This window comes from Elephas maximus, chromosome 8, assembly GCF_024166365.1.
Source record: "Elephas maximus indicus isolate mEleMax1 chromosome 8, mEleMax1 primary haplotype, whole genome shotgun sequence".
Classification (NCBI taxonomy): Eukaryota; Metazoa; Chordata; class Mammalia; order Proboscidea; family Elephantidae; genus Elephas; species Elephas maximus.
Genome location: NC_064826.1, coordinates 65559515 through 66712947, shown reverse-complemented (window position 1 = coordinate 66712947; position 1153433 = coordinate 65559515). Strand labels below are relative to the sequence as shown.

At 39.4% G+C, this 1153433-nt stretch overlaps 2 protein-coding genes and 1 pseudogene across 6 annotated transcripts; 1 reads left to right on the top strand and 2 right to left on the bottom strand.

The window, feature by feature from the left end:
- Window positions 1-372211: 372211 nt before the first annotated feature.
- On the top strand, window positions 372212-612459 carry SLC25A13 (solute carrier family 25 member 13). 2 transcript variants are annotated; one of them, XM_049893073.1, is made up of 18 exons: window positions 372212-372457; window positions 410395-410448; window positions 421073-421215; window positions 474655-474770; window positions 499945-500084; window positions 519646-519792; window positions 521594-521732; window positions 522703-522796; window positions 522987-523071; window positions 526390-526474; window positions 526945-527103; window positions 541481-541533; window positions 542914-542994; window positions 573506-573646; window positions 589908-590046; window positions 610730-610888; window positions 610981-611071; window positions 611324-612459. In XM_049893073.1, exons 1-18 carry the CDS (start codon window positions 372443-372445, stop codon window positions 611508-611510), a joined length of 2028 nt encoding a protein of 675 aa, XP_049749030.1. In that variant the 5' UTR covers window positions 372212-372442; the 3' UTR covers window positions 611511-612459. The 2 variants fall into 2 exon arrangements, with proteins under 2 accessions (XP_049749030.1, XP_049749031.1); XM_049893074.1 differs by lacking the exons at window positions 372212-372457; window positions 410395-410448; window positions 421073-421215 and adding an exon at window positions 448437-448512.
- Window positions 612460-630751: 18292 nt separating this feature from the next.
- Window positions 630752-955871, bottom strand: DYNC1I1 (dynein cytoplasmic 1 intermediate chain 1). 4 transcript variants are annotated; one of them, XM_049893292.1, is made up of 18 exons: window positions 955676-955871; window positions 918913-919029; window positions 910779-910893; window positions 908010-908100; window positions 901794-901865; window positions 891381-891440; window positions 875382-875497; window positions 759816-759905; window positions 751310-751472; window positions 748496-748595; window positions 740291-740416; window positions 701693-701839; window positions 697436-697549; window positions 693783-693916; window positions 689055-689199; window positions 654320-654460; window positions 650058-650183; window positions 630752-631715 (listed from the first exon to the last, which is right to left on the bottom strand). In XM_049893292.1, the coding sequence occupies exons 2-18, from the start codon at window positions 919018-919020 to the stop codon at window positions 631605-631607; spliced, it is 1959 nt and encodes a 652-aa protein (XP_049749249.1). In that variant the 5' UTR covers window positions 919021-919029; window positions 955676-955871; the 3' UTR covers window positions 630752-631604. The 4 variants fall into 4 exon arrangements, with proteins under 4 accessions (XP_049749249.1, XP_049749252.1, XP_049749250.1 ...); XM_049893295.1 differs by lacking the exon at window positions 701693-701839; XM_049893293.1 differs by lacking the exon at window positions 901794-901865.
- On the bottom strand, window positions 660507-661514 carry LOC126081455 (40S ribosomal protein S3a-like; annotated as a pseudogene).
- Window positions 955872-1153433: the final 197562 nt, after the last annotated feature.

The following is a 1153433-nucleotide window of genomic DNA, read 5'->3' as shown; positions in this document are numbered from 1 at the left end:
ATGCTAATGAAGGTTGAAGAATTGACCCATGTGATTAACTTTTGAAAAGTAATGATGATAATGAGTATTGGCCCTTTATAGATATGTATAATTCATCTTCTCGAAGCTGTTGACAAAAGAAGCAATAATAACACCCATTCCTGATTTAAAAAAAAAAAAAATCTCAGTAAAACAGGAATAGAAGGGAAATTCCTCAACACACTAAAGGGCATCTATACAAAACCAACGGCCAACATCATTCTCAATGGAGAGAGGCTGAAAGCATCCCCCCTGAAAACAGCAACAAGATAAAGAGCCCTTTATCACCACTTCTATTTAACATTGTGCTAGAACTTCTAGCTAGACCAATAAGGCAAGAAAAAGAAATAAAGGGCATCCAAATTGGAAAGGAAGAAGTAAACTATCCCTATTCACAGATGATATGATCCTATACATAGAGAACCCTAAAGATTCCACAAGAAAACTACTGGAACTAAGAGAAAGATTCACTAGAGTAGCAGGATGCAAGATCAGCGTACAAAAATCAGTTGGGTTCCTACACACCAACAAAGAGAACTTCGTAAAGGAAATCAGGAAAACAATACCATTTATAACAACCCCTAAAATGATAAAATACTTAGGAAGTAACCAAGGACGTAAAAGACCTACACAAAGAAAACTACAAAACACTATTCAAAGGAACCAAAAGAGAATTACGTAAATAGAAAACTACACCATTCTCATGGTAGGAAGACTCAACATTGTGAAAATGTCACCCTACCCAAAGTGATCTACAGATATAATGCAATCCCAATCCAAATACCAATAGCATTCTTTAACAAGATGGAAAACTAATCACCAACTTTATATGGAAAGGAAAGAGGCCCTGGTTAAGCAAAGCATTACTGAAGAAAAAGAACAAAGCAGGGGGCCTCACACAACCTGATCTCAGAATCTGCTGCATACCCGAGGTAGTCAAAACAGCCCGGTACTGGTACTATGACAGACACATAGACCAATGGAACAGAATTGAGAACCCAGATATAAATCCATCCACCTACGGTCAGCTGATCTTTCACAAAGGACCAAAGTCCATTAAGTAGGAAAAAGACAGTCTTTTTAACAAATGGTGCTGGCAAAACTCGATGTCCGTCTGTAAAAAAATGAAACAGGACCCATACCTCACATCATACACAAAAATTAACTCAAAATGGATCAAAAACCTAAATATAAAACCAGAAAGATAAAAATCATGGAAGAAAAAATAGGGACAATGGTAAGGGCCATAATGTTGCTGTTGTTAGGTGCCGTCGAGTCGGTTCCGACTCATAGCAGCCCTATGCACAACAGAACGAAACACTGCCCAGTCCTGCACCATCCTTACAATCGTTGTTATGCTTGAGGTTCACTGTTGCAGCCACTGTGTCAATCCACCTCGTTGAGGGTCTTCCTCTTTTCTGCTGACCCTGTACTCTGCCAAGCATGATGTCTTTCTCCAGGGACTGATCCCTCCTGACATGTCCAAAGTATATAAGACGCAGTCTCACCATCCTTGCCTCTAAGGAGCATTCTGGTTGCACTTTCTCCAAAACAGATTTGTTCATTTGGCAATCCATGGTATATTCAATATTCTTCGCCAACATCACAATTCAAAGGCATCAACTCTTCTTCGGTCTTCCTTATTCATTGTCCAGCTTTCACATGCATATAATGAGATTGAAAATACCATAGCTTGGGTCAGGTGCACCTTAGTCTTCAGGGTGACATCTTTGCTCTTCAACTCTTTGAAGAAGTCCTTTGCAGCAGATTTGCCCAAAGCAACGCATCTTTTGATTTCTTGACTGCTGCTTCCATGGCTGTTGATTGTGGATCCAAGTAAAATGAAATCCTTGACAACTTCAAACTTTTCTCCATTTATCATGATGTTGCTCATTGGTCGAGTTGTGAGGATTTTTGTTTTCTTTATGTTGAGGTGCAATCCATACTGAAGGCTGTGGCCTTTGATCTTCATTAGTAAGTGCTTCAAGTCCTCTTCACTTTCAGCAAGCAAGGTTGTGTCATCTGCATAATGCAGGTTGTTAATGAATCTTCCTCCAATCTTCCCCCGTTCTTCTTCATATAGTCCAGCTTGTCGTATTATTTGTTCAGCATACAGATTAAATATGTATGGTGAAAGAATACAACCCTGATGCACACCTTTCCTGACTTTAAACCAATCAGTATCCCCTTGTTCTGTCCGAACAGCTGCCTCTTGCTCTAAAAGGCCCTAACACATGACATAAATACAATACGAACCATAGCTAATGACGCACAAACACCAGAAGAAAAACTAGATAACTGGGAGCTCCTAAAAATTAAACACTTATGCTCATCAAAAGACTTCACCAAGAGTAAAAAGAGAACCTACAGACTGGGATAAAATTTTTGGCTACAATGTACCCAACAAAGGTTTAATGTCTAAACCTGTAGAATGCTTCAACACCTCTGTGATGGTCAAGGTTGTGTGTCAACTTGGCTGGACCATGACTTTCAGTGGTTTGGAAGTTATGATGTAGTTTGGTAGCTATGTAATGACATAATCACTTCCATAATGAGATCTGATATAATGTAATCATCTCCATGATGAGATCTGCTATGAGTAACCAATGAGTTGAAAGGGAGTTTCCTTGGGGATGTGGCCTAAATTCAATACACATGGACTTTCTGGCAAAGCTCACTGGCTTTTGCGCACTCTGGACCTTGCAGCTGGCTCCTGTTCATCTGAGCTCTAGTTCTTGGGTCTTGAGTTAGCAGCTTACCTAACAATCTTGGGATTTGTCAACCTCAACAGCTTGTGAGCCAGCGGTCTGCTGTCTCACCTACCCTTGCAGCTACATAAGTCAGGAGAAGTCTCCAGCCTAACCCACAGACTTGGAACTTTCCAGCCTCTACAACCGTGTGAGCCATTTCCTTGATATAAATCTCTCTCTCCATATATATATGGACACACACATACATATGTGCTTGACTGGTTTTTCTTCTCTAGAGAACCCAGCCTAAGATATTTGGTACTGACAGCGGTTCTAGAGAAACAAAATTGTAGGGATGAATTTTCTCAATTGGTTCTCAAGTCTGGTTAGTCTTAAAGATGTTGATGACTCTGCTTCTAGTAGTAGAGCAGGCACTGATAATCCATATTGGTGAGAGGTGAGGCTCTGGGTGGTTGCATGTTTGATACCTTTCTACAATTTTGTCTGAATGAAAAGTATAAGGAAGCTGGCTGGTTGGTCCTACATTGGCTAGACAAGGTGGTTAAAGAAAGAGATGAGCTCAGGCTCCAGAGTCAAAGCTCAAACGCTGCATAAACAACATCAAAGTTTCCACTTGTGCCTGGAAAGAAAGCCTTATTTCTTGTAGTAATCAAGCTGATATTGCTGAAAACCAAACTCAGAGTCTTATCATAAGAGTGGCTGAATTACAATGCCAATCGAATTCCCAACTTCAAAGGGTGTCTGAAGTTAAAATGAGGGCATTGGTTGGGAAGAAATGGGATCCTGAAACTTGGGATGGGGACATATGGGCAGATAATCAGGAAACTGGGGACCCTGGGCCCCTAAATTCTGTTGATTCACTTGTCAACCAAACCAGTCCTCTCACTCCCATCTGAAGAGATTACTCCATCTTGTTTGCTAAGCCATCCTCTGCAGTAAAACCATTAGCCCCTTCACCCCTCCATCTGATGAAATTAGCCCAGCTTTGTCTGAGGAGCCTTTTGTCTGAGTCATCCCCTGGGGAGCCGTCTGAGTTATTGCCTGGGGTATTGCTTGAGGCAGATGCCCTTATAAGACATTGCTGAATGTTCTCAGAACACATCCCCACCACCCATTTCTCCTTCTACACTTATAAATAGATTCAGGTCTCAGCAAGCCCCAAAAGGTGAAGTGCCAAGTGTGAGCATACCAGAAGGTATGCTACATTCCAAAAGAACTGCTTAAGTTTTCTAACATGTACCAATAAAAACCTGGGAAATATGTGCAGGAATGGCTATTAAGGGTATAGGATAATGGTGCAAGGAACATAAAGTTGCATCAGTCTGAGTTTATTGATATGGGCCCACTAAACACACGTCCTGCTTTCAATGTTTCAGCTCGAGAGGTTAGGAAAGGGTCTAGTTGATTATATGGTTGGTTTGCTGAAGTATAGATTATGCGGTGGCTCACACTAAATCAAGTCGAAGTGTCAGACCTGCCTTGGCATACTGTAGAAGAAGAAATCCAAAGGCTTAGGGAAATTGGTGTGTTAGGGTCAATTTATCAAGATAGACCCACAGCCACAGACTCACACATGGAATGCCCAGAGGACAGACCTTTTACCACGATGGTGAGGAAAAAATTTGTGAAGGAAGCCCCAGCATTCTTGAAGACTGCTGTGATTTTTTTTTTTTTTTTATGTAAGTCAGATTTAACAGAGGGAACTGCCCTAACTGAATTAAGACACCTAACTACAATGGGGCTGATTGGACCTTGTGTGGCAGGGGCCAAGTGTAGACACTCAGTTAACAAACACAAGGTGGGCATGGTTACCATAATGGACAGCAGAATCAAAGCAGTAATCAGAACAGTCTGACTAGTATGGACTTATGGTGTTGGCTACTTAGTCATGGTGTCCCTAGGAATGAAATAGATAGGAAATCTACTAAATATTTACTTCATCTGTACAAGTGAGAGAATTCTAGATCAACTGAACAGCAGTCTAACTCAAATCACCAGAATAGAGAATCATAGTCCCTCAGTCAATTCCTAGATTTAAGCAAGTTTACGGATCCATAAACCCTTGAGTGAAGGGGAGGCCAAGTAACCCTGAGGAAGGACCTACTACATTGCCAAAAATTTATACTGTTGATCTTTGTCCTAACCTTCTCCAAAGGGATCTACAGCCTTTTACAAGAGTGGCTGTTTCATTGGGGGAAGGAAATAATCAGACTTTTTGGGGATTACTGGATGCTGGCTCTGAACTGACACTAATTCCAGGTGACCCAAAATGTCACCGTTGCCCACCAGTCAGAGTTGGGACATATGGAAGTCAGGTTATTAAAGAAGTCTTAGTTCAGGTTCAGATAACATTGGGTCCAGTGGGTCCCCAAACCCATCCTATAGTGATCTCCCCAGTTCAGGAATGCATAATTGGAATAGATACACTCAGCAACTGGCAGAGGCCCCATGTTGAATCCTTAACAAGAGAAGTAAGGGCTATTATGGTAGAAAAAGTCAAATAGAAGCCATTAGAACTGCCCCTACCTAGGAAAATAATAAATCAAAAGCAATACTGCATTCCTAGAGCGATTGCAGAGATTACTGCCCCCATCAGGGCTTGAAAGATGCAGGTTTGTTGATTCCCACCACATCCCCTTTCGACTTGCCTATTTGGCCCAAGCAAAAAAAACAGAAGCATCTAGGAGAATGACAGTGGGGTATCAAAAATTTACCAGGTGGTGACTCCAGTTGTAGATGGTGTTCCAGATATGGTTTCATTGCTTGAGCAAATTAATACATCTGCTCATATGCAGCTATTGATCTGGCTAATGCCTTTTTCTCCATTCCTGTTTCAAAGGTCCACCAGGAGCAGTTTGCCTTCAGCTGGCAAGGCCAGCGATATAGCTATTATTGTCCTACTCAGGAATATATCAACTCTACAGCTCTATGTCATAATTTAGTGTGCAGAGACCTTGATCCACAAGATGTCACACTGGCCCATTACATCGATGACATTAAGTGAAATGGACCTAGTAAGTAAGATGTGTCAGTGACTCTGGATTTATTGGTAAAATAGTTGCATTCTGTTCTTGTTGTTAGGTGCCATCAAGTTGATTCTTATTCATAACTATGTGATATACAACAGAACAAAACACTCTCTGGTCCTGTGTCATCCTCACAATCTTTGTTATGCTTGAGCCCATTGTGGCAGCCACTGTGTCAACTCATCTCCTTGAGGGTCTTCCTCTTTTTTGCTGACCCTCTATCTTACCAGCATGATGTCCTTCTCCAGGGACTGGTCCTGCCTGATAACATGTCCAAAGTATGTGAGACAAAGTCTTGCCATCCTTGCATCTAATGAGCATTCTGGTTGTACTCCTCCCAAGACAGATTTGTTTGTTATGGCAGCCCATGGCATATTCAATATTCTTGCCAACACCGTAATTCAAAGGCATCAATTCTTCAGTCTTCCTTATTCTTCGTCCAACTTTCACATGCATATGAGGTGATTAAAAACACTATGGTTTGAGTCAGGTGCACCTTAGCCCTTAAAGGGACATCTTTGCTTCATAACACTTTAAAGGAGTCTTTTGCAGCATGATTTGCCTAATGCAATACATTGTTTGATGTCTTGACTGCTGCTTCCATGGTTGTGGATTGTGGATGTGAGTAAAATGAAATCTTTGACAACTTCAATATTTTCTCTCTTTATCATGATGTTGCTCATTGGTCCAGTTGTGAGGATTTTTCTTTTCTTTATGTTGAGGTATAATGCATACGGAAGGCTGTGGTCTTTGATCTTCATTAGTAAGTGCTTCAAGTCCTCTTCACTTTCAGGAAACAAAGTTGTGTCATCTGTATATTGCAGGTTGTTAATGAGTCTTCCTCCAATCCTCATGCCCCATTCTTTGTATAGTTCAGGTTCTTGGATCATTTGCTCAGCACACAGATTGAATATGTATGGTGTAAAGATGCAACCCTGACACACACCCTTCTTGAGCTTAAACCACACAATATCCCCTTGTTCTGTTTGAACGACTGCCTCTTGTTCTAAGTATAGATTCCTTATGAGCCCAATTAAATGTTCTGGAATTCCCATTCTTCGCAATGTTATCCATAATTGGTTATGATCCACACAGTTTAATGCCTTTAAATAGTCAATAAAACACAGATAAATATCTTTCTGTTATTTTCTGCTTTCAGACAAGATCTATCTGACATCAGCAATGATATCTCTTGTTTCCCGTCTTCTGAATCTGGCTTGAATTTCTGGCAGTTCCCTGTCGATGTACTGCTACAACCAATTTTGAATTATCTTCAGCAAAATTTTAGTTGTGTGTGATATCAATGATATTGTTGGATAATTTCTGCATTCTGTTAAATCACCTTTCTTTGGAATGGGCACAAATATGGATCTCTTCCAGTTGGCTGGCCACATAGCTGCCTTCCAAATATCTTGGCACAGACAAATGAGTGCTTCCAGCACTGCATCCATTTGTTGAAATGTCTCATTTGGTATTCTGTCAATTCCTGGAGCCTTGTTTTTCACCAAAGCCTTCAGTGTAGGTTGGACCTTTTCCTTCAGTATCATTGGTTTTTGATCATATGCTACCTTCTGCAATGGTTGAACATTGACCAATTCCTTTTGGTACAGTGCGTCTGTGTGTTTCTTCCATTTTCTTTTGATGCTCCCTGTGTCGTTTAGTATTTTCCCCATAACATCCTTCACTATTGCAACTTGAGGCTTGTATTTTTTTCTTCAGTTCTTTCAGCTTGAGAAATGCTGTGTGTGTTCTTCCCTTTTGGTTTTCTAACTCCAGGTCTTTGCCCATTTCATTATATACTTTACTTTGTCTTCTCAAGCTGCCTATTGAAATCTTCTGTTCAGCTCTTCATTATTTCTTCCTTTCAGTTTAGCTACTCTGCGTTCAAGGGCAATTTTAGAGTCTCTTCTAACAATCCTTTCTTTCCTTTCTTTTTACTGACCTCTTGCTTTCTCCATGTATGATGTCCTTGATGTCGTTCCACAACTTTTCTGGTCTTTGGTTATTCATGTTCAATGCATCAAATGTATTCTTGAAACGGCCTCTAAATTCAGGTGGGATATACTCAAGCTCATACTTTGGCTCTCATGAACTTGTTCTAATTTTCTGCAACTTCAACTTGAACTTGCATATGAGCAATTGATGGTCTGTTCCACAGTTGGCCCCTGGCCTTCCTCTGACTGATGACATTGATCTTTTTCATTGTCCCTTTCCACAGGTGTAGTTGATTTGATTCCTGTGTATTCCATCCAGTGAGGTCCATGTGTGTAGTTGCCCTTTATGTTATTGAAAATGTATTTGCTAAGAAGAAGTCGTTGGTCTTGGAAAATTCTATCATGCAATCTCTGGTGTCTTTTCTGTCTCTCACCAAGGCTGTATGTTCCAACTACTAATCCTTCTTCTTTGTTTCCAACTTTTGCTTTCCAATCTCTAGTAATTATCGATACATCTTGATTGGATGTTTGATCAATTTCAGACTGCAGAAATTGGTGAAAATCTTCAATTTCTTTATCTTTTTTTTTTTTGGCCTTAGTGGTTTGTGGGTAAATGTGCATAATAGTCATATTAATTTGTCCTCCTTGTAGGCATATGGATATTACCTTATCACTGACAGCCTTGTACTTAAGGATAGATCTTGAAATGTTCTTTTTTGACTATGAACTAGATGCCATTCCTTCAATTTGTCATTCCCAGCATGGTAGATGATATGATTGTCCAATTTGAAATGGCCAATACCAGTCCATTTGAGCTCACTAATGCCTAGGATATCAAAGTTTTTGTGTTCCATTTCATTTTTGATGACTTCCAATTTTCCTAGCTTTATACTTGTGGCACAGTGGTTAAGTGCTACAGCTGTTAACCAAGAGGTCAGGAGTTAGAATCTACCAGCCACTCCTTGGAAACCCTATGGGGCAGTTCTATTCTATCCTATAGGTTTCCTATGAGCCATAATCAACTTGATGGCAATGGGTTTGGGTTTTATACTTCATACATTCCATTTTCTGATTATTAATAGATATTTTCAACTGTTTCTTCTCATTTGGAGTCATGCCACATCAGCAAATGAAAGTCTCGAAAGCTCAACTCCATCCACATCATTAAGGTTGACTCTACTTTGCTGAGGTACCTCTTCCTCAGCCATGTTTTGAGTGCTTCCAACCTGAGGGGCTCATCTTCTGGCAGCATATCAGACAATGTTCTGCTGCTATTTGTAAGGTTTCACTGGCCAATTTTTTCAGAAGTAGACAGCAAGGTCCTTCTTCCTAGTGTGTCTTAGTCTGGAAGTTCTGCCAAACCCTGTCTACCAAGGGTGACTCTGCTGGTATTTGAAATACTGGTGGCAAAGCTCCCAGTATCACAGAAACACACAAGGCACCACAGTATGGCAAACTGACAGACACAGGGTGGATTTTCATGGTAAGCCCCAAAACAAAATCCATTACTATTGAGTTGATTCCAACTCATAGTGAACCTATAGGACAGAGTAGAATTGCCCCATAAGGTTTTGAAGGAGTGGCTGGTCAGTGGAACTGCTGACCTTTTGGGTAGCAGCCGAACTGTTAACCACTGTGCCACCACGGCTCCATAAAAGCAAGAGATGATTCAAAATTCTGCTGGTTTCTGACTCAGAAGCAATGAGTTTATTTGCATGGTAGTGGGAGGAAATTAATCTGACAAAAACTCAGGAGCCTTCCACCCAGTGAAATTTCTAGGGGCCCAGTGATGTAGAACATATGGAGATATTCCTTCTAAAGTGAAGGATAAATTAATGTACCTGGCCTCTCCCACAACTAAAAAGGAGGCAAAAGCCCGGTGGGCCTCTTTGAATTTTGGAAGCAATATACCCCTCATTTGGGTGTGCTATTCCAGGCTATTTATCAAGTGACTCAAAAAGCTGCTAGTTTTGAGTTGGGCACAGACCAAGAACAGGCTCTACAACAGGTTCAGGCTGCCATCCAAGCTGCTCTGCCACTTGGGCCATATGCTTTGGCTGGTCCAATGGTGCCTGAAGTGTCAGTGGCAGACACGGATGCTGTTTGGAGTCTGTGGCAGGCATTATTGGTGAATCACAGTGCAGACTTGGGATTTTGGAGCAAAGCCCTGCCATCCTCTGCAAATAACTACTCTCCTTTTGAGAAACAGCTTTTGGCTTGTGACTGGGCCTTAGTAGAGGCTGAATACTTAACCATAGGACACAAAGTCACCAAGAGGCCTGAGCTGCCCATCATGAACTGGGTGTTGTCTCACCCACTAAGTCATAAAGTTGGATGTGCACAGCAGTACTCCATAATTAAATGGAAGCCATATGTGGGAGATCAGACCTGAGCAAGACCTGAAGGCACAAGTAGGTTGCATGAGGAAGTGGCCCAAATGCCCATGAACTCCACTCCTGTCACATTACCTTCCATCTCCCAGTCTGCACCTATGGCCTCATGGCGAGTTCCTTATGACTAGTTGACTGAGGAAGAGAAAACTTGTGCCTGCTTTACAGATGGTTCTGCTATATGTAGGTTCCACTGGAGAGTGGACAGTGGCAGTACTGCAGCCCCTTTCTGGGACCTCCCTGAAGGACAGTGGTGAAGGGAAAGCCTCCCAATGGGCAAAACTTTGAGCAGTGCACCTGGTGGTTCACTTTGCTTGGAAGGAGAAATGGCCAGTTGTGCCATTGTATAGTGATTCACGGGCTGCAGTGAATGGTTTGGTTGGATGGTCAGGGACTTGGAAGGAACATGATTGAAAAATTGGTAACAAGGAGGTATGGGGAAGAGGTATGTGGATAGACCTCTCTGAATGGGCCAAAGAAGTGTAGATACCTGTGTCTGATGAGATTTCTCACCAAAGGGTGACCTCAGCAGAGAAGGATTTTAGCAATCAAGTGGATAAGATGATGTGTTCTGTGGAAAACCAGTCATCTTCTTTCCCCAGCCACTCCTGTCATTGCCCAATGGGCTCATGAACAAAGTGGCCATGGTGGCAGGGAGGTAGGTTATGCATACACTCAGCAACATGGACTTCCACTCACCAAAGCTTACTTGGCTACAGCCACTGCTGAGTGCCCAATCTGCCAGCAGCAGAAACCAAACCTGAGCTCCCAATGCGGCACCATTTCACGAGATGATCAGCCAACTACCTTGTGGCAGGTTGATTACATTGGACTGCTTCCATCATGGAAAGGGCAGCACTTTGTACTTATTGGAATAGATGCTTACTCTGGATACTAGTTTTCCTTCCCTGCATGCAATGGTTCTGAAAAGGCAACCATCCATGGATTTACAGAATGCCCTATTCATCATAACAGTATCTCACACAGTGTAGCCTTGGATCAAAGGACTCATTTCACAGCAAATGAAGTGCAGCAATGGGTCCATGCTCATGGAATTCACTAGTCTTATCATGTTCCTTATCATCATGAACTAGCTCACTTGATAGAATGATGGAATGGCCTTCTAAAGATACAATTACAGAAGAAACTAGGTGACAATACCTTGCAGATTTGAGGCAATGTTCTCCAAGAGGCTATATATGCTATAAACCAACACCCAATATACGGTGCTCTTTCTTTCATAGCCAGGATTCATAGGTCCAGGAATCATGGGGTAGAAATGGAAATTCTATTACTCACTACTGCCCCTAGTGACGCACTTTCAAAATTTTTTATTCCTGTCTCCATTACCCCATGCTCTGCAGTCTAGAGGTATTTTAGTTCCATAGGGAGGAATGCTCCCACCAGGAGACACAACACTGATTCCGTTCAACTGGAAGTTAAGAATGCCACCTGGCCACTTTGGGCTCCCCATGCCTCTGGATCAACAGGCAAAGAAGGGAGTTATTGTACTGGCTGGTGTGATTGATCCTGGGTACCAAGAGGAAATGAGGTTTATATTAGATAATGGAGGTAAAGAAAAGTATGTCTGGAATGCTGGCAATCCCTTAGTACATCTCTTAGTATTACCATGCGCTGTAATTAAAGTCAATGGATAACTACAGCAACCCTATTCCAGCATGACTACTAATGGCCCAGACACTTAAGGAATGAAGATTTGGTTCTCCTCACCAGGCAAAGAACCACGATCAGCTGAGGTGCTTGCTGAGGGTAAAGGGGATATGGAATGGGTGGTAGAAAACGTAGCTCTAAATACCAGCTATAACCACATGACCAGTTGCAGAAACAACGACTGTGATTGTTATAAGTGTTTCTTACTTGTATGTGTGCATCAAGTATTTATGTTTCCTTTACTTAAAAAATGCAAGATATAAACAGGGCTAGGACATTTTCAGTTGTATGTGTGTTAATTGTATCGTGTTTGGTGCAAGAATGACTTTATAATTGTGTTTATGCCTATAAAGACATAGAAAAAATATTAAAAAGACTAAAAACCAAACTTTACAGAAACTCTATTGTCAGAATCTGGGATCAGTCTCTGGAATCTACAAGGCAGATAATGCTTGGTCAAGATAATCCAATCCTATCTTTGATGGGTGGCATTTTCAAACTTTGCCTCATAAGGTAGATGGCATAACCCAGAGAACCAGAGCTAGCACCAACCAGAAACAGTGGGGTCATACCTCCACCACAGAGCTGCTGTTTTGGAGGCTGCCCAAGCATTATGCAAGTTGCTTTTCATTTTGGGAAGCACCGCCAGATCACAGGCCAGTAAGGAATGGTGGCCAGTAACAGTGACAAGTTACATCCTAGAAAGTAGAGTCACTACGAAGTGGTGAAAAGTAGAGATGGATACTGTTAAAAACTAGGGGAGATTTGGTGCAGTGAACATTATCACTCAGCCTTTTAGTGGAGATTTAGACATTTGGTGTTAACAAGGAGAGAGGTGGGCACAAGGCAATCTTTTATTGTCAAATACAAGCTCCTTCTTGTTCTTACCTTACTAAGGATAACAAAAGAAAAAAATCCGAATTAGAGCCCGTGCAAAAGTATTGCAAAATAAGGGAAAGGAAGCATCACTCCAAGGACTTAGAAGAACAGATAATTTATAGATGGTTTTATTTAAAGAGAATAAAAACAAGCAAAATTATGAGTGGGAAAAGAAATATAATGATCGGTAGATTTATTTTTAAGGAGAGAGACAGATATACTACATAAAAATCTTGAAAAAATTTCAGGAAAGCATAAGCTATCAAAATTAACAAGTAGAAAGCTTGACAACTACAGAGAGAATATTCTTTAAGTTTTTAAAAAATTACCTCTAAAAAAAGCTGGCCTTGGGAGTTTCGAGTGTGTTCTTAAAACTTTGAAAGAAGAGATTGCTTCCAGCACTTTTTAATTTTTCTAAAGAATAGATCAATATGGAAAATTTTAAATTATTTTATAAAGACCATATAGATTTGATACCAAAACTGACAAAAATTTAACAGTGAAAAAAATGGGAAATCACTCCCATTTATAAATACAGATGTGAATTTTTAGAGGGTTACGTTCAGAATTAAAAATCAGCTACAAACACATAGCACTGATTATGTGCCAGGTGGTGTCATTCTAAGACCTGCTCATGTATTAACTCACTTAACTCTTCCAACAGTAAATGAGGTAAGTTCTATATTGTATCCATTTTACTGAGGAGGAAATCGAACTATTGGAAGATCAAGTAACTGGTCCCAAATCCCACAGCTAGTAAGTGGCAGAGCCAGGCTCAAATCTAAGCAAAGCACTCATAACCACTAACTATGCTATCTTTTGTGCCAATTGGTTATTGGAAGAAGCCAAAGCATGCATCTCAATACTTGTGGAAAAGGCATGTGATAACATTCAAAATCTATTCCTGACTTAGAAAGAATGCACTTAAACTAAGAGAGAAGGTTATATTATTCTTAATATGATAGAGAAACTCTATTGGAAATCAGCATCTAAGAACATAATTAATAGGGAGACTAGAGGCATTCACATTAAAGTCAGGTATGAAGCAAGGATACCATTATTATTTAATATTGTTATAGTAGTTTTACTGAATGCAACCAGACCAGGATTGTGGGCAGGGTGGAGATAAGGCTATAACTCTTAGAAAAGGGAAAAACAAATTATGGTTACTTGCAGATGATATGATATTCTATTATACTACAATATGAGGTTGGCAGGAGCTAGATCTTGGGTGACTTTGAACCCAAGATAAGAAGTGTGAATTTTCTTTTTTAAACATAATGAGAAAATATTGGAAGGTTTTTAAGAAGAGACTGTTGTGATCTGATTTGTAATTTATAAAGATCATTCTGATTTCTGTTTGTAGAGTGGATTGCAGAGAGGCCAGTATGGAAGCAGATGACCCTCTTAGAAGACTATTAGAGTAGTTTAGGGAGAGTTGAAGGTGGCTGGACTATGGTGGATAGATTTGGGATATATTTTAGAGGAAGAGACAAATGGGTTGGACTGGGACACTGAGGAATAGAAAGGAATAAAGGATAATTCCTAGTCATGGGCTAAAGAAGCAGGGCATATGATATTAGGAAACCTGGAGGAAGACCAGAATTAGAGTTGATTACCCCAACTCAGCTCTTCAGTGAAGTTAGTAATAGGGAAAAAAAACCAAGAGGCTCCCCGTCCCTTTCCCTCAGGAATGCCTGCTCATCAGTTAGAGAATAAGTAAGTAGTATGTATAAACCAGGATGTCAAAGTGTGTGTGTGTGTGTGTGTGTGTCCAGTCAACCTAGGAAGCCATAATCAGCTGATTACTAATAGCCCTGGATTCTTTCTGGGTTTTGTTTTCAGTGCTCAAGTAGTTTGTCCAAGTCCAATTAGGAAAGGTTAAGTCTGACTTAGTTTAAAGAAATGTGGTTAGTGAAACAGGCCACAAAATGGAGAATTCGGAACTGGAATTGGGTGGAGCCAGCACTCCTCTGTTTTACATGGCATCTGTCATTGCTATGGGTTTTGGAGATTTGCTGAGTTGGTCCAGTGTTCCTGTTAAAGCCCACCTGATACTGCATGTTACAAAGATGAGAAGAGACTGGATTTCTGCATCTGACTCATTGGAGGATAGAGATGACTCTTTACATTTGAGACAAGTGTTCTCTGTGTGGGAAGAAGTAAAAAGAAAAAAAAAATATACAAGCAAGAGATGGTTCAAAGTTCTGCTGGTGTCTGACTCAGAAGCAATGAGTCTATGGCTATTAGCCACCTTCCTTGACTCTTCACACAGTACTTAGGCAAGCGCTGCAGAAGAAATTATCCCATGTAGAGAGGGTATGACTGCACTGCCTCTCTCAGGAAACCTTGAAGTAGCCAGGGTGTACTTAGATATAGAAAAAGAAGATTTTTAAATGTCAGTGGCATTATTCACATGTCTTTTCTGCCTGTCTCAGTGTGTTCTTCACCCTCACGCAGAGATTGACACATTACCCGTTTTCCCGATCAAAAATAGAATGCACTTCTCATTTCAGCTCTCAAACTATAGGACGGTGTGTCCTAGCTTCACAATCTTCTTCAGTCACAACCCGAAGTCTTCAGAAGCAATGTGTTTGGGTGCTTTTAATATGTTTATCTACTGAGAAATTTCGTCATATAAATTGTTTTCTTTTGAGATGCTTCTCACTGTTGGAAAGTCTTTCCTGTTCTTCTGCTTATGTTTCCCTTTATTTATGTGCTTGATTGTATTTTCTTTTTAATTCTTAAGATGTTGGGCTTTTACCAAGTCGTAATGAGAAGCCCAGTTCACTCTCAGAGGATGCCCCATGAAGTCTTATTTGGTCTTTCTAATTCTGACTTTACAATTGACCTGCCACATATTTCTCTTTATATAGGCAAGCTATGCTTTTTAAATAAAATATTTTTTCTAATTATAAAATAAATGTATCTGTGATAAACTTTAAAAATACAAGAAAAACCCCAGTGAAGACGCCTAGAGTCACTTATAATCTCTTTATTTATTGTTAACTCTTTGATTTATGCCTTTCTAACCCTTTTCTATATATTAATACAATTAAAATCATATTGTCCATATTGTTTGCAGCTCCTTTTCACTCAACAATCCAACATTAATTTTTTCCCATAGTAATAAAAATCCTATTACAATATGAATGCTATTGATTAGATGAGATACAATCAATACTTCCTAATTTAATAAGCCAAATCCCCTATTGTGGACACCTAGCTTATTTCCAGTTTATTGACGTTATAATTAATGCTTCGTTGAGAATCTCTGGCCATACCCTTTTGTGCTCATCTTTAATTCCACCAACCCACTAGTTTTTCATAGAGTTCAGCTCTGTTGTTTCTCCTTTATTGTCCTCATTCACTGTACCAGTTCAACAGGCAGCTTCCTGTTTAAAGTGTTTATCTTCAACTAAAGTATGCCTATTTCTTGGAAATACACTATGGTTGTTTTTAAATAGTTCCCAGGATTTCTTACAAGTTTCTCTGATATCTACCTTTTGTTGTAGTTCCTTTGTCCAAAATCAGGAAACTATATGATGAATATTTTAAGCTTTCTCTTTCTCCTCATTAGAGTTTTATAGTGATGGTCTTAATTATGTAATGATGATGATTATGAACTGGTTTGTATGGGAATTCTGCCTAGAGCAATTTTTGTCCATTCTTCAGAACCAAGTCCAGGATGTCTTTTCCATATGTATATAAAGAGCAGTCCTCCAAGAGGCTGCAATGTATCCCAGCCAAACCTCATATCCACAGCTCATATCCAGTTTGGATGTAGACATTGCTCAGAACCCAATTCTGCAGCCTCTCCAGTGATGTTTAATATTTCCAGGCCTGTCTTGCTATTTTCCTTCAGTAATTTATAGTGTAATGTATCCCTATTACTGCCATATTTGTATTGTTTCAGTATGGAACCCATCCAATGAAATTTTGTTAATATTGTCTTTATCTGATAAGTCATTGAATCTTGACTTTGTACCTACTATATGCAAAATATTGTGTTACTTTTACCTCTGAAAATAAGCAGCTTAAAGGAGGATTTAAATATGGGTGTGCTAATCTAAACACGGAAACCCTGGTGGCATAGTGGTTAAGTACTACGGCTGCTAACCAAAGGGTCGGCAGTTCGAATCTGCCAGCCGCTCCCTGGAAGCTCTATGGGGCAGTTCTACTCTGTCCTATAGGGTTGCTATGAGTCGGAATCGACTTGATGGCACTGGGTTTGGTTTTTTGGTTTTGGAATCTAAACACGTTCATAATTTACCCCCACCATCATCTACCAAAAAGTTAGATTTGTTATTATACCATACCAAAGCAAGCACTTGCTGTACCGTATGTGTATATTCAGAACCATTGCATTTTACGCTTTAAGCTGTGTATATTCCTTTTATGACAACTGAAGTGATGTTCTAGTTCCTTCTTGCAACATCTATAATATGATTTTTAATTGGCTACATACGAGACAGTGCTGAGACTTGAAATATCCTAATGTTGGGGCCCTTCTCTAAACCAATTAAATCTGAATTTCCAGGGGTGGAGCCCAGGAAATGGTATTATTTAAAAGCTCTCCAGGAAATTCTAATGTTCAGTCAGAGATGGGAACCGTTGATCTACAAGAAAAGCTTGAAAGAAAATATTGGACTATGATTGCATACTTTGTGTAAAGTAGGTGTGGATTGCTGAAATAATTGCTTTGTTCGATAAAAGATGGAATCCCCCACCCAGCTAACTCATGCTCGCTTGCCTCACCCCCACCAATGACACTAGCTGATGGCTTCTCTGCCTGTCTATATGGACTTTTCAACACCAAGTGACTTTGAGTCTGGACCTCCATAAACAAAAAAACCAACACTATATCAGTGGTTCTCAAACTTTGCTGAATACTAGAAACACTGGGTAGTTTTAAAATCCTTGATGCCCAAACAGAACAGAATTAATGAGACAGTTCATGCACTGTGAAAAATATTACCAATGTCACTGAACAATTTGTGTAGAAATTGTTGAATGGGAACCTAAAATACTATTAAAAAAAAAATCCCTCAGTCAAGAACAAATATGTATCTCTGAGCATCAGTCTTTTTAAAAACTCCCCGGGTAGGTCCAAACCAAAAACCTGTTGCCATCAAGTTGGTTCCAACTCATAGGGGTAGGTCCAAAGTGCAGCCAGATTTGAGAGTGGTACTCTATACCTTGCAACTTAAAGTGCGGTCTGCGGTGGTCCAACAGCACTGGCATCACCTGGGAGCTTGTTAGAGATGCTAAATCTCAGACCCTATCACAGACCTATTAATGCAGAATCTGTTTTGACAAGATCTATTGATGATTTTTTTAATTGATGATTTTTGTCACATTTAAAGTTTGAGCAGCACTGTTTATGCAAAGGGTTTCAGCCTTGCAGCTTAGACCCTGAACTTGGAGGCTTCTTGTTTTTTGTTTGTTTGTTTATTATTTTACTTCATTTAGTGGGGAGTAGAAAGTGACAATGCTAAGGATAGTTCTAAAGATTCACTTCAAAAAAAGCATCTGGACTTTGTGGGCAGCTCCTGTCTGGATGGGAGATGAGAGGGCAGAAGCTGGCCAAATGGACATGAAAATAAAGAGTGGAAAGGAATGTGCTGTCTCATTAGGGGGAGAGCAACTAGGAGTATATAGCAAGGCGTATATAAATTTTTGTATGAGAGACTGACTTGATTTGTAAACTTTCACTTAAAGCACAATAAAAATTAAAAATAAAAAAAAGAGAAGGGAAATGCCAGAAATGGGATTTGGATATTTAATTATACCTCATTGCAACTGCCAGTTGATTGTCTATGTCCCTCAGTTTCTTGAGAACGGGAGCTATGTGCTGTATCCGCAGTGCTCAGCCCAGGTCTGGTATATAGTTGAACCTGAATAAGTACTTTCTAAATGTTAAAAAAAAAAAAAAAATCATCTGTACATTTTTAGGGAGCTGCATGTCTTCTTGGCATTTCATCACTTTTGCTCTTCCTGGTTTCATCTTTAAATTTTTGTTGTTGTTCTTTGATTTCTTTTGTTCCTGGTCTTGAATATGTTTGGTGACTATAAGCAGTTGAGGGAAAGTGTGATCTAAGTGAAATGTGAGGGAGGGAAAAGCCTTCATGCTCTTCATCTAAAAATGAAATGACACTCTAGATATGGCGTGTTAATTGCTGGCAGATGCACTGACACCCCGAGGTGTAGGAGGCGAAGGCGGCAGCCACAGCACTCCACCTGAGCAGGGTGCTACCTCCATTCGCCTTTGGAACAATGGGATTCCCTGATGGCACGATCAGATCTGAGCCTCCTCCAACACTCACAAAGCAGCAATCTCCTCATGAGGCAGAGGGAATTGCTCTTAAATACTGTTTTAGCATGGATGGAGCCCTGATAAATAACATTTCCACTTAGGTTGAGTCATAGTTCCTTAGCACTGAAGCAGCTTTCTAGAAATGCCAGGGACTTTTGGAATTTGCTTTAATTCCCTCAGCATCGTGAGTAAGAGTTGGGCACTGAGCAGTGATTGTTGGGGATTGCCTAGAAGTCTACCAGGGTTGCCTTTGTTGTTAGAATCCTCCCATTCCCCAGTTGCTGTCTCACTCTTTATTCCAGGTCTGTACTGTGCCCCTAAGCAACTACCTTACATCTTGCATGCCTTCTTGCCCGCCCCTCCCAATACACAGAGACACACTAAAACTCAAACACTGTGGCCCCCTGCATCTCCTTCCCTATAGTGTTTCTCTTAGATAACAGTGAACCTTTTAAACCTGCAAAGAATCTTTTCTGTAGTAGATAATTGGTAAAGATGTAAACTCCCCTCCCTGCACCCCAAACAGGCATAACCATATGTTAATAGTAGAATCTCACAGTGGAAAATACTCAACATAATAATAACTATAGTTAATATTTGTTGGGTACTTTCTATGTGCCAAGTACTCCAGGAGCATTATTTCATTTAATTTCCACAACTGTCTGAAGTTGGTATTTTTATCCCCATTTTATAGATGAAAAAATTAACCAACCGGCCCTAGATCCCACAGCTAGTCAACATCAAGCTTGACAAGACGCAAACCTAGACATTTTGAATCCAGAGCCCATGCTCTTGCCCTGTATACTGAATAAACTCCCTCAGCGAGGCTCTGTTGGCAAAAAGGGGGACTTGAATTTTCTTTATCCTGAAAGTGTTAAGCATACAAATATTAAGTGAAATTGTACGATAAACTCCGAAACACTACCACTTAGATTTATTATTCATTAACATTTTCTCGTAAGTTTTTTTATCCATATTTATTTTTATGAAATCATTTTAAAGTAAATTTTAGGTATCTTGATACTTCATTGCTGTAATGGGTTAAGTGGTGGTCCTAAAAGACATGTCCACATCCTGATCTCCAGAACCTATAAATAACACTTTATGTGATAGAAGATTGAATATTCTTTTATTTGGAAAAGTGGTTTTTACAGAAAAAATTAAGGATTTTGAGATGAGGAGATGATTCTGGATGATTCAGGTGGGCCCTAATTGAACGACAAAAGTGAGAAAGGCAAGATTCGGTACAGACAGAAGAGGAGAAGACACACACAAAAGAGAAGGCCACATGAAGAAAGAGGCAGAGACTGGAGTTTTGCAGCCACAAGACAAGGATGCTTGGAGCCAAGGAATGCCGGAAGCACCAAGAGGCACAGAAGGATTCTCTCCTAGAGCATTCAGAGGGAGCACAGCCTTTCCTTGCCAACACTTTGACTTCAAGCTTATGGCCTCCAGAACTGTGAGAGAATAAGTTTCTGTTGTTTTAAGCCACACGGTTAGTGGTAATTTTTTAAAGCAGCCCTAGAATACTAATACAACGCCCTGAAATACTTCATTATGCCTCGTCAACAAAATAAGGATGTTATTATTCTGCATAACCACAATACAATGATCATACCTAAAGAAATTAACACTAATTCTCTAATGTTATCTAATATATAGTTTATATTCAAATTTTCCCAAAGGTTCTCCAGAGGTCTTTTAGGGCTGGTTTGTTCAAATAGGATCCAGTCATGAACCATACACTGCATTTGGTGGTTGTGCCTCTCGTCAATTTAACCTAGAAAAGTGCTCCCTGAACGTTCCCCGTTTTCCATGACATTTACTTGCTGAAGAGCCTATATAGAATATCTCACATTCTGAATTTGTCTGATTGCTAGAATAAAGGGCTTTGCTGATTAACAAGTCTGCTGCAGCAAAGGTTTTCTCAAAGCCCTCTGGATCTCACCCTGCTTGTAGCTGTTGCCTGAGGCAGATTTGACAGGAGCAACGACAGAGCGGAGAGATGCACCCCATTGGCTGCCATCTTCCTGGGGCTTCCTTAGTGGACTCACATCTCTCTTTTCTGACAGAGGAAGATGTTAGGGCTTAAGTCTCCTGCAGAAAAGGTGAAAAAGGGACTCTTTCCACTAAACTGAAACTGACTTTTGGCAGTACGAAGAGGTAGGCAGTTACTTATTCAGGGATGTCAAGATTCTGTAACAGAAATACCACAACTGGGTGGCTTTAAGGAACAGAAATTTATTTACTCACAGTTAAACCCAAAATCCACTGCTGTTAAGTTGATTCCGACTCATAGTGACCGTATGGGACAGAGTAGAACTGCCCCGTAGAGTTTCCAAGGAGCGCCTGGCAGATTTGAACTGCCGACCTTTTGGTTAGCAGGCATAGCACTTAACCACTATGCCACCAGGGTTTCCTCCTCACAGTTAGGATGCTAAAAAATAAATAGATAAACATTGCCAATGAGTCGATTCCCACTCATAGCAACCCTATAGGACGGAGTAGAACTGTCCCATGGGGTTTCCAAGGCTGTAATCTTTTACGGAAGCACATTGCCTCATCTTTCTCCTGCAGAGTGGCTGGTGGGTTCCAACCACTGACCTTTCAATTAGCAGCCAAGCACTTAACAAATGCTCCACCAGGGCTACTTTTAGGACCTCCTTGTTGTTTGGTATTGTTAGGTGTGGTCAAGTCTGTTCTGACTTATAGCGACCCTATGTACAACAGTATAAAACACTGCCCAGTCCTGCGTAATCCTCATAATCGTTATGCTTGAGCCCATTGTTGCAGCCAATCCATCTCGTTGAGGGTCTTCCTCTTTTTTGCTGACCCTCTACTTTACCAAGCATGATATACTTCTCCAGAGACTGCTCCCTCCTGAAAACACATCCAAAGTGTGTGAGACAAAGTACATCATCCTTGCTTCTAAGGAGCGTTCTGGCTATACTTTTTCCAAGACAGATTTTTTCATTCTTTTGGCAGTCCATGGTATATTCAATATTCTTTGTCAACACAACAATTCAAAGGCATCAATTCTTCTTTGGTCTTCCTTATTCATTGCCCAGTTTTGCATGTGTATGAGGCCACTGAAAACACCATGGCTTGGGTCAGGTGCACCTTAGTTCTTAAAGTGCCATCTTTGCTTTTCAACACTTTAAAGAAGTCTTTTGCAGCAGATTTACCCAATGCAATACATCGTTTGATTTCTTGATTGCTGCTTCCATGGGCATTGATTGTAGATCCAAGTAAAATGAAATCCTTGACAAATTCAGTATTTTCCCAATTTATCACAATGTTGCTTAGTGGTCCAGTTGTGAGGATTTTTGTTTTCTTTGTGTTAAAGTGTAATCTATACTGAAGGTGGTAGTCTTCGATCTTCATCAGTAAGTGTTTCAACTCCTCTTCACTTTCAGCAATCCAGGTTGTGTCAGCTGCATAACACGGGTTGTTAATGCTGGGGCCTCTTTAGAAGGCTAGAAGTCCTAATTTAGGGCACCAGCTCTACAGGAAGGCTTTCTCTTTCTGTCGGTTCTGAGGGAAGGCTTTTGTCCTTTTTCAGCTTCTGTTCCTTGGCAATTTTCATGTGGTGTGGCATCAATCTTCTCCTATCTGTACTTCCATGCTTCTGTGCCTACTCATTGCCTTTGAATCAATTCCAACTCACAGGGACCTAATACAGCAGAGTAGAACTGTTAATCTGCTCTTTGTATATCTCAGAAGTGATTGGTTTAAGACACACCCTACAGTGATCTGGCCTCATTAACATAACAAAGAAAACTCTGTTCCCAAATGGGATTACATCCACAGATATATTTTTAAAAAACCCGTTGCCTTGGAGTCGATTCCAACTCATAATGACCCTGTAGGATGGAGTAAAACTGACCCATAGGATTTCCAAGGAGCAGCTGGTGGATTCAAATGGTTAACCTTTTGGTAGGCATTACTATTTACAACGCGTATTTTTGGAGGACATAGTTCAATCCATAACGAGCCCTAATACACTAGTATTGCTTACAGGGATCACTGAAGCTGAGATTCCACCATCTGAAATGCCCATAGTTATCTCAATGAGGCCTACTCCCTTTGAAAATGCCACATTTCTACACAGAAAAATACATGATGTCATGAATACAATGGTGTGAATCAGTTTTATATCACATGACTTTCCCAGTGATCGTTTGATCAAAAGGGGTTGGAGACTGTTGGATTTGACAAAGACCTTCTCAAACTGGCTAATTTTGCCTAGGCCTGGGTACACTGAACTATTGGGAAGAGTTGTCAGTGCCTAGAAGGCAGGCTTCATACTGATCACGAAGTTAGTGGAAGGGAAGACAAAGGTATCCAGTCCCTTGCCATGTGAGGGCTTTCATCAACTTTGGAAGAAGACAAATGGAAAATGACACCCCCTGTTTAGAAACAGCCATTGGTACTTGACCTGGTCACTTTACTTCTTCTTAATTGACTACTCTCCCACCCCCCATTGATTTAAAGCCAAGGAAATGTTTTCTCATCACCACATGTCTCAAAGCTTGGAAAATAAAGCATCCTTTCCTGTCTTGTATTTGATTTAAAGTCTGCTTTGGGCATTTATTGAACTGATTAGCACATTAGTTTTATTATTCTCTTCCATGTCCTTTTATGTTCTGGTGAGTTTATGAGGTGAGGCTGGTTTTGTTCTGAGAGTTTAATCCAAAGGCCTTCACTAGAAGGCTGGCATGTTTCCTTTTCTCATAAAGATAAGAAAACATCAACAGGCACAACAAAGATAGCAGACTGTCTGAGTTTGACTTATGGGAAAGACTCCAAGTCAAACCCTCCAGTAAGACAGATTTGCACACTTATTGGTTTACTTCTCCTAATACCAGATTCACAAGTGATCCCCTGAGGGGAAAGCTGGCTGTGTTCCTTTGCTTACTCTGGGGACTTAATTTGCAATTAAAAGCCAGACTAGTTTCATGCATCATTTTAGGGGTAAGGATCACTACCTGAGCCACAGGGAAGAGGAGGCCACAAAGTTCTTTTTAATAAGACATCAACAATGGGGTTAGCTGCCAGAGAAGCCATGCTACATTTAGGAGTATGTGGAGAAAAAAAAAAAAAAAAAAAAAGAGATTCTGTTTTAAAAGAGAGAGAATCTGAATTTACTGTATTCCTAGAGATCCTTGTACTCCAAATGAACTTGCTAATAATTTCTAGTAGTTTTCATTTCAGTGTTGTATAGATTCAGTAATGTCTGATTAATTTTTGTATTCAACTTCATCTTACCTTTTCTACTCATTCATTAATTTCTACAGTAGTGTCTTGAGTAAACAATGACCTGGAGAAACACTGGGTGAGAAGAGAAGAGGGTGAAGTTGGATACACACAATCAACTTGTAAACACTTCCATCTTCATCAATGAAAAAAGTTCAGCTATTCTCTCTTTTGCTTCTACACATCCCACCTCAGGGTGCCTTTATATAATCCACTGTTACCACTTTGAACCCACCTTTTATATTGGGGAAGGATTGAGCAAACATATTAGATGACCCAGAATAAAAGACCTCGCTAAAAAAAAAAATCTAAAACACAGTTTAACTCTAATCAACTTTAGTCAATTACTTAGATGTTGCAAAGCCTAGGCTTTTTTTTTTTTTTTTTTTTTAAGTATTTAATGATATTCCTTACTTCTTTCTTACTTGTGCTTATCATTAATGAAGGAAAAGAAAGCAACAGTTCAAACTTTCCTGGACAATTCTTTTTAGATGCACTAACCATCTAAATTTACCTCCTACCCCAGCTTTTCTAAAGTGTAACCAGGCATAATTGTGTATAGCAGGTTCTCATTAAACTTAGTGGGAACATAAATGGACACACATTTAAGATCAGTCATACCTGGAATGTTCATGTAAGATGGGTGAATTTTGGAGCAGACCCTAGAGAGCTCTCCTGGAAGATGGTAGCATGAGGAATGGCACTGAATGCCTCTTTTCTCATTATAATAAAGTATCGTAATATGCACACTGCCTACCTTGCAGGACTGCTGGAAGAATAAATTTGGAGCTGTTTTATAAACTGTGAAGTGCTATGCCAGTATAAAATGTTACAAATAATACTTATTAGTAGGGGTCATAATTTTTTTTTTTAATTTTTAAAAAATATTTTTTCTGTTTTTGGTGAAAGTTTACACAGCAAAACACCACACAAATTGTTCAGTAACATTGATTACATTTTTTGCAACGTGTCAACTTTTTCAATTCCATTCTGTATGTTTAGTTTCCAGTAATCTGGTTTCCCTGTCTCTTTACCCTTTCATCTTTGCTTTAGAGTAATTGTTGACCATTTGGTCTCATACAGATAATTTTTCAAAAGTGTGCAGTACTCACAGGTAATATCTTTCTTTTAGGAACCAATCTTCTTTTTAGCTAAACAGTGGCAATTGTAATTTTGATAACCAATTATACATAACAGATTAAAATTAGAAATATGCTAGAAACTGCACTCTTGTTTTTCTGGGAAGGGAGAAAAGAAAAACAAAAGGAATGCGTTTGACAAAAATCTAACAAATTTATGAGTTACAAATTGACCTTTAGTAAGAGGTCTGATCAATTTAGGAATCCAATAATGGAAACAAGATAGTAATTTATATTACAATAGAGTTGGGATCAGCTGTGGCTGGATAGAAGAAGCTCTGTACTTGATAGGGTTGCTCACCAGTATAATATGGTCAAATTGTTTAAACAGAGGGTTCTGTGATTACTTTGTAGGTTAGGCTGACCCCAAAGTTTTATGAGAATGAACAAGTAAAATCCTCAAAAAACAGACGGTATTCACTGAACTCATCTCTACAACCTCTTCTTTTCTCCCTTTCTGATGACCTGAATCCTTCTCATTTTCTGAAGAGCACTGGTAATGCGGTGTTTAAAGTGTAAGATTGCTAACCAGAAGGTCAGCAGTTTGAACCCACCGGCCGCTCAGTGGGAGAAAGATGTTACAGCCTGCTTCCGTGAAGATTATAGCCTTGGAAACCCTGTGGATTAGTTTTACTCCATCCTGTAGTGTCGCTATGAGTTGGAATCGACTCAATGGCAATGGATTTGGTTTTTTTTTTTTTTTTTAATTCACTTTCCAGACCCACTTTCTTCCTGTATGGATCCTTCTTTGATTTCCCACCATGGCTCAAAACTCTTTCTCCCTCCTTTGAACTCCAAGAAGCACTTCTCATCTCCTCCATTCACCTGACTTTTGGTTCATACTCCTCGATATGACCGATGTGGATAACTTGCCAGCACTTTTTACCTATGTTGTCTCTTCTTGCCTAGATGATAAGCAAGCTGAGGCCAGCAACAATGCCACATATATCTTAGGATACCCCACAGCTCTAGGCCCAGTATTTTACCCAAAGGATTGTAGACTCTGGAAATCTCTCATTCCTGTGAACCATTGACTAAGGCTCTAGAGGCACCCAATCCTGTATGGCAAGACGATGTGTTTTATAAAGAAGAAAAAACAAAAATTGAAATAGTGTCATGTGCCCACAGGTGGGAAGAGCAGAGATACTCAGAAGCAGAGCCCCAGCCAACACATTCAATCAAATTCAGAGTTAGAACCTCCAGTATCTCTGTTGAGGTGCTGAAAAAGCCCTTTCACAAATCTCCATCCCTTCACTTATGGTTTTCCCTCTGCTTGCAATGTCCTTCCTCCCTTTGTCCACTTAGTGAATTTTTATTCCTCCTTTAAGAATTATCTTGGGTATGCCTTCTCTGAATTCTTTCCTACAGTCTCTTCTCTTCTGGGCAATGTTAAAGGCTTCTTCCTCTCCCGTTTCCACAGCATCCCACACATGTCATTCTTAGAGCATTTACCTTGCTGTTTTATGACTTTTATGGATACATCCTCCCTATTAGACTCTGAGCATCTCAATTTATATTTTAATATTCCCAGCACCTTACATGATGCCTGATCCATGTAGATACTCAATAAATGTTTGCTGAATGGATAAAAAGGCAGAAACCCCCGAGGTGGACTAGAACAGTAGATAGATTAAGATCAGAGACTCACAGAGTCCAAGGCCAAAGTCCCACAAATAATGCTGTGTGAGAAGCCTGCTGTCCATGCAGGGAACACCTAGGGAGTGGGCAAGGGTGATGCAGGGAACAAGGAGGGGCCCTGTGACCAGCACGGTTGTAAGGGCAGTGGGTCCAACTGCAGGTAGCTGGGGATGACACAATCAAAAGGTGTAAGGTAGGGGCTGTCAGTCAGTATTATTACCTAGCTGTTCATCTACTTTATTTTGTAAAATTATAAAGTCCTTGTGGGCATGGGCTGAAATTTCTTCTTTTATATGTTCAGCCACCATATGTCTGTCAGTTTGTTGTACTATGGTGGCTTACGTGTTGCTATGATACTGGAAGCTTTGCCACTGGTATTTCAAATACCAGCAGGGTAGCCCCTGGTAGACAGGTTTCAGTAGAGCTTCCAGATTAAGACAGACTAGGAATAAGGACACAGCAGTGTACTTCTAAAAAATTAGCTAGTGAAAACCTTATGAATAGCAGCAGAACATTGTTTGATATAATGCTGGAATATGAGCCCTTCTGGATGGAAGACACTCAAAATATGACTGGAGAATAGCTGCTCCCTCAGAGTATTGTTGACCTTAATGATGCATATGGAGTCAAACTTTTGGGACCTTCATTTGCTGATGTGGCATGACTCAAAATGAAAAGAAACAAGAAATTAATAATTGGAGTAATCGGATCAATAATTGGAATGTGGAATGTACGAAGTATGAATCTAGGAAAATGGGAAGTCATCAAAAATGAAATGGAATGCATAAACATCGATATCCTAAGAATTCCAACCAAAAAACCAAACCCTGTCAAATTGGTTCTGACTCATAGTGACCCTATAGGACAGTATAGAATTGCCCCACAGGGTATCCAAGGAGCAGTGGTGGATTCGAACTGCCAATCTTTTGATTAGCAGCCAAGCTCTTAAACACTGCACCACCAGGCATTAGTGCATTGAAATGGGCCACTATTGGCCATTTTGAATCAGACAATCGTATGGTTTACTACATGGGGAATGACAAATTGAAGAGTAATGGCATCATGTTCATGGTCAAAAAGAACATTTCAAGATCTATCCTGAAGTACAATGCTATCGATGATAGGATAATATCCACGAAGACAAGTTAATGTAATTATTATTCAAATTTACACACCAACCACTAAGGCCAAAGAAGAAGAAATTGAAGATTTTTACCAACTTTTGCAGTCTGAAGTTGATCAAACATGCAACCAAATACATTAATAATTACTAGTGATTGGAATGCAAAAGTTGGGAACAAAGAAGAAGGATTGATATTTGGAAAACATGACGTTGGTGATAGAAGTGATGCTGGAGATTGCATGATAGAATTCTGTGAGACCAATGACTTCTTCATTGTAAATATCTGTTTTCAATAACATAAATGGCAGCTATACAAGTAGACAATGACAGATGGAATACATAGGAATCAAATAAACTACATCTGTGGAAAGAGATGACAGAAAAGCTCAATATCATCAATCAGAAGAAGGCCAGGGGCCAACTGTGGAACAGACCATCAATTGCTCATAGGCAAGTTCAAATTGAAGTTGAAGAAAATTAGAACAAATTCACAATATGACCTTGAGTATATTCCACCTGAATTTATAGACCATCTCGAGAATAGTTTTAACACACTGAACACTAGTGACCAAAGACCAGAAGAGTTGTGGAAGGACATCATATAGCGAGAGGTCATTAAAAAGACAGGAAAGAAAGAAAAGAACGAAACGATGTCAGAAGATACTCTGAAACTTGCTCTTGAATGTCGAATAGCTAAAGGTAACAGAAGAAATGATGAAGTAAAGGAGCTGAACAGAAGATTTCAAATGGCGGCTTGAGAAGACAAAGTATTATAATGAAATGTGCAAAGACCTGGAGTTAGAAAATCAAAAGGGAAGAAGATGCTCAGCATTTCTCAAGCTGAAAGAACTGAAGAAAAAATTCAAGCCTCGAGTTGCAATTTTGAAGGATTCTACAGGGAAAATATTAAATTACATATGAAGCACCACAGAATATGGAAGGAATACAGAGTCACTGTACAAAAATGAATTGGTTGGTGTTCAGCCATTTCAGGTGGTAGCATATGATCAAGAACCTATGGTAGGCGGAGCCAAGATGGCGGACTAGGCAGACGCTACCTCGGATCCCTCTTACAACAAAGACACGGAAAAACAAGTGAATCGATCACATACATAACAATCTACGAACCCTGAACAACAAACACAGATTTAGAGACGGAGAACGAACTAATACGGGGAAGCAACGATTGTTTCCAGAGCCTGGAGCCAGCATACCAGTCAGGTACGGCACAAGCACAGAGACCTGCTCCACCCCCCTGAACTAACCCCGGGAGGGGGACTAGCCAGTTCCACGGGCGGCGTGGGACGCAGCCGTTAGGAGAAGTCCCTGGGAGGCAGTGACTGATCTTGGAGCAGAAAGAGTAGCATCCGAGCCGGGGAACCGTCCCACAGGGATTTGGACTGCACGCAGGCGGCTTCATTAACATCTGAATAGCCTGAGCCAGAGGGAGAACTCTGATAGGGATCTGACTGCAGTTTTTTTTTAGCGGATTTTCTGGAAAAACTAGTTTCCCAGTGATGGCTCGGAGACAACAATCCATATCAAACCACTTAAAGAAGCAGACCGTGACAGCTTCTCCAACTCCCCAAACAAAAGAATCAAAATCTTTCCCAAATGAAGATACAATTTTGGAATTATCAGATACAGAATATAAAAAACTAATTTACAGAATGCTTAATGATATCACAAATGAAATTAGGATATCTGCAGAAAAAGCCAACGAACACACTGATAAAACTGTTGAAGAACTCAAAAAGATTATTCAAGAACATACTGGAAAAATTAATAAGTTGCAAGAATCCATAGAGAGACAACATGTAGAAATCCAAAAGATTAACAATAAAATAACAGAATTAGACAACACACTAGGAAGTCAGAGGAGCAGACTCGAGCAATTAGAATGCAGACTGGGACATCTGGAGGACCATGGAATCAACACCAACATAGCTGAAAAAAAATCAGATAAAAGAATTAAAAAAAATGAAGAAACCCTAAGAATTATGTGGGACTCTATCAAGAAGGATAACCTGCGGGTGATTGGAGTCCCAGAACAGGGAGGGGGGACAGAAAACACAGAGAAAATAGTTGAAGAACTTCTGACAGAAAACTTCCCTGACATCATGAAAGACGAAAGGATATCTATCCAAGATGCTCATCGAACCCCATTTAAGATTGATCCAAAAAGAAAAACACCAAGACATATTATCATCAAACTCACCAAAACCAAAGATAAACAGAAAATTTTAAAAGCAGCCAGGGAGAAAAGAAAGGTTTCCTTCAAGGGAGAATCAATAAGAATATGTTCTGACTACTCAGCAGAAACCATGCAGGCAAGAAGGGAATGGGACGACATATACAGAACACTGAAGGAGAAGAACTGCCAACCAAGGATCATATATCCAGCAAAACTCTCTCTGAAATATGAAGGCGAAATTAAGATATTTACAGACAAACACAAGTTTAGAGAATTTGCAAAAACCAAACCAAAGCTACAAGAAATACTAAAGGATATTGTTTGGTCAGAGAACCAATAATATCAGATATCAGCACAACACAAGGTCACAAAACAGAACGTCCTGATATCAACTCAAATAGGGAAATCACAAAAACAAACAAATTAAGATTAATTAAAAAAAAAAATACACATAACAGGGAATCATGGAAGTCAATAGGTAAAAGATCACAATAATCAAAAAGAGGGACTAAATACAGGAGGCATTGAACTGCCATATGGAGAGTGATACAAGGCGATATAGAACAATACAAGTTAGGTTTTTACTTAGAAAAATAGGGGTATATAATGAGGTAACCACAAAAAGGTATAACAACTCTATAACTCAAGACAAAAACCAAGAAAAACGTAACGACTCAACTAACATAAAGTCAAACACTATGAAAGTGAGGATCTCACAATTTACTAAGAAAAACGCCTCAGCACAAAAAAGTATGTGGAGAAATGAAATTGTCAACAACACACATAAAAAGGCATCAAAATGACAGCACTAAAAACTTATTTATCTATAATTACCCTGAATGTAAATGGACTAAATGCACCAATAAAGAGACAGAGAGTCACAGACTGGATAAAGAAACACGATCCATCTATATGCTGCCTACAAGAGACACACCTTAGACTTAGAGACACAAACAAACTAAAACTCAAAGGATGGAAAAAAGTATATCAAGCAAACAATAAGCAAAAAAGAAGAGGAGTAGCAATATTAATTTCTGACAAAATAGACTTTAGACTTAAATCCACCACAAAGGATAAAGAAGGACACTATATAATGATAAAAGGGACAATTGATCAGGAAGACATAACCATATTAAATATTTACGCACCCAATGACAGGGCTGCAAGATATATAAATCAAATTTTAACAGAACTGAAAAGCGAGATAGATACCTCCACAATTATAGTAGGAGACTTCAACACACCCCTTTCGGAGAAGGACAGGACATCCAGTAAGAAGCTCAACAGAGACACGGAAGATCTAATTACAACAATCAACCAACTTGACCTCATTGACTTATACAGAACTCTCCACCCAACTGCTGCAAAATATACTTTTTTTTCTAGCGCACATGGAACATTCTCTAGAATAGACCACATATTAGGTCATAAAACAAACCTTTGCAGAGTCCAAAACATCGAAATATTACAAAGCATCTTCTCAGACCACAAGGCAATAAAACTAGAGATCAATAACAGAAGAACGAGGGAAAAGAAATCAAATACTTGGAAAATGAACAATACCCTCCTGAAAAAAGACTGGGTTATAGAAGACATCAAGGAGGGAATAAGGAAATTCATAGAAAGCAACGAGAATGAAAATACTTCCTATCAAAACCTCTGGGACACAGCAAAAGCAGTGCTCAGAGGCCAATTTATATCAATAAATGCACACATACAAAAAGAAGAAAGAGCCAAAATCAGAGAACTGTCCCTACAACTTGAACAAATAGAAAGTGAGCAACAAAAGAATCCATCAGGCACCAGAAGAAAACAAATAATAAAAATTAGAGCTGAACTAAATGAATTAGAGAACAGAAAAACAATTGAAAGAATTAACAAAGCCAAAAGCTGGTTCTTTGAAAAAATTAACAAAATTGATAAACCATTGGCTAGACTGACTAAAGAAATACAGGAAAGGAAACAAATAACCCGAATAAGAAATGAGAAGGACCACATCACAACAGAACCAAATGAAATTAAAAGAATCATTTCAGATTATTATGAAAAATTGTACTCTAACAAATTTGAAAACCTAGAAGAAATGGATGAATTCCTTGAAAAACACTACCTACCTAAACTAACACATTCAGAAGCAGAACAACTAAATAGACCCATAACAAAAAAAGAGATTGAAACGGTAATCAAAAAACTCCCAACAAAAAAAAGTCCTGGCCCGGACGGCTTCACTGCAGAGTTCTACCAAATTTTCAGAGAAGAGTTAACACCACTACTACTAAAGGTATTCCAAAGCATAGAAAATGACGGAATACTACCCAACTCATTCTATGAAGCCACCATCTCCCTGATACCAAAACCAGGTAAAGACATTACAAAAAAAGAAAATTATAGACCTATATCCCTCATGAACATTGATGCAAAAATCCTCAACAAAATTCTAGCCAATAGAATCCAACAACACATCAAAAAAATAATTCACCCTGATCAAGTGGGATTTATACCAGGTATGCAAGGCTGGTTTAATATCAGAAAAACCATTAATGTAATCCATCACATAAATAAAACAAAAGACAAAAACCACATGATCTTATCAATTGATGCAGAAAAGGCATTTGACAAAGTCCAACACCCATTTATGATAAAAACTCTTACCAAAATAGGAATTGAAGGAAAATTCCTCAACATAATAAAGGGCATCTATGCAAAGCCAACAGCCAATATCACTCTAAATGGAGAGAACCTGAAAGCATTTCCCTTGAGAACGGGAACCAGACAAGGATGCCCTTTATCACCGCTCTTATTCAACATCGTGTTGGAAGTCTTAGCCAGGGCAATCAGGCTAGACAAAGAAATAAAAGGTATCCGGATTGGCAAGGAAGAAGTAAAGTTATCACTATTTGCAGATGACATGATTATATACACAGAAAACCCTAAGGAATCCTCCAGAAAACTACTGAAACTAATAGAAGAGTTTGGCAGAGTCTCAGGTTATAAAATAAACATACAAAAATCACTTGGATTCCTCTACATCAACAAAAAGAACACCGAAGAGGAAATAACCAAATCAATACCATTCACGGTAGCCCCCAAGAAGATAAGATACTTAGGAATAAATCTTACCAAGGATGTAAAAGACCTATACAAAGAAAACTACAAAGCTCTACTACAAGAAATTCAAAAGGACATACTTAAGTGGAAAAACATACCTTGCTCATGGATAGGAAGACTTAACATAGTAAAAATGTCTATTCTACCAAAAGCCATCTATACATTTAATGCACTTCCGATCCAAATTCCAATGTCATATTTTAAGGGGATAGAGAAACAAATCACCAATTTCATATGGAAGGGAAAGAAGCCCCGGATAAGCAAAGCACTACTGAAAAAGAAGAAGAAAGTGGGAGGCCTCACCTTACCTGACTTCAGAACCTATTATACAGCCACAGTAGTCAAAACAGCCTGGTATTGGTACAACAACAGACACATAGACCAATGGAACAGAATTGAGAACCCAGACATAGATCCATCCACGTATGAGCAGCTGATATTTGACAAAGGACCAGTGTCAATTAACTGGGGAAAAGACAGCCTTTTTAACAAATGGTGCTGGCATAACTGGATATCCATTTGCAAAAAAATGAAACAGGACCCATACCTCACACCATGCACAAAAACTAACTCCAAGTGGATCAAAGACCTAAACATAAAGACTAAAACGATAAAGATCATGGAAGAAAAAATTGGGACAACCCTAGGAGCCCTAATACAAGGTATAAACAGAATACAAAACATTACCAAAAATGATGAAGAGAAACCCGATAACTGGGAGCTCCTAAAAATCAAACACCTATGCTCATCTAAAGACTTCACCAAAAGAGTAGAAAGACCACCTACAGATTGGGAAAGAATTTTCAGCTATGACATCTCCGACCAGCGCCTGATCTCTAAAATCTACATGATTCTGTCAAAACTCAACCACAAAAAGACAAACAACCCAATCAAGAAGTGGGCAAAGGATATGAACACACATTTCTCTAAAGAAGATATTCAGGCAGCCAACAGATACATGAGGAAATGCTCTCGATCATTAGCCATTAGAGAAATGCAAATTAAAACTACGATGAGATTCCATCTCACACCAGCAAGGCTGGCATTAATCCAAAAAACACAAAATAATAAATGTTGGAGAGGCTGCGGAGAGATTGGAACTCTCATACACTGCTGGTGGGAATGTAAAATGGTACAACCACTTTGGAAATCTATCTGGCGTTATCTTAAACAGTTAGAAATAGAACTACCATACAACCCAGAAATCCCACTCCTCGGAATATACCCTAGAGATACAAGAGCCTTCATACAAACAGATATATGCACACCCATGTTTATTGCAGCTCTGTTTACAATAGCAAAAAGTTGGAAGCAACCAAGGTGTCCATCAACGGATGAATGGGTAAATAAATTGTGGTATATTCACACAATGGAATACTACGCATCGATAAAGAACAGTGACGAATCTCTGAAACATTTCATAACATGGAGGAACCTGGAAGGCATTATGCTGAGCAAAATGAGTCAGAGGCAAAAGGACAAATACTGTATAAGACCATTATTATAAGATCTTGAGAAATAGTAAACCTGAGAAGAACACATACTTTTGTGGTTACGAGGGGGGGAGGGAGGGAGGGTGGGAGAGGGTTTTTTTATTGATTAATCAGTAGATAAGAACTGCTTTAGGTGAAGGGAAAGACAACACTCAATACATGGAAGGTCAGCTCAATTGGACTGGACCAAAAGCAAAGAAGTTTCCGGGATAAAATGAATGCTTCAAAGCTCAGCGGAGCAAGCGCGGGGGTCTGGGGAACATGGTTTGCGGGGACTTCTAAGTCAATTGGCAAAATAATTCTATTATGAAATCATTCTGCATCCCACTTTGAAATGTGGCGTCTGGGGTCTTAAATGCTAACAAGCAGCCATCTAAGATGCAGCAATTGGTCTCAACCCACCTGGAGCAAAGGAAAATGAAGAACACCAAGCCCACATGACAACTAAGAGCCCAAGAGACAGAAAGGGCCACATGAACAAGAGACCTACATCATCCTGAGACCAGAAGAACTAGTTGGTGCCCGGCCACAATCGATGACTGCCCTGACAGGGAGCTCAGCAGAGGACCCCTGAGGGAGCAGGAGAGCAGTGGGATGCAGACCCCAAATTCTCATAAGAAGACCAAACTTAATGGTCTGACTGAGACTGGAGGAATCCCGGCGGCCATGCTCTCCAGACCTTCTGTTGACACAGGACAGGAACCATCCCTGAAGACAACTCATCAGACATGAAAGGGACTGGTCAGCGGGTGGGAGAGAGACGCTGATGAAGAGTGAGCTAATTATATCAGGTGTACACTTGAGATTGTGTTGGCAACTCTTGTCTGGAGGGGGGATGGGAGGATAGAGAGAGAGGGAAGCCGGCAAAATTGTCAAGAAAGGAGAGACTGAAAGGGCTGACTCAAGACGGGGAGAGTAAGTGGGAGTAGGGAGTGAGATGTATGTAAACTTATATGTGACAGACTGATTGGATTTGTAAACGTTCACTTGAAGCTTAATAAAAGTTATTATAAAAAAAAAAAAAAAAAAAAAAAAAAAAGAACCTATGGTACTGAAGGAAGAGATCCGAGCTGTACTGAAAACATTGCCAAAAAACAGGGCTTCAGGAATTGACAGAATAACCAATTCAAGAAACATTTCAATTGCAGTACTGGAAGTGCTCACTTGTCTGTGCCAAGAAATTTGGAAGACAGCTTCCTGGCCAGTTGACTGGAAGAGATCCATGTTTGTACCCAGTCCAAAGAAAGGTGACCCAACAGAATGCAGAAATTATCAAACAATATCATTAATATCACATGAAAGTAAAATTTTGCTAAAGATCATTCAAAAGCGATTGCAGAGGCAGGGCCAAGATGGCGGACTAGGTAGACGCTACCTCGGATCCCTCTTGCAACAAAGACTCGGAAAAACAAGTGAATCGATCACATACATAACAATCTACGAACCCTGAACAACAAACACAGATTTAGAGACGGAAAACGAACAAATACAGGGAAGCGGCAACTATTTTCGGAGCCTGGAGCCAGTGTCCCAGTCAGCGGGTTTTCTAGAAAAACAAGTTTCCCAGTGATGGCTTGAAGACAGCAGTCGATATCAAACCACATAAAGAAGCAGACCATGACAGCTTCTACAACCCCCCAAACAAAAGAATCAAAATCTTTCCCAAATGAAGATACAATCCTGGAATTATCAGATACAGAATATAAAAAACTAATTTACAGAATGCTTCAAGACATCAGAAACGAAATAAGGCAAACTGCAGAAAAAGCCAAGGAACACACTGATAAAACAGTTGGCAAGAACTCAAAAAGATTATTCAAGAACATAGTGGAAAAATTAATAAGTTGCAAGAATCCATAGAGAGACAGCATGTAGAAATCCAAAAGATTAACAATAAAATTACAGAATTAGACAATGCAATAGGAAGTCAGAGGAGCAGACTCGAGCAATTAGAATGCAGACTGGGAAATCTGGAGGACCAGGGAATTAACACCAACATAGCTGAAAAAAAATCAGATAAAAGAATTAAAAAAATGAAGAAAACCTAAGAATCATGTGGGACTCTATCAAGAAGGATAACTTGCGTGTGATTGGAGTCCCAGAACAGGGAGGGAGGACAGAAAACACAGAAAAAATAGTTGAAGATCTGCTGACAGAAAACTTCCCTGACATCATGAAAGACGAGAGATATCTATCCAAATGCTCATCGAACCCCATTTAAGACTGATCAAAAAAGAAAAACACCAAGACATATTATCATCAAACTTGCCAAAACCAAAGATAAAGAGAAAATTTTAAAAGCAGCCAGGGAGAAAAGAAAGGTCTCCTTCAAGGGAGAATCAATAAGAATAAGTTCAGACTACTCAGCAGAAACCATGCAGGCAAGAAGGGAATGGGATGACATATACAGAGCACTGAAGGAGAAAAACTGCCAGCCAAGGATCACATATCCAGCAAAACTCTGTCTAAAATATGAAGGCGAAATTAAGATATTTACAGATAAACACAAGTTTAGAGAATTTGCAAAAACCAAACCAAAGCTACAAGAAATACTAAAGGATATTGTTTGGTCAGAAAACCAATAATATCAGATACCAGCACAACACAAGGTCACAAAACAGAACATCCTGATATCAACTCAAATAGGGAAATCACAAAAACAAATTAAGATTAATTAAAAAAAAAAATGCTCATAACAGGGAATCATTGAAGTCAATATGTAAAAGATCACAATAATCAAAAAGAGGGACTAAATACAGGTGGCATAGAACTGCCATATGGAGAGCGATACAAGGCGATATAGAACAATACAAGTTAGGTTTTTACTTAGAAAAATATGGGTAAATATTAAGGTAGCACAAAGAGGTATAACAACTCCATAACTCAAGATAAAAGCCAAGAAAAACGTAATGACTCAACAAACATAAAGTCAAACACTACGAAAATGAGGATCTCACAATTTGCTAAGAAAAACGTCTCAGCACAAAAAAGTAAATGGAAAAACAAAATTGTCAAGAACACACATAAAAAGGCATCAAAATGACAATACTAAACACTTATTTATCTATAATTACGCTGAATGTAAATGGACTAAATGCACCAATAAAGAGACAGAGAGTCTCGGACTAGATAAAGAAACACTATCCATCTATATGCTGCCTACAAGAGACACACCTTAGACTTAGAGACACAAACAAACTAAAACTCAAAGGATGGAAAAAAATATATCAAGCAAACAATAAGCAAAAAAGAAGAGGAGTAGCAATATTAATTTCTGACAAAATAGACTTTAGACTTAAATCCACCACAAAGGATAAGGAAGGACACTACATAATGATAAAAGGGACAATTGATCAGGAAGACATAACCATATTAAATATTTATGCACCCAATGACAGGGCTGCAAGATACATAAATCAAATTTTAACAGAACTGAAAAGTGAGATAGACACCTCCACAATTATAGTAGGAGACTTCAACACGCCACTTTCGCAGAAGGACAGGGCAGGACATCCAGTAAGAAGCTCAATAGAGACACGGAAGACCTAATTACAATAATCAACCAACTTGACCTCATTGACTTATACAGAACTCTCCACCCAACTGCTGCAAAGTATACTTTTTTTTCTAGCGCACATGGAACATTTTCTAGAATAGACCACATATTAGGTCATAAAACAAACCTTTGCAGAATCCAAAACATCGAAATATTACAAAGCATCTTCTCAGACCACAAGGCAATAAAACTAGAAATAACAGAAAAACTAGGGAAAAGAAATCAAATCCTTGGAAACTGAACAATACCCTCCTGAAAAAAGACTGGGTTATAGAAGACATTAAGGAGGGAATAAGGAAGTTCATAGAATGCAATGAGAATGAAAATACTTCCTATCAAAACCTCTGGGACACAGCAAAAGCAGTGCTCAGAGGCCAATTTATATCAATAAATGCACACATACAAAAAGAAGAAAGAGCCAAAATCAGAGAACTGTCCCTACAACTTGAACAAATAGAAAGTGAGCAACAAAAGAATCCATCAGGCACCAGAAGAAAACAAATAATAAAAATTAGAGCTGAACTAAATGAATTAGAGAACAGAAAAACAATTGAAAGAATTAGCAAAGCCAAAAGCTGGTTCTTTGAAAAAATTAACAAAATTGATAAACCATTGGCCAGACTGACTAAAGAAATACAGGTGCATCAATTGGTATCAACCCACCTGGATCAAAGGAGAATGAAGAACACCAAGGTCACAAGATAACTATGAGCCCAAGAGACAGAAAGGGCCACGTGAACCAGAGACTTACATCATCCTGAGACCAGAAGAACTAGATGGTGCCCGGCCACAATCGATGACTGCCCTGACAGGGAGCACAATAGAGAACCCCTGAGGGAGCAGGAGATCAGTGGGATGCAGACCTCAAATTCTCATAAAAAGACCATACTTAATGGTCTGACTGTGACTAGAGGAATCCCGGCGGTCATGGTCCCCAAACCTTCTGTTGGCACAGGACAGGAACCATCCCCGAAGACAACTCATCAGACATGAAAGGGACTGGACAGTGGGTAGGAGAGAGATGCTGATGAAGAGTGAGCTAATTATATCAGGTGGACACTTGAGACTGTGTTGGCATCTCCTGTCTGGAGGGGGGATGGGAGGATAGAGAGAGTGGGAAGCTGGCAAAATTGTCACGAAAGGAGAGACTGGAAGGGCTGACTCATTAGGGGGAGAGCAAGTGGGAGTAAGGCGTAAGATGTATATAAACTTATATGTGACAGACTGACTTGATTGGTAACCGTTCACTTGAAGCTCAATAAAAATTAATAAAAAAAAAAAAAAAAGCAACTGCAACTTTACATTGACAGGGAACTGCCAGAAATTCAAGCTGATTCAGAAGAGGATCTGGAATGAGGGATATCATTGCTGACGTCAGATGGATCTTGGCTGAAAGCAGAGAATACCAAAAAGATGTTTACCTGTGTTTTATTGACTATGCAAAGGCATTCGGCTGTGTGGGTGGTAACAAATTATGGATAACAGTGAGAAGAATGAGAATTCCAGAACACTTAATTGTACTCATGAGGAATCTGTACATAGACCAAAAGGTCGTCATTAGAAGAGTAACAAGGGGATATAGTGTGGTTTAAAATCAGGAAAGGCGTGCATCAGGATTGTATCCTTTCACTGCACCTGTTCAATCTGTATGCTGAGCAAATAATCCTCTGAGAAGCTGGATTATATGAAGAAAAGCGTGGCATCAGGATTGGAGGAAGACTCATTTACAACCTGTGATATGTGGGTGACACAACATTGGAGGAAGACTCATTTACAACCTGTGATATGCGGGTGACACAACATTGCTTGTTGAAAGTGAAGAGGACTTGAAGCACTTACTGGTAAAAATCAGAGACCACGGCCTTCATTATGGATTACACCTTCATGTAAAAAAAAAAGCAAAAATCCTTACAACTGGACCAATATTATCATAAATGAAAAAAGATTTGAGTTGTAAAAGATTTCATTTTACTTGGACACACCATCAACGACCATGGAAGCAGCAGTCAAGAAATCAAAAGACGCATTGCACTGGGCAAATCTGCTTCAAAAAACCTCTTTAAAGTGTTAAAAAACCTCTTTAAAGTGTTAAAAAACAAAGATGTCAATTTAAAGATTAAGATGTGCCTCATATGCATGTGAAAGCTGGACAATGAATAAGGAAGACTGAGGAAGAATTGATGCCTTTGGATCATGGTACTGGCAAGGAATATTGAATATACCAGAGACTGCCATTAGAACAAACAAATCTGTCTCGGAAGAAGTAGAGCCAAAATGCTTATTAGAAGCAAGGATGGTGAGACTTTGTCTCACACACTTTGGACATGTTATCAAGATGGACCAGTCCCTGGAGAAGGACATCATGCTTGGTAAAGTAGAAGGTCAGCGAAAAAGAGGAAGACTCTCAAGGAGATGGACTGACACAGTGGCTGCAACCATGGGCTCAATCATGACAATGATTTTGAGGATGGTGCAGGAGTGGGCAGTGCTTCATTCAGTTGTAAATAGGGTCATTATGAGTAGGAACAACAACACAATATGTTTCATAGACACCCTACAAATGTTTGTTAAATTAATTCATTTTACTCTAAACATTGTCTCCTGAAAAACAATAAACATTCTATTTCCTTTTTTGCTGATTCGTGATTCTAATTTTTTTTTAAAATGAAATGTGAAGTATAGGAAAGTGGTTCCTTTCCTGTATGAGATGTTATGGGTGCGTATTTTTCCATAGATGAAGACAGCAACAACATTTTCCTGATAAAATTTTACCTACTCTTAGAATACAGGCATATTTTTGTCTTTCTATGTTTGTCAAAAGATTTCCCTGTTCTCTGGTGTTGCACAGAGATTAGCTTCTTAAAGAAATAGCCTGGGGGGGGGGAGGAATATTTTATCATTGAAGAACAACTCATGTTGTAATATTAAGTGAAGAAGAAAACATTGCCTACTGCAGTAGCAACACTTGACAGAGTTGACATTTATTTGTTATTGACTATCTTTCTCCTCTGACATGTTTGGCTCACTGAGATACCCTGAGCACCTAAACCGTTTCTGGCACATGATAGGTACTTAGTAAATACTTGCTGCTAGAGGGGGGCGTGGAAAAAGGAAGAGAAGGAGGGGAAGGTTAATGTATGGAAATGTGTAAATACCAGGAAGTGATTCTGAATCAATCTTACTTAACATTGTTATAAGTGATCTGAAAAAAATGCCTGCTAAAATAAAAATTTCCACAAAACTCTTCTGTATAGTGAGTATGTGGAGCAATAAGAATAAACCATAAAAGGAAATAAGTTGGCCGTATGAGTGGGTAGAAAAATGGCAAATAAGCTCCATGCAGACTGATGTAGGATGATAACACATTATGGGAAAATGCTACAAACGTGCCTATAAGATAATGATTCCTATTAGATCCGAACCAAGAGAGAATCCAAACGAGTTATTGAATGCACCCTGCTTAATGTCCGGGGGTTGTTCTTCAATTTCAGTGGAGTGAAAGAAATACATCCCACGTTATTTTAATTATGCATCTATAGACTTGGATGAAAATATCTGTGAAAATAAATAAAACTTTTCCTGATGGTTGCGTCACAATTTTCTCTCCGCTCTTTCTATGTCCTCCTTTCTAGCCTGCTGTCTATAGATGTGAGTCTCAGTTCCAGTGATGCGGTTAGGGTGCCCACTCTGTCAGCAGGGCTCCCCAAGCTCTCATTCTGGTAGGCTCAGCTACTACAAATCAGATGGACCCACTACCCTTCTGGCTATAGCTAAATAGAATCAGAGAGGCAGTTACTGCCCTTGTACCCTCTATACATCTAAACTCAAAGTTAGCTTCAGCATGTTTCTATTTATTGTGATAGAAAAAAACTCAAGGTATTGGTAGAAAATGTATTTCTCCGATTTGCAAATCTATGCCTGTAAATGATTCTACTGTTTTTGTTGTTTGTTGGTTTTCCTAATAAATATTTTGGAAAAAAAATTAAGACTCCACAATTTCTGTGAATTTAATTCTGGTCTCTGCACCTTGTGAATGGCAATAAAGAACTGAAGGTTGAAGAGCAACTTGGGGTGACTGAAGGAATTGAAAGTCTTCCACTTTGGGTAAATTTTATTGTAAATTAGGATTACCACATGGAAATGTAAAGGCTGAGGAGGTCCTTATTAAAACCAATAAACTTATTGGTTATATATGTGAATTTATTTAATCCTCATAATAATCCTATAAGACAAGTACTATTTTTATCACTATTTCACATTTGGGGAGGTTAAGTAATTTGCATAAGATCTTACACCTAATACATGGCAAAGGTGGGATTTGATTCCAGCCAGTCTGAAGCCAGAGTTGATGATCTTGACCACCACACTAGGCTTCTGATGTATATTGAATTGAGTGCACTGTTGCAATATTTATAAAATCTGTAAACTTATAAAACTCTTCATACCAAGATGTGGCAATGGCTGTAAATACAAATGGGCACAACTGCTAAATTCATGAATGTTAAATCAGAAATGTAATATGAAAGAACACTGGTGCTGTTAGAGGTATGACATTGAGCTGTAGAGACTGATAAACTGGGGACAACTAAAGTGTCTTTCCCAAACTCTGCCTTTGGTCCAGACAGACCAAGAGATTTGCGGAAGTCAGGTATGATCCAATGCTAAAAGTCTCATTTTTCTATTTTATGTCACAATAGCTACAGAAAGAATATTTTAATGATCTGTAAGTGGTCCTCACCATTAGCTGCTACCATTGCTGATTTTGGAAAGTGTTAAACGGTCAATAGATTCTGGTCCTATCGGCCTTCTCATGGATATATTCATGCTGAGCATTCTCTCCCACTGAACATTCACCTACTTGCTATGTGAAATGGATATTTGCTCATGTCCTTTTTTTTCAACTCCATTCTGCCCTCTAATGAATACTTCATAACCAAAATTAAAACAGTAAGTCTATTTAAGAAAACTTTTATTTAATACAGTTTTTATTATTTTAAGCACTATGACCTTACAATTTCCCATGCAGCCCCAAATTCAAATTTTACAGTACCTGTGTGGGAAACCCTGGTGGCATAGTGGTTGAGAGCTATGGCTGCTAACCAAAAGGGGGGTAGTTTGAATCCATTAGGTGCTCCTTGGAAACCCTGTGGGGCAGTTCTACTCTGTCCTATAGAGTCGCTATGGGTCAGAATCGACTCGAGTTTGGTTTTTGAGTTTTTTGTGTGGGCTTTGAGGCCTCAATATATTAAAAAAACTACTCTGCACCTTTCGATGTGCACTAAATGTAAGAAGGGTAAGTTTAATGAATGTGTTTTAAAATCTCTCTGCTTACCCAAACATTTTGATGTTTGTAAAACACTGAAAAGATGAACACTGAGGTGGTGTGGAGGAAGGGAGGAGAACTGTTGAGAGAGATTTCACTTGGTGACTGTTGCCATAGGAACCATTTACCCATTGCTGATATCAGTTCCCAAGGAAGATGGGGATAGCAAATAAATAAATAAATAAATAAAGCCAACAGATGAAGAAAACAAAGGGATCTGGCAACAAAAAATATTAAACACCTTTTATGTTGATGGATTTGAAAAGATAGTATTTTCTCAGGGAGAATGGGCTTGGAGGTTGCAAAAATGTGGTACCATTTCTCTTTCAAAGAGTAGGTAGACATGTGTTAGTAGGAGGCCCTGATTTGCTGCCATGTCTTCCTCCATAGCTTACTACCACTCCGTGGGTCAATCATGAGAACGATCATAAACTTCAACTGCAATTCCCTTTTTTCCTTTGCAATCAGCCTACAGAACTATATAGTAAGCACTCAGTATGTTTGTTGACTAGCCAATCATTGCCCCCGCTTAGAGAGTTTCTTAACATTGCCTTTAAGAGGAATAAGCATAGAATCTCAGTGAAGTGGTATTTGTGATCTCAAATGAAAAAAAGTTTCTCTTGCTCAAACCCTGACAGCAAGCACATTTTTTGAAGTTATGGCTCATTTGCAATTTCCTATTTCCTCAACATATGGAACTACATTCCAAGGGAATTGTCAGATTAAGAACTAAACTCATTTTTTAAAAATTTTCCAGTTAATACACACTTTATGCTGTTATGAAGGCAAAGCAATCACTCTTGATGCTTAGGGCCTCAACCCTTCAGATGTAATTGGACACCTCATCCTGATCCTTCATCAATCATTGTTCTCCTTTTGATGTCTTTGCCTTCTGTAGCTATATATGAACTCTATTTGATCATTTCTAAAAACTTTGCTACTATATCGAAGCTGACCAAGATTGAGATAGTACTTAGAGTTATTAAAATGTTGAAATATTCACTAATTCATTCTTTTTATGTCGTTCTCAGTACCAGTTTTCCCCTTTATTTCTCTAGGTAACAATGTCAGACTCAGATTTACCAATAGACCAGGTGTCTTCTCATGAAGACATGGCCTGGATTTCCCAAATACAATTAGGGAAAATGCTAGATTGGTTCAAGGTAGAGGCTACTACACTTAGGTAGGAGGCAGACACACTGGAACCATCTTTGTGGTTGGGTCTATACTAGAATTGAACACTTACATGCCTTCAGATTTTAGGAAGGTGACCTAAATGAGTAAAACCAGCTTGATGGAGATAGTGGTGAGATGAGAGCAAAAGCTTGTCCAAAAGGACCGAGCTAGGACTTAATGGTCTGAGACTAGAAGGACCCCAAAGGTCATGGTACCCAGACCTTCTGTTAGCCCAAGACTGGAACCATTCCCAAAGCCAACTCTTCAGACGGGGATTTGACTGGACCATAAGATAGAAATGATATTGCTGAGGAGTGACCTTCTTGGCTCAAGTAGACACACAGCTCCTGTCTGGAGGGGAGATAAAGAAGGCAGAGGGGAACAGAAGCTGACCGAATGGACACGGGGAATACAGGGTGAAGAGTGTGCTCACTTATTAAGGTGAGAGCAACTAGGAGTATATAAAAATAGCAAGGTGTATATATACATTTTTGTGTGAGAGACTGATTTGATTTGTAAACTTTCACTTGAAGCACAATTAAAAAAAAAGGACTGGGCTAGGGAAAGGGGGAGGTAGGGCAGGAAGGAAGAAGTGTAACAATTTTTCAGCTCCAGCTGATTGATGCCATGCAGAAATATGTGTTTGGAGTTGGCACATCATCCCATTTTGAAGAGAAGATGAAAATGTGGATATTTTGGGAACATTTCTTCATTTTCCAAATTTCTTAACATTGAAGTCTTTGGTTCCCTTTTCTTTCTACTCACTCTTTTGCAATGTCATTCAGGCTCATGTTTCCTTGACATCCTCACTGGGTTGTCTAGTAGACATTGTTAACCTAACATGGCAAAACTGAACTTCCTATAAAACCTACAAAACCTCTCACTGATTGCAATGTCAATCTCAGGTAGAAACTTTACAGTCACATTTTACTTGTCTTCACATCCAATCCGATAGGAGATCGAGTTGATTTTGCCTCCAAAATATATTCACACTCCAACTGTTCTTTATAACCTTCACTAGTACCTCCCTAGCCAGCATCGTTTCTCACCTGGAGTACTTCAAAGGATTCCTAAATGGTCTTCCCAAGTCTATCCGTATCTCCTTCCCTACATGTAGTCTATTCTCAACACAGCAGTCAAAGCAATTATTTTCAAATATAAGTTAAATCATGTCGGTATTCTGCTCAAACCCCTATATGACCCTCCATTTCAAATGGAGTAAAAATAAGCCCTTGTTTCCTTGTTCTGTTATAAGGCCCTACCTTCCTCTGGTTCCTCATTAATTCTTTGAGCTCATTTCTTGCTAGGTCTCACTTGCTCGCACCACTCCAGGCACACTGGCCCCCTTAGTATTCCTCAAACGAGCATCCATACTTCCCCCTTAGAGACTTTGTACTGGCTATTTCCTCTTCCTCGATCATTCTTCTCCCCCTATGTTCGCATGGCTAACTCCCTCATCTCCTGCAAGTGTTTCATTCAAATGCCACTTTCTTGCTGAGGCCTCCCACAACCCAATTCCACCTTTCTTCTAAACGTCCCTTATCCTAATTTATTTTTTCCTTTTTTCTTAGCCCTCACTTGCTAAAATATTATATTTTAATCATTTATTATGCTCGTTACTTATTGTTTGTCTTTCCCTACTAGAATGTAACTTCCAAAAGGGCACCTTTGTCTGTATGGTTCATTGATGAATCCCAAACTCCTACAACAGTGGTTGGCATATGCTCAATATATATTTATTGAACGAAATTTTCAATGTCATCAAATTAATTTGAGCAAACACTGTGTGGGCCAAAGAAGCCAACTCACAGACCAAGTCTATGGGCAAACTCTTGGAGACCTCTGGTTACAGAAAGGAGAAATAACCCTCATCCCTCCTCCCCTGACGTCCCTGGTCTATCCAACTTGCACAAGCAACCCTTCTATTGCAAATTGTATCCAAAGTAGACAGTACACAAAACTTAGTGTGTGGGGGTATTAGTTCTAGACATTTCCCTGGTTTCCCTTCTGCCTCTTTCTCCAAACTTGCTCCATTTAAGGAGTAGGGTAGCCAACTCCAGTCTGCAGAGGGCAGAGGGAGGAATCCAGGAAGAATGCTAACTACCCATTGTGATATCTGCCTATCTATTCTAGTAGTTGAGGCCAGAACTGAGCAGCAGGAACCACAGCAACCACATTACAAGATGCCACCACTAGTTCTTTAAGTCATGTTTTACAATAACATCATGAAAACAGAGGTGACAGCATGGTGAACTCTAGAACACATAGACCCAAGTTGAAACCCTGGCTCTGCCACTTACCTTGACCTCTTACTCAACCTCTCTGAGCCACAGACTCCTCATCCGTTAAATGGGAGTCATGATATTTAGGATTAAAAGGATTAAATGGGATAGTAGATGCCAAATGCTTGACACATTATATAGTACTATTAATACTGGTTGGTTTTTTTGTGTTTAGTGTTATAATACCATTAATAGAGTAATTAATAATTGCTTCCTTTCCTTCCCTGAAGCCAAAGGTTTGTTAAAACCATTCTAGAGAATTTGATTCCCTTCAATTCTCCTAAGTCACTTACACGACTCAATCTTTTTGAATACATTTTTTTCAAAAATTTATGGTGTTTCTTTAACCTGTTGTCCATACCATAGATATTTCCTAGATTTTGAAGTCTTTCCTCAAACATTTCTCTGCAAAATATATATTTTTTTACTTCTGGGTTTCTGTCTCTCACTTTGAAAAAAAAAAAAAAAAATGTCAATGTTGCTACATGAGAATTAATCTTCTGGCCTTTACTTTCAAAGTCCTTCATGGTTTCTGTATATTTGTTACCTAAGACTTCAGCAGAAAGGCCAACTATATAGAGTGATTAAAATAAAACAAAACCAGGAATGGCATTTAAAAGTATTTCACTTTTTTTTTTTTAGTTCCTTAAATACTCATATTTAAGACTCCCCACCTCACCCTGAAATGTTTGGTGACTGGTTTTTGTCTAAATGAATCCAGTAGCAACAGACTCACATGTTCCTGTGTGACCTGGAAATTCCCAAGTAATCACTTTTGAGTAGCAGATGTTTAGATAAGCTAACAAGTTCTTAAGGAAATAAATCCTTTTATGATTATTTCAGAAGGGATCTGTATGTTTGGTTCAGTGTGTGAGTGGAACTACATTCTCAACAGGTGAAAATAAATACATACAGAGCCAGGGTTTAATCCAAGAGAAGAGGATCTGGCACCTATTTTCTGGTGACTATATAAAGACAGGCCAGGGCCTGACCCCAGGATAGGTGTGGGTCAGAAGGGCAGGAAGGGAATCTGCTGGTCCTCTTGTTCTCTTTTAAAGTCTTGTAAGAGCAAAATGCATGTCATTTTTTAAAAGGGGCCTGGGAAAGGAAGCATTGTGAGCAAGATAACCTAATACTTACAAAGATTATCATGTGTAGAACTAAGTGGGGGAAATAATGTAATCAGTTATCAGTGCCGTCAGCAAATATGTATTTATATATCCTTGGGGGTAAGGCAAGTACCAGACAGGCATGTGGACGCAAGGAGTATTGGCATGATGGTGTGTATTTATGCTAATATGTATGTAGCTGTGTATTTATTTATGCTGATATGTATGTAGGCAGAGGCTGTTTATTATTACTCTGGGATTTTTGTTATTGTTTTTTAATTTTTTGCTAGATCTCAGTACCTTCAATTTTTACATTAAAGAGGCTTTGAGCCACCAATACCTTTGTAAAAAAGAGAATATCCTCATTAGCTTTTCCCTTCAGGCAAAACCAAGTGCTTTCCACCCCTGATAAAGCCCTAAATCTTCCATCTTGACCAGAGGAAAAGACAAAGATGGCAGCCTCAGTTCCAAGGGATCCCCTTCCTTTTTTTCTCTCCTTCCTCCCTTGCACTTATTTTCTCATTTCTTTCCTGTTTTTCTCCATTTCTGATGATACAGCTTTATTCTTAGTTGTATTCCTTTCTTTGAACTTTTCTAACATTCCAGGATTACCCACAAAACTCATAAATTTTTTTTTTAAAGAGGAACAAATCATATTAATCTCGATAAGATGCTATATACGCCTACACAATTTTGCTCACATCAGGATTGAGGCTAGAAAAGCAAAACAAAACAAAGCTAATTTTATTTAATAGGCAAACACATAACTGCAAACAAGATCATAGACCGTAAGTTTTCCACACAGTGAGCATATAAACTCAGTGGTCTGGGGCCCATGGTCAAAAGGACATCTTCGTTCTACACTCTTCAGATCTTTCCAATTAGAACTTGAAAGCCCATTTTCCTCCCAGAGAAATGCCAGATGCATTCTTCTTTAATGAGCTTAGGACCAAAACTGCAATATGATCTCCTGGTTCAGGTGGAACATGGATAACAAGTTAGAAAGAAAGGAGAATGGAGTCTGGAAGAGGATGTAGATTGAAGGATTACCTTAATTAAATGTAAAAGTAGGATCAGAGACGTAGGAAGAACTTAAGGAAACACTAGTTCTGTGGTCTGAGAGACAAAGCACTGTAGGGCAGCTGTTCTCATGTTTGAAAAAAATCTAAGTCAGTCTGAATGTTTATACAATATTTAAAGAAAATAAAATGGGCGTGACAAACATCCCATAGATTATGGGCAACGCAGGACCAAAGCCTCCTGAGAAATAATAGCATCTTAAATGTCTTTAGTTGGTTCTATATCCTAATTCCATGCATCTTATCCAACTCAAATTTATTAATTATGTTATTCTTTCAAATAATTCCTGACTCTACAGATCCACTATATTGTTCTGAATCTGAAAAATTCAGGCTATAGACAAATAATAATTTAATTCAAAGGTACAATACAAATGGTTTAGGCCATTAACGGCTTGTCACATGATATTTTTATGATGTTTCTTAAGAGTTACCGGGACTTAAAAATGCTGCAATTTGGATTAAATAAATTATAATCCACTGGAACAATGGGGTATTATGCAGCTGTAAAAATCAACGAGGAAACCGTGGACTGAGATAAAAATATCTCCAAGTTATATTGTTAAGTGAAAAAGTGAGATGCAGAACAGTATGTAGAGTGTATTGACTTTTGTATAAAAATGAGTGAGGATTAACAATACATATATGTGTATTTACTTGAATATATAAAAAGAAACACAAGAATACACAAGAAACTAAAAACATGGGTTATTTAGGGCTGGAACAGTGGGCAGGGGCAATTGGTTCAATTGGAAACAAGGGTGAGGAGACATTTTCCTATAGACAGTTCTATATTTTTAGATTCTTGAACCTATTGACTATATTAGCTATACGTGTAATTTTTAATGTTCTTTTCACTATAAAAATACGTGAAGTGCAGCAGTCCAAAATAAAATTACAAGCTGATGAATCTATAAGGGAAATCCGTATCACTAACCTGTAGATTTATTCGCAGCTTCTGTCATCTTGTGTCTTGCTAATATCTCAAGGGTAAGCTACCAAATGCCTACAGTTTGACCCTTAGGTAAAAGGAGAGATCAAGAAACTTCAGAAAACACAATCACCCAATAATCTTCTTAGAAGCATTTGGAGCTGCTTGCTCAGTGATCCATGAATGTCAAGGCAAACCCTTGATATGCGTCTTCCAAGTTTCACATAAACCTCTTTATCTAAGGTAAATGTTAGGTCAGTGAGAAATATTAGTGACCTTTGTTTTATGCTCTGGACTGTTTCTAGGCATTACTTCACATATACTGCTAATTACTCAAGAAATATACTGCATTTCTAATATCTCTTCACAGACTGAGATGTTAAGGCATCTCTGACAGTGTGGTCAGTGGCAAAAGAGCACACATCCGTTTTGGTTCCTATCCATAGAATTACAGAAATTCACAGACTTGCCCTTCATGTCCATCTCTACACTTAAAAAAAAAAAAAAAGAACCCTTTGCCATTGAATCATTCTGACTTATAGTGACCCTATAGGACACAGCAGAACAGCCCCATAGGGCTTCCAAGGAGCAGCTGTTGGATTCAAACTGCTAACCTTTTGGTTAGCAGGCGAACTCTTAACCCTGCACCACCAGGACTCCATTTCTATATTACTTCCCCCTCAAAACATTCCCTGTTCTCCAATTGCAATGCCAGCTCCAGTATCATTTTAAGCTAGTTTCTTTTGTACCTTGACTGCTTTTCTTCACATGGCAAATCTGCCTCTATCTGATATCAGGGGAGTGATTATCATTAATATTATTAAATGTACAAGCTGACACAACAAACCACCAATTTTTTATTTTGATGAAAATATTTTTGTATTTTCAGCAGATGGCTGAAAATGTTGCCTTTGTTATACATTCTTTGTTTTGACAAAGACAAAAAGGAGAGAGAGAATGGGAAAGCAAGCTCTGGATCATTTTGCCTGTGAAACTTCATCTAAAACCAAACAATTTGGCACGTGACTTCGGAGCGCCGTCCATGTTTCATTTCTAGAGCCCATTTCCTGGGCAACCTCCACCCTCTCCCAGCTGTAGAGGTCAACACAATAGACTTGTCACAGGTTTTAAGACGGGTAAGCACTTTTAATTTGGAGAAATTATTACCCGGGGAGAAAATGGGCTGGTCTTGTACTTCAAAGAAAAAAAATAGAAATCAAGATGCACACAGCCTCCTGCATTGGACTGACTGTGCCTCCTAAGCAGCTGTTCAAATAAGTCGCTGCCCTGAGGAAATGTATATTCAAATGTTCCTTGTCATTTGCTTCTCCTGCTTCACACCTAAAAGCCAGATGCAAGCTCTTCCAGGGCTAACAAATAGATGCCTTCTGGTGGCTCATTATGGTAATTACTGGCCATATATTACTGCCATGTGAAAAGGACTTTACACGTGGTTTATTTGTGTTGAGCTATTAAGAATCCTCCAGTTATCAGATCAACCACTGCTCTTGGGTTTTAAAAGCAAGTTGCATCCTATCTGATCCTCCAGCTGCTACTTTTGTGAAATATTTAAGCACCCACTTAGAGACCTAACATGTTGCTGAGAAAAGTTACTTACCTGCTTAAAATAGGGTTTCCCAAGTCCACTGAGTACTGTGAACACTTGCACTGTGAGCAGTTTCTGCATGACTCCTCCCTGACCACCATCCCATCCCTCCGAAAGTTACAATAGGCTTTCGCTATTCTTTGATCTTCAACTGCGCTACACACCTCTCTGTTGGCTACAAACACCTTCTTGGTGTGGATGATGCAAGTGAGCTTTATGGGTTTGGATGACCAGGGTTGAATCCTAGGTTAAGGATGGTCTGAGACTCACACAAGCTGCAGGGCCCCCTTTAACAAAGAGAATAAGAAATGTATGAATACAAAATTAGGCACACAAATGAATATTTAGAATGGGAAACAAATTACAAATTTTAAAAAGTTAACAAACCTTCAAACATCACAAAACCAAAAGGTAACATATCTTTTAAAAATTAATTGCCTGACTCTCCTATATAATGCATTTTTTCCTGTATTTGGAACATAGCAGGATCTTTGGTTGTCTCTTCATATGACAATGGTTTTATACTTTTTTATGGAGAGGAAAGAAAAATAATCCAATCTCTTCTCTAGCTTCCATTGATTGAAATGCTTAAAAAATATATATTACTTAGCTTCACAACTTGTTATTGGTAATGTCATGGACATTTTTAGAATTTTTGTTAAATTTGGGAAAATGTTCATTGAATTTTTTTCATGTATGAACTACATTTCAGAGTATTTCAAGTTTTATTTTGCAGTGATCTATCTTAAATACACTTCGAAATGAGGATATTCATTATCCAGGTTGTTGTAGATGACATCGACGCGTTGGAGTACTGAGTTTTATGCTATCTTTGCTGATACTGGTATTTTATGCCAAATCAGCAAAATCAGCCTTTGATTCATTCCTCTGCATTAACTGAGTTAAGCAATCCAAGGGTCTATTCAGTCACTCCATCTATGAGAAATATATCCTTCTCTTAATCTATTACTGCTCTTATTTTCATCTGAAAAAATTTTTTGTTATGAATTGCTTCTCAGTGTTAGAGTAATTCCTATTGATTTCATCACTCATCTTCATAGCTTTTAGTTCAACATCTGGGCTTTTTTTTCTTTCTGAATTTCTTCTTCAATCTTTAATATATTTATAGATGACAAAAAAAAAAAGGGGGGGTGTCCTATTGAGTCACTATGAGTCAGAATTGACTCAACAGCAACAGGTTTCAGTTTTTTTTAGTATATAAACACTGGGGCCCTGGTGGCGTAGTGGTTAACTGTTTGGCTGCTAGCCAAAAGGTTGGTGGTTCAAATCTGCCAGCCACTCCTTGGAAACCCTATGGGGGCAGTCCTAATCTGTCCTATAGGGTTGCTATGAGTCAGAATCTGGTTTTATATAAACATTCAAATCAGGGCACTTTAGATAAATTCTCACTTGTTTCATTGAAGCATTTCAAAATATCTTTCCAAGTTTGTTTCTTGATATCAGGATAAGTTTCCAAATTTTACAAAACCATAATATTTGGGAGGGGCCCATTCAAATAAGAGGCCATGAAGCTTAAACTTCATTAGAGCCACGAAAAATGAGCCTTTGGGCCTCTGAGAGATGCCTCGATAGGTGTGACTAGGTGTGCTGTTGGCAATAGCCCTGCCTCCCTCCTCTGTGCATCCCTGCCTAATGCAGTATACTGCTACATACAGAGCTATTCATTTTTTACAATAATATGTTATTGTTTTTTCAGTGAAAGTTTATACAGTAAATTATGTTCCCATTTGACAATTTCTATGCAAATTGTTCAGTGACATTAATTACATTTTTCACAATGTGTCAACATTCTCTTTAGCCGTGTTCTGGTTGTTCCATTTCTCGTACTGTAGCTTCCCTCCCCTCTTATCTTCTCATCTTTGCTTTAGAGTAATTATTGATCTTCTGAAATGGCTATTAATTTTAAATTGACATTGAACTTAAATTTAGGAACAGACACTTCAAGATAATTTTTTTTTTGGGAAAAATGACCTGTCATGCTCCCAGCATCCTCAGAGGGTAAGGGATGAGGAATGGAGTGGGAAAGAGCTCCCGGGGTCAGAAAGCAGGACAATGATTGGGAAGGAACGGCTCTTGGGGACTGTCCACCTCTTTCATCCTGATTTCAGGACCCACAGGCTTATGTATGATCTGCTTCTAATGGCAGGCACTTAGTTGTTTGCAATTTTATGAATCTGCTTCACTCAAGAGACAGATCATTCAGCAAACTCTTCCTGCCTGACAACATCATCTCCCTGATTAGAATACCAAAGTGGGAAATAACCTAAATATTAAAAATAGGGAGTTGGTTAGATACTTTATGGCACATCCATACAACAGAATACTATGCAATGCTATAAATGTCCTACAACAGTTTATTGATTGACTTGAAAATTAGTTACAATATTTTTTTATGTGCAACAAACAAGCTACAGAGTGACGTGAGTGGTAAAATCCCAGTTTTTTTTTTTTTTTTTTTAAATCTCTTTATACATGTGGATCTGGATGGATATGTGCAAGGTGTTGATGGTAGTTTTCCCTGGGCAGGAAAATTGTCTAAGATTTTAAGTTTAAAAAAAAAATTCAAAAATTAAAAATACTTACATTTTCATTTTTCCCCTAATGTCCATCGGTGATTTTAGTAGTAAGAAAAATATTTATTAATGAAAAAAGAGAAGTTATCAGTTCAACAATGGATTTCTCTAGTCCTTCCCAATAAAATAATGGCCTGAAATTTAAATTTATAGATGCAGTTCAATATTCATGTTGAAACCCAGTTTCCAAGAGGCATTAATCTATTTCGAAGAACGATTACTCTCCAATACTTACCATAGCAATAGGAGACAGGCCAGTCTCACATGTGGCACACCAGAATCCATGAATTCCATCCCTGTGATTGGGGAATAGGCCAGCATACCAAAAAATTAGTTCCAGGTGGCTGTAAGAAAAACGCTTTCTGTTTAAATTGTATTTTTCTGGAATGTATGTATTTAAAGTCTTCTCTTTAAAAAGTTGTGTTTATTCCTTCATACTTGTATGTATGATTAGGAAAGGAGAGCACCTTATTAGAAATTTGGGGTGCATGTAGATAATCTGTATTAATTTCTGAGTTGTCATCAAGCACCATGAATGCAATGTGAACCAGCTTAAAATCTATGAAACTCAAAACATCCTTTTTTTTTTTTTTTTTTAACATAAACTCATTTTTTTCCTTCCAAGAAAATGGTTCTCAACCCTTAGTGTGCAAAAGAAACACCAAGGGAGACTTGGTAAAATGCAGATTCCAAGTCCCTAGTCCCAGATATTCCGATTCAGTGGGTCTGAAATGGGACCCAGGAGTGGGCTACTTAAACTGGGGTCCATAGTTGGAAAACACATTTTAAGAAATGTGTGTCTCGTAACAGCGGACAAATTATAGCAGAGCGCAACCAACAGACTTCTCTATGGCTCCGTGAACTGCGACGTGTGGAACAGACAGAAACATTGCTTCCTGTCCTAAACGCTTTGTCCACCCCTCCTTCACCAGCTGATGGATATGCCCCCTGAGTTGTATAATGTGAACCTTTGCACCAAATTAATCAGTGCCTTGAACCTGGCCTCTGGCAGTTAACGAAATCACACTGTGTGGAAAAAAACAATCCTTTTTTCCTCAGAGTAGTTTAAAGCCCTGTTAAGATAATGACTTGGGCACTCTAAAACCTCCTGCATTTAGCCTTCTACATCGACGCTCCTCCAGATTGCTGCCCTAGCTATGTGTGCTTTGTCTCTGCTTGTGCTAATGGTTTTCTGTGTTCTGTTCTAGACACGTGACAGCCCAGTGTCACAGTGCTGCTGGAAAATGCCTTCTCCGTGCCCGGGAAGAACCTGTATAAATATTCTCAATAAATAAATAACAGTTGTCATTTTTAGAATATGACAATCTCCAGCTGCCTGTGCTTAAAGTGAGTGAAGTGCCGTTTATCCTAATAGATGTGAATGGGTGTATCGTGCATACCAGTGATCACCTAATTCTTATTCACTCCAACCTTGGTCTCAGTTGGGGGCAAGTGCCTCTAACAGGGTTTGGCTGGATCAGATCACAAGCTGAAAAATCTTGGGCAATTATCGAAGCCTGAGGCTGAGGAGGGAGCTGTCTTTTCATACCTTGAAGCCCCAAAGTCCCCTCCTCTTCCCAGGCTTACCAAAGACGCTGGTCAACCTCCCATCTGTGGAATTTCTGGGAATCTCTCTCCCCCTGTAATTTAATGTGACTCAGTTGTTCTCTGTCCTGATAATACAAAGTGGTGAGAAAGTCGCCTAATCCTACTGGCATCCCCTCTTGTCAGCACCTCTTTATTTCACTCTTTAAAGGCTCAACATGTTTTGATTTACAATACGCACCGAGATAACTGCAGGTGCCCTCTCTAAAAGGCAAGGTTAACTCACCTGAGATGAATTCTTTTATTGCAAACAAAAGCAACACATGAGCAGGAAATACAATTAATACAGGTGCTTCCCTGAAATTTAGCACATGGTTGTCCTGAAAGGGGGGAAAAAAAATTCCTCACCATGGCCTGGAGTTTCCTTTTATGCTATTTCATTGAACGATTTGTATTAGAATATGTTTGAAGGGCAAAGGGATAGCCCTCCAAGCTCAGGAAAAGGCCCAAGAAACAGCCCAAGTAAATAACCCTAAAAGTTATTTTAAAAATCAATATATTAATAAATTAGTTGCCTTTGAGTCGATTCTAACTCATAGTGACCGTATAGGACAGAGTAGAACTGCACCATAGAGTTTCCAAGGGGTGCCTGGTGGCTTCAAACTGCCAGCGTTTTGGTTAGCAGCTGTGGCTCTTAACCACCACACCACCAGGGTTTCTAAGAGTTATTTAGGGGTGAGTAAAGTATTGGACAAAATTGGCTTTAAAGTCAGCATTTCTGGGCACATCCTATCCAATGAAATCATCAGCCTTATATTTTAAAATGCCTTTTAAAAGTACTCCAGTTAAGACAACTCTTGTAGAACCTGTCATTTGATTCTCCTTGAACTGTATAATGCACACATTAATTCAAGAAAAGTGTTTTGAATTATTTTAGATGGAGGTGGATGTGTTATTTTATCTTCAGTTTGTTTCAGGATCCGAGTTTGCTATTCTGGTAGTTGAGGGTTCATTACTTTAAAACCTCAGAATTTAATTGAAAGTCTTTTGTGAAATATAGGTAAACCTTTTCAGGTGGTGTTGAAGAGATTTGTTGTTCATTTTAAGACATGATCAAAAAGGAAATCAAGCAAAATCAATGCTTCAGTTCTACCAAAGAGCTTAATTTTGCCAATCTTGTGTAGTTAAAGAAAATTAAGATAAAAAGGCATGAAAAACAAAAGGGGGAAATTGTAGACTTAAGAACACCTGACAAGTAGTTACAATTAAGTTGCTGAGAATATTACATCTATGTTTAAAAACTTGATCCCTCCCCTGAACGAGTAATGTGTCTTCTATCTTTTAACTCTTGACCTTGATATTTATTTAATTCAGATAGTTTCCTCAAGCGAAGCGTTATTCTTCAGCTTTGACCAGGGTAATTTCTAATATCAACTCACTTAGAGGCCTACATTCCTATATTTACAACCCACACATCCTCCTTTGACAACTCTTGCTCCCTCAGTGCACACACAAAATAGAGTTTCAACAAACGCTTTTGGCGTAACCACACTTCCCCAATGGCAGAATCTACCTGCTCTGGGAATGACAAGATGACAGGGCTGCATGCTCAATTACACCTGCTCTCTTTTTAAGTAATTGCCTTAGATCTTGCCAAATTATGTGCTAGTTTTCTCAGGCACTCGAATTTAAATTAGAATGAAGGTGCTAAGCTCTATTAATTACTACAATAATTGAGGCAATGTCTTTTTGTTTTCTAGAATTCTACTCTATTCTGAATTTTTATGTAACAAACAAGAGTGTTATTTTGTGGAGTTCTCTATGATTTGTAGAAATAAAAGCAATAAAGGACTTGATTAGGGTTGCCAGAATTAGCAAATAAAAACACTAGGAAGCCCAGTTGAATCTGAATTTCAGGTGAACAATGAATCATTTGTTAGTATAAGTATGTCCCATGCAATGTTTGGGATATACTTTTACTAACAATTATTTGTTTTTTACCTGACACTCAGATGCAACTGGATGATCTGTATTTTATTTGGCAAACCTACAGTTGAGTAAGACTAAAGAATTAATTTTGTCTACCAGTTTTCTATGAGTAACACTATTGGGAGGCAATAGAATAAAGTATATTTCAATTTTGGTATTGGGGAAATGAGAGGATTAATTTAAAAAATAGGCAAAAAAAAAAAAAAAGATATCGTTAGCAAGAAATATTAACCTGAAGGGGGGGTTCATTCCTTTTTTTCATACTTAGTCAAATACACATTTTCTCTCTGTGTGTATGCATGTGAAATCTTCTTTGTTTTCTGCCTGAATTAGCATTTGTTACTTTTGTGCATGACCCTCTAAAAGACTTTCCATTACTCATCTGCAGCCATTCAAAACTGGTGAAGCCTTACGGGAACAGCAAACAGGGGAATAGTACTCTGATTAAAATTAGCTCAGCCGAAGAAAGATGGGACTCTCTGCTTCAGACTGGACTGTCATAAGTCAAACATTGGGAAACAGAAATCTTCAGATTCCAAGAAAAACGTATTAAAGACAAATTTCTTTCAAAACTGTAACTGCCATCCAGTTGATTCCAACTCATAGCAACCCCATAGGGTTTCCGAGGCTGTGAATCTCTACAGAAGCAGGCTGCTACATCTTTCTCCACAGAACCACTGGTGGTTTCCAACCACTGACCTTTCAGTTAGCAGTTGATTGCTTTAGCCACTGCGCCACCAGGGCTCCTTGACTTATGCAAAATAGGTACCAAATCAATTGGATGTGAATTATCTCCTTATCATTTCTTTCATCACAAATATTCAAAGGCAATTTATAAAGTATATGTTAATAAAGTTAAGAAATGTGCTACAAATTGTTTTGATTAATATTAGAAAGTGGCATATTTCAACTTTTATACTGTGTGTGCTAATATTTGCCCTACGTATGAATTGAAATATGTTTATCATCTCTGAATTATAGCTTTTTTTAATAGTTATATTTAGCCACAGTCCACTTTTAATAATTCTCACTTTTAAAAAAAAATCTTACTTTTAAAACAAGCAGAGGTCTAAGTGGGAGAAAAAGGGAATATGGCACTTCTATTATTGTAATGGAATAGACTTTCGTTATCAAATAATACATTTCTGTTAAATCTAAGGTTGTTGTTACAATCTAATGTCCCCCAAATAAAATTATTTTCTTTTTCATTGGCTTGATATAATGTAAGGCAATGACAAAGTGCTTCTTGTCAAAGCTCTGAAGAGTGAATAAGGTGTTTACAACACGCAGCATTTGTTAACATGACAAAGGATAGGTACTGGATCTACCAATGTAAAAGTTTTCTCGATCATCATCTTATCTAGCTTTCTACAATGTCCAGTGTTATGTGTTAAATGTATGTTCAGTGCCAAATGTATTGTGCAAGGTTCTATAACGTGAATAAAACAAAACAAGCCCACTGCCATCTAGTCATTTCTGACTCATGGCAACCTCATGCGTTTCAGAGTGGAACTGTACTCCATAGGGTTTTCAATGGCTATAATCTTACCGTGCTTGGTAAAGCACAGGGTCAGTGCAAAAGAGGAAGACCTGCACTGAGGTGGAGTGACACAGTGGCTGCAACAATGGGCTCAAACATAGCAATGTTTGTGAGGATGGTACAGGACTAGGCAGTGTTTTGTTCTGTTGCACATAGGGTCGCTATGAGTCAGAGCCAACTCGATGGCACCTAACAACAACAACCACCTTACTGCAGTAGATAGGCAAGCCTTTCTCCTGTGGTGCCACTGGGTGGATTCGAAACCGCTAATCTTTCAGTTAGCAGTGGAGCACAAACTGTTTGCAACTCCCAGTAAGTGTAAAAAAAAAAAAAAAGTTTTTTTTTTTTTGATCTATTAATTTACTTTAAACTGTCCAGCTCTTTGGTGTTACCAAAACCACTAAAATATATCAGTTACTTAGAAGAGTTCAGATGCCTATTTATCTGGAGAAAACCAAGTCTTGGTCCTAAAAAAAAAAAAAAGGCAACAGAAAAAATAGCCAAGATCCTGAGACGCAGTGTCGGAATAAAACTGCTGAATGGCTGATAGGCCCACAAAGCAAGGAGTATACTCATTGCTTTCTGAGGCTGTGGGGCAAACCCAGTCTTGCCAAAGTGGGAGAGAAATATCCCCAAAAAGGGGAGAAAGAAGGAATAAGAAATAGAAAACTCAAAAAAGAGAGAGGAATGCATAGTTGGTAATGGATTGGAAGCAGCAGTGGCACAAACCAGATTATTTCAAGAGAGAAAAAAATCATCACCCAAAAAGAGGGAGAGAATTATTTCTGCAAGTGAGTTCTATGGAAATTAGTGTCCAAAATGTGAAAGATGTGCCATGAAAGGAAAAAGGGTTTCATAGCCAAATATGTCTGAGAAACGTACAAAATTCCATCTTGGAGATTTATAATACATAATTGAACACTACAGTTCCCTAAAGGTCCCATTGTTTAATCTTTTTAGTGTTGTTAATAAATGTAGGCATGTTTAATATTGGTTTTCCCAAACTTATTTGGTTATGGAATTCTTTTTTCAGGGCACCTGGTAACATTCCCTGTTGTATGCGTGGATGAAGCAATGAACCTTAGTGTTCTGTGTAACCATTTGGGAAACTTGGGCCTGGATAAGTACCTCGATGGTACCTAAGGACATTGCTTTATTAACCCATGGTGTTCTTGGTGATGACCAGAATAGCAACATGGCTAAACGTATGAGCTTTGAATTCAGATTCCTTGAATTCAAATCCCAGGTTTTCCTCAGCAAGTTCCCTGATCTCTTCAAGCCTGTTTCCTCTTCTGTCCAAGAGGGAATTATAATAACAAAAATAATAATGATAAGAACAAACAAAAAACCATTGCCACTGAGTCAATTCTGATTCACAGCGACCCCATGTGTTACAGAGTAGAGCTGTGCTCCATATAGGTTCAAAAGGCTATGAACTTTCAGAGGCAGATCACTAGGCCTTTCTTCTGAAGAGCCTGTGGATGGGTTTGAACTACCAACCTTTTGGTTAGCAGCTGAGTGTGTAACCATTTGCACCACCCAGGGACTCCGTATAATGATGTCGTTGTTAGGTGCCATCGAGTTGGCTTCTACTCAGCAACATTATATACAATGGAACAAAACGTTGCTTGATCCTGCACCCTCCTCACAATCATTATTATGTTTGAGCCCATTGTTATAGCCACTGTGTCAATCCATCTCTTTGAGGGCCTCCTTCTTTTTCAATGACCCTCTACTTTCCCAAACATGGTGACAGGGCCTATTTCATAGGTTGTAGGGGAATCAGATGAAACACTTCCTATAAGGCACATAACTTAATGCCCAGCACAAGGAATATAAAATGTCAGTATTAAAGGTCTGCTGCCCAAATCCCCTCTTCTGTGAATTCTGTAAGCAGAAGTGTTTATCTGGCAACTCAGACGGGTTTTGGAGATTAAATGAGTGCTGCGTCGCTGACCAAGGCAACATGGGCACCTGGGCCTATGGTCAAATGCAGTGAATAAATAGGCTCTTACCAGTCTCATGGTGGTTTGAGAGGATTCAGTGAGGTTAGGCAGGTGAAGAGTTTAGTGATTTGATGGGCACAAGCAGGTATGGCTGTTTGCTTGTGGCAGGGATAAACTGACAGGCTATATAAATAAGGCGAGTTGAGTTTCCTATCCTCTTCTACTTCCTCTTTCCCAAGCTTTCAGTAGCTGTTTTGCTGAGACATATGCTGGCTCTAGGTTTTGTGTCTGTGAGCTCAGGTGGGAAGAATCCTTCTTACCACTGGTAGCTGGCATGAAGGAAAGACAGGATGATCTGGGAGAGGTGTTGAGTCCTCAGGTTGGAGATCAGAAGGCCAAGCCAGCGCTGCTTTCTTCTCAAAGAAAAATCCCCATCTTCAATCTTTTTAAAATTGAGAGGTGAGGAAATAGACTTTTTAAAAAGACTGTATGTTATAGAACATAATATTTGCCATTTCAGCATTTATTTACATGGGCAATCCAGTGACATTAATTATGTTCATCATGCTATGCAACCATCTGTTCCCAGATTTTTCCATCACTTTTGTGGAAATAGACTTCTAAAGACTTCTTAGAAAATGATTAAGATTCACAGGAAGTGGCAAAGATGGTACAAAGAGGTCCCTTGTATCCTTCACCTAGTTTCCCCCATTGGTTACATCTTACCTAACTATAGGATAATACCAAAACCAGGAAATTGACGCTGGTATAAAGTGTGTGTGTAGTCCTATGTCATTTTATCACATGTATGCTGTTGTTGTGTGCCATCGAATCCATTCTGACTCATAGCAGCCCTATAGGACAGAGTAAAACTGCCCCATAGGGTTTCCAACAAGCGTCTGGTGGATTGGAACTGCCAAACTTTTGGTTAGGAGGCTCAGTTCCTAACCACTTCACCACCAGGGCTCCATTACATGTATAGATTTGTGTAGCCACCACTGCAATAGAACTAAATATTTTGTTTTACCTGGTTTTCTCTTTTAAGAGGCATTTTTTTCTTACAGTTGACTGACTGTTGACCTTGCTATGATTTAACTCTGACAAGTGAAGGTAGGCATGAACAAAGGCGAGGTACTGGAGGGTTTTGATATCATTTATTTCAGGATTTTTATAGGATTCTGAAAACTTGTTCTATGGTTGCAATGTGCTTCCCCTTTCCTCTTTGTAAATCTGGCCATCAGATGTAAATACTTCTGGAAGTAACTTTACATCTTAATTTAGTCCTTTCCTCTGTCATCATTTATGATTGCATTGGTGAAAATGTATGTGTTTTACACAAGGCAAAATGTGCTGAAGAAAGAACCAAATGGTGGAACAGATCCCATTTTAAAAGCCATAAACAAGCTTATGGCAGTAAGTGGTGACATGAATAAATTGCTTTTGCAAGAAAATTCAGACTTAATATTATTACTAAGCCACAGCTGAAAGGCATAACTATATTTCAAATGGTAATAATAACTGGCATCACTGGGTTAGAAATGACCTCATGATGGCATCGTAACTACTTTCGTATTTTAAAAAAAAACAAAGGGAAGCTTGGGATCTCATCATGGTAGTTAGGGATGTAAAAATCCAGTGATGATATGGCTGGTTTTATACTATATTCTTTGCTATATTCTCCTCTGATCTTTAATACAAATATGTCAAGATTTATAAGAGACCGATTCTCATAGCTTTGGTATGACTAGAGCTCCTTGTTTGTTATAACATTAGTAGGTAAAATTGTTGACCTTATTAGATCTCCAGGTCTGTGAATACCATTATAACCAACAATTTCACCCATAAAATGAGTTCTTTACAATAAGTGCAGAACAAAGTTTCTGATAGAAATAGAGAGGCTCTTGGGCACCTGTGCTTGCTAACCATACCAGAAAAGAGGTTGACTGACCCTGGCAATTCCCTGAGTGTGTTTCATAAAATAGGAAAATCTCCGAAGATGCTCCATGAAAGTTCTATTTTAAATCACAGCCAAGACATTGTTTTTAACACAGATTTGCCTACACGTTTACCAAATCTTTTCTTCACATTCATTTTTGCATCTTAGCCCTTCCCTTGGGAATCACTTTTCTTCTTCTTGAAGGTCTTCTCTTACAAATTTCTTTAGAAGGCAGATTTTTTTTTTTTTTTTTTAGTTTGTTGAAACGTGCTAATTTCACATTTGGAGATTTTCACTGGCTGCTCGATCTAGGTTGACAGTTATTTTCTCTTAGCTTTTTGAAGATAATTACACCATCTTTTGATAGTCTCAATCAAATTGCAATTTCTCGTAGATTATCTATGTGTGTTTGTTTGTTTTCCCTACTTGCTTTAAGAACTTCTCTTTGTATTTGGAAATACACAGTTTCATTGTGTATCTAGGTGTCTTTTTCTTTCCTCTTTATCCTATTTGAGTTTCACTGGTATTGTGAACCTAAAGGTTTGTGTCTTTATCAATTCTGCAAAATTCTCAGCTAATGTTATTTTGAATATTGCCTTTCCCCAATTCTATTATCTCCTTCAGGTAATCTGATTAGACTTTTGTTAGAGCTTTTTACACTCCGTGTTCACTGATTTGCTCTTTCTATGTTTAATCAGCTGTTAGATATTCTAATTTAGTTTCTAAAAGTTCTTTTTTTTTTTTTTGGCCTGGTCATTTTTCATAGTCCTTAGCATCTCAGTGATAATTAAGAAGTCTCTTTTATTTCTTTAAGCATACTAAACATACCTATTTTATATTCTGTATGTAATAATTTCTAGTCCTGTAGCCTTAATGAGTCTAATAGAGGTTTTTTTTTTTTTTTTTTTTTTTTTTTTCTGTTGGCTCTTGTTCATGGTGGTTTATGGTCTCATTTAACTTGATATTTTTTATTCTGGGCTCATATTCCTTGGACTTTTGGCTGTAGAAATTTTTTGAGGCTCAAGTATAAACTGTTTTCTTTCAGATATGATTTATTTTTGTTTCTGATAGTCACCCAGGGGCACGACCTAGGTAGGGCCAATTCAAATTAAATTTTTATCTTTGAGATTTTTTAGGTCACTGAATTCCTTGAAATCTGTTCCTAAATGCATGTAAAGGCTGGTTTGTGGTTTTGAATTCTCAGGGAAATATTTTCCCAAACTCTTCCACCTAGATCCAAGTCTGAGACAGCTAAACATTTCTTTTCTATTTCCCTCTGCTAGATGTTTTCGTTATTTTGTGCTAGTTAGTTAAATAATGTTGACATCTTTAGCCTTTCACTGAAAGAGTCATTTCTGGAAGCTCTGGACTCATACAGGAGTCTCTGATCCAAACCTTCTTTCTTGAATAGGCCCTCAGCTTAGCCTTCGAGGCCCTAAATAGATGCGGCCCAAAGTCTGTGTCACCACCAAATGTATGCTCCCAGAGTACCTGCCAGTGATGGTACTGTGTTTACTCTCTGAAGCTGTACTCTTTCATGGTTAGAAGCTCAATCTTGCTAGCTCAGTTTTCAATTTAAGATTAAACATTACATTTAGCATTTCCAATTTGCTCTGTACAAGGAAGGCCTTTATGATTGTCTGTCATATTATCTAAATGAGAATTTAGAATATCATTTAAAGGTATAAAGAGAATTACTAGAAGAACTAAGAGTAACAATACCAAAAAACCCAAACCCATTGCCATCAAGTCGATTCTAACTCACAGCAACACTATACGACAGAGAAAAAGTGCCCCATAGGGTTTCCAAGGAGTGGCTGGTGGATTCAAACTGCTAATCTTTTAGTTAGTAGCCTGAGCTCTTAACTACTGTGCCACCCAGGCTCCAAGAATAATATAGCCAAACAAATTGAATAGTGGAATGGAGGGAAGAGAGATGAAAGGAAGTAGAATCATATTTAATTTATTTATCATTAATAGTGAAAAGTCAAGATGATGTACCTTAAATATAGAATTAAATGTATTATATAGAATTATATTTATAAAGGTAAATGTAGGGATCTGTAAGAAAAGTGATAAAACTTGCAAATTATTAGAAGAAAGATACATGCGCAAAAACAAAACATACATAGACCATTTAGTAAAAATTAAAAGACAAAAGAAGAAATAAACATGAGAAAATACTGCATTAGAACAAATCAAACACAAAAAATATAGTAAAATATAAAAGACAAAAGAGAAACTAAAAGTAGGAAATACAACAACAACATGGCAGAATAAAAACAAACATATAATAAAGGTAAATTTTATAAACCGGCCTATGAAAAGACTTTCAGATTCAATCACAAATAAAAATTCAGTTATGTGCCACACAAAAGAGATGCTTTTAAAACAAAGTGTCTCTAAATGGTTGAGAGTAAAAGGATACACACATTGTATAATGCATATGAAAGCACAAAATTGTATGGGGCAAAGATATCAGACAAGTTTAAGTTCACAACAAAGAAATGTTAAATAAGAGTAAGAAGGCATTGTAAAACAAATGTTATAATCCGTAGAAAGGTACAATATTTAGAAATACTTATGCACTAAATAACATGGCATAAAGAGTCGTAAAGCTAAGAGATAACAAATACAAGGATACAAAGATATGCACAAAGGTAATACATGTTCATCATCTTCAGGCCATAAATAATCAAGCAGGACAAAAATAAGGAAAGTTATAAAAGATTTTTTTTAAATGAATAGATGAAGGCGTTATGCTCAGTGAAATAAGTTAATCACAAAAGGACAATATTGTATGACCTCACTTATATACAAAAAGACAAGAAAAGGCAAACGTATAGAGACCAAAGTTTGTTAATGGTTACCAGGGGTGGGCAGAGGGGGAAAGGAGGAGTAATTGCTCATGGAGAACTCAGTTTCAGTTTGTGGTGATGGAAAAATCACACTGATTAAGCATAGAGTTGCACAACTGATTATTGTAGGTGATGTCAATAAGCCATACACCTGTAAAAAACTGAATTGACAAAAGTTGTATGATAGACATATTTACAACAATGACAAGAAAAAAAAAGTAACTGCTGAGGCTGCTTACATATAACCAAACACCTCATGGGATTCGATTCCTTGATTTGGAGGTTTAAAGTCGTGGTTTCATGCGGCATCCCAGTTAATTGGCCTAATAACGTGTTTAGTGCTTCTGCTCTACTTTCTAGTTTGTTGTGTAGTGCCTAGGGTCTTAAAAGCTTGCCCATGGCCTTCTAAACCACAACAATTGGTCTCTATTCACCTGGAGCAAGAGAAGAAGGAGAGTGAGAAATAGGAGGAGGAAATGGAATGTGTGGCTAATTGCCTCCACGAAAAACTGCTTCTTTGCATGGACCAGAAGAACTGGATGGAACTCAGCTGCCGTTACTGAACATTCCATCAAAGATTCCATAGAAAAACCCTGATCCAAAGGCAGAAAATGCAGAATGGAATTTCAAATTCTCCTGGAATCCAGATTTTCTGGAACCGTAGATGCTGGATGGACACCTGTAACTATTGCCTTGAGATAATCTTTATACCTTAAGCTAAAAATATCCCCTGAAGTCTTCTTAAAACTAAGCAATAGTTTAGCTTAACTAGTAAAAGATGTCTGCCTTGAGCATTATGTTTTTTTAATAATTATCTACATGATATTAAATTAACAACTCAAAAGATTAGATAGGAAGATTAATGTTAATGAGGGAGGAACAACTCAAAAAAGGAGAGTGAAAATGGTTGCACAACCCAAAGAATGCAATCAATGTCACTGAATTGTACACGTACAAACTGTTGAATTGGTGTATGTTCTGCTGTGCATATTCTCAACAACAACAACAACAAAATAAACAAAACTTAAAAAATTATAGAATAGGTCTAATTCAGAGATGGTACCTTTTCAAATGTACATAGGATCTGTTAGGCCATAAACTTACTACAATTCAGAGAAGTGAAAGAGTTTTGTCTTGTTTTATTTACAATGAAATAAGACAAATAATTAATATCAATATTATTTTAAAAACAAGCCTTAGCATCCAAAAAATTTAAATCTCTTTTAAAACATACGGGCAAAAGAAGAAATCAAAACCAAAAATATTGAAAACACTGCATATTAAAACCTCTAGGACACAAATAAAAAATTTACTGAGGAAAAAAATTGAAATAATAGGGAATAAAATCAACTAGAGTAAGAACTCAGCATATGAAGTTGTGGTCACCAACGAAATAAATCTAAAGAAATCAAAATAAGGAATTAGTAAAGAAAATGTGAAATCACTGAATATCTACAACAACCACAATAACCAGAATAAAGTAGAACTAATAAATTTTTTTTTTAATAAATTTAAGAAATTGTCATTTTAAAAAGTTAATCTGATGGATAAACTATTAATATATTTTTTTCAATGGTGAGAAATGGAGAAAGCACAAATATTTAAAAATAAGGAATTAAGTTGAGTGCCTAAGTGTTCTTATCTGGTGATGTCAGATGGATTCTGGCTGAAAGCAGAGAACACCAGAAAGATACTTACCTGTGTGTTTTTTTTTTTTAAAAATAATTTTTATTGTGCTTTAGGTGAAAGTTTACAAATCAAGTCAGTCTGTCAAATATAAGCTTCTATAAACCTTACTCCATACTCCCACTTACTCTCCCCCTAATGAGTCAGCCCGCTCCCTCCTTCCAGTCTCCTTTCGTGACAATTTTGCCAGTTTCTAACCCTCTCTACCCTCCTATCTCCCCTCCAGACAGGAGATGCCAACACAGCCTCAAGTGTCCACCAGATACAAATAGCTCACTCTTCGTCAGCATCTCTCTCCAACCCATTGTCCAGTCCCTTCCATGTCTGATGAGTTGTCTTCGGGGCCAACAGAAGGCTTGGGGACCATGACTGCCAGGATTCCTCTAGTCTCAGCCAGACCATTAAGTCTGGTCTTTTTATGAGAATTTGGGGTCTGCATCCCACTGATCTCCTGCTCCCTCAGGGGTTCTCTGTTGTGCTCCCTGTCAGGGCAGTCATCGGTTGTGGCTGGGCACCATCTAGTTCTTCTGGGCTCAGGATGATGTAAGTCTCTGGTTCACGTGGCCCTTTCTGTCTCTTGGGCTCATAGTTATCGTGTAACCTTGGTGTTCTTCATTCTCCTTTGATCCAGGTGGGTTGATACCAATTGATGCACCTTAGATGGCCGCTTGTTAGCATTTAAGACCCCAGACGCCACATTTCAAAGTGGGATGCAGAATGTTCTCATAATAGAATTATTTTGCCAATTGGCTTAGAAGTCCCTTAAACCATAGTCCCCAAACCCCTGCCCTTGCTCCGCTGACCTTTGAAGCATTCAGTTTATCCCAGAAACTTCTTTGCTTTTGGTCCAGTCCAGTTGAGCTGACCTTCTGTGTAGTTCTTATCTACTAACTAATTAGTAAATAACCCTCTCCCCTCCCTCCCTCCCCCCCTCGTAACCACAAAACTATGTGTTCTTCTCAGTTTATACTATTTCTCAAGATCTTATAATAGTGGTCTTATACAATATTTGTCATTTTGCCTCTGACTAATTTTGCTCAGCATAATGCCTTCCAGGTTCCTCCATGTTATGAAATGTTTCACAGATTCGTCACTGTTCTTTATCGATGCGTAGTATTCCACTGTGTGAATATACCGCAATTTATTTACCCATTCATCCGTTGATGGACACTTTGGTTGCTTCCAGCTTTTTGCTATTGTAAACAGAGCTGCAATAAACATGGGTGTGCATATATCTGTTCGTGTGAAGGCTCTTATTTCTCTAGGGTATATTCCGAGGAGTGGGATTTCTGGGTTGTATGGTAGTTCTATTTCTAACTGTTTAAGAAAACGCCAGGTAGATTTCCAAAGTGGTTGTACCATTTTACATTCCCACCAGCAGTGTATAAGAGTTCTAATCTCGCCGCAGCCTCTCCAACATTTATTATTTTGTGTTTTTTGTATTAATGCCAGCCTTGTTGGGGTGAGATGGAATCTCATTGTAGTTTTAATTTGCATTTCTCTAATGGCTAATGATCGAGAGCATTTTCTCATGTATCTGTTAGCTGCCTGAATATCTTCTTTAGTGAAGTGCGTGTTCATATCCTTTGCCCACTTCTTGATTGGGTTGTTTGTCTTTTTGTGGTTGAGTTTTGACAGAATCATATAGATTTGAGAGATCAGGTGCTGGTCGGAGATGTCATAGCTGAAAATTCTTTCCCAATCTGTAGATGGTCTTTTTACTCTTTTGGTGAAGTCTTTAGATGAGCATAGGTGTTTGATTTTTAGGAGCTCCCAGTTATCTGGTTTCTCTTCATCATTTTTGGTAATGTTTTGTATTCTGTTTATGCCTTGTCTTTGGGCTCCTAACGTTGTACCTATTTTTTCTTCCATGATCTTTACTGTTTTAGTCTTTATGTTTAGGTCTTTGATCCACTTGGAGTTAGTTTTTGTGCTTGGTGTGAGGTATGGGTCCTGTTTCATTTTTTTGCAAATGGATATCCAGTTATGCCAGCACCATTTGTTAAAAAGACTATCTTTTCCCCGATTAACTGACACTGGGCCTTTGTCAAATATCAGCTGCTCATATGTGGATGGATTTATATCTGGGTTCTCGATTCTGTTCCATTGGTCTATGTGCCTGTTGTTGTACCAGTACCAGGCTGTTTTGACTATTGTGGCTGTTTAATATGTTCTAAAATCAGGAAGAGTGAGGACTCCCACTTTCTTCTTCTTTTTCAGTAATGCTTTACTTATCCAGGGCTTCTTTCCCTTCCATATGAAGTTGGTGATTTGTTTCTCCATCACATTAAAAAATGTCATTGGAATTTGGATTGGAAATGCATTGTATGTATAGATGGCTTTTGGTAGAATAGACATTTTTACTATGTTAAGTCTTCCTATCCATGAGCAAGGTATGTTTTTCCACTTAAGTAGGTCCTTTATAGTTTCTTGCAGTAGTACTTTGTAGTTTTCTTTGTATAGGTCTTTTACATCTTTGGTAAGATTTATTCCTAAGTATTTTATCTTCTTGGGGGCTACTGTGAATGGTATTGATTTGGTGATTTCCTCTTCGATGTTCTTTTTGTTGATGTAGAGGAATCCAAGTGATTTTTGTATGTTTATCTTATAACCTGAGACTCTGCCAAACTCTTCTATTAGTTTCAGTAGTTTTCTGGAGGATTCCTTAGGGTTTTCTGTGTATAAGATCATATCATCTGCAAATAGAGATAATTTTACTTCCTCCTTGCCAATCCGGATGCGCTTTATTTCTTTGTCTAGCCTAATTGCTCTGCTAGGACCTCTAGCACAATGTTGAATAAGAACAGTGATAAAGGACATCCTTGTCTGGTTCCCGTTCTCAAGGGAAATGCTTTCAGGCTCTCTCCATTTAGAGTGATGTTGGCTGTTGGCTTTGTATAGATGCCTTTTATTATGTTGAGGGATTTTCCTTCAATTCCTATTTTGCTGAGAGTTTTTATCATAAATGGGTGTTGGACTTTGTCAAATGCCTTTTCTGCATCAATTGATAAGATCATGTGGTTTTTGTCTTTTGTTTTATTTATATGGTGGATTACATTAATGGCTTTTCTAATATTAAACCAGCCTTGCATACCTGCCATAAATCCCATTTGGTTGTGGTGGATTATTTTTTTGATATGTTCTTGAATTCTATTGGCTAGAATTTTGTTGAGGATTTTTGCATCTATGTTCATGAGGGATATAGGTCTGGAATTTTCTTTTTTTGTGATGTCTTTACCTGGTTTTGGTATCAGGGATATGGTGGCTTCATAGAATGAGTTACGTAGTATTCCGTCATTTTCTATGCTTTGAAATACCTTTAGTAGTAGTGGTGTTAACTCTTCTCTGAAAGTTTGGCAGAACTCTGCAGTAAAGCCGTCCGGACCAGGGATTTTTTTTTGTTGGGAGTTTTTTGATTACCGTTTCAATCTCTTTTTTTGTTATGGGTCTATTTAGTTGTTCTACTTCTGATTGTGTTAGTTTAGGTAGGTAGTGTTTTTCTAGGAAGTCATCCATTTCTTCTAGGTTTGCAAATTTGTTAGAGTACAATTTTTTATAATAATCTGATATGATTCTTTTAATTTCAGTTGGGTCTGTTGTGATGTGGCCCATCTCGTTTCTTATTCAGGTTATTTGTTTTCTTTCCTGTATTTCTTTAGTCAGTCTGGCCAATGGTTTATCAATTTTGTTAATTTTTTCAAAGAACCAGCTTTTGTCTTTGTTAATTCTTTGAATTGTTTTTCTGTTCTCTAATTCATTTAGTTCAGCTCTAATTTTTATTATTTGTTTTCTTCTGGTGCCTGATGGATTCTTTTGTTGCTCACTTTCTATTTGTTCAAGTTGTAGGGACAGTTCTCTGATTTTGGCTCTTTCTTCTTTTTGTATGTGTGCATTTATCGATATAAATTGGCCTCTGAGCACTGCTTTTGCTGTGTCCCAGAGGTTTTGATAGGAAGTGTTTTCATTCTCTTTGCATTCTATGAATTTCTTTATTCCCTCCTTAATGTCTTCTATAACCCAGTCTTTTTTCAGCAGGGTATTGTTCAGTTTCCAAGGATTTGATTTCTTTTCCCTAATTTTTCTGTTATTGATTTCCACTTTTATGGCCTTGTGGTCTGAGAAGATGCCTTGTAATATTTTGATGTTTTGGATTCTGCAAAGGTTTGTTTTATGACCTAATATGTGGTCTATTCTAGAGAATGTTCCATGTGCGCTAGAAAAAAAAAGTATACTTTGCAGCTGTTGGGTGGAGTGTTCTGTATAAGTCTATGAGGTCAAGTTGGTTGATTGTAGCAATTAGGTCTTCCGTGTCTCTATTGAGCTTCTTACTGGAAGTCCTGTCCTTCTCTGAAAGTGGTGTGTTGAAGTCTCCTACTATAATTGTGGAGGTGTCTATCTCACTTTTCAGTTCTGTAAAGTTTGTTTTCTGTATCTTGCAGCCCTGTCACTGGGTGCATAAATATTTAATATGGTTATATCTTTCTGGTCAATTGTCCCTTTAATCATTATATGGTGTCCTTCTTTATCCTTTGTGGTGGATTGAACTTCAAAGTCTATTTTGTCAGAAATTAATATTGCTATTCCTGCTCTTTTTGCTTGTTGTTTGCTTGATATATTTTTTCCATCCTTTGAGTTTTAGTTTGTTTGTGTCTCTAAGTCTAAGGTGCGCCTCTTGTAGGCAGCATATAGACGGATCGTGTTTCTTTATCCATTCTGCCACTTTCTGTCTCTTTATTGGTGCATTTAGTCCATTTACATTCAGCATAATTATAGATAAGTATGTGTTTAGTGCTGTCATTTTGATGCCTTTTTATGTGTGTTGTTGACAATTTCATTTTTCCACTTTTTTGTGCTGAGACATTTTTCTTTGTAAATTGTGTGTTCCTCATTTTCATAGTATTTGACTTTATGTTTGCTGAGTCATTATATTTTTCTTGGTTTTTATTTTGAGTTATGGAGTTGTTATATCTCTTTGTGGTTACCTTAATATTTACCTGTATTTTTCTAAGTAAAAACCTAACTTGTATTGTCCTATATCGCCTTGTTTCCCTCTCCATATGGCAGTTCTATGCCACCTGTATTTAGTCCCTCTTTTTGATTATTGTGATCTTTTACATATTGACTTCAATGATTCCCCGTTTTGAGCTTTTTTTTCTTTTTAAAATTAATCTTAATTTGTTTGTGTGATTTCCCTATTTGAGTTGATATCAGGATGTTCTGTTCTGTGACCTTGTGTTGTGCTGATATCTGATATTATTGGTTTTCTGACCAAACAATTTCCTTTAGTATTTCTTGTAGCTTTGGTTTGGTTTTTGCAAATTCTCTAAGCTTGTGTTTACCTGTAAATGTTTTAATTTTGCCTTCATATTTTAGACAGAGTTTTGCTGGATATGTGATCCTTGGCTGGCAGTTTTTCTCCTTCAGTGCTCTGTATATGTCATCCATTGCCTTCTTGACTGCACGGTTTCTGCTGAGTAGTCTGAACTTATTCTTATTGATTCTCCTTTGTAGGAGACCTTTCTTTTATCCCTGGCTGCTTTTAAAATTTTCTCTTTATCTTTGGCTTTGGCAAGTTTGACGATAATATGTCTTGGTGATATTCTTTTTGGATCAATCTTAAATGGGCTCAATGAGCATCTTGGATAGATATCCTTTCATCTTTCATGATGTCAGGGAAGTTTTCTGCCAACAGATCTTCAACTATTCTCTCTGTATTTTCTGTTATCCCTCCCTGTTCTGGGACTCCAATCACACGCAAGTTATTCTTCTTGATAGAGTCCCACATGATTCTTAGAGTTTCTTCATTTTTTAAAATTCTTTTATCTGATTTTTTTCAGCTATATTGGTGTCAATTCCCTTGTCCTCCAGATCCCCCACCCTGCATTCCAATTGCTCGAGTCTGCTCCTCTGACTTCCTATTGAGTTGTCTAATTTTGTAATTTTACTTGTAATCTTTTGGATTTTTGGATGCTGTCTCTCTATGGATTCTTGCAGCTTATTAATTTTTCCACTATGTTCTTGAATAATCTTTTTGATTTCTTCAACTGCTTTAACAGTGTCTTCCTTGGCTTTTTCTGTAGATTGCCTTATTTCATTTCTGAGGTCATCCCTGATGTCTTGAAGCATTCTGTAAATTAGTTTTTTATAGTCTGCATCTGGCAATTCCAGGATTGTATCCCCATTTGGGAAAGATTCTGATCCTTTAGTTTGGGGAGTTGTAGAAGCAATCCTGGTCTGCTTCTTTATGTGGTTTGACATCGACTGCTGTCTCTGAGCCATCTCTAAGATATTGTAGTGATTTATTTTATATTTGCTCACTGAGTCTTATCTTGTTTTGTTTTCTTTCAATATACGTAGATGGGCTACTAGATTGCTCTGTCTTGATTGTTGTAGCCCTTGAATCACTTATGTCCTATTACCAGCTGGTTTGGGCTGTTGCCAGATATATAAGTCTAAGAGTCCATTCACTATTCTTGAGTAGAATCTGATTTTGGGTCATCAAGTGCGTGGTGCAGACTGTCACCTATCCAACTAGAGAAATAGTGGTGATAGTAGTGGGCACAGATTCTAGTAGCAGCAGGGTTTCACACTCCGGGGGGGGGGGCAGGATGCTGACAGGCTTCCCCCAAGTGCCAGTGAGGTAGGTGTGTCTCTATTCCTAAAGCACTTTGGTGGGTGGACTCTGCAGCTGTACCTTAGGCCCCCAACGCAAGTACCTCTACAGAATGGTAGGCGTCACCCTCCTTAGACCCCTAAAAGGCAGGAGGCTAGGTGGTCTGGGGGGAGCTTCAGCCCTCAGTTCCCCGTTGTGGGTCAGTGAGGGCTCTGTTGAATATGCAGAGATATCAGACCTGGGAAACTTGTCTTTCCAGTAATCTGCTAAAACAATTATAGTCAGATCCCTATCAGAATTGCCTTTGCATTATAATAGCCACCTTGTTCCCTGTAGGGATGAAAGCCCGAGACTGTGGATCACATATGTTTGGCTGGAGCTGGTTCTGTGTTTTTAGTTCAATTAGGGAAGGATTTTTGGTCCCTGGTTTTTTTGTAGCTGCTTCTCTCAGGCCAGGAGAATGTGTTAGGAAAAGACCGCCCCCCCCCCCCAAAAAAAAAACCACAGTGCACTTCACTCTCTGGCTCAGGAAATTCCAGTGTTAATGAAGCTGCCTGGGAAGGGGAGGGGAGGGTTCAGATAAATAGGAGAGAGTAGCACCCCCGAATATAGACAAAGTTACTTATCTTGCTTGGGATGACTGTTTTATCTGAGATTCCCGAGGGGCGTGTTGACTGTGTGCGCTGGCTGGGTAGAGATTTCTCCCAAAGGTCAGGCCCGCGTCCTGTGCTTGTGCTGTCTCAGAAGCTGTGGTCAGTTCCTCCACTCCCAGTCCAAAGCCCAGCGCCAATGTTCCCCGGCTGGGATGCTGCACTTCAGGCTCCAAAACCAGTCGCTTCCTCCCGGTGACTTCTCCTCCTGTCAGCTGTATCACTGCGCTGCCTGCGTGCACTGGCTGGGCTTCCCCCGAGGTCACTTCTGGGGGCTAGGGCTGCATCCCGTGTTTGCGCTGTCTCAGGATGCCATGCTCAGCTCCCCTGCACCCAGTCCAAAGCCCGGCGCCAAGGTTTCCTGACTGGGACGCTGGCTCCAGGCTCTGAAAACAGTCGCTGCTTCCCCATGGTTGTTCGTTCTCAGTCTCTGTCACTCAGGTCAACTCTTTAGATCTGTATTTGATGGTCAGCGTTCGTAGATTGTCATGTATGTGTTCGATTCACTTGTTTTTCTGAGTCTTTGTTGCAAGAGGGATCCAAGTTAGCTTCTACCTAGTCAGCCTTCTTGGCCCCCTTAACTGTGTTTTATTGACTATGCAAAGGCATTCACTGTGTGGATCATAACAAATTATGGATAACATTGCAAATAATGGGAATTCCAGAATACTTAATTGTGCTCATGAGGCACCTCTACATAGACCAAGAGAAAGACTTTTGAACAGAGCAAGGGGACACTTCATAGATTAAAGTCTGGAAAGGAATGCATCAGGGTTGTATCCTTTCACCATGTTTATTCAATCTGTAAACTGAGCAAATAAGCCGAGAAGCTAGAGTATATGAAGAAGAATGAACAAGGCATCAGAATCGGGGGAAGATTCATTAACAACCTGTGATATGCAGATAAAAAAAACATTGCTTGTGGAAGCAAAGAAGACTTTAAGCACTCACTGGTGAAGATCAAAGACTACAGCCCTCAATATGGATTGCACCTCAACATAAAGAAAACAAAAATCCTCACAACTGGACCAATAAGAAAAATCATGATAAATGGAGAAAATCTTGAAGTTGTCAAGGATTTCATGTTACTTGGCTCCACAATCAATGCCCATGGAAGCAGCAATCATAAAATCAGACAATGTATTGCATCAGGCAAATCTGCTGCAAAAGGCCTCTTTGAAGTATTGAAAAGCAAGGATGTCACTATGAGGACTAAGGTGTGCCTGGCCCAAGTCACGGTGTTTCCAGTCACCTCATATGCATGTGAAAGTTGCACAATAAATAAGGAAGACCAAAGAAGAATTGATGCCTTTGAATTACAGTGTTGGTGAAGAATATTGAATATACCATGGACTACCAGACGAATAAACAAATCTGTCTTGGAAGAAGTACAGCCAGAATGCTCCTTAGAAGCAAGGATGGACATATTATCAGGAGGGACTCCCCTATGTGTCTGTCAGTTTGTTGTACTGTGGGGGCTTATGTGTTGCTGTGATGCTGGAAGCTATGCCACTGATATTCAAATACCAGTAGGGTCACCCATGGCAGAAAGCTTTCACTGGAGCTTCCAGGCTAAGACAGACTAGGAAGAAGGACCTGGTGGTCTACTTCTGAAAAGAATTAGCCAGTGAAATCCGTATGAATAGTTGCTGAACATTGTCTGATATAGTGCCAGAAGATGAGCCCCCGAGGTTGGAAGGCACTCAAAAGACAACTGGGGAAGAGATGCCTCCTCAAAGTAGAGTTGACCTTAATGACGTGGTTGGAGCCAAGTTTTTGGGTCCTTCATTTGCTGATGTGGCGCAACTCAAAATGAGAAGAAACAGCCGCAAACATCCATTAATAATCGGAACGTGGAATGTATGAAGTACGAATCTAGAAAAATTGGAAATCATCAAAAATGAAGTGGAACACATAAACATTGATATCCAGAAATGGAGTAGTACTGGCCATTTTGAATCAGACAATCATATGGTCTACTGTGCTGAGAATGATAACTTGAAGAGGAGTGGCATTGCATTCATCATCAAAAAGAACATTTCAGGATGTGAAGTACAATGCTGTCAGTGATAGGATAATATCCATACATCTGCGAGGAAGACCAGTTAATACAACTATTATTCAAATTTACACACCAACCACTGAGGTCAAAGATGAAGAAAGTGAAGATTTTTACCAGCTACTACGGTCTGGAATTGATCAAACATGCAATCAGGATGCATTGATAATTACTGGTAATTGGAATGCGAAAGTTGGAAACAAAGAAGGATTGGTAGTTGGAAAATATGGCTTTTGGTAATAGAAATGATGCTAGAGATCACATGATAGAATTTTGCAAGACCAGCAACTTCTTCATTGCAAATACCTTTTTTCACCAACATAAATGACAACTATACACATGGACCTCGCCAGATGGAATATATAGGAATCAAATCGACTACATCTGTGGAAAGAGATGATGGAAAAGCTCAATATTATCAGTCAGAACAAGGACAGGGGCCAGCTGTGGAACAGACCATCAATTGCTCACATACAAGTTCAAATTGCAACTGAAGAAACTTGGAACAAGTCCACCGGAGCCAAATAAAACCTTGAGTATATCCTGCCTGAATTTAGAGGCCATCTCAAGAATAGAATTGATATGTTGAACACTAATGACCAAAGACCAGATGAGTTGAAGAATGACATCAAGGATATCATACATGAAGAAAGCAAGAGATCATTAAAAAGACAGGAAAGAAAAGACCAAAGTGGATGTCAGGAGAGACTCCGAAATTTGCTGTTGAATGTTGAGCAGCTAAAGCAAAAGGAAGAGATCATGAAGTAAAAGAACTGAACAGAAGATTTCAAAGAGCCTCTCAAGAAGACAAAGTAAAGTATTATAATGACGTGTGCAAAGAGCTGGAGATAGAAAACCAAAAGGGTAGAACATACTTGACATTTCTTAAGCTGAAAGAACTCAAGAAAAAATTCAAGCCTAGAGTTGCAATAGTGAAGGATTCTATAGGGAAATATTAAATGACACAGGAAGCATAAAATGAAGATGGAAGGAATACAGAGAGTTATTATACCAAAAAGAATTGGTTGACATTCAGCCATTTCAAAAGGTAGCATATGATCAGGAAATGATGGTAGTGAAGGAAGAAGTCCAAGCTGCACTGAAGGCACTGGCGAAAAACAAGACTCCAGCAATTGGCAGAATACCTATCGAGATGTTTCAACAAACAGATGCAAGTGCTCACTTGTCTATGCCAAGAAATTTGGAAGACAGCTACCTAGCCAAATGACTGGAAGAGATCCATATTTCTGCCTATTCTCAAGAAGGGTGATTGAACTGAATGTAGAAATTATTGAACAATATCATTAATACCACACACAACCAAAGAATATTCAAAAGTGGATGCAGCAGTATATTACAGGGAACTACCAGAAATTCAGGCTGGATTCAGAAGAGGATGTGGAACCAGGGATATCACCGCTGACGTCAGATGGATCCTGGCTGAAAGCAGAGAATACCAGAAAGATGTTTACCTGTGTTTTATTGACTATGCAAAGGCATTCAACTCTGTGGACTATAACAAATTATGGATAATATTGTGAAGAATGGGAATTCCAGAACACTTAATAGTGCTAATGAAGAACCTGTACATACATCAAGAAGCAGTTGTTAGGGCAGAACAAGGGGATACTGCATGGTTTAAAGTCAGGAAAAGTGCATCTGCGTTGTATTCTTTCACCATACCTATTCAGTATGTATGCTAAGCAAATAATCTAAGAAGCTGCACTATATAAAGAAGAATAGGGCACCAAAATCGGAGTAAGACTAACAACTGTATTATGCAGAAGATACAACCTTTCTTGCTGAGAGTGAAGAGGACTGGAAGCGTGTACTGATGAAGATCAAAGACCACAGCCTTCAGTATGGGTTAAACCTCAACATAAAGAAAGCAAAAATCCTCACAACTGGCCCAATAAGCAACATTGTAATAAATGGAGAAAAGACTGAAGTTGTCAAGGATTTCATTTTACTTGGATCCACAATCAACACCCACGGAAGCAGCAGTCAAGAAATCAAAAGATGCATTGGGCAAATCTGCTGCAAAGGGCCTCTTTAAAGTGTTGAAAAGCAAAGATGTCATCTTGAAGACTAAGTTGTGCCTGACTCAAGCCATGGTATTTTCAACAGCATATGCATGCGAAAACTGGGCAATGAATAACGAAGGACAAAGAAGAACTGGCACCTTTGAATCGTGGTATTGGCTAAGAACATTGAATATACCACGGGCCTCCGAAAGAACACACAAATCTGTCTTGGAAGAAGTACAACCAGAGTGCTCCTTAGAAGCAAGGATGGCGAGACTGAGTCTGGCATACTTTGGACATGTTGTCAGGATGGATCAGTCCCTGAAAGAGGACATCATGCTTGGTAAAGTGGAGGGTTAGCAAAAAAGGAGGAAGATCCTCAATTAGATGGATTGACACAGTGGCTGCAACAATGGGTTCAAGCATAATACCAATCATGAGGATGGTGCAGGGCCGGGCAGTGTTTTGTTCTGTTGTACATGGGATTGTTATAATTTGGAACTGACTGGATGGCACCTGTCTTAGGCTGGGTTCTCTAGAGAAGCAAAACCAGTAAAGTGTATAAATATACAGAGAGATTTATATCAAGGAAATAGCTCATTCAGTTGTAGAGGCTGGAACGCCCCAGGTCTGTAGATCAGACCGGAGCCTTCTTCTCATTCATGTAGCCTCAGGGGCTGGCGAACACAAAATCGGTAGGTCAGACAGCAGGGCTGTGGCTCACAGGCTTTGAAGACTGATGAATCCCAAGATCGGCAGGCAAGATGGCAGATAAGCTGCTAGCTCAAGTCCCAAGAACTGCAGATCAGACAAATAGGAGCCAGCGGCAGGATACAGACCAAGCAAAAGCCCTCAAGCCTTGCCAGAAAGTCTACGTATATTGGATGCAGGCCACACCCCCAACAAAACTCCCTTTCAACTGATTGTCTACTCACAGGAGATTCCATCATGGAAGCGATCACGTTATTTCAAAGCTTATCATGGAGGCGATCACATCATCATAAGACTGCCAAACTACATCATAAGTGCCAAACCACTGAGAATCACAGGCCAGTCAAGTTGACACACGACCTGAAGGATCACAGCACCTAAAAAGAAATAACAACAAGGATTAAGATATGTCTTTGCTTAATATTGTGCACATGGATTTCAAATAACTAAAAAGGAAAATTTCTCTAGGAAATTTAAATTACCAAAAATGACTTCAGAAGGGATAGAAAATCTAACTAAACCATTTCAGAGAAATTTTTAAAAGTTGTCAAAAAGTTGCAAACATCAAGTTCAAACTATGTTTTACATGAAATCTACCAAAAATGTTAAGGAACAGAAAATTCCAACACTATTGAAATGATTCTAGAACAGAAATTAACAAACAAAAAAAAAACTTTCATTTTTTCCCCATTGTTGGCTGCCATTGAATCAGTTTTTGACTCAGAGAGACCCCATAGGGTTTTCAAGGTGTAATTTTTACAAAAACAGAACACCAGCTCTTTTTCCTGCTGTGTGTATGATTCCCCATATTGTGTGATTTTCCTATATGTTATAAAAAAAAAAAAACCTCTATGATGTTAATGAAGGAGGATGGGCAGCAGTCGGTTAGTGAGGCAGGAGTCAAACTACAAGATTGGATTGTGTCTTCAGGCAATCTCTTGAGCAGAGAGACAGGGGGACCTCATACCATGAAGAAAGAACTGCCAGGAGCAGAGCGTGTTATTTGGGACCCGGGGTTCCTGAATGAAAAAGCTCCTGGTCCAGGGGAAGTTTGATGACAAGTACCTTCCTTCACAGCCGACAGAGAAAGCCTTTCACTGGAGCCGATGCATGAATTTGGACTTCTAGCCTATTAGACTGTGAGAAAATAAATTTCTTTGTTAAAGCCATCCACTTGTGGTATTTCTGTTACAGCAGCACTAGATAACTAAGACACGTGCGGAGTTGCTGGGTGGGCTCGAACTGCCAACATTTTGGTTAGCAGCCGAATGCGTAACTGTTGCATCACCAGGGCTCCTTTTTATACTCATCATAATAATCTTACCAAAATCCAACAGCGTAGTAAAACTACATATCAATCTTTCTTGTGAATATTGATCCAAACACAAAATAAGGTATTAACAAACAGAATCCACATTACATTAAAAGAATATATCATGACCAAGAAAAGAAGTAGGGTTCAATATTAGGAAAGTTTGGCAGTTTCTGTGATTTATAGGCAAAAGCCTACATTGTACTTAATGGTGAAACCACTAGAAATATTTTCAATAGGAGAAAGACATTAATATCCATTAGTACAATGATTATTTATCATTGTTTTAGAGGTCTTAGATGTACAATGAGAAAGGAGAAAGAATTAAGAACAAAGGTTTGAAGAGATGACATAGAATTATCATTATTTACACATATGATTAAATGCATAGCTGTAAAACAGAAGGGAGCTTGCACAAGTCATTACAAACAATAAGTGGAATAGCTGGCTGTAACATTAAGACATACAAATTGGTTATTTTCTTTTGTTCAAGTAGAAGTTATTTTAAAATATAAAAGAATAAAAGAAGCATTTGCTGTAGGAACAAAATGATAAAATACAGTAGGAATAAACTTAACAAGAATTGTTGAAGATCTATATAAAGAAAATTTAAAAGAATACAGGACAAAACAAGAGTTGAGCAAATGATAGATATATCATGCTCTTGGACAGGAAGTCTTAATATTTTAAAGGTAGCAAATCTCCCTGTATTAATCTATACATTAATACCCAAATGAAGTGAATGAATGGATAATTTTTAGGTCAACTATAATTAAGAGAAGATTTATTAGGTGAGGTTAGTTTTACAAGTTATTAAAATATAATGCTACATTAATTAAAGCAAATTTTTACTGGTACGTGAAAACAGAGCATCAGTGTTACAAACAAAGAGTTGGGATGTGTACTAAAATACTCAAAATGATATGGCTTGTTATAAAAAAATCATTTCAAATTCATGCAAAAAAAAAAAGAGATGATTTATTCAATAACAGTGATGAACAATTGCCTAGCCTTCTGGAAAATAATAATTAATTCCAACTCTAGTCCTTATACCAAAATGAAATCCAGTAGGATCAGATATTTAAATATTATAAAAGGAAACTGTAATGATACTAAAAGAAATTATATTAGGACTTTAAAAGTAAGCTTGGAATGAAAGAAGTATTTTCAAAACATGATACAAAACCTAGAAGTCATAAGAGATCATGGATTTGTCTACAAAAGAGTTAAACATATGTGCATAATTATAGACTATAAATAAAATCAATAACAAACTGAAAAGGATATTGGTACAACTGGTTACCACGCTCCCTGCCAAGTGGAAGGGTGGAAGTTTGAGTCTACCCAGAGGTGCCTCGGAAGAAACACATGGTGATCTACTTCTGAAAAGTCAGCCATTGAGAACCCCAGGGAGCACAGTTCTGCTTTGAACATGAGGGGTCTCCATGAGTCAGAATCGACTCCGTATTAAGCAATAACAATGAAACTGGGGAAAGGACATAAGCGGGCAGTTTATAGAAAAATAAATTCAGCTTTTAATGAATACACTCTCAGCCTTGTAACCATTAAAGAAATATTCATGAAAACAAAAATAATATAAAATTTAAACCCATCAGATTGGGATCTATTAAACTATACATGCGTGTACGTTTGTATCCGCATGTGATAACCCTGGGGGAAATCATCATGAGATGTTAATGTAGTTGCCTCTGTGAATATTATTCCTTAGGGTGGGATGAACTCATACTTTTTACTGCACATTCTATTTTATATTTAATTTTTTAAGTCATGTGTGCATTACTTTTAAAGAATAAAATAATTATTTCAAAACATAAATTGAAACCTGAGAAATTAAATAGATTAATATCATACAGTTAATAAATAGCACATGTTTCATTCAAACCTAGGGCTACATAAATTTGAAAAAAAGCACATGAATAAATTGTTGGCATTAATTCATATTACTATTTCTAAGCTCTAATCCAACCTGAAAAGGTTCCTGTGTATATGGGCTCTCTAAGAAGAGGCACGTGAACACTTGTTGGGAGGTTGGTGTTTTTGCTTTCTGTACTGCTTTCTTTTTTGATTCTACTAATAGAGATAGGAAGCAACCTGTGATACCTTTATTTTTAACAAGCATCTCTAATAGATCTGGGTTTTTTTTTTAAGCCTTTCAATCAATTTTCCTTCATTGGTGAAATCAGCACTTTCTCTCCCTCTCTCTCTTTCTTCCCTTTCTGTGTGTGAGAGTAAGTGTTTGAAATCATTACTCAAGATTTAGGCTACAAATTTAGACTATAAAATTGCAAAACTTAGACTGAGAATAAAAATACATCTTGGTGTACTACTTGGTTACAGTGAGTTCAGGTGTTTTGAAGGAATTTCTCTCTGAACATTCTAGAGTGCCTCTATGGATTGAATCAGGAAAATTTACTTTTTTCTTCTTTTCTTTTTCTCCTTTTTTTAAATCACAAAATCCACTTACTAAAATTGTGTGTCTCAGAGCACTGACCTTTAGATTATAATGGCTTCCTTGGGGCCATTACAACTTATAGGGCATATACCTTCTCATCTTTTAATCTGCAAGTAAAGGTTACAAAGTTTTAGAGCATAAAGTACCTCTTTACTTGTAAATTCACTTTCCCCACCACAAGTCAAAACCATTAGCCTACTTTGGAAACTTTGAGTATATGAAATGGCATTCTTAAAAATCAAATTAAACTTTGAGCAGAAAAAGGGCTTTTTAAAAAGTATAATATCCTAGGATGATAGGTTTGACTGAAAGCCTAAAGGCCACCTAGTAAAACCTCCTGCTCTGATTAGGATTCCAGGCCTGTTTTCTAACAGTTTGTGGGGTGGAAGGACTAGCTTTCATTTTGTTTAATCTGTCCTTCTCTGCATCAAAATTTAAAGTAATTATCTAAGTAGTGGAATCATCAGCAATTTTTTTCTTTTTTTATTTATATTTTCTAATGTTTAAATCAATAAACATATATTATGTTTAAAAGGAGCCCTGGAGGCACAAACGGTTAAGTGATTGGCTGCTAACTAAAAGATTGACTGTTCCAACCCACCCAGTCACTCCAGGACAAAGACCTGTTGATCTGATTCCCTGTAGATTACAGCCAAGAAAGCTCTGTGGTGCAGTTTCCACTCTGTCACATGGGGCCACTATGAGTTGGAATCAACCCAACGGCACCCAACAACAACAACAATTATGTTTAAAGATCTAAAGTTTAAATACAATGTTGGTTTAGAAATTTGGAAAATACAAACATGAATAAGGATGACAAACAGAATCACCATTTAAATTTCAGTGCTTATCTTACGTACACACACATACACACACACACACACCCCCCTCTATTATGATTAATCGACAAGTACTTCAAAAACTCTCAGTAGCAGTCATATAAAAAAGATGGAAGGTTTTGTCTCTCATATTTCAAGCCCAGAGCTGGATGGTGGCTCTGCTCCATGGGATTCTTCTACCTTATGGTTCCTTTGTACATGGCTCCATTTCCCCAGATCACTTAATGATTCAGGGTAGAAGCTCCAGCTATCACATTCACATCCTAGTCGGCAAGATGGAGGAAAGGGAAAGAAAAGAATATGACTCTTCCTTTTAATGAGAATTTCTAAAGTTAAATATGCCACTTCCACTTATGTGGTAATACCCAGAACAGGCACGTGACCGCATATTCTTTTGAAAGGGGGGGTCTGGGAAATGCAATGTTTTCTCTGGAGGGCTATGGCCACCTAAAAGTCCCATGATAGGTTTCCTGCTTACTAAGCCCCATTGCTTCTTTTAAGGGTACTCATCCTCAGACTGCTCCCAACATGGGATGTAAAATTTTAAGACCTTATCTTTATTCTATCCTGCTCTACAAAATCATGACACAAAGGTCAGCTTTAAGACAGTAAAATTGAAACCTCTGATAGAATGGGAAAATTTTTAGAAAAAATAAATCATCAAAATTGACTCAAGATGAAATAAACCAAAAAAAAAAAACAAAAAACAAAAAACACAAAGCCATTGCCGCTGAGTTGATTCCTACTCATAGTGACCCTGTGGAACATAGTAGAATAGTCCCATAGGGTTTCCAAAGAGCAATTGGTGGATTTGAACTGCTGACCTTTTGCTTAGCAGCCTAACTCTTAATCACTACGCTACCAGGGTTTCCCAAGATGAAATAGAAAATAGTAAATAAATCTAAAAAGTGGAATTTATCATTGACTATCTACCCCCATTCCTACACCCAAGAAAAGACTTCCAGCCAAAACAGATAATGTTACCAAACTCTGAGTACAAATAATCTCTATTTTACACAAGCTGTCTCAGAGACTGAAAAAAGAGGTCAAGTTGCTCCACTCATTTTATGAGGCTAGTATAACCTCTATACCAGTACTTGGTAAGGACAGCATAACAAAATAAAATCAGAGATGAAAGGCAGTAGTGAATTTAACTTAAGCTTGTAAAGTGCCGGAAAAAAGAGAAAAAAAAACTGAGATTTTTATCAGATTTATGTTGAATTTATAGATCGATTTGGGTGGATCTCTCTCTGTGTGTAGAGGAGTGGTGTTGAAAGGTTTGAATTTTTTTTTTTCTCTTTCCACACCTTCCACCTCCCCCTGACCCCAACTACGTTGTAAGTTAAACATTCTGTGTCTATTCATTTAATAGTCACGCTAGTTACTTTAGCATAGGTACTTAACAAAGTCTAAAGTTGGTCAGTATGTTTATCCTCTTTTTCAACAGTACAAAAAATTTAGAATACTCTATCTCTGATCATCCCCTGTAGTACTATAAATGACAGTTGGCAAGAATTTTAATTTTTCTCCCATAAATTAGCATGATTATTTGTATGTTTATTGGTTAGTTTTGTGAGCATATTTAGTAATTTTTTGCTTGTGATATTTGCATCTTAGATTTTCCATTTGAGATAATTTTCTTTCTTCTTAAAGTACTATATACTGTGTATATTTTCCTTAATTCCAACTCTATTAGCAGTATATTCTCTGTGATTGTGTGAAATTTTCTCAATTTCTTCACCTTACTGAAAGACAGTTTTGCTGGGTATACAATTTTAGGTTGACAGTTAATTTCTTTCAATGTATTTAAAATACTATTCTCCTATGTTCTGCTTCCACTATTGCTGGGAGAAGTCAGCTTTCAGCCTAAGTGCTGTTTTTGTATGTGTTCTGTCTTTTCTCCAAGGCTGCTTATATATCTTATGTTTCTCTTTCTTTTAGTTTGTGTGGTGGTTTTTGTTTTTATTTTTAAGCTTACCTGATATGCACAGATGTAAGTATCATTTTATTTATCATGTTTGGCATTTATTGTACTTCTTCAATCTAAGAAATGGTATCTTTTCATAGTATTAGAATATTTGCAACAATTAACTCATTGAATATTTATTCCTTCTCTCCTTATGACGCTCCGGGTAATTCATATTCTATTATTTATGCCCTAAACCTCTCCTATTATCCATGTCCCTGGACTGTTTTGATAATTTCTTTGGAACTGACTTCCAGGTCATTGATTCTCTCCTCAGCTATTTAATCCATTCATTCAATTTTTAATCAGGTATTGTATTTCTCATTTCTAGAAGTTCTATTTTCTTCTTTTTCAAATCTTCTTGCTTGTTTTTTAAGATATTGTATTCCTTCCTGATATTTTTAAGACATTTTTTAAAAATCTCTTTAAACATATTAAACCTAATTATTTTATATTCTGTCTGATAATGTTAACATCTGAAATCTTTCTCTTCTTCTGCTAGATTACATCCACGTGATATGGATTTCTTGGATGTTTTATAATTTTTACCATGAGTAACTTGCTTTCTGTTGAACTTTTAGGGGGACTTATTTGAACCAGGAATGAAACTGGCTCCTCTAGAGAGGATTTGCATATGCTTCAGAAAGAGTCTTAGCCTCGGCTGTTGTTGTTTGTGGTTTTGTCTGTTTGCTTGTTTGTTGTTGTTTTGTTTGAATGTTTTTCATTTGGACCTTCTTAAAACATGAATTCAAATAAAAATCATCGTAAAGTAACATGTGGCAAGAAATTCTTACGGGAGATTATTTTTTCCTCTCTACGCAGTGACAGATCTAAGACAGACATGTTTTCTCACCCTTTTTCTGTGGTGGGGTTTTGCTTATCACGTGCTCTTATACTAAAGGTGTGACCTTAAGGGGACATTTTTTGTGGAGATCTCCTATTGGATTCCCCACTTACAACTGGCCTCAGGCTTTTCTCTTGTCTCCTGCATCCCTTGCTCCTGTCGAAATGGAAGCTCAAAGTGTCCAGGTATGTCAGAAGCCCTAGGAGAAGAGATAGCTTTGAAATTCACTAACTTCCCAGGGTTCCTGCTTTCATTTGCTTTGGGGATAAACAGATTCTTTATTTTCATGTTAGCTCAATGATTCATTTCAATGCATTTCTAAAAATATTTTCCCAGAATTTTAGCTGTTTCCCTTGAGGACTAATCTGCTGTATTTCTGGATATGGAAGTTACAGGTATTCCATTTTGTCTTAATGCATCTGTTTCAATTTTTATTGCTCTTAAGCATATCAATTATATGTATATTTGCTCTCTGTCCTTTGCCTCATTATCAATCACTTATTTCTCATTTACATTATTTTTATTTTCCCCACTGTATTTTATTAGAGCTGCTCGTGTTTTTCCCATCACTCTTGTCATAATTCTTAGCATTTTCAATATCTAAATAGAAAATCCTTCCAATACCCTGGACTCTCCTTCTTTACTTTCCTCTTCTCTAGTGATCTTTTCCCCCAACTAAGCCACGCATTTCTGTGACTGTATCTTAACCTTATTTTTACCAGTAACTGGAATTACTCCATAATCTCAGTTTAATCATTCTCCTCTGCCCCTCACCTCATCTTTCTGGCCCATTCCCTCTAGTATTCCATTTTAATTATTCTTCCATCGTTTTGGTATCTACTAAGTCTATGATTATATAAGCTTTTAATTATCTCTCACCACCCCCTCTCATCCCCCAATGTCTTCACACCTATCCTTACCCAGCTTATATTCCATGATCTGACGTTAAAATCACCGTGTTGCATAAATCTCAACTCCCTGTTCCTTTCTGGCTTTGACAAATTTCAACCCTGGTAAATTCCAATTTCTCTGTACTCTCCATGTTCTGCTGTATAGCTGAACTTGGCTGCAGGAAAATGTGCTCATATTGATTGGTCTTACTTTAAATTTATGACCCTTAACATTAAGAGGTTTGTGCTCTCTAGCAGTCATAGTAACCAAACCAAACCCAGTGCCGTCGAGTTGATTCCGACTCATAGTGACCCTATAGGACAGAGTAGAACTGCCCCCATAGAGTTTCCAAGGAGCTCCTGGCAGATTCGAACTGCTGACCCTTTGGTTAGCAGCCGTAGCACTTAAACACTACGCCACCAGGGTTTCCAGCAGTCATAATACATTTCCCAAAGTCTAGATTACTATTTTATCTTTTCTTCCCTGTCCTTATATGTCCAACACATCCTTCCCCATCCTTACTCTTAGTGATGATCTTGTTATTTTGCTGGAAAAATAAAAGCAATCAGAGTAGGCCTTCCAAACTCTCCCAATGCCATTCTACCTACCTACTTGCATCTAGACCCCATAGCCTGCTTTCCTTCCTGTCAAGTATAATAATCTGTTCTAGGGCCATTCTTTCCCACAACCCCTCTTATCTACTTGATGGCATATCTACAACAAATTTTCTCTCTCCAGCATCATCATTGTCCCCCTCCTCTACTGTGTCATTTTAATCTTTTCCATCTTAGTCAGTTTTCTGTTTAACAGCCAGAGCACTGGAAGTGTAAATCAGAACGTTTTACTCACTACTTATATAACCCTCCAAGGGCTTTCCTTCATATTTGGGATAAAATCAAAACTCCTTAACTTAGTTTGCAAAGTGCTTTGTGACCTGGCCCTTAACTCTCTGTTGAACCTCATCCTGTACCACTTTCCCTCTTGCTCACTATATTGCAGTCACAGTTGTTCTTAGATGCTGTCCAGTCTATTTCAACTCACAGTAACCCTATTTACAACAGAATGAAACACTACCCAGTCCTGCCATCCTCATGATCTTTGTTATGCTTGAGCCCATTATTGCATCCACTGTGTCAATCCAGCTCATTGAGGGTCTTCCTCTTTTTTACTGACCCCCTACTTTACCAGGCATGATGTTCTTCTCCAGGAATCGGTCCCTCCTGAAAACATGTCCAAAGTATGCGAGATGAAGTCTCACCATCCTCGATTCTAAGGAGCATTCTGGCTGTACTTCTTCCAAAACAGATTTGTTCCTTCTTTTCACAATCCATGGTATATTTGATATTCTTTGCCAACACCATAATTTAAAGGCATCAATTCTTCTTCAGTCTCTCTTATTCATTGTCCAGCTTTCATATGCATATGAGGCAATTGAAAACACCATGGCTTGAGTCAGGCACACCTTAGTCCTTAAAGTGACCTCTCTGTTTTTTAACACTCCAAAGAGGTCTTTTGCAGCAGGTTTGCCCAATGCAATATGTCGTTTGATTTCCTGACTGCTGCTTCCATGGGTGTTGATTGTGGATCCAAGTGAAATGAAATCTTTGATAATTTTAGCCTTTTCTCCATTTATCATGATGTCGCTTATTGGTGCAGTTGTGAGGATTTTAGTTTTCTTTACATTGAAGTGTAATCCATACTGAAGGCTGTGGTCTTTGATATTCGTCAGTAAGTGCTTCAAGTCCTCTTCACTTTCAGCAAGCAAGGTTGTGTCATCTGCATATCGCAGGTTGTTAATAAGCCTTCCTCCAATCTTGGTGCCCCATTCTTCTTTATATAGTCCAGCTTCTTGGATTATTTTCTCAGCATACAGATTGAATAATTATGGTGAAAGGATAAAACCCTGACATACACCTTTCCTGATTTTAAACCACGAAGCATCCCCTTTTTCTGTTCAAACGACTGCCTCTTTATCTATGTACATGTTCCTCATGAGCACAATTAAGTGTTCTGGAATTTCCACTTTTTGCAATGGTGTCCATAATTTGTTATGATCCACAGCTGAACCCCTTTGCATAGTCAATAAAACACAGGTAACATCGTTCAGGTAAACATTCTCTGCTTTCAGCCAGGATCCATTTGACATCAGCAATGATATCCCTGGTTCCATGTCTCTGAATCTGGCTTGGATTTCTGGCAGTTCCCTGTTGATGTAGCTGCTTTTTTGAATGATCTTCAGAAAATTTGTGTCAGTTTGTCATACTGTGGGGGCTTGCATGTTGCTGTGATGCTGGAAGCTATGCCACCGGTATTTCAAATACCAGCAGGATCACCCATGGTGGACAGGTTTCAGCTGAACTTCCAGACTAAGGCAGGCTAGGAAGAAGGACCTGAAATTAGCAGTCTTCCTGCTCTATAACTTTTGTTTCTAGTTTTGCCCTCTACCCATAATGTTCTTTCGCTTGATATTCATACAGGTGTCTCCCTCCTTTCATTCATATTTTGTCTGAAAGTCATGTACACAAAGAAGTTTTCATGATCACTCAATCCAAAGAGACACTCTCCATCATATCCCTCTATTTTAATTCTAAGTGTAGCAGTTATCACTCAGTATGTGATGTTTTTCCTATTTACTGCTTATTGCTGAATTTTCTCTCTCTCCCCACTAAACTTTTAGTTCCATTATAGCATGAGTCTATATGTCGATAACACTATATTTGTAACACCTAGAGCAGTACTTTATATTAGATGTATAATAAATATTCAGTGAATGAATGAAAGATGATTGAACGGGAATTTTTCTAACCTACTTTTAACAAGTTTCAATGCAAGTAAGTTAACCTTCTCATATCATATATGTTCCATTGACTTGCTTTAACAAATTAATGTGATTTTAAATTTGTATTATATATTTCAAAGTCATTACAACAAAGGAAAAATGGCTTTCCATTCCAATTCTCTATAAACATTGACTAGATCAACTATATGCAGTCCATAGGACTTGGATAGACATTTGATCATTATTAGAACTAGTATATGTTTTCACTAAACAGTGAATAATTGTGCCTTTCTTATTCTATGCTATGGATGCAAAAACAAAGCACCTGTAAGGGTTCTATCCCCTTTAGTGGATGATGATAATCCAAATGGATTACTTACGTTTCCAGCTAAGGTGCTAAGAACGTTGTAAATGTAACTTGAGATATTCATACCACCATAGAACTTCCCCTCCTACCCACAGAAAGTGAGTCTCCACATACTTCAATGTCTCCATCTATAGCACATCTTTGATGTTTCACATTTTATATTCCCTTCAGCTAAGTATGGAAATGGTTAGTTATTTAAATAGTTCCAAAGCTACTGTTAAGTGAAAATACTTAAATGTGGAACAGATGTTCAAGTGCTGGGGCAATAAAGATATTATTTAGGGCAGCTGAAAAACAGATAAAAGGGCAGGGGAGATCAGCTCATGATGGATGAGCACCTATGGCCAAAGCAACTACAGGGAGAAGCAGCAGACAGCTGTAGGCATTGAAGAGTGTGGGAGTCTGCCATTTTATAAGGGGACCACAGTTTTTCTAGTATAGAAAAAAGACCATGAGCCTCTGTTTCTGGTTGCCCCATGCTGATGGGATGGGATATCTATTAGAGCAAGAGAAAGTCCCATACTTGCAATGATAATGAACAATGATGAATCCGCGAAACATCTCACGACACAGGTGAATCTGGAGGGTATTATGCTGAGTGAAATTAGTCGCAAAAGAACAATCCTTGTATGATAGCACTATCATAATTACTCGAGAAAAGGCCGAAACACAGAAGAAAACATTCTTTGATGGTTATGAGGGTAGGGAGGGAAGGAGAGGGGAATTCACTATATAGTAGATAAGAATCATCATAGGTGAAGGGAAGGACAACATACAATACAGGGGAAGTCAGGACAACTGGACTAAACCAAAAGCTAAGAAGTTTCCTGAACAAAATCAAACACTTTGAGGAACAGAGTGGCCAGGGCAGGGGTCTAGGGACCATGGTTTTAGGGGACATTTAGATCAATTGGCATAACAAAGTTTATTAAGAAAATGTTCTGCATCCCACTTTGGTGAGTGGCATCTGTGGTCTTAAAAGCTTGTGAGCAGCCATCTAAGATGCATCAGTTGGTCCCAATCCACTTGGAGCAAAGGAGAATGATGAACACCAAAGACACAAGGAAAATATTAGCCCAAGAGACAAAAGGGCCGCATAAACCAGAGATTCCATCAGCCTGAGACCAGAAGAACTAGATGGTGCCTGGCTTCTACTGATGACTCCCCTGACAGGGAACACTACAAAGAGTCCCTGATGGAGCAGAAGGAAAGTGTGGAGCAGAACTCAAATTCATGTAAAAAGACCAGACTTAATGGTCTGACTGACACTGGAGGAACCCCCAAAGCCATGGCACCTAAATGCTTTGTTAACCCAGAACTAAAACCATTTCTGAAGCCTACTCTTCAGACAAAGGTTAGACTGGACTATAAAACATAAAAGAATACTCATGAAGAGTGTGCTTCTTAGTTCAATCAGATGCACGAGACCAAATAGGCAGCTCCTGTCTGGAGGATGAGAAGGAAGGAAGGGACAGGAACTGGTTGAATGGACACAAGAAACCCAAGGTGGAAAGGGGGAATGTGCTGTCACGTTGTGGGAATTGCAACTAATGTCACATACAATGTGTGAAAATTTTTGTATGAGAAATTAACTTGAGCCTTAACTTTCACCCAAAGCACAATAAAAAAAAAAAGTGCTTAGAAAAAAAAAGGGGAGAGAGAGAAAGAGAAAGCCCCAAAGCAGTTTGCCAAATTGTTTCTCAAAATTTGCTGCATGTATTGAGTGGATGAACAAACAGGACTTTAACTCGCCTTGTCATCTCCATTGCTTCATCCTGAGCAGTTCTGCAGAATATTTCATTCAAAATGATAAATGGTTTGTTTTATGGGATTTTAGAAAAGTGTTCTAATTATCTCAAAGAATTAATGTAGAAAAATCGCCATGAAAGCTCTAACTTTTTTTTTTTTTTTTTTTTAAGAGTAATCGGCATTTGCCCTAGGTTTAGTAAATTTTAGGTCCACAGTAAAAAAAATTCTGTGTGCTGGCTTAGGAATAGACCACTGTATCAACTGAATAAGGAGCACACAATCTACTAAAAATATATAGGAATTATTATGTAATAGGGTGTTATCCCAGATCGAGTAGAAAATAATAGTAGATTATCCAATATAAGTAGCCCCTTGGTACAATTTCCATATGGATTAGTAATTTAAGTATAAAAAATAAAATCCTATAAGTACTTGAATAAAATATAACATAGTTGAGTATATTTTTAAATTTAAGATAGAAGTGATTAGAAAGCTATTCAAGGCACCAAAACCTGAAATGTTTAATAATTTTAACTATATAAAAAAGTAAAGATGCCCATATGGCAAAAATATTAAAATTGAAAGGTAAACAAGAAACATTTTGGAGCATATAGGTAGACAGAGAGTTGATATTCTTGATGTATCAAGTACATTAGTACTACAGAACTAACAGCCAAATAGAAAACTGTACCAGAAGACATTAATTGGCACTTTACTAAAGAAAAGTAAATAGCCAATAAATAAATAAATAGGTGGAAAAAAAATTAAACCTCACTATATATATATATTTTTTTTTTATTAATCAAAGACATGTTTATTTAAAAATATTTCCTTAAGAATGCCCTGTTTTAGGCAAGGTCACAGAAGCTCCACAGACACATCCAATTGTGAGATCGAATTGCTGGCCTGGGAGCTGTGGGGACCATGGTCTCAGGGAACATCCATCTCAACTGACATAACATAGTTTATAAAGGAAATGTTCTACATTCTACTTTGGTGAGTACTGCCTGTGAATGGCCATCTAGGATACTCTGCTGGTCTCACTCCTTTGGGAGCAAGAGAGAATGAAGAGAACTAAAGACACAAGGAAAAGATTAGTTCAAAGGACTAATGGACCACAACTACCACAGCCTGCACCAGACTGAGTACAGTACAACTAGATGGTGCCCAGCTACCATCACTGACTGCTCTGACAGGGATCACAATAGAGGGTCAAACTCCAAGAGTACGGCCCCCAGACACCCTTTTAACTCAGTAATGACGTCACTCCTGAGGTTCACCCTTCAGCCAAAGGTTAGACAGGCCCGTAAAAACAAAACAAGACTAAAGGGGCACACCAGCCCAGGGACAAGGACTAGAAAGCAGGAGCGGACAGGGAACCTAAGGTTGAGAAGGGAGAGTGTTGACATGTTGTGGAGTTGTTAACTAATGTCATAAAATAATATGTGTACTGTTTAACGAGCTGCTGGTTTGTTCTGTAAACCTTCATCTAAACCCAAACCCAAACCCATTGCCGTTGAGTCAATTCCGACTCATAGTGACCCTATAGGACAGAGTAGAACTGCCCCATAGTTTCCAAAGAGCACCTGGTGGATTTGAACTGTCAACCTTTTGGTTAGCAGCCATAGCACTTAACAGCTACACCACCAGGGTTTCCAACCTTCATCTAAAGTACAATAAAAAAATTTAAAAAAGAATGCCCTGTTTTGTCAGACATGTGTAATAGAAAGTACTCTAATATACTCTGGGTGGCTTTAGTAGTTGAGTGTAACCTCTGTGGGGTGCAGTTAGTCAATATGTATCAAAAGCCACAGTGTGCAAACTTTTTGACCCCAAAATTTTATTTTTAGGAATTTATTCGAAGGAAATAATCTAACAGATTTGCAAAAATATATATACAAAGATATTCATTGCACAATTGCTTCTAATGAGTAATTGAAACATAAGTACATGTCCACATATGGAATATTACCCTGTAAATTAGTCAGGATAAGATAGACTATGCTGCTATAACAAACAAATTCCAAAGTCATGGAGCCTTTACATACAAAAGCTTTTTGTTTGTTTTCTTTTTCCCTTACACAGAGCCCACTGAGAGTGTCTGATGATCTCCCCAGGGCAATACCTCCAGCAGACTACTCGGGGCTGTTTCCATGCTATGTTCTTGTCGTTGTTAGGTGTCACTGAGTTGGTTCTGACTCGTGGTGACCCTATGTACGATAAAACGAAACACTGCCTGATCCTGCGCCATCCTCAGAATCCAATCATTGCTGTTTGAGCCCATTGTTGCAGCCATCTTGTTGCGGATCTTCCTCTTCACTGACCATCTACTTTACCAAGCATGATGTCCTTCTCCAGGAACAGGTCCTTCCTGAAAACTTGTCCAAAGTAAATAAGACGAAGTCTCACCATCCTCACTTCTAAGGAGCATCCTACAGCTCCATAATTTCTATATAGTGTTGCTGTGGCAGGGTTGGAGGGCTATAAGAGAGCTTTTTACTGCCTCAGCATATAAGTGATAACATCACCTCTACTTATAGCCACTTGGCCAGAACTAGTCTGTCCTGCCTAACACAAAGGAGCTGGATGCATATTCCCTTGGATGCCCAGAAAGAAGGACAGGATGTCAGTGAATTCTATTAATCTCGGCTGTATTTGGCCATTAAAAATGCTGTAGATCTCTATTTATTCATACAAAATGTCCACAATACATTAAGTAGGGGGGAAGACATATTTTGGATAATTCATTTATATCGGGGGTAGTGGTTAAATGACAGCACAAACAGGAAAAAATACTTGCAAATATATGTTCCTACATATAAATTGAAAATATATTGAAAGGTTTATATATTAAAAAGTTGATAGTAGTTGGCTTTGAATAGTGGGATTATGAATACCTAAACCAAAAAAACCAAACCCAGTGCTGTTGAGCCAATTCCGATGCATAGTGATCCTATAGGACAGAGTAGAACTGCCCCATAGAGTTTCCAAGCGCCTGGAGGATTCAAACTGCCGACCGTTTGGTTAGCAGCTGTAGCACTTAACCACTACGCCACCAAGGTTTCCTATGAATACCTAAGCTTGTTAAACTCAAACTTAGGTGATAGTGTGTCTCTGTGAAGCATGCTAGAGTTTACACTGTGCACTAACATACTCTGTCATTTAATCTCTCAATAATTCTCACAGGTAAGTTTTAATATCTCTATTTAACACATGAAAAAACCAATTCAGAATCTAAGTGGCTTACCTAATATTAGTCAATAAAATGGGGGTTCAATGATATACCAGCTCCAAGTACCATGTTCCTTTTTTTTTTTTTTTTCCTTTTTATAAATATAATCCTTTCTTTTGTATTGTGATCAAAACTTTTTCACTCCAGAAGACTGAGAACCCAGAGGAAATCTCGGGCTTCCTGGACTCTCACCATGCTGATCGCGGTTTGGGTCTGAGGTTACTCAGGAGACGTAATTTTAAAATAAAATAAATAAATGTGGGATTCAAGAAGGGATCTTGCCATTTTATGTTTCTGCCCACTTTTTCCTATATATTCACTTTCTGCTTTATGAACACTCTTTCTCGTTGATTTCTTTTCTGTAGACAGTGCTTTAAGAAACAACTAGGCCAAGCTCTTCACGCTCTTCTTAACCTTTACTGCTCTGTGCCTACACACATTCCATTTCTCCTACTTCCTGTTCACTGATCTAAGTGCATCTAAGAAGCCTTCCCAGATTCAACTTATTCTAGGGTGGCCCTTCCCTGGTTTTGGATTCCCTCCGAATCTGTGCAGAGTCACTCTGCTTTATCACATATGTGCTTATATTCTCATGTGTGCAACATCCATTTGTTTACTAACTAAGCTTCTTAAAGGCAACCACTGTATTCTTTGCTATTCGCTTTTTTGTATTTCATAGAATGGTGGCCAGGGAGATGCATTGCCCAGATCTCCTTCAAGAGAAACTGTTGTGGGAAATGTAGTTAACTGATAGCTCTAGCTGCCGCCCCTCTGGGTCCACCGCTGCGTTCATAGTGAGGCCACACTTCTTCTAGGCCGCTCACAGCCAATGACTCAGTATGGCAGAGTGCTAGTGCTGGCCCCTTTGTGTGAGATGCAGGGCTCCTCTAAAAAGTAACTTTGACTCAGGGACTCCTTATAAACCTGGTTAAACTTTCTCAGAGCTCCTCTGTGGCCTAAGACTTTTCTACCTAATCCTTCCTTCCCTCTCTCCTTTCACACGTCAGACCCACATTGGTTTGAAAGTTCTCCCAGCCTATTCTTGATCCCTTTCATTGTATTCTTCGTGTGCATTTCCCCCAATAAATCTTTTGCCTATCTTCCCATGTCCCTCTCAAAGGATCTGAGTGAGTGATTCTTAAAGGATGTGAACTGACACATAATATCTGACAAATGCTTAATAAGTGTTTCTGAATGAACATTGATTCAAGAGTTTCTTCTTTCTATTACACTTCAGTGCAGAAGTAAATTCAACTTTATATAATCACCTTAATTTTCCTGCTTCATCTTTTTTTTTTTTTTTTGACAGCATAGACCAGTGATTCTTCACATTTTTTCTACTCTGGGACCCAGAACAGACTATCTTTCTATGTAACATACTTTCAGAACTGTTGCCCAAATACGTAGACAGCAAATTATGGCCAGCCCTACTGTGTTAGCTCAAATTCCATTCCTTTCTCTTGCATTCGAGAGAGCACAGCAAAATAAATGACTCGGAAAATCTGGAGCTAATCTAATTAATCTATTTTGAAAAGTCAATAGTTTATAAACTTTTTTTTTTTTCTCCAGGGGCGGATTAATCAATAAGCAAGGTATGCATGGGTTTACAGTTCTTACCTTAAGGTATGCACAGGCTTAATAGTGTTTACTTACTGATCTGTAGTGCACAGTTTCACATGGGTTTGATGTGGTGAAACCCACATGAAATTGTGCACTACAGACTAGCAAGTAATGCAAGAAAGCCTGAGTACCTTGCTTATTGGGTAATTCGTCCCTGGTCTCTTCCTATAATTAGCTACAACTTCTTTCCAGACACTTCACAATTGATCCTGCCATACCAGTTAAGAATATTGCCTGTAACCACGAGAAAGCATAGCCTACAAGTGTCCAGCAGATGAGTACAAAGAATAAAATCATGCTTTATGAATGGAATCACAAACCATTTTGCAATCAAAGTAATAAATGCAGTTCAGAAAATATTAATGCACTTCAGTTGGCAATTGCATTTGCCATTATCAAGTGCTCAGTAATATAGTACTTAGCTATTCTAAAGTCACTTGGGTATGCTAAACAATTAAACATGAGTCTAGGGAATAGCTTCATTTAGGCTTTTTCAATTATATAACCATGTATCACATTCAATATTTTCCATCTCGGACCTATGAGCGGACCTATGAGACTATAGTATTTTGAAGCAGAGTTTTTGGAATACACAAAGTAACTGTTGTTGTATTATGATAGTTATATTAAATGACTTTCTTTCCCTACTATTTCCCCAAACTTTCTACAATATCTTGATGGACTTATTTTAAATTAAGATATGTGATTCCTAGATGTTTTTCATTGATAAAAGCTCATTTTTGAATTCAAGAAAATCTAGTTTTAAATATTCTTTTGTTCTTTGAGGAAACCCTGGTGGCGTATGGCTAAGTGCTATGGCTGTTAACCAAAGGGTCAGCTGTTCGAATCCACCAGGCTCTCCTTGGAAACTCTATGGGGCAGTTCTAGTCTGTCCTATAGGGTCACTATGAGTTAGAATTGACACACAGCAACGGGTTTGGTTTTTTGGGTTTTTTTTTGTTCTTTGAATAATAACCACGGACCACCATGGCAGTAGTTCCATGGCAAAAGTGTGAAGCACAAACCATTTATAGATAAATTTTAAGTAGTACTATTTAGTTAAATAATCAAACTACTGCTGCCCATGTGTAAAAGCATTGCAATTGAATGAAAGCAGTTCACAATGAAATAATCTAGTCCACAATACTGCCCCACCGCATCCTATTCATCTTTTTGTTTGCTTTTAGGAGGAAAAAAGAACTAAAAGAGCATATTTGGAAATGGCAGTCATAGAATTTATATCTGGAAATGCATTTAATATGAGAAAATACCTCTGGGGCTTCAGTGTGTGAAAGCATTTTCGGCAAGGTGCTGCTCAGGCTCTCACGGCAGTGTACCTCTAAAACAATTCAAATTTATCAGGAGCTTCAGGCAGTATCCCCTGATTCATTCTGGTTAGAACCCCTGCTGAGAATCTGCATTTCTAACAAGTTCACAGGAGATGTTTATGTTACTGGTTAGGGACCAATTCTAGAACCGCTCGTGGAGCAGTGGTACTCAAAATTTATTATATATAAGAATCACCTGGGGGCCTTGTTAAAACATAGATTTAGTATATCTAGGGTGGAAATGCAAATTCTCAGTAAAGGTTGGAACCGGAACAAAGCCCTGGTATCCCATGAAAAATTTCCAAGATGGTGCTTTTTGAGTGAACAATTAATTTTTTTTTTTAAACTTTAGATGAAGGTTTACAGAACAAACTAGTTTCTCATCAAACAGTTAGTACACACATTGTTGTATGACATTAGTTAACAACCCCATGACATGTCAACACTCCCCCTTCTCAACCCTGGGTTCCCTGTTACCAGCTTTCCTGTGCTCCAGTTCCCACCCCAGGGCTAGTGCGCCACTCCAGTCTTGCTTTGTTCCATGGGCCTGTTCAATCTATGGTCAACGGGTGAACCTCAGGAGTGGCCTCATTACTGAGCTGAAATGGTGTCTGGGGGCCATACTCTCAGGGTTTCTCCAGTCTCTGGCAGGCCAGGAAGTGCGGTCTTTCAAGTTAGAATTTTGTTCTACATTTTTTTCCAGCTCTGTCCAGGACCCTCTACTGTGATCCCTGTCAGAGCAGTCAGTGGTGGTAGCTGGGCACCATCTAATTGTACTGGACTCAGTCTGGTGGAGGCTGTGGTAGATGTGGTCCGTTAGTCCTTTGGACTAATCTTTCCCTTATGTCATTAGTTTTCTTCATTCTTCCTTGCTCCCAAAGGAGTGAGACCAGTGGAGTATCCTAGATGGCTACTCACAGGCTTTTAAGACTCTGGATGCTATTCACCAAAGTAGAACATAGGACATTTTCTTTATATACTCTGCTATGCCAATTGAGCTAGAGGACAATTGTCTTTTGATTCAATTGATGATAAGTACTCCAAATTCAATAAAATAAGATGATGCTCATTAGCAACCACTAATAAGTAGCAGTCGGGTTCTCAGTCATAGCTGTGGCCTGTGGCTTTGGGGAGCAAATAATAAAGTTCTAAAGCAATGCCTCTCAAACTTTAATGTGGATGAGAATTTTCTGGGGATTTTGTTAAAAAGCATACTTTGATTCATTAGGCCCAGGTGGGGCCATAGAGCCTGTGTTTGTAAGAGGCTTTCATGTGATGCTGATACGTCTGGTCTGGGGATGGTGCTTAGAGTACCAAAAGTTCTAAGAACACGATAGGGAATTTGGCTTGCAAGTGAAAGCTCTAGCCAGTCCTACCTCAGACATGCTCAGAATGGACATTGCTCTAGAATTCCTGGAGAATTCTGGGTGTAAGAAAGGACTCAGGATTGAGGATGCAAGACATGGAAGCTCCTAAGAAGATAGGATGTTCTTTCAAAGAGTGGTAGAAGCCATAGCATATTAACACATTCCATCTAACTATGAATGTCAAGACTCAGATTAATATTATTTATATAATGGCATTTGCCACATTCAGGCTTCATCTCGGTTGTTATCTGAAACCATAGCTCAATATCAGAACTACCACCCATCTGTCAGTTTGTTGTATTATGGTAGTTTACATGTTACTATAGTGCTGAAAGCTATGCCACTGGTATTTCAAATACCCATAGTGGAGAAGTTTCAGTGGAGCTTCCAGACTAAGACAGACTAGGAAGAAAGACTTGGCCATTTACTTTGGAAGATTAGCCAATGGAAACCCTAATCACAACAGAATATTGTCCAAAGCAGTGCTACAAGATGAGTCCCCAGGTTAGAAGTCACTCAGAATACACTATGACTGCAACAATGGACTTGAACATACCAACAATTGTGAAGGTGGTGCAGAACCAGGCACTATTTCATTCTGTTGCGTATGGGGTTGCCATTAGTCAGAGCCAACTCAATAACAACTAACAACAAATGTCAGAAAGTGAACCAAATGCAACTGTCTTGTTCCTCCCCACCTGAACTTTGAGCTAATATATCACTTACAAAGAGAATTTGTACAAACAACAGAATTGCTGAAGGAATAGTGGTATGGTCACCAACCTCCACAGGACATGTCTTACAAGGAGCAATGTCCTTTGTGACCAAGTCTTTGAGCTGCAAGAAACAGCATTAGAGCAGCAGTGAGTAAGCAAGAACCCTCTGTGCATGGAACATCCGGGCCCATTGTGGCTCATCGAGGTACCACTTTACAATTCCAGTCATCACATCAGCAGAACCACAACAAGCTCTGCACAAGCCAAAGGGGAAAGTGCCGTTGTAAAACTGAATACAGCTGCTTCCATAATAGAACTAATTGCACACTGCATCACAGAACTAAATTAGTAGTGAAAACAGTTATAAAAACCGACAGAGAGTGAAACATGACTCACTTAGGAACTGCTGCCAGTCAGGCAAATTTTCATTGGCCACTGTTCAAAAACCCACACCTGCATTTTTTGAATAGTAAATATATAAGAAGATGTAATTACTAGGAAAACATATGCCTCTTTTGAAATGTGACAACACTAAGTTTTTTCACTGGGACTGTGAGTGGCATGGGATTAAACTGACCATAACACTTACTCATCCCCAGTAGTCTTCACAGATGAACTAAAACATAACCAAAGGTTACTGGCACCTATTCATACATCAGCAACTATCTTTAGCTTAAGCACGTCTAAGGGGCTTGTTTTGCTGATGCAGATTCCTAGATATCTTCTGCATGGTCAATGGAGGAAAAACTAACATGGAGATAGAGGAAATATCAATTCTAAGATGCATATAAATGTATGGCTTAGCTTAAATATTCAAGCTGCAGTGAGTGGGGGTGTCTTCCCTGGCTTCCCTCTCAGCCCTAGGGTAATTGCTGTCTCAATAAAAACCAGATGTTCAGAGAAGACTTCATCTGTTCTTTCAGCCTAAACTCACATTTCTGCCTCCTCAGCTGCAGCCTAATTTAGAGGATTTGCAGATTCCCCACACAGCACAAACATACGTTAAGCCAGGTACAGTCAAAAGGATGATGCGTGTTCCCTCATGGTGGGTACATAGCTACCAAGGATGGCAGACGAACTCCTTGGATTCTAACCAACAAGGTGTAGGATAATGGTCCCTAGGAAAAAGTGTTTTTGGCTAGGGCATGATCGTTTATCCTTCAACAACAGCTCACACCCTGCTCTGATGTTTTCAAATATTCAAATTGTGTTGAACCATATTTATCAAAGAAGAGTGAGTAGAATTTCATTCTGAAACCAATCACATAACAAAACCTGTTCCATGTCCCTGTGAGGATTGTGCCTGGGGAATGTTTTAGCTTTAGCCAGTGGAGCCCTCAAGGTGCTGATAAGTTACAAAACTATATAGTGACTAACTTTTCTTTCTCCTCCTCAATTATTTAAACCTGAACATAAATCCAGACACTCTTGAGAAAACTCTCCTAAATTTGTGGGCACGTAAGAGGTGGGTACTAAAAACAACCAGTGTTTTCTTCATGTGAAACACGGCAGAAAGTATATAAATATTTTTTAAAGGTCATATTACTTCACAAGTTCTAGAGATGCTTGTGTAAGCAAAAAGAAGTGTGTGACAATTGGTTTGTGGGTGTGAGGAATGTATATCCAGTTCTAGGGGAGGAACGTGTGTGAACATCTCATATAGCATTTATAACTATATATTGTTATTGTTTACTTATTTGCTTCTCCTTAAACACTGAGTTCCTCGGATACCAAAACTGTTGCCATTGACTGACCCTGTGCTCCAGAGTAGACCTGTGCTCCACATGGTTTTCTTGGCTGTAATCTTACAAAAGCAGATCGCCAGAGCTTTCTCCCATGATGCCTCTGGGTGGATTCAAATTGCCAACCTTTTTGTTAGTAGCTGAAAGCAAACTATTTGCTCCACTTTTTTTAGGGACATTTCCTTGAAGACAGGAACCATATTATTCACCTTTGAATCTCTAATATTTGGGAGCAGATGTACAAAAAATCTTGGCATTTGTAGGGTCCTCATCTGAGGACAAATAAATGCAACGCTGGAAACACTCACTCGTTTCTGCCAAGAAATTTGGAAGACAGCTACCTGGCCAACTGACTGCAAGAGAATCATATTTGTAGCCATTACAAAGAAAGGAGATCTGACAGAATGGAAATTATTGAACAATATCGTTAATATCACACACAAATAAAATTTTGCTAAAAATCATTCAAAAGCGGGTACAGCAGTACATCAACAGGGAACTACCAGAAATACAAGCTGGATTCAGAAGAAGATGTGGAACCAGGGATATCATTGCTGATGTCAGATGGATCGTGGCTGAAAGCAGAGAATACCAGAAAGATGTTTACCTGTGTTTTATTGACTATGCAAAGGCATTTGACTATGTGGATCATAACAAATTATGGATAACATTACGTAGAATGGGAATTCCAGGACATTTAATTGTGCTCATGAGGAACCTGTATTTAGACCAAGAAGCAGTTGTATGAACAGAACAAGGGAATACTGTGTGGTTTAAAGTGAGGAAAAGTATGCATCAGGGTTGTATCCTTTCACCATAATTATTCAATCTGTATGCTGAGCAAATAATCCGAGAAGCTGGGCTACTTGAAGAAGAATGGGCATAAGGACTGGAGGAAGACTCATTAACAACCTGAGATATGCAGATGACACAACCTTGCTTGCTGAAAGTAAAGAGGACTGGAAGCACTTACTGATGAAGATCAAAGACCACAGCCTTCAGTATGGATTACATCTCAACATAAATAAAACAAGTGGACCAATAAGCAAAAAGAAAAGATTGAAGTTGTAAAGGATTTCATTTTACTTGAATTCACAATCAATGCCCATGCAAGCAGCAATCAAGAAATCAAATGACACATTTGGGCAAATCTGCTGCAAAAGACCTCTTTAAAGTGTTAAAAAGCAAAGATGTCACTTTAAGGACTAAGGCACGCCTGATCTAAGCCATGGTGTTTTCAATCATCTCCTATGCATGTGAAAGCTAAACAATGAATATGGAAGACTGAAGAAGAATTGATGCCTTTGAATTATGGTGTTGGCGAAGAATATTGAATATACCATGGACTGCCAAAAGAAAAAAAGTTTAAGAATGAACAAATACGTCTTGGAAGAAGTACAACCAGACTGCGCATTAGAAGCAAGGATGGTGAGACTTCATCTCACGTACTTTGGACATGTTATCAGGAGAAACCAGTCTCTGGAGAAGGACATTATTCTTGATAAAGTAAAAGTGAAAACAAGAAAGACTCTCAACAAGATGGATTGACACAGTAGCTGCAACAATGGGCTCAAACGTAGCAAGAATTGTGAGGATGGCACAGAACGGGCAGTGTTTTGTTCTGTTGTACCTAGGGTCGCTGTGAGTCAGAACTAATTTGATGACACCTAACAACAACAATAACATCTAAGGTAGCCTCATTGGTGATCCCAAAATTCAACATGGTTGACAGGCTTTGCTGAGGAGGAACTCTCTCTCTCCCCCAGACATTGGAGCTAGATTCTTCTCATCAGAGCAACAGAGAAGTCTGCAGAGCAGCTGCTTCTCATACAGTCTGATTCAAAGGATGAGGCACAAGTGTGCAAACCAATTACATTCTCAGATCTCATTCTGCAGGGACCGTGTCTGCAAGGAGGCAGGAAGAGGATCTGTTAGGCGAAGTGCTTCTTCAGTCGATAGGATTGCTAGGCCAGTCGTTGAAATGTGAGCATAACAATTTCAATCCCAAGTCCCTTTCGGCCACGTCAGTTGCTGCAGAGTCAAAATGTTAAGCTGTAGGATTTAAAGAGTATAGAAACGTTCACCCTATTGTTTGCATTTATCTTCATGGGCCAAATGTGGATAGCTTTTGGAACCTGTGAGTATTAAATAGTAAAAGCTCACGGCTGTGTGTATGGCTATAACATAACTAAGATATGTTTAAGAAGCCCAGATTTTCTGGAAATATTTTAGCAATGAAGCATAAAACACCGAAAAGTATATCTGCCAAGCACTGGAAATCTTTCAGAAGTCATGTTATCAGCTTCTTGTGGGCAATAACACAAAACTTAGTGCCAGACAAGAGCTAACAAATAGTCTTTTATTCTGGCAGCACATTAATTCTCCAGCCCTAAATATTTCCTTCAATGGCAATGTTTTACCAAGATGTTGAATTTTACTATTTCAGATTTAATAATTACAACTTTCAAAGCCTCAGGAGCTCTGACCAGGTTGTGAGTTCCCTCATTTAATATTTCTGTGTCCTCTCAAAAAATACGACCTGTTACTAATCTTTCGATAAAATTAGGAAGAAAACTAGAGAACTTTAGACTAAAAAGTTTTGAAATATTAATCCAATGAAAGAATACCATCCATACAACTCTGCAACCCTGGGAACTGGGAGTCAGATTTTCCTTTGGATTATAAAAAATTTCTAAACGCTAAGAGGGAAAAGGCCTAGAAAACATCACACCAATTTCTTGAATCATCCTTGATCCCAGATGTTCAGGTGGGGTCAGGGAAGGTCCTGAAGGAGAATAACCCAATGGGAAGAAAGAAATAGATTCTAAGGCTATCACAAAGCTTGAGATGGTTCAAACATGGAGCTGAATATGAGCCTGATCATACAGCCTGGTCAGCAGAAGTCAAATCTGTACTCTTCATTCCATTCTTGCTGTCACTGCCCTAGGTGAATTTTAAGATCCTTTTTTTTTTTTTAATAACATATTCCTGCCTCTAGTCTGGTTCCATCCTCTACAGTGCCACCAAAACAATATTTTATTTAATTGTGGTAAAAATATAACATTCGCCAACTCAACATTTTTTACATGTACAATTCTGTGACATTGTTACATTCATCATGTTGCGCAACCATCACCAGCATTCCTTGCCAAAATTTCCATCACTATTAATAGATACTCAGTGCTTCCTGAACAATGATTCCCCCCTCCTGCCCCGGTAAGCACTAACATTGTCTCTATACATTTTCCTGTTCTAAATAGTTCATATGAGTGGAATGATACATCATTTGTCTTTTTGTCACTGGTTTACTTCACCGAGCATAACATTAAAATAATCTTTCTTAAAGCAAGTCTGACCATATATCTTCCTGATTTAAAACTCCTCCAAGCTCCTCACCACCAAAAGGAAACTTTCAAGTTGCTGATCACATGCCTGGCTGATCCAGGCTTGCCCTTTTCCAAAGCCCAGGTTTTCCTTGTGTAGCAGGTCTGTAGGCACCAAACCACAAACCCAGGAAGTTCATAGAATGCCAAACAGAATATCTATCCTAAACAAAACAAAAAAGTACACCTAGGCATATCATATTCAAACTGCAGCAAATCAAAGACAAAAAGCTGAAAAAAAAAAAAAAAAACAGTGATAGTAAAAGTATTACATACAGAGGAACAAGGATAAGAATCACAGTGTACTTCTCCAAAAAGACAGTGCAGTTAAATATTTAAAATGCTGAAAAAAAAAAATGAATCTAAAATTCTATACTCAGCAAAATTATCCTTTGGAAGTGAAGAAAAAGATAACGACTTTTAGATAAACCAAAGCTGAGGAAATTTGTCAACAGTAGACCTGCCTTGCAACAAATGTTAAAAGAAGTTTTTCAGCAAGAAGAAAAACGAAACAACTCAGAAACTTGGATCTATATAAAGAAAGGGTGACAGAGAAGGAATAAATAAAGGTAAAATCAAATCTTTTATTTCTCTTATTCCTAACTGATGTAAAAGATAACTGATTGTTTAAGGAAATAATGGTAACAATGTATTAAATGATGATAGCATATGGATAAGCAAAATGAGTGACAACAATGTCACAAGGGAGAGCGGGGAGGAATTGGGAATAGTCTAAGACACTTGCGCTACACATGAAGTGGTAGAATGTTATTTGAAGGTGGATTTATATTAGCCAAAAATGTATATTGTAAATTCTAAGGCAAACATTAAATTTTTTTTAAACAAGTAAAATTAATAGCTAACAGGTGGAAAAAATGGAATTATGTAAAATTCTCAATTAAAACCAGTGCTTTGAAAGGATATAAACATGCACTTCACTAAAGAAGATATTCAGGCAGCTAACAGATACATGAGAAAATGCTCTCGATCATTAGCCATTAGAGAAATGCAAATCAAAACTACAATGAGATTCCATCTCACTCCAACAAGGCTGGCATTAATCCAAAAAACACAAATTAATAAATGTTGGAGAGGCTGCGGAGAGATTGGAACTCTTATACACTGCTGGTGGGAATGTAAAATGGTACAACCACTTTGGAAATCTATCTGGCGTTATCTTAAACAGTTAGAAATAGAACTACCATACAACCCAGAAATCCCACTCCTCGGAATATACTCTAGAGAAATAAGAGCCTTCACACGAACAGGTATATGCACACCCATGTTTATTGCAGCTCTGTTTACAATAGCAAAAAGCTGGAAGCAACCAAGGTGTCCATCAATGGATGAATGGTTAAATAAATTGTGGTATATTCACACAATGGAATACTACGCATCAACAAAGAACAGTGACGAATCTGTGAAACATTTCATAACATGGAGGAACCTGGAAGGCATTATGCTGAGTGAAATTAGTCAGAGGCAAAAGGATGAATATTGTATAAGACCACTATTATAAGATCTTGAGAAATAGTATAAACTGAGAAGAACACATACTTTTGTGGTTATGAGGGGGGGAGGGAGGGAGGATGGGAGAGGGTTATTTACTGATTGGTTAGTAGATAAGAGCTACTTTAGGTGAAGGGAAGGACAATACTCAATACATGGAAGGTCAGCTCAAATGGACTGGACCAAAAGCAAAGAAGTTTCCGGGATAAACTGAATGCTTCAAAGGTCAGCGGAGCAAGGGCGGGGGTCTGGGGACTATGGCTTAAGGGGACTTCTAAGTCAATTGGCAAAATAATTCTATTATGAAAACATTCTGCATCCCACTTTGAAATGTGGCGTCTGGGGTCTTAAATGCTAACAAGCAGCCATCTAAGATGCATCAATTAGTATCAACCCACCTGGATCAAAGGAGAGTGAAGAACACCAAGGTCACACGATAACTAAGAGCCCAAGAGACAGAAAGGGCCACATGAACCAGAGACTTACATCATCCTGAGACCAGAAGAACTAGATGGTGCCCAGCCACAACCGATGACTGCCCTGACAGGGAGCACAACAGAGAACCCCTGAGGGAGCAGGAGATCAGTGGGATGCAGACCCCAAATTCTCACAAAAAGTCCATACTTAATGGTCTGACTGAGACTAGAGGAATCCTGGTGGTCATGGTCCCCAAACCTTCTGTTGGCCCAGGACAGGAACCATTCCCAAAGACAACTCATCAGACATGGAAGGGACTGGACAATGAGTTGGAGAGAGATGCTGATGAAGAGTGAGCTACTTGTTTCAGGTGGACACTTGAGACTGTGTTGGCATCTCCTGTCTGGAGAGGAGATAGGGTAGAGAGGGTTAGAAACTGGCAAAATTGCCACGAAAAGAGAGACTGGAAGGACTGACTCATTAGGGGGAGAGTAAGTGGGAGTATGGAGTAAGGTGTATATAAGCTTATATGTGACAGACTGACGAGTTGTAAACATTCACTTAAAAAAAAAAAAGCTCAATAAAAATTATTAAAAAAAAAAAAACCCAGTGCTTTGAACCTGTTAGTTCTGGTTTGAACTCCTGATGAGAATTTGCATTTCTAACAAGTTCCCAGGTGATGCTAATGCTGCTGGTTAGTGACCAGTTCTGAGAACCACTAGTACAGTGGTGGTTCTCAAAATTTATTATACATAAGAATCACTTAGGAATCTTGGTAAACTATAAATTCTAATTCAGTATATCTGGGGTAAAAATATAAATTCTCAGCAAGGGTTCAAACAAGAACAAACTGGTTCAAAGCCCTGATTAAAGCTATGGAAGGCAGAAAGAGAGGGAGAAAATAAAGAACAAATGCAGGAAATAGTAAACAATTACAAACATTGTAGATATTAATCCAACTGTATCAATCATCATTTTAAGCTGGTCTAAATATACCAACTAAAAGAGGTAGAATAGATAAAAAGGCAAAACTTAACTATATGTTAGCTATAAGAAACCCACTTTAAATATAAAGTCTCAAATAATTTAAAAACAGAGATAGCGAAAGATATACCATGCTAAAACTAATTAAAAAAAAAAGCTGTAGTATCTATATTAATTTCAGACAAAGCAGTCTCAGAACAGTGAAAATTATTGGAGATAAAGAGGCATATTACATATTTATAAAGGGGTCAATTCACCAAGAAGACATAGTAATCCTTAAGGTGTATGCACCTAACATAAGAGCATCAAAATATGTGAGGGGAAAACTGACAGAAGTGCAAGGCGAAATAGACAAATTCACTATTATACTTTGAGTCTTCAATATTCCTTGTCAGTAACTGATAGATAAGCAGGAAGAAGATCAGTAAAGATTAGATGACCCGAACAGCACTAGCAGTCAACTTGATCTCATTGACATTTATAGAACACTCTATCCAACAGCAGTAGAAAACATATTCTTCTCAAACTCACATGGAACATTCACCAAGATTAATTACATTTTGGGCTCATAACAAACCTACAATGGTCTCACATATAGATCCCCACAGAACTAAAACAGAAATCAATAACAAAAGATATCTAGGAAATTACCCAAATATCTCAAAATTAAATAACACACTTTTAAATAATACATGAGCCAAAGAAAAAAAACTAAAAAAAAATTTTTTTAAATATTTTGATTTAAATGAAAATATAACGTGCCAGATTTGTCGGATGTAGCAAAAGCAGTGCTTAGAGGGAAATTTATAGTATTAAATGTATATATTAGAAAAGAAGATCTAAAGTAAGCCATAACTACCTACCTCAAATGATTGGTTTAGGTTCATATGAACAATTATTTTTTCATCACCAGATGAATGGATAAACAAATTATGATATACATGCACAATGGAATACTATGCAATGATAAAGAACAATGATGAATCTGTGAAACATCTCACAACATGAATGAATCTGGAGGGCATTATGCTGAGTGAAATTAGTCACAAAAGGACAAATATTGCATGAGACCAATATTATAAGAACTCAAGAAAAGGTTTAAACAAACAAAAAAAGCATTCTTTGATGGTTACAAGGCTGGGGAGGGAGAAGGAGTGGAATTCATTAACTAGATAGTAGACAAGGATCAACTTTGGTGAAAGGAAGAACATCACACAATGCAGGGGAAGTCAGCACAACTGGACCAAAACAAAAACTAAGAAGTTTCCTGGAAACATCCAAACACTTTGAGGGGCAGAGTATCTGGGGCTGGGACCTGGGGACTATAGTTTCGGGGACATCTAGGTGGATTGGCATGACAAAATTTATTAAAGAAAATGTTCTGCATCCCACTTTGGTGAGTGGCTTCTGGGGTCTTAAAATCTTGTGAGTGGCTATCTAAGATACATCAATTGGTCCCATCCCACTTGGAGCAAAGGAGAATGAATAAAACCAAAGACACAAGATATTAGCCCAAGAGAATAAAGGACCTCATAAACCAGAGACTCCATCAGCCTGAGACCAGAAAAACTAGATGGTGCCCGGCTACCACCAGTGACCACCCTGACAGGGAACACAATGGAGAGTCCCGGATGGATGACAGAAAAGTGTGCAGCGGAACTCAAATTCACCTTAAAAGACCAGACTTAATGATCTGACAGAGATTGGAAGAAGCCTCAGAACTATGGCCCCTGTATGCTCTGTTAACCCAGGGCTGAAACTATTCCCAAAGCCCACTCTTCAGGCAGAAGTTAGACAGGACTATAGGATAAAAAATAGTACATGTGGGGAGTGTGCTTCTTGGTTTAGTCAGACACACAAGACCAGATGGGCAGCTCTTGTCCGGAGGCAGGATAAGAAGGTAGAAAGGTACAGGAACTGGTTGAATGGACACAGGGAACCCGAAATGGAAAGGAGGAGTGTGTTGATACATTGTGAGGATTTCAACTAATGCTGCAAAACAACATGTGCATAGATTTTTGCGTGAGAAATTAACTTGAGCTGTGAACTTTCACCTAAAGCAAAAAAAAAAAAAGATTATTTTTAACATACTGAAAAATGTAGTTGTCTAGGACAGAATTTCCTGGATTATACAACACAAGATTTTACAAGTTCAACTTTATACAAATTGTTTACTAAGGTACAAAATAAAATTTTAGAAATTTATTATTTTTTTTTACCATATATGCAAATAGAAAATATTTGGTGTACAGATGGCTACCTTGAAGCGATAAGTTAGACAACTGCCATCATAATTTTAGTATCCAGACTATGGCATGACACAGAGCAGCAACTCTCAAACTTTTTGGTCTCAGAACCCCTTTACATTCTTAAAATTATTGATAATCCCAAAAAACTTTTTTCTATATAGGTTATATCCATTAGTACTTACTGTTTAGAAATAAAAATAGAAACTTTGAAAATATTTATTTACTTATTATACAATAACAATAATAAAGCCATTGCATGTTAATATAAGTCATATATTTTTATGAAAAGTGTATTTTTAAAGCAAAAACATTTAGTGAGAAGAAAGGCTTGTTTTCTTTTTATTTTTGCACACTTCTTCAATGTCTGGCTTAACTGAAGATAACTACATTGTCATATCTGCTTTTGCATTCAATCTGTTGGAGTATGTTATTTCAATTGAAGTATGTGAAGAAAATCCAGCTACACAGAGCTGTGTAGTTGCAAAAAGGAGGAGGCTTTTAATAGCATTTTTGGATAATTGTGACTGTGCTTTGATACTACACCAAAACTCAACAAGTGGCAATTTCTTAAAGGTTAGTTGCAATCTGGAATCTGAAAATATGTCAATGAACTTTTTGTACTCTGTTACATTAAAAATCCACTATTTTGTACTTTGGTTGGATCATTTCTGCATGTATGATTTTATAACATCATACATTGGTCATTTGGAAGATATTGCTTCTCTGAGTTATACGGTTTTTTCGGATGTCGACACATTTCATTATATAGTATCAACAAATCACATTCATTAATATCACACCAGTCTCATATAAAAAGCCTTGAAGAATTGGGAAGCTGTCAAGCTCACAGTGGCAGAGACAAATTTTCCCAAATTCTATTTTTTTTGCTTGAAAGCTCAAATTTTATTATTGGCAACAAATACTGTCAGTTGTTTTCCTTGAAGTGACAAGCTCACTTTGTTCATCTTTGACAAAATGTCTTTTGAATACCCAGGTCTGAACCATAGTTTGTCAGTCATTTCTTTCCAGTAAAAATGAAATTTTGTGAGGGAAAGAAAAACAGCTAGTTCGGCTCTCAACTCAAATACCTGCAGACCCTGCTTCAGTATGCAGCCGAAGTGCTCATGCACACTTCTCAATTTGTCACACGGAGTACTAAAAACAAGTGGACACAAGGGTTAAGACTGAGTAAAATTAATAATTTTTACCACTTCATCATAGATATTCTTAAATTATAATGACTTTTTTTTTTCTTCCCTGTGAGTAAAAAATGTAGTAAAGAATACAATGACTATTAGTACAATTTGGTGCTATGGCCTCAATTCATGCCAAAGCACTGGCAGTTTTATTCATCAGTGCTTTTGCACAAAAGCATACAAAGCTACTGGTTAATGAAATGTTGAGTGCGGTTTCATTTTGAAGAAAAAGGAGGAGAACACACCTGAGTTGACATGACAGTGTTCAGAACGTGGCCTGGTCAGATACGTGTGGTTTTGAGTATCAGCTTGTTTTGCCCATGCAGTCATGTTGAATGTTTACAGTTCAAATGTAAAAACAGTGGAAAAGGCAGAAAATGCCCAAGTATCTTTACAAAAATTGTTTTGACCCTATGCTTCTGGTGGACCCCCCAGGGACTTTGAAAATTGCTGTGTAGATGGATTTATGAAGAGACGAGAAAGACTTCGTTCAGTCCTGTCCAGATACTTCAACGCTTCCTGCCCTCTGCCACCATCACATGCTGTCTGCTAAATTGCATCTATTAGGAACCAAAAGCCAGACCCGTTGCCGTCAAGTCAGTTCTGATTCATGGAGACCCCATGTGTTACAGAGTTACAGGGTTTTCTTGGCTGTAATTGTAATGGAAGAAGATCACCAGGCCTTTCTTCCACGGCTCCACTGGGTGGGTTTGAATTGTCAAACTTCATGTTAGTTGTTGAGCGCAAACCATTTGTGCCACCCAGGATGTGATAAAATAGAGAGGCTAAGGAAGAAGTAACCATAATATACAAACATAGAGGATTCTAATTCTTCAGAATAAGGAGATTCTAATTTTATCAGACAGAAACTGTGAGTTTAGCAAATTAGACAGCCTAGAGAGATTCAGGGCTACGGCGATTCTGCAGGTGACTCTCCTAGAAGGTAGTAGCAGGTAAGGATAACCTTTGGCTACCCTGGATTGATGGAGAGTGGTAGGGGGAAGGAAATAGCTTTATAGAGGAATGTGGGAAGGACCACTAGCAGATGGAGCTGAGGCCAGCACAGATCCTGCCATTTTTAAACACACACAAAGCTAGTGGTTAAGGAAACGTTGGGCACAATTTCTTTTTGATGAAAAAGGAGAAGAACATACCTGAGCTGAGACGACAGTATCAAGAATGTGGTGCGTTTAGATATGCGGGGTTTTGAGCAAAAGCGTGTTTTTCCCTTATATTCATGTTGCTGTGTCTTTAAGAAACATAACCTCCTCTCAGGAAGTGGTGAGTTAAAGGCCAGTGAAAGATATCTGTGCATTTCTGGATGTTTGAGGAGTCCATTAGTACAAGTAACGATACCAATCTTGTACCTGGAGTAAAAGCCTTTTCTTATTAACAAACACAGTTCAGGGGATATTAACTAATACCACAGCCTCCTCCAGACAACTGCTTCGAATCCTCCTTCTAAGTTTTATGGGGGAAAAATGTCTTCCAGGGGCTAAAGTAAAAGCAGAAGTGGATGTAAACAGAATTAAAAAGTCAGGTTTTCAGGCTGTATCTGGAATAAGCTTTCAGTTGAAATGAAATGTAATTAGCAAGTAAGATAATGCAGTTTGCTTCATTTAGCTCTTCAGTGGGTTTATAAACAAATTCTGTCGGTTAACTTGTAAAGCAGATGCACCCACTACATCCTGGCTAAGCATGTTATAGAAAACAGCCTGATGCAGGTGCAAGGAATACAAGGTGATACATTTATCAATTTACCGGTAGGAAATGTTGGCAACAATGAATGGGCAAAATTTTTAAATGTTCCCCACTAGGGATCAAACCAAACCCATTGCAGTGAGTTGATTCTGACTCCTAGTGACCCTGTAGGACAGAATAGAATTGCCCCATTGGGTTTCCAAGTCTGGAAATCTTTACGGAAGCAGACTGCCACATCTCTTTCCCACAGAGCGGCTGGTGGGTTTGAATTGGCAACCTTTTGGTCAGCAGCCAAGCACTTAACCACTGAGCCGCCAAGGCACCTTCCTAGTAGGGAAGGTGAAGAAATATTTTGCCTGAGGAATTAAGACAGAAAAGCCTAGGAGCAACACTTAAAGTCAACATTAACATTTCCTTTAGTATGCTCCCATGAAGACAAACTCAAGGGTCATTTGGGGTCCGAAACAACACTAAACTCTGGTTATTTTTACCACAATATTAGCAGTGATTGTTTGTAAGGCAGGGTCAGAGATTTTTTTTTTTTAATTTTCTGTGTTTTTATATTTTACCCATACTATCTCATTACAATTTAAAAACTTAAATTCATTTGAAAAAGGCAAATTAAAAAAAAAAAAAAAAGGCGTGAGCTTATCCTAGAGAAGATTTAAAAAAATACTAAGGTATTATACTTTTAAATATTTAAATAAAACCCTGTTTGAGTTTGGGAAAATAAAATCCTCTCCTATTTGGTCACATGAAATCATTGAAAACTGGCTTTGCCTATTTTTTGACTAAAAATAATATGATCAACTTACTGAGCACGAGAAGAAATTCTAGCTTTTCTAAATTGGAAATTCACATCTTCATTCAAGTTAGGCAGATTAGAGAGCACACTGAAGAGCTGAGTCCATGCGCAGCAATTTTTATTTCATTTTACTGTCTGCACAATAACCCCAGACTCAGCTGTTGTTGTTATTGATGGTGACTCCATGTGTGCAGAGCACAACTGCTCCATAGAGTTTTCAAGGCTATGACTTTTTGGAAGCAGATCCCCAGGCCTGTCTTTTGGGTGATTTTGAACCGTAAACTTTTCAGTTAGTAATTGAGCACTTAACTATTTTGAACCGTAAACTTTTCAGTTAGTAATTGAGCACTTAACCATTTGTGTTGCCTAGCTATCCATGCAGCTGTTTTGTAGAAAAAAATCAAGAAGTATTCGAGAGTGAAGATGTCTTCTCTCCAACGAGCAAAGAGACCAGCTAGAAAATGTGGCTGACCTAGAAGGAGAAGAAGTCTCCCATTTTTATTTTGCCAAATCCCCTCAAGGCTTAGCTCAAATTCTAAGTCCTCCAAGATAACCTCCCTCACCTCATAGCTCTCGTTCTCACTCCTTCCTCTGAAATTCTGTGGCTCCTCTTCTCTGCACTACTCTTGTAGCCCTCAACCTGGCTCCACTCTGCTGTATATAAACATGTCCCATCTCCCCAACATGATGATCTGTTAGGAGCAGAGGTCACACCTTAGACCTCCTGACATTCTCAGTGCTCCCATCATGCTCTATGTTAGGAAACCCGCATATCTATGATGGGATGACAGAAAGGAGAGTGTGTATCTGTAGGATTTGCTAAACATGGAAATGATTTTTGGCAGAGTGTGCTTCTTTGCCGAAATATCACAAGAAGTTAGATAATATAGATACAGAGCATATCTCTTTTTGTCTCCGTAGATATCGCCTCAATAATGACTGGAAAATAGCAAATACTGGAATGATGGTTATGCTGTACTTATATTAAATACAGTTTTATATAAAGTACATTCTAGCCTTCAACTAGAATGGTTGGGGGAAGAAAACTCCCACAAGAGCAAATACGGCACCCCAGCTGTTGCAGCCTAAGAAACTTTCAAAATTTCTAAAAATAGAAACAACTTTTTTGTTTTGTTAAAAAAGAAAGAAAGAAAAAACGATTAGCACTGGTTCTGTCCTACAAAGTATTTTATCATTTTACCTACATTAAACTTGTAAGGTCTAAGTACGGATACATCTTATATGCTGATACTTGGCAGCTCCTTTGAAAGTTAGCAGATAGCCCTATCCATCTCTTCTTTGTAATCCACTCAAGCACAAGGAGTCCTGGTGGTGCAGTGGTTAAGAGCTCAGCTGGCTGCTAACCAAAAGGTTAGGAGTTTGAATCCACCAGCTGCTCCTTGGGAACCCTATTCGGCAGTTCTACTCTGTCCTGTAGGGTTGCTGTGAGGCTGTGAGTTGGAATCGACTTGATGGCACCAGGTTTGTTTTTTTTTTTTTGTAAAGTACAAATCTATAAACCTGTCTAAACCTTTGAGTCAATTTTTCCTAGTCAGCAAAACAAAAAATAAATGCTTTGACCAGATCCTTATTCATTAATTCATCTTTTTAAAAATTTATATTGAGCACCTACTACGTGCCTGCCCTATTTTAGGCATTCTGGAAAGGAGCCGGTTATCCAATAGGATCCTGCCAGATCATCTGTAGTGAACAATTTCACATTTTTTTCATCACATCAAAAACTCTGATTCTAGGTATGGCTGGCATCTGTCTCCCAACCCCATAGCACCTTCCTACAGAATCAAAGCCTCTTTTCAAATTTACAGTCCCTGACATGGGGGATGATCCAGTAAGCAAGGTAAGCATGGGCTTACTTGTGCTTACTTAGTAATCTGTAGTGAATCATTTCACCACAGATGATCTGGTAAGCAAGGTATGTACCGTGCTTACCTTGCTTATTGGATAATCCACCCCTGATTCAGGGTACAGAAGTAACAAAACAGACAAAAAACTGCCCTCAGAGCATTTATATTTTAGTGGGGAAGACAAGCAATGAACAGACATATAACAAAAGCTATTGGAAAAAATAAAAAAAGGTAAGAGGATTGGGAGTGCAGGGCTGGGGTGGGTAAAAGAGGGTGGTCAAAAAAGTCAGATCATGATATTTAAACCAAGCCTTAAAGGAGGATGGAGTTAGCCATGAGAGTATTTTCTCCAATCTTCTAATAGCATGTGAAATTTTACATATGATTCAGGCACTTATCTATGTAGTTGGTCCCACTTAGCATATATACCTCAATTCTCAAGTTGTTTTTTATTCATTTATTTAACACTTATTAAACACATACTGTGTGCCTCATACTGCCTGGCTCTAAGGATACATTACCATAATCCCTGTATCAAGGGGTTCAGAACTTAACGGATGAAGCAGACAGGTGAGTAAACTTACGATATTTCAAGAAGGGCACTGAGCAGAGAACACAGAATCCCAAGAGGAAACTAACTTCCTAGAAGAAGTAAGCACATCTTTGCAGAGGAGATGGCATTGCAATTAGAGCTATGAAAACTCTTAATAGAGATATAAATCCAAAGTGACAAAAATATTGGGAACTAAATAGTACCTTGATTCTTATAGAAACCGAAGGTGCATAATATTGCCATTCATAATATTTTCTAGGAATGCGTATCGCAAATGCTGAAATGTCTAGAGACTTATAACTATCAGTAATAATAGGGTAAATGTTTAAATTTCTTTAACACGGAGCGTCTACTTGTTCTGATCTTTGTCATGAATTCTTATTTAAACTCTCAGGAAGTTTTCTTTCAAAGATTGATAGACATATGAACAATTATTGTGCATTTTTAATGCAAAGCCATTAGACTGATCTCACACAAAGAATCTTCTATTTTCTGTATTGGGATAAATTTCCTACGTGTATTCCAGATTTATAATTTTCAAAGTGCTTTCATGTTGTATCATTTGGTCATCTTTTTATCTCTGATGACTACTTCATTCACAATAATATTTCCAACACGTCTTTTAACCTGACCTGTTGCCGTTGAGTCAATTCTGACTCATAGCAACCCTACAGAACAGAGTAGAACTGCCCCATAGAGTTTCCAAGGAGTGCCTGGTGGATTCGAACTGCTGACCTCTTGGTAGCATTTAGCCACTATGCCACCCTAAGATAACTGAAATCTTTAGAAGATAGGCTTTCTCCCTACTTCAGTAGCTAAATTCCATGATAAAGATCCAGATTATGGCAATGTTGTTGCTTATTGTGGGCATGGTGCCAAAACATACTCTGTGCTAAACAAATATTCCTTTTTCCTTCCTCCGTGATTATTACATTCTTCAAGACCCAGCTCAACTTAGTGGAATGTGGGGTCTTTCTTTACCCCATCCTACCCCAAATGGATTGTTCTCTTAGCTTCTCATCTGCCCTTGCCCCACTCCATACCCTATCTCAGCTTTTTTGGATCTACTCCTAGATGTCTCATAAGCTCTGTAATAGACCAGTACTTCTCCATTGACCCAATACAGCTCCATCAAGAGTTCTGGTGGAATTCAAAAGTATATCCATTTACACAGTAGCAGAGAGGGTGCCTTCTGCTTAGAAATACTGCACTGAATTCTGGCCCTTGACCACTGGGTATGAGAGATCACTGGGATTTTTCCATCCCTCATCAGGACCCTGCTATTGGAGGGAATGTCTTCTGACTCCCAAGCAACCTGCTAGGGCTTGTTCTCCTTTTCGTTCTCACCAGGCTCCAACCAGGGACACACCCCTATTTTCCTCACATGTTCTTCTCTGATAGACCTCTCAGAACTACTGTCTGGGATCATGACTCCATCTAACACTCTGCAACCTGGTTTCAGCTCCCAAGTTCCCTAGATGAAACCTCCATAGCACCTACTTCTGGCTTGGGTGTGGGCTGTTGTTAGTTGCTGTCAAGTTGGCTCCGACTCATGGTGACCCCATGTACAACAGAATGAAATGTTGTCTGGTCCTGCACCATCATCATGATTGTTGGTATGCTCAAGTCCATTGTTGTAGCCACTGAAGGGGCTCATCTTTCAGCATGGTATCTGACAATATTTGTTGTGATCCACTTTGTTTTTATTGATTAACTTTCAAAAGTAGATTATCAGACCTTTCTTCCTAGTCTGGCTTAATCTGAAAGGTCTGCTGGAACCTGTCCACTGTGGGTAACCCCACTGGTATTTGAAATACCGTTAACAAAACTTCTAGCATTATAGTAACATGTGAACCACCACAGTAAGACAGACTGCCAGATGGGTGGTGGTAGATGTGAGCAAGCTCTGCTATTTCTCAGGCACTGTTTTACACTGTAGCCTACCCCAACTGTGACCAGGAACAAGTCTTTTTCCTTATCCCCTTAAGTTCTTGTTAATTCCCACCTGCCATCACCACTCGCCTACTGTCACGTAGCACTGTTCTCCCCCCTCCTTCAGGCTGTTTCAGTCCAGAAGAGCTCTGTTCTTGGGAAGCCAGTCTCATCCTTCCCATGGGCACTAGAAGCTAACCCCACTGTGATCTTGGCCTGCCTTTTTGCCATGCTGCACCTGTGACATCAGCTGGAGGCATGAACAGCAATTGCCTGAGAACAAACTCTAAAGCAAATCAAAAAGTGATGTCCTCAGGTAAGTAGTGGCTTCTGCAAAGTGTTTTGGGGGAGAGACCAGGACAACCATTTTTACACTAGGAGCTAGGGATTCCCAGGGCTCCTCCACAGTAATTCAGAATGCATTAGTGCCACACTGAAAGCTCTTCCTGTACATATCACCAAGGGAATTTTTAAACCAAAGTGTGTATTTGTTTTTAGATGAGGATCACAGTTACTATACATGAAAAGTATTTTATTTGCATCTTCCCAAAGATGGTTGAAGGTAGAGTAAATCATCCAGAAAACTATTGCTGTAAAGTGAGGGTCCTTTTTAGAAATGCTATCGTTCCACCCTCAAACTAATTCTAAGTGAGAACCCTTATCCAAGAACTAAAATTTCTTTTCTTTTTTTAACCATGAACTGTAGTAGTGTGACTATTTAGATCTTATTTCCTCATGCAAAGAATTTTGTTATATGTAGGAGTATTGAAATGGTCTTAGTTATCTAGTGCTGCTATAACAGAAATGCCACAAGCGGGTGGCTTTAACAAACAGAAATTTATTTTCTCACAGTTTAGAAGGCTAGAAGTGTGAATTCAGGGTGCTGGCTCTGGGAAAGGCTTTCTCTCTCTGTCAGTTTTGGAGGAAGGTCCTTGACAATTTGAGCTTCTGCTCCAGAGCAATCTTCATGTGGCTTGACATCTTTCTTCCACCATTTCTGCTTCTTTTGCTTGCTTGTTTAATCTCGTTTATATCTCTAAGAGATTGACTTTAAACACACCCTACACTAATCCTGACTTATTAACATAACAAAAACAACCCATTCCCAAATGGGATTATAACCACAGACATAGAGGTTAGGATTTACAACACATATTTTGGGGAACACCATTTAATTCATAAAAATGCCAAGTTATTTTGCATAAATATTTTTATGAGTGAGAGAGGGAGAACTGATTTTTCTTAATTTGAGATGGAAATTAGAAACACCATTATCATGTACAAAAGTAATTTGTAACTATGATCTATCAAAGAAATATACAATGGATTATGGGTAGAAGTTGTTGTTGTTAGGTGCCGGCAAGTCAGTTCCATATCATAATGACCCCTATATACTACAGAACGAACCACTGCCCAGACCTGTGCCAACCTCACAACTGTTGTTATGCTTCCGCCCAATTTTACAGCCATTGTGTCAATCCATCTCATTGAGGGTTTTCCTCTTTTTCATTGACCTTCTACTTCATTAAGAATAATATCCTTTTCCGGGGACTGGTCCCTTCTGATAACATGTCCAAAGTATGTGAGACAAAGTCTTGTCATCCTTGCCTCTAAGGAGCATTCTGGCTGTACTTTTGCAAGACACATTTGTTAGTTCTTTTGGTAATCCGTGGTATATTCAATATTCTTCGCAGACACTGTGATTCAAAGGTGTCAGTTCTTCTTCAGTCTTCCGTATTCATTGTCCAGCTTCCTCAAGCAAATAAGGTGATTGAAAACACCATGGCTTGGATCAGGCACACCTTAGTCCTAAAACTGACATCTTTGCTTTTTAATACTTGAAAGAGGTCTTTTGCAGCAGATTTGCCCAATGCAATGTGTCACTGGATTTCTTGACTGCTATGATTTCTTGACTGCCACCTCCATTATTATCCTATCACTGACAATGTACTTCAGGATAGATCTTGAAATGTTCTTTTTGACAATGAATGTGACACCATTCCTCTTCAATTTATCATTCTCGGCATAGTAGACCAAAGGATTGTCTGATTCAGAATGGCCACTACCAGTCCATTTCAGCTCAGGAATGCCTAGAGTATCAATTGTCATGTGGTCCATTTTATTTTTGACAACTTCCAATTTTTCTAGATTCACACTTCATACATTCCACGTTTTGATTATTAATAGATATTTGCAACTGCTTCTTCTCTTTTTGAGTCATGCCACATCAGCAAGTTAAGGTCCTGAAAACTTGACTCCATCCATGTCATTAAGGTTGACTCTATTTTGAGGAGGCTGCTCTTACCCAGTCATATTTTGAGTGCCTTCCAACCCGAGGGGCTTATCTTCCAGCACTATATCAGACTATGTTCCACTGCTAGTCATAAGGTTTTCACTGGCTAATTTTTTCAGAAGTAGACTGCTGGGTCCTTCTTCCTAGTCTGTCTTAGTTTGGAAGCTCAGCTGAAACCTGTCCTCCAAGGGTGACCCTGTCAGTCTTTGAAATACCGGTAGCATAGATTCCAGTATTATAGCAACATGGAAGCCACACAGTAGGACAAACTGACAGCTGTGTGAGGGTTAGTAGAAGTAGCTCCCCAAAAAGGTACCTTTAGTATGGTAGGAAATTCAAGGGAGTCTTCATGGTAGACACAAATTAAATTCCAAACTGGCTTTTTATTTAATTTAAGAATGAACATTTTTAATTTTTTAAATATTTTATGCAAAAATTCTTTTTTTCTCTAAAAAGTTTTTTTGGGGGGGTGGGGGAGAGGGAAGAAGGAGACCTGTAGGCTACTATTTCTTTATGACTTTTCTCATTTTGTAACATTAGCCAAACCCTAGGACGTGGAGTAAAAAGTGATTGCATCTCAGGAGATGAGGTCAGTTACCTATTGACCATCCAGCACACTGATTCTTTCCTCCAAACCAGCACAGGTTACAGGATAGACCACGTTGGGAATAAATGTCTCATTTGTGTTATTTATTTCTGGAGAAATATAATGGTTTATATTTGATAAGTTACATTAAATTTTTTCAGTATGGGGATATATCTTTAGAATACAATTCCTAAGTTTGCCAGCGCTTGTTAGGGTGGTACAGAAACTCATGGATGCTTGCTGATGGGGCTGGGATGTGAGGGCGTCTCTCTCCACTCCATTCTCTAGCAGCACTTCTCAAACTTTAATGTGCATAGAATCACCTGGGCTTCTTATTAGGGTGCAGATTATGATTTAATAGATCTGGAATGAGTCTGAGATTTCCTGCTTCTAACAAGATCCCTGTGTGATGCTGATGTTCCTTGTCTGGAGGCCACACTTTGAGTAGCAAGACGTAGAAGTCATTTTTTTTTTTTTTTAATTCCAGAATTAGGAAGCCTTTTGCGCAAATTCAGGAGGCTGTGCATCCACAAGAGTAGGCATGCTCGCCTAATATATTTTACAGCTAAATTTAGCTTAGTTCAGTCAAATCTTCTCAAATTTGCCCAAAATTACTGGGCAAATGAGCACATATACGATTGACCATTGATCTTTAATAACAATAAGGGGCCAATCTGGCTGCACAAAAATCCTATACATACGCCATAAATTGTGCCTGAGGAATAAAAAGTACTTCTGATTCCACTGGATCTGAACGTGGGAGTCTGAGTTTTACAAATCAGCTAAGTGCAAGGAAACCCCACGGCAAGGAGCTGGAAACAGACCTATTTCTATTGTGAGAATTCTAAGCAAAAGCAGAAGGAAAAAGAGAATTCTTTGTGGAATTTAATTCTTTCCAAAGAGTAACAAACAAAAATAACTGGGAACATGCCCTTTGGGGACATGGGACTTGGGACAAATGAGGTTTGCTTCCTAAGAACAGTACTCAGAAGAGAAACAAATAGCTAAGCTGGGTTTGACTGAGAGCTAGCAGCCTGAAAATTTTGTTATCTCAAGAAAAGCATAATTTACAGAGTGGTGGTAATGATAACAATCTGAATTAATAAACCCACCAGTGAAACCACCGTTCAAATACACGTTGGGTGATTTAATTAGCCTCGACTGTACTTTCTCTGTCAATCCCAAACTTCCAGGGATGGAATTGTTGGGTATATTTTTCACTCTATGATTCTGAGAAGTTTATTTTTACCTGGCAAACAATTTTAAACATGAGACAAAGCAGGGCCGCAGTGGTGAAATCACGTAGGAAGTCTGTGCTCCTGCTCCCCCGGCCCCGGGCCTCTGCCTCCCAGGCCCCAGTGCACAAAGAACTGGTGTGAATTTCAGATCCTGAGTCTGCTCTAAATCACAAGAAATAAAGAAATTAGAAATGACATGGTTTACCCAGGGGCCTTTGCTGAAGAGTATTTTTTTTGGAACTTTTACATCAGAGTCTCTAAACTCCCTGGCTTCATTAAGTCACATGTGTCATTGTGTTAGGAAGGAAGAAAAGAACATGTTATTAGCTAAGGACATCGTTTCCCTTTCTTTTGCCCTCCTCCACCCTCCTTTCTCATTTCACCTCATTGTATGTGATATCCCCTTATCCCCCACCCACCAAGACAACTATTAAATCCTTTGTCTTAAGATTCTTTATGCGGTAAATCTATGTTAACTTCCGATGCACGCTTTGAGGAAATATATTTCTTTACATGCCAGTAGTTTTGGAAGCAAACTCATGGTGCCAGTGGAGGGATGGTTCTATGGGTCATCATTTAACTTCTCTGTGGGTAAATTCTTTCCCTTCTCTTACCCACTTCTTCCTTTTCCTTTAGAGTTAAATTTTCAGAGCAAGGGAAGAAATCATGAGAAATAATTTTTTTAGAAGAAGGAGGGTGATTGTCATTGAAACTGATATGTCTAGATGATAGTAAAAACTGTCCTAGCCTCCCAAGGAACATAAGCCCTGAGGCTTGGGAAGAACAAAGCCATCCTCAGAGAGGAGAGGGGAGGGCTGGGGTCATGTGTGGCCTCTCATCCCTGTGGCACCAGCCGGAGCCCACAAACCATTTTATCATCCTCAGGCTCTAAGAGATCAAGGAAGAAGCTGTTTGGAACGTTTCCTTCAAGGCTGAGTTAAATATTCTGGTCTTTTGTTTGTCCTGGTGACTTCTCCTGGCTTTTCCTTGGGCACTCAGCATAGCCTGAATCAAGGGAAGCTTGCGGACCCCCATTTTTTTTCTCATTTTGGCTTAGTTTGGGTACAGGTCTTCATTCAACACTCTCTGACTTGTTTCTGTGCCTCTTTCTGCCCTGTGTAAATTTGGGACATTTTGTAGGGCCCCTATAAGTCAGAATTGACTGACAGCAAGAGTTTTTTTTTTTTTTTCTTTTTTTTCAGTTTAGTGGTAATTGAAGGTGCACTGCTGGCTTAATGGTTAAGTGCTGCTCTGCTGCTGACTGAACTTTGGGGGGTTAGAACCTACCAGCAGCTCTGCAGAGAAAAGGTCTGAGGATCTGCTCCTGTAAAGATTGCAGCCTAGAAAACCCTATGGGGCAGCTCTGCTCTGTCTTATAGGGTTGTTATGAGTCAGAATCTACTCGACAGCATACAACAACAACTGGTAATTGGAATAAGAGGAGATCCTTTTGTTTTTATACTGAGGGTCCATTTTACCTCTGCATCAAAAGCTGCTTTGACTACTGTTTGCAGAAGCTTTGGATACTCTATGTATTTTGAAAAAAAAAAAGAGTTGTAGGCCTAGAGCAGTGTCTGTGACCAGGGAGATATTATTGTGGAAATTAATGTGAGTGTCTGAAATATATTTCACCTAAATATATAATAGTTAATTCCCAAATTGCTATTAAAATGTTCATCTCTAAAAAGTAATAAATGTTGAAGGGGCTGGGTGAATGGAAAGTGACTGCTAATGGTCATGGGGTTTCTTCTTAGGATGATGACAATGTTCTAAAATTGATGGTGGTTTATGGCTGCACAGCTCTGTTAATATAATAAAAACCATTGAATTCTACACTTCCAGTGAGTGGATTGCATGGTATATAAATCATATCTCAAAAAAACAGTTATAAAGTCATAATAAAAAGACACAGCTGCAGGGGGCGGAGCCAAGATGGCGGACTAGGCAGACGCTACCTCGGATCCCTCTTACAACAAAGACACGGAAAAACAAGTGAATCGATCACATACATAACAATCTACGAACCCTGAACAACAAACACAGATTTAGAGACGGAGAACGAACTAATACGGGGAAGCAGCGATTGTTTCCAGAGCCTGGAGCCAGCATACCAGTCAGGTATGGCACAAGCACAGAGAGCTGCTCCACCCCCCTGAACTAACCCTGGGAGGGGGACCAGCTGGTTCCACGGGCGGCATGGGATGCAGCCGGTAGGAGAAGTCCCCGGGAGGCAGCGCCTGGTCTTGGAGCAGAAAGAGCAGCGTCCAAGCTGGGGAACCGTCCCGCAGGGATTTGGACTGGACGCAGGTACGGCATAAACACGGAGAGTTGCTCTACCCCCCTGAACTAACCCCGGGAAGGGGACAAGCTGGGTCGCGCGGGCGGCGTGGGACGCAGCCGGTAGGAGAAGTCCCCAGGAGGCAGTGACTGGTATTGGAGCGGGGAGAACAGCGTCCCAGCCGGGTCACTTGGTCATGGCACAAGCACGGGGAGCTGCTCCACCCATCTGAACTAACCCCGGGAGGAGGCCCAACTGGCTCTCGGGTGCGGCACGGCCACGCGGCTGGAGGGACGAGAAGTCCCCGGGAGGCAGCGACTGATTTTGGAGTCGAGAGTGCACCGTCCCAGTAGGGGAGCCTTGACGCTGGGTGTGGGGCTGGAAGCGGAGGATCTGACCGTGATTCCAGCGGGCCAGACCCCCCGGGGGCAATCTCCACACAGCCAGCACACATAGGCGACACGCCCCGCGGGAATCTCAGATATAATAGTCATTCTAAGCAAGACAAGCAACTCTGGCTATATTCTGAGGTGCTACTGTCCTATCTCTCTGTTCCCTCCCCCGCCCTCCCCAGGCGGCTTCATTAACATCTGAATAGCCTGAGCCAGAGGGAGAACTCTGATAGGGATCTGACTGCATTTTTTTAGCGGATTTTCTGGAAAAACTAGTTTCCCAGTGATGGCGCGGAGACAGCAATCCATATCAAACCACTTAAAGAAGCAGACCATGACAGCTTCTCCAACCCCCCAAACAAAAGAATCAAAATCTTTCCCAAATGAAGATACAATCTTGGAATTATCAGATACAGAATATAAAAAACTAATTTACAGAATGCTTAATGATATCACAAATGAAATTCGGATAACTGCAGAAAAAGCCAAGGAACATACTGATAAAACTGTTGAAGAACTCAAAAAGATTATTCAAGAACATACTGGAAAAATTAATAAGTTGCAAGAATCCATAGAGAGACAACATGTAGAAATCCAAAAGATTAACAATAAAATAACAGAATTAGACAACGCACTAGGAAGTCAGAGGAGCAGACTCGAGCAATTAGAATGCAGACTGGGACATCTGGAGGACCAGGGAATCAACACCAACATAGCTGAAACAAAATCAGATAAAAGAATTAAAAAAAATGAAGAAACCCTAAGAATTATGTGGGACTCTATCAAGAAGGATAACCTGCGGGTGATTGGAGTCCCAGAACAGGGAGGGGGGACAGAAAACACAGAGAAAATAGTTGAAGAACTCCTGACAGAAAACTTCCCTGACATCATAAAAGATGAAAGGATATCTATCCAAGATGCTCATCGAACCCCATTTAAGATTGATCCAAAAAGAAAAACACCAAGACATATTATCATCAAACTCACCAAAACCAAAGATAAACAGAAAATTTTAAAAGCAGCCAGGGACCAAAGAAAGGTTTCCTTCAAGGGAGAATCAATAAGAATATGTTCTGACTACTCAGCAGAAACCATGCAGGCAAGAAGGGAATGGGACGACATATACAGAACACTGAAGGAGAAAAACTGCCAGCCAAGGATCATATATGCAGCAAAACTCTCTCTGAAATATGAAGGCGAAATTAAGATATTTACAGACAAACACAAGTTTAGAGAATTTGCAAAAACCAAACCAAAGCTACAAGAAATACTAAAGGATATTGTTTGGTCAGAGAACCAATAATATCAAATATCAGCACAACACAAGGTCACAAAACAGAACGTCCTGATATCAACTCAAATAGGGAAATCACAAAAACAAACAAATTAAGATTAATTAAAAAAAAAAATACACATAACAGGGAATCATGGAAGTCAATAGGTAAAAGATCACAATAATCAAAAAGAGGGAGTAAATACAGGAGGCATTGAACTGCCATATGGAGAGTGATACAAGGCGATATAGAACAATACAAGTTAGGTTTTTACTTAGAAAAATAGGGGTAAATAATAAGGTAACCACAAAAAGGTATAACAACTCTATAACTCAAGATAAAAACCAAGAAAAACGTAACGACTCAACTAACATAAAGTCAAGCACTATGAAAATGAGGATCTCACAATTTACTAAGAAAAACGCCTCAGCACAAAAAAGTATGTGGAAAAATGAAATTGTCAACAACACACATAAAAAGGCATCAAAATGACAGCACTAAAAACTTATTTATCTATACTTACCCTGAATGTAAATGGACTAAATGCACCAATAAAGAGACAGAGAGTCACAGACTGGATAAAGAAACACGATCCATCTATATGCTGCCTACAAGAGACACACCTTAGACTTAGAGACACAAACAAACTAAAACTCAAAGGATGGAAAAAAGTATAGCAAGCAAACAATAAGCAAAAAAGAAGAGGAGTAGCAATATTAATTTCTGACAAAATAGACTTTAGATTTAAATCCACCACAAAGGATAAAGAAGGACACTATATAATGATAAAAGGGACAATTGATCAGGAAGACATAACCATATTAAATATTTACGCACCCAATGACAGGGCTGCAAGATACATAAATCAAATTTTAACAGAATTGAAAAACGAGATAGATACCTCCACAATTATAGTAGGAGACTTCAACACACCACTTTCGGAGAAGGACAGGACATCCAATAAGAAGCTCAACAGAGACACGGAAGATCTAATTACAACAATCAACCAACTTGACCTCATTGACTTATACAGAACTCTCCACCCAACTGCTGCAAAGTATACTTTTTTTTCTACCGCACATGGAACATTCTCTAGAATAGACCACATATTAGGTCATAAAACAAACCTTTGCAGAGTCCAAAACATCAAAATATTACAAAGCATCTTCTCAGACCACAAGGCAATAAAACTAGAGATCAATAACAGAAAAACTAGGGAAAAGAAATCAAATCCTTGGAAACTGAACAATACCCTCCTGAAAAAAGACTGGGTTATAGAAGACATCAAGGAGGGAATAAGGAAATTCATAGAATGCAACGAGAATGAAAATACTTCCTATCAAAACCTCTGGGACACAGCAAAAGCAGTGCTCAGAGGCCAATTTATATCAATAAATGCACACATACAAAAAGAAGAAAGAGCCAAAATCAGAGAACTCTCCTGACAACTTGAACAAATAGAAACTGAGCAACAAAAGAATCCATCAGGCACCAGAAGAAAACAAATAATAAAAATTAGAGCTGAACTAAATGAATTAGAGAACAGAAAAACAATTGAAAGAATTAACAAAGCCAAAAGCTGGTTCTTTGAAAAAATTAACAAAATTGATAAACCATTGGCTAGACTGACTAAAGAAATACAGGAAAGGAAACAAATAACCCGAATAAGAAATGAGAAGGACCACATCACAACAGAACCAAATGAAATTAAAAGAATCATTTCAGATTATTATGAAAAATTGTGCTCTAACAAATTTACAAACCTAGAAGAAATGGATGAATTCCTGGAAAAACACTACCTACCTAAACTAACACATTCAGAAGTAGAACAACTAAATAGACCCATAACAAAAAAAGAGATTGAAACGGTAATCAAAAAACTCCCAACAAAAAAAAGCCCTGGCCCGGACGGCTTCACTGCAGAGTTCTACCAAACTTTCAGAGAAGAGTTAACACCACTACTACTAAAGGTATTCCAAAGCATAGAAAATGACGGAATACTACCCAACTCATTCTATGAAGCCACCATCTCCCTGATACCAAAACCAGGTAAAGACATTACAAAAAAAGAAAATTATAGACCTATATCCCTCATGAACATTGATGCAAAAATCCTCAACAAAATTCTAGCCAATAGAATCCAACAACACATCAAAAAAATAATTCACCCTGATCAAGTGGGATTTATACCAGGTATGCAAGGCTGGTTTAATATCAGAAAAACCATTAATGTAATCCATCACATAAATAAAACAAAAGACAAAAACCACATGATCTTATCAATTGATGCAGAAAAGGCATTTGACAAAGTCCAACACCCATTTATGATAAAAACTCTTACCAAAATAGGAATTGAAGGAAAATTCCTCAACATAATAAAGGGCATCTATGCAAAGCCAACAGCCAATATCACTCTAAATGGAGAGAACCTGAAAGCATTTCCCTTGAGAACGGGAACCAGACAAGGATGCCCTTTATCACCGCTCTTATTCAACATCGTGTTGGAAGTCTTAGCCAGGGCAATTAGGCTAGACAAAGAAATAAAAGGTATCCGGATTGGCAAGGAAGAAGTAAAGTTATCACTATTTGCAGATGACATGATTATATACACAGAAAACCCCAAGGAATCCTGCAGAAAACTACTGAAACTAATAGAAGAGTTTGGCAGAGTCTCAGGTTGTAAAATAAACATACAAAAATCACTTGGATTCCTCTACATCAACAAAAAGAACACCGAAGAGGAAATAACCAAATCAATTCCATTCACAGTAGCCCCCAAGAAGATAAAATACTTAGGAATAAATCTTACCAAGGATGTAAAAGACCTATACAAAGAAAACTACAAAGCTCTACTACAAGAAATTCAAAAGGACATACTTAAGTGGAAAAACATACCCTGCTCATGGATAGGAAGACTTAACATAGTAAAAATGTCTATTCTACCAAAAGCCATCTATACATTTAACGCACTTCCGATCCAAATTCCAATGTCATATTTTAAGGGGATAGAGAAACAAATCACCAATTTCATATGGAAGGGAAAGAAGCCCCGGATAAGCAAAGCACTACTGAAAAAGAAGAAGAAAGTGGGAGGCCTCACCTTACCTGACTTCAGAACCTATTATACAGCCACAGTAATCAAAACAGCCTGGTATTGGTACAACAACAGACACATAGACCAATGGAACAGAATTGAGAACCCAGACATAGATCCATCCACGTATGAGCAGCTGATATTTGACAAAGGACCAGTGTCAATGAACTGGGGAAAAGATAGCCTTTTTAACAAATGGTGCTGGCATAACTGGATATCCATTTGCAAAAAAATGAAACAGGACCCATACCTCACACCATGCACAAAAACTAACTCCAAGTGGATCAAAGACCTAAACATAAAGACTAAAACGATAAAGATCATGGAAGAAAAAATTGGGACAACCCTAGGAGCCCTAATACAGGGTATAAACAGAATACAAAACATTACCAAAAATGATGAAGAGAAACCCGATAACTGGGAGCTCCTAAAAATCAAACACCTATGCTCATCTAGAGACTTCTCCAAAAGAGTAAAAAGACCACCTACAGACTGGGAAAGAATTTTCAGCTATGACATCTCTGACCAGCGCCTGATCTCTAAAATCTACATGATTCTGTCAAAACTCAACCACAAAAAGACAAACAACCCAATCAAGAAGTGGGCAAAGGATATGAACACACACTTCACTAAAGAAGATATTCAGGCAGCCAACAGATACATGAGAAAATGCTCCCGATCATTAGCCATTAGAGAAATGCAAATTAAAACTACGATGAGATTCCATCTCACACCAGCAAGGCTGGCATTAATCCAAAAAACACAAAATAATAAATGTTGGAGAGGCTGTGGAGAGATTGGAACTCTCATACACTGTTGGTGGGAATGTAAAATGGTACAACCACTTTGGAAATCTATCTGGCGTTATCTTAAACAGTTAGAAATAGAACTACCATACAACCCAGAAATCCCACTCCTCGGAATATACCCTAGAGATACAAGAGCCTTCATACAAACAGATATATGCACACCCATGTTTATTGCAGCTCTGTTTACAATAGCAAAAAGCTGGAAGCAACCAAGGTGTCCATCAACGGATGAATGGGTAAATAAATTGTGGTATATTCACACAATGGAATACTACGCATCGATAAAGAACAGTGACGAATCTGTGAAACATTTCATAACATGGAGGAACCTGGAAGGCATTATGCTGAGCGAAATGAGTCAGAGCCAAAAGGACAAATATTGTATAAGACCACTATTATAAGATCTTGAGAAATAGTAAACCTGAGAAGAACACATACTTTTGTGGTTACGAGGCGGGGAGGGAGGGAGGGTGGGAGAGGGTTTTTTATTGATTAATCAGTAGATAAGAACTGCTTTAGGTGAAGGAAAAGACAACACTCAATACATGGAAGGTCAGCTCAATTGGACTGGACCAAAAGCAAAGAAGTTTCCGGGATAAAATGAACGCTTCAAAGGTCAGGGGAGCAAGGGCGGGGGTCTGGGGAACATGGTTTGAGGGGACTTCTAAGTCAATTGGCAAAATAATTCTATTATGAAATCATTCTGCATCCCACTTTGAAATGTGGCGTCTGGGGTCTTAAATGCTAACAAGCGGCCATCTAAGATGCAGCAATTGGTCTCAACCCACCTGGAGCAAAGGAAAATGAAGAACACCAAGGCCACACGACAACTAAGAGCCCAAGAGACAGAAAGGGCCACATGAACCAGAGACCTACATCATCCTGAGACCAGAAGAACTAGTTGGTGCCCGGCCACAATCGATGACTGCCCTGACAGGGAGCACAGCAGAGGACCCCTGAGGGAGCAAGAGATCAGTGGGATACAGACCCCAAATTCTCATAAAAAGACCAAACTTAATGATCTGACTGAGACTGGAGGAATCCCGGCGGCCATGCTCCCCAGACCTTCAGTTGACACAGGACAGGAACCATCCCCGAAGACAACTCATCAGAAATGAAAGGGACTGGTCAGCGGGTGGGAGAGAGACGCTGATGAAGAGTGAGCTAATTATATCAGGTGGACACTTGAGATTGTGTTGGCAACTCTTGTCTGGAGGGGGGATGGGAGGGTAGAGAGAGAGGGAAGCCGGCAAAATTGTCAAGAAAGGAGAGACTGAAAGGGCTGACTCAAGAGGGGGAGAGCAAGTGGGAGTAGGGAGTGAGATGTATGTAAACTTATATGTGTCAGACTGATTGGATTTGTAAACGTTCACTTGAAGCTTAATAAAAGTTATTAAAAAAAAATCATCTATATGAGACTGAAAGGTCAACAATTACTCTGAAGCAAAGATGGAATAGTAAGGGGACAGAAAATTAGATTACTAGAAATGGGACATCCAGAATGGAATTAATGAGAATATTGACAATTATGAAAAATCTAACCAATGCCACTGAACAATTAGTGTAGTACTTGTTAAATGGGAACCTCATTTGCTGTGTAAACTTTCATTGAAAATGCAATAAAATTTCGTTTTCAAAAAAAAAAAAAAAAGACACAGCTGCTTCTCCATGATTTGTAAGCAGCAATTGTCAACTGATAAACCAATAGATGAGGGAAATAACCTCACGTCACCAGGATGAATTCTCTGATGTCCATTATTTATCAATGACTTTCAAACTTGGATACACATTATTGGATCACCTGGAGAGCTTTTAAAATATTCTAAGGTCCAAGCCCCACAAAAAGAAACAACACATCTAGTGTTGAAAACTATCAATTTGAGGTCCGTGACTTCATATGTTTTCTGAATATCCTCCTCTTAAAAAAAAAAAAAATCTACATTTGCATCGTTCTAAAATCATAACAGTGCAAAAATTCTCACTTCTAGCCTTCTCTCTATCTACCTTGTCCCTTGCCCCCTACCTTCTTCAGGGTTAACAACTCTTGTTAGTATTTGTGTATCTCTCTACTGTTTGACACTAGTCGTTGTCAAACTATAACAGATATCAGAATCACCTGGAATAGTTGTTAAAATCCAGACTCCTGGTTGCACCCGCAGAGTTTCTGATTCAGTAGGTCTGGGGTAGGGTGGAAATTTGCATTTCTAACAACTTCCCAGGTGGTGGTGATGCTGCTGGTGATTCTGCTTTGAGAATCACTGCTACAGGCAAAAGGGAAAGGGCAAAAAAAAAGGTAAAAGAAGAGATCAATGATGTGAATAAGAAAGAGGAACATTAATAAATTTAACAAGATTCATTGGCTGGCAAGGAAGGTTTAGATCAGCCCTGGGGATGAGGGTGGTTAAGGAAGTTGTGCCTTTCTTAGGTAACCTAGTGAAAAAAGAGAAAGAGTCAAGATATTGAAAGACTTGAGGCTAGAGAGAACATCAGACCATTTATTCCATACTATCCAAAATGCTCATAAGGAACCTGTACATAGACCAAGAAGCAGTGGTTTGAACAGAACAAGGGGATATAGCATGGTTTAAAGTCAGGAAAGGTGTGTCAGGGTTGTGTCCTTTCGCCATACTTATTCAATCTGTATGCTGAGCAAATAATCCATGATACTGAACTGTATGAAGAACAGGGTATCAGGATTGGAGGAAGACTCATTAACAATCTGCATTATGTGGATAACAACCTTTCTTGCTGAAAGTGAAGAGGACTTGAAGCACTTTCTGATGAAGATCAAAGACTGCAGCCTTCAGTATGTATTACATCTCAACATAAAAGAAAAATCCTCAACACTGGACCAATAAGCAACATCATGATAAAGAGAGAAAAGATTGAGATTGTCAAGGACTTCATTTTACTTGGATCCATAATGGACGACCATGGAAGCAGCAGTCAAGAAATCAAACAATGTATTGCATTAGGTAAATCTGCTGCAAGAGACCTACTTAAAGTGTTAAAAAGCAAAGATGTAACTTTAAGGACTAAGGTGTGCCTGACCCAAGCCCACGATATTTTCAATGGCCTCACATTCATGTGAAATCTGGACAATGAATAAGGAAGACCAATGAAGAATTGATGCCTTCGAATTGTGGTATTGGCAAAGAATATTGACTACACCATGGACTACCAAAAGAATGAACAAATCTGTCTTGGAAGAAGTACAATCAGAATGTTCCTTAGAAGCAAGGATTGTGAGACTATGTCTCACATACTTTGGACATGTTATCAGAAGGGATCAATCCCTGGAGATGGATATCATGTATGGTAAAGTAGAGGGTCAGCAAAAAAGAGGGAGACTCTAAACGAGATGGATTGACATAGTGGCTTAAACAGTGAGCTCAAGCATAACAACAATCATGAGGATGGCGCAGGACCGGGTAGTGTTTCATTCTGTTGTACATGGGGTCGCTATGAATCAGAGCCAACTCGATGGTACCTAACAACAGCAACAGTCACATGTAGCTATTAAGCACTTGAAATGTGGCTAATGTGACTAAGAAAATAAATTTTTGATTAATATAAATTGAAACGGAAAAATTGATACTTGATTCATTTAATGGGAAAATTTTAAATATGTTTGGAACAAACTGGTATGTGAGGCTATGTTTTCAACTGCATCTTTTATGAAATCTAAATACAAAATAAATTGAAAATTTAATGTCCGAATCGAATGTGCTATAAGCATAAGTCATCGCTGTTGTTGCTGTTAGGAGCTGTCAAGTCAGTTTCAACTCATACCAACCCTACGTATGATGGAACAAAACACTGCCCGGTCCAGCACCATCCTCACAATCCTTGTTATGCTTGAGCCCATTGTTGCAGCCACTGTGTCAATCCATCAGCTTGAGGGTCTTCCTCCTTTTTTGCTGGTCCCCTGCTTTACCAAGCATGATATCCTTCTCCAGAGACTGATCCCTCCTGATAACATGTCAAAAGTACGTGAGACGAAGTCTCACCACCATTGCTCCTAAGGAGCATTCAGGTTGTACTTCTTCCAAGACAGATTTGTTAGTTCTTTTGGTAGTCCATGATATTCAATATTCTTCACCAACACCACAATTCAAAGGCATCAATTCTTCTTCAGTCTTTCTTATTCATGGTCCAGCTTTTACATGCATATGAGGCGATTGAAAACACCATGGCTTGGGTCAGGCACACCTTAGTGTTCAAGGTGACATCCTTGCTTTTCAGCACTTTAAAGAGGTCTTTTGCAGAAGATTTGCCCAATGCAATACATCTTTTCATTTCTTCACTGCTGCTTCCGTGGATGTTGATTGTGGATCCAAGGAAAAGGAAACCCTGACCATTTTTATTTGGTATCTTTTCACCATTGATTGTGATGTTGCTTATTGGTCCACTCGTGAGGATTTTAGTTTTATTTATGTTGAGGTGTAATCCATACCGAAGGCTGTGGTCTTTGATCTTCATCAGTAAGTTCTTCAAGTCCTCTTCACTTTCAGCAAGGAAGGTTGTGTCATCTACACATCGCAGGTTGTTAATGAGTCTTCCTTCAATCCTGATTCCCTGTTCTTCTTCATATAGTCCAGCTTCTCTTATTATTTGCTCAGCATACAGATTGAATAAGTATGGTGAAAGATTACAACCCTGACACACACCTTTCCTGATTTTAAACAATGCAGTGTCCACTGGTTCTGTTTGAATGACGGCCTCTTGATCTATGTACAGGTTCCTCATGAGAACAATTAAGCGTTCTGGCATTCTCATTCTTTGCAATGTTATCTATAATTTGTCATGATCCACACAGGTAGTCAATAAAACACAGGGAAACATCGTTCTGGTATTCTCTGCTTTCAGTCAGGATCTGTCTGACAACAGGGATGATATCCCTGGTTCTATGTCCTTTTCTGAATCTAGCTTGAATTTCTGGCAGTTCCCTGTCAATATACTGCTGCAGCTGCTTTCGAATGATCTTCAGCAAAATTTTGCTTATGTGTGATATTAATAATATTGTTCAATAATTTCCACATTCAGCTGGATCATCTTTCTTGGGGATAGGCATAAATATGGATCTCTTCCAGTCGGCTGGCCAGGTAGCTGTCTTCCGAATTTCTTGGCATAGATAAGTGAGCACTTCGAATGCTGTATCCATTTGTTGAAATATCTCAATTGGCATTCCATCAATTCCTAGAGCCTTCTTTTTTGTCAATGCCTTCAGTGCAGCTTGGACTTCTTCCTTCAGTATTATCAGTTCCTGATCATATGTTACCTCCTGAAATGGTTGAGTGCCGACCAATTTTTTTTGATATAGCGACTCTGTGTATTCCTTCCATCTTCTTTTAATGCTTCCTTCATTGTTCAATATTTTTCCCTTAGAATCCTTTAGTATAGCAACTAGAGGCTTGAATTTTTCTTCAGTTCTTTCAGCTTGAGAAATGCTGAGCGTGTTCTTCCCTTTTGGTTTTCTATCTCCAGCTCTTTGCACATGTCATTGTAACACTTTACTTTGTCTTCTCCAGCCACCATTTGAAATCTTGTGTTCAGTTTTTTTATTTCATCATTTTTTCCTTTTGCTTTAGCTACTTGACATTCAAAAGCAAGTTTCAGAGTCTCTTCTGACATCCACTTTAGTCTTTTTTTCTTTCCTATCTTTTTAATGACATCTTGCTTTCTTCGTGTATGATGTCCTTGATGTCATTCCACAACTTCTCCAGTCTTCAGTCATTAGTGCTTGACACTTCAAATCTATTCTTGAAATGTCTCTAAATTCAGGTAGGATATGCCTCTGGCTCTCATGGACTTGTTCTAATTTTCTTCAGTTTCAACTTGAACTTGCATGTAAGTAATGGATGATCTGTTCCACAGTCGGCCCCTATCCTTATTCTGACTGATGATATTGAGCTTTTCCATCATCTCTTTCCACAGATGTAGTCGATTTGATTCCTGTGTATTACATCTGGTGAAGCCCATGTGTATAGTTGCCATTTATGTTGGTTAAAAAAAAGGTATTTGCAATAAAGAAGTAGTTGGTCTTGCAAAATTCTATCATGTGATCTCTGTTTCTATCACCAAGGCCATATTTTCCAACTACCAATCCTTCTTTGTCTTCAACTTTTGCCTTCCAATCACCAGTAATTATCAGTGCATCCTGTTTGGATGTTTGATCAATTTCAGACTGCAGAAGTTGGTAAAAATCTTCAATTTCTTCACCTTTGGCCTTAGTAGCTGGTGTGTAAATTTGAATAATAGTCATATTAACTGGTCTTCCTTGTAGGCATATGGATATTATCCTGTCACTGACAGCGTTGTACCTCAGGATAGATCTTGAAATGTTCTTTTTGATGATGAACACAGTGCCACTCCTCTTCAATTTGTCTTTTCTAGCATAGAAGACCATATGATTGACCAATTCAAAATGGCCAATAACAGTCCAATTCAGCTCACTGATGCCTAGGATATTGAAGTTTATGTGTTCCATTTCGTTTTTGACGATTTCCAATTTTCCTAGATTCATACTTTGTACCTTCCATGTCCCATTATTAATGGATGTTTGCTGCTGTTTCTTCTCATTTTGAGTCATGCCGCGTCTGCAAATGAAAGTCCCAAAAGCTTGACTCTGCCCACCTCATTAAGGTCTATTCTACTTTGAGGAGATTGCTCTTTTCCAGTTGTATTTTGAGTGACTTTCAACCTGAGGGACTCATCTTCTGGCACTGTATCAATGTTCCACAGCTTTTCAAAAGGTTTTCACTGGCTGATTATTTGCATAAGTATACCCCCGGGCTTTTCTTCCTAGCCTGTCTTAGTCTGGGAGCTCAGCTGAAACCTGTCCACCATGGATGACCCCGCTGGTATTTGAATACAGGTGGCACAGCTTTCAGCATCTCAGCAAAGCATAAGCCCCTACATAATGACAACCTGACAGATGCATGAGGGAAGCATAAATTATATACCTGATATTGAGAACTTGGCATGAAAAAATATATACAATATCTCACAGATAATTTTTATATTGATTACATTTTGAAACTGTAATCGTTTGGCCATCATGGGTTAAATAAAATATATTAATTGTGTAAATTAATGCTGTTATATAAAATTAATTTTACTTTTTTTTTTTTTTTAATGTAGCCACTTCATAACTTGGAATTACAGATGAGGTTATTGTATTTCTATTGGTTTGCACTGATCTACATTTATTCTGTTCAATAGAGTAACTGCTAGCTACATAATTGCTATTTAAATTAAAATTAAATAAAATTAAAAATTCAGTCTTCAATCTAAAAGACTGCACATTTTTCAAATGTTCAATAGCCACACCTAGTGGCTATTATATTAGACAGTGAAGATACAGAACATTTACATTATCACAGAAAATTCTATTGGAATATATCTTAAATATATCTTGGATCCTTTAAAACTTTAATATTCAATGATTTCCATTGTTCTTTATGCTTATTTAAAAAGTTAGAAGTCTTTTTTAAATAATTCATTTTATTTTTCTTGTTGTTGAGAATAGACACAGCAAAACATATGCCAGTTCAACAATTTCTACATGTACAATTTAGTACATTGATTACGTTCTTCTAGTTGTGCAACCATTCTCACCCCTCTCCTTTTATGAGTTATTCCTCCTCCATTAACATAAACTCACTGCCCCAAGTTTTCTATCTAATCTTTCTAGCTAACTATTGCCATATAAATAGATCTCAAAAGAGCACAATGCTCAAGGTAGATATTTTTTAGTAGTTAAGCTAAACTATTTTTAAAACAAAAAGACTTCAGGGGATATTTTTGGTTTAAGGTTTAAAGATGATCTCAGGACAATAGTTTCAGGGGTTTTTCCAGCCTCCATGGCTCCAGAAAATCTGTATTCCATAAGAATTTAAATTCTGTTCTGCATTTTCCCCCTTTTGATCAAGATTCTGCTATAGACTCTTTGATCAAAATGTTCAGTAATGGTAGCTAGGCACCATCCAGTTATCTGTTCTTATTGTAAAGGAGGCAGTTGTTCAGGGAGGCAATCAGACATGTATCCCATTTCCTCCTCCTATTTCTGACTCTCCTTATTCCTCTGTTGCTCCAGGTGAATAGAGATTAATTGTTTTACCTTTGATAGCTGCTTGGAAGCTTTTAAGAGCCCAGGCACTGCTCAATAAACTAGGAGGTAGAACAGAAGCACTAAATATGATGTTAGGCCAATTAACCGGAATGTCCCATGAAACTGTGAAAACATGACTCTAAACCTCCAAACCACAGAACTAAATCCCATGAGGTGTTTGGTTGTACACAAGCAGCCTCAGCAGCTACTCTTTTTTTTTTTTTTCTGTCTGTATTAATATATCTATCATACAACTTTTTACAGGTGTACAACTTATTGACAGCAATTACATTAATCGGCTGTGCAAACTTTCCCTTAACCAGTACAATTTTTCCATCAGCATAAACCAAAACTTAGTATTCCATAATCAATAGCGTCCCCTTTTCCCTTCCCTCCCACCTCTAGTAGCCACTAGTAAATTTTGAACTCTATGCATTTGCCTGTTCTTGTATTTTTATATAAGTGAGGTCATATAAAATTTGTACTTTTTTGTGATTGACTTATTTCATGCAGCACAATGTCTTCAAGTTCCATCCATCTTGTAGCATCTATCAAGACTTCATTTCTCTTACTGGTTGACTACTATTCCATTGTATGTATGTACTACATTTTGTTTATCATTCAACCACTGATGAGCATTTAGGTTATTTCCATCTTTTGGCTATTGCGAATAGTGCTGCAATGAACATTAGTGGACAATTATCTGTTCGAGTCTCTTTTTTCAAGTCTTTTGGTTTTGTACCTAGAAGTGGAATTCCTGGGTCATATAGTAGTTTTATTTTTAGTTTTTTGAGGAATCCCCACACTGTTTTCCACAATGGCTGTACCATTTTGCATTACCACTAGTGATGGATAAAGTTTCCAATTTCCCCATATCCATACCAGCACTTCTTATTTTCTTTTTTTGTTTGTTTTGTTTTGTTTTATCTTAGCCATCCTACTGGGAGTGAAATGGTATCTCATTGTGGTTTTGATTTGCATTATGTCACAGGAAGTTTACTAGAATGTGAAGTCAGTCTTGTTCTACCACAATAATCATTATTGGTCCTCACTATAAAAATTTGGTACTGGGGGCATGAGGTGCCTTTAGAGCTATTTACCAACATATACTTAGAAAAAGGAATTTGATTTTATATAATTTAATTCCTGATTTTGTTTCACACCCAGTCTTATTCCTTTTAGATCCTAAAACGTGGGCACATTTATCTATTTGCAAAACAGTATGGACTAGTTGAAAGGTCTGGGTTTATTCACTGTTGCTCACTAGCCATAGGACTTTGGACAACACAGCTGTTTAAGTTAATAATGTCTACTATGCCTACCTACCAGGTAGTTTTTTGACAATTAAATGAGATAATAGATTATTATAGATATTATTGTTTTGCTACTCAGCATATACCCTTCTTCTGGCACTAGTATTCCAATTTACCTCAGGAAAATTCCACTGAATATAGTATGGTGGGACAGATAGAAAAGGTACCCTGCCCACCCTTAGCCAAGGGATATGTGTATGACACAAGGTTGGTCACTGAGATACCCTCTCCCTGGAATATAAACCTTGAGAGCAAGTCACAGTTGCAGCTGAATTATCCCGTTGGCAATATCCTGAAAGATTATCCATCCATCCTGCCCCCTGACTCCTTTGAGTTGTCCTAGTTCAAATTCTCATTTTAGTTCTTCACCCTTCCTTTCCATTCAGGAGCCCCATTATATTCTTCCAAACTTCCCGGCTTGAGTAAGCCAGAGTTAGTCTCTGTGGTTTACAACCATAGAACCCCACCTGTGAAAAAGAAGCAAAACTGTTTGTGAAGTGTTATATGAAAGTAAAATACTATCATTATTTATATTGATGCTAAATCATATTTTGCTTAAATATTCAAAGATGATTTTAGTGAAAAATCAAAGAAAGGAGTAAATTTAACCCATTATGACTGCATAAATCCCAGCCAGTGTTAATGATAACGTTTTCAAGCTAAAGGGACCTGGGGTATGAATCCTAGCTTTTACTGACTAGATTTCTGACTGTGGACAAGTCACTAACCCCTCTGAAGCCTCAGTTTTCTTATCTGAAAACGATAATAGTAATGTTTGCCATAAATATTGTCAAGATTACATAAGTTAATGTATGAGATAAACACCTAGTACAGTGCCAACACATAGTGTGTGTGCATAATGCATATTAGTGTCTTTCCTTCTCAGCATGACATCCGAAGAAGGAATGAATAACCATAATTAGCATCCTTTTTTTTTTGAGAAATTCCACTGTGCCACAAAAATAAGACTGACTATAAATCTAAAAGTAAAATTCATAAAAGGCAGGATTAAAAAAAAAAAAAAAAAACAGAAGAAATGGATGGTGCCTGGCTACCATTACTGAATGTTTTGATCAAGGACCCAATAAATGGATCCTGATCAAAAGGAGAAAAAATGTGGAACAGAACTTCAAATTCTCATGGAAATAAGACTTACTAGGTAAGACTGGGTGAACCTCTGAATCTATTGCCTGGAAACAATTTTTAAACCTTGAGCCAAAACTACTCTATGAAGTCATTTTTTAAATTAATCAACATATTAACTCAATTAATAAAGAATGTTTGCCTTGAGCATTGTGATCTTTTAAAGAAATGTCTGTGGACAATAGTAACCATAAAGCACAGATGAGAACTTTAAGGGCTAGAGAGTCTAGGTTAATGGTGGTGAAACAATATGGGCAGAGATAGAGAGAGTGGTGACACAACATGAAGTATGTAAGCGATATCATTGAACTGCACGTGTAAAAACTGTTGAGTGGGTAATGTTTTGCTGTGTAAATTTTCTCCAAAGAAAAGGGAGGAGATATACTGAATAAAGGGCAGACAATAAGGATTTGGGGACTGAGACAGTCACTAGGGGCAACTCCCATTAACTGAGTGATTACTAAGGGAAACCATGTTAAGTACTTTACATCTATCATCTCATTTAAAACCTGTTGCCATCAAGTCAATTCTGATACGTGGTGATGTCATTTATGACAGAATGAAACTGTGCTCCACAGAGTTTTCAATGGTTTATTATTTGGAAGTAGATTACAGGCCTTTCTTCCGAGGTTCCCATGGATGGACTCGAACCTCCAAACTTTTGGTTAGCAGTCAAGTATGTTAATCATTCACACCACCCAGAGACTCCACTATTTTATTTCATTCCCCTCAAAACCGTGTAGGTAGATGTTATTACAATTCACATTTTTCAAGGAGGAAACCAAGGCTTGAAGAAGAAAAGCAACTCACCTAAAATGACAGGACTATTCAAGTGGCAAGTCTGGGAAGCCATTCTTGGTCTGTTGGACCCAAATTTAAGTCCTTAATTATTAGACCTCACTGCTCCTTAGTCCTGGTGGCGCAATGGTTAAAGTAGTTGGCTGCTAACCCAAAGGTAGGCAGTTAGAACCCACCAGCTGCTGCGTGGGAGAAAGATGTGGCAGTCTGTTTCCATAAAGATTCAAAAAACACCAAACCCATTTCCATCAAGTTGACTCATAGTGACCCTATAGGGTCTTTCTCCCTTGGAGTAGCTGATGGGTTTGAATCACTAACCTTTTGGTTAGCAGCCAAATGCTTAACCACTATATCAGTAAAAAAAAAAAAAAAGGGCCTCATAAAGATTACAGCCTTGGAAATCCTATGGGGCGGTTCTACTGTGTCCTATAGGGTCGCTATGAGTCGGGATTGATTTACAGCAGTGGGCTTGGTTTTTTTTTGTTTGTTTTGTTTGCTCTGTTTTGCAGAGCAGGAAAGATTGGAAAAAACTTGGCAATACTCAAATCTGTAGAGAAATTTACTTTTTTTTTTTTTTTTGTAGCATAAAAACACAGTGTACCAAATCAAGGGCATGACATTTAGAGAGAAGATAGGACATGAGCTGATGGATGCAAACAGGGAGAGGTAAGGAGTGGTTAACTGGTGGTGAATTTAGAACAGAGGGCAATTAAAAAGGAAATTCAGGGAGAGAAAGCAGGTTAAGAACAGTACATAGAGAACTATAATACAGGGTTAAGGGATTTGGGCCTTCTCTGGACAACAGTACATCATTATAGATTTTTGAGCAAGAGAAATTTAGTGACAGCATGCAGGATGGATTCATGATAAAGATGAGGTACAAGAAGAATGGTGTATACAACTCTGTCATTCACTCAGCATCTTGTTGTGCAAGGTACTGCGCTCAGCTCTGCACATGTACATGGCTATAGTCCCAGGGTGGAGTGCTAATGGTGTAATGTATAATTATGAAAATAAAAAAGCAGAGGCAGGAACAGTGAATCCTAATGTCCTGTTCCTCCGACCAGAGCCCACTGGCTGGCTTGAGTATTACATTATTAGAGCGAACTCAAAGTCCGGGGACACGGAGAGCCAAATAGGAGAAGCTAATGTCCACCTACATAAGGACCAGACTTTGAACCCTCTGAATGATATTTTAATCCACAGCACCCAGAGGTTAAGGGTTGACATACCAGGAATGGATCAGTTATGCAAATACAATGGTAACGAAGGGCATGTGCATGGAGCGAGTGTCAGCCTGTGTCATCTTGGACGTCCCAGAGACTGCACATGACACATGCCAGGATATCTGAAATGCTAACATCAACTTCCTCCTCACTGCAAGTTGCATCCTGTCAAGGATAATTAGCAATTTGGCAAAATTGATTTTGAAAAGAGGGGAAACAAAGACAAAATTTTATTTACTTTGTTCTTGTCTCTCCCTAAGATCTGCTTCCCACTGTGCTCCTTCCAGGTCAAGTTCATTCTGTAAACAATCGAGTTTAATTTGTGCTCTTGAATTTTGGGTAACTCTATAGTTTTGGAAAAAAAAATTTTTTTTTTCTATAGTTTCAGAGCCATCTGGGCACGTTAGTTGTGATTCTCCTATCTATGTTTTTGTAACCTGGGCTATCCACACAAAAGTGCAGCCTGGTCCACTCCGTGGAGGGCCCTGGGAAGATCATGGCAGCCCTCTGGAACTGAAATGGAAAAACTTAGTCAGACTGGGGAGGCCTCCATTTTGGACTGCAAATGTGGATATATGAAGCCAAATCTTCATACCAAGTGACTCCAAGGGCGCTTTGGTCAGCATGTAATTCGGTGTGGGTTGGGCAAGGAAAAGACAGAAGAACAAAAAACTGCCAAGTTTGAGGCCTATTACGCAGTTGTGACCTGACCTAAAGTATGGTGCCGAGTTGTGTGTGGGTAACTCAACCATAAAAAGGCAGCTGTGGTCTTATTAATCGTGAACTTGAGATCATTTTAGTAGAAGACGAATTGCCGCTAAATGATTGATCTGGTATTTGGAGGAAATGCTGTTCTCTTTGCTTCTCCCAAATGGAGACACTAACCAGACTCTTGTCCCACACCCAGAGTGAGTATTTGTGGTGTGGCTCATACCATGGCCTGCGGGAGAATGATGACCTTGGACTGACAGTTCCCCTTTAAGTAGCAAACTTATGTTTTCCATCTTAACATGATATGCCGGAGGCACTGAATAACAACCTACATCCTTTCACACACCACATGTCTGTGCCAGGTTTAAGCTGATAAAAGCTGGAGGGAGTGTTTTCAGAGTTGTCTGACTGAGGCTGGAAATGGGAATATTCAATGAGAGATGGCAAGTGCTCCTTTTTTACCCTTAGGCCTGCTCAAAAAAAATCATAGAGACACTCAGTGAGGTTGGACTCGAAATAGCTTAAATTTTCAAGCCAAGGGAAATGTCTTTCCCCTTTCTCTGTGAGGCTCTGCAGCAAGATAACCTGTTTGCCTGAAAGATTAAATTTGTCAGCCTCAGCGTTGCATAGGAAGGTCTGACCTTGAGAATTATGAGGCCCTCAGGAAAACCAGCAGTGGAGGAGAAAAGCAATCTGGGGCCGGCCAAGATCAGCTGGCCAAGTTGACATCTGCTAAGAACCTGGGAAGAGAGAACTAGGCCTGGGTGAGTTCAGGCTGCTGACCTCTGTCTTCTTGTGGGCCCCAGAAAAATCAGAGTCAGGTTGCAGATGCTGGAAGATTTTCCTCAAACAGAGACATGGCACCCTTTTATTTCTGTTCAAAGGGAAAAGGAGATAGAGCATGAATTTTCTCCCTATGCCTTTTCCTAACCATACCCTGGTGCTAGATTATCTTCCGAGCCTTCTTCTTACCACTTGCCCATTCCAGCTTTTCTGGGAGAAGACTGGGCAGTCAACCACCAGATGTGAGGTTACTTTCATCCTGAAAACACAGATGATTTTCAGGCTTGAACTAAAAGGAGTCGAATGTTGCAGCAGGTATTTGATGAGAATAAGTGCCTCGAGAATAATAACATCTTCTGCTTTTAAAGCATTTTATTACTTATAAAACAGTTCCCTCGTTACCTCCCTTGAGTCTCACAAAAGCCCTATGATATAAGCAGGACAAAACCAAAAACCAAACCCATTGCAATCGAGTCGATTCCAACTCATAGTGACCCTATAAAGGCAGAGTAGAACTGCCCCATAGGGTTTCCAAGGAGTACCTGGTAGATTCGAACTGCAGACCTTTTGGTTAGCAGCCATAGCACTTAACCACTGTACCGTCAGGGTTTCCATAGGCAGGGCAGATGTTATTATTTCCCAATTCTACAGATGAAGAACCTGAGCCCTCAGCAGATTTTGTTACTGACCAAATCACAGAAGTAGTGCATGGCAAAGCAGCGGTACGCTGGGGATATTTTCATCCTACTCAGACCCCTGCCAAAATCTTATCACAGTCTCAAAAATAAGATATGATGAGTCACCTATGGCATCCTCTGACTTCTTGCATTCAAATATGACCCCTGCTTCAGCCATGATCACCCCCCAACCACCAACTGGGATGACTGTAATGTCTCTCTCTGGCTCCTTTAAGACTCACCCCCTCTGCGATCCACCAAAATTCTTTCTAGCAGGATCTTCTTGGCAAACCATTTCATACTGGAGTGGGGGTTTTCATTCTCCATGAGATAGATGCCAAGTTCTTAATTAAGAAGTCCATCAAGAGGCCCCTCTCGCCACCTGTGTCACCTTTCCTTGCAAGTACACATCCACCAGGTGATCCTTTTCACAAAATCAGCTTGCTTTTTTCAGTCTCCGCATTGTGTTCTTTAAAGTTCCTAAGACTCTAGGAATAACCGTCTATTGCCTGGATGGATCTGTGTACACCTGCACATACCTTTACCTTTTTGGCCAGAGAAGGAAGGCTTTGCTGATCTTTTCAGAATACAGATTTTTTTCTAAACACAGAAAACTTTCAAAATCTCAGTTACATAAAGGGCCTTGTACTGGTGGGTCTCTCTGTGTGGAATGTTCTGCCTCCAGAAACACAAATGTCTCACTCCCTGGCCTCCCTCAAATCTTCACTTGGACCTCATCTTCTCGATGAGCCCCTCTTCCCCATCACCACTCTATTTAAAAATCTCAACCCACCTACCTCTATTCCATGCTCCCAATCCTGCTTACCTTTTCTTCCGTTTCTTTTTCCATAGCGGGTACCGAAACCAATTGCTGTCATGCCTACTCCAACTCATGGCAACCCCATGTGTGTCAGGGTAGAACTGTGCTCCATAGGGTTTTCAGTATTTCAGAAGTAGATTGCCAGGTCTTTTTTTCCAAGGTGCCTGTGGGTGGACTTGAACCACCAAACTTTTGGTTAGCAGTTGTTAAACATTGTACCAACCAGGGACTCCTCTGTAGCATGCATCACCTCCTAAAATCTAAAATACAATATAATTTACTAAATAATGTCATTTCTCTTTCTGCTAGAATTAAGTTCTAAGAGGGAGGGAGGTTTGGCTTTTTATTGCTCACTGATGTGTCCCAAGTACCTACGTAGCACTGTGCCTGGCACATAGTAAATGCTCAAAAATGTTTTGTTGAATGAATGGAATTTCTCTCCATGCATCTCACCTCCCTTCCTTAGCCTTCAAGATTGTTCATATTCCAGTCTTTACCAATCACTAATATCTTTACATTGTTGTTGTTGTGTGTCATCTAGTCTATTCTGACTCACAGAGACCCAAAGGACAGAGTAGAACTGCCCCACAGGGCTTCCAAGGCTGTAATCCTTACAGAAGCAGATTGCCACATCTTTCTCCTGTGGAGCAGCTGGTGGGTTCGAATCACTGACGTTTTGGTTAGTAGCCGAGTGCTTAATTACAGTGCCACTAGGCTCCTTATCTTTACACTGAATAACCCCTGGTGGTACAGTGGTTAAGAGCTACAGCTGCTAACCAAAACATCAGCAGTTCAAATCCACCAGGCGCTCCTTGGAAACCCTATGGGGCAGTTCTACTCTGTCCCGTAAGGTCGCTATGAGTCAGAATCGACTCGACAGCAAAGGGTTTGGTTTGTTTTCGTTTAAATAACCCCGAGTCACTGGTTCATCTTCGTTTGTGAATATTTGTATGTGTATTATCAACCATTGTCCCAATTAATCACAGTACCTTTGAGGTTAAATAAGACATTTATGGAGTGCATCAAAACACCAGGATTACAGGTATGTTGCTCAGTTCTATAGATGTATGAATTTGTTGTTCAGCCACGGGTGTTTAGGTCCCGAAAAAACTGCGTACAGAGTCCTAAAGCACATGAGACCAAGACTTATTTCCATCGCATATAAAATAAAAGATGGCTAGTTTTCACATTTTGATAAACTGAAATGCCTCACCTTTCTTTTTTGTGACCCTTCCCCCTCATCTCTACTTTCCTTCACAATAATTGCCAGCACATGTGTGTTACATAGAATGCACCTGTAGGTCAGCAGATATCACTAGGTAAAAGAAAAAGAAAACTTTTCAATGTTTGTTAGCATAAGGATGGACTAATATGTGATGGAGGCATCCTATAGGCCATGTGGGCCATTACACATATTAGCTTGTAAACTTTTCCCTAACAGTCGCTATGAGAGCAACTTCATGGGTTGGGAGACAGAAGATAATGCAAGACATGATTTCCTTTATTAGAGCCTTGAATAACTCTGCCAAGCTGATCAGAATATTGATATTGGTTAATTTGAGCAATGCCCTCCCAGTGGGGCAACTACTGGGGAAACTAAATTATGAACTGAGAATATAAATTCAGAGCAAAGGAACTTGGTTGCATCTAACTATTTGCAGTGATACCTCAACCCCAATAACTAGAGATACGCACAGTAGGCTAGATGTGTGCAATCCAAGTACCCTCAGCCTGCACACTGCCACAGATACAGTAGCACAGACTGCCAGCCTTAACTCCTTTGTTCTTGAATTAATGATAACATTACACTTTTGTTGTAGTCATCACTTCATTACTGTTTCTCATTTTAACATATATATGGACCTTACTTACATGTTTCAGTCTACAAGCTCCCAGCTTATCATATAGGCTGGTTATACTTTATGTCAGTTGCTAACTGGTGATAATAGGCAGATTCTTTCTTTCACAGTCGCCCATTTGAGTAAGTAAGGGGTAGTCGGGAGACCTCCCCTCAACATATGTTCTTAACGCATGTATCCAATGACATTAGAGAATAGATACTATAATCTATAAACCAAAAAAACTAAACCAGTTACCATGGAGTTGATTCCAACTCATGTGTGTGAAAGTAGAGCTGTGCTCCATAGAGTTTTCAATGGCTGATTTTTCAAAGTAGATTTCCAAGTCTTTCTTCCCATGTGCCCCTGGGGCTCCTTTTCTTATCTCTATAAACTTTTCTCTTAGCAGTTGAATGCATTAACCATTCGTACTGCCCAAGGACTCCGCTACTATCTATACAGATTATGTAGACTGATTTGCCTAAACTATACTATTCTTTCCCTCATGGCTAATGCCATTCTACATGGTAGTTATCACTGTACCATCTGGCCTACTGCCTTCAATCCCTTAAACGTGATACCTGCACTTATACATTTTAAAATATATGCAATATGCCTTTGCATCTGCATTTATCTGTCCAAACCCTAAGTATGACATGAAATACAAATGAAAACATTGCCAAATTTGACTACTGTCCAAGTAAAAATGTTAGAGTTAGAAGACACTATAAGTTAATAAAACATAGAAAACATATACTGGGAGGAAATATTTGCCACATACTTAACAGATCAAACATACTACATACTAGGAGAAAATATTCCCATGACCATTTGTTACCATCCCAAATATTCAAAATACTCAGATTAATTAATACAAAAAAGACAGCTATCAGAGAAGAGCCAAGGACATGCATAGGCAATTCTAAAAATGAGCATCGAATGGCCAGAATATGAAAAATTTCTCAATCTGACTAGTAACCATGGAGATATTTATTAAAAATAATGAGTTTCTATTTTTTTATCTTTTAGATTGGCAAAAATTTTTAGAAATTGATAATATGTAGGTTGAAAAGAATGTGGAGAGAAGGGCAAGCAATCTCTTACACCACGGATGGAGTATAAATTGGAACATGTTTTAGGAGCAGCATGACAATTGTTATCAAGATCTTAAGTACCAGTACCTTCAATTTAGCAATTCCACTGCTACAGTTTATCTTAGAGCAATACACTCCAAAGATCAGAAGGATACGTGAATAAATATGTTCACTGCAGCATTGTTTGTAGTAGCAAATTCCCCTTTCCCTAAATGAATATTATAAACCATATGATAAATCTATAAAATGAAACCTATAGGCATTAAAAAATGGAAGAACAGAACTGTAGGGGCTGATATGGAAAAATGTCCATGATATATTAGCAAATGAAAAAAAGCAAGTTACAGAGTAATATCTGTGATATAATACCATTTTTTATCATGAAGATATTTTTATGTACATAGAGAAAAGGTCTGGAAAGAAACACTACTCCTTAGTACTATTTGATAATAACAAGAATTTGCTCTTTTACTTTATAGTTCCGTAGTGTTGGATTTTTTTTTTTTACAGTAACCATATATTATTTGTGTCATTAAAGCAATTACGAAAACCCTGATGATGCTCCTCACCCCCACACTTGCTTCTTCTGCTGTCTTGCATATTTCTGTCCATATCAAGATCTAGGTGCCCTCCCTGAATTTCCCTCTTGCCCTTTCTCCTCCTTAGCTGCTCATGCCATCCAGTGTCACAGGCCATTTACACTTTTGTGCTAGGGACCCCATGATCTTAAATCCATGAATACGCAGGGTATGTGGATTCTTTTTTTCTTGTAGATAACGATGGGAGTTATCTTCACCTCCCCCTAAGAGTACCAGGTCAAGAAAGATGCGTGTATTACGCTCTTGGGAAGCTTTTTTCTTTTCTCACTAATCCTTTGTGATACCCCAGTTTCATAATATGATTTAGTGAAATTAAACTTGAACAGCCCCAAATTATATAATTAATTACATTTGGCTTCAATTACATTGACTAATTGATCCAAGCCTGCCACACAGGCTACCTGCAGCCTGAGGTGGAATGGGGCAGGTGGTGAGGCTGCATTAGTTTCGTAGTTCATAAGTGCTAGCTAACTTGATTTTTAAAACTGTTACAAATCTGAATCATTCCATAAGCCAGCGAGTCTCACTTATTCCAAGCACCATGTGTAATACATATATGTTTCTGCAATGTTTCTTCTTTCTCTTCTGTCACCAAGGGGTCCTCATCTTTCCTGGACTGTGACCCCTTAATTCTTTATTCAGGCTCTCCAATTTCTTTTCCCAGCACTGCATGCTAGAACTGGTGGTCCTGGAATGGGAGTGGGGGGAGAGAGCTGTTGTTAGTGCAAGAGGAATGGTTGTGCCCCAGGAGCGCAGCCACCAGAAGTTTGTGTCTTCTTAACAATGTATGAGGAAGTATGTTGGTAAATGGTTATTAAGAACTTCAGGATATGATGATAAGACCTCACAGCCTGACCTTCAGAGTCGCTGCAGAAGCAGCAGCATTGGCACCACTTGGGAGCTGTTCGGAAATGCAGAGTCCTGGGCCTCACCTCAGACCTACTGAATCAGAATCTATGCATTTACAAGATCCCCAGGTAATTTGTGTTCATATTAAAGTTTTTGAGACGCCTCACTTTAGAGAAAGTTTTGTGAAAGCAAGAGTCAGCATATCTAACATGTGATTCTCACGTTAGTGGTCAGAGTGTTAGACTCATTAGGAAGGAATCAAAAAGTGTGGCGCTGATTTTATGCACTTACTCCTCCCCCTTGGCCAAGTCGATTTTGACTCATAGCGGCCCTATAGGACAGAGTAGAACTGCCCCACAGTTTCCAAGGAGTGCCTGGTGGATTCAAACTGCTGACCCTTTGGTTAGCAGCGGTACCACTTAACCACTATGCCACCAGGGTTTCCAAAGTCCCTATTAGTGCAAAAAGGGGATCTAAACAGTGTACGTGGGGATTGTGGGAATTTCACTTGAGCACTGATGAGAGCAAAGATTGTTACGCCTAAAAATCAGCACTTAATTAAAAAAAAAAAAAAAAGATTCCTAGTCAAATCATTACACTTGTGAGAAAAAAAAAGTCCCACCTGATTTAGCGTTATCAAGGTTAGACAATTTAAAATACTTTTTCCTGGTTTCTCCCTTTGGCTTACTGAAGATTCTCCACAGTAGCACTGCTAGGGACTTCCTCTCATGCCTTGTGGTATTTGTATGAGGGTGATTTTCTTTGACCACATTCTATATTGTATTTATCCACCTTATGTCATTAGATTTATAGCCAAAAAGTGAACATGGTATTAATGGGATGCAGTCCTATTGACAATAATAACAGCGTGGATTGCTAACCACATGATAAGATCAAGATGCATGTTTGAGTTGGCTGTATTCCTATTCCAGATGCAAGATGATTATCTGACAGCAGAGACAACATGATTTAATACTGAAGGCCCAAGGCCAGGAATTGGGAAATCTGGGTTTTATCCCTGGCTTCATCACTTAGGCCATGTCTACATGAGTGAGTATTTTGTAATTGCATTGTTCTTATTGACCCCAAACTGTTCCCACCCCCTGCCCTGCCACCAGAAGTGTTGTATGTGCAGTTATAATACCATTGCCTCTCTTCTTTTTCCTCCTACTTTCTCTCTTTTCTTGCCTTCCCTTTTTCTTATCAAATTATATTAAATTTTTATTACATAGGTAATACACGAACACATTTTATTGCTAATGAAAATGTTACAAAGAATAATGATTCCCTCTTCATCTTCACCTTTGCAATCCAGGCATCTCTCCTATCTCTTTTCCCTGATCTTGTCCCTTTTCTTTCTGTTTTTATTTCATTCATTTTCTGGTTAGAGGGACTGGCCCCATTTCTACCTAGCCTTTTTTTTTTTTTTTTCCTCACTTTCACCAGCTTGAGTCCCACATAACAAGATATACTCTAGCAAGTGGGGAAATGTGTAAGTGTGCTGCAGAACACAAGAAACCAGCAAGGAAACAGAATGGGAAACTGGGAGAGCCATGTGCCAGCAGAATTGGATTCTAGGTGAATTGAACTATTGCCAAATGCATCCCGCCCTACCAAGCAGGTGGTTAGACAGCAGGATTTTCTCTTCCCCTGGACCCTGAGTATCCTTGTGAGTCAGAGATCTTTGCTTTGCTGGGTTGTTTGCCACCCCTATGGTTGGCAACAGGTGCCCAGGCTAATACCAGTTTCACTGGGACACTTTTCTGCCTCATTTAACCTCACCAGAAGAAACAGGACAGTGGGAAGGTGAAGAAGGTAGACCCACAATAAAAACTGCCAGAAGCTTAGACATACCCATCCGTCTCCCACAGTACACCTCACCCTTAGGAATATCCAGTCACCGAAGAGGTCGAAATCAGCCTGCAAAAGGATTAAGAATGATCTTCTTGCTTGGATAAATCTTGATGTTTTCCAAGGTCATGTTGGCAATGAGGCAGAGAGGAGAAGGTTGGAAGCCAGTTATGTTGGCCAGGATGTGCTGTTTGGGGTTTGTGTTTTTTGTTCCTTTTGAGTTTCAGGAGTTGTATACTGAGTGATTCAGGGTAGGATTAGCACTCAGTAATTTTTGCAGCAATAAAATACTATTGGCAAAAATGAAGGACTACATTTGTTTGACCTGAATACTGCTACAAAACACAATACACTTTTGGCAATAAAGATGAACCCAGTTCTTTTTTTTTATCTCTAAAATCAGGCAGTTTAGTCATTTTAAAGTTTACATATTTTTCTCCACCTTAAAAAAATACACCAGGCTTGAAGCTTAAAATTACCATTTTACTGCATACCAGCTCGTTTAAGGTAAGTCAACCTGCTTCCTGTGATTCATATATTCAGAGGCTTCCATTCCATCTCTTCCTTTTGTCATTTCTTCTCTTTTTTTAGATAGTTTTTTTTTTTTTTCAAGAAAATGAAGCATTGTAGGGGTAACTAAAGCTCTCTGGCATCACTCCCTGATCTCATTTCTCTCTCCCTCTCTCCCTCCCTTCTAAGAGGTAACCAATATTCTGAAGCTGGCGTGTATCCTTCCTATTCACGTTGTAAGTTTTAACAACATATGCATACATCTTTAATTTATAATATTGCTGTATGTTTTTAAATTTACAAATATCAATTCATTCTGCAAATATTTTTTCTTAAATGTGCTTTCTATGCTCAAGGTTATGTTTTAGAAATTTTTTTCAAACGTTTGTACGAATTTACAGCCCCCACCATATGTGTATGAGAGTTCCCAATTCACTTGCCAACACTTCCATGCTAATTTGAAAAATAAAAATGAGCAGGCTCTGCTTGACTATATAGAATTATTGAAGATGCGGCTCTCAATAGTATCACCATTTGTTATCACAATTTTAAATAAATTTAATAAATGAGATCTATAACGTGATAATGGCATTTGTAGAAAGTTTTAGAACCAGGCCATCCTCTAACATTCCAATTTTGGGATTTCCTTAGGGGACATTTTGAAGCTCTCCAATAGTGGGTCTAGAATATACGATTATATGAAATTTGACATTTCTAATAGCTTAAGAAAAGACCATAGGTATTCTAAGAACATCATAGAAAAAGTAGGATGGCACTCCAAACCTATAAGGAATTCTTGCCAACTGAGTTACCAGAATATTAAAAGTCAGTACTCACTGTTGGTTCAAGCAATGAGCACATCCAAAACTAAGACTGATGTCTCCAGATAAAAGCTCCCTGTAAAAGGAACCAGGGCTCTTTGGAGAAATGGCTGATTCTGGGACATCAAATATATAAGATGAGCCTGGAACATCTTGTCATATAGCTAACAAGTAAACTATCGAAGGACTTATATAATGTCATTTCAAAGGGATTCAGGAGCCAAATTTAAGAGATTCCTACTGATTAAAAGGAAACCCTGGTGGAGTAGTGGTTAAAAGCGATGGCTGCTAACCAAAAGGTTGGCAGTTTGAATCCACCAGCCTCTCCTTGGAAACTCTATGGGGCAGCTCTACTCTGTCCTGTAGGGTCGCTATGAGTCAGAATTGACTTGATGGCAATGGGTTTGTTTTTTTTTGTGCTGATCAAAATGGGACAATGAGTGCATCGATTAAGGTCATCAGTGCAAGGGATTAAAACCCATCCAATGTGTTTAAATCCACAGCCACCTTTGGAGGATGCTAGTGAGCCAACTCATTTTGAAAATAGGTAAGTAAAGAGAAAGAATCAAATATTTATTCCACCTTTCCTATACAAACTATTTCACTGGAAAATCGAATAGGAGTTGAGAGACATTTTCCCTTTGAAGAAGTATTCCAGCTAAGAAGTAAAGAAGCAATAATAGAATTAGAATATTATTATTTTGTCAGCCCTAATTTTTTTTTTTAATGAATTAATGGTTGGATCAGCAGCAGCTGCCAACATCCCCCAAATAGAAAGAACTTCTGATGCAAGTACAAACCACCCTATGTAAGTAAAAAAAAAAAAAAAAACCATTGCTATCGAGTCAATTCTGACTCATAGCAAACCAATAAGACAGAGTAGAGCTGCCGCATACGGTTTCCAAGGAGCTGCTGGTGGATCCAAACTGCCGACCTTTGGTTAACAGCTGGACTCTTAACCATTGCTCTACCAGGGTCCCCTTTGTAAGTAGTCCTGTCAAAAAATCAAACCTAAATCTGAGAAATCTCTAGATCCAGTTATTGATTTATAGGAGGTACAGTCAAAAGAGAAACATACTAAAGAAACATGTAAATTTTATCATGGCAAAATCATGACTCCAGAAGACTATAGGTCAAACAACCTTTTATATTTAATAAATAAATTGCAAGGAGAAAGAAAAATAGATAGAGAATTTATTGATTAAAGGAGAGTTAAGGGACATATCAACCAATCATAATGTGGGAACTAAATTTGAATTCTGATATAAATGAACTCAGAAAATTTGTGACATTTCTGTGGCCATTAGAAATGTGAGTGCTGACTAGATGTATGATGATTTTAAGGAATTGCTCATTTTTTTAGATTTGATAATGGCACTGCAGTTTTCTTATCAATTAGAGACATACAGTATAATGAAATATTTACCAATGAACTAATATATGGGCTTTGATTCAAGACACGAAGGGAAGAACATATGCTATATTTCAATAAATAGTTAACTATGTAATATCGGAAGGAGAGAAATGGGTGTGGGTCTATGAAGTAAGACTGACCATGAGCTTTTAATTGTTGAACCAGGTCATGAGTCCATGTGGGGTTGTTATAATGTTCTGTCTACATTTGTATAGGTTTTAAATTTTCCATAATAGAAAATTAAAAAAAAAAAAGTTAATTGGAAGATTAAAAAAAGGGGGAGGGGAAAATTTTAAACGTATCAATTTTGCTTAGGAAGTTCTGTTTGAGATTTTTAAGACAGGAATTGCAGATTCTATAAGAAAAGGGATCTCTTTGGGAAAGCACGTGAATCAAAAACCATTAAAATAAAGTCCAAGGACTGGTTTCCTCCAGGCTCTTTGTCAGGTATTGGGGGTCATTTACATAACAGCAAATCCCAGGGACTGCATCATCCACAGTTTATCTGGAACAAGGTACCTTAGGCCCCTCTACTATTTGCAGCAGCATCTGTAAGAAATTGTAAGTGAAAAGAGAAGTATATATTGATTTGGTTGTATCAACATTTGGTATTTCTTAACAAGATTTTGGAGGGTACTTGACGGTACATTCTACAAGAGTACACTGATTATTACCATAATGAGTGGAAGTATTCCGATGGTACAGGACAGATTCTTCCTGAAGGCATTTCTTTTCACACAGCCACCCTAATTTTTTGGGTTGAAGAAACTAGCTTTCATCAGTGGTAATTGTGTCCTCATAGCAGTGCAGCCCTTAGAAGGCATGAACATGTCTCCAAAATAGATTCTAAAAATTTTATAAGAGGCAACAGGGATCATACCAGCTGAATCCAAGTTTTGCCCAGATTCATTTAAAATTTAGAAATGTGTTTTCTCTTCAGAGCATAGAGGGTTTTGTTTTGTTTTTGCATTTTTTGGTAAATTTTTATTAAAATATACCATATCTACAGTAAAGAAAATTTTCATAGACACTTAGCATGCATACAGTTAAGAACAAACATTTTTTTTTTTTTCAAATCAGAAGTGTGCAGCTCAATGAATATTTACAAATGTAACCATGTAAGGTACACCCAGATCAAGAAGAGCAGTACCAGCACCCCCAGAAAACCCCCGTATGCTCCCTGATACCCTGGCCTGAAATGGAGGCGCTTGTGCTGAGACCCACGTCAGCAAACCGAAACTTCAAGTTTCCATTTTGTGTAAATCCCTAACTTTCCCAGGAGGTAAACTAAATCCAAGTCTATCAATTGGCTCTCCCAGAAACAGAAACCTAAGCTAGCCAATCAGGACTTGATTGATCAGTTTAACCTGGTTCAAAATTTCCCCTTGAGCCTAAATGCCCACCAGCCAATCTAAAAATTGCATAGTATATCTTTTGTTTCCTGTTGGGCTACATTTTTAAAAGTCTTTCCTCCTGTACCAAGCGCTTTGGAACACTTGTCTGACTTTCGGTCTGGTTCATAAACTGTAAAATAAAGTTCATGAATTCATACACAAATGTAATGTTGTGAAAAATTTATTTTTAACACTCCTTTCAGTCACTATCCACACCCCAAAGACAACCACTATCCTGACTTCGAACATTATAGTTTTCTCTGAACTTAACGTAAGTGGAATCATACAGCATGTACCCTTTGGTCTCTGAACAGTATAGTTTTCTCTGAACTTAATTAAGTGGAATCATACAGTGTGTACTCTTTGGTCTCTGACTTCTTACATTCAACATTGTTAGATTTATCCATATTGTTGCTTCTGGTTTCTAGTTTGTTCCTTCTCCTTAGTGCATTGTGTTCATTGTCTTATTTACCCTTTCTCCTGTCCATAGGCATTTGGCTGGTTTCCAACTAGGGGCTATTAGAAATAGTGCTGCTACGAACATTTTAATACATATTTTTTGACGGATGTGTGTATGCATTTCTGTTGTGATTACATCCAGGAGTGAAATTGCTAGGTCATAGGGCATGCAAATGTTAGCTTCACTAGACACAGTTTTTCAAAGCACTTTTTGCAAATGTACACTCCCACCAGAAGCATATGACAATTCCAATTGATCCACATCCTTGCCAACACTTAACGTTTTTCATCTTTTTAATTCTAGTAATTCTAGTGGGTATGTAGTAGTATCTCATTGTGCTTTTAATTTGCATTTCCCTGATGACTAATGAAGTTGAGCACTTTTTCATATGTTTGTTGACCTTCAAATATACTCTTTTGAGGAGTGCGTGTTTTATACAGTAGCCCTGGTGGCACAGTAGTTAAGAGCTCAGTTGCTAACCAAAGTTCGGCAGTTTGAATCCACTAGTTGCTCCTTGGAAACCCTACGGGGCAGTTCTTCTCTGTCCTATAGGGTTGCTATAAGCCGGAATCAGCTCAATGGCGACAAGTCTTTGGATTTTGTTCCATACAGCATACTCGTGATATGGACTTTTGACAGTCTTCAAATTCCATAAAGTTGTACTCAATATTTTCCCTATGTACATTTTTCTGAGGAGAAAGTCCACAGCTTTCATCCGATTCTTAGAGGTATCACATTCCCCCAAACTGTTAAGAACTATTGCCCTAAGAGGGAAATGAGAACTGTAAGCATATACAGTGGGTTCTGCTACAAACCCAATAAGAAGTGAGCCTTGTGGGAACTTCAGATCCCTGTGAATTAGACACTTGATCAGCTGTCACAGGAAGTGTGTCGTCAATCTGTCCCTCACCCTTGCTGTGAGCCCTGACCCTGGATAAGCTTACCCGCTACTGTCTGTTAATGTTAACTATAACAGCAGCAATACTTCCCCATTTAAAGGGAATTCTGAGGTAAGCACTTTTGGTTTATAATATCTGTTGGCCCTGGAAATTTCCACTGCTTTATGAAGACTCTGATCATTAAGAGTCTTTTTAATGCCAAAAAAAAAAAAAAAAAAAAAGCTAAGTGTTTAGGGAACCCTGCATTATTTCAGAACATCTGAAATCTAAGAGAAAAAGGAACGAAAACCTCCAGGGAGACTTACTTTGGCTAACGTATCTTAATAATTTATCCATCTCAATGATTCATGAAATCCATGATACATTGTCTCCAAGACGAAAACAGAAGTGGTGAGTTTTCCTAGACTAATCATTTTTCTCCTCCAAAAGGTTACCAGGGCTTTTTGCCAACTGGGAAAAGAGTAGCAGTGCTGTTTTAGGCAGCTAGCATGAAGACGCTTCCAGAATAGCAAGCAGATTTTCACTTTCAAGTCTGTGCTATTATATTCAAATGGACACAAAGTTCCAGAGAGCTCTTAGGCACCAAATGCTCATTGTTCAAGAACAATAATAACTAAAAAACAGAACAGCATATAAACAGATAAGTCCTCGGAGGTTACAATGGGGTTCAAAAAATTTAACAAGTCAGTAAATAGGCATTTTTTTAACAAGTGACCTGATCATAAAAAATAGACGTTAAAAAAAAAAAAGTTGTCATCAAGTTGATTCTGACCCATAGCGACCCCATGTGTGTCAGAGTAACACTGTGTTTCATAGGGGTTTCCCACAGCTGATGTTTTAGAAGTAGATAGCCAGGCCTTTCTTCCAAGTCACCTCTGGTTGGGCAGCCCTCACAAGAAGTGTGTCATCAATCGTCCCTTACTCTTCTTGCTGAAGAAAAGGTCTTGGTGAGCCTCGACCCTGTGTAAGCTTACCTCCACTCTTTCGGTTAGCAGATGAATGCATTCACCATTTGCATCACCCAGTTAGTGGAGCCCTGGTGGTGCAATGGTTAAGTGCTCTGGCCACAAACTGAAAGGTCAGTAGTTCTAACCCATCAGCTACTCCACAGGTGAAAGATGTGGCAGCCTGCTTCCATAAACATTTACAGCCTTGGAAACCCCATGGGGCAGTTCTACTCTGTCCAATGGGGTTGCTATGAGTTGGAATCGTCTCAACGGCAATGGGTTTGGTTTGGTTTTCGGTTTACGGGACGGTGATTAAATGCTCAGCTGCTCACTGAAAGACCAACGTTCAAACTCACCAGCCATTCCACAGGAGAAAAGACCCTGGCCATCTCATTCCAGGACATGCAGTCTTCACTGCCTCTACTTATTCATAGCAAGTGAGCAAGGGCCTTGTTTAAAAATCTACATTTCCTTTGTGAGGCCATTGCAAAGGTAATTTTCAGTGTGATAGAGATGTCATAAAGTACAGTGACTTAGAACACAGGCCCTGGGATCATGTGTTTGAATTATGACTCTTCTAGGGACAGGCTATTTAACCTTTCTAAACTGCATTTAAACCAGAGGTAATAGCACTTTCCTCGGGGGGCTTTTCTGAGGATTAAGTGAAATAATCCATGTAAAGCACTTAAAATGTTTGGGATACACAAAATAATAATAATAACAGTAATGATAATAAACATTTACTGAGCATTTGTTATATACTTACAAAGCACTCAATAAATTTTAGTTAAAATAGTTCAGTGTGTGCAACAGCAGCTCAATGTCCACCATGTTTGGATTTTTTTTTTTTTTTTTTTATCTTTTCTAACAATGGGCATGCACTACCACCACTGATTTCAAGGACTTTGTGGAATAATCTTCACCAAACTAGTGGTTAATCTGAAAAGAGGGCTCTTTATGTGAAAGGTCTATATGCTACTAAGATGCCCTGAAGCAGAGATTTGAAGCAGGCTAGCCAGTTAAACCTTCCTCAGACTCATCCCCTGTTGATTAGGAGTTAATATTACTAAGTGACCAGTGAGGAGACGTCTCAAGACTGCCTTGAGTACCTATTTCCAAACAGAGAAGTAGACATCAGCACTGGATGTCATCGTAACTCTCAGATATGCTGGGACTTCTATGTCAAGCCAGGATGGAGAAAGACATCAGTCAGGACTAAAAGAGACAAACTAGCCCTACCAAGTACCTAAACATCTCTTGTTCAGTACTTCAAGTTAGAATGTGCACAGACATGATGAGGGCCTCAGATCTGATTCCAACTGCCAGATGGGTCTCAGATCAGTCTTGGAGTAGGAGCATCATGGCAGTAGTCATTTGGCAGCAGTAATACGTAAAGCTCGACTGATAGGAACATCCTGGTTATTTGGGATTCCATAATAACAGGGAGTCTGTTCTTTGACACCATCTAGTTGAAAGTGGATTCACCTGTGACAGGGGGAATAGGGCCTAGACTTTGAGGTAAAGATGATGAGAGTTAGAGAGGTTGTCAAGGATCCCAGCTATGTGCAATCCAGGCCTGACAGGGAGCTGGAAAAAGTGAAAGCCAGGAGCCAAGATGAAAACCTAACCTCCAGTCTAGAATCATGTGTTGGGGATATGACAGAAGGCTGCAGCAAAGTAGACAAATAGCAATCAAGGGCTTCAGGAGTATCATTATGGAAACTGAAACAGTATAGGGAAGCAGAGGTAACTTGGGATAGTAGTGGTGAATACTTCAGATTTCTTCATAAACTAGAGCTGAGATACCTAAACTGAGATCTACTGATGGGCTTCACAGGGCACCGTGAAATATGTGCAAAATATTGTATATGTACATATATGCACAGTTTGGGGGAGGGAGATGTCCATTGCTTTCATCTGATTCTCAAAGTAGTTTATGATCCAAAATAGGCTTAGCACTACTGACCTGATTAAAGTCAATATAGACTTTGTATTTTAGTAGTTAACACTAGTGAGGTAGAGATATATCCCATATTTAAAACCCAAAACCCAAACCAGTTATTGCCAACTTATGGCGACCCGTGTGTGTCCGACAGAGTACAACTGTGCTCCATAGGGTTTTCAATGGCGCATTTTTCAGGCCTTTCTTCTGAGGTGTTTTTGAGTGGACTCGAACCGGCAGTGTTTTGGTTAGCAGCTGAATGCGTTACCCATTTGCACCACCCGGGGACCTCATACTCCATATTTACCTACCTTTTAACCACAAGAAAAACACAAGTAATGAATAATGAAATCGCAGCGCATCTACATGCTGCTGATCTTCATATCCAAAGAGCACCTACCTGGCAGTAAGAGCCACCTATTTTTGGTGACACCACCAAAGAGACCAAGACCTGACCAGCAGGTCAAGTGTTCGCTTTTCCCATACTGGGCATCCCTAAAAATCACCCACTGGTGTGTGACTGTAGCCTCTCTTTAGCCCAGTATTGTTTATCTCATTGATACTGAAATTTGTTCACCAAAATGGTTCCTAAACTCCTGTTTGCAAAGGGGTGCCAGTCTAACAAGGTTTTCACTGGTCCATGTTGAAATGACAACAGGAAAATGTAGTGAGCTTTCTTTTGAAAAACTAAATTTATTCAATTTAAATAACTATTCTTTATTCTGATAAGGACAAAAGATTATGTTCTTACTATTTGTTTAAGGAGCCCTGGCAGCGCAGTGGTTAAGTGCTTAACTGCTAACCGAAAGGTCAGTGGTTCAAACCCACCATCTGTGCCAGGATAAAGATTTGGCAGTCTGCTTCCATAAAGATTTACAGCCTTGGAAACCCTGTGGTGCAGTTCTACTTTTTCCTGAAGGGTTGCTATGAGTTGTAATCGACTCCATGGCAATGGGTTTCTGGTTTTGGTTTTACAATTTGTTTAGTGCTAAACAAAATCCTTTCTTGTATGTGTTGCGTGATAGTTAATGGTGGTTTGTTCTTTTGTTTTTATTCTACTTAACCTATGCTGGTTCCCAATTAAAAAAAAAAAATCTAGCCCATGAAATCCAAAACTGTGGGAATTGCTTCCTGATCTACTCAGTAGTAATGGACCTAGCCTACAAGCGAATGTTGCAATCAGATTGGTTTTTTTTTTTTTTTTTTTCCCAACTCAATGCCTTGTGACTACCCATTTGCCTGATTTTCCAGGGTAAGGTTAGAACTAAACAGACACACTACTGGCTCAAGAAAAAAATCCCACCTTGTAGATTGTGTCCTGCCTAACTGTCCTGATATAAAGACGTTTAAAAAAAAAAAAAAAAAACCCAAACTCATTGCCAACAAGTGGATTTGGTGGGTAGGGGTTAAGAGCCCTAAGGCTGCTAACCAAAAGGTCAGCAGTTTGAATCCAGCAGGTGCTCCTTGGGAACCCTATCAGGCAGTTCTACTCTGACCTCGACGGTCGCTTTGAGTCCGAATAAACTCGGTGGCAATGGGTGGGGTAAAGACATTAAAAAAAGACATTAGGATACATTAAATATACAGGTACTTTCCAATTAAAAAAAAAAAAAACTCCTTTACATAACTATGGACTCCAGAAATTATGAAGGCAAAACTTTTTTTCTTAGGAAAAATGTGTTTACATTAATGTATTTTTGAGAATAAATATGATTACTCATTGACGTTCATACCAGTGTACTACTGTATTTTGTTTTTTTAAAAAATCTATGTTTTCATTCTTTACAATTGAATAATGTGTTGACTAGTTTATTAAATAGTGTTCATATAAAATTATATTATAGGGAAACCATTAACATAAATATTTTGTACCAAAAGGTTATGACGGAACAGAAACTATTATTAAACTTCTTCACAAAAGGTGATTCTATACAACAAATACTTTGCATGACCATTATCCATGTAACCCTGGGCAGGTCATGTAACCTCTCTCTTCTCCTTAACTTTAAATGAGAGCAGAACCTACCTGAAAGGGTTCTTGTAAGGATTAAATATGGTAATAAATATTAAAGGAGCCCAGGTGGCACAAAGAGTTAAGTGCTCAGTGGTTCAAACCCACCCAGCCAGAAAGATTACATTGATGAAAACCGTATGGGGCAGTCACATGGGGTCGCTCAACTTGATGGCACCCAACAAGTACGTGTTATATATTTTAGTACAAAGCATGACACATGACACTCATTCAATAAATTTTACTTAATATTGTTCTATTATTATTATTGCCACACTTTCACTGAAGTACTGATTGTAGAATACTTCAGCAGCAGCAAAAGAGCTGCTGAACAACCTTAAACCATTTTGTCCGTCATTAAGATGCATGTACTCCCTCCCCTCCCCTTGCTTTCTCCTTCCCCCTCTCCTACTCTCCTCTTGTCCTCCCTCTCCCTCTTCTCTCTCTTCCCCTCCTCTCCCCTCTCCTCACTTTCTCTCTGTCGTTCTCCTCGCCAGTACTCTTTCTCACAAATTCTAGCAGCATTGGCCTACCTGATCTCCAATTCTGTCTCCTTCAACTCAGTGAGGTCACTGGACCACCATATGAAAATCGTTGTTTCAGACATTTTGTCCAGTTTTCTAGCTACTTAAGATGGAAGGGTAAATCCAGTCCTTGTTACTCCAACTTGGCCAGAAGTAGAAGTCCTTGGCTAGTATTATTTATTTCTTTGAGTGCCAGATTTAGGGGAAAAGAGCACTCGGCTACGAGGCAGATAACAAGAATTAACAAATGTGATATATCACAGACTGTGAAAGTTTATGTGTGTGTTTATAGGATGTTATTAGCATACACACACCAATCTAGGTCTACAATGTTTTGCTTTTCTTTTTGTTTTTCATTTTCTTGTGACATTTGGCTTTTGAATTATTGGCACTAGGCCAATCTTTATGTAAAAGCCACAAATTAGGAAGCTTTCATATAATTTTAAATCCTATTTAAGGTATAATTAAGGCTTTTGTGATTGACTCGGTAAATTAAAAGTTTTCTTGAGGAAAATGTGATTTTCTTTTATTTTTGTTTCACTCTGAATATTGACACCATGGAATCCTCTGAATATGGAAAATTAGACTGCTCTTACATAAATACATTACAGCAGTAATTTAATATACATGTGGAGCTGACATATAGGGATCCTCCCCATCCAAGATTTCATTTTTATTATGCAGCCCCATGCTAATATTAAGCATTATCACATTGTTCAATATTTGGCACATGGTCAAGAACTCAGCTGCTTACCAAAAAGTTGGCAATTTGAATGTACCAGCCACTACTTGGAAACCCTGTGGTGCAGTTCTACTCTGTCCTATAGGGTTTGCTATGAGCCAGAATTGACTAGACATCAGCAGGTTTTTTTTTTTTTTTTTTACGGGGCTTGTGTGTGTGTATTTGTGTAAGGACACAGATGAGAACACACGCACATGACAGGGAGTGAACCGAACTAAATTTCTTAAGTAAATATTTTTTACTTGTTAATGTGGTATTTAATCTGCAGACTGAGGATTATAAATCCATCACAGGAAATTGAGGAATTCAGATTTAACAAAAATTAACAAAACTCTAGGAATTTCATCACTCTATCTTGAGGCCTATAAAATGTATGACAATGAGTGAGATGGCTCAACAAAATTTTCACTACAAAGAAGTTGTTCAAATGAGAAACACTTCCCAGACCGACAAATTGCATCCAAAACCAAACCCAACCCAGAGCCGTGGAGTCGATTCTGACTCATCGCGACCCTATAGGACAGAGTAGAAGTGCCCCATAGAGTTTCCAAGGAGCAGCTGGTGGATTCGAACTGCCGACCCTGTGGTTAGCAGCCGTAGCACTTAAACACTACGTCACCAGGGTTTCCATAGCATGCATAAACATAGCTAATAAAAATTACTCTTAAATCTTACATTTTCCCTTTGAAACATTTATTGTTCCTAGGAAAACAGTAATTTATTATTATTATTATTCCTAAGTCTGTCTTCTATCAAACTAGAAAACTCAATAAATCAATAATAACTGTTTAGAACAAACCTGTTTATAATTACACCCTCCAATCCAGGTAATTGTTTACATATTTTATACAGAAATAAATGGGGGAAAACATGTTCAGTTTGATTTGGGAGGTATAAAGATTTAGATTGTTTTTCAGCATTTGTGAGGATTGGCTGTATCTTCTTTTATATTACATTTGAGAAATGAATTTATTTCACACAGAAAAACTAGTAGAGCAGGTGACACTGTGCCACTCTAGAGGAAAACAAGTATGGCTTGTTACAACCCGTCAGGGATTTTATCACGATTTGGTTTCCACTAAATACAATACTATATAGAAAATTTAAAATGATGTTTGATTTTAGTTCAATCAATCTTTGTGTATCTTTCTGACGTTCCTGCGACATTTCCAAGCAGGAAGTGGCTGAACGCCCAAACGAGAGTGATCCCAGATTAAGGAACAGCACAGACATCTTGAAGTTTCTTCATTTGTAGAATGAAATGACAGCAACCAGAGAAGCCTGGGGCTGTTTTCCTAGATGTCTACTTTGGGTGCCAGCCATCTGTATTCATTTAGATGGTGCATGTGTGTGTGTGTATGTGTGTGTGTGTGTGTGTGTGTGATGTGGTGTGTTAGGTGGACGGGGGCATGGGACAGATCTCAGGTTGCAGGTCTGAGTGTGGGCTCTGATACTGAAAGTAACCTTCTGCCCGGTGCTCGAAAACAAGACCCCTCATCTGCTGGACCCTCCAGAGAAGTAATTTCACCAATACCAGCTGCGAGGGGCATGTTTTGTGTTTTCTTTATTCAAAGTGAAAGATGTTAAACAGAAATTTTCAGAAGCACTTTTGTTTGGAAAAAGGAAAAGGAAGACCACGGAAACTGGAAAACATCCATGAAATTAGCCCCAAATCACTGGCAATACTGATCATTTCCTGACAAGCTGTCTATCAGCCCAGCCACAACAATAGTTTATTCAGGGGCCATCAGGGGTTAACAGTGATATAGCATCGTTAATGAAATATGAGTGAAACTGTGGATTTTTTAGTTTAATTTTAGTAACTGTAATCATGAATAGAACAGCACTTTACTATTAAAAAAAAAAAAACTCCGTTGCCGTGAAGTCAATTCTGACTCATAGCAACCCTATAGGACAGAGTAGAACTGCCCCATAGAGTTTCCAAGGAGCTCATGGTGGATTCGAACTGCTGACCTTTTCGTTGGCAGCTATAGCTCTTAACCACCAGGGTATCCGCACTTGACAATTAGCAGTCCTCAGAACAGTTGTTAATCTGTCTTCCTTACAGATTGCTTTGGCAGGAATTAGAAGACTATCAGTCTAAAATAAAAGCCCTGAGTGCCTACCTGACTCATCTAAGGACAGTGAAAGGAAGAGAATAGAAAGTAGGGATGCCCTTGGCCATGTGAGTTCCAAATTTTGGTACTTATTTGTGAAAAACCCATCTAAATACAATGTCTATAAATAGGAGATGGAAATGAGCTAATTTGACTGTATGATTTTATTTATTAATTATTCATGACCAAAAAATCCTGACTGCCTTTAATTGATGTACTTATCTGTAAAATTTTCTCAATATTCCCATGGCCTGAAATATCATTGCAAGATTCTTGAAATCTTATATTCTTTCTTCCTCCTCCCCCCTCATCTCTCTCTCTCTCCATCTCTGTATCTCTCTTTCAGTTTCTCTAGTTCTTTTTTATCTGAGAGCTTCTTTGACATCTTCTGAAACCTGCCTTGGCCCATGTTGCAATTCCAACACCCATGTCCTACTGCAAGAGGAGAGCTTGGATGTCCTCTGGATGTCACATCTGCTTACATCCCCCACTTAGTTTGAAGTTTTCTATTTATGAAATTATTATAAGGTGTAAAACTGTGCCTCCCAAACCCTCCTCGAGGGGAAACATTTCTGTTTATTAACTCGTCTTAAAAAGCGCATCTTGAAAATACCTCCCAAACTGAGTAACAGTAAGAACATTTTGCATTACCTAGACTGGTGTGTTTCTAGAGTTTGGACATCATCTGGACCTTTAGGAGAAGAGAGGGAATGGTTTTTGAGTATTTCACATACTTTGGATATTATTTAAAGTGAGGAACAGACTCACCTGGGTAGTTATTTTTCTATAAAATTTGCTGATCCAAGTTTGCATACCGCAATGCAAAAGATGAATAAGAAACTATTTAAATCGCTGCATTCTTGCTATTCTGGGACTTGACAACTTTCCTGAGAGATTTCTTGCTGGGTGTAAAGTATTTAATTCCTGAGAGCTCTGATAAAATTCTGTCTCCAAGTTTTGCAAATTGTGCACTCCTATGACTTTCCTTTATTTCTTAAACTGGCAAGCACTTATCTACCAGAATCACAGAATCTCACAGAACAAAGATTCTATACTTGAGAAACTTGTGTTTGGGAGAGGCAAAAACTAATAAACATAGGAAATTATTGGAGACATGTATACTTGGAAATGCAGTAGGAAATGATTTTGCAAGGGTATTTGTTGTTGTTGCTCTTAGTTGCTGACAAGTCAGCTCTGACTTATGGTAACCCCGTGTACAACAGAATAAAATGTGGCCTGGTCCCGTGTCATCTTCACAATTGTTGGTATGCTCAAGTTCATTGTTGTGGCCACTGTATGTTTGGAGTGCCTTCTAACCTAGGGGGCTCAGCTTCTAGCACTATATTGAACAATATTCTGTTATGATCCATTGGGTTTTTATCTGATTTTTCTTCAAATATATTACTGCCAAGTGCTTTATCTTCAAGTTCAGAAATTCTGCCTTCCACTTGCTCAAATCTGCTTCTGACTTTCTATTGAGCTGTCTACTTCTGTAATTTAATTGTTAATCTTCTGGATTTCTGATTGCTGTCTGTCTATGGATTTTTCCACCTTATTAAATTTTTCATTATGTTCCTGAATAATCTTTTTGGTTTCTTCAATTGCTTTATCTATGTGTTCCTTAGCTTGTTCTGCGTATTGCCTCATTTCCTTCCTGATGTCTTGAAGGGTCCTGTATATTAATCTTTTGTATTCTGCCTCTGGTAATTCCAGGAAGGCACTTTCATCTAGAAGATCCCTAGATTCTTTGTTCTGAGAGCTTGTTGAGACGATCACGGTCTGTTTCTTTATGTGACTTGATATTGACTGTTGTCTCCAAGCCATCTATAAGTTATTGTATTAGTTTATTTTATGTTTGCTTACTGTCTTGTAGCTTCTTGCTTTGTTTTGTTTTGATATGCCCAGATGGGTTGCTTGAGTAAGTTACCTTGGTGATTTTCTCCTTCGAAGCTCTAACATCCTGTCCCCAGCTGGCTAGAGCTGTTATCAGGTATGTCAGTCTAGGATTCCATTCACTTTTCTTGTATGAATTCAGCTCAGGTGTCCAGGTAGCTGATCATCAAGTGTGTGGTACAGGCTCTGTCCTACAGTCTTAGAAGGGCAGGGGTGATTGGTGTAGGTACCAGTATCTGGTTGCAGCAGGGGGTCACACTCTGAACAAGGCAAGGGGCTGAGAATCGTCCCCCATGTGTCTCTGAGGAAAGCGTGTCCCTGTTCCCTAGAGTGTACAGGTGGTTGGTTCTGTAGACAGACCATGGGCACCCAGTGTTTTTGGTTGTAAGGACCGGGAGGTACCAGTTATCCTTGGACCCCTGTTGTGGGTGGCTGGGTGACCTGAGCGGAGCTACCAGTCTTTAGGCCCCTGATGTGGGGAGGTGAGGACCTTGTTTAATAGGCAAAGCAATGTCAAACACCAAACACCCACCTCTCTGCCACACAGCTGAAACAGTTGGAGTCTGCCAACAAGGGCCTACTCTCCTGAAATAGGCCCACACAGGTCCATGCAGAGGGGAAAGGTACCCAAAGTCCACGGACCATTTATGCCTGGACAAGAGCTGCTTCTGTCCTGAGCTTCCCCAGTTAGTAAAAAAAAATAGAGCTGGCAAATTATCTATTCCCCCAGTTGCAAATTTATTCCTTCTCCAAGCCCAGGAGGATGCTCTAGGTGCTCAGCAGGGCCTATCTCAGGCCCAGGAAAGTCAGGAGAAAAGTCCCCAGCTTGGGGTGGGGGGGAGGGCACAGTAAAATATACGCAAGTACTTAGCTTTTGCCGAAAGCACTCGCTATTCTCTGTTTCCAGAGGTGTCAGTAGGCTGTGTGGCTGGCTGCTTCTCCCTGAGGAAACTGTGACCGAACGCTTGTACCTGCCCACTGCCACAGCTTGGGGAATGGTGCCTGAGGGCTTCCCACAATTCAGGTCCTGTAACTCCTCTCCACTTCTTAACTGTCTCTTCCTTCCCCTGCCCTTCAGTTCATTTTCTAAGCTTGCCTTTGATGTTCAGGGCTCCTAGCTTGTCATAAATATACTCGTTTCATTTGTTTTTTCGGGTCTTTGTTGTTAAGAGGGCTTGCCGGAAGCATCTGTCTATTCTGCCATCTTGGCTCCGCCTCCCCACTGGGTTTTTGTTGGCTAACTTTTGGAAGTAGATTGGCAGAACTTTTTTCCTAGTCTGTCTTAGTCTGGAAGTTCCGCTGAAACCTGTCCACCATGGGGGACCCAGCTGGTGTTTGAAACACTGGTGTCACAGCTACCTGCATCACAGCAACATTCAAGCCACCATAGTACACAAGTGGTAGGCAAGGGTATTAGATGGGTAGAAAGCAATGGCATGGATGTAGGAAACAGTTTGGTTTGCAAGACTTAGAATGAAGCAGAAAAGAACATAAGGAAGAACTGTAAAATGATTCTGTATAGATAAGATGGAATTAGGTAATTCAGTAACTTTCATTATTGTTGCTAGCTGTGGTCAAGTCTGTCCCCAACTCATGGCAACCCCATGCATAATGGAAAGAAATGCTTCCTGGTCCTGTGACATTCCCATGATCCATTGCCAATCAGACCGTGTGATCCATAGGGTATTTCATTGACTGATTTTTTTCAGAAATAGATCACCAGGGCTTTCTTCCCAGTCTGTTTCAGTCTGGAAGCTCTTCTGAAACCAGTTCAGCATCACAGCAACATGCAAGCCTGCACTGATACACAGCTGGTGGCTGCACATGAGGTACGTTGGCCAGAGATCAAACTTGGGCCTCCCATATGAAAGGCAAGAATTCTACCACTGAAGCACCACTGCTCTTTAGTAACTTTAAAGTCCAACAAATCAGCCAGAACTTAATGTCACTTAGGTTCTTAGAACTTAGATTCTTGAGTAGGGAGTGACATGATGAAATTGGGGCTTTAGCCAAATCACTCTGAAATGATCCACGAGAGTTGATAGGGGCCTGATCTGGAAGTAAGTAGCTGCATCAGGCAGCTGTTAGAGTGATCCACTGTAATCAGACCTCGGCTAAGTTCATAGCAGAGTTAATGAGACACTTTGAAGAAATGAACAATAGTATATGGCAACAGACTAAATATGGGAGGAGATCAATGGCAAAGAGTTCAAGGAAACATCAAGATTTCAAGACTTCCTGCATCCCACTTTGGAGAGTGGCGTCTGGGGTCTTAAATGCTAGCAAGTGGCCATCTAAGATGCATCAATTGGTCTCAACCCACCTGGACCAAATGAGAATGAAGAACACCAAGGACACAAGGTAATTATGAGCCCAAGAGACAGAAAGGGCCACATAAACCAGAGACTACATCAGCCTGAGACCAGAAGAACTAGATGGTGCCTGGCTACAATCGATGACTGCCCTGACAGGGAACACAACAGAGAACCCCTGAAGGAGCAGGAAAGCAGTGGGATGCAGACCCCAAATTCTCGTAAAAGACCAGAATTAATGGTCTGACTAAGTCTAAAAGGACTCTGGTGTCATGGCCCCCAGACCTTCTCTTTGCCCAAGACAGGAACCATTCCCAAAGCCAACTCTTCAGACAGGGATTGGACTGGACAATGGGATAGAAAAAGATGCTGGCGAAGAATGAGCTTCTTGGATCAAGTAGACACTTGAGACTATGCTGGCATCTCCTATCTGGAGGGGAGATGAGAGGCAGAGGGGTTCAGAAGCTGGTGGGGTGGACAGGAAAAGAGAGAGTGGAGGGAAGGAGTGTGCTGTCTCATTAGGGGGAGAGCAATTAGGAATATATAAAAAAAATTTTTTTTTTATATTCTAGCAAGGTGTATATAAATTTTTGTATGAGAGACTGACTTGATTTGTAAACTTTCACTTAAAGCACAATAAAAAAAATTTTTAAAAAAGGATTTTGAGCCTGGGAAACTGGAAGAATGGCGATATGACTCAGAGAAATGATACAGTTGGGAACATTGACAGGAAATACATATCTTTTAATTGTAAAAAGTATTTGATGGTGGTGTAGTGGTTAAGTGCTATGGCTACTAACCAAAAGGTCGGTGGTTCGAATCTACCAGGCGCTCCTTGGAAACTCTATGGGGCAGTTATACTCTGTTCTATGGGGTCGCTATGAGTCAGAATTGACTTGACGGCAACAGGTTTGGTTTTTGGTTTTGGTTCAGTTAATCCTATGTAAAAAATCACTGTAAAGTTTTAACTTTTTCCCTCAACAGATTAGACTTTATATATATTAATGTGCATTGTTCATGCCAAACAGATAATAATTTCAAAGAGGAGAGAGGGTGGTTGTTAGGAAGCAAAGAAATGCCAATCTTGTGCAGGAAGGGCACCCCCTTCCTTATGCAAAGGCTGGAAATACATCAAATGCATCGGTACCCTTGAGGCTGCCTTTGATGGGAGCTGCACCCCGTTGCAACTGCCACTCTCCCAAATCCCAGAATTATTTGTCACATACCCTTGACTGTGTTTGATTTTTCCATTAAAGAGTCTGAATAACTCATATTAAGATGTGAAAACTAAAGTAGAACTTCCGAGTTCTCAAAGAGTGGAGAGTCTGCTCAGAAATGGGCGGGCAATTTCAGTGTCTCTCAGTAGAGTTCATTAGCAGAGAAGATGATTCCAGAGAGAAGAAAGACAATGGCATGTTGAAGAGCTGTCACTACCACTGGTTAAAAAAGAAAATTGGAAATTATTGTAACTATTGAGTGTGTGATTATAAGGATTTAAAAAAACATTGCAAATGTTACAAAAGCACTTAGATATTTCCATAACTTCTAAACATTGCCATATGCATGGTTTCTGTAAGGAGTTTTCCATCATAAAGGTGTCAAAATGAGATTCAAAAATACACTAATGGAAAATACTTCCCAAACTCTAAATAAGTGACCAAATGTCTCATCTTTTTTTAAAAGACCTGCATAATGCAGACGCAGCAAGGCAAAGCGGGATTCATGAATTCAGAGATGTTATTAATTATCTTGCATCTACATGTCAAAGGAGCCCTGGTGGTACAAAGGCTAAGTGTCTGGCTAACAGAAGGATTGGCAGTTCAAACCCACCTGACAGCTCCTCAGAAGAAAGACCTGGCAATCTGCTCATGTAAGGTTTAAAAACCCAAAAACTAAACCCACTGCCGTCAAGTCAATTCCGACTCATAGTGACCCTATAGGACAGAGTAAAACTGCCCCATAGAGTTTCCAAGGAGCGCCTGGCAGATTCGAACTGCCGACCTATCAGTTAGCAGCCATAGCACTTAACCACTATACCACCAGGGTGTAAAGATTACAGCCTAGAAAACCCTATTGGACTCTGTCACGTGGGGTTGTTATGAGTCAGAATTAACTCCACAACATCCAATATCCCCACATCAACGTATTTAAAAACTCCAAAGAACCTCAGAGATCACTTGTGGTATAGCTGAGACCAGAATCTGGGTCTCCCAATTGAGTTCAGTACATGCCCCAGGGGTACAGGTCAAATAGCATCTCCATACAATCCCAGTATTACAGACTGAATTATGACACATCCCCCACCAAAATATGTGGTGGAATCCTAACCCCATACCTGTGCATGTGATCCCATTTGGGAATAGGGCTTGCTTTGTTGTGTTAATGAGGTTGTATTGTGTAGAGTGTGTCTCAAACCTAATCATTTTTGAAATTTAAAAAGAACAGATTAGAAACACACACAAACCAGGGAAAGAAAGATGCTATGTAGAAATAGTCAAGGAACCAAGGAATGTAGGGGCTAGGGAAGCTTAGACAAGCATTTTCCCCCAGAGAAGGCAGAGAGAGAGTCTTCCCTAGAGTTGGTGCCCTGAGTTCAGACATTTGACCTCCTAAACTGTGAGAAAATAAATTTGTTTTTTTAAGCCACTCACTTGTGGTATTTCTGTTACAGCAGCACTAAGAAACTAAGACACCCACTATGCTGATACCTTATATCAGCATATCAGAGCCAACATAGAGCCATTTGAATAACTCCAAATGTAGTCCTCAGATGCCACCTCCTCCAAGCAGAGCTGGATTACCCAATAAGCAAGGTACACACAGGCCCAGTTGTGCCTTCCCACTAATCTGAAGCACACTATTTCACCTGTCCCCAACCACGTCAGAGATGTAGTGAAATTACTCACCACAGATTAGCAAGTAAATAAAATTAAGCCCGTGTGTACCTTGCTCAATGCAAGCTGGTGCATACCGTGTTTATTGGCTAATCCACCTCTACCTACAAGACAACCTTAGTCATTCTCTGATTTCCAGCTGCACTTAAAGTTCACATCACACATTCCAACATGTCACCACGTTCTGCTTTAGCTTATTGCCTAGGTGTTAGCCTGACCCCTACCTCCAACCCCAGAAATCACTGCCTCTCCAACCTATGTACAGACAATAGGTATCTTGTCTACTTTGCCTCCTCAGCATTTTAAAGAGACACCCCTGTGGTTTGTAATTCGTCTAAAACAATCATTTACACAGCACAAAATTCAAAACCCTAGGGAGGCAGCTCAGTAATTTAGCATTTCTGTTTCATGTGAAAATATTATTTCTAATGGGAAATAATGAAAAGTTCTGAAACATTATTGCTTGTCATTAAAAGCTTTCAGAAGTGTATAGTCTGGGATCTTTATAGGTATTTCCCTGTAAAGTGCCCCGAGGAACAGCATATGGGTCTTTCTACAAGGAAATACCTTCAATATCTTCCATAGCTTCGGGGAAAAGTCTTTAATTTAGAGCTGAATTAGTCATACAAATAAACATTTTAAACCTCTTGGAATCTGAAGTTATGTTTAAGAAGCTTTTCAGATAAATTAAGAGTACGTTTTATCTGTTGTGTTGTGATGACTGTGAATGAGAACACATGGCTCGTGTAGTCAAGGTTTTTTTTCTTTTTTTTCTCCATACTCTTGCCATACCCTTCACAGAAGCTGAGTAACACATGATTCTTGCCATCAAAGATCTTACAAACGAGTGAGGGCCCCATCTCCAAAGACTGATTTAATTGCTCTGGGGTAGACCTGGGCCTCAGTAGTTTTCTAAAAGCTCCCCAAGTGATTCTAATGTGTGACAGTATTTGATAACTATCACTCTAGTTTGGTTGCATTCAAAGTCTCCAGACCAGCAACCTCAGCATCAACTGGAAATGTATTAGAAATGCAAATCCAAGAGGGTGGGGCCAAGAGGGCAGAATAGTCAGATGCTTCCCATGGTCCCTCTTACAACGAAGACCCGATAAAACAAGTGAATCAATTATATATGACAATCTAGGAGCTCTGAACATCAAAGACAAAGTTGAGGAGTCAGAATGAGTGGCAAGGGGAGGAGATACAGTTTAGATGCAGTGAGGAAGTACGAGACCTGATTTGACCAGCACCCTTCAGACTTGATCCTTCGGGGCACACAGACTGAGGCAAGCAGTAGCGCTTGGGACGTGTTTTCCTCACTGAGAGAAATGGAGCAGCGGAGAGTCTGCACAAGCCTCCAGAGCCTGGGAGAAGTGGCACTGGATCTGCGTAAGTTAAGTGCAAGAGTCTAAACTACTGGGCAGGATCAAAATAACCCTTCCGTCTCTGGGAAGTGCCTCTCTTCCCCTTACCTGCCCTCTCCCCACTCTGCTCCAGTCCAATCCATCAGTGTTCAGCAGTTGCCACACCCTGTAGGCCTGAAGTGGGATGCTTCACACCCAAGCCAGTCTTATAGCATTGGGGAGGGAACAAATAAACAAACTAACAAACAGGAAAAAAGAACTGTCAGCAATCCTAAGCCAGGAATTCAGGGAAGTCACTGCTCCTTTGCCTAGAAACAGACATAAGGGGTCCATGGACTTTGAATGCCTTTCACTCCTGCCTAGACCTATGTAGGCCTATTCAACAGCATAGACCTTATTAGCATAGTACAACAGGGTATATTCCTGAAGCCTATTTTTAACTGCAACAGCTTAAGGGGAGTGGCAAGTTTGTGACATTTGACACTGTCCTGCCCATTAAACAGGATCTTCACCCACCCATATCAGGGGCCTGAAGACTGGTGTCTCCACTCACTCCACCTAGCCACTCATGACAGGGGTCTGAGAATAAATGATGCCTCCCAGTCTTTATAGCCAGCAGCATTGGGTGCCCAAAGTCTAGCTACAAAACCCACCCACCTATGCGCTTTAGGGAACAGGGACATGTCTTCCACCTAGGCACTCAGGGGCAGCCATCAGCCCCCTACCTTGCTCAGCACATAACCCTCTACTGCAGCCAGATAACTGTGCCTGCTCCAATCAGCCCACATAGCCCTGCCCATCTAGGACTGTAGGTGAGGGCCTGCACCACATGCTCAATGACCAACAACCTGCACACCTAGGCTGAATCCACACAAGAAAAGTAAACAGACTCCTAAACTCATATACCTAGTAGCAGCTCTAACCACCTGGTGACAGGTTGTGAGAGCTTCAAAGATGCCAATAATCAAAGTAGTTCACATGCCCAGCCTATTTGGGCATAACAAAACAAAACAAAACAAGAAACTAGGACACAGTAAGCAACCAAAACCAAAACAAACCCACTGCCATTGAGTCGATTTTGACTCATAGCAACCCTATAGGACAGAGTAAAACTGCCCCATAGAGTTTCCAAGGAACACCTGGCAGATTCAAACTGCTGACCTCTTGGTTAGCAGTCATAGCACTTAACCACTACACCACCAGGGTTTCCAATAGTAAGCAAACATACAATAAATATAATAACTTATTGATGGCTGGGAGACAATAGTTAATATTAAATCACACAAAGAGGCAGACCATGATGGCTTCAGCAAGTGACCAAAACAAAAAACCAGGAAAGCTCCTGGAGGAAGAGAACATCTTGGAATTACCAGAAGTAGAATTCAAAAGATTAATATACAGAGCTCTTCAAGAGGTAATGAAGGAGATCAGGCAAAACTCAGTCCAAGCCAAGGAACACACAGACAAAGCAATAGAAGAATTTAGGAAAGGTTATACAAGAGCGAGGAAACCCTGGTGGCGTAGTGGTTAAGTGCTACAGCTGCTAAGCCAAGGGTCGGCAGTTCAAATCCACCAGGTGCTCTTTGGAAACTCTACGGGGCAGTTCTACTCTGTCCTATAGGGTCACTATGAGTTGGAATCAATTCGACTGCACTGGGTTTGGTTTTTTGGGTTTATACAAGAGAAAAATGACAAATGTAACAGGTTGCTAGAATCCCCTGAGAGACAGCAAATGGAAATCTAAGAGATTGGCAATAAGATTTCAGAATTACGCAACTCAATAGAAAGTAATAGGAGCAAGATTGAGGAACTAGATAGAAGTCAGAATTAGTGAGAATGAAGATAAAGCACTTGACACTAATTTATTTGTGGAAAAATCTGATAAAAGAATTTAAAAAAATGAAGAAACCCTAAGAATTATGTGGGACTGTATCAAGAGGAATAACATATGAGTGGTTGGAATACCATAATTGGGGGGATAACAGAAAATCCTGAGAGAATTGTTGAAGATTTGTTGGCAGAAAATTTCCCTGATATCATGAAAAATGAGAAGATATCTATCCAAGAAGTTCATCGAACCCCACACAGAGAAGATCCCAAATGAAAGTTACCAAGACTTATAATCTAACTTGCCAAAACTAAAGATAGAGAATTTTAAGACCAGTTAGGTATAAATGAAAAGTCACCTACAAAGGAAAGTCAAGAAGACTAAACTCTGACTACTCAGCAGCAACCAGAAGGGAGTGGGATGACATGTATAAAGACTTGAAGGAAAAAAATTGCCAGCCAAGAATTATATATCCAGCAAAACTGGCTCTCAAATATGAAGGCAAAATTAGGGCATTTCCAGATAAACATAAGGGAATTTGTAAAAACCAAACCAAAATTACAAGAAATACTAAAGGGAGTCCTCCAATTAGAGAATCAATAATATTAGGTAACAACCCAAAACTAGAACATAGGACAGAACAGCCAGATATCAACCCAGATAGTGAAGTTGCAAAAATAAGTCAAAGCTAAAACACTAACAATAGGGAAAAAGGGACAATGCTAGGAGTCCTAATAATGGCATAAAGAGATTACAAACCATAACTAACAATGCACAGACACCAGAAGAGAAAGTAGATAACTGGTAGCTCCTAAAAATCAAACACTTATGCTCACAAAAGACTTCACCAAAAGAGTAAAAAGACAACCTATACAGTGGGAAAAAATTCTTTACTACGACATATCTCATCAGGGTCTAATCTCTAAAATCTACAAGATACTGCAACACCTCAATAACAAAAAGACAAATAACCCAATTAAAAAATGGGCAAAGGATATGGACACTTCACCAAAGAAGACATTCAAGAGGCTAACAGATACATGAGGAAATGTGATCATTAGTCATTAGAGAAATGTAAATCAAAACTACAATGAAATACCATCTCACCCCAACGAGGTTATCATTAATCCAAAAAACACAAAATAATAAATGTTAGAGAGGTTGTGGAGAGACTGGAACACTTATGCACTGCTTGTGGGAGTGTAAAATGGTACAACCACTTTGGAAATCAATTTGGTGCTTCCTTATAAAGCTAGAAATAGAAGTGCCATATGATCCAGCAATCCCACTCCTTGGAATATATTAGAGAAATAAGAGCCATCACGTGAATAAATACTTGCATACCCATGATCATTGCAGCACTGTTCACAATAGCAAAAAGATGGAAACAACCTAGGTGCCCATCAACAAACAAATGGATAAACAAATTGTGGTATATTCACACAATGGAACACTACACAATGATAAATAAAACTATGAATCTGTGAAATGTCTCACAACATGGATGAACCTGGAAGGCATTATGCTGAGTGAAATTAGTCAATCACAGAAGAAAAAATATTGTATGAGGCCACTATTAGAAGAATTCAAGAAGAGGTTTAAACACAGAAAAAAACATTCTTTGGTGGTTATGAGGGTGGGGAGGGAGGGAGAGGGAAATTCACTAACTAGATAGTAAGATAATCATCTTAGGTGAAGGGAAGGACAACACAACACAGGGGAAGTCAGCAGTAACTAACAAAGCGAACTAACTGAACTAAATGAACAGCTAAGAAATTTCCTGAACACAACCAAACACTTCGAGGAACAGAGTAGCAGGGGTGGGGATCTGGGGACCACGTTTTCAGGGGACATCTAAGTCAATTGGCTTAATAAAACTTCTTAAGAAAATGTTCTACATCCCACTTTGGCGAATGGCATCTGGGGTCTTAAAAGATGCATCAATTGGCCCCAACCCAGCTGGAGCAAAGGAGAATAAAGAACACCAAAGACACAAGGAAAATATTAGCCCAAGAGACAAAAGGGCCACATAAACCAGAGACTCCATAAGCCTGAAACCAGAAGAACTAGATGGTGCCTGGCTACCGCCAATGACGGCCCTGAAAGGGAACACAACGGAGTCCCTGAATGGAGCAGGAGAAAAGTGTGGAGCAGAACTCAAATTCACGTTAAAAGGCCAGACTTAATGGTCTAAGCCTGGAATAACCCTAAAAGCCATGGCCCCTGCATGCTCTGTTAACCCAGGACTAAAACCATTCCCAAAGCCCCCTCTTCAGACAAAGATTAGACTGGACTATAAAACATAAAATGATATTCGTAAAGCGTGTGCTTCTTAGTTCAAGCAGATTCAGGAGACCAAATGGCCAGCTCCTGTCCGGAGGCAGGACGAATAAGGCAGGAAGGGACAGGAGCTGGTAGGATGGGCATGGGAAACCTGAGGTGGAAAGGGGGAATGTGCCGTCACATTATAGGGATTGCAACTACTGTTGCATAACAATATTGTATAAATTTTTGTATGAGAAATGAACTTGAGCTGTAAACTTTCACCTAAAGCATAATTAAAAAAAAAAAAAGAAAGAAATGGAAATTCTCAGTCCCACAGACCTACCAAATCAAAAAATTGCAGGGGTGAGGCCCCGTCAAGCCCTCCAGGTGATTCCGAAGCCACTAATGTTTGAGAATCACTGCTTTAGCCGATGGAGCCCTGGTGGTGCAGTGGTTAAGAGTTATGGCTGCTAACCAAAAGGTTTCAGTTCGAATCTACCAGCCGATCCTTGGAAATCCTATACAGGCAGTTCTACTCCGTTGAACAGGGTCACTATGGTAGGAATTGACTACAAGGCAATAGGTTTATGGGTCTGGTTGATAAGAGAAGATATGAGCGATGGAAGATAATCAGCAAACACAAACGGGGGAAAAAGCAACCAAACCAAACGCGTTGCCCTTGAGTCAGTTCCAACCCATAGTAGCCCTATAGGACAGAGTAGAACTGCCCCGTAGGGTTTCCAAGGGTGTAAATCTTTACAGAAACAGACTGCCACATCTGCCTCCTGTGGAGCAACTGGTGAGTTTGAGCCACCAACCTTTCAGTTAGCAGCCGAGTGCTTTAACCACTGTGCCACCAAGGCTCCTTGAGGAAAGCAACAGGCAGGTATATTTTAGAAAATAAGAGACTATTCATATGTTCTATGAGCAATACTGAGACCTCAGCACCTTGCTTAAAGGGGAAAGAGTGTTCGAACATCTTCCAAGGGCAACATGTGAAGAGAACTTGTTTTCAAATTTGGGGTGCTTTCCTTATAATTCTGCTGCTGATGTTGTTTTCAAATAATTCTGTGAGGATATGTCTACACTGGGGACACTGATATTACAGTGGCCTTCAGTGCAGAAGACTCAGGTTCGATTCCCTGCCGATGCACCTCATGTATAGCCACCACCTGTCTTTCAGTGGAGGCTTGTGTGTTGCTATGATGCTGAACAGGTTTCAGCAGAGCTTCCAAGCTAATACAGACTAGGAAGAAAGGCCTGGCAATCTACTTCTGAAGAATCATCCAATGAAAACTGATAAATCATAATGGTTTCATTCTCAGCCAATCTTGGGGATAACACAGGACCGGGAAGTGATATGTTCCATTGTGCCTGGGGTCACCACGAATGAAGCTAACTTGAAGGCAGCTAACAATGTGTCTACATTCTGTATGCACATAGCAGGAGGCAGAGAACTAGAGCAATATGAACACTAGAGATAAAAAAAAAAAACTTCATTGAGGCCAACTTCTTTTTACAGTAATTTTTAGATAACTGGCTCCCTTTGCCACTTCTTTTACCCGCAACTCAAATTATAAAACAGATGAGTGCATTTTATTTTGGCATGCAATTCTGCTTCTTGCCATAGTCAAGCTGTGTGAGGCTACAGTAAACCACTAAGGAAAAGGGCAACTGGAAAATCTGTGCCTGGATGAAAAAGCTTTGGTAAATCTGCAAAGCTAGCACTTGATACAAATTAAAATATCAGCTTTTTTCCCCCAGATATATAAATGCTTTAAGGATCCAATTTAAATATTTTTATTTGTTTGTTTGATTTTCTTGTGTCTTGACCTCAAGGAGAAAGCTTTTCCCTGCCAATGCTGATGAGATTCTTTTCTCAAGTTGCTTCCGTTGTAGCCATATATTCAGCTCAGCTCTTTCTTATGCCATTATGGTTCTGTATTTGCAGCTCGAGTTACCATTTTCACAAGCACCAAGGTAAAAATACTGATTTCTTTTATCTGATCATCATTTAGAAATTGCCTCAACGAAAGAATTAACTTCCTCTTAGCTCTAGCAGGCACTGGCAGAATTAAGTAGATAAATTTGCCTTTGAGGACCCCATTCTCTATCCTTTGGAGATATCCATTTCCATCAAGCAAACCCGTGTGAATATTTGAGGACATTTTAAGCCTCATTCAGGGTCCAGCACAGGGGAGGACATGCTGCAGGCACTCAGTACGTATTTCTTGGGCAGTCCATGAACATGGAAGGGATTTGTAAGCTGCAAAGTGCCACCCATGCCCCTAGTTATAACAATTCTGAGCATTATTACTCCACCTGTGAAGAATACAAATCCTGGCACTGAACAGTCCATGTCACTTGCTTTGGGACTTAGTTTCCTCACTGTCAAATGCAGATAATAATACTTGCCTTGCCCACCTTAAAGGGCAGTAATGAGGCACAAATGAGTTAACTGTTTTTAGACTTACTGCCGGGCTTAGACTTACTGCCGGGCTGGGAGTAGGACAGGCAAGTGAGGCACTCACCTCAGGTTGAAAAATTTAAGGGGGTGCCAAAAAAAACTCTCCATAATCAAGATAAATAATATTTTAATACAATACTTTTTAAAAATAAAAATTAATGGAAAAAATCCACAGTTAACAAAATATCAAAATTTTAAATAAACAGAATCAAGATTACTGCTCTTTTTCTTTTGCCTCAAGCTCTGTAACAGTAACAGCGTTGTTACTGATCCCTTCTGTATTTAAAATTGTGATGCTTTGTACATTGTGGATATTTGGCATTAATTTTGATTTTCTCAAAATATTGATCAAATATTGTTTATCTTGAATACTTGATGATTGTTTGGTCCCCCTTTAAATTTTGCATCCTATAAATTCATGGAGACAGAAAGCAGGTTAAAGGTTGCCAGCGTCTGGGGTGGAGGGAGAAGCCGGAGTTGTTGCTTAATGGGTACAGCATTTCTGTGCAGGGTGATGAAAAGATTTTGGAAATAGATGGTGGTGACGGTTGCACAACGCTGAGAATGTAACTAACACTCCTGAATTGTAAACTTAAAAATGATTACGGTGGCAAAATTGATGTTTATATATATGTATCCAAAATAACATACATACATATTTTTTTAACACTGTAGAGCCCTTCTCATCTGCCTTGCCATAGTAAGGGCGCTGTAAGCTGAAACGGGTTGTGCAGAATACAGGGTTATCATTTTTACTGGCTTCCAAGTCTTCCATTTTACCTGACTGCAGATTTTCTCACATAGTTGCATGTAGGTGACAAAAGCCCTGCTGGATTCCTGGCTAGGCTCTGGCTGTGGAATGGGAACAGGGTCCTGGGTGCACAAGCAGGCATGTGCGGTACTTTTCAGGGACCTCCCTTAACAAGGCACTAGAGAAGAACGCTTCATTGGGGTGTCTGGTATGAGAACCAGTTTAACTTGTGGAACTGGAAAATCTGCCCTTGTTTTGAGGAGAACTCCTCCCTCAGCTACACACCCATCCCAGGGAAGTTTGTTTGGATTCACAAGCTGCCTCATCCATCCCTTTCTATTTTGGTGTCTGTTGTTATGTAGGAAGGGCTGGCTCCAGCCCCCTCATGCTGGAGTCAAGAATAAATGACACCCAGCCTGGATAGCCAGTGATCAGGGATGGGAGAGGGGTTGTGATCAAACGAGCAGTAAAAAGCCCCTCCTCTTCATGCTGCTGTAGGTGTCTACACCCATCACTCAAAGTGGCAGCTTAAAATATGGGTGATGAGAGGATACAGGGTGAGGCAGAAGTTGGGTATTTGCCTCCTCACCTGTCAGCCTGAGAAGTCTGAAATAAAGCCTTTAACCTCTCTCCTGATGTTATTGTTGTTGTTGGGTGCCACTGAGTTGATTTCAACTCATAGCGACCCCATGTGACAGAGTAGGATTGCCCCACAGGTTTTTCTGAGCAGTAATCTTTACGGAAGCAGATTGCCAGTTCTCTCTCCCAAGGAGCTGCTGGGTACATTTCAACTGCCAACCTTTTGGTTAGCAGTCAACCACTTAACCATTGCACCAGCAGGCCCTTACCTCTCTCTCCCAGGACCCTGATAACTGTGCAGTGTTTGTTGTACAGGGAAGAAGAGGGAGAAAAAAAAGGTTGGTATACAAGGGAGAGAGCCCAGCAAAAGGAACCCAGCTCAGGCAGCCCAGAGGACTCTGGGACCATGAGAATAAGCACCCAGCACTAGCAAAGCAGCTGACATGCTTGGAGACGCACAACTCCAAAGCCACACCTAAGTGAGCATGGATGAGAAAAGGGATGACAGTCCCAGAAGAAAGGTAGAAGCATAATTTCCTCTTAAAGTCCTTGACATCACTCACTAAAACTGAACACAAACAAGACTATGACATGCTGAACTATGACCTTCACATCCGATACTTTCCTTTTTTGCAGTGCTTCCATAAACCCATTGCTGTCGAGTCGATTCCAACTTATAGCCACCCTATAGGACAGAGTAGAAGTGCCCCATAGTGTTACCACAGAGTGGCTGGTGGGTTTGAACTGCCAACCTTTTGGTTAGCAGCCAAGCTCTTAGCGTCCGTGCCACCAGGACTCCTCCCTGGTCCATAGGCAATGGGTTTTTAAAGTAAAAATGATATGCAACTTAATCACATTTCTGACAAAATCTTGGCATACGTTTTCTTAGGCTGGGACACAATCTTAACCATTACATATATGATAGGTTGAATAATGCCCCCCCCCAAAAAAAAATCCACATCCTAACCCCTGGAAGCTGGAAGTATGTTATTTTATAGGGTAAAGGGGACTTTGAAGGTATGATGAAGTTAAGGGTCTTGAGATGAGGAGATTATCCTGATTACCCAGGTAGGCCAAATGTAATCACAAGGATGCTAATAAGAGGGAGGCAAAAGGGTCAGGCTGAATAGGAGATGTGATGATGGAAGCAAGAACTTGGGGTGATGTGAAAAAGGGGCCACAAGCCAGGAATGCAGGTGGCCTCTAGAAACTGAAAATGCCAAGGAAATGGATTCTCCCCTGAGGTCTCCAGAAGGAAGGCAGCCCTATAGACACCTTGGTTTCAGATTTATGACCTCCAGAACTGGAAGATAATAAATTTGTGTTGTGTTAAGCCACTAAGTTTGTGGTAATTTGTTACAGCAGCAGTAGGAAGCTGTAAATTGTGCCTAGAGTTAAGCAGCAATGACAGTAATATGGTGACAAAAGTTCGAAGTCAGCAAAACATTTCTTTTCCTGTGTACTTGGAGGTTCTCAAGGCTTGTTTGAGTTGAATGATGTATAGCGCACAGGGCAAGGCTATATGTACAATTAGCCACTTAATACATGCTTTTTATTCATCTGTGTAGGAGTAACAATGCCTATCAGTTCTGGTGGCCTTATATTTGCCAGAGTAAGACATTTTTAAAATAATATTATATTTTTCAGTGAGAGTGTACGCTGCAAGACAGGTTCCAATTCAAGGATTTCTACACATATTGTTCAGTAACATTGATTACATTCAGGCCTTTGAATTGGTTCCTCTGGTTCGAACCCCAGAAGAAAATTTGCATTTCTAACAAGTTCCCAGGAAGTTATAGGTAAGAATCACCTGGGTTATCTTGTTAAACTACAGATTCTAATTCAGTATGTCTGTGGTGGAAATGCAAATTATCAGCAGGGGTTCAAACTGGAACAGATCTGTTTGAAGCTCTGGTTACATTCTTCACATTGTATCAACATTCTCATTATTTCCATTCTAGATATTCTGTTGCCATTGAGCTAGTCTCACAGCCCCTCACCTCACCTCACCCCACCCCACCCCACCCCACCCCCGACCTTCTCAGCTATCCTTTAAAGTATTTGTTGATCATTTGGTCTCACATAGGTGGTTTTTTAAAAGAGTGCAGCCCTCAAGAGTGATATTCATTACTTTTTGAGCTAACCTGCTATTTAGCTAAAAAATGATTTGAGGGGACAGTTTTGGATGAAGGCTTAAAGAATATCTCAGGGTACTGGTCTTGGGGATTCCTCTAGTCTCAGCAGGTCTAATAAATCTGGGTTTTTTGATAATTTGAAGTTCTGTTCCACATTTTTCTCCCTTTCTATAAGGATCCATCTATCGTGGTCCTAATCAGAACATTCAATAGTGGTAGCTGGGCACCATTCAGTTCCACTGGTCTCAGGGTAGAAGAGGCAGTGGTTCATGTAGATAATTAGTTCTATATGCTTATTCCTTTTCTGAGTCTTGGCTTTCCTTCTTTCTCTTTTGCTGTAGATGAGTTGAGACGAATAGTTGTATCTTAGATAGTGTCTTAGTTATTTAGTGCTGCTGTAACAGAAATATCACACGTGGATGCCTTTAACAAAGAGAAATTTATTCTCTCACAGCCTAGGAGGCTAGAAGTCTGAATTCAGGGTGCCAGCTCCAGGGAAATGCTTTTTCTCTGTTGACTCTGGGGGAAGGTCCTTATCATCGGTCTTCCCCTGGTCTAGGAACTTTTCAGTGCAGGGAACCTGGGTCCTAAAGGCATTTGCTCCTGGCTCTGCTATCTTGGTTGTATGAGATCTCCATGTCTCTCTGCTCACTTCTCTTTTACATCTCAAAAGAGACTGGCTTAAGATACAATCTAATCTTGTAGATTAAGCCCTGCCTCATTAACATAACTGCCTCTAATCCTATCTCATTAACATCATAGAGATAGGATGTACAACACATAGGAAAATCATATTAGATGACAAAATGGTAGACAATCACACAATACTGGGAATCATGGCATAGCCAAGTTGACAAATACTTTTGTGGGACACAATTCAATCCATTACAGATGGCTACTCACAAACTTTTAAGACCCCAAATGTTGCTAGCTTGACTAAGATGTAGAACATCAACTTTATAAACTACATTATGCCCATTGACTGAGTCGTCCCATGAGACTATGACCCTAAGCCTTTGAGCCAAGAAAACTAATTCCGTGAGGTGATTGGTTATGTCTAAGATATATCAGTTTCTGTGATTTTTAGTTGTTTAAATATATATACATATATTTAAATATATACATATATTTAAGCATATATGTACATATATTTAACATATATGTGTATATTTAAACACATATACTTATATTTAAACACATATACATATATTTAAACATATATATACATATATATGCATACACATATATACATATATACACACACACATATATATGGGGTCCTGGTGGCACAGTGGTTAACAACTTGGCTGCTAACCAAATGGTTGGCAGTTCGAATCCACCAGCCACTCCTTGGAAACCCTGTGGGGCAGTTCTACTCTGTCCTATAGGGTCGCTATGAGTTGGAATTGACTTGAAGGCAACGGGTTTGCTTTTTATATGTATACATACATATATATGTAAATGTATGTGTATATATGTATGCATATATATATACTTACCCACCTTACATATGTATTTATACACATATATATGTATACATATAAATATACAAAAACACACATGTATTTTGGTTGTTGTTGCAAAATTATATACAATAGCATTTACCTAAACATCTTTTTTTGTTTGTGTTTGTGTGTGTGAGTGTGTCTGTTCAACCTCTTAGCATCAGTTATCTTGCTTAAGCTGTGTGCGCTTCACCCATATTTGGTGCTGTCTTTTCCATCACCATAAATAAAAAGTGACTACTGTCAATAGAATGAATTATCCTCTTCCCCTTGCCTACTCCCACCCCTGGTAACCACCAATGAATGTTGGTTTCTGTATATATAGCTGTTCTCGGCATTTTATAAAAGTGAGGCTATAAAATAATTTTGCTTTTGTGATTGACTTATTTCACTCAGCGTAACACCCTCTAATTTCATCCATGTTCCAATATGTTTCAGGGACTCATTATTCTTTATGCCTGCATAGTACAGAGTAAGACATTTTTGAAAGTTGGATTTCAGAAATTTGAATCATGTTGCGGTTGTTAGGTGCCATCTAGTTGATTCTGATTCACAGTGACCCTATGTACAACAGAACAAGACACTGCCCTGTCCTGCGTCATCCTCACAATTGTTGCTATGTTTGAGCCCATTGTTGCAGCCACTGTATCAATCCACCTTGCTGAGGGTCCTCCTATTTTTCTCTGATCCTCTGCTTTACCAAGCGTGGTGTCTTTCTCCAGGGACAGGTCCCTTCTGATAACATGGCCAAAGTATGTGAGATGAAGTCTCACCATTCTCACTTCAAAGGAGCAGTCTGATTGTAATTCCTCCAAGACAGATTTGTTTGTTCTTCTGGCAGTCCATGATATATTCAATATTCTTTTCCAGCATCGTAATTCAAATGCATCAATTCTTCATCTGTCTTCCTTTTTCATTGTCCAGCTTTCCCATGCATATGAAGCAATTAAGAATATCACAGCCTGACTCAGATGCACCTTAGTCCTCGAGGTGACATCTTTGCTTTTAAACACTTTAAAGAGGTCTTTTACAGCAGATTTGCCCAATGCAGTGCATCATTTGATTTCTTGACTACTGCTGCCATGGGAGTTGATTGTGGATCAAAAAACATAAGTTGAAATCCTTGATAATGTCAATCTTTTCTCTGTTATCATGATGCTGCTTGTTGGTCCAGTTGTGAGGATTTTAATTTTCTTTATGTTGAGGTGCAATCCATACTGAAGGTTGTAGCCTCTGATCTTCATCAGTAAGTACTTCAAGTCCTCTTCGTGTTCAGCAAGCGATGTTGTGTCATCAGTATTTCACAGGTTGTTAATGAATCTTACTCCAATCCTGATGCTGTGTTCTTCATATTGTCCAGCTTTTTCAGGTTATTTTCTCAGCATACAGTTTGAATAAGTATGCTGAAAGTGTACAACCCTAACACACACCTTTCCTGATTTTAAATCATGCAGTATCCCGTTGTTCTGTTTGAATAACTGCCTCCTGGTCTGTGTACAATGTCTGCATGAGCACAATTAAGTGTTCTGGAATTCCTGTTCTTTGTAATGTTATCCATAATTTGTTATGATCCACATAGTCAAATGCCTTTGGGTAGTCAATAAAACAGAGGTAAACATCTTTCTGTTATTCTCTGCTTTCAGCCCAAATCCATCTGACATCAGCAATGATATCCCTTGTTCCATGTCCTCTTCTGAATCCAGATTGAATGCCATATTTATTTCCTTGAATCATAAGATATAATATTTAGACAGTTCCAACTCGAGAAAATAAAAGTAGGGAAGGTAATGGAGCAAGCAGATTTAGACGAATAACTTTTCTACATGGTGACTTTTTTTTTTTTTTTCCAGGCATCAAGTAATACCAGTGAAATTGAGTCACATGGAGGAGGTGGGAATTTGAGGACTGTCTTTCGTAAGTGAGTGGAATAACTACTTGATTACGTGTCAACCTCTGCTCTACTTGTGGCTGTATTCCTTCTGTTCATGATGACTATACTACTGACTTTCTTGTTTATACCTTTCAAAGGAGGCCATACCCACAAGGTTTGTATATACATACATAACTCAAATCAATAAAACCAGGATCGTGATTGTGTTCATTGGTATTTGCTGATTTAGAGTGAGGCACATGCTGCCACACTTAGCATTTTACATGATAGCTTATGGTTCTCTCCCCTGATTCCCTCAAAGAGCAACTTGTTCATCTTCCCAGTTAAGGAGAATCTATAGTTTTACGTGCCCTTGAAAAAGAACTTCACTCCATAGAGAGTTAAAGTCATTTTGGTACAGGACAAAGTTGAAACAGGCCTACCAGTTGCGGTCGAGTCAGCTCTGATTCATAGTGACCCCATGTCTGTCAGACTAGAACTGTGCTCCATAGGGTTTTCAATGGCTGGTGTTTTGGAAGGAGGTCACTGGGTCCTTCTTCCAAGGTGCCTCTGGATGCACTCAAAGCACCAACCTTTCAGTTAGCAGGCAAATGTGCTAACCGTTTGCACCATCCAGGGACTCCAAAAATAGGCCTAGGTTTATGATTTCTGGATCCCTTTCTTAGCAGTGATTACAGGCAGAGGGGTGTACCTCAGTTGCTAAGGGCATGAATTCTGGGCCTAATCCGCCTGCTTTCACATCCCAGGCCACTACTTACAAGCTATATTATCTTGGGGAATTTACTCAACTTCTGCCCCTCAGTTTCCTCATTTCTAAAATGAGGATGATTTTACCTACGTTAATATGTGTGAAGTATATTCAAATAGCGCCTGGCCAATATTTGTTATTATGATCCCCAAGACCCTGACTCTTTCCACTACTCTCCTACTCCAACCTCCTCCCCCGACAGTCCTTGCTGCCAGCACTGTGACTCACCTGCTTTGCTGTCATTTGGGTGACCTCTACCATCTGGCACCAGCAGAAAGAACTTGCTAGATGCATTATCAGTGGTAGTAAGAGAAGTCTGAGCACAGGGTTCCCATGTCTGTTGAAGTAGTCATTGCGGTATTACCAAATGTTTCTGGCTCTTTGCTTTCCAGGCACGTGGTAGAATTGCATTTCCCGGCCCCTTTGTGGTTCAGTGGGCCCTATGACAAATTCTGGCCGATGAGTTATAACTACCAGTACCAGTTGCCATGGAGTTGACCCCGACTCACGGCAATCCCATATGTTTCAGAGTAGAACTTCAAGCTATAGGGTTTTCATTGGCTGATTTTTTAGAAGTAGATTACCAAGCCTTTCTTTCAAGACAACTCTTGGTAAACTCAAACTTTCAACGTTTAGGGTAGCAGCCAAAAGCTTTAACCATTTGTACCACCCAGGCTCTCCGGGTTAAGATTCGAAGTCATAATTTAATTGTTGATATGAGATTTCCAGTGCTCTCTTTTCATCCTCCAGCATATCTGGCAGCATTCCAGATTGTGACTTCTCCATCAACCTGATCCCAAAGTAAAGAGAAAGCCCAGTAGTGTACCCAGCTGATACAAAATGAACATGTAGGAGGAGTGAAAGATAAGCCCTTCTCGTTTTAAGCCTCTGAGATTTGGTGGTTTACTGCAGCATAAGCTTACCTACCCTGACTGATACAACTACCATTGGCTAACCTGGCAACAGAAGCATCTCCCTACTCCTACAGTGATGAGAAACAGGGTTCTACCTTTCATAGCTTAATATTGGACAGCAGCAGGAAGTAGTTATATCTCTACCACTTCTTACCCATATGGACAGTTACAGAGCCTCTAAAGAAAGCTTTAGCCTTTCTTCTTTTGAATTGGGAATACGTCCATAGGGCCTTCTTCATGAAGTTATTGGATGGATGAAATAAAATAATGAGTATGAAGTATTTAGTTCATGGTCTCCTCCCAATAAATGGTAGTTTCTCTTACCAGCACAGGGACAGTTGATGAAGCCAGGGCATCCACTGAAAAGAGTTTCTAGGACCTTATTATTTCTTAAAGGTCCAGCTTCCCACTGTAAGTTTGTGCTAAAGCTCAGCAGATAATTTGGCAAAACAGCCTAGTCCTTTGCTGTGACCCGTTAACCCTCCTTGCTTAGAGTTTAGCTATCAGTTGGTCGCTTTGCCTAGAATAAAGACAGGCCACTTGTTTGTACTGCCTCATGAGGACAGCAACTCTGGCTTGTACTTCTTTGAATACCCTTTACTGCATGCAACACTGTGCCTTGGATATATTTCTGCATTTTTATTTAATTGCTTTGACTGGTGACTTAGGTTTAATTTCTACTACACTCTCCATAATGAGAACAATGTGATCCTTCCTTGGACTCTGAGGGTGTAAACATCCATGACTGGGCAACATGTGCCCTCATAGTGTTTAAAGAATGCTGTCCTGTAAGGCTGGGTAGCCATCTCACAGGGATTCCTGCACTGGGTGGAAAGTCCGTCAAGGTGATCTCTTCCCACTGGTAATTTCTGCTGTATGAACAAAGCGGAATACAGAGCTGTATATAGGTATATTCTCATACATGAAAATACCAAAAAAAAAACCCAATCCCACTGCCATGGTGCTGATAGCTGCTTATAGGACAGAATAGAACTGGGCCATAGGATTTCCAAGGCTGTAAATCCTTATGGAAGTAGACTGCCACATCTTTCTCCTGAGGAGTAGCTAGTGGGTTTGAACTGGTAGCCTTTGGGTTAGCAGCCAAGCGCTTTAACTACTGTGCTACCAGGGCTCCAATACATGAAGATAAGGTATAAAAAATAATTAGAAGGAAATTTTCCAAAATGTTAGCAGTAGTTCCTCCTGGATAGTGAGATTGTGAGTGATGTATACCGCACTTGCCTTGGACCTGGGCAAGAGGTCTTTTAGAGATCTTCACATATCACAATCACACATAAATTTATGAAGAACACACAGATGTCTCTATCACTCAAGATATGGCACTCAGATCAGGCCCAGCACAATCCCTAACACTTAACATCCATTCTTGTGACCGCACTGCTCAGGCCCCAGAGAAATGCTTCTCCACATCTCTTATCCTATGTCCTGGAAAGAAAAGGTGAGATGAATTGTGGGTTTGATCATGAGGACAATGCTTTGGAATGCTTGAAGTGTGTGAGAGGAAGGTTAAGAGCACAGTTAAACTTGTCAAATTCTTCCTCTAAGATAACATGAATGCAATAGGCAATTTCATAACAAAGTATCATTTTTAAGTAATGCCAAGAGCCCTTGTTCTTTCCTCTTTTCTAATTCCTGGCTCACATGATATCAATTAGCACAATATTCACAAAAGTTGCAAGTGATGGCTTATGAACTTTTTGCAATATTAATATTTCATATTATTCTTAAATTTGTGTATATATATCAAGCATGTATCATGGTACCCATTCTTAATATTGACAGATAGATGAATATAGAGTGCTTTGCTTGTAAATAGTTTTGTCTTTATAAAAGTAACAAATAAGATTAAATTAAAATTGTAATATATAGAATAAATTTTCGTGTCTATTAATTATAGTGGAAACCCTGGTGGCGAAATGATTACGCATTATGACTACTAACCAAAGGATCAGCAGTTCAAATCCACCAGGTGCTCCTTGGAAACTCTATGGGGCAGTTCTACTCTGTCCTATAGGGTCACTAGGAGTCGGAATCTACTTGATGGCACTGGATTTGGATTTTTTTTGGTTTTTTAATTATAATTGCTATTTTACCTTTTAATTTTAATAGATTTTAAATATTTTAAAAGAAAACTTTTTTGAAAAATATATAAAAATAATTGTAATTTTTACCTTTAATTTAATATTCTTATAAAAATGTGTTTACATTTTGTATACTTTAAATACAATTAGTTTTTTAAAGCCTTCAGATTACTGTGAATTGAACACTAATGATATGAAAATCTTGTAACAACAAAATTAGTGATTTTGCCAAAACAGAAGCAAGAAAAATTAATTTTATGTATTGAATACATAATTTATAAGTTACGTGGATCTTTATTACTTGTTCAACTGTCACTGTCCCATGAAAAGGTGATCCCAATGTGTGCAGTAATAATTAAATATAGTAGACTGATACTTTGCCAATTTTCAGACCCCTAAAAACCATAGCTTTCTCAAAGTGACAATGAGATACTACTACACACTTACTGAAATGGCTGAAATCCAAAACACTGACAGCAGCAAATGCTGGTAAGGATGTGGAGCAACAGGAACTCTCGTTCATTGCTGGTAAGAATGCAAAATGGCATAACCTCTGGAAGACAGTCTGGCAGTTTCTCACTTACCATATGATCCAGCAATCACACTCCTAAAAGAGATAAAAACGTATGTCCACATAAAAAGCTGCACATGAATGTTTATAGCAGCTCTATTCATATTTGCCAAAATTTGGAAGCAACCAAGATGTCCTGCAATAGGCGAACGGATGAACAAACTGTGATACATCCGTACAAAGGAGTATTATTCAGCAATGGAAAGATATGAGCTGTCAAGCTATAAAAAGATGTGGAGAAACCTTAAATGTATATTGATAAGTGAAAGAAGCTAATTCCAACTGTACGACAGTATGGAAAAGGTAAAACTGTAGACAAAGTGAAAGATCAGTTGTTATGGAAGGGAGGTGGAGAAGAATGAATAGTTGGAGTACAGAGAATTTTTAGAGTCAAAAAAACCAAACTAAACCCACTACTGTCAAATTAATTCCAACTCATAGTGACCCTGCAGGATTTCCAAGGCCATAAATCTCTGTGGAAACAGACTACCACATCTTTCTCCCGCCAAGCCGAGGGTGGTTTCAGTTAGCAGTGGATTGCTTTAATTACTGCACCACTTGTAAAATACTGTAATGTTGGGCACATGACATTAAGTATTTGTCAAAACCTGTAAAACTGTACAACCCAAAGAGTGAATCCTAATGTAAATTATGGCATTTAGTTAGCAAAATGTACCAATATTGGTTTATCAATTATAACAAATGTACCATAGGAATGCAAGAAGTTAATAACAATTTACACGAGGGAGGGAGGTATATGGGAACTCATTATAGTTCCCACATAATTCTTCTGAAAACCTAAAACTACTCTAAAAGATAGTCTATTTAAAAAAACATAGCTTTACACATGTTCTTTGGTTTTGTTATAAGGGCATGTTAGTCAAGGTAAAAACATTTATATGTAACACAACATTGGACAATTTAACATTTTTTAATGTGTAAAATTCGTTGACATCAATTGCATTAACTATGTTGTGCAACCATTACCTATAAAAGGATAGGACATTTTATTTAATAATTTGTTCGCTGAAGTGATAGCTTTTAAAATATTTTGCTATATGGTATGTGGGCTTCCATTTATGCTCTTCCCCAGGCCTTTTACACATACATTATTTATTTGCACTTTCCACATTTTCTCCATGGATGTATATTACTTCTATGATTAGAAAAAAATAAAATATAAAAATGATTTTGCTTTACAATTTAGTCTTCAATGAGAACTAAAATCCCATCTGAAGTGCCAGCTTCAACAACCCTCTAACGTCTGTTTGTTTATGGAGTGTCCATCCAGTCTCCCATGCCAGATAAAATATAGATTAAAGCCAAGATGGACTGTCCCCAAATGGGAGTGTCCCAACCTCATGACAGAACAGGAAGAAGGCCACCTGGAGGAAGTGACTGATTCACCCTGAAACCATGGTTTCACCAAAACAGAGACTGCCCAGAGCTCCAGGCCAGAGCTGTAAAGTGCTTCGGGAGCGTGTTCCACAAGAGAGGACCAATTATTTCCTCAGACAGACACAGTGAAAAGGAGTATCAGAAAGACGTAGGGCTCAGGGAAATTGAGCCCCATGAATAATACCTCTTGTGATGAGTTTCCTTTGGCTGTCTCCTTTTCCCCAGTACTCAGATATGTGTAAGGTAAAAAGTGCTTGAACTTGACGGACAGCTAAGAGCACCGATTGTCTCAAGAGCAGAGATTCCTTGAAAATGATAAGGTGCAAACACTGTCAAATGGCTCCCTTTGCATTGCACTGCAATCTCCAGTCATAAAGGCTACCAGGACCAGCAGGGGCGTAGCTCCCAGCCATCCCTCAAAACACCAGGCTCCAGCTGTCTGAAGGCTCCCTGGACTACATAATGATAGAGGACAAAGCAGCCCAGGCTCGGGATACATTTGTTCCGGGGACTCTCCGACCATGATCCTGAGAGGGAGAAACACAGATAGTAAGGGAATACTGAGTGGGCCTTGGTGTAAGAGCTGCTGGGCAGGGCACCCCAAGATTAGGCTAGCTGGGCTTCTCCATATTTGGAGCTTCACTGGGCAGGCTAGTTCACTGCTGAAGCCAGGGCAGGTCCCATGGGTTCGTATCTTCTTCAGGGACCACGCTGCTAGGAAATGTCTCCCTTAAGAGAAATTATACATTTTCTGGACTCCTGATTTCCCCCTACTCTCTGTGGGAACCCATGACACCGGTTTGTTTTGTGACTCAGATCAAGTTGGAGACAATACAACACGAAAAGTTCCATGTTACAATTTACCCACATTATACTACTCCTGATACATTTCAGGGTCATCTGAACAGCATCTGTCAAACGCAACAGAGCACATTGACCATTCGCACTGCCCAGGGACTCCTGCGCCACTTATCACAAGTCAATAAACTGGAGCCAGATATTGTTGGTAACATTTTAGAAGCCCTGAACTTGGCTCCATTTCTCCATAGCACCTAGTTCACTGCCCAGTGGTTGACTAAATAGGCAAGAATGATTTTTAATTTGCAAATAAATCATTCATTGAGCAAACATTTTGTAAGCACGGGCTACAAAAGCAACTAAAACGTTGTTTTCCCTTGAGATGCTAACAGTATAGTGAGCGAGAGCATGTTAACAATTACATTGCCATGTGATTAGGGCTGTAATATAGAAATATATCAAGTACTATGGGAATAGAGTGAAGTAAACAAATAATTGGAGTAGAGTGAGAAGGGGACATGGAAAGTTTCAGAGTCTTGAAGGCCAAGTGGCCCAAAGTAGGGATCAAGAGGGAAACCTGGGCAGAAGGCATGAGCAGACAGCATATTCCAGAAATGCAAATACAGTAGTTCTATTTCTATATGGCTATTTTTTTTAAGGCATGGCAGGAAGGAAAATGAAGAGCATTAAGGAAAGAATAGCTTTTGTGGAAAGGAGTAGAGACAGAAATGCTTAAGTTTTGGTTATAAGATGGTGAGAAAACCAATTTATCTGGAGAAGATGGCTTGGGGAAATGAAGTAGAGAGAGAAGATGTTAGAAGGGTGTCCTGTACCACAGCACATGACTGTTGCACAAAGAGCCCAAAATGCAGACTCTCCTGCTCCACAGGTTTGTTGTTTATACTAATGCTTCCAAAATTTAACATGCACAAAAAATTCACCTGGGGTCTTATTAAAATGCAGATTCTGATTCAAGAGGCCTGGGGAGGGCCTGAGAGTCTGCATTTCTAACAAGCTTGCAGGTGGTGCTAGTCCACAGATCACACATATAAATAGCAAGAGTTTAAAATTTGTCATGGTTTTGCCCAAATCCTTTATATGATTTTAAAGGTAGGCTCTAGTACCATCCTTCAGACCCTACCCCATATACTAATATTTTCAAATAATCTATTTTTAAACCTCCATAAACATTTTATTGCATTTAAACCTTAGAATTAGAGGAGGAGAATAATAACTCTCCATCACCTTCTCTTCTTTCAGAATGCGTGTGCGTCAGGGTTTGTATTTACTCCTCTATCAGATGTAGCATCTCTTCCCAAAAGAACATTTTATAACTTAGCTCTCACTCTATGGAAGTTTTATTCCTACACCATTTAAGTCCATTTAAGAGAAAAGTTCTATAACTAAGCAGATATAAACTATTTGAATTCTGTAACCAGATTTTAGAGAATTCTGTGGCTCCCATGGTACCGAGCATAATATTCTGTACACAGCAGATTCTCATATCTGTCTATTGAATAAACCTACATACACACTAAGTTGTTTCAAAAGAATTTTATGGCTACATGGAAATGGACCATACACATAATCTTTTTTCCTCATGTGCATGTAAATTTTGCGTTTCAAAATACTGGGCTGCTTTCACTTCCAATAGCAGTTTTGCACACAGTCTATAAATCTTGCTATTAAGACATTTTCCTTCATTATCCTAAATTTATCTTAATTTCAATCCAATTAAAAACTGTTTACTGGAGTTTTCCCCCCATATAATTGAGCACAGTGTAGTTGATTTTTTCACTGTAAACATACATCTGTGAATAATTCCTAAATGCCACAGTATATAGGAGACCCTGCAGCATAATGGAAGTAATTTATTTCCAAATTGCTCCCATTTCTCTTATGACTCACTTGCAAAGCTTTATTAAAATCAAGTCCAGCAGGTATGACAAGAAGCTGACCTATTTCCTAAGCTTTGTGCATGCTGTCCATGTAGAAAACTCCTAAGGCTTATGCATAGCCCATAAATCTAAACACCCCCAAAGCTATGTCCATAGTTATGTCTCAAGATACTGCTGTCATGGCAATAAGTACCAAAACCAAACCCATTACTGTCCAGTTGATACCGACTCCTAGTGATCCTGTAGGACAGAGTAGAACTGCCCAACAGGGTTTCCGAGGTTATAAATCTTATAGAAGTGGATTGCCACATCTTTCTCCTGCAGAGTGGCTGGTAGGTTCGAACCGCCCATCTTTTGGTTAGCACTCAAGTGCTTAAACACGGTGCCATTAGGACTCCTTCAGCAAAGAGTAGTGGTGTATTTAAAAACATGGAATCCAAAGTGAGACCGCCAAGGTTCAGATTCCATCTCCACCACTCACTAGTTGTGTGAGGTGAACAAGTTATTTAACCTCTCTCAGTCTGTAGAAGAAAATAATAACAATACCTGCTTTACAGGATTACTGTGATGATTAGATGAGTTGATGCATGTAAAGTACTTAGAACATGATAGATGATTATAAACCCAAAACCAACCTGTTGCCATCGAGTCCATTCCGACGCATAGCAAACCTGTAAGTATTATGGTCATTTTTATCTCTTACCAATTCAATAGCAGCCAATTTCCAGGCAATAGATAGAGTTGTTACACAGAGATAAAAATCAAACACCAGCATCTCCCAAATAATTTCAGCAACCGAATCATGGTCTGGTTATTCTGGTCGTGTTAGTGGTCAGATGTCACTGATTAGCAGGGTCAAATCCATGTTTCAGCAAATAACCTTTTAATTTTTCCTAAACCAGCCAAAAGAGCCTGGCTTTATGGTGTTCCTCTGTTTATGTCTAACAGACCTGCATTTTCCGTCAGGTAATTTGAACAATGGTTCAATTTGATCCAATTCATCAAATTGGTAATTAGCACTGAGTCAGTGTATATGGAAGATACAAAGATGAATATTTATTCAATGTTTATTAAATGCCTTTCTATGTACCAGCCACTGAGCCAAGTTATGGGGATATAAAAGGGGGCAAGATGTAGTCATTGTCCTTGGGGAGAGTCTAGTCTGGAGGGAAGAAAGAGAGATGAACCGCATTTATAATAAAGCATGAGTGCTGTGCTAGAAAGATACTATGGGAGAGAAAAGCAAGAAGGAAGTCAATGAAAATATTCTGGTGGATATGATATTTAAGTTGATATTATAAGCATAAAAGGAATTAGCCAGATAAAGAAGAGATAGGGAGAGTACTAGGAAACAGCATAGGCAAAGGCTCAGAGGCAAGCAGCCACAGACTTCATTTGAGAAACTAGTAGGAGGAGTTCAGTTTGTCTGGAGTGTAGAGTGTAGTGCAAGACGGGATAGAAGGGACTTAAGCTAATAAAACCTTCCAAGCTAAGGTAAGGAGCTCAGGCTTTATCCCAAGGGAATAGTGAGATACTGAAAGATTTTTAAGCAGGGGAATGAGGTAATCAGATAGATAGGCATTTTAGAAAGATCACTCTGGCTGCATAGCAAAGAATGAACGGGCAAATGGGCAAGGCTGGGAGCAAGACTTGAGTCGGGAAAACCAATTAGACTTTTGTAATGGTAGAAGCAAGACCTGAAGGTGGCCTGGATTCAGGTACGGCAGTGGGAATATGAAGAAGTGAGTGGTTTAAAGAGATATTGAGGAGGGAGAGTCATTAAGTTAGTGATTGGTGGGATGTGGTAGGTAAGGGGCAAGAAAGAATCAAAGATGACTTTGAGATGAAATAGAGGACATGAAGTACAGAACTGTCTTCAAGGATAGGAGGCAATGGACTTGGATTAAAATTACCAGGGATTGTTAGTTTGGGTTGCTATGAGCTGAAATTGACTTGATGGCCATAGGTTTGTTTTGTTTTGTTTTTTGTTTTTGGTTAGTACGGAAAAGCCGAAAAGATATTTCCATTCTTCAGCGATGCCAGTCCTGTAACTTGGGATATTTTCAGGGGCAATCATCCTCAAAGAGACAACACTCTCAGGCTGAGAGCCCAGAGGCACCTCAATATCTGTTCATCAGGACCTGGAATGCCTGCCGGAAAATGTCTGCAGCTCAGCATAGCATTTCTTGTGCTGCAGATACTTGAGGTCATGTCGAGGTCTTTGTGGGTTTGGGAATTGCTGCTCTGAAGGTGTACTTACAGAAGACCTTGCCAAAGTTGTCAGGAGCAAATCACTTTCCCTACCCCTACAAAAGCCAAATTTTGATATAATTTTTCAAGGCTTTGCATACCAGATTTTGTCCTGGAGTGGGTTTTGATGTAACATCAAGCCTCAAAGAAATAAGCATTACTCTTAGCCTGGAATCTGAGCACTGACCTTTCCTACTTCAGCCTTGCTAACCTTAGCTCTGCAATCAAAACTTTCAGCAGCACTGCGAGGGCTCAGAGAGGAGTTATCCAGCCTTTTAAATTGCCAGCCCGGCACATGTGGGATACATCTTTAACCACAAAATATGTTTTCTTTAAGGCCTTTCCTCAATTGTGAAAACTTAAATTTAATAAGGACTGAGTAAGCCTATAAATCAAACACAATAAAATAGTAAATTATGCACCTTACTCCAAGAGGGGTACATATATTTTATCGTCGAAAAGTGTGGGTCTGGGCATTCTGGAAATTCTGATTTCTTGGGCAGTCTGCAGTAGTTTTCAATTTACAGAACATGATGTTAGTGATTACATTAACTTAATCTAATATTATTTCCCATATTTAAAGGCGGAATGAGAACCTTGTGTTTGGATTGTTGTTGGCTTTAAAAATATGTGTGTATGTGTGTGCACACACATGCATACATAAAGAAATAAGGACCTGGCTGGCTATCCCTATAATAGGCTGAGTTATTAGTACAGCTGCACATTCTGTGTCTCAAGGGATTAGAAGCTCAGCCTGAAATCTCATTTAATTACAGAACATTGACTACCATGGACTCCTTGCATCTGGACCTAACAATAATAGAGAGCAATTTCTCTGAATGGTTTGTAGTGTTCAAGATAGAAACACATGTAGTTCAATTTCTAACATTTGGTTAAGAAAAAAAAGCAAAAGTTCACAGATGGTTAGCTCAGCCTATTAAATAATTTTCTTAAAGTTCTTTGACTCGCTTCTTCTTTGGTGGCTTAAAAAATACCATTCTGTTCCCTTTTACATGTGGAGGTGAAAGGGTACAAAATTACTTAGTTCTTCTGTGAATGAGCATAACAATGATACCTACCTCACAGGGTTATGGTGGGGTTGAAACCAGTTAATGTAAATGAAAGGACATAATAAAATATCGAATGCTAATCCCATGTTAGCTAAACATTATATTTACTATTACTCGTTCATTCATTTATTCATTCAAAAAATATTTTTGAGCACCTACTTGGTGCCAAGCACTATTCTACACATGGGAAATAGAGTGGTGAATAAGAAAGACATGATTTCTGCTCTATGCAGATTCCTTTCCAATGAGGGAGACAGGTGAACAAATACAAAGCAGGACAAAGTGATAGGGGCTGAGGGGTTTCTCTGGAAAAATCCCTCTGAGAAGGTAATATTTGCACGGTAGACTGAATGACAAGAAGAAGCCAACCATAGGGAGAACCAGGAAAAGAACATTCCAGAAAGAGAGAAAAGCAAATGCCTTGGCCTTGAGTTGGGCCTGTCTGAGGGACAAAGACGACCATAGAGGCTGGATGGTAGTGAGAAGAGAGAGTGGCGCAAGTGCATCTGGGGGAAAAGACAGGGGCCCAGCAGGTAGGGCCAGCTGTACAGGCCATGGCAGAGAACAAAAAGAAAATAACTCTAGCTGAATGTAGAAAATGGATGAGAGGTGATGTGGAGAGTGACTAGAGTGGTAATGGAGACACTGATCAAGAGGCTATTAAATAGCTGAGGTGAGAAACATAGTGACTTACACTAGGGTGGTAGCATGAAGACAGAGAAAATCAGGAATCCAAGTGTAGCTGTCAAGCAGGAAGCTATATATAAGACCTGGAGTTCAGGGGAGAGGTTGGGAACAGAGTTGTGAATGTGAGAGTCACCAGGATACAAATGGTTTGTAAAGCCTTGGGACTGAATTAAATCACATAGGGAGATTATAAGGGAAGAAAAGAGGACTAAGACTGAGCTCTGGAATATGCCAACACTTAGAGGAAAGCAGAGAAGGAAAAGCCAGAAAAGGAGTAGCTGGTTCAGGTAGAGGGAAACCCAGGGAAGTGTTGTATCTTGGTAGCCAAGAGAAGAAAATGTTATGATAAAGGAGTAGTCAATGAGTCAAGTGTGGTTGGAACAAAGAGGGATATGATGACCACTGAATTTGGCAACGTGGACATCACTGGTAACCTGATGAGAGCCACTTCAGTGGAGGGGAGAGAGCTAAAGCCTGAAGAGATTGAGAAGAAGAAAGACTTGTACCTGAGGAATGAGGAGAACAACTTTAGACAACTCTTCTACAAAGATTTATTACAAAAAACAAAAGAAGTGAGACATGGAACAAAAAAAATATTTCTTTCAGTAACTAATACTTGCTACTTGCTACCATTTTTTGCTTACTCACTATGTACCAGGCACTATGTACATCATCTCATTGACATTTTAATTCTTAAAATCCTACCAATTGTTGTTATTAGGTGTCATTGAGTCGGTTCTGACTCATAGCGACCCTATATACAACAAAACAAAACACTGCCTGGTCCTGCACCGTCCTCACAATTGTTGCTATGTTTGAGCCTATCAGAGTGCTGTTATAACGTACTATTTACGTACAAGTGAACTGAGGCAAAGAGAGGTTAGGTAACTTCTCCAAGACTATGCAGCTAGATACCTGGAAAATGTAAGATTACAGTGCAGATTGCTTTCCCTTCACATTCTCAGTCTTTTTCTTTTGATTTTTAGCAATGCCTATAAACTCTTTAAGGAGCTCTAGTGGCACAGCAGTTAAGCCCCTGGCTGCTAACTGAAAGGTCAGTGGTTCAAACCTACCAGCCACTCCTGGTGAGAAAGATGTGGCAGTCTGCTTCCATAAAGATTTACAGCCTTTGAAACCTTATGCAGTGGTTCTACTCTGTCCTGTAGGGTTGTTATGAGCTGGAATCGACTCAACATTAACAGGTTATAAACCCTTTAGATGTTCCTAATCCGATGCCTGCCCTTTTTAAATGATAATTTCAAAACTTTGTCAGTCCTCTCAGGCAGCATACCCAAAATCTTCTATTTTGCTCTCAAGAGATGATCTTACCTCCTACTTCAGGAAGGATGAAGAGGCAGTCCTATGAGATTTCCTTCAGCCTTCCCTTCTCTCAAAACTATAAATTAACTAAATCTAAACTTTTCTCCTTTTCTTAATAGTGGAAGAGCTTCTACTCCTGAGGCTAACCCTCAAAACTATACTTTGAATCCCATTAGTTCTCAGATCTGCAGAGGCCCAGCTCCATCAATTACCTTCTCTCCATCCTACATCTTAACCTCTCCCTCTCTACTGGCTTGTTCCAATTAGCATATACACATGCTTAAGTCTCTCGCTTGATCCTACATCCCTCTCTCTAGCTACATGGTCTCCTTCTCTTCCCAGTCAACTCCTAGAAAGTAAAGTTTACAATCACTTTCTACACTTCACCTCTAAGTCTTCTAACTAATCCACTGCAAGTACTCTTACCAGTTACCAGTGACCTCCTTGATGCTAATTTGAGAATGAGTTTCTGTCCTTAGCTTATTTTATCTCTGTGGACCTCTTCCTTTTTCTTAAAACACTCTCCTCCACTGAATTCCATAACATTACTCTCTCCTGGTTTTGCTATTACATCCCTTTCCATTCTTCAACACTGTCAGTGATAGTATGATATCCTTATGCCTACAAGGAAGACCAGTTAATATGACTATTATTCAAATTTATGAGCCAACCGCTAATGCCAAAGATTAAGAAATTGAAGATTTTTGCCACCTTCTGTAGTCTGAAATTGATCAAATATGCAATCAAGATACATTGATAATTACTGGTGATTGGAATGTGAAAGGTGAAAACAAAGAAGAATCAGTAGTCAGGAAATATGGCCTTAGTGATAAAAATGATGTCACAGATCCTATGACAGAATTTTGTAAGAATAATGGTAACTATACACATGGAGCTCATTGGATGGAAAACACAGGAATCAAATCAACTATATTTGTGGAACGAGATGATGAAAAGCTCAATATCATCTGTCAGAACAAGGCCAGGGGCTGACTTTGGGACAGACCATCAATTGCTCTTATCCCAGTTCAAGTTGAAGCAGAATAAAATTAAAATGAGTACGCGAGAGTAAAATACAACTTTGAGTATATCCCACCTGAATTTACAGACCATCTCAAGAACAGATTTGATACATTGAACACCAAAGACCAGGTGAGCTATGGGAAGAACATCATACATGAAGAAAGCAAAAGGTCATTAAAAAGAGGAAAGAAAGAAAGACCAAAATGAATGTCAGAAGAGACTCTTAAACTTGCTCTTGAATGTACAGCACCTAAAGCAAACAGAAGAAAGGATGAAGTAAAAGAGCTGAACAGAAGATTTCAAAGGGCAGCTTCAGAAGAAAATTAAAATATGTAATGAAATGTGCAAAGACCTGGAGTTAGAAAACCAAAAGGGAAGAACACGCTCAGCATTTCTCAAGCTGAAAGAACTGAAGAAAAATACAAGCCTCCAGCAGTACATCAACAGGGAACTGCCAGAAATTCAAGCCAGATTCAGAAGAGGATGTGGAACCAGGGGTATCATTGTTGATTTCAGCTGAATCCTAACTGAAAACAGAGAATACCAGAAATATGTTTACCTATGTTTTATTGACTATAAAAAGGCATTCAACTATGTGGATCATAACAAATTATGGATAACACTTCCAAGAATGGGAATTCCAGAACACTTAATTGTGCTCATGAAGAACATGTACATAGACCAAGAAGTAGTGGTTCAAATAGAATAAAGGAATACTGTGTGATTTTAAGTCAGGAAAGGTGTGTGTCAATATTATATCATTTCACCATACTTATTCAATCTGTATGCTGAGAAAATAATCTGAGACAATGGACCATGTGAAGAAGAATGTGGCATCGGGATTGGAGGAAGACTCATTAACAACCTGCGATATGTAGATGACACAACCTTGCTTGCTGAAAGTGAAGAGGACTTGAAGCTCTACTGATAAAGATCAAAGACCACAGCCTTCAGTATGGATTATACCTCAACATAAAGAAAACAAAAATCCTCACAACTGGACCAATAAGCAGCATCATGATAAATGGAGAAAAGTTCGATGTCCAAGATTTCATTTTAGAGGCAGAGCCAAGATGGCAAGACAGTTGCCTCCAAAGAGCCCTCTTTACAACAAAGGCCAAAAAAAAAAAAACCAAGTGAAATGAGTATATTTATGACAAGCTAGGAGCCCTGAGCATCAAAGGCAAGCTTAGTAAATGAACTGAGGGGCAGGGGAAGGAAAAGACGGTTCAGAAGTGGAGTGGAGTTATAGGACCTGAATCGCGAGAAGCCCTCAGGCACCATTCCTGGGAGTGGTGGCGGGGGCTGGTACTAGCAATAGGCTGCAGTTTCCTCAGGGAGGCACAGCCAGCCACACAGCCCACTCACACCTCCAGAACCAGAGAAGAACAGCACTTTCCATGAAAGCTAAGTACTTGCATAAATTTTGCCGCACCCCTTCCCACCCCACCCCCAAGCCAGCTTCAGCTACCAAATTCCCTGGGCCTGAGATAGGCCCTGTTGAATGCCTAGAGCCACCCTCCCAGCCTTGGAGAAGGAAAAAATATTGCAATTGGGGGAAAAGATAATTTGCCGGTTCCACTAACCGGGGGAGCTCAGGACAGAAGCAGCTCCTGTCCAAGCATAAATGGTCTGTAGACTTTGAGTACATTTCCCCTCAGAATGGGCCTGTGTGGGCCTATTTTAGGAGAATAGGCCCTTGTTGGCAAACTCCAACCATTTCTGCTGTGAGGTGGAGAGTTGGGTGTTTGATGTTTGACATTGCTTTGACTATTAAACAGGGCCCTCACCTACCCATATCAGGGGCCTCAGGACTGGTAGCTCCACTCACGTCACCCAGCCACCTGTGACACGGGTCCAAGGATAACTGATACCTCCCAGTCCTTACAACCAAAAACATTGGGTCCCCATGGTCCATCTGCAGAACCGAACCACCTGTATGCTTTAGGAATCAGGGACACGGTTTGGGTGCCCATGGTCCATCTGCAGAACCCAACCACCTGTATGCTGTAGGGATCAGGGACACAGTTTCCTCACAGACACGTGGGGGATGATTCTCAACTCCTGCCTTGTTTAGAGTGTGACTCCCTGCTGCAACCAGATACCAGTACCTATACCAATCACCCCTGCCCCTCTAAGACTGTAGGACAGAGCCTATACCATACACTTGATGATCAGCTACCTGGACACCTGAGCTAAATCCATACAGGAAAAGTGAATGGACTCCTAGACTGATATACCTGATAACAGCTCTAGCCAGCTGGGGACAGGATGTCAGAGCTCCAAAGGAGAAAATAATCAAGCTAGTTCACTCAAGCAACCCATTTGGGCATATCAAAGCAAAACAAAGCAAGAAGCTATGACACAGTAAGCAAACATAAAATAAAGTAATATGATAACTTATAGATGGCTTGGAGACAACAGTCAATATCAAGTCATGTAAAGAAATAGACCATGATCACCTCAACAGGCTCTCAAAACAAAGAATCCAGGGATCTTCTAGATGAAAGTGCCTTCCTGGAATTACCAGAGGCAGAACACAAAAGCTTAATATACAGAACCCCTCAAGGCATCAGGAAATGAGGCAATACACAAAAGAAACCAAGGAACACACAGATAAAGCAATTGAAGAAATTAAAAAGATTATTCAGGAACATAACAAAAAATCTAATAAGCTGGAAAAATCCATAGACAGCAATCAGAAACTCAGAAGATTAATAAATTACAGAAGTAGACAACTCAGTAGAAAGTCAGAGAAGCAGATTTGAGCAAGTGGAAGGCAGAATTTCTGAACTTGAAGATAAAACACTTGGCACTAATATATTGAAGAAAAATCAGATAAAAGAATTTTAAAAAATGAAGAAAACTTAAGAATCATGTGGGACTCTATCAAGAGAAATAACCTACAAGTGATTGGAGTACCAAAACAGGGAGGGATAACAGAAAACACATAGACAATTTTGAAGATTTGTTGGCAGAAAATGTCCCTGATATTGTGAAAGATGAGAAGATATCTATCAAAGATGCTCACTGAACTCCATATAAGGTAGATCTTAAAAGAAAGTCACCAAGATATATTATAATCGAACTCGCCAAAACCAAAGATAAAGAGAGAATTTTAAGACCAGGAAGGGATAAATGAAAAGTCGCCTACAAAGGAGAGCCAATAAGGATAAGCTTGGACTACTCGGCAGAAACCATGCAGGCAAGAAGGCAATAGGATGACTTATTTAAAAAATTGAAGGAAAAAAATTGCCAGCCAAGAATCATATATCCAGCAAAACTGTCTCTTAAATACGAAGGTAAAATTAGGACATTTCCAGATAAACACAAGTTTAGGGAATTCATAAAAAACCAAACCAAAACAACAAGAAATACTAAAGGGAGTTCTTTGGTTAGAAAATCAATAATATCAAGTATCAACCCAAGACTAGAACACTGGACAGAGCAATCAGAAGTCAACCCAGAGAGGGAAATCCAAAAAAAACAAAGCAAGATAATAATAATAATTAAAAAAAATACTCAAAACAGGGTAACAGCGATGTTATTATGTAAAAGAAGACAATATTAAACAATAAAAAAAAATTTTTTTTTTTTTTAAGAGGGACTAAAAAATGTGGTCATAGATTTTCCATATGGAGAGGAAGATAAGGAGATACAAAGAAATAAAAGTTAGGTTTAAATTTAGAAAAATAGGGGTAAATAATAAGGTAACCACAAAGGAGACAAACTATCCTACACATCAAAATAAAATAAAATAAAATAAAATAAAATAAAATAAAATAAAATAAAAAAATATAGACTCAGCAGAAACAAAATCAACAACAACGAATATGAGGAAAGGACAATATATAATCTACTCAGCACATAAAATTAAGTGGGAAAAAGAAACTGTCAACAACACACAAAAAAAGACATCAAAATGATAGCACTAAACTCATACCTATCCATAATTACACTGAATGTAATGGACTAAATGCACCAATAAAGAGACAGAGAATGGCAGAATGGATTAAAAAACATGATCTGTCTATGTGCTTCCTACAAGAGACAAATCTTAGACTCAGAGACATGAACTGAAACTCAAAGGGTGGAAAAAAATATATCAAGCAAACAACAATCAAAAAAGAATGGGAGTGGCAGTATTAATTTCTGACAAAATAGACCTTAAAGTTAAATCCACCATAAAGGATAAGGAAGGATACTATATAATGTTAAAAGGGACAATATACCAAGAAGATATAACCATATTAAATATTTATGCACCCAGTGACAGGGCTGCAAGATACAGAAAACAAACTCTATCAGCACTGAAAAGTGAGATAGACAGCTCCACAATAATAGTAGGAGACTTCAAAACACCACTTTTGGTGAATGACAGGACATCCAGAAAGAAGCTTAATAAAGACACGAAGATCTAAATGCCACAATCAACCAACTTGACATCACAGACACACAGAACACTCCACCCAACAGCAACCAAGTATATTTTCTTTTCTAGTGCACATGGAACATTCTCTAGAATAGACCACATATTAGATCATAAAGCAAGCCTTAGCAGAATCCAAAACACTAAAATATTGCAAAACATCTCTGACCATAAGGTTATAAAAGTGGAAATCAATAACAGGAAAAGTAGGGCAAAGAAATCAAACACTTGGAAACTGAACCATACCCTGCTGAAAAAAGACTGGATTACAGAAGACATTAAGGATGGAATAAAGAAATTCAGAGACTCCATTGAGAATGAAAACACTTCCTATCAGAACCTGTGGGACACACCAAAAGCAGTGCTAAGAGGTCAATTTATATTGATAAATGTACACGTACAAAAAGAAGAAAAGGCCAAAATCAAAGAGTTATCCCTACAACTTGAACAAATAGAAAGAGAGCAACAAAAGAAACCCACAGGCACCAGAAGAAAACAAATAATAAAAATTAGAGCTGAACTAAATGAAATAGAAAACAGAAAAACGATTGAAAGAATTAAGAAGACCAAAACCTGGTTCTTTGAAAAAATCAACAAAATTGATAAACCGGTGGCCAAACTGACAAAAGAAAAACAGGAGAGGAAGCAAATAACCCGAAAAAGAAATGAGGTGGGCAATATTACAACAGACCCAGCTGAAATTAAAAGAATCATATCAGATTACTAAGAAAAATTGCACTCTAACCAATTTGAAAACCTAGAAGAAATGGATGAATTCCTAGAAACACACTACCTACCTAAACTAACACAAACAGAGGTAGAACAACTAAATAGACCCATAACAAAAGAAGAGATTGAAACTCCCCCCCCCACCAAAAAAAAAATCACTGGCTGGGACGACTTCACTGCAGAGTTCTACCGAACTTTCAGAGAAGAGTTAATACCACTACTACTAAAGGTATTTCAGAGCAGAGAAAAGGACGGAATACTCCCAAACTCATTCTACGAAGCCACCATATCCCTGATACCAAAACCAGGTAAAGATACCACAAAAAAAGAAAATTGCAGACCTATATCTCTCATGAACTTAGATGCAAAAACCCTCAACAAAATTCTACCCAATAGAATTCAACAACATATCAAAACAATAATTCACCAGGACCAAGTGGGATTCATACCAGGTATGCAGGGGTGGTTCAACATTAAAAAAACAATTAATGTATTCCATCATATAATTAAAACAAAAGACAAGAATCACAAGATTTTATCAATTGATACAGAAAAGGCATTTGACAAAGTTCACCACACATTCACAATAAAAAAAAAATCTCAGCGAAATAGAAATAGAAGGAAAATTCCTCGACATAATAAAGGGCATTTATACAAAGCCAATAGCTAACATCATCCTAAATGGAAAGAGCCTGAAAGCATTCCCCTTGAGATCAGGAACAAGACGAGGATGCCCTTTATCACTGCTCTTATTCAACATTGTGCTGGAGGTCCTAGTCAGAGCAATTAGGCTAGATAAAGAAATAAAGGACATCCAGATTGGCAAGGAAGAAGTAAAATTATCTCTATTTGCAGATGACATGATCTTATACACAGAAAACCCTAAGGAATCCTCAAGAAAGCTACTGAAACTAATAGAAGAGTTCAGCAGAGTATCAGGGTACAAGATAAACATACAAAAATCAGTTGGATTCCTCTACACCAACAAAAAGAACATCAAAGAGGAAATCCCCAAATCAATGCCATTTACAGTAGCCCCCAAGAAGATAAAATAGGAATAAATCTTACTGGAGATGTAAAAGACTTATACAAAGAAAACTATAAAACACTTCTGCAAGAAACCAAAAGAGACCTACATAAGTGGAAAAACATACCTTGCTCATGGAAGACTTAATATTATAAAAATGTCTATTCTACCAAAAGTGATCTGTACAGTTAATGCAATTCTGGCCCAAATTCCAATGATGTTCTTTAATGAGATGGAGAAACAAATCATCAACTTCATATGGAAGAGAAAGAGGCCCCAGATAAGTAAAGTATTACTGAAAAAGAAGAACAAAGTGAGCGGCCTTACGCTACCTGATTTTAGAACCTATTATACTGCCAGAGTAGTCAAAACAGCCTGGTACTGGCACAACAACAGATACATAGACCAATGGAACAGAACTGAAAATCCAGACATAAATCCAACCACATATGAGCAGTGGATATTTGACGAAGGCCCCAAAACAGCTAAATGGGGAAGAGGTAGTCTTTTTAACAAATGGTGCTGGCATAACTGGATATCCATCTGCAAAAAAATGAAACAAGACCCATACCTCACTCCATGCACAAAAACGAGCTCAAAATGGATCAAAGACCTAGATATAAAATCTAAAAAGATAAAAGATCATAGAAGAAAAAATAGGGACAGTGTTAGGAGCCCTAATACATGGCATAAACAGTATATAAAACATTAATAATAACAATGCAGAAGAAAGACTAGATAACTGGGAACTCCTAAAAATCAAACACCTGTGCTCATCCAAAGACTTCACCAAAAGAGTAAAAAATTTACCCACGGACTCGGAAAAACTTTTTAGCTGTGACATTTCTGATCAGCGCCTGATCTCTGAAATCTACATGATACTGCAAAAACTCAACAACAAAAAGACAACCCAATTTAAAAATGGGCAAAAGATACGAACAGACACTTTACTAAAGAAGACATTCAGGTAGCTAACAGATACATGAGGAAATGCTCATGATCATTAGCCGTTAGAGAAATGCAAATCAAAACTACAATGAGATTTCATCTCATTCCAACAAGGCTGGCATTAATCCAAAAAACACAAAACAATAAATGTTGGAGAGGCTGTGGAGCAATTGGAACACTTATATACTGCTGGTGGGAATGTAAAATAGTACAACTACTTTGGAAATCGATTCAGCGCTTCCTTAAAAAGCTAGAAATAGAACTACCATACTATCCAGCAATCCCTCTCCTTGGAATATATCCTAGAGAGATAGGAGTTTTTACACGAACAGATATATGCACACCCATGTTCATTGCAGCACTGTTTACAATAGCAAAAAGTTGGAAGTAACCAAGATGCCCATCAACAGATGAATGGATAAATAAATTATGGTATATTCACACAATGGAATACTATGCATCCATAAAGAACAGTGATGAATCTGTGAAACATTTCATAACATGGAGAAATCTGGAAGGCATTATGCTGAGTGAAATTAGTCAGTTGCAAAAGGACAAATATTGTATAAGACCGCTATTAAAAGAACTGGAGAAACAGTTTAAACAGAGAAGAAAAAATTCTTTGATGGTTTTGAGGTGGGGGGAGGGTGGGAGGGGGTACTCACTAATTAGATAGTAGATAAGAGCTACTTTAGGTGACGGGAAAGGCAACACACAATACAGGTGAGGTCAGCACGACTGGACTAAATCAAAAGTCAAGAAGTTTCCTGAATAAACTGAATGCTTAGAAGGCCAGCACAGCTGGGGCAGGGGTTTGGGGACCATGGTTTCAGGGGCCATCTAAGTCAATTGGGATAATAAAATCTATGAAGAAAACATTCTGCATCCCACTTTAAAGAGTGGCACCTGGGGTCTTAAACGCTAGCAAGCAGCCATCTAAGATGCATCAATTGGTCTCAACATACCTGGATCAAAAGGAGAGTGAAGAATACCAAGGACGCAAGGTAGTTACGAGCCCAAGAGACAGAAAGAGCCACATAAACCAGGCAGTACATCACCCTGAGACCAGAAGAACTAGATGGTGCCCGGCTACACCCGATGACTGCCCTGACAGGGAGCACAACAGAGAACCCCTGAGGGAGCAGGAGAGCAGTGGGATGCAGACCCCAAATTCTCATAAAAAGACCAGACTTAATGGTCTGACTGAGACTAGAAGGACCCCGGTGGTCATGGCCGCCAGACCTTCTGTTGGCCCAGGACGGGAACCATTCCAAAGCCAACTCTTCAGACAGGGATTAGACTGAAAAATGGGTTGGAGAGGGATGCTGATGAAGAGTGAGCTTCTTGGATCAGGTGGACACTTGAGACTATGTTGGCATCTCCTGCCTGGAAGGGAGATGAGAGGGTGGAGGGGGTTAGAAGATGGCCAAATTACTTGAAATGAGAGAGTGGAGGGAGGGAGCGGGCTGTCTCATTAGAGGCAGGAAATTTGGGAGTATGTAGCAAGGTGTATACAAGTTTTTGTGTGAAAGACTGACTTGATTTGTAAACTTTCACTTAAAGCATGATAAAAATAAAAATAAAAAAAAGATTTCATTTTACTTGGATCTGCAATCAACACCCATGGAAGCAGGAGTCAGTAAATCAAAGGGCACATTGGATCAGGCAAATCTGCTGCAAAAGACCTCTTTAAAATGTTAAAAAAGCAAAGATGTCACTTTGAAGGCTAAGGTGTGCCTGATTCAAGCTATGGTAGTTTCAGTTGCCTCATGTGCATTGGAAAGCTGGACAACAAATAAGGAAAACTGAAGGATCGATGCTTTTGAACCATGGTGTTGGTGAAGAATATTGAACATACCATGGACCACCAGAAGAATGAACAAGTTTGTCTTGGAAAAAACACAGCCAGAGTGCTCCTTGGAAATGAGGATGGTGAGACTTCATCTCCTGTGCTTTGGATTTGTTATCAGGAGGGACCAATCCCTGGAGAAGGACGTCATGCTTGATAGAGGGTCAGCAAAAAAGAGAAAGACTGGACAAAATGTATCGACACAGTGGCTGCAAACAATGGGCTCGAGCATAGCAATGATTATGAGGCTAGCACAGGATCAGGCAGTTTCAGGCTGTTGCACACAGGGTCACTATGAGTCGGAACTGACTTGTCCACACCTAACAACAACAGTCAGCATTATCCAGTTCTTGATTTTAATTGAAATGGAATCTGTTTCATCATTTAAGTTATTTTGGTAAACAATCTTTTAAATAAATTTTAAAATAGTTTTCTTCTATTGCTATCTTAAAAACTGTTTAATATTATCAAATTTCTTTTTACATATAATATAGTCCTTCTACCTTAATTTGATGATGTAACAATTAATTCATTGCCTTAACAAGTAGTTCAATTCATTATGTTTTGATGCATTACTAGATCCTGTTTCCTAATTTTTTTTGAATTTTTCCTTCTGCACCTATACTCAATTTTTCTTTAGTTTTCTTTATTGGCTTGGGATATTAAATTATAGCTGGCTCTATAAAATAATTTGGGGAGCTTTCCGTCTGGTCAGTAGGCTATAACAGTGGCTGTCAAACCTAGTTTGCATAGGAGAATCACCTGGGGAGGTTTTGGAAAATATTAATGCTCATGTCCCACTCCTAGAGAGTCTGATTATATTGTTCTGGGACTCACAAGAAAACAGTATTTTTTTTTAATTTAATTAAAAAAAAAAAAAAACCCTACAGGTAATTTTAATGAGTGTCTAGGATTGAGAAATGCTGGTCTAGAATCATTTAAATAACGTTGGACGATTAAGTACAATTTACCTATTATCTTGTTAATAGACGCTATTTCATCACTTTACCAATGTCTTCTACGGTAATTGTGTTAAAGTTTCTCCTTTCTTCTCAAATTAATTTAATGAACTTATATCCTGCTATTTATGAGGTTAAGGAAATTCCCTTCTAATGCCACTTGGCTGAATTTTTATCATGAATGAATGTTCAATTTCTGTCAAATGCTTTTTCCTCATCTATTGAGTGATCTAGTTTTTCTTCTTTAGTCTGTTAAATAGTCAATTTTATTGACTGATTTTGAAAGCCTCCTATTTCTAAGATACACTGCACTTGATTGTGATTTATTATCCTATTGACATACTGTTGGATTCAGCTTGTGGATATTTTGCTGAGGGGAAAAAAATCAGGAAACCTGTTTTCCTTCCACAAAGGCATTAGTCTTCTATCATTCCACCCCTTTCTCTCATGAGAAGAGCTCTTTGGAATATGTTTTCTATTCTCTTCTCCCACCTCAAATGAGACTTTTGGCATGCTTTTATTTACCTCCCTTTCCTTCTGTTACACTCCCAGTTTCACAGAGATGTAGCACTTTGTTTAGTTCCAAGCTAGCGTTCCTTTTTTTTTTTTTTTTGGCAGTACTTGTCTTCTGTTTCAGAATCATTGTGCTAGCACTTTCATTACATACTCTCAGACTATGATTATGTATTTAGGTAGGTAGGTGGATAGACACTGCAGACTCCTCTGCTCCTCGCTAGTCCCTCTTCCTTCATCTTTTCTTGAGTTCTCACTCTCATTAATTCGATTTTGGTTAAAGTTCCATCTCAAGTATTTACCTTAGACTTGGTAGAAATATAACATATTCAGGATTCCTTTTTATATCTGCAAAGAACTTTTTACACTCCAATAGATGAATCCTAAAAATCTGTTGAGCAAAAGACGGCAGGCACCAATGAGCACCTGCTGGATGAGTTCATCTATAGAAGTTCAAGAACAAACAAAACTTATGTATGACAAGGACTTGAATAGAGGTTACTTTTGGGAGAGGAATGAGAGAGCCTGCTGGAGTGCTGGAAGTATCTGTTTCTTGTTCTATGAGATGGATGCATGTGCTTATAAACCAAAAATCCAAACCCACTGCAGTCCAGTCAATTCTGACTCATAGAGACCCTGTAAGACAGAGTAGAACTACTCATAGGGTTTCCAAGGCTGTAAATCTTTACAGAAGCAGACTGCTACATCTTTTTCCTGTGGAGTAGCTGGCGGGTTCAAACTGCTGACCTTTAGGTTAGCAGTTGAGCACTTTAACTACTGCATAACCACACCTCGTTATATGTTTATATATATATAAACACATAACAACCATAGTGACCCTATAGGACAGAGTAGAGCTGCCCCATGGAGTATGCAAGGAGTGCCTGGCAGATTCGAACTGCTGACCTCTTCGTTAGCAGCCATAGCACTTAACTACTACGCCACCAGCATTTCCATATATATATATACATATATATAATGTATATATAAATCATCAAGTTGTATATTTGATTTTTGGATTTTATTGCACGTAAGGAAACCCTGGTGGTTAAGAGCTACGGCTGCTAACCAAAAGGTCGGCAGGTTGAATCCACCAGATGCTCCTTGGAAACTCTATGGGGCAGTTCTACTCTGTCCTGTAGTGTTGCTATGAGTCGGAATTGGCTGGATGGAAATGGGTTTGGTTTTTTGGTTATTGTATGTAAAGCATACCTCAATAAAAAGAAAATGTTAAAAACAAAACAAAAGATGAAAAACAATAATAACAACCATAGGAGAAAAGGGGAACCAGAATAAAAAGCACCAGGCCAAAAAGTGCTAAAGGCAAGTTCTAGTGAAACTCTCAGGAACAAATATATCTAGCCCTCTTTAAAATTGTTCTGAAATAGTATAAAATGAGAAGAACACATACTTTTGTGGTTACAAGGGGGGGAGGGAGGGAGGGAGGGTGGGAGAGGGTTTTTTACTGATTAATTAGTAGATAAGAACTGCTTTAGGTGAAGGGAAGGACAATACTCAATACATGGAAGGTCAGCTCAACTGGACTGGACCAAAAGCAAAGAAGTTTCTGGGATAAACTGAATGCTTCAAAGGTCAGTGGAGCAAGGGCGGGGGTTTGGGGACCATGGTTTAAGGGGACTTCTAAGTCAATTGGCAAAATAATTCTATTATGAAAACATTCTGCATCCCACTTTGAAATGTGGCATCTGGGGTCTTAAATGCTAACAAGTGGCCATCTAAGATGCATCAGTTGGTCTCAACCCACCTGGATCAAAGGAGAATGAAGAACACCAAGGTCACACGACAACTAAGAGCCCAAGAGACAGAAAGGGCCATATGAGCCAGAGACCTACATCATCCTGAGACCAGAAGAACTAGTTGGTGCCCGGCCACAATCGATGACTGCCCTGTCAGGGAGCACAACAGAGAACCCCTGAGGGAGCAGGAGATCAGTGGGATGCAGACCCCAAATTCTCATAAAAAGACCAGACTTAATGGTCTGACTGAGACTAGAGGAATCCTGGCGGTCATGGTTCCCAAACCTTCTGTTGGCACAGGACAGGAACCATCCCCGAAGACAACTCATCAGACATGAAAGGGACTGGACAGTGGGTAGAGAGAGATGCTGATGAAGAGTGAGCTAATTATATCAGGTGGACACTTGAGACTGTGTTGGCATCTCCTGTCTGGAGGGGGGATGGGAGGATAGAGAGAGTTAGAAGCTGGCAAAATTGTCACAAAAGGAGAGACTGGAAGGGCTGACTCATTAGGGGGAGAGCAAGTGGGAGTATGGAATAAGATGTATATAAACTTATATGTGACAGTCTGACTTGATTTGTAAATGTTCACTTGAAGCTCAATAAAAGTTAAAAAAAAAAAAAGAAAAAAATTGTTCTGATTAAAAAAAGAGAGAGAGAGAGAACTGAAAAGATTTCCAAATTATTCTACAATATGAAAAAGTGACCTCATATTTTTGCACTTAAACTGACAACCAGAATAAAGAAGCATCAAGTAACCACATTCTAAATAAAACTGCAAACAGTTGGAGACAAAGCTCATCCCTCTAGGCATGTTAGGAGGGACCGAACTACTTCTCCTAAACCAATCCTGCCTCCTTCCAGCTTGGTGTATTTGAACAAGGGAAAGGCAGAAAAGCAGCTAAGTCCCCCAGCCTCCCCCTGTAGGGGCCTTCAGCCACAGGTTATGCTTGATCTAGTGTGGACAGAAACAGATTCAAAAAATTTAATTTGTACATAATTGACACCTCTTCTGTGAGTTAAAGTTATTAGGATGCACAATGTTGTTAGTTGCCATCAAGCAGCTCCAGCTCATGATGACCCTATGTGTACACAACAGAGTAAAATACTGCCCGGTCCCACACCACCCTCGTGATCATCTGTATGCTTGGGTCTGTTGTTGCCTTCCAACCTAGAGTGCTCATCTTCCAAAATTATATCAAATAATATTCCGTGTGATCCATACTGTTTTCACTGGCCAATTTTTAGAAGTAGATTGCCAGGCCTTTCTTCCTAGTCTGTCTTAGTCTGGAAGCTCCACTGAAACTTGTCCACTGTGGGTGATCTTGCTGGTATTTGAAATACCACTGACATAGCTTCCAGCATCACAGCACCATGCAAGCCACCCCAATACAACAAACTGCAGACAGGAGGTGGAGAATCCATAATTATAATTTCCACTAAAGGGTAGGTAATATGCAAATAAGCCAAGAATCCATGGAAAGATTTTTTTTTCTAATTAAAATCTATTCAAGAGCTAGAAATCAATTGGAAAGCATGACACTACCAAATGCATGCTGCTCTCTTGAAGCCTGTAAGTCTGAGTTTTAAGAAAAATTTCAGTGAGGGCAATATTGGTTGATGCCAACCCAGATTCTCCTATTTTAGAATAGGCTCAGCATCTGCTGAAACACATTTACATATTTCTTCACTAAGGGACTACTTTCACTTTTTCTTTTGTGGCCTCTGTGCAAATGAAATTCATGAAGCAATCATTGCGTCTGCTGGAGCTGAGGGCCTGTTTGTATTTTCATTCATCTCCTCATGTCTGGGGTTCTGCATGCAGGCATGTGGCAAGGAAAAGCTAATAGAGCAGCAGGCCTTGGTCTGAAATCAGCACTTAGGGTATCAGCCCACGTAGAAACAGATCTTTTTGTAAGGTTGAATGGGACTGATAAAATAATAGATTTCCTGCTGTGTGGAAGCTATGGGAATGCAGCTAATGGGACTCACACAGGTCCCAGGAACCTCCCTAGCAGTGGTAGGAAGAATCTCATGAAAAAACAAAATCTATGTAAAGAGCTATAGGTAAATTAACCCAATATGGAAGTGTGTGTGCATGTATCTGTGAGGTCTATGTATATATTGGTAGACAAATTAACCATTAACACGTACACTGGTTTGATGTATCTACCTTCTGTTGCATGTTCTACCACTCTATAACAGTCATTCTGGAAATATGTCACTTGTTTCCACCATATTACTGTGGAAACAATAGGCTCCCAGGGACCCGGAGGTTTGTATGGCATTAACACCAATCAATTATATTGTTAAATTATACAAATATTTCCATGCAATCATCATCAGAAATATAATCTTCTGAACAATATCACACAAATAAAACATATCTTGAAACACACTGCAGAAGGCAAAATGTTCATTTGGAATCCCCAGTCCTTAGACTTCTCTTTGTGATTTCCAGCTCAATCATCCTCTGAGAAGCCAAGCAGGGTTTTTCTGCAGCTGGAATGTACCAGAGCAACTTCAGCCTCTCCTTCTAGCCCAAAGTCATCTTGGGTCTTTTGGCTCTGTCCCCTCTATTCCTGACAGACAGAAAGAACGCAGAGGGAATGTCTCATTTGTATTTAGGAGGTGAAGGCAGTGGTGGAAGAGCTGTTAACCTGGCACTGAATAACTCATCAGTCAAATTAAAGTAAGTGTGTGTGTGCGTGTGTGCACGTGCACATGCACACTTGTGTGGTAACACCTTCTCTAAGAAGAAAGAATAAGGAATTCTTGCTAAGGTATATGTTGTTAGTTGCCATCAAGTTGGCTCCGACTCATAGTGACCCAATGTACAACAGAATAAATGTTGTCTGATCCTGTATCATCTTCATGATCAGTGGTTTTCTCTAGTCCATTGTTGTGGACTCTGTATATTTTGAGTGTTTTCCAGTCTAAGGGGGTCATCTTCTAGCACTATGTCACACAGTATTCTGTTCTAATTCATAGATTTTTCACTGGCTGCTTTTTTGGAGGTAGTGGGTGAAACACTCAGCTGCTAACCCAGAGGTCGGCAGTTCGAACCCACCAGCTGCTCTGCCTAGAAAGATGTGCCAGTCTGCTTCCATAAGGATTTATAGTCTTGGAACCTTACAGGGTATATAGACTGTGTCCTGTAGAGTCCCTATGAGTCGGAATTGACTTGATAACACCTAACAACAACAACAAAGCTTCCACCATCATAGCAACATGCAAGCCACCACAGTACAACAAACTGACAGACAGGTGGTAGTATAAATGACTGACAAATATGGTCTCACAGTAAAGCCAAGCTTTCGCGTGTTATTTTGTTTTGTAGGATTTTTGACTACCTCCTAACACTGCTTTACTTTTATAAAGAACAATGTCGTAAGTTAAATTGAAAAAGCTGTGATGCTGGAATGTGGGATCTTTGGCTCACTCAGCTAATAAAGGGGGTTGCCATTTTGGGAGGCTGCAATGCTTAGACAGTGTGGCTCTCCACATACTCTGAAAATGAAACTACCAACTCTATTTCCAGGCCTTTCCATATCAGGGGGCTATGTGCGTTTCTCTGGTCCCCACAGAATATCAGGAAATGCTGCCTAGTCCTTCGCCATGCTCACAATCATTGCTACATCTGAGCAGCTGAGTGTTTCACCACTGTGCCACCAGGGATCTTCAATCCACCATAAACAAACTTGAATTCTGCCATGGATGCCTCGGCCACATCTGCAGTACTACTTCTTGGTACTCACCATACCATGCTACACATTAAATAAATGTGCTGAATGACGATATTCCGCCTTATGTGTTTTCTTATCTGTTGCGTGTGGCTATATCTTGTCTCCTTATCAGGATTGTAAAGAGGGACAACATCTTATACTTTACATCCTTACAGCTCCTCACAGAGTACTCAGTAAAGACCTAAATTAAAAAAAAAAAAAAATCCATTGCCGTTGAGTTGATTCTGACTCATAGCGACCCTATAGGATAGGGTAGAAATGGCTGATAGGGTTTCCAAGGAGGGGCTGGTGCATTAAAACTGCTGCCCTTTTGGTTAGCAGCCGAGCTCTTAACTACTACACCACCAGGGCTCCTGTAAAGACCTACTAAGTTCTTAATGCTTACCCGTGTTCACAAATTGATGGGCAGTTTCTATTTATGCTTATTTCCTCACTCTCATTATTCAATACAGTATGGCCTTTTATACTGTCACCTGCAAATATGACGACTGCTAGTATAACACCCCAGCCCCTGAGTAGAACTTTTCTTCCTTAGTCCTGGTGGACAGCTGCAAAGAAGAGAAGAACACGTGATCAATTGTATATGATATTTTGATAATTCATATCATGTTACTGAGAGTTATAACCTAAAAAATACCAGAAACATTGTCCAGTAGATAAATATATATTTTTCCTTGTTCCTTATATTTAACCCTCTCCAAAACCACTTTCCTTTTATTTAATTCTTTCTCCTGTAGTGTTTCTGAAGGAAAATAAAAGACATTCCCCTCCCCCCCCCCCCCATAATCTGTTTGGAACAACTTATTCAAAGGCCGACCCAACAATGTGTGGGCTTCCTTAGGTAATATGACCGACCATCTACCACTTGAAGGAAACACAATGTAAATAGATAAAGCAGTTAGCAGGTAATTACAGGCATTAAAGAAAGATTTTTCACTTTCCAGGGAAGAACTACTGCAAGCTCCCATGTTTCATTTAACATGAATTTCAACTTTTAGATTCTGATTTGCACAAAACTTTTTGTAACAGAGACACACCTGTAACAAGATTGTCTCTTATATCAGGATTTGGGGTCAGGCCACACAGACTCCTAAACTGGTAGCAGATTTGCATTTTAAGGCCTTCTAAAAATTCTAACCCTACACTGAAAAACCTGTATAAATAGCAATTAGGAAATCAACCCTAAGGATGAACATGGCTTGCTAATTATAATGGGGAGAGGCTTAAGGGAGAATCTTCCAGCAAGGGTCACTAATCTATAATTGGGTTGCATCTGTATTTGAATGGGCGATGCCTTTAGGAGTTGTGGTTCTCACAGCACCTAGCAGAGGCCTCTACAGCTGTGAATTTTGACCCATTGCAGTCATCAGCCAATCAAAGACCCAGTCCGTAGCTGGGTTTGGTCATTTGTTCTCCCAGGTCTTATGAGGCTTAACTCTTTTTCCCACTAGAACTCCTTTTTCTCACTTTTCTGTCTCAATTTTCCCCTACTCACAAGTACCTAGAATTGGAAGGAACTTAATAGTGGTTAAGAGCTATGACTGCTAACCAAAAGGTCGGTAGTTTGAATTCACCAGCTGTTCCTTGGAAACTATATGGGGCAGTTCTATTCTGTCCTGTAGGGTTGCTATGAGTCAGAATCGACTCAACGGCAACGGGTTTGGTTTTTTGATTTGGTAAAGGTCTTTTAATCCACTGATTTTTGAACTTCTTTTTTTATATCAAGAAATCCTTTCCTCAAATTAAGGCTCATTCAGAAATCTAATATGTAAAACAGAGCCAACTGGATGTCCTTGGTTATGGAAAGAAGGGAGGCCAGCAGCCCATCTGCTTTACTGTCTTGCCCCTCCCTGTAAGGAATTAAAGATAGAAACTCTATCCCTTCCCTGTATGGATGAAGAAACTGGAGATTGGACTCAGTGCTTCTCAATGGAGGCATAATTGGCATTTGAGGGCATAAGAAGTCTTTACAGTGTGGGACTATCCTACGCAGGGTAGTCATTCAGCATCTTGGCTCCCAGCTAAGTGTTGTCCCATCTCTGCGTTAACCAAAATCAGCTACTGAGGGAGAATTGTTGCGATTCCACTGTGGATGAGAATCACGTGGCTCTGGAGTGATTTGCCCTGGATTAGTTAGAGGGCAGAGCCAGGATGAACCCAAGCTTCCTGATTCCCAGTCTGTTGCTCTTTCCTCTACAGCATGTAGACTTTCCTGTCAGCCACATTTTTCCCCCTTCTCTCACCCTTTTTAAGCTTAATTCTACTGGTTAGGTACCAACCCCCCCCCCCAAAAAACCCATTGCTGTCAAGTTAATTCTGACTCATAGCAACCTTATAGGATAGAGTAGAACTGCCCCATAGAGTTTCCAGGGAGCTCCTGGCGGATTTGAACTGCCGACCCTTTGGTTAACAGCAATAGCACTTAGCCACTAAGCCACCAGGGTTTCCATGGTTAGGTACGGTCTCTTGAAACTCAGCTTCTAGTAGACTGCCAACCAGTAGAAAAAGAACCAGTTACCACTGAGTTCATTCCGATTCATGGCGACCTCATGTGTTGCAGAGTAGAACTGCTCTATTGTGTTTTCAAGGCTCTGACCTTTTGAAAGCAGATTGCCAGGCCTCTCTTCTGAGGCCCTCTGGGTGGGTTTGAACCACCAACCATTGTGTCAGTAGTCAGCACTTAACCGTTTGTACCATCCAGGGACTCCCTACTACTCTACAAGGCTACCTTATTTTGCAGCATCCATTCTGTTCATACTCTAGGAGCCATGCAAGATCTTCCGTCTAAGAATGGAAATCAACTTATACGAAAGACATTCCCAGGATTTTCTTAGTTTATTGTGAGCACCGTCTATGCCAAGAAATTTGGAAGACAGCTACCTGGCAAACTGCCTGGAAGAGATCCATATTTATGCTTATTCCCAAGAAAGGTGATCCATCCGAATGCGGAAATTATTGAAAAATATCATTAATATCACACACAAGCAAAATTTTGCTGAAGACCATTCAAAAGTGGCTGCAGCAGTATATCAACAGGAAACTTCCAGAAATTCAGGCCGGATTCAAAAGAGGATGTGGAACCAGGGATATCGTTGCTGATGTCAGATGGATCCTGGCTGAAAGCAGAGAATACCAGAAAGATGTTTATCTGTGTTTTATTGATTATGCTAAGGCATTTGTGTGGATCATAGCAAATTATGGATAACATTGCAGAGAATGAGAATTCCAGAACACTTAATTGTGCTCATGACGAATCTGTACAGAAATCAAGAGGCAGTATCCCCCAACAGAACAAGGGGATACTGCGTGGTTTAAAATCAGGAAAGGTGTGAGTCAGGGCTGTATTCTTTCACCATGCCTATTCAATCTGCATGCTGAGCAAATAATTTGAGAGGCTGGACTAAATGAGGAAGAACGGGCCATCGGGATTGGAGGAAGATTGATTAACAACCTGTGATATGCAGATGACACAACCTTGCTTGCTGAAAATCAAGAGGACTTGAAGCACTTATTAAGGAAGATCAAAGACCACAGCCTTCATTATGGATTACACCTCAACATAAAGAAAACAAAAAGCCTCACAACTGGACCAATAAACAACATCATGATAAATGGAGAAAAGATTGAAGTTGTAAAAGTTTTCATTTTACTTGGATCCACAATCAACAGCCATGGAAGCAGCAGTCAAGAAATCAAAAGATGCATTGGGCAAATCTGCTGCAAAGGACCTCTTTAAAGCATTGAAAAGCAAGATGTCACCTTGAAGACTAAGGTGCACCTGACCCAAGCCATGGTGTTTTCAATGGCATCATATGCATGCAGAAGCTGGACAATGTAAAAGGAAGATGGAAGAATTCACACCTTTGAATTGTGGCATTGGCCAAGAATATTGAATATACCATGGACTGCCAAAAGAATGAAAAAAATCTGTCTTGGAAGAAGTACAACCAGAATGCTCCTTAGAAGCAAGGATGGTGAGACTGCATCTCACATGCTTTGGACATGTTATTAGGAATGATCAGTCACTGGAGAAGAATATCATGCTTGGTAAAGTAGAGGGTGAGTAAGAAAGAGGAAGAGTCTCAACAAGACGGATTGACACAGTGGCTGAAACAATGGGCTCAAGCGTAACAATGACTGTGAGCGTGGTGCAGGACTGGGAAGTGTTTTGTTCTATGGTACATAGGGTCGATATTGGTCAGAACCAACTCGACAGCACTTAACAACAACAACAACATTGGGAGTACAAATTTAACTCCTGACCCCAGGACCGATGCAGCTTCTCAGTGAAATGAGATTTTCAGTTCACTAGCCAAAATATACTGATTTTTTTTCTGCTCTAAATCATATTGATTGATTCTGGATCATTTATATCTTACATAACCTGGATGGTATATAAGCATCTACATAACCGTGATCCTAGTAGATAATTTCTTGATTGGTGTCCCAGCAGATAGTGTGGTATTATGGTAACCAGACGGGTTTTGGAGCCAGACAGTCAGGGGTTTGATTCCTGTCTTCTCCACTGTGTGACTTTCTAAAGGACACCTGGCTTTTCTGAACCTCAGTTTCCTCATCTGAGGGGCAATGAAAACCTCCCTGTGTCAATTAAGTACCATAAGGCACGTAGGGGCTTAGCAGTAGCATTTGCTTAATAAATGGTAGCTACCACTGCTATTATTATTATTAGCACCTCCTTGCCTTAGTGTAATTTGTTGGAATAAAGTAAATTACCCAAAGGGAACTTTGTAAAGTCATCACGTGGAGGTGACTGAGCACCCCTGCCCAGCGTCTCCCCTCTGCTGTTAAGCTTGCCCAGTAATGTCAGTCCCATTTTGGAAGGGAGTGATAGACTCCCTTCTTCCTCTTGTAATGAGATGGGCAGTCATCCCTGTAGTTGTCCAACAGATCTTATTTCCCACTGATAGAGGGGGTCGGCAAATTTCCAGACCTTTTAAAATGGCTTTTTACTAACACTCTATCAAGTCTCCAGAGGGAACTAGCATGTCTGAGACAGTCGGGATCCTTTTTTACTGACAGTTTTAAGCTCTGCGGTTGAAATCATTTTTGACAAGAAAAAAACAGGCTCACATACACCGAAATCAAGGGCCGTCTGCAGTGTCCGATTTTCAAACTTCAAAATCTATACTAGGGCTTAATTATGACACGCAAAAAAAAGAGAATTTCCACAGAAGTTTGATGTAAATTTTTGTCTTCTGCGCTCAGTACTCAAACACCACTCAAACAATTTCAGAAATCACAGCTATTAAGTCAAACTAAACCAAACACATTGTTCTGAGATATTTGCCAAAAATTGTTTCAGCGTACAATTTGCTTTGCTGAATCAATTAGTTTTTGCAAAGTTGTATTTGTATAGAGCATTGCTAGATGCCTGTTAAAAATCCATCCATATGGTTAGGGTTTTAAATTATATATACAGATGTTAAGTGTATACATATGGAAAAGTACACTTCATTGAAAAAAGTTAAGACCCAATAATCATTACAAATTCTGTATTAAATTCCATGTTGGGGTTCCTAGGATAAATCAGATTCAGCAACTCTTCCAAAGAAGCTTTCGTGTTTTTCTAAGGAAATTTTGCCCAAGAAAAGACTGGCACGGAATCCCTAGCTACATTTCCCTGCTCTTTTTATTCTCAATGAAACAATAATTATTCAATTAATCTTGTCAACAAGTGGAGGCTGGTTTCATTTCAGTTGTTTACTAATTATTATTGGGGTAGATCTTTAGATCCTTGAAAATGTTGTCCAATTGCGACAAACTACTAATGAAGCAAGGCTTGGTTAATTAGGGAATAAGAGCAATTAGCTTGTCAGCAGTTAATTCCAACAGTCCCCAGAGACATGCTACGTTTAAGGATTCGCATCACAGGAGCTATTGACCTCTAAACCTTCCTCCTTTTCTGTCACTGCTGTTTAATGGAAAGTCACTTATTTTGTCAGGCTAATAACTGAGGTAATGAAGTAGCCTATGGCTTCAGCTGGCTACTCTGTTTTCCAATTGCTAATTTTAGAAAGTTTAAAAATAGATGAATAGGTCTATTTTGGATATCATTAAGAGAGGAAACCCAAGGTGGGACTTCACAGCATCCACTGAGTGCCTGCCGACCACCCCCAAAGCTTCTGAACCTCATTAGCCTTCGTGGAGCCTTCTCTGCCAAGGAAAAGTTGGTTGTGAATATTTTCAGTTGGAAGGTTTTTATGAGCTGACCCAGTTTTGCTTGAGAAGTTGATTTAATTAGATGAGAGAGGGTGATGCTGAAATGTTTTCTTGTTCACATCTTTACTGACAGAAACAATCTTTGAGAAGCAATGGAGTTGGAGAATTCATTTGTAGCATTTTTTTTTCCGGATGAGTCTGAGATGGGGGTTACTTAACACTAAAACCAGTCATTCTTGAGTAGACTCTGACTCCTGGAGACCCCGTGGGTGTCAGAGCAGGATTTTCCTCTATAGTGTTTTCAATAGATGATTTTTTGGAAGTAGATTGCCAGGCCTTTCTTCCAAGGTACCTCTGGATGAAAGCAAACCTTCAACCTTTCAGTTAGTAGCCTAGAGCCTTAACTGTTTGCATCACCCAGGGACTAAAAGATCTTAGAAAAAGATCTTAGGACAACTTGAAAAGCTTGTCTTTGCAAAAGAATAATAATTTAAGCCAGGATAGTAATTGATCTGAAATCTGATTGTTATCATTTTGAGCCTTCCATTTTCAGTATAAATTCTGTGCAGAACATTCTCGCCACATCTAGACTGTGACTGAATCAGATGAGACTGAGAGATTTCACTGGATCAGTTTGCCATTTCCTCTCTTCCAATTCCTGCAAAAGGCTGGGACCAGAAGTGCAAGACCTGCCCCGTGGAGGGCCAGCTGCTTGAGCCAAATAAACCAGCCACGATCTGTCCACCCCATGGTGTGTTTCAGAGCTTCGCTTTCCTCACCTTTGCTTTCCCCTTGGGAACATTGTGAAAAACTCTCCTAAATTCAAGCCATTGTAACAACTATGAAGAATATATTAGGTACAGGAAAGTGGAAACAAAAATGGAGCCAACTCATCGCATCTCTCCATGGAGTTTTGCTGAAGTTTTCACCAATATCAGAGGTAAGTGATGACCTTGTTGAAATTTAAGGGGCCCCATAAATAACACCCCTTTTGTCCTCTTCTGAGTTTAAAACCAATGAGAAATAAGACAAAATAATAAAGTGGCGAGGAGCCCATATCGCCTTTATTTTGAATTAATGGAGTCCAATTCAGATTGTAGGAGCCCTGGTGGTGAAGTGGTGAAGAGCTCAGGCTGCTAACCAGAAGCTTGACAGTTCTAATCCACCAGCCGTTCCTTGGAAAACTTTATGGGGCAGTTCTACTCTGTCCTGTAGGGTCGCTATGAGTCGGAATCAACTCAATGACATACAACAGTGACAACAATTCAGATTTTACTACACTCTCAAGAGAAATTACCTCAATATTTTAAAGAAATCAACAAAATAGAACACTGTATTAAACATGATATTAGAAAATGTCATTGATATCAGAGAATGTGGCTTCTATTGCACACAAGCAGACTTCCTAATAAGACAAGGCCCCAGAATTAGAGACTTGCCCACCCAGTAGACGTCTGGACCACCAGACCTCCTCACCTGGGAGACCTGCCTGTGTGAATCTTACAGCCAAGGAGCTGAGCAGAAGATGGGCTCCTGCTGGGGACTGTATGCTGGAGAGGAACGAGTTGGCTTTGCATGCTCAGATTCTCCTTGCAAACCCAGTAATCAGATTAAGCCACTTCTCTTCCAAGGGAGCAGTAAGATGGGGCCAGAATCCAGGTGAGTTCCCCAAGTAGAATTCCCTCCACATGGAGTGGGGAAGAAATATTTCTCCTAGCAGATGGTACAGACATATGTTTTTCATATTGTTATGTTTTGATGATTCATTTAAAAATTGAGACTACTTTAAAATCTGAATTAAACTTCATCAATTTTTAAAATTAAGGTGATTAACAACATTTGCATTTTCGATAAACAAAAAATCTATAAAGCAAATTAATAATGTCTATGGAATTTCCATGGGATTATTTTGAGCCCTGAAGGAGCCCCAGTCTTTTTTTTTATGGAATTTCCATGGGATTATTTTGAGCCCTGAAGGAGCCCCAGTGGCACAGTTGTTAAGTACTTATCTACGGTCGGTCACAGTTCAAACCCACCAAGTAGCTCCATGGGAGGAAAGACCTGGCAATCTGCTCCTGTAAAGATTACAGCCTAGGAAACCCTTCGGGGCAGTTCTACTCTGTCACATGAGGTCGCTATGAGTTGGAATTGACTTGACAGAACACAACAACAACACTATCAAACTGCATTTTGGTTGCTCAGTTTAACTTCCTTCACCCATGGGCAAACTCGTTCTAGGGCCTGGATCAAGGTGGTCCAAAAGGTAGAGTAGATCATTCTAAGTGAAGGTCTGTCCTAGAATGTAGTAGAGGCAGACCAGCTACATAATTTGTGGGTCCCAACGTAAAATGAAAATAGCCTGACCAGGGACAGATTATCCAATAGGCAAGGTAAGCATGGCATTTATTTGCTTACCAGATTATCTGTAATGAACAATTTCACATTTTTCACTATATCAATATTCTGCTACTAGGCATGGCTGGCATCTTTTCTTCTTCCAACCCTACAGCACCTTCCCACAGAATCAAAGTCTCTTTTCAAATTTACAATCCCTGACATGGGGAATGACCCAGTAAGCATGGGTTTACTTGTGCTTACTTACTAATTGGTAGTGAATAATGTCACTACAGATGCTCTGGTAAGCAAGGTAAGCACCATGCTTACCTTGCCTATTAATCTGTTCCTGGTTCAACTCAAACAAGCTTTAAGCTCCTTCATGTACTCAGGAAAAGAAATGTTTTGCTGACTTTGAACATTTGTCACCGTATTACTGTCTTTGCTGCTTAACTCTAGTCACAATTTATAGCTTCCTATTGCTTGAAACCCTGATGGTGTAGTGGTTAAGAGCTACGGCTGCTGACCAAAGGTCTGCAGTTTGAATCCACCAGGTGCTCCTTGGAAACCCTATGGGGCACTTCTACTCTGTCCTATAGGACCACTATGAGTCAGAATTGATTTGATGGCAATGGGTTTGGTTGTTTTGTTTGTTTGTTTTTTATTGATGTTGTAACAAATTACCACAAACTTAGTGGCTTAACACAACACAAATTTATTCTCTTCCAGTTCTGGAGGTCATAAATCTGAAATCAAGGTGTCTATAGGGCTGCCTTCCTTCTGGAGACCTCAGAGGAGAATCCATTTCCTTGGCATTTTCAGTTTCTAGAAGCCACCTGCATTCCTGGCTTGTGGCCCCTTTCTCACATCACCCCAGGTTCTTGCTTCCATCATCATATCTACTATTCAGCCTGACCCTTTTGCCTCCCTCTTATTAGCATCCTTGTGATTACATTTGGCCCACCTGGATAATCAGGATAATCTCCCCATCTTAAGACCCTTCATCATACCTTCAAAGTCCCCTTTACCCTATAAAATAACATGTTCCCAACTTCCAGGGATTAGGATGTGGATATTTTGGGGATGGGGGCATTGTTCGACCTATCACAAAGTTTTGTCAGAAATGTGATGAGTTGCATAACATTTTACTCTTAAAAATCATTGCCTATGACAAAGTTTATTAAGAAAATATTTTGTATCCCACTTTGGTGAGTGGCATCTGGGGTCTTAAAAGCTAGCAAGCAGCCATCTAAGATGCATCAATTGGTCCCAACCCACCTGAAGCAAAGGAGAATAAAGAATACCAAAGACACAAGGAAAATATTAGCCCAAGAGAAAAAAGGGCCACATAACCCAGACACTCCATCAGCCTGAGACCAGAAGAACTAGATGGCGTCCAGCTATCATCAATGACCACCCTGACAGGGAACACAACAGAGTCCCTAATGGAGTGGGAGAAAAGAGGGTTGCAGAACTCAAATTCTAGTAAAAAGGCCGAACTTAGTGGTCTGACTGAGACTGGAGGAACCCCGGAAGACACGGCCTCTGGACTCTCTAAAGAGTAACTAAAGAACTAAACCATTCCCGAAGCCAGCTTTTCAGACAAAGGTTAGACTGGACTACAAGACATAAAATGACACTCATGAAGAGTGTGCTTCTTAGTTCAAGTAGATAATAAAATAAAATATATTTTAGTTCAAGTAGATACTTGACACTAAATGGACAGCTCCTGTCTGGAGGAGAGACGAGAAGGCAGAGAGGGACAGGATCTGGTTGAATGGACATGGGAAATTCGGGGTGGAAAGGGGGAGTGTGCTGACATATTATAGGGATACCAACTAGGGGCACATAACAACGTGTGTATGAATTTTTGTATGAGAAACTAACTTGAGCTGTAAACTTTCACTTAAAGCACAATTAAAAAAAAAAAATTTCCTATGGACCAGGGAAGCATTGCAAGAAGGGAAAATATCAGATATAAAATTCAGCATGTCATAATCTTGTTTGTATCCAGTTTTAGTGTCTAATGTCAAAGACTTTAAGAGGAAATTATGCTTCTACCTTTCTTTCCTTCTGGGACTGTCATCTGCTTTCTCATCCACCCTCACTCAGGTGTGGCTCTGGAGTTGTGCATTTCCAAGCAAGCCTGCTGCTTTGTAACACTGGGCGCTTACACCCAGAGTCCTCTGGGCTGCCTGAGCTGGGTTCCTCATGTTGAGCCCTCTCCCTTTTATACCAATCTTTTTTCTCCCTCTTCCTCTCTGTACAGCAAACACTGCATAGTTATCAGGGTCCTAGGAGAGAGAGGTAAAGGCCCTAGTGGCACAAAATTTAAGCGGTTGGCTGCTAACCGAAAGGTTCGTGGCTTGAACCCACCCAGCAGCTCCTTGGGAGAAAGACGTGGCAATTTTCTTCCAGAAAGATTACTGCTAAGAAAACTCTTTGTGGCAATCCTACTCTGTTACATGTGGTCACTCTGAGCTGGAATTGACTCAACGGCACCCAGCAACATCAGGAGAGAGGTTATAGGCATTATTTCAGACTTCTCAGGCTAACCAGTAAGGAGCCAAGTACCCAACTTCTGCCTCACCCTGTGTCCTCTCATCACGCAGATTTTAAGCTGCCACCTTGAGTGATGGGTGTAGAAACTTACAGCAGCATGAAGAGGAGGGGCTTCTTGCTGCTTGTTTGATCATGACCCCTTCCCATCCTTGATCACTGGCTATCCAGGCTGGGTGTCACTTATTCTTGACTCCAGCGCAAGGGGGCTGAAGCCAGCCCTTGGTACATAACAACAGACACCAAAATAGAAAGGGATGGGTGAGGCAGCCTGTGAATCCAAACAAACTTCCCTGAGATGAGTGTATAGCTGAGGGAGGAGTTCTCCCCAAAACAAGGGCAGATTTTCCAGTTCCACGAGTTAAACTGGTTCTCATACCAGACACCCCAATGAAGAGTTCTCTAGTCCTTGGGAAGGGAGGCCCTGTCTGACCACTTGTTCAAAAGGTAGAAAATAAGTGCCTGTAAAGGTACTAATATGTAAAACTTTTTCAAATTGTCATGGTGTTTTGTTTTTTTCTGCTATTTAATGTTCTAAGTAAAAAGTAAATAAACTTTTAAATTATTAGCATAAATTTTCCCTCTCATTTTTATATTGTGCATCGCCAGTTTTAAATGCAAATATTGGAGCATCTAACTTGTGTGAGGAATCATCGACGTGACACAGTTAGTTTTTCATAGCTCATACACGCATACGCCGTTCATCCTTACCAGAACAGTAGAAATGCTGCGCAAAACTAACTCGACTGGTTTTATTGTACTTCTTGATACATGCATATTTCACCAATGCTTTCTGCCTTCAGCTTACCAGTGAGTAAGGAAAGACTAAGATGAAAAGGAACTCTGGGTGACCTAACTTTCTCTAATTAATTTATACTCCTATAGTACACGTTCCCTCCATCATAGCATGATATTTCATGTGTTCTGTTTTACTTTGTGGAAACCCTGGTGGTGTAGTGGTTAAGAGCTAAGGCTGCTAACCAAAAGGTAGGCAGTTCAAAACCACCAGATGCTCCTTGGAAACTCTAAGGGGCAGCTCTACTCTGTCTTATAGGGTCGCTATGAGGCAGAATTGACTCTATGGCAATGGTTTTTTTTTTTTTTTTCCATTTTGTGTACTTATCTCTATCCTCCTACCAAAGCTGTTACTATCCAGTCGATTCCAACCCAGAGCGACCCTCTAGGACAGAGTAGAATGGCCCCATGAGGTTTCAAAGAGTGGCTGGTAGAACCAAATTACTGACCTTTTGGTTAGCAGCCGAACGCTTAACCATGGTGCCACCGGGGTCAGCAAACTAAGGCCCATGGCCATATTTAGACCACTTCCTGTTTTTGTGTGGCACACACTCTAAGAATGGTTTTTACCTTTGTAACTCGTCGAAAAAATCAAAAGAAAAATATTTTGTGATGCATGAAACTTATGTGGCATCCAAATTTCAGTGATCATATGTAAAATCTTTCTGGGACACAGTCACCTTCATTCTTTTAGGTATTATCTGTGGCTGCTTTCATGCTACAAATGACAGAGTAGCCCACAAAGCCAAAAATATTTACCATCTGCCCCTTTATAGAAAAAGCTTGTTGACTCCTGATATACTAGATTATGATAAGCTTCTAAGGGAATGACTACTTTCCAGCTCCTAGCCTGGCAATTTGTAAATTCTAGAAGTTTGGTAAATGTCTTGCATTAATACCACTTTAAAATTTTTAGAATTCAAATGTGTGCCACAGGATTCCTGTTCCTGTATGCTGATAAAATTGAAAGTACTAATTTCTTTACATTTTTGCAAAGTTTGACACTTACTGGTTTGATATTTAGCATATGAATTCTACAAAAGATTTCTTTAGCAGAAACTTCATGCTGCAATAAGAATTTATCATCCCCCGAAACAGAAGTAATTTTGCAGTCTTTTTTTAAAAATATAAAATAGATGTTCATGTTGAAATCTTGAAAATTACACTAATGTACCATTCAAACCTTAAATGTCAATACATAAAACTATGTTAGTTTTCTAGCACAAAGATAAATTAAGAATTAAAAAGTTCTGATCCTTAGTACTACTTCTCTTGAGGATAAATTCAGACTAGTGTAACATTAGTCTTTCAAAGCTTCTAAATTTGGTATTTAATTTACTGGAACAAATAAAATTCTACAACCTGTTTTACAAAGCAAGAGACAGTAGATTATAGGTAAAGATGTAAACACTGGACATTTTTGAAGATCTGGAGGAAAAAAATAGAGGGACTAGATTTTTCCTTGATTGTAGGTGATGAATGAACCAGAATCATTATAAAATAAAATGGTACTAAACAGAAATCAGGAAAGCCTGGTGGTGCAGTGGTTAAGACCTACAGTTGCTAACCAAAAGGTCAGCAGTTTGAATTCACTCCTTCAGAACCCTATGGGACAGTCCTACTCTGTCCTGCAGCGTCGCTATGAGTCGGAATTGACTCGATGGCAGCGGGTTTGGTTTTTTATTTTAAGCAGAAATCAGTTAAATTTCTCAGACATTTTTCTAAAAAAATTTCTTTTTTCTCCGACTTTTCATATCTTTCGTCACCACTTATATCTCTCTGTTTTGCCCAGAAGATTGTCTAGATTGCATGAGGCTGTTAGTATAATCAACTAAGCAATCAAGTCAACGAAATTGACGTTGTGTGACGAGCACCTAATTGGGAGTCCAGAGATCCTCAGCACTAAGCCAAGTGACTTGGGCTCATTCTCTCAACCTTTCATCATCCATGATAAAGAAGCTGACTACATGGTTTCTGAGGTCTTTCTATTCTACCATTCTGGAAACCTAAATAATTTGTTAAATTGATTTTCTACGTTTGTGATTCAGTTAATTTAGGTGAATTGCATATACAGATTTTTTTTTTTTTTAGTAGTATAAAAAAAAATTTTTTTTAGGCCTTTATGTGTTTCTTTTTCCCCCTCAAATATTCCGTGTTTATCTACTACTATTGTAAAAACCAGTTGCTGTGTTGAGTCAGTTCTGATCCACGGAAGCCCCACACGTGTCAAAATGGAACTGTGCTCCATAAGGTTTCTAAAGGCTGATTTTTTGGAAAGCCAGGCCTTTCCTCTGAGGCACTTCTGGGTGAACTTGATCCTCCAACCTTTTGGTTAGCAACCCAGCAAGTTAACTGTTTGCACCAGGCAGGGACTGCATCTATTGTAGCAAGTCTATATTCAACAGGCCAATAAGAAAGAATTTTGAAAGGTTAAAAGATCTGTATAAAGGTAAGATATTATTAAATTGAACTGCACAGTGTTAGGGCTAGAAAGTCCTAGAGATCATCTCACATGACTTCTTCATTTCACAGATGAGAAAACCAGAGAGGTGAAGTACTAGAGACACAGGCTCCTCTATTACCATTTGTCGACCTATGTTTTAGGAGGTCAGTTGGATCACAAGCTGGGAATCTGGTTAAGAACTGAATCAAAAATCCCTGTTCTCCCTGCAGCATATTAGCTTCCTCAACTATATATATATATTTTTTCCAGGCAATATTCTATTTTCTCACACTCTTACTTTTGTATTCCCTGGCTTGATTTCAAGCTCATTTCTATGTCTGCAAAGCATTGCATTTTCTGGTCTGGTTTATCAAGCAATAATATCTAAGTAGTATATTTATATTTCTCCCAAGCGTAAGCTGTATATAGTTCATTAGAATTCAAGGTTAATAACATAAAATGAAGAAAAAAGAAACAAAGATGAGATAAGGGGAAAATTTTTGCCTTATCTGGACCATTTAGAAGTCAGATTTTTCTTCGGAACTATGGTTCTATAAAGAGACATAAATTAATCTACTAAATTAATCTGCTAACCAGGAAATCAGAATAGTAGTAAGATACTTCTGGCAAAAGTCCATTCAATCAGTCATTCAACAAACATTTTATAGAGCCCTATAAAAAGCAAAGCTTTGTAGGAGACCCTGACAAAAAGGCACAAATTAATGAATTCCTTCCTTCTGAACCTAAAAAAAAAAAAACAAAAAACCAGTTCCTGCCAAATCAGTTCTGACTCATGGTGACCCCATGTGTGTCAGAGTCGAACTGTGCTCCATAAGGTTTTCAATGGCTGATTTTTCAGAAGTAAATCACCAGGGCTTTCTCCTAAGGTGCCTCAGGGTGGAACTTAAAAAGTAATAGTAATAACTCACATTTATTGCGTCCTTACTCTGTGCCGTACTCTGGGCTAAGTGTCTTATACAGATTATCTCATTTGATCTTCATGGTAATATGAGTTATATGCTACTACATTGATATGAAGTTTAAATGCGATCCCATACAAAGTTTCTGACACTCACAAGATAATTTTCTCTCTGTCCTCCTTTCATTTCACCAGAGACATCACCATTTTTTCTTCTGGAAAATATATCCTGGATCTTGTGGATTTCTAGAGTTGAATGAATGATGTGACCAAAAGAACCTGGTGATTGAACATGAGAAGTACCCCTAGATCTAAGGTGCAGCTTAGAGGAGTAGAATGAAGCTCTACTGAAGGCAGAAGTGGACAAATGCTCACCCGAAGGCTGGGCCCACATGGGAGATGATTGGAAGTGGGGTAAGCAAAGAGATTCCCCAATTACAGGAAGAGGCAAAAAGGACTCTGGGCGCTGCTCGGTCGTGTAATGGCTCATGTGGTAGGGGTAGGCCCAGGTCCAAGGAACACATTGAAGGGAGTGTGGGCAGAGGCACAAAAGATACATTGCAGCCTGTCTCAGGATGCCCCAGCACAGGGCCTTTGGAGCACAGCTTGCAGAACCACAGTAGGCTTTAACAGACTTTCCACAGAGACGGGGAGGAAGTTGCTAGAACAAACACCATCCTGAAACTTGCCCCAAATCTGAACTTAATTAGACCCCAATGTTTTCTTGAGGTTAGAAAAAGCCTGACTTAGCGTTTTTTAAAACAATATCGATTTGCCTTTTGTCTCCCATTTGCAGCCAGAAGGGAAAGTTCTAAAAACCCATTAAAACTTTGGGTTTTATTTTGTATTTGTTTCTTTACTATATACTTTGCCTAGCCAAACCAGAAAATGCTGGAGTGGCACAAGCTCATTCTCCTGAGATATCCAGATCAAAGTCTCTTGGAACTGCTTTGGCTCAGCAGTTGAGTTTTTCCATTCTTATCCAAACCAGTGCTTCCATTCCTTTCAATTTACTCCTATGCATCCACCTTCTCAAGTGTTCTGAGACTTTTTTTTTTAACACACATGTTGGCCTTCGAATTGTATGTTGGCAGAAGCTGTATTTTCAAGTTTGTACATCCATACCATCATCCAACAGAGAGAATGAGAATGTCTGGCAACACTGTCCACTCTATATAGTCTATAAAAAAAAATTTTTTTTTTTTTTTTACAGAGCAAAAATATAGGAAAGTGAATGTCAGAGACCCTCTTGCCTAGAGATTTATTATTTTGTAGCGTATTTTACACTGCTAAATCATCCTCTCAAATGTAGAAATTTGGCCAAGTAAAGTTTTAAAGCTGGTTATGAAATCCAGCCAGCAAATTTACTGGGAAACTGTTTTTTGGTTTTTTTTTTTCTTAATGCCTTAGGGAGATGTTCCTTGGGGCCCTGCAAACTTGCCCTATTGGATAACCCACAATTGTAACCCACAATTTACATGTATTACCCTGTCCTATCAACCCTGTAGTTCACCCTTATTCTAGGTGACTTAGATCCATAGGTATGTTACCTTTATGAAAACTGTTAAGAATATAATGACCTGCATGCCACAATCTTACTCTTTTCTTCATTAAAAAAGAAATGTTTATAGTAGATTTTTTCCTGTGGAAATTTTTATATAGATTTTTTCTGTTTTTATATAATATCTTTTCATAGCTTTATTTTGAGTTTAACACATTAGCAATAGAGATCGCCCCCCCCTTCCCCCGCCAAAGAAAAGAATCTTCAATAGGTGAAGACATCGGAAGCAATTTCTAGGCAGTAGCTGGTGATTCATCTCACTCCATGGGTGTATAGGTTTCAAGACACTTGGCTCTCAGTCTCATCTTTCTTCTCTTTAGCCCACACATCTGCTGCTTCCTCCACTTCTCCCTCCTGAGCCCAAGTGCCTCGAGGTGGGCCTCATGGTCAAGCACCTATGTTGTGGGTTACTCTGGAGAGAATCTGCCTCCAGCAGCACGAGAAGAGCTTGATTTTCACTTTTAATAGGATACAATAATAATAAAAAAAAACACCAACACTAGAATTTGCCTTACCAGAATGTCAGCTTTTGGAGAACTCTTCCACTTTGTCAACAAAATGAAGAAAATTTATGTTGCTACCCCTACTCTGGAAACCCTGGTGGTGTAGTGGTTAAGCACGACGGTTGCTAACCAAGAGGTCAGTAGTTCATATCCGCCAGGCGCTCCTTGGAAACTATGGGGCAGTTCTACTCTGTCCTGTAGGGTCGCTATGAGTCGGAATCGACTGGACGGTAGTGGGCTTGGGTTTTTGTTTGTTTGTTTGTTTTTTGACCCCCACTCTAAGCTGCTTAGAAAACACAATAACACCCATTCCCACCTGTGACATGCTTAGCTTCAATTCCACTTTGAGTACTTGGGTATTTCTTCAAGGATTCTATACATCCTTAACTATTCCAGGCTGTGTATTTGAAGCCATATTCATGAGCATAATATTTTTCTAATGCCAAATGAAAAACTTGTTTAAGATCAGATAGATGGACTTCTAAGGTTAGCATCCCTGTCTCAGTTTCTGATGTTTCCAAAATACACAAGTGATTCTCTAGCTTTATAAATCTCCACCTGCTTCTTCCTTTCATGTAATTTGCCTTTGTTCAGTTATTTTGAACCACCCCTGGAGTGTTTTCAAATATATTTCAAACCCCCAAGCAACCCCATTTCAGCTGATTGACTTCAGAGAACTCTAATGCCGAACGGGCATTTTGCAGCAGTCCCATTTAGGCTCAGCAGGAAGAGCAGATTTAAAAGGCAGATTACGTTTTTAGCTTTTTAAAAACTGCTTTATTAGAGAGGCTAAAAGCCACAGTGGTGGTAAGCCGAATTCTTTTGAAATACAAGCAAACTTCAAGACATCTAGGGAGCAGTTCCTTGCCTGTGGAGCTCTTCCCTTTGGGTTTCAATGATGGTAGGGACCAGCTGGCTCTAAGCACTTTTCTTAAGGGTCCTTGTGGCTCCAACAACAAAATCCATAAAAGCACCAAAGAGGTTTCATTTAAGGGTCGGAAACCTTTGAAAAGCAGCCCACCAAGGTTCCCACCCCTGGACTTCTGGCAGCCCATTTCATGTGAAAGCGTTGGTTACATACTGGCCTCTGCTTAATTGTAGGGGTTGGTCAAGAGCAGCAGATAGAGAACCATGGTGAGGATGTGAAAGCCATTTAGGGAAGGGGAGAGGATACCTGCTGGCCTGATTCCCATGGCAGGCAGCTGGAAGTGCCAGAAAATGGCAAATAAATAAATAAAAATGGAGGCCACAGAAGTGGATACTGCTTCCCATGTCATTTAAAAAGATGTGTTACAAATGATCAATGGTTTCTCTTTTACTCAGTTAGGGCTCTGTTTGGATTATACCGGGAGCTATTATAAAGTGGTCTAGGGTCCATGGAAAGGAGGTGGGCATTGTGAGATTTCTAAATCAATGAGGTTCCATATGGGAGGTTTTGTTGAGAGGTGTTGAGGTGAAATGAACACAACCAGGCTTGGGGAATATTTATAGAGAAAGTGCACTGAGAAGCAGGCTGGATCCTATTTAAAGGCAAGATATAGGATTAAACTAGAGCTCCCAATAATCAGAGAAGTTAAATATAAGGTTTATGTGCTGCTACCCACTCCCTCTGTACCCAAAGAGACATCAGCAACCTATCAGAACTCTTATGCCAAGCCCAGACATAGCCTGAGAATCCTTCTCAGTAGACCACTGTGACCTTGGGTTTAAAAAAAACTGCTGCTGTAGAGTCAGACTCATAGCAAACCTATAGGGCAGAGTAGAACTGCCCCTTTGGGTTTACAAGGAACAGCTGGTGGATTCAAACTGCTGACATTTGGGTTAGCAGCCAAACATTTAGCCGATTAAATAGGAAATATTCCTAAAGAGGAAGCCCTGGTGGCGTAGTGGTTAAGTGCTAGGGCTGCTAACCAAAGGGTCCGCAGTTCGAATCCGCTAGGCGCTCCTTGGAAACTCTATGGGGCAGTTCTACTCTGTGCTATAGGGTCGCTAAGAGTCAGAATCGACTCCACGGCCCTGGGTTCTGGGTATTTCTAAACAGGAGTCCCTGAACGGTGCAAACAGTTAACACGCTTGGCTGCTAACTGAAAGGTTGGAGATTCGAGTCCACCCAGAGATGCCTCAGAAGAAAGGCCTGACAATCTCCTTCCAAAAATAACCAGCTATTGAAAACCCTATGGAGCACGGTTCTGCTCTGACACCCATGGAGTCGCCATGAGTTAGGGTCAATTCAATGACAACTGATTTGGTTTGGTTTTGATTTGATTCCTAAAGAAGCATACGGATCAGTTTAGAACGAAGCACAAATTTTCATGGTTGCGACAAAGAGGTGGCAGCAGTGAGTGAAGGGGGAGGGGGACCACTAGAAGAATGTCAAGTGCATGCCCCACCGGAAGAGGGCAGCAGGGACTCGGCTTCAGAAGACGTCACCTTACAGGGATCTGGGACCCATGTCACTAGGCTTGCCAAGAGAGAATAGAAATCCGATTTTTATTTGAAAATTTTTGATTTTTCAATGTTGGATTCAAAAAGAGAGAGAGAGAAAAAGTAGTAATGCTGTGTGGGCCAAACAAAACACATACGCAGAAAAAATTAAAATAAAAATCTGTCTGCGGGCTAATGTAGCCTCTAAAAAAAAAAAAAAAAGGCTTAGAAAAATTGAAGGAAGATTTCAGTTTCCTCTTATCCGGCTTGAACTACCTTGCCACCATCCGCAGCTTAAAAAAAAAAAAGAAAACTATCTCACCAGGACTTGAAGAGAGCATGTGACAAATTGCAGAAAATTACAGTCAACGTTTTGTGGTTGCTGATCTTCTCTGGGTTACACACGAGCAGAGACTTGGAAAAAAAAAAAAAAAAGGCGAACTTTAAAGATCAAAGTCTCCAGGGCTGCAGTGGGGACCTTTCAACCAATTTGCTTTTGTCCAGATCCTCCCACCCACAACCCCGACTTATCAATCACAAAGCAGTTGTCTCAAAGCTCAGATTCTGACATTGTCTGAGGCTAATGATACTTTTTGCTCATTGCTTATTTCAATATTCCAACCCTCACCTTGGTCTCCCTTCGGGCTGTTTACATACAATTTCCTTCTGGGTGGAACTTTGTTTTTCCTTTCCTTCTTTTGGGGCTGTTGTTTTTTCTTAAAATAGGAGGTCATTTCAGGCAGAAATGTGTTTTCACCTCTTTGCTTCCTCTATGGCTGGGCCTGGGGCCCTTTTGGAAAGAAGGAAATTTCCACGTTGTTTACGAGGAGAGGTTGATTTTCTTTGGATACCCCGTTAATTTTCTGGGTAGGGAGTTCAGAGTTCCTAGGATTATCTAAGAAGATTAAAAAAAAAAAAATCATTTTTAAAGTGTTCCTTTGAATTTTTTTGAAATGTTAGGTGCCCGTCTTTTCTTATTCTTTTTCTTTAACCAGTTCTTGTTTCTCCAGTGAGCCTCAGGTTCCATGTGTCCGTCCCTGCATCCCAGCTCTCCACCTTGTCTTCCCAAGACCTTTCAGCTTTAGTTGTCAGCTTGGATTGTTTACCAACATTCTGGACCAATGCCAGCATGAGTCACAATTTTATACTTTCGGTTGGAAAAGTAATTTTTCCCTCCTCTTTAAAATGCAGCCATGACCCATTGCTGTTGCTGGAAAAGACAGACTGGATTGTACATACCTTCCTCTACCACTCCAACCCCTGCCTTCAGCAGTCACATCTGTCAGGCAATCTATCTTCCACATCAAATAATGTCGACATGCACTCAGGTGGGAGTGGACTGTTCTAGGCTGTTCTAGACAGAATGTTCTGTTCTTCTAGAGGTCTAGCTTACCCAGGACCTCTAGAAGAATACATTGTAAGAAGACAGCACATTAACCAAAGGGGAAAAAAAGTTTCCAAGCATTCCAAAGGCAAACAGAATAAAATCCCTTTAGGTAAATCTTGTGACGACTTTGGTAGGTTTGATGCAGAAGAAATATTAATTTTTAAAATAATTTATTCAAGGCCATTCCTGATGTGTGATTTATTTAAAGGTCCATGTTCACTAACAAATAATACTCAAATTCCTAAATTAAATGGATTTAAACTAATAAGACCTTTGATTTTGATTTTCAGTACCATTCTATTCTTTAAATGCTTATTGTTTATTTTAACCCTGAGAAGAAAGATAAATAACGAGAAATAAGTAGGTGATAAGAAGGATTGTGATCAGGTAATATATGTGACTCAGGAAGGTTAGAATAATGGTTAAAACCAAAAAACCAGTTGCCATCAAGTCAATTCCAACTCATGGCAACCCCATGTGTGTGTCAGAGTAAAACTGTGTTTCATAGGGTTTTCAATGGCTGACTTTTTGGAAGTAGATTGCCAGGCCTTTCTTCCAAGGTGCCCCTGGATGGCCTCAAACCACCAACATTTCAATTAGCAGCCCCAAAAGTTAAGTGTTTACACCAACTAGAGGCTCCAGAAAATGGTTAGGATCATAGGTTTGAAACAAGGCAGACACAGATGGGCTCCCAGCTTCACAGGTACCAGCTGAGGGTCCTCAGGCAAGCACTCATGTCTACTATTCAATTTCCTCATCTATAAAATAGGGATAAAAATAATGATAAAATAGGGATACTAATAATAAAATAGGGATACTAATGATAAAATAGGGATACTAATGATAAAATAGGGATACTAATGATAAAATAGGGATACTAATGATAAAATAGGGACACTAATAGTATCTGCTTCATAGAGTTGTGTGACTATGCATCAAGTGCTGCCTTTGCATAAACAACCCTATGGAGTAGGTATTCTCATTATTATCCTCCTTTTAAAGGTGAGGAAATTAGGGGCTCAGAGAAGTTAAGAAACTTATTCAGAGCTGCAGAGCTATTAAGTAACCAAGCCAGGATTCCAACCCAAGCCAAGTGGCACTGATTCTGAGCCATTAACTACTATGTACCTTTTACTGTTAACATACTTTTAAGATTCCGGATTATGTTCTAAGATTGTTGCTGTGTGCCATCAAGTCAATTCCGACTCATAGGGACCCTATAAGACAGAGTAGAACTGCCATATAAGGTTTTCAAGGCCATAATCTTTGTGGAAACAGATTGCCTGGTCTTTTCTCCTGCGGAGCAACTGGTAAGTTTGAACCACTGACCTTTCTGTTAATGGCCGAATGCTTAACCATTCTACGGTTACTTTACCTTTATCTCAATATCCCATATGCCTATGGCTACACTTTCAGTGTTGTATACTGAACACAGATGCTCAAAATGGTAATTCTGTTCACTGTGAAATAATATCATGCACACGCAGTTGGTTACCCTCGCTGAGCTTTACTTCCTAAAGCAGAGGAGTAACTGATATATTTCAAAAATGTTTTTCACAGTGTAAAAAGAGAAAGGGGTTTCTAATTCATTTTTTTGCTTTTTAGTTAACCAAGGATTAATTACTCCAAACCCCTTGTTCCTCCCAGCCTTTCTGTTAAAAGAGATTTTTCTATACAATAAAATAAACACACAATGGCTGAAATTACAGAGTAAAATAGCTTCAGTTTCAAAAGGTACGAAATGCTCTAATTTATCTAGCTTCTAGAGAAGCAAAGGTTTTAGAGGGGACTGTTGGTGAAAATCTAAGTAACCTTTCATTTTACTGAAAAATGAAGTTTGAAGCACTGGAAGGAGTAGGAAGGTGTGAGACCAGAAACAGAATATAAACAATGCTAGAAGTCTGTCACAGTGATATATTGTAGTAATCAAGAAATTAAACATCATAAGCTGTGTTTGCATATTTATAACAATACGTGTTCAAATATAGCTTATATTTTACTTTATAAAACATTACCTCATTTCATTTGCACAGGAGAAATAGTGTTAGGCAGGATAGGCAGTAGAAAGAGTCTCAATCCCATTTTATGTAGGAAGAAACCGAGACTCAGAGAGACAATGGCCTGATCTAGGTCTCATGGCTGGTTACTTGCAGAGCCAGGACTTACTGTTTCCCTCTGTTTCTACTAAATCGTAATTCCCACTGACACTAGCTGAGTTTGGTTTGACAGCTTAGTTAGACCAAGATGGCTGTTCTCCAAAGGTCAGGAACCAGGAATGAGTTCTGTGGAGAAAAGTGCAGAACCAGAGGTGGTGATAGGTGGAGGGGGTGGCTCAGTACTCCCCCTCCCAAACCACCTCAGAAGGCCCTCAGTATAGTTGGAGGAGAGGAGGTCACTGGCAGGAGAGGGAGAAGAGCTGCAAAGGGCAAATGTCCCAATTTCCCCACATCTGGCCGTGCTCATCCCACATTTGATTTCATGTTAAAAGTATTGGCTCTAGGTTCAGACTGCAGGAGTTTGAATCCTGGTTCCATTATTCACCAACCTGTTTTTGCCAATTTCCTTGTTGGTAGAAGAGGAATAATAATATTCTTGATTATATACGGTTAATGTGAGCATTAAATAAGAGAGCCCATGTAAAAGGCTTAGCATGGTAAGTACTTAATGAATGCCAACACCTTATTATCATCGCTATTAGTTCATGAAGAGATATAAATGGTAGAGCCAGAAATTGAACCCAGCCAGCCAACATCTGACATCCAAGCCTGATTTCTTAACCACAATCCCATGCTGCCTTTGTACTTGTGTCTGTCTGTCTCAAATGCTCTTCCCTTAGATATCCATCCACACAACTCCCTCCCTCTCTTCATTCAGGCCTCTGCTCAAATGTCACTTCCTCTGAATGATCTTTTCTGGCTGTCTCATCCAAAACAGCACTCCTGGTGACTCTCTATCCCTTTACCCTGCTTCATTTTTCTTCATAGCACTCACAGCAATCTGATATTGTATTGAATATTTATTTGATTACTCATGGATGACTTTCTTACCACAAGAAAGCAAGCTCCATGAAGCCAGGAGCTTTGTTTTGCTCACATCAGTAGCTTTATAGCCTGGAGCACATTCAACTGTTTGTTGCATAAATGTAAAAATTATTACATAAAATGTTAGCAATTGCAGCTAACATATTGAACTATCAACAGAAGAAGATCTGATTTTACCCTTAAGGGGTTCTAGAAATATCCATAGGCGTTCACCTCGCCATCATTGTAGAATATGCCAAGGTTGAATGAGTAACGCCAAGCCTCAGCGTTTGGGCACTGACACCCTAAGTCTTACCTTCTTGGTATGGAAGCTGACTTCTCTACTAACTCATTCTGACAGTCTAACCTTCCCTACTGAAATGTTCTAGAAGCATATCTCATGAAATCAAATTATATGATTTAAGAAAGCCATTTCAAGAGAGTTTAAATGCTCAAGCCCTTCTACCTCTATCAAATCAGACACACCATTCTTTCAGTTTTGACATTCCCCAGAGGAAGGCAGACAAAGCACCTTGAGCTCTACTTAAAACATATTTCTTCTTGATATATTCTACTCCCAAAAGCAGACTGGGGAAGTAGATACTTCACAATTGCTCAAGATCTTGGGAGATTGAAAGCAAAAGAGGCACTCCGCCTCATTCAGCCCAAACTACTGGACTGTGTCTCCTGTGTGTGAGTCATTAATCAAACCCATTAAGTTATAATTCTTTGCCAAGCTAAGAAAACACAACTCAAACAGTAGCGAGTGTTTCCTCCCCTTGCCACTTACCCCTCAGTATGAAGAGCAGCCCTCTAAAACCTTCAGCCTTCCTGAGATTAGCAGGTCTGCAAAATGTCCATTGGATTTGTCCAGAGAGAAAATGTGCCAAATGTGATGAAGTGAGGTGAGAGAATACTGCTTGATTCTGACCATTCACACTCAAAGCTATTTCCATAACCCAGATAAAGCAGTGCAGAGCTACACAGGATGACAAGACTAAAACAAAACAAATCAGTTACAGCATTATTTCCCACTGAGCAGTGTTCTAAGCCGTCCCATGGTGGATTGTTGTTAGCTAACACAGAACAGACCCTAGGCTCTTGAATGGCAAATCCTTTTATATGACAAATGACATTGCGTGTGCATTGATGGAAGGTGACCACAGGAAACTGACATGACATAATAGAAAGTTCAGTGGTTATACCTGAGGAAGACTACACTGTACTTCATCAGAGAAACTCTCCTTGATCTGGTATGATGGGCCAAAGGGATAAATAGCCACTAGAGCAGTCAAATCTACACTCAAAACAAGGGTAGAGCAAGTGCCCAGTATGGTTTATTTAAAGGGCAACACAGTTGAACATAATATATCAAGTGTCTGATATATACAACATTATGGACTAAGGGTTAGATGTAAAGATGCACAACACCCATTCCTGCTCTAAAGGAAGAGGAAATTACTAACTTAAACATGCTCAAATCTTAACACCCCTGAGTTCTAGAGGTGGGACTTGACCCCAAGTCCTGGGCACTCACCACCACATTACCCTGCATCTGGCTCCATCTTTAGATAACTGGGGGAAAAAAAATGAAGCCTTCCCTCAAACATAATCCTGGAGTAAATTAGAAGCTGGCTGACAACTCTAAACTTTTAACCACTTCAGTACATCACCGAAAATATTATTTAACTTTCTTTCACAAAATGATAATATGGCAGAAGCTCTGCTTCCACCCACAGAACAAATCAGGACTCAGGGATGGCAGGCTGGACCTGAGGACTCCAAGGAGATCAGCAAAAAAAAAAAAAAAAAAAAAAAAACCACCAAGCCCATTGCCATCAAGCCAATTTCAACTCATGGGGACCCTATACAAAAGTAGAACTGCCCCAATAGGGTTTCCAAGGAGCGGCTTGGTGGATTCCAGCTGCTGACCATTTGGTTAGCAGCTGTAACTCTTAACCACTGTGCCATCAGGGAGATCAGAGGGTCCTTAAATTCTGATTTTGCTCCGGGTTGGATCCTAGACAGTTATATGTAGCCCAGATTTAACACATTTTCTTTCTAAGGTTTTACCTCCTTCACCTGGATTCCTTTCAATGAGCGTTTGTAGGCACTTTTGGTTCAAATGCCATTTCCTGACATTTTTTGTCATCAGAAAGCATTATGCCCTCATCTCTGTGTTGATGGTAGCACCTTTATCTAGCTCTACCTCTATTTCTAATGAAACTTAATGTTTTCTACCTTGTATTATTATTTATTAAGTATATTTTATGTCCTTTTCTGAACTTAGAAGACCTTGAAGACAGTGTCAGAAACTGAATATTATCTCTTAATTAACCAGCATGAAGCCTTGAATTCAATAGATATCCAGTTTATTGAATAAACAAACGAAACTTTCCCTGGTTTCCACTCACCCGTACGTCTTCTTCAAAGACTCCTGCTCGACTTCAGCCCAGTCTTGCCTATAAAGGTTCCTTTTTTATCACTTGTCTCTTTTGTTTTTCTTCAGCTCCATAATGTGTTTATTTTAAGCATTTCTTGAGCCCATGTTCAGGGATAGCTCGTGAAATTTTTAATTCTCTCAAAAATGTTCCTAGTGATCCAGTCAAATGAGGATCATTGTGGATGAAGAAATATTGCCAACTGGCATTTGAGGGAAGGAGACCTGGTAGTGAAGTGGTAGTTGGAACCCACCAGCTGGCTCCATGGGTGAAAGATGTGGCAGCCTGCTGCCATAAAGATTACAGCCTTAGAAACCCCATGGGGCAGTTCTACTCTGTCCTGTAGGGTCTCTGTGAGTTGGGATCAACTCAATGGCAACAAGTTTTTCAACAGGGTTATTTGAGGGAGAGGTACTTTTCTGTTTTCTAGAGCCTTTAAGTGAGCAGAGGTTTTAGATTTACCTCAGTCCTGAATCTCTGGATCTACTTGCAAATTAGAAACCCCTGACAAAACACACCTCAAAGAGAGAGAGAAGAGTTGGGAGAGACAGAAAATCATGTAATTCAAACTCTTCATTTTTCATATGAAGAAACAAAAACCAAAATGGTGATATAACGTGCCCAAACTCACCCAGCCAAATTACCCAGTTAGTCCGGAAAGGCCCAGGACTAACTATCCTAAACTGTCTTTCTTGAAGAAAATAATTCTTGGTGATATTTAAGTTCCTTTCTTTATTAAAGTGGTTTGGTTCCCAGGTTCCTCCTGCTGCCTCAGGCCTGTCTGGAGTGCTGGGCCACTCTGAACTAAGAGCATCGTTCCCAGGGCTCCAACAGGCTACTATCAAGATGCAGGAGGAGCAAAGAACACTTCTCTCACCCTGTAGGCAGTACCACTTTCCTACTTAGACAGGAAATCCTTGTCTTAAATCTGTCCACTTAGAGCGCTTTGATATCTAACACAACTCAAAGATCAAACCCAGCCTTCTGTTGGTCAGGTAAAAACTAATGTACAACCTATGTGTCAGGTAACTGACTATGATGTCTTATTCCAACACATACGTCCCCTCTAGCATACTCTGATTTGTTAAAAATAAAATGGTTTTACTGGAGTTCTTTATGATGTTACCATCTTATCTACCTCATTTTCCTAGTTCTAGCTTCCATTTTTCATATTTTACCTTTCTTGTATCTCGTAATTATTTGTGTTGAGATGTGATTATTTTGTGGAATATTACTTGAATTTAAAAAGAAAAACCACAAAAAAACTATGCAAAAAAAAAAAAAAAAGGCATCAAATTCAATATATTGGAGCTACAACAGAAAGAGCCCTAGATAAAATAGAAGATTAGAGTTCAAATCCTGACCCAGCCTCTCACTGGTTCTGTGACTTTGGCCAATGACTAAACTTCTCTGAGTCTCGGTGTGTGCATTTGTGAAAGAAAAGTAGTAATCTTACCACATAAGGAGCCCAGATGGTGCAATGATTAAGTGCTCAGCTAGTAACCTAAAAGTTGGGGTTGGAACCCACCCAGTCCCACCCAGCAGCTCCTCAGGAGAAAAAACCTATCTGCGCTCTTAAAGATTACAGCTTAGGGAACCCCATGGGCAGTTGTACTTTGTTATATAGGGTCGCTCTGAGTTGAAAGGGAACCCTGGTGGCGTAGTGGTTAGGTGTTAGGGCTGCTAACCAAAGGGTCAGCAATTCGAATCTGCCAGGCGATCTTTGGAAACTCTATGGGGCAGTTCTACTCTGTCCTATAGGGTAGCCATGAGTTGGAATCGACCCAACGGCACTGGGTTTGGTTTTGGTTTTAGTTCTGAGTTGAAAATCGGCTTGATGGCATCTAACAACGACACCAATCCTACAACATGACGTATGGAGAAAGTGGAGTGAGAAGTTATTAAATGAGCTTGGTGTGGTGCCTCTTTGCAGTATGTAGGCTCACTACATGTTTTCTGAATCTGAAACAAACGAGTTTTCAGGAACATAGTAAGAAAAACTTTGGTTATCGAAGTTTCTTTCACCATTGTTCAGTTTTCTCTTTTATCATACAAAGCACTTTTTATAGTGTGTTTACGAAATACCAAATTAATTAAGAAAACCAAATTTAAATAAAATGGAAAGATCATAGTGTATATAACTATACTGTTTATTACATATGTACCTCCTGAGCTGAGCAAAGAACATTATTCATTCAAGAGAAATAGATTAAATAGTTGTTAAATTCAGGCAACATTACACTTAGGGGGTCAGCAGTAGAACTTTGGATGTCATCCAGAGAAAAACATTAAACAGCATGAATACAAAAGCTTTCAGCATGTATTAGGAAATAAAAAATCTGCACTGAAACTGAACACTAAAGATGTCTTGGATTTCTTTTTTACGGAGATCAAAATGGCAGCCTGAACAACTTTTTTTTTTTAACTGAGAAAAGAAACATCAGTGTTTTTAAATGCAATGCAAAATAGTATTAAAATTGATAAGTCATCAGGAAGCACATGACATATCCACCTATTTCCTTATTACATTTTTGCCCTCTACTTTTACATAGATTTCAAGTGATACACAATCCTTTTGAATTCTACCAACTCTCCTTTACATGTATTATAAACATTTTCCATTTTTTTTAATGGCTGCATAATAGTTCGTCATGCTGCTAGTCTAAATATAACAAACTCTTTCCCCAACCCTGGAGTCCTTGGGTGGTGCAATGGTTAACGTGTTCAGCTGCTAACCAAGAGGTTGGAGGTTTGAATCTACCCAGAGGCACCTTGGAAGAAAGGCCTGGCAAACTTCCTAAAAATCACTCATTGGAAATTATATGGGGCTCATTCTACTCTAATACACATTGCCAGGAGTTGGAGTTGACTCAACAGAGACTGGTTTTGGTTTCCCCTAGACATTTAGTTGGCTGTTCTGTTAAATTTGGTGATTAATGAGTTTTTAAATAGTTTCTAAAGCTTTCACTCCAGGGTTTGCTTGCATTCCCATGGCTATTTCAGTTAAGCAGAGCATAGCAAGAAAGAGATATAGAAAATAATCAAGCCCTTAAAGTTGGCTATTATGGGGGGTGGGAGGGTTAGCGAGGAGAGGAGAGACACAAAAACAAACAAAAGCCCTTGTTTGAACGTTTGTTTTCAGTTACTGGATTGAATGATTCTGGCTGGTTCTGTTGTATGGATTTATTTCACCAGTGACTTATTCTAATTCTGAATTCCTTTTGGCCAGGTGGACATAGCCTAAAAATATGTGCAGGAAAGAATTCTGGAAACATTTTAACGTACGTATATCTACATTTGTTTGTATCCTGTCTTGTTATAAAAAGGATTTAAGGCAGCTCAGTTTGGGGGTTTCCTGAAGGACTGAAGATCTTTAGCAACATGATTTTTTTTTCCCGGTTTTCTGTGTTCCTGGAACTTTTTGGTCAGTTATAGGAGTAGAATTGTGCTTCCTAGAGCCTTAACTCATATTACAGGTAAATAATATTTTAATTCCTACTTATTGAATTCTCTATAGAAATCAGTTTGACATGAACAGTTTCATATCTGCACTCGGGGGTTATTACAAATGGTCTCACATTTGTCTTTGTTGTATCGCTTGTGTAATTACAGCCTGAATAGTATATTATTTGTTCAACCTTCTGGGGTCGCGGAACAGTCTTTTCTGGTTTATATCTGTACTAATCAGCTAAGAAGCAATGGACTAAGTTATGAAAAAGCTAAATGTTGAAGACTTCTGAATGGAAGGCTTGAAACTGATAAACAACTAGCTGGGCTCTGGAACTGAGTAGGTAGGACTGGGAACGTACCCTGGCTGTTTAGAATGTGAAATGGTTCCATCGTGATGCTTGCTTGCAACTGCATGTATTGTTTTTGGGTTTTTATTTGTTTGCTTATTTTAGTATTTATTATGTATGAAACTTCTGTATTCTGTGGTGTGGCAGGGAGGAGTTTTGGAAATGGAAAGAAAGGATTTGTAGCAAATACAAATTTTCTCATTTGTCTGGACCTTTAGAATTGACAGAGTGTTTTTCACGTGTGGCCCTGACAACAACCCAGTGAGGCAGACAGGATCATGGCATGGGGAATGATTATCCTCATTTTACAGGAATAAAATTGAGACTCAAGAGACTTCGTGGCTGCTCAAATCCATCAGAACTATAAAATGGAAGAGCCTAGGCTCAAACTCACGTATTCCCATCCGTAACCCAACGTGCTTTCTATTATTCACAGCACAGACTGACTTTGCACTAATTCCCCCTTTGAGGTTTTTCTGAAATCCCATATTAATTTTCCAGCAGTGCAAGCCAAGGAGAAATCTATGCACTTGTGAGATTATTTCTGTCTTTGATGTGCCTTTACTCCCCCCACTAAAGAGTTTATTTCGTGATATGGTTTCCACTAGAGAATGAGATTTCCCAAAGCAGCTCACAGATTGGAGCTTCCTAAACCATGTCTTGAAGGACAAGAAACATTGCCCTGCCTGGCTGGTGGTAAACCTTCAACAAACCCAGGTGGGTTTTCTCCTGGATTCCCATATTTCCTCTCTTCACTCAGCCAAAGTCCACATTCCTTTTCTTGTCACCACACACAGTTTGACCCCAAGCCAGGGTGGCAGCTTCCTCGGTCCCTTTGAGGTCATAGCCAGTGATGCTCTGTGGACTCCCTGGCAGTGGGCATTTAGGGACAGCTGCTGCCCAAGCCTTCCTGTGGCAACCCCTGCACCTTACCTCACAATGGACCTGTGTTCTCCCTGCTCCCAGGGAGGAAGACCCATCCCGCTCAGCCCAGGCCTCCCACCAAGTGTGTTACTGAGGCCCTAAACCAAAACAGGATAATAGTTGAATATTGGAGATTACTTGACAACCGTTACCCCCTCCATACCCCCCAGTTGCTTAATTCAGCCAAAGGTGTCAAAACCCCACCTCAGAGAGGTTTGGGGTTGTTGTTTTATTTTGTGTCCCAGAATAGGAAAAAAATATGAATATTTTCTAAGCCTTTTTTCTTCCTGTGCTGCTTTGAAAAGACATGAGGGGTGGGCCCAGTGCAAAGAGATATTTTTGCATCTAGTTTAAGGGGAGAAAAAAAAGTCTTTGCCCAAATGTCCGAAGACTTTTTATTATGAAAACCTGGGATGAACCACTATGAGGAAGAAGAATGTCATCACTAGCAAGGTCAGAGAACAACAGCACCGTCTACTGGACAGAGTTTATTGGTGGTGCCCTGTGCAATGGCAGTGAAGAAAATGTGGCTGACATTGTAGGCTAGGGTAGAGAAAGAAAAGCCATGAAAAAGGACCTGGCCCTTTTTAAATTCAGCAGATCCCGTGAGAGGCAACAGCTATAGGAAATTGTTCTCAAAACAAATTCCAAAACTTAAGAGTTGAGCTTAAAAATATTTCAGAAAATGGCTCGCGCTCAACTACTAACCGAAAGGTGAGTGGTTCAAACCCACCCAGTGACACCACAGGAGAAAGGCCTGGCAATCTACTTTCATAAATATTACAGCCAAGAAAACCCTATGGAGCTGTTCTACTTTGTAATATATGGGGTTGCCATCAGTCGAAACCAACTCACCAGCACCGGGTTTGGTATTTTGTTTTATACACCCACATCACCTCCATGCGTTTACTGTCATTTTTATGAGCCCACTCCCACTGTCAACAGTTGTCAAACACCCCCTCTTCTTAACAGACACACATTAATTCCTTTATTCATTCATTCATTAAGCACCAAGCCCTGTGCTAGACATTAAAAACCAAACAAACCCATTGCCACTGAGTCAATTCTGAGTCATTGAGACCCTATAGGACAGAGTAAAGCTGCCCCATAGGGTTTCCAAGGAGCAACGGTGGATTTGAACTGTTGACCTTTTTGGTTAGCAGCCTGAGCTCTTAACCACTGAGCCAGCAGGGCTCCAACATTAGAGATATAAAAATAAGCAAGGCCCAATGTCCTCGGGCCATTTTGTGGGTATCCAGAACCGGATTTGGTCAGGATCCTCTGCTCCAATCTTTATCTACTTCCTTTCAATTCTTCTCCTTTCCTTCACTTCCTCTCTACTCCCTGTCCCCTGCTAAGAGGTAAGTGGGATATTGGGGTAACCATACAGACTGCTATATTAACCAGGTAATATGTTTCTTCTCCCATGTAAGTTCAAACTCTTGAGTGCTTAAGAAGGTTATTTAAGAACGATCCCCCCAAAAGAATAATCCTAATGCTAAGATATTTAGGCAACTTGACAGATACATGGAGGGCAAAAAGGGGCTGGAACTTTGGATATATGTCACTCATTGTCCATGGATGCCTTTTTAGTACACAAAAATGACCAGATCTGGTCACTAGGTTAAAGCACAAAGAAAGCTTGAATTTTTTTAGACATAATAACTGGGTATGAATATATACTTTTTGTTGTCCATTATTAATGAATGTATGTATAAAAATGCAAATCAAGTCTTTCAAATCAAGTTAGCCACAGTAATATCGTCAGGAAAAGAAAACGAATAATGTTGATAATGAGGCAAGATACCTCTCTGCAGAAGTAGGAAAATAGAGAAAAACAAGTATCTGAGGATGTCTACTCAATATTAGAACAAACATTCTCCTGAATAGAGTTCATTTGCAAGATAACAGAGAGTAACTGCCCAGGGCTTCCTAACACTCAGATGAGGTAACACCCAAAGTATGGTCACAAAATCAAGGGACCAAAAAGGTTTTCTGAATTCCTTAATTACTCCCTTTCTTCCAAGAAAATCCTAGGCAACCCAGACCAACCTTATTCGTAAAAAATCTTCTAGGGAAATTGATTTAATATGCTGTTTCTTAGTCTCACTCCAGTAGTTAAAAAATATGATCGTCAAAAAAAATTCTCATGTCTAATTTAAAGCTCTAGATTCAACTTAAATCTGTATTCTGGGAAAGAAAGAGAGAGAGAAAATGTGGGATACGGATGGGAACAACTATTAATCCATCTCTTCCTTTTAGCAGCCCTTGTAAGCTTAGAGCCTGGGTCTAATTCCACTTATAAGCATTTCTTTTCCATCATAAGCAATTCCATATTGATGGGTTATTTCAAGTAAGCCATATTTTCTTCATCTTTGTTTAACATGTTAATACTAATAACTCACACTGGTATGGGGTATTATAATTGCAGAGCACTTCGTTAGGCTTTATCTGTTGTCCGTTCTTTTTAATTCAGTAGAGAATGATTTGAATATTGTGAACAACTGGTAGTAAATACTTTTTCCTACTTTCATCATTAAAAGAGTCACAAGTTTCAGATTAAACCAGGAGTCCGGTTTTATATTTCTAATTTCTGGAAAGGATGTGAGATTTTTGAGGTAATGCCAGCAGTGCTTCTAGAAATAAGTTCCTCAGGTTGTCCACATATCTGGAACAATGTTTATTACATAGAAGAGTGATTTCTGCTCCGGGTAACTCTTCAATTTGTCCTAGGATTGTTTTTTTTTTTTTTTCTCCAGCCGGAGTCTCTGTGTCCCGGAGTCTGAAACAGGAACTCTGTCATCCATACTGACTCCTGACTGCAAACTTAACTTTTTAGAGATCAAAGTGGGGCCCTTGGCTGTGTTGTCATCATGAGTGACAGATCAGCATTGTGTGATGCAGCAGGCCAGTTCATAGTACAAAAATAATAGTACTCTTCCTTAGCTAGTCCAGTAAAATCAAAGTGATGGTCTCAAACAACTTAACTCAGCTTTCAGAGGCAAGTCTTCCTTGAGCCTACCATAACTTAAGAAGGATAAGTTGTAGCGTAATTGCTTCCCGATTACCATTTTACTGCTATACATCAATTTTGCCCTATATCTAGTCATCATTTTAAAACATGGATGATGTGAGTATTTAAAAAATTAAAAAGCTGGGAGGGATGTAATTATTCCCAATGAACAGGATAAAGGATCTGTATTCCCTAAGTTTCAAAATGCCATGTGCCTTAGAAACCTGCTGTCCCAGCTGGGAATCCAATCGTAGGTTTGTCTGACCATTTTTCTTCAGTGAGTCCTTCTGTCAATTATTACTTCTCTCAGAGTGCAGAGTTTGGTCTCCCACAAATGAAGAGCAAGCATTTTAAAATCAAAGCTATTACAAGAGTTGATGCCATTCTGTCTTCTGGTAGAACCCAAGAGCCTTATAATATTTGCATACCAGATGGTCCATTTTATCAATATAGATGGCACCAATCTTTCTGCTGGCCAATAGTAAAAATTCTTAAATCTGTATACAGTTTGGTTAGGGAATTCCGCATTTAGAAATACATTCAAATTAAATAATTGGATATATACACGAAAATAGGTGTACAAAGATGGCCATTGGAGTGTCGTTTATATGTTTATAAAAATGAATACTGGAAAATCTAAACAATGAAAAAATTTTGATACATTCATGAATACATATATACATGAATACATACATTCAGGAACCACTAAATATAATGAAATCTATCTTTTATGGACAATGATATATGTGTTGTTGTTGTTAGTTGCCATCAAGTCAAAACCAACATGTATATGTACATATATATATATTTGGAAACCTTGGTGGTATAGTAGTTAAGAGCTATGGCTGCTAACCAAAAAGGTCTGCAGTTCGAATCCACTAGGCACTCCTCGGAAACCCTGTGGGGCAGTTCTACTCTGTCCTGTGTAGGGTCACTATAAGTGGGAATTGATTTGACGGTAATAGGTGTGGTTGCTTTTTTTTTTCAATATATGTATTTACTTGAACAAACACATGAAGTCATTTTTGCTTTTCAAAAACTGTTTTATGTGATATAACTAAGAGTGTGTATACACAGAAAAAGCCTTCAAAGAAACACATACCAAAATGTTAACACCAGCAGTCCCTGGGTGACTGGAATTAGAATTTATCTTTCTCTTATACCTTCTTAAGCTGTACCATTTTTTTCAATAAGTATGTATACATATATGCATTGTTCATAATTTTAAAGCTCTTGTCATATGGGAAAAGAATAGTTCTTAACTACAGAAAATATTTTATTGAGATTTTGTTTCCCTCTGAGAAAACCACATGTGAGGAAAAATTCCATGCACTGAAAATGTGAATTTTATTTGTGAAGAACAATTAGGAATGAGGTGTTATGTTTAGCTGAGATATATTAGCTGAGCATGACTGTACAGGCTCTATGTGGGTACAGATCAAGGGTACATTACAACGGATGCTACAAAGTAGCTTTCATACCAACTTTTAAGACCTTCTATTTTTAATGACTGGACCAAAACCAAAAATAGGCATGTCTCGATCCAACACAGTAGTCACTAACCCACATTGCTTGGCTGTAAACACACCCAGTTCCTCCTCCCTCTTCTCACCCACAGGCTCTCATATATGAAAACGACTTTAAGGACCCTAGCCAGTGGTATTCACACTGGGTTTCACAAAGTTGCTGACCAGGCCTTGTCAGCATAGACCAAGGGGATGAGGTCCCAGTCCTCCATCTTTTTAGTCCTGGAATGATGCATAAAGCTTCTTTTGAAAAAAAAAAAAAGGATTCTATGGTTAAAAAAAAAAAAAAAAAAGCTGTGGGAAACACTCTCATTGTGCTAGTAGGGATCTGATGCCTGGAAAACTAAGTTACTTATTCACCAGAATGGAAGTGCCAGGACTAGAATGTAGGTTTCCTAAGGCTTGTTTTATTAGTTACTGTTTTCACAGCACCACGCAGGCTCCTCAAAACGGAGAGTCTCTATAGAACAAGAAAAAATCAGACACAGTGAAAGCTGAGTGTCCTTGTCCCAAATCTGAGATATTCCGTTTCTGGCTGAAAAGTGATTAGCAGTGTTTCAAATTGTTAAAGTTCTTATGCAAGGCAATGAACCAAAATATTAAAAAAGGTCTTCAAAATATCTAACACAAGACCTCTGAAAAGTCATTGTGCTGAACGTCGTGAGAGATTTTCATCTTAGTATTTAGAGGTGGCAGGAGATGACTCGGTGCCATGGAATTTAATTTTAAATTGTTTTCAAATAAGTTCACAGGGCCCAGTAGCATGAAACTTTGGAAGTGACAGGGTGGCTCTGGAGATGTGAGAGTTTTTTAAGCCGTATATCAAAGGTTATCTCCGACAGTTTCAGGGATTTATTGCGTTCTCCACCCTGATTGTTTCTAAAAGCTTTCAACCATGCCTCCCTGTGCACGAAAATTAAATTTGGAATTCTTGCCATCTTTGCCTGCCTGGGACCTCAAATATCCAGCTCCTATGCCTAGAAATGGCTCAAACATTCCTTCATGGGGGCTGTCATTAACTGCCCGTTTTCTGGATGGGGAAGCAGAGGGTGCAACCATTGGTCAAGGTCACCCAGTGAGTCAGTGGCAAAGCTGGGAATAAAACCCAGACTTTCTGACTCCCTCTGCAGTCCTCTGACCATTAAACCACACACTCTTGACCAGGATGAAACAAGCTTGTCTGTCTCAGTGTCAGGAATGAGCTGAGTGAAGCTCTGCAATTTACCCATTTCCTTCTCAAACATTCATATGCCATTTATTTCATCAGCTAATGGGCAAACGACTTCAGGTAGTTCTTCACTCTAAAAAAAAAAAAAAAAAAAAAAAGCTTTTCATTAATTTGTCAAGGAAATGCTATCTTAATTTGGAAGAGCAAGAAAAACCATTTCACTTTTTTTCCGTCGTATCTCATCGTGTCACACTGGCAGCGTGGCTGCTTTGAAAACCCGCAGAAGCAGCTTCCTTTGCTCTGCCGATGGCGGGTTCTGTTGCCAGCTTCTACATATGGCCTTCTCTGTGCTGGGGTCGGGAGGCCCGTGGTTCCTGGCAAAGGCCTGCACCATAGACAAGCCAGGCCTTGACGTGGCTGCTCCTTCTCCTGCTTCTTTGAATGTTCTTTGACCACAGAGGACCCAGTTTTCCCGCCAGCTACACCCCACATGCCACTTGAAACGTAGTCAGCGGTGACTGTTCCGCAGGGCGCCAGCCAAAGTCCAGAGCAACTTTACTAGGAACGAGGGAAAGGCAGTACAAGCAGGTCTCCTGCCAGTGAGCATCATCTCCTGCCAAGGACCGCAGGGGTAAGAAGGTTTTTATCGTCTTGAGCGGCAGGACAGCCCCATTGGTAAACGGTCCCTGTTTTACTCCTAGCCCATAAAGTTGTTCCTCCCGGCATTTTATACCAGTCATGGCAGCGATTGTGAGGATGGCACAGGACCCGGCAGTATTTCGTTCTGTTGTATGTAGGGTCGCTATGAGTCAGAACTGACTCAACAGCACCCAGCAACAACATACATACATATTTGATCATAAATATTTCTCCAAATGAACTAACTTGTTTACTACCGAATGCCTATTGCCATTTTGGGAACAACCTCCCAAACTCTGGGTTGGTGTTTTGGACCTGCTACTTCCATCCTCCCTCTCTCCTTCTGCTAGCAGTTAGTCATGGTGTTCTGTGATGACTTTGCTCACAGACTCTGTCAGCAGAATCATGAAGCAGCAGAGAAATGGAGTCAGGGAAGGAGGCCAAAAAACACGATGCAGCCGAGTCAATTCCAACTCATAGTGACCCCTGTGTTACAGAGTAGAGCTTCTCCAAAGGGTTCCTTGGCTGTAATCTTTATGGAAGCAGGTTGCCAGGCCTTTCTGCCAGGGTGCCATTGGGTGGGTTCATACTGCCAACCTTTCAGTTAATAGCTGAATACAAATCATTTGCACTATTATTGCACTGTCCAGCCCCCTCTTTTCCACCCTTCCTGGGCATTTGTGATACCCTAATGATATAAATTGAGCCAAAAGAATATGTATTGAAGTCCTGGCCCCCGTACCTGGGGATGTGATCCTGTTTGGAAATGGGGGTTTTCTTTTGTTATGTTAATTAGGTGATACCAGTGTAGGGAGGGTCCTAAACCTAATCACGGCTGAGTTAGAACAGAATAGACACAGAGAGACACACAAAAGAGGAAGACAAACACCAAGGAATGCCAACAAACAACAAGCCTCAACAGCAGACACCAGCAACTAGAAGAAGGGCTCACAGAAGGAAATGAAATGGCTAAGACTCTGATTCGGACTTTTAGCCTCCAGAACTGTGAGAAAATAAATTTCTGTTCTTAAAGCCACCCACTTGTGCTATTTCTGTTATAGCAGCACTGAATAACAAAGAGTTCCCTAGACCCAAACCCAAACCCATCAATTCTGACTCATAGTAACCCTATAAGACAGAACAGAATTGCCCCATAGGGTTTCCAAGGAGTGTCTGGTGAATTTAAACTGCCACCTTTGGGTTAGCAGCAGTAGCTCTTAACCACTGCACCACCAGGGCTCCAAGAGTTCCCACGGCCACCTCAGAATCTGAGGTTTTAGTACAGCCTCCCAAAGAAGGGCTGTGCCTGCCCTCTGTGCCCCAGACGCCTGCCCTCTGCCCGTGAGAAACCCTGAGAGCTAAGTCCATCCCACTTGTTTCGAAACAAAGTCCCCGCTGACACATAAAGTGGCCCCACATCAGTCTCCCTACAGCTCTTAAAATTGCAAGCATTTAAAAAGCTGATCCTGCTTGTCTTTCCCATCATACATGGTTCCAACTGCCTTATATTATTCCATTCTTCAGCTCTCTCTGCACAGCCATCAAGCTCTGTGTTCCCATGAGAAGAAATAAGTTTGCTTAATGTGACAGCACTGGATGCACTCCAGGGAGAGTGACAGCATAATTTTATTTACTGTTCACTCCAAGTTCTAAAGAAGTAAACTTCATTAACTTTTCTGATAAAACACAAAGACTCTATTATTTCCCTTACACATAAAATTAAAAAGGAAAAAAAAATTACTTTGATGTCCCCAACAAGGCAGGTTTTTTGAAGTTTCTATTGCCCTACCCAGGTGATCTACAGGCTGATACTGCTTCTGTTGACCTCTGACCTCGGATGGAAACGCCCAAGTCAGCAGCTCTGAGCACCACTGCATGGAAGCCTGTTTGCTCATCCGTGTGTATTTCATGGGCCAACTGACAGCCTGACTAAGGTCACAAAGAGGCATTACATCTCTGCCTAACAGTATACAGGTATGTATTTTTCATTCACGGGATAACAAAACTGTGAAGATATTCAAAGCAATCTCTCAACCAGAAAAATACATGGTCTACGAAGCTCTGACTTAAGTCACAGATGGCGCTGGAGAGGCTGCAGTCCCACTCACTGTCAGGCTGAGTGAAGGGACAGTGAGTCCCCCTGACCCTCCACCTTCCAAATCTGGTAGAAGAGCTTGGGGGCCTGTTTAGGCTTGTGTCTACTTTTTTAAAAATTGTGTTATTGAGTTAAAATATGTATATAACAAAACATTTGCCAAGTCAACAATTTTTATATGTATAATTCAGTAACGGAGCCTGACAATGCAAACGTTTCCAACGGGCTGTTAGCCTAAAAGGTTGGTGGTTTGAACCTACCCAACGCCTCCATGGAAAATAGGTGTGGAGAACTGTTTCCGTAAAATATTACATCCAAGAAAACCCTGTGGAGCAGTTCTACTCTAACACGTGGGGTTGCCATGAGTTGGGGCTGATTCCACAGCAGGTACAGCGACAACCAAAAAACTCATTGCTGCTGGGTGGATTCCTACTCATAGCAACCCTATAAAAAAAAATATAGGACAGAGTAAAACTTCTCCATATGATTTTTAAGGCTGTAATCCTTATGGATTACATATCTTTCTCCGGTGGAGCAGCTGGCGTGTTGAACCAAGGACCTTTCGGTTAGCAGCCAAGCACTTAACCACTGTGCCATCAGGGCTCCTTTAACAACAACAAATTCAGTGACACTGATTACATTCGTCACATTGTACAACCATCACCACCATCCACTTCCAACACATTCTACCGAGGCTTGTGTCTTCTTCATTCTCTGTCCACATGATGGAAATACACTCTTAAGATGAAAGACAAGAAGGAAACGTATCTGGGGAAAAAATAATTTTTAGAAAACTGCTTTTGATTTTTAAAAAATTAGCTAGTAATCCAAGGCAAACCCCCAAATTAGATATTGGAACAGTTTGCCTTATTTTTTAATGACTTTTTTTTTTTATGCTGAAAGGAAAGTGTTGTATGTTTGTGACTGTCAGCAGAGCCCGTGCCTCTGACCGCCCACAGAAATTCAACTGCTTTCAAAGGGAGTAGCAGGCAAGGCAGTCCGAGAAAAGGAATTTCAGGCTATTTGCATTCATTAAAATTCATTTGGAGAGTGATCAACTTCCATATACATCAAGCAGTCATCTTTTCTGCTTTATTTTAAAACTGGCATTTGAAGATCTGACAGTAAACGACGATATGAAAGTTGTAAACGACGACATGAAAGTTGTAAACGACAATATGAAAGTTTCCTTCACAGGACTTTCTTGTTCTCTTTTTCCCCTAATAAAATGGTGTTTATGGCTTAATATGAAGAGTTGGAAAGAAAGAATGTGAATCGGAAGGCATTAAGACTGAAAAATCTGGAGGCTCTTAGGATAGAACTATAGGGGGAGGCTGCCCTTAAAAAAAAAAAAAGGTAAATTCTTATCTGTAAAGAATCAGAATTTTTATCTATTTTCTCCCTAATTTCAGCAAGGTTGTTTTTATTTGCAGCCCTTGTTTTCTGGAGCTCTTTAATCTCCTTAGAGGGAAACAGTGGTCTCTTTGATCTTACCTGGTTTTGGTTAACTTGCTGTCTTCTGGACACTTGAATCCTATTCCCTGAGAAGCCCAAGGAGATTTGGGGTTTTATTTTCTTCTTTCAGATCTTGTCGTATTCTAAACTGACGAACTCTTGCCTTAAAACCAAAAACCTGTAAGACTTGCAGCAAGATACTTAAGGTCTACTCCAAAAGCGTATTCTTTCTTTTTTTCCCTGCTCCTTATCTGGAATACTTGTTATAATTTTCCTTCAATTACACTGGACTGACTGTGGTATGCAGACAATGGGTACTTAACACCTTTGTGACTCTTTTCTGTCACAATTTAGTCCAGTTCTTCCCAGCCCATCAGGCCCAATGCCACCTTTATACAACAAATATTTTGTTAAGCCCCCTTCACTATCCTGAAATGAAAGCCATAGACAATATATCCTTTTTTACACCCATTACCTTTTAAAAATAAAGATAATGCCTTAAGAAGCATGTAAATTAAAAATAAAATGAATTATTTTTAATAAAGTAAGACGGATTTCAATATGTAAATGCTTGGCAATGAGTACATAGGAAGCCATATCGAAGAGTGGAGTGTCACCTTTAAATTCAACAACTACAAAGGCTAACCAAGACGAATGTGTTGGATAGACAACTAAATTCTTAAGCAGTGCTGCCGTCGGTTATGTAATTTTTCAAAAAGATGAAAAGTTTTACAAAAGGTCTGAACAAAGGTCAAAGTTTTATTTCCAGAAAATTTAGAATATATTAAAATCATGTGTTAAATGTTTTTGTTAGGTACCATTGAGTCAATTTCGACTCACGGTGACCGCATGTGACAGAGTAGAAATACCCCATATAGGGTTTTCTTTACGGGAGCAGATTGCTCCCACAGAGGCGCTGGGGGTTTCAAATTGCCAATCTTTAGGTTAGCAGTAAGAGCTTAACTGTCGCACCTCCAGGGCTCATTATGTATGAAATGAATTATGTTTATATGTAAAATGGAGTTAGGTTTTTGGTTCAGATAATTATATGCAAGTTTCTCCAAATTCGTGACAGTCCACTCATACATACAAAAGCCATATGGGGTGCAGAACAATTCTTCATACTGCAGGACTATCCCAAGCTTGCAAAATGTTGAACTTCCCTGCCCAGGAAATGTAGCCCCCGTTAATTTGTGACAATTAAAAAGCAAACTCAGAAGTTTTAGAAAATAACCCATAGGGGGCAGTACAACTGGTCTAGTCTTTTTTAGAGCCGAGAAGCCCACAGATAATTCTAAGTGCTTCCAAGAATCCCTAAGTATCCTTACATACCCATTTCCAGGGTGGAGTCTGGAGAGAAATAGACCCCAGGAACCAATTACGTAGGGAGGCTCTCTGGACAGGATAGTTTTTTGGGGTGTTATTGTCATGTCCTTGTCCTCCCCATGGACCTTGAGATCTTGCCTTCTGTCTTTCTCTTGGGGCACTGCTTCCACCACCTTTGCCAAACATCATAAACGTATTAAGGTACATAAACAATTTTACTGTGGTGTGGTGGAACCTCATGAGTCGAACATGCAAATTATGTCGTTACAGCTTCAAAAAATTTCAGGCTCTTTCCTTCATTTTTTTTTTTTTTTTTTTCATTCCAAGTTCACCCTTAATTGCAGCCTCCAGACCTAGACTGCAAGTCTTGGCATAACTCCCATAATATTAAAAAACATAATAATTCCCTTCTATCTGTGTCTCCAATCCCACCTCAAACTTGGTTCTGTGCCAACACTTCTCCTCTCAGTTTGCTGACCCAAACTTGGTGGCTTCCTGCGCTCGGTGCCACAATCACCCTAGAACTGAGCTTTCTACTCTCCAGACACCTAACCCCCCAGGTTATTCCTCGTGAGTGGCTAATCTCACCACACATTTCAAATATGTGTTCCAAAAGGGCAGATTACCTCTCTGTCTCCATGGAGTCTAAAAGTTTTCTGCATCCCCCCATCACAATGTTACCTGCTCAGATCCTCAGTGTAACTCTGCAACGTAGAATGAGGACACTGAGGTACAGAGACTTAACTGTTTGCTAAAATCACACAGCTAATAAGCACCAGAACTTGAAAAATAGCACAGGCTTTTATTTGCTTGCTTGTTTTTGTCTTTATTTTTTTCTTAATTCAGTAGACTTTTCAGTCATCCATTCAATAACCCCATTAAAATAAAAATTGCTGTGGTGAGCTAATTTGTATTTATCCTTTCCGTACTCCTTTGAGATTTAGCAGTCTCTCGAAAAGCCTTCTTGCTTTTCATTTTGTCAGTACAGTTGGAAAACCCCTCATTTTCTAGTCTATCATCATCATATCCCCAGAAGTGCCTCTGCCCTTCAGATGGTTTAAGGTGTCCTGCCTTTGACCCTTTCCAGCATTGAATTCTTTCTGGATATATAAAAACTAGAATTGTCATACTAAAAGATAAGTATGTCGCACATTTTGGTACATGGATAGAGAGCTGCCATCCAGTCGACTCCGACTCATGGCAACCTATGTACAATAGAACGAAATGTTGCCCATCCTGTGTCATCTTCGTGATCACCAGCATGTTAAGTCCATCATTGTGGCTATCGTGCCAATTTATACCACCAACAGAGCCCTGGTGGTGCAGTGGTTAAGAGCTCGGCTACTAACCAAAGATCTCCCTCACCCTCACTGGCCCTCTACTTCACCAAACACGTTGTCTTCCTCTGGCAACTGATACCTCCTGCTGATGTGTCCAAAGCAAAGGAGTCAGACAATATTCTGTTGTGATCCACAGGTTTTCAATGGATAATTTTCAGAAGTAGATCACCAGGCCTTTCCTCCTAGCCTTAGTCTGAAAGCTCCACCATGGGTGAGCCTACTGGTGTTGGAAATACTAGCAGCGTAGATTCCAGCAACATAGCAACATACAAGCCACCATGGTACAACAGCATGACAGACAGGTGCTGGTTTGGTACATAGGTAAGATAACATTTTCCATTTTACCTCCGAAGCAAAAGATCTTTTTGGGCTTGAGACTTTTCAGAACAGTGATTACTACCTGTTGGCCACTCCCTGAGGACCCACTGTGGTTTTCACCTTTTCATGGCTTTCACCTTACTCCTTCTACCTGGACTGCTTTTCAACCCCTCTCTGCCCTTAACATCATAGACTTCGAGGCCTAGGTTAAATGCTGCCTTCTCTATGAAGCCTTCTCTAGACTTCCAGAATAATACCTCTATTTCTCCCATAGGATGTTTCTAAAAAGTTTTTAATCCTGCTGGATATTACGGTTAATTGCTCAGAAATGTTTGTTCAATATTCTTTCTTACTTACACTAGCATTGAGTTTCACTTATTCCTTGCTCTCCATTGCTTCGTATGTTCCATTGCTTCTTCCTGAATTCATTTTTCTTTTTTTTCTGGAATAATCTCTCTCTAGGAGGATCTGTGGATAGTAAATTTCTTGAGTCCAATATGTTTCAGTTAGGACACTTTGGCTGCAAGCAGAAAATCCCTACTTAACTAGTTTAAAAAATAAAGAAATTCAATTATCTTACTTAACAGGAAGTCCTGAGATAGAGCAGCTCCATGAACAAAGATGTCATATAAAGGCAGCCTCTTTTCATCATTCCACTCTGCCATCCTCCATCTTCCTATCCTGGAAGGGGTTAGTTCCCTTCTTGGCAATGGCTGCCACAGTCCCAGGAATCACAGGCAGACATGCCAATATCCAGAGCAAGAGGAGTCTGCCTCTTCCTCTGTTAATCTCTTTAAAGGAAAAGAAACAAAACCTTTCACATAAGCCCCAGAGTAGGCTTTCCCTCGCAGCTTTTAGCCAGAATTGAGTTACCTGGCCCTTTCTATACCAACCACTGTCAAAGGGAATGGGATTACTACCATCGGCATAGACCAATTGAGATTTAAGGAGCCCTGATAGAATAACAGTTAAGCACTTGGCTGCTAACCAAAAGGTTGGCAGTTTGAACCTACCCAATGGCTCCAGAGAGAAAGGCCTGGTGATCTACCCTTATAAAGGTTATAACCTGGGAAACCCTATGGGGCAGTTCTACTTGGTCACATGGGGTCACTATGAGTAGAAAATTGACTCAACAGCGCCTAACAGCAACACAATTGTGATTTATGCCTTGTTGGGCCAGAAGGTGGGGACAAACACATGGATGACCTAAGATTTGTTGAAGAACACGGACAGGAGGGGCTCCAGAGAATGCATTTAGTCTCCACAAAGAGAGCTGTGCTTAGACAGGGCAAGTCAGGGAGGACCGTGTATTTATGCAGGAAGTTAAGACAAGGTAGAATTACTTAACCAATCCTGTAGTAATGGAAGATTTCAGTCCCGGGAATAGCCTTGCCAGTGAGAATATGTGGAACTTGGACAGAAGCCATATGGAGGAGTTTACATTCTAGCTGTGGTGTTAACTAGAGACCTTGGAACCCTCCTGCTGAGTCTACTCATTGCTAGGTTACCTAAAGGGACGTGGGAAGTTCCAGGGACGTGTGACAGACTTTGTCTTGCCACATACCTGAATCACATGGAAGAGGAATGTATGCCTCAACAAAGCAAGAAAGGTCTTTTGAGTAGAGTATTGGATGTGTCTTCTACCTTGCATGTTTGAAAGCTTCATTAACTATGACTTAAAACTTAATTCTAGGCTTAAAAACCCTTTTTCTTCAACACTCTGTAGATTTTGCTTCACTGCCTTCTTGAATCCAGTATTGCCTGTGAAAAATCTGTGGGTTATCTGCTGTCTCTCATGTTATCTCTAGTAGGTTCTCTAGTAGCTTCTATACTTTTTTTCTTTATGTTTTAGGCCAAAATGTCTTAATTTTGTGAGATCGTTTCATCCTGCTGGGCACACAGCTCTACCTTTCAATATGAGGACTTAGAGTATTATTTCTTTTGTTATTTATTTGAGGATTTCCTTCATCATCTCTATTTTATGGTTCCAGAACCACCCAGGGGAACAACATATCATTAAATAGACTTTGAAATCTATGGATATTTCATTCAGCCTCTTAACTACTCTTGCATACTTTTCATCTATTTATTCCTTTATGCTCTTTTCTGAAATATTTGGCCCTGTTTTCCAGCTCAGCACTTACCTCTTTGGCTTTGCCTTTTCTGCTGTTCAGCCCTCTATTGAGTTTTGTTTTTTTAATAAACTTCGTAAATGAAATATAACATACATACAGAAAAGTGCACAAATCTTAAGTGCACAGGTCAATGAAGAATCATGAAGTGAACATACCTGTGTAACCCTCACAGATGAAGGATGAGGACACTACCAGGAATGTTGTCTTTGCTCCTTTAGGGTATACGGTGTATGTTTCTCATACAGCAGCTCAGCCAAGTGAAAGAAAGAAGAAAAAGTTGAAAGTACTGCTAGACTCATCTTTAACTTAGTTTGCAATTGAGGCATACGTTTATTCTGTAAGAGCGGGTATTCTGGTCCTTTGGCAGAGAAGATCTTTGTTCAAATGAGGCAACCAAACTTCCTTTAGCTCCGCAGGATCTCAGTTCACTATGATATTGCTGACAACATTCCTAATTATTCCCTCTTGCTCTTATGATCATTTTCCTCATCCTGAACCAAATCAAGGAAAAGTTTTTCTGAACCATAAGCCAAAAAAGAAAAATCATTGTCGTTGAGGCAATTCCAATTCATAGTGACTGTATAGGACAGAGTAGAACTGTGCCATAGGGTTTCTAAGGCTGTAATCTTTATGGAAGCAGATTGCCACATCTTTTTCCTGTGGAGCAGCTGCTGGTGGGTTCAAACTGCTGACCTTTGGGTTAGAAGCCAAACACTTAACCACTGCCCTATCAGGGCGAATTCTTACTCAGAGGTCCTCCCCTGGAGTAAGCTCCACTCTGAACATTCTTTAAACTCTTCAGGGGTTAAAAGGAAATGACTCTGCTCTTTCAGTAAGAAGTGTATATTGCAATGACAACTCTCAATGGCCCATCAAGTGACAATGAAGGCTACCTTGTCTGTCCTCTCAGGGTGATCTGGGAGATGACGGTAGAGAGGCACACTATCTCCTCAGTCTCCTACTCTGCCTGCTGCTCATGAAGTCATTTTCATTTCATTCTTTTTTTCTGGGATTGATTGTCTTAGCTGATAATCTCAAGAGGAGACAGATCTCAAGAAATTGATCAGAACTGTCAGCGCTCATATGGGCCTTCTTGAAGTCTCAAAAAAATATCTAAGTCCTTCAGTGGCTGGAAAATTTGGTGATCAGTTCGATTCAGCATATGCTTATTAAGTACCTATCTTTTTTTAAATTTATTCAACAAATATTTACTGATTACCTACTCTGCACTGGGCTCTCTTTTAGGAGCTGTAGAAGATAAAACAAGTAAGAGGAGACCCTGCCTTGAAGGAAATTCTAAGTTATTTGGAAGGAAAAGGCATACAGAAATAATTAAAACAAATAACAGAAAAGTGCTTTAAGTCCTCTTCACTTACAGCAAGCAACGTTGTGTCACCTGCATATAAATGAATCTTCCTCCGATCTTGATGCCCCATTCTTCTTATAGTCCAGTTTCCTGGATTATTTGCGCAGCATACAGATTGAATAGGTATGGTGAAACGATACAACCCTGACGCACACCTTTCCTGACTTCAAACCATGCAGTATCCCTTGTTCTGTTCGAATGACTACCTCTTGATCCACGTACAGATTCCTCACAAGCACAATTAAGTGTCCTGGAATTCCCGTTCTCTGCAATGTTATCCATAATTTGTTATGGTTCACACAGCCAAATGCCTTAGCATAGTCAATGAAACACAGGTAAACATATTTCTGGTATTCTCTGCTTTCAGCCAGGATCCATCTGACATCAGCAGTGATATCCCTGGTTCTGTGTCCTCTTCTGAATCCAGCTTGAATTTCTAGCAGTTCCGTGTCAATACACTGCTGCAGCTGCTTTTGAATGGTCTTCAGCAAAATTTTGCTTGCATGTGATTTTTTTTAAAATTTTTATTGTGCTTTCAGTGAAAGTTTACAAATCAAGTCAGTCTCTCACACAAAAATTTATATACACCTTGCTACATACTCCGAATTGTTCTCCCCCAATGAGACAGCCCGCTCCCTCCCTCTACTTTCTCTTTTCGTCTCCATTCTGCCAGCTGCTAACCCCCTCTATCCTCTCACCTCCCCTCCAGACAGGAGATGCCAACATAGTCTCAGGTGTCCACCTGATTCAAGAAGCTCACTCCTCACCAGCATCCCTCTCGACCCCATTGTCCAGTCCAATCCCTATCTGAAGAGTTGGCTCTGGGAATGGTTCCTGTCCTGGGCCAACAGAAGGCCCGGGGGCCATGATCACCCAGGTCCTTCTAGTCTCAGTCAGACCATTAAGTCTGGCCTTTTTACGAGAATTTGGGGTCTGCACCCCACTGCTCTCCTGCTCCCCTCAGGGATTCTCTGTTGTGTTCCCTGTCAGGGCAGTCATTGGTTATTGCCGGGTACCATCTAGTTCTTCTGGTCTCAGGCTGACATAGTCTCTGGTTTATGTGGCCCTTTCTGTCTCTTGGGCTCGTAATTACCTTGTGTCCTTGGTGTTCTTCATTCTCCTTTGCTCCAGGTGGGTTGAGACCAATTGATGCATATTAGATGGCCGCTTGCTAGTGTTTAAGACCCCAGATGCTACTCTCCAAAGTGGGATGCAGAATGTTTTCTTCATAGATTTTATTATGCCAATTGACTTAGATGTCCCCTGAAACCATGGTCCCTAAACCCCCGCCCCTGCTACACTGGCCTTCGAAACATTCTGTTTATTCAGGAAACTTGTTTGGTTTTGATTTAGTCCAGTTGTTACACGTGATATTAATGATATTGTTTGATAATTTCCACATTTGGTTGGATCACCTTTCCTGGGAATAGGCATAAATATGGGTCTCTTCCAGTCAGTTGGCCAGGTAGCTGCCTTCCAAATTTCTTGGCATAGATGAGTGATCACTTCAGTGCTGTATTCGTTTGTTGAAACATCTCAATTGATATTCAGTCAATCCCCAGAGCCTTGTTTCTCAGCAGTGCCTTCAGTGTAGCTTGGACTTCATCCTTAAGTACCATCAGTTCCTGATCATGTTACCTCCTGAAATGGTTGAACACTGACCAATTCCTTTTGGTATAGTGACTCTGTGTATTCCTTCCATCTTCTTTTGATGCTTCCTGAGTCATTTAATATTTTCGCCATAGAATCCTTCAGTATTGCAACTTGAGGCTTGAATTTTTCCTTCAGTTCTTTCAGCTTGAGAAATGCTGAGCATTTTCTTCCCTTTTGGTTTTCTATCTCCAGCTCTTTGCACATGTCATTATAATACTTAGTCTTCTCGAGCTGTCCTTCGAAATCTTCTGCTCAGCTCTTTTACGTCATTTTTTCCTTTTGCTTTAGCTACTTGATGTTCAAGAGCAAGTTTCAGAGTCTCTTCTGACATCCATTTAGGTCTTTTCTTTCTCTTCTGTTTTTTTAATGACCTCTTGGTTTCTTTATGTTTGATGTCCTTGATGTCATTCCACAACTTGTCTGGTCTTTGGTCATTAGTGTTCAGTCAAATCTATTCTTACGATCGTCTCTAAATTCAGGTGTGATATACTCAAGATCATACTTTGGCTCTCGTGGACTTGTTCGAATTTTCTTCAGTTTTAACTTGAACTTGCATAGGAGTAATTGATGGTCTTATGCACAGTCATCTGCTGGCCTTGTTCTAACTGATGATACTGAGCTTTTCCATTGTCTCTTTCCACAGATGTAGCCAATTTGATTTCAGTGTATTCCATCCGGCGAGGTCCACGTGTATAGCCGCTGTTTATGTCAGTGAAAAAAAAGTATTTGGGATGAAAGTACTTGGTCTTGCAAAATTCTGTCATGCAATTTCTGGTATCGTTTCTATCACCAAAGCTATATTTTCCCTCTATAAATTCTTCTTTGTTTCCAACTTTCACATTTCAATCACAAGTAATTATCAGTGCATCTTGATTGCACGTTTGATCAACTTCAGACTGCAGAAGTTGGTAAAAACCTTCAATTTCTTCATCTTTGGCCTCAGTAGTTGGTGAGTAAATTTGAATAACAGTCGTATTAACTGGTCTTTCTTGTAGGCATATGGATATTATCCTATCACTGACAGTGTTATACTTCAGAATAGATCTTGAAATGTCCTTTTTGATGATGAATGTAATGCTATTCCTCTTCAAGTTGTCATTCCCAGCATAGTAGACCATATGATTGTCCAATTCAAAATGACCAATACCAGTCCCTTTCAGCTCACTAATGCCTAGGATATCTACCTTTGTGCGTTCCATTTCATTTTTGATGACTTCTAATTTTCCTAGATCCATAATTCATACATTCCATGTTCCAATTATTAATGGATGTTTACAGCTATTTCTTCTCATTTTGAGTCATGCCATATTAGCAAGTAAAGGTCCTGAAAGCTTGACGCCTTTCATGTCATTAAGATCGGCTCTATTTTGAGGAGGCAGCTCTTCCCTAGTCGTAACTTGAGTGCCTGCCAACCTGAGGGGCTCATCTTCCGGCACTATATCAGACAATGTTCTGCTACTATTCGTTAGTTTTTCACTGGCTAATCCTTTTCAGAAGTAGACCACCAGGTCGTTCTTCCTAGTCTGTCTTAGTCTGGAAGCTCCACTGAAACCTTTCTACCATGGGTGACCCTGCTGGTATTCGAATACCAGTGGCATAGCTTCCAGCATCACAGCAACACATAAGCCCCCATAGTACAACAAACTGACAGACATGTGTGGGGATGAAGAGATAGATGGCATTTAATATGAACCTTGAAGCTGGGTAGGAATTTGACAGAGATGAGAGAAACAAGAGCATTCAAAGAGAGGAAATTGCATAAAGAAAGGCACAGGAATAGGGTAGTTGGGTGTGGCTGGAATGGCCCATTGCCATCAAGTTGATTCCGACTCACAGAGACACTATAGGATAGAGTAGAACTGTCCCATAGGGGTTACCAAGGCTGAAATCATTCTCCTACAGAGCATGGCTGGTGAGTTCGAACTGTTGACCTTTTGCTTAGCAGGCAAGAGCTTACTTAACCACTGCACCACCTGGGCTCCTGGCAGCTGGAATGAGAATAGAGACAAATTAACAGGTAGATTGTTTAAAAAAACAGCCCTGGCAAAACAATCAGCTGCTAACCGAAAGGTTGGCAGTTCAAACCTACCTAGTGGCTCCATAGGAGAAAGGCCTGGCAATCCACTCCAGTAAAGATTACAGTCTAGAAAACCCTACGGAGCAGTTCTACCCTGTCACAAGGGGTCGCTATGAGTTGGAAATGACTTAACGGCACATAACAACAGATAGTAAAAAAAAAAAAAAAGAGAGAGAGAGTTGATCTATGTGCACCAGACTTACAGATCACAACTCCAACCAATAGCCAGTGGAAGCTGTATCATCCAAATCAGGCTATTTTATAGACTAGAATAAAGTTCCTGAATAAAAGTAAAAGTTTTTTGTTTTTTTTTTTTTAATCCAGTTAAACCCATGTTAGATACTTTAAGCCAATGCAAAGTGCTAAGATGAATCCTTTCCTTAAGGAGTCTTCTGTTTAATTAATGGATTAGAGGAGACAAGAACTTGCCCAGAGTTTTCCTAAACAGAAATATGGATAAGCTAAGGTGAACATATCAATGAAAATGAGGGAAACATTGAATGAGATGGATTGACACAATAGCCTCAACTATGGACTCAAACATACCAAAATCATGAAGATGGTATAAGGCATTCTGTTGTACCTAAAGTCACCACCATGAGTCAGAGCCAACTCAACAGCAACTAACAACAACAACAAGGCAAACATTGATGATTAGAATTAGTTATAGCTAAAAGGAACATAAGGAGCCCTGGTAGTGCAATGGTTAAACATTCGGCTGCTAGCTGAAAGGCCAGAGGTCCAAGCCCACCAGTCTCCAAGGGAGAAAAGACCTGACAGTCTTCTCCTATAAAGATTACAGCCTAGGAAACCCTATGGGGCAATTCTACTCTGTCATATCGGGTCGCTATGAGCAGGAATCGACTCGATGGTACATAAGAACAATAAAAGGTACATGCACAGCTTTGTGGCAAATCCACATTTAAACAAGTTTTTGAATGGTGGGGAAGGGGCGGAAACAGATGAAGGGGGAAGAGCAAGCTTCCCCGCTTCATTTGTAATGCTCTTCTTGTTGGACAAGCAAGGAGCTTATGGAGATCGCTCCTGGGATCACTTGCCCTCCATAGACATAAGCTAGAGTAGCAATCTGACTCAGTCAATTAACTGTGGACATTAAGTGGACTTTTCATTATCAAAAACTGCTATCTGTGATGGGTAGAAAATGTATGAAACCTGTGCCACCCTCTAGGCGTTCAAATAGGGCTTTCTTTATATTTTAAACACATTATTACTACTTAAATAATACCGTAGATGACCATTATAACCACAACTGAAAAAAAAAAGAGAAGTTGAAGAAGGCTACTGGGAGAAGTGGATGATGGACTTGAAATCTAAAAGACAAGATGGCAGTATAGGAAGGACATTCCAGGCAGGGGGAACACCACGTAAAATCACGGTGGCAAGAGAGAATTTGACGGAATCAAGGAATGCTAGTAGCTCTGGAGGACTGAAGTGTGGGGCTAAAAGAGGGGCGTGACTATAGATAAGGTATGAGCCACATTTCTAAAGCCCTATATACCAGTGTGCAAATATTAATGCATTTTCCTGCTAACTGAAAGACAGACTGTTCAAGTCCACCCAGAGGTGCGTCAGAAGAAAGACTTAGTGATCTACCTCCAAAAAATCAGCTGTTGAAAACCCCATGGAACACAGATATATTCTGATACATAGGGAGTCACCATGAGTCAGGCTCAACTCCATAGCAACTGATTTTACACACCACATTAAGAAGCTTAGCTCTTACCCTAAAGACAATAGAAGCCATCAAAGCATTTTAAATGAGGATCCAACTTTCATGCTAGAAAAATCACTCTGGCAGCTGGGAGAAAAAAGGTTGAGCATGGATGGACTGAAGGCAGAGAGACCAGTCAATATTCCATTGCAGTCTGCTAATCAAGGCATGATGTGGGCCCACATAGCATGGTGACTAAGGCTTGTTTTGTAGACAGCTGGAGAAATAACTTATGCTTGAACTGCCTGGTTATGTCATTAAGGCCTCTCACCACCCCTTGTTTATTAGAACATTGCTCGAGCCAACTTTTTAAGCCACGAGGCTTCAGAATAAGAATATCACATACATTGAGGAAATTTTAATTTAACTTTCCTGAGAGCAGGAAACCAACCTCTTGCAAAGTTCAGCACATTCCTCAAAGCTGCCCTCACTTTCCTGCCCAGTTGAGTCAGGCAGCCAAAGGGCTTCGTTGCTAAGACAGTTCAATTCAAGGCCTTCACGCTGCGCTGCCCTCTACCATGCTCTCTGGCTAAACCACTTGATATTGCTTGGAGAATTACAAAGTAAAACTACAGATGTTATTTCTCTACTTATCTTTTTCAGAAATCCTACTTAGAGGCCCCTTTCTATCAACCATTTTATTTCTCTGTCAGTTTTACCAGCCCCAAACTCCCTTTTCATTGAAAGGGAATGTGGACTTTTCAGTAGAACCAGATTTTATGTTCTGGTTTTTTCAGACTTCATTTGCTATTATTCCATTTGTTTGAAAATACATCTAAGGAGAGAGAGGGAAACGGGGAAAGAGGATGCCTCTGATCTCATAAATGTTGCTTAAGTATGCAGGGCTAGGTGCTATGAGGCGAACAAGTACCAAATCTAAACTCATTTCCTTTTTAAAACATATGACACCATGTATTGAATAATAGCAGTACAGGGCATCTGGATTTCAAAAATGCATTTGGCAAAGTTTCAGGCTAAGAAAAAAAGTGAAGAAATGGGGACCGGATAAGGTTATGTGGTTAACATGATTTATACCTGACAACACTGAAGAGTGTTGATTAATGAATTGCTGCCATTTTGTAGGAAGGGCTCTAGTCTTAACCCCAGCCAGTTCATCAAATTTGTAATCAATTCAAAGGTGATATATGCTCTCAATTTTGCAGATGACCCAGAGCGTCTGGTACAATGCTAGGCACTTAGTAATTGCTCAATAAATGTTTGCCGAATTTAATTGAGAGGTGATTGGTGATACTTTGGATGACAAAGCCACTATTTTAAATGAATGTTTTAGACTGAAAGAAAGTAGAAATACTTACACGGTAACATTGAAAAGGGATAAATAAATTTTGTGCTCTTGGATTCACAAGTGTAGAATTAGGGAAGCCCAATTTAACATATGAAAAAACTTAAGATTTAGTTGACCACAAGCTAAGTATGAATTAAAAGGTTGCTTTCTTCTCCCTGCAAATTAATTCAGGCTACATAGCATTGTGTATAAGTCAGAGAAGTAATGGCCTATTCTCCTCTGCACAGTTTAGATAACATCTAGAAACTGTGTTTCACATAAGGCATGACATTTTAACAGAATTGTTGATCAAGACATTGTGTCCAGATTAGGACGGGCATAATGGCTAAAGACTCCTATTTCTAACGTAAAGATACTTGGATTGTTTGCCTGGAATATAAAACAGTTGGGCAGGAGCAGGGGTAACTGAAAGGTTGTCATGGATAAGCAGGATTCAAATTATTCTTGGTAGCTCCAGAGGGTTAGCTTAACTAGGACTCTAGAAAGAACTGAGGAAAAAAGCAAATTTTGGCTTTGGTTGTAATGGAAAAAAACATTGCTGTCTTGCCGATTCCGACTCATAGTGACCCTGTAGGACAGAGTAGGACTGCCCCATAGGGTTTCCAAGGAGCAACTGGTGGATTCAAGCTGCTGACCTTCTGGTTAGCAGCTGAGCTCTTAACCATTGCACCACCAGGGCTCCTGAAAGGACTGAGAAAAAAGCAAATTTTGGCTCTAGATAAGATATAATCCTTTACCAAATAAAATGGTCCAGAAAGGAAATAGTGAGTGTCCCCAAAGTAATATTGAAAAACAGGTAACTTTTAGAGAGAATTATTACATGGTTTGGTTTGTTAGACTTTAAAAAGTACTCCATATTTTGAAGTCTCTTCCATCCCTAAGACTGCTTGATTGTGATCATTGTTATATTCTGTCTGAAAGCAAAGAACAAATAATGTTAAGCCACTATCAACCAACTAATCATCATGCAGGTTGATATGATACATAAGATTTAGGAAAGAGTTAATTCGGTTGAATTCCACACATATTTTTGGATTGCCTCTTTTGTACTAGACACTTTGTAGGTACTGGATGTATAACTGAATAAAACATAGTGCTTGAACTAAGAAGCTTATAGTCTTGTGATAATGACCTAAGTAGATAACTTCAATATGTTTTGTATAATAGTGCCTGCACATAGCAAGCACTTGATTAGTTTCCAGTCACTTCTATAACAAATTATCACAAATTTAGTGGCGTAAGACAACACAAATTTATTATCTTAGAATAATGGAGGTCAGAAGTCCAAAGTAGGTCTCACTGAGCAAATATTAAGGTGCATTCCTTCAGGAGGCTCTAGGGGAGAAACCACTTCTTTGCCTTTTCCATCTTCTGGAGGCCACCTGCATTCCTTGGCCCATTCCTTCAACTTCAAAGCCAGCAATGTTGGGCAGAATCCTTCTCACACTGTCATCTCTCTGGTTCTCTCTGTTATGGCTCCCTCTTCCACTTAAAGGACCCTTGTAATTACATTGGGCCCACCCTGAAAATCCAGGATAATCTCTTCATCTCAAGGCAGTCATTAAACCCATTGCCATCAAGTCGATTCCAACTCATGGTAACCCTACTGGACAGAGTAGAACTACCCTGTAGGGTTTCCAAGGCTGTAAATCTTTACAGAAGTAGACTGCCACATCTTTCTCCTGTTGAGCAGCTGATGGGTTCAAACTGCTAACCTGTCAGTTAACTACCCTGCTCTTAACCACCGTGCCCCCAGGGCTCTTTGCAAAAAGATTAGCAACCTTAATTCCATCTGCAACCTTAATTCCTCTTTGCCATGTAACCCAACATATTCATAGGTTCCAGGGAATAGGATGCGGATATCTTTAGAGGCCACTATTCTGCTTACTATAGCACTCAATAAATTCATGTTCATTGAATGAATAATGAATGAATGTAAGGAAAGAGCACTCATAGGGAAGCTCAGAGGAGACCCTTAGCTCAACTTTGTGTCTTACGGAAAGATTCCTAGAAGACTAATTGTGGATGAGTAAATAGTTCAACCAGGAAAAGAATAGAAAAATTATTAAGCATCATATAGTTCAATGCTCAATTTGCAAATAAAAAATTAAGGCTCAGGGAGGTTAAACAACTTTCTGTGGAACACAGTTCTCCCTACCCTTGGGCTAGTACCCTTTCTACTATATTGGTCAATAATTGGCCTAGTGATGAGGGGAGGGGGTGTACTGTCCCTTTAAGAATTCAAAGACAACCAACAACAGATAATATGAAACAGAATTCACCTGATCAGACAAAATCATCCCCTTTGGGGATTTGGGAAGCAAGCTATGAGGAAACTCTATCTTCTAAATGTGAAATGATGAGAACACAAACAAGACCACGAGCCTCTGTTTCTTCATCTATAAAATGGGATAATACCAGTTTCTACTTCATAATATTTAGGGGGCAGTGGTGGCTCAGTGGTAGAATTTTTGCTTTCCATGCAGGAGACCTGGCTTTAGTTCCCAGCCAATGCACCTCATGCGTAGCCACTACCCACCTGTCAGTGGAGGCTTGTATGTTGCTACGATGCTGAACAGCTTTCAGCAGAGCTTCCAAACTAAGACGAACTAGGAAGAAAGGCCTGCTATCTATCTACTTTCAAAAAATCAGCTAACAGTCCAATCTAAGATTATTGTCAAGCTTAGAAAGATAGAAGTGCTTAGAACAGTCTCTTCTGCATTTTTTTTTTTTAGAGGTAGGTAATTATTATTATTATTGTTACTAGCAGTTTAAAACACATTTATTCTAAATCCACAGTTTAACATACCTACTCCCCGTCTCTGAACTGGATACCAAGATACAGAAATAAACAAGAAAGTTTCCATTTCCCATTCAGCGTCATAGATCACAGTCTAAATGCTTGCGATGGCCACATAGGTGGTATCAGTGAGCGATGTGGGCCAGCTGGACCCTGTGGCAGGAGGAGGCCTGTGTCCAGTGCACAAAGAGCAGCTGCTACCAAGTTTCAGCCAATTTTTCCCATATTTAGCCCAATGTTGTCAGGTCTTCATTTTTTTCAAGAAAAACTGCAAATACCAATATTTATACATAAAAATCTCAAAAATTTTCACACTGGCAACACCTAATCAAACACGTCTGTGGGCCAGATTTGGGTCATAGGATAAAAGTTTGAAACCTCTAGACTAAGGTGAAGAAAGGACTTGACTGATTAATTAGCAGTTCCTAACCTGGGACCCCTGGATGGAATGCAGGGGTCTGTGAACTTGAATGGGAAAAATATAAATCTCTTTATTTTTATTTCTACAACAAATAGTTTATATATACATATTTTGTATCTATGCATCTTTATATTAACAATAGAAAATAAATTCTATACCTTTATTTTTACTAGCTTCTAATAGAAAGTTAGCATCTCATTTATTTATAAATTGTCAGCAACTCACCCCACTAGTATTAAGAATACCTGTAACTTTGTCGCCCGTGGAAATCACAAATATTTTCATATCACATTACAGTGTTGTCATATCTCAAAATATCTTATGTGCTCATTACTACTTCGAAATTTTGGCAATTATCAGGTGAACCCTAAACCTTGTTATTTAATATGTTAATAAAGAAGCTCTATAGGGTCATTATGAGTCAGAATTGACTTGACGGCAATGGGGGTTTTTTAAAGAAGCACATGTAATAATCATGAATTTTCTTTTGTTTTACTGTTTTGATAACTGAATTTCATCATATTTGGTACCTTCATAATTCTAGGAATTTTATTTTGTGAATTTAAAAAGATTAGTCTGATAACCAATGTCATAAAACAGTATGGGTACTATTTAATGAGAAACTAGCTTGTTCTGTAAACCTTCATCTGAAGTACAATAAAAATAAAAAATAAAAGATTAGTCTGAGAAGGATTCCATAGGTTTCAACAGAGGGCAAAGGGATCCATGGTACCACACACACACACTCATGTACATACATACATTTATACATGAAGGACCCTTGAACCAAATGAGGAAAATGAAGGAGAAAGTTGAGGCAACCACAAGAAAACTTCTATTGCTAATAGAGGAATTTAGCAAAGTTGCAGGGCACAAGGTCAACAAACAAAAATCAGCTGGAGTTTTTATACACCAGCAATGAGAAATCTGAAAGAGAAATTAGGAAAAAAATTCCGTTTACAATAACATCTAAGAGAATAAAATACCGAGGAATAAACCTAACCAGGGATGTGAAGAACTTAGACAGTGAAAACGGTAAAACACTGCTGAAAGAGATTAAAGAAGACTTAAATAAACGGAAACGTGTTCCATGTTCATGGATTGGAAAACTGCATATTGTTAAGACTTCAGTACTACCTAACACAATCAACAACAACAAAACAAATAAAATTATACATAAAAAAACAAAAGGCAAGACAAAAAATGACTCCAAAGTTGACACTTACAATTTTGTGTCCCATTTCACTCTAATAAAATATTAGTGTGTGGCCGTGTCACAGTTGTCAGTACTTAGCTGTCACTGAGGCCCGTCCATTAACTCTTTCCGATCTCTCAGGTACTGCAGTTAAAATCTAATTTCAGCAGCCAGGAGTGACTAAGTCTTGGTGAAAACAAAAGCCTGCTCTTGTTAAACTATATTATTAAAGTGGGCTAGCATAGGAACTGCATTTTGTTCAGTAAATAGGTCATACTGGATCTTAAACTGTATAGGTGGAGATGAAGTTTTTTTTTTTTTTTTTGATTGTTTCAGGTCTTGCTTGTTGAAGAGCTTCTGATTGCTTGCTTGCTGTCCCTTTTAACTACAGGATCTCTCTGCTGGCTGATGATCCTGTGTTACTTTGGAGGCCTGGGAATGTATTTGGCCTGCTCCTGTTCTGGACTGGCTGCTCGGTTTGCTGGGTTTTGCAAATCTGAGCTCAGTTGTGGGTTTATTTAGTTCTAGGAGACGGGTTGGCTTTTCTCATTCCTAAATCTCGTGTGTCTGAGGACCTCCACTTTGGCTTTACAAATGGTCCTATGGTGTAACACTAGCTCCTGAATGGTAACATGAGTTCGGTAATGTTAATAAAACAGAAATAGGGAGTTATCGGAGATTATTAGTACTGGCGTATGAATTAAACCATAGTGCGACGAATCTGTTTCAAGAGTAATCATCTTAGTTTGGACAGAATTGAATTCAAGACCTCAGGCTCACTGGTATTTCCCACATCCACTTCCTCTAAATATGAAGCTTTCCACATATGTATTGCCATGATAAGGAGCCCTCATGGCGTAACGGTTAAGTGCTCGGCTGATAACCAAAAGGTCGGTGAGTCAAACCTACCAGCCGTTTCAGGGGAGAAAAACATGGCACTCTGCTTCCGTAAAGACTACAGCTTTAGAAACCCTATGGGGTAGTTCTATTTTGAATCAATTCAACACCAATGGGGTAGGTATTGCCATGAGAGATTGTCCCAGCTAGTCTTCAGATGGTCCTCTCAAAGGAAGTCATTTCTACCAATCTCTGTTTTCAAATTTCCTGATACTTTTCTAGTTATAGGTAGCTAAATACCCCCAAATTTATAAACAAGAGCATACTCATGCCTTTCTATGGCTCCCAAGGGCAGATATTTTTGCTTGTTTTGTTTCCTGTGATATCCCTGGCCTGGCACATGACAGACATTCAAAGAATATTGGTTGATTTAATAAATAAGTGAAGTAATATGGGTAATTACAATGCTTACCTCAAACATTATTGGAAGAATTATTGGAGATACTTAATTACCTAATGCTGCTATAACAACAACAAAAACAAAAATACCACAAGTGGAGGGCTTAAAAAACAGAAATTTGTTTTCTCATAGTTCAGAAGACTAAGTGTCCAAATTCAGGGTGTGGCTCTAGGGGGAGGTCCTTCTTTATCTACTTGAGTTTCTAGTAGCTGTGGCAATCCTTGGCATTGCTAGGCCTGTAGACACATCTACCATGTATGCCTGTCTTCCTAGGGTGTCTTCCCCCTGTGTGTGTCTTGGTGTCTATCTATTCTGCTCTTTTTATAAGTCAGAAGTGATTAGGTTTAGAACTGACCCTATTCTGGTATAACTTCTTCAACATAACAAAAAAAAAATCCGTTTCTAAGCAGGATCACATTGCCAGGTACTGGGGCCAAGACTGCAATACATAATTTTTAGGGATACGATTCAATTCACAACAGATACTATATGTAAAAATATATATAAACTCATAAATCTTACTTAAGTGAATAAATTGGATTCACTAGTGCCATATAAACCGTGGTTAACATGATACCCTATCTTCAGGTTATGACCAATGAAAAGTATATAGTTGGTGTTAGGTGCCGTTGAATCAGTTCCAACTCACAGTGACCCCACGTACAAGAGAATGAAGCAGTGCCTGGTCCTGCCTCATTCTCACAATCACTGTTATGCTTGAGCCATTATTGCAGCCACTGTGTCAACCCTTCTCATTGAGGATCTTCCTCTTTTTCATTGACCCTCTACGTTACCAAGTATGATGTCCTTCTCCAGAGACTGGTTCCTCCTGACAACATGTCCAAAGTATGTGAGACGAAGCCTCACCATCCTTGCTTCTAAGGAGCATTCTGGCTGAACTTCTTCTAAAACAGATTTGTTTGTTCTTCTGGCAGTCTGTAGTATATTCGATATTCTTCTCCAACACCAAAATTCAAAGGCGTCAATTCTTCTTCAGTCTTCTTTATTCATTGTCCAGCTTTCACGTGCATATGAGGTGATTGAAAACACCATGGCTTGGGTCAGGTGCACCTTAGTCCTTAAAGTGACAACTTTCCTTTTAACACTTTGAAGAGGTCTTTTGCAACAGATTTGCCCAATGCAGTGTCATTTGATTTCTTGACTGCTGCTTCTGTGGGTGTTGATTGTAGATCAAGTAAAATGAAATCCGTGACAACTTCAATATTTTCTCTGTTTATCATGATGCTGCTCATTGGTCCAGTTGTAAATGAGTCTTCCTCCAATCCTGATGCCCTATTCTTTTTCATATAGCCCAGCTTCTCGGATTATTTGCTCAGCATACAGATTGAATAAGTATAGTGAAAAGATGCAACCCTGACACATCTTTTCTGATTTTAAACCACAAAATATCCCCTCGTTCTGTTTGAATGACTGCCTCTTGGTCTAGGTACAGGTTCCTCATGAGCATAATTAAATTTTCTCGGAATTCCCTTTCTTCACAATGTTATCCATAATTTGTTATGATCCACACGGTTGAATGCCTTTGCATAGTCAGTAAAATACAGGTGAATATCTTTCTGTCATTCTCTGCTTTCAGCCAAGATCCATCTGACGTCAGCAATGATATCCCTGGTTCCATGTCATCTTCTGAATCTGGCTTAAATTTCTGGCAATTCTCTGTCGATGAAATGCTACAACAACTCTTGAATGATCTTCAGCAAAATTTTACTTGTGCATAATATTAATGATGTTGTTCAATAATTTCTACATTCTGTTGGATGACCTTTCTTTGGAATGGGCACAAATATGGATCTCTTCCAGTCAACAGCAAATTTCTTTGCATAGACAAATGAGCACTTCCAGCACTGCATCTGTTTGTTGAAACATCTCCATTGCTATTCTGTCAATTACTGGAGCCGCGTTTTAATCACCATTGCCTTCAGTGCAGCTTGGACATATTCCTTCAGTACCATCGGTTTGGTTCTTAATCACATGTTATCTCCTGAAATGGTTGGATGTCAACCAATTCTTTTGCTACAATAACTCTGTGTATTCCTTCCATCTTCTTTTGATGCTACCTGCATCATTTAGCATTTTCCCAGTAGAATCTTTCAATATCACAACTTCAGACTTGAATTTTTTTCTTCAGTTCTTTCAGCTTGAGAATTGTTGAGCATATCTTCCGTTTTGGTGTCCTATTTCCACGTCTTTGCACATTTCCTTCATAATACTTTACTTTGTCTTCTGTCAAGCCACCCTTTGAAATCTTCTGTTCAGCTCTTTTACTTCATCTCCCCCAACTGCTTCAGCTACTCTGCTTTCAAGAGTAAGTTTCAGAGTCTCTTCTGACATCCATTTTGGTCTTTTCTTTCTTTCCTGTCTTTTTAATGACCTCTTGCTTTCTTCATGTATGATATCCTTGATGTCATTCTACAGTTTATCTATCTTCAGTCATTGGTGTTCAATGTGTCAAATCTGTTCTTGAGATTGTCTTTAAATTCAGGTGGGATGTACTCAAGGTTGTACTTTGGCTTTCATGGACTTGTTTTAATTTTCTTCAGCTTCAACTTGGACTTGCATATGATCAATTGATGGTCTGTCCCACAGTCAGCCCCTGGCCTTGTTCTAAGTGATAATATTGAGCATCTCTGTCGTCTTTTCCCACAGATGTAGTTAATTTGATTCCTGTGTGTTCCAGCTGGTGAGGTCCACGTGTACAGTCACCATTTATGTTCTCGAAAAAGGTACTGGCAATGAAGAAGCAATTGGTCTTGCAAAATTCTATCATGCAATCTCCAATATCCTTTCTATCACCAAGGCTAGATTTTCCAACGACTCTTCCTTCTTCTTTGTTTCCAACGTTCACATTCCAATCACCAGTAATTATCATTGCATCTTGATTGCGTGTTTGATCAATTTCGGACTGTGGAAGTTGGTAAAAATCTTCAATTTCTTTATCTTTGGCCTTAGTGGTTGGTGCATAAATTTGAATAATAGTCATATTAACTGGTCTTCCTTGTAGGGATATGGATAGTATCCTATCACTGACAGCGTTGTACTTCAGGATAGATCTTGAAATGTTCTTTTTGATGATGGAGGTAACACCATTCCTCTTCCATTTCTCATTCTTGGCATAGTAGATCATTTGATTGTCTGATTCAAAATAGCCAATACAAGCCCATTTCAGCTCACTAATGCCTAAGATACCAATGTTTATACATTCCATTTCATTTCTGATGATTTCCAATTTTCCTAGATTTATATCATACATTCCACGTTCCAATTATTAAAAGGATGTTTGCAGCTGTTTCTTCTCATTTTGAGTCATGCCACATTAGCAAATGAAAGTTCCGAAAGCTTCACTCTATCTACATTATTAAGGTCAACTCTACTTTAAAGAAGCAGCTCTTCCCCAGTCGTATTTTTAGTGCCTTCCAATCTGAGGGGCTCATCTTCTGACAATATATCAGACAGTGTTCTGCTGTTATTCATAAGGTTTTCGCTGGCTAATTTTTGTCAGCAGTAGACTGCCAAGTCCTTCTTAGTCTGGAAGCTCAGTTGAAACTTGTCCACTAAGGGTGACCCTGCTGGTATTTGAAAACCAGTGGCATAGCTTCCAGTATCACAGCAGCATGCAAGCCATCACAGTAACAACAGACAGACACATGGGGATGAGAAGTAAAGAAACAAAAAAACGAAACGTGGCAATTACACAATTTTACTCAGAACTAGGCCTTTATAAGACCAAAGACAATTAGAGTAGGTATAAATGTGTTTCTATACTTCTCATTTGCAGCTATTCCATTCTCCTTTAATAAATGCTACCCTATTTCTTTGGGCCTCAACTTTCAGGGGTCCAGGGCCTGCACAAAATCTAGTGCATCTGATATAATTAGTTTTGAACACATTCCCTCCTCTACTGCAGATACTAAACATTTCCTACCATTGCCTCCCTTCCAACAAAATTTATCTTTCTGATATTCTATTCTACCTTAGCATTACAAAGGTAACCTGAAAAGTTCATGTGTGTGGGTGTGCTACCGGTAAGTTACTGCTCAATGTGAAAACCTTCATGGGTGATGCATGTGCCTTTCATTAGAAATAGATATTTCAACCACTCTAGAAGAATGGTGGGAGGATATTGGCTCTTCCAAACCCTTTCATATTATGCCATCTTGGCAGCTACCTACTTTATCTGTGCATAAATCCAGTACTGGTAACACATGCTAGGGCTTATTTTGTCTCTGCTCTATCCTTTGCACAGGGAGACATTGGGCAAGTTGCCCCATCTTTCTCTGCTTTATGTGTTTCATGCATAAACTGAAGTAGGAGGGGAGGGGAATTGTGTACCAGATAGGCTATTCCTTTTTGCACTTAGAAGAACAATTATTCTGGAGTTACCTGTTATGTGCTTCTTGAGAAATAATGAAGACTAAAGCACAAATCTGTAAGAGATGCTGTGTTTTTCTCACTGTCACTTGGCATCAGACTTAATGATAACAGAGTAATTTAGGGGTCAAAAGCTATATACATATATATCTTACAGGATATTCATACATTTATCTTCCATGTATAAAACTCAGTGCTGACAAGTTGATTCCAATTGTAGCAACATTAGAAAACAGAGCAGAACTACCCCATAGTGTTTGTAAGGCTGTAAATCATCATGGAAGCAGACTGCCACATCTTTCTTCTGCACAGTGGCTGGTGGTTTTGAACTGCCAACCTTTTGGTTGGCAGCCAAGCACTTAACCGCTACACCACCAGGACTCCATATCTTACGTATGTGTGTTATACGTATATCTTACAGGAACCTTCGTGGTGCAGTGGTTAAGTGCTCAGCTGTAAAGGAAAGGTTGGAGGTTTGAACCAACCAGCCACTCCACTGGACAAAGATGTGGCAGTCTGCTTCCATAAAGATTATGGCCTTAGAAACCCTATGTCACAGTTCTACTCTGTTCTATAATGTCACTATAAGTTAGAATCAACTTGACGGCAATGGGTTTGGTTTTGTTTATATTTTGTTTGGTTTTACATTTATAGTCAATAGATTTTATGAAGACAACAAAAGGATTTGTGAAGAATGACCAAACTTAGATTCTGCAAAGAGAACTATGTAAAATCTTACTGAACTATACAGACTATACAGTGTGTTCTGATAACTGTTTTTATTTCCTCTACTCTCAAGGTCTCATGACACCTGGAGTGATTTTTCAGGCCACTGATTACTGGCCACAAACTCTTCTGTTGCAGGTTTCAGTCTTTCTAACCTGAGCTGTCCAAGTCTTTAGTCTCTCAGGATTACAGTCTTCATGGCATCTGTAGTAGGGAAGGAAGGTCTAAGTTCCCACTTGTTGTGGAAGAATTACTCCCTACTTGAAATTCCTCTCACGTAACAAAAATATGATGCTTCCTATGTAACAACATTAAATATGCCTGTTGCAAGAAGAGCTTGGAATGTTACTATTCAATTACATATACCTGCACGTTGGTAGGTAAGGCTGAGTGAGCTGATGCATTGAAGAGACTCTTCCTAAAACTTTGTGGTCTAAAGAAACAGATAAAATGATTTCTCTACTATGTAACAGCCTGATCCCCATGTTGTCATTTGGCTGATGACTTCAGGAACACATGCTAAGGATGGTTCAGCTAGCTTCAGTGTCAGTCCCCTAAAAACAACCGGAATGCTCCTCAGGAGCAAAGACAGCGAGACTTGCCTCGCTCGCTTTGTACACATCATCAGGTAAGACCAATCCTAGAAAAAGACATCATGTTTGGTAAATAGAGGTGCAGCGAAAAAAGTAAAATCCTCACCGAGATTGACACTATAGACTCAACAAAGAGCATGGAGATGGCTTGGGACCAGGCAATGCTTAGTTCTGTTATACAAAAAGTCTTTTTGAGTCGAAGCTGACTTGCAGCAACTAACAACAAAGAACAGTAAAAAGGTGAATTTCATTTATAAGCTAAAAATTACACCACAAACTAGTACTTTTATCACTTTATAGTTTAAAAAGGGACCCATAAATCTTGTCTCTTCACTCTATAGGTTTGCCTCTTTTTAAAAAAAAAATCCTCACATAATGACTATTTGTACGCCTTCATGTGTAATAGACAAACTGTTGATCAAACATAAAGACTTCTCACGTCTTTAGCTCTATTGAGGACCAGATAAATGAGTCTGGAAGTTTATTCCTTATATATATGATTCTTTGGTTCAATAAAAAATGTCAAGGATTGATAATAAAGCTCTACATTTTTAACATCTTATTTGTAATCATGTTGATACGCCAGCGTCAGGCTGTCCTTTCTGTAGAGGTAACTGAACTTCAGAATATAAACAAAGGAATATGCTCCATTTTTGTTGACACTGGATTTCTATTCTGAACAAAAATAAAGCCTTGTTTTTCCTCATAAGTAGCAACTTTCAATTGACCAAAAAAGAAAAATAAAAAGACAGCAATACGTTTTCACAAGCCAAGAGACAGTGGTGACTGTTTGTTTTTATAGTGCGTTGTGAAAGATGTTAAAAAAAAAAAAAGAGTTCTGGAGATTGCTAAAAATAAAATACTTTTAAAAGTCTCTGGCTCCTTTTTTAAAAACGACTTGAAGGATGATCAGCATTTATCTCTGAGAGATAAAGAGACCTCATAAAAAGTAAGCTTATCATGAGCATATTGGCCCAAACCCAGAAAATAAAGCTATGCTATTCACATTCATGGAATACACATTTGTTTATGGTTATGACAAGCCAAGATATTCTATTGGATAAAACTGTCACGAGATTTCTCCACTGGGCTGGATCTCCTGGGCAAGAAGACCCACAGCAGCTGAGCAAACACTCTGGAGTTAAATGTATCTAAAGACCACCACAAGGGCTGCTGAAGGAGGGGCGGTCAGCCACCCTGTGGGATCTGCGAGGGGCTGGCTTCTGAGAATTAAATGGTTTCAGTGGCGTTAGAAGCCTGACTGTGCACATCAGTCCTTGGCCTACTGATAGATTTGGAATCTGGGTGCTGAGACCCCCAGGTCAGCAAGGCCCCGTCTGCACAGTGCCTCCCCAGATCAGGTTAAATCTGGGGTCCTCAGCTGTGCCCTTGTCAGACAGCCAACACCACTCAGTGCTGAGTCCCAGAGAACAGCTTCTCTGGCCTCCCCTTCCAGCTCCCCGCTGTCCCACGATAGTTTTGGCCCAAACCATTTCCTGCTACATTTCCTTTCTACATTTGCCATGTAGAAAAGTGTGATGGGGCATGAAAAGTAACATTGTAAGCCAAATAATATACTCTGTTTGAAAAGACTGGCCTGGTATCCTGAAATGAAAAATAATTTAACTCATAATTTCAATTGCCAAGCTATAAACTTGCAAGAAACTCAAAGACCATGGGATGGAGTGATATAGACTACGGTGTAGTACACAACAGAAAAAAAGAGGAGAGGCCATAACGGCCTGGGAAGGAAGAATCCCTAAGTAAGAGATGGGGCTCTGGCGTTGGGCCGTGAAGGTGCTTAGCTATAGCCAACTCTTTCCAAGACACGAAAAGCACAAGATGAGGTTAGTTACACACATGATCCCTGATTATATTAAGTCTGTAAAATTTAATTACACGAAATACAGTTTTCAGTTTATATAATTAAGAACACTTAGGACCCAGTCGCATACCTTGTAGCCTGATAATATACCTGATATAAACAGAAATAGTTGCAAACTAAGCAGATAATTCAATTGCAAAAGCAGTCATTCTCTCCTCAAGTATGTGCACACAAGTACACTAGCACCCTTTCTCTCTCTCTCTCTCTGTCACTCACACACACATGTATATACACACACAGAGCACTTAAGGAAGGACTAAAAAGAGAAAGATGAGTAAGGAAAAAAGTGGAGCAGAATTGGAAATCAAAACAAACTTATATCTGAAATGATGTGATTAATAAAGTAGCCAAAGAATGGTCCTCAAACATCAAAGTCATGCCAGTAAAGGGGCATTTTCCAAAGCTCCACGTGGAATAGGAGAATCATTTCACTGTGCGAATTACAACAATATACACAAAACTAGTCCTCCTTTCTAGTCATAACAAAAATTACTTAAATATATACAGAGTTAAGGAAAGAATTTTGGTTTTGAATATTGAGAATTCAAGGAGAGAGAAGTTATTTCCTCTGAAGCCTGAAAATCTACCCAGAATATATGTATTTTGTGATTTTTACAAGTAAAAATGGGTTTTTTTCCTCCTTTACCTAGACAGCCTGAAATAATTTAATCTTGCAAATTCTTTTAGAAAACAGACTGTAAAAGTTAATGTTATTAAACATGTATTTCATGGAGGATAAAAGAACAGCCAAAATTTCAATTAAGGCTTTTTTCCAAGGAAAGATCCTCTGAGTGGATTTCCAGGATGGCTCAGAAAATAGAGTCGTGTGTGTTCTATGTAGATTAATGTTGTTTGCAAAGTCATAGGCTAGATTTTAAATACATTTTATGATAATAACAAGCCACTTTAAGTACTGTCATTATATGCTGTTAATTAAGCTAAATAAAATCAGGTTCATAAATGGACCCTCAGAATGGAAAACCTGGCAGTCAATTAAGTGATCAAACATAGCATCCGCAGTAACAGAACAAATTACCATGATTCAACCCCTTCTATGATGCCATTGGGAGTATATAACATAACCTATATAGTATTTTCATCAAGATGTTTAACCTGAATGTAATTATAAGAACACAATCAGACAAATCCAGATTATGGAACATTTTGTAAAACAATTGGCTCTGATTCTAAGAAATGTCGAATCCATGAAAGACAAACAGGAGAGAGGACTGCTCTAGATTAAAGGAAACTAAAGAGACAAAAAAAAAAAAAAAAAAAGAGAGACATGATAACCATATGTAATACATAATCTTTGATGGGATCCTGGGTTAAAAATAACTGCTATAAAGGATATTTTGGGGACAATTGGAGAAATTTGAATATGAACTATTAGTTGTTATTGAATCAATATTAAATTTCTTGGGGGATTATATAGAATATCATTATTTTAGGAAGTACATGCTGAAGTACTTATGGGTAAAGAGTCATGATGTCTACAATTTGTTTTCAAATGTTTCAGCATTTGTGTGTGTGTGTGTGTGTGCATGTGTGTGTGTAGAAAGAGGCAAAAGTAAATGTTGCAAAATCTTAGTAAATAAATGGTGAATTTCAGTAAAGAGTATATATATGGGTGTTTATTATATTATTCTTTCAAACTTTTCAGTGGGTTTGAAATTATTTAAGGACACTGGGTAATCAAAAGTAATGCAAGAACAGGGATGAAATTTCTCTTTGTGTAAGTGTAATAGGTAATTATGAGGAAGGAATGATCGACTCAGACCATCTCCATTTTGCAGCCCATAATATACTCATGACTCTAGGCACTGAGCATCAATGGCCACTAACATCACAAAGGAAAAAATAGCAGATACCATGTACCTTTGACAGTAGAAAACACCACTACTATAAAGTAGTCTTGCCAAAAAATATTGGACTTGAAACTGACCAAACTTCTAGATCAGTGGTTCTCAAATACTTAAAAAAGAAATAAATTTTTTTTTTTTGCTGTAGAGTGAACTCCAACTCAAGGAGACCCCATGTGTATCAGAGTGCTCCATAGGGTTTTCGACGGCTGATTTTTTGGTAGTAGATCACCAAACCTTTCTTCTGAGATGACTCTGGGTGGACTCAAACCTCCAATCTTTTAGTTAGCAGCTGAGCAAATTAACAGTAGCACCTAGGAACTTCTCTCAAACATCAGAGGAATCAGAATCACCTAGAAGGCTTGTTAAAACACAGATTGATGGAAGGCTTGTTAAAACACACCCAAATTTTCCAATTCAGTAGGTCTTGGGTGACATTCAGTAATTTAAATTTCTAACAAGTTCCTTGGTAACGCTGATGCTGTGGTCCAGGACCGCCCTTTGATAAAAACTTCCCTAGATCATCCTGTTAATTTACAGTAACTACAAAAGACACAGGAACATGTTAAACAATACCACAGAATGCGAGTAAAAAATCTAGACTGTGGGTAGCTCTAAAGGAAAAACAACCTGTGTTTTTTAAATAAATAAATGTCAAAAAAAAAAAAAATGAAAGGGGAACCTATAGGTTAAAAGAAATTTAAAAGATGTATCAATCAATTACAATATGTAAAATTAATTTAGACCTTTATTTCACTGCCTTTTTTTAAAGCACTTTTATATACAACATTTACAAAACAATTAGAAATTTGACCATCGACTGGAAGATGATATTAATGAATTATTGTTAATTATTACTAATTTTTGTTTGAACAGAACAAGGGGTTACTACATGGTTTAAAATCAGGAAAGGTTTGCATCAGGGTTGTATTCTTTCACCATACTTATTCAATCTGTATAGTGAACAAATAATCTGAGAAGCTGGACTATATGGAGAAGAACAGGGCATCAGCATTGGAGAAAGACTCATTAACAATCTGCGTTATGCAGGTGACACAACCTTGTTTGCTGAAAGTGAAGAGGACTTGAAGCACTTACGATGATCAAAGACTACAGCCTTCAATATGGATTACACCTCAACATAAAGAAAACAAAAATTCTCACAACAAGACCAACAAGCAACATCATGATAAATGGAGAAAAGATTGAAGTTATCAAGGATTTCATCTTACTTGGCTCCACAATCAACACCCGTGGAAGCAACAGTCAGGAAATCAAACGACATACTGCGTTGGGCAAATCTGCCACAAAAGACCTCTTTAAAGTGTTAAAAAAAAAAAAAAACAAAGACGTCACTTTAAGGACTAAAGTGCACCTGACCCAAGCCATGGTATTTTCAATCACTTCATATGCATGTGAAAGCTGAGCAATGAATAAGGAATACCAAAGAAGAATTAATGAATTTGAATTATGGTGTTGGCAAAGAATATTGAGTATATACCATGGACTGCCAGAAGAACAAATAATCTGTCTTGGAAGAAGTACAGCCAGAATGCTCCTTAGAAGCAAGGATTGCAAGACTTCATCTCACATACTTTGGACATGTTATCAGGAGGGACCAGTCCCTGGAGAAGGACATCATGCTTGGTAAAGTTGAGGGTCAGCAAAAAAGAGGAAGACCCTCAACAAGATGAACTGAAACAGTAGTTGCAACAATGGGCTCAAACACAGCAACAATTGTGAGAATGGCAAGGGACTGGGCAGTGTTTCATTTTGTTGTGCGTAAGGTCTCTGTGAGTCAGAACTGAACCGACAACACCTAACAACAACCCATTTTACATTTTTTGATCATCTTCGAATTTGACTTTGTTTTTCCTTACTGCACTTTACTGGGAAAAAAGTAGTATTTAAAAAAAAAGAAAGAAGGAAAAAAATCCAAACCTGTTGCCTCCCAGTTGATTCTGACTCATAGCAAAAAAAAAAAAAAAAAAACCCTATAGGATAGAGTAAAACTGCCCCATAGGGTTTCCAAGGAATGGCTGATGGATCGAACTGCCGATGTTTTGATTAGGAGTCATAGCTCTTAACTACTGTGCCACTGGAGCTCCTTTTTAAAAACAACTCATATTTATTGTGTTTTTAGTGAAAGTTTACACAGTAAATTACATTCCCATTTGACAGTTTCTATACAAACTGTTCAGTGACAGTACACCATCTTCTCAGTTATTGACTATCTCATTGTCCAACATTTCACATTTATGACAATAGTAAAAATCCACTATCCAACTATTTTGCCCATTAATGACATGCATCTGGCAGCAACAAACCCTGAGGTGCTAGACAAGGATAACACTAACACTGACTATGATGGTTAAAATTATGTGTCAGCTTGGCTAGGCCATGATTCTCAGTGGTTCGGCATTTATATAATGATGTAATTTGGTAGTTATGTAATGATGTAATTTGACAATTATGTAATGATATAGCCAACCTCTGTTTTGTGATCTGATGTGGTCATCCTTCATTTTCGTGTAACACTGATTTCACATAGTGACCTGGTCTTTGGAACCTAGCCATGTCAGTAAGTTAGGAGAGGGTGTAGTTACATTTTTCACAATGTGTCAGCATTCTCTTTAATTGTGTTCTGATTATTCCTTTTCCAGTACTCTAGATCTCTGCCCCCTTATGTTCTCATCTTTGCTTTAGAGTAAATGTTGATCTTTTGGTCTCTTATAGATGGATTTTTAGTAAAGCACAGGAATTCTTATTTTTTAGATATACATATTAAAACAGTTATTGATGAAAAAAGTAAAAAAATTTTTTTAAGAGTATCGTTGTTAGCTGCCTTTGAGTAGCCTCCAACTCTTGGTGACACCATGAAAAATAGAAGGAAACACTACCTGGTCCTGTGCCATTGCCATGGTTGGTTGCAGATCCAACCATTGTGATCCAGTCTCAATAGCATCACTGATTTTTAGTCTCCAGCAAAAATATTTTTTATCCTCATTTGTTTCATCTTCAACATTCTTGTCTGGCTTTTTCTTATCTTGCTTGTCCCTGCTACTGACTCAGCTCTGGGAAATCTAAGATGGCCATCTAAATAATTTTCATGGTAAAATTCCCATTGCATTTGTGGCAGCTTATGTCTTTCCTGAATCCCGTGTACAGATGAATTGATTTCCTCATTATTTTGGTATTTTGACATGTCAAAATACTAAAACACCAGACATACCCATATCAAGATAGACTGAAAGACAGATGGATGCCATTGAGTGGACTCCAACTCAAGTTAACCCTATGTACAAGAGAATGAAATGTTATGTGGTTCTGTGTCATCCTCATGATCACTGGCATATTTGAATCCATTGTTGTGGCTACTGTGATAATCCATCTCACTGAGGGTCTCCCACACCCTTGTTGGCTCTCTACTTCACCACATATAATGCCCTCCTCTAGTGACTGATCCCTCCTGAGGACATGTTCAAAGGAAGCAAGTCAAAAAATGTTGTGTTGTGATTCATAAGGTTTTCATTGGCTAGTTTGCAGAAGGAGATCATCAGTTCTTTCTTTCTAGTCTGTCTTTGTCTGGAGGCTCCGAAGGAACCTGTTCTCTATGGGTGACCCTGTGGGTATTTGAAATACTAGAGGCAAAGCTTCCAGTATCATAGCAAAATAAGCCACCACAGGTCAACAAACTGACATGAGTGTTGAATAATCACACAGATTCTACTTCAATTGCAAATAAAAATATATATTAATTTTTTTTGTGTCATGGAAATATCATGTAAAGGGTGTATGATTGTGATGATTAAGATTGTGTGTCAGCTTGGGTAGGCCATAATTCTCAGTGTTTTGGCAGTTGTATAATGTTCTGATCACTTCCCTGTTGAAGTTTGATATGTGATCACTCCCATGATGGAATCTGCTGAGTGGTACCAGTGGGGGTGGGGCCTGTGGTGGCTTACTGCCCCCTCAGCCTTCATCTCTCCACCCTCCTCTGCCTAGTTCCTTCCTGCTCGCCTTGTTGGGGATTTTGCTTGTTCTAGATCCTGCAGCTGGCTCCTGTTCATCTGACCTCCAATTCTTGGGACTTAAGGTAGCAGCTTGCCTGCCAAACTTGAAATTTTTCAATCTTTACAGCCTGCTACATCCCTGCTCCCCAGCCTGCCGATCTTGGGTTCGCCAGCCCCTGCTGCTACATGAATTAGGAGAATCCTCTTTACTTTCTTACGAACTTGGGACGTACAGCCTTTAAAAACTGTGTGAGCCATTTCCTTGATATAAATATCTCTCTCTCTATAGATAGATAAATAGACAGACAGACAGACCAATAGATGATAGACGATAGATAAATAGATAGATAGGTAGCTAGATAGATGATTGATAGAGAGAGAGAGAGAGAACTTTACTGGTTTTGCTTCTCTAGAGAACCTAGCCTAAGACAATGATGTATTATAGTTTAAAGAGTAGAAATAAAATGTAAAGCTTTGCATCCATCACCCATCTTAAGAAATAGAACATTATCAGTATCCATAGATCTCTGTGTGCCCCCATCCAAATTGCATCCCCCTCACTGCCCACTGCTCACTGCCCCCTGGAAGTTAACTACTATCCTAAATTTTGTGTTATTCATTCCTTTCCTGATCTCCATAGTCTTATCACCTAACACTACAGTTTTGTCTATTTTGGTATTTATGTAAATACAATCATACAGTATGCATTCTTTGTATTATTTGATTTTGCTGTTTTTCAATGTTATGTTTTTAAGATTCAGCCATAGAGGTATGTGCAGAAGTAATCCACCAATTTTCACTGCTATGTAATATTCATTTGTACAGACATTGCAAGATTTAATTTTCTGTTCTCATGCTAATGAATATTTTACCCCTTCCTTTCCAATTTTAAAGCCATCTTATTTGATTACACTTTAACTCCAATACAAAGTTAAGTATAGAAATCACTGTATTTTTTCCGGACTTTAGTGGGGTGCTTCCCATTAATCAAGTTGGCTTTTGGGCTGAAATATATATTTATATCATGTTAAAGAAGTATCTACCTATTACTAGCCCAAAACGTGGGCAGTTTGAACCCACCAGCTGCTCTGCAGGGGAAAGATGCAGCAGTCTGCTTCTGTAAAGATTTACAGCCTTGGAAACCCTATGGGGCAGTTCTACTCTCTCCTACAGGGTTGCTCTGAGTTGGAGTCAATAGATGAGGTAAATTAACCTATCCCTATTGCAGCAAGTATGTTTGTCAAAAAACGTTGAATTTTGTAAGTTGCCTTTTATATTATTATTTATGATCATGCGTTGTTTCTAATTAGCTCTTTCAGTTTAATATCTTTTTAAATATAGAGGTATCATTGATTTATGAAATAAACTCCCCTGCTAATCATACTTTAATCTTAAAATTTGCTGCTAGTGTTTGTTTAGGAGTTTAGCATCAATATGTAAAGGTGAAATTGGTTTATAGGCTTTTCTTTTAATGTCAGATTCTTAGAATCAATGTCATATTCACTTCATAAAAATAATTTAAAATTGTATTTTTTTAATTCTGCCAGCTGTCTGTAAATAACATTGGCATTACCTTCCTCTTAAAGGTTTTATGTAATTTTCCACAGGAATCAAATTGTTCTGGAACTTTACTAACTTTCTTTAGTTATTCTAAGGAGATGACTTCGTTTAGATTTTTCTCTCCTGATGTCAGTTTTGGTATATTATATTTTCCTAGAAAAAGTTTATTTTTTTCATCCGTATATTCAAAGAGGTGGGTGAAGCATTATCTTACGATTCTTTAGTTTTCTCTGTTTCTGCCTTTGTTTTCATATTATTTCTTATTTTATTTATTCTGCCTTCTCTGTTTTTTATTAGCTTATCTAGTGTTTTATCTAATTGACATCTAATTGTTCCTTTTATTAGCTTATCTAGTGTTTTTTTCTATCTAATTGACATCTAACTTTTTAGATTTATTTTTTCTATGTTCTAACTCATTAATTTTTTATTATTAACTTCATCCTTTGCTTTGCTGCATTTTTGTTTTCTTTTTCAGCCAGGTGTTAAGACTTTATGTTTTTCATTCTTTTGATAAAAGTATATGAAACAATTGAATTTTCCTGTGAAGACCACTCTTGCTCTATCTTGTGTGTCCCGATATTTAATATTGGGACACACAATAATGATAATATCTCATTATTGTGTTTTGTAGGAATTACATGATTTTATTTTCCATGTTTGTATTCTTTTGTTGACATAGGAGTTAAGACAGAACTTTCAAAATTCTAGGCCGATGAGATTTTTTTCCTGAATTAGTTTTTAATTTATAATTTGATATAATTGTATCACATAATGTTAGTGTGATGGTTAACACTATGTGTCAACTTAGCTAGGCCATGATTTTCAGTGTTATGTAATTATCCTTCATTTTGTGATCTGATGTAAGGGAAGTTTCTTTGGGGGTGTGGCCTGCATCCAATATATGTGGTTGTTCTGGCAAGGCTCTCTCTCTCTGAATCCTGTATCTGACTCGTCATCATCTGACCTCTGGTTCTTGGGATATGAGCCAGTACTCACCACCTGACCTGCAGATTTTGGGATTCAGTAGCTGTCAAAGCCCAGTGAACCAGCAGCCCCATGATTCCTCAGCCCCTGCAAACACGTGACTCAAGAAATGCCTCCAGCCTGACACCTGACCCATGGGTTTGGGACTTGCCAGCCTCCACAACTGTATGAGCCATTTCCTTGAAATAAATCCTTCTTTATATATATATGCTTCCCTTGTTTTGTTTCTCTAGAGAACCCAGCATAAGACATTTGGTACCAAAATTGGTTCTAGAGGAACAAAATCATCGGATGAGTTTCCTGAATTGGTTCTCAAATCTGGCTAGTCTTAAAGACACTGATGACTCTGCCTCCAGTAGTAAAGAGGGCACTGCTAATCCATGGCATGAGGTTGCAATAGAAATATGCAAACATCACCACCAACGAATCAAATATTTGTGAGAGACAAGGGTCTGGGTGATTACGTGTTTGATATTTTTCTACAATTTTGTCAGAATGAGAAGTTTAAGAAAGCTGATTCATTGGTCCTACTTTTGCTAGATGAAGTGGTGAATGAAAGAGAGGTATAACTTAAAGCTTCAGAATCACAGCTCTAGCACTGCATAAAGATCTCAAAGTTGCCACTAGTCCCCTATTCTTGTAGTAACAGAGTTGATATTGCTGAAAACCAAACCCAGGGTTTTACCATAAAAAAACAAACCTGTTGCTGTCAAGTCAGTTCTGACTCATAGCAACCCTATAAGACAGAGTAGAACTGCCCTGTTGGATTTCCAAGGAGTGGCTGGTGGATTCGTACTGCTGATCTTTTGGCTAACAGCCAAGCTCTTAACCGCTGCACCACTAGGGCTCCCTTATCATAAGAGTGGCTGAATTAAAATGCCAATTGAATTCCCAATTTCGAATGGTGTCTTAAGTTAAAGTGAGGGAATTGATTGGGAAGAAATAGGACCCTGAAACTTGGGATGAGTACATATAGGCAGATAATCAGGAAACTGGGGACATTGAGCCCCTAAATTTAGTTGAATCACTCCTGCAAACAGAACCAGCCCTCTTACTCCCATTTGAAAAGGTTACTCCATCTTTGTCTGCTAAGCCACCCATCATAGCTTCTACCCACATCTGATGAGATTAACCCAGCTCTGCCTGAAGAGTTTTTGTCTGAGATATTGTCTGGGGTGGCATCTGGGGCCTCGTCTAAGGCAGGTGCCTTACAAGACATTGCTGAATGTCCCCGGGACCCACCCCCCACCTATTTTTCTTCTAGACCTATAACTAAAGCCCCAGCAAGCACCAAGACGTGCAGTACAAATTATGACCCAGGAGGGGGTACACTACACTCTAAAATAACTGATTGATTTTTCTAATATATACAAACAGAAACTTGAGGAATATGTATACAAATGGCTATTAAGGCTGTGGGATAATGGTGTAAGGAACATAAAATTGTGTCATTTTGAGTTTACCGATATGGGCCTTCTAAGCACAGATACTTTGTTTAATGTTTCCACTCAAGAGGATAAAAAAGATCTAATTGTTTTGTTCACTGAAGTATGGATTAAGTGATGACCTACACTAAATCAAGCTGAAGTGCCATACCTGCCTTGGTATACTGTAGAAGAAAATATCCAAAGGCTTAGGGAAATTGGCATGGTAGAGTGGATTTATCAGGTTAGGCCCACAGACCCACCTATGGAGTGCCCAGAGGACACACCTTTTACCACAACACTAAAGAACAAATTTGTGAAGGCAGCTCCAACATCCCTGAAGTTGGCTGTGGTTGCTCTTTTATGTAAGTCATATTTGACAATGGGAACTGACCTAACTGATTTGACACCTAACTACAATGGGGCTGATCAGAGACCCCATGGTGATAGGGGCCAAATGGCAGTACTTAGTTGATTAAGACAAGATGCATATAGTTATTGTAACAGACAGCAAACTCAAAGCAGTAATCAGAATAGTCTGACTTGTATGGACTTATGGCATTGGCTACCTAGTCATGGTGTCTTAGGAGCAAAATAAATAGGAAATTTACTAAATATTTGCTTGATCTGTACAAGTATAAGAATTCTAGGTTTAACTTGAATCACTAGAATAGAGAGTCATGGCCTGTCTTAGGCTGGGTTTTCTAGAGAAGCAAAACCAGTGAAGCATATAAGTATATATATAGAGAGAGATTGATATCAAGGAAATGGCTCATGAGGTTGTAGAGTCTGGAACATTCCTAGTCTGTGAGTCAGGTTGGAGGTTTCTCCTGATTCACATAGCTGCAGGAGCTGGTGAGCCCAAGAACAGCAGGTCAGACAACAGGGCTCTGGCTCACAGGCTATGAAGATTACCAAATCCCAAGATTGGCAGGCAAGATGGCAGGTAAGCTGCTAGATCAATCCCAAGAACCTGAGGTCAGACTAACAGGAGCCAGCTGCAGGATCCAGAGTGAGCAAAAGCCCACGAACCTTGTAAAAAAGTCCATCTATATTGGATGCAGACCACACCCCCAGGGAAACTCCCCTTCAACTGAATGGCTACTCACAGCAGATTCCATCATGGAGGTGATCACATTACATCAAATGTAATCATGGAGGTGATCCCATCATTATATGACTGCCACACTACATCATAACTGCCAAACCACTGAGAATCATGGCCCAGCCGAGTTGACACACAACCTTAACGATTACATGGCCCCTCAATCAATTTCCAGACCTGAGCAAGTTTACAGACTCACAACCCCTTAACTAAAAGGGAGGCTGAGTCCCTTTGAGGAAGGACCTAACTGTGTTGCCAAAAATTTGTACTATTAACCTTTCCCCCATCCTTCTCCAAAGGGATTTGTGGCCTTTTCCAGGAGTGACTGTTCATTGAGGAAAAGGAAATAATCAGATTTCTGGGGGATTACTGGACACTGGCTCTGAAAAGACACTAATTCCAGGAGACCCAAATGTCACTGTGGCCCACAAGTCAGAGTAGGGCATATGAAAGTCAGTTATTAGTAGAGTCTTACCTTATGTCCATCTCACAGTGGGTTCAGTGGGTTTCTGACCCCATCCTGTAATGATTTCCCAGTTCCAGAATGGATAATTGCAGTAGACATACCCAGCAACTGGCATAACCCCTACAATGGATCTCTGACAGGTGGTGTAAGGGATATTATGGTAGGAAAAGCCCAGTGGAAACCATTAGAACTGCCCATACCTAGGAAAATAGTAAACCAAAAGCAATACCACATTCCTGGGAGGGGGAGTTACAGAGATTACTGCTGCCAATAAGGACTTGAAGAATGCAGGGGTAGTGATTCCCACCACATCCCCATTCAACTCACCTATTTGGCTATGTAAAAAACAGATGGATCTTGGAGACAGTGGATTATCATAAACTTAACCAGGTGATGACTCCAATTGCACTGCTGTTCCCAATATGGTTTCATGCTTGAACAAATTAATATATCTCCTGGTACCTGCTATGCAGCTATTGATCTGGCTGATGCCTTTCTCTCAATTCCAATTTCAAAGGAACACCAGAAGCAGTTTGCCTTCAGCTGGAAAGGCCAACAACACACCTTCACTGTCCTGCATCAGGAGTATATCAACTCTCCAGCCCTATGTCTTAATTTAGTATGCAGAGACCTCGATCACCTTTCCCTTCCACAAGACATCAAACTGGTTCATTGCATCGATGATGTTATGCTGATCAGACCTATTAAGGAAGAAATATCGGTGACTCTAGACTTATTGGTATGACATTTGTGTGCTAGAGGGCAGGAAATTAACCCACCAGAAATTCAGACACCTTTCACCTCAGTGAAATTTCTGTGTGCTCATTGGTGTGGGGCATGTCAAGATAGTCCTTCTAAAGTGAAGGTAAGTTGTTGCATCCTGTCCCTCCTACAACTAAAAAGGAGGCACAACACTTGGTGGGCCTCTTTGAATTTTGAAGGCAACATATCCCTCATTTGGGTGTGCTACTCTAGCCTATTTATCAAATGACTTGAAAGCTTCTAGTTTTGAGTTGGGCCCAGAAAAAGAGAAGGCTTTGCAACAGATTCAGGCCATTCAAGCTGCTTTGCTATTTGGGCCATATGATCTAGCTGACCGGGTGGTGCTTGAAGGGTCAGTGGCAGATAGAGATGCTTCTTGGAATCTTTGACAGGCCCCTGTTGGTGTATCACAGTGTAGACCCTTAGAATTTTGAAGCAAAGCCTTGCCATCCTCTGCAGATAACTACTCTCCTTTTGAGAAACAGCTTTGGGCTTGTTACTGAGCCTTAGTAGAGACTGAATGCTTAACCTTGGGCTATCAAGTCACCATGTAGCCTAAGCAACATGAACTGAATGTTGTCTGACCAACAGAGTCATAAAGTCACACGTGCACAGCAGCACTCCATCATTAAATGGAAGTGTTATATACAAGACCGGATTCGAGGACTTGAATGCGTAAGTAAGTTGCATGAGTAAGTGGCCTAAATACCCATCATCTCCACTTCTGTCACATTACCTTCCCTCTCCCAGTCTGTACCTATGGCTTCATGAGGAATTCCTTATGATCAGTTGATTGAGGAAGAGAAAACTCATGCCAGGTTTACAGGTGGCTCTGCCCAATATGCAGGCACCACTTGGAAGTAGAGAGTGGTAGCACAGCAGCCCCTTTCTGGGACATTCCTGAATGACAGTGGTGGAGGGAAATCCTTCCAATGGGCAGAACTTCAAGCAGGGCACCTGGTCGTTCACTTTGCTTGAAAGGAAAAATGGCCAGATGTGTGGTTGTATACTGATTCATGGGCTGTCACCAATGGTTTGGTTGGATGGTCAGGGACTTGGAAGGAACATGATTGGAAAATTGGTGACAAGGAGGTATAGAGAAAAGGTATGTGGATAGGCCTCTCTGAATGGCCCAAAGAAGTGAAGATATTTGAGTCTCATGTGAATGCTCGCCAGAGGGTGACTTCAGCAGAGGAGGATTTTAACAATCAAGTGGACAGAATGATGTGTTCTGTGGAAACTGGTCATCCTGTTTCCCCAGCCATTCCCATCATTGCCCAGTGGGCTTATGAACAAAGTGGCCATGGTGTCAGGGATGGAGGTTATGCATGGGATCAGCAACATGGACTTCCACTCGCCAAGGCTGACTTGGCTACAACCACTTCTGAGGGTCCAGTCTGCCAGCAGCAGAGACCAACACAGAGTCCCAATATGGCACCGTTACTCTACGTGATCAGTCAGCCACCTGGTGGCAGGTTGATTACATTGGACTGCTTGCATCATGAAAAGGGCAGTGTTTTGTTCTCACTGGAATAGACACTTACTCTGGATATAGATTTACCTTCCCTGCATGCAATATTTCTGCCAAAACTTCCATCCATGGACTTATTGAATGCTTCATCCACTGTCATGGTATCACACACATATTACCTCGGACCCGGGGACTCATTTCATAATAAACGAAGTGCAGAAATGGGCCCATGCTCATGGAATCCACTGGTCTTACTATGTTCCCTGTGATCCTGAAGCTGCTGGCTTGATGGGACAATGGAATGGCCTTCTAAAGACACAATTACAGCACCAGCTAGGTGGTAATACCATGCAGGGTTGGGGCAATGTTCTCCAGGAGGCTGTATATACTCTAAACCAGCATCCAGTATATGGTGCAGTTTCTCCCATATCCAGAATTCATGGGTCCAGCAACACAAAGGGTGGAAATGGGAACCGCTCACTATTACCTCTAGTCACCCACTCAAAAAATGTTTGCTTCCCATCCCCACAATCCTATGCTCTACAGTTCTAGAAGTCTTAGTTCCAAAGGAAGGAATGCTCCCACCTTGAGACACAACACTGATTCCACTGAACTGAACATTAAGAATGTCACCCAGACAGTTTGGCCTCCTCATGACTCTGGGTAAATAGGCAAAGAAGGCAATTACCATACCGGCTGGTGTGATTGATCCTGATTACCAAGGGAAAATTGAATTGATATTACATAATGAAGGTAAATAAGAGTATGTCTGGAATATAGGCGAACCCTTAGTGTGCCTTTTAGTACTAACATTCTTTGGGATTAAAATCAATGGAGAACTATAGAAACCCAATTCCAACATGACTACGAATGGCCCAGGCTCTTCAGAAATGAAGGTTTGGGTCACCCAACCAGGCAAAGAACCATGATCAGCTAAATTGCTTGCTGAGGGCATAGAAAACATGGAATGGGTGGTGGAAGAAGGTAGTTCTAAATACCAGTTATGACCACATGACCAATTGCAGAAACGAGTACTGTAATTGTTAAGAGTATTTCATACTTGTTTTATTATACATGTATTTGCACATATATAGAGCAAATATTTTTGTTTTCTTCCCTCCCTTGTCTCATGGCTTATAAAATATAAGATGTAAATGGGCTAGTGCTTTTTTTTGTTGTACACTTGTTAGTTGTATCATGTTAGGTGCAAGTATGACTTTATACTTGTCTTTATTCAGACAGTCAGAGATTGTGTACGGTTTAAGGAGATGTGTACAGGTGCCAAGTTGACAAGCAGTAGACTGTGATGTTTAACGTTGTGTATCAACTTGGCTAGGCCATGATTCTATTATGTAATTATTCTCCGTTTTGTGATCTGATATGAGGGGAGCTTCCTTGGGAGTGTAGCCTACATCCAATATATGTGGATGTTCTGGCCAAGCTCTCTCTCTCTCTCTTGATCCAGTACTCAGCTTCTCATCATCTGACCTCTGGTTCTTGTGATGTGAGCTAGCAGCCTCCCTCCTGACCTGCTGATTTTGAAATTCGCCGGTTCCTGCAGTCCCATGAACCAGCAGCTCCATAAGTTGTCAGCCCCTGCAACCATGTGAATCTCCTGAGATCTGACACCTGATCCACAGGTTTGAGACTTGCCAGCCTCCAGAATTGCATGAGCCATTTCCTTGAAATAAATCTTTCTGTATGTTTATATATATATACGCTTCACTGGTTTTGCTTCTCTAGAGAACCCAGCCTAGGACAGTTGGCTATATTATTTCTACATTATAGAGTTTATTAAGATTTTTTTTTAATGGCCTAATACATAGTTCCCCCAAGTGTCTTTCAGTTTGTCATACTGTGGGGAGTTGTGTGTTGCTGTGATGCTGGAAGCTATGCCACTGGTGTTCAAATACCAGCAGGGTCACCCATCGTGGACAGGTTTCAGCTGAGCTTCCAGACTAAGACAGAGTAGAAGAAGGACCCAGCAGTGCTGTGTTGAAAAGCAAATATGTCACTTTGAGGACTCAGGTGTGCCTAGCTCAAGCCATGGTGTTTTCAATCACTTCGTATGCATGTGAAATCTGGGTAATGAATAAGTAAGACAGAAGAAAAATTGATGCCTTTGAAGTGTGGTGTTGGCGAAGAATATGGAATATACCATAGGCTGCCAAAAGAATGAACAGTTCTATCTTGGAAGAGGTGCAACAAGCATGCTCCTTAGAAGCAAGGATGGCAAGACATCGTCTCACATACTTTGGACATGTTATCAGAAGGGATCAGTCCTTTGAGAAGAACATCATGTTTGGTAAAGTAGAAGGTCAGCAAAAAAGAGGAAGACCCTCAATGAGAAGGATTGGCACGGTAGCCGCAACAGTGGGCTCAAGCATAGCAACAAGTGTAAGAATGGCACAGGACCTGGCAGTGCTTGGTTCTACTGTGCATTGGGTCGCTACAAGTCAGCTGACTTGATGGCACCTAACAACAAAAACAATAACAACATATAGTTAATTTCTGGTGTGTAATTAAAAGTAATTGAAAGATGTGTTTTATCTTTTCAGGGGACACATTTAGAGATATATAATCAAAACATAACTTCCCTCATGTTTATTTCAGTATGGTTAAATATGTTTATATATATATTTTTAGTTGTGATGTTCTTACTTATTTTTGGTCCATTTGACTTTTCACTGGCTGTAGGACATAAATTAAAATTCCTTACTATTAAAATGTTTCCATCTATTTCTCCTAGTATCTTCTTTATTTCTGCTTTATGAATGTTGAAGAAGTTACATCTTTATTGTGAATGACAATCCTTTGCATTATAAAATTGTTTCTTGTTTCATTTAACACTTTTTGTCTTAAATTCTACTTTGTCTGAGATTAAGATTGTGACACCTACTGTATTATTGCTTGCATTTCTCTGGTAAACCTTTCATTATCCTATTATTTTGAAACTTTCTGAATCACATTGTTTTAGTTGTTTCTCACATTCAGCATAGAATTGAATATTGCTTTACGATTTGATCCAAAAACACTTTATTCTACTTATAAATGACAGATATATTTGATCTTAGTGCTATCATATTATTTTGTTATAGTTTCTGCTTTATAGAAAGTCACTCTGTGGTTCCATTTATTTGATTTATTCATGTGTATCTATACAGTGTGTGAATGTGTGTATTTCTTTTGACATATAAGGAGGTTTGTATATTTGTTCTAGTAGCTATCTTTATTATTATACCATCATGTAATATCTTTAATCTTCTATATATTTGGATTCTGTTATGAGCAATGATGAAATTAGAGTTACACTCCTTTACCTTCCCCCAACATTCTCCTTCATCACACAATTTTACTCAATAGTATTAACTTCCATTGTGTTTACTTTAATGCAGTTAAATATGTTTATACTTTTACTACTTAATTTGTCCGCTTTACCTAATATCCTTTAGTTTCCAGGATATTACAGATGATATAATCAACAAACTTACTTTACATTTGAACTTCTCTACCCCTTTCCAATGGTCTATGGGCCATTGTTTCTGAATTCAGCAGTGAAAGTGCAGACCGTGATCATTCTGAGGAAGGCAGGGGGAGATTAAGTACAGAATGCTCCACCAAATCCTCTTTAGGTTAGGGGTGGCCACGCGGGTTGTTTTACAGGATGAAATGTGAGCAAAAGTAACGTGCATCACTTCCAGGCAGAAGTTTTAAAAGCTGGTACATGATTTGCCGTGTTTCCTTTTGCTCGATACAGTACTCAGAAAGAACATTCAAAAGAAGGCTACATTTGCTTGTATCCCTCATGAAGAAGACATTGAGACGTAGACCCCTGCTGACCCACAACAGACATGTAGTGTGAGCAAGAACTAAACTTATGTTTGTTTAAGCTGTTGAGATTTGGGGATTGTAATTTAGCAGGATAGGCATAATGTAACCCATTTAATATAAAACTATGGAGTATATTAGGCTTGTTGAAGCTGAAGAAAGTTATAACAAGCCATGAGAGCCAAAATATGACCTTGACTGTATCTCACTTGAATTTGGAGACCATCTCAAGAATAGATTTGATGCACTGCACACCAATGACCCAAGACCAGACGAGTTGTGGGATGACATCAAGGACATCAGACATGAAGAAAGCAAAATGTCATTAAAAAGACAGAAAACAAAGAAAAGACCAAAATGGACATCAGAAGAGACTCTGAAACTTGCTCTTAAACATAGACTAGCTAAAGCAAATAAATGGAAGAAGTGATGAAATAAAAGAGCTAAACAGAAGATTTCAAAGGGCAGCTCGAGAAGACGAAGTAAAATACTATAATGAAATGTGCAAAGACTTGGAGTTAGAAAGCCAAAAGAGAAGAACACACTTGGCATTTCTCAAGCTGAAAGAAAAGGAGAGAAAACTCAAACCTCAAGTTGCAATATTGAAGAATTCTATATAAAAAAAAACACTTTTTTTTTAATTCTATATAGAAAATATTAAATGATGCAGGAGGCATCAAAAGAAGATGAAAGGCATACACAATTTCTGTTCCAAAAGAATTGGTTGATGTTCAACCATTTCAGGAGGTAGCATATGATCAAAAACCTATGGTACCAAAGGAAGAAGTCCAAGCTGCACTAAAGGAATTGGTAGAAAAAGAAGACTCCAGAAATTGATCGAATACCATTTGAGATGTTTCAACAAACAGATGCAGCACTGGAAGTCCTCACTTGTCTATATCAAGAAATTTGGAAGACAGCTACCTGGCCAACCGAGTGGTAGAGATCTTAATTGTGCTCATTCCAAAGAAAGGTGATCCAACAGAATGCAGAAATTATTGGACATTTATAACACACAAGTAAAATTTTGCTGAAAATCATTCAAAAGTGGCTACAGAATTACATTGAGAGGGAACTGCTAGAAATTCAAGCCAGATTCAGAAAAGGACATAAAATGAGGAATGTGATTGCTGATGTCAAATGGATCTTGGCTGAAAGTGGAGATAACCAGAAAGATGTTTACCTGTGTTTTATTGACTATGCAAAGGCATTCAGCAGTGTGGATCATAACAAATTATGGATAACATTGTGAAGAATGGGAATTCCATAACACTTAATTATGCTCATGAGAACCTGTACATAGACCAAGAGACAGAACAAGGGGATAAGACATGGTTTAAAATCAGGAAAGGTGTTCGTCAGGATACTATCTATTTGGCATACGTATTCAATCTGATGCTGAGCAAATAATCAGAGAAGCTTGACTGTTTGAAGAAGAATGGGGCATCAGAGTTGGAGGAAGACTCATTAACAACCTGCGTTATGCAGATGACACAATCTTATTTGCTGAAAATGAAGAGTATTTGAAGCAGTTTCTGATGAGGATCAAAGACTACAGCCTTCAGTATGGATTACATCTCAACATAAAGAAAACAAAAATCCTCACAACTAAACCAATAAGCAACATCATGATAAACGGAGAAAAAACCGAGATTGTCTTTTACTTGGATCCACAATCAATGACCATGGACGCAATAGTCAAGAAATCAAGGGACGCATTGCATTGGGCAAATTTGCTGGAAAAGACCTCTTCAAAGTGTTAAAAAGTAAAGACTTTAAGAAATAAGGTGCAAGTGACCCAAGCCATGGTGTTTTCAATCCCCTCATATGCATGCAAAAGCTGAACAATGAATAAAGAAAACAGAAGAAGAATTGATGCTTTTGAATTACGGTGTTGGCGAAGAATATTGAATATACCAGGGACTGCCAGAAGAACGAACAAATCTATACTGGAAGAAGTACAGACAGAGTGCTGTTTAGAAGCGAGGATGGCAAGACTTAGTCTCCCATACTTTGGGCAAGTTTTCAGGAGGGACCAGCCTCAATGAGATAGATTGACACAGTGGCTGCAACAATGGGCCCAAGCGTAACAACAACTGTGAGGAGGCACAGGGCTGGGCAGTTTTCCACTCTGTTGTACATAGGGTCGCTATGAGTCAGAAGCGACTTGATGGCACCTAACAACATAGTAGGCTTCAAGGTAGGTTGATTCAGCAGCTCAATGATGTCATCAAAAACCCAAATTTTTCCATTTTTCACTTTTGAGTTTAGCTTCTTACTGATAACAAGAGACATAACAGTTCTATGACTCATATTCAGACAGGAAAACAGCAAAAGTAAGAACAGGAACCATCTTGTCACTTAGGAGGAGGGACACTTCCCCTGAAACATTCCTGCAGACTGCCTTTTATACATCATTGCTTAGAATTGTGTCACATACCATTTCTGAACCAGTCACTGGCAAGTGGGGATGGAATTGCCATTGATAACTTAGCCTAATGATCTGGAATGAAATGGATGTGGGTGACAACCGAAATGACTTCTACTAATAGCCAATAATCTCTAGTATGTATATTAGTATGTATATATATTAAGGAACTATTAAAACTTTTTTTAAAATAGTCTAATAGTTGTACAAAATAGATTATAGAATTATCCTAATAAAAAACGTAATCTGGTTTTACTATTCCAGAGTCATTAATTTTTCCTAAATTCTTAAATTTTTTTGTTTGTTTAGTGCTCACTTAGGCAGCACACCTAAAGTATTTTTGATTTGATGATAGTTTCCATATTATGATTTATATATTTCTTGGGCCTTTTGTTTACAAGAATATCTACTTGAGAGAAAGGTAAAAATATGTAAAATCATAACCCAGGACAAGCAGTGCTGTGAGTGTATTTGTGTATTGGTACGTATCTGATAAAGACAACAAATCACATGACCCAAAGTTCACAGCTATCTGACCAACAACTCAGCTAAGGCCAGCTCTTTTGTTTTACTAGGCCAAAATAAATGCTAAAATATTTATTCTGGTCCGGACACCAATCAATAACCATACCATGTATGTTAACTCCTTGTCAGACACTGCTACTCCTGTTCAATTTATTTACTTGTAATAAATGGTAGATGATGTAACGATACTGGGTAATTTTCATAAGTTGATGACTTTAGATTTTGTATTGCTTGTAGTTAACTACATATCAACAATCATGAAGATGGCAAAAGACTAGGCAGCATTTTATTCTGTTACATACTGGTCACCAGGAGTCAACGATGACTTGATGGTAACTGAAAACAACAAAAAGTACTTGTTCTGCTATCTAAAGTGCAACATGGGCATTTAAAAATACACTATCTTTTCATCTTGATGATATCTCTTCCTTGAATAAAAGGCAATTTCTAGGGTCTTTCCTAACTTTAATGCACTAAATTTATTAGAATTTAACAAACAATTGGGAGAAATCAAGCACATCCAAACCAGACTGTAAGCTCTTTGAGGAAAAAAATCAAGTCTTGCAAACCACAATATCTGGTACACTGACTGTTCTTCTTGTTGTTAGGTGCCGTTGAGCCAGTTCTGACTCACACCAACCCCATGCACAACAGAACAAAACACTACCTGGTCCTGTGCCATTGTCACAATTGTTGCTATGCTTGAGCCCATTGTTGCAGCCACTGTGTCAATCCATCTCGTTGAGGGTCTTCCTCTTTTTCGCTGACTCTCTACTCTACCAAGCGTAACGTCCTTCTCCAGGGACTGATCCCTCCTGGCAACATGTCCAAAGTATGTGAGATTCAGTCTCACCATCTCTGCTTCCAGGGAGCATTCTGGCTGTACTTGATCCAAGACAGATTTGTTCATTCTTTTGGAAGTCCATGGTATATTCAATATTCTTCACCAACACCACAATTCAAAGGTGTCAATTCTTCAGTCTTCCTTATTCATTGTCCAGCTTTCGCATGCATATGAGGCGATTGAGAACACCATGGCTTGGGTCAGGCGCACCTTAGTCCTCAAGGTGACATCTTTGCTCTTTAACACTTTAAAGAGATCTCTTGCAGCCTATTTGCCCAATGCAATGCATCTTTTGATTTTTTGACTGCTGCTTCCATGGATGTTGATTGTGGATCTAAATAAAATGAAATCCTTAACAACCTCAGTCTTATCTCTGTTTATCATGATGTTGCTTATTGGTCCAGTTGTAAAGATTTTTGTTTTCTTTATGTTGAGGTATAATCTATATTGAAGGCTGTGGTCTTTGATCTTCATCAGTAAGTGCTTCGAGTCCTCTTCACTTTCAGCAAGCAACGTTGTGTCATCTGCATATCGCAGGTTGTTAACGAGTCTTCCTCCAATCCTGATGCCTCCTTCTCAGATAGTGTAGCTTCTCAGATTTTTTGGCTCAGCATACAGATTGAATGCAATACAACCCTAACACACACCTTTCCTGACTTTAAACCATCAGTATCCCCTTGTTCTGTTTGAATGACTGCCTCTTAATCCGTGTCAGATTCCTCATGAGCGTAATTAAGTGTTCCAGAATGCCCATTCTCTGCAATGTTATCCATAATTTGTTATGATCCACACAGTCAAATGTCTTAGCATAGTAAATAAAACACAAGTAAACTTCTTTCTGTTATTCTCTGTTTCCAGCCAGGCTCCATCTAACATCAGCAATGATATCCCTGGTTCCACGTCTTCTAAATCCAACTTGAATTCCTGTCAACTCCCTGTCTATACACTGCTGCTGCTGCGTTTGAATGATCTTCAGCAAAATTTTACTTTCATGTGATATTAATGATATTGCTCGATAATTTACATATTTGGTTGGATCACCTTTCTTGGGAATAGGCATGAATATGGATCTCTTCCAGTTGGCTGGCCAGGTAGTTGTCTTCCAAATTTTATGGGATAGAAGAGTGAGCACTTCCAGTGCTGTATCCATTTGTTGAAACATCTCAATTGGTGTACCGTCAATTCCCAGAGCCTCGTTTTTCGCCAATGCCTTCAGTGCAGGTTGGACTTCTTCCTTCAGTACCATCGGTTCCTGATCATATGTAACCTCCTGAAATGGTTGAACATTGACCAATTCTTTTTGACATAGTGACTCTGTGTATTCCTTCCACCTTCTTTTGATGATTCATGAGTCATTTAATATTTTCCCCATAGAATCCTTCAGTATTGTAACTAAAAGCTTGAATTTTTTCTTCAGTTCTTTCAGCTTGAAAAACACTGAGCATGTTCTTCCCTTTTGTTTTTCTATCTCCAGCTCTTTGCACGTCATTGTAATACTTTACTTTGTCTTCTCAAGCCATCCTTTGAAATCTTCTGTTTAGCTTTTTTGTCATCATTTCTTCCTTTTTCTTTAGCTACTAGATGTTCAAGAGCAAGTTTCAGAGTCCCTTCTGACATCCACTTAGGTCTTTTCTTTCTCTCCTGTCTTCTTAATGACCTCTTGGTTTCGTCATGTCTGATGTCCTTGATGTCATTCCACAACTCATCTTGTCTTCAGTCATTAATGTTCAATGCATCAAATCTATTCTTGACATGGTCTCTAAATTCAGGTGGGATATACTCAAGTTTGAACTTTGGCTCTCATCAACTTGTTCTAATTTTCTTCAATTTAACTTGAACTTGCATATGAGTAATTGGTGGTCTGATCCATACTCAGCCCCTGGCCTTGTTCTGACTGATGATATTGAGCTTCTCCTTCGTCTCTTTCCCTAGATGTAGTTGATTTGATTTCTGTGTATTCCATCTGGCAAGGTCCATGTGTATAGTCGGTGTTTATGTTGGCGAAAAAAGGTATTGGCAAAGAAGAAGTCATTGGTCTTGCAAAATTTTATCGTATGATCTCTGGCATCATTTCTATCACTAAGGCCATATTTTCCAACTACTGACCCTTCTTTGTTTCCAACTTTTGCATTCCAATCACCAGTAATTATCAGTGCACCCTGATTGTATGTTCGATCAGTTTCAGACTGCAGAAGTTGGTAAAAATCTTCAGTTTCTTCATCTCTGCCTCAGTGGTTGGTGGGTAAATTTGAACAATAGTTGTATTAACTGGTCTTCCTTGTGGGCATATGGATATTATCCTTTCACTGACAGCGTTGTACTTCAGGATAGATCTTGAAACATTCTTTTTGACAATGAATGCAATGCCATTGCTCTTCAAGTTGTCATTCCCGACATAGTAGACCATATGTTTGTCCAATTCAAAATGACCAATACCAGTCCATTTCAGCTCACTGATGCCCAGGATATTGAAGTTTATGCATTCCATTTCATTTTTGACAACTTCCTATTTTCCTAGATTTATACTTGGTACATTCCACGTTCTGATTATTAATGGATGTTTGTGGCTGTTTCTTCTCAGTTTGAGTCCTGCCACATCAGCAAATGAAGGCCCCGAAAGGCTGACTGCATCCATGTCATTAAGGTCAACTCCACTTTGAGGAGGCGGCTCTTCCCCAGTCGTCTTTTGAGTGCCTTCCAACCTGGGGGGCTCATCTTCCAGCACTGTATCAGGCAGTGTTCTACTCCTATTCATAAGGTTTTCACTGGATAATTCTTTTCAGAAGTAGACTGCCGGGTCCTTCTTCCTAGTCTGTCTTAGTCTGGAAGCTCAGTTGAAACCTGTCTGCCATGGGTGACCCTGCTGGTATATGAATACTGGTGGCATAGCTTCCAGCATCACAGCAACACACAAGCCCCCATAGCACGACAAACTGACAGATGCGTGGGGGGTGTGCTTACTAAATGGTAGAAATATACATTTCCCTTCTATACTGACTAACACTCAAGAAATACTTGTTGATAATTTTATGTAATGATAATCAGATTTTTCATAATTCACTACTTTTTATTGAAATAGCAATTCAGACTTGTCATTAAAAAAAATGAGGCAACTACTACCACCAAATTCTTTGTATCCTTACTATGGTATTGCATACATATAGGTATATGCCATTTATTGACAAGTAGGAATATACTCTACACAGTGTCTTGTACTTTTCGTTTTTCATTTGGTAAAATTTTAGAGATTATTCCCCCTCAGTGCATAAACCCTGGGTGGCGCAAACAGTTAAGCCCTCAACTACAAGCCAAAATGTTGGAAATTCAGTACCACCTAGAGATGCCTCGGAAGACAGTCCTGGCAATCTGTTTCCAGAAGTTCACAGCCTTGAAAACTCTACGGAGCAGTTCTATTCTGCAACACATGGGGTCTCCATGAGTCAGAATCTACTATATGGCAACTAACAACAACAATAAACCTCATTTTTTAAACATCTGCATTGGATCTTTTTGTATGAATGAGCCTTAATTTAACCTACTCATCCCATCCCACCCTACCCCCATTTATGTGGATTGAGGTTATTTCAGTATTTTGTTAATACAAGGTTGCCATGGGCATCTATTTTTGCACACTTATGCAAGTGTAGTGGCAGGAGAAATTTCTAGAAAGGAAATATGTACTTCCACCATTTTACATATCAACAATGTGGAAGAGTCAGATTTATCATAGTTAAAATGTTATCTGAGGATATACCCTCAAATGAATGACTATAAAAATATTTAATTTATTAGTAGGAAAAGATAAATGTTGTATTAACCCTGTCCTTGCATGAAAACACATCTCTGTTTTTTAATTCACCACTTTTTCTGGTGAGTTCAACCAGTTGACATTACCACAGAATGATTTATTCATGATTTCCAGAGCAATTTAATTAATTTTTTGGGTTTACACATATTTCATAGCCTTTCAAATAGGAGAGAAATAGCTGTTAAAAATAACAGAATAAATACCACCAGCAGAAATTTGTAACCAAAAAGAATGCAGTTAGAAAAATGTTTTCCAATTTTTCTCTGCATGTATTTTAAGACTCATCTCTCATTAACATCACGTTATTGTGTTTTAAAATGTTTCCTGGGTCCTTTGTGAAATACTGAAGGTTACTGAATGTATGACTTATTTTTGCAAATCAAATCTTTCTTTAAAATTCAACAAATTTTCAATGAGGTTTAATTAGGCAGAGAAGCTGTTCAGAACCCATTTTAAGATGTGAATGATAATTAGGAAACGTGAAAGAGTATTGTTACATTCTAAACAGTAAACAACCGACAGCTGATGATTTAACAAATTCTAAACGTTATCCCACAGCACAGAAAACTGAAGCTTTTTTTTTTTAAAGGCAAGTGTATTTTAAGTTAACGATTTACTCAGTCCATCTTCTCAAAAGGTAGTTTCACCAAAGACTACATCGACCATTGTAAGGGTCAAAGTTCGTGGAATTTTGAAGCTGGAAGAGACCTTACGTACTCTCCCATCCACCAGCTGATGAAGAAACTACCTTGGTCAATGTCATATTTGGTTACCAGTAGGCTGAACTAGGCCATAGTTCTCCTGGCTCTCTATCTAGGTCACTTTCTACAACATTCTGCTGCATCTCTATTAATATATAAAAACAAAGATACAACACTAATAAGTTTGCTATGGCACATTTCTTTTTTAATTGACATTTTAAAATCTTTTATACTGCCTATCACTGTAGTAAGTAATAGGGATACACCAATGAATCAGGAGAAAAATCTTTCTTTCCAACAATAGTCGATATTCTGTTGGGAAAACCACATACACGTGATTAGAATATACTCTAGGTCAGGAATGGGAAATCCTGCCAGGACTGATTAACCTTGCTGCCATGGACTTGTTAGGTGTGGTGACATGTCTGTCCCATGTTTGTCATCCCTTCCCTAAGATCTACCACACTTTATTTACGATGATAATCCCTTACACTTGTGTTGCCTTTTACAGATTTTAAAACACATACCCATTGCTGTATCTGATCATCACAATAACTCAGAAGGCAGTTATTATTATCTCCATTTTCCAATTAAGGAACCCATAGTGCAGAGAATGTGACTTGTCCAAAGCCTTACAGCCGGAAAATTATAGAACAGGGACCAGAACCCCAGGGTTCTGGCCTTTAGTACAATGAGTTGGTCATAGTGTTAAGCAACCTGAATTTCCCAAATTCCAAATATTTATTTTTCTGGGAATTCTAAGGTCACTTTAGAAGGGAGATCCTTCAGTGAAAGTTTGGGTAATCCAAATATCCAAATTATAGCCTGCTTTCTTTTTTTCTTGGAAAAGGAAAATAGTAGTGCCCAAAAATTCCATGGAAGTGCTTGTGGCTGTTAGTGAACTGTGAGGATGGCATTTTGTTAGAAGCATGAAACCACAGTCAGCTTTGAGTTCCTCCATTTGTTTGTTCCATCCCTTGTCATGCGGATAAGAAAACTTGAAAACAAAATATCACTGAATTAAATGTGTCAGGAGAAAAGTATACCAAAAAGTTACCTGTGGCTACCTCTGGGTAGTTGGATCACAAGTTAGTTAATTTTATTTTCTTTTTCTGTATTTTCCACATTTCCTACAGTAGTTTTTTAGTTATATATTACTTTCATAATCAGAAATATATCATCCATCTATGCCTATAAATGTATCTACATCTAGATATAGTTCCCAACCTATTCAAAAGAGAAAGGAATTCAAACTTTCTTATGCTGAATACTTGGGTAGACAGATATTTGTAAACTTCTCCCACAAATGAACATTCTTTCTAAAAAAATAAATCTCTAAGTAACTTAAAGAAATCATTCATTAATTTATTCATTCTTTAACAAATATTTATTGAACATCTACTATATGCCAGGCAGTTTTAAAGCACTGAACAGAACAGACAAAAATTCTTGCCTTCATAAACCTACCATTTAGAGGAGGAGACAGGCAAAAAAAAAAAAAAAAAACTAAGTTATTAAAAAAATTAGGTTATGTTAAATGGTGTTAAGTGATTAGAAAAAAAATAAAGCAGGGAAGGAGGATGGAATGCTTGGAATGGGGGTGGAAGGGCAATTTTAGGATAGAGCATTCAGGGAAGGCTTCACTGAAGAAGTGACCTGAAAGAAGTGAGTCAGTGAGTCATATGGGTTTTGGGAGCAAGAGAAATGCAGTTACAGCAGCAAGTGCAAAGCCATGGGGCAAGAGTATGCCTAACATGTTTTAGAAATATCAAGGCAGTGAGGGTGTCTAGAACAGAGTAAGCAACAGGGAAAGGAGTAGGAGGTGCTATCAAAAGAAGACATGAATAATCTGCCTTATGCTTTAGGATCGCTCTGGCCACTGTGGTGAGGATAGATTGAAGGCAAGGAAAGGAAGATGGAGGGAAAACAGATCCAGCAACTGTTGAAATATCTTGGCAAGTGGAGGTAGGGGTGGAGGTAGTGAGAAGTAGGTAAATTCTGGATACATTTTGAAGGTGAAGCCAAAGTATTTCTGATGGAGTCAATGAGAGTTGTAAGAGAAAGTAAGGAGTCAACGGTGGCTCAGAAGTTTATACCTTAGTGACAAAAATTGGGTTTGTCATTTTCTGATATAAGGAAGACTTTAGGAAAAGCAGATTCTAGGTAGACAAAATCAGGAGCTCATTTTTGCACATGCTAAGCTTGAGATACCTCTCATATATCAAAGCAGAAATGTTGATTTGACACCTGGACATATTTGTTGTGAGTTAAGGGGAGTGGTCAGAGCTAGAGATAATAAATTGGGAGTTATAAGCATGCTGATGCCATGTAAACCCATGAGATCAGATAGAGCACCAAAGGAGCAAGTGAGGATCGATAAGAACAGAGACCCAAGGAGCAAGCCCTGGGACTCACCTATATTCAGAAATCAGAGAAATGAAGAGAACGAAGAGAGAATGAACCCTGGAAGTCAAGTGAAAAAAGTGACTCAAGAAACAGGGCATGATACATTGGTGGTAAATCAAATGCAGCTGAGAACGATTGTGCTTAAGCCCAATTATTTCTTAGAAAAATTTGGCCAGTGTTTGATCCTGGGATTAACAACTGATGACACCTATGCCAGAGGAGAAAGGCATTTTAGAGGCCATGGTATGACGGAAAATGAAAGTCAGAAACACGAATCTGTTAACCAGTTCCACCACATATTGGCTCTGTAATCTAGAGAAAGTCATTTCACCATTTCCAGACTTGGTTCCTGTTCTTGTAAAATAGAATCAATATTAGCTACTGCATTCTGTCACCATGAGGAATAATGGAAATACAATCTTTATCGTTGTTGCTAACAATGTCGTTGCTGTTGTTTTGTAGCTGCTGTTGAGACAGCCCCTTACTCATGGCAACTCCACATACAACAGAACCACACGCAACAGAATGAAATGCTGCCCAGTCCTGCGCCATCTCCATGACGGGTGGAGATCAGGTTTGTAAGGTTTTCTTTGGTTTATTTTCAGAAGTACATCACCAAGTCTTTCTTCCTAATCCGTACAGCAGCTCCGTTGAAACCTGCTGAGCAACACAGTAATACACAAGCCTCCACTGACCGACGGGTGGTGGCTGTGCAAGAGGTGCATTGCCTGGCAATCAAATCCGCAACATGGGAGGTGAGAACTCTACCACTGAACCGCCAGTGCCTCGTTAACAAACAACAGGTGGTCAGTACATGTTAGTTTTCTTTTTTTCTTAAATAGTATAGTTGTTGGAGTCAGTGTAATGGAAAGAAATACAGGTAGACTATAGAATGTATCCTGAACTATATGAAATTGGCCCTTGGTAACCCAATTCCAGGAGTCCCTGAGTGGTGTAAATGGTTAAGCGCTCGACTACTAGTTAGAAAGTTTGGTTGTTCGAACCCACCTAGAGGCACCTTGAGAGGCAGGCCTAGTGATCTGCTTCCAAAAGGTCACAGCTTTGAAAACCCTATGGAGCAGTTCTCCTCTGCACACGTGGGGTTGCCAAGACTTAGAATCTACCCCATGGGAACTAAAAACAATGACAACAACCCAATCTCCCATTTCTCCCTCTTTCTAATCACTCAGGTGCCAAATACGGGTTCCTTGTTAAACTGTTAAATGGCCTTCTCGAACTAGAAACCCCAAATTGAGGAACATTCTCTGAAATAACTGGCCTGTGTTCTCCAAATTTTTAACGTTATGAAAGCAAAGAAAGGTTCAAGAACTGTTCCAGATTCAAGCAGAATAAAAAGGCATGACAACTAAATACAATATGTGGTCCTGAACTGGATTCTGTACTGATTGGACTGGGGGCAGGGAGCAGGGAATACCATAAAACCTGCTGTTGTTGAGTCTATTCAGGCTCATAGTGACCCTATAGGACACAGTAGAACTGCCCCATAGGGTTTCTAAGGCTGTAAATCTTAAGGAAAGAGACTGCCACATATTTCTCCCTGTGGAGTGGCTGGTGGGTTGGAACCGCTGACGTTTCAGTTAGCAGCCAAGCACTTACATAACCACTGCCCCACCAGGGCTCCTCTGGAATGCTATAAAGAACATAATTGAGGCAATAAACAAAACTGGAATATGGACTATATATTAGAATATATTATCAAACGTGGACAATGCAGCTAAAATTTAGGACCTTACTTGCCTTCTGATATTTAAGAAAATAGTTCTGACACTCCAATTTCCTGGCCTCTGCAAATCCAGAGCTTCCCAAGATTTCTGCTAATTTCTGATTTTATGATCCTGTTTTCTCTGCCTCCATCATTTGGAGCTACCTTGTTTTTGTCTAGAGTTACTCTGCCACTTTCCAGAAGGAATCCCAGCACACTCTTGACTTAGAATTAAGAGTAACTTAAGTGAGGACTTGAAGAGTGGTGGAAACACCTCGCAAGCATTGCTAAGTCCCCCACCATCTCCCTCTCTCACATCTGTGCCTCCCAAAAAGGTGTACTCCCACCTAGGGACCCTGTGGCTATGTGCATACCCTCAGGAGTGGTCAAATGCTCCCCTGCAATTGTGTCTCTTTAGTGGAGCAGCTGGGCCAGGCCAACCTCTCTGCTCCAAGCCCCCTTGGAATTCTGGTGAATAAAGTACTGGTCAATAAAAGTTTCGTTTACAAACCATAATTGTGGTTTGTAAATGAAACATTCGAACAGGCACAATTGTGGCAGGATGTTGGACTGATTCTTGGAAGCCAATAGGTCTTTGAGTAATCAAAACACTCCAAACTCCTGGATCCCTCCCGTCTCTTTCCTCTCACCTCACCTCCTCCTTTAAGACTTGAGTCTGGGGTCACGTCCTCCTAGACTCCTTTTCTGTCTCCCTTTTCCAGGCCGATCATCTTTGTCAATAAGTATTTGTTGAAACCACTCAAGTAAATGAGGTGGTCCAAAGGGTCTGTGAAATACAGAGCAATAACTAACAGTAATAATAGCAGTGATTAGAGGTATAGGCTATAGGGCTCAATTGCCAGAATTCAATCCCACATCCCCTACTTAGTAGTTCTATCATCCAGACATTTGCAAGACCGAGAAAAAGAGAAAGAGAATTGTACTAATTCCTTTGCATATTGTGGTAAATCATTTTTATTTATTTTCACAAAAATAAGGGAGTGTAAGATAAGCAGGGTTCCTGTGTGCTGCAAATGGTTAAGGCATTCGGCTGCTCACAAAGACATTGGAAGTTCAGGCCAACCTAGGAGTGCCTCAGAAGAAAGTCCTGGTTGGTGATCTACATCCAAAAAACTGAAAGCCCTGTGGAGCCCAGCTCTGCTCTGACACTCAGGGTGTCACCGCGAGTCAGAATCGACTGGATCGCAACCGGTTTAAGGTAGGCAGGGGAAGTTCGTAACAAAGGCTAAGTGGTTTTCCAATGAATTGCTGGCCTTGTTTCTCATCCTTAAGCATTCTATACCTTTCTTTCCTCCTTTTTCCAGCTATTGCCATTGACCAAAACGTTTGTACTTCTCTCATCAGACCAGAAAAATGGTCACAAAAGGTCTTTAAGGACCTTTCTTGGAAGGAAGCTTATAGCTAATTAAAATCCAAAGGAGGAAAGTAATATTAACCTCCCAGTAGACATCTGTCCTTTCCTCCTAAGCTGTGGAAGCCACATGTCACAACAAGTGTGGTAGCTAGAATTAAAAAAAAAAAAAAAACTCGCTTTATGGTCCCCCCAAAACATCCTTGTTCTCATCATTGAAATCTGTGAATATGTTACCTTATATGGCAAAAAGGACTTGCAGATATGATCATGTTAATGATATTGAGAGAGAAAATTATCCTGGATTATCTGGGTGCCCAGTGTAATCACAAAGGAGGCAAGAGAGAGTCAGAGAAATTTAAAGATGCTATGCTGCTGGCTTTGAAGATGAAAGAAGTGGCCATAAATTGTGAAATACAGGTGGCCTCTAAATACTGGAAGAGGGTAGGAAATGAATTCTCCCCTGGAGCCTCCAGAGGGAACACAGCCCTGCCAACACTTTGCTTTTACCCCCATGAAACCCGTTTTGGACTTCTGACATCCAGAATTGTAAGATAATAAATTTGTGTTGCTTTAAGTACTAAATTTATGGTGATTTGTTATAGCAGCAGTAGGAAACTAATACACCAAGTTGCCTATGTTATTTTCTTCTCGTACTTATCACTAGCTGAAACTATATTGGTCAATTTATTTGTGTGTTAGTTGTCTCCTCACTGTTTGGCTGCTTTTCCCAGAGGAGGTATATCCCCAGCCTGAGCCCATTGCCTATCATGCTGCAGAGATTCAGTAAATATTTTCTGAGTAAATGAATTAATAATAATGTTGCTGAGATATTTTGATACTAGTCAATAACACAAGAGATCACAAACACAGTACTCATTCTCCTATGTTCATAGGAATCTACTGTGTGCCAGGAACCTTGGGAGGTGCTGAGATCCAAGAGATCTCAATCCAATAACATAAAATAACAGTGCAATGTTGACCATATTTCTGAAAGTTTACTAAACATGAGATTGCTTTTGAGCAATTAAAATGCAAATTGTGTTCAATATTTTGGAAATCATGGGTATAGTGCTTAAGACCACAGGCTATGAAATCAAGGGATTTATATACCAATTCTGACTCTGCTACTACTTCGCCCCATGGTGACCTGGGCTGAGTCACTTAATTTCTCTGGATCTTATTTCCTCATCAGTAAAATGGGGATAACGAGACCCATGCCACAAGGTTGTTGTGAGAATTAAATGAGAAAAATACATACAAAAGCCTTATTATAATGCCTAGCACAAAATAATAGCCCAATAAATGGTGACTTAGAGTGTGTGATTCATTTTTCAATATTTAGAGGCAATTTTTATGAAACTAGATGGTTTCCCAACCTTCCCTCACCAGGAGCCACTGGAGCTGAGTTATCTTATTTTGAAAGCCTCGCTTCCCACATATCCCCACTCCTCTTCCCATTCCCAAATCCATAATTTCTACTCAGTGTTCAAATGATTTGCCAAACCAGATTCTGTCAGCTAGGGTTTCCCTTTGCCTATTTTTCTTCAAGGGATGGACCCCAGCCAGAAAAAAAGGTTTTGGAGGTTACTTGGGAGCCTCTCCAACAGCAAAACACAAATGTGGATTTGGGGCACCGTAAGAAGGCAGAAATATGAGGACAAAATGATTCTTTCTTTGTGGTCAAGATGAATGAGCTACAGTTGTTAGGGCAATTTTTTTTGTCTACGTTCTTTTTCTTTTTTTTTTTTTAACACTATCCATCAGCATAAAATCCCTCATTGTTCATTTTCCACTGAACCTTTCTCAGTACAATGCTCACTGTTTTCTTTCCAACACATCACTGCCAGGCTGATTGGAAAGGCAGTCATTCTTTACCTCTCAATGGTTAAATTGTGAAGCCATACATATATACCAGACTTTCTCTTCAACACATAAAAATGCTTTGTCTTACTTCTTTTCCATGTAGCTCAACACACACACACAAAAACGTACATATCATATTCTGAGTTGTCACCAGCTAATGGAGGGACTAATCAAGACTGATCAAGTCCCTTGATGGTTTGGGAGCTTAAATGTTGGCTGATTATAATATGGGAGCAGGTGTATCTCTTCTTTGTTTCTTGAATATAAAGAAATCAAGCAGCAGTGCCAGTCCTGAAGCCAGAGTTGTGGAATGGGAGTTATCATTGGTGATGTCCCCATATGCTAGAGTCTTTCAGAACGCCCGACCTTTCCACTGGGCAAAGGATTCTTCCTATTAAATGAACAGTCCCAGCAAATGTGTCATCTCTCCCCCATTTATTAAGGCAGCTACCCAGGAATCTACAGCAGGATCATTTTCCTTGAGAGGTGGGAAATTCTAGGAGAGCAGTCTGTAAAGCCCTGCTGGAAGAATAGACTCCTTGGAGAGCTGGTATAATATGTGATGGGCAGTGGCTGGGCCTGCTGTTAACCAAAACACATCCTCCCCTGGAGCCCACAGTGGCTACTGAGCCAGCCTTTCTGGCTTGCCTGCTGAGACCCACATTGGACCTCTGTAGGTTTTAGGCATGATGTAATTCCTGTGCCCTGAGAATGTAACAAAAGCCTACTTTAAACCCTTCTAAAAAAAGTCAGGCTGTTTAACAATAGGATCTTCCATCTGAGGTGTGTGAATGAGTGTCAGCCTCCTTCATTTGGAAACATGTTTGCTGTTGTTGGGTGCCATTGAGTCATCTTCGACTGATAGCAACCTCATGTGAGTAGAACTGCCTCATAGGATTTTCTAAGCTGTAATCAATACGGAAGCAGATCTCCAGGTCAGATCGTTAGGTGTTTCTTCTGTGGAGCTGCTGGTTGGGTTCAAACCACCAACCTTTCCATTAGCGGCCAAGCACTTAACCTTTGTACCACCAAAAACCCGGGTTCCTTATTTAGAAATATAAACCATGGCATATGTTTTGCCAAGTACATAAGTGTGTGTGAACACTGGAATCTGTCCCTATCTTAGGCTACGAAATTCATCTTAACTGTTTATTGAAAGACTCCTGTGTGTATAGCCCTGTGCATTAAACCAAAAGAAAAACAAACCCGTTGCCATAGAGTCAATTCCGACTCACAGCAACCCTATAGGACTGCCCTATAGGGTTTCCAAGGAGTGGCTGCTGGTTTTGAACTGCCGACCTTTTGGTTAGCAGCTGTAGCTCTTAACCACTATGCTACCAGGGTTTCCATGACCCTTATTACCAAAACCAAACCCAGTGCCGTCGAGTCGATACCGACTCATAGCAACCCTATAGGACAGAGTAGAACTGCCCCATAGAGTTTCCAAGGAGCGCCTGGTGGATTTGAACTGCCAACCCTTTGGTTAGCAGCCGTAGCACTTAACCACTACACCACCAGGGTTTCCGTGACCCTTATTAAAAAATAATAATTTTTTTTTTTTAGTAGGTGGTAAATACAGAAATGAGTAATCAAGTCAGAAAGAAAGGTAATTCATGTGTATAGAGTTTATTCTAAGTACCTGCCTTTTTTTTTTTTTTTTGGTTATTATTTCTACAACAACCCTGAGAGGCTGTGTAGCTGCTAGATTAGGGGTGCAGTTGAATGTAATGTTGAAACAAAATGCTGTGACTTAAATGAAGTAGAAAGTTCTTTCTTTCTCATGTAAGAGTACAGAGGTAAGTGGTCCAGGGCTAGCATGTGGCTTTGTTTCAGGGACCCAGACACTTTCTATTTTGTTGCTCAGCCATCCCTAGCATGTTGCTCTATGCGTATGGTGCAAGATGGTTTTCCATCCATCTATGTTCCATCCCTTTGCACACATTATTTCTGCTCAGAATCTATTTGCCACAGGTTAGCCTCAATGACCATACCAAGCTGGGAAAACTATGGTTTTAGTATAGGCAACCACTAACACGAGGAAATTTATTTGCATGAGAGAAAATGGAAAAACATATTGTGGGACATAGGCAATTAACGTGATTCCCATTTGGGGGGTTGTGAAGCTGAGATTCATACAGGTTAAATAACCTTAAGGTCCAAAGGCTTTGCTACACTGTCCTGTCTCTCTAACGTTGTGTTATAGTTGTTTTAAGCTTTTGGCTAAGCTATTCCTGGTAGAAGGAAGCCCTGATTAGGCATTTCCACAATAAGTTCTATATCCTTTACGCAAAGGGAAATAAGGCTGTGATGAAAGATTTGTCTAAGGTAGAGAATTTAAGAGGCTCAAGAGCTCTCACTTAGCAAAGGAAAATGAGATTCTGGGTAAATAGAAAGTCTAACGGAAGTATGGGGAGAAGCCCCAGCAAACCAAACAGCCAGGCTGGTAAGGCTGGTGAGCCTGCCTACGAGAAGTCAAGGCACTGCCACCCCTCTCTCCTTTTAACTCTTTTCCTTGAAGGACAGGGTATGGTCCCCTCAGGGAGAGTGTGGAAGTCACGACAGAGAATAATCCAGAATATCACTGAAAGGCCTCAGCCAGCCCTTGCAAATCTTCTTTAGTTACTTGATGTGAGGAGGGATTGTCCCTGTTCTCTGTCAGTCTTTAACTATTGGCAAGGCTCGCCTACATCACCATTGAGAGGAAGTGGACTAAGCGATTAGGTAGCAAGAAAGGAGATCTCTGAAGTAGAAACTTGGAGATTATCTTGTAAAGAAATGTCTACTCCTCTTTTGAGATCTTTTAAAAAAAGAACACAAATAATACATTAATGCATTTTTTTAATTGTTTGCATAAATATATGTACCAATCTACATCCTCTGTTTTATGTTATTGGATAAACACTATACGTATTGCTGAATGACTTCCTATTAAAAAAAAAAAAAGTTTTATCTTAGATCACTTTTTACAAAAGAACACATAGGTCTACTTCCTTCATTTAATTCCTACACAGGCTTCCATAAAAAGGGAGCACCACAACCTGTCACCTATTGTTGATTATTTAGGTTACTTCCAGTACTGCTCTATTACACAGAGCTTTAATCCAAGTAGATTAAAGATATAAAATAGTTTTAAAGTGTAAGAAAATGATGAAGGAAAAACATTAACCTTTTAATATTGAAAATTTCAGACGCACAAAATACAAAATTTGTACCCTTAAAAATACTTAAAATGGCTAACATTTTGTTTTATCTATCTATATATTTTTCACTGCAATAAAATTAAAATTAAAAAAATTAAATAGGCATCTTTTTGGTCTACTAATTCCATATCTCAGAATTAATCTATGGATATGCTATATACAAGACTACAAAGATATAAATATACGGATTTTTTTTTTTTTACTGTGATTTAGGTAAAATTTACATAGCAAATTAGTTTCTAATTAAATAGTTAATACACAAATTGTTTTGTGACTTTGGTTGCCAACTTGCCATGTGTCACCACTCTCCCTTTCTCCACCCTATTTGTCTGTTGATGGGCACTTAGGTTGTTTCCATCTTTTTGCTATTGTGAATAATGCTGCAATGAACATGGGTGTGCATACATCTACTCATGCAATGGTCTTATTTCTCTAGGATATATTCCTAGGAGTGGAATAGCTGGATTGTATGGTATTTCTATTTCTAGCTTTTGAAGGATGCAACATATTGTTTTCCAAAATGGTTGTACCATTTTGCATTCCCACCAGCAGCGCGTAAGAATTCCAATCTCCCTGCAGCCTCTCCAATATTTGTTATTTTTTGTTTTTTGATTTGTGCAGGTAATGTTGGGGTAAGATGGCATCTCATTGTAGTTTTCATCTGCATTTCTCTAATGGCTAGTGGTTGCAAGCATTTCCTCATGTAACTGTTAGCTGCCTGAATGTCTTCTTTGGTGAAGTGTCTGCTCATATTCTTTACCCATTTTTTAATCAGATTATTTGTCTTTTTATTGTAGAGGTGTTGGATTTTTCTGCAGATTTTAGAGATTAGACCTTTGTCAGATTTGTCATGGGAAAAAATTTTTTTCCAAGTCTGTAGGTTCTCTTTTTACTCTTTTGGTGAGTCTTTTGATGAGCATAAGTGTATAATTCTTAGGAGATCCCATTTATCTAGCTTATCTTCTGTTTTTTTGTTGTTGTTGTTGTTAATTATGGTTTGTATGCTGTTTACACCATATACTAGGGCTCCTAGTATTGACCCTATTTTTTCTTTCTATGATCTTTATAGTTTGGGGTTTTATATTTAGCTCTTTGATCCATTTTGAATTATTTTTTGTGTATGGTATGACGTATGGGTCCTGTTTGTTTTTTTACAGCTGGACGTCCAGTTTTGCCAATATTATTTATTAAAAAAAATCAAAACTGTCTTTTCCGCATTTAATGGACTTTGGACCTTTGTCAAAGATCAAGCAGCCATAGGTAGATGAATTTACATTTGGGTTCTTGATTCTGTTCCACTGGTCAATGTGTCTGTTGTTGTATCGGTACCAGGCTGTTCTGACTACAATAGCCATGTAGTAAGTTCTGAAGTCAGGTAGTGTGAGGCTTCTTACTTTGTTTTTTTTTTGTCCCCCCCCCCCCCGCCCTTCAATAATGCTTTACTTATCCGGGGCCTCTTTCCTTTCCATATAAAGTTAATGACTAGTTTTTCCATCTCTTTAAAGAATGCTGTTAGTATTTGGATCAGGATTGCACTGAATATGTAGATTGCTTTGGGTAGAATTGACATTTTCACAACCTTGAGTGTACCTATCCATGATCATGGTATGGTTTTCCATTTATGGAAGTCTCTTTTGATTTCTTGCAGTAGTGTTTTGTAGTTTTCTTTGTATAGGTCTCTTACGTCTCTGGTTAGACTTATTCCTAAGCATTTTATTTTTTTAGGAGCTATTATAAATTATAAATGGTATTGCTTTGCTGCTTTCCTTTTCATAGCTCTCTCTATTGGCATATAGGAATCCAGGTGACTTTCGTATGTGTATCTTGTAAGGTATAATTTTTTGAAAAACAGATTTGTTGTTGTGGTTAGGTGCCATTGAGGGAGTTCCAACTCATAGCAAGCCCATGTACAACAGAAGAAAACACTGCCCAATCATGCATCATCCTCACAATCATTGTTATGCTTGAGCCCATTGTTGCAGCCATTGTGTTGCTCCATCTCATTGAGGGTCTTCCTCCTTTTCACTGACGCTCTACTTTACTAAGCATGATGTCCTTCTGCAGGGATTAGTCCCTGTTGATAACATGCCTATAGCACAAGAAACAAAGTCTCGCTATCCTTGCTTTTAAGGAGCATTCTGGCTGTAATCTTCCAAGGCGGATTTGTTCATTCTTTTAGTAGTCCATGGTATATTCAATATTCTTTGCCAACACTATAACAGCTTTATTATGATATAATTTCCATACCATAAAATTTTCTTATTTTAAGCATACAAGTCAGTAATTTTTAGTAAATTTACAGTTATACAATCATATTCAAAATCCAATTTTAGAACATTTCCATCACTCCAAAAAGACCCTTTATGCCCATTTATTTGCAGTCACTCCCTGTTCCTACCCCTAACCCAAGCAATCACTAATTTACTCTTTGTCTCTATAGATTTGCCTTTCTGGATATTTCATATAAATAGCAGTCTTTAGTTATAGTTGGGACATGCCCAACATTCAACAACAACATAATTCATCTTATACAAATGCTCTACTATCAGTTATGAACATGATTTAAAATTGTGCTCAGATTTAGCTTAAATCATCAAGAACACAGCTTTAATAAGGGAAGGATTGAAGGGTGTTAAATGGTATGTAAGAGAAATTGGTATTAACACATTTACAGATACTATATTTCTTCACAATTTAATAAGCAAAATCAGTTGAACTTTGTCACAGAGTAATGCTGTGCTACCGTTAGACATTCATAAGGTGATATAAAATTGATCTGTGTATTTTCAAAGCAGGAGGCATTGGTACTTTGGCAGAATCCTATTACGACGACAGTATTCCTATTATGCCAAATGTCTAATGTACACCTAATGATTGTATTATACACAGAAAGCTGTTATGCACTGATTACCAACTGCTGTTTGTAATTTTTTAATGCATTTTTTCTGATGCTGAAAGAACGATGGAAAAGTCACAAGAGAGAGAAAATGGAAAAGAAAGTGATCCATAAACAATGGGGCTTCATATAGCTCCATGTGGCTACATCAAGCTTCACAATGTCTGAGAATTTCTGACAAGTTTTAGGAGCAAAGTAAATTTTGAGGCTTAAGAGCAACAAAGCAAACAGTAACCTTTCTATTTAATATGTACATGGGCTCCAGGGTTCTGCTAACACTTCATACCATCAGTCCTGTGCTGCTTAGGCCCGATGGCAACTGCTGAGCCTGCTAAAAAAATCAAAAATCATCTGTCACCCTAATCAATCAGATATCAATTTTCCTGTGTGGAAACTGCTGGTTTAAATGTTCAGAGCTCTTTTATATGTTCGTTATGATCTCATTATGTTTTCAAATATTTGAGAGTTTTAATAAGAAAGAAAATAAAAGGACCTGGTCTCTGAATAGAGAAGGTGTTATCAATACCAGCAAATTGAGCTACGATGTTAGGAATGCAGAAAGGCATACGGTATTTCCAAATGTGACCAGATCATGAAACTCTGCTACCTCCTTTCCATGTAGCTTTAGAAGGCAGCTATCCTGGAAGAAAAGCAAGAGAGTGGTAAGAATAATCAGGCCATGGGAAGGCAGGAAAGAGTAACGGTGGTATAATGGTTAAGCACTCAGCTTAACTGAAACCATCAGTGGCTCCACAGGAGAAAAGATCTGGTAGTCTGCGCCTGTAAAAAAATTGTCATCGAGTCAATTCCAACTCATAGTGACCCTATAGGACAAAGTAGAACTGCCCCATAGGGTTTCCAAGGTACAGCTGGTGGATTCAAACTGCCAGCCTTTTGGTTAGCAGCTGAATACAACCACTGCGCCACCAGGGCTCCCTGTAAATATCACAGCCTAGGAAACTCTATGTGGTAGTTCTACTCTGTCTATATGGTTGCTGTAGAGTCACTATGAGTCAGAATCATCTCAAAGGCACAGAACAACAGAAAGGTAAGTACAAACGTTAGAATTAGTTATTTTGATGCCTAATTGTCCTGTTTTAAACTTCTCTGAGGTTTCAAGGCTTCAACCAATACAAATAGGCAACTGTGGCCATTTATGATTTTAATGGGAGGAAGAAAGTTTAAAATTCTAGATTGCAATTAATTAATTTCTTCATTAATTCAACAAATAATTCTTGAAGGCTTATGTGGGCATTGTTCCAGCAAATTGTGGTACTAGTGAACAAGAAGAAAAGGCCCCTGAACTATACTAGAGCTTAGTGGGGGCAAATGTAAAATACAAGGAAAGCTTTAAATGAACAAGAGAATTTCTGATAGTGATATGTCCTACAAGGAAAAAAAAAAAATGAAGCAAGGTGAGGATAGAGTGACTGGGGATGGAATGATGCTACTTTTTGAGGGGAATCAAGAAATAATGAATGACACCAGAATGATTAGAAGGAAGTAGCCAAACTAAGACCTAGGAGAAAACATTTCTACTAGAGAATATGTTCTTTAAAACGCCTGATGGTGAGAAATAGATTGGCATTGCGAAGAAACAGAAAGAAGGCTCTTGTGACAGAGTTTAGTAAGGGGGGAAAGCCAGGAGATGAGAAAGAAAAATTAGGGCCTCGTAGGTAGTAATCTGAGTCAACTAGATGGCAGCTATCTATCTATCTGTCTGTCTGTCTACCCTGGTAGTGCAGTGGGTAAGTGCTTGGTTGCTAACTGAAAAGTTGGCAGTTCGAACCCACAAGCTGCTCTGCGGGAGAAAGATGTGGCAGCCTGTTCCTGTAAAAATTTACAGCCTTGGAAACCCTATGGGACAGTTCTCCAACAAGGTCCCTATGAGCCAGAACTGACTCAGCAGCAACAGGTGGTGGACCTCTCTATCCGCTGTAGTGAACCCAGACCATGGGCTATAGTGAGGAGTGTGAATTTTAGCCTAAGTACAAAGGGAAATCATTGGAGGATTTTAAGCAGTGTAGTCACATGATCCAATTTATGATTTGAAAGGTAATCTTGGTGACTGCATGGAGAATGGATTAAGACTGAGTTAAAAACGGAAGCATGGAGATGAGGTATGAGGCTAAAGCGATAGTCCAGGTGCGAGACGATGGTGCTTTGGAATGAAATGGTGCTGATGGAAGGAAGTGGAAGAATTAATGGCAATGGAGAGTAAAGATTAGGAATATTTCAAAGCACCTTAAAAGATCTTTTTCTTTAATTTATAGCCCGAATTAAATCTAATACCTTATGGCTTTTTTCATAGCATATCAATTGATTAATATATATTTTTAAAGCGAGCATATATTTTTATAGAAAGAAAGTAAATAATTGGGAATACTAAATCTACAAAGCTATGTGGTCTCTGAGAGTCTCTGCATGGTGCAAACAACAGGCTTGGCTGCTAAATGAAAAGTTGGAGGTTTGAGTCCACCCAGAGTTGCCTTGGAAGAAAGGCCTGGCCATCTACTCCTAAAAAAATCAGTCACTGAAAAACCCTATGTAGCACAGTTCTACTCTGACACGCATAGTGTCTCCATGAGTTGGAGTTGACTCCATGGCAACTGGATATGTGATCTCCTGGCTACACAGTTTCACAGTTCAATCCGGAACAGTGACAACTATATAAATGGCATATATAAGTCCTTAGAGAAATATTTGGCAATTAATAGAATGTGCCTAAATAATTCAACTCTGCTTCAAAGCCCTAAATGTCATACTACTCCTTCAAATATGATGGAAGGCAATTCAGTTCAACAGTTGGGAATGTAAAATTAAATAAACCACAGACTTTGCTTATAAGGACTACAGTCTTCGCAGATTATATTTTGTAATAATCATGATGATGATTCAAGGGAGCTTGTATAGGGTTAATTCCTAATTTCCTTCTTTATTCCAGGTAAATCCCCTAATAGAAAATTACAGTTTTAGTCACAGAACTGTTATAAGGCAATTCCTAAGCTAGTGTCTGGGGAGCACCTGCTACGGTTGTTAATAGATATGCTGTTTCATCATCAAATAAGTTTAAGAAATGTGGAGTAAAACAGTGTTCAGCAGATTTGACTTTATTGCAAAACTGCTCAGTCTTTAAAATAAAATGTGTGTTGTGTTGTTGTTGTTAGGTGCCATCAAGTCATTCTCATAGAAAGAAAACAAATAAAAGATAATATTAAATCTTCTTAGCTATGTAATCTCCAAAGCTTATGGTGACCCCATAGAACTGCCCCACAAATTTTCTTACCTGTAACCTTTACAGAAGCAGATCTTTCTTCTGCAAAGCTGGTGGGTTGGTTGAAACCACCAACCTTTCAGTTACAGCCTTTTGGCTAGCAGCCAAGTCCCTAACCGTTGCTCCACTGTGAAACCCCCGAAAAAGTATATAATATACACCCTTACATAGTATTACAACATTTTTTCTCAAGGCATCCCTTTAAACATTCATCCAATGTTTCAAAGGACCCCGTTTGAGAAATGTTACTTTACACTGTCTCTTTCCCTTATCCACCTGCACCACGCCCAACTCTTAGGAACCAAATTCTAGGTTCCTCTACTTCCTGGCCATCCTGTGTCATGGCCCCTCTGTTCTTAAGGCCCTAGGAGCTTGGTTCTCTTTTCTCTTTCATGAGTCACCTTTCTTTAAAAGCTTGGATTCTTAGGACAAGTTTCTGACCTTCACAAGTTATATATAACCTGCTTGCTGGATTGATCAATTCTCATTGCATTATTGGGCTTGAATGAACTCCTTTCTGGAAGCATATGGTGGATCCATCTGTGTAGGACTAGTCTGACTAAGGAAATTACCCATATTCTCCCACACTGACTCATGAAGAACATAACCTCTTAGATAAAGAAATATCATCTAAGGTGCCACTCCCCAAACTTAATGGTGCGTCAGAGTCATCTGAGGAATGTTACAATAACACAACTTCCCTTGCCCTACCTTAGGCCTAACTGAATCAGAAAAGAAGATTCCAAAGGAATTCTAATGCAGTTAGATCTTAGGCACACTAATTTGACTTTTTGCTGCCTCAAATTTAGGAATAGAGCTAAGTTTAATAATAAAATATCTTACATTTGTTTATTGTTTTACAGATTTAAATTTTTGTTTTTCTTCAAACATCTCCAAAAAATCTCTGAGAGATAGGCAGAATGGATATTATAATTCCTATTCTGTGTATGATATCTATAAAATGACTGGATGTTGCAGATAAATAGCAAACAAGCCAAGGACCCTGACTTCACAGAGCTGAAGGGAAGAGAGACAAGCAGTAACAGTAAGACATGGAAAGAGCTATGATAAGATATAGAAAGAAGCACAGGGTTTAATGAGAGCACAGAGCAGGGGCAGCTAACCTAGTATGGAGTGCTCAGACAGGCTTCAGATTCAAAAGATGAGTAGAAATTATAAGTTAGAGAGGAGGGTGGTCCCTATGGTACCAACAAAATTTAGGAAGGGATCAAGGCAAGATAGTACAAGAAGAATATAAGAAACTGAAATTAGTTCAGCTTGGCTGAAGCAGAGGTTGCAGGAAGGACAGTGGCGAAAAATGAGGTTGAAGTTGTAGGCAGGAACCAGTAACCTATATTAAGGTCTTGGAACTTTATCTAAAGACAATGGGGAGCTACTAAAATATTCTTAACAAGAGAGTGACCTGATGAGATCTGAGTCTCCCAAGGCTCACTTTGGGTGCAGGGTGGAAAATGATGGGGAAGGGAGTGAGGCTGGAGGCAGGGAGAAGAGTTAAAAGACTATCAGAATTCCAGAGCAGAGGTGATCATGCCTGCACTACCACAGCGATATTTACACATAGAAGAGATATTTATATGGTGGAATGGACAGTATTTGAATCTACAGTAACTGAATGACTGCGGAGGGTAAGAAGATAGGAGGGTCAAAGACAACCCCCAGGTTTTGATTAGGCAACTTGGTAGCTGGTGGTGCCATTCATTAACATAGAGATAAGTACAGAAAGAGATAGTTGGAATAGTGTCTAATATGGACATATTAAATTTCTATTTTTGAATATGAATGCCCAGAAGTCGGATACATAAATAAGTATTGTTAGTCTGAAACTCAGGAAGAGAGATCGGGAAGGAGGTAAAGAGTTGATGGTCAGACACTGAAGCCATGAGAGTAGATGAGATAAGAAGATGGGGAAATTGAGACCCAGAGAGGGTAAAAATATCACAAAGATAGTATTATTGGAACTGAGGTCATAACCCAGGGCTTCTGACTCTTGTGTATAATGGGTTTTGCTTTTGTTTTTATTGTGGTAAGTATATACATACATACACACACTGACACACACATATCGATAGATAGAAATAGATATAGTTACATAGCAAAAACCAAAAACAAACCAATTTTGACACATAGTGACCCTATAGGACAGAGTAGAACTGCCCCATAGGGTTTCCAAGGAGCGGTTGGTGGATTTGAACTGCCAACACTTTGGTTAGCAGCTGAGCCCTTAACCACTGCATCAACAGGGCTCCATAGATATGTGTATATATGTTGTCGTTGGAAACCCTGGTGGCATAGTGGTTAAATGCTATGGCTGCTAAGAGGTCTGCAGTTCAAATCCACCAGGCACTCCTTGGAAACTCTATGAGGCAGTTCTCATTCTGTCCTATAGTGTTGCTATGAGTTGGAATTGATTCAACAGCAATGGGTTTGGCTTTTTTGGGTTCTTATATGTTGTTGTTATTGTTGCTAGGGGCCATCGGGTTAGTTCTGACTCAAACGGATCCTGTGTACAACAGAATGAAACACTGCCTGGTCCTGTGCCATCCTCACAATCATTGCTATGTCTGAGTTCATTGTTGCAGCCACTGCGTCAATCCATCTCATTGAGGGTCTTCTTCTCTTTCACTGACCCCCTACTTCACCAAGCATGATGTCCTTCTCCAGGGACTGGTCCCTCCCGATAACATTTCCAAAGTATGTGAGACTAATTCTCGCCGTCCTTGCTTCTAAGGGGCATTCTGGCTATAATTCTTCTGGCTGTCTATGGTATATTCAATATTCTTTGCCAACACCATAATTCAAATGCATCAATTCTTCTTCTGCCTTCTTTATTCGTTGTCCAGCTTTTGAATGCACATGAGGCAATTGAAAATACCATGGCTTGGGTCAGGCCCACCTTAGTCCTCAAAGTGACATCTTTGCTTTTTAACACTTTAAAGAGGTCTTTTGCAGCAGATTTGTCCAATGCAATACACTGTTTGATTGCTTGACTGCTGCTTCCATGGGTGTTGACTGTGGATTCAAGTAAAATGAAATCCTTAACAACATTAATTTTTTCTAGATTTATCATGGTGTTGCTTATTGGTCCAGTTGTGAGGATTTTTGTTTTCTTTATGTTGAGGTGCGGTCCATAATGAAGGCTGTGGTCTTTGATCGTCATCAGCAAGTGCTTAAAGTCCTTCGTTTTCAGCAAGAAATGTTGTGTCATCAGCATATTGCAGGTTATTAATACGTCTTCCTCCAATTCTGATGCCGTGTTTTTCTTCATGTAGTCCTGATTCTCAGATTATTTGCCCAGCATGCAAATTGAATAAGAATGGTGAAAGGATACAACCCTGAAGCACACCTTTCCTGCTTTTAAACCACATGGTATTCTCTTGTTCTGTTTGAACGACTACTGCCTAGTCTATGTACAGGTTCCTGATGGGCACAATTAAGTGTTCTGGAATTCCCATTCTTGAAAATGCTATCCATAATTTGCTACAATCCACAGAGTTGAAAGCCATTGCATAATCAATAAAACACAGATAAACATCCTTCTGGTATCCTTTGCTTTCAGTCAAGATCTATCTGACATCAGCAATGATGTCCTTCATTCCATGTCCTCTTCTGAATCTAGCGGAAATTTCTGACAGTTCCCTGTTGATGTACTGCTACAATTGTTTTAGAATTATCTTCAGCACAATTTGATTTGTGTGTGATATTAATGATATTGTTCAATAATTTCTGCATTCTAGTGGATCACCTGTCTTTGGAATGGGCACAAAAATGGATCTCTTCCAGTCATTTCACTAAACAGATGTCTTCCAAATTTCTTGGCATAGATGAGTGAGTGCTTCCAGCACTGCACCTGTTTGTTGAAACATCTCAGTTGGTAACCCATCAGTTGCTGGAGCTTTGGTTTTCACCAATGCCTTCAGTGCAGCTTGGACTTCTTCCTTTAGGACCATCAGTTCTTGATCATATGCTACCTCCTGAAATGGCTGGAAGTCAACCAATTCTTTTTGTTACGGGGATTCTGCATATTCCTTCCATCTCCTTTTGATGCTTCCTGTGTTGTACACTATTTTACCCATAGAATCCTTCAAAACTGCAACTTGAGGTTTGAATTTTTTTCTTCAGTTGTTTCAGCTTCAGAAATGCTGAATGTGTTCTTCCCTTTTGATTTTCTAACTCCAAATGTTTGCACATTTCATTGTAATATACTTTGTCTTCTTGAGCTGCCCTTTGAAATCTCCTGTTCAGCTCCTGTATTTCATCATTTCTTCCATTTGCTTTAGCTACTCTACATTCAAGAGCAAGTTTCATAGTCTCTTCTGACATCCATTTGGTCTTTTCTTTCTTTCCTGTCTTTTTAATGACCTTTAACTTTCTCCATGTATGACGTCCTTGATGTCATCCTACAACTCTTCTTGTCTTCAGTCATTAGTGTTTAATGTGTCAAATCAACTCTTGAGATGGTCTCTAAATGTAGGTGGGATATACTCAAGGTTGTATCTTGGATCTTGTGGACTTGTTTTAATATGCTTCAGCTTCAACTTGAGTTTGCATATAAGCAATTGAAAGTCTGTTCCACAGTCGGCCCTTGGCCTTGTTTTGGGTGATATTGAGATTTTCCATCATCTTTTTCCACAGATACAGTCAACTAATTCCTGTGTGTTCTCTCTGATGAAGTTCTACTTGTATAGTTGTCATTTATGTTGTTGTAAAAAGGTATTTGCAACAAGTAAAGTCATTGGTCTTGCAAAATTCTATCATTTGATCTCCGGCCTTGCTTCTATCACAAAGGCCATATTTCCCGACCACAGTTCCTTCTTCTTTGTTTCAACTTTTGCATTCCAATCACCAATCTTGGTTGCATTTTTTATCCATTTCAGTCTGCAGAAGTTGGTAAAAATCTTCAATTTCCTCATCTTTGGCATTAGTGGTTGGTGTGTAAACATGAATAATAGTCATATTAACTGGTCTTCCTTGTAGGTGTGGGGGTATTATCCAATCATTGACACCATTGTACTTCAGGATAGATCTTGAAATGTTCTTTTTGATGACGAATGGGACACCATTCCTCTTCAATTTGTCATTCCTAGCATAGTATAGTATACCATGTTATTATCCCATTCAAAATGGCCAATACCAGTCCATTTCAGTTCACTAATGCCTAAGATGTTGGTCATTACGCGTTCCACTTCATTTTTGACAACTTCCAATTTTCCTAGCTTCATACTTGGTACATTCCATGTTTCAATTATTAAGGGATGTTTGCAGCTGTTTCTTCTCATTTTGAGTCATGCCACATCAGCAAATGGAGGTCCCGAAAGTTTACTCCATCCTCGTCCACTCTACTTTGAGAAGGGAGCTCTTTTCAATCATATTCTGAGTACTTTCCAACCTGAGGGGCTCCTCATCTGGCACTAAATCAGACAATATTCCGTTGCTATTCATAAGGTTTTCATTGCCCAATTTTTTCAGAAGTAGACTACCAGGTTCTTCTTCTAGTCTGTCTTAGTCTGGAAGATCCACTGAACTGTGTGCACCATGGGTGACACTGCTGGCATTTCAAATACCAGTTGCATAGCTTCCGGCATCACAGCAACAAGCAAGCCACCACAGTATGACAAATAGTACATAAAAATATATATATATATATATATGAATACATGTATGTATATATAAAAGCAGTTGCTATTTCAACTTTTTTCATATGTACAATCCAGTGACATTAATTACATTCTTCATGTTGTACAAAAAAAAAAAAAAATCATTGCCGTTGAGTCGATCCCAACTCATAGCAACCTTATAGCACAGAGTAGCTCTGCCTCATAGGGTTTCCAAGGAGTGGCTGGTGGATTTGAATTGCTGACCTTTTGGTTAGCAGTCAATCTCTTAAACATTGCACCACCAGGGCTCCTCGTGTTGTACAACCATCTGTAAATTTTTCCATTGCCCTTACCAGAAGTTCAGTGCCTCCTAATTATTACAGTGACTTTGCCTAAAGATCAGAAGGGAAAGCAATACTACTATACAGCACAGTAGTTGGAAGCCCTGATTCTGGAAGCAAACAGAGGGCAGTTTGCATCTAAATTTGGCCATGTATAAACCAAGAGTTAGAAGGCGAGTGGCCTGGTCTCTATTTGCCTTACATTCTTAAGCTACAGTATGAAAATAACAAAAATACTAGCCTCAAGGAGAGATTAAATAAGAAAGCCTCATGGAGAGATTAAATAAGAAAGCATACTTGAAGCATCTAGCTCAGTATCTGCTATATAAAAAAAAAAAAAAACCCATTGCCATCAAGTCAATTCTGACTCATAGCAACCCTAATAAATGGTAATGCTTATCATCACATCATTCAATAAATAGCAGGAATAGTTCCTTTGAAGATCATTACGTATAGATTATGTTAAAGGGTATTTCAATTCTAACCAACTCGTCAATTTTAATTTTCATTTAAAATATTTAATTTTAGTATAGTCAAATTTGAATTTACACAAATCAACAATATTCCTTTAAACAATAGTTGCACTACTGGAGATCAGCTGGCCAAACGTCACAAACTAGATGTGGCTAGAGATGATAATTTGTGTTCTAGTTTGGAGACTGAGAAGGACACAAGAACCACTAACAAAGTCACACTTATTTCCATTAGGGGCTATTGGTATTACATATAACAAAAAATAACAAAAACAGTAACTTTCTCCATAAAGAGTAGAGTTCCATATCTGAAAGAAAAGTACCTACTACGTGGGTAGTACTGTTTAATCTATTTGGGGAAAGAAAGGTCCCTTACAGAAAGAACATGATAAATATGCTAAGTTTATACAATATGTGCTTGGTGATAAATATTCTAAGCATGTGCTTCAATAATTCTCTCATCAGAGCAGCCTTGTTACCCCCACCATCAGCAGATACTGATAATTAATCAACTGAAATGAATCTTTACAGAATAAACAAATCTGTTATACATGAATGATGATTATGTCTCTTTCAGTTGTGAAGGCTTTTTATAACTTATTCATGACAACGTTATGAATACTTTTCCCTTGGGAAACAAAGTCTTTTTTTGGTGAGACCTCTATTTAGACTGTTTTTGGAGATCAGTGGCACTTTACCTGCATCCAGGGGATGTAGGTTATTTTAAGGAGCGTATTTTTTTTATGAGGGTATTGGGTCTCCTTCCATTTCATCCCAGAAGGAAGGAAATGGGTCTCTTACTCTGCCTGGCGCAGACTTATGGTCTTAATAGCAGAGTATGGATAGTTTTCCCAGACTGCATTCATGTAAGTGGACATGATAACTATTGTATCCAGAGGGGAGCAGACAGCTTTACTGATAAATCTTTACATAGCTTACTTTGCAGCTTATCCACACAGACATGTACCTCTCCAGCCATGGAGTGTGGAAAGGAAGTAGAATATGCCACACAAAAAGAGGCCACAGAGTAGGCCCGAAGAAAAGAGTACCAGCCCAATGAATAAAACGTACAGATATACCCTACTTTCTAATACTATATACATTCTCATATTAAAGATAAATCTCCATGAGTCTCTTGAGAGCAGAGGCTCTGACAGATTTTGTTCCAAATTGTCTTATAGTGACATTTGTATAACAAACAGCCTTGGAAGATAGGGATACTACCTTGCTCCTGAACATAGGACAGGCATGCTTACTGATGATTATACAAGATTCGGATTCCATAATCTCAGGATTCCTTTCTTTAAAAAAAAAATTTTTTTTAGATTGTACTTTAGATGAAGGTTTACAGAGCAAACTAGTTTCTCATTAAACAATTAATACACATATTGTTTTGTGATACTGGTTGCTAACCTCACGACATGTCAACACTCTCCCCTTCTGGACCTTGGGTTTCCCATTATCAGCTTTCCAAAGTCCCTCCTGCCTTCTCATCCTTGCCCCTGGGCTGGTGTACCCATTTGGTCCTTTTTTTTTTTAATGGGTTTGTCCAATCTTTGGCTGAAGGGTAAACCTCCAAAGTGACTTCATTACTTAGCTATAAAGGTGTCCAGAGGCCATACTCTCCGGGTTTCTCCAGTCTCTCTCAGACTAGTAAGCCTGGTCTTTTGTGTGCGTAAGTTAGAATTTTGTTCTACATTTCTCTCCAGCTGTTTCCAGGACCCTCTATTGTGATCTCTGTCAGAGCAGTCGGTGGTGGTAGCCAGGCATGATCTGGTTGTGCTAGACTCAGTCTGGTAGAGGCTGTGGTACTTATGGTCTATTAGTCCTTAGGACTAAACTTTCCCTTATATCCTTGGTTTTCTCCATTCTACCTTGCTTCAGGTGGGTAAGACCAGTGGAGTATCTTAGATGGCCACTCACAAAGTTTTAAGACCCAAGATGCTACTCACCAAAGTAGGATGCAGAACATTTTCTTTATAAACTATGTTATGTCACTTGAGCTAGATGTTCCCCAAGACCATGGCCTCTACAGCCCTCAGCCCAGTTTTTTTTCCCTCAGGGAGTTTGGATATGTCTATGGCGCTTCCATGACCTTGCCTAGTACGTGTTGTGCTGGCTTCCCCAGTATTGTGTACTGTCTTACCCTTCACTGAAGTTACCACTTATCTATTGTGGATTTAGTGTTTTTCCCTCCCACCACTTCCCTCCCTTGTAACCATCAAAGATTGTTTCTTTTTGTGTGTAAACCTTTACAGGAGTTTTTATAGTAGTGGTCTCATACGATATTTGTTCTTCTGTGACTGAGTTACTTCACTCTACATAATGCCCTCCAGATTCATCCACGTTGTGAGATGCTACATAGATTCATCATTGTTCCATGTCTTTGTGTAGTATTCTGTTGCATGTATGTACCATAGTTTGTTTATCCGTTCATCTGTTGATGGGTACCTAGGTTGTTTCCATCTTTTTGCTATTGTAAACAATGCTCCAGTGAACATGGGTATGCATATGGCTATTTATGTGACAACTCTTATTTCTCTAGGATATATGAATTGTTGGCTTATATGGTATTTCTATTTCTAGCTTTTGAAGGAAGCCACACACCATTTTTCAAAGTGGTTGTACCAGTTGGCATTCCCACCAGCAGTGCATAAGAGTGCCAATCTTCCCGCAACCTTGTCAACATTTGTTATTTTCTGTCTTTTTGATTAATGCCAGTAATGTTGGGGTAAGATGATATTTCATTGTCATTTTGATTGCATCGCTCTAATGGCTAGCAGTTTCAAGCATTTCCTCATGTGTCTGTTAGCCATTTGAAGGTCTCCTCTGGGAAAGTGACTGTTCATTTCCTTTGACCACTTTTTAATTGGATTATGTGTCTTTTTGTTGTAAAAGTATTGTATTTTCCTATAGATTTTAGAGATTAGACCTTTGTCGGATTTGCCATAGCCAAAATTTTTTCCCGGTCTATAGGTTCTCTTTGTACTCTTTTGATGAAGTCTTTTGATGAGCATAAGTGCTTAGTTTTTAGAAGATCCCAGTTATCCAGCTTATCTTCTGGAGTTTGTGTGTTTTTATTTATGGTTTGTGTTCTGTTAATGCCATGTATTAGGCCCTTTAGAGTTGATCCTTTTTTTTTTTTTCTTTCTATGATCTTTATAGTTTTATATTTAGGTATTTGATCCATTTTGAATTAGTTTTTGTGTATGGTGTGAGTTATGGTCCTGTTTCATTTTTTTGCAGATGGGTATCCAGTTGTGTCAGCAACATTTGTTAAAAAGACTGTCTTTTCTCCATTTGAGGGACTTTGGACCCTTGTTGATGATCAGGTGACTCTAGGTGGATGGATTTATACCTGGGTTCTCAATTCTGTCCCATTGGTCAATGTATCTGTCATTGTACCAGTATCAGGTTGTTTTGACTATGGTAGAACTGTAATGTAGGTGCTGAGGTCAGGTAGTGGGAGTCCTCCTACATTATTCTTCTTCGTCAATAGTGCTTTACTTATCCAAGGCCTCTTCCCTTTCCACATAAAGTTAATGATTAGTTTTGTCATCTCTTTAAAGAATGCTGTTGGTATTTGGATCAGGATTGCATTATATTTGTAGATTGCCTTGGGTAGAATTGACATTTTCACAATGTTGAGTCTACCTAACCATAAGCATGGTATGTTTTTCCATTTATGCAGATCTCTTTTGGCTTCTTGCAGTAGTGTTTTGTAGTTTTCTTTGTACAAGGCTTTTACATCCCTGGTTAGATTTATTCCTAAGTATTTTATTTTTAGGGGATGTTATAAATGGTATTGTTTTCCTGATTTCCTTGTCGTAGTTCTCTTTATTGGTATATAGAAAGCCAACTAATTTTTGTATGTTTATCTTATATCCTGCTACTCTGCTGGATCTATTAGTTCCAGTAGTTTTCTCTTGGAGTCTTTTGGGTTTTCTGTGTATAGTATCGTAAAATACCATCTGCAAATAGGGACAGTTTTACTTCTCCATTACCAATTTGGATGCCCTTTATTTCTTTTTCTTGACTTATTGCTCCAGCTAGGAATTGCAACACAATATTAAGTAGGAGTGGTGATAAAGGGCATCCTTGTCTTGTTCCTGTTCTCAAGGGGAATGCTTTCGGCCTCACTCCATTTAGATTGATGTTTGCGCTTGGTTTTGTATAGATGCCCTTTGTTATGTTGAGAAATTTCCCTTCTATATCTATCTTATTGAGAGTTTTTATCAGGAATGGGTGTTGGACTTTGCCGAATGCCTTTTCTGCATCTATTGAGATGAACATGTGGTTCTTTTCTTTTACTTATGCGGTGGATTACGTCGATTGATTTTCCAAGGTTGAACCATTCTTGCATACCTGGTATGAATCCCACTTGGTCACAGTGTATTATTTTTTTGATATGATGCTGAATTCTATTGGCTAGAATTCTGTTGAGAATTTTTGCATCTATACGCATGAAGGATATTGGTCTGTAATTTTCTTTTTTTTTTTTTGTGGTGTCTTTGCCTGGTTTTGGTATCAGGGTTATGCTGGCTTCATAAAATGAATTTGGAAATAACCCTTCCTTTTCTATGTTCTGAAATAGTTTGAGTAGTACTGGTGTAAGCTCTTCTCTGAATGTTTGATAGAATTCTCCAGTGAAGCCATGTGGGCCAGGGTTTTTTGTTGTTTTGGCAGTTTTTTTTTTTTTTTTAATTACTTTTTCAATCTCTTCTCTTGTTAGAGGTCTGTTCAGATTTTCACATCATTTTGTGTTAGTTTAGGTAGGTAGCATGTTTCTAGAAATTCGTCCATTTCTCCTAGGTTTTCAAATTTTGGGGAAGATAGTTTTTCATAGCACTCTGTTATGATCCATTTTATTTCAATTGGGTCTGTTGTAATGCCCCCCATTTCATTTCTTATTTGGGTTATTTGCATTCTTTCCTGTTTTTCTTTTGTCAGTTTGGCCAATGGTTTGTCAATTTTGTTGATCCTTCCAAAGAACTAACTTTTGGTTGTGCCGATTCTTTCTCTTGTTTTTCTATTCTCTCTTTCATTGATTTCTGCTCTGATCTTTAGTATTTCCTTTCTTCTGGTGGCTGTGGGCTCCTGCTGTTCTCTTTCTATTTGTTTGAGTTGTGTAGCTAATGTTTTGATTTTGTCCCTTTCTTCTTCTTTGATGTGTGTGTCTATTAGTATAAATTGATGTCTGAGCTCTCCTTTGCTTTGTCCCAAAGGTTTTGGTCTGACATGTATTCATTCTTGGTTGATTTGGTAAGTTTTGATTTCTTCTATACTCAGTGGTTTTTAAGCAGGGTGGTATTCAGTTTCCATGTAATTGATTTTTTTCCTTGCTCTTCCTGTGATTAATTTCTACTTTTATGTGTTGTGATCAGAGAAGATACTTTGTATTATATCAATGTTTTGGATTTTGTTGAGGGTCACTTTGTGGCCTAAGATGTGGTCTATTCTAGAGAACATTCCATGCGCGTTGGAAAAGAATGTGTACTTTGCTGCTGTTGGGTGGAGTGTTCTATATGTCTCTATGAGGTCAACTTGGTTGCTTGTGGCCTTTAGGTCTTCTGTATCTTTGTTGAGTTTCTTTCTAGATGCTCTGTCCTTTACTGAGAGTGATGCGTTGAAGTCTCCTACTATTATTGTGGAACTATCAATTTCTCTTTTCAGTGCTATTAGAGTTTATGTATTTTGGAGCCCTGTCTTTTGGTGCATAGATATATATTATGGTTAGGTCTTCATGGTGGATTGTCCCCTTAATTACTACATAATGCCCTTGTTTGTATTTTATGGTGGATTTTGTTTAAAGTCTATTTTATCTGAGATTAGTATTGCTATTCCTGCTCTTTTTTGGTAGCCGTCAGCCTGATATATTTTTTTGATCTTTTGGTTTTTAATAAATTTATGTCTTTGTTTCTAAGCTGTGTCTCTTGTAGGCAGCATATTGATGGGTCATTTTTTTTTTTTTTTTAATCCATTCTGTTACTGTCTGAATCTTTATGGGCACATTTAAGCCATTTACATTCAGCTTGATTACTGATAGGTGTGTTTATTGCTGTCATTTTGTAGTGCTTTTTTTGTGTGTGGTGCTGATGTTTTCTTCATTCCTCTTATTCTTCTGTGCTGAATTCCTTTTGTTTGTGGACTTTTTTTTTTTTGTTTCTTTCATTTTTTGTAGATTTTATGTTTACTGAGACTTTATGTTTTTCTTCTTTATTTTGATGAGTAGGTTCATTACCTTTCTTTATGGTTACCTTGAAATTTATCCCTTTCTTCCTAAATTTAAACCAGTCTTTTATTACTTGATAATGCCTTGATTTCCTCTGCATTTGTAAGTTCTATACCTACACTGTTTATCCTCACTTTTATTGTTCTGACTCTGTTGTCATTTATAGGTTAACCTCCCTGGTTCCCTGTTGTAAATTTTTTAAGTTCATTTTTATCCTTAAGTTCATTATCTAGGTTGGTATCTGGCTGATGCTGTCTTATGTGCCACTAGATTCAGTTTGTTGTCAGGTGTTGTTTGTTCTCTTACTGAAGGGCTACCTTTAATCATTCTTTTAAGTTTGGTTCGGTTTTTACGTATCCCCTTAATTTCTGTTTATCTGGAAATGTCCTAAATTCTCCATCATATTTGAGTGAAAGTTTTGCAGGATATATTATTCTTGGTTGGTAGTTTTTTTTCTTTCAATATTTTATTTATGTCATCTCATTGCTTTTTTGCTTGCATGGTTTCTTCTGAGTAATCAGAGCTCAGTCATTGTTTCCCCTTCGTATGTGACTTTTCGTATTTCTCAAGCTGCTCTCAGGATTCTTTCATTGTCTCTGGTTTCAGCAAGTGTGATTATGATATGTAATGGTGTTTTTCTTTTGGGGTCTATCATATATGGGGTTCGATGAGCTTCTTGGATAGTCATCTTTTCATATTTCATGATATTAGGGAAGTTTTCTGTCAGCAAATCTTCAATGCTCCTCTCTGTGTTTTCCACTTTCTCCCCAAAAATGTGTGTATTAACTTGGTTATGCCATGATTCTCAGTATTCTGTGGTTGTCCTCCATTTTGTGGTTGTAACTTTATGCTGTAGAGGATTAGAGTGGGATTGTAACGCCCTTACCAGGTCACATTCCTAATCCAATATAAAGGGAGTTTCTCTAGGGTGTGACTGCACCACCTTTTATTGCTCAAGAGATAAACAGAAAGGGAAACTAGCAGAGAGTTAGGAAACTCATACTACCAAGAAAGCAGTGCCTGGAGCAGAGCGCATCCTTTGGTTCCTGTGCTGAGATGCCCCCAGCCCAAGGGAAGACTGATGACAAGACCCTTCCTCCAGAGCCAACATGGAGCGCCTTCCCCTGGAGCTGGCACCCTGAATTTGGACTTCTAGCCTACTGGACTGTGAGAGAATAAACTTCTGTTTGTTAAAGTTATCCACTTGTGGTATTTCTGTTATAGTAGTACTAGATGACTAAGACAGCACCTGAGAACTCTCACTGACTTTCTTTGCATTCCACACAATGACTCTCATAAACCTCTTCCACTTTCTATAGAAACTCAGAACAAATTTGATGCACAAATGTATTCATCACATTTTACTTATGAAACAGAAAAATGGTAAATAACTTATACACACAGCCATTAGTGAATGGTCGAAATGTTGGTAAATTCTTATGATGTAATACTTTGTAGCCATTCAGAATTATGTTTTTTCAGAAATACTTAATGACATGAGAAAATGCTTATGACATATTGTTAAGTGAAACAGTAAGATACAAGAATTGTGCTATTTTGGTAATATAACCCATCACTATACCACACACTCATGCATACCAAGAAAAGAACCAGAAGAAAAATACTTTAGCTCACAGCACAAAAAGGTGGAGTAGTCAGATGCTTCATAATGTCCCTCTTACAATGAACACCCAAGGGAAAAAAAAAAATGAGTTGGATATAGATGACAGCTTTGGAACCCTGAGCATCAAAAACAAGGCTGAAGAATCAGATTGAATGCCAAGTGGAAGGAGAGACAATATAAAAACAACAGTCATGGAGAATTACTGATCACTGCTGCCCTGCTAGCTGAATCTGCACAGCGTGGCTATATTGAGACAAAACAAGCAGAGTTCCCAGCTGAAATCCTCATCACCTGGTGCAGCCAAGCAGGAGTGACTATGCATTCATGTCCAGAGCAAGGCAGGAGTGCTTCCCACCCTGAGAAAGTTAAGTACACACACCCCACCCACTGTCCCCACCTCAACCCTCTGTACCAGAAACCCACAGGCCTGTGGGCCCCCAACAAAATCCTCATCCATACCCCCTCCCCTCACATGGTTGCACAGAACCCACCCCCTAAGCCAGGAGCCCACAGACTAGTGAAAAACTCCACTTTGCTCAGCCACTTGTGTCAAGGGCCCACAGACCTGCAGTGCCTCCTACTCCCTTGGGCCACCTACATTGGGGGCCTAAGACCAACTGTGCCTCCTATTCCTTCAAACCACACACGTCAGGGTCCTATGAGCCAGCAGTGCCTCCTGCTCCCTCCAGCCACCTGTACCAGGGGCCTGAGAACCTGCGGTGCCTCCTACTCCCTGCAGCTACCTGTCTCAGGGGCCCGAGGACCAGCCGTGCAACCTCTCCCACAGTGTACCCTAGGGGAGGGGCATGCCCTCCAACTGAGTACCTGTGGACAGGTGGCATCCCCCCACCTGGCCCCTGTGTCACCTCCCTGCCCCCACTGTAACCAGAGGCTTATGCCATTCTGAATACACTTGCACAGCCCTTCCAGTCCAGGAACATTGGTGACAGTTTCCACACCACCCAACTGGTGACCAATGACCCAGGCGCCCTTGCCTCAACCACCTAGAAATCAACAGAGTGCACACACAACACCCAATCCAGTGAGAACAGCCCCTGCATCTACTGCCAGGTGACTGACTGGACAGATACATCACCTAACCAGGAACGCCAGCTACATCTCAGCAGCCACATAAGACCAGCAAACAGAGGCCTGTGCTCACAAATTCAGTCAGAGCCCCCCCACCTGGAGACAGAATCTAAGCATTTCAGTACAGCCAGATTAGCAACCAGAGTAGCATACATGTCCAGCCTACTCAGATATATCAAAACAAAGCAAAATACAACACATAAATAAATATAATATCTTGATGCCTCAGAAACAACAGATTACATCAAATCACATAGGATGGCTCCAGCAAGTGACCAAAATAAAGAACTAGAAAACCTCCCAGAGGAAGAAATGGCAATGCATAAAGAATAATGATAAAGATTCAAAAGACTAATATACAGGGTTCTCCAAGAGATCAAAAAAGACATCAAGGATAACAGACAAAACTGAGGGAAACAGACAAAATCAAGGAAAATACAGACAAAGCAATAGAAGAATTCAGGAAAACAATACAAGAACAAAATGACAAAAGAAATAGACAATCAGAAACATACAAAAACAGTAACTAGATATCCAAAAGATTAACAATAAAATTTCAGAAATAGAAAATCAATGGAAGGATATACAATGGAAGACAGAATCAGTGAATTTGAAGACAAATCCCTTACACCAATTTGTTTGAGGAAAAATCAGAAAAAAAAAAATGATGAAAGCCTAAGACTTATGTGAGTCACTATCAAGGGAAAAATTTGCGTGTGATTAGAGTTCTAGAATACGAGGAGGCAATGGAAAATGCAGAGAGAATTGTCAAAGATTTGTTTGCAGAAAACTTCCCTAATATCACGAAAGGTAAGAAGATATCCATCCAAGAATCTTAACAAACTCCATACAGGATAGACCCCCAGGGAAAATCACCAAGACATATAATAATCAAAATGCCAAAACCAAAGACAAAGAAAGAATGCTGAAAGCAGGGAAAAACTAAAAGTCACCTACAAAGAAGAACCAATAGGACTAAACTCTGATTAGTCAGCAGAGACTATGAAGGAAGAAGGCAATGGAATGACATATATAAAACTGAAAGAAAAAAATTGCCAACCAAGAATTATATATCCAGCAAAACTGTCTCTTAAATACAATGATGAAATTAGCACATTTTGGATAAACAGAAATTAAGGGAATTTGTAAAAACCAGACCAAGCTTACAAAAAATATTAAAGGAAGTCTTTTGGACACAGAACCAACATCATCAGACAACAACCTGAGATTAGGACACAGGACATCATCAGCCTCATATCAACCCAGGTAAAGAATTTTCAAAAATAAAACAAAACCAAAAGACTGAAAACAGGGAACAGAGATCTTAATCTATAAATGACTACAACTCAAAAAAACAAAAGAGAGGGAATAAACAATGTAGTTATAGAACTTTCACATACAGAGGAAATCAAGGTGATATCAAGAAATAAAAGAATGGTTTAAACTTAGGAAGATAAAGGCGAATTTCAAAGTAACCACAAAGAAAGTTAACATACCTACCCAACAATAAATATAAAAAATAAATAAAGAAAGATTCAGTAAACACAAAATCAACAACTAAAGAAATGGGGAAAAAAAATAAGCCACAAACCAAAAGAACTCAGCACAGAAAATTAAGCTGAACAAAGAAACCAACAAAACCACAAAAAAGTACAACAAAATGACAGCAGTAAACTAATACCTACCAATTATCACACTGAATGTAACTGGCTTAAATTTACCAGTAAAGAGATAGAGAGTGGCAGAATGGATTAAAAAAAGCCATTACCCATCAATATGCTGTCTACAGGAGACACACCTTGGACACAAGGACATAAACAAAGTAAAATTCAAAGGATAAGAAAAAAAAAAAAAGCAAACAATAACCAAAAAAGAGCAGAAGTGGCAATATTAACCTCTGATAAAGTAGGCTTTAAGGCAAAATCCACCATAAAAGATAAGGAAGGACATTATGAAATGATCGAAGGGTCAATCCACCTGGAGGACATAACCATAATAAATATCTATGCACCCAATGAAAGGGCTCCAAAATACATAAAACAAACTTTAACAGCATTGAAAAGAGAAATAGTTCCACAATAATAGTAGGAGACTGTCTTAGTCATCTAGAGCTACTGTAACAGAGAAAGAAATGGGTGGCTTCAACAAAGAGAAATTTATTTTCTCACACTCTAGTAGGCTAGAAGTCCAAATTCAGGGCATCTTCTCCAGGGGAAGGCTTTCTCTCTCTGTCAGCTCTGGAGGAAGGTGCTTGCCATCAATCTTCCCTTCATCTGGGAGCATCTCAGCACAGGAACCTCAGGTCCAAAGGATGCTCTCTGCTCCTGGTACTGCTTTCTTGGTGGTATGAAGTCCCCCTGTCTCTCTGCTCTCTTCTCTCTTTTATACCTCAAGAGATTGCCTCAAGACACAATTGAACCTTTAGATGGAGTCCTACCTCACTAACACAGTTGCTGCCCATCCTTCCTCAATTACATCACACAATAGCAGGAATCATGGCCCAGCCAAATAGATACACACATTTTTTTTGGAAGGACATAACTCAATCCATGACAGAGACTTCAACACACTACTTTCAGTGAAGGACACAACATCTAGAAAGAATTCAACAAAGATACAGAAGATTTAAATGCTGCAAACAGCCATCTCAACCTCATAGACATATACAAAACACTCCACCCAACAGCAGAAAAGCGTATTTTTTTCCAATATGCATGAAAAATTCTCCAAACTAGACCACATTTTAGACCACAAAGCAAGCCTTATCAAAATCCCAAACTTCGGAATAATACAAAGCATTTCCTCTGATCATAACAACATAAAAGTAGAAATCAATAAGAGGAATAGCAAGGCAAAAAATCAAATAAATGGAAACTGAATAACACCTTCCTTAAAAACCACTGGGTAATAGTACAAATCAAAGATGGAATAAAAAAATTCCTAGACTCAATGAGCATGAAAATACATCTTACCAAAACCTTTGGGACACATCAAAAGCAGTGCTTAGAGGTCAATTTATAGCAATAAATGCACATATCAAAAAAGAAAGAAGGAACAAAATTAAAACATTAACCCTATAACTTAAACAAATAGAAAGAGAGCAGCAGAATAAGCCCAGAGTCACAGGAAGAAAGGAAATAATAAAGATTAGAGCAGAAATAAATGAATATAGAACAGAAAAACAATAGAAAGAATCAACAAGACCAAAAGTTGGTTCTTTGAAAGGATCAACAAAATCAACACGCCATTTGCCAAATTGACAAAAGAAAAGCAGGAGGGGAAACAAATAACCTGAATAGTGAGATGAGTGACATTACAACAAAAATCAACTGAAATAAAAAGGATCATAACAGAATACTATCAAAAATTGTACTCCAACAAATTTGAGATCCTACAGGAAATGGACAAATTCCCAGAAACACAGTACTTACTTAAACTAAAGCAAACTGAGGTAGAAAACCTGAACAGACTCATAACAAAAGAAGGGATAGAAGAGGTAATTAAAAAAAAAAAAAAAAACTCCCAACAAATAAAATCTTTAGCCAGGTTGGCTTCACTGGAGATGTCTACCAAACATTCAGAGAGGAGCTCACACCAACACTAAAGACATTTCAGAGTATAGAAAAGGAAGGAATACTCCTGAATTCATTCTATGAAACCAAAATGACCCTGATACCAAAGGCAGGCAAAGACACCACAAAAAAAAAAAATAAATAACAGACCGATATTCCACATGAATACAGGTGTAAAAATTCTCAACAAAATTCTAGCCAATAGAACTCAACAGCATACCAAAAAAACTAATATATCATAATCAAGTAGAATTCATACTAGGTATGCAAGAATGGTTCAACTTTAGAAAATCAATCAGTGTAATCTGCCATATAAATAAAAGAAAAGAATTACATGATTATCTCAATCGACACATAAAAAGCATTTGATAAAATTCTACACTCATTCCTGATAAAAATTCTCAGCAAAACAGGAATACAATGGAAATTCCTCACCATAATAAAGGGTATTTATAAAAAAAACCAACAGCCAACATTATTCTCAGTGGATAGAAATTGAAATCATTCCCTTGAGAATTGGAACCAGACAAGGATGCCCCCCTTTATCACCACTCTTATTCCACATTGTACTGGAAGTCATAGCTAGAGCAATAAGGCAAGAAAAGGAAATAGATTCAAATTGATAAGGAGAAGTCAACTTATCTCTATTAGCAGATGATATGATCATATATATAGAAAATCCCAAAGATTCCACAAGAAAGCTATTGGAACTTAATAGAAGCATTCAGCAAAGTAGCAGGATACAAGATCAACATACAAAAATTAGTTTGATTCCTCTACACCAACAAAGAGAACTTCAAAAAGAAAAATCAGGAAAATAATATTCACATTAGCTCCCCAAAGAAAAAATACATAGGAATAAATCTAATCAGGGATATAAATGATCTACACAAAAAAACTAAAAAACACTACTGCAAGAAACCAAAAGAGACCTACATAAGTAGAAAAATATACCATGCACTTGGATACAAAGACTTAACATTGTAAAAATGTCAATACTACCCAAACCAATCTACAGACATAAAGCAATCCTGATCCAAATTCCAACAGCCTTTTTTAATGAGATGGAAAAACTAATCCCAACCTCACATGGAAAGAGGCCCCAGATAGTAAAGCACTACTGAAGAAGAACAAAGTAGAAGGCCTCACACCACCAGATCTTAAAACTTACTATACAGCCATGGTAGACAAAATAGCCTGATACTGGTACAATGACAGACACATAGACCAATCAAACAGAATTGAAAACCCATGTGTAAATCCATCCACCTATGGACAATTGATCTTTGATAAAGGGCCAAAGTCCATTAAATGGGGAAAAACAATCTAACAAATAGTACTAGCAAAACTGTATGTCCATCTGTAAAAAAAATTTAACAGAACCCATACCTTATACCTCATACTATAAACAAAAACTGGATGTATGGATCAAAGACCTAAATATAAAACCTAAAATGATAAAGATCATGGAAGAAAAAAATAGGACAACTCTAAACCAAAAGCAAACCCACTGCCATCAAGTCAATTGTGACTCATAGCAACCCTATAGGAGAGAGTAGAACTGCCCCACAGGGTTTCCAAGGAGTGCCTGGTGGATTCGAACTGCCAACCTTTTGGTTAGCAGCCTAACTCTTAACCACTATGCCACCAGGGTTTCTGGACAACTCTAGGGGCCCTAATATATGGCATAAATAGAGTACCAAACATAAATAAAAATGCACAAACAGCAGAAATGAACTACATTAATGGGACCTCCTAAAAATTAAACACCTACGTTTATCAAAAGACTTCTCCAAAACAGTAAAAAGAGAATCTACAAACTAGGAAAAAATTTTGGCTATGACATATCCAACATGGGCTTAATCTCTAAAATTTATAGAAAACTTTAGCACCTCAACAACAACAATCCAATAAAAAAATGGGCAAAGGGCCTAGATGAGTAAAGCACCATTGAAGAAGAAGAATAGAGTAGGAGGACTCACACTACCTGACCTCAGAACCTACTATACAGCTACGGTAGTCAAAACAGCCTGGTACTGGTACAACGACAGACACCTTGACCAATGGAACAGAATCGGTCACCTGATCTTTGACAAAGGCCCAAAGTCCATCAAATGGGGAAAAGACAGTCTTTTTAACAAATGATGCTAGCAAAACTAGGTGTAAAAAACATGAAACAGGACACATACCTCACACCATGCCCAACAACTAATTCAAAATGGATTAAACACCTAAATACAAAACCAAAAATTATAAAGATCACCGAAGAAAAAATTAAGTCAACTCTAGAGGCCCTAGTATATGGCATTAACAGGATACAAACCATAACTAACAATACACAAACACCAGAAGACAAGCTGGATAACTGGGACCTTCCAAAAATTAAACACTTAAACGCTCATCAAAAGACTTCACCAAAAGAGTAAAAAGAGAACCTACAGACTGGGAAAAATTTTTGGCTATGACAAATCTGACAAAGTTCTAATTTCTAAAATCTACAGGTAAATCCAACACTTCTACAACAAATAGACAAATAATCCAATTAAAAAATGGGCAAAGGATACGAACAGACACTTCACCAAAGAAGACATTCAGGCGGCTAACAGACATGTGAGGAAATGCTCGAAATCAATAGCCATTGCCCATTGCCATCATGTCAATTTCAACTCATAACAACCCTACAGGACAGAGTAGAACTGCCCCATAGGGTTTCCAAGAAACAGCTGGTGGATTTGAACTGCTGGACTTTTGGTTAGCAGCCTGAACCCCTAGCCACTGTGCCACCAGGGCCCCATCACTAGGCATTAGATGGTGGGGCACTAGCCATTAGAGAAATGCAAATCAAAACTACAATGAGATACCATCTCACCCCAACATTACTGGCATGAATCAGAAAATAACAAATGTTGGAGAGGTTGCAGGGAGATAGGACCTCTTATGCACTGCTGATGGAAATGCAAAATGGTACAACTATTTTGGAAAATAATATGTCTCTCCCTTCAAAAGCTAGAAATAGAAATACCATACTATCCAGCTATTCCACTCCTAGGAATATATCCTAGAGAAATTAGAGACGTCACACGAATAGACATAGGATAAACAAACTATGGTAAATACACACAATGAAGTACTACGCGAAGGTAAAGAATAAAGATGAATCTGTGAAACATCTTACAACACGGATGAATCTGGAGGGCATTATGCTGAGTGAGATAAATCAGTCACAAAAGGACAAATACTGTATGAGATTATCATTATAAAAACTCATGAAAAGGTTTGCACACCGAAAGAAACAATCTTTGATGGTTACGAGTAAGGGGAGGGGTGGAGAGAGAAAAACACTGACTAAACCATAGGTAATTGGTAACTTTGGGGAAGGGTAAGACAGTATACAATGCTGGAGAAGTCAACACAACTTGACCAAGGCAAGGTCATGGAAACGCCATAGGCACATCCAAACTCCTTGAGGGGCCCAATTACTGGGCTGAGGGCTGGGGACCATGGTCTCAATGGACATCTAGCTCAATTGGCATAATGAAGTTTATAAAGAAAATTTTCGACTTCCTACTTTGGTGAGTAGCACCTGGGGTCTTAAAAGCTTATGAGCGGCCATCTATGATACTACGCTGGTCCCACTCCATCTGGAGCAAGCAAAGACACAGTGAAAGATTAGTCCAAAGGACTAATGGACCACAATTACCACAGCCTCCAGCAGAATGAGTCCACCACAACTAGATGGTGCCTGACTACCATCACCAACTGCTCTGACAGCGATCACAATAAAGGGTCCTGGACAGAAAAAAAAGCTGGAGAGAAATGTAGAACAAAATTCTAACTCACAAAAAAAAAAAAAAAAAAAAGACCAAACTTACTGGTCTGACAGAGACTGGAGAAACCTAGAGAATATGGCCCCTGGACACCCTTTTAACTCATTACTGAAGTCACTCCTGAGGTTTGCCTTTCAGCCAAAGATTAGACAGTCCCATTTAAAATAGAAAATAAGACTAAATGAGTATACCAGCCAAGGGGCAAGGGTGAGAAGGCAGAAGGTGATAGGAAAGCTTGTAATGGGGACCCCAAAGTAGAGAAGGGGAGAGCGTTAACAAGTTGTGGAATTGGCAACCAAAATCACAAAACAATATATATATTGTTTAATGAGAAACTAATTTGCTCTGCAAACCTTCATCTAAAACACAATTTTAAAAAAAATGGACAAAGGATATGAACAGACACTTCATCAAAGAGGACATTCCAACAGCTAACAAACACACGAAGAAATGCACGCAATCATTAGCCATTAAACCAAAAAACCAAACCTGTTGCCATTGAGTCAATTCCAACTCATACGGGACAGAGTAGGACTGCCCATAGGGTTTCCAAGGGGCGGCTGGTAGATTTGAACTGCCAACATTTTGGTTAGCAGCCGAGCTCTTGACCACTACACCACCAGGGCTCCTCATTAGACATTAGAGAAATGCAAATCAAAACTACAGTGAGATACCGTCTTACCCTGACATTACTGGCACTAATCAAAAAAAAAAAAAAAAAACGGAAAATAACAAATATTGGAGAGGTTGTGAGGAGACGACTCTTATGCACTGTTGGTATGAATGTAAAGCGGTAGAATCCTATGGAAAACAGAATGGCATTTCCTTGAAAGGCTAGAATCCCTCTCCTAGGTATATACCCTAAAGAAATGAGATTCGTGACATGATTGAGACATATGCACACCCATGTTCATTGCAGCATTATTCACAATAGCAAAAAGACAGAAGCAATTTAAGTGTCAATCAACAGATGAATGGATCAACAAACTGTGGTACATATACACAATGGAATACTACATAATGATCAGGGCCAGATTACACAATAAATAAGGTACACACGGGCCTTATTGTGCCTTCCCACCAATCTGCAGTGCACAATTTCACTGTCCCCCACCACAACGAAACTCAAGTGAAATTGCTCACCACAGATTAGCAAGTGCGTACAATTAAGCCCATGTGTACCTTGCTCAATGCAAGCCAGTGTATGCTGTGCTTACTGGTTAATCTGCTCCTGGCAATGTTAAAGAATAATGATGATCTGTGAAACATCTCACCAAAACCATTGCCGTTGAGTCAATTCCAACCCAAGGCAACCGTATTGGACAGAGTAGAGCTGCCCCATAAAGTTTCCAAGAAGCACCTGTTAGATTCAAACTGCTGAACTTTTGGTTAACATCTGCAGCGCTTAACCACTACACCACCAGGGTTTAGCATAAATGAACTTGAGGGATGTTATGTTGAGTGAAATAAGTCAATCACAAAAGGACAAATATTGTATGTGACCACTATTATAACAAAACAAGGAAAGATTTACATATAGGAAAAAATTTGATGGTTACCAGTGATAAGAGGGGGAGAGAAGGAAAATTATCAAATAGAGAGAAGACGTATATTAATATTCGTGAAGGGAAAGGCAATACACAGTACGGGCGAAGTCAGCAAAACATGGCCAGGGCATGGGAGGACATTGTAAGGAACACAAGAACAAAGGGCAACAACAGTAATTACTACAGCATAGTCATTACGATTACTATCCTGCAACAATAGTATTAACAGACACTAAATGATGAATGGATACGGAGGTAAACAGATATACCAAGAGGGTGTAAGGGAACACACTCACCTGCAGGTATAGGTTTTGTGATGGATATTTCTACCTACAAGACTGTAAGTGCTGCTTATATATTAATATAAGCAATAGAGCACACAAAGGCCACAGTCAGGGGAACTTCTTAGAGATAACCAAACACCTCGTGGAATGAAGTTCCCAGGCTCAAAAGCAAAGGACAATAGACTCAGAGGACACCTACATCAATTGGCACAACATGGCTTAAAAAGAGTCTGGGATCTTAAAAGCTTTCAAGCAGCCATCTAAGACACAATTGTTTGTCTCTTACCATCTGCAGCAAAGGAGAGTGAAGAAAACCAAAGACTCAAGGAAGAATTAGTTCAAAGGACTAATGAACCACAGCCTACATGACCCTAAGATCAGAAGAACTAGATGTTGCCCCCCTACCACTACTGACCTCTCTGACTGGGATCATAACAGCAGATCCTGGAAAGAGCAGGAGAAAAACTGTAGACCAAATTCACAAAAAAGACAAGACTTACTAGTCTGACAGAGACTGGGGCAACCCCCGAAACTGTGGCCCTGAGACAGCCTTCTGAACTGGAACTGGAGCCATCCCTGAGACTACCTTACAGCCAAATCATAGACAGTCCATAAAATAAACAACAATACCCAAGAGGAATGTGCTCCTTAGAACAATTAGTTATATACGATCAAAAGGGCAACATTTGCCCAAAAGCAAAGACGATAAGGCAGGAAGGGATAGACAATCAGGACGAAAGGAAATGGGGAAACTAAGACAGAAATGGGGAGAATGCTGACACATTGTGGGGAATGAAATCAATGTCATGGAACATTTAATGTACAAACTAATGATGGAAACTAATTTATGTACAAACTAATGGGAAACTAATTTGTTCACCTAAAGCACAGTAAGAAATTTTTTATAAAAGAAGAAAAATATTTTAAATATTAAAGTACTTATAGTTAGGTTAGAAAAATATGGGTAAGTTTTTTTTGTCTTTGTACCTTTCTATGTTGTCAAATTTCCTTATTCCTGGTCTGGGGACCATGGATTCAGGGGACACGTTGGTCAGTTGGCATAATAAAGTTTATTAAGAAAAGGTTCTGCATCCCACTTCGGTGAGTGGCGTCTGGGGTCTTAAAAGCTTGTGAGCAGCCATCAAAGATGCATCAATTGGTCCCAACCCACTTGGAGCAAAGGAGAGTAAAAAACACTAAAGACACAAGGAAAATACAGCCCAAGTGACCAAAGGACCACATAAATCAGAGACTCTACCAGCCTGAGAGCAGAAGAACTAGAAGGTGCCCACCTGCCATCAACAACCACCGTGACAGGGAACACAACAGATGAAGTCCCTGATGGAGTGAGAGAAAAGTGCTGAGCAGAACTCAAATTCACGTAAAAAGACCAGACTTAATGGTCTGACTGAGACTGGAGGAACCTCTGAAGCCATGGCCCCCAGATGCTCTGTTAATCCAGAACTAAAACCATTCCCAAAGCCCACTCTTCAGACAAAGATTAGACTGGACTACAAAACATAATACTTGTGAAGAGTGTGCTTCTTAGTTCAAGTGGATACATGAGACCAAATGGGTGGCTCCTGTCCAGAGGCAGGAAGAGAAGGCAGGAAGTGAAAGGAACGATAGAATGGACAGAAGAAACCCAGGGTGAAAAGGGGGAGGGTGCTGTCACATAATGGGTATTGCAACAAATGTCACATAAAAATATGTATATAAGTTTTTCCATGAGAAATTGACTTGAGCTGTAAACTTTCACCTAAAGCATAATTTTTTTTTAAATTCCTTATTCTTATATGAATAACTTAAAACTAAGATGAGAATGCTCAGTTTTTGCTTAATCTACCACAGGTTTCATTGCAGCATTTCTCCTTTCCATATTAAAACTTCCCTCTCCATCAGTGAGAAAGTGGACAGTGCAAGGTAGTTTTTAGGGGTGGGACAATCAAATCTGATCTCATTCCTCTGTCTCCTACTCCATCCTGCCCCTACTACACATTCATTATACCCTATCCCTATGTGAAGTCATATATCCTGAAAATTCATAGAAGTTTTACCTCTGGTAACTCCAGGCCTGGTATTGTGGAACTTTTCTTTTTTAGCCTGCTGCTGAATGGTATAACTGAGTCCAAACTGAGGACATCGTAGGCAAAACATCTTCTTGACTCATTTCCATTTCTACCTCCTCAATCAGTTTTCATCCCAGCTGTAATAACCCTCCTCCTCTCCCAAACACACACAGACACACACAACTCTAGTTCTAGATCTGCACTACCCAGTAACAATATAATGTGAGTGAGCTACACATATAATTCACAGTTTTCTAGTAGCTACATTAAAAAATTAAAACAGATAAAATTAATTTCAAGAATATATTTTCTTTAACCCAATATATCTAAAACATTACCATTTCAACATATAATCAGTATAAAAATTAATTTATGAGGTATTTTACCTTCTTTGGAAACCTCGCTGGTGTAGTGGTTAAGTGCTACAGCTGTTAACCAAAGGGTCAGCAGTTCGAATCCACCGGGTGCTCCTTGGAAACTCTATGAGGCAGTTCTACTCTGTCCTTTGGGGTCACTATGAGTCGGAATCGACTCAACAGCAACGGGTTTGGTTTTTGGTTTTACCTTTTTTTCTCTATTAAATTTTTGCAATCCAGTGTGTAGTTTACATTTTCAGCACCAACACCTCAATTCAAGTTAGCCACATTTCAAATGTTCAACATCCACATGTAGCTAGGTCTGGAAAGACTTTTTCCTTTTACAACTTCTTTTTCAAGTTCCAATAGCCCAGGACTTCACAGAATGACAATGTCTGGTGGTGGCTCTCTGGGCTGGCTCCACAAGGAGTACTATCGACATTTAACCAGGGGCTTTGGAAGAAACTGCCTGTCACAGATTATGACACATAAATTGAGGGGGATCAGGTACACAAAGTAGGCAGTCCTATTTGGCCTGTGAATCCAGACAGGGTGGGCGATGAAATCAAGTGGAGGCCTCCCCCCTTATTAAAGGACAGTTTACAGCTTAAGTCCATTGCTGTTCTTAATAAGTACCATCCACCCATCCCAAAGTGAATGACTTCCTATTAAAACTGGGTCTGAGTTTGGCTGGATGCCTCAGTGGCTGGCTGGCTAAATGAACAAAAATGAAAAACAAAAGTCACTGCCATTAAGTTGATTCCGACTCATAGCGACCCTATAGGACGTGGTAGAACAGCCCCATAGGGTTTCCAAGGAGCAGCTGGTGGATTCAAACTGCTGATGTTTTGGTTAGCAGTGAATAAATGAGAAGAAAATAGAACATTAGTATTTTATTAATCTTCAAAATCAATTGTATTCATTTCATTGGTAAAGAAAGTGAGTCCTAGACAGGGAAGGTGAATTTTCTTATAGTTATGCAGCCTAATAAAGGGCAGAATTGGACCTACAATCCAGATCATCCGGTTCTTAGTCCATTATATCAAGTCTCAAGTCACTTATTTTTGACAATGTTGCTAAAGCTAAGGAATCAGGTCATTTACCAACAGAAAGTCCCAGAATCTATCCCAGGACTACAAGCCATTAACCTTCACCACTGTCACGGACTGAATTGTGTCCCCCCAAAATTCACGTCAACTTGGTTGTAAATACTAGCTCCTATGCCTGTGGGTATGGTCCCATTTGGGAGTGAGTTGTTCATTATGTTAATGAGGCATGATTAAGTTATGTTAATGAGAATTAGTGTGGGATGAACTACTCTTGCTTGAGTCACACCTTTTATCTTACAAGATCTGCTGTAACCACAGGCATACAGGCTAGTATTTACAGCACATAATTGCAGTAGATCACAAAATGGAGGACAAACACACAATACTGGGAATCATGACCTAACCAGGTTGACACGAATTTTGGGGAGACACAATTCAATTCCTGACATTCCACTCTGTGGTTGGAAACTCTGGTGGCATAGTGGTTAAGTGCTATGGCTGCTAACCAAAGGGTCGACAGTTTGAATCCGCCAGGCACTCCTTGGAAACTCTATGGGGCAGTTCTACTCCGTCCTATAGGGTCGCTATGAGTCAGAATCGATTTGATGGCACTTGGTTTTTTTTTTTTTCTCGTTGTGCCTGTGGTGGAGCCCTGGTGGTTCAGTGGTTAAAAGTTCGGCTCCTAACCAAAAGATCAGCAGTTCGAATCTACCAGCCACCCCTTGGAAACTCTATGGGGCAGTTCTCCTCTGTCCTATAGGGTCTCTATGAGTCGGAATCAACTCAGTGGCAATGGGTTTGGTTTCAGGTTTTTTATGCCTGTGGTTATGGTCCCATTTGGGAGTGAGTTGTCTGTTATGTTAATGAGACATGATTAGGTTATGTTAATGAGGATTGAGTCATACCTTTTATCTTACAAGATAAAAGGAGACAGAAGGAAGAAGAGCAGAGGGACCTTCTACCACTAAGAGAGAAGAGCTGGGAGTGGAGTGCATCCTTTGGACTCAGGGTCCCTGCACTGAGAAATTTTTAGACCCAGGGGAACACTGAGGACAAGAACCTTCCCCCATAACTGACAGAGAAAGAAAGCCTTCCACTGGAGCTTGTGTTCTGAATCCAGACTTCTAGCCTCCTAAATTGTAAGAGAATACATTTCTGTTTGTTAAAGCTATCCACTTGTGGTATTTCTGTTATAGCACTAGATAACTAAGACAACCACCTAGCCTCATTCTCCCATTCCAGTGTCATCTCTTGATACTTAGCCAAGTAAACACATAAATGAACAAAAATGATTACTAACTGTGATAAGTGCTAAAAAGGGAAGAAATGGGATACAGAGTTAGAGAATAAGGAGGTTCCTACCTCAGAAAGGGTGCTCAGAGAAGGTGTTCCTGGAGACTTGAAGGATGAGAAAAAGGAGGTGGCTGGCAGGGCTCAGGCATGGAGAACAGCAAGCTCTCAGGGTCAGGAAGAGCTTGGCCTGTAGAGGAACGGAAGGCAGCCGGGAAGCAAGGGAAGGACAGAGGTGGGAAGGTCCACACTTTGAATCCAAAGCTAGACATTCAGCTAGAATTTGGATCTCCTGCCCATTTTGACATTTGGTGTGTTTCATTTTAATCTTAAATTTCAATGTTTAAAGATCTTTACTGCATTAAGATCTAAAGAGGATTAGCTCTGCCATCTGCCGGGGTCCTTGGAGGTTTAATGCACTCCCCTCTATTTTCAGTCGTAGATCCCTAGTGAACTCAAGCAGTGTCAGCAAGAAGTAAATGTACTGCAAAGGCTGGTGGCCCTGAGGCTGGAATTGTGATAGTAGCCAATTGATAAACAAGTTCAGACACACACAGGCTGGTCTAATATCTTCAAATTGGAAACCTAGAGCTAACACTAATAGGTTGTTCCTAAGTACTCAAGTGCTTTCCCACTTTCTACCTTATCCTAGTTTAAATTTCCAGCTTCAAAAGTAGATTTTTCAAATTCTCCTGAATTGATCTACCCTTCCACCCTGTGCTTCCTTGTCTTTATAAGGATTCTGAAATTTCAAACCGAGACATAAATGGTTTTCATCTGTATGATAGAATACCAGGTTAGAGCTAAGAGGAGTTCCAGAGAACAGCTGCTCTGACCCTCACATTCTACGGTTATTATTATTATTATTACTTCTATTCCTATGTGCCAGTTTTTGTAAGGTTGTTTTAACTTCATAAAAAATCCTAGAGCTCTTAATAAAGAGCTTCAGGAATTCTTATACACACAAAAAGGACTGCACTAGAAGAAATGCACCATGCTACGGGTTGGCCAGTTCCCCAAGAGCTCACTGCACATGTCACTGGCTGCTGCTGGTCAGACAGACGTTGGGCTGCTGAAGCACTTGGCTGTTCAGACACAGTCCACTGAATGCGCTAAGGGGCCTGAATGGTCTAAGTTTGACTTGCCACTGCCTTCAGTAATATTGTTGGTTCTGGGAGACCCTACCAGATTTATTAACACAGGCTTGCGTTTGGTGCCTTTTGGATATTCTGGTTCTGGGCCATAAAACTGGTCCAAACTTTTTAATACATTTTGGCCTAATTCTCCTGAGCAGTCAGCTTTACTTATGGAACTATGGTTAATGGTACCAGATACAATATTCTACTCTAAGAACTAATGCTTCTCTAATGTTTGCTGCACCACCAACATTTTCAGAATGAGATGTGGTAGGTAGAATAATCATCCTTCAATGATGTCCATGTCCTTATCCTCAGAACCTGTGAATATGTCATATTACATGGTATCTTAGTTTGCTAGTGCTGCCATAATAAAATATACCACAAGTTGATGGTTTTAAAGAACAGGAATTTATTTTCTCAGTTTTAAAGGCTAGAAATCCAAATGAGGGCAGCAGCTGTAAGGGTGAGTCCTTCCTTGTCATTAGCCCCAGGAGTTCCTAGGAGTCCCTTTGTGTTCCTTGGCATCCCTTCGTATTCCCTGGCACTCTATAATGCCTATATTTCCCCTGTGTGTCTCTGTCTATTCTGCTGTATTTTATGACTCAGAGGTGATTAGGATTAGGAACCACCCTACTCAAGTATGGCCTCATTAACATAACAGAAGAAAAATCTATTTCCAAACAAGAGCAAATGAATAGATAAAGGGGTTAGGATTCCAACACATAGTTTTGGGGGACATAGTTCAACCCATAATACATGACAAAGGGGAGGTAAGGTAGCAGAAGGAATTTAAGGTTGATAATAATCAGTTGACTTTGCACTATTAGATTATTCTGGGTTATCAGGATGGGTCCACCATAATCACCAAAAACTCATTGCTGTCCAGTTGATTAAGATTCACAGTGACTTTATAGGGCAGAGTAGAACTGCCCCATAGGGTTTCCAAGGCTGTAAATCTTTATGGAAGCATCTTTCTCCCATGGAGTTGCTGGTGGGTTCGAATTGGTGACCTTTGGGTTAGCAGCTGAACACTTAACCACTGCACTGCCAGGGCTCCCCAATGTAATCACGGGGCCCTTAAAAGTGGAAGCCAAAGCAGAAGAGGAAATCAAATCGATATGATATGACAACTGGACCTGCTGGTGCTGGCTTTGAAAATGGAAAAATAAGGCCATGAACCAGGGAACGAGGGTGGATTCTAGAAGCTGGAAAGGGCAAGGAAATAGATTATCCCCTAGAGCTTCCATAAAGGAATGCAACCCTGATAACACCTTGATTTTAGCCCAATGAGACCCATTTTGGACTTCTGATCTCCACAACTGTAAGATAATAATTTGCATTCTTTTACGCATCTAAGTTTGTGGTCCCCCACGTCTATAAGTCTGTCGTACTGTGGGGGCTTGCATGTTGCGGTGACGATGGAAGCTATGCCACCAGTATTCAAATACCAGCAGGGTCAACCATGACGGACAGGTTTTAGCTGAGCTTCCGGACTAAGACAGAGTAAGCAGAAGGACCTGGCGGTCTACTTCTGAAAAGAATTAGCCAGTGAAAACCTTATGAATAGCAGCGGAACATTGTCTGATGTAGTGCCAGAAGATGAGCCCCTCAGATTGAAAGGCACTCAAAAGACAACCGGGGAAGAGCTGCCTCTTCAAAGTAAAGTCGACCTTAATGACGTGGATGGATTAAAGCTTTTGGGACCTTCATTTGCTGATGTGGCAGGACTCAAAATGAAAAGAAACAGCTGCAAAAAAATAATAATTGGAACATGGAATGAACCAAGTATGAATCTAGGAAAATTGGGAGTCATCAAAAATGAAATGGAATGCATAAACATTAATATCCTAGGCATTAGTGAGCTAAAATGGATTGGTATTGGCCATTTTGAATCAAACAATCATATGGTCTACTATGCTGGGAACAACAACTTGAAGAGGAATGGCATTGCATTCATTGTCAAAAAGAACATTTCAAGATCTATCCTGAAGTACAACGCTGTCAGTGATAGGATAATACCTACAAGCCTACAAGGAAGACCAGTTAATATGACTATTATTAAAAAAAACTGCTAAGGCCAAAGATGAAGAAATTGAAGATTTTTATCAACTTCTGCAGTCTGAAATTGATCGAACATGCAATCAGGATGCACTAATAATTACTGGAGATTGCAATGCTAAAGTTGGAAACAAAGAAGAAGGATTGGTACTTGGAAAATATGGCCTGGGTGATAGAAATGATGCCAGAGACCACATGATAGAATTTTGCAAAACCAACAAGTTCTTCGCTGCAAATACTTTTTTTTTCACCAACATGAACGGCGACTATACATGTGGACCTCACCAGATGGAATACACAGGAATCGAATTAACTACATCTGTGGGAAAAGATGATGGAAAAGCTCAATATCATCAGTCCAACATAAAGGGGCTGACGGCAGAACAGACCATCAATTGCTCATATGCAAGTTCGAGCTGGAACTGAAGAAAATTAGAACAAGTCAACAAGAGCCAAAGTACGACCTTGAATATATCCCACCGGAATTTAGAGACCATCTCAAGAATAGATTTGATGGGTTGAACACTAATGACCTAAGACCAGACCAGTTGTGGAATGACATCAAGGACATCATACATGAAGGAAGCAAGAGGTCATTAAAAAGACAGGAAAGAAAGAAAAGACAAAAATGGGTGTCCAAAGAGACTCTGAAACTTGCCCTTGAATGTCAAGTAGCTAAAGCAAAAGGAAAAAATGATGAAGTGGAGTTGAACAGAAGACTTCAAAGGGCAGCTCTAGAAGACAAAGTAAAGTATTATAATGACATGTGCAAAGACCTCAAGATGGAAAACTGAAAGGGAAGAATATGCTTTGCATTTCTCAAACTGAAAGAACTGAAGAAAAAATTCAAGCCTTGAGTTGCGATATTGAAGGATTCTACGGGGAAAATATTAAATGACTCGGGACGCATCAAAAGAAGATGGGAGGAATACACGGTCACTATACCAAAAAGAATTGGTCGATATTCAACCATTTCATGAGGTACTGTATGAGTAGAAACCAATGGTACCGAAGGAAGAAGTCCAAGCTGCCCTAAAGGCATTGGCAAAAAACAAGGCTCCAGGAATTGATGGAATTCCGATACAGATATTTCAACAAACAGACGCAGCGCTGGAAGTATTCACTCGTCTATGCCAAGAAATTTGGAAGACAGCTACCTGGCCAACTGACTGGAAGAGATCTATTTTTATGCCTATTCCCAAGAAAGGTGATTCCGCTGAATGCAGAAATTGTCGAACAACATTATTAATATCACGTGCAAGTAAAATTTTGCTGAAGGTCATTCAAAAGTGGCTGCAGCAGTATATCAACAGGGAACTCCCAGAAATTCAAGTCAGATTCAGAAGAGGATGCAGAACCAGGGATACCATTGCAGATGTCAGATGGATCCTGGCTGAAAGCAGAGAATACCAGAAGGATGTTTACCTGTGTTTTGTTGACTATGCTAAGGCATTCAACTGTGTGAATCACAACAAATTATAGATAACGTTGCAAAGAATGGGAATTCCAGAACACTTAAGTGTGCTAATGAGGAACCTGTATATAGGTCAAGAGGTACTCACTCAAACAGAATGTCTTAGTTATCTAGTGCTGCTGTAATAGAGATACCACAAGTGGATGGGTTCAACAGAGAGAAATTTATTGTCTCACAGTCTAGTAGGTTAAATTCCAAATTCAGGGTGTCAACTCCAGGGGACAGCCTTCTCTCTGTTGGCTCTGGAGGAAGATTCCTTGTCATCAGTCTTCCCCTGGTCGAGGAGCTTCTCAGGTGCAGGGATCCTAGGTCCAAAGGATGTGCTCTGCTCCCAGTGCTTCTTTCTTGGTGGTATGAGGTCCCCACTCTCTGCTAGCTTCTCTTTCCTTTTATGTCTTGAGAGTTAAAAGGTGGTGCAGGCCACACTCCAGGGAAACTCCCTTTATATTGGATTAGGAATGTGACCTGGTAAGGGTATTACTATCCTACCCTAATCCTTTTTAACATAAAATTACAATCACGAAATGGAGGAGAACCACAGAATACTGGAAATCAGCACCTAACTAAGTTAATACACACATTTTTTGGGGGACATGATTCAATCCATGACAGAACAAGGGAATATTGTGTGGTTTAAGGTCAGGAAAGGGTGTGCATCAGGGTTGTATCCTTTCACCATGCCTATTCAATCTGTATGCTGAGCAAACAGTCGGAGAAGCTGAACTAAATGATGAAGAACGGGGCATCAGGATAGGAGGAAGACTCATTAACGACCTGTAATATGCAGATGACACAACTTTGCTTGCTGAAAGTGAAGAGGACTTGAAGCACTTACTGATGAGTATCGAAGACCATAGCCTTCAGTATGGATTACACCTCAACATAAAGAAAACAAAAATCCTCACAACTGGGCCAATAAGCAACATCATGATAAATGAAGAAATGATTGAAGTTGTCAAAGATTTCATTTTACTTGGATTCACAGTCAACACCCATGGAAGCAGCAGTCAAGGAATCAAAAGACGCATTGCATTGGGCAAATTTGTTGCAAAAGACATTTTTTAAAGTGTTGAAAAACAAAGATGTCACTTTGAAGACTAAGGTGTGCAAGACCTATGCCATAGTGTTTTCAATCGCCTTCTATGCATGTGAAAGCTGAACAATGGATAAGGAAGACCAAAGGAGAATTGCCTTTGAATTGTGGTGTTGGCGAAGAATATTGAATATAATATGCCATGGACTTCCAAAAGAATGAACAAATCTGTCTTGGAAGAAGTACAACCAAAATGCTCCTTAAAAGCAAAGATGGTGAGACTTTGTCTTACATACTCTGGACATGTTATCAGGACTGACTGGTCCCTGGAGACAGACATCATGCTTAGTAGAGTGTTGATGAAAAAGAGGAAGACCCTCAATGAGATGATCTGCACAGTGGCTGCAACAATGGGTGTAAGCATAACAACGATTGTGAGGATGGCAAAGAACCGGGTAGTGTTTGGTTCTGTTGTACATACGGGTAATTATGAGATGGAACTGACTCGATGGCACCTAACAACAAGTTTGTGGTAATTTGTTATAGCAAATGGTGCTAATACGGTGATATTTGGTGAAGACCTGAATGACAGATATGTAAATGGTCTGAGGGCCAAGACTATGTCTTATTCATCTTTGTTTCTGTGCCAGGGCCTAGTTCATATAATGTTAATAAAACAAAAACACTGCCATCCAGTCAATTCTAACTCATAGTGACCCTAAAGGACAGAGTAGAACTGCCCGCATAGGGTTTCCAAGGCTCTAATCTTTAAGGAAGCAGACTGCCGCATCTTTCTGCTGCAGACCAGCTGGTGGATTCCGACTGCTGACCCTTTAGTTAGCAGCCAAGCTCTTAACCTCTGCACCACCAGGGCTCCTCGTTATAGTATAAACCAAACCCAAAACCAAACCTGTTGCCGTCGATTCGATTCTGACTCATAGCAACCCTATCCATAGTGATACCTATAGGACAGAGTAGCACTGCCCTATGGAGTTTCCAAGGAGTGCCTGGTGGATTTGAACTACCAACCTTTAGGTTAGCAGCTATAGCACTTAACCACTATGCCACCAGGGTTTCCTCCTTGTAGTATAAAGCAGGAAAATTCTTAACACCAGAGCAAAAGGCCACATTCACCAGAGCAGCAGTTTCTATGCCATGGAAGTATAAATAACTTATACAATCCCAGGACTACTGGTCAGCATCAGCTACCTCCCTAATCCTACTTAGGAGTCCTTTGTGCTCTTGGGATACACAGTGACCACATAACTCTTTCAGCTTAGAGCGTTTTTGGGGTGCTATGTGCCATCTTTCACTCCAAGCTTTTCATAAGCAAACCTCGCAGGCTGGGGACTTGAGTTTTTATCTGCACCAAAATTTGTAGTAACTGCATCAGATTTTAGAAGTTGTTTCCCCCTTATAAAGCTCTGTATGATCTGAGTGCTTATAAGTCGAATTATCTAACAATGAATTGGGTATTTGGATAAAACCAGGACACTGTGATGAATTGTATTGTAAAGCTGCTGTTGTTTGCCTTCGAGTCAATTCTGATCAAAGCAACACTATAGGACAGAGTAGAACTTCCCCATAGAGCTTCCTAGGCTGTAATCTTTACGGAAACAGATAGCCGGGCCTTTTCTCCTGTGGAGCGGCTTGTAGGTTCCATCCGCTAAACTTCCCGCTAGTAGCGGAACACTTAACCATTGTGCCACCAGTGCTCCTTATTGTAAAGCTAATAACTGTGATTTCTTTCTTCCAGCGAAACCCTGGTAGTTGTTATTAGGTATCCCATTTTCATTTTTTGATAACTCTCAATGTTCACATTTTATATTTGATGAAACTGAGAATTCACCTGTGCCCTGATGAGGGTGGGGGCAGGTGTTTATATGCTTGTGCATAGCTGCTCTGCTTTCAGGATCAAAGGTCTTGCTGATGTAGCGCAATATCTCAAGGCTTTGGGGATTTATTTTCAAGCACACTTTCCCAAGGTGTCTTATATTATGTTTCCTTGTCTTGACTCACTTCCTCCCTCTTCTTTCCTTTTTAACTCTGAAAATGTTGACACAGCTTTCTCCTTTGGACCTACTCAGAAGCTGGGTTATATTCATTTCTGATCTACCTTTAGCCCACTCTCATGGAAGGCTTGTCATGCTTGATCTGACCCTTGGCAGGATCCCAAAGTCAAATGAGTTTAACAGAGGGGCTCTCTGTGTTCTTGAGTTGATTTCAGCTGTAAGGGCAGAAGCTGGGGGCTCCTCATTTACATGGAACTCCTTTTGTTCTATCATCCAAGTCTTTTTCCAGTTTTGGCATTACCTTTGCAAAATGCAATCTAGACAGAGTCAGTATTGTAATGCATAGTCACATGCCTAAAATCTCCTGTAGACTGTGTGCTTTGCAACCATTCTTTTTTTTGGTGGTAAAATATATATAACAAAACATTTGCCATTTCAACCATTTTTGCATGCACAATTCATAACATTAATTACATTTGCCATGCTGTGCCTAAGGTTTTCACCGGCTAATTCTTTTCAGAAGTAGACTGCCAGGTCCTTCTGCCTAGTTTGCCTTAGTCTGGAAGCTCAGCTGAAACCTGTCCACCATGAGTGACCCTGCTAGTATTTGAATACCGGTGGCAGAGCTTCCAGCATCACAGCAACACACAAGCTCCCACCGTACGACAAACTGACAGATGCATAGGCAAAGCAAAGGGCCTGCGAAAAAGAGGAAGACCTTCAATGAGAGGAACTGACACAGAGGCTGCAACAACGGGCTCAAGCATAACGATTAAGAGGATGGTGCAGAACTGGCAGTGTTTCGTTCTGTCACGTATAGGGTCACTATGAGTCAGAACCGAACTGATGGCACCTAACAACATGTTGTGCAACCATCTCCATGATTCATTTCTAATTTTTTCACCACCCTTAACAGAAACTCAGTGCCCCGTAAGAAATGACTCCCCCTTTCCTCCTCCCTCTCCACCCCGGCAACCACTAATAAACTTTGGTCTCTATATATTTACCTATTCTAGATATTTCATATAAGTTGGATCATACTTTGCAAGCATTCTTGTTGGATACCTTTTCTAGCAATCCAATCTGTTGAACATGCGGCTGGTGGTAATGGTGTCTTCTGTTTGCTTGTTTGTTTTTAATGGAGCTGAGGGAAATCACATAGCTTAGGAACATGGTCAAAGGGCATCTACAAGGCAGAAGGCTCTGGAAAAGGTGAAAGTTCAGAAAAGGCCATGCCGCTCACTTTTCGGAACTCCTAGGACTCAAGTGCACGCTCAGGCTGCGCACCCTGTTAGCCCACCAGCTTTCCTCATGATTTGGATTGGCTGCTTTCTAACAGGACATGCTGGCATAAAAAAAAAAAAAAAAAAAAAAAATTTTTTTTTTTTTTATAGGATGCTAAAAAACACAGGTGCCTTGTGAGCTTCTTCAGTTAAAATTTAGTGCCAGTTACTTTTAAATAGCAGGAAAGGCATTGGTGTGGGAGAATCTGTACATTTTTTTCTTCATTCTCATATTCCTATAGTCTGAGAACTATGGATAGAGAGGAGGGACAAGAATGAGACAAGCCACTTATTAGCCAAGGGAGAATTAAGCCTGTCAGGACAGGACAAAGTGGTAGATGACCAATCAGCTCATACTTTATCTTCAGACAGTGTTCCACATCACACTATTGTTTACAGGTGATGTGGAAGTCAAGGAGCGTCTTTGACTTTCCTTTTTGGGGGCTCATGACAGTTTAACTTTTTAAAAAAATTTCATATTTTGGGGGAATTCTAGATTGAAGAGGAAGCTCAATTACTGAGTGTGACTGTAAATGTAAGTTGAAATAAATTTTTACAATACACATACATAGTGTGGAGCCCTGGTGGCACAGATGTTAAGAGCTTGGCTGCTAACCAAAAGGCTGGCAGTTCGAATCCATCAGCTGCTCCTTGGAAACCCTAACAGGCAGTTCTACTCTGCCCTATCGGGTCGCTATGAGTCAGAATCAGCTTTTGACGGCAATGGGTTTGGATACATAGTGTAGAAGTCCCTGGGTGGCACAAATGGTTAAACGCTTGACTACTAGGATGGGTTAGAATCGACTTGATGGCACACAACAACGACTAGCAAAAGGTGGTGATCCAAACCAACCCAGAGGCACCTCAAAAGATAGGCCTAGTGATCTGCTTCTGAAAGGTCACAGCCTTGAAAACCTTATGGCTCAGTTCTACTCTGCACACATGGGGTTGCCATGAGTCAGAATTGACTCAACAGCAACTAACAACAACATACACAGGGTGGTAAGCTGAACAATGGCCCTAAAAGATGTCTGTGTCCTAATCTCCAGAACCTATGAATGTTATATGAGGGTATGATTAAATTAAGGATTTTAATTGGGGGAGATTGTTTTGCCTTATCTGGGTGTGCCCTAAATGCAATCACAAATGTCTTTACAAGAGGGAGGCAGAGGGATATTTGACAGACAAAAGAGAAGAGGTCATGTGATGAAGCAGAGTCAGAAAGAGAAATGCTATGCCTCTGGCTTTGAAGATGAAGGAAGGGGCCAAAAAACAAGGAATGCAGCTGTAGAAGCTGGAAAAGGCGAGGAAATAAGTTTTTTTTTGAAACATAAAGTCACTTGGAAACCACAGCGGCATAGTGGTTAAGAGCTACAGCTGCTTACCAAAAGGTCAGCAGTTCAAATCCACCAGGTGTTCCCTGGAAACCCTATAGGGCAGTTCTACTCTGTCCTATAGGGTCGCTATGAGTTGAACTCGACAGCAACTATGAGTTGAAATAGACAGCAACGGGTTTTTTTTTTTTTTTTGGTTTAAAGCCTTTGGAAGGAGCCTGGCCTTGCTGACACCTTGCATAAGAATCATTTCAAACTTCTGGCCTCCAGAACTATAAGACAATAAATTTCTGTTGTTGCAAGCCACCAAGTTTGTGGTAATTTGTTACAGCAGCCATAGGAAACTAATATAAATGAATGAATCCTTTTACTTAAATTAAAAAATGTAATTCGCTTTCTGTTGTTAATTACCATTGAGTAGGCTCTGACTCATGCCAACCCTATGTACAATAGAGTGCAGTTCTACTCTGGCACACATGGGGTTGCCATGACTTGAAATCAAATTGATAGACACTGGTTTGATTTTTGTTGTTTGGTGTCTTCCCAAACATCCAAACCAAGGGTCTATGTGTAAAACATGACAACTCTCTTTGTCTCTCCTGCCCATTAATCAGTACCAAGGCCAACTAATTTTACTTTCTGTGTATTGCTCTGGAGCCCTGGTGACACAGCGGTCAGCAGTTCAAATCCACCACCCTATAGGGTCCCTATGAGTCAGAATTGATTGAATGGTCATGGTTTTGATTGTTTTAGTTTCTGATGTATTCCTCCAGCCCTATCACATTTTAGTTTCAAGCCCTCTCTTGTGTGGATAGTCCAGTAGTCCTTCCCCAACCTCCACACTGCAGGCAGAGTGATCAATCTATATTGAAAATCTGTCCATGCTACTTCCTGGCTTAAAGTCTTTCAGTTAAGGTCCACAACCTTCAGCATGACACCGAACACCCTCCATGACAGGGCCCATACCTGTCCATCCAGGCTTCTCTTCCATCAGCCTCACAGCTTAAATTTCCTTCCTTGCCAAACTGCTTGTCTTTCCTCAGCAATTCCTGGGCCTCCTGTCTCTTGTCTTTATTTTCTCTTCTAGAACACCTTTCCCCCTCTCCTTACTGGACTAATTCACAGCCACTTTCTTCCATTTGCTGAGGCATCAGTTCCTTAGATAGGCTTCCCCAGTCCTCCGTGTTGTCATGGTACCCTGGGTACAGGTTAGTGCCTCAACAGCAGTATTGAAGTTAACTAGTTTTATGTCTGCATTCCCACTAGCCTGCAAGCATGCTGAGGGCTGGGACTATTTCCTAAGTAATTTCGGTGTCTGCAACACATAGCACATAGTAGGTGCTCAATTAATGTTGATGAATTAAACTGCTTAGTGATAAACAGTTTTGCTGAGTTATATCCACAATCCACATTTAGAACTCATCCTGTCTCTGATTACCATTGTCTTAATAATTATACATCTTGATGTCAGGGACCAATGAATGAGATCTTGATGAAAAGGAATACCTCTGAGGTTTTACATTAAGATTTTCAACCAAAATTTTGACTTGTCATTTACTTTAGTATGGCTTGTTTGGGGGAGTCTTTAAATCTTGATCTTGGGCCTTTCCATCTCTACTGTCCTAATATGTAGGGCTGAAATGGAGTAGTTCCTTAAATATACTTTGCACTGTATTCAGTGGTTTGGTACAGTTTACCCAGATGTGACCTAAAATTAGACTTGCCTGCAATACTGCTTTACTACTTCATCTTCAGCTGCTCAATGCCTACTGTCAAAATGGTTTCTAGATACACTATATGACACTGCAGAGTGGAACCCCTTCGGAGGGGAAGCAATAAAGAAAAGCTGGCTAAACATGTGACATGGTGGAGTTTTTAATCTTGTCCAGGTTCTGTGCCAACTATTGTTACTTGCCCTTCCCATCGGTCCCAAGAATAGCCCCTGGAAGGATTGCCCCTGGAACCAGCTGAAGCTAGCAGCTTCCTCGCGAAGCCACCTTTCCCCAGGAGACAGGCTTGCACCCACCAACACCCCGTGGCCCTCGCCTAAGAAGCCGCCTCTGCTGGACAGAGCAGCCGGGATCACGTGCCCCTGTCCGGTCCGCCGCCCCCGGGCCCGGGCCCGCCCAGGCCGCCGGGCAGAGCCGCCCGGATCAAGCGCGCCCCGGCGGCCCGGGCCGGGCCCAGCCAATGGGCTGGCGGCGCCCGCATGACCCGCGCCGGCAGGAGGGCGTGAGGAGGCAGGCCCGGCGCGCACGCTGTCGGGCCGTACCGCCACCCCCGCTGCCGCCGGGACTGAAGTGAGCCGCACGGGTCAGGAGTGCCAGCCAGCCAGTGAGTGGGTCCCGCTGCCGCCTGCACCCGGGGCGAAGCATGGCGGCCGCCAAGGTAAGCGTCTGCTCCAGGCCGTGGGAGCGCGCCGGTTGAACCCCAAGGGGTACAAAAGACTTGGGCGCTCACGTGCAACAGCGAAAGCAAATAAAATGGGCCGCTCAATCTTGCAGCTGCGGGAGGAGGGACGTGACCTCCCCCCTGGGAAGGACATGCGGCCGGCGCGGGGGACCTAGGCCCGACCTGGCGTCAGAAACTTTGCCGGCCGGACCCTCCCACTTGGCCCAGGAGGGGAGTCGGTGCCCGACGGGTGCCTGGCGGGACTGAGCCAAGGCCGGCGCGGAGGAATGGGCACGGTCCGTGCCTGGTGCCCCCGGGGTGGGGGAGGGCTCGGTGGCTGCAGGTCCCTCGGCTATCCCTTCGCGCTCGTGCTCCTGACCCCGGTTGTTGTTGACCGAGGCTTCTCCTTCCAGGGGGCATGGCCGGGGCTGAAGCCTGATCCTATTAGGTTACAAGGGCCCCGCCCTCGGGCGGGTGGTAGGCACCTTGACTTCCGTTTTCGGAGCTGCCTGGGAGAGTTGGCTTGCGTGTGTGTGGGCGCGAAGGAACTCCAGGGACGTCCCTTTTTCTATCTTTTCCCTGCTCCGCATTTTATAGCACTTACCGTACCCACCTTGGAGCGTTTGAGAGAGGCTTCTCTTTGGAAATGACAGAACAGATCGTCCTGGGAGCCTGTCATTCCTGTAAAATTGTACTTAAAAGGAATTCTATGTAATGTGAATAATTCAGGAACCCAGAGAAAACACAACTCCGATACGTTGACCTTTCCTCTTTCACCGTTTTTGAAACCTGGACACCATTTCAGTCTTCTTTTGGACTCCATTTCAACTTTTCTGGCAGAATACCATATTTAGACCCAATCACTTGAATCATTGGAACTTATTGCTTTTAATTTTAAGTTCACGAAGGCAGCCCTTTAATCAAGCCTGTACAACTTCTTAGCTCATTTTAAGCAAAGTGAACTTAAATATACCCAACATTTCAAACATTTGTCCTTAATCAAAACTCTGTGATAACCCTCAAGAGAAAAACATGGCCAACACATCATATTCGTATTTATTCAAGCAAACTAATCACATTTGCAATGGAAATTGTAAGCAAATATATTTAAATGCTGTTGTATGACTTAAGTCTCTGCAGGCTGGCCAGGCTCCCAGAATCCTCAGGGTTTGTCTTGTTCCTGGACTGTGGCCTTTGCATTTTCTGTAATTTCTGAGTTCCTTCCTTAGGAGTGTGCTCTCGATGTGCGTGAATGTGTACACACAAGTGTATATATATTGTTTCATGCGGATTCTCTTAAGCTCACTCCCCAGGATTCGTTTTTTGGAAGCTAAAAATTTAATTTTGCATTAAATTTACATACAATCAGTTCTCAAGGTTTACTATGAATTAGTTCCCCAAGGTGACTTACTCTAATAGAGTTCTGTGGGAATAGATACACGTATTTCATTGTCATTTTTTTAATACCTGCAGGTGAACTGAACAATTTTACTTAATTTAGGCATAAAGTATGTGAGGATCTGAAATTGAGTATGCATATAAATGGAGTATAAGACTAACCCATCAACTAATACGAAGCAAAAATAAGTGATGTGGAAGTAGGTTTGACTTTTTGGTTGTATTTTTATTAAACTGTCACATTATATCAAGAAGAGCAGTTGATATCTAGCCAAGTAGAGAGAGTCGGGGGAAACAAAGCATTTTATTTTTACTATTTGGAAGCTTGCATTTTTGTTTAGTCGTTTAAACTCACCTCTTTTCGCAAAGGCTGTCTGATGGCGCACCTCGTCCATACACATATTTACAGTCCAACAAGACATGAAAATCAAGCCTGAGTAGATGAGAAAAACAGGATAAAGTAAAATGAAGCCAGGACTAAGGTTAATGGAAAATATGTGTATGTTTGCTAGAGGTGACTGAATTTCTAGCTGCCAAAGCAAAGAGGAAACGATCAGTAAGGTGGTTCACAAGTCAGTTACTTGGGAGAGAGGTCTACTTGTATACTGTGGAGACCACTTTCTCCACGTGTCCCATATGCTGTGGGCAAACTGCATATAAAATTGCCTCATTGACCATGAATATATGTTTGTGGGGTCCATAAGGTGACTCCATATAATTTTCATCTTTGTAGCTCAAGGCCAGTGCAGTAAATGTAATCTTGAAAGGTCCCCAAATGAAGCTATGCTGGCCTAGCTTAGTCCCAGAATGTTTCTTATTGAATCGGGCACCACTCTTGTTGGATACTTCTGTCAGATACTAATCCGTGCTGGGCTGCCAAGTTAAAGGCTGTGCTCCTTGCCTTTATTTGGAATGTGAATATTCATTGTTGACAGTTAAACACAGCCTTAACCTTAAAAATCTCCTCACCTGGTGGTGGGTTTGACATTCCCTCTTAAAAGTTGAGGAGCTTGACTAGGAAAGAAGTTCACATCATTGGGATATATAAGAAATTGAGACAAGAATCTGGAGACTCAACTATTGGAGTAGGCTAATTGCAACACTCGATATACTTGTTGTGATGAATTGTTTGAATATTTAAGCAGACTTGATATTTTCTGGTTGGTCTTAGCCATAGCTAGGAATTTCTAGACCATTTATTCTTAGTTTCCTTGGTCTTTATTTTTATTCAAGTGTAACTATTATTGAAGTTCCTTTTTCATTAAATAGTTAAAATAGGAAGGCTGAGAATCCAGTTTTTACTTTTTATTTTCATTTTGGCCATGAAGACTATTACTTAAAGGTGCAAGAGGCATTTATTTTTTCATGAAGTAACATTGATATAAGACCTTTAGTACTTTTTTAGATTAGCTCTGTATTAAAATAACTTTAAAAAAGTGTATTTTACATCACTCTAAAAAAGTTCATTTTTAAAAAGTAGTTAGAGAAAAATCATCCTCTTTCCTTTTTGATTGTAGGGAACATTACCTTGTTGTAATTGGTTAATTAATTATACATTAAAAATGATGAAATTAAATATATGAAGTGGTTAAAAGTTAGAGGTAGCTTAGTTGAGTTCAGGCATGATAGATGTTCAGGCATTAAATTGGACATGAACCAGTAATTTGATTGAAATTAGCCCAGAACTAAAAAAAAAAATTTGTGACAAAGCTTTAATAATAATGAAAATTTGGTCTGTAAGATTAGTGCATTTTGTATTGATTTTCCATTCTCAGATGGGTCGTTGCTATTATTATTGATTTATTTAGAATTGTGTATTATGTTTTTAAAGTTCTAGGCATGAGGCTAAGGTGAGGATAAAAAAAAAATAAACCCACTGCCACCGAGTTGATTCCGACTCATAGTGACCGTGTAGGACAGAGTAGAACTGCCCCGTAGGATTTCCAAGGCCGTAAATCTTTACAGAAGCAGACTGCCACATCTTTCTCCCATGGAATGGCTGGTGGGTTCGAACCACTGACCTTTCAATTAGCAGCCGAGTACTTTAACCACTGTGCCACCAGGGCTCCTTAAAATGAGGATAATAAAATGAATTAGGTTCCATTTGGACCTTCAGGAAAAGCAAAACCACACCATGGGCTAATTTTTCTGATGGAAATGCTCTACTGCAGGTCCTATTGGAGTACCAGGAAGGGGGTGAGGGGAGATCAGGGAGACTTCTGGGAGGTGGTCGTATTTCAGAAGGAATGGGTGGGGAAGAGGAAAGATCCATTCCAGTGACAGGGAACACACAGCAGATGGAAGGCAGGGAGGTGAGCATATGCCACATTTAGGAATGTTGTTAGGTGCTTCCGACTCATAGCGGCCTTATATACAACAGAACAGAACACTGCCCGGTCCTGCACCATCCTCACAATCATTACTGTGTTTGAGCCCGTTGTTGCAGCCACTGTGTCAATCTACTGGCAGTCCGTAGCATATTCAGTATCTTTGCCAACACCATCTTTCAAAGGCATCAATTTTTCTTTGGTCTTCCTTTTGCATGCATATGAGGCAATTGAAAATACTGTGGGTTGGGTGAGGCCTGCCTTAGTCCTCAAAGTGACGTCTTTGCTTTTTAGCACTTTAAAGAGGTCTTTTGCAGCAGATTTCTTGATTGCTGCGTCCATGGGCATTGATTGCGTATCCAAGTAAAATGAAATACTTGATTACTGTTTTAGTCATCTAGTGCTGCTATAACAGAAATACCACAAGTGGATGGCTTTAATGAAGAGAGATTTATTCTCTCACAGTCTAGGAGACTAGAAGTCCGAATTCAGGGTGCCAGCTGCAGAGGAAGTCTTTCTCTCTCTGTGGGCTCTTGGGGAAGGTCCCTGTCATCAGTCTTCCCTGGTAGAGGAGTTTCTCAGCGCAGGGACCCCGGGTCCAAAGGATGTGCAATTCTCCTAGCTCTTGTTTCACGGTGGTATGATATCCCCATGTATCTCTGCTTGTTTCTCTCTTTTATATCTCAAAAGAGATTGACTAAAGACACAACCTAATCTTGTAGATTGAGTCTTGCCTCAGCATGAATCTTGATAATCCCACCTCATTAGCATCATAAAGGCAGGGTTTACAACACATAGGAAAATCACCTCCGATGACAAAATGGTGGAGAGTCACACAATAATGAGAATCATGGCCTAGCCAAGTTGACGCATGATTTTGGGAGACAAAATTCAGTCCACGACAACTTCAGTACTTTCTGCCTTTATGATAATGTTGCTTATTGGTCCAGTTGTGAAGATTTTTGTTTTCATTGTGTTGAGGTGTAATCCACACTGAAGGCTTTAGTCTTTGATTTTCATTGGTAAGTGCTTTATGTCTTCTTCATTTTTAGCAAGCAAGGTTGATGTCATCTGCATATTGAAGGTTGTTAATGAGTCTTCCTCTGATCCTGATGTCACATTCTTCATATAGTCCAGCTTCTCTGATTATTTGCTCAGCGTGTGGATTGAATAAGTATGGTGAAAGGATACGACCCTAATGCACACCTTTCCTGATTTTAAACCATGCAGTATCCCCTTGTTCTGTTTGAACACACTGCCTCTTGAGCTACATACGTAGATTTAGGAATAGCAGGTAATAAAGAAAATAATATAGCAGCTAACACTTATTGACAGCTTACTAGTTCTAAAAAAAAAAAAATTTTTTTTTTTTTTTAGTTCTAAGTGCTTATTAATTCACTTAATCACTCTGACAGCCCTATGAGTTAGATACTGTTGTTGTTAGATGCTGTCGAGTTGGTTTCAACTCATTAGTGACCCTTTGTACAACAGAACAAAACACTCCCCAGTCCTGTATCAGTTAGATTGTGCAGTTAGATACTATTGTCACTATTTTGTATATGAAGACATAGACACCTGTAGGTGATGTAACCTGTCTAAGGATAATTAGGAAGTTACGGAGCTGGGAATGAAATACAGCTAGTCTGGCTCCAGAGTCCATACTCTTATCTGGTCCACTATACTGTCTTCATAGTACTCTTCATGGTGGAGAGTAGAGCATATGCGATAGGAGTGGGAGATGACTAAGATGGAGAAGTTAGGAGGTGCTGCAATTGTAAACCAGACTTTTATTTAAGAACTTAATAGTATTTGTTCTGCTGTTATTCATAGGGTTTTCACTGGCTAATTTTTTTTCAGAAGTAGGCCGCCAGGTCCTTCTTCCTAGTCTGGCATAGTCTGGAAGCGCAACTGAAACCTCTCCACCATGGGTGACCCTGCTGGTATTTGAATGCCTGTGGCATAGCTTCCAGCATCACAGCAACATGCAGGCCCCCACAATACAACAAACTGGCAGACAGCAGAATGCTCATTAGAAGTGAGGATGGCGAGACTTCTCACATACCTTGAACATATTATCAGGACATCATGCTTGGCAAAGTAGAGGGTCAGCGAAAAAGCGGAAGACCCTCAACAAGACGGATTGACACAGTGGCTACAACCATGGGCTCAAGCATGGCAACGATTGTGGGGATGGCACAGGAGCAGGCAATGTTTTGTTCTTTTGTGCATGGGGTTGCTATGAGTTGGAACCAACTGAACGGCACCTAACAATAGTACTACCTAACAACAACAATAGAGCTTACTGTGTACAGGCCCTTTCCCAAGTGGTTTGCAAATACTCAATATTCATAACACCAAGAGGAAAGTACTCTATTTTTGTCGTCATTTTACAGATGAGAAAACTGAGGTCCAGGGAAGTTAAGTCAGGGTTGTACAATGTCTAAACCATAGAGTCTCTGCGTTAACCAAGACATTCTCTTTTCAGAGTCTCTGCTCTGAATCCCTCTTCTGCCCTCCTGGACCGCAAAAGAGTGCCATTTGCAAAGGTGCATGTGTGAGAATTCACACGCCATGGGTTATGGGCCTGTATATTTCCTAAAGGAGCCCTAGTGGATGCTTTTGAGTGGGCCTTGGAGCCCAGGAATGTAGTAACTGGTGGCTCTATATGGGTTCTGCTTGGTGCCAAGGAGGGCATGCCTTGTTTCAGGGATACAATTCCCTTAACAAAGTATTTAACAGCAGCTGAATAAACCTTTTTTCATGGCTTGTTTAACCAGAAGCCACCAGCGACCCTGCTGAAGAAAGGAACTGGTGATCTGCTCCTGTAAAGATTATACCCGTTGTCGTCGAGTCGATTCCGACTCACAGTGACCCTATAGGAAAGTGTAGAATTGCTCCACAGGGTTTCCAAGTCTATAATCTTTAGGGAAGCAGACTACTGCATCTCTCTCCTGCAGAGTGGCTGGTGAGTTTGAACCACCAATCTTTTGGTTCGCAGCCTCACACTTAACCACTGCACCACCAAGGCTGCGAAGATTACAGCCCAGAAAACCCTATGGAGCAGTTCCACTCTCTCCTAAGGTAGGTTGGCCATAAGTTGGAATCGACTTCATGGCACACAACAACAACAACATATTTCCCACTCCTGTAGTTTTTATCTCTAGAATGCTTTCGGCTCTCAGTGTATGTTTCATTGCAGTGTTCATTTGTTAAGCTCCTTTCTTGTCTTCCCAAGCAGACCATACATCACTACAGGGTAGGAACTGTCATATACCCTTTTTAAAAAACAGCTTTATTGAGATGTACAGGTAATCCCCGATTACCCTTTAAGTCAAATTTGTACGTAAGTCAGAACAGTTAGGTAAGGTTCATATCTAATGTCAGTTACTCAATGTTTGTTTTAGCATATAGTATATAGTGTACCTTTCTGTGCATAAAAACATTAAAAATACTTCGAGATACACTAAAAGATCTTTAATATAATAACACAATAGTAATAATAATATTTGGATGCATATTGCCAAGTAGTGCCCATTTGTTATTTTGAACCATTGTATGTACCTCTAATTTTTAACATAATAGGCTTTATGGGGGTTGGTTTCATAACTATGGGTTGAACGTAAGTTTTAAGTCTGACATTCATAACCCGGGGACTGCCTGTAATTCACATACCATACAATTCACCCACTTAAAGTGTATAATTCAGTGGCTTTTAGCATCTTCACAGAATTGTACGACCATCACCATTGCCATATTCCTTTGTAAAAAATTTAATCTAGTTTCCACTCCTTAGCTCTTGGACTGTATGTTTAAGTTCCATGTTCTTCAGGTTTCTCATCTGTAATGATAACCTCTTTAGAGGTTTGTTATTGAGGATAAAATGTGATTGAGGTTATTATGGATATTCTTCAGATTGCAGGTTTCCTCTCTTCCTTATGGTAAAAACCTATACTTTCACAACTCTGCTAGGTATTTGGAGATATCGTATAAAGCAGACTGTTTTTTTGTATTAGGAACAAAGGAAAGAAAGTCTGAGGTTTTTTTTGTGCTCCCATGATGATGGTTTTTAAAACAGCAAGTTCCCATGGTTCCATGGATATTTGGGCTTTGTCTTAGTCATCTAGTGCTGCTATAACAGAAATACCACAAGTGGATGGCTTTAACAGTTTATTTTCTCTCAATAAAGTAAGGCTAAAAGTCCAAATTCAGGACGTCAGCTCCAGGGGAAGGCTTTCTCTCTCTGTCCTCTCTAGAGGAAGGTCTTTCTTGTCAATCTTCCCCTAGACTAGGAGCTTCTCTGTGTAGGAACTCCGGGTCTAAAGGACGCACTCTGCTCCTGGTGGTGCTTCTTTCTTAGTGGTATGAGGTCCCCAACTCTCTGCTTGCTTCCCTTTTTATCTTCTGAGAGATAAAAGGTGGTGCAGGCCACACCCCAGGGAAACTCCCTTTACATTTGATCAGGGATGTGACCTGGGTAAGGGTGGTGTTGCAATCCGACCCTAATCCTTTTTAAAATAAAATTACAATCACAAAATGGAGGACAACCCCACAGTGCTGGAAATCATGGCTCAGCCAAATTGATACACACGTTTTGGGGGGGACATAATTCAATCCATGACAGGCTTTAAACCAAAAAAAGCCAAACCTGTTGCCCTCCAGTTGATTCCGACTCATAGCGACCCTGTAGGACAGAGTAGAACTGCCCCATAGCTTTTCACCAGGTGAAGAAACGGAGTCCCAGAAAATTTGTAATTGGTCCATGTTCCTTTGAAACACTCTTGCTTTTCACAGTATTCACAACGCATTGTAATCAGCTGGACAGCTCTAAGAATTACTGATGCCTGGTCCCGCTCCCCCGCCAAAAAAAAAAAAGAACAAAAACCCAAACTCGTTGCTATCGAGTAAATTCCAACTCATATTGACCCTATAGGACAGAGTGGGACTGCCCCATAGGGCTTCCAAGGAGCGGCTGGTGGATTTGAACCGCTGGCCTTTTGGTTTGCAGCTGAACACTTAACCACTGGGCCACCAGGCCTCCAGAGAATCTGATATAGTTGGTCTTATGTGTGGCCTGAGCCTCAGGGTTTTTAAAGCTTCTCAGGAGAATCAAATGTGCCTGTAAGACTGATAACCGCTGGTCTAGGCTGTGTTAGTGAACTTTGCCTCTGGTGGTTCCTTCTTGGGATAAGGAATGAATGCAGTGAGAGAAATGAAAACCCCTGGTATGTTAATTCAAAGGAAGACTATGTTGGGGCCCTTCCAAGTTTTCTTCTTTCTTGACAATTTCTTTTCAGTTCTCCTGCTCTGGGTTACCTTGGCGTTTAGACGTAAAGTTTATGTCCTTGTTAGTTGGATGTGGTTGAGTTGGTTAGGACTCATAGGTTCCTCTTGTATTACGGAAGTTACCCGGTACTATGCCAGCCTCACAATAGTAGGTATGTTTGAGTCCATTGTTGTGGCTACTGTGTCAATCCCTCTTTTTCGCTGATTTTACCAAGCATGATGCCCTTCTTCAGGGATTGATCCTTCCTGATAACATGTCCAAAGTAAGCATGATGAGGTCTTGTCATCCTGGCTTCAAGGAAGCATTCTGGCTGTAACTCTTCCAAGAGAGATTTTTTCTTTCTTCTGGCAGTCCATGGTGTATTCAATATTCTTCACCAGCACCAAAATTCAAATGTGTAAATTCTTCTTCTGTCTTCTTATTCATTGTCCAGCTTTCACATGCGTATGAGGCAACTGAAAATACCATGGCCTGGGTCAGGGGCAGCTAAGTCCTCAAAGTGACATCTTTGCTTTTTAAGATTTTAAGGAGAACTTTTGCAGCAGATTTGCCTAATACAATATGTTCTTTGATTTCTTGACTGCTGCTTCCGTGGGCAGAAGAATAAACCTGGTCTTGCAGCTTTTGTCTTAACTGGTTTAACACCCATGTTTTGTCAGTGTTACCCAGCGAAGGGAGGTCACATGGCTGATTAATGTAACTCAGCAAATAGAGGACTTCTCAGAGGGTGGGGGGCTGAAAGGTAATGTGTAATGTAAGAAAATCAGGGAGCAGCTCTTTTTAGACATGGAGTTCTTTAATAAGGTTGCAGGAGGAGGTGCGACTTCTTCCCAGTGCGTCTACCTCTTTGACCCTTTGCCCTATGACTGCCCCCTGCTTTAGTTAAATTATTAAATGGGGCCACTTGTTCTATTCTCCACTATTTATGAGGATTAGCAAGACCCTCAATGACATGTATTGACACAGTGGCAGCAACAGTGGACTCAAACATAGCAATGAGTGTGAGGATGACGCAGGACCTGGCAGCGTTTCCCTCTGTTGTATGTAGGGTGCTGTTTGTCAGAACCAACTCAAAGGCACCTAACAACAACAGGCCTGCTGAGCATTGTCAGTTCCTACTGTCCCTGCTTGGTATTTGCTGCCTCATAAGCACCTATATTTCCTGCTGTGTTTCCTTGGATACTTTGGGGTGAGCTACGGAGCCCAGGAATGTAGGAACCTGTGGCTCTATAGGAAACCCTGGTGGCATAGTGGTTAAGTGCTATGGCTGCTAACCAAAGGGTCGGCAGTTCAAATGCGCCAGGCACTCCTTGGAAGCTCTATGGGGCAATTCTACTCTGCCCTATAGGGTCGCCGCTATGAGTCGGAATCGACTCGCTGGCACTGGGTTTGGTATTTATTTTGGTGGCTCTATATGGCTTCTGCTTGGTGATAAGGAGGCTGTACCCTTTTCTCAGGGATATAATTCCCTTAACAAAGTATTGAACAGCAGCTAAACAAATCTCTTTCATAGTTGTTTAACCAGAACTTTTTTTGGATCAAATAAAATATTTAATCATAACAGCATTTGAAGTCTTAAAATATGACTTGAAATAATCATTATTACATTGACAGTGCATCATGATGAGCTCAAGCAGCAGAGTTAAAATAAATCTCATTTAACTCTTTTGAGAGAAAACAAGTAAGGGTTGGATAGGGCATTTCTCTCCTAAACTAAATTTTAAAAATATTGTTTTTGTTAGATGTCATAGACTAGAACTGCCCCATAGGACCTTCTTGTCTATAATCTTTATAGAGGAGCCCTGGTGGTGCAGTGGTCAAGCACTCAGATGCTAAACACAAGGTTGGCGGTTCTAATCCAGAGAGACCAGCAGCCTGTGCCGTAAAGATTTGGGAACCCTGTGGAACAGTTCCACTCTGTTGCATAGGGTTGCCGTGGGTCGGAATCTGTTTGGTTTGGGTTTTGGAGTCTATTATTTTTTTATTTATCATGTTGTCATTTGTTGAGAATATGTACATATGCCAATTCGACAGTTTCTACATGTGCAGTTCATTGACATTAGTTATATTCTTTGAGTTTTATAACCATTTTCATCTTTTTGAGTTTTTCTTTCTCCATTAACACAAACTCACTGCCTTCTGAAGTTTCTCTCTGATCTTTTGAGTTGCTGTTCTCAGTTTGATCCCATATAGATAGTTCTTAAAAAAGCGTAATGCTCAAGGCAGTCATTTTTTACTAGTTAAACTGTTGTTTGGTTTTAAGAAAACTTCAGATGATATTTTTGGGTTTAAAGTTTACAGATTATCTAAGGTCAATAGATTTTAGAGGGTCAGCCAACCTCCAGGACTCGAGAAAGCCTGGAATCTGTAAGAATTTGAAATGCTGTGCTGCATTTTCCCTCTTTTGATCAGAATTCTTCTATAGTACCTTTGATCAAAATGTTAAGGGATAGTAACAGTTCTAATCTCATGACCAAGGAGGCAGTTGTCCATGGAGGCAATTAGCCACAAATTTCATTTCCTGTTCTTACTCCTGACTCTCCTTCTTCCTCTGTTGCTCCAGGTGAATGGAGACCAATCTTTGCCTTTTCAGGTAATTTAATCTGCATAACAATCCTGTGACATGGAAGTGTTGTTATCTCCATATTACAGATGGGAAAACTCATCTGTCCTGAGTGGTTAAGTAATTTGAGGCACTGAGAGATTAAATAACTTGTCCTAGGTCACACAGCTGAAGAGTGGCAGAGCTGGAATTTGAACACAGGCAGCCTGTCTCCAGAGCCCATGCACATAATCATTGTACTGCCCTGTCTCTTTAATTTACCTCCCTGTACAGTGTGGCTTCATGTTGTCTACAGAATAAAAATTTAAACTCTTTAGCCAGTAAAACCTCCTTGGTCTGGCTGTTGTCTTTTCCAGTATTACCTCACACTCATTCCTTACTCACATCCTACTCAGTGGTTTATGAAGGGGACATATCCAACCTCTGTTCAAATTCCTTGCCATAAAGCTATGGCAACAGTGTAACAAAAATAAAAGGGAGCTGATTTACCTATTAAGGAGCCCCAGTGGCATGATGGTTACGTGTTCAGATGCTAACTGAAAGGTTGGAGGTTCAAACCTAGCTGGGACTCTGCAGAAGAAAAGACCTGATGATCTGTTTCAGATGTAATGCTAAAGATTAAAAAAAAAAGCATGGGAAACCCTATGGGGCAGTTCTACTCTGTCGTATAGGGTTGCTATGAATTGAAATTGACTCAACAGCACATAGCATCAACAACAAAAATTTGTTTATTACACCATCTGTCTGTCATGTTACAGTGATGCTGGAAGCTATGCCACTGGTATTACAAATACCAGCGGGGTCACCCATAGTGGATAGGTTTCAGCAGACCTTCCAGGTTAAGACAGACTAGGAAGAAAAGCCTGGCAATCTACTTCCAAAACTTAGTGAAAACTCTATGGATCACAACAGAATATTGTCCGATATACTGCTCGAAGATGAGCCCCCTAGGTTGGAAGGCACTCAAAATACACAGTGGCCTCAACAATGGCCTTGAGCATACCAACGATCGTGAAGGTGGCGCAGGACCAAGCAATGTTTCATTCTGTTACATGTAGGGTCACCATGAGTTGGAGCTGACTCCATGGCAATTAAAAACTGCAATTTATGTTACTTAAATAACTCCGAGCTCAATCAGAGACAAGGCTTTTGTTGTCATTTCTCTATATTGGAGGGTAGGGTTTTTTTTTTTCTAGTTCAAAAGGAAGGGGTCTTAGCTTTTTTTTTTCTCATTTCTTGAAGCTTCTGTAGATTTAAAACCCAAGCCCCAAGTTTACAGTTTTTACAGTTAGTTTATTTTAATCATGTATCAAACACAGTTCACACATGGGATTTGCCTGTTGCCTCAAGTCTTTGTTAACCTATAGAACTCCTTTCCTTTTTTGTTTGTTCCCTTGAAGTTTATTTGGTGAGGAAATTGGGTTAACTGTCCTGTGGTTCCCACGATCTGGATTTTGCTGGTGTTGGAAACCCTGGTGGCGTAGTGATTAAGTGCTATGGCTGCTAACCAAGAGGTGGAAACTCTATGGGGCAGTTCTACTCTGTCCTATAGGGTCGCTATGAGTCGGAATCAACTTGACGGCAGTGGGTTTTTTTTGGTTTTTGGTCCCCTGTCTTCAGTATTTTCTCTAAACTGATAGTTAGAAATAGAGGCTGAATCAGTTTTTCCCCCCATGGCAACCCTGTATGTATCAGAGTAGAATTGTGCTTCATAGTGTTTTCAATGGCAGATTTGTTGGAAGTAGACTGGTAGGCCTTTCTTCTGAGGCACTCTGGGTGGACTCAAATCCATACCTTTACAGTTAGCAGCCAGGTATGTTAACCATTTACACCACACAGGAACTCCCTGATAAAATTGAGGTCTTATTTATTTATTGTTCTTGGATAGAATACTTCCTTGGTGGCACTGGTACCTCCCATCAGGTTATTGGTTATTCACATAAGGTAGTACATAATACCTGGTTGTTTCCATGATGTTACCCTTGATCAGTGGGTTCAGGTGCCATCTTTGTCCTTTAGCTTTTCACATAAAGCTTTATTTTACTTGGCTACATTTTGGTATTAGCAGTTTTTTCTTTGTGGTGTGTTAAGTGTGTAACACACACACACTATTCCCAAGAAAGGTGATCCACCCGAATGTGGAAATTATCAAACAATATCATTAATATAACATGTAAGTAAAATTTTGCTGAAGATCATTCAAAAGCAGCTGCAAAAGTTTATCAAAAGGAAACTGCCAGAAATTTAAGCTAGATTTAGAAGAGAATGTGGAATCAAGGATAATCATTGCTGATGTCAGATGGATCCTGCCTGAAAGCAGAGAATACCAGAAAGATGTTTACCTGTATTTTATTGACCATGCTAAAGCATTTGACTGTGTGGATCATAACAAATTATAGATAACATTGCAGAGAATGGGAATTCCAGAACACTTAACTGTGCTCATGAGGAATCTGTACATGGATCAAGAGGCAGTTGTTCTGATAGAACAAGGAGATACTGCGTGGTTTAAAGTGAGGAAAGGTGTGAGTCAGGGTTGTATCCTTTCACCATGCCTGTTCAGTCTGTATGCTGAGCAAATAATCTGAGAGGCTGGACTAAATGAGGAAGAATGCATCAGGATTGGAGCAAGACTCATTAACAACCTGCGTTATGCAGATGACACAACCTTGCTTGCTGGAAGTGAAGAGGATTTGAAGCACTTACTCATAAACATCAAAGACCACAGCCTTCATTATGGATTACACCTCGACATAAAGAAAACAAAAATCCTCACAACTGGAGCAATAAAGCCCATCATGATAAACACAGAAAAGATTGAATCTGTCAAGGATTTCATTTTACTTGGTTCCAGAATGAACACTCATGGAAGCACCAGTCAAGAAATCAAAAGACGCTTTCATCAGGCAAATTGGCTACAGGAGATCTCTTTGAAGTGTTAAAAAGCAAAGATGTCACCTTGAGGACTAAGGGGCTCCTGACCCAAGCCAGGGTGTTTTCAAATACCTCGTATGCATGTGAAAGCTGGGCAATGAATAAGGAAGACTGAAGAATTGATGCCTTTGAATTGTGGTGTTAGCAAAGAATAATGAATGTACCATGGAGTGCCAAAAGAACAAACAAATCTGTCTTAGAAGAAGTGCAACCAGAGTGCTCCTTGGAGGCAAGGATGGTGAGAAGACATCTCACATACTTGGGACATGTCATCAGGAGTGGCTAGTCCCTGGAAAAGGATGTCATGCTTGGTATAAAGTAGAAGGTCACTGAAAAAGAGGAAGACCCTCAGCGAAATGGGTTGACACAGTGGCTGCAACAATGGCCTCAAGCATAGCAACGATTGTGAGGATGGTGCAGGACTGGGCAGTGTTTTGTTCTGTTGTACATAGGGTCGCTATGAGTCAGAATTGACTCGACGGCACCTAACAACAACAACATCAAAGTGTGTATCACAGTTATTACCAAAAAACAGTGATTATTAAAAATCCATTGGAAATGGATTGTAACACATTGAAATAAAAAAGAAAAATCTATCAGTCCATGATGATATCCCTCCTTCTACCTCCCCCAAAACAGTGAAAGTGAGATGGGGAGTGGAGAGATCAAAGTTCCTTTACTGAAGAATGCCAACTAATATAAATAGAAGACACGATAGAATTAGAAAAAGAAAACATACCATTTTGCAACCTGCAAGTAATGATTTAGGCAAGAGACCTCAATAGACCCTAAAGCCCTTTGGTAAAAGATTATTAGAATTCCCCATTGTCTCAAAGTACCTTTCTGTACAATACCAATTACAAAGGGAAAAAAAATACTATTACGACGCAGTGATCTGGTAGACACTGTCTCATACAAGTGATTCAACCTAATGTTATCAGCAAGTGAGACAAACTAGCATTATGTACCTATGATGCAATGGGAGGAACACAGCATGGCCTTTGGAGTATTTTTTTTTAATTGTGCTTTAGATGAAGGTTTGCAGAACAAACTAGCTTCTCATTAAACAGTACGCATATTGTTTTATGACATTGGTTAACATTCCCACGCATGTCAGCACTCTCCCTTTTCAACCTTGGGTTCTCTATTACCAGCTTTCCGGTACCTTCATGCCTTCTAGTCCTTGCCCCTGAGCTGGTGTGCCCCGTTAGTCTCATTTTGTTTTATGGTCCTGTCTAATCTTTGTATGAAGGTAAAACTTAGGAATGATTTCATTACTGCATTAAAAGAGTCTCTGGGGGCCATACTGTCAGGGTTTCTCCAGTCTCTGTCAGACCTGTAAGTCTGGTCTTTTTTTGTGAGTTAGAATTTTGTTCTACATGTTTCTCCAGTTCTGTCCGGGACCCTCTGTTGTGATCCCTGTCAGAGCAATCAGTGGTGGTAGCAGGGTACCATCTAGTTGTACTAGACTTAGTCTAGTGGAGGTCATGGTAGTTGTGATCCACGAGTCTCATTAGTCCTTAGGACTAATCTTTCCCTTGTATCTTTAGTTTTCTTCATTCTCCCTTGCTCCGGAAGGGGTGAGACTAGTGGAGTATCTTAGATGGCAGCTCACGTGCTTTTAAGACCCCAGATGCTACTCACCAAAGTAGAATGTAGAGCATTTTCTTTACAAACTGTGTTATGCCCGTTAAGCAAGATGCTCCCTGAGACCATGGTCCCCACAGTCCTAAGCCCATCAGTTTGGTCCCTCAGGGAGTTTGGATATGTCTATGGCGCTTGCACGACCTTGCCTTGTACAAGTAGTGCTGGCCTCCTCAGTGTTGTATACCGTCTTACCTTTCACCAAAGTTACCACTTATCTATTGTCTAATTAATGTTTTTCCATCCTACCCCTCCCCTCCCTTGTAACCATCAAAGATCATTTCTTTTTGTATGTAAATCTTTTCATGGATTTTTATAGTAGTGGTCTCATACAGTATTTGTCCTTTTGTGATTGACTTACTTCACCCTTTGGATTATTCTCCTCAAAAATGTTTAATCTGAATCTAACCATGAGGAAATATTAGACAAATCCAGAAAGTAGGACATTTTATAATACCCCTGACCTAACTTCAAAAATACCAGTGTGAATGAGAAACCAAAAAGGGCTAGATTAAAGGAGGCTGCCAAACAGATATGACAGCCAAATGCAATGCTTGAATCTGGCTTTAAAAAAAAAAAAAAAGCACTCCAAAACCTATAAAACAGAAAGTGCCCCAACTGGGGAAGCTCAAATATGGACTGTATATTTAATGATACTAAATTGTTGTTAAATTTTTTGTGGATGAGGTAATGATACTGAGGCTCTGAAGGAAAATGGTCCTTGCTGTTTCTTATGTTTTATGTTTCCTACTAAATTTTAAACTCTTGAGGGCAGGGACCTTATCTAGGCACTGTTATTCCTCAAAGTACCTGTTACATAGCCAGCACTGAGACAGTTTGTTGAATCATAGATTTACTTGTTACGCCTACTTGTGGCCAACTAAAAAGGGAAGATTTTCTGCTGCATGGATGTGTGTTGTTGGAAACTTGTTCTTTTCCTAATAAGCCATTGTCTTAATCCCTTCCATCCCCCACCAAAATAATGATTTGGAAATAATTAAGGAGTTGTGAATGAGTAATCACCAGGTTAGCACACATGGCGATTCATAACTGTAGAACAAACCTTAGCAGGGATTAGGCTGTCCCAAGGTGGCATGAGTCTCCATGACTACAGAGAAGCTGCTCCAAGAGGAGGCCCCAGAGACACACGCTGCCTTTTGACTGAGGAAGCCCAGCAATGTTATAGGGCAAAATTCCAAGCAGTGTGCCCATTGCTGCTGTTTCAGACCAGTTAGTCCCAATAGAAGGAGCCCTGGTGGTACAATGGTTAAGTGCTCAGTTGCTAACCAAAAGGTTGCAGTTCAAGCCTACCCAGCAGCTCCATGGAGAGAAAGACCTGGCAACCTGCTTCCGTAAAGTTACAGCCAAGAAAACCCTATGGGGCAGTTCTGTTCTATCACACATGGTCACTGTAAGTTAGTATCGACTTGATGCCAAACAACAAGTATTGTCCCAGTAGTGGGGAGTCTCAGGGTAGCACAAATGTTCAGCTACAAACTAAAAGGTGGGAGGTTCGAGTCCACCCAGAAGTGTCTTAGAAGAAAGGTCTGGTGATCTGCTTCTAAAAAATCAGCCACTAAAAACCCTATGGAGCATAGTTCTATTCTGGCACACATGGGGTCACCAGGAGTCTGAGTCGACTCAAAGGCAGCTGGTTAAGTTCCAGTATCGCACTGGGTTATCCAGGTGGCTTGAAAGAAAGGACTGGTGATATCAGGTTTCTTATCTGACTGTTCTATGCCAGCTGATGAAGACTTTCCTTCATTTCTGAGCTTGCCGGTGCTCATTTTATTGCCAGTTGATGTTGACTCTTGAGTTTGAGGATTCCCACCTTTTTTTCCCCATCTCCCATCTCAATTCTAGAAGGGGAGCTCAGTCCCAGGTGCTCTTTTTGTTGTGGTTTGTGGGGATTTCTGTTAATCCAGTTTTGGTGTCCACCAGCATCTTGAGAAGAGCCTGGTGTAACCTTTGCTCAATTTTTGTATTAATTATTTGCCCTTTTCACATTGATTCGTTCTCAGAGCACTTTTAAATTAAGAACATTGGCCCTTTATCCTATCTGTTGCACATATTTTTTCTCAGTGGTTTGATGTTTGACTAGTTTATGTTCAGTTAAAAAAAATTGTTAAAAATGTATCAATTAACAAATATAATAAATGTTTATCAGTCTTTTCCTTTATGGCTTCTGGGTTTGATAATACCTTCCCCACTTAATATTATATAAAAAATTACCCCTGTGTTTTTCTAGTATTCTTTATAGTTTTCTGACTTTTTTAAAAAGATTAACTGATTCATCTGCAGTTATTTTGGTACTAGATGAAAGGTAGAGAATCAGTTTTATTTTTTTTTTTGTGGTAAATATATATGTCACAAAACATTTGCCATTTCAGCATCCTTCACATGTACATTTCAGTGACACCAACTGTGTTCCTTATGTTGTGTAACCGTCTGCACCACCACCATTACCCTTAACAGAAGCTCAATGTCCCCCACAAGTTTAATTGTTGTTTTTGTTTCAGCCCTAGTTCTTGAACCTCCACTAGTGCCATGTCATCAGCCAGCATGACCTGCTGCCAGCTTAGCCCAGAATCTGCTGGTTCAGATTTTTAAGAGGAAATCTGATTAGTGTAGGAAGCCAAGAGATCCCCGCTTAGGGCTCAGGTATCCACCGCTGGCTGTATCAGCTGAGCCACTGAGAATAGGAAAACGATACATGTAACTGGGGAGGAAGGCAGTGTCCCATGTTTTGCTATTTTCATTCAATCGTTGTTCATCGCCCCCCTCCATTTCTCTCTCTGTTTTTCTCTTTTTACAGATGAGAAAAGAAGTTCAGAGAGGTCATGTTGTGGTTAACCATAGAGCCAGAATTTAAATGGCTACTTGCAGTGCCATAAACTAGGTGCAAATATTATTTTATGAGGAAAATATGGTTGGAGGATCCAGAAAATTTTCACGGAGAAAGACTTAGGCCTTGAAAGATCAGAAGTACTTTTAAAACTTCTTCGTATGGAAAATTTCCAGAACAAGCACAAATAGAAGAGCATAATGAACCCCATGTCCCCATCCAGCCAGTTTCTGTAATTATCAACGTATGGCCAGTATTGTTTCATTTATATTGCACCTTCTCATCTCCACTTGTCCCTCCAGTTTTTTCAAAGCAGGTCCCAGATGTCATATCCTCGTGTCTGTAAATATCTTAGTATGAATCTTTGAAATAGATTTTTAGAAGCATAAGCACAATATTATTATCACTTAAAATTCTAGTAATTCTTCAATGTCATTAGTTATCTAGTCATTGTACACATTTGCACCATTGTCTTATAACTTTTTAATAATTATTTGAATTATCATCTAAGTAAGGGCCATGTATTACAATTGGGTGATATGTCTTCATTCTCTTTTAATCTCCAGGTTTTGTTGTTTTCTCAGTCTTGCTCTCCTTGCAGTTCATTTGTTGAAAAACCAGGGCAATTCATCTTGAGAAGTTTCCTGTAGTCTGACTTTTGCTCACTGTATCCCCATAATGTTTACCATATTTCTTCGTCACCAGTGTCTCCTGTAAAGTTGGTTGTTAGTTCCAGACTTAAGCAGATTGATTCAGACTGGATTTTTTTTTTTTAATTGGCAAAACTATTTTATAGGCGATGTTGTATATCTCCATCAGGAGGCACACAAGATGTGGTTGATTCTTTTTGCGTGTTAGCGATTGATGATTATTATTGTGATGATCATTGTCATGATCGATCCAGTATTTTGTGAGCGGTTACAAGACGGTGTGGTTAATAACATTTTGATAGTCTGAGGCTGGCAGAAACAGGCAGTGAGCATACTCTAGATGGACAAAAGACAATGAGCAAAGATTGACTAGGTATGAACAGTCACTAGGCAGATGGGGCTGGAGTGAAGGATTTGCTATAAGTGGCAGTGAGAGGGAAAGATGTGGAGGAAATAGGATGCCCAGCAAAGGAATTTGAACTTGAGGGTGCTGGACAGCCCCTGAAGACTTTTGAGCAGTGGTGGCTAGTGCCATGCCAGCCTGGGTTGGCATAAATGGGAGAGTGATGTACCGGGAGTCTGGGAGACCTTTCAGGGTGCTATTGCAGAAGTCCAGCAAAGCAATGAGGAGGCTAGAACCACTATGCTGGTAATGGGCGTGTAAAAGGAGAAGCAGATTGCCATGGATTGAACTGTGTCCCCCCAAAATATCTGTCAACTTAGCTGGGCTATGAGTCCCAGTATTATGTGATTGTTTACCATTTTAAGTGATTTCCCTGTGTGTTGTAAATCCTATCACTATGATGAAATGACTTGGATTAGTGGCAGTTATATTGAGATACATAAGATTAGACAGTGTCTTAAGCCAATCTCTTTGAGCTATAAAAGAGAGAAGTAAGCAGAGAGACAGGGGGACCTCAGACAACCAACAACTCAGCAGTGCTGGGAGCAGAGCCAGTCCTTTGGACCTGAGGTTCCTGTGCTGAGATGCTCCTAGAACAAGGGAAGACTGATGACAAGGACCTTCCTCCAGAGCCAGAAGAGAAAGCCTTCCCCTGGAGCTGACACCCTGAATTTGGACTTGCAGCCTACTAGACTGTGAGAGAATAAATTTCTCTTTGTTAAAGCCATCCACTTGTGGTATTTCTATTATAGCAGCATTAGATCTACTGTCCTTAACCAGTGGTTTGACATGAAGGCCAATAACTGGGAGACAACTCAAAGATTGTTGAGGTATTAAGCCAAAGAAGTTTGAAGGGTGCTGGTGCCGTTAACAGACAAGAAGAGGTCAAAGATGGGAAAGAGAAGAGTTGGAAGGTGTATTTGAAATATTGCGGAAAACCTCCAAGTGGGAAAGTTGACAAAGCGGTGAAAAAATGGAAATCTGCAGGTCCAGAGGTGGCCAGAAGTGATGTGACTTGAATCATCAATTGCTGTTTCACTTTCATACAGCTGTAGTATTGCCATTCTATGTGTGTCTTCTTGTTGTACTTCTTATCCCTCTACAAGGTAGCATTTAAAAATCTAAGTCGACCTCAGCTGTCTGAAATACTCAGAATTTTAATCTCTCTGGAGAGCTAAATTTTGGACATAGCTGCGAGGCATCCCTAGGCAAAAGTCTTTAAAAAATGTTCACCACTTTCAGTGAAAACTTTCTACAACATTTGGTGCCACTTCTCATCTTACAGGACCCACTGAACAAAATTAAATTTCTCTATGTGATAAATCAAGGACCCTGTAGTATGAGCAGTTTGTGACTGGATGCTAAGCTAAAGATTGGGAGTTTGAACCCATCCAGCAGCACTGTGGAAGACTGACCTGTTGTTGATCTGCTTTCATAAGGATTACAGCCAAGAAAACCCTATGGAACAGTTCTACTCTGTAACCTGATCGCCATGAGTTGGAATCAACTCCAGGGCAATAGGTTCGTTCTTTTGTTTTGATAAGTCAGGATCATTGTTGCAAGTATCAACTCACTGTACTTTCAGTGTAGGCTCTCTCCAGGGCTGTTCAAGGAAGGAACAGGGACTTTTTTGAGTTTTCCTATCTGCTTTTTATTTTATCTTCCGGTTTTTCTGTTTACTTTGCTCTCAGCTTATTTCTCGCAGTGTGCCTCCTTGTCATAACCTCTCTACCTTCTATCTTTTTGTTTCTAATTTTCTCCGAAAGGCAGTAAAATTATAGCTAAAATTGTGGACTCTATGTATAAATTCTGGCTCTGCCACTTACTAGCTGTGTGACTTGGGCAAGTCACATAACCTTTCTGAACCTCAATTTTCTCATCTATAAAAGGGACATAATTGTGCCTACTTTCTGGGGTTGTTGCGAGGGTTAGTGTGTTATTTGTTAAGCTTAGAACAGGGCCTGAGACATAATAGCAAGCTTTACCTAAGGTTAGCTGTAGGTTTGGAACATAGAGAAGTTGTTTCAAAACCAAAAACCAAACCCAGTGCCATCGAGTTGATTCCGACTCATAGTGACCCCATAGGACAGAGTAGAACTGCCCCATAGAGTTTCAAAGGAGCGCCTGGCGGATTTGACCTGCCGACCCTTTGGTTAGCAGCCGTAGCACTTAACCACTACGCCACCAGGGTTTCCAGAGAAGTTGTTTAGAGTCATGTTAAAAGTCCATGGGCTGTGGGAGAGTGGCGGAGGGCTCACTGGAGTAAAATGGTGTGTGGTCTCCAAGATGAGGATCCTGGCCATGCAGAGGGTTCTTTGTCTTTTCCTTTTTGCATCCTTCTGGGTTCTTGACTATGCGTCACTTGGATAAGGTTGATGCATAGCAGAATTTTGAACACTTAAGGTTATTATTTAGTAGAAGCAACATTTTTTATTGTCCTTTCACTTCTTCCTTTCTCCTTTCTCTGCATTTATAAAGTTAGCTATTCTTTCTTAGAAGCCATTTTAACTTTTTATGGCATTATCTGGGCTCCAGCAACTTGTGATCTCCTAAGTAGAGCCTTTCAGCACTTTATAAATATGTCATATACTTTTGATATTCCTTTGTTCCCCACCAGGAACACACATCCCAGTCTTCAGAACAGCACAATCAGTTTTTATTCATTTAAGGAGCAGTAGTAATTTGACATTTGCTAATATGTAACAAATTATATTGGGAGCAGTAATTACAATTGCAGCTGGTTCCTAATTATACTGTAACCTTGATGCTTTAAAAAATTGAGGCTGAGTTCAGCATATAGTACTGGAGTATAATAATCTGCATTAGGCAGGTCTGTCTGCCTTCTACCAAACCATGAACATTTATGTATTATAATCCCAAACCAAAAGGACCTTATTGTAAATTGGTGCCTGCTACAGCGTTGTCCAGGGGAACGATTCGTAAGGATAGATTTAAAGTCTCCCTCTTTGGTCCCTCTTTTAATGCCCTCTTGGCATATCCTCTAGGTATTAGAATTAGCATCAAAATGATCTGGGCTTTGGGGACATTTTTGGCATTGTGCCTTAAATTATCCTGCTTTCTCATCTGAAAAATGGGCTTATTGAAGACTCTTCACCTTGAAGAGCTTTAGTGATATATTTAAGCAAGATTAGACATAAAGCCTTTAGCACCATGCCTAGCCCAATAAAAGTTAGCTGATCCTTGTTATTGCTATTATAAATTAATAAAAAGATCTAGCTGTAGAGACTTCCCCTCTCTGTCTGCCCTCTCCCCGCCTTCATTCCAGCAGCAGTAGGGTCTTATTTCTGCCCCCCTTCAACCTTGTGATAGTCATGTGGTAGTCATACACTTTGTACCCACCATTCCGTTTGGAGCATAGTCTCTGGTTCATTTGGTAGTGTACCCTCTGTGCTTGGTACTGGGCCCCAGTACATTTTAGGCTTCTGATAGACATTTGTGTTGCATGAATAAGTGAATGGAGTGTCACTATTTCAGGCAGTAGTTCTCAACTGGGGGCAATTTTGCCCTATAGGGGACATTTGACAGTGTCTGGAGATATTTTTGATTGTTGTGTCGTGCGAGGCAGGGTTTGCTACTGGCATCTAGTGGGTGGAGATTAGGGATACTGCCAAACATCCTCCAAGGCACAGGACAGCCCTCACAACAAGGAATGATCCCACCTACGGGGCTGAGGTTTAGAAACCCTGATCTAAGGCTGTGGCCATGTGGACAAGGCATGGGTCATAGGGCAGATTAACCTGTGTTTGACCTTCAGTTTTCTCAACTCCAAATGAAAAGAATTTGACCTGCCTCAAGGGTCATTTGAAGATAAAGGAAGATGGAGATTACGTAGGTAAGGTACGTGCTTAGTGAAGTGACCTTATAAGGTTCATCTTGATGGTCCTGGCTACCCATCATCTTTTGACTATACTTTTCAGTATTGGGGGAAATCTCCATGTTGTAATAAGGCTGCCTCCCACAAAATATGAGTCAGAACTCAATCCACATCTTTCCTTGCACATGACCTGTTGTTGTTGTTGTTAGGTACTGTCAAGTCGGTTCCAACCCATAGCGACCCCATGCACAACAGAACGAAACACTGCCCAGTCCTGCGCCATCCTTACAGTCATTGCTATGCTTGAGCTCATTGTTGCAGCCACTGTGTCAATCCACCTCCTCAAGGATCTTCCCTTTTTCCACTGACCCTGTACTTTGCCAAGCACGATGTCCTTCTCTGATCTCTGCTGACAATATGTCCAAAGTATATAAGACGCCTTCTCTGATCCCTGCTGACAGTATGTCCAAAGTATATAAGATGCTGTCTCACCATCCTTGCTTCTAGGGAGCGTTCTGGTTGCACTTCTTCTGAGACAGATTTGTTCGCTCTTTTGGCATTCCATGGTATATTCAATATTCTTCGCCAACACCACAATTCAAAAGCGTGTTAATTCTTCTTCAGTCTTCCTTATTCATTGTCCAGCTTTCATATGCATATGATATGATTGAAAATACCATGGCTTGGGACAGGCGCACCTTAGTCTTCAAGGTGACGTCTTTGCTTTTCAACACTTTAAGAGGTCCTTTGCAGCAGATTTGCCCAATGCAATGTGTCGTTTGATTTCTTGACTGTTGCTTCCATTGGCTATTGATTATGGATCCAAGTAAGATGAAATCTTTGACAGCTTCCATCTTTTCTCCATTTATCATGATGTTGCTTATTGGTCCAGTTGTGAGGATTTTTGTTTTCTTTATGTTGAGGTGCAATCCATAATGAAGGCTGTGGTCTCTGATCTTCATTAGTAAGTGCTTCAAGCCCTCTTCGTTTTCAGCAAGCAAGGTTGTGTCATCTGCATAACGCATGTTGTTAATGAGTCTTCCTCTAATCCTGATGCCTCATTCTTCTTAGTGTAGTCCAGCTTCTCAGATTATTTGCTCAGCACACAGATTGAATAGGTATGTTGAAAGGATACAACCCTGACTTACACCTTTCCTGACTTTGAACCAATCAGTATCCCCTTGTTCTGTCTGAACAGCTGCCTCTTATTCTATGTAAAGGTTCCTCATGAGCACAATTAAATGTTCTGGAATTCCCATGCTTCACAATGTTATCCATAACTTGTTATGATCCACCCAGCCGAATGCCTTTGCATAGTCAGTAAAACACAGGTAAACATCTTTCTGGTATTCTGTGCTTTCAGCCAGAATCCATCTGACATCAGCAATGACATCCCTGGTTCCACATCCTCTTCTGAAACCAGCACATGACCTAGGCTCTGCCAATCAGATGCTCACATGTGGGGCACAGATTTGGAAGAGGGCCACATGAGGAGGCCGATTGTGTGTGAAGTTCCCATGTCAGCTGCCTTGCTTTTGATTGGGGGATCTGAGGTGAATTTCTCACCAGGCTATTCTGTGGTGGTTTTGAGCATGGTTGGTGGAGCTTTGACCTCAAACTGGTTCTTCAGCCTCCCTAATAAGACATAACAAAAACATTTTAATAAGTTTTTTTGTTTAACCTTCTGACTTTTGTTTCTTCTTTCTAATAAATGTTGGATCTTCCCAACCTCCATTTACAATTGGGATTAGAAATATGTCTTGCTCTCCACTTCTTCTTTTTTTTTTTTTTTTTTTAACAGTAGTTAGTTAATAATAATCACAACCAACATTATCACTTTAGGATTTACAGAGCATCTTTTCTTTGTTCTAATTGGTCCTTAAGATAACTATGAAACAGATAAGGTAGGTTTTATTACCATTTTGCTCATTCTCTAGATGAGGTAACTGAAACTTAGAGATGTTAACTGACTTGCCAGGAGTCACTGAGTTACCCGCACAGCTGGGACCCAAGTCTTTAAAGCTGGTAATGTCTGGTTATTTAGAATGAACAAGTGTCTCCTACTGTCTCCTTAAGGAGTTGAAAATATAAACAGTTGGAAAAATATCTATTTCAGAATAGACTCGTACTGTCTCCTGTCAGTTTTTTACTCTTGGAACCTTTGCTGGAATGTTAGCTTTACTTTAATGACAATAAAACTAGTGTGTTTAAAGCTTTTTGGCATAACAGAACTGATAGCTAAAACATCACCATCCATATTTAACATTTATACTCTGTTTTTTCTTAATACCATAATTCTAATGATGTAGTTTTGTAGTTGTGTAGTGTCTTTCTAGAATAGTGCAGCGTTAAATCTAGCACACTTCCCAGCCTACTAAATCCTTCTGATAAACATCTACAACACCCCTGAAACGACCTGCTTGTGTAATTACCCAGTAGGTTAACGTTGTGGTGTCTGATGCTTTCTAAGTCAACTGTTGAATGATATGAATTTTGAGGGTTGATTATGCAGAAGTGCTGTGGTTTGAAGAATGCTTAACATGGCATCTTGCCTGAATATTAATGTATATTTCAGTTGCTTTTTCATAATTAGCGCTCTTCATTTATTAGAACTTAAGGAAAGTGTACAATTAAGAATAGGTGACTCTGGTTTCAATAAAAAAAAATTTTTTTTTTAATTTGATGTGACACCTGTCTTTCTTCCTCTCAGATTAATGGTAACTGTGTGGTTTTTGGGAATGCCAAACTTTGCAGAGAATAGAATCCACTCTAGCTGGTTTAAACAGAGGGAGATTTATTACAGGGTGTCTTATTAAATGGCTTACAGAATTTGTTGGGAAGGTGAAGAAATAGACTTTAGGTTGAGCTCTCAGGAATGACTTCCAGCCCCTTGCAATAGAACTGGCCGCCAAGGGAGCCCTTGTTTCTTGTATAGTCAGGATCAGCTTGCCAGATGGGGCAGTGTTTCAGAATCATACTGCCATTGACCCAAGCAGGAAGTTGCTACAAGAAAACCAGACACTTCAGCAATGATGCTTGCTGGCAGAAATAGCAAAAATGTGGCCTCCAAATTCCAAATCTTTGCCTTCCGTATCTACCCAACTTCATCTGATTGAGGGGAACCTAGGACATATAGCTGCAAGGGAGTCTGGAAAATGTAGTTTTAGTTTTCCAGCCTCTGTAGCACAGAAAGATAAACAAGAAGGAGGGCAGACCCAGCTTCTGAGTTACTAGGTTACAGTCAAGACTGCCTTTCATAGGGTTCAGGTGCAAAGAATACACTTACTTCCTCAGGTACAAAAGACTCGGTAGGAATGTGTCTCCCTCACCATCCACCTCCTTCTCTGTCTCTGCATGCATGCACACACACTATCCTGCTTTTGATGAGTTGCCTCTTGTGGCTTTTGTATCATAGCTAAGGTAAATAATTACTTCAGGACAGTAGAATTATCGGGGTAAGCCTGTGTTTGTTTTGGCTTCCAGGCTATTCAGCTTTGGGAAAGTGATAGGGGAAGTGTTTGAGTGTCGGTGGTGCTGTACAGTTTATGATTTAGCAGCTGAGGTTGGACCTTTGAGTTCTAACCTGGTGGTTCTTAATCCAGCCACACATTATAATCTCCTGGGGAGCTTTAAAGGTACCCATTCCAGAGATTTGACTGGCCTTTGGTAGGGCCTGTGCCTTGTTGTTGTTGTGTGCAATTGAGTTGATTTTGACTCATAGCAATCCTATAGGGCAGAGTTGAACTGCCTCATGGGGTTTCTAGGCTGTAATCTTTACTGGAGCAGATCGCCAGGTTTTTCTCCCGTGGTGGGTTCAAACCTCCGACCTTTCGGTTGGCAGCTGATCCGTTAACCATTGCACCACCAGGACTCCTTGCCTGGGCTTAGGAAAACCTAGAAGCCTCTCAGGTGACTTGCACGTGCAGCTGAAGCTTGGAATCATGGTTCTAATCAGTTGGAATTGAACATTATCTAATGCTGTGGTTCTTAAGCTTTAACACTATCTAGATTGCCTGTAGGGCTTATTAAAGCACAGATTGCTGGGTCTTACCCCCAGAATATCTGATTCAGTAGGTCTGGGGGTTGTTGTTGTTAGGTGCCACCGTATTGGTTCTGACTCATAGCAACCCCATGTACAACAGAACGAAATGCTTCCCGGTCCTGTGCCATCCTCACAATCATTGCTATGTTGTGTAGGTTCTGACTCATAGCAACCCCGTGTATGACAGAACTAAACACTGCCTGGTCCTGGCGCCATCCTCACAATCATTGCTATGTTTGAGCCCATTGTTGTATTCACTACCCAAAACCCAGTGCCGTCGAGTCGCTTCCGCCTCCTAGCGACCCTCAAGGGACAGAGTAGAACTTCAGCCTATCTCTTTAAGGGTCTTCTTATTTTTTTGCTGACCCTCTGCCTTATAAAGTATGATGTCCTTCTCCAGGGACTGGTTCCTCCTGATAACATGTCGAAAGTATGTGAGACGATGTCTCACAATCCTTGCTTCTAAGGAGCATTCTGATTGTACTTCTTCCCAGACAGATTTGTCCATTTTTCTCGCAGTCTGTGGTATATTCAGTATTCTTTGCCAACACCATAATTCAAAGGCATCAATTCTTTGGTCTTCCTTATTCATTGTCCAGCTTTTGCATACACACGAGGCGATTGAAAACCCCATGGCTTAAGTCAGGCGCACGTTAGTCCTCAAAGAGATGCCTTTGCTTTTTAACATTTTAAAGAGGTCTTTTGTAGTAGATTTGCCCGATGTAATACATCGTTTGATTTCTTTACTGCTACTTCCGTGGAAGTTGATTGTGGATCTAAGTAAAGTGAAATCCTTGACAACTTCATTCTTTTCTCCATTTATCATGATGATGCTTAGTGGTCCAGTTGTGAGGATTGTTTTCTTTATGTTGAGGTGTAATCCATACGGAAGGCTATAGTGTTTGATCTTCATCAGTAAGTGCTTCAGGTTCTCTCAGCTTTCAGCAAACCAGGTTGTGTCATCTGCATATTACAGGTTGTTAAATGTCTTTCTCCAATCTTGATGCCACATTCTTTTTCATGTAGTCCAGCTTCTTGGATTATTTGCTCAGCATACAGATGGAATAAGTATGGTGAAAGGATACAACCCTGACGCATACCTTTCCTGATTTTAAATCACTCAGTATCCCCTTGTTCTGTCCGAACAACTGCCTCTTGGTCTATGTAAAGGTTCTGCACGAGCACAATTATGTGGTCTGGATAATTTGTTATGATCTACACAGTCAAATGCCTTTGCATAGTCAATAAAACACAGGTAAACCTCCTTCTGGTATTCTCTGCTTTCAGCCAAGATGCATCTGACATCAGCAATGATATCCCTGGTTCCACATCCTCTTCTGAATCTGGCTTGAATTTCTGGCAGTTCTCTGTGGATGTACTGCTGCAGCTGCTTTTGAATGGTCTTCAGCAAAATTTTGCTTGTTTGTAATATTTATGATATTGTTTGCTAATTTCCACATTCTGTTGTATCACCTTTCTTTGGGATGGACACAAATATGGGCGTCTTCCAGCTGATTGGCCAGGTAGGGTGTGATAATCTGCATTTCTGAAAGTTCCCAGGTGATGCTGCTGCAGCTCAAAGCAGTGATGCTTTGAGAAACACTGATTTAAAGGAAGATACCTATCTGCTAACCAGAAGATTGGCAGGTTGAGTCCACCCGGCAGCTCCCTGGGAGAAAAACCTGATGATCTGCTGCCTTAAAGATTGCAGCCTAGAAAACCCTACTGTGTCAGATGGGGGTCATTATGAATCGAAAACGACTCCACAGCACCTAACAACAGCAGCAACATCTGATGTCTTGCTAACTGGGAAAGTTTTCTTCTTTAATCGGTAGTTACAGAGCATCTACTTAGCGTCCTGTTCTGTGCCGTAGCTGGGGATACAGAGGTGGATGAGATGCCCTCAAGAGATCATTGTCTCACGTGCTTAGAGCTTCCCAGTCTAAGAGGAGAGCTTTTCTTTTCTTTGAATTTTATTCTTCAAATAGATATCCCTTATTTTATGTAGATTTTCTTAGGTTCACTTGCAAATGCTATTGATGACCTATTCACACTGTTATAGTTGATGTTTTATCTTGTCAAAAAGCTTTACTTTATCAGTGATCCTCAAACTTTCCTCCATTGAACGTTGATTCATTGAATTGAGCTGAAATTTCTCTACTTAAATAATGGTAGACTTTTTCCAGTTAGTGGAAAAAATTTAATGCATAGAGTTTTTCCAGTTTTAAGCCTCTCTCACTCTTTCCTTTAACTTGGCATTAGAGTAAAATGTTACCTGATTGAATATATAATTCTTTGTTGATTTAATAGCACATAGTAATATTTCATAGTCATCTGCAAAGAATTCCTTTCTTTCTTAGTGTTTTGCTGTCTACGTTTGAAAACTATTTAAAACTCTTGATATAAAAATTTATTTTAACGTAGGAATCAGTTTTTATAAATGTTAATTCGGAAGACTAATAATAAGGAAAATCAGGCAATTAGATGGTAAGAATAGTAACTTTAAATATTATATATTTTTTTATCCATATATATGTATATATGTACGAGCCCTGGTGGCACAATGGTTAAAAGTTATGGCTGCTAACCAAAATGTCAGCAGCTCAAATCCACAAACCGCTCCTTGGAAACTGTATGGGGCAGTTCTGCTGGGTTCTCTAGGGTTTCTATGAGTCGAAATTGACTCGATGGCAATAGGTCTTTTTTTTTTTCATTCATCTATAAGAAGAAATATGCACAGGTAGTCCCCAGCTTATGATGTATTCGAATTACAGTGAACCACACTTAGGACCGTCTGTTTTTTTTTTGGTTGTTTATACATCTTTTCATTAGTAATATATACTGCATACAATGTTGCAGTGCATAAAAGGTCCATACAGACTTCCACTAATTTTCTGACTAGAAACACCACCCTCATTCCCTGGGATAATCCAGATGATGCAGAACCTTCCCCAAATGGAGTTACTGCTGCAACTGACAAAATGCCAACATCGTCCTTTTTTTTACGAACATGTGTTTTTTTTAATGTAGGTATTAAAATTGGCACGAATCAAAATGAGAAGAAACAGCTGCAAACATCCATTAATAATCAGAACCTGTAATGTATGAAGTATGAATCTAGGAAAATTGGAAATCGTCAAAAATGAAATGGAATGCATAAACATCGATATCTTAGGCATTAGTGAGCTGAAATGGACTGGTATTGGCCATTTTGAATTGGACAATCATATAGTCTACTATGCTGGGAATGACATCTCGAAGAGGAATGGTGTTGCATTCATCATCAAAAAGAACGTTTCAAGATCTATCCTGAAGTACAACGCTGTCAGTGATAGGATAATATCCATACGCCTACAAGGAAGACCAGTTAATGCGACTATTTTTCAAATTTACGCACCAACCACTAGGGCCAAAGATGAAGAAATAGAAGATTTTTATCAGCTGCTACAGTCTGAAATTGATCGAACGTGCAATCAAGATGCATTGATAATTACTGGCGATTGGAATGCAAAAGTTGGAAACAAAGAAGAAGGATTAGTAGTTGGAAAATATGGCCTCGGTGATAGAAACAATGCCGGAGATCGAATGACAGAATTTTGCAAGACCAACGACTTCTTCACTGCAAATACCTTCTTTCACCAACATAAACGACGACTATACTCGTGGACCTCGCCAGATGGAACACACAGAAATCAAATTGACTACATCTGTGGAAAGAGACAATGGAAAAGCTCAATGTCATCAGTCAGAACAGGTAACAGACCATCAATTGCTCACATGCAGGTTCAAGCTGAAACTGAAGAAAATCAGAGCAAGTCCACAAGAGCCAAAATATGACCTTGAATATATCCCACCTGAATTTAGAGACCATCTCAAGAATAGATTCGACGCATTGAACACTAGTGACTGAAGACCAGATGAGTTGTGGAATGACATGAAGGACATCATCCATGAAGAAAGCAAGAGGTCACTGAAAAGACAGGAAAGAAAGAAAAGACCAAGATGGATGTCAGAGGAGACTCTGAAACCTGCTCTTGAGCGTCCAGCAGCTAAAGCAAAAGGAAAAACTGATGAAGTAAAAGAACTGAACAGAAGATTTCAAAGGACCTCTTGAGAAGACAAAGTAAATTATTATAATGACATGTGCAAAGAGCTGGAGATGGAAAACCAAAAGGGAAGAACACACTCGGCGTTTCTCAAGCTGAAAGAACTGAAGAAAAAATTCAAGCCACGAGTTGCAATAGTGAAAGATTCCATGGGGAAAATATTAAATGATGCAGGAAGCATCAAAAGAAGATGGAAGGAATACACAGAGTTGTTATACCAAAAAGAATTAGTCTATATTCAACCATTTCAAGAGGTGGCATATGATCAGGAACCGATGGTACTGAAGGAAGAAGTCCAAGCTGCTCTGAAGGCTTTGGCGAAAAACAAGGCTCCAGGAACTGATGGAATATCAATTGAGATGTTTCAACAAACAGATGCAGCGCTGGAGGTACTCACTGGTCTATGCCAAGAAATATGGAAGACAGCTTCCTGGCCAACTGATTGGAAGAGATCCATATTTATGCCTATTCCGAAGAAAGGTGATCCAACAGAATGTGGAAATTATAGAACAATATCATTAATATCACACACAAGCAAAATTCTGCTGAAGATCATTCAAAAACAGCTGCAGCAGTATATCGACAGGGAACTACCAGAAATTCAGGCGGGTTTCAGAAGAGGACGTGGAACCAGGAATATCATTGCTGATGTCAGATGGATCCTGGCTGAAAGCAGAGAATATCAGAAGGATGTTAACCTGTGTTATTGATTATGCAAAGGCATTTGACTGTGTGGATCATAACAAACTATGGATAACACTGCAAAGAATGGGAATTCCAGAACACTTAATTGTGCTCATGAGGAACCTTTACATAGATCCAGAAGGCAGTTGTTCGGACAGAACAAGGGGATACTGATTGGTTTAAAGTCAGGAAAGGTGTGTGTCAGGGTTGTATTCTTTCACCATATCTATTTAATCTGTATGCTGGACAAATAATACGAGAAGGTGGACTATATGAAGAAGAACAGGGCATCAAGATTTGAGGAAGACTCATTAACAGCCTGCGTTGTGCAGATGAAACAACCTTGCTTGCTGAAAGTGAAGAGGACTTGAAGCACTTACTAATGAAGATCAAAGACCACAGCCTTCAGTATGGATTACACCTCAACATATAGAAAACAAACATCCTCACAACTGGACCAATGAGCAACATCATGATAAACGGAGAAAAGATTGAAGTTGTCAAGGATTTCATTTTACTTGGATCCATAATCAACAGCCATGGAAGCAGCAGTCAAGAAATCAAAAGACGCATTGCATCGGGCAAATCTGCTGCAAAGGACCTCTTCAAAGTATTGAAGAGCAAAGATGTCACCCTGAAGACTAAGGTGCTCCTGACCCAAGCCATGGTATTTTCAATGGCGTCATATGCATGTGAAAGCTGGACAGTGAATAAGGAAGACCGAAGAAGAGTTGATGACTTTGAATTGTGGTATTGGCGAAGAATATTGAATATACCATGGACTGCCAAAAGAACGAACAAATCTGTCTTAGAAGAACTACAACCAGAATGCCCCTTAGAAGCAAGGATGGCAAGACTGCGTCTTACATACCTTGGACATGTTGTCAGGAGGGATCAGTCCCTGGAGAAGGACATCATGCTTGGCAGAGTACAGGGTCAGCGGAAAAGAGGAAGACCCTCAACGAGGTGGATTGACACAGGGGCTGCAACAATGAGCTCAAGCATAACAACGATTGTTAGGATGGTGCAGGACTGGGCAGTGTTTCGTTCTGTTGTGCATAGGTTCGCTATGAGTCGGAACCGACTCGACGGTGCCTGACAACAACAACAACATGTATTAAAATATATTTGTAAACTTACATGTAATTTTCCAACCCCCTAAGACAAATAAAGATCAAATTTATAAAGAGACTGATAATAAAAAGGCAATAATAATAATAATAATAAAGATACTCCACTTAATGTCAGAACCAACTTATGACAGAGCCATTGGAACAGAACCCCAGTGTAAATCAGAGACGACTTTATAACTGTGAAAATAACCTGAAGTTTCATGACTCTTGTAAAGCCCAAGAACCAACCAAGGCTAGTAATACCAAGCTTGTGTGATGAGAAGTGTGCTTTCTGAATAGCTTCCTGAATTGGTTTTAAAAAGGTGGTTGCATTTCTCTGGCTCCCTTTTCCCAGCTTATAGGACTTTCTGAGTAATGTTTTTGCCAACAGATAGACTCTATCTCATTATACCTTCAGAACACGGGCACTTCTAAGTGTAGCTTTATGTTGTCTTCAGTGAAGCTATACAAGTTCCTGCATCATTGCAGATGGCACCAAAACAAGAAGATAAAAATGGGAGGTAGAAGTCGAAATGGAAATTCTAAATAGCCCACAGCATTTAGGGGTCAGGAGTGGATGCAATTAGTGCAGTGGCTATTAGCAAGTTTTCTGAATCTATTCCCTCTTGAACGAAAGTTACCACGCCAGTTGTTGTCAAGTTGACCTCTCTTTATAGCGACCCCATGTGTGTCAGAGTGGAACTGTGCTCCACGGGGTTTTTAGTGGCTGATTTTTCAGAATTGCCAGGCTTTTTTCTGAGGTGCCTCTGAATGGAGTTGAACTCCCAACTTTTTAGTTAGTAGCTGAGTGCATCAACCGTTTGCACCACCCAGGGACCCCAAACAAGTTATTTATGCTTAAATAGAGTGTGCCCAGGACCGAACATAAATCTCAGCAGGCATCAAGGAAATTTAATAGTGGTTATGAACCATTCGGAGGGGCCCTGGTGGCCCAGTGGTTAAGAGCTGTGACTGCTAACCAAAAGGTCAGCAGCTCAAATCTACCAGCTGCTCCTTGGAAACCCTGTGGGGCTGTTCTACCCTGTCCTATAGGGTTGCGATGCATCAGAATCAACTCAGTGACAACAGGCTTTTGGTTTATGAATCATTTGTTGTATGTGGAACTTTGGGTTTGTTTTCCAGAAGTAGCATTTAATGAGGCTAAGATAGCAGAGGGGACGATGAGTTAGGATGGCCTCATTGTTTCCTTGGTGGTTTGGTAAATGCTTTTGAAGATCCATGATTTCTCTTTGTCTCCCTCCACCTGGTTTCTCTCCTCCTGTTGTGAACATGTTACTCATCATTTAAATTTATTTAGGAGTAAGCATGATAGAAAATAAACGCCATCAGATAAATAATACAAACAATAACAATAATAGGTGCTGTTTATTGAGTGCTTTCATTGAGGCCCTTTTGGTGCTAAGCGCTTCATGTAATTACCTCACATCACCCTTCCTTCCGTCTAGGACTTCATGTTTTAGAGGTAAGGAAACTGAGGCTGAGAGGTCTGAGAACTTGTTCAAGGTCACACAGTTAGTGAGTTTAGAGGTCCAGTGTGCTCCCCAGTCCAGGCAGGTCTGACTCTAAAGCCATATTCTTTTTTATTTTTAAATAATATGTCTTTTTTTTGTTGCTCTTGAAAATACACGCGGCAGAACATATACGAATTCAGCAATTTCTACCTGTCAGTTCATTGACATTGATTACATTCTTCAAGTTGTACAACCATTCTCACCCTCCTTTTCTGAATTTTTCCTTCCCTGTTAACATAAACTCACTGCCCCCTGAGCTTCCTATCTAACCTTTTGAGTTGCTGTTGTCAGTTTGATCCTATATAGAAAGGTTCTTTAAAGAGCACAATTCTCAAGGTAGGGCCCTATTCTTAATTACAGCACTGGGCAGGCACTATCAACCTGTTTTCTAGAAGCAACTGGAATTGATTTCTAGGTATTTACTATATTATATTAGCCATTAACATGAGTTATGATCAGTTTGAAGCTGCCTATAATGTAACACAGTAGAGAAAGCCTCGGAGGGGGGAGAGAAGATTTGGGAGCTGATGCCAGCTCTGAAAACACTTAGACATTTAAAGCACAAATTGGCACTTAGGGAGACTTCTGGGAAGTAATTGACCCCTTCTGAGCCTTGGTTTCCCGTACTGTAAAATGGGGAAAATACTGTCTATCCTGTCTGACTCTCGGATTTGCTGTAAGGATCCAATACAATAATAGACATGCTTAGAAAACTATAAAGTGTTCTATACATTTTAGGTGACGTGATTTATAAAGTGTTGTCTCTTAAATTTGCTGTAATCTTGGGGTTACTGTACAAATTGTTTTCATTTGTGGTCACAGACCTGTGAGAGAAAGTGAAACTCTGGTTTCTTTTTCTCACAAAGGCGTAGTCCTGGTGGGGCGCATCAGCTGTGCATCTCGGATCAGTCAGTGGAAGAGTGCCATGGGAATTTAGGGTAGGGAGGTTTACTCTGAAATAGCATTGCCCAAGGATGTGCTATATGATAGTTCACTTTGGAAAAAATTTCCTTTGCTTTTAGAAAGAAAACCAACTAAGAGCCTAGAGTCACCCTATCCCTTTTAAAAAAAAAGTTACTTGTGAACTGTCATGGAGAACTCTTCCCATGGAGGAGCGAATTGGCTATGCTGTCAAAGAAGAGCATAAAGAGGACTTTTATACCATCCCATCTTCTCCAGCAGTGCTCTTCCCTCTATACCTTTCTCAGAATACAACATGAGGGAATCCTTTCCTGAAACTGTTAGGAAAGCAGTACTGGCAGTCTTAGGTTGGTTAGTGGTCTCCTTCTCCCTTCTTAGTTGAACAGTAAGAACACTAAATAAATCAGGATTTTGAAAGAAATTAAGAATTCTTATAAGTAAAAATAACATTGGCGGTTGCAGGTAGTCTAGTAAAATGTGAAAGTGTTATCAGTGTAGCTTTGGGAAACAGGCTGACCTACCAACTGGTTTCAGAAAGACCACCTCTCCCATTCCAGTGATCAGTTAATAAAATTATTCCTGACGGTGGCGGGCCAAGGAATTCAGGCAGTTGAATACTTAGAGACAGAGAACCCATTGTCCAAAGATCTCAGAAGAGCCTTTGCAAACACACAGAAAGGATTTAGAACAATTTGCATAAATCTCCCCTTGGATAGCAACATGGCTTCAGTGTTGGGTTAGATCCAGGAACCCCTCCTTGCCTGTATCACGAGGTGACGCTGTATTTGGTGAGAATTCAGCCTCATGACGGTTTTTGCCAGTAGGATTGGGTGATGTGTTGTTGAATAAGTCCACTGTTTGATTCCACATAAGGGCTCTTTTGTGTTGGCCTGGGGCAGCCATGTTCAAGTTTGTCTTGCCTTCTCCCCAGTGATGTTTTTGGACTTTGTGGCCTGGAGAATTAAGCACAACACCTATTTTGAGCTAATCTGTCAAATTTTGCTGTTGGAAGGTTAACCACAGCCCCTTGTGTTTCTAGAAGGTGGAGAATAATAGTCATACCTTTGGACACTTTTGATTTATTGAATTCAAAGTTTGGGTGTAGGGGGAAGGGGAAAAGAAGGGGAGAATTCCTTGGCATGCCCAGGTAACTAGGTATTCATGCCTGTTCATGGTGGAGCGATGGGAACTAATTCCCTTCTGTTTGGTAATATGATTTGCCTAGTTCACCAAATCTTAAAAAAAAAATAAAAAAGTTGCATAGTTTAAAAAGCAAGTTATACTTTAATATTTATTATTCCCCTCTGAAAGGGCACGGGTCACCCTGGAGTGTATTAAAAAATAGCAGGTAGTCATGAATCTGTTTCAACTTTTCTTTTTTCTTCTTCCTCTTTATTTTAATGGTGTACATTAAACACTAGATATTAGGGACCTTAACTACCAGTTTCTTGTACAGAATGTTATCATTCTAGAAGCCACATAAAGAGACTAATTTTAAATCCAGGGAGTAGTTTATGCACTGGGGAAATTTGGTGCTTTAAGTACAAAAATGAAATCCACTAATTTCTAACCTGGAGTTTATTTTCCTTCAGTCTGCTAGCTTGATTTCTCAGCTTTGTTCTAATAATATAAACATTTTTATGTTTATTTATAGGTGGCTTTAACCAAAAGAGCAGATCCAGCTGAGCTAAGAACAATATTTTTGAAGGTCAGTATAAAGGAATCTATTTTGTTTCTTGTTTGATTTGTGTTCTGTAACTTTTAAAGATTATTTTCAGGCAGCTCTTTATTTCATTGTTGTATTTTTGAAAAAGCCTCAAAAAGTATCTTGAGACTTAAAGAGATCCTTTACAATTACATCTGCTTTTTAAAAAATGTGTGGAAAAGTTGACAGTGATTGTGAGGGTGACATGGTTTAAATTTTAATTTCTTTTTGTCTTACATGGTATCAGGTATTGGAAAGCAGCTATTGGAAGAGTGAATCTTGCAACCCAATTACGTTTTCAGGACTGACCTGTGCAATTTGATGATAATGCTTTTTCTCTAAGAAGTTTAAAGCTGTCTGTAAACATCTCAGTAATCCTCCATTCATCCAGAGAGGACGACCCTTGTCTCTCCTTGGTAGAAGCCTGTTGTCGTTATCGTCATCGTCATTTTATTACAGCCGTGCCCTGGGAAGAGGTGTCAGTATGAATAATACAGATACTAGATCACAACAGACACCATACATGTTTATTTCCTTGGATTCATATTCTTTTGTCTATTTGGCGTATTATTGGGCAGTAAGTGATTAATTCTGTAAGTCTACCCTGGGTGGCTCAATTTAGGTTAAGCCCTGTATTACTAGCCAAAAGGTTGGTGGTTCAAACCTATACAGAGGTGCCTTGGAAGATAGGCCTGACAGTCTGCTTCGAAAAGGTGACCTTCTTGAAAACCCAGTGGAGCAGTTCTACTCTGCACACATGGGGTTGCCATGAGTCGGAACCGACTCAACAGCCACTAACAAAACAACCTTGAATACTGAACACTGAAGCACCTTTATGTTATTCACCTGGAATTAAAGTACTCCAAGGAGAAAAAGTCACTTCTGTAAGGATAATAAAAAACAAATATGTGGGCCTTTTCTAAACATTACAGAAAGGTAGCTTTGTTATATGGAAAGAGAACCAAGGCTTTAATGAGAAACTTGATGCTCTACTGCTGTGTATTGCATATATGGCTTAGAAAGTTATTAATTCTCTGAGCCTCAGTTTACTCATCAAAATTGTTAAAGGAAATTGAGGTATCAGGGAATTTGAACATTGACAGGATATTCGATATTAAGGAATTATTATTGTTTTCTTTTACACTGTAATACTATTGTGATTTTAGGAAATATAAAGTATCTTTATCTTTTAGAGATGCACACCAAAGTATTTACAGATGACATTCTGCTGTCTGAGATTTGCTTTTAAATAGTCCAGTTTGGTTGGAGTAGGGACAATGAGTGGGTAGTGTGATGATAACTTTTGAAAATGGTAAATAGGAACATTGGATTTATTATACTATTCTGTCTACTTTTGTATATGTTTGAACATTTTTATAATAAAAAGTTACAAAAAGTTATACAGACTCAGTGAAATAACTTATGTGAAAGTACCTAGCACCTGGTCTGTATTGGATGTTGATTCAGTAAATGTTTAAAATTAAATAGTTCCAACATAGGAGAGACAAACACTCAAAAGAAAATGGTCAAAAATAGGGGCAGTTTTGGGGGTGAGGAAAAAAGGCTAAATTTCTAAGGAGGCTTAGATTATTCATAAAAAAGCAGGATTCTTTTTTTTTTTTTATTATTTTTATAATTTTTATTGTGCTTTAAGTGAAAGTTTACAAATCAAGTCAGCCTCTCACACCAAAAACTTACATACTCCCAATTACTCTCCCCCTAACCGCTCTCTACCTCCACTCTCTCTTTTCATGTCCGTTTCACCAGCTTCTAACCCCTTCTACCCCCTCATCTCCTCTCCAGGCAGGAGACGCCAACATAGTCTCAAGTGTCCGCCTGATCCAAGAAGCTCACTCCTCACCAGCATCCCCCTCCAACCCATTGTCCAGCCCAATCCATGTCCGAAGAGTTGGCTTCGGGAATGGTTCCTGTCCTGGGCCAACAGAAGGTCTGGGGGCCATGACCACTGGGGTCCTTCTAGTCTCAGTCAGACCATTAAGTCTGGTCTTTTATGAGAATTTGGGGTCTGCATCCTACTGCTCTCCTGCTCCCTCAGGGGTTCTCTGTTGTGTTCCCTGTCAGGGCAATCATCGGCTGTAGCCGGGCACCATCTAGTTCTTCTGGTCTTAGGCTGATGTAGTCTCTGGTTCATGTGGCCCTGTCTGTCTTTTGGGCTCATAATTACCTTTTGTCCTTGGTGTTCTTCATTTTCCTTTGACCCAGGTGGGTTGAGACCAATTGATGCATCTTAGATGGCCACTTGCTAGCATTTAAGACCCCAGACTCCACTCTTCAAAGTGGGATGCAGAATGTTTTCTTAATAGATTTTATTATGCCAATTGACTTAGATGTCCCCTGAAATCATGGTCCCCAAACCCCTGCCCCTGCTACTACACTGGCCTTCGAAGCATTCAGTTTATTCAGAAAACTTCTTTGCTTTTGGTTTAGTCCAGTTGTGCTGACCTCCCCTGTATTACATGTTGTCTTTCCCTTCACCTAAAATAGTTCTTATCTACTATCTAATTAGTGAATACCTCTCTTCCACCGTCCCTCCCTCCCCCTTCTCATAACCACAAAAGAATATTTTCTTCTCAGTTTAAACTGTTTCACAAGTTCTTTTAACAGTTGTCTTATACAATATCTATCCTTTTGCAACTGACTAATTTCACTAGCATAATGTGTTCCAGGTTCCTCCATGTTACGAATGTTTCACAGATTCATTGCTGTTCTTTATCAATGCATAGTATTCCATTGTATGAATATACCATAATTTATTTATCCATTCATCCGTTGATGGGCACCTTGATTGCTTCCATCTTTTTGCTATTGTAATCAGTGCTGCAGTAAACATGGGTGTGCATATATTTGTTCATGTAAGGGCTCTTATTTCTCTAGGGTATATTCCAAGGAGTGGGATTGCTGGATTGTATGGTAGTTCTATGTCTAGCTTTTTAAGGAAGCGCCAAATTGATTTCCAAAGTGGTTGTACCATTTGACATTCCCACCAGCAGTGTAGAAGTGTTCCAGTCTCTCCACAGCCTCTCCAACATTTATTCTTTTGTGTTTTTTGGATTAATGCCAGCCTTGTTGGAGTGAGATGAAATCCCATTGTAGTTCTGATCTGCGTTTCTCTAATGGCTAATAATCGTGAACATTTCCTCATGTTTCTGTTAGCTACCTGAATGTCTTCTTTAGTGAAGTGTCTATTCATATCTTTTGCCCATTTTGTAGTTGGGTTATTTGTCTTTTTGTAGTTGAGTTTTTGCAGTATCATGTAGATTTTAGAGATCAGGCACTGATCAGAAATGTCATAGCGAAAAACTTTTTCCCAGTCTGTAGGTAGTCTTTTTACTCTTTTGGTGAAGTCTTTGGGTGAGCATAGGTGTTTGATTTTTAGGAGCTCCCAGTTATCTAGTTTTTCTTCTGCATTGTTAGTAATGTTTTATATACAGTTTTTGCCATGTTTTGGGCTCCTAGTATTGTCCCTATTTTTTCTTCCGTGATCTTTATCGTTTTAGATTTTATATTTAGGTCTTTGATCCATTTTGAGCTTGTTTTTGTGTATGGAGTGAGGTATGGGTCTTGTTTAATTTTTTTGCAGATGGATATCCAGTTATGCCAGCACCATTTGTTAAAAAGGCTGTAAAAAAGCAGGATTCTTTATAACTTTTTTCTTTTTTTTGTAGCCCAGAAGGGACAATATATAGAGATTCTAAAGTAGAAAAGGATTCTGAATAATGAGAGTCCAGAAAGGAAAACATTTGGTTCTTACCTAGACTAGTATTGGTTCTTACCTAGAATAATGTCTATTGCTATACTTGTTGGGCCCAGTATGATTGAGACGGAGTGTGTGTGTGGAACTGAAGAGGTTTTTTAGCATATGTATTTAAGGCCTGTTGATACTGTGAAATTCTAATCATATAATTCCAGAAGACTGCTTACAGAAGAACACGCAAATGGGTTGCCAGAGAACCTAGAGAAATAGATAAAGCTCATTAACTTGACCTGGCAAAGTCATGATCATTCTTTGAACCCAGGACCTGTCTGTTACTTCTGTTTTCTAAACAGGCAAGAGTTGTGGGCATCCTTCTGACGGGAAATGGGAACAACTCAGAAGGTGTCCCAATCGAGGTGCAGCTCTGATACTCACTAGTCTGTTGGTGTAATCCACTGGAGAGGCACCAATTAAAGACTATGTCCACCTCTTGAGGATGCATGGCAGCTGGTGAGGCTAGGTTAGGATCTTAGTTTGGAACAATGTATCTTTGCCAGTGGCTACATGCCCTCCCAGTAGCAGGCAGGCCTTTGCAGGGAACTAGTCTTACTGGTCATATAGACACAGAGAGGGCCATAATTCCTTGCAGAGTTCTGGACAGCCACCTGTTGGGTTTCTGTATAACTGGTCTGAAGGCTGGGGGTGGAATCTTTGGGACCACAAACCAACCCTGGGATGGTTGGGCCTATGTGGTTTTTGAGTAAGACTTCTATAAAGACTTGATGTCTGAGGGGATGTTGGGGGAAGGGAGGGCATACCTGAAAAAAAAAGTGATGAGCAGTTTCTGGAAGGGATTGTGAATCTGGCAGAGGTTCTAGTGATCTCACCAGGTCTGAATAGTGTGGTACCTACACAAATCCCCTCTGGCTTAGCCTATGAGGATCTCTTGTTTACCATCTACCTCAGAGGGTGTTGAGGTGAGGGGAAGAATGGGGAATGAGGCGCCATGGGGACTGGGCCAGGCATGTCTCCATCCTGGCTGGGCTGTTTAGTTAAGTCTGGATCAGCAGTAAGCACTCTGTAAATGTGTCTGCTTTGCTGATTTTCTGTAAGTTTTTCCTGATTTGATTTTCTTCCTAATAAAAATGCCATGTGAGCTATTCCAACCTTCTACTCTGCAAAATTGGTTAAAGAAATAATTCTTCTGTAGCGTGGGCCAGCTGGAGAGGAGTTTTGATATACCCTTCTCACCAGATATGCAGGTACAGGGGAGTTGGTTCAGCTGTGGACATCAGAGAGAGCCACAGGAACTGAGGTAGATAAGGAAAGAAGAGACCCAGGAAGGCAGAAGCAGGCCAAGTTCTGGCTTTTTATATTTTTGAGAAGAGTTAAGATCAATTGACTTTTTTTTTTTAAGGAGCCCTGGTGGCACAGTGGTTAGGCTTTTGGCTGCTAACCAAGAGGTTAGCAGTTCGAATCCACCAGCCATTCCTTGGAAACCTTACAGGGCAGTTCTGCTGTGTCCTGTAAGGTCGCTGGCAGTAGGCGGTGGGTTGTGTCCCCCTCCCCACTATATATTAGGTGGAAACCCTGGTGGCATAGTGGTTAAGAGCTATGGCTGCTAACCAAAAGGTTGGCAGTTCGAATCCACTAGGCGCTCCTTGGAAACCCTATGGGGCAGGTCTACTCTGTCCTGTAGAGTCGCTATGAGTCAGAGTTGACTAGTTGGCAATGGGTTTGTTTTTGTTTTTTATAATTAGGTACAGTGTTAAGCGTTGAGGATATAAAGATGCATAAATCATGGCTTATGCCCTTAAATGCGTCACTCTGTGTGTATATATAAGTGTAAAAATAAAAGCCATGCTGTGATTGAATAAATATTATATAGCATTGGTTAGCAGGAATATACTGTGGGAGTAATTTAATCTTCCTAGGGAGGGGCCGTTAAAGTTATGTTTGACCTGGGCTTGAAGATGAGTAGATACTTATCAGATGGACATGGTAGAGGAGGGTTTTCTGACAAAGGGAGCATCATTCCAGGCAAAGAACACAGCATGTGCAAAGGCAAAGAGCGGTTAGAGTATGAGGTGTGTGGGGGGAATAGCTAGTAGTGACTTAGGGTGGCTTAGAGCATAAAGCCTTGGGTGATGGTACTAGAATGGTAGGTAGTGATATAAAATATACCAAGCTAAGTTCAGTTTTATAGTGCAGGCTGTCTTTGTGATAAGCAGCAGGTAATGTTATATCTGAATGTGGAAGCTGAAGTCTAGGTAGTCAATTTTGTTTCTGCTCTAAACGTTGATATGTATTTTTTGTTCCCTAATGCTCTTGGTGTTTATTGAGTGCTTACAGTTTAGATGAAACACCGTGAAACTCTGCAGTGAGTGGTATGTGCAGAAGTATAAGCAATCACTGACTTAAAGGAGTTAAGATTTTATAAGGAGACCAGTTTTACAGGCATGCAGCAGGTGAAAAAGAACCTAACTTCGCATATGCAGAGTCTGCAAGTATGGTTAAAGCAGATGGCACAGGAAATGGAAGGAGGGAGCAGTCAGGGAGGGCTATGTGGAGAGGATGAGCGGGAGTTGGAGTGGCACAGAGGAAGAGGACCTTGTAAGGGAAGGCCTGGAGATGGGCTTGGAGTAAACAGCCTCTCCAGGTTGAGGGAATCTTGTTCATTCTTCAAACGCTTGTTTAAATACAACTCTGTGCCAAGGATTCTGCCAAGTACTAGAGGGCGTGGGCGACAAAATTAGAAAGGTAATTGGAAGTTGGGTATTTCTGCTAAACAATAGGAAGCCATTGAAGGTTTTCTGAGTAATCTAGTAGTGCCAGGGGAGGATGGGTTTGAGATTTGGCTGGCACAGCCAGGCAACGAATTGGGCAGCATTGGGAACAATCCTGATGTTAGGCCCTATGGATTTGAGTTAAGCTTGTGGCAGCAGGAGGAATGGAGAATGGACAGGAGATACTTTGAAGAGCTATTTGATGAAAATGACTGATCTAGTGTAATGGATGAGAAAGAACAGGGAGTAAATATGATCACAGGCACATGCATAGCCTTGGTGCAGTGAGGTGTCAACATCAAGAATGGGGATATCAAGGAGACCCATAGCTCAAGGGAGAGGAAAGGAGGTGATGGGTGCTGTTTAGAAATACAGAGCCTGAAGTAACTAAATGCTTGTGGGGAAAGATCTGGGAGATCCGAGGGGAAACTGGATAAAAAGGCCAGACGAGGGAAGTGGGGCACATCACAAAATCCCATTGCGAATTACACTTGGATTTCAGTGATTGTTCTTTGTCAACAAAGGTATAATTTCTGTTTTAACTTTTGTAGGCAAAATCAGTTAATTTTTATTGATGAAAATTTAGAAGGCAGATATATAAAAAGAACCATAACTTGTAATCCCAGTTTGTGTGTATGTTTATGTTTATATTATATAGGTATTTTTTTTTCTCTTTCTCTGCGTGTATGTGTTTTTGTATGTGTGTGTATATATATATGTATTTTTTCTTAACAGGAAAAAACAATACTATTTTGTATCAAATTTTCCCCCTCATCTATTATGAATACCTTTTCCTATAATTGAGTGAATTTCTACAGTATTTTTTATGCTATATGATATTCCAATATATGGTTGTTTTATTTAATTAGGCCCTATTGTTTAGTTGTCTCCTCTGCTTTGCTATCAGGATAACAGCGTAATAAGTACCCTTGTGTCTACATTTTTGCATAGGTCTAGCATTATTTTCTTGGGATAAATTCCTAGAAGTGGCCTTGTTGGATTGATGGATGATGCCCTAGTCACCTAGTGCCGCCATAAGAGAAATGCCACAAGTGGGTGGATTTAAAGAATATGAATTTATTTTCTCATAGTTCAGGAGGCTAAAAGTCTGAATTCAGAGCATAGCTTTAGGGGAGGTCCTTCCTTGTCTATATCAGCTTCTAGTACCTCCAACAGTCCCTGGAGTTCCTGGGCCTTGGCAGGTAGCTGCATCTGTCTCCGTCCTTTGTCTTCTTCCATCCCCCCTCCCCCCATCTGTGTCTCTGTCTGTTTTCCCCTTTTTATAGCTCAGAAGTGATTAGGTTTAGGATCCTCCCTGCTCTGGTGTGGCCTCATTAACATAAAACAGTTGTTTCCAGACTGGGTCATATTTACAGGTACCAGTTAAACCAGTTGCCATCAAGCTATGTCAGCCCCAATTCATGGCAGCCCATGTGTGTCAGAGTAGAACTGTGCTCCGTAGAGTTTTCAGTGGCTCATTTTTTGGAAGTAGATTGTCAAGCCTTTCTTCCGAGCCACCTCTGGGTTGACTTGGACTCAATACCTTTCAGTTAGCAGCCAACCACATGAGTAGGTGGGAAAAAATTAAAGTTGGAGGATCCTCAACCCAAACTATATTTTCAAATAAATTTTCAGTGTATTAAAATTTAAAGAAAAAAGATGAACCCGCTTGACAAAACCAAGAGAAAATGTGATAGAATATCTAGTCTTGAGTTGGGGGAAGGACTGGTTTCTAAGCTTAGAAGTAATAGAAGAAATCACAAAGGAGAAAAAATCCACAGACTCAGTTATATAAAAAATGTCAAACTGAAAAATACTTGCAACAAATGTGATAGACAAGGGGGGTAGGGCAGGTTCACACACCGTTGGTGGGAGTACAAATTGGTACAATTTTTTCTGGAGAGCAGTGTGATAATAAGTATCAAGAGCCTTAAAGTCCCTGTCCTTTGACTCAACAATTTCTCTTCTAGGAGTCTAACCTTTGAAAATTACCAGGAATTGGGAGAAATGTTATGTTCAAAGCTGGTTACTTCAGCTTTATTGAAAATGCCCAAAACTGGAAATAATGTAAATGTCTAATGGCAGGAGAAGAGTTAAATTATGTTTTCTAAATAAGTTAATTATTCACTACTGTAAGCAAACATACATATAACTCTAAATCATAGGCTTGCTGTAATTAGCAATGACATTTCTTTTAAATTTCAGGCTTGTTTTGCTTCAGTTAGGAAATGAAAATATTCTTTCTTTGTGTTTCCAATAAGCTGAATTAAATGCAAACTGAAGAATAGTAGGATTAGTGGGCCATCTTTGAGCCTTTCTCTTGTACTGTGCTAAAAAATGTTAATTAAAAACAATAATATAGAACATCTATAAAGTGCTTATTGTGTGCAGGGCATTGTGCTAAGTATATTACACAATTGTCTTGTTTATTTCTAGCATCAACCTTATGAAGCAGGTAATGTTGTTATCCCCATCTTACAGATGAGAAAACTAAGAGGCCCAGAAAGTCTGTGACATACCCATGCTCACACAACCAGTTAAAGGTAGAGCCCTGCATAGCCCAGGCCTGAGAGACCCCAAAGCTAGGGCTCCTAACAGAGACAGCACCAAGTAGATGTTACTGAGTATCCAAGCAGAGGCTTATCCTGTATTAGAATTAAAATGTAGAAATAACAAGTGACTTTCTAAAACATCTTTAATTAGGTTTAACTAAGGAGTCCTATTGGTGGCGTGGTTAAGCACTTGGCTACTAACCAAAAGTTCGGCGGTTTGAACTCACCAGCCGCTCCACAGGAGAAAGATGTGGCAGCCTGCTTCCGTAAAGATTTATAGCCTTGGAAACTCTATGAGGCAGTACTACTCTGTGAGTCTGAACTCGACAGCAGTAGGTTTACGGAGTTACAGTAGGAGCTCTGGTGGTACAATGGTTAAACAATGGTTAAGTGCTTGGAAATGGTGGTGGTTCGAACCCACCCAGTGGCTCTGAGGGAGAAAGACCTGGCTCCTGTAAAGCCGTAAAGATTAAGCCTAAAAAACCATATGGGGCAGTTCTACCCTGTCACTTTGGGTCACTACGAGTTTGAATAAACTTGACAGCACCTAACAACAACAAGAGGTTACAGAAGGGCAGGAGATGCTGTCATTGAGCCTCACTTCATTGTGCACACTCCGTCTTCTGTGGCCACCAGGGTCATTCGTGCCACCCAGATAGCCCTGTTCTTGCAGCCACACTGTCCTCACCCCTATCCCCAGGAACAGGATGCTCTCTACTGCTTCATGAGGGCAACGCTGATTCCCAGGCTGTTTCTCAGCATCTTTCGCAGCCCCGAAGTTTTATGGAGCAGGAATTCGCACGTCACCTGTTGTGTAGGAGCTCTGCTATACCACATTAAAAGCGAGACTGGAAGAACACTGAAGAAGCATCCCAGGCTTAAACCTTATTTACCGTTTTTGTGTGATAATGCCCTGGAATGGAGAGGACACTAACTGAAGCAGCATTAATACCAGGTTCTGAAAAGCCCACAGGAAGCAATGCAGTTAATAGTTTGCTTTCCAGCTTAGCCTGTTTGTCATCCTTTCTGGTATCATTGATGCCCTTGAAACAGGAATGGGGACAAAAGAGTTAGATTGTTTTCCTCCTGATTCATAATTAATTCTACTTTTTAAAAAAGCTGTGTCTCTTTGCTAAAGAACAAGTCATTGGGAACCAGGGTTTCTCAACCTCGGCAGTATTGACATTTTGGACCGGATAATTCTTTTTTTGTTGGGGCTGTCCTGTGTGTTGAGGGATGCTTGGCAGCATCCCTGGCATCTATCCACTAGATGCCAGCAGAACCCCCTCCTCGCAATTATGACAGCCCAAATTGTTTTCAGACATTGTCAGATGTCCCCAGAGGGAAAACTGCACTCAGTTGAGAACCACTGATGTAAACATCAAACTGGACCAAATTAATAAGTTCCCATTTTTTCTTGGATGTGAGGAGAAGTAATTGTCATGAAGAGCACACTATCATATCTGACACTGTATTCTTTGAATATTTTCAGCGTTTTCACATATAGATCCCACAGTTGTATACTTTCGAGAATCAAATATAAGATAACCTCTCTCTCTCTCTCTTTTTAATAGTATGCAAGTATTGAAAAAAATGGTGAATTTTTCATGTCGCCCAATGACTTTGTCACTCGATATTTGAACATTTTTGGAGAAAACCAGCCTAATCCAAAGACTGTGGAACTTGTAAGTGGTGTGGTGGATCAGACCAAAGATGGGTATGTTTATTTTTAATCATTTTATTAAATATTTTTTTCCATAAGCTTTTTTAATGATTAGGAAGTCATTTGTTGCTACTAATAAAATATTTTAGAAATAATGCTCTTAACATTTCCTTCAGTGGTCATTTCATAGTTGAGGATTCTACATGTGATTTTTTTTGGACTAGTTTAAAGAACTATTCGTAGTTTAACAAAACTATGATGAGATAGTGTGAAGATATACTAGAGTGTGTGTATGTTATTTTTCAAGGCAACTGTAGAAATGGTAATTATAAAGCATACTTCTGTGAACTTTTAAGTTTTCTAAAACCTTTCTCTCTGTTCCAATATCCTTTAAAATCCCACACATTAAAGGGTACGGATCTAGCAGACAGAATATTATGATGACCCCAAATCCTCAAGAAAGGCACTCTGCAAACATGTGTGAGAAAAGAGACTGTGCCATATAGAATTAAATATGATACTTTGCAAAATGCCTCTGCATTTTTATCTTTTACCAGTCTTTTGTGCCTACATGTTGAAAAAATGGGTCTTTTCTAAGTAAGCTATAAAACATTGCACTTGGCTTTTACCAGTAAATGCAGAATTTTATGTTCTCAACTCTAACTAATATGAACACCAATGTCCCATAATAACCTAAGCATGATCTACTAGAACTGTCCTTCTCTATGCATAACTGTAGTAGACCTACCTTCTGCTCTTGCTGCCTGCCAGCACCCCCTTTGACAGATTGTGGTTGCATGCCATTCTGCAGTGGAATTCTCTTAACTTGGAGCTTCTTCTGTTTGTTGGAATCTTCCTGCACCTGATTTTCCCATGCCATAGGTTCTGTATAACCAAAGTAAAATCTCTTCATGCACAGCAAATGCTCTCAGTGTTCAACAGCATTTCTCTTTTCTCTTGTGTGCACCTGTCATCCTCTGTATGGAGATAAACCTCTGTAAAGCCAATCAGGCCCTGAAGATTTGGAGGGAGGGAGGGGAGGGGAGGAGGAAATTGGCAAATATTCTTCCTGCAGTTTGCTAGAGGATTGCTTGATTATGACTTCTCTCTAATCCAGTGGTAGAAGGTTTTTTTTTTTTTTTTTTTTTTAATCCTGTAACCTCTGTTTTTGATCTTCCACCCCAAGGTGGGATCCTTTGCTTGGTAGGGAAAGGTAATGTGTGAGCAGGCCTTTTCCATAAGTACCTCTATTGGATGGTGTGGGGAGAGGCAAGGTATATTTTACAATAGTCCTTTGAAGCAGAAGTTAAGCTTTTCTAGCAAACATTCTTCTGAGGAAATTTGGTCACTTCCATACTTCTGTGCTCAGGATTCAGAGGAATCGTGACCAAGCTCACATGCAGCATCAGTCATCCAACTGAATGTTTGAGGTTAAGATTTTTCTAACCTGATAGTTTGAAAGTATTTTAAACTACAGAAAAGTTGAAAGAATAATACACTGAACATCCAGTATATACCCTTCATCTAAATTGGCTGCTAACATTTTGCTGCCTTTGGGCTCTCTTTCTATGCATACAAACAAGTGCACACCTAATTTCCTTTTCTTGGGTGGACCATTTAAGTGTAAATGGGCAGACATTATAATACTTCAGTATTTGTCTTCTAAGAATATCAACATTTCCTACATAACTACCATACCATTATCATACTTAGGAAAATTAACAATCATGTCAAATATCTAACGTCCAGTCCCATACTCATTATTTACCAGATTCTCCCTGCCCATCCACCATTCCATATGGCTCATTGCTTTTTTCTTTTTAAATCCAGGATCCAGTCAAGGTTCTTGTATTGCATTTAGTTGTTATGTCTCTTCTAATCTAGAACAGATCCTTCATGACATTGACTTTTCAAATCCAGGCCAGTTACTTTTTTTGAAGATTCCATGTTCTGAACTTGACTTTTTCCTCATGCTTGGATTCATGTTAATTTTTTGGATACAGATTAGGGAGTACCTTGTAACTACCTATTGTGTCTCCTCAGGATGTTGTCCCAGTGTTGATGATGCTAAGTTTGATCACTTGGTTAAGGTAATATATTTCTAGGTTTTATAATTAGTGAATAATCTATATGGAGCCCTGGTAGCGCAATAGTTAACTGCAAACGGGAAGGTTGGCAGTTCAGACCTACCCAGTGGCTCTGCAGGAGAAAGACCTGGCAATCTGCTCCCATAGAGATTATAGCCTAGAAAACCATATGAGGCAGTTTTACCCTGTCACACAGGGTCGTTATGAGTCGGAATTGACTTGATGGCACCTAACAACATTTTTTTTTTTTTAACAACATAACGACAGATAATCGGTGAGAAGATACTTTTAGACCATGTGGTTATCCTGTTCCCCAGCAACCTTTTACACAATGGTTCTGGCATCCATGATGATCCTTTTTTGAGTCAGTTATTGTTATTGGTGTTTGACAAGTGCTGATTTTTCTAATTCTATCATTTCTCCAACATTTATTGGCTCGTATTCTTTGGTGAAGAAAAGTTCTCTCCCTACCTCCTTTTCTTTCTTTCTCAATCGTATATTTTTTTTTGAGAGGGGGAAGGAAGTAGATATCAGTATAAATTTATGGACTTATTTTTTAGTTCAATGTATTACAATATATTGCTGTTGTGTTCTCGGATGCTCAGATTGTCCCAGCTTGGTTAGTGGAAGTTCCCTCAAGCTGGATCTTTTGTCCGGTCTTTGAATGTTCCTGGCTTTTGGCACAATAAGATGTCCAGGCTTACGTTGGATTTTTCCTGACACTGACCTGGAAATCACCCTTTCTCCAAGAAGCCCTGGTTCCTTTTAGTGGGAAATGGTGTTTAGAAATAAAGAGCTGGGCACTGGTTTATTGTTACTAGGATGTTACTGTTTGTTTGACTTTTCTTTGGAAGGAGCTGGGAAATAAAAAACAAATCAAAAGTTTATAATGATTTTCCTATTTAAATTTAACATTAACAAGGATTTTTCCTTGCCTTTATCTTTCTCTTTTTAGGTGAAAATTCTCATTCCTGATTACATTAATGTATTTATAGGCATTTCTTTGATGTAATTATAATACCCTCTAATGTACTTTGCCTCCTATTCCATCCCCACCCTCATGAACACACATGCTTTTTCTTTTTTTAACATATAATCTCCAAAAATATAGCTTTAAATTTATTTGATGCCAAGTATGTACCATGCATTTTACATATTTACTATGTTATATTAAGTGGTACTCTACTGTAACATGTATTTTTTAAACAGTTTATAACAAATCTGTAGCATTGGCTTTGTTTTCCTGGTATTGCAGATGAGACAATTAAGGCTTTCAGAGTTTAAACAATTTGCCTCAAAATGACGCCTATTCCAGACAGGCTCAGGCCTGTCTGGATCCAAAGTCTGTCCAGTGTTCCAATCTGCTGTTCCTTCTTCTAAGAGAGAGAGAGTCATGTGATAGTTTATGTGTCAACTTGTCTAGGCCATGATTCCCAGTATTATGTAATTATCCTCCATTTTGTGATCTGATGTAATTATCCTCCACTTTATGATCTAATCTCCTCCATGATGTGATCTGATGTGGTCAGCCAAACAGTTCTAAGGGGAGTTTCCCTGGGGGTGTGGGCTCTACCCTATATATATATATATATATATATATATATATATATATATATATATATATATATATGGACGTTCTGGCAAAGCTGCTTGCTTGCTCTGGATCCTGTTTCTGGCTCATCATCATCTGACCTCAGGTTTTTGAGGCTTGAGCTGGCAGCTTGTCATTTGACCTGCTGACTTTGGAATTCAGTAGTTCTATGGGCCTGTGAGCCAACAGACTGATCTGCCAATTCTGGCTTTGTCAGCCCCTGCAACCATGTGAATTAGGAGAAGCTCACTCCTGACCCATGGACTTTGGGACTTGCCAGTCTCTACAACCTCATGAGCCAATTCCTTGAGACAAATCTCTCTCTATATGTATATACACTTCACTAGTTTTACTTCTCTAGAGAACTCAGCCTAAGAAATCGTAATCTTACAATCCTCTCTATAACTTGACATTTTCTTTGAGATTGTGTAATATTTTAAATATCAGTGTTTTGCTGTGACAGCGAAAATATTAGATGGTCTTGATTCTTTTTCAGTGATTTAGCTTTTTTTTTTCTTCAAACAGTTGAAAAAACAGTATAACAGTGAAAAACCACATTTTTCAAAGCAAAAGCAACCACCCATAGTATTTTTACCTTGACACAACTTTTTTTTGTATTTTAGTATCTTCCATGACTTGTTAACCTGCATAGATTTTTTAAATACTTTTAATTCATTTTAATTATAACACTATTTTATAATCTTTTAAAATATATCAATCAACTTTCATATTTCCATATATTATTCATATTAACTGTTAAATGGCTATGTCATTTTCTGTCAGATGCCAAATTTCTATCAAAATGTGTAACATACTTGTCTTAATTTTGTAGTGCTGCCATAACACAAATATCACAAGTGGGTGGTTTTAAAGAACAGAAATTTATTTTCTCACAGTTCTGGAGTTAGAAGTCCAAATCGACCATGTCGATTCCTTCCTTCTCAGTACCCTGGGTATTCCTTCGTTCTTTGGCTTATGGATGATCCCCTGTGTATGCATGAGTCACTTTGTCCATTTTGCTCTTTTTATAACCCAGAAGTGATTAGATTTAGAACCCACCCTACTTGGGTATGATATAACATGTAATTAGCATAACAAAGAAAAACCTTTTTGGTCTTAAACTCTAGCAAGCGGCCATCTAAGAGGCATCAATTGGTCTCAACCCACCTGGAGCAAAGGAACGTGAAGAACACCAAAGACACAAGGTAATTATGAGCCCAAGAGACAGAAAAGGCCTCATAAATCAGAGACTGTATCAGCCTGAGACCAGAAGAACTATATGGTGCCTGGCTACAACTGATGACAGGGAATACGACAGAGAATCCCTGATGGAGCAGGAGAGCAGTGGGATGCAGACCTCAAATTCTCATAAAAAGACCAGACTTAATGGTCTGACTGAGACTAGAAGGACCCCAGAGGTCATGGTCCCCAGACCTTTTGTTAGCCCATGACAGGAACCATTCCCGAAGCCAACTCTTCAGACAGGGATTGGACTGGACTATAGGATAGAAAATGATACTGGTGAGGAGTGAGCTTCTTGGCTCAAGTAGACACATGAGACTATGTGGGCAGCTCCTGTCTGGAGGGGAGATGAGAAGGCAGAGGGGGACAGAAGCTACTGAATGGACACGAGGAATACAGGGTGGAGAGAAGTATGCTGTCTCATTAGGGGGAGAGCAACTAGGAGTATATAGCAAGGTGTAGATAAATTTTTGTATGAGGGACTGACTTGATTTGTAAACTTTCACTTAAAACACAATAAAAATAAACATTAAAGAAAACCCTTTTTTCCAAACAGGATTGCATCCACAAGTATAGGGGTTAAGATTGCAACACACACTTTGGGGGGATACAATTTAATTCATAACAATACTTTATTTGATCATGTGCTTATAGAATTATTTCATTTCTAGCTCTCAATATGACATTTTGCCCTTCTGTTTTTTTTAATAATATTTTATTGTATTTTGGGTGAAAGTTTAGGTGAAAATTAAAATGTGTAAACATTCTCATTTCCATTCTGTTTGTTAGTTACTTTTTTAGAAAGAATTTAGAAGAGAGGGATTCCTGGGCCCAAGGGTAGAGATATTTTATGGCTTACCATATGTATTACGAAGATGCTTTCTAAAAGTACTGAGAAAACTGAAGAAGCTTATCGAGCTGCTAGCCTTGGACCAGGATTTGAGCATACGTTGGCCCAAGACCTGTGCTCTTCAACACTGCGCTATAGATATCAAATTACATTATTTAAATGATCTGGTAGCCACTAAGGAATATTTATATTTATGTACAAAATTAATGATTGCCTCTTACATTAGAGTTAATGATTCATCTTCACTTAACTCTTAAAAAATGTACATACATATCCACAATTAACAAAGAAATCTGATACTTTCATCGTTGTTTTTCTTGATATTGCCACTGCAGTTGTGAGATCCTTGGCTTATAGAATTTCATTAATAAGACGTTCATATGCTGTTTTCCATACTCTGTTCCCCCCAGCCCCTCAATATTTACTTCACAAATAGGTATTATAACCATACATTTGTTGTAAAATTGTCAGTACCTTCATATTCCCTTTCTTTCCTATTCTTTGGAATCGTAGCATCTGCCAAAGTTATACAAGGAACAAATCACCCCCCAAATTGATACTGTTTCCTGAAACCATTAGGTGACAGAAGCTACATATTGGCCCGTGGAAACACAGCACACACTAAATAATAGGAAAGTACTACCTTTCACTGTGTTCTTCTTGCTGCACTCTTTTGGGATTCTATCATCCAGCTTGACCATCCGGAGGGATTTTTGTGCATAACTTTGTTAAAATATGAAAGAAAAAAACTATTTGTGTATTGACAACTTTGGAATTTAAAAATAATAACAACCGTGGTGACCATCGCGATGAACTGAAATACTCCTTTTTAGCCAGGTATTGGTCTGCGAACCATGGCTCCTTGAGTGCAAGGACCAAGTCTTGTACATTTTAGTATCTCCATTGTCAAGCCCAGTATCTGGTCCATGTGTCACATCAATTTGTTGCCTAAACTTAGGTAAATCTACCAGGAAGGTTTTATCCCCTCCTCTCATGAAAGCCCAGTAGTGTTAGGTAATGGAAGCTCTAGTTCAAATTCTAGGTTACTTACTGTGATAGGTTGAATAATGGCCATCTGAAAATACCAAATCATAATACCTGAAACTCGTGAATGTTACCTTATTTAGAAAAAGAGTCTTTCAGGTATGATTAAATTAAGGATTTTGAAATGAGGAGATTGTCCTGGATGATCCTGGTGGGTCCTGTATGCTGTCGCAAGTGTCTTTATAGGATGGAGGCAGAGGGAGATTTCACTCAAACACAGGAAAGAGGAGGAGGTGATATAACTAGAGAGGCAGAGGTTGAGGTGATGTAACCACAAGCCAAGGAATGCCAGAAGGTAGAAGGAGCAAGGAAGAATTCTCCCCTAGAACCTCCAGAAGGAGTGTGGCTCTGCTGACACTTTGATTTCAGATTTCTGGCCCCCAGAATTGTGATAGAATAAATTTTTGTCATTTTAAGTCACCTAGTTTGGAGCAACTTGTTGTAACAGCTCTAGGAAACTAATACACTCACATAGTTATTTACCTGGGAAATTAGAAAGCCTGCAGTTGCTAAGAATTTTCTGAGGCCAGAGACCAGCCTGATCCAGAAGGAAAGCTTTTCCAGTTGACAGGTTTTCGCTAGATCAAGACATTTTCCAGATTCCCAAGACAAAATTCCTGCCTTCGCCCAGGCCAAGACTTCCCCTGCTGTGAACTGTTCCCATGAGGCCCCTTCCTGAAGCTCATCTGTGTAGGCGTGGGCTGGATCTGGGCATGGAAGCAGGGGTGGATTATCCAATGGACAAGGTGAACACAGTGCTTACCTTGCTTATTAGATCATCTGTAGTGAACAGTTTTCACCACATCAGGTATGACTGGCATCTATCTCTCTCCCAACCCCACAGCACTGTCCTGTGGAATTACAGCCTCTTTTCAAAGTTACAGTTCCTGACAGGAGCAGGTGACCCAGTAAGCAAGGTAAGCATGGGCTTATTTACTAATCTGTAGTGAACAATTGTGGTGATTACTTACTAATCTGTAGTGAAATTGTTCACTACAGATTAGTAGTGAATGATCTGGTAAGCAGGGCAAGCACCGTGCTTGCCTTGCCTATTGGATAATCTGCCCATGCATGGAAGTTGCACACACATGCACTGTGTGGAGTTAATAGCCTAAACACTTGCAGCTTGTTGGTAAACAAATCCTATTTTTCTGGTGCAGTCTGTTTTCTAATTTAATAATTTATGTGGTTGTGACTTGGCCAGCCTTCCCATCTGGGAGCTGCTCGCCGAGTACTGTCTAGTCAGTTATTCAGCAGCTATTCAAGAGCCTCGGTTCTGTGCCTGGTACTGTTCTTTGGGTTGACGATAACATGGTGAGTGGGTGGTCCTCTTGGAGCTTCTAATTTAACAGAGCAGAGAGATATTAATCATAGAATCACAAATGAGTGTAAGTTGCTACTATGATCCATGCTATGAAGGAGATACATGATGAGAAACAATAAATGGGGGACTTTATGCAGACCGGCATTCCTGGGTAATGCAAATGGTTAAGCACTTACCTACTGCCCGAAAGTTTATAGGTTTGAGTCTACTCAGGTACTTCGGAGGAAAGGCCTACTTCCAAAAAATCAGGAATTGAAAACCCTGTGGAGCGCAAGTCTACTCTGACACACTTGGGATTGCCATGAGTTGGAATCGACTTGACAGCAACTGTTTTTGTTATTTTTAATGCAGACTGAGACTGGGAGGTCAGGGAAGGCTTCCAAATAAGTTACGTTTGAGCAGAGATTTGAAAGAGGGGTAGGAGTTGGGATGTGGATGGATGGTGGGGACCAGAGGTCAAGCGTTGCAGGCAGAGAGAGCAGTAGTTGCAGAGGCCCTAGTCACATTCTGAAGTGCATTGACTGGTGTGCCTGGAGCAAAGAAGAAGAAAGTTCAGGGCACAGTGGTGGGAGAAGTAGGTCTTGACCAGACTATGTAGCACCTTGCACTTTTTGTTAAGGATTGGAGATCTCCGTCTGAAGAGCGATGGAAAGCTGTTCAAGAATGAATGATTTGAATTAGGAATCGGCATGATTCCCCAAAGGAGAGACTGCCCACCCAAGCTTCAGCAGACTTCTGGCTGTTGATACTCTTCAGTTTGCCTTCTAATTGCCAGTTGTGTTTAGATTTCCCTGCATTGCACTGCTTTAATCAATTCAATGACCAGCTTCATTGATTTATAAAGTTCCTTGTGGGAAATGAGAGGAAACTTTGAGTCATGTGGCATGATGGCATCTATCTTCCCCCATCTCTGCTTTTTTGCTTAATCTGTTCTTATATGTCTCAAAAGAGATTGGCTTAAGACACATCCTATACTAAGCTCATTAAAATAACAAAGAAAACCCATTTCCAAATGGAATTAGAAGCACAGGTATGTTGTCATTAGGTGCCATCGATTGGCCGTGACTCATAGTGATCCTAGGTACAACAGAACGAAACACTGCCTGTTGGTGCACCATCCTCACAATCCTTATATTTGAGCCCATTGCTTCAGCCAGTCAATCCGTTTCATAGAGGGTCTTCTACTTTTTACTGGCTCTACCAAGCATGATGTTCTTCTCCAGGGAGTGGTCCCGCCTATAACATGTCCAAAGTATGTAAGATGAGGTCTCACCACCCTTGCTCCTAGGGAACATTCTGGCTGTGCTTCTTCCAAGACAGATTTGTTTGTTCTTCTGGCACTCCATGGCATATTCAATATTCTTTGCCAACACTATAATTCAAAGGCATCAATTCTTCAGTCTTATTCACTGCCTAACTTTTACATGCATATGAGGCAATTGAAAATACCATGGCTTAAGTCGGGTGCACCTTAGTCCTCAAAGTGACATCTTTGTTTTTTCAACACTTTAAAGAGGTCTTTTGCAGCAGATTTGCCCAATGCAATACATCATTTGATTTCTTGGCTGCCGCTTCCATGGATGTTGATTGTGGATCCAAGTAAACTGAAACCCTTAACAACTTTAATATTTTTTCCATTTATCATGATGTTGCTTTTTGGTCAATTTGTGAGGTATAGTGGTTAGGATTTACAACACATATTTTTGGGGACACAATTTAACCCATAACACCCTGTTAACCAACCAGTTGTCCTTGAGTTGATTCCAACTTATGGTGACCCCATGTGTTTCAGAGTAGAACTGTACTCCATAGGATTTTCATGGCTCTTACTTTTTGGAAGATCACCAGGCCTTTCTTCCAAAGTGCCTCTGGGTGGACATGAACCTCCATCCTTTATGGTTAGTAGCTGAGTGCTTAACTGTTTACACCACCCAGCGACTCCTCCAGACGCTCTTGCTGAAACTGAAATAGGTAGCTACACAGTGCAGATTCTCTGCTGTTAGATTTGATTTCTTCATGTGTCTTTTAGATTTGTTTGTGATTATTATGTTTTCCTTTAAAATCAGCAATGAAGCTTGGTCTATTATTTGACTGTAATTTTTAGACATTGTTCATACAGTTTATCTACTGTTGCAAACTTAAGTAACAAGGTAAAATGAAATTTTGTATGCCTCTCTGAGTTTTGCAAGCTTGTTTCTATTTGTCTTTGCTAGTAATTGCTGTATCATTAGAGATAAAAGAAGATGCCTGGGACTAAATTCAGAATTGACTCAATGGCAACAGTTTTGGTTTTTTTGGTTTGGGGCTAAAATCTGTCTTAACTAGTACCCGACTTTCTTACCTGGGTCTAAGACTAAATGGGGTCAGGAGTAAACTGCAGGTGGTGAGTGCCTGGCCTCTTGGCTGGGTACTGACCCATGTTTGTGTGGGGTGGGCACTGGCTGGCACTGGTGCCTAGCTGGCTTGCTAGGATTACGTGTGAGTCTACCACACATAGGTTTTTTTTGTCTTAAGTGTGGAACCTATGTACTCTATGTGAGAACAAAAGTTGGCTCGTGTTTTGAGAGAGGAAATGTCAGAAATCCCTGTTTGTTAGTGATGGGTTGACAGGTCCAACTTACTACCTTGTCTGTCTCTGTTTATTGAATCAAAATGATAACAATATAGTCAACATCGGCAAGTAATTCCTTTCTGTTCCGGGTACAGAGAATCAGTTTCAGGGCAGTTCCCATTTTGAGGCTTGAGAAAGAAGGTGTCAAAGAAGCAAAGATAAAAAAAAAAAAAAAAAACTTGGGTTTTAAAATGTGTGGATGTATTAAGTAAATGTGTCCTCTGCCTTTCCCATGTTTGCTGTTTATCCTTCTGAGAAAAACAATGGCCTTTTAAATTCTTCAAAGGTGAAGGAGGATATAATAATGTTGTTGATGATAAATGATTTTATATACCCGTTTTCACTTTGTGAGGCTGTTGCGATGAAATCCAGGCTCTGGCCACATGCTGGGAGTTAATGAGGTTTACAATTGGCAATGCTTTAAGAGTATTAGGGTAATGTATTTAAACATCAGCAGTTCACAGCCAGAACCGCTCATCATCTGTCAAGTATAATCCAAGATCAATAAGAGAAGGTCTTTCAGTTTGCTAATGAGAAAGGTTTTCTACACTGCTAAGGTGGACATAAATTTCAGATTAACACCTGAAATTCATAAACTATAGAATTAAGCAAAAGCAGCTCTTTAATTTAAAAAAACTTGATAATCAACAGCCGTCACCTGAGAAGCTTAAATTTTTTTCTTAGTCATCAGGCTCCCAAATTAATCTACCAAAACAAAAAGCCTCATTAGCAGCTATCATTGAATCAGTGTTATTTATTTTTTTTCTTTTCTCTCAAGATGTCTGATTAACCCCCTTTCTTTTTGGATTACTCACTTTGTGTTAATATTTGATGTCTGAAATCATAGAGGGGTGCGTGCAATGTGGTGGCTAGACACTGTCTGCAAGGAGTAAATTAAAAGGAATTTTTAAAAAGGTTTGTATTATGTCGCCGGTGTATTAGAAAACCTATAGATAGGAATGTCAGGCGCCTGGGTTTATTTTTCTTTTTAATTCTAGAAGAGGCTGATTAATGACTAGGTGCTGATTTCACTTCAGGTTCATATGTGCAGATAGCCCCCTCCCCCTCCCCCTCTTCCCGTTCTGCTCATACATACCAATCCAGGGCCTCTTTGCAGAGTTTTGCTGTAAAGGGAAGGTGTGAAGAATGGCACCCTAGTAGAGGGGAAAAGATCAAAGGTGGTTGTTTTTAAGGTAGTTAGATAGCAGCTTAAAGAGCCCTGATGGCACAGAGGTTAGGCCCTAAGCTGCTAACTGAAAGATCAGCAGTTCAAGCCCACCAGCCACGCCAGGGGAGAAAGATATGGCAGCCTGCATCCTTAAAGATTACAGCCTTGGAAACCCTATGGGACAGTTCTACTCTGTCCTGTAGGGTTGCTATTAGTTGGAATCGACTGGATGGCAACTGGTATTTTTTTTTTTTTTTTTTGGTGCAAACGGCACTGGACTATAGGTGAAAGGTTGGAGATTCGAACCTACCCAGAGGCAGTTCAGGAGACAGGCCTGGAGATCTCCTTCTGAAAGGTCACAGCCTTGAAAATCCTGTGAAGCCATTTTACTCAGCACACATGGGGTCTCTATGAGTTGACAAACTATCAATAGATAATAACGTAATGATTGGAAAGATTCTGTAGAGAGTGGAGAAAATTGATGATGCACTCAAGAAGACATTCTGGTACACTGTTTTTGAGTAGGAGTTGGCCTTTGGTAAGAATGTGGAGAGTTCTTTGAGAACCCTTTCAGGGGGGTTTGAGGTAAAAACTATTGATGTAATAATACTAAGACTTTATCTGCCTTTTTCACTGTCTTGATATTTGAGCTGGTGGTTCTGAAAGTAATGATGGGTGTCTTAGGCTGGGTTCCCTAGAGAAGCAAAACCAGTAAAGCGTGTAAACATATATAGAGAGAGATTTATATCAAGGAAACAGCTCACGTGATAGTAGAGGTTGGAATGTCCCAAATCCATGGATCAGGATAGAGGCCTCTCCCAATTCACCCAGCTGAGGAAGCTGGCAAACCCAAGATCAGCAGGTCGGAGAGCAGGGCTCCAGCTCACAGGCTGTGTCCGTTGAGGAATTCCAAGATTGACAGGCAAGCTGCTAGCTCAAGTCCCAAGAGCTGGAGGTCAGACAAGAGGCAGCTGCTGGATCTAGAACAAGCCAAAAACCTTGGCAAGGTGAGCAGGAAGGAAGTAGGCAGCGGAGGGTGGAGAAATGAAGGCTGAGGGGCCACTGAGCTGCTACAGACCCCGCTCCCACCAGTACCACTCAGCAGATTCCATCGTGGAGGTGATCACAGATCAGATTTCAACAGGGAAGTTGATCACAACATTATACAACTGCCAAAACACTGAGAATCATGGCCCAGCCCAGTTGACACATGATCTTAACCATCACAATGGATAAAACTTTAGGTGCCTTAGCCCTAAGCAAACAGGGACACCAAACCAAAGTAGTCATCATGCTCTCGTACATACACAACAACAATAAAAAATAATAAATGCCAGTTTGGCTTCTGAATGTCCTTGAAGAAACAGTAAAAACAGGGTTTTTATTAAATACACCCTTGAATAGATGTCTTTTTTAAAATTCTGAGTGACAAAATGGGGAGCCCACATAAAGAACTTCTGTATTATGATACTTGTTTTGAGGAAAAACACTTGAGTGGTTGCTTTGAGTTGCAAACTGAGATAGCCTTTTTTTTTTTTCTTTTTTTAATAGATTACCATTTTTATCTGTAAGAATGACTAACAAACTGATTATTCAACTTTAAGGGCAGTTTTCACTTTATAGCTTCGTGATACTTAAAGACTTCTAATATACTTGGGGGTAATATTAGGGAATGTGATTTTTTAATATAGCATAATGAAATGTGCAAACATTTGGAAGATCTTTATCACTTAGGGTAGCTGTTTTCCATTTGACCCGTGTGTGGAGTTACAAAATCATGCGTGGGTAAAAGATCTATTCAAAGCGCATGGTGGACCAATGGATTTTAATGTAACAGAGTGGGAAAAGTTTATTGATACAGTTTCAGATTTCACATTGCCCCTAACCTTTCAGAAACTGTAACTTGTTGAGATTTGGTATTGTATCAAAGAAGAAGATCCACAGTTATTTGAAAGGACTATTAAGATACTCCTTCCCATTCTAATTATGTGCATAAGATTGAAACTCTTCATATCCTTCAGCTAGAACAACATATTACTGTAGATTTGCAAACACATAGAACTGCTACTTTTCTCACTACTTTTTTTTTTTTTTTAGAAAATACAGTTATTTTTATACAAAGGAGCCCTGGTAGCTCTGTGGTTAAAGCAATTGGCTACCAAATGAAAGGTCCGCACTTCGAACCCAACAGAGGCTTCACAGGAGAAAGATGTGGCAGTCCGTTTCTGTAAAGATTTACAGCCTTGGTAACCCCATGGGGCAGTTCTGCTCTGTCCTCTATGATTTCAGTGAGTCAGAATCGACTTGACAGCAGTGGGTTTGGTTTTTGATGTTATTTTTATTACCATGTAGTGACTTTATTTGCTTTTTAATGAATTAAATATTTTTATTTCCCAGTTTTAATTTTCATTACAGTAAATGATAGCTGTAACCCATGTAAACAAAAGCTCTTGGGGATCCTCAATAATTCATAAGCATGTAAAGGGGTCTTGAGACCCAAAAGCTTGAGAAATGCTGAGCTAGAAAAATGGAAAGGAAGGTAGAGTACAAGGGAGAAATGCTGAGCAGATGTGGTGGGATTTTAAGGAGGTTTTCATTTGGTTTCCTTGAGGGTAGGGGTTGAGGTGCTGGCAGTTTGAGGGGAGAGAACAACGTAAAGAATCTAGAAGCGGGGAGGTGAATGGATAAGAGAAAATAGCGTTACTGCTGGGCAGGACTGAGGTGCCATTTGAAGGTTTGTGGTCATGAAATTAAAGTGAGAGTGTGGCTGTGTGTTTTCAGCTGAGTTAGCTGCTAAAGCCCAAGTATGGAGTAGGAAGGGCTGGGTATAACCAGGTTTGAGGTCTTCACCTTTGCATAATCCAGAGCAGGAGAGGGGCAAGGAAGGTGAGGGGCAAACAAGGGGGCAATTATAATGATTGACTATAGATTTAAGCTGTGTGATAAGGAGCTAAGTGAGACATTTGGGATAGGAGGTGATGAGGGGTGGTGAGCAAATTGGGCACAAGCCAGAAAGAGCTGAGCTCAAATCCAAATCATAGTTTTACCATTCACTAGCTGTGTAACTGAATAAATTACTTAACCTCTCTGATTCTGCCTCCCCCTCTTTAAGAGAGGGGAGAAAATACCTACTTTAAGGACTTGTTATGAGGATTAAATAAGAAAATGAGTGGAAACTATTACCTCAAAACCTGGAACTCTGTATGTGTTCAGCAGTTGTTTCCATTAGCTTTTTGGTCTAACAATCCAGGAAGAACCATCAGCAAAGCTTCTGTCCCACATAATATTTTCTTTTTAAAAGTTCTTCAAGTAATTGGATATTTCAGTATGGCTAAAGCAGAGCTTCAGACTGGCTCTGTCAGGTTCAAGCCTGACTGAGAATGTGCATTTCTAACAAGTTCCCAGGAAGTTGTATATAAGAAACACCTGAAGATCTTGTTAAAATGTAGACTCTGATTCAGTATGTCTGGGTGGAAATGCAAATACTCAGCAGGGAACTTTTTGGAAACGCAAATTTTCGGCAAGGATTTGATCTGGTTCAAAGCCCAGGCCTAAAGACAGTGGAGTCAGGGTGTAAGAGGAAGTGACCAGGGAGAATGGAAAATAGTGGCCAGAAAGTGAGATGCATGAAATCTAGAGTCAAGAGATATTGCAGTTATTGGCAATGACAACAGGGTAGAGTCTGCCCATGCTGATGAGTGGCTGAGGAAGAGTGGAAACAAGATCATTGGAAGAGAGGAGTTGAAGTACTAGGAGGGTTGGGATCATCTAAAGGGTCATCTAAAAGAGTACTGAAAATACTGAGAATTAAGATAGAAATAGGGTTGGAGAGGGTGTCAATGAGCCAGGGCTAAAAAATGGGTGTTGGAGCCAAGAAGACCAGGGATTAGTAGGTGGTAGAAAAAGGAGGGGTACTGAGTGTTGTAGTCAGATGATATGAGCATTTAAACTGGGGCTTAGGAAGGAGGGGTCAGGGGATGGTCTGGATGAGACAATGAGGAGGAGGCAGTGCACCTACCCTGTTTCTATGCCTGGTGCTACCCAGGACTGTGAGAGGAAAGCCTATCAGTACTTAAGAGGGGACTACAGAGGAAGTAGTATCTTCTTGGAAGAGCCTGATATGGGTTAGAGCAAGAAAGTGAAGGGACCCTTTAGAAACAGGATTGGGGATGGAGGGGATTTAGCTACTTGTGCCCAGTGAATTCTAGAGGGCATAGCAGAAAGGTTTCTGGAAAGTGGTGAATAGGGAAAGTGCAGAACCTCAAGGAAGTTAACGTGAGGGATAAAGGGGGACGGGGTTGCTGGTGGAGATTGAGGTTAATGGGGTAAAGGGCAGAGGAGACTAATCTTGGTGGACTCCAAATTGTGCATGTTGGGAGATAGGGCTCTTTGCAGAGGCAAGGAGGCTTGGTGAGGAACAATTTTATTACCTGAAGAACTTTAAAACAAAAATATCACATGGGACAGGAGTTCTGCTGATGGTTCTTCCTGGATTGTTAGACCAAAGGGTGATGGAAACAACTGGTGAGCACATGGAGTTCCAGGTTTGGTGGTAATAATTTCCACCCATTTTCTCATTTAATCCTCCTAACAAGTCCTTAAAGTAGGTATTTTCACACCTCTCTTACAGAGGGTGGAGGAGCTCTGTTGGCACAGTGGTTAAAGTGATCTACTCCTAACTGAATGAGTGGCAGTTTGAAACCACCAGCAGCTCTGCGGAGAAAGGTGTGGCAGTCTGCTTCTAGAGAGATTTACAGCCTTGGAGACCCTATGGGGTTGCTGTGAGTTGGAGTTGATTCATTGGCAGTAGATTTGGTTTGGTTTTTTTCTTACAGAGTGGGAGGCAGAATCAGAGAGATTAATTAATTTACTCAGTCATATTACTAATGAATGGTAAAACTGTAATTTGAACCCAGTTCTTTCTGGCATGTGCCCAATTTGCTCTGTCATGGAACTTTCCAGGTACAGAGAAGAATATTGGAAATAGAGCTTTGCAGGGCTTTGCATATGGTTTTGCTTAGAAGCTCCGGTGCCCTTTGCCACATTCTTACCCCCTGTTAAGGGTATCAAATCCTACTTCCCTGACACCAAATGTGTTGATCAATCCAAAATCAGTTTATTATCAATTCTGTTCCTCTCTGTTGCAATTCTGTCCTGACACCAGCTGCACATGCAGCACTTCTTCATCTGACCCTAACCACCTAAACTAGGTCAGACCTCACAAGTTAAGTGGCACAGTCCTACAGACTGCCAAGTCTCCCCAAGCCTGCAGGTGCCAGCCACAAGCTTGGGAGTCCCCACAGCACTCTCACTTTTGATCTGTTGACTGCATATTCGAGTTTTTCTCGCTTCCTCTCAGGATGCCAGCCATAAGCTCAGGGGTTCCCAGGGTTCCCCCAGTTCTGATCTGCTGACTCCCACTACTGCCTTGGGTTCAGAATTTGCTAGGGCCACTCACAGTACTCACAGAAAGCACTATACTTACAATTACATTTTTATTATAGCAAAAAGGTTACAAATTTTAGAGACATGTAGGGCAAAGCCTGGGAGCATTTCCAGTTCAGAGCCTCCATGTCCCAAAAAGGGATTGTGCCCTCCCATCAATGTCTTTCATCAACCAGGAAGCCCATGGAGCTTCAGTGTCCAAAACTTATATTGGGCGTCTCATTACATAGTTCAGAGTCTGACCCCTTTCCCCTGATATATCAGTAGGTCAATATCAGGAGCAAATATTTGTCCTTCCCTCCCACTTTTCCTTGTTTGGTTGTTACTGTGGGGAGAATGGCTGCCCTAATTATCTGGTCTTGCTTCATCTGAACCTTAGGTGTTTAAAACTCAAGTCTAAAGTTTCAAAGTAAAGGAAGTAAAATGTAGGCCCTGTTTCCTGGCTACTTGCAAATCTGCTTTATCAATGTCAATATCATAGATATGGGATGTGGCAGTTGCTTAAATTAAAAGGAAGACATTCTCGTGTATTGTCTTTGAGTATTATACTAAGCTGTGAGGAATCGCTGAAGGGAAACATTAGGAGATTTTGAGATTTCGTGCCCATTGACTTTTCCATTGATCGTGGCATAATTGTAAATGAGTTACTCCTTAGTAAACAGAGTGAGATTCTCAAACTTTAATGGAGGTTTTTGAGGGTAAGGCTGCTATAGCAATCTGATATAGAAGTTTTGGGTTCTTCAGCTGGGAGAAGTGGAAAAAAGGTAATTGCTTAGCTCTCATAGAAATTATAGAGTAACTTGTGATGGTCTCTATAATAAAGAATATATATGGTAAAGTGGCAGTGGAGAAATCTAGGTTAAGTTCAGATTTATTAATTCACTTAACAAATATTTATTGACACCAGCTATGTGCTAGGCACTGTTCTAAGCAAAACAGATAAACTTTGTGCTCTCATATAACAAATGAACAGGCCCGATAGATAGGCAGGCAGGCAATCAGGTAGCCGTATCTATAAAGCAAGGTAAGGAGATGGAGAGTGATGGTGAGGTTTAGGGGTCCATGGTTCATAGGGTGGTCAGGGAAGACCTCTGTAAAAGGTGACATTTGGGCAGAGACCTGAATGAGAGTGTGAGTCATGTGAGTTTAGACTTCTAGGTGTATTGAATAACAGGTAGAGAGAGCCTGAGAAGGGAGGGTACCTGGCATGCTTGAGGAGCAGCAAGGAGACCAGTGTAGCTAAAGAATGGTGAAAAGCAGGAGACGTATCAAGAGGTATCAAGAAGCCAGATCATGTAAATCTGATAGAATTTTATCCAAGAGTAATAGAAGTTATTGAAGAGTTTTGAGCATGGGAATGGCATGATCTGTATTAAATTTTGAAGAGATACCCCTGTCTGATTTGTAGAGAATACAGTGGAAGAAAGAAAAACCAGTTAGAATATTGCACTAGTCCATGTAAAAGATGATGGCAGAACTAGAATGCTAATTGTGGAAAGATGGTTAAAAGTGGCTGGATTTAGGATTTTCTTGAGGAAATTTGTTGAGAAATATGGGAGAGGACAATGGAAGCAACTTCACTGACATGAGGAATGTTGGGAGAAGGATAGGTTTGGGAACATAGTTAAGAATTCTTAATATTGGGATGCCTGTTAAATATCCAACTGGAGATATAGGCTGTTAGGTGTATGGGTTTGGATTTCAGGGGAGAGGTCTAGGTTAGACTTCAGGGGATAGGTCTAGGCTAGAGATGGGAGTCAACCAAATTACTTCTTCACCCTAAGCCAAATTGCAGAATAAGGAGTTGGTGCTGTAGTGATTTCTGAGAGTTCAATGAGTTGGGAGTTGCTTTTTGTGGGAATAGGTTCTTTTTTATACTGATTGTTATAGACTCACTATATTATTATGTTTCAATCAATTGCATTTACCATTTTTAATGTTCAAATTATGCCGTATTTGGACAGTGGGAACTATTTTATATTTTCTTTTCCATTGTCTTTGATATGACCATTATTATTTAACAGCTTCCTTGCTTCCTGGCAAAACAGTATATTACTTTATTTCTGCTCTAGATGTGGAATCAGCCATTCTTCCATGGAGCCCTTGTTCTTTTTAATAGGCATTAAAAAAATATACAGACCCACAGTCTGGGTCACTTCTTCTGGGTTGTCATAGCTTTGAGTTCTTTCCAATGCATAGTGGAAAAAAGAAGCCTTTGGTTTATACTAAATCTGTTACCTTGATTCGATTCCAACTCATAGCGACCATATTAAACAGAGTTGAACTGCCCCATAGGGCTTCCCATGGAAGCAGACTGCTATATCTTTCTCCCTCGGAGCAGACCAGGCTGGTGAGTTCGAACTGCTGACATTTTGGTTAGCACTTAAACACTGCATCACCTGATTTATACTAGTATTTCTAATTCAAGGTTAAATTGACAAAATTAAATGAAAGAAATTTCTACTTCCTTGATTTTTGTATTTATCTCTTTACTCTTTTATTGAAAGTATTGGTTACCAGCAATATTAACATAATTACATATTTGCAGTATGTAGGAACACCAGTTAATATGACTGCTATTCAAATTTATGCACCAACCACTAATGTCAAAGATGAAGAAATTAAAGATTTTTACCAACTTCTGCTGTCTGAAATTGATCAAACATGTAATCAAGATGCTTTGATAATTACTGGTGATTGAAATGGGAAAATTGGAAATGAAGAAGGATCAGTAGTTGGAAAACATGGCCTTGGTGATAGAAATGAAGCCGGAGATCACATGATAGAATTTTACAAGACCAACGACTTTCTCATTACAAATACCTTTTTTTCAACAACATAAACGGTGACAGTATACATGGACCTTGCTGGATGGAATGCACAGGAATCAAATCGATGGCATCTGTGGAAAGAGACAAAGGAGAAGCACAATATCATCAGTCAGAAAAAGGCCAGGAGCCAACTGTAGAACAGACCATCACTTGCCCATATGCAAGTTTAAGTTGAAGCTGAGGAAAATTAGAACAAGTCCATGAGAGCCAAAGTACAACCTTGAATATATCCCACCTGAATTTAGAGACCATCTCAGGAATGGATTTGACACATTGAACACTAATGGCTGAAGGCCAGACAAGTTGTAGGATGACATCAAGGACATCATACATGAAGAAAGCAAAAGGTCATTAAAAAGATGGGAAAGAAAGAAAAGACCAAATGGATATTAGAAGAGACTCTGAAACTTACTCTTGAATGTAGACTAAAAAAAAGACTAGCTACAGAAAACGGAAGAAATGCTGAAGTAAAAGAACTGAACAGAAGATTTCAAAGGCTAGCTCAAGTAAACAAAGTAAAATATTATAATGAAATTCACAAAGACTGGGAGTCAGAAAACCGGAAGGGAAGAACATGCTTGGAATTCCTCAAGCTGAAGGAACTGAAGAAAAAATTCAAGCCTCGAGCTGCAATATTGAAGGATTCTATGAGGAAAATATGAGTCAGAATGAATTCAATGGCAACAGGTTTCTTTTTTTTTTTTTTAAACGGGGAAAATATTGAACAATGCAGGAAGCATCAAAAGAACATAGAAGGAATACACAGGGTCACTACCAAAAAAGAATTGGTCGACATTCAGCTATTTCAGGAGGTAGTATATGATCAAGAACCAGTGGTACCCAAGGAACAAGTCCAAGCTACACTGAAGGCATTGCAAAAAAACAAGCATCCAGGAATTGATGGCGTACCAATTGAGACGCTACAACAAACAGGTGCAATGTTGGAAGCCAGCCCTCATTATTCTATGCCAAGAAATTTGGAAGACAGCTACCTGGCCAACTGACTGGAAGAGATCCACATTTGTGCCCATTCCAAAGAAAGGTGATACAACAGAATGTGAAAATTATTGAACACTATCATTAATATCGCATGCAAGTAAAATTGTGCTGAAGATCATTCAAAAATGGTTGCAGCACTGCATGGACAGGGAATTGCCAGAAATTCAAGCCAGATTCAGAAGAGGATGTGGAACCAGGGATATCATTGCTGATGTCAGATGGATCTTGGCTGAAAGCAAAGAATACCAGAAAAATATTTACCTGTGTTTTAATGACTGTGCAAGGGCACTCAACTATTTGGATCATAACAGATTATGGATAACATTGTGAAGAACGGGAATTCCAGAACATATGTGCTCATGCAGAACCTGTACATAGAACAAGAGGCAGTCCTTCCAACAGAACAAGGGGATACCGCATGGTTTAAAATAAGGAAAGATGTGCTGCAGGGTTGTATCCTTTCACCATACTTACTCAATCTGTATGCTAAAGCAAATAATCCGAGAAGCTGGACTGTATGAAGAACACAGCAACAGGATTGGAGGAGGACTCATTAACAACCTGCGATATGCAGATGACACAGCCTTCCTTGCTGAAAGTAGAAGACTTGAAGCACTTACTGATCAAGATCAAAAACTACAGCCTTCAGTATGGATTACACCTCAGCATAAAGAAAACAAAAATCCACACAGCTGGACCAATAAGCACTATCATGATAAATGGAGAAAAGATTGAAGTTGTCAAGGATTTCATTTTACTTGGATCCACAATCAAGAAAAAGGCCAGGAGCCAACTGCAGAACAAACCATCAATTGCCCATGTGCAAGTTTAAGTGAAGCTGAAGAAAATTAGAACAAGTCCACAGAAGCAGCAGTCAAGAAATCAAATGACCTGTATCGCATTGGCCAAATCTGCTGCAAAGACCTCTTTCAAGTGTTAAAAAGCAAAGATGTCACTTTGAGGACTAAGGTATTTTCAGGTGCCTCATATGCATGTGAAAGCTGGGCAGTCAATAAGGAAGACTGGAGAAGAATTGATGCCTTTGAATTTTGGTGTTGGCGAAGAATATTGAATATACCACAGACTGCCAGAAGAACAAACAAATCTGTCTTGGAAGAAGCACAGCCGGAATGCTCCTTAGAAGCAAGGATGGTAAGACTTAGTCTCATGTACTTTGGACATATTATCAAGAGGGATCAGTCTCTGAAGAAGGACATCATGCTTGGCAAAGCAGAAGGTCAATGAAAAAGAGGAAGATCCTCAGCAAGATAGATTGACTATGTGGCTGCGATAGTGGACTCGAACATGGTAAACATCGTAAGACTGGCGTGGGACAAGGCCGAATTTTGTCTGTTGTACATAGGGTCACTATGAGTTGGAACTGACTCTGCAATCTAGCAGCCACAACCACCACCACCACTACCACAACAACAACAGGATAGAGTCAAAATAATTATACCAATACTGCTGCCAACAATTGAATACTGAATGAAGCTTAAGATTTCTTTTCAGTTCTACGTATTTTTATTCAGTATTCCACTACATATGTGCAGTTGAAATACTGTGTCTTAAAGTTCTTTGAAATAATTTATTACTTTGTGTGGTTTTGCCACCAACTTGACATATGGTTAGATTCATTTGTTTCAGTTTTTAGGGATTACTTTTTTCTTTTAAGATTTAGTGTTTGAATATGGAAAACATGTGTTTCTATACTTAAAACTATATAACAGGAGCAAAATATATTCAGGGACGTGTGACTTCAGATGCTAATTCTTTTCACCCTTGTTTCCTCCATCCCCCTTATAGATGATTTTTATTTGTTTACTTTCTTTTAGGTCTTGGTTCATCCTTCCAAAGAGTGTTTTTCCCTAAGTAGAAGTTGGTGTGTGTGTGTGTGTGTGTTCATATTCATATTTGTCTTAGCCTAGAGAAGCAAAACCAGTAAAGCATATAAATTTATATATATATAGAGAGAGAGAGAGAATTATTATCAAGAAAATGGCTCATGCAGTTGTAGAGACTGCAATTTCCTAAGTCTGTGTAGGGGTGGTGAACCCAAGATCAGCAGGTCATACATAAACGGAGAAACCTACTGTGCTCATGGATAGGTAGACTCAACATTGTGAAAATGAAAATTCTGCCCCCTAGAAAAAACCAAACCCATTGCCATCGAGTCAGTTCCAACTCAGCGACCTATAGGAGAGAGTAGAATTGCCCCATAGAGTTTCCAAGGAGCACCTGGCAGATTCGAACTGCTGACCCGTTGGTTAGCAGCTACAGCTAACCACATAAGCACTTAACCAGTATACCACCAGCATTTCCACTCTACCCAAAGCAGTCTACAAATACAATGCAATCCTGATCTGAATACCAACAACATTCTTCAAAGACATGAAAAAAACTAATCATTAACTTTATATGGAAAGGGAAAAGGCCCCGGATAAGTAAAGCACTATTGAAGAAGGAGAATAAAGTAGGAGGATTCTCGCTACCTGACCTCAGAACCTGCTGTTCAGCTATCATAGTCAAAACAGCCTGGTACTGGTACAACGACAGATACATTGAGCAACAGAACGGAATTAAGAACCCAGATGTAAATCTATTCACCTGTGGCCACCTGATCTTCGACAAAGGCCCATAGCCCATCAACTGAGGAAAAGACAGTATTTTTAACAATTGGTGCTGCCAAAACTGAATGTTCATCTGCATAAAAATAAAACAGGACCCATACCTTATATCATATACAAAAACTAACTCACAATGAATCAAAGGCCTAAATATAAAAACAAAAACTGTGAAGACCATAGAAGATCAACGCTAGAGGCCCTAACGGATGGCATTAACAGTATACAAACCATAACTAACAAACACCAGAAGATAAGCTAGATAGCTGGGATCTTCTAAAAATTAAACACCTGTGCTCATCGAAAGACTTTACCGAAAGAGTAAAAGGAGAACCTACAGACTGGGAAGAAATTTTTGGCTATGACAAATCCAACAAATGTGTTTACAACTGTAGTTCTGTTGGCAATTTATTTAAACTTATATTTTCAAAAGATAAAACTTATTTAAACAAAACAAAAAAGAGAGCATAGTAAAACTAATTAATGCACACTGCATGATGCAAGTTTAGCTACAATGCAGTTAGTGATTAGAGCACGGCCCTCAGTTTGCTAGTTGCATACGTTTTTTCCAGTCTGTTAGAGATTGAGTTGTATCGCCCGCCCTCTGCTCCAAATATGTAATGAAACCCTGACCTCTGTACCTTTAAATATGATCTGATTTGGAAATATGATTCTCTTTATTTTGTTAAGTAGGCAATACCCAAGTAGGGTGGGTTCTATACCTAATCATTCTGAGTCATAAAAAAAAGCAGATTGGACACAGAGACACACACAGGCAGAAGAGGAAGGCACAATGGAGACAGATGCATCTACAAGGATTGCTGGCAGCCACTAGAAACTGAAATAGAGAAGGAAGAACCCTTCTGTAGAGCCACGCCCTGAATTTGGCCTTTTTGCCTCCTGAACTGTGAGAAAATAAGTTTCTATTCTTTAAAGCCACTCACATGTGGTATTTCTGTTATAGCAGCACTACATAACTAAGACACTGTCAAATCATTGAACTCCCATTAATGCCCTGTGTTTTACAAGATTTGATTTTTTTTGTTCTGCTGATTGCATTACCAAATAATACTAGTCTCTATTCAGAATTTGACCACTTCTTAACCACCTTTGCTGCTACCATCCCAGTCCATGGTATGGTCATCTCTCACTTGGATTAATGTACTAGCCTCTTAACTAGTCTCCATGATTCTGTTCTTGCTCCTTTCAGTCTTCAGTTAAAAGCAGCCAGAGTGATATTGTTACAACCTAAGCTGTATCATGTCTCTCTCTCGTACCCAGCCCTTTGTGGCTCCACATTTCACTCAGAGTAAAAAGCAAAGTCCTTACTGTGGCCAACAAGGTCCAGCAGTGCTCATTCTTCCCTTTCCTACCTTTCCCTTCCCTTGTCCCTGTCCCCACTTTATTTCCTACTATTCTTCCCCTTAATTACTTTGTTCCAGTCCCATTCTTCTCCTTGCTGCACCTTGAAAACACCATGCTCGTTCCTACCCCAGGGCCTCTGTACTTCCTCTTCTCTCTGTAAAACTCTTCCTCCAAGAAGCTCACTCACTTCCTTTCAGTTTTTACTCAGATAACACCTTTTTGGTGAGGCTTTCCTCTCACATGCTATTTTAAATTCTACCCACCAACACTCCTTTCCCCCTTCACTTTTGTATTTCTCCTAGCAGTTATCTTGTAACATAGGGATTTTGTTAATTGTTTTATTGTCTTGCCTTCTGCCCCCCTCACACACACTTGTCTGTGGGCAGAGATTTCTGTCTATTTTGCTTACTCCTGAATGTGCAGTTCATAAAACAGTGGCTGGCACATAGTAGCACACCCATTCATATTTGTGGAATGAATTTGAATGGGTTGAACACATAAAGTGCTATACATGTGTGAGGTTTAATTATCAAGATAACTGGAGGGATGAGATTATTAAGCCTCTCTCATCTGGTCTCATATTAAATTTCAATATGTTAAAATCCTTGGTCATCGTTTTTCTCCCAGGAATTCTAATATTTCATGCAACCTATCTCTGGTGCTAAAGATTTTAGCAAAATTTTTTTTCTTTTCCTGTTTTTACTTTTCTCCTCTCTAATAATAGGGGTCATTCTAGATATTGTAGAATTATTGTCAGCTGCTGTTGAGTTGGCCCCCAATTTATGGTGACACCATGCATATCAGAATCGGACTGTTGTGATTCTGAGAGTTTTCATTGGCTGATTTTTGGAAAATAGATCACCAGGTCTTTCTTCCTAGTCTACTTAGTATGGAAGTGGTGCTAAAATCTGTTCAGCGTCATAGCAACATGCAGGCCTTCACTTACAGATCAGCGTGTGGTTATGCTTGTAGTGTATTGGCCAGAAATCGAGTCTGGGTCTCCCACATGGAAGGTGAGAATTCTGCCACTGAATCACCACCCTGAGGGATTCTTTATATCTTGAAAACCACCCACAGTATTAGGATCTTAACGCTTTTTGGGAATCCTGCCTTTCCTTCAGCGTCCTTGCAACAGGCTGGGATTTGGAAGCCTGTGCCAAGGTGTTCACTGACTGGGTACTGTTGGGCAGTGCCGCTGCCCCTCTCCCCTTCTCGTTATGGTTTTTGGTCTGGTGAGCTACTACCTCTTTCTTTAGTAGAGTTAAATAAATGCAGTTATGTCTTTATTCTTTTAATAAGTATTAATCGTTCACATTATTCTTCGAGCTGTTAACTTAGAGTATAATTTTTTTAATTCACTAAGGGTATCACATTTCTGCTTAGGGAAAGTGTAATCCACATGAAACTGTCTTTCTGTTGCTTTATGATTTCCTGATCCAGTGCTTTCTTCTAGAATTTTTAAAAAGTCGCAAAGTAAAACAGTCACCAACTTCCTGAAGGAAAAAGCACTAAAACGCTGATGCTGCTTTTCCAAAATTAGCAATAATTATACCTAGAAAAAGGAAAAGGATCTCGAAAGTCTTGTTGTTAATTTGCCTTTGCAAAAATGTAAAGTTCACTCAACAGTTCCTAATTTTGGTTATCCCTTCAAATCACTCTTCTGCATTGTGGCCTGCTTTTTAAAAAGCTCAGTATTGTTAAGAGACCTAGAAATCGCACTTGCTAATGAATGCAGAGATAGTGTGGAATAGGATAATGGGAAAACATGTTGGATCAATTGTGACTGAAAATTTTCCATTACTTACCTGTTTTTCAGCATTTATGTAGGTTCTTACAGAGGGTAAAGTAATGCGTATATCCAAATAGAGTGGGTTCAGATAGTTATAATAAATTCTCTTTTGGTTATTTTGATGAAAGTTTATATTCATGGGAGACCTGTGTTAATAAGTGAATTCATTGCATTTCGTTATGATTATTTATATAACAATGTAATTAAATATGAAAAACTTGTATGTTCTTTCTTTATCAGATCCTGTGCTGGTTCTCAAGCAAGAGATTATATTCATGTACTAAACTTTTAATTAATCTGTATTGGAGTTGGACGTGGGACACCATTTTGTTTATTATGGATTTTGGATAAAATCTGGAAGTACTACTTAATCAGATTATTGTAAGCAGAATCACTTGTCATTTCAATTCTCACTGATAATGTTTCTTAAAGTATGAGGCAACTTTTCCCTGATAATGAGAGTTCATACAATCTAGTTTTAATTTTTTAAGTTTTATTTGAAATCTTAGAGTGTCTCCAATAATCATCTAAAATATGAAGTCTCATTGAGATGTCAGAGATTGATTAAATTTGTATTGATCCCCTTCATTGGCTGGGTTCTTTAGAGAAGCAAAACCAGAGAGGCATACATATAGAGAGAGAGAGAGAGAGAGAGAGATTTATCTCAAGGAAATGGCTCGTGTTGTTGTGGAGGCTAGCAAGTCCCAAAGTCCAAGCATTGACTGGAGGCCTCTCCTGACTCACATTATTGCAGGGGCTGACGAACCCAGAATCGGCAGGTCAGATGGCAGGCTGCTGGCTCACGGGCTGCAGGAGCCGGTGAATCCCAAAGTCTGCAAATCAGGCACAGGTTGCTTGGTTCAAATCCCAAGAACTGGAGGTCAGATGATGACAAGCTGAATAGAGGATCAAGAGAGAGAGCACTGTTGGATGTAGGCCACACCCCCAAGGATACTCCCCTTATATCAGATAGTAAAATGGAGAATAATTACATAATACTGAAACTCATGGCCTAGCTAAGTTAACACACAACATTAACTATCACAGTCTATACCTTGTCAAATTGGCACCTGCATATATCTCCTTAAACCACAAATAATCTGTAAGTAAAGAGAATTATAAAATCATACTTGTACTTAACTTGATACAACTAATGTGCATACAGCCAAAAATGCTCTAGCCCCATTTACATTTTATAAGTAATGGGATAAGGGAGAGAAGAAAACAAAAATATTTGCTGTATATATGGACAAATACATGTATACTAAAACAAGGAAGGAATACACATAACAATTACTGTACTCATTTCTGCAACTAGTCATGTGGTCATAACTGGTATTTAGAACTACCTTCTTCCATCACTCATTCCGTATTCCCTATACACTCAGTAAGTACTTCAGCTGGTTGTGATGCTTTGCCTGGTGGGGCAAACCTTTATTCTTGAAGAGTCTGGGCCATTAGTAGTCAAGTCAGAAATGGGTTGATGTAGATTTCCGTGGACTTTAATCATAGGACATGGTAGTACTAAGAAAAGCCCTAAGGGATCTCCTGTATTCCAAACATGCTCTTCTTTACCTGTATTATGTAATATCAGTCAGATTTCCCCCTGGTATCCAGGGTCAATCACACAAGCCAGTATGGTAACTCCCTTCTTTGCTTGTTATCTCAGAGGCATGAGGAACCCAAAGTGGCTGGGTGGCACTCTTAACTTCCAGGTCAATGGAATCAGTGTTGTGTCTACAGGTGGGAGAATTCCTCCCTTTGTAACTAAGACCTCTAGACCCCCAGAGCATAGGGGTGTGGGGACAGGAAGTGAATGGGTCATTAAGGGTGATAGTAAGTGGTACCACTCTGATTTCAGCCCTTGGTTTCTGGACCCATGAATCCTGGCTGTGGGAGAAACAGTTGTGCTTTGTTTCAGAGCATACACAGCCTCCTGGAGGACATTGCCCCAACCCTGCAAAGCATTGCCACCTAGCTAGTGCTGTAATTTTGTCTTTAGGAGACCCTTCCATCATTCTATCAAGCCAGCTGTTTCAGGGTGATGGAGGACATGGTAGGACCAGAATTCCATGAGCATGCGCCCATTGCCGCACTTCCTTGGCTGTGAAGTAAGTCCCTTGATCTGAGGCAATGTTGTGTGGGATACCGTGATGGTGGATAAGGTATTCAAATTTGTTCCTCAGTGTTGTGGTAAAAGGTATGTCCCCTGGGCACTCTGTGGGTGAGTCTGTATGTCTACCTGATCAATTACTCTAACGTCAATTCTCTGAAGCCTTGGAATACCTTCTTCTATTATATATCAGTGCAGGTCTAGTACATCACCTTGAATCAGAGTAGGCCACCGCTTAATCTATGCTTCAGCAAACCATCTAAATAAACTATTAGATCCTTTTCTAACTTGTGGAGCTGAAACATGGAATGAAAGAGCTATATTTAGTGAGCCCATGTCAGTAAACTCAGACTGATCCAACTTTATGTTCCTTGCACCATTATCCCATACCCTTAATAGCCATTCCCATATATATTCCCCAGGTTTCTGTTTGTACATATTAAAAAGCCAAGCAATTCTTCTGGAATGTAGCATACCTCCTCCTGGGTCACACTTTGTACTTCACCTTTTGGGGCTTGTGGGGCTTAAGTCTAGCTATAAGTCTAGAAGCAAAAATGGGTGATGGGGATGGGTCCTGGGGACATTCAGCAATATCTCATAAGGCCCTAAGCAATGACTCCAGGTGACATTTCAGCCAAAGCTCTTCAGACACAGCTGGTACTGGGGAGGGTGGCTTATCAGACAAAGATGGAGCAATCTCTTCAGATGGGAGTAGGAGGGCTATTTCTGTTGGAGAGGGAGAAAGAGATTGACCAATCTCAAGGTAATGGCTTATGCTCTTGTAGAGGGTGGTAAGCTCCAAAGTTCATAGGTTAGGCATTGGTTGGAGGCTTCTCCTGACTCATGTAGCGGCAGAGGCTGACAAACACAGAATCAGCAGGTCAGATGACATGCTGCTGGTTCATAGGGCTACAGAACTGGTGAATCCTAAAGCCAGCAAATCAGGTGACAGACTGATGCTTCGAATCCCAAGAACCAGAGGTCAAGTGATGGAAACAGGATCCAGGGCAAGCAAGCTATGCCAGAATGTCTGTATATATAGAGTGTAGGTCACACCCCCAGGGAAACTCCTTGTCTTAGTTATCTAGTGCTGCTATAACAGAAATACCACAAGTGGATGGCTTTAACAAAGAGATACTTATTCTCTCACAGTCTGGTAGGCTAGAAGCCTGAATTCAGGGTGCCAGCTACAGGGGAAACCTTTCCCTCTCTGTTGGCTCTTGGGGAAGGTCCTTGTCATCAACCTTCCTTTTGTTTAGGAGCTTCTCAGGTACAGGAACCCTGGGTCCGAAGGACTCGCTCTGCTTCTGATGCTGCTTTCTTGATGGTAGGAGGTCCCCTATCTTTCTGCTTGCTTCTCTCTTTTATATCTCAAAAGATAGAAGTTGTAGATTAATCTTGTAGATTGAGTCTACATAACCGCTGCTAATCTCATCTCATTAACATCACAGAGATAGGATTTACAACGCACAGGAAAATCACATCAGATGACAAAATGATAGACAATCACACAATACTGGGAATCATGACCTAGCCAAGTTGACAAATTTTTGAGGGACACAATTCAATCCATAACACTCCGCTTACAGCTGATTGGTTGGTCACATCGTGGGGGTGATGCCATTATATCACAAAATGGAGGATAAATAGATCACAAAATGAAGTGTAATTACCTAATAATGAGAATCATAGCCTAGCCACATTGACATGTAACATTAACTATCACATTCCCTCAATTTATTTGCTTAAAAATTTATTCTTGGTGTCAATTTCTGTCTTGTGATTTACCTCATGTCAAGACAAGTTCTGATACCAAGATGGAATATACATTTCATAATAAGTTATTTTTTCCTTGCCAGCTGCACCTTTGTGGATATGATGATTGAGATCTTATTCATCTTTGCAAACAGTAAGATGAATATCCTCAGAGCAGAGAGGGGTAGAGACATGTACCCTCAGCTAAGTAACTCCATTTTATGTGGCCATTTTTCCTTATTTTGAATTAGATAGCAGGTGTGTGAAGGAGAAGGAAGATACAAGTTGATCATTTTCCTTTGTATCTAGGATCTCGAGTCCACAATCAAGGACTCATTTATTCTTGTTCTTTTTAGTTAGTTTTCATTTGACTGTGTATAGCTTTGGTGCGGCCTCCTTAACCTTGATCATTCCTCCCCAACACAGGATTTTGGATTCTTCTATTTCTCTTCTCTTGGGAGAGGTGAGAAAAATTTATCGGGGGTAATAGTGCCATTTGATGGTTCATTTTTATACATGTCCTTCAGTATGGATTACACTTCAAGATAAAGAAAACAAAAATCCTTGCAACTGGACCAATAGGCAACATCATGATAAACGGAGAAAATATTGAAGTTGTCAAGGATTTCATTTTACTTGGATCCACAATCAATGCCCATGGAAGCAGCAGTCAAGAAATGAAATGACATATTGCATCGGGCATATCTGCTGCAAAAGACCTCTTGAAAGTGTTAAAAAGCAAAGATGTCACCTTGAAGACTAAAGTGCGCCTGACCCAAGCCATGGTGTTTTCAGTCACCACATATGCATGCAAAAGCTGGACGATGAATAAGGAAGACTGAAACATTGACGCCTTTGAATTATGGTGTTGGCAAAGAATATGGAATGTGTTATGGACTGCCAAATAATGAACAAATCTGTCTTGGAAGAAGCACAGCCAGAATGTTCCTTAGGAGCAAGGATGGTGAGACTTCGTCTTAGATACTTTGGACATGTTGTCAGAAGGGACCAGTGTCTGGGGAAGGACATCATGCTTGGTAGCGTAGAGGGTCAGTGAAAAAGAGGAAGATCCTCAGTGAAATGGATTGACACAGTGGCTGCAAGAATGGGCTCAAGTATAACAATATCATGAGGATGATGCAGGACCGGGCAGTGTTTCGTTCTGTTGTACATAGGGTCACTATGAGTCAGAATTGACTCTATGGCACCGAACAACAACAATGTTAATGTTATCATTGAAAATTTAGGGACCCTTTGTAATGTGAATGATAGAACAAGTTGTAATTGCCTATAGGTTAAGCATTTAGGCTTCTGTGGAATTATGATGTGTCTCAGGGGCATCATGGTTCCATGGTTTAGGAGTGATAATCTGGTGGGAAAAGGAGCTAGAGGGGGTCTAACTGTTGAGACTGTAGAGCAAGCACATTGTTTTTCTTAGCCGGTTTGCTTGTTTGGGCTGGCATGGGATAGAGGGCTGATGGGGTTTATTGGGGATGGGCAACCATTGCCCTAGAGCACCCTGTGTAAGTTATGTAGTGTCACATCTAAACTATGTATAACAGTTATCAAGATTTGAATATTTAAAATATCTTAGATAATACATGTTACATCCCATACTTGTTTCTATTTCTTTGTACCTTGATGTTTGAGCACTGTATGTTAAAAATTTATTTTGTTACTGAATTTGAGCACACCCGCCCTGCCCCATTACCCCCCCCAAAAAAAATGATCCTTGGTGTTCCAAGACCCAGTTGATGGAATTATTTTCCACCTTTGAGTAAGTTTTAAAAACCTAATCGTTCCTTGCTTACATTGCATTCATGACTATATTGATGAGAAGAAGTGTTACCTCTTGAAACTCAGTCTGAGTTCTCTTAGGTTACCAGAAATTTCTACAAATCTGGTTTGGGATCAACATGTTGGCACTTTTTTTCCCCCTTTTCCATGGTCTTAAATACAGAAAATCATCATCTATTTTAAGCGTATTATAAATGATGGTGCACTTGTTTACGTGGGTAAAATGACTCTATCTAAGTAGTCTATTGAAGTTCATGTTAATGTTTGCTATTTAATGACATCTAATTTTTTTTTTAATGATATTCAATGAGGGTTATGCTAAACCAGAGAGAAAATGTGTTACCCAGGCAACTGCCTCGGGGAGACTAGAGATTCAGGCATATGGCCCTATAGTACACATTATTTCAGCATCTTTAAGCATAAAGAACTACACATGTAATTGACTGTAAAAAATTACTGCTCAGTTACTATATTGTATGGTCATAATAGAACTAAATGAATACGTCATTGTTGTTGGAACGAGTCTGTTGGGAATCACTTGTAGACTCTACTGTTTAAGAAGCAAAAATACAATAAAAAGAAAATAGCTGGTTTAATTAACATGTAAAAATTGGGTTAATTTGAATTCAGCTGGCACAGCAGATATTAATGTTGGCTTTTTTTTTTTTTTCCTCCTCCTATTCTGGCTCAAGCCTGTATACTTTTATTTCTTGCCCATACTATGAATAATTTTATTTTTTAAAATGGTGAGGGTTATTTTAGTCATTTAATTTTTCCTTTGCCAAGGACTTAAATTACCATCACTTCAAGAGAGGTTTTTGTGTACCCAAAATGTAGGAACTGTAATTGAATGAAATAAAAATGCTAAAATGTTCCTGAGTATTTGGTAGTGTTTCTCAAAAAGGAATCAGTATAACTTGATTTCATGGTTTTTGTTTTTTTAATATTTACTTTTTTTTTTGACAGAGTAACTGGGAATTTGACACTGGCAAATGTTAAAAAGTAGCACATTTTACTCCTGTCACTTTCTGTGTGCCTGTGCTTAGGCAACTTTTATGTTTTAGAATATGGTTTTAATATCTCTGTCTTACTTCAAAGATTCAGGAAAAGAAATTGAGAAAGGCATATTCCAGTTTAAAAATCATTTAACTCAGTCCCTTTTTTGGTGTTTTAAAATGCTGTTTGGGCAAAGAGCAAACATAGGTGGTATGAATATTTGCTGAAAGTATCCATGAGAAAATTCTATAGTTCTGTGCCTTAGGCTGTCACCGAGTCTCTTGGAAGGTACTTTTGTGCTGTTTAGCTGCAAACCAAGGCAACAGTCAAACTGGAGGCTGAAGTAAGATGATAAGCAGAGGGATCTGCACCCGCAGGCAGGGGTCTGTGTCCTGGGTGCCTTTGAAGTAACTGGTTATGTGGTGATAATCTAACAGCCAACCCACCTTATGCAGAGTGTTAGGCTAGTATACAGTGGTCACTTAAGAATGCTGACTGATGGTTTTGCTTGCCTGCTGGCTATCCAATTACTGGCTTCTTATCTGTGGTTTATCTCCCCATTATCTCTCTTCATTTGCAGCTTTAATAAAGTTGAAGCCGCATTGTCCAGCCTTTATTAGAAGAACAAGGAAGAATGTAGGAAACTGGAGAGTTTTTTTTTTTTTAATCTGCTTTGTTTGCCTAGGTCAGTTTCCCTATATGGTTTACAGTTACTTTCCCTTTTCATCCCCAGTGGCCTTCCTTTTCCCTTGCAATTTTTCCTCCCTTTAAAGGCAATCCTCAATTTAAAATGCAGTTTTTGTTTTGTTTTTTAACTCAGTACACTTTTGCTTAAAAAAAAAAAAGGCACTGTTTTTGGATAGATCTCAAAATACTATTTAACCCATGAGGTAATTAAAATCTAGGATCTTAAATTCTCTCAATATTGGTAGTTATACAAATTAGGAACTATGCACATAGCAAAATAAGATTTTAGGCTTTTTTAATGATATCTACTAGTACTAGGAAATAACAAGATATTTATCTAGAGACTTGAAGAGCTAGGGAGTATGATTGCTCTCTAAGTTTAAAAAGCTTGTAGCTATGCTTTTCATTGATGCATTATCACTCTTGTAGGAATTAGCCACCGTTAAACCATTTTTATCACTCAAAGGTAAAGGATGGGAGGCTGGTGGAGATGGCAAGGACACAGGGAGGGAGGCTTCTGGATTTATTGGGCAACAGTTATTTAACAGTGGAACCCTATTAGCACACTGGTTAAGTGCTTGGCTCCTAACCCAAAGCTCGGTGGTTGAAGCACACCAGCCACTCCGTGGGAGAAAGATGTGGCAGTCTGCTTCTGTAAAGATTACACAGCCTTAGAAACCCTATGGGGAAGTTCTGCTTTGTCCTGTAGGGTCATTATGAGTTGCAACCGACTCGATGGCAATGGAGGAATTATTTAACAGGGAGAGAAAAAAGTGAACAGGGTATAAAAGGCTGTGTGTGAAAAACATTTTCTAGTGTGGGATTAAATTAACTATTAGCCAGAGAGAACTTGAAAAGGGATGGATCATACCTGTTACATGTACTCGATCCCTCTAAAAAGGGAGAAAACATTGGAGGTACAAGAATGACGCCTAATAAATCCCACTAGTTGGCACAGTCAGCCTTGGGCTGCTTGAGTGGGCTGCAAGGCTGTGGGCAGACAAGAAAAAGCAGGGTAGAGCTGGAGGTAGGGAGAGATCACCTGCTGAGTTAAGCTCACAATTAAAAGAGCCTTCTTTTGACAACATGGAGGCAGTGATATATGTAGGAAGTCTCTGAGTGATGCAGATTGCTGACAGCCTCAGCTGCTAATCAAAAGGTTGAAAGTTAAATTTTACCCAGAAGTGCATTGGAAGGAAGGCTTGGTAATCTACTTCCAAAAAAGCAGCAATTGAAAACCCTATAGAACACAGTTTTTCTCTGACACACGTGGGGTCCCCATGAGTTGGAATCGACTCCATGACAACTGGTCTGAATATATGTAGAGGTGATATTTATAGGCTAAGTTCATGATAGGAACACAGTTAAATTGCTAATAAAATCTTCAATATATTTTTAAAGCCAGGAAGTAGCTTACTTGCTTGAACAATATTCAATCTGCCAACTTTCATTGAAGCCAATGAATTTAAATAGGCACTTGGAAAATGCTGCAGTGAGATTTGAACCAGTGTCCAGGGGAAAAGTGTGGAGCCAATCTGGATTCAGAACAGAGTGCACTGCAGGGAACACCAATGCCTGTGCTGGAGCCAGGGCGGGCACGGCACAGTTTCCTGTAACCTAAAATGGAAGAAAACAGGATTTGAGAGTGAAAGGCATCTTGTCTAACCTAACCCCTTTTATAGATCAGGAGAGGAGGTTTGCTCCAATTTGCCCAACCAAGTTTTTCAGCCAGTTAGGTGAAGGCAAAGCTAGAACCCAGTCTGCTTTCTACCTCATGATTGATGGTTTTTAAAATGTGAGATTATGTAATAATTCATTGCCTCTTTTAGAGCATGTTAGAAACTATTGCGATGAGTTTGCATTCTTGTGGCTATGAGTTTGTGTGCTCCCTGACCATCAGCCAGCATAATAAATAAAAATATTTATTTGCAAGCCCCTGGTAGTTTTAATGTCCCCAGGGACCTCAGGACCTCAAAGTCTGGGCTTCTGGCTGTGTCAGCCCCTGTAGCCACAGGCCACTGGAAGTCTTTTTTAGCCTGAATAGACCCTGGGCTTTAAAACTGCTTGCTGTGAGTTCTAGGTCCTACCAGGCCCTGCATTGTTAAGCAACTCTGACTAGGAAATGTATCCTACTTGTGACCACTTCTGATTTGTGTCTCTCCTGCTGGAACGCTGAGTCAGCCCTGTGCAGCCACTTCTAACTGGGCTTAATGCTTCACGTGCTCCCCAGTGTCCTGAGCCTTCTTGCTAATGTCTTAGTGAGGTCGTCGCTTCTCTGCATAAAACCCTCCAAAATGGCTGATCTCCCATGTATGTTGTTGTTGTGTGCTATCAAGTCGATTCGGACTCACGGTGACCCTATATGGCAGAGTAGAACTGCCCCATAGGGTTTCCCAGGCTGTAATCTTTAAGGGAGCAGATTGCCAGCTCTTTTTCTTGTGGAGCCACTGGCGGGTTCAAACCTTTTGGTTAACAGCCAAGCGCTTAACCATTTTGTGACCAGGGCTCCCTATGTACACTTGGAATAACATCCATACAGGTCTCTAGACCCTGCCCACTTCATCCCTATCTCCCTGCCCTCTTCACCCTTCCTCACCACCTCCAGCCACTCCGGCCATCTCCCTGTCCCCTAGAACTTGCCAAGGTTAGTCTGTTGTAGGGCCTTTGCACCGAGGTTCCTTCTGCTCAAAATATCCTTCCTCCTCATCCCTCAGATCGCCACTTAGTCCTGCCTCCCTGGGAAGGCATTTCTTGGTGGCTGTAGGCAAAGCAGTTCCTCCTTCCCCTCCCCACCACACCCCAGTAGTTGATTCTCCAGCCTGGCTACAAAGTAGAATAAGTTCGGAAGTCTAAAATTCTCAGGCTCCTCCTCAGACCAGTTAAATAGAATCCCTCCAAGTGGGGCCTGGGCATCAGCTCCCGGGGACTGAGGGATGACGAGCACTGCTCTGCTCCATTCCTCTGTTTTATTTTCTGCACAGCAGTTACCTGATTCTGGAATTATCTTTATGTGTACGTGTGTGTGCATTACCTGCCTTCCCCCTTGTTGTTGTTGGGTGCTGTCAAGTCCATTTTCAACTTATAGAGACCCCAAAGGACAGAGTAGAACTGCCCCATAGGGCTTTCTTGGCTATAATCTTTCCAGAAGCAGATCACCAGTTCTTTATCCCACAGAGCTGCTAGGTGGGTTTGAGCCGCCAACTTTTCAGTTAGTAGCCCAGCCCTTAACCATTGCACCACCAGGGCGCCTTCCCTCTCTTTTATTAGTTCCTTGAGGACTAGAATTGATCCTTTCAGTCCTATTCATTTGGTATCCTTAGTGCCTGGAGTGTTGCCTGGCATATTGTAGGTGCAGGAAACATACTTAGTTGGTTACCAGAACAACGTATATTTACAAGGTACTTGGGAGGGGAGAGAGAAGAGATGCAAAATCCAAAAAGTTATTAACAGTGTTAAAAATCAGAGGCTCAAGTTCTTTGACACACAGCTCTTTCTTCTGTGGTGAGCACAGGAGAGCCCAGTTCTGGGATTTTTTTTTTTTTTTTTTTCCCTTGACACCCACAGACACTTGAACCTGGGTGGCATGGTGGTTGGAACCCAGATTTTGGAGTTAGATTTTACTTTTATCTCTGGCGTTAATCCTGGACAATTGCTTGGCTTCTGTTTAACACAAGAAGGTTATAAGGAGAAGTTATTTTTGCTAAGCCCTCTGTGGTTAGGAACCTTAAATAAAAGTGGTAATTGTATTTTTTTATGTGTTTTTTTTTTTTTTAATTGTTATTGTGTTTTAAGTGAAAGTTTACAGATCAAGTCAGGCTCTCATACAAAAATTTATATACGCCTTGCTATATACTCCTACGGGATACTTCTTCCCTCTTCTCTCTGTTTTCGTGTCCATTCGGCCAGCTTCTGATCCCCTCTGCCCTCTCATCTGCAGGTGCCAACATAGTCTCGTGTGTCTACTTGATCCAAGAAGCTCATTCTTCACCAGTATCATTTTTTATCCCATAGTCCAGTCCAATCCCTGTCTGAAGAGTTGGCTTTGGGAATGGTTCCTGGCTTGGGCTAACAGAAGGTCTGGGGACCATGACCTCCGGGGCCATTCTAGTCTCAGACTGTTAAGTCTGGTCTTTTTATGAGAATTTTGGGTCTGCATCCCACTGCTCTCCTGCTCCTTTAGGGATTCTCTGTTGTGTTCCCTGTCAGGGCAGTCATCAGTTGTAGCCAGGCACCATCTAGTTCTTCTGGTCTCAGGCTGATGTAGTATCTGGTTTATGTGGTCCGTTCTGTCTCTTGGGCTCATAATTACCTTGTGTCTTTGGTGTTCTTCATTCTTCTTTGCTCCAAATGGGTTGACACCCATCGATGCTTCTTAGGTGGCTACTTGGTAGCGTTGAAGACCCCAGAAGCCACTCTCCAAGTGGGATGCAGAATGTTTTCTTAATAGATTTTATTATGCCGATTGACTTAGATGTCTCCTGAAACCATGGTCCCCGCACCCCCGCCTCTGCCACACTGGCCTTCGAAGCATTCAGTTTACGCAGGAAACTTTACTTTTTGGTTTAGTCCAATTGTGGTGACCTCTCCTGTATTGTGTGTTGTCTTTGCTTCACCTAAAATAGTTCTTATCTACTATCTAATTAGTGAAAGCCCCTCTCCCTCCCTCCCCCCCCATAACCATCAAAGAATATTTTCTTCTCTGATTAAACTGTTTCTCCAGTTCTTATAATAGTGGTCTTAGACAATATTTGACCTTTAGCAACTGACTAATTTCACTCAGTATAATGCCTTCCAGATTCCTCCATGTTATGAAACGTTTCACGGTTTCATCATTGTTTTTTATCGATGCGTAGTATTCCATTGTGTGAATATACCATAATTTATTTATCCGTTCATCTTTTGATGGGCACTTTGGTTGGTTCCATCTTTTTGCTATTGCAAACAGTGCTGCAGTGAACATCGGTGTACATATATCTGTTCGTGTAAAGGCTCTTATTTCTCTAGGATATATTCCAAGGAGTGGGATTGCTGGATTGTATGGTAGTTCTATTTCTAGCTTTTTAAGGAAGTGCCGAATCGATTGCCAAAGTGGTTGTACCATTTTACATTCCCACCAGCAGTGTAGAAGTGTTCCAGTCTCTCCACAGCCTCTCCAACATTTATTCTTTTGTGTTTTTTGGATTAATGCCAGTCTTGTTGGAGTGAGATGGAATCTCATTGTAGTTCTGATTTGCATTTCTCTAATGGCTAATGATTGTGGGCATTTCCTCATGTATCTGTTAGCTACCTGAATGTCTTCTTTAGTGAAGTGTCTGTTCATATCTTATACCCATTTTTTAATTGAGTTGTTTGTCTTTTTGTAGTTGAGTTTTTGCAGTATCATGTAGATGTTAGAGATCAGGCGCTGATCGGAAATGCCATAGCTAAAAACATTTTTCCAGTCTGTAGGTGGTCTTTTTACTCTTTTGGTGGAGTCTTTGGTAGAGCATAGGTATTTGATTTTTAGGAGCTCCCAGTTATCTGGTTTCTCTTCTGCACTGTTATTAATGTTTTGTATGTTGTTTATGCCATGTATTAGGGCTCCTAGCATTGTCCTTATTTTTTCTGCCATAATCTTTATAATTTTAAATTTAGGTCTTTGATCTATTTTGAGTTAGTTTTTGTGCATGGTGTGAGGTATGGGTCTTGTTTCATTTTTTGCAGATGGATATCCAGTTATGCAAGCACCATTTGTTAAAAAGACTGTCTTTTCCCCATTTAAATGTCTTTGGGCCTTTGTTAAAAATCAGCTGCTTGTATGTGGACGGATTTATGTCTGGATTCTCAATTCTTTCTCGGTAATGCTTTACTTATCCGGGGACTCTTTCTCTTCCATATGAAGTTGGTGATTTGTTTCTCCATCTCGTTAAAAATTGTTGTTGGAATTTGGATTGGAATGCATAGTATCCGTAGATCGCTTTTGGTAGAATAGACATTTTTACTATGTTAAGTCTTCCTATCCATGAGCAAGGTATGTTTTTCCACTTAGATAGGTCTCTTTTGGTTTCTTGCAGCAGTGTCTTGTAGTTTTCTTTGTATAGGTCTTTTACATCTCTGGTAAGATTTATTCCTAAGTATTTTATCTTCTTGGGGGCTAATGTAAATGGTATTGATTTGGTGATTTCCTTCTCGATGTTCTTTTTGTTGGTGTAGAGGAATCCAACTGATTTTCGTATGTTTATCTTATATCCTCATACTCTGCTGAACTCTCTTATTAGTTTCAGTAGTTTTCTCGAGAATTCTTTAGGGTTTTCTGTGTATAAGATCATGTCATCTGCAAACAGAGATACTTTTAGTTCTTCCTTACCAATCTGGATACCCTTTATTTCTTTATCTAGCCTAATTGCTCTGGCTAGGACCTCCAGCACTATGTTGAATGAGAGTGGTGATAAAGGGCATCGTTGTCTGGTTCCCGATCTCAAGGGGAATGCTTTCAGACTCTCCCCATTTAGGATGATGTTGGCTGTTGGCTTTGCATAAATGCCCTTTATTATGTTGAGGAATTTTCCTTCTATTCCTATTTTGCTGAGAGTTTTTATCATGAGTGGGTATTGAACTTTGTCAAATGCCTTCTCTGCATCAGTTGATAAAATCATGTGGTTCCTGTCTTTTGTTTTACTTACATGATAGATTACATTAATTGTTTTTCTAATGTTGAACCATCCTTGCATACCTATTATGAATCCCACTTGGTCATGGTGAATTATTTTTTGATATGTTGTTGAATTCTATTGGCTAGAATTTTGTTGAGGATTTTTCATCTAAGTTCATGAGGGATATAGGTCTGTAATTTTCTTTTTTAGTGGTATCTTTACCTGGTTTTGGTACCAGGGATATGCTGGTTTCATAGAATGAGTTTGGGAGTATTCCGTCCTTTTCTATGCTCTGAAATGCCTTTAGTAGTAGTATTCTTAACTCTTCTCTGAAAGTTTGGTACAACTCTGCAGTGAACCCGTCTGGGCCAGGGCTTTTTTTTGTTGGGAGTTTTTGCATTACGTTTTCAATCTCTTCTTTTGTTATGGGTCTATTTAGTTGTTCTGCCTCTGTTTGTGTTAGTTTAGGTAGGTAGTGTGTTTCTAGGAATTCATCTATTTCTTCTAGGTTTTCAAATTTGTTAGAGTACAGTTTTTCATAGTAATCTGATAGTCTCTTAATTTCAGTTGGGTCTGTTGTAATATCGTCCATCTCATTTCTTTTTTGGGCTATTTGCTTTCTCTCCTGTTTTTCTTTTGTCAGTTTGGCCAGTGGCTTATCAATTTTGTTATTGTTTTTCAAAGAACCAGTTTTTGGACTTGTTAACTCTCTCAATTGTTTTTCTGTTTTCTATTTCATTTAATTCTGCTCTAATTTTTATTATTTGCTTTCTTCTGGTGCCTGTGGGTTTCTTTTGTTGGTCTCTTTCTATTTGTTCAAGTTGTAGGGCTAATTCTTTGATTTTGGCCCTTCTTTTTGTATGTGTGCATTTATTGCTATAAATTGACCTCTACGCACTGCTTTTGCTGTGTCCCAAAGGTTCTGTTAGGAAGTGTTTTCACTCTCATTGGATTCAATGAATTTCCTTATTACATCCTTAATGTCTTCTATAACCCAGTCTTTTTTGACCAAGGTATTGTTCAGTTTCCAAGTGTTTGATTTCTTTTCCCTGGTTTTTCTCTTATTGATTTCTAGTTTTATGGCCTTATGGTCAGAGAAGATGCTTTGTAATATTTCAGTGTTTTGGATTCTGCAAAGGCTTGCTTTATGACCTAATATATGGTCTATTCTAGAGCATGTTCCATGTGCACTAGAAAAGAAAGTATGCTTTTGCTGCTGTTGGGTGGAGTGTTCTGTATATGTCTATGATGTCAAGTTGGTTGATTGTGGCATTTAGATCTTCCATGTCTTTATTGAGCGTCTTTCTGGATGTCTTGTCCTTTACCGAAAGTGGTGTGTTGAAGTCTGCTACTATAATTGTGAAGCTATCTCACTTTTCAATGCTGTTAGAGTTTGTTTTATGTGTCTTGTATATCTGTGTAGCATTTTTTTATCTTGATCTGTTTTTGTGATTTCCCTTTGTGGGTTGACATCTGATTGCTCTGTCCAGCATTCTAGTCTTGGGTTGATGCCTGATATCATTGATTTTGTAACCAAAGAACTCCCTTTAGTAATTCTTGTAGTTTTGGTTTGGTTTTTATGAATTCCCTAAACTACTCTTTATCTGGAAATGTCATATTTTCACCTTCGTATTTGAGAGATAGTTTTGCTGGATATATGATTCTTGGCTGGCAATGTTTTTCCTTCAATGTTTTATATAAGTGATCCCATTGACTTCTTGCCTGCTTGGCTTCTGCCGAGTAGTCTGAGCTTATTCTTTTTGACCGTTCTTTGTAGGTGACTTTTTGTTTATCCCTAGGTGCTCTTATAATTCTCTCACTTATCTTTGGTTTTGGCAAGTGTGATTATAATATATCTTGGTGACTTTCTTTTAACATCTATCTTATGTGGAGTTTGATGAGCATCTTGGATAGATATCTTCTCATCTTTCCTTGTATCAGAGAATTTTTCTGCCAACAAATCTTCAACAGTTCTCTCTGTATTTTCTGTTATCCCTCCCTGTTCTGGTATTCCAATCAGTCGTAGGGTATTTCTCTTGATAGAGTCCCACATGATTCTTAAGGTTTTTTCATTTTATAAAATTCTTTTATCTGATTTTCCTTCAAATATATTGGTCCCAAGTGCCTTATCTTCAAGCTCACCAATTCTGCCTTCCACTTGCTCACTTCTGCTCCTCTGACGTTCTATCAAGTTGTCTAATTCTGAAATTTTATAGTTAATCTTCTGAATTTCCTATTGCTGTCTCTCTATGAATTCTTGCAGCTTATTAAATTTTTCATCATGTTCTTGAATAACCTTTTTAATTTCTACAACTGTTTTATCTGTGTGTTCCTTGGCTTGTTCTGTGTATTGCCTGATCTTCCTGATGTCTTGAAGTGTTCGGTTTATTGATCTTTTGAATTCTGCATCCGGTAATTCGAGGAAGTCCCCTTCATCCAGAAGATGCCTGGATTCTTTGTTTTGACAGCTTGTTGAAGCGATCATGTTCTGCTTCTTTATGTGATATTGACTGTTGTCCCTGTGTCATCTATAAGTTATTGTATTAGTTTATGTTTGCTTACTATATCCTAGCTTCTTGCTTTGTTCAGTTTTAATATGTCCAAATAGGTTACTTGAGTGAGCTAAAAACCAAAAAAAAAAAACCAAACCCAGTGCCGTCGAGTCAATTCCAACTCATAGCAACCCTATAGGACAGGGTAGAACTGCCCCATGGAGTTTCCAAGGAGCACCTGGTGGGTTTGAACTGCTGACCCTTTGGTTAGCAGCCGTGGCACTTAACCACTGTGCCACCAGGGTTTCCTGAGTGAGCTAGCTTGATTATTTTCACCTTTGAAGCTCTAATGCCCTGTCACCAGATGGCTAGAGCTCTAACCAGGTATATGAGCCTAGGAGTCCATTTGCTTTTCTTGTATGGCTTCAGCTCAGATGTCCAGGTACATCAAGTGTGTGGTACAGGCTCTGTCCTATAGTTTTAGGGGGGCAGGGGTGATTGGTGTAGGTACTGGTATCTGGTTGCAGCAAGGGGTCACGCTCTGAACAGGGCAGGGGGCTGACAACTGTCCTCCAAGTGTCTGTGAGGAATGCATGTCCCTGTTCCCTAGAGTGCACAGGTGGGTGAGTTCTGTAGGCAGACCTTGGGTACCCAGTGCTTTTGGATGTAAGGCCTGGGAGGTACCAGTTATCCTTGGACCCCTGTCGCTTGTGGCTGGGCGACCTGAGTAGAGCCACCTGTCCTTAGGCCCCTGTTGTGGGTAGGTGAGGACCCTGTTTAATAGGCAAAGCGGTGTCAAGCATCAAACATCCATCTCACCACCGCACAGCTGAAACAGTTACAGTTTGCCAACAGGGGCCTATTCTCCTGAAATAGGCCCTCGGAGATCCATGCAGAGGGGAAAGGTATTCAAAGTCTATGGACTGTTTATGCTTGGACAGGAGCAGCTTCTGTCCTGAGCCCCCCAGGTTAGTGGAACTGGCAGATTATCTTTTCCGCAGTTGTGAATTTATTCCTTTTCCAAGGCTGGATAATGGCTTGGGACACACAACCAGACCTATCTCAGGCCCAGGGAAATTGACAGCCACGGAACCCGGTTTCAGAGCTGGGGGTGCGGTAAAATATACGCAAGTTCTTAGCTTTTGCTGAGAGTGCCGTTCTTCTCTGATTTTGGAGGTGTGAGTAGGCTGTGCAGCTGGCTGTTTCTCACTGAGGAAACTGCAGCTGAAAGCTGCCACCATTCCTCCGCCGTTGCTCCTGGTAATGGTGCCTGAGGGATCCTGGCGATTCAGGTCCGGTAACTCCTCCTGCTTCTGACTAGTCTGTCCCTCCCCCGTCACTCAGTCTGTTTTCTAACTTTGCCTTTGATGTTCAGGGCTTCTAGCTTGTCATAAATGTAATAGTTTCACTTGTTTTTTCAGGTCTTTGTTTTAATAGGGTTTATCGGAAACTCCTGACTACTCCGCCATCTTGGTCCCTCTTCCGGTAATTGGATTTTGATACAGTGTATTGTCTACAGCCAAACTTCCTGAAGTATGAACAGGGCAGATCCTTACGTGTAGTTGCTTCAACTTCCATAGCTGCAGAGCTGGCCTGGAGATAGGAGATAGGAGGGAGATGAAAGGGACCACATGGGATGTGAGCCACTGCCCAGTGAGAAGAAACAGCAGCAGGGAGGAAGAGAACTGGAGGTTATCCACCTTGGATAACCAGAAGTTAGTGTGATTGTTTCAGAATGTTTCTTTTTCTTTTTTCTGGTTTTGCCTTTTTTTCCCCTCCAACCTCTTATTCATTCTGCTGCTTCCCAAGTTTAGGTCCTTGCTGTTTTTTTTTTTTTTTTCTGTAAATTTTAATTTTTCTTATTACAGAAATAATACAGCATGTATGTTATTGAAAAGATTAGAAAATACATGCAAGCAAAAAGAAAAATTTTTTTGACAATTTAATCACCTAGAGATACCCACCGCTAACATTTTGGTGTGTATCCTTCAGATTGCGTGTGTATGTGAATTGTTATTTTTGTCCACTTTTTACAAAATGGAATTGTTGTATACTTACTTTTTTTTTTTTACCTTAGTGTAAGTATATCTTTTACTTAATATCCCAAATTTGCTTATAATGATTTCTAATGGTTGGATAGTATTCTGTGTGTGAATGCACCTTTATTTATTATCAGTGTCATATCATTGTATATTGAGGTTGTTTTCATTTTTTTCACTATTGTCGTCAGTGCTTCATGAACATCCGTGTGGTGAAAAGTTTCGACGCATTCATAAATTATTTCTTAAGATAAAGCCCGAGTGGCATTGCAGTGTCAAAATGTATGTTGTTGTGTGCCACAGAGTCTATTCTTATAGCAACCATGTAGGACAGAGTAGAACTGCCCCATAGGGTTTCATAGGCTGTAATCTTTTTTTTTTTTTTTTTAATCTTTATGGGAATAGATCACCAGCTCTTTTCTCCCTTAGAGTTGCTGATGGGTTGGAACCACCAGTGTTTCGGTTAGCAGCCAAGCACTTAACCATTGAGCCACCAGGGCTCATCTCAAAGGATATAGACTCTCTTAAGACTCTTGTTGTGTTGTAAAATAGTCCTGCAGAGATCGTAGTACTCTACACTGACATCTTCTTGGTATAAACCAAAAAAAAAAAACCAAACCTGTTGCCATCGAGTCAATTCTGACTCATAGCGACCACATAGGACAGAGTAAAACTAACCCATAGAGTTTCTAAGGAGTTCCTGATGCATTCGAACTGCCAACTTTTTGGTTAGCGGCTGTGGCACTTAATGACTATGTCACCAGGGTTTCCTCTTGGAATAAGGAACCCTTCTTTCTCCCTCAGGTCTTTATGGCCCCTTTCCTGGATTGTCCCCAGCTCTATTCTTTACCCCTTCCAATTCTTTTACCACTTGTCTGCCATATCAAACTTTCTGAAGCAGAAGTTGATCGTGTCACTAAAAAACTCAGACCTTTGCGTACATTAAGGGCCCTTCACAATCAGGAGGGGATCATCAGTCTTTCCATTTGTCTTACCTCCACTCCAGCAAATCTGCACTTCTTAGTACTCTTCATCTCTGGTCTTCCTTCCTTGGCTCCTGGCCTACCTGTTACCCCACTGGACCACCAGTTCTGGGGAGCAGAGATTACATTCTTCGTCTGTGTATTTCTAGCGCTGTCCTGCGCCCAGAACACAGAGCAGGTGCTGAACCCACACTGTGGCTGATATACTCTCCTTCTCTCACTTCCATCTTTACTTGATCACATCTTCCCTGAGTCAAGACTGATCTCATGTTCACTTGATCACGCGTTCATGCTGATGTTTTATGTTCCTAATTTCAGTAAGACTTTCCCCACCTCCTTTCTCTAAATCTAGCAATAGTCTTTCCTTCATTCGAACCCGTTGAACAATATATCTCTAGTTCTCTTATTACTTGCCACTTTTCCCCTGTTCCAACCCAATCATTTTGTGAAAGTCACAAAGACCATGGTTAGAAGGGCCATATTAAGTAATTTACTCTACTGCACCCCAAAAAAGGTGTGTTGAAGTTCTAACTCCGGTACTAGCAAACATGACCTTTGGAAATCAGTTTAACAAGAGGTCATACTGGAGTAGGGTGGGTCTTAATCCTACAAACCAAAAGGAGGAGAAGATACACAGAGACAGGTTGACATAGGGATGTGATGCTGCACCCACAAACCAAGGAAGACCTGGCACAAAAGGTTAAATGCTTGGCTGCTAACTGAAAGGTTGGTGGTTTGAACTTCCCTAGTGGCTCCATGGAAGAAAGACCTGGTGATCTGCTTTTGTAAAGATTATAGCCAAGGAAAACTTTATGTGGCAGTTCTACTCTGTCACTTGGGGTTGCTTTGAGTTGAAAATGACTCAATGGCACCTAACTGATGCTAGAAGCTTAAGGCATTGGTGGTTCAGGAGTAGAATTCTCCCCTTCCATACCGAAGACCTGGGTTTGGTTCCCAGCCAATGCACCTCATGCACAGCCACCACCTGCCTGTCAGTGGGGACTCACGCTGCTGTGATGCTGAACAGGTTTCAGTGGAGCTTCCATACCAAGATGGACTGGGAGGAAAGGCCTGGTGATCTACTTCTGAAAATCAGCCATTGTAAATCCTGTGAATGAGAATAGTCAGATCTGTGACCAGTCATGGGGATAGTGCCGGACCAGGCAACATTTTGCTCCATTGTGCATGGGGTCGCCATGAGTGGGAGGCTGACTAGATGGCAACTACCACCACCACCAGAAGCTAGGAGAGAGGCATTAAATAGTTCTCTCTCAGAGCTTTCAGAAGGAATCAGTGCAGCTTCCTTGAGGCCAGCCAACTGTGGACCTCAGTCTCAAGAACTGTGATAATAAACTTCTGTTCTTATGTTGTTGCTATTGTGTGCCATTGAGTCAAATCTGATTCATAGCGACCTTATAGGACAAAGTGGAACTTCCCCACAGGGTTTCCTAAAAGGCTGTAATGTTTACTGGAGCAGATCGCCTGGTGTTTTCTCCTGTGGAGCAGCTGGGTTCAAGCCGCCAGCGTTTCAGTTAGCAGTCGAGCGCTTAACCGTAGTGCCACCAGGGCTCCCAATTTGCAGTTATGGCAGCCCTAGGAAACAAAAACCTTCAGGTTGTTCTAAGCATAGTATGCAGATGCAATCGACATTTTACCTCTATCCCATGTATTTTTTCCCTTTGGCATAGTTTTTTATAGTAGTAGGCAGCACTTTAACTGTTTTGGCTGCTCTTTAAAAGAGTTATAAAGCTGCTGGTGTTGTAAATGGCTTCCAGAATAAGAACAGTAGTTCTAGTGATTTGGAAAACAAACATGACTTGCTTAAAAAATCTCTGGTAGCATGAGAATTGTGAAAGAGTAGTTAGATGCCTTGCTGTTGTTAGCTGCCGTTGAGTAAGCCATGGACTCAGGGTGACCCATGCATAGTGGGATGGCATGCTGCCCGGTCCTGTACCATCCCATGATTGGTTGGAGTTCAGACTGTTGTGATCCATTGACTGATTTTCAGAAGTAGTTTGCCAGGCCTTTCTAGCCTGTCTTAGTTTGGAAGTTGTGCTGAAACTGGTTTAGTATGATAGCAACACACAAGCCTCCACTGACAGCCTGGTAGTGGCTGTGCACAGGTCCATTGGCTAGGAATCAAACCCTGGTCTCCTGAGTGAAAGGTGAGAATCCTACCCCTGAACCACCAGTGTTCTCCCCGTTATCTCTGGATTTGCTTCGGTGTTAGTTGATGCAAGTGAGTGTTAGTGTGAAATACTGCTTCTTAGATACTAGTTATAGAGTTAATGAAAATCCTGTGATTTTCTTTTGAAGGGCATCTATCATTGTCAAAGAGGTTGGGGGGTGGGAAAGGAACTAAGTGAGCTCACCAGCCAGCTCTGAACTTGATTGAGCTTGTATTCTTTGTTGTAACTCATGTTAATACCCGTTAAATCTGTAAAGCAAGACTAAAGTACTGTTTATACTAAAATATATGTAAATGTTTTTAGATACCGTGCTGTAAATGACTATAGCACTATGTAATTATTCTAGATAGCCTTCTAGTCAGATTACCTTGAAAATCCAAATGATCTTGATGAACAGTAATACATTATGATTTCATGGTTCAATCTATATACCTCCTACATAGATGTATAATACTTGTATCTAACAGGATTACCAAATTACATACCTTTCTGGTTTCAGGGAAAAAAAAAAAAGTTGCTGTTGAGTAGATTAGAACTACCCCATAGTGTTTCCATGGCTGCAAATCTGTACGGAAGCAGACTGCCTGCCACATCTCTTTCCTGTGCCAGCCTTTTGGTTGGCAGCCAAGCACTTTAACCACTGCACAACCAGGCTCCTTGTTATCAGTAACATTCCTAAAATACTATTCGTTGTTCAGTTATGATTACAAAAAACACTTGGGCTTTGCCAGGGGGGGATTTGTTCACGCACAGATGTAGCCTTCAGGCTTCTCATACTGTTTTGAGAGAGGCAAGATGTTCTCTTTATTGCATTTGAAGCCTTTCTTTATTTAGATGATTAAAAAAAAGTCCTCTATTTAGATAACGCACCATGTGATTCACCTTTGACTAATGTAATGTCTGTGCATAATTTAACAAATATGACTGTTTCCTGCCCTAGCAGACTGCCAGCAAGTTAAACTGGTGAGCTCAGGGTGTCTGCATGGCTTGCGCCTGCTCAGAGGTAGGGGTCAGGGCGCAAGGAGTGGAACCAGAAGAAAGCCTTCATCCTGTTCTAGTTGTCTGGGATGTGGTGAGGTGGGGTGAGAGGCTCTCCTTTGTTAAAGTATTTCTTAAGAGGTAAATGAAACATTCCCTCAATGGAATGTTTCTGGGAGGTTTCATCGACAGCTTTAAGCCATCTTTCTCTTTTTTTTATATAAATTTATTTATTTTTTAGTTTTGTTGTTGAGAATATACACAGCAAAACACACACCAATTCAACAATTTCTACATGTACAATTTAGTGACGCTGATTATATTCTTTGGGTTGTGCAACCATTCTCGCTTTCCTTTTCTAAGTTGTTCCTCCCCCATTAATATAAACTTGTTGCCCCCTAAGGATCCTATCTAATCTCTTGAGTTGCCATTGTCAATTCATCCCTGATAGAGAGTTCTTAAAAGAGTATAATCCTCAAGGCAGACCTTTCTTACTAGTTAAGCTAAAGTGGTTTTGTTTTGAGAAGGTTTCAAGGTATATTTTTGGTTTAACATTTAAAGATTATTTCAAGGTAGTAGTTTCAGGGATTCATCCACCCTCCATTGCTCCAGGAAGTCTGGAGTCTATGAGGATTTGAAATTCTGTTTTGCGTTTTTCCCTTTTTGATCAGGGTTCTTTTATAGAATCTTCAATCAAAATATTCATGGCAGCTGGGCACCACCCTGTTCTTCTGGTCTCATAGCAGTGGAGTCAATTGTTCATGGAGGCAGTTAGCCACACATTCCATATCCTCCTCTTCCTGACTCTCCTTCTTCCTCAGGTGACTGGAGACCTATTGTGTTTTGGATGGCCGCTTGCAGGCTTTTGAGACCCTAGGCACTATGCAATGAACGAGGAGGTAGAACAAAGCACTAAACACATTATTAGGCCAGTTAACTGGGACGACCCATGAAACCATGACCCTAAACCTCCAAAGGAACCAAATCTCATGAGGTGTTTGGTTGTATGTAAGCAGTCTCAGTAGCCCCCCATTGTCATTTTTTTTCTTTTTTTTGTCATTGTTGTAAATATATTCTATCACACAGCTTTTGCCAGTTCAACTTTTTACAGGTGTACAGCTTACAGACAGCAATTACAATAATCAGCTGTGCAACCCTACCCTTAATCGATGTGATTTTTCCACACTGTTAACCCTCCTTAAGCCATCTTTCTTTAAAGACTTCTAGGTCTGCGTTTGCAACCTTGGCCTGTGTCTGGCATTCCATACTAGTCCTTTTGGCTTCCTGTTGGACACCATCATTTGAAGGTCCCACTGGAACCTCAGCTTTAACAGGGTCAGAATGGGTCTTTCTTGCACAAGTCACTTCCAACTTTTTTCTTTTTCTTTTTTATTCCTTATCTTTGGTGGTGGTATCATTTACCGGTTATCTACATTAGAAATCTTGGCGGCATCCTGGCCTCTTTCCTTGCTCTCAGCCTTCTGCATCTGGTCATAACCAAGTTTTGTCATTCCCACCTTTACTGTATTTCTCCAGTCTTTCCTCTTTTTTCATTCCTGGTGTTTTCAATCTGGCTTAGGCCCCTGCTACCCAAATCTAGTCTTTCCGCCTCTAAATTCCTCTTCCACACTCATCCTTTTTCTAAAACAAAGATCTGAACCGGGCAGTTATTAATGCAAAAACCTTCAGTGACTTCCCACTGTCTACAAATATAAGTCTGATAGATTCTTGAGTTTGTTGTTTAAGGTCCTGCACAGGTGGCCGGCATTCTGGCTCAAGCCAATCTTTTACTCCTTGCATGCTGCTAGATACAGGCTCACCAACTCCTACATTCTTCCCTGCACACAGCACATCCCATTTGTTTTTTACTCTATACTTCGTTCTGCTCTTTCCTCAGTGTGGAATGTCCTCTCTCTGCCCTTCCCTCCTCTTTCCATCTTCTCACACCAGCTGGAATTCTGCCGAGGTCAAATGGAAACCAGGATACCCGATTTTCATGCTAAAATACCACAAACCGGTTGTGTCACCTTAGTTGAAATCAACCCTATGCAGTGGGTTTTTTAAATTAGTCATTGTCCTCTTCCAGCCTCAGATTCCCCCAAAGTACATCGAGGAGGTTTGAAGTAGATAATCTCTAGATCTTTTCAACTTTAAAATTTGTTCTTTAAATGCCACATATCCATGCAGCCCTCCACCATTCTTTAGACAGAATAAATTACTCCTTTTTTTTTTTTTTTGGTCCCTTAGTGTTTTATTTCTTCTTTTATGTGACACTCGCCTCTTGTAATTATATATGCCATGACTGTCTCCCCCTGTCTCCTCCCCACTTCCAGATAGCAAGCTCCTTGAGGCCAGCCAAGAATGTTTGACTCATGTTTGCATCCCTTGCTAGTCCCACCTGGTCTTACCTACACATAGATTCTCAGTGAGAGAGACGCCGTGGTAGAGGGTAAAATGCCTTGGGCAGCTCTACTATAACACATGCTGTTCCTGAGTGTTCCCATGCATGGGAATGATGAGTTTGGGATGGCAAATAATACAGAGAGATTTTACTGAACACACCATGTGACTTTTTCCTTTCTCTGTGGCATTTGGACAGCAACAAAGTTAACTTTGTAAAACTCATTTTGTATACAAATGTGTTCTCTCTTTAAGATGTTTAGAAATAATGAACACTTCTATAAAACATATGAAAACATGTTTTGAAAACATTCCTGTTTTCTTCCTCTCTCCACATCCTCCAGAGACTTGAATTTTCTCACCATATCATTTAGATATTTGGAAATTTAATGTACAAAGTAGTGGCAAGGGATATTTCTAGGAAAGTATTTATGGACCTGTTTACTCCTTGGAAATCAAAGCACCCTTGGCCTGTCATGCTGTTTCTGAAGCATAGATTTGATCATGTCATTACCTTCCTTAGAGACTTCCGGTCACTTCTGAGAGAAGAATGACCAGGCTCTTACCTTCAGGACCATCTCTGCTCCTGTACTTCTAATCTCATTCCACACTGCTCTCTTTTATGCACTCTACTCTCCAAACAAACTCACTTCCTTACTGTTTTCCTTAGGTACTCATAGCTTTCGCGCATGTGCCTTGCTGCAGGTGTTCCTTCTGCCCAGATGCCCTCCCTTCTACGTCCGTTACTGCATACTTGGAATTTACTCATTTTCAAGACAAGTTCAAATTCCATTGCTGCCACAAAGATTTCTTTGATTTCCTACCAGAATTCTGCTGTAATTGTATTGGTCCCTGTCTTATGATTTGTCTTTCCTGTATGCTGCTATTTCTAAACTAGTGTTATCTGCCTTACCAGACTGTAAGTTCCTTGGGCTCATGTTTCATGTCTGATTTATCTGTATTTGTCCCCTCTCCCCCGGTAATACCCTTGGTTCAGTTTACTTGTGGTCAGTGGATAATTAGTAATGAATGAATATACCTGTGGACTGTTTTTACATGGTATGTAAGGGTATTGATGAATGACAAAGCTGCTGTTATATTTTGCTGTTACACAGTCACATCTTTATCTAAAGCACCCAAGCTTTAATTCCAGAATCCAACAACATTCTTGAAGAAAGATTGAGGTCTGAAGCGTAAACATGTTGGGCAGAAGAGTTACATTTAAAGTTATAATGCATTCAGTGTGTCAGTATATCCCAAAATCTGCCATGTCTTTTAGATTTAGTACATTGCTATTTTAGTCCACTCTGTGTAAAAGGAAATTCTCTTTTATTTTAAAATTCAAGTTTTATTTTTTTGACACTTTATGTGACATTTTATGCCTTTTTTTGTGTATATTTTGATATGCTTTTATTTTCCACAAGCTACTAACCTTATGCATTGTCCTTGTTTTATGTTGCAGATTAATATCTTTTCAAGAATTTGTAGCATTTGAATCTGTCCTGTGTGCCCCTGATGCTTTGTTCGTGGTGGCATTTCAGCTGTTTGACAAAGCTGGCAAAGGAGAAGTCACTTTTGGTAAGGGGCATGAGTGTGTGTGCGCGTACCTGTGTAAGTGTGGACTTCTGCAAACTTTTTTTCCCCCAAGAGTGAAGTGTATGGACATGCTTTTAAGAAGTAACCATATCCCTCTTAGCAAAGATGACTGAATGTTTTGGTGTTTCAGGTTGAATATCTTCCTATTTGAAAATATATGTTCCTGGCTTAGTAAATTTGATATTCTGGTTTGATTTTTAGATGGGGGAAAGTGTGGCATGACTCTTCACAGAGTAATGTGAGAGCTGAACAGGACTTCAGTCCACTCCCTCTACAATCACTAGAGCCTCCCCTCTTAAGGAACAAAGAAGTAAACACACTGCTGGAGAACAGAGTTACTCATACACCTGATACTACTTGTCTTTACCTGGTCCTCATGGAGTTGTTTGAGTACCGAGGCAGCACACAAGATGGTGGTTCCTAGTGGTACAGGAAGAACCTGGTTCTTCTAAACATTACGCTCCGACATAGCTGTGTGCCGGCCGTGCTGCTGCCTTTCTTTATTTGGAAAGGCAGAAATGTTTTCACGGGGATTAGCTGCAAAGCTCCAGAAAACCCTCAAGTCTTTTAAGCACTTAGAAAAAGAGGAAGATCGGGAAGTGGTAGGACAGTTTTTTTTTTTTTAATAAACTGGCTACTGAAGATAATTTTTGACAGAAATGACCATGTTTCCTTTGGACTATATGTGTGGTGTCCAGCATATGTGTTCTGTGCCTGTAAACCAGTGGTAACATTGCCCGTGAAGAATTTTAGAGTCCCTTGGGTATAGGCAGCCCTGGTGGCACGGTGGTTAAGAGACTGGCTGCTGATCAAAAAGGTTGACAATTTGAATCCACCAGCTGCTCCTTGGAAACCCTATGGGGGAGTTCTACTCTGTCATATAGGGTCACTATGAGTCAGAATTGACTCAGTGGCAACAGGCTTGGGCATACGGATTGTGCTTTCGGGGGATGGTTAATGTGCCTATTTTAAATGTTTTCATTCAGTTTTCAATGCATTTGACCTCTGGGCTTGTCTTATTTGATGTGTTGTGGGGAAAAATACAGGTGTGAGGAAAATACAGATGGTGTAATAGAGCATAGATTCTGGATTTGGGTACACTTAACCACTTCCAGCGTAGGAGATTTGTGCTACCAATCTTCAGACCCACCCCTCCATGCTCATTTGACATGACAAGCTTATTTATAGTTAGATCAGCTAGGGCAGATGCAAAAAATGATATATTTGCCTAGTTTGGTCTCATATCATCTAGAAGCTCAGATGCTTACCTTTAACATGTTGTGAGGATTGTTTAATATTTAAAACTCCTTGGGATAATTTTAGTTTTTTTTCCCCCATCACTTTAATCCTTTCAGCTGCCACTGTAACCACAACTTTTCCATGGAACATCAATTTCTTACTTCAGTTCCAGTTTATTACGTAAAAAAACGCCCCCATTAAAATCTTGAAGTGATACATGAGCAGCTAGCTTACGGTGGCAGTGATTTTGGAAGTAGAAGCCAGTTTGATGAAAATATTATGATAGCTTTTTCCTGGGATGAACAAAGAGAGCCTGTAGATTTGCGTGTGTTCAGTGCCGGCTGACTGGACTGGTGCTTGGGTCAGCACAGGAGCGTTCTCTTATCTCCCTGCCTTCCCCAGGAAATCTGGACAGGAGGAACAGGAGAGCTGGGTTGGAGACGGGAGGACTGAAGAATGGGCTTCAGAGGTGTTCCTTGATCCTGATCAGTCTTCCCTTCCTGGGTGTCAAGCAGCAATGATGCCAGTCAGCATCAGCCATACCACACTACTGGCCCTGGTGGAGGAAATAAATAGGAGATTTTCATTGGCGCAGGGAGAGATGTGTGTGCTACTGTGTTAAAAGAAAAGAGTAAGTGAAGAAACAGGCTATGAGAGATAGGAATCACCTGTGTGTTGTAGAAAGAAGAAAAGTTGGGTAGTTTTGTTTGCTTTTCTTACTAGCTGCTTATTGGTTGGTGGTTAGGAAATGTCAACTTTCTGAACCATGTTTTCTTCATCTATAAAATTGAGATAATATCTACCTTACAGGGCTGTGTGTAGATTAAAGATCTATTGCCTGTAAAGGTGCTATCTGGAAAACAAAGACCTTTATAAAGATATTAGTAAAAGAAGTGGCTTGAGAGATCGAAGAAGGATTTCCTTTTTGTGGGCATGTGTGAGTTGTGCTTTGTTCTTTGGGAAGCCCTTTATTTTTAACTTGCAGTTTTAACCACTGACTGATTAGCCAATAATTTGCTGGCCATCTGCTGTATGTTGAATACTATCCTGACCCTGAGGAGTTAAGAGACAGGAAGCTCCAGTTTTCTTACTTCGAAGAGCTAATATTTGGGTTTGAAAACTTCAACACATGCAAAAAGCAATTGCAAAACAGTTGTGTTACATCATTAGTTGCATATGACTGTTGTGGAATAAAGTACAGTCCCTTCCTCCAGTACCCTGCCTTCCACAGGTATTTTGTTTCAGAGTTTGTCTATCTCGAAAACATGCACAGAGTATGCTCGGTGTACGTTTATGATGAACTGCCAGGGTCCTTACCCTGTGGGTGGTCATAAAAGGTAGTCTGGGCTTTTCTAAACTATCGATATCTATTTAGGATTAAACTGAAAGAGAAATACATAGTATATAGAAGAACAGATACCCAAATGAACAAGTAAACAATATCGTGGGGGTGTGGCAGCCTAAGGAGTGTACCTTTAGAAATAAAAAAAAAAAAAAGTACCTTTAAAAGAGCTAGCACTAAGCATGTTTTCCGGGAAACCCATAGTGGAGTTGGACAGAAAAGAGGACTTGACCTAGCCAATCTTAGTTTTATAAACACATGGGATGTTACCGTTGGGTGCTGTTGATTTCAATTCACAGCGACCTCGTGTGACAGTAGAACTGCCCATAGGGTTTCTTTGGTTGTAATCTTTATGCGAGCAGATCACCAGGTCTTTCTCCCATGGAGCTGCTGGGTGAGTTTGAACAGCCAACATTTTAGTCAGCAGCTAAGCACTTAACCATTGCTCAACCAGGTCTCTTCTCACCCATAGTATTAAGAGAATGAAAATCCAGATCTGTAACTGGGCAGTCTGTCCATAAGAGGATGTTCGATATACATCCAATGGCGTTCTTTACTCTGGTTACTTCCTGAGTTCCATGTAAACTCTTCACCCAAGAATGACCCTTTCACATTTCAGAAGGTTGTCTTCCTCTGTGTGCATCTTTGGGAGGGATAAACATGGAGAGGAGAGAGAAAGGCAGCTCCGTTTTTACCTTCCAGATTGGCTGAGCAGCATTTTCACACTATGCAGAGGCTCATCTGGGTCCTTCCTGGGGCTGCAAGGGAAGGCTTGGTGAGTGGCCTCTGGAGCCCCCGTGTCCCACAGCCTTGCATTTCATCCAGAGTGGGAACAGTTACTCTTATGTTTACATATTGGGTTTCTACATAGACTTTGTTTGATGCAGCAGTTCAGTGTGCACCGATGTTTGTCAGCAAGCCCGTGTTCATGCCCTGACTCGCACTGATTCTGGTACACGATAAACAGAACTCAGACAGAGCAAGGGGCAGATAATCAAGGGTCACATTTCAGTGAAATCAGGCCCTGTTTTCTCTGAGGCCTTGTTTATGTTTACCATATTTTCAGGTCTGGATCTCTCCCTGTGTTTGCTACAATGAAAAGATCTTGATTAGGCCAATCTTGTTCCTTTGATATATAGTTCATTATAGTCTCCTATTTCCTTTGAGGGAAAATTTATCTCCAATATTCTTGCTTTTACCATGCTTTTTTTCATACCTGATGTTTATGAGTACATTTTGAGATATCAACAGGTATAAAATGGGATATCCATGTGAGTTGTAAATTCTATTTAATGGTTTGCAGTGATGTATGCGTAGAGAAAAATATTTGGTCTAAATGTTTTCATTTGAATTTTTAGCTTATTTTACGGACAGTAAGGAGCCCTGATGGCAACAGTGGTTAAAGCGCTATGCCGCTAACCAAAAGGTCAGCGGTTCAAACCTTCAAGCCGCTCTGCAGGAGGAAGATGAGACAGCCTGATTCCGTAAAGATTATAGTATTGGAAACCCAGTGGGGGCAGTTCTGCTCTGTCCTATGGGGTCGGTATGAGTGGTAATCGACTAGACAGCAGTGGGTTTGGTTTATATGATAGTGATTTGTTTACTTACCTTTCATTTTAAAGTATGCCTTTTTGAAGTATAATATGAATTTAGAAAAATGCACAAATCGTGAATGTACATCTCGATAAATTTTTACACCGGTTTTACTACCATCCGAATAGAAAGAGAATGCTGCCAGCACTCCAGAGGCCTCTTCCCAGATATTGTGTCCCACCCTCAGCAGGAACAACTGACGTGTATCACCATCAGTTAGTTGGTTTTGCCTGTTTTTAAACTTAATATAAAGAGAACATTATAGAATGTACTCTTCAGGTCTGGTTTCTTGCTCAACATCTTGTTTCTGGATCATACTAAATCTGTACATTTAGCTTCATTCAGTAGGTTGTCAGTTTCCTGAAACGGTTGTACCAGTTTACACTCAAACCAGCAGTATATGAGAGTTCCAGTTATTCCATGTCTCTGCCAACACTTGATATTATCAGTCATTTTTCCTTTAATGATACCTCATTGTGGCTTTAATTTCTATTTCCCTGATTTCTAACGGGAAACCCTAGTGGCATAGTGGTTAAGAGCTATGGCTGCTAACCAAAAGATCTGCAATTCGAATCCACCAGGAGCTCCCTGGAAACACTGTGGGACAGTTCAACTCTGTCCTGTAGGGTCTCTCTGAGTCTGGAATTGACTCCACGGCAACGGCTTTGGTTTTGTCTTGTTTTTTTTTAATGATGCCCTGTAGAGTAGTCCAAGCTTATTCTTATTGACCCTCCTTTGTAGGTGACTTTTTGTTTATCCCTAGGTTCCCTTAAAATTGTCTCTTTATCTTTGGTTTAGGCAAGTGTGATTATAATATATCTTGGTGACTTTCTTTTAAAAGCCACCTTATATGGAGTTCGGTGAGCATCTTGGATAGATATCTTCTCATCTTTCATAATATCAGTGAAGTTTTCTGCCAACAAATCTTGAGCAATTCTCTGTATTTTCAGTTATCCCTCCCTGTTCTGGTACTCCAGTCACTCATAGGTTATTTCTCTTGATAGAATCCCACATGATTCTTAAGATTTCTTCATTTTTTTTAATTTCTTTTATCTGATTTTTCTTTAAATATATTGGTGCCAAGTGCTTTATCTTCAAGATCAGAAATTCTGCCTTCCATGTGCTCAATTCTGCTCCTCTGACTTTCTATTGAGTTGTCTAATTCTGTAATTTTATTGTTAATCTTCTGAATTTCTGACTGCTGTCTCCCTATGGATTCTTGCAGCTTATTAAATTTTTCATTATGTTCCTTAATAACCTTTTTAATTTCTTCAGCTGCTTTATCTGTGTGTTCCTTGGCTTGTTCTGTGTATTGCCTGATTTCCTTCCTGATGTATTGAAGGGTTCTGTATATTAATATTTTGTATTCTGCATCCAGTAATTCCAGAAAGGCACTTTTATCTAGAAGATCCCTTGATTCTTTGTTCTGAGATCTTGTTGAGGCAATCATGGTCTTTTTCTTTAAGTGACTTGTTATTGACTGTTGTCTCCTAGCCATCTATAAGTTGTTGTACTAGTTTATTTTATGTTTGCTTACTGTATCGTACCTTCTTGCTTTGTTTTGTTTTCATATGCCCAAATGGATTGCTAGTGTGAGCTAGCTTGATTATTTTTGCCTTTGGAGCACTGACATCCTGTTCCCCATATGGCTAGAGCTGTTATCAGGTATATCAGTCTCGGAGTCCATTCACTTTTCTTACCTGAATTCAGCTCAGGTGTCCAGGTAGGTGATCATCAAGTATGTGGTACAGGCTCTGCCCTACAGTCTTAGAGGAGCAAGGATGATTGGCATAGGTACTGGTATCTGGTTGTAGCAAGGGTTCACACTCTGAACAAGACAGGGGGCTGAGAATCATCCCCCAAGTGTCTCTGAAGAAAGCATGTCCCTGTCCCCTAGAATGTACAGGTGGGTGGGTTCTGCAGATGGACCATGGGCACCCATTGTTTTTGGTTGTAAGAACTGGGAGGTACCATTATCTTTGGACCCCTGTTACGGGTGGCTGTGTGACCCAAGCGGAGCCATCAGTCCTTAGTCCCCTGATGTTGCTAGGTGAGGAACCTGTTTAATAGTCAAAGCGGTGTCAAACATCAAACACCCACCTCTTCACTGCACAGCTGAAACAGTTGTAGTCTGCCAACAAGGGCCTATTCTCCTGAAATAGGCCCACACAGGTCCATGCATGGGGGAAAGGCACTCAGAGTCCACAGACTATTTATGCCTGGGCAGGAGCCGCTTCTGTCCTGAGCTCCCCGGTTAGTGGAGCTGGCAAATTATCTTTTCCCCTAATTACAAATTTATTCCTTTTCCAAGGCCAGGAAGTTGGCTCTAGGTGCTCAACAGGGCCTATCTCAGGTCCAGGGAAATCAACAGCCACTGAAGCTGGTTTGGGAGGAGGAGGGTGCTGTAAAATATATGCAAGTACTCAGCTTTTGCCAAGAGTACCATTCTTCTCTGGTTCCGGAGGTGTTAGTAGGCTATGTGGCTGGCTGCTTCTCCCTGAGGAAACTGCAGTGGAATGTTAGTATCAGCTGGCTGCAACCGCTCCTGGGAATGGTGTCTGAGGGCTCTCCGCGATTCAGGTCCAGTAACTCCTCTGAGCTCCTGAACCATGTCTTCGTCCTCCTGCCTCCAGTTCATTTTCTAATTTTGCTTTTGATGTTCAGGGCTCCTAGACCATCATAAATATATTCGTTTCACTTGTTTTTTTGGGTCTTTGTTGTAAGAGGGCTTGCTGGAAGCATCTGTCTATTCCACCATCTTGCCCCCGCCTCCTCATATAGTGTTTAATCCTCATAACAACCATACGAGGTGGTGCTTTTGTCCCTATTACAGATGAGAAAAATGAGGACCAAAAATTCATAAAAGTCTAAGTTCCCACAGCTAATCACAGTCATGGGAGGAACTTAGATTGGAATCCAGTGAGGCCTGACTCCAAGGTGTGGGCCCTTAGCTGCCTTACTTCTGAGACCCATACCCTGGGTGCATGGACCAGGGAATTGCATAAGATAAGGACTTGAGGTTGAGGGAAGCCTTCTTCATGACTCAAGTGGGGCCGGCAGTTCACCTTCATGCTTATTGCTTGTGGGGATTATGCTGTGGCACCTCCAACTCTTCTCTGAAGTCCTCGAGTCAGAGTCCCACTGCAGCAGAATGAGGGGTACCCACAGCTGCTTTGGAGTAGGAATTTGGGGCTGTCTGCCACCATGGAATACAAAGCCAGATTGTGGGCATAGAGTGACGTAGATGAAGTGGTAGTATGAAAAGAGAACAGGGTTGGGCACCAGGATCTGGGTCAGTAAGCATGTGACCACGCCACGCTTTGACAGCGATTGGCCCTTTCCCCATCTGTCAAGTGATTTAATCAGCATCTTTACCAGTTACCTATTCTGTGTAAGGTACTGCACTAGGTGTTGCCTGCATCCAAAGGTAAGTAAGACCCAGGTCCATCTTTAAAGAAGGAGACTATCCTCCTGGAATATGAAAGAAGTTTACAAAAGGCACCAAAAGTCACACAAACAGGTATTAACATTCAAAATGTACCCTGGAAGTGAGGTGGAGAGAAGAGGGTTTGGAGTAGAGTAGACCAAGTGAACAAATGCTTAGTTAGAGTGGAGGGTTGTTGGGGGGGATGTGTTCAAGGCCTCATAGGGAATTCAGTATATGGAAATTTTAGGGGAAGAGGGCAAGATGAAATTGTAAAGGTAGATTGGTGTCCTGTTGAAGATGACCTTGAATATCTAGAGAAAGAGGTTAATCAGTTAATTCTTTAATTAATTCAACAAATTAATCTGTTCCTTAATCTAGCAAATTAATTAATTCAGCAGATATTTATTGAGCAACTATTATGTGCCAAGGCTGTTCTAGTCATTTGGGATACGCCAGTAAGTAAAACAAAGATTTTCTCTCTCATGGGGCTTACATTCTAACAGAGGAAACACAATAAACAATAAACAGAATGAATATGCAAATTATATAGTTCGGCGATAAGTGATAACGGAAGAAATAAGTAGAGCATGGTAAGAGGGGTTAAGAGTAGTGAAACAGATGTGGGAATGAGCTGCTATCTTAAATGGAGTATTCAGGATTGGCTTCATTGAGAAAGTGACTTTTGAGCAAAAATTTGCAAACGGTAAAGGGACTTGCCATATAGATATGGGGATGAGGGAGGAGGGTAACTGTCCCAGGGAAAAGGAATGGCCATTGCCCAGGTTCTAAGGCTGAATGTGCTTGGTACTTTCGAGGAACAGCAAGGCTGAATAAGGCTGAGGGAACCCCATAAGAGAAGAGCTCAGGGAGGTAATGGATCTCATCAGGTAGGGCCCTGTAGGCCAAGGCGAGGACTTCACCTTTACTGTAAGGGAACTAGGGAGCCATTGCAGGGTTTTGAGCTGAGCAGTGACATAATCTGGTTTATGTTTTAACAGTATCACTCTGACTGTTGTGTTGAGAATGGGCCATAGAGAGGCCAGGGTAGAACAACAGAGAACAGCAATAATCCAGTTGAAAGATGAACGTGGTTTGGATCAGGGTGGGTGGGGAAAGAAGTGGAGATGGGGAGAAGTGGTTAACTTCTGGCTATAATTTAAATGGAGAGTCAAGAGTTTTCTGATGGATTGGATGTGGAGTATATGAGAGAGAGGAGCCAAGAATGACTCCAAAGTCTTCGGCCAGATCAGTTGGAACTGTGAAGCTGTTATCAGCTGAGATGGGGAGGACTGCAGGTTTGGTTTTAGAGGCTAGGGAAGAACAGGAGCTCCCTTTTGGATGTGTTAGTTTGATATGTATTGGATATTTAAGTAAGGGTGTCACATAGGCACTTAGCTATATGAGTGTGGAATTTGGGAGAGAAAAATTTGTGAATTATTAGCAAATGGTGTTTAAAGCCATTGAACTGGATGAGAGTATCAAGAAAATAAGCAAAACTAGAGGTATGTCTTGAATGCTTACTACAATGTAGGACTGGAGATAGCAGCAAATAAGACTAAAAAATTCCTTGCTTCTTTATATTTTAGGGTAACAGGCTGGAAACAAATAAAATACAGTGTGATGTCAGGGTATACTATCTATACTGTAAAATAGGGTAACTTTTTTTTTTGGTAGACAGGGATGGAGGCTCTCTGAGCAAACCTTGAGGAGGGACTGAAGATTTGTAAACACTGAGGTGGCATGATATGGACTGTGTATCTCAGGAAGAATTGGAGCTATGGGGGTCTGGTGGTGGTGGTCACTTGGGAGATTCCACATCAATCAAGGTCATGAATGCTTGTACTAGAGCTATGTCTCTGGACCCCTCCAGGGCCATTTCTTAAAATGAATCTATATGAGTTGGCTCCCAACTGGTTGTGGAATAAGAGGAGGGTCAAAAGAAAGCAAGAAGGACCAGGTAGTACCCATTGAGCTTATTCTGCTACAAAGATGTGTTGCATACTCTCATGAGAGAAGGAAAGTGACCATCATTTTTAGATATCTTTAAATTTGTTGATCACTTACTACATTTTTTTTTTTTTTTTTACATACCAACCACTGGGCTAAGCACTGCACATGTAATTTATTATTTAATCCTCATAACTTTAGAAGATTGATACTATTATATTTTTTTTCTGATGAGGAAATGGGTATGGAGAGGTTTAGTAACTTGGGCACAGCCGCAGAGTTGTATATGTGGAGCCAGGATGGCAGCTTGATTCCGCTGACTCTGATTCACTGTGCCATACTGCCTCCCTCTGGTGGTGTTTATACTCATGAGCCATCTGGTGAGCCCTTCATAATGGAAGTGGGTATGTGTCAACCCACACTGGTTTCAGGATATATCAGATGTTACCCGTTGCCATAGAGTTTATTGCAACTCATAGCGACCCTATAGGCCAGAGTAGAACTGCTCTGCAGGATTTCCAGGGAGCAACTGGTGGATTCAAACTGCCACCCTTTTGGTTAGCATTCATAGCTCATTGTAGCTCTTAAGAACTTTGCCAGCAGGGCTTCATATAGATAAGACATTTGCCAATTTAGCGTTTTTCCCAGTGAGACCAATTACATCAGTCATATTGTGCGACCATCACCAATATCTGATGCTAAGTTTTCCATACACTGGAATGGTATTCTGCCATAAAAAGAAATTAAATTCTGATATATGCTACAACATGGATGAACCTTGGAAATATTATGCTGAGTGAATTAAGTCAGACACAAAAAGGCAAATACTATATGATCCCACTTATATGAAACATGTAGAATAGGCAAATGTATAGAGTCCAAAATTTATTACTGGTTACCAGGGGGTGGGGAAAGGAGGGAACGGGAGTTATTGGTGAAGGGGTACTGTATTTCTCTTTGGGGCGATGTAAAACTTGTGGAAATGGATAGTGATGGTAGTAGCAGAACATGGTACTGATGAGTTAAACTGTTGTCTTAGTCATCTAGTGCTGCCGTAACAGAAATACCACAAGTGGATGGCTTTGACAAAGAGAAATTTATTTCCTCACAGTGTAGTAGGTTAAAGTCCAAATTCAAGGCATCAGCTCCAGGGGAAGGCTCTCTCTCTCTGTCAGCTCTGGAGGAAGGCTGCCTCTGGTCGAGGAGCATCTCAGGCACAGGGACCCTGTGTCCAAAAGATGTACTCTGCTCCTGGTGCCGCTTTCTTGGTGGTACGAGGTCCCCAACTCTCTGCTTGCTTCCCTTTCCCTTTCCCTTTCCCTTTCCCTTTCCCTTTCCCTTTCCCTTTCCCTTTCCCTTTCCCTTTCCCTTTCTTTTCCCTTTCCCTTTCCCTTTCCTTTTCCCTTTCCCTTTATCTCTTGTGAGATAAAAGGTGGTGCAGGCCACACCCCAGGGAAACTCCTTTACCTTGGATCAGGGAGGTGACCTGAGTAAGGGTGATGTTACAATCCCACCCTAATCCTTTCAACATAAAATTACAATCACAAAATGGAGGACAACCACACAATACTGGGAATCATGGCCTAACCAAGTTGGTACATATATTTTTGGGGGGACATAATTCAGTCCATGACGACTGCCAAACTTTGTTATATATATTTTACCACAGTAATTTTTTTTTTTTTTAAGGCAAGTGGGAACCACCATAGGTTTACTTGGAGGACAAGGACAGAGTCAAAGTGATGCTTGCAAATAATTTTTTGTTGCATTGATTGGAGTGAGCAAAGCTAGGGACAACATGCCTGTGATCATTTAGTCTTCACAGTGTGTTCGTGAAGCAAGCAGGTAGTCATCCCCATTTTGTGAGTGGAGGAATGAAAAGTTCGGTTTAAAAGGATTTACCTGGCGTTTGAGCATGTTGGGGCAGACACAATGTGAAGGGTAGTTTTCCAAACACTTTGATGTTACCAACTTTTTTAATTAATGATGCTGCGTAGCAAAACATTTTCATAGCCAGTTTTAAGAAACAGTGTGTGTTCGTGTATTTAATGAAAGTGTTAATGTGAAATATGTGGCACATCATTTCATGATGCTGATTGAAGACATTATCTTGACTATGTACATATTCCTGTTTATTGATATTCCTTCAGTTGTATCTGTAATAGGCAACATTAATAGTCTTGTTCAATAGATACATGCCACAATATAGGTGAACCTTGAAAACAAAACGCTGAGTCAAATAAGTCAGTAGTGTAAGACACCAATCCTATTTTTGTCTCATGAAAGTTACAATTTGACCCTCTAAAAATCCTGTAGCATAAGTATTATACCATAGCATCTCCCTTGGTTAAAATCTATTTTTTTCATTACATGTCTTTCTCTTCCTCTTGTCTTCTCTGAATTTTGGATTACAGTGAACAGAATTTCATGAAATAAGTTTTATATGCAAGTTTAAAGTTATCATTCCTAGTATATGAACATAAGGACTCAATTTCATTATCCAGATACTGTTGGTGGTGGTAATGATGGTATGTGTGTGGGTGTGTGTGTGTGTGTGCGTGTGTGTCCTAGAAAAGTGTCAGGACTCCATGGATTGCCACAGTTGTTTGTAACATTAGCTGGGCATTTTTTGGAGAGAGATTGCACAGCTTTAAATCAATCGCAAAGGGATCAGTGATCTACTAAAAGGCAAAAACTGCTTTTTATAGAGAGGCTGTTGAACTAGTAAATATATATTGTACTTAAGATTTTTCTAGAATTATTGTAAAAAAATTGATTGTGGAACTGTTTTTGTGTAACTTAAAAATAAAATAATTATCAGTCTTTGGGTCCCTTCTGATTTTGAAGGCAAAGAAATATATCCAAACAATCCATCGTGTAATACTAAAAACAGGTTTAAAAAGCCTTTTTTTTTTTCTATAACTGAAATAAATACAGAGCCATTAATGAATTAGAAAAAATAGATAAAGAGCCATTGGTTGGCTGTCTAACAAAATCTCTGAAAGGGAATTTGTTCCGTCTTCATGAGGTCCGGAATGGAAGAAGCTAGTCCACACCTTGTGCCACACTGGGAAACCTCAACAGCTTTGCTACTTCAGCTTGGTCATTTGGACTGGAGTCCAGAAGAAACTAGCCCAGCTTTGCCTTTTTACTGGGAACTACAGTGCCCTTTTATCCTTTAATTTTCACTATTGAAAGATATTGCAAGTTTAGCTCCTTTGGAGTAGTGTCTACTGTTTCTGTTAATAAGTGTTCTGTGAAAAAGGCTCTCTCCTAGTAGAAAATTGAGTCCCTGGGTGGTGCGAATGGTTAACATACTTGCTGCCAGCCGAAACTTTGTAGGTTCAAGTCCACCTAGAGGCACCTCAGCAGAAAAGCCTGGCAATCTACGTCCAAGATACCAGCCCTCAAAAGTCCCATGGAACACAGTTCTACTCGGACATTAATGGGGTCCTGATAAGTGAGAACTAACTTTACAACAACTAGGAAGAACAAAATAGAAAATCATAAAGCTTAAAATTTTTAGTATATTAAGGCTCTGTGAAGACCCACAGAAAGTAAATCTATAGGCAGTCAGTCCCAGGGTTACAAACATCCAACTTATGTACAACCCATAGTTAAACCAACTCCCATAAAATCTATTATGTTAAAAATTCAAGGTTCATAGGATGACTTGTAATACTTTGTGATGCTCATTAAAACATTATTTTTACTATATTATTAAGTTTTAATGTATTTGGAAGTGTTTCTTTAATATTTTTAATGCATAGAAAGGTACACTATATACTAAAACAAACATTTGACTAACTGATGTTAGATACGAACCATACCTAACTGTTCCAACTTGCATACAAATTCAGCTTAAAGGCAGATTTAGGAACGGAACTCGCTCGTAATCTGGAAACTACCTGTTTATAACTGTTTAAATTAACATTTATCAGACTCATTTGAACAGGACCTTTCTTTTGTGTGTGACACCTAAACAAAATCTACAGAACGAACAAGGCACATTCTAAGGTCCTTCTCAGCTAGTTAATTCTCTGACCTGTACATTGTTGTTGATAAGGTCCATTTCTAGGTTCACAGTTAGATTTTGTCCAGACACACCTGCTGTGACAAAAAACGAAGTTAGTGTGCTATGGGAAAACAGACATGCCACATGGCATGAAGAAATGTGTAGAAACAAACCACTTCGGTCATTTTTATTTAGATAACAGAAAATGATGAGAACCAAAAGTATGGAAATGACGAGTTCTGAAGATGAACACTCAAATTTCACGTTAAATATAAAAAGCCCAAGGAATGCCAGGATTGGACTAGAAGAGGACAAACCTTCAGCCATAATTTTTTAAGCTTACTGGGAAGGAGATTGTTCATTATTATCTTTGTAAAGACACCTGGAAAATGAAATACTCAAAAAAGATGAGAAGAAAAATGGTTGAGTCAGAAGGGGGCATTGTTTGGTGGAAGTTTTCTGTTAATATTTGGGGGACTGAAAATGCAGGCACAGATAAGGTTTTTTTGTGTGTGTGTGGTTTCACAAAAATATTTTGCTGAAAGAAGCATATTGTCCTACAGTAGATTTTATTTTATTTTTGGATCTGAGTATATCTTCTTATACACACACACACTCCAAAACTAAATAAGAATTTCAGATAAGAACAGTGTGAGTTTTGAAAGTAAACAATCCCAACATTGATAAGAATTGTGGCATGCCTGGGTACTGAATATCTTGTCAGAAACCCTAGAGACTGTTCAGAAGCTGTTCCAGTTCATTGGGTCAAAAATCCATTATTTACAAAAAGCTAAATGCGGATTTGCACGATTGACCGTAATGGCTTCAATTTTGAAAGATAGTAGTATCAGAGAGCACTTCCAGTTGGTGAGATAATTTGAGAATTGTCCATGCTCAGATGACTAAAATATTGTACTTTTTGCTACTTCATCACTCCGTTCTTAAAATGGGGAGGGTAAAAAAAAGGGCAGGCCTGTTGAGAAGGCGGAAGAATGTCAATTGGAGAGTAAATGACAATAACCCTGTGAAGCCACTCCTTAGTTAACTGCTGCCTGAAGGTTAAGCATTCTTTAGAAGACTGTCAGGGTGTGGAGAGACTTGGTTCTCTCTCTCTCCCTCTCTCTCTCCGTCTCCCTCTCTCCCTCTCTCTCTGTCTCTCGTGTGTGTGTGTGTGTGTGTGTGTGTGTGTGTGTGTGTGTGTGTGTGTGTGTCTAAGTAAAAGATGAAGGGAGAAGAGAACACGAAAAGCGAAAAGCTAGTTCTAGAACTTGGAGCATCGAGAAAATTTGCCTATTTTAAACTGTACTGCTCATTTAAAAATAGTAAAATTATACCATTATTCTTTCAGTACGAGAGAGAGATAAAAATACAGTTTTTCTAAATTGGAAAATTTGCTGTAATCTTGCTGCTAATGACTTGATTTCTTCCAACACTTGCAAGGCAGAGTTTGCTCTGATAGGTTGATAAAGGAAACAAAATCAAGAACATATTGGAAGTTCTCAGAGAAAATTACAGTTTAGGTGTATGTTGGGGGTGGATAGTTAGACATTTTAATTGAAATAAAACAGTTTTATACTAATATGGGATCACTGTGGGTGTACATTTGTAGTACATCTGCTTTTGAAGCATTTAAGTAGGGTTAAATGTATGCTAATGCTTTTGCAAGAAATTATTTTTGATGACATCCGTCTAAGCAAACTAGCATAGGAAATTGACTTTTAAAAACAATATAGATGTTACACTTGCATTTAGAGAATGAATTAAGAGCCTTTGTACTGCTTTAAGGATTTCGAAGAGGGGAAGTTTTTTGGTTGTGTTTTTCTGCAGTGGTAGTGAAAGGTAATAACACAACAGATGACTAAAAAAAACCCCTATATATCCAGAGGGAAACCCTGGTGGTGTAGTAGTTAAGTGCTACAGCTGCTAACCAAGAGGTTGGCAGTTCGAATCCGCCAGGCACTCCTTGGAAACTCTATGGGGCAGTTCTGCTCTGTCCTATAGGGTCGCTATGAGTCGGAATTGACTCGACGGCAGTGGGTTTGGTTTTTGGTATACATCCAGAGAGTGACCACTGTCTGGTATATGCCTCCACGTACCATTTTTAAGTGACCAACTTTTGATACTGGGAAAGACTCCTAATGATTTTTTCTACCAGGTAAAAATACTTTTTCCACTAGATTGAAAACATTTCAGTTTGCTTTCCTGCCATTGATTTAGTTGATGCATGTATGAGTTAACATCTGATACCAAATACCCCTATACATCCATTGATTTAGTTGATGCATGTTAGACAGTTAATATCTGATACTAAATACCTGCCTGCATTTACCTTTCTTTTTTTCCTATTAGCCGGCATTCACTATGATGGCTTAAATAGTGCATCAATCTTGAGAATTTATAGATCCATCAGATTTTAGAATAGGAGGGATTCTTGTCAATAAGGCAGATCATTTCTCATTGTATTAACATGAAGGTATTTGTTACAACGCTGGACTCCGTGGCTGCATCTCAAATCTCCTGAAGCAAAATCTTTGGGCGCAGGGCTTGGAGGAATATATTTTGAACAAGCTCTCCAAGGGAACACGGTTCTCGCTGTTATTGGACAATAAATGGCTGGTCTAGTTTTTGGCTTCCTTTCATGGGTGAGGGAACCCTGGTGGCATAGTGGTTAAGTGCTAAGGGTGCTTAATCAGAAGGTCAGTAGTTTAGATCCACCAGGCACTCCTTGGAAACTCTGTGGGGGCAGTTCTACTCTGTCCACAGGGTTACTGTAAGTCAGGATCGAGTCGACAGCAAAGGTTTCCCCCCCCCTTCCATGGGTGAGGAGACACGCCCAGAGGGGGAAGTGACTGGGTTCATAGGAACCACAGCTCTGGCTTCTGGTACTTGAAGGAGTGTTCTTTCCAGGATGCCACACGACCTCAAATTGGGGTAGTTCCATCGCTCTGTAGGTACAGAACTGGAAGAGTTTTAAATTAGCCCTAAAATTTACATACACCTACAGTGATTAAGGGAACCCTGGTGGTGTAGTGGAAACCCTGGTGGCATAGTGGTTAAGCGCTATGGCTGCTAATCGAAGAGTCAGCAGTTCAAATCCACCAGGCGCTCCTTGGAAACTATGGGGCAGTTCTACTCTGTACTATAGGGTCGCTATGAGTCAGAATCGACTCAACAACAGTGGGTTTGCTTTGGTTTGGTTTTACGGTGATTAAGAGCTTGGCTGCTAACCAAAAGGTCAGCAGTTCAAATCTACCAGCCACTCCTTGGAAACCCTATGGGGCAGTTCTGCCCTGTCCTATAGGGTCGCTATGACTTGGAATCGACTCGTCGGCAATAAGTTTTTTGTTTGTTTTTTTTTTATACCGTATATGGCTTCAATGTAATATTCAGCTTAGCTTGCCTGTGTATGTGAGTGGTGTGTCTGTATGTGTGCTTAGTTTTTGAAAGATACTTAACATCACCGTACCTACATGTACAGAAGAATAATAACAAAGGAGTTTACTGGGGCTTATAGAGAACTCAGTTTTAATAAGAGGGGCTGCAAGTGTGAAGTACATCTTCTGTACTTACCCTGTTTTAATGGCACCCATTTTCCCCCTAGAACTTCCTTGAGCAAGTCTGAATTGTAGCCAGAATACTTCTTTCCTCTTCAGACCCTTAACTGTGATTAATATAAAAAGGCACTTGTCAAAAGGGTTTGAAATGGCAACCATGATATTGGAGCATATGGCAGTAGTGAAGGTCTGCATCCACTTACTCCATTATGTTATTTAACTTACGAATTCAACAATTTGTCGTTTGCTCGCTGCTTAAAAGACGATGGCCATATAAGCTGTTGTTAACCGTATCAGCAGGATGAAATATTATTTTCCTTATAGCAAAACCGCAACTTTCTTTGAGGATTTGGCATGCATTAGAAAGTGCCCCTGTGAAGCCGTTCTGAGATAAAGTGTGGCCGCCCAGCAGCCCTCCCTTTGCCCGCGAGAGGGGTTACTTTCGTGTTTAACAAAAATACCCCCTTTGTGTTTATTGTATTAATGGAATTTTTAGAACCTGTGAGAGAGATATTATGGTTGAGTGTTTCAAATAATGTGGCTTGATGAATCTTTTTTATTTTAATGGGAAACTCATTTTCATTGATTTGCAGCTTCAAAAAGTGAATCTTTTAGAAATTAAAGTACATTAATTTAGTTATTCTGTATGGAAACAAAAACGTACAAAGTTGGAATTTGCATAAGTGAAGACCTTGATGATTTCAGATTATAGTGTGGTGGAGGTTATGGAGTAAGGGCCCATAGAATTTGTAAAAACAAATTCAGTCTAACCACTTAATGGCATGTGCGAGTAATTTGCCAATTAAATATTTCTAGTATCTGAAAGATCTTCAGAGCGAAGAGTGGAGGTTCTTAATCTTTCTTAATTTCGTACTTTCAGAAACATAATAGAAAATTACTTAGTTTTTGATCACTTTTCATTCAAAATTTTAATATGTGAGCTAAGGGAAGGATGGATGTTAAATATTTAATGAAAACTATTGGTTTTTTGAGAAATGTATAAGCTGTGATATTGCCAGATAACACTATGCCTGATTTTTTTTTTGGGGGGGGTATCATCCATAAATATTTGGTGCCCAGGTAACAATTTTCATTTTAATTAAGATAACAATTTTCATTATAATTTAGATTTTGGAGTTTTACCATATTATTAGTCACCTACTATGTTCAGAACATGTGGTAGGCACAGTTAACTCTAGAATAACCCTTTAAAATATTTTATCCCCATTTTACAGATTGAGAGAATTGAGACAGAATAAGTAATGCCAGCAAATGCCTATCACTCGTTAGTAAGAGATAGAGTTGATGGTCTCTGCTTTTTTTTTTAATTTTAAATTGTGGTAAAAATATATACGACAAAATATTTGCCATTTCAACGTTTTTACATGTACAATTCAGTGACATCAATTACATTCATTGAGTTTGTTCAGCCATCACCACTATTCATTTCTAAATTTTTCTGCCACTCTTACTGGAAATTCACTGCCCCCAAACAATGACTTTCCTTTTTCCCCCCTCCCTCCTGCCTCTGGTAACTACTAATAAACTTTGGTCTCTATGCATTTGCCTATTCTAGGTATATTATATAAGAGGGATTGTGTAATATTTGTTCCTTTGTGTCTGACTTATTTCACTCAGCATAATGTTTTCAAAATTCATCCATGTATCAAACCTCTTTTCTATTTATTGCTGAGTAATATTCCAGTGTATGTATATACCACATTTTGTTTATCCATTTATCTGTTGGTGGACATTTAGGTTGTTTCCATCTTTTGGCTGTTGTCAATAGTGCTGCAATGAACATTGGTTTACAAGTAATCTGTTTGTGTTCCTGTTTTTGTCTCTTTTGGGTATATACCTAGAAGAGAAATTGTTGGGTTATATGGTAACTCTACGGGGTAGTTCTACTCTGTCCTACGGGGTCGCTTTGAGTCGGAATCGACTTGATGGCACTGGGTTTTTATTATGGTAATTACATGTTTAACTTTTTCAGGAATTGCCAAACTGTTTTCCACAGCAGCTATACTATTTTACAATCGCACTAGCAATGGATGAGGCTTCCATTTCTCTACATCCTTGCCAACACTTGTTTTCTGTTTTTCTGATCATAGCCATCCCTAGTGGAGATGAAGTGGTATCTCATTATGGTGCTGATTTGCATTTCCCTCCTGACTAATGGCATTGAGCATCTTTTCATGTGCTTGTTTTCATGTGCATGCCATTTGTATATCTTCTTTGGTGATATGTCTCAGCTTTTTTAAAAGCACTTTTATTGAGATACAACTCTCATACCATATAACTCATTCATTTAAAGTATACACTTCAGTGGCTTTAATATAGCCACAGAATTGTGCAGTCAGTTTAAAACACTTTCATTACCCCAACGAGAAACCTGTGCCCTTTAGGGCTGATTTCTCTCAATAATGTTTTGTAATTTTCAGAGTATAGTTTTTTGCATTTGTTTTGTTAAATTTATTCCCAAGTATTTTACTTTTTTTGATGCTATTGTAATGGAATTGTTTTCTTAATTTCATTTTCAGATTGTTTGTTTCAGGTGTGTAGAAATACAGTTGATTTTTATATGTTGATCTTGTATCCTCCAACTTTGGTCATTAGTTCTAAAAGTTTTTTAGTGGACTCCTCAGAGTTTTCTATATACAATATCATACCATTTATGACCCAGCTTTTAAAACTCCTAACTTTTCAATACAGCCATCCTCTGCAGCCTGGGAAATTTATTAGGGAAAATTAGTTGACTTTTTGAGGTTGACTTTAGGACAGAAACAACTAGTGCTTTGTAATTGTCTTTTTATGATCTTTAAAAAATATATATATCAGCGGACTTTTAAACTATGCATGTTTGTGGAGAAAGCAGAGACCCACAAATAAAGGATTCTTGCCTCATTATAAGTAGGTATGGGAACTATAGGCCTTCTAAACATAACTCGTTTGGCATAAACTAAAATAGTAATGATTATACATTCCTTTGAGAGAGAAGCATTCTAATTTGTTTTCACTTTCAGGAGGAGATGCTGAGCTCAGAAAAATATTACTCTAAATGTCATATATAACTGTAGCACTAGAATGTGAATTTAGTACCCTGGTGGCACAGTGGTTAAGTACTCAGCTGCTAACTGAAAGGTCAAAGGTTAGAACCCACCAGACACTCTGCACGAGAAAGATGTGGCAGTCTGCTTCTATAAAGATTACAGCCTCAGAAACCCTATGGGGCAGTTCTACTCTGTCCTACAGGGCTTCTATGAGTGAGCATAAACTTGACAGCAACAGGATTTTTATGTATTCTAGCAGCACTAAAATGTAGTACTAAGTATATATTCTAGAGCTACATTTAGATTTGCTTCTTTGCGCATATGACCTCAACCTGGGTTAGATTTTAGGGTCCTGTGTTTTAGACCAGGGAGTTCTTCTAATTCTTAACTTAGTTACAGGTCTGCCAAGTGATGCTTATTTGAAAGCCCTCAGTTGGTGAGTTACGTGTTATGCTGAACCAAGTAAGCAACCAAAAGGATAGAACACCTTGGGTTTCCTCTGTCCTACCTAGGACCACAAGTTAGGTTTGGATAGGCTAGGGAATAGTAGGCTTTAGTGATATGACAGCCTCAAAGTTGACTCCTGGAATCTCTCACAGTAAAGCTCCTGGGATTGCTCAGGGGAGCTGTAGTAAAGAGTAGAAGTGGATTTCAAAACTGCTTGTGTTTTTTAGTTTCCCCTTTTCAGCACAAGGTATGGAGAAATCTAAAGAACAAAACAAATGTTAAGTGAGAGTGCTGTTTGTGCCTCTGAAAAGGAGAAAAGAGTATTGTTCTGAGATGGTATTATAATGTCTTTCTTCCAAAGTGGGGGAGGTGGTAAATGTGTGGACTCATTGTAACTATTGTTTTATAGATGTTGTTTCTATTCATAAACTTGAAGGAAAATGTAGAGACAAATATTTCAGAAAATGAATACCCCAGAATAATTAATCAGAGAAATATGAAATTTTAGAGACTTATGAGCCCATATTTTTGGGGGGCAATGTATGACTTTTTCAAAGTGACAAGATTTAATTTTTTTTTTTTTAAGTTTATTCACTGTGAAGATGAGTAAAAATATTGGTAGGTTTCCTCTTTACAGATAACCTTCCTTCCCTCTTTCTCATATCCCTTGTTTTGTCCAGTTAGAATGGCTTAGCAATCTATGACATTTGAATACCTAGCTTCTGTTAGGTAAGTCAAAAGAATGAAAAATTTTGCAGAAGTTGTACCAAGTGGTAAAATAAACAATTCCAGGTCTTTTTTTTTTTTTTTTTCTGCAGAGTCCTATGGCCACCTGTTCTTCCCATAGCAAATGTGTCTTCCTCATAAATGTAGCATCAAGTCCTTGGGATTTAAAAATAATAGTTGCTGTTGACAGGTGATGCCAACAATCTGTGGCTGACTGGAGCAGGATGTGACCTAGGTGGCTTTGGTACAAAGGGCTCTGATCCATAAGGCATTTCAAAAGAAATGAACTTTTCTTCATCTGTTGCTCTCCACTGAAACACTGCCTCTCAGGTCTGCCTGTCTGAATAAATCCTTGACAGCCTCATAGGGCTCAGATCAAGTTTTATCTTCTCCCAGAAGCCTTCCTCTCACTCCTTAAGCTTCTCTTTCCTTGCCATGAGGACCCCTGCAGTTTAGCACTTCCTGGAAACCCTGGTGGTGTAGTGGTTAAGTGCTATGGCTGCTAACCAAGGGGTCGGCAGTTGAAATCTGCCAGGTGCTCCTTGGAAACTCTATGGGGCAGTTCTACTCTGTCCTGTAGGGTCGCTGTGAGTCGGAATCGACTCGACAGCACTGGTTTGTGTTTGGTTTTGAGGGTATACTCTTAGGACCTGTTGTTTAATTATTTCTTGTGGATTAGATAAAGCACCACGCCTTCTACTACCTTTCTACTTCCCAAGGGACCTAGGACAGGGCTCATAAGCTGTGCTTCTTAGCAGCTGATAGCTATTAGCTAGCTAAGAACTGGCATTCTTAAAATAGCTGGTATGTTAGAATGGCTGAGAAACTGATAATGGGGCCATGTTCTCAGGGTCATGTGGTTTGTACACCACCCAACTCCAGGAGATACCAGTCCTGTAGACCATGAAGTCAGTGCCATCCTCTGTAGTTGTGCAGCATGGCAGCCCTGCGTGTCCTCCCTGATCTGTAAGTGGCCCGTGTTTTCACATTACTGTATTCCATTGGCAGGTCTGAAAAGCCTTCCCCACTTCTCCCCTTTCATATTTTTGTCTCTCTCAATGGGAAGTTAAAAATGAGAAAGAAGTGAATCTAACCATTCCATAATTCTTAAGGACATTTTTTCTCAAAATGAGGTCCTGATCCTTTGCATCAGAAAAAGCTGGGGTGGGTGCTGGTTAAAATGTGGATTCTTGGGCCACAGCCTAGGAGTAGGGCTAGGGGTTTTAATAAGCAAAACTGATGATCCTTATGCACTTCGCGAAAGTATTAGGGCATGATCATTGAAACAGTGTCCGAGTAAGGTGGAAATTGTAGTGCCCTAAAGGGTTAATACCACTGTCCTTAACCTGTTGTACTGTCTGTTGTAGACCTTTTCTGATTCATTTAAAATCAGTCACTACTCATTGAGTAGTTGCTCTGTGCTCACCACCATGCCAGCCAGACTGGGAGAATTAGATGTGAAAAATATGACCTTTGCTCTCAAGGGGCTAATAACCTATTTGGAAAGAAAATTATAGAATAAATATGTATATACATGCACCTTTATATGGTGCTTTATATGTATGTGTATGTATACATGTATACAGATACACACATATAGACATTTTTAAACAGATCATTATCCATAGCACCCATCTACAGAATTGTCACTTTGATACCACTTTGATGACTAAGGTGCTCCTGATCTTTTCAGTCATCTTGTATGCATGTGAAACCTGGACAATGAAAAAGAAAGACAGAAGAAGAATTGATGCATTCAAATTGTGATGCTGGTAAAGAATACTGAATATACCATGGACTGCTAGAAGAACAAATAAATCGGTCTTAGAAAAATTATAACTTGAATGCTTCTTAGAAGCAAGAATGGCAAGACTTCATCTTGTTTACTTTGGACATGTCATCAGAAAGACCAATCACAAGAGAAGGACATTCTGTTTGGTAAATGATCAGGAAAAATAAGGGAAACTCTCAGTGAGATGGATTGACATAGTCACTCAACAATGGGCTCAAACATCATGGAGTGTAGGACCCGGCTGCGGTTCATTTTGTTATATATAAGGTCACCATGAGTCGGCGCCAACTCAGCAGCAACAACAACAAGAACATAGAATTGTCAGTTTCATAATTGAGAGGTATTTTGGGGATCACATATAGTGCTGTACTTCAAAGAGACCAAATTTCAATGTATTACCTCAAGCAGGCATTTACGTGAGAGACAAGCTCTATGGAATAGGGACTTAACATAAATAGCCATTAGAACAAGCTTAGCACGTGTTAGGTGTTAGCTGCTGTTATCCTTAGGGTTTGAACCCAAGCTATTTGAATTGTAGTTTGGTAATTTCTTCTCAGATGTCTTAGAGCAGGAAGGAAGCTTGAAGAGAGTCTTCTCCTACTTTATTTTACTGACACTCCATCAGACTCACTGATCTTTTTTTGGTTTCAGTCCTAATCCTTGAGTCATTTTTTCTTGTGTCCTGTCTTCTTTTTCCTGAAGGTGAGAAAACAGAATAAATCCAAGGAAATTGAGGATTGCTCTTTAAAACTTTTATTTTATTGTCCCCACCAGGGCCAGCCTGAGGTTTTCTGCCCGCCTTTTATAAAGTTTATGACTGGCATAATTCTGATTTTTACTGCTTTCTCTGTGCAAATACACACCCAACCTTTTGCTGATGGCAGCACTACTGTTTCTTCGTGGCGAGACTTAAAATTTTTTCTGGAAACTTTAAAAGCACAGAATAAAAACTTTGTGGGTATAATGGAGGTTGAAATAGGAAATTGGGGGAAATAGTGGAAACATGCGCCAAGATTTTTGGCACCCTTTGGAGGTCTAAAGAACCTTTTTTTCCCCCTTTTTCTTTTTTTTTTAATAGAAACAAAAGCAGGGGTGGGGGGGCGGGTGTCAGGCACAGTTTGCTTATAAAAATAAGAAGGTTTGGTAGATATATTTAAAGATGCGAAGGCCAGAAATTCATTAATATAATAATAATTTGGACTTCCTTCACCTTCTAAACATTCCTTTGGAAGGAGACTAGTAAATTAAAAAAATGAAGCTTTAGAAAAGTTACATTTTTGTATTATTTTCCCTCTTTTTTCTCTGTGAGTTCTCTTCTAGTTTTATAGTAGAGGTTAAGAAGAGGTGGGGGATGAGTACTAGTACATTCGGTTGCCCATCTTGAAATGTGATTATTTGGACAATTTGATAATTTCCTTCAAACCATGAGAGTGCAGCACAAAGTTAAAGTATTGGGCTGCTGGCTTTTTCTCCCATCTCCCTTGTCCTCAGGTGTGGTTTTGACAAATGGTTGGCTTTTAAAGCCTCAAAGGGTTAGGGATATTGAATATGAGCTTTAAATTTTTGTCTGATTTTTAAACCCTCCAAAAAAAACTATATGGTTAATAACTTGATAAAGGACTATATTTAAGACATGCATAGTATTATGTGTGTGTGTGTGTGTGTGTGTGTGCGCCCTGCCACTGAAGATTGAATTCTCTCCCCTGTGCCTAAAAAATGTCAATATATGTTAAAATAAAACAAATGAAATAATTAGTTCTAGTTTCCTAGTGCCTTTTAGGCTTTTTTTTAAAGTAACATCTTGATTTCCCTTCCCCCCTCTATTTTGTTTTGGTGGGCTTATTAACTTTGAATTCTTGACTGATTCCATGAACATTATGATTTTTATTACTGCCATGGTTTTATAACCTGTGTGTGTCTTTAAAATTGAGTTACTTTTTACAAGAAGAAAACAATACTCATATAACAACAGATTTTATAAGAACCTGACTTGCTTTTGTTTTAATCAACCTTTCTTTTTTCAGAGGATGTTAAGCGAGTTTTTGGACAGACCACAATTCATCAGCATATTCCGTTTAACTGGGATTCAGAATTTGTGCAACTACATTTTGGAAAAGAAAGAAAACGGCACCTGGCATATGCGGAATTTACTCAGTTTTTACTGGTGGGTCTCGCTTTTAAAAAGTTAAAAAGAGTAAAATGAAGCTGGATTAAATTGGGTGCAAAAAGATACTAGTTTTGACTGGAGCCCTGAACTCTTGATTTATTGTAAATGTTCTACCCCTGGCAAAACTATCCAATTTATGAATATTTCTTTGTTAGTACATAGAAACCATAGAATTAAATGGGGTCCTACAGAGTGTATAGTTGAACCTCTTCATGTTTAAAAGGCGTACATGCTGAGACCCCATGAAATCAAGTGATTTGCCTAAGATCATGTAAGAGAAGAGGATCAGAATTGGAACTTAAACTCCAGGTTTGTGACTCGTTCCACTACTGTCTTCCAACGTTTCTTTTTCTCCCGAGAAACAGGTGCGTGTCATGATCAGCATCTGTCTCTGTTATCTTGTGCTGCTATAGTGGAAATATCACAAATGGGTGGCTTTAACAAACAGAAGTTTATTTTCTTGCAGTTTAAAAAAAACCCACCTCCGTCGAGTCAATTCCGACTCATAGCGACCCTATAGGACAGAGTAGAACTGCCCCATAGAGTTTCCAAGGAGCACCTGGTGGATTTGAACTGCCGACCTTTTGGTTAGCAGCCATAGCACTTAACCACTACACCACCAGGGTTTCCATCTCACAGAACTGACAGAGAGAGAAAGCCTTCCCCTAGAGCCAGCACCCTGAATTTAGATTTCCAGCCTCCTAAACTGAAAAAAAAAAAAAATCTCGTAGTTTAGGAGGCTGGAAATCTAAATTCAGGGTGCTGGCTCTAGGGGAAGGCTTTCTCTCTCTGTCAGTTCTGTGGGAAGGTCCTTGTCTCTTTAGCTTCTGTTCCTTGGCTCCTTGGTGATCTCCATGTTCCCCCAGCTGTGTTTCCTTGCTTAACCTGCTCTTTTTACATCTCAAAAGAGATTGGTTTAAGACACACCTTACACTAATACTGCCTCATTAACATGAAAGAGAAAAGCCATTCCCAAATGGGATTATTACCATAGGTAGAAACCAAAACAAAAACCAAACCTGTTTCTGTGGAGTCAATTCTGGCTCATAGCGACCCCATACATACTAAAAAAACCTGTTGCCATCGAGTCTGTTCCAACTCATAGCAACCCCATAGGACAGAGTAGGACTGCCCCCATAGAGTGTCTGAGGAGCGCCTGGTGGATTCGAACTGTTGACCTTTTGGTTAGCAGCCATAGCTTTTAACCATCACACACCAGGGTTTCCCCTATATGTATAGGGGTTAGGATTTACATTTATTTTTCGGGAACACAGTTCAATCCATAACAGCGTCTAACCATAGAATCAGTTCACCTGAGGCCTTCTAGAGTTCAAAGGCACTGGGTCTAAACCAGGAAAGTTTTAAAAAACACTGTTGCCTGGAAAGTTCCCCTTATGGCCCTCTTCCATTTATAACCTCCCTCTTTAAGACAACCGCTATCCTGATTTCTAATGACATTGATGAATTTTGCTTGTTTTGTACTTATGAAAATGGAATCACACAATTTGAAAAAAAAAGCTCCTATCGCCTGAGTCCCTCCTCTAGAGATTGGATTGAATGGGTGTTGGGATATTTAAAGCTTCTCAGGTGCTTCTGTGTGTACCAGTTTGAGAAACGCTGTTCTCAGGGCCCTTGTTTCCCCATCCAGGGTTAAACTAGAAGTTGTTTGCATTTCTGGGGTACATCTTCCCTGGCCCAGTTCTTTCAGCTGTTCTCTCATACAGCCTTCCATTACTGTCATGTCACTGGCCCACTGATGATACCAGCAGAAGAGTACTGACGACATAGGATTACGGTTTAGTTTTCCTCCTTAGGCTTGATTTTAAAGATGTTTTAATTTTGATGTTAGCATTTAGTCGCTGGAGGCCTGTATCTATATGATATATTGATCTGTGTGATAAACTCCTTCTTTTGGATTTGTATGCATTTTTTTGTTTGTTTCTCTGATCGTAATACTTATTTAAGGGAATTGATTTACAATGTTTAGATTCTGAGTCCTAAGGAAAAATTTGCCAAGGAATTTACCTTTGGTTCCTTGTCACTAGAAATGTCATCTGTAGGTATCTTGATACCTCTGCTTTATTCTTGTGTCCAAGACCATCCCAGAACCCTCAGGAGTGGTTAGAAACACAGCACCCACATGAACACAACATTGTGGGAGCTTAGTTCGGTAAGTGTTTTTGGTACCATTCTCAGGCACTAGCATATGTGACAGGTTTGCTTTAATAGGTGCTTCTCTTTTTCACTTTCCTTTTAATGGTGTCTTTATGATATATAGAATTTGCCATCCTATTTAATTTGCTTTCACTTTCTACACTTGTGCTAACTTTAAAACAAGATGTCTTAAATCTGCCTTTGTGTTTTTTTTAAAGCATGTTAATGTCAGTAAGTCCCCATTTTCAGTTCTATGTAAACATAAACCTATTTCAGTAACTCAGGTGGAGAATGGAATGTGGTTGTTGGATTTTTGCTGTTGTTTACACAAGACAGTGGTGTGAGGTAGGAAGCGGTATTCATTTTGAAGAAGAATAATTACGATAATGCTATTGAGACAAATGCCTCAGATTGACTTTATGGAACACAGCCTAATTAACTGTTAGTCTTAATAGGATGTTAGAATGGTAAGGATGGTCGCATTTCCCTCTAAGCAAGTATCAATTATGCTGAATTGAGTCAACTATAAAAACCACTCACAGAAGCTTCTAGGCCTTCTTTGAGATATGGGGAAGTCAGAGTCAAGGATTAGATGACTCAGGGATTACCAGTTATGTTTCCAGTTGCAACTTGTAGGGCATTCACTTAAATCTGACTAGATTCTATAATAAAAAACTTATTGCCATCGAGTCGATTCTGACTCATAGCCACCCTAAAGGACAGAGCAGAACTGCCAGCATAGGGTTTCCAAGGCTATAAATCTTTATGGAAGCAGACTGCCACGTCTTTCTCCCGCTGAGTGGCTGGTGAACTGCCAGCCTTTCTGTTAGCAGCCAGGCGCTTAACCACTTTGCTCCCAGGGCTCCTTGATTCTACAATAGTAAATGCAAACATCCTACGGTGTCCTGCATGGGATGATTTTGCCTTTGTAACCAAAATGCAAATGCTAAACTTTTACTAGATTAAAATGGTTATAGTAGCTAATTGTCTTGGTCAGGGCATTGCTTTTGTGCCCTATCTCAGGCCCAGATTTAAAGGAATTAATGGATGGTGATAGGCTTTACTTGAATGCCTAGGAAATGACAGTTTTGATGAATACCACTGGGTCACTTCCCTCAGCTTCAAACGTTTTGTTTGCTTCCTTTGTGCTCTTTTCTGACTACCGATAAGAGCTTCAAACCATAACTTCAAACACTTTGCTTGCTTCCTCTGGGCTCTTTTCTGGATGCAAGTAGCTTCTTAAAGATGTAAGTGAATTTAATCTCCTGTGTTTCAGGCTCATGCTTTGTCAGGCACGCTCCCGCCTCTCTGCTCTAGGCAGGGCTCAGAAACACAGGCACAGGCTCCTGGCTGGCGCCAAGGCTCTGAAAGCAGATGCTTGCTGTTTGAGTTGTGGAAGTGCCGCCCCCTGCATGCTGCTACGTGTCACCTGGTGAGGAAGAAGAGCAGCCATAGGGACAGCTGAGAGGTGCTTATGGTTCCGGGGAACCTGAGTGCAAAGTAGAAATTATGCTGCTCTATCCCACTGAAGGTCCTAGAAGGTTGCTCAGGCTTGACATTTGTGTGTTACCCGTGCTTATGTCTGTGCACATGTGTGGGGTTGGTGGGCCAGTTCTCTCTTGCAGTTCCATTCTCTGCAAGTTTAGGTTTTAAAAACTGTTTATTTCTTCATTTAATAAATGTTTTGCTCTATCTAAGCAAGCGTGAGTCTATTATAAGCCACTGTATTCATTTCCCAGGGCTGCTGTAACAAATTACCACAAACTGGGTACCTTGTAAGAATAGGGAGGAGCCTTGGTGGTGCAGTGACTAAGTGCTTGGCTGCTGACCAGTAGGTCAGTAGTTCGAACCCACCAGCCACTCCACAGGAGAAAGGGTCATTATGAGTTGGAATCCACTCGACAGCAGTGCATTTGGTTTTTTGGTTTGTAAGAATAGCAATTTATTGTCTCATAGTTGTGGAGCCTACAAGTCCAAATTTAGGATGTCGGCAGGGCCGTTTTCTCTCCCAAGGCTCTGCGGAAGATCCTTTCTTATTGCTCCCAGCTTCTGGTGGCCCCAGTGTTCCTTGGCTTGTAGCTGCGTCAATCTCTGCCTTTGTCGTCATGTGGCCATCTTCCCTTGGTATGTCTCTCTGTGTCTCTTTTATATGGAAACCACTCAGGTTGGATTGGGTCCACCCTACTGCAGTATGACCTTACCTTAGCCTAACTGATAATATCTTCAAAGACCCTATTTCCAAACAAGGTCATTCACAGATACCAGGTGTTAGGACTTCAGCATATCTTTTTGGGAGGCATAATAGTCACCTCATGGCTGTGAGGATTTCACTTGGTTCACATGTTCATCTGTATGGTCTGGGCAATGTGCCCACCCCACTGAGGTAGTGGTGGTCATATAAGCATTGCTTGAATGGTGAGCTGGTATGTCATTTTCTGTGTTTTGGTTATAAAATTCATAAAGTAGAGAATTAATTTTATATCCTTTGAATTTAACTTGCCTTATTAGTACTTTACATCTAAGAAATAATGTTGGAGCAAGTGGCAGGGATACAAATGAAGCTTCCTGGTTGGTATGGAAAGACCTCAGAAGGGAGTGGGGCCTCATTCTTGTCACCCTGTCATGGGTGAATCATGTCCCTCAAAAATAAATGTTGTAAATCCTAACCCGTGTACCTGTGGTTATTACCCCATTTGGGAATGGATTTTCTTTGCTATGTTAATAGGGCAGTATTAGTCAATCTCTTCTGAGATATAAAAAGAACAGATTTAGCAAGCAAGCAAGCAGAGATGAGGTCTCCAAGGAACCAAGAAACAGAGGCTGAAAAGCAACAGGGACCTTTCCCCAGAGCCAACAGAGAACAAAAGCCTTCCCCTAGAGCCGGCACTCTGAATTCAGATGTCTTGGATTGAATTGTGTCCCCCAAAAATGTATGTCATTTTGGCTATCTCATGATTCCCAGTATTGTATGGTTGCCTACCATTTTGTCATCTGATCTGATTTCCCTATATGTTGTAAATCCTATCACTGTGATGTTAATGAGATGGATCAGTGGCAGTTATATTGATGAGATCTACCAAATTAGATAGTGTCTTAAGCCATTCTCTTTTGAGATGTAAAAGAGAGAAGTGAGCAGAGAGACATGGTGACCTATAGCACCAAGAAAGAAGCACTGGGAGCAGAGTGTGTCCCTTGGACCTGGGGTTCCTGCGCAGAGAAGTTCCTAGTCCAGGGGAAGATTGATGACAAGGACCTTCCTCCAGAGCCGACAGAGAAAGGCTTCCCCTGGAGCTGACACCTTGCATTTGGACTTCTAGCCTCCTAGACTGTGAGAGAATAAACTTCTGTTTGTTGAAGCCATACACTTGTGGTATGCTTTATGGTACAGAACAGGAAAATTTCTCCAAATTGCCTTCTTAAAAAAAAAAAAAATTCCTGTTCTGTACCTGACAGAAGGAGCCCTGTGGTTCAATGGTTAAGCACTTGGCTGCTAACTGAAAGGTTGGCAGTTCAAACCCACTAATCACTCCACAGGCTATGAGCAGTTGTTTTATATTCCTGGAAGGGCTGTGCTTCTCAGTGGGGTTGGCCAATCATGCATTGCTGAACATTTAACTATCCTGGCCCCTATCCATTAATTGACAGATAAAATGATCAAATTTTTTTTAGGTAGGAGTGAGTGTTACTGTCATTTCCAATTATTTCTTGATGCTGTTTTATAATCTTGGGTGGTGTGTATTTCATATATAATTATCACACTTTTAGAAAAATCTTCACATAGTCGTTTCCAATGACTTAAAGAGAAAAGTCTAGGGTTACTACCAAAACCAATGTTCTTGTTAACTATAAAAACATTACCGTTCACCCTCTCTCATATAGCATTTTCCAGCTTAGAAAATGCTTTTACTTGTATTTGTCCTTACAATCACCTTAGGAGCTGAGTAAGGCAGTTGCTATTGTTTCTATATGAAAGATAAGCACGGAGAAGCTTAGAGAGGTTTTCTTGATTTGTTCAAGATCAGATAGGTGGAATTGAGGTTGAATTTAATTTTTCTAAATGCCTAACAGTGTTTTTCAAATTTTAGTGTAGAAATTATCTGAGGCACTTATTTCAAAATGCAGCTTCCTGGGCTCCTTGTTCCTCAAGAGCCTGATTCAGAAGGTCTGGATAGGGCCTAAGAAACTACTTTTCCAACAAGCATCCTGAATTGTGATGCTTCCTGTAGTCTGAGGACTACATTTTGAGAAACACTGATCTAGACTAGAGCACTGGTGTAGACTACACAACCCTGGCAGTTTAAAAGTATAGGATCCAGTCTTTAAGTCTTCATCCTGAGGCTGGTGGGAAGCCTAGAGAGGCAAACGTGATCACATTTGTGTTGCACTCTGGCTGTCGTGTGGAAAATGGAGTAAGAAGATAGACTAAGGAGGGGGCAACCAGTTGGCTAATTTCTAAGCCAAGAATAAAACAACTATGGCCTGAGTTAGGTAGATGGTAACAGTCATAGGCCAAAGTAAATGAATTCAAGAGAAGTTAAGGGGTGGACCTGAAAAGGCTTGGTGATTTAATAGGATGGGGACAGTCACAGATTTGCAGAGCTCAAGGTTGACTGCCAGGTTTTAGACATGGTCAAGTGGTTGGATGGTAGTTGTCGTGGATTAAATTGCGTACCCCCAAAATATGTTTCAACTTGGCTAAGCCGTGATTCCCAGTATTGTGTGGTTGTCCTCCATTTTGTGATCTGATGTAATCATCCTATGTGTTATAAGTCCTATTCTCTGCCTGTGGTTAATGAGGCAAGATTAGGTTATGTTAAAGGGGGTTAGGGTGGAATGCAGCCCTGGTTGAGTGTATAGGGAGTTTCTCCCAGGTATGGTATGCATCACCTTTTATCTTACAAGAGATAAAAGGAGAGATAAGCAGAGAGAGGGGGACCTACTACCACCAAGAAAGAAGAGCTGGGAGTGGAGCATGTTCTTTGGACCTGGGGTCCCTGAGCTGAGAACCTCCTAGACCCAGAGAAGGATTGATGAGGACCTTCCCCCACAGCAGACAGAGAGAGAAAGCCTTCCCCTAGAGCGAGCACCCTAATTTTAGACTTCCTGTAGCCACCTAAACTGTGAAAGAATAAATTTCTGTTTGTTAAGCCATCCACTTGTGGTATTTCTGTTATAGCAGCACTAGGTAACTAAGACAGTGGTATCCTTTATAGATACCTGGGAAGCACATGAAGAGTAGGAGGCTTTAATGAGCTACAGAGTAGTTCTTTGCACATAGTAGCTGCTCATGAGTGTGTTGGTTGATTGGCTCCGTCACTCTCCTCAGTTGCTTGGAGTTAGGATCATACTGTAGAAGCCCTACCTATGATCCTATGGACTTCAGCTTTCCAAGAATTGTTTTCCCCATTTTATGGAGCCAGGAAATTTTTTTCTGTTTCCAGGGGCCTTCCTACTATTGCTTTAGGAATAGGAATCATGAAGAAATTTGTAGTGCTGTAAATAGGTGGAGAGGCAAATTTTGAAGTTGGGATTCCGTTAGTTACCAAGAGTCAGGATAGCTGACTTGGGAAGGAATGGGGCTACTGATACTAGCTAATGTCTTCTCATTGGTTAGAGTTTAAGAATGCAGGCTGCCTGACCCAACAGGAGCTCTGATCAGGGGTCTAAGTGTTTTACAGTCATTTAATTCAGGTGCTTATTTTGTCAGACAAGAATGATGAAACCCAAGAGGTGAATCATAGTTGATAGAACTGGCAATGGAACTAGGGAATTAGAGCTGCGTCTGGTGTAACAGACTGCCATTCTCATTGGTAAGGACCCTTGTCTTCAAGTCGCACAAACTCCGTGATGACCCATTGGATGCCAGTGCACACTCATGCCGATGATGCAACTGAACACCTTTGGCTCTTTTCTGTTACATTGAAATTCCATTTATTTTAGCTTATGAGTCAGTGAGGCATGAGGATCAGCCCAGGTTTTCTCTGTGCAAAATAGATATTTTGATTATTGAGGTTATGAGCACTAGAGGAGTGAGCACTGGAAAGCAGCTACTTCCAGGTGCTGGTGGTTCTACTTGTCCCTCTAGAGGCCAGAGCATCCCGGCTGCTAATCAGCTGTTTTCTGGGCTCTGTAGTCATCACCGATTATGGTTTGCTACTATATTGGTCATGCCATCCTGGTGTAAGGAAAAAATTTCAACACAAATAGGCTACGTGTTAAAGACAAATGGCCCACTCCTCAAACAAAATAAAACAACTTCAACTTACCACGTTGAAACCAAATTCTCAAACTTTGGAAATGATAATGGATTTCAAGCTAACAACACCAAAAAAAATCACTTGTGGCAGAACTCATTAAAGTCACAATTGTCTAAACAGGATAGCGTACAGTTAACAAGCTTCTTGCTTAGGATTGGGGTACCTGAGTCATTTGTGCCTCTCCTGTGTTGCCCAACGTGGCATCTGTGTTAGTTAAAATATCTAGAACATGGACCTTTAGTAACCAGACACCACAGTTGCCTTTGCATTTGCAGCATGTTTAAGTGGTTTTTTTGTTGATTTTAAGTTGGACCAGATGGCGTCTGTAATGTAGTTTTGATGCCATTTCATAAATACAGCTCCACTTGATGCTCTAAAATGAAATAATCAGTAAAAGGGGCTAATGTTGTTTACCCTCAGCTTTGCCAATAGAGTAGATGGTATTTTCTGTCCAAATGGAAGCCATTGCCAGTTTGGAGGCAGGTGACCAGAGATGAGGTAGTATCCTGGTCACTTGCAGGATTAGATGCAGGGCACGTTCCGTTCATGTTGTACACTTTGTACTCTCTGGGTGAGGGAAATCAGGATTCATTGTGCTGTTGTGCCCATGGTGTTAGCTTGCTGTTCTGTTGAGCGGCCCGTTGTGCAGGCTTTTACAGTAACATCCCGGTAAAAATGAACACTCCATACAGCATCTCCCTGGATGCTGCCCACTGTGAAGTTTAACGTTAAATCAGAAGAGCAGGGAAATTGAGATGGAAAAGCTCTGTACTTGGTTTCTGCCAAGGTGTTGCTGTGCGTGCAGTACCACATGTGACACTGCTTCTGAAGACCCTTTTAGTCAAAGTCCCCACCCAGTGAATTGGAGATGAAATTTCACCCTGAGCCCTGAAAGTCTGGTGGCGCGGGCTGAGTTTGGAGAAAAAAAAAAAAATTATTTTTTTAATTTTTTATTTTTTAGTTTGGAGAGCACAGAAAAATGCTGAGAATGGGAAGAACTTAGCATTCTACCTATTTTGTTGCTAAGTTATATTTTTACTCTTTAAAATCTGCAGTTCTTTATTTTAATTAGAATCTTTTGTTACAACTTAGCATAAAATTATGAAAATGAAGTGGGTAGTTATATAGTAGATGGCATGCAGGTTCTGATACTTGATGTAATGTAAAATTCGTATGAAATAAGGGCTAAATTTATACTGTATTTTTTTTGTTTTCAGGAAACCATCCTTATGCATTTTTGTTCCTTGTTTTGATAAACATGTCCTGCATATTCCCCCAGAATCCTTCTGCCACCACCACTAAAAAGGATTCCTTTTGAATCATTTCCTTTTTGATAACTCCCTGCTTTTATTAAAGCTTTAGATTTTTTTTTAATTGTATTTCAAAACTGTATAAAACTCAAACTTGCAAATTTGCCAGGAGTCTTTTTTGATGTTCTCAGCTTTTTAATATAAATCGTCTGGATCTGCTCCTTGTTTTGAGGGTCTTTTTTTGTTGTTGTTGTTGTTCCTGATAAATTATTCTCAGGCTGAAGCAAACTTGCATGTCTGAATAGAGGTGGAGAGAATTTTTACGTTCAAAATATACCCACTTGAAAATTGGAGATTATTAAGGAAATGACAGGTCTGGAACTATTAGAAGCATGAATGTTAGACCTAAAGTAGTATAGTATAACCCTATATGTGTTTATTTCTGCACAACTAGCAATTTTGAAGGGTTTGATTTTTTCCCCCATAGCAACCTGAATGTGTATGTTGAGGTACTTAGAAACTGCTACAGTAAAAGTCTCTTCGTTAATCATCATGCACCAGAATAGAAGGAATGGAAAACAGCTCACTGACAAATGTTGGAGAGAAATTGGGCCTCCTTGTATGCGCTTGAGCAGAGCTATGCCAGAGATAGCAGTACAGCCCTTTGCTCTGGGGTCTTCTAGCCTTAGGTGACACAAGGGCCCTTCCTTTGTAGTCAGTTCCTGGTCTCCATCAGCAGCATTTAGTAAGCACTTGTTGTCTGACAGGAGCCCTGGTGGTATAACAGTTGAGCACTCAGCTACTAACCAAAAAGGTTGGTAGTTCAAACCCATCCAGTAACTCCATGGGAGAAAGACATGGCAATCTGCTCCTATAAAGATTGCAGTCTAGAAAACCATATGGGGCAGAGTTCTACACTGTCACATAGGGTCACTATGAGTGGCACTAGGTCAGTGGCACCTAACAACAACAGGAACATTGTTAAGAGCTCTCTTCACAGAGGCATGCCACCTTCCCAGCTCTCTGGGTTTTCTGCAAGGTCTCAGGCCTTCTTTATTTTCTGTACTTACTTACTTAGGTGTCAATTATATTTTGTTATCTGCCTGCTCTTTGTATGCACTATGGGGTGATCTCATCTACTTCTACAACTATTATTTCTTTTTTCTGGGTTTTGTAGGCCTCCTTCTAAAAGGAGCAGGCATTCTCGTGTAGGTTAAGATTGGGCTCCGGAGCCAGACTTCTTGGGTACATAAGAGTTTCGTCTTCCGCACTGTGTGATGCTTGGCTGCTCTTCGCCTCTTTTTTCCATCTACAAAATGGTGGTGATGGTAGGGCCTACCACATAAGGTTGTTAGGAGGATTCAAAGAGATGATGCCAGAAAACATTTACCACAGTCTCTGGGACACAGTATATGCTTAATAGCACTTAATAAATGTTAGCTTTTTTTCTCCCCTAAAATTCTGTTGTTTAAATTTCCCGGATTTACATTTCTCCCAGTACCTCCATCTTTCTTGTGTTTACAACTACATATACTCATCTCATTCCAATTTTCTTATCATAGTCAGCCACCTCAGCTTCTTTCTCCTGAAGTACTTTTCTTTGGGAATCCCTGAGTGGTACAAATGGTTAACAGTTTGAGGAGTTAACCAAAAGGTTGGAGGTTCAAGTTCACCATGAAAGAAAGGCCTGGCGATCTACTTTGAAAAATCAGTCATTGAAAACCCCGTGAAGCACAGTTCTACTGTGATACACATGGGGTCTCTATGAGTCCGAGTGGACTTATAGGCAACAGCTGAGTCATTTTTCTTTGCAGTAGATTCTCCTGTTTCTGCCATCACCCAGGATAAGAATTCTTGGAAACATGTCTTGCTGCATTTCTGTAGTCAAGTCATGAGTAAAACTTTTCATAACAGCTCTTCTCCATTTTTCCATCCAGATCTACTCTGATATGCTTACTTAGGATTTTACCCAGGACAGTATAGGTTAGTGGTTAAGAATCTCAACTTTGGAATCCAACATACCTTGGTGTGAATCTCAGCTGTGTCATTTCTTAGCTGTGTGACTTTGGACTAGTTACTTAACATCCCTCCATAAACTTCAGGTGCCCCTCTATAAAATGAAGATAATTCTTTCTTCAAAGAATTATTGTAAGGCTTCAATGAAATGCTGTCTTTGAAGTCTGGGCATAGCGCCTGGCCTGTAGTAAGTGTTTAAGCATTCAACCATTACTATTATTCTCCACCCTGTCTGGTCTTCATGTTTCGATTCCTGTGGCTAGTTCGAAATGACTCAGCAGAACTGCCCTTGCTTATTGAGGGCTTCTTGGAAAGACCCAAAGACTTATATTGGAAAGGACTTGAGAGATTATCTGTTTAAACCTTTCATGTGGATGAAAATCAAAGCTGCAGTTTAAATGCCAGCTGTATATGACCTCCAGTTTACAAACCAAGTGGTATTGTAGAAGAGAGCCCCAGGCTCTTCTGTGCAAACACACATACCTAAGACGTCCAGCCAGTAGTGTGAAGACTGATGTTTGAGCTTTGCACAGTACAATCCCAAATCTTTTATTTTTGTCATCATACGTATTGCTTCTCTAACTCCTTCTATTAAAATGAAATAAACTAAAATAAATTCCTTGGCATATGATCTCCAGCCTATAGGTGAACAAATATTTCCAGGGATATGGAACCTGCTACTTTTCAAGGTATTTCATTGCTGAATAGTTCTAAAGCTTGAATACTTCCTCAGTGTATTGTGTTAAAACTGGCTCATATACTAGCTTCTCTGCACTGATTTTTATTTTTTTAATACAAAATACAGAGGGTAAGTCTAATCTCTCTTTTACCTGTTAGTTCTTTTTGTTTTGTTTTTTTTAAATGCAAGGACATCTTGATTCTCCCTTCCCAAATAACTTTTTTTCTCTTTTTTTCTGATAGCCGTTTAACTTTTAAGTGTTTGAATGTAACCATTAATTTTTCTGTTGTTCTCCCATCACCCACATGCATGGCTTGATTTCCCATCATTCCTTCATTTTGGAAGTGAACGTTACTTTACAGATGCTATATTCCATGCATACTAAAAGCTTTCTGCCCCAGTTTTACCCCTTTTGGGTTCAGATCTAGGAATATCAGTCTGTTGGTGGACCTAAGTACTTGTTAGGTTTACCTGTGCATCCTCATTACAGACGCATCCCCTGCCCTCGATATAAGCATTGCTGTCACTCCGGCATCTGCTTCCCAATTTGGCAATCCAAACAGGCTGATCTGGGTGCTCTGGTTCAGTGCTTTCTCAGAAGATGGAGTAGCCAAGGAAAGTGATGCAGTTTTTGATATAATGATCTGAAGATCCCTAAGACTCTATTTGAGCTATAAACTATGGAAAATGGTAAATAACTGAATATAGTTTCTACTATTGTTGAGAGTAATCTAGGCTTATGATATCTTTAACAGTAGATCTCGTAGTTCAAGTGAGACAGAGCTCATTCACTTTCAGTTGAGTACATACTGTAGTCATTTTTCACTATAGGGTGTTTTGCAGTCCAATTTGTTCCTGCCTCTTAAACTGGAAGCACTCGTACTGAGAACCCCTTTTTGCTTAGTAGACCATAGATTTGTTCATTGTGTTGGTTTTATAGAGTACTGATGACTCATAGAATACTTACGGTTTATGGGGTCCTTGTGGTACAGTGGTTAAGAGTTCAGCTACTAACCAGAAAGGTCAGCAATTTGAATCCACCAGAAAATCCTGTGAGGCAGTTCTGCTCTGTCCTGTAGGGTTGCTGTGAGTCGAGATCGACTTCACAGCAATGAATTTAATGATTTTTATGACTCACGATAATGAGGGTGGTGTAGGACCGGACATTGTTTCATTCTGTTGTACATAGGGTCACTATGAGTCAGAACTGACAAGATGGCATCTAATAACAACATAATAATACATATCATTTGTTGAGCACCTACTGTATGTATCTTGCCTAACACCGTAAGTGGGATAGGAGAAATACAGAAATGTAAACAACTGGTTATAAAGTTAGATGGAATAAGACAAGCCTTATAACTGAGGTTCAGGCAGGCTACCACATGAATTCAGATCAGTTGTTTTTGGCTAGGGGGCTAGTGATATGTAGGCATTTAACTTAAACCTTGAGAAAGTGGTGGATTTCAGGAGCTAGATAAAGGGGTAATGGGCCACACAAGAGGAGGGAAGAGTGTGGAAAGGTTGGCAGGGCAGGGCATGGGATGATGGGAGATGAGGCTAACCGTAACTCCTGTCCAGTCTTGAGTGCTCTGCTTCGGATGGGGCTTTATTGTGAAGGGTTGTCAGAGGTTTCTGCATACGGAGTTTGAAGTCAGATTTGAGATTCTAAAAGGCAACTGGTAACATGTGCAAGGAGGATTGCAGAAGTCAGAGAGAAGCACCACACTGACAGTTGGAACTACTGTGATGATTTAGACAAGATCAGAGGGGGTCCTGAACCAGTGCCATCAGGAGTGAAAGGAAAAGATGGCACTGGAATAAACTTTCAAAAGTCTAAGTGACACAATTTTGCAACTGATTTTCTGTGGGGAAGAGAGAGACGGAAGAATTTTAAATGACAGACTTCTAGGTGAGGTGCCCAGAAAAACAACATGCTAACAATTAAGCTTTGAACATGGCAGGCAGAGGGCGGGGGAGCAGCAATGTTGGGGGCTGGCGGGGGTGGGGGGGGCATACAGTAGTGGCTTTGATGATGCTTAAGTGCTTTTTTTTAATCAGTGCATCTTGACTGCATATTTGATCAGTTTCAGGCTGCAGAAGTTGGTAAAATTCTTCAGTTTCTTCATCTTTGGCCTTAGTGGTTGGTGAATAATACATTTGAATAATAGTCATATTAACTGATCTTCCTTGTAGGCATAGAGATAGTATTCTATGACTGACAGGGGTGTACTTCAGGACAGATCTTAGAATGTTCTTTTTGACGATGAGTGTGATGCCATTCTTCTTCAGTTTGTCATTCCCGGCATAGTAAACCATATGATTATCTGACTCAAAATGGCTAATTCCAGCCTGTTTCAGCTCACTAACACCTAGGATACTGATTTTTATGCATTCCATTTCACTTTTGAGGACTTCCAATTTTCCTAGATTCATACTTCATACGTTCCACATTCTGATTATTAATGGATGTTTGCAGCGGTTTCTTCTCTTTTTGAGTCGTGCCCCATCAGCAGCTGAAGGTCCTAAAAGCTTGACCCTATCCACATCATTTAAGTTGACTTTACTTTCAGGAGGCAGCTCTTCCCCAGTTATAATCTGAGTCCCTTCCAACCTGAGGGGCTCATCTCCTGGCAGTGTATCAGACATGGTTCCGCTGCTATTCTTAAGGTTTTCACTGGTCAGTTTTTTCAGAAGTAATCCACCAGGTCCTTCTTCCTAGCCTGTCTTAGTCTGGGAGCTCTGCTGAAACCTGTCCACTATGGGTGACCCTGCTGGTATTTGAAATACCAGGGACATAGCTTTCAGCATCACAGTAACACGCAAGCCATCGCAGTATGACAAACTGACAGACAAGTAGAAACAAAAAAGAAGGCTCAGTAATTGGAAAATATGGCCTTGGTGACAGAAATGATGCTAGTTTGCATGATAGAATTTTGCAAGACCAATGACTTCTTCGTTGCACATACCTTTTTCAACAACATAAACAGTGACTATACATGTGAACTTCTCCAGATGGAATACAGAGGAATCAAATCAGCTACATCTGTGGAAAGAGATGATGGAGAAGCTTGCTATCATCAGTCAGATCAAGGCCCAGGACCAGCTGCAGAACAGACCATCAATTGCCCATATGCAAGTTCAAGTTGAAGCTGAAGAAGATTAAAACAAGTCCATGAGAGCTAAAGTACAACCTTCAGTATATCCCACCTGAAATTAGAGACCATCTCAAGAATAGATTAGACACGTTGAACACTAATGACTGAAGACCAGACGAGTGGTAGAATGACATCAAGGACATCATACATGAAAAAAGCAAAAGATTGTTAAAAGACAAGAATGAAAGAAAAGACCAAAATGGATGTCAGGAGAGACTCTGAAACTTGCTTTTGAACATGCAGTGGCTAAAGAGAACAAAAGAAATGATAAAGTAAAAGATCTGAACAGATTTCAAAGGGCAGCTCAAGAAGACGTAGTAAAGTATTATAATGAAACATACAAAGACCTGGAGTTAGAAAAGCAAAAGGGGAGAACATGTTCAACATTTTTCAAGCAGAAAGAACTGAAGAAAAAAATTCAAGCCTCGGGTTGCAATATTTAAGGATTCTACAGGGAAATATTAAACAATCCAGGAAACATTAAAAAAAAAAAAAAAAAAAAAAGATGGAGGGAATACACAGAGTCATTGTACCAAAAAGAATTGGTCAACATTCAGCCATTTTGGAGGGTAACATATGATCAAGAACTCATGGAAATGAATAAGCTTAAGCTGCACTGAAGGCACTGGCAAAAAAAACAAGGCTCCAGGAATACCAAATGAGATGTTTCAACAAACGGATGCAGTGCTGAGGTGCTCACTCATCTATGCTAAGAAATTTAGAAGATAGCCACATGGCCAACCGAATGGAAGAGATCCATATTTGTGCCCATTCCAAAGAAAGGTGATGCAACAGAATGTGGAAATGTTTGAACAGTGTCATTAATATCACATGCAAGTAAAATTATGCTGAAGATCATTCAAAAGCTGTTGCAGTAATATATGGACTGGGAACTGTCAGAAAATTCAAGCTGAATTCAGAAAGGGAAGCAGATAATACCAGAAAGATGTTTACCTGTGTTTTATTGACTATGCAAAGGCATTCAGCTGTGTGGATCATAACAAATTATGGGTTACATTGTCAAGACTGGGAATTCCAGAACACTTAATTGTACTCACGTGGAACATGTACATAGACCAAAAGGCAGTTGTGCGAACAGAATAAGGGGATACTGCATGGTTTAAAATCAGGAAAGGTGTGCATTCAGTTGGTGTGCTAGTGCAAATAATCCTAGAAGCTGGACTATATGAAGAAGAACAGGGGATCAGGATTGGAAGAAGATTCATTAACAGCCTGAGTTATGCAGATGACACAACCTTGCTTGTTGAAAGTGAAGAGGACTTTAAGCACTTACTGATGAAGATTAAAGACTACAGTCTTCAGTATGGATTACACCTCAACATAAAACAAAATCCTCACATCTGCACCAATGGGCAACATCATGATAAACAGAGAAAATATTGAAGTTGTCAAGGATTTCATTTTACTTGGGTCCACAATCAAAGCCCATGGAAGCAGCACTCAAATCAAATGACATATTGTATCGGGCAAATCTGCTACAAAAGACCTCTCTAAAGTGTTAAGAAGCAAAGACATCACTTAGAGGGCTAAGGTGTACCTGAACAAAGCCGTGGTATTTTTAGTCACCTCATATGCATGTGAAAGCTGGACAGTGAATAAGACAGACAGAAGAATTGATTAATTTGAATTGTGGTGTTGGTGAGGAATATTGAATATATGACGGACTGCCAGAAGAACGAATAAATCTGTCTTGGGAGAAGTGTACCCAGAATGCTCCTTAGAAGCAAGGGTGGCGAGACTTTGTCACACATACTTTGGGCATGTTACAGGAGGGACCAGTCCCTGGAGAAGGACATCATGTTTGGTAAAGTAGAGTCAGCTTAAAAAGAGGAAGACCTTCAAAGAGATGGATTAATACAGTGGCTGCAACAGTGGGCTCAATCATAGCAATGATGGTGAGGATGATGCCAGATCAGACAGTGTTTCATTAGGGTCTGCTATGAGTCAGCCGACTTGATGACACCTAACAACAACAATAAGTGTTATTTTATGGCTTTAACAAGGTACCTACATGGATATATACCCAAACAGAAATTCTGGCCTAGCCGATAGGAGTGAGTGCTTAGGATTTGGGAATCAAACCTTGGCATAAAAGAAATCCTTGAGGCCTTGGTAATGGAGGACCCTCCTAGCAGAGTAGAGTGAGAAGACCTGAGAACAGAGAGCTGATGAATGCCTCCGTTTAAGGAGTGAATGGATGAGATGCCAAAAAGGTTAAGGTCCAGGAAAAGAGTTTTAGCAAGGACAAGCTGGATCAAAACTGGCAAATGCCTAACTGAGAAGAAACATTTGAAGAGAATAAGAATGCTGACTCTTACTATTAAATGCCTTTTTTAATATATTTCATTGTAGATATACTGAAACTACATGTTTAGAGAGAAAAGTATAATGACTTACTGTTGTAGCCATTACTTCAGTTATGACCAAGATTTTATTAGTCTTCTTTTATCCGCCCCCCTCCCCTGCTTTTGGGAGGAGCAAGAAGAGGATGGAATATTTTAAAGCAATAACAGATTCATGTCATTTCTTCCAAACTTTGGTTTGCACTAATTCATAAGGACACTTACGTTTTACATAACTACCAAGTTATTAGAGTCCTTGGGTAGTGCAAAGGTTAACACGCTCAGCTGCTAACTGAAAGGTTAGAGGTTCTAGTCCACCCGGAAGCACCTCAGGAGAAATCCCTGGCAATCTACGTCCAAAACATCAGCCATCGAAAACCCTACTGAATACAGTTCTACTCTGACGTGCATGGAGTCACCATGAGTTAGAACCACAGCTTGTGGTATTGTGGACTGAGACATCATCTCACCAAACAAAGTGAAAAAAAAAAATTCATCTATATCATCCAGTAATACCTTTTTATTTAAATAGTTTGAAGTTATTAAGAGCCACATTAGTGATACCCTTTAAAGTTAGATATAGATTAGATTTCAGTCAATGGTCATGGGCCGGTGTGGGAAATGGGCAGAGCAATGTGAGGAAGATAGTAAAATCCCTTCTCTTCAGAAGGGGTGTTTCTCCTACATGGTTCACACTCGTTTTTGATGGGAGGCTATGTTTTATTTTGGTGTATACTTATCCCCTGAGAATAGTATCAGTGCTTTAAGATTGGGCTTCCTGTCCTTAGATTATATGAATTGAAGCATATATTCAAAGGTACTGCCATGGTTTTGCCTTCTCTGACTCACATACTGTCCAACTCCTTATTCTAGAGCAGTCATCCCCAACTGGGGTGATTTTGCACCCGAAGGGACATTTGGGTAATGTCTTGAGGTGTTTTCGATTGTCATGCAACATGTAGCAAATGAGAAAAGGCAAGGGGTGCTGCTGAACATACAGCAATGCACAGAGCAGCCCCCACAACAAAGGCTTAACCAGCCCCAAATGCCAGTAGTGCCAAGGCTGGGAAACCCAAACCTTGGAGATAAGGAACTGCAGGTTCTAGAGGAGAATCGCTCTTCTCTGTCTGTTGTTACATCACGTTTGTACCAGGTGGACTTAAAAATTTTTTCTCTTCCTTGGAGAAAGGTTAATGTCCCTGCAAACGTTTTTCATTTCATCACCTGCATCACCAAAGCCGGGTTTGGCCAGATCTTTGAACCTACCAAAGTTCATATGTCACTCCAGTTTTTATTTTCTTTGTGTCCTTGGGCTCAAGCAGAGCACAAAAGTGATTTGGTGTCCTCAGATAGGAGATTTAAGGTAGACTACATTTTCTCAAGACAGCTTCACTGGTCGGAACGAAGTTTTCTCCCTTGGTATGTAGTAAGATGTATATAAGTTTATATGTGAGAGACTGACTTGATTTGTAAACTTTCACTTAAAGCACAATAAAAATTAAAAAAAAAAAGTTTCCTCGCTTGGAAGGAGACATATGCTTGGGGGCACTATTTAACAAATGGGTGGGCGCTTGTTAAATAAAGATGTTATTTGTATTTCTATACCCTAATTTTGAAAACGATCAGTCATTTGTAGTAATTAAGTTAGAAGCGTAAAGTATTTCACCTTCTTTATTTGTAGGAAATACAGTTGGAGCATGCAAAGCAAGCATTTGTGCAACGGGACAATGCCAGGACTGGAAGGGTCACAGCCATTGATTTCCGAGACATCATGGTCACCATCCGCCCACACGTCTTGACACCTTTTGTGGAAGAATGTCTAGTAGCTGTAAGTTGTAAACAGCTTACCCTAATAGAGCAGTTTATTTTACATGGTTTTAGCTTAGTAAATAAGTGATTGTAAGAATAATTCTTATAAATTATATATGGATTTTCTGGTTAAATACTAACATTTTATTAATGTGACATCATACATTACCATCCTTACAGTTGTGTTTTGGCTACTTTTAGTGGGTAAGTTAATTTTTTTTTTTTTGCCTAAATAATATGGAATATTTTAGAGAAATATATTAACTGATTAAAGAAAGAAGGAAAAAAAACTGTGACTTCCTGTTAATATTGCTTTATATTTTGATGTATATCAGCTGCTGATCTCCACTTCTATCTGGTCTCCAATGCAAAAACTAAAGTGAAAAAAAAGTTGTACACACCTGTATTTGCTTGCTAGAGTAGTAAGCAAAATGAAAGCTCCAAACCTTTTATTCACTCATTCATTCAACATGTGTGTGCTGCAGCTACAGTGGCAGATATGATAGCCCTGCTGTTGTGTGTCATGGAGTCTCCATCCTAGTGGATGTCCAGCCACTGTCTTTGCCTCATGGACCCCAGGGGTGTCTTATAGTATCATACGGTGATGGCTCCAAGCCTTGGTATAGAGCATCAGAATCACCAGGGATAACTAAAAAAAATACAGAATCCAAGGTCTCTTCTAAGCCTGCTAATTTCAGCATCCACAGGTGGTAAATTCTTGGAATCTATAGTTTCTGAAGCTTCCTAGATGATTCTGATGATCACTCGAATATGGGAGCCATTACACAATGCTCTCCTTTGAGTAATCCCTGGGAGAGCACATTGAGTGCTTTACCCATCATCTGGGTTGCCCCCAATGCTTACCAAAGTAGCCTTTTGCTTTTTTTACTCTTTCTCCTGGTGTTCTTTTTGAAGACATGGCATCATGGCATCCTAACATGGCCTTTTTCTCTTTGGAACTATGTTAATCTGGCTCCTTCGCTTAGCCCCCATTCTCTACCCCATTTTGAACTCTCAGGTCAGCTATTTTAAATGATTACAAAGTGAAGATTTATGTGGTTGTTACCTTATAAAGAAGTGCTTTCCTAGTGAAAATATTTTGCCTTGTTAGGAAAGCCTAGAATTTGAAACCCCGAACTGAAGTCTCATTCATAATAGACATGCTGTTTCGCTTGTCTTTTGTGAAAATATATGGTTTCTTACAAATTCTGATTATCAGAATTCTGACTAGTCATAACCCCCATCAAAGCATATGACATCTCATAATTTTACCATAATTCAGTTGTTTTCTAGAAATCCCACCAATGTAAAGTCTGTGCTTAAATGATTATTTATTGCTAGTTCTAACTAACATGACAAGTCTTGATATTAATGTTAGATTGACCACTTTTCATAGTATGTTTGCATTGCTATAATATAATTTTGCATTTGTGAGTGTGTATACTATGGTTCTGCACGCATAAGCCTTTAAGATTTGTTCATTATGTGAAATAAACCAACTTATAAAACATTTCCAATTGAAATTTGAACTCTATAAATTACTACTGGTCCTGTTATAATTCTACACATGCATCTATTTAATTTTCTGTGAGTTGTGTGGAGAGTGCAAGTTCTGGTCATGATTAGTTGCAGTTACTTTAAAAAAATCATTTATAGCTTTTTGTTTTAAATGTCAGAGAAAATAATCATGACCATTTCTTCTTATGCGTGCATTCTCTGATTACTTCCAAAGTAGCATTTGATATATGTACTTTTGAATCTTCTTCATTCTATAAATCCTTTATTTTCTTCTCCCTTCTTTTGTTTTCAACTTATTTGAGGCTGCTGGCGGTACCACATCCCATCAAGTTAGTTTCTCCTATTTTAATGGATTTAATTCGCTCCTTAACAATATGGAACTTATTAGAAAGATCTACAGTACACTGGCTGGCAACAGAAAAGATGTAGAAGTGACAAAGGGTGAGTGAGAACATCTCTGAATGCTTGCCTGAAAGTATCTTGGGGTATTGCTATTAAGGTTAAGAGGACAAACAAGAGATTGTTAGGGATTTTTCTATCCCACTGACATGTATTACCGTATGTTATGTGCATATTCTCCATCTCCTGAGTAGGCAAATAAAAGCAAACAAAAAATAATCCTCAGCAAGTTTTAAATAAACTGAAGACAGCCTTTGGGCAAAGAAAACATGTAAAGTTTTTAAAAATGTTCTTGAATCTTGCTACAACTTGAGCTAAATTGGCAGCCTTTTTAAAGTGGCCTTCGGAAAACCCTGGTAGCCTTATGGTTAAGTGCTACAACTGCTAACCAAAAGGTCGGCAGTTCGAATCCCCCAGGCACTGCTTGGGAACTCTATAGGGCAGTTCTACTCTGTCCTATAGGGTTGCTATGAGTCGGAATCGACTCAATGGCAGTGGGTTTTTTTTGGGGGGGTTGGGAGTAAAGTGGCCTTCAGAAGTAGATGAAAAATTCCATACACTTGTATTGGTGACAATGTAAGTTGCTCTACAATCTTGGAACAAGATATTATCAGCATTTTAATGGGATTTCTTTTTTTTTAAAAAAAAAAACAGAGAATTCACTTAGGCGTTCCAAAGCTTCCTTAATGTAACCTCCTGGGAGTTTCATATCTGCTTCCTTGTTTTCCCTGACCTGCAATTTGAATCACATCCTGTTCCATTTATGCTAAGCCTTCAGATGACACTAAGCTTTTAAACTAAATGTCAGAGAAAATATTCTGCTCAATCTTTCCAGATGAATGAAGGAATTGAGATACGCTTACCCTCTCTGGGTTGAGTTGAATTCTATAACTGATAATCATAAAGTTTTGTGATACTCACTCATTCCAGTGCCTTGAGTTAATGATGAATTTCGTGGCAATTCCTTCTTGAATCTTTCTCTTTTAACTTTTTTTTTTTTTCTCCCATGCAGAGGAGTTTGTTCTGGCAGCTCAGAAATTTGGTCAGGTTACACCCATGGAAGTTGACATCTTGTTTCAGTTAGCAGATTTATATGAACCACGGGGGTAAGTTGGCTTTTTTTTTTTTAATCAGCTTAATAAAAGGAGGTTAGGAGCTGGGGGTGGAAGGAGGGCAGCAATCCAGAGAAAAAGAATTAAGGCTACTCCAAAACATGAGACATAAAAATGATCGTTTCAAAATTCTGTTATGTTAATTGGTATTTTTGTTGTTGTTTGTGTTTGTTTTTCCCTCCAGACGAATGACGTTAGCAGACATTGAACGAATTGCACCTCTGGAAGAGAGAACTCTGCCCTCCAACTTGGCCAAGGCCCAGAGGCAGGTGGGTAGAGGGGAGCAAACTCGTTTCCTAGTTTGTCTCTAGAAGGCACCCCAACCCCTTTTCATTTACAGTTGCCTTTTTGGCATTTTTTTATCTAACTTACTACTTTCCGTTTTTTCCTGAAAACCCAAATAATTTCAAAAAGCTGAAAAAGAAATTTGCTTGTTTCTTTCACAGACAGGATGATTTACTAACTGGGTTGGAAGCCTAGAACTCCGAAAGTATGTAGGTCTTTTCCTTCTCCGAATCCCCTGTAGAGCGATGTGGGGTAGGAGCCCTGTTTTGGTGCTGATGTCACTGTCAGCAGCCAGGCATTGCTAAATGAAAGCCATCTTTGCTCCACAGAGAGGTACTTCGTCAGCGCGTTGTCTAACTGCCATGCCTTCCGTATTTCTGAATATCAAAATGAGATAATTTTGTTTAGTCTGGAGTCCTCGTTTGAAGGCTTTTAGACCTATTTTCTCTGTGAGAGGATTCATAAGTAATGTGGAAACAATTTTAGGAATGCTAAATTTTATTTTATGGTTAACAGAAACTGATCTCTTGAAGTTGTAGGAGTCAGAAACTCCAGGCATGGGACCTCCTCTTTTAACTCTTGCTCGGCCTTCTGTAGCTCCGGATGAGAGAATAAAAGCCTTCATTGCATGTGTTGCGCTTACACAATGTTTGTAAAATAAATCTACTCACAGAGGAGCGTCGCCTGAGAAATATACGTCCTTTAAGGCAAAGCCATCTCTGAATCCTATGAGACTTAGCGTTTTTTTGGCTTGAAGTTCTGGGTCTATACAGAGACGCCAGCTTGACCACAATGGGTCAATGCGGGCTACATTTTTAGGACTGTCAGGCCTTGAGCCAGGCCCCCCTCCCTTTAGATCTCTCCCACCCAAACGCAGTGGTGAGTTTTACGTGCCACTTAACTTAAAGGGGTGGACGTATGTTCAGCAAATCCTAACGAGGCACCTCTGGAAAACCAGCTGGCCGCTGTTAAAAGAGGAAGCAGATTTTCCTGAGCACAGGAGAGAGAATGGTATAATCACGTGCAGAGGTGGAAGCGATATCTCTGCCTTGCCTTTGATTTCTAAACATTGCTTCAAAGATGACTATCTCTTCATCTGTCTGCTACTAGCTGTTGTAGAAATTTGGGGATTAAGAAAAAGCAGAGGTTTTTTTTAGATTCCCTCCTGTTCTCCAGCTGGCAGTGGTATCCCACAATTTTTCCTTTATGTCCTTCGTAGCTTTATGATGTAGTTTATGATGGGTGCTTGTTGATACTGGCCAGGGAAGAGTTAGACTAGATCGATGAAATTTATAGCAGGAAATGATTGGCTGCTGCTTAGAGGTTTAAAGCATACAGGATGGCCTCGCCTGGAATATGCATTACTGCAAGGACCCTGGTGGGGCTGACAACATTCACAAACTAGATAGAGAGAGGCTGTCCACCTGGTAGGCAGAGGGCTGCCTGTTCCAGGGCTGTGTAGCTCTTTGAACATTCGTCCTTTTAACACCCTAGACAGAGGGGTGAAGTAGGAGGAATCTTCTTGCCTCATTTCAAGAACATGCTACATTTCTAGCATTAAAAAGCTAAATAAAATCTGAGGTTTATGGATCTGTTTTAGATAAGGAATTAGTAGTAGTGATGGATTTTCCCTCCCTCATAATTTCCAAAGTATTTTGATGCCAGAGCATTTCTGAGTATTGCATGTTTATATCCATTACATGTAAATAAAACTGTGGTTTTCTTATGTATGCATTCGTGAAAATGAAGTTGCTGTTGATTTCTATCTGCAGGGATAGAGTTGGAAACACCTCACAGAATTTGCAGAAGAGATGTTTTACATTCTTAAATATGCATATTTTTATGTAAAGCTGTTTTTCAGTTAACTGATTTTGAAGGAGATTCCAAATTATCTTATTGTATTGGGATTTATTACACTGAGAGCAGCTAAAATTCAGTGAGTTGATAGCTGGGGTTGGTAATTGTTTTCATTGTTCACTGATTTTAATTATCATGGCTTCTGAAAAACAAATTTTATTGAATATGTTTGTTCATTCAATAGTTATTTATTAAACACCAACTATATGCCATCCTCATTTGACAAGCCTGTCTGGCATAAAATTACTGTTCTATTTATGTGGGCAGACAAGTGCAATACTCCAGCATCAGAAACACTGTAAGGATAACAGGTCAAAAGAACAATAAAACAGCTGACTGACCCGATGTGTGAATTTAGAAAAGCTGGACCAGTGAGAGAGGCAAATAGCCATTACCAGTAATCCAACCTCCTAGTCGTAGCCACTGTAAACATTCTGAATGTCTTTGGAGGGTGGATGGCCAAACTATTGGTATTATTTTTATATGTGCATACCAACCCACAAACAATTTTAATTAAAAAACACCATTAGATTGTACATAGTCTTTAAAGCTAATTAAAAATCACCATTAGATTGTACATAGTCTTTAAAGCTAATTAAAAAAATGTATCATGAAATATTTCAGACATATAACAAGGTAAAGAAAATCATACAACAAATGCCTGTCTACCCACCATACTTGTTTTCAGCCTATGTTTTAATTTATAATTTTTTATAAGTTTTTTCTTAACACCAAGTATCTTTTACATTATAATTTTTTGATGCTACACTATTTCAACTAATAACTGTATTATTATTTTTTAACCAGTCTTCTTTTACTGGACATTTAAGTTATTTCCAAAGTTTTTGCTGTTAAAACAGTACAGCTTTTTAATATTTTCATAGTTTCTTCCTCGTTTGCGTACATGATTATTTTCTAACCCGACTTTTTAGAAACAGAATTACAGGGTCAAAACACGTTTTAAGGGTTTGGATGTATATTACCAAATTTCCCTTCAGTTTACATTTGGTTTAAAGGCAGGTTTGAGAATGTCTGTTTTTACCAACTCTTGCCAGGTTGGGTTTTGCTGTTAAAACACAACAACAACAATATAAAACCAAAAACTTGGCAATTTGATTGGTGAAGAATGAGACCTCGTTGATGTCTTCGAATTTACATTTCTCTGATTACTAATGAGAACTGAGCATTTGAAAATATGTTCATAACATTTTGTTTTTAAATGAAGGCTTTTATTATGTTGGAATTTGATTTTAAACATTGACGGTAAAATAACCCTTTATTGATGAAAACTTACAGAATCTAACTCTGTTTTCCTCTCACACATTTTTGTGTCATGGATTTAGAACTCAGTGACTAATGTGTCAAAATATTATGTACTCACTTTGTCCTTTACTTTTTTCTGTCTCCTGTGTTCGTGCCCTTCAATTCCTATTGGAGCAAAGCAGAAGGCCTTAGGGGATGCAGCTCGGCCAATTCTCCTGCAGGTTGCAGAGTCAGCTTACAGGTTTGGCCTGGGTTCTATTGCCGGAGGTTAGTCATGGATGAGTGCAAAGATTTCATTTGTGTTGTTTCTCTTATCTTTTCACTGATATCTACCTTGAAGTATTAAAGGACAAAACCTTCTCTAGTCTTTCTTCAAGCCAGTTGCCACCCTCTGTTCCTATAAGGTGGGAATGGAGGAAATGAAACTTTTTTCCCTACCTGCATATGATCAGGGACTTACAAGTGGCATTTTGTATCTGCAGACAGGCTTTCTAAAAGGCTGAGGTTGTAGTTTCTGTGATTTTAATTTAAATCATCTATGGCATCCTTTCATAAGGGGACACTTGAATTAAAATCCACAGTTGTTATTAGGGGTGTAGAAAGATAGTACAGTTTTAAAATCAGTACAGGCAAAATTTGCTTCTTTCTTTTCTGAGTCTTCTCTTTGACTAAACTACACCCCTCTTCCTCTGACTGACCGTAATTTCTTCTGAAATATTGGTATTATTTTATTTTAGCTGTTGGAGCCACTGCCGTGTATCCTATCGATCTTGTAAAAACCCGAATGCAAAACCAACGATCCACTGGCTCTTTTGTGGGAGAACTTATGTATAAAAACAGCTTTGACTGTTTTAAGAAAGTACTACGCTATGAAGGCTTCTTTGGACTGTATAGAGGTTGGTGCCATGTGCTAAATTCCTGTAAGGTGAAAATAGTTAAAGTTTGTTTTCCTTTCTGGATGCCTGAAATATATTAGAGAGACTGCATTAAAATGGAAATACAGCAGATTCTCAATTATCCATGCTAGTGTTGTATTTAGTGGGAGTAGGCTGGAGGCATCTAGGGCATGGCTAAATCAAAACAGCCTGTAATCTGAAAGCCATTTATATTGGTCTATAGTATGTTTTAATTCTTTAAACAATAAATTGTTTTTATAAACATCTTCAGTGAGTTTTTAAAAGATTCATATTGTGTGTGTTCCTTAAGTACACCAACCAAAACCAAACCGATCCCGTTGGCATCAAGTCGATTCCAACGCATGGCAACTCCATGTGTTAAAACAGAGTAGAACTGCTCTGTAGGGTTTTCTTGGCTGTAATCTTTTATGGAAGCAGATCGCCAGGCCTTTCTTCTGCAGTGCCACTGGGTGGGTTTGAACCGCCAACCTTTAGGTTAGTCGGTTGAGGGCAAACCACCCAGGGACCTTTAAGTACTCTGCTCACCAGCTAATAGGGGAGGGGATCCTGGGGACAGGACAAAGCCTAGTCAGGATTAATGACTTACATTGAGTATACCACAGAAATGTCTAATGGTCAAGCAGGTAACCATTATTGTCTCTTTCTCAGTTAAATTTGACTCCGAACTCAACGGAGTTGATTTACACATCATCTAGCCAGGTTATCCTTGTCTATCCATCTGCTCCTTTAGTCGTCTAAGGTTTATTAAGCAACAGTCACGGTAATGAAGAATATGTCATCACTTGTGGAAAGGACCCCACAGACCCTGACTGCTTTTCCATTGACATGGGCCTACAGACATATGACTGTTCCCATGACAGCAAAACGGTGGTTAGCCCCTGGTCCAACCTCTCTCTTTGTGGTTGCCTTCTACAAAGAGAAAAGTGAGTGTATGTGCATCAGCTAAAATACAGTGTCGTGAGGCAGCTCAGGCTGAGTCACTCTGCCACTTGGCAAGTGCAGAGCCAGTGGGGTGTTCCCTCTGCTCTCCTCTCAGTGCTTTCTCTTGGAGAAGAAAATAGTATTTAATAATGTGCTAAGACAGACGGTGAAACTGGCAGCCATGTAAGCCTGTGCCTCTAGGCCTCTTCTGCCATCTGCTGACTCTTGTCTCTCATCTTAAGCATCCAAGTTAAAAAAAAAAAAAACCCTTTCTTGAAACCTCTCACCTTAGAAGCTAGAAGATTTCAGTCTCCAGAGAAGTTCTATTTTGCAGGTTCTATTATGCAGGTAGATAACCCCCATCAAAGGCCTTTTGATCTTTTCTCTGCTCTCTTTCCTTTACCCCCTGCATCTTCTTACAATTTAGAAGGTCTTTGACCCCAGGTGATTGATGATGACCCTTACGGGGTCACTGCCTTCCTTCTGAAATACTCCCCTCCCTCCCTTGCAAATGAAATGTCTCCCGGATAGTACAAGGTTAATGTCACAGTTCCTACTTTGTAGTGGCTCAGGCAAAGGTGACCACTTTACCTGTTCTTATGGGCTGTTTTCTGAAGGGAGAGCTTGGAACCTCAAGTCTGGAAAGAAGCCTGAGCCTTGGTGGTGCTTCACACACTATTTTTAGGGTCTTTTCTTGGTATTGGATTAAATGTCAGACCTCTTTTGCCTTTAAAATTGTGAGAAATATATTTTCTCTGCTAAATGTCTTTAATTTGCTTGTATTGATTTGTTTTTAATTTTGGATCTCTTTGCTTTCCTCCTTGGGCATCTCCAGCAAGTCTTGATTCTTGGTTGTATCTAGATTTCCCTTCCACCAACTGCCCTTTTGACCCTATAGAGAGAACAGCTTAAAGCATACTTGTTTCTAATCCAAGTTCTAACTTTAGTGCTGACATGATGTGGGCCATCCCATAAACCCCTTGCTGTTTTGGTTATTATATCTTCAAGACCTTAGGGACTGGTTTTAACTCCTCAGTGAAGGGGAATAAGCCAGCATATTATTTAGAAACGGGGGATCACTCAGAACACCAAAGAGACAGCTTTTCAGCACTTACCTGGTTTAGCAATAGCCATTTATCTAACCTGCTTTGGTTCCTGAACCCTAAGGGCAAGAGCCCCAGCTGTCTGTCAGAGGATGCTGAGTAGAGTGTGAGTATAGGAAGATTAGTTCTGGAAGCCGCCTATGTTCATTTTTTCCTGATTTCTTACCTTTGCTAGTAGATTTTTTTTTAAGGTTTTATCAGGTTTTAGTAAAAACAATTATTAAACACACTTATTGAGCACCCAGCTTTTTTACTCTGCAGTAGCATTATCCTCCAGTAAATGTCCTGTGCGAAGGCTTTGACAAGCAAACACAGTGTTGTCAGTCCTTCTTGGGGAGTTTGATCTTTTATTCATTTCCTACTTCCTACAAGGGTAGAATGATCCAGGACTGGAAAACCAGTTTCCTGGGTCAATATTAAACACAATTCCCTTCCCCAGAAAGGCATGATGTGGTCCCTTAAGCCACACAAAAGGAGAAATCAGAAATCTAATAAGGCAAAAATCATATATGGGATCCTTGTCCAAATTAGACCGTCTTCAATTATAGATCAAGTTATCCCTTACATTTGCTTTAGGATTTCTAGGATTCCACTGCACTTCTTTTTCTTTTTAATTTGTTGTGGTAAAACATATATAACACAAAATTTGCTACTTTAACCATTTTTAATTGTACAGTTCAGTGTCTTGGAGACAATTTTAAAACAAAGGGCTTACTGTAAAGCTTGTTTAGTTCCATTCTGTAATTTGAATCTTGAGGGTAAATAGGTGATTGGCAGTTCAGGTTAAAAAAATAATGATTTACAATCTTGCTACAGAAAAGATTTATTCCTATTCTTAGTTAGTCAGGGACCAAATTTTATTTCTCTCAGAATTCCCTTTAGAACCTTGATATACTCACTAGTGAATAATTGTATGTAACTGTATATTTGTAAATGCTTATTATTGGACAAGAGAGCAGTTGGGTGAAAATGTGGATAATTCATGGGAAACCATTATTACAGATAAAACAATTATAATAGAAACAAAAAAAAAAGCTGTATTTCTGGGAATCAGTATTTTAACCTTTGTATACAAAGTCAGGATATGAAATACTTGTATGTGATTCTTTGACTATAGATTTCTCACTAAATGTAATTATATTGTTTAAAATTTTTATTTCCAAGGAAAACTGTTAAATTTTAATTTGAGAATTTTAGAATGGCTGCTGTTAATGCTTCAGCTAGCAATATCTGAGAAGGGATCAGATTATACATCTCTAATTTATAAACATATTTCAAAATATATTGAGCATATCTTTTCCTATTATAGAATTTTGCTTACTATGTAATACTTGGAAACCCTGGTGGCGTAGTGGTTAAGTACTGCAGCTGCTAACCAAAGGGTTGGCAGTTCAAATCCTCCAGGCCAGGCACTCCTTGGAAACTCTATGGGGCAGTTCTACTCTGTCCTATAGGGTCGCTATGAGTCGGAATTGACTCGACGGCACTAGGTTTGTTTTTTTGTTTATGTAATATTTATGCATTAAGACATAGATAATTGCTAATAGTCCCTGAGTAGGATAATTTGGGAATGTTGCATAAGTAAGGAAACCCTGGTGGTGTAGTGTTTAAGTGCTACGGCTGCTAACCAAGAGGCCGGCAGTTCAAATCCGCCAGGTGCTCCTTGGAAATTCTATTGGGCAATTCTACTCTGTTCTATAGGGTCGCAATGAGTCAGAATCGACTCGACGGCAATGGATTTTGGTGGGTTGTATAAGTAAAGTCTCTCCCTATTTCAAAATTACCTTTATCTATACTTTGAAAAAAGGTTGGTACTTGGTCTCAAAAGAAGGTGTTTACAGCATGTGTCCTTACAATCAGGTGTAAAAGTATCTCTTTTTTCTTATAAGTAGAATACAGTCTCTAAAAGAAAGCTCTTTTTGTATTTGGAATTAGCTTCCTGTGGAACTAGAGTGAAGATTATTTTTAAAGAACTCTCAGCACTCCAACACAGGTGGTTTTGCTCTTTCTGTTCTCTGGAAGTTGCCATCCTATGAAAGGAGGCGGCCAGTGTCTGCACACAGCACTGGACGTCATCCATTAGTAACCAGAGAACTGCGTTTGGATCACTGCCCTAAAGTCCAAAGCAGGCTGATAACACAGCTGTAGGGATTGCCTGCGATTGTCTTCAATAGACACTGAGTCCTCTGCCTCACTGAACCAGGAGTAATTTTAGTATCGTGAGTTTGTTATTTCTCTCCATGTCTCTTTTTAGTTCTGTTTCTTTATCTCCGGAGTCTCTCCTTTCGTTTTTCACGTAAGTTTTGCTTACTAGAAAGATCCTCAGAAGTTGTATCAGACTCGCTCTGCAGATCTTCTCTGTAATGCAGATTACTTACAAGGAAATGACTGATTTTCCTAGGTTTTTAGTAGCTTTTGAAAAACCGACCCCTAGGCTAAGTTTGTCTCTAGTAAGGGAAATAACACCAGAGACAGTACAAGTGCTGAAGTCACTTGTAAAAGTCCTCCTCTATTTCTTGCCCAGTCTCCAGAGTGATTTAATGCACTCAGGTGTTTGGAATCCTTGATGAATTTTCTTATAGCTCACTTGGTTTGAATGAGCCTCCTGGCCAAATGAGTCAGTTATTGGCCTGCTGTATACTTGGCATAGTAAAGGAAAACAATTGATTGGGTAATCATCTATAATTAAGTGCTCTTAACCTTCCAGGAATAACTTAACTTCTGCCTTTAAAATTTGCTACACTCTCCTCCCTCAGATGATTCAGGCAATGAGATGAGCAGCCTTAGACATTGGAGGATGTGTTGGGGAGGACCTTGGGGAGAAAGCTGTGTTCAGAGAAATCAGGATCCATCAAGAAGGCTTCTTAGAGGAAGGTTTTGTTTTTCTGTTGGTGGAAGAAGCCTTAAAGAATATCTCCCAGGAAGAGAAATTAGATCATTTTATGAATTAAACTTAATTTTGAGGTAATTGCAAAGAATTTTTTATATCACCCATCGATCCAGGCTTGCAGAATTTTAAATATGTCTATTTCAAGTTGTCTGTGAGGTGCAGAGCATTCTTAATCCATTCTGGAATGTTCTCAAAGTGACACCTAGAGGATGTTGTGGTGATATCTCAGGAAGTTATTGATATGTTTGCATTCTACAAGGAGGATTTGTCAGGCAGCTTGTCTAATCTAGTTCTCTGCTTGTGTTTGGTGATGATGCTAAAGAAGAGAATATCCAAACTGTATGGATCCATGGTGAGATTCCTTCCTTCTTGGGTAATACTTGGGGATAAAAATGAGTCAGATAAAACATTCTCGCAGCAAAATAAAATGGCTGAAGTTTCTATAGCTTTGTTTTGCATTAATTAAGAACAAATGCCTCTTGGAACAAGTTAGTTAATCCATGAACTTCACAGAGTCATGGGTGTCCATCCTGTGCCCACCAATGCTTTAGTGAGTGCCAAATGGATTGCTTTGAGTCTCATTTTCCTGGCCAATTTCTGCACATTTTCACTAGGGATGTTAAGCTGCAAAAAAGATCAAAAGGCAGATAGCTGGTTATGTAAACCGCCAAGAATGAGCAGAAGACTTGTACAGTTCATGAACTGGCTAATCAAATCTCTAGAAATCTACAGTGAGCTAACTGTACTGGGCACAGGGCATTATAATCTGAGACTAAGGTGATGTAAACCCCTGCTAAGTTGGGTGTGGTGTGTTGTTAGAGACCGAGAGGGCCAGGTGAGCATAATGTTTGGTTTAGAAAATTGGGAAAGATAACAAAATGTGGAATTACATGCAGCCTAGAGAAGAGAAGGCTAATGAACAAATTCATTCCTGGCCTCATGAATGATAATTTATAACAAGCCACTGCTGTCTCTGAGAGTGAAACAAGGGAAATAGTGTTAAACCTCAGCTGCCAGGAAATAGTTTAGATTGAAGAAAAGATAACCAGGACCATGAAGGTTGCCACACATTAGAGTGAAAAATTGAAGGAGATTTTGTGCTGCTTCTTCCCAAAGTTCTTCACTCCTAGCGTGCCCCAAAATAGAGGAGGAGTCAGGGGAACTAAATGTTTTCTAGACCATAATCAATAGCATTTGTTTTATGTTTTAACACTTATTCTCTCAAAGGCTTCCTGAGCCATAGTAAAGGTAATAGACTGAGTAAAACATTTAACCCAGATGAGCAGGCATTTAAATCCTAGATGTCTGCCTTTGCCTCTTCCCCAGCTCCATTGTCCACTCACCTGGGGGTAGCAGCCCAAATTGCAGGTAGAGAGCTGGTTCGTAATGAGGGCTTTGAAAGGGGATAGGGTGGTGGAGTCTGAGGTTGGGAGGGTGGGAATGCCTCATGCCTGGGGGCAGTATGAGTCAAAGTCGGAAAGACAAATGGGACCAGTGAACAAGTGAAGAGAGAAGGGCATGGAAATAAGAGCAAGAATAAAAGCTGTAAGGCAGGGCGAGTAGAGTGCTGATAGCTCCAGAATGGAAGGTTAAGCTGACGTTGAAAGCAAAGAGGACTCTCGGGGAAGATGGGGGCAAGTGTAGTGGCCTCAGTAGTGAGGTCAGAAGGGTAAGAATTTGACATCAGAGTGGTTGCCACTGGGTTGGAACTGGATAACAGGACAATGTGCTAGATGGACTTTAGCTACAGGAGTAGGAGTGTCTTACGAATTAATTTTTCTGCCACACTTTACTTTTTGCCTCTCCTCAACCACACTTTACTGCTTGTCTCCTATCCCATTTAGCCCATTTTATGTGCTCTAAGCAAAATTTCTCAGGGCTAGGCTGGCCACTCTTGAATTTGTTTTCATCTGAATTCGAGGCAGAAAAGTGGCCTTGGTTATTGAGTTTCTTCCTTGTTAGTGTCTATTCCTCTGTGCTTCCTGTCCAGCATGGTCTTTTGGAACACCTGCCACATTGTGGTTACAGTTGTCCATCAGTCTGGCTTCTGATCCACTGCTTTCCCCGAGCCTCCATCCTAACATATTCCCTGGCTCTCACTTGTTCACCAGCTTATAACCTGCACCTTGACGCTGATTCTCCATGCATCAAAGAGCCTAATAACCATGACCTGGAGAGAGAGAGAGAGGTGGAGGCAGGAGGTGACAGCCTCATAGCCACCTGCCTTCGGTTGTGTGAAAGGGACAATCACTGCAGAGAGTGCTGGCCCAGCACGAGGTGAGGGTCCAGAGAAAAGTACCACGTGACAGTCTAGGCTGAGAGAAATGCCTCCCTAGGGCAGAGAAGAAAGAGCAATAAATCCACCAGCAGGAACAGGGAAAAGCTGAGCATTAGGAGACATAGGGCCTTGCTTTGGAAAAAGGTGTGGACTTGCATTCAAAACCTCAGTGCTACTAGCTAGTCACTAAATAGCTTCTGACTTGAAGCAAGCCACTGAACTTCTCCATATTCCAGTTTCTGTGAAGGACGAGGCAGAGGAGCAGTAAATGATAGTAATGATGATGAAGACGAAAATAAACTAACCCTCCCAAAAAACATTTTTCTGTAGTAGTTAACTATGTTCTTGGCACTGTTCTGAGGGCTTTCTGCATGTTAACTCATTTCATCTTTATAAATATCTCATGAAGATGGTACCATGACCGTCCCCCATTTTACAGATGTAAAAACGAAGGTACAAAGAGATTAAAGTTACTTGCACACAACAACTAAACAGCAGAGTCAGAATTCAAAACCAGCCGTCTGGTTCTAGAGTTCATCCTCTTAGCCACTTGTCTAATCTGCCGCTGGGTAGAAATTACATTGCAGAAAGTTGTTCATGAGCAGAGGTTGAGAAATGCTTAAATTCGTAGTTGAAAGATTTTATTTTAGTTTAAAAATGTAGTAGAAGATGTGTTGTTATAGCTCTACTACTGCCTTATTTTTGCCTAAAGTAAGTGCACCTACGTACACCCTAGCCACGGACCATCAGGCCAGATATGCTCGGAGTCTTCAGCACATTATGCGTGGAGACAGTATCGTACTCCTTAGCCTGATTCAGGACTGTGAATGTTATTCATGCTGAATTGTCTCTTGTAAACCAGAAAAGAATCAAGGATCTGCCTTGAAAAGATAGGTAGGAGAAATGTAACATTTTAAAGTACATAATATAGGTTGGAAACTATGTCTGGCTTGTTGTATGTGTTGTCTCATATAATTATCATAGCAAACCCTTGAGTAGTAGTTAGCATCCTTGTTTTACCAATGAGAATTCTAAGGTTCAAAGAATAACTTAGTCAAGATCGCCCAACATGAAAGAGGTGCAAAGCTAGGTTTCCAACCCCAGTCTGTCTACCTCCAGAACCCGCACCCAACCTAATCATTTTGCTGCCAAGTCGTTGGAAATAAATAGCTTTAATTATGCCAGTATTATTTGTTTCATTCATAGCCCCTTCTAACACTGAGATTCTAGAATTAGATTTCTAAGACGTTCTTAAAGAATAGCAATAGTAGCCTTCTACTTCCACATATCGCTTATGGCAACCCCTTTTGGGGATGCTATATGAAGTGGTTAAGAATTCAGCTGCTAACCAAAAGGTCAGCAGTTCGAATCCACCAGCTGCTCCTTGGAAACCTTATGGAGCAGTCCTACTCTGTCCTGTAGGGTCGCTAAGATTCGGAATCAACTCAACGGCAGTGGGTTATGCAGGGTTTTGTATGAAGCTTGGAGCCCTCGTGGCGTAGTGGTTAAGAGCTCGACTGCTAATCATAGGGTCAGCAGTTTGAATCCACCAGCCGCTTCTTAGAAACCCTACAGGGCAGTTCTACTCTGAGTTGGAATTTATTCGACGGCAATGTGTATGTGAAGCTTGGAGTTCCTGGGTGGTACAGATGGCTGCTAGCTGAAAGGTTGGAGTTCAAGTCCACTCACAAGTGCCTTGGAAGACTTGATGATCTACTTGTGAGAAACCAACCATTGAAAACCCTGGGGATCACAGTTCTACTCTGGCACACATGGGCTCGCCATGAATCGGAGTCAACTTGATGGCAGCTAGTTTTTTTTAATACGAAGGTTAAGTTGGAGGTTCCTGGTGTGGGCTTAGTTCCCATAACTCTAGCTCAGTTCTCATGTGATTGCCCAAGGGAGTTAAATCAGAGGGGATCGTGTGATTTATATCTCAATCCTATGAAATTTGAGGACAAAATATTGTATTAATACCATGCCCTGTAAATCTTTTCTCGCATTAGCAGCCTTCTGGTAGCATAAACTTTGCCAAGGAAGCATTGCCATATGTGCTGATGGAGCTGAACTAATAACAGAAGGATAGAAAAGTGACCACACTAATAAATTTCATTTGAGGCAGTTGGAAAATATTCTGCTGTTTTGACGAGTTAGAAATAAAGAACACACACATCCATTCTGTTTCTAATACTTAAAATGAATTTCCAGGACCCAACAGAAACATTTTATATTAGAGGCCTAATTTTTTGCCGAGTTACTCAGATGTCAAACATATACATATTTTAAACTCAGATGGGATCTCAATGAAGTGTCTTAATCAAATTGGCTGTTTTAGGTTTTACTGAGCTGTGGTTACCCCTCTTCCCTCTGAGGTCAAGGTAGAAGGGGGCTAATGGAGATCCCCACCTCTGTGATTTTTCATTGTCCCACAGATCATGACCGCTGCAAAGGGCATTTACCTAAGACTAATGGTGTCAAAGCGTACATCTGTAGTGAGCTTCAGTTAGCATCAACAGCCACCTTCATTTTCCTGTTTAGCCAGAGTAGTCACCAAAAGAACAGTACTTACCCACCACCACCCTGAGTACCGATATCTGGGCCAGGTCTTAGGAATGGATTTGTACTTTGGCTATATTCTTGCCAAGTTGAAAGTATTCATTGAGTATTATGAAATTCAGGGCCTCTAATTATATTTCTTTAATCTCCTAATTGCTCTCCTTGATTCGTGTCTCTGCCGTTGCCATCTGTCCTCCTGCCTGTAGAACTTTTTACTATGTGAAGGCACACAGTTGATCTCACCGCTTTCTTTAAAATCTACCTCGTGAGTTACAGGATTTAGACCAAGTCCCCTAGTGTGGCCTGTGAGAGAAGCAGTGTGGTGCTCTAGGTCAGAGTATAGACTCTGGAGCCCAGCTGCCTGGGGTGAACCTCACTCCCTCATCTGCTGGCTGAGTGACTGTGGGCAGATTCCTTAAAGTCACCTCAGTCTCTTCATCTGTTCATGGAGATAAAGAGAACATCCACTGAGTAAGGTTATTGTGTGGATAAATGTGTTAATTCACATAAAACGCATAGAATAGTGCCTGGCACATAATAAGTGCCCCCCAAATATTGGCTGTTGATATTATCACAATCATTATTATGATTTATTATAAGGTTTTTTATCATCTGACCATAGCTTCTAACGATTTTGCTCCCAACCCTAAATGTAGCACGGCCTTGAGATTTCGATACCTTTGTATACACTATTTCCCGCTGCCTGGACCTCCTTGCCCTCCATTCTACTCATATCTGTTCTCTGTGGTGAACCCCTGCTTCCTCCTAAAGCCACAGCTCAAATACCTCCTCTTCTTTGATGCTTGTCCTTCTCCTGCAGGCAGAGTAACTGATTCTCTCCATTCTGTACCCCTAACATTCCAATGCCCTGGGCTCTGTCACTCAGCACTCTGTTGGTGGTTTGTCCCCTTTCCGGCACATGGAAACAACCTAGTATTTTCTTTCCTTCCTTTGCCTCTAAAGTAAGAATTTCTCAATGGAAGGGCACAGATCTTATGTGCATCCTGGCTCCTCCAGTACCAGGCACACAGAGGGCATTTGGGAAATGTTTGCTGAACAAATAAATATCTGTTACCTCAGTTTGAGTCTTAAATATAGTGGGATTTTTGTTGTCGTTGTTGTGGTAGTGGTTGTTTTGGTTTGGTTTTGCCTTTGACTGCATTACTAAATTTATTGTGAGAAAGACAAATCTCAGTAGCTTGAAATGCTGGCTGAAGTGATTGTATCTGACACTGTAGTCATTTGGCTGTGTGGCTGTTTTTTATTAGTCATTTAAAAAGACTGTCACAGGGTAGTTATGTAGACAAGAGATCATCATTTAAATCACATTGCTTTCAGCCCATCCACAGTTTTGGTCTACAATTTAATGGTGAGAAAAATATATCCAGCAAGTAAATATTTAACTAAACATTTTGGTACTTGACCTGAATGCAGAGAGTGAAATGGAAATGTCAAATATTAAGATGTAGTTTAAACAGCTTATTCCCACATTTTGCTAGTGGAAATTAATGTTATACTTTCATAAAGTAATAATAAGCCTTTTCATCTCATAGGTATCTTATGAAAAGATTTGAAAAGTGAATGTAGTTTATTGTTGTTGTTAGCTGCCATGAAGTTGACCTGCGAATGATCCTGTGTACATCAGAACAAAATGCTACCCAGTGCAGCACCATCCCCCATGATCAGTTGTAGATCGAACCATTGTGATCCGTAGAATTTTCATTGGCTGATTTTCTAATGTAGATAACCAGGCATTTCTTCCTAGTCCATCTTAGTCTGGAAGCTCCGCTGAAACCTATTCAGCAGCATAGCAGCAAGCAAGCCCCCACTGACAGACAGGTGGTAGCTGCCCTTGAGGTGCATTGGTTGGAAATTGAACTAAGGTCTCTGGCGTGGAAGGCAAGAGTTGTACGATTGAACCTCATGGATGTAGTTTAGGGAGAGAATGCTTGCTTTCAATAAGAGTAGTTGCTTTGCCCACGTGGTTCCATATTCCTGTTTTCCCTTGTGTGCTGCTTTAGCTCATTTGGACTGTAAAGAGCAGACCCCATTCAAGGTAGTGAGCACATAGTGGGTTTTTTTGTTTTTTGTTTTTTTGTAAGAATTCATGCTTGAGAGAAGGAAGGCAGAAATCGCCTGGGCATCCGACGTTGACAGTTCTGTTGGAGCCTGACCCCAGGAACTGGGAAGTGGTCAAGTCTGGCTCTCCTATCTGTGTCTATCGTGTGCTTAGTGTTCACGTTCTTTGATGTCTTCACTTTCTTTTGCTCTGCCTTCTCTTTTCTCCACTGACTTGCTGCCTTTGCCTATTTTTGGTTTCTACCTCCTCATGGCATTGCACATACATGGCATCAAGTAGCTGCTTTCCTGACTCTGCCCAGACATGTCCTCAGTTGGTGCCTCTGTGCTAACTGGCTCCATTGTCTCTAAGGGCTGCCTCAGTCTTGCTCCTGAGAGAAGGGTTCTGATTGGGCACCTCCTCTTTTAGTACAGCCCAGGTTGCTGAACTCATTGGCTGCACGCTTTTTAGGTGTCTACACCTTGTCTAGTAAGCTGTGGCCCTGGGAATGAAGAAGGCTCAGAACATATGGCTGCCCGAAGAAGAGCTTGCCAACTCAAACGCTCACAGGGTCCAGGCTGGTTATGTAAATGAACAAATGAGGCTGGCTGTAAGATGCAGATGTGGTTGCGTATTAACTACACAATAGAGCTGAATGGTACATAAAAACATAGTCTTGAGTAAGATAGCTTAGGTTTGAACCACAGTCCCAATGCTGATCAGCTTGGTAACTTAGGGTAAATTAATGAATTCTGGCTGTTTTTAAAGAAATTTTTCATTAATATCATCATCATTTAGTTATACAATGAAATAGGCTTTCTGCCATTTTTCCTAAAGCATAAAACTGTCTTGGTCTATTTCGTTTTCCCTGTTGTAGAGCAAGGGGCACAGAGTAACCATTCTCTATTATAAGGATAACAACAGAGCAAGAAAAATGATAGATGACAACCAGCACACGTCTTCACTGAGGTGCAGGCAGTGGGCTTAGTGCAGACCTTGGGGAATTGAATACCGATGAGTCTGTCTAAAGGGAGGAATCTCATCCAACTGGAGTAGATTGCTGTGATGTCAGAAGCAGGCCTGGGACTGCCAAATTGAGCAATCAGTTATCTATTTATCTTTATGAGAAGCTCAAATTATGTTTGAAACGTTGTACTACACAATAAAAACACATCCACAGGCTAGATACATCCTTTGAGCTAGTGGCTTTTAGCCTTGGGCTGCTCCTTTAGGAAGACTGTAGGGTAGGGCTGTCCTCTCAGAAGAAGCTGTGAGTGGGCCTCCTTGTATAGATGAATTAGAACATGGTACTTAACTACCCCATGCCCCTCTCCAGGACAGTAGTATATGCACGGTACAGTGTATTTTGATCCTCAGGGTTAGCTTAGTGTATTTTCAAGAAAAGCCTTTTTTTTTTTTTCTTTTTTCTGTTCATCTCTTAAAAAGAACAAATGAAAATGGTAGCGTTTATAGTCCAGTTTTGTAGGTCGCCTGCTATTCTGACTGCATTTTCTAAAAGAGGTTCTTTCCTGTCAAAGGCCACACCTTCCTCTTGTGCTCTGGATCTTATTTAATTCTCACTGAACCTAATGTTTCTAAAACAGAGCCTTCACTTTTCACCCCAAACCTGTTACCTTCCACAGGCTTGCTCTTCTCCTCCAGTGTTCAAGCTAAAGACCTGGCAATAGCAGCTAAACCCAGTTTTTCTCTCATAGTCTCCCCTTCTAAGACAGATAGACACACTACACACACTACACACACACAGGCCCCCGTATGTCCTGTCTTATTTTTCCACACAGCAGCTGCCGTTCTCTTTTTAAAATATGAATCAGCACACCACTCTCCTACTTAAAACCCTCTAATTACTTCTCATCTAACTGAGAATAAATCAAGCCCAGGATCCTGGCCTACAACAAAGTGCCTATGGTATGCGTGCCCCTCCCACCTCATGCGGCCCTCCCCCATGCCTGCTGCATTTGGGGCTCGCTGACCTTCTCCCTCATCATTGAACACACCAGCCTTGTTCCTACTTTGCCTAGCTGTTCCCAGTCCCCAAAATGCATGTTCCCCAATTGTCACTTCCTCAGAAAGGCCTCTCCCCTACTCCCACTTGAGACCTGAGAGCAAGGACCTTGTTTGTCTTGTGCTCATCACTGAGTAATAATCGTTAAATGAATGGGTAGCTGAACTGTGGGCACGTGTTTTAGATGAGAAAAATGTTAGGAAAAAATAATATATTCAGTGAAGTCCACAATTTAGGAGACAGGAGGAAAAGGAGCAAGTTTCTCTTGGAAAAATGAAATTTCCTATATAGATTTACTCAAAGTGTAAACGATACAGGATGTGAGGGGGAGTTTTCTTGGCCTGATGTGGCTGTTAGAAGTTAGTACTTAAACATTCCATTTTAAGTCTTCTCATTAAAGGTAATAGCAGAAAATTGCTGCCAAGATTGCCCCAGTTTTTAGGTGGTGATCCCCTCTGTATAGCTGTTGATTCATTTCATTAATGCTAATTTATTTAATACACTTCTGCTTTTTGTTGTTTTTTAGGTCTGTTGCCACAATTGTTGGGAGTTGCCCCAGAGAAGGCCATAAAACTTACAGTAAGTCTTTTGAGTTGGTACTTCTTACTTGGGAAATTTGTACATAATCAAGAATCTAGCAGGCATTCTTGTGTGAAACAGCAGATTTGTGTTTCCTCAGGAGTGCTGAGTGCTAGCTAGTTTAAATGTAGGAGCGCTTACCACACACAGCTTTTCGTTTTTCCCCATTTAAAACTGAACATCCAAAGATTTGATAATAAACTTGAACAAGACTTTTGGTGGTTGTCATCATCATTATCATAGTGATAGTAGTAGTACTAGCAGGAGCAGCGAAAGTTTCTTAAATACCTACTGTGTGCTGGTCCCTAATCTCAAGCAAGGTTTGAGCCACAGTTTACAGATGAGGAAACTGCAGCTCATGGGGCTTGAGTAACCCACTCACGTTCACACAGTTCGTGAATGGGAGCACTAGAATTCAAAATCACATTCTTTTTTTTACTCCAAAACATGTACTCTTCCAATCACGTATGCATTTACCAACTGTTATTCATGTTAAAGATATATTCTATGAGCATTTCCCAAAGCAGCTGTGACGGGTTTTGGTTCAGGTTGAAATTGATCCTTCATCAGGTATTTCATGGACAGCATCTTTTTTGTTGTTATCTCAGTGCCTGGCTCATGTCTGACAGATGATAGGTATTCAGTGTTTCTGGAATGGATGGATACTGCATTTAAATAATTGACACCATGAAGTCCCAGAAGTAATAAACTCCAATATTACTTTGGGCCACGTAGTATTGGTGCCTGTAATTTTTCTTTTTCCATTTTATTAGTGGACCGTGGAACACCTATCTTGTCTGGCCTGTATCTGCCAAAAACATAAGATTGTTCTTTAAAATTACTTGTAGCACATACCATTTTGAGGGTTTTACACTTAATTAATTAATGCTATTGACATTCTTTGAGAATCCTCGAGAAGTTTTTAGATACTAAATTTCTACTTAAGCTGAAAAATCTACTCAGCCAAATTGGTCACAATGATGAGTACATGCTGTTTTCGATTGTCTTGTTAGTCAGGACTTGAAAGTGATTTTTAATCAAGCCTTATAAAACACGTTTCAACATTAAACTTATGTTTTTGGTCTGTTGTCAATATCTCTATTCTTATGCTATTATTACTGCAGGACATTTGAATTTGAATTTTTCTTCCTGAAATATCAGGAACGCATGTATATGTGTTTGTTTTATCTTTTAAAAACTGCATGTATGCTGTTAAAAGTACTTCTCAAACTCACATTTTAAGATCTGTTAATATATGCAGTGTGTGGTTACTCCAGTAGACTGGCAGAAAAAGGTAACATATTTGCAGATGTATACTTACGTATGTTTAATGACTTTCTTTATATTTTTCATCAGCTTCTATAAATATTTTTCTTCAAGGTGAATGATTTTGTGAGGGATAAGTTTATGCGCAAAGATGGTTCGGTCCCACTTGCAGCAGAAATTCTTGCCGGAGGCTGTGTAAGTACCTTTTGCAGATTGAACAGACTTGTTTCACCTATACGTCACTACCCTGGTAAACACGTGTGGACTAAGGTTTCTGTTTAACCATAGATCCTGTTCAAGGGCAGCATCTCCTAGGGCATCTCGGCTTTTCCTAGACAGGTGAACCATTCCTGAGGTGGAAGGGTAAATGTTTCTAATCTTATTGCCTGTTAAGTCATGCCTGTCAAATTTGCCATTGCTTACAGTCAGTTCTTCACCAGAAGTCACTTGTGGCAGAAGTGTTTTGGCCTTTGACCAATCTTTGCTAACCTTTACTAAAATTAATTTTTAGTGCATTTTTTCTTCATGGCACCCTCCTGCTGGGTTGGGCGTTAAATTTTGTTTTTTGTAGTCAGCAGCCATAGCTCTCTGCTTTGCTTTGCTTTACAAGTGGCAGCAACTGTTCAAGCTTCCCAGTGCTTCTGGGAGAAGGATGCTGGGGAATGACTGACTTGGTGTGCCCTACATTGTCAAACAGACTTGGAATGATGGTTTCTTTATATGGATGCACAACCTGCATCTTGTTCTCAAACTCTGCAAAACCCTGTGTCTCTTTTTATCTCATGTACCAGTTTGTTCATGTGAATGTAAATACTTTGGTAACTTAAGCTCTTACACAAAGACTGGTGCTATTTAAAGATAAGGTTGGTTAAATAAATGGGCTTTGATCACTAGGGCAATACAAATACAATATTGGTCTATTTCCATTTAAACATGTATTTCTTTTCTTACAAAAAAGATGAGGTCATACTTTTAAAATCAAGCTTGTTTTGTGCAGAAAATTGTATTCATAAAAGATTTTTTTTTTTCTCTTGAAAATCAGTGAGTTTAGAAGTTGGGCAAACACCTCCTGGTAGTACTAAATGTGTGTGTGGAAAGAGCCCTTGTCCTATCCAGCATTAATGGCAGTTCCTTAACTGTAGCAGGAGCAAAGAATTCCTAGTGTCTGACAATTCTTAGGAGATGGACCAAATTTGGCTACTGGCTGACTCTCCTTTTGTTTGATCACTGACCTGTCATAGACTGCCAGGTAGGATCCCCTTGTTCTGTAACTTTAGGAGCATTCAGGATGGAATAGGAGAGCCTTTAATGTCCTAAATAAAATGGGCACGTAATAATAATCAAAGAGAAATATTAGGAGCTGCACTAACTGCTCTTCTTAGTAACGAGTGCTCATTTAAAATAACTTTATAGTTTGCATTTGAGTAACTATATTTTCTAATCATTAAGTAGATATAGTCTTAGGCTGTATCTAGCCCAGTCCTTCAGGCTGTTGCAAGGGGCCCAGGAGAGCAGTTTGTATAAATTCAGGGGCTTCACTAGATGTGGTAGTTCTTTTGTTTTTGCTTTTGTTTTGTTTTTAACTCAAATTCTAAACAGTCTATGAAAACATGATTATATATCTCTTTAAAAATTTAAAATGTAAAATTAACTATGTGATACTACTGAAGATTTTGGCAATAACCATGGCATGGTGCCTTGAAGTTTATTTTCTTTTTCATGAAAGCATTTTGCCGGCATGTGCACCTGGGTGCCAAGGAGATTGGTTGTGGCACGTATTGTCTACTGTAGGTGGTCTTGTTTGCACATATGTGGTCGCCCATTTCAAACACAAAGCACGGGTTGGCATCAGAAGTGGTGCCTAGTTATTGCAAAGAGGTGTAGCCCTTTTTCATACTTGATCTAAACACAGGCTTAAAATTGGAGCCACTTGGGCTTTACAGCTACTTAAAATATCTGTAAGATGAGGTTTGCCATCCTTCATCTCAGAGGCGGTAGACAGTTGGTCCTTGGTGTTTCAAGTTCCCTGTGTTGGAATTTTTTTTTTTTTTTTTCCAGTCATGCTTTAAGTAGTAAGAGCTTATTTTCCAGGTAAGCATTTCTACAAGTAGCAAATAACCCAGGCTCCTTTACATCTCAGAGTAGAGGGATGGATAACTCCCTTTTCAATGTGTTGTTATTTTAAGTAGTGGCAGCATCTTTTTGCAGGCAGGGTTTTTCCCTTAACTGCTGCCTGCCACATACCTTAGACAGTCACTGTGAGTTCCACAGCCTCTCCTGTCCAGTCAGGAGTACAGAGGCTTGGAAGGTTGCATCACCTGAGCAGTTCCACTTCTTAGTTCAACCAAGCATTGCTAGGCATTGACTTGTTTCAGAGGAGCTCACCTTGCTTCATGATTACTGAAAATTAGTACACATGGCTGACTTTTACACTTGTAACCAAAGCTTCACATTCCTTTGAACAAGGCTTTTTCTGATCTATAAACTGTTTTCTGCAAAAACACGGAAAATATTCAGGGAGATCTTTGTCTTGTAACTTCATAGTTCTTAGGTAAACTTCTAAGTTTCTTGTCTTCTTTATTACTATTTTTTTTTTAGAAAAATGAAAGTGATGGTAAATTTGGAGAAAAAAATTATTGGCACTTAAAGGAATAAAATTAATCCCATTCCTTAATTTATTATTTTTGATATAAAAGATCTGTAACTTCAGACTGAAAAAAATATTCTTCTGTCTCACTGATATATGTAAATGGGAATTTATATAAAGGAGTAAATCTGACTGTTTTTAAATTCATTGTTTGCATTGAGATTGAGTTTGGAGCACAGTTTAAATGGGACCTCAGTTTTCTGAGTATTTTTTAGATTCACGCATAACAGTAGTTACATATTCAGCCCAGTCAAGACTACTAAACTAGAAGATGAAACTGGAGTTTATAAACTCTGAGTCTGAAAGGTTTCTTTGTGGTGTGTTTTTTCATCCATGACTTGGTTTTCTATATTTAAACCAAGCTAATAATTGGAGGAGTTCCGGCCAAGCCCTGGATTAACAGACGTCCCCTTACAGAATATATATACCTATCCACTTCCTTCTAGCTCTGTCTCTTTCCATCTTTCCCTTATCTGGCTGTCTGAAGCCCAGTGTCTATAGGGGGATGTGATTGAGGACCACTGTCAGTGACAGTGGAGGCTCTCAGTAAATGTGGCAGAGGAAAGAGGGCCTGTTACCAATACCCATTTCCAATTGAGCTGCTGTTGTCTTTAAAGTCTGAAGTACTATCTCTGTGTACATCATTGTCATTGTTTCGCTGCTGCTGTGTTAAGAAAAAAATAACATATGTAATGCCATATGGAGCCCTGGTGGTGCAGTGGTTAAGAGCTCACCTGCTAACAAAAAGGTCAGCAGTTTGGATCTATCTACTGCTCCTTGGAAACCCTATGAGGCAGTCCTACTCATTTCAATAGGGTCACTATGAGTCGGAATGGACTTATGGCAGCGGGTTTTTTAATGCCATATGGTCTGTAGGTTGCAGTCCTTAATTCAACAAAATAAGTGTTTATTGTCTGTCTTCTAGATTTCTAGTGAAATAGAAGGTTGACATCCCAAGGGGTTTGGGATCTTTATTTAGCCTTTGCTCCTTTGATCTTAGGAAGGTCATCAAGATAAGGAAATACAAGTGGTACCCTGACTGGTTTCAAGGAAGAAATATAAATATGATGATTAATTTATTTTTGGCATGAAAATAAATCTACCTTGAAATGAAATTATATTCACCAGGGGAAAAAAAAAAATCCCGAAAATATGAAACTCTGTCTTAAAAAGCTCATATTTAGTAAAAATTATTTATATACCAATAGAAAATAATAGTATTCTGTAATAATTTTTGGAAAGACAAACATGCTTTTTGAAGTACAGTTCTTTGATAATGAGCCAAAGTATTAATAGAGATAGGATACACACACACACACACCATATATGATATATATATATAGAGAGAGAGAGAGATACACGTGTGTGAGTGTGCTACGTGTGTATTTGTATATATATCTGATGTTTATGGGAGTTTGTATGCATTCTGAGTGGGAAGAATAATTGATTTGGTCATGTCACTGGTTCGGAAAGTGACTAGTAAGAATATCACAGTTGGGAAGACATGGAATGAAGATCAGCCTTAACTGCTTTTCCTTGATAATAAGTATGTCCCTATTGCATGTGTTGTCAGTATTGTGATTTCCATATTCATGATATTTTTATGCTTTTTGTATAGCCAAGAATCAGATACAATTTTTAAGGCAAGTTTTTTTTATTACTCATCTTTTTTATATTATATTCAGTTTTGGTTAGTTTTTATTATTTTAAAAATTATTGACAAAAAGATGTAGAGACACATCTAGCTTACAAATGCAGCTGGAGGCCCTTGGGTACCTGTCCCAATTGCTTTTCCCACCCTTGTCTCCCAGGACATAACCCTGTCCAGAAATTGGTGTTGTTCATTCCTGTGAATGTGCTCATACTTTTTATTACATACAAGTGTTTCCCTAAGCAATATAAATGTTTGATTTAGAATGCTTCATTCTGGCCAAGTGCTGTAGGAACAACTCGCATGATTCCCAGATTGATGCTTTCGCCTTTTTTTCCCATCCGTGCAACTCATGTGCTTTGGTTGTCAGAAGAGAATAATAAATGGGAGTATTACTTTCAAATGATGTAATGTGGCAAATACTGAACTTATCTATTTTGGTTGTGTGGATTTATAGGCATGTTACACAAATAAACTTGCGGTTGAAACAACATACTCATTTAACCAAGTTTTTGGGATTTCTTCTCTAGATGAAAGGAATTTCTTTGATTTTATAATTTAATCTTATGGCTGATACTGAGTAAATTTAAAATTGCAGTCCTCCCCACTGCCAATGCACATGCTCCCTGTATGCCTTACGCTGTTTTCTTTCTCTCTCTTCCCCTTCCTTCTCCCTCTCTCATTTAGCTCTTACCGTCTTTAAACTATATACTTTTCTTATTTGTCATGTTTTTTGTTTATTGTCTGTTTCCCCTCATAGAATATAAGCTCCACAAGGCCAACATCTTTCCCTGTTTTATTCATTGATGTAACCCAAGGTCCTAAAACAGTATATGGTAACCAGCAAGGCCTCAGTAAATATTTGTTAAATGAAAGAATTTTAAAACTAAAATGGACCTTGAAAGTGACATTGTCAAATCTTCACAGTTTATACATGACAAATCTGGTGATTGATTTGTATATATATTTTCTTTTATGTTAGTCACACTCCTTAGTATCCATATCAGAAAGGATAGTAAGCACAGCGCTGGACATCATTTTGCAAAGTAAAATGTTCCTTTCAAAACCTTCCAATTCAAATTTTTGAGAAGTGAGTAGCAAGGATGTTTTTATTTGTAAAATTAATTCTTTTGACCATCATAGTCACTTGTAATGAAAATAACCACGTTTAACAGGAGGCAGCCCATTTCGCCAGAAGGGTTTTAGTTAGTTTGGTGTCCCACACCCTAGGAGATGTGAGGCACAGTTTAGACAACTAATTTGACTTATTTGTGCCTCGATTTTCTTGTCTGCTAAGTGGAGGTAACAGCTTATTTTTCCAGTTATCTATTGCTGCTTAACAAGCCACTCCAAAACCAAGTGGCTTAAAACAATAATGTGTTCTTTTTCATAATGACAAGACAGTTCTGCTTTACATGGGGTCAACTGGAAATACTGGGACAGCTGGAAGGTCCAACATGTGCCCATACAAATGGTGGCCAGCTGGGGCTGGAAGCCGAGGTTCTTCTCCAGGTGGGATTCTCCACGTGGCTGCTTGGGCTTCCTTATACCATGGTGTCTGGATTCTAAGAAGGTGGATTCTAAGGGTAAAAGGGAAAGCTGTATCTTTTCAGGCCTAGGCTTGGAAGTTACACTGCATCAATTAATCCACATTCTGTTTGTCAAAACGTGTTGGTACAGGCCAGCCAGACTCGAGGAATGAAGAATAGACTCTTAATGGAAGCCATGACAAAGAAGTTGCATTTATAGTCCACCACACTTACTTTGCATGATTATTTGGAGATTAAATGAGAGATAATATAAGAAATTATTAAAACACAACTAAAATACTAGTCTCCCTACTGTTCCAGTATCTGTTTTTTAAGTTCTGATTTATGTATTTTGGGTTTTAAGAAAATGAATGTTTTAGTTAAGCTTTTCAGGTGGAAAGGAATATGATTACCTGAAGAGAAAGGGGATTTTTTGGAGTTTGGATGTGGCATGTTGAGGACTTGAACCATTTCAAGGTCTCTTGGAATCTCTTATCTTTGTGAGTCTGCTTATTTGTCCTTTCCCTACCGATTGTTTTCCTCTGCCAAGCAGCAGAGCATGCTCTTTGTCAATATGATTTTTATTTCATCTTTATGGCCACACTGCATCCCAATCCCAGTCTGAGGCTTGCCTCCTAATGGGAATGATTTTAATGTTTCTCCATCACTGAGCAGGAGAGGTATTCTGGTTATTCATTGCCGGAGAGCAAATTATCTAAAAACTTAGTGGCCTCAAACAACAAGGTGTTATCATCGCACATGGTCTGTAGGTTGACTGGGCATTTCTCACTTGGGATCTTCATATGGTTGTAGGCAGATGATACCTGGGGCTGGAGTCATTTGAAGGCTCAACTGGGCTGATGTGCAGGGTGGCCCACTCTTATGGCTGGGAGAGATACTGGCTGGCAGCTGGAAGGTGGTGGGACTGTATCAGAGCACCTGTGTATGGCTTCTCCATGTGGCGTGGGCTTTTCCAATATTAGCAGCTTGATCCTAAGAGGGAATCTCCCAAGATCAGGCATTCCAAGAGGCCTGGGTTGAAGCTGCAAGGCTTCTTATGACCTAACCTTGGAGATCAGAATGTTACTTCCACTGCATTCTAGTGGTCAAAGAAGTCACTAAATCCAGCCCAGATTCAAGAGGAGTGAAATGAGAGTCCACCTCTCAATGGAAGGAATAGCAAAGAATTTTGCAGCTATCTTTAAACTACCACTGGTAGCTCTGCAGTGTTGTAGGATAGGGATATCTCCCTTGCCTTCTAACTTCTGATGGTTTCATAGCCAGTCCCATGTCTTCTCTAAGGGTTTGTTCTGATCCTGAGAGCCATTGCTGCTTCCAGTTGTTTCATGCTGCAGTGGGCGGAGACTCAGTAAAGTTAAAACAAGCAAATCGAGGTTTACCTTAAGAGTGTAAAAGAACTAAAACCAGAGACTACTGAGAATTGAGGCACCTCTACCATTTTCTCCTCTTGGACTTCTTGCTCTCTTTCACCGTGCCTTTGCCTCTCTGTGCACATCTTTTTACTTTGCTGATCCATTTCTTATCTTCCACGCAGTGTCAGTTTTCCCAAGAATTTTCTTCTTGTGCTTGCTGGCCACCTGGCCTTTCTCTCTACAGTATGACCTTTCAGCCTCTTTTCATCCCTTTCCCAGTCTCAGCTATTTAGTTCAGTTGCTCAGTTTGTTGTTTTTCATTTAATTGTTCAGAGGAAATGGGATTGGCACACCCCATCTTTCTGTGCCAGGCCATAGAGTAGCCTTGAGTCATGACCCCATCCACATATCAGTGGCTTTGCTTAACAACTCCATTTGTTTCAGCCATCTATAAATGTGTTCAAACCTTTCTTGAACCATTTTGTTTTTAGATTTCAGCCATCTATAAATGTGTTCAAACCTTTCTTGAACCATTTTGTTTTTAGCTCAGAATTCTATAAGTATCCCCTGAGTAGTAGTGTGTATACTTTTGTCATGAAATATACCCAAAGCCATATTCCTTCTGATTGAGCTTGAAATCCCTTGAGATTTCAGGCCCAATCATATCAAACCAAGAAGAAAATTTCCTCATATAATGAACACATCTGCTCTGGCAATCAGAGCTGGTGAAGTAGATTGCCTGAAGTGGATTTAAGCCCTGCTTTTGTGATCTTTCCCTTCCCAGGGTTTCCTGTAGAGACGTGGCCTCACAGTATAGTTTTCTGAAAGCAGATTTTTTATTTCACTGCACAAGTCCCTGCGCACATACCCTGCTATTGCTGTTATAAATATAGAATGATGTGAGGCGCAATCATTAAGTTGAATTTCTGTGAGACTGCGCCTGGGTGACACGTCAAGTAGCCAAGATTTATTATGTATTATAATGATGGTATGGAAATAAGGCTATTATTTTTTAATGCTTATATTTTTATAATCCATTTATAGTTTAATGAAAAATCTAATGATTAGTTACATTGCTTTCCACATTTATTATAATTATTGTTTGGAATGATTCCCTGGGAGATTTGTGTGTGTATGTGTACCCCTCAAAAATGTAATAATATTACAATTTTTCTAAATTCGTACTTACACTTTACTTGTATCCTCCAACTCCTAACTAAGCTTAGAAATCATATCAGGTATTATGTCTGGCCTCCTGTCTTTGTCAGATATAGTAACTGCTTTCCCATTCGAAGAGATCTTTTTTTATAACTTTGTGCTGACAGTTAACTGCATCTTAGGAACCTTTGGTAAATTTTGATTGAACTGAGACAACTTGAAACTCTAATGACAGGGCCTATGTCTCATTATTAAATCTGTGTCTAACATTGTGTCTAACATGTGAGAGATGCATGAAAAATATTTATTGAATGTGTAAATATTTGACTCAAAGGCATTGGCGATGTGGGCAGTTACGGAATTATAAAGGAAGAGTGGTCACTTTGTATGTCAAGTTAATGTTAACTTAGAGACTGGTGGCTAGAGAAGAAGCATTAACTCCAGGGATTGAGGGGGTGGGAGGAATGCATGCGGTGTTCAGGAACTGATGGACTTTGGGGGTAACAGTAACCATGCCTATATATCCAGGATGTTTCACAGAAAGGCCTTCTGTGATCATTCAGTGATGGAAACAACCTTTAAAAAGTTCCTATTTTATTTTATTTAGTTGCTAAGAATGGCAAATAAACAGCCCCCATATACTCAGAACCTTAAGAACAGGATGAAGATAAAAACTTGCAGCCATTGGTATACCTTATTTATTATTGCTTATGTGTTCAATAGAAAATATTTGAATGGTTAACATGTGAAATAATCGTGTTGGAATCACGAAGGAATCAGACAAAAGGCTTTAAAAAAGGAGCTGATAAATAGCCCAAACTGTTAACCATAAGGCAGCGTCTAAATTTGGAGGTTTCTGAGAAGCTGAGGCAGCAGCTTGCTTCATTGCAGTTTACCCGGCGGGGGAAGGGGAGGGTGCATATGGAGAGGGTGGAACTAAGGCACGGGCCTGAAATGGAATTCTCTTCCCTGCTTGCTTCAGTGAGAAGCTTTCTCTCCAAACTTCTTGGACTCTGGGCAAAAATAAATGTCTCATAGCACTAAGGATTCATAGGTTTGGCCTTCCCGGTTATGGGCTGCCTGTTGTTGTTAGTTGTCATTAAGTTGATTCTGACTCATGGTGAACCCATGTGTGCAGAGCAGCACTGCTGTATATGATTTTCAAAGCAGTGACCTTTTGGAAGCAGCTCACCAGGCCTGTCTCTTGAGGTCTTTCTGGATGGATTCCATACTTCAACCTTTCGACTAGTAGTAGTTGAGTATTTAACCGCTAAAGGTACCCATGGGCTACCATGGGACACCTATGGGCTGTCTATAAAACCAAACCAAACCCGTTGGCTGTCGAGTTGATTCCAACTCATAGCGACCCTGTAGGACAGAGAAGAACTGCCCCATAGTGTTTCCAAGGAGCGGCTTTTGGATTTGAACTGCTGACCTTTTGGTTAGCAGCTTAGCTCGCCATAGTTATTAACCACTGCTCCACCAGGGCTCCATGGGCTGCCTATAGTAGCTTAGAAACATCATCCTATTAGAGGAAGGTAAGACTCATGACTGTCACTGACCCAGTCAGCTGTTGCTCTTTTCCTCCCTTTCCTTTCTTTCTTTAATACAGCACAGTTCAAACCTTGAACCACCCTTCTAGTTTTCCAATAAATAGGGGAGGGGTTTGTTGTGATATGAAAATATAAAGAAAGATAGGTCACAGCTTTCATATAGTTAGGTGCTTTAGACGTTGAAGGTCTGTAAATCATTGAACGATTCTGGTGGTAGTAGTCAAAATAGACATGTAGAGCAGTCAGAGCCCAAATGTTAACATATTTGGCAGGTCTGTAACTTAATTGCTTTTTAATGTCAGTCAAATGCATTCCACTTTGGTTTCTTGGCCAGACTTCTATAGGCCTGTTAAAACCCCTTGAAGTTGAAAATGCGAAATTTAATATTTGTAAAACTTGTAAGCAGATTAGCCTTTTTCTACCTTACCATGTGGTTAAGAAATCAAGAATAGGAAATTCCAGTTTGGTATCTGTCTCAAAAACAATTCAGTGTTAAGAATGTACTTTATTCTCTTTTCATAAAAAAAAAAAAAAAAAATAGACGTGAATAATCTAGTGACAGATTTTTTTTTTTTTAAATTAAGGAAAGATTAACTTGCACACTGAATCAAAGGAGAAATAATCCTATTTTGCTTTATGTTTATATAGGTAGATAGCTGCCAACTCTGACTCTGACTCATGGCAACCTTATGTACAACAGAATGAAACATTGACGGGTCCTGTGCAATCCTCACCATCACCAGCATGTTGGAGTCCATTTTTGAGGCTACTGTGCCAATCCGTCTCACTGAGGGGTCTTTTTCACGTTCACTAACCCTCTACCAAACATGATGTCCTCCTTCAGTGACTGATCTTTCCTGATGATAGGACCAAAGCAAGCAAGTTGGACAGTGTTCTGCTGTGATCCATAAGGTTTTCAAAAGCAGACCTCCAGGCCTTTCTTCTTAGTCTATTTTAAAGATGTGCATTTAGACAGACAGTCTAACCAGGATTGAGAAAAATGGCCCTTTGCTCAACTTGTATTGAGGAATCAAGTCCCTGACTGAAGCAGGGTCATGGCAACTCCTGTAAAGGCAGTGGGCCGACACACTTCCCTTCAGAGCTGGCGGAAGTGAGTGGCCTCCAGCCTCATGCCGCCTCATACCTGCCAACTTCTCTGTGAGGTTGTTGAATGCTGTCTTCAGTATTTACAAACAGCAATTGATTCTGTTGGGCAAAATGTTTTAACTTAGTCTGTCCACTGCTGTTTACGAAATATCAGTTTTGTACCTGCAGTCTTTATATCTGATGATACTTCTGCTATGTATTTAAATTATTTCATATCTCTATTTTAACTGCATTAAATACAACACTGAGTTAGTAAGAGAGTAAGCGGAAAGTATGTTGAAGCTTAGCTTTCTTAAGAAACCTTTGTTTTCCAGTTTACTCAAATATCAAATATTGTCATCACTTGAGTACTCATTTTATATGTAATATAAATCATTAAGCATTTAGTAGTGTAAACCTTATTTGTAGTTACAATTTTATTTGTATCCAAATAATCAAAATAATGTATTTGGGTTTTAGTAAAAAAAAGAATTCATATTCCCTAACTTCATATTAATCTATTTTTGACACATGTAAGCACACATTTTAGAATGTCAGTGTGCAATTAGATATTCTTAGCACATGTCGTTTGTGAAAAGCACTTTAAGTCTAAGTACATTCAATTGAGCATAATTAAAATATCAAGATACACATTCTTCATGTACATTTTGCCACTTAATTTTTTAAGTAGCTCTAAGTATCTACCATGTGAATTCAAATTAAAGTGAGGTGATTAAATTACTGTTAAATTTAGTGCTTTTAGTTTAAAATAAAGCAGAAATCACACTATGTTAAATAAAAAATATATATACTGGCATGTTTTCTGTGGACAACAGACTGATGACAGGCTTGTATTTTTTAAAGACAAGGCTGCCAATATTCTCTGAATAGTCTCATGAGTGTTACCTAGAGTGGTTTGTGGGAAGAAAATGTAAGAAAACGTGCTTTTTATCTTATAGGTTCCTTCAATTGACTCCAAGTAGGAATGCCAGGGGATACTACCTTGGATAGTACAGAAACATTGGAGAAAGATTTACTTAGTCAATAGCAGTGGAGAAAAAGAAAATTGATTATGGGGAAACATGAACCAGAACTCTTGAACTGGTTGTATCATTTAGATACCATATTTAGTCAGCTGATGTTTCCTACAGTTACCATAATGAGCAAACTAATCCTTGGCAAGTCATTTTAAAAATACATGTAACTTGTCCACAATTGTTAAACTTAAAGTATGTTAACATTATTTTAGTGAAGGTCACTATGCTTGGATAACTTTGAGAAATTGGGACAGGATATTTGGATTCTGGTGTTGCCTATCTAAATATTTGATTTCTCAAAATTCTGCTTTTAAAAACACATAGATATATTACTTCCCACAAAAAAAGTCTCCTACACAGAATCAGAAGTGTCAACCATGAAGTAAATCATTATGTACCGTTATATAACAAGAGAAATGTAGGTGGCAAAATTGTGAGGAAGGGGAGGAAAAAACAAGCTTGCAGAAGCATCTGGGCATGGAGCAAAAAAAGCTGTGATAGGAGCCATACTTCAGGTTCTTTCCAGACTGCCTAGCCCATTTCAGAGAGGGAGTATTAGAAGGAAAAAAACCCTGTCATTTTACTTCGAGCCCTGAGGACTGTATCATGTCAAAAATAAGAGCATTTGGAAATATTCATGCTTTGTGTCAATAGAGCCCTATTCATTGGAGGAGCTTGGTGCTTGGGCTTCATGCTGACGTAGCTGTAGCCTCTGCCGTCCTACTTCCCTTCCTGGTTGTTCTTAGTACTCCTGGTTGAAAGATGAATTTATAAAGATCATGTACTTCAGACTGGAATCACAACGGCTGAAGCTGTCTTATGGAGATGTGAACTTTCTTTGGTGTTAGTAGAGAAGTGAGGCATCCAGCCTCTACTTGGGACAGCTTTAAAGGTCCCGAATGTTAGCAGTTGATTTTAAAAATAAAGGGCAATTGTGTTGTCTTTCATAAATAGCCATCTGTTGCCTGACCAGAGAATATGCACTGTGTATTGTTTTCAGCATGAGGAAGCTTTTTTGTTACACTCAGTCTAGTGTCTTTCTTGGTCCTTTTTGTGACCAGTGGTGCACATTTCTAAAATAATTTTCCAGTGTTGGGGGCATCTCAAACCTGAATAGAATAGGGGAGACCAGTCCCACAAACATAGTGTTGCAAACTCTTTGCTAGCTATCTAGCCGCTGTAATTTTTACCAGCCCCTGCAGCAAGACATGATTAACCATTCCTCAGTAACAAAAGTATTTCAGAATTAAAAATCTGTACATCTTGTTGGATGTCAGCTTAAATATCTAGCTCGAGTCCAAATTAAATGAAAACTATCTAGTTATGTAGTGCTTCATTAGAAGCAAGAGTGGCGAGTCTTCGTCTCACCTAATTTGGACATGTTATCAGGAAAGAACAGTCCCTGGAGAAGGACATCATGCTTGGTAAAGTAGAGGGTCAGCGAAAAAGAGGAAGATCCTCAATGAGATAGATTGACACAGTGGCTGCAATAGTGGGCTCAAGCATAGCAACGATTGTGAGAATGGTGCAGGATTGGGCAATGTTTTGTTCTCTTGTACATAGGGTCGCTGTGAGTTGGAACTCACTCAACAGCACCTAACAACAGCAACAACGTCTAGTTATGTTCAGGTCTACAATACCATCTTATCAACCACCACCCACTTAGGTGAGCTCTTTCCTTTTTTTTTTTAACTTGATGTGGCTACTTCTTAAAAGCCTTCATTATAACTGTTGTTTTCTCAAAAACAAAGTCCTTTGCATTTAATATACAAGTTTCTAGGGAGAGGATATGAGTTGGAATCGACTCAACGGCAGTGGGTTTAGTTTTGGTTTTAGGGAAAGGAAGTTTTGAGAACTCACCTGTACTGGCTTTGAAAGGGTTCAGTAGGCTAAATTCACCTAAAAAGAGTTCTATCATATGTAATTGGTACCATTGATTGAACACTTAATACCTTAAGTGCTAGGCCCTAGAATAAGTACTTTATGTACATATTTTCATTTAATCCTCAAAAAATCTTATAAATAATATTGTAGGAGGCAGGGCCAAGATGGCAGAGTAGTCAGATGCTTCCGTTGATCCCTCTTACAACAAAGATCTGAAAAACAACTGAAACAATTATATTTATGACAAGCTAGGAGCCCTGAACAACAAAGGAAAAGTTAGAAAACAGACTGAGCAGCAAGGGGAGAGATAGATGATTCAGAAGCGGAGAGGAGTTGCTGGACCTGAATCGCCGAGATCCCCCAGGCACCATTCCTGGGAGCAACTGCAGCGGGTAGTGGAGCTCGGCTGCTGTTTCCTCAGGGAGAGACAACCAGCTGCAGAGCCTAATCACACTTCCAGAACCAGAGAAGGACACCACTCTCAGCAAAACCTAAGTACTTGCATATATTTTACTGTGACCCCCTCCCTGCCTCCGCAAGCTGGCTTCAGTGGCTGTCAATTTCCCTGGGCCTGAGATAGGTCCTGCTGAACGTCCTGAGCCGTTCCCCTGGTCTTGGAGAAGAAATAAATTAACAAGTGGGGGAAAAGATAATTTGCCAGCTCCACTAACCTGGGGAGCTCAGGGCAGATGCAGCTCTTGTCCAGGCATAACCAGTCTATGGACTTTGAATACCTTTACCCCTTGCATGGACCTGTGCGGTCCTATTTCATGAGAATAGGCGCTTGTTAGCAGACTGCAACTGTTTCAGCTCTGCAGTAGAGAGGTGGGTGTTTGGGGTTTGACACCTCTTTGCTTATTAAACAGGGTCCTCACCTACCCATGTCAGGGGCCTAAGGACTGGTGGCTCCACTCAGGTCGCCAAGCCACCCACGATAGGGGTCCAGGGATAACTAGTACCTCCCAGTTCTTACAACCAAAAGCATTGGGTGACCAAGGTCTGTCTGTAGAACCCACCCACCTATGCACCCTAGGGAACGGGGATGGCCTTTCCTCACAGGCACTCGGGACAGTTATCAGCCCCCTGCCTTGTTCAGAGCATGACCCCCTGCTGCAACGAGATGCCAATACCTACACCAATCACCCCTGCCCCCTAAGACTGTAGAACAGAGCCTGTACCACAGACTTGATGACCAACTACCTGAACACCTGAGCTGAATCCATACAAGAAAAGTAAATGGACTCCTAAGCTGATACACCTGATAACAGCTCTAGCCACCTAGTGACAGGACGTTAGAGCTTCAAAGGTGAAAATAATCAAGCTGGTTCACTCAAGCAACCTATTTGGGCATCTCATAACAAAACAAAGCAAGAAACTAGGCTACATTAAGCAAACATAAAATCAATACAATAACTTACAGATGGCTCAGAGACAACAGTCAATATCAAGTTACATAAAGAAGCAGACCATGATGGCTTCAACAAGTTCTCAAAACAAAGAATCCAGGGTTCTTCTAAATGACAGTGCTTCCTGGAATTGCTGGATGCCGAGTACAAAAGATTAATATACAGAACTCTTCAAGACATCAGGAATGAGATGAGAAAGGAAATCAGGCAATACGCAGAACAAGCCAAGGAACACACAGATGAAACAGTTGAAGACATTAAAAAGGTTATTCACGAACATAATGAAAAACTTAATAAGCTGCAGGAATCCATAGGGAGACAACAGCCATAAATTCAGAAGATTAACAATAAAATTACAGAATTAAATAATAGAAAGTAAAAGGAGCAGAATTGAGGAAGTGGAAGGCAGAATTGAGATTGAAGATAAAGCGCTTGGCACCAATAGATTTGAAGAAAAATCAGATAGAAGAATTTTAAAAAAGGAAGAAACCCTAAGAATCATGTGGGACTCTATGAAGAGAAATCACCTATGAGTGATTGGAGTACCAGAACAGTGAGGGATAACAGAAAGTACAGAGAGAGTTGTTGAAGATTTGTTGGCAGAAAACTTCCTTGATATCGTGAAAGATGAGGCATCTATCCAAGATGCTCATTGAACTCCACACAAGGTAGATCTTAAAAGAAAGTCATGAAGACATATTATAATCAAACTTACCAAAACCAAAGATAAAGGGAGAATTTTAAGAGCAGCTAGGGATAAATGAAAAGTCACCTGCAAAGGAGAGTCAATAAGAATAAGCTCGGACTACTTGGCAGAAACCATGCAGGCAAGAAGGCAATGGGATGACTTATATAAAGCATTGAAGGAAAAATAATTGCCAGCCAAGAATCATATATCCAGCAAAACTGTCTTTCAAATATGAAGGTGAAATTACGACATTTCCAGATAAACAGAAGTCTAAGAAATTCATAAAAACCAAACCAAAACTACAAGAAATACTAAAAGGAGTTCTTTGGTTAGACAATAATATCAGGTATCAACCCAAGACTAGAACACTGGGCAGAGCAATCAGATGTCAACCCAGACAAGGAAATCACAAAAATAAATCAAGATTAAAAAATGCTCAAAACAGGAAAACAGCAATGCTATTGTGTAAAAGAAGACAATATTTAGACAGTAAAGAGGGACTAAGAAATGTAGACATAGATCTTTCATATGGAGAGGAAGATAAGGCGATATAAAGCAATAAAAGTTAGGTTTAAACTTAGAAAAATCGGGGTAAATATTACGGTAACTACAAAGGAGAATAACTACCCTACTCATCAAAATAAAGTACAAGAGAAAAATAGACACTCAGCATTAACAAAATCAACAACAACGAATAAGAGGAAAACACGATATATAAACTACTCAGCACAAAAATTTAAGTGGAAAAAGAAACTGTCAACAACACACAAAAAAAGACATCAAAAGGACAGCACTAAACTCATACCTACCCATAATTACGCTAAATGTAAATGGAATAAATGCACGAATAAAGAGAGAGAGAGTGGCAGAATGGATTAAAAAACATGATCCATCTATACACTACCTACAAGAGACACACCTTAGACTTAGAGACACAAACTAAAACTCAAAGGATGGAAAAAATATATCAAGCAAACAACAATCAAAAAAGAGCATGAGTGGCGATATTAATTTCTGACAAATAGACTTTAAAGTTAAACCTACCACGAAGGTTAAGGAAGAACACTATATAATGATGAAAGGGACAATATACCAGGAGGATATAGCCATATTTGATGTTTATGTACCCAGTGACAGGGGTGCAAGATACATAAACTCTAACAGCACTGAAAAGTGACATAGATAGCTCCACAATTATAGTAGAAGACTTCAACACACCACTTTTGGTGAGGGACAGAACATCCAGAAAGAAGCTCAATAAAGAAATGGAAGATCTAAATGCCACAGTGAACCAACTTGACCTCATAGACATATAGAGAACACTCCACCCAACAGCAGCCAAGTATACTTTCTTTTCTAGTGCACATAAAATTCTGTAGAATAGACCACATATTAAGCCATAAAGCAAGCCTTAGCAGAATCCAAAACATCGAAATATTACAAAGCATCTTCTCTGACCATAAGGCCATAAAAGTAGAAATCAGTAATGGAAAAAGCAAGGAAAAGAAATCAAACACTTGGAAACTAAACAATACCCTGCTCAAAAACGACCAGGTTATAGATGACATCAAGGATGGAATAACAAAAGAAGAGATTGAAAAGGTAATTTAAAAAGCTCCCAACAAAAAAACACCCTGGTCCAGATGGCTTCACTGCAGAGTTCCACCAAACATTCAGAGAAGAGTTAACACCATTACTATTAAAGGATTTCAGAGCATAGAAGAGGCAGGAATACTCCCAAATTCATTCTATGAAGCCACCATATCCCTGATACCAAAACCAGGTGAAGACACCACAAAAAAAGAAAATTACAGACCTATATCCCTCATGAACTTAGATGCAGAAATCCTCAACAAAATTCTAGCCAATGGAATTCAACAACATATCAAGAAAATAATTCACCATGACCAAGTGGGATTCATACCAGGTATGCAGGGATGGTTCAACATTAGAGAAACAATTAATGTAAGCCATCATATAAATAAAACAAAAGACAAGAACCACATGATCTTACCAAATGGTGCAGAAAAGGTATTTGACAAAATTCAATAGCCAATCATGATTTTAAAAAATTCTCATCAAAATAGAATAGAAGGAAAATTCCTCAACATAATAAAGGGCATTTATACAAAGCCAACAGCCGACATCATCCTAAATGGAGAGAGTCAGAAAGCATTCCCGTTGAGATCGGCAACCAGACAAAGATGCCCTTTATCATCACTCTTATTCGACATTGTGCTGGAGGTCCTAGCCAGAGCAATTAGGCTGGATAAAGAAATAAAGGGCATCCAGATTGGCAAGGAAGAAGTCAAAGTATCTCTATTTGCAGATGACATAATCTTATACACAGAAAACCCTAAAGAATCCTCAAGAAAACTACTGAAACTAATAGAAGAGTTCAGCAGAGAATCAGGATACAGGATAAACATACAAAAATCAGTTAGATTCCACTACATCAACAAAAAGAACATTGAAGACGAAATTGCTAAATCAATGCCATTTACAGTAGCCCCCAAGAAGATGAAATACTTAGAATAAGTCTTACCAGAGACATAAAAGACCTTTACAAAGAAAACTACAAGACAGTACTGTAAGAAACCAAAAAAGACCTACATAAGTGGAAAAACATACCTTGCTCATGTATAGGAAGACTTAACATTGTTAAAATGTCTCTTCTACCAAAAGCAATCTATAGATAGTTTAATTCCTATCCAAATTCCAATGACTTTTTAATAAGATGGAGAAACAAATCACCAACTTCATACGGAAGGGAAAGAGGCCCTGGATAAGTAAAGCATTACTGAAAAAGAAGAACAAAGTGGGAGGCCTCACTCTACCTGAGTTTAGAACCTATTATACTGCCACAGTAGTCAAAACAGCCTGGTACTGGTACAACAACAGATACATAGACCAATGGAAGAGAATTGAGAATCCAGACATAAATTCATCCACATATGAGCAGCTGATATTTTACAAAGGCCCAAAGTCATTTAAATGGGGAAAGGACAGTCTCTTTAACAAATGGTGCTGGCATAACTGGATATCCATCTGTAAAAAAATGAAACAAGACCCATACCTCACACTGTGCACAAAAACTAACTCAGAATGGATCAAAGACCTAAATATAAAATCTAAAATGATAAAGATCATGGAAGAAAAAATAGGGACAAAGAGCCCTAATACATGGCATAAACAGTATACAGAACATTACCAACAATGCAGAAGTGAAACTAGACAACTGGGAGCTCCTAAACATCAAACATCTATGCCCATCCAAAGACTTCACAAAAAAAAGTAAAAAGATTACCTACAGACTGGGAAAAAGTTTTTAGCTATGACATTTCTGATCAGCGTCTGATCTCTAAAATCTACATGATACTCCAAAAACTTAACTACAAAAAGACAAATAACTCAATAAAAAATGGGGAAAGGATATGAACAGGCACTTCACTAAGGAGGACATTCAAGTAGCTAACAGATACATGAGGAAATGCTCACCATCATTAGCCATTAAAGAAATGCAAATCAAAACTACAATGAGATTCCATCTCACTCCAACAACGCTGGCATTAATCCAAAAAACACAAAATAATAAATATTGGAGAGGTTGTGGAGAGACTAGAACTCTTATACACTGCTGGTGGGAATGTAAAATGGTGCAACCACTTTGGAAATCAATTTGCACTTCCTTAAAAAGCTAGAAATGGAACTACCATACGATCCAGCAATCCCACTCCTTGGAATATATCCTAGAGAAATAAGAGCCTTTACACGAACAGAGGTATGCACACCGATGTTCATTGCAGCACTGTTTACAATAGCAAAAATATGGAAGCAACCAAGGTGCCCATCACCAGATGAATGGATAAATTATGATATATTCACACAATGGAAAACAACGCATTAATAGAATACAATGATGAATCCATGAAACATTTCATAACATGGAGGAATCTGGAAGGCATTATTCTGAGTGAAAGTAGCCAGTTGCAAAAGGACAAATGTTGTATGAGACCACTATTATAAGAACTCGAAAAATACTTTAAACAGGGAAGAAAATATTCTTCAATGGTTATGAGAGTGGGAAGGGAGGGAGAGGCGTTTTCACTAATTAGATAGTAGATAAGAACTATTTTAGGTGAAGGGAAAGACACCACACAATACAGAAGAGGTCAGCACAACTGGACTAAACGAAAAGCAAAGATATTCCGTGAATAAACTGAATTCTTCAAAGGCCAGTTTGGCGGGGGCGGGGGGATGGTTTGGGGACCATGGTTTCAGGTGACATCTAAGTCAATTGGCATAATAAAATCTATTAAGAAAACATTCTGCACCCCCATTTGGAGAGTGGCATCAGGGGTCTTAAATCCTAGCAAGCGGCCATCTAAGATGCATCAACTGGTCTCAACCCACCCAGAGCAAAGGGGATGAGGAACACCAAAGACACAAGGTAATTATGAGCCTAAGAGACAGAATGGGCCACATGAACCAGAGACTACGTTAGCCTGAGACCAGAAGAACTAGATGGTGCCTGGCTACAACCAATGACTGCCCTGACAGGGAACCAACAGAGAATCCCTGAGGGAGCAGGAGAGCTGTGGGATGCAGACCCCAAATTCTTGTAAAAAGACCAAACTTAATGGTCTGACTGAAACTAGAGGGACCCCAGAGGTCGTGGTCCCCAGACCTTCTGTTAGCCCGAGACAGGAACCATTCCCAAAGCCAACTCTTCAGACAGGGATTGAACTGGACTATGGGATAGAAAATGATAATGGTGAAGAGTGAGCTTCTTGGATCAACTAGACACATGAGACCATGTGGGCAGCTCCTGTCTGGAGGAGAGGGCAGAGGGCGTCAGAAGCTGACAAGAAAAGAGAGGAGTGGAGGGAAGGAGTGTGATGTGTCATTAGGGAGGGAGCAACTAGGAATATACAGCAAGGTGTATGTAAATTTTTGTATGAGAGACTGACTTATTTGTAAACTTTCACTTAAAGCACAATAAATTTTTTTTAGAAAATCCTGTAAATAACAACTAGAAGATGTGTTCACGAGTTTGGGGATCTTTGTGAGTTCCATTCACTTCTGTACGAGCCTGCTATAGAATTGGCACACAATCAATATTTGTTGAAAGTGTGGGTAACGTTAATGTCAACATGTCAACAGATAAAGGAAGTTTGGGGTGAGAAACCTGTTGTCCAGTCGATTTTGATTCACGGTGACCCTATAGGACAGAGTAGAACTGCCACATAGGGTTTCTGAGGAGCTGCTGGTAGATTTGAACTGCTGGCCTTTAGGTTACCAGCTGAACACTTAACCACTGCACCACCAGGGCTCCCTGTTTGAGATGAGTAGGTTAGGTAATTTGCCAAAGATGACACAACTGGTGTGTAGTAAAGTGAAGATTACAGTCTCCGTCTCTCAGACTCCCAGGCATGGTGCTTGGCAATGTGTACCTATTACCTTATTTAATCCTCACAGTGCGTTTATGAAGTGGTGTTATCCCTAAACTATTGATGAGAAATCTGTCTCAGTGAATTTGAGGAACTTGTCTAAGGCAACATACCAGGAAATGATAAAGCCTGAATTAAAATCCAGGTCTGTGACCAGTGCTCCTATCCTGGACCACTCTCTGATATTTACGTAAAACCAACACTGCTATAATTATTTTGCAAGCCCATTTGAAGAAAATTTAAAATATGTCCTTAGTTTTACATTCATAAGCCTAAGGTATTTTTCAAGGATTCAGATTTGGTATGATTTAGGGATTTTAGTGCTCCTTGGTCTGGCTTCCTCATGATTCATTGACTAAGCTACAAAGAAAAATTTGGTGTATCCGATGGAAATCAATTATATTCTACAGGAAAACATCTCTCTTTCATGTTTCTTGATGTACTTTAGTGTCTCTGAATCGTTTATCTCGTTTAGACAGAGTCTCTTCAGATCATGGGAATTTTAGTCCATGTTATCAAGTTAACCAAAGACTGAAGTACCTTGTCGAAACATGAAATAATTAAAAATGAACCTGTTTTGACAGTAGGCTAGTCGACATAATGGTTCTGAACTTGGGTTCGGAATCTGCACAGCCTGGGTTCAGATTCTGTCTCCGCCTTGGACAGAATTCTGTGTTCCCATTTCCTCATCTCCAGAACAGTATAGCTTTTGTCAGGGTTATTAAGGAATCAAGGAGATAATGCCTGTGATGGGTTTAGCAGAGTACTAGGCATGTAGAAAAGTATTCAACAAATTTTGGGGTCCGGCTTCTCCCTGAGAAGGGGAGAGTACAAAGAATTTTGAGATGCAGAGCTGTAGTTATTCAGAGAGCTGTGTCTTCTCTCTGGTCACACTCTTAAGCAGTTTGTTCTTGAGAGGGAAGTCTCCACCTCTTAATTAGGAAGCCCCATTCTTACAGAAAGAAACCTGGAGAACAGACTTACGTGTAGAGCACATTCATTGTTAGAGGGCCGACTACAAATTATCAGGGCAGATATCACTGTGGTAAGAGACACATAATGATAAGAAGGGCTGCAGACCTCAGATCCCATAAAGTTCAGAAGAATAGGACTAGTTAGTGCATGGAAAAACAAAACAAAGGAAGGAGGAAGAGTCATACCCTGATAGAAAGGAGCAGTTGGAGTCCACAACTGGGAAGACCTGGTAGAAAGTGAGCCACAGTTTGAAAATACAGGCTTTGCAGAAAAAAATTTGACACAACTGGTAAGAGAGAATTCCCATACCAGCCACTGAATTTTATGTAACAAAATTGTGGCCCACTCTGTTTTTGTTGCTAGTACGTTCAGACTCTTCCAATTCCTCTAGCGTAGAGGCTGTCTTGCTTAACTTTGTTTCTCTATAAATAAAGAGAGAGAGAGATGAAAACTCTGGGAAGCAAGATTTCAGTAGAAGCTGGAGACTGTCCCAGAGGGATGATGAATTGTGTGTGTTCTTCTTCACCATCTATGGGATTGATGCTGAAATGGATCTAAACCAGTCCCCTAGTCTTCTTCGAAAGAAGGAGGAGTAGGAAACCATGACAATTCCTTAGGCTGCTACCAAAATGGAAATTGAGGAGAGAGTGACTACTAGCTACAGATAGAAGGGGGTGCACTCTACCAGTAACTGTGTCACTCAATAGCCCTTCTTACAAACCTTTTAAAGGCACTCAGTTACCCTACATATGCAGACCTTTTCATTTATCTATGCAAAACTTCAAAAATTACTGATGCTTTGTAAGTGTGCGTTAATGTCTACTGACAGTTTTCCACGTGATTTTTGTGTTCAGGATATCCCTGACTGTCCTCAAACATTGTCAGGAAACTCTTGGAATTTTGTTTAGATGGATTGTTTCAAATTTTAAATTATTTATGGAATAATTGACATCTTCACAACATTGACTGTTTTATTAATGTAAAGGAAAATTGATGTTTTTATTAATATTTTCATTTTAAATTAATTTGCAGGTAAATTGACATCTTTATATCATTGAATCACCCTAAGAAAAATATTTGTTTTGCTAGTATTTAAATCTTTTATGTCCCTTAAAAACACCTCTATTTTTCTTCATTCTAATTTTTAACATTTCATGTTAGGTTATTCCACTTCTACAAAAAATTTTAATATGTAAGATTTTTTTATGTAGCAGTTGCATATTTCTCCTCTAAAAATAAATAGATTTAGATTGTCAATTTCTCTTTTTTTTAAAAAAAAAAAAAAGACGCTACAAATTCTTTTGTCACCCAGATGCTAGTATTCACAGTAGGCAATAAAATTTTCTTGTTCAGTATCTGGTATTAGCCTGGATAGGAATCCACATGGCACTGAATTTTGTCATTCCTCACCTACAGTCCTGTGCATAGACTGGGCACTTAATAGAACCTTGGGAATCCTGTGGTTCTGGGTTCTCTGGGGTCAGGTGCAGACAGGCAGCCCTAAGGAGCTTTCCAGGAGTCATATTTAAGTGGGGCCAGTTGTTCCACTGAACAAAACAAGACTAAAGGGGCACACCAGCCCTGGGGCAGGGACTGGAAGGCAGGAAGGAATAGGAAAACTATTAATAGTGAACCCAAGGTTGAGAAGGGAGAGTGTTGACATGTCATGGGGTTGTTAACCAATGTCGTACAACAGTGTGTATACTAATTGTTTGATGAGAAACTAGTTTGTTCTGTAAACCTTCATCTAAAGTTCACTTAAAAAAAAAAAAAAGAAATGGGGCCAGTTGTGTCTTCTAATCTGTTTGTTTTCAGTTGAGGGATAAAATGCTTTAACAGTTGCATACGCGCTCATCTTTAGTGGCGGTTAACTATTTCATCTTCTAGTCTGTGTTACAGATCAGACCAACTTCCCCACCCCTACGCCACCAGGGTTTCCATAACTTCATGGGGAACCAGAATATTATTTTATGACTGATTGAGAGGGATCTTTTGTCATTGTTGTTTTCATTTAATGCTTCAGCACTTCAGTTGTGTTTCCTGATGCCAAATCCTGATCCATTTGATTCTGTTTATCTTGATGCATAAATAGTAAGGACAGTTACCAATTGTCAGTTTCTGAAACGAAATTCTCCCCCAGCTCTGTGTGTGTCATTAGAGCAAATCCTCAGGCTTCACTCACTACCATCCACACCTCCTCCCCCCTCAGAACCCGTGCTGTTTTGCTTAAGCATCACACAATTACCCCATCTCTGCTTTATCTTTCACACTGTCTGTCTCTAGATCTTTTCCCCTAATTGCCGTAAATAAAGGAGCCCTGGTGGCATAATGGTTAAGCATCTGGCTGCTAACCAAAAGGTTGGCTGTTCAAACTCGCCTGGCGGCTTCGCAGGGAAAAAGACCTGGTGATCCGCTCCTGTAAAGATTACAGCCTAGAAAACACTATGGGGCCGTTCTACTCTGTCACATGGGTCGCTGTGAATTGAAATCAAATAAAGGGCACCTTACAACAACAATCCTAAATAAATTTTCATTCCATTTTGCGTGCTTCTGTAAATGAACAACTATCATTCTCTCTTTCCCTTCACTTGACAGTGTAGACAACACAAAAACCCCATGTGTATCAGAATAGAACTGCGCTCCATTGGATTTTCAAGGCTGTGACCTTTTAGAAGCAGATTACCAGGTCTGTCTTCTAGGGTGCCTCTGGGTGGGTTCGAACTGCTAACCTTTCAGTTAATAGTCAAGAGCTTAACCATTTGAACCACCCAGGGATTCCATAGACTGCACAAGCTCTCTCTAATTCCTCAGAATCCACTTTTCAATCCAGTTATCTGGCTTTGATAGTTCACTCCATCTTTTGGTCTTTGCCTTCCTGTGACAACAGAAATTGTTGACCATTTCACCTTCCCCCTTCTGAAAGCTCCCTTTCATGACTTTTGTGCCTGAATCGTTGTATGCTGTACTTTCAACAGAGGTCTTTTATCACTTCCTAGGTCTCCCACTACTCTTGGTTTTTCTTTTTCTTCCCATCCCATATAAACTACTTTCAGTTAGCATAAATGCAGTATAAGACCCTCATCTGTGTCTAATTCCAAACTCCCAACTCGCCATTCCATTGCCTTCTAGACATGTCACCTGTTGACCTCCCCAGGTCCCTTCCTGGTATTCAGCAGCCAAACCCTGTTGATCTCTATTGCATTCATTCACCTCACCCCCTTTCCCCCCACCTCATTACCAGTGTAATTGTTCTAATCCTGGCCCTTATTATCTCTCAGCTAGACTGCTAAAACCCTAATTGTTATCCCTGCCTCAGGGCTCTTTCTCTCTAATGACCCCTCCCCTCTGCTGCCTAGCAATCTTTCTGAGGGATAGATACTAGTCAGGACACTCTCTTGCTCCCACACTATTTCCCAACTGTCTTCACAGTGTAAATACACAACACCCCCATCTCCAGAACACAACCTCATTCTTCAGGATGCTGTCGTAAGCTTCCGTGATTTGATCCCAACAGTCTTATTTTCAGCCATCTTCTTTCATACCACCTCCTTGCCATCTGAATTGCATTGCCTCAGTTGATTCCTTCGAGCTGCCATGATAAGTAGTGTTAAGTCAGGACTCTGGCTTCCAGCAGGATCAGCTTTGAATCTAAGCTCCCCTGTCCTAGCTATGTGACCTCAAGCAAATTACATAACACCCCTCACCCTTTTCTGCCTCAGTGTGCTCACTTATAAAACCCAGATAATATTATTACCTACCTCATGAGGTCATGAAGATCAAATGAGAATATTTTGTAAAGCTCTTGCACAGTGTCTGGTACATAATAAGCACTCAATATCTGCTAGTTGTTGATACTGATATTATCATAATCAGCGTCCTTATTAAAATTTCACTTGGCAAACTTTTATTGTGTCGGATACAGTGCTGGGTCCATTACCCATGTAAGTGTGGCACTCCCTTGTCACTGTGCCTTTGTGCCGTTCTCTGCCTCACTTACCTGAGTCCTGAATGCACCTCAGCAACCAGCTGAAGTGTCACGTCTTCTGTACCTCACCACTTCCCCAAAACACCTCTTCCATCCCAGCCAGGAAAATCATGCCCTCCTTTGAACTGCCATCAATTTGTCTGGACCTACCTAAGCTCTTATCAAATGTTACAATTACCTTTTCTCATGTGCCATTTTCTGTATTTGTGAGGCATATAGTTATTAAACTCGGTAGGGAATCCTTTCGTCTGCTCATCAGCTGTGTAGTCCTGGGTATGTTGCTTTAATCTTTCTGTGCCTCAATTTCCTCTTACGTAAAATCTGAGAAAAAAAAAATTACCTCATGGGTGGACTAAAGATATCTAATATAGGCAAAGCAATACCCTGATAGCCTATAATAGATGCTTAATGAATATTCATGATCTCTGTCCCCTACTTCAGGAGCCCTAGTGGTACAGTGGTTAAGCACTGGCTACCAACCAAAAGGTCATTGGTTCGAACCCACCAGCCATTCCACAGGAGAAAGATGTGGCAGTCTGCTTCTGTAGAGATTAAAGCCTTGGAAACCCTATGGGGCAGTTGTATTCTGATCTCTAGAGTCGCTGTGAGTCAGAAATGACTCGAGGGCAATGGGTTTTGGGATGCCCTACTTCAGGCTCCTTGAGAATAGGAACACTGTCTCACTCATACAGTGTCCTTGCTCTTCCTAGGACAAACTTTGAATGGGATTGCTTTTAAATATTTGCTGAATAAACAAATGAGCAGGTGATAAAGTAGCAAAAGTGTGTCTCATAGGTGTCTGTGTCTCTTTAGATAGATCCAGGTATTAGGTAGTAACTAAGATCTAATAAAGAATATACCAGAAAGACCTGTAGAGAAGCCAGTGTCCTCAATGTAAATACAAGATGCCACACTGAGCCAATTCTAGTATGGAAAATCTTTCCCTGTCCCACTTGCCACAGACTCCAGGAAGTCATAGGGAAATGATTTGTGACAAAATTGCACACACACAAAAACCCCAGTGTCTTCACACAGCTAGAGCTCTCTTCGAGTGATGAGGGACACAAAGACATGGCACACAATAGGTGTGCCTGTCCGTTGTCTGCTGGTTCGGCTATTTTTGATCTCCACAAAGGAGGAACATGTGTGAGATACTGTGAATGGATAATAGACCGGGAGGCAGAAGAGCAGCAGGCAGTGTGCTGCTCAGTGATCAAGCCTTGGTGATGCCCAGACACCGTGTGTCTGATGATAGGCATCTTCCTTTGGTGCCTTGGAGTCTCTCATTTCCTTGCAGCTTGACTCCAAAGGACCAGATTCATCCTCTGCATTTCCACAACGTGCCACTTTGAATCTGTAAGTTCTTTCTTTCTGAGCCCACCAGAGGAAAACAGGTACATCATTATTTTTTCCTGATATCACTACTCTCTTTCTTCCCAATGCTTCTGTTTCCTGCCGCTGTCTGAAGTGGATTTGACTCGTTGCATCATCTTTGGTGATTGGATCTCACTTTGCCATAGTAAAAGAATTGTTATCAATTGGCCTGGAGGGAGTTCAGTATAAGTTCTCATTTTATTGCATACAATATTAAAAACTTTTATAGGTGTGAGTAATGATCTAATATAATCACTAATACAGTGGCTCTTGTACCTAAGAGCCATTTAATAATGGTACCGCTTGGTTATGTATAGAAAGTTTAAGATCACATGTAAATCATATAAAGGGTAGCTCGTAGTTACTCTCTGAAATAATATGAAAACTGGGATTAGAAATCACAACTTTAAGTAAGCCTATTTGAGCAAACTGTCAGAATTCAGAGGGATCCCAGAGGTGATGTGGTAAAGTGGTCCTGAACCCTGACTATATAATTACATAGGAAATTTTTTTAAAAGGACAAATGCAGAAATTCTGATTTAATTTGTCTGGAGTGGAATCCATACCACAGCTTCTAGAAGGTTCTACGGTTGATTCTAACATGCAGCCAGGGAAGAGAACCACCAGTTTAGAAGAAGAGGGACATAAATAAATATGTGTGGATTAACTGCTGTGTCTTGAGGATGTGTTGATTGCTTTACATTCACCATCTCTTTGCTCCTCATAAATATTGAATTTTTATTCATTTTGGTAACTCTGTATTATTTTCATTTCCATATGAAGAGAGTTCTGGTCCAGGAGCACGCAGACAACCTGTTTCTAATCCTGACTGTGCCCAGGCATTGTGTGTTTCATTTCTATATTCTGCCAACCTTAAAAGAGCTCCCCATGGGTCACATGGAAAGGAGTAGCTGCAAACCCACAAAAAGCACACATGCTGTAGGCAGGCAGGGGGTTGTTCTTCACATGCACCTGCAGGTTGCAGCTGCGCTGAGGCTCCTTGTGGCTGTTTTGAGCAGTAGAACAGTAGGAGCCAAATGCCTTCACATGGACCAGAACACACTTTCACCCTCTGCTTATGGTTTGTGCTCTACTTCCTACTTCAAAAGGGCCCTTCTTGGGCCTTTAGTGAACCCCAGGCCAGATGCTTCAGCCTGTCTCAATAGAGTTGTCTAGGAAAAGTTGATGGGCAAAACACGGTGGAAGAGACAAGCAGAAAGAGTCTGTGGCAGTCCAGAGAATACTGTTGTTCTCTTAGCAGTTTTAATGTGTGGAGAGGGGGAGAGTCTTTGTATGTTTTTAAGAACAGATGTGTCTTTATTTAGGATATTAGGTTTGTAAAAATGCACAAGCAATTTGATTTAGAGTTACTAAACAGACATTTTTGCTCTTTTGCTATTTTCTGTTAACATTATTATGATATTAGATAAGTTATGCAAAAGTATTTCTCTTTATAGGAGATCCATATAGAAGAAATAAAAATATATAGCAAAAAAAAAAAAAACAAATTGTAATCCCACCACCTAAAAAGCACCACTTTGGAGTATCTATTTTATGTAGAAGTAGGGCGTAGGGAAGACGTGTACATGTATTTTTTTAAATATTAGGGTTTTTATTTAAGAGTATATATGAAGCATTTTCCCACAGTATTTTATTGCCTGCATAGTATCATTCCATGAACACACTCAAATTTATTTCTTCCTTTCCGTACCATTGGACATATTGGTTGTTTCTAATTTTTACTTCTAACTTTCATGAGCAGTACTGCAAAGAAAATCCTCGTAGCTAATTTTGATTAGTCAAGGCTGTTTTGTGAGGGCACATATGTTGGTTAATGGGATCAGGGAATCTAGCAAGAAGTAGTTTTGTATGATGTTGACTCAGAATGCGCCTGTTACCACGATGGCATCTACTAAGCTGTAAAACGTAAGCACTATGTTTGTGGTCTGACTTTTGTGGCATCATTACATAATAAATGTTCTGGACTACACCACATGTTAACCTTAGTTTGGATACAAAAAGTTCGTGTGTTTGTGACAAGGAATAACAAGTTGAAGTCGAGTAAGAAAGAATGTAATTACTTATCATAAATATAGGCTTAGCTCCAAAATAGCTAGCTTAAAATTTCCCTTATAGTGCACTTTAAAGATTTTCACCGATGATCTCGGAGGTGTGGCAGTCAGCCACTGTTGGAATGAAATAACACAAGTTGTTCAAAGTTTGGGCCATAATTGATTTAATGCATATTTTTCCTACTCTACCATACCTTTTATCTTATGTGAGAAGAGCATTTCTATACACAGGTAATATATAAATAAAATTATAGGAATATGTAACTCCATAAAATGGTATTTGATGATTGACCTGATTTTTCAAGAGAAGAAAAATTGCTTTCAACTCAGTTTACATGTTCTCTGGCAATTTTTGAATCACTGCCAGAAAGAAATCCATCATGTAAGAATCTTTATCCACTCTGTTCGGAGAGGCAGATCTGCATCTCTTTATCTGGATACTAATTGTTTTGTTCATCTTATTGCTCCCGTTGTGCCTTTGGCTTTGAGCCCTGTGGTTGCAGTCGCTTGTGGTGCCTGCTTTCTCATTCTGGTGTGAAGACTCTGAGACCTGCAGAAAACTATCTCTGATCTTGGCCCTGCTTCAGCCTCAGTGCTAAGGAGGTGGACCTCTTTACCCAAGGCATCTGAGGCAGCAACTGTGTTATGGTTCAAACTCAGAATCACTGTGTTAAATGATGGGACAAAGAATGAAACTACAGTCTCCTGAGGACAGAATATGTGAGCTTCCTTGAGAATAACCGCTCACCGCTTTCTGACTCCCCTTGCCATTACCCTGTACTTACTGCCCCTTCAAACTTTTTGATCCTAAATTTTTTTTTTTTCTTCTATTTTTCAGGCAGGAGGCTCCCAGGTGATTTTCACCAATCCTTTAGAAATTGTCAAGATCCGTTTGCAGGTGGCTGGAGAAATCACCACCGGTCCTCGAGTCAGTGCTCTGTCTGTCATGCGGGACTTGGGGTTCTTTGGGATCTACAAGGTAACTCTTCTTTGCATCACTTACTTGATCACATTCTTATCTCTTAAATTCGGAAGTGTTCATCAACATGAAATCGATTTCTTACATTTCCACACCTAGAGGAGATGGTTTACTGGAGCCACACCACTGGCAGTTCCGAGGACACCCTCATGCCAGTTAGAAAAAGGTGCCCCTTCCTGCCATCTGCTGAAAACTGTACTTGTAAATACACAAATTTGGGGTGACTGTGATGCGAATGGTACCAACCAGAGTTGTTCAACACACAGCTTTCTGCAGCAACATTGGTTGCAGCTTTCTTTGGATTCGTTACTGATTCACCAGCCTCATTCACAGTGCTGTACCTCATGAAGGATAGGTACCAGGATCACAGGGCGCTTTCTTTTAAGGAGATATAATGAGCTCAGTCAGTTTAAGGAGAAGCCCATATCTATGTTCTGATCACATATATTCCAGTCCTGTCTGTGGTTCCCATATATATGTTTTGTCATAATTATTATGAATCATAGCCATCTTTCAAAATCTTCACAAAAGTAAATTTTTATAGGATTCTTAACATTTGTTATTCACACTCCTCTACCAAAACACTGTCCTGGAATGTTCTAAAATTAGCTGTATATATGCCCAGTTATAGAGCTGTATTGAACATAAAGTGTCCCGTTCACCATTTCTCCAATGAGAAGATTCAAAAAAATGTTTCATGGCCAACTTGATTAAGTAAATATCTAAGTATGTAGAGGAAAAAGCCCTGTGTCTACTTATAATATTTTTCATTGGCTTGCACACAAATATATACAATCACATTACATAAAATTAAAATTGCTTTTTTCTACCCTCACATATCAAGGAGTATTTTACTCAAATTTTTCATATGAATTTTGAATCAGTGCCTTGATCACCACTTAAGCCGTTTTTTGAATCATCCGTTAACATAGCGTTGCAGAGTACATCGCCTTCATAGTCCAAGTTGTACAAGATGCAGTACTTTTGGACTCCAAGTACAATGCTGTCTATGGTAATTTGATCCCATGGCCATATACATTAGGACCATTGGGTTTTTTTCCCCTATTCCCAATTCACCCTGATGTAACAATTTACCATATTGTTCTTTAGAACGATCTTTAAATGGCTGCTTTTAACATTCAGCACTCAATTTGTAATATCCCACTCCGGAAATACTTTCTTACCCTTTTCTTTTTTACGTTGAATTTTTCAAAGAACCTCTGTAAACATCCAGAGTTAGTAATAGTTGAGGTTGTTTCAGGCTAATCTGCCTTCCCCAGATTGTACTTGTACTTCTCAAGGTCAAGTGATTGGAAGAATACCCCATGATCTGAGACCTTATAAGGACCAGCTATGTATATAACGTGACACTCACTTTTCTGGGGTTAATTTTGAGGGAGGGAGGACTTGCCTTATATTTAGGCATATGTGGTATTTAGGAATAAACATTCCAATTTTTAAAGTGGCACTTAAAATGCTCAGCCTTTGATTGTGCATTGTGACAGAATGTTCTATAGCTATTTCATTAACCAATTTACCCAGCTATAAGAAACAAATAGTAGTATAATGAAGCATAGCATTGATCAATTTGAAGAAGAATCATCTTTTCTAAACTTTCAGTCTATAAGTTGATGTAGCAGCATGTCATTTTGACAAGATGCCGGGCAGTCTTTCAGCTGGTTTTCTGGTAAAAAGTATTTAGAAACTGTGGCAATGACTGTTATTGAAATAGCTAGATGGATAAAATGGTAAAGCTTCTTTGCGGATATAGATACAGAGGCTGTTAAACTACCTGCACATGATTTGAGACTTGGATTTAGTGCTTTTTATCTTTACAGTATTTTTTAATCTTAATCCCTTTAACGCTGCTTGGAAGTAATTAGTATCCTGATTTTGTAGCTAGGTAAATAGAGGCTGCCAGTGATGGTATCAGAGCTGAAGTTTAGGCTCAGAAGTTGCTTGTTTCCACTCCTGTGCGAAAATTGCTTTCCTGAAATGAGCAGGATTGCTCAAGTTTGAGCAAGAGACCTCTCCCATATACAGTTAGTTTAATTACTAGTCTAGGGGTTTAATCTAGTTCAGAGACATTCCACGGGGCTTGGTGCTGCCTTACAAAAAGCTCCTTTTGGTGTATTGATAATTACCAAGTGAATTTACTAAATCTTTGAGCTTCTGGGAAACAGTGATGGCATGGTGGGTAAGTGCTACGGCTGCTAACCAACAGGTCCGCAGTTCACATTCACCAGGTGCTCCTTGGAAACCCTATGGGGCAGCTCTACTCTGTCCTACAGGGTCGATATGAGTCAGAATAGACTCTACAGCGATGGGTTGGTGTGGGTTTTTTTTTTTTTTTTTTTTGAGCTTCTGGAAACTTGATTTTTTTGCAGTGACCTGGCAGTCTCACCCCTTCTGACGGCCATTAGCATCAGTTAAGTTCTCTGAGGTCATTTGTTACTGCTGCTCAGACCTGTGAGCCTGGACTTCCTTCAGCAGATGGCACACCTCTCGGTGGCTGGGGCACCTTTCAGTCTGACTGGCTCTTGTATTACCACCCTAGGTTATCAACTTCATCTGTAGTATCCCAACTTCCAGCCTCAGGCTTTGTTTCTTGTGAACCCCTCTTCTCCATACCGACCCCACCCTATCCCTCCATTGCCAGAAATCATTCCATCAATTTAAGATCAATTCTTTTAGGGACATCACAGCTTAACACTGCTGTCTACTTCTGAAAAATCAACCCTTCAGAGCACAGTTCTACTCTGACAGATGGGGGTTGCGATGAGTCGACTGCAACTGGTTGCTTGGTTATATAGCTTAATATGTTTTTGTTCCAAGATAATACTTTTTAGTAATAAAGTTGTTCCAGGATATACTTTTTAGTAATAAAGCTTTTCTCCCTTTCTTGGTTGGGTGGTAAAATGCAGAGTACCTGGAGTGACTTAATACCTTTAGACCTGGTTTGTGGTATGTGGCCCTCCAGGTGGATCTTTGAAAAGAGAACCACTGTCTTCCTTTTAGTTGGGACAGTAATCTTCATTCTTCTTCCCTTGGACCTTTTGTTTGCTGTTGTTAACATTACAATACCAGACTCAGGAGAGTCAGTGGTTGGCACTATTTGTGTGTTTAAGCCTGCAGTGCTTAACCTCACCTAAATTGGATTTAACCAGGCTTTCTATCTTTCTCCTGAATTGACTTGCAAAATAGGGAGCTGTTGTGTGACTTCCCAATAATGGGTAATTAGAATACTTGCTTTAGAAATGCATTTACAACTGAAAAAAATAGTGGATGTGGTAAACATTTCACATTCCTGAATTAGAAAAAGTTTAAAGCAGAGATAGTTAACTGTGTAAACAAAACCCCCATCTAACAGAGTAGCATTTCCAGGGATTTAGTTGTAGCACAGAGTAGGTAGGTGATGGAAGAAAAGGCAGAATAAGTAATTGCCTTTGAAAGAGCTATTTGATTATAATGTAGTTTAGAGGGAAAAATCTGCAACATGTACTGCTATTCTTAAGAATTTATGGGTAACTGTTTCATTGCCTAAGCCCCTGCAGCATAAAATAACTGAAATAAATTATGTCATAGAAAAGCGGTATGATCTACTGTTGAACTTTTCCATAGGAGTCATCAGAATTTATACCTTGGGAATAGAAATGAAAGTTGTCGTTTAACATTAAAGGGCTGCACAGGTAAAGAGATGGAAGGATGCTTCATTAGGATACGAGGAAACAGGTCATCTTTCTTTTTTTTTTTTGAGAACAAAAAATGGTCCCAGGAGCGCGTACAACTAGGATCCGTCAAACATTGTTAGATGTTTGAAGGTCACTTAAATTGAATATGGGCTGTGTCTGCTGTGTTCTGACCAGAGGCGTTTGTTTGGTCTTTTTGTATTTGACAAAGTATTCACATATATATTTCACATACATACTTGTCTGTGTGTGTTCTCCAGTCGTATGCACGTATGAGAGAATCATTGAAGTTACCGTCCATAAAATAGAAAGCAAGTAATGATGTATTAGTATGTTCTTGTTTATTCTGTTATCACAAAGTGATATTGTTTGATTTTTTTTTAAGTAAAATACAAGGGTATGTTTTTTAAAAAATCAAGCAATTCATAAAGATATATAAAGGAAAATAAAACTCTCCCTCTACCCCTTACCATTCCATTCTTCTTCAAAAGGTAATAACTTTACTTTTTATATATCCTTTGAAAACATTGTTTACCTATATTAATATTTATCTCTCTGTCTCTATATAACAAAAATTTTACCCATTACCAGTATCAATATTGTGTGTATCCTGACATAAATATTCTAGGCACACAATACATCTTGAAGCTCTTTTCCTTATTTTATTGAATAGCAGAACGCAATTTTTAAAAAGTTTTTTTTTTAATAAGGTCCCCCTTGATAGGTATTTATGCTGTGTCCAGTTTGGGGATATTATAAGCAAACCATGATGAACATCTCTGCATATATTCTGACATACTTTTATGAATATATTCAAATGATAAATACCTAGCAGTGAAATTGTTAGCTCAGGGGGCATGTGAATTTTTAGCATTAATAGATTTTGTCAAATTTACTCTAAAAAAGGTTGCATCAATTTGTCAATTTTGTCTTGGTAACATTTGAGTACTTATAATTTCTTGATATACCAGATTTTTTTGTTTTTAATGTACTCACAGCCCCACATGAAGGAAGTAACTGTTTAGTCATTCCTTTGAGAACGTATTGCCATGTTAATTATCTAACACCAAGGACATTATATGGCTGTACCATAGTGCCAGTTCTTCCATTCTATTTTGCTCCCTTTTGTTTTTCCCCTGGACCTCTGTGAAAGCCTCCTAGTGGGTTTATTTTGACTTTTGATTCTCTCAAATTCATTTTCCCCAGCCAGAATGACCTATTTAAAGTGTGAATCAGATTAATTCACTAAGTCAACTCATTTTTACTGGGAGTTGATTGTGTGCCCAGCATTGTTCTAGTTTTTTAGGATGTGGCTGGAATAGCCAAGTCCATGTTTCTAGGTGCTGGGGATAGGAGAATGAATGAATAAGGCATGGTTTATAAAGAGTTTACCATATAGTGGAGATAGTCAGACAACTCAAAACCTATTGCCCTCTAGTCGATTCTGACTCATAGCAACCCTGTAGAGCAGAGTAGAACTACCCCATAAGGCTTCCAAAGACTGCCTGATGGATTCGAGCTGCCCACCTTTTGGTTAGCAGCCATAGCTCTTAACTACTACTCCACCAGAGTGTCCATAGACAAGTAAGCTGGTAATTAGAATACAATATATGTACACTTGGGAAGTGCCATGAGAGGGGATGTGCCCAGGGTTCTGAGGGAGGTGGAACTGACTTACCTCAAGAAGGCTGAGAAGAGTCATTAACCAGGTGACATGACCAGGCTTGTTGTGTTTTAAGAAGGATAATTTGGTTTCAGTGTGGAGAATGCCACGTGGGAGAGTAAGATGGCACAGAGGCCAGTTAGGAAGGTATATGCACAGCGTGCGTGTTGAGAGTGGGGGTTGTCGGGGCAGTATGGCAAACAAGAAGTGGTGAAGGAATCACACTGATCTAAACTAGGACAGTGGCAGTGGGGATGGAGAAGGGGGTATATTTGAGGGATATTTAAGAGTTAATCTCACAAAAGCCTTAGAAAGGGATGAAAAGCGAAAAGTAAAGGAAGATTGAAAGATGACTCCCAGACTTCTGGCTTGAACACTTACTTGGATGATAAACTTCTGAATTTCAGCATATTTGAGGGGCTGCAAAGAAACCTTAAAAGATCTTCTATTCAATATTATCTTTATAAATGAGGAATGGAGGCCCAGAAGCCTAATGGGATTTAGCAAGGAGATTTTTTCTAAATAGGCAGGGGTTGGGGGCTAAGATTGAAACTAAGTTTTCTGACTCCCAGTCTAGAGTTTTTCTTGCTGTCCCATTCTGAATGTTAAGACTAGAGCTCTGCAGAGGGATGGGGACTATAGATGCTTTTCTAAGGGTCATTTGCACACATAAAGCTGATGGGAAACCAATGATAGAACTCAGAGGCCACCCACATTTAGGTGATAGAAGGAAGTATGGGCAGAGAAAACAGAAGCAGCTGTCTGGTGGAAAGTTGGAATGAACAGTGTTGTGAGTGCTAGCAGAGGAAGCCATGTGAGGGAGAAGAGGTCAGTGCTATCTAGTGGGGGCTGAGAGGGATAAAGACAAAGAAAAGATCTATAGACTTAAAGATGGAGCTCAGTGGTTATCATTAAGAGATCAATTTAAGTAGAATGGCAGAAACCTATATGAGGAATAGGTAACTGGTGGAAATGTAAGCAGGTACAAACCACTCAACCTAAAGGTTTTTACTATGAAAGTAAAATAAGGGAAAAAGTCCAGCAGATAGAAGAAAAGATAGACTCAAGTGATAATGTTAGAGAAAAGATGAGAGATTTTTTTTTTGTTTTAATTTTGATGGGAGAACCATGCCTGTATATAGACAGAGAGGAAGAAGAGGCACTGTAGGTAGAAAATTTTGCAGTGTCTGGAGATAGAAAGATTAAATATAAATATGGCTCTATAACTTTCAGGAGACAAGTAGAGACAGGGTCAAAAACTAAGTGCAGATGGTAGCCTAGAAAGGTAAACTGACCTTGCCTTGAAGGCATTTGCCAAATGCTTGAACTTGAGCATTGATTTTTGAAGCTTCAGCCAGCCAGGTACTAAGGAAGCTGAGGAAGTTCTAAAGAACAAGGCCAGGACTAAAGTAAGGCTGGAGAGCCTAGGACAGAATTTAAGAAGTCACTCAATTTTCAGTGCCAACTCTATTTGCAGAACCTTGATAGTGAGTGACTCCTTAAGGTTTGTACCTCAGGCTCCTCTTTTGCCTTACCCTATTCTTGGTCCTAAAGAAGATCCTTCCCCATAAAGTTGGCATTTCACAAAGGACTGCACCTTTGTTGGTGGAAGGGTAAAATGCCCCCTCCCAGTACCCTGGGCTACAAGGAAAACTGCCTTGTTTCTGCATGAAGGGAGGAAAAATGGAGGGGGTGGGAGGACGTAAGACCCCCCCTCCAAAAAAAAAACCCTGCCCTAAGGATCAGCAGCTCTAAGCTGGCCCTCATGTAGCTTTGTGGGCTGAAATTTATATAGTCCTTGGGTGATCGCTTTGAGTCAGAATCAACTCAACAGCAGTGGGTTTGCTTTGGGTTTTTGGGTGATGTGAAAAATCTCACACTGGGAATTTACATTTAAATAATCTTGAGTTGGTAGCACCCCAGGTGCCTGACAGAAGCAAGCACAAGTCCTCTCTAGGGGAACCCACCTTCAACCCAGACCTCAAAGAGTTGTTATAGGTAATGGGCTAAGAAAAATGAGCAGCTCACAATCAACGATTCTCAAATCACACATGGAAATAAGGCACTTTAAGAAGAGGTAGCAAAAACAGGCAGCATTTTCGACCTACGAAGATTTAATTTAAGTTATTCAAATTATCAGAAATATAAAATGAATTCTTTTGTTTTTTTTTAAGAAATTAAAAAGAATGAAAATATGATAATTAAATTTTAAATACAATAAATGATCTATAACAGCAAATTAAACACAGCTGAGGAGAGAATTAGCAAACTAAAAAATAAGGGAAGAAATTAATTCAGAATACATTTCTGAGGAACAGAGAGTTTGAGAAAATGCCAGGTGGTCTAATAGGTATAACTGAAAGACCAGAAGAAAAGAAGACAATGACTGAAGATTTTTCAGAAATAATGAAATCTCTCAATCTACAGATTCAAGAAGTATAACAAATGCCAAGTAGGAGAAATAAAAATAAGCCACATTAAATATATCAGAGTGAAACCATAGAACACCAAAGCTAAAAAGAAGCTCTTAAGTGGTTAGAAAAATTCAATTGCCTTCAGAGGAGCAACAGTTGAACTGACAGCTAACTTAGAAAAGAACAGTCAAAGCCAGAAGGCAGTCGAATGGTGTCCAGAATAAAAAAAACCTTTCAACCAAGAATTTTATACCCTGCAAAAATATCTTTCAGGGTGCAAGGATGAAATAAAGACATTTTTTTAGACTAGCAGAACTCGTAAAACATATCTTATAGGGTCACTGTGAGTCAAAACTGACTCAATGGCACCTAACAACAATAGACCCTTACTACAGGAAATTCTAGAATGTACTCCTGGTAGAAGGAAAGTGATCATAGTAGGTCTGAGATGCAACAATGAATGAAGAGCAAAGAAAGTAATGTATGTTTATTCTAAAAAAAAAAAAAATTGCCTGAATTTGAATATATATATATATAAAATAGAAACCCTGGTGGCGTATCGATTAAGTGCTACAGCTGCTAACCAAAAGGTTGGCAGTTCAAATTCACCAGGTGCTCCTTGCAAACTCTATGGGGCAGTTCTACTCTGTCCTATAGGGTGACTATGAGTCGAAGTCGACTCTACAGTAATGGGTTTGGTTTATATATAAAATGGTAATTGAAGTACTTAATTTTTTAAGCTAGAATTAAAATACATGACAATGATAAGATGAGGTTCTAAAGTGCATGTATTTTTCAAGAGGAAGATAAAAAATACTATGATAAGCTAAGTATGCATATTAAAATTTCCAGGAGAAACACTTAGGCTAGAAATATACTACAATTTTGAGACAGATAGTGAGGGGGAGAAAAGAAAGTAAGGAAAAAAAGAGGAGAAAAATTGAAAAGGTAGGGCACATTTTCTAGATCAGCTCTGTGAAGGTGACGTGACTGGAAGCTTGGAAACTAAAGTTCATGCAATAACATTTCACGCCACTTACAGGATTTCCAACCCATCTAAATGATGAGCGTCATTGATGACAAAGCAACATGCAATAATAGAACAATGTCACTGACAGAGGAATGCCATTTCCTACAGAAATACCTGCAGTCGCCAAGATGATTTTGTTAGAATTGCAGTGAATTTAAGAAGAAATCCATATTCTAGAAGTTCCTGGACTAGAGAAACCAGAAAATAGGCATTAATATTTTATATTCAAAGTGATGTAATTTCGATGTTCCCTGATAATGAGTGTTCTTTTGTTGGCTGGTTTATTTTGTTTTAACACCCTAGTGACACAGTTACATAACACAATGACATCCCTCGGCACCGGTGATATTTCTCAGTAAGATGCTAAAAGGCACCCTATTCAAATTCCAGGCACAGGATGCATAGCTGTCTCCTGACTGGGCAGGAGTGGCGCTGCCAGGTTGTGTGTATCTAAGGGTTAACTCACTTGAAGGAAACCAAGAGGAATGCTTAAGGATCGTGAAATGACATGCTGCCCATTGTTTATAGCTCCAAGATCAAAATATACAATTATACATGCCAAATAAATTCTGAACCTGTAAGGTAGGAATAGAGGGTGTGGCCCTGACTACAGGTGCCAGAAGCATTAAGTAACCTCTCAGACAAGGTGCACCACTGTTGTCTTGAATGCTGCAGGGTCCCCCAGTCTGGCATTTTCCCCCACGTTAGACAATGTACATTCACTGCAGGAGACTCTGCTAAGCCTCCGTCTCCCAGACCTGCTGGCTCCTGGTGCCCGGCCCAACACAGAGGTGCCTTTGTGAGTGTAATTACCTTCCCTGTATTAGAAATAGTCTGTTTAGAGCTGTATTTGCAGGTACAGCTAGAATAAGTAGGAATTAGCATGCGAAAGGACCAGCCCTGCCCTGACTCCTTTACCAGCACCACCCTTCAGGACTGGCTTTTTTGTCTCTGGGTTGTTGAGCAAGTGTGATACCATCCAGGATGAAAAGCTTTGAAAGGGGAAAAAAAGACATTGAAAATAGCTCTGTGTGTGTGTGTAAGTGTGTACGCTACAGATTCTGTTGTGTTACCTCATTTGACAGTCTCATGCCAGGCAGAGGTGCCAGAGTGAATGTTGAGGGGATGATTCCAGTAGCTTAAGAATTGATTAAAGCTCCCTTGGGCTTTGAACAGAAACCCTGGTGGCGTAGCAGTTAAGAGCTAAGGCTGCTAACCAAAAGGTCAGCAGTTTGAATCTACCAGATGCTCCTTGGAACCCTATGGGGCAGTTCTACTCTGTCCTATAGGGCTGCTATGATTCGGAATCAACTCAGCAGCAGTGGGTTTGTTTTTTTGGTTTTGGCCTTTCAATACAATGTCCACATCAAAAAGGCATGGGAAGCAAAATAAATTATTTTTTGCCATGATGATACCGTAGCCAGTGTCTCTAAGCCATTCTAATTGGCTTCTGTCGATTGTGGACTATTAACTTGAAGTTTTGAGGCCTACCCTTAAAGAAGCTTTCCTAGACTCTAAATAGAATGATGATGGAGAGACTTCATGAATAATACAGAATTGGAATGGAGCCAGAGTCAATTATTAAGCCAGATCTGAGTTTTGATTCAAGTTTGTTTACCTGTAGGTCTAACCCAGAGATGCCTTTTATTTTTCGTGACTGTATATTAGTGGGCTTTTTATTTTACAAATAATAATAATAATTTCCTCTCTTTGGAGAGAGAGTCCTTTAATGGATTAGATGATGTTAATAAATTAGGTTTAATGAATTAAAAATTAGATTATTGTATTTTGCATTTATTAATTACCCCCAAGTGGTTTTATAAAGGAAATTCAGGGGCAATCAGGGAATGTTTAGGGGTCAGGCCCACCTGGAGAACCCATGAAAAAGACTTGAGACAGGTAAATGTGGGGATTTTCTTAAAGGGCAGGAAAATTTAAAGATTTATTTCCAGTGGCATACACTTTGTAATGTATTAATTTTTTAATGGCCAAAGTCATTGTTTTTGTGTTGCTGACGCAGGCTCCTGGGCAGCACAGAATGTTTCCCTTTACTATAGAGCTGCCTATTCAGAATAGCTGGTCTTTTAGGAAAAATTATACATGGGGTGCGTGGAATTCAAGTCAAACAGGTTTAGGTTTTGCTGTAGGACTGGAGAGTGGGTGTTTACCACCAAGGGAAGAATTTATGAAGGAATCTGGGAGAGAAACATTTTCACAGTTGGAACTTTAAAAGCCTTTTTAACATCCTGCCTCCCTTTTCATTGTGCTGGAGCAACAGGTCAGGTATTGCCTAAGGCAGCCTTACAAATTGGCACCTGCCTTTGTGCCTGAGACCTAAAGGAAGTGATGGGGAAAAGGAGGCCAGAGAAATTTAATAAGTCTGTGCCTTTTTCTCCAACTTTCTGCAAAGTTAGCTTTCCCTGGGAGTTTGGCTTTGATGCCTGGGGCGTGAGGCTGGAGATGGCCCACCTCCTGACTCTGAGGGTTATTTGCTACAGGGAGATGCTGAGCAGGTGCTGGGCTGGGACAGAGAGAGGCTGGGAGACACTCACCACAACCTCCCCTTATGTATGTACTGCGGAAGACACTTTATACAGGACTTTCACAGTTATTACCTCAATTAATTGTTAACTCCCAGTTCCTGGGAAGAAGGGGGCCTTTGGTAGTTTTTAGAGGTGAGAAGGCTCAAAAATTGATTCCTCCCAGTGGCTGTCAGGGGCAGAAGGGAGGGTTGTACCAGGTGTTCTTGATACCACGGTCAACGGAGATTTGCATTTTTAAATGTTTTAATTTGTTGTCAAGGTCGTCCTGTCTCTGTGGAGTAAGGGTGGCTGTTCCACAAATTCTCTTTCTCCCTTGACTTTTCCTTTTCTCCTTTTTTTTTTTTTTTCTAATAATCAGAAATCTAAGATTTCTTACACATTCTAACATTTGCTTTAGTTTGCAGAGATTATTTGACCACATTGTCCAGTTCCTGGAAGGAAAAATATAACATAGTCCTGACTTTGCTTTAGGGCTTCACAAAACAGCTCAGCCTTTTCCTTGGGCTTGTTTGTTGTATTTGTCTGTTTTTTTATCAAGTCCATTTCTCTTCTCAGTCACCTAGAGTTGTTTTCAGACTTTTCTTGAAGCTTGTCACACCTTACGAGGCACTTGTTTCCACACTGATACAAAATTTATTGTGATGATTTTAGGAAGTGAGGAATAGGCTCTGATGGTGGAATATTCAAAGGTTCCTTCTGGGGAAGACTAAGCTGCTTCTTCATGGTGTCTCCTTCTCGTGTCGCAGGGATATTTTTCATTTTAAATCTTGGCTTCTCTTGGCATTGTTATATTGAAACCACATAGCAGAAAAAAACCCAAAAACCCAGTGCCGTCGAGTCGATTCCGACTCATAACGACCCTATAGGACAGAGTAGAACTGCCTCATAGAGTTTCCAAGGAGCTCCTGGTGGATTCGAACTGCCGACCCTTTGGTTAGCAGCTGTAGCACTTAGCCACTACGCCACCAGGGTTTCCCCATAGCAGAAGATACGCTAATTTTTCTTTTTTGTTTTAACTTAAATATTCCAGTACAAAATTATTGACTGTTTCCTCTCAGGCTTTGATGTATCCTCGATTAATAATATGTCTTTGAAAAACTAAATGCTTGATTTTCATTTCTAATATATTTTTCCAAGAAATGAGTTCATTTTTTTGTTTGCTTGTTTTTTGCAGAAACCTTAAAAAAAAAAAAAAAATTTTTTTTTTTTTTTTTTTCCAGTATATCCCAAAGCCTTTTAGACGTGGTTGTCTTATGGGACTGACAGCAGAGCAAAATCACTGTCATTGGGAACATTTCTTAGGCCCCAACTGACAGCCAGATATTTTGAGAAGTGTTTTATACATTTTATCAAACAGTAGTTCTTGTCCCCCGGTAGTTTATTATCTGAAATAGGCAGCATTGACTTAGGCAAATATAAGGGCATGAAGAGAGCTTGACCAGCTTTTGAGAACGTGTAGACAGTGTGGGCTGTGTGGAATTTACTCCCTGTTGATCTGCTAGCTAGAGGAGCCTCAGTGGAAAAGGTAGTACATGGGGTTTAAATGAATGAATAGTTGATATTTAAGAGGTTGATGTGATTGATTAGATGAATGGGGCATTAAGTAGCTCTTCCCAAAAGGATCCTAGCTGACAAGGGAGAGTAAAGTGGGGAAGTGAGTACAGTTGTCCCTTGGTATCCATGGGATAATTGGCTTCAGCACCCCGGCAGATACCAAAATCCAAGGATGCTCAAGTCACTTATATAAAACGGGGTAGTATTTGCATATAATGTAGGCATATCTTCCCATATACTTTAAATCATCTCTAGATTACTTATAATACCTAACAAGGTAAATGCTATGTAAATAGTTGTTAATCCTTACCCTTAATGCTTTCTCAGTCTTTGCAAGCTCAAACAATGAGTGCTGGAGAGAGACTGAGGATCTGTGAGATGGCAGAAAGCTACAACAGGGTATGCCTACACACCATTTCATTTGTGTGGATTCAGCATAGAGCTGGGCTCCGGGCAAATGCAAGTTTTGTTTTTTGGAACTTTTTCTTTTTTTCCCAAATATTTTTTGATCTGTGGTTGCTTGAATCCACAAATGTGGGACCCCTGGATACGGAGAATCAACAAAATTTGGACAAAAGTAAGACTGTCATGCCACATCCACAGAACAACCAAGACCAAAGATGGTGGTGGAGTTTTTGAAACAACAAATAGAAAATTTGTGTGATATGGCTGTGGTTGAGAAATGAAAGAGATGTTAGATCAAACCTGGCAAAAAAAAAAAAAAAAAATACAACAAGAACTTAAGGAGAAAAAAAGGCATGACCCGTAACCACACAAGCATAGTCTCAACTAGTAGTTAATATTACTGTTGAAGGAAGTACTCCAAAACATTGATTTTAATTGCAGCGTTTATCTCTGGTGAAAATTATGAGCAATTTAAATTTTCAATACTATTGTCTATTTTCTATGATAAGCATTTAACACTTTTATTATTATCATTGTTGTTGTTGTTAGTTGCCCTCAAGTTGAATCCAACTCATGGCAACCCCAAGTGGGCAGCATAGAACTGCTCAAGAAAATACTTGTTTTTTTTTAATCAGAAAAAAAAAAAAAACGTTTTAAAGGGAAATGTTAGTTTCAAAATGAATGAGTGGAGGATAGACTGAAGTTTGACTGTAAGATGTAAAGATTTGGGAGATGTGGTTAAAGGTTTAAGAAAAAAAAGTTTACTAAGAAACCAAATTTGTGGAAGGGAAAATTATACTAAAAACATTTACTCCAAGGTGATTTGTTTAAAAAGTCAGTTATACGGCTTTGTTTTTGACTGACTGTATCAAGGAGCCAGACCTGAAGATTTAACTGATGTTAATTTTAGTTGGCTCTTTGGTATTTACTTTGAGTATATTCTGTACAGAATCTACATCTGTGCAAATAACTAGCAGAACTTATAGGAAGGTTTGGAAGCCAGATAGAGAAAAACAAGAGAAAATGGAGAAACAAAACGGTTACCTTTACACAGAAACTGCCTGAATTGAAAATAAAAAAAGAATCAGAAGAAGAGGATTTGATGCTACACATGAATATGGACATTATACAGTACATTTCCCCTGTGCAGTGGGGGGAGGTGGAAAGTCAAGAGCTCTGAGTTTTGTACCTGCCTCTGACACCGCCTCTGAAAACGTCCCCTGAACAAATGTACAGTTGGTAGATTAGATGCCCGAGATATCAGTTATCACACATATTAAGTGAGGAATTTGGCTCGATGGATTTTATGGTTCTTAATTTCAGTAAGACATTTAACGGGAAGTGGCGCCATTTTTGTGCAGACAAGATATAGAAGCATGGGCTGATTGGCAGCGCATGAGATGGATCTGACTTCTTTTCAATACACGTTTTCAGGGTAAAGACGGGTAAGCATCAATGTCTATCACAGAGCATGCTTACTGCCTAACGTATCCATGGATGGTTGACTGAGGAATAACCAACATGATAATCCAGATTCCAAGCATTTGTTCTGGTTGGAAGGATTGGGCCAAACTAGGATGAAATTTTTAAAAATTAAACATAAAGTCCTGTTGATGTTATTTTTTTAAGGCAACTGATTTACAGTAGACCTGAGATTACTTTGAAAAAAGACTAAGGTTAAAGGTTTTATTATCCACAAATTCAGTTTGATCAGGAGTGTGATGTTGGTATCAGAAAAACACAGGGTACAATAACAGTTATTCAGTATTAATGAACTTTGACAGATAGGAGCCTCACGTCAGACAAAAATTCCAAGACTAAACATCACTGAAAAAAAAAAAAAACCCATTGCTGTTGAGTCGATTCTGACTGATATCGACCCTATAGGACAGAGTAGAACTGCCCCATAGAGTTTCCAGGTTGCAGCTAGGGGATTTGAACTGCTGACCTTGTGGTTAGCAGCTGAATTCTTAACCACTACACCACCAGGTCTTCTCAACATCACTAAACCTCTATAAATGTCATTGGGCTTGGCTAGATTCTGTTCCATTTGGATGGAATCATTATTTTCTTTTAGAAATCTTTTGATTCGGCGAAAATTCTTTAAGTATTAGAAACTTGTGAATGAATTGATCATTAGGTATTGAAAAGAGACGTGACTTCACATTCAGCTTACCCAGAACACAATATGTCTTATGTTTTTCATCACAATGTTATATTTCTGGGCACTGTCATCAATCCTCAGGGCCTTCCTGTGGCATTATTTGGCACCAGACATTATTTGTTTTAGGAGCTAATTGTTCTTCACACAGCTCTTAAATGTGTCAGAATTATTGTAAATATTTAAAGCTTTAGAACAAGCATCTATTAATGTTTCGTAAGCCCAGGGGTGGGGAACAGTATGTGAATAAACTTGAGGAGGAACGCATGAGCCTCCTGAAAAGTTATATAATTTTTTATGTATGCATGATTTTTTTCTGGGGAAGAGTTCAAAGCTTTCATCAGATTCTCAAAAAAGAAACAAAAACAAACCAACCTCCCACATCATGTATAAAATTTGTCTACTTCCCTGGGTGTAAACAAAGAAGCGTCCTGGTTTTTGCTGCTCATCTTTAGCTGAGACCAGAGTGCTGATCCTCCTTGAAATGCCAGTGACTTGCCACCACTGGGGTTTACAAAGGCAGTGCTACAAAGATGTTTGAATAGAAGTCTCACCATTAAAATAAATTGGAACTCCCCCTCCTTTCTCACGCCATACAACAAAACTACTTTTTTGTTTTTTAATAAAATTTAGATTTATTACTTGCAGAATTGGGGTTATTTCTTCTGTTCACCTTTCAACTTGTGAGTACAAATTTGTTCTTCTTTAGGAATATTTTGTTCTGAGGTAAGTTCCAGCGAAGCTTGATCTTCTCAATGGGATATGTGTTTCATGTGGTTTTTCTTCCTTTTCCAACACACAGGGTGCCAAAGCATGCTTTCTGCGGGACATTCCTTTCTCGGCCATCTACTTCCCGTGCTATGCTCATGTGAAGGCTTCCCTTGCAAATGAAGATGGGCACATTAGCCCAGGAAGCCTGCTCGTAGCTGGCGCTATAGCTGGTGAGTGTCCCTCACAGGCTTCTGTCACTTCCCCACCAGCCACCCGTCTCCCCGCATCCCTATTCTACTGCCCTGGAATTTTTTTGCTAATAGTTTTTCACAGATACTTATGAGTTGTTTAGAGATTGCTTTGAATAGCTACTGAAAAGAAAGGGGAGGAAGTTAGTCTTACTTTGGCAGATTAGATTATTGGACAATCTTAATTTCTTAATTCTAAAAATGGCTCATTAAAAACTGGCTCATTTTATAATATTGTTGGAGTCCAATTCAAGTTGCATATCATTTCATGGTTTCACTTCATAGTATAAAAATTGTAACCGTTTCACCAGATGTAAATGTTTGTACCTAGATACAAAATGGTGCATAAAAGTTTTTCCATAACTTAAGCAATAGTTATTATCATTTAGGAAAAAGAAATTTCCTATTAGAGGAAATACCCATTAGAGGAACCTGTTTCCTCTTAGGTATATAAGGTTATATAGGAGGTGTGTGTGTGTGTGTGTGTTAATTAGATCACACATACATATGATTGCCTTCTTGTTTTCAGTGCTACAGTAAAAATATCAATAGGAAAAAAAAAAATAGATATGTAGGTTGGCTTTTACACCCCAATTTGAATCCCTAGAGGAAATTTGATTATAGTCAACAGGGATCAGTTCATTCTTTGATAGTCTTCCTTGTCCAGAGAACTTAAAGGGAATTGAACAATCTGGCTTAATGCTGCAGGTGGTAAAAAGCACTTAAGGAGTTAACCGGCCCTACGGCAGTCATGGGATGACTGGGTCTGAACATTTTTTATGTAGGTGTTGTTCTCATCGGATACCTGGCCAGAGTCCGAGCTCTTGCCCAAGACAGTAGTGAGAACAGAAGTTGTTTGCTGTTTTGTGGGTTCCCATGTCTGGGCTTTGGCCCGAGGAACCCTTGGAAGTAGGAACACATGTGGTGGTGGTGTTAGGTGCTGTCCAGTGAGTCAATTCTGACTCAGCAACCATCAGAACAGAACATTACCCAGTCCTGTGCCATCCTCACAACCATTGTTATGTTTGAGCCCATTGTTACAGCCACTGTGTCAATCCATCTCTTGAGGGTCTTCCTCTTTTTCTCTGACCCTTTACTTTACGAAGCATGATATCCTTCTCCAGGGACTGGTCCCTCCTGATAACACATCCAAAGTATGTGAGACCAAGTCTTGCCATCCTTGCTTCCAAGGAGCATTCCAGCTGTGCTTTTTCCAAGACAAATTTGTTCATCCTTCTGGCAATCCATGGTATATTCAATATTCTTCGCCAACACTGTAATTCAAAGGCATGAATTTACTTTTTCGGCCTTCCTTATTCATTGTTCAGCTTTCACATGTATATGAAGTGATTGAAAATACCAAGGCTTGAGTCAGGCATACCTTCATCCTCAAAGTGATGTCTTTTGCAGCAAATTTGCCCCATGAAATACATCCTTTGATTTCTTGACTGCTGATTATGGATCCAAGTAAAATGAAATCCTTGACAACTTAAATCTTTTGTCCTTTTATCATGATGTTGCTTATTGGTCCAGTCATGAGGATTTTTGTTTTCTTTATGTTGAGGTATAACTCATACTGAAGGCTGTAGTCTTTGATCTTTATCAATAAGTGCTTCAAGTCCTCTTCAAGCAAGAGAACTTTCAGCAAGCAAGGGTCTGAAATAAATCTGTGTATCAAAGGTTGTTAATGAGTCTTCCTTCAATCCCAATGCCATGTTCTTTTTCATATAGTCCAGCTTCTCAGATTATTTGCTCAGCATACAGATTCAATCAGCAGGGTGAAAGGATTAACCCTTACACACACGTTTTCTGACTTTAAACCATGCAGTATCCCCTTGGTCACTTCAAACAGCTGCTTCTTGGTCTATGTGCAGGTTCCTCATGAGCACAATTAAGTGTTCTGGAATTCCCATTCTTCATAATGTTATCCACAATTTGTTACAATCCACATAGTGGAACGCCTTTGCATAGTCAATAAAACATAGATAAACATCTTTCTGGTATTTTCTGCTTTCAGCCAAGACCCATCTAACATCAGCAATGACATCCCTTATTCCACATCTTCTCCTGAATCTGGCTTGAATTTCTGGCTGTTCCCTATCGATGTACTGCTCTAACCACTTTTGAATGACTTTCAGCAAAATTCCACTTTTGTGTGATATTAATGTTATTGTTCAATAATTTCTGCATTTTGTTGGAACCCATGTGGTTTGTGTTTAATTCTTTGCTAATCCCTTTTCTTCAAAGGCAGCGGTATTGGGATATGAGACAGAGTTGATTTTTCGTAGCTGTTCAGGGACCCTGACTGTATGGGTAGCATTGAGTCAGAGCACTCTTCCTACTTCAAGAAATCATGATTTCAAAACTAGAACATGGAATCCCCAGTTTTAATCTCAGCTTGGCCATTGACTCACACTGCCTCTTACATATAGTCATAATAACATTTTTTTGAACCAAAAGTTATAATTTACTTCAAATTTCTTACTTGAGCCAAGGTAGGACCTAATGAGGAGACACTCTAGTCAAGAGTCAGAACTAACACACCTTGTACTAGTTGTGTGACCTTGGGCAAGTTACTTAACCTTTCCTAATCCTCAACATTCTCATCTAGAAATAGAGATAATAATTATACTTATGTAGCAGGTAGTTGTGAGGTTCAAATGAGAGCACCCATGTGAAGGGCTTAGCATAGTGCCTAGCATATAGTAATGCTCAATAAATGTTAGCCAATATTACGTTGAATCCAAAAGAATCTGTAAATCACTCCAAAAATCAATTGTGAGATCAGAAGATAAGGTTTAGGACTCAGATTCTGCCTTATTTTCTTCACATCACAAAAATACAGGTGTAACTCTTCCCTTGGATATGAGTAGGTCAGGAGGAGGTAGGTACCCCAAAGTGATTTGAACACCAGGTAGGAGTTTTCTTAGGTAGTCTATGCTACCAGAGCTGTAGAAATTACTGGTGGGCCTTTTCCTCATTTAAGAATTTTTTTTCCTTTTTCTTTTTTGTTTGTGTATGTGTGTATGGTTATGGAGGTGCTTCTGCTCACTATAACATATTTGGAAAGTACAGGCAAGAGTAAATAAAATATTATCCAATATTTCAGTGCTCTAAGATAATCATTGTTTAACATTTCTGCTAATTTTTTCTCTTTGGATAGTTTTTAACATACTTGTGATCAAACCGCTTATATGTTTTTCACTAAATTTTGTGCCTTAAGCATCGTTATTATATATCACAGCAAAACGGTTAATGGCATGTCCTGTAGGGCCGTGCCCAGGTTAAATCCCAGGTTCCCCACTCAGAACTGTGTAACCTACAGGTTATTTACCCCCTCCCTACGTGTTTTCCATCTATATGCAGGTGATAATAGTCTTAGTTCCACAAAATTATTATAGGATTAAATGAGTTCTAAAAGTGTTCAAAAATATTCAGTAGTCACACTAATTTTATTGTATGTCATTTAAAATTTGTAAGTATAGCTTTTAATTCCTACATACTTATCTAATCCTCAGTCTCAAATACTTAAATCTTTTCCCAAAAATTTTACTAAAGGGTATTGTAAAGAACATTTTTGAACATAAAAGTTTTCACCTATTCTGGATCATTTTCTTTGGAGAAATGAGTGCATTAGCTGGTAAAAAGTATGATTACTTTTAATACTATTCTTTTTTTTTATATTTTACTTATTCATTTTATTATTATTGTACTTAAATGAAGGTTTACAGAACAAACTAGCTTCTCATTAAACAATTAGCGCACGTATTGCTTTGTGACATTGGTTACCAACCCCACAACATGTCAACACTCTCCACTTCTCAACCTTGGGTTCCCTGTTACCAGCTTTCCTGTCCCCTCCTGCCTTCTAGTCTTTGCCCCTGAGCTGGTGTGCCACTTTAGTCTCATTTTGTTTTACCGGCCTGTCTAATCTTTGGCTGAAGGGTGAATCTCAGGAGTGAGTTCATTACTGAGCTAAAATTAGGGTGCCTGGGGGCCATGTTCTCAGGGTCTCTCCAGTCTCTGTCAGGCCAGTAAGTCTGGTCTTTTTTTGTGAGTTAGAATTTTGTTTTATATTTCTCTCCAGCTCTGTCTGGGACCCTCTATTGTGATCCTTGTCAGAGCAGTCGGTGTTGGTAGCTGGGCACCATCTAGTTGTGCTGGACTCAGTGTGGTGGAGGCTGTAGTACTTGTGGTCCATCAGTCATTTGGACTAATCTTTCCCTTGTGTCTTTGGTTTTATTCATTCTCTCTTGCTCCAGACAGGGTGAGACCAGTGGAGTATCTTAGATGGCCGCTCACAAGCTTTTAAGAACCCAGATGCTACTCACCGTAGTAGAATGTAGAGCATTTTGTTTATAAACTATGTTATGCCAGTTGAGCTAAATGTTCCTGTCACATTATTCTTGACAGAGGTGGCTGAATGGACATGGAAATACAGGGTGGAGAGAAGGAGTGTGCTGTCTCATTAGGGGGAGAGCAACTAAGAGTATATAGCAAGATGTATATAAATTTTTGTATGAGAGACTGACTTGATTTGTAAACTTTCACTTAAAGCACAATAAAAAATTTTTTAAAAAATGTTTAAACTAGTTTATATCTCCATGCTACTGTTATATAACCCTTACAGCTCTCCTGTTCTCTTTCATCACCATTTGTCAGTTGTCAGACTGTGGGGGCTGGTGTATTGCTGTGATGCTGGAAGCTATGCCACAGGTATTTCAAATATTAGCAGGGTCTCCCATGGTGGATGAATTTTAGGAGAGCTTCCAGACAAAGACAGACTAGGAAGAAGGACCTGGTGATCTACTTCTGAAAAAAAATCAACCAGTGAAGACCTTGTGGTTGACAGCAGAAAATTGTCGGATAGACTACCAGAAGATGAGCCCCTCAGATTGGAAGGCACTCAAAATATGACTTGGGAAGAGCTGCCTCCTCAAAGTAGAGTCAACTTTAATGATATGGAAGGAGTAAAGCTTTTGGGACCTTCGTTTCCTGATGTGGCACGACTCAAAATGAGAAGAAACAGCTGCAAACATCCATTACACAGTGGCTACAACAATGGGTTCAAACATAGCAACAATTGTGAGGATGGTGCAGGAGTGGGCAGTGTTTCATTCTGTTATGCATAAGGTCCCTATGAGGCGGAACTGACTCAACAGCACCTAATAACAGCAACAACATGATCTCTCAGAGTTGTTTTCCAGATACCTTCTATGTTAGTTATCCATTGCTGCATAAGAAAATACCCTAAAACCTACCAGCTTAAAACGTTGTTATCTCACACAGTCTGTGGGTCAGGCAGCAGTTGTGGGTCAGGAGCAACTTAACTGGGTAATTCTGAGGATACAAAGATGTCAGCCAGGGCTCTAAAAGGCTCGACAAGGATTGGAGGATCTGCTTTCAAGGTGGCTCAATCCAATGGATATTGGTGGAGGCCTCAGTTCCTTGCCACGTGAGGCCTTCCTGAGTGTCCTCATGACAAGGCAGCTGGCTTCCCCCAGAGCAAGATCTGAGAGGAAGAAAGCAAGACAGAAGCCACATGTCTTTTATGACCCAGCCTCAGAACCCACCCTCCTTCATTTCCCCACTATTCTGTTGGTTACACACATCAGCACTATTTAATGTGAAAGAGGACTACACAAAGATAGGAATACCAAGATGTTTTCAAAGAAAATTATTGAGGGCCGATTTGGAAGCTAACTACACACTTACTACAGATCATTTTACTTTCATTTTATCATTTATCTTCTCCCTAGTTTTCTCCTTCCCTGTTGAGTAGGAAAATATGAGTCACAATATGTTATAGTGTTTTTATCTTCAAGGAGTGGATCAGCTACAAAGTTTGATGGCCTTGTATATTCCCCAGTGTACATGGATAGACTAGATCACGAGAACTAAGCTACCTTCTTAATTTAATAACAATATCAGAAGCAAGCAACAAGTGTCATAACTACAATTTTTATTAAAGTTAGGCATAATGCAAAGATGTTTTATAATAAGCAAAACTCTGTATCTAGTGAGAAGAAGTTAACTGATATGATTTGAGGAAGCAGTTCAACTAGCTGCTGAGTACAGAACCTTGCTGGCATGCTCAGCCAGAGAGCTAAAGTCAAAGTGAACATGTTGAAAAAGGCAAGAAGACTTTTTGTTCAGAAGTGTGTCCAACATGACACCATCAAGAAAGGACAGTGAACAAAAGAAGGCACCAAACCTGCATTGGTTGTTGGATAGAAGATGGATCAGACCCCCACATTCCCATTGTGGATGTCAGTGAAAGCCAAGGCAATTCCTAGGGAGAGTATACTAATAGAATATGTGGAGAACTCCAGGAATTATATCCCAGGACAGCAGTGATCTTTGTTGTCATTAAGAGAAAGGAAAAAAGCTTATTTCAAAAATGCCATAGTGAATAGTAGATAGCCATGACCTTACTTATTATTTGACAAAAATGTCTCAAGACTATTTTTTTGCACTTCATTTAAATTAATCTTACACTACATATATGTATATATGAAGAGTCCTCTTATAAATTTATAAATGAAATAGATCTGTGATTAAGTAAATATGATCATGCTTTCTACATTTTGATAGTAATTTCAGTTATTCAATAAGCCTATCTCACTTTTTCTCTTTACAAGAATTTGATTAGACTTGAAGTTAGACTGTTTTAGTAACATGCAGCTTTTTAATAGAAGTGGTTGTGGCATTTCAAAACCTACAGAATATTTTTTTTTTGTCTTTTTGCATTTTATATATCTTTTTATAAACTGGGAATATCTTTAAATAGTGGGAGCATCTCCACTGTTTTGCTGAATAGACTAACCTATACTTGAATTTGTGTTCAACTGGCCTAAGTGCCTCACCATGTCAGAAGGTTAGGGCTGAAGCAGGGACCCTGAAATTAAGAAACTATATTATAATTCTCTGTAATTAACATGCTGCTTTTTAATCAATGCAGGACATTTCAGTATGATTTATTGGCAATATCAAATAAGGGATATCTAACACCACATTTTGTAGAATGATCTATCATATCACATGCTTTTAACTGTCAGAGTGATATGGGAACAAGTTAAAGTGTAGTGCAGGCCTTGCCCTTGAATTAGTTAACTTAGAGTAAGTTGTAATCCAGGAATATCTTTAAAAGCTGTCAGCCCACAGATACAGAAATATTATACATGTGCTCATAATGGTGCTTTTGCAAAGGTATTAGAAGGGTTAATTTAGAAGTACTCTTGGCACAAAATTTTTAATTATGTGGACATAAAGCTTAAGATAATTTAAAACATGCTTAGAGCCTTAAACAAACAAACAAGTAATGGATTGGATCAAGGTAATAGAGGAAACATACTCATCCATCTCTCCTCTCCTGCCAAATACCTTAAAATATTGGAAAATACATTTTAAAAAATTCCTTATTGGCATTAAGAAATGTTAGCACCTGCCCTCAGCGGACCAAAATTGTAAGGAGTTACTGACTGACAGGAAACAGAACCATACTGGCTCTGAAACTGGACTGAAAGAGGACCCATGGCCCAAAGCCTTGGCAGGAGAACTGCTTCTAATGTAAAGCGGAACTAAAGAATTTTAACCTCTGAGTGAACGAATAGAAAGCCTAGAAAGGGGGTAGAGGTTTTACAGTAAACCATTAACATTAGTTAAAGAACTATATTTAATACAGGAGGCCTGGTTTGGCCTCTCCTCTTCTACTTTTATGTGGAGCCTCAGGCAACCTTTGACTCCAGGCTAAAAGCCCAGAACTGTATTCTAAAGAAGGGGCACATGCCTGGACAGGACAAGTGTAGGAATTGAAAGAAAGCAGGACAGGGTTTAAGGTAATTGAGACCTGTACCACAGATACTAAGGTCCCTGGGTTGCCAAAGGGTTTGCATGGACTGCTAACATAAAGATTGGTGGTTGAAACCCACCTACCCAGCAGTGCCACAGAAGAAAATCCTGGTGACCTGCTTACGTAACGATTACAGCCAAGTAAAGCCTATTGAGCAGTTCTACTCTATAACACATGGAGTTGCCATGAGTTAGAATCTACTCAACAGCAAAAGGTTTGATTTTGTTGTTGTTGTTTTTGACCACATATACAGAAACAATTAAAAAAGTTCTTACCATGCTCTTCCAAGAGAGAAATAAATTCTTCTAACTCCAGAATGAAGCTCTCTATAATAGATTAAATAGTATCCCTTCAAAATTCATGTCGACCCAGAATCTCAGAATGGATCTGTATTTGTAAGTAGGGTTCTTACAGGTGCAACTGAGTGAAATGAGGTCATACTGGATTAGAGCGTGCCCTAAATCCAATGACAGGTTTCTTTATAAGAAGAGGAAAACACATAGACAGGTACAGAGATAAGAAAGCGATGTAAAAATGGAGGCAAGGCAGAGGCAGAGCCAACATGGCGCTACAGAGAGAAGCATCACTCTGTCCATGCACAGCAAAGACATGAAAAACTAAGTAAAACAGAGACATATGTCAATCCTGGAGCTTTAAGCATCAAATGAAGAGACAAAGAACTCAGCCAAGCATCGAAAAGAGTAAGATACTGTTTTTGTTTGTTTATTTTCTTTTCCTTTTCACCACTTGGGAGCCCCTTCTACCTGAGCTGTACTGCATGGCTTGGGAGCCCCATCCCTGACCTTTGCAGCCACTAGTGGGATCCCCGGGGGCATTGTTTTTTCTTTTTTCCATTTTGTCTTTCTTCATTTCTCAGTTTCTCATCTCTCTATATTTACCGTCTTTTCCTGTCTCCTGAATACCTGGCACTGTGTTAAATCTCTGCCCCTTCTAGCCAGGCTGTACTACACGACCTGGGAGCCACTTCCCTGGTCTGTGCAGCCATACTGATAGAATCCCTGGGGACTTTTTTTTTTTTTTTTCTCCATTTCTGGCTTCTCGACTCTGCATTCCAATGGCAAGCTCCCTTAGCACACTTTTTTTTTGTTTTTGTTTTTGCTCCTGTTTCTCTCTCATCTCTTCTTCCCCATACCCATCTTAGCTCCACACATCACAGCCTCTCCCCTCCTTCTTGCCTACCTGCACTGTGCGCTAAACATTACACACCCGAACAGCACAGGCATGGTCCACCAGAACCTGTCTTGCACTGACTCCCAGCCCACCCTGTCAGCCCTAGTACCTGCTACAAACAACCTATACCAGCCCCTCCCCTTCAGTTGGTCCTTACCTGCTGCACTGTAGCTGAGCAACTGGCCCTGCCCTTTGAACAAGGAGGTGAAAAGTATCATGCCCACAAATGAGCAAACAACAATGTGCAGCCTGCCTGCTCAGACATAACCAAATAAAACAGAAAAGCAGGACAAAACAAACAAATCTAAAATCAATAAGCGAATAACTACGGAATGTCCCGAAGACAGCAGACAATAGCAAAACGTATAAAAAAACAGGACAGGATGGTTCCAGTAGGCATCCAAAATAAAACACCAGGTGACTCCCCAGTAGAAGAAAAGGCACTAGAACTACCTGATAGGAAATTCAAATCTCTTAATATGTAGCGGTATCCAAGAGATGAAGCAAAAAGCAGACAAAAGTGAGGAAAAAATAGACAAATTCGTGGAAAATACAGAACAAAAATGGAAGAATTCAGGAAAATAATACAGGAACAAAATGCCAAAATAAATAAACAACTAGGAATCATACAAAAACAACAGTTAGAAATCCAAAAAAAACAAGATTTCAGAAACGGACAGTGTCATAGAAGGGCTGAGGAGCAGGTTTGAAACAATGAAAGACAAGATCAGTGAAATTGAAGACAAGCACTTGGTACAACTTTGAGGAAAAATCAGAAAAAAAGAATGAAGAAAAATGAAGAAGCCCTGAGGATTATGTGGGATACAATCAAAAGCAAAAATTTGCATGTGAGCAGAGTTCCAAAACAGGTGGAGAAAATGGAAAACACAGGGATCATTGAAGAATTGCTGATGGAAAACTCCCCTAATATCATGAAAGGTGAAAAGTTGACCATCCAAGAAGTTCAATGAACTTCATATAGGGTAGACCCCAAAAGAAAATCAGCAAGTCATATTATAATCACACCTAACCAAAGACACAGAAAGAATCCCGAGAGCAGCTCGAGAAAAACAAAAAGTCACGTACAGAGGGGAAACAATAAGACTAAGCTCTGATTATTCAGCAGAAATCATGCAGGCAAGAAGGCAATGGAATGACATATATAAAACCTTGAAAGAAAAAAATTGCCAACCAAGAATAATATATCCTGCAAAGCTCTTGCTCAAATGTGATGGTGAAATTAGGACATCTCCAGATAAAAAGGAATTAAAGGAGTATGTAAAAACCAGACAAAACTTACAAGAATTATTAAATGGGCTCCTTCGGTCTGAGAACAAGCAACATCAAACCACAGCTTGAATCTAGGACGTAAGATCGTACCAGCCAGATACCAACCTAGGAAATGAACTCTCAAGGACTGTCCAAAACCAAAAGAATTATAGGAGGGAACCAGAGAGTTTAATCTGTAAATGACAACAATGTCAGAACAATAAATGAGGGAATAAATGGTATTGGTATAGAACTTCCTAATGGAGAGGAAGGCAAGATGAGACCAAATAATAATAGACTGGTTTGAACCTAGGAAGATAAGGATAAATTTCAAGGTAACCACAAAGAAAGTTAACAAACCTACTCATCAATATAAAGAAGAAAAACAAAGTCTCACTACAAACAAGATCTACAAAAACAAAAGAAATGAAAAAAAAATCTACATACAGAAGAAATTCAGCACAGTAGAGTAAAAAGAACAAAGAAAATGTCAGCACCACAAAATGACAGCAATAAACTCAAACCTATCAATAGTTACACTGACTATAAATAGCTTAAATGCACCCATAGGCAGAGAGTGACAGAATGGATTTAAAAAACAGGACTCATCAATATACCATCTACAAGAGACCCACCTTAGAAATAAAGATGTAAATTTATTAAAAATCAAAGGATGGAAAAAAAATACATCAAACAGCTACCAAAAAAGAGCAGCAGTGGCAATACTAATCTCAGATAAAATAAAATAAAAAATTTGTTTTAAAGTCAGACAGAAAGACAAAGAAGGGTGCTGTATAATGATTAAAGGGATGATCCATCATGAAGACATAATGGTAATATACATCTGTGGACCCAATGACAGGGCCCCAAAATACATAAAACAAACTCTAACAGCACTGAAAAGAGAGATTGACAGTTCCACAGTAATAGTAGGAGACTTCAACACACCACTCTCGGTAAGGGATAGAACATTTAGAAAGAAACTCAACAAAGATACAGAAGAGCTAAAGGGCATGATCACCCAACTTGACCTCAGAGACATACATAGAACACTCCACCCAACAGCTGCAAAGTATACATTCTTTTCTAGCACACATGGAATGTTCTCCAGAATAGACCACTTCTTAGGCCACAGAGCAACCCTCAACAAAATCCAAAACATTGAGATAATACGAACTACCTTCTCTGACCACAATGCCATCAAAGTAGAAATTTAACAACAGGAATAAACCAAAAAAACCAAACCCGTTGCCATCAAGTTGATCCCAACTCGTAGCAGCCTTATAGGACAGAGTAGAACTGCCCCATAGAGTTTCCAAGGAGCGCCTGGTGGATTCGAACTGCCAACCCTTTGGTTAGCAGCCATAGCACTTAACCACTATGCCACAGGGTTTCCAAACAACAGGAATAGCAAGGGAAAAAAATTCTTTTCCTGTACATGGAAACTGAATAACACCTGCTTAAAGACCAACTGGTAATAGAAGAAATCAGACATGGAATCAAAAAAATGCCTAGAATCAAATGAGAATGAAAACACATCAAAACCTTTGAGACGCAACAAAGGCAGTCCTCAGAGGTCAATTTATAGCACTAGATGCACACATCAAAAAAGAAAAAAGGGACAAAATCAAAACATTAGCTACAAAACTCAAACAAATAGGAAGAGAACAGCAAAAGAAGCCCACAGACACCAAAAGAAAGGAAATAATAAAGATCAGAGCATAAATCAATGAAATAGAGAATAGAAAAGCAATAGAAACAATCAATACAACCAAAAGTTGGTTCTTTGAAAGGAACAACAAAATCGACAAACCACTGACCACATTGTCAAAAGACAAATAGAAGATGCAAATAACCCAAATAAGAAATGAAATGGGGGACATTACAACAGATACAACTGAAGTAAAAAGGATCATAACATAGAATTATGTAAACCTATACTCCAAAAAATTTGAAGACCCAGCAGAAATGAACAAATTTTTAGAAACACACTACCCAGACTAACGCAAAATGATGCTGGAAATCTGAACAGACCCTTAACGAGACGAAATTGAAAAGGTAATAAAAAAAGAAAACTCATCTAAAAAAGCCATAGCCCACATGGCTTCACTGGATAATTCTACCAAACATTCAGCAACGAGCTTACACCAGTACTACTCAGATTATTTCAGAACATAGAAAAGGAAGCGATACTTCTGAATTCATTCCATGAAGCCAGCATAACTCTGATACCAAAACCAGGCAAAGACACCACAAAAAAAGAAACTTACAGACCAATATTTCTCATGAATATGGATGCAAAAATTCTCAACAAAATTCTAGCTAATAGAATTCATCGTATCAAAAATGTAATATACCACGACCAAGTAGGATTGATACCAGGTATGCAAGGATAGTTCAACATTAGAAAATCAATCAATGTAATACACCACATAAATAAATAGAAAGAAAAGAATCACATGATCATCTCAAATCGATGCAGAAAGGCATTTGACAAAGTCCAACACCCATTCCTGTTAAAAACTCTCAATAAAACAGGTATAGAAGGGACGTTTCTCAACATAATAAAGGGCATCTATGCAAAACCAATAGCCAACGTCATTGTTAATGGAGAGAGGCTGAAAACAGTCCCATTGACAACAGGAACAAGACAAAGATGCCCTTTATCACCACTTCTGTTTAACATTGTGCTGGAAATCCTAGCTAGAGCAGTAAGGCAAGAAAAAGAAATAAAGGGACTCCAGATTGGTAATGAAGAAGTTAAACTGTCCCTATTTATGGATGATATGATACTATACCTAGAAAACCCAAAAGACTCCATGAGAAAACTACTGGAACTAATAGATTCAGCAGAGTAGCAAGATACAAGATAAGCATACAAAAATTAGTTGGATTCCTATATGCCAATAAAGAGAATGATGAAAAGGAAATCAAGAAAGCAATATCATTTATAATAGCACCTAAAAAAGTAAAATACTTAGGAATAAATTTAATCAGGGACGTAAAAGACCTGTAGGAATAAAACTACAAAACACTACTGCAAGAAACCAAAAGACATCTACAGAAATGGAAAAACATACCATGCTTATGGATAGGTAGACTCAACATTGTGAAAGTGACGATTCTACCCAAAGCAATTTGCAAATACAGTGTAATCCAAATCCAAATACCAACAACATGCTTTAAAGAGATGAAGAAACTAATCATTAACTTTATATGGAAAGGGAGGAAGCCCCAGATAAGTAAAGCACTATTGAAGAAGAAGAATAAAATAGGAGTACTCGTACTACCTGACCTCAGAATCTACTGTACAGCTTTGGTAGCCAAAACAACCTGGTACTGGCACAACGACAGATACATGGACCAGTGGAACAGAATTGAGAACCTGGATTTAAATCTATCCACCTGTGGTCACCTGATTTTTGACAAGGGCCCAAGTCCATCAAATAGGGAAAAGACAGACTTTTTAACAAATGGTACTGGCAAAACTGAATGTCCATCTGCAAAAAAATGAAACAGGACCCATACCTCACATCATACACAAAAACTAATTGAAAATGTGTCAAAGATCTAAGCATAAAGCCAAAAACCGTAAAGTTCATAGAAGAAAAAATAGAATCAATGCTAGAGGCCCTAATACATGGCATTAACAGGATACAAACCATAACGAACAACACACAAACTCCAGAAGATAAGCTAGATAACCAAAAGAGTAAAAAGAGAACCTACAGATGGGGGGGGGGGAATTGGCTATTACAAATCAAAGGTCTAATCTCTAAAATCTACAGGAAAATCCAACACCTCTACAACAAAAAGACAAATAATCCAGTTATAAAGTGAGCAAAGGAAATGAACAGACATTTCACCAAAGAAGACATTCAAGGGGCTAACAGGCACATGAGGAAATGCTCGTGATCACTAGCCATTAGAAAAATGCAAATCAAAACCACAGTGAGACACCATCTCACCCCAGCATTACTGGTACGAATCAAAAAAAACAGGAAATGACAAATGTTGGAGAGGCTGCGGGGATATCAGAACTCTTATCCTCTGCTGGTGGGAATGCAAAATGATACAACCATTTTGGAAAACAATACGGCACTTCCTTAGAAAGCTAGAAATAGAAATCCTATATGATCCAGCCAACCAAAGCGTTGGCAGTTTGAATCCGCCAGGCGCTCCTTGGAAACTCTATGGGGCAGTTCTACTCTGTCCTATAGGGTCGCTATGAGTCGTAATCGACTCGACGGCACCAGGTTTGGGTTTTTTTTTTGGTTTTTATGTGATCCATCAACCCCCACTCCTAGGAATATATCCTAGAGAAATAAGAGTTGTCACACGAATGGACAGATACACACTCACGTTCATTGCAGCATTGTTCACAATAGCAAAAAGTTGGAAACAACCTAAATGCCCATCAACAGATGAATGGATAAACAAACTGTGGTACATACACACAATGGGGTATATTATGCAATGATAAAGAACAATGATGAATCTGCCAAGCATCTCATTACATGGATGAATCTGGAGGACATTTTGCTAAGTGAAATAAGTCAAGCAAAGAAGGACAAATATTGTATGAGACTACTAATGTAAAAACTCATGAAAAGATTTACACACAAAAAGAAACAATCTTTGATGGATACGAGGGAGGGAAGAGGTGGAGATAGAAAAACAGTAAATAGGCAACAGATAAGTGGTAACTTTGCTGAAGGGCACTTTTTTTTTTTGGTGAAGGGTAAGACAGTGCACAATACTGGGGAAGCCAGCACAACTGGTACAGGTCAGCATCATGGAAGCTCCATAGACATATCCAAACTCTGTGAGGGACCAAATTGCTGAGCTGAGGTATGTGGGGACCATGGTCTCGGGGAACACCTAGCTCAATTGGTGTAACATAGTCTGTAAAGAAAATGTTCTACATTCTACTTTGGTGAGTAGCTTCTGGGGTCTTAAAAACCTGTGAGCTGAGCGGCTGTCTCAGATACGCCACTGGTCTTACTCCATCGAGAGCAAGGGAGAATGAGAAAAACTAAAGACTCAAGGGAAAGATTAGTCCAGAGGACTAATGGACTACATCTACCATGGCTTCCACCAGACTGAGTCCAGTACAACTAGATAGTACCTTGTTACCACCACCGACTGCTCTGACAGGGATCACAATAGAGGGTCCTGGACAGAGCTGGAGAAAAATGTAGAACAAAATTCTAACTCACAAAAAAAGACCACACTTACTGGTCTGACAGAGACTGGAGAAACCCCAAGAGTATAGCCCCAGACACCCTCATTTTAGCTCAGAAATGAAGTCACTCTTGTGGTTCACCCTTCAACCAAAGATTAGACAGGCTCATAAAACAAAACGAGACTAAAAGGGGCAAGGACTGGAAGGCAGGAGGGGAGAGGAAAGTTGGTAACAGGGAACCCAAGGTTCAGAAGGCTAGAGTGTTGACATTTCGTGGGTTGGTAACCAAAGTTACAAAACAATATGTGTACTAACTGTTTAATGAGAAGCTAGTTTGTTCTGTAAACCTTCACCTAAAGTACAGTTAAAAAAAAAAAGGAGACAGGAATTGCAGTTATCTAGGTTAATTTAGGTGAATTCTGGGTGGTGCAGTTTACGTGCTGGGCTGGTAATTGAAAGGTTGAAGGTTCGAATCCACACAGAGGTGCCTTAGAAGAATAACCTGGCAATCTACTTCTGAAAAATCAGCCATTAAAAACTGTATGGAACCATATGCACACCTGTGTTCATTGCAGCACTATTCACACTAGCTAAAAGGTGGAAACAACCAAAGTTCCTATCAGCAGATTAACAGGTAAAGAAAATGTGGTCCATACATCCAGTGGAATACTACACAGCCATAATGAAAAGATTAGATCCCAAAACATCTTACAATGTAGATGAACCTGGAGGGCATTATGCTGAGCAAAATAAGTCCAAGAACAAATATCGTATGGTCTCACTTTCATAAAGTGACAAAAATAGGTATATATACAGAGACCAACATTCATTTGTGGTTACCGGGGGTGGGGTTGGGAATCTCTAGATAGTAGTCACTTTTTATTTATGGTGATGGGACAAGTAGCACCGAATCTGGATGAAGTATGCACAGCTTAACCAAGGTAACTGATGCCAGTAAGTCATACACAAGAAATAGGATGTTTTGGTAAATGCTTTTTTTTTTTTTTTATGTTATATATAATTTTACAACAAAGACAAAAACCAAATGTATATATTTATGTTTAATATACATATTAAAATGAATAGGGATCACAGATACTGATACTTCTTAAACATGACCAGTCACCTCACAGGATTGGTTTTCTTGGTTTGAAGACTTACGGTCATAGTCTCGTGGGACAGCATAGTCAATTGGCATAATATAATTCATAACGTTTATGTTCTATTCTACATCCTTGTTTGGTGAGTAGCATCTGAGATCTTAAAAGCTTGTGAGCAGCCATCTAAGATACAACTGTTGGTCTCTACTTGGCTGGAAGAAAAGAGAAAGAAGAAAACCCATGATTCAGAGAAGGAACTAGTCTCAGGACTAATTACATGAATCACACCCTCCTCTACCCCAAGACTAGAAGAACTAGATGGTGCCCAGCTACCACTACCGAATGTTCAATCAGGGCCACAATAGATGAATCCTGATAGAAAGAGAGAAAAATGTGGAACAGAATTTCAAATTCTTAAAAAATCCAGACTTACTAGACCAATTGAGACTGGAGGAATCCTTGACTATTGCCCTAAGATACTCTTTAAACCTTGAAACTATCCCCTGAAGTTAACCTTTTAGCTAAATAGCAAGTTAGCTCATAAAAGTAAGGTGACACCTGTGAGTACTGCATCCCTTTAAAACATCATCTATTGGAGCCCAAATGGTCAACAATTACTCTAAAGCATAAACGAAAAAGTTGGGGTACAGTTGTTGTTAGGTGCCGTCAAGTCAGTTCCAACTCATAGCGACCCTGTGTACCACAGAACGGATATAGTGAGACTAAGCTAATGGGAACAGAACAACTGGAACAAAAATAATGATAATGTTGACCCAGTGTGAAGAATGTAGCCAGTGTCACTGACCAATATGTGTAGAAATTCTTGAATGGGAACCTGTTTGGCTGTGTACACTTTCGCCAAAAATACAATAAAATATTTAAAACAAAAAGACCCTATGGAGCACAGTTCTACCCTGATACACATGGGGTGGCCATGTGTTGGAATCTACTCTCCGGCAACTTGTTTCGGTTAATTTAGCAAGACAAGGAATACCTGGGACCACCAGAAACTCATGAAAAACAATAAGGAAACAAGACCAGGAAAATACACCTTCAGGTATGACTCAGCCTCGGTTCTCATTACTTCTCCATTAGTTTTCATAAAGCATCTGCTCCTCTACTTATTAGATACAAAGGTTCATATATTTATATGATTTTTGGATCAAGGTTAAGAGTTTTTCAAATTCCCTTTGATCCTTATCCATATTATCTACTTGATGTGCCTGTCGGCTTCTAAGAGAAGCTTGATAAAGTTTCTCGTTGGCAGTGAGAAGTATCGTGCCCTCTTCACAACGCCCCCTATACCTCCAGCACATCTGATTTCCCAGTTGCCGCGGAGTCAGCCCCGACCCGTGGCAACCCCATGTATGTGAGAGAACTGCTCCATAGGGTTTTCTTTTCTTTTTTTTTTTTTTGAATATTTTATTGTGTTTTAGGTGAAAGTTTACACAACAAATTAGATTCCCATTCAACAATTAATACCCAGATTGTTCTGTAACATTGGTTACAGTGCCTGAAATGTGTCAGCACTGTCACCATTTCCACCCACCTGCCCCATTTCCATCCATCCAGTTCTCCTGCCCCTTCTTGCCTTTTCATCTTTGCTTTTGGGTAAATGTTGACAGTTTGATCTCCTATGGTTGATTATTTAAAGGAACACATTTCTCCGGGGTGTTATCCGTTTATTTCATAGGCCAGTCTGTTTGGCCGAAAGGTGTCCTCCAGGAGTGGCTTCCATACAAGTTAATCCGCAGGGTTTTCAATGGCTGATTTTTCAAAAGTGGATTGCCAGGCCTTTCTTCTGAGACTCCTCTGAGTAGACCCAAACCTCTAACCTTTCAGTTAGTAGCTGAGTGTGTTTATGGTTGTGCCATCCAGGGACCTCCCTCTTGTTTTTAGAAATAGAGAAAACTGAGACTACTTGACCAGCTTTAGAAGACAAACATGATCAGGCAAACTTCCTAGGAGTCTCTCCAACCCTGCCCCGGAAAATCAGCACATTTCTGGTGAACAAGCTCTTTCCAGTGTCTGCTTCCTTGCTGTCCTTGCTCTGGAGCAGCCCAGTGCTGTTCTCCAGGTTAAGTTAGCAATCCCCACACCGACATCTCCTTCCTCCTCTGGGGTACCCAGTTCCTCCTAGACTTTAACAACCATCAACTTAGGAGGGGTGGAAGCTGGAAATGGAGATGATAAGAGGCATGTTCAGGTCACCATATTGCCGACATCATCCAGAACACTGCTTGGTTTTGCCAGACACATTCCTTCTGCCATTTTTATTCCTCTAATTTAATTAGTATGTTTCCCCTCTCCTCATCATCTGCCCTGTATTTTGTCTTCTCTCTTTTTTCATGATAAGGAAATGTTTATGAAAACCACCCTTACTAAAGGAAACTCTTTTATACATTTCATTCATTGTATTTCTTTCACAGTCCCACTCTGACAGGCCTGCCCACTGTTGTGAGGAGGATTTTATCATCTGTATAAAACAGACTGTCTTGCTAATAAACTCTTTCTAAAGTAGGAAATAAAACAATATTAGTAGTGTGAACACAGTGGGTTTCTAAGCATTTTTCCTGTTTCCTTCCATTATGTTGGAGGATAAATTCCTGGCTCCAAGTTAAAATAATCCCTCCAAACTAATAGGAAATTCAGTATGACTTATTCAGTGAAGTGTTGGAAATAAAGTGAGCTTTTCACATGTAAAATTGTGATGCATTTTATAAAAAGTGTTACTTAAGATTAGTTTGAGAAGCTAGGTAAAGACGGAAAAGGAAGAGATACTACTTTAGTGATATAAATGTAAGCAGGTAGTGTGCAGATTGCTCACACACACACATACACACACACTCCCTGTAACTTTAAAGCTGTCTGTTAGAAGGATGAGATGGTAGTTGCTAGCCAGACCATGTTGGTTTGGACAGAAATTCTTACAGAATTATTAAGCCTTAAAAAAAGCAAAGGAGATTTATGCATCTGCATTTGACCAATTTGGTTTGGAATAGATTCATAATGGAAAAGTAATAAAACCATAAGAGACAGTGTCTTCTGAGTACAGTCTCACTTTTAAAAAATCTAAACATGGTCTGCCCCATTTTGGATGAAATGACTGTAGAAAAATTTCCCATTGGTAATTTTGGTAGGATTTTCTTCTTGTTGTTGTTTCTTTTTCATTGATTATTAGCCAGTATAAACTTTAAGTTTTCTGTCAAATATTTTTTCTGGAGATGTCAATCTTAGGAAGAAGGAATCCTAAAGTGTTATCTGTGGGAGTCTGCGTCTTCCCTTCTTGTTACCCCTACTACACACACACACACACACAGTGGCACACAGTGTTGGTTCAGCTATCAGTAAAGTCTTTTTCCTGTGGAACTGGAGAGGTATGGATTGTTGTTTTTTGTTTTTTTTTTCCTGAGGGGGTGGGGTGGTTAAGTGTGAGAGAAGGCTCTCCCTGTGACTGCCAGCAGCCACAGAAAGGCATGAAGAGGAAACGCATAACAAGCATCACCTCTAAAACATTGGAACTAATAACTTTGCGAGTTTCTGATTTCAACAGGGAAAAAAAAAACTGCTCCATGTATTCTCAACTGCTTCCAGTCATGTGGTTGTTGTTAGGTACCCTTAAGTCAATTTCGACTTACAGCAACCCCATGTGACAGTTGAACTGCCCCACCGGGTTTTTAGGCTTTAATCTTTACAGGAACAGATCACCAGGCCTTTCTCTCTTGAAGCAGCTCTGTAAATTCAAACTGCCAACCTTTCAGTGGGCCACCAGGGCTCTTGCTGCAGTGATGGCGTTGATAAATAAATCCTTAGGGATATAAACATAACAAATGAACATTAGGTGCTTGAGGAAAGGGTTGGTGGGGAGTGTGCGTAAGTGTGCTGGAGTGTTTGTCACTCCAGGCAAGATATTCATGGCTGGGTGCCCCATATAGGACAGTGAAATAGCTATTTTATTTCATTTGATTCTTAACTTTCTTTCCCCGACCAGCAGTTCAAAGCACAGTTATTTTTATATAGTGAGAATGTATGTGACCAGACTGAGCTGGTGCTGTGTCTTTCCTGCAGGTATGCCTGCGGCATCTTTAGTGACCCCTGCTGATGTTATCAAGACGAGATTACAGGTGGCTGCCCGGGCTGGCCAAACCACTTACAGCGGAGTTATAGACTGCTTTAGAAAGATACTGCGGGAAGAAGGCCCAAAAGCTTTGTGGAAAGGAGCTGGTGGTATGGAAATAATTTGTTCTTAACTAACCATTTGGTATCATAAATTTTTTAGAAATCTAATTGTATTTGTTATTTCCCCTTTTATTCTGAAGCTCGCGTATTTCGATCCTCACCCCAGTTTGGTGTGACTTTGCTGACTTATGAATTGTTACAGCAATGGTTCTACATTGACTTTGGGGGAATGTGAGTATCATCCTAAATCTGAATTTCTGCTGCTCCATTGTGACTGAGAAAGGCGCATCAACCTATAAGATAGAAAAGATTTATGAAAACATTAGAAACATGTTAATAAGTTCATTTCAAAGAAAAACCCACAAGTGACTAAAATTGAACAATGCCTTTGTTTTGTTTAACAGTTTTGGTAAGTTGTTTGTACCAAGTTAAAAAATAATAATAAAACAAAACTGAGATTCTCACTCTTTTCTCTTCCTTTAGAAAACCCATAGGATCGGAGCCAGTTCCTAAATCCAGGATCACACTGCCTGCTCCCAGTCCTGATCACGTTGGGGGCTACAAATTGGCAGTTGCAACTTTTGCAGGGATTGAAAACAAATTTGGACTTTACCTACCTCTCTTCAAGCCAGCAGCATCTACCTCCAAAGTTATCAGCGGAGGCCCGTAGGAGGCCCAGCAGCAGGAATTGCTGTGGCATTGTTGTTACAACAGTCAAGAACACCTCACCTCGGATTTAAGCAATGTCTCATCCCTTTTACTTCCATCTCTTGTTTAAATTCTAGTTGAGGCTTTTTATAAAGCGAAATCATTCATTTTCTGTGTTTTCTTAACCAGATCATTGTGAAATTATTTATAATTATTCTTCGGGCCTTAGCCTTGTATCTGACATGTGTTAGAATTTGGTCAACACTGCATGATTTGAGGAAAGGAGCAAATAGGAATAGAAATTCAGGCCGTTCTCCTTGGACTGGCATTAGAATCCCAAACAGGCTCCTGAAAGGCAATCATGGTGCTTAGAGCAAAGTGTTTCTTGTATGTTTAAACTGGTAGTAAGCTGAGTACATATTTATAAAAGTAAAAAACACTGGAAGAAATGAAAAAATTATCAGAAATAACCAGCCTGGCTTCAAATCTTATACACACACAAATTCTGTCTCTGGATTATATTATGAAGCTTTTATGTGAAACATGTTTTTTTGTAATGAAAACCACATTGAAGATGTTTAGTAATCGTATTCTGTTACTGGTACCAAGGCTGCTAGGGAAAAGTCTTTGTGCTTTAGGGAAGTACTTTTGGCATTTTATTATATTGACTTAGAAACTGGTGGATGCAGCACTTCTCCTGGATGTGCTAAATTTGGGTAACTGTCCCTGTGATGCATATATGTCTATTATTGCCTATTTCAATAGACACTGTAGAAGAAATGTATTACCCTATTGCAGATACCTGCCCTAATCCCCCTCCTCATAACTGGTACCCATTTGCTATTAAAATCTACTTTATCTTGAATCATGTAAGACAAATATATTCTAATGTAAGTTTTTATTTAATTTCAGGTGCCTTGCATAATGTTCAGAGGCTCATGTGTTTGTGAAGGTGGAAATAAACTTTTTAAAGTCACTAAATTGTTTGCTATTGTGCATGTCATATGGTGAATGACTAACAATTATCATTATTGGATTCCATGTTTTGTCTTGAGTGGGTTTTATTCACACTGGCATGGATATATGCTCATAATCTTTCAAGGTAATGTGTACCGTCATTTTCAATATACCATGATTCAGAGTGAGTAAGGGAAACTACATTTAACCTAAAGTAATATAAAGATTCATTGGAAGTTGGACATGAAAACGGGTATGATGTGGCAGTGTAAATGTTTTCTCACCGTCTCTGGCTCTTGCTCACACCAAAACCATATAACATAGTAATCTGACATAAGCTAATATTTGGTCAGCACTCTAAGTTAAGAGCTCCGCTGCTAACCAAAAGGTCGGCAGTTCAAATCCACCAGCCGCTCCTTGGAAACCTTGTGGGGCAGTTCTACTCTGTCCTATAGGGTCGCTATGAGTCGGAATCAACTCGATGGCAATAGGTATAATTATTTGGAGAAATAAGCTAGTCTTGAACAGAATTTAGGACTCTTCTTCTTAATGCTCCTGAAGAGGCTACTCATCAATCTATTGGTAGTCAGTATGGATGAACATCACATCTCTCATTTTGTTGTATTGTTGTGGCTTGAGTGTTGCTGTGATGCTGGAAGCTATGCCACCGGTATTTCAAATATGAGCAGGGTCACCCATGGTTAATAAATTGGCCAGTGAAAACCTTATGAATAGCAGCAGAACATTGTCTGATACAGTGCCGGAAGATGAGTCCCTCAGGTTGGAAGGCAATCAAAATAGGACTGAGGAAGAGCTGCCTCAGAGTCAACCTTAATGACGTGGATGGAGTAAAGCTTTTGGAACCTTCATTTGCTGATGTGGCAGGACTCAGAGGAAACACCTACAAACATCCATTACACAGTGGCTGCAACAACAGACTCAAACATAGCATCGATTGTGAGCATGATGCAGGAGTGGGAGGTGTTTCACCCTGTTGGGCATGGAGTCACTATGAGTGGGAACTGACTCCATGGCACCTAACAACAATACGAATGAACATTCTGTGTCACCAAAATTCCTTCCATAGGAGAGCTATTGAGAAGACAGTCTCTGTGTTGTTGTATGACATTGAAAGTAACACTTTGGAATTGGAAAGAATTAAATCTCTGGTTTTTATATTTTTTATCTGAACAAAATTTTTGTTATCTTCAGCAGAATGGGACGAATATATGCAAGGCTTCTTCCATGTCTGTTTGGCAAAAACCGATGAGGCAGTCCCATTCCCATTCAATGTGTTAAGTGACAGAAGCCTCTAACTACAAAAAAATATCTAAATTTTCCTCTTACAGAGGCAGGTTATCCAAGAGGTAAGGTAAACATGGTGCTTACCTTGCTTACGAGATCATCTGAACAGTTTCACATTTTTTCACCACATCAAAGATTCTGCTTCTCGATATGACTGGCATCTGTCTCTCTCCCAAATCCATAGCACCTTCCTACAGAGTCGAAGCCTCTTTTTAAATTTACAGTCCCTAGAGGGTGGATGACCCAGTAAGCAATATAAGCATGGGTTACTTGTGCTTACTTACTAATCTATAGTTAGCTGGTGCTTTACTTTGCTTACTGAGTCATCCACCCCTGGTCATAATGCTATAAATATGTCTTAGAAATGTAGGTGGTCTTATAATAACAGCACTCCAGCTTTGGTCTTTGAGTGTGGAGAAAAGTCACTGAGTGTATATCTCTGCATTCCTTTTCTTCACGTGCTTGAAACTTTATAGAAGATCAACTTTCTGTAGTAAAAAATATTGACCAAAATCTCATAAAAGGTGCACTGCCCTGGCAGCTTCTCTAAGAGCTGTTATATTTGATGGGAGAGTGTCTTGGCTTCACTTAGACTTACACGTAGCTGGGGGCGATTCTCTTTAGTACTTAAGAGAGACTGGAGGAGACCAGTGGAGTAAGGGTCACATGTCTGTATTTAAAATCCTTGGCTTACTCTGTTCAGGGGTAGTCAGTGACTTGAGACACTTTGAAGGAGGTCTGATTTCCATCTGAGTTGTGCTCAGTGGGTGGCGGGACTGTGACATCCCTCGAATAGGACTGCAATCACTGCACAGTGAAAACCACGTAAAATTTGTTCTGGGCTTTTCTTCCTGAAGTGACAGCACAATACATCGTCAGTGGTGTGGCTGCTGTTCCTGCAGTCAGCTGTTTCCCTCCTTAACTGAGGGCCAGAAAGACGGGTAGTCCCCACCAGCATGCCTGCCCACCCAAGGGGACCAGCCTTCAACTGCTCTGCCAGCCTGGGTGTCTCAGCTGCCCTTGGTCCACCTCGTGATGCCTGAGGGGTGGGGTGGGGGGAAGGCCTGACTTTAGTAGCAGCTTTTTTTCAGGGAGGGGAAAAAATGTGAAGCTGACCACAAAGTGAACACACTGATTCTTGGGTTCCAGTCGTGGCTGGGTTTCTTGAGGCTGGGTGGCACGCTGTCGCCAGGCTCATGCTACACCTCATAACCCACAACCATTTGCAAAGCTCCCTGGGGTCGCCTTAATCCCAGCAGCCAGGGTTGCACAGGGGAAAATAAGAATTCTGGCATAGAAAGGAGTCATTTAAATGCTTATTGCATTTCAAGCTTCAGTTTTTACTTAGCTAAAATATTTACCATTGCTGGAAAACAATGTTTAAAATTTTGTGCTTATATGTTGTTTAATGGTGTGGCCTATGTAAACCTCAGGATGCTTACATTTTGACAGCCTTCTGGAAATATTTAACAGCACATAACTCTGAGCGGGGAATAGAAACGGGAATAAATTGTGCTTGAAACTGTTTGAAGCCTACTCCTGACTAGGTAACCAGCAAGTCACGTTGAAATTCTTCAGGTAGAGGGAGGGAAATCTTTAGTGATGGAATTTCATCAATCCTGTCTTACGGCCCTGTTTACTGCCCTTCTAGATAAACTCCTAAAAGTTATCTTGAATCTTTTACCACAGAAGCCATGCTTGTGGGGATGAATTTGTATTCTTGCCACTGAACAAAATCCTATTTTAAATTCAGGGTAATCAAATGCTTTCAGGATGTGGATTTTTCCAAAGATTTTTAAAAGACACGTTTCCTGGTCAGGGCAGTGAAATGTTCTCTCCACAAATGGTTCTTCCCATAAAGGAGGTGTGCCTTTCATTTCATCTTTTGGGAGTAACAATCCTCACCAGCGTTCTACCTTCAATATTATGAAGACCACAGGGAGCTCACTGCTTCATTATGAAGTCTGAGGTCTCTAAAAGCATTGTCAGCTCTGTTAGGGGCGGCCTTCAGTTAAAAATCTAGACTGGGCTCCTTGAAGGTAGGGACGGTGTCTTTGATTCTAGTTCTTCAGTGCCTGGAACTTAGTAGGCCCAGGGCTATGTTTTCGAAGGATGGATGGGTGTGTGGAAAATGGATGAATGGAACGATGAATGGATATATGAATTTTGAGAAGTTATTTTTTTCCGATGAGTAATCTCCACTATTTTCCTACTTTACATGACTTCTGCTGCTGCTGGAGTTAAGACCATAACTCCGGTTCTGGAGAATCAGCCTTATTTATTGATTACTTATTTTAGAAGTTATAAATAAATCTTTTATTAAAACAAATACAGCTATTTAAATTTGTTTTTAATCACTGGTAACTTTAAGCCAGGAACTAGCACATAAACTAAAAGATATTTACATTTCCTGGTCATTATTAAAATAAAGCTTTTTTAAAAATAATTGCCTTTGAGAGTAGTGTTACATTAGGTTTGAGGAGTATCATTAAAATAAGTTTTCTTTATCAACGAATGGATTATTTGCAACTCATTCTTTCCATTCATGCGCCCCTCAGAGCGCGGTGGCAAACTTTCCTTTAGAAGCTGCTGAGGAGATCGGGAATGCTCAGAAGGGTTTGTTTTTTAGCAAATGCATTAATTGACTCCCAAAAGGGCCCAAATGGAACACTCTGCTTTCATCTGCTGGGGTAACCTAATAAAATAATGTTTGTTTTTAGAGTCCCGGCTGTTAAGGGGGTTTTGCTCAAGGCAAAACCACAGTCCCCTCGAATAACTTAAAAAAACTTTAGAAGGAAAGTTAAAAAGACACACTAATTGTACTTGTGTGAAGCTTGCTTCTCCTGGGTCACAGACACACCTCCAGCACACTGGTCTGGCCACCAAGGCTCCGGTGTCCAGTGCTGCTTTGATTCCATCGGACTGGCCTCTTCAGAGATGCTTGGTTTTGCAGCAGAACAGTTCTTAAGGTAATTTAAAAATGGACCCTGGCTCTCTGGAAAGACTTGGGCAGGCATGCTATAATCTGTTTCACAAGGTGGGGAAAGGGAAATACAGTTTAATGCATGAAGGCTGATTAAAACACTCTTCCTCATCTCTCCTTACCCCCTCCATCATTTTAAGTCACTTATCCAAGCTCTTACTCCGGTCCATTCACGGGCTGTTTGCAGATGAGAGAGCGGCAAATAATTCTGTCCCCACCAAGGTGTTCTTTTGCCAGTGAAGACTCAAGAAGTATGAGCTATTAGATGCCAGACATGATCTCATTTAATCCCCCCCCCCCATCACCTTAATGGATTAAGGTACTGTTCTGTTCCTCACATTTCAAATGAGGAAAACGAAACACAGGGAGGCTAAGTATCTTGCCCAACGTCTCTCAGCTCTCAAGTGGGGGAGCTAGGATTTGAACACAGGTGTAAGAAGAGCCCACGCCCTGTTTTCTCTCTACTAGGATTGGTGAAAAAAATTCAGTACAGAAAGTTCTCATGCTAGCCCATGATTTCTAATGATCCCCAGTTCTCAGTCTCGGATATATCATTCCTCATTTAGAGTAGAAGGAAAGGTCGTTCTTTGATTCCTTACTAAATAGTAAATGCATTTGCTATCTCAAAAATTCCAGAGCTTGTGGACCTGGTGAATCCTGACAAGCTTTTTGAGGTTCCTCTTCAAACTATTTTACAGCCTCTTAAGGTCAGTACGGAGAGGATTAGGTAAACTTGAAGCATTTGCCCCACGGGTTTGAAATTGGAAGGTAACATGGAAAAAGCAGAGGTAAATTTACAAACTGTTAGAATGTAACACGATATGATGTGAACTGAATTGGGTCATCTTAAAAATCTCTACTATAATTAGAAATGCCGTTCTTCAACAAAAGTTGGAAATAAGAAAACCAAATTAAAAGTAAGTATCTATGGGTATTTGGCTTCAAGGCCTGTCTGGAGGGAGTGGAGACAGCTTACAAAATGTGGGATTTTCTGGAATTAACTCTTGGACATGAAATTTCTGTCACCACTAATGGTGGAAAAGTCTTACTTGATTCCCAACAAGTTTCCGGCTATCCCTAAAGCTAAAGGAGAGGCTATCTACCCTTGCATTTTGCAACCGCCTCCCACATTCATATATAAATGAAAGCAGTTTACTGACTTACCCACACCAAAAGTTACATTTTCTTCCTGGGCAAAAGAAAAAAAAAAAAAAATGTCATATTCTTATTCCTTTCTCAGAAGCGTATATTTCCGAGTGTGAACTTCCATTTTGAAGCAGAATTTACCTACATAGGTTGTATGTCTAGAAATACGCTTAATCAATTTGAGAATAAAACAGAAAGAGAAAAAAAATCGTAAAAATGAATAGAGTGTCAGTGACCTGTGAGACAATATTAATTGGCCACTCCACAGAAGAGCCTACTTTTTATGGTACTCTCTTCATTTGGGCCAGCTCCGGTCTTATAAAAGGCTGACACTCTGTTGTAGTAAAAACAGAAAAATAAAAATTTGAGATGAAAAGTGAAAATTTGTTTTTTTCTTCTGAAGATTGATGTCACTGACAATGTTCATTGAATTGATGGAACTAGAGCTTTCTCCACACCTTCTCTTGAAGAATTTGTCCCTCTTCACTGCGTAATGTGTGCACTTCACTCCTCCTGAGAAGCAGTTCACACTTAATCTGGAACCTCAAGTTACTCTGTGACCATCGCTAATAAAGTTGTTGGTTCCTTTCCTTTCTTTTTATTAGTTTGGCTGTATACGAATGACTGTCAAGAAACAATTCTATCTCTTTTTGATACTTCAGGTTGTTGCTGTGTTGCTCATAGCTAGCCTATAGCATGAAGTAGTACTGCCCCATAGAGTTTCTAAGGCTGTAATCTTTACAGGAGTCCAGCAGTCTCCCCAAATTGAAGAGATGAAGATCAGCGATTAGGGAGGCCACCATATCTAAAATTTGTAAGACAAAGTATCAGACAGGCAGGAGCTGCTTTGAGAGATAGCACTGGAATTTTGATTTCTCAAGCCTTTGGCTGAGTACTGATCTGTGCATTTATGAGAGGAAACTATCTAACACTTGTTAAGAAACCACTAGAAGGGAGGAAACAGAAAAATTCTGTGGCTCCCACAGAGAGGATAATTTATGTTTCCACCAGCCAGAATCGAAAGTCCTTATAATACACAAAACATCAGGTAGAATCCTCACAAGAAGAAAATACAGCCCAGAACAAGGTAAAAAATCAATCAATAGGGACAGACCCAGAAATGACAGATTATGGAACCAGCAACAAGACCATTAGAACAGCTATTATAAATAACCCATATAGTGAAGGAGATGGGGGAAACATGATGTAGAGAGAAATATAAGACATAAAGAAGATCCAGTGAAAATTACAATAAGTGAAATGAAAAATACAATGAATAGGAATAGATTAAACGCTGCAGAAGTAAAGGTCAGGGAACTTGAAGGCATAGCAAAGGACTAATCAAACTGAAGCAGAAAGAGACAAAAAAAATCTTAAAAATAAACAGAGCTTCAGTGACGTGTGAGACAGTATCAAGCAGTGTGGCATATGTATACCTGCGGTTCCACAAAAAAAGAAGGGGAGAAAAAAATATTCAAAGAAATAATAGCTGATCTCTCCAAATTTAAGGAAAACTATACACCCACACATCCATGAAGCTCATTGCACCCTAGCAAAAGAAACTGAAAGAAACGACACCATAGTACTAAAAATGAAATTGATGAATGCTAGTAATAAACAGAAAAATCTTTTAAGCAAACCACAGGGAAAAGAACACTTCACTTACAGAAAAAGATGATAATAAGGGAAGATTTCTAGCTGGAAACTATATAAGGCAGAAACTATATAAAGCGGATAGAGTGACATCTTCAAGTTACTGAAAAAACACTGTCAACCCAGAAATCTATACCCAGCAAAAATATCTTTAAAAAAAAATTAAGGCAAAATAATACAAACAAAAGCAGAGAGAATTCACATTGTTAGTAAACTTGCACTAAAAGAAATGTTAAAGATAGTTCATCAGGAAAAAAAAAAAAAGACACCAGACAGAAATTTGGATCTATATAAAGGAATGAGGTGTTCCAAAATTAAAAATAAATAAGTAAAAAAAAATTTAAATTCTTATTGTTAAGATTTCTTTGAAAGGTATTGAATATTTAAAGCAAAAACAACAGTGATGCGGAACCATTCCCAAAGCCAACTCTTCAGACAGGGCTTAGACTGGACTATAGGATAGAAAATGATACTGATGAGGAGGAGTGAGCTTCTTGGATCACATAGACACATGAGACTATGTGGGCAGCTCCTGTCTGGAGGGGAGACGAGAGGGCAGAGGGGGACAGAAGCTGGCTGAATGGACACAAAAATAGAGGGTGGAAAGAAGGAGTGTGCTGTCTCATAAGGGGAGAGCAACTAGGAGTATATAAAAAACCCACTGCCGTCGAGTCGAGTCCGACTCATAGCGACCCCATAGGACAGAGTAGAACTGCCCCATAGAGTTTCCAGGGAGTGCCTGGCGGATTCAAACTGCTGACCTTTTTTTTGGTTAGCAGCCGTAGCACTTAACCACTATGCCACCAGGGTTTCCCAAGAAGTATATAGTAAGGTGTATATAAATTTTTGCATGAGAGACAGACTTGATTTGTATACCTTCACTTAAAGCACAATAAAAATTAAAAAACAACAACAATGACACGTTGTGAGGTAGACAGAAAATCAGTAGCTATATAGAACACTAGAAAATCGTTATCAAATAATTGACCTAATTTATGTTTGTAGAACACTCCACCCGACAACAGAATACCCATTCTCCTCAAGTGCAAATAGAACTTCACCAAGGTATACAATACTCTTTAACAATTTAGCAATTTAAATCCAGCAACATATAAAAGGGATAATGTGTTTGACCAAATGGGATTCATCACAGGAATGCAACTTAAGTTTAATATTCAAAAACAATCAGTGTAACACACTGATTTTATATATATATATATAGACATGTGATTTAAATTAAATTCATAAAAAGCATTTGATGAAATTCAAAACCTACTTTTAAAAATGTCACAATCCAGAAATAAAAGGAAATATTTTTTTAATAAGATTTTATTGTGCTTTAGGTGAGAGTTTACCCAGCAAATTTGGTTCCCCTTTAACCATTTTTATACAAATTATTCTGTGCCATTGGGTACAGTTTTTACAATGTGTCAGCATTCTTATTAATTCCATTCTGTTTGTTCTGTTTCTATTGATCAGTGAGTGGTTAAGAACTTGGCTACTAACCAAAAGTTCGACAGTTCGAATCCACTAGCCACTCCTTGAAAATTCTATGGAGCAGTTCTACTCCGTCCTGTAGGATTGCTATAAGCCACTGCCATGGCAAAGAGTTTGGGTTTTCTTGTTCAGCTTCCCTTCACCTCCTTGCCTTCTTATCTTTGCTTTCGGTTAAACGTTGACCATTTGATCTCATATACGTAATTATTTCAGGGAGCAAATTATTCAAGGGTGATACTGTTTATTTTATAAGCGAATCTATTATTTGGCTAAAAAGCAACCTGTAGAAATAGCTTCAATTCTAAGTTCAAAGGGTAAAAGGAAGCATTCTTAACCTGACAGTGGGGCATCTACAAAAACCTACAGCAAACATCGTAGTTTATGTGAAAGACTGACAGTCCCAAACACTGCATTAAGGGCAAGAGAAAAGAAACAGATTGACAAACCTTTAGCTAGACTGACCAAAAAAAAGAAGACTTGAATTATTAAAGTCAGGAATAAAAGAGGGGACATTACTATTGACCACACATAATGCAAAGAATTACAAGAAATTACTATGGACAATCGTATGCCAAGAAGTCATGTGACCCAGATGAAATAGACAAATTACAAAACTGAATCCAGAAGAAATATAAAATCTGAATAGATGTATTAGAAGTAAAGAGATTGAGTTAGTAATCAAAAAACTTCCAACAAAGAAAAGTTCAGGACATGATAGCTTTACTGGTGAATTCTACCAAACGTTTAAAGAATTAACAACACTTTTCAAATTCTTCCAAAAAATAGAAAATCAAATAACACTTCATACCTTATTCTGTGAGACCAGTATTACCTTCCTACCAAAATCCGATAAAGACATCGCACAAACAAGTCAATATCCCTTATGAAAATAGATGCAAATCTTCAGGAAAGTACTAGCAAATAAATTGAGTATACAAAGAATTATACACCACAACCAAGAGAAATTTATCCTAACAATGCAAGGATAGGTCAACATACAAAAATACAATTTCAACATGCAAAACTCATAGTAGAATAAAGGGGAAAAAAGATCCATGATCATCTCCACAGACACAGGAAAACTATTTGACAAAATCCGACATTCTTTCATGATAAAAACACTCAGCAAACTAGGAATAAAAAGAAACTTTCTCAGTCTGATAAAGGGCATCTACCCACAGCTAATGTTGTGCTTAATGGTGAAAGACTAAAGGCATTCTCCCCTAAGATCAGGAATGAGACAAACGTGTCTGCTCTCACTGTTTTTATTCAGCATTGTACTGGAGGTTCTAGCTGGGGCAATTAGGCAAGAAAAAGAAATAAAAGGCATCCAAATCAGAAAGAATTTGGATGCTTTTTTTTGTGTTTCAAGTTAGAAAGGAAGTGTTGGCAAGTGAATTGGTAACTCTCATACATAATTGGTGGTACTGTAAATTGACAGCTTGAAAAAAGAAAAACTGTAAAACATGTTGAGTTAGAAAGCACATTTAAGAAAAATATACACAGAATGAATTGATGTTTGTAAATTTTAAAACATAAAGAGCCCCGGTGGCACAATGTTAAGCACTTGGCTGCTAATCAAAAGGTCAGCAGTTCAAACCTACTAGCCACTCTGAGGGAGAAAAGACCTGGCAAATTGCTCCCATAAAGATTATAGCCTAAGAAACCCTATAGGGCAGTTCTATTTTATCACACAGGGTCACTATGAGTTGGCATAAACTCAATGGCACACAGCAAGAACAACATTCAATATTGTACTGGAAGTTCTAGCCAAAACAATTAAACCTGTTGCCTTTGAGTCAATGCTGACTCATAGCAACCCTACAGGACAGAGTAGAACTGACCCATAGGGTTTCCAAGGAGCAGCTGGTGTATTCAAACTGCTAAGCATTTGGTTAGCAGCCGGGTTCTTAACCACTGTGCACTGGGCCCAGTCAGAACAATAGTCAAATAATAATAATAAATAAATAAAATAAACAATAAAATGCATCCAAATCAGAAAGGAAGAAGTAAAACTACCTCTATTTTCAGATGAAATGATCCTACATATATAGAAAATCTGACTAAATCTATGAGAAATCTACCAGAGCTAATAAACGAATTCAGCAAATTTTCAGGGTACAAGATCAACACACAAAAATCAGTCTGGTTTTATACATCAGAAATGAGCCATCTGAAAAAGAAATTAAGAAACAAATCTTTTTACAAGAGCATCTAAAAGAATAAGCTATCTAGGAATGAATTTAACAAAGGAGGAGAAAGGCTTTTACACTGAAAACAAAACATTGCTGAAAGAAACTGAAGAAGACCTAAATAAAAGATTTTCCATGTTCACGTTTCAAGGAGCAGCTGGTGGATTCAAGCTGCTAACCTTTCAATTAGTAGCCCAATGCTTAACCACTGCACCACCAGGGCTTAAAACTGTTAAGATGTCAATATTACCCAAAGTGATTGACAGATTCAACGCAATTCTGATCAAACCTCCAACAGCCTTTTTTGGAAAAGCCAATCCTCAAATTCATATGGAATTGCAAGGGGTCCTGAATAGCCAAAAACAATCTTGGGGGAAAAAAAAAAGTAGGAGGACTAACACTTCCCAATTATGGTAATCAAAACAGTGTGGTACTGGTGTAAAGATAGATACATAGAATTTATTCAGTGGAATAAAATTGAGAGTCCAGAAATAAAGCTGTACATTTATGGTCAATTGATTTTCAATAAGAGTGCCAAGTCAATTCAATGGGAAAAGAATAGTCGTTTTAGAATTTCCACATGCAAAAGAATGAAGTTGGACCCCTACCTCACAGCATATATATGAGAATTAAGACAGATCAATGACCTAAATATAAGAACTAAAATCATGAAACTCTTAAAAGAAAACATAGGGGTAAAATTTCAAGACCTTGTTTTTGACAACAAATTCTTTGGTATGACACCAAAAGCACAAACAACAAAAGAAAAATAGATTAATGGAACTTCATCAAAATTTAAAACTTTTGTGCACCAAAGGACTTTATTAACAAAATTAATAGACAACCTACAGAATAGAAGAAAATATTTGATAACTGTAACTGATAAGGGTTTAGTATTAGAATATATAAAGAACTCCTACACCTCAACAACAAAAAGACAATCCAATTAAAGATGGTCAAAGAACTTGACTAGACATTTCTACAAAGAAGATATACAAATGGCCAATAAGCACATAAAAAGATGCTCAACATCATTAGTCATTAGGAAAATGCAAATTCAAGCTTCAGTGAGATACCTCTTCACACCCAGCAGGATGGCCACAACAAGATAGTTGGCCCAAACCCAACCCACTGCCATGGTGTTGATTCGGACACATAACAACCCTATAAGACAGAGTACAACTGCCCCGTAGGGTTTCCAAGGACTCCTGGTGGATTTGAACTGCCAACCTTTTGGTTAGCAGGGTTTCCGAAATAGTTGGCAAGGATATACAAATATTGAAAACCTCAGACATACAAGAATACTTATTGTATGATTTCATGTATATGAAGTTCAAGAACAAGTAAGACTAATCTATATCGATAGCAATCAGAACAGTGGTTGACAGAAAGGGCCAAGAGAAATGTTCTGTACCTTGTTTTGTGTGATGGTTACACGAGTGTACACAATTGTCAAAACTTGTTGAACTTAACCTTAATTTCTGTGCATTTTATTATATGTAAATTGTATTTCAGTAAAATACAAAAATTATTTCTCTCATTTTAGTTATATGATATTTTCATAAGTATGCTATGCTAATTTTTTTTTTTTTTTTACAGCAACATCTAAAAAAATTGGCATAGCAGCACTTATGAAAATACCTCGTGGAAGGAGGGTGCAGTTGGCAAACACACATGGAAGCCATGCATTATTTGGGTAAAAATACCGTAATAAAAAGTATAAAATAAAATGTTCAATTGTCTCTCTTTTTCAGTACTCTCTATCAACTGATGAGGAAACAGAAGTTTTAAAGCTCATTTTCTGTTGTTGTCATTGCTTTTTTAAACTATGGCCTCTTCATGTTAACACTGACCTTAGGCCTTTTGGGAGACTGTTACTCTCACGGATGAAAAATTAATTGAAAAATCAGCCAGAGAAATTACCTTAATTATATTAAAGGGTGGAATTTTAAAATATGGGCATGCAAGCTTTATACACTCAATGGTTTCAGCATTCTAAATAGAAGAAACAATGAAAAGGCCTTATGGTTGGATGTCCTTGGCGTGTTAAAGGAAGAGTGAGAAGACCAGAGTAGTTGGAGAGGATAAATCAAGATTAATGGGATAAAAGTTGTGAGACTAATTAGGGTCAGATTTATATGTGGAACGCTACGAAGACTGACTTTTATGCCAAGTAATGTGGAAAGCCATTGGTGTGTTTTGTTCTGTTTGAAATTTTTGTTGTGGTGAAATCTATATGACAAACATTAGCCATTTCAACCATTTTTACCTGTACAGTTCAGTGACATTAGTTATGTTCACCATGTTGTACAACAATCACCATTATCTGTTTCCAAATTTTTCTTCACTTTTAACACAAACTCAGTGCCCCTTAATCAATAACTCCCCTATTTTTCTCTTTTATTTGCCTCTGGTAACCATTAACAAACTTTGGTGTCTACATTGATGTTGTTGTTAGCTGCTGTCAGTCAGCCTCAGTTAATGGTGGCCCCATGTACAAGGGAACAAAATGCTGCCTGATCCTGCACCATCCCCATGATTGCAAATCAAACTGTTGTAATCTGTAGGGTTTCCATTGGGTGATTTTTGGAAGTAGATTGCCAGACCTTTCTTCGGTCTTAGTCTGGAAGCTCCAGGGAAAATGTTTAGCACCTTAGCAACATGCAAACCTCGACTGACAGATGGAGGGCAGCTGCTCATGAGGTACACAGCTAGGAATCAAACTCAGGTCTCTTGCAACGAAGGCAAGGACTCTACCACTGAACCGCTAATGCCCTGCTTGGTCTCTATTTTTTGCCTATTCTGGATATTTCTTATAAGTGAGATCATACAATAGTTGTCCTTTTGTGTCTGATCCATTTCATTCAGTATAACGTTTTAAAGGTTCATCAATTTCATACCATGTATCAGACCTTCCTTTCTCTTTATGGTCAAATAGTATTCCATTGTATGGATAGACTACATTTTGTTTATCCGTTCATATATTGATGGGTATTTGGGTTGTTTCCACCTTTGGCTATAGTGAATAATGCTGCAATGAACACTGGTGTACAAGCCTCTGTTTGAGTCCTTGCTTTCAAGTCCTTTGAGTATATACCTAAGAGTGGAATTGCTTGGTCACATGGTAATTCTATGTTTAACTTTTTGAGGAATAACATTGTTTTCCACAGTGGCTGCACCGTTTTACAATCCTACCAGCAAATGGATGAGGGTTCCAATTTCTTTACATCCCCACCAACACTTGTTATTTTGTGTTTTTCTGATAATAGCCATCATAGTGGTGGTGAAGTAGTATCTCATTGTGGTTTTGATTTGCATATCCCTAGTGACTAATGGGAGTCCTGGTGGCGTAGTGGTAAAGAGCTCAGCTGCTAAGCAAAAGGTTGGCAGTTCAAATCCTCCAGCCCTATAGGGAAGTTCTACTCTATCCTACAGGGTCGCTATGAATTGGAACCGACTCAACAGCACCTAACAACAATGACTGACATTGAGCATCATTTCATATGCTTACTGTGCATTCATATATCTTCTTTCATGAAATGTCTATTCAAGTCCTTTGCCCATTTTTTAATTGGGTTGTCTTTTTGTTGTTGCCATTTGTGTGTTTGGAGCTGAAGAGCTGTTCATTCTTACAGCACCATTCAGGTGGCCATATTGTGAAGAGATTGAAGGGGTCAAATATAAAAGTAGCACCACTCAGGAGGCTATTGCAAGAATTCATGGGCAAGGCGATGATGGCTTGGGCTTGAATGGTAATATGTATATATATTAGTCTAGACACTTTTTCTTCTACACAAAGTAGATGGCTAGGTGTACAACTCATACTATCTTTCAAGGTCACCCCTGAATGTGGCTATAATACAGGGGACAACCATTTTCAATTTCCACCTACGTACTGAGCCAACCCACCTGTAAGCCTGGTTGTGACTTTTTCCTCCTCTTTTAGCTGGTCACACAAGTCACACAAGACCCTCCCTCCTCCATACAACCATAGTTGCAAGCTTGGGGGAGGGGTATTCATGCAATTCTGCAGGATGATGCAGGGCTTCTAGGTTACTGGCTCATGCAACTTGTTCTTTTCCCCTGGTCCTGCTCAGGCTCAATTCCAGATATACAATTTCCATTTTATGAGGGATTTCTCCTGAGTCTGTCCAACTTTTTGACTTAGCGGAGTTGACAGTACCCAATACATGATGGGCTCTTTTGATGCATGATCACTTCATATTCCATGATGAAGAGCTCCATCTCTACAAGGATCTAGTAACATGCCAGGAGACCTTTCTCAAAAGGCATGTAATTCTTTCCTATAGAAGGCATGCCCTTCCTCCAGAATTCCATGGACTAGTATTGTAATGGGAAATCATCTATACCACATCTTTTCCCACTGTTGACATCTCCAAAACCACAGCATCTGTTGGTTGTATGGCCAAGCCTCTTGTACTGCAGTTTGGACCTGCTGCAAAATCCTTTCCTGTTCTGTGTACCACTAAAAGCCTTGCATGCCACCTACTATACAGATCAGAACAGTACTCCTAGATGTGGAATTTATTGCCTTCAGAACCTAGAGAGACCTACCAAGTGCTATGCTTCTTTCTCTCTGCTGGGGCATCAAGCTTTGGTAATTTGTCTTTTCCTTTGAAAGGGATATCTTGGCATGTTTCTAACCACTGGATTTCTAAAAACTCTACTGAAGTAGCAGGTTACCACATCTTCATATATTTATCTCCCACCTTCTGTAGTGCATATATCTTACTAAGACTTCCAGTGCACTAGTTAACATGCTTATCTTGCTCAATCAGGTAATGCCATCGATGTAATGAATCAGCGTAATATTTTGTGGGATGCTCAGGCTGTCCAGACCTCTTAGGAGTATGATAAAGCACAAGAGAGCTCTGAGACAAAACTGAAAATGAGTAGTGTTGTTCCTCCTAGGTGAATGCAAACTGTTTCTGACATTCTTCTGTAATGTGGAAAGGAAAATAATGCATTTGTCAAATCAGTGGCTGCATACCATATACCTGAGGCTTTCTGCTCCCACATCTTGATACAACAGCGTCAATTAGAGCTCCTCTTGGTTGTGTTTGCAGTCTCTTCAGCTAGTCTCCAAGATCCATTTAGGTTATAAGGGGCCAGACTGGTGTATTAGATGAAGATATTGTAAGGACCACCACTCTGTATCATTTAGGCTCTTGATGGTGGCACTAATCTGTGCCATCCCACAGCCCTACCCAGGATGTGATATTGTTTTGATTTACTATGTGGGCAAGGGGAGGTGGGGTTGGGCAGTGTTATGGGTTGAATTGTATCCCCCCAAAATATGTGTTGGAATCTTAACCCTTATACATGTGGACGTAATCCCATTTAGGACTAGGGTATTCTTTGTTCTGTTAATGAGGCCATATCAATGCAGGGCATGGCTTGAACCTAATCACTCTTGAGATATAAAAAGAGAAAATTAGGCACAGAAGCAAGAAAGTACAAATGGAGGAAAGGCAGATGCCACATGAAGATCGCCAAGGAAGCAAGGAACGCTGAGAAGAATGCCGGAAAAGCTGAGGCAAGGATTTTCTCCCAAACTGGGCACAGCGGACTAAGCCAGTGGCCTGAATTCAGAACTTCTAGCCTCCTAAATTGTGAGAAAATAAATTTGTTTTTGAAAGCCCCCACTATAGGGTTGCTATGAGTCAGAACCAACTCGACGGCAGTGGGTTTTCCACTTGGGATATTTCTTGTACAGCAGCACTTGGTAACTAACAGGCGGTTTCAGAGATTTCTATTTGGCCTTCCCTATTTTTATTATGATAGTTTTTACTCTACAGGCCAGCAAACCAATGCCAATTACATCAATTCTAATTGAACACTCAGTGATTGGAGATAAGACCACTGTGTTGTTCCATGTCCCAATGAGCTCACTGTGACTGTAGACTTTAGTAAGGACACCATTATATTACCTGGTTACCATTAGCCCCCACTCTAACAGGGGGACTATGAGGGAAACTTTAGGTTTCAATCGGGGGAACTCAGAACCTGTATCCTATAGTCCTCCAAGTGTTTGGATTTTCTCATATTCTACCTTGTATGCTCACCTGAATAAATGGGCATAAATTCTTTTGGGGAACTACTGAGGGAATCATCACAATATATATTTTCCATGGTATCCTTCCTCTTATGGACCCAGTCACGTCTTCAGTCAATGGGTTCTGGATCTGAAAATTGGATCAGGTCTGGGTAGTGAGGAAAGGACCATGACTTTTTATTGGGATAACTGCCTTCATTCTCCTGCTCCTCCATTCCTGCCTTCATGTTTTAGTTATAGATGTTAAGCAACACCCTTCTTGGGTTTTTTTTTCTATTTTGCCTCGAATGATGCCACATTCTACTAAGCATTTCTATAACTTCCTATGGTTAAACCCTCCTTGGCTGCCCTTCTAACGTAGCTGACCGTTATAGTAATTGTGGCCTCCTGGTTTCTGGCAGGAAAGTGCCATCACCTACCCACAATTACTCCGGGGTCTCATCATCCCCATAGATATTAACAAGCCCTGCTCTGTGATTGCCTTCCCTACCATCATCCCAGCCTTGCAGAGGAAGCCATGAAACTTTCTAGCGATGCTTACGACTTTCTCAAGCTCGTTCTTAATAGACTTGTTGAAGAATATGTACTCTGGGTACTCCTGTGAAACAAGGATTGCTTTTAAACCTATTTCAGACTCTTAACTTTTTATCTTTAAAATTTTAAATCTCTGCTTACAAAGAATTTCAATATCTAGATACTACTGGGCAAAAAAGTGTATCACTATTTTTAAAATAAAAGGAATCTTATAGTTCAAGGATGTCCCTATCAACGAAGCACCAAAAGAAATTCCTTTCCTAAAAAGCCAAAAGCCTGCCTTCAAGTATTTTTCATGACTCAACCACTATTTATTTTAATTCTCTCTAGGCATGAAATGACCACTTGAAATAGATTATTAAAGTTGTTTATAGACATATTTTTTAGTCCAATAGTAATAAACATCATTTTTCTGGTGTGAATAAAAAAATGAAATGGGTAGAACATTTGGTATTTGTTCATCTTAAGCTGTTTTTCTTACTCCAGTGTTTGATATAGTTTTTGGGCAAAGGCGGTTCTGGTGAAGGAGACAAGAGAGAGCGTTCCAAAGAACCATGTATGTTTCCACATAAAAATAAAACTTGGAGTCTTGGTTTAAGTCTAGCCAGGCCGGATGCCTATAAATTCATTGTCAATCTTGAACATGGCTGTAGATTCCCTGGGATTAATGTGCTCAGCTGCTAACCACAAGGCTGGTGGTTTGAGTCTGCTCAGAGGTGCCTCGGACGAAAGCTCTGGGGATCTACGTACAAAAAATCAGCCATCGAAAACCCTATGGAACATAGTTCTGCTCTGACACACCTGGGTTCTCCATGGATCAGAGTAGGCTCAACAGCAACTCCTTTTTTAGTATGGTCATAATGTATCTCCCCTGCCCCCATCTCAGCGGAATTCTGAGTCAGGCTTTCCCCAGGCAAAGGATTTACCCACCCTGGTGCAGGCCTGGTTTGGAACACTTTATTGGCAATATGAGTGTCATATTTAGGAACCACAGACTTTTGTCGGACTGTATTTGCTTGAATGACAAGTATCAATTGTCAACTATATTTGAAATATTGTTAAAGTACCTAGAAATAATAGGCATTAAAAATCCTTCCTTTCACGGCAGCAGACCTTTAAAGATTTCATGTCCTCAGTGGAACTGGCATACTGTAATTGTTATTTGGAACTTAATGTAACCTCAACTGCAGCAGAGAGACAATGCGGTCCTCTCATTATGCACATGCTCTAGGATCGTTTATTTTAATGCTTTCAAATAAATACATTCCATGCAGCACACCACAATAAATAAGGAGCAGCAACGTTCTTATAGTAAATCCGTTCATAATGTGAGTCACCATGTGAAACACCACATCTCAAGTCTTTGGCCCTGTCCCATATCACGAAGCACACCACATCTGCACCTAATCATATCTGGCTTCATATGGATTTAATAGGACTATGCCATAAGTGCATGTAAGCACAAAGTTAACCAGAGGTTTCCAGCTATTAAATGCAGCTAGTAAGTAGTTAAAAGGCAACAATTAAACCCATAAAGGTCCCCCCTCCCATTTTTGAGACAGAAAAGATAGAAATGTTCTGGCGAGTTTCAGGTGGAGAGCACAGCGGGATAGATTTGGAACACTTGGAGCAAGGCTGGCACCACGTGGCACCCAAAATGTCATGGCAGTACTGATACTGAATGGACACTGAATACAAGCAGATGAGAGGACTGTGAATGCTGGGCTCCAGGGCTGGGAACCAGCGGACTGGAGCAGTGGCGGCTGGTTTCCTCTAGGCAGCTAACTCAACGGTGCCTTCCTCCTCGCTATCGGCTCTGTTAGCGCGAATCTCCATGAGGGTCCTGGCGAATCGGGTCCACTCATCGGTGTGGGGAACTGCAAGCTGCAAAGCAAATCAATAGAGAGGTGATGAATAAAACCAAACCCACTGCCGTCAAGTAGAATGTGACTCACAGCAGCCCTATGAGACAGAGTAGAACTTCCCCATAGAGTTTCCAAGGAGCGGCTGGTGGATTCGAACTGACAACCTTTTGGTTAGCTGCAAAGCTCTTAACCACCGTGCCACCAGGGCTCCATGGTGAACAGGATAGTATCTTTCACATCTGAAAGCCTGCATGCTCCTCACAAAGGAGACTTGGACTATAAACAAGATACTCTTCTTCCTTGAATCAGCTAGGTCCCCAGAAGTGTTGCTCTTAAACTAACAACATAAGAGAACAGACCAGTGTGGCTCTCGGAAGCGAAGTCACTGATGGAATTTACAAAACTTTTACCACTTATGTGTAAACTACCTAATTATTAGCAGCCATGTTAAAGTGCTCTTAGTAAGGAAAATTCCTAAGGCCAGACTTGAAAATGAACACAGCAAGTAAAAACTGCAACATTGACTTAAGGATTCTGAAATAACTCTTGTTATTTTTCTTTCTAGTCAAGGCTATTGATTCTAAAGTGTTTATCTAAAGTGTTGTTAATGTGCCCATATACACAGCAAGTGTATACTTTACATCTGCAAAGAAATCTTACTAATTTGAGATAATAATTGGGCCTTTTCAGCAAGATCTTTTACGCTGGTACCTATGAATAATCATAGCAGTAGCTAACACCAAGGGTTCTGTTCTAAATACTTTACATGTATTAATTCATCCCACAAAAGTCCTATATAAAGTAATATTACTATTTCCATCTTACAGAAGAAACAATTGATACATAGAAAGATTAAATAATCTTACAAAAGTGGCACAACTAGCAAACGTCAGTGCCTGTGTAACCTGGTTCTGGTATTTGCATCCTTAGCCGGTATGCCATACTCATTTGCCAAAAAAAGGGATTTATAAAATATCCCAAATAATATCTTTTGTGCATAATTCAATGAGGAGGAAATCAACCCCACTCCCAATATGAATTACCTGTATGAATTTTCATTAGCGGTTTTTAAATGATTTCTTCATGTAGCATCTAAAAATGAATTGTTTAAAGATATTATGCAAGTGTTTGGAATAGAAAAGAGAATTATTTGAAGGTGAGACACATAACTGAGTAGAAGTCTGAACGGTTTTCACACAGAACAAAATCAGTGTAGACTTGAGAGGTATTTTCTGGAAGGATTACCCTATAAGATGGTGAAATCCATCTATAGGTACTAGTGATACAAACGCTATTCACATAGTCCATAAATATTAAGAACCACATTCATCCCAATCAATATACATTTTTAAAAATAAAAATATAAAGCAAATAAATCTAAGCTTTGTTAACAATTCTACAGCTGGAAAATTACCCACTACTCAGAGCCAAATGGCTAGAACTTTAAATTTGTATTAAACCAAAACCAAACCCAGTACCATCGAGTCGATTCCGGCTCATAGCGACGCTATGGGACAGAGTAGAACTGCCCCACAGAGTTTCCAAAGAGCGCCTGGTGGATTTGAACTGCTGCCCCTTTGGTTAGCAGCCATAGCACTTAACCACTACACCTGCAGGGTTTCCATTACAAGGCATAATATTGCCAGATACTATCTGTCCAAGACTGGTTATTGGAGGGTGGCATTGTCATTCTACAAAGTAAACGCACAGACTAGTGTTCTAGTAACCAAAACCAAACAAACATATTGCTGTCAAGTCGATTCTGACTCATAGCGACCCTACAGGACAGAGTAGAATTGCCCCATAGAGTTTCCAAGGAGAGCCTGGTGGATTCCAACTGTTGACCTTTTGGTTAGCAGCTGTATCTCTTAACCACTAAGCCACCGGGGTTTCCAGAACTGCCCTATAAGCTACATCTTTCTCCCGCAGAGCAGCTGCTGGGTTCAAACTGCTGACCTTTTTGGTTAGTGGTAAGCACTTTGTCACTGTGTCACCAGGGCTCCCCAAACTCATTGCTGCCAAGTCAATTCCAACTCATAGTGACTAAAGTTAAATGTTTCAAGAATGTAATTCTGGAAATGGTGTACAGATGGGGGAAGTAACTTCTTAGACTTGTTTTGGGAAACAGTACCAGTGGCACAGTGGCTAAGAGTTTGGCTGCTAGCCAAAACGTCGGCAGTTTGAACCCACCAGCCGCTCCTTGGAAACCCTATGAGGCAGTTATACTCTGTCCTAGAGGGCCGCTATGAGTCGGAAATGACTGGATGGCAAAGGGTTTTTTTTTTTTTTTTTTTTTTGGTTAGTACCCATAAGAATTCTCATTTAGTCATCTGAATGAGTTTTTCAGTGGTTAAATATTTCCCTAGTTATTGAAATGAATCCAAGTATCTTTTTAGGCAACGACACAAGTTCTCAATAGTATCGGATGATGCTGTTACCGCTTTGCTCAATTCACTTTCTCTACTTTGAGCTCTTTTCTGATACCCCACTATTCTTCACTTTTCTCTTCAATCTTAGAAAATACTGCACTTGGGAAATGAGGCCCCCAAAGATACAAAAGAGCCGACAAAAAGCATAAAGCAGCAAACGACTGGCTTCCTCCTCTGAGCTCTGACAAGTCCATCCAAAAAGTACACACAACAGAAGCCCAGGAAGAGACCCAAGTAAAATTACAAAAGCCCAATCATGATACCACCCTTATAACTTACGGATATAACACTATTATCTTTTTCTTATATAAGGTAAGACTCAAACTAAAGCACCCTATAACTTTGTATAACTTTAGATACTGGAAAAAGTCAGGTGTTACCAATAACACATAATATATTGGTTATAAAGAGCTGAGTTTGGCTCTCAAACATAAAGCTATATTATTGGTCAAAGTGGTACAAACTTAAGTTAATTACAATACTCAGTAATGTTTTATAGGCTTCCCTGGTGGCAGAAATAGTTTGTGCTTGACTACTAACCAAAGCTTGGTGGTTCAAATCTACCCAGTGGTACTGTGGAAGAAAGGCCTGGCAATCTACTTCCATAAGATTGTTGTTGTTGTGTGCCATGGAACTGATTCCAACTCATATCGACCTTATATGGCACAGCAGAACTGCCTCATAGGGTTTTATAATCTTTACCAGAGCAGACTGCTAGGTCTTTTCTCCCACTGAGCAGCTGGTGAGTTCGAACTGCCTACCTTTCCATTAGCAGCCAAGGGCTTAACCATTGCACCACCAGGGCTCCTTATTACTGCCACGGAAAACCTTATGGAATGCAGTTCTACTCTGAAACACGTGGAGCTGCTCTGCATCAGAATCAATTTGATGGCAATGGGCTTGGTTTTTGGTTATTTACTGTTTTATTGATATATAGAAAAAATAAACTAAAATGAGGAAATAGGTAAATGCGTTTAGTTTCATGTAGTAATAATGGCAAGACTGTGAAGAAACAATTCTAGTAAAGATCATGTAACATTAAGCTTTGAATATGCCAAAATAGAGTTTGAGACAGAATTGAATATCGTTTGTAATATATAAAATGGCACACCTAACTTTTCAAAAGTGAATTTTATCAAATTTAAATGTGTCTGATAAACAAAATAACCCCACAATGACCTCTTCTATGGGTGTGTGAATAACAGTACTGTAAGACTAACTGACACCAAACCATACCCACTGCCATAGATGCCGACTCATAGTGACACTACAGGAGATGGCCTGCAGGGTTTCCGAGGCTGTAAGCCTTTATGGAAGCAGACCACCACATCTTTCTCCAGAGGAGACGCTACTGGGTTGGAACTGCCGATCTTTTGGTTAGCAGCCAAGTGCTTATACCACTGTACCACCAGGGCTTCTATGTAAGGCCAACACTTACCCTTAAAAATGCAGATTCTTCCTCAGAAAAGGTTTTACACTATTCTAACATATCATCACCCCTTTTTGATCTTCTAAAGTTCTATTTAGGTTGGGAAAATATTAGAAGCTTGTTTGTAAAATTTTTTTTTGCCAAGTATTTTCCTCTCTAGAATATCGTAAATATTATTTTTGAAACCCTGGTGGCGTAGTGGTTAAGGGCTAGGGCTGCTAACTAAACAGGTCTGCAGTTTGAATCCACCAGGCACTCCTTGGAAACTCTATGGGGACAGTTCTACTCTGTCCTATAGGGTTGCTATGAGTTGGAATCAACTTGACAGCAATTTTTTTTTTTTAATTAATTTGCTTTGGTTCTAGAGTAGAACATGATGAAAACACAAATGCTTCTAGAATCTTAGAATAAATTTACCCACCTCATCCTATTAAGACTTTTTCATCTCGTTGACTGTAAAAATAACCCAAGATGATTAGATGATTGTGACATTAGATTTAGAAGGTGAACTGCAGACTGCCCCATTTTTAGAACTAAATATCACCATCAGGAAGCACTTGAAGTATAATCTTAGCTTGAATGTGTGAATGTGTATTCACAGCCTGTTTCCACACCCAAAGTAATAGTTTTTGACATCTGAATTACTTGTAGGTAAGGCCAAATAGTTTTCCTTACAAATAAGAAGACCACTCTTTTTATTTTACTGTACTCTATTTTTTTTTTTTTTATAGCTGATGCCTACTGCTAATAACAGGATCTACATGGACAAAACTGTTCTTCTCACATGCGACAGTCCAAGGCTCTTCTCACCTGAAACTCTCTGATCAGAAATGACTAGAAATGTGGCTAAGGAGCATAAATGCATCTGAGACTTTCTCCAGGAGACTTCTAGTCCAGTAAACCTCAATTACTTAATTGGGAAAACCTTTGTTCAAGTTTCATAGTTAAAGGATAAGACTGCTCTCATGTTCTTTTATCTAGCATATACATTTATTCAATACTCATTTCATCAGGACTGGCTGGGCACCAATTACATTCCAGGCACTGGGTTAGGGGTTAAAGATATAGCAAGCAGTCAACCATTTTGGCATAAGAAGACTATGAAATTTAGATTAAAATTGATGTATTTTCTAAGGGCAAATGTGTGGGTATTGTTTTTTTGTGTGTTTGTTTTTTTAAGTTCACTGATGTTCAAAAAATGAGTAGCCTAAATTTTACTTTCTTACAATGACAACTGCAACATTTGCTGGAATATGCTGTGTGTTAAGCAAGTAGCAGAGGAGCAAATGGTACTTTAATCACATTGCTTCAGCATCTTTTTAAGTTTTTGGTAAGGTATCAAAGCTAAATCTGGAGCACTGACATGGATTTATTTTTCCCTGAAAATAATGATTTAGAATAATTTCTAGGCAATTGACATTTGTGATAGGAAAAATATTCAGAAGTTTCTAATGGTAATGAGTAAGTTCAACTAAGTTAACATAGTTAAATTAAAGGAACACCATGAAGAAGGACTCATGAAAATTGTCCCGTATTTGTGCTGAATCAAAGCTGATTTGGAAACATTTTCTGCCTCCCAATTCATCCACTGAAGGCCAAGTCACAGATCAGGGATGATTCAGATTCTCCTACTACTTCATATACAGAGTTCATCAATAGCCAGTCCACTCCAGGTAGATGATTGTTTTCTAATTTTTTTTTTTTTTGTTAAATTGATAAAGCATTTTTATGCCCAAAGCACTCGCTTGGGCAATTGTTCCTGAGATAATAAAATCTGAGCTCTGGAAGGGATCATCTTTTATAGACCTGATATGACCTTATTTTTATAGCCGAGGGAACTAAGGCCAAAGACAGTTACCGAGGTAGCAATTTGGTCATAAGAGGAGGTAAAACGAACTTCAGATTTGGACAGGAGACTTAAGTCCTGGGCTCATTTTGGTCACTGGCAATGGTCAGGCACTTAACCTCTCATCGCCTCAATTGTAAAATGGAGACGATGATGTCTGACCCGTTTATCAACAGAGATGTGAAGACGAGAAAGGTAATCTAAGTGAAGAAAGTACTACGAGTTCTTCATGGACTGGTCATGCATTCTTTTTCTTTAAATTGTCACTTTAAGTGAACACGTTCCTAAAGATGTATATGTGGCATACATATCCATTCTACAGGACTTTTGTGTTTTTAAAAAAATATTTTATAGAGTTAATTCTGCTGAGTGCTCTGTAGGATGTCACAGAACAAGGGGTAGTCCTCTCTGTAACAGATAGGAAGCTGAGTACTGGGAGCTGAACGGTTTGCCAAAGACCACAGGCTTTCACACCTCTGTGGGGCAATCGGGAGGCCTCAATCCTTGAAGAAACGCCAGCATATCAAGGCAGACTGGTAATGTGTTTTGAATCACCTGCTAGGAGAGTTTAAAGATTGTTTCTAAACTACTAAGGTTCTTGAGAGACAAAAGATCAAAAACAAAAAAAAGCAAAAGTGCAAATGTAAAACTGTAACTGAGTTCAATCACGCCCACTTCCACCACCGGCAACACACAAAAAAAACAAAAGCCCACTCCCGAGGCCAGGCCGGGCCATGAATTTGCCCCCTTCGCCTGAGTGAACTGGTATGTGCCTCTGTACCCTGCCTTACCACGCCCCAAAATCAGCCATCAGTCTAACCATTGAGTATCTGGCCCAGACTACCTGTGTGGCACAGATTGCGGAATAGTTAGATATGGAGAATGGGGGCCAGAGTTGACTTTTTCCTCTTCGGTTATCAGTCAGATCAGGGGTTCAGTCCCAACTCTGCCACTTGTTTGCTGTGTGTTCTTAGGAAATTTATAGTCTTAGCCTCTATGATCTTCACTCCCCCATTTGTGAGAAAGGAATTTTAAGACACATCTCCTAGGACTGCTGTGAATATTAAGTCAGAGAAATATAATGAGCTTAGCACTGTGCTTGGCACATTATAAACCCTGAATAATGATGTTGTTTTTCTATTTTTCCTTCTTAATGCTGATCCCCTCTCCTCTAATTTTTTTCCCTCATTTTCTTGTTTCCTTTCCCCTTTTCTTCCATTTTCTTCTTTTTACCTATATAAAGCTGCTTTTTTTTTTTTTTTTTTTAGTTTACCTTATAGTTGACCACATTTGATTTCTTAAACACTCACACGAATTGTTTCTTAAGTTTTTAAAATAGCTAACTTTGATGGGCTGGGTGGGAGGAAAGAGTTCTTTCAGATCTCAGAAAAATTCTCAGAGTATTTTTATTGCTTCTTTAAAAAAAAAAATTTAAACCTAATTGTTCCTTATAAGACATGCACACACACACACTGCTGACATACACATCTTTTTTTTTTTTCTTTTTCACATATGACCAATACAGCTTTATCTAGCTATTTCCCTATTATGGCACTTCCTGCACTGGGATCTGACATTGTTACCTCCAGTTGTAAGGCTTTGTAACCACTAAACATGCTGTTATAAAAATCAAATGGTTTTTTATAACCAGGGTTAAACATACAAATATCATTCATGTGTCCCTCTTCATAAGCACATGGCTAACCATTCTGAACAGCCCTCAGTCAAGCCTCCCTCATTTGTTAGTAATTTTAAAGGGTTTATAGTACCTGGCAGCTGATTTTAAATAACTGCCTTATCTGCAGTAACTCTGACCAGCCCAATATGATACACATACTTTTTTTATGGTAAAAATACCTGTCTCTGACATTACTTAGTGTAAAAATAGGTTAATTAAAAAAAAAAAAAAACCTGGTTGAAAAACACATTATGAAAGTAGTAATTTCAGTTTGGTTTCTCAGATACATTAAGCATGGCAAACGAATTAAAAGGAGTAGGACTCTAGGTTTTGGGATAAATATTCCATGGGTGTGTGGTTCATCAGCATCTTTGTAATCTTTCAATTAAATGGAGTCATTAAAAAAAGAGTCTGTGGGACTATTATGCTAACCATTGATTCCAAACAGATATACGATATTCATCTCCTCTATTAACTTAAAAATTAAAGTTTTCTGTTAAAAAGACATCTTGTAAATTTTCACTTGAATATGCATCAATTGTTTGAATGCATTTGCCGAAATAGTAGAAGTGTATGTTGGTTTCCAAAGAAAGACTGGCCAACCCCTTTAAGCTCTAAAAGCATTTTAAAAACTACAATTATTAATGGCACCCATATTCATGAGATTGTGGGCTTACTGGTATACAAATCCACATTTGTGTTGAGGAAGTCTATATTTTTTAGGACAATTCCCTTTGCCACACACACAGATGGAAGCAAAGTGGGAGGTAATAAGCAATGAAACAGCCACGGGAACGACCAAGCATACCCGCTTCAAATAAATACAGCTCCACTGTACTTAACTCTCTGGAGAGTCTAGCATCACTGCTAACAATGGATGAAACCACCGACCAGCATTCTAAGCCAGAATGAAGTATACAGAGGGCGTAAATACACTACAGCACTCTACCACAAAAAGATATACTGTGTGGTAACTTAGTATTTAGAGCAGTTTCAGAGAAGTAGAAAGTAGAAGTTACATTAGTCTCGGTTCTCTAGAGCCTGCTATTACCAGTCAATCAGTTAACGTTTCTGTGAAATTTAGCAGCATTCTAACCTATAGTATCTGATGGTATTTGACAAGTTTTGCTTAAGAAAGAACAAATTTCTTTTCATCTGAAAATCCCACCGAAGGGAACCCTCATCCACCCACGCAGCTTGACACCTTTCTGCCAAAGGTCTCTTCTCCATATGGTTAAGTGACTGGTTTACTTTTATAGCATACTTCTGAGAACAACACTTTCTAAAAAATCAATTACCACCTAATTAAAAAATGAAATAAATGGGGGACATAAAATTCCAAAGTAAATAGTAATATGGGTCTGTATCAATTTTAACAAGTCAGCAAATATAGAAGGGAAGAAATAATTTATTTTAAACATTGTTCTTAAGAAATGAACATTTGAAAATGAAAAATTACTCCATGTTAAATTTCAACAACATTATAAGAACCACGGCAAAATTCTGAAGTTTTAACCTGTGTCTGTGTGGTGGTGGGGAGGGGGGGGCGACCAAATAAATGAAGACGAAAGAGTTAATTCTCTAAGGCCTAAAGACGACTTTGCTCATACATGCATTAAAATCTTATCATTCTCCTTTCTTCAGAAATCTTTTCAGTGTTATTTTTCTCTTATTGGAACACTCAATTTCTCTGCCTAAAAGATGGAGAAAATGCTAAAAAAAAAAAACCATTGGCTGATGGGCAATAGTGGAAAATAAACTTTTCAACTTAAATTACCACTCTTTTTCCATAACACAAAAGCTCAAGAAAATGATAGGAAAAAGGAAAAGCATGAGCTACTCAGGGTGATCTGTCATATTAGCTGGCTAAACATACATCCCTTCTTTTCTGATATTATTAACTATAGGTTTTCTAGTAAATTTCTAGCAACCATTGCATCCAAGCAGTTTGGACAAGAAAGAAAACTTATTGCTAAACACCTTAAAAACATTTATCAAGGTAATAAAAGAAATGTCATTCCCTCCTACTGAATGTTTGGGCATAAAAGAGGTATTTTTATAATGCAGTTCATGATTTACCATATCTATAGTGTCCAAAAAAAGCACAATGAAAAGGAAGCATTTTTCCAGTGGTTTGACAACTATTTGAATCAACTGTTATACTTTCATTACACTAGTGGCCAACTGCTCAGTTTTAAAAGCACAAGAGAGGAGGGGGACTGGGATAGAGATTGGGGAGGAAAGATAAGCAATCTTTTCTAAGTATATTTTCTAAATATCCTTGTCCATGCAAATATATAAATGGATTTTTTCCCCCTCATCAATCTACAGCTAACTTAGAGGCTGTATTCTGAACGCTTTGCACAATCAAACTTTTCAACTAACTCCCCAACTTTCACACGTGAATCGTTCATTCACTCATCAAGTATTTATTGAGCATCTAGTATGTGCCAGCCACTGTGCTAGACAAGGTTACTCTGTTCAAACAGAATAATTGTCAAGTATCCACTTGATGTATGTTTCTGTGGGCATAGCTTTCTGAAGAATTTTCCAAAGAAAAACCCTACCATAAAAATATAATCAGGGATTTGAAACGTATGTGTTTTTATCACCCAAAGGAGGGTGGCTAACCTGTTTTTTTTTTTTTTTCCTCTAAGTCAAAAGGATGGCTAGTCTTTATAATAATAAGAGGTATTTACTTTCTACCAAAAGGCCCTTAATGCTGAGACAAAAAAAAAAAATCAAATATTTAATCTAAATGTTGAGAAAATACTTGCTGGCCATTAAGAGAACTTAGACATTGACCACTTATCAGTTTTATATACCAATATAAGAGTACAAATCTTCCTTCTACAATATTAAGCTTTGATATTCCCTAAATGATAAATAATTCATTTTTTAAAATTTAAAAGAGTTTCTGATAGTTGACATTCTCAAAAATTCATGCAAACCTTCCTGGAAATTGGAATATAATGATTCATTCACTTCCTCATTTTGCAAGTCCAACCTCCGTGGTACATAAATATTTACACAGAAACATGCAGATATTTGATTGCATATTATATTTTAGATATACAAATAGAAGCACACATACACATGTAAGAAACAAATAACTTTCCATTTCTATACAGGAAAGTATTAATCTAGATCACAGATGACTGGAGCAGCTTCACACCCGGCTGGTCTAAGCTGTCATTTGAGACTACTGTTCTAAGCAGCAATTTCTCAAGACAAATTTAGCAGTTTTGAAAATCTGAAACTAAACACAATTTTTTTAGCCATAAAAAAATTAACACTATAATTAACAACTGCTTCAGAATCCAAACTGCTATTGAAGATGACAGTTGGAACCCACGGAAGAATCATAAAGATGATTAATTATACAAACTGGTTCTTGTTTCAGAAGGTTTGTATTCATAGACCATTTATCAGCCAAATGAGAATATATGAATTCCACTGACGATTGCAAATTACTATACACATATTAATTTGATTTTCACAAAAGTAGATATTAGGGTTTTCTTCTCATTTAAATGACTACTCCACAGTGCATAAAAGTCAGAAGTATTTTCTCATCAATTCAGAAAAAAAAAGTAGCTTGAAAAGATATTAATCATATTAAGTCCATTTTCATAAACTATGCTACCTGAATAAGCACATTACATAATAAATTAGTTTAATTGTGGCCTTTTACATATATAATTATCAAAATGAAAGTCACTCCTGTTATGCTTGCTATAAGATGAATAATTATAATATTAATTTAATGGAATTAAAAGTGCCTATTCTTTCCAAAATTAAGTACTTTTCCTAGAAGAAATCAAGTTACTACTAAAATTACGATCATACATTTTACCCAAATTATTTTATTTCAAATACATATAATTTATCCGGACAAAGACATGGATTAATATGTACCATTTCAAAGTGGTTTATTTTATATAATTATATTTATGAGCACCCCAAATCTGCCCAAACAAATATGCCTTTGTGCTCCTGACTTAACTGCATGGTGTCATAGCTTTAACAGTCAAAATTCAGGTAAAAACGACAAAACAAAACATCAGCTGATGTTTTGTTTCTACCTAGGTTATCATCGACAGGACTGGGTGTTTGAATTTTCAGGCGTTACCTGGATGTTCAGCATCATGAAAGAATTTATGTTTAAGTCTTTTCTTTTCAGTGGAGAAAACCAAAGGAAGTGTTTAGCACCAGCTAAAGAATATAACATAGTTTATCCACTGGAGAATAAGCCAGTACTTGCAACGACCTTCAAGAATCCAGCAACTTACTGGAACACTCACTTAATGAGAAACACAAGCGTTTGCGGTAGCAGTAACTTTGCTAAGGTGGTATCAGCTCTGTTTGCCTCTTCTGATGGCCTGTCATGGTTTAGTCAGCAGCAGCAGGTAACCGCCATCATAAAGCACAATTAAATCGACTGATTTCAAATACATTTCTTTGTCATTAAAGAACTCCTATTTGAATTAATCTCAAAAAACAAAACAAAACAAACAAAAACACAAAACTCAGTTTAACTTCATATTTTGGGTTCTTCATAGCTCCCATCCCAAGAAGAGGGGTTGTTTATATTCAAGGCACAGGATTCCTGATGGAGAATCGATGGTGGCTCAACCTACTGAAAACACAAAGTATCCCACAAAGCCAACAATTATTGCCCAAGTGTAATCCACTTAAAAACCATAAATGTACTGCATTTATTTATTTTAACTCCCTGCATTTCCAGCTTATCAGATGCTATGACATGGGACTGCTATTTTAAGTGCAAGGGAATTGGCACATTGGATCACTCTTTTTTTTATTAATTGTGCTGGCCATAAAAACTGTTTGAAGCACTTCTTAATAAATGGTCCTTATTACATTTGACCATTATTTCTAGAATACATTACATAGGCCATTTTTCCTGTTTGGATTCCAAATAAACTTTTCATTTCAGCTTTAAAATACATTCTAATGGACATTTAAAATCACACTCTACCGACTTTACAACAGTTATATTTGATCTCTCATATTCGCCTGCATTTTTCTGATCCAAGAATTTCTCAAGGCCCTTTAAAAACATTAATGAATGCCAAATTGATTGTATTTATTGAAATCTGTAATAAAATGCTGCTTTCTTCTGGTCCTAAAATAGTCATATCAAACACGCTATTTGAAATGCTGCCAAAATTTAGGGTTAAAATGTAAAGATCTAGGTACATTTTCTTAGGTAATTAGTAAATGGGACATCAAACAGATAAAGCTAGCATGATAGAATTTATTCATCTTCTAAATGACAGTTTTTAAATTGCCATTTTATTTTGCAAATTCTAGTTTAAGCTGAACACCATTTTGGAACTTCACCATTTGATGACTGTAAAAATATAATTGGGGATTTGAAACTTCTGTGTTTTTATTACAATTGAAAACAAAATCTTCCCTGGAAGAGGTTAATGGAAAAAGAAATAATAGGAGGTTGAAGATAAACTTCTTTTTTCAAAACTGAAAACTGCAAACAGCATTTTAACTAATTCAGATAAGCAGCAAACATAGTCGTTAGGAGATATTTATGACAGCCCCATCTATGTGACAGCACTGAAGCAGTAACAATGGCAGCAGGCCTTCTATAAAACACATCTGCAAGACAGACAGGTAGATAGGCCTGGCTATCAATCATAAGGACGCGTGAACAGTTCTATACTCACTGGCCCATGCGCCATTCAAATCAACTCCATATAGAAGAAGCTTGCTGTTCAGTAAAGGAGCCATAGCAGTGAGTAATCTTTATTTTTAATTCTTTCTAATCTTTATTTTTAATTCTTTCACATATCACTTAAAAAAAAATCCAACAATGATTAACAGCTTTCTATGAGCCTACTGAAGCCAAACACATTCAACATTTTCAGGTTATATCTGTAGTTAATTCATGCCTTGTTACCTTACCATGTTACAGTTAATTGAATGGGTTCAAATAGCACCCAAACAAGCAGATTGTATACCATAGTGTGAAGAGCAAAGTCCCCCAAACTTATTCAGGAGCTAGGCTCATTTTTTATTTTAAGTGTCAGAACATTTAAATGGTTCATGCAATTGCTGCCTATCTAAGTAACTTTTCAGATGCACGAGTAGAATTAAAATGATAGCCAGATAATAAAAAAGGGTCTTCTCTGTCTTTTGTTGGATTCACAAAACTTCCATTTATGCTAATGGGAGTAAGCACCTGCTCTGCAAAGAAAATCGACCCCTATCTGTGAAAATAAATGTGTACTGTATACTTTGCAGATACAATGTTGAAGTCAAACAACAAAAAAAACGTGTGCTATATAAATAAAGCATCATGTGGCCTACCTGAAAACACTGTTGCTGTTTTATATTTTACCTTCTTAGTCACAGGCGCCAAGGTATTACTCATGCCATTTCATAACGAAAGGAAAAAAAAAAACAAGGGTTCGGGATGGACAAACTCAATCTGGTGATTTCCGTGAGCTCATACACAGTCCTTTGTTTACCCCTTCAGAAGTTCATAATAAATTGCATCAGTAAATCTGGACTCAAGCCATTGCCCTCTGCCATCATCCTAAAAGTCATGGAGGATAATTGTACATAATAGAGGAGGGCATGATCATGGGGGCACTATGCTGGGACTCCCTGAGGCAGCCTCAGCCTCAGCTGGGACAGATGAGGCAGACGACTGTTAGCGACTGGTGACACGAGAGTCACTTTCTGCAGTGCCCTTCTCGCTGAGCTCCAGGTCTCACAGGAAGAAGATCTACGTGGACCTGAATGAGGACATCTCCACTGGCAGTCAGAAGTCTTTCTTATCAGGAGGCCCGCACGATGCGGTGAACAGAGAGCGCCTGTCCTACCCCCCTCCGACCGTAATAAGCATCATAGAAATCTTTCCCAGACTTATATAATACTTTCAGTTAAAATTACAATGTAATCAGAATGGGGCTGCAGGGAGGGGAATTAGAGTTTCCAGTACGGCTTCCACTCTCTTTTTCTGGGCCTTATGACGTTGATAATATAAAAATCATTGCCACTCTCATTCAACATTTTTAAATAGTTTTAAGAAATAAGTAATAAGAAGACCATACAGCATGTACTCCATGTAACCAAATTTCTAAAGATTGCTCCTTCTTCCTAATGACCTTGGCGATTGCTCCTTCTTCCTAATGACCTTGGCGAAGGCCAAAATTTTTCATTTCTGATAGGGCCGCTATGAGTCAGAATCGACTTGACAGTAACGTGTTTGGGTTTTTTTTTGGTTTTTTGGATATGCACCATGAGTGGTATTAAGAGCAATATTCCTGTGGACAGGATTGGCTACATAATTTGTGGGGCCCAGCACAAAATGAAAATGCAGAGCCCCTTGTGAAAAAGTTTTTTAAACAATTGCAAGGCAGTGATGGTGGAGCATTAAACCAAGCACAGGGCTGTCCTAAGCAGAAGCTGCAAACCCCTGAAGCCAGTCTTGCTTGTGGAATACAACCTTGGCAAAAGATAGCCTGTTGCCTCTGTCTTTCTCCCCCACTTAACAGGTCTCAGTCAAATCAACACTTGGAGAATGAGTGTGAAATGTCTCCCCACAGACAGGCACCTATTATTCAACGTACCAAAGTTCCACGGAAAATGGATGGACAAAGTATACTTTAAAAACTACTATTTACTTTCTTAATATGGTTTGTAGTATGAGACTTATCTAAAAGCGTTTCACCTTTTTTTCCTAGAGGGTTCCACAAACAAGGTTTTCCATCCAAAGGCCAGCATGACCCTGGTGACGGGTACAGTTTTAATGAGGACCAGAGGAACAATTTTGAACACAGATAATGGTAGCAGACTGTACTGGTGACCTGGCTCTCAATGCCATTTTTTTTTCTTTTCTATTTTTTTTTTTTTTTTCCTTTTTAAATTCCTTCCTTCCCCCACCTCTTCCCTTTCACCAGCTGGGCACCAGCCTTAGATTTGATCTCTAATTCTAAATAGGCCAGTTTGCTGTGAAAATACTTCGTCGGGTTTTCTGCAGTTTGGGTGACTTGGAAGGCTGGTGAGTTACTGTTTAGATGCTGCCCTTCTCTTCAAAGTACAGTTATGCTCTGTCAGTTCTAGGCTGGTGAATGAGACAATAGTAATTACATTAATCTTGGCATTTGCCGGTGAAGTGATCTACCATCTCTCAGAAGTGGGCCTCCGCTAAGCCTCAGCTTCAGGGAAGTTATCTTTCCTTTTATCACATGGTGGCTCTCCAAAACTTGGTCTTGGGAGATTTAGAATAGGGCATAGAGGTGAGCGAAGAGAAACAAAAGCCATTTTTTTTTTTTTCCAGCAGTAAAATCAGTATATTGAGATACTTTACAAAAATATTTAGAGAAAACAGTAGTTAAGACAAAAATTATTTTGTTAACTGAGTTTTTCTGAGCTATAGACTGCTTTGTATATGATCAAACAATACAGAAAGAATTGTTCAAGGGTTTTTTATAAGCCTACCCTGATTTGTGGTCATTCAGAAAAGGACTAGAAGATTATAATATTACCTACTTTCAATAAAACAGTATATCCTCTTTTTTTTTTTTTTTCTTTTTCCTGGTAGTGAATTTGTAGGAATAAATAACTCTACAAATTGTTTGGCCTATTATATGTCACAGAGATTTTTCTATAGCCTGTCTAGACTCCAGACAATAGGCGAGACTGGCCTATAGTTGCAGACATTTCTATAGTCTGTAATATCACGTAGAAAAGTAAGGGCAATAATACAAACATGAAAGCCAGCCTGACCTGCCAGTACGATTGTGGAAATATGAGTATAACAACACTTTACAATTTAGAAATGATGACAACAACCTAGAAAGAAGTTTTAGTAGCCACATATGAGCCAAAGCAACTTCTGAAACATCATATATACTCCCAAAATATGAGTCATAGTCCAACAATTCTGTTCATAGACTATAAAATCACTTTACTACAGAAAATTCTGTATACATATTATGTTGTTTCTTATTGCATAAAGATGGTATATGTGTGTATATGTATGTGGTATATGTGTATATATATTATTATATAAATTTATATACATATTAAATATATATTGCAATGTATAATTTTATAATATAAATAATATTTATAGTCATAAATACTTTAAAAAAGGCTTTTCTTTAAATAAATCAGATAGTTAAACTATTCTATATTTTAGCCCTCTGAGAATAAAACAAAAACAAGGAGGGATAAAATAATTCATATTGCCGATAATGTTAAGAGAGTTAAGGGACATTGTGTTTAAGCAAGGGAAGTGGAAAAAAAGCCTTAACATTTTGTCTATTTTTGTCCATTTCGTCTCTAAACATGTCTCCAGATCTATATCTCTTCCACAATTACACTTGTTAGAAGAGAAGGAAGGATGGAAGGAAAGAAAGAAGGAACGGAGGAAGGAAAGAAAGAAAAAAAAGAAAGGAGACACCTTGTTTAATTCTTTATATTCTCCTTCTTTGTTCACACTTTTGTTTTTTTAGGAAATAACCCAATAAAGAGTATTTGTCTGTGCTGTTATTATTCAGTTTTATTTGGATGAAGACCATGAAAAACATGAATTAAATATAAAGAATAATCATAGAAGAAAATATGGCCCTACAACTACTGGCAATATTTTCTACTCGGGGAACACTTCCTGTCCCAAAGACTCCAAACTCTATCAGTAGTCACTAGACCCTTAACATCTTCATCACTGGGGTTCGAGATGAACACAGTCCTTGTCACTATTGGAAGGACTCAGTTCGTGGCAGCAGGGACAGTCACGGGGCAGCTAATGAGATATGACATGCGGTAAAACCAAGAGATTCCTTCTGTTGTTTTACTTAGAGCTGTGCATCCCCGAACAGAAAGCTCCTCATCTCTAAAGGCATTTAGTTTCTGTCTGTGGCTGAGTTTTAGAAAGTATCATCCGGCTTGTTTCAACACAATCGCCTCTACCATCTAGCAGTGTATAACACATCATTAAAAGTTTCGCTGTAGAACAAACCATCTCAGATTGCCAAATTTATAGCACGCTGATTGATGAAACCATAAAGCGCCTTTCTCAGTGTGATCGTCTAAGCCCATCCACCAGGCACTCACAGAGCACTTCCTAGGTCTAGGAGGTTATACATACAAATGTGGTGTATCTTTCCTCTGGAACACAAGTGTTAGATTCATAATTTGCCAAAGCAGCATTACACAATGCTCTTACTTGGTTTGCTTGAAAGTTCAATATTTTCTCTATCTCTAGGAAAACATTCTTTAACCTTATCAGAAATGAAGGCTATGTCAACACTTTCTCATATAATAAAAGTAAACAGATATGCCTATGTGTAATTGATTGATAATTTAACATTAAACAAAGCTAGTATAAAAATTCAAGGAGATTTATTCTTAATAAAAGACATAGTTTTTTTTTCCTTTTGATACCTGTTCTTGACATTCAGGCATACTTTATGTATCATGCAATAAGACATATCGGATAGCTTTATATCTCACATAAGAACCTCTGAATACTACGAAAATGGTTCAAAATTCTGATTCATCTCAGCCTTATTATTTGGCTGCTCTTTTATTAAAGGGAAATCGTATATATTTTAGTTTAGCATATCAACTAAAATTTTATTTTTCAAATTGAAAAACAGAACTTCCAAATTCATGTTAGCATGATATATTTGGCAAACTTTTTGTTCTCACAAAATTGGTGAGAAGCGCCATGCTTCTCACAGGATAGCTGGGAATTGCACAGCACTTTAAAAGGGGCTTGGATGATTAACTAAAGTGTCCTGTGCATGGAGACAGAAGACCAAATTAGGTCCTAAGGAAGTCTCACCAAACTCCCACTGAAGTCAATGGAAATTTGCAAACGCACTCAAGAGGGCTCTTCTGGCCCACAAGGTCTCGTTAACAATTTCACTAGATCTTTGAAGTAGATACACAAGTCAAAGAAAAAAAAATGTATATACATGTACCTCTCCAACGTCGTAGATCCAGATGCGGCCTTCTGAGTCCCCAACGGCAACTTCTTTGCCAGCTTGAGCCCAACGAACACGGTTTAGGGCGGATGCCCCCTCAATGGCCACACTTGCTGTTGGAACCTGCCAAAAGGTTACAACAGAAAAAAAGAATCTCTGAGTATGAATTTAAATACACTAACATACAATGACACGGTTCACTGGATGAGTCATCACTGCCCTCATGCATGTAAAATAACGCACATCCCTTGTACAGGGGTAAAAAAGGATTTATCAGTCTTAAATCATCTGCTCTGCTGAATATCGAGGGTTTGAGAGAATAGACTAACAAAAAGGGAACAAGGGACAGTCTTTTTCCACAGTCAGTGGGCACTGAGCGGCCTACATATTTCTTCGGATTATGCAGGGTATGTACATCCAACATCCAACCACAACGGCTAAATGTGATATTTACGATCAGGTCATGATTTCTAGATTGATGGAGAGAGAGGTTTCAGGATTGAGAAAAGATTAAGGATACTATAAAAGGCAGGAGGAGGTGGGTGTGATGGAATAAATGTTGTATTTATCTGAACGTTCAAAAAAAAAAACACAGAAGTATTACTCCCCCCAAATCTCATCTGGGATGGGATGATCAGAAGAAAAGAAAGTATGCAGGCAAGAAACTTCAAAAATTCAAATTCTCCTTTTTTTTCTTTTTTTTTTCTGTTTTTCCTTCCTCTGGCAGTACCAGGGCATGAGAAGTGGTTGATAACTGGTGACGATGTCCCCAGTGTGATAACCCTGATAAAATGGAGCTACCTACTTGTAGAACTGTTGGTTTTTTTTTTTTTTTTTAACTTGTAGAAAGTACCTTACATCTTCTTTAATAAGCACCTTGAAATCTGAAAACGTATGTAAATTATATTAATTATTATTAAAGTGAAAAAGGGAAGTGCAGAAACGGAACCGACAGTGTTTGGTACAAGAACCTCAGTACTTGGAAAAAGAATCTTGGTGTGCCCATCCCCTCTTCCACCATCAGCTGTGTAAACTCTTGTCTTCAGGGCTGAAACTTTATAACAAGCCTTCTATAAGAATGTTGGATAGCAAATGATTACAGGCCTTTCAAAAAGAAAAAGGTAATACATATTAAAACAAACAAAAATAGAGAAAAGAGGACCGCTGAGATCACCTCATGCCACTGTTTCAGACCTGCGTCTAATAAACATCTCGTATTAGGATGGAAACATGACATGTACTATGACTTAGCACCCCGGCATTCTGTTATTCAGGCAATTGAAACCATTTGTTTATATGAGATTATTGACCCAATACTTATCTTTAAAATAGCAATAAAAACTGTCATATGTAAGAATCTATGTTCAAACATAATCTTGAAATCAATAAAAATTCTTTCACCTGCTTAAATCACTGTATGTCAGTTGTGAGCAAAAACGTAAAACAAAAGTCCCGGCTCATTTATTTTTTAAAAATACACAATTTCTACGATAAAGTTACCTGCTGTGCATCCTAGAGCCTGAATTTTTAACCAAACCTTTCAGAGGCTAAAACAATGTGAATTTAGATGGGCCATAACTCTGTCAATACACTTTATTATTAGTGTGCTGCCCAGAAAACAAATCTGTGATTCGGTATAGAGCCTTCAGAGTTCTTTTTTAACTCCATAATTTAGAAGGATCATACTATACTTAACTCTATTCAATATCAGATTTTATCTATGAAAACCTGAAAACTTGAATAAAAATTTATAATCTAATATAGTAAAAAATTAATCTCTCAAAAGAAATTGACCTTCTGACATATTTTAAATAATATATAATACATTTTTTTTAGATTTTTCTTCATTTGGAATTTAAGTAATGTGGTAAACTGAAACAATATTATAACCATTTTAAAAATACCTTTTCATAGATATTAGAAATGGTCAAAGGAAAAAAAATGACTGTCACAGTGCTTTGTTTATAGCACATGCTAAAAAAAATTTATCGAATGAAGGAAATGAAAAAATATATTTGTATTAATCTGACCTTTCAAAAATTGGTAAGTCTATAATTAAGCCATATGTTCTCTTTCTCTCTCATCTTTTGGTTTCAAAAACATTTCCAATTTTTTTTTAATGCCTCAGTAATTTTAATTGCAAAAACTGGATATATACGGGATAAATTACTACATCAAGCAATAGTAGTCAGTAATACTGAGGAAGGTAAATTTTAAACATCCTCATGTAATAGCTGGAATAATATAGTCTAAAAGTGCAGTAATTTGAACAACAACGACAAAACACTCCTTCGCAAGTCACTGGGAATTCAGGTTCTTTTTTTTTTTTAAAGAAATCTAATTCCTAATCTGACAAATATTTGAAAAATGTTGCTCAACTTGCTAGAAGGCAAAATGATTTGAGGATTTAAAAAAAATTGTCCAGCACATCACTGGATTTGAATCCAACTCATATTGTGAAAACAGAACCATGCTTACTTTGAAACTACATGATGGGCACGCCTCCAGTAATGGTGTTTCAAGAATGTTTAACTACTAAACTCTTACACGGCTGTTTCTTGATACCGAGACAGAGAAGGGAAAAAATTACATTTGACATCCTTGAGACATTATTTCATTTTACCTAAAATGCAGATTATAAGAAACAAAACCAAACCAGCTCCCCAGGAATTTTAAGGGAGTTTGCAGAACCCTGACTGCCCTCACCAGTATCATAGTTGGGCATCACCTAAACAGCATCTCTTCTAAGCCTGATGTCTTACAGAGTGGGCTCAAAAGTCAATCCGGAAAACGCTCGTTTTTTGGTTGCCTGAGGTGAATGAGTTTCTTCTAGCAAATACAAGCAATATCATTTTAATTCACAGCAATGAAAGACTTTGGGAAACCATTACAATGCAGGGTAACATCTTTGTATTAAGAGCAATACTGTTAACAGACATTTCAACATCAAAAATGATGGACATTTCACATACTCATGCTGTTTTGATTATTTTCAAAGATGCTTCATTATATAACTCTTATCCCTGTCACACTGCTCTTGGAGTTAAAAGAAAAATGGACTTAAAAAGGAAAGATTAAAACAAAAACAAAACTATTGGGCAGGGTTTAGAGGTGAATATACCCTTGCAAGATACAATGACTCAACAATAGAACCTGAAGGATGTTTCCCTGCTCCCTCCCACAAAAAATACTGGGGTGTCTGCTCCTCCTCATATCCTCCAGCTGTAGGCTTCCTAATTAAAAAGGCTGAGCTGCTTCCGCCTCAAAACACTTCAAAAGACCTTTCTCCTGTTCTCCACTTGATATACAGCTTGCAGCACTTGTTCCTCTTACCTTTTCATTCTTATTTATGGAGAGCTGCCCTAAATCAGAAACCAGGAAAAGATACAGTAACCATTTTATTTGACTAAATTGAAGGACATTTAATGTTCACATTTTTTTAAAAAACAGAAGGAAAAACACCTCCATCCCAGTAGCTGAATTAGCATCTCAATAATTTTGAAAAAGGGAAAAAAGTAAAAATACACATGGCCAAATTTTAAAAACATATATATGACATACCTTTTAAAACATATGAATTTCTTTATTGTCAATTACTTTTTTTAAAAAAAATGTATATTTTTCACTTGTGAACTACTCTAAATATGTGAAAATCTGTATTTTTTTTATAGTGGGTTTTATATACAAGTTCAAAGTTAACTATTGTAAAAATCCGAGTTCAATATCTTAGATAAGGAATATTATCTTGGTAAAAATCAAATGGAGGATAGATCTAAACACAAAAATAAAAATAAAGTCAACAGAATTTTTTACGGATTCAAAATAGAGATCTCGCAAATAGCCAACACTGACAACCGGCCCTTTTAAAGAGTCCATCTAAAATCGGAGTCTACAAAAGCTTACTTTTCCAAGAGTTTGCCAATAAAGTCATTTCAATAACGCTCTGAAAAATGCCTGTGTGTCCTTTCCGTAGGCAAAGGCATGGACACATATCGTTTTGCTCTTTGCAAAGAAGGGTCATCAATTGTCCAAGACCTGCCACGGCTTTGAGATGAAGTGAGATTAAATGATTTTTGGCAACTGCATCTGCAAATCCCCCTCAGGGAAATCGAGAATGGGGGGCCGGCAACTCAGCTGCAGTTGGAGGGTCTGTCCAAAAAAATGCCGTTGTCGAGAGGGAGAGGGAGCGAGAGCGGGAGAGACGGGCGGACTGCACCCCCTTCCCAGCCTCCCGGCCCGGCGCCTGCGCCGCCGCTCACCTCGGTGTCAGTGTTGAGGTTCCAGAGGTCCAAGCGCCCCATCCCGTCCACGCAGGCAAAGAGCGCGGGATGCACGGGGGACCACATGACGTCGTACACATAGTCTGCGTTGTCTTCAAAGGAGTAGAGCGGCTTGTTGTGCTGTAAAGCAGAGAGACCGTGAAGACTTTGTGGCGCTGCTGCCGCCTCGGGCTGTCTAGCGAGCCTAATTAAAAACTTTGCACATTCACAACGTGTCATAAAACTGCCCGAGATGAAAGTCCTCGGAAAGGTGAAGCGGAGCTTTAAAGTGACTAGGACTGTCCAGTAGCATAAATAAATACCACCGAGGCGGGGTGAAGGGCCAGGGGCTGAGCTGGACGGGGGTGGGGGCGGTTTCAGACACGGTCGTAGGAGACATTCCAGACAGGTGGACGGGACTACCCCTTAGCTCGGAAATCTCGCCGGGCAACCCTTGGCGAGTCGCTCGGAACCTGAACGGGGCCGAGGTCTGCCGGGATCAGACCCCGTCGGTGCTCTGGAAGCCCCTGCAGCCCCGGCAACCCTGAGACCCTCGCTTTGAAGGCAACGCCTGCCACCTCGTGGTTCCTTTCTGTAGCTGCAACGGCTGGTACTGTTCCCAGTCCAACCCTAGGCCAAGTTCATGTATCCATAGATCCTTTGAGGTGGGTAATTGGAAAAAATACTTTGAAGGAGATTGTAGCTTTTCTGGGAAGTAAAAATTTCGCCGTCCTAAAATCCTGCTACTTTACACAGGGTCAGTTTACCAAAAACAGGTAAATTGGTGGCTCACTCTAATACACTGGAGCTAACCCACTCCCTCACCCTCTGATAAATGAACCATATTTTCTAGATCACCCAGTGTTTCCAAGAACCCTCAAATTGATGTTTCGGGGGAAAATGTATTTTTGCATACAAATGCTTCCATTCCAGAGGGATACAATAAATTAAAATTGCACTTTTGATTTTCAGTGAATATTGTCACATCAAAATAGCACAGAAGTCAGAGGCAAGTTTGAAAGTACACCAGAAATAAAATGTAATTGGACTTCATGAATTATTCATTCCATCTGGCTTGTCTTATTCTAATTTCTGCATAATGGCTTTACTAATCCCTGATCAATTAATGTAAAATGAAATTTAAATGATAATGAAAGCCCTAGAGATAAAAGAAATTAAGTATTCTTATATCCTCTGACAGAAATCTAAACAATGGGATTTTTTTTTTTTTTCCAATGTCTTCTTCATCCAGTCAGCTGTCTGTATTCTCTTCATGGGCTCCACAGAATGGCTGTACAGGTCAGCGCAATGAGATCAAAAAAAGAAAATATCCAATATGAACAATCAAATCCTTTCTGCATAGAATGTTCAAAGAATGTATCTGTAGGAAATAGGATCCAAATATTAGAGAAGACTCCCAAAGTGTACTGTGAGTGAGTGTAAATCCCACAAAATGCATGTGTCGAAATCGAAGAGAGAGAAACCAGTGTGAGGGTGGTAAACCTTCTATAACCTAAACCTAATGCAAAAATGTGTGAAGTAGTCACTTTAAGCGATTTCTCTTTCCTTGAGTTGTAATGCTTTGACATTTTAAAATCGCTGCTCAGAAGTGAAAAAAAAAAATTGTAATACATTAAAAGCAACATAGATTTTAGATGGTCCATTGTGTGTGCTTGTATGTATGTGAGAAGCGTCTTCTTTTGAATTCAAAAAATATCTGATGGTGGGGGTGGTAATTTGAAAAAGAATATATGACATGGTGAAATCAAAAATAATTCAATGGACATTAGTCTCATAATTTTCTAGTTTATTATCCTATGACTCTTTTATGCCGACATATTAATTATACATTATGTTTGCCGTGTGATTTGGAGATAAAAATTATCTGCCCATTGGCTATTTGTGTAGTTTCTTTCTTCCTCTGGACTAGATGATTCAAATTACTATCTCCAGAAAAGCTGAATGCCCAATGACACCTGAAAGTAAAACGATTATATCATTTTTTTCTTATTAATATACAAAAAAAAAGTGTGGACTAGCTGGTCCTTCCCTGACCACTTGTGAATATTAAACTCTAATTCTTAGTAGATGATTATTCCCACCCCAGTACTTGGTTTTATAGCTAGCCAGCCAATGTTTGTAAAAGAATAATACACTTTTCTTAAAGTCAAAGTGTGTTCAAGACTTATACATGCTTTATAGTCGATTCTCAGTACCCTCTCTGATTAACTGAGCTGAGAGTATACCTGAGGATATAGATATACACATACAGACACACAATAAACACATCTACAGTTCTTGTTTTGATCAATTAAAAGATCATCCAGTTTTAAAGAGTCATTTTCTAAGGAACTGATATTATTTAATCAATATTAATATTTAATATTTATTAAGGGATAAATTATCCTGCTAATCTCTAATGTTCTGTTTCATTCCCTTTTTTTTTTTTTTTTTCTAGTTTCTTCTCTGAGAAGCAGTCATAATTGTAGTATATCCTGGAGACTTTATTTTTTAAATATCTAGAAAAAACTGTTATGGTTCATGTTACCAAAAACCAGTTTTCTCATATTTAATAGTATCGTATTGAAATACTGTTATTCTGTTGGTGCCACCTCTAGACTTTCTCCAGCTTCCTTATCACCCCCCACCTCAAAACCTTAATTTTCCATTATAAAAGTCTCTGAGGAAGTAAGTAATTCCAGGGTGCAGTATGTCTGTGTTTGGGGGAAGGGAGGAGGGCTTGTATTTTCAAAAAGCTTTGCTTTAACCTTGATAAATTTATAGATTGAGGAAAGTCTCAGGACACCAGGATTGAACCTATCATCCTGGTACCAAGTGAGTGGATATCTACCAGCCACTAGTTCCCAAGTACAGCATAGATATTGGGGTCTGTTAATGCCTTATAGTAGTGAGCAGGGCTATTTTGAATATTAATTATACTTTTTTCAATAAACAGATTTTATCATTCTCTTTTATTTGGGGCTCAAAGGGTAATCTGAAAACCATATTAAAAATTTGTCTCAAATGCTTACTATAAACATTTTATGATAAAACACATATTTTTATCATGCAATGTTAACATTGCCATAAAAGAATCCAAGAGCATCAGGTCTAAAAAGCCTGTTTTTGAATTTGTGAAACATAAATGTATAGAGCTACAAACTTGGTATGGGATTATCACTGATTTTGGAAAACTGTAAGTTTCAAAAAGGTAGAGAGTGAACCCTGTAATAGCTTTTGTATACATTAAAGCCACAATATTTACTCTGCAAAATACTCAAAGCCATTTAGTAAACTAAATATCATTCCACGGCACGTTACTGTAGAAAGCGTTTTTCAAAACAAGCAAATTTCACTAGACAAAGACTCCTTCATCTGTGTGTTTCCTTTTCTATTGCCATGTTGAGCATCAGTGAACTGGTAAAGAAAAAAAAGAAAACTGCACCCTTAAGCAACCTACTGCTCGTGTGGCACAGGCCAGTGAAATAAAGCCGTGACCCCCTGCTGCTTTAGATGCGTTTCCAGGGCGGTACCAATAACAGTAAAATATCCAGACCCAGACCCAATGATTTTAATGTGCCGACTCTCAAACAGAGCAGTGAAGTAGGCTATCGGTCGCTTCCCAGACAGACACGGACAGGGAAGGGTAAATTGTAGGGTGTTTGCTGTGTGCCTGACTATTTACAAGTTGTCTAATTTAATCCGCATAAAATCTCTGTAAGGTAGATGGTATTTACAGAAAAGAAAATTATAGTTCAGGGAGGTTAGTAACTTTCCCAAGGCCACAAAAGTTGTAAGTGGTGGAGTTGAATTTGGAATGCAGGTTTTTCTAACTGTTCAGCACTTCCTCTATTCACTAGACCATATAATCCTATAAAACATAGCAATGGTCTTCAATCTTCATAGATAAAACAATAGATCTGCTGCTCTACTCTTTACGGTCTCATGCAATTCAACTAATATTTCTTGAATACATACTACAGACCTGGTAGAAACAGTTAAAAAACATTGCAGTCAGAATGATTATTTCTTTTCTTGAATCTGTTATTAATGATCTAGAAGATCGTACCCACACATTTCCAGGCATCTTTAGTACCCTGTGATGCTAACAGGGAGACTCTGGGTGGTGCGAACTGTGAAGCACACAGCTACTATCCAAAAGGTTGAAGGTCGGAGTCCAGCCAGAGGTGCCTCAGAAGAAAGGCCTGGTTATCTATGGAAAAATCAGCAGTTGAAAACCCTGTGGAGCATAGTTCTACTCTGTCACACATGGGGACACCAGGAATTGGAATCGACTGGTATGGCAACTGGTTTTTGGATACTAACAGAAATCTTTTTCTCCTGAAAACTAAGAAATAGGAGGGGAATGGCCCATTAGCCAGCAGATACTAACAGCTGACCATGCTTGGAGAGTAGAATAAAATGACGCTACAAGGCAAGGATCAGGGTTCCAGTTCACCGAACGTCTGTGTGAGGGACTACCATTATACTGTCTAAAAAATAGAGATAACAAAGCATGTAGCAGAAAAGGCAATGGGAGAAAGCAGAAAACCACACACTTTGGGCAATTCAGCGTAACATCCTTGGATCTTAGTTTTTTCATCTGTAAAATGGAAGGTTAGTGACTGATCACATGGGCTCTTAGTTTTGGCATTCTACGACTAACTACGCTCCACTGTACTTTACTACCTGCTGCACGGATGGAATGGAGAAAAGGATGTGAAAGTTTTTTCACAGAAACAAACAAACAAAAAAAAACTAAACCCGTTGCCATACAGTAGAACTGCCCCATAGGGTTTTCAAAGAGCACCTGGTGGATTTGAACTGCTGATCCTTTGGTTAGCAGTGGTAGCTCTTAACCACTGTGCCACATTCAAAGGTAAGCATTATAACTAAAGCCATCTTCCTTGATGTTCTTTGGAATTCATATCACTGCCATTTTTTTCCTTACTTTGTATTTTAGTAAAGCATACATACAAAAATGCACCAGGATAGCTTTTAATGGAAAAAAAGAGAGAAAATATGAAAGTAATAAGAGACCTTCTATTTGATCCATTGCAGAGGAAATACAGAATATTAAATCCACATAAGAGAGGCAGGTATGAAATCTGTTAAGAAAACGAAATTCTACATCATTAGCATTTTACAATAAAGACTTGATCTCTAGATTTGAGCTTGAATTTGATAAGTATACTTCTGAAAATGAATACAGCTGCATAGTTTTGCAATCAGTTAAATAGAAAATGATTTCACGAGAGGTGAGTTTCTATTTCTGATGTCAGATAAGTACCGAAGTCACGTCCAGAAAACACAATGTTTACTTTCTGTTATATATTTTCCACTTCTCAGGATCCTCTAGGCATCCCAATAGGATTTAGTGTTTTGAAGGCTAGTGAATAGGAAGATTTGTGTTAAAATGCCTCCTAACACCTCCAAACACTGTGGTTCTTGAGGTTGTATTTGTCTCTAAATGATTATAGACTCAGCAGAAATGTTTACCCAAACCATGAGCATTTCTTTTGGAGTGGAGGGGGAATGAGGCAGAGTATAACCTGGGTGGAGGGGATAAATAATAGAATTTTTAATTTTCTCTTCTGAAATAAAAGAAAAACAAATGGAATCTTACCTTGAAAACTACATCCTCTTGAGAAAAAAATGATGACCAAAATACTAAACAATGAGTAATAAGAAAATATCCTTCAAAAATTATCATGTGTGTTCCTGTGAAGTCATTCAAAAAAAGAAAAAAAATCTAACCAGTTCTTCCAGGAAACATTAAAATGTGAGACCACAATGTCACTTTAAAAAGCCACCCAAGGACCCCAAACCTTTGGGCTCACACAAAAATGGATGTCTTCACCATAAAAAGAAAGTTCTTAAACAAACAAACCAAAACTTACAAAGCAAAGCAAACCAAAAAACCAACTCTCTGGCCCAAAAGAGGCATTGTGCCTTTGGTAGTCATGACTGGAAAACTTTATTTGCAAATTAATTTGAGAACCTTCTAAAGCACAAAATATTCTGTAAGTATCTTAATTTCTGTGGCTAGTATTAAAACAATACATATGATATCTCAATGATATCTTCACCTGTTTCAATCATGATCAGAAATCCAAAATAAGATATTCTTTTTTTTTTTCCTTTCAAAAATAAGATCTTTTATTTGTCATCATTAAAAACCTGAATTTTAAACAGATTCTTGAACTGGTGGCTCATAGCCATCAGCTCATCCAACTTTAGCACCTGTTTCATCTCCAGTAGCTTTTCCAGAACTTTTTCCTTCACCATGAAGCTCCATGAGTTTTCCGAATTCAAACAGGTTTCTTCAGCATTTTTACTTTTCTAACAAACACATCATGGAAAGAATAAATAGATTGGCAAGACTTTTCTATGTCTTTCCCAGTGCTGTCTGGAATCAATTTATTGACTACTTCTTTCAGGTCATTTGTATACACGTCTTGGGTCATGATTTCCATCATTTTTTTCCCCGGATTTGGTGGACCTATTGATGCTGAGTTTAAGACATCTTTTGAATCTGATTGTTGTGTTTTTTAGTGAAACCAACACAGAACAGACAAAGCAAATAACCATCGGTAGTCTTGACATCAACGTGAGCTTCTGTCATGGTCGCCATTTTTTGACAATGGAGCACATTTTGTCACGGGTAAGATTCATGCCATGGAAGTTGGTCAGTCAGTTTTTGCCCTGAACATCTTCAGTGATTAGCTTGAGTTTTCTAAATGCAACTTCATCATTCTGCAGACCAGCAAGGCTCACTTCAAAAACCCGACCATGAGGCCATTGGATACAATTTTTGTTCCCTGAGTTCTTGTGACTAGTGTTTTCCCAATATTTCTTATACTGAACATAGCTGGTGCTTTCACATCATACCAATCTGTCTTAGAAAATGGATCAACCACTTTCGTCTTGGCTCCTTTTTTGCCACCTTTCATGGTGCTGCTCAGAGAGCCAAAAGAATCGAACTTTCTTTGAGCTTATTTTGAGCAGAATATGTTTCCTGGGTCTATTTGTTGCTGGTGTGCATTAGATAAAAGTATATAAACACTTTAACTGGAATTCAAGAAGGTAACTAACAGCAGTCCAGGAATTGAGCATGTGCCTCTCTAGAAATGTAGAAGTTTTGCTAAATAAGTACTGAAGCCACATGAAAGGTATTCTTTGTTGCGCTACCTTCCTCTGCAGCCTATTTGCATGGCAGAGTCCTCCTAATCCAGGAGGCGCCACCAATAAAGAGGCTAATTATCCATATAAAAGAATGTATACATATTCACAGGTTTGGACTAGTATTTGAGTGTTTAAAGCCATGGCAAGAGCTACAAGCTTTGCCTAACTCACAAAAGGAGTACTTCCCATATTGACAGGAGTTTTACAAATAACAGCTCCACCTAAAGGCTCTCCTTTAAAAAGCGTGTTTTAATAGTAGCACAAATCTGTATAGAATCACTGTGAAAAGGCTTTGCAAGTGAGGATGCTCTCTTGACTTGTTTTTTGCATTTTTCTCAACTACTATGGCAATTTTGGTATGTTCTGCATTCTTGCTTGTTTGAGTTGTGGCAAGGCAGAGAGGGACGTCGTTTTGTTGCCCAAAACAGGTTCAGCCAAGTTGGCTCTTTAGTACAATGGAGGCTGGCTGTTCTCTGGCCTGATAATCCCTTTCTGGACTAATATTCTGTCTCTGTAAGGTCATGTGGCTGTAGAAAGAAGCAAGAAGGTTCAAAAGAGCCCCTTTTTGGTAGCAACTGGCCCATCTCTACTATGGCTCAGTGGTTTCATAGCCAACATTATACTAGTTGAAGAAAGAAACATTCAGCATATACTTAATGGTCAGGTTGAATTAGGGGCTGTATTAGACGACTGGGAGGGGAAGAGTGGACACTGGTATTGAGGATTAGGGGCTGTAAAGGGAGGATAATGAGCTGGACCTAGAAGCAGCTAGAAATGTGGTTGCATCAAGTGACTTAAAAAATTAGAAGGATGAGCAAGTAAAGTGGTATTTGTAGGCTCAAGCTGTCTTTGTTTACTTATTATTTATTTAATGTCAAACTATGCAGCTGTATTTTACTAGTTAAGTGGCAGAATATTCTCAGCCTGGTTCTTAAACTGCCAACCTCCACTCCAGCACTCTATTACCACATTACAAATCGTCCCACCAATATAATCAAATATGTATTATATATGTTTGTTATATATAAACATGTGTGTGTATAATAATAATTCTTAAAAAAAAAGTTTAAAAAATATCAAATTACAAACCCAGATCCATGCATTATGTTTGATGCCTTTTTACTCTTAAGATCCAAATTGCCCACATTAGCATTTGCCAGTTCCTAGAGTTAATATGGAGCCCTGGTGGTGCAGTGGTTAAGAGCTTGGCTACTAACCAAAAGGTCAGCAGTTTGAATCTACTGGCTGCTCTTTGGAAACCCTATGCGGGCAGTTCTACACCGTCCTATGGGGTTGCTATGAGTCAGAATCGACTCAACAGCAACGGGTTTGGTTTTTTTTTTTTATGAGCTAATCTGACATTATTGGTCTCACTGCATTTAGTAAATACAACTTATTAAAAATTCCATTTCTTTTCAAAAGTCATATACCCAAATACCAGATTTGTTCTGTCAAAACAGTCTTAAAGACTAAACATGGTAAACTTACCTAAATAATAAAATTTTCAAATCTACTTCTTGCATCAACAATTGGACACAATTTCAAAGGGTCAAGGCGAGTTTTTCTTTAGGTCTGCATTCCTGTGTTTTCTTGTATTAAATGCAACACATCTTTTATATTATAGCTAAAATAAGTATAGCTTATACTTCCATTTATTATAACGGATGAAAGACCTGGCAAAGAGAATTCAAAATAGCAGAAGTTCCCCAAAATATTCTGTTCTGTTCAAATGTAGAACATTTTCTTTGATATGCTTCCTGCTTTGCAAAAGATTTGCTTACCTTGCACTGTTTCCCCTAAGCCAAGCTAAAAACTAATGTGTGTTAAAAAAGCAAACACTAGCTAATCAAGAATGAGGTGATTCAGGACACTGGAAGTGACCATGGGAAAATAACCTGGGATTAATTATGAGCCCTGGACAGTCTGCAAGGTTAGAGGTTACATGAGGCTGGCCAAGATGGGCCCATATTGGTTTGGTCCCAAAACACTACTTAGGAGGAGGGAGACAAGTTTTAATTTATCTTCCAACATCAGATAAAAAATGCAGGCTAGAGCAGGGAGGTAGGGGGTCTTTGAGTCTCATAATTATGTAGATAGTTGTGTCTATTACCCTCATTCTCTCTGTCTTCAAACAGCCTTGTTTATAAGGTTAGGGAAGGCAACTTGTATACTATGTCACTGAAATGAAGAGGCAAGCACCTCTACTCTGGTTAAAAGAGCAAAAGGAAGAATTCACCCAGCCCTTACTTACTTTTTGCACAATGGTAAAGCCTTAGTCAGCTAGGTGGAGCCCTGGTGGTACAGTGGTTAAGTTTGGCTGCTAACAAAGTCACTGGTTCAAATCCACCAGCCACTCCTTGGAAGCTCTATGGGGCAGTTCTACTCTGTCCTATAGGGTCTCTATGAGTCAGAATCAATTCGATAAAAAGGGGTTTGATTTTTTTTAAGTCAGGTGGGTGAATTCTAAATCTTAAAAGCAAGGGCTTCGAACCAGTTCATTCTGGTTTGAACCCCAGCTGAGAATTTGCATTTCTAACCAGCTCCCTAGCTGAGAATTTGCATTTCCACCCCCAGATATACTGAATCAGGATCTACATTTTAAACAAGATCTCCAGGTGATTCTTATGTTTAACTTACTGGGAACTTATTAGAAATGCAAATTTGTATTTGTACTTGTATGAAATTATTCATACATGCCTGTTATCTTCCGTATGTATTTAACAGCCATAGGTATGTGTGGATGGGGTAAATGTTTGGGAGGAAGGTAGAAGTGGGATTGGGGGTGAAAGGACAGGAAGTATGAATATAGGCCAAGCCTACAGGTGACTTTATGATTACATTATTGTGGTTTCTTTCAAAGTTAAAAGTATTCTCCCTGGGTGAGCTTAAAAAAAGGAGGTGGGAAGGAAGAAAGAAAGGAATTTGATAACTGACACAAGTTTTATTGAAAACCAATTTTATGTTTGCTACCTTACGCTAGGAAGCAGGGGAAGAGGGAGCGAAAATGGGGATGAAGGAAAGAAAAAAAAGGTCAGACACCACCTGAATGTTATGTTTATCAGAAAGGCAGCCAGCAGGGCTTTGGGGCCGCAAAAAAAATAAATAAATAAAAAATAATGCACTTTGTTATCCGGTGTTACTGGCAGTAAACTATTGATTTTGTTAATCTTCTCACCTGTTTTAAATGTTACGCTTAGAAACCCTAATACCTAAAATTCTAACTTTTGATATTATTGTGCTTTTATTCAGATATTTTAAACATTTAACAAAATGCTAGCAGAAATAGGCTTGGTGTTCTTAATTAGAATGTTATCATTTTAGGAGCTATTTCAAGCTCCATGTAAAATACTGACTTGTTTTAAAGTTTGTTACTTTGACAAAGCACACACTTCAGGATAACCAAGGGCATTAACCCATCAACAAAGATTTATTAATGACCTGCTATTTTAGGCAATTGATAGATATATAAGAGTTGACTCTGTTCTCAGAAACTCAAAATCCACGTAGCAAAATGAGAGAATGCAATAATAAATAATAAAAGCAGAGTATTTTTTTTTAGGATCTATTTTTTCACTTTGTTCTAAAAGGATTTGTGGTGTCTTACAAGTTAAATATACTGCAAAATTAAGAATAAACATATAACAAAGAGTTCTAAAGAAGGCAAGTAGAACAGATAACTATTACCAGGATCCCGAGACAAGCTGATTATTACAGTCTGGTACTGAAATAGCTCTAAATTTCCTGATAACTAAGACAAAAGGAAAAACATCGCATCACAAGGAGGAACACAGATTTCATTGTTGAAGAAAGATAGAATGTAGATTCCTTCTCAAAGTCACATTCCTGGGAAAACTCAAGCAGGGATTTACCACGTCTGTGCATCCTTAGAAAAGAAGCTGGCTTTCTGCCTTGTTTATACCAACGAAAGAGAACAAGTATGTAGCCAATTATTAAATTCTGTGGTACAGATGGTATGTGCCAGAGGAATCTGGAGATGGGAGGCGGGGGGAGTGCTGGTAGTTACCACAGTCTGATGTGGCCAAGGAAGGTATTAATTAGGATAGGTGATGGGACCTGCCTTGAAAGATGCATACACTTCCATAGATGGTAAGGAAGATAACTGAGGAGGGGAAAGCAAAACATTCAAGGACCTGAATATGTAAAGCAACATGGCATTCCCAGTTAACCATTGCTGTCTAATCAACTTGTACTCATGGCTACCCCATGTGTGTCAGAGTAGAACTGTGCTCCATAGGGTTTTCAATGGCTGATTTTTCAGAATTAGATTACCTGGCCTTCTGAGGTGCCTCTGGGTGGACTCAAACCACTAACCTTTTAGTTAGGAGCCAAATACTTAACCATCTGCACTACCGAGCGACTCTATGGTATTCCCAGATGGAGGTAAAAGTAGAGTGTGGGGACAGCTCAGATGGACCCTGAGGATTTACCCTAAGAAATAATAGGAAATAATTTTGGTTTGTGTGGGGCAAGGGGCATGTTATGAGAGGTCTTGACTATATAGTTAAGTATCTTAGATGTGATAAGCTATTAATTTATTAAACACTTATTGATAAGTGTGCAGAACATTGCACTATGAGCTAAATGGATTCAGAGATGTCTTTCATGAGAATATTCTCTTTTCTTCTAATGCAGACAACTAAATGATAAATACCATTAATTGAGTAGAAAATAGAAGAATCAGCCAAGTAGGGGAGGAAGATCTTGTTTGCTTTTAAACATGATGAATTTGAATCACTCATGTTCACCTTGCACTGGAAATATAGCTCTGGAGTTGAAAGAGAGGGCAGGCTTGAAGTCCATGCTAAGAGATGATTGGTAGGAGCTGCTGAGGTAGAGGAGAAGGTACGGAGGTCTTTAGCAGTACTGGAAACTTTGAAGAAGTGGGCCAAGAGTGTGAAGAACCAGAGGAGAGACCCAAGGCAAACCAGAGGAGAACATAACCTGGGCTGGAGAGAGCTGCAAGAATGAGTAGTAGATAGTATCACAGAAGATGAGTACTAAGAAGAAGCCATGGCATTTAGCAATTAGGGGTTCTCTGATGGCCTTGGAGAGAGAAGTGTCAACAGACCTAACAGGCTTGGTAAAGGAGTGGTTGAGTAATGTGGCCATGGTCAGTTTGGCTCTTCAAGCTGTTTGGCAACTAACCTGAATTTTGGGACTAAATGTCTATGATAGTTTAAGCCAACCTATCTAATCACGAACCACTGATTTATAAGAGGATCCTAACCCAGGACCTTCTTTTCTTTCCTCAACCCCACCCACTCTCTATTGGAATGTAACATCCTTGACATGTGAGACCATTTCTTTGGTAAATCTATATTCCAAGCACTTGGCATAAAGCCTGGCAAATAGAAGGCAGACAAGATGGTTTTGGAAGTGGGTGATGAAGCAGGCAGGCTCTAGATCCAGTTCCTTTACTGCCTGATGCTTGTGAAGAGATTTGTGAACCTTCTTCCTCTGACCCTTTGGGCTATGGATTCTTAGTCTCCCCCGGGGTGTACCTCGACTTTCCTTAAAGGATTTTTAACTCAGCATCCTCCTTGGGCTACCTCTTGTGCTTTTAGCGTGCTACATGGTTCAAAACTGTTCTGCTTAGGCCGGTGCCTTGAAACCTAATCTCTGGTGAAGGTCACAGCTGCTACTTAGTTGCGACAAAGATTTCAGCATGTCTGTACCCGTGGGAACGAACCCGGAGCAGGGGACTCTTCTTGAGCAGCTGAGCAGCCAAACCTCTTACCACGATGCCATCAGAGCTCTAATATGGAAATGAGTAAAAAAAAAAAAAAAATAGGCCACTATTGAGATGGATGTAGAAAATCTATCCAGGAATTTCTTGTGTACTCAAGGAACAAGATAAGAAAACCTATTGCCATTGAGTGGATTCTGACTCATAGCAACCCTATAGGGCAGAGTAGAACTGCCCCATAGGAGCGCCTGGTAGATTCGAACTGCCGACCCTTTGGTTAGCAGCCCTAGCTCTTAATCACTACACCAGCAAGGTGTCCAGGAACAAGATAATGGCAATTAAGTTTCTGATGAACTTTTTCTCATTCATAACAAACACTCCATAGTCACTACGCTTTGAATTAAAGCATCAGTAAGTACCTGAGGGAAACCCTGCTGGCGTAGTAGTTAAGTGCTACGGCTGCTAACCAAAAGGCCGGCAGTTCGAATCCGCCAGGCACTCCTTGGAAACTCTATGGGTCAGTTCTACTCTGTCCTATAGGGTCTCTATGAGTCGGAATCGACTCGATGACAGTGGGTTTGCGTTGGTTTTTTGATATATATAGTAATATATATATAAAATATGTTCCTCTGGAAACAGCAGAGCCTTTTTTAGTTTTCAATGTAGCTTCAAGTCATATTCATATCTCTGTGATGTTCTTGTGCTAACTGGGACAAGTAAGGATGCAGAACTGACAGCTAGGTGGAATTCATTGCTATCTCAATAAAAATGGGTCAACCCATCCCAGGGATCCAATGAAACATGAACCAGAAATCACAATTCTGTTCAGTTCAGTCAGCCACTTGCGCTTGCAGATAGCCATTATGTCCTGGAGCATAAGTCTTCTACACTTGAGTTTAGAGTTTATTTTGATTTAATTTTGTTACCCTCTGTAAACTCAGCCTTGACCTCCCTTTCTTTTAGAAAAGGCGGTTTGAGGCTAGGATGGGGGGGTTGGGTGAGAGGGCAGTTGAGTGTGACTTGGGTTCTAAGGCTGAAACACTGGCATCCAGGACTGGGGTTAACTTTAAATACAAGAGCCAGCCCCTGCTGAGCTTTCCTTATCAGCTGCCTTAAAAGCTAATTACTGCTCAATAGGTTGGAAAAGTTTCAAAGAATTTTTGAATACATTTCTACATTTCTTTTCTCCCAACAATAGGATCTATCAAACAGTGAGGAAAAGGCTTTGTTTAACAGCACCGACAGGAGATTACGGGAATGTTTTTGATTGCCAAAGTGACTATTTTTACACAGCATTAATGATGCCACAATAACCAATATCTACAGCTTGGTTTTGACAGTTTATCACAAGGGTTCCAATTGTTTAAAAAAAAAAAAAAATGAAAGGGGTTAAAAAAAATAGAGAGGGAAAAATAAGAAAGAGACTGTTTTATTTTGCTACATTTCCATTTGTTAACAAAACTCTCCATAAGCAAAACCAGAGGTCATTAGCAAACAACCAAAACATGCCCATCTCGGGAAGAATACAACTCCCTTCATCATTTAAAACACTGCTTTGCTGAAAACCCAAATCATGACAAATCCTCAAAATGAAAAATTCAGTGCAGACTTGAAACCACCTGACTTCACTTTGGCTTTGTGCTCCTTAAAATTACCTAGAAAATACCATAATCTTCTCTCTGTGCGGCTGGATGTGGGCCAGGGCCCTGGCTCCAGAGGCAAAGGGCAAAACTAAAAATCCTGTCTGAACAGTCAGCCCCACCCTCTCTCCCATGTCCGCTTGGCCTCGTGACAAAAAGTGAGGTCTAAAGCACATTCATCCAGGGCCTGGGTTTTTGGCCAAAACTCAAGACTCTTATACAGCAAACAAAAATGAAATCCAAAATGTTATCACCCTGTCTTAAGAAGTCAACCCCCCCCCAAAAAAATGAGTTTAAATGAGTGTATTGCATTTGATGAATCGTTCACATTTGCAATTTAATAGGGAAGCAATAGAATTGTAGGAAAATGTTGTTTTCTGCTTCTGAGAAGGATTGTTAGCTGAGATTTTCAATTCCATAGTAGAACTGTGCTCCATAGGGTTTAATGTTTTAAATTATTAGATTTGATAATCTGGGGTGTGTGTGTGTGTGTGTTTTTGTGTATGTATGTGTGTGACAGAGAGAGAGCTTGAAAGAGAGAGAAAAGAGATTCAACCACTTGGAGAGTAAAGGGCTAACCACATGGTGGGTGGGAGGGTACAAGGACTCCATTGTGGGGGTTTGCCTGCCTGGCATGGGTACCCCCAGGCTGTGGGTAAGTGTCCAAATGCCCTTCGCTCTACTTCACTGAAAGCTCCAGCTCTTAAGGACTCACTCTCCCCAGCGCCCACCGACTCTGGCATCCCCCCCTCCCCACTCTCTCTCATGCTTTAGATGATGGGTGAGAGCCAGGAGAGACTGTCAAGTAATTTTTACCTCCTGCCGAGCTAGTGACAGGCTCAGTACAAATAGCTACATTGAGAAAGTACCTCTATCCCACTGATCCCACCACCAGCGCTCGAACAAGACAGTCCAAGGCTATGAATACCAACATCTGATCCCATTGGGCCAGATCAGAGCTGAAACTGCAGGACCCAGCATTCTCAATGCGTTTTCCCCTCGTCCGCTAATCAAAACCCTCTGCTCCAGCCAGCCGGCTGCGTTCACAGTCTCCTCAACGCTTGGAATCCCTTTGGCCTCCAAGCCTTTGTTCTTGCTGTTTCCTACCCTTGAAGAATGTACTATTCTCTCCCCTTCGTACACACTGTCCAAATCCTGCGATTGCGATCAAGCCTAACTCCACAATCCCCTCTCAAACGTCTACAGAATGCACAGGGACTTCTCCTGATTCCTCAGCGGTTGTTTCCTGGCTTTATTTTTGTTGCTCTGTCATCGGCTGCCTTGGAGTCTGTCTTATGCTGTTATATTTAAATATACTCTTATTTCACTCCCAAAGTGTTTAGCTTTCCCTGTAGAGCCAAATTTTCCAAACAATCCTGGAAGGCTATGAGTCTAGTTCTTCAGGGGGTCTATGAGTTCCCTAGGAGAAATATTAGTTTTATGCTTTCCTTTAGGTGAGAGTCTAAACAATCGTGTAAGCAGGTTGTGGATCATCTGGACGCTGCAGCCTCAGAACCGTGTACGTCGGAGTAGGGGCCTGCAGGAGTGTTTTCACTTACAGTCATGGCAGACCGGGGAAAAAATCTCTAAGGAACCATGAGTGTGAAATAACACATTTTTTATCTGGTGAAGGTTTTATAATAATGTGGGTAGGAGAGGGTGTGGTGGATTGGAATCATCCCATAGCACAGGGTCACTGTGTTGGTGAGGGTTCTCCAGAGAAACAAAACCAATAGGGTTATAAATATATCCTAAACGAAACCAAACCCATTGCCAGTGAGCTGACTCCGACTCATGGTGACCCCATGTGGGTCACAGTAGAACTGTGCTCCATAGGGTTTAATGGGTGATTTTTTAGAAGTAGATCTCCAGGCCTTTCTTCTGAGGAGCCTCTGGGTAGACTCGAATGCCAACCTTTAAGTAAGCAGCTGAGTACTTAACTGTTGTGCCATCCAGGAACTATACATACATACATATATATATGTACATGTATATATATGTATCTCTTTTTTTATTGCGATTGCTATATGTATCAATATATATATCACTTTATCATAGAGAGAGAGAGTGATTGATTTTAAGGAATTGTCTCAGGCAATTGTAGGGGCTGGCAAGTCTGAAATTCATAAGTCAGGTGACAGGCTGGAAACTCCAGCAGGATGTCTATGCTATAGCCTTGAAGTAGAATTCCTTCTCCCTCAGGAAACCTCAGTGTCAGCTCTTAAGGCCTTCAGCTGACTGGATGAGGCCCACTGACATTATGGAGGGTAATCTGTTTTACTTAAAGTCAACTGATCGTGAATGTTAATTCCGTGTAAATACTGTCACAGCAACCTCTAGACTAGTATCTGGCCAAACAACTGGGCACCATAGCCTAGCCAAGCTGACACATACAATTAACCATCACAGAAAGGTAGGCAGCCAAACTGGAAAGAACCTGCACCCTGAGGGTTTGCCCAATACTAGACTGTGAACAGCATTTTAGTTTCAGCAAAACATCACTTGTCACATTCAATTAATGTGGTCAATTGCAATGTTAGTTGTTTTGGCTTAAATTTAATTTCTGAATTTTAGCGTGGGGGCTGTAAAATTGTTCAAGAGTTATAAGCTATATATAAAAAAAAAGCTATAGCTTATATATATTTAGAAACCCTCAGTGGCTTCTCAATACTACTTAGAATAGCGTCCAAACACCTCATAAGGAGTTATTTGGCCCCTGATCACCTTTTCAAGCTCATCTACCAGTTTATTTTTGCTGCTAACATGGAGGCCTTTGTCCTCTTCCTCAAACAAACCAAGCCAAGCTTGCTCCTGCTTCACAGACTTTTACACTTGTTCCCTTTACCTACAATGCTGTCTCCCCACATCTTCACAGGGCTAACTCCATTTCATTATTCATGTCTACTCAAGTGTGACCTCCTCAGAGAGGCCTATCCTACTCACCCATCTCAAATAGCTCTCCCCAACCCCCGACACTTTCTACCTCTAACAGTTTCATTTTCTTTGTAACATTGATCACTATCTGAAATTACATTGTGTAGTTGTTTATTTAAGGAGCCCTGGTGGTGCAGTGGTTAAGTGCTCAGTTGCTAACCAAAGCTGGGTGGTTTGAATCTGCCAGCTGCTCCTCGAGAGGAAGATTTGTCAGTTTGCTTCCGTAAAGATTACAGCCTTGGAAACCCTATGGGGCAGTTCTCTGTCCTATAGGGTTGCCATGAGTCAGTCGGCTCAAGGACAACAGGCCTTTGTTCACTTGTGTGTCTGCTTTTCTCTTCCCGACTAAAATCAACACTCTGTAAGTTAGGGGCATTTTCTACCTATGTCACTGTTTTTCAGCTCTCAATAAATATTTATATATTATAAATGTGTATACCTTGTTCTGTATGTGACTTTATGTTACAATCAAAATAACTTAAGGTAAAGCTTGAGGCTGACAAGAATTTTTTCCTTTAAATAAATTTCATTCATTATTCAAATATGCGTAATATAATGTATACTATGAATTGTCTGGAGACAGGGATCATGTCTCATTTCTATTTTCATCAGTCTCCAGCATGAGATTAAAAACACACTAAGTTCTCTTTAAATGTTGGTTTGCTGAATGAATAACTGACCAAATCTTATATATATATATATATATATTTTTTTTTAGAAGGATACTCAAAAAACCAAACCTGTTGCCCTCGAATTGATTCTGATTAGAAGGTTAAGAAAGATAATATTTGTCTTTACTTACTAGCAGAAGCTTAATGAAATTTGCAATTTTACTATATTCTTGCATGTATTGCAATAACATGTAGGTAACTATGTAAACATTCATGTGCTCATATGTGTGCACAATTAATCGGACAGAAGGAGAAAGAAAACGGTCAGTGGAACAGAAAAATGGCGCAAAGTGGGAAATGGTAATAAAGAATGGTCAGCCATCTCTTTACAGATCTGTGGTGCGAAGCTGTGACTTAGTCACTGGGGTTCCTCAAAGAGGATTGAAATAACTTTGCAATAAATATTAAACCTCAGAATTTATTCATCATCCTATCATTAATCAGCAATATAGATGCTAGTGGCTTAATTTGTATGTAATCGGTCAATAATTCAGCCAGATTTTTTTTATATATATATAGATTAATCATTTAATATTCTGCCTGAAAGCTGTGAAGAAAATAAAGTACATGTGAAATGTGGTCACTGAACTCAAGAGGCTCACAGCTAAGTGGAAAACAAGGAAACAATGAACAAATAAATATAATAAAAGACATTTACATTTTATCTAAGTAGTGAATATCTAGCAATCTTGCTAAAATAAAAAAATAGCTTACTAAAAATTTTTTCTGGCTTTTTTTTTTTTTAATTTAAACAGATACAATCATATCATCTGAGAAGAATGTCGATTTTATTTTTCTTTCCAATCTGTATACCTATTATTTTTACTCTCATTTTACTCCACTAGCTAGGATCTCCATTACAACGTAAGTATTGAGAGTGGTCATTCTTGTCTTGTTTCTGATCACAAAAGAGAAACCTCCAAAGTTTTACCATTAATGACAATGGTTGCTATAAAAGTATTGAAAGTATTTATCAGGTTGAGGATGTTTCCTTCTATTACCAGTTTGGTATTGATTTCTATATTAATTGCTTTGTGGCCAGAGGATATCTCTTTGTTATTTAAATCCATGCAAATTAAAAAAAAAATTTATGGCTATCACATGTCCAATTTTTATAAATATTACTTGTGTGTTTAAAATGGATGTGTATTTTGTAACCTGTTGGTTTTGTGGATATGTATTATAAATATCATTGTTAAAAGAAAAACAAAAAAAACAAACCAAACCCAGTACCATTGAGTCCATTTCAACTCATACTGACCTTAGAGGACAGAGTAGAACTGCATCATAGGGTTTCCAAAGAGAGGCTGGTGAATTCAAACTGCCAACCTCTTAACTACTGTGCCACCAGGGCTCCTTCCTGATATTACCAAAAAACCCATTGCTGTTGAGTCGATTCCAACTCATAGCAACCCTATAGGACAGAGTAGAACTGCCCCCATAGGGTTTCCGAGGAGCAGCTGGTGGATTCAAACTGCCAGTCTTTTAGTTAGCAGCCAAACACTTAATCACTATGCCACCAGGGCCCTCTTGTTGTTAGGTGCTGTTAAGTCCATTTCTATTCATCATGACCTCATGTGACAGAGTAGAACTGTCCCTTAGGACTTTTTAGGCTGCTAACTTTATGGGAGCAGATTGCCAGGTCTCTATCCCATGAAACAGCTGAGTGGGTTTGAACTGCCAACGTTTTACTTAGCAGCTGAGTGCTTAACCATTGTGCCACCAGAGCTCCTTGTATAATATATATATATATGTGCATGTGCTTGTATGTATATGTATACACACACACATCACACACACATATATGCTATACAACATAAATATATACATATAACATATATGTTCTTATTTGATAAATCCAAGTTCATTAATCACGTTGTTCAAATAATCTCTACTATTACTTTTTTTTTTTTACTAGTTTGGCATTATTACTGGGAATGCTAATAGTAAAGATTGTATTTCAAGCTTGTGGGACTAAAGAAAGGAGCCTTGGTGATGCAGTGGTTAAGATCTCGGCTGCTAACTGAAAGGTCAACAGTTCGAACTCACTAGCTGCTCCATGAGGAAAGATGTGGCAGTCTGCTTCTGTAAAGATGACAGCCTTGGAAACCCTGTGGGGGGAGTTCTACTCCATCCTTACGGGTCACTGTGAGTCAAAATTGACTCAACAGCAATGGATTTTTTTTGGGGGGGGAGGGGGTACTAAAGAGTGGAGAACCATGAAATGCAGGTTGTGGTGTTTGAAATGATTAGGAAGGCAAGTGGAGCAGTTTACCAAGGAATACCGTTGTCCTGTGGAAACTCTGGAACAGAGTTTCTAAAGATATGCCCCCAGGAGTACTGCTTCCTTAGTCTGCTTGTGAAACCGAACGAGTCTCACGCCCAGCTACATCTGATCACCTCCGTGTGCCGTACATCCGGTCCATTCTTGAAGAACACTGTGTTGATGTTCAGTAACACACGAAAAACTACAAAGGATTCCCCTTGCTAAAGATACTTATTAACTTTGCTTCACTGTTTCTCTGTGTGTGTGTGTTTAAATCATGGAACTCCCTCTGCCTTTAAAAAAAATGCCTGTTAAGATTCTACGGAATACAAACACTGTTTTATGTTGTAATATGAGGAAATGCAATAATGGAAAGCACATTTCACAGAGATAATCTAAGAAGATTGTGTGGGAAGAATGAATATGGGGAAAGACCAACCCCAAGGAAATTAATGATAATTTTGTGACATATTTGATAAAGAAGACATAGTAATTCCCTGTAAAGAACTATTTTCCTAATGGATCAACTTTTTGGGGGTTGGGAGAGGGCACTCTCAGAGAAGAAGGTGAGCATTCTAATTTATTAGAGATCTAGATTAATATAAATTCTGTAAAGAGAAGGAATAAGAGCACACATGCGCACACACACACACTTCATTTTTATGGCCCATGGGTTGTTATATTAAGTAAATGATCTTAATAGCAAGAGGACGGCAAAACTCATCGCATTTACTGACCTTTGTTGAGGGAGGGAGTGAAAAATCAAACCTGTCAGGCATCAATTAAGTTCCATAGGTGGGTGGAAGCCAAGAGTCTCAAGCGTAACCCTCCTGGATTGGTGACCACTGCACCTCTTAATGCAGCTCAGCTTGACAGAGAGCTAAAGGGAAACCCAGGATTTATAAGCAAAGTTTTTAATCATTAAGGAAGGCCTGATGTGAGAAGAAAGCGGACAACTTGTAAGAGACCTGTTCTTGCTTTTGATTTGGGCTTAGTTCAAGCCAATGAACTGGGGGACAGGAGAGAAAGCCATTTCACTCTACTGCCAATTCCACAACATTCCTCTCCAGAAACTTCCACAGAGCTGGTGAACTTCCAGTAGTAAACACTGAGGTCTAGTTCCCCAGAATTTATGGGAGGGCCGGTTACTCCACTTTGGAAGGAAAAAAGAAAGTTTTCAAAGATTAATTATATTTATTTTTCTGCCATTAAGTTCCATTGGTGCGTGGAAGCCAAGAGCCTCTTATTTATCCTTTACAAAGTGCTAGAAGAATGTGAACAATCTCCCAATTTTTGTTGTCCCAAGTTGATAAAGTAGTAATTTGTCCTAATAGGCAGATCCTACTCATTCCATATGTTTAATACTGGCAAACTAACATGCATTATATTAGACAAAGGAGAAAGATAAACAAAGCAATACCCTACTCTGAAAAAGAAAAGAATATGTAAATACATTCAGAAGAGTCAAATAAGCTAAAGATGCACATGAAGACTGCAAAAATATTGGTGATTGAATATTCTAAGAAAAAGCCAAGGAGACCTGGTGGCGCAGTGGTTAGTAAGCATTTGACTGCTAACTGAAGGAGCCCTGGCTAACTGAAAAGTCGGTGGTTCAAACCCACCAGCCACTCCATGAGAGATAGACATGGTAATCAGCTTCTGTAAAGATTTACAGCCTTGAAAACCCCAATGGGCAGTTTTACTCTGTCCTATAGGATCCCTATGAGTCAGAATCAACTCAATGGCAATGGTTTAAGAAAAAAACTCTTACATGTCTTTCCCTTGATCTAAGGCAAATGAGAGTACCTCTTCTGTCTTCTTGCCGTGCCATATTTAAACCCCTTTTGAAAAGTCAGGAGATGGGGGGAGCAGGTGTGAAAAAAGACTACTAGAGCCTTGGATGAGGATCGGTGACAGAGATCAGTGACAGAGGGAGGAGGAAATGAATATATATGTGGCTCCAAATTTTAAAGACAATTTTAAGGTGACAAAAAGAAATGACCCATTGAAGATACAGTGTACGAGCAAGTAAACATAAAGTGAGCAGAAAGGTCAGATGACACAATTCTGCAATGAAGACCAAAAGACCCACTCACAAAGAGATCAGGTACACAACGAACTATTATTTAAAAGAAAGAAAGAAAAGGTCATGTAGCATTATATTTATATACTTAAAACTATGTGACATCACTGGCACGGTACCAAGCACATGAAAGTATTCACTTACAGGCAGTTTCTATTGTTATTATGATTATTTTCACCATCATCCTCATCCTTACGATTTGCTTTGTCTGAAAATTTAGATGTAGTGGTAAACTGGGAGAAACCACATGGCAGGGGGGTTGCAAAAGTAAGCATTTTGGCCAGTCAAGCTGCTACCACTGAATGGGGTGGAATTGTGAGAGAGTGCATTAATAAATCCAATCAACTAGTGTTGAGGTGGTGGGACCTATGGGATGCATCCAAGGTGAATGGATAAAGCAGTCTGATAAAGCAGTCATTGGGTTGCCCATTCTCACTCTTCATAGCATCCAGTGGGTGGCAATGAGGCCCTGCATTTCCATGAGCTATCACCCTCGTTGTCTTCAAAAGAAAGTCTATACTACATCATATGGCATCACGGATAGCCCTTCATCGTCTGGTCCCTTTTTGCCCCCAGAGCCAGCCTTTCATTAATTCCCCCTGGTCACATTGTACTCAGTACTCCAGCCCAACTAAACCACTTTAGCATCCAAACAACAGCAACGATAATAATATATAATAGTAATAACAGTAATTATTATTATTATTATTGCTACTTTTTTATAGTGCTCACTTGGTGCCTGGCATATATTAACTCATTTAATCTTCACAACTATGAGACAGGTAGTAGTTGAATCTCCATCTTATTAATGAGGAAACTAAGGCACAGAGAGGATAAGTAACTTTCTCAAAGTCACACAAATAAAGAACGTCAACTCTCCCATGCTTCTGTGTTTTTGCCTACTCTGCTTGAGTGCCCATTTCCTTCTCCCTTTATCTGACTAGCTTCCCCTTCAAGCCTCAGCTTGGATGTCACCTACTTTGACCAACATCTTTAAGACATTTCCCTCTCCATCTCCCCTCTGCCACCTCAGTCTGTGTTAAGAATTTCTTTTCTAATCTATGACTTAGAGAAGAGTCAAACTCCCTCCTAGAAGGAAACATGTCGCACACGACTTTCCCAGGGGTATCTTTAGAAAGAGCATTCCTGCCTGTAATTAGGGTACAACTCCCCAAGAGGTGATTGTCCAGGAGCACATGCCCCTCAGGCAGGCCTGTTGGGAAACATCTTGCCTCGCTGATTGGGGCAAGCACTCATCTTCTTGAGTGGAAGGGGTGGCTAAGGACACACACTCTGGTTGTTTGGTTCTTCAGACTGTTCTCAAAAACTAATTGGAATTCTACTCAACTACTTGGTAAGAAAAATATTTAGGAGGCCACTCTACCCTTCGACGGTTGCCTTAGATATTTTTCCAAAATTATAGTTTCTTAAATATTTCCTAGTGGGATTTTTTTAAGCTTCACCTCAGTTTTCTTAATTATTATACTTAAAAATTCTGGTTATGAGTTTTACTGCTCAAAACCACTACTAACTAAATGTTTGGTGCATTATGTTTTCAATGTACTTTTTTTTTTAAACCCAGGGTTTATTTGTTCATGTATTAATTCAATGAGTTATTAAGTGCCTACCAGGTGCCAAGCTGTATGCCAGATACTGGGATACACACAAAAGAGACACAGGTCTACTCTCAAGGAGCTTACAGTCTTATAGGGAAAGAGTGATAATTCCAGCAGAGTCGCATATTAAATGTGATACAGTTGGCAAGGAAAAATTGTTTTTATTATTGAATTACCTATAATATAGCCATATCTAAAAACTATAATAATACATATTCATTTCATGAGTATATTTTAAAGGTAAGAACTCATGTTTTTCCTTAGAAACCAAAAATTTCCAATCTCTTTTATGCATAACAACTTCAAATTATCATTCTTATCTAGTAGCTATGAGGGAAAAAAACAGCTAAGATAGTCATCTTCTATATTTATTTTAACCCTGGCCAAGGATGTAAAAGTGAAATAGGTAACATTTTATTGATTTCACAGTAGTTGCTTAAGATTGATGATCGTCTTTCTAATTTGTGCAAAGTCATTACCCTTCAGTCACTTAGACAATTCCATTCTTAGACTCACTGTTTTGCTGAAAGATTAGAGGACCAAGATGTGTGTCAACTGCTAGGGCTTATACAATGTCAAGATACGTTAGAAGGAATCAGTGATTTTCATCAATCAAACGTGTATCCTGAAAGGTTCTTGGATGGCAGCACCCCAGGGTGCTGTCCAGGAGCCACATCAAATACCAACACCCAGGTTAAGTCAGGCCATATACCAATCAGTCAACATAAAGAAACTGAATTTTAGGACCAAAAAGCCTAGTGCTAAAAGATTTGGGAGATATTATCAACACAAATAATAGAAACATAGCTCTTTGAAGTATAAAGGAAGGGACGGACATGGCAAATACAAGAACAGTATCAAGAACCTAAATCCCTGTGAAACAGTACTAGGACCAAAATAAATATTAACCCCACATTTAATTGGAATCCATTAAAACTTTCCAAACTGGAGGCAATGATAAAAAGTCCAAGGACTCATAACTTGTCTAGCCACTAAGCTAAACTGCAGCACATGAAAAAAAAAATTATTCCAAACCTCAGCAAACAGAGAAGCTGAGTGGAGTAATGAATGTTTTAATCCAGCTAAGAGGTCATACTTTATTTTTAAGCAACAACTCCAGCATTTCTTGATAGATGGAAAACTTACTGTGCTAAGATACCATAAAAGGTAAGAGTTGGTACTCAATGGAATTCATTCAGGCAATAACCCAAAAAACCAAACGCACTGCCATTGAGTTGATTCCGACTCATAGCAACCCTATAGGACAGAGTAGAACTAGCCCGTAGAGCTTCCAAGGAGCGCCTGGCAGATTCGAACTGCCAACCTCTTGGTTAGCAGCCGTAGCACTTAGCCACTACGCCACCAGGGTTCAGACAATATATTTTTTTAAAAGGATCATCAAGGATAGACTTCTAAGGATGTAGCTTTTTACTGTGCTATAAAAGCAGTCCCACTGAAGTACAGAAGGAAGTTCCAAGGGACTAATCAACATTCATTAAAGCAGCAATGCCATCAAAGAAAATGGAAATGGCAGTGTGATCCCTGGAAGAGGCAAAAAGGAGGTCAGGAGAATTTTTGAAGGAGCAGGTTTAGTGGTGACCATGGGGATAGAGACATTGTAGGGGGTGAAATCGTAATTTAGTGGAAAAAGACAGAAGATAAATAGGATGAGAATAGGGTAGTAAGACTGAAGGTAGGGGTTTTTGTTTTGTTTTCAATAAGTTAGAGAGAAAGGAAGTCTCTATATATATAGAAATAGAGACAGATGATGCTAAATATAAGAAATCACATGGGATGATCTTCATGGGCAGCCTTCATGTGGACGGGTAAAGGAGCTACACTCTATGTTTTTCATGCTTCCTTTACCCCATTAGGACACAACTGGGTGTTTGCTCTACTATTCATTTGGAATCTCCCATACATTACCTATATAGTAATCAGTTATAACAATAACATTTTTATACATTAAAAAAAAAACCCTCAAACCTGTTGAGTTGATCCTGATTCATAGGAATCCTATAGGACAGAGTAGAACTGCCCCAGAGAGTTTCCAAGGAACACCCGGATTCAAACTGCCAACCTTTTGGTTAGCAGCCATAGCACTTAATGACTACACCACTAAAGTTTCCTCTTTACACATAGTTGTATTTTAACTCTTTATCCATTGAGGCAAGGGCCATATACTTTACTTCCTTGTATTTTTATTTTCCTTTATGTAGTATCTTACATGGAGTTAAAAAAAATATATGTTGATAATGAATGTGATGAACAAAGCTCTCTCACAATCAAAAATAGGAGTATTACTATGCTTATTAAAAAAAAATAGCTAAACAATTAGGTTCTTAATTACACTGCCTTAAGTTTTTGACAGTAAAAGAAATCTGCCTCTGGCATTAATGTGCAAATACCTATTTTCCCTTATTAAGTCAACTAATGAAACCAGCAAGAACCATTCATAAGTTTCAAGATTCTATAATTACTATTAGGTTGGTTAATTTTCCATCTATAATCAGTGTGGCTATTTGGTTGAACTAAACCATTCTTTTGGGGATTGTTTAAAATTCACACCCAAAATACGCAGTGCTATATTCTTCTTTTAGCTTTTCCCAGTTAAAAAAAAAAAAAACTTGTCCAATCCTTATGGAAAATTTAAATGAAAGCACCTATAAAGTTAATGGCAATACTAATTTTTTTTTCAAATCACAAAGAGAATTGACAATAATTGCAATCTCTTCAAATATATTTTCATTTAACTATAATATTTCTAAAATCCTGTGTAAGTTCTATTTCTTAGTCCTGATATTTAAAATCATAGCTTCTCTCTTTCTAAAAGTCTGTGAAGTGCTATTTTCTCTCCAGCAATCATGTTACTTTTATAAAGTGAATGAATATGGACTTTGCTACAGCCTTCAAGATTAGATTCATTTCCCTCCCTGTGCTAATTCCAGCATAACATTCTCTCCTGGAATACAAATTTTCTTTCCTAATATTTTATCTTTGTGTTTAAAACGTGAATCCCTGGTCAATAGAGTGTACATCAGTGTTGCCAAATTTTTCTGTTGTTTGGTTTGTCTATGAAATTGTTTTTGGTTTTCCTTTCGAGCTGTACTTATTCCTACGAACAAAGCGTTGCATTGAAGTCTCTGTTTTCATTTGATTTCTGAATAGTTCAAAGTCTTGTTTCTTAGCATCAACTCTTTCTGTAATTTGGAGAATTCGTCCTTATGTTATTTAATTTGCACTCTTAAGCATGAGGGTATCCCTAACCTAATTACCAAGTGAAAATGTATCATAACTTTCTCTGCCTTTGTTTAAATGATAAAATGACTCCAAGTTACCCAATGAATTTAAAAATAAATATTATTACGGTAACTGCTATTGTCAGAAGTGATTAAAATAACTACAGATTTTCTCTCTTTCCTGATCGTATCCCTCCCTAAAATTCTTATTGTCAATAAGACTGAAATGAAAAAACAAGCCAAAAAAAAGAAAAAAGCAAACCCAAAAGCTTTGATTTCAGTAATTTCAAAACATTTTTTTTCACTTTGTCCTTTTTATCCAGATAAAAAAGATTGTTTGCAGTCACGCTCTTACAGAAGAGATTAGTAATTCTAAGAGATTTTGCTACCATTTCCTTAAAATTTTATGCTTGTTCAGATTCAGACAAGAAGACAATGTTGTCAAGAGTTTCAAGGGTAACCTTTGTTGCCAGCGCTTCACCACAAATGATCATGGATTAATTTGTGGTTTCAAATATATTCATGTACAAATCCCCGGCCAGAATAAGTAGGATAGTAATCGTATCAGGAAACCCTCATTCCTTACTGGTTCTTCCACAACAGCAACATATTCAAGGGTATCTACGATCTTTATAAAACAAGGAAGGGAGGAAGGGAGGGAGGAAGGAAGGAAGGAAGGAATGCCTGCATCTGCCTCTCTTCCTTCCCAAACTTCTGATTTTTCTTCTGTGCTTCCCCTCTTTCCACTTACTCCTTAACCCATTGTATTTTGTGTCCCACCCTCAATTGCAATGGAACTATACATGCCATGGGCACCAGTGACTTGCTAGCTGCTAAATACAATGGACATATTCTACTTCTGGTATTACTTCCCTAAAGTATTTGTCATTGTTGATTACTCCCTCCTCTTTTTTAGTTCTTTTTAAAAAAAAAATTTATTATAGAAAAATTCAAGTATATCCAGAAACAGAATAAAATCCATGAACCAGCTTTGATAATCATCAGTATATGGCCAATCTTACTCATCTATCTCTACAAACTCTTCCCTCTCAACTGATTATTTTGAAGCAAATCTCTGACAGCATATGATTTCTTCTGTAAATATTTCAGTATATATCTCTAAATGTAAGTGTACTTAAATTATCACATATCATTATCACAACTAAAAGTTAATAATTCATAAATATCATGAAATAGCCAGTCAGTATTCACATTTCTCTGATAGTGTTAAAAGTCTTTTTAACTGGGTGTTTGTTTGAATCAGGACATACAGAAGATCCATATTTTGAGATTGGTTGAAATGTCTTGATTTTTTTAAATTTTGATTTGTTGTTATTTATAGTTTCCACCTCCATCTCTTATTTTCTCTTGGGGGAAAAAAAAAAAAGGTTGTTGTTGCAGAAACAAGGTCAGTTGTCCTACAGATTTTCCCACAGTCTGGGTTTTGCCGATTGCATCCTGTAGTGCTATTTAACATTTGGCATCTTTTCCTCCTATTACTCTGGTTCAGAGGCTGGGAGAATTGTTAAGATTCACATCCGATTTGGGAGGTAAGGCTAGTTCATAGGTGGTACTGTATACTTCCATATAGAGGCTGTTTCTACTTTTATGTTATCAGCCACTGATAATCATTGCCTTGATCACTGGAGGTCTGTAAAAAAGTAATATTCAAATTCTATTATTTCTTCTTCCTATGTTAGAAAAACTTCCCCATATCAACTATTTTGTAACTCTGAGGTACAAATCGTATAGAAAAGGCAGAAGAAACATTTGATTCTTTCCTTTATTTACTACTTCTCAAAATAATGAGTTGGTTTTCTAGTATTCTCCAAGGATGACCAATAAGGAAATTTGTTGTTGTTATTTTTTCCATTATCATTGTGAATTTGTAAATTTATTATCCTTGTTGATGATCTAACAAATTATGGGTAACATTGCAAAGAATGGGAATTATAGAACACTTAATTGTGCTCATGTGGAACTTATACATAGACCAAGAGGCAATCGTTTGAACAGAACCATGGGATGCTGAATGGTTTAAAATCAGAAAAGTTGTGTATCAGGTTTGTGTTCTTTCACCATACTTATTCAGTCTGTATGCTGAACAAATAATCTGAGAAGCTGGACTATATGAAGAACAAGGCACCATGATTGGAGGAAGATTAATTAACAACCTGCAATATGCAGATGACACAACCTTGCTTGTTGAAAGTGAAAAGGACTTAAAGCACTTATTGATGTATGTAGTATACCTCAACATAAAGAAAACAAAAATTCTCACAACTGGACCAATAAGTAATACATGGAGAAAAGACTGAAGTTGTCAAGGACTTCGTTTTACTTGGATCCACAATCAATGCCCACGGAAGCAGCAGTCAAGAAATCAAACGATGTATTTATTGCCTTGGGCAAATCTGCTGCAAAAGAACTCTTTCAAGTGTTAAAAAGCAAAGATGTCACCTTGAGGAATAAGCAAGTGAAAGCTGGACAATGGATAAGGAAGTACAAAGAAGAATTGGTATCTTTGAATTATGGTATTGGTGAAAAATGTTGAATATACCATGGAAGGCCAGAAGAATGAACCAACCTGTCCTGGAAGAAGTATAGCCAGAATGCTCCTTAGAAGCAAGAATGGTGAGACTTCATCTCACATACTTTGGACATGTTATCTGGAGGGACCAGTCCCTGGAGAAGGACATCATGTTTGATAAAATAGAGGGTCAGCGAAAAAGAAGATGACCCTCAACGAGATGGATTGACACAGTGGCAGCAACAACGGGCTCAAACATAGCAATGACTGTGGGCATGGTGCAGGACTGGGCAGTGCTTCCTTCTGTTGTATGTAGGGTTGCTATGAGTCAGAACTGACTTGATGGCACCTCAGGATTATGATGATGACAATGATGAATGAACGATGATTTTTGGCCAACAGAAACTTACTCAAGTTGGTTCCCGAGTCCTTTCCTAAGACCCTTATAGGGTTTGGTAGCTTCCTTGTTTTCTGTTATGATGAGCTGTTTCAGGCTCATTTTGTACATTTCTTGCACAGATCTGGAATCAGTCATTTCTCCAAGGACCCCTGGTTTCTTTTAGTGGGACTGGTATTTAGATACCCCTTTCTGGATACTAGGAGTATTAGTGCTACTGGATTGGTCCTTGTTTCTAGGTCTTTTTGGTAGAAAGAGCTGTGAATAAGTATTCTTTTACATTTAAAAATAACATACATTGAATACTTACTTTCAACTCAATTTTAGAATTGTTACATACAGGGTTTTTACTTAACTTTACACATCTGAATCTCCTTTCAACAACGCTCATAATCTCACTTCTCAATGACACCTGCATTAGTCACGTGATTTATCTTGAGATACAAACAACAGCCTCAGAAGAACAGTAACAATTGGAGCACCAGCGATATAGGTGCTAGAAGCTGTTTAAGGTTTTTTTTTTTTTTTTTTTTGGTAGTTCTTTTTGTCCTTAAAATATGTATCTCTCTAGGAACATATAGTCAAAATGCAATATTTTAAGGTCACTTAAAATCATTCCTTACTGTGAGGTTTTGCCACAAGTTTGATCCACAGTAAGATTGATTTGTTTCATGTTACTTTAAATTTTTTATGAATGCTTTCTTATTTTGTTTTGTTTCATAAATGTGTAAAATACATACATGATTTCAACATCAGATGTACAAACAGGGTATACTCAGATAAGTCTGGCTTTTACATCTGTTTCTTTCAGCCTAGTAATTTCTCAGCCTATATGTAATTTTTGTGTATGTGTGTGGTTTATCATTCCGACTTTTAAAAAACATATAAGTGTAATACTAAAGAATGACAGCATACTATGTATAGTTTTCTTTACCTTGTCTTTCTCATTCGAAAATATATCCTAAAGTTCACTCCATAATAGTATGTAGAAGTCTTCTTCATTGCTTTCTACATCTGACTAGTATTCTCTGGTGTGGATGTACCACATTTTATTTACTCAGTGCCCTATTGATGGAGTATTGGGTTGTTTCCAGTCTTTTGCTATTCAAATAGCCTCAGAATGAATATCCTTGTTCCTCTATTTTTTAATATTAATTTTTAAATTTTATTGTGGTAAAATAAACACAATAAAAACTTTGTCATTTTAACCATTTTTAAGTGTATAATTCAGTGACAATAATTACCTTCACCATGTTCGGCTATCTTCACCACTATCCATTTCCCAAAATTTTACATCACCCCAAACAGAAACTCAGAACCCCTTTAGCAATTTTTCTTATTTTTTGCTGGTGTATTTTTGGCATAGATTCCTAGAAATGGGAAATACACATGCATTATTTTTAGATATTGCCAGATTCTCCTTCACAGTGTTGTACCATTTTGCTTTACCAGCAGTAATGTACGAGTGGCTAGTTTCTTTCAGCCTTGTCACAGTATGTTGTCAAACTGCTGGATTTTTACCAATCTGATAGTTGAAAATAGGTTTTTTAACTTAGTTTTACTTTGAATTTCTCCAGTAAGTGAGGTTGTGCATCCTTTCACATAGTTAAAAGTCAGTTCTGTCCTCTTGACTCTGTCTTCTCCACTGATGCCCATGATGCCACATACAAGCTCTAATTTTTCTCCTACTTCTCAGGGTGTTCCTTTTTAACCACATTTCTCCTGTTTATTTCCTAAATACTCCTCTTCCTCTGGTTTTTGTCTTAAGTTTTCTTTAAAATTCCACCCCTTTGACTCACAGAGTTTTTAATTATTATTATTATTGCTATTCTGACTATTCGACAGGGAACTGCCAGAAATTCAGGCCAGTTTCAGAAGAGGATGTGGAACCAGGGATATCATTGCTGATGTCAGATGGATCCTGCCTGAAAGCAGAAAATACCAGAAGGATGTTTACCTGTGTTTTATTGACTATGCAAAGGCATTCGACTGTGTGAATCATAACAAACTATGGATAATGCTGCGAAGAATGGGAATTCCGGAACACTTAATTGTACTCATGAGGAACCTTTACATAGACCAAGAGGCAGTTGTTCGGACAGAACAAGGGGATACTGATTGGTTTAAAGTCAGGAAAGGTGTGCGTCAGGGCTGTATTCTTTCACCATACCGATTTAACCTGTATTCTGAACAAATAATCCGAGAAGCTGGACTATATGAAGAAGAACGGGGCATCAGGATTGAAGGAAGACTCATTAACAACCTGTGTTATGCAGATGACACAACCTTGCTTGCTGAAAGTGAAGAGGACTTGAAGCACTTACTAATGAAGATCAAAGACCACAGCCTTCAATATGGACTGCACCTCAACATAAAGAAAACAAAAATCCTCACAACTGGACCAATGAGCAACATCATGATAAACGGAGAAAAGATTGAAGTTGTCAAGGATTTCATTTTACTTGGATCCATAATCAACAGCCATGGAAGCAGCAGTCAAGAAATCAAAAGACGCATTGCATTGGGCAAATCTGCTGCAAAGGACCTCTTCAAAGTGTTGAAGAGCAAAGATGTCACCCTGAAGACTAAGGTGCACCTGACCCAAGCCATGGTATTTTCAATCACATCATATGCATGTGAAAGCTGGACAGTGAATAAGGAAGACCGAAGAAGAGTTGACACCTTTGAATTGTGGTGTTAGCGAAGAATACTGACTATACCATGGACTGCCAAAAGAACGAACAAATCTGTCCTGGAAGAAGTGTGACCAGAATGCTCCTTAGAGGCAAGGATGGCGAGACTGCATCTTACATACTTTGGACATGTTCTCAGGAAGGATCAGTCCCTGGAGAAGGACATCATGCCTGGCAGAGTACAGGGTCAACAGAAAAGGGGAAGACCCTCAACGAGGTGGATTGACACAGTGGCTGCAACAGTGAGCTCAAGCATAACAACGATTGTAAGGATGGCTCAGGACCGGGCAGTGTTTCATTCTGTTGTGCATAGGGTCGCTATGAGTCGGAACCGACTCGACGGCACCTAACAACAACAATTCTGACTACTACTAAATGCCTATCCCCAGCCCAGAGCTCTATCTTGCATTTCTGCCCCACGTATCAAACAGCCTAAAGAAGATCTTGAATTGTGCCCCACCAAAACCCATTGCCGTTGAGTCGATTCTGACTCATAGCAACCCTCTAGGACAGAGCAGAACTGCCCCAGGGGGTTTTCAAGGCTGTAATCCTTATGGAAGCAGATTGTCACATCTTTCACCAGCGGAGAAGACGGTGGGTTTGAAATGCCAACCTTTTGATTAGCAGCTGAGCACTTAATCACTGCACCACTAGGGCTCCTTTGAACCCCACAGTTGCTTTAAACTAACTTATGCAAAGCGTCTTCCCAGACATGCCCCTCCTTTGGTGTTCTCCACTGCGGTGAATGCTACCACACATCATCAGGCACCCCAGTCAGAAGCCGGGGTTCTCTTCTCTAACTCCCTCCCTCACTTCCCTTGTATCAAATCAATTGCCAGCTTCTGTGGCTTTTACCTCTTAAGTGGTTCTCAAATCCACTTCTCTTCACCCCAAACTACTGGTCTTAGCCACCATGACTTCTCCTCTAGATTACTGCGGCTTCCTTCTAGGTAGTCTTTCTTTTTCCTCTTGCTCCCAACCAAGGTCAGAATGACCTTCTGTAAAACCTGATTTATTTTATTTTATTGTGGCAAAAATATATGTAACAGAACATTTGCCATTTCAAACCTTTTTTACGAATACAAGTCAGTGACATTAATTATGTTCACCATGTTCAGAATGGCCTTCTAAAAAGATAAATATTACGGTGCCATTTATCAGCTTAAAACCTTCAAAGGCTTATGTATTTCCATACACGTATGTGTACAGATGCTACAATGGTCTGGAAGAGCTACACTAAACTGATAGTAGAGGTTACCCCTGGGGAGAAGACTGGGATGGTGGGCTGCAAAGAGGACTGGAGGGTCCAGAGGCTTAATGGGGGGGGCGGTGGCAGGGAGCACTTATGCCCTGGTGCCACTTAAGGCCCGGTGCCAATTAGCAGTTTCTACTGGCCAGCTATGAAAGATCATTCAGCAATTTAATACTAATTGCCCTAGGCACTGTCTTCCATAGTTAGGCCCCTGGGTGGGCAGGTTTATTACCGGTGAAGGAGGACTTCAGCTTTACCATTATTTGAATCTTTTGAAATTTTTGCAATTAGAATGGCTTCAAGTATTATTTACTTAATATTTAAAAATAAAATAAACTACAAAAGTTAGCCTTAACTAGCTCTAGGGCAGAACAGATTCACCAATAGGTTGTATGAATTCCCAGTGCTAAGTTATCTGGAAGAGGATTCAGGTGTAACCACTGCCTACAAGTACCCCCAGGGAATAGAAAACATCCTCTCCCCCTATCAAATACCTGAGAATTTCAATCAAGGCATTCTTACCTTTGTGGTCCACAGTTTGACGGTCCAGTCGAACGATGACGTGACAAACAGGTGTGAAAAATCAATTGGGCCCACTGCCATGTGGCAGTTAATCCCCGTCACTGGTCCTTGGTGACCCTCGAAGATCTCACCAATGCCTGCTTTGCTGCATGAAAACCACCAGGGAGCAGAATTTCAGTGACCTTTGCAAAACAGTAATTCCTTTAAAAAAACAAACTCATCTCTGTATGACTGTTGTTAGGTGCCGTTGCGTCAGTTTCGACTCATATCAATCCTATAGGACAGAGTAGAACTGCCCCATAGTGTTTCCAGTGAGCAGTAGATTTGAACTGCCAAACCTTTTGGTTAGCAGCCGAGCTCTTAACTACTGTGCCACCAGGGCTTCTCTGCATGACTACTTTTCCATAATTTACAAGAACCAACACCACCAAAAAGGAAACCATTTTGAGTTCTCTTTAGATGAAAGAAACTGCAAAAGTGCTAGAGTATTTTTGGTGTTTGAAAACCAGTAAAGTTTATGAGAAGGAAAAAGGGGAGTAAAAGGACAATACAATCTTCTTAATCATCAGAATTTAATGTCAAATTTTATTATTTTATCCTTTTTCAGAAGTTCCTCAAATCCCATCATTGCTGATGCAGCTATTTTGATGGGAAACATAAATACTTAGATATCAGAAACTTCCATATTGATAAAAAGACCATTCTATTCTTGTGAAGACACGTTGTACACGTTCTATTTTAACTTCTTTTAGTCTATTGGCTATGGAAACCCTGGTGGCATAGTGGTTAAGTGCTACGGCTGCTGACCAAACGGTTGTCAGTTCTAATCTGCCAGGTACTCCTTGGAAACTCTGTGGGGCAGTTCCACCCTGTCTTATAGGGTCACTATGAGTCAGAATCGAGTCAATGGCAGTGGGTTTGGTTTGGTTTTTTATTGGCTATAGGGTCACTATGAGTCGTAATTGACTTGACGGCAACGGGTTTGGTTTTTTTGGTTATTGGCTATAAAACTCTATATATCCTTGAAGGCATATTCACTTATCCTTTAAAAGAAGTTTTTTAAATTAGGTTGACATACCTGAAAATATAATCCTTTGTGGAAACCCTTGTCATCACTTAATAATATACATAAATATAATATGGGGAAAATGATGTGTTTTCTCCACTGAAAACAGAAGAGAAATTTACAGGGCCACTAAGTATAAATTCCATGAGGGCAGGGACCTTGTCTTTGTGGCCACTGTTTATAAATCACATGAAAAATACTTAATAAATATTTGTTGAACGAAATTGCAAAGGACAAGACAAACTTTTAAGGCACACTTGAGAGAGAGTAATACACATTTTAAAAGTCATCCACAGGCATCATTAACTTATTTAACCAAGCTGCGACTTCCAGCTCTCTATGATCACATAACAGTATGCATGCAATCATATGTAATTAGAAAAATCTTAGAAAATATAGCAAAGATAGTACATTTAGAAAATACATGAGGTTATAAACCAAGCCAAACCCACTGCCGTCATGTCGATTCTGACTCAGCAACCCTATAAGATAGAGTAGAACTACCCATAGGGTTTTCATGGAGCAGCTGGGTAGATTCAAACTACTGACCTTTTGGTTAGCAGCCATAGCTCATAACCACTGCACCACCAGGGCTCCTAGATGAGGCTTTAAATATGACGAATATATAGGAATTGTGGAATATAAATATTATGTCATTATGAGTAAAACTGAATTAAATTATTAAAGTATTTGGGATTCCAGAGCACCAAAGAATGTCAATATGCTGAGCAAAATTTGAAATCATGAGCAAAGTGCTGAAGCATGTATCCCGTGTAACAGGCACTCAGAAATCATGCCCAGTGAAACTGCTAACCACAGTTCCATGTGTGATTATTAAAATTTGTTCTAATGAACACGAGGAACTGATCTTTGAAGTGGCCCCTGGTGTGATTCCACTTTCTCTTAGCAGCATCCCGAGAGGGTTTATAGGGTGCAAAATGGGGACCTTCTTTAATTTGTGGAAGTGGATACGTGCCTTCTGCATATTAGGTGAAAAGAAGAAATCCCACTCCCACCCCATAGCCCTGCATCACTCATTTAAAATAACTACAAAGCCAAATCCCTGCTACTTTAGGACCCTACTAAGATCTGTGTCTTCTATTTCAGATAGATAAACCAACACAAAAGGCAAAATCAAGCTCGTTGTAAAGAGGTTTGTGGTGTTTGTCACAGATACTCTTCTTGACATATTCTGAGAGTGCATATTCTGACTGTGCTTATAAAGGACAATAGATACAGAACAAAAATGGTCATCAGGTAAAAGGTTAGTCACATTAGAGAAACTGAAAACACAAAAAGAGAAAAAAATCTGAGAAAAATCTATGAACATGCTCTATAGCCTTCAGTGATAATTAAGGTCCTAGGTAAAAAAAAAAAAAAAAAAAAAAACCCTGGATTAAGTTACTTAAACTATGCCTTATTGATTCTAATAAATGTGGAGATAAACTTGCGACTCCACGTTGGCCCACTGCACTGCTTGTACCTCTCTTGTGCCAGTTATAACATTCTACCTCTGTTGTAGGTATTTGTGCATTTACCTTCTCCCCACCATCAGTTTCCTAGTGACAGCAGCCATACTTAAATGATGTTTGAAGGCCTCACAGACCAAACAACATGCTTCCCTCAAAGTAGGTATGCAGCAAATGTTTGGGTGAATGAATAACGTCATCAGATCTTTTTATGGTTTGACGAAACTTTAACGTATGGTTTTTAGCCAGCTTTCATGAAGCAGCAGCACTGGGCATGGAACTCTAAGGCCTATCTTCCTAGTCATCTTTCCATCATGTGAACAGGGCAAATACTGCTTGTTTCCATGTCCACAACAGCGAGAATATCACAACTCATGTTGTTTGAAGGGGGAAAAAAAACAACCACACATAGATGAACCATGGATGCTTGTGACTTCTACAACTCATAAAACATAGGGCTGTGAACTTGGAACAGTCTGTGGTTCCTCATGAAATCGCCTAGGATAGGTGCAAGAGATGAAAAAAATCAATTTAACAAGAACTACTAAGGTGAAAGAGAAATTCCGCAGGGTGAACATAGTGAATCTTTCAAAAGATGTGAGGCTACCTGTAAAGTTTTGCCTGCCATTTTATAATCTCATGCAAATGACTGGATTCCACTTATCCTGAAGACTGTTTTCTGGGGCCATTTGCCAATCTCTCAGTCAAGGCAGAGTTCCTATCCCTGGAAAATGCATGGTGGCTTGTATGGCTCATACTGTTCCAATTCCCCTGACTGGGAGGAGGGATCCTAAGGCATTTCTCTACAGTATTTGGATAGAGTCATTTATTTCTTCATTCCCCAAGTACATTTTTAGCTCCTCATTTACTACATGCTTTAGGCATTGGATAGGGAATGAAAGATAAAGTGAAAATAGTTTAATAAGAGACAAGTGGCGGATGAATGAATAATTGAAATAAAATGTGATTAATGCCATCATAGAAACATACACACAAAAAAATTAGAAAATATCAAAGCTATCTGACAGCCTACAGTCCTATCTCCCTTAACCAGAAATCAAATCTGTTGTCGTCAAGTCGATCTTGACTCATAGTGAGTAGAACTGAGTAGAATTGACTCATAAGGTTTCCAAGAATGTAAATCTTTATAGAAGCAGACTGCCACATCTTTTTCCCACAGAGCAGTTGGTGGGTTTGAACCACTGACCTTCTGGTTAGCAGCCGAGTGCTTTAACCACTGCACCACCAGGATTCTTCCTATCTCCTTTATCCTACTTTAATTTTCTCCATAGCATGCATTGTCATCTTACACTATATATTTACTTGTTTATTATCATTCGCCCTCAACTAGAAGATGACCTCCATGTCTGTCTTACTCCTTTCTGTATCCTTAAGATGGTATCTAGCACATGGTAGGTTTCTGATAAGTCCTCTTTGAACGAATAAAAGGAATGAAGTTTCTATGTGACCACAAAGAAGAAAGTTTTGTGTGTTTTTTTTCCCCAAGAGAATCAGGAAAGGCCTCAAAGCAGAGTGACCTCTATGCCAACTCCTGAAGGATGAGGAGGAATTAGCCAAAAAGAGAGAAAGGCTAGACTTTGCAGAAGAAACCGAGTATACAGAAGCATGGAGGTGAGGTGGGATAAACTGTGTTTGGGGATTGTTATACCTGATGGGCATGTGGCTGGAACCCGAAGGCATATGGAGAAGATAAGGCTGGGAAGGGCCAGAGAGTTAGGGTCTCACGTGATATGCTAAGAAGTCTGGACTGTTTTCCTCAAGGCAGGCTGAACCATCAAAGATTTACAAGTGGGTAATGACAGGAGGGAGCCCCTGGGTGGTGCAAATGGTTAATGGGCTCGGCTGCCAATAGAGGTTTAAGTTCCCAGAGATGCCTTGGAAGAAAGGCCTGGTGACCTACTTGCAAAAAATCAGGCATTGAAAACCCTATGGAGCACAGTTCTACTCTGACACACGAGGTCACCATGAGTCAGAGTTGGCTTGATGGTTACTGGAAATGAAATGAAAAAAATGACCAGGGCAGATGTACGCTTTAAGATAATAAAGGCTCGAGTTGTGCTGTGCATGTCTTCAGAAATGCCACTTCCAAATGAAAAGTGGTTACAACTCAGGATTCGATAACGGACTTTCGGAAACAAGGAACATGTCATCAGTAAGAAAACAGAAAATCACCTTCCATGACGACAAGCCGTGTAGACTGTACCCTCCTCACTGCCAACCACGAAGTTATTGACGTCTCCTGTTGGGAAAGCCATTCCAGTAACAGCCACAGACTTGGACTTATTGTACACCAGCTCCATGCTCTCCTACCAAAACACGGTATGGTTACATTTCCATCTGTCAACTCCTTGCCATGCCAAAGATAGCACGGAAAAATCATTTGGCTAAATTGTCTGTTTGCTTTTCACACAGCGTTACAAAAGACCCTGGCTGTGCCAGAAACCACGCTTTACTGCCCTGACATTCATGCTTCTGTGTATCTCTGGTTTCAGGCCGGCTGGATTTCATCAGCGTGTGCTGCTGCTTCTAAAGTCAGGCTGAGATGACAGGTGAGAATTTTGAAACTAATGGTGCAGAAACAAAAGATAATGCTGTAATGGTTACACTTGTCAGCCCCAGGCTTTAATAAAACACACAATATCCTTGTATTTACAAACATTTTCCAGATCAATTGTTCATGAGAATACACATGTACTAATAGCAGATGTACGAAGCACATTTGTCAAAGCAGTAGTGTGGGTCCGCCACGGACTAAAACCAGAAAGTTGTCACTCAGGTCATAAAAACCAGATCTCAGCAGGGACTAGACTTCCCAAACGGCAGTTGTTGGGAGCATAGGCTGTGAACCTGCAAAGTACTGTGTTTAAACAAGTCTTTAAAACAGTAAATGAGAGTATTTACTATGAAATTATTTTCTAAACTGGGAATTCAAGTGTATTTTAAAAGACAAACTGCTCCGTTAGGTTTATGACAGTCAAAAGTATTCAAGCAAGACTAATGTCCTTGAGGAAACCCTGGTGGTGTAGTGGTTAAGAGCTATGGCTGCTAACCAAAAAGGTCGGCAGTTCAAATCTGCCAAGTGCTCCTTGGAAACTCTATGGGGCAGTTCTGCTCTGTCCTTTAGGGTCGCTATGAGTCAGAATTGACTCGACGGCAGTGGGATTAGTGGAATGTCCTTGAGCATTCCGGTCTACTTACATAAAATGGCCTATTTTGTGCATCTGAAATTATTTTAAAAAATCATTCTGGGATATCATATTATTATAGTTGCTTGGGGGTTTGGTCTTTCTTATGCAAACAAACAACTGCACAGCACAGACCACGTGGTCATGTGATGCTGGCAGTAAGTGAGATGCCCACATAGTGAGCACATCAGTATCTGGGCTAAAGGAGGGGGCGCTATGACAATATAGAAAACTGACTCTGTCCTATAGGGTCGCTATGAGTCGGAATCGACTCATTGGAAATGGGTTTGGGTTTTTTTTTGGTACCCCAAGTATGGCATAATAAATTGTTTCATGTTTCTAATAGTTTGATGAAAGACAATGTGTAGCTTAATAGATACAAATAAAATAAATCTTTCCCTCATTATTAAAGGTGGGGGGGGGGAACTGGACAATGCAAGCTCTGCACCATCACTAAAATTAGCTGCAGAGAAGGTAAGTCTCTCTCTCTCTCTTACATCTAAATTTTATTTTTTTCAATTTTATGGTGGTAAAATATATGCCTAACAAAAAATTTTCCATTTTAACCATTCTTAAGTGTACGGTTCAGTGATGTTAATTCATTCACCTCATTGTGCAACCATCACTACTATTTATTTCCAAAAGCTTTTCATCATCTCAAACATCTCTTAAGCAGTAACTCTCCCCATTCCCTGAGCCCCTGGTAACCACTAATACACTTTTGTCTCTGTGCATTGGCCTATTCTAGATATTTCATATAAGTGAGATCATATAGTATTTGTTTTCTGTGTTTGACATTTCACTTAACATAATGTTTTCAAGGTTCATCCATGTATAGCAGGTATCAGGACTTCATTTCTCTTCATGGCTGAATAAAATTCCATCTTATGTATATACCACATTTTGTTTATCATTCATCTGTTGATGGACACTTGGGTTGTTTTTACGTTTTGGCTATTGTGGAAAATGTTGCAATGAACATTTGTGTACAAGTATCTGAGTGTCTGCTTTCAATTCTCTTGGGTATATAAGAGGGTGAGTCTCTTGGCTGCCCACTTTGGAGAGGGAGGGACCAGGGCAACTGCCAGATGCCCCTACTTCTCCCTGCCATCCACAGAAGCCATTCCATGAAATTCTCAGTCTTTGTTTAGAGATGGGTACCTATGGGCGTGAAAAAATGAACAAAAATGTCCTCATAGCACCTCTGCGACTGGTTTTAACCTAAACATATTCTTTAACCAGCAAAACGGGCAATTAAATATTCCTACATTGAGGGTTCTCTCTTATGGCTATTTATCATTGCTATGCTTTTAAAAGGAAACAATGCATTGCTGAGACTGTTAAGACAAGGCCATAAAATACCCACACACAACTCCAGGCTTGTATCATGTTAAAGATCAGCAAAAACAGGAACTTAAACGAAACAACCAGAATGGAAATAATGAGAAAGCTCATGCATTGTGAAGAATGTAACCCATGTCACTGAACAATTGGTGTAGAAATTGCTGAACAGGAACCTAACCTGCTGTGTAAACCTTCACCAAAAACACAATAAATATTATTAAAAAAAAAAGAACTTGAATTGTAAGCAGCTTATTAGTTATCTCTCTCTGTTTTTCCACTTAAAATTAAGAGAACTGTATTTTGTGGAGGCTTTTTTTTTAAGGGAGATTCTTATTTTGAAGCTTCAGTGTCTCCTAGAATTGTGTAAGAGACATTTTAGGATCATTAACCCAAGAAAAGGAATAGAAATGTAAAGTTGAGAATTTTCTTCTAGATATATTTAGAATTTTCTTGATGTTTCTTCACATTTTTGTCAAAGGCTATAACAATAAACTCTGTGTTTTTTAGTTGGAGGACAGTGAAGTCTTTTTATTTTTTCCTACAAAGAAATGTGGAAAAAAGTGTGCGATTACGTGTGTGTGTGTGTGTTTATGTGTACAGCTATAGGTATGTACCACTCTGTGTGTATGGATACACACATATATTCTCATGTTGTATTTAAGATGCCTCACCAAAGGTTTCCTCCACTTTTGCCCCTTTGTTTGGTTTCCATTACTGTAATCAGTAGTGGTTTGGAAACTCTGGAACTTTTTCATTTTTGATTTCTCATTTGTTGAGCAAGGAATGGCAGAAGCCATACTAACAAACATTTCAGAGGGGGAAAACGGATGGTTTGACAAATTCTTCATAAACATAGTTTGTTATCTAGGTGACAGATTCAAGCAAGGGCTTGGATTTCTGCTTTGCTGAGGTACCTTTTCTCCAAGGCAAGTGCCTGTAAGAGATTGCTCTACTGAACTCCAACCTCATTTGCATTTGTTTAACAATGCAGTAGGGTAAGTACAATTCATACCACAGCAACTTCCATAATTACTATGCTTTAAAATGGATTATTTCATTTTCACTTGAAACTGACCTAAGTATTAACGTATTACAATAATTACATGATTTGAGGTAAAGGAAATGGGTTTTGGCTTCAAGAGGAGACTGCTGTAAGCAGGCCCCACTCTTTCAAGTGCATCTATTGGTTTTAGCTCACATAGGATGTGAGGGTTTGGCTTTTAGGAACTATGTTCCATTAGGCAGGCATCTCTTTTAACCAGAATGTTGTCATGTGCATGGGGAAAACAAACCCACCTGTGGAGTTGACAGCATGTCCAGGCTCCAGGAACACATTTTACCATCGGTAGAGACAGTGATGAGGTTATGAGCATTCTGGGTCCCAACAACATTTACACAGTACACGGGATGCTGTGAAAACATAAACATGGAGGATCATACAGAGATCCAGTGGAAATGCTTACATTTGAGTGTCAAACACATTCCTCTAAAACAAGGATTAAGGAGTGACATAATCCTACAATAAGACAAGCCTCAGGTCATTTGCCACTTTTGGTTTGAAACTGATTTCTTTCTAAAAGCTCTGGCAGCCACACATAGTAGTGGAAATACTGACCACACTTCACCTTGCTCAGTCAGATGCAAAGTGATGGAATTGAAGAAAGCTAGAGCAAATGAGGAGGAGCAGAGACAGCTCAGAGAGGTGAACCTGAATTACTTCAATGAGTTGCCACTGCATAGTTTGGCTTCTAAGCTGAAAACGAGTGATTGAAAAAGACACGCTTCAAAAGGGGAGGATTACGGAAAAAGTGTTACTAAATTTGGGATTTAATGCATCACAATCGCAGTGCCAAACATTTGTTAACATTCTTTATAAAAAAAATGGTTAATAACCATCAACCTCTTTAATTTGGGCAGAGATCCTGGTGGGAGAAATTAGCACAATGAACCTAGTGCGATAAAATTAGGTTCTTTTATATTACCGCAAAATCTAGGATAATTATAGATTTATTTTACATATCACTTGGAGTATTATGGAAGCTTACATTTGGCTAGAACCTTGAAAAAGGTCATTTTTTTTTTTTTTTTTTAGGAACCGTAACCAAGATGCTCTAACCTTCTGTCCTAACTCTAGTAGGTTATCCCCCTGTGCTGCATCCTAAATGGTATGCTAAAATCATTTGCAGCTGCACATTAAATACTAAATGGAAGGTTAGCATAAGCAGAACCTAGCAGTAATTTGGGTTAGATTTCAGGCAGCTTAGCCATCAGTGGCCAAACCACAACTTACTTGATGCTTCTCTGTGCAAATAGCTGACAGTCTAAGTCTTATTCTTGATGAGTAACTGTCCATAATACCTCGACACAACTACAATGAAACAACCTTTAATATTGTAAAGTTGATATTATAAAGGTTGGTTCCCAAACTGTTATCATCATATAAACTCCTGGTGAGGAAGTACCCTAACAATCACCTAGTGCAGTTACTCATCTGCCTCTACCAAGAAGTGGTCCAAACTCTGCTAGAACACCTTTCTTAAAGGGTGACCATTTTAGCACTAATTCGTAGGGCGTTTTTCTTTCTACCAATGGGGATAAAGAAAGTTCAAGAAGATACTTTCTGTATCTTCCCACTGGGATCATACAGACCAAGTCAAAACAATAGAGCTTTTTGAGTATTTATCGGCTGTTTTTATATTCCCCCTGAGTCTTGTCTTATTCAGGCTAACCATTGCCAGTGCCTTCAATGATCCCTTGGGTGCCTGATTTTCAATACCTTACCCATCTGATCAATCTCTTCTGAATGTACCCTGTTTTGCCTGAGGTCCTCTTACAGCAAAGCTCTGAGGATGACACACAACCATCTACCTATCTTCTGATCAGCAGAGTGTAGAAATCAGGGCAGTGCTGAATTGTCACTTCTCCTATGCTAGAAGATATGACTCAATTAATTCAGTCTAAGATTACATTTGCTTTTTTGGCAATTGCATCACATCCTTCACCCATGCCCCTGTATCTTTTTCACACCATGTTCCTATGGAAACTTTCAAATGAATCAGCCTCAGTGGACCGGCACAGTGGCAAACGGAGTAGAGCTCTGAAACTGAATGTTATCCTAATGAGGTCTCAGGGTTTTGTGTGTCAATAGGACGGATTTGTTATGAAACTATAGACAACGTTCTTGCCCAGATCTCTAGCATATGTGGAAGCTGAGGTAGTACGTGAACTCAAGGCCCTATGTGGAAACCAAATTGAAAAATACCTGAAACAAGTTCTCACCTAAAAATAGCAAGCTTAGTAAAACTGAAGAACAGGTAAGCAGGGTCCAAATATTGTCATGAACCTGGAATCCACCTAGTTTCTCCAGGAAGAGTTCAATGTAGCTTTGTTGTTAATCACCAAGCATCAACATAAATCACTCAAACCGGAATGGATTGGGATTCCTAAGTGTGTAGTAGGGAAATAAGGCAAATCTAGAAGAATGTATAGAGCCAGATGCTTAAAGAAAGAATGTGTGTTATTCTTCTTCCCTGGCTTCAACCAGTACTACTGGCCTGTACTTTCACGAGTAATAAAACTTGGCTTAAAAGAAAACAGAGAGATGTAAAGAAATCAGAAGAACAGGAGCAGACACTTGGGCATTCATATGCATATAATACACATACATCTACACAACTTTACTTAAAGGAAAGAAAGCAATGGTACAGTTAATTTTTCCAGTATAGTTGCCAGGTTGTTTTTTAAACTTATTTTAGGAATAAACTTACTGTGTGGCAGAGGATTTTGTTTTAATTATGATTTCCTGTTGTCCCAAATGCATATGTGTGGTGGGTGTGAAAGGAAATTAGTTAGTAATCTGTGGTGGGCCTCTTTTTCCTGTTTGATTCGGGTACCAATCAGCCAAGCAACAGTGGAAGTTGAAAGACAATCAAAAAATTAACTGTGCATTTTTAGCTATGGATTAGACCAAATACAGCAAAAGAGAAAAAAAAAATATTTCTTTTTAAAATTTCCTAACAGAAATAATGCCCTTCAGTTTGATAATAGTATGTTAGTTGTGGTGATCACACCCTTAAGTTAATGAAAAAGAAATGTTAACTCTTTGGAAGAGCTCCCAGATTTGGATTCTTCCTAAAAAGTTACTCTTAAACGTTCTAACATTAAGATTTATAAATATATTTTGAAATTTCAGAAAGTATGCTCACTAATACATCAGATATCTACCTAGAGCCAAGAAGTGGTTTGACACTATTTGAGCAAACACCTGAATCAAGCCCATTTTCTCCTGGGGCACAATTTTCTGTTATTAGTTTGGAGAAATCGGGGTAGACAACAGCAATTTTCCAAGATTCCCAAGAACTAGTTCCATCTGCATATGTCTTAGGCCCCAGTCAATCAAAATTAGGGTTGACTTGATATTTGTCATTTCCCACTGTCAGTCTTACAAGAGTGGAAGGATTTTCTCCTCATGGTGGTAACTATAGCAAAGTGCAATCTTTTTTCAAGCCAGAATGGTTTTGGGGCCTGCAGACTTAACAAATGAGGCAACCACATTAAGGAAACTGAAAACAATGGAAGAGCTGTATCCATGGGCATAATTTGGGCATTTCAGAGAAAGAACATCAGTTACCCTGAATGTCAAGGTATCAAGGATTGATGGAGACATGCCTGTTTTCTTGTTCCTCCTAACAATTGCCATACATACCTGTCTTTCTCTTAAAGGAAATGACAGTGTAGTTGTCTTATGAACACTGTACTGAACCTCTTCTACTAAATTATAAGTAATGGTTTTGAGATGTTGACTTTTAACCCTACGGATTATACTGTCACTATAGACTTTACATTGAGACACCACACATTCCAGGATTTAAAGTCATAGAACTCCCTCAAATTGCAAATGGAAAAGGCCAAAGTCCCATAAACCATCCCTAGACCTGAAACGCTTATTCTTCATTTGAAAATATATGTTTCCATTTTAATAATGCAGGTGTGAAGGGTTTCTTTAGGAAAACAATTCCACAGATGCCTCTTCAAAAAGGCCAAAATTCCTGTGTTCTTCTACAGTTTGAATCCATTTTCACTGGTAGCCTTTTGAGTCATCTAAAGAGATTTTTTCTATGCACTAGCAATTGTAGATTATTAATTGATTTCTCTAAGTCCAGTGTTTCCTTCACCTACTTTTCACTCAGATTTATTTCAGTCAGTCAGGATAAAATCACCATAAATTAGATACTTCTAACATGGAGCTAGGAGCTCTGGTGGTGCACTCATCTGCTAACCAAAAGGTCGGCAGTTTGAACCTACCAGCCACTCTGTGGGAGAAAGGTGTGGCAATCTGCTTCTGTAAAAGATTTACAGTCTTGGAAACCCTATAGGGCAGTTCAACTGTGTCCCATAGGGTTGCTATGAGTTGGAATCAACTCAATGGCAGTGGGTTTGGTTTTTCTTTTGGTAACTCAGAGCTACTGGCAAAATTTGTACTTTTGTGAGTTGAGCTATTTTTTCCTTTAGGACTTGGGTGGCTGACAGGAATGTGGCAAAAGTTCCACTTACTGTGTGTGCAGCAGCCGACAAGGGTGTCCGCTGCACTGGTGTCCTTCGATGACTGCGATTATCCCACAGGACAATCTGGCCTGAGTAAGTCCCACCGACCACCAAGTTGGGATGGAAACGGGCAAAGCAGACTGACATCACAGAGGACTGGAGGGAAAAGGAGAGAGAGAGAGAGATGCCAGAGACTTGAGAGCACATTCAAACTGTTGGAGAACTCTTGTTTCTTCCTGAAGAGAAAACAGTTCATCTCATAAACTCAACACATCCTGGAAAACATGAGGCAGTTTAAAGCGGGTGTGCGTAGCTAGCAGGAGATTTTGTACACAGATATGGACTAGAGGTTGCCCAGTGGTTCCCCTTGAGACTTAAATTTGAAAGCCTGGCCATGTCATCAAATAGGCATGAAACCTATATTATGTACATCATTGTTTTGTGGTTTGTAAAGCCTGATTTATGGACATTTCCCATTCATCAGTAGAACTGCAACAGAGCTAAAGTCAATTCTCCACTAAAGTCTTTACAAAGCGATTCTTTATTTTAGGGACATGGCCACATCAAGTTATACTATATACAGTGTTGGCAAAGTCAGAGTAACTTTAGCTTTGAGGATTTTGCAATGAGGTGCTTTTTTGTTTGTTTGTTTGTTTATTTTGCTTAATGTGGCCTTCTAGGAAGCATAATGACTTCAGACTTATCCAGCTGGTTCCTCCCAAAGTTTCCACACCTCCCATGGGCATTCTCCCTGACCTTTACCCTGCCCACTTCAGACAATTCTTAATGTTATTCTTTGCCTATTTTAACAAACAGTCAGAAATGGATTTCAGTCCAACTCTGCCATAGTCTATCACAGCATCACAAATGTGGTTTCCGAAATTCCACAGAAGACTACCCGGCACTACATTTTATAGGAAATTGTTTAGCTGAGGCAGAAACATGACGCACTGAAAATCAGACAACTCAACTGCTCCATATCTGCTAAGAAGCACATTTCAAGTTTTGCAGTATTTTGCACATTTCCATTTATAAGCTGAGGTAATTGTTTTTAATAAATATTTTTCATCCCTTCAATTTTTAAATTTTTTTTCAATTAAATTCAATGAAAACCATTGAGTACTTACTATATGTGAGAAAGGTATTGTTCCAGGCATGGTGGGAATATAAAGTGGTCATTGTTCTCAACAAACTTGTGCCCTGGTAAGGGGAATTAAAAAATGTGTACAGAGATGAAGAGAGCTGCTGCTAGCCCATATAGTGCCTTTGTGTGAACAGAAAAAAAGATGGTCCTTTGCAGAGACACAGTCAAGTGGGCAGGTGCATGCCTTGGGAAGTGGAGAGTAAGTGGAATTTTTTGTTCCCACTTGTTGCTCGGGCTTAGCATCCTTGTGCAGGGCAGAATCTGCATACCTAGGTAGCAGTCTTGAATGTAATACATGCCACGACTAAATCACAGGAACACATATGTATGTGTACATGCATGTGCAGGCATGTGCATGTAATACAGGGGGAGGGGAGAGGAGGGTTGAACTGGTGGGGTGGTTAGAAAGACCTCTTAGAGGCTGTATTATACCTTGAAGTATATGTGGAACATTTGGCAAGCGAAAAGGAGAACAGGCATTCCTGAGAGATGGAATAATGGGAACAAAGGCCTAGAGGCAGCAAAGCAGAGGCTGGAGAACAGCCTGTAGTAGGGTTTGGCTGGGAAGGAGCTTGCCGGTGAAGGTGGGTAGTAGGAAATTTGTGTGAGGATGTAGCCTGGGCCAGATAAGAGAAGGCCTTGACTGACACTCACAAGAATTTGGATTTTTTTTTCTGTGGGCAATAGTGAGAAATCACAGCTTTCTAAACAAACGAGTGAGAGGATAAAACGTTATAACTGAAAAACCAGCAAAGACGTGATTTAAAAAATACCTATATGATCTTTTTCTGACTGGTAAGCTAAGCTTCCATTTCTAAAAAATTCAGAGCTACAGTCAGCCTAAGGCTTCTTTGTCAGAAACAGTCTCAGATATTCTGAGGTAGAGTTAGGAATGCACACTTTATTTTTCAGTCATATTTTTCTAGTTTGAATGATTTTCAGTCCCAATTCCTTGAACATGATTCGATGGAGAACATGCATCATGCCCCAATCTGGTTTTCATAAAATTCAAGAATAACTCTCAATAATGATACTGAAATAAAAAAGAACGAAAGAAAATAATGCTGGTCGGCTTCTTGTTTTACACATCCCACAGAAATGATTCTTAGTTTTCAATTGATGAAATTCTTATGTTGCTTGAGCTATGTTGGAAACTTTTTTATTTTTAAGCTTCAGAAAGACTTAAAATTAACCAGGTGGTATCAACAATTGAATTTACCAAAGCTCAAATCAATATGGATAATGGAATGCCATTCAATTTGAAAAATTCCGAATTCAACCACTTGATTGCTTCCGTGCTTCAGTTAAATCCCAACAAATACCCCTTCAAATCTTTTGCAGTTTGTTGAGAGACTAAACTAGAGAAAAACAAACAGTGGAGATATTTCTACATTTTTCTGCATAACTCAAACATTTCTAGGTAACTCAAACACAGACAGCAATCAACTGCTTTTATTTTTTTTAGACTCCAATCCCACCAGCTGAGAACTCTGTCCAATACCTATTTGATCATTCGTTCATTCATCCATTTACTTTTCCCTCATTCATTTACCACTTAGTCCCAATTAAGTACTAACTAAATCATTTCAAAAAGTTTTGAGGGCCACAAAAGCTCTCTATCTCAAAAAAGTCAAAATTCTACTTAAATTTGATAAAAAATTAAATTCATGCTAAAACAAAAATAACAACAGCTTGGAGCACCAGAGATCTGCCATCAGTGTCCATTGTGTTTTGCTGCTAACCAATTTGTACAAGATCTCCATGAGGCTAAATAAGTAGACTTACTTAGTTTTATTTTATGTTTGGAAGATCAGAAGTGGATGAGTAGTTACATGATTTATCAGTTCCACTTATTTTTAAGCTCAATGCATTGTTATATATATGCATACATATGCATATATATGTTCCAGTTATCAGTTTCTGTCAAGTTGCTTCTGACTCACGATGACCCCATCTGCATCCAAGTAGAACTGTGCTCAATAGGGTTTTCAATGGCTGATTTTTGAGAAGCAGATCACCAGGCCTTTCCTCTGAGGTGTCTCTGGGAGAACTCAAACCTCCAACCTTTTGGTTAACAGTTGAACACATTAACCTTTTGCATCACCCAGGGACTCCATATATACATATATGTGTATATAAATACATATTTGTGTGTGTGTGTATACATATGTACATATGTTCACATACACATCTATATATATGTATGTATGCACATGCATATATATATATGGAGCCCTGGTGGTGCAGTGGTTAAGAACTTCGGCTGCTAACCAAAAGGTTGGCAGTTCAAATCTACCAGCCACTCAAGAAGTACAGCTGCTTACCAAAAGGTTGGCAGTTTGAATCCATCAGCCGCTCCTTGGAGACCCAACGGGGCAGTTCTACTCTGTCCTACCCCTATAGGGTCCCTATGAGTTGGAATTGACGTGATGGCAAGGGATATATACATATACATATAAAAGGTTCAAAATAGATTTCTAGAATGTGCCACACTTGACGCACTATCACTCATATGGAAACACTAAGGCAGTATGATCTCAATTATCTAGATGTAAAGTTTAGAATTAAGTCTTTTCTCAAGATGTTTTTAAGTACCCCGATGTTTGATGTAATCGTGGCAAACATTTGGATGATTGACTGAATTTTTCATTCTTCATCCAAATGTTTAGGTTCCTTTAGACACGTGGGACAGTCCCCCTCTGACAGCCCTGACAATGTAAGCTCCTTTTCTAATTTGGAAAGTCTGTATCATCCTTCCTCAGGGTAAAGGGTCTTTGAAAATCTCCTCAACATCCTGCCAGTCATACAGCCACTGACCCAGTCGATGATGCCAACTGTGGAATGTACTGACTGTCAGTGAAAGCAGCAAAGGATGATATCATCCTTCAGTTACCTCTATCTAGAAGAAAGTAAAAGGCAATTCCAAAACACTACTAAAAACTGTGGAGTTTTTTTTTTTGTTGTTGTCCTCATTTTTAACAGTACACTTTCTGAAGACAAATTGTGTGAAAAACATTATTAAAATTATTAATGTTATTTAACAGCAATTTCACTGCTTTCCTAGGCATTTCGAATTTTGTATTAATTCTATTATTAAGTAGATAATAAAGCATTATTAAAATATGCAATTTATACAGTTTAGACAAACAAAATTATTTGGAAACAAGAAGTTTCCCCACCTTATCACCCTTGGCGCTACGCAAGTGTATATGTGTGGTCTACATAAGTGGAAAAATAATTATAAAGTTGACAAGAATTTTTGGACAATGTTAACTGTCTAATCAAAATAAGCTTTCCTGACACTACAGTTGAACTGTTTTTACAAAGCTAGTTATTTCATTGATGCAGCCATGTTGTTGGCCAAATCAGAGGCCCAGAAATATGATAAGGTCATATGTTAATAAGAGCTTGATGTAAAACTGGTCGAGGCTGACTGACTATATTCTGTCTCCAACAGGACAAACATCACATTTTGCTTATTTGCATAGTATAAAAAAAATAGTATAGCTCCCTTAAATCAGGACAAGCAATGTTTTGAGACTATGTTTTGAGGACCAGGCTATCTCTTATTGACAATTCCTGGTGTCCCCTGCTGCCATCATTACCCCAGAGGCTCCTGAGGAAACCTGGTTTATTTTTTAATCTTGAGCAGACTGTCTGGATACTGGCCATCCCACAAAGGCAGCCCACCTCCTTGTCCATATTGCCTCAGGTCCACTTACACATCAGCTGACCCAGCAAACAGGCTTCCATACCCTTATCACCTATTTCAGGAGAAGCCAATTTACTTTTAGCTCCTTCACTGAGGGAATTCCACAGAGAGGGGTGGAGACTCGCTTTCAACGGCTTCCTTCATTCACTGAGCACCACTGCATTCAATTCAAATCGGCCCAAAGCCCTCTTTAAGTGGCTGTGGAGGCTGTTTTCTATTTTGTAGAGTTAACCCAGGCCAGTTTAGGGACGGTACTTCCCCTTAACCACAGACCCATATGCCCAAGGCAGACAGCCTTTGGTCACTGCTGGCTGGGAGCTTGTCCCCTATGCTCACCTTTGATCTGGTTGCCTGTGTCCTTCTCTGTGTGGCACTTTGCCCACTCCCGAGTCTTCATGCCCAAGTGGGAGGGATAAGGGGTGTCTGCATTTAAAAGCACCTCCTATTTCAAGTACCATCTCTTCTGGGGAGAGGTGGGTCCTCAGAGAGGGAATGGTCATATTGTTGCCATATGCTGTTTAATGGTGGTTGACATTTTATTTGCCTAAAAGCAAATGCCTGACTGTCAGAGGGCTGTGAGCAGACAGATCAGATGTTTCTGACTACTAGTGAGCTAGTATATATTTCTACAAGTACCTAAGAAACCCATAAAGATATTTCTTTTGTTAATGGAAACATGTAATTGGAGAACACTGCTGTCAAAAGCCCCTCTTAGAGGCAATCATCTAGCACCAGGCATCTGACAACGGGGAAGGTGTGAAGCGGGTACAGCCAAGACGTGAGTCATGAGTTGGGCACTTAACTTTAATTGAGATGAAGGGAAAGGCGTCTTGTTTCCTTCAGAGCCCTCTCTGCCTCTGTCTTTTTCCCAGGGTGCGCACACCATTCTTCCAAACTCCAAAAGGAGTGACCATCAACAGAAAGTTATTACCCCATTAGTGCTGGGGTGTCTAGGAGCAAAGATTGAGTTAGCTTGCCTGCTATCTCTTGACTGTTTGTATTAAAAACTAAAAGCAGTTGATTGTAAAATCTGATTTCCCAAAGATTAGAAATTACCCATCCTGATTACTTCTCTTAGAGGCCCTTAGCATTTTCATGTCTTTGAGTCTTGAGACCGTAGTGTGTGCCTGGTTCTGGGCTGTGTGCTGAGGATAGAAAAGTTAGTGTGTAAATGACAATGAGATACAACTTCACATCCACTAGGATGACTATGATAAAAAATACAAACAATGCAAAACAGAAAATAGCAAGTGTTGGCGAGGACGTGAAGAAATTAAAACTTTATACGTTGTTGGTGGAAATGTAAAATGGTAATGCCACAATAGTTAAGCACTTGGCTGCTAACTGAAAGGCTGGAGGTTTCAACCCACCAGCTGCTCCTCAGGAGAAAAATGTGGCAGTCTGCTTTTGTAAAGATCACGGCCTTGGAAACCTACTGGGCAGTCCTACTCTGTCCCCTAGATGGCTATAAGTCTGAATTGACCTGATGGCAACAGGTTTCTTTTTAAAGTCTATTAATTTCTAAGCTTAGAAATTGTCTGAACTATTTTGATCACTCTTCCCTCTAACAATTATTAATATCTCTATTTTTGCCTGAGCATCATCTTCAGTTTGTACTTCCTAAGAGGCACTGAGGTGGAGAGGGAGGGTAGACAGGCTTGGAGTCCCCAAAGTTCATTTTCTGCTCTGATACCAATAGCTTTGTGAATCCTCTAAGCCTTAATTTTTAATTCATAATAGGAGCATGATAATTCTTGCCCTGCTTATTGAACAGGGCATTTTCTCTGCTTCTTTTCCAAGGGGGTATTGAAAGAATTGAATTAGATAATGTAGTTGAAAGAGTTTTGATAAACAGTAGGAATGACTACTTCATGATTTGAAGAAACACTTCCAGAGACAACAAAGGTCCAGAGGACTTCTCATTTTGCTTAACAAAACTTTCCCCAAATAATTCCAATAGTAATTTTTGGTCCTGCTCTGATGATCAATGTGGGTAACTCTGTGTCTCCTAGAAGTATTACTGCACTATTTGTTCCAAAAGTTTAACTCTTTTGACTGTCTTATTCTCGACAACCCTCCCCTCCTGTCTGGGACACTGACTGAGCTCTAGTTTCACAGATCCTCATCCCTGGTTATCTCTACTGTCCTTGATGGCTATTCGAAGTCCTAACATTACAGACTGGATAATGAGGAAGAGGAAGAAAAGGAAATAGAGCAATGTTAGTACCATAGATAACCGTGCAGTGAAAGCTAAGATTAGATTCATACCACAGTGTTATTCTATGCATATTCATCCATTGCGGCTGCTGCCAGTTTAGGGGGATTTAGGCTGCACATTTAAACACCTCTAAATCATGGTGGTCACCTCACTGCAAGTAATCTTGAATACAGTTTCTAGGGCAACAGAATAATTTAGACACTCTCAAGAAGTTTTTTTGAAATGGGATTGTTATCATGTTTTACACCTTGATTCCGAGCTGGGACCTATTGATCTGTGATGTGACTTTACATCTAGTTATTACTGATTCGCCATTTACAGATGCCTGGGCCCCTCAGGCTGTTTTCTAAATCAGTGTTACTACAAACTTACTTGTGCCTTAGAATCACGCGGGGAGCTTTACAAAAATCCTCTGACAGGCCACTTTTCCGCTGCCTTCAAGTGGATTCCGACTCCTAGCAATCCTACAGGACAGAGTAGAACTGCCCCGTAAGGTTCCCAAGGCTGTAATCTTTACAGAAGCACTGCCACATCTTTTTTCTGCCGAATGGCTGGTGGGTTTCAAACACTGACCTTTAACAGCCAAGTGCTTTAACCACTGTGCCACCAGGTCTCTTTCAGGTCACATTAAACACCAATTCAATCAGAATGTCTGGGAGTGGGATCTGGGGATCAATATTTAAAAAATTCCCCCAGGAAAAATTACCATGTGCACCCAAGTGTGAAAAATACTGTTTTAACCCTTTGGTGACCCATGGACATATGGTATCCCAATCACTTTTTATGCCTCTAGAGTTCTTTGGGAGTATGCTTTTCCCACTGAAGTATTTACTGCCCTTTAGTGGGGACTTGTGTAACAGCGAAGGTGAAAGAAATGTCACTTGAAGCAAAATACCTGGACAATGAGCCTTGTAAGTTAAGGTAGTACAACCAGGAAGTGCAATTGAGTAAAATTTTTGTCTCTTTTGGCTTTTGTATCCCTAGATAAGCCTTGTAAGCATATTTATGGTTTCCTGTGTGATAGTTAGGGAGCCCTGGTGGGCTTGGTTTTGTTTTTTCTGTCATATTTGGAAAACCAGAGGTTCCCCATGTAACCTAATGGAAGGCACCTGACCATATTTTCAGCTACGAAGATTCACTGGGACAGACAGCTGCCCAACAATCAGCAGACTTGAGAACACAAAAAGTTCAGTGGTAACCATGTAGTCCGAGGGAGTATTTCTTAAAATCCATATTACCAACCCAAAATTTAAATACACCCCATGATTTAGCATGGTATCAAAAACAAACAAAAATAATTCAAAGCAGAAATAATAGCGTCACCAAATTAAATCAGTGGTCCTCAAACTTATTTGAACATAGAAGCTCTTGAAGAACTTGTTAAGAACACAGATTCCTAGGCCCCAGCCTGGACTTGGAAATCAGAATTTCCAGGGAAGGGGCCTGGTGAGTTATTTAACAAGCACCCAGGTGCTTCACATCATTGGGAAATTTGGAAAACCCAGTTCTAAACAATCAGTACAATATGACCCAACTTGATTGTAGGATGAATTTCCTTTACATCATTGTAGCCCATGCCTGAGAGTTTTCCCATTTGGGGTCACACCCCATTTTCACAACTTGCCCAGCTGAGAAACATGAGACAATAACTGTTCCTCTGCTAGAACGCCATTGCTTAATTTCCTTCCATTTATTTGCTAATTTTTACATCTCTTCTTTACTTCATCATCTCTCTCCACGCTGATACTGAATACCTGGGAGTTTTCTTGCTTATCACTAGGAAGGCCAATGAACAGTATCGATGTCACTGTCTCACCAACTTGGTTGGTTATGTACTTGTAGGGTGTTCGAAAATTGTTGAGTGCTTACTAAGTGCCACGCATGTCACATACATCACCATACGAGTCCTATTAGGTGGGCAATCTTGCCTCTATTTTTTCAGATTAGTAAACCCAGCTCAGGGAAGTAAAGCCATTGGTTTATGATCAAATGAATAGTAGTAAGCGGCAAGTGCAGGTTTGAACTAAGGCCTGGCTGACCTGAAGCCAATATATACACCATGAAACCTCGCATCAATTGAATGCAAGTGCATTTTTTCTTTGAGATACACAGTCCTTCTCTGAGCATCACATTTGTGATTTCTTGCCCTCTGTGGAGCTAGAAGTCAAGAGACTGAACTGCGTGTATCTGCGCGGGGCAGAGGCGGCTTGCTCTGCCTGTTACAATGGCCTGGGCAGTGAATCTCTGATCCTTTTCAGGTGAGCTTCTGTATCTGCACGGAGATGGCTCACCTCACTCAGCTCCCAGCCCACCAGTTCAGACAGGTGACAATGGAGCTAATTAGTACCAATTGTGATATTTACCATGAGGTGGGTTCTTTCTGCTGAGAACTAATTGAGACCAATTGATCATTTCCTGAAGCCTGCTGAATAGCCAGCAGCTGAGAAACCAGTGGGGTCACTTCTGATAAGTTCTGCATTTATTCTCACTGCTTTGGGAGAAAATGCTTTGTTTTCATCTGGCCACTATGCAGTCAAACTAAAAATGCCATTTCAGTCAAACAAGTTCTTCTCAAATGAGTGTGTTTATCCCCAAAATATTCATGTGAATTGTTATTAACTATTGTGCAAGAGTATCCCTGAGTGGTTTAACAAACAAAAGAGACTTCCTACTTAGAAACATGGACACGGGACCTGGGGAAGATTTCATGGCTGTGATCTTTTGGAAGCAGATTGCTAGACATTTGTCCCAAAGTGCCTCTAAACCCCTTGCCGTTGAGTCGATTCCAACTCATAGCGACCCTGTAGGACAGAGTAGAACTGTCCCGTAGAGTTTCCAAGGAGCAGCTGGTGGATTGGAACAGCTGACCTTTTGGTTAGCAGCCTAAATTCTTAAACACCGTGCTACCAGGGCTCCAGAAAGTGCCTCTAGGTGAGTTCAAACCACCAATCTTTTGGCTAGTAGTTGAGTGCTTAATCGTTTCCACTACCCAGCAACTCCTGGCGAGTCTTGACACAGTATTACAAAGCAAGACACATACCAAGAGTTCAAGGTGAAAATGTGCCCTCCACAGAAAAATGGAGACCTGGTGGTGCAGCAGTTAAGAGCTCGGCTGTTAACCAAAAGGTCAACGGTTAAATTCACCAGCCACCTCTTGGAAACCCTATGAGGCAGGTCTACTCTGTCCTGTAGGGTCAGTATGAATCAGGATTGACTTGATGGCAATGGGTTTGGTTTTGGTTTTACATAAAAATATATTTTTTTGGACATTTCAACTAAAAATTACCCAACAGCTAGGTGGGAAATCTTGATAACAAGTTCTTCAAAATGCATAGTTCATTCTTAGGAAGTAACTTTTTCAGACCACCAACCAGACAGTAGCACAATAAAAGTCTTTCTTGTGTGAGGAACCATCCTAGATATGACCCACTAGGAGCTGCATTACAGAGAAGCTGTTTATAAAAAGAAAAGTGGCTCTCACTCCAGTTTCAACATTCACCAGGGACCTATCCATGGAAAATAGCATCTATGGAAATTAGTTTTAAATTGCTGAATGACTCTCACAGCTGGTGATGGCCAACAGGAACTGCTCATTAACACTCCTCCTCAAGTGGCCCCTAAGGGGTAAACCCTACCTGCCGTACCTTAGTTATGCCTCTGACCTTCACAGCTAGTAGCAGTCTTGTAGAGAAATCAGCCCAACAGATTTTTATTTTTTAGATTTTTTAAACAAACTTTTTATAATAGTTTTAGATGTACAGAAATGTTGTGAAGTTAGTACAGTGAGTTCCCACGTATCTCACACCCGGTCTCCTCTATTGTTTATATCTTATATTAAAACCAAAAACCAAACCCATTGCTATACAATCAATTCCAACTCACAGCAACCCTATAGGACTGAGTAGAACTGTCCCTTTCCAAGGAGTGGCTGGTGGATTTGAACTGCTGATTTTTTGGTTAGCAGCTGTAGCTCTTAACCACTGTACCACCAGGGCCCCATCTTACATCAGTATGGTACATTTGTCACAACCGATGAGCCAATATTGATACATCATTATTAACTAAACCAGTACTAGTTTTGTGAAAGCTAGACAATGAATAAGGAAGACCAAAGAAGAATTGATGCCTTTGAATTGTGGTGTTGGCAAAGAATACTGAATATACCATGGGCTGCCAAAAGAACGAACAAATCTGTCTTGGAAGAAGTACAATGAACAAATCTTCTGTCTCTTTAGAAGCAAGGATGGTGAGGCTGTGTCTTACATACTTTGGACATATTGTCAGGAGGGATCAGTCCCTGAAGAAGGACATCAAAAAGTACAGTACAGGGTCAGCAGAAAAGAGCAAGACCCTCAGTGAGGTGGATTGACACAGTGGCTGCAACAATGGGCTCAAGCATAACAATGATTGTGAAGATGGTGTAAGACCGGGCAGTGTTTCATTCTGTTGCACATAGGGTCACTATGAGCTGGAACCGACTTGAGGGCACCTAACAACAACAGTACTACATGCCTTCGGGTCAATTCCAACTCATGGCAACCCCATGTGTGTCAGAGCAGCACCATGCTTCATAGGGTTATCAGTGGCTGATATTTTGCAAGTAGGTCTTTCATTTAGCAGCTGAGTATGTTAACCACTTGCACCGCTCAGAGGCTCCATACTTTATTCAGATGTCCTTAATTTTTATCTAATGTCCTTGTCCCGTTCAAAGAGCTCATCCAGATCCATTTACTTGTCATGTCTCCCTAGACTCCTCCAGGCTGTGACAGCTTCTCAAACTTAACTCATTTTGGATGACATTGACAGTTTTGAGGAATGTTGGGCAGGTATTTCATAGAATATCTCTCAATTTGGATTCGTTTAATTTTTTTTTTTCTCTCTCTCATGATTAGGCTGGGACAACAGATCTTTTTAGGACTTACAAAGCATTCTAGGCAAAAAAAAAAAAAAATCAAAGAGTTTGAGGTATTAAGCTCAGTCGATGACAGGGGAGTATAACACAGCAGTGGTGTTATGTTTCATTTCTACAGTATGCTCAACTTCTACAAATTTGGTTATTCCAAAGTCTTACTATGGATAAAGCAAGGTGGAAATATGTCATCATAACGCTCAATGAAATATGCTCAGGTCAGAGAAGGCTTTTTTGGTACAGACTCTCAACAGTTCATCAAACTTTTTTTTTTTTTTATCTTTTTTAGGAAATATGAAACCCGAGTTGCTTTGACTAGACTGGAATAAGGCTTTGGTGTAAGCTGAGACTGAATTTTTGTTTTATAAGGACAAAAAAGAATAGGAAGAGATGAATATATAGATTACCTTTATACATTAAAACCCTTTCTTCAAATCAAATGTCAAAATCCAGCTTAATTAAAAAAAAAAAAAAAAGGAAGTTGATACTTGGATGTAGCGTGAGTTGACACCCACCCCTTTGATTTATGTGAGTATGGACTAGGGAGAACAGATTAGTTTATTCAAGAGAGCAGAAAAAAATTCCAATTTGACAGGAAAGAGTGTAGGCAGCATTAATTCCAGTGCTTGTTAAAACCTGAGGGATTAATGGCAAAATGGGAGGGAAGAATTGTGAACGTCTCCAGTTCAGTGTCTTCAAAAATGCTTGGGGTTTCTGGGAATAGCTCACCCAACCACATGAAAGCGATGCTAAGGGATTCAGCCACACGTCTTCTCTAAATCCAGGGCTGGGAGGGACTGCTCCACTTTTACCATCAAACCATCTTACTTGAAGTGTAGCCACAAATTAAATTTATTTTTTTTAGTTTTATTGAAAAAGTACTAAGTCTTTGCAAATGGGGCCAACACAGCATTCAGAAATATGGTTCCTTTGCCCTCCTCTCTTGAAATATGGTCCCTGTTTCCCCCTCTCTTGATAGAGTAAGCCACTTGGGGGGAAAAAAAAAGGCAGCTTCAAAAGCCTGTGTGATCCCTCGGCCATGTAAAAAAGGCAATGATGGCCATCAGCTACAGAATACAACATTCAGTGATCAGGTATTCTCTTTTACAAGCACAGTAATAAATAGGCTCATCGGATTCAGAACTGTCGTATTGGCAAGGACGTCTAAAAACAATTGCACAATAGATCTGTGTCCTGCTTCATGGGCTATTTTTTTTTTTTTCCTGAATTTGGAGGGTTCAGGTTTTGTGCTTGAGGAGGATGAAAAATGAAGAAAATGCAGTCTCCATATGTCACTGAATAACTCTCCTGCTGATAAAACAGGTCTGCATTTGGAGGACCTACCCAAAGGGTTATGGAGTCTCCTACACTAGATCATTACCAAGCCACTTAGGTTAGAAATTACAGGGGGCCCATTAAAAAAAAAAAAGGAAAGAAAAAAAAACCTAATGTGATCCACTATGCACGGGCCCTTCATGTGGTTTCTGAGTTACTGTGGTGGTTCTGCCAGCTGTGATAAACCAAAAAACACATTGATTCCAACTCGTAGCGCCCCCATAGGATTTCCAATGCTGTAAATCTTTACAGAAGCAGGCTGCCACATCTTTCTCCTGAGGAGCCACTGCTGGTTTCGAACAGCCAACTTTTTGGTTAGCAGTCAAGCGCTTTAACCACTGTGCCACCAGGGCTGGAATTCAGTTGGATCTTTCTAATCTAGCAAGTCTAGATCTTTTAATCTAGCAAAAGATTAAAAGAATTCTGCAAGAACAGGTCCATCGCCATAGTACAAGCATTCAGGAAACAAATAGGAAGTGAAGTCCTACACCCAAAAAAGCAATGTGTTTCAAAAGTAGAAGTGTCTTAGTTAAGATTTGTCTCTTTTCATCTGCTGGAATTAACTTAGATATGCTTGTGCCTAAAGCATGGAAATGAACAAGATGACCTCTTGGGACTCTTTCTAGCTTGGCAGTTCTATCAATAATTGCTGAAGTGTTGAAAAGGACTAGCAAAAACTGAGTTTTAAGTGCTTGTTATAAGATCAGTATAAGACACATGGGTAAGCTGATTTTTGTGACTACACCTAATCTCAAGTCTTACCCATCCCTCAGTTTTACACTATTGCTCCCCATATACGGAGAGATTTTCCACAGAAGATTCTTTGATGTTTAACAAGAGACCCAAAAACTGAGAGTAACTAGAGTATGGAGAGGGACAGAAATCTGTCCTGGTGGGCTCATTTCTAAGCTGAGGCAAATACTCTCTCACCATAACATTTATGTATACTTGGAAGACCAACAGACAAATGGGATCGGATCCCTCCATGTTCAACTTGTGCTCATTTTTAAATGTAAGAAGAAATAGTAAAAAAAAAAATGAGACAAAAAAATGTCTGAATAAAAATTCCCTTGGGAACAAATAATTAAATTTATAGTTATCTCAGGAATTCTTCTCTGTCCTTTTTGTCACCTAGGGGAAAAACTCATCTCTAGTCCTAAGACTTAGAATGTACAAATAAGAGGCCATCTACATGGAGTTTGAAGTTCCAAGTGCTTGGAGAAGAGTCTGGAGATACATGAAAGGCCATCTGTCAGAAGAATTCTATCCTCACCATGCTCTTCATTGAATGATGTGGGTCATAATGTTTGTTATGGGTTGAATTGTGTCCTTCTGTGGTTATAACCCCATTTGGGAATGGGTTGTCTTTGTTACGATGAGGCAGGATTAGTGTAGGATGTGTTTTGAGCCAATCTCTTTTGAGATATAAAACAGATTAAACAAGTCAGCAGAGATGGGGAAAGAGAGATGCCAAGCCACATGAAGATTGCCCAGGACAGAAGCGCAGAAGAGACAAAGACCTTCCTCCAAAGCTGACAAAGAGAAAGCCTTCTCCTAGAGCCCTAACCTGAATTCAGACTTCTAGCCTCCTAAACTGTGAGAAAATAAATTTCTGTTTGTTAAAGCCACCCACTTGTGGTATTTCTGTTATAGCAGCACTAGATAACTAAGCCAGCGCTGGTCAGCTAGAAGTATGACCATAAATTCCTAAACACATATGCTGGAGTACGCTCAATATATGTCTTAGTCATAATAGAGTGAAACATTTTGCCTTTTGCAGGTCTAAATAAACATTCACAAAGACAATATCTTTTCTTCTTTTCCCTAAAAATGAGAAAGAAATTATTTTAATTAAAGAATAGGAGCAACGTTCAAAACAATTTGTGTTTTTTTGTACGGACTTGTGATGAGTGTTTTATCTTTGGAACCAGTGACTACTGAGATACACAAAGTGCCCAGTGCTGTTTTCCACGAGTTGAAAAATGAAAGGTGTCCAAAGTTCTGGGGAACCAGAAACAATATGAAACCAGAGAATGAAGAGTTAAGAATAACTTCTCAGCCTGCTAATGAACTCCATCTTGCCCTGGTGAGACCACCCTCCTTTTAAGTAAGAGGTAATTTAATATGCATCCAACTCAGTTGTGTTTGGACTTGATCCAATCTAAGAGAATCAGTGTGATAAATTATAATGAATTGTCTGCGATAATTGAAAGTGACTATAACAGACCTGAAAAAAAAGAGCCTAAGCTTGATTTTCCAGCTTCCTTTGAATACTTTTCTCTTTATTCTTGTCAGATCACTGTGAAACTTGAAAATGTTTCTTGTAGCTCCCTCACACCGAAAGTTATGTACTTGGAGCCCCATTTGATTAGATCCACAGTTGTCAGCTGTCTCTATTAAATCAAGCCCCACACTTAAAAATGACACCAACAGTGAGACCAGCCAAATAATACAGCCAAAGAACCAATATGGCTCCTTTAGTTTCCAAAGGGTTAACTTCCCTTCGTAATCCACACATAGATTGAGAGGTAGGCTGGTGAAATGGACATGATTCCTATCTCAGATTCTGAAAAAGTGGCTGGATCCAGGGCACCCAGGTGTCTATCTGTAGAGGGAGACTAGGCGGAGGCTGAGGATTGGGAACCTCAGCTTCTAACAGGGCTCTGTTGCTACAGCAGTGTGATTACTCATGTGACTTACTCCTTAAGGAAGTGATTTCTTCATTTAAGTTAAGAACTATTGCTCTAAAAAAAAGGCAACTTGGTTTTTTTTAAAACGGCTTTAGGTAATTCCAGTACTTCTGAATGTGAAAGTAGGACTGTTACTGTATGGAATATCCTTCATAAATGAAAACTATTGTATTGATAATAAGCTGTTTCCTGCTCTAGTTAAAGAACAGTAGTCCTTAAGGCAACACACAAAACGTGTGTGGGAGAGGGTGGGTGGAATTTTTTTTTCTATTCATAGGATACAGATGTTGTAGTAGAAAGAGTCATCAACTGGTGATCAAGACTGACTTACTGTGTGAAAATCATGTTATTTCTATCTGTCTTAATTTCCTTTTGGAAAAAATAAAATGGATACATTGGACTTGTAAGCTTCAGGAGGGCAGGAGACATGCTTCCTCTTTCTCTGTGTTGTTCTTTGTGAACTAGTAGATGTTTGCATTAGTTTCCTTTTTGCTGCCTTAACAAATTACCACAAACTCAGTGGCTTCAGACAACACAAGTTTATTATCTTACAGGTCTGGAGTCCAAAATAGGTCTTGTTGTGCTAAAATCAAGGTGTAGGCAGGGCTGAATTTTAGGAAGCTCTAAGGAAGAATCTATTTCCTTGCCTTCATTCCAGCTTCTTGTGTTCCCTTTCCATATTCAAAGCCAAAAATGTTCAGACAAGTCTTTCTTACATTGCATCACTCTGAATGTTTCCATTGTCACTTTTTCTTTCTGAGTCTGACTCATGTGCCTCCTTCTTTCTTTCACCTATCAGGATGCTTGTGATTATATTGGGTTCACTTGGATAACCCAAAATAATCTCCTGATCTCAGGATCCTTAACTTAGGACGTGGATATTTTTGAGGGGCTATTATTATGGCTGCCACAGTGTTCAATAAATATTTAATAAATTTGTAAATATTTTGAGCTAATGGTAAACTAAGCACTTTGAATTATTTATAAAAAAAATTATTATTTTTTAAATAAGATTAGCTAATTACCATGGCTTATCACTGTCCAAAGTCATGGTCATATGTGCACTGTACACATCTGATTCCTCCCACATACACACACACACAGCTTCACCCTCCTTCAAACTCTTATTTACCAGGCCCTGTGTTTAGTCTTAAAAAAATGCACTTTGGTTCCACTTTACTTTCTTTCACCTTGTAGGCAGAATATAAGCTGCTCTGACAGACCTTCCTACCCAGGTTATGTGAATTGCTTACTATCATATGGAGACAGTTAAAGATCTACCAAAATAGAGATTTATAACTCCAGTCCACGGCCCTTGGGTCCCATCTCACACTAGACTCCTTTCTCCAACTACCATTTCAGACAGATAAACCAACAAGGAAGAGGGAGTAGTAATCTGCAGTCATGACTGAAGATGTACAGAGGCATCCTACCAGTGAAAACCCAACGTCTATTAACAATCTCTGAGTCACATAGCTTCTTTCTCCAAAACAAATCTATCAACCTAAGACACATTCACGAAATTACTTTACCACCAGAGGTGTTACTGATCATCACATCAAACAAGATCGATATACCTTCTGTCAAAATGTTTTCAAATGTGTCTTCATGGCATTAAAAGATATAACAATAAGCTACTCTCAACTGCCACCCAATCCTCCTCCCCTCCGTGAAGGTAAAGGTCCAGGCTAGTTTTCTTAAGAAGCCTAAAGGATCTTGTTGTCGTCATAGTTGCCCTCAAGTTGGCCCCTGACTCATGGCAACCCAACGCACAATGGAACAAAATGCCGCCCACTCCCATGCCATCCCCAAGGCTAGTGGGGCTAGATTGAACTATTGTGATCCAGAGGGTTTTCATGGGCTGATTTTCAGGAGTAGATCTCTCGGCCTTCTTAGTTGATCTTAGTTTAGGAAGCACTGCTAAAATTTATTCAGCATCATAGCCACACACAAGTCCCCACTGACATACAGGTGGTGGCTGCACGGGAGGTGCACTGGCCAGGAATCAAAGGTTGAATTCTACCACTGAACCGCCATTGCCTCCATAAAGAACTTTAGTGATGCACAATTACATATTTTCATTTTAAGTTTTCCAATCATTTTGAAGAAGTTGACATTTTATGCCTGTTAGTCTGTGTCACTTGGGTAAACTTCTATTAGTTCTTTGTCTAAATAATTACAGGAATCCCATCTTATCATGAGCTTAATTATAGCATTCAGAAAGAGATGACAACCTATTATGTTTGCCCAATGCCAGTTCTACTAGTGTATCATATATACATACAGTATCAAAGACTAATTATGAATAATTGGAAATTAACTGAACACTGTACTTAAGTATGGTGACAGAAAGAGGTAAGTATTGAGAACTAGACTGACACACAGCAGCACTTCAGCATTCTCTACCCCAGATATTCTATTATTTGAAAATTGACAGTGATACCGTATTGATGACAAAGTTTATAGATTTACTTACTGATTACTTCAGGTATAAACAGATTATCTTTGTGTGGCATAGGGAATATACCTGTGCAAAACCCACAAGGTATAAATTCTCCTAATCAACTTTTCCTACTGTTCTAGTAAGTCATAAAACAGCATCTACTGTGTGCACATATAAACCTCCTACAGTAGGTTTAACACACAACGTGTTTCTCTCTGAAGAAGGTGAATTTCTCTGGGAAAACCTAGTTCAAAGAGCAAATCTCTAATACATTCTAGTTAATGTCTTTTTTCTTATTTAATTCTATGTTCTTGAAGCTGAGCATTAAAAAATAATCCAAAGATTGATATATTTGGAGCTAATAATGTTTAATATCAAGAAGCAGAGCAAATAAGCAGAAAATAAAGTTCAGCTTCTGAGTACATAGACTAGTCCTGGAGTCAGAACTTGGGAGCAATAATATCTTTGATACAGCAAATGCAAGGTATGGTGGGAAGTTTCACCTTGTCTGTATTTGTCAGATTAAATGTAGAGTTGAAGAAATAGATAAAAAGTCAAAAAAAAAAAAAAAAATTGCTTTTTCCCAAGGCAATCTGACTAGAAAGACAATAGCAGTTTCATTTTCCTATATAATTTGAGAAACTACCTCAGTTTTCCACTCTTCTTTCAAAACTTAGACAAGGCTATATGGCCAGCCGAGATGTCACACATTTGGAAGACTATTTTAAAACACGTTCAAAATATCTAGACTACATGATGGCAAGCATCTGGCAAAGAAAACTTTTCTTATGAATGTTTCCAAACATTATGTATGTTTCTTCTACAGATATTCTGCCTTCTCTTGGCAGTCACGGTGTCAGGTTTTGAACTACAGTTTTATTTGTGGAATAACAAAAATATATGCTCAAAGGTAAGGCTTTCCTTATGATTCTGATTTAAGTAGATTTAGCTCAATGGCATGCACACTGAGTTGCCATTGATTTCTTGCATTTCTTGAACCGCTTTCTAGCTGTGCTCTCCCTCTGCCCCACAAAGCCCCCCGGAGGTTTGCATTGGTCAGTCCCTCCCCGGGAACTGTGTCTCCCAAACGAAAGGCAAGCGTTCACTTGCCTAAACAGTAACTGACTTTATTGGTTTCATTCTACAGCAAGGATGAAGAAAAGCAAGGCTTCTAGTTTTCCCTGCCTAATAGGAAACAGCCTTACGAATACCTGTGGTTCACCAACCATTCTCGAACCATTTGCAGGATCTTGAGGTAGGAGGTAGGTATTCTCCATGTGAGGTCGCCTCCCTCCTGATGTGAGCTAGCTCAGAATTCCAAAGGCCCTTTCCACAATCAAACCTAACTATCCCCATCTCTACTCTACGGTCATGTAAGTCTTAAGTCAGGTGACACTATGGTGGGGTGCGGTCTGGGGGAAAACACACACTAATTATTTCAGTTTTGTAGCTTGCACGCTCTCAGATCACTTATTCTTGCTTTTGTGATAGGGCAAGAAGGACAAATTCCTCAAAGGCAGGGAACAGACGGTATTCATCACTGTGGCCTCAGCACTTAGCATAGCGCTGTTGTTGAGTGGATTCTGACTCACAGTGACACCATGTGACAGAGGGTTTTCTAGGCTGTAATCTTTGCTGAGGAGATCACCAGGCCTTTCTCCTGCAGAGCCTCTGGTGGGATCGAACCACCAAACTTTTGGTGAGCAGCCCAGTGCTTAACCGTTGCTCCACCAGGGCTCCCTTAAAAAAAAAAAAAAAAAAAAAGGGCTCCCTTAGCATAGTCAAATGCCTGTTGAACTGATATTATCAGTAAATTGACTAATAAAATGCAGCCTGCCCCAGTATGAAGTAAAGATCATCTCATTTTAAATTTGAAATAAAAATAAACAGGTAGTCAGGCTTGAGCCTAAGCAGTGTTGACAAGTTGGTTAGGCAATCTGCCAGTACTGTATTTGTTGTATAAGGGTGCTACTGATAAAAGGTCCTGGGTGGTGTAAATGATTTGCGCTTGACTACTAATCTAAAGGTTGGCAGTTTGAACCCACCCAGCAGTGCCATGAAAGCAAGGCCTGGAGATCTGCTTCTGTGAAGACTGCTGTCGTCGGTTGCCACCGAGTTGACTCCAACTCCTGGTGACCCTGTGTGTTACGGAGTAGAACTGCCCCAGACGATTTTCTTGTCTGCAGTCTTAACAGAAGCAGATCGTCAGGACTTTTCTTCCACAGTACTGATGGGTGGGTTCAATCCACCAACCTTTAGATGAACCATCTGTCCTACCTAGGGACCATAAAGATTACAACCAAAAAACTCTACGGAGCAGTTCTACTCTAACACCTGAGGTCGCCATAAGTCAGAAGCGACTTGAAGATGAGTTTGGTTTTTGGTCTGGTTTGCTACTGATAAAATGTGTAGGCAATATTTATTATGAACTTTGGAAGATAGTGGAGTACCAGGCTGTATTATTTAGGCTTCTTTAAGGCAAAGAATACACATTGCAAGGACAAAATCATTCTGCCCTCTTTGTTATGGAACGTGCCCCGACCCGGCTGCTTTCAGTTCTGGAGATGACTATGCTGCTTAGATACCAGAACACCACGGCCAACAAGGGGGCTTCAGCAATGGAAACTAGCAAAAGGTGGTGAAGCTCGCCCTGGAGGTAAGTGAGGCCAGCCTGGGCTGCCTGATGGGTGTGGGCTAGGGCGGAGGCAGTGAAATCGGGGCACTGGAGTCTCAACAAGTTGCCTTTACCTTCCTAGGGGGTCACTGGAACCCTATTCATGAACACACTTGCAATCTCCTCTGGGAGCTCCCATAAAAAAAAAAAAAAAAGTGGGGGAATTTGAAGGGCCTGGAGAGCCTAAATTGTAAGTGGGGGTAAGAACTAGAGAATTATGGTTTATATTGTTAATGTGACCTCGTTTTAAAACCAGTCTGGTGTGGCCTAGGAAAAGCTGGATATGATAGCTAGCTAGCTAGCTTTTCAGATTACATCAATTAGCTAGCTAGCTTTTCAGATTACATCAATTAGCTAGGTAGCTACCTAGCTACTAGATAGGGAAATCAAATTTGACATTCAGAGCATATTTTGCTAGTTTATAGAATATTTAATAGTGTTAAGACATTGCTATTTCATTTTTCAAATACACTTTAAATCAAATTTTTGAAGCAGTTTCATGATCCTCTGAACAGAAAACAAACCTAAGAAAAATGCTTCAAGTCTCCTAAAGGGTTAATATTTCCAAAGTGGCAAATGTATTTAAATTCAGAATTCAAGAAAACCAGCCTTTTTTGTCGGTTTTACAAATAACAGCAATTGGTGGCTGATTATTTCTAACCTTTAGTTAGTCTTCTGTTGATGAAAAATCAGAATCGGGGATTATTACTCTGACAAAAAATGTTTAGACATCTCAATGACATGATCACTACATGAAATATAATTCGAATTATCTCAGTTTAAACACTGACTTTGACAGTTAGTAAAATCATTTAATTTCCTATGATGGAAAGTATTTTAATAATTTTAACCACTTTTTAGATTACATCAATTCTTTGAGATGAAGTACGATGGAGAATCAAAAGAATTTTTGTAAATTGAGCTCTATTGCAAAAAAAAAATTTTTTCATTCTTCAGTAAGGCTATTAACGGATAACCTTTCTAGCGTCTTTTCCTTGTATTTCTCTTCTTTCTCTACCTCTCCTTTCTTACCCAGCTCAAAGAAAACCTGGCTCATGAAAGCAGACGCTGGTTAATGACCCCCTTCCCTCGGCTTTCTCCTATTCTCTTTCATTCACATTCCCAACTTTGCATCTCTCTTCTCATTTTCCTTTTTTCTTTCCGGGGAATGACCACCTCAAAGGATTAATTCAGAACAGGCAGCAGAAAATGGTAACAAGAGTGGGCAAACCAGGATGTGGATTTAGAATGAAGAGGTATGTTAAAGGAGGAGAGTTACTTAAATGAAACATATGTTAAGAATATGGGTTTGTTGTTGATGGCATACCTGCTCCCTGCCATCCCACCCTGGCGGGAACAGCCTTCCAGGGCAAGCATTCCCTACTGGGATAATAAATAAAGCAGCTGGGGTGTAGATGGATCTGAGCAGTTCAGTGAGTTCCCTTTCCTCCCTGTCTGAAGCCGCCGCTGGTGGAACACAGGTGGCACTGAACAAGCTGAACTAGTGAAATGGGTAGTGGCCCCTCAGGCCCAGAACAGAGAGGATAGAATTCAGGCCCCAAGGAATCATGTTTGGACATACATAAATTCTAATAGGCTCTTGGCATTTATACCATACTTTGTCTTAACTGCTACTACATCATCTTTCTTACTTTGATACGTGTGAACTAGGCAGTAAAGATTCATGGGTCTTAAAAAATTGCGGTGCAAAGGTTTAGATTGTTTATCTTTGGGCCTATCTGTTATCAACCTAGGGGGATGGCAAACTTTGTTCTGTAGGTAAAAATGACCTACTTGCCCTATTTCTGCACTTTCATTCTTCCACATGAATCATATGTTGCAGCTCTGTATCACTGCAGAATTACGCACTCAGATATTGATATGAATTAGTCACACCTATGGTTTTTTTTTGTATGGTTGTTTTGGAAAACCCTGGTGGCACAGTGGTTAAGTGCTACAGCTGGTAACCAACAGGTGGGCAGTTCAAATCCACCAGGCGCTCCTTGGAAACTCTATGGGGCAGTTCTACTCTGTTCTATAGGATCACTATGAGTCTGAATCGACTTGACAGCACTGGGTTTGATTTTTTGGTTTATGGTTGCTTTGAGCCAGAATCGACTCGACGATGCAACGGGTTTTGTTTTTGGTTTATAGGTGCAGTCAGTGATTCAAGAGTTTGGCTGCTAACCAAAAGGTGGGCAGTTTAAATCCACCAGGCACTCCCTGGAAACCTTACAGGGCAATTCTACTCTGTCTTAAAGGGTCGCTATGAGTCGGAATTGACTCGATGGCAAAGGATTTGTTTTGTTTTTTATAGGGCACTGAAGGTTTTCATTAGGAACTATTGTAGAATAGTGCTATTATTTACTTGCTCATTTATATCCTTCCCTACTTTAGAAAGGTTTTTTTAAAAAAATTTTAAAGATTTTGAGGACTATAGTAATGTAATATTATTTACGGCTTGAATTAATTCCACTGATAGACATGACTGAAAATTCTTGAGCCCCTCAGGATAATTATCCATGATACCGGCAACATTAAAAATAATCCATAGTTTTTGAGGGAAGTGTTTTTAGTTTTATTTTGGAATAATATAGATCTGAGAAGTACAAGGGCTCCTTTCCCATTTATTTTGACATTATTCCTGGGATACAAGTATTACTTAACTAGCTACGAAATTATTACAGAACAATAAAGTATAGCTACTTTTAAAGGAATCCTGGTGGTGCAGTGGTTAAGCACTTGGCTGCTCACCAAAATGTCAGTGGTTCAAACCCACCAGCCACTCTGGGGGGAAAGATGTGGCAGTCTGCTTCCATAAAGATTTATAGCCTTGGAAACCCTATGGGACAGTTCTACTTTGTCCTATAGGATCATTATGAGTTGGAATTGACTCTATGGCAATGGTTTTTTTTTTTTTTTTGCTTTTCCTTTAAGGAGCCCTGGTGGCACAAAACTTAAGCCCTTGGCTGCTAACTGAAAAGTTGGTGTTTGAACCCATCTGGCAACTCTGCATTGGTTTTTTTTTAGTGACTCTGCTGGAGAAAAGACCTGGCAACCTGCTCCCATAAAGATTACAGCCTAGGAAATCCTAGGGGCAGTTTTATTCCATCACACTGGGTTGCTATGAGATGAAAATTGACTCCACAGGACCTAACAACATAACTTTTCCTTTATACTGACTATGTAAAAGAGTATTTGCCAACTATGTGAACAGTGCTGGGGGGATAAAATTTAGAGAATACAGAGTTTATAAGTCCTTTAAGCATTTTATAAGCATCCATTTATGAGCTATGATATACAAACAACAAATAACTTTGAATTCTTCACTAAAGCAGACAGGGCTGTAATGTATGATTACTAGATTAAGTTATCACATAATCTTGATATGAATAAATTTTCACTTCTGAAACAGTATCCCAAATCAGCAGAGACCTGACCTATGAACATTTACATTTATACAAAGGATAGTTTGGAGGCCAAGTATTTAGAACCAAATCTGATCTGAAAACTGGGCTACTTTCTCCATGTCCCAATTTGGGACGTTTTATAGAACTTGACTGAAACGTCCCTCTTACAAAGGGGACAACATATTGTTATGTTGTTCTAAAGGTAGGAGATTTGTGTTACGCTTGTCTCAGCAGCTTTAAATATGTAGAGAAGCTAATCCGGGGAAATCCAGTTCCATTATATGAGAAATCTAGCCAAGCCCTCACAAAGGCAGCCACGAGCCTTAAAGGCAATGCCAGGAAACACACAGGGATCGTGGTCAGAAGTGTGGGATGGGAGCTGGGGGCTGGGGCACAGGTGGAGCTGCTCCTTCCCTGAGCGCTCTCCCCCAAAGTGAAGTCTTTGCAATGATTTTAATGGCAATCACCTGGCACAATGTTGGTATGCCTATGACAATTGCTAAAGGAAGTCAGGTAAGGGCAAAGATGGTAAACCATGCAAGGAAGTTGGTAGGGAAGGCAGGTTTTTTTTTTTTCCTAAATGTGTTCATTTCCTCTTCTCCAGCAACCCAAAGCCAGCTGTCCAGCTCCTAGACTTGCCCCACTTGACACTGGAACATGGCTGTGCCTCTCTGATAAGCAATTGTTTAGGATGGAATGCCATTCTAATGCAAGCACACTGGGAAACCCCCCAGCACTGGCCAGAGGTGGAGTAGTTTGCCCTGGGACAGGAGCATGAGAGATGTTCAAACAAGGCTGGTGATGACTTGGTAAGAGAAGATGCAATCGTTAGCCGTTATTCAGTCATTGATACAATTCCACTTATTTAAAAAAGGATTAGAAGAAACAAAATATAATCACAGGTTGCAGATATTAAGTGGGTATGTATACAGAACTATTGACTGGTCATTAAGATTGGCTAATAAAATATCTGTCTGGCTAAAAGAAAATTAAATTTTATCATGGAAATCTTCATGAATCCACACAAGTTCTCTGCACAGAGGTCTCTCCACTCACCCCTACATCTTTTGTTTTTTGTGTATTTGCTGCCAAAGAAGTACATTTGCTTTGATCATGGACCTCTCTCCAGCAATTAAAAGCCACAATTCCAGTTTTTAGGCTTAGAAAGTGCTCAAAATATGTTACTTTTAGGGGGAATTAAATACTGTGCCACTTTTGAGAGTCAAGCCCTTCTAAGCCCAGGAACTAATGTTTGCAAACTTCTGATTTCTACTTTTGTAGGCTGTCTGTCTCCTGTTTTCCCTTTATTGATTTTCTGAAAGGCTTTGAGCCCTTGGGTGAACATTCATCTGGGGGCAATTTTAACACACCGCTGAAGGCTTTCACTCATGCTGCAGGTAGCATGCATGCTAAAACACATCCTTAAATTAATATTGTTCCTATATACAAATTCTTCTCTGGGAGCTGTTTGCCTGTCGCCCCACTGTGGGAGCAGAGGGCGAGTACTACTGATTTCAGACACAAGAAAGGGGACAGTGAAGGTCAGGTTTTTAGTGATGGAGACTGCCAGGGATTGGGGTAACTGTTATACATCCTGTGACAGAGAGCAGTGTGCGACGCCCCTGTTCACACAGAGCTCCTACCAAGATTAAAAAACGCATGTAAGGCAAAATAATTTGCTAACACGAAGCCCAAAAGCACTCCTTTTTTTTTAGAAAAAGCGTGTGTAGTGGAATAAGCTGAAAAAGCCAAAGGAAAAACTCGGGCGTTTGCTTTGCTGCTTATCAGCTGTTAACAGCAAGGTGAAGGGACCCTGGCAACACTTTGAGGGCTTCAGGAATATTTTGGTTTCTCTCTGCATCATGCTCCGGAATTATTTTTTCATGCTGCCTCTGTAACACGACCTCTTTACATAGTATATCTCAGGAAATGACAATTGGCTGTCGAATCCCATACAAATTGATTGGATGTGACAGCTTAAAGGAATAAATATCCCACCGAGAAGAAAGTTTTACTTATATTCTTGCATTTTCAATTCTCTTTTATCCTTTCTTAGTTAATTTTATTACTTCAATTAGATCATTTAAAAATCAACACATCACATACCAACCTTCCCTAAGAGCAATACTCAGATTTGATGGTTTTTCTGATACACAGGATAGGGTTTCAAATTTGCATTATTTTATCTACTGAATTAACTATGAATTCTAAACCAAACTAATGCTGCCATGTGTTTTTCAACATGGCTAATCTAAACCATCTGGAGAGGCACGGTTTTGCAAAGGCATCCCTTTCAGGACACTCTGTGGATTTTGTCACTGCTTGAGGTTTTGGCAAACCATCAACATTACTATAATTCTCTTTTATGAAATATAGCGTTTGACTAGGATTTTAGAGTTTTGGGGTATGTGTATGTGTGTGTATTAATGTGAGTACTTGCATCCAGTTTTTGCTCCTGTTCCTTTCATTTTCCAGGCAACTATATTTATAACAAACTTATTTTGAAGAAATACAGGTTTTTTCATTTTTAAGGAATGCTCAAAATTAATTTCAATTATTCAATATAATATCAAAGTTATCAGAGAAGCAAAAAAAGATTGTTAAGTAACCTACCTTATTGTACATAGGTGCTGGAGATATTTTGTAAGCAACTCAATGGAGAAAACATACAATATTTTATGAACAACAACAAAAAAGTGAAGCTAGAAAATGATATGGCAACAACAATTTGTAGTAAGACATGAACTCAATATAATTATGAGATTAAAATTAAAATGCAACTAAGCCAAATCTTTTGTCCAAGAAAGGCAACACCTTGTTTAATTCTTTAGCTAATAATGAACATGTCACTTAAAAATGAGTAATCAGATGTAAGCGTGATTCAACCTAAAGTAAAGAGGGTGTGTCACCACAAAGGTTAAAAAACTTTCTCCAGAAGTGAAGATGATGATTCTACTTCCACAAATTCTCTTTAATAATGTATGTTTTCAAATAATTTAAAAAATTAATCAGTTTCTTGCTAAGAATAACTCTCTGAAATGAATTAAAATAACATGACTATTAGGGAATAGGAAAGTCTCTGTATTTATTAGTAACACAGTACGTTCAAACAGTCCTTTTATCAAATGATATTAGAACTTAAAGATGCCCAAACAAAGCAGAAAGTTTATGTCAAGTTTACTGAGAGAAAAAAAAATATATATATGTTTTAGAAATAGGTGGTCTGAAGTCTAGAGGTGGCTCCTTTTGTAGACTATAAAGAAGTTGAACCAATGTCCAGGCATCGCACACAGAGATGGGTGGGACCTTAGTAAATTGCTGGCGCCACATCACAGCCCACCCTCTGCTGCTTACTACTTCTTTTCCTGAAGCGAGGTCCCCCACACACATATTCTGAGAGATGATGTTGCCCTTCTGTGACTTCTCTTTCCTTTCGCACTACCTGGTATTCTTTTAAACCTACTTTTGCCTATATAAAGATTCTGTCTGAGCCATATAATTGTAAGGATAAAGAAAAAGCACACTCTGATATTCCAGAGAATGAGAACTCTCCTCCTAGGGCTCTATGGGAGGGACGGCTCTTAACAGAGATGCTAACATTGGTCTTAGATGAATGTAGAGAACATCTGTCAGTCCCATCTTCCTTACTCTTGCTTCAGGATGGGTTAGGCTATTCTTCTCTACCTAAAATGGTAAGCTAGTTTGTGCAGCATTCAGTAGAGCCTACTGAACTATGGCTATAGTTGACGGTTTCGTTATGAACACTGTGCCTGAGTCAACACGGGTGCGGAAATAAGCAAGGAAGCCAAAAGGCTTTGCCTCATGCAACTGTACTTAGCATGTGGCACAAATACAGAAGCCGAGATGATGGTCGAGCCTTTCGCACCAATGCATCCTTACTCACCACCATGATGGTCTCCTAGGAGTGAGTAAATATTTCATCATTTAGTCATTCAGCAAATGGTTAAATGACTGGTATGAGAAAACTTTTGGAATTGTCTCAGACTCTCTCTTCACTTGGCACACATAAGAATCTGACTAATGCGAACAAGGCCCAGGCAACTAACATGATGGAGAGGAGCTGGCCAGATGATTAAAAATAGGGCATGGTGGGGACTGGGGCAAACTGAAGAGTTCTTCTGGAGAGTAGACAGCCACTTCTCAGCTTCAGCCAATTTTTGCCATGACAGCCTGGCCATAGTAGGGGCCCCAAAATTATGTTGAATGAATGAATGAATGAGTGAGTGAATGGGGCTATGGTAGGTGAAACTTCTTTGGGAATCTATCCAAGCAAGAAAAATAAAAAATTCCAAGGTTTAAGCTCCCTCTCATGTGACTATCATGCAATAAGAGTGAAAGAATCAAATATAAAGAGAATACTTCTATCTTTTCAAATCATGTTTACCTATATTATCCCTTTTATCCACAATAATCCTAAGAGCTAAGCAGAACCCCCATTAGGGGAAGAGAAGGGAAGGACATTTAGGGAACTGCAATGCTGGGGGTCTATGCCTACAATATATGTGCACAGTAATAAGGCACAGCAAACAATAATAAGAGTCTTAGATTGTTTTTGTGATAACATTAGGGTTTGGCTTGATCACCTGACACATGACATGGCAAGAAAAATAAAATGAGCTAAAAACCAGTTTTTTGAGAAGTGTATTCTCATGGCATCCTCTTCAAACAGATCAGGGGATTGTTTGTGAGGTATATAACTGCCTTCATGTGCTGATCTCAGATGAGGAATTGTCTGTGATACAATTTCTTTGTTATAATCCTGCTGAAAATTTCCCTAGATGTATTCCAACTTTTAATTCTGATTCTTCTTGTGTTACTTTTTGGAGAAGATTCCAGAAAGAGCGTTGCTAAAGAATGAAAGACGGCAAGGCAGTTTCTCTGCTTCCAGCTTCCTGGGCCAAAACAGAAAATGAAGGTCCTGCTGTTTTATTTAATAAGAATCAGTGTCTAGTGCAAGCCTCCATCCCCAGACCAGTCATACTCAATTGGCATAAAAGAAGTGTTTCCCAATGTCTGCATTTCATTTTAGCATGTACGTTTAAGCTCCGTACGCCTTTCCTCATGGCACAAAACAGCACTGCTGTGCTGCTTTTCGTCTGTCTGATCAATATAATTTGTATGGTAACTTTTATGAAAGAGCCTTATTTTACCTTTTCAGCATCTACACGAATGTTCCATAATTTTATACTTCAAAATATTTATCACAATCTGTACAACACTGGTTAAGGTTTCCTTTTGTGTGTTTTCCCATCTAGAGGTGCAAGAAGCCTCAAATTTGAAAACTATTTGGGTCATCCTTACATTAGTTAGAATATTCTTGACCACGATGCAGAGTTTATTTTCCAATTATTAAGCACCTCTTAAATCCAAACCCGTTGCTGTCGAGTCGATCCCGACTCACAGCGACTCTATAGGACAGAGTGGAACTGCCCCTTAGGGTTCCTAGGGAGCAGCTGGTGGATTCCAACTGCCAACTGTTTGGTTAGCAACTGTAGCTTAGTAGCTCTGAGCCTCTGCGCCACCAGGGCTCCAAGCACCTCTTAGGTGTTTTCATTTTATTGCTCCAGGGACTCACATTGAGTATATAGTACTAGCTGTCAAAGAACTTTCTATTCTTTCAACCCCTTGTTGTTTTTGACCTCCAATGAAGAACCAGTTCTCAGCACATCCAAGAGAAAAGCCCAGAAAATGCCTTTTCCTTTTTATCACCAGGGCCATAAGAAACTTACCTTTCATTTTATTAGAAACAAAACAAAACAAGAAAACTTTAAGACAAATTCTAACACTTCTCTGGTCATAACATAAACAAAACCTGTGGCCCTCGAGTTAATTCTGACACATGGGGGCCCCATGCATTACAGAGTAAAGCTGCTCCATGGGGTTTCCTTGGCTGTAATCTTTATAGAAGGAGCCCTAGTGGCACAAAGGTTAAGTGCTTGGTTGCTAACAGGAAGGTCAGTGGTTCCAACTCACCAGCAACTCTGAGGGAGAAAAGACCTGGCAATCTGCTCCCATAAAGATTATAGCCCAGGAAACCCCATGCAGCAGTTCTACCCTATCATATAGGGTCGTGCTAAGTCAGAATCAACTCCAGGGCACACAACGACAATAATCTCAACAGAGGCGGATGGTGCGGCCTTTCTGCTGTAGCACCACGGGTGGGTTTGAACCACTACCCTTTTGGTTAGCAGCTGAGAGCAAACCATTTGAGGGGCTTTTCTGGTCATCGCACACCATAGAAAATTAATTTAAATGAATTTATATCTTTATGCCCATCGCTGTGTTGTAAATTTAGAATATGGACTACAATCTGGGTGGGATGGGGGTGGGGAACAAAAGTTGATAGAAGAAAGAAATCAAGTTCATTTAAATAAACCCTGCAATTGCATTAGAGCCTGGAGGTGTCTTCTTTTCCTGGGATCAGTAAACACAGCAGCAAAGCCTCTGAGACTCACCCACAGCCTCTCAGCAGTGTGGTCAGCTAGGAATGGAGCTGCAGGTTCCCACTTGCTGTCCCCTCATCTGACCCCCAGACCACATTCCCTCTTGTGTTACCATCGCTCCTCACAGGCGGAACTCTCCTGGAGGTCGGCGGGAACCTCCTGTAAAACCAAATGCTGGACAACAGAGGCCGTGAGTTGCACTCTAATCCATATCCTTTACGGAATCTTAATGAGAAGTGAAGCCACATGTAGGAAAAAAAGTCAACCGAGGATTTTAAACCCTGGCACAGAAGGTGTTAGTTCCTATTGCCCCTCTTCGCATTCAGCTTTCCCCCTGAAACAGTGAGGGCTTCAGGTCATTGTCAGTTTCAGGTCATTTTCAGATAATCCTTAAAAACAGAATGCCAAGGACAAAGAAACCAAATCAGGAAAAAAAAAATAAAAGTAAAAATAAAAACCCTCTGACCAAACCAAGCCTCTAAATATAGCTTTTCCACTTACCTCAATGCAGATAATTCTAAGATACATATTTCTGATTCTATTCATCCAGTTTAAAAGAGAAGGACCACACCAGGGTAAGCAACGCAGGGTGGTCAGACACATAACCTAATGACAGTGTGCGGAAACCACTACAGAAGATGGCAGGAGTGTTGCCAGATTGTGCGGTGGCGTTGAGTGGCTGATTTCTATGCAGAGTCCACCGATATTTTTCCAAGTATGGATGGCTTTTATTGAAATTAAAATAGAAAATGCAGAACCAGAGCCCACATAAAAATTCAGTTTAGTAAAGGCAAGAAACTGCCCAGGCAAATAGAAGGTATTTGGCCTTGCAATTCATAATAGAGAAAAAGTAGCCTTCACACTGAAATCTTTTTATGATTAGGCTAAAAGCCTGTCAATTCTTGCAAAGGAACACTGATCTGATGTCTGTTTCTTGTGCATTTGCTTTCTAGTGCCTGAAACGATGGCAAGCCACTGACGCTTTTCAGAGCCATTAGATTTGTTAACAATTATACACTTATGAAAAAATAGTAAGAATTAGCAAGGATTGGTGGAAAATGGATAATTAATGCAATTATTCCAAAATTATAAAATACAATCCTCATAAGGCACCCTTTGCTTCTATCTATCCCCAGACCTCTTTACTAAGCAAACGGATCATATAATCTTTGAAATTATTGAAACATCACAGCAGAATGTGAAAACAAATAACATTTCAAACTGTACTTGATCCATTGAACAAATGTCTAGAAAGGATGAGTTGTAATAAACAAGTTTTGCCCAAAGATCAGAAATGATCTAGAAGAAAATTATAGGTCAGTGAGTGGGGTTTTAATTTTTCTCATGTACATTTTTAATTTTGAGGGCTCTCTAAATTCCCCTTTATGTTCAGAAGGTGGTAAACATAGCCACCTCTAGGACCATACTTGGGCCATCTTGTATCTAATTCAAGTCTTATAAATGGTCGGCTGCCAAAAAATACACCTCAAATGAATTATACAGCCATTGTTATAAATTCCTAAGGTTGCCTGTCCCTTTAGAGTACAGCTGGGAGATGGCATGATGTAGGTGGTAGAATAAGCGCTGTGTGAAGTCAGAAAACCTCAGTCCTAGTATTGGCTCTACTGCTTACCAGCTGGGTCAATCTTAAAGTGTGAATTCTCTCAACTGTAAAAGGAAAATAATAACATTTTTTTCTAACTTCCTGTTGCAAGGACCAATGAGATCAAGTAGGCAGAAGTGTTGGGAAAATGTAAAATACAGACAAATGTAGGTATCTCTATAGCTATTGCAGTTGACATTCGTGCATACTATCCAAACTGTCTTATTATTTTTTCCCCTCCACTTAATCTTCACGCACAAATTCATCTATGACTTCTTCATTCCCAACCTCTGACTGTGCAAGGGCTTCTAATTTGGTCTACTACAACTCAGGCACACTCAGTATTAGAGTGATTTTGTTTTATTTTGGCAGCCATTGATATTTACCTGCTTTTATTCCAACTTCATGGATACCGACTATGTCAATGTGCTTGCCAATGCACAATGTCCCCATGTCATGGTCTTGAGCTCTAGCTCCCAGCAATAGATGAGTATAGGGAGGGGGAAGACAAGGATAGTTAGGTAGAAAATTTCCCAAATGGGGTCAGGTAGGACTAGGAGATCAGCATCAGAGTAAAAAAGGAAAGAAATACCACTCCAGTTTGGGTCAAGGAGGAAAAGGGGATTGTGGAGCTGAGAAGAAAAGTCCTACACTTCCAACTAAAGGAGCCAACTAGATTTGGCACTTTCCCAGCTCCTTACCTCATCGCTCCTCTGTATACATGTCTTTATTCCAGTGGTTCTCAATTCCTATTGCATATTCAAATCACTTGGAAAGCTTTTACAAATGCCCAGACCATACTCCAGGCTAATTAAATCAGAATCTCTCTTGGTGGAATCTGGATATCAGTATTTGTAAAAGTTGCCCTGGTGATTTCAGTGACCAGCTAAGGTGAAGAAACAACTCTGGTCCATTTCTTCTCCCTATCACACACACACCTGCATGTGTTATCTGGCTGAGTCCCCTACTCATGCAGTGTGAGGCAATGGGAAGAACATGGATTTTAGAGTGAAAATGAGCTGCCTTCAAACCTGGGTTTGCCACTCACAGGAACCTGCCCTAGTTTTGTGACTTCTCTGAGTCACAGTTTCTCATCTGGGGGCACAGGGAATAATAGGAGTTTACGATAATGAATATAAAAAGTAGATTCTCAATACATGCAAGTTCAGTTCTTTATGCAGAGTCAATGTCACAGAGACACTCTCCATGTCCCCAAATTAACATTTTCCTCACCTCTTAGCAAAGCTCCCATTCACTTGATGTCTAATAATTTCCCTTCTCAAGAACAGATTTGATGTGCTGAATACTAATGACTGAAGACCAGACAAGTTGTGGAATGACATCAAGGACATCATACATGAAGAAAGAAAGAGGTCATTAAAAAGCAAGAGAGAAAGGAAAGACCTAAATGGATGTCAGAAAAGACTCTGAGACTTGCTCTTGAACATCGAGTAGCAAAAACGAAAGGAAAAAATGATGAAGTAAAAGAGCTGAACAGAAGATGTCACAGGACAGCTCAAGAAGACAAAGTATTATGATGACATGTGCAAAGACCTGGAGATAGAAAACCAAAAGGGAAGAACATGCTCAGCATTTCTCAAGCTGGAAGAACTGAAGAAAAAGTCAAGCCTCGAGTTGTAATACCGAAGGGTTCTATGGAGAAAATTTTAAATGATGCAGGAACCATCAAAAGAAGATGGAAGGAATACACACTGCCACTGTACCAGAAAGAATTGGTCAACGTTCAATCATTTCAGGAGGTAACATATGATCAGGAACTGATGGTACTGAAGAAAAGTCCAAACTGCACTGAAGGCATTAGCAAAAAACAAGGCTCTGGGAACTGACAGAATACCAATTGAGATGTTTCAACAAATGGATGCAGCACTAGATGCGCTCACTTATCTATGCCAAGAAATTTGGAAGACAGTTACTTGGCCAACTGAGTGGAAGAGATTCATATTTATGCCTATTCCCAAGAAAGGTAATACAACTGAATTTGGAAATTATCAAATAATATCATTAACACTACATGCAAGCAAAACTTTGCTGAAGATCATTCAGAAGCGGCTGCAGCAGTGTATTGACAAGGTACTACCAGAAATTCAAGCCAAATTTAGAAGAGGACGTGGAACCAGGGATATCTCTGGTGATGTCAGATGGATCCTGGCTGAAAGCAGAGAATACCAGAAAGATGTTTACCTGTGTTTAACTGACTATGCTAAGGCATTCAACTGTGTGGATCATAACAAATTATGGATAACATTGCAGAGAACGGGAAGTCTGGAATACTTAATTGTGCTCATGAGGAATCTGTACATGGATCAACAGGCAGTTTTCCAAACAGAACAAGGGGGTACTGCATGGTTTAAAGTCAAGAAAGGTGTACATCATGGTCGTATCCTTTCACCATACCTATTCAATCTGTATGCCAAGCAAAAAATAATCTGAGAAGCTGGACTATATGAAGAAGAACAGGGCATCAGGACTGAAGGCAGGCTCATTAACAACCTTTGTTATGCAGATGGCATAACCTTGCTTACTGAAAGTGAAGAGGACTTGAAGCACTTACTAATGAAGATCAAAGACCACAGCCTTCAGTATGGATTACATCTCAACATAAAGAAAACAAAAATCCTCACAACTGGGCCAATAAGGAACATCATAATAAATGGACAAATTACTGACATTGTCAAGGATTTCATTTTACTTGGATCCACGATCAACAACCATAGAAGCAGTAGTTAAGAAATCAGAATATGTATTGCATTGGGCAAATCTGCTGCAAAAGACCTCTTTAAAGTGTTGAAAAGCAAAGATGTCACCTTGAGGACTAAGGTGAACCTGGCCCAAGCCATGGTGTTTTCAATCACCTCATATGCATGCAAAAGCTGGACAATGAATAAGGAAAACTGAAGAAGAATTGATGCCTTTAAATTTGGTGTTGGCAAGGAATATTGAATATACCATGGACTGCCAAAAGAATGAACAAATCTGTCTTTGAAGAAGTACAACCAGAATGCTCCTTGGAAGCAAGGATGGTGAGACTACGTCTCACATACTTTGGACATGTTATCAGCAGGGACCAGTTCCTAGAGAAGAACATCATGCTTGGTAAATAGAGAGTCAGCAAAAAAGAGAAGACCCTCAACAAGATGGATTGACACAGTGGCTGCAACAATGGGGTCAAGCATAGCAACAATTGTGAGGATGGCACAGGGCTGGGCAGTGTTTCGTTCTGTTGTGCATAGGGTTGCTATGAGTGGGAACTGACTCGACAGCACCCAACAACAACAAAGATAGTCACTCCAGGTGCATTTGCTGATTAGCCCAAAGAGATCTGGAATTAGTAGAACTTCAGAAGTTGCGGAAGAGATATTGGTATCCTGGATTGCTGTGGGGTGAGATCCAGGGGTCCTCGGAAGGTCCTTATTACTTTTGTGGTGCCCTTTCCTCCTCTGGAGAGGGTCAAAACTCTTTGTTTTTATACTGTCCCAGAGCTGGTCATACATTCTGACCCCTACAGTTAGATCAGTTTAAGAAAATCAGTGGCAGAAACCACATACTACAGTGGTATTCAGCAATTTGTGTTTTCATAAGTTTTTCTAAATGTTCCCTTTTAAGAACTACTTATCATTTATATCTGAGTAGCATAATCATGATTTTCAATCTCTTTAAGCATGTGTGTGGTTAACTTGAGTAGCTTTTGACACCTAAAGTCTGAGTCTTTGTGGTCTTTTGCTTATTCTCTTGATCAGCCTTATAGTTTGAAAGTGAAGATCATGATAGGAATTTGGGGAACTGAGATATTTTAGTTAGCCAGCATTTTGTGGTAAGTCTGGTGTGAATACCATGTTCAGATATTCTGGCCTTTTTTTTTTTTTAATTAATGCAGGCATTGAGTTTCTTCTAAAATTCATACATTGGACTTTTTAAAGGAACTAAAAATTAAATCAAATGTGTGGTGGTGAAATCTTTAGTGAATGATCCCACAGATACCAGGAGAGGAAAGAAAGGATGCCTTCTTCAATCAATACTAGCATTAACTATTGTTGTGTAATTAAACAGGTAATTTTTACATTTCAGGTAATTCCAAAGATGTCTGGGGTTTGCTTCTTTCCTCAGCATAATTATGCTCCTGCCGATCTATTCACTATGCAGTGTTGTGAATATTAAGCGTGTATCATCACATTGTTATTTCATAGGCTACCTGTTGTCAGCTAATAGAGTTAAAAAAATAATATGATGATAAATATAATGTACATTGATGATGAATATCATGCAATATGCTAATTCTTAGATTTTTTAAAAAATTTAAGATATGCTTCATGTAATATCAAAATAGTTTATAAAGCCCTGTTTTTCAAAAACATCTTCTTCTTATCCCATACCCCTTATAGTAGTTTCCTGGTAACTCAGCAAACCTCTTAACAATCTGAACAAAATTAGGATTTTGTGTTTCTATGTTTACAGAAAGAGCATATCAGGCTGACAAACTTGATAATCTAAAAAAAAAAAAAAGCGTTCTCATTTCAAAGGTTCAAAAATAAAGGTTATTTGCTATGCAGACCTAGTCTTCTTGTTGTTTTTGAGATAGCAAATTAGAAAAATATGGCCAGAGTTAGAGGTTACTCAATCAGGTTGAAGCTGGGACTTTTATTCCAGCAGCTCCTGTTCTCTAAATTATATCTGATAATGTTCTAAAGTCTAAACACATTTTAGTTCAAAAAGGTACTCAGCTCTTAGATATAAAATGGCACTAAGCTTCTGAACATCAACGGGCTAACTTACTCTCTTCAATGATGTATAGGCAGTCCCTGAATTACAAATGAATTCTGTCCCTAAGTTTGTCTTTAAGTTGAATTTGTATGTAAACCGGAACAGTTAGGTATGGTTCCTATCTAACATCAGTTGGTCAAATGTTTGTCTTAGTGTACAGCATATACTGCACATTTCTATGCATAAAAAAATTAAAGAAACACTTCCAGATACACTAAAACATCTTTAACATAATAATACAGTAATAATAATAATGTTTTGATGCATGTTGCAAAGTAGCACCCATTTGTTATTACAAACTACTGTGTGTACCTTGAATTTTTAATATAATAGGCTTTACTGGGGTTGGTTTTTAACTAGGGTTGTATGTAATGGGACGTTGATAACCTGGGGACTGCCTGTGTTTGTATTCAGAGTACTCCGCCACCCAAAACCTCTGAATTATAATATTGGAGGACCTGAAACTTTGAGTTGGACGGTTTGCTCTTCATTTTCCTGGGCATAATCACTGGATGGGGCATTATTAAAGAGGTTGGTATATTGGCCAATGCTGAGGCTGATTATTTAGGCAGAGTCATGGCAACAGAGCCAAGCTGAGTGTGCACAAGCGCAACATAGTTTCAGTCTGTACTATGCAGACAAATGTGTCAGGAGACAGAAGGAGTAAAATACCCCAAACTATCTAAAATTATCCTGCACTTGGAAGTTAGGAACAGCATCTACCTTTCTCAATAACTCAAGAAATATTGGTGGTAAGGCTTCCCCCACACCTGCTACAAAATTATTATTTGTAAAGCAAGATGGCATCTGTAAACTTAAAACTGGAGAAATCCCATTGAACCACATTTCAGGGAGAAGAAGGAGCTTGAAATGATAGTGCTCTGAGGATGTCCACGTGGGTGGGCAAGTATATGTTGCTGCTAAGCAGAGGAAGTGGTATACCACGATTTCTTCATAAGTGTGAGGTCTTTATAAATTCATCCTCATGGGAACTGTTTTAAATAGAAAGAAGATGATACACAGTCCCCAGCTAGGCTTCCTAACTGTTTGAGGAGGGTTGCAACTTTCTCAAAACATTAGGTTACTCTGGGGGATTTTTCCAAAATTGTCAACAATTCCACTCTTAAACTTAGTTCTTCCTCTCACTCTGAGACAAATGTCATGCAGCATAAGCTACATTTGGTCTAGTAGGAGATGTAAGTTATTTTTACTATGCTGATTCCTACCTGACAGTGGAAGATGTACTCTGGTGTGGTTTTCTTAAACTTCATATTCCAAACCAAGGCCACTCCATCTGGTTCATGAGGAGCATCTTCATTGTTGTTGTAGGAAGCGACCATCAGCTCAGGGTACTAAATGGAAGAGATCACAAGGATGGATCATGTCAAGATGACAATCGAAGAGAAACTTTCTTATTTTTACACACACATACTATATAAAAATATATAACATACCTTTAAATGTTTTTTTTTCTTTTTTTTAAGTTGTAGCACACTTAATGCCATTTTACTGCCTCAGCCTACTGCAATCTGGATTCTGTCTCCAACGCTCTGCTTGTGCTTGCCATAGTCACCAGTAGCTGCAAACACTGCTTGACGTCTCTGCATTATCTAACACTTTGGGCTACTCCTTCCTTTCTCGTATATTGGCTTCCATTGCATCTTCCTCTCTACTGATTTTCTTCTCTGATCACTCTTCTTGGTCCCTATGAGTACTTTTTCTCTTATCTATGTCTAAAATGGCAATATTCTACAGGGGACCATTCTCTGCGCTCTTTTTTGGTTCTACACATTCTCCCTGGGTGACTTCATATGTTCCAGCGGCTTTAATAGGCATTAATATGTTGATAATTTTCAAATCTATATCTCTAGGCTTGATTTCTCTTCTGGCTGCACCTTCTACTGGAGATTTCTCATGCTGTTCGTAGACACATCAGAGGCAGCACAAAGAAAATGAGCACACCTTCCACACAAAATATACTGCTCTTCCAGTGTTTCCTGCTTTCGTGCCTTGCTCTCATACTCACCTAGCTGTCCAGGCCAGACACCCCATATTCATTTATATTCCTTCCTCTCTCTCACCCCCACATACTGTGTTTCACTACTTCCCCAGTGTCTTTCACGTGCATGTTTTTTTTCCATCCTTAAGATCAGAGCGTCCTAAATTAATTTCTTGTCTGGATGAAGGTAACAGCCTCCTAAATGGCTTTCTCCTGCCAGGCTCGCCAGGCCCCACCTCCTGCATTTTTTATCTTTTGTCAGGATGACTTTACTAAATATACATTTGGCTAGATCACTCCCCTGCTTATTAAAATACTTTCAATGGTTCTCCATTACTTTCAAGGCAAAATCAAGGTCATATAGGATCCTTCATGATCTATCATTTTCTACCTCCTCTGCTTACTCTTTTACAACCTGCCCCATCCCCACCCCTATGTCCGTACCTCACTGGGCTAGTTATGAGGTACTCAGGTACAGCCTCTGTACCTATGAGTCCAATACTCTCATTGGAATGCCTCCCCTCTGTTTTTTACTTTTTTTTTTTTTTTAATTCATCCTAAAGACTCAACACAGGCATCAAGCCCTCCAGACCCTAGCTATCCAAACTCCCTGGCCTCTTATGGGCTCCATTAGCATTATGGGCACCTTCCTATTAAGCACTTGCCAAATTGTATTAAATCCCCCTATTAAGTACTTGCCAAATTGTATTAAACTGTATTATGGAATTTTTTCTATTTCAGAGTAGGGATTTTTTTTTTTTTTTTTTAACCTCTGAAATCAGGTTCTAGTAATTCCTAGCATAAGAAAAACTTGTGCCAAAATCTGCCAGATTACAAACACTCCATTTTCTTTCAATAACTCCATGCTCGGTGGAAAGGCCTTATATTTTGTTGTTGAACAATGTCAGTAACTAAACTAAGCTCAAGAGACACAACCAGTGAAATAACAAGGTGGACACTACAGTGAGGCTAGGTATAAGAAATACCTACTCACCCTACGTGAACTCAGTCCTGAGTGTTACTAAATACACTGAGGATGAATCTTGTGGGAGGCATTTCTGCATTAGAATGGATTTCATGAAAACACCCCTCCTCCCTGGCATTCCCATTGGGGAGCCCTATTAGCCACAGCATCAGGATTAAAGCAGACCATATCACTCTCTTCCCATAGATAATGTAATTTTTCTTTTCTTTTGCACAATGTTGTATATATGTTTGCCAGGAGATTGTCCTTATAAATTTAAACTCTTACTTTTTTTTTTTCCTATCAAAAATAATTGAAACTGTGTCTTCTGTGTGGTTTTATTCATTCTTTTGGTGCCCTCAACTTAAGAAAGCTGCAGACAGTTAACAACTTGCTGGTTGGCGAAGAGGAAGTATAAGCATGCAATCATACACATGTATGCGGCCACCAGGGGAAGTAATCATTCTTTATTAGAAAACACTTCTCAGTGGATGAATCAAAGGCCTATTAAGAAAGGCCTTTGATTCAAAGCCCATTCAAAGAAATTAACATCCAGATAAACACAGTCGTCTCCAGACAGTCCATCTGAAGTTTAACTATGTCACATGTGAAAAAGCAACTCTATAAACATTGACACTGCTACCACAGGGGCCAAGGAGCAGCCAGATGTGTCTGGGATAATATCCCACAGCTTCACATCTGGGTCTCATCGTTGGCACCCACTTGCAGCTTTTCTTTTTCCATTTTAAGAATATTTTAAATTATTTGGCTTTAAAGCTTCTTTAGAAAACAGGGAGAGTTTCAGTAGGATACCAGTGAAATGCCTTTAGGGCACTTTCTATAACTGGGATCTTAAGGCCTAAAGAGACTGTTTTAAATCCTATTTTATGCAAGTTTTTATAGTTTCAAAGTCTCCTCTAGTGTATCTTTTTTTCATTGTTTGTTTCAACATGATTCAGTCACATTTTCTTACTCTCCAATGAAAGTCACTAACAATTATTTAAACCTTAAATGTTGTTAAAAATTCTGATTTTAAGGAGATCATGACTGATAATGCAATTTGTGATCATTTGATTACTCATGGGGATGGATTATCCAATAGTTACCATGGGAATTTTACCTGGAAATGTCAGATCTGCTCTCAAGCCCAGTTTGGTCTTAAAGAGAAATACCATCTAGCTTTTGTGGGAGGGGAAGGGAAAGGAACAAACATGTTTTAGTGTCCATTTATGCTCCAGACACTAAGCTGAGTGATATGTTAACTCGTTTGGTCCTTGTGACTCTTTAAAGTAGGCAAGAATCTCTGGATAAGTAACTTGTCCAAGACTCTGTTGCTCCTAAGTGATGAAGTGAGAAACTGGTTGGAATTCTGTTTGGATTTAAAGGCCACATCCTTTCCTGTCCACTGCAGCATATGTAAGGCATCATGCCAGGTGGAACGTGGGATAAGAACGTCAGTAATAACATGCTATGCTCTATAGGAACTCGTCATTAAGTAGAGAGAGGTAAGACACAGGTGCAAATAACTACAATCCAAACATAAAAGCAGAACACAATATGTACTAAAGGAGGTATAAACAGAGTTCCGACGGCAGTGGGTATAGAAGCAGAGAGGAGAAAATAATCACTTCCACTGAGGTGAGGTGTAGTAGGGAGAGGAATTAGAAGGGGCATCTGAAAAGAAATGAAACTTGACTTGGACTATGTCAAATAGGTAGGTTTTAGGAGAGGATGGAGAGGAGAGTATGGACAAGGGTACGAAGATGGGTACAAAAGATTCCTCTTGGATATCTGCCTGGTTGACAGGGATGTTCTTACCTTTGGAGATTGCCCCAATACACAGGTGTCTAGCTTCCCAGGGACAATTAATTAATTAATTAATTAATTAATTAATAGTAGTGTGGATACTTGACACAAGCTGGGTCAATTGCATTCTCTAGCTTTGCTTTTGTAAATTTTGAACTGAAACACAGAACCCGTGGGCTGGCAAACCACTCAGGATAATTAATGGCAGCATTCCATTGGTGATATCTCTCAAGATATCACCTTCCTGAGTCCAGTTGTTCACCCTTCCCTTGGATTTCCTAAGTACCCTAGTGGCTCTCCACTTTTTGCTTAAGTAGCCAGAGATAGTTTTATTAACCAATATGGTTAATAAAGAAGAACATGTTCAGAAGACATCAGACTGTATCGTTTGGCTGGGAGGCAGGTAATGTGAAGAGGTACAAAAGAAGAAAGGGCTAGAAACACCTTGGGACATGGTCCCAGAAGTCACTGAGCACTCTTAATACTATGAAGCATTTGTTAAGTACTTTTTATGTCCTGACAACTTTTTTTTTTTTAATTCTAAGTGCTTTAAATACACTAACTTATTCAATACTCTCAATAAGCTTGTGAGCTAGGGATTATTATTATCATCATTTTATGAATGAGAAAACATGCCAAGGGAAGATAGACAACTTACCCAAGGTCACACAGACAGTAAGTATATACTCTTTACAAAGAGTACTGTGGCAAATGTATTTAAAATGATTCAACAGAGTAGAGATTAGAGGTAGGGAGACCAGCTGAGAAGTTCTTTCTCACATAAGGAAGAAGTACAGGGTGTGGCATAAAGTAGCTGTCCAATACATGTTAATGGATTTGAACTGGAGTCTTATTGCTACTGTAAATTTGACTGGATTTGGCAACTAAATGAACTGTTAAAGAATACTGATGTTTGTACCTTGGATGACTGACTGCAAGGCTGGTAGATACAATTTAAATGTGGTATGTATGGTGGGAGTAAGATGATGTATCTGGTTTTGGACATTTCTGGAAAATCTGTCATGTAGTGTGTGGATAGTATTATTGACTCACTGAGCTAAAAAATCATCAATGGATGAGAAATTTAACATAATTCCCCAGATACCCAAATTTCTTCCAAGCAATGTTTGGCTGATATCTTGCAAATATTGCACGGTTAAAGTGGTCTATTCTAAGGAGCCCAGCTGAACAAAGCTATCTAGAAACCTTAGAGTTTCTTCATGTTTCTGCCCTCTGTTCTGTTTTGTTCCACTCACAAAATCATCCCAGGCATACATGCACTCTTGGCCTCCAAGACTGTCCCTCTCTCCTTCTTTTCTTTCTTAACATCATTAAGCTACATCTAGATCTATTCAGAAAGTGTCTTATTCCCATAAGCATGTAAACCTTGTCCTTTGAACCTCAGAGAAGTGTTGTGATGCAGGAGCTGGGGACTCCAATTCCTTGGTCTCATGTCCCATATTAAACACATTTTTCACAACTGCAAGTATCTTTCCCACCGTGTAAGTGGATAAGTGGATAGGATGGGAAAAAATAAATGCACTCTCTCCATGGTGGTGTTTTCTGCCTTTTCCAATTTCCCTTCCTGCACTGGGATCATCACACGGAACCCTGTGTGGAAAAAAATCCACGGGCAATAGGGCCCATCATACACAGACGTGTGGCAGGGACCGGCTCCACAGTGAACCTGCCCTGCCACCTCTGCAGAGAACTTTATCAGCCGACCTATCAGGCAACACAGTAGCAGGTACCTTTGAGGAATGTGTCAGATAAGGCTCCTGTGTAATTTCCAGACTCTGAACAAGTGAACCGTCTGAGCTAAATGTTTCCTCAGGCTTGAATCTGATTTTTGTGCACACACCCGAGCACTCACAGATCTCCCACACACTGGCGGGAGGCGCAGGCGAACCTTGTTTGTAGAAGTCGTGGCAGGATCAGATCACGCACCATACGCTTTTTTGTTTGGGTGCACAAGGAGGTTCGTGAGCGCAGGACACTCACCCACTTGGTGGCTGATGACAGTTCAGTTGTGTGGTATTATATTCCTCTTTAGTTCCCCTGTTCTCCAGTAGTATTAAACAGGGCTGTTCATATCACCCTAGATATGAAGATATGCCTAGAATGCCCTCTTCTCCCTTCATCTGTCTGAATCCCAGGCTTCTGAGAAACACTGTATGATAAGACCAGCTCCCAGCCTCCGCTGAACTCTGAGAGCACTCACTATCTGCTCCATATCATTTGGCACTTCCAAGCTCTCTTGGTTTCAGATTCATAAGCCCTTTGTGGGACGGAGTGATTAAAAGCATATGCCCTGAGTGCTATAAGACTTGGGTTCAAATTTTCTGCTCAACCACATCCTAGTTGAGTGACTTTTAGCAAGTTACTTAGATTTTCTGAGCCTCAGTTTTTTCAACTACAAAATGGAAATAATAATAATGATAATAGTAACAACGATGGCTGCCTCCTATGATTGTTAGAGAGTGAAATGAGAAAATGCTTTCTGAGCACTTGGTGTAGCACTCAGCATGTAAGAAACACAAAGTAAAAGCTAGCTATGATTATTATTCCCAATAAAAGCACAGTCTACAAGAAAACAGAAACTGTGCTGCCTGTAAGTGTCCAGACTTATCATATATTAGATTGACTTAAAAATGTAACCAGCAACTTCCAGGGGAACTCTTACAAGTTAAAGTTCCCTTCTCCCAAGAAGGGGAGCATTCTTCTAAGTGCAGTGAAAATAAGTACCAGCTTCAAAGGAAGCAAGGTTGAAGGAAAGGACACCTAGAACAAGGCCACACCATTTCTCCAAGAAAGATACTTAAAGAGGAGAAATGCTGAGCTATGTGCCAAATGCCCCATCCAGTTGTTCCTCAAAGAGACTCCTTACAGCTCACACGAGCCAGATCCCCTCTTATGGAATGGGCCTGGATCTTCAGTTACTCTGTGCATCAGGAATCTCCTCTTCCCCCATGTCGCTCAAGTTCTTTATCATGCCTTCTAGGCCCTCCCTAACTACCTTTCTTCAAGCTTCTCCCCTCTGTTTCGTGTGTTCTAACCAGGAAATCATCTTAGCCACACATACCACTATTCCCTCTCAGTGTTATAACCTTCCTGTTTCCTCATTGTTATTATGCCTTTGTCACTGCAGAAGGGAACATCTGGTTGTTAAGAACATGGGCTTAGAGTCAGACCACTTGAGTTCAAATTCTGGCCACATCACAACCAGGCTGTGTGCCTTTTTGCACGTGACTTAACACCTCAGTGCTTGGTATACCCATTGCTGTTGAGTCAATTCCAACTTATGGCAACCCCATGTGTGTCAGAGTAGAATTCTGCACCATAGGGTTTTCAATGGCTGATTTTTGGAAGTAGACTACCAGGCCTTTCTTCCAGTGTGCCTCTATGTGAACTTGAACCATCAAACTTTCAGTAATTGGCCTAGCATGTTAACCATTTGTACCACCCAACGACTCCAGTGCTTGTTATAAAAAAAAATTTTTTTTTTTTTTTGCTTGTTATAGTGCCTTAAAAATTGTCCACTGGTTGAGTTGGCCATTCAAGAAATGTGCCTACTTTCACTCTGAGTGCCACACTAAGGAGTTTAGATATAAGGCAACAGGGACTTTTAATTCAGGGAGCAAAATGATCAGATTTCCATTTTATTTTAGAAAAATACATTTGTATTTTAGAAAGTTTATTTGGGTAGATGTTCAGAAGAAATACTGCAGGTGGACATGCATGGTGGTAGAGAGACCAGTTAGAAGGTTAACAATATTACATGTGTAAGATGACGAGGCCTTAAATTAAGAGGGTATGAGAGGGGTTGGAGAGGAAAGGATTTGAGGAATGTATGAGTGGAGAAACGGACATTCTTGGTAACAGGCCAGGTATGTGAGGTAAGAGAGAGGAAGTTGGTAGTGTTGATTATGGGAGTTCTGGGTGTATTGTGGTGTTTTAATATAGAGAGAATTTAATAGTGAAAAAGATTTGAGGTATGTGGAAATAATGTTTTTGATATAATTAGTTTGACAGTCTATGGGACTCCTGAGTGGGGTCTGTCTGGTGTGCAAAGTGGAAGTTGAGAGAGAGATTGGGGATGTTATAAACAGGCTGTACGTACGTGTGGTGGTTGAATCCATAGGGGTGAAGAAGAACTCGCAGGAGAGGATGTGGGGGAGAAGAGCAGAGGCTGGGACATGAGCATGGGGTCCCCAACACTAAGGGTGATAGAAGAGAAAGAACTATCGGAGAACCATAAGAGGGGAGTTGTAAAACTCAATGGGAAGAGATTGTTTCTAGAAGTACAGTGAAATCAATTAAGTTGGATGACGGAGTGGTCAAGGCAGATGAAGACTTAAAAATATCCACTAGATCTGACAATTAGGAAATCACTAGCGACCTTAATGAGAGCAGTTTCATGGACAGAAGGTCTGGTTCCCTGTTGGGTACCTAGCATGGAGAAGGTACTCAATAAATACAAATAGCTGAGAGGAAAAATTAAAATGAGACTTCAGTAAAATGAGAAAGAAAACAGACTTAGAGAAGAAAAACGTAGGTTAGTGAACATATCCACAGTGGTGGAGCAAACCTCTCTTCTTTTACATATTCAGCTACAGCGTTTCCCAAAAGCCCAGTTTATCCCATTTCAGCAAAGATTCTTACCTGGAGAGACCAGTCCATACAGGTGACCACTCGATGCTTGGACCAATGCTCATCATAGAACTGACGATTGAAAGAAAGGTTGGCTCCAGCCTGAACATCCCTGGAAGGGTTTAAACATCAGACACAAATGTGATGTTTCAGAATGGGGATTTATCACTATGCTGCTCACAATGAAATGGTGAAATGGAAAAATAACGTTTCTATGAAGCAGAAACATTATTAATTCACGCAGCAAACTCTGATCATAAAGATGGCCTTTATGATCTAAAGACAGCCTCCTTTATATCTTATGAAAAGCTCTCTCTAACCTGTGTTTTACGTGTTGTTCCAAGTCTGATATGAAATACCAAATTTGTTTCAGGTTCCCTCTTGACCAGTCTGAACCATTCTCTACCCGCTGATAGGCTGTAGCCTGAACAAAGGTATACTAGAAATCTCTCACCTATGGGAGCAAAAAACACACCCTTAGGGATTCTTTGATTTCAATAGCACCTCATTTGGCCTTAGGCCAGAGATGATATGCAAGTCTCTATTTACCTGCAAATTCTTATTGACTGTAGTAGTTGCCTCCTGGGTCAACAGCAAGTGATGATTTCTGCCACGAGACAGGTGTTGTGGGAAGTAGGGGATGCACCAAACACATTCCAGATGCTTGCTATTCCTGCCATAGGCCAAAATGGTGTTTGGGTCTAGGAGGATTACACTTTGACCAGTATTCCTGGGCTGACATTCAACTACCCCGTCACACTAACTTCTAAGCACTCTGCACTGGTCACGCAGCTGCTCCACACTACCGAGTGTTTACAGTGAATACTGCTTGCAATGTGCCAGCAGCTATTGGATCTGCATACAAAGCTGCCTAAATTGCTTGGGCTTCAGTTCGGGGATTCCCACAAGCCCCCCTTTCTTCTGTTCTTTTACTTATTCCACATCTCCTTGGCTTGAACCCTGTAACACTTGTCTCTTATAGCTCTTGTTCAGACTGGGTGACCTGGCTTCAGAATATTTACTTGGTCTCTAACTAGCTGACACATTAAGACTTTTTTTTTTTTCCTGGTAACCTTTCTCAGTCCCAACATTGCAAACTAAGGCAGGAGATAACATGCACCTAAGTTCTGTGAGGAACCCAGGATAACACTTGGCCAGGTATCCAGAGGGAAATAGGACCCAGAAAATCAACTGAACCATAGAGTAAGTAATGAACCCAATTAAAATAAAACAAACATTGCAGAACTTGTGTATTCCAAATATTCCTGTCACTTCAAAGTAGTCTAAAGATGACGCCAAGTGTTGGGAACATTTTTCAGAATACCCTTTTCCAACTGTTTTCAGAGCCTCTGTTACATTCCTTTGAGCATCCTTAATAATGACATGATTTTTTTTTTCACTTTATAAAGTTAAACACCAAACGTTAAAAAAAAAAAATCCAAGCTAAACAATTTCATAGTTTATGAGGATTCAAATTTCTGTTCTTTTGGGCTCAAAAAAGATAAATTTTCCATATTATCTGCCTTATGAAGGGTAAGTCCAAATTGTGGTGAAGCTTTCTAATCTTCAAAGCCAATAGGACAGGACAGGAATAAACTTCCATACAGCAGAACCTAGTGGGGTTGGCACACCGGGCTGTTGAATGCAAAAGCTGATATTTTCCAGTGAACTTCACAGGTCAGGATAAAATCACTATTATTCTGCCATTTTCTAATTTTTCCTTTCAGAAAATGGATTTTTTAAAATAAGTTTTATTGTGCTTTAAGGGAAAGTTTACAAATCAAGTCAGTCTCTCACATAAAAACTTATATACACCTTGCTACATACTCCCAATTACTCTCCCCCTAGTGAGACAGCCCGCTCTCTCCCTCCACTCTCTCTTTTCTTGTCCATTTCACCAGCTTCTATCCCCCTCTGCCCTCTCATCTCCCCTCCAGGCAGGAGAGGCCAACACAGTCTCAACTGTCCACCTGATCCAAGAAGCTCACTCCTCACCAGCATCCCTCTCCAACCCATTGTCCAGTCCAATCCATGTAATGATGATATGATTTTGTCCTTTGAGAATGTATTTGAATTTTAGAAATAGTAAAAAGTCAATTCTGATAAGAAGAGCAAGCGATCTCACTTTTGCATATTGTTCTTAGCCAAAAGAAATGGGTGGCTAAAAAGCAGCTGTATCTATTTTTTATAAGGCTTATAAAATGGCTCTTATTACCCCTATGGGGATAGTTGACAGCTACTGCCTTTCCAATACACACGCTATGTTCACAGAGGAAGTCATCTGGGGCCTTTTACTTTTATTGCTTAGTTTTTGTTTTTTTTTTAACTGTAGATATATCCTTGCACTTGTGTTTTCCAAAAAGCATAAAGATAATCCTACAGTTACCAAAAAGAGGAAAAAAATTCCATTCTTTGCTGTCTCCCACATCAATAAAGATCTCTCATATCTCATGTTTGTTTTCTTCAGCTTCCTGTTTGCTTAGACATTGAGAATAGATCTACTATGTACAATACTAATCTCCTTTTGTTGCTTATAAACATGTTTGCTCAGAGGGACAAATATACATGAATCTGCCAAGGAGGAAAATGCACAAAAAGGGTCTATCACCTGGACTGCTCCCCAGATTCCAAATTCAAAAGCATTTCACTGTAAGTCAGAAGTTATAACCAAAGCCCTGCATGAAAGCTGTTCAGCCAGATCAATCCTGAAATTTCATATTCCTCTGATTGGTTAGATTTGTGATTTGTATAGTCAATTTGTAAATAAATTTAGATTCAGTACACAAGTTATAACACTATTAAAAAAAAAAAAATACAAAAACTAACCCATCTTTTTCCTCTAACTCTCGACCACTGTAGTCAAAAAAGATGTCAGAGTCTTCTGCCAATGCTCGTTCAATTACCCTTATTGTCCGATCAAAAAAGATGAGGAATTCCTCTGAATGAAGAATCTGCTGTTTTTCTTCTTCTGTCAGCTCCCTTGGAGGGGCTTGTAATGTAAACAAGAGATTGTTAGGAAAGAAAAGAGTGACAATGAAAACTTTTCAAGAGGAAGCCAACTCTTGAAAGAGATTGAACGTAAGAGCTTATCAAAGGAGTGATAAAAGACACAGTAAAATACCAAACCACTGAGAGTTAATACCGATTCTAAACGATTTCCTTATTCACAACTCAAGTTTTTGCTGATGTCTCCATTGTTACATTTACAGAAAAGATTTCATATCTGGTCTAATTACTATTGTGATGAGTTAAAAAAACAAAGACTAAAAATGAAAATTGATTGATGTGTTCAGATTTTAGCAATCAGTTCTGAATATTATTTTCTTTAGAATTTAAGTGAAAAAAGCTCAAATAGCACATAATAGACAAGTCTATAAAACTATATGTTAGATACTATTGTAAAACTGTGCATATTAAATAATTAAGAACCATCCATAATAAGACCCAGGTAGTACTTTACCTTTTTTTATTGGTTAAATTCATTTTATTTTAGATAGTTAGTCTGTAAGGCTGAATGATCATTACATAAGTTCCACTCAAACGCTAAACCGTCCTTCCACACCCTCTTCATTCAAGATAGCTCCTGCTTTTAAATGACCCATGGAATAAATAAATAGCTCTGTAGAACACTTCACAACTGATTTTATTCCTTACTTTTCTAGCACGATTAATCTTTTCAAACCAAATTTGAAGATTCAAAATAATGAAAAAAGAGATGAAATAACTGGCAATATGTCATTATGTCTGAAGGTGAGCTCACCTCAGTCGTGATTAGGTTATATAAAGCGGTCCTTCTACAGCAGCTTTTTCATAAAACTGTAGAGAAGTGATTAGGAAGTTCCCCAGACCGAGAATGTCTCAAGGGAAGAAAACTGTCAGCTGAAACTTTGTGGCTCTTCAGGAACCCCAGTTCAACTCTTGATACAGAGTACCTTTAATAAACATTTGATTGATTGCTCTTTCAATAGAATCAGGAGCTCCTATGAAGTTAAACTACAAGAGTGGAGTGCTTTACATCATAGGTGTGATCCCTGGTGGAGTCAGCTGTAGGGTTTCCCTAACACTTCCCTAATACTCCCACAATCATCCTCAGGACCATCACAGATTTCTCCCTGACCACATGGTCAAAGGAATCTTTAAAATATAGTCACCTGTAGCATGATGTTTTAAGGAAGCTCCGTTTAATTGGATTAATGGTATGGCAAACCCACTGTTCAAGAGAAATCTGAACTGTTCAAGAAGCCATTCCGCAGAGCCTTGGCAGTGGATTTCACATTTTTAATGTCTATAATGTCTCTCCTCTTCCTCCCTCCCTTTCCCTGCCCCAGACAATGATGTAGTGGGTTTGGAGTGGGGCTTGAGAATCTGTATTTGTAAAAGAAACCAGGATGATCCTGATGTAGTTGGCTCACATCTTGAGAAATGCTCTCCTGGGGTAAAGTTAGAACAGAACATGATTCATCCAAAATAGCATAGGATCTTCTCCAAAAACAGTCCAACATCATTGTTTCTAGCAACCCTGAACACAGTTAGAAATATTTCTTGTCTAAATCTCCTGCAAATATGCTAATGTGCATTGTGACTTTCCCAGAACCTACATCAACTCCTGATGAACAGTGTTGCCGAGACACTGGTTTGAGAAATGCTGAAGTGGACAATGGGTTGACTCAGATTTTAAGTAGTTACCTTGAGGAATCTGTGGAGGCCATAAACAACAAGGAGAACTCTACAAAACTACCTCTAATCAAACCTTTACTCTGCCATTTGCTAGCATTGATTCCTTCATCAATTAACTGAAGCTCCTTGAAAAGCAATTTCATCTGTAAAATGGGCATAATGATTCCTAACCTTTAAGTCTGGTTTCAGGGTTAAAGATAAATATATACTGAGCAAATAATTGAGCACTCAATAATTAGTAATTAAGTGGTAATTCATCTTCTTTCTAAGACTCCTATAAGTGAGGCTTTTTTTTATAATAATTTTTATTGAGCCTTAAGTGAACGTTTGTAAATCAAGTCAGTCTGTCACAAGCTTATATACACCTTACTCCTTACTCCCACTTATTCTCCCCCTAATGAGTCAGCCTTTCCAGTCTCTCCTTCCGTGACAATTTTGCCAGTTTCTAACCCTCTCTACCCTCCTATCTCCCCCCCCATAGGAGATGCCAACACAGTCTCAAGTGTCTACCTGATACAAGTAGCTCACTCTTCATCAGCATCTCTCTCCTACCCATTGTCCAGTCCCTTCCATGTCTGATGAGTTGTCTTCGGGAATGGTTCCTGTCCTGGGCCAACAGAAGGTTTGGGGACCATGACCGCCAGAATTCCTCTAGTCTCAGTCAGACCATTAAGTCTGGTCTTTTTATGAGAATTTGGGGTCTGCATCCCATTGATCTCCTGCTCCCTCAGGGGTATAAGTGAGACATTTGAATTATGTCATCTTTATGTAAGCTCCAGAAAACACTAAAACTACTGAATGTAACTAGCCAAAAGGAAAAACAAAAAACTATAATACGCTAGGTCCATTTTGTCTGGTTAGTACTGTTACATAAATGAATAATCAAACTTCATTGCACAAAGATATCGTAAGGCCAACAACGTTTTCCTATTTTTTTTTAAATGATGCCCTAGAAATGGCATCATGCTTGGTAAAGTGGACTCAGTGAGGTGGACTGACACAGTAACTGCAACAGTGGGCTCAAGCATAACAATGATTGTGAGGATGGCGCAGGACCAGGCAGCATTTTGTTCTGTTGTACATAGGGTCGCTATGAGTGAGAACCAACTCGATGGTACCTAACAACAACAAGCCTTGGTCACGGTTAATGGGAGACCTGAGACACATGCAACTAAACAGCAAAGTAGGACCTTTTCCCTTTATTCCTTTTTTTTATAACATAAAAATCGTTCCACTCTCTGTTTACATTTTTAAGCCACTTCTATTTCAGCTGTCTTTCCTTATAGGTCCATTACCTTGAATAAAAACTAGTATCTGTGTAATTTTCTGTAATTTTTTTTCTTCCTTGTAGCTTATTGTCACTTTGATCTTAGCTTTCAAGATACACGACTTCTTCTCTCGGAGAAACATAAATGGCTGATCAAAGTGTATTTGCAGAGGCCAAGTTCAGAGAGGTGAAGCAGTAGCCTCTCCAGATATTATGTCTGACAATACAATATTTGGCTGGAAATTAAATTGCTACGGAAGCAAAACAAAGGATATATTTATAGTAAGCTTTGATGTCTAATAGGGATCGAATGACATGATTTGTTAGCACAAAATAATAAGATGCATGTGTAGATGAGTATTTTTTTTTTTTAAGTTTAAACAATATTCAACTTTGGGGGTTAAATACGGCCACAGTAATTTTTTTTTTTTTTTATTGTACTTTAGATGAAGGTTTACAGAACGAACTAGCTTCTCATTAAACATTTAGTACACATATTGTTTTATGACATTGGTTACCAACCCCATGACATGTCAGGGCCATAGTAATTTTTGATTAAAAAAGTCTTTCAAATTTAAAAACGTTTAAATTGATGAGTGTTGTTAAAATGTAATGCAAACATAATGGAGTATCCAGGAACCACAACCAAAAAGTGACATCCTGAGGTAAAACATCTCCAGACATCGTACTTCATACAAAAAAAATTGGTAGATTAATGAAATCCACAAGGTCCAAAATACAAGCATAAAAAATTAAAATCAGAATTGTACTCCAGGACAGATCCTAAATTCTCCCTGAAATATCTCTCCATAACTTTTCCCTATCCCTGGAACTTAATGAATTGTTTTTAACACATTTATGGCATAAAAAGTCAGATACTAATTAATAGCAAAATGCATACCAGAGCCAAAGGTGGGCATTAATTTGATTTTTCTTATCAGTGAAGCAGAAAATGCAATTGTAGCATTTTTGTGTTTGTTTGTTCTCACAACACAAAACATGGAGTATTTCTGCTAAGAACTAACAATAAATTATGCATTTAAAGTGAGCTTTTTAAAAAATTTATATAAAGGTTATTTATGAAAAACAGAACACGTGGCTATGACTTACATTTGATCCAAATGATAGGACAATTTCCGAATTTATCTGAATAGTTATATTTAGCTTGAAAAATAATAACAAGAAAAATGTCCTGGAATCATAAAATTAAAAATTGAGAATACTGCCTAATTGTATGAAGTTGTGGCCTGCAAAATTAAGATCTAGTTTAAATTTTACTTTAGGGTCTACTTTTTATTACAGAAATGTTAATTTCTTTTGGTTTCACATATAAAAATACTTTAATGCATTTTCAAGACTTTAAGTTTTCTTCTCGATGTTAAGGTGCACTGTTGGTTTTTTAAAAAGTTTATTCTGTTTACTATATACTATATCTTTTGGTTGCTAGGGTTCTTGGGACTTTTTGCTGCCTCTGTAAAAATGAAAAATTTGAAGCTTACAACTTCCATTGAGCATTTTAATATCTAATTTTTAGGTTAAAATTTATTTTAAAAATATCCGCTTCAGAAATATCCTGCCTTTAAGTTTCATTTTAAATATGTAATTAAGAAAATTACATATTTAAAGAAATATTTTTAAAGAATATAGCTGAAAGATTAAAAAAAAAAAAACTAAATAAACCCATATACCCAGGAAAGATATCAGATTAAGTAGGGAGGTGGCTTTATGAGAACTTTAAGGTGAAATCAGTTTTCAAACAGTAAAACCAAACCAGACTAACAAGTAAGGACATCCTCTCTGAAGTCAATGTGAAGTTTGTGAATTAATTTGCGTTTACAAGTTTAGATTTCTGACTTTATTGCTTTGAATCTTTAAACATGAAGACACCAGGACGCTAATATATAGAAATTGCCTAAATTTGGTTAAAAGCTAAAATGTACCTGCTATTTTTTCGACCATGTTGTGGGGGGAAAAAAAAAGTCAAAACAGTAATAAATACAACTTTGATTTCTTTCATGTCTAATGCTTTTTGATGTCACACGGGCAAAAATGTCAAAAGCAGGCGAATACTGATTTTTTTTCACATCTCCCTCTCGCCACCTTTTTTTTAAAACTCCCCAAAAGGCCAGATTTTTCAAAAATGTGTTCCCTGGTTTGAAACCGTGTATGTCAAGTTTCAGCCCAGAGCAAATTTTTATGGCTGAGTAATAAATCCCTGCAATGCAGGGTTCATAATGGAAGTGCTGACACAGCCCTAACCACTACGCAGTCGTGTGAATGGCGCCACGATTAGATCTGCTAGGGATTCTTGAAAACGTTTGCAAAATACTGTCTTGCTTTCAAAAAAAGAAAAGGAGCCAGAGAGAGTTTGATGCCAACATAAACATGCTTTTAACCCATTATGTGCTAATTTGCAGAAAAGCCATTAATGGAGAGTAAGGCACACGGTGCAGCGGTAACAGGAAATGTTCTTTCAAACTTCTTTTTGACTTTTAACATGACTTTAATCAATTCCATGAAGCATGCATAACAGTTAAAACTAGACGGGGTTTTTCCTCAGAACTTAAGAGGGGGTTTCATTGCTTTGCCAGAGAAGATGACTTGGAGCTTGGGGTTAGGGGTGGGGGTCGGTGCCAAGACACACAAAAAGTACCCTGGCTCTTTTATCATCCAGTGCATTTTAAGAGTATTTTGTGAAAGGAAAAAAAAGGAGTATCTTAATAGATCCTGACTTTTTTTTTTGTCTCTCGCTATACCTATGATAATGATTTTCTATTCGTCAGGTTTTTAAAAAGGCATTTCTGGTAGAAGTTTAAATGTAAAAATATCTTCCATAAAATGCGCTTAGAGTCTCTCAAAATAAGGAATCCTTGTGTCTTCTGTGGCTGCTACTGTTTAAGGATGCTGGATCTCCTCCCTGCCTCAGTCACACCCCAGAACTCAACAGCAGTCAGCTTTGCTCAATGCATGAGACCAGGCACAGTGGAAAAAAAAAAAAAAAAAAGGACCTTTAAAGATAGTTCTCCAAACAGTTTAAAAGACTTTGCTTGCATCTCTTGATATTTTCAAGATATTTTTTATATGCCAGCTGGGACCCAGGTAACCATGTCCCCATTTCTAATTTCGGGGCTATGGCAAAGCTGGGCACAGAGAACTGGTGTACCCAAGGCTAGTATGAATCAGCGGTATGGTGACATGTGGTTGGAGACCCTGGCATTACAATGTAAGATTGCTAATGATAATTTAGTGAACTTTTATACAACACTTACTATGTGCCAAGCATTATCTTTCACTAATCTTTTTTAATTCTTATAAAAATCTTAGGAGACAGGTATTATCTCCACTTGATGTATAGGGAAACTGAGGCACAAAAGGTTAAATTAACTTACTAAAAAACAAAAATATCCAAACTCGTTGCTGTTGAGTCAATTCCAAGTCATAGCAACCTTACGGGACAGAGTAGAACTGCCCTAAGATCACCACTAATAAGTGGCAGAGCCAAGACTGAACCCAGGTAATCTGGCTCCAGACCCTGTGCTTTTTCCATCACTACGCCATACTGCCAACTAGATACCTGAGGTTCCATGAAACAAATCAAAACAAAATTAAAAATGTGAACTAAACCAAAGGCCAAACCCATTGCCATCAAGTTGATTCCAACTCACAGTGATTCTATAGGACAGAGTAGAACTGCCTCCTAGGGTTTCCAAGGCTGTGATCTTATAGAAGCAGACTGCCTCATCTTTCTCCCACAGAGCAGCTGGTGGGTTTGAACTGCCAACCTTTTGGTTAGCAGCCAAGTGCTTAACCACTGCACCACCAGGGCTCTCTAAATATGCACACACACCTCTCAAATGATCCCCAACTAGAGACAAATTTTTTAAAAAATGTAAACATAACTGTCTCACTTAACTCCATAATCATTTCTATGTAAAAATTGCTTTAAGTGTAAGCGGATGTCACTTGCAATAGTTACATGAGCTACACTAATTTTCTCATGAGATCACAAGGGGGTGAAATGAGTACACCTGGTCAACATACGCCCATCCCTACAAAATCTCCAGTGCCAAGATGAGTCACACACTGTGCTAGAGCCATAAAAAAAAAAAAAATTTTTTTTTTTTTTTTTATTATAGCCATCCTAAAATGTAAAAATCAAATGATTTTCTAATCAGAGTTCTACTGATTTACATTTGGGGCACTCAGTAGGAAATACGGAAGAAGTTTTTCACCCTACACTCGGTTCTCAGGTACTTCTCTCCGTTTGTCAGCAAGAAGACAATTTCAATGGGTTCAGAATCTCTAAGTGATACAAAATTAGATTTTTAAGGAAATATCACCTGTAGTACTCAGGGCTTAGAACCTATTCCTTCCGGTTTGACCTCTTACTGAGAATTTGCATTTCTACTGAATCAGAACTTCCATTTTAACAAGGTTCCTAGGTTATTCTTATGTATTCATAATAACCACCTGGAGATCTTATTAAAATGTAGATTCTGATTCAGTATATCTGGGGTGGAAATGCAAATTCTCAGCAGGGGGTCTAACTGGAATGAACTGGCTCAAAACCCTGGTAGTCCTTTTTTCTATTTCTTCTTCCTTCTCTTCTCTCTCCCTTCCTTCCTTTCATCTAACCATCCATCCATCCAGTGCTATTACAGGGGCGGTGACATCACGGTGAAATACACAGGCTTTGGATTCAGCTTCAAATCTTGGCTTACACACTTATAAATCATGTATCCTTGGGTAAGTTTTTAAACCTCTCTCTTCCTATTTCTCCATCTATAGCACAGGAATAATCATAGTATCTGCTTCAAAATGATGTTGTGAGGAGTAGATAATATATACATAGTGCTTAGGAGAGATACAAGCACACAGTCAGTGTTTAATAAATGTTAGTTTATTATCATCACTCGAACACATAAGAGGTTGTTTCTCCTTATACGAACAGAGTTGTGGAAGAAAGCTTAATAGTTCAATTAACAGTAATGATGACTGTTGATGTTTCTAGATAGATCATGTGATAAAACTTCTGAATTTATTGACAAAATATTTTTTTCTTCTTCCCTTTACTATTCATTGGGAATAGATGGTGGAGTGAACTAGATAACATGACAATTAATAATAAGTGTCTTACTTTATCACTATTTAGTAATAATTTTACTGGAACTATGACTTGATGGTATGCTTGTTATTTGCTTCTATCAGTCAAGAAATAAACTCCAGTTTTGATGATTACAATTTACATTGCTAAATGTAATTGAGTTGAACAACCATAGAAAAACTCCCAGAAAGGGGGTATATGTTTAATTTTTACTTACCCATATAATCCCTTATTTTGATAAAAACAAAACGAAATTATTAGTCAATTTCTCTCCCGCACCATACCTTCTTTCACCTCCTGTTTTTTGTCTTGATTTTCAAGTTCTGAATCATGGCCAACCTTAGGCTCAACCATTTCTTCATCTTCCTCATCCTCTAGAAGAAAGAAAGAGAAAAATGCAATATTTTCTTCAAATCAAAGTCTTTGGTTGATGGTGGGAGGTAGGGGTAAAGGGCAAAGTTCCAATCATTTAGGGCAACTTCTAAGTAAATCAGTCCACAATGAATGCCCAAGATATATGTTCATGAATATATGAATAAATTACCTCCAAAGAACCTCTTTGAAAGTTCCCCCAAACTGCTGAGAAAACTTCCGTGAGTAACGGCACCTGCTACCTCCATCCCCAGGCCCTCACCACATGTGATGTCTTGGAATTGCCTCCCTGACCTCTGAAGCTTCTTCTGAGATGGCCCAAGAACAGATCTTAAAACGTTTCCACCTGGAGCACATTTTCCATGGGGAACACCTGCTGTACAGACGACTCATTTCCAATTGAATCCTCACCAAATTAATTTGTTTTTGACCTACAGGAAAGGGTTAAATACAGGTCTGACCCCAGGTCAAATGCCACTGGCAAGTAAACAACCAGGGGTAGGGCCCCCAAAGTCAATGCCATTGGCCTGGGAGAAAGCAACCAACCCCAAATGGCATTTACACGTTCAGAGCAGTTCATGCATTAATGTGAATTTAATGAGCACTAACAAATGGACCCAGTGGGCTACCACTGCCAGATGTTAGAGTGCCCTTCCTGCCCTATACAAATGTATGCTCATTCTTCCTCTTCTCTAGCCTCCCTTTCATTATGGAGCACTTGAAATCATCAGTCTCAATGTAAAAGAGGTAGGAGTCAAAGTGTCATAAGAAAAATCAAACTTATGGAAAATAAAATGACATAAAAAAATTAAAACTTGTTTCCATAGAGTTTTTACTAAAGTTCCTTCCCTCTTACATATTACATTCACTGTAAGTTATTGATTTCGTTAGTTCCAACAACGTTTAAAAGAAAAAAACTTCACTTTTTTCCCCTCATACATTCATTCAAATGTGCTTTCATTCAATAAATATTTACAGACCTCCTAAGAGCTCAGACTCTGTGGATGGTCCCATTCCCATCACAATAATTCCTGAGATCTACATCAACTCCAATTTCAGCACCAACCACTTAAAGAATGCAGTATAAACCCATACTCAAATGCCCAAATAAATATTTATAGCCTGAAAAGCAATCCCCAAAGTTCTGACTATATTAAGAAAGTGATTTGTGGAAGGAATATCAACTTTAAAAATATAGGTATGCAATATATAGCATTGCAATTTAGATATTAAAATGTAAAAAATAGAAATTTTCTTTGTGTATGTGTGTGAAGATTGTAGAGTCAATCTCATTACTTTATAACAACACTACATACATGTGAGAAAGAATGTGAAACACATTCAAGAGGGGATTGTCATGTATTATTAACACAAACATATGAGGTCACATATATGAGATAAAATTTTGCATCTAAATTTTGAAAAGAACACTGAGGTGCCCAGGTTTCTAGGAAAATATACCTTTAAAATGTTGTTATAAATAGCACATCTAAGTTCTTACTTATATCTAAGTATCTAACTGCTATATACCCACAATAAATCTGCTTACAAGGTTTACTGTGAACAAAACAACCGTCTTGACTCAATGTATCTTCCAGATCTAATTTTTATAACTGAAAGTAGTTTCACCAAATGCCTTTGAATTAGCATGAAATAGTATCAAGTTCTCACCTTTTGCATACATAAGGATTTTTATTTTGAGCATTAAGAGGCAAACAAGCAATATCATGACAGAAAGTGTCACTTAAAGCTTGTTGGAAAATAACTCAATTAAGGGCTTGGCTGTAAAAAGGGCTAGGTTTGTAATAACCATGTGTTACTTTATGCATAGAATTATGAGGGAAAATGGCAGGTTATCTAATTCTTTAAAATTAGAAAACTCATCCACAAAGACTTGGTTTGGAAACATTCTTATAATCAACAAATATTTACTGTGGTCGTAATATATGCAAAGTCACACGATAAGGTACTGTGAATAACAGAGAAACAAATTCTTTTTAAAAAAGAAATGTACCTTCCCTTTTAAAATGGTTACAAACCAGTTGTATGCATTAATTTTGAGGGGCCACAGAATTCTTTGTTTCTCAGTCTTTTTTAAGACATAAAATAAGTGTTTCAGTGGATTTGTTAAGGAAATCAAACACAAGAGACTGGTTTGTTTCTCGGCATACTGATATGTTTGCCTTGCTCAGCAAAGAGTATATTTTTCTTTAAGACTCTGGTTTCCTTTCTGGTGCAATTGGAATTACTTCTGTTGAAACCATTTTCAAAACAGTTAAATAACTTGAAAGAAAAGGATTTATGTGGACCCCACTACAGACTACTGATGTATGACTTGTGCTACTAGTTCATACCCAGTTACATTTCCTCTGCAATTGGAGAGAATTTTTAAAAAAATTACCACCCATGTATGGTTTCTTGTACCCAGGTCCACACAAGAAATTAAACTAGTGTAGAACTTAATTACCTGTCAGTCCAAGGGGCTAATTTCAAACAATGGCATCTTTTAGACACATTATTTTATTTAGCACCCAAATTCCACTGTCTCCAGTTCCTGCTTTGATTCTCCTAGCTGGGAAAATCTTTGGTAACCACTCTCCTTCTTCCTTAAGATATGCTGAAGGTCTAAGAATGAATAATTGCATGTTATGCAGCAATCACATCATATAACATACTTGGCACAAGGGTTGACCTTTTGTATCAGCTCTAGAAGGGTTAGTTTCCTCTTCTAGTCCGTGGTTCAAGATGAAGCCAATGTAGCCAATTTTAAAAAGTCACAGTCCTCTGATTGTTTGAGACATTTGCAATGGAGTACAGTGGGACATTTGTCATTGTTTGGCAATACAATATCAAAACTCCTTTCTGTCTTGGGGATGGATATTCTCCTTTGTAGTACCGCTGAATGGGCAAGACGCTAGACCCTACTTCCTTCTTCTGAAACTCAAGGGGTGACATTTTCCTGCTCCTTGTCTCCTGGGAACCAGGATACAGGCAGAATATGGACAATTGTGACTAGATGCTCCCAACTGGGAGGCAAAGCTGAAGGGAGAGTTAGGATTAATTTTGAGCAGTCATAGCAGCAGTGTCCACTACCCTGGCCAGATTGTTCCAGAGGCCCAGTGTCTGGATTCCCCTGTTTTCTGCCCTTTTTCAGCCCATTCCTTCTGCCTCCTGTTGATTCTTCGAGCACCAGATTTCCTTCTAATAAATCCCACTGGAGGTGATATCTGCTTCTTGCCACCCAAACACTGAGCAACACAGGGCGGTCTTCAGTGAAGAGAGAGGCTGGCGTTTTATGAGGTCTCTGGGTTCTCACTTTCCAATTCCCTCAGGGCCTGCAAAATCTTGGGGTAAGAGAGTCTGGGAGCCAGGCCAGAACACTGCTGCCCGGCTCCTGGGTTTTCATGAGGGGGCTATGGCCCCTCTACCTGCCACCTTGTGTAAGACTGCTGAGTCTGGTTCAAGTGGAGAATGGAGGCAAGGAGCAGAACAGGCCATTTTACTCCATCCTTCCTGACTCCAAAGAGCATCTTGCTGCTGCCCAAGGTGGAAAGCACAAAGCAGTTACCACAGGACTAAGAATCTAACATGCCATTGATTGTAAGATGCATAATTACTTTATATGCCACCAAGAATGACAATTACTGCTAATTAAGCTATAACACATCATTGATTCTAATATGAAATATTGTGAATGGAGCATTGATGAAATAATTTGTGGCTTAAGAAATAAATAGAAACTGCTTCCAAAATAAAAGGCATACAAGGAAAATTCTAAATTAAGTTTGCTACTGTGGGAGAACTGTGGGTGAACATACTTGGAAAGAACATACTTGGAGAACTATGGGTGAACATACTTGGAGAGAAACAAAGGACTTTTTTTTTTTTTTGATATGCTGCCTTCAACTGAAGAGGCTGGAGGGGTGTGGGCAAGACTGGAGTCATGGAGCCAGTTAGAAGGTAGGCTATAGCCACAACCCAGGCAAGACAATGAGAGTCCAACCCAGGATAGTTCAGTTGCCATAGACGTGATGAACTGGACTGTGAATTTAGACGTGTGTTTATACAGCAGACAGTGAGGGTTCTTGCTCAGAGCTCACTCAAGTCACTCTATCCTTCGACCAACCTTGCGTGCAGCTTGCCAACTTTGCCAGGAGTCCAAAAAGAGCCACCCTCTCGATATGTATTCCAGCGGCCAAAATAAAGTATAACATGCACCACTGAATGCTTACACAAACCAAGGTGAGCGCCTCTGTGCTTTAAAAATATGCAGGAAAGACATATTTTGTGGGATTTTCAGTAAGGACTTTGTTAAATATACTACATGCTAATATTTAAAAAACCTTCACTTTCTGGTCTAGAAAAATCTGGCCAGAGTAAAGAAAACATACATTTCTCATCATACAGAGCACTCCTGTTAACACTCCAGGCCACATCAGCTCTCTCCAAAACCTCCAACATGACACTACTTGGAAAGTTTACTTCCCGATGGAATGTCACCCAAGATATCGCAAATGGAGGAAATGAAAGAAAATATTCAAAATGAGAGAGGAAGCCAGAGAATAGCATTTTTTAGCAGCTGTTTCTAAAACTTGTAGCTAAGCTTGTATACAGCATGTATGGAGTAAAGATATACTGAACGGAATTGATGTGAGTTAGTCAGCAGGCAGGGGAGGACAGAGACAAGGACGGTAACAATGCCCTTCTCAAAGAAGTCCAGGCAGGAGCTGGTGGGTAACTTCAGCAATTGATGTTTGAGGGTGAGAAGGCTTGACTGATCTGAATTTCCATAAAATTCCCAGTTTTATAACCTTCAATATTTCCCTGTCTCCTGGATCAGCTAAGGTCCACCACTAACTATCTCGAACTTAATTCTTTAATATTGCTCAGAACAGAGCAGCCCTTGACTGAATTGTGCATGAAATAGCCCATTTGTTGTCACAAATCACTCCCCATCTTCCCTTAATCTTTTCACATTCTTTTCGTATCCATCTCTACAAGCTCTTTTAGGAAGACATGAGTCCTTTAGCCACAGACGAGAACAATTGAATGAACTAATTCGTACTGAGGGATTAAATTAAAAAAAAAAATTGCTGTCTGGTTGATTCTGACTCACATTGACCTTAAAGGACAGAGTAGAACTGTTCCACAGGGTTTCCAAGGCTATAATCTTTACAGAATCAGATTTCCATATCTTTTTCCTGTGGAGCAGTTGCTGGGTTCGAACCACCAACCTTTTGGTTAGCAGCTGAGCGCTTTAACCACTGTGACACCAGGGCTCCTAATGAGGGATTAGATTGTGATAATCCCAATAAATTAATCTCTAATGGCAAACTGCAGTTCTTAGGCTATTTGGGAGGGAGAAACATCTTGAAATAGCAGAACCATCCTCCAAAAAAAAAAAAAAACAAAAAAGCCAAACCTGTTGCCATCAAGTCAATTTCAAATCCTAGTGGCCCTATAGGGCAGAGTAGAACGGCCCCAATACAGTTTTCAGGGCTGTAATCTTTATGGAAGCAGATTGCCATATCTTTTTCCCAAGGAGCAGCTGGTGGGTTGAACTGCCGACCTTTCGGTTAGCAGCCGAGTGCTTAACCACTCTGCCACCAGGACTCCGAGAGCCATCCTACTACTACTTCTTAAATCAGTCCTCTGTTCTGTATTCTTGTAAGCAGGGCCATCACATTGTACAACCTGAGCACACTGGAAGCAGATTCTGGAGTTTACCTGGATGCTATTGTCTTCTATGTGAATGGGAACTCTTTGAGTTGTATAGGACACAGTCTCTGTGGCTATACTTGGCAGCCCTATTTGTATTACTGTCTACATAAATGCACACATATACAAAGTTTAGGCATAAAATTTTATGATATTTTAAAATGGTTTCCTTGGCTCCTTGGAAAAGGTGGAGGGACTTCTAGCTTTCTTTTTTGGGCTTAAATCTCTTTTGATGCTTCCTTCTGCTTCTGGACAATTCCACACCTGGCTCTTCCTTTCCTCAACAATTTCTTCCAAATGGGCAAATCTGTAGTTCCTCTTAGTGGGAATATTGATCGTAAAAGAAAACTGGGTCACAGGGCCGGAGACGTCATCACATTTCACTGTCAGCAGGAACTACAGATGTGTTCCAGAGAAAGGTAAGACTCAGGGTCTCCATATACTAAGATGATTGCTGTGTTATGTTAATTAGGAAAAAAAAGAGTAAAATAAATAACAATGATTTAGAAAGATTCTTTCCCCTTGTAAAGAGCTAAAGAGCTATTGTTCTTAAGAAGGTACTGTCACCACATCCATGACTGCACATATAGGTCGTCCACTACTACAGGTTCTCCAGCATTCCTTTTCTTAATAGGATTCAATCTTATCAATTCTCTTTGTATCTGCTTCTCTTGCGCATCCCTCTTTTTTTTTTTTTTTTGGATTGTGCTTTAAGTGAAAGTTTACAAATCAAGTCAGTCTCTCATGCAAAATACTCCTAATTGCTCTCCCCCTAATGAGACAGCACACTCCTTCCCTCCACTCTCTTTTTTCATGTCCATTCTGGCAGCTTCTGACCCCTCTGCCCTCTCATCTGCCCTCTCATCTCCCCTCCAGACAGGAGCTGCCCACATAGTCTCATGTGGCTACTTTATCCAAGAAGCTCACTCTTCACCAGTATCATTGTCTACCTCATTGTCCAGTCCAATCCCTGTCTGAAGAGTTGGCTTTGGGAATGGTTCCTGTCTTGGGCTAACAGAAGGTCTGGGGACCATGACCACCGGGGCCTTTATAGTCTCAGTCAGACCATTAAATCTGGTCTTTTTATGAGAATTTGGGATCTGCATTTATCCCACTGCTCTCCTGCTCCCTCAGGGGTTCTCTGTTGTGTTCCCTGTCAGGGCAGTCATCGGTTGTAGCCGGGCGCCATCTAGTTCTCCTGGTCTCAGGCTGAGGTAGTCTCTGGTTTATGTGGCCCTTTCTGTCTCTTGGGCTCATAATTACCTTGTCTCTTTGGTGTTCTTCATTCTCCTTTGCTCCAGGTGGGTTGAGACCAATTGAGCACATCCTTCTTTATCCTTTCCATCCTCTACCACTTTCTCTTTGGTTAAGGGTGCCATGGCTTCTTAAATAGCTTACTGCCATGGTCTCTTACCTGGTGTTCCTACCTTCAACCTCTCTATCCCTACCCTTCACAAACAACACTGCTAGATTAATCCTCTTAAAATACAACTTTGCTCATATCAATCTCCTATCTGAAAATCTTTGATTGTTCCCATGACCTGATAAATTAAAGCTGAATACCTTGGTCTGGTCTTCAAGTTCTCTGGGATGGGGCCTAACATGTGCTCCCTGTCTGAATTTTCTCTACCCCATTCACCATCCTACCACACCAACCCACATACTCTAGTTTGCCTGCACAGACACTGTGTTTGCTGCACAAACTTCTACTTTCCATTTGCCCTTTGGTTCATGTTGTTGCCTCTGGTAGTCTCTTTCCTTTCCTTTCTTTTATGAAATTGGAGTGCCTAGTATGTTCCAGGCACTATTCTAAGTGCTGGACATATAACAGTAAGCACAACAGACAAGAATTCCTGCCCATGTGTCAGGGACTGAACTGTGTCCCCCCAAAGTATGTGTCAGCTTGGTTAGGCCATGAGTCCCAGTATTCTGTGGTTGTCCTCCATTTTGTGATTGTAATTTTATGTTAAAGAGGATTAGGGTGGAATTGTAGCACCCTTATTCAGGTCACATCCCTGATTCAATGTAAAGGGAGTTTCTCTGGGGTGTGGCCTGCACCGCCTTTTATCTGTCAAGAGATAAAAAGGAAAGGGAGTCGAGCAGAGAGGGAAGACCTCATACCACCAAGAAAGCAGTGCCAGGAGCAGAGCTTGTTCTTTGGGCCTGGAGTTCCTACGTGGAGAAGCTCCTAGTCCAGGGGAAGATTGAAGACAAGGACCTTCCTCCAGAGCTGACAGAGAAAGAAAGCCTTCCCCTGGAGCTGACAGCCTGGATTTGGACTTCTAGACTACTAGACTATGAGAAAATAAATTTCTCTTTGTTAAAATCATTCACTTGTTGTATTTCTGTAATAGCAGCATTAGATAACTAAGACACCATGGAATTTGTATCTAGTGGGGGTAGGGAAGAGATAATAGGCAAAACAAATAAGTTAAGTATATAGTAGGTTAGACATTTGCAAGCACTAAAGAGAGAAACAAAGCAGGGAAGTGAGCAGAAAGCAGAGGGGTGTCACAATTTCACACAGGTATCCAGAGAGGACCTTATTGAGAAGGTGGCATTTGAAAAAAAAAAAGGTTCAAGTAAATGAGGAATCAAGCCACGTGGATACATGGGAAAAACATCCTAGGAAGAGGAAACGCAAACACCAGGACTCTGAGCCGAGATTGTGCCTGGAATGTTCAAGGCCTTGAACACTGTTTTCTCTTCCTCATGTGTAAAATCCAGACACACTTCAAGGCCTGATTCAAACGACCCCAAAATATCTCCTGTTCTTCAAAGGAGGACTTCAAAAGAGGAAGCATCTTCAAATGAGGAGGCATCTCCAAGTGGGCATTTCTTCCTCATGTCACCTTCATAGCACTTCTAGTTGGTCTCTCATAACTTTTTTTTTTTTTTAATATTCAAAACTACTATATTTAAGATCATGGTATTTATCGATTTCCACTACTATATATTAATTGTAAGTAGAATAAAAAACCAAAAAAGCCAAAAAAACAAAAACCCGTTGCCGTCGAGTCGATTCCGACTCATAGTGACCCTATAGGACAGAGTAGAACTGCCCTATAGAGTTTCCAAGGAGAGCCTGGCGGATTTGAACTGCCGCCCTTTAAGTTAGCACTTAACCACTACGCCACCAGGGTTTCTTTTTTATGTATATTCACACGGTTTCTTTCCCATCAGATTCTAAATTTCTTGGGATTAGAAGCCATTGCTGATGAGTCAATTCTGATTCCAGTGACCTTATAAGACAGAGTAGAACTGCCTCATAGGGTGTCCATCTTTATGGTAGCAGATTGTCACATCTTTCTCCAGTGGAACAGCTGGTGAGTTTGAACTGCTGACCCTTCAGTTAGCAGGCAAGCACTTAACCACTGTGCCACCAGGGCTCCTAGTTAATTATTCATATGTGTACACCCCAAGGTGTGTGTTTAACAAATATTTTTGACTTTTAAAAGTTGTGATAACCTCTCATCTTCTCAATAGTTCTAAAAGGTACATTTTGTCAGTGGCTTCCCCTATGTTTCGTCTGGATCACAAATCTCTTGACTCAATTTCAAAACTTTAAGGCTCTTTTCCTTAATCACTAGGTCTTGCCATCATGGAGAGCAGCATTTGTCTAAACTCACCCAGAGGCTTCCACATTGAACGTGAGCCTTATGGTCTTCAGTATGACTTCCTATACTTGTCACTGGTTGCTACGTCTTATTGACCACCTACTGTGTGCTCAAATCTATTGCAGGCACCATGGGAAAGCAATAGTTAAAATGTTTGATGTACACTAACTTACTTAATCCTCATAATAACTAACTGAGGCAGATACTACTAGCTCTTTTTATACATGAGCAAACTGGGACTTAAAATGGGAAGATGATCTTACTAAGGTCACAGACCTAGAGGAAGCAATAGAGCCAAGATTCAAACCCATGTTTTTCTAACTCCCAGACTCCATCATTTTATGGCTAAATTGTACCAAATAATAAAAAGGAGGAAAAGGGAACTCTAACGGACATGTGTGGTTTTGGCCACCCAGATTCCACCACCCCAATTCTTAGAACAACAGTGCCTCTATTCTTCTTTGAGAGACCTATCCCTCTTCACTAGTGCTCAGCTAAGTGAATCCTTCTTAAGACACAGGAGAAAATTTTGTATCTGAGGCAAAAGCCAATGGAACTAAATTTCAGTCTTTTTCCTTTGCACTATCAGTAGAGTGACCATATAATCTACTGTCTAAATTGAGATACTTCTGAGAGGGAAAGGAGGCCCAATTAATAACTAAGCAGGGATGACAGCTGTGAATGAGGATTATCTAAGCAAACTGGGATGTGTGGTCACTCCACATCAGGGAAGTGGACTCTTTCTCCTCTATTGGACTGGATGTTATGTTAATGTGGAACTGAAGCCACCTGGGCTTACTTACCACATGGAACTTGAGGCAGAATCAGTAGATAAAGCAGGCCTAAGAAATGGATAGTGGTAACAGTTTGAAACCTAAATTGAGTGGCAGCTCAAGCCAGCTTGCCTCTAGAATCTAGGGCCTAGATCTTTATTTATAAAAACTAACAAACTTTCTATTGGTTTAAGTAATTTGGGGTTGATTTTTACGTCACTTGTAACCCCCAAAAGTACTAATTATTAGGAACTAATATTTTTTGAATACCTACTTCGTGCTCTGTATTTTCTATACATAATCTCTTTCAACAGTTACACCATCAAGCAAAACAGTAGAGGTAGTCCTCACCTTAATGATGGGGTTCTGTTCTGATGATTCTATTGTAAATTGGTTCTGGTATAAGTCAAATACCTCATTTTTTTTAGTTTTCATTATTGTTGCCTTTTATGATCAGTATCTTTATAAATCTGAACTGTATTTGTCTTTGGGGGGTGGAAACATGACACATAAAACCAAAAAAAAAAAAAACAACACCAAACTCGTTGTCATCAAGTTGACTTCAACTTACAGGGACCCTACAGAGCAGAGTAGTGGCTGGTGGATTTGAACTGCTGACCTTTTGGTTAGCAGCCGAATGCTTAACCACTTTGCTACCAGGACAGATATATTTTAATACATAAATACATACATATTACCAACAAAAAGATGTACAAAAACAACAACAACAACAAAAAAAACAGTCCTCATTGTAATTTGAATATGTTATAAATCGGAGACTACCTGTATAGAGTTAAAAGCACAAATTTTTGGTGCCATACTTCTCTGGCTCAAATCCTGATGAAAAGCCTTGGGTACTTCTTTAGTAGGAATCTTGGGCTACTTACTTAGCCTCTTGCACCTCCATTTCCTCAGCTGCTGGTAACACAATTGCCCTCCTTGGATAATGGTGATGGTTTAATTACTTAATACATTTAAAGAACATTTTATTATTATTAGTGATGAGGAAATTGATGTTCAAAGAGGTTGAAGAAATTGTTCAATGTCACACAGCCACTAAATTATAAACGAGGTTTTTTTTTAGGTTTTTGAGGCTCCAAATTCCATTCTGTTTCAACTATGTCCACCCCGTCTCCCAGTACTTGAACTAGGCTGTGAAGGATGGAGGTGTTTCAATGGATGAAGGGAAAGAGGGAGGAACAAACTAGAGCCCAGGCTTAGAGGTAGGAATAAACATGGCCAGTTGGGAGAACAGTTCATGGCAACGGCTAGGCTGTTTTGGAACAGTCGAAAACAAGGCTGCCACCCATATTCTATCAAACGAACCTCTGCTTCTCCTCTCTTACCTATTGTGGTTTCAAAATAGTTTTAGCATTGTGAGTCAATTTGTTCAGAATCTATGTGTAGACACAGAAGTGGTCCCATCTACCAAAGGAAGTGCCTCTTTGGACAGTCTTAGCTTCTCCAATAAAGATGTGCCTATAGGATGTACCCTCCCTCTGTTACTGCATGTCCCACCACTCTCCTCCTTGATGATTCTGCTTCAACTGAGCTAGCTTCCTAGCTGTCTCTTGATCTTGCCAATAACATTCACACTTCAAGGTTCTTACACTGGTTATTCCCTCTGCCTAGAACACTCTCTTTGCAAATATTCAAATGTCTTTCTCTCGGCATGTATTGGAGACAATAAATACTGTTGGATGATAAAATGACTGAATACACAAAAGAAAGAGCAACAAGGCAGCCCCTGTATTTTGAGACCATCTTCCCATCTTCTCCACCCTCCTGCTACTTTTCTATAAGCTAGCAGAGTAATGGCAGTCCCTGCGATGAAAATCAGGACCCCCCATGTTACCATGGATCCTTACAAACCACAGATCTGGTTTCTTGAAATGGGAATTATCTGCCCCTTTGTACTCTATTCTCTAGAAAATGGAAATGAGATCTTCTCACTCCCTTTGCTGACTTCCATTTAAGTATTTTCTTATTCTAGCATCCAATCCTCAGACCAGAGAGAACTGATATATTTTCCATCTGAGAATATGTCAAAAACCATTTCTGTCCAATACTCAGGGAAGGTCATTAGCACGTTTGCTTGTTTTTATCCTGGCATTAACAACTTTATTTGGGGCTAAATTATTCTTCCCAGTTTCAATGTCAAGTTTTCCCATTGACCTAAATATAAAGTCCCTTGTCTGTCAACGTAATAATTTTCTATTAATTATAAAAAAAGAAAGCTAGCAGTTTGGGAGTCTTAAGGGAAGCATTTGTCTAATCCAAGAAACTGATTTTCCAGTTACTTGGACTAAGTACAACTCTCAGTTGTGGTCAGATTCACAGATTTCAAAGTGCCCCTTGTTTTTACTTTTTGGTCAGTCTAGACAGACATGGCTCTTTGCTTCATTTTTCAAGCTGTTGAAACATCAGGTTGGTCAAAAGTATCGGAATCTCTGGAGAATAAAGTTGAGCAGTACTTTACCAGAAACTTCATAACTTTGCATTGAATATCCCCTCAAAAGGATGAACAACCTCAATAGTGCTAAGAGAGATTTCACTTCAAAGGCTCAGTAAGAGTGTGAGAATGAAACTGTGACAACAAAAATAATGGCTACTATTGTCCTATTTGGAATGGAAAAATGCTCTAGTGGTTAAGAGAATGAGTCATGAATTTTTTGCCTGTTGTTACCTCTTTTAATTTCATGCTGGGTGTCCTCACCCAACCTGAATTGCTCCCTTTTAGTAATAATCCTTCTATTCATTATAATTGGACACATGTTCTTGGGAGCCTGCTCTGTGCAAGGCATAGGACAAGTATTATAGAGGACACAAAGATGAATCAAGAAAGATGCTTGAACTCAAAGAGTTTGACATCTGGGTACAGAAATGACAACTGCACATAAATATCTAAATTAGAAAGGACAATGCTTGAAGACAAGAGATGGAGATTCAAATAGGGGCAAGATTAACTTCTGGCAGATAGAATGTGGGCAGAAAGGAGAGAAGAAAGGGAAGTGGATTTATGATGGAGTTTAATTAGAGTTGGGTCTTGAGGAATGCTGGGGTCTAGGCAAGGATGTAGAGATGGGAATGCAGGGTATCATCCCAAGAAGAGGAAAGAACACGTATAAATAGATAGCAATGAAAAGATGTGTACAGCGAGTGGCAAGTAGCTCAGTAGAGGAAATAATGGAAGACCTTAAATATCAAGATGAGGAGGGTCATACATATTTGCTATTTGATCCCCTCAGCTCTGCTGCCCCTTTTCTTGGTAACCAGACTACACCTTTTGGTCAGATAGCTACTCTTCCCCATATAGTATGTGGACTTCAGGGCAGTTGGTTGCACCCCTAGCTCTGGAGACAAGGCACGTTGCTCAGGTCTAAGTATGCAGTATAATTCTCACTCTTCCCCACAGGACTGGATTAGGAATGGGCACATGGTGTATGTTGGTTCAATCATACTGAAGCTCAGGGGTTTGTTTGACAAAGGAAGAAACCTGGCAAGAATGAAGACAAGACTAAGAAAATGAAGATGAGAAATGGAAAGAGAGAAGCATAGTCCTGGTTTTAGCTACTGGATCAAGCTTTGTCTGAAGCAAGACCTACCTCAGAACTTGCTGGGTTCTGTGTTACTTACAACCAACAGCGTTCTAGCTATTATAAGTGGTGGTGTTATAAGGTGCCATGGAGTTGATTTCAACTCATAGCGACCTTATCTGACAGAGTACAACAGCCCCATAGGTTTTTCTAGGCTATATTCTTTATGGGAGCAGATTTCCAGGTCTTTTCTCCCACAGAGCCCTGGTGGGTTCAAACTGCCAACCTTTTGGTTAGCAGCAGAGTGCTTGGCCATTGTGCCACAGGGCTCCCTCAGCCAATGTAAGGGAGGCACTGAAAGTTTGGGTCAGAGGAGTGACAGAAACGGAGTTGTACTTCACTTAATATGTATTTGTCAGCAGCCCGTCAAAAAGTAAAAATGAATAGAGATCAGTGATGATGAGAACAATTCAAGTTACAAAGCTGTATTGAGCATATCATTGTTCAGGCACTTTACCATCTTTCATAAAATTTTTTTTTAGAGTTAAGAAAATTTTGGTAAACAACTAAATGCCTTTGGAAATATAAGCCAAATAAAAATTAGATGTAAGAACTTACACCACTGATGGCTGTCATGAGTATCATCACTAGATTAAAAAATATATGTATGTATTTCCTTACCTTTCCAGTCTGTAAATTCACAAGGCTTAAACTGATGCCCAATGAAGATTTAAAGGCTCTTTAGGTACTTAGCAGTACCATGACCCAGCAGGACAGTTTTCACATCAGAAATTTTGCAGTATTTTTTTCCCCAGAGGTAACTGGGAAAACATGATCTTATTCATTATCTTTTGTTTCATACAATGCAAAAGGTAAGTATCTTAACTCCTTTAAGTTTGATTTTTTCATCTGTAAAACAGGCAAACTAATTTATGTGTTACTTATTATGTAAGCAGAATTACTTCAGGAAATAATGAGATAGTGGATATGGAGATGCTTTGTCAGTGGTAACAGGCTATAAGTGTTAGCAATTATGATAGGGAATTGTAATAATGATGCTTATAGCTTCTTGATGTCCAATGGCTCACCCGCCCACAAAAATGTGCAAGGTAGGAAAAAGACGTGTGATAGAAAAGAGAGACATTCCAGGATAGAAAAGAGAGACATAGGACTGGGAAGACACATAGGGACAGCTATCATTGGGTTGTGGTCGGATTTGGGGATAAGGAACATAAAGCACCTTTTTTTGTTGTGCCATCGAATAGATTTCGACTCAGAGCATCTCCAGGTGACAAAGTAGAACTGCCCCACAGGGTTTTCTAGACTAAACTTTACGAGAACAAATCAACAAGTCTTTCTCCGTGGAGCTGTTGGGTGGATTTTAACAGTCAACATTTTGGTTAGCAGCCAAGCACTTAACCATTGTCCTACCAGATCTCCTGTAAAGCACCTAGCACAGTTCAAATAAGAGAATACGAAAAAAGGGTTCAAATTGTGTGAGACAGATTCTAAGCCCTGTTGAGACTAAAGAGAGAGCGTGAGCTATGAATCATCAGAACAGTCATTTGAGTAGAGCTTGGGCTTACTTCAGGCATGAGTTTGGTTTTGAAGAACAGGTAAGAACAAGTAGGCTAGGCAGAGGACAGGGTGTTACCATATATACCATCTAGGTTTGAAGTTTTAGGCTCTCATCACACCCTATACTTCCCCCTCTAAGAGCACATAAACATGGACATTAAATTAAGTATTGACTTCTCTCTGTACTCCCAGTTCTTAGCCTGATATCTAGCATTTATGTGGTGAATCCACCTGGGTACATGATGAAGGAAGGTGTAAAGTCAGGAAGCAATGAGTGCATGTTCAAGGGCAAGGGAAGAAAAGCTGTTTGAGAAGGGAGTAATTGATGAAAATGATGATAAGGCAGGAAGCTATGTGATAGATAGCTTGGCAGCCAGGCTAGGGCTTTGAGTTTTGATGTTGTTAGGTGCCATCAAGTTTGTTCTGAGTCATAGTGACCCTATGTACAACAGAACCAAACACTGCCCAGTCCTGCACCATCCTCACAATCATTGTTATGCTTGAGCCCATTGTTGCAGCCACTGTGTTAATCCATCCCATTCAGGGTCTTCCATTTTTTCACTGACCCTCTACTTTACCAAGCATGATGTCCTTCTCCAGGGACTGATCCCTCCTGATAACATGTCCAAAGTATGTGAGATGTAGTTTTGTTATCCTTGCTTCTAAGAAGCATTCTGGTTGTATGCCTTCCAAGACAGATTTGTTCCTTCTTTTGGCAGTCCATGGTATATTCAATATTCTTCGCCAACACCTCTGTTCAAAGGTATCAATTCTTCTTCAGTCTTCCTTATTCATCATCCAGCTTTCCCATGCATTTGAGGCAATTGAAAACATCAAGTTTTTGATAGAGTAGGTGAAAGTGAAGGGGTCCCTGGGCAGTGAGAGCAGAGAGATGACTAGATGTAACATAAACATTATCTGGTAGTCATATGCTGAACAAACTACAGTTTTAGCCCTAGCCACAAGGCAATTTTCAGGTGGATCAATTAGAGAAAAAGAGAGCAAAGCACCACCACCATGATTTGATCTAATTGGTAGTCTAGTGAAATAGTCTTTTTCCACCACATGTGCCAGCCTCCACCCTGCCCCTGGCCACTTATTTAGGCAGCCTCAAGGTTTTAGAGTATTACCTTCTATTATACAGGAAGGCTTTGTCTTCATGTTCTGCCATTCCATATTATTCCTAGAACTTTTACATAAACAGAATCATAAAAACAGAGAGCTGAAAAGATCCTTAGGGACAGCTATGGGAGTGCTGTGAGATTTAGGGATGAAGTGTTTAAAGCACATAGAATGGTGCTCAGAAAATTAGACGAAAAACTAGAAGTGGGAATTATTAATATTTTCTTCTTTTTCTCCTCCTCCTTCTTAATTATCTTATTTAGTCTTTTTTGCTTAACAGATGAGCTGCTGGCACCCAGGGATTGAGGGCTTCCCCCAAGCTCACACAGCCAGCACGTGGCAGAGCTCAGATTGGAACTCAGACCTCCTGACACCCTCTCCACTGCCCTCCCCTCTACTCCCTCTTTGGCAGCAAGACTGTCTTAGAAACAAAGAAAGCCCCTATTCCAATTAGATTTGAAGCAGAAATACGTCTCGGCAGAGGATTACCTGACACACTCTCAGCAAGCTTCACCTGTCAAGATTGCTACTATTTCACTTATTTATTCCCTTTCTCTAATCCAAATTTTTTCTTTGTGAATGAGGTCATTAAATTATACACAGTCATTAAAGCACTTCCATGGCTTCCGGCCAAGCTGCTGAGGGCCATCAAATCCTCACTTCCACAGCCCATGCTTGGCAGCGGGAAGTGTGCAAGTGCAACTATGTACCCATTGAAACTTGAAGACTCTTTTTTGGACATACTAATTAGACTAAATCACTCAAACGGGTCTAGACGATGCTGCACAGGGCTTAGAACCTGGATCAGCGCCTACTGTGGTCCCATGGGCTTTGCTGCTTGTATCCATCTGCAAAGGCACTTCCTTCCTTGCTTTGTACAGTGTTGAGTACTGGCCTTCTAAGGCAAAATAAAACCTTCTGGAGCCACAGTATTGGCAGCTATGCAGACTAGCTGGAAATGAGGGAATCCCACCCTAATGTACTTGAAGTGCCTCAAGTTTCTGCTTCAATCACTGTTTTACTTCTTACTTAGATGCAAGCAAATTAAGCTGGCAAGCTGAGTTTTCTGTGCACTTAGGAGGGAAATGAGGAGAATGGAAGGATGGTGGGCCTTTCTTCTCCTTTCCTACATTGTTAGTTTGTCCCTTCCATGCTGCTGTCAAAGTGATTATTTTAAAATAAAAATTGGGACATCATCTCTCTGCTTAACCTAACATCTCCTCATCCCTCACATAAGATAAAGTCCAAACACCCTAGTCTGGCATATAGAATCTTGTGTGTTCTAACCCTTCCCTGTGTTGTTATATTGCACCACTCCCCCAGTGCAGGCTGGAATCCAATCACTTTATTCTGTATGCTGTTAGCCCAATGAGACAGTAAACTAGAATGGTTCTGAGTGCCCATTCCAAAGTCAGGCTGCCTGAGATCACGGATACTGCATTGCAAAATTTCAGAGAGGCTTTCTTCACACTGTGGCTAGCATTTATTGAGCACTTACTAAGTGCTAGGCATAGTTCTTCCCAGTTATTATCTTGTTTAATCCTCACAGTATTATTAGCTCCATTGAACGGGCGAGGGAATCAAGACTTAGAGATGTCAAGTCAAGTCAAAGCAAGGTCATGTACTTGGTACATAACAGCTGAAATATAAACTGTGGCTACTTTTACTTCAGAACTCAAGGTTTTAACCACTTTGCAATGCTGCCTTGTTGTTTTCTCTCCCAAACTGATCTTCCTGGATACTTTTTTTTTAATAATTTTTATTGTGCTTTAAGTGAAAGTTGACAAATCAAGTCAATCTCTCACATAAAACTTATATACACCTTGCTACATACTCCCAATTACTTTCCCCCCAATGAGACAGCCCGCTCCCTCCTTCCACTCTCTCTTTTTGTGTCCATTTTGCCAGCTTCTAAGCCCCTCTACCCTCCCATCTCCCCTCCAGGTAGGAGATGCCAACATAGTCTCAAGTGTCCACCTGATCCAAGTAGCTCACTCCTCACCAGCATCCCTCTCCAACCCATTGTCCAGTCCAATCCATGTCTGATGAGTTGGCTTTGGGCATGGTTCCTGCCCTGGGCCAACAGAAGGTCTGGGGGCCATGGCCACCGGGGTCCTTCTAGCCTCAGTCAGACCATTAAGTCTGGTCTTTTTATGAGAATTTGGGGTTTGCATCCCACTGTCCTCCTGCTCTCTCAGGGGTTCTCTGTTCTGTTCCCTGTCAGGGCAGTCATCGGTTGTGGTTCTGGCCAGGCACCATCTAGTTCTTCTGGTCTCAGGATGATGTAGTCTCTAGTACATGTAGCCCTTTCTGTCTCTTGGGCTCGTAATTATCTTGTGTCCTTGGTGTTCTTCATTCTCCTTTGACTGGATACTCTTATCTTTGTCACTAAAAACCAGTCACAGAGCAACCTAAGCCAGAAGCCTGGGATTCATCAGAAATGTCCTTTCTATGTCAAGCCTCTGTATCCAATTAGGTAGTAGGTTTAATCTTCTTAATAGTGGAAATATCTTCCCAAACATCACTTCTTAACCTACTGCCAAATTAATATTATCTTTTGAAAAAAATGTTTAAAAAGTTCATAACTTCTTTATTGTGGTAAAATATATATAACACCAAATGTCATATTAACCACTTTTAAGTGTACAATTCAGTGGCACTAATGACATTCACAATGTTTCACTATCCATTTCCAAACATTTTTAATCACCCCAAACAGAAACTCAGTACTCATTAAGTGATAACTCCCCAGTTTCCCTACCACACCTCCTGGTAGCCTCTAATCTGCTTCTTGTCTCTATAGATTTGTCTATTCCAGATATTTTGTATAAGTGGAATCATACAATATCTGTTTTCTTGAGCCTGTTCACTTAGCACAATGTTTTCAAGGTTCATCCATTTCATACCATGTATCAGAAGTCTTTTTTATCAGAAGTCGTTTCTCTTTATGGTTGTATAATAGTCCATTGTATGGATATACTCTGCTTTGTTTATCCATTCATCTGTTATTTAGCACTTGAGTTGTTTCCACCTTTTGACTGCTGTGAATAATGTAAAACAAGTATTTGCATCCAAGTATCTGTTTGAGTCTCTGTTTTCAAGACTTCTGAGTATATACCTAGGAGTGGAATTTCTAGGTCATACGGTAATTCTATGTTAATTTTTTGAGGAACTGTCAAACTGTCTCCCATAGCAGTTGCACCATTTTATATCCTCACCAGCAATGCAGTACCCATTGCCAATGAGTTGATTCTGACTCATGGCGACCCTACAGAACAGAGTAGAACTGCCCCATGGAGTTTCTAAGGAGGGCCTAGCGGATTTGAACTGCTGACCTTTTGGTTAGCAGCCATAGGACTTAACCACTATGCTACCACAGTTTTCCAGAAATGTGACAGGGCTCCAATTTCTCCACATTCTCACTAACACTTGTTATTTTCCATTTTTCCGACAATGGCCATCCTAGTGGATGTGAAGTGGTATCTTACTGTGGTTTTGATTTGCATATTCCTAATGATTAATGATGTTGAGCCTCTTTTCATGCGCTAATTGGCCATTTACATACATTCTTTAGAGAAATGCCTATTCAAGTCTTGCCCATTTTTTAAATTGGATTGTTTGTCTTTTTGTTGTTCTGGAAATTAAATCCTTATCAGATATATGATTTGCAACTATTTTCTACCATTCTGTAGGTTGCTGTTTACTTTCTTGATAAAATTTTTGATGCACAAAAGTTTTAATTTTGATGAAGTCCAACGTATTATTATTTTTTGTTCATGCTTTAACATCATATATAAAAACCCACTGGCAAATCCAAGGTCATGAAGGTTTGCCCCTAACATATGGCCTAACATATACCAGATATCATATGGAGAATGTTCCAAGTGCATTAGAGAAGTATGTGTATTCTGCTGTTGTTGGGAATCGTGTTCTATATACATCTGTTAGGTCTAGTTGCTTTGTAGTATTGTTCAAGTCCAGTATTTCCTTACTGATTTCCTATCTGGATGTTTTATCCATTATCGAAAGCAGTATATTGGAGACTCCAATTATTATTGTAGAAATGTTTATTTCTCCCTTTAATTCTGTCAATGTTTGCTTCATATATTTTGGGGCTCTGCTGTTTGGTGCATATATGTTTATAATTGTTATATCTTCTTGATGAATTGATCTTTTCATCAATATATAATGCCTTTGAGTTTCATGAAAGTTTTTACTTAAAGTCTATTTTGTCTGATATTGGTGTAGCCACCCTGGCCCTCTTTAGGTTACTATTTCCATGAATACCTTTTTCCCTCCTTTCACTTTCAACATATTTGTGCGGATCTAAAGTGAGTCTCTTGTAGACAGCATATAGTTGGATCATTTTTTTAATCCATTCTGCCAATCTCTGCCTTTTGATTGGATAATTTAATCCATTTATATTTAAAATAATTACTGATAAGGAAGAATTTACTTCTTCCATTTTGCTATTTAATTTCTGTATGTCTTATACCCCTGTGTCTCATTTTCTCCATTACTATCTTCTTTTGTGTTTAACTGATTTTTTTTTTTTTTTTTTTTTGGTAGCAATCAGTTTTGATTCTCATTTCCTTTTGTGTATTTTTTTGGATTTTTTCTTTGTGATTATCACGAATATTACATTTAACATCCTAACATTTAACAATCTAAATATATACCAATTCTACTTCAAAAATATAAAAGGCACCCCACTCCACCAGGAAGCCTTCTGTGCACAGACACTCAACTCTCTTGCTTCTTGGGTCAGCTTTAGTGTCGTCTCTCACTGTTCTCCTGGTTCTGCTGCAGCTGGTTCTCTGATGTTGCCACTTCTCTGCCGCTGCACGTTCTCTGCTGTGCTGGTCCTCTGCTGCTGTCGCAACTCTATCCATTCACAGTTTCAAAACTGCTTCCACATTTTAGGTATCTGTTAGAGCAGCACCCCATTCTCTCAGTACCAAATTCTGTCTTAGTCATCTAGTGCTGCTATAACAGAAATACCACAAGTGGATGGCTTTAAAAAAGAGAAATTTATTTTCTCCCAGTCTAGTAGATTAGAAATCCAAATTCAGGGTGTGAGCTCCAGGGTAAGTCTTTCTCTCTCTGTCGGCTCTGGAGGAAGGTCCTTGTCCTCAGTCTTCCCCTGGTCGAGGAGTTTCTCAGGCACAGGGACCCCAGGTCCAAAGGATACGCTCTGCTTCTGGTGCTGCTTTCTTGGTGGTATGAGGTCCCCAACTAACTGCTTGCTTCTTTTTCCTTTTATCTCTTAAGAGATAAAAGGTGGTGTTGGCCACACCCCAGGAAAACTCTCTTTACATTGGATCAGGAAGGTGACCTGAGTAAGGGTGATATTACATTGCCATCGTAATCGTTTTAACATAAAATTACAATCACAAAATGGAGGACAACCACACAATTCTAGGACTCATGGTCTAACCAAGTTGATACACACATTTTGGGGGGTACATAATTCAATCCATGACACATAGTCTATTTGTTTAATGACTTTAACAAAATATTTTTGAAAAGGATGTATTCCCTGTTGTGTGTGGCTACTGAAGTCTCTTTTCTTTCCTTCTTCCTTTTTTTAAGGTAATATGAAGCTATTTTTTATTGTCCGTTTGAGTTACAAATATACTCTCAATTTAGCAATTAATAGTATCCAACCTAATCATCTACCTTGTTCAGAAGCAAGACTTATCGCTACCTCCTTCCCAAGCTATGACTTACTGAAGACTGTACATTCGCATTTAGGAAAGGGATTGCAGACAACCTCTTTTTCTCCCTCATTTTCATCCCTCATAATCTGGCTGCTATTTCTTTTTGGGGGGCTTCTATTCAGCTAGTGTTTTGCCAGAGATCTCCTTCAATGACAGGAGCGCCCCCACAAAAAAAAGAGCAAGAGAGAAAAACCCCACCTCTGCCAGTTTTTGTATATTGGCTCTGTGCTTCAACAGTGAAGTAAAAGAGCAGGATCATCTCAGGTCTTTTCTGAGCATGTGTCTTATCTTGGGCATGTGAGAAGCTTTCAGATTTTGCCATATATATGGGTGTTTCTGAACGACCTAATGTCCCAAAGTAATTCTCCTTAGCTTTTCCTCCCATACTTTGACAGCCAATTGTGTGTATCAACCATAATCTTTTGCCCCAGGCATCTGTGGGCTATTTATTAGCCTTACAACATTTTTAAACAATGACTGCCACTTTTCCAGTATGCATGAGTTCTAAGTTCAGTGAAACAGAGACAACCACTTTGTATCATTTCTTCTGTTAGCCCCAGGACAAGTTAGAGAGACAAACACAATAATTTGAGAGTAAGGTCTGCTCTGCTCCCCCCAGAATCAGAGACCCACACTGATACCGCAGGCTGCTGTCCTCAAGTCTGTGACGAGTCAGGGGAGAAGTGGAGCAAGGGCAAGTAAAAGCATCACAAAGCTGTCCTACTCTTTTTTAAATTGCCTTTTTCTTGATTCAACTTTAATTTGGTTGCTATAAAACTTCGAATGTTTTCCAGATTTCTGATAAAGTTAGATTCAACACTTTCTACTTTTTTTTTTTTTAATGTTTTTGTGGGGTGATGGGAGCTTAGAGCTGCCTATTCTGTCATTTTGCTTACATCACTCCAATACTATCTTTTTAGAGTCAAAGAATAGCAAGAACTCAGGATATGAGGGTTTTATGGTTATGCAATAAGCCACTGACAAAGCTGGAGTTTAAATTCAGCATATCCAGGACAACAGAACAATCAGATGAAGCAAAACAATTACGTCAAAATAAATGATTTGTTATCTTGTTGAATAAACTGAGTGACTGACTTCATGATTAAATGTTTTTAATAGCATTTTGTACTGCTGATAGCCGATTAAAATAAAAGTTTTATTGATCATCTATTGTGCAAGGCAAGGGAGATACAAAAATGGTTAAATAAAGTCTCTTCCCTTGGAGGGTTCAAAGTTTAGTCAGGAAAGCTGGCAAATAAGAAATTAATATCACATGATATTTACTTGGCAACTCAATACGCATGTCCCATAGAGACCTGGTCTCTGTGGGCCAAGTACATTGAAATGTAGCCAAAAACCGAGGATGGAACTGGAACAATTCTAAGTATGCTCCTGTTATAGAGTATCAGGTCACATTGCAGGGAAATGTCTCTCTTCTGCTGAGATACAGTAAAACATATCATTTTTCAATTCAAATATTGTAATATTTTTCAAATAGTAGCTACCTTTATTAGCTGAATCTCAATCTTCCCAAACTAATATAATAAACAAATACTGCATTACTTTCAATAACTGACAGGCACCTATTCCTTCTACTCTGGTCAAAGATCTCTGAGATATAGAATGTTACATAAAACTGTGGAGTTCAGTTTTACAGAAAAGAATCCCTGACATTAACATCTTTAATATACATTGAAGAGTAAAAGAGAAAATTATATCAAATACTTATACATATATTTTTTGAAACTCTGAATTCAGCTTTTGTTCCTTTCACATAAGTTGGTCCTGTTTGAAATTTTTAGGTGAGTTGGTTAATGTGTTTTCAATGGTGAGAATTTTCATACATCTTTGCTTCTCATGTCTCTGTGGTGAGGAGTCAGTTCTTTCTTTCCTTCCTTCCTTTCTCACTCCCTTCCTTCCTTCCTTTCTTCCCTCCCTCCCACTCTTCCTTCCTCTCTCTTTTCTATTTCCAATTTTTTTGCAGACTGATCCTTTTGTAGAATACAACAAATATGAATCTCCAGACGTCACAGCAATGTCAAATCTCGATAAAAATTTCTAAATGCTTACTCTCGCCGTATTTACTTATTTCATTATAGAGCAATAACTGACTGCTTGTGGACTGAAACCAGTCTAGGGAGTACACTTTGAGTAGATATTTTAAAAGAAGGCAAAGGAAGTAATCATCTATGTACCTGTAACAGGAAAAAGACACTAATACAAAAGTCAGAATGTTAAAAATGATAATATGCTTATATTTTATCATTCAGCACTAAACACCTAAACTCTTTAAAAGCCTGATCAGTGCAAAGGTGTAGAGTGACCAGACCAAGAGACATTCTACGAACACAGTCTACACCAGCACTGTCCAATAGAAATTTCTAAGACGATGGATGTGTTTTACCTGCACTGTCCAATGCGGTAGCCACAAGCCACGTGTGGCTACTGAGCAGTTAAAATGAGGCTAGTGATTTCTGCTAACGATAGTAGCAGAAATCTTTAAAAATAACTAATTTTTAAAAAGAGGTGGCACGGACAATATTAAAAAGCGGAGTTGCCTTTTCCTTAGGAGGATAATGCTTTTGAATCCATAAGCCCTACCACACACTGCCGCCACCATCCCACAACCTGTTACATCCTCCCAGCCCTCAGTGCTCTGGCCCTATTGCCACCTTGAAGTTCATGTTTTGTTTCAGTGTCCAAAGGACTGTTGCCAGAGCAGTGAATGACGACCAGAGAGCATGTGAACCTTTTTTCCCTGTAACAGCCCAAGTTAATGAGATCTCTGTTGCTCTCGAGACAGTCAAGGCTGTCTGGCAAAAGTGTTGAACCAAGGTGTTTGTGCCTGCATAGAATTAAGGCACAAGTAAAGCACTTATTTCTGACAGCAGATTTATAATAGGAAAATCTCAGCAGGAACGAAGAGTTGGAGACCCCCGGCCACAGGCTTTTCATAAACTTTGCCTTGATTTAGTGACTCAAACAACCAGCAAGAAAGGCAAACTGCATAGGTAATTTTACCATCTTTTCTCCAACCAGCACTATTTCATCTTCTTGGCTTCCTCACGCTGCTAACATGAATTCAAATCATCTGTGTTTAAAGTTAAACTCAGTGATTGGCAGTTCTTTATAGTCTCAGTCCATATTGAAGATTATTCTAGATATCTATCAGTTATTACTACAAGCACAGTATGACATTCAATACCTACAGTGAAAATTGTTTTTAACAGTGTAATGTCTGATCTGTTTTGAAAGCGATTTTAAAATAAAGAACTAACCATAACCAGGTGGTGAAAACCCAAACATGTTTCTTTTTCCTTTTTTTTTTTTTTTTGGTAGGGGGCAAAGGAATAGGGGAAAAGAAAGTAAAGCATGTCCTGTAAAAGGCTGTTCAATTGCATACAAAAAGGACAAAAAAAATTTCACTTTTGTTTTGTAGCATCTGTTTCTTAAACAAACAAACAAGCAAACAAACCCAGACTTATAAAACTTAACTAGAAGCTTACAGTCATTAAAACTCCATGGGTCTTATTTCCAAGATATGTTAAAACTGCTATTATTTGTTGCATAAGATAAAAATATATTCTAACATGTGAAATGTATGTGTTTGAAGGGACGCTTGTCTGTGTTGGTTCTCTGCAGTATCCTCAGAGCTACAACAGCCAGCACGTAGTAGGTGAAAACATCTATTTTCTGAATGAATGAATGAACTTGTTAAGATATGGGCCTATCACTGTAATTCATGATTATGCTTAATAAAGACCATTAGCTGTTTTGGCCAATATAAGACTGCTCCATAGAGACAAAGGGAGTCTTGCGGTCTGGCTTTCAGCTGAGCTCTGCTGGACAAGCAGACCCTGAAGGTGTGATGCAATCCATCATTCCTAGCTCTACTCTGAACCCAGCCAGTCACCTAAGTCCAAAAATGAAGAAAGGAAGAGACAAAGGGCAACATTTTGAGTAAAAGAAGCCAGAGGAAGCACAAGAAAAAGGAGACAAACAAGATAAAATGGAAATATATTGGAACGTTTGTTTTCCCCTTAAGCTTATTATTTAGCACCTACAAATTTTATATCTCCATTTACACAAAAAGGTTTTTTGCCTGGTACAGAAATAACATAATGTTCACTTCCAAATAGACTGTGTGTGGGAGGGCAGTGTAAAAGCACTGAGCAGAGTTGGGTGTGCTGTTGGACTGGTCGAGTTTTTCAAGTAGAACCTCCAAATCAGGAAGCTGAAAGAGGTTACTCAGGCTTTGCTATGCTAGTAAAGTGGGGATAAAAATGGTGGTGGTGGGGGAACATCTGGGGATCCGATCTTGGATGTACATCTTAGGCTTTATGAGGCACCTCTTGTTGCTGAGTTCCCAGTGGCATTTTCAAGATACCTGTAATCACTGGTTGTCACTCTCCACCATTAGTGAAGGAAGGGAGTTGCAAAGGGGAGGAAAATACAAGCTAAAAAAATCTACTACCTTATGTCAGAAGTGATAAATGCATTAACAGCGATTTGGAACAAATCTGAGAGTCAGAAAAATGAAAAGATTCCATGATGAGGGAAAGAACATACATGGATAAACTGGGGAAAAGCTGGCCTTAAAAGATACAATAAGAAAGGTGGGAAGAGAAAAAAAAAAGGAAAGAGAGGAAGAAGAGAGAAAAGAAAAATGAAAGGAAAGAAGGAAAGAAGGGAGGAACCAGTAAGGATGATTCTCTTACCCCAGAGCGTACTTTTCAGAATATTTATTTAAGCAGGCAACCAGAGGCTTAAATAAAAAGATACTTCCCTGTTTGTCAATTTTGTTTTCCATCTGCAAATAATGAAAAATAAACGATTCTGAGGGAGACTGAAAGGGATACGTTCCAGGAGGCTGCGGAGAACCACAGAGAAACATACAGAAAAAAGCGTCAGGGTGGGGTACTTCCTGACCTTTACTTGGCTGCGAGTCTGGGTGCAGCCTCTAAAACAAGAAGCATGAAAGCGCTTCTCCAAGAAACCCGCTGGAAGTGCAGTTCTTCGCTGCACCAATACCACAACACGGGGGAAATCTGCTGTGTGGGCGTGGAGTCCTCCCACCTGAAAAGGGTTGGTGATACCATTGTGTCATGGAAAGATTTTCATTCTCATTTTTTGAGCTGGAGGCATTTAAAAAGTGGGGAAAGCGTGAATTTATGATTGTGCTATAAGAAACGATATTTTAATCTTAATGTCTTCCCAATAAAAGTATATTATTTAAAGCTATTACGAGCAACTACAGTTAATAAGGAAAAGAAAGACCTCCCAGGTCCCCAGCAAACCTGCAAAAGTCAAATCCAGGGAATACTATCTCAAATTGACTTTCAGTTGGACCATCCTTTGTTTTATCATAACTATGGAAAATGTAAAGGAGCCCCAGTGGGGCAATGTTTAAGCACTTGGCTGCTAACTGAAAGGTCAGCAGTTATAACTCACCAGTGGCTCTGTGGGAGAGAAGAGTTGGTGATCTACTCCTGTAAAGATTGTTGTTGTTGTTATGTGTTGTCAAGTTCCAGTTTATAGTGACTCTATGTTCAATGGAAACCCTGGTGGCGTAGTGGTTAAGTGCTATGGCTGCTAACCAAAGGGTCGGCAGTTTGAAACCACCAGGTGCTCCTTGGAAACTCTATGAGGCAGTTCTACTCTGTCCTATAGGGTCTCTATGAGTCGGAATTGACTCAACGGCACTGGATTTGGTTTGGTTTGGTTTTCTATGTTCAACAGAATGAAAGACTGCTCAGTCTTGTACCATCCTTGCAGTCATTGCTATGTTTGAGCCCATTATTGCAGCCTCTGTCTCAATCCATCTCACTGAGGGTCTTCCTCTTTTTCACAGACCCACTACTTTACCAAGCATGATGTCCTTCCCCAGGGACTGGTCCCTCCTGATAACACGTCCAGAGTACTTATGACAAAGTCTCACCATCCTTGCTTCCAAGGAGCATTGTGGCTGTACTTCTTCCAAGACGGATTTGCTCTTTCTTTGGCAGTCCATGAATATTCAATATTCTTCACCAATCCCATAATTCAAAGGCATCAATTATTCACCGGTCTTCTTTATTCATTATCCAGCTTTCCCATGCATATGAAGCGATTGAAAACATCATAGCTTAGGTCAGGCACACTTTAGTCCTCAATGTGACATCTCTGCTTTTTAACACTGGAAAGAGGTCTTTTGCAGCAGATTTGCCCAATGCAATACTTCGTTTGATTTCTTGACCACTGCTACCATGGGTGTTAATTGTAGATTCAAGCAAAATGAAATCCTTGACAATAACAGTCTTCTCTCCATTTACCGTGATGTGGCTTATTGGTCCTGTCATGAGAATTTTTGTTTTCTTTATGTTGAGGTGTTATCCGTATTAGAAGCTGTAGTCTTTGATCTTCATCAGTAAATGCTTCAAGTCCTCTTGCTTTCAGCAAGCAAGGTTGTGCCATCTGCATAATGAGGTTGTTAATGAGCCTTCTTCTAATCCTAATGCCATGTTCTTCTTCATATGGTCCAGCTTTTTGGATTATTTGCTCCGCATACAGGTCGAATAAGTATGGTGAAAGGATACAAACCTGACACATACCTTTTCTGGTTTTAAACCATGCAGTATCCCCTTGTTCTGTTTGAACAACTGCCTTTTGGTCTATGCACATGTTCCACATGAGGACAATTAAGTGTTCTTGAATTCCCATTCTTTGGAGTGTTATCCATAATTTGTTAAGATCCACAGAACTGAATACCTTTGCATAGTCAATAAACCACAGGTAAATGTACTTCTGGTATTCTCTGCTTTCAGCCAAGGTCCATCTGACATCAGCAATGATATCTTTCATTTTACATCCTCTTCTGAATCCAGCTTGAGTTTCTGGCAGTTCCCTGCTATATATTGCTGCAACTGTTTTTGAATTATCTTCAGCAAAATTTTACTTGCGTGTGACACTAATGATATTGCTTGACAATTTACACATTCTGTTGGATCGCCTTTCTTTGGAATGGGTGCAAATACGGGTCTCTTCGAGTTGGTTGGCCAGGTTGGCCAGGTAGCTGTCTTCCAAGTTTCTTGGCACAGACGAGTGAGCACTTCCAGTGTTGCATCTGTTTGTTGAAACATCTCAATTAGTCTTCCGTCATTTCCTGGAGACTTGCTCTTTGCCAAAGCCTTCAGTGCAGCTTGGACTTCTTTCTTCAGTACCACAGGTTCTTGATCATATGCTACTTTCTGAAATGGCTGAACGTTGCCCAATTCTTTTTGGTACAGGGACTCTGTGTATTCCTTCCATCTTCTTTTGATGCTTCCTGCTTTGTTCAATATTTTGCTCATAGAATCCTCCAACACTGCAACTCGAGGCTTGAATTTTTTCCTTAGTCCTTTTAGCTTGAGAAATGCCACGTGTGTTCTTCCCTTTCGGTTTTCTAACTCCAGGTCTTTGCACATTTCATTATAATACTTTACTTTGTCTTTTCGAGCTGCCCTTTGAAATCTTCTGTGCAGCTCTTTTACGTGATCATTTCTTCCTTTCTCTTTAGCTAATCTACTCTTAAGAGCAAGTTTCATTTTGGTCTTTTTAATGACCTTTTGCTTTATTTATGTATGATTACACCCTAGGAAACTCAATGGGGCAGCTCTACTCTGTCCTATAGGATTGCTATGAGTCAGAATCAACTCGGTAGCATACAACAACAGCAATATGGAAAACACAAGCACTTTTGCCTCTTGGGGTAGTGCATTCCATCCTTTGTAAATACTGCCCATGATCTTTCAGATCATAAAGGTCTTGCGAAGAGGAAAGGCAACGCTATATGAAGGGTGAGATCAAGTGAAATCATGTTTTCTTTACCATAATTGGGGGCGGGTCTGAGAGGGAGGCCTGGAACCTCACTGAAGAAATATGAAACATGCTGCTTAGAAAAAAAAAAAATCAATTTCAATTATATCACAAAACTTCTGGTGCTATTGTGGAGAAAATGGTAATAGTAAAGAGCTATTTATGAAAACTCTAAAAGGTATAATCATTGTCACCAAAATACATCCATCTATTTTATTCAACCCTGTTTAGTCTAAGTTCAACAGATTGTTTAAGTTTGGGGAGTTATGAGATTGGTCTCAGAGGAGAAAGACTAAAGAAATCAGTCTTTGGAACAGGTAGTGAATTTTTCACATACCCTGAGAGAAAGGGCCCTGGTGGCACAGTGGTTAAGCACTCGGCTACCAACCAAAAGGTCAGCAGTTCTAACCCACCGGCTGCTCCATGGGAGAAAGATGTGGCAGTCTGCTTCTGTAAAGATTACAGCCTTGGAAATCCTACGGGCAGTTCTACTCTGTCCTATCGGGCCGCTATGAGTCGGAACTGACTCAACAGCAATAGGTTTGGTTTAGTTTTCGGAGACAGAGGTGTTTCAAAATTCTTTTGTGTCATGATTATCCTATACTTGCTTAATTTTTATGATCTTTTTGGGGTATTTCATTGGCATACGGTTGTTAGTATTTCCAGGCTGATCTTTGTCATGATTTTCACTTCTCTTTAATAACTATGGTTACAGTTCCACAACTCTCATTGCTTTTCGATTCTTCTCTTATCTCTTGGATTGGATCTGACCTACTGCCCCTCTGGTCATAACTCTGAATACAGTTTTGCCAAACTCTGTATGAGAGCTGCTGTTGTTAAAACAGGACAACAATAATGGGAAATCAAAATTCATTATTTTTTACTGGCAGTATAGCTACCTGTTTATATGTATGTGTTTTCCTCATAAAACCCAATGGTAATCATTGAACAAACACCCAATAAGTTTTTTCATTGATTATTCCTGATTGAAGTCAAAAAGGGGAACAAGTGGATGTGGATGAGTCAATGTGAATCCATTAATGTTCATGAAAAAAAGAAAGCAAAAAACAAAACTAAACACCAAAATGAACAAACGAATGAACTAATTAACTGTAGTAAAATCGAACCCAAAGCAAAACAAAACTTCCAAGAATGTGTCTGAAGCATGGTGAGTTCATGCTTAAAGGCTGGCCAGTGTTTATTATTATTATGCTTTTTCAATACAAGTCCTTTTTTAGAATTACAAAAGTCTTACAAGGCTCTTAAGTTTTCAATCATTTTTGGTGGTGCTGTGGTTAAAGTGATCCACTGCTAATCGAAAGGTCAACAGTTCAACACCATCAGAGGCTACACAGGAGAAAGATTTGGCAGTCTGCTTCCATAGAGATTTACAGCCTTGGAATCCTTATGGGGTCACTATGAGTCAGAACTGACTTGATGGCAGTGGGTCTTTCTATAAAGGAAATTTCAAGTTGGCTAAGAGTGTGAAATATACTTACCGAGGGAAAAAAGGAAAAATTTCAAAGTGAAATCAAAGACTGCTATTATATGATTTTAAAGCATTTCACAGATGAGATTACTGAAAATCATACAAAAGATGAGAGATCAATGGCGAACCCTTTATTAATATTCAAGTCAAAAGGAAACCAACAGGGCACTGTTTTTGTGGACTCATTGAAGTCCATCTGGATTTCCACTATTCACACCCACTTTGGTTATGATGGCTGCTGGGTTTTAAGGGTGGGGGGAGATCTTCAAATCAGATAGAAAAAATACATCTTCATCTATTACATTTACCTGTTAATTATACTTTCTGGCAGTGTAAGGAATAAGAACAAAAACTTTTAAATCCCTACTGCTGAGCACCCCATAAGGAATGGCTTTCATCTTAGCGTTTAAAGGAAATCCAGCTAGGCGAGTGAACTGGCCTCATCTACAAGTTCTAACAATACCCTTGGGTTTACTTTTTCCTTTTCCAACAATCTCAAGAATTTCTCTTGCAGGAAAGCAATTCCTCACTAGGGCCCAGCTACTCTGGTGGGTCAGGTTTAGGTTAATAGCCACTGAGAGCGAAAGACTCAATTGTGCAATAATTTAACTCTTCCGAGAAATAGGGTTCCCAGAAGGAGAATGATGCATCACTTTCCCCCACTCCTCACTGAGGGACAGAAATGGGTGGCTTGGCGTTTTGAAGGATTAGTGCACTTGCAAGTGTGAATGTATAATTTCCAAAGAGGATTTACATACATACTACAAGACGAGGCCCTGGAATGGATCTTTAGAACTACATTTTCTAAGCGCACATACAACACCTGCTTTTACTACCAACTCTCTTACCTTGTCCACGTGCCCCTTTTTGCTCAACTCAATTTGACATTTTCCCTATCTCCCCCCAAAAACTCAGTTGCCATCGAGTTGATTCCACTCATAATGGTCCAATGTGTGTTAGAGTAGAACTGGGCTCCAGAGGATTTTAAATGGCTGATTTTTAGAAGCAGATCACCAGGCTTTTCTCCCAAGGTGCCTCTGGGTGGACTCAAACTTCCAATCTTTTGGTTAGCAGTGAGCATGTTAACTGTTCGCACCACCTAGACACTTCCCCAACCTAAGACCTCCTTTATGTCCCTACAAGTCCAAGTTTTTCCCAAATTTCATCATCATCATCCACTCTTGCCTGTGATGGATCATATATCCTCCCATGCAAAGTAGAGTTGCAAAGACAGAAAAGCTGCAAACCCTGCCCAGGGGACTTCATCGCCTAAAAGTAAATAACAGACAAACATTAATGAAATTACATGATCACCCTATAAACCTGACAAAGACATTAGGCACCTGCATAAAGCTAAGTGTCCACCTGCTGTTAAAGAATTGGTGAATTGGCTGCTTCTTCAACTTCCGCTTCTCCTCAGCACTCATTTATTTGACACGCTCCACTTTTCCAAATCCTATACGTGGGTCAAATTCTGCCTCCTCATTTAGAGGTAATAACAGGATGATCTTTTATACACACTAGGTAATCAACAAATTTTAGGTTTAATATTGTTTTTATCTTACACACAGGCCTAGGCACACACAATCCAAGGCAGCTACTCCAAACCTACTCTTTCTATTCTAAGGAAGCAGAGGTAGACCCAAGGTCTTTGGTTAACCCAAGACCAAGCAAGCGAACTTCTGAGGTTAATAGAGCCATTCCCACCGTGCCAGCTTCTGAATGTGGTCTCAGGACCACACAGTGCAGTTTGAGAGTACGCTGAATGGTAGATACAAACAAGCTCAGTCCACTCAAGAACACTGACAAATGTGGATGTCTCCTGTCCGTCTGTTATGTATTTCCTGGTAGACTCAAAGGCCTCCTATTTTCACTTTCAACCTGCCTTTCACATTACTGTCTCAGAGAGTTCAGTGTCATCTTCTCTTGGGATGCAGCCCAAAGCCAGTGTCATGGTCATGCCTATGACGGCCGAAGTAACCCTGTCCATTGAGGTCAATATACAAGTGGCTTGAGAAGTCCAAAGCCTTTGAGAGAATTTCTAGGGGAAGAGGGATGGTCATCTCTGGCTTCCACTTCCTGCCTCTGCTAGATTTTTATTGTTCTTGACCATAGGGCGTTTATTTCTTCCTTTATGTTGACCTCAAAATGGAATTTACCCTCTTTCCTTGATTGCTACCAAAAAAATAAAACGAAAAAGAAAGAAAAGGAAGAAGAAGCCATATACGAAGTTGTTATTTTTGTAGTAGACTTCACTGAAGACTTGAGGAGATAGGGAGAATTTACAGTGCAGCAACGCAAACCATTATAAATGCTTATCGGTCTGTTCTATTCTTAAAAGCGTCTTAGCCATTCTACCATGACACTTGGCTATGTGTTTTTCCCTTCTCTTTTCTCTGTTTGTTCTCTCTCTTTCTCAGGCCAAAATACCACCCTGTTCATAAATCTATCCTATTCTTTTATCCAGAGCATTTCAGCTGCTGTAGCCCCTGTGTCTGTCTAAGCTGGGAAAGGGGACTAGAGAGAGATGGTGGAGGGGAAACCCACCTACCCCCCGACTCCTTCTGTTTGTGAGGCAAGAGTACATGGGTTCCTAAGGATGCAGTAATACACACAAAAGGGAGCTGATCTTGAGCTATCTTGGGCATATCGCACCCAAAAAACTGCCATTATAGAGCCTCAGCAGCAGAAGGCTCTGGGGTGGACCTAAGAAAGACAGGTGAAGGTGGATACATGCTTCATGAAGTAGTTCATGAAAATCTAAACACGGCTGGTTGTATTAGTGTCTTCTGTAACATAATTTGGTAACTCAGGAGTGTTTAAAAGGCAAATCACTGTTAAGGAAGACAGACCATAATGGCACAGGCAACACAGACACCACCATGAACAGACGTTTACAGAAGAAATGCACCTAACATTTAGACTGCACTCACTGTGCGCTAGGCATTTGGTACACACCCTCCCACTTAATCCTCACATACCACCCTTTACAATATTATTGTTATCCCCATTTTTGCAACAGACGACACTGCAACTCAGAGAAGTTAGTTAACCCGAGCTGTCCCTCAAAGATATTAAAAGTGCTCTGTGGATCAGGGCCTTTGCATCACCACTGCTTGTCATCGTTCCTCCTCGTAATCCACAGGGCTGTCTTTTTCACTTTCTTCGTGCCTCTGTTCTAACATCAGAAGATCAGTGAGGCCTTTGCTGACCACCTCATGAAAATGAGCACCCTCCTCCTACCTTGTCCTCTCTATTCTCCTCAAAAAATCAGTTGCTGTTCAGTCAATTCCAACTCATGGTGATGCCATCTGTGTCGGAGTAGACCTGTTCTCCGTAGGGTTTTCAGTGGTTTATTTTTTGTAAGTAGGTCACAAGGCCTTTCTTCCAAGGCACCTCTGGGTGGACTTTAACCTCCAACCTTTCAGTTAGCAGCTGAGCATGTTAACCATTTTTACCACCCAGACATTCCCCATCCTCTTTACTTTGTTCTATTCTATTTTACAGCACACATCATCATCTGACATACTCTGTATCTGCTTATTCAATTTCTTGTATGTCTATCCCCTCCCCACCAGCTAAGACGTAAGCTCTACGAGAGGGCAGGGACTTTGCCTCAGTCACTAAATTGTTCTTGGCATCTAGAATAGAACTTGGATCAGAGTAGACACTTGCTAAGTATTTGTTGAAATAATAAATTAATTGATGAATGAATGAACTGTAAGTGGCAGTGACTGGCACTTTTTCTGCCTCACCCAATCTATTTTCAAATGGTGCCCTCATAATCTATTAATGAGGCTCAGTGCTTAGGTGCACAGTGCTCACATGCTTGGATACATAGTCAGTTGTGAGTGACAAAAAACATCTTCCTTTAGGGCACGGGCAGAGATTTTGTGGAGGAGGTAGGATTTTAAGAGCTTGGTTATATTTATCTATGTGTTTGTTTCAGTGCCTCATATCACCATGTTTTTGTGTTTTTCTAAATACCCTATTTTAGGATGAAACAATTCAAGTAGGTAGAAAGAATATCTTTCTTCACCTAAAAGTGGAAGCAGAAGGAGAAAATTCTCTGTATTTTGGTGTATTAGTGCTTTTTAAAACACTCACTCCACGAATCCTTTACTAAAAACAGCAACAACAAAACAAACACGTACCCCGTTAAGCCTCCACTGTACATATATAAATAGTTGTATTCATTTCTTTTGTATTATGTGTCTCTCTGGTCACAAAATACTTAATGTTTAACATCAAGAAAATTTATTGTTTCTCAAGATTATTATTTTTTTAAATAAAGAAAAACAAAAGGGTATTCTGAAGTAAATGTATTATATGATATTGCTAATCTTAAATATGGCTATTTCATATCAGTACATTTATTCATTTATTATCAAGATTTAAGAATAACAGCAAGTATGAATTTAAATGAAAGGAATGCTTATGAAAAATTAGGAATCTTGAACTGAGATGGAAGATGTTTCAATTTTGCAGAATTACTTTATTTAGAAAACTCCTTTATTAAACTGCTATTGTCATTGACAATAAAACCGAACCCTTTCCAGAGTTAGTGACACATAGGATAAACACTTATTTCTTTGTAAAATTTTAGGGGCAAGAAATACCTCTTTTTTCCCCTCTACTTCCAAATACATATAAATTAGTTCTTTTACAGTGGATTTTAGGGTACCTGAAAATACACTATTACAAATGCATTTGGTGGAGTTTTTTTTTTTTTACTCTCAGAAAACTTGCATTAAAAGATTTCAGTAGAGTTACCCCATTACTAGTATTTCTCCTAATTCTATTACTATTTCTGCTGCTGCTACTAATTTGTTGCTGCTGCTGCTATTACTACTTTATTACAACTACTAGTACCATCACCGCTACCACCCACATCCCCACTACCACCATCATTACCACTTTATAGCTTATAAAGGGCTTTCAGTAAATAACCTCATCAAGTCCCTGTAAAAGACCTATGAGATTTCTATACACACCTCACCATTCATGTTACAGGGGAGAAACCTAGGCAGAGAGAATCAATAACTTGGCCAGGTTAGCAAGTTGCAGAGCTGTTATCTGAAGAGGGGTCTGAGGCCAAGTTACTTTATTCAAAACGAAGATATTACAATAAAAAAGATCCTACATTCCAAAGCAACAAATTGTCATATGCGATTATTCTACATTTTCCCTAACAGGCTAACTATTCCCCCGTCCCAATCATTATCTTTTCAACATGAAAAGCGGTCCTTTATCACATTAGCTACAGTACAATTTAGCTGCAAGCAGTCTATTTCTGTCTTTGGAGACGCAGAAACCTTATCAAGTTCACCACTACCATGAATGTTATTATAACTTGAGAAATAGGTATTTATCAGATTAGCCTGTTAAATAAAGTAGCAGTGAACAAAGATTTGAAACCAATTTGTTACATGTAAGATTTACCCATCGAGATATAAATATTCTTTGACCTTCTGGGAATGAGAGAAAAATGTCATTGACAGAATGGGTGATAAGAAAACATAACAAACTGCTAAAGTCTTACCAAGAGGGAATTAAGAAGTGCTCCAACTCCAAGTTATACATACTTAAGGAAGGTCTCAGGCATAGGGAGGAAGAGATGTACTTGAGTAATAACAAGGAAAACCCCCTTCACAGCAGACGATGGGTACCACAGAGTTCATGTGTATCATGTAACACTACTCTTCAGCCATTAAACGATAAGATTAACATTTTTAAAACTGTGAAACTATATTATCTTTATATTACTATAAGAAAAACTGCATTATATGTGTGTATTAGGTGTGAATGCATATATATATATAATATATATTATGAGTACATGATATATATTACAAATATCACAAACACACATACCATCAACATGTTTATAGTATCTGGGATAAGTTGTATTTATGCTAGCTTATACACTTTCTTCTACATTTTGTTTTTCTGTATTTTCTAATTTTTTTTTTCCCCATCGAAAGCGGACATCTGACTAGGTAACCTTAACGTCCCTTCCCATTCTAGGAGTTCTTTTTTCTATGTCTTTAGTGTTTTATAATACACACTTACCTTCATTCTCTGTCTTCATGAAGCCAAAACAACAGCATAATTGTGTTCATGAGGAAGAACTATTTATCAAACTATTTTATATGTGGATGTATAACTGGTTTTCAATGAGCTGTTTCAGCATTTTATATATTCAGGTATAGTTTTAAATAATGGATTTCTTAAGTTGTTCCTAGACCTACTTAGAAGAAATTCCTACTTGGATGTTGATTATGGTTTGTTTGCCTTGCTTTTCTTAGTGAGGGCTATAATTTGGAGGAACAAAGCTCTTGTGTATAATTTAATACATATCCCTAATGCCTTATAAAGTACCTCTGTACCTTACCGGAACTCCAGAAATACTTAGCAACTATCTATTAATCTGACAAAATGTCCAACAATATTTCATTTCTTCAAGTCACCGAGACTAACCATGGTGGGTTGTTTTTAGGCCTTCTCTGTCGCCACATGGTTTTCTAGACCAAGAAATTGAATAGCAGAGTTTGCTCCAGTCATTTCCCTCCTTTCCTCTGTTCCAAGACCACCAGGCAATCATAGCTGGCACTTACATAAAGACAATTATCAGTGGCAAAATATCTTCCAGCCTACTGTAAAGAATATGGACTGTGATTGTTTTCTAGGTAAATCTTTCATTGGCACCAACAGGTGACCCCAGACTGAATTTTAGGAATTAGAAGACAGGTAGCTCTGAGTGTTGGGTTTACTTTTATGCTATTCTTTTTACCGACAACAGGCTCAAAATAAATCTAGCAAAGAATTAAAAAACAAACAAAACAAAACCCAAACCCACTGCTGTAAAGTCAATTCCAACTCACCGTGGCCCTATAGGACAGAGTAGAACTACCCCTCATTGGGTTTCCAAGGAGCAACTGGTGGATTCAAACTGCTGACCTTTTGGTTAACAGGCAGAGCACTTAACCACTATGCCAGCTAAGAACAGTGAAGTAGAAAAGGCTGTAGGAGGCATAGCAAGAGCAAATTAAAGGTGGGGAGTCTTATTAATATTGAGTGTTTACATGATTATATGTGGAATTTAAAAAAACAACACATCACACTACCCTTAGTGCAGTTTCATGTCAGCTCTGCAAGGGTTTGGATTCAAATGTGTGCCTTTCGTGAACAAAAATTTCAACATCTGTAAAAGGCATTGCTTTGTGGAAATGTAGGTTTTGCCAACTGTTGGTGCCATTTCTAAGCTATCTGAACCTTCCCAAAATGTCAATTCATAAAAGTGTCAGTTATTATGCTTTTGTATATATACCTGAATATATAAAATGCTGAAACAGCTCATTGAAGACCAGTTATACATCTACATATAAAATAGTTTGATAAATAGATCTTCCTCATGAACACAATTATGTTGTTTTGGCTTCATGAAGACAGAGAACGAAGGTAAGTGTGTATTATAAAACACTAAAGACAGAGAAAAAAGAACTCTTAGAACAGGAAGGGACCTTAAGGTTACCTAGTCAGATGTCCATTTTCAATAGTGGAAAAAAATAGAAAATACAGAAAAACAAAACCTGGAAGCAAATTTATTTAATTATAATCCTAGAAGATACTATGTTTCTATATTGGAGTAATACTCTGGGTCACTTTAATGTGTTAAAATAATTTCGGTGAGGTTGTCTATTTCTTGTCCAACGATCCTTTAATGTACACTAACAAATGGCCTGACGTTGTCAAGAGGGAGTTTCCCAAGTTCTTAGGTCATTGATCAGTTTGGACCATGCTTTGTTGTGATTTGATTGCTGGGGAGAAGACATTTGCTATTTTGACAGAAAGAGAACTGCTCAATATGAATTTTTATACTTAAGTATTTTAAAAGTCTGCAGATACCAATACTCTGACAAACTGTAAAAGTTTTAAATGATATGTTATTGAAAGTCTTATTCCTCTTGAGTTGAAAAAATCTGGTAGTTCAACTCTAGGCCACTGGAGTTGCAATTGGTTGACAGGTCAAGTTCTATCAAAACTTGCTGTTATAAACTTGGGTATACAGTGAAACCCATGAGAGCCGGAACTCGACAGGACTGCCTTGCTTTTCCGGGTCTTGCAAGTTTTCTGCCTTTGACAGGGTACAGTTTACCACTTTTCGATCACTCTCTGTTAGTGAAAAATATTTGAGTTTTCCTTCTCTGACAGGTTTCTGTCTTACACAGGTTGCGGGTTTCATAGGTTGTACTGTATCACTGAAACTTTATGGGGTTCAGTTCCTCATCTGAAAACTGAAGGGACTCGACTTGGTAATTGTGGAGGTTACTAGAAGCTTAACGTGAAATAGTTTCCTGTTTCTAATACACACACTGAAATCTTGACATTTTCCCAGGTTACAGTTCAATTGAGAACAACAATAGTTCAAGCAGGGGTAGGTTTACAAATACCCCACCTAGCCAGTTATCAGTTGCTGCCAAGGCAATTACGGCTCACGGAGACCCCATGTCTGTCACAGTAGAGCTGTGCCCCACCGGGTTTTCAGTGGCTGATTTTTTGGAAGTAGATCACCAGGCTTTTCTTCTGAGGCCCCTCTGAGGGGACCCTAACCTCCAACCTTTCGGTTAGCAGCCTGACACTTTAACCATTTACACCACACATGGACTCCAGCTCTACCGAAAGATATTTCTAATTTCCTCATACATTCTTTAGATCAAAAAATTTTCAATTCCATTCAGACCCTTTCCCAGAGTAGGCACCGGGTAGCAATCATGAGCATAACCTCTCTGTCCTGAGTAATGTTCACTGTGTGTTTTGAGTCCCTGACCAAGCCAATTAGTCCTTCTTTTTTTTCACATTAGCCGTGATTATCATGCTAACTTCTCTGCTGTGAAGAAGTGCCACTAACAACAGAAGTCCAATAGTGCATATGTGATTTTCCAATGTGGTTATGAAAAAATAGTGATTTTTGCCAGTTTTTTTTTGTTCCTTTCTTTGTAACACACACACACACACACACACACACACACAAAAACACAAAGCTGAAAATAACTTACATATTCACCAATAGGGAATGGTAAAAGAAGTTAACTCAGTCCTAGTATGGGTAATATGCAATAGGTAAACTTAATGAGCTGAAGTAACGTGTCCTGACATGGATATATCATAAAAGCATTGCTAGCTGGAAAAAATATGTGGTATAGAACACTTTTTTTTTTTCGTATTACATGGTACCATTTACATAAAAATAAATAAAATTATTGCAATATAAATAAGCATGTCATATAAATGGAGCCCTGGTGGTGCCGTGGTTAAGGGCTCAACTCCTAACGAAAATGTCAGCAGTTTGAATCCACTAGCTGCTCCTTGGAAACCCTATGGGGCAGTTCTACTCTGTCTTATACGGTTGCTCTGAGTCAGAATCAACTCAATGGCAATGGGTTTTGCATATAAAATTACATATTAGTTTAAATATATGAAATTGCAAAGAAAAATATCTAGTCCAGGGGTCAGCAATCTTTTTCTGTAAAAGGGTAGTTAGTAAATTCTTTAGGCTTTTTGGGCCATATGTTCTCTGTTGCAACCATGCAACTACTTGACTTTGCCTTTTTAGCACAAAAGCAGCCATAGGTAATATGTAAGCAAAAGGGCATGGCTGTGTTCCAATAAAACTTTATTTACAAAAGTAGGGGAGGGAGCGCTGAATTTTGCCCATGGGTCATAGTGTGCTGATCCCTGGTCTAGAATAATACATACCAACCTGATGATCGGTCGTTAACTATGGGGAGGTAGCCTAGACTAATAAAGAGTAATCAAGGGACGTTTTTATCTGCACTGTTAGATATGTTTTTACCTTAAGAATATTTTTATGAATTATTTCTATAATTGAAAACATAAAAAGAATAATTAAAACTATTTCACCTGCCACTTAAAGTAGCAACACTCTAATCTGACAAAGTCTTCTAAGATCTTCCCAATCTGTGTCCCATAAAGCAGTCTTCCTGCCAGGAAAATGCCAGGGCTTTGTTCTCATCCTCTCGGCTCTCTGGGTACATTAAAGTAACACAGTCCAGAGTCTGCAGAGCTGAAGGACAGAAAACACTGGGGCAAGATCCCACTCTGGAAAGCTTACGGAGTAACCCACCTCAGTAAATGAGGACAAGCTGCCCTGTGTTATGTTTCCTTTTTAAATATTTTTTTTTACATCAAAAACACATTGCAGGGTAAGGAAGACTTCAGGGACATCCTATAAAAACAGGCTGCATAATTCTGATATTGAAAGTCGGCCTAGTTTTAATTAACTGCCAGTGCTCAGCCACATCCTCAAGCAGGAGATAGCCAATAACAATCTTGTAACTTCTAAATGTGAACACCACTCAGGTAGAGCCCAAATAATGAAGGTTTCAGCTTACACTTAAAATGTAAACATGAAATTTCAGATACCCATAGCAACCAGATCTCCCTCCACCTTAGACACCTTCTTCAAAAGAGAGAGGAAAAAGCATTTCTGTGGTGGGTGGCATGTAGACAACTGCCCATTAAAAAACAATAGCATTGAAATACAAACAGCCAAAACTTTTCATTATTTATTGACAAACGACTTACAAGACTGCTAGTGGAATCCTTTAAAAACCTTTTCAGACATGTTGGAAATTAAGACACCAGAAGCAAGTTAGATTGACAAGTTATTACAATTAATGCCACCACAGTCATTAGTGAAACACATTTAGTATTTGTATGCCAATATTTGATAGTAAAACAGAATCCTAGGAATACCACCTTCCCTCAAAGCTCTCTGCCTGATTTTTACAAATGTTAGCAACCAGTCAGGTTAGGGCAGAATAAAGAACACATAATAAAGATCTTTCCAGCTCTGGGTGCTGGGAGCCCTCAGTCACTGCTCTTTTCAAAAGGTGAGAAATTAGGACTGTCTTTGAGCATTGGTACAATGGTTAAAGTGCTTGGCTGCTAACCTAAAGGTCTGCAGTTCGAACCTACCAGCTGTTCTGTGGGAGAAAGATGAGGCAGTTTGTTTCTGTAAAGATTTACAGCCTTGGAAACCCTATGGGGCAGTTCTACTCTGTCCTATAGACTTGCTGTAAGTCAGAATTGACAATGGGTTTGGTTTGGGTTTTGGGGTTGAGCATTCATGATTTTAACCTTTCCTGTCATCCTTTCCATGGGAAAATACTTCTTAAGAGCAGATATCAGTATTCAATTCAGTTCACAGAATAGTTACTCTCCAATGTCTACAGTGGTAGAATGAATAATTAAAGAGTAGTGTACTCACACAGCAGAATACTATGCAGCCATAAGAATGGATGAGCTACAGTTACACACAACGGCATGAATGAATCTCACAAACTTAATGTTAAATGAATGAAGCTAGCCACCAAAGAGTACATACTGTATGACTACATTTAAAGGAAGGAAGGGGGAAAAAAAAAACAGGTAAAACTAATCTGTGATGTTAGAAGGCAGGATAGTGGTTATCCTCAGGGAGAGTGGAGACTGAATGGTAGAACTTCTGGGTTTCTGCTAATATCCTGATCCTTGATCTGGAAGCTGGTTGCATGGGTATAATCACCCTGTAAATTACTTCTGATGAGTAATTTTCTGGCTCTTTAGTATTACTTCCAAAGAATTCACCAAACAACAACAACAAACAAACCCAACGTAACAGTTGTTAAGCAGCATACATGACAGGCTCTCTGTCAGGACCAGGATAAATATAATAATCTTTATCCTCCAGAAACTTATAGTCAAGCAGGGAGATGAATTTAAAAACAGGTCTATATTATGTGATACAGGCTACTCAAGAGTTAGGTAAGGTGCTGCAGAAGCAGTGTCTTCTGCCCTTATTGTGACACTGAGTTGACCCTCAAGAGATGAGCTCCATAAGGATGGAGTAAAGGAAAAGGGCACAGGCATCGCATGAGCTTAGCACAGCAAGATGGAAGTACTCAATGCACACAGTGTCAGAAAACGAAAATCACCCACCTGGAGCTGGGCCAGGGCAATTAAAAAAAAACTCGTCAGTATGTATTTGGTACCTTGGGTGATACAAACAGTTACTAACATGTTTGGCTGCTAACCAAAAGGGTGGAGGTTTGAGTCTCTGCCCAGAGGCTCTTTAGAAGGAAGGCCTAGTGGTCTACTTTGGAATTCAGCTGTTGAAACCCTCGTAGAGCACAGCTCTACTCTGACACACATAGGGTTACTATGAGTCAGAGTGGAAGCGACAGCAACTGAGTACTTCACGGTTTTCAAAGAGTACTTCACTCATATGCAACTGAAAGACTCCTCCTCTTCAAAGGAGAAGTATCTCTGTGCAAGCTTGTGCTCTCTCTGCAACACCAATACATTTGGGGAAGGAAGGGAGGGAGAAAGGAAAGAAGTCAGGCTACAAACAGTCATACTCAACAGCAGCAGCAACAACTACCATTTGGGCTTCATATTTGTATATGCATAGTCTGCTGCATTTAATCCTCACAATTCTAGGAGCTGGAGACTGTTATTACCAGCATTTGGTGGATGCCAAAACTGTGGCTCAGTGAGGTTCACTAACTGCCTATGGGAGTACAACCACTAAGCAGGAGATTCACCACTGGAACCCAATGGGTCTCACTCTGAAGCCTGCCAGTGGGGCAGTCAGCTGACACAGAGCTGTGCACGGCACTGGCTGTGGGGTGGGGGCACCAATACTCTCCCTGTGGCCCACGTGAAGGGCAGGCCAGACAGTTTCCAAACCGCCACAGTCAGAACTCCAGCTTCTCTGACCATAATGCTTCTTGGCAATGGCCAAGTAGAGATAACCAGGAGGGCCAATTTCCTTCCTTCCTCACCCTCCAGTCCCACCCTCCCCAGACTGAAAGGGAGAGGCAGCTCCAGTGACCCTAATTCTGCTTTCTGGAGTTAAGAGCTGGGAAGGGAGAAAAATGGGGACTGGACACACCTCTTCCTGTCTCAGCCCTTAACCCTCCAAACACTAAGAAGGCAGATTTCCTCTCCAGGCTCACTCCCATAGTTCTCACACTATTGAGAAATCCTTAAAATATATACCAGTTACCAGTTGCCATCAACTCAATTCCAACTCATCATGACCCCATGTGTGTCGAGTAGAACTATGCTCCATAGGGTTCTCAATGGCTGTTTTCTTTCAGAAGTAGATTGTGAGATCTTCCTAGCATCCTGGAGAATGTGCTTTTTAATACAGGTGGCTTTGAGAGGTGAAGTATGTGAAATCGCTCAGGGCTGAGCCATATGAAAAAAATATTGAGAGGCGGTTATCTGGAGACCAGAAGTGAGGGCTTAGCATCCTTTTACTGGAGCTACAGTTTAATAATGATGGCAGGGAAGTACCTGGATTGCCACCTGGGAAGCATCTTTAAAGGAACCTGTGCTATCCCGCAGGGGGAGGTAAGTCAACATTAAAACGGGAGGCAGGAAGCTTTGTTTGGTAAGTCAGCATCTCCATTTTATTTGCCCGGGCTGTTTATTACATAGTGTAGGGCCTGATAGCAAACCACTCAAACCAGGCCAAATGTGGCTGGGCAGGGCACAGGCTTCCACCCCACACCACAACACAGCCTCCTGCTATTTCAGGACTTGGTGTCTGTAAAACAGACGCCGCTGCCCACCATCCTGGGTTGTGTGAAATTATGCGGTGGTTTGGTGAAGTCAACAAATAACTAAAATGAACCACATTTTGGGAAATTAAAAAGCAGCTGGCATCAGTTCTGGTCTTCAGAAGGCAGTAAATAAGGATAGCAATCCTCTGTTGCCTGTTATCTGAGAATTAGCTTTACTTTTCTTCTAAATTTTCCTTTTGGAAAGGATTTGGAATTAACAGATAAACTGCAAAAATAAAAACAGTACAAAGAATAGCCACGTGGCCTTTGACCAGGTTCGTGTACTATTAATATTTTACCTTATTTGTCATTTGCTTCTCCCTCACCTTCCTAAATGCCTCAATGATTCTTCGCGTCCTAGTTAAAGGGGTTACAAAAGCCAGCCAATGAAAACCCTATGGATCACAACAATCTCATTCCTGTTGCCCATGGGTCACCAGGAGTCAGGGGCCAACTCAATGACAGCTAACAACAACAGCATTCACAGTAAACAACAATAACTTCAGTAAATTTAACATGGATGTAATATTTTTAAGGAAACCTAGTGGTGTAGTGGTTAACAAGCTTGGCTGCTTTGGAAAGGCTGGCAGTTTGAACCAACCAGCTGCTCTGAGGGAGCAACCTGCTTTTGTGAAGATGACCGCGCTTGGAAACCATACGGGGTAGTTCTACTCTCTCTTATAGAGTTGCTGAGTTGGAATTGACTGGCCATTTTTTTTTTTTTTTAATTTTTATCTAATTCATCATTCACATTCTAATTTAGTTAGTTAACTCAATAATGTTCTTCAGGCCCAACACAAACACCACCTTTCCCATGGTCCCATAACTAAAGCTTCTTTCTCCCTTTGTGGCCTTCCTTTACCACTTAGATTTGCCTCTCTTATGATTATTATATTGCACTGCCTTGCATTGTATGGTCATTACCTCTCCTACTAGACTGTATGCTCCTTGAAAGCAGGGCTAATATCTGTTGGATGAATTGCTAGATGTGTATGCGTATGTCTCTGTATGCGTGTGTGTATATATATATTTTGGAAGACTAATATAAATGCCTGTAGAATTAATTAATTTATACCAGTTGTTTTAAGGACTTCAATGGCAATAGGTTTGGTTTTTTGGTTCCATATCATTAAAGAAATGAATACTTTTTTTCCCCATCTTAGCCTGGGAAGATTCATATTCTGTAAAATATAACAATCTTTAAAAGGAGCTAGTCAATGCAAGGAAATCCTGGTGGCATAGTGGTTAAGTGCTACAGCTGCTAACAAAGAGGTCGGCAGTTCGAATCCACCAGGCACTCCTTGGAAACTCGATGGGGCAGTTCTACTCTGTCCTATAGGGTCACTATGAGTTGGAACTGACTCGACGGCAGTGGGTTTGGTTTTTTTTGGGGGGGGGGGTATTCAATGCAACACTCTGTTCATGAAGTGAGTCTGATGAAATATTTCTAAAAAATTTCATGAAGATGGGTTAAATTCCAAAGCACCTTAACAAATGAAAGTAGTTTGAATAGAACAGTCCGTTACCTAGCTATACATTGAGAATCATATAAAAAATAATATGATATGGGAATGACGACAAGTATTTATGTTGAAAAAGTCTCAGGAGGAGGTGGGTGGATCCCTGCGTTTTTAAAGAACAAGGTCAACAACGTAGCTATAAAGACAATTCTACTACTAGACAGAATATTTGGTTTGAATCACAATATACCCTTCACTCGTGTTTTATCCTTACTACAACTTCATGTACCTTTTATTCATATAACTGTATACAGAGCGATGAGGAAAACTAGAAGAACGTCCTCAAAGAGTTTCAGAAAACTGTTGATGAAGCCATTTGCTGTACCTTCTCAAATAGAAGGAATAGATTTTAAAACCTCCCAAATTCATAATTCTTTCAGAGATAACTACCATTAATACTTTGATATACTCATTTCATTCTTTTCAATATATATGTAAAAAATAGATATTTTAGCAACAAGAAATCACATTCACATACATTATTGTAACCTGTTTTTTTTTTCCTACTTAAAAGTGCATCATAAACTGTTATTTTTAATGGTTAAATAGTATTTCAGTATATGGGTGCACCTTAATTTATGTAATTAGTCCCATAGTGGTGCAAACAGTTAAGTGCTCAACTACTCCTCGAACTTCCCCAGAGACAGCTCGGAAGACAGGCCTGGCTATCTGCTTCTGAAAGGTTGCAGCCTTGAAAACCCTTTGGAGAAGTTCTACTCTGCACACATGGGGTCATGGCTGAGCCGAAATCGACTCCAGGCAACTAACAACAATAATAAGTCCCCTGGTAATAGCAGATTTTTAAAATTTTGTCATACTATAATCAATGCTGCAATGAGTATTCTAGTAGTTAAATCTTTCTTTTTCTCATCAAGAGGGTTTAAAGTCAGGAAAAGTGTGCATCAGGATTGTATCCTTTCACCATACCTATTCAAACTGTATGCTGAGCAGTAATCTGAGAAGCTGGACTATATGAAGAAGAACGGGGCATCAGGATTAGAGGAAGACTCATTAACAATCTGCGTTATACAGATGACTTGCTTGCTGAAAATGAAGAGGACTTGAAGTGCTTACTGATGAAGATCAAAGACCACAGCCTTCAATATGGATTACACCTCAACAAAAAGAAAACAAAAATTCTTACAACTGGACCGATAAGTAACATCATGATAAACAGAAAAAAGATTGAGGTTGTCAAAGATTTCATTTTACATGGATCCACAATCAACACCCATGGAAGCAGCAGTCAAGAAATCAAAAGACATATTGCACTGAGCAAATCAGCAACAAGAGATCTCTTCAAAGTGTTAAAAAGCAAAGATGTTACCCTGAGGACTAAGGTGTGCCTGACCCAAACCATGGTGTTTTCAATCACCTTATATGCATGTGAAAGCTGAATAATGAATAATGAAGACCAAAGAAGAATTGATGCCTTTGAATTGTGGTGTTGGCAAAGAATATTGAATACACCATGACTGCCAAAAGAATGAACAAATCTGTCTTGGAAGAAGTATAACCAGAATGCTCCCTGGAAGCAAGGATGGCGAGACTGTGTCTCACATACTTTGGACATGTCAGGAGGGACCAGTCCCTGGAGAAGGACATTATGCTTGGTAAAGTAGAGGGTCAGTGAAAAAGAGGAAGACCCTCAATGAGATGGATTGACACAGTGGCTGCAACTATGGGCTCAAACATGGCAACAATTGTGAGGATGGCGCAGGACCCGGCAGTGTTTTATTTTGTTGTGCATAGGGTTGCTATGAGTTGGACTGACTCGATGGCATCTAACAACAACAATTATTTCCCACAGGACAAATTCTTAAAGATGGAGTTGCTCAGTATGTGCATTGTTTTAAGGTTTATGATGATAAATATTGCCAGGCTGCCTTTCAGCATGACTATGACAATTTCACCTCCCACGGTAATGATGGAGAGAGCCTCTTCACCTTCACCCATATCCTTAGCAATGCTGGGAACTATCTTTGACAATTAAATATGCACAGCATGGATTTCTTTGATTTCTCTACCAGGTTAAACTTATTAAATAACTTTATTGGAAATGTGTGCTCTCCTTTTGTGAGTTTGGGGCCATACATATTTAAACGAAAAAAGATAAAAACTAAAGGGGATAAACAACATTTAAAGCACAATTTTAATTCCACTCTGCATAATAAAACAGGCACAAGAGAGAAATAAGAAAAGTTTGTTCCAAGTTTAAGTTCAAATGTCACTTGTGAACATAGCTCTTACTCTATCTGCAAAGGATCAGATGATTTTGCAAAGTGCTTGTCAAATTTTGGCTATTTTCTATCTTCTAGAGAGCTGAATGTTAAAAATCAATAGAAATGTTACAGCATTCATGTTGCCTTTAGAAAGGTTAGACAGACTCATGCCCACAACATTCAAAGCCATTTCTATTTAGAATCTTGGGAAGGAATCTATTCCAAACTTGCAGCATCACAGCTGGCAGGCTATAATTTAGAGTTGCATACAGGATAATGTGTATTAGGCCATTACTAAGCTGTAAGTTGACACCAACCTTTGGAACTGCTTTCTCAGAGGAAATGTTGAAGACCCAATGCCTCAATCATTTCCAACAGGGCTGGGAAAAACATTCAGACAACCCATTAGATCCTTTCATCTTACATTTTGATGATTTTCATCAAAAGGGAGGTGGAAAGGGGGTGATTAGACACAAATTTTTATTCTGGTGAAAATCCAAACATGTATTTTTAAGCTCAAGACATTGATAACATATTGCCAAGTTCTTTTCTCCACTTATGTGAAACATACCAGCCACCCAGAATATACTAACGGTAATGGTGTTCAGAGAGAGGGGACGGTAAGCAGAAACTGAAGCAAACATTACAATCTACATGTTGACAAGCAAAGGGCATTGTTGTGACTACCAACAGAAACTTTCTTGAGTCACCGAGGATCAGGTTTGAAATGTTCATCTGCCAAAATCTATGCCCTATTCCTGCATCCTAAATGTGAGAATAGAAAGTTGTTCCTTGGTGATGTATAAAAACTGTATGATTATACAGGTTTGGCTAAGGCTACATTACAGTCAACTGAGTGACCCTATGGTAGAGTATGCATTAGAACGGGTGAGGGCACAGGCTCCATCACTGCCCATGCAGTCTAAGGTTGCTTCTGCCACAAAACTCTGGGAATTATTTTCATGGGAGGAATGGTCTTTTGTATCACCGTGTCTCTGTTTTAACTGAGAATCTATTAGGGTCCCTGGGTGTGTACTTAGTTCTCTGGTTCACCCATTTCAGCTTCCTTTCATTCAAGAAAGGCAAGAAAAAATTGCTTATTGACACTTGACTATCTTTCATTTAACTGGCTGAAAAGAATTCTGTAAAAACAGCTAACAGTTATTTGGCACTTCTTTTGTGCCAGGCACTCTTCTAAGTTGCTTGACATGTGCTAACCCCAAGAGGAAGGTTCTATTACGATCCACTGCTTTTTTTCAAATGAAGAAGCTGGAGAACAGAAAGGTTAGCTTGTTCAAGGCCACATCACACAAAATGTTAAGCCAAGAATTCAAACCCAGACACTCTGGCTGCTGGCACCACAAGCTGAACCACTGTGTCATACTAGCTTTGTACATTGACTGGCTCCAAGCTTTATCTTGGAACAAACAGCATTTGGTCTAAATCTAGGTCTCCCACCAAAATTAGCTGAAATTTAATGAACGCCTAATAGAATGAACCAAAAAAGTTTCTCCATCGTGTGACCCCATGCGTTCCCTCACACTGCACTCTCATCAGAGGCAGGGAAGTGCTGTCTACTCCCTGACTCAGCACTGTCCAACAGAAAAATAATGTGAGCTACATCTGTGATTTTAAACTATCTTAAAGAAATAGAAAAGGTAAAGTTAACTTCAGTAATATATTTTATTTAACTCAATACATCAAAATATTATAATTTCCACATAATCAATAAAAAAAATTATTGAGATTCCGCTCTTTTTTTCTGCACCAGGTCTTCAAAACCCAAAGTGTATTTTATACTTACAGTGCATCTCAATTCGGATGAATCACATTTCAAGTGCTCAATAGCCCCACATGCCTAATGGCTACTGTATCAGAGAGCACAGACGAGAGATTAAAATGTGGATCTGAACTACTAAAGTAATAGAAGGATAATTAAAGATGTAAAACACAGAAGACTGTATCTCATGATCATCCTGCTCACTTCATAAACCCAGTCAATGCCCTCATGCACTTTTTCACAAGCTTGATGACATTACATTCCAATGGGGTAATTTTTCTCAATAGTGGCCCAAAAATGAAAGCAGTGAACCTCTTTTCTTTTCTTTTGGCTAACAACATATCTGTAAAGAAGTGCCCAATTTGAGAACATACAAAATTGTTCTCATGCCATGTTACCAACTCCTAATGACCTTCGTGCCAAGCTCAGGTTCCTGTAAATAACTGCCACGCATAGCCAGAATTTAAAAATACATACTAGTAGGCAATACTTCATTATACTCTTCCCCTTCACTCCCATGCTGTTTGTACAATGAAGTTATGTAATTTCCAAATGTGTGCACCATGTTCAAAGCAATTAAAAGGTATTTCAGGAGAATTTAAGTTGCTTCCCCATAATGACACCATTGTTTTAACTGTGTAGAGACCTTTTGCAAATAAGCTATGAAATGTGGCTATCCCACAAAAATGATTCATCGAATACAGTCTTCCTCAGTGTAACACAACCTGTAATTTAGTAATAATAATAATACTTTAGATGTGCATAGTACCTCGCCATTTACAAAGCACAGTTTACACTGTCTTGTTAAACTTCACTAGAAACCCTGTCAGGCATAGATGGCAGAACAAGCAAAATACAAGTTCTTTGTTGCTGGCTTTCTTCCATCATTTTTCTTTTTCTGGGCACATGACAATTTGCAAAGTCAATATGGGCGGGGGGTGGCTCTCTGTTTTTTCAAAAAAAAATCACTATCAGTGAATCTGTCATGGTGCATTGATAGGCTACATCCAAACAGTCATTTGGTTTCCATTCTAAGTAAGTCAAAGTTCTTATCCCACTCAATCCTGGTCAAATGAATTCTATGAATCAAAGCATTTCCCTTATTTGTATGAGTCTGAATTAAATAAAATGGTAGGCCAAAGTCTTGACCCAAAGACTGATTTACCATTTGTCACTTTACGTATAGTAACACCTGGAGTGACAGAAAGCTAAGTCTGTGAACAATCAAAAAAAAAAAAAAGGATAAAAATAAAAGGTCCCTGGAGAAATTAAAACTCCAAGGCCAAAGACTAGCCTTTAGATTTTTAAAAAGTATCTGTTTAGAGAATAGGGTCATGACGAAGGTGGATGAGAAGAAAAAATGACTGAAAATGTAAGTCTTCAGCAGTAAGAGTATCCAAGTTCAGAGAACTCAATATCCATTTTGAGAACCTAAGAAACCTTTTGAAATTCTAAAATAATGAATGAAATAGCTCCACCTTTTAAATGCAAGTAAACATTTCTCAAAACCCAGAGTCCTGGTTTTGCTAGGTGCTGCTTTTCCTCAGCTTCCACTCTTTACAGTCAAGGAGGGAAGATGTTTGTGCATGGAGTGAAAAACCTACCACTGGGTTAATTATATAGCTGCTACATATGTCCCAGCTCTCCGTCTTACACAAAAAAGTGTGAGGAAGTCTGGGCATCACAAAAATAGCTCTTCTGCCCAGTGTAGAAATAGGAAGGAGTGAGAAGAGGGACCCAAACTCCATGTGTGGCCTTTACATTCTCTTATTGTAAATGCCACACATGAAGTACAGTAAGAACTGCAAACCGGGCAAAATAGATTTGGGTTTCCTAGTTAAACAGCTCAATCTATCTGAAAGTCCTCTCCTGCCAAAGCAAGCTAACCAATCAGTCCTCCTCCAAAGAGGTTTGCTTCTGTGTCTTATAGAAATATAAAGATTACTCACTTTGGAGTAATGTTTGAAATACATTTCAAAATATACTAAAGTATGTTTAAGGAGGTTTTTGCATTCCTAAAATAACCTTTCAATACACTGATATTAGGAAAGTAAAAAGAACTGAAAAAAAAAAAACCCTTGATTTGAATGAAGAGTAAAAATATAACATAGCAGCTCTTCGATTTTGTGTCATCGAAGTGCCAGTTTCATATATTTTAATTGCTACCATAAAAAATTCTTTGCACTTGATGAAATTAAGCTTTGCATTTTTGATGATTAAACATAGGAAAATTTAAGTGTGTTCTAGTTAAGAACTCCAGAACACTTAATTGTGCTCATGAGGAACCTTTACATAGATCAAGAGGCACTTGTTCAGACAGAACAAGGGGATACCGATTGGTTTAAAGTCAGGAAAGGTGTGCGTCAGGGCTGTATTCTTTCACCATATCTATTTAACCTGTATGCTGAACAAATAATCCGAGAAGCTGGACTATATGAAGAAGAACGGGGGCATCAGGATTGGAAGAAGACTCATTAACAACCTGCGTTATACAGATGACACAACCTTGCTTGCTGAAAGTGAAGAGGACTTGAAGCACTTACTAATGAAGATCAAAGACCACAGCCTTCAATATGGACTGCACCTCAACATAAAGAAAACAAAAAGCCTCACAACTGGACCAATGAGCAACATCATGATAAACGGAGAAAAGATTGAAGTTGTCAAGGATTTCATTTTACTTGGATCCGCAATCAACAGCCATGGAAGCAGCAGTCAAGAAATCAAAAGATGCATTGCATTGGGTAAATCTGCTGCAAAGGACCTCTTCAAAGTGTTGAAGAGCAAAGATGTCACCCTGAAGACTAAGGTGCACCTGACCCAAGCCATGGTATTTTCAATCGCATCATTTGCATGTGAAAGCTGGACAATGAATAAGGAAGACCGAAGAAGAGTTGACGCCTTTGAATTGTGGTGTTGGTGAAAAATATTGAATATACCATGGACTACCAAAAGGACGAACAAATCTGTCTTGGAAGACGTGCGGACAGAATGCTCCTTAGAGGCAAGGATGGCGAGACTGTGTCTTACATACTTTGGACATGTTGTCAGGAAGGATCAGTCCCTGGAGAGGGACATGATGCTTGGCAGAGTATAGGGTCAGCGGAAAGGAGGAAGACCCTGAACAAGGTGGATTGACACAGTGGCTGCAACAATGAGCTCAAGCATAACAATGATTGTAAGGATGGTGCAGGACGAGGCAGTGTTTCGTTCTGTTGTGCATAGGGTCGCTATGAGTCGGAACTGACTTGACGGCACATAACAACAACAACAACAGTTAAGAATGTAAATTATTGTGTGTGCTTAAAAGATGAAATAAAATCTACTGGGACATTATTTTATCTCGAGGCTAGATACAATACATAATAATTCCACAAAACACTTGCTCACTCTCAGTTCTTTCAAAGTGACTAAAATATTCTTTAAAAGAATAGGACAGCAAGTATTTACTGGGTTAAACAGGTAAGGGAGTGGAGAGTGTAGGATCACACTGCACACAACCATACTGTTATAGGAGTTACTGTAGAGAAGGAAGATGACATACCCATCATTGGCTGTTGGGTATAGCCTCTTGAGTCACTGGTCAGTCAACACTCTCAGAAATATGTTCCATATTCGACTTCCAGGATTTCATTTTGGAAGATGACCAGGGTGTTTGCAGACAAGAGAACAACCAGGGAACCCACTGGCTCCTCAAAGACCCCCAGATCACAAAAAGAGTTTTGATGATAAAGCACAGACCACGTGTTTTATACTGTAGGCGGAAAAATCTGTCCCTAACTGGAGCTGAGCACTGAAATGGAAAAGCTAAAAGGAGTTAGCCTTGATCTGAAATGAATACAAAGGAAATAATAGATGCAAAAGGGGAACCTTGGGCCTCACACAAACGGCTCTCTCGGAAACTATCTCCTAGTCCTATTAGTGTACAGTATGTTCAGGGATTTGCAACATTTTTGAACTTCCACAGTCATAAGAGCATACTATGTATAGTTATGAAATAATAAAGCTTCAAAAAATCTTGATAGGTTTATCAATATCCGTAAGGAATTTTATATCTCTTATGAATAGTTCTAATTTTTGGATAAAAAATTCATTACTTCATCTCAAAGGAAATATATTTTACTTTCTTTTAAAAATCACTATATTTATTATTGCAAGAAATGCAATGGCATTTTGATTTAAAAAATCTATAATAAATGATTTTATAAAGGGGAATTAACATAGCACGGACCATGAAGAGAAAGGGAGAGGAACTGTTTGATTATTATTTCTAAAACACCCACTGAAAATTATATAATTCTTGACTGATGCTAAAGTGGCCACTCACCACTAAATTACCCAGAGCATCCTGCTCCTTGGGTGGTCATGTTAGTCCTAAAAATGGGGAGCAAATTTTCTCATACCTCAGATCCCTAAAAAAACTTCCCATAAAGTAGAATATTGAGTCTATTTAGAAGCAAAGGGAACCATGATATTCATACCTCTACAAATGTCACCTTTAAAAATAATAAATACATAAAATAGCAAAGCTTGGAGAACCTCTTTCCTTTTATACAATTTAAAGTTATCTCTTAAAAATCTACCAAGAATTAGAAATATAATTACATAGACATGTAGGGACAATACATGAAAATAAAAATTGCTTTTTAAAGTAAACACTTTATTTTATAATAGTTTCAGTTTTATAGAAAAGTTGCAAAGAGAGTAAAGTCCTCACATATACCCTTCACTCAGTTTCCCATTGGTAACATCTTATAGTACTGCCTCACTGGTAACAACTAATGAACCAATACTGACGCATTATTATTATTATCTAAAGTCTATGCTTTATCAGAGTTTCCTTAGTTTTTACCTAATGTCCTTTTTCTGTCCCAGAACCCCACATAGGATAATACATTACATTTAGTCTTCATGTCTCCTTAGGCTCTTTTAGACTATGACCGTTTCTCACACTTTCTTATTTTTTTAATGACTTTGAGAGAGTTTTGAGGAGTACTGGTCAAGTATTTTGTAGAATGTCCAATTGGACTTTGTCTGGAGCTTTTCTCAGCCTTAGAGTGGGGTTATGTGCTTTGGGGAGAGGAGCACAGAGGTAAAATGCCATTCCCATCATATTAAGGGTACACGCAATCAATATGCCTTATTACTACTGATGCCAACTGTGATCACCTGGATAAGGCAGTGTTTGTCTGGTGTCTTCACCATAAACTTACTTCCTCACCTTCTATACTACTCTTGGGAAGGAAGTTACCATGTGCAACCTGTACTTAAAAAGTGGGGAGTTGCACTTCTTGAAGAGCCAGTATCTACAAAGATTATTTGGGATTCTGTATACATTTGTCTATTCTCCCCTATTTATTTATTCAATCATTTATTTACATCAGTATGGACTCATGGAAGTGTATTTTATACTTTGAGTTATAACCCAATACTATGCTATTTATTTTGTTGCTCAAATTGTTCCAGTTTTGGCTATTGGGCTCTTTCAGTTTGCTCCTAAAGATTACTTTTTAAAAAGATAACTACATCTTCCCTGTTCTCACTTAGTATTTTTCCCCAAAATATACATTACATGAACATGCCAATTCTCATGTTGATTTTGTACTGTTTGCAATGTCAAAACCAGATTCTTAAATTTGGCAAATGATGGCTTACACAGAGGACATTGGGCTGGGGTTCTTCCCTAGTCAGTGGACAATCAAATGCTTAGCTAGAGTCAGAACGAAGAGGATGGATCATTCAATCATTTCTGGTACACTGTCATAATTTTTTCTCTTTTCATGTATTTCATAGGTTTTCCTATGAAGCACTGGCTAAGAAAATAAGTTGATTTTTAAAAATGTCTACAACAACGAAACTAAAAATTGAATTTAATTAAGCCTACATTTATGAAAAGGAGCCCTGGTAGAGCAGTGGTTAAGAGCTTGGTTGCTAACCGAAAGGTTGGCGGTAGGAACCCACCAGCCACTCCGAAGAAGAAAGATATGGTAGTGTGCTTCCATAAAGATTACAACCTTGAAAAACCAGTGGGGCAGTTCTAGTCTGTCCTACAGTGTCTCTGTAAGTCAGAATCGACTCGCAAATAATGGATTTTTGGTTTTGGTTTTATGTTTATTTACATTGGGTCAATAATCAAATACCATGTCTAGATTTTATGTATTTCTTTGGAATAGTGCAACTTGTTGAAAACATTATTTAGCTGTTTCTGTGGAATTCATTGCTAATTTACACGCATGTACAAACTTATATGACTTACAACGCTACATGGAAAGAATCTGAGTTCACTACAGAGTAAAAAAAACTGGCATGGTGTAATTAAATTTTAATTTCGTGAACATTTCTGAGTTACCTACTCTGTGCAGAACTGCTTCTCTGGATTCCCTCCTACCTTGTCTTTAAAGGCTAGAGTAACAGAGTTTCCAAAACTGTTGTGTAGCATGCTTCATGAAGCTCTCACATGATTTAAGTTCTTAAATATTATCTATTACAATAGGAAAGGCATGAGTTCATGAATTCTAGGTGGTCCCCCAAATGCCTTGGATAACCATTTAATGCCAAAAGAAAATGTTTTTGATACTTGTTTAAAGAGAAAAATGGGAGAATGTGTCCTGACAATAAAGAATTAAATATGTCCCGACAATAAAGAATTAAGAAAGAAGCAAATAAGCACTATAAAGGAGAGTGGCGATGAAAAGTCGGCTGTACATAAATTTCCCCTCAAGGTCCCAGCAACCTTCCGTTCACCTCTAGGAAGTTAGTCATTCTTTCTCCTAAGGAATTTCTTCAGCCTGACTGCTTTTAAAAGTGCCAACAGCAACAAACCACGACAGAAAAGCCAACTGCTAGTGGGTGCACGCACGCACGCACGCACACACACACACTCAACGATCCTCTCCCCTTTCTACATCCATTCCTTCATCATTTCCCTCATGATCCAGAAGCTGTTTTTGCCACCACCAGGAAGGGTAGGAGCAGCGCAGCCTTTCTTCCTCGGTTAGTGGGTGATAGAAGAGGATAAAGAGAAAGAAAATAGTCAAAAGGAAAACTATAAGCCAACAACAATAAATAAACAAATAAAACCAGGGAGTGATCACTAGTGAATCCTTAAAGTGAGGGGGCAAAAGTTTTATAATATAGTCTGTAAGGTGTGTGGAGAGGCATGAAGAAAAGCTCGGTGGTGAAAATTTAGTTTGATGAGTTCTCGCTGGGAATCAAATTAAGTTGAATTCTGTGAAACAGAAGAGCCTTTTTTTTTTTTTTCAATTTGAAGAAAGGGAAACAGAGGAAGAAAGGGTGCTTGACCTCTTGAAGGCCACCCAGAGAGCCTCTTGGGCCTCAGCTTCTCTTTATAATAAAGGTTTAGTGTAGATACTCAAATAGACATTTTTAAATGTTGTCCAGTTCCAAAACCTCAACCCCTGGTCCCTATGTTTACAGTTCAGGATTATACAAATTTCCCTTGGTCCTCTGAGGCCTCATCTAAGAGGCTTGATTGATGCTGTCCTGCAGCCCCAGGCCAAGGGGCAGAAAGTTGCATGGAGAACACAGCCATTAGCTAATGGAAGGCATTTTTCATCCTGTGGAAGGACAGATGACTCCAGCCAGCTACAGAGCCAGCCAAAAGTGGCACCTACCAGCTGTGAAGCACAGCGAGAGCCCAATGTCCACATGGTGAAGAAAAACCAAAGTTTCAATTCATCAAGAACTTTATCAGGATGAATTTTGCACAAACGGATACCATCCTAAAGATGAATAGCAAATAAGATTACCATGGTATTTCTGATATTTTCTGTTTCACCACAATGTCTTAAACAACTTGTAAATGTCCCTGGGTGGTTGGAGGGGTCAGGGAGCTCTGCCGAAGATGCCTATATAAGTGGTGGAGGTTCCAGAACTTCTGAGTAGGAAGTGCTTAAACCCCAAAAAAGCCAAACCCGTTGCTGTTGACTCAATTTTGAATCACCGCGAACGTACGAGGCAGTGCTTAGGTATAGCATTTTCTTTGGAAGGGGACTACGGAGAGAGTTAAACTGGCTAGAGACTTTGACTGTTCGCATAGCAGTTTAAAACATATTGAGGAACTGTAAGTAGTTCATATCAAAGGATGGAGGTGCTAACAGAGATGTAAAAGTTTCTCCAGGTCACTTGTTAGCACTGCCTCTGTATGTAAGGAAGCTGCCTGCCTGAGAAAAGAGAAGGCTTCTGCATCTGTAAGATCATGCCCACCTCCCACTCACTTCTCACCACCAAGGCCAACAACACCCCCTCCCCAATCCACAGCTGAGGTGGCCAAGGTTGCACAGATGTTTCCTCGTCATTACACCGGGTCAGGGGATAACTGGCAAAGCCAGCTGGAAAGTGAAAGTGTAAACAGGTTTTTATTTTCCCCTTCTTTTGGCTGTCCATGAATAGAACTTTCTCATAAGAACCTCAAGCTGATGGAAAAATTAGATAATCACACCCCGTCGCCCTAAACTACCATACTCATCCTTACTGTGGGTCAGTTAAGGGCTCTGCAGATGTGAGAAAAAAAAAATGGATTGTCCGTTTTTATTGATGCCTTTGGGGAGAAGACACGGAAAAAGACACGAAAAAACAATTTTGATGAATTAAGACAGTTTTCTCATTCCGATTGCTTTGAGTGAATAAAAATAATTTCCATGTATGTTTTTAAAAGTGCTGAAATCAACGAGTGATTTCCTAAAAAGTAAGTCAGCAGCACACTCTACTGGCCGTTTTTCTATAAAAAAAGTATACCCATTATCCTAAAAACTAAAAAACAACAACAACAACAACAAAAAAAACTAAAAAGCAGGAGCTAAATTAGGGCAAAGGAGGAAAGCTGGTTTTAAGAGACCTGGGACACGTCAAAGGGAAGGTTGTATCTGTCAAGGAAAGTTATCAGTGCTCACATATTAAATGTTAATGCATGAGAAAGTTTGTTTCCGTAACTACTGGTAGCTAAATGTTCAGGTCACTACCTTGTCCTAAGATATAGAAAACCTAAGTCTTTATGTGAAAAATATGAAAAGAAAATGGAGAGTAACTTATTTCTGATGGCATGCACGTGTCTATTGATTATTCCATTGTTTTTATAAATAGCCAAATTCAAATGTTAAACACATTTTCCCTTTTAGAGGTAACAGAACAAATAAACACATGGTGATATTTCTGAAAATCACATCATTTCAGCCAGTTTTTCCACTTACATGCAAGCTCTGCTTACATACTCCAGTTTTGATTTTTAGGCAAAGAAAAGCTCGTCACTCAAAGACTTTCATTGGCAGTAGAAAATGAAGTCCCCCAGCTTACAACTAACTGACTTTATACGGGAAATATTTGATTTTGAGAAATGTTTTTATAATGGAGAAAGTTAATTTTTAGTTAGAAACATTTCCATCTGTGGCCAGTTTCTTTTAAATAAATATTTTAAGTAAGGGGACTAGTATGACTCCTAAATGTTCTTTGTTAGGCAGTACAGACACAATGTCAGAGTACTAAGTATATACTTCCAGAGACAAATCAACGCTCAAGGTTTCAGAAACCCACAGATTCTCCAAGTAGGCATAAGAGTGATTTAGTTCAGGGCAAATCAACCTCCTTTCACTTTGGTCAGCTCCCTTTTTTTTTTTTAGTGAACAACTGTTAATCAGAGTTCCAGTTTCTCCGCCTGTGAACTGGAATGCGGAAACTTTTCGTTGACATACCTCAGCTTAAACCGGATAAACGTTCTGACCTAACTAAAAAACAGACAAGTAAAGTAGTCTTTGTTAATTTTTTTTTTTTACAATAACACAAATGTATAGTCCTTTAAGGAAACCATGGTGGTGTAGTGGTTAAGTGCTACGGCTGCGAACCAAAGGGTAGGCAGTTTGAATCCTCCAGGCGCTCCTTGGAAACTCTATGTGGCAGTTCTACTCTGTCCTGTAGGGTTGCTATGAGTCAGAATCGACTCGACGGCACTGGGTGTGGTTTGGGTTTGATAGTCTTTTAAAGTGAAAAGTGAAATTTTCTGATTCTATTTCATTGACCAGGAGGGATTCTATTCTATGAATTTAAGAATTTTACTTGGCTGCAATTTGCCACAGAGTTGTGTATATTGAATATTTTAAAAGTTTCACCCACATGGATTCATGTAATTTTACAGTTATGTAAGGGAATAGGAGGATCATTTGGTCTAACCTCACTACATCAGCATTCAGCGTCTCTTAGTACTCAGTAAGTTGTTTAGAAAAATAGCTTTTTCACAAGTGTCTAGAAAGAAGACACAAATACTCCTTAATAGCCTTGGTTCATAAACCACAAAATAAAGAGAGAACATAAAAGCTCCGGAGAGAGACCTCAGTTTAAATCCCAGCATTACATCACTTTATAGCTATGTGGCTTTGTGCATGTTTGTTAAACTCTTCTGATGTCCAGGCTCCTGATCTGTAAATACTTTTCAGAGTTACTGAATTAGAAACGATATGTGTAAAGCTTTTGACACAGAAGTTTACAATGCATGATAGCTATTTCTATATTTATTATAATTATGTGTTTGTTCTCCTTGATCCTCTCTGGAACTATATAAAATGTCACACATTCAGAATTAGGAAGAGCTTAATTATCTAACTAACATGAAGGAAATGGTACCATGGAAAACACAGTCCATTCACCTGTCTCGTTTAAGATATAACTAAGATACACCTTCACGCTCTGTATCTTGAAGGGTGCAGAGTAGAAAATAAAATGCTGCAAGATTTTGCTACTAGACACATCTCATTTTGATTTAAAAGAAAAAAAGAAACACAAGTGAATCAATTCGCAAAACATGCATAGGAAATTTTGTTTGCTCAGTTTCCATTTAAAGACATGATTACCAGACGTCAGCTGTAGGAAGGCCACAAGGCCACGTGCCACAGGCAGGCATAACTGGTGCCCGGAGGACAGAACACAGAGTAGACCTCATAAGGAATTTAAGGAAAACATGAATTAACGCAAATGCCAGTTCTTCAAAGGCAGACTTCGTTCTCGAATTGCACACCAGTAGAACCACTAATAAATTATTAGTTATCTTCATTTTGAAGTGCTTGCCCAACATTAACTAATTTGACCATATGATATTTTCAAAGGGATAATTAGCATTCTCATCTTGCAGATGAGGAAATAAAGCAGGATCATCATCGCATTTAAAAAGGGACATTATTTCATGTTATGACTAATATCATATTCAGTTACTAGTTTTATTAAAAGGCGAAAATATTCTGTCTGCACACAAAAATGACATGACTGGCCCAGGAAGGGTAAGGCGTGTGTTTTGAGTTTTCTTTTTTAATTATTTGCTCCCTTCCTTAATCTACAGCCCACAAAAGGATTTGAAACTGCTTACAAAAATAAGCATAATACAAAAGGATAAAATGAATAACTGAGGAAGTTCAGATGTAGGGAAATTGTAAAGCCATTGACAAGGACAGCAAATCCATCCTATTCAGCTGCTGGAAGGGGCTCAAAGCTTCCTAGTAGGCAATGGAAATAAAAATATGATTCATGGTGACCATAAGATACAACATGCTTTGAGTTGTTTTTCCAGGATTGACGGGACTTCTTGTCTGGCATTTCCAGTAACCTATCAACCCAATGCAGAAACCCTCGTGGCGTAGTGGTTAAGTGCTATGGCTGCTAACCAAAGGGTCGGCAATTCGAATCCACCAGGCGCTCCTTGGAAACCCTATGGGGCAGTTCTACTCTGTCATATAGGGTCGCTATGAGTTGGAATCGACTCGACGGCACTGGGTTTGGTTTTGGTTTGTGGTTTATCAACCCAATAGGCCCCTGGATGGAACAAACGATTTGTACTTGGTGGCACAGTGATTAAAGTGATCAGCTGCTAACCAAAAGGTCAGTGGTTCAAAACTACCAGTGGATCCTCAGGAGATAGACGTGGCAGTCTGTTTCCATAGAGATTTACAGCCTTGGAAACCCTATGGGGTGGCTGTGAGTCAGACTTGACCCTACAGCAGTGGGTTTGTTTGTTTGTTTGTTTGTTTTGACCAACTGAAAGGTTGGTGGCACCACAAGAGAAAGGCCTGGTGATCTGCTCCCCTAAAGATTACAGCCAAGAAAACCCTATGGAGCTCACTCAGTTCTACTCGGTAACACATGGGGCTGCCAGGAGTTGGAATTGACTGAGCGGCAATGGGTTTGGTTTTGATTTTATCAATCCAACGCCAGTGTAGGCTAGTGTATGTAGTTTTGGCCAAGAAATAGGGCAAAACTAAAAGGCTCTCGAGAGGATCAAACGTGATTGTGTCCAAGATCAGAGCTTCCCAACTAGTGTGTCACCGATGGGCTACAAGTTATTGTAAGTGGCTAATCCACTCAGTCCTGAAACGAGGGTAGGGATCCTACCTTCATTTACCCCACTGCACCATACAGATATTACCATTTTGATGTGGAAAAGATTAGGAAGCACAACTCTAGACAACTGAACTAAGAAGCCATAGCTTTGTTAGTGAATAGATGAAATATCAAACTCATAACCCAAAAGACTGACAAAGATACCATTTCCTTAGTTTTATGTGTTGTCTATGTCTCTCCCTTTTTAAATATGTTTGGCATCTTCTGTGAAGCTCTTTTTCATTACCTGAATTCCCTCCTTTTCAAGTCCTCGTATCATGATCACCTTACTTGGAGGCAAGGACCAGTTAATAGAATAAGGTTCAGGGTTCAACTTCACTTCAAGAAGACTTACAAATAATATTCATCCATGAATCTGAAGGCAAAACCAAACAAACACCTATTTTATCCCACCCAGGACAGAACCATCGACCAGGCTCTGGCTCCTAAACAGAGATTCAAATCATGAAAGAGATGCCAGCTTGCCATAAGCAAACAAACAAAAAAAAAGACCTACATAAAAACATTAACAGGCTACATTTGCCAATGGAGGTTGAGCATTAATCAAAGGAAGTAACTTTCTTTTCTATCAACTAGCAAAATAGGGTCTTACTTCAGGAGCATGGAGGAGTAGCTATTTCCAAGGATGCATGAAGCCAACCCATTGCCACAATATTAACACACTCAGGAAGCCCATCTTATTCTGGGCCCCACAGATCTCCTGCCCTGGGGGAGATCCTCCCACTAAGGAACTGATCTGGACAAAAGCAAAGGAAGTTGTTAGTCCCTGATCATGGCCAGTGCTGACGAGGCTCTAGGCCTGGGTAGATTTCATGTTCCTGCTCCCAAATATAAGTGCAAGACTGTGGATGGTTAGGACAGATCCTTCCCCAGTGATAGAGGATCACCTTGATGGAGATTCTTCTGCTGGGATACTCTACATATGATCCTATCAGAATGACTCTCATGATGAATTATGCACTCTTTAAGTCATTGCAAATCAAGGGATGGGGAAGTTCTCTCCAACCTGAGCCTCATGTGCTGCACACCCCAACAGTAAGGATTCAATGGCATCCAAAGGAAAGAGTCCTCAGGCTGTGGAATACAGAACAAACCAGAGAAACTCTTTTTCTTCAGGACTGTCCTTCCTTTCCTTTCTTAGTATCAAGATTTTCAAATGATTAGTGCTAAATGAGGAACCTTAAGAACAGTTTGGATTATATGTTCATAGATTTAGGTGCTTGAGAATTCATCCTGGAAATGAGGGACACACTATATAACCTCTGAAGTTCTTTGCAGTTAACCTGTTGTAGTGGCCTTGAAACATCAGTTATTTTTCCTCCCGAATTTATCTTACCTGGTAGTATATCCACATTCTCTTTAGAGTAGTGGTTCTCAAAGTGAGAACCTCAGGTTAGCAGCATCAGCAACACCCTGATGTGCAAATTCTAAGGTTTTACTCCAAACTTGGAAACCCTGGTGACATAGTGGTTAAGTGCTATGGCTGCGAACCAAAGCGTTGGCAGTTTGAATCTGCCAGGCGCTCCTTGGAAACTCTATGGGGCAGTTCTACTCTGCCTATGAGTTGGAATCGACTCGATGGCACTGAGTTTGGTTTGGTTTTACTCCAAACTTACTGAATCAGAAATTGATGGGGCCCAGGATTCCTATTTTCATAAGCCCTCTAGGTGATCCTGATGTATTCTCAAGTTCAACCACTACTGCTTTCCACCACTCGCCACCCACCCGTTGCTATTGAATTGATTCTGACTCATACTGACCCTATATGACAGAGCAGAATTGTCCCATAGGGTTTCCAGGGAATAGCTGGTGGATTCGAAGTGCCGACCTTTTGGTTAGCAGCAGAACTCTTAACCACTTCACCACCAGGGCTCCACTACTGCTTTAGAGTTTACTATTTTCTGCTTTAATAGATGGCTCAACCATTTTCTAAAGCTAAGCTTGGACCTCCCTATCCTTCGTGACCCCTTTTCCCATCACTCACCCTGTTTTGTAGAGTAATGCTTGGTGGTGTTCCTCCCATTCCTGCTTTCCTTCTTCTCATCTCTCATCTGACATTCTTGACACTTGAGTGAAGTACACAAGCACATACGAGCCCTGTCTCAGACCAGTGTCACCTCTATGGAGCCTGTCCACTGTCCCACTCCATTAGTCTGCCTATGTTCAGGCCCTGAATGCCTCCCTCGCCCTGACCTGACTTCTCCTTGTCATCATTCCTTACCTCCAGGTTTCAAATCACTTTGCTCTGGTCACCGACAAGTTTAGACCTCCTGGCCTCTGTCAGATTTCTCTGGATTCAAAACCCCTGCCCTGTCCTAACTTTTGATACTTGTGGGATTATCAAGTCTTGTTTTCCTGCTTGTTATACTGATGATGTCTGGCACCTATCATTCTAGCTGTTGTCCTTGACTCTAGCCCAGCCTTACCTACACTTAAGTGAGGTCGCCTCTCCTGAACTCTCCCAAGCTAATCTCCTAGAAGAGTCATGGCCCCAAAGCAGAGATTTCACCATGCTAGCCCCTTTTGACTCCCTTTTTAAGGAAGAATGAAAATCTTTAATATTCACCATTGTCCAAGAGGAATAATGATCACAACAATGATAGTGATGAAGAAGATGATGATGGACATCCCTATAATAGTCAAAATTTATTATGTGCTAAAAAAAAAAAAAATTTTTTTTTTTTTTTTAAATCATGTACAGCAGTGAATTACAGGTATTATTTAATTCTCAGAACAACCCTGTGAGGAACATATTATTATTATCTCCCTTTTATAGGTGAGGAATCAGGGTGCTTTTGCAAGTTCATGGAGCTAATGAGTCTTAGAGCTAGGACTTGAGTTCCCAGGTCTTTAACATATAAATGTCCATAATCCTAACACTATTCTCTATTATTCCAAATGCCTTGGCAAGACAGAGCCTTGGTGGTGCAGTGGTTAAGAGGTTGGCCCTAACCAAAAGGTCAGCAGTTTGAATCCACTGGCCACTCCTTGGAAACCCTATGGAGGAGTTCTACTCTATCTTATAGGGTTGCTACGAGTCAGAATCGACTCGATGGCAACAGGTTTGGTTTGGGTTTCGGCAAGGCACCTAAAGCCCAACACAATCTGATTTCCCACTATTATTTTATGGGAACACTGATCTATTTAGGGACCTTAACATAACTGTCTCCAAGCCCTTGCTAATGATGGGCATTCTGCCTAGGATACCCTGCCCTTCCCTTGAACTTCTCTACATCTTAATCCATGCCAGGGAGCTCAGCTCCAGTTTTCCCATGTTCATGGATGAAAGGCCAATTTGTCTGGGTCATAAATGCATGGATGAAGGGCTAGGGCCCTCATATAATGTAATACAAAACATAGGGCTACTGGACACAAGTCCTGAAAGCCAGTTAATCTAGGCACAGAAGGCAGAACAGATGAAGTAGTAGGAGAGCTGGAATCAATTTAGAAAGCCATTGTGCTATTTCAGGTGTGATGCAATAACAGCTAGATTTAGAGTTTTGGCTCTGGGTATGACAGAAAGGGCCAGGAACAAAAAACTTATGAGTTGGAATCTACTCAACAGCAATGGGTATGATATGGTATGATGGACTCAATACTGGGTGGAACCAGAAGAAGGGAGAAGAATTCTTTTTAATCTTTTTAATAGGTCAGAAAGAACAAGGAGCAAAGGTTTCATCCTACAGCATTTCCACAGGGAGGACAAAGTAGGAAAAAGAGGCCAGAGAAAGTCTTGTGACAACCTACCAACAGTTAGTCCTGAAACCAGTCTCCTGATCCCAGTTTCACCTCCAAATTGCACTTGACAAAAATGCAATCTAAAATCAACTATTTATTAAAGAATTACGTGAGCATTTAGTGACAAATGTTATTTAATACGACTGCTTCAAAGACATAACCTATGATTATGTCATAGCTGTATAATAACAAGTCTTTCTTTTTAGCCCATGTGAACTTTTCTAATCCTTAATTAGTTAATCAATACATTGATTACTTACTCTGCGCCAATCCCTATAATGATTGCAAAAACATAAATTGGTGAACAAACTGAAATGATCCCTCTAGTAGGCAGATTAATGGTCCCCTAAGGATGTTCAAGTCCTAATGCCCAGAATCTACGAACATGTTAGGTTACATGGCAAGAAGCAACTAAGGTTGCAGATGGAATCAGTTGACTTTAAAACAAAGAGATTATTCTGTATTACCTAGGGAGTCCAATGTAATCATAGGGGTCTCACAGGGGCTCTTTAAATGTAGACGAGTCAGCATCAGAGTTATGCAATATGAGAAAGACTCGACCTGCCACTATTGGCTTTGATGATGGGAAGGAAGCACCAAGAAAAGAACTATGGTGGCCTCTAGAAGCTGGATAAATCAAGAAGAAGAATTCTGCCCAAGAATTAGCAGAAAGGAACACAGTCAAGCCAACACGTTGAGTTTAGCCCGTTGAGATCTATCTCAGACTTTTGACCTCCAGAACTGTAAGACAATACATCCATGTTGTTTAAAACCACTAAATTTCTGGCAATTTGTTACAGCATAAATAGAAAACTAATATAATTCCTCTTGGAGCTAGTAGTCTACTGGAGGGAGACAGACACTAAACAAATAAGCCCACTTCAAAGACATGACCAGGAGTCCCTGGGTGGCACAAATGGTTAAGCACTTGACCACTAGCTGAAAAGTTGTCAGTTCAAACCCTCTCAGAGGCACTTCAGAAAATAGGCCTGGTGATCTACTTCTAAAAGGTCATAATCTTGAAAACTCTATGGAGCAGTTCTACTCTGCACACATGGGGTTGCCAGGAGTCAGAAGCAACTCAATGGCAAGTAACAACAACAAAGACATGGTTAGAAATTGTGGCATGTGTTATACATAAACAAATCAGAGTGCTATGAGAGAGATACTTTGAACATTACCACACCAGCTGCTCTCTGGATGAGGGTGGCCAGATGTGTGGGAGTTGCAGATAAGCAAGGGAAGACTTAAGGATCAAGACAAATTGATGGCCTGAAAACCGAGGGAGTGAGGCAGAAGCAATCCTCATTTGCAGTCCTTGGTTGTTGGATGCAAGCCATATTTCTGGAAACTTGAGGTGATTCAGTATAAAGCAGAGTGATCAGCGATCCAGGCCTGGCAGGAATGTGTCTGGAGTCCAGAAGGAGCAGAAAGATGGCATCTGGAGCTCATCTCACCAACAATATCTTGTGCTTCTTATGCCAACAGGGGCTGATGACTGTGTGTAGATATCTTGGGGCTACATTTGCACAGAGGAGTAACTGCAGCTGGGTGGAGGGTAAGACCAAAAACCAAACCTGTTGCTGTCGAGTCTATTCTGACTCATGGTGACCCCATGTGCAACAGAGTAGAACTGCTCCATAGGGTTTTCTTGGCTATAATCTTTATAGAACTAGATCACCAGGCTTTCTTCTGTAGTGCCACTGGGTAGGTTTGAACTGCCAACTTTTAGGTTAGTAGTAGACGAGCACAAACTGTTCATACTGCCCAGGGACCGCAAGTGGAGGGTAAGTCATCTCTAGCACTGGCTGGAGGTGAGGTTGAGTATCTGTTGTTATCTGTCAGGTTTCAGGCCAGCTGATTCCTCAATTAATAAATCTGGAAAAGGAGCTATGTTAGAATTATGGCAATGAAGTAAACAGAAAAGTTGAGGGATGTGCAAAGGCTAGACAGGACATGAAAGGCGCAGCAGAAGCAGCTGCAGTGTCGGGGGGGGCACTAACTAGGGGACTTTCTGGGATTCAGGGTTTTATCAGCTGAGCCAAGAAGAAAGCAACACTGCTGGCATAAGCAGCTTGGTCCTCACCTTGGGGAGGGAATGACATGGTTGGGGTCACGTGCGGATTCAACCAGGGGCCTACCTCTGCCCAGGACTATTAGGGGAGGCTCAGAGGGATAGACAGGACTCAGTTCTGGAAAACTAATAATTCTCACCAGGAGGGTTAGGTAAACTAGAGTGTGGGTAACCTTTATTCTTTATCCAACAACTATTTGTTGAGCACCTGCTAGATGGCAAGCACTGTGCTGAGTGCTGCAAAACAGAAAAACACCCTGCTTTCATGGAGCTTACAGATGAGTAAACAAACAAATAAGATCATTACAGTTATAATAAATGCAATAAAAAAGTAAATAGGGTGATGTGACTGACAGCCACTGGGTGGGCTGATGGAGGGGTAGGGAGGAGGATGAAGCATTAGATTGAGAAGACGTGACTGAGGAGGGTAGAGATGAGCTGAGAGCTGAAGGATGAAAATCAGACAGACATCCTGAGAGCTGCAGATAGGATATTCTGGGTGGGCTAAAGCAAGTGAATGGCTGTATGTTGGGAAAGGACTCCGTGCATTCCGAAGGCACAGAAAAGAAGCCAGTGAAGGTGGACGATAGTGGACAATGGTGGGAGACAAACAAGAAGGATGTGGTAGGGAGTATGGATTTGATTTCAAGGGCAGCTGAAGGTATGCAGGGTTTGAAGCAAAGGAGTGATGTGATTTATTCACATTTTATAAAAATCACTCCAGCTTCATCCCCTTTCTCCTTCCTTCCGCCAGTTCCTGATCTTTCTCCCCCCTCTTTTCTTTCATGGTCCAAGGCTCCAAATTCCTTTAAATTCTGAGAGCCCAGAGACTGTGAGCATGCCATTGTGGTCCACTCTGTGTCTCTACTCCAGCACAATGCAGGCCCATAGAAGATGCTCAGTAACCATGTGAAATATGAATAAATGAATAGCTGATTCTGAGCATAGCTTCTTTTTTTTTTTGCACGTTATTTGCAACAATAAGGTTCTTACAGCCAAAGATGTGCTCAGAAAACATCTTCTTTGCCACTAAAGGCAAACAAACAAACCAAGAAACCCATTGCTGTCAGGTTGATTCTGACTCATGGAGATCCCATGGGTTACAAAGGACAACTGCTCCATGGGGTTTCCTTGGCTGTATTCTGTGGTGCAAATGGTTAAGCGCTTGGCTACTAACCGAAGGATTGGTGGTGCGAACCCACCCAGTGGTTCTGAGGGATAAAGGGCTACAGGTCTGTTCCCAGAAGAGTACAGTCTACAAACCCCATGGGGCAGTTCTATTTTGTCACACCGGGTGGGTACAAGTCAGAATTAACTCCACAGCACTCAATAACAACAATCTTTACAGAAGCAGATCACTAGGCCTTTCTTTCACAGTGCCACTAAGTGGGTTCGAACCACCGACCTTTAGGTTAGTAGTTGAGTGTAAACCATTTGAGCCACCCGGGGAACTAAACCAAAACCAAAACCAAACCCAGTGCTGTCGAGTCAATTCCAACTCATAGCAACCCTATAGGACAGAGTAGAACTGGCCCATAGAGTTTCCAAGGAGCGCCTGGCGGATTCAAACTGCCAGCCCTTTGGTCAGCAGCCGTAGCACTTAACCACTACGCCACCAGGGTTTCCAACCAGGGAACTAGAGCTCTAAAAATATGTAAATTTTATTTTCAATCATTCCCCAAAATTTCCCCCGCACTTATGTTGTTTCTTTGCTGAGCTCCTCTTCCCTTTTTGTGAACTTTTGTCCTATCATTCCTTCCCTTTCATTTAGAATTTCTTTTGTCCCAAGTCTCTCTGGTGTTTTATCATTCATAACATCCTCCCTTTAGTGTCTGTTCCAATAACAGAGCCACTCTTTTTTTCTTCAGACACTGTCTGGGGAGCTTTTTCTTCCCTCCTATAGTCCCATAATCCTTCCCTCAACCTCTGCCTCCTATCTCGTAATGCAGTTTATGTCTTTTCATAAGTGTTATCCTTCGTGCCTTTAAAGACCGCAATCACAGTTAACAAGGCGCAGTTTGCTACAGACTCTTGATAATATTGGTATGCTGGCTTTCCAGTCCTGGTCCAGTGAGAGTGCACTATAGGAAACTATCACTACATAGCTACGCCTGGCAGGTTCTTTCTAAGCCATATGCTGAGGAGAATCCCATCCAGAGAGTCCTAGGTCCCTGGGCTGCTTACGAGCCCTCAAGGGCCGTAGATATTCTTTTGTCTCTTGGTGGGGAAGAACACCTCTGGCCCCTCAAAGGAAGCCAAACCACTGGCCTAAATCCTACAGATTAACAAGAAAATTGCTAAGGAAACTGGAAAGTTGAAGAGTTGTTTAACCAGTAATACTTAACCATTTGGTATATTACTTCTTTTTGAAGTAACAGCATGGGTCATTAATTTTTTTATTGCTTTCTGATACAGAAGGCTGCATTGTTTTCCCCTAAAGTTCTATTTAGTTATCTCATTAATAGTGTCTATCAATGCTTTTAAAATATCAAATGTTTAAGAGTATAACATAACTCATTGCCAACTCATAGCAACCCTATAGGACAGAGTAGAACTACCCCATAGGGTTTCCAAGGTTGTAATCTTTACAGAAGCGGACTGCCATATCTTTTCCCCACAGAGCTGGTGGGTTCGAACTGTCAACCTTTCAGTTAGTAGCTGAGTGCTTAACCACCACACAACCAGGGCTCCTCAGAGTATAGATTTAACATCTACTATATGGGAAACCCTAGTGGTGTAGTGGTTAAGTGCTACAGCTGTTAACCAAAGGGTCGGCAGTTTGAATCCGCCAGGTGCTCCTTGGAAACTCTATGAGACAGTTCTACTCTGTCCTATAGGGTCGCTATGAGTTGGAATCGACTCGACGGCACTGGGTTTGGTTTTTTGGTTTTTATATTATATATGGGACCCTGGTGGTGCAGCTGGTAAGAGCTCAGCTGCAAACCAAAAGGTCGGCAGTTCAAATCCATCAGCTGCTCCTTGGAAACTCTATGGGGCAGTTCTACTCTCTCCTATAGGGTCGCTACGAGTTGGAATCAACTCAACAGCAATGGGTTTGGTTTTTGGTTTCGTATAATATAGTATATATATTATAAATATATAAAAAAATTTTTTTATATATATATGCTAAGCTGGAGTTCATCGTGATATAGTTTTATAAGTAAATATTTTGATTTATTTGTTTTATAAAACTATACACCAAAATGTATACATTTATATCAAACTTCAGAAGTGTTAACAGAAACACCATCTTCCTCTGCATGGCTGCTTTAAAAATGTTAAAAGAGAACTTTTCATGATTGTCTTCCTTAAATCAAATACCCTTGGACTGAATTTACCAACACCTAAACGCCATTTGGGTTCATTAAACTATAAAGATAGTGAATTACAAAAAGTAAAATATACTCAATGATTACAAAAATTTCTATGTATAGTATTTAGCTATTTTTATTTGTATTTTTTTTTAAGTCTGGTTCCTTTTGTTTCTTATCCCTACTATTTTGCATATTCTTTTTTTAAAAAATTAAACTCAGTTTTCCTAAGCTTTTCTGACTTCTCATATAACTTCTAATTCTGTTAGTCAATATTTACTGAGCTCAGAATGTATATGAAACACTGTGGAAGAAAAAAAGACTTGAATAAGACACATTCTCCCTCTTTAGATAGGCTGCATTCTAGTTGAAGGATGCACTGAGAAAGGTCCAATCTGACCAATATAATCATGGTGGAAGTCAGAAACTGGGAACATCAACTTGGGCTGGGAAGGACTAGGAAATCCTAGTGAGGAGATGGGTCCTGGACTTTGAGCAATGGGTAGGATTAGGATAATTAAATAGCAGACGGAAGAGCATTCAAAGACTAGGGAAGAGCAAGAGCACAGGCGTAGGGACAGGAATGTGAGCTGACTTTAGTGAAGTTAAGAGACCAGACTGGCTGGAGCCAACGGCTCACATGTGGAAGTAAGACGAGGTTAGGCAGGCAGACTGTGGAAGTTGGCTCCGAATGCCAGCTTAATCTCCTGGAAGACAGAAGCCTGAACATTTCTACTCAAAATGCACAGACGTTCTGGAAACCATACGACGGTTTACAAAAAGCATTTTCTACGTGACCCTAACTCATTTTCAGGTAAACTCATGAGGATAATGCTCCCTAAAACACTAAAACATAGGGCAAGCATATGTGCTTGTATTCAAATATTTTCCACTGTTATGTATTACCTGAGAAGTATGGGACAAGAAAAAGCAAGTAGCTCAGAGATCAACAGCCCCGTCTTTGGCTGAGCTGCAAATTTCAAAGGGGATGCTCTGCAGGCAGATCTTGGTAAGGAAGCTGGGAAAGCACAGCTGCTTGGAGAGCTTAAGTGATTTAGCCTAATTCCTCTGTAAACTGTATTTTAAATGACTATGAAACCGCATTTCTGTGACTGGTATTGTTTAAAAGGATGGGAGGCCAGCAAAAATGCTTTGGTTTTCTTTCGTAAATATTCAGGTTTATTCTACCGAGACTTTTTTTTTCCCCCTTAGCAGTCTCTGAGAATAAGCCCCTTGCCAGCAATGAAAAGATATGACTGTCCACTGTGTGCCTTGAGGACACCGTGTTAGGCAAACGCAGTTCAGTTTCTTAGAGACCTAATGGACTGTGTGCTTTCAGGTGGTTTGGTAAGATGGCTGTCTACAAGTAAAAGAAGAGCAAATTCACCTCACTCTGATTCGCACAAAGATAAACATTACCCCATTCCTAACAAGAAATACAAACCTAAAGTTTAAAGTTCTGTTTCTTTTATGTTGAATACAGCAACCCTAAGTTTAAATTTTATGCTGAAGAAATAAAGATCACTTTAGGAATAAATGGACGTGAAAGATTCATTCTTTCCCAGGATCAGGGACCCCATATGAGCACAGGTAGAAAACACAACACCTAAAGGCAGCGTTTTAAAAGCCATCAGAAAAGTCTGAGTGAAAAAGAAGAGCCACAGATATGTGAAAAACAGGAAATGGTATCAATAAGAATTGAGCCCCTCATTCTGTGTCAGGTGAGCAAGACCCTTTATCTACAACATCTCATTTAAGCTTCATGAATTTCATATGCAGCAGGTGTTGTTTTTCCATTTACAGATGCGGAAACCACAGCTCAAGGGTATTAACTTGCCCAAGGTCACATTTGTGAGTAGTGAAACAAGTAGAAACCCAAGTCCCTTTGGCTCATGTTGCCCTTCTATTCACTATACGTATCAGGGAGAAGGTTTTAGGAAATAATAGGAACTTAAAGAAATATATTTGACACATAACTGAAAAGGGCTTTTGATGGTACATGCCTGTCATGAAATTTGAAAATGTTCTCTCCTTCTCAGAAGATAACTGTCTTCCATATAATAATTTGCAATGCAACTTTATTGAACTCCTACCATTGGGAAGTCCTGTTGACAAGAAGCATGCCCCCAAGAAACATACAAGCCAGTTGGGGAACTAAGACACAGGCAGATTAAAAGACACAGGCAGATTAAAAGACACAGACAGCTTAAAAGATAGCTAATAAAAGAGACTATATCATTAGCATTGAAATGAGTGGTGCAAACTACGAAATGTTCTAGAGTTCAAATGAGGAAGTACTCTATTTACATTGGGCTGGTCAGTGGAAATGTTAAAACAAAGGTGAAACTGGACCTCAACTTTGAAGGACGGAAAATATTTTAACCTTCCCACAGTGTTGGCAAGATAATGGAATGTCATTTACAACCTAAAAAAAAAAAAAAAAAAGCAGACACAATGGAGTATTATATGGGCTCAGCTCCCATGTCTGCCCCAAGAAAGACAAAGCTCCTAGAAAATACAGCAAATGGAAGAAGAGACAATATAAGGAGGAATCCCTGAATTTGTAATTGTTAAGCTTGGGGAGAAAAAGGAAAGTGGCCCTCTTAAGACAAAGGTTACAGAGAGTATGGGAAGGTCTGCAACCATAAGAACAAAAACCCTGTCAGCACTCAGATTTTTATTCCTGGGAGCTATCCAGGGTACTGACTGATCCCATCCCAGTCTCTCTGATCCACTGGACCAAGGTCTGGTGTTTCTGCACATGTGACATATGAACCTCTTGACTTCAGCCTACTGGTGCTAACTGGTATTTCTGACCTCAATTACCTTTCAAACCAACCTATGCTTTGTCCATAGCCTGCCAGTTTATAATTCTAGGTCACCATCTCCATCAAGTTGGCCTCAAGGTCAACTGGTATTCTAATAAATAAAGAGAATAATGGAGGCATTGTAAGTGAAAATAAGTTCTTAAACAAAGGTCAGACGTAATTAATTGACTCATTTGCTTAAACTAGACACTTCTACAGGAAATTGTAGAAATGCGCCTGAAATGTAAACTGAAATTAGCTTATGAAAAGCCTTGATTTCAATGATAAGGAATTTTGACTGCATCTAATAGCCAATTTCAAAGTTCTGAAGGTGACCAAAAAAAAAAAAAAAGTTATAGGAAAATCATTGTGGAAACATCAAGCAGGATGGATCAGAGGGGAAAGAGTAGTCAGTAGAAATGCAGATAATCCAGAGGTAACTAAAACACTTTTCAGAACATATACTTTAACTGAAATAGTCTCTTCAGGGATTTTGGGTTTCAAGAAAAGGGTTTCTCAAGAATTCAAGGTTATATTCCATTTTACTATTACAGGAAGTGTATTGTATATTCCAAGTAGTTTTGATATGTATATTTTCTTTCTTTTATTTAGCTAAAACAGTCAATACTAGTCAACATGTAAATCTAAAAACAATGTTCTGTTGTGTTCTGTATCTGTCATTGGTTGATACTCCAACTTTTCATTTCCCAGTCTCCTGCTATTTTCATTATAAGTAATCCAAACAATTTCTCCATGCTAAATATCTGCCACAGGTGCTTTTGCAGAATTCCCCAGGCAGAGCACAACATTTATGGCTCACTGTTGTGTGTTCTTGAAACATGTCTTTCTTCTCCTATTTAGCAGCCCATTCGGCAGTTGCTCTGAAACCCTGCCTTCTCCATCTTGCATAGATGGTCAGGGAAAGAGTAACTGGGGATCAAGAGCCTGGGTCTGGCTACAGTCCAGGTCGTTGTTAATAGTACTCTGGAAGTGAAATAGTGTGGACTTTGTTATGCTGATGAACTTGCATCATAAGGCATTTAGAGTATTTGGGGCTTTATAAATCTGTAGATGCCTGAAAATAAAAGTCTATCCAAGCCCACTTATCAGCTGAATGGTATCTATGCCTCCAGAAAAGCAAGGCAAAACCTGGATTAGAAACCCGGATTGTTCTAGCCACAAATATGGCCAAACTGTGGACACATTCTCAGGCCCCTGCTGCTGCTCTCCAGGTATCTTTGTCTCCAGACACTGTTTGGTAATGGCATTCAGCCCGAAGCCAAGTTGTCTGACAGGAGCAGCCACTGTGGCTTTCAACTAATTGGACTTTGCTAATGATGCACATGCCCATTTTTTGGCATCAAATAAAAAGGAATTCAAAATGTGGCCCTACTAGTTGGCCTGGTGCCCTTGGACAAATTATGCAACCTCCCTAAGCCTCAGTTTCCTTGAAAAAGAAATGACTACCTGACTGAGTTGTAAAGCTAAGATGAAATAACGAATATAAAACACTTACTGAGACGTGGAAAATGCAAGCATTTAATAAATTGTGAATCTTGGTGGCAATGGTATAATGAATGATATTACGATATTATTTCTGTTCTTAGGGAATATTCACATGAAACCAGTTGTCCATATACTGAAACACTTCAAACTTAACACCTCTCCTCTGATCTGTCTCCTTGTGTGTAGTTCCACCTTTCACCAGAGCTATGTATGTTTCCTTCACCTTTAGTTTATCTGAGTTCCATTCCTTCACATGGGTTACTGCCAGCTGGAACCAGCTGTAACTAGCCCTGCTACTCCCCAAGGGGTAGATAAGAATGTTTCAGAGACGACGAGGTGCCCCACGATCCAAAAATGCACACTTTTCCATAATAGATGTGAAGCATATGGGTGAAAATAGGGCAAAGCACTTTGTGGACTTTGATCTCAGTTCAAAAAATATGAAAAGAAGAAGGTAGATATGTTCTTCTATCCCACCTTCAATGTTCTTACTACCTGAACACAAACTACACCCTCTCTTCACTTATCGACATGGTTAGGTTCCAAAGACTGGGCTGTTCAGTGAAATCGGTGTTGTGTGAAAATGGAGGACGACTACATCATTACATAACTGCCAAGTTACATCATTACATAACTGCCAAGCCACTGAGAATCCTGGCCCAGCCAAGTTGACACATAGCCTTAGCTATCAAATCCAGTGTTACTCTCACCTTGTAACTTCATATTCATTACTGCCAGGCATAAGTTGTTAATGCACAAAATGTCACATAGTAGATTTTTTACTATTGTCATAAATGTGAAACATCAGCTAACAAGATAGTCAATGAGTGAGAAGAAGGTGTATATTAAATTGTCCCATGCTTCAAGTTTCTCCTCAGTGGGGATAAAGGTAGCAAAGATTAACTACTACCGAGTGACCACTGTTATTGACTTCAATATTATACACTAAAGATGAGGCTGCACCACCAGGATTTCTCAGACCCACTAACAACCCTACAATACTTTACAAGATTAATAAAGGTCAACCTGGAAACAGCAGTGCTTGTTCAGAAACAAAAACATTGAACGGACTGAAAAGATAGCTTTCCTACTGTTCCCATGGAGAAAAGGTGGGGTAAAGTTTTCGTGTGTGAATTAAACCAAACTGAAATAAGATGGGCCATTGTTTGAATAAAGTGAGAGGCATGTGGCCGGGTTTTGCCCTGGCAGTTATTATAATGGCCTAAAACAAAGAACATGTTGAACACCCTACTTTGGGGGAAACCACTTGGAATATTTCATTAGAAGGAGACAAATGGATTTAAAACATAACATGTTTTTAGATGACTAAGTTTCCCATGCGCAGAGGCACAGTATAAATATTACTTTTAAAAATGCCATCTTTCTTAAAATGCAATGGTTTTCCCAATATATAACATGAATGTAAACAAGATGTCTGTCAAGCACAGCTATAACATATTACTTAATACAGCAAACTTATAATACGCACCTATTATTCTTGGTTCTTTTAATGAAAGAAACTAAGGCCACTGCGTAAATTCTTCAACACATGTTTCACTTCTCCAGCTGCCTTGCGCTGTAGAGCATCATGCTAACAAGAAGTGATGCTAACAAGAAGCTAAAACCAGTGTAGCAAATGGGGCATTTAAATATATAAACATACTTGCATTTGCAAAGAAAGGAGCTATTTGGGGGGAACTAAATGGATCCCTAGGCAGGGATATTTTAGTTTAATATTCCACGTATTTTTCTACACCTTTGCTATTTCAGTTCTGCTCCATGGGAGAAAAATATTCTGTTGGAGAATGAGAAGTCAGCAAGCAATTATCTCCTGGACTCATATACTAAACACAATTATTTTGGGGGGGAAAGAAAAAGTCAGACACCTGAATTTCACCAATTTTCTTTGGTCACTTTAGAGCCACTCTTAAATACAATATTTTCAGGCAGCAGCTAAAGAAACAAAAGATTGTACTGCTCATTCTAACCGCCTCACAGCAGCTCACATGGATGCAGGAAGCCTGGGTCATTGCATGCGCTGGTGCATTAAGGCTGGAGGATCAGTTTGGGATCTCAGTTCTTACTCTCCTAAACCTTCAGCCTCACCAGGGAAATCAGTTTTTGTTGTTGATTGAGCCAAATCTATACAACAGCAATTTCTGATATAAAAAGGCTTGTCTTTCAGTGCAAATTATCCAGGTGTTTGGCCAAGCCTTAAGCAATAGCAGCCTTTATCTAACCATTCTAGGTTTCATTCATGTCCTGCAGATCCCACAACCTCTGCCAGTAAGCACCATCAGCAAGCAGCCTTGTTGCATAAAACTGAACATTTTGAAAATGTTTTGTCAAATAAACCAACTGCTGTGGAGTCAATTCCGACCTATGATGACCCCACGTGTCCAGAGTAGAATTGCACTCCATAGGGTTTTCATGGCTGCGCCCTTTTGGAAGTAGATCTCCAGGCCTTTCTTCTGAGGTGCTCTGGGTGGGTTGGAACCACCAACTTTTTGGTTATTAGCAGAGAACCATTTGCACCAAACCCGAAAAACAAAACAAAACAAAACAAACCTGTTGCCATTGAGTCAATTCTGACGCATAGCGACCCTACAGGACAAAGTAGAAACAACCTCATAGGGCTTCCAATGAGTAGCTGGTAGATTCACACTGCTGACCTTTTCGTTAGCAGCTGAGCTCTTAACCACTATGCCACCAGGGGAATGAAGCCAGTGTCATATTAAAAGGAGTATTTGGAGTCCATAAAAAGGCAAAATATTGAAAACAGCTCAAGAGCAACTTGGAAAAAAAAAACAAAACAGGCAGAATACAAACTATTCTTAAGTAAAATATACTTGTTGAATGTATAGACTATTAGAAGTACTGTTTAGTATACACCTGGCTTCAGTCTGAAGACTATAGTAATCCTCTCATTCATTAGTTATTAATAATCTTTTACTTGGTAAATGTTGCTAACAAATCCAACGATAGATTTGATTAAACATTCAGAGACTAAAGCCCGTATTGTACCTCAGACTCCAGGAAACTAGTCTGATCTTGGCCCAGTACTCACAGGCAGTCAAAGTTGGTCTGAACAGGTTCCAAAAGAACTCTGCTCCAACCCAACTGGGCATTGGTCAATTACTCAGAGCATCATTTAAGCTGAAAGGGATAGTTATCTAGGCCTACAATCAGCTGGAAACTGTAGTCTCTGTCATGTCAGCAGTCTGCCTTTCCCGGAGGCTCCAGCACACTTTGTTTGGTTCCTTTGTCACCAGTCATTTGCATCCAAGCTGACGTGGTTGCTTAAAAAAGAGGATGCCAAGTTTGTTCGTGGAACTTTATTTCTTTTTCTCCCTTGTCTACATCCAAGAAACAATCAAAGAGGAAATTAAAGACCTTTTTTAAATATTTAATATTTTCTTTTTATACCAGTTTCAAATGGGAAAAATATAGCATTAAATATACCCAGCTGTTCTAGAAAGATCTGGAACTAAGCATGAACTATGATATTCTTTTAACAATGCACAGCTCATTCTCTACATCTTATTTACAACAAGGATCCCATGGAACTGTATATATTTCCACAATAAATTTTTTTAATTCAATTTTTACAATTGCTTTTGGAAGTGGAAGGTGGATAGCAAAGACGAAGTTCCGTAGCACCTCCTTTCCAAGTAATCCAAGGCTTCAAGAAAAGTTAAAGTCTGTTATGGGATCAAGCCTTTGTATTTTCCTTATCTGATATCACTCAAGATGAGTTTTAATGGTGAGTGGATAACTTCCATGGGGCAACCATTTTCCACACAGATTTCCAATTCCAAATCTCCTTAGCAATGACCTCAGCTTGACTCCAAATTTAACTGTACACATCTAACCTCAAGTTTAGCTTCTCAAGCAAACCCCAGGTTATTCTTATTTTGCTTTCTAAAGCACTGTGTGTATTGTAACCAGGCCATGATGATGGTGATTATTATATTAATAAAGCTACTGTTCCCTGGAGATGTGGCTTTGTGGTTTCCAAAGAGCCTTCTACCCTAGCCAAGGAGGAGGCAGAATCCTCACATGGGTTGTTTTGCACTGGTTTGTGGCAAAGGACAGCAGAATGTCATCAGAAGGAAACAAGAATTAAAGGGGAAAAGAAATATGAAGAAAAACACAAACTAGGATTCCTTTCCACTGGCGTGCTGAGCACCAGCTACAGAGTACTGCTGGAAATGGAGTAGGATGGGCCTCCTAATTCGAGTAGCCTCAGGCATCTTCTTCTGACGAATTCTCCAAGTCTGTGGCCACAGAAGGCAGCAGGAATATATGCAAGCTCTTTTCCAGATCGTCATGGGGCAAAATCATGTGTTCCGTTGAACAGGCACCTCCTTGTATGGATAATAATGCAAGCTCCTACCATGACAACAAGCATATTATTTACCTGCTGTTTTTGCCAGCTGCTCTAAAATCACAGGCTTTGGGAAACAGAAAGGTGAGAGAGACACAGAGGTAGGATAAAGGTCAGAAGACAGTGAGGCGTTAGAAGTACCTGGGGGAATTTCAAAACTTTCCCTAAAATAAGAAAAAAAAAAAAAAACTTGTGATGTAATTCTTCTTTCCCCTGCTCTGAATATCGTAATATGCTGGAAACATTGAATGAATGTGGTGATTTCTAACACATAACCCATATGTGGGGCTATCCTTACCTATTTTAAATTGGTTTGTTCATGCATCATTCATCACCTACATTTTAAAAAAGTATTTGTTGAGAGCCTCAAGTTAAGAAAGCAAAAAAGTGTCCTTGATGACTTCGAACTCATGAGATCAACAAACCAGATCAGGCAGTCTGGAGTGGGGTGAGTCTGGGATTCAGCCTTAAGGATGTCCTAGAGGGGAAGCAGATCTTCTCTGACCTTTACATCACTTCAGCACAAGAATGAGCAACACAAGATTCTAATTGGCCCAGGGAGGGAAAAAGGCATCAGTATTTTTTAAAAGCTCCCCTGGTGATTCTAATATGCCACTAGAGTTGAGAGGCCTCATTCAGAGCAAGGTCACAATTCTTGGAGTCTCTTTGTCTCCATATATAACATAGTCCCCTCTCCAGAACATGTTAGAAGTCTAGAGAAGTTGATTCTTTCATTTAACAAATATGAATTGAAGAACCACAATTTGTCAGGCATTGTCCAAGGTGGGTGGTACAGAGAGTTAACTAGGTCAGCTACTAATTGAAACATTGGAGGTTGGAGTCTACCCAGAGGCACCTTTGAAGAAACCCCTGACATTCTACTTCCAAAAAATCAGCTACTGAAAACTCTATGAAGCACAGTTGTAGTCTGACACACATGGGGCTGCCATGGGGTCAGAACTGACTTGACTTCTATCTACAGGTTTGATTCCTGGTGGGAGGAATGAACAGTGAACACAACAAAGTCCCAGATTCACGAAGTTTACATTCTTGAATGATAAGCAAAGACTATCTAGAAAGTGCTTGGAAAACACCAAATTAAAAAAGTCTATCTTTAAAAAAACTTTAGCACGGGACAAAAAAATACAATTTAGTAGCCAAGATTAAATTTTCAATAAGCAGTTGTTTTTACAATGTCTTTGATTATGTTGTGGTTTTTCAGACTGTTGTTTCAAAGAGATTACCATTCCCCAAAAAGAAATCTTAGAACCTAATCACCTGGATAAGTAAAAACAGTCCTTATTGCCCAGGATATTGAATTTAATCAACATCTTCTTTAAGGATATAAAAGGTTTTCTCTTTTACCTGCCTCAAGTTAGAAATAGTCATTTTTAAAAGAAGACAAACTCACAATCTAGAAGTAAATAAATCTTTCCATGCAATCTCATGTAGACTGAAGAAAGCCAGTGATTCTTTCCTTTGCAGGGAGGAATAATTTTATGGATTTTTCTCCCAGAAAAAAAAATCAAAACAACAGCAAAGCTGAATGCAGATTCTCTCACTGCCTACTATTTTACCCATGACCTGAATTTCTGTAGCTGTTGTAATCCACAGATCCATGAGCAAATGCCCCGAAGGCCCAAACCCATTGCCATAGAATCCAATCAGACTCATTGCCTCCCTATAGGGCAGAGTAGAACTGCCCCATCCATAGGGGTTCCAAGGCTGTAATCTTTACAGAAGCAGACTGCCACATCTTTCTTCCATGGAAAAGCTGGTGAGTCGGAACTGCTGACATTTCGGTTAACAGTCAACCACTTAACCACTGCGCCACCAGGGCTCCTTGAGCAAGTGCCCACTAGAGCATATTTCAGAACCACTCATCCTTCATACACAATGACTCCAAGATGTTATATGTAAATAGCATTTGGGGCACAGAAAGGATGACTATTTGAGCTCAGAAAAATTCAAAAATTTTGGTCATGTAAGCTAAGCCAGGAAAAGATGAGAAATACAATAGGATCTTGGCATAAGAATCTAAATTCAGTGGTGAGACAATCAGAGGAAAGGTCTGTGGAACTTCCTAAATTAACACAAAACCCAGAGCCCACAGCAGGTGGCCAAGTTTGATATTCAAATGATTAACATTTTGCATGTGGAGTTTTCATTAGGAGGAGTTTACCACATGATGGACAATCTGTGTATATTTGCAGATGTGGGGTGCGTGGCCATCAAAGTTGCGTGGAGAGTATAATCCCCAGCAATCTCCACCTGACTATTGCTGAAGGCAATGTCCAATCAAAGTGCAGAGCTCAGCGAATAAATGAGTTGCTTTGACAGGAAATTCCGACAGCAATTTTAATTCTGATCAGGCTTCAGGAAATGGAAAGAATAAAAACACATCAATTATAGCGACAGGAAGTTTTAAATCACATGGTGAGCAGCTGCTGCCAAAAGATGTGTCTGCCAGCTTTGTTAAGGAGCTCGGTATTTTGGTGTGACCAAAATTTTACACCAAAATGTTATAGGTTGACATCACTCCCTAATTGCATGTTATCTCTCTACAACGGTAAAAAAAAAAAAAAAGACACTACTGAAAGCATGTCATTATTACAAAAAAAAAAAAAAACCAACTGTAAGGGTTTGGAACACATAACCGGGGAAAAAAAAAAAAAAAGCACATACAAATATACTCTCCTGCTCAGAAAGCAGATCTGCCTGCCAATCAAGTGGCGACCATCCACAGCTGATTAAAATCTTGTTTAATCAACATTCAGGGATGCCTACCCATTCCATTTCATGACTAAGGGCTAGATTCTTCTTTCTTGCCCTCTAGGCCTCCTGTCTGAATAGACTCTTTCCCTTTATGGTATATTTCTTAATACTTTTAATCTAGGCCCAAATGAAAAGACTTCCAGAAGAAATCATGGGCAACAGAGAAGAAGTCAGTGCAGAAAGGACTATACTATTTGGTGGGAGGGAGAGGTGATTTTCTACATGGTGTATCCAACAGGCCCTACCTTCAAAAGAGTTTTAACTCAGAGTCACTCTAGACAAATTATAACATAAATTCATTTTCCTAGGATTTATAAAGTGCCTTTCTATAAAGTTCAAAGAGGGCTCAGAATTTTCTCTGGTTTGTTGCCTTTCCTGCTTCCTGCTCAGGAACCTGGGGATAGATGTTAATGACTGTGTGCTCATAAACGGCCCAGGGAAGAGGTTATAACTCAAATTCTACTTTTCCTCACCCAATTAAAGGCTTCCTTTTTTCCTGAAATTTCATGGGTCCTGGTATGTTCCTCCCTTTTTAACCAACAAAATGTCTTGTTTTATCAAATTTCATTGATAAACTGGAGAGAAATTTTCCACGTTGGTCTTACAAGTTAGAAGTCACAGCACCAAACAAGTATCAAAAAGTCCAGTCTCTAGGTCATTTTCACTGTTCTCACGATGTTATACTAACACAGTCAGGAAGTCTAACAATACTAACATTTGACATATATTGGGTTTTAGGAATTTGAAAATCAGTCCTTCACTTTTCAGCTGGATTCAAACAGAGTAAATTTTACTTTTCAACTTTTTCATCAGGATTAATAGGATGTCAATGGAATTGAAGAGAAAGATTGTGAGCTGACATTCTAGGCTCCTGGATGGTAGGGATAATGTTTTATAGGTGTTTGTAGTCCCTACAATGTGCAGCAACATGATGAAGTAATAAGCAACTTGCCTTCAGATCTCTCACTGGTCTTTCCTGTGTGTTTCATAGGCAGCATGGTTTAGTGAAAAGAGTTTGGAATTCTGAGGCAGAATATCATGTGTGTGAACCCCCGTTCCAAATGTTTAGTTGCTCTTTGACTGTAGGCAAATTCTTATTCTCCCTGTGTCAGCTATCTCATCTGAAAATGGGAATGATAGTACAACTCATAAGGTTGCCGTGAGGATTAAATGAAACACTGAATTTAAAGTACTTAGCATAAGACCTGACTTATATATACCAAGTATGCAATAAACATTAGATGATCTAATAATAATAACAATATTCTTGTTTCTGTTGATTCTAATAATCCCATTTATATTTTTGCCTCATATTGTGCCATGATGTTTATGATCTTCTCAAGCTTGGGACATTTCTCCATGAAGACTACCTTCCTTTAAGCTACAATGACACTGGCTTAGTGTTCGAAGCTCTTCACTGGGCAAACCTTAGAAGATGGTGCTACATGCATGGTCTTCCTATTCCAGTTCCATCCAAAGCCCCTACATGTTGTGTGTGGAGCTGCCAGGCAAGGCAACCCTCTCGAATAAGCAAGTCAATGTCAACCCTATTCTCTCTGCAGCAACCCAACTTCTGCTATAAATAACCCAACAGCCAAGGCTTCCTAGACAGTGGAGGCCTAGTTCCTCCTGCTGGCTTCTCTCTCAAATAACTACCATAGGAGGGAAAGAGGGAAGACAACGGTTTCTTTTGCCTTCTCCTCTAGCTGACCATGAACTTAAGTCCTTCCCCAATGCCAGTCAGCCCTGTTTTCCTAGTGAATTCCTCAGGCAGTAACTGGCTTAAGATAGGACTCTCATATTAAGAGAAATATAAACTTGTGGGAGGATACCACATATGAAGAAAGCAAAAGGTCATTAAAAAGACAGGAAAGAAAGAAAAGACCAAAATCAATGTCAGAAGAGACTCTGAAAATTTTGAATGTAGAGTAGCTAAAGTGAAATGATGAAGTAAAAGCTGAACAGAAGAGTTCAAAGGGCAGCTTGAAAAGGCAAAGTAAAGTAGTATAATGAAATCAGCAAAGGTCTGGAGTTAGAAAACCAAAAGGGAAGAACACACTTGGCGTTTCTCAAGCTGCAAGAACTGAAGAAAAGATTCAAGCCTCGAGTTGCAATATTGAAGGATCGTGTGGGTAAAATATTGAACTAAACAGGAAGCATCAAAAGAAGATGGAAGGAATACATACAGTCACTGTACCAAAAATAATTGGTTGATGTTCAACCATTTCAGGAGGTAGCATATGATCAAGAACCAATGGTACTGAGGGAAGAAGTTCAAGCTGCACTGAAGGCATTGGTGAAAAACAAGGCTAAAGGAATTGAGAGAGTAACAATTGAGATGTTTAAAAAAATTGATGTAATGCTGGAAGCACTCACTAATCTATGCCAAGAAATTTGGAAGACAGCTACCTGGCCAACTGACTAGAAGAGATCTATATTCATGCCCATTCCAAAGAAAGGTGATCCAACAGAATTCAGAAATTATTGAACAGTATCATAAATATCACATGCAATAAAATTATAGTGAAGATAATTAGAAAATGGTTGCAGCAGTACATTGACAGGGAACTGCCAGAAATTCCAGCCAGATTCAGAAGAGGGCATAGAATGAGGTATATCATTGCTGATGTCGTATTTTCAATTGCTTCATATGTATATGAAAGCTGGACAATGAAAAAGGAAGACTGAAGAAAAATTGACGCATTTAAATTATGATGTTGGCAAAGAATACTGAATATACCATGGACTGCCAGAAGAATGAACAAATCTGTCTTGGGAGAAGTACAGCCAGAATACTCCTTAGAAACGAGGATGGCAAGACCTTGTCTCATGTACTTTGGAGCTGTTATCTGGAGGAACCAGTCCCTGGGAAAGGGCACTACGCTTGGTAAAGTAAAAGGTCAGCGAAAAAGAGGAAGACCCTCAATGGGACGGACTGACACAGTGGCTGCAGCAAAGTTCAAATATAGTAATGATTGTGAGGATGGTACATGACTCTGCAGTGTTTTGTTCTGTTGTGCATAGGGTCACTATGAGCAGGAAATGACTGGATGGCACCTAACAACAATAACAACAAAGAGAAATCTATGAACAAAAGGTCACTACCTAGGTTTAGAAAGAAGACACACACTTTTTCACCCTATGCCTGCAGTGCTAATAATTTGGAATATTTAAGCTTACTTTGTCTGGGTGGGATGAGAGAGGGACAGGCATTTACAACATCACACAATAGTTGTAATGCATAAAGTGATAATCCAATGTATTAAATTGTTAGCAAATTTCTTCATAAGCAATATCAGAGGAAAATGCCCAAGGTTACATGAGAAATTTTATATCGTTTGGACAATAGTTATCCACTAAAGGACCAAATAAATTTTTATTTTGATTCAAAATCTACTGCAGCCCTTCATTGGACAGGCTGCTTCACAAGATTCTAAACCCAATTCTCCAAGTCCCAACCTAGACAGCACCCTCCTGTTTCATTTAATATTTTTGTTTCCTCTCCTTTCTACCTTTTTTTTTTTTTATCCTTTCCACTTGTCTTTGTTTGACATCTGTCTACATTAACTATGTTTTGCATTAGCATGACTAGCTTTGGCAGCTCAGTAAATAAATTCTTTGAGTTTGGCTGTGTCATTCCTCAGTGTTTTCTAGATCTCTAGGCTTTATACCATCAGCAACTTTTGAGACTTAAATCTGGATATTTGGTAGTTGACGTTCATGGGGTGCCATCAGTGTGATGGACCCTGGAAAAAAACAAGAGTAAGGCACATGCTCTTAGCCAAGTGATTTATGGGACTATAAAACCCAGGGAACATTTCTAATTTCATTGAATTTTAAGGCAATTACTGAAAATAATGCAAAATATTTGTCATTTTCAGACTCTTAAACAAAAGGACTAAACATCTGCAAACCAAATTGTATGACACACTTTGGGTCCCTTTCATAGAGTATTATTGATTTTTCTCCTAAACAGACTCATCATATATCTTCTTATCATTCCCTTCTTTGATTATAAAAACTCAGAGAAAAGAATCAACAAATATGTGAAAAAGACTTTCTTGAGTCACAAGTCTATACCGCAAGTGCTAGTCAAAACACTCCCTTATTCATGTTTCTCACATTATCTTCATGGAAGAGATGATTTAGTCCTCTGAGGTCTCAAACTCACAGCTCTTCCAGATGAATAAAGTGTACGTTATTTTGCAAATTAGCCAGTTATGAGAGAGCTCCAAAACATGCCTGGGTTTAGTAGCCAAAACCAGGAAGTTATTTTTTAACCCTCCCTTTTCAAAATTTACTGGGCCAAAATATACCCATTACCTATTCCTGTCGAGCTGATTCTGACCCTAGAGGACAGAACAGAACAGAACTGCCACATAGGGTTTCCAAAGAGTGGCTGATGGATTCGAACTTCCGACCTTTTAGTTAGCAGCTAAGCTCTTAACTACTGTGCCAGCAGGGTGGCAGAATATAGAGAGTTATTAAGAAACTAAAAAAGTAGTGAAACAAATTTAAGAAAGCTTATGAGGAATCAGTTTATGGCAGCCCCTGATATTTAGTTTTTGGTTTTCTCTAATAAAAAGATGGTAGTTTCCTCAAGATGTCACAGAGCAAAGAACTTAAAAGCAAGTGATTTTCTGACTTACTCATGAAAATGCTATTTGGCCTCTTCATTTTCTTCATCTGTGAGATAGTGTTTGCATTGCTTTATACTCTTACCATTACTGCTAGGAGGAAATTATTATAATAAAAGTAACTGCAAAAACAAACACATTTTATCCGAACTTATGACTAAGGTGTACTATCCAGGGGTACCATGACTCATTATTTGTTGTTGTTGTGTGCCATCAAGTCGATTCTGACTCATAGCAACCCTACAGGACAGAAGAGAAATGCCCCATAGGGTTGTTGTTGTTGTTGTTAGGTGCCATCGAGTCGGTTCCGACTCATAGCGACCCTATGCACAACAGAATGAAACACTGCATGGTCCCGCGCCATCCTTACAATCGTTGTTATGCTTGAGCTCATTGTTGCAGCCACTGTGTCAGTCTACCTTGTTCAGGGTCTTCCTCCTTTCCGCTGACCCTGCATGATGTCCTTCTCCAGGGACTGATCCCTTCTGACAACATGTCCAAAGTATGTAAGACACAGTCTCGCCATCCTTGCCTCTAAGGAGCATTCTGGCCACACTTCTTCCAAGAAAGATTTGTTTGTTCTTTTGGCAGTCCATGGTATATTCAATATTCTTCGCCAAAACCACAATTCAAAGGTGTCAACTCTTCCTCGGTCTTCCTTATTCATTGCCCAGCTTTCACATGCATATGATGAGATTGAAAATACCATGGCTTGGGTCAGGCGCACCTTAGTCTTCAGGGTAACATCTTCACTCTTCAACACTTTGAAGAGGTCCTTTGCAGCAGATTTGCCCAATGCAACGTGTCTTTTGATTTCTTGACTGCTGCTTCCATGGCTGTTGATTGTGGATTCAAGTAAAATGAAATCCTTGACAACTTCAATCTTTTCTCCGTTTATCATGATGTTGCTCATTGGTCCAGTTATGAGGATTTTTGTCTTCTTTATGTTGAGGTGTAATCCATACTGAAGGCTGTGGTCTTTGATCTTCATTAGTAACTGCTTCAAGTCCTCTTCACTTTCAGCAAGCAAGGTTGTGTCATCTGCATAACGCAGGTTGTTAATGAGTCTTCCTCCAATCCTGATGCCCCATTCTTTTTCATATAGTCCAGCTTCTCGTATTATTTGTTCAGCATACAGATTAAATAGGTATGGTGAAAGAATACAGCCCTGACGCACACCTTTCCTGACTTTAAACCAATCAGCATCCCCTCGTTCTGTCCAAGCAACTGCCTCTTGATCTATGTAAAGGTTCCTCATGAGCAGAATTAAGTGTTCTGGAATTCCCATTCTTCCCAGTGTTATCCACAGTTTGTTATGATCCACACAGTCGAACGCCTTTGCATAGTCAATAAAACACAGGTAAACATCCTTCTGGTATTCTCTGCTTTCAGCCAGGATCCATCTGACATCAGCAATGGTATCCCTGGTTCCACATCCTCTTCTGAAACCGGCCTGAATTTCTGGCAGTTTCCTGCCGATATACTGCTGGAGCCGTTTTTGAACGATCTTCAGCAGAATTTTGCTTGTGTGTGACATTAACGATATTGTTCTATAATTTCCACATTCGGTTGGATCACCTTTTTTGAGAATAGGCATAAATATGGATCTCTTCCAGTCAGTTGGCCAGGAAGCTGTCTTCCATATTTCTTGGCATAGATGAGTGAGCACCTCCAGTGTTGCATCTGTTTGTTGAAACATCTCAATTGATATTCCATCAATTCCTGGAGCCTTGTTTTTCGCCAATGCCTTCAGAGCAACTTGGACTTCTTCCTTCAGTACCATCGATTCCTGATCATATGTCACCTCTTGAAATGGTTGAATATCAACTATCTTTTTGGTATAATGACTCTGTGTATTCCTTCCATCTTCTTTTGATGCTTTGTGTGTCGTTTAATATTTTCCCCATGGAATCCTTCACTATTGTAACTTGAGGCTTGAATTTTTTCTTCAGTTCTTTCAGCTTGAGAAACGCCGAGCGTGTTCTTCCCTTTTGGTTTTCCATCTCCAGCTCTTTGCACGTCATTATAATACTTTAATTTGTCTTCTCGAGAGGCCCTTTGAAATCTTCTGTTCAGTTCTTTTACTTCATCAGTTTGTTGTACTGTGGGGGCTTGTGTGTTGCTGTGATGCTGGAAGCTATGCCACTGGTATTCAAATACCAGCAGGGTCACCCATGGAGGACAGGTTTCAGCTGAGCTTCCAGACTAAGACAGAATAGGAAGAAGGACCTGGCAGTCTACTTCTGAAAAGCATTAGCCAGTGAAAACCTTATGAATAGCAGTGGAACATTGTCTGATATAGTGCTGGAAGATGAGCCCCCCCAGGTTGGAAGGCACTCACAACATGACTGGGGAAGAGCTGCCTCCTCAAAGTAGAGTTGACCCATAGGGTTACCTAGGCTGTAATCTTTATGGGAACAGATCACCCGGTCTTTTCTCCTGTAGAGTGGATGGTGGGTTTGAACTGCTGCATTTTCAGTTAGCAGCCAAGCACTTAACCATTGAGTCACCAGGCCCATTATAAAAAACCAAACCTGTTGCCGTTGAGTCAATTCCAACTCATAGCGAACCTACAGGACAGAGTAGAACTGCCCCATATGGTTTCCAAGGAGTGCCTGGTGGATTCAAACTGCCAACCTTTTGGTTAATAGCAGTAGCTCTTAACCACTATACCACCAAGGCTTCCTTGACCCATTATAAAGGAACCTTTAAATTGTGTGTGTGGACAGACGGGGGCGATGTCATCATTGAAAAGCCCCCTGCGGACCAGGCAGGACATATAAAGGGACTAAGAAGCCGCAAATGTGACCAAAGGAGGGGTGAGGACCGAGTACCCACCCCAAGTCATTTAACTACAAATTTTCTGAACATAGTAAACAGACCAAATAAAACATACTCTCCACTCACACTCTCAATTTGTGGTCCATCGCCCTCAATTTACACTGTATATTAAAACTGTATATTCAGTACACCATTCCAAAAGAGATTGAATAAAATATCCAAGAACACGGAAATTCTCCCAGCCCACCCACTTCACTCTGGTCCTATGATCTACTTCTTTCCACGAAGCTCCTCATTTTACCACACTTAGCACCAACCTAAGAGACCACAAGTGTCCCCTAACAAAAGATAGGCCCAGAGATCTCCTCCAAGGTCAGAGACACCCACAGAAGCAAAAGTGGACTGAAAGCAGAGGTTGAAACTGCATTTCTCAGTGTGCTTCTCTTATTGTTCTTCGTTTTGATTTCTCACTCTTAGACCAAATGTAAAAACAGTAGAATAAGCTTTCCAAATAGCCATTTCCTTTTTTAAAATATTTTATTGTATTTTTGGTGAAAATATACACAGTAAACACACTCCACTCAACAATTTCTACACGTACCATTTGTGACATTGGTTACATTCTTCACATTGTGTCAACATTCTTATTATGTTGTTTTAGTTATTAGCCATTTCCTTTTGAAACCCACTAATAGTGTGTTGCTGTGATGTTGAATAGGTTTCAGCAGAATTTCCAGACTAAGACAGACTAGGAAGAGAGGTCTGGCTATCTACTTTGAAAATCAACCAATGAAAATCCTATGGATCACAATGGACCAATCCACAACTGATCGTGGGGACGGCACAGGACCGGGAAGTGTTTTGTTCTGTTGTGCATGTGGTTGTCGTTGAGTCAGAAATTGCCTCAACAGTGGCTAACAACAACACTAACAAGAAATCCTTTGCCGTTGTACCTTCTGTTATAGATTTGTTTCTAAATGCTCTGTTCAAAAGAAACTTGAATAAACCAGAGGTGCTCAAACTGTGGTCCCTCGGACCAGCAGCATCAACTTCACTAGAGAACTTGGCAGAAATGCAAATCCTTGAGACCCACCTGGAACCTTCTAAGTCAGAAGCTGAGGATGAGGCCCAGCAGTCTGAGTTTTAATAAGTCCTCCAGCTGATTCTACGCACACTAAAGTTTGAGAATCACTAGAATAAACCAAAGGCAATTTTAGCACACTGTAAAATGTATTTTGAATACCTTCTTGGTAGATTATTTTATGAAGTAAAAGGTTCTTATAAAAATGTAAATAATCATCTCCTAAGTTTTATATTTTGAAAAGTCTGATTTTAAAATGCTAGCCTTTTTTCTTAGTGAGGCACATCAGCATTTCCCTTAGCCGAGCCTAATGTCCATTCCTAGCAATTATTTTGAAGTTTATATATATGTGCTAACCCACACCTCGAAGCCCTGGTGGTGAGGTGGTTAAGAGCTCAGGCTGCTAACCAAAAGGTTGGCAGCTTGAACCCACCAGTCACTCCTTGGAAACCCTATGGGCAGTTCTACTCTGTCTTATAGGGTCACTATGTCGGAATTGACTCGATGGCACATAACAACAACAACAACCCGTAACTTTAGCTTACTAATTTCCACTAGGTTCACTAGTTACTGTTCCCAGTGTTCTGTTTCAGTTTAGGCAGGTCAAGCCTCAACTGCTCTTCCTTGCAACTACTTCTCCCAAGTATTTCTCATTTCTTGAAAGGAGATCTCCCACGCTGAACTGAGCACTGATCAAAATTCCTCATGTCACGTTTCTTCAGAATTACCAAAATTACAGGTTGAAGTGGAGGTCCTCCCAGTTTTTTCCTCATACATTCTAGAATTACAAGTCAGTTCAATTGAGAAGACAGATGCTTTTTTGGCTATTTTGTGCCCAGGAATAGAAAAATTACGTCTAACAGCTATTAAGTCATGTTTTGATTATTGTTGTTTTAGTCCTAAATATTTCAGCAGCAAATAGTGAAAATAAGAAACTCAGAGGTGGTCTGTAACAGATTTCATTCTTTTTGCAGACAACCAGATCTCTGGCAATTTTTTGTCTAAGAAAAATTATACTTTGGTAAAACAGTCATACAAAACACACACACATACACACACACTCATATTCACAAGCACTTTTTTTTTTTCCTGTGAGTTATTGGAGGGCAATGGCAAGGCCACTGTATTTTTATCACCTAGTCAAACTGAGATTTCACACCTTTTCTGAGCCAATACCATAAGCACCTTTATTCTGATTTACTTTTCACTTTAAAAATACTTAATGATCTTTTTAAATTACAGTTACTGTTATGGGCTGAATTGTGTCCCTCAAAAAGATATGTTGAAGTCCTAACCCCTGGTTTCTGTGAAGGTGACCTTGTCTGAAATAGGATCTTTGAAGACATTATCATCAGCAAATGTGAGGTCATACTAGAGTAGGGTGGGTCCTATTCAATCTGAGTGGCATCTTTACAAAAGAGAAGAAGAGATACAGAGACAGAGGGAAGATGTTCGTATGATGATGGAGACAGAGACTGTAGGAGGCAGAACTGTTAGCCAAGGAATGCCAGGGATTGCTGGGAGCCACAAGAAGCTAGGAGAAGGGAATAGAACAGATTCTCCCTCAGAGCTCTCAGAAGGAATCAATATGTCTGACACCTTGATTTGGGTGTCTAAGCCTCCAGAACTGTGAGACAAAAAATTTCTGTTCTTATAAGTCACCTAGTTTGTGATATTTTGTTACAGCAGCCCTGGGAAACTATATACAGATGCCATACTTGGATGGTCTTTAGACTAATAAGATTTTCATGAATGCAGTCAATAGAAGATGGGGTATTCTAAAGCTGTGTTAACATTGCGAGAGAGAACAAGAAAGCTAGTGACCAGCAAATCTGTCAAATTAAGGTCACTGTCTTTGTTGCACGCTGAGCTTTGGAGAGTTCTCCCAGAGAACAGAGAAGCTCTTAATAATTCACTGGTTACCTTTGAAAATCTGATAAAATTTATGGAACCTGTCCTAAGAAAAATGCATCTAGGCTCATAAATCAAAAAACCAAACCAAATCTGTTGCCGTCGAGTTAATTCCGACTCATAGCGACCCTGCAGAACATAGCAGAAGTGCCCCACAGGGCATCCAAGGCCCCAGGTCTTTCTCGCGTGGAGCAGCTGGTAGGTTTGAACTGCCAGCCTTGCAGTTAGCAGCCAAGCGTTTAACCACTGTGTCATCAGGGCTCCTACCTAGTCTCATACAACATTTTAAATGCAATATCAGGGGTTCTGCAGACCCTAAAATAAGAAATCTATGTGGATGGACTTTGGGCTCAGGTTTGGACTCTATTCAGACATCATCAGAAATGGAGGATGATATTAATTCTTTTCTCCAAGGATCTTTGTAAAGATTTTTTTTTCTACATTTGAAGTCTATATATTTACTTATTTTTATTGAGAATTTACGGTATAAAGAAATGGATAAAACCTAATTCCTGCTCATAGGGAAGGGTGAAAGGAGGTGATGATAGGAGACATAGATGCTTTACTTAGCATAAGAGTTTAAATGAGTTAGATATGACATTCCACTGGGGTGAGGGGGCATTAGAGATAGGCCTTAAAGGACAAGCAGGATTTAAAAGGTGTAGTTAGCCAGAGAAGGTGAAGGGGAAGAGAGAGGAAAAGTATTTTAGGAGAAAGGAAAACTCTTAGCAGAAAGCACAGTCAAGAGGATGAAGTCATTTGCAGAATCTGCTTTGATTAGAGCAGAGATTCTCCATATCCTGGCTACTCATTCTAATGATCTGGGGAGCTTTTAAGACCCTACACAGGCATGGACAGCCCCACTCCCACCAGGCCAATTAAATCAGACCCCCCGAGGGTGAAGCCCAGGTATGTGACTATTTCTAAAGCTCCTCAAATGATTGTAACATGCAGCCAGGGTTGGAAACCACCGGATCAGACATGGGGATTAAATAGGGAAGAGTGGGTGATGAGACTGGCTGAGAAGGTTAGTCATACCCTGGAGGGTCTCCTAGGCTCACAAGGCATTCTGCACTCATCTGAAGTCACAGAAAGTTTTCAGGCAAGAGGGTGACATGATCAGAGCTATCTCTTTGAATTAGTCTTTGTTGAAAGCTGCCTTGTCATATACACTGAATACATACATACTGAATAAATTGAATTGGGGGTATTGACTCTCTGCCCTGTCTGGTTACCATGGAAACAGAATCACATCACTCATATGGGCATGTTTCCAACTTGTGCTTTGTGATGACTGCTGTTCCCTTCCATATGTTCTCCCAGTGAAACAGGTCTCTTTTGCCTATTGTGTCTCAATTATCTAGAGTTTCCTCAATTTTTCTTTTTGCTCTGCCTCCTTGGCAAGGGTTTGCATAGGCAGACAAGCAGCATGATTGGGCAATTCACTAATGTCAAAATAAAACAACCCTGAAAATACTTGGAAAACATTTGTTTTCATCTAAAGGAGAGAGGCTGTCTGGTTTCAGGCAAAGTAGCATCATGGGAAGAAGCTTAACGTCAGGAAGCCCTAGGTGTGAATCCTGACTTGGCCACTTGTCAGTATGGTGAGCTCTGAGTCTTAGTTTCCTTGTAAAATATGGAAAGATACAATCTGTCTGTCACAGGAATGAGGATCATAAAGGAAATATGAAATAACATGTTCCACTGTGCTTGGCAGCTAATAGGAACTCAATAAAAGCCTAGTGTTGTTAGCTGCCATTGAGTCAGCCCCAGCTCACAGCAACCCCACGCTTAACAGAATGAAACTCTGCCTGGTCCTGTATCATCCCTATGAGCTGTTGTGTATCAGACCATTGAGATTTATAGGATTTTCATTGACAGGTTTTTGGACATAGGTTGCTAGGCCTTTCTTCCTAGTCTGTCTTAGTCTGGAAGCTTCACTAAAACCTGTTTGACACCACAGCAACACATGAGCCTCCTGCGACCGATGAATGGTGGCTGCACATGAGGAGCACTTGGCCAGGAATCAAATCTGGGTCTCCTGCATGGAAGGTGAGAATTTTACCACTGAACCATCAGTAAAGGGTAGCTGCTATTATCAATTAAAAAAAAAAAAAAGTCACTGTTGAGTCGATTCCAGCTCATGGCGACCCTATAGGACACAGTAAAACTGCCCCATAAGGATTCCAAAGCTGTAACGTTTACAGACGCAGATTGCCACATCTTTTTCCCAAGGAGTGGCTGGTGGGTTCGAGCCACTGACCTTTCAATCAGCAGTCAAGTGCTTAACCATTGTGCCATGAGGGGCCTGCTATTATTAATTAGTGTTACCAAAATCTTAAAACTAGGATTCTTAATCTGACCTTTGACTGCTTATTTTTTCTTTGGAGGAATATTTTCATCTCCCAAAATTAGGAGACAAAAGATGAAGTAACATGCAAGGAATATAAATGTTCTTTTTAATATCTTTCTTCCTGTCACTCAGTGACATTTTTGAAAGAGATATCACTACTTAAAACTACTGCAGTTTTAACAACCTGGTACTGGTATAACAATAGACATATAAACCAATGGAACAGTATCAAGAGTCCAGAAATAAACCCACACATCTATAGTCAGCTGATTTTTGACAAGGGTGGTAAGGCCTGATGAGGAAAGAAGAGTCTCTTCAATAAATGCTGCTGGGAAAATTGGATTTCCACATACGGAAAAATGAAACAAGGTCCATACCTCACATCGTACACAAAACCAATTCAAAATGGATTAAGGACTGACATGTACAATCTAAAACCATAAAAGTCTTTGAGGAAAATGCAGGAGTAATGTTGTTGGGCCTAGCTTTTAACAATGTATTATCGAATATAAAAACAAAAGCATAAACAGCAAAAGACAAAGTAAATAAATGGGACCTTGTAAAAATTAGAAACTTTTCCTCATCAAAAAACTTTACCAAAACAGTGAAAAGACAGGGTACCGACTGGGAGAATATCTTTGGACACCAGATATCCAATAAGGATCTAATAACCAAAATATATATACAACTTAACAAAACAGAAATAGCCCAATCATAAAATGGGCTAAGGACTTGAATAGATATTTCACCAAAGAGAACATTCAAATGGCCACCAAACGCATGAAAAGATGCTCAATGTCATTTGCCATCAGAGAGATGCAAATCAAAACCACAATGAGATACCATTTCACTCCCAGTAGGATGGCTAAGATAAAAAAAAGAGAGAGAGAGAGAAAAAATAGTAAATGTTAGCAAGGCTGTGGGGAAATTGGAATCCTTACTGCTGATTGCTGATGGGAATGCAAAATAATACAGCCACTGTGGAAAACAGTGTGGCAGTTCCTCAAAAAAACTAAAAATAGAACTACCATATGACCCAGCAGTTCCACTCCTAGGAATATACCTAAAAAACTTGAAAGTGGAGACTCAAACAGAGGCTTGTACATCAAATGTTCATTGCAACACAATAGCCCAAAGGTGGAAACAACCGAAATGCCCATCAACAGATGAATGGATATACAAAATGTGGTACATACATACAATGGAATACTATTCAGCCAATAGGAGAAAAGAAGTCTTGATACATGCTACAATATGGGTGGACCCAGAAGACGTTAGGCTGAGTGAACTAAGTCAATCACAAAAGGACAAATATTGTATGACATCACTTAAATAAAATGACAAGAAAAGGTAAATGTATAGAGACCAAAGTTTATTAATGTTCACCAGGGGCAGGAGGAGGTGGAAAAGAGGGGTTAACTGTGATGGAAAAATCACCTTGAATAAGGGTAGGGTTGTACAGCCAATTATTGTAATAGCTGTCCATAAGTTGTACAACCATGTAAGAAGTTGAATTGGCAAAAGTGTGATAGATATATTTACAACAATGACAAAAAAAAAAAAAAAAGAGTAGCAGTTGAGGCTGCTTACATGTAGCAAAAACTCTCATGGGATTTTGTTCCTTGGTTTGGAGGTTTAGGGTCATGGTTTCATGGGACATTCCAATTAATTGGCCAGTGCTTCTGTTCTACCTCCCAGTTGGTTGCATAGCGCCTGGGGTCTTAAAATTTTATAAGCACCATCTAAGGCACACCAGTTGGTCTCTATTTTCCTGGAGTAACAGAAGAAGATGGAGAGCCAGGAATAGGAGGAAGAGATGGAATGTGTAGCTAATTGCCTCCATGGACAACTGCCTCATTTGCCATGAGACCAGGAGAACTGGATGGTGCCCAGTTACCATTACTGAACATTTTGATCAAAGAATTCCATAGAAGAATTCTGACCAAAATAGAGAAAATGCAGAATAGAATTACAAATTCTCATGGAATCCAGACCTTTCTAGAGCTACGGAGGCTGGATGAACCCCTGAAACTATTGCCCTCAGATAATCTTTAAACCTTAAACCAAAAATATCCCCTGAAGTCTTCTTAAAACCAAACAATTAAAAAAAAAAAAAAAATGTCTGCCCTGAGCATTATGCTCTTTTAGGAACTATCTGTACGGGGTCAAATTGACAGCAGCAACTTGAAAGAACCCCAAGGAACCTTTTTTTTTTTTTAATGGAGTCAATATGTGGAATCTTTTATGGAAACATCAAACACAATGTTTAGATAGAATACGTGCAAATGGTAATTGTTACACTAAAATTTATGAGCACTTACTCTGTCCTATAGGGTCGCTATGAGTCGGAATCGACTTGACAGCAATGGTTTTTTTTTTCGGTTCTAATGTACCAAGTACTGCAGTAAGCATTTTGCAATGTGTTATCTCACTTGACCTTCACTACAACCCTATGAACTAGTAACTATTATGATCCTTGTTTTCAGATGAAGTAACTGATGTTCAGAGGAGTAACAGAGACTATTGCTGCATATGCAGCCTGCAAGCTGTTTTCACTTCTATTATCACTTTAACCTCCCTTCATTGTTCTTGCTTTTGTTGCTTTCATTGATTTCTTCTCAGGAAATCACAGTCTCAGATATCCTATGCCTTTCTTTTATTTCAACTCTCTTCTTGTGGCAAGTTCATTGCTCCTATCCTTGCTCACCGAACACCTCCAATCTGAGTTTCTCTCTCTTGTCTGTCAGCTTCCATGTCCATGAAATTCTTCCCACTTGCACTGCACATTTACTTCAAGCATTCTAGCTTCTGCTAAACCACTTCATCTACATAATCTTATGAAGTCACCTAACTGTGGCCCTGCCGGGTTCCACAAAATTGTTATACATCTTGTTACATACTCAACAGGGATGACATAAAATATTGCATTCCTTAGTATTGTTTTGCCATTTATAAGTCTAAATATAGGGTTTGGGGGAGAGGACAAGATGACTGTTACATCCTGGCCATGTTTTTATCATTGCCATCAAAGAGCAAATGCCAGAATCAGAATTTAAGTCTATTCAGAGTTTCTTTGACCTCAGCCATATAGTTTTACTGAACAATTCACTCCTAACAAATATTTAAAAAATACAACTGATGTCATATGTGTATATATATAAAAGATCAAGTTCTATCATTGATATCTTCCAAGATTTGGTTTAAAATTGATGCTGAGACCATCTTTATCTAGAATATCTGTTTATTAGTGGAGTAACCATTGAAACTCGTTGACCAAATGAACTGAATTTTAAGAGATAACTCCACAATGGTTTATTTTTTGATACTTCAAAGAAAATAATACACATACCAGATCTTCCCAACTGCAGCTCGATTTGAATTTCTTACTAATCTCTGATTGCCAACATATTGCTGGTGTTGAAATTCAATCCACATCTCTCACAGCGTCAACAAACATATTTAACACATTTATGTATACATTAGTTAGTGTAAACGTGACTCACTCACTTAAGTATAAAGGTTTTTTTTTTTTTCAATTTTAATATTTCACCACCATGTCATTCCACAGAAACTACCTTGGGGCTACTATGAAGGAGTTCCAAACATCTCTCAAACAAAACATCATTACAGGAAAACTCCATTCAGTTAAGAAGAAAGACAAACTGGCTGGAGGTAACTCCATAAACCGCATGCAGTTTTAATTAAATTCATTAAAAATGCTGTCTCTCTGCAGATTTGAGGGCAGATAGAACCACTTAACAATAGCCAAGATCTAATCTAGTTTGTCAGAACTAATAATAATACAAATGCAATTTCTCATAGAGGGACACATCCAAAAAGTTCACGAATAAGCAATTGTGGTGCTTTTTTTTTTTTTCCTTAAGTAATATTTATAAATTATTGCAAGATGTTACCAGCCTCAGACCATGGTTGCAGTTTCTAATTCCAGTGAGTTGATAAAAGGTGCTATTAATAAAAAGGCACACTTTGGGCAGCTGACATAACTAATCAAGTAATTCAAGTAAAAATACAAGATTTCACTAGGAAACCCAGACAGGGATGAAATCACTCAATTTTCCAAAAGCCAGAAGACCTTGAAAAAAGAGGAGACCACAGAACACTTTCATGCCTAACCAAAACCAAATAAAATGATCCCAATGTACAAATAGGCTTCAGATGATATAATGTGGCGAGAGATTTCAACTATGTAGGCAAACCTTTCATTTTCTTACCCAAATATGCCAAGCCAAAGATTACCAAAATAGGGAGGGGGGAAGTTCTATTTCCTTAGTGTGTTCTCTGTAAGGGTGGCAAGGAAAAAATTTTCCCACCTCTTCAAATTTCAACGTACCTCACTAAACTAATGCTCAACATAACATTTGGAACTCAAGATCTGGGTTAAATTAAAACAAAATAAGAGAAAATGGTACCAGATGAACATGAATTTACCTAGGCTGACACTTCTGGTAATAGTTACTAGAAGATGCATCACCACCAGCCCACCCAAGACTACCTCCAGCAGCCAAAATTGCCGCTTGTTTGTAGCACCTGAAGGTGGCTGGGACACTATTTAGTTCAGCTAGATGACTCTGCTGAGGTTACCACTGTGCATGAACTATAGAGCAAAGAAAACAGCTGTTCAAACTCCCTATATAAGTACTTTTAAAAATATGGTATGTTTCCCTGTCCTCTTTTTCTGGGGAAAAATATGCATATCCCAAAGCTCATTATTATTAAACAACTACAGTTTTGGCAAGAGCACTCTCCTGATTCATTTTATGAGGGGGAAATTGGTTGTTGTTAGGTGCTGTCGAGTGGAATCAGACTCATAGCGACCCCATATACAGTGGAACTTAACACTGTCCAGTCCCGTGCCATCCTCACGATTGTTGCTATGCTTGAGCCCATCTTTGTAGCCATAATGTCAATCCATCTTGTTGAGGGTTTGCCTCTCTTTCTCTGACTCTCTTCTCTACCAAGCATGATGTTGTATTCCAGGGACTAGTCCCTACTGAAAATATATCTAAAGTACGTGAAACAAAGTCTCATCCTCGTTTCTAAGGAGCATTCTGGCTGTGCTTCTTCCAAGACAGATTTGTTCGTTCTTCTGGCAGTCCATGTTGTCGTTGTTAGGTGCCATGGAGTCGGTTCTGACTCATAGTGACCCTATGTACAACAGAACAAAACACTGCCCAGTCCTGCACCATCCTCCCAATTGTTGTTATGCTTAAGCCTGCTGTTGCAGCCACTGTGTTAGCCCATCTCATTGAGGGTCTTCCTCTTTTCTGCTGACGCTCTACTTTACCAAGGATGTTGTCCTTCTCCAGGGACTGATTCCTCCTGAAAACATGTCCAAAGTATGTGAGACCATCCTTGCTTCTATGGAGCATTCTGGTTGTGCTTCCAAGACAGATTTGTTCGTTCTTTTGGCAGTCCATGGTATATTCAATATTCTTCTTCAACACTACAATTCAAAGGTGTCAATTCTCCTTTGGTCTTTATTCATTGTTCAGCTTTCACATGCATAGGAGGCAATTGAAAACACCATCGCTTGTATCAGGTGCACCTTAGTCTTCAAGGTGACATCACTGCTTTTCAACACTTTAAAGAGGTCTTTTTGCAGCAGATTTGCCCAATGCAATGCCTCTTTTGATTCCTTGACTGCTGCTTCCACGGGTGTTGATTGTGGATTCAAGTAAAATGAAATGCTTGACAACTTCAATCTTTTCTCCGTTTATCACGATATTGCTTATTGGTCCAGTTGTGAGGATTTTTGTTTTCTTTATGTTGAGGTGTAATCCATATTGAAGGCTGTGGTCTTTGATCTTCACCAGTAAGTGCTTCAAGTCCTCTTCGCTTTCAACAAGGAAGGTTGTGTCGTCTGCATAACACAGGTTGTTAATGAGTCTTCCTCCAATCCTGATGCCCCGTTCTTCTTCATACAGTCCAGCCTCTTGGATTATTTGCTCAGCATACAGATTGAATAGGTATGGTGAAAGGATTCAACCCTGATGCACACCTTTCCTGACTTTAAACCATGCAGTATCCCCTTGTTCTGTTTGAAAGACTGCCTCTTGATCTATGTAAAGTTTCCTCATGAGCACAATTAAGTGTTCCAGAATTCCCATTCTTTGCAATGCTATCCATAATTTGTTATGATCCATACAGTCAAATGCCTTTGCATAGTTTAAGAAAACAGGTAAACATCTTGCTAGCATTCTCTGCTTTCAGCCAAGATCCATCTGACGTTAGCAATGATATCTCTGGTTCCGTGTCCTCTTCTGAATCTGGCTTGAATTTCTGGCAGTTCCCTGTTGATATATTGGTGCAGCCACTTCTGAATGATCTTCAGCAAAATTTTACTTGCATGTGATATTGATATTGTTTGATAATTTGTGCATTCTGTGGGATCAACTTTCTTGGGAATAGGCATAAATATATTAATATATTAAATACATTAAAATATAATAACAGGCAGTCCATGGTATATGCAATATTCTTTGCCAACACCATAATTCAAAGGTATCAATTCTTCTTGGTCTTCCTTATTCACTGTCCAGCTTTCACAGGCATATAAGGTGACTGGAAATACCATGGCTTGGTTCAGGTGCATCTTAGTTCTCAAAGTGACATCCTTGCTTTTTAACACTTTAAAGATTTGCCCAGCATAATAGGTTATTTGATTCTTGACTGCTGCTTCCATGAGCAATGACTGTGGATCCAAGTAAAATGAAATCCTTGACAACAATATTTTCTCCATTTATCATGTCATTGCTTATTGGTCTAGTTATAAAGGTTTTTGTTTTCTTTATGTTGAGGCATAATCCATACTGAAGGCTGTAGTCTTTGATCTTCATCAGTAAATGCTTCAAGTCCTCTACCTACCTTCAGCAAAATTTTACATGGGTGTGATATTAATGATATTGTTTGATAATTTCTGCATTCTGTTCGGTCATCTTTTTTTTTGGAATAGTGATATATACCATGGGATATATATGTATATATTTCCTTAGTTTAAGGAACAGCATTTTAGAATCCTTTTATCCTTTTGTGTGTTTAAGAGTAGAACTGTGCTTCATAGAGTTTTCGATGGGTGATTTTTTGGAAGTAGATTTCCAGGCCTTTCTTCCAAGGTGCCTCTGGGGAGACTTCAACCTCTAACCTTTAATTTAGCAGCTGAGTATGTTAACCATTTGCATTCCCAGAACATAATGCTTCTTTTTAAGGGTTTAATGTTAGTTGCTATGAACTATAGAGAACTAGCTTGGCAAAATAGTGAATATTGGAGAATTTTATTAAATAACAAAGTACTCAGTGGAGTTATTCCCTAGGCTATATATAATAAAGGAGCCCTGGTGTCATAAGGGTTAAAGTACTTAGCTGCTCCATGGGAGAAAGATGTGGCAGTCTGCTTCCATAAAGATTAAAAAAAAGTAAATAAAGATTACCGCCTTGGAAATCCTTATGGGGCAGTTTTACTCTGTCCTAAAGGGTCACTGTGAGTAGGGATTGACTCGATGGCAACAGGTATCTGCAATAAATGTAAATTATGCAAATTCTGAGGTTTTCATTGCCCCGGTTCTCACTCTCTGAGATGGTTTAGACCAGCGTTTGCTAATTAAAACCTTGCGTACTTCCTGGTTCATGTCCATGGAAGACATCTCTAATTGAGATGAGGTGGAATAGAACCTCAGAATCTTACTCAGCACAGCAACCCTAATGGTCACTACCAATAAATTTTAGTTGACTCTCAAGATATAACATATTCGCATCTTGCATAAGCTCATATTGCCATTTATTTTTCATCACCCACCTTCAGAGGTCCTTGAGATTATGCTATAGCCACATACCATACTTTCTGCCAGCCACCACAGGATTTTCTCCCTTTGTTTTTAAAGTTTCACCGCTTTCTCAATACTCTTTTCTACTGCAAACTACACTCTTCTCCCGGTACTATGTTCCACTCTTGAACGTCTCTTTGTAGGTCACTTTTGTTTCTCATTTGCTTGCCTGTACTGCCACCACATTCCTGTCACACACAGTTGCTCAGTCTTATGTCTTATACAGTGGAGACCCCTGTGGATTGAGCTCTGGCAACTCTGGTTTCATCCCATCCTCATCCCACCGCTCACTAATATACAATAGTCAGATTCATGTCTGCATTTTAATTCTGTTTTCTATATGTCTCATATCCTTTTTGTTCTTCTATTCTTCCTTTACTTCCTTCCGTTACTGTAAAATGGAACATTTTAACTTCTTCATTGATTTTTCACCTTTTTTTTTTTTAGTTATTCTCTTAGTGGTTGCTTCAGGGTTTACCATATACAACTTAACTTCTCATAATCTGCTTCAGATTCATACTAACTTAATTCCAGTGAGATAAAAAACATTACTCCTATATACCTCTATTCCCTTTTCCCCCTTATTGTGAAATTATTGTTATATACACGCATGTTACAAACCCAAAAATACGTGGTTATAATTTCTCACTCTATATAATTTTATGTCTTGTAAAGAAGCTGAGAGAAGAAAGCAGAGCAACTACTTATGTGTAGTTTCTGTTGTATTAGCCTTCTTACTGTCCATTTTTTATTCTCTTCATTTGTTCCTATGCATTTCAGTCAGCATTTGGAATCATTTTCTTAACCCAATACAGCTTTGCTCTCACCCTGCTCTTTTGTGCTGTTATTGGCAAATATGTTTCTATATGTTTAGGCTCAACAATACAATTATATACATATTGTTTTATATAATTGCTTTTTAAATCAGTTAAGAGAAGAAAGAAAAAGCACTTATTCTGTCTTACATAGTTATGTAACTACCTTTAAGAGAGGTCTTTGTTTTTTGCTGTTTTGTGCGGATTCAAATTACTTTCTGGGATCACTTGCTTTTAGCCTGAAGAACGTCTTTTAGTATTTCTTACAAGATTGATCCACTAGCAATGAATTCTAATAGTTGTTGTTTATCTGGGAGGTTTTTATTTTGTCTTATTTTTTGAAAGATAGTTTTGTTGAATATAGGATTCTTGGTTGACTGTTTTTCTTTATGGACTTTGAGTATGTTTTCTCACTGCCTTCTGGCCTGCATTGCTTCTTATGCAAAGTAAGCTGTGAATTTTATTGGATCTCCCTTGTATGTGACAAGTCACTTGTCTCTTGCTGCTTTCAAGATTTCCTTTTTGTTTTATACTTTTAACATTTTAGCTATGGTGCGTCTGTGTGTTAGTCCTCTTTATGTTTATCATACTTGGAGTTTATTGAGCTTCTTGGAACCATTTAAGTTTTTCATCAAATTTGGGAAGTTTTCAACCATTACTTTTTCTTTAATTTTTTTTTTCTCATTTTCTGCCTGTCTTCTCTCCTTCTGGTACTCCCACTGCATGTATGTTGGTTTACTTAATGGTCTTCTACATTTCTCTGAGGCTCTGTTCATTTTTCTTCATTCTTTTCTCCCTCTGTTTTTCAGAGCGCATGATCTCTATTTATCTACCTTCAAATTTGCTAATTCTTTCTTTTGTCAGTTCAAACATACTGTTGAGCCCTTCTTGAGTTTTTCATTTCAGTGGTTGTACTTTTCAGCTCCATAATTTCTTTCCATTTGGATCTCTGTTATAATTTGTAGCTCTTTATTGATATTCTAACTGATGAGACATTGTCATCATACTTTACTTCTTTAGTCATGGTTTATTTAGTTCTTTGAACATATTTATAATGGCTACTTTGAAATCTTTGTTAAATCTGACATCTGGTCACTCTCACAGGCAATTTCTATTGCCTGCTTTGTTCTTGTGTAGGGGTCAGACTCTCCTGTTTCTTTGCATGTCTCATAATTTTTTGTTGGAAACTGGACATTTTAGATAATATATTGTAGTAATCTGGGTACTGCATGTCTCCCTTGCAGTAATTACTGCATGCAATTTGCTTGCCTATTTGTTTAGTGACTGGCTGGATTATTTTAGTGAAGTCTATTTCTCTCCCCTGCCCCTCATGGTATGAAGCCTCTGATGTTGCTCTTTGGAGGGTACAGGCCTGAACATGTGCACAGTCACTTTGGGATGACAGTAGTTTTGGCAGCTCTCTCTTTAACTGTCTTTTTCCCTGACCACACCCAACAGTTAAAAAACCAAAACCCATTACTGTCAAGTTGATTCCAACTCATGGAGATTCTATAGGACAGAGTAGAGCTGCCTCATTGGGTTTCTAAGGAGTGACTGGAAGAGTCAAACTGCCAAGCTTTTGGTTAGTAGCTAAGCTCTTAACTACTGTGTCACCAGGGTACCACCCAATGGTTAGGTTCCACTAATTGCTAGCTGACTGCTCTATTGTTTTTGACAATGCCATGGGGCATAAATTTCTTGACAGATTGATTTAAATAAATTTAGGCTCCTTTTTTTTAAAATAATTTTTATTGTGCCTTAAGTGAAAGTTTACAAATCAAGTCAGTCTCTTACATATAAACTTATATACACCTTACTACATATTCCCATTTACTCTCCCCCTAATGAATCAGCCTGCTCTCTCCTTCCAGTCTCTCCTTTTGTGACTGTTTTGCCAGTTTCTAACCCTCTCTACCCTCCCATCTCCCCTCTAGACAGGAGATGCCAACACAGTCTCAAGTGTCCACCTGATGCAAGTAGCTCCCTCCTCATCGGCATCTCTCTCCAACCCATTGTCCAGTCCCTTCCATGTCTGATGAGTTGTCTTCGGGAATGGTTCTTGTCCTGGGTCAACAGAAGGTTTGAGGACCATGACCACGGGGATTCTTCTAGTCTCAGTCAGACCATTAAGTCTGGTCTTTTTATGAGAATTTGGGGTCTGCATCCCACTGTTCTTCTGCTCCCTCAGGGGTTCTCTGTTGTGCTCCCTGTCAGGGCAGTCATTGGTTGTGGCTGGGCACCATCTAGTTCTTCTGGTCTCAGGAGGATGTAAGTCTCTAGTTCACGTGGCCCTTTCTGTCTCTTGGGCTCATAATCATCTTGTGACCTTGGTGTTCTTCATTCTCCTTTGATCCAGGTGAGTTGAGGCCAATTGATGCATCTTAGATGGCCGCTTGTTAGCATTTAAGATCCCAGACACCACACTCCAAAGTGGGATGCAGAGTGTTTTCTTAACAGAATTTATTTTGCCAATTGACTTAGATGTCCCCTGAAGCCATAGTCCCCAAACCCCTGTCTTTGCTCCGCTGACCTTTGAAGCATTCAGTTTATTCAGGAAACTTCTTTGCTTTTGGTCCAGTCCAGTTGAGCTGACCTTCCCTGTATTGAGTGTTGTCCTTCCCTTCACCTAAAGTAGTTCTTATCTACCATCTAATCAGTAAATAACCCTCTCCCACCCTTCCTCCCTCCCCCCTCCTCATAACCACAAAAGAATGTGTTCTTCTCAGTTTAAACTATTTCTCAAGATCTTATAATAGTGGTCTTATACAATATTTGTCCTTTTGCATCTGACTAATTTCACTCAGCATAATGAATTTAAGCTCCTTTTACAGGTATGGAAATGCTGGTGGTGTACTGGTTAAGAGCTACGGCTGCTAACCAAAAGGTCAGCAGTTTGAATCTACTAGGTGCTCCTTGGAAACCCTATGGGGCAGTTCTACTCTGTTCTATAGGGTTGCTATGAGTCAGAATCAGCTCAACGGCAATGGGTTTGTTTTGGTTTATTACAGGTATAGTTTTTGAGGTCTCTGAGCCAGGAGAGCTCTTCTTAGCTGTTCCCCTGGCTCTCTCTAATAAACTATCAAGGGCTTAGCTTATCTCTAATGTATCTACAAGTCTCCTCTTAATTGCTCTTCACCACAATCTCAGTTGTTTTGAGAGCATCCTTAGACTTGAACTTCTCCACACTGTTGCAAATGGAGTCAGTTCCTTTGGGAAGAGATTAAAAACTCTCTACTTTATGGCCCGCCCCCTCCCCTCCACCCCCGGGGAAAAATCTCTGAGCTGGAGGTGAGGACAATGACACACTTCTCTCTAAGAGACACTCCTGCTTTAGAACCTGGCGGGGGGGCGGGGTGGGCTGTAGCTTCTGGTTTTCTCAGCTTGTCTCTCCTGGCATGGAATCTCCTCTTTTCAAACAAGCTAGCTAGGGTGAGGAAGATTGGGGCCCCAGTTTTCTAAACATGCTGTGCCCAAGGTAGGGCCCCCATTCCATAAGCAGGGGCTGGGCATAAGAAGGACGCACCTACCTCTTGGCCATAGTCTCTCAGAACTAACCTCTGCGACAAGTAGCTGGGGACAGAATGAGAAATGCTGAGAGTCTGCCCCTCCTGGAAAGATACTGTAGCTATTTGACTAAATGCTGGGTAGAGGAGGGAGCCCTATGGTCTTGGCTGCACCCATCTGAAATGAAGTTTCCTTCTTGTTGAGCTGGGAGTAGGGAGAGAGAGGTCAAACATTACAGACTCTTGCTGTTCTTACAAGGTTATCGTAGGTTTTCTTAAATAAATGCGTCTTTGTTTGCTCTATGCCCTTAGGATATTTCCATATATTTTAAATAGTTGATTTTTCTAAATAATTTTTACCAGATTCCTTGGGGAGTGGATCCATGAAGCTCTTCATGTTGCTATGCTGGAAGTGAAACCTTTATATACTTTTTAGTTAACCAAAATATCAATTATTATTCTCCAGGGAATGAAAGGTCTGTTATGCCCTGTAATAGTCTTTAGTCGTGGTATTCTTTGGCTCTAGCATTGATTAAGAGGGATGGGCAGAAACCACATCCTCTTCATTTTGGTGTGTAAGGGGTTGTATTTGATAATTGTTGATGCGCGTTTATATTTGTCTTTCTGAAAACAATGATCTTCACTCCAGTGTATACGTAGGGTATCCATTTTCTGGTGGAGAGGTTAGAGTTTGATATAGAAGGATGAAAACAGAAAGGCTGTTTCATCTCCCTTCTTACAGAATTGAATTCTGCAGCCTACCAGTAGGTTTAGAACTAGGTTTAGTTGAGGGAGAAAGGATATTCCAAATTCCTTTTCCTTAATGTTTAGAATATCAACAACTGTAAAGATTAACCCTTTTGTCCAGGACAGTGGGGACTTGAAACTCCATTGTAGAATGAAAACATGACATGGGAGAAATGAAATACAAGAGTTTATTTCTAGACAGTGGCAAGAAAAGGAATATCTGGGGAAAGAAGAAGAAGAAAAAAATGTTCAAATATGTCTGAATTTCCATGTTCTGGGACATAGTATTGGGAGGAGTAGAGTGTTAGATAAAATGAAAAGAGAAATGAGCACAGGGGCCCTTGAACCATACCCCTTGTTTGATATTCTGGGAAGAGGCCATTATGCAACAGATGTCATTCACCACAAGGCATCCAAGCCTCACTGGGGGTTGGCATGATAAGACAGAGAGAAGAACTGGTAAGCCTCATATTCTCTGAGGCATGGACATTGAAGTAAGAGGCAGTATACCATAGAGTCTGCTGTGGTGGATAAAGGGACCATGTGGCATGGGATGGGTGTAAACTTCTCGGTCAGTGATTGGAAAGAGGCCAGTGCATAGACTCAAGATCTGGAGTCATGACAGCTGAGAGGAGACCAAGGCAACAAGAGGGAAATGGACAAGGCTCCCTGGGAACACTGCCAAGACAAAATGATATATCACAGGTCACTAGTCGCATAATGTACCACTGGGTACCCATGCCCAAGGTGGGCAAAAACATCATGTCAGAGCACAGTAGATGTCAGCCAGCACACACCAAGGAATGGCACAAGGCCAGAGTCCCTCCTGTCCCCTCAACCCCACCAAGGCCATGCGATCATATAAAAACTCACCTCTTTCCCATCCATACTTAGTCAAGATCTTAGGGAGAGAAGTAGGTGAGAGTGAGGCTCTATGAAAGTTTGAGCATTTCCACTCAAGATTAACTGAACATACCACAGAGACTTGAAGAGGTTGGACTAGAGAGTGGACACAACCAATAGTTGCTACAGACAAAATAAAGGAGTTGCATTCTCTCTGCACTTCTGATTTATAAGGTGAATGAACTCCGTAGAAACACTACAAGTACACTAGTATTCATAAGTGTGCCAGGCACATAATAAATATGGTTTTGTCTTTCCCTCCCCCTTCTTCCTCTCACACCGCAGTGGATATTTTTTATATTTTTGCTTACCCAGCATCTAAAACCCTTTATACTATTTTTGGAGGGGTATTTCCCAAAATAAATCAGAGCAGAGTCAAGGACTCCCCAGACATTACAGAAGCTAGCCTAGAGGCGGCTATTCCTCTGCCTTGCCCTTCACAGTTACAGCAAGGACATGTAAACTAAAAAAAAAAAGTTTACATGTCTTGGACGCTTCCATACAGCTATTTAAATCTCAACGGAGGACTTTCAAGGTGCAGGGAAAGTTAGAGGCTTTCAGGTCAATAGTGACTACAGAGTTAAGTCCTGAGTGTAATGGTGAATGTCTAGTCTCTAGAGGCCCAGAAGGCCCATGTGTTCTAACTAGGCAGATGCAAGGGCATGACTTTACTCTGTTGTCAGCTGTTGCGCTGTCTTATTTCCTTCTATTTCTAAATTAATTCTCTAACTTTTTTTCATCAATTCTATCAAGTATTTCTTATCTTCCCAACAAATCCCATTTTTATTTAAGTTAAGCATAGTTAATCTCTATTGTTGGCAATGATGAACCCAGACTAGTACAGACATTCGTATCAGAAGACAGTCACTCAGGGAATTGGTGTTAGTTATCTGCACTAAGTAAGGCTAAAGATAATAAAAATTCAGTTAGAGCTCAGGAACGGGAATCTGTCAGCTGTAACAAATAATAATTTTTCTTCTGTGGCCAACTATAAAGAAGTGGCCATTGAAAGGAAGGATTTAAAGGATCAAACTGTCACTGATACTGAATAATGTGAATGGCATAAAAAATTTAGAGATACTAAGGTGAGGTGGCTGCTGCTAATGGGACTGGACAGCTTAAAGAAGAGATGACAAGCTTAAGTCTCTATATTTTAGCTGAAGGCATGGACCCAGGGACTTTCTCTGGCCATGAGAAGCGTCTACAAAAAATGTTTGCCAAAACCAAGCACTAAATTTAAATTCTGTGGGTTCCTGAGTAATGTCTGTTGAATTCCTAGCCTCACCAGGTCTCTTATGTGAAAATGACAGCACTCATGAGGAAATAATGGGGTATTGGATATGGGGGAGAATATGGAAGCCTAGGAGTACCCTCAAACTACATCCCACACTAAGCCTTGCTTGACAGCCAAAGAAGACCCACCTCCTTTCTCTTCTCATCTTCATCTTACATCAGGTTTGAGCCAGCCCTCTGGATCTTTCCATAGACCTTAACCTTCTCACCCTCGCTCAGGACATCAGGCTGATAAGACCTGGAAAGTAAGCTGTAGCTGGTGACTTCAATGCTATGTTAAGGCATAGGCACATAGGAAGGTGTGAGGAAAAAAAAAAAAAAAACCTTATGAAAATATGGGATCTCGAGCTTCAAGAAAGTTTCTAAGGGACTAGTGATCTGGCAGCAATGACAACACTGGTTTGGTAAATTCCAAAAAAAAAAAAAAAACCTTGTTTCACTAATACTGGTTAAAATGCTCAGTGGGCCATTCTGACTTTTGTAGGCAGCATATTCAACATTTATGTGTACTCATTCAATCCATTTACCACGTGATTCAAAAGGCTTCCACTTTCAACGGGCTGTTTCACTTGGAAATTATGGTCTAGCTGATCCAATGGTGCCCAAAATGTCTGAGGCATATCAGATGGATCCTCCCTCGTCAGGAAATCACCTGAGCAATAGTGTAGTCTCTTCACAGTATTACTACTCTCCTTTTGAGAGGCAGTTCACGGTTTGCTACTGGACCTGAGTAGAGATTAAACCCTGACTGTGAGATAAAAATGGTCCATATGATCATAGAAGACAACCTGCATTATGAACTGGATACTATTTCATCCACCTAGCCATTAGGTCAGCCTGGTCCATGTTTACCGCATCAGCCTGAGCAAGTGTTACGTGATGGTCTGCAGCAAACAACACACATGAGCCAGTGGCTCGTATTCCCCAGTGTACTTACTCCTGTTGCATTCTCACATCTCCCTGAATCTCGTGAGAAATGTCCTGTGACTAGCTGCCTGTGGAGAAAATATTTGTGCCTGCACTACGGGAAATTCTAAGCCACATGCTGGCATGAGCCCAAAGTAGATTGCTGAAAAGATAACCCCATTTATTTCAGTGGAGAAGGAAAGCCATCAATTCTACTTGGATAAAAAGAGTTTTCAGTAGCATATCTCATTGTCCACTTCTCTTGGGAATAAAAAGCATTTGATTAAAATGTTGGGGGTAGAGAGGCCTTGTTTCCCAAATTAGCGTATCTTATTCTCAACCTTCTTCTTCTGTAACTAATAGCCTAAGTAGAGATGGAAGAATACAACCTTGTATTGAAAGAACATTGTTCATGGGGACTTTATTCCTGAATCTTCTTTGTTCAAATCATCTTCTGGCATGTTTCTCATGCCAGGTCATTATGATCATAAATTAATAATCACTATTGTTATGAAGAGAGTGAAGCCCTGGTGGCGCAGTGGTTAAGAGCTACGGCTCCTAACCAAAAGATCGGCAGTTCGAATTCACTGAGTTGGAATTGACTCGAAGGCAACAGGTTTGGGTTTTTTGTTTGTTTTTTTATGAAGAGAATGTTCATTATAGTGTGTAGTGGAGAAAGGAAGCTTAAGTTTGGGCAAGCCCAAAGGACTTTTCACTTCATTTTTAAAAGTAGAACGGGAAATTTTAAGAAACTGTGAATGCACAAGAACTCCATTAGAACAGATTAATGCTCTGAGAGCATTAGCTTGAATTTTGTTAAATTTCACAGTCAAATAGTGACTTAAGAAATAATCCACTTTCCTTCATACACTATGTGCAATAACAAGGTAAAATGGACCTTATAAATCACAGCTTTTAAATATCCATTTGAGAGCCCCACCATGTCATAAAATTTGGTAGGTAGTTGTTTCCTGCCTCTGAATGTCTGCAGTCTTCATGAAAACATTTTATTGCTCAAGCTCCATCTTGGGACCCAGTCCAAGTCGGACATGTGGTAGAACCTTCCTGCCGACTACCCTACCCTGTTGCCTCTCAGCTCTCCTCCTGCCAACCACCTTCACACGACAGGTGAACAGCAAGCAATGGGCACCCTCCACAGCCAGGTGGCTAGGTGTTTCTGGGCAGCCAAAGGTCAAGGACTAGCCTGCAGTGAGAGGGCAATTTGCCTGAACCCAGATCTAAGTTGTGCCTGTCTAAACCCATCAAGAATTGCTTTAATGTCAAGAGCTACAGTAGTTGGCTTTGAGTTCAAAACTATATTGTGGAATTTGAACAATCTAAATGCCTACCACCACAAAAAAGCTCCATGGGTCTTGTTAACAAAACAAAAGGACCTTCTGCCAAGAGCTGAGAAATAAATTCCTCCTTTCCTGCTGCTTGGATCAGTGCATAATGAGGGCTCCTGAGCTCTCTGCAGTAATAAAATGGAATGTACAGACTGTTCCTTTTGATGTGCTCCAGTTTAAAAGTTTAGAGTTGATGCCTTTTCATCCTTAATTTATCTTCCCTTGTAAATTTTTCTGTACCATTTCCAATATCTGAAGTACACCCATTTTTAAAAAATAATTCATTCCCCCTATTTCAGTTATATAACTTTATGTTATGGGTCACATTTGGGGCTAAATAAACATACCTCAGGCTACAGTTCTCAAAATACTTCTGACAGCAAATTAACTCAAACAAATGTTTTGGTTGGGTGGTGAGGTTGTTTTTTTATCCTGCCTGGAGGCCCAAGATAGACCAGGTGAACTCCAGAAGGGTCTTTTAACTTTATATTTTCTGCCGAAGTAATATACGGTACCCAAGTGTGTTAGAGTGGTTGGTTTAAAATTTTACCAGCAGAGGGTGCTACTTGTTTGCTTCTAAAATACATTTAATTGCCAGGCTTGACTAATGGAGGCCCCTGCTACCTAAGAAATGCCACGATAACAGCATTTCTGAGGAAGGGTTTTCACAAAGGCTGTGGGGCAGCATTCTTCAAAGAGTTAGATTTCACTTTTGCTTCTGACATATCCATTTGGAGCCGAAATTAAAATCTCTGCAGCTTGCACAAATCGAAGTGCAACAGTTTATATACCTGCCATAAACTAGGCAGGGAATTCTAGTAATTTTTCATTCTCATGGCTTTTGTTCAATATTTACTACATAACAACAATGAACCCAGAATTCTAACATCCTCTTCACCACATCAAGTAATAAAATAACATAAAATAAGAGTTCACTTACCTGTAACAATAATGTTATTCCATAACAACGCAACCTTCACTTACCCTGTTTTGGGTATACGCATCTCTCTTTTTCACTTTTGCGTAATTTTGCTTTGGTGCAGTTTTTTATTTCTAGGAAGCATTTTAATTTATCAGCTTTGGTTTCTTATTAGTATGTTTTTATGATTCACTGGGATTTGTGTGTGAATCTTCCACTGATATTTTCTGGTATGAACAAAAGAGGCATGGAGTTCAATTTATATCCACCCATGCGAAGCTTGTATGGGAAATATTTTTAAATTGTGGTAAGAAACTCACATGCTATCACCTGAATTGGCCAAGCTATAAATTAGGGGTTGGCATTTTTTTTTCTGTAAAGGCTCAGATTATAGTAAATATTTTAGGCTCTGTGACCTGTAATGTTTCTGTCACAACTGCTCAACACTGCTACTGTAAAGAGAAAGCTGTCAGAAACATAAATGAATAGGTGTGGCTGTGTTCCAGTGACATTTTATTTACAGAAAGAGGGGCGGCGCTGTAATTTTCTGACCTCTGCAAATGATGAATCTTAATGTACATACTCTTCTTATTCATAAAATTCAGAAAAGCTTCTACTGCACCATCATCGTATGACTTCCCCCTTCCTCACACGGTTCTGACCAAGTGTGACCTCTCTCAAGTTCGTTCTAAAGTTCTTCGGTCCCTTGGAGGAGTATCACTGGGCTCTCTCTCCAGTGCTTTCAAAACCCGAACCAAAGGAGCCTTTGGCTTTTGGTGTGTGATTATGCTTTTATCCTTTGAGAATCTCTCGCGGTAAGTAATGGGACCAACAAGAAGGATGTTAATTACTCCCTGACAATTTCTCCGGAGATAATATGGAAAGTAACCAAAAGACATAGCTCACCTTCGGATTGGTGAGTAGCCAGAGGAGTCTGGGTCTCCTTGGAGTAGGACACTACTTCCCTTGGCAGGAAATCCACCTGAGTAACCTTGGACACACCAAGTTTATGTAGTCTTCGTCTATAAGGAACAAGAGACAAACACTTAGGTAGGGAAGGCACTCCTTGCAGAAGAGCAGAAGAAATACAAAGCACTGAAACAAATAAACGCAAACACCCTCAGCTTCTCAATATAAGGGCCAAGGTCATAAAGTAGAATTGGCCCTGGGCTAGAAGTTAGGACACTGGGGTTCTTGGCCTGCTCTGGCCCTAATTTGCTGGGTGAGGCCAGAGAGTCCCTCCTGCCGACTCTCAGCTTTCCTTTCCACCAAACAAGGTCATGGTCCACCTCAGATGAGACCCTTCATTCTGACAATCTCTGATTTTGCCTGACTGAAATTTATATAGAAAACTTTCATTTGTAATACAGGATTCAAGTCTCTCAGACAAAAGGAAAAAAAAAAAAAATGCTTCTGACACTTGAAGGGAAGAGAGGTGGATCCCTTACTGGAGTAACTTATGTTACCCATGGTAGCAGTGGCAGGATCCTATCCCAAAGGGGAGTATAACAGTTCTCATTTCTCCCAAAAAGGAACTAATATATATTGGGTTGTGAATTTGTTTTAAAGTACAGACAAGAGAAGAGGGCACTGGGTTAACAGTGATAAAGTTCTAGCATGGAATTCCAAAACTAACTGAGACCTTGTAAGACTAAGATATGATCACAGGATCAAGTAGGTAAGACCAGTGGAAAGTCCCAGAATAGGAAGGGCACATACAAACATAAGCGATTGCAGTAAACTCTAGAAATCCTAAATGCTGTGCACAAGACATTTACGAGAAAGAGATGAACGTCAAGAAAATACTCTGATATCAAAGATGTATTATTTTTTAAAAGCGATTTTAAAGTTTCCTTGATTTACCCTTCTTCCATCTACAGGACTGTGCTGTGATCATTTTTGAATATTTATGAGCACTTCAAGTGTTTTCAGATGTCTTTCACATCCATTATGTCATCTGTATTCATGACAACTCTGTGAAGGGTAAAGGTAGATATGACCATCCCTGTTTTATAGATGAGGAAAGTGAGGTTCAGTTTAAGGGGCATGCCCAAGTCACGTACAACTAGTAAAGGGTAGAACTAGAGCTACAACACTATTCACCCGAGTCCTGGTCAATGCTCTTTCCACCAAGCCAAACTCCTACCTAAGGTTGTTAATTGTGAGTTCTGAGTTAGTGCAATAATCTGAAGTGTCTCTTCAGTCACCCAGGGAACATCCAGTCATGGAGGCAGCACAGTCTGGTGATTAAGCACATTGACTCTATCCTCAAAGCCTGAGTTTGAATCCCATCCCTACACCCCATCCCTACCACTTATCAGCTATGTGTATGATCTCGAACAAGTTACCTAACCTCTCTGTGCCTCAGTTTCTTCATATGTAAAATGAAGATGACAATAGTACTTACTCATAGGATTCTTATAATGTATATATACCACGCACATCTAATGTACATACCACATATATATTATGTACATATGTACATAATTTACACACATATAAACCTTAAAACATTTCTGGAACATTTTTAGTCTATAGGATTTCTACTACATCTCTTTAAAATTTGCAAACATAGGTTATGTGTGTGTCTCTGTAAGAGAGAGAGAAAGACGGTAACAATTTAGCCAAAATACTGCATTCCCCAACTGTCTAAGATCAATATGAAGCATACTTTATTCATATTGCTGTTTTTAATTGTTAATAGCAAATGGAACAGCCTTTATTTTATATGGACTATTATTGTTATTGGTAATAAAATGAGAGAGAATACATATCACACCCAGGAATTTTCATGTACTATTTTCCTGGACATTCTAGGAAAACAAAATTACTCTTTTCCTATGACTTAGTAAAGGTGAGATCTAAGATTTGCACATGTAGATATAAGCAAAAAATGAATGCTGGCTTAGTGAACATTCCCAGCTAGTAGTCTATGCAGTTCATATAAACTTTTCTGTAGCCCCAGCTCCAGGCAGGCCTGGGCCGAACGGGCCTGCTTCACTCAGAAGTCTGGGCCACAAGTTGAAAGGAGGGCCAGGCAGGGTCTACAGTACTTCCATGTAGCCTCATCTCCCAGAATTAGGGAAAAACACACAAAATGTCTAGCAATAAAATTACCAAAGTAGGTAAAAGGGAAAGCTGCAAAGCCAGAAATGCAAGGTATTATTTTAAAACTTCCTTGGGTGAGAAGAGAATGCTTTTCTTTCTGAAATGTGTTTCTTGAAGCAAATGAAGAAGAAAAAGAGACTAGCCACCCCAGGACTGCTTAAGGCACAGCCCCTCCAGCTGCTAAACAGCCCACAGCGTGTCTTTTAGGCCCCAGTAGGACAGCCTTCATCACAAGCGAGGGAATGGACAAGAAACCTGGCCTGGTAATGCATTCTTACTGCTTCAGATTCCCTGGCCTAGCCAGATCACCCTTGACCCTAGACTTCCCATGGATACCTGCGTGAGACCCAGGGATCTCCAGGCTCAGACTGAGAGGTACCTACATCTGCAGGCAGGGATGCCAGGGTATCTTGGTAACAGCACAGAAGCTGAAGGCTTACCTCACTGGGTGACCAGCTAGCTACAGGCACTGGGCTATGGAGGCTGATCTGTAATTTGATTATCCATTAGGGCATGCTGAAACCAACTGGGGAGGGAGCACATCATAATGCTTCTGTTGTGTACACATACAGAGACTGGGTTCAAATCCCCATTTTGTTACTTACCAGCTGAATGATAGCTGAAAGCTTTGGACAAGTGAAAAACCCTCTAAGTCTTATGTCCTTTATCTGAAAAATGGGTACATGTCAGCGAGCTGTTGTGAGGATTAAATGAAGGTAATACTTGAAAAGCACTTAGTTTAGTGCCTGGCACATAGTAAGTGGCTCCTGCCTCAAGCATCTCTATTTTTATCTTTCTGACTCATTACAATAGTGTTTATATTTGTAAAAACAAAATAATTTCCAGTGAAGTCAGGTTTATGAATGATCTAAATTAATGACTCCTTAAGACAGTAGATTTGAAGATCATCCTTGCCAGGAATCACACGGCTAAATCTTTGCATGGGCACATGTATAGGTTTGGTTGCTCAGGGAAGAGTCCTGTTGCTTTTCTTTAATTAAGCGTATGATCACTGTGAAACTTCTTTTTTTAAAGCTTAGCTTGAATAAGTGACCTCAACCCACTAAAACAAAATATTTTCTTTGATAATTATTTATTAATTACTTGAAAAAACAAAAACCAAACCCGTTGCCGGTGAGTCGATTCCGACTCACAACAACCCTATAGGACAGAATAGAACTGCCTCATAGGCTTTCCGAGGAGCGGGTGGCTGATTTGAACTGCTGACCTTTTGGTTAGCAGCAGAGCTCTTAACCACTGCACTACCAGGGTTCCATTACTTGAAAAGTTGTATACAAATTCCTCTCTCATGTTGTCTTTGTGATTTCAGGGTCTCCACTTAATTCAAACGATCAATAATAACTAAAAGCTAAGTTGTCATAACGAGATTCTCCCAAGTTTATCAGGTACCACACTGATAAACTTGTGATTCTGCTCTCTTAAGGGTGAATCTGTTTCAAATAATTTATAATTTTAAAGCAACTCTTTCTAATTAACTTCTTAGAGGGTATCTTTCCATATAATCTCCAGATTAAGTTGCAGTTATATCAAATGCTGGTTTTCTTTGTTGCTTATTTTCCTGTTATAGTAACCATGTATTTACAATGCACCAGACACTTCTCAAAATTACCTTATTTTATCCTCATTAAAATTTTACATCATATTCCAGTTTCACAGACAAGGAAACCGAAGCTCAGCAAGGTTAAGTAATTTGCTCAACATCACAAAGGTTGTAAGGTTGTAAGTGACAGAGCTGGGATTTAAATACAAGAGCCATGTACTTAAAAATTGCTTTGTTGACCCTGTTCTCCTGCTTTTGTCCTAATGCCTTAGTCACTCATTGAGGCACACTTTCTACAACCAAATATATCATAGGTATAAACATATGTGTCCAGAATTCTTGAGAAGAGGATTCTTGAGAAGTGGCCTGGCTTACATTATTAGAACACAATTTCCCAAGTGAGTGAGTAGTAAGTACCACACACTTCCTCCTAGCCCTAGCTGAAAGGCTTCCCACCAGGTGGCGCCCTGCCATGACAAAGGCCTTCCCCTTAGGTGTGCTCGGCAACAGAGTTCTCACTGCCACAACTCTCCTGGAGCAGCCCTAGAACCTACATGTCTCAGCTGGTGGAGAATCCATGACTTTATACAACTATAATATACACCTTTAACTTCCCTAAAATAGTTCTAAAATTTTACCAGGTGACAAAATTATTATATAACTATGTCTAAGTCTATAGTAGTGATTTCCTTTAAACATATAATTATATCATGTTCCTTGTTTTGGTTCAAGGTTTAACCAGTTCTTTTATTCAAGGGCACAAGTCAAACCTCACTGCTAAGGGGAAAAAACAGCTATAGTATTAACACTACTATAAGTCCTAGTCCTGACTAGGCTATAAATTCCATGCTGGCTCTTCAGTTCTGATTCTGGGACACCTTTCCTGCCATCTCCCACCCCTTCTGCATGGCTCTCATTCCTTCACTACTGTACACACATATACTTCTGTCACAGTCCCTGTTATGTGTTATTAGTATTTCTTTTTTTGTCTGTCCCCCCAACTTGGCTGCAAACTTACTAATTTATCTCTATACCCTGGGAAAGAAAGGAAAGGTAGAAGTGAAGAAGGAAAAGGGGGAAGGAATTATACAGAAATATAAATCAAGATGAATTTCCTATGTTATACTGTTATTATTAAATCCCTTCACCCTGGTAATTTAGTCTAAAATAAGAGACTGTAATAAGATGTTTAAATTACTGAGCTAAATTTATACAGTGGTTTAATTGACTATAAGAAAACAAAAATTCCTAAAAAAAATCCAATAAAGTCTTATACATTAGGATTAATTATTACCAAATTCTTGGGTACCACTCGAGACCGACAAAGTCAGAAACTCTAGGGGTGGAGCCCAGTACTCTGTGTCTTAAGAAGTCCCCTCCTGGTGATTCTGAGGCATGCTAAACTTTGACAACCACTGGCTTAGGAATATTCAAGTGTATAGATACAGACTTCATCATTTAACCAGATGAACTTGGGCCTGCCCACCCTGCAGCCATATTAATTCCACTGGGTGGGGAAGACATGTCTAGGCCAAGCTCATGAAGCTTAATGAGCCACGCCAGGTATGAGCGTGCACCCAATGGGTGAGAAAAACAAAGGAGATTGCAGTGTACAAAATATTAAGGGGCTGGTTCTAGAGTCTATCCTAAATCCAAAATTAAAAAGTCACACAGAGGATTCCAGACACCCAGGGCAATGGAACCACAGACCCCGACAAGCCAGCTTGGCATTGTCCTAAGGTGACAAGGGGGCCCACCTCTCCCAGGGCTAAGGTTGGATGCCTCCTTAAAAGTCCTGGAAGCTTCCTCTCCATGTGGTGCGGTCAACTAGGCTAAACACGGAAAATCATATTACACCAAAGCTGAAACTGTTTCTTCCGTAAAGAAAAAGCAGATCTTCATAGAGAATAAAATTTGAAGCTACCAGAAGTTTGAGGTTATCTGACATTGCTCAGATGCAAAGGGTTCCACTAGCATAGTCTAACCTACCCAGCTTCTGCCCATTTGTCCTTGACTGACATGACGATCACAAGAAGAAAACTACTCACTTGCATGAATCACTGTCTCCATTCGCCTTTCTGTTTCTGGTTCGGTTGGTATTTCTTTGTTTACCCACCCACAATAAGGCTAGCCTGGTGTGGCTAAGCTACTTATAAATTGTTATTATCCAAGGAAGATAAAACCCAAAATGTGAGTTAAGCATGGTCTAGATATTTACTAAAGTTGGAGAAAGCATGGTCTAGATATTTACTGAAGTTATGCAGGCTTACTCCCAAATAAAAGGCTTTTGTCTTATTAACAGCATGAGAAACACATGTATCACCACTGAACTCTGATAAAAATACACTATGTAGCTTTTTTTCCACTCCAAATGTGAAAGAAATTACAAGAAAAACCTTGATGACATTTTATAATGATATTAAGACTACCCACCCACCGATAGTAAGACTATAAACTTAAAAAAAAAATACTGTAGAGACAAAAAAATCTTTGCAAAGCATAGAGGTATCAAAGCCGGATAGCCCAGTCTTTCCCTATTTTTACAAAGACCTCCATTCCTTTCACAGCCATGAACCATGGAAGAACCTCAGCTTCTGAAGCCAGTGGATCTGCATTCTGAAATCAGGGAAGCCAGGCACCATTTCACGCCTACGTGAGAAGCCCTGGAGAAAACCCGCGGGACTTCAGAGACGCTACCGTCTAGTTATCTTTAAGGATAAAGGTAATGAATTTAAATGGGAGAATAGTTTTGACACGTCAAGAACTCTGGTGGAGATTTGGTTATGAAGACCCAGGGGAAGTAAAGCTATTTGGTCAGAGACTTAAGGTGAAGGCTTCTTTAATTTTTTCTTTGAACTGAGCTATAATTCACGTAACACAAAATCCACTCTTTTAAAGTACAACCATCATCACTTTCTAATTCCAGAATATTTCCACCACCCCCAAAAGCAAGTCCATACCTCTTGGCAGTCACTCCCCATCCCCTCCCCTCAGTCCCTGGTAACCACTAATCTGCTGTCTATCCCTCTGGATGTGTCATTCTGAACGCTTCATATAAATAGGATCATACAACATGCAGCCTCTTGTGTCTGACTGCTTTCATTTCACTTAGCATGTTTTTTGAGTTCTTGGTTTTGTGTTATAGCATGTCATGTATCAGAACTTCATCTTCTTATGGCTGAATAACATTCCATTGTATGAATATACCACATTTGCTTTACGTATTCATCAGGTGACGGACGTTTGAGTTGTTTCCACTTTTTGAGAACAATGCTGCAAAGCACGTTTGTATGTAAGTTTTTAATGTGTACATATATTTTCAATTTTCTCGAGTATATATCTGGGAGTGGAATTACTGAGTCATATGGTAACTATGTTTAACTTTTTGAGGAACTGCCAAATTGTTTTCCAAAGAGGTTGCACTATTTTACATTCCCACCAACAACACGTGAGGATTCCAATTTCTCCACAGGCTTGCCAATACTTGCTATTATCTGTCTTTTTTAATTATAGCCATCCTAGTGGGTATGGGCGGTATCTCATTGTGGTTTTGATTTGCATTTCCCTAAAGACCAACAATGTTGAACAGCTTTTCATTTGCTTATTGGCCATTAGTATATTTTCTTCGGTTCCTTTGTCCATTTTTTAATTGGGTTGTCTTTTTATTGTTGAGTTTTAAGAGGTCATTATATATCCTGAGTACTAGACACTTATCACATATATTATTTGAAAAATATTTTCCTACATTCTGTGTTGTCTTTTTACTTTGTTGATGGTATCTTTTAAGCACAAAAGTTTTTAATTTTGATGAAGTCCAATTTATCTGTTTTTTTTCCCTTTGGTTGCTTTTGCTTTTGGTGTCATATCTAAGAAACACAGCCTAATCCAAGATCCCAAAGATTTACACCTATGTTTTCTTATAAGTCATTTCATAGCTTTAGCTCTTACATTTATGTTTTTGATCCATCTTGATAAAAAATTCTAACGTCATTCTTTTGCATGTGGATATCTAATTGTCCCATGCCTTAATTTTTCCCCAGTGTTCACTTACAAGATTGGGCAGAGGAGCAGAGAAAGATTTTGCCATGAATCTAGGTGGTAGGTGATATCCATTGGTGCCAAGCAATAGCCAAGTCTAAGGATGGGAAGATGGAGTCAGAGGGAGGGGCCTCATTGCCTGAAAGATTCCCAGGATTAAGAAAGCTTTCAGAGCACCTGAGCATGTCTCCCATCACTGGCATGATCATCATCAAATTCTACCTGAATCAGTTGGACATGATGCAGCTCATATTCTAATGCCCTAATTCAGACCATGGCAAATTATATATGGCAGATTGGATGTTTCTTCATTTCATATTCAAGAAAAGTGAAGAGAATTGCATAAAAATTTCTGTATTTACTCTGTAGGCCTAATAAAGGAAACCAATAGCACCAGAAAACTGGGCTTCAGACAGCTAAAGCTCTAAGTATGATGGCTTCCATGAAGATGTCATAGATATCATCAGCTAATCCTTCAGAATATACTTACATCAAAATGGATGGTTCCTTTTCTAACCCATCAAACATATTGGGAGGTAAAGCTGCAAGATATAGCCAGCTCGATCTTAGCAGATTTTTTTTTTTAAGTGTCATAGTGCTAAAGCCTGTGCCAGAGACAGAAAAGCCAGAATTAAAATGCACTGAGGCATTTAAGAAACTTCAAATTTTACAAATTGTAAATTGAAAGACCCTCAAAAATGGTCTTCTTTGGATAGCAGTTTTAGAGTGCTCGATGACCAGAAATTATAATGCTGATGGTATATGGTTGCTGCCCCATGCAACAACCTGGTGGCAGGAGGTTAGCATGAGTAGATAAGCTGGCAGAGTTAGGACCATGGATCGTGAGTCAGTGTGTGGCACTCAGAAGCCAGGAAACCAAAAGGAGTCATTCCAATAATGGGCAGTTTCTAAAGCAGGGGAAGGGTGCTTAAAGTCAAGCAGATAAAACCAGAAACAGAAGCTCTTAAAAACAAGGAGTTATTTGGCTAGAAGCCAGAGCAGTTGATCTGCCAAGGAATGAAAGAATGTCTGGATTGGGCCCAGACTCGATTCTGGTGATTTTTATTCCTGTTTATCCATATGTGGGTATTTCACCCCCAGGATACATTAAAGGAGCTGCCAGAGATTTTTTTCCTAGTGCTGCTTCTAAAATTCCATGAGTTGATTTTCTCAAAGGTAAGCCCATCAGACAGTGAGAGTGACAATGGTGCAATTTTCTGCCTTATACATATTCTCTTGTGGGTGGGACACAGTGTCCTTGATGACTGACAAAGGAACTACTTTGGCCAACATCATTATCAGCTACCAGAAACAATTTTTTGAACAAGGCACTATGTCAGAACCTTTAAACACAGAAAAAATGAGAAGATAGGGCATATACACCAAAAGCAAATAAGAATGAAAGGTAGCAAATAATAAGAGCCAATCTGAGTGATTCACACAATAAGTGAGGCAGAAGAGTATAATTGGACAGATTACTGTGCGTTTAGGCAAATGACGAAAGTTCCACTGAAAATGGAAGGCCTGATGTTGATGAGCCTTGAAGGAGAGGTAGGACTAAGTTTAGTGGCAAGAAATGGGGAGGGTGCACTAGGCAAGTGGTCCTGCACATGCAAAGATCTAGAGACTGAATTCACATTTTATATCTGAGAGGCCAGTTTTTCAGAACAGAGGTTTTGAGTTGGGGAGCAATGAAAGATACATTTAAAGAGGTACAGTGGAGCTAGATTATTGGGGGGCTTTGAATCTTGGGCTAAAGAACTTAAAAATTTATACTGCAGGAAATGTGGCATTAATGAAAGGGGCTGGCTAAAGAACTTATAGCTTCAAGGTGACATTTAAGGCATATTCGTATAGCAACAGTGTGAAGAATGGAGTCTAAACCCTCCTACTTAACAGATGAGGAGCCAGATGCTACGTGTGAGAAGAGACCGGACCTTAGGAACTGAGTGTGGAGAAAAGGGGGAATTGAAAAAGGATCTACAAGCAGAGGGGTGAGTGGTGGGTGGGTTCAGGAAACAAAGAGAAAATCCAGGCAAAGCATCAGTTTGAAAGTGGCAGCCAGAGAAATGGTTACTAGATGTGTGATCGACAGTCTAACAAAAGTGTGGAGAGTTGGTCCAGGGTGATAAGAAAGCATCTATAGTGATGGCACTGGGAATGGAAAGAAAATGCTGTAGTTTGGAGACTGAAAAAGAACTAAGGGTAGATCTTAGTAGTTTATTTGATATGGAGGGTGAAGGAAAAGATTCATATTTAATTGGAAAAAAAAAAAGTAAGTGGTCTAATTGGAAGACATGGGGGGATCCAGAGAAAGATTTGCTTTTGAGTAAAAAATGAATACCTCAGTGGATAAGTTTGTTGTGAGGAGTTTATCAATTGGAAACTTCCAGCAATGTAAGATCAAAGCTCAGAAAAGAGGACAAAATTGAAAACATGGCCCTGGAAGCCTCCCACTGAGAGTCAAAGAGAAAATGCTGAATCAAGAAGAGAGACTAGAGAAAGAGAATAATATAGGAAGCCAAGGCCATAAAAACACATGAAATACAAAAGAGGTTCAAAAATGACAGAGGATTCATTTGTTTTCCAAACACTGTACTCTAGTGTATTCAGGTGTCAAGGTGTGGTATCTCAAGGACTGAATCCTGGATTTGGAAATGGACGCCACACAAAGGGGGTGGGGCACCACGTAGAGGAAGTGAGCTTCGCTCTCCAGCCCCCTGTCCACTTTCAATTTATCATCTTTGTTCAGGGAGGGGTGTTTTCCTCCAAGTTCTGAGAAGCAGTTTGATAGCTGACCTTTTCTGATTACCTCAAGAAGGATGAGTTTCCATTTCTCTCTGTTCACATTTAAAAAATCATTTTAGGAAGTATTCGGTTTTTTTCATTATATTTGCTTCCTACTGTGTAGAGATGCTAGTTTGGCAACTAAAATATTTTTTCCTGAACAGAAGCAAATGTCATTTCTGGCTCAGTCAACAGGTATACAGAGAGGGTTTTCCTTAAATTTCGTAACACAAGTAAAATTTTCAAAATTGAGAGATGAGAGATGAGTCAAAATAGTCATTGTTACAACAGAGTTTGAGAACATTGGTGGAGGCTCTGTTATTACTGTCATCTTTACAAGGGAAACAAAGTTCAGAATAATAAGGAAAGAAGGTACAAAAGTGTGTTTTCTCCAATATTACAATGACGTAAGTATTTTATAGGATGGCTTTTATTGTCCTGATATTTGTGAACAACCTTTTACAGAATTTGTAACATATAGCTATAAAATTATAGATTTCTTGGAGTTATTGAGTACCAAAATATAAGCATACCTGTTTATCAACTGGCCATATTCATTTCTCCGAAGTGGAATAAAAAAAGGAATATTGCTTTCCTTTAAAAATCCAGTTACTAGTGTGGAACAGAAAATATCCTATATTTGCTTACTCAAGATTCTTGAGGGTTGAGGACAAAGGCTGACATGACAGCAGCTTCTCAAGAAATGTTTCAGAACAAAATAAGTGAGTACTTCAAGAGGTGAGAAAATTCTCTCTCTTATGAGAAAATTTAGATTGATCTGTTAAAACCAATTTATTGAAATTTTTCATGAGTCAGAATTCATCCTACATTTATAGATTCTAAAATGCATTTTACCATTACCTTCAGATCATTTCATCATGGTAAATGGGTAAATTCATCAAGAGAGACATAAAAGTCCTAAATATTGATGCATCTGATAACAAAATTTCCAAATACATGAAGCAAAAGCTAATAGAATTGCAAAGAGAGATGGAAAAAACCAAAATTGTAGTTGGAGACATCAACAGCCCTCTATCAATAATGGACCGAACATGTAGACAGAAAGTCGGTAAAGAATACAGAAGATTTGAACAACACAATCAACCAACTTCACCTAATGGACATTTACAGAATACTCCACCACCAACAGAAAGCACATTCCTTTTAAGGGCACGTAGGACATTTGCCAAGGCAGGCCATGCTCTTGATCATACAATGCTGTTACTGTTAGGTGCTGTTGAGTCGATTTTGACGTGTAGCTACCCCATGCAACAGAGGAGAACTGCTCCACAGGGTTCTCTAGACTGTCATCTTTACAGGAGCAGATCACCAGGTTTTTCTCCTATGGAGCCACTGACTGGGATTGAACCACCAATCTTTGAGTAAGCAGCTGAGCATTTAACCGTTGCAACACCAGTGCTCCTTCGATCATAAATTTAAAAGAATACAACTAATATAAAGGATGTTTTCTGACACAATAGAATTAAATGAGAAACCAATATTAGAAAGATGTCTAAAAAATTCCCATGTATTTAGAAACTAAATAATACACTTCTAAATAACTCATGGGTTAAAGAAGAAATCAAAGGCAAATCGGAAGTATTTTGAACTGAATGAAATGAAAAAAAAAAAAAATCAACAATTTCAAGATGCCACTAAGCAGTACTTAAGGGGAAATTTGTCACTAAACACCTATACTAGAAATAAAGAAAGGTATCAAATCAAGGACCTCTGCTTCCACTTTAAGAAACTAGAAAAAGAAAAACAATTTAAACACAAAATAGGCAGGGGAAAAAAAAGGCAATAATAAACAACAGAGTAGAAATCAATGAAATAGAAAATTAATGAAACCAAAAGCTGGTTCTTTGAGAAGATCGATAAAATGAATGAATGTTTAGTCAGACTAATCAGGAGAAAAAGAGAGAAGACAAAATTAGCAACACCGAGAAGGAGGCAGATGACATATCTACAGATTCTGCAGATATTAGAAGGATAATACAGTTATATTATACATAATTTCAGGCCAATAAGCTCACCAATGGAGATGAAATGGACATATTACTTGAAAGACACCAACTAATAAAGTTTACTTAAGAAGCTATAGATAACCTCGCTAAACCAAAAAACCCAAACCCACTACCATCGAGCTGATTCTAACTCATAGCAACCCTATCGGACACAGAACTGCTCCACAGGGTTTCCAAGGTGTGTGGATTCAAACTGCTGACCTTTTGGTTAGCAGCCGAGCTCTTAACCACTGTGCCATCAGAGCTCTGATAAACTCACTAGCTGCAAATACATTACAGTTGTTAAATCTGTGGTTTGAAACCTTCCCCCAAATAAAATTCTAGGCCCTAATGTTTTCATAGGTGAATTCTATCCTACCAAGCCTGTAAGAACTCATTGAAATTGAAGTTATGTCATGAGAAGCATTATCTCCATAAAAAAAACAAATTTATAAATTAGAATTTTCATTGGAAGATACTATCGAGAGAATAAGGTGGAAAAACACCGACTGGAAAAAATATTTGCAAATTATATGTTAGATAAAGGGTTGTATCCAGAATATATAAAATACTCTCAAAACTCAATAATGAGAAAATAATCCAATTCAAAAACAAAAAGACAAAAGATTGAAGTAGACATTTCACCAGATAAGATATTCAGAGGGAAAATAAGCACATGAAGAGATACTCAATATCATTAGGCATTAGGGAAGTGCAAAATAAAATCACAATGAGATACCACTGCGTTCTTTTGTAAGGTCTAAAACAAAATAAAACAAAACGTCCAAGTATTGTCAAGAATGTGAAGGAATTAAAACGCTCATACATTACTGATGGGAATGTATAAGGATAAATCCACTCTGAAAACAGTTTGACAGTGTGTTAAAAAGTTAAATATGCATCTACCAAACGATTTATCCATGATAATTGTACATATTTACCCAAGCAAAAGGAAAGCATGTCCACAAAAAGACTTGTACACTAATGTTCATAACGGTGTCATGTGTAATAGCCAAAACAACCCAAATGCATATCAAGTGACTAGATACACAAAATGTGGTATATCAGTACAATGGAATACTATTCCTCAATAAAAAGAATGAATTCTTGATACATACCTAACATGAATGAGTCTCAAAATCAGGCAAAAGAGTACAAACTGTATGATTTCATTTATATCATATTCTAGGAAAAGCAAACTAACACACAGTGACGGAAAACAGATCAGGTATTTTGGGGGATGGAGGAAGATAGGGAGAGGCAGGAGCGAAAGTTCCAAAGAGGCGAGAGGAAACTTTTGAGGATGATGGAGATATTCGTTATTTTTATTGTAGTAATGATGTCATGGTGTGTACCTATGACAAAACTTATCAAATTGTGCGCTTTAAATACGTACAGTCTATCCTATGTCAATTATACTTCAATTACGCCATTTAAAAACATGAAGTGACACAGCCAGCTGTGGCCTGTGATAAATCCCATGCCAAGACTCAAGAAAAGGAAATAACTCTCTCTGGAAAAATCTTGTTGTTGCCTGAGATAGAGTTCATAAAATTACATATGAAAAAAGGAAATTTTCATTAAAGCAATATTAGAAATTGTAACATGGCTAAAATGATCTCCCTTCTCAAGTATTTTCTATATGCTCCTTTGAAACTCTCTAAGATAAGCTACTCTCATTGAGCAGTCTCGTGTCTTGTTGCCCCTCTCTGACTCAGTGGGTCTACTCTGCAGTAAAATGTGGCAGGGGTGGCAGGAGCCACAAATATGGCATCTCCTTAGAAGAGTCACAAGTTTTAATCTGCGTAGTCAACAGTGAATATTTGCTTGGAAAACAGATATAAATGGGAAAATTCTCAACTGTTCCACATCAGCAAGAAGATGCCACAATCCATCTAAAAATATGTTAATTGAAGTGGATAGGGTAGACTGCCAGTTCCCTCTTCCCTTTTTTTTTTTTCTAAATGCAATGCAGTAAGAATTGCACTCCAAAATTCCCTTTACTATAAACTCATTGCTTATCTGCTTGATTGAGCCATGCTCCTTGGTTATTTAAATAATACGAATTGAAATGTGGTAATACACATGAACTAAATTATCATATAGCCAAGAATTTAGCGAAGTGAGAAAAAAAACAGCACATCAGTTACTTGAAGTGTTGCATTATTTCCTTGGTTTAGCATTGCTGTTAGTTTGCCAATAACCTTTCTTTATACAAAGGGATGGGGCAGATGGCATTCGACCTAACAAGCGGATAATTCTTCAACCTCCTTCTACACCTATAATAGGCACTGACATTGATAGAAACCCAGAGATACATGCCTGGGAACTCTCAGGAATTCCAAAATAAATAAATAAAAACTCACTTTGGGATTCATTGGTGTATATTTAGGATGAAAAAAATAATGGTTTAAAAATTACTACAATAAAATTTGCAATTTATATAATGAGGTATCCAGTGGTGTGCTGATAAATGTTTAATAACCAATTGAAGGTGAAGTGGGGCAGCAAGCTCTGCTTTGAAGTGCTTGCCAATTCCCACCATGGCTGTTTGCAAGCTACCAATATAAAGTCACTGAATGCAGAGTTGAGAACAGATGTGAACAATTAGCTTTCCTGAGTTTGAGGGTGAGCTGGTATGAGCACCCACTGGAAATATCCCAGGTATGAATATAGCTTACTCCAATTCTGTAAGAGAAATAAACTAAGTTTCTAAGGTATGCCTGTGTGTTTTATTCTCTGTAGATGCATTTTCAATTTTGAAGCTTTTTTTTTTTTTTTTTTAAATCTACAACCATAATTTTCCGTCTGAAAAATAGTCTTTAGCATGTAGGAGGCATTACCCAACATCAAATATTTAAGATTTCTTAGGATGGAGGAATTAAACAAATTTGCTTTTAAAACAGGAAACTTTATCTGTTCAAACTAAATGTTTACTGTGAGTCCCTGAGGGAGTGAAAAGGAAAGGAAACAAACAGGATATGACAGTTTAATATTGATCTAAGACGAAAATTAACCTAAGGCAGCTCGTTAGCAAAAAGGCAGAATGATTAGGATAAAGTCAAAAGCATCTCCCACGATAGAACTTGTGTACCACCCCATCTTTACACAGAGATGTTAGTTTGTGTTTGTACTATTTTTGGGGAGCAGGGAAAGTCGTGTTTTGCAACAATAGGAATTAATAAGGAGAGGGGAGATCAAAGTCACCTTTTTGTGGGGTTTTCCACAAAGAGAGACTTTTTTCAAAGCTAAACACTATAAGGAAAACTAACAGAAGAAAATAAAATTATCAAACTGCAAGTTCAACAAAAGGGGAAAAGCAATGAGAGTAACAATAGCTCCAGCATTTCAACACAACTGTAGCAAAAAAATAATAAAAGGAGTAACAAAAGAGCAGACATATACCCAAGTTCTGAGTCTGACTGCAGCTGCAGCACTGAGGGGTCTGTGTCCCACTGCAGGGTCCTAATGGTGCAGCACAAAGGAAAAAGAACACAGAGAATTAACAAAAGGGGAGGGGAACTAAACAAACCAAACCGTGTCATTCAAGGCAATGCCATATACAATACATACACAGAACATCTCCCCATGTCGTCACCCTCTCCACCCTCTGGTGCAAGGAAGATCCAGTTAATATCAGATGACAACAGAACGCAGGGAGCCATCTTTTCCTTTGAATATCTGTTTGCTATTGGAAGCTATGGCTAGTTTCATGGAAGAAGGCCCAAAGCCACACATTTAAACTCAATACACTTCCCCACCATTTTTTGTTTGTTTTGTACTGAAGCCTGGTTTGAGCATGTGAACCGCTGCATGTATCTGAAACCCCAGAGCCTGCCCACATCTGGCAGCACAAGATTCCCCCATGAGGTCAAGGGAGCCATACACAAGGGACAGGGCAGGACCTTCTGGGGAAGTTGGGTCAGATGGAGCATGACTGCAGAGCCTGGTGAATAACTGTGGCTTCCTGGGGTCTGTCACTGCAAATATAATGCATCAGATTTTGAGACTCATGGGCATTTTCATACACAGCTATGTGCCGCCATAACATTCCTTCTGGCACCGTCTGACTGCATATACATCCGTGGTCTCATTAAGGTTATAATAGTTCAGAAATCCCAATTGGAGAAGGGGACATAGTGGATGCAACAGCTTCGCGTACACAACACATTAAAGAAACACTTCCGGATACACTAAAACATCTTTAACATAACACGGTAATAATAATAATAATAATAATGTTTTGCTGTGCATCACAAAGTAGCCCCTGTTTGTTATTACAACCATTGTAAGTACTTCAAATTTTTAATATAATCAGCTTTTCAGGGGCACAGAACGTCCCGTGAACGTTAAGCGGCACGACTGCAGCAGCATACCTACGGAAAATAGTGCCTATTGCAATTACTATTAAATTGCTGAATAATCTCTCACAGCTGGCAATGGAATTGTGACAGCCAACAGGAACTGCTCACCCACCCTCCATGCCACAAGTAGCACCCAGGGCACATGCCCTACCCCCCTTAGCTTAGATATGCTTCTGCATGGCTGTATATATATTCCACCAAGATGGTCAGCAACAGTATCATCTGCCTCTAAGATGCCAAGGATTAATTACGTCTTATATCTTTTAAATATTTCACAAGAGGTAGCACGATGTCTCAATAACTACCAAGACATTCAATTTCCCTTGTTTTTAGATATCCTTCAAGGAAATAAATAACTCTTCTATAAAGAGAAGGCACACGAAGACCTTTCTCAGCCAGGTCCTTTATATTGCCCGCCCGTAATTAGTTACGGGTGAACCAGGCATGAGGTTATCTGGTAAACAGCAGATTATCCTGATGAACAGCACAGGCTTTGGAGTCGAGCATCTGAGATTCAAATCTTGCCTGTGCAGTTTACCAGCTGTGTGACATCGAGCATATGGTTTAAGCTCTTGACCCAAGTTCCTTTTTGCTTACTCTAAGTATGGCCCGTAGACCAGCAGCATCAGCATCTCTGGGGAGCTTGCTGGAAATGCAGGAGGTCAGATCCACCCGGACTTGCTGACTCCATGCTACAGCTTAAAAAGGTCCTCAGGTAATTCATAGGCCCGTTAAACCTTGAGAAGCCCTTCTCAGTTCCTTTTTCTATAAAGAGTTGCCATGGCTTATAAGACAATTTATGATCTGGCTGCAGCTAGCTTCAAACTTCTGTCTAACCACTCTACCCCTCCCTCATTTTATGCCAGCCTCCTGTGCTTGATGCTTTCCCCCCAAATAGCTGCGCAGCTCATTCTATGCTTCACACGTCTTGCTCAAATGTCACTTCCTTAGGGAAGTTTCCTTCTTTCATCAGCCCCCTATGTGAAGTAGCACTTCCTTGTCACTCTTTAAGACCTTCCTTTACACTTTATTTTCTCTGTAGCACTTATCTTTACCTGAGATTTTATTATACATCCATATATTTATTATTGTTTATTGTTTGACTGACTTAAGCATCATAATGGCAGGGGCTGCTACATCCCTACATATAGAAAGATCCTTGAACTGTGCCTGGCACACACGCTTTGTAATATAATACATGTTGAATTAATGAATGAATGATCTCTCTTGGGTTTTCTACAGGGATTAAACGCAACTGTACCTCTAACACACAAAGTGACCTTTTAATGATCAGTAGTTGCCCTTACTACTACAACAACCAGTCTATATCTACTTACATTTCTTCGAGTCGATGCCCTACCTATGTGAAAAATTTCATGTAAGCTCTTCTGGCAGAGGACTCAGAATGCAGCTTCCTGATTGGCTCTAACTGTGCACTTGTCTTCTTACCTGAACACTCTGAAAAATGATAACTGAAGTCTCTTGAGAACACTAATATGCCACTGTTTCTTAGACAAGTGCTTCTCAAACTTTCACGCACATACACATACCTGGGAATATTGTTAAAATGCAGATGCTGAGTTTTTAGGTCTGGGGTGCATTTCTAACAAGCTCCGGGGGATGCAGATGCTGTAGTCTGTGGACCACATTTGAGTAGTAAGGCCTTGCCTTAGATCAGTGGTTCTCAAACTTTAATGTCCATCAGAATGATCTGGAGGCCTTATTAAAACACATAATGCTGGTCTCCAACACCAGAAATTCTGATTCCATAGTTTTGGATTGGGACCTAAGAATTTTTATTTCTCACAAGTTCTCAGGTGATGCTTTCACGAATGATCATGGGGCCACCCTCAGAGAATGAGTGAACTAGGCTATTGCTTTCATTTGTCAGCATACAGAAAGCATCACTAATGCTCAAATATATCAGTATCTAAACCTCCGATCTTCTGAAGCCTGACCTGAGGTCCAGGCCACCCCTAGACCAGGGTGGGACTCTGGCTTTGGTAATTTTTAAAGCTGTCCAGGTGATTCTCATGTGCAGACAGACAGAGGTGAGAACCAGTTCTGGACTCACTCTGTCCTCAAGGAAAGCAGGTCTTCCATCCCTTCCTGGACATTGATTCCTTCACCTCATTTCAAATGGTGGAAGTAAGGAAATCAGTTAAAGAGACTCATACATTAGTGTTCACATATCTCTGTAGATCAGACCTTTCATCTTTAAAGACCCTTCTCCTACAGACGGGCAGCTTCTGGCTCTTGCTGACTGTGAGAAGTGTTCACTTGTAAGGGGTGGGATCAAATATTTTCCCCTCAATTTGCTTTGAGGATTCTCATGAGATGGCCTTTATTGACCTTTCCACTTCTCTCTGAAGTAGGTGAAGAATGTGGCTCTCAGGTGTGCTGTTATTTATCCAACAGCTCACCTAAGCTCAATGCACCCTTAGGAAATAAAAATGGTGATTGTGTCACAATCCTTCTCACAGCAAGACCACAGGTTAGCAGTCTGGGGTTTGCATTAGCTCAGCCAGGACAACAAAAGTAGTGTATGTAACTAACCCCACAACAAACCTGCCTCCCGGTCGCACTTACATTATTCAGTAAAAGAAAATTGCAGTTGTTGTCACTGACAAGCCTGGGGTAAGGAGTAAAGCCAAGGATGCTTTCAAGTGCGTTAGTTTTGTTATTGTCTTTTCGTTTTTCCCGTTATTATCTATGGAATAACTGAACTTGCACAATATGTACTTTTTTTTTTTTTTTAAAAAGAACATAAAGCCAATACATTAAATGGCAAAGGTTATTTGCGTCTTCAAGGATGACCTAGGGGTATGCAGTAAACATTCACTGAATTCCTTCTGTGCAAACTTGTGTAAGAGCTTTCCTGCTGATGTAATACCCTAGAGAGGACCACATCTGGGACTAGAGGCAGGAGGCCTGTGCTCTGGGCTCACGTTGACTGTGTGTCATTGAGCAAGTCTACTTTTGTCCCCAGCAAATAGGAGTGCAGGCCTAGAGCCCCACTAAGGTTCTTTTTTGCCTGGTATTTTAAAACATGATTATTAAATTACCTTTAAGCTTTCTCTCCTTTGGAACAATTTCCTTTAATCGAGGAAACATAGTTTTCACTTTCTAGCCATTTCACCATCAAATTAGTGTATCATTGAAAGTAAAATGATGGTTTCCCCACAACTTCTCCGGCAGTTTGAAATCTTGCCAGGTAGTTTATTTATAAAATGAAGAAATGAAATTTTATGCTAGTAAACTTAGTAAGTAAATGTATGTGAACATAATCTACAATCACAAATTATTTTCATATAGAAATCATCCGTTTTTAACAGTAACTAGTCAGTCTTCCTTATTCATTGCCCAGCTTTTGCATGCATATGAGGCGACAGAAAACATCATATATTAATTAGGTCAGGAACACCTTACCCCTCAAAGTAACATCTTTGCTTTTTAACACTAAAGAGGTCTTTTACAGCAAATTTACCCAACTGTTAGTTATCTAGTACTGCTATAACAGAAATACCACAAGCGGATGGCTTTAACAAAGAGAAATTTATTTTCTCACAGTCTAGTAGGTTACAAGTCCAAATTCGGGGTATCAGTTCCAGGGCAAGGCTTTCTCTCTGTCAGCTCTGGAGGAAGGTCCTTGTCCTCAACGTTCCCCTGGTCGAGGAACTTCTCAGGTGCAGGGACCCCGGGTCCAAAGGACACGCTCTGCTCCTGGTGCTGCTTTCTTGGTGGTATGAGGTGTCCCACTCTCTGCTTGCTTTCTTCCTTTTACCTTTTGAGAGATAAAAGGTAGTGCAGGCCACATTACAGGGAAACTACCTTTACACTGGATCAGGGAGGTGACCTGAGTAAGGGTTGTGTTAGGATCCCATCCGAATACTCTTTAGCATAAAATTACAATCACAAAATAGAGGACAACCACACAACACTGGGAATCATGGCCTAACCAAGTTGACACATATTTTTGCAGGGACACAGTTCAACCCATGACACCAACGTAATGCATCTTTTGATTTCTTGACTGCTGCTTTCACGCCCTTGATTGTGGATCCAAGTAAAGTGAGATCCTTGACAGCTTCAATTTTTCCTCCATTTATCATGATGTTGCTTATTAGTCCAGTTGTGAGGATTTTTGTTTTCTTCATGTTGAGGTGTAATCCATATTGAAGGCTGTGGTCTTTGATCTTCATCAGTAAGTGCTTCAAGTCCTCTTCACCTTCAGCAAGCAAGGTCGCATCATCTGCATACTGCAGGTTGTTCATGAGTCTTCCTTCAATCTTGAAACTGTGTTCTTCTTCATACGGTCCAGTTTATCAGATTATTTGCTCAGCATACAGATTGAATAAGTGCGGTGAAAGGACACAACCCTGATGCACACCTTTCCTGATTTTAAACCACTCAGTATCCCCTTGTTTTGTTTGAATGACTGCCTCTTGGTCTGTGCACAGGTTCCTCACGAGCACAATTAAGTGTTCTGGAATTCCCATTCTTCATAATGTTATCCATAATTTGTTACGATCCACACAGTCGAATGCCTTTGCATAGTCAATAAAACACAGGTAAACATCTTCCTGGTATTCTCTCCTTTCAGCCAAGATCCATCTGACATCAGCGATGATATCCCTTGTTTCACATTCTCATCTGAATCTGGCTTGAATTTCTGCCATTCACTGTAGATATACTGCTGCAACCACTTTTGAATGATCTTCAGCAAAATTTTACATGCATGATATTAATGATATTGTTTGATAATTTCTGCATTCTGTTGGATCACCTTTCTTTGGAATGGGTACAAATATAGATCTCTTACAGTCTGTTGGCCAGATAGTTGCCTTCCAAATTTCTTGGCATAGATGAGTGACAACCTCCAGTACTGCATCTGTTTGCTGAAACATCTAAATTGGTATTCCGTCAATTCCTGGAGCCTTGTTAATCGTCAATGCCTTCAATGCAGCTCGGACTTCTTCTTTTAATACCATCAGTTCTTGATCATAAGCTACCTCCTGAAATGGTTAAACATTGACCAATTCTTTTTGGTATAGTGAATTTGTGTATTCCTTCCATCTTCTTTTGATGCTTCCTATGTCATTTAATAGATCAGCTGCTAACCTAAAGTTGGCAGTTCAAATCCACCAGCTGCTCCTTGCAAACCCTATGGGGCAATTCTACTCTGTCTTACAGCATTGCTATGAGTTGGAATATACTCGATAGCAATGGGTTTGTTTTTTTTTTCTTAAGAATTCTTTAATATTGCAACTCAAGGGTCGAATTTTTTTTTAAGTTCTTTCAGCTTGAGAAATACCGAGCGCGTTCTTCCCTTCTGGTTTCCTAACTCCAAGTCTTTGCATATTTCATTATAATGCTTTACTTTGTCTTCTCAAGCTGCCCTTTGACGTCTTCTGTTCAGTTCTCTCACTTCATCATTACTTCTTTTCACTTTAGCTATTCTATGTTCAAGAGCAAGCTTCAGAGTCTCTTCTGACATCAGTTTTGGTCTTTTCTTTCTTTCCTGTCTTTTCAAAGACCTCTTGCTTTCTTCATGTATGATGTCCTTGATGTCATTCCACAATATACCTGGTCTTTGGATGTTAGTGTTCAATGTGTCAAAGTTATTCTTGAGATGGTCTCTAAATTTAAGTGGGATACACGCAAGGTCGTACTGTGGCTCTTGTGAACTTGTTCACTTTAACTTGCATATGAGCAATTGATGGTCTATTCTACAGTTGGCCCCTGGCCTTGTTGTGACTAATGATATATATTGAGCTTTTCCATCATCTTTTTCCACAGATATGGTTGATTTGATTCCTATGTGTTCCACCTGGTGAGGTCCACAGGTATAGTTGCTGCTTAAGTTGTTGCAAAAAGGTATTCGCAATGAATGAGTCGTTTGACTTGCAAAATTCTATCATTCGATTTCCAGCATTGTTTCTATCACCAAGACCATATTTTCCAGCCACTGTTCCCTCTTCTTTGTTTCTAACTTTTGCATTCCAATCACCAATAATTATCAATGCATCTTGATTGCATGTTTGATCGATTTCAGACTGCAAAAGTTGGCAAAAATCTTCAGTTTCTTCATCTTTGGCCTTAGTGGTTGGTGTGTAAATTTGAGTAATAATTGTATTAACCGGTCTTCCTTGTAGGTGTATGGATATTATCCTATCACTGACAGCACTGTACTTCAGGATAGATCTTGAAAGGTTCTTTTTGATGATGAATGCAACACCATTCCTCTTCAGTTTATCATTCCCAGCCTAGTATACCATATGATTATCTGATTCAAAATGGCCAATACCAGTCCATTTCAGTTCATTGGCTTGGATATCGATGTTTATGGGTTCCATCTCATTTTTGACGATTTCCGATTTTCCTAGATTCATACTTTGTACATTCCATATTCCTGTTATTAATGGATGTTTGTAGCTGTTTCTTCTCATTTTGAGTCATGCATTTTAAATTACTACTATTTTGAGTCATGCATTTTAAATTACTACTATTCTTTTGGAAAGCAATATGGCAGTAAGTAGCAAGAGCCATAAAAAACAGCATTATTCCTGGGCTGGTTTTATTCCCAAGAATTCAGCCTACGGGAATAAAAAAGGATAAGCAACAAGAAGAGGAAGACGGAAAGTAATGATGATGATGATGACATCCAAATTATCCAATCCCATGGCCAACTGTTTTCCTCATTCTTGATTGCTCTAATCCTGGTTATTATTGGTTCCTTCTTAGTATGCTCTTTCCTTTAGTTTTCCTGACTCCAAAAATCTTGTTTCTTTTCCTTCCTGTCTCATTGTAATTTTGACAGGGCCTTTTACTCTTTCCACCCCCATAAAAACAGGCATCTTTCATCCGAGATTATTTCTTCTTCCCTCACCTCTGTACTCTAATCCTAGGTGATTCTATAAACCAAACCAGTGGCTGTCGAGTCAATTCAAGCTCATGGTGACACCATTTGTGTCAAAGTGAAACTGTGTTCCATAGAGTTTTCAGTGGTTGATTTTTGGAAAGTAGATCACCAGGCCTTTCTTCTGAGGCATTTCTGGGTGGGCCTGAACTGTCAACATTTTGGTTAGCAACCAAGAACTTAACCATTTGTGCCACCCATGGACTCTAGGTGATCCCATAGATGTCCATGTATCATCCACAAAAATAATCCCCAATCTTAATTGCTGCTGAGCAAAATCCTCATTGCCACTGAGTCCCACTTTTTCACATGTCTGTTGGACATGTCCATCTGTGTGCTTTCCCTGTCTCACTTGTCTATGTTTCCTTTGCTTCTCCAATTTCACAATCCTAGTTTAAACCTTCAGTCCTTCTTAACAGACTAATGTTTCCTCAAACTAGTCCTCAGACCTCAAAAGAATGAAAAAACACAGAGTGAGGTGGCTCAGACCTCACCTTAGAGCTGTGGCCCAGGTATGTGTGTTTTTAACAAGATATCAGGTGAATTCAATGAATAGCCAAGTATTCAATAGCCACAGATCTTAACTAGACTCCTAGAATTTTATCTCTTTTTCTACACTCCCTTAACATGTATTCTACACCCTATCCTCTTTGTTTATGCCTTTCTTATCACCTGGTGTGCCCTTGTTCACACTTCAACCTATCCAAAGCACATGCATTTTTAAAGGCCCAGCTCAAATGCCTTCCTCTCCAAGTATACTTAACCTCAGTGATCCCAATGAGAAATATAAAGAAATACTTGGGCCTCTTATTTCACAGCTCTCTCCATCAGTTTACAATCCACTTGACTCAAAAGTAGCTCTGTATCAGCTTGAAGACAAATTTGGAAGATGGTCTGCTGTATGTAATAAGCACTGTTACAAAATCCAAGAACCTGAGAGCATCAGCCAGAGCGCTAGTCTCACTCTGAATTTTTGTCCTAAGCCCAATAACTTAATTTCTACCTTGTTTCTGTGAGAAAATCCCCATCTTGTATCTCAGTTCCTATAAATACTCTCAGTAGTTCCCCTTAAGCAAAATCCACTGTCTGGCTCTTGCTCAGCACCCTTATCCCTGTCTGGAGCAAAGATCTCCTTATTTTTACCTGTGTCCTAATCCCTACACCCTTCCTACACCTGTTCTACCCAGTTTTTTGCAAGTTTCACACACACACACACACACACACACACAAAAAAAAAAAAACATACACATCAATAAAATTAATCAAGAGGCTAGTATTCATCAGACTCTATGTAGGGCACACATACACATCATACACATCAATAAAATTAATCAAGAGGCTAGTATTCATCAGACTCCATGTAGGGCAGTAATGAATCAAATCACTTGTCCCACATGAATATACTATATTTTAATGCAAATAACATGTGACTTCTACATTTGTTTGCCAACTGTGCCCTCTCCCCACGAGGTATTTTCATAAGAGCATTGTTACGGATTGAATAGTGTCCCCCAAAAGTATCTGTCAACTTGGTTAGACCATGATTTCCAGTATTGTGTGACTGTCCACCATTTTGTCACCTGATATGATTTTCCTATGTGTTGCGAATTCTGTCTCTATGATGGAATTAGCAGCAGTTATGTTAATGAGGCAGGACTCAATCTACAAGATTAGGTGGTGTTTTAAGCCAATCTCTTTTGAAATATAAAAGAGAGAAGTGAGTAGAGAGACATGGAGGCCTCATACCACCAAGACAGCAAAGCTGGGAGCAGAGCTTGTCCTGAGGTTCTTGCGCTGGGAAGCTCCTAGTTGAGGGGAAGCTTGATGACAAGGCTCTTCCTCCTGAGCTGACACAGAGAGAGAACCTCTCCCTGGAGCTGGCACCCTGAATTTGGACTTCTAGCCTCCTAGACTGTGAGAGAATAAATTTTTCTTGTTAAAGCCACCCACTTGTGGTATTTCTGTTACAATAGCATTAGATAACTAAGACAGGGGTTATGCTAATTTTTTTTTTTTTTTTTTTTTTTACTGTAACGTAAAAAAAATTGGTATAGCAGTGCTTACATAAATACTTCAAAGGTGGGAGGGTGAGGTCGGCAAACAAAAGTAGATGCTGCACATTATTTGCGTAAAAGTAAAAAAAAAAAATTTACTATAAACTAATTATAGGTGATTTGGGAACTATGGTTTATGATCTTATTGCTTAACTCTATGAGTACAAATATTTGAGAATTGTGACTACATAGCAACACTTCCTTATTTTAGATGGCTTCAAATTAATCTGTCAACTTACCGATGTTCCTTGCAGGCCTGATACAGTGTCTTGCATGTAATAAATTCTCAGGTATTTATTGAATGAATATATGAATGAAGGAACAAATAAATTGTCTTTACCTGCCTTTTCTGCAGATGGACGTGAAGTGTGAGGGTTAGCTGATTTCTAAAGAAATTGTTTTTACTTTTTCATTAAAAAATGAAAAAAGAAAAATCAGGGTAGGTCTGCCTGACTACCTTAATATCCACCACAGCACTTACAAAGAATTCTGTCTTGTACAGCATGATGTCCCCACATGTAGTCCCAGGACAGTTTTCAGACTGACTTCCACACTGCAGAAGGAAAACCTGTCTTAAAAGTGCTGGCCATACCCCTGGCCTGTGCTGAGGGTCAAAGGAGGTCCAGCCATCTTCTTTACCAAATGATCTTGGCAGCTTTACTTAGTTCCTGAAGCAACTGAATTGGAACCCAACTTTTCATGTTCTTCCTCTTCTTTCTGAGTTGGAGAGGCTGCTTTAGGACAGAATACACACCTCCTCTGTGACTAAGTTTCTCGAACTCTTGCTCCACATGTCACCTCTGTCAAACAAATCACTAGTTACAAATCAGACAAAGAAAGCAGTCTTGACTGACATGAGCTTAGTGCCAAACAAAAACTCTCCCGTCAATGCCATTGTAAAGTATCTATTTTTAAATGCCGCTTCCAAAAGAAATCTGAATAATAAGGACGTTTAAAAAAATCCATCCTATCACTCAATCTGTCACATTCATTAAAATGATGTCAATTAAGTAAGGACAGTATTTACTTAATGAGTTAATGTTTCAGTTCCCAGACTCAATTACTTCCTTACTTAGGACTGGCATGGATGATGATAAAGGTTTTCTGATGTCAGAAATAAATCTGGAACAGTGCAATACATACTTACACGCAGCACTTTTTAAAAAGTCTTCTTATTTTACTGTGTGAAAATCTCCCCTCTGTTGCCTAACATCGGATTCCTAACATGGAGGGCTGATATGGGCCACCCCAAGTCACGTAGGCAGTCCATATGAGCTGGATTCAAAAAGAAATGTAGGCTTTCCCACGATAGAGCAAGGACACATTTCCCCTTGAATGTTACACAGAGGACCTGCTGTCAAGCAAGGTAGCTTTTCTAGGAGAAATCCCTGCAACCCTCTTGCTGAAACAGATGTTTACTGTTACTACAGCCATGTGGGTACATACAGTATACTCTGCCTGAAGACAGGATGATAAGATACCAAAAATTATGAACTCATCAGTCAATGTGCTACATAAAGAGATATCCTATATTGTAAATCTCATTTTAATTTCCACAGAGACTGACTTTTAACAAGCCTTTAATCAGTGATTTCAGCCTTCCTGAAGTCCAATTAGCTGTTAGCATCCTGTCAACTTCTCTCTATATAATGATAATTAAAAAAAAAAAATTATATGTGCAAAATTTTCATAGTCTTGTTCAATTTCCCCCATGGTCTTGAGTTATTTTATTGTATATTTTTAGCTTTACCAATGCCTCTTTACTGCCTTCCTTTTAGCTTCTGACTCAGCAGAACACCTTGGAAGATGGTGAGATTTTCACCAAAAAGGGTCAAAAGTCCTTTGAGGCTTGTGTAGTTCCAGAAACCCTGTGGAATCTGACTGAGGCAAAAGATCAAAGTTCTGAGGATTTCCCATTGGGCATGAGGTGCATGTGGCCCTGGAGCACATTCTCCTTTCCTGATATCACTCAGAATGGGGGATGGGGACCACCTGCAGCCAGCACAAGTTGATAGGCACAAACTGCTGGAGACCAACCCAATTTCCTTATTTGAGAGTTCACTAGGCAGCAGATCAGGTAAAGGCTGAGTACATAAAATACCTGAATTTTGCTAAGGTATTTTGTCAACAAGAAACTTAATATTAATTATGCGGAGGCCTCACGTCCAAAGTGAACACTAGAGGACTGCAGAGATCTGCCCCCTTGACCCCAAATTTTAATCTGAAATGTACTCAAAGCTGATAGCCTGAATGACCACTAATCCATTTCTTTTGTGTCTTTGTTCTCCTGTTAAAAGCTTCAGAAGACATTTCTTCATCTGCTACATCTTAGGCCTCCTTGGGATGGGCCTCACCTCCCTAGAGAAAATGTGTGGATACAAGAGTTTTGGGTTAATAGATGCTAGTTAGGATGACAGGCCTCAGTATTTACCTATGAGATTATCTGGGGGACAAAAGGGATAATTTGGAGACGCTGTAGATATTACATGAGATGAAAATGTATTCAACTGGAGAAGTAGGAATCATTGATTCGTAAAAGCAGGCTGAATAGTTTGTACAGTATGATGTAATTTTTGTACAGCCCAGGTGGCTCAGTGGTTAAGAGTTCGGCTGCTAACCAAAAGGTCAGCAGTTCAAATCTACCAGCCACCCCTTAGAAACCCTATGGGGCAGTTCTACTCTGTCCTATAAGGTCGCTATGAATCAGAATTGACTTGATGGCAACAGGTTTGTTTTCTTTTAAATATATTATATATACCCTGAACCAAAATAAAAAAAATATATAGTATGTATGTATATATGTAGACACACATATATATAGCATATGAAAGAATGTACTAAAACCAAAAAACCAAACCCATTGCCGTCAATTCCTATAGGGTAGTTATAAGTTCCAACTTATAACTACCCTATAGGACAGAGTTGAACTGCCCCACAGGGTTTCCAAGGGGTGGCTGGTGGATTTGAACTGCCAACCTTTTGGTTAGCAGCCTAACTCTTAACCACTGTGCCATCAGGGCGCGATATAGATTATGGACACTTGAATCAACCCGCCTAAGTTGAAATCTAGCAGTGTAGCTACTTGCTGTTTGAACTTGAGCAAATCACTTATTCTCTCCGTCTTAGTGTCCTTGTCTGTAAAGAATAGGACAATACTTCATTCATTCAACAAACATTTATCGAATACCCACTATACGGATACAACTTCAAATTTCACTTTGTCCTTGCCCACAAGAAACTCATCATTTTCTTAGGAAGAAAGACATGTATTCAGCTAAACGTAAACCAGGCTTCTTCAAGGGTTGTAAAGTGTTGATACTTCTTTGTTGTATATAAAAGCTGTGGACTGTTGGTTTGAGATCAATATTCTTTATTATACTGAAGAAATATAGTTCTATTCCTGGTGTTCTAAGTTATTAAAAAACGGGAGTAGATATTGAAATTTCTCAAGCGCTATTTCAATATAAAAAAATTTTTTTTTATACATTGTAATAATTATTTTTCCATTTTTGACCTATTTATATGCTGAATTATGGTAACACATTTTACATACTAAATTATCCTTATATTTTTTAATAAATCCTACTTAATATACTCTTAATATTTTGTTGGATTCCAGTTGCCTTAAATATATTCAGGATTTTTTCCTTTATGTTTATAAGAAAACTAGTCTTTCAAACGTTTTGTTAATAATTTTTTTTTTCAGTCCAAGAGCTGGTTCTTTGCTCAATATCATTAATTAGGCAATGATTAATTTGCTCTATCAAAACTAATCAAGAGTAAAAGAAAAAACCTACAAATATAAATTATAAATGAGAAACAGGCTGTAAAAACAGAAGCAGGAATTGCAAAACAAATTGTGACAATTTAAGTTTAAAAATTGTATCATATAAAAATTACCATATATTTCTACTCTCTAACCACCCATTTAAAAATAATTTACTTAACTACTCTTAAAATCAATAAAGGGGATATTTGTTATACCTTATTTTTCAAAGCACTGTTTTTCTCTACAATAGGTATATGCAGTATGCCAATTTCCAGATTAAGTAGTTACAAGGGTCATAAGAAATGTTTGCCAATTTTGACTCAATAAAGATTTTAGCTGTGGTTTGAAATTTTGGCAAATGAATGACAGAGTTTATGTGCGCCTCTAGGTATGACCAGATGTGTTGATTTGAGTCTAAACAACCTTCTGAAAGGTCTTCTACTTTTTGAGGATCATACAGTCCACACAAATAGGCAAATTTATGACTATGGAGTTACATTCTTAGGAATTACAAAGCTCTTTTCCCTAGTCCATGTTTTATGAAGTGTTAAAGTTAACAGTCATCTGTTTTCTACAGAAAAAGATATTCCAAATGGAATTTTAAAACAAATACAACATTCTTCTGCAATTCAATTTTCCTGTCTACTTTATTGAAGCAAAAACATAAATTGATGTTGAATTTTCCTAAGTTCAAAACAAGGGCAGGATTTACTAAGCTTTTCCTAATACATTCTCCTCAAGCAAACTTCACACTTGGCTTTTCTGAAAACCATCTTTTTTTAATGCCAATTCTCTTACAATTCCTATGAAATCTGCTCTTAGCAAAAGATTTACTTATCGACTTCTAGTGACACACTCTTGCCCGAGTTTTCATAGAAAGAAATGAAGCTAATTGGAGTTTGTGTGAGGTAGGAGTGGATTGCATCTTTTCAAAGTGATTCACAAAGTTGAAAAAAAAAAAAAAAGAATTATATAAGACAGGGCAAGAAATGAAGAGTGATATTCCCTGAGAAGGAATAATTGCTGCTGTCCCCAGAGAAATAACAGCTTAGGTCAGCTTTCTCTAGAAAGTTTTCAAAAGGTCTCATCAGCTGTGAAGTCAGTAATAGAATTAAATGCTGCCAACTGCACCGCTGAAGCTAAGCAGCAATGACACAACACCATCATTGTACAGACACAGTCAAATATATTAACTTAATGACAGGCCAGTGGCCCCCTAAGGAATGTGATTACACTGTGCCAGTTTGGGGATAAATGCTAGATCTTACACAACTGTGTTATTATTACTCTTTTTTCCTCAAAGACCTTTTGAAGTGTTCAAAGCAAACGATGAGAGGAGATGTGTGCTGCCCCATATCACAAAGGCGATTTGCTAAAATAAACCAGCCTTGTGCTCACAAAAGCCTCTACTTTCATTTTTTTTTTTAATTGAGAGCCGTGTCCACCGGTTTCAAAAGGCCCTAACAAAATAAAATACTCAGTCTAAAGCACACCAACTGACCAAAAAAAAAAAAAAAAAAACTGACAAATATCAATAATTCCAGTTTTACATGCTGATTTCAAAGAGCAGGAAAAAAAAAAAAAGAAAAACCCACAGCTCTGGCAAATACTAGATTATGCTCATTTCCACATTTTTTGTCCACAAAAATTTCCTAAGCCTGTATAGAAACAATGGCATTCCGGATGAAAATGTTTATGATAATATGTTAAGTGAAATAAGAAAAATAAAAAATTTTATACCCCAATACAGTACATGGCAGCAAAAAAATACACAGGTAGATGGGGTTTAAAGGCATACAGACAAGCCAAAAGGCTGATTTGTTAGAATGGTACTATTGTGAATAATTTCTTCTACTAGTTAAAGCTTTATTGAAGTTTTTTTTTTTTTTTTCAATTAAGAGTCAAAACCAATTGTCACAAACTGGCAGTCCATAAGCCAAATCTAGCCTCCTACTAGCTTTTAACAAAAGTTGTCAACATTTAAAATTTAGTAGATTTTTGTGTAAATATTTGAAATTTTTAGCTTCTTGTGAAAAATTGGAAGATGTGGAAACAGGGTCTATAGTCTCACATAACTCAACCAGCTTGTTCTGTGAGGAAGCCACCTGCCCTTCATAAAGGGGGTACTTGCTAACCAGTTGCCACAGGTCAGACCACACATTCATTTGCTCTGCCCGCCTGTGGGTGCCTGCAGGTGGGAATCCTGTGAAGGCAATAGGATTAAGTAAGTTACTGAGACTCCATCCATACTAATGGACTTCTGGTTTCCCTTCTTCACGTTACATGCACCCCTTCACCTTTTATATACCTTTTCTCTGATCTAATTAAAGAACATCTACATCCACTTTCAGAAGTTACATCAACCCATGAGTACACGTAGTATCATAAAAATATGGCAATTGACTCACTAAAGAGAAGCAGGCAACCCTGATGATAATAACAATAATAAAAACACTGTATGGACTCAGTTCTCAAATGAGTCATTTTTATTAAGCAAATAAATAAGACTCCTGAAGGATTAAATTTAGGGTTCTATCATCTCAGTGTTGTATTCACAAAGATTCTCATGGAAACTAAAACCAAAGGAGGGTAATGAAAGGCTAGATATGTTCCGTTTCTCTTTGGCCCTTCCTTGCTTTCTTTCAGGTCTAAGTGAATGGATGTGTATTTATTTGTTAAACAAAATACGTGGTGCTAAATTAGCATATAGTGTTAACACAATGATACACAAGTTTATCATTTCTACTGTTCAAAATCATTGCTCTGCCATTGCAAATATCGAGCCACCATAAATTTAAACATAAAATGACTGCATGCAGATGCATGTACATTTAATAGTGTAATGAGAATAGAGTGGTATGGTTTTTAGGTTTCAGGTTTTTGTATTATTGACACTCATTAAGGTCTTTATAAAGGGATAATTCTTACCTTGTTAATGGCCCCAGATCGCCTGAGTCTTGACTTCCAGCTTCACTGGGAGTGCTCACTGATTTCGAAGAGGGAGACATAGGGGTTGGGACTAAATAATGAAAATAACAGGTATCCCATGTTAAGAAATGCAGCGGCTGCACTGGTGAAGAGCAGTGTCAGACAAATCAAAACAAATGGACCCAAATTAAAGTAGTTGTATGGCCAGGAGAGATTGAGATGGGATAAGGAAAAAATAAAATAAAAAGGAAAGAAAAGGGAGAAAGTCAAGTGAATTTTTCATATTTTTGGAAATTAAAATTTGAAATGAATTTAAATAGGATTAACTAAGGGATTCTAAGGCCATGTCCACCCTAGCAAAGTAAAGTGGAGAATCAAAATAGTTACCCAGATAATTCAAATCAACTATCTCTCTAACATGAACTATCCAGATAATTCTAATTCTTCACTTTATTTTGTTAGTATAGATGTGACCTATTGAAAAAATAAAATGGGGTGTCTATAAAACTTTGAAAATTTATGAAATATGTGATGCTGAGTAATTTCAAATGGTCAAGGCAAGGCAGAAAACTGGGTTGTATGTACGTGTTTGGAGGTAAGTCCATTGTCCACAGAATATAAACTGCATTTACTGTGAGAAAATCAGTGACAGAAAGAGAAAGGCTCAGCGTTGAACCTAGTAATTTAAAGATCTCTTCCCAAACAAAGGAAAATGCTAGGCTGCTTTATTTTTACATTTAATTAATAGTTTCATCCCATTGTACTGTTGATTGTGTTTGGGACTTGTTTTCCTTCGCCTCCGGCAGCTCGACAAAAGGCTGCCATGTGCACAGGAGTAAACTGCCATTCTGAAGACAAGAAATAGGTTCAAAGATTGAGGTCAGTGCAAGGTGAAAATCTGAGAGCAAGGATAATAAAAGCAAAAAGCTAAAGAAAATGCAAATTTCTTTTTTTCCTCTATCCTTTAGATACAAGCCAAATGTCCTTCAGATGGAAGCTGCCCCAAATAGCCAAGATGGCTTCAGTCCAAATGAATTCACTGGGTTCTTAATATCGCACATGCCAAAAAAACCATATGGGCAAAAAGAGACTTCAGTACATAAATGTAGACTCCCATTTGGTTTCAATCATGTGCAATTTCCTTTTATTTATTTAATAGGGTAAAGGGCTTAACTATTTTGTCCAAATCCTATAACACAATGGCAGATCTGTCAAGAAACTAGGAATTTTCATGTGGCCACGCAATTAATTCACTGATTACCCTCTGCGATAAGTCAGAGGGTAAGTCGGAGAGATGGATGAAAAAAAAAAGTGGGTCCACCCTCACTAGGGCCCCTTTGGGGGGATGCAGGGATAGTTCAGAATTTGGTCATGGTTTAGAAATATTTAACTGTTTTGTTTTTAAAGTTTAATTACTAGTTTTACGCAGAGTAAGGGAAAATAGAACCTACTACTATTATGTCTAAGCTGTGTTCACACTGCAACAGATTTTCAAAGGCTGTTTTGAGGCACAACTATAATTGATTTCAGAGTGTCTAATTTATATCACATTTAAGGTAAGTATGAAAAGTTTGTCAGCTCCTCAAAGAAGGTCTATCAGACAAATATTCCATCAAAGCATAAAGAAGTTAAACAAAATAATCAACACCTTACTGGGGCTTGTCCTATCATTGTTAGGCACAGACATTACATTTGTAGTCATGGTTTACCCAGTGCAAACTGAGGTTTAGTTTAAAAGGCTTTTTAATAGTGCTTTGCTTTGTGTGTATATATTAAATTAAATCTAGCAATACTTAATAATTTATAGGCTTGTTATATATTTTTTCCTTATTTATACTGACATAAACAACTGTCATTTTATTGTACATGGGATAATTTTTATTCTTCATTACCATGGAAATAAATGAAAAATTATTTTAATATAAAAGACAAACCATTTAAAAAAGACCTGTTGTTATATTTATTTATATGTATCATTAAAATGGTTTCCTACTATGTAGTTTTACAGACACCCTAGGATGTCTCTGAAATGAATGGAAAGCACAGAGATAAAAGGAAAATAAAATAATTTATCCCTTGAGACACATACTCAAGTGACAGAGTAAACACATTAAGTGCAAGTTACTTTCAACAAAAATAAAACAAATAGTTCAATATTCAAACCCTAGTGATAAAATGAGGTCATGAACAATTAACTCAAAATCAATGAGTTGGAGGAGGGGTGGTGAAGTGAAAATGCCATTAGCAATGGAACCAAGATGTACAATAAAGTTGAATAAATTTAGACTAGTCAATTAGCTGCTAATGTGCCACCATTTCAGAATTTCCATCAAATTTCCCACTGAGCACTGTATTTTCATCTTGAAATAACTCCATGCCTGTGGTGGTTATAAAATTCATGACCAGATGCACTGTACTTTGGCAAAGACAGGTTAGGATTCAGCAACGGAAAAGTAGAACAAATTAATAAATTTCAAAATCACTTGTATTTTTACCGTGTAGCAAATCATTTAACAGGTACGGAATAATCTAATAGTAACACAGTGGAGAAAGATGACTATATAATTGGCTCATAAGCAGCAAATTGCTAAACACTCTACAACCTTTCCTTCCATCTCTTCCAGCCCCAATTCCAAAAAATACAAGCAAATAAAGTGTAAACCACAAGACTTCTTAAAAAATAAAAATAATAAAGCTAAAGACTTAAGAGACAAGCAAACACTGGACATGGTAAATCCCACAATAGTAACACGAAGCACTTTTAAGTACCTAGAGGGGGCTCCGGTGATATACCAATGCTTTGTAGCAGAGCCTCCGTTTCGCGGCGTTTGCGATCCAGATCAGAGTCGTCCTGAGCAGGCTCTTTCTTCTGCTGCATATCAGCCTAAAAAGTCAATGGCAGTAAGAAAAGTTAATAACATCACTAAATTAATGCTTTTCCTGGCTGAAACCGAAAATGCTAAATGCATGGTGGGGAAGACCAAGCGAAAGCCCCAACTAGATATAATCACAGGTATAAAGGATGGAAATAAAATTAACTGCTCCATTTAATAATTACTAACCCAAAGCTTTCTCTTCTATTACAGGGTGTAAAAGTTTCTCACATCTGGTTTTAGAAGCAGTCATGAAGGCAAAGTATTTCTGACCTGGGATATGGTTTTTAAAAAAATTGGTCTGCTTTTTTAGACTTCCTTTTGCCTTCTGGGAATACATAATGTCATTCCTTGACGAGTGTGTATTTGTAAGATTTATACCTCATGTTTAAAGTCAGAATTGTGCAAACAAGGAATCATTGGGATCTGGCTAAAGAGTAAAATTATTTATGAATATCTGTAACTATAAAATACACTATTTGTCTTCGTAGTATAAATTTACCATAGTTTAAAATAAACAGGGCTGAAATGTTTATCAAGGTATGTGAACAATATTGATGTAAATTTTGTTACTTGATTCTGATTTTCATAGGCTTCAATTATACATTCTAACTCAAAGGAGGAAAATATCATGTAGACAAATATAGTGTAAAATATAGTTTTTAGGAGAAGTTGCTTTCACCAACTCTGTCTAAAAGGCACGGTACATACAGACCTCTTGTAGTCAGTTCCTGTGCCCAGTTGGTGTTTTTTCAGGACATCAATAATTCAAAATACAGGTTAAGGAAGGTCAGGGCTGGGATTCTGAGGGCACCTTAAACATTCCAGGCCTCTTCTCTATTTCATAACACAGTTACTGCTCAAGACAAAGTATTCACCTCACATCCTTGATGCATAGTTACCTTACCACAAAGCTTTGTGAGTTTACAGAAGTGAAGCTGTCTTAAGTTGGTCAAAAATCAACCAATTATCCAGTTATCAGACATACTATCCTCTCCAGGGATAGGGTGAGCACCCTAACAGGCACATTATCTCCTTGGATGTGCTGTGTACAATGCAAAGCAGTGAAGCAGAGTTTACATCACGGTATCTTAAGCAGAAGAATTCATGTAACTTTTGACTTAACCCCCAAGACAGTAAACTACACATTAATTATGTGTTAAGTACATCTCTGCATGTGGCACCGGATTCAACACTTATTATTCTCCTTGGACTTAAAATGCACTCTCATCTTTGAAGTCTATCTGCCTTTGGAAGGAAGCAGCCATTGTGCAGGGCAAGGAGGGCTGATAAGAGTATTGGAAAACTTCAGGCACTCTCAGGTAACCCAAAATTCTGAAATAGCAGTTCAACCTCTATCAGTGAAGATATCAAAGTTTATGTGTCTGTTCCAATTTTAGCATTTGGACCACTGAAGTGAATTCTCAAAGTTTATACACACAACAGAGGCAAAGATTTAACTAAGATGGGGAAAAGGACTTTGTAGAGTGAGTTGTATCAACATTCACTTACCATATACAATAATAGGAGGAAGAAAGGAAATAAGGGGAAAAGAAAGAAAGGGAGAAAGAGAGAAAAGGTAATTGCCATAGCAACTACTGAAATTCAAAGGAAAATACAATAATAAGCTAAGTTTGTCCTAAGAATCCAGTATGGACGGTATTACAGCGAAGAGTTAAGCCATAACTGGATGGTCAGTTCCACTGAAAACAGATTTAGGTTTATTTTGTTCACCATTATATCTTCACATCTAGCTCAGTGTCTGGCACATAGTAAAAATCAAAACCAAAACATAGTAACATAGTAAGTACTCAATAAAAACTGTGATGAATGAATAAACGAACGAATGAACATATATTTTTAAAGGGTAGTCATTATTCTATAGCTATAGAATCTTAGAATTATATAATTTCCAGGCCAATTTCCACCAGCTGTACTCCATTCAGGAACCCCCTTTACAACATCACAGTTAGAAGGAAAGTCATCCAGGCTTCCAGGGACCCAGCGCTCACAATACAGCCATTTCTATACTCTAGTAACAAACAAACAAACAAATCTTTAACCCTCACTCAGTCTTTCAACAGAAAACTTATTGAATGACAGCAGATACATAGTGAGTGCCATTGGTAATGAAACTGAGAAGTCCTAATGGAACTTATATAGAGCAAATAGAAAAAGATCTGCTTTTGAATAAACTTAGGATGGTTATCCTTAACTTCCTGTCACATATACCCTATGCAGAAAAGCCCAGGATCTGTTTTTATGAAATTCAGTCTACCTTTAATCATGAACAACTTGTCTGCTAACCAAAAGTTTGGCAGTTCGAATCCACCAGCTAACCTTTGGAAACCCTATGGGGCAGTTCTACTCTGTCCTATAGAGTCGTTATGAGTTGGAATCAACTCAATGGCAATGGGTTAACCACTAAGCATTCATGAAATGTACCAGACCATAAATCATGTGTCAATAGGCATACCTACACACTGTGCAAAAACAGTACCCCTGAACTCCACCTCCAAAATTTTACTTAAACGATACAAGGTGTCTCTGCAACTCATTCTCTGCCCTTCTCCTTTTCTAATTCTTAGGAAAAGAGGTAATATAATGGTAGATAGATATAGAGATAGTTATAGAGATATAGATAAATGTCTGTCTAGCTATAGCAGAAGCTTAGGAAAACTATCAACACTCAAAGTTGGCCATGAAAAATGCAAAATTAGGTAACCAAAGCTTATTGGGAATAAAGGCAGTTCTTATCTGCTACCAGTTAGTCTCTTAAACTACAGAAAGTGTTATTTTATCCAAGACAACTATATCAAATGCCTTAGTTATAAAACTTTTTGATTTTTCCCATGCAAATACTATAGAATCTTATTATGCTGTAATGACTCAACAAGGAGTAATTTCACAGTACTAGTAATTAAAAATACACAAGGTGCCTTTCCTAGCAAGTGATATTTCTATTTATGAGGAGTAGTTGCATCTATGGCCCAGAGAGGACAGAAAGGGGAAATATTAGAGAGGAAATAAAATTTGTCAGCTGAGAATCATCGATCACTTTTCCAAAGACAGTTCAACATTTATTAAAAAAACAAGTGAGGATGGGCCAGGAAAGCCCTGCCCACCCTACCTTCCAGCGATTTGGTAGAAGCCCAAAGACAAGACAAAACTCTAGGGTGGCCCCATTAAGCATACCTCATTGCACCAAAGCCAATTTTTCATGAGACCAGGCCTGTATATTTATTTTTAAATCAGATTTCGTCCATAATACCACAACCAAGAAAGCAGTTGACATCCAAAGGAGCAGAGTGTGGTAATTTTATATAACATGTACACAGTTTCTAGATTCCGTGGAGACAGTCAGACTGGGTGGTCTTAATTCACACTAGTTTTCAGACTTAGGGCAAAAATAATGTCACTCAGATTAAAGTGTTTTAAATTTGTATGTTTTGTTTAAAATGTAAGCTTAAAGAAAGTTTATGAAAATCAAGCCTATAAGCTTGAGGCTATTTCTAACTCTCTATGGTAACAAAAACTAGAAAATCTTAGACTCAGGGGTCACTGACAGTGGCCTTTTGACTGGAGCATCCCATAGACTCAGAACCAGAAGCTTCCAAAGAAATTTACATAAAAGAACTCCATGCACTTGAAAAGGATGTCTGGGCCTAGTTTCTCAGACTGGCCCTAACTAGTTTATGTGTTCATTAATTCATTCTGCAAGCCTTTATCGAAAACCTCCTATGTGGCAGGATTTTGCTAAATGAATCTCAATAATATATATATAAAACATACAGCTCCGATCTCAAAAGCTTGCACTCTATTGGGATAGAAGACAACCAAAGAGGCAAATATAATGCTCTATGCTAAATGACTTAATAAGGTTGAGGACAGAGAGCAGGACTAACCAATTCCTGAGTGGAGAAAGATATCAGAGAAGGATTCCTAGAGGAAGAGACATGGAGATCAGAACTAAATGGTGAAGGACAATGACAGAATCAGGGGAGGAGTGAAACGAGTGAAGAGACTTCACAAACTCCAAGTCAAAAGTGAGTGTAATCCATCAATGGACATGTAAGTAGCTGAGTCTAGCTGGAATGTGGATTTCAGGGAGAAAGGAGATGGGGAGAAAAGAGAGTACTGTTATATCTACTCAGAACCTGAGAGTTATTGTAAATTCGGGGTAGGAAGTGATGAGAGAATGACCCCAGGTTTCTGGTTTGGACAACTAGCTGAAGGAAGGTGTCTTTTCTGAAATTGGAGGTAGAGGGGAGTATTGCTAAGGCTTAGACATGTGGGGCCCAGTGTGCTCATCTGAAAAAGAAGGAACAGAATAGATTAATTCTACATTTCTTTCAGCACCCAAAATGTGATACCATGACACCAAAAAAAAAAGTTGCCATTGAGTTGATTCCAATGTGTGTCAGAGTAGAACCGTGTTCCATATGGTTTTCAATCATTGATTTTTTGGATAGATCACCAGGCCTTTCTTCCAAGGTGCCTCTGAGTAGACTGGATGCTCCAATCTTTCTGTTAGCAGCTGGGTACTTCACCATTTGTGCCAACCAGCAACTCCTCCCATGAACCTATTGTTGACTGCAGTTGAGTTGATTCTGACTCATTGTAACCCCATGTGTGCAGAGTAGAACTGTGCTCCCTAGGGTTTTCAAGGCTGTGACCTTTCAGAAGAGGATCACCAGATCTGTCTTTCAAGGCACCTGTGGGTAGGTTTAAACAGCCAAACTTTCAGCTAGTAGTTGAGCACTTAAAACCATTTGTGCCATCCAGGGACTTCTCCCACGAAACTAGGGGACCCAATTACAAGTCTGTTCTAATAATGAGGCATTTCTGAAAAATGGCCTCATCAGCAGTGACCCTGACAAGTGTAATCAGCCATTTCTTGGGGCCCATGCTGCCTACTCTAAAAGCTGATCTCAGAAGCTGAATAATGACTGTTTCTGACTGAACAATTCTACTATTCTGCATCATCTCCTTGAATCCTCACGGAACTCTGTGAGGAAGGCAGAACTACTCTCTCCTCTTTACAGAATAGAAAAGAGGTTTGGAGAGTTTCCATACTCATGCAGGGCCATTCTGTAAAGGGCAGAGCCAAGTTTCCCAGCCACCTCGAAAACCTCTCTGCTTAACCACTGTGTTTTACTGTCTTCTGTCTTACAGCATCAGATACTCAGAACAAACCAAGTCATCATAGTCTACAAAAGGTACTTAAACTGAAGAGACAAAATATCTTTTTTGTTTGTTTGTTTGTTCTTGGTAGGGAGGTGAGTAGGTTGTGGAAGGAGAAGATTTAAAGTTAGGATAAACCTTGAAGATGATGTAGTCCAATGGTTCCCCAAATCTGGTACCAATTAGATCTTTCCAATCATAAACTTTGAGCATGGGGGACTGTGTGTCAACTTGGCTGGGCCATGATTCTCAGTGGTTTAGCAGTGTGTAATGATATAGTTTGGCAGTTATGCAACAATGTAGTTATCCTCCATTTGTGATATAATGTAATCACTTCCATAATGTGATCTGATGCAATCAGCTAATCAGATGTAATGAGAGTTTCCTTGGGGGTGTGGCCTGCATCCAATATGTATGGACATTCTGACAAAGCTTGCTAGCTTTTAGTTGCTCTGGATCCTGCATCTGGGTTGTCATCATCTGACCTCCAGTTCTTGGCACTTGAGCCCATGGCCTGCTGTATTGCCTGCCAATCTTGGGATTCATCAGCCTCCACAGCCTGCCACCTGGCCTGTTGATCTTGGTTTCATCAGCCCCTGCAGCTACATGAGTCAGGAGAAGCTTCCAGCCTGATGCCTGACCCACAGACTTGGGACTTGCCAGCCTCTACAACCACATGCACCATTTCCTTGAGATAAATATCTCTCTCTCTCTCCCTCTCCCTCTCCCTCTCCCTCTCCCTCTCCCTCTCCCTCTCCCTCTCCCTCTCCCTCTCCCTCTCCCTCCCCCTCCCCCTCTCCCTCTCCCTCTCCCTCTCCCTCTCCCTCTCCCTCTCCCTCTCCCTCTCCCTCCCTCTCCCTCTCCCTCTCTCCCTCTCCCTCTCCCTCTCTCTCTCTCTATCCATGCTTCCCCGGTTTTGCTTCTCTAGAGACCCCAGTCTAACACAGGGACGAAGACTTTGTACTGATACATGATTCTTATGTAGCTACTCCATTTGAATCTGTGAGGCAGGGCTCCATAACCACCAGCTTAAGCCAACCCATCAGTTTAAAGATGAGGGAAGTAAGACTTTAAAAAAAAAAAAAAAAAAAAAGACTTTATGTGATATTAATTCCAAAACTAGGTAGAGACCAAGAAGAGCTCAGGTGTTTCACACTCTCCAGCTCCCCTCCCCCACAATCCCCCACAGCTCTTTCCACTGTATAACAAGCTAAATCTCTATCAAGAAAAAATGCTTCTTGTAGAAGCAAAAGGGGTGGCCTGCTTCTATCAGCCTTATTTGCCTATAATTTCCCTCCAAATTCGTAAAATGAAAAAGATGAAGCAGACAGCATAATTTGGAATCTGATTTCCCATATCACATCACATTTTATGGCAATTCTATGAAATTCAAGTTGGATATTAGGATGTCAGTTTAAAAGGAAACTGGTTATTAGTAAAGGATAACAGGTGCTTTAAAACTACAGTAAGCATTGACATTTGAAGGAAAGGAGACATAATAACTTAATGCTTTTGGCTTTGCATGGAAACGAATAGCCGTTCCTTACCAATTCTCACCTCTATTTCACTCAAAGACTGCGTCTATAACAGCAAAGATCTCCCAGGGAAAAGCATTATATATGCTGTCAAGGACAAATAAACTATCACATCCATCAAAGTGTAATGGTGCCCAGAGATGCAAGATGCCAGAAGGCTAAAATGCAACTGTAATTATGTTTTACTTTGTTGAAAAATAATAACTGTTGTATGTCAGTTACCTTGGTCACCAGCCTTATAGTGTGAAACAACACTTTTTCAGATTATGAGACATAAAAAATATGTGTTCTTTCTCCTTAAAGAAACACTCAAGTAGGGAAGCAGGCCTGGTTTCTATACACACAAGCAAATCACACCATACAAAGTTTTCTTCTTAGAACCTATCCAAACGAACCCTTGGGATCTGGTTTTAGTAATAAGACTTGGTATATTTCTATAATGCCACAACAAATTGGAGAATTAAACATAAATTGCTTGTTGGATTCAGATAGTGGAAGAAAACATGATATGACAGGAAGGCTACTGGGAGTCAATAGTTCAAAATTCTAGGTCTAGCAGGTGAACAGGCTATGTTTCACCTTGGGGTCTCTGCCGCATTTTTTGGCATAAAGAGGAGCCTGTGCATGGAAGGTCTCTAAAATCTCTTCTAGCTCTAACATCTCATAGTTCTATGCCCACGGAGCAGACTCTATTATACTATCCACTTTCTCACCAAGGTGGGAAGGCATAGCTTTCCCCTTACCAGAGCTAGAATTCTTATTTACCTGGGAAAATAAATATCACTTAGAAACAATGTAAATCTATTGGCATTATTTTTTTTCCTAAAATGCTCTTATTGGTAGTTTTTTAAAACCTTAAAAAGAAAACAAAAAAAAACAAATCAACACTTACTAAGTACTACCTATATCCTAGGTACTGCTAAACACTTTACAAGATTAGCTCATCTAATCTTTACAGCCCCACAATGTAAACATGTTATTATTCCCATATTAATGATAGGAAACCGAGACACAGAAAGGTTAAGGAATGTCTAACAATTAAGGGACCACAGACCACCTTCAGGGTTCTGTTCAAGTTTGGGATGAGCTGGGAGCTTGGGGACCACTGGGCCAAATGTTATCCAGCATTTAAGTGGTATGACCACCACAGAGCAGATGTCAGTGACCTATTACTCTATGTAGCGATCTACTCTTCTTATTCAGGTATCATAAAAGGACTAGTTTAGGGGGTTCTATTTATCCATTCGATTAGTCCCTTAGAATCAAGTGATTTTCCTTTTTCTCCATAGTACCCCAACATACAGTACTTACCTCTTTCTTTTTTCTCTCCTCTTCCTTCCGCTTCTTCTCTTCTCTTATCTGTGCTAAGCGCTGTTTTTTGCGCTCTAGCTCAGCTTTTAAGTCACTTTTGTCAGACATGTTGATTTCCTTGGAGGAAAAGAAAGAAAAGTGTATGTATATAAAATGTATATATGAATAACCTTTCTGTATTACCATTGCAAAGATCATTCAAAGCAAAATCCAGCTTAAAATTTTGACTTTTTGGGCTATAACTGGTTGTATTACTTAAAAAAAAAAAAAAAAACTTAGCCTATGTTAAAGAAGCAGAGAAACATATTAAGTTAGATCTGGTCTAATGCTGTATAAAATCTTCCCCTAGTATATATACATAAATACTTGAACAAAGAGAATGTTATTGTCTATTCTGGTCTAAAGAAAAATAGCAACATATAATAAGCAACGCATTTTCTGCACAAGTTTGTTAACAAATCACCAAAAACTAAGAGAATCAAAAGAGAACCATCAGCTTGACTTCCAGTGTAGATGATAATGGACCAATTCATCCCAACACTGAGAAAAGAAAATGGGCTGTCATAAACCCTTAGAGACATGCCCCCCTCAAATTTCTATGGTTTCAATAAACATTCCTCCACTGAACTTGGGCACACAGAGATTTCATTTTGCCTAACATTTCATGCTTCAGGGAAGACAGCCACTGAAGACCTAACACGTTAATATCCTTTTTTGGTAAAACTCCTCCTGAACTGTCACAATTAATTTCATCTCCAGAACAACCCTATTTCTATCAAACTTTCATTTGCATCCTGAATGTAATATCGTTTATGCTGCCACTTTCCCCTTTCAAAGCACAGAGTATTTGTTAACACACCAAATCAGAGAGAACAGTATGGCAAGAGTTCTCAGGAAATTTTATTCAAAGGAGACTTAAGGTTAATGGTGATGTCAGCACTGGTAGTAGTGGTGCCAGAAATATTTTCAAACAAAATGGGTTTGGAAAAGACTCTCACCAATTGTAAAGGATGATACTTGTCTCTTTTGTGCTCCCAACTGAAAGTTAACACAACAGGTTATTTGTACACAATTACAATGAACATATAATGTCTTCCAATGTAGACGACAGAAAAATGGAAGGCAAAAGAAAAAGAGACAAAGAATGCAAAACAATGAAAACTCTTCAAACTCTCTGTCAATGCCCTAAGAAGGTGATCAAGGACCTGCAGTCATTCGCTGACACATTTTCAGACAAATACACACATTCCGGAAGTGTACTGTGTTCCAGGAATGTATACATTCCTGTTCAGAGGGCTCGTAAAGTAATAACAGTGATGATCACAATAATCAATCTCTGCCACTCCTGATCACACCCTGTCTTTATTTTTCAACAAACCCTTGCCGAATATTTAATCCACGTTAGAAACTTTATAATGCATAAGGGTACAATGATAAGCAAAACCACATTCTTTCCTTCAAAGAGTGCATGCTTCAAATCTCTGGCCACGTGGTGTAGCTGGAGATGCTATCTGAGATATCAGCTTATTGATTACTGAGTGTGTACTAAGTGCCAGGCAGGTTATACTTATCATCACATTTAATCACAATTCAAGAGACCACTATTTTTATTAATGCCTTTTCACAATTAAGATAAAGGAAACTCTGCAAAACCTAAGACTATATAGTCAATACATGGCAGAATCTAAATTCAATTATGTCCGTGCTCTGAACTACACCACATTGCTGATCCTCAATGTAAAAGTTGAGAGGGAATTAAAAACAGAATAATAATCAAGATCTGATGGAATAGGCCAGGGTGAGCTTTGAGGAACTGGTGAAATTTGAACTGGATGTTGAATGAGGTTTGGAACTAGCAAAGGAAGGAAAGACATGAATGTATAAAGGTCTGCAGAAGAGAGAACCAGCAGGTTGAGTATAAAAGATGTGGGTGAATTCAAGCCAAGACATATAAACTTTAGTTGGCAAGAGTGAATGTGTGGAGGCAACTAGCGAAGGTTTGGGAAAACAGAAAAGTGAATTCTATTTGGTATAATGAATGGGTGCTAAGACATCACAGCAGATTTTTGAAAGGGAAAGTGACAAAATGCAAATGGAATTTACTTAAGGCTATTCTTGTCCCTGCCTGCAAAACAGGAGCAGAAAGCAGAAGTGAGGAAACCTGCTGGGAGGCTGGTGCTAACACCTATCTGAATCAATTGCACCTGCACTGGGATGGTAGGTGAACACAGAATGTAGAGAATATATATCAGAAATAGCACAGCCAAGGAGGATGAAGGAACTCTTCTTAGCCTTTAGATGCGGAAGCCAAAGAGAAAGATTCAGTAACAATTCAAACTGGAAGAAGCAAAGAGAATGGTTGTGAAATTGGGAAGAGGAGGAAAGGAGAAAATGAAAAAACCTTTCAGCATGTCACGTTTTGGGTGTCAACAGGACTTCTGGGGATGAGAAGCTATATAACAGAGTTTGGAGTCATCTACCTACAAAAGACTTTTTAAACCTGAGTCACAAATTCAAAGTCCTACGGGAGCCAGATAACATAAGGGAGTGAAGCAGTGACTAAGGCCAGCCAGAAAGCAAAGGACCTAACTAAAGAAGGCAGCTTCAGCTTGCTGTTGACAAGAATAATATGGACTGAGTGACTAGATTTTTTTTTTCTTCGAGAGGCCATCAAACTAGTAAAAGTGAAGTTTATCACTAAAATACTCATTGCCAGTAATTTTCAAAACTAATGGGTAAACCTCCTGGCTGGAGGGAATTAGAACCTAACTCTGGAAGCCATCTGAGAAGTTGTACACACTGTTGCCCAGTGGGGGGCCAACCTAGTTTGTACGTTTGAGATTTGTCTGCCGTCAGAATGAAATGTACAATCAAGAAATCACTGTTAAAGCAAGGGCGGTGTCATTCTATGCTGAAAGCAACTAGTGGAAACTTCTTGGAACACTCAACTTCCCTCTCCTCCACATTTCCCCAATTTTTATCTACCTTACTCCAGTCCATCAAAAGTGTCTTCTAGGACTTCAGTTACATATTACGGTCATTAAGGAGCAAAGCATGTAATGGGAACATCGTGTGTTCGTTGTGATTTTCTTGCAAAGAACTTCAACCACAAGTGGGAAGCAAAGTATATTCTTGGTAGATCTCTGCAGAGGGCAATGGCTTTCTTACAATTACAACTGATAAATATGTCTGACTATGCTGGCCATTTAAGGTGATATTCCCTGTCATAGAGTCAATATTTCAAAAATAAAAAAACAGTAACATCCAGAGAACTTCTAAAAAAGATTATAAGTAGTGACATTTCAAATAATACTCTTCACTTTTTAAATGTGGTAGAGCTACAGTGTTAAGAGACACAGCCACAGAGTACCTTCCACATATTGATTTTTTGGATCTATTCCAAAAGAGACACTTAGCATCAACCCCTAGGAGAATAAGAAATCTCAAGAGAACGCCTCATAAAAGATATGGAAAGGACCCATTATAGTAAGTCAATGGGCCTTTACACACAGTGAAATGGCTTAAATAGTGGCATTAAATGCAGCGTCAGCACTGAACTCCACAAGGTTTCCTGAGGGGCTTGCCAGTCTGACCCACTAAATCTTCCTGCACATCAAATAAAGCTACTCGAGGTGCAAAGCATGGGGAGGGGGTAGGGGGGCATGAGTTATAGAGATTCCTGTGGCTAATAGCGAATGTATGTCAAAGGCAATTCTGATGCTTTCAACCTGAGAAAATAAGAGTCAGAGAGCTACTTGCTGCTAATTATTGCTCACTTACTTCACACACAGAAAAAGCTGGTCTCTTTTGTTTACAAATGGCAAGAGGTCAGGTAGATAAAGGAAATCCACCTCTGGGTGTAAGGCTCCTCCCTGTTTGATCATCAACATGCTCTACTACTCACCAAGGAACTCCTGGCTCAACTCCACCCTGGTTTAGGAACAGTCAAAGGTCAGTCTCACCCCAGCTCCATCCATTCTGGTGAGGGTTAATGCACTTCTGCGCTGCCTGCTCAGCCCTCCTTCTTACGGAGCCCATATTCTGAATTCCCTCTCTGCTCATGGCATCTCCCCTGCCCATGCCCTCTATATTGCCCCCACCCTCCACATCTTAACTAATGCTTTCTTGCAAACCCTCCAAGCACAATCCCATTTCACCTCTTTTTCTTATCTTGTCCTCCAAATTACTATCACCCAACAACATATACTTTGGACATGTTATTAGGAGGCACCAGTCCCTGGAGAAGGAAATCATGCTTGGTAAAGCAGAGGGTCGGCAAAAAAGAGGAAGACCCTCAAAGAGATGCATTGACACAGTGGCTGCAACAATGGGCTCAAGCATAACTGCAATTGTAAGGATGGTGCAGGACAGGGCAGTGTTTTGTTCTGTTGTACATAGATAGGGTCACTATCAGTTGGAACCAGCTCGAGAGCACCTAATGACAACAATAGATAAGCCAAAGTTCACATCAGCCACCCTATTGAATCTGGACTACAAACATATAGCAAATCTACCCCCTATTAACTTTTTTCAAATTTCAACCCCCTACCTCTGATTGCCCTTTTGTTCACAGGTTCACCTTTGTCCTCTGCTTAGCATTGTCACTACAACTTATTCCATCCGTCATCCCAAACGTCTCAACTCTGATAACTTTTGCTTCAGCCTATGTGTAACCCCAGTGATCCAAGTAAATGAGTCAATATAAGTAGAACTCAGAATTGTGCCTGACAAATATTAAACATCTAATAAAAATTCTTTCTTCTTCCTCCTCCTCACCTTGTCCTTCTCTTCCTCTATTATTATTATCATTATTCCCCATCTACTCTTTCCCCTATCACCAATTCCACCCTAATTCAATAATCAAAGTCATCACTAAAGGGTCACTGCAATCATTTTAAAAAACAGTGAGAAGCACATTAAAGGTTTATAACACATTACTGATTTAATAGCAATATAATCAGAGTGAGGAAAGCCAAAAACATAATGGGTTATAAAATGGGAGGCATATGGGAAAAGAAATGTGACAAAGAAACAAATATTTTAATACACGTGTCATTGAACTTAGTAATAATAAACTTATCCTCAAATTTTCTGTTGAATATAAACCAGTTGCTGCAGAATCAATCCCAACTCGTGGCAATCCCATGTGTGTTAGAGTAGAACCATGCTTCATAGGGTTTTCAATGGCTTTTTTTGGAAGCAGATTACCAGGCATTTCTTCCCGGGAGCCTCTGGGTAGACTTGAACCTCCAGCCTTTTGGATAAAAGCTGAGCATGTTAACCATTTGCACCACCCAAGGGAATTACATATCAAACTGTCCCAGGTAGGCATCCTCCCCTCTTATCCACTTCTTCCAGAGAAGTCATTTTACCTCCCTGGCAACACTTCCCAGTCTTCCTTGTGTCTCCTTCTCACTTTTTTTGTCCACAAACACCCATAGAGAAAGAAATATTTTCAGCTTTTCTTGAACCCAACAATGAGACCTATCATCTTCCGTTTTCATTCCCGCACATATCGTCATGGTATGGTTTGGTCCTGTTTTGAATCCAACGTCTAACAGAGCAGAAGCAAAGGGATCAGGTCTGTTTACACAGCTGCTGAGTAACAGAAACTCCCAAGGCTTAGTGTTTGAACATATAGATCTCCATTTCCTTTCAGTTGTCTAAGTTGGCAGTAGTTTGGGATTCCGTTTCTAATGCTTGCATATGAAAATGTATTTTTAAGCTTGAAGACAGAATTCTAGGAGGTTTAAATCATTGCCCAGCTGTTGCCAGATATCATTGGAAAAAAAACTACCCCAAAACAAGTTTTCTTTTCCTTCCTGAAAACAGTTGCTCTTGTCAGATCTTCATTATCAGCTATCGAACTTTCAATCTTCCACTAGGTATGTGTAATAAATTTGATTTTTTACAGCCTCATTTCACCTGCCTGGATTCTCATAAATACAGCTGCCTCCTTCCAACTTTGTGGGAGGCCAAGGGATGATATGAACCACAACCATTACTCCACTTGTATAGTACCTCTCACAGGTTATAGGGCTATAGGAGTCACAGGAGGGAGTTGACTAGAGAAAGATGTGGAACGGTCATTTGCTAAATTTTTACAGCCATCAGTACACTATGAAAAGAACACTAAAAAGAATCCATTACATAAGGAGTGTGCCCTGGCCTGGTCTACTTACACTGTACATCTGCAGTTCTCAAGCTTTTGGGTAACAAAACAAACCCAAACCCGTTGCCATCAAGTCAATTCTGACTCATTGCGACCCTACAGGACAGAGAAGAATTGCCCTATAGGGTTTCCAAGGAGCAGTTGGTAGATTTGAACTGCTGACCTTTTGGTTAGCAGCCTGAGCTCTTAACTACTGCGCCACCACAACTCCTTTTAGTAACAGGCCTCTTTACAGTCTTAAAAATTATCGAGGACCTCAAAGACCTTTTGTCTATGTGGGTTTCATCTATTAACTATATGAAAAGCTAAAACTAAGAAAAATTTATATATTTATTTTAAAAGAACAATAAACTCATTGTTGTTAACGTAACATTTTTGTGAAAAAATATATTTTTCAAGATGAAAAGTAGTGAGAAGAGTGTAGTTCTCTCCAATTTTTTCATACCTAATATCTGGCTTAATAAAAAATAACTAGATTCTCACATCTGCTTTTGCATTCACAATCTGTTGTGATACGGTGTTTTGGTTGAAGCAGTCAGAAGAAGAAGGGGTAATTTTATCGCCTTTCAGATAACTGTGGATATTCTTCTCTGATATTAAACCAAAATTCAACAAATGGCAGTTTCTTAATGTTAGTTGTAATGCGGGAATTTGAAATTATATCAATAAACTTTTTATACTGTTAGATTAAAATCCATTGGTTAATCTTCACCTTAGAATAAAGCATCTATGAATTTATAACATCATGCACTGGCCATTTGGGAAATATTGGTAGTTGACAAATACTGAGTTATACATACATTGACATATTTCAGTATACAATCTCCAAAATAAAATTTGGTAACATCACCACCAATCCCTTCAGAAAAACCTTTAGAGACAGTAAAGCTGTCAAACTCATGGTGGCAGATGTAAGTTTTTCAGAATTTTACTTTTTTGCTTGAAAGCTCAAATTTGATCATTGGCAACAAATATTGTCAGCTGTCTTCTTGAAGTGACAGGCTCACTCAATTCATTTTGGAGAAAATGTCTGCCAAATACCCAAGTCTGAATAACCACAGTTTGTGTCAGTTGTTGGTTTTTTTTTTTTTTCCAATTAAAATTGTATTTCATGAATAATAGCAGCTACTTCAGCTTGCAGCTCAAACTGTTGCACAAATGCTTTTCCTGGAGACAGCTACTGAACTTTGATAGGCAGCGGAAGAGCTTCATGTGTTCTCATTTGTCACCGGGTAAAGACATGTACTCGGGGGTAGAGTTTAACGTGATTAATCATTTCTTCTGCTTCATGAAGGACATTCTTAAGTGGAACTGGCATTTTTTTTTGAACTCCAAGTGTGTGGCAGTGAAGAATTCATGATTCTTAGTACAGTTTTATGCCACTGCCTTGATACATGCTAAGGCACGAATAGTTTTACCCATCTTTGCTTTTACACCATCATTGCAAATGTCAACATGGTGAAAAAAACAAATAACATTCTAGTGTTATTGTGAAAACAGTTTTGATCTTTCAGACCCTCTGAAAGTGTCTTGAGAGTCCCAGGGGTCCGAGAACCACATTTTGACTTAACCTACTTCCCAGTAAGATGGAGTTGATTCTAAAGCCTACAGAGACATCTACTTAACGTAATTCTACTAAGTGTTTTATATAAATAACTCAAACAGGAGATTAGAGCTTTCTTTTGAGGAAAAGGAAAAGTAAGAGACACAGTAGTAAAATGACTGAGCATAGAAAATTCAGGTTAGACCCAGGAATTACACAAAGTGTAATGATTTAGAAATATCTGGAAGAGCTAAGACCTCTAAATATAAAATATATATATATAGTATAAGGAAAAACAGAGTTAGGGAAAGAGTGAGGCCCTGCAGAAGAGGTTTATAGAAATACGTGTGAAATATTTCTCACTTGCCTAAGCCAGATAATAAAAAAAAAAAAATAAGGAAGAGAAATCAAAAAGTTTTCTTCTGCCTTTCATGCCTCTTCTCTCCCTGCCACACACAAAAAATTAACGGTATTACAAAAAAAAACAAACCAGTTACGGCGATTCCGACTCATAGCAACCCTATAGGACAGAGTAGACTTGCCCCATAGAGTTTGCAGGAGCACCTGGTGAATTCAAACTGCCCACCTTTTGGTTAGCAGCTATAGCACTTAACCACTACACCACCAGCGTTTCCAAATGGGTCTTAGCCTGGCTAAAATTGAGCTAAGAATGAATTGTTTATGAGATGCAGGCTTATCTGTGTGGAAAAAAAAAAACTGATTTTTTGTCCTTTTGATTTTCATGTAGATTATCTTAACAATTACAATTATACATGTTTGTTTCAGATTGAGAACCCCAAAGATTTTATAATCAACACAAGTACTTTACCCATAAATACAGAAACTGAGATGCAGTTGCCCAAGTTCAAACTATTAAGTGGAAGAGCCAGAATTGAAAACACCAAATCTCCTTAGCCTTGGTTACCTTCATTAAATAATGAATCCCTTTCAGTGTACTTATTCAAGATTTTATTCATTTTCCACAACAGCAAGCGCTTCTGAAGGAAAAGATTTTTTTATGTTGGATCCCTATCAGTCTACTCTAGTTCCATCTTGCTATCCCTCTCTATCACCACCTGTTGATAACAAATGTAAGTTGCACTGCAGAGCTGACACCAGGAGAAAAGGCTTTGCCTTTGAAATTCCCAACCACGTCACCAAAGCCAACGCTACAGAGTCCCAAGCACTGCCAGAGTTACGCCTACGATATAAACAATCTCAATCGGTAAAGAACTATTGTTTTGGAAGAAAAAAATACATAAATACACACCCATTTAAATGTCTACGTTGATTTTTCTAGGCTCCCCTCAATTTTATTCATATTGGATAAGTACTTGACTAGCAAATCAAGCAACATTTCTAAGATTACGTTTTCAATATCTCTCTTCTTGGGTTTGTGAGATATATTTAAGGTTGCTGTATCTGGTATATTGTCTCTAGTCGTACTTTCACTGCATCGTGATTCTGAGCTATACAAATTATAGCGCTTAGGCTGTAACTTGAGTGTTGACAATTGCAGCACATTAAACAAGAGAGACTCTCAAGCACTCAGCAATTACGCTAGAGAGAAAAATCAATCCATAGGGTATCTGCCTTCCCATCTAGTTAAAAGAGCAGAGATGACAGCTCTCAAAGCTTAAGGACACAAAAACCACTGTCATCTTTGCCAAAAGTTCTGGAAAATTTTGTCTTATTTCTGACCCCTACGGTGCTGTCTTAGTTATCTAGTGCTGCTATAACAGAAATATAGTTCAATCCATAACACGATTCAATCCATACAAGGGCTTTCCACCAATTTAGAAATTCAACATGCTTCTTTTTGGAAACGAATTGTTTCTCAATTAAGAGAATCAGTCATTCATGTCTTATAGTCTCTTCCCTCAGAAAACACTCAGATGATATCGAGAGTCCTTAAGAAATGAAAATTTCAAGTAGGATCCTTGAAAGAGTGTAAAGGTAAAGATGGGACAGTTTGCACAACTAGAGGGCAGTATTTTGGAACTGAGCTCCCAAAAATTAGGGCAGGAAAGGCACCAGAAGATAGAATCACTAGAAAGGAGGTGGGAACCTTCAGGGGAGTATCGCATGGAAAACCAGAGTGAGAAAGAAGTAAGGACCTGCACAAAGGATCCTATAGAAACACTTCTTAACCTCAGGTCAAAATGGATGGGAAAGATTCATCCCCTGCCTACATTAGGTATCAGGTTAGAAAGCCAAATGAAAAAGGCTCCCACTACCACAAAAGTATAATATGAGCTTTATATAATATGCAATATAAGCTTTATATAATATAAAATTATGTATCTGTGTTCCTAGAGGTTCTAAAAGCACTTCAGAGCAAACAGAAGGCTCTTCTCCATCTAAACGGGCACTCTCAAGGAACATGTGGAAAGGGGTGGCATCTCTACAAACCGTGACATGTTTCATTTGGAACGTGCACAGTGCCTCCTCAGTATCATATTGGGCACATAGTAGACATGTCAGAAACATTTGCTGAAGACCACCACAGTCAGTTTTCACCAGTCCTCCCAATTTTACCAGTACCAGTTGCCATCAAGTGGATTCTGACTCGTGGCAACCGCATGGGTGTCAGAGTAGAACTGTACTCCACAGAGTTTTCAATGGCTGATTTTTTTTTGAAGTAGATCACCAGTCCTTCCTCCAGAGGTGTCTCTGGGAATACTCAAATCTCCAACCTTTCAGTTAGCAGCCCAATGCATTGATCACTTTGCATTATCGAGGGACTCCTCCTCCCAATTTTACCACCTACTATTTCTCAAGGCAGTCTTCTTGTGTCCAGTCTATTCATATTGCCCATTGGCAGTCTTTATCATTACTTATTTGACCACTGCAGAACTCTTCGAGCTTGTCTTCCTCTCTCTATGCTAACCTTGCTCTCTGGGCATGTATCCTTCACACTGTAACAGTGATTTTCCTGTTATTCAAATCTAAAAACAGCACTGTCCTGCTTAAACACCTTAATGATTCTCTTTTAGTTACAGTTACAAAACATGTCCCAACTCCTTATCATGACACACACAATGCTCTTATTGCCCACCCTCCATCCACATATCCCTCTGCTCCCTACTTCACATTTTACTGGCACATACTAAGTTGTTTTCTACCTTTTTACCTTTGCAAATTCTCACCATTCATCACCTTAGCTTAACTGTAACCCCTCTAGAAAGCTTTCCTGGCATCAACCTGGATCAGGCATTCCTCACTAGTGCTCTTAGTCCCGTATAGATAGTTCTGCTGGACATGTACCACCCGGCAATGCTATATTCTGCTTATATGGTTTGTTTGTTTTTTTTCCTCCTGTTAGACTGGAAGCTCCTCTAAGACAGGGACCATGTCTGATTTATCTCTGTATCTCTAGTCTTTAGTGGTGAGTCCTCTGTGTCTTTTGAACTGGTAAACAATGGTTAGAGAGAAAGTGAAATCCTCCACATTTCACTGATGGGAATTTTCTAATCATCAGTAAATTGGGTTAGTGCACTAAGTTTTTTTCTTTTTAATTTCGTTTTTGTTGTTGAGAATATATTGTACTTTTTCCCCAATAGTGTGTCCACATAAATAACGCACCCACACGTATAATGCACATAGCGTGCTTAGGAAAATAACACTCGACAGGGTTGCACATACTGGTATGTGTTCTGCTCTGTACCGTATATTTATGCAAATAACACAAAACATAACATGTGTGTTATTTGCATAAATATACAGTACAGAGCAGAACATACACCAATTCAACAATTTCTACATGTACAATTCTGTGACATTGATTACAAGCACACTTAACTTTTAAATACCAAATGCAGGGAAGGTCTTCCTAATTATGCAACAAATCTTTATCTCCAAGAAAACCCCCATTTTCTCATCCATTAGTACAGCTGTGCAACAAACAATCTTAACATTGCTTCATCCATTACACTGTTTTCCTAAGTCACTACACACTGATAGAATTTTTTCCTACCTGGATTACATTTTCCCTCTGTTTTCTGACTCTAAAAGGCTGGCACATTGATTAAGAGCTCGACTGCTAACCAAAAAGGTCGGCAGTTTGAACTCACCAGCCGCTCCTTGGAAACCCTATGGGGCAGTTCTACTCTGTCCAATAGGGTTACTATGAGTCGGAATTGACTCGATGGCAGTGAGTTTACGAATTCATTTTATATTGACAGCCTTTACTGTTTCTCTCAACCAACAAATTCAGCAATTTCAAATATATTGTACCAAAATGGCTTGAGAATAAATCATCATGTCATAGTGGGGCTTTCTCTTTAAAAGTGACGTAAAAATAATCAGTGCTTTAGAACAGAGCCATCTATTGCTCTTGGAGCTGTTTTCTCTGAGTTGCTAAGAAGATAAATGAACATGTCTAAAAATAAACTACTTTCAGGTAACCTGTGGGGCTGATCTCTAAAATTATTGAAAAGAACCAAATCTTTAAACATTTTTTTTTTTTTTTTTAGCTTTAGTGGAGCCCTGGTGGAGAAGTGGTTAAAAGCTCAGGCTGCTATCCCAGGAGTTGGCTGTTTGAGTCCACCAGCTGCTCCTTGGAAACCCTATGGGGCAGTTCTACTGTGTCCTAAAGGGTTGCTATGAGTCAGAATAGACCCGACAGCACACAACACACGCATACACACAGCTTTAGTGGTACAAACAGTTAACACTCTTGACTGTTAACTGAAAGGTTGGAGGTTGGAGTCCACCCATAGGTGCCTTGAAAGAAAGGCCTCGTGAGCTACACCAAAAAATTAGCCATTGAAAACCCTATGGAGCACAGTTCTACTCTGACACACAGTTCTATTCTGACACACATAAGTTGGAATCGACTTGACAGGAACTGGTAAATAAGTCTTAAGCTTTAGCTTTGATTCTGAGTCCTTGTTATGCTCTCGTCATAAGTGGGGCCAGATTTATTGTGCAATGAAAATTCAGTAAGGCAGCACTGGCCGGTATACCCGCCTAATGTGGGCATTGTCTCCTGCTATGTCATGCAGGCAAATTCAAGCCGTCCAGTCATTCCAGTGACTCACAAGTGAGAAAAAAATTTAAAATACCATAATAAAGGAAATAATATCAAGACACTTTAATAAAAATAAAGAATAAAAATTTTAAAAATAAAGTAAAAATTTATTTTCTCAATATAAATCAGTGATATAAATGTTTACAAAAAGTCAATCTCTTTTAATCTTCTAAAAATTTAAGTTATGACAGCTCCACATCTTAAAACCACTTAATTCAATACCCAAATTAATTATTAAATACTCATGAATTTGTAATTCAGCCTATCTAATTTTAGGGATTGAGCAATCTCTGTTGAAGTTACCGTGAGTAAAGCGGCAGGGGTAGAGAAGAGATCTGCTAAGGTAATACCCCAAGGCAAACAGCTTTGGCATGCAAAGAGCTCAGGCCAAAATTCAGCATCATGTCAATCGCCTTTAGAACTTTTTTTATTTTTAAAGGTCATCCGTCTCCCCTCCCCCACCAAAATACTAACAATAATGATAATAATGAATATAAGAATAGAAGGTCACCTATAAAAAGTGAATTTATTTAGAGGTCAATGGAAGTGGGTCTCAAAGTTTACATAAATCCTCCGAAACTGTGACAATTTTATGGATGCCCATTTATAAGCATTTTTTCTGGGGCAAGGACCATGGCTTTCATTGGATTATCTACGCATCTATGATCCAAAGGAACCAAATTAGGTAATTTTTTTTTCTTCTTCTTAAATGGCTTAAAAATATCAATTCAATTTTTTATGTTTTGGCTAGGTAGGGCTCTAGCTAATTGGTTATCATAAATGACTCTCTAATTGAAAGAAAGAGATCTTTCAGTGTTCTGTTTGAAATTACACTAAATTTATAGATTAATTTATAAGAAATTAATAATTACAGAATGTTAAGTCTTCTTGTCCAAAAAATGCATGTTTCCATATAGCAAAGCTTTCATGTCATTCAATAGAGTTTTTAGAGATTTTTTTTCTGTTATGTCTCACATATTTTTTAAGTTTTTTATTACTGTGAATGAGATCTTTTCTTTGATTACAGTTTCTAAATATCTACTCTTTATTTAAAAGTTATTGACTTTTATAATTTATCATCACACACTTTACTGCATTATTTTATTGGTTCTAAGAATTTTTCAGTTGATTCACCAGGCTTTTCTAGGTATATAATCACATAACCTGAAATAACAATAATTTTGTCTACTCCTTCTTGATATTTCTCTCTCTCACCTTGCCTTATTATCAATTGCATTAGCTGGCAATTTTAGAAAACATTAAATAACAGTAGTGATATGGACACACTTGCCTTGTTTTTGACTTTAGCAGGAAGGCTGCTAGTGTTTTACCATTAAATACACAACTGACCTTAGGTTTAGGATTGATAGTTTCTAATTTATTTAAAACTAGAATTTGAAAACTTGGGGATTAATACTAAATTTCACTGAATGTTCTTTTGGTCCATCTTTTAAGTTGATGTTTTTTCTTATTGAACTCATTTTTCAAATAAAACTTATGCTCTAGTATTGAACTATCCTGTGTTTCTGAAAGGAATTCCTCTGGCCATGATATATTGTTTTTTGAACATACAGCAGCCATCTGCTTGCTGGTATTTTATTTAGAATTTGTGCATGACTATAAATAAAAAATGAATTTTTCATTTTTTATTTATAGGCTCACTATGAGTCAGAATGGAATTGATGGCAACAGGTTTGGTTTTATTGGTTTTATTTATAAGCACTGCTACTAAAAACCTCTTCAAAGTGTTAAAAAGCAAAGATGTCACTTAAAAGATTAAGGTCCCCCTGACCCAAGCCATGGTGTTTTCAATCGCCTCATATGCATGTGAAAGCTGGACAATAAATAAGGAAGACTGAAGAAGAATTGATGTCTTTGAATTGTGGTGTTGGTGAAGAATATAGAATATACCATGGACTGCCAGAACAAACAAATCTGTCTTGGAAGAAGTGTAGCCAGAATGCTGCTCCTTAGAAGCAAGGATGGTGAGACTTCATCTCACATACTTTGGACATGTTATTAGGAGGGGCCAGTCACTGGAGAAGGGCATCAAGCTTGGCAAAGCAGACGGTCAGCGAAAAAGAAGAAGATCCTCAATGAGACGGATTAACACAGTGGCTGCAACAATGGGCTCAAATATAACAACAATTGTGAGGATGGTGCAGGACCAGGAAGTGGGAAGTATTTCATTCTGTTGTACACAGGGTTGCTATGAGTAGGAATAGACTCAACAGCACCTAACAACAACATTTATAAGTGAAGATGCTCTATAGTTTAGTTTTAATGCTATCATCATAGTTTGGAACCAAAATTATGATGGCTTAATAAAAAATTCTGCAACTGTTTCATCTTTATGTTATACATTAGCAGCAAGATTTTTTTTTGAGGGGGGTGTAGGGCAGGGATTACCTATACATTTATCTAGGCCTGATACACACTGAGCAATAGTTTTGTGACAAACATGGGCAGAGACAATGTTATGCTACGTATTCCTGAAACCCCATTCCATATTTCTCTTCCCCATGCACACAGAACACTACGCTTATCAGTCTCCTTGCAGTTCTGCAGGGCTTACATCTACTTTTGGCCAATAAAATATGAGTGGAGTCATATGTACCTTCCTGACTGAAGCAGTGAAAAGTCCCTGAATGTTTCTTTAGTCTTCCTTCCTCTGCCTTGGCAAATGGAGTCCTTATCTGGTGAAAATGAGCCACAAGATTAAAGCAGCCTGGATCACTGAGTCACCACCTAGGAGACACCTGCCCTATAAACTCACCTAGACTCTCCACTCTTAAGTGTATGCAAGGCATATGCTTTCATTGTGTTAATCTACAGAAACGTTGGAGTTGCCTGTTATTTAACCATAGCCTTACCTATCCTAATAATTTATTTTTCTAATTCCTTCCATAACCATTGGTTTTTATAGGTTTTTATGGGATACCCTGGTGGCGTAGTGGTTAAGTGCTACGGCTGTTAACCAAGAGGTTTGCAGTTCAAATCCTCTAGGCGCTCCTTGGAAACTCCGTGGGGCAGTTCTACTCTGTCCTATAGGGTCATTAGGAGTTGGAATTGACTCGACAGCAGTAGGATCTCTCTTCCAGTGTGAATTTGGCAATTTTTATTTAAATGTATTTTACCTGGAACTGTGTGTTCGTATATATTTTTTAAAATTTCCTCTGTAGCTGTGGTTAATTTCTCTTTTCTTCTTATATGTGTACTTTATTTCTCTGTCTCCTTTTCTTCAGTTAAGGTAGTTCTAGGTAAATCTAGTACGATTACAGGAAAACAAGGGAAATGAAGAAGAGGCATAGGTTGAGAGACTATTAAATAGAATTACATAGGAAGCATAGTAATATCATGAGAATAAGATAAAACAAGGAAAGAAAGCAATTAGGTGAGAGGTTTAATTAAGAGAATACCAGTCAGAGATCAAACCAGATATCCATCTTTTTAGTGCAGAATTTAGTGTTATTATTGCCTGTTTTAGTTAGCCTTTTATATGATCAGTATGATCCTATCTTCATTTGGTCTAATTCTTAAATTATCAGAAGCTCTATCCTAGATTATAATTAGAAGATTCTGGTTGATAATGAAACAGGAGGAAGGGAAGAAGAGATCTAGCTCTCGGTGGCCAGAGAGTCCCCAGCCTCTGAATAAAATACGGAGGAGGAGGAGGAAGCAGGGAAGAGAGAAGGGACTAAGGGAAGTGAGGGGGAGGAAGAAAGAGAAAAGTGATTACAAGTGGTTATTGGGCACTGTGCTAAAGGCTTTACATACAATATTTCATCATCTAAAGCCTCAGATAGACAGTCTTAGTTGCATTTGACAAATACAAAAAATTGTAATATTAATAAGGAGCCGAGCCAGGGTTCAAATCCAGGTCTCCATAGCACATGCTCTAAACTATTGCAGAGACCAATAGTTTTATTTTTTCTCATTTCCCTTTCCCCCACCCAATTTGCCTTATTATCTATATTGGTTTATTCTACCTCTATTGTCTCTTTCTCTGCTGTAGTTATCCACTTTAGGTAAGTAATATGTGTTCTAAGGGCGCTGAAGATAAGACAGGTGATAAAAAGACAGAGCTAATAAAGTTTCCATAAATCAACAGGCTTTCTGGTGACTATTTGCTGATGAGAAAGCAGTGAGAGAAGGCTCCACAGAGTAGGTAACTTAACAAACCATCACAGAGGAAGACCTGACCTGAGCGAGGCACGGAGTGAATGGTGGATCCCGGGCAGAGAAGGAAGCATGGACAAAGGCAGGGAGGTAGGAAAAAGAATGACCAGTCCGTGGGACAGGTAATTTTATACAGATTGAGCACTCAGTACAAAAGAAGACGGAAGGAAATGAGAATGGAAATGAAGTCAGGGATCAGATCCCAAAGGATGGGTATGTAACCATCCCAGCTTGCCCAGAACTGGTTCCCAGGACACAGGACTTTCAGCACTAAAACTAGGAAAGTCCCTGGCAAATGGGGAGACGCTGGTCACCCTACAGACAAAGGTCTGGTATGCGATGCTTTAAAGGGGTTTGAATTTCTCCGCAGGCAAGAGGGAAACACTAAAGGATTTGGGCAAGTACAAGACCAGACAATTTATTCCTAGTATGTAATCAAGACTACAGCAGCCTTTTTAAACATGGGTTACAACCCACTGGTGGCCTATGAAATTAATTTAGTAGTCATGTGGTGCAGTGAATTACTTAATATGGCTTTTCTAGCCATAGTTTTTGTGACTCCCACACAACGATTGAGTGGAACTATACAAATAAGGTGCTTATGGCCCACCAAGGGGGTTAGACAGCTTGCTCATAATGCAAATAAAGTACATGCCATGCTTGTGGGGAGGGCATGCAAATAAGGTGTACGGAATCCTAACAACGGGATTGGTCAGTTTTGTCATCCCGCTAGGCTTAAAATGAGCCATCCCAGAGGCAGAAAGGGGGGAACCTCACTACCACTAAGGAAGAAGACATAGGAGTGGGGTATGTTCTTTGGACCTGGGATCCCTGCACTGACAACCTTTTAGATCCTGGAGACAGAAGGGGGAGGGGGGGAGCTGTAACCCTGGAGTTGGCAAGAGACACTAGGAAGCAGCAACAGGGAAACAGCAGCAGCTGAGGCAAGAGAACCAGGAGACTGGTAGGAGATGGTGCCATGGACCTCTCAGCCCACGGAGTAAGAAAGCTGAGTGCCTTCAGGCAGGAGGCTTCCTGGTGGAGTGGAGTGCCTCCAGGCACTTACTGGCAGAGCTAAAGAGCCTTGTAATACTTGCCCAAGCAGGGCAGAGAGGCTGGGTTAAAGGGCTGAGGGGCCAAGGCGCTGTGGAGCTGAGAGGCCAAGAGGCCAAGAGGCCAAGAGGCCAAGGGCCAGAGAGAGGCCTGCCTGTGGGCATGGCTGAGAAGAGAAGCTATCCTGATTGAAGAATTGTATCCTGACTTGTGACCTGTTATATCCCTAATAAACCCCATAACTGTAAGTACAGTCTGTGAGTTCTATGTGGCCATTGCAACAAATTACCAAGCCCAGCAGAGAAGTAGGGAATGCCATGGGAAGGACGGCTGGTGTCAGAATTGGTAAAAACATTGGAGAGAGGAGGAATGGCTGACTTCCGTCTCATAGGAATCAGCCTTGAGCTGTTGATCTTTATTCTCCTTCCTCCTTGTGAAGCTAGAGGAGGTCACACACATCCACCAGCTCATTCTTACTAATCACAAGTAGCAATTTTCGTAACATAACAGAATAGAACTATTAGAATGTACTGCAAGTGGTAAGGACAAATATTGTTTCATGGAACTTTGTGTTGGCCATACACAGATTTGTTATGTACAGTGGTTAGTTGCTGTTGAAATCGTTTGAAATATACTGGGCCATATCAATTCTCAAAACTATTTCTCTCTCTCTTTGTCCTTTCTCACCCAACATTTTACATGCCATGACACCCACAGCACGCAGGGGTAGACAGATGAAGCTGCTTACTCTCACAGAAGATGGACCCAAATTCTGCCCTCTGGGCCAAGAGGTCAGTCTCTGGTTTCAAATGTAACCTATAATCCATTCGCAGAACACTGGTGGGGAAGCTCTGTCTCGGAATGACCAAAGCAAGCTGTTCTATTTGTTACAATCTATCACAGAATGAAAGTGCAAAAATATAAAATAAATCTCTGAACAACTTTCTGATGATTAATGTTACGTGTCAACTTGGCTAGGCTCTGATTCCCAGTGGTTTGGCAGACACTGGACTGATTGCACTTCCATAATGTAATACAATGTAATCACCTCCATGATGTGATCTGTTGTGATCAGCCAATCAGTTGAAAGAGTACTTTCCTTGGAAGTGTGGCCTGCCTCCACTATATAAATGGATGTTCTGGCAAGGCTTGCTATCTCTCTCAATCCTGTAGTCTTCTCGTCACCTGACCTCCAGTTCTTGGGACATAAGCCTGCAGAAACCTTCAGCCTACCACCAGACCTGCAGATTTTAGATTCATAAGCCCCAGCAAACCCATAATGCAGGACAGGCTTCCAGCCCACATTCTGACCTGCAGGTTTTGGGTTTGTTAGTCCCTGAAACCACATGAGCCAGTAGAAGTCTTCAGCCTGCCACCTGGCCCATGGATTTGGGACTTGCAGCCCCTGCAATTGCATGAGCCATTTCTTTGAAGTAAATCTCTCTCTACATACATATTTATACACTAAGACACACTTCAAGGCACAAACATATCAAGACAGATGTACTTACAAAGATTAACCTACTTTCCCATCTACCCTAGTATGTCCAAAAGATTGCAGAAAACCAGTACTGCCAGGATGCAGGAGCATGGCACATTTCCTGAAGCCACTGTTAGCACAATGCTGAATGCCACCCTAGGACTGGGTATTTGCTATTTGTCCCAGCACAACTTCTCTATTTCTTTTTGAAAGCAAATACCAATCTGAAAAGCTTGGCTGCAAAGTCCCTAGGTTGGCCCCGCACACAGCATTCTGTACATGGATGGATAACTCGTTGTATGAGGCAGGATTCAGAACAGATTTCTCGGCCAGGCTTAAAAGGCTTAAAACCTACTGATATCTACATGTTATTTTTTTTTTAGAATTTTTTTATTATTATTATTTAGCCAGAGTCAGTTTCAACCATCTGTCTCTTTGAAGTGAAAGATGTCTCTTTACATCTTTGAAGTGAAAATAGAATAGAGGCTTGTACATGATAGCTTTTGAAGAAAATCTATATTGGCAAAAGATTTAAGATTTAAAGTGGAAGAACAAAGATTTCTGAATTTCTAGGACCATGCTAAGGAGTAACAAAATATCCAAAAAAAAAAAAAGTGGAAGAACAAAGATTTCTGAATTTCTAGGACCATGCTAAGGAGTAACAAAATATCCAAAGTAAGTCATAATTGTCGTGAACACCCCTCTCCTCTACCTATTTGGGTGCCTCCATTCCCAACCATTTCTTTCTTGATTGAACAACACTGCAGTTAGACTTTGCCATCCAATCACAGCCTTGGGAAATAGCGGAGTGGAGAAATAAAAGTGATTTTCCTCATGCTGAGTGTAGACAACTTCGGGGTGATGGGGGATGCTGATTATAAGGTGCTCTCCAAGAATCTGGAAATAATGAAAATACGTGGTGACCTTCTGAGAGCTAAACTCAGCCTTGTATGAAAAGACAGAACATCTTCCAAGTCAAAACCTTGAAGGTCAGTGACAAAACATCAAAGCTAGGGCTAATCAAATGTAACATAAACTCATCATAGAATCAGCAGTAACCAAGAGCGAAAAGAGAAGGGAGTCTTAAATGGTAGGAAAAGGGATGTGGATTTTTAGGTTGTCTCAAGTACATCCAGAGAAGAGGACACGCTGACCAATTAATACCGTCTTTTCCGTGCATCTATTAGGAGAGTCGAGGAGCCTGGTAGTGCAATGGTTAAAGCATTCGGCTGCTAACTGAAAGGTCGGCGATTTGAACCCACCAGTCGCTCCACAGGAGAAAGATGTGGCAATCTGCTTCCATAAAGATTACTGCCTTGGAAACCCTATGGGGCAGTTCAACTTTGTCCTACAGGGTCATTATGAGTTAGAATCAACTCCATGGCAGTGGGTTTGGTTTGATTTAGGAGAGTTGCCACATGGTGCCAGGCTACCATGTTTGATGTACTAGCTATCAAGACTATTCCCATGTTCTGGCTCCATGTGCATCCAACCTTCTAATCCCAATTTATAGTCTTCCCCACCTAAGTTAAATGCAACTCCAGCCTTTCAGGTACTCAGGCCAAAAGGTTTGGAGTCATCCTTGATGTCTCTTTCTGTGAAACACCACAACTGATGTATTAGCCAATCCTTTGGGCTCTACTTTCTAAACATTTCCAGAACCTGACTACTGTTCACCACCTCCCCTGCTAGCACCCCATCCAAGCCACCATTATCTCTCATCTATATTACTGCAAAAGCCTCCTAAACAATCTCCTCGTTTCTACTCTTGGTCCCCCTTGCAGTCTGTTCTCCAAAGAGCTGCTACAGTAACTCCATCAAAACCCAGGTCAAATTGCCTAAAGCTCTCCATCAGCTCCAATCAGAATAAAAGCCAATGGAACTACATAATCCAGCCTCACTATTCTCCTGATCTCATCTCCAGACACACTGGCCTCCTTGCTGCTGCTCAAATACATCAAGCACACTCTCACCAACATCTACTATTCCCTCTGCCTGAATCACTTTTTCCCGAAATACTGAATCTTTGCTTCTTCAAGACTTAGCTTAAATGTCACCTTGACTTTCTACTTGACCACCATATTTAAAATAGCAAACTACCCTCTCCCTACCACTGACCCTGCATTCCCAAGTCTTTTTTGCTGCCTAATTTTTCTTCATTACCATCTAAAATATTCAATAGCATATTTAAGTTTTTTTTAATTGCTTGTCCCTCCTACTAGAAATAATTTAAGTTCCAGTGAAGGCAGAGATTTTGTCCATTTTGTTCACTGATGTATTGCCAATAGTTAGAACAGTGACTAGCTCATAGTAGGTACCCAATAAATATTTATTTACTGAAAGAACAAATTTTGCTCCAAAATTGTGCCTATCTGAGTGAGCTCCCTTCCCACCTCCCAGCTTTGTTCTCTATAAAAAGGATTAGTGTCTATGCTCTGTTGGCTTCTGACTCCTCCAGGTCTGGTCTCCTACTCTCCTTTCTCAATCCTTTTGATCTTGATCATGTATCCCCAATTGCCATCTGATTGCCACATCCAGGTTCTGCCTTTCTTCTCAGCCCTTTTGGATTTAGTACATAGTTGGATCATTTGTTTGAGTTTTCGATGCCCACATTGCCTCCGGGCTCAGCGCTTAACATGACCCTTAATGCCCTTGGGCTAGTCCTGTCCCAACCATGCCCAGCTCAGACCTCTGAGACCAAGCACTCAGCAACCCAAGTTCCCAGGACAGTTCAGGGCACTGACCTAAGTAAGGGCATTGTGATCCAATGAGAAGTTAGGTTTCTCCTTGCAAGTCAGTAAGTTGGCATTTTGTTTGTGGCCCAAGGTGCAACATATACTTGCATTGGTTTGTGTGAATCTATCATTAAGCCACCAGAGAATTTTGTCTACATAAATACAATCTAAGGAGACCTGGTGACACAGCAGTTAAGTGTGCAGTTGCTAACTGAAATGTTGGTGCCTCAAATCCACCTAGCAGCTCCATGGGAGAAAGGCCTGGGGATCTGCTTCCATAAAGATTGTTGTTGTTGTGCATTGTCAAGTCGATTCTCACTCATAGCAACCCTATATGACAGAAGAACTGTCCCACGGGGTTTCCTAGGCTGTCATCTTCCTGGAAGCAGATTGCCAGGTCTTTTCTCTCGTGGAGCCGTTGGTAGGTTTGAACTGCGGACCTATCAGTTAGCAGCCAAGTACTTAATCATTGCAACACCAGGGCTCTTTTTGTAAAAATTGTAGCCTAGAAAACCCTAAGGGGCAGCTATATTCTGTCAAGGACACCTAACAATAACAAGTACAACCTAATTTCTAGATCCTCAAAACGAAGGTTCAGACCTTGATCCTGACTATGTGCGTAGCTAAATGCTGGCCCTGACCCCATCTCTGTTTCTACAGTTGCAATATGACAGATAAGAATGTTGATGCCCAAGAGTGCACCTGATCATGCCCTCAGCATGTGATCACTCACACGTACACACATACACACAAACACCTAAACTTAAATTCCTTCAGTGGGTCAGAGCAACCTCCTCCCCATCCCTCTAGCCTCTGTTCCAGAGTAACCCTTTCCAGGAAAGGAGTGAGGGTGGCGGCAGAAAAGAAGCAAAGTGAGATGATTTACCCCAATGGGAATTGCTGTGAGTCAGAACTGACTGCACAGCAACTAAGAGCAATAACAAGGGGATACGAGAGGGCACTGGTGGTTCTGTGGTAGAATTCTCAGCTTCTCTGCGGGAGACTTGGATTTGATTCCTGGTCAATGCACCTCATGGTAGCCACCACCCATCCGTCAGTGGAGGCTTGCATGTTGCAATGATGCTAAACAAGTTTCATCGAAGAATCCAGACTAAGACTAGAGAGAAAGTCCTAGTGATCTATTTCCAAAATATCAGTCAATGAAAAACCTATGGATCACAACAGTATGATTCAATTGTACACGGGGTCGCCACGAGTCAAGGCAGCTAACAACAAGGGGACAGGAGAATACGTAGGGTTTCTGAGCAAGATCCCCCATGCATTTGGAAAGCAGGGCAAAGCATGCTTATCAAGCAATTTTTTTAGTTTGCTGAAAGCTGGGGAAATGAAACCAGTTGGCTCCACAATGCCACAGTTATCTTTATGTTAATTCATTTAAGGAGCACTTACTAAACCAAACCAGTTGCAATTAGTTTATTCCAACTCATGGGACCCTATAGGATAGAACAGAACTACCCCATAGGGTTTCCAAGGCTATAATCTTTACAGAAACTGACCGCCACACCTTTCTCCTACAGGATGGCTGGTGGGTCCCAACCACTGACTTTTTGGTTAGCAGCTGAGGGCTAAACCACTGTGCCATCAGGTCTCCTTGTGGACTTTACTAAGCCCTTACAAAGTGTAAAGTGCTGTCCTGGGTGCTATGGGACCTACACAAACAATCAAGAAGCTTGTAATGACTGGGTCTGAAAACAACTAGCTCCGTTACCAGGAAGAAGGGGATATACAGTACATGATAAAGGTATGAAACACTCAGGTCAGTGCGAAGGAACTAGAACATGGAGTGGGCTTCATGAAGGGGGCAGCCACAAGAGCCAGACATTAAAATATGGGTATGATATGAACTAGCAGAGTATTTCCTGTGAGTGAAATTACAGAGGCAGGAAATGGCAGCCTGTGTTTGGGGAATGGCAAACAGTGGTTCAGTTGTATGCTACAACAGAGGGGGTGGTACGGTCAAAATTGGTGTGATGGAGGAGTTACAAGAGAGACAACTTGGAAAGGTGGGTGTTTGGCGCTACACTCTCTCAGGTCATAACTGACCCAGGCCAATTGTTTCTACCCTTTAGTATTGCCTCACTTCAGAAGAATGATTTATTTTTAAAACATCCAAGGTTGTTGAAAAAAATCTAGCATTTCCATGTTAACCAATCCAGTCTATTCAAATGTGTTAATCAATACAAACAACTGGAATTAACACTTCCCTTTTCTGTATATAACAAAGAGTGAGAAATTAAGTGTTTAAAATAGGTACCTTAGCATTTGTAATATATTCTTTGCAAAGATAAGCATTTAGGGTGAGAATTCTATCTTGCAAGTATTTTCTTAGTTTACTGTTCTTCACACTGTAAAAAGAATATAGTATTTGAGGGGGTTTGGCCTATACTTTTGAAATGATATGTATTCCCCAGCCTCTGCTGTTGGAAGGTAGTTCAGACTTTGCCAATATCGGGGATATTAAGAGTTTACTGAATGAACAAATAAATGGATAAATGAAAGAATGAGCTCTTAACTATCTGATTGTGTGGTCGGTTTGGAAGGAAGTTACTGCAAGCATTTTCCAGTGGTTTGTTTTCAATGATAAGCACAAGCTGTTAAATTTCCTTCAGCTTGCCCTAATGCTGCTATGACATTCCCAGTGTCTGGCACATAGTAAGAGCTTAGTGAATGTCTGTCGAATAAATGAATTAATGAAGGCTACCTGGTGGCATAGTGGTTACGTGTTACGGCTGCTAATCAAAGGGTCAGCAGTTCAAATCCTCCAGGCGCTCCTTGAAAACTCTATGGGGCAGTTCTACTCTGTCCTATAGGGTCGCTATGAGTTGGCATCGACTCAACAGCATTGGGTTTGGTTTGACAGTTAATGTGGGAAAGGAAGTGGACAAAGATGGTTACACTAATTTTTCTAACGTGGCCCCTTGTTTACGCTGGCCCTGGCAGGAGGTAATTGTGACAGAAGGTTCTATCTAATACACAGAATTAGAGATTCTGAAATCTGGAGAAAAAAATAACTTAGAAATCAATTACCAAATGCAAGTCTGGCCTCTCATTGAGGCAGCAACCCCTTCAGAGGCAGTCTTCACTGAAGAAAGCACACTTGAACTCTCCTCTCCTAGGCACAGGGAACTCATTACCTCACAGACAGCCCAGTTTATTATTTCAACAGCTTCAATCATTCAAAGGTTCTCCATTTTATTGATATAAACTCTCCTTGTTACTAATAGCTTGGACTACAATGGGTTTTTTTTTTTTGGTTTACAATAGATAGGTTACTTATACCTATTTTCCAAAGATACGTTCTTCATACTCACCCTGTCACCTGGCTACAGCCCACTAACTCTCTGCAGCAACACCTCATGTTGATCCCACCTTGTATTCAAGGAAGAGGGGAGGCAGGGGGAAGGGGAAAACCAAAGAAGACATAGAGAGGAAAGAGAGTAAACATCTGCCAAGGTCTACACAGCTTCCACTTTACTGTACCTTGACCTGCAGGGCTGGCCTCAAGCACACAGCCCTTTTAACTTTCTGGAATCAAACAAGCAGAATATCTCCATGATTCAGCCACAACGGATTTGTATCACATTGGCTTTTTGTTCAGCATGTCTTTGGAGTGGTGGAGTGGGCGTAGGGGAGCTAGGAAATGTGCCATCGGAAGACCTGAATTTCAAGATCAGACTAGAGGCCAACTTGATAGCTTTAGAGATCTCCAGAATAAAGTTGCCTCACAAGCTAGAGAAAATGCTAAATGACCAGCTTGTCTGTACAAGGCACTTACCCTGAGCCAGGTAGTATTCTACTGAGCCTAGGCAGAAATGCTCAACGTAATCCTGATATAGGAAGGAAAGGCCTCCGGAATACTAGGTATTACGAAGCCCACATTCATATTGGGCCCAGATGCTCAACAGGTGACATATGTGTTTGTATTAATACAGAAAAATGTTCCAAGGGGAAAATATTAAATTCTGTAAGAAATGGAAAATTAAGTGGGGTTTATTTTTTTCAAAATTCACCACAACACTAGGAAGTAGATACTATTATTATCACCCCTGTTTTACAGATGAAGAAAATGAAGTACAGAAAGCAAAGCAACTTGTCAAGGTCACATAGTAAGTGGTTACACTGAGATTTGAACTCTGGATCCAGAGGCTATGCTCTTAGGCTGCTTCTTAATCAGTTATAATTTGTTCTAGGACCAATTAGGTCCAAGAACAAAAGAGGAGGATGAGGATAAAACATTAATACAAATGGTTTTTGCCTGGGTAACAGTGATATCTGGACAACTTGCAAACTCAAAGAAATGATTATCCACTTAATTATGAATCACTTCCCTTCTTTGAATGTTCATTGCATTTTGTTTTATCTCTATTAGGCATACATCACACTGTACCATATGTAATAGTCTCAATTATACCATTGATCATGAAGAGTGCACAGGACCGGGCAACGTTTCCTTCGGTTACACGTGAGGTCTCCATGAGTCAGAGCCGACTTGATGACAACTAACAACAACAACCATATGTGATAACAATGTGATTTGTGATACATGTGATAACATATAACCATATGCTATGGATATTAAACTTTTCTATTTTCCCCTATTAGACATCAGTCATTGAGGTCTACACCTTGCTCATCTTCATGTACCCAAGAAACAGTCAATCTCGCCCATGGTTGGCCTTCCATAAGTATGAGATGAATAGTCTTGATTAGAACTGAAAAACTACCTAAGGAAGCTCATTTTCACCCCTGCACATATTTTCTACCACTCCCCCCTTTTTTTTAATCAGTAAAATCTAGATATGCAAGCTCATTAACTCCAGGAATCTGTTTTTATCCACGATATTAAAAACATTCAAAATGCACTTTATATTCTAAACGAGCATCCTTTCCAGTGCTACTAAAGTTGGAAATGAAGTCACTGCATGTGCGGTTCTATCTCAATTTCCTGAGGGATACCTCTTAGAGACTGTGGTTAGCAGGAGGAACAGGCAGTTCTTACATAAGGCCCTCCTTGCATAGTCATTTGGGTTAATCACAGAACTTCAGTTCCCTTTTCCCTCCAGCCACATGGAAGAACCAAATTTGTGACTCCTTTGTAGTTAGGTAGGAGCCTGGTGGTGCAAGTGGCCTGAGATTGGTAACTAACCTAAAGGTTCATAATTTGAACCTGCCTCTGTAAAGATTGTTGTTGCTGGGGGTCACTGAGTTGTTCTGACTCATAGCAACCCCATGTGATACAGTAGAACTGCCCATAGGGTTTTCTTGGCTATAATCTTTATGGAAGCAGATATTAGAGCCACTGGATGGGTTCGAACCACCAATCTTTTAATTAACAGCCAAGTGCTTAACTGTTGCACCACCGGGACTCCTCTCTGTAAAGATTACAGCCAAGAAAACCCTGTAGAACAGTTCTACTCTGTAATACATGGGGTTTCCATGAGTTGGAATCACTGGTTGGCAATGAGTTTGATTTGGTTTTGGTTTTGCAGTCAGGCAGGGCCATGTGACTTGCTTTGGCCAATGAAATGTGAGTGGAGGTGACCTGTGTCACTTCCAGGAAGACGTTTAATATCTGGTATGACACATTCTTTTCCTCAGCTATAGGGATTCGGGGAGTATATATCAAGAGGAAGCCTCTCTCCATATGGTCACCAGGATCCACTCTGGAGGTGTAACAGAAGTGAGAAAAAAATTTTGTTGTGGTAAGCCATTTTGGTTTGGGAGTTGTTTGTTATGGCCTCATGATCCAACTTAACCTGATAAGTATACTCTCCTGACCAAATCAGACCAATAAGCCAGAGTTCTGGTCATTTTCACCTGCCTTGATTTAATGTTAGCAACTGCAGGTACCCCTCTTTGCCATCTTGCCTAAGCTCCACTTTGAGGAGTATGTAAAGAAATTATAAGTGTCATTATTAACCACAGAGTTACTAGAACACATGCCCTGGTTAAAGTAACTTTTATCCTGGAATACTCCCTAGAGAATTTAGAAATCACTCTGTGTGCTGCCCAGATCTAACTTGCTAGTATTTGGGGAGGTAGTGGTGGTATTGACAGTGTTAAGGAATGATCTTCCAATAACCTGGCCCATCCTCAAAAGTAAAAAACCCAAACTCGTTGCCATAAAATTCTACCCAATTTACTGAGGTAAATGACTCAGTCAGCACCAGGGAAAGAGAAAATTTGAAGAGGATGTCTTTCTCTTTCCCCAAACTTTTCTATAACCTGACTTTTCTATCAACTTAAAACTAAAACTCTTTCTTGTTATCGTTCACATTTTTGTTTTTGTTGTTGTTGGTAGTTTCCATTGAGTCAGCTCTGACTCATGACGACCCCCTGTATGCAGAATACAACTGCTCCATAGGGTTTTCAAGGCTTTGACCTTTCAGAGTTAGAACGCCAGGCCGGCCTGTCTTCCAAAGCACCTCTGAGTGGGTTCAAACCACCAGGCTTTCAGCTAGTAGTCCAGGGATTACCAGTTTGCTCCACCCAGGAACTCCACTCAAATTTTAGGTATTCATATTTCCTTATTTTCAAAAATAAGAGATTACCAAGGGAAATGAGCACAGCACCCCCGCCCCCACATTCTATTACGTTAGAGGAGTTCACCACTGCTTTTTTTTTTTTTACATACCAACTATTTTTCAGCTACATTTGAAAAATATTACAAAGCTTAAAAGAGGCAGCAAGAAAATCTGTAAGTATTAAAAACTCCAAACCTGGACTTTACAATGTCCCTAGGTGGTCCATATTTGCATTTGGGGATTTAGTTTGGCATTTTAACTTACGCAAATAGCTTCTCACTTTCCTCTGACCCTGAAAGCATTCAAAGGGGGAAGATCCATCCTCTTTCTAAATCAGCAGTAACCTATACCTTCCAAAAGTGAACAAAGTCACACTTTTCAGAGACGTTTTTGTTGTTCCTTCTTCCACAAAATACGCAGCAATTCCCACAACCCCTCGCTATTTTGATACTAACGCGTCTGATGGCGAAACAGGAGACGCAGCCATCATTTTAACAAGGGACACTGGGTCAAAACACACATTCCCCACAGGGCCTGCTACTCTTTCTGTCATCCAAACCCACCAAGTGAAATTCCGCAAGTTGATTCGGAGACAGAATCCCACAGTAGTCCCCTGTACACAGGCTCGTTTTAGCATTTAATAACTTGATAGGCTTTTAAAAGCTCCCATATGGTACACTATAGGACCTAAAACCACTGTCAAAAGGACTTCATTCCATTTAGATGGGTAGAATTGTCAACTTGTTAAACAAAGAAATGGGTCCTATTTCAGGTCAGAGTGGCCAATCTGTCATGCATTCTAAAAGGGAAATTGATTGTATGCTAAGGTTGTAAAATGTTGTGTTGTTTATTCATTAGGGCTACTGAAAATATACTTGTTACTCCTGACTTCACTCTGGACATTAGTAAAAATGTAACTCTGACAATGAATCAAAATTTTCCCCTCCCTACCAGCAAGGAATCCAAGTACTGGCTTATTCCAGGGAGAGTGTCAGATCAAAGTCAGATCAAAAGGGTTAGGCTAAAGCGTTCATAAAGGAAAACACAAGACTCAAACCATTCTGCCCGTCATTTCTAGGATGAAAGGTTGTCTCCCCAAGACTCCCCTTCCCCTAGCAGAAGTGCTCAGCATGATCCTGATTCAGGAAGGCAAGGCTTCCAGAACTCTAGGCATTATCGAGTTTACATTCAAATTGGGCCCAGACACAAATGGGTGATACATTTCAGGAAGTGAATGTTTTTACTAAACACATTAAAATGATCCAAAGGGAAAGAATTAAATCTTATAAGAAAAGGAATATTAAGTACGATTTATTCTGGCTAATATTTCAGGTCAACGAATGCTTTTGTGCATTCACCATGTGTAAGACCCTCTGCTGGGTGATACAAGCATGCTTTGGGGAGATGAGAGCTTAGAAGGGGAAGGAGGTATGTATATAAGTGAGTACAGTTTAAGATAAAATGAAGCCTACCTCTAGTTCATAGGAGAGCAAGATCACACAATCCGAGAGGAAGCTAGCAAGAGATGGAATCGCTGTTGATAATAAGAAGCAGTTCTGTGCATTAAGGAAAGCAGTACATCTAAAGCAGGGTTTCTCAACCTTCACATTACCTTCACATTTTGGTCCAGATAATTCTTTGTTGCAGAGGGCTGTCCTGTGTATGGTAGGATATTCAGCAGCATCTCTGACCTCTGCAGATGCCCCCAATTGTGGCAACCAAAAATGTCTCCAAAAAAAACCAAACCTGTTGCCATCTAGTTGATTCCAACTCATAGTGACTCTATAGGACAGAACAGAACTGCCCCATAGGGTTTCCGAGGAGCGGCTAATGGATTTGAACTGCTGATCTTTTGATTAGCAGCCATAACTCGCCATAGCTATTAAACACTGGAGTGACCAGGGCTCCAGACATTGCCAAACATTTCCTGATAAGCACAGATATCTCTGGATGAAAACTATTGATCTGAAACAAAACCCTGGAATGGGTCAATTTTTTTTGCATAAATCACTAAACATGAAGAGACAGCTACCTGCCTGAGGGCAGTAGATGGGCCCAGACACTCAGGGTGGTTTCTTCCCACCCTATGCATCTCTAGATTGAGCTACAGAGAAGGCGGGCAGTGGGCCTGGCTGCCTGTAGCTGCCCACACTGATCCACAACACAGAGTACCTGTGCTAGGTAAATGTGCAGCCCTCAAACTGGGGTCAGTAAATCCCAGATAGTCTGCAAAGATTTTCTAAAGAGCGTGCAGACAAGGGAAAAGCTAGCAACATTAATTTCCAGATCGAGCTTCTGTCTGTGTTCTTTCCTAAACCTATTATACCAGAGAACGTTCCTGCGGTCTTGGAATCATACAGGCTCTCCTTTCCTACCTCCAGCCACCATTTGCACAAAAGTACTTTTACCTTACCAAAAAAAAAAAAAGAGGACATCCCAAATTTTACAGTGCTGCTTTGCTATAGGATATAAAAACATCCCTTTGGAAGAGTTTCTTCACATACTTTTTAAAGAGACGTTGGTCTTGTATTTAGATTTTAATGAATACAAAGAATGATGTCATTGGTTTATTTTTAAATATCAAAGGTTACAATATTCCAGAAATAACTGTCTTTGCAATTCTTTAAACTGATGATGAAAAATGTTTGATGCCAACCTAAAACATGTGGAGGTGGGAGAGAGCAGAATTTTTAAAAATTATCTTAGGGGAAGCAAGAGAAAAAAAAAATCTGGAAGAGTGCTGAGTTAAAGCATAATGAAACATATTGATAACTGCAATCAAGTGCAATCATTCTCTATAAGACTTGAAATGCATTAACTTTATTATAAAGAATGCCCTCAACTCTAACATATATCTCTGTTTTATGCCTTTGGCTTGGTGCATTTGCCACACTGATAGCATTGGCTGTCCTCTACCCAAAAATGAAACAATGGGTTGTTCCATAAGAGTAGGGCAAGAATGTAGGTGAGGATAGGAATGTTAAAACTCCAAACAAACAAACAAACAGAAACCAAACCCACTGTCACAGAGTCCATTCTGACTCATAGCAACCCCACAGGGTTTCCAAGGCTATAAATCTCTATGGAAGTAGACTGCCACATCTTTCTACAGCTGAACTGCTGGTGGTTTTAAACTGCTGACCTTTTGGTTAGCAGCTGGGCACTTTAATAACCACTATGCCACCAGGGCTTCTTAAGTATTAAGGATTGAGGATTAAGAAATATTTGGGAAGCAAGAGCAGCTGCTTCTAAGGATGTCAGGATTAATATGAATGGAAAAGTACAGGCATGTAGGTCATCTGGTAAGCAGAAGTCCTCCCAGGATTTAGTGCCAAGTCAGTGTTCTGGATCACGACGCAGGCATTTTATCATGTAAGCCTCAGAACACTGAGCAGCTCTGAAGTAAATTCATTTTTGCAAAGAATGAAGTTTTGACTTGCAGCTACCCCGTAATACCATCTTTGGGCTTTCTTAGGTGTAGACAGCTATTCATTTGGTGCTCATCAAGATACCTGACTACCCTTGAGAATCAAACATGGAGTTTAGCACACCTCAAGGCAAAAAGGGTTTCTTTATCCTCTGACACACTGAGAGATGTGTATGATTTCTTTGTCCCCCTCTGATAACAAATTGGGTTTTTCCTATCAGTATGAGAGTGTATTCTTGAGGGACTCTCAGTCCTGCCACAATAAAAAGCTACACTAAATAGGACTTCCTGGCATCCCACAAAAACACAGAAACAATGTGATATGATGGCAAGAGAATAGACGCTGGCATTTGAAACCCAGTCCTTCCACTATCTGGCCTCATGAGACCTTGACCACATCACTTAATCTCTTCAACTTTTGCTTCCCTGTTTGTTAAATAAAGATAAAAATGTCTTCCTTATAGGAAGGTTAGAATGATTAAATGAAATACCATAACATGTCTATGAAGCACACTGAATACGCACAGGTTAAGTGTCCAGTGGCTGACTGCCACCCTTGGAGGCCTTACTTGGTTGCAGTGTGCATTTCTGTATGTTTTACCTGTCACCTGGGTTCCCCTAGCATCTCTGCAGTGAAATGACAAAACGTCCTGTTAGCCGAGATCATTTTTTCTAGGCTGGCTCAGGGAGGATAGTTTTGTCTCAAACTTGTTTTCAACATATCACAGCTATGGTCCCCAAACCACCCTCCCCCACACCTTTCCAGCAGGCTTGAAGCAATGGCTATTCATTTCTTTTTAGTCACAAATACTGTACTTTCCCTAGAAAATTGCATTTATGCACAAATGCATAAAATTTTCACCTATTTATTGCCTCGCCTCCATGGTGCCTGTGGACTACTCTTTAAGACTCCCCTCTAAACAAAGAATTGGAGCGCTCCTTGGAAACTCTATGGGGCAGTTCTACTCTGTCCTATAGGGTCGCTATGTGTAGGAATTGACTCGACGGCACTGGGTTCTATGAACATGTGGGCTCTCGAGGCTTGGCACTTCATGCTGACATTCTGGTGCCAGGCCTCCTGTAGAGAGGAAGCAAGTGAAATAAGTCCAGGGTATCAATGAAAAGCCCCAAGTCAGGAGGAATGATTTTTACATGGACCTGGGCAAGGGCTTATAAATTTAAAATAATTGAAATGAGAGTTGAATTAGCTTTAGCTTTTTATAATCCCTAAAAGAAGTCAACCCTAGAAGTTCATCTTCCAAACAAAGTTCCCAAAAGAATATATTTTTTCACATTTTCTAGGGGATATAGAAGGCACAAAAGTTTCTAGGGAAAGGTACGAAAGAAGCAACTATTTACACGGCATTTGAGATACACAAAGTATTATGAGGAGTTAGCTAGTCTCACTCAGGAGGCAGAACCAGGCCAATATTTGATTTTAAAAGGATTTTGGCCTTATTTTGAGTTTGCCGTTATCACCCACAGCTACCCATAAGCTACATTAAAAAAGTATGGCTATACTCGTGGCTTAATGGAAATGAAAACAGCTCACAGGGAAACTAGACAGCAAGCTTGAAAGAAACAAACCTGCTCTGCCCCTTTCGGTTCTCACAGAGGACAACAAGCAAAATGGAATACAGCCCTGGTTTTAGAGTCAGTCAGACCAACTAACTGCCATTTGTTAAACTGTGACCTTGAGCGACTCACTTATCACGTTTCATCATCTTTAAAGGTGGATAATAATGCCTACTTTATAAGATTAATACATGAATAAAATGAGATAACATAAGAAAAGAATCTGGTATTCAATATATGAAAATTAATCAATAAAATTGTTGTATGGTTCAGAATAGTGGTTATAAGTCTAGGCCTGGAATCAGACCACCCAGGTGCAAATCCTGGTGCTACCACTTAATAGCTGAGAAATCTTAAGAAAGCTGTTTAACATCTTTGTGTCTTAGTTTCTTCATCTGTAAAATAGGATTGCAAACAATATCTACCTCATAAAGTTTTTACGAGGATTAGATAATTAAATACATGCAGAAGTATTTTTAAAATGCAGTATTTAGTGAGTGTTCAACACATTTTAGCTGTTATTACCAACCATTGTTTTACAGGCACAAAGCGCAGGGGAAACAAAGGAATGACAGAATATACTTATGCTGGTTACTGATGTGTGTGACCTTTTCATCTGGTGCTAGATTAAATGACACGAAGAAATGCGGCGATGGGGGAGAATGAGTGGTCTACAGAGATAACTGTGGGTGAGGCCTATGCATGTCTGTACTGACAGAGGTGGATGGGTTCAAAAACTGGGCATCTATTTGACAAGATTGGTCTACACTGGTCTACATGTTCTGAAGATGGACAGAGCAGGACCCCAAGCTGGACCCCCAAGAATTGCTTGAGTTGGCCCTGGAATCAAGGGAAAGACTCATTTGTTAAAAGCAGACTTTGGAAGGAAAGAGAAATGGAAGAGGTGGGAAGAAAATTCATAGACATAAAACATGATGACAGAAATGCTAGGTGCCTTTCTCTCACTCTCTCTTTTTAAATGTGTGGCGTCAATTCTGACTTATGGCGATCCCATATGTGTCACAGTAGAACTGTGCTACACAGGGTTTTTAAAGGCTGATTTTTTCCCAAGTAGGTTGCTAGGTCTTTCTTCCCAGGGTCCTCTGGGTAGACTTAAACCTCCAACCTTTCGGTTAGCAGCTGAGCACGTTAACTGTTTGTACCACCCAGGGACCCCACATTTCTCCTGCCATCTCAGAAAATAGTCAGAAACTAGGGACCAGAGACCATGACCGTTAAGAACTTTGTACCTTTCTCATGTGGGTTGTGTTTACTTCCTCTATCCATATCCTTTGGTGATAATTCCTAACGGTGAAAATCTTTAAAAACCAAAGTGTCTTGGGGCATGTTTTCAGATGGAAAGGAAGAGGAAGCGTTGGCGTGGGGAGGGGCTGTGAGGCACCTGAGTCCTCCAGAAGCCTGTGTACAAGAGGCTGTAGCATCCTAGAGTTCCAAGAGGAGAGGAAGTAGGTGTGTCTGTCCTGAGGCCTGAGACAAGGAAGAAAAAGGGAAACACAGGAGATGCTTTGAGTCTAAAATGATGCCCAGAGCTGGACAGGCTGGAAAAGCATGTGCTGGGCCCCCAACCATATTGTGGAAACATCCTAAGGGAGGTAGGTGCTAGAGGGCTTTAAGAGGAATGGCTCTTGGAGCACTGGACCCTCAGACCCTAAGAAAGACTGGAGAGTTAGTGCCTATGAAGAGAACATTTGGTGTCTTAGTGGTAGGAATATCGGATTTTATTGAGATGCATGGTCAGAAGAACAAAGCTTGGGCCCTTTTTCCCACACACAGCCTTTTGAAGAACACTTAGCATTTTAAATAATCAAAGGACGCTTTACTCCCATTCTCCCTAGTACCCTCAGTACACAATCTGCACTGACCTGTTTGAAATTTACGAACACTGTTCAGCATGTTTTTCTATAATTTGCACAATGGTAAGAGGTCATGCATAATAAAACAGTCACCAAAGTCTGTGCTAATACCTTGCCTACTGCTGTTAAATGCCTTGTGTTGTTAGCTGTGTTGTCTGCTCATCTGGGATATTTGGAAGCAATTTTCACAACTCTCAACTACAATAATTCTACAGTGCTCGCAGAAAAGGCATCCCAGGCAAGAAAATGGCTGGCTACTTTTTCCTGCCCCTTACTTTTTTTTTTTTTTTTTACCCAGGTGTGGTAGAAGCCAGGATAACAAATACGTTCCATTTTCTAAATTTTGTTTGAGTCTCCAATTTCTTAAGTAATTGCCTGTCTTGATGCTGGGCTTCTGTTTAACCTTATCAGTCAAGTACAAGTCAGGCGACTTCAGCACACTCAGTTCCCATCAGTGCCGCAGGGAAAACTGCCCTTATGATGACGACGCAGGGATGTCGAGGCAAGAGCGACTTGGGGTGGAAGGAGAGGAAGGAGAAAGCTGGGAGGCCGAGGCCAGGAAGGTGTTGTTGAAACACATCCCCAGCCATACTTTTTTGCAGCAGAGAGGGGAACGCATCTTCACGTGTGAATGTTTAATTAATACCCTGCTGGAAGTGTATTCGCTCCTGCCGACTTGGCGGGTAGCAACAGCATCTAAGAGCTTTGCAAACAGCTCGAAAATGTGATCACACAGCATCCTTTCCCCTCCCTCTGCAATCTCTCCCTCCCCCAGGGGCTGTCAGCTGGTGGCCCACAGGGTTGCGAGTTTCACTCCCGCTTGCCTTCCGCTCCCCTAGAGAAGACCAAGGCAGAGAGCAAGAGCACCCGTACGCCCTTTCCAGTCCACAAGGTGGGCGACAAGGTGATGACACCATGCGCCCTTCTTCATCTGCCCTCGCCTCTCGGCTCTGCCAGGGGAGCTTTAGCGGGGGGGGGGGGGGGGGGCGCTGGGCGCAGCCAAGCACGCAGAGGCCCCGGGAGGGGGCCCGAGTTGCAGCCGCCGGGCTACTGCCCGGCTCCCAGAGCAGCCTATACCTGGGCGACAAGAAATGGGGAGGGGCGAGGAGGCGGCGGCCCGGGAGTGCGCGACAGCCCCCTCTGTTTACCTGGACGCGCTTGGCCGCGGCGAATTGGGCTCCGCGACCGCGGCGGCAGCTCCCGGGCGGAGGCGGCGGCGGTGGCGGAGACGGGCGGTGCGCGGGCGGCTCCCGAGGGCGGTGCTGCCCGGTGCGGACGAGATGTGCTGTCTCACGCTGCGCCGGCTGCTCCGCTCGCGCTGCGCCGGGAGCGATCACTTCCTCCCTCTCCCAAGCCTGACACTGACAGCTCCCCCGGAGCACCCTGTCTGCCCGGCTCGCCCCGCCCACGCCCACGCCCTCCACGCCCCGTGCGCCTCCCGCCGGAGGGCCCTCCGTTCCCCCTCCCCCACTGGATCGTCCAGGGAGGGGGTGGCGCTGACCGAGAGGCCGGTGAGAGAAGGGCACCTGGGAGGTCAATTCCTCTACACCCCTGCCAGCAGGACTCACACCCAGGTTGGTGCAAACAGAGGATGCTTTAGTCTTTTGGGAGTTCTTGCTGACATACAACCTTTGAACAACTTTCACTCCCAAACAACTACATGTTAAGGTCATTTAACTAGAAATTGAGGACGCTCAGACCCACCCGCTACACACAATGATTTATAGGTCTGACTTATTCCCATTTTTCCTAGAAGTGGAAAAAACAAAAAGCTTGTCTTGGCAACATTGCCTTTTAAAGTCTTTATAACCATTCCTGGTTCCTCTAAAGCGTACCATAACATCAGACTTATAAGGCCTAGAACTGGAGTTTAGAATTTTAATCAGTGGAGGTTCAGCACCGCGTTATAGTTAATAAACTTTCCATCATTCTTTTTGAATGTCTGTGGAGTAGTTGTACGTGCTAGAATGTAAATTAACAGAGTGCAAGGACTGTATCTTGTTCACTGCTTTGTTCCCAAATCCCCTAGAACAGTGTTTGATGCAAATTTTATTAATTGACAAATACTACAATAATTTCAAAATAAATATAGATCCAACTATGAATAGAGTACCATACCTATCTAGAAAATAGCCATCCTTGTTCCAATTTCGCCCTCCTGGCCTGCCTATTGTGAGTGTGAATGTGGGTCACAGAAAGAAATGAAATGTATTTAGATATAAGGTATTCAAGATATTCCTGAAGGAAGCTTCTATGAAACAAGTCCTGGCCGCTGCTATGTATTGGGGGCTTAATGTATGCATACCAAACTCTACACAAATTTTCTTTTAAAATTTTCAATAATACTGGGTAGTAGATAGTCCCTGGGTGGTACAAACAGTTAATGTTCTTAGCTGCTAACTGACATGTTGGAAGTTTGAGTCCACCCTGATGCTCCTCAGAAGAAAGGCCTGGTGAACTACTGATGTAAAATTAGCCTCTGAAAACCCTATGGACCTCATTCTACTCTGACACACATGGGGTTGCCATGAGTTGGAATCCACTTGATGGCAGCTGTTTTTTTTTTTTTTTTTAAACATAGTAGATATAACACCATTCACCTAGAAAAGAAATCTGATTCTCAAAGATGCTAACTACATTGCCAAGATTCTACAAGTACTAAATGATGGAGCCGGCATTTGACTCCCTGTCCACTTGACTCCTAGCTTGTACCTTAACCACTTGGTATTCCTGCCTATTCCTACCTCTCTAACATGGGGCTGTTGAGTGCCCGCTACCTGCAAAGCATTGTGTTGGGAGCTTCGGTTGATTGAAAAATGAGGACTATATGGTCCCTCTTCTCAAAGGGGTTAAAATCTAGTTGAAGGTAGAAGGAGGGGCAAAAACAACTTAGAATTAAAGGCAAGCAATAAGGAAAGGCCAAGCAGTAAATAGATTAAGAAGACTTAAACAAGAGCCTATCTAGTGGGGGTGGGGGAGATGAGAGGAGGGAATTAGAATTACGAATATGGATAATATTTGAAATGCATAGGTATGACAGTTAGCAGTAGAAATGAAGAGGGGAGAACATTTCTAGTCATTAACAAAGCTGGAGGAAAGAAAGCACAATATATACTTCAGGAGCCACTCAGACCTTGGGGCACAGCTAGTCTTAAAGACGGAGATGCCTCCGCCCCTGGCACCTGTCATTCATCGATGCTGGATACAGGTGTGGCCTCACAGCTGGCTCTGTTGCCTGACTTTACAGGGTCCTGCTTTACACAGGTTCCAACAACATCTCTACACACCCAGCTACCTTCACCAGTGCCTGGCAATCTCCTTTGGAAGTTATTCTTCAGTCCATTATAGCTTGATTAAAAAAATAAAACTGAAAATTTATCTCACTGGTCCAAAGATACTAAAATCACACAAAAGAAATGAGAACCATCTGAGCCAGATATTAAAAACATCAGGCACACAAAAAGAAAAAAAAAATGCTTGAAAATGTTTCATGGTAAGAATGACTTGTGCTTTATATCATGGGAAGAATAAAAACATGAGAAAACTAATGTAAACCGCAGCCCAAAGTCATATACTGTTTGTTGTTGTTAAGTGCCATGGAGTCGGTTCTGACTCATAGTGACCCTGTGTACAACAGAACGAAACACTGCCCGGTCCTGCGCCGTTCTCACGATCGTTGTTACACTTGAGCCCATTGTTGCAGCCACTGTGTCAGTCCGTCTTGTCCAGGTTCTTCCTCTCTTTTGCTGACCCTCTGCTTTACCAAGCATGATGTTCTTCTCCAGGGACTGATACTATTTTTAGGACTGCAGAATATACTTCATGTCCTTTTCTATTACATGGCTGAAGAAAATAACAGAAAATATTCTTTGGTCTGTTGTGCCAATGCAAAACAATAATAGATGTCCAGAAACCATTGTGTAATTAGTGTTTGAAGAGTTACTAGAAATAGAAGAGTGGCTTATGGAGAAATCAATGATTCCAACTTCTAAAGCAACTCTTGATGTCAGGAGGGATCAGTCCCTGGAGAAGAACATCATCCTTGGCAGAGTACAGGGTCAGCGGGTAAGAGTAAGACCCTCAGCGAGGTGGCTGACACAGTGGCTGCAACAATGAGCTCAAGCATATCAATGATTGTAAGGATGGCTCAGGACCAGGCAGTATTTTGTTCTGTTGTACATAGGGTCGCTATGAGTCGGAACCAACTCGACAGCACCTAACAACGACATCAACAACAAAGCAACTCTTGCCCATTATCTTTTGGATACTTGTCATTAAGGGATGTTGCCTATGTTTTTATATGTTCTTGTTGTTAGGTGCCATGGGGTCCATTCTGCCTTATAGGGTTGTCTTGGCTGTTATCTTTATGGAAGCAGACCACCAGGTCTTCCTCCTGTGGAGCTGCTGAGTGGGTTTGAACTGCCAACCTTTTGGTTACCAGTTGGGTGCTTAACCATTTGCGTCACCAGGGCTCATTATGTTATTATATGGCACGTGTAAAGAATTTGTAATGATATATATTTAGTGTATCTTCACATTGAAGTTGTCAAGGACTTCATGTTACTTGGATCCACAATCAACACCCATGGAAGCAGCAATCAAAGAATCAAAAGACGCGTTGCATTGGGCAAATCTGCTGCAAAGGACCTCTTTAAAGTGTTAAAAAGCAAAGATGTCACCTTGGAGATTAAGGTGCGCCTGACCCAAGTCATTGTATTTTCAATTGCATCATATGCATGTGGAAGCTGGACAATGAATAAGGAAGACCCAAGAAGAATTGCCTTTGAATTGTGGTGCTGGCAAAGAATGTTGAATATATCATGGACTGCCAAAAGAATAAACAAATCTGTCTTGGAAGAAGCATGATCAGAATACTCCTTCGAAGCAAGGATGGAGAGACTGCGTTTTACGTTCTTGGAACATGTTGTCAGGAGGGATCAGTCCCTGGAGAAAGATGTCAGGCTTGGTAAAGCACAGCGTCAGCGGAAAAGAGGAAGACCCTCAATGAGATGGATTGACACAGTGACTGCAACAATGGGCTCAAGCAAAACAACGACTTTAAGGGCGGTGCAGGACTGGGCAATGTTTCATTCTATGGTACATAGGGTGGCTATGAGTGGGAATCGACTCCACCGCCACCTAACAACAACAACAACAACGTCTTCAGATTTGGAAGAACGAGTTCAGAGAGTTCAGTGATATAGTTTTAGACTTTTCTAAATGCTTTTTGGATAACTTCCAAAAGTAACACAATTGTACTATAATCACCATATTTGTAATATAATTGCATTTTAATCACCCATATTTCCCACTCCCTTCACTTTTGCCTCCACGCATCTTTGTTCCTTCCCCTCTCACCACCTTCTTGAAGTTCCTTCCATCAACTTTTCTTTCAAGGATAATGCTAAGCCAAAATGTACATGTTTTTAAAAATCAATAATAAAATGTAGCTATGAAAATGACCTACTCAGAAAAAGAAAAATTTCCTAGATCTTTTAAAAACCATTTTAAGCACTTAAATCTATGATTTAAAAAAATCTAATGACTGTAAACCATGAATTATTTATGTTTTTTAAACTCATATTCCATCATTGTCCAAGTATTTACCTGTATTTTCCTAGCTGTGAAATTAGTGTATATACCTTCCTTTATGTTCTGTCTTGTATTTAGCTTTAGTTCAAACTTGTAGTTCCAGGAATCGAATAAACTTACCTTGCCAGAAAAAAAAATTAAACCACAGTTTTTGTAAATTAATTCTCTAGACTAATTTCCTAGAAATATATTTCTTGTAAAATCTCCCCAGAAACGCTGAATGTCATTTACAATAGCTCTCCCAATGCATTTTAATGTGTTATTTTATCTTATTATTTATTTATAAATAATTTAATGTATAGTATTGTGTGTGTATGCACCTTTACCAGGTAAAACTGGACACATTTGTGCTTCTTTATTGTTATTCGTCATAAGCAGGTTTTTTCTTTTTTTTTATTATGCTTTAGGTGAAAGTTTACGGAGCAAATTAGTTTCCCATTCAGTGGTTTTTACAGAAAGTGTCCTATGACATTGGTTACTTTCCCCATAATGTGTCACCACTCCCCCCATTTTCGTCCTGGGCTCCTTGTTTTCCTTTGGTCTGGTTTTTCTACCCCTTCCTGCCTTCTCATCTTTGATTTTGGACAAATGTTGTCCCTTGGATCTCGTATCATTCTAAGGAACACATTCCTCTGAGATGTTATTGTTTACTTTATGAGACTTTCTGTTGTTTGGCTGAAAGGTGGTCTCTGGAATGGCTTCGGTTCCAGGTTAGAAGGGTGTTTCAGGGCCATAGTCTTGGGGGCTTCTCCAGGCTCTGTCAGAACAGTAAGTCTGGTCTTTCTCGTGAATTTGATTTTTTGTTCTGCATTTTTTCCTACTCTGTCTGGGACCCTCTTTTGTGATCCCAGTCAGAGCAGGCGGTAGTGGTAGCTGGGCACCATCTAGTTCTTCTAGTCTCAGGGTCATCTAGGCTGTGGTTCATGTGGTCCATTAGTCCTTTGGACTAATTGCTCCTTTGAGCCTTCGGTTTTCTTCACTCTCCTTTGCTCCAAAAGGGAGGAGAATCTGTGAAACATCTCACAAAATGGATGTGTTTGGAAGACATTATGCTCAGTGAAATAAGTCAGTCACAAAATGACAAACATTGTATAAGACTGCTATTACAAAAAAACAAGTAAAGGTTTACATACAGAAAAAAAAATCATTGTATCTTAGATGACCGCTCGCAAGCTTTTAAGACCCCAGACACTACTCAACAAAGTAGGGTGCAGAACATTGCCTTTATGAACTATGTTGTGCCAATTGACGTAGATGTCCCCCAAGTCTGTGGTCCTTCACCTTTGAGCCTAGGAACTTCATCACATGAGGCGTTTGATTATGTCTAGGAAGTTTCCGTGACTGTGTCCCTTGTGACCTCTATCATCTATATTAATATACAGGCCCCACCTACAATTACGTATGTAGAAATATCCACAACCAAACCTTTTTTAAGCCTATACCTACAGGTGGATGTGCTACCTTACACACTCCTACACCTCTTTAACATACTTATCTATGTATTCATTCATAAATTATTGTTAATACTGTTGTTGCATGATTATCTGTTATAGTAATTATGGTAAAAACCAAATCAAGTGGGTGGCTGTTGATTCTGACTCATAGTGACCGTATTAGACAGAGTAGAACTGTCCCCATAGGGTTTCCACAAAGCGGCTGGTGAATTTGAACTGCCGATCTTTTGGCAAGTAGCCAAGTGGTTAACCTCTCTGCCCTTTATTCTTACATTCTTCTTCTGGTCTTCCTTCACCTTGGTCATGTTGTGCTAACTTCCCCCATATTGTGTGTTGCCTTTTCCTTCACCAATATTAATAAGTGTCTTCTATCTAGTTCGTAATTTCCCCTCCCTCCCCTTCCCATCACTGGTGAACATCAAATTATTTTTTTTCCTGTAAGCCCGTTTTTTTTTAATAATAGTAGTCTAATACAATGTTTGTCCTTTTGTGACTGATTTATTTCACTCAGCGTAATGTCCTCCAAATTCATCCATGTTATGAGATGTTTCACCTATTTCATCATTATTCTTTATTGTTGTGTAGTATTCCATTGTGTGTATGTACCACAGTTTGTTTATCCATTTATCTGTTGGTGGGCACTTATGTTGTTTCCATCATTTTGCTATTGTAGAATAATGCTGCAAGGAACATGGGTACACATGTATTTATTTGTGTCATGGCTCTTATTTCTTTAAGGAATATACCTAGGAGCGGGGTTGCTGGATCATATAGTATTTCTCTATCTGACTTTTTAAGGAAGTGCCATCCTGTTTTCCATAACATTTGTACCATTTTACATTCCCATCAGCATTGTACAAGAGTTCCAATCTCTCCCCAACCTCACCAATATTTGTTATTCTCTTTTTTGTTTTGATTAGTGCCATTATTGTCAGGGTGAGATGGTATCTCATTGTAGTTTTGATCTGCATCTCTCTGTACAGGGTCACTATGAGTCAGAATCGACTTGACAGCAACAGGTTTGTTTTTTTTATTTTAAAGGCTACGAACTCGAGCATTTCTTCAGTTTGTTACCTACCTGAACGTCTTCTTTGGTGAAGTGTTTGTTCATATTCTTTGCCTTTTTTAATTGAATTGTTTCTTTTTGTTGTTGAGGCGATGAAGTTTTCTATACATCTTAGGGATTTGACCCTGATAAGGTATGTCACAGCGAATTTTTTTTTCCCAGTCTGTACATTCCCTTTTTACTCTTTTGGAGAAGTCTTTTGATGAGCTGTTGTTGTTATGTGCTGTCAAGTCAGTCCTGACTCATAGTAGCCCTATGTACAGCAGAACGAACCACTACCTGGCCCTGCGCCATCCTTACAATCATTGCTGTGTTTAAGCCCGTTGTTGAAGCCACCGTATCAGCCCATCTTTTTGGGGGTCTTTCTCCTTCTCACTGACCCTCTACTTTACCAACCTTGACGTCCTTCTCCAGGGACTGGTCCCTCTTGATACCGTCCGTGTTCAAGGTATATGAGACCAAATCTCACCATCCTCACTTGTAAGGAGCATTCATTCTGGCTGTACTTCTTCGAAGACAGATTTGTTCTTCTAGCAGTCCACAGCATATTCAATATTCTTTGTGAACACTATAGTTCAAAGGCATCAAATCATCTTCGGTCTTCCTTACTTATTGTCCAGATTTCACATACAAATCAGGCAATTGAAAATATCATGGCCTGGGACAGGCGTACCTTAGTCCTTAAATGACATCTTTGCTTTTTAACACTTCAAAGGGGTCTTTTGCAAGCAGATTTGCCCAATCCAATACAACATTTTGTTTCTTGACCACCGCTTCCATGGGTGATGATTATGAAGCCAAAGTAAACACTAAGCAAATGTTAGATATTATTATGTGAGTATGCATTAAAAAAGGATTATCGTGCAAAAAATGTTAATGGTGGCTATTCTGGGTGGTTAGATTACGGATAATTTTGTTTCCTTGTTTTCGAATTGTTTTATGATGAATGTGCATCATGTATTTCTGTAAGCCTTTTAGCTTTATATTTTTGTTTTTATTAGCTTTATATACCAGGGCTATTCCAATAACAGATTAAGTGACTTAAAAACAATGGAAATCTATGTTGTAAACTTTTTAGTTTTGAAACTCCTTAAATATGCCCTAAATGTTATCATTTGGCAATGGCTACCATATACATTTTAGACATTAGAAGCAATAAGCTGTGAATGGGTGAAGTGCTTATACCTCCTTACTGTACGGAGAGTCAAGATGAAGTCAGGATGAATGAAGACGATTGTGCCCTCTCATTTCCTATATAAATCCCAGGTGTCACACTCTCTCTTCCTGAACACAACATCCTACATATACCACTTGCATGGTTATTGTGCCACATGGTTCCATTGAGATGCAATGAGCTGCGCAGGAATTCTGCCCCAGGGATCCTATCATGATATGCTATGGTCTTTTCTGGAACTGGAAATATACACAGTCCCTGTCTATCTTCCAGGGAGGTGCCCTTTCTGCTAGTGATGAGGAGAGAAGGCCAGGTGAGCAGTGGGGCCATTAACACCTCCAGGTCCTTACTCTCCTATATCTGCTAAATATTCAGGTGAAATTCTTCACGGAGGATGATACAGTTCACATTATTGACCAGATGATTTCCAAAAATATAGCCCAACTTTGAAATATAAGTTTAATTAGTTTATGGGAGGATCGTGAAAGAAAGATGTCATCTTTCCTCTCATGATTTTAGCATTAAAATCAATTAGCACATGAGGAAACCTTTCCTTAACTTTCTGTCTTACGCTGGATTCTCTAGAGGAGCAAAACCAGTGAAGTGTGTATATAAATATATGTAGAGAGATTCATTTCAAGGAAACGGCTCATGCAGTTGTGGAGGCTGGCAAGTTCCAAATCCATGGGTCAGGCATAAGGCTGGAGTCTTCTCCTTATTTACGTGGTTGCAGGGGCTGACAAACCCAAAATCGACAGGTCAGGCGGAAGGCTACTGGCTCACAGGGTTGTGGGAGCTGATGAATCCTGAAATATGCAGGTCAGGCACAGGCTACTGGTTCACATCCCAAGAACCGGAGGTCAGAGGATGAAAGTCAGATGCAGGATCAAGAGAGGGCATGAGATTTGACAGAACATCCATCTCCAGGGAAATTCCTCTTTCAACTGATTGACTGTTCACATCAGATCACAAAATGGAGGATGATTGCACTTTATCTGCCAAACCACCAAGAATTACAGCCTAGCCAAGCTGACTCAGAACTTGAACCATCACACTTTCTAATGCTCATATAAGAAAGGGATCTTAACATTTTCTCTTGGTCCATTTATCTGCCTCCTGAGTGCCTGTATATTTTGAAAGATTTTCAGATTAAACTCTTTATTATAAATGTGTGTTAAAATTGCATAGTGCTCTGAAGTTAATAAAAGATGATTCATAAACATTTAAAAAATTTAGCTGCGTGCCCATTTGTCATTGGGCTTTAGTATAGCTTTTTTTCTTCTTTCTTTCCTCTTCAGCTTGCATGAAACTATTTAGTAACAGTAGTGAATAAACTTTTTTTCAGAGTTTTTTTTTAATTCAACTTTAATTTTTCATCTTTTGTTAGTGAAATTATACTTAATAGCCATTTCTAAAAGGACTTTTTATTATTAAGGCATTCTTACCACATGAACTAAAAGTAATAGAAGATTAAATATGATAAACTCCTTAAAACTATTATATCTCTTTCATTACTTTGACACCCTTAATATTACTTCAGCATTTAAAGTCAGACTTTTCCCCTTACTAAAGGCTTATGTTGATGGAGATAAATTGCTGAACTGTTCAGTTCCTTAACATTCTAGCTTGTCAAATATGAATAAAGTCATACAAGGGCATGGTAAATGGGAGGATTAACCATCATCAAGAGTCTGAAAACTTTTTTTTTTAACAGTTAAAAGAACTACAAAAAATGAGTTTGTATACTTTGACAAAAATCATTTTGAAACATTTTTTTCTCTTTATTTTTTGTGCTTTAAGTGAAAGTTTACAATTCAAGTCAGTTTCTCATACAAAAACTTATACACACATTGTTATGTGACCCTAGCTGCTCTTCCTGTAACGTGACAGCATACTCCTTCTCTCCACCCTGTGTTCCTTATTCCATTCAGCCAGGTCCTGTCCCCTTCTGCCTTCTCATCTCACCTCCAGACAGGAGCTGCCCACATAGTCTCATGTCTCTACTTAAGCTAAGAGGCTCACACCTCACCAGTATTATATCTTATAGTCCAATCTAATTGTCTGAAGAGTTGGCTTCGGGAATGGTTTTAGTTTTGGGCTAAGAGAGCCTGGGGGCCATGTCTGCTAGGGTCCCTCCAGTCGCAGTCAGTCCATTAAGTCTGGTCTTTTTACTAGAATTTGAGTTCTGCATCCCACTTTTCTCCTGCTCCATCAGGGATTCTCTGTTGTGTTCCCTGTCAGGGCAGTCATTGGTGGCAGCCAGGCACCATCTAGTTCTTCCAGTGTCAGGCTGATGGAGTCTCTGGTTTATGTGGCCCTTTCTGTCTCTTGGGCTCCTCTATTCCTTGTGTCTTTGGTGTTCTTCATTCTCCTTTGCTCCAGGTGGGTTGAGACCGATTGATGCATCTTAGATGGCTGCTTGCTAGCATTTAAGACCCCAGACGCCACCCACCAAAGTGGGATGCAGAACATTTTCTTAATATACTTTGTTATGCCATTTGATCTAGATGTCCCCTGAAACCATGGTCCCCAGATCCCTGCCCCTGCCACTCTATCCCTTGAAGTGTTTGGTTGTATTCAGGAAAATTCTTAGCTTTTGGTTTAGTCCAGTTGTGCTGACTTTCCCTGTATTGTGTGTTGTCCTTCCCTTCATCTAAAATAATTCTTGTCTACTATGTAATCAGTGAATACCCCTCTCCTCTCCTCCCCACCCTCATAACCTTCAAAGAATGTTTTCTTCTGTGTTTAAACCTTTTCTCGAGTTCTTATAATCGTGGTCTCATATAATGTTTGTCCTTTTGCAACCGACTAATTTCACTCAGCATAATGCCTTCTAGATTCATCCATGTTACAAGATGTTTTATGGGTTCATCGTTGTTCTGTATCATTGCATAGTATTCCATTGTGCAAATATACCATAATTTGGTTATCCATTCATCTGTTGATGGGCACTTTGATTGTTCCCATCTTTTTTCTATTGTAAACAGTGCTTCAATGAGTATATGTGTGCATATATCTGTTCATGTGAGGGCTCTTATTTCTCTAGGATATATTTCAAGGACTGGGATTGCTGAATCATATGGTACTTCTATTTCTAGCTTTTTGAGGAAGTGCAAATTGATTTCCAAAGTGGTTGTATCGTTTTACATTCCCATCGGCAGTGCATAAGTGTTCCAGTCTCTCCACAACCTCTCCAACATTTATTATTTTGTGTTTTTTGGATTAATGTTAGCCTTGTTGAGGTGAGATGGTACCTCATTGTAGTTTTGATTTGCATTTCTCTAATGGCTAATGATCGTGAGCATTTCCTTATGTATCTGTTAGCCACCTGCATGTCTTCTTTGGTAAAGTTCCTTTCCATATCCTTTGCCCATTTTTTAATTAGGTTGTCTTTTTGTTGTTGAGGTTTTGCAATATCTTGATGATTTTAGAGATTAAATGCTGATTGGATTTGTTGTACCCCAAATTTGTTTCCCAGTCTGTAGGTTGTCTTTTTACTCTTTTGGTGAAGTCTTTGGATGAGCTTAAGTGTTTGATTTTTAGGAGCTCCCAGTTATCTAGTTTCTCTTCTGGTGTTTGTACATTGTTAATAATGTTTTGTATACTGCTTATGGCATGTATTAGGGCTCCTAGCATTGCACCTATTTTTTCTTCCATGGTCTTTATCATTTTAGGTTTTATATTTAGGTCTTTGATCCATTTTGAGCTAGTTTTTGTGCGTGGTATGAGGTATAGGTCTCGTTTCATTTTTTTGCAGATGGATATCCAGTTATGCCAGCACCATTGGTTAAAGAGACTGTCTTTTCCCCAATTACCGGACTTTGGGCCTTTGTAGAATATCAGCTGCTCCTAAGTGGATGAATTTACATTTGGATTCTCAATTCTGTTCCATTGGTCTAGTATCTGTTGTTGTTCAAGGACCAGGCTGTTTTGACTGCCGTGGCAGTATAACAAGTTCTAAAATCAGGTAATATGAGGCCTCCCACTTTGTTTTTCTTTTTCAGTAATCCTTTACTTATCTGGAGCCTCTTCCTTTTCCATATGAATTTGGTGATTTGTTTCTCCATCTCATTAAAAAATTCCATTGGAATTTGGATCGAGATTACATTGTATCTACAGATCGCTTCGGGTAGAATGGACATTTTCACAATGTTGAGTCTTCGTATCCTTGAGCAAGGTATGCTTTTCCACTTACATAGGTCTCTTTTGGTTTCTTGCAGTAGTGTCATAGTTTTCTTTGTATAGGTCTTTTACGTCTCTGGTTAGATTTATTCCTAAGTATTTTATCTTCATGGGGGCTATTGTAAATGGTATGATTTTCTCTTCAGCGTTCTCTTTGTTGGTGTAGAGGAATCCAACTGATTTTTGTGTGTTTGTCTTGTATCCTGATACTTTGCTGAAATCTTCTATTAGTTCCAGTAGTTTTTGTGTGGATTCTTTAGGGTTTTCTGCGTATAAGATCATATCATCGGCAAATACAGATATTTTTACTTCTTCCTTACCAATTTGGAAGCCCTTTATTTCTTTTACTAGCATAGTTGCTCTGGCTAGGACTTCCAGCACAATGTTGAGTAAGGATGGTGATAAAGGGCATCCTTGTCTGGTGCCTGTTCTCAAGAGGAAATGCTTTCCAACTTTCTCCATTCAGGATGATGTTAGCTGCTGACTTTTTATAAACGCCCTTTTTTATGTTGAGAAATTGCCCTTCTATTTCTATTTTGCTGAGAGTTTTTATCATGCATGGGTGTCGGACTTTGTCAAATGCCCTTTCTGCATCAATTGGTAAGATCATGTGGTTCTTGCCTTTTGTTTTATTTATGAGATGGGTTACATTGATTGTTTTTCTAATGTTGAACCATCCCTGCATACCTGGTATGAATCCAGCGTGGTCATGGTGAATTATTTTTTTGATATGTTGTTGAGTTCTATTGGCTAGAATTTGGTGGAGGATTTTTTCATCTAAGTTCATGAGGGATTTTGGTCTGTAACTTTCTTTTTCTGTGGTGTCTTTACCTAGTTTTGGTATTAGGGTTATGCTGGCTTCATAGAATGTTTGGGAGTATTCCATCCTTTTCTACACTCTGAAATACCTTTAGTAGTAATGGTGTTAACTCTTCTCTGAAAGTTTGGTAGAATTCTCTAGGAAGCCATCAGGACCAGTTCTTTTTTTATTGGGAATTTCAATCTCTTCTTTTGTTATAGGTTTATTTAGTTGTTCTACCTCTGTTTTTGTTAGTTTAATAAAGTAGTGAGTTTCTAGAAATTTGTCTATTCCTCTGGGTTTTCAAATTTGCTAGAGTACAATTTTTCGTAGTATTCTATTATGATTCTTTTAATTTCAGTTGGGTCTGTTGTGATATCGCCAATCTCATTTCTTATTCGGGTTATTTGCTTCCTTTCCTATTTTCTTTCATCAGTTTGGCTAATGGTTTACTGATTCTGTTGATCTTTTCAAAGAACAAGCTTTTGGTCTTGTTAACTCTTCCAATAGTTTTTCTGTTCTCTATTTCATTTAATTCTGCTCTAATTTTTATTATTTGCTTCCTTCTGGTGCCTGAGGGCTTCTTTTGCTGCTGTCTATTTGTTCAACTTGTAGGGATAATTCTTTGATTTTGGTCCTTTCTTCTTTTTGGATGTGTGCATTTATTGATCTAAATTGACCTCTGAGCACTGCTTTTGCTGTGTCCCAAAGGTTCTGGTAGGAAGTGTGTTCATTCTCATTGGAGTCTATGAATTTCTTTATTCTGTCCTTAATTTCTTCTATAACCCAGTGGTTTTTGAGCAGGTGTTATTCAATTTCCATGTGTTTGATTTTGTTTTTCCTTGCTTTTTCTGTTATTGATTTCTACTTTTATGGCTTTATGGTCAGAAAAGTTGTCTTATAATATTTCAATATTTTGGATTCTGTTAAGGCTTGCTTTATGGCCTAATATGTGGTCTATTCTGGAGAATGTTCCATGTGCATTAGAAAAGAAAGTATACTTGGCTGCTGTTGGGTAGAGTGTTCTGTAAATGTCTGTGAGGTCAAGTTTGTTGATTGTGGCGTTTAGATCTTCCATATCTTTATTGAGTTTCTTTCTGAATGTTCTGTCTTTCACCCAAAGTGGTGTTTTTGAGTCTCCTATTATTATTGTGGAGCTGTCTATCTTGCTTTTCAATGCTGTTAGAGTTTGTTTTATGTATTTTGGAGCCCTGTCATTGGACGCATAAATATTTATTGGAGTTATAGCCTCCTGGTATATTGACCATTTAGTCATTACATAGTGTCCTTCCTTATCCTTCGTGGTAGATTTTATTTTAAAGTCAATTTTGGCAGAAAGTAATATTGCCACTCTTGCTCTTTATGTTGTTGTTGTTTGCTTGATGTATTTTTTTTCAACCTTTGAGTTTTAGTTTGTTTTTGTCTTTAAGTCTAAGGTGTGTCTCTTGTAGGCAGCATATAGACAGATCGTGTTTTTTTTAAATCCATTCTGCCACTCTCTGTCTCTGTATTGGTTCATTTAGTCCAGTTATACACAGCTTAATTGTTGATAGGTGTGAGTTTATTGCTGTCATTTTGACATCTTTTTTTGGTGTTGACAGTTTTTTTTTCCACTTAATTTTCTGTGCTGAGTAATTTTTTTTTACATATTTTCTTTTCCTCTTTTTCATTGTTGTTGCTTTTGTATCTGTTGAGTCTTTATGTTTCTCTTATTTTTTATTTTGATGTGTAGGATTGTTAGTTTCCTTTGTGGTTATCTTAATTTTTACCCCTATTTTTCTAAGTTTAAACTCATCTATCATGTATATCACCTTGACTTTCTCGCCATAAGAAAAATCTATGACTACATTTTTTTAGTCTTTCTTTTTTGTTTTAATGTTGTTGTCTTTTACATAATGATGTCTGTTTCCCTATTTTGAGCATTTTAGCTTTGATTTATTTTTGTGACTTCCCCATCTGGGTTGTTATCTGGTTGCTCTGTCCTGTGTTCTAGTCTTGGGTTTTTATCTGATCCTATTGATTTTCTAACTGGAGGACTCCCTTTAATATTTCTTGTAATTTTGGTTTGGTTTCTGCAAATTCTCTAAACATCTTGTCTTAGTCATCTAGTACTGCTATAACAGAAATACCACAAGTGGATGGCTTTAACAAAGAAAAATTTATCTCCTCACACTAAAGTAGGCTAAAAGTCCGAACTCCGGGCATCAGCTCCAGGGGAAGACTTTCTCTCTCTGTTGGCCTTCTCATCAATGTTTCCCCAGACTAAGAGCTTGTCCACACAGGGACCTCAGGTCCAAAGGACACCCTCTATTCCCAGCACTGCTTTCTTAGTGGTATGGGGTCCCCCATCTCTCTGCTTGCTTCTTTCTTTTATATCTCAAGAGATTGCTTCAAGACACAACCCAGTCTTGTAGATTGAGTCCTGCCTCACTAATATAACTGCTGCCCATCCTTCTTCATTAACATCATAGAGGCAGGATTTACAACATATGGGAAAATCACACAATACTGGGAATCATGGCCCAGCCAAATTGATACACAGGTTTTTTGGGGGACATAATTCAATCCACGACTCTTCTGTTTATCTGGAAACATCTTAATTTCACCTTCATATTTGAGAGACAGTTTTTTTAGATATGTAATTCTTGGCTGGCATTTGTTTTTCCTTCAAGGCTTTATATATGTCATCCCATTGCCTTCTTGCCTGTATGGTTACTGCTGAGTAGTCTGAGCTTCCTCTTATTGACTGTCCTTTGTAGGTGACTTTTCGTTTATCCCTAGCCACTATTTAAATTCATTCTTTATCTTTGGTTTTGGAAAGTTTGATTATAATATGTCTTGGTGGCTTTCTTTTGGGATCTACCTTTGTGGGGTTCAACGAGCTTCTTGGTTAGACACCTTCTCATCTTTCATGACAGCAGGGAAGTTTTCTGCCAACAAATCTTCAACAATTCTCTCTGTATTTTCTAATATTCACCCCGTCCTGGTACTCCAATCACTTGTAGGTTATTTCTCTTGATAGAATCCCATATAATTCTTAGGGTTTCTTCATTTTTTTTTAATTATTTTATCTGATTTTTCCTCAGATATGTTGATATCAAGTGATTTATCATCCATCTCACTGATTCTGACTTCCGTTTCCTCAATTCTGCTCCTATGACTTTCTATTGAGTTGTCTAATTTTGAAACTTTATTGTTAATCCCCTGGATTTCTGTTTGCTGTCTCTCTATGGATTCTTGCAGCCCGTTAAATTTGTCATTTTGTTCTTCTCTAATCTTCTTAAGTTCCTCTGATGTTTTGTCTGTGTGCTGCTTGGCTTTTTCTGCATTTTGTCTGATCTTCCTGATCTCTTGAAGAGTTCTGCTTATTAATCTTTTGTATGCTACCTCTGGTAATTCCAGGAAGTTCTCTTCATCTGGGAGATTTCTTGATTTTTTGTTTTGGGAGCTTGCTGAAGCCATCATGGTCTGCCTTTTTATGTGATTTGATATTGACTGTTGTTTTGGAGCCACTAATTAGTTATTGTATTTATTTATTTTATGTTTGCTTACTGTGTCCTAGCTTCTTGTTCTCTTTTGTCTTGATATGCCCAAATTGGCTGTTTGAGTGAGCTGGTTTGATTATTGGTGGCTTTGAAGCTCTAATGTCCTGTCACCAGCCGGTTAGAGCTATTATTAGGTATATGAGCCCAGGAGTCTGTTTACTTTTCCTGTATGGATTCAGCTCAAGTGTCCAGGTAGTTGATCACCAAGTGTGTGGTGCAGGCTCTCGCCTACAGCCTTAGATGAGCAGGGGTGATTGGTGTAGGCACAGATATCTGGCTTCAGTAGGAGGTCATGTGCTGAGCAAGGCAGGGGCTGACAACTTCCCCTGAGAGTGTGTGAGGAAAGCGTGTCCCTCTTCCCTAGAGTGTGTAAGTGGGTGGGTTTTGCAGCCACTGTGGGCACCCAATGCTGTTGGCTGTAAGGACTGGGAGGCTATCCTTGGACCCCAGTCATGGGTGGAGCCACCAGTCCTCAGGCCCCTGACGTGGGTAGGTGAGGGCCCTGCTTAATAGGCAGAGCAGTGTCAAATGTCACAAACCTACCTCTCCACCATATAGCTGAAACAGTTGAAGTTAGACTTCAGGTATATACCCTGTTGTACTGCACTAAAGAGGGCCTATGCTGTTGAAATGGTCATTCCTCTGCCTAGGTGAAGGAACTGTTCCTGCCCCGAATCCAAGCCTAGGGGAGCTAGCAGATTATTTTTTCCCTGTTTGTTAATTTGTTCTTTTGCCAAGGCTGGGATAATGGCTCAGGGTGCATGACAGGTCCTACTTCTGGCCCAGGAAAGTGGCTACCACTGAAGCTGACTTGGGACCTGGTGCAGAGCAGGAAGGAGTCAGGTATATGGGACAGAGTTTTTCCCAAAGATGTGTATTTTGCTCCACACAGTAGGTTAGACTCAAGTACTTCTCTTTTGCCAATTGTGCACTGCTTTTTGCTGATTCTGGAGGTGTCATTGGACTCTCCACCACTCGGCCTCTCCCAATGTGGAAAACCTGTCCCAAATGCCACTGCTTGCATCACTGCACTCACACCAGCAGATCCAGCCTGCAGGGTGCCAGTTCCTACTAGGTCAGGTCTGGCAACTCCTCGCTGATTCTGAACTGTATCTCCCTCCCCCTGCTGCTAAGTCAGATTCCTCAACTTTGCCTTTGACATTCAGCACTCTTAGATTGTCACATGTAATCAGTTCACTTTTTTGGGGGGGTCTTTGTTGTGAGAGCGACTACAGGAAGCATCTTACTACTCCACCATCTTGGCCCTACCTCTCCATTTTGAAATATTTCAAGTCACAAAATTAATAGAAATCCAAGTTTTGTTAAAAAAAAAAAAGTCAACAAGTAAGAATATATTTCATATTTTATTTCCTGGTGGGGTAGAGAAAGGGTGAAAGCCAGAGAGATAGAGAGAGAGGAAGGGAGGGATGGAGAGAGAAAGAGGAGAAGGAGAAGAAAAAGAAGAAGAGGAAGAAAAAGAATGACAACAACAATAAGGTCAGGTGAGGAGAGGAAGGGGAGGATAAGGAGAAAAAAAAAGTAAGAAAGTGCTAGGAAAAAGTTTCAAAGAAACAAAAATGGGGAAAACAAAAGGAAATTAGGAGGTAGAGACAGCCAGGGAGGGAGTCAGTGAATTGCGAGATTATCTATAGTGTAAGATACAATACTCTCCTGTCACATCTTATTTCAATCACTTTTGAACATTGGACCAATGCTAGCTGGCCTACTAAAGGCTTTAAAATGTTCCCTTCTCCATTGGGAGATAGCTGGTTTGTTTTCATTTTCAAACATCATGGTTTATTGTTAAAATAAAGGCTTATTTTCCAAGACAATTCCAGGGATTTTATCCACACATGAAGGAATAACTTAGAGTTGACACATTTACTCAAGTCCTCACAGAGTGCATGAATTTACTAGTTACATAGCCTTAGTGGCCGAGCAGTGTATTATTTACATTGCTTTATTTATGTATTCATTTTTTCTGGGAGAAAATCATGGCCACCTCATTCCACAATGCCTGATGGCAAAATCAGAATCTATTTTTTGAGCCATTTTCTCCAAATCAAATACAGATTTTTGTTCTACAAATATTGTATCAGGCATAATATATAGAAGACCATTCTTTAAAGTAGGAAAAAAACTGAGGGAAATTAATTTTTTCTATGTGGTTAAAATACATACCACACAATATTTGCCTGTTTAATGTTTTTTCACATGTATAACAGCGACATCAATTAAATTAATCGTGTTGTGCAACCATTGCCAATATTCATTGCCAAATTTCTATCACCATAAACAGAAATCAATATTTTAATCACCATTTACAAATTATCAGCTATTTTTTAAACCTCCAGGTAGTATGCCAGGGTGACAGGAGAGGAGAGAAAGGGAGATCTATTTTATTGGTAATGACATCATCAGCAAAGCAATATCAGTCTACTTTATGCTTTATGGATATGATGCAGCCACGCCCAAGAATGAGTCTAGATTTCCTAGGAAGAGAGAAACTCAGCTTTTAACATTGTTTTTACTTTTTACAGTAGAAGAACTGCATATTTATTAGTTTTCTTTTTTTATTTGGTGACCTTAAAATTGGAGAAATAACATATTTTGCTAATTTCCTAACATATTTTGCTGGTTGTTTTCTGAAATGTTGGGGAAACTAGGGGGGAAGAATAGAAAGGCAATCAGGCTTGGCTTTAATAAATGACAATTTTGCTACCCTTGTCAACATGGGCAGCCCTGGTGGCACAGTGATTAAGACCTTGGCTCTTAACCAAAAGGTCAGCAGTTTGAATCTAGCAGCCACTCCCTGGAAAGCCTGTGGGGCAGTTCTATCCTGTCCTGTAGGTGGCTGTGAGTCAGAATTGACTCAGTGGCAATGGGTTTGGTGAGTTTTTGTCAATGTGGGCACTTCTGATATAACAATTGACAGTCAACAAATACCCAAGTACCTGCTATGTGTTGGGCACCAGGAATATAGTTTCATTCTGCATGTTGGCTCTTCCTGATTGTGTTAGATATCATCATTCTCCTTGTGGATAATGCATGGGAAAGCTGAGGCTTGGAATCCAAGTTAAGTAACTTGCTCACCTTATAAAGGGTAAAGCCAAAATCCTAACTCAGACTGTTTAATGTCAGAGCCCAAGTGCTTCACCATTATTCTATTCAGCCACCATGTATCTTTCTTCGGTACATCTTACTCATAAAAATGGCCACCATAAATCAGAATTGACTTAATAGTAACTAACCAACAACAACAGTATAGGCAGGAAACAGAGAGCTGGATTTTGCCTTCCTGAGCAAAATAATTTTTTAATCCTGAATTGTAAACTGTTACTTCCCTATTAAATCCCACAATTGTGACTATTGCCTGTGAGCTCTGTGTGGCCATTGCAACAAATTATCAAACCCAGCAGAGAAGTAAAAAGTGCCATGGGAGGGAAGGTTGGGGTCAGAATTGGTAAATGGTTGGAGAGAGGAGTCATATCTGACCTCCACCTTATAGGAATCAACCTTGGGCAGTTGATCTTGATTCTCCTTCTCCCCTTGTGAAGTTAGAAGAGGTCAGGCACCGCCTCTGTCACGCCATTTTTATAGTTGGATATATAGAAGGATATAAGAATTCTCAAAATTATAGTTTGGGCCAGGATGCCTACTCTGATATTTAACTGACATTGGGCAAGTTACTTCTCTATGTCTTAGGTTCCTCGTTTTAAAAATGGAAATATTAACAATACCTACCTCACAGGGTCTCCCTGACTATTAAATGGGCATTTAGAAAAATGTCACATACATAGTGAGCACTATTATTAAGTCTCATGAAAGATTTATTATTTATAATTGTCTTCTTAAAGACTTTCAGTTCTCCAGGGAGTATTTGGATTTTTTTTTTTTTTTTTTGGTTCCTTATTTCTGACTTTGGAGACAACATAGTAGCAGCTGCTCAGCTGTTAGTGTTAAAGGAAGAAGGCTGCACAAAAAGGCGGTGGAAAAGCATAATTGCTTCAAGAGATACTGAAAGGAACAAAAAATAGAGATGCCAGAAGGAGGGTTTCTAAAAGCTACTCTGTAGTAGTAGCACACTCACCCGCCCCCCCCCCCCCACACCCCACACACACACTCACACATATCCTGGTAATTGTCTCTAGAAAATCAAAACCTGGGGAGTTGATGGTACAAAACAGCACATTAAACCCAAGACAATAAATACAAGGGGTGGGGTAAAATGAGCAGGTTATAATAATAAAATCTCATCCACAGAGACCTCTTGAATGCTTGTCAGAGCAGCTTGTCCTCCATACTGATTCCCAGCCATTTTCTCCCTGCCACCTACCGCTGTCCTTGATGCAGCTGTGTGCTCTGTTCAGGACTGTGATTAACTTTGGTCTCTGGCCTCCCACTACGGCTTACACACACACGCACACACACACACGTCTCCATCCCCAGTCTTTGCTAAACACTGACCCTTTGAGACTTCACAAAATCATAGGAGGTTCTCTGAACTGTAGGTATAATCAGTCTTGCAATTTTATGGACTCTTGTAGCAGTGGGTGGTAAGGAAGAAAAACACATCAATTCTAGCAGCAAATTGCATGAGAGTGGATATGAATGATTTACAATTACAAAACCCATGGAGAATATGCTCAGAGTCGCTAGAGTCAGTGGACACTAAACCCATTGAAAATAACTTTTTAGGATATAGCTCCTTTTAACTTTAATCTCTCTATTTTCTAAATAGAGGGACCTTTCTTCCTATGAGGAAGTGTGTGTGTGTGTGTGTGTGTGTGTGTGTGTGTGTTCCTGTGTATGCACCCACACATGCACTCAGGCTCCTGGTGGAGCCAAATGGGGAGATAATGACATTTAAAATATGTATTTTTTTAGCATAGTTTTGAGACCTTGGCCAGATCACTTCTTCACTGAGGGCCCTATACTTCAGTCATCATTTCCAGCATCAAGGTTATGTAATTATTTGGTGTTTCTGTGATTTGACAACAGTAAATCTCGTGGTTCTTAGAGGTATTAAGAAGCACCTTTACTCAGTTTCTAACTATGACAAAATTGTGGTGCCTTTGTTATAGTTTTGGTTAACCAAAGTAATGAAATTATTCATTTTAGGGTACTAAATTACTAAATGAAAATCAGAGAAAAGTAAAATTTCCATCTGCCAAGTCATTTTACTTTTTACTAAAATCACTTCTGAAGCTAGGTTACAGGCCAGGGCACTATAACAAAAAGGATACCATGATTTAAAGACAATAAAAGTGGATTACAGCCCTGAGGTGAGCAGTCCAGGCTAGTGGCAGCTCTGCTCAGTATACTCTCTCAGGGACTCAGGTTCCTTGAATCCTGTTGCTTTGCCAGAGTGAAGTTTTCATCTACATTGTGGAAGTGGGATAATAGGCAAGGGGTGGTATAGCTTGCAGGAAGTGCGAAAGGGCAGTGCAAGGTAAATGCCTTATGGCCCAGAGGCTGAAGCAGCTCACCTCACTTCTACTCACAGGCCATTGGGAAGAACTAGGTCATATGACTGCACCTAGCTGAAAGGAAGCCTGGGAAATGCAGTCTCTAGTAAAGTAACCAGGATCCCAGGTGCAAGTCTATTGTACAAAAAAAGAGATTTGATTTTGGTGGGTGACTATCTGTTTCTGCCTCATTCTCTTGGTTCCTCAATCTAGACTTCAGTAATGTTATAGATATTACTGATCATATTTTTAAATATCCACAAATAAGATCAATGACTTGTTTTGGAAAAAATAATACTGAGTATGGGATGTAGGATGGCAAGAGGTGAATAAAAGACAAACATGTATACTCTCAAAGGTATGCATACTAGTATATCTTTCTAAGGGATATGTGGTAATTACATTCTTAATAGTAGGGGTGTTGTTGTGGTTAAGTCGCATCAAGTCAGGTCCGACTCATAGCAACCCTGTGTACAACAGAACGAAACATTGCCTGATCCTTTGCCATCCTCACAATTATTGTGCTTGAGCCCATTGTTGCAGCCACTGTGTCAACCCATCTCGTTGAAGGTCTTCCTCTTTTTTGCTGACCTTCTACTTCCAAGCATGAAGTCCTTCTCCAGGGACCGAGCCCTCCTGATAACATATCCAAAGTATGTGAGATGTAGTCTCGCCACCCCTGCTTTTAAGGAGCATTCTGGCTGTATTTCTTCCAGGACAGATTTGTTCGTTCTTTTGGCAGTCCACAGGATATATTCAATATTCTTTGCCAACACCATAATTCAAAGACATCAATTCATCTTTGGTCTTTCTTATTCTTTGTCTAGCTTTTGGATGCATATGAAGCGATTAAAAACACCATGGCTTGGGTCAGGCACACCTTAGTCTTCAAGGTGACATCATTGCTTTTCAACACTTTGAAGGGGTCTCTTGCAGCAGATTTGCTCAATGTAATGTGTCGTTTGATTTCTTGACTGCTGCTTCCATGGGTGTTGACTGTGGATCCAAGTAAAATGAAATCTTTGACAACTTCAATCTTTTCTCCGTTTATCATGACGTTGCTTATTGGTCCAGTTGTGACGATTTTTATTTTCTTTATGCTGAGGGGTAATCCATACTGAAGGCTGTAGTCTTTGATCTTCATCAGTAAGTGCTTCAAGTCCTCTCCACTTTCAGCAAGCAAGGTTGTGTCATTTGTATATCACAGGTTGTTAATGAGTCTTCTTCCAATCCTGATGCCCTGTTCTTCTTCATATAGTCTAACTTCTCGTATTTTTGCTCAGCATACAGATTGAATAAGTATGGCAAAAGGATACAACCCTGATGCACACCTTTCCTGACTTTAAACCAGCAGTATCACCTTGTTCTGTTTGAGCAACTGCCTTTTAATATATGTACAGGTTCCTCAAGAGCACAATTAAGTGCTCTGGAATTCCCATTCTCCTCAATGTTATCCATAATTCGTTATGATCCACAAAGTCAAATGCCTTAGTATAGTCAATAAAACATAGGTAAACATCTTTCTGGTATTCTCTGTTTTCAGCCAGGATCCATCTGATATCAGCGATGATATCCCTCATCCACATCCTCTTCTGAATTGGACTTGAATTTCTGGCAGTGGAGGTGGTAAAGTCAATAATTAAACAGCTTTGCTGTTCACTTGTCAAATGTGCACATAGAATCCAACATAATGTAAAAACAAAAACAAAAAAAGTTCTTTCTTTGGGATTTGAGCAACATCTTCCAGCACAAAGTGAAAATTGTTGGGAAAGAAGAATATTGAAATCTCCAACTATAATTTTGGATATGTCTATCTCTACATTCAATTTTATCAATTTTTGTCTCATGTGTTTTGAAGTTTTGCTATTAGATACTTTCACACTAGTTATTATGATTTCTTAGTGAAATGATTCCATTATCATTATGAAATGTCTCTTTTTGTCTATGGAAATATCCCATGTTCTGAAGTGTAATTTATCTTATATTAATATAGATGTTCCAGATTTCTTTTTTGGGTATTTGCATGACATATTTTATTTTGGTCTTATACTTTTAAATTATTCATATTTTTATAGTTAAAGTGGGCTATTATAAGAAAAGAAAATTATATACCAATATTCCTCATGAAGAGAAAAACAAAATTCCTTAACAAAATATTATCAAATCAAATGTGACAAGATATAAAAGGATAAGGCACCATGACCAAGTAGCGTTTAGACCAGAAATGCAAGGGTGGCTTACCATGTAAAAATCAATCCCTGTAATTCATCATATTAACAGATTATAAAAGAAAATCTACATGACCTCTACAACAGATCCAGAAAAAGTATTTCATGAAATTCAATCCTCACTCACAATAAAAACCAAAAAAACTAGGAATAGAAGGAAACATCCTTCTAACACAGGACATCTATGAAAAACCTACAAGCTAACATCATACTTAATATAGAGAGACTATTCCTTTCACCATAAGGTTGAGAAGAAGGCAAAGATAGCTTCTCTCACCACTCCTATTCAGTTTTTGCTGGTGGTAATAGCTAGTGCAGTAAAGCAAAAAAAAAAAAAGGCAAAGAGACTGTAAAAGAAGAAAACCTGTATTGACAGAAAACATAATCACCTACAGGTTATTGCTTAAGGGATCTCCATAAACTACTATGACTAATAAGTGTGTATAGTAAGGTCACAAGTACAAGGTCAATATATAAATGTCAGTTGTATTTCTATATAATAAAAAAAAATAATAGCAATGAACAATTAGAAATAGGAATAAACATAGTACATATCTAATAGCATCAACAAACCTGAAATACTTACAGATTTATTTAACAAAATATGCTTAAGAGCTGTATATTGAATATTACAAAACATCGCTAAGAGAAATTAAAGAAGACATATTATGTAAAGATTGCAAAGGACCTAAAATAATCAAAACTATTTTAAAAAAGAACACTGTTGGAGGATTTACTCTATCTGAATTCAAGATAGAATATAATTACTGTATAACATAATTACTATAATATGTTGTATATTATAATAATATAATGTTATATATAATTATTATACATAATAATATAATACTGTATAATAAAATTACAGTAATACCTATAGTAATAGATCAAAGGAACATAATAGAGGACAGAAATAAACCCAGAAATATATAGTTGATTTTTTATTTTTGATATTGTCAAAGGAATTTAATGGAGAAAGAAGAGGCTTTTCAACAAATTGTGTTGGATGAGTTGGATATTCATGTGGAGGAAAAAAATTAATCCCAAAATTTATTTATTTGTTTTTTTATATATATATATACATATATATAAAAAAAATACCCCTGGAAATGGAGGATAGACCTAAAAATATGTGTGTTGAAAGCAAAAAACTTCAAGGCGGGGCCAAGATGGCTGACTAGGTAGAAGCTACCTTGGATCCCTCTTGCAACAAAGACTCGGAAAAACAAGTGAATCGATCACATACATGACAATCTACGAACCCTGACCATCAAACACAGATCTAAAGCGTTGACCTGAGTGACAGAGTGAGAATGAGCAACCACGGGGAAGCAATGACTGTTTTTGGAGCTTGGAGCCAGCGTCCCAGTCAGAAAACCTTGGTGCCAGGGCTTTGGACTGAGCGCAGGGGAGTTGAGCACGGCATCCTGAGATGGCGCAAACACGGGATGCAGCCCTAGCCCCCAGAAGTGACCTCGGGGGAAGCCCAGCCAGTGCACACAGGCACTGCAGAGATGTGGCTAACAGGAGGAGAAGTCACTGGGAGGCAACGACTGGTTTTGGAGCTTGGAGTGCGGCATCCCAGGCGGGGAACCTTGGTGCTAGGCTTTGGACTGGGAGCAGAAAAACTGACCATGGCTTCTGAGACAGTGCAAGCACAGGACGCGGACCTGACCCTTGGGGGCAATCTCAACGCAGCCAAGCCAACGCACACAGGCTACACATCCCTCGGGAATCTCAGATAAAACAGTCATCACCATGCAAGATAAGTAAATTTGTCTATATTCGGGGTGGTTTTTTTTTTTTAACTCTCTCCTATCTATCTGATCCCTCCCCTACCCTTCTCAGGCAGCTTCATTAACATTGGAATTCCCTGAGCCAGAGAGTGAAGTGCTCTGCAGTTTTTGTTTTTGTTTTGTTTTCTGTCTTTTCCTAACCCATTCTCCCGGCCTGAGAAAAGCAGCTACAAAAAACCCATGGACCAAAAATCCTTCCCTGACTTCTGGAAATTAGACTAAAAATACAGAACCAGCTCCAGCCAAGCATATGAGATCCACAGTCTTGGGCTTTCATCCCTACAGGGAACAAGGTGGCTATTATAATGCAAAGGCAATTCTGATAGGGATCTGACTGAAATTGTTTTAGGGAATTACTGGAAAGACAAGTTTCCCAGGTCTGATATCTCTACCTATTAAAACAGAGCCCTCACTGACCCACAACAGGGAACTGAGGGCTGAAGCTCTCCCCAGACCACCTAGCCTCCTGCCATAGGGGTCTCAGGATGGTGATGACACCTACCAATCTGTAGAGGTATAGGCCTTGGGTGCCTAAGGTACAGCTGCAGAGCCCACCCACCAAAGTGCTTTAGGAATAGAGACACATCTACCTCACCAGCACTTGGGGGAAGCCTGTCAGCATTCTGCCCCCCCTGGAGCGTGACCCCCTGCTGCTACTAGAATCTGGTGCACACAACTATCACCACTTCTCCTCTAGGTGGATAGGTGACAGTCTGCACCACACACTTGGTGACCCAAAATCAGATTATACTCAAGAATAGTGAATGGACTCTTAGGCTTATATATCTGGTAAAAGCCCAAGCCAGCTGGTAATAGGACATAAGTGATTCAAGGGCTACAACAATCAAGACAGCGAAATCTAATAGCCCATCTACATATATTGAAAGAAAACAAAACAAGATAAGATTCAGTGAGCAAATATAAAATAAATCATTACAATATCTTAGAGATGGCTCGGAGACTGCAGTTGATATCAAACCACATAAAGAAGCAGACCATGATTGCTTCTACAACTCCCCAAACTAAAGAATCAAAATCTTTCCCAAATGAAGATACAATCCTGGAATTGCCAGGTGCAGAATATAAAAAACTAATTTACAGAATGCTTCAAGACATCAGGGATGACCTCATAAATGAAATAAGGCAATCTACAGAAAAAGCCAAGGAACACACTGATAAAGCAGTTGAAGAAATCAAAAAGATTATTCAAGAACATAGTGGAAAAATTAATAAGCTGCAAGAATCCATAGAGAGACAGCATTCAGAAATCCAAAAGATTAACAGTAAAATTACAGAATTAGACAACGCAATAGGAAGTCAGAGGAGCAGAATCGAGCAATTGGAATGCAGAGTGGGGGAGTTGGAGGATAAAGCAATTGACACCAATATAGTTGAAAAAAATCAGATAAAAGAATTTAAAAAAAACGAAGAAACCCTAAGAATCATGTGGGACTCTATCAAGAAGAATAACTTGTGTGTGATTGGAGTTCCAGAACAGGGAGGGATAACAGAAAATACAGAGTGAATAGTTGAAGATCTGTTGGCAGAAAAATTCCCTGACATCATGAAAGACGAAAGGATATCTATCCAAGATGCTCATCGAACCCCATATAAGAATGATCCAAAAAGAAAATCACCAAGACATATTATCATCAAACTTGCCAAAACCAAAGATAAAGAGAAAATTTTAAAAGCAGCCAGGGATAAAAGAAAGGTCTCCTACAAAGGAGAATCAATAAGAATAAGTTCAGATTACTCAGCAGAAACCATGCAGTCAAGAAGGCAATGGGATGACATATATAGAGCACTGAAGGAGAAAAACTGCCAGCCAAGGATCATATATCCAGCAAAACTCTCTCTCAAATATGAAGGTGAAATTAAAATATTTACAGATAAACCCAAGCTTAGAGAATTTGCAGAAACCAAACCAAAGCTACAAGAAATACTAAAGGAAATTGTCTGGTCAGAAAATCAATAGTATCAGATACCAGCACAACACAAGGTCACAGAATAGAACATCCTGATATCAACTCAAATACGGAAATCACAAAAACAAATTAAGATTAATTTTAAAAAGAAAAAAAGCTCAAAACAGGGAATCATTGAAGTCCATATGTAAAAGATAACAATAAACAAAAAGAGGTTCTAAATACAGGAGGCATAGAACTGCCATATGGAGAGGAAAACAAGGCGATATAGGACAATACCAGTTAGGTTTTTACTTAGAAAAATAGGGGTAAATATTAAGGTAACCACAGAGAGGTCTAACAATTCCATAACTCAAAATAAAAACCAAGAAAAACATAACGACTCAGCAAACATAAATTCAACTGCTATGAAAATGAGGAACACACAATTTACAAAGAAAAATGTCTCGGCAAAAAAAATAAGTAAAAAAATGAAATTGTCAACAACAGACACAAAAAGGCATCAAAATGACAGCACTAAACACATAAAAAAAAAATTTACGCTGAATGTAAATGGGCTAAATGCGCCAATAAAGAGACAGAGAGTCTCAGACTGGATAAAGAAACACTATCCATCTATATGCTGCCTACAAGAGACATACCTTAGACTTAGAGACACAAACAAACTAAAACTCAAAGGATGGAAAAAAACATATCAAGCAAACAATAAGTAAAAAAGAGCAGGAGTAGCAATATTAATTTCTGACAAAATAGACTTTAAAGTTAAATCCACCACAAAGGATAAAGAAGGACAATACATAATGATTAAAGGGACAATTGACCAGGAAGATATAACCATATTAAATATTTATGCACCCAATGACAAGGCTGCAAGATACATAAAACAAACTTTAACAGAACTGAAAAGTGAGATAGACACCTCCACAATTATAGTAGGAGACTTCAACACACCACTTTTGGAGAAGGACAGGACTTCCAGTAAGAAGCTCAGTAGAGACACGGAAGACCTAATTGCTACAATCAACCAACTTGACCTCATAGACTTATACAGAACACTCTACCCAACAGCTGCAAAGTACACTTTTTTTTCCTAGCGCACATGGAACATTCTCTAGAATAGACCACATATTAGGTCATAAAACAAACCTTTGCAGAATCCAAAACATTGAAATATTACAAAGCATCTTCTCAGACCACAAGGCCATAAAAGTGGAACTCAGTAACAGAAAAATCAGGGAAAAAAAATCAAATACTTGGAAACTGAACAATACCCTGCTGAAAAAAGACTGGGTAATAGAAGACATTAAGGAGGGAATAAAGATTCATAGAATGCAATGAGAATGAAAACACTTCCTATCAAAACCTCTGGGACACAGCAAAAGCAGTGCTCAGAGGTCAATTTATATCGATAAATGCACACATACATAAAGAAGAAAGAGCCAAAATCAGAGAACTGTCTCTACAACTTGAACAAATACAAAGCGAGCAACAAAAGAATCCATCAGGCACCAGAAGAAAACAAGTAATAAAAATTAGAGCTGAACTAAATGAATTAGAGAACAGAAAAACAATTGAAAGAATTAACAAGACCTAATTGAAAAAACTAAAAAAATTGATAAACCATTGACCAGACTGACTAAAGAAATACAGGAAAGGAAACAAATGACCCAAATAAGAAACTAGATGGGCCACATCACAACAGACCCAATTGAAATTAAAAGAATCACATCAGATTATTATGAAAAATTGTACTCTAACAAATTTGCAAACCGAGAAGAAATGGATGAATTCCTAGAAAAACACTACCTACCTAAACTAACACAATCAGAAGTAGAACAACTAAATAGACCCATAACAAAAAAAGAGATTGAAAAGGTAATCAAAAAACTCCGAAGAAAAAAAAAGCCCTGGCCCAGACGGCTTCACTGCAGAGTTCTACCAAACTTTCAGAGAAGAGTTAACACCACTACTACTAAAGGTATTTCAAAGCATAGAAAATGACGGAATACTACCTAACTCATTCTATGAAGCCACCATATCCCTCATACCAAAACCAGGTAAAGACACCACAAAAGAAGAAAATTACAGACCTACATCCCTCATGAACATAGATGCAAAAATCCTCAACAAAATTCTAGCCAATAGAAGTCAACAACATATCAAAAAATTAATCCACCATGACCAAGTGGGATTTACACCAGGTATGCAAGGCTGGTTTAATATTAGAAAAACCATTAATATAATCCACCATATAAATAAAACAAAAGACAAAACCACATGATCTTATCAATTGATGCAGAAAAGGCATTTGACAAAGTCCAACACCCATTCATGATAAAAACTCTCACCAAAATAGGAATTGAAGGAAAATTCCTCAACATAATAAAGGGCATCTAAAAAAAAAAAGCCAACAGCCAACATCACTCTAAATAGAGAGAACCTGAAAGCATTTCCCTTGAGAATGGGAACCAGACAAGGATGCCCTTTATCACCGCTCTTATTCAACATTGTGCTAGAGGTCCTAGCCAGAACAATTAGGCTAGACAAAGAAATAAAGGGCATCTGGATTGGCAAGGAAGAAGTAACATTATCTCTATTTGCAGATGACATGATCTTATACACAGAAAACCCTTAGGAATCCTCCAAAAAACTACTGAAACTAATAGAAGAGTTTGGCAGAGTCTCAGGTGATAAGATAAACATACAAAAATCACTTGGATTCCTCTACATCAACAAAAAGAACATTGAAGAGGAAATCACCAAATCAATACCATTCACAGTAGCCCCCAAGAAGATAAAATACTTAGGAATAAATCTTACCAAGGATGTAAAAGACCTATACAAAGAAAACTACAAAGCTCTACTACAAGAAATTCAAAAGGACATACTTAAGTGGAAAAACATACCTTGCTCATGGATAGGAAGACTTAACATAGTAAAAATGTCTATTCTACCAAAAGCCATCTATACATACAATGCACTTCTGATCCAAATTCCAACGACATTTTTTAATGTGATGGAAAAACAAATCACCAACTTCATATGGAAGGGAAAGAAGCCCCAGATAAGTAAAGCATTACTGAAAAAGAAGAAGAAAATGGGAGGCCTCACTCTACCTGATTTTAGAACATATTATACAGCCGTAGTAGTCAAAACAGCCTGGTGCTGGTACAACAACAGGCACATAGACCAATGGAACAGAATTGAGAACCCAGATATAAATCCATCCACATATGAGCAGCTGATATTTGACAAAGGCCCAGTGTCAGTTAATTGGGGAAAAGATAGTCTTTGTAACAAATGGTGCTGGCATAACTGGATTTCCATTTGCAAAAAAATGAAACAGGACCCATACCTCACACCATGCACAAAAACTAACTCCAAGTGGATCAAAGACCTGAACATAAAGACTAAAATGATAAAGATCATGGGAGAAAAAATAGGAACAACGTTAGGAGCCCTAATACAAGGCATAAACAGAATACAAAACATTACCAAAAATGACGAAGAGAAACCAGATAACTGGGAGCTCCTAAAAATCAAACACCTATGCTCATCTAAAGACTTCACCAAAAGAGTAGAAAGACCACCTACAGTTTGGGAAAAAATTTTCAGCTATGACATCTCCGACCAGCACCTGATCTCTAAAATCTATAGGATGCTGTTAAAACTCAACCACAAAAAGACAAACAACCCAATCAAAAAGTGGGCAAAGGATATGAACACGTACTTCACTAAAGAAGATATTCAGGCAGCTAACAGATACATGAGAAAATACTCTCGATCGTTAGCCATTAGAGAAGTGCAAATTAAAACTATGATGAGATTCCATCTCACTCCAACAAGGCTGGCATTAATCTAAAAAAAAACAAAATAATATTTGTTGGAGAGGCTGCGGAGAGATTGGAACTCTTATACACTGCTGGTGGGAATGTAAAATGGTATAACCACTTTGGAAATCTATCTGGCATTTTCTTAAAAAGTTAGAAATAGAACTACCGTACAACCCAGAAATCTCACTCCTCGGAATATACCCTAGAGAAATAAGAGCTTTTACATGAACAGATATATGCACACCCATGTTTATTGCAGCACTATTTACAATAGCAAAAAGCTGGAAGCAACCAAGGTGTCCATCAATGGATGAATGGTTAAATAAATTATGGTATATTCACACAATGGAATACTACGCATCGATAAAGAACAGTGATGAATCTGTGAAACATTTCATAACATGGAGGAACCTGGAAGGCATTATGCTGAGTGAAATTAGTCAGAGGCAAAAGGACAAATGTTGTATAAGACCATTATTATAAGATCTTGAGAAATAGTATAAACTGAGAAGAACACACACTTTTGTGGTTACGAGGCGGGGAGGGAGGAAGGGTGGGAGAAGGTTATTTACTGATTAGTTAGTAGATAAAAACTACTTTAGGTGAAGGGAAGGACAATACTCAATACAGGAACGGTCAGCTCAACTGGACTGGACCAAAAGCAAAGAATTTTCCAGGATAAACTGAATGCTTCAAAGGTCAGCAGAGCAAGGGCGGGAGTTTGAGGACTATGGCTTAAGGGGACTTCTAAGTCAATTGGCAAAATAATTCTATTATGAAAACATTCTGCATCCCACTTTGAAGTGTGACGTCTGGGGTTTTAAATGCTAACAAACAGCCATCTAAGATGCATCAAGTGGTCTCAACCCACCTGGATCAAAGGAGAGTGAAGAACACCAAGGTCACACAATAACTATGAGCCCAAGAAACAGAAGGGGCCACATGAACCAGAGACTTACATCATCCTGAGACCAGAAGAACTAAACAGTGCCTGGCTACAACCGATGTCTGCCCTGACAGGGAGCACAACAGAGAACCCCTGACGGAGCAAGAGAACAGTGGGATGCAGACCCCAAATTCTCATAAAAAGACCAGACTTAATGGTCTGACTGAGACTAGAGGAATCCCGGTGGTCATGGTCCCCAAACCTTCTGTTGGCCCAGGGCAGGAACCATTCCCGAAGACAACTCATCAGACATGGAAGGGACTGGACAGTGGGTAGGAGAGAGATGCTGATGAAGAGTGAGCTACTTGTATCAGGTAGACACTTGAGACTGTGTTGGCATCTCCTGTCTGGAGGGGAGATGGGAGGGTAGAGAGGGTTCGAAACTGGCAAAACGGTCATGAAAGGAGAGACTGGAAGGAGGGAGCGGGCTGACTCATTAGGGGGAGAGTAAGTGGGAGTATGGAGTAAGGTGTATATAAGCTTATATGCGACAGAGGACTTGATTTGTAAACTTTCACTTAAAGCACAGTAAAAATTATTTTTAAAAAATCCATATAAACCACAAAACAAACAAAACCTAAGCAAGATTGTGAAATATATGTGAAAATGACTTGTGATTCTGTAAAACTCTATGTAAATGCCACTTAAATGCTACATTAAAAATAGAACATAGAATATTAAAAAAAAAAAAGAGGTGTCAGTACTGCCCAAAGCAATCTACATATTTAATGTAATCCCTATCAAAATCCTAATGGTATTTGTACAAGAAAAACTCATCCTAAAATTCATATGGAACTTCAAGGGACCCCAAACAGCCAAAATAATCTTGAAAATGAACAAAGTTGGAGGAATCGCAATTCCGGATTTCAAAATTTACTACAAAGTTACTGTATGAAGTCTGTGTGGTAATGGCATAAGGATAGACATGTAGACCAAAAGAACAGAACAGAGAGCCCAGAAATAAAACCTCACATCTATGGTCAATTGGTTGTGACAAGGGTGTCAAGGCCATTCAGTGGGGGGAAGGACAGTCTTTTCAACAAATCATGCTGGAAAAATTGGACTTCTACATGCAAAAGAATGGAGTTGGACCCTTGCCTTACACCATAAGCAAAAATAAACTAAAAGTGAGTCAAAGACCTAAGGTTAAGAGATAAAACTAAAAAACTCTAGGAAGACAACACAGAGGGAAAGATTCATTGACCTTGGATTTGGCAATGGTTTCTTAAATATGGCACCAAAAACACAGACAACAAAAGAAAAAATAAATTGGACTTCACCAAAATTAAAAACTTTTGTGCAGCAAAGGACACTCTCCAGAGAGGGAAAAGACAACCCACAGAATGAGAAAATATTTGTCAATCATATATTGGATAAGGGTTTAATATCCAGGATATATAAAGACTCCTACAACTCAACAAAAAGACAAACAACCCAATCACACAAAATGGGCAAAGGACAATAACAGACATTTCACCAATGAAGATACACAAATGGCCAAAAAGCACCTGAAAAAACACTCAGCATCATTAGTCATTAGGGAAGTGCAAACTAAAACCACAATGAGTTATCACTGCACACCAATAGGATGGCTGTTTTAGAAAAACAGAAAATAACAAGCGTTGGTCAGGATGTGGAGAAACTGGAATGCTTACGCATTGCTGGTGAGAATGTAAAATGGTGCAGCTGTTGTGCAAAACAAAAAATTAAATGTAGAATACCATATAACTTGATAATTCCACTCCCAAAGACTGGAAATCAGAGATTCATACAGATAGATGTACACCAACGCTCAATGCAGTACTATTCACAAGAGCCAAAAGGTGGAAATAACTCAAGTGTCCAGCAAAAGGTGAATGGATAACAAAACACGGTCGATACACAAGACGAAATATTACTCAGCCATAAAAAGATATGAAGGTCTGATATATACTGTTACGGATTGAATTTTTCCGCCAAAAAGATATATCGAAGTCCTAAGCCCTGTACCTGTGAACTGTGAGACAATAAATCTGTGTTCTTCAAAGCCAAAAAAAAAAAGTAAAAAACTTCAAGAAAACTTGATTAGGCCTATATGTCTTAAAGAAATGAAATTGATAATTGATAGCCTTCCCAGAAGGAAAACTCCTGGCTGAGATGGAAAAATTGGAAATAATACTAATTTTAAGCAATGTCTTTTCAAAAATAGAGGAGGACAGAATACATCACAATTTGTTTCATCAAGCAGTATAGCCCTAATGCCAAAACAAACACAAGGAGAAAAAAAAAAAAAAACTATTGATCAATATCTCTCATGAACGTAGACAAATGACCCTCAAAAAATTTTTGCAAATTGATTCCAGAAATACATAAAAAGGATAATACATCATGACCAAGTAGGATATGTTCCATATGCAATGTTAGTTTAACTTTTAAAATCAATCAAAGGGGAATGGGTATAAGTTCACTCAGTAGATGCAGAAAAAAGTACTCAATGAAAACTGGAATTTTTTTTTTATGATTAAGTAGAAAACAAACAAACAAAAAACCTCCCAACAAACTAGGAAGGGAAAGGAACTTCTGCAACCAAATAATGGACATCAATGAAAAACCTACAGCTAACATAATGCTTAATGCTATTGAATGTTACCTCCTAAGACTGGGATATCCGCTGTCATCATCTTTTTTTTTTTTTTATCAAGTGCTATTTAAAGTAGCATAAAATATAAAATACCAAGAGTAAGTATAATGAAAGACATTTCAAGAAAACAAAACAAACAAAAAACTCTGTACTGGGAACTACAAAGTCCTGCTGACAGATTGTAAAAGAAGACCTAAATATATGGAGAAATAGCTCAGGTTTATAGATTAGAAAGTTTAATATTTTACAACGTCACTTCTTTCAAAACTGGTTTATTGAATCAATTCCAATAAAAATCCCAGCACTATATTATGTAGAAATTGACAAGCTGATCCTAAAATGTTTATGGGAATGTGAATAATCTAGACTAGCTAAGCAACCTTGAAAAAGAACAGCAGTTAGTGGATGTCTGTTACCTGATTTTGACACTTAATATAAAGTCATTAATTAGGAGAATTTGCTACTGTTGTGAGTATAAACAAATAGATAAATGGAACAGAATAGAGAATTCAGAATTTGATCAACAATAATATGAATGTCCACAAAAGTGCCAATGTAATTCAATGGAGCACAGAAAGTCTTTTCAATAAAGGGTGTTAGACCAACTAGGTGCCTGTATGGGAAAAAAAAAAATCTTGACCTGTACCTCACACACAAAAATGAACTAAAGAAGGTTTGGATACCTAAATGTAAAACTTAAAACTATGAGGTTTCTACAAGGATATATGGGGGAGAAGTTTCGTATTCTTGGGGTAAACAAATATTCCTCCAACAGAATGAAAAAAAACATTGAATACAAAAGAAAATCTTTCTAACCTGGATTTTGGCAAAATTAAAAACATCTGCTTATCACAATTCACTGTTGAATAAAGAAAGGCAAATCATAGATTGAGAGAAACTATTTGCACTTCATTTACCTGACAAAGGATTTGTACAGAGACTATATAAAGAACTTCTACACATCAATAATGAAAATCCAAGTAATCCAATAAAAACAGGCATAATATTTTACAGACACTTCATAAGAAAGGGAACATGAATATCCAATAAGCACAAAAAAAGATGCTCAACACTGTTGGTCATTAGGAAAATAAAAATTAAAACCACAATGAGAGGAGGCAGGGCCAAGATGGCGGAATAGTCAGATACTTCCAGTGATCCCTCTTATAGCAAAGACCCCCAAAAACAAGTGAAATAGATTATATGTATAATAAGCTAGGAACCCTGAACATCAAAGGCAAAATTAAGAAATCGGACTGAGTGATGGGGAGGGAGAGACAGTGCAGAAGCAGCGAGGAGTTGCTGAGCCCACGGCAGCACTTCAGCCCCGATTCCTTGGCACGACTGTGGTGGGGCTGATGGTAGTTTTTAGGGACATGGCTGCTTCAGCGAAAGAAGGCAAGCAAAGTGCCGCACCCCTGACCCTGTGGCATGTCTGCAGCAGAATGGCTGTGGCATGTCTGTAGCAGGGCTGGCCATGGTGTTTAGAACTCAGCAGCTACAGTGAAAGAAGGCAAGCATGAGAGGCAGCCCTAACTCCCTGGGGTGATCTCGGTGGGGACCCAGCCAGGGCACACAGGCTACACACACCTCTGGAATCTGAGGTAAAACAGTGATTTTGTCTAATTTATTGCACAGATCTAATAGTTCCTCCTTTTGAAAGAACTCTCTCCCATCTCTCTGATCCCTCCTCCCTCTGCCTCAGCTGGCTTCATTAACATTTGATTTCCCTGGGGCTGAAATAAGTCCTGCTGCACTCCCTGAGCCATCCTCCTGGCCTTGGAGAAGGAACAAATTAACAAATGGGGGGAAAATACTCTGCCAACTCCCCTAATCTGGAAACTCAGAGCAGAAGTGGCTCCTGTCCAGACTTTGCCTTTCACCCCTGCATGGATCCAGGTGGCTCCACTGCACCAGATAGGATCTGGCTGTTACATTGCAAGAGCAAATCTGTTTGAGGCCTGGGTGTAACTGTTTCAGCTGTGCAGTGGAGAGTTAGGTTTTGGTCATTTGATACCACTCTGCCTATTAAACAAGACCTTCACCTGGGATCTGAGGAATAGAGGCTCCAACTATGTCACCTAGCTACCCATGAAAGGGCTCCAGAAATAAGTGGTGCCTACAGGTTCTTACAGGTAAAAGCATTGGGTGCCTATGGTACAACTGCAGAGCCCACCCACCAGAGTGCTCTAGAGAACAGGGACATGCCTTCCTCACAGACACTCAGAGTAAGGTTGTCAACCCCCTGCCTTCCTCAGAGTGTGACCCCCTGCTGCTACCAGAAACCTGTGCATACATCAATCACCACAGCTCCTCTAAGACAGTAGGTGAGAACCTATACCACACACTAGCTGACTGACAATCAGGACACCTGAGCTGAATCTATCCAAGAATAGTGAATGGACTCCTAGGCTCATATACCTGGTAACAGCTCTAGCCATCTGGTAACAGGACATTGGTGCTTCAAAGGCTCCAATAATCAAGTTAGCTCACCCAAGTAGCCTATTTGGGTATACCAAAACAAAACAAAGCAAGAAAGTAGGACACAGGGAGCAAACATAAAATAAATTAATACAACTTATAGATAGCTCAGAGACAACAGCTGATTTCAAATCACATAAAGAAGCAGACCATGATTGCTTCAGCAAACTCCCAAAACAAAGAATCAAGGACTCTCCTGGATGAAGATGTATTCCTGGAATTACCAGATGTAGAATACAAAAGATTAATATACAGGACTCTTCAAGACATCAGGAACAACAACAAGAACGAGATAAGGCAAGATGCAGAACCAGCCAAGGAACGCACAGATAAAGCAGTTGAAGAAATTAAAAAGGTTATTCAAGAACATAATGAAAATTTAATAAGCTGTAAGAATCCATAAAGAGACAGCAATCAGAAATTCAGAAGATTTACAATAAAATTACAGAATTAGGCTCAATAGAAAGTCAGAGGAGCAGAATTGAGGAAGTGGAAGGAAGAATTTAGTGAGATTGAAGACAAAACACTTGACAACAATATATTCGAAGAAAAATCAGATAAAAGAATTTTAAAAATGAAGAAACCCTGAGAATCACATGGGACTATATCAAGAAGAATAACTTGTGAGTTACTGGAATACCAGAACAGGGAGAGATAACAGAAAATACAGAGAGAATTGTTGAAGATTTGTTGGCAGAAAACATCCCTGACATCGTGAAAGATGAAAGGATATCTATCCAATAAAGAGGGACTAAATAAAGTAGGCATAGACCTTCCATATGGAAAGGAAATCAAGGCAATATAGGGAGATACAAGTTAGGTTTACACTTAGAAAAATAGGGGTAAATATTATGTTAACCACAAAGAAGACTAACAATCCTACACATCAAAACAAAAAATAAGAAAAACATAAAGACTCAGCAAAAACAAAATCAACTATAAGGAAAAGAGGAACACACAATTTACAAAGAAAAACTACTCAGCACAAAAAAAATAAGTGGAAAAATGAAACTGTCAACAACACACAAAAAAAAGACATCAAAATGACAGCACTAAACTCCTACCTATCTATAATCATACTGAATGTAAATGAACTAAATGCACAAATAAAGAGACAGAGAGTTGCAGAATGGATAAAAAAAATGACCCGTCTATATGCTGCCTACAAGAGACACATCTCAGACTTAGAGACACAAACTAAAACTCAAAGGATGGAAAAAAATATATCAAGCAAAACAACAATCAAAAAAGAGCAAGAGTGGATATACTTATTTCTGACAAAGAAGACTTCAAACTTAAATCTACCACAAAGGATAAGGAGAGACACTATATAATGATTAAAGGGACAATATACCAGGAGGATATTACCATATTAAATATTTACACACCCATCTACAGGGCTTCAAGATACATAAAACAAACCCTAACAGCACTGAAAAGTGAGATAGACAGCTCCACAATAATAGTAGGAGACTTCAACACACCGCTTTCAGTGGAGGACAGAACATCCAGAAAGAAGCTCGATAAAGACATGGGAGAGCTAAATGCCATAATTAACCAACTTGACCTCATAGACATATATAGAACTCTCCACCCAACAGCATCCAAGTATACTTTCTTTTCCAATGCACATGGAACATTCTCTAGAATAGACCACATATTAGGCCATAAAACAAGCCTTAACAGAATCTAAAACATGGAAATATTACGAAGTATCTTCTCTGACCATACAGCCATAAAACTAGAAGTCAATAACAGAAAAACCAGGGAAAATAAATCAAACACATGGAAACTGAACAGCACTTTGTTCAAAAACAATTGGATCATAGAACAAATTAAGGACAGAATAAAGAAATTCATAGACTACAGTGAGAATGAAAACACTTCCTATCAGAACGTTTGGGACACAATGAAAGCAGTGCTCAGGGGTCAATTTAGATCAATAAATGCACACATGCAAAAAGAAGAAAGGGCCAAAGTCAAAGAGTTATCCCTATGACTTGAACAAATAGAAAGAGAGCAACAAAAGAAACTTTTAGGCACCAGAAGAAAGCAAATACTAAAAATTAGAGCAGAATTAAATGAAAGAGAGAACACATAAGCAATTGAAAGAGTCAACAAGACCAAAAGCTGATTCTTTGAAAGATGAACAAAATCGATAAACCATTGGCCAGACTGACAAAAGGAAAACAGGAGATGAAGCATACAACTCGAATAAGAAATAAGATGGGCGATATCACAACAGACCCAACTGAAATTAAAAGACTCATAACAGAGCACTATGAAAAGTTGTCTCTAACAAATTTGAAAACCTAGAGGAAATGGACAAATTTCTAGAAACACACTACCTCCCTAAACTAACACAAACAGAGGCAGAACAACTAAATAAACCCATAACAAAAGAAGAGATTGAAAAAGTAATTTAAAACTCCCAACAAAGAAAAGCCCTGGCCCTGGTGGCTTCACTGGAGAATTCTACCAAACTTTCAAAGAAGAGTTAACACTTCTACTACTAAAGGTATTTCAGAGCACAGAAAAAGATGGAATACTCCCAAACTCATTCTATAAAGCCAGCATAACCCTGATACCAAAACAGGTAAAGACTCCACAAAAAGAAAATTACAGACCAATATCTCTCAGGAACTTAGATGCAAAAATCCTGAACAAAATTCTAGCCAATAGAACTCAACAATATATCAAAAAAATAATTCACCATGACCAAGTGGGATTCATAACATGTATGTGGGGATGGTTCAACATTAGAAAAACAACCAATGTAATCCATCTCATAAATAAAACAAAAGACAAGAATCACATGATCTTATCAATTGATGCAGAAAAAGCATTTGACATAGTCCAACATCCATTCACAATAAAACCTCTCAGCAAAATAGGAATAGAAAGAAAATTCCTAAACATTATAAAGGGCATGTATACATAGCCAACAGGGAACATCATCCTAAACGGAGAGAGACTGAAAGCATTCCCCTTGAGAACAGGAACCAGACGAGGATGCCCTTTATCACCACTCTTATTCAACACTGTGCTGAAGGTTCTAGCCAGGGCAATTAGGCTAGATAAAGAAATAAAGGGCATCCAAATTGGAAACGAAGAAGTAAAAGTATCTCTGTTTGCAGATGACACAATCTTATACACAGAAAAACCTAAAGAATCCTCAAGAAAACTATTGAAATTAATAGAAGAGTTCAGCAGAGTATCAGGATACAGGATAAACATACAGATAAATATACAAGATAAAATACAAGATAAATCAGTTGGATTCCTCTACACCAACAAAGAGAGCATCGAAAAGGAAATCACCAAATCAATACTATTTACAATAGCTCCTAAGAAGATAAAATACTTAGGAATAAATCTAACCAGACATGTAAAAGACCTAAACAAACAAACAAAAACTATAAGACGCTACTTCAAGAAACCAAAAAAGACCTACATAAGTGGAAAAACATACCTTGCTCATGGATAGGAAGACTCAACATTGTAAAAATGTCTATTCTACCCAAAGCAATCTATAGATACAATGTAATCCTGATCCAAATTCCAGTGACATTTTTTAATGAGATGGAGAAACAAATCACCAACTTCATATGGAAGGGAAAGAGGCCCTGGATATGTAAAGCATTACTGAAGAGGAAGAACAAAGTGGGAGGCCTCACACTACCTGATTTTAGAACGCATTATACTGCTACTGTAGTCAAAACAGCCTGGTACAGGTATAACAACAGATACATAGACCAATGGAACAGAATTGAGAATCTAGACATAAATCCATCCACATATGAGCAGCAGATATTTGACAAAGGCCCAAAGTCTGTTAAATGGGGAAAAGACAGTCTCTTTAACAAATGGTGCTGGCATGACTGGATATCCATCTGCAAAAAAATGAAACAAGACCCAGACCTCACGCCATGCAAAAAAACTAATTCAAAATGGATCAAAGACTTAAACATAAAATCTAAAATGATAAAGATCATAGAAGAAAAAATAGGGACAATGCTAGGAGCCCTAATACATGGCATAAACAGTATACAAAACATTACTAACAATGCGCAAACACCAGAAGAGAAACGAGGTAACTACGAGCTTCTAAAAATCAAACACCTATGCTCATCCAAAGACTTCACCAAAAGAGTAAAAAGATTACCTAAAAAGTTTTTAGCTATGACATTTCCAATCAGCGCCTGATCTCTCAAATCTACATGATACTGCAAAAACTCAACTACAAAAAGACAAATAACCCAATTAAAAAATGGGCAAAGGATATGAACAGGCACTTCACTAAAGAAGATATTCAGGTAGCTAACAGATGTATGAGGAAATGCTCACAATCATTAGTCATTACAGAAATGCAAATCAAAACTGCAATGAGATTCCATCTCACTCCAAAAAAAAAAAAAAAAGGCTGGCATTAATCCAAAAAACAAAAAATAATAAACGTTGGAGAGGTTGTGGAGAGACTGGAACACTTATACACTGCTGATGGGAATGTAAAATGGTGCAGCCACTTTGGATATCGATTTGGTGCTTCCTTAAAAAGCTAGAAATAGAACTACCATACGATCCAACAATCCCACTCCTTGGAATATACCTAGAGAAACAAGAGCCTTTACACAAACAGATATATGCACACCCATGTTCATTGCAGCACTGTTTACAATGGCAAAAACATGGAAGCAACCAAGGTGCCCATCAACAGATAAATGAATAAATAAATTATGGTATATTCACACAATGGAATACTATGCATTCATAAAGAACAATGATGAATCTGTGAAACTTTTCAAAACATGGAGGATCTGGAAGGTGTTATGCTGAATGAAAGTCAGTTGCAAAAGGACAAATTGTATGAGGCCACTATTATAAGAGCTCAAGAAATAGTTTAAACAGAGAAGAAAATATTCTTTGATGGTTACAAGAAGGGGGAAGGAGGGAGGGAGAGGGGGATTCACTAATTAGATAGTAGACAAGAACTAATTTAGGTGACGGGAAAGACAACACACAATACAGGAGAGGTTGGAATGACTGGACTAAACCAAAAGCAAAGACGGTTCCTGAATAAACTGAATGCTTCGAAGGCCCATGTAGCAGGGGCAGAGGTTTGAGGACCATGGTTTCAGGGGACATCTAGGTCAATTGGCATAATAAAACCTATTAAGAAAATATTCTGCATCCCATTTTGGAGAGTGGTGTCTGAGGTCTTGAATGCTAGCAAATGGCCATCTACGATGCATCAATTGGTCTCAACCCATATGGAGCTAAGGAGAGTGAAGAACACCAAAGATACAAGGTAATTATGAGCCCAAGAGACGGAAAGGGAACATAAATCAGAGATATCAGCCTGAGACCAGAAGAACTAGATGGTGCCTGGCTATAACCAATGACTGCCATGACAGGGAACACAACAGGGAATCCCTAAAGGAGCAGGAGAACAGTGGGAGGCAGACCTCAAATCCTTTAAAAAGACCAGACTTAATGGTTTGACTGAGACTAGAAAGACCCCAGAGGTCATGGTCCCCAGACCTTCTGTTAGCCCAAGATAAGAACCATTCCCAAAACCAGCTCTTCAGCCAGGGATTGGACTGGACTATAGGATAGAAAATGACACTGGTGAGGAGTGAGCCTCTTGGATCAGGAGGACACTTAAGACTGTGTGGGCAGCTCCTGTATTGAGGGGAGATGTGAAGGTTGAGGGGGACAGAAGCTGGCTGAGTGGACACGGGAATACAGGGTGGAGAGAAGGAGCGTGCTGTCTCACTAGTGGGAGAGCAACTAGGAGTATATAGCAAGGTGTATATAAGTTGTTGTATGAGAGACTGACTTGATTTGTAAACTTTAACTTAAAGCACAATAAGAACTTAAAAAAAAAACCCCACAATGAGATACCAGTACACATCCAAGTGAGTAGCTAGAATTATAAGAATAACAATACTGGTCTTTGGGGAGCATGATGCACAACTGGATCTCTCATATATTGCTGGCAGGAGTATAAAATGGAATAACCACTTTGATAATCTGCTAGTTTCTTATAAAATTAACATATTTCATCAATTTCTGTCTAGGCATTTACTATCCAAAATAGAAACATATATTCACAAAAAGATTTCAACAAGAATGTTCATTACAGCTTTTTACATAATAGAAAAACCCAAATTGGAAAGAACCCAAATGTCCATCAAGAGGAGAATGGATAAACAAATTATTATGATTTCTTCATACAATGGAATGCTAATCAACAGTTAAAAAGAGTAAACTACTGATTTATGCAACGATATAGATAAATCTCAAAAACATTATGTTGAGCAAAATAAAACATAACAGAAGAAATTTTATATGGTTCCATTTATTTGAAACTCAAACACGTGCAAAACTAATCTATGGGCATAGAGATAAAAATAGTGATTTTCTCTGAGCAGAGAGATGGTTAATGGCTAGAAAGGTGCATGAGAAAACTATATAAGATGATAGCATTGTTCTATAACATGATTGGATTGTTGGTAACATGGGCATGTACATTTGTCCCGATTCATTGAATTTTACTTTTAGGTCTGTGTATTTAAGAGTTTATAATTACACCTCATTAAAATATTTAACTATCAATCAATGTAACTCACCACATAAATACTATAAAGAAGAAAATTATGTGATCATCTACACAGATGCTGGAAAAGTACTTGATAAAACTCATCATTATTCGTAATAAAAAGCTTTCAGCAAACTAGGAAGAAGAAACATTCTTAATCTAACAGAAAGTACTTATAAAAAAATACATAAACAATACACTTAATGGGGAAATGTTGAAAACATTCACCTGAAATTGGAAATAATTTTTTTAATTGTGCTTTAAGTGAAAGTTTACAAATCAAGTCAGTCTCTCGTACAAAAATTCATACCCACTTTGCTGTGTGCTCCTAGTTGCTCTCCCTTTAATGAGGCAGCATACTCCTTCTCTCTACCCTGTATTCCCCATGTCCGTTCAACCAGCTCCTGTCCCCCTCCTCCTTCTCATTTCACCTCCAGACTGGAGCTGCCCACATACTCTCATGTGTCTACTTGAGCCAAGAAGCTCACTCCTTATAAGTATCATTTTCTTATAGTCCAGTTCAATCCCTGTTTGAAGAGTTGGCTTCGGGAACGGTTCCAGTCTTGGGCTAACAGAGCGTCGGGGGACCGTGATCTTTGCAGTCCCTCTAGTCTCAGTCCGACCATTATGTCTGGTCTTTTTACGAGAATTTGAAGTCTGCATCCCACTGTTCTCCTGCTCCATCAGGGATTCTCTGTTGTGTTCCCTGTCAGGGCAGTCAGTGGTGGTAGCTGGGCACCATCTAGCTCTTTCAGTCTCGGGCTGATGTAGTCTCTGGTTTATGCGGCCTTTTCGGTCTATTGGGTTCATATTCACCTTGTGTCTTTGTTGTTGCTCCAGGTGGGTTGAGACCAATTAATGCATCTTAGATGGGCGCTTGCTAGTGTTTAAGACCCCAGACACCATTCACCAAAGTGGGATGCAGAATATTTTCTTAATACATTTTGTTGTGCCAATTGACCTAGATGTCCCCTGATACCATGGTCCCCAGACCTCCATCCCTGCTACTCTGGTTTTCGAAGCCCTTGGTTGTATTCAAGAGACTTCTTTGCTTTTGGTTTAGTCCAGATGTGCTGATTGCCCCTGTATTGTGTGTTGTCTTGGAAATGATTTTGAATGAGATAAGGATGTACACTATCACCACTGCATTTGATGTTATTCTTGAGTCTTTAGACAGTTTCATAATGAAAGAAAGGAATAAATACAAATCATTCACAGACACCATGATTTATATGCAAAATATATGAAGGAATATGCAGATAAATTGGTAGAAGTAATATGGGTTTAGCAGAGTTGCCAGATGTGAGTCAAAAATTTACAAATCAACTATATTTCTATAGAGTAACAAAAGAAGAGTTATAAAACATTTTTAAAAGCTACCATTAACAAAAAGAATTGGTCAATATTCAACCATTTCAGGAGGTAGCGTATGATCAAGAACCAATGGTGTTGAAGGAGGAAGTCCAAGCTGCACTGAAGGCATTGGCAAAAAACAAGCCTCCAGGAATTGATGGAATACCAATTGAGATGTTTCAACAAATGGATGCAGCACTGGAAGTGCTCACTCCTCTATGCCAAGAATTCTGGAAGACAGCTACTTGGCCAATTGACTAGAAGAGATATGTATTTGTGCCCATTCCGAAGAAAGGTAATCCAACAGAATGCAGAAATTATTTCCTTAGTCCCTTGAGGTGATATTGCTGAGAAAGCACTAGCTCTCCCCACAGCCCGTTTTTGAGGCATTGAAGTACCCTCTAGAAACGCTCATTAATTTGTGTTAGTTTATGAAATTTACAGTTTTCTAGAGCTGCTATCCAATTTAGCACTGGTAAAGACATTAATGGAGGCTTGATAATGGGCTATACTATAAAGAGGACTTCAGTACAAAAAGATCTTAAATGTAACCATGATGATCTTCTTTATTTCTAAAAACTTGAACTTATGAATAAAGTAGTAGATTTCAGTTGTCAGATTGAATCATGTTAGGTAAGCTACGGGTTTCTGGAGAGTTCTCCTATTATTATATCACTTTAGCTTTCCAAATTAACATTTGTGTGAAATATTGTTGTTGTTGTTAGGTGCCATTGAATCAGTTCTGTATGTACAAGAGAACAAAACATTGCCCTCTCTTGTGCCATCATCACAATTGTTGCTATGTTTGCGCCCATTATTACAGTTACTCTTCCAATCCAACTCATTGAGGGTCTTCATTTTTTTCACCGATCCTCTACTTTACCAAGCATGACGTCCTTCTCCAGGGACTGGTCCCTCCTGATAACATGTCCAAAGTATGTGAGATGAAGTCTTGTCATCCTCACTTCCAAGGTGCACTCTGGCTGTACTTCTCCCAAGGCAGATTTGTTCATTTTTCTGGCAGTCCATGGTATATTCAATATTCTTCACCAACACCATAATTTAAAGACATCAATTCTTCTTCGGCTTTTCTTATTCATTGTCCAGCTTTCGAATGCATATGCGAAAATATCATGGCTTTCGTCAGGCGCACCTTAGTCCTCTAAGTGACGCCTTTGCTTTTTATCACTTTAAAGAGGTCTTTTATTTGCCCAATGCAATACTTCCTTTGATTTCTTTACTGCTGCTTTTGTGGTCTTTGATTGTGGATCCAAGTAAAACGCAGTCCTTGATGACTTTAATATTTCTCGTTTTATCATGATGTTGCTTATTGGTCCAGTTGTGAAGATTTTTGTTTTCTTTATTTTTGAGATGTAATCCATACTGAAGGCTGTAGTCTTTGATCTTCATCAGTAAGTGCTTCAAGTCCTTTTCACTTTCAGCAAGCAAGATTGTGTCATCCATGTATCTGCAGGTTGTTAATGAATCTTCCTTCAATCATGATGCCCCATTCTTCTCATATAGTCTAGCTTCTTAGATTATTGGCTCAGCATACAGTTTGAATAAGTATGGTAAAAGGATACAACCTTGATGCACACCTTTCCTGATTTTCAACCACACTATATCCCTTGTTCTGTTCAACAACCACCTCTTTGTGTACAGGGTTCACATGAGCACAATTAAGTGTTCTGAAATTCTCATTCTTTGAAATATTATCCAAAATTTGTTATGATTCACATAGTCGAATGCCTTTGCATAGTCAATAAAACATTTTTTCTGGTATTCTCTGCCTCAGCCAAGACCAATCTGATTCCACATCCTCTTCTGAACCCAGCTTCAATGTCTGGCAGTTCCCTATTGATGTACTGCTGCAACAATTTTTTAATTATCTTCATCAAAATTTTACTTGTATGTGATATTAATGATATTGTTTGATAATTTCTGCATCCTGTTGGATCACCTTTCTTTGGAATAGGCATGTATAGGTATCTCTTCCAGTCAGTTGGCCAAACCCAAATCAAACCAAACCTGTTGCTGTCGAGTTGATTCTGACTCATAGTGACCCTATAGGTCAGAGTAGAACTGCCCCATAGGGTTTCCAAGGAGTGCCTGGTGGATTCGAACTGCTGCCCTTTTGGCTAGCAGCTGTAGCTCTTAACCAGTATGCCACCAGGGTTTCCATTTGATTGACCAGGTAGCTGTATTCCAAATATTTTGGCATAGATGAGTAAGTGCTTCCAGCTTTGCATCCATTTGTTGAAACATTTCAATTGATATTCCGTCAAGTCCTGCCAGCTGGTAATGAGGCCTTCTTTGCCCTGGCTGTGAGTGACACACTCAAAAACTCTATCAAACCAAAACCAACCCAGTGCTGTCGAGTTGATTCCGACTCATAGCAACCCTATAGAACAGAGTAGAACTGCCCCATAGAGTTTCCAAGAAGCACCTGGAGGATTCGAACTGCCGACCCTTTGGTTAGCAGCCATAGCACTTAACCACTACATCACCAGGGTTTCCCAAAAACCATATAGGTAAATCAAAACGTAATTCTAAAAAATGTTCAAGTAATCCACAGGAAGACTGGAAAAAGGAACCAGAAAAATGAAAAAGACAGGGAACAAACATAGGTCTCCCCCCAAAATGCCAGACTTAAGCCCTAACATATGAATAATTGTATTAAGTTGAAATCGTCTATATCAATTAAAAAACAAAGGTTTGCAGAGTAGATTTAAACAATTAATTAAGGGGAAATAGAAAAAAATACATTTGATTGGCTGTAAAGGACAGTATAATATAAGGTACCGTGTGGTTGTAGAAATATTCTGTATCAATGTTGATATTTTCATTGTGATATGGAAATATATTTTGCAAGATGGTATCATTTGACAGTAAATGATACATGAATTTCTATTACTTCTTACAACTATGTGGGAATTTACAATGATCTCAAAATAAAGTTTTATTTAAAAAGTGAAAAAAAGCCAGCCTTCTCTATAATTCACATAATTGTCATTACCCCCATGTCATTCAAGTGTCATAACCAATACATAATCCAAAATCTTACTTTCTATCTGTAGGCCAGTCCATTAAGCCACAGATAACAACCATAGTAATTGTAATGCCACCGCACGCCAGAGGTTATCACCGCACCACATACCTCCAGGAATGGGCTCCTTATTGCCATCTGACTTGTGACCAAATCAGTTCCAGAAACCCGCATGGAGGGTCTACTTCCAAGGGTCACTGCTAGTGCTGAAAACTTGTTACCGAGAATGCAGAGTCTGAAACGAAGCTTAAGTGCAAATATTATATTGGGGAGTGGGATCCAGGAAGCAAAGATGAGAGATAGTGAGAGCAAAGAATTGAAGGATGGAGAGAGAATACAGAGATAGGCTTTAAAGCTGGCAACCACTATAGATGATGGGTTATGTAATAGGCAGAATTTTAAAGATGCTCTTCAGGATTATCATGCTATGGTTATTCAAGTCAACACTAACCTGACTGGAGGCAAGAGAGAAGAGGGCAGGGAGACATGGCAGACTGACAGAAGGGAACCTCAGAGAGATTCCAGGCATGAGATGGATTCAACACGATGCTACTAGTTCTGAGACATAGGGAAGCCATACGCAAAGACTGGAGAAAGGTCCTCAGGTGTTAAGGGTAGCCTCCAGCTGATAAAAAGGGAAGGAACGGGGACTTCAGTCCTACATTTACGAGGAACTGAATTCCACCAAAAATGTGAATGAGCTTGGAAGTGGATCTCCTCACAGAGCCTCTGAAAAAAAGCCCAGGCAGGCAGACATTTTGATTTTGGCCTTATGAAACCCAGAGCAGAGAAACCAAGCCAGCAACCTAGACTTTTGACTTTCAGAATTTTGAGATAATAAATTTGTGTAGTTTTAAATCACTGTATTTGTGGCAATTTGGTATAACAGCAATAGAAAACGAATACAGCTTGCTGTATGGCCAGCAAATAAAGAAGGAAGCATTTATCCATTGACTACCATCCCACATTAGTGAAGCGTTGCCCCACCGGGTGATAAACTCCCCTACACTTTTGAATTATGCATGCTTCCCATCAAATGGCATCAATAAAAAAGCCTTGCAGCAAGAAATGACTGGGTCTGAGGTACAAGTCTGAAGTAAGGTATTGCCAGGTTGCACCCGTATGAGGCTGGCCAGAATGCTAGGTTGTTCTCACCCTCACTTCATGAAAAGAAAGACCCTGGGGGGAGGAATGGGAGTCCCTGGGTGGCACAAATGGTTCACTTACTAGCTGAAAGGTTAACAGCCTGAACCTAACTAGAGGAGCGTTAAAAGGCAGGCCTGAGGATCTGCTTCTGAAAGGTCACAGCCTAGAAAATTCTATAGATGAGTCCTACTCTGCACACATGGGGTCGCCATGAGTTGGAATCGACTCAACAGCAACTATCAACAACAGAAAGGTGGAGGAACAGGGCAGTTTTCCTTTTCTGGATTCCAGACATGTGCCGCAATCAGCTGCGACTCTAATTTTTCACAAAGGCACCATATGTGCAAGCAGCAGTCCCACTGAGGAGAACAGTAATGAGGTCAAGGGGGCAAGTGGTTGAGATGCCTGAAGGGTCATCAAGACAGATACCAAAGTAATTAAAGGTAATGGTGAGACATAGCAGAGGAGAAACCTGAGCCAAACAGTGACATGTTCTAGGCCCTGAAGTGGAGTCACGATAATGGTGTGAGGTGGTCTCCAAGATAGGAGTGGCCACAGGGCGTCTGGGATATGATTTCCACCAGCATCCATGTCTTTGTATAGATGAGCTGTGAGGTTGGACAGATCTCCCCGGGCCTCTGAAGCATTTTGTTTCTTCCTTTTCTGCATTGGGTCCCAGGATGCTCCACTCTGTGAGATGCTCACTTGCCCCTCTTCTGTGACGCAGCCAAGCATGTCTATGTCTGCACCATGGGTTGTGTCCTGAGAGCTGGAAGTCCTCAGCCTATAGAATCAATATCTTTGGAAGGTAGGTTGTCTTTCCTGTCCGGTGATGGGAAGTGCTCCACTTCTTCCCCTCCCCAGTCCCACTATCATCTGAAGAATCACTGGGCACCAACTCCCAAAACTGCTAACCCCCTTTGTCTTGTCTTATTATCTTAGACCCACCACTTACCGGCTTGGCGCCATTGGGCAAATTACCTGAGCTTCCTTTCTTTCATTTCTTCATCTGTAAACAGGTAATAATAAAAACACTTACTTTATAGGGTTGTGATTTAGATTAGAAAGGGTAATATAGAAAAGTGCTGAGAGGAGGGCCAGACCCAAAATAAGTGCTGGAGGAGTGTTCTTGTTGTATTATTAATACTAAATTGGCAGACAATACAAATCAACCTAAAATCAGTACAAAAAAACAGAACTGATTAAATGAATTATAGTACAACCATAAAATAGAGTACATGCCATGTTTAAAAGTGAGGAAGACTTCCATATTAACACGGAAAACTTTTCAGAACAGCTTGTATAATATTTGTGTGAAACAATAGGGCAAAGTAATATATATTTGCTTGCATATGCATAAAACTACTCTGGGAAGATACACAAGAAGCTAATAATAGTAGTTTTCTAGTTGAGGTGTAGGAACTTGGCAGATGGGTGACAGTGGTAGAAGAGAGAGTTCCGCTGTGTATTGTTAGACTTTTTATTTTCTGAACCATGTAAATGTATTAGCTATTTAAAGTACGGGAAATGCCTCAAAAACACAAACATAAAAGAAAGGAAGAATTCTAACTAATTCACTGGAACCAGGGAACTCGAAAACCATGTGTACAAGTCGTGATGCTGAACTCTAGGTTGCAAAAAGTGAATGATGAAGCGTCTTTCCTCCAAAAGAATTTCTGGTCAATTGCAGCCTCAGCGTCTGGGATTTCTTAACTATCTCATGACAAGGGTGCCACCTGCAGGACAAACTGAGAATTTGTCGGTTTATTTCTCTTAGCGGGTACGAAGAGCATTATAGTCGGGCGTGGCTTGAGGAGGGTGATCATGGAATTTCCTGTTCAGGCCTTAGACAAAGAAATTGGGATAAGCACTGATGAAAATACTGCGAATGAAGACTTTTTTATAAAGGGCATGCAGGGAAAGCACTTCCCACTCAACTAGTAGTGTCTTTCAGTAAAGGTACTTCACGTCCTTGAAAACATGGCCCCTTCAGGTACAAAATATGTATGATAAAGTTATACAGTGAAACCTCTGAGGGCTGGAACTCGACGGGACTGCTTTGTTTTTCCGGCTCTCGCAAGTTTTCCACGTTCGACAGGGTGCAGTCTTACCACTTTTCTATCGCCGTCATTAGTGGAAAATATTTGAGTTTTCCTTCGCTGACAGGTTTCCACCTTACACAGGTTCCTGCTTTCAAAGTTGTGTTGGACTTGAAACAAGGTGTCCGAAGTTCATCATTCAGCTCCTGGCACACTATAGGAGTTCAATAACAAGTAGCTATTGGTGTTAGTGGCCACCGTTCAGCAAGCTGCTTCTGTTTCTGCCAAATGTCTAGCTTGGTGCCCATCACCATCAGCCCCTTTACCGCCTTGCAGATGAAGTTCAGTCACAGCAAGCACAACATGATTTTTGAGGTTTACCTGGACTGTGATCAGGCTCCCTCCCAGAGCCCTTCTCCCTTGTAGCTCTGGGCTTCTGGGACTTCTGCTTCGTGTTTCCCCTCATCCAGTAACTCCCTCCTGGTGCCCCTTGCTCTCACTTCTTACCTATGCAGAACAGCTTATCTCTCCCATCTTAGACTTTGGCCAAATTAGAAAAACAAAAAACAAACCTGAACTTAGGTAAGGAGACACTTTATTCAAAAGTCTATGACAACAAGAGGAGGGAGACTATTACAATAGGGAGGATGCTCTGACCAGGGGGTCAGTCAAAATTTAGGGATCCAGGGAAAGATAGAAGCCTGATTAATGTTTGGTCAAGTCGAGTTAGCAGGCATTTTGTTCAGAGTAGTCACTGGGGACAAATGGTTCAGCTAATTATCCACGAGACAAAGAATGGGAAGTTGGAGGATCTGCGTCTGACCTGGGTTAAGGGGATCACCTTTGAGTTTTATCTAAGGTATATAGAGAAGGGTTTTGGGTTTTGGTATAGAGAAGGGTCATTCTTTGCAGTGAGCAGTTTCTTGGAACACAGAAGGGCAGGGGAATTTCTTAACCACGGCAGTTTCCAGGAGCACAGGGCTCAGGTAAAGTCCAAAGTTGTCATTTCCAAATTGCATCACACCACACCTGCATTGCTGGAAATTTGGGGTTATTTACTCATTATTTTCTGACTCTGTTTCTTTCTCTCTCTGCATTTTTCAGGAAAAACAATTACTGAATTAAATATAATTTTTTAAATTAATTGACAGCAACAGAAACTTATCCATACTATCGCAGACTACTTTCGTTTCCAGTCTTATAATCAAAATATGATTCTAACTCTTCTTCACATTCAGAGTATATTCATTTGAACTTTCTGGCCATGTGTGTGTGTATAAAATTATATGATACACAAATATAAATTATATCATTGTAACCTGTTGCTTCCCAGAAGCTTTTTACTATGAAAAATTTCAAACATAGAGAAAAGTATAAAAACTAGTAAAATGAAAATTCACTTGCACTACACTTAGATTTGACAATTATTTAACAATTATTTATGTTTTGCTTAATTTACTTTATTTCTCTTTCTGTATGTGCATGTTCTTGTGTGTGTGTAATATACACACATAAAACCCAGATATACACACATATATCTTCTATATCTATATATTTTTCTGTACTGCTTAAAAGTAAGTTGCCGACATCCTATATTTCACCCTAAATACCCTAAATACATCAGGATGCCTTTCCTAGGGGGAACATACTTCTATATATATCACAATAACGTGGTTGTTAAGTGACCCTGAGTCGACTTCGACTCATACCTACTCCATGTGACAGAGTAGAACTCCCCCATAGGGTTTTCTAGGCTATAATCTTTATGGGAGCGGATTGTCGGGTCTTTGACCCTTGGAACCACTGTGTGGGCTCTAACCACCAACCTTTCAGTTAACAGCGGAGCTCTTAACCATTGTGCCAGCAGGACTCCTTACATTACCCCACCTAAAAAGCAACATTCATTTGTAACGTCCACCTCATATTCTAATTTTACTGTGTTCCAAATGACTTTTATTGTCTTCTTTTGTTTGTTTCTTGAAACAATCTAGGTTCACACATTGCACTTGGATTTTGTGTCTCTTTAGTTTCCTTAGGGTTTCCTACTCAAAGTGTGATTCATGAATCAGTATTATCAGCATCACCTGGAAGTTTGTTAGAAATACAGAATTTCAGGTCCCAGAACTACTGATCAGAATCTACTCTTGACTCAGACCCTGAAGTGATTTATATGCATTTTAAAAACTGAGAAGCCCTGCTCTAGCACATTGTTTCCACTTTTTTCCCATGACACAAAATTTTGGAAAAGTCTAGGACCCTATTCTTGTCTGTCCTGTCTTTCTTTCAAAATAACCCCTTTTATAGTCATTTATCTGAATATGAAAATCGCTTACATCCATTGTAAAATGTTTAGAAAATGTGATTTTGTTTTCTACTTTACACTTTTCCATGAGTGTGTTTTGGTGTCTCAAAAACATTCTTTTCCTTTTTTCTCTTTCTTTCAACGTAACTAATACGCGGCTACATTCTTATGGTAAATCTTTAAATAAGGTAGAAATCTGCGAAGAAGACTCTACACCCTCCTTCGTATTTCCTATCACTTTTATTCCACATTTCAGTTGCAATACTGTCAACAGATCTATATTCATCTCTGTTAGTCACGGTTCAGTCAGGGAAGAAGAACCATGATGAAAATTATGGAAATTAGAGATTTATTGTTGGAATTAAACCTTACAAAAATGTGGGAGGAACTGGGGAAGTGGAAGTCTGGAAGAGGGGTCAGCAAGTCAAAGCCACTAGCCAGTATGCTGGGAGCAGTGGTGTGCTGAAGCCCAGCACTGGAGCTGGCTGGGAAATCTAAAAGCAAAACATGTCCAGCCAGCAAAGTGGGAAATGACTCAGGGAGCTGGTGAAGAAGGCTATGGGAAGCTGTTACTTCTGTGTAACAACCTCTCTGTGAATCCACAGCCCCAAGCATCTTTTTGCAGGCCTGGAGCTGCTATTGAACACCATGGCCAAGGATCGAGAAAACCAGATGGACACGGAGCCTGGACCCACTGTTCTTCATGACATCTGAGCATGGTGACCTGCTGAGAGCAATGATGGCTGTTTTGCTTCCACCTTCTAAGTCTTACAAAGTTCCCTTATGGCACAATCCAGCAGTGCGTCTTTCCCAACCCCTTTAAATAAATGGAGAAGCACTGGTGGCATTGAGTTAAAGTGCTCGACTGCCAACCAAGAGGTCAATGGTTCGGACCCACCAGCCACTCCACGAGAGAAAGATGTGGCAGTCTTCTTCCGTAAAGACTATAGTCTGGGAAACCCTATGGGGCAGTTCTACTCTGTTCTATAGGGTCACTGTGAGTTGGAATCGATTTGATGGCAGTGAGTTTGGCTTTGGGCTTTAAATAAGTGAGAATATGTGTATACTCACATTTTTCATAGAAATGGAATCACTTTTTGAACATCATTTTGTAACTCTCATTTGTCACTTCACAAAGTCTTTCTAGGTTTGTCGGTCTGTATTGCACATTAGACAAAAACCACCTCTTTTTAGATTTTTATATCCTTTTAAGGGAATGTTTCGAAAACAACTGGTAGCAGTAGGTCATGAAATTAGTGTGTCAAAAGCAGCATTAAAAAGAATAGACTAGAACAGGAAATATAACAGTACAACTCCCTCAGTGCGGATGACTTTTTGAAAGTGTTTAAAATGTTTGCGTGTGTGTGAGAGTGAGAAAATGAGAGAAAGAGAACAAGAGAGCACGCACTCCAGCTTATTTGAAATGTATATCTTGCTGTGGGTAAGACAAAATTCTTTTCTCCATCCCTCTTTTATTTTTTGATTGTTTATTTTGATAGATAACCCGAGTTTGGAAAATAGTAGGGCAATATCTGTGGCTGATGGCTTCTGAAATAAAAAGGAGTGGAAATGAAAAACTAAATTCATCTGTTTATTTTCCCCGTCATATGGCAATAAATATTGTTTATTTACCACCAATCTCAAGTGGCTAATAGGCATTGGAGAAAGATTCTTCTTCAGTAACCTGAATAAGAAACTATTAAATGAAATGATACAGCGTCAAGAATGCAAAAACAAACAAACAAAAAAAACAACTCTTTGGAAAATGTTGAATTTTCAAGAGATTTATAGATTCCGTCTCTAAACTACAACCAACACGAAAACATATCCTGTTTTGTTTGGTAATGGAGACCTCTAGAGAGCTCATGTTAGAATTGCAGCCAAACTTTTATTTATTTTTTTATTTATAACAGCTGACTTTTGTGGACATCATAGATTTTTGGAATAGTACAGGAAATTAGAGATCATTTAATTCTACGTTCTTGGATCCTCCTAAGACTTATTCATCACCTTTTATATACCAAGCAGTTTTTAGAAGTAATATTTCATTTAATTTTGACAATAATCCTGCTAGGTGGATATTACTGCTTTCATTTGTAGATGAAGAAAGTAAGACTCAGAAAGTAAAGTGAGAGGTGTAAAAGTAGACAGTCAGAAAGTGACAAGCCAAGGATTCCAGATTCCCAGGCCAGGGGGTGTTCTAACAAACTACAGTATCAAAAGAGCAGTATTTTTAAATGAAGAGGTCTTTATTGTTGTTGTGAGGTGCCATCAAGCAGGTTCTGACTCATAGCAACCCTATTTACAACAGAACGAAACTGCCTGGTCCTGTGTCGTCCTCACAATCGTTGTTATGCTTAAGCCCATTGTTGCAGCCACTGTGTCAATCCGTCTCATTGAGGGTCTTCCTCTTTTTTGCTGACCCTCTGCTTTACCAAACATAACATCCTCCTCCAGGGACTGTTTCCTCCTGATAACATGTCCAAAGTACATGAGATGAAGTCTTGTGATCCTCGCTTCTAAGGAGAATTCTGGCTGTATTTCTCCCCAGACAAATCTGTTCATTCTTCTGGCAGTCCATGGTATATTCGATATTTTCAACAACATCATAATTCGAAGGCATCAATTCTTTTTTGGTCTTCCTTATTCACTGTCCAGCTTTTGCATGCATATGAGGTGATTGAAAATACAACGGCTTGGGTCAGGTGCACCTTAGTCCTTAATGTGACATCTTTGCTTTCTAACTGTTTAAAGAATTTTTTGCAGCAAATTCACCCAATGCAATATATCGTTTGATTTCTTGACTGTTCCTGGCATGGGCATTGTTTGTGAATCCAAGTAAAATGAAATCCTTTAGAACTTCAATCTTTTCTCCGTTTATCATGATGTTACTTATTGGTCCAGTTGTAAGGATTTTTGTTTTATTTATGTTGAGATGCAATCCATACTGAAGGCTGTAGTCTTTGATTTTCATCACTAAGTGCTTCAAGTCCTCTTCACTTTCAGCAAGCAAGAATTTGTCATCTGCATTCGCAGATTGTTAATGAGTCTTCCACGAGCTCTGATGCCACATTTTTCTTCATCTAGTCTAGCTTCTTAGATTATTTGCTCAGCATACAGATTGAATAAGTATGGTGAAAGGATAGAATCCTGAAGTACACCTTTCTTGGTTTTAAACCATATAGTATCCCCTTGCTCTGTTCGAACTACTGCCTCTTGGTCTATGTACGGGTTCCTCATGAGCACAATTAGGTGTTCTGGAATTCCCATTCTTCGCAAAGTTATCTGTAATTTGTTATGATAGACACAGTCAAAGAGGACTTAGAGATCATTTAGTCTATTTCCCTTATTCATAAATGGGAAAACTGAAGCGCAGAAAGGAGAATGGGTTGTCTAGGGTCACACAGAGAGTAAGGAACAGAATTAAGATTAGCATTTCTGTCTCCTGTTTTTCAATCCCAGCTCATTGGATTATATTACATGAAACTGAATACATTTTAGTTGAAAATAATACGGAAAGACTCTAATTTCCAGCAATAATATAGACAGGTAAAACATATATATATGAAGAAATTATTTCTTAGTAAAAAATCCCACAAATTCTAGATATAATAATTAAAAACATTTTTTTCCCAGCCAGGAAAGTATCCAAAAATTCAGAGTACAATATCTATCATGAGTATAGATAGTCAATTCTCAGCAAGAATATATCATATTAAATCCAACAATATATAAAATATATATACATCGTGTCCAAGTAAGATTTATCCCAGGAGTGCAAGACTGGTTTACCATCTAAAATCAATCTACGTAATTCACCATAATAAAAAAGATAAAAGCATACAGTCAGCTCAACAGACACAGAAAAAACATTGGACAAACTATAGCATCCATTTCTGATAAAAATTCGGCTAACTAGACAGCAGTAAAGAGTCCCTGGATGGCACAATTGGTTAACATACTCAGCTGCTAACTGAAAGGTTGGAGGTTTGCACCCACTCAGAGGAACCTCAGAAGAGAGGCCTGGAGACAGACTTCTGAGAAATCAGCCACTGAAAACCCTGTGAAGCACTATTCTACTCTGACACACATGGGGTCTCCGTGAGTTGGAGTTAACTTGACAGCAACTGATTTTTAACATCATACTTAATGATGAAAGCAGGAATGTCTCCCTAAGGATCAGGAAGACAGCAGGGATGTTCTGTCTCACCACTTACGTTTAACATTGTGCTGGAGCTCCTAGCCAGGGCAATGAAGCAATAAAAGAAAATTAAAGACATTCAGGTTCAAAAGGAATAAGGAAAAATGTCTTTGCAAACAGCTTGATCATCTATGTAGACAATTAGGACTCTAGAGAAATACTACCAGAAATAATAAAAATACATATAGAATATTATACACTCCCACCAGCAATATACAAAAGTTCCAGTTGATCCACTTTCTCACAAACGCTTGGGACCATCTGTCTTTTTAATGTTATACATCCTATTGGGTGTGAAGTGGTATCTCACTGGGGGTTAAAGAGGTGTTTGTGGTTAAATTTGCATTTCCTTTATGACTAAGGATGATCAACATTTAAAAAATAAGCCTGTTGGTCATTCATGGTTTGTTTGCTTGTTTTTTCTTATTTGAGGTGTCCTCCAAGTCTTTTGCCTTTTAAATTGGGTTATTTATCTTTTTATTGATGCTTATTGGTGTTATTTATTTATTCTGGGTACAATTCCTTTATTAATTATATGCATCTTTAATATTTTTTTCCAAGTATGTGATTTGCTTTTTTATTTCCTTCATGGTATCTTTTGATAAACAATATTTGTTTTTGACCAAGTCAACTTATCAATGTTTTTCTTATGGTTACTGCCTTTTAGTGCATTATAATAAACCTTCAATATAAAATTAGAAGCAGAAACTTTCTTAATTTTGAATATTGACTTTCTGAAACTAATAGTATATTTGGGGGCTCACTGAAATAAAATATATAAAAACAATAGTACAAAAATGATGGTGATAGAAAGAACATTCTCTACAATTCTTGTTTTGTTTGACCATTGGTAGCAAACTTTAAGGCAAGAAGTATTACTAGAGATAAAGAAGAAAGTATTGTCATGATGTAAAGATCTATTCAAAAGGAAGATATTACTCTCTAAATTTGAATGTACATGATAACATAGTTTCAAAATTTATAAGCAAAACTTTCCCGAACTAAAAGTAGAAATAGGTAAATTTATCATCATATTGGAGATTTTAGCACATATCTATCAGATGGCACTGGGCTTTGGTCTATCAGAATATGCCAAAACATGCAGACTAAAAAATTAGTAAGGATATAGAAGATTTGATCATAACAATTAACCAACAGAGATATTTGGCATTTATAGAACATTACAACCGGCAAGTGAAGAATACACATTTTTTTCAACCACACATAGATTTCCCAAAATAGATTATTCCTTAGCCATGAAGCATTTCTCAAAAATTTTAAAAACTGATAGTGACAAAATATCAAACGGATATAGAAGACTTGAACAAAACAACCAACTTTACCCAACTAACATATAACTGTAGTCAAAATGGAAAATATGTATTTTTTTCAATATGCATGGAACATTTACCAAAATAGATCATATGCTGAGCCATAAAGAGTGTAGAGTATGTTGTCTGACCTTGGTGGATTTAAAACAGAGATCAATAACAGAAGGATAACTAGAAAATACTCAAAATTGGAAATGAAGCAATATATCTTTTTTGACCTGTGAGTCAAAAAAGAAATTATATTAAATCTTAGAAAAATAAATCACAATAGAAAATATTTTGTATTAAATAATAATAAAATATGAAACAGCAAAACTTACAGAATGCAGGCAAAGTAATTCCTAGAGTAAAATTCATATCTTTAAATGCAGCCACCAGGGTTTCCATTAGAAAAGACAGAAGGTTAAAAATCAGTGATCTACACTTCTGTCTCAACAAAGAAGAATAACAAATTAAATCCAAAGAACGTAAAATAAAGGGAATAATAAACAGAAAAAAATCATTGACGTAGAATGCATTGATAAAATAAAAAGAAAAACATTGTTTTTTTAATTTGTAATGAGAAATCAAACATGATCGATATCAAGAACACATATGTGACAACACTCTAGATACTAGATATTGAAAAGATTATAAGAGGATATTTTGAATAATTTTGTGTTAATAAATTTCACAATTAAGATAAAATGTATGAATCCCTCGAAAAACACAACTTGTAAAGTTGATACACTGAGAAGTTTTAAAAATATGAGAGTCCAATATCTATTCATAGAAATTGAATATGAAATAAAAATTTTCCCAAAACTCAATGCCCAGAGGCCTTCATTTAAGGTAGATGTAAGATACATTTCTAATACATTAGAATCAAATGTGGTTTATTCCAAGAATATAAAATTGTTTTAACATATAAAAAATCAACCAACGCATTTCACCACATTAATAGTGTAAACGAAGAGAATTATTTCAATATGTGCAGAACAAGAATTTGCTAAAATTCAATATTTGATCATGATAAAAAATTATCAGAAAACTAGAAACTTCTCTAATCTGATAAAGCATATATTAAAAAAAAAAACTACTGCAAATATAAATGATTTTCCCCAGATTTCAAGACCCAAGTATGTCCACCGTCATTATTCTATTCAATACTTTATTAGAGAGCCTAATCTGTGTGATAAGGCAAAAAAAAAAAAATAAGATTCATTAAGATTGGAAAGAAAGAAAGAAGCTGTCATTATTCACAAATAACATGTTTGCATACAAAAAAAACCCAAAAGAATCTACAGATGATCTACTAGTATTTGCACCTGAATTTAGCAAGGCTTTTAGATGCAAGGCCAATATATAAAAGTCAATGTTATTTCTTAATATAAGCAATAAACTATTGGGAAAAAATTTAAATACCATTTGTAAGGCATAAAAAAGCAAATATCCAGGAATAAATCTCACAAATAATGCAAGATCTCTAGAAAGAAAACTGCAGATTTCTTCAATGTCACTCTATAATGCTTTGTAGTTTATATGGGAATGAGAAGAACCTAGAATCACCAAGACAAGCTTGAAGAACAAAATCAAAGGCTTACATGACCATATAACAAAACTTTATAGAGTACAACTAATTAAATCAGTGTGACTCTGGAGCAGAATAGATGAATAGACCAATGGAGCAGACTAAAGCAGAAGATAATCTTGAAGACGATAATCAAAAATATATTAAAAACAGCTGTATTTATAATAGCCCCAAACTGAAAATACTAATACTTATCAATAGAATAGTGTTATATTCATAAAATGAAATGTTATTCAGCAATAAAAAGTAACTACCAATACAATGATATAGATGTATGTCACAGCCATTATATTGAAAAGAAGAAAGATGTAAAGAAGTACATACTGTCTGAATCATTTATATACAGTTCAGAACAGGCAAAACCAATCTTTAGAGAATAGTGATTACTTTTGCAGGGTAAGTATTGCTTGGAATGGGGCAAAAAGCAGCCTTCTAAGTTTCCAGAAGTTTTCTATATCTTGATATAGGTAATGGTTTCATACATGTATGTATGTAAAATAAATCAAGCGCTACAATTTATATTTATTCATTTTATATGCATTATACCTCAAAAAAAAAAAAACACAAACAATGAAATAAGGTAACCCTATAAGGCTGGTTATAAAAAATAATTCTTAATTATTCATGGGTAAAAAAGAGATCTTTGATAAAAAAAATTTTTTTTATCAAAATAAGAAAATATAATTGAATAAAATTTTTAAAAATCAATGCTACAAATCAAATGTTGTCACATGCAGCTAAACGTTATTCAGAAACAAGAAAATGTTGACAACGCTATGAACTAAGCATCAGTTGCCAACACCACAGATTTGTCTTCTCAATCTCCAGTTAGCCCACTTTAGGTGGCCCCATTGTGCAACAACTACTGCTGTTGTTGTGTGCCATTGAGTTGATTCTGACTCATAGTAACCCTATAGGACAGAGTAGAACTGCGCCATAAGGTTTTCTAGGCTGTAATCTTTACAGCAGCAGTCAAGAAATCAAAAGACACATTGCGTCATGCAGATCTGCTGCAAAAGACCTCTTTAAAGTGTTGAAAAACAAAGGCGTCACCTTGAATACTAAGTTATGCCTGACCAAAGCCATGGTATTTTCGATTGCCTCATATGCATGTGATAGCTGGATGATGAATTAAAAAAAAACCAAAAAACCAAACCTGTTGTTGTGGAGTCTACTAGGACTCATATGTAAGGAAGACCAAAGAAGAATTGACACCTTTGATTGTTGGCGAAGAATATTGAATATACCGTGGACTGCCAAAAGAATGAACAAATCTGTCTTGGAGGAAGTACAGCCAGAGTGTTCCTTGGACGAAAGAATGGCGAGACTATGTCTCACGTACTTTGGACATGTTACCAGGAGGGATCAGGTCCTGGAGAAGGACATCATGCTTGGTGAAGAAGAGGGTCAGCAAAAAAGAAGACCCTCAACAAGATGGACTGACATGTTTGCAGCAACCGTGGGCTCAAGCATGATTGTGAGGATGGTGCAGCACTAGGCAGTGTTTCGTTCTGTTGTACATAGGGTAGCTATGAGACGGAACTGACTTGACAGCACGTAACAACAACAACAATCTTTACCAGAGCAGATTGCCAGGTCTTTTCTCCCACGGAGCTGCTGGTAGGTTTGAACCAATGACCTTTAGGTTAGCAGCCAAGTGCTTTAACCATTGCACCACCAGGGCTACTTCAACAACTACTATTAAGCTAAAAACTGCATTTCTCAGGCTCTTTTACAGCTTAGCGGGGTTTTATGTTTGAATTACATTCTATGAATTAGATTCATTCATATGCAATTTGGTTGGCAAATTGAAAGTTAGTCATTTTCCTGTTGCTGTTTCTGCTGGCAAGACAAGTCGTATGACTGTCAAGAAGCTACTGCAGCAACTACAATGATCATTATAGTGTTTATGGAGATCAAGAAGCAGCCGTCGTGGCCATGGTGTCAGCAACAGCTTCTTGATTTTTGTGCTGTAGCTATAGTGGTGTTCTCTTCAACGCAATAGTTTCAGGCATGGCCCCCTACTCCCACTTCCTTGGCCTCCCAGCAATTTTTCAAGAAGCCAATCTGCTCTGTTAAATCCCTGTATGTCAAAATACCTAGGAAATTTCTGTATTGAAAACTGATTGGCATAGCATTTGGTACCATAAAAGGTGACAGGCAACAGACACTCAAGGATGATAATCTGGAATTGGTTTTATGACCTGGTTGGATTTGAAGGCAATGATGATCCTTTATTACTGAAAAATGGGAAACTGGTTGTCATGGATTGAATTGAGTCCCTACAAATATCTGTCAACTTGACTAGGTCATGATTCACTTGTATGATTGTCTACCATTTTATCTTCTGATGTGAATTTCCCTATATGTTGTAAATCCTATCATTATGATGTAATAAAATGGATTATCAGCAATTATACTGACAAGGCCTACAAGATTAGGTAGTGTCTTAAGCCAATATATTTTGAGATATAACGGAGTAGCGGCACTGGGTGGTTTTTTGGGTAGCGAGCAGAGAGACATGGGGACCTCATACCACCAAGAAAGCAGTGGGGGGAGCAGAGCACATCCTTTGGACCTGAGGTCCCTGCTCTGAGATGCTTCTAGACCAAGGGAACACTGATGCATCACAAGGACCTTCCTCTAGAGCCAACGGAGGGAGAAAGCCTTCCCCTGGAGCTGGTGCCCTAAATTTGGACTTGTAGCCTACTCAACTGTAAGAGAATAAACTGCTCTTTGTTAAAGCCATCCACTTGTGGTATTTCTATTATAGCAGCACTAGATGACTAAGACATTGATGATCCATGGAACACATTGTCTAAACCAGGCCTTAACAAACTATGGCCTTCAGTCCAAACCCAGACTACAACCTATTCATGTAAATAAAGTTTTATTGGAACACAGCCACAGTAATTTATTTATTGCCTATGACTGCTTTCACACTATAATGGCAGAGCTGAGTAGTTGCAACAGAAACCTCATGGCCTGCAAACAGGATTGTCTACACAATTTACTGGGCCTAGTGCAAAATAAAAATGATGAAAGTATTGTTCAAAAACCATTAAGAATTTCAAGACTGCTGCAGCAAAGCATTAAATCCATCATGGACTCTGTGTGACTGCCAGCCCTGCCTGCAAAGCCTAAAGCATTTATTATCTGGCCAACTGTTAATCAGAACAGTTAATTTCATTATTACCTATGAGGTTAGAATGACTTATCTGTTAAAGGGAAGGCTTTGCAGATTGGGTGGCTACCGAACAAAATCTACTTAGTGGGAATGAGGAGTATATGGACAAGAGTGGGGATAGTCTGATTTTTAATTGCCCTATTGAGCTTAAAGAAAGAAAATGATAAGCACAGGGTTTTAAATTCTTAGTTCAAGGTATTGTTAGAAGACAAGGGGGATTCTATAACAGCCATAAAATAATTTTCTCTATATCAGAGCTGCAAGGCTGACATAGCTAAATACATGATTCTTAGTCCGATTGGATTGCTGAATCAAAATAAGTTGAATTCACAGTCTGTCTGTGTCTCTTACATGAAATTTAGGTCATTGTTTTGGACAATGTATTATCTTGAGAACAGCGATGGTGACATTTAGATGGATTCAGATGTATCTGGGTATTCAAGCTGTGAAGTCAAAGTTCAAGGTCTCCAAGAAAGACACAATTTACACAGGCATTGCATGAACAATGGAAACCCTGGTGGTGTAGTGGTTAAGTGTTACGGCTGCTAACCAAAGCATTGGCAGTTCAAATCCACCAGGCACTCCTTGGAAACTCTATGGGGCAGTTCCACTCTGTCCTATAGGGTCGCTATGAGTTGGAATTGACTTGATTGGCACTGGGTTTGGTTTTTTCAGTTTTGTGCATGAACAATGCTTTACTCACATAATGGAGAGAAAGATCAATGTCAGCTTCAACAGAGGGTGCTGTCCGCCATGGCCATAGGGTCATTCCCTGCAGCCAATGCAGGACTGACAGACTATACACACCTCTTTTTTCCTCCCTGCCAGGAACAGGTATAGAAATGGGGTTGGCTAGGTGCAACAAGACATGCAAGCATAAGCGTAACAAAGAAGTACTCTTTAGGCCTGTAACAGGGAAGGAGTTCCCTGATAAGGAAGAGGAAACTGGCAGAGAGGGAAGCTCAGTTCCCAGCTTCAACTGTCAAAAAATGCTCCAGGACTAAGGCTTCTGATCAGACAGTCGGGGGAGGGTCACAGGGGCTGTGGCAGACAGTCCTCTCAACATAAACCTCTCAAATTAAATGGTCTCCTTTGCCAGGAGATGAATATCTACATCCCTATATGATGAGGCTGGCCCTGCCATAACTGGGGATCCTGCAAGCAGTAACCTCATCTGATACAGTTGTTGAGCAAGATAATGCCAATGCTTCCCATTCTCCATCTCTCCTATCCCTCACTCTTCCATTCCTAAGACTGAATAAGATCCTACCATGTTCAGAGCAATGTTTAAACATGAACAAGCATCAACTAATCTGTCAGTATAAGCCTAGGGAATAAATGGGTGAATATATTATAAGGATGATAGATCAGCCTGTAGCAAACACTATACTACCCAGGTTAGGCTAAATTTATCAATATCGATGCACTTTGTAGAGCATCCAGATTCAATAGCCTTGGTGGAGCAGCTGAGAGTGATTCTAAAGTTCTGTCAGTGCGATGCCTGATACCTGGACTAAAGATTGACCTATGTTAGATGACATTAAGTGAGCTTGGGGAAATCTGTGGGTATACTCTAGAAGAAAAAATGAAAAGAGCTGGAGATGGGAATGTTAGAGTGGATTTATTGTATACTTCCTGGTCACTCACTCACTATGTATCATGACCTAGTCCATATGTCTCTGCTTTAATCAAAGCACTAATCACTGCATTGATGAGAAAAGCTATCATCTTTGGCTGTTAAAGTATGCTCAGAGGCTTGTGTATAAATGCTGACTGTATAGTAAATAATTGGGCTATAGTCAACACTGTGGATTGGCTCTGTCTTACCAATTCTAGTCTTTTTCTCCTGTACCACTCTAAAATGAAAATATTAGAAAGCTACAAACTACATTTTCTACACTTCTTTGCATCTAGGCATCTGGGTATGAATTAGATTTCACGTAGCAAGTGGAGTCATGTGTTTTGGAAGATGAAAATGAAGTAGAGGCCATCTACCTCCGTTTGTAATGGTCAGAAGATGTATTTTCTGTCAATTAAATGTGTGGAGAAGAGCATCAAGTGGAATTGTGGTAGTTAGACTTCGTATTCCAATATTTAGTCTCAGGCTTCCTGGCTTGTGAATTCGAACTGTCAGCCTTTTGGTTAGCAGTTGAGCTCTTAACCATTATACCACCAGGGCTCCATATAGATATAGATATTTACACACTGCACAGTTTTTGTTTCTCTAGAAAACCCAGCCTAAGATATTTGGTGCCAAGAGTGGTTCTAGAGAAACAAAATTGTAAGAATGTGTTTTCTAAATTGGCTCTCAAATCTGACTAGCTGACTAGTCTTAAAGGCACCGATGACTCTGAATCCAGTAGTAAAGAAAAAAGTAAAGAGGGTTCTGCTAATTCATGACATGAGGTGGCAATATGAACACACAAAATATCACCACTAATAGCTCAAATATTGGTGAGAAGTGAGCTTATGAATGACTGCATGTTTGATATTTTTCTACAATTTTGTGAAAATGAGAAGTATAGGGAAGCTGGTTGGTTGGCCCTACTTTCACTAGACAAAATGATGAGAGAAAGAGATGAGCTCAGGACTGCAGAGTCACAGCTCAAGCATCACATAAAAGACCTGAAAGTTGCCACTTGTGCCCTGAAAGAAAGCCCTGTTTCTGGTAGTAACAGAGCTGATATTGCATAAAACCAAACCCAGAGTCTTATTGTAAGAGTGGTTGAATTACATTGTTAATTGAATTCCCAACTGAATGGTGTCTGAAGTTAAAGTGAGGGCATTGACTGGGAAGAAATGGGATCCTGAAACTTGGGATGGGGACATATGGACAGATAATCAGGAAGCTAGGGACGTTGAGCCCCTAAATTCTGTTGAATTATTCCTGCCAACAGAACCAGTCCCTTTACTCACATCTGAAGAGATCACTCCATCTTTACTAAGTCATCCTTCCTACTAAAACCATTATGCCTTCTACCCCCATCTGGTGAGATTAACCCAGCTGTCCCTGAAGAGTCTTTGTCTGAGATAATCACCTCAGGTGGTGCCTGGGGGTATTGCCTGGGGCATCGCCTGAGGTAGATGCCTTACAAGAATTGTTAATTGTTTCCAGGACAGACCTCCACCATCCATTTTTGCTTTTAAACCTATAACTAGACTTAAGTTCCAGGAAGCCCGCAAAAAATGAAGTAAAAATATGACTCAGGAGAAGGTGCCTACACTCCAAAAGAACTGTCTGACTTTTCTAATACGTATGAACAGAAATCTGGAGAATATGTGTGGGAATGGCTATTAAGGGTGTGGGATAATGGTGCAAGGAACATAAAGTTGGATCAGTCTGAGTTTATTGATATGGACCTACTAAGCACAGATTCTTCACTCAGTGTTTCGGCTGAAGATGTTAGGAAAGGATCTAATAGTTTATTTGGTTGGTGTCTTCGGCTGGGCTCTCTAGAGAAGCAAAACCAGTAAAGTGTATCAATACATATAGAGAAAGATTTATATCGAGGAAATGGCTTATGCAGTTATAGAGGCTGGAACATCCCAAGACCGTGGGTCAGGCTGGAGGCTTCTTCTGATTCATGTACCCACAGGGGCTGGCAAACCAAAGATTGGCAGGTCAGACAGCAGGGCTTTTGGTCACAGACTTCAAAGACTGATGAATCTCAAGAGCAGCAGGCAAGATGGCACATATGCTGCTAGCTCAAGTCCCAAGAACTGGGGGTTAGACGAACAGGAGCCAGCTGCACCATCCAGAGAGAGCAAAAGCCTGCCAGCCTTGCCAGAAAGTCCACCTATATTGGATGCAGGCCACACCCCCAAGGAAACTTCCTTTTGACTGATTGGCTACTTACAGCAGATCCCATCATGGAGGTGATCACATTATATCAAATCTCCTCATGGAAGTGATCACATCATCATACAACTGCCAAACCACATCATAACTACCAAACCACTGAGAATTATGGCCCAGCCAAGTTTACGCACAACCTTAACTATCACAGTTGGATTGCTGAAGCATGGATTAAGCGATGGCCTACACTAAATCAAGCTGTCGTATCCGACCTTCTTTGAATTATTGTAGAAGAAGGTATCCAAAAGCTTAGGGAAATTGGTATTTTAGAGTAGATTTATCAGGTTAGATCCACAGAACCACACATAGAGTGCCAAGAGAATACACCTTTTACCACAATGGTAGGGAACAAATTTGTGAAGTGACCCCCAGCATCCTTAAAGGCTGCTGTGATTGCTATTTTATGTAAATCATATATCTGTGGGAACTGCTGTAACTTAATTAAGACACCTAACTACAATGGACCTGATTGGACCCCCTGGTGGTAGGCACCAAGTGGCAGCACTCAATCGACAAAGGTGGGCATGGTCAATGTAATGGGCAGTGAAGTCAAAGCAGTAATCAGAATAGTCTGACACATATGGACTTATGGCATTGACTACTTAGTCATGGTGTCCCTAGGAAGGAAATAGATGGGAAATCTACTAAATATTTACTTGATCTGTACAAGTAGAAGAATTCTAGGTCAAGTGAATGATAGTCTAACTCAAATAACCAGAATCAAGAGTCACAGCCCCTCAATCAATTCACAGACTTGAGCCAGTTTACAGAACCACAACCCCTTCAATGAAGGGGAGGCTAGATCATCTTGAGGAAAGACCCCACTACACTGCGAAAAATGTATACTGTTAATCTTTCTCCAGCCTTCCCCAAAGGGATCTATGACCTTTTACAAGTGTGACTGTTCACTGTGGAAAAGGAAATAATAAGATTTTGGGGGGCTTACTGGAAACTGGCTCTGAACGGACACTAATTCCAGGAGACCCCAAAAGGCACTATGGCCCACCAGTCAGAGTGGGGGCATATGGAGGTCAGATTATTGATGGAGTCTTAGCTCATGTCTGTCTCACAGTAAGTCCAGTGGGTCCCCCAATCCATCTTGTAGTGATTTCCCTGGTTCCAGAATGTATAATTGGAACAGATATACACAGCAACTGGCAGAATCCCCACATTGGATCCCTGACAAGTGGAGTAAGAGCTATCATGGTAGGAAAAGCCAAATGGAAGCCATTAGAACTGCCCCTACCTAGGAAAATAGTAAACCACAAGCAATACCACATTTTTGGAGGGATTGCAGATTACTGCCCCCATTAAGGACTGGAATAATTCAGGGGTGGTGATTCCCACCACATCCTCATTCAACTTGCCTATTTGACCTGTGCAAAAAACAGATGGATCTTGGAAAATGACAATGGATTATCGTAAACTTTACCAGGTGGTGACTTGAATTGTAGCAGCTGTCCCAAATGTGATTTCATTGCTTGAATAAATTAATACATCTCTTAGTACCTGGTAGAGCCCTTGTGGTACAATGGTTAAGAGCTCTGCTGCTAACCAAAATGTCAGCAGTTCAAATCCACCAGTTGCTCCTTGGAAACCCTGTGGGGCAGTTCTACTCTGTCCTATAGTGTTACTATGAACTGGAATCGACTCCCTGGCAATGGCTTTTTTTTTTTTTTGGTATCTGGTATGCAGCTATTGACCTGGCCAATGCCTTTTTCTGAATTCCTATTTCGAAGGACCATCAGAAGCTGTTTGACTTCAGCTGGCAAGGCCAGAAACACATCTTCATTGTCCTACTCCGGAGGTATATCAACTCTCTAGCCCTATGTCATAATTTAGTTCTCAGGGATTTTGATTGTCTTTCCCTTCCACAAGATGTCACACTAGTCCATTACACTGATGACATTATGCTGATTGGACCTAGTAAGGAAGAAGTGTCAATGACTTTGGACTTACTAGTAAAACATTTGAGTGCTGGAAAGTGGGAAATTAATCCAAAAAAAATTCGGGTGTCTCCCAAGATGGGCCACATAAACCAGAGACTCCATCAGTCTGAGGCCTGAAGAACTAGATGGTGCCCAGCTACCACCAATGACCGCCCTGACAGGGAACACAACAGAGAGTCCTTGATGGAGCAGGAGAAAAGTGGTGTGCAGAACTCAAATTCTAGTAAAAAGACCAGACTTAATGGTCTGACTGAGACTGGAGGAACCCTAGAAAACATGGCCCCCAGACTCTCTGTTAACCCAGAACTAAAGCCATTCCTGAAGCCAACTCTAGAGACAAAGAATAGACTGCACTATAAGACAAAATGATACTTATGAAGAGTGTGCTCCTTAGTTCAAGAGGATACGCGAGACTAAATGGGAAGCTCCTGTCCGGAGGTAAGATGTGAAAGCTGAAAGGGATAGGAATTGGTTGAATGGACATGCGAAATCAGGAGCAGAAAGAAGGGATGAGCGGTCACATTATAGGGATAGCAACTAGGGTCACATAACAATTGGTCTATAAATTTTGTAAAAGAAGCTAACTTGAGCTGTAAACTTTCACCTAAAGAACAACAACAACAACAACAAAAAATTTAGGCATCTTCTACCTCAAAATCCTGGGAGTCCAGTGGTGTGGGGTATGTTCTTGGGTTGAATTGTGTCCCCCCAAAATATATGTCAATTTGGTTAGGCCATGATTCCCAGTATTGTGTGGCTGTCCTCCATTTTGTGACTGTAATGTTATGTTAAAGAGAATTAGGGTGGGATTATAACATCCTTACTAAGGCCACATCCCTAATTCAATGCAAAGGTAGTTTCCCTGGAGTATGGCCTATACCACATTGCATCTTACAAGAGATAAAAAGAAAGGGAAGCAAGCAGAAGCGGCCCTCCTACCACCAAGAAAGCAGTGTTGGGAGCAAACGCATCCTTTGGACCTGGGGCTCCTTTGAGGAGAAGCTGCTAGTCTTGGGGGAAGATTGATGACAAGCCTGACAGAGAGAGAAAGACTTCCCTTGGAGCTGATGCCCTGAATTTGGACTTTCACCCTACTTTCCTGTGAGGAAATAAACTTCTCTCTTTGTTAGAGCTATTCGCTTGTGGTATTTCTGTTATAGCAGCACTAGATGACTAAGGCAGGGCATGCCAACATATTCCTTCTAAAGTGTTACATCTGATCTCTCCCACAACTAAAAAGGAGGCACAATGCCTTATGGGCCTCTTTGGATTTTGGAGGCAACATATCCCTCATTTGGGTATACTACTCTAGCCTATTTTCAAGTGACTCAAAATGCTGCTAGTTCTGTGTGAGGCTCAGACCAAGAGAAAACTCAACAGGTTCGGGTTCCTTGCAAGCCGCTCTGCCACTTGGGCCATATGATCCAGCTGATCTAATGGTGCTTGCAGTGTCAGTGACAGATAGAAATGCTGTTTGGAGTCTTTGGCAAGCCCCCATTGATGAATCACAGCACAGACCCTTAGGATTTTGGAATAAAGCCCTTCCATCTGCTGTAGATAACTACTCTCCTTTTGAGAAACAGCTTTTAGTTTGTTGCTGGCCTTAGTAGAGACTAAATGCTTAACCATGGGCCACCAAGTCACCATGTGGCCTGAGCTTCCCGTCATGAGCTGGATGTTGTCTGACCCATAGAGTCATAAAATCGGATGTGCACAGTAGCACTCCATCCTTAAATAGAAGTGGTATATACAAGATAGGGCTTGAGTGAGACCCGAAGGCACAAGTAAGGTGCATGAGGAAGTGGCCCAAATGTCCATGGTTTCCACTCCTATCACATTACCTGCTGTCTTCCACTCTACCACTATGGCCTCATAGGGAGTTCCTTATGATCAGTTGACTAAGGAAGAGAAAACTCATGCCTGATTAGCAGGTGGTTCTGCAAGATATGCAGACACCACTCAAAAGTGGACAGTGGCAGCATTACAGCCCCTTTCTGGGACAGTGGTGAAGGGAAATCCTTCCAATGGGCAGAACTTCAAGCAGAGCTCCTGGTTGCTCACTTTGCTTGGAAGGATAAATGGCCAGATGTGCAACTGTATGCTGATTCATGGGCTGTGACCAACAGTTTGGCTGAACGGTCAGGGACTTGGAAGGAACATGATTGGAAGATTGGCAACAAGGAAGTATAGGGAAGAGGCATGTGAATAGACCTCTCTGAATGGACCAAAGAAGTGAAGATATTTGTGTCTCATGTGAATACTTACCAAAGGGTGACTGCTGCAGAGGAGGATTTTAACAATCAAGTGGATAGGATGACATGTTCTGTGAAAACCTCTTTCCCAGGCCACTCCTGTCATTGCCCAATGGGTTCATGAACAAGTGACCGTGTTAGCAGGGATGGAGGTTATACACAGGATCAGCAACATGGGCTTCCATGCATCAAGGCTGACTTGGCTACAGCCACTCCTGAATGTTCAACCTGCCAACGACAGAGACCAACCATGAGTACCTGATATGATACCATTTCTCAAGGCAATCAGCCAGCAACCTGGTGACAGGTTGATTACATAGGACTGCTTCCATCATGGAAAGGGCAGCATTTCATTTTTACTGGGATAAACACTTATGGATTTGCCTTCCCCGCACATAATGCCTCTACCGAACCTGCCACCCGTGGACTCACAGAATGCCTTATCCACTGTCATGGTTTCCCACACAGCATCACTTCGGATCAAGGGACTCACTTCACAACAAGCAAAGAGTGACAGTGGGCCCATGCTCATGGAATTTACTGCTCTTACTGTGTTCCCCATCATCCTGAAGCAGATGGTTTCATAGAAGGATGGAATGACCTTCTAAAGATTCCGACGCCAGCTAGGTGGCAACACTTTGCAGGGTTGGAGCAATGTTCTCCAGGAGATTGTATCTACTCTAAACCAGCATCCAATGTATGATGCTGTTTCTACCATAGCCAGGATTTACAGTTCCAGGAATCAAGGGGTAGAGATAAGAGTGGCACCACTCACTATTACCCCTAGCGACCCACTCATAAAATTTTTGCTTCCTGTCCCCATGACTCTATGGTCTGTGGTTCTAGAGATCTTAGGAGACACAACATAAATTCCATTGAACTGGAAATTAAGAATGTCACCTGGTCACTTTGAATTCCTCTGGATCAACAGGCAAAGAAAGCAGTTACCATATTGGCTGGTGTGATTTTCTTTGACTACCTGGTGGTGCAGTGGTTAAGAGCTCTGCTGCTAACCAAAATGTTGGCTCTTTGAATCCACCAGCTGCTCCTTCGAGTTTTACTCTGTCCCATAGGGTCCCTACGAGTCCGCATTTACTGAACAGCAATGGCTTTTTTGTTGTTGTTGTTGTTTTGTACCAAGGGAAAATTGGACTGATGTTGCATAATGGAGGTAAGAAAGAGTATGTCTGGAATACAGGAGACCCCTTAGTGCATTTCTTAGTACTATCATGATGTGTGATTAAAGTCAATGGAAAACTACTAATGGCCCAGATCTTTGACGAATGAAGGATTGGGTCATCCCACCAGGCAAAGAACCATGACCAGCTGAGGTGGCTGCTGAGAGTAAATGGAATATGGAATGGGTGGCAGAAGAAGGTAGTTCTAAATATCGGTTTCGACCACATGACCAATTACAGAAATGAGGACTATAATTGTTATGAGAGTTTCTTCCTTGTATGTGTGCATCAAATATTTCTGTTTTCTTCACTTATAAAATAGATTATGTAAATAGAGCTAGTGTGTTTTCATTTGTACACATGTTTATTGTGTTAGGTTAGGCACAAGTATGACTTTGTAATTGTCTTTATTTAGAAATTGTATATGGTTTGAGGATATGTGTACAGGTGCCAAATTGACAAGGGGGGGACTGTGATGTTTACGGTTGTGTGTCAATTTGGCTGGGCCATGATAATCAGGGGTTTGGCAGTTATGTAATGATGTAGTTTGGCAGTGTCTTGGTCATCTAGTACTGCTATAACAGAAATACCACAAGCGGATGGCTTCAACAAACAGAAGTTTATTCACTCGCAGTCTGGTAGGCTAGAAGTCCAAATTCAGGGCGTCAGCTCCAGGGGAAGGCTTTCTCACTCTGTCGGCTCTGGAGGAAGTTCTTCTAATCAATCTTTCCCTGGACTAGGAGCTTCTGCGCACAGAAGCCCCAGGTCCAAAGGATGCACTGTGCTCCCAGTGTTTCTTTCTCGGTGGTATGAGGTCCCCACTCTCTGCTTGATTCCATTTCTTTTTATCTATTTTAAGATAAAAGGTGGTGCAGGCCACACTCCAGGGAAATTCCCTTTACATTGGATAAATGATGTGACCTTAGTAAGGGTGTTACAGTCCCATCCTAAGCTTCCTTAACATAAAATTACAATCACAAAATGGAGGACAACCACACAATACTGGGAATTGTGGCCTAACCAAATTGACACATATATTGGGGGAACACAATTCAATCCATGGCAGGCAGTTATGTAATGATGTAATATGACAGTTATATAATGACGTAGTCACCCTCCATGATGACTGAGCCAGTGGCCTGCTGTATTGCCTGCCAATTTTGGGATTCATCGGCCTCCATGGTTTATGAGCCAGCAACCTGCCATCTTATCTGCCAATACGGGATTCATCAGCTCCTGTAGCTACGTGAGTCAGGAGAAGTTGAACTTGAGACTTACCAGCCTCTACAACCGTGTGAACAAATTCCTTGAGATAAATCTTCTCTTTCTGTCTCTCTCTCTCTCGTGTATATATATATATATATATATATATACTTGCTTCACTTGTTTTGCTTCTCTAGAGAACCCAGCCTAAGACATCATGTATTACCAATGTATTTGCCATATTATGTATTCATTGTTTTGTGGTTGAGCCTATCTTCTGTCCACTGTAGCACAGCTTTTTAGTTATCATGGCTGGTCACTCTGTATTTCTTGTCATCTGGGTCATTGAAATTTCCTATTAGAGTGCTGATTGACTGTCTGAGAGTCCCCTGGGTCATTATCTTTAAAACGATATTTATCATATGCAGTGCCATCTGCTTAGAAACACAGGGTTCTTTCTTTTCCTGTTTTCCCCTAATTCTGTGTAGAGCCTCTACTGCTTCAAATAGCAATCATCACATCCTTTTACTGTCTAGTTTTCTTTTCTTTATTTGGTCTAAATATCATGGGAACATGTAATCAATACACCTTCATGAATTTTAAGTTTAAATTTAACTCTACATTTATTTTGTAATATTTATTTGTTACCAAGAATTGCTTTTAAGATCTATGCTGCCTAGTTTATTTCCCTAGTACATCCTCTTTTCACTGAGTTACAAAATCTTTTAAACTTCTTCATGGTTTAAATTATTAATAAATTTCAGTTCTTAATGTCAAATTCTACTTTGTTTTAATCTTGCACACATACAGGAGAATATCATGAAAAATATGGTGCTGTGCATATAGACATAAAGCCAACAGAGATTCAGAAGAATCTTTAAATTATGAAAGTCAAGAAAGGTCAGGCTGAAACTTGATAATGACCCCAGAGGAGAAAATGCCATGTCACTATATGGAAAAATGCATGTCATTTTGAGTCAGGTAAAAATATATATATATAATTTTTGATTTTTTTTTCTGAAAAAGGAAACAGGCACACAAAGTTTCTTTTTTTTTAAATGGTCCCCAATCTAGCTCAATTGGTATAACATAGTTTATAAAGAAAATGTTCTACATTCTCCTTTTAAGACTCCTAGTGTCTGGTGTCTTAAAAGCCTGTGAACAGCCATCTAGGATACTCCACTAGTCTCACCCCTTCAGGAGCAAGGAAGAATGTAAAAAACTAAAGATACAAGGGAAAGCTTAGTCCAAGGGACTAAAGGACCACATCTGCCACGGCATCCACCAGACTGAGTCCAGTACATCTAGATGGTGCCCGGCTACCACCACTGACTGCACTGACAGGGATCACAGTAGAGGGTCCAAGACAGAGCTGGAGAAAAGGTACTGGAGGGTCCAAGATAGAGCTGGAGAAAAGGTACTGGAGAAACCCTGGGGGTATGGCCTCCAGACACACTTTGAGCTCAGTAATGAGGTCACTCTGGAGGTTCACTCTTCAGCCAAAGATTGAATAGGCCCGTAAAACAAAATAAGACTGAAGAGGTGCACCAGCCCTGGGGCAAGGACTAGAAGGCAGGAGGGAACAGGAAAGCTGGTAATAGGGAACCCAAGGCTGAGAAAAGAGAGTGTTGACATGTTGTGGAGTTGTTAACCAATGCTGTATAACAATATGTGTACTAACTATTTAATGAGAAACTAATTTGTTCTGTAAACCATCATCTAAAGTACAATAAAAAAAATGGCCCCAAATCAATGGAGTATGGTGAGGAGAAAAGGGGTGGGGCTGTGCTAGTTCGATATTAAGAGATACAAGAAAACTAAATTGTGCTTGGTATGATGCACTTGCTTACGGAAAGTTGAGAAAAGTCTGAATTCACATCAAAGTGGTATTGGGTTAAAACAGGGTCAGCCTAAGGGGCCACTGGGCTTGTGGGTATAAGGATACCTAAGGGTACATAAAGTACAGGGATGCACTGGTCACTGGGCACTGAAAACCAACTGTGTGCCAGGCCCCGAATTCAGTAGGTTATGTGCGTCTCTTTAATACCATGCAAAATGGGCAGGCTTGTCTGTATTTGGTTGTTGGTAGTTGCCATGGAGTTGGCTGACTCGTGGTGATCCCATGCACAATGGAACAAAACACTGTCCGATGTGGTTGGGGGTCTGACCAGTGTGATCCATTTCTAGAAGTAGATCACCAGGCCTTCCTCTCTAGTCCGCCTTAGTCTGGAAGCTCCATCGAAACCTGTTCAGCATCATAGCAACATGCAAACCTCCACTGACAGAGGGATGGTGGCTGCACATGAAGTGCATGGGCTGAGAATAGAACCTGGGTCTCCTGCAAGGAAGGCGAGAACTCTACCACTGAACCACCACTGCCTCATGTCCACATTTACACACAAAGAAAATAATACTCAGAGTGGCTTGATCCTTTGCCTAAAGTTACAAAGAGAAAATATGAACCTACATCTGTGAGGCTTTGAAACCTACATTTCTGATTTCCTGCCCAGTATGACCAGTGTAAAAAATATCTTTGGTTACAGTATTTCATCAGTAGTTATTAAAACTTCTCTGCGCAGCTACTCCATTGAAGAATCCGCCATCTCTGATGCACACCTCTCAGAAAAAACTGAAATCAACAAACAGAAATTCTCAGTTTGTCCTATAGGTGTCACTATAACCACAGAATATTTCTTTCTAGTTACAGGGTGGCTAGGAGTCGGAATCTATTTGAGGGCACGCTATAACAAAGCTCTTTGGCTCTAACCTCTTAGGGCTGCAATAGGCCAGAAATTCTAGAAGATGGAAAAAGCCAGTTTATGTGACTGCTAGTTCATGTTGGTAAGCTCGCACATGTGTTTAGAGTTGTGTAGCTCTAATATATTATATATGCTAAAAAAAACCTAATATATATGCTAGGATTGCATTTTTCCTTTTTTAAAAAAGCATTTCTAACTTTTTGAATAGAGTGTGTTTACATGACTCAAAAATCTAAAAGTATAAAAAGGTATATAATAATACATACCTTCCACTACTACTCCCATCTGCTCTGTTCTTATTCATGACCCCTCAAAACAGATCATAGTTATTGGTCTTTTTTATCATTCATATACATATGAATAAATATAAACACATTTTACTGCCTTCTTTTGTTATACAAATGCCAGTGTATTTTACAGAGCTTTCTGTACTTCTCTTTTTCTACATAAACGCAGGTATTGGAGCTTTCTATGTCAATGCATGAAGAGTTTCTTTATATTTTTTAAACAACTGTAGAGCATTTCATTGGGTGAATGTACAAATATTTAGGTAGTTCCCTACTGAAGGGCATTCTGGTTGAATGCAATTTTATTATTTATTATTAATAATATAATAGCAATCTGTACTAGTTTTCTGTTGCTACCGTAACAAGCCATCACAAACTTCGTGACTTACACGAAATTCATTTACTTGCTATCTCACATTTCTGTAGATCAGAAGTTCAGGTGGGCTCAGCTGGGTTCTCTGATCAGGGTCTAAGAGGATGAAATTAAGTTGTTGGCTAGGCTGGACTCTTTATTTGGAAGCTCAGCTTTCAAGCTCATTTAGTTCCTTGCTGTTGTAGGACTGGGGTTTCTGCCAGGAGCCACTCACTGATCCTTCAGCCAGCCTGCATACCTCTCATGCAGCTCCTCTGTCTGCAAACCAACAAGGGCACATCAAGTCCTTCTCACACTTGAAATCTCTCCACCTTCCCTTTCCGCCTTCAGCAGAAGAAAGCACTCTGCTTTCAAGGAATCATGTAATTAGATTGGAGTCCTTGGGTGGTGAAATGGTTAATATGCTCAGTTGTTAACTGAAAGGTTGGAGGTTCAAGCCCACTCAGGGGCATATTGGAAGAAATGCCTGGCTATCTGCTTCTGAAAAAAGCAGCCATTGGAAAACCTGCGGAACACAATTCAACTCTGATACACACAGGGACGGATTAACTAGCAAGCAAGGTCCGAATGGGCTTAATTGTGTTTACTTACTTACTTAACTGTGTTCACTTATCTGTAGTGCACAATTTCATATGGGTTTCTCCACACCTTTGATGGTAACCAGCTTATGATTAGATCAGACCACTCAGATAATCTTCCTGTTTTTAGGTTATCTATGCCATAATATGCCATATAACTTAAGAGAATCACGGGAGTGATAGCCCATCATATTCACTGCTTCCAGGGATTAAAGAGGGACATCTTTTAGAAATTCTGCCTACCATATGGTCACTCATTTTGCACTTAATATGTTCCAGGCATTTTTCTAAATGATTTATTTATATTAACTCATGTAATCCTCACCACAACCCATTGAGTTCACTTGCTATTTCCATTTTACAGATGAGTAATCTGAGACACAAGGATGATAAACAACTTGCTTAAGGTCACAAGGCTGTTGAGTGGTGGAGCTAGGAGTCAAATGTAGGCCGTTTGCCCCAAAACCTGTGCTCTTGGAGCACTTCCCTCTACGGCCTCTCGCAAATAGTGCTGCAAGGAATAACTGTGTTCATTAGTGTTTGCATCAACAAGGGTCCTGCAGGAAACAGAGGACATATTCAAAAGGGTCTAACTGAAGACAGTACAATGAAGCAATTATTTGCAGAGGGATGGACAAGATTAAGGGAATCCACAAGAGGTAGTGAAAAGCTGGTGGCTCATTAAAAACTGCAGGAGGTCGTTTTACCATCTCTCGGTTTGAAATTACTTATTTTCGGTCTGAAAGGAAAAGAGGAGAAAATTGTGTTATTGAGGCTGGCAAGAGCTGGACATGTGGAAGGCAACTCCTGTGGCAGGAGCTGTGACCACAGAGGAACGCAACCCTTGCCCAACCACAGCAAGGCAGGGAGGGAGTCGGAGGAAGGCAAGGATAAATACCCTGACTTCTCTCTCCTCCTGACTTCCGATCTCTTTGCATTGGCCTATCCCAACTGAAACTCAGAGAATAAGGAAGGGTGATGCCCTCTCTATAGTTTGATGTCCTGAGGCTCAGAGTAGGGCAGAGAAGAACAGAGAATGGTTATAGGTGAGTGAGCAGGAAATAATGTAGAGGAGCAAGCACGTATCACCCCTTCAGCCACTTAGCATCCACTCTTTTTCCTTATTTATTTACCAAAACAGGGTAAATGCAAAGTCTTATCAGCCACCTTCCCTGCTCCCTCCAGGCTGGTACCAATCTAGTCCTGCAGTCACCCAGAATCTAAAGTGTAATATTGTTGGCCAGTAGTACTTGTCATAAAAAAGGTACTAGAGAATACATGAAAAAAAAAAAAAAAATTTTTTTTTTTTTTTTAGAATAGATGAGGAGGGAAGAAACAGTAAACATAAATGACAGTGCTGCAATTTTTACTTGCACAGCTGGTCATGAGGCCTAAATGGACAACCAGCTATTTATATGAGGGCAAATCAATGTCTCCTTTATTACAGAATGGGTCCATTGTTATCAACCTGTCACCAGGAGGCTGGCTGGTCCCTTCAGCAAATGGAGCCAGATCAGGACTCTGCTGTTGGCAAGTTGGGCACTTCATGGTGGAGTGTAAAATCAGCCTTGAAGAGGAGAAGTTCACCCTGATGAGTCTTTATATAGCCTCCTTCTCTGCTACTGAAATTACTTTGTATATGAACTCTTTGTACTGATCTAAGGTGACTGGGAAAAGAAGCATCCTGACATTCATAGGACACACCATCTTAGCCTCCTAATTACTGAGAGCCACATCAGGTGGATATATATGAGAGCTACTCATTGCCCATACTAAGAGGTCCATTCATATTCTTTCTCCTAGACTTTCTGGTCACGATCTATTAGTCTTGTTCAGTCTACAATCCTGGGTAGCCATCTAACTGTTGGTCACTACCCATATGTCAATATGAATCCATACGCAGGCACTCCTTACTCATGATATAGACAATCAGATGTAGTACCCATAGTTTTATAATGTAGCATCTGTCCATTTCCATCTTTACAGATATTACGGATTTCCCATGAAGTCATAAGTGTGGGTTGAAAGAGAGGTAATAAACCAGTAAGTGCAAGTTTCATAAAAGTTCCAGACCTTCTCGGGCCTATAGGTAGAATAATGCCTCTGGCCCTCAGGATGTCCATGTCTGAATCCCCAGAACCTGTGAATATGTTAGGTTACGTGGGTAATTATGGTTGCAGGTGGAATTGAGATGGAGAGATTACCCTGGATTATCCTTGTGGGCCCAATGTCATCACCAGGAGTCAAAAGAGAACCAGAGAGATGACGGCATGAAAATGCCTCAGCAAGACTTGGCTGGCTCTGGAGGAAGGTGAATGGGACCATGACCCAAGGAACACAGGTGGCCTCAAGAAGCTAGAAAAGGCAAGGAAACAGGTTCTCCCCTACAGCCTCCAGAAGAAACACAGGCCTGCCAATACCTTGATTTTAGTCACTGAGACCAATTTCAGACTTCTGACCTACAGAACTATAACATAATAAATTCCAGTTGTTCTAAGCCACTAAGTTTGTTATTAATTTTGATGGTCTCAGCCACTAACTAATTGAAAGGTTGGCAGTTTGAACTCATCCATCCAGTGCCACAGAAGAAAGGCCTGGTGACTTGGTTCCGTAAAGATTACAGCCAAGAAAACTCTATTGGGCGCAGTTCTACTCTGTAATACATGGGGTTGCCATGGGTCAGAATGGACTTGACAGCAATGGGTAGTTTTTGTTTGTTTGTTTGAATATTCCCATCATGGCCAGCTTCAAGATACCAACGTGATATCAGCAAGCTCACAAAATTCCAAGTCTCAGAATCTGACTCTTTATTAACTGGCACCTGACATCTGGAGAATTTGAACATTTAGCTGGTTTTGCTTCTCTGCAACCCATATACTTAGGCCTAATTTTCAGTCACATCTGCTCTCTAGATTAAAAAAAAAAAATTAAAGGCCACTATCTTAGTTAACTAGTGCTGCTATAACAGAAATATCAAAAGTGGAAGGCTTTAACAAACAGAAGTTCATTCTCTTATAGTCCAGGAGGCTAGAAATCCGAATTCAGAGCTCTGGAGGAAGGCTTTCACTTTCTGTTGGTTCTGGGGGAAGGTCCTTGTCATCAGCCTTCCCCTGGTCTAGGAGTTTAGCAGCACAGGAGCCCTCTGTGGCGGTATGAGGTCCCTCTCCTTTCTGCTGTCTTCTGTCTTTTATATCTCAAAAAGAGATTGACTCAAGATAAAACCTAATCCTATAGATTGCATCCCACCTCATTAACATGACTGCCTCTAATCCTGCCTTATTAACATCATTAAACCAAAAAAAGAAAAAAAACAAAAAACCAAAACCTGTTGCCGTCAAGTCAATTCTGACAAATAGCAATCTGTATAGGACAGAGTAGAACTGCCTTATAGGGTTTCCAACGAGTGGCTGGTGGATTTGAACCGCAGACCTTTTAGTTAGCAGCCAAGCTCTTAATCACTCTGTTACTAGGGCTCCCTGTTAACACCATAGAGGCTAGGATTTACAACACATAGGATAAATACATCAAATCATAAAATGGAGGACAACCACATAATACTGGGAATCATGGCCCAGTCTAGTTAACACACATTTTGGGGGGACACAATTGAATTCATAGCAACCACCACTGAAGCTTTTGATTCTTTCCATTTGCCTTGAATTGGGAGCTCAAATTTTATTTTATTCTTTTTTAAATTTTTCTTTTTTTAATCTGTCCAAAGCAGCCAGGAGCAGCCAGACCACAAATCATAATTCCCGTTATTTCCATAGCAATTAAGTACCATCGTCATTTGGCCATGCCTTGCCCTTCACTTGTACTGTATCCCAGGCCACCATTAGTGATAACTTGAGCGATCATGATATTGCTGCATACCATGGATTGTTAATGTCCTATTTCCCTCTGCAGAGAATCTGTGGGTTCATCAATATGTGGGCAACAGAATCTCAGAATCTAGTTTTGAAGGAAGATGTTCAGGCTGCAGAAAAAAAAAAGGTATTGTCAAAAAACAAGGCTCTGGGAATTGACGGAATACCAATTGAGATGTTTCAACAAATGGATGCAGCACTGGAAGTGCTCACTCATCCATGCCCAAAATTGTGGAAGACAGCTACCTGGCCAACAGACTGAAAGAGATCCATATTTAGGCCTATTCCCATGAAAGGTGATCCAACCGAATGTGGAAATTATCAAACAGTATCATTAATATAACATGCAAGCAAAATTTGGCTGAAGATCATTCAAAAGCAGCTGCAACAGTATATTGACACGGGACTGCCAGGAATTCAAGCCAGATGTAGAAGAGGACATGGCATCAAGGATATCATTGCTGATGTCAGGTGGATCCTGGCTGAAAGCAGAGAATACCAGAGAGGTGCTTACTTGTGTTTCATTCACTGTGTAAGGCACTGGACTGTGTGGATCAAACAAATTATGGATAACATTGTGGACAATGGGAATTCTGGAACACTTAATTGTGCTCATGAGGAATCTGTACATGGATCACGAGTCAGTCATGGGAACAGAACAAGGGGATACTGCATGGTTTAAAGCCAGGAAAGGTGTGCATCATGGTTGTATCCTTTCACCACACCTATTCAATATATATGCTGAGCAAATAATCTGAGCAGCTGGACCACATGAACAAGAACGGAGCATCAGGATTGGAGGAAGACTCATTAACAATCCGAATCACGCAGATGACACAACCTTGCTTGCTGAAGTGAAGAGGACTTGAAGCACTTACAAATGAAGGTAAGAGACCGCAACCTTCAGTATGGATTACACCTCAACATAAAGAAAACAAAAATCCTTACAACTGGATCAATAAGCAACATCTCGATAAATGGAGAAAATAGTGAGGTTGTCAGGGATTTCATTTTACTTTGATCCACAATCCATAGAAGCAGCAATCAAGAAATCAAAAGATGCATTGCATTGGACAAATCTGCTGTAAAAGGCCTCTTTGAAATGTTGAAAAGCAGAGATGTCACTTTGAGGACTAAGGTGCTCCTGACCCAAGTCATTGTGTTTTCAATTGCCTCATATGCATGTGAAAGCTGGACAATGAATGTGGAAGATCTAAGAAGAATTGAGCCTTTGAATTGTGGTGTTGGTGAAGAATATTGCATAGACCATGGACTCCCAAAAGAAGGAACAAATTTGTCTTGGAAGAAGTACAACCAGAATGCTCATTAGAAGCAAGGATGGCGAGACTACATCTCACATACTTTGGACACATTATCAGGTGGGATCAGTCCCTGGAAAAGGATATCATACTTTTTTTTTTTTAAATAATTTTTATTGTGCTTTAAGTGCAAGTTTACAAATCAAGTCAGTCTCTCACACAAAAACCCATATACGGGGGCGGAGCCAAGATGGCGGACTAGGCAGACGCTACCTCGGATCCCTCTTACAACAAAGACACGGAAAAACAAGTGAATCGATCACATACATAACAATCTACGAACCCTGAACAACAAACACAGATTTAGAGACGGAGAACGAACTAATACGGGGAAGCAGCGATTGTTTCCAGAGCCTGGAGCCAGCGTACCAGTCAGGTACGGCACAAGCACAGAGACCTGCTCCACCCCCCTGAACTAACCCCGGGAGGGGGACTAGCCGGTTCCACGGGCGGCGTGGGACGCAGCCGTTAGGAGAAGTCCCCGGGAGGCAGTGACTGATCTTGGAGCAGAAAGAGCAGCATCCGAGCCGGGGAACCGTCCCGCAGGGATTTGGACTGCACGCAGGTACGCCATAAACACGGAGAGTTGCTCCACCCCCTGAACTAACCCCGGGAAGGTGACCAGCCGGGTCGCGCGGGCGGCGTGGGACGCAGCCGTTAGGAGAAGTCCCCGGGAGGCAGTGACTGATCTTGGAGCAGAAAGAGCAGCATCCGAGCCGGGGAACCGTCCCGCAGGGATTTGGACTGCACGCAGGTACGCCATAAACACGGAGAGTTGCTCCACCCCCTGAACTAACCCCGGGAAGGTGACCAGCCGGGTCGCGCGGGCGGCGTAGGACGCAGCCGGTAGGAGAAGTCCCCGGGAGGCAGCGACTGGTATTGGAGCGGGGAGAACAGCGTTCCAGCCGGGACACTCGGTCGCGGCACAAGCACGGGGAGCTACTCCACCCATCTGAACTAACCCCGGGAGGGGGCCCACCTGGTTCACGGGGGCGGCACAGCCACGCGGCTGGAGGGACGAGAAGTCCCCGGGAGGCAGCGACTGATTTTGGAGTCGAGAGTGCACCGTCCCAGTAGGGGAGCCTTGACGCTGGGCGTGGGGCTGGAAGCGGAGGATCTGACCGTGACTCCAGCGGGCCAGACCCCCTGGGGGCAATCTCCACACAGCCAGCACACATAGGCGACGCGCCCGCGGGAATCTCAGATATAATAGTCATTCCAAGCAAGACAAGCAACTCTGGCTATATTCTGAGGTGCTACTCTCCTATCTCTCTGTTCCCTCCCCCACCCTCCCCAGGCGGCTTCATTAACATCTGAATAGCCTGAGCCAGAGGGAGAACTCTGATAGGGATCTGACTGCTGTTTTTTTTTAGCGGATTTTCTGGAAAAACTAGTTTCCCAGTGATGGCTCGGAGACAACAATCCATATCAAACCACTTAAAGAAGCAGACCGTGACAGCTTCTCCAACCCCCCAAACAAAAGAATCAAAATCTTTCCCAAATGAAGATACAATTTTGGAATTATCAGATACAGAATATAAAAAACTAATTTACAGAATGCTTAATGATATCACAAATGAAATTAGGATATCTGCAGAAAAAGCCAAGGAACACACTGATAAAACTGTTGAAGAACTCAAAAAGATTATTCAAGAACATACTGGAAAAATTAATAAGTTGCAAGAATCCATAGAGAGACAACATGTAGAAATCCAAAAGATTAACAATAAAATAACAGAATTAGACAACACACTAGGAAGTCAGAGGAGCAGACTCGAGCAATTAGAATGCAGACTGGGACATCTGGAGGACCAGGGAATCAACACCAACAGAGCTGAAAAAAAATCAGATAAAAGAATTTAAAAAAATGAAGAAACCCTAAGAATTATGTGGGACTCTATCAAGAAGGATAACCTGCGGGTGATTGGAGTCCCAGAACAGGGAGGGGGGACAGAAAACACAGAGAAAATAGTTGAAGAACTTCTGACAGAAAACTTCCCTGACATCATGAAAGACGAAAGGATATCTATCCAAGATGCTCATCGAACCCCATTTAAGATTGATCCAAAAAGAAAAACACCAAGACATATTATCATCAAACTCACCAAAACCAAAGATAAACAGAAAATTTTAAAAGCAGCCAGGGAGAAAAGAAAGGTTTCCTTCAAGGGAGAATCAGTAAGAATATGTTCTGACTACTCAGCAGAAACCATGCAGGCAAGAAGGGAATGGGACCACATATACAGAACACTGAAGGAGAAAAACTGCCAACCAAGGATCATATATCCAGCAAAACTCTCTCTGAAATATGAAGGCGAAATTAAGATATTTACAGACAAACACAAGTTTAGAGAATTTGCAAAAACCAAACCAAAGCTACAAGAAATACTAAAGGATATTGTTTGGTCAGAGAACCAATAATATCAGATATCAGCACAACACAAGGTCACAAAACAGAACGTCCTGATATCAACTCAAATAGGGAAATCACAAAAACAAACAAATTAAGATTAATTAAAAAAAAAAAATACACATAACAGGGAATCATGGAAGTCAATAGGTAAAAGATCACAATAATCAAAAAGAGGGACTAAATACAGGAGGCATTGAACTGCCGTATGGAGAGTGATACAAGGCGATATAGAACAATACAAGTTAGGTTTTTACTTAGAAAAATAGGGGTATATAATGAGGTAACCACAAAAAGGTATAACAACTCTATAACTCAAGACAAAAACCAAGAAAAACGTAACGACTCAACTAACATAAAGTCAAACACTATGAAAGTGAGGATCTCACAATTGACTAAGAAAAACGCCTCAGCACAAAAAAGTATGTGGAAAAATGAAATTGTCAACAACACACATAAAAAGGCATCAAAATGACAGCACTAAAAACTTATTTATCTATAATTACCCTGAATGTAAATGGACTAAATGCACCAATAAAGAGACAGAGAGTCACAGACTGGATAAAGAAACACGATCCATCTATATGCTGCCTACAAGAGACACACCTTAGACTTAGAGACACAAACAAACTAAAACTCAAAGGATGGAAAAAAGTATATCAAGCAAACAATAAGCAAAAAAGAAGAGGAGTAGCAATATTAATTTCTGACAAAATAGACTTTAGACTTAAATCCACCACAAAGGATAAAGAAGGACACTATATAATGATAAAAGGGACAATTGATCAGGAAGACATAACCATATTAAATATTTACGCACCCAATGACAGGGCTGCAAGATATATAAATCAAATTTTAACAGAACTGAAAAGCGAGATAGATACCTCCACAATTATAGTAGGAGACTTCAACACACCCCTTTCGGAGAAGGACAGGACATCCAGTAAGAAGCTCAACAGAGACACGGAAGATCTAATTACAACAATCAACCAACTTGACCTCATTGACTTATACAGAACTCTCCACCCAACTGCTGCAAAATATACTTTTTTTTCTAGCGCACATGGAACATTCTCTAGAATAGACCACATATTAGGTCATAAAACAAACCTTTGCAGAGTCCAAAACATCGAAATATTACAAAGCATCTTCTCAGACCACAAGGCAATAAAACTAGAGATCAATAACAGAAAAACGAGGGAAAAGAAATCAAATACTTGGAAAATGAACAATATCCTCCTGAAAAAAGACTGGGTTATAGAAGACATCAAGGAGGGAATAAGGAAATTCATAGAAAGCAACGAGAATGAAAATACTTCCTATCAAAACCTCTGGGACACAGCAAAAGCAGTGCTCAGAGGTCAATTTATATCAATAAATGCACACATACAAAAAGAAGAAAGAGCCAAAATCAGAGAACTGTCCCTACAACTTGAACAAATAGAAAGTGAGCAACAAAAGAATCCATCAGGCACCAGAAGAAAACAAATAATAAAAATTAGAGCTGAACTAAATGAATTAGAGAACAGAAAAACAATCGAAAGAATTAACAAAGCCAAAAGCTGGTTCTTTGAAAAAATTAACAAAATTGATAAACCATTGGCTAGACTGACTAAAGAAATACAGGAAAGGAAACAAATAACCCGAATAAGAAATGAGAAGGACCACATCACAACAGAACCAAATGAAATTAAAAGAATCATTTCAGATTATTATGAAAAATTGTACTCTAACAAATTTGAAAACCTAGAAGAAATGGATGAATTCCTGGAAAAACACTACCTACCTAAACTAACACATTCAGAAGTAGAACAACTAAATAGACCCATAACAAAAAAAGAGATTGAAACGGTAATCAAAAAACTCCCAACAAAAAAAAGTCCTGGCCCGGACGGCTTCACTGCAGAGTTCTACCAAATTTTCAGAGAAGAGTTAACACCACTACTACTAAAGGTATTCCAAAGCATAGAAAATGACGGAATACTACCCAACTCATTCTATGAAGCCACCATCTCCCTGATACCAAAACCAGGTAAAGACATTACAAAAAAAGAAAATTATAGACCTATATCCCTCATGAACATTGATGCAAAAATCCTCAACAAAATTCTAGCCAATAGAATCCAACGACACATCAAAAAAATAATTCACCCTGATCAAGTGGGATTTATACCAGGTATGCAAGGCTGGTTTAATATCAGAAAAACCATTAATGTAATCCATCACATAAATAAAACAAAAGACAAAAACCACATGATCTTATCAATTGATGCAGAAAAGGCATTTGACAAAGTCCAACACCCATTCATGATAAAAACTCTTACCAAAATAGGAATTGAAGGAAAATTCCTCAACATAATAAAGGGCATCTATGCAAAGCCAACAGCCAATATCACTCTAAATGGAGAGAACCTGAAAGCATTTCCCTTGAGAACGGGAACCAGACAAGGATGCCCTTTATCACCGCTCTTATTCAACATCGTGTTGGAAGTCCTAGCCAGGGCAATCAGGCTAGGTAAAGAAATAAAAGGTATCCGGATTGGCAAGGAAGAAGTAAAGTTATCACTATTTGCAGATGACATGATTATATACACAGAAAACCCTAAGGAATCCTCCAGAAAACTACTGAAACTAATAGAAGAGTTTGGCAGAGTCTCAGGTTATAAAATAAACATACAAAAATCACTTGGATTCCTCTACATCAACAAAAAGAACACCGAAGAGGAAATAACCAAATCAATACCATTCACAGTAGCCCCCAAGAAGATAAGATACTTAGGAATAAATCTTACCAAGGATGTAAAAGACCTATACAAAGAAAACTACAAAGCTCTACTACAAGAAATTCAAAAGGACATACTTAAGTGGAAAAACATACCTTGCTCATGGATAGGAAGACTTAACATAGTAAAAATGTCTATTCTACCAAAAGCCATCTATACATTTAACGCACTTCCGATCCAAATTCCAATGTCATATTTTAAGGGGATAGAGAAACAAATCACCAATTTCATATGGAAGGGAAAGAAGCCCCGGATAAGCAAAGCACTACTGAAAAAGAAGAAGAAAGTGGGAGGCCTCACCTTACCTGACTTCAGAACCTATTATACAGCCACAGTAGTCAAAACAGCCTGGTATTGGTACAACAACAGACACATAGACCAATGGAACAGAATTGAGAACCCAGACATAGATCCATCCACGTATGAGCAGCTGATATTTGACAAAGGACCAGTGTCAATTAACTGGGGAAAAGACAGCCTTTTTAACAAATGGTGCTGGCATAACTGGATATCCATTTGCAAAAAAATGAAACAGGACCCATACCTCACACCATGCACAAAAACTAACTCCAAGTGGATCAAAGACCTAAACATAAAGACTAAAACGATAAAGATCATGGAAGAAAAAATTGGGACAACCCTAGGAGCCCTAATACAAGGTATAAACAGAATACAAAACATTACCAAAAATGATGAAGAGAAACCCGATAACTGGGAGCTCCTAAAAATCAAACACCTATGCTCATCTAAAGACTTCACCAAAAGAGTAAAAAGACCACCTACAGATTGGGAAAGAATTTTCAGCTATGACATCTCCGACCAGCGCCTGATCTCTAAAATCAACATGATTCTGTCAAAACTCAACCACAAAAAGACAAACAACCCAATCAAGAAGTGGGCAAAGGATATGAACACACATTTCTCTAAAGAAGATATTCAGGCAGCCAACAGATACATGAGAAAATGCTCTCGATCATTAGCCATTAGAGAAATGCAAATTAAAACTACGATGAGATTCCATCTCACACCAGCAAGGCTGGCATTAATCCAAAAAACACAAAAGAATAAATGTTGGAGAGGCTGCGGAGAGATTGGAACTCTCATACACTGCTGGTGGGAATGTAAAATGGTACAACCACTTTGGAAATCTATCTGGCGTTATCTTAAACAGTTAGAAATAGAACTACCATACAACCCAGAAATCCCACTCCTCGGAATATACCCTAGAGATACAAGAGCCTTCATACAAACAGATATATGCACACCCATGTTTATTGCAGCTCTGTTTACAATAGCAAAAAGTTGGAAGCAACCAAGGTGTCCATCAACGGATGAATGGGTAAATAAATTGTGGTATATTCACACAATGGAATACTACGCATCGATAAAGAACAGTGACGAATCTCTGAAACATTTCATAACATGGAGGAACCTGGAAGGCATTATGCTGAGCGAAATGAGTCAGAGGCAAAAGGACAAATACTGTATAAGACCACTATTATAAGATCTTGAGAAATAGTAAACCTGAGAAGAACACATACTTTTGTGGTTACGAGGGGGGGAGGGAGGGAGGGTGGGAGAGGGTTTTTTATTGATTAATCAGTAGATAAGAACTGCTTTAGGTGAAGGGAAAGACAACACTCAATACATGGAAGGTCAGCTCAATTGGACTGGACCAAAAGCAAAGAAGTTTCCGGGATAAAATGAATGCTTCAAAGCTCAGCGGAGCAAGCGCGGGGGTCTGGGGAACATGGTTTGCGGGGACTTCTAAGTCAATTGGCAAAATAATTCTATTATGAAATCATTCTGCATCCCACTTTGAAATGTGGCGTCTGGGGTCTTAAATGCTAACAAGCAGCCATCTAAGATGCAGCAATTGGTCTCAACCCACCTGGAGCAAAGGAAAATGAAGAACACCAAGCCCACATGACAACTAAGAGCCCAAGAGACAGAAAGGGCCACATGAACCAGAGACCTACATCATCCTGAGACCAGAAGAACTAGTTGGTGCCCGGCCACAATCGATGACTGCCCTGACAGGGAGCTCAGCAGAGGACCCCTGAGGGAGCAGGAGAGCAGTGGGATGCAGACCCCAAATTCTCATAAGAAGACCAAACTTAATGGTCTGACTGAGACTGGAGGAATCCCGGCGGTCATGCTCTCCAGACCTTCTGTTGACACAGGACAGGAACCATCCCTGAAGACAACTCATCAGACATGAAAGGGACTGGTCAGCGGGTGGGAGAGAGACGCTGATGAAGAGTGAGCTAATTATATCAGGTGTACACTTGAGATTGTGTTGGCAACTCTTGTCTGGAGGGGGGATGGGAGGATAGAGAGAGAGGGAAGCCGGCAAAATTGTCAAGAAAGGAGAGACTGAAAGGGCTGACTCAAGACGGGGAGAGTAAGTGGGAGTAGGGAGTGAGATGTATGTAAACTTATATGTGACAGACTGATTGGATTTGTAAACGTTCACTTGAAGCTTAATAAAAGTTATTATAAAAAAAAAAAAAAAAAAGAACCAATTGCTAAAATGTGCACAACTTTGAAAGCCCAATTTGCCTACAGAAAAGTTACGGAATAAAGATCATTATGTTTGTTGGTTCAAAAAAAAAAAAAAAAAAAAAACCCATATACGCCTTGCTACACACTCCCAATTACTCTCCCCCTAATAAGACAGTCTGCTCTCTCCCTCCACTCTCTTTTCGCCGGCTTCTAACCCCCTCCACCCTCTCATCTCCTCTCCAGGCAGGAGATGCCAACCTAGTCTCAAGTGTCCACCTGATCCAAAAAGCTCACTCCTCACCAGCATCCTCCTCCAACCCATTGTCCAGTCCAATCCATGTCTGAAGAGTTGGCTTCAGGAATAGTTCCTGTCCTGGGGCAACAGAAGGTCTGGGGGCCATGACCACAGGGGTCCTTCCAGTCTCAGCCAGACCATTAAGTCTGGTCTTATGAGAATTTGGGGTCTGCATCCCACTGCTCTCCTGCTCCCTCAGGGGTTCTCTGTTGTGTTCCCTGTCAGGGCAGTCATCGGTTGTAGCCAGGCACCATCTAGTTCTTCTGGTCTCAGGATGATGTGGTCACTGGTTCATGTGGCCCTTTCTGTCTCTTGGGCTCTTAATCACCTTCTATCCTTGTTGTTCTTCGTTCTCCTTTGATCCAGGTGGGTTGAGACCAATTGATGCATCTTAGATATTTTTTTCGATGGCTGCTTGCTAGCGTTTAAGACCCCAGACGCCACTCTTCAAAGTGGAATGCAGAATGTTTTGTTAATAGATTTTATTATGCCAATTGACTTAGATGTCCCCTGAAACCATGGTCCCCAGACCCCTGCCCCTGCTACGCTGGACTTCGAAGCATTCAGGTTATTCAGGAAACTTCTTTGCTTTTGGTTTAGTCCAATTGTGCTGACCTCCCCTGTATTGTGTGCTGTCTTTCCCGTCACCTAAAATAGTTTTTATCTACTATCTAATTAGTGAATACCCCTCTCCCTCCCCCCTCTCGTAACCACAAAAGAATGTTTTCTTCTCAGTTTAAACTATTTCTCTAGTTTTTATAATAGTGGTCTTATACAATATTTGTCCTTTTGCAACTGACTAATTTCACTCAGCATGATGCCTTCCAGATTCCTCCATGTTATGAAATGTTTCACAGATTCCTCACTGTTCTTTATCAATGTGTAGTATTTCATTGTGTGAATATACCATAATTTATTTATGCATTCATCCTTTGATGGGCATCTTGGTTGCTTCCATCTTTTTGCTATTGTAAACAGTGCTGCAATAACCATGGGTGTGCATATATCTGTTCATGTAAAGGCTCTTATTTCTCTAGGATATATTCCAAGGAGTGGGATTGCTGGATTGTATGGTAGCTCTATTTCTAACTTTTTAAGGAAGCGCCAAATTGATTTCCAAAGTGGTTGTACCATTTGACATTCCCACCAGCAGTGTAGAAGTGTTCCAATCTCTCCACAGCCTCTCCAACATTTATTCTTTTGTGTTTTTTGGATTAATGCCAGCCTTGTTGGAGTGAGATGACATCTCATTGTACTTTTGATCTGCATTTCTCTAATGGCTAATGATCGTGATCATTTCCTCATATATCTGTTAGCTACTAAATGTCTTCTTTAGTGAGGTGTCTATTCATATCATTTGCCCATTTTTTTAATTGGGTTATTTGTCTTTTTGCAATTGAGTTTTTGCAGTATCATGTAGATTTTAGAGATCAGGCGCTGATCAGAAATGTCAGAGCTAAGAACTTTTTTCCAGTCTGTAGGTAGTCTTTTTACTCTTGGCGAAGTCTTTGGATGAGCATAAGTGTTTGATTTTTAGGAGCTCCCAGTTATCTAGTTTTTCTTCTACATTCTTTACAATGTTTTCTGTACTGTTTATGCCATGTATTAGGGCTCCTAACATTGTCTCTATTTTTTCTTCCATGATCTTTGTCGTTTTAGATTTTATATTTACGTCTTTGATCCATTTTGAGCTTGTTTTTGTGCGTGGAGTGAGGTATGGGTCTTATTTCATTTTTTTGCAAATGGATATCCAGTTATGCCAGCACCGTTTGTTAAAAAGACTGTCTTTTCCCCATTTAACTCTTTTGGGACCTTTATCAAATATCAACTGCTCATTTGTGGATGGATTTATGTGTGGATTCTCAATTCTGTTCCATTGGTCCATGTATCTGTTGTTGTTCCGGTACCAGGCTGTTTTGACTCCTGTGGCCATATAATAGATTCTAAAATCAGGCAAAGTAAGGCCTCCCACTTTGTTCTTCTTTTTCAGTAATGCCTTATTTATCCGGGGCCTCTTTCCCTCCCATATGAAATTGGTGATTTGTTTCTCCATCTCATTACAGAATGTCCTTGGGATTTGGATCGGAATTGCATTAAATGCGAAGATCGCTTTTGGTAGAATAGACATTTTTATAATGTTTAGTTTTCCTATCCATGAGCAAGGTATGTTCTTCCACTTATGTAGGTCTCTTTTGGTTTCTTGTAGAAGTGTACTGTAGTTTTCTTTGTATAAGTCGTTTACATCTCTGGTAAGATTTATTCCTAAGTATTTTATCTTCTTGGGGGCTACTGTAAATGGCATTGATTTGGTGATTTCCTCTTTGATGTTCTTTTTGTTGGTGTAGAGGAATCCCACTGATTTTTGTGTGTTTATCTTGTATCCCGATACTCTGCTGAGCTCTTCTATTAGTTTCAGTAGTTTTCTGGAGGATTCCTTAGGGTTTTCTGTGTATAAGATCATGTCATCTGCACATAGAGATACTTTGACTTCTTCCTTGCCAATCTGGATGCCCTTTATTTCTTTATCTAGCCTAATTGCTCTGGCTAGGACTTCCAGCAAAATGTTGAATAAGAGTGGTGATAAACGGCATCCTTGTCTGGTTCCCAATCTCAATGGGAATGTTTTCAGGCTTTCTCCATTTAAGGTGATGTTGGCTGTTGGCTTTGTATAAATGCCCTTTATTATGTTGAGGAATTTTCCTTCTATTCCTATTTTGCTGAGAGTTTTTATCATGAATGAGTGTTGAACTTTGTCAAATGCCTTTTCTGCATCAATTGATAAAATCATGCGATTCTTGTCTTTTGTTTTATTTATGTGGTGGATTACATTAATTGTTTTTCTAATGTTGAACCATCCCTGCAAAAAATAAAAAAAAAGCAGGTATGAATCCCACTTGGTCATGGTGAATTATTTTTTTGATATGTTGTTGAATTCTATTGGCTAGAATTTTGTTGCGGATTTTTGCATCTACATTCATGAGGGATATAGGTCTATAATTTTCTTTTCTTGTGGTGTCTTTACCTGGTTTTGGTATCAGGGATATGGTGGCTTCATAGAATGAGTTTGGTAGTATTCCATCCTTTTCTATGCTCTGAAATACCTTTAGTAGTAGTGGTGTTAACTCTCCTCTGAAAGTTTGGAAGAACTCTGCAGTGAAGCAGTCCAGACCAGGGCATTTTTTTCTTGGGAGTTTTTTGATTACCTTTTCAATCTCTTCTTTTGTTATGGTCTATTTAGTTGTTCTACCTCTGTTTCTGTTAGTTTAGGTAGGTAGCGTGTTTCTAGGAATTCATCCATTTCTTCTAGGTTTTCAAATTTGTTTGAGTATAGTTTTTCATAGTAATCTGATATGATTCTTTTAATTTCAGTTGGGTCTGTTGTAATATCACCCATCTCATTTCTTATTTGGGTTATTTGCTTCCTCTCCTGTTTTTCTTTTGTCAGTTTGGCCAAAGGTTTATCAATTTTGCTGAGTTTTTCAAAAAACCAGCTTTTGGTCTTGTTAATTCTTTAAATTCTTTTTCTGTTTTCTATTTCATTTAGTTCAGCTCTAATTTTTATTATTTGTTTTCTTCTGGTGCCTGTGGGTTTCTTTTGTTGCTCTCTTTCTATTTGTTCAAGTTGTAGGGATAGTTCTTTGATTTTGGCCCTTTCTTCTTTTTGGATGTGTGCATTTATTGCTATAAATTGGCCTCTGAGAACCGCTTTTGCTGTGTCCCAAAGGTTCTGATAGGAAGTGTTTTCATTCTCACTGGATTCTATGAATTTCTTTATTCCCTCCTTCATATCTTCTATAATCCAGTCTTTTTTGAGCAGGGTATTGTTCAGTTTCCAAGTGTTTGATTTCTTTTCCCTGCTTTTTCTGTTATTGATTTCCACTTTTATGGCCTTATGGTCAGAGACGATGCTTTGTAATATTTCAGTGTTTTGGATTCTGCTAAGGCTTGCTTTATGATCTAATATGTGGTCTATTCTAGAGAATGTTCCATGTGCACTAGAAAAGAAAGTATAGTTGGTTGCTGTTGGGTGGAGTGTTCTGTGTATGTCTACAAGGTCAAGTTGGTTGATTGTAGCATTTAGATCTTGCGTGTCTTTATTGAGCTTCTTTCTGGATGTCCTGTCCTTCACTGAAAGTGGTGTGTTGAAGTCTCCTACTATTATTGTGGAGCTGTCTATCTCACTTTTCAATGCTGATAGAGTTTGTTTTATGTATCTTACAGCCCTGTCATTAGGTGCATAAATATTTAATATGGTTATATCTTCTTGGTGTATTGTCCCTTTAATCATTATATAGTGTCCTTCCTTATCCTTTATGATGGATTTAACTTTAAAGTCTATTTTGTCAGCAATTAATATTGCCACTCCTGCTCTTTTTTGATTGTTGTTTGCTTGATATATTTTTTCCCATTCTTTGACTTTTAGTTTGTTTGTTTCTCTAAGTCTAAGGTGTGTCTCTTGTAGGCAGCATATAGACAGATCTTGTTTTTTAATCCATTCTGCCACTTTCTGTCTCTTTATTGGTGCATTTAGTCCATTTACATTCAGGGTAATTATGGATAGGTATCATTTTGATGTCTTTCTTTGTGTGTTGACGGCTTCTTTTTCCCACTTGATTTTATGTGCTGAGTAGATTATTTTTATATATTGTCCTTTCCTCATATTTGTTGTTGTTGATTTTGTTTCTGGTAAGTGTGTATTTTGCCCTTGTATTTTATTTTGATGAGGAGGATAGTTTGTCTCCTTTGTGGTTACCTTATTATTTACCCCTATTTTTCTAAATTTATAACTTTTATTTCTTTGTATCGCCGTATCTTCCTCTCCATATGGAAGGCGTGTGATTACAATTTCTTAGTCCCTCTTTACTATTTTAATGTTGTCTTTTTTTATATGATAACATTGCAGTTACCCTGTGTTGGGCTTTTTTTTTTTCATCTTGCTTTGTTTTTTTCTTTTGGATTTCCCTGTCTGGGCTGACTTCTGGTTGCTCTGCCCAGTGTTCTAGTCTTGGGTCGATACTTGATATTATTGATTTTCTAACCAAAGAACTCCCTTTAGTATTTCTTGTAGTTTTGGTTTGGTTTTTACGAATTCCCTCAACTTGTGTTTATCTGGAAATGTCTTAATTTCACCTTCATACTTAAGAGACGGTTTTGATGGATATATGATTCTTGGCAGGCAATTTTTTTCCTTCAATTTTTAAAATATGTCATCCCATTGCCTTCTTGCCTGCATGGTTTCTACCAAGTAGCCTGAGCTTATTCATATTGGCTCTCCCTTGTAGGTGACTTTTCTTTTATCCCTTGCTGCTCTTATAATTGTCTCTTTATCTTTTGTTTTGGCAAGCTTGATTATAATATGTCTTGGTGACTTTCTTTTAAGATCTACCTTATGTGGAGTTCGATGAGCATCTTGGATAGATATCTTCTCATCTTTCACAATATCAGGGAAGTTTTCCACCAACAAATCCTCAACAGTTTTCTCTGTATTTTCTGTTATCCTTCCCTGTTCTGGTACTCCAATCACTCGTAGGTTATTTCTCTTGATAGAGTCCCACATGATTCTTAAGTTTTCTTCATTTTTTAAAATTCTTTTATCTGATTTTTCTTCAAATATATTAGTGCCAAGTGATTTATCTTCTAGTTCAGAAATTCTAGCTTCTACTTGCTCAATTCTGCTCCTCTGGCTTTCTACTGAGTTGTCTAATTCTGTAATTTTATTGTTAATCTTCTGAATTTCTGATTGCTGTCTGTCTATGGATTTTTCCAGCTTATTAAACTTTTCATTATGTTCCTGAATAATCTTTCTGATTTCTTCAGCTGCTTTATCTGTGTGTTCCTTGGCTTGTTCTGCATATAGCCTCATTTCCTTCCTGATGTCTTGAAGGATTCTGTATATTAAACTTATGTATTCTGCATCCGGTAATTCCAGGAATGTACTTTCATCTAAAAGATCCCTGGATTCTTTGTTTTGAGAGCCTGTTGAGGTGATCATGGCCTGTTTCTTTATGTGACTTGATATTGACTGTTTTCTCCGAGCCATCTATAAGTTATTGTATTAGTTTCTGCTTGCTTACTGTGTCATAGCTGCTTGCTTTGTTTTGTTTTGGTATACCCCCATGGGTTGCTTAAGTGAGCTAGCCTGATTATTTTCACCTTTGGATCTCTGGCGTCCTGTCCCCAGCTGGCTAGAGCTGTTATCAGGTATATCAGTCTAGGAGTCCATTCAGTTTTCTTGTATGAATTCAGCTCAGGTTTCCAGGTAGCTGATATCAAGTGTGTGGTATAGGCTCTGTTCTGCAGCCTTAGAGGGGCAGGGATGATTGGCGTATATACCTGTATCTGATTGCAGCAGGGGGTCACGCTCTGAAGAAGGCAGGGGGCTGAGAACCGACCCCCAAGTGTCTCTGAGGAAAATGCGTCTCTGTTCCCTAGAGCATGCTGGTGGGTGGGCTCTGCAGAGGAACCATGGGCACCCAAGATTTTTGTTGTAAGGACTGGGAGTTACCAGTTATCCCTGGACCCCTGTCGCGGGTGGCTGGGCGACCCAAGTAGAGCCACCAGTCCTTAGGTCCCTGTTGTGGGACGGTGAGGACCTTGCTTAATAGGCAAAGCAATGTCAAACGTCAAACCCCCACCTCTCCACCTCACAGCTGAAATGGTTGGAGTTTGCCAGCAAGGGTCTATTCACCCAAAATAGGCCCACACAGGTCCGTGCAGAAGGGAAAGTTGCTCAAGGTCCACAGAAGGCTTATGCCTGGACAGGAGCTGCTTCTGTCCTGAGCTCCCCCAGTTAATGGAGCTAGCAAATTATCTTTTCCCCCCATTTGCAAATTTTTTCCTTCCCCAAGGCCAGGAGGATGGCTCCAGGTGCTCACCAGGGTCTATCTCAGGTCTAGGAATTCAGCTGCTGAAGCCAGCTTCGGGGGGCGTGTGGTGCAGTAAAATAAACGCAAGTACTTAGCTTTTGCAGAGAGCGCCCTTCTCCTCAGGTCCCGGAGGTGTGAGTGGGCCATTTGGCTGGCTGGTTCTTCCTGAGGAAACTGCAGACGAACGCTAGGACCAGCCTGCCACCGCCACTCTGGGAATGGTGCCTGAGGGCTCCCCAGGATTCAGGTCTGGCAACTTCTCTCCGCTTCTGAGTGGTCTCTTCCTTCCCCTGCCCCTCAGTTCATTGTCTAAGCTTGCCTTTGATGCTCAGGGCTCCCAGCTTGTCACAAATATACTCATTGTACTTGTTTTTTTGGGTCTTTGTTGTAAAGAGGGCTCAATGGAAGCATCTATCTATTCCACCATCTTGGCTCCGCCTCCTCCCAATCAAGGACATCATACTCGGTAAAGTAGAGGGTCAGTGAAAAACAGGAAGACCCTCAACGAGATGGTTTGACACAGTGGCTGTAACAATCATGAGGATGGCGCAGGACTGGGCAGTGTTTCGTTCTATTGTTTGTTCTGGAACCGATTCAATGGCACCAAACAACAACAAGTTTTGATGGCCTGTTTCCTGGGGCCATTCTTGATGCCAATTACTGCATCAGTCAAGGCCCCCAAATGAAAAAAATGATATACTGAAAAGGTTTAACTGGAGAAAATTTAATGACGGAAATATTTTAAGGAAACCAAAAAGGAATGGTGAGCAATCAGGGATAAGGTGCACCAGAAATCTGTTACCAGCATTTGGCCTGAGAAAGACAATGTGGAAGAATTGGTGTCATCAGATCAAAGATGTAATTAGTAGCCATAGAAAAATCACTCTTACAAAGTAAGACCAATGTGCTGGTTATTCTCTACTTGCTTTCCCATCCCATTTCCATTCTCAGTCCTTTCTGCCATGCTTTTTGGTCCAGGAGTGATCTTACAGAATCACTCTTACAAAGGCAGGAATTGGTGGAATAAATATCTTGACTTCTCTCTCTGCCTTCCAATGTCCTGCTGGTGCCTCTCCACCCCTTCCCATTACCTGTAACCATCGAGTCGATTCTGACTCATAGCAACCACACAGGACAGAGTAGAACTGCCCTATAGGGTTTCCAAGGAGCAGCTGGTGGATTTGAACTGTTAACCACTGAACCATCCTCCCATTAGCCTAACCTAAAAAGAAGCCAGAGAGTAGAGGGGTGGAGGAACCTGTGCGATGTACTTAACAGAAGTCAGCCTCCTGGACCAAAAAGCATGGCAGAAAGGACTGAGAATGGAAATGGGATGGGAAAGCAAGTAGAGAATAACCAGCACATTGGTCTTTCTCTTGTGCAAGTAGATGAATTTACAAAAGTAGACTTTGGTCAAAAGGTAGATGGATTTGAAATTTTCATAGAATTTCCAAACTTCCCCCCCGTAGGTGGTGCAGCAATTTACACTCCCACCAGTCCTGCATGTGAATACCTTTTGCCCCACAGCTTGTCCCGTCATGTGCTATCAAACTTTTGGACTTTTGTGAATATGATAGCTGAAAAATGTTATCTCTTGTAGCTTTATTTCTCCTTTTGTAAGGGGGCTATAACATCTTTTCATATTAATTAATAAAAACTCATTCAATTATAAGCAGCAGAAACCTCAATCTGTTTTAAGCCACAGAGAGGAAATATAATTCACATAAAAGTCTCTGGGTGTATCTGGACATATAGCTTGATCCAAGGGTTCAAAGAATGCCATCAAGCCCAGCTCTGTGTGCATGCTCTCTCTCCCTCTTTCTCCCCCACCCCCCGCCCCATCTTTCTCTCCTTCTCTCTTCAGTTTGCCTTTTCTTAGCTCCATTCTCAGACATCTCCCCTCACCTTGTGACTCCAGGCAGTTCCAGGCTTTCACCTTTATCACTTCAAGCTCAGCAGAAAGGTCTAGGCCAGACTTGTTGACCTTAATTATATCATGTGCTTGTCCTTGGACCATCACTGTGCATAAGGGGATGGACCACACACCCTTCTATCCTTGCATGTATCTTCAATAAATCCCAATATATTGTAGCTATACTACTCAACTATAAAGTGTCTTATCCCCACCCCAGAGGGAGAACAACCCCAAACTCAGTTGTTGTTCCAAGTCCAGAATCTCTGGATGACAGGCATTCCTCTCGGTTGGGTTTTAATGTGGCTTCTGATAGTCAAGCAAACTATGGTTAAATGAAAACAACAACTCACAGTGTACACTTTTGGGGAGAGATCAGGACAATTGAAATAAAACCTATTTAGAAAAGGTGAGAACAGGAAACCACCCAGCAGACTCTGATCTCCAATGTTTATCAAGATCCCTGACCTGGAGGTGAAACAAGTTCCTTAGTCATACAATGTGGCCATCCTGGAAGGTTCTCCCTTGCTCTTTATCTTCCATGATCCCATCTGAGGTGGGGACCTTTGGCAAGGATGCTTCTTCTATGAGCTACATCTGTTTAACACTTCATTTCTTGAAGAAGCGAGTTTGGGGGCCTGGGATTGTCTCAGGGATTAAGCAATTAATTATAGGCTACTGTTTGTTGAGTTTGGGGTTTCTCTAGTTGTGTAACTTCCTTAAAACCTTCTGAGGCAGGAATCCTGCAAGATAAGTACTATTATCCTCTTTTCACAAGTGTAGATTCTACAGCTCAGGAATGTTAAGTGCCTTTGCCTAAAGCCATACAGCTGGGGTGTGACAAAGCCAATATTTGTAACCAGGGGAATTTGCCTTTATCCCTCTATTTGCATTGCTTCCCTATGTATTTTATATAAAAAATAGTCTAGTTTGCAGTATCTCCATTAGTAATTAGCAAAACTTTGATATCTAACAGCTCCAGTAAGAAATGCATGCTCGCCATCCCCCTCCCCTCAGGCCCTGCTAAGCTCTTCTCTCTCACCCGAAAAAAAAAAAAAAAAAGGAAAAGCAGAAAAATTCTCACTTTGTCCTGCAGGTGTCACCCTCATCACAGAACATCCATTTCCAGCTTTGCAGCCCTAATCTCAGGGCTGCAGTAGACCAGACAATTCCAGAAGATGAAAGGAGCCAGCTATTCCAGATTGTGCAGCTGACTGTTCAATGCCAGGATCCATAACCTGTGTTTATGTATTGTAGCTTCTAGGTACAGCTTAGGAAACTTTTAAAATATTTTAAAATTTTCATTCGTTTAATATTTGAATAGGTGATGCATTTATATGACTCTGAACTAGGAACCATGAGAGACATGTGCTGCAGGTTACGTCTCTTCAGCGGCTCCTTTCCAGCTGGGATGGGTATTGAAGTTCCCAGAATTGCTTCAAGGGGCTGAACTCACCTAAAATGCTGGGAGGCGTTAACCTGCAATATAGATATATTTCACATTTTACAAGTATAGACACCATGGCTCAGAAATATTAAGTTTCTTTGCCTAAAGCCACTCAGCTGGGTAATAATAAAGAGCGAATGACAATATTTGTAATCAGGCTGTTTAACTTTAACGTCTAAGCTTCCAATATGTCTTATATGAAAAATTGTGTTGTTGGCAGTAACTAGCAGCTCTAATGTGAAAAATCACCATTCCTCAACTAAAAACCAAACCCACTGCAGCCGAGTCGCTTCCGACCCGTAGCGACCCTATAGGACAGAGTCGAACTGCCCCATAAGGTTTCCAAGGAGCAGCTGGTGGATTCAAACTGCAAATTAGCAGCCGTACCAATCCCCCGCCACCCCCTCCCCCCAAAAAAGCAGACACAAACGGAAACATTCTCAGTTTCTCCTGTAGGTGGCACCATAACCACAGGCTATTTCTTTTCCAGCTCTGCAACCTTGATCTCTCAGGGCTGCAAAGAATCAGAAACGTTGGCGGATGAGGTACATACAGTTCAGTGTAAGGACTCCACTCATGGTTTTAGGATTCCGTAGGTCCAACGTATAAGGCAGAACTATTCCCCTGAGATTTCATTCATTTTATTTTGAGTAGGTTATACATTTACACATTTACAAAAACTAAAATAGGTAAAAAGGTATTTGAAAAATGTCCCTCCTGATATCAGTCTCATATTCACCACTTTGCTGTACGCAGCCCTTATCAGGCAATTCTTTTTTGTCTATTCTTCTGGAGATCTTAATGCATGTACAACCAAATATGAACATAGGTACCATTTTTGTTTTACACAAATTATAGCACATTACTCACTTTCTCCTGTTCCTTTTGTTTTTTCCTACATAGCTGTATGGACAGCTTTCCCTATTGGTTCTTAAAAAAAATTACTCCAACCTTTTTAATGGATTTAGGGTACTCTGCTGTGTGAATAGGAGCCCTGGTGGCACAGTGGTTAAGTGCTCAGCTGCTAACAAAATGTCAGCTTTTCCAACCCATCAGCTGCTCCAAGGAAGAAAGATGTAGCAGTCTGCTTCCTTAAAGATTACAGCCTTGGAAACCCTGTGGGGCAGCTCTGCTTTGCTTTACAGGGTCACTGAGTCGGAATGGGCGTGACGGCAACAAGTTTGGTTTGGATTTTGGTTGGCTATGTGAATGAAGGAAACCCTAGTGGTGTAGTGGTTAAGCACAACGGCTGCTAATGAAAAGGTCAGCAGTTTGAAGCCACCGGTGCTCCTTGGAAACTCTGTGGGGCAGTTCTACTCTGCCCTATAGGGTCACTACGAGTCGGAATTGACTCCATGGCAATGGTTTTTTTTTTGTTTTTGGTGTGAATGAAACCAGTTCTCCAGTGATAGACATTTAGGTTGACTCCTATATTTTGCTCTCCTGGACAACACTGCAATGAATAATCTTGTATATGCCTCATTTTGCCCATGTAGGTGTATATCTTCAAATTTCTTGAAGTATAATTTCCAGGTTAAAGGATACATGTATTTGCAACTTTAACAAATATGACTAATTTGCCTTCCTTAGAGGTTGTTAAGGAGCTCTGGTGGTGCAGTGGTTAAGCTCTCAGCTGCTAGCTGCTCCATGGGATAAAGATGTGGCAGTTTGCTTCCTTAAAGATTTACAGCTCTGGAAACTGTATGGGGCAGTTCTACTGTGTCCTATAGGGAAGCTATGAGTTGGAATCAACTTGATGGCAGTGGGTTTTAGAGGTTGTTAAACCCATACACTCACCAGTAAAATGAGAGTGGCTGTTTCCCCAGAGCTTGCCCCACACAGTGTACTATGAGTTCTAATTTTTTTTTTTTTGCCAATATAATAGATGGAAAATGGCATCTTGATTTTAATTCATACTGTCATCGTGAGTTTGAGTAGCTTTTAATATGCACCATTAGCAAGGCTAGGAGTCTTTCAAGTGAAAAACAAAAACAAAACTCAATTTGACTTTAGAAAAAGAGATTTATTGCTCCTAAAACTGAAAAGTCAGAGATGAATTCAGAGCTTCCAGTACGCCTGGGTTACTCGATGGCATCCAATCCCTCTTGCTTTCTCTCCCCCCTCTCTCTCCCATGCATGCATGCTCTTGCCTTTTCCCTCCATCTATTGTTCTCTCTCCAGCTCCGGGATTGCAGCTTTACAGCTCCTTTTGTGGGTGTCATTTGTTCAGCATCTCATTTCCTATTAATGCTGGTTTGGAGATTGGCAGGGATTGCCTTTGGCTTTGAGTAAACACAGGCCATTTTGAGGGGGCAAGGCTAGTATTCCTTTGGCAATACAATTCACGTAAAATAAGCAACAATATTCTAAGGTAGATATTACTACTCACATTTTACAAGTAAAGAAAGTATGCCTTAAAAAAAAAATCTAAGTTATTTTGCTTAAAGCTACACAGACAGCAAATGATAGGGCAAGTATTTGTGTCCAGATGTATCTGACACTAAATCTACAATGATTATCAAAAGACTTTTGTCTGGTGACTCCCATAAGAAGCCAAACATTGCCATCCTTACCCACGCCTGCCTCTGACTGCAAAAAGAAACCCTGGAAAGATTCTTAGTATGCCCTGCAGGGGGCACTGTTGCCACAGGCTAGCTCTTTTCAGCTGTGCAGCCCAGATCCTTTAAGTGCTGAAATTCTAGAAGATGGAAGAAGCCTGCGCATCCAATTTAAGTATCTGACATTTCAACACTAGCACCCAAGGCCTCTTAGAATTCTGTAACCTCACTGTATCATTATTGTGTTTTTATTTTTAAAAAATATATATTGAAATTATACATGTAGAAATGGTTGAATTGGTATATATTTTGCTGTGTATGTTCTCAACAACAAAATAAATAAAGTATATATATGCATATATACAGAAATATTTTTGAATAGTTCACGTAGTTCCAAAAATCAAAACACTCAATTAAATAAAAGGTATACAATGAAAAAATCTCCCTCCCAATCTTATCTCCCAAATCCCATGTTCCCCCCTCAGTGCATAACTGCTTTTCTCAGTTTCTTTTCTATCTTCCCTGGGATATTTGTACATATACAAGCAAATATGCACGTATGTTCCCTTTCCCCCTTCGACTTTTACATAAATACTAGCATGCTATTCACATGCTAGTATTTATGTAACCTATGTCCTTAATAGCACATATAAAAATTCCTCATTGTTTTTTACAACTTCAGATACTTTAGTGTACAATGTACCATAATTTTTCAGTTGCCCAGATCCTTAGTGATGGACATTTAGATCCATACAATGCTGTAATGAATGATTGTGCATATTTGATTTCCCATGCACAAAAGTTCCCTGTAGAATAAATCCTGAAAGGGAATTGTTGAGCTAACACAGAAATGCATTTGCCTTTCAATAATTTTGATAAATATTTCCCAGTTATCTACCACGTAGTATGTATCATTTTTATGCTCCCAAGAGCAAAATATGATAACTCCTATTTTGCCATAAATCGATCTATATAGTGAGTTAGCAAAATATTGGATATTTGCAAATCTGATAGTTTAAAATTGGCATGTTAATGCTGTTTTATTTTGATTTTCCATGTTTTAAGTGAAGTTTAGCAACTTTTCAATTATTGAAGAGCCATTGGATTTTGTTGAGACTTTTTCACTTGCAAAGATTAGAAAACCCAACTAATAGTGACTGAAACAAAAATAAGAAATTTATTATTCACAAAGCTGGACATGCATGTTCTTGGATCCAAGGGCTCAAACAATCTCTCTTTCTGTCTCCTGCTTTCCTCTATCTTAGCTTAAATAAGCCACTTTCATCACGGGGTGACCTTGGCAGTTTCACCCTTTTAAAACCTCATAGCTCCAAGTTTAACAGGAGTTTTGGATCAGATCCTCAAGTCATTGACCTGAATTGTATTATATGTTTGTATTCTTGGACATAGGAGTTTATATGCTCTGATAGGCCAGGTCTGAGTCAAATCTCTTCTAGAACCAGCAATAGAGTCAACTTCACCCAAGCAGTATGGATTGAGGGCAAGGGTTAAGGTTCAGGAGTTAGGGTAGGACTTTCTTGAGTAAAATTAGAGTTGCAGAGCATAAAGAAAAATGAATGAGCACAGAAATGAATACCCAGCATCCACACACAGCCTCCTTCCCATACATAAAACAAACAAAAAAAACAAACCCACTGCTGTTGAGTTCATTGTGATTCATGGCAACCCTATAGAGCACAGTAGAACTGCCCCATGGGGTTTCTTAGGCTGTAATTTTTACAGAAGTAGACTGTCAGTGGTGCATTCAAACGGCTGACCTCTTGGTTAGCAGATGAGTGCTTTAATCACTGTACCACCAGGGCTCTTATTTCCCATACATATAGAGGGAGGCAACCTAAAGTCTCTATTACTGCAAACCCAGAATATCTGGCTGATATGCATTCTTGGTCAGGTCTAGACTTGGTTCCTCCCAGTCAAGAAATTTGCAGTTAATCATAATAACCACCATGAACCGATAAAGAAACTATTCATTGTTGGAGAAAGGACAATATAACTACAATAAAGACTCCATTGAAAGAGCAGAAACGAGAAACACAAAGTATGTCTTAAGAGTTCCTTATTGATATAATCTGGCCCCCGCGGCTCTGTTCTCTAGAAAGTTCTCCATTGTCTATTTGAGACCATCTTTGTTGGGCTGTGCTCTTTGTTGAAATGAGTTTGGGGAACCTGGGAGTTCTTCAGGGTTAAACATCACCAACCTATTGCAGCTCTGAGTTTTAAAAGGAGAACTTTAACAGGTAACACATTTACAAGAATGATAACATTATCTGCACTTTACAAGTGAGGATGTAAGGCTCAGAAAAGTTAAAGGTCTTCACCTAAAACCACAGAGATCTGAATGACAGAGATAGTGTTAGAATGCTGTTATGGTTCCTTCTTCAGCACACTGCCATCCCAGTGTACTCCTATAAAATGGCTTTGTTTGTAGTTCTCACAGCAGCAATTATCAAAACTTCTATGTCTTGCCTCGTCAAGAGGAAACCCACAGTCACGAGCCCCAACCATACCCGCTAAACTCTTTTCCCCTTAAAGGGGGAACAAAGTAACCAAAAAATTCATTTCATCCTGTAGGGGCCATCTTAACCACAGAATATGTCTTTTGAGCACTTCAGCCCTGATCTTTCAAAGCTGCAATAGACCAGAAATTCTAGAAGGTGGAAAAAGGCTGACAGCTCAAAATATGCAGCCAATAGTCAGTGCCAGGATCCATACACACATTCTGTCTTAGTTATATAGTGCTGCTATAACATAAATACTGCAAGTGAATGGCTTTAACAAACAGAAATTTATTTCTTCACAGTGAAGTAGGCTAAAAGTCCAAATTCAGGGCATCAGCTCCAGGGGGAGTCTCTCTCTATCTCTCTGACGGCCTTCTCATCAATCTTCCCCTGGACTAGGGGCTACTCTGCGCTGGGACCCCCGGTCCAAAGGATGTGCTTTGCTCCCGGCACTACTTTCTTCGTGGTATGAGGTCCCCTTGTCTCTCTGCTCACTTCTCTCTTTTATATCTCAAAAAAGATCAGCTTTAAGACACTATCTAATCTTGTAGAACTCATCCATATCTAACTGTCCCTAATGCATCTTATTCCATCATAGCGATAAGATTTACAACACACTGGGAAATCTCATAAAATGGTAGACAATCGCACAATACTGGGACACATGGCCCAGCTAAGTTCAGAGACATTTTGGGGGGACACAATTCAATCCATGACACACATGCTTAGTGATTCATAGTTCTAATGAATCAGTTAGGACTCCATTACTTTCTTTTGAAAAGCATTTATTGAATTTTCAAATAAATAATACATTTATATGGCTCTAAAATAGAAGGAATAAGGGGACATTCAGTAAAAAAAAATCCCATTCCAGCCTTGGTCCATCTGCTAATTTCCTATGTCTGCTCCCTAAATATGTAACCACTCTTATTTGTTTCTTGTATGTTCTTACAGAGATTTACATGTATATATTCACACATACACATATATAATATATATTCATATAAATATATATGCATATATAATATATACCCGTTACCCATAGCTACCTTATAGGATAGAGTAGAACTGCCTTATAGAGTTTCCTAGGAGTGGCTAGTGGATTTGAATTTCTGGCCTTTTGGTCAGCAGCTGAGCTCTTAACCATTGTGCCACTAGGGATCCTATATAATATATATATATATATTATATATATAAGTATATATGGCCCCCTTCTCTTTTTATACAAGTGATAGTATGACATTTACTGGTTCTCAAAATAACATATCTTAAATTATTTTTTTAAACATCCTTAGAGTATTTCACCATGTGATGTATCATACTTTATTTAGCCAGTATCCTCTTGATGGGTATTTGAGTTGATTTGAAGTAGAGAAAATACATTTTCTCTAGTGTTTTAATATTAAGCAGAGAGAATATATTTTCTCATTCATTTTAGTGTAGCTGTATAAGCTGTGACTAATCTTTAGTCTTTGGAAGATGGCATGGGTTCTGTTCAAGATAATGGCTGAGCAGCCTGTTCCACTCTTAACATAACAAACACCCTAATACCTTACAATATGTTTTCTCCTATTCACAATGGGTGATTGAGAGTTTGACATAACTAACACCATAATGATGCTTTAAAGAATCTCTAAAAACATTTTTTATTGTATCAGCTACACCAGTCTCTTCCAAAGGGGTATGGAGCTTTCTCAACTCCTGTGGCCTTGGTCTCTCTTTTCTCTTTTTGTTCTCTTGAGAAATGGCCTTCAGCCTACAAAACGGCAGAAAGACTGCCTGACATTTTCAATCTACAACTTTCTTTCTTGCTCCCTGTCTCAGCCACAGTAGACGGGGCAAAACAGTTTCACTAGCCGAGAGATTCTTATGTGAGTTTTTTTCAGTCTGTTTCAAACATACTGATTAGAGTCCAGATGTCTGATGTACGTATCTTTAGTTTAATAAAAAGTTTCTTGTAGTTGTTTTGTGACGTGTAAGACCATCTGTGGGCTACATGCTTAAAAACATTAGGTAACCCTGACCTTCCCCCTATAAAACCCTCCTGCTAGCTCTTTAGAATTAGACAGAATTTGAGAGAAATTTAACCCTCTCTGTCTCTTGAATATCATTGTTCAATAAAGCCTTCTTGCTACTAACCTCCCCCTGTCTCAGTATTGGTTTTGTGGCAGGAGCCTAGAATCCGCAATTTGCGGTAAGAGATTCATATTTTTTATTGTTACAAATCATACTGAAACGAATAACCTCATACATTTGTCATTTTGCAAATGTGTAGGTACATTTGTAGAATAACTTTCTAAAAGTGAAATTGCTGGGGCAAAAGACCATGCATTTGTAATTTTGATAGGCATTCCCACATCGCCCTTTGTAAACATTGTAACCAACTTCAGTTTTATAAGCAATGTGTGAGAATGCCTACTTCATCACAGCTTGACCAATATAGTGCATTATGGAAGGTTTGGAGTTTGCTAATCCAACAGGTGAAAAATGGAATCTCCTTTTATTCTAATTTATTTATCCTGTTATGAGTAAGATTGAGTAAATTTTCAGAAGTTTAAGGGCCAATTGAAAAAGTCAGAAAATCTAACACTAGCTGGATTAAGGAAAAAGCAGTTCTTTCTTTTTTATGTTGCTATATGGATATTTTATGAGCTCTTAGCTTTCGGATTTCTGGAGCCTCGGTCTAGGTAAAGAAAATCTCTGGAAAGCATCAAGGTTCAGTCTGCCCGTCAGCCCCTGTGCTAAGACAACGAACGCCATCATCTTGCTTCTAAGGCTGTTAGCCCCAAATGTTCACTTGCCACCACCGTATGTGTGATGTAGGGGCAATCATTTTGTATGGAGATATAGGAATGAGCTACTTACATGAGTCCTTACACTTAGGAGTGTTTTTTTCTACCCATCTGTTTCCTTCTCCTCAACCTTAGTGGAAACCCCTCACAGAGTTAATATACTCAGAACCAGGCTCCAGTTGCCACAGTCACCTTGCCACCCCAAGAAGGAATATAGTTTTACTCTTTATCTTGAACCCAGCAGAAGTGGGGTGTCCACTGACATTATTTTATCTTTTCTAGTCTCTCTTCTCCCCATCATCAATCTGTCAGTTTGTCTTACTGTGGTGGTTTGCATGTTGCTATGATGCAGGAAGCTATGCCATGGGTATTTCACATTCCAACAGGGTCACCCATACTGAACAGATTTCAGCAAAGCTTCCAGATTAAGACAGACTAGGAAGAAAGGCCTAGGGATTTACTTCGGAAAGTTAGCCAATGAAACTCATACGGATCACAACAGAACATTGTCTGACTTGTTTGCTTTAGACATGTCATCAAGAAGAATCAGTTGCTAGAGGGGGGCATAGCGTTTGCTAAGGTAGATGACCAGCAAGGGCAAGGGAGATCATTGGTGAGATGAATGAGCACAATAGCTGCAGTGATAAACCCAAACATGTCGGAGATCGTGGAGATGATGCAGAACCAGGCAACATTTTGTTCTGTTGTACATAAGGTCTCTTCCCCATCTCTTTTCCCCAGAATCCGCTGTTTATGTCTTCCTTTTTGTCAACCATTTCTGTACTAATCCCTTCCCTCTATTCCCACTGTCTTGCATTTCTTTTAAAAATTACTACAACATACATTTCTCATCATGTTTATGCTGTTGTATTTGTTACACAGAACCATCTTCACTGATTTGCTTTACTTATCTGTCTTCAGTAGGAACCTACCTTTGTGACCTAAGTTAATCTTTTGTGTAATTTGGTGAAACAGAGCAAACAAAAAGTCACATTTTCAAATCTTAAACTAAATGGAAAGAGAAAAAAACATTCTGGAGTGTAAGGGTGTACCCACATGATGTCAGACTAACAAAAAAGAAAAGTGATGTCTCTCCAATAAATTCAATTGTCTTTTTTTTAAGTAAATTGGTTTCATTGACCAACTGTTTTGCTTTTAGATGAATGCTTCCACAGACTGCTGTTTTATGAGCTAGATAGAAGTCACAGGTTAATCAGAAAAGCCAAGAGCTCCAATGATAGCCTAAAAAACATTTCAAAGTATTAGAGGAATCTGCTTTAAATGTCATTCTTATTATATTATTTTCACAAAGTATATTTATGTAGAAATTGTGCCTGTTAGTGTCAAAATAAAATGGGCTTTGGAGTTCCCAAGTTATGGAAGATTAGGAAACATACTCTTTATTCTAAGCTGTCAAGTGCCCCAGCCAAATATCAGGTAATTTTAACTACGGAAAACTGAGACTGGACAGTGTGAAACAACCAATGTTGTTGTGTGCTGTTCAGTGGATTCCAACTCATAGTGACCCTATGGGATAGAGTAGAGCTGCCTCATAAGATTTCCTAGGCTGCATGGTGGTGCAGGCATTTTAGCGCTTGGCTGCTAACTGAAAGCCCAGCGATTTAAACCCACTAGCTTCCCGTTGGGAGAAAAGTGTTGCAGTCTACTCTCATAAAGATTGCAGCCTTGGAAACCCTATGCAGCAGTTCTACTCTGCCCTGTAGGGTTGCTATGAGTCAGAACCAACTGGACTGGCAAGGTTTTTTTTTGTTTTTTTTTTTTTAACCTTTACAGGAGCAGATCTCCAGGTCTTTTCTCCCACTAAACAGCTAATGGGTTTGAACCACTGACCTTTCAGGTTAGCACCGAGCTCTTAACCATTCTGCCACCAGGGCTTAACTAGTAGTCTCTTCTAAAAGTGAGTTGAGAAATAAATGGGAGCAAAATAGATATAGGATATAGGAAATTATTTTAAGAATTTTGGCTTTGAAGAGGAAAGTATTCACCACCTGGGGACAAGAGGTCAAAAAGCAGTTAAAAAAAAATGGTTTGAATGTTTTTGATTTAGAATAGGAGAGACTTAAACATGTTTAATTGTCGAGAGAGCCCAATACAGAAAGAGGGTTTGCAGTTAGAGAAGACAGAGGAATATTGGGCGAAGCAAAGCAGCTGGTGGCGTAGTGGTTAAGTGCTTCAGCTGCTAACCAAGAAATCAGTAGTTCAAATCCGCCAGGCGCTCCTTGGAAACTCTGTGGGGCAGTTCTACCCTGTCCTATAGGGTCACTATGAGTTGTAATGGACTGGATGGCAGTGGGTTTGGTTTGTTTTTTTTTTTTTTTAAGCAGCTAGCTAAAGAGACAAGGAAGGGTGGGGTGTAGATCAGAGCTTCTCAAACTTCCACATGCAGATGAATCACCTGGGGGATCTTGTTGAAATGCAGACTCTGATTCAGTAGGTCTCTGTGGGGCCTGAGATTCTGCATTTCTAAGAAGTTTCCAGATGATGCCAATGCTGCTGTTCCTAGATCACAGATTGGAAGGATTAACTCAAGGCAGGAAAATGGGAATGAGGGTTGGTGCAGACAGTTATTTCATAGGTAAGGTGAAAAGAAATGAGGTGTCCTCTCCTAGCTTAAGGATTTCTTTCTTTCAAGTAAAGTTGGATTTAAGCTTATTTAATGAGAATTAGGACAGAGGTAATACATGGGGTTGTCATGAGTTGGGGGCCAACTCAATGGCAGCTAACAACAACAATATAGTGAAAGTTTGTGGAGAATGGAAAAAGTTTGAAATATTTATTGTAAACAATGGAAAAGAGATAGCTAGAGAAATATAGGATGCACAACCAATGGTGAGAACTTAAAAGAGGGCAATGACCACGAATTGGTAATGACACCAGTCTACATGGTTGTATGGTGTTATGGACTGAATTGTGTCTCCCAAAAATATATGTTGAAATTCTAATCCCTGGTACCTGTGGGCATGGGCTTGTTTGGAAATGAGGTCTTTGAAGATGTTATCAATTAAGTTAACATTTAGTCATATTTGAGTAGGATGGATCCTAACCCATTATGAGTGGTGTCCTCATGAAAGTGGAGAAAGGACACAAAGACACACACACACAGAGAAGGTGGACATGTGAAGATGAAGGCAGAGATTTGGAGGGATGCATCTATCAGCCAAGAATCACTGCTGTCAGCAGAATCTAAAAGAGAGGCATGGAACAGATTCTCGAAGTCCTCAGAAGGAATCAACATGGCCGACACCCTGATTTCACACTCACAGCCTCCAGAACTGTGAGACAATAGATTTCTGTTCTTATAAGCCACCCAATTTGTGGTACTTTATTAAAAAAAGCATCCCTAAAACTACTACATGTAATTTTTCTATTAGTATTCAGCAGCCCAAGTGTATAAACACAGAAGCTGGGTTAATTGTTGTGATAAATAAATTTGATTTCATTCAGAGAATACTTAACACTATGCCTGGCACTTAGTAGGCCCGTCAAAATTTAACATCCACTTCTCAAATGGAAATCATAAGATATGATATAATAATAGTTGGGTGCTTCCCCAGCTGCACTTTTATCTGCATCCCATCTTCATTTATATCAGTCAAGTCAATCTGATTGCTACCTACCCATTTGCCCCATAACACAATGCTTTTCAACTTTGCCATACATATAAATAATCTGAGATGATTGTTAAAGACAGATTTTATTTACTTCTAGATATTCCAACACAGTAGATTTTGGAGGCTAAGTCCACATATCTAGGATTTTTAAAACACTCTAGATGATGCTGATAGCACTTTGAGAAATACTGCCCTAAATCAAGCATCTTCACAGTTAATATTCTGCTTCTTTTTTTTTTTTTTTTTTTGCTATTCTATTGGTACATCTGAATTCCTCCTTTCACCCACTGCTTAATTAAAACCCCAATTCAATACTAATTTTTTCCAAGAATCCTTAACTATCAGTTTTGTCCCATAATGAATGCATTTCTTCAGCGTTTGATAGAAATGCCTATATGATTCTATGTGTGATGTTATCCTGTGCTTGCTCGTATGTCAGGTGCCTTGATTTATATCCCCCACTCTCCCCACCAGTTTAGACTGTGATCTCCTGGGCATAGGAACCCCATCTCCAGCCAGAGCAGTGTTTGACACTGGAAAGCACCCAGTAATAGTATGCTGGGTGATTAAATAGATAGGCAATCAAATACGAGTGAGTACAAAGAATCCAGAAACAGAACGCTTGGTGGGGGTACCAAAAGCAAGCAGCTTGTGGGAAAATAAAGATGTGAGAAACTGAAAAAAGTAAAGAAAAAAAAAAATGGGGTTTAGCAGAAAGCAAATCATTAGAGCCTAGAAGACAATGTGGGTAATTTAATCACAAAAAGTTTGCAAAAAACAAGAGAATAGGAGTCTGCAAGCAACTTGAAATAGATTCTTAAGTACTTGACAAATCTGAGAAAAAAAGGTCCTAGAAAAATCAACGCATTGAAACCCAACAAAGCTACAATATACCATTCCTTTTCAGCCACTTGGAAGGAAAATGATGTGTTTAATACATCCTCCTTCTTCATGTTTGGACCCCTAAATAGGGTATTTGGATTCAAAGAGTGTAGGCAGCTCAGAGTGTCTCTCCTTCCAGCACACAGCCGTACGTCTTAAATGACACAGCCTTCCAAGCAAGATTGATGGTAAACTTGAAAAGGTTATATGTAATGTAATGAATAACACATGCTATCCCTTCAAGCGCGTCTCCAGGACTCCAGAACAGCAAATATCCGGGATCCTGTATGTTCTCATAGTTTAGAAAGAATTGGGAAGGGGTCTTATCAGGCAAGTGAAAAGAAAACTTAATAAACTGTTCTACCTTGCATTCATTCACTTAATGAATACACAGTAATTGAAAATTGATAGTTTTTGGTGTTCCACAGATGTTTGTGAATGAACAAGTGGATGTGGCAGTGGATAAATGGATATTATAGGCAAGGTACAATGTGAAATGCTATGAAGATATTAAGATAAACATGTGACCTACTCTCAAAGAGATTGCCTTCTAGTAAGGGAAACAAAGGAGTGTTGGTGGCACAGTAGTTAAGCCCTTGGCTGCTATGCCAAAGTCAGTGGTTCGAACCCACCAGCTGTTCTGTGGGAGGGAGATGTGGCAGTCTACTGTGTGGAACCAGGGATATCATTGTTGATGTCAGATGGATCCTGGCTGAAAGCAGAGAATACCAGAAGGATGTTTACCTGTGTTTTATTGACTATGCAAAGGCATTCGACTGTGTGGATCATAACAAACTATGGATAACACTGCGAAGAATGGGAATTCCAGAACACTTAATTGTGCTCATGAGGAACCTTTACATAGATCAAGAGGCAGTTGTTCGGACAGAACGAGGGGATACTGATCGGTTTAAAGTCAGGAAAGGTGTGTGCCAGGGTTGTATTCTTTCACCATACCTATTTAATCTGTATGCTGAACAAATAATACGAGAAGCTGGACTATATGAGGAAGAATGGGGCATCAGCGTTGGAGGAAGACTCATTAACAACCTGTGTTATGCAGATGACACAACCTTGCTTGCTGAAAGTGAAGAGGACTTGAAGCACTTACTAATGAAGATCAAAGACCACAGCCTTCAGTATGGATTACACCTCAACATAAAGAAAACAAAAAGCCTCACAACTGGACCAATGAGCAACATCATGGTAAATGGAGAAAAGATTGAAGTTGCCAAGGATTTCATTTTACTTGGATCCACAATCAACAGCCATGGAAGCAGCAGTCAAGAAATCAAAAGATGCATTGCACTGGGCAAATCTGCTGCAAAGGACCTCTTCAAAGTGTTGAAGAGCAAAGATGTCACCCTGAAGACCCAAGCCATGGTATTTTCAACCACATCATATGCATGTGAAAGATGGAAAATGAATAAGGAAGATCGAAGAAGAGTTGATGCCTTTGAATTGTGGTGTTGGCAAAGAATATTGAATATACCATGGACTGCCAAAAGAACAAACAAATCTTTCTTGGAAGAAGTGTGGCCAGAATGCTCCTTAGAGGCAAGGATGGCGAGACTGTGTCTTACATACTTTGGACATGTTGTCAGGAGGGATCAGTCCCTGGAGAAGGACATCATTCTTGGCAGGGTGCAGGGTCAGCAGAAAAGAGGAAGACCCTCGACAAGGTGGATTGACACAGTGGCTGCAACAATGAGCTCAAGCTTAACAACGATTTTAAGGATGGCTCAGGACCAGGCAGTGTTTCGTTCTGTTGTGCATAGGGTCGCTATGAGTCAGAACCGACTTGACAGCACCTAACAACAACAACAACAACTGCGGTAAAGACTTACAACCTTGGTAACCCTATGGAGCAATTCTACTTTGTCCTATAGGGCCCCTATGAGCTGGAGTCCACTCCATGGCAATGGGTTGGTTTAATTCAGTGTAGGGGTCGGTCAAGAGTTTTTAATTGTGAATCAGGTAAGTGCTGGGCACAGATTGACAACACAAAGAAAGCTCATTTTTCCTATCCTGCTTAGCAATTAGAAGTGCTCTTTTTCTTAGTTATTTTGAATTGTGCAGATATTTTTAAATTTTCAGTATTTTTTTCTCCCAAACAAGTTCTTAGCATATTTAAGTACTGTTTTAGTGCCATCTCACAAATTTTGAGGTAACAATCTCTTCAATGTCCCATAAGTTATTAAGAAGTGTGTTTTTAAATTTCTAAAGAGGATCTGTTCTAAAACATTTTATTGCACTGTGATATGAGAATATCATCCACATGATGTAGAATATAGATCCCCTGTGTTTGTTAAGACTTGCTTTGGGCCTATTATGTGGTCAGTTTTTGTAAATAAGATTAAGTGTTTAAAAAGAATGTGTATTCTTTAACTGTTGGGCACAGGATTTTATGTAAATTAGATCTAAGTGCTCAGCTGCTAACTGAAAGATCTGCAGTTCAAACCCACCAGCAGCTCCCATATAAGATTTATAGCCTTGCAAATAGCCCAATTAAAAAATGGGCAAAGGATATAAACAGGTACTTCACTAAAGAAGACATTCAGGCAGTTAACAGATACATGAGGAGATGCTCACGATCATTAGCCATTAGACAAATGCAAACAAAAACTACAATGAGATATCATCTCACCTCAACAAGGCTAGCATTAATACAAAAAATATAAAATAATGGACATTGGAGAGGTTGTGGAAAGACAGGAGCACTAATGTACTGCTGGTGGGAATGTAAAATGGTATGATCACTTTGGAAATTGATTTGGTGCTTCCTTAAAAGCCAGAAACAGAACTACCACACGATCCAGCAATCCCACTCCTTGGGATACATCCTAGAGAAATAAGAGTCATCACACAAATAGATACGTACACAACCATGTTCATTGTGGCACTGTTCACAATAGCAAAAAGATGGAAACAACCTTGGTGCCCATCAAAGGATGAATGGGTTAACAAATTATGGTATATTTACACAATGGAATACTACCCAGTGATAAAGAACAATGATGAATCCAAGAAACATAACATGGATGAATCTGGAAGGCATTACGCTGAGTGAAATTAGTCAGTCACAAAAGGACAAATACTGTATGAGACCACTATTACAAGAACTCAAGAAAAAGTTTAAACACAGAAGAAAAAATTCTTTGATGGTTACGAGGGTGGGCAGGGAGGGAGAGGGGTATTCACTAACTAGGTAGTAGACAAGAATTAACTTAGGTGAAGGGAAGGAGAACACACAATACAGGGGAAGTCAGCAAAACTGAACTAAGCCAAAAACTAAGAAGTTTCCTGAATACAACCAAACACTTAGAGGGACAGAGTAGCAGGGGCGGGGCCTGGGAACCATGGTTTCAGGGCACATCTAGGTCAACTGGCATAACAAAGTTTATTAAGAAAGTGTTCTACATCCCACTTCGGTGAGTGGCATCTGGGGTCTTAAAGCTAGCAAGCCGCCATCTAAGATGCATCAATCGGGCCCAACCCACATAGAGCAAAGGAGAATGAAGAACACCAAAAATATAAGGAAAATATTAGTCCAAGAGACAGAAAGGGCCACATAAACCAGGCTCCATCAGCCTGAGACCAGAAGATCTAGATGGTACCCAGCTACCACAAATGACCGCTCTGACAGGGAACAGAACAGACCAACAGATAGTCCCTTACAAAGCAGGAGAAAAGTGGGGTGCAGAACTCAAATTCTAGTAAAAAGGCCAGGCTTTTTTATTTTGTTTTGTTTTATTGTGCTTTAAGTCAAAGTTTAGAGTTCAAGTCAGTTTCTCATACGAAAACTTATACACACATTGTTACATGACCCTTGTTGCTCTCCCTATGATGTGACAGCACACTCCTCCTTTCCACCCTGTTTTTCCCACGTCCTTTCAACCAGCTCCAGTCCCCCTCTCCCTTCTCACCTTGCCTCCAGACAGGAGCTGCTTATTTAGTCTCACATGTCTACTTGAGCTAAGAAGCACACTCCTTACCGGTATCATTTTATGTCTTAGAGTCTAGTATAAGTAAACCCTGGTGGCATAATAGTTGAGTGCTACAGCTGCTAACCAAAGTGTCAGCAGTTTGAATCTGCCAGGTGCTCCTTGGAAACTCTGTGGGGCAGTTCTACTCTGTCCTATAGGGTCGCTATGAGTCGGAATCGACTCGACAGCACTGGATTTGGTTTTAGTCTAGTCTAATCTTTGTCTGAAGAGCTGGCTTTGGGAATAGTTTTAGCTTTGGGCTAACAGAGAGTCTGGAAGCTATGTCTTCTGGGGTTCCTCCAGTCTCAGACCATTAAGCCTGGTCTTTTTACTAGAATTTGAGTTCTGCGTCCCACTTTTCTTCTGCTCCATCAGGGACTCTCTGTTGCTTTCCTTGCCGGGGTGGTCATTGGTGGTAGCTGGACACTATCTAGTTCTTCCAGTCTCAGGCTGATGGAGTCTCTGGTTTATGTGGCCCTTTCTATCTCTTGTGCTCATATATTCCTGTGTCTTTGGCATTCTTCATTTTCATTTGTTCCAGGTGGGTTGGAACAAATTGATGCATCTTAGATGGCTGCTTGCTAGCTTTTAAGACCCCAGATGCCACTCACGAAAGCAGGATGCAGAACATTTTCTTAATAAACTTTGTTATGCCAATTGACCTAAATGAAAAAGACCAGACTTAACAGTCTGCCTGAGACTGGAGTGACCCCAGAAGACATGGCCCCCAGACTCTCTGTTAGCCCAAAACTAAAACCATTCCTGAAGCTAACTCTTCAGACAAAGATTAGACTGGAGTATAAGACATAAAATGATACTTGTGAAGAGTGTGGTTCTTAGCTCAAGTAAATACATGAGACTAAATGGGCAGCTCCTGTCTGGAGGCGAGATAAGAAGGCAGAAAGGGACAGGAACTGGTTGAATAAAAAAAAATAATTAATTAATTTTTTTATTGGGACATGGGAAATTTGAGGTGGAAAGGAGAAGTATGCTGTCACATTATAGGGAGAGTAACTAGGGTCACATAACAATGTGTGTATAAATTTTTGTATGAGAAACTAACTTGAGCTGTAAACTTTCACTGAAAGCATTAAAAAAAAAAAGATTTATAGCCTTAGAAACTGTATGGACAGCTCTACTCTGTCCTATAGGGTCGCTATGAGTCAGAATCGACTTGACTATATACAAGAACAACAACATGTTGGATCAAGCTCGTTAATTTTTCTGAAACGTATTTTAAATCCTTGTTATCTTTTATTTGCTTGAAACACGAATTACAGAAAAAATTGTATTTAAGTTTTACTATGAACTGTGGTTTTGTCCATTTTTCCTTGCAATTTTGTAAATTTTTTTGTTAGTTTAGACCTATTGTTGTTAGGTTTACACCAGTTTAGAATTTTTATAACTTCTTGGTGACTTTGTTCCTTATCATTAAACAGAGGCTATGATATATTTTTAACATTTTACTTGAAGACTATTTTGTCAGATATAGTATAGCTGACTTGGTTTCTTTTCATTAGCATTTTCCTGAAATATTTTTTTCCATCATTTCACTTTCAGCTTTTTTATGTTATATTTTTAAGTGTACCTCTTATAAGCAGTAATGCTAATTTTTAAAAATCCATTGTAATAGCCTATCTTAGAGTTGGTGAATTTAGTTTTATTTATTATAATTATGGATCCATTTGGATTGATTTCCACCATCTTATGCATTCTATTTAGCATATTTTTCCTTTTTTTCTTTCAAGATTCTACTTTATCGGTTAAATTGATATCAATTATCAGGTGAGTTTTCTTTGTTTACCACTGTCCTCATTTAAAAGTTATGTATTCTATTTCTCTTCCTTTAGTGATTATCTTGAAACTTTATTATGAATTCCTGACATAACAATGTCTAAACTCAATCAATATTTTATTCTCATCTTGAAAATTATAAGGATCTTGGAAGGCTTTAACTCCAAATTCTATTTTTTCCATTTTATTGCTTTCTAGTATTTTGTTCGAATTTGTTACTATCGCCATTGCTGATGCTTAAATAATCTACATGTTTATGAATGTGATTCTTCATCGCTGCTATTTTTTAATCTCACTACTTCTTCATGAGCTCAATTTCCTTCTTTATGGAGTATATCCTTTAGTAGTTCTTTTTAGCAATGTTCTTTGAGTGAAATCGTTTTTAGTCTCTGCTTGCAATAGTTTCCAAATAACAAGTCAGCCAAGTATAGAAGTCTAGGCTAGGCTGACAGTTATTTTCCCTTAGCACTTTGAATGTAGTATTTATTCCACTGTTTTATGGTCTCTATTTTTGCTATCAAAAAGTTTGTTTTATTGTCTAACAGTTGTGAGTTTGTGGCTTAAATGCCTTTTTTATTTGGTTGCTTATAAGATTTTAGGTTCTGTAACTTCACTGTGATGTATTTAGTTCTAGATTTGTTTGTACATATCCTCCTTGGAAATCATTGTGGTTTTAGATTCTATGTATCTGTGTATTTCATTATTTCTGAAAAATTCTCATAGCCTTTCAAGAATGCTTATCCCTTATTTTTAAAATTCTCTTTCTGGAACCTCTCTTAGGGGTATGGAGATCTTCTAATTCTACATGCCATGCATATTAAATCTTAATCTACTTTTATATTTTTCATCTCATAATTTTCAAGTACTGTACTCTAACATACTCAGAGTTGTCAGTTCAACAATTCTTCAGCTGTATCTAATCTACTGTGCATTCACTAATTTAAAAAGTTTTCTTTACTATATTTTTCTTTTCATTCTCTTTATCTAATGTGCCTACTCCCCCCTCCCTGCTACCCCCCCAAATTAGTTTGTTCCTTCTTAGGGTTTCAATTCTTTCATGTCTTAATTATTTTAAAGATATTTAATTTAAATTCTGCTTCAGATTGTCATTTTGTTATCTCCAGTTTTGGGTTTGTAACTCTGCTGTTTCTGCTTACTCTCACTCACGGTGAATGCCTTCCTATGTGTTTTGTCTTTTTTTTTGTTGTTATGAACTCCCTTCTTCTAGCAAGTCTCCTTTCCCTCTGAGAATCCTAGATGGCCTGCCTTATGGGGATATTCCTCCAGAGTGCTTGGCTGCTGGCAAGATCTTGGCAGTATCATTGGCCTAGGGACAATTTTTATTTTAATTCTTTATCTAGGGGTTGAAGATTTAATCTTCTTGAGTAGGTTATATTCAACTCCAAAATCTATTTGAGGCTTAGGCCTGTGGTAAATTATTGGGGTGACCCTTTGGTTTTGCTTTTCTCCACCTACTATTCAGGCAGAAAAAAATATGTATATCTGTTGTTTGTCTTTGCTAGGGAATAAATTTATTTCTTAGTCCATCCTTTCACTGAAGGGGCAGTCCTCCAAGAAGATCAACTTTATGTAGGAAATAGTTCCAACTTTTGCTCTCACTTGGCCCGATACCCCTTGTGGTTATTAAGGCCAGGTGTCTAGTTTAACCAAATCAAGGCCCTTGTTCTTACCCCGTGACCAGGACAATTGTAGCATCAGCTCACGCCTTTACTGCTACTCTTATTTTTTGTTCCTACCATATTTTTTGAAACAGTTGTTGTTGTTGTTAGTTGCTGTCAAGTTGTCTCTGACTCACTGCAACGCCATGCACAGCGGAAAAAAACGTTGCTCAATCCTGCTCCCTTTTCACAATGGTTTGTATCCTCAAGGCCATTGTTGTAGCCATTGTGTACTTTGAGTGCTTTCAAACGTAGGGGACTCATCTTCCAGCACTATATCAGACAATATTCTGTTGTGATCCATAAACTTTTCATTAGCTAATTTTTGGAAGTGGGTCATCAGGCCTTTCTTCCTAGTCTTAGTCTGGAATCTCCATTGAAACCTGTCTACTACAGGCAAACCTGCTGGTTTTAAAATATCAGTGGCATAGCTTCTAGCCTCATAGCAACACACAAGCTATCACTGTACAATAAACTGACAAACAGATGGTGTTTCTGGAACTTAGGGACTTCCTTTGCTAGGGTTTTTCAGGTCTCTTTGTATTGCCAGAACCAGAAGTCTCTCACATTCAGCTTTTACTTCTGACTTGTGTCTTCTGAATTTCCATTCCTTTCCTATTAAAATGAGATGATGTACACCTGTATAATTTTCATTCATCTCATACCATAATTCTGAGAAGAGCAATTAGAGATAGCAATATGTTGCAAATTAAAAATGTTAAATAGAGCAAAAGCAAATAGCAATTCTCTAATAATGTGTTTTAATAATAATGCATTGATATAACACATTTTATCTGAGGATATTAAAATGTATTATAACTACATTATAATTCCTTGAAGAGACCATGAATATTTCCAATCCAAATCATAGAACAATAAAAATGGCATTTGGGATTTGATTGTAAATTAAGTACTATTGACTTCCTTTTTAAATATTATAAGGGCATCTTCTGGAATGTTAGAAGGGCATTTTTCTAGAAAATGTATTGAATAATCAGAATGGTTGGCTTAAAAGATGTACCTTACATGGTAAGCTGTTCTGAGATGGGTGAGGGATTAAATATGCAAGTAATCTTGGTTGGCAGTAGTATAAACATTGGGCATTAGTGTGGCTGGAGCCTGTTTGGAAACCCTGGTTAGCCATGGCTGATAGCCAAAAGGTTGGCAGTTCAAATCCACCAGGTGCTCCTTGGAAACTCTATGGGACATTTCTACACTGACCTATAGGGTTGCTATGAGTTGGAATCGACTCAACGGCAACGGGTTTGGTTTTTTTTTATTGGAGCCTGTTTATTGTTTTACCATACCCCAATGGCTTTGGGACAGATTATATTCTCTTAATGCCTTTCTTTTTCCTTCAGAAATAAACAAGATTAGTTGAAAAGATTATTTGCTAGTATACATGAGGTCAGATCGAGTGTGATTAGTGCTAGAGAAGAAGATTAATGGGGAAACTGAGCTGACCACTTAATAATTTAAGAAGGGCAGATGATATGTCGGGATTTAGATCCATGGTATGTTTAGGCTTTCAGAGAATAGGGCTAAAAATCATGGCATCAAAATGGCTTCCATGGTATCCTCCAGAACCAGAATTATTTCAAGCTCAACCGAGACCTCCCTTTAGAAACAGGTTAGGCTGGGCATTAAGAATTAATTTGCAAAACTCAGTCTGTGAAAGGAGGTGGTGCCAAATATTAGGGCCAGCTTATTAAAGTGCTTAGGCATTCTCCATGCTGGTATTTAAAGTGTTCTTCTTTATCCTAAATACTTTGGAATGATATTCAGCCAACTGAAATGTTAAAATATGGAAAGACTTCTAGACCAGTTGGGAAAATGCAAGTGTCCTGAGTATACAAAGTGCCCTGACCAGTCAGCCCCTTTTTGGTAACTCCCCTCCCAACCTAATCCATCAGGTCTCCCCACAATAAAGATTAACTCCAGGCCCAGCAGGCCCCAAACTCTGTAGAATAGCCAAAGGCTGTTCTGATAAGTTGATACTGTACCTTTGATTTAGGAGCCCTGGTGGCGCAGCGGTTAAGTACCTGGATGCTAACCAAAAGGTCAGCAGTTTGAACCCACCAGTGGCTCTGGTGGATAAAGATGTGGCAGTCTGCTTCCATTAGGATTACAGCCTTGGAAACCCTGTGGGGGCAGTTCTACTCTGTTCTATAGGGTTGCTACGAGTCAGAATTGACTCTAAGGCAATAGATTTGGTTTTGGTTTTGGTACATTGGTTAAGTGCATTGATAATGTTCTGGCCTGAGACTACAGGCTTGAATTGAACAAGAGCCTCCAGGGCTCTGACCTCTAGTGCTCTCAGTGTATCTTAACATCTGATTTTATGAGGTTTCTCGATTTTGGTTTGAAAACTCATTTCACATTTTATCTTTCTGACCATCATCGCTGCTTATGTCCTATTCCAGTGTATCCTAGTTTTAGAGTTCACAGATTAACTAAACAAACAAATAAATGTTTAAATATGTTTCAGGCTGACCTAACATTATCAACATTTTATCTTGCTAAGTAAAGAGTCCCTCAGGTTGGGAGGCACTCAAAATACGACTGGGAAGGAGCTGCCTCCTCAAAGTAGAAAACCAAAAAAACCAAACTTAAACTGGTTGCCTGTGAGTTGATTCTGACTCATAGCGACCCTATAGGACAGAGTAGGGCTGCCCCATAGAGTTCCCAAGGAGCAGCTAGTGGATTTGAATTGCCTGCCTTTTGATTAGCAGCCAAGCTGTTAACCACTGCACCACCAGGGCTCCCCCTCAAAGTAGAGTCAACTTTAATGACACAGATGGAGTCAAGCTTTCAGGACTTTTGATTTATGATGTGGCAGGATTTGAAATGAGAAGAAACAGCTGCAAACATCCATTAATAACATGGAATGTATGAAGTATGACTCTAGGAAAATTGGATATCATCAAAAGTGAAACATAAACATTGATATCCTAGGCATTAGAAAGCTGAAATGGAGTGGCATCGGCCATTTTGAATCAGACCATCGTATGGTCTACTATGCTGGGAATGACAACCTGAAGAGGAATAGTGTTTCATTCATCATCAAAAAGAAGAGTTCAAGATCTATCCCGAAGTACAACACTGTCAGTGATAGGATAATATCTATACACCTACAAAGATGACCAGTTAATACCACTACTATTCAAATTTACACACCAACCACTAAGGTCAAAGATAAAGAAATTGAAGATTACCAACTTCTGCAGTCTGAAATTGATCAAATATGCAATCAAAATGTATTGATAATTACTGATGAGTGGAAGGTGAAAGCTGGAAACAAGAAGAAGGGACAGTAGTTGGAAAATATGACCTTGGTGACAGAAGCCATGCTGGATATCACATGATAGAATTTTGTAAGACCAATGACTTCTTCTTTGAAAGACTTTCTTCAACAACATAAATGGTGACTATACATGTGGACCTCACTGGATGGACTACACAGGAATCAAATTGACTACATATGTGGAAAGAGACGATGGAGAAGCTCAATATCATCAGTCAGAACAAGGTGAAGGGCTGAAAGCAGAACAATCAATTGCTCAAATACAAGTTCAAGTTGAAGCTGAAGAAAATTCAAAGAAGTCCACGGGAGCTAAAGTATGACATTGAGTATATCCCACCCGAATTTAGAGACCATCTCAAGAATAAAGTTGATGCCTTGAACACCAATGACAAGATGAATTGTGGGAAGACATCAAGGACATCATACATGAAGAAAGCAAGAACTCATTAAAAAGACAGTAAAGAAAGAAAGGACCAAAATGGATGTCAGAAGAGGCTCTGAAACTTACCCTTGACCACAGAGTAGGCAGAGCGAAAGGAAGAAATGATGAAGTAAAAGAGCTGAACAGAAGATTTCAAAGAGTGGCTCAAAAAGGCAAAGTAAAGTATTATAATGAAATGTGCCAAGTCCTGGGGTTAGAAAACCAAAAGGGAAGAACATGCTTGGCATTTCTCAAGCTGAAAGAACCGAAGACAAAATTTAAGGCTTGAGTTGCAATATTGGAGGATTCTACAGGCAAAATATTAAATGATGGAGGAAGCATCAAAAGAAGATGGAAGAGGGCGGGGCCAAGATGGCTGACTAGGTAGAAGCTACCTCGGATCCCTCTTGCAACAAAGACTCAGAAAAACAAGTGAATCAACCACATACATGACAATCTACGAACCCTGACCATCAAACACAGATCTAAAGAGTTGACCTGAGTGACAGAGAATGAGAACGAGCAACCACGGGGAAGCAACGACTGTTTTCGGAGCCTGGACCCAGCGTCCCACTCAGAAAACCTTGGTGCCGGGCTTTGGACTGGGCGCAGGGGAGCTGAGCACTGCATCCTGAGATGGTACAAACACAGGACGCAGCCCTAGCCCCCAGAAGTGACCTCAAGGGAAGCCCAGCCAGTGCACACAGGCAGCGCAGCAACACAGCTGACAGGAGGAGAAGTCATCGGGAGGCAGCGACTGGTTTTGGAGCTTAGAGTGCAGCATCCCAGCCAGGGAACCTTGGCGCTGGGCTTTGGACTGGGAGCAGAGGAACTGACCACGGCTTCTGAGACAGCATAAGCACAGGATGCGGGCCTGACCCTCAGGGGCAATCTCGACTCAGCCAATCCACACAGGCTACACATCCCTTGGGAATCTCAGATAAAACCGTCATCACCAAGCAAGATAAGTAACTTTGTCTATATTCTGGGGTGCTACTCTTTCCTATCTACCTGATCCCTCCCCTCCCCTTCCCAGGCAACTTCATTAACATTGGAATTTCCTGAGCCAGAGAGTGAAGTACTCTGGGTTTTTTTTTTGTCTTTTCCTAACCCATTCTTCTGGCCTGAGAGAAGCAGCTACAAAAAAACCAGGGACCAAAAATCCTTCCCCGACTTCCTGAAATTGGACTAAAAATACAAAACCAGCTCCAGCCAAGCATATGAGATACACAGTCTCGGGCTTTCATCCCTACAGGAAACAAGGTGGCTATTATAATGCAAAGGCTATTCTGATAGGGATCTGACTGTAATTGTTTCAGTGGATTACTGGAAACATTTTTTAATGTGTTGGAAAAACAAATCACCAACTTCATATGGAAGGGAAAGAAGCCCCAGATAAGTAAAGCATTACTGAAAAAGAAGAAGAAAGTGGGAGGCCTCACTCTACCTGATTTTAGAACCTATTATACAGCCACAGTAGTCAAAACAGCCTGGTACTGGTACAACAACAGGCACATAGACCAATGGAACAGAATTGAGAGCCCAGATATAAATCCATCCACATATGAGCAGCTGATATTTGACAAAGGCCCAGTGTCAGTTAATTGGGGAAAAGATAGTCTTTTTAACAAATGGTGCTGGCATAACTAGATATCCATTTGCAAAAAAATGAAACAGGACCCATACCTCACGCCATGCACAAAAACTAACTCCAAGTGGATCAAAGACCTGAACATAAAGACTAAAATGATAAAGATCATGGGAGAAAAAATAGGAGCAACGTTAGGAGCCCTAATACAAGGCATCAACAGAATACAAAACATTACCAAAAATGACAAAGAGAAACCAGATAACTGGGAGCTCCTAAAAATCAAACACCTATGCTCATCTAAAGACCTCACAAAAAGAGTAGAAAGACCACCTACAGATTGGGAAAAAATTTTCCGCTATGACATCTCCGACCAGCGCCTGATCTCTAAAATCTATAGGATTCTGTTAAAACTCAACCACAAAAAGACAAACAACCCAATCAAAAAGTGGGCAAAGGATATGAACATGTGCTTCACTAAAGAAGATATTCAGGCAGCTAACAGATACATGAGAAAATACTCTCGATCATTAGCCATTAGAGAAATGCAAATTAAAACCACGATGAGATTCCATCTCACTCCAACAAGGCTGGCATTAATCCAAAAACCACAAAATAATAAATGTTGGAGAGGCTGCGGAGAGATTGGAACTCTTATACACTGCTGGTGGGAATGTAAAATGGTACAACCACTTTGGAAATCTATCTGGCATTTTCTTAAAAAGTTAGAAATAGAACTACCATACAACCCAGAACTCCCACTCCTCGGAATATACCCTAGAGAAATAAGAGCCTTTACACGAACAGATATATGCACACCCATGTTTATTGCAGCACTGTTTACAATAGCAAAAAGCTGGAAGCAACCAAGGTGTCCACCAACGGATGAATGGTTAAATAAATTATGGTATATTCACACAATGCATCGATAAAGAACAGTGATGAATCTGTGAAACATTTCATAACATGGAGGAACCTGGAAGGCATTATGCTGAATGAAATTAGTCAGATGCAAAAGGACAAATATTTTATAAGACCACTATTATAAGATCTTGAGAAATAGCATAAACTGAGAAGAACACATACTCTTAAGGTTAGGAGGGGGGGAGGGAGGGAGGGTGGGAGAGGGTTATTTACCTATTAGTTAGTAGATAAGAACTACTTTAGGTGAAGGGAAGGACAATACTCAATACAGGAAAGGTCAGCTCAACTGGACTGGACCAAAAGCAAAGAAGTTTCCGGGATAAACTGAATGCTTTGAAGGTCAGCGGAGCAAGGGCGGGGGTTTGGGGACTATGGCTTAAGGGGACTTCTAAGTCAATTGGCAAAATCATTCTATTATGAAAACATTCTGCATTCCACCTTGAAGTGTGGCATCTGGGGTCTTAAATGCTAAGAAGCGGCCATCTAAGTTGCATCAATTGGTCTCAACCCACCTGGATCAAAGGAGAATGAAGAACACCAAGGTCACACGATAACTATGAGCCCGAGAGACAGAAAGGGCCGCAGGAACCAGAGACTTACATCATCCTGAGACCAGAAGAACTAGATGGTGCTCGGCCACAACTGATGACTGCCCTGACAGGGAGCACAACAGAGAACCCCTGAGGGAGCAGGAGATCAGTGGCATGCAGACCCCAAATTCTCATAAAAGGACCAGACTTAATGGTCTGACTGAGACTAGAGGAATCCCGGCAGTCATGGTCCCCAGACGTTCTGTTGGCCCCGGACGGGAACCGTTCCTGAAGACAACTCATCAGACACGGAAGGGACTGGACAATGGGTTGGAGAGAGATGCTGATCAAGAGTGAGCTACTTGTATCTGGTGGACACTTGAGACTGTGTTGGCATCTCCTATCTGGAGGGGAGATGGGAGGGTACAGAGGGTTAGAAACTGGCAAAACGGTCATGAAAGGAGAGACTGGAAGGAGGGAGCGGGCTGACTCATTAGGGGGAGAGTAAGTGGGAGTATGGAGTAAGGTGTATATAAGCTTATATGTGACAGACTGACTTGATTTGTAAACTTTCACTTAAAGCACAATAAAAATTATTAAAAAAAAAAAAGATGGAAGGAATACACAGAGTCATTGTACCAAAAAGAACTGGTCAACGTTTAACTGTTCCAAGAGGTAGCACATGATCACAGATCTATGGTGCTGAAGGAAGAAGTCCAAGCTGCACTGAAGGCACTGGCGAAAAACAAGGCTCCAGGAATTCATGAAATACCAATTGAGGTGTTTCAACAAACTAATGCAGCACTGGGAGTGCTCACTCCTCTGTGCCAAGAAATTTGGAAGACAGCTACCTGGCCAACCAAGTGGCAGAGATCTATTTTTGTGCCCATTCCAAAGAAAGGTGATCCAATCAAATGTGGAGATTCTTGAACAATATCATTAACATGACATGCAAGTAAAATTTTGCTGAAGATGATTCAAAAGAGAATGCAGCTGGACATTAACAGGGAACTGCCAGAATTTCAAGCTGGATCAGAAGAGATGTGAAATGAGGGATATCATTGCTGATGTCAGATGGATCTTGACTGAAAGCAGAGAATACAAGAAAGATGTTTATGTAGGTTTTATTGACTATGCAGAGGTACTTGACTGTGTGGATCATAACAAATTATGGAAAACATTAAGAACGGGAATTTCAGAAAACTTAATCATGCTCATGCAGAGCCTGTACATAGACCAAGAGACAGTTGTTCAAACGGAACAAGGGGATACTTCGTTTAAAGTCAGGAAAGGTGTGAGGCAGGGTTGTATCCTTTCACCATTCTTACTCAATCTGTATGCTGAGCAAATAATCTGAGAAGCTGGACTATATGAAAAGAATGGGGATCAGGATTGGAGGAAGATTCCTTAACAACCTGTGACATGCAGATGACACAACTTTGCTCGCTGAAGGTGAAGAGGACTTGAAGCACTTACTGATGAAGATCAAAGACTACGGCCTTCGGTGCGTATTACATCTCAACATAAAAAAAAAAAAATTCTCACAACTGGGCTAATAAGCAACATCATGATAAATAGAGAAAATATTGGAGTTATCACGGATTTCATTTTACTTGGTTCCAAAATCAATGCCCACGGAAGCAGCAGTCAAGAAATCAAATCACACACTGCCTTGGACAAATCTGCCCCCCAAAATCCTCTTTAAAATGTTAAGAAGCTAAAATGTCACTTTAAGGATTAAAGTGTGCCTGACTCTAGCCATGGTGTTTTCAATCGCCTTATATGCATGCGACAGCTGGACAATGAATAAAGAAGACCAAAGAAGAAATGATACCTTTGAATTTTGGTGTTGGCAAAGAATATTGAATATACCATCGACTGCCAGAAGAACAAACAAATCTGTCTTGGAAGAACTACAGGGGGAATATTCCTTAGGAGCAAGGGTGGTGATACTTCATCTCACATACTCTGAACATGTTATTAAGAGGGAACAGTTGCTGGAAAACGACATCATGCTTGGTAAACTAGGTGGTCATAGAGAAAAAAGGATAACCCTTAATGAAATGGATTGACACAGTGCCTGCAACAATGAGCTCAAGCATAACAACTATTGTGAGGATGGCACAGAACTGAGTAGTGTTTTGTTTTGTTGTACATAGGGTCACTATGAGTCGGAACCAACACAATGGCACCTAACAACAACAACAAGTAAAGAACATTATTTTTTTTTTCTAAAAATTATCTTCTATTACCATTATTCCACACAGGGAAGAACAGAGGGACACCAATTCAGAATAAAAACTTACCTTATGAAGATGAGTTGTCTTTTTCTTATTAATTTTACCAAGGTCTACTGGAAAATTTTTTTACAGGTTACTGGAAAATTAACCATGGACTTGTTTAGTGATCAGTAGCATTTGCAAATCCCCACTGTACTCCATATGCTAATCAATTTCCAAGCTTAGTCCTAATGAAGCTCACTTGATTTAACCACAATTGTTTCCTTTTTTCCACAGTTGGTTTAGTGTTTCAGACTCTGGACTGCATCCTAACTTTGAAGTATAAAACTAAGACAGGCTTAGCAATGGCTGTGTCCTATTACTTTCTCTCACATAGGTGGAGATGAACACACTTGGAATTCTAACATTCACATTTGAGTCTCTGTCCCAAGGCTGACCCAAGATTCCACTCTTCTATAGCCTGTCCTTTGCTCCTCTCCATGTAACACATTGACATTGCATATTTATTTGTATGTGTTTTATCCAATAATATTGGAGCTTTCCTGGTAACATGTATTGCTCCACTAACAGTATGCAAATACCAGGTAAAATAGTCAATACCTTTTCTATAGAAAATTGTTGTTTTCTTAGTAAAACACAACTATAAAGACCTTCCATCTGTGTAGTCAACTACATCAAAGGATAAGTGCTTCTAGTGCATATTATAAAACTATAGAAAAGAGTTTTATCTTATACTTGATAATTTTACCAAAGTGTGTATAAAAAACCCAAACCAAACTGTTGCCATCGGGTCGATTCGGACTCATAGTGACCCTAGGACAGAGTAGAACTGCCCCATACAGTTTCCAAGGAGTGCCTGGTGGATTCGAACTGCTGACCTTTGGTTAGCAGCAGTAGCTCTTAACCACTATGCTACAGGGTTTCCAAAGTATATACAGAGGAAAGAAAAGCCTTCAGTAACAAAACAGAGAGGCATAATTGATTATACTATTTGGAGGCTGTTACAATATGAAATGAAGGAGCTGTGGTGAAGCAGTGTTTAAAGAGCTCGACTGCTATCCAAGAGGTTGGCAGTTTGAACCCACCATCTGCTCCATGGGAGAAAGATGTGGCAGTCTGCTTCTGTAAAGATTTACAGCCTTGGAAACCCTATGGGGCAGTTCTAGTCTGTACTATAGGGTGAGTATGAGTTGGAATTGACTTGACAGCAGTGGGTTTTTTTTTTTTTTTTTTCTGGTTTACAACATGAAACAAACACGGTAAGACTGTAAGAAGACTCAGCTAATAATTTATTTCTGATGTAAATAAAATTAGTCAATTTTCATCTGTGTAGTGAGATTTCTGTTTTGTTTTAGCCCCGTGCATTATTCTATTATGGCATGATGATTCCCATTATGTTTCAGTAAGCCTATCAACAGATAAAGTCTAGGCTCTAATTATCTCTTTATTTAGTCAAAATAGTCAGGCTTCGTCTGTTCCAGAAGAGTTAATGTATTTGGCTCATTACTCTGAAAACACTGAGTACAATTTAGCTCACTAAAAATGCATCCGACAGCTTACGTAAAAAGCATAAGGTTCCACTGTGTGATTATTTTATTCTTTGTCCATGGTAGCAAGTGGGGAAATAATAGCTATTATTTTTGATCACTTAGTATGCATCAGACTCTATGTTCAGCATTTTACATATATTAATCATTTAGCTCTCAAACAACAAATTACTATTCCCATTTTACAAGTTTAGAAGTTTACCCAGAGTCACCTGTCTGGTTAGTGGCAGATCTAAGATGGCTTAATTTCAAAGTCTGCATTCTTAACCACTGTGTTAAGAGAAGTACTTGATTCCATATAAAACTTCAAGTCTGAAATTCCCAGAAAGCTCAAAGAGATGGAGTCTATTGCCCCAACCCTGACATGAGGCTTCTTTGAATATGAAGATGTATTCATTTTTATTCATTTCTTCAGGAGAAATTAATCTTTGAATAAATTTCTATTGCTGTTGGATAAAAATTCCAAAGCCTATGAGGCCCTGGACACTTGCACTGTCCCCCACTTCAGAATCCTTCACTCATTCTGGTTCAACCATGCTGGAACTTCTACAGTTCCTCCAATGCTTCACACTGTTTGCTTCTTAGAGGCTTTCTCCTACCCTTTTCCCTCCCACTCAAGCATTCTTCCACACTTCTACTCATATCTCTAGTCTCGGGTTAAATGACTCTCCAGCCTAAGCCAGGTCACTCTGTTCTGTTCTGTCCATACCAGTTGCCAACAAGTCAGTTTCGACTCATGGCAACCTCATGTGTGTCAGATTAGAACTGTGCTCCATAGAATTTTCAGTGGCTGATTTTCTGGAAGTCGACCACCAGGCTTTTCTTTCAAGGTGCTTCTGGGTAGATTTGAATCTCCAACCTTTCCATTATCAGCTGAGCATGTTAAATGTTTACACCAGCCAGGGACTCTTGTTCTTTCCGTAGCACCCTTTATAGCCATTATCTATATGCCACAATTTGTGATCATTTCCTTAATGTCGCCCTCTCCCCACTAATTGTAAGATTCATTAAACTCAGGGATGTGTAGGTCTTTAAACATGCCTGAACCCTTGTCATGGATTGAATTGTGTCCCCCTAAAATATCTGGCAACTTGGCTAGGTCATGATTCCCAGTATTGTATGATTGTCTACCATTTTGTCATCTGATGTGATTTCCCTATGTGTTGTAAATTATATCACTATGATGTTAATGAGATGGATTAATGGCAGTTATATTGATGAGATCTATAAGATTAGTGTCTTAAGCCAACCTCTTCTGAGATACAAAAGAGAGAAGAGAGCAGAAAGACATGGGGACCTCATACCACCAAGAAAGCAGCACCGGGAGCAGAGGGCATCCTTTGGACCAGAGGTTCCTGTGCTGAGAAGCTCCTATACCAGGGGAAGGTTGATGACATGGGCCTTCCTCCAGAGCCCACAGAGAAAGAAAGCCTTCCCCTGGAGCTCACACTCTGAATTTGGACTTCTAGACTACTAGACTGTGAGAAAATAAATTTCTCTTTGTTAAAGCAATCCACTTGTGGTATATCTGTTATAGCAGCACTAGATAACCAAGACAACCCTTGTTTCATACTTGTTGCCAGAGACTTTTTGTTGGATGAATGAATTGTCATGGACTTATGCAATTCCACTGTCTTTTCAAGAAGACTCTGGCTAAGGTTTGTCTATGTCCACAGGATTGAGCAAACCATATGTTTCACATTGGAATTGAATCTGTGCTCTTGTTCCTGGCACTAGTGGGTCAGTTTATTCCTGAGCCATTTCCCTGAAATTACTGTTTGAGAAGACAAAAATAACAATGAGACTAACCATAGCCTTAGCGCCTAGAGCATGATGAAAGAAGACATGTGTGGAGGCGGGTGTGTGGAAACTCTGCCTTATATTCTTGGAGTTGTAAACCAGAAATGTCACATTTTTTCGTCACTGACCATAAAGATAAAAGATTTTTAAAAAATTCTTAGACTAATTTCTCCATCATTGCAAATAGCCAAAATAAAAGCATGTGTATATAGGGTTAAGTAAGTACAGGATTATAGCATCACAAGCATTTTTGGAAAATCTTATAGGGACAAGAAGACCTGGGTGACTTTGAGATCATAATTTTCTAATGCTGTAGCCCATATACTTTGTATTGGTTCTACGGCTAGTAAACATTAACTGTTATTTTATAAGAATAAATGGATTGAAAGGGGTGAAAAGAAAGGAAGAAATGCTCTGCTCAAAATCTATTTTCAGCTACATGCTCTCCTTAAAAATTAAACATAGAACTACCATATGACCTAGCAATCCCAGTCCTGGGTTATGCCCGGAAGAAGTGAAGGCAGGAACGCAAACAGGAACCTGCACACTAATGTTCATTGCAGCACTTTTCACAATAGCCAGAAGATGGAAACAACTGAAATGTCCATCAAGAGATGAACGGATAAGCAAAATGTGGTATATACAACTGGGAAATATTACCTAGCCATAAAGAGAAATGAATTCTTGATGCATGCCATGACATGGATGAACCTAGAAAACATTATCCTGAGCAAATTACATGCTTTTCCATGAAAAAAAATCCTTTTTTATTACAAAGATAATTCATACTCATAAAAATTTTAGAAATGCTTAACAGTAAAAAAAATTACTCAAATCCCTAAAATTTCAAAAAAGTCTTTGGCTGTGTACATTTTTAACATAGTTTTGATAAATTTTTATCTTACAAGATTGATTATAGTTATTAAAGTTATCTTTTTGATTTATAAATGGAAATATACATGACATTATAAAATATTTTGGAAAATAGATAAAGAAAAAAGTATTACCCCACATGTCACTACTTGCAGATAAGTATTCCTCTTATTTTGGCATACACTCTTACACTCTTTTTCTAGGCTATTTTATTAAATTGTTGAATCATACTGTATATATTGATCTTATAGTAGAGTTAACACAGAGATGTTCACAGATTCTAGAATGCTGCAAAATGATTTCTGAGGGCTAATAATTTGTTGCTTCTTTCAGTTCACCTTAGTTTACACATATGGCTCAACAGAATAAAGCACTCTATAGCACTAAGCATTTAAAGAAAAAAGTTCCTTTATTGGTATCATGAGTGAGCTAATACACGAGATCAGATTGTCAAATCAGACTTACACAAAGAGTTTTTACCCAGCTTACATTTTTTACCCAGAGAGTATGGCTACTGTGATATTCTTCAGGGGACCATGCCTCATAGATCCATAAATTCTGGGTTTATTTACTGATAAGTACTGCTTAGCAAAGACATCCTGCTAAGGCATCTATAGATAAGAGCGCTTTTAGCAAATATTATTGGTCTATTTACTGAGAGTTCAAGTTGACAAGGAGATTAGACAGGGTTAACCTGACTTTTTTCTTTTCCTCTGGGATCATTTCCCCCAAAGAAAGTGAATGGATCACAGACCAGCTGTTTTAATGCTCTCATTCTCAATGAACAGTAAGGAAAAGAGAAAATCAATCCCTGTCATTTAATTCCCCATTCTCCTACCTCTAATTTCTGCACAGATGTGATTTATAGTGGACACATATAGTTCAGTGGCTCTGCTCCTCTGGTAACTTCTTTCCCACCTCATGGAAAACTGAAGTAGGGCTGGCTCTTGGAAGTATCACTTTTTAAATGCTATTGTGGTAAAATGTATGTAACAAGCCATTTGCCATTTTCAATTGTACAATTCGGTGACACTAATCACTTTTTCCATACTGTGCAACCATCACCAATATCTATTTCCAAATGTCCTCTATAACCCCAAATAGAAACTCTACAGCCCTTAATCAATAACTCCCTAGCCCTCTCCCCATCCCAGCTCCCGGTAACCACTAATAAACTTTCATGTCCATGCATTTGTCTATTCTAGATATTTCATGTAAGTGGGATCATAGAATATTTATCATTTTGTGTCTAACTTAATTCACTCAGCATAATCTTTTCAAGGTTTATCCATATTATATAGCATGTATCAGAACTTCAAATTCTCTATATGGCCGAATAATATTCCATTGTGTGTATATGTCTCACTGTACTTGTCTGTTCATCTGTTGATGGACACTTGGGTTGTGTTCGCCTTGTGGCTATTCTGAATAATGCTGCAATGAACACTGGGGTACAAGTATCTGTGTGTATTGCTGCTTCCAGTTCTTTTGGATATATACCCAGAAGTGGAATTGCTGGTCATAAGGTAGTTTTATGTTTAGCTTTTTGAGGAACTACCAAACTGTTTTCCACAGAAGCTGTTGCACCAGCAAGAGATAAGGGTTCCAATTTCTCCACCCACTTGCCAACACTTGTTTTGTTTTGTTTTCTGATAATAGCCATCCTAGTGGATGTGAAGTGGTATCTCATTGTGGTTTTGATTTGCATTTTCCTAATGATTTTGATCATCTTTTCATTTGCATATTGACCATTTGCATATCTTCTTTGGAGAAATGTCTGTTCAAATCCTGTGCCTATTTTTAAATTGGCTGTTTGCCTTTTTGTTGTTGAGATAGAGGAGTTATTTATATATTCTGTATATTAAATCCATATCAGCTATATGGTTACCAAATATTTTCTTCCATTATGAAGGCTGTCTCTTCACTTTGTTGAGAAAAACCCAAATCAAAAGTTAAAAAAGATAAAAGTCCTTTGATGCACAAAAGTTTTTAATTTTGATGATGCCCAATTTATCTATCTTTAATTTTGCTGCTCATTCTTTTAGTGCCCTACCTAAGAATCAGTTGTCAAAAACTAGGTCCCAAAGTTTTATCCGTATGTTTTACATTAAGAGTTTTATGGTGTAGTTCTTATATTTAGATCATTGATTCATTTTGAGTTATCAACTTTTTGATGTTTTTAAGATTTTATTTTTTAATATTCCATCCAGAATTTTTAGTTCCGGGATTTTTTTTTTATATTTTATATAGAATGTTTAGTTCAGTGAGACTAATCTGTTTTAGTCTTACTCATGGTCATATGTAGCCTTTAATCCTCTTTTCATGCTGAAAACTTGTTATCATCCAGGTTTCTGTCCTTGGCACTCTTCTCTCTCTGTATATTTTTTCCCTTGGTTCCCTTGGTGATATCCACTGGCATGGGTTGAATTATCATCTCCAATGCTACATTTCTGACTTCTACTCTGAGGTAAACATTTCCATGTAGATGTGTTGCCAGCACCTCTATCACTGAACGCTTTTCTCACCAACCAGTTCCTCGTTCTGCCATATTTATGTGAAACATCACTTTTTTCCAGACATCAGTCTCCATAAATAAAAGTCACAATTCATTCTTCTTTATCCTGTGTAACCAGTGCCTGACAGTTCTTCCATGACATTGATGTCTCTCAGCCTAGTCAACTCTCATCTAAGTTGGTACTACCTCCTGTCTGAGTTCCCTTTCTCTGTAATCTTCAAACTGTGATCCATTCTGGGCATTGCCTCCATCACTGAACTCCCTTTTTTAGAAACCTTCCACAACTTAATGTTTCTCAAGAAAAAGCCCAGATTCTTTAATTGGTTATCATTTAACTGGTTATCATTTAACTGGTTATCATTTAGCCCTATATTCTAGGCTTTCTTTTTAGCCTTGTCTCCCACTCCTCATAGGCATCAAGCTGACTGGATAATTCGCAAATTTCTGGACACATTGTATATTTTTCCACCTCTATACTCATGTATATTCCAAATACGTCCTGGAATAGTCTTCTTCCTGTATCGCTCTTGAAATCTAACCAGGCTAGGCCAAATTCTAAATTTTGCTTCCTGTAAAAAATTCTTCCCTCTTCATGCTAGCTTTTCTTTTGCTAATTCCTATAAAATCTCCTAGATATTAGTTTGAACCATGTGAAAAATCAGTTTTTATATGTCAAGAATAGTCACATATTGGCAACTTCATAGGATTGAACCTAAAACCTTATTCCACATTAAGTATAAAATTAGCATGTGCCTAATAAATATTCATCTAAATGAATGAATGAATATTTGACAAAAACAAGCAATAGTGAAAGAAATGCAGTCTGGCCTAACACTTCCAGAATAAGAAGTATGACATTTTTAACCCGCTAAATGTATTAAGAATTATTAGTATACATCAATGAAATTGTCCAAGGAAATAAAAAATCACCTTGGCTAGAATGCAGAGAAGAATGAGGAGAGAGAAAGCAGCATGGTTACCAATGTTTGCAGCTCAAGTTCATTTCATAAGGCTGGATGAAAACCGATAACCTACACATGCCCAAATGTACTTTGAACTAATTGAATGCCACGGACTCTTTAAGAACAAGGTGTTATTATTGTAACAATGCTATTGAAACATCAAGTGGTAATTGGAAAATGAAGTCAGGAACTGCAATTTAACTTGAAAATTAAAGGAAATTCATTAAAGAGCTCTCCTGGCAGTTTACTTCTTCTTGCTAAAAATCTATGTCTAAAAGCCAAGTTAACCACATTGTCTGTTAACATTGTTCACATTAGCTAGATAGCTGCCAAATCTCCATCTTACTTATGCTATGTGGATGCAGCATAACGGGGAAGTTAAGACAATGGGTCTTGAGGCAGAGCATACCCTCTTAACATAAACTTCTCTTCCTGATTTTGCTGCGGCTGCTAACCAAAAGGTCCATAGCTCAAATCCACCAGACACTCCTTGGAAACCCTGTGGGACAGTTCTACTCTGTCCTACAGGGCTGCTATGAGTCGAAATTGACTAGACGGCAACGGGTTTTTGGTCTCTTTCTACAAGTCTTGAATTTAACCACTTCTCCTGGTGGCACAATGGTTAAGTGCTCAGCCGCGAACCCAAAAGGTTCGTGGTTCGAACCCACCCAGTGGCTCTGTGGGAGAAAGACCTGGTGATCGGTCTGCTTCTGTAAAGATTACAGCCTAGGAAACCCTATGGGGCAGTTCTGCTCTGTTACTTGGAGTCACTATGAGCTGAAAACCACCTCCACAGCATAGAACAACTACTGTTAGCTAGAACTGCTTTACATTACATAAGCATGGAGCAGAGCCCTTAGTAAGGGCTTCTCTGATGTCATTAAAGCAGCGCCGCCACTTTCCTCTGTAACGGTATATCCTCTTACGTAACCAAGAACAGAGTTCATGAATTGGACCTGTCAAGATTGCCTTCATAGTACCTGTAATAAAAGACTCTGAACTGGAAGGCAAAATGTTCCTCCCTTTGCTGAATTGGCTACTTCAATTGACAGAACAGTCCTTATGGCTGAGGCTTTTTATCACCAGGGAAACAAAGAACGCACTTTGAGCTCAGCGCCAATCTTCCGCAACCCTCCCTGTAAACGTAAAATGAGTACAGTTTGTACCACCTGAGTAACAGAGATAATTAAGCAATAACTGAAAATAATGCATACAACTCTAATAGTTTTGTTCAATGAGCTAATACTTACCTAACTAGAAACTTTCAGAAGTCTTGCTTTGGCAAAAGGATTTTTTAATAAATATGCTGATGCTTTTATTTTTGTGTGATATTGTGGTTCCTTTTTTAAAATTTACACCACATTACATGCATTTGTTGTACTGTTGGTGGAGAAACTCTAGAATCCCCTCTCTTTCAAACCCGAAGAACTCAGGTGTATCGTTAATGGCTTTCAAGGATGTTTTTCAGTGTTGTATATACTTTTAGAACATGTTTGCTGGAGAAAAACAAAAGCAAAAGCTCTGAATCAAAGACCTGAGTTTGACTCACAATTACTACTAATGAGGTGTATGATCTTGGGCAAGCTTGGAAACCTATTTTTTAAAATTTAGTCTCCTTTTCTATAAAATTAAGAGACTGCCTTTCTTAATTTATTAAGATGCTGTAGAGATTGAAGTATATTTCATAAAAGCGCAATATACTGTGCATACATAAGGTATTGCTATTGTTAATTTCTTCCCTAGAAAGATAAAAATGTAATGAGAACAAAGAATACTACGGGAACTATCAGTGTTATGTATCCTTTAATAGCAAGTTGGTTTTATTTCCCAAATTACTTTCTTTTGCTATTCTGCTACTACATGATTCAGACTGTTAAAGGGACATGTTGTATCCCTTGTACAGAATTATGGATTGACTAGTCTGTAATGCAAGTGGGATCCCTGTTCCTTGACTGCAGGATTATAACCCCCCATTACAGCCTGCTCTATAAATCATCCTGTACACAGGAGACAGGATGGAAAACTCGGGTAATCTGTGAACAGTGACACTCTCTATAACAATATTACACCACTGTTCTCAGCGTGATAGGGAGTGTCTCCAGCATACATTACGCTATACTTTCGTTAGACAGTTGGATAGAATGATCAGTAAAAGATCTAGTGCTAGTCCATGGAGCAGCTTCTAAAAGGGGCACAAGGAGGAAGGTACACATAGAACAAAATAGCAAACCTGAGAAGCAGAGACAACACCAATCACACTAATAATAAAATAACAATGTCTTATACTTGTATGCCAATGTTGTTTAAAAAAAAAAAAAACAACAGAGCCTTCTTGTGTGTGATTTTATTTGATGTTCACAGCAACCTTACGAGGTAGGTAGGGGAGTTCTGCTTATTGCCTCTTTCACAAATATTCAGAGGGTTAAGTGATTAGCCTAAAATCACAGAAATTTTCTGAGTCCTACAATAATTCTCTTTCTAATGTCTCTGATTATACAAAAGGTAGGCAAAAAATTTTACTAATTTTATTTGCTTATTAAATTTTTCTGCCTTACTTTACATTCTGGCATTTGAGGCTAGACAAAGGTAATAAGTAGTTAAAGGAGAGAGAAGAAGAAAACATTAAAATAGTGTTCTTTAAGTTTCTAAAATTGTGATGTATTATGTTTACATTCTTGGTTTTAGAATAGCTATATGAGATCACTTAACATTATTTTCTGAATTCAAATTAATTTGATTTTGATAATTTTGCTGTAAACTTTGCATAGGCACTGTATTCATTTTATTATTATTCCCCAGTGATCTAAATGCCTGCTACTACATTGCCATCCATCTTTCCACATGTTACATTCTTATTCTACATTCCATGCCTATCCCATCAAATGAATAAGTAGTAAATATTTTCATTTTTTTCCATGCCAGAACATGTTTTAAGAATTTATAGTATATCAGATAATTTTCTAGGTTCTTGCACATAAATTATCTCTTCTATGGCTTGAGGAAATCTTACACTTTTTGACAGAGAAACCAAATAAACCAAACCCAGTGCCATCGAGTCGATTCTGACTCATAGCAGCCCTATAGGACAGAGTAAAACTGCCCCCATAGAGTTTCCAAGGAGCACCTGGCGGATTCGAACTGCCGACCCTTTAGTTAGCAGCTGTAGCACTTAACCACTACGCCACCAGAGTTTCCTTGACAGAGAAAGATCTTTTCAATTCGAAGCCTATAGATTTTGAGAAACAGTGGTTTGAAAGTGTTAAATACAACTCAGTAAGTGAGAATAATATAATTCATAACTCAAGGACTCCTAAGGGCACCCTACTTCTCCAGCAAGCCTCCTGCCTGAAGGCACTCACCTTTCTCACTCCGTGAGCTGGGAAGCCGAACATGCTGACTCCTGCTGGTCTCTCCTTCTGCCATTTCTCTGCCACTGCTTCTCGCTGTCTTCAGTGTTACAGCTCACTCTCTCTCTTTCCTGGTTCCAGAGCTTCTCAGCACAGGGATCCCAGGTCCAAAGAACATGCTCTGCTCATGGCCCTTCTTCCCTGGTGGTGGTGGTGAGATCCTCTCCCTCTCGCCTCTGGGAAGGCTCATTTTAAGCCTAGTGGGATAACAAAAGTGACCAATCCCTTACTATATACCTTATTAGCATGGTCCCACCCAGTTATTGTACAAGAGTTACAAGAGCACAGTGACAAAAACCCCACAAAAGTGGTCCATAGAACTGCAATGGTATATTCAATATTCTTCACCAACCTCATATTTTGAATGCATCAATTCTTGTTCTGTCTTCATTTTTCATTATCCAGTTTTCACATGTATAGGAGGCAATTGAAAAGACCATGGGTCTTGGCAGACCTTAGCCATCAAAGTGACATCTTTGCATTGGGAAAATCTGGCAAGGGTAGTAATCATTTGTTGTATGGTTAGTTATATGAATGGATAGAAAGATGAGTAAATTAAAGGTGACAAACTGCAGGTGTAAACATCCTAAGGAAATCTCTACTTGAATTTTTCTTGCACTTTTGAATCTCCATATAGGCCTTTCAGGTCAATCTTGGGATAAACGATTAAAAATTAACATCCTCTTTCACTTCTCTTTTTACTCACCTTCCTAAGTCTTTGGCCTACTCTAAAGCACTGAAAACGTATTTCTTAATTACAGTATAATTTTATACAATACCCTTGTGAGATAGGCAGGGCACACGTTATAATTAACCCCCTTTAAAGATTTTTTTTTTTTTTTTAAAGATTAGGAAACCAATGTTCAGAAAAAGAAGCATGGCCAGGATTTTGGTCCAAGTTTTCTGAAGACATATCCAAGATCGGTCCTAGCAGACGTTTCTCTGCTATCTCATGGTCCTAGAATCTAACTCTCAGCTACCTATCAATTAACCCTCTAGTTGCTATAAATATTTAATAATGGGTAATCATACTTAATGCTCCCCAAAGGCACTTTGAAATCTGAAAAAAATAATGACTATTAAAAAAAAAAATTTCAGGTCCCCGAAGAATGAAATTATAAAAGCCAAAGTACACACTGGAGAGATTGACAGTGTTTGGCCAAGTAGCCTCTTAGGTGTTCCCCTTAGGTCACATTCTTAATAGTACTTTGTTGATTATTTGATACATTCCTGCATGTGGGAGAGAAAGAAAACAAAAATAAAACATAATTTTATTTATCTGTTAATGTCATATGCTGTTTCTAATTCTGACCTTATGGGAATGTTCTCCATAATGTTCTCAATAACACACTTAATTGTAGAGGCACTCAATACAACAAAATTGCATTTCTTCAGTTAGTTTCCTTGCTTGTTTGTAAGTGTATTTCTATTTGAACTAAGGTTTGCTTGGAAAATATGATATATTCCAAATTTCACCACTTTCTGTGTCTTTTGAATATCGTTGGTGTTAGTTGATTCTGACTCATGGAGACTGTATGTACACAGAGCAGAACTGCTCTATAGGGTTTTCAAGGCTGTGACCGACCTTTTGGAAGCAGATTCCAGGCCTGTCTTTGAGGCACCCCAGATGGGTTCAGACTCCTAACCTTCCAGCTAGTAATTGAGTGCTCAACTATTTACACCCCCCCAGGGAATATTGCCCATAAAGACCACTAGCAAAACGTTTGATTCTATTTTTGGTTTGTTCTTTTGTTTCTTGCAAATTTGTCCCTCTCCTTCATTTTTCTTTTTCTTTACCAAATTCAGGGTCACCTTGAATTTAAGCTCGAATTTGGATTGTGAACTACTCAGGCAAATACTAGGTGTTGGGCTAATTAATAAATAGCAATTATTTAGAACAGAAGGTGTCTGCACTAAAAAAAAGAAAAGGTATAAGAAATTTGCAAATATTTGAAAAATGTATTTTAATCAATAATATGAGACATACTTAAAGGTCATTTATGTTTGTACTTGTCTCTTTCAGTTGTCTCCCTAATGAGTGACATAACTACGTAGTTGGAAAAATGGCATAACAAATTTGTTGAGAAAACCAACCATTTTAGCTGCTCTTTTACTATGTACAATGTGTCTCCCAGAATCTCAGTTTCACAACTGCATATGTGTCCTGCAGTCAAGCAATAGTTTGAGTATCTCTTATGTCTGTGAAAACCATCCTTGTGAGTATGAACTAAATCTCAAATTTCAAGCTAAAACACACATATACACACATAGCAATATGGTGATGAGTTAAAATTTTCTTCAATTTTCATTTGTAACAAAGTTAATTTCTCTTCCGATTACTTTTTCCTCTATGCAGGTCCATGGACCTAATTTAGGGGTCCATGAACTTAGATGGGAAAAAAACCTACATTTTTATGCCCATTAACCTCTAACTGAAACTGAGCATTTGCTTCTATTATAAATGTAGGCAACAAATATATGTCATTTTCATTGGTGGAAATCAGTTATTTTCATATTACATTAACTTGTAGTTATCTTAAAATACTGTTTGCACTCTTTTATATCTCTAAACAGCCTGTATCACAGTAGTTATTAGTAGTTATATGGCCAAGAAGTATAAGTTACAAGAACAAAAAAGTAGCTGGCAAACAAACACAGAAGGTGCATGTTATTTGTGTAAAAATACAGTAATCACACAGAAGTCCATTTCTGCCATATCATGTCCTTACTCTGGGTTTATTCCATGAAGTACTTTGCGGCAAAACAGGACAGAAGACTTGCTCTTCTTCTCGGCTCCAAAATATCCTTGGTTCTTCACTTTTACAGAGTGTAGGAATACTATTCTTTCTTTTTTTTCCTCCACATTATTAAGTTGGTTTTAACATTTTTAATTAAAAAAATAATATAAGCGGGACAAAACTAAACACCCATCAACTAGAGACTGGATGAATAAATAAAATACCATGCAGCAGTTAAAATAAGTTAATACATCTCAAAAACATAATGTTCAATAAGGAAAAAAAAGCAAGTTGTAGAAGTTGTGTGTTGTCAGATACCATTTATATAAACTTTGAAACATGCAAAACATAGGGACTCACACATATGTGGTAAATATATAAAATTGTGAATGTTCAGATTAGTGGTTATGTTTGGGGAGAGAGGGAGCAGTAGTGAGGGACTTTAATTACAGCTATAATATTTTGTTTCTTCTTTAAACAAAAAGCATGAATCACATTAAACCTTGATATAGTTGAGCTGTAGGCATGTAAGTGTCATATTTTTATCTATATTTCACTGTATGCTGGAACTATTTTGCTTTAAAAAATGTTATATGACTTCCCATTAACACAATAGCTTGAGCACATGCATTTATATTTGTTCCCTCTCAAAAGCCCTCTATGATGTTGTTGTTGTTAGGTGCCATCAAATCAGTTTTGACTCATAGTGACCCTATGTACAACAGAATGAAACACTGCCTGGTCCTGTGCCATCATCACAATCATTGCGATGTTTGACCCCATCATTGCAGCCGCTGTGTCAATTGATCTTGTTGAGAGTGTTCCTCTTTTTCACTGACCCTCTACTCTACCTAGATATCCTTCTCCAGGGACTGGTTCCTCCTCATAACATGTCCAAATTACATGAGACTAAGTCTCACCATCCTCACTTCTAAAGAACATTCTGGCTGTACTTCCTCCAAGACAGATTTGTTTGTTCTTCTGGCAATCCATGGTATATTCAATATTCTCTCTCCAAAAATATTCAAAATCCCTCTATAAACGGCAGTAATGACCAAGAAGAGGTATAAGTTACAAGAACAAAAAAGCAAGAGGTGAGACATTAGCAAAAGGGATAACAACATTTTCAAAGAAAATGAGTGGACAAATGGTGACTGAATTAGTAGGCCAAGGAAAATGAAAAACATAAACCTGAAGGGAAAGGAATCATATCAACCAGTAGAAGCAAACAAAGTTGAGTTGAACAATACCTCCAAAGCTTGGCAACAAAAGATACCACATCCTTTTGGTGGCCTGAGTGTATTGGACTGCAAAAAAAAAAAAAAGGAGAACTGATGGAAGGATTGTGTAAGGAACAATTAGACCTCCAGATGAACTTCCACATCATGAATGCTCCTGCCCCCAACCCTGGCAGAAGACTGGACATTTATTCTCTGTAGAAAAGGACCAGAAGGCTGTGGGAAGGAACTTCGAGCATAACTGAGGGGGATAATAAAGTTCTGAAACTGAAAACAGTGCTTTTCAGTGAAATCCTCCTAGACTCCTTGAATACTGGCAACCGGGTTTATACCAGAAATTGAAGGATTTCTCTCTGACCAGTGCAAAAGAAAATACGTACAGTTAATGAATTTGAGGTGCCTCTCCTCAAAAAAAAAAAAACACTCAAGTTCTTGCTTAACCACCCTAGGCTGAGTGCTGCTAGTCACCAAAACCTTTCCTCTCCCATAAAACTTCTAATCATCTGTCAGCTTTTTAGTACTTTGCTCTTAAATATAAATGGATAGGGTTAGCAGATATTTTAAGGGAAACCTCTACTATAAACAAAGGAGACTCAAACAAACAAATGGGAGAGGAACTCAAAAGAAACAGAGAATGCAAGGAGAAAAACAAGTTTCACACTTATTCACAAAACCCCAGCTATAATTAATAGGCTTAGAGGGCTAAGAAGAAGTACTACATTCATGAAATAAGAACACGATGCTATAAAAAGGAATACTCAACAAAAAAGAATCTGTGAAATTCAAAAGAGATAGAAAAGAAAGTTTTTATAAATCAATAGAGGACTTGGAAATAAAAATGAGGATATCTCCTAGAAAATCAAATTAAAAAGGTAAAGGCGTGGAAAATAGTAAAGAAAACTTGAAGATCAATCACAAGGTCCATTGTTAGAAATTCCATATTGAGAGAACAGAAAAAATAGAAAGGATACTACTGAAGAAATTGTTATCGTTGTTAGCTGCCCTAGAGTTGGCCCTGACTAGTGGCAACCCTATACACAATTGAACAAAATGCTACCTGGTCCTACCCCAAACCCATGATCAGCTGCAGATAGGATCATTGTGTTCCATAGGGTTTTCACTGGCAGATTTTCAGAAGAAGATTGCCAGGCCTTTCTTCCTTGTCCATCTTAGTCTGGAAGCTCTGCTGAAACCTGTTCAGTATCATAGCAACATGTAAGACTCCACTGACAGACGAGTGGTGAGTGTGTGTGAGGAACATTGGCTGGGAATCAAATCTGCATCTTCTGCATGGACAGTAAGAATTCTACCAGTGCTTCCAACAAAGAAAAAGTAGAAGAAAATCTCCAAAAGCAAAGATCATGATTTGGCAGACTGAAAAGACTCATCCTGTACCTGGTATGAAGAACGATCCATATCCAGGAACATACATCATCATGAAGTTTAGAAAACTGTGGTAAATAAAAGAAAACATTCTCAAAACCACCAGAGAGAAAACCAAGAATGAAGAAAACATGAGATCGTGGGAACAGGGGGATTGCACACAGGAGACAGTTGAAGAAATGTTCAGGATGGTATTAAGTTCAGGAAAGTTTGAGAACAACTATAGGTGGTGACCAATCCATGTTGGAAGAGGAAAACAGGAGGCTTCAGGCAGGACATCTCCAAGTTAAAAAAAGAACTTATAGAGCAGCTGATGTACTTGGCCATAATTAGAAGAGCTCTTAAATTTCTGTCAGAAAATTTGTGGTTGAATTAGTAATAGGTCCATAGAAAAGCAAATGTGAAAAAAAAAGATAATTATTAACCTCAGGGAAAACAAATCATGGTGGGAGAAAGGAAAGTAATCATAGCACATGGCTTAGCTGCTTCAATATTTACATGTGCATTAAAATGTAAACATTAAACACTGATCTAATCAAAATTATGACATAACCAACATAGGAGGAAGGGAGAATAAAGCGCATGTTATCTGAATCCCAGTTCCAAGGTACCAGAGAAGAGGACCTCAGTGTATCAACTTGGTTCAGGTGTCACCACTGGCCATTAGCAATGGTAAAGGTAAAGGGGCTGAGTATAACAAAAGGAACAGCAGAAGCCGGTACTATGAGTGGAGGGTGAGGGAATGTTCTCAAATTAGGAGGAACACAGGCTGGGCAGAAACTGTAGCAGGTATTCAGCATGTATTTTAAGGTACGATAGGTGCGTTGTGGGTAAAGAGATACTAGAAGAGAAATCCAGGCAGAGGGAATAATTAAAGCAAAGGTAAGCAAATGCAGGTCCTGCCTGGAGACAATGTATTGTTCCATTTAGTTAGCAGATGGGATGATGAGGGCCTGCAATGCAAAATAAGGTTAGGAACAGATTGTATGATCTTCAGACCTAATCCCACCCTTCATCTTTGAACCCTGGTTGAAGCAGCCAGGGTTCTGTTTGTTCTTTTCGGATGGTTGCTGTGTTCTGTACTGGTAGGTTGCTTACAAGATTTGGAAAACAACTTGTTAAGACCTGTCTGCAAAAGATTATGGAGATAAAGTAGGGAAAGGTTTGTACAAGCATCCAATCAGCCCTCTACTTAAGACTATACAAAAGAACATTTAATATCCTAAATCCTCAAGAAAACTGGCTTTGTAATTATTTTTCCTAGTAAGGTTCAACCCAAATTTATACTTAAGAAGCATTTGAAGTACTTGTGAGGAAAAAAATGATTTCTCAAGTGTACAGTGTAATATTAAATTTTGAATGCCATTGCTTGACAGAGGAAATGGTTTCACAAGAGAGTAGAAAAATTTCCTGGAAAAATAGCAGGGTAAAAAAGCATATCAAGATTCTTTGACAGAACTAATAAAATTGACAAACATCTCTGAAGATTGATCTTTGAAAAGGCATGAAGGCACAAGTAAACAATATTAGAAATAAAAAATCAGCAATGCTCCAAAGATTAAAAAGATAATAAGAAGATATTACTTTATGTCAAAACATTTGAAAAACTCAGATGAAATGGATAAGCTTCTAGAAAATTATGACTTACCAACATCGACTTAGAAAGAAACAGGAAATGTGAACAGTCTCATAATCATAAAAGAAATTGAATGAGAAGTTAAAGATCTCACAGAAAAAAACCAGGTCCAGTCAAGCATCACCAGCAAATTCCAGGAAACATTCAAGGGAGAAATGTCTTCAAACATTCAAGGAAAATGTATTGCAATATCACAGTAACTATTTTAGAGTTTAGAAAAGTGAGAATACTTCCCAGAGCACTTTATTAGGCTAGTATTACTGTGATACAAAAAACAATGGAGTACGATGACAAAAAGGAGCCCTGATGGCACAGTGGTTAAGCACTCAGCTGTTAACTGAAAGATTGGTGGTTCAAACTCACCAGCCTTTCTGCAGGAGAAAATACCTTACGATCTGCTCCTGCAAAGATTACAGACTAGGAAACTCTACAGGGCAGTTTACTTTGTCACACTGAGTCGCTATGAGTCGGAATTGACTTGACGGCACACAACAACAACATGAGAATAAAATTGCCGGTGAATCTTGCTCATAAACATAGATGCAAAAATCCTAAGCAAAATGTTAACAAAGATACTTCAGAAATGTGTGTATTTATGTTTTAAGATAATACATCATGACTGTATTTGGTTGATCCTAGGAATGAAAGCTGGATTTTATATTCAAAAATAAACTCACATATATCACCATATTAACAGATGAAAACAATTGTATGATAATCTTAATAGGTATAGAAAAAGCATAAAATTTTACAACCTTTTCTAAAACAAGTGGAACAAACAAAAAGCTAGAAATAAAAAGTTTAAAACTTCCTTAAACTGACAAAGAATATAGAAAATCTACAGTTAACATCATGTCTAACGGTGAAAATTTCAAAGCAATCCCTATAACATTAAGAATAAATCAAGGGTAGCTGTTAGCACCACTTCTGTAACATTGTACAGTTGGTCTTAGCCAGTAATCAGGCAAGAAAAATTAGTAATGGGGATGAGAATTGGAAAGAAAGAATCAAAACTGTCATTATTTACAAATATGATTTATGTAGTGAAAGATTCTATGGGGAAAATATTAAACGATGCAGGAGGCATCAAAAGAAGAAGGAAGGAATACAGAGTCATTATACCAAAAAGAATTGGTCAACATTCAACCATTTCAAAAGGTAGCATATGATCAGGAAGTTGGTATGGTACTGAAGGAAGAAGTCCAAGCTGCACTGAAGGCATTGGCAAAAAAACATGGCTCCAGGAATTGACGGAATATCAACTGAGATATTCAACAAATGGAGGCAGCACTGGAGGTGCTCATTCATCTACGCAAAGAAATTTGGAAGACAGCTACCTGGCCAACTGACTGGAAGAGATCCATATTTATGCCTATTCCCAAGAAAGGTGATCCAACCAAATGTGGAAACTATTGAACAATATCTTAATATGCCATGCAAGTAAAATTTTGCTGAAGATCATTCAAAAGCAGCTGCAGCAGTGTATTGACAGGAGACTGCCAGAAATTCAGGCCAGATTCAGAAGAGGACATGGAACCAAGGATATCATTGCTGATGTCAGATAGATCCTGGCTGAAAGCAGAGAATACCAGAAAGATGTTTACCTGTGTTTTGTTGACTATGCATAGGCATCTGACTGTGTGGATCATAACAAATCATGGATACCATTGCGAAGAATGGGAATTCCGGAACACTTAATTGTGCTCATGAGGAACTTGTATATAGATTAAGAGGCAGTTGTTTGGACAGGACAAGGGGATACTGCGTGGCTTGAAGTCAGGAAAGGTGTGTGTCAGGGTTGTATCCTTTCACCGTACCTATTCATTCTGTCTGCTGAGCAAATAATCCGAGAGGCTGGAGTGTATGAAGAAGAACTGGGCATCAGGATTGGAGGAAGACTCATTAATAACCAAGTTATGCATATGACATAACCTTGTTTGCTGAAAGTGAAGAGGACTTGAAGCACTTACTAATGAAGATCAAAGACTACAGCCTTCTGTATGGATTATACCTCAACATAAAAAAAGAAAACAAAAATCCTCACAACTGTACTAATAAGCAACATCATGATAAATGGAGAAAAGATTGAAGTTGTCAAGGATTTCATTTTATTTGGAGCCACAATCAACAGCCATGGAAGCAGCAGTCAAGAAATCAAAAGATGCATTGCATTGGACAAATCTGCTGCAAAAGACCTCTTTAAAGTGTTGAAAAGCAAAGATATCTTGAAGACTAAGGTGTGCCCAGCCCAAGCCATGGTGTTTTCAATTGCATCATAGGCTGGAAGTCTGAATTCCGGGCACCAGCTCCAGGGAAAGGCTTTCTCTCTGTGTCAGCTCTGGGGGAAGGTCCTTGACATCAATCTTTCCCTGGTCTAGGAGCTTCTCAGGTGCAGGAACCCTGGGTCCAAATGATGCACTCTGCTTCCTTCACTGCTTTCTTGATGGTATGACGTCCTCCTGTCTCTCTGCTCACTTTTCTTTTTTATATCTCAAAAGAGATTGACTTAAAACACAACCTAACCTTGTAGACTGAGTCTTGCCTTATTAACATAACTGCCTCTAATCCTGCCTCATTTAACATCATAGAGGTAGGATTTACAACAATAAGAAAATCACATCAGATGACAAAATGGTGGACAATCACACAATACTGGGAATCATGGCTCAGCCAAATAGATGCACATTGTGGGGGAACACAATGCAATCCATAACATTGTCCTTTTTACCTCCTTGTTGCCTGATATAATAATATTGTCATGTAAATTAATTTAATCTAAATTAAAACAAACAAAACTATAGATGTTTGAAATATTTGCACTTGGTTTTGTCACTGACAAGATAAAGTAAAAAGAACTTTTCATTTATCTCTTCATTTTACTTTAGATCTGGCTTTGCATTTTTTCCTGAGTATGTTGATTTATTTTTACACTTGGCATCAGTTTTTATGGATTATATGAGATAGTTGAGATGCAACCTAATTCCCAGATTTGTCTTCACTGTCTTGAGTTCTGTTTATGCATATCCTGTCCTCATTATGCTTTAAAACAAAAACAAACTTTAGAAACCTCAGGAAAATCAAGTCTTGGAGTTTTTTGTCTGCTGTTGCTACTGGTTTCTGGGAGTCTATGGAAAGGGAAGTTAGTGGCTGAAAATATGTAATTATAATATACCTCAGTGGCTGTTTGTGACTATAGCCTTTGCAAATAGGTATCAAATATCTTAATACTCCGATTCCAAGTCTTGATATTAAACTATTGTACAACTACCTCTGCTGTTGTTAGGTGCCTTTGAATTGGCTCCAACTCATAGCACCTGATGTATAATGGAACAAAACTTTTCCCAGTCTTGCATCATCCTCACAAATTTTGCTATGTTTGAGCTCGTTATTGCAGCCACTGTGTCAATCCACCTCATTGAGGGTCTCACTCTTTTTCACTGACCCCCTACTTTACCAAGTATGATGTGTTTCTCCAGAATTGGTCCCTCATTATGACATGTCCAAAGTAAGCAGGATGAAGTCTCACCATCCTTGCATCTATAGCTTCTTCTGTCATAACAACACTCAAGCCACCATAGTATAACAAATTAACAGATGGATGGTGGATAACAACAACTACCTCTATCTCTCCCCATATGATCAGTGAAGGCCAGTTTCTTTGTGCCTGTTTCAGAACTTCACCTTTGTTCAACCCCACATTTATCACCCAAAAGCTGTCTCCATTCCTTTTCTATCACTGCACTGAGAAGGATACATTTTCAATGTGGTTCTGGATACTACCTGCTCAGAGATCTGGCGACCACAAGCTTTCACCTATTTAGGGGTGTCTGGAAAGGACGAAGTGTGGAGGGTTGATTTGCTGCTCAAAGCCATGGAAAAATCACCTTGTCTCACCCGTAACCATTTTCTTTATCTTTGAAGGAATGTCTGCATGGCTGGAGAGGAGTGTTCTGTAGCATGAAGGGAAGATGAAGGTTCCGTGTTTCCTCGGTTCTAACAATCTACAAACACTTAACATACTCTTAAGAGTTTCAAGCCTAGTGTTTTATAATTTGTTGTTTTGTCCTATACTTTCATATTATTCCAAAAGAAAAGGGAGGAGTCCCTTTAAGAAGTGAGCCTATGATAACTTATGATAAGTTCATTGATTACTATTTAAGAGTTATATTGGAATCACCTATTACATCTTTCTACCTCAAATATGTAAGTTAAATTTATTTTTTGTATACATAAGTTTTATTTTTTTTACTTTTTAAAATGCTTTTGTCTTTATAAAGCCTAGAGGACACACCAGCTGTATTTATCAACCAAAAAAGTACCTTAAATCCCATCTTTATGCTTCTTAAGACATTTCATTTAACGGGAATATTTTTTTCCTTGTATGTACACTCTCAAGTTACTGTCTAGTGTCCTAACTTTTCCTTCTGGGGGATTCCCTTTAGCATTTCTTGTAGGGCCTGCCTGGTAGTAACAAATTCCCTCAGTTTTTGTTTATGTTACCTGGAGCCCTGGTGACAGTGATTAAGCACTTGGCTGCTAACCGAAAGACTGGCAGTTGTAATCTATCAGCTGCTCCTCAGAAATCCTATGGGGCAGGTTTACTTTGTCCTATAGGGTCACTATGAGTCACAATCAATTTGATGGCAACAGATTTGGAACGTTACCTAGTTTTGTTTTGAGGAAGGCCATTCAGAGTCAAGGAACACTGATGATTACAGGAATTGAGTCAGTGCAAAGGAGGCCAAGGTGTACTCCAAAATGAAATAAAGAGCAAATAATGGTTTTAGAAAGCAAGGAGATTTTGATAAGGTTATTCATCCTTTAGACGTGAAAAAAAAAAATTGAGGATAATTCTGTACCACAGCTGTGAAAGTCCCAAGGAAGCTCAGAAATAAGAGAAAGAAAAGTATTTTCCTGGGGAAAAAACAAAAGTATATATATATGGGTTTTATATATATATATATAAATTATACATATATTACACTGTTTTTATTCATTTTGGTTTATTCATAGCCTTTAATCTAAATCCCAAAGAAAGGGTTGGAGGAAGACTCATTAACAACCTGCATTATGCAGATGACACAGCCTTGCTTGCTGAAAGTGAAGAGGACTTGAAGCACTTACCGATGAAGATCAAAGACCACAGCCTTCAGTATGGATTACACCTCAACATAAAGAAACCAAAAATCCTCACAACTGGACTAATAAGCCACATCATGATAAACATAGAAAAGATTGAATTGTCAAGGATTTCATTTTACTTGGATCCACAATCAACTCTCGTGGAAGCAGCAGTCAAGAGATCAAAAGATGCATTGCATTGGGCAAATCTGCTGCAAAGGACTTCATTAAAGTGTTGAAAAGCAAAGATGTCACCTTGAAGACTAAGGTGCACCTGACCCAAGCCATGGTTTTTTCAATCGCATCATATGCATGCGAAGGCTGGACAATGAATAAAGAAGACTGAAGAAGAATTGATGCCTTTGAATTGTGTTGGCAAAGAATATTGAATATATTCATGTGTAATGGATAGAATTGTGCCCCTGCAAAATATGTGTCAACTTGGTTAGGCCATGTGTGGTTGTTCTCCATTTTGTGACTTTCCTATGTGTTATAAATCTCTGCCTGTGGTTAAAAAGGATTTGGGTGGGATTGTAACACCCTTACTAGGGTCACAGCCCTCAGCCAATGTAAAGGGAGTTGCCCTAGGTTGTGGACTGTACCACCTTTTATCTTACAAGAGATAAAAGAAAAGAGAAGCAAGCAGAGTGTTGGGAACCTCATACCACCAAGAAAGCAGCACCGGGAGCAAAGCACATTCTTTAGGGGTCCCTGTGCCTGAGAAGCTCCCAATCAGGGGGAAGACTGATGACAAGGAATCTTCCTCCAGAGCTGACAGAGCCCCGACCCCCCCACCGCCCCGGAGCCAGCACCCTGAATTTGGAATTCTAGCCTACTGGACTGGGAGAGAATGAAATTTCTTTGTTAAAGCCACCCACTTGTGGTATTTCTCTTATAGCGGCACTAGAAGACTAAAATATCACAGACTGCCAAAAGAACAAACAAATCTGTGTTGGAAGAAGTACAACCAGAATGCTCCTTAGAAGCAAAGAAGGCGAGACTGCATCTTACATACCTTGGACATGTTGTCAGGAGGGATCAGTCCCTGGAGAAGGACATCATGTTTAGTAGAGTACAAGGTCAGCAGAAAAGAGGAAGACCCTCAATGAGATGGATTGGCAAGCGGCTGCAACAATGGGTTCAAGCATAACAATGATTGTGAGCATGGCAAAGGACCAAGCAGTGTTTCATTCTGTTGTACATAGGGTCACTATGAGTCGGAACCAACTCGACAGCACCTAAAAATGATAATCTAAATCCCACTATTGGGAATTTTTCTTTAAGACCATATAAATAGCTATATATATATATACTTGCACCATATTTATAATAGTGAAAAGTCAGAAACAACCTGAATAACATACCATAGGTTTGTTGGTTAAATAAATTATAATACATCAATTCAATGAAATATAGCCATAAAAGTGAAAATTATGAAGACCATGTAGCAACAACATAGAAAACATTTATGATATCTTATTTATATCACAAATAGAGCAATACTGTTCCTGGTTGAGAACTAATGTTAAAGGGGAAAATCAAACTGCAAAATTGTTTCTATAACATGGGTAAACCTAAGTGAGATTGGATATTCATTTAGACCACAACATAGTATAAACACAAGAATCAGAATATTTATTGATTAACGTGGTAGTATCTTGAATGATTTTCTTTTTATAAATTCACAATAAATAAAATTATATGAGAAAAAATAAAAATAAGAGTGATAGAATATTACTTTTTTCCATAAAAATGGTTATACTAAAAGAAAAGTATAAATGCGTGAATTGTTTTCTTACCTCTACTTTAAAACAATTTATTCATTTGACTTCAGTCACCTAAAGCAAATTCCATGATTCACCAAGTTCCCTACCATTAACCTTATGATAACTAAAACATGGTTATCTTGCTTCAAGCGGAGATAGTTAATACTCACCAGATAATCCATATGCTCCTCTACTTTTTCAGCAGTGCCATCAGGTTGGCACCTCAAAACTAGTTTTAGATAATGGGAATGTGGGTATAAACGATGTGCCTCTTTGGCTCCAAGGCGGTTAAGACCCAGTGTGTGTTCTCAACATGCTCTCTCTGTTTCTCTCATCCATGAAACCGGAAGCAAAGAATTTTGAGATGCTGTTATTGCAAAATGGAAGCAGCCTGGCCCCTGAGATAACATTGGGGAAAATATGCCTGGCCTACATTTTACTGTGACAAGAGCGAGAAATATTTTTTGTTGTTGTTGTGTTAAGTGAATGATATTTTAAGGTTTAGCTGTTAAAGCAGCTAGCAGTTACTTACCCTGGCTTATATAGTTGTCATGGATTGAATTGTGTCCCCCCAAAAAATATGTATCAACTTGATTAGGCCATGATTCCCAGTATTGTGTGGTTGTCCTCCATTCTGTGATTTCAATTTTATGTTGAGAGGATTAGGGTGGAATTGTAACACCGCCCTTACTCAGGTCGCCTCTCTGATCCAAGGTAAAAGGAGTTTCCCTGGGGTGTGGCCTGTACCATCTTTTCTCTCTCAAGAGATAAAAGGAAATGGAAGCAAGTAGAGAGTGGGAAACCTCATACCACCAAGAAAGCAGCACCAGGAGCAGAGTACATTCTTTGGACACAGGGTCCCTGCACCTGAGAAGCTCCTTGACCAGGGGAAGATTGAGGACAAGGACCTTCCTCCAGAGAGAGAGAAAAACTTTCCCTGGAGCTGACACCCTCAGTTTGGACTTGTAACTTTCTAGACTGTGAGAAAATAAATTTCTCTTTGTTAAAGCCATCCACTTGTGGTATTTCTGTTATGGCAGCACTAGATGACTAAGACTATAGTACTCAAGTTTCTCTCCACACCATATCTTCAAATATTTTATGTAGGTAAAATACATTTTTTTAAAATAAAGTACAGCATTGAACAACAACAAATTAGAGGAACTATAATGAAAGATGAACATGTGTCCTGGAAGGCATACATGAAGAAGGTAGAAGAGGCCAAGAAACCAAACATGGCATTGTTTTATCTGTAGTTCCAGGCTTTTTTGGCATTAACTAGGTGCCACTCTCTTTCCCATTAGCTTGGTTCCAGATAACTTATTTCACTGTATATTAATCATGGTTCTGCCTCTTAAGGCCAGAAATTCCCCAGACTCTTTTTACAACTCCTTATCTTTTCTCTTGGTATATCACTGGGCATTATAAAATTCTTAAGACATAATTTTAATTATCATTATAGTAGTTGTAACAAGAAAAATGTTTCTTACCAGAGGAAAAATGGAAATATATGAATATATATATATACATATTTTTTTATACATACACAATATATATATGTGCATATATATATAAATATTTTATATACAGTATCTAGCTCCCCTACCTCACAAGATTGTTGTGAAGATCAAAGTAGAAACCGGAAAAAATTGAAGTGCTGTGTGTTAAGGTGAGATGGATGATTTGATGAGAGCTATATTGTAAAGCTTTCAAAATTCATGAAAGATTACAAATATTATCTTTAGGAAACTTATTTTTTTTAAGGGGAGAGACATATAAAAGTCAAAATACAAAGAAAGTATGGTAAGAGTTATATAAAGGAACCTTAAATTACTTTAACAGAGTATATAGCACATGCCCCTAACTATTTTTTTAAGTAAAGGTTAGTAAACTTAATGTGTAAAGAAAAGCAAGAAAAATGCCTTTTTCAGAATACTTGAAATTATAAGAGGAGTTAGAATTGTCTTTCTAAGCAGTTGCATATTTACATATCACTGGCTTAGGAAACCTGACATTCTTCAAGAGTTTGCATCTGTTTTCTTAAGTCAGTAAATAAGGTTATTAAAGTGATTTTAAATAAATGTTAACATATGCCTAAGGTTATTAGGCATATGTTAACATTTATTTAAAATCACTTTATTAATAATGATTGATTTAACTATGAATTTCAAAAATAAGTAAGTACTAGTGATTCAGCTCTCTATGTCATTTAGCAGATGGATTTATCCACACCTTTTATGAATTGGATAAGATGTTGGAACAGAGATCACTGCAGTGCAACAAACAAGATAGATGAGAATATGAGAGGATGACTGTTCACGTAATCCAGTCAAAATATCTCCTGGTTCCATTGGATGTTGCCAAGTCTTGGCAAAGTGTTAAGAATAAATATAGCACCAGAGCAGAAAGGGTCTGCATAGCTTTCTGTTTGTGATTGTTCAAACAAAGTGATAGAACTGTGACTTGATCTCCACCAACTGCACGCAAGCCATCAGCTCGTTGACGTCAATGCTCAGAATGAAGTGTGCTATCAAAGCAGTAGGCCCTCACAGGATGAAAGGGAAAAGTAAACAGTCTGACCTGAAGAAGAGAATGAGGCTTGGGGCAATGAGTCAGGTCACGGAGGCATGGATAACATATCTCTGTTCCAACAGTCAACATCCAGTGATGCTCTGCTTGGATACGGGGAGAGTGGGTTTTCCTGAAAGAGAATGTCATGGAAACTTGGTGGATGGTATGCAGAGGCACAGCACAAGTAGTACCTCATATTAGAAGAGCAATAGCCAGAGTATTTCCTAAGCTTTTGAGCTAGGTACATTGCACAATTTACAGGACACTTGCTTCTCCAAAGTCTAGCCAACTGTTGGCCACTTTACCTCATATTCAAGATACATAATGTATACTATGATAGAAAAAAAAATAGTAACTCTGGATTAGATGTAACCCCCAAATGGATTCCACGATGTCGATATACTGAGCTATTTTGTCTAATAATCAGTGGGGTAGGAGTCAGTATGAATAGGGACAGAGAGCAGGGAATGGAAGTAAGAACAGGGAGTATAAAACCTGGAGAATGGAGGGAATGGGGAAAGAAACAAGGGAATAAACAGACAGTGCTGGGACCACAGATACCTGCATTTCGATAATTTGGTGGTCTACTGGATGATGAATAAGGAAGACTGAAGAAGAATTGACGCCTTTGAATTGTGGTGTTGGCAAAGAGTATTGAATATACCATGGACTGCCAAAAGAATGAACAAATCTGTCTTGGAAGAAGTGCAACCAGAATACTCCTTGGAAGCAAGGATGGTGAGGCCGTGTCTCACATATTTTGGACGTGTTATCAGGAGGGATCAGTTCCTAGAGAAGGACATCATGCTTAGTAAAGTGGAGGGCCAGTGAAAAAGAGGAAAACCCTCAACAGGATGGATTGACACAGTGGCTGCAATAATGGGCTTATTTTGAGGATGGCACAGGACCAGGCAGTGTTTCATTGTGTTGTGCATAGGGTTGCTATGAATTGGAACCAACTCGACGGCACCAAACAACAACAACACTGAGCACAAATTCCCTTAGTGGGGGAGGGAAGACTTGTCAGCAAACTGTGCATGCCTCTCCCCCAAACTCACAAAAACACACTTGAAAAATATTTTAAAGGTATCTCAGTTCCATCTCTAACAAATTCAATCTTTTCAAGCTGGAAAGAGATTCTCAATATAGTCTAAGACCTCAAATCTGTTCAATATCAAGTTTGGTTATATTGCTTCATACCTTGATGTTTGGATAGGGTTTTGTAGCTCCTTTGAAGCTTAATAGCAGTCCTACTTTGTTCAACATGTTTACAATTTCTTTGCTCACCATTGCTTCTTGAGTCCATGCTTTCCTTCCAGGTTTAATTTCCTTCTTGCTGAAGTGCATCAATTTGTACTTCTTAAAGCAAAGATCTACGAATAGTAAACTCTAACTTTTTAGATGACTGAGATGCCTTTAATTCTTGATTGGTGGACTAGCTGGATATAGAATTTTAGGTAAAAGTTTAATTTTCCCCATCACCTTAAAGCTGTTTCTTTTCTTTTTTTTTTTATGGGATCCATTGTTACTGAATTATTTTGTCATTCCTTTATAAGTAATAATATTTTCTTTCTGACAGCATTTAAAGTTTTCTTTTTGCCTATTCTGCAATTCATTATGAGCTTCCTCAGTCTGGGAGTTGTAATCTATCTTAAATTATGGAAAATATTTAGCCATTAACCCTTCTAATAATTTCTTTTCCCCTATTTTTTTTTTTCTTTTCACAATTAGAGGATTTATTAGGGAAGTAAGAGCTTACAGTTCAGGTTCAGGAACGCTCAGGATACAGTTCTTCCATCAGGACAGCCTCTTCTTAGCCATGCCTGCAGGCACACCTCTCTCTGGCCGCTTCGCCACTGCCCCGCCCTGGCAAGTGTTACAAAGCTCTTTTAGCTCTGCTGATAAGTGCCCAGAGGCACCCCACCCTGCCAGTAAGCCTCATCCTGAAGACACTCAGCTCTAGCTCATAAGTCAGCAAACCTAGCTCTACCAAGTGCCCAGAGGCATCCTATTCATCTAGCAAGCCAATGGCACTCAGCTCTCTCACTCTGTGGACTGGGAAGCCCAACACGCCATCCCCTGCTGGTCTTCTGGTTCTGCTGCCATTTCTCTGGTGCTTCTTTTTGTCATCTTCAGTGTTACAGCTCTCTCTCAGTCTCCTGGGTCCAGAAACTTCTCAGCACAGGGATTCTAGGTCCAAAGGACGAGTTCTACTCCTGGTTCTTCTTTCTCGGTGGTGGTGAGATTCTTTTCCTGCTCTGGAATTTGCTATCTTTTAAGCCTAGAGGGATGACAAATGTTGCCAATCCCCTCGGTGGGCCACAATTACTTTGTTTGCATAGTCGGACTCAATCACTTGGGTGGGAGTTACAAGATCATGATGAGAAAGGCCACACAAAAGTGATCCAACACCCTGCAGACAACCTCTGGCTTTTCTAGCCATGATTCTTTCATACTTGGATGATAACTTCCCCCTCCCAATCATTTTACCAGTCCAAAACAGTCATTAACAATTAATCCCATGGTAAGGCAAAGAGTCTATCTTAGTTATCTAGTGCTGCTATAACAGAAATACCATAAGTGGATGGCTTTAACAAACAGAAGTTTATTCCCTCACAATCTAGTAGGGTAGAAATCCAAATTCAGGGTGTCACCTCCAGTGGAATGCTTTCTCTCTCTGTTGGCTCTGGGGGAAGGTCATTGTCATCAATCGTCTCTTGGTCTAGGAGCTTATCTGCAAAGGAACCCCAGGTCCAAAGGGTGTGCTCTGTTCCCAGTACTGCTCTCTTGGTTGTATGAGGTCCCCTTGTCTCTCTGCTTACTTCTTTCTTTTATATCTCAAAAGAGATTGGCTTAAAACACAACCTAATCTTGTAGATTGAGCCCTGCCTTATTAACATAACTGCTGCTAATCCCACCTCATTAACACCACAGAGGTAGGATCTACAACACATAGGAAAATCACATCAGATGAAAAAATCATGGACAATTACACAATACTGGAAATCATGGCCTAATCAAGTGGACACACATTTTTTTGGAGGACACAATTCAGTCCATAATGGAGTCCTAAGGTTGAGTTTACTCAGGTACCATCCATTTAGGTCTGCTGCAGTTGTCCATCTGATCTGGTCAGTTTCTCCAAAAGTCATCTCGGCTTCACCCTTCTGGTGTCTGATAAAATTTAACTGAGAGAAGATTATTCCCTTACTCTGAGCTTCACAAGGTATCAGCATAACAAAACCTTTAAGAGACTTTAGGTTCAGCCACTGTACTGGAGTCCAGCAGTTCCTCCCCCTTAGTCCACTCTTTCACAGTTACAGCTTCTACAATTAGTTTTTTATAATCACAATTAACCCTGTTAATAATCAACACTCACAATTGAATTATATAATCCCATCAGCATCACCCCCCACCCTCTTTTCCTCAGACCCATTAGGAAAAGAGGAATCTATTTCAGTGGGGATCTTCCTTTGCCACCCTCATTTGAATGTAAGCACACCCATGAAAGTGTGTAAGCCAGCTACTTCATGCCTTTATCTCCTCCCATTTTACATAGCCAATGTTTAAACTGCCCATCCCTATCAAACCAGTACTCTGAGGAGACAAGCATATTCCTTGGTCTTGAAGAATCTCCTGTTCCAGTTGGAACTTTGAGCATCTGCATTCATAAGCAAAGCCCACTCCAGAACAAGCCATCATATTGCACCAATATACACCATCTCACAGTGTCAAACATCTTTTTCTCCATTCCCTTGGGTTCTGGTTACCTCATCCTAGCCACCTAAGCTAAGTCACAGTGGGTAGCCACTTCTCTCTCTCTCACCCCTAGCCCCTTTGGGCTAGGTCAACAGGCTCCACCTGTAAACTGAGGAATCCACAACTCCCTGCACTTCTGACCAGCCAGCCCTTCTTCTCACATTCTCACCCCTATCCCCCTTGGGCTAGGTCAATGGGGACAATGGAACATGTCCAAACTCAGTCTGTCTCTTCATTGCTACATTTGCCCTGCTTTCAATCGTGAGTGGAACTAGGGGGTCACTGCAAGCAAGCAGCCAGACTGTCTACTCACTAGCTCCCTTTAACTTCCAGTCCTGGAAGAGGGTTCGTTTTGACAGGCACTGACTTTTCTCCCTTCAATGCACCCAAAGGCAAATCACTTGCTCGAAATTCAAAAAGCAAAAGTCCTTTTTTTCCCCTGCAGATTCTTCCTTCAAATGAAAATCTCTTGTTCTCCCAACAGTTCTGGGTGGTTCTGCACGTCTTTTCAAATGCAAATTTCCTGACTCCCAAAGGGTTTGGGTGGTGCTAAGGCATACACAGGGCTACTGCATTCAAACCAACAACTTGTGCTCCTTTCAAGCAAATTCTAGTTTCCCTTTTAGCATACCCAATCAAGTATTGGCTGAAGGCGGAGTTGCATGTGCTCTATTATCTATAATACCGAATATTCATTTCTATCATACATTTAGGTCTGCTTTACAACACTAGGTTGGACAGTCAATATCCTTAGGGCATTCAGATAAACACATAAGCCTTTTAAAAACACATCTTCTCTACCCTTAACTATCTTCCCATTTATATGCGTACCGCCTTGGGCTTCTGGCTGGGTGGAACCAGAAGACTCTGGCCCTCTATCAGTCATTCCATTTAACCAAACTGAGCCACTCCAGATGTGGCTTATCTCCCCTCAGCTGCAGTATAACTTTCCTTTCTGCCATTACAGGTAACAACAACCAAAGTAACCATCTAAGAAATGAAAGTTTCACTTCCCAAGTCCCTTCCTTTTTTCTCATACGAAGTCCCATGCTTCCATGAGTTTGGAGCCATTGCAACAAATCCTGTTTGTGACGCCAACTGTAAGAATGGTGCAGGGGTGGCATCTGACCTCCTCTAACTTCACAAGGAGGAAGGAGAATCAATATCAACAGCCCAAGGCTGATTCCTCTGAAGCAGAGGTGAGGATGCCTCCTGTCTCTACTATCTTTACCAATTCTGACAGCAACTCTCCCTCCCATGGCACTCTATACTTCTCTGCTGGGTTCAATAATTCAACAATTCATCGCAAAGGCCATGCAGAACTCACAGACAACTCATGATTATGGGGTTTATTAGGGAAGTAACAGGTTACGATTCAGGTTAAGGAATGCTCAGGATACAGCTCTTCCATCAAGAGTTGTGCCTACAGGCATACCTCTTTCTAACTGCTCAGCCTCTGTCTTGCTGTCCTGTTACAAAGCTCTTAACTCTGCCAGTAAGTGCCCAGAGGCATCCTGCTCCACCAGTAAGCCTCTGTCCAAAGTCGCTCAGCTCTAGCTCCATGGGTCAGCAAACTTAGCTCCACCAAGTGCCCCAAGGCACCCTACTTGGACAGCAAATCTCTGGCCCAAAGGCACTCAGCTTTCTAACTCCATGGACCAGAAAGCCCACCACACCATCTTCTGCTATTTTCCATGTTCTGCTGCCATTTCTCTGTGCCACTCTCACCATCTTCAGTGTGGGGATTCCAGATTCAAAATATCTGCTCCACAGCTGGCTCTTCTTTCTTGGTGGTTGTCTTAGTTATCTAGTGCTGCCTCAATAGAAATACCACAAGTGGATGGCTTTAACAAAGAGAAATTTATTTTCTCATGGTCTAGTAGGTTACAAGTCCAAATTCAGGGCATCAGTTCCAGGGGACGGCTTTCTCTGTCAGCTCTGGAGAAAGATTCTTTGTCATCAATCTTCCCCCATTCAAGGAGCTTCTCCGGCCCAGGGACCGCAGGTCCAAAGGGCAAGCTCCGCTTCCAGTACTGCTTTCTTGGTGGTATGAGGTCCCCTTGTCTCTCTGCTTGATTCTGTCTTTTATATCTCAAGAGATTGCCTCAAGACACAATCCAATCTTGTAGGCTGAGTCTTGCCTCATTAAGACAACTGCTGCCCTTTCTCTCTTGTGAACATCAGAGAGGCAGGATTTACAATATGTATGAGAATCACACAATACCGGAAATCATGGCCCAGCCAAATTGATACACACATTTTTGGGGGGACGTAATTCAATCCATGACAGTGGTAGTGACATACTCTCCCTTATTCTTTATATTCTCTCTATGAAATGCCAATAGACACATGACAGATCCTTCAAAATATCTTTGTCTTTCATATTCTCTACCTCCGTGCTACATTCTGATGATTTCTTCAGGGCTATCCTCCAATTCAGTAGTCCTGGTTGCATAATGGTTAAAGTGCTCAGCTGCTAACCAAAAGGCCAGCAGTTCAGCCCATCAGCATGCTCCATGGGAATAAAGGCCCTGTGATCTGCACCCTAGTGATCTGATCATAAATACAGCTTAAGAAACTCTATGAGGAAGTTCTGTTCTGTCCTACAGGGTCACTAGGAGTTGGAATCCACTTGATGGCACACAATAACTACAACAACAGCAACCAAAAAATGCGTTGCTTTTGAGTCAATTTCAAACTCATAGTGACCCTACAGGACAGAGTAGAACTGATGTATAGGGTTCCAAGGAGTGGCTGGTGGATTCGAACGGCCGACCTTTTGATTAACAGCTGAGCTCTTAACCTCTGCACCACCAGTGCTCCACAATAACAACAACATTCTTCAATTCACTAATTTCCTCTCTGATGATTATTAGTCCATCTATTGACATTTCTTTTCTTCTTTTTCTTTTTTAATTTTTATTGAGCTTCAAGTGAACGTTTACAAATCAAGTCAGTCTGTCACATATAAGTTTATATACACCTTACTCCATACTCCCACTTGCACTCCCCCTAATGAGTCAGCCCTTCCAGTCTCTCCTTTCGTGACAATTTTGCCAGCTTCCAACCCTCTCTACGCTCCCATCTCCCCTCCAGACAGGAGATGCCAGCACAGTCTCAAGTGTCCACCAGATACAAGTAGCTCACTCTTCATCAGCATCTCTCTCCTACCCACTGTCCAGTCCCTTCCATGTCTGATGAGTTGTCTTCGGGAATGGTTCCTGTCCTGGGCCAACACAAGGTTTGGGGACCATGACTGCCGGGATTCCTCTAGTCTCGATCAGACCTTTAAGTATGGTCTTTTTGTGAGAATTTGGGGTCTGCATCCCACTGATCTCATGCTCCCTCAGGGGTTCTCTGTTGTGCTCCCTGTCAGGGCAGTCATTGGTTGTGGCCGGGCACCATCTAGTTCTTCTGGTCTCAGGATGATGTAAGTCTCTGGTTCATGTGGCCCTTTCTGTCTCTTGGGCTCATAGTTATCGTGTGACCTTGGTGTTCTTCATTCTCCTTTGATCCAGGTGGGTTGAGACCAATTGATGCAACTTAGATGGCTGCTTGTTAGCATTTAAGACCCCAGATGCCACATTTCAAAGTGGGATGCAGAATGTTTTCATAATAGAATTATTTTGCCAATTAACTTAGAAGTCCCCTTAAACCGTAGTCCCCAAACCCCCACCCTTGCTCTGCTGACCTTTGAAGCATTCAGTTTGTTCTGGAAACTTCTTTGCTTTTGGTCCAGTCCAATTGAGCTGACCTTCCATGTATTGAGTATTGTCCTTCCCTTCACCTAAAGTAGTTCTTATCTACTCACTAATCAGTAAAAAACCCTCTCCCGCCCTCCCTCCCTCCCCGCTCCTAACCACAAAAATATGTGTTCTTCTCAGTTTATACTATTTCTCAAGATCCTATAATAGTGGTCTTATACAATATTTGTCCTTTTGCCTCTGACTGATTTCACTCAGCATAATGCCTTCCAGGTTCCTCCATGTTATAAAATGTTTCACAGATTTGTCACTGTTCTTTATGGATGTGTAGTGTTCCATTGTGTGAATATACCACAATTTATTTAACCATTCATCCGTTGATGGACACCTTGGTTGCTTCCAGCTTTTTGTTATTGTAAACAGAGCTGCAATAAACATGGGTGTGCATATATCTGTTCGTGTGAAGGCTCTTATTTCTCTAGGGTATATTCCGAGGAGTGGGATTTCTGGGTTGTATGGTAGTTCTATTTCTAACTGTTTAAGATAACGCCAGATAGATTTCCAAAGTGGTTGTACCATATTACATTCCCACCAGCAGTGTATAAGAGTTCCAATCTCTCCGCAGCCTCTCCAACATTTATTATTTTGTGTATTTTGGATTAATGCCAGCCTTGTTGGAGTGAGATGGAATCTCATCGTAGTTTTAATTTGCATTTCTCTAATGGCTAATGATCAAGAGCATTTTCTTATGTATCTGTTAGCTGCCTGAATATCTTCTTTAGTGAAGTGAGTGTTCATATCCTTTGCCCACTTCTTGATTGGGTTGTTTGTCTTTTTGTGGTTGAGTTTTAACAGAATCTTATAGATTTTAGAGATCAGGCGCTGGTCGGAGATGTCATAGCTGAAAATTCTTTCCCAATCTGTAGGCGGTCTTTTTACTGTTTTGGTGAAGTCTTTAGATGAGCATAGGTGTTTGATTTTTAGGAGCTCCCAGTTATCTGGTTTCTCTTCGTCATTTTTGGTAATGTTTTGTATTCTGTTTATGCCTTGTATTAGGGCTCCTAACGTTGTCTCTATTTTTTCTTCCATGATCTTTATCATTTTAGTCTTTATGTTTAGGTCTTTGATCCACTTGGAGTTAGTTTTTGTGCATGGTGTGAGGTATGGGTCCTGTTTCATGTTTTTGCAAATGGATATCCAGTTATGCCAGCACCATTTGTTAAAAAGACTATCTTTCCCCAATTAAGTGACACTGGTCCTTTGTCAATTATCAGCTGCTCATATGTGGATGGATTTATATCTGGGTTCTCAATTCTGTTCCATTGGTCTATGTGCCTGTTGTTGTACCAGTACCAGGCTGTTTTGACTACTGTGGCTGTATAATAGGTTCTAAAATCAGGTAGAGTGAGGACTCCCACTTTCTTCTTCTTTTTCAGTAATGCTTTACTTATCCGAGGCTTCTTTCCCTTCCATATGAAGTTGGTGATTTGTTTCTCCATCACATTAAAAAATGACATTGGAATTTGGATCAGAAGTGCATTGTATGTATAGATGGCTTTTGGTAGAATAGGCATTTGTACTATGTTAAGTCTTCCTATCCATGAGCAAGGTATGTTTTTCCACTTAAGTAGGTCTTTTTTAGTTTCTTGTAGTAGTACTTTGTAGTTTTCTTTGTATAGGTCTTTTACATCTTTGGTAAGATTTATTCCTAAGTATTTTATCTTCTTGGGGGTTACTGTGAATGGTATTGATTTGGTTATTTCCTCTTCAATGTTCTTTTTGTTGATGTAGAGGAATCCAAGCGATTTTTGTATGTTTATCTTATCACCTGAGACTCTGCCAAACTCTTCTATTAGTTTCAGTAGTTTTCTGGAGGATTCCTAAGGGTTTTCTGTGTATAAGATCATGTCATCTGAAAATAGAGATAATTTGACTTCTTCCTTGCCAATCCGGATGCCCTTTATTTCTTTGTCTAGCCTAATTGCTCTGGCTAGGACCTCTAGCACAATGTTGAATAAGAGCGGTGATAAAGGGCATCCTTGTCTGGTTCCCATTCTTAAGGGAAATGCTTTCAGGCTGTCTCCATTTAGAGTGATGTTGGCTGTTGGCTTTGTATAGATGCCCTTTATTATGTTGAGGAATTTTCCTTCAATTCCTATTTTGGTGAGAGTTTTTATCATGAATGGGTGTTGGACTTTGTCAAATGCCTTTTCTGCATCAATTGATAAGATCATGTGGTTTTTGTCTTTTGTTTTATTTATACAGTGGATTACATTAATGGTTTTTCTAATATTAAACCAGCCTTGCATACCTGGTATAAATCCCACTTGGTTGTGGTGGATTATTTTTTTGATATGTTGTTGAATTCTATTGGCTAGAATTTTGTTGAGGATTTTTGCATCTATGTTCATGAGGGATATAGGTCTGTAATTTTCTTTTTTTGTGATGTCTTTACCTGGTTTTGGTATCAGGGATATGGTGGCTTCATAGAATGAGTTAGGTAGTATTCTGTCATTTTCTATGCTTTGAAATACCTTTAGTAGTAGTGTTAACTCTTCTCTGAAAGTTTGGTAGAACTCTGCAGTAAAGCCATCAAGGCCAGGGCTTTTTTTGGTTGGGAGTTTTTGGATTACCATTTCAATCTCTTTTTTTTGTTATGGGTCTATTTAGTTGTTCTACTTCTGAATGTGTTAGTTTAGGTAGGTAGTGTTTTTCCAGGAATTCATCCATTTCTTCTAGGTTTGCAAAGTTGTTAGAGTACAATTTTTTGTAATAATCTGATATGATTCTTTTAATTTCAGTTGGGTCTGTTGTGATGTGGCCCATCTTGTTTCTTATTCGGGTTGTTTCCTTTCCTGTATTTCTTTAGTCAGTCTGGCCAATGGTTTATCAATTTTGTTAATTTTTTCAAAGAACCAGCTTTTGGCTTTGTTAATTCTTTCAATTGTTTTTCTGTTCTCTAATTCATTTAGTTCAGCTCTAATTTTTATTATTTGTTTTCTTCTGGAGCCTGATGGATTCTTTTGTTGCTCGCTTTGTATTTGTTCAAGTTGTAGGGACAGTTCTCTGATTTTGGCTCTTTGTTCTTTATGTATGTGTGCATTTATTGATATAAATTGACCTTTGAGCACTGCTTTTGCTGTGTCCCAGAGGTTTTGATAGGAAGTATTTTCATTCTCGTTGCATTCTATGAATTTCCTTATTCCCTCTTTAATGTCTTCTATAACCCAGTCTTTTTTTCAGGAGGGTATTGTTCAGTTTCCAAGTGTTTGATTTCTTTTCCCTAGTTTTTCTGTTATTGATTTCCACTTTTATGGCCTTGTGGTCTGAGAAGATGCTTTGTAATATTTCGATGTTTTGGACTCTGCAAAGGTTTGTTTTATGACCTAATATGTGGTCTATTCTAGAGAATGTTCCATGTGCGCTAGAAAAAAAAGTATACTTTGCAGCAGTTGGGTGGAGAGTTCTGTATAAGTCAATGAGGTCAAGTTGGTTGATTGTAGTAATTAGGTCTTCCGTGTCTCTATTGAGCTTCTTACTGGATGTCCTGTCCTTCTCTGAAAGTGGTGTGTTGAAGTCTCCTACTATAATCGTGGAGGTGTCTATCTCACTTTTCAGTTCTGTTAAAATTTGATTTATGTATCTTGCAGCCCTGTCATTGGGTGAATAAATATTTAATATGGTTATATCTTCCTGGTCAATTGTCCCTTTTATCATTATATAGTGTCCTTTATCTTTTGTGGTGGATATAACTTTAGAGTCTATTTTGTCAGAAATTAATATTGCTACTCCTGCTCTTTTTTGCTTATTGTTTGCTTGATATATTTTTTTCCATCCTTTGAGTTTTAGTTTGTTTGTGTCTCTAAGTCTAAGGTGTGTCTCTTGTAGGCAGCATAGAGACGGATTGTGTTTCTTTATCCAGTCTGAGACTCTCTGTCTCTTTATTGGTGCATTTAGTCCATTTACATTCAGCGTAATTATAGATATGTATGTGTTTAGTGTTGTCATTTTGATGCCTTTTTATGTGTGTTGTTGACAATTTCATTTTTCCACTTACTTTTTTGTGCTGAGACGTTTTTCTTTGTAAATTGTGTGTTCCTCATTTTCACAGTATTTGACTTTATGTTTGCTGAGTCGTTACAGACATTTTTTGTAACACCTTTATTGAAACATGATTCACATATTACACACTTCCATGGAGCCCTTGTGGCAGGGTGGTTAAGAGCTAGGCTGCTAACTAAAAGGTCAGCAGTTTGAATTCAACAGCTACTTCTTGGAAACCTCGTGGGGCAGTCGTACTCTGTCCTATAGGGTCACTATGAGTTGGAATCAACTCGAAGGCAACAAGTTTGGTTTTGGTTTCAAACAATTCCATTTCTCTTGTAACTTTATTGACCCGTTGATTATTTAAATTGTTGTTGTTAGGTGCCATCAAGTCAGTTCCAGCTCAAAGAGACCCTATGTACAACAGGATAAAACACTGCCTGGTCTTGTGCCATCCCCAGAATTGTCGCTATGTTTGAGCCTATTATTGCAACCACGGCGTCAATCCATCTCATTGAGTGTCTTCCTCTTTTTCATTGAGGCTGTAGCTTATCAAGCATGAGGTAAGCTTTGTCCCTCCTGATAACGTGTACAAAGTACCTGAGATGAAGTCTCACCACCCTTGCTTCCAAGGAGCACTCTGGTTATATTTCTTCCAAGACAGACTTGTTCATTCTTCTAGCAGTCCACAGTATATTCAATATCCTTCACTGATACCACAATTCAAAGGCATTAATTCTTCTTCAGTCTTCCTTACTCATTGGACAACTTTCTCATGCATATCATGCTCATGAAAATATCATGGCTTGAGTCAGGCACACCTCGTCCTCAAAGTGACATCTTTGTTTTTTTTTTTTAACACTTTAAAGCGGCCTTTTGCAGCAGACTTTCCCAATGCAATGCGTCCTTTGATTTCTTGACTGCTGCTTCCACGGGTGTTGATTGTGGATCTAAGTAAAAGGAAATACTTGACAACTTCAATATTTTCTCTGTTTATCATGATGTTGTTTATCGATCTAGTTGTGAGAATTTTCATTTCCTTTATGTTGAGGTGTAGTCCATACTAAAGGCTGTGTGCTCTTTGATCTTCATCAGTAAGTGTTAATTAAGTGTTCTGGAATTCCCATTCTTCAAAACATTATCTATAATTTGTTACGATCTACATGGTTAAATGCCTTTGTACTCAATAAAACACAGTAAACACATTTCTGGTATTCTCTGCTCATTGCCAAGGTCCATCTGACATCAGCAATGATATCCCTCATTCTATGCCCTCTTCTGAATCTAGCCTGAATTTCTGGCAGTTCTCTGTCGATGTACTGCTGCAACTGTTTTTGGATGATCTTCAGCAAAATCTTACTTCTGTGTCATATTAATGATATTGTTCAATAATTTCTGCATTATCTTGGATAACTTTTCTTTGGAATGGTCACAAATATTCATCTGTTCTAGTCAGTTGGCCCTGTAGCTGCCTTCCAAATTTCTTGACATAGATAAGTGAACACCTCAGCACTGCATCTGCTTGTTGAAACATCTTAACTGGTATTCTGTCAGTTCCTGAAGCCTTGTTTTTCGCCAATGCCTTTAGTGTAGCTTGGACTTCTTCCTTCAATACTGTTGGTTCTTAATCATGTGCTACCTCCTGAAACGGTAGAATGTTGGCCAATTCTTTTTGGTAGGGCAACTCGGTATATTCCTTCCATCTTCTTTTGATACTTCCTGCATCATTCAACATTTTGCCCATAGAATTCTTCAAAATTGCAGCTTGAGGTTTGAACTTTTTTTCAGTTCTTTCTGCTTGAGAAATGCCAAGGGTGTTCTTGCCTTTTGGTTTTCCAACTCCATGTCTTTGCACATTTCAACATAATACTTTACTTTGTCTTCTGCTCTTTGAAATCTTCTGTTCAGCTCTTTTACGTCATCATTTCTTCCATTCCAGATAGGATTATTTAGGAGTATTTGTTTAATTTCCACATACTTGTGAATTTCCTCTCTTTTTTATTGTTACAGAAACCTTTTTCACTATGTTTTTATTTTTAAGAGCATGATTTCTACAAATAAGATTCTGCATTGAAGGGTTATATACTTTTAATACATATTTAACATTTATCTTCAGGTCGATTACCAAAAAAATCTGTAACAGTTTACAGTGATACAAGCAATATATAAAAGTAGTTATTTCTCTTTTATTTAATAAGAAATCTATGATTTTTTCCCACTAAATTCAAAAACCATCTTTATCACATGTCAAACTTCCTTATCTATTTCTGCACTCTTTGTAGAGTATCAAAAATTGATGTTTTTATTTCTATGACAATGATATACTATTTTAAATAGGTGGTTATGTGGGATATAATATCTGAGAAATAACTTCTCCACTCTCATAATCTTTATTTTATATTTTTTTTGGTTCATCTCTGCCTTAATTCTTTCATATGAATTAAGATTTTTTCCAATAAAAAATGGAAATTTCAATTGAAATTGAATTTTATTTATTTATAGCAATTGAGGAGAGTTGGTATTTTTATTGTAGAAAATATTCACATCCAAGGACTTGGTAGTTTATTTATTTTAGCCAAAAATTCAAAATTTACTTTTATAAGCCTTGTCAGATTTTCTTATAATTTATACAATTCCAATTTTAAAATTCTTTTTTAGTCCTTATATGCTAAAGGCAGATTTTTTAAAAATATTATTTTTGAACCACAAGTAATTATCAGCTGTTATTTCCTTGCTGCTCAGTATCACCCCTATAAACTTTATTTAACTGAGTGCTTAGAGCGCTTGTAGTTAATAGAATGAGCTAGGTTGGGATCTGAAGTGAGGAACCGAATATTGTTGCCAGACATGTGTCTGAAATTCCTCAATATCCTTGTCTGTTCATGAGTTAATCCCTTTTAAATTGTGAATGGTCAGGATGAGTGGCATGCTTTTGTATTTGTTCAGGCTTTGTTTTTAGTTCTACAATATGATCATACAGTTGTTCTTATTATTGTTTTCCATGCAGGTCTTTTAACTTTCCTGTTAAATGACTTTTTAAGTAGGTTATAAGAAGGTGATGTCATCAATGGATTTCCCACTTTGCCCCTTTCTATTGGTTATTTGGAAACCCTGATGGCGTAGTGGTTAAGTGCTACAGCTGCTAACCCAAGGGTCGGCAGTTCAAATCTGCCAGGCACTCCTTGGAAACTCTACAGGGCAGTTCTACTCTATCCTATAGGGTCACTATGAGTTGGAATTGACTCGACGGCACTGGGTTTGGTTCTTTGGGTTTATTGACTATTTATATACCTTGCATCCAACAAACTTAAAAAATTCTCTGATTTATGTACAGTAGTGATTTTTCTATTGTATTCTCATGCCATCAGCAAAAAAAAAAAAAAAAAAGGATAATTATGTTTTCTAGTATTAATACCAAAGATTTTATTTTATCATTTTATATTTGGTATAATGTCCAAAAAAAATGTTGAATAAAAATGATGGTAATGAGTATCTTTATCTTATTCCTTATTTTAATTGAAATTACTACTTTTGTTGTTCAATATTTATCATGATTCTCGATTTGGGGAAACAGTTTTTAATCACATGTAGTTTACTCATATTCCTACTTTAATGATATTGTTGTGTGCCATTATACAACATTCTGATTAAGACATTACAGTCTTAGAACTTTCTGTACATATCTAAAACTAAATCTGTTTCTAACTTTCACTAGCCCACACTAAGTACAGATGTTTGTTGTACATTTTGTACACTCATCCTTTGTATACAGCTGTGAATGCCAAATCATAAGACTGATTAGAAAATCTCAAGTTATGACCTTTCCTGTATATTAATTTATAAATACTCTGTCTTCGGGCCCTGGTCTTTCTTCCTCTAAGGTGACTAGTTCCTTAAAGCAGGAACATTATCTTACTTCCTTCATTGCCAGAATGAGAAAGAGAACCCAAGCTATCTCTTTCATAATCTGATTTTATGAATGAAGACATGAAAATAAGCAAAGCCCAAAACTTTAAGAAAGCTGATTACTGCTTCAGACTACCTTCAGACCCTTAAGTGCAAGCTCCTACTGCATAAATTGGTTTCTAAAACCAAAACCAAACCCGTTGCCATCGAGTCATTTCTGACTCATAGTAACCCTGTAGGGCAGAGTAGAACTGCCCCACAGGGTTTCCAAGGAGCACCTGGTGGATTTGAACTGCCAACATTTTGGTTAGCAGCTGTAGTTCTTAACAACTACGCCACCAGGGTTTGCCAATGGTTAGGTGAATAGAAATCCAAAGTCTGTGTGGAGACAAAAAGCTGTCACCCTCTGACAGTGGTTCTCATCAAAAATCACCACATAAATGAAATCACTGAGTCTTCTGCAGAGAAAACCCCCACCCTTCTCTCCCTAAAGAGAGCGCATACACACATCACTGATCAGATGGTGGTGCACTCAGATCTAACCACAGCATTGAGCAATCCTTTACAAACTTTTCACCACAAGTGTAACTTCAAAAATATATTTTATCTGCCTGCCCCCTCTCCTGCCCCTCAGCAGAGTTCTATGCTTTATAAGATTTTATCTATCAAGCAAATTGCATACATATTAAGCAATAAACAGTTTGTTCTGCCTGTATTATCACTGTTTTGCTGGTGAATGTTAATCCAGATTGCAAATGATTCCTAAACAGCAAAGCTTATGATAGTATTATGAAATCACAGAAATTGCTGTCAGGACTATAGGGCTACTACAAAACCAAAACCTAACCCACTGCAGTCCAGTCGATTCCAAGTCAGCGATCCTATAGGACAGAATAGAACTGCCCTGTAGGGTTTCCAAGGCTATAAATCTGTACGGAAGCAGACTGCCACATCTTTCTCCCACAGAGCGGCTAGTGGGTTGGAACTGCTGACTTTTTAGTTAGTAGCAAGCGATTTAACCATTGTGCCACCAGGGCTGCTTTTAGTGCTACTAATAAACAAAATTAAGCAAGAATCCAGTTCCTTAGAACATTGAACTCCTGGTTGTGTGTATAACACTGGCTGTCACTGTGGCAGGATTCAATCTGTTCAAGTCAAACACTGTAACCACTAGACTTGTGCTCTGAGTGTTGTGTTATGGTTCAGCACCCTTGTCCCAGGTATTCCTATGATGTCATCAACAGCTGAACCGAAGTGAAATTGTAGCAACCTGGTTTTAGTAACATGATAAGCACATATTGTTTAGAGGCTCTGGTTAGCTCCATGGTTCCCAAACTTTGTGCCAAAGCACCCTGAAGTACTGCAACAAACTTGCAGGGGAAAAAAAAAACCCATTGCCATCAAGTCAATTCTGACTCATACCAACCCTATAGGACACAGTAGAATTGCTCCATAGGGTTTCTAAGGAGTGCCTGGTGGATTCGAACTGCCAACCTTTTGGTCGGCAGCCTAAGCTCTTAACTGCTACGCCACCAGCAGGGGTACTGCAGGGCATTTTAAATTTTCTAGGGAAACATAGTAACACCTCTCAGATACCACATGAACTACTATTAAGTTGTTCATGTGTAAATAGTTAATGAACAGGACTGTTAGAAATACTTTTTAGCCTAGGAGTACACTGTACCTAGGGTGCAGTGGTGGTTCAGTGGTAGAATTTTTGCCTTCCAGGGAGGAGACCTGGGTTTTATTCCTGGCCAGTGTACCTCATGGGCAGCCACCACCACTCTGTCAATGGAGGGTTGCATGTTGCTATGATGCTGAACAAGTTTCAGCAGAGCTTTCAGACTAAGATGGACTAGGAAGAGAGGCCTGGTGATCTACTTCCAAAATTCAACCAGTGAAAACCCTATGGAACACAACAGTCTGATCTTGAATCAATCATGGGGATATAGAAGTACCAGGCAATGTTTCCTTCCTTTTTGTATTCGATCACCATGAGTCAGGGCCCAATTCCATGGCAGCTAACAACAATAGTAGGAGTAACAACAAGAGGATAGCATGAAAAAATTGCTGAGTCCCTGTGACCTGAGAAACTTTGAAATCTCTGGATTGTCTGTTTTAGATTTCCCCTGCAGCCATATTAAGAATGATTGCATGGTTTCACTATGCTTTTTGAAATATCACAAATTGTTCTAAGAATCTTTCTGCCCTCATGAACCCCAGTGAACTAAAGAGCCTCCAAAATCTCAACAATAGGGCAAAAATGTATATTATCGGTAAGTGCATTCTTAGTGGTGCTACCTTTATGGCAATATAATACCCCTTGCTCTTGATCACGTTTCCCAAAAAGACTTTTCTAGAGGGAAGGGAATGAGCAAAGAGGGAAATTAACTCTCTTTGTCCCATTTGGAGAAGTGCTTCATTCATTCAACAAAAATTATGCATCTCCTGCCAGGCACTGGCAAACAAAAAGGGCAGGCCGTGCCTTGCCTTCTAAAACATAAACACATAATATAAAGTCAGGTAGTGGGACATGCCAAGAGGAAAAATGAAACAGGACAGGGGATTGGTAGTGTCAGGGAGTGGAGAGTGCTACTTTGGATAAGCAGGGAAGGACTCCAATGAGATTACATTTAAGCAGGGACCTGAATGAAGATGGAGAGAGCCATGTAAGTAATTGAAGAAAGAGCGTTCCAGGAGAGAGAATAGCAGGAGAAAAGAGGAGGACATGACTAGCATTCCAGCTATGAGTTCACGTTTTGCAAACATGGGTCTTTTGAATTTGACTCCCAAATACTGGTCAATTCATAAACTCAAATTTCTGAACCTATAGAGCCAAGAGCCAAGTCTAGGCATGCCTCAGAGCAAGGTGTGCACGCTCCATTAGGCCTAGCAGAAAGAGTGTTCTGTTTTGTTTATTTTTAATATAATTTTTATTGTGCTTTAAGTGAAAGTTTACAAGTCAAGTCAGTCTCTCACACAAAAACCCATGTATACCTTGCTACATACTCCCAATTACTCTCCCCCTAATGAGACAGCCTGCTCTCTCCCTCCACTCTCTCTTTTTGTGTCCAGTTCATCAGCTTCTAACCCCCTCTACCTTCTCATCTCCCCTCCAGGCAGGAGATGCCAAGATAGTCTTAAGTGTCCACCTGATCCAAGAAGCTCACTCCTCACCAGCATCCCTCTCCATTCCATTGTCCAGTCCAACTCAGCATTCTGTTTTTTAAAATAACATCTTTTCTGCAATAAGCCAGGGCTTTGGATTCGAAGGACAGAATCAGTCTATTTTGTTAACATATTTTGGGCAAGATTTGTGATACCTTGTCTCTTTCAAATATATATTTTATTTTCTCCTTCACATTTATTCGGTATTATTTATATTTTTCATTGAGCATTTCTTAGTAAACAGGACAAATAACAAAGTCATGTTCATTTATAAAAACAGGTCATAAACCAATATTGTATATGGGGAAAAATTCTGTTTTTATATAAAAATGTATATGTCTTTATGGAAACCCTGGTGGTGTAGCGGTTAAGAGTTATGCCTGCTAACCAAAAGGTCAGTAGTTTGAATCCACTAGGCACTCCTTGGAAATCTTATGGGGCAGTTCTACTCTGTCCTTTAGGGTCTCTATGAGTTGGAATTGACTTGATGGTAATGGGTTTGGTTTAGTTTGGTTTGGTATGTGTCTTTATATATGTGTGTATATCTATTTGTATATGGGCTAGTTTTGATTTTTTTTTTTTTTGAATTTTTAGTTTGGTTTTGTTGTTGTTGTTTCATGTCTCTATATTCCTGTATATAGAAAGAAAAAAAAAAATGGAAAGGCAGAGTTTCAAATGTTAATACTGGTTATATGTGAGTTGGTGGAATTACTGGTGATTTTTTTTTCTTAATAATTTTGTGCATCATATTTTCAACTTTTTTATTGAAGTTTGTTGCTGTTGCTAGTTGCCGTCAAGTCTATTCCAATTCATGGCAACCACATGTGTGCAGAGTAGAACTGTTCCTTAGGGTTTTCAGGGCTCTGACCTTTTGGAAGCAGATGGCCAGGCCTGTCTTTTGAGGTGCCAACCTTAAGATCAGTAGCCCAGTGCTTAACCGTCTGAGCCACCCAGGGACTCCTCATTGAAGTATAATACTCATAAAGAAAAAACACAAAACATAAATATACAAGTCAATTAATTATCATATATAATAGCCCATGTAATCACCAACTTGGTAAAGAAACAGGACCTTATCAGCTGCCCAGAAGCCCTCTCATGCTTCCCCTTTTCTTCCCTCACACCCCGAAGTCCAGCATTATAGGTTAGTTTCAACTGGTTATGATATTCAGATATAGGGTCTCTAGGACTTGGAATCGACTCAACAGCAATGGGTTTGGTTTGGTTTGGTTTTATAACATGTACACCTTGAGTTTGAGCTTCTTTTGCAATGCCTCTTCTTGTGAATTAGGTACAACTTTTTAAGCTGAAAAAAAAAAAAGCTGAAGCACTTAGAATTATCCCAACACTTTTTCATAGTATCAGCACACCTTCCTTTTAAATGACTTTACTGTTTTTTTCAAGTTCATTCACATAGATGCCCATTTAAACTCACAGAGCTCCATGAAACAGGTATTCCGTCATCATTACTCTCATTTTGGAGGTGAGAAATCTGAGGCACAGAGACCAAGAAAGTTGCCTATGGTCTCACAATGAGTTGTGGGTGGAGGTAGGATAGAATTCCAGGCTCATGCCTCTGCATCTAGACCCCTTAATACCAGTAAAGAAGAATATGCACAGCTAATATCCTGTCACATATGAAAAGGACAGTCTGACCCTCTATGGCAGTTTGACACCCAACTAGAAAACATGAATTGCTGACATGGTTAACCCTCTTTGAGCTGTACTGAACAAAGAGAACACTTTGGCTCATCTTGACCTCTGGACACAATCTGATTCCACCCTCCTCCTGCCCTGTGTACCACAGCTCTGCAAGACACGGGAAACCTCTTAACCCACTCTCTTTTAGCTCCTGTCCTTGCTAACTTTCTCTCTCCCTTCCTTTTTTTTCCTTCTACCAAATGCCTATTGGAAATCCACTACACCCCATCTGCTATTTGGGGTGCTTAAGATACAGCAGTAAACAGGACAGACATGGTCCCTGCCCACTCGGAGTCTACAGACTAGCAAACTAGAGTCATTGTACACAAAAAAATCCCACGTGTGATGAATAGTAAATGATTGTACAGTGAACCTGGCCCAATTAAGAGACAAATGTTTGATCAATTAATCAATGTTTGAATGAATAAATGAAGAGATAGATTGAGCGACCCTGAAGATTTTACAATTCTGAGATTCTTATCATAGTGGTGAAATTATACTTTTCTTCTCATTCCCATTCTTTATTCCAATATTGGAGTGAGTGAGAAATGTTGAGGAAGAATTAGGTGAAAACTGTCAGTTAAAATACTTCACAAGAAAATCAATTAAGTAGCTCAAAATCATTTCTGCACTTTCAAGAAAAAAAAAAAGAAAACAGCTGCCTGATGATATTTTTAATTGAATTCAGAAGATATTACCTACAAAAAAGCACCCTTAATTTATTCTTACCCAGTCAATCGAAAACAATTTAAGCAAAGCAAAATCTGTTTTCTACTGAGTTGCAACTGAGCTGAGAGCTGTCATGCCAAGTTTCACTCAGTGTGAATTTTAGCAATTGAATGATAAACACCAGTAAAAGAAACCCTTTTTTAGAATGCCAGCAGGACTGCTTTAACTAAGCTTATGCTACCAGGCAACAAGCTAAGGAAGCCAATATTCTGTGGCTAATTACCCATCTAAAAGGCTAGAGAGGAAATTACAGAAAGAAGCAATCTTCTTAATAATTCCCCCCATTACCCCTATCTTGAATCCTCCCTTATCCATGAAAGGGTGAACATAGAAGCTTTGGAGAATTTCAGTGCCCATTGATGTGAGGAAAGAGAGAGATTGCCTTACTAAAGCAAAGGACTTTGTAACTCCATGCAAAGGTCTTATCGCCTGTCCCCCTGGCCCCACCTCCCAGCAATTAGCAAAAAAGAATAGAAGTGACAGAGAGGGAAAGCTTCAGGAGGTTGATGTAGTAGAAACTGCAAACTCTAAATTTATGACAGGTAGTTTTGTGAGCCACATTGCAACCTGGCCTCTACTGGTTCATCCATTCATTCTTCACAGGTGAACAAGACAGAAAAGCTTACAGCCTAATGTGGGAGTCAGATGTGAAACAAGTAAACAGATAAACATGATAATCAAAAATAATTGTGTCTTAAACAAAACGCCCAGGGTGATCTGATAGAAATTAACTTGAGGAGCTTTCTTTAATGGTGTGGTTAGGAAAAGCTTCTCTGAGTACTTTTCTGAAGTAATGTTTTACATGTTATAAATGTTCTCTCTCTATGCTTTTTTAAAATTGTGCCTAACCATGCTTCTGTCATATCAGCTGATATAGACTCCCAGCCACTGGGAGCTTATTCCCTTTTCCAGTCAACTCATGATGAGTCTAGGGAAAAGACAATGTTGGAAGGGAATGGGGTAAAGTCTTAACACAATGCCTCAGTTGAGACAACATAATATACAAGGAGAAAACTGATTTCTTCTTTTGTGACTATGGGGTAAGCATAGATCTCTTAAAAAGTTTACAAAAAAGCGAGAACATTAAAGAAAAAAAAATTATACATTTTAAAGCTGCTCTTTGAAAAACCCCATTAAAGAAATGAAAAGGCAAACCACAGACGGGAAGAAAATACCCAATATATCTTGGATATATATTGGATGCAGGTGTGTGTGTGTGTGTATATGTGTGTGTGTGTGTGTGTGTAATATATAGGCAATAAATGATAGACAGTGTCATGGATTGAATTGTGCCCCCCCCCTCAAAATATGTACCAACTTGTCTAGACCATGATTCCCAGTGTTGTGTGGTTGTCTATTTTGTGATCTGATTATCCTATATGTTGTAAATCCTAACCTCTATGATGTTGTTAGGTGCCTTTGAGTCCGTTCTGACTTATAGTGATCCTACATACAACGGAATTAAAACAGACTGCTCAGCCACATTGAAAACCCCAATCAACACCCCTTTCCCCCTATCTTTGTCTTGCTAACCACAAGCTTGTTCTGAGAAGGAAGTCGCAGCATGTAGTGGCTCCATCCACTGACTAGCCCTAGTTACACCTTAAAGCATGCACAGATTGAAATCACATCCTTCAACTGACCCCTCCGTCCACCCCCAAACATAGGCATGGGAGGGCTAAAGGCAGAAAATTCCAGGTACCAAACCCAAGTCCTGACACCATTGGAAACAAAAAGCTCTCCAGCCCCCTTAGTCAGAGAGCATGTGGCCTTCACATGTGGCCTTAAGTTCACTAGACCCCACGCGCTCCTTGTATGCACAGACAATAAACTTGCCACTTTCTGTTTCTGTTGCAGTCAGTGTCCGTCTTATTTCAGTAGGCTAATAAGACAGGACAAGAACCTGAGTGGTGTTCGGTTACAGGATGAAGCACTGCACGGTCCTGCCCCATTCTCACAATCATCATTATGCTTGAGCCCATTGTTACAGCCACTGTGTCAACCCATCTCAAGGTAAAGGTCTTCCTCTTTTTTGCTGACCTTCTACTTTGCCAAGCATGATGTCCTTCTCCAGGGACTGATTCCTCCTGATAACACATCCAAAGTATGTGAGATGCAGTATCACCATCCTTGCTTCCAAGGAGCACTCTGGCTGTACTTCTTCCAAGACAGAACTGTTCCTTCTTTGGCAGCCCACGGTATATTCAATATTCTTCGCCAACACCGTAATTCAAAGACATCAGTTCTTCTTCAGTCTTCCTATTCATTGTTCAGCTTTCGCATGCATATGAGGCGATTGAAAACACCATGGTTTGGGTCAGGTGTACTTTAGTCTTCAAGGTGATATCTTTGTTTTTTAACACTTGAAAGAGATCATTTGCACAGATTTGCCCAATGCAATCTGTCATTTGATTTCTTGACTGCTGCTTCCATGGGTGCTGATTGTGGACCCAAATAAAATGAAATCCTTGATGATGTCAATCTTTTCTCCATTTATCATGATGTTGCTCACTGGTCCAGTTGTGAGGATTTTTGTTTTCTTTATGTTGAAGTGTAATCCGTACTGAAGGCTGTGGTCTTTGATTTTCATCAGTAAGTGATTCAAGTCCTCTTCACTTTCAGCAAGTAATGTTGTGTTATCTGCATAATGCAGGTTGCTAATGAATCTTCCTCCAAACCTGACACTCCATTCTTCTTCATATAGTCCAGTTTCTCAGATTATTTGCTCAGCATATAGACTGAATAAAAAAATAGGTATGGTGAAAGAATACAACCCTGACTGACACCTTTCCTGATTTAAACCACACAGTATCCTGTGGTTCTGTTCAAACAACTGCCTCTTAATCTACGTACAGGTTCCTCATGAGAACAGTTAAACATTCTGGATTCCCATTCTTCGCAGTGTTATCCATAATTTGTTATGATCTGCACAGTCAAATGCCTTTGCATAGTCGATAAAACACAGGTAAGCTTATTTCTGGTATTCTCTGCTTTCAGCCAGGATCCGTCTGACAGGGGGAATGATATCTCTCATCACATCTCCTCTTTTGAATTTGGTTTGATGTTAATGAAGCAGAATTAGAGACAGTAATGTTAATGAGGCAGGATTTAATCTATAGGATTAGGTTGTATCTTGAATCAATCTCTTCTGAGATATAAAAGAGAAAATCAAGCAGAGTGGGACCTCATTATCGCCAAGCAAGAAAAAGGGAAATCTAACCTGTAGTGACAGAAAGCAGATTAGTGGTTGCCTTGGCTGACTTCAGGGGTGGATTGACTGTAAAGGGATATGAGCAAACTTTATGGGTAATGGAATGTTCTTTATTTTGACTGCTGTGGTGGTGGTTACATAGATTTGTCAAAATCCATGAAAATATAAACTTAAAAGGAGTGCATTTTACTGTAGGTACATTATTCCTCAATAAAGATGATTAAAAAAAACCTGGCTTCTTCCAAGTAGTAATCTTAATGGTTGCTCAGGGCACTGGTATAGGTGTGTCATTCATAAGATTCACAAAATTTGAGATTAGACAGACATGGAGCTATTATAACAACCATAGTCCCAAAAGAGGCACTGACACAGTATCTTAGTCATCTAGTGCTACTATAACAGAAATACCACAAGTGGATGGCTTTAACAAAGAGAAATTTACTTTCTCACAGTCTAGTAGGCTAGAAGTCCAAATTCAGGGTCTTAGCTCCAGGAGAAGGCTTTCTCTCTCTGTTGGCTCTGGAGAAAGACCCTTCTCATCAATCTTCCCCCGGTGTAGGAGCTTCTCCACACAGGGACCTTAGGTCCAAAGGACTCTCTCTGCTCCCAGTGCTACTTTCTTGGTGGTATGAAGTCCCCACTCTCTGCTCACTTCCCTTTCCTTTTATATCTTGTAAGATAAAAGGTGGTATAGGCCATACCCCAGGTAAGTTCCCTTTACATTGGACCAGGGATGTGACCTGAGCAAGGTGTTACATCTCACCCTAATTCTCTTTAACATAATCTAATCTTGCCTCATTAACCACAGGCAGAGATTAGGATTTACAACACACAGGAAAATTATATCAATCACAAAATGGAGGATAACCACACAATACTGGGAATCATGGCCCAGCCAAATTGATACATATATTTTGGGGGGACACAATTCAATCCATGACACACAGTATTTACTAAATTTACTTTATCAGTCTTGAGAGATGCTCTGTGAAAAAGATGTTTCTGAGATTCTGTGGATTGTAGAAATATTGTATATTTTATTTACAGGTTTACATTGCACATTACCATAAAAATGGTTCTGAAAAGTCCCACATTAAATAAATGTTTATTCATGCTCGTGTTCCTTAACTTATTTGATCAAGAAACACCTCGAAGGACACAGTTTGAAAAATACAAAATTAGTTGATCAATGTCAATCTGAAGGAAAGTTTTTAATTTGGATCTTGTTAGAGATTTTAATAATCAGCATGCATTTTATACCTGAAAAAGGGTAAGTATGTAGCACTATCAACACACATTTGAGCATGGTACTCTTTTTTTCAGTTGTATCTTGTGAAATTGGTGCCCTATTCCATTTTCTCCCGGAGCCTTCCAAAGAGCCATACCTTTGGGATCCTATCCTTATAAACAACTCGACCAAGTGACAAAGACACAATTATAAAATTTTCAGATGACACAAAACTAATTTTTTAAAAAAGATGGCCAATATGATATAATTTGAATTCACTAAGATCTGGACAGGCAAGATTGATGAGATAAACAATGCTACTGGGTTTCAAAAATCATTTACTTAAGTGTGAGTGTTTTGTGGGGGACGGGGAAGACCACGCCATATGGCTTTAATTGACCATAAACTCAAACAACCAAAAGCATAATGCTGCTGAATCCAAAGTCAATATAACTCTAGTTTGTAGTATTAAGAGAATGCAGTCAAGAACATTAATACATAAGAGAACCATTGTAGTTAAATACCATTAAAAGTCTACAAAATGGCAAAAGGTCTGGGAATTATGTCCAAGGAAGGGGGTATACAGCCTAGGAAAAAGAATATCCAGATATAATGGTACTTACTTCCTTTGAATTATGGTGTTGGTGAAGAATATTGAATATACCATGGACTGCCAGAAGAACAAAAAAATCTGTCTTGTAAGAAGTACAGCCAGAACGCTCCTTAAAAGTGAGGATAGTGAGACTTGGTCTTACTTACTTTGGACACGTTATCAGGAGGGACTGGTCCCTGAAGAAGGACATCATGCTTGGTAAAATAAAGGGTTAGTGAAAGAGGAAGATCCTCAATGAGATGGACTGACACAGTGGCTGCAACGATGGGCTCAAGCATAGCAACGAATATGAGGAGGGCACAGTATCTGGCAGTGTTTTGCTCTGTTGTACATAGGGTCACTATGAGTCGGAACCTATGCAACGGCACGCAACACCACCAACAACCTCCAAATGTGTGAGGAAATTTCATAACAATGTCATTCAGGTTAGCCAGATGCTAACCTATTTTAAGAAGCCTTTATTGTACATAACTAGGACAAAATCCACAAGAGATAAGAGGATCAGTTTTAGAAAAGAAGGAAGGAGCTCTGGAACAGAACAGCAAGAAGCCTAATGTGGGTCACACACAGAAGTGTGCTGGTCCGCACACCACTACCACTGTCACTGATGATGAATAACCAGCACTTTCCCTCATGCCCTAACATCACTTACTCAAGATTCAAAGCCCTATTAGAGGGTGTTCAATGAGCTGAACCAAAATCATGTGCCTGGGCCTGGCTATAAGAGGAAAGAAAGGAAAGGGAGGTCCCAACTTATTTCCTGGGAGGTGAATATCTCCTCTTCCAAAACAATACACAGTGGGGGCATTCCCCAAAAAGAAATTAGCGTGCTAACTGGAACTAAAACTTTGGCTATTAAACACTCAGAATCGCTAAATGTTTACCATGGGTAAAGAAATTAATAGCGGATGAATTTATTTTGAACTCTCCAGAAGATAGAAATAGAAAGAAAAAAAAAAATGAAGCAGATGGCTCGAAGTCAATATCTTAGCATAAAGAGCTTAATAAACAGTTATTGCTGCACCAGAAGTAAATAAATGACCCATACTAAATAAGGAGCAACTGTGTTACTGAAGTGTCCAAGCAGCAGTAAGATGGTTGTTGGTCTGGGACACTGTAAGGGTGCGCCTCCTTGGCAAAAGGGTTTATACTAAATGAACTCTAATAAAAAATTCTTTCCCAATGTGGGAAGTACGACAACTACTCAGACTCATTAAGTGAGAACTTTAAAATTATTAATGGGCAAACAAGGAGATTGTAGTAGAATGCACTTCAGAAGCTATCTATAAAAACCTCTAATTTTATCAAGATGGAATTGGGAGCCAAAGAGATGATATGCTTTTTTTTCCAAAGGCACTTAGCAAGCTTCCATACCTTCAACTCACCCTTCTGTCTGCTACAAATATTGCTTCCTTCTTCAATTGAATAATCTCACTTAGTGATATATATATATATATAATTGAAATCCCTTAACTTACACAATTAAGTTTGGCCATGTGATGGGGGAGGCTGGAGCTGGGGTGGAGATGATCAAAATTCATTCAAATTTAAATTTTTCTTCTATAAACTCTAATTTACTGACACGTCCTTGGTTTCGATGGTAATCTTTTCTGGTAATTAAAATTCGAGTGTTCAAGTAAAAAACAAAAAAAAACAACAATGCCTTTGATTACTAGCAAAACTTCAGTAAAATGTCACTGTGAATGCAAATGATTTTCATCTGTTTAGTCAATGTTTTGAGTGATGAAAAATCAATGTCTCACCAATTCTTCTTGCAGGTGGTGTTTGTCTGATATGTCTCCTATGTCATGTGGATGCAACAGTTAAACACTACTTTAATGAGAAAAATAGACCATGATTTACCTGAAACTGCCTTAAATGAATTTGTAGCTCAATGAGTGATAAGATGTTTGCTTGAAACACTGTTTCAAGGACAAGCCTATTATTTATTGCCAGTTTTTCCAAGGACCAAAGAGAAATTAGTTTAATTATCCTTTTGGTTGCCAGAACATAGCAAACTCTTTTTTCTTGAGAGCAATCACTACTATTCACCATTTTGAACAATTCTATCATAAATCAGAATATTGAAACTAGTGGATTAAAACATTAGACACATTCTCTGAAGGACAGAGTACAGTACATTAATTATTCTCAATGTAGAGGCGGAAGAAAAATAAGGATTGCCTTAATTGTTGAGTCACAATATTGAGATAAAATGTGGAAATCTTAGTTATTCAGATACTTCTATGCATCCAATCCTCTGTGGCTGCCTGCCTCCTTTCAAGCTAATGTAGTGTGTAGATTCTGCAGCAGCTCCCATTCTGAAATGTAGTGCCCTTAGCAGCCAAGGAAGGGTTAGCATAATCTCAAAAAACCAAAACCAAACCCATTGCTGTTGCGTGAATTCTGCCTCATAGCGACCCTGTAGGACAGAGTAGAACTACTCCATAGGGTTTTCAAGGAGCAGCTGGTGGATTTGAACTGCTGAACCTTTGGTTATCAGCTGTGGCTCTTAATCACTGTGCCACCAGGGGCTCCTAGTATAACCCAGAAGCACTCATAATAAAACAAAAAATCAAAAGAAATACAAAAAAGGACGTTAATGAACAGGTAAAAAAAGACCATCCAAAAATTGGAGCCCCTCATCACTCTCTATCACTATTCTCTTCATACAGTTTCTGGGTTCTTTCCCTAACAGCAATTAGATGCTTTTCTATTCTGTTGTTCAGCAGCTTTGGCGGAGAGTTTCCCTCATCTCAGAGTTCAAATCCTACCATCTTGCTGATTCTAGACATTGTCAGTGACAGCCTGTTTACCACCCTGTAACACTATTTTTTTTAACACCATAGGTAAGAAGGGCTCCTTCTTAGCTAGCTCAGTTTTCTTTGAAAGAAGTTCACATTGGGCAAATTTCCATCCATCCAGGCTTGTAAGCAATCCACTTTTTCATTTGACTTGCACCATTAATTCACCAGGAGCTGCTGGTCATGACTTCCCTTTGTTGTTGTTGTTGTTAGGTGCTGTCAGTCAGTTTCAACTCATAGTGACATTACGTGCAACGGAATGAAACACTGCCTGGTCCTGTGCCATCCTCACAATTGTTGCTATGTTTGAGCCCATTGTTGTAGCTACTGTGTCAGTTTATCTCATTGAGGGGCTTTCTCTTTTTAGCTGACCCTCTACTTTACCAGGCATGATGTCCTTCTCCAGGGACTGGTCCCTCCGGATAACACATCCAAAGTACGCAAGACAAAGTGTCTCCATCTTTGCTTCTAAGAAGCATTCTCACTGTACTTCTTCCAAGATAAATTTGTTCATTCTTCTGGCAGTCCATGGTATATTCAATATTCTTCTCCAGCATCAATTCTTCCTTGGTCTACCTTATTCACTGTCTAGCTTTCACATGCATAAGAGGAGATCGAAAATACCATGGCTTGGGTCAGGCCCACCTTAGTCCTCAAAGTGACATCTTTTTTTTTTTTTTTTTTAACACTTTAAAGAAGTCTTTTGCAGCAGATTTTTCCAATGCAATACATTGTTCGATTTCTTGACTGCTGCTTCCATGGCTGTTGATTGTGGATCCAAGTAAAATGAAATCTTTGGCAACTTCAATATTTTCTCTGTCTACATTCTACCTCCCTCTGCATCCCTGATATTTCAAGAGGAAATACTCATCTTGAACTGCCTCTGGAAACCATCTGGGAGGAACACTGCACAGCAGTTTTCAAAACAATATCGTGGCAACTTCCCAGTTCACAGCTGCAACATCCTGTAGAACTCAGCAGAACCAAAATGCCAACAATCACTTTGAATTAGAATAATTCTGTGGGGGCTCAGAGCAGCAAAGCTTTTGTTCTGAGAATCTAGAAAAATGGTCTTCTTACATCATGATCCAGATAGATAAATTTATCTGAAACAAAACTCAATTAAAAACAAAATGCACTCATATCACAAGCATGCATTTCTTCTCTACTCTATTTCATTTCCATACTAGTCAAGACTCGTTATAACAACTGACTTCATGACCTACTCATTGGTCACAACATACAATTTAAGAAGCACTACTCTGGAACACGGAGAACTTCTCTTCTAGTCAGAAATAATTTCAAATGGCCATATTTTAAAGGCTCCAAAGGAAAGCTAAATCTAGATCCATCTGAGGAGCTCTTTAAAAATTAAGGTGCTGGGCCCCTAGCTAGAAATTCTGATTCAGTTGGTCTGGAGTAGGAACTAAGCCTTAGTTATTTTTTTTTAAATTTAAAAACTTCACCGGTGTCATGGATTGAATTGTGTCCCCCCAAAATACATGTCAACTTGGTTAGGCCAGAATTCCCAGTATTACGTGGTTGTCCTCCATTTTGTGATTTTCCTATGTGTTATAAATCATAATCTTTGCTTGTGGTTAAAGAGGATTAGGGTGAGATGTAACACCCTTGCTCAGGTCACATCCCTGCTCCAATGTAAAGGGAGTTTACCTGACATGTGGCCTGTACCACCTTTTATCCTACAAGAGATAAAAGGAAATGGAAGCAAGCAGAGAGATGGGGACCTCCTACCACCAATAAAGAAGGACCAGGAGCAGAGCGTGTCCTTTGGACCTGGGGTTCCTACAGAGACAAGTGCCTAATTCGAGGGAATATTGACAAGGAGGACCTTCCTCCAGAGCTCACAGAGAGAGAAAGTCTTCCCCTGGAGCTGACACCCTGAATTTAGACTTCTAGCCTACTAGACTGTGAGAAAATAAATTTCTCTTTGTTAAAGCCATCCATTTGTGGTATTTCTGTTATAGCACCACTAGATGACTAAGATACCAGGTAATGTGTGGACAGGATCAGGAACCATTGCTGTAATTTAGAGCAACTAATAATAAAATCTACAAGTTCCTTTATGTAAGTACATTTTTAAAAGATAGCACTCCTTGTTAGGCCATTTTACATAATATAAAGTTGCCAGTCAAGGGGTTGTTTATCTGTTTGCCATACTCAGAACAGACGACTTTTAAAATACTTTATAATCTCTGTTTTTCCACTTGAGCTGCAAAATTCTTAAAGGCCAGGAGGTCTAGGCAGCTTAGCCTCTTGTCTTGGACAGAGTGTCAGTACAGGGTGGTCACTATAGAGCTGCCTCTAGTCTGTGTGACCTTTCCCCTAGTGAGCCATATTTCCATGAACAGAAATTAGATGCTTAGATGCTGGCAAGCTGACTCATGGAAAGTTACTACTGCTCCACAGCAGCGACCCTTCACCTACTAAACTTGCTTCCCCTATGGCCTCCTCCTCCCAGCAGCACAGCCCAGGCTGTGGGTGTGGAACTGACCTCTCACCTACTTAGCTTCTCCCAGAGGCAGGGCTGGCACTGGCTTAATGTCTCAAGATGGGCTGCATGTCTTTCTTCCTACAGCATGTTGATGAGAACTGTATGTGGCAGAGTGTAATGTTACTTGTATTTTTAAGCCAGAAATGATAACTACAAATTAGTGTCTTAGCAAAGGAAAAGAAAACAAACCTTTGGGCCTAATACACGGTGCATTTTGAGAAGCATTTTTGTTGAGAAAGAAGAGGAGGGCAAAGCCTAGTGTGAAAGGGATAGGAAAAAAGCACAAAGGAGATCTCAAACCTCTTCTATCTGTACTTCCTCTGCTGCTTCAGCACTAACCATTGGAACACAGCCAAGACCCTTTCATCAATCAAGAAAATAAACAAGTTGTCCAAATTCAGCATTGTTGGATCCTGAAGTTCATTTTCAAAACGGAAGGACTGAAAGGGGAAGTGAGTGTGAGTGTGTGATTACCAATGAAAGCTAAAGACAGTCTAGTTTTCTATCTGGCAAAGACTAGAGAGGCTCTGTGTGAGAGAGGACCCTAGAAAAAAGTCAGCGTCATTGAAGGAACCAGCAGCCCACTTCTAGCATCTCTTTGGTTTGCTTTCTTAACTCAATTTCACACAGTTCTTCCAAATGGAAGGGGAGGGTGGAGCAGGGGTGCTTCTGCAGCTCCGAGTACCCGGAGGTTGCTGGGACCTCCAGGCCTGCAATTGCAAGTGGATTACATCACCCAAACAGGCCTAATTCTCTGATGGAAGCTCTTTTGGGTGGATATTGACAAGAATCTTGGGGCCAAACCAGACCTAACGGGAAAGGATGTTATGATATATTATTAGTGGTGCCAGCCACCAGTTGGAGAGGGAGGGAATAGCCACTTGTACAACATGTACTTGCTTAAACTAATACTTTCAAACAAACAGGACATTTTAGTCTGACATCTTGATGTCTGTCCTTTTACAGCCAAATATGCAGACATACAATGTCTTGCGTGTCCTAACAACCTAGCGCACATGAACTGATTGAATTAACTAGATATTCAGTAATATTTTGACTGAGTTTTCCCATTGTTTACCTGGTTGTTCAGGGCTATGTTGACACAGTTTTGACCATCCCCTGCACTGAGTTAAGTAAATAAGTCACAAGAAGAAGAGATCTTTAAAACTTGTCCTCCAGATGATTTTAGTGTCTGATTGTGGCCCTTTTATTAGCTAGAACACCAGAAAAGGATGCCAGCCAGTGCTACATAAACCAAAGCTGGACTTTGGTAAAACCTGGAGTTTTCCAAGTAAGAGAACTGTATGTGGACTGTGTGTGTGTATAAGGGAGAGGACGAAGGAAGAAATGTCCTGTTTTGTGATAAACTCAGGAATTTAGGCAATGATCAACAATCAGAATTAAGGGACAAGCCACAGACCTGGAAGCCAAATTTCAGCTGGCAGTGGTTCAGTATCAGTCCAAGGAAGACAATGGGCAGGAGCAGTAAGAGCTGATTGCTTGTTTCTCAGATTTTGAGTCTCAAGCCTCGTGATATATTCAAGGGGGTTGGATATAGAAGGCAGCAGAGGTAGCTAATTCAGTTCCCTGTCTTAACTCTGCCATCCAATTCGGTCAAAAACCTATTTTGAACTATATTTGCCAAATTTTTCTGCCTGCTCCCTTGCTACACCTATCTTCAACTTTTAAGAGAGTGTTTAAATTTACAAATATTGTATGATACATTTTTACCACACTAAAAAAAAAAAAAAGAGTATTTCCCCATAATTAAGATGTAAGGCATGTCTCATTATTTAACATTTGAAAAAGTACAAAAGAAGACAATGAAATTACTGGTAATTCTGCCCAAAAGTAATGACTATGAATATGCTAATGAATTTCCTTTGTGCATATGTTTGTGTATATAATATTCAAAATACTAACCATGTGTATTTTTTACCAGCATTTCCTGTTACACCATGACCCTGGATCATGCCTCACAGAAGAAGCTGAAAATACTCATCCAAGTCTGGGAGATCTGCTTCACTGAGGAATTAAGATACAGGGCTTCCTTGGTCTCAGATCCACAAAACAAATGTATGGTTTCTAAAATCTATCCACTAACCCCCTTGTGGGGCACATCTAAGCTGCTGTCAAGTCTCTTCCAATTTTATTCTCCCCCACACCCCCACAAGCAGGGATCACTTTTAGCTTAAGAGGTTATAGTGGGAACCTTGACGTAATTTATTGTATATGGGTAGTCCCTGACTTACAATGGGGTTCTGTTATAATGACTCCATTATAAGTCGGTTCTGACTTAAGTCGAATACCTCTTTTTTTGTTTGTTTTTATTACCAGTATTTTTATAGATCTGATCTTTATTTGTCTTTGGGGGTTGGAAATATTACATATAAATGTACAGATACATTTTGGCATTGTATGTAGTGCATATTACTAATGATAAGACATACAAAAAAATACACAGACGGCTGTAAGTGTGGTTCATAATAACTTGAATACATTATAAGTTAGGGACTACCCACCTGTATTCACTTTGCTCCAAATCTTGTCAAGGTCTAGGCTTTTGAAACACAGAGTATTATTTTCTGCATGAAGACACCGGGAAGACAGAAGGAGTAGAAGTGGCTACATGGGGATTTAAAAAGGCCTGAGAGTCTTGTAGAATTCCTTACAGCCCTAGGTGTCACAGATTCAACAGAGAGGCCCTGGGGTAGATAGGTTGTAAGACTACTGTCCAATATGTTTCAGGAGCAACAGAATGAATTGGTTCCCACACTCCAAAGAGCAGATAGAGGTCACGAGCAAAGAGAGACAGCCAGATCCAAATGGATCTTTTGGGTGGTGTGACGGTTAAAGCATGTGTCAACTTGGCTAGGCCATGACTCTCAGTGGTTTGGAAGTTATGATGTAGTTTGGCAGCTATGTAATGATGCAATTACCTTTATAACGAAATCTGATATAATCTAATCACCTCCATGATGAGATTTGCTGTGAGCAGCCAATCAGTTGAAAGTAAGTTTCCTTGGGTGTGCGGCCTGCATCCAATATATGTGGACTTTCAGGCAAAGCTCGCTGGCTTTTGTCTGATCTGGATCCTGCATTTGGCTTTCATTTCTTGCATTAGCAGCCTACCTGTCAATCTTGGGATTCATCAGCCTCTGTAAGCCAGAGGCCTGCTGTTTGACCTGTTGATCACATAGCCCTTGCAGCTATGTGACTTAGGAGAAGCCTCCAGCCTGACCCTTGGATTTGGGACTTTCCAGCCACTACAACCACATTAGCCATTTCCTTGACATAAATCTCTCTCTCTCTACACACACACACACACGCACACATGCACTTCACTGATTTTGTTTCTCTTGAGAACCCAACATAAGACAGGTGGGAATGAGGGATAATGGCACAGCAACTTGCATAAACAATCAATCTAAGACCATGGCCAGATGACATAAAGCACTAGGTGTCTACCTACCCTAATGCATTGGGTAAGGTCCTGGGAACATAGATGCAGCCCTGGGGAAAAAGAATGGTAAAAACCTTGTGTCAACCAAAGGGGTTTATAATAGAGATTAAGCTAATTTATAGAAAAGCAAAAGAAAGAAAAAGATATTAACACTTGCACATTTAGAATCATTTAAATGGGGTTGGTTTGGCAGGTGTGGGAGATTTAAGGACTTTCCCAAGAGACTAATTATACCATTGGACCATGGAGTCCACACTGGATAAGAGGAAAAAAGAGGACATAAAAGGAGTAAAGGACAGTGAAACGGGAATCTCAGTGAATTGGAAGCATTGAGGGGGTAGTTGAGTAAATATTCTAGAAAGATGTTGGGTGGTATTCAGGGAGTGAGATGCTTGTATTAGATATTTTAGGGATGGTAATATTCATGAAGATAAGTTCTAAAGTGTGATCATAGTAATGGATAACTGAGATGGGACATAGATAGATATTGATAATGTGAAGAATTGATGAATTGAGAGGTAAAAGTACTAGATATATCACCCATAGGGTCATTGACATCAACAAGAATAATGACAGAAGTTATACTGAAAGGAAGATAGTAACCAGGCACTCCATGGATTACAGAAACAAAAATGTAGTGGGTGACATTGCTGGATGCCCTGTTCTTCAAAGAACTTGTGAATTTAAAGGAGAATGGAGGAGAAATGTTTTGAAAGCAGAGGATCACCAAACAAGGTATGAGGGAGGAGGACACCTATGTCAACTTCAGGCCATGAAATACTTAGGATTGAGGAAAAAAGCACCTACACTTAAGAGGCATGAGACATGGTATCTTCAAACTGTAGTAACAATATGAGTGGAATACTCAGGGAAGAAGTTAAGGATGTAGGGAGTAAGAAGACAGACCCTGAGTTCTAGAAGGCAAAGTGGAAGCATTTGAAACAAGGGTAAAGAGAATGAGGAACTAAGATAGCTGAGGAGGATATGAAAAACAATTTGAAGAAGAGACTATTCAAAAATAAATGAACCCTCTAAGAAGAAAACATAAAGCTTCAGGACCTTGTTTTGGACAATGGATTCTAAGATATGACACCAAAAGCAAGAGCAACAAAAGAACAATACATTACTTGGATTACATCAAAATTTAAAACTTTTGAGGGGCCAAGATGGCGGAATAGCAAGGTGCTTCCAGAGATCCCTCTTCGAGACCCAAAAAAACAAGTGAAATGATTATATTTATGACAAGCTAGGAGCCCTGAACATCAAAGGCAAAGTTAGAAAACAGACTGAGCAGCAGGGAGAGGGAGAGATGGTTCAGAAGTGGAGAGGAGTTGCTGGACCTGAATCGCTGGGATCCCTCAGGTACCTTTCCTGGGAGCAACTATGGCAAGCTGGTAGTAGAGCTCGGCTGCAGCTTCCTCAAGGAGAAGCAGCCAGCTGCACAGCCTACTCACACCTATGGAACCAGAGAAGAACAGCACTGTCGGCAAAATCTAGGTACTCACATATATTTTACCACTCCCCCCATCCCTAAGCCAGCTTCAGCAGCTGTTGATTTCCCTGGGCCTGAGATAGGTCCTGTTGATCTTTCTGAGCCATTCTCCTGGCCTTGGAGAAGGAATAAATTCACAATTGGGGGAAAAAATAATTTACCATCTCCACTAAATCGGGAACTCAGGACAGAATCTGTTCCTGTCCAGGCATAAATGGTCTGTGGACTTTGAATACCTTTCTCTCCTGCATAGACCTGTGTGGACCTATTTCAGGAGAATAGGCCCTTGTTGGCAGGCTGCAACTGTTTCAGCTGTGCAGTGGAGAGGTGGGTGTTCGATGTTTGACACCTCTTGGCCTATTAAACAGGGTCCTCACCTACCCACATTAGGGACCTAGGGACTGGTGGCTCCACTCAGGTCACCCAGCCACCCATGACAGGGGTCAAAGGATAACTGATACCTCCAAGTCCTTACAACCAAAAGCTTTGGGTGCCCATGGTCTGTCTGCAGAACCCACCCACCTGTATGCTCTAGGGAACAGGGACGCACTTTCCTCAGAGACACTCAGGGGATGGTTCTCAGCCCCCTGCCTCATTCAGAGTGTGACCCCCTGCTGCAACCAGATACCGGTGCCTACACCAATCACCCCTCCCCTCTAAGACTGTTGTAGGACAGAGCCTGTACCACAACTTGATGACCAGCTACCTGGACACCTGAGCTGAATCCATACAAGAAAATGAATGGACTCCTACACTGATATACCTGATAACAGCTCTAGCCATCTGGTGACAGGATGTCATAGCTTCAAAGATGAAAATAATCAAGCTAGCTCACTCAAGCAACCCATTTGGGTGTATCAAAACAAAACAAAGCAAGAAGTTAGGATACAGTAAGCAAACATAAAATAAACTAATACAATAACTTATAGATGGCTTGGAGACAACAGTCAATATCAAATCAAATAAAGAAATGGACCATGATTGCTTCAACAAGCTCTCAAAACAAAGAATCAAGGGATCTTCTGGATGAAGGCTCCATCCTGGAATTTGCAGAATACAAAAGATTAGTATACAGAACTCTTCAAAACATCAGGAACAAGATGAGGAAGGAGATCAGGCAATACACAGAACAAGCTAAGGAACACACAGATAAAACAGTTGAAGAAATTTGAAAGATCACTCAAGAACATAATGAAAAATTTAATAAGGTGCAAGAAGAATCCATACAGAAACAGCAATAAGAAATTCAAAAGATCAACAATAAAATTACAGAATTAGACAACTCGGTAGAAAGTCAGAGGAGCAGAATTGAGCAGGTGGAAGGCAGAATTGGTGAGCTTGAAGATAAAGCATTTGGCACCAATATATTTGAAGAAAAATCAGATAAAAGAATTAAAAAAAAAAAACTCTAAGAATCACGTGGGACTCTAACAAGAGAAATAAACTATGAGTAATTGGAGTACCAGAACAGGGAGGGATAACAGAAAATACAGAGAGAATTGTTGAAGATTTTTTGGCAGAAAACTTCCCTGATATCATGAAAGATGAGAGGATATCTATCCAAGATGCTCATTGAACTCTATATAGGGTAGATTTTAAAAGAAAGTCACCAAGTCATATTATAATCAAACTTGCCAAAACCAAAGATAAAGACAGAATTTTAAGAGCAGCTAGGGATAAATGAAAATTCATCTACAAAGGAGAGTCAATAAGAATAAGCTCGGACTATTCGGCAGAAACCATGCAGGCAAGAAGGCAATGGGATGACTTATACAAAGCATTAAAGGAAAAAAATTGCCAGCGAAGAATCATATATCCAGGAAAACTGTCTCTCAAATATGAAGGTGAAATTAGGGCATTTCCAGATAAACAGAAGTTTAGGGAATTTGTAAAAACCAAACCAAAACTACAAGAAATAATAAAGGAAGTTCTTTGGTTAGAAAGTCAATAATATCAGGTATCAACCCAAGACTAGAACGCTGGACAGAGCAATCAGATATCAACCCAGACAGGGAAATCACAAAAATAAGTCAAGATAAATAAACGCTCAAAACAGGGAAACAGCGATGTTATTATGCAAAAGAAGACAACATTAAAACAATAGAGAGGGAATAAGAAGTGGACTCATAGATCTTTCATATGGATAGGAAGACAAGGCAATATAAAGAAATAAAAGCTAGGTTTAAACTTAGAAAAATAGGGGTAAAAATTAAGGTAATCATAAAGAAGACTATCCTACTTATCAAAATAAAAGACAAGAAAAAATAGAGACTCAGCAGAAACAAAATCAACAACAACGAATAAGAGGAAAAGACAATATGTAAACATAAACTACTCAGCACAAAAAATTAAGTGGGGAAAAAGAAACTCAACAACACACACAAAAAGACATCAAAATGACACCACTACGCCCATACTTATCTATAATTACGTGAATGTA

Bases quoted from the DNA above. Each gene is read 5' to 3' on its own strand.
- SLC25A13 (XM_049893073.1), top strand. The intron at 521,733-522,702 runs GTGAGTGAGAAC...TCTCCCATGCAG, and splicing joins AGATGTAGAAGTGACAAAGG to AGGAGTTTGTTCTGGCAGCT. The intron at 522,797-522,986 runs GTAAGTTGGCTT...TTTTCCCTCCAG, and splicing joins GATTTATATGAACCACGGGG to ACGAATGACGTTAGCAGACA.
- DYNC1I1 (XM_049893292.1), bottom strand. From the start codon at position 919,020: ATGTCTGACAAAAGTGACTTAAAAGCTGAGCTAGAGCGCAAAAAACAG. The intron at 891,441-901,793 runs GTAAGTGCTGTG...CTGCACCATTAG, and splicing joins TGTACAAGACAGAATTCTTT to GACCCTGCAGTGGGACACAG. The intron at 697,550-701,692 runs GTAAGTGGAACT...ATGTTTTCACAG, and splicing joins TGTCGGCTGCTGCACACACA to CATCCCGTGTACTGTGTAAA.